Raw genomic sequence first — 1,153,433 nt, forward strand, 5'->3', positions numbered from 1 at the left:
CCCTCGACCTAAATAGAGGGCCACTCGGGAGCATGCCATTGCACCAATGGCCAGAAATGCATGGCTGGTGGTGATCCCGGCGCCCAGCTTGTGAAATAATGCTGGGCGGCTGGTGCTCTCCTCGCATGGAGCAGGATGTCTATGCACGGAAACTTACCTCCTTGCTTGCTCCCTTGGTGTTGGGCCGTGGAGCGTGCGGTCCGGGTGGCCGCGCTGTTGATCCTGTCCCGGCGGCACTGGGGTGGTCCTTTTCTGCTTCTTCGTCTGTGCAGCCTTTGGATGGCGGTTGGGCCGGGGCTCTCCGTCCGTGCCTGCTCTCTCGGGCATAATGGTGACGTCAGTTGTGTGCTGGCAGTGTTGGCGATAGCGTTGCCATGGAGTTCTCTTGCCGGCATTCGAGGACCCGCCAACTCAGCGGTCCACATCACAAATGTAGTTATGAAGGTTTGAAAAGAGGACCGTCCAACGTGGGATACGTGCCCTTCTTCCATGTTTCACACGGAAACACAACATTCGACATTGAATGTTCCGGCAGCCAGTGGCTGTATAAACTATGAATGAATGTACTGCATTCAGACGGAACGTTGTCTGACAGAGTTTCTAGGCTGTGCAACTTGCGGCTCAGGATGTTTTTGTTGAACGTTTCCTTTCGTGGAATTAGCCGACTAGTTTTAAGGAGAACGTTTTTTTTATTTTTTATTTATTACTCGTGTAAGTGCTGGAATTTATAAAAGAACACGTTGCTGAGTAAGCGGAACTCCGGTGATGACAACGTGAACAGGGAAGTAAAGCGGCGAACATTAACATGCAGAAATATATGCTACGAACTAATGTAGAACTACTTTGTGATTACAAGTACTGGAAAATAATTTTCGTGGGTTGCTGTTGTTATGGCGACTATTTTGACCAATCTATGGAAGAATTGGAGTAACTGTATTTTAAACTCTAGTACTGAGAGTTATTTATGGGTGTCGCTTCAACAATTGTTATGTCAATCCATTAATTGATTAGTTGCCACTGCTGGTGGAGATGTTGTTTTTGGAAATGTTGGTAAATTTAATGATTCCATTCTTAGAACATCCCAAATGCACAATTGTGGTTAATGTTTTTTTTTACAGGTAACATCACTAAGGACTTTGTAGCCAAATATGATGAACTCAATTGATGTTTGTACACTGGTTGTTCAAATATTTTGTGCGCAAATTGCCAAGTGTGTGATGTGACTCTGTGAGAGAGTGGAGGTGTGCAAATGGAAGGAGGGATGAGACTCCCGACACTTTTGGTGTCAAATCTTTGGAGGATTGTTATTCCCGACACTGGTGTGTCAAATCTTTGGGGGATGGAGAATCCCGACACTGTTGGTGTCAAATCTTTGGGGGATGGAGAATCCCGACACTGGTGGTGTCAAATCTTTGGGGGATGGAGAATCCCGACACTGTTGGTGTCAAATATTTGGGGGATGGAGATTCCCGACACTTGTTGTGTCAAATCTTTGGGGGATGGAGAATCCCGACACTGGTGGTGTCAAATTCTTGGGGGATGGAGAATCCCGACACTGTTGGTGTCAAATCTTTGGGGGATGGAGAATCCCGACACTGGTGGTGTCAAATCTTTGGGGGATGGAGAATCCCGACACTGTTGGTGTCAAATCTTTGGGGGATGGAGAATCCCGACACTGTTGGTGTCAAATCTTTGGGGGATGGAGAATCCCGACACTGGTGGTGTCAAATCTTTGGGGGATGGAGAATCCCGACACTGGTGGTGTCAAATTGTTGGGGGATGTAGATTCCCGACACTTGTTGTGTCAAATCTCTGGGGGATAGAGAATCCCGACACTGGTGGTGTCAAATTCTTGGGGGAGGGAGAATCCCGACACTAGAGGTGTCAAATGATGGTAGGGACTTAAATTCCTGGCATTAGCGGTGCAAAATTTTGAGTAATGCTATCATAGCTATAGGCTGCGTGGGGGGTTATGAACCCTGAATTGTGTTTTTTTGCACATTTGGTTGATGGTGGATGGAGGAAGATGGTTGTGAGTGCAGTATGTTTGTTTTGGATGATAGTTGGATTGTGGGCTGGTTCCTTGGCATAGAATTTCATGGTAGGCCAGCTATGAAATAGTTGTTTGTCCTGGTGGGAGTGTAGCTATGTGTTAGCTAGTATATGGTTCAGTGAAGGGAGAGCTTTGCTCGGAGCGTTAGCTTGGCAGTAGTGGTTTTGGGAAGGCCAGTTAAGTATTTTATTATTTATGCCCTTTTAGCTTTCCCCTTTTCTGATATTTCCCACTAGTTACATCTTGGTATTTAATGCGGTTGGTTGTCCCTATAGGGGGAAGATGTGTTATGATTAGCTCTGCTTGCAAGAGAGTGGAATGTTGAGATGGAAGGCAGAGCGCAGAATGTTTACCCATGAGTGAGTGTTCCAGGGTGGTCAGTTGAAAGATGTAAGCCCTGAGAGAGGATGCCGGTGGATGTCCTATTTTCCCCATGACTTATCTGACATAAGAACTGTAACTAATAAGCCCAAACTAAGTAAAGAACTTACAGTTAACAAGAAGTTGTCAGAGTCATTTGTAACCGGACCCAGAACATAACACGCGTCAGTGGGTATGTCCGTCACCTACGTCATAGCACTGAGTATGTTCTTCGTGTGGATTGGTGTGGGGGTGTCCAGTGTGCATGGTTGCACGGGTGTTCTGACAGTTGGCTAGGTCGTCATGGCATCTCTAACGATGTGTTTATTTACTGTTGAAGGGTGTAATCGAGTTCATCCATGCCGCAGGTGTCGGCTTGAGCAGGGCAGGCTGGTGGGCAGGCTGATGGGCACATCCGTATGTTCCTGTACCAGGGTATTTGGTCGTCTGGTAGATAGGCAAATTCATCTCGTGCCGGGTGTCTGGGCCGTGATCCTCTAGGACAGGGGCGCGAGGAGATTGGGGGGAGTCTTTTCTCCCATTCTCCCACTTCAAGCAGAAGAGTCATGTTGCATGCAGACATTAAAACAAGATTGCTGTTCTGCCACCCATGCTGTATTAAATATCATCTTTGAATGGGAGAGTGTTATATTTTAACCTTTGCTGGGTCTGTGGCCATTCCCTATGTATGTGTGAGGTTGAGTCTGGAATGTTTGGTGTGGTGTATTCCATTTAGAATGTGATGGTATGAGTGCCAAGGTTCTCCCTCTCCCAGTTGGAAATTGATCTGGGCAGAGGGGGACCGGTGGATGCTTCCTTCCCTCATGTAGTTGTGCTGCCTGTAACTTTAATTACCTATAACTTATACTACAAACCCACTAAAGTCTCCTAACCAAACTTGGACTCCTGTCTCATCATTTCAACCCCTAAATATGCGTTGCAACAGAGAGGTACATCCTACTGGCATCAGAGAGAATTTAAGTTGATACCGTAAATAGTTTTGTCCCTATTTAGTTTTAAACAATTTGTCTCTTGAAGGTGAGTCATTTTAGGACAAATAGCTCTGCCGGTTAAGCTCTTGCTGCTGCTACCTTTGTGAGATATGCAAGTCACATGTTCGAATCCCAGCAAGGCCAACTGTGTGGATAAATGAGTAAATAACAAATCATTATCATCAGATCTGAAACGTGTTAACGTTTTGATTGGCTGTCCTTCTTTTGAGACAATAAAAGAGTGCTCATAAAATCTCATGACTAAAAATGAAAACAATTGTGAGAAGCTAAGAAGAACATTTATGACAACATGTATTATGAATAACCTTTGAGTTTTCATCGCCAATAAATGCCCAGTCAGCTGGCAAGGATTGTCCACCCATATGTTAGTCTTTGTCACACTAGTGCTACAAGAATGTTGTTTTAAATGAAACCAGCAATACTTGATAATCAGGTGCCTATGCATCAAGACGAGGACTCATGCCATATAATCACTTACTAAAAACACCATGTAAATGATGAACAGATTGCAATGACATCACAAAGGTTTGCTGCCTTCTCTTTATTCTAGTGCATTGTGATGCTGTTTCCTGGGGGCACAGTGCAAAGCAAGAAAAGTCATGGATACCGTATCTCCACCTGTGGAGGAAACAGAAAGGCATAGAATGTTCAAAACTGCCCACTCCCTCCCTGTGCAGGATCATGATTACAGCATGGTTCTTTATCAGCTAATGCAGCACTTTCGTTTTATTAGCACAGCCTCTGTGATGAAGCCATCAAAGCTGATCATGACACTGTCTGCATCACAATAGCCCTCCTTGGCATGCTGGCAGGAAGCAAAGGATAGGAGACCAAGGAATGAAGACAAAATGGAAGGAAGGGATTGGGGATTTGGGAAAGTGGTGACCTCCATCTGTCTACCATGGATGCGCCGCAGGAGGAGAAAACACACGAGATCCCCCGCAGAAATGAGCACACTGAGACTGTTGTCGAGGACATACTTCTGCTGATAATGATCATTGTTGGACTCAAAATCTCAGTCAACATCCTCATTTTGGTAAGAAAAGTGAGATTTTTTTCTCTTGCAAGGTACACAGTTGTCAGTTTTACAAATAGTGCTGTAAAAATGCGAAACCCTGGCCTAGCTGCACCTCACCAACGAGGTGCAGCAAGTTCAAAACAGGTCTGTGTGTACTTCGGTTCCTGTGCAGCTGGCATGTGCCTAACAGTCTGGGATGGTCTCCCTCCATTGTTGCCAGCACCAATATTGATTCGCAACTTTAAATGCATAAATGGGCTAAAGAATAAGGGAATTGATGCTTGTCGTAGCGATTGCCAGTGGTTATTAATAATTCACAATGTCCCATCCATCACATTTTGGTGTTTAGGGCTCTACCACAATTTTAATCATACAACTTCCATTGTAGCATCCATGACTAAACCAACATTATATAAATATGCATGGAACTTGGTAGCTTACCACGGTTTGCAAACTGATATGTTATTAAATTTGGCATTGATGTTTCAATGGTCGTTGAAAAATAGGTGATACGAACATTCCTATACTTTTTTTCCTACAACGGCACCCGTGAGGATTTCAGCTAAGCTAAGTCTATTGAGTAAATGGCTGTAACCTTTGCCTTTTCGGACAAAGCAGTTAAAAGTTGCAAGTTTGCTTATATGTAGCTCATTGTGTCATATTAATTTGTTGTTGAAGTGCATTCAGGGCTCAAATCGAGAGTACCGCGTGTGGACGGAGCCCCCCCTCCCACTTTTTTCAGAAGACACCACGCCCCCTGTTTTTCAGAGAGCACCTTGATATGCTAATTTCCAGTGACACCACATTCAATAGGTATGTTAATAAGTGCCCCCCCTTTTCTTTTAGGACTTGACCCCTGGTGTGGGTATCATACATGTCACTCTTCCATTAGTTCTTTCACAACAAACACGTTGTGTGAGAAGAGACCAATGTTTCCTTTTAAACCTGTAGGTGTATTGTGACTGGCCAGGCCCAGCAAGTTAGGTTTATGTAGGTTCCTGTTGATATACTGTGCATCATGGCGATTTTTGGAGTCTAGGGCCACTGTGTGTAGGGGTCCAGACCAAGGTCAACTCTTTTCAAAGTAAATGCATTTATTCAGGACAAGATCTTTACAAAACAAAAACATGTATATAGATATATACAGTAGTGAGTGATTTCCAGAGAGTTGGTGCCTCGCAATAAAATGTGTGAAATTGGCTGAATGAGAGATTGTAGGGGTGAGGTGGGAAATGAGCTGGGAACGCTACCTTCATCCAGTAGATAAGAGAATCTATATACAGAGAGATGTCAATAAAAATGCACTGATTGTAGTGTAGAGAGTTCATGTGGGGGCTGGGGCAGTGCAAGTCCAAATATGTTGGACAGGCTGGATCACAGATTATAAAGGTGGTTATGAGTGGGGTAATTTATTCAGTGGGCTGTCAACCCCACTCCAATTTCTCTGATCCCAGAAGGCTGAATAGCTATTACAGCTTCCTTTGGCCCATTAGATGCATCTTTCACCCCAATCTAGAGGATATTTAGTTCCACAAAGAGATGGTGATCATTGGAGGCCTGGGTCACGTAAAAGTTGAGCCCAGCAGTTAAGCTTTTGGCTTCATCATTGGGTTATATTGAGATCCCCTGGGCAGGATTTTGTCCCCTGACTCTGTACATTTGCTGCTGCTGCCACATTAATGATTGTTTCAAAAAATGAAATACTCTGCTCACTCAGATGAGAAATTCGACAGGCTGTTGCTGTAGCAACCCTTTCCCATCAGTGCCCCCGGACTGAGCGTCAAGGGAGAGTGCTGCTTTCTGCCTGCAAACTCCTCCGTTTAGAAGGGTTTAAGCCCTACAGAGCTATAGCTTTGTGCCACCCCTCTGTGGGTTTTATGCTGGTATAGTGTGGGAGCCCATAGAGTTGACCTGGATGCATCAATGTTGGTGGTGACTTTGATTTCATGGGTAGGCCAGAAGATGCACAGGGTGGGCAAGGAATTGAGTGATAGAGAAGGAGGCCTACATCGAAGGTATGAGGTGGTGAATAGCAAGAGTTCTCAGCAGCAATGTGGGAGGGACAAGCGTTTGTTTAGATTTGAGGACCAATATTCGAAATGTATAGAGAGATTGTTTGTGCATTGAGAGTCAACCAGAAGGGAGGTGATGAATGGAGGTGTGATGAAGATCAAGGGGTGTAAAGAGTACTAGTTTTTAAGTTAGTAATCTTGACTATTGCTAAAGCCTCCTCTGAAAACTCCCTTTCTAATCTTTACCCTTCTTGACAAAATACTGCCATGGTGATCAGAAATGTTGTGAAAACGTGGGTTGGAAGAGGACAGATCTTTCTGAGGTCTAACCGGTTGTACCAATCATTGATGGCAGAAAAGGTGAAGATCCGTTGGAGATTTAGATCACTGTTTAGGAAGAAATCACATTTGAGAACCTTGGAATAGAGGGTTAGATTGTCACTTGGAAAGTATATTGTTGAAGGGAGGAAAGACAGGGCATTCTGGGCAAGGAGTTAGATGACTCCAGTCTTAGAGAACTTGATCACAAGCCGCTTAAGAACTACCCAATGGCAGAAGCCTGAGTCAGAGATCTTAGAAGAGAGGTCCAGAAAAAAAGAAGATGTTTTATTGATTCTATTTATTTGTTAGGCTGTCCAAAAAATCTAACAGAAGTGATGTACACCGGACAACATTGCAAATACTGGAGGCAGTCCCGAACTAGGGTGCCTTTGCATATTTAGAGTGGCGGAATGTGTGACGGCAAGCTGAGAAGCGAAGATACAATGCAATTGTACATACAATGGGGGCATTTGGTTACATCTACCTCGCTCAGCTGGTACGCCTCATCTCCTCTTTTTTCCCCATTGTCCAGTGTTATGCGGACAACACTCAACTCTTTTTCAGACTTCCTGCTGACACACTCACACCTTCCTTCATCCCTGACTGCCTGTCTGCCATCCAGGCTTAGCGCTCTTCCAATGATCTCTGCCTCAATGCCAGAAACACTGAGATCCTTCTGATTTGGACCCCTGCTCCCCCCTTCTTCCCTTCTCTCTAGTCTATTACCTTGGCTCTCCCCGTGCTCCTTCTTCTGAAGCCAGCAACCTTGGAGTCATTGTGGTCTCCTCTTTATCCTTCTTCCGTCACAAGCAGGACGTTGCCAAGAAGTCACACTTCCAACTCTTCCTTCTCAAAGGAATTCTCTAATTTCTCACTTTCTCCCAGAAGCTCAATGTTTCCCAAGGCCTGGTTCTCTCTAGGCTTGACTATTGCAACAGCATCCTCCTCAATCTACCTTCATCCACTCTGCGGCACCTTCAACTAATCCAGAATAGAGCAGTGAGACTTATCCTTGGCCCTAGGCCAAGGGACCGCATCTCTCCTGTCCTAAAAAGCCTCCACTCGCCACCAGTTGCTGAACGTATTAAATGCAAATCACTCTGCATCATCCTCAAGGCTGTCTGGGCAGGGGACCGCACTATCTGCAACTACTCTCCTTCTAGACCTCTACACTCCTCTGGCATTAACTCTCTGTGTGTAAAGCATTTTGCTAAACAGAGAGCAGGAGGCAGATCACTTTCCTCAGCTGGATCCCTCCTCTGGAACAGCCTCCCACTCCCCCTGCATCTTGAGCAGGGCATTCTGAAGTTCTGAAAGCACCTCAAGACTCCCCTCTTTTTCTCCCCCTTCCCTTCTTCCTTCCTCTGCTAATCCCACAGTTGCTGTGATTGTTGTCTTAGACCCTTATGCATCCTCTGGGCCTCTGACCATTCATACCCAATCTCCGCAGCATCTGTCTTTCTCAGCACTTGCCTAGGCATACCCTCTGCGCTGGAGATTCGCACTTTCCACCCAATGCGCTCCTGTCTGCATAGCACTTACCATACCTTGCACTTCATCTGCGGCTCACCCTTAGAGCATGGACCTACAGCACTTACCACATTGCCCTTTTCCTTCCTGCACTTGCACATTTTGAATACTGACAAGGCATTGTAGGTTTGGCCGTCCCTTCCCCACTGTATGTTTTATATTTAATTGTACTGCTATCCCATGTTTCCTTGCTGCTGCCATGTGGGCACTTTGAAACAGAATGTACTTCCTGTATAAGCGCCTAGCAAGCAAACAATTAATAAATAAATAGGACACTCATTTATGCAATGACCCAGTAGTTACAAGAATACAATTTACAAGAGTACTTTTGTTTTGCACATGGGTAAGGCAGGAAGGGTGTTTGGGGCAGGGAGGCATTAGGCAGTAGAACAGGTGAAATGTTTGAGGACGTAATGGTATCCTTGTGTATAAGTGAAATGTTTGAGGATTGAATGGTATCCTTGAGTGTAAGTTAAATGTTTGAGGATGGAATGGTATCCTCATTTATAAGTTAAATGTTTGAGGACAGAATGGCTTCCTCATGTATACGTGAAATGTTTGAGGACAGAATGACATCGTATTCTGTCTTGTCTTTCCCTGCAACTTGCCCTTTATGCATGGAATGCTAGGACGGATTTACATAGATTGCTGCTGTTAGGCAAAGTTTGCATGCAGTACCCTCTGGGACCACTACACACAACTATGACTACAGGTGTAAGCAAAACCAACTTTTGGTATAAGTCTGTACCACAAAGTTTTTGGTAGCAAGCTGAGCAGCCAGGCTTATCTAAAGAGGGAATGTGAGCTGCAATGATGTTACACAGAGGTCTACAATCACAAGTATTCAAATAGACTCTTATACTCAAGGTTTCTTGGTAAAACACTTATTAATGTATCACACAGTCAGTTAGAAAACATTCACTAAAAGGAGGCAATCAATATTGCACAAAAATATTCTACAGTACTTCACACTACCCGGTGAAGTAGGAGCAAAAAGGCATAAGTGAATAAAACGAATATTAGAGTTACTCTTAAACAGTGCTGATAGTTTAAGTTCACCAGAGGAGTTGGTCCAATGCAATAGGTAGGCCAAAGTCATTGGGCTAGAGTCTTGTAGCAGTAAAAACGGTTCTGGTAGTTAAATGAAACAGTCTTTGCCACGGTTCTCAGAAATAGTTCATGGACGAAAGTTTTATATGTCGGGGCACAAGCTGACTAGGCCTGCAAGTTGCCAAAGTTTCACGTACTTTCGCAGTGAGAGGTAAATTCTCTCAGTCTGGTTTCCACAGTACCTCATGATGAAGAAAAAGATGCAGCTGAAGACTTCTGTTCCTGGCAGTTTCTGCAGATCTCGCTGGTCCTGAGCCTCAGTCATGGGGATAAGAGGGAGGACATCGGAGGACTCCTGAACTGCACGGGATCTGGTCACAAAGCTGACAAACTTCGATTCCGGTAGCCGTCATCAAGCACACAAACTGGTGTCCTTCTCCCTGGCTATTCGGTTTCCTGCAGCACTCTTAGGAAAATACAGCCAGCTCTGAGAATGGTATCCAGGTGGCTTACGAGTTGATTGGTCCCACCAACTCAAAGGGAGAAGTTGTCCTTCAAGGGCTTCTCTGTCAAGATGAACTTGGTGATTCGGACCTCCAGCAGGGCTTCACCAGGCAAACCAACGGTCCAGGAGTTGCAGCAGCCGTCCTCTTCCAGCTCGTCTTCGGTTCTTCCGTTCCAGTGGTCGACTCTGCCTTCCAAGCCAAAATCCTTGCCTTTTAAACAGTTTTCTCCCATTCATTCCAGCCTAGCCTCCACTCACCAAGCAGGGTGGCTGTCCTTGCTGCACAGTCAGCCAGCCAATCATGTCAGAGTGCATTCAAGTCTCCTAGGAGACTAAGCACAGGGAGTTTCGGGCACCTACCTCACTTTCTGCCCACCCCAGACACTCGGGCACCAGAGGCGGTCTTCAGTCCTGAAGACCGCCAAAGGCGTAGGAACAAAGGGACCAAACCTGGTTTGGCACGCAAAGACAAACTCTAGAAGGACCTTTCCAACAAGAAATGGCGAAAAAAGAAGACCGGGACCCGTTTAAACAAAGGAGGCTCAGACGCCATTGTTAAGATGGATATCTGAACTCTGTCCTGGAGGGGCAGAGGTTCAGAAGGCCAGCCTAGTTTCTTGGAACAGGGTAACCTCTGGACAAGCCAGACCAATCAGGGTAGCGATCGCGGCGGTCGAGACTAGGTCTCAAGAGGGGTGAGGGTGACTGAAAGCCCGCAATGAGCACACAAAGCAAGGACTCTTACAAATTACTCCAAGCAGGTGTTATATTAAAAATATATACACATTTATTACAAGGCCTTTGTAACATTGACCGTAGCAAGAAATGACAATAAAAATCATGTAAACCAACACATATCAAACCAATACAATATATATACAAATACAAACGAGTCCAACGAGTTAGACGCACGAAATGTGTAGACCACCTAGATGGGGAGGAAAACAGGCAGTGCGAATAATAATTAGACCCAGTCCGCCTTAAGAGGCACCTAACTAAAAGGAAGTCCAAGCCCTACGAAGAGTGGAGCCTTGTGCTCAAAAGTACCTGCACACGCTGGTGCCAATGGGCAAAAAGGGGAGTCTCTTCGAGGGAATCAGGCAGTTTAGTTTGGTGAACAAATGAAGATGAACAGAGTTCCGCGTCTCAAGCGCATCCTCCACTGTGGGCAGAAGCAGAGCGCGAGTACGGAAAGGTGTGCTGTTAGACACAGCGGGGAAAAGCTATGGGCTCCTGCAGGAGGGCGACCAGTTCCTAGCGATGCTACTCACCGGTCCCCGATGCAAGCAGACCCAGGCTTCCCCGCGTCAGTTTCAGTGCTGGCAGGTTCAGATACGAGTAGGAGACGTCTTGGCGTCGTGTAGATTCCGCTGCAGCAGAAGTTGAGTTGAGGATGTCCCAAATGCAGTGAACCCGCACAGTTTGTTACCACAGCAGGGCAACGGAGCGGCCAGGTGTATTTCAGCCAAATGTACACTACTCACTTCAGACCTGGGAATACCAAGTGTACGAATCGTGTGAGTGACAAGGACTCGTAATACAACACAATCTGACGGCGGTTACAGAGCAAGACTCCTGGGTAGGCTGGTCAGTCTGCTGGATGGCCCAGAGACACTTCCGAAGGCTTACGTGCAGGAGATGGTGAAGATGCCGAGAATAGTTGTTTCCACTATTCCAAGGGTCAAAGTACCAGTACAGGCCTTCTCATTCGATCCGAGGTAGAAAGGGTTTCACAAAGCGACAGCAGTGCAGAGGAGCAGTCCTTCAGCGGGTCACCAGCGATTCCTCGGTTCAGCCTTGTGGTTGCAGGATACTTGGCTCCTGTATTCCTTTGTTCGTGAGAACTCAGGAGATCGACCTGGTAGTGACGTTTCCAGCCCCCTCTTATCCACGGTTCCCTTTGCGCCAAAACGGAGGGGACCCAATGGAAGATCCGCTCATAAAACACTCACACCATATGAGGACCTTATCACGGACCACGGGGGTCCCAGGCATTCACACCACCCTAGACTCTCTGGCGCCCAGGATGTGTATTGGGACCAGACATCCCAGCCCCCATCCTGGGGCACACACAAGGCCTGTAGAAGCCCGCAAAAGCATCTGTGTTTCGCGGGAAAGTACATGCCCAAATAAGGAAGGCCCCGGGTTGGCTCGACCTGGGGGGAGGTGAAGGGGGCAAGACGGTCAGCGGACAGGACAAAGATCCTCGTGGTCTGGCCATTTTGGAAGCCAGGCCACCATTTTGGGCTAAGCGTGAGAAACGCGCTTAAAACGCCAAAAGGAGCTCAAAAACATTCATTTACAATCCAAAGAGAGAAGAGAGTATCTAGGGCCTGTAGAAGACTAGAGACCCAAGAGAGCAATAACATAGCTTACAGTGCCCTCTTGTGCCATGTTGCGCGAAAGCTGCAACATGATAAAGAAACTACGGAAAACAGCGTTTCCCGGCACTGACTGTCTTAAGGGCATGTCAGTTTCCCCGTAAGAATGGAGAGAAAGCCCAGAGGAGTGCGGCAGAATGCTGCACTTCTCTGGCAAAGTCTAGATCATGGTGAAAACAACAGCAAAAAGTTTAGGGGTTGCCACATGGAAGGAAAATTACCCAGTATTAAGAAATCTTTCCTAACACTCGCCCCTCCCAGACTATGGACAGGGGGAACTAATACACCCCTTGATGAGTCTCGTGTTCAGGTCGGTGAACCATTCTGGACAACCCATCAGCATTACTATGTTGGACACCTGGCCTATGCTCAATAGTGAAGTCGAAGCCTTGTAGACTTATGGATCACCTAAGCAACTTTGGATTCTCTCCCTTCATGTTCATTAGCCACTTTAAGGGCTTATGGTCAGTTTGCACAGTGAAGTGGGTCCCATAGAGGTAGGGCCTCAGCTTCCGGAGGGCCCACACAACAGAGAAGCATTCTTTCTCTACTGTGGACCATCTGAGCTCTCTGTCCTTAAGCTGGCGACTAATAAAACCAATAGGGTGTTCCTTACCCTTCTCATCTACTTGCGATAGTACAGCTCCTATCCCAGTGTCAGAGGCGTCCGTCTGCACAATAAAAGGTCTTTAATAATCAGGGGCTCTGAGGACAGAGGCCTGGCACAAGGAGTCTTTTAAGCCATTGAAGGCCTTCTCACACTCGTCGGTCCAAGTTATCTTCTTGGGTTTCTTCGGAGTAGTGAGGGCAGTCAGAGGGGCAGCTATGGTGCCATAGTCTGCCATGAAATTGCGGTAATACCCCGTGAGTCCTAAGAAGGCTCTCACTTGGGTCTGTGTATTGGGGGTAGGCCAGTCTTGTACTGCTTGTACTTTACTGAGAAGAGGCAGTATCCTCCCTCCACCTACTTCATGTCCAAGGTAAACCATTGAGCCTTGTCCAATCTGGCATTTACCAGCCTTTATGGTCAAGTGTGCTTTCTGAAGAGCCTGGAGCACAATCCTGAGGTGTTTCACATGGTCTTCCCAGCTGGCACTGAAAACGCTATATCGTCCAGATATGCAAGACAGAATTCATCCAACCCATTCAACACATGATTCACAAGCCTCTGGAAAGTGGCAGGTGCATTTTTCAACCCGAACGGCATTACACTGAATTGATAAAGGCCGTCTGAAGTAGAAAACGCTGTCTTCTCCTTGGCATGTTCTGCTAAAGCTATTTGCCAATAACCAGGTGTGAGGTCAAACGTGCTGAGGTACTTGGAGGCACCCAAAGTATCCACCAGCTCATCTATTCGAGGCAAGGGGTGTGCATCTGTCTTGGTGACAGCATTCAGAGCCCTGTAATCCATGCAGAACCTCAATTCGGAAGTGCCTGCCTTTGGAACCAAAACCACAGGGCTGGACCAAGGACTACTAGAGGGTTCAATCACCCCAAGGTCTAACATCTTGTTGACCTCGGTCTTAATGTAAGACCGTACTTTGTCTGACATCCTGTATCCCCTACTTTTGGTAGGTACACTGTCTCCTGTGTCTATGTTATGTTTGCACCAAGGTGTCAAACCAGGCGACTGTGAAAACAGGGGGGAAAACTGCCGAAGCAAACTTTTCACCTCAGCCTGCTGATTAGAAGTCAGGTGAGGGGCCACTCGGACACCCTCAATGGAGTCATCTGAAGGACCGCTTTGGAACAGGTCGGGGAGAGGTTCAGACTTCTCTTCCTCAACATCTGAAGCCAGTAGCAGTGCTGCGATTTCGACTCTTGGGACAAAAGCCTTCAGCCTATTTACGTGGAACACTTTTGGAGCCTGTCCAGGCGTTCCAAGGTCCACTAAATAGTTAACCTCACCCAGGGGCTCCACCACTGTGTAAGGGCCTGACCATTTGTCCTGTAAAGCTCGAGGCCTTATGGGATTCATGATCAGGACTTGCTGACCAGGTGTAAAGTTGATGAGGGAAGCTTTCTGGTCGTACCAATGTTTCACCAGCGCTTGTCCTGCCTTCAATTTATCACTAGCCAAGCCCATCAGAAGTACCATCCGTTTTCTGAGCCCCAGCACATAATTTACTACGTTGGTAGTAACAGGGGGAGTGGGTATCTCCCATCCCTCTTTGACTATGGCTAAGGGTCCCCGTACAGGATGACCGAACAGAAGTTCAAAGGGGCTGAAGCCAACACCCTCCTGTGGTACCTCTCAGTAGGCAAACAGTAAGCATGGTAAAAGAAGATACCATTTCCTTCTCTGAGGTTCTTCCAGAGCCCCAATCATGCTTTTTAACGTTCTGTTGAAACGTTCCACCAGACCATTGGTCTGGGGGTGGTATGCAGAAGAGAACTTGTAGGTGACCCACATTCTTTCCACATAGCCTGCATATACTTTGACATAAAGTTGCTGCCTCTGTCAGGCACAACCTCTTTAGGGAAGCCAACCCTAGTAAAGATGCCAAGTAACGCTTTTGCAACTGACTTGGCAGTTACAGTTTTCAATGGGATGGCCTCAGGATATCTGGTAGCATAGTCGACTAGCACCAAGATCAACCTATTGCCTGAGGATGTCTGCGGATCAAGGGGACCAACGATGTCGATCCCTACCCTTTCGAATGGTATTCCCACTACTGGGAGTGGTACCAATGGAGCTTGGATTGTTGAGCCACTCTTACCAGATAACTGGCAGGAAGCACAACTCCTGCAGTGACTTTCTACTTGCACCCCCATCTTGGGCCAGTAGAAGTGCATGGATAACCTTTGCTTGGTCCTCTTAATACCAAGGTGACCAGCAAGGGGCACTTCATGCGCCAACTGCAGGAGGAAGGGTCTTACAGCAAGGGGAACCACCAACCTCCTATGGTCTCCTTCTGTAGACTCTGTGGGCTCACTATACAGGAGTCCACCTTCCCAATAAATCTGATGTGTCCCAGGAGGTTCACCCTCAAGCTGGGAGCAGGCTTGTCTCCTTAGGCCTTCGAGAGATGGGCACTCACGTTGGCCTTTACTGAATCCTTCCCTGTCAGGACCAGCTTCTACTAACAAGTCTTTTAGTTCCGGATGGTCCTTGGGGTCAAATACTTGAGGCATCGCCACCTCCTCGTCAGGCTTGGGCGATTGACCAACTTCCTCCACCGCAGTGGTAGGCGAGTTCGGGTGAATGCTCTCTTTCCCTCGCCTTGACTTACTCCTTTCGCCTTGGGTTTCCCCTTCGGCTGGGGCGGCGTATTGGTCTTGGCCAATGCTGCCCGTGTTTGATACCGTGTGCAGGGTCTGTCGGCAGTGTCTCCTACGAGCCCTAAAGCCCAGAGATCATTGCCTAACAAGACCTTTCCTGGGACATTTCTCTGAATGCTCACTGGAATCCTGACTGCTGTGCCATTTAAAGTAGAATTTACAGGTGTTACTGGGAACATGCGAGGTGGGCCGTCAGCCAATTTAGTGGGCATCAGAGTAGCTCTGGCAACTTCCTCTGAGTCTACCAAGGTAGAATCACCTACAGTTCGACTGCACCCACTATCCCTAAGAGCTGGAGTATCCACTCCATTGATCAGCACACTGTCTTTAAAGTAGTGCTTGGTATTATCTGGAATCCTAGCATAAGCCTCTGCGACTTTAGGCTCCCAGGAACCCAGGGAAACTAAAACTACCTCAGCTTCTATCCCGCTGGGGAAGGAGTCTGAGGAGAAGGATGCTCCTGTAATCTCTTCTTCCTCGTAGGAGGAGAAGGCCAGATTAGCAGAGTGGACCCCCAAAGGTTTAACCTTACACCGGGGATCCCCCTTCACGTGGTCAGTTGCTCCACAAGCAAAACAAGATCCATTGGGTCTGTTTACATTGGGAGGCTTATTGTAACCAGAGTTCTGTTTCGGAGGCTGACCTCCACTACCCTGTGAGTTCTCTTGTGTTTTACCCTTATTTTTCTTTTTGTGGCCCTTTTAAGAAGAAGATTTATCAGATTCTCCACCCTCCTTATCTTTGGACTTTTTCCCTTCCTCCTGCTTACCAGGATGAGTTTTGTCCATATGGGACACTCGATGTGACACCCATAAATCGGTGGCAATGGCCAGCTTCTTAGGATATATCTCCTTCGAATCGGCCAAATGCTGCTTAAACTCCGGGGAAGAAGATGCAAAAATATGTTCCAGCATGACAAGACTTATCATGCCTTCAAAGGTAGAAACCTTATAACCTTCGACTCAGCCAGTGAAGTTTTTTAAGGATTCAGTTACATAAGATACCCAAGTACCACCTTCTTTTTTCTTATACTCTCGGAATCGTTTTAAATATTGGGCAGGAGTCTTTCCAAACTTTAAAATGAGAGTTTGCTTTAACATTGCGAAATCCGCTCGCTCAGCCTTTCGACATTTCCATAATGGCACTACATCCAGAATGGGGCAGTCTGCTGAGTAACCAGGCAATCTTATCAGCATTGTCAACTTGTTGAACTTCACATGCATACTCAAACGTATTCAGCTAGTCTATATTGTCATTCTTTTCCTCATACACACTCAGCAGATCTTTTGGAAACCGTGTATGATAGGAGGTCGCAGACCCATGTCCAGGACCCTTGGATCCATTTGCAACCTGGAGCTTGGCCAGTTCCAACTGGTGATCCCTGTCTTTCTGTTTTTCGGCCTGTTCGATTCTTAGTTTGGTTATGTTGAACTCAAGCTCCTTCTACCTAAACAGCAGCTCTTGCTTCTTGAATTCAAGCATGGCCTCCCCATCAACACTGGCAGAGGAAACATTAGACATTTCATCCTCCCTTTCCTCGTGGTCGCGGTGGGCCATTGCAGCAGCAGAACCGTCGGTTCTACCAGTGAGAGCAGCCCCACCTCCTTCCACACTGTCCTCAGAAGTTATAGCGTCAAGCTGCGCTTCTTGCCACGCCACGATTCTTTGGATCATATCCAATTTGGTGCCTTGAGAGGAGACACCTCTCTCCGCACACATCTTTTTCAATGTTTCGGATTTAGAAGCATTTAAAGTTAACAAGATATTTGTTTCCATACTGTTAGATAGGACTATGGCCTTTTGAAAGTTATACTACGACAATTCACTACGTGTCCTGCTAGGAATAACTTGAAATGCCTTTGCTCGTGCGCAACACTGGATACCTTCAGTCGTATCCCACTGCTGTACACCAATTTGTTAAGACGGATTTCTGAACTCTGTCCTGGAGGGGCAGAGGTTCAGAAGGCCAGCCTAGTTTCTTGGAACAGGGTAACCTCTGGACAAGCCAGACCAATCAGGGTAGCGATCGCGGCGGTCAAGACTAGGTCTCAAGAGGGGTGAGGGTGACTGAAAGCCCGCAATGAGCACTCAAAGCAAGGACACTTACAAATTACTCCAAGCAGGTGTTATATTAAAAATATATACACATTTATTAAAAGGCCTTTGTAACATTGACCGTAGCGAGAAATCACAATAAAACTCAAGTAAACCAACACATACCAAACCAATACGATATATATACAAATACAAACGTGTCTAACGAGTTAGACGCACGAAATGTGTAGACCACCTAGATGGGGAGGAAAACAGGCAGTGCGAATAATAATTAGACCCAGTCCGCCTTCAGAGGCACCTAACTAAAAGGAAGTCCAAGCCCCACGAAGAGTGGAGCCTTGTGCTCAAAAGTACCTGCACACGCTGGTGCCAACGGGCAAAAAGGGGAGTCTCTTCGAGGGAATCAGGCAGTTTAGTTTGGTGAACAAATGAAGATGAACAGAGCTCCGCAACTCAAGCGCAGCCTCCACTGTGGGCAGAAGCAGAGCGTGAGTACGGAAAGGCGTGCTGTTAGACACAGCAGGGAAAAGCTATGGGCTCCTGCAGGAGGGCGACCAGTTCCTAGCGATGCTACTCACCGGTCCCTGATGCAAGCAGACCTAGGCTTACCCGCATCAGTTTCAGTGCTGGCAGGTTCAGATACGAGCAGGGGACGTCTCGGCGTTGTGTAGATTCCGCAGCAGCAGAAGTTGAGTTGAGTATGTCCCAAACGCAGTGAACCCGCACAGTTTGTTACCACAGCAGGGCAACGGAGCGGCCGGGTGTATTTAAGCCAAATGTACACTACTCACTTCAGACCTGGGAATGCCAATTGTACGAATCGTGTGAGAGTGACAAGGACTCGTAATACAACACAACCTGACGGCGGTTACAGAGCAAGACTCCTGGGTAGGCTGGTCAGTCTGCTGGATGGCCCAGAGACACTTCCGAAGGCTTACGTGCAGGAGATGGTGAAGATGCCGTGAATAGTTGTTCCCACTATTCCAAGGGTCGAAGTACCAGTACAGGCCTTCTCATTCGATCCGAGGTAGAAAGGGTTTCACAAAGCGACAGCAGTGCACAGGAGCAGTCCTTCAGCGTGTCACCAGCGATTCCTCGGTTCAGCCTCGTAGTTGCAGGATACTTGGCTCCTGTATTCCTTTGTTCGTGAGAACTCAGGAGATCGACCTGGTAGTGATGTTTCCAGCCCCCTCTTATCCATGGTTCCCTTTGAGCCAAAACGGAGGGGACCCAATGGGAGATCCGCTCATAAAACACTCACCCCATATGTGGACCTTATCACGGACCATGGGGGGTCCCAGGCATTCACATCACCCTAGACTCTCTGGCGCCCAGGATGTGTATTGGGACCAGACATCCCAGCCCCCATCCTGGGGCACACACAAGGCCTGTAGAAGCCCGCAAAAGCATCTGTGTTTCGCGGGAAAGTACATGCCCAAATAAGGAAGTCCCTGGGTCGGCTCGACCTGGGGGGAGGTGAAGGGGGCAAGACGGTCAGCGGACAGGACAAAGAGCCTCGTGGTCTGGCCATTTTGGAAGCCAAGCCACCATTTTGGGCTAAGCGCGAGAAACGGGCTTAAAACGCCAAAAGGAGCTCAAAAACACAAGAAACGATCTCTCCCACCAATCCCGTCTGTGATTCACTTGCACCATTCATTTACAATCCAAAGAGAGTATCTAGGGCCTGTAGAAGACTAGAGACCCAAGAGAGCAGTAACATAGCTTACAGTGCCCTCTTGTGCCATGTTGCGCGAAAGCTGCAACATGATAAAGAAACTACGGAAAACAACGTTTCCCGGTACTGACTGTCTTAAGGGCATGTCAGTTTCCCCGTAAGAATGGAGAGAAAGCCCAGAGGAGTGCGGCAGAAGGCTGCACTTCTCTGGCAAAGTCTAGATCATGGTGAAAACAACAGCAAAAAGTTTAGGGGTTGCCACATGGAAGGAAAATTACCCAGTATTAAGAAATCTTTCCTAACAGCCATCTTGAAAAGCATGGCTCCCGCGATTTAACACTACTGGTGTTCGTGGTCGGGAAAAATTATGGTAGTTCATTGTAAAATCACTGCCACCAGCCATTTCGAGAGGAAAGGGTAGCATTTGACTGCTACATGAGTTTCTAGACATAGGGGATACTAAGTAACCCCTCCAGCACTCTATTGTAAGATAGTGTTTGCTGGGTCTAGGAATTTGAAAAGACTATTAAAGTCAATTTCACTAGGAAACAGTAGTTTATCCCAGAGAAGGTATTTAAACCTTGAGACAGCCTGAAAGGCTTTCACTGCACTGAGGGTGCAGTTTGACACACATGAAAAAATGATGCCTATGGAGTTGTTTAAAACTCGATAATCAAAGAACACAAGAGTTAAACACACATCAAAATACATGAGAGAGTAAACAAAAGGCTTGCACTCTCAAAGGTGCTGGGGGTCTCTAAGGAGAAGGAAATTAGCACATTTATAAGAATTCTCCCTAACAGCTGTGTGTGACAATTTGATGTCCTGAATGGTTCAGTGAATGTCAGTTGAGAAGATGGGTTGAGTGAGAGAGATGACAGTGGATGTCTGTCCAAGTAACTTAACTTGTGTCGCATAAATGTCTTCCGGTACCCTTTACCTGGAGCTGAAACTCAGTAAAGATGTTTCCTGTTCCTACCATGTTGTCAGAGTCCTGCATGCCCAGGAACCCAATTTATCAAATGCGTGTGGGTAAGAGAAATGTTTGAGGGCAGAATGGTATCCTTCTGTATATTCTCTGTCTGTTTTTTTTTTTTTTAAATCAGTGAATTGGAAATTTTGAATCGTTGTATGTCTACCTAATTCTCTGTATGTGTAGGTGGTTGGAATGCATATAAGTGTGGCCAATGAAGTTCCTCATCTGTTAGTTTGTGTTTGGGTCTATCCTTTTGTTGTATACTGCATGGGCCAGTTCCTTGTGTCTGTGCATGAGTTGGTTACTTGGTTTTTTGTGAGATTTAAGGCTTGCACCAACACCGAGATGAATTCTGTGAACCTCTGAGGTGCCTAAGTGGGTGATTCTTACGTTTGGAGGCATTGCAGCGACAGTGCATTGGTACACACCTAAATCTCCTGCCTGTGCTCCTCTGTGCTATTTGCAATGTTCATTCCACAGTGTTGTCGGGGTGATTATCCCGGGGTCGGCTGAGCCGTCCGCGGAACTCCGGGCTGGGAGGCCCCAACTCCTCCCGTGTTCCCCAAAAATGAGTATGAGACACAAACAAGAAGCAAGGCGGTTCTGCTGTTGATGTGTACCATTGTGCATATACCATTCCACAACGGGGGAAGGGTGTGATATGCCTTATCTCCGCAGGCCCAATAGTGATCCATTATCACTGCCGTTCCAGCACCCCCCTCTGGTAATTCTAACACACTTCCACAGTTGGTGTTGTGACCTTGGCGCCAGCTGGTAGCATACGAGTTGCAACATCACCCCCGCCAATTCGTAGGAAACCACACACACCCCCTTACAGGTGGCCACGACCTAGGCCAATCAGTGTCTACGAGCAACCGCACGTAATGTTTTCTTGCTCCACCCACTCTTCTCCGTGACATGGTAGCGGACGGCTCTCACTCCTGTCCTGCTACCATTCACTTCACCGTCAACACTAATTGATCAAATCTTCGCCGCACACCTTAGTAACACCTCCCACCGCCCTTATTTCACTCCTCCCCCCTCCCTCACAATCTCACATTGCTTGTCGGGTGTGACATACTCACCAAGTTCTCTTGATGTGGGGCCGCTCGACTGCGTGCACCCCTCCAAGCGGCTTGCCACCTCCCCTCGTCTGGACCACGTCTGGACAATCGCAAACCGCGGGCGGGATACTTCTCAACCGTCTTCCGAGGGCCAATATCCGGATTGCGCTGTCTGGTCTTCTCGCAGTTCCACGATGGTCCTGTAGTCCTCAAAAAGGGGGCAGCGGCAGAGGGGGCCCGCACCGCCGGGCCTCCTCGAAACGAGAGGCCTTGGAAAAATGAAAAGGTAGATCGTAAACAGATCTCAGCAGTGCCTCCAACTTGTCGGGGTGATTATCCTGGGGTCGGCTGAGCCGTCCGCGGACCTCTGGGCTGGGAGGCCCCAACTCCTCCCGTGTTCCCCAAAAATGAGTATGAGACACACACAAGAAGCAAGGCGGTTCTGCTGTTTATTAAAACAACGGCAGGGATGGGTCTAGGATCGTACGCGTCCGTCCAGACTCTCAAAATTCGTGGGGCTCGCAGGCCCTTTTTGCCTCAGTATGACGCGCTACTTGCGTCACCTGGGAAAGTTAGCGAAAAACCTATTGCCACTCCGGATTGGTTCCTCGAGTGGTAGGGTTAGTATAACATACATATAGAGAGCAATATTAGTGGTTGAGGATGAGTCAGGTGGTATACTTGGGTTGTCCCTTCTACTAGATAGTTGAAAATTGTTACACGAAGACCCCTGATGATTGGCTAATGTTAGTGGCGTCAGTGATGAGGGCCCCCATGTTCTGATTGGTCCTCCCGCGAGCCCCTCAGTCTGGGACCATCGTTGTTCCCAGCTCGCGGTGTACCTGTCACAAGCAATAATGTGTAACTATGTGTTCGTGCAGACAATGTGCAGATTTGCTCATAGGCTTGAGAGCAGACCATTCCCATCGCTGTAGGTGGCAATCGGGTAATTTCATTGTTGCAACCTGTGTCCCAGACGTGGGACCCGGGCGACTTCTCCCTCGTGGGTCTGGCACCTTGTCAGGTTGGCTTGGTCACGTGTGGAGAGACCGTTGCTGGGGCGGAATTCTGCACATTTAAAGTTGTATTTTGCTTCTGTGTGCTTGGCTTTACTTACAGGTGTGTCCTTGGCGCCGGCTGGTAGCATACGAGTTGCAACATCGCCCCCTTGGCTGTGAGCTCTCGCTGGGCTCATTCTGCGTGATCAGCACTTGTACTCTCGCTCATTCAGTGTTCATGGCGGTTCTTGCTTGCGGCCTACTTGGGCCTGGTTCATGGGTGGGGATGTGTAATGCACGGCACCTGTGTTGCGGTTTGACATGGCTTCATAGGCAGTACTACGTCTTTGTTATGTTCTCATCACGATGCGAGGGGTGGGAGAAGCGTCAGCAAGCGTATACGTGAGTGCTTTATGCATCTTGCGTTTCTGCATTACGGGAAAACCTATGTGAAAAATAACAAAGATGCGCGTCAGTGGGTGTATCCGTCACATACGTCATAGCACAGAATATATTCTTCGTGTGGGTTGGCGCGTGAGTGACCAGTGTGCATGGTGGCACGTGTGTTCTTGGCAGTTGGCTAGGTTGTTATGGCATCTCTAACGATGTGGGTGCTTGCTGTTGAGGTCTTAGTCGAGTTCATCCATGCCGCAGGTGTCGGCTTGAGTTGGGCAGGCTGGTGGGCATATCCTTATGTTCTTGAACCAGGGTATTTGGTTGTCTGGTAGATAGACAAATTCATCTCGTGGCGGGTGTCTGGGCCGCGATCCTCTAGGCCATGGTCGCGAGGAGATTGGGGGGAGCTTTTTCTCCCATTTTCCCACTTCAGTCGCCCCTCTGGTCGACTTGTCGACCACAAACTTATCTTTTTCTTTATCTCCTCTTACTCTCCATATTTTGGTCACTCCTCCCAGGTGTCCATAGTGGTTGACATGGTCTTCAAATGACCAGTACATATATACACAGCTCCCTCCTGGTTTGCAGTATACCCATCTTCCGATATAGCTCCTCGGGTTTCTTGGGTTCTCAAGCTTTACGGATGGTGGGTCTAAGTGATTGGTGATGATCTGTTTGTGCAGTTTCTCTCTTTCCTTTATTATCACGTCGGTGTGCTGGTCATCGTCAGTTGGCATCAAGGGGTGCATGCCAACCATTTCGATCATTTCGTCTGTAGTGCATGCCTTCCTGGCTTTCCAAAACCTTATTACAATCAATACAGCTGCAGCCAGTATTATGCATCCAACTATTATCTTCAGCCCGTCTTTCAGCCATGATGGCATCCATGACCATAACAATGAAAACCAGCTATCATCCTTCTTTACTCCTTTACTTTCTTCCATCATCTTGGAGTGCATCTGGGCCAGTTGTGATACTGCTTCGGTAAGTGTACCATTATCTGCATCGTTAGCAGGAATAAATGTGCAGCATGATTGTCCTATTTTTGCACAAACTCCTCCTTCCATCGCTGTGAGAAGATCCAGTACATATCTGTTCTGTAGTGCTACCATTCTTACCGCTCGCAGTTCCTCTTTTATGGCATTGAATCCGTTTACTGTTGAATTAATCGTCATCATTAGTTCCCATCGGGTGATCTGGAGCCATTTAGCGTTTGCATAAGCCTGCAGTCCAGGGTGTATTATTGACGAGAAGAACATTGCAGCCCTGCTGAATAATCTATGTTCTGGTGGAATACAAGTGAGTGCTATTTCCGACCTTCCCCACAGGTAGTTTCCTGTAAGGGGTTCTCCTTGTCTCTTTATCCTTGTTAGGACATTATTGTTGTTGTTGTTCTCTCCCTCCTGTGATTGTACGGATCTTTTCTTCCTTTTGTTCCCTTCATCCATATTGGGGAAATTGGCCATGTTGACATGTTTTTTGGGGCACCACTAGTGATGGTACGTTGATGTGTACCATTGTGCATATACCATTCCACAACGGGGGCAGGGTGTGATATGCCTTATCTCTGCAGGCCCAATAGTGATCCATTATCACTGCCGTTCCAGCACCCCCCTCTGGTAATTCTAACACACTTCCACAGTTGGTGTTGTATCCCACCTCCACATCTCCTCTATGTTGGTAGCATAACTTGGGCGCGCTCAGCGGTAGTATGCTTATTGGGTTTTCATCCTTCTCCATCCATGTCAGCATGGGTACATATTTGCCCCATGTCGTCCAACATCTGTCGTTGTGTTCCTGTATGGTGGTAATATTTTCTCTTGTTATCATGTTGCTACCGACTACTCCTATTTCCCATTCATTGTTCATGTATACCTTCCCTGTTATTGTTATCAGTGGCCTTTCCCAACATCCTTGTATACCATGAACTTCAGTGGCGTACCAATCACATGGTAGGTATTGTAGTGTTATTTTCTTCGTTTCTCCCTTTTCAGGGCCACTCGTCATGTATCTGAACGCTTCAGCGTGTAAACTGCTCTTATGGTAACTCAAATATGACTTGAGGAAATTGTTTCCGTATGGGTATGTGTCTCTTGTTTCCCACTGCATTCTCACCACCGTTCCTTGAAATCGTCCTCTCGTTTGAAATAGTGCTAGATATACTATACATCGCGCCATCTTTTCTTGTATTACTGTGGCGACGAATGTTCGTGAAACGCTCATGGCGTATGGGATCAGTGAGCACATATAACAGCTATCTTCTGTTGTCTGCTTACCAATTTGGGTCATGTGCTGGTACCACATGTTGTTTGAGACATGTGCTGAATCTGTTATGTAATTATCAATACCCTTGTTATCTGTATATGTGCTGTGTTTAACTCGACTTCCCTTATGCGTAGGGTTGCTAGTACCACCTGACGTCATACCTGTTGCAGCCGTGGGAGGGGGCATGTTAGTTTTGGGTGCAGCCATAATATTGTTAGCATAACTTTTCTGCCATACAGAGGCAGCCAACAGACCAGTGATGACCAATACTCCTATCATTTTTATTACAAGAGCTAGTCTCACCAGCATTTTGCTCTTACCTTGCTGCAGTCCGGCAGCTTATTCTTTCGACGTTAAAGGTGCCCGCCTGAAAATCCTCAATACGCTTGTTATTATTGTTAGTCGTTGTTATTAAGCTCTCCCTATCAAGTAATCATTCAGTGCCCAGGCGAAGAGCTGTTCCCACGCTAATCTTAGTGATCTATTTCTTAGAGCCGGTAAGTGCTCGTGAAGATGGGGAAATGATTGTTCTATGGCCAAAACAAATGCGGTGTAATATACGCGTACCCTCCTTCTTTTTAGGTACTTTGGCCTTCTTATATGATATACAAATTGGTGTAATAGGGCTTCAGGGGTGTTGTCATCCATGGGCAGCATCTACTCCTGGGCAGAGTGCACTGTTAGTTACTTATTTTCTTAACAATACAATTATACACGGTACGTGCATGTGCGAGAGAAGAAAAAGAGAAAACATACAAGTGTTTTACATGTGTGTGTGTGCAATACCCAAGTTTGTTATACAATGTCCTTCAATCGGGGGTGACCTTAGAGTGGAGGGGGCTGGGGCTCAATTGGCGGAAGTTTGTTTAGTTTGTGATCTTGTGACCATGGGATGGGCTGTGGGCAAGCGTCCAATGTCTATCTCAGTAGTTGCCTCTGGGGAATCTGGGGGTGATCAGGTGTAGTGGCACTACTGTCATCAGCTGTGGTCGACATCTCATTCTCTGTCGCCAATGCTGTTGCTGTTGTTGCTCTTCCAATGGCCCTGTCCTTAACGCTAGGGCGGGTCTGGAGTTTGTAGATCTTCACATCGTGTAGGTGATTCCAGGCACGCTTATCCTGCAATTTCACCGCTCTGGTAGCTACCTCCTCTACCAAATGAGGACCAGTAAAGCGTGGGCCGTTGCACTTTCTATTAAAGCTGCAGAGTACCACATGGTCACCTTTAGCAATATTGCATAGTCCTTCCTTTCCCAGTTCCTTGTTGGTGTCTTCTTGTTGAGAACTCTTCGACCCGCCCCGCGTGCACTCGAGCTGTTGAGATACAAACGCTACACTAGTAATCAAAGAAGACACATATTGATACATTTTGTCACCAAGAACAGTTGCAGTGTTTTCATGGTCTGTGAATGCTCTTGATGTAGGCGTTAGGGGAAGGCGCATTTGACGTTCTGTCACCACCTCGTGAGGAGTGAGGTGGTGATCAGACCCTGGCCTATTCCTTAGCTCAAATAGAGCTAGCGGAAGACAGTACAACCAGCTCTTCTTGGTTGTTTGCTGAATTTTTGCTATTTCTTTTTTCAATAGGCCATTCAGGCATTCACATACACCGTTGGCCTGCGGGTGATATGCACATGCAAATTTATGCTTAATACCCAGCAAGGACGTGATGTGCTGAAACATTTCATTAGCAAAGTGTGGGCCGTTATCTGACCGCAGCACTTCGCACACACCCCACCTGGGGAAAACCTCTCTCACTAAAAATGTAGCTGCTCTGAACGCATCCACATGTGAGCAGGGTCCAGCCTCGATCCACCTGGAGAATGGGCACACCACTACAATCATATACCTATGTCCTTGACATACATTGATCATATCAACGTAGTCAATATGAATGTGCAGGAAGGGTCCCTCTGGCCGGGGTATAGTACCTTTTATCACTTGCAGCGTATGACCGGCCGTAAACTGTTGGCATGTGAGGCAATTGCTGATGAAATTTGTTACATGAGAATTTAACTCGGGGCAGAACCAATCCCCCCTAATTCGTGCTGCAATTACTTCCTTTCCTGTATGTGCTGGGTGATGGAGCTGGGCTAGGGCGGTGTTTAACAGTGCCAACGGCATGAGCACCTTTCTAGTGTTATTTTGACGCCACAGTGCGTCAGTTGGGGACATCGTACATCCTCTTTTTACCCATAGTTCCTTTTCTGCCATTGGTGTGGCTGCCTGTAATTCCATTATCTGTGTTGCGGGGAGATGGGTGTACCCTTCTTTCATCATCATCTGTTTTGCCATCCCGCTCCCTCTCCCTCTCTCTGACTCTGGGGGGTTCCATGTTTCACCAAAGTATGCCACATGCTTGGCATGTGAGTCTGCTGTTTCATTCCCTTTCGAGATATGGTTGTCTCCATTAGTGTGTGCCGGGCATTTAACCAAAGCTATCTCTTGGGGATCATTAATTACTTCAATTAATTCTGCTAACAAGAAAGCATGTTGCACTGGGGTGCCATCAGCTCTCCTAAACCCTCTTCTCTGCCATTTTATCAGCCCCGAGTGGAAAGTTGACGTGACATATGCGCTATCAGAATATATAGTAACTATTTTGTCAACGCTTTCCTTCAACGCCAAGATCAGTGCAACCAATTCCGCTGCTTGAGCCGAATAATGCTGTGGTAACTGCACGCATTTCATCGAGACATACATCAAATCTTCTGTCATTTTTACAACTGCTGCCCCAGTTCTCCTTATCCCATCACTTTGGTCTATTCTTGATGACCCATCAATGTACAAAATCTCCCCACCCTTAAGTGCATCCTCTTCAACTTTTCTAGTGCATGAGTACGTTTCGATAGTCTGTGTACAATCGTGAGCATAATCACCTTCCTCAATAACTTCCGCTATAAATCTGGCTGGGTTAACTGTACTGCATCTGACAATTGACAGTTCGGGTCTAGACAAGATGATCTCATAACCTGACGCCCTCTGTGTGGTTAGTGTGGACTTAGGCTTATTCAATATTGCAAATAGCACATGCTACACAAATAGTGTGGTTGGGCACCCCATTGTAACCGATGATGATTTCTCTACCGCAAATGCAGCTGCAGCGAGACTCTGTTCGCAAGGGAAATGTCCTAGCATGACAGGGTCCAAGTGACCACTGTAGAACGCTATTGGCTTGTGTCCCATGCTGGTTTTCTGAGTCAATACTGCTTTCATTACTGCTGAGTCGCAATGCGAAAAGATAAAGAACTGTCGTTCATAATCTGGGGTGGCTAGTACCGGAGCAGTGGATATGGCGTGCTTCAACTCGTCAAATGCCTCCTTCATTTCTCTTGTCCATCCCAATGTTTTGTCCCCTTTGTGTGCTTCTCTCAATGCCTCAAGTAGGGTTCCTATGTATGAGCTGTAGTCAAAAACCCATGCTCTACAGTAGTTGCATAATCCCAGGAACTGCTGCAGCTCCCTCACCGTTTGTGGTAGTGTCGTGTTGGATATAGCTTGTGCTCTTTGTGGTGCAATCTTTCTTCCGTGTTGGGATATTAGTTGACCAATGTATAGTACCTGTTCCTGACAGTACTGTAACTTTTCTTTGTCTACCTTGTAACCCTTTTCAGCCAACACTGTCAGCATTTTCAATGAGTCCTCCCTGCACCTTTTCTCGCTTCGTGCTGCAAATGATCATATCGTCAACATATTGCAGCACCGTACTTTCTAACTCAATGTTTCCCAAGTCCATCTGTATTACTCTGTTGAAAATTGAGGGTGACTCGCAGTACCCTTGTGGTAACCTGGTGTGTTTCCATTTTGTGTTCCTGTATGTGAAGCTTGTCAAGTCTTGTGAATCTGGGTGCAGGGGTATTGAGAAAAAGGCATTTTTGAGGTCAATCACGGTGAACCGTGAGGCCTCTGCCAGAATTACACATAATATTGTGGCTGGGTTTGCTGCTATGGGGTATTCTGATTCTACAATGTTATTCAAGGGTCTGAGGTCCTGGATAAAACGCCAAGACCCTCCTTTAGCTTTGCGCACTGGGTACACGGCCGTGTTACATGGTGATTCTTATGGTACCAATATGCCATTATTTATTAGGGCCGTTATGGTTTCGTATATGCCCTCATCTGCCTCTTTTGATAGTGGGTATTGTTTCACTCTTGGTAGTATTGCACCCTTCTTCAGCTTTATTCTTACTCCCCCGATACTCTTTATGCAGCCCACGTCATAGGGACTGGTGGTCCACAGTAATGCTGGAACTTTTGCCATATCTTCCTCGTAGAATGGAACTGGGGTAGATGTGGGTGCCTCAAGTGCCATGGCCATTTTCTGTGCCACTTGCTTATAGGTCACTCTTAGCCATATATCTACACTCATCATAAATACCATCTCACCTTCTTCCCTGTCTTCTGAAAAGAGCTCTTCATCGGCCACCTGGGTGAGCCTGCATCCCTCAGCCAGGACTATCACTGTCCTCCATGCTCTCCCTTCCCGGTCTTGGGCATGTACTGCGATATAATCAGCAGTTGCTATAATACTCTCGATGCTTACCGAAATCACCTTCCCTTCTTGTTCATTGGCTTGTGTCTCAGGCCTAAACAAATATGCTGCTGGCCTCCTCCAGATCTTTCCTTCTATTCCTGGCATCCAGGCGAATGCCATGTCTGTTCCGTACTGGAACAGTTTGCCATCCACTGGCTCAGCCCGAGCTACTGTCTGGCCACAGTACGCTTGCAGTATTTGTCGTGCAGTAAGCATGTTTATGCCGTACTCCGTGAAGGAGATTGTCATATATAACCTGCTCATTATGTCCCTCCAAAGTGTGTTCACTGGCGACTCCCTTGAATACAGGAGCGGGACAGACATGTCATAATCTCCAATAGATAAGGAGATGTTATCAGTAAAGGGAACCAACCCCCTAGCCCCAGAAAATCCTTGGGTGTTCATGGCCTCAACTGACATTTTAAATCTACCCTCCCTTATGCAAGACCTGGTTGCCCCAGTGTCAACAAGGAATGACAATTTTTTGTCACCTATCGTTACCTCAATGCGTGGTTCCTCCGCACTATTAGGTGTTATCGACAGGATGGGACACACCAAGGATGTCTGTGGGCTATCCTATTGTGGGTATAATGACTGACCACTTCCTGTGTAAGGTTTGTGTCCCAGGATAGTCACCCTTCCCAATTGTGTTTGTTGTAGCTGTGTATCGGTGGAGGTTACCTTATGGTCCTGTATTTGAGTGGGCTGCTGCACTGGCTGCACTTGGTGTTGTTGTGTTATTGCCACCTGTTGTTGCGGTAGTGAATATGACTGCAGCTGTTGTTGTCTTGCTAATTGCTGCTGTGTGCTGCTCTGTTGTAGCCCCTGTGGTTGTTGGTAAACCTGCTGCTCCCTCATAGGCCCTTGTTGTCCTTGTTCCCCCCATGCTAGTGGGGAGGGTCTCATTCTACACGTACGTGACATGTGTCCTAACATCCCAAAAACCCAACATACAGGTGGTTCCCTGGTCTGCCATGGGAAACTTCCTGCATTATCTTGGTACCCTGGTTGCCCAGTGGGGTAGAAGCTGCGGAATCCTCCCCCTTACTGTTGTGCAGGTTGGCCATATCCCCTCCCCCTCATCATTCCTCCCCTTCCCCTGATGTTATTATAATATCCATTTCCTGGTACTATGTACCCTCCTCCCATGTTACCCGTGTATGGTGGGGGTGGTGGCAGCTGTTGTGTTATAAGTCGTGGTGATTGTGGTAGTGGTGGTATTTGTAGTTGTGAGGGATCCTGTGCGGCCACTACTTGCGTGGGGTTTGGTGTCATTGTTGTTGGTGTAGTTATTAGTGCTCCTTCCATGGTGTATTTATTCCGTTTTTTCTGCACTAATTTAGCCTCTTCCGCTTTTCTATCTTCTTCCTTTTGTTTCATCTTCATCTTGTATTTCCGGCCAAGCCTTGGCTTCCATCCCCACTACTTTCTTCAATTGTTTTTGTACTGCTTCCGGGAGCCCTTGTATTAGTATGTGGTAAAATATTGCCGGTGTCTTGTCCCATTGCTCTCTAGTTTCCATACGCCACTTCTCCTGAATCTCCTGGATATAATCAACAGGATCTTCGTTCTCATGCATCTTGCATGACGTAATTGCTCCTGTATCTGAGGTGTCTGGGTATTGTACCCTCAGAGCTTGCCATAATGCATGCCTGCAATTCGCAAATGGTGCCCCGTCATGTGATGTGTTCGTTATTGTGACCCCGGGGAGACCCGCTCTCTTCCAGATGTCATCTGCCGCATCCCCTAATATTGATATTAATAGGCCCTTCACGTCTCCTACTGCTAGTTTCTGTCCTGCAGTGTGCTTTTCCATCTCGTATATCCATTTTCCCGCTCCTCCACTTAGTGATGGGAGCCTACACTTTATATTTTCCTTATCGGCATGCTTCGAAAGGGACGTATTGTGGTCTAACCCCCCCTCTCCAATAGCGGCATTAGATTGCGTCCCATCTGTGGAGTCCGCATACCCCTCCTCTTCTTCTGTGTCGTCTAGATCATCTGTCATGTCTATATTACCGCCGCTCATTGTAGCTTCCCCTTCATCTCTTCCCCTTCTCTTATTATTTTCTTTGTTTAATGTGGGTGTGTGTGTGTCCGTTCTTCCTGCCTACGTCCGGGGAGATCTCTAAGCCTGCCGGCATAGGGGGTGTGTTCAGGAGGAGGGTGTGGGCGGACATGTTGGACGGGATGATGTGGGTGTAGCACGTGTTTGCCTTCCCGCCACTTCTCGTTCTTTCTCCTCACTTCCCCCCACTTCTTCCTTCCTTCTGCATGCCCATGGTGATTCCCGGTTGGTGCGGGTGATGTACAATTTGTCTAAGCTTTCCCTATCGCCGCTTCTTCCTTCTCCCCTTTCTCCCCACCATTCCTTCTTCTTCTTCGCTGCAAAATTCATCCAGGAGCGACAACCCCCAATCTGTCTTTTTCCCCCTAATCATCACTGTTTTTAAGTCTATTAAATCCGTTCCTTCCGCTTCTTCTTTACCAATTGCCCCCCTTTGCGCTGATGTTGTGGCTACTTCTGCATCCCAACGTACATATGTCCTTACCCCACTCTCCCCTTTCCTCTCTCTTTTTTCCCCTTCTCTCTTCTCTACTATTTCACCACCTATTTCCTCTCTTTTCTTTTTCAATTCCTCCATCACCTCACTACTCACCTTCTCTAATATCCTTTCTTCCTCTCTCCTCCTTTCCCATCTATCTCTCTCTCTTCCTAATATGCTTTCTATTACTTTACCTTCCTCGTATTTCTTGGTGCTTTCTGATAGTATTTTCTTCTTCCATATTTCCATTTCCTTTTCTTTCTCTTCTTCCTCTCTTTTCCTGTCACGCTGTGCTGCTCGAGATACCCTTTCTGCTATCACCTTCATCCTTTCAGCTTCCCGCTTCCGTTCTTCAGTTCGTTCCCTCATTTTTTCTAGCTCATCCTTACTTTCCTTCCTTTCCCTCCTTCTCTCTCGTTCCTCCTTCTCAAGCTGTTTGATCAGGGCGTTTTGCTCATTCCTTAATTCTGCCAATCGTTCCTCCAACATCTCCTCCTCTGCTCGTAACAGCTCCCCTTCTTTCCTTTTATCTTCCTCCCCTCTTATTTCACTGCTACCCTCATTGTCCTGGTTCAGTCTCCCTACTACCTCCTTTTCTTCTCCCGTTAGTGTCCCTCGCAATTTTAACAACACCTGCGCGGCTACCCACTCGTCGTGTCCTATGGTTGGGATTGGTTCTTCACTATTCTTCCATTCCTTTGCGTGCATCTTCGTATAAGTTGGGCCTACTGTACTTGTCACCTCCCCCCGCTGTGTAGCTACCTGTAGCTGTATATGGTGGTGGGCTGTACGCAGGGTTCGAATACCCCTCAGCCGCCGTTAGTTGTTGCCTTACCACTTCTCGTAGTTCCATCACAGGATATAACCCCCCTTCTTCCTTCTTCACTACTTTCGCTAAGGGCATGTCGTCGGTCCTTTCCTTTTTTATTTCTATTTCAAAACCAGTCAAATATAACAATTGCAGATATGTTACCTGGCCCTGTAGTTTGGGGACTTGCGACCGTCCGCTAAAAGAAAAAAAAACAGTGAAATATAACAATTGCAAATATGCTGTCCTTTCCTGTATTTGTTTTTCTTCCTTAATATCGTTACGGCCCCCTGCGGCCACGGCGCACGAAGCCCCCTGCGGCTGCGTGCCCTGTGTGATGTACTTATACAGCCATCCCACTTTTCTCCTCCCCTCCTCCTCCTACCTCACTCGGCGTGGCTGGCGTTCTCTGTGCACGGTCACTTCCCCCTCTCCACCTGTCCCGTATTTGGGGTGGCCGACAACCTCTGTGCGCACCCCTTGCACTCTATTCACTTCCCCACCACCCTTCAACAATGCTGTGTGGCCAAGGTATCCTATGAAAGCCCTACGGTTGACGTCACCGACCTCTTCCGAAAACTACCGGTAAGATCTTTTACACTTCAGAAAGCTCACAATAAGTTTTTGCTGTTTGTCCCCGTTAACCCCACAGCTGTCCTCTTATCACGCCTGGAACAAGGTAACCAACAATATAATCGGACTGCGCACGCTGCGTTGCCTCGCGTGTGATATGCCCCTCAACGGGAGGGCTTAACCAGCCAATTATCTTCCGTACTAGGCAACAAGTTAGCTACCACCTACAGGAAAACGTCATCTATCTATCGAGTTTCACTGCTCGATCAATAGGGATCCTCATCTACTCATTGATCAATAACCGCCAATTCGTAGGAAACCACAAACACACCCCCCTTACAGGTGGCCACGACCTAGGCCAATCAGTGTCTACGAGCAACCGCACGTAATGCTTTCTTGCTCCACCCACCCTTCTCCGTGACGTGGTAGCGGACGGCTCTCACGCCTGTCCTGCTACCATTCACTTCACCGTCAACACTAATTGATCAAATCTTCGCCGCACACCTTAGTAACACCTCCCACCGCCCTTATTTCACTCCTCCCCCCTCCCTCACAATCTCACATTGCTTGTCGGGTGTGACATACTCACCAAGTTCTCTTGATGCGGGGCCGCTGGACTGCGTGCACCCCTCCAAGCGGCTCGCCACCTCCCCTCGTCTGGACCACGTCTGGACAATCGCCAACCGCAGGCGGGATACTTCTCCACCGGCTCCCGAGGACCAATATCTGGATTGCGCTGTCTGGTCTTCTCGCAGTTCCGCGATGCTCCTGTAGTCCTCAAAAAGGGGGCAGCAGCAGAGGGGGCCCGCGCCGCCGGGCCTCCTCGAAACGAGAGGCCTTGGAAAAATGAAAAGGTAGATCGTAAACAGATCTCAGCAGTGCCTCCAACTTGTCGGGGTGATTATCCCGGGGTCGGCTGAGCCGTCCGCGGACCTCCGGGCTGGGAGGCCCCAACTCCTCCCGTGTTCCCCAAAAATGAGTATGAGATACACACAAGAAGCAAGGCGGTTCTGCTGTTTATTAAAACAACGGCAGGGATGGGTCTAGGATCGTACGCGTCCGTCCAGACTCTCAAAATTCGTGGGGCTCGCAGGCCCTTTTTGCCTCAGTATGACGCGCTACTTGCGTCACCTGGGAAAGTTAGCGAAAAACCTATTGCCACTCCGGATTGGTTCCTCGAGTGGTAGGGTTAGTATAGCATACATATAGAGAGAAATATTAGTGGTTGAGGATGAGTCAGGTGGTATACTTGGGTTGTCCCTTCTATTAGATAGTTGAAAATTGATACACGAAGACCCCTGATGATTGGCTAATGTTAGTGGCGTCAGTGATGAGTGCCCCCATGTTCTGATTGGTCCTCCCGCGAGCCCCCCAGTCTGGGACCATCGTTGTTCCCAGCACGCGGTGTACCTGTCACAAGCAACAATGTGTAACTATGTGTTCGTGCAGACAATGTGCGGATTTGCTCATAGGCTTGAGAGCAGACCATTCCCATCGCTGTAGGTGGCAATCGGTTCATTTCATTGTTGCAACCTGTGTCCCAGACGTGGGACCCGGGTGACTTCTCCCTCGTGGGTCTGGCACCTTGTCAGGGTGGCTTGGTCACGTGTGGAGAGACCGTTGCTGGGGCGGAATTCTGCACATTTAAAGTTGTATTTTGCTTCTGTGTGCTTGGCTTTACTTACAGGTGTGACCTTGGCGCCGTCTGGTAGCATACGAGTTGCAACATCGCCCCCTTGGCTGTGAGCTCTCACTGGGCTCGTTCTGCGTGATCGGCACTTGTACTCTCGCTCATTCAGTGTTCATGGCGGTTCTTGCTTGTGGCCTACTTGAGCCTGGTTCATGGGTGGGGATGTGTAATGCACAGCACCTGTGTTGCGCTTTGACATGGCTTCATAGGCAGTATTACGTCTTCGTTATATTCTCATCACGATGCGAGGGGTGGGAGAAGCGTCAGCAAGCGTATACGCAAGTGCTTTATGCGTCTTGCGTTTCTGCATTACGGAAAAACCTATGTGAAAAATAACAAAGATGCGCGTCAGTGGGTGTATCCGTCACCTACGTCATAGCACTGAATATATTCTTTGTGTGGGTTGGTGCGTGAGTGACCAGTATGCATGGTGGCACGTGTGTTCTTGGCAGTTGGGTAGGTCGTTATGGCATCTCTAACGATGTGGGTGCTTGTTGTTGAGGTCTTAGTCGAGTTCATCCATGCCGCAGGTGTCGGCTTGAGTTGGGCAGGCTGGTGGGCATATCCTTATGTTCTTGAACCAGGGTATTTGGTCGTCTGGTAGATAGACGAATTCATCTCGTGGCGGGTTTCTGGGCCGCGATCCTCTAGGCCATGGTCGCGAGGAGATTGTGGGGAGCTTTTTCTCCCATTCTCCCACTTCAGTGTGCTGTGTACAAGAGGGAGATGTATGGTGTTCTCCTTCTTTCCCAGGCTGTGTGTGATGTCATGATTCTAGGAGCTCTCACACAGAGCGTTTCCCTCGCAGGCTTCCAGAGATGTAAGTTGGAGTAGGCTATCTGAGTGGTGCGAGCGGGTGAGTCCCTATTTCCTTCACTATTTAAGATGTTCATGTAACTGTAACATGACGAAAATAACTTACCTGCTAAACTTACTTCATGAGTACAGTGTGATCTGTGTAAGGAAAATACTGGATGCCGCTTCCCTCGCTGGCAAGTGAAGCTTGCACTTGGTTTTGAAGCACTCCATATTTTGTATTGCTTTGATGGTAGGAGTGAGTTGGTGTATGGGGGGCAGATAGGGTTGTAGTATCATGGCTTCTTTAGGAATGTGGAATATTGGTGTGTGGGATGTCAGCACTGCTGACATTCCACACACCAATATTACACTCTCAAAACTCTCACACTGCATACACTGCTGACTCAGCAGTTTATGCAGTGTGAGAGTTCTGAGAGTGTTAGTTGGTGCAGATGTGTGAGATGAATTAGCTGATGGTTTTCTAGACAGAGAGACATCTACTTATGATTACTCACCTGAAATTGAGGGTGGCTAAAGATTGCTTTTATGTATCCAAGTGTCAGATCTAACACAAACATATTTGTAGTTCACAGGGTAGAGTGGTCTTTAAGCTGGAACTGGTTTCGCTGTTAAGTTTGTATTTGGAGAATTCAGAGACAGCATGTTTTGCATCGTTAATAGTCTATTCGGTGTGTGGATACTGCCCCAAACAAAGATGGAGGAAGATTTAAGGGGTTCAGCCTAAATTGAACTCCCAGGCTGTCTAGAACCTTACCTAGGTTTTGATAACTGCCTATGATCTCTGAATGAAATTAAAATTAGAACCGAGAGACTGGTCCACTCCCCAGAAAACCAGCAGAAATCACTCGGCATCAACTCAATTACAGTACAGTGGGAGTGCAGCATTGCAGCAAATATTTATGAAATGGTCGTAATTATAAGGCCGGGTCAGGGAGAGGATTATATCTGTACCTTTTGGGTGCATGTTTTCTTGAAAAGAGTCTCCTTTATTACACATAAAATTGGGACAGCAGTAAAGTTACAGGGGTCTTGCCGAGCACACATACCAAGCCCAGACAATCCCACTTATAAGAGAGCAGCAGCTCATGAGGAACCATATCTGGCTGAAAGAATATTTGCTGAGCATTCAGTTCTGTGTTTTCAATGTAAGTTCATGGGTCATGCACAAGTGAGTGGGAGATCATTGTCCAGCATGCAAGGATTTAAAAGCTAGATGTCGAGGCTCTGGAACACCGAGACATTTCCCAATGCCACAGTAACTGTGAACAGTGAACGGAGGATAGCTTGTCTTGGAAGCAAGATGACACAGAGCAATAGAGGTTCTAATCCCGGATCCGCTCTTATAAACCGAACTCAGGTACAGTATTCAGCACGTTATAAAAAAACGATAAAATAAAATTTAAATAACTGTCTAGCTACTCATGTGAAAGATTGTCCAGATTCCCATGTGGTGCATCCTCTGGAGTTCAATTGGTCCTTGACAACGGGTTGAGGGAGATTAGTGTTAAATGTTTGGAGGAAGATTTATCATTGCCATCCATGCAGTCATGAGGTACTGTTTCCTCTTAAGGGCTGTTGACTCAGTGACATGCAAAGAACAACAGAGCCATGAAATGTAAGTGGCTTGCCTGCGGGGCAGTGTTGGGACAAAGTCTGACCTGAAACATTTAGTGTGCATTGACTGCCAGGGACATATTATGAGAACATTCCATACTTACTGTTTGCTTAACGTGTGAATACACGAGGAGCCAGAATGTAAGTGTTGTACTGTTCTACCCTTTGGCATTTCTTCTTGCATGGAAGAGTACATGTTTGCGTGTGAACATGGAGGAGCTCATATTCCGTTGTGGTGTAACGGGGATGAAAGGCGTAAAAGCCTTGGTTAACAACTTGTGCTTCTGCTGCCTTCCTTCCTCTCCTCCATACAAATTCTTCAGACATTTGCGCCGGCATGGATTTTCATGCCGGTGCAAATCCTGGAGAGCCAAACATTCATATTTACAATAAAACGCTGCCGCCATAGATGCCAAGTAGGGATCATAGTTCCACTACTTCACCACGGCTTGGGTGGTATAGAGTCTTCTTTAGTTGTGTGAATGTCTGTTGTTACATTGTTTGTTTGTTTTTCTGCTCCTTTTTCTGCAAGATCTTAATATCTCCTCCTTTCTTCTAGTCTCTGACATGGGCTAATGAACCTAAATATGCAGTGCTATGGGCTGTCAAAGGTATTTGTCATACTCCTCATATGCCCTTGAGGGTCATAGGGCCTCATTACACGTTGTGCGTTAAGGGATTAACGTTACCGGTAATGGAATACCGGTATTGTTAAATCCCAACCCCAATTACAACCGGGGTTACCGCTATTAGCGGTAACGCTAAGTACGGTGCCACCAATAGCGGCTAGACCGCGAGCGCGCGACCCTACATCCCGTAAATAGCGGCATGTGGCTAATAGCACACCATCACAAGCTATGCGGGCATGCAAATAGCGGCATGGTAAAGCCCCAAAAAACCCTTACCAGCATGGCGCTAATACTGGCATCGCGAACCACCCGTTAAGAGAACTGAGCAGTGTTCCCACCTGCCACAGGTGGACACAATCAGCACAGGTGGAGGCAATGGAGACTGTGCCAGAACAAAAGGAGCACACCACACCCCTTCACACACCCCTTCCCATACCAAGATGGTTCCAATACTAGCAGCATTACATGGGCTAGAGGATATGATTGCAGTGCAGCAGCAACAACAACAGGCAGCACAGAGGAGACACAGGAGAAGGAGGAGGAGGACAAGACAGGCGCAGCAAGCATCACCAGGGCACCTAGTAATACCACAGAGGCAGCCACCAATCCCCAGGATCCGAGCCAGTCCATTTAACCTAACCCCTGAGCAGATACACACCATGTACCGTCTGGACCGGGATACCATCACCAGCATTGTGGACATGATACATGATGAAATTGTGAGCCTCATAGACATCAGAACTGCCATCCCCCCTCAACTGAAGGTGGCGACCGTGCTCCACTTCCTGGCCACAGGCACCTACCAGCATACAGTGGGGCAGATGCATGGCATCTCACAACCTGTATTCTCACGCACGCTGAACCAGGTACTCAATGCCCTCCTGAAGCATGCACATGAAAACACATATTCCTGCCACGGACTGCCCAGGAGATCGCAAACACCAAAGTTGTCTTCTATTCACTGGCAGGCATCCCAAATTGCATCGGAACCTATCGACTGTACACATGTGGAATTGGTGGTCCCACATCACAATGAAGTAGTCTACCGAAACAGAAAGCAATTCCACTCTATCAATGTCCAAATGGTATGTGACGCAAACAAGATAATCACACATTGTTGTGTCTCCGATTTCCCGGATCAACCCATGATATGATTCAATGGTCCTGCGGAACTCAACCATACCAGGCTACATGAAGTGACAAGCCGGACAACGTTCGTGGCTACTTGGTGAGTCGCAGGGCAAGCACATGGCAGTGTGATATGGGGGGGATAGATACATACTCCAACTGGGTGTGATTGGGGTGGGAGATACATACTCCAAATGGGTGTGATTGGGGGGGGAGAGATACATACTCCAACTGGGTGTTATTGGGGGGAGAGATACATACTCCAACTGGGTGTGATTGGGGAGGAGAGATACATACTCCAACTGGGTGTGATTGGGGGGGGGGAGATACATACTCCAACTGGGTGTAGACATACAGATGTACGCCAATGTCGATCAGGGAAAACCACAATGTACTTGAGAAGAACCCACATGCAATTTGAAGCTGCACAACATTGAGAACAATTTGTTCAGAGGAGAATTGCCTAGCATTTCGGCGCTGTACTGCCCCTGGGCAGGACAAAGGCTGATATGCGGGGAAATTTCTTCTCTGTGAAAAGGACATTGAGCCAAAGACTTGGTAGAGTCTCTCCCAGGGGTTATTCACCCAAGAACAAGTCATTGGGCTGTGTTCGTGCTGGTAGAGAGATTCCCAGACCCCCCTTTTTTTGCATACATTAACTTTGGGTTTCACCCTAAGTTAACAGGGCAATCCAGACGTGGACCCCTTGCTCACTGTTCTTAGAGAGGCAACAGTTTCACCTCACTGATGATGCCCAACAAGGCTGAAACACGTGTATGGGGTTACTGATGGTACTCTTGTTCAGAGGAGAATTGCCTAGCATTTCGGCGCTGGACTGCCCCTGGGCAGGACAAAGGCTGATATGCGGGGAAATTTCTTCTCTGTGAAAAGGACAGTGAGCCAAAGACTTGGTAGAGTCTCTCCCAGGGGTTATTCACCCAAGAAGAAGTCATTGGGCTGTGTTCGTGCTGGTAGAGAGATTCCCAGACCCCCCTTTTTTTGCAACATTGAGAACAATCTAGGTTTCCAAATATCACACATCCATCCACATCCACATTGCACACCATGCCACACCACATAATACACAAATCTGCAACATGGCGTCAAGATAGTTATACAGAATTAGCGCAGCACATCATCAATAAGGCAATGTGCCCTTGAATGCATGCAAAGGGATCACCCCTAGCCATAGCATTGAACCACGCACCTATAGCACCACTGAAGCGATGCTTCACAGCATGGCAACATCGATGTCGGAATGGCAGTACACTAGCAGTGTGGTAACAATTCTGCCTGGGCCCAGGGACACCTAAGACCTGACCTCACCCAGGACATGTCAATTACTGTCAGAGGCATGAATGGGGCATTTCCACTTGCAGGGTCGAACTCACCTTTGCACATTGCAGTCACACAGATCGTCTCCATGCATGCTGGTAATCGTGCATTTCAATCACAATGCAAAGTCGATTTGTGTGATATGTACAGGCCGCTCTTGAGGTGAACAGCAACAGGTCCCCATTCTTCCCCCCATACAGGTGATGCTGGCTATCCCCTGAAGAGGTGGCTCCTTACCCCTGTACGAAACCCACAGAACAGGCATGAACAGGACTACAATCGTGCACATACACATACCCGTGTCGTGATTGAGCGGACTTCTGGCCATTTGAAGACACGGTTTAGGTGCATTAGCCGGTCTGGTGGCTCTCTCCTGTATGGCCATGAGAAGGTGGCCAAGATCACCATGGCATGTGTCATGCTGCACAATATGTGTATCAGACGGAATGTGCCACTGCCCCCTGATGTTGAAAGACAAGCACCTGATTAGGATGATGAGGAGGGAGGTGACGGGGATGCAGGTCATGCAAGAGGCAATGGCCAGGAGGGACGTGATGTGAGACAGCATCTGATCAACCAAATATTGTGAGTAACATGGTTTCACTCTGTAGGATGGATATGGGTAGTAATGCACTGGTGTCTGTGTTGAAGCGCACAATGGACTCTGTCACCAATAAATTGCACATACACAATGAAGAAGTCCAAGCCTGTGTTTTGATTAATAACCAGTGTATTAAGGAATATTAAGATGTAAAAGTGCATGTCCCCAACTATCCCACCACCCTTCCCCTCTCCCCCCACAACAGTCCCGAAACACCCTTCCTCCCTCCCCCCACAACAGTCCCGAAACAACCTTCCCCACTACCCCCACAATAGTCCCGAAAAACCCTTCCCCCCACAACAGTCCCGAAACACCCTTCCCCCCTCCCACCACAACAGTCCCGAAACACCCTTTACCCCCTCCCCCCGACAACAACCCCTTATGTGTCTGGCACAATGTTGTTGTCCTGCTGCACACGTGGAAGGTTGACCCTGCAGTCCCTATTCCCCATTGCCACCACCAGCATTAGGAGGCTGGTGGAGCGGCGGAGGGGGCTTGTCTGCCTCGAACTAGTGGATGATGATGTGGCTGTCTGTCCCTGTGGTGGTGGTGGAAACTGGCGGTCCATCGCGTCCGCTATACACGTGAGGACCTGCCTGAGTTGGCCAATCTCCACACACAGCCTGTTGGTACAGGCTTCAATCGCCTCCCTTGAGTGCCTGGCAGTCTCTGTTATCTCCCCCCTGAGACGGGCAGCCTCTTCCACATGCTGCCCAACTAGCACAGTTATGTCCTCTTGGCGCTGCCTGATGCTGGACAGGTCAAGGGCACTGTGGCGTGCCTGCTGCGCCTTCCTCTGCAACCAGGGCATCTGGTGAAGCCACCGGTGGGATACTGCACCCTCCCGTGTTGTCCTCGCCAGACTGGCCATGGACACTGGACCCTGGTGTTTGCTGTGGAGTTGCCTCTGGGATTCCTGGGGGTGTTGGGGTGTGCATTTCCATGGAGAACTCCATCGGGTCCTCCACATCTGAGAGCAGCGCTGTGGCTGCCGCCTCACCTGTGGAACTTGTGGCAGCGGAGGGTGGGCCCTCCGTGGCTGGAATCTGTGGTGGGGGGTTCACATCTGAAGGTGTGGCAGTTGTTGCTGGTGTGGACTGCGGTATGGTAGCAGTGGCGCTCCGACGATGTTTGGCACTCTGCATGGGAACACTTCTCCCTTTGCCCCTTGATGTAGTGGGGGTGTCCCCTGTGTCCTGTGGCCTTGGTTTTTTCTTGGCAGGGGGTGCCTGAGTCGCAGTGCCAGGTTCTTCACTGTCTGTATGTGAGCCTGTGGGGGACAAAGAGGGGGATGGCATTGGTGACGGTTCAATGTACTTCATGCAAAATACGTTAATAATGCTGTTGTGTGCATTGGGACTTCATTGGTAGGGATGCAGGTGATGGATCTGTTGAGTGGGTCATCCATGCATGGTTCTGTGTGGCACTTGTCTGTGGTGATGCGTGCATGTGTGTGTGTTCGGGTTTGACACTGACATGGCCAGGGTTGTATGCATGTATGGATGTTGGCGCATCCATGAGGTGAATCAGGGCTCACATTTGGGGGGACTTCAACATTCACAGTGCATAGTTTCATGTGTACACTCACCTCCATCTGATGTTGTGGCCACACCATGCTCCATGCTCCCGACTCCCTCAATTGATTCAACACCAATCGTGTTGGTGCAGGTCTCCTCCCAGACAGGATGCTGCGGACCCGGCGGCAGAGATCGTCCCACCGCTTTCTGCACTCCCAGACAGTGGGGGTGGTGGTGCCCACTGCACTCACTTTCACGGCAACCTCTGCCCAGATTGCCTTCTTCCAGATCAGGGTCTCCCGCCGCATGTCGTTTAAAAATACCACGTCGGCATTCGCTGCAAGGGTCTCAGTGAGTATTGTTAGCTGTTCGTTGCTGAACTTCTCCTTGCGCTGGTGGTCGGTTGTTTTTTTTTATAGCCTTAGGCATGGCGAGGGAATCCTTGTGGCTGTGGAATGGCACAGTTCTCGAAACAGGTCCAGGGGGCAGAGGATGGCAATGGATTGTGTTTTTAAAGATGGGCGCCGTGCTCTTTCCCGTTCCTGTGCGATGATGCTATTTCCGGTTCCGCTATTTAACGGTGACCGCTAATTGCGATGGCCGCTATTAGCGGTGACCGCTGTTTGCATGTTGCGGGAGGTCGGAAGTGCTATCAGTGCTTTCATCGGTGCCGCTAAGGGTCTTTTTGGGCTCTTTAGCGGCATGGTGGTAGGGTCATTACCGGCATGGCGCTATGCTTGTGTCCGCGTACTCATAATGGTACGCTATTAACGGCCTCTTGCCAAGGCGGACACGTGCACAACGTGTAATGAGGCCCATAGTGAAGTAAGTTCTAAAAGACAATGAGGGATGGTTTCTTATGGTGAGAGGGTGGGTTGAGGGGTGCCTGCAATTGGGTATTGAATGCTATGGCGGATGGTGAAGACTATGATAATATGTGGTGGGGATTTTAACACTGTGCTCAACCCTAGTGTGAGGATAGAACTTCTAAGGCTCCCAGAGTGGAGTCCACATCCTCACATAAGCTCAAACAGATAAGTGAGATGAGATCTGGTGGATGCCTGGAGATTGCGACATCCGCAGTGCGATGATTACCCTTTTCACTCTTGGGCACACAGTACTGCATCTAGTATTGATTTGTTTTTGGTTTCGAAAATGCTGGCAATACAAAAGGTTGATTGTACTATATTACCCTGCAGGTTGTCTGACCATTCACCAGTTGTAATAAAAGCTATTGGTGTGGGTATGCAACAAGCTCGATATGGTTGGAAGTTTAAATCGGAAGCTGTACTGCGATGTCTTTAGGCGGGAGCTTTGGGATGAGATATCATTGCTTTTCTCCATAAATACCAGCAAAGTGGCTTCTCATGCTGTATTATGGGAATGTTTCAAGTGCTATATACGTGGGCTGTGTATATCCAAGGAGGCCGGAGTTGTGCGTGCTATTCAAACAGACTTAATACCCAATAACAAGATATTGGGTAAATTGGAGAAGAAATATCAGGAAAACAGTGAAAGAGAGGTGTTGGGTAAAATAATAATTATTGGCTTTTAGAGAGAATGCACACAGGAGATAAAATTCCTTGGTAGACATTAACAGGTGCAGCAGTATGTGGAGGGTCAGAGACCAAGTAAATTCCTAGCCAGAATTATAGCGTAAGAGAAAAAAAAGGGAATGCACTGATGTTTCCTGAGTACATTTGTGGACTTCTAGCCAGAAGGTAAGTTTCTTACGTTAGAGATTTCTAAGGCTAAAGGTGGTACGTCACCACTGGATGTGTTTATGTATTACAGGCTTTGGAAAGAATTTTGGACAAGGATTAAAATTTGTCCAGCACCACCCCCACATTACTCTACTTCATGAGGTGTTACACCCAGAGTTGATTGACATTACCCGACCTGCTACGCGCAGATGGGAGAGTGGTAGTGGCTTGACGATCAGGGATCAAGAATGGTCAAATATTGAGGGCCAAACAAAAAAGGTGTCCATGAATTCAAAGTACCAATTGATTAATTTTAAATGTATCTACCAAATGTACCACACACCAGTTACATTACACAGGTACTAGCAAGCATTATGGCATGAATGCCCTAGGTGTAGGCTGATTTTATAAATATGGCATGGTCCTGTCCACAGGTTTTAGAGTTCTAGGAGAAGGTCGTTAGGGTACTCAAGCAGATTGGCAGGGCATAGGTTGAGTTGGATCCTGTGCTGGCTCTTCTCGGATATACCTGTTCTATACCTAGATTTGCTAGGAAATTGATTTGCCTTATGTTGGTACTGGCCCAAAGGCAGTTAGCAATTACTTGGTAGGGCATTTCAGCTACATATTATGATGCATAACTGTCATATGTGGTGTATTGTCATGATACAAAGTCTGCTTTACTTCACACTAGGTAAATGGGGGTGAAATCTTTGGATCTATGGGCCCCGTACCAGCAGTTTCTACTTATTGCCTGTAAGGAAAAATGGAGTGTACTAATTTCAACAATGCCACCGATTTCAACACAGATGGTGTGCACCAGTTACAAATGATGCTAGCATTGTAGCACAGACCATGTACTGTTTGTGCTGTAGGCTTTATTAACAATACTGACATGTACCAAGTTAAGATTGCAGAACATGTACGGAACAGCCAGTTGTTCTTAAACAGACAACGAAAGATAAGAAAAAAATAAACCTGAGTTTGGATCTGAATTGGTAATTGCAGAATTGTGCACTGACGAAAGAAAACATATGTATGTGTCACACGCTCCGAGTAGAAGCGGGGAACTGAACAGTCAGAAAATATGCGATAGAAGCTTAAAGTGGGATTATTTTTTTCTAAATCTACTAACAATAATCCTTTGTCTGGTGCCATAAAAAGCAGAATGGGCCATAAGATTTTAAACTTAATCTGCTTGGCAACAGGCAGCAAATGTGACAATCTAAGGGCGGGGATAAACAAGATGGTGGGAATACAAAGAGATCATGATTGCCATTGCATTCTGAATATCCTGCATCTGAGCCATTTTCTTTCTAGCAAACCAAGATGTATGTATTTGCAGTAATCAATCTTGGATTAAATAAAAATGTTCGTAAATGATTCCATGATCATGGTACAAATATTTCTTCATGCAACACTGGTTAAAATATAACCAATTAACAGAGCTGATCTGGGGTGAACAAGATATTCCAAAGTCCAACACAGACTGACACTGGCATTACAAACCTGAGTGACTGGAGTCAGGACATAGGTAGAAATAATCATGCCTGGTGGTCATTCCGAAAGCTGAAGATTTATAAAAGTTGCTTGGTTTTAGGAGAATTTAATTTCAGCCATTTTATGTGCATCTAGGAGCAAATACTTTGCATGATGTTGTTGAAATTGTTATTAGTTTGACACAAATCTTCCACTTAATAGAGAAGTGTAAGGAAAAATGCAGTACACTCATTTCAACAATGCTCTCATTTCAACAGTAACACCGATTTCAATAGAGACGGTATGCACAAGTTTCAAAAGATTCTAACATTGCAGCACGTGCTGTGTGTGTGTGAAAGCCTTAAAATATTAACATTGCAGCATGTGCATGGAAAACCTATTTTGTTTAAAACAGCTTTGTTTGTGAGGGTAAGATTCAGAAAACCCCCCTGAAAATTATAGGGTGAGCACCTTGCTTTGCACGCTGCAGCAAAACGTTAAGGCCTTGAAAATAAATGTCCATTGTTCGTGCAAAGCAACTGCAGGAAGAACGGATAACATGTTACATTTTCTCCTGAGCGCAGAAAGGGAAGTGGGAAGCGATGGTAAAAGAGGCATGCAGTTTGCCAAAGGGTTCAGGTGGGTCCTGGATGGTTCTGAAATATTCCCAACGGCTCTCTCACTTGTTTAGTGGCACACGGGGTGGAGAGAAAGAGGTGACATTGTCAGAGAGGTGGATAGAAATGTGCAGGATCCATAGGACCTAGGCTAGGCTTGAGAGAAAGGCTTATAAGAAACTGGGAGATCAGAGGCAAGGCTTTTTGCCGTTTGCTAATTCCACAATTGGCTCTTGCCCATTGCTGATACCACAAGCCTTTTGGGCCGAGGAATTTTGCATGGGGCACTTTTGACCCAGGCTTTCTGCATAAGTCTGTGGCTGGGGTTTTGACAGAGCCTGCTCTGTCCATCACATTGCTGAGATTTCTAAAAGAACAGGGTTTAAACATCACAAGCTCTGATTGTGAAAAAGAAAAATTGGGAATGAGTTTTTCAAATTTTGGAAGGCTCTCCTCGGTGTGAGAGCTGGGCTCTGCGTTTCGAACATCAAGGCATTTTGCCAAGCCTGGCTGGAGTTGGGTAGTAGGCTGTGAGCAGACTCGATAGCTGTGTGCTTGGCTCAGTGACAGCATTCAACGACAGTGTTCTGAAGAGGGCTGGGCGGTGGGGGCTATTGAGTACATGCTGCTGTGACCGGTGCTGAGACAGGCCTAGCTGTAGAAAGACCAGAGGAGCTGGGGTCAAAACGGGTCTCAAATAAAGTTGAAGCGAGTATCAAGAGGGATCACCAAAAAATTGGAATTGGAATTTCCTGCAAGGGAATATTGATTTGGCCAGGTCAGACTGACCTAAAGGGCAATTTACTTTTATTTCATGGTACACAAAGAACAAGGAAGCTGCCTGGAATGAAAATGATTATGGGAATACATTATCACTAACCTCAGACTAACTTGACATTTGACTAAATAATATGATATAAGTCATTTATAACACACCTGTACACAAGTGTTTCTAGGTGGGACAAGACAAGGGAGTAAACAAGATATTCCTAAATTCAACACACAGGCCTGGGGGTAATTGCTGAAGCTGAAGAATTATGAAAGTTGGTATTTACTTGGTCGTAGGAGAATTGAATTTTAACAATGTTTTGTGCATCTAGGAGCAAATGTTTTGCATGGTGCTGTTGAAATTGTTATTAGTGTGACACAGATCTTCCATTTAATAGAGGAGTGTAAGGAAAAATGTAGTGCACTAATTTCAAGAGTGCACTCATTTCAACAGTGACAATGATTTCAATAGAGACGGTGTGCACAAGTTTCAAAACATTCTAACATTGCAGCATGTGCTGTGTGTGTGTGATTTAGTATACTAGTACTGATGTGTAGCATTGAGGGTAAACTAAAGGTGGGTTGATTTGGGGCCTTCAAGCCTCAACATATTAACATTGTAGCATGTGCATGGAAAGCTTTTTTTTTTTTAAAACAGCTTTTTTTGTGAGGGTAAGATTCAGAAAATAAAAACAGATAATTATAGGGTGAACACCCTGCTTTGCACGCTGCAGCAAAACGTTAAGGCCTTGAAAATAAATGTCCATTGTTTGTGCATAGAAAATCGCGAAGAAAGGATAACATGTTGCATTTTCTTCTGAGCGCAGGAAGGGAAGTGGGAAGCGACAGTCAAAGGGGTGTGCAGTTTGCCAAAGGGGTGAGATGGGTCCTGAGAGAAGGGCTTATAAGGAACTGGGAGATCAAAGGCAAGGATTTCAGCCAGTTGCTGATTCCATGAGGGGCTCTCGTCTGTTGCTGATATTACAAGGCTTTTGGGCCAATTAATTTTTTATGGGACACTTTTGACCCAGGTTTCCCCATAGGTCTGTGGCCTGGGTTTTGACAGAGCCTGCTCTGTCCACCACATTGCTGAGATTTCTTAAAGAACAGTGTCTAAATATCACAAGCTCTGATTACGAAAAAGAACAATTGGGACTGCATTTTCAAATTTTGGAAGACTTTCCTTGAGTGTGAGAGCTGGGCTATACTTTTCAAACATCAATGTACTTTGCCAATCCTCGTTAGAGTTCCATTGACGCAAGCTCGATATCTGTGTGCTTGGCTCAATGACTGCATTAAAGGCAGTGTTCGGAAGAGGGCTGAACGGTGTGGGCCATCAAGTACATGCTGCTGTGACCAGTGCTGAGACAGGCCGAGCTAAAGAAAGGGCAGAAGAGCTGCAGTCAAAAAGGGTCTCAAGTAAAGTTGAAGCGAGTATCAATAGGGATCACTAAAGAATTGGTATTGAATTTCTTGCAAGAGAATATTGTTTTGGCCAGGTCAGACTGACCTAAAGGGCAATTTCCTTTTTTTTCATGGTACCCAAAGAACAAGGAAGCTGCCTGGAATGAAATCGATTATGGGAATAATTCGGCTATGCAAGGAAATCCATTATCTCTAACCTCAGACTAACTTGACATTTGACTAAATAATATGATATGATAAGTCGTTTATAATGCACCCACCTGTACACAAGTTTTTCTGGGCAGGACAAGTCAAAAGAGGGAAGACAGAGGGTGGACAAGAAAAATGATCTTACTAGGCCATGTGTCACTCAGATTGTGCAAGTGCAAGAGCGAGATGTGCAAGGGGAAAGGGAGGGGGGAAGTTCAAGGGAAAGAGGAGGGAAAAACAGGCAGCAATGCTCTGAGTAAGTGCAGCCATGGCAACACAGCTCTGAGTAGTGCAAGGAGAACAAGGGACTGTAGAGTTACAGTTACAGCCCCAAAGCGCGTGATAGGCTCGGGGGTGACTGATCAAGAAAGAGCTTGGTATCCAGTGAGACTCTGAGGGGAGCTAAGCAACCAGTTGGTACAGCAGACAGGTAGGTCAGATAGGTCGGCAGGGTAGGGAGAAAGAGAAAGCAGAGGATAACAGGAACATTTTGACCCATAGAATCAAACACCCATCAAATATCCACAACCCAAAAGTTTGTGTACTTTTTCATTTGTAGAGTTTGTATGTGAAGTTTTGGCTGGGCTATGCAGTTAAGATTGTAGAGTTTGTAACAAGGACTGCGGCATAAGATACCCATGGAAGTAAACATTTTGGATTGTGGTGTATGGTTAGATATTTGCTTGAATGGGTGTGTTATGCAGCAGTGTTTGTGAGTCCATTTATTACATACTTACTGGTTGACTTTTTTTGTGGTTGAATGCAGTTTTTTCATGACATGGGTAATTGGACTAGAAATTATTGTTCGATCTCTGTGATAAAAGAAAAGATCATATGTTAGTGCAGGTAGTTCATAATGAGTTATTGCACTGCATAATAGACATTTCTGTATTTCTTCGACCCTCATATTTAGTACTTTAGAAGTACTATAGTTCAAACCAGTGTACTGTGCAATTTGCTCAGTGTCTGTGTTTGTTTTTTAAATCATTGGGTCTAAGGAAAAAAAAATCCATGCTGGATTAAAGAAAACCTTCTATGTTGTGGTACAATATATTTCTTTCATTGTTTTAGAGTTTATTTCTTGTTTCTTGCTAATCTTCTGTCTGTTGGGTTGTTGCAGCTTTTTTGGGGCAGTTAGATACCTGTTGGCGTATTCTAACTGTATATTTCTTGTTTGATTTAAGTGGTATTTATTTATCTGTTTTCTTGTTGCAGAATCTTGGGGCAGTTAGATACCTGTTGGCGTATTCTGACTGTGCATAGTTTTGAATTTGAAGTTTTGCTTATGTTCATACACAGATTATGTATTAAATTTTGGTTTTAAGAATATTAAGTAAGCGTTTACAAGTTTTGCTGGTAATCTCAGCTTTAGAGTAATAGCATGATCATTACATTCGAACCATGCGCCATTCTTTTTTATATATGCAGTGTAATGATCTGCATTGCTTGTGGCTCCTGCGTGGTAGATTATACCTTTTGTCGTGAAGGTTTTCTTACCAAGTGATACTTGACCATGTGTGAATCCAGTCAGTTTACAGTTGTTTTTGGTACCATCTGCATTGTATCGTAAAAGCATTACTATTACGCATTTACTATGTGTCTGTATTTCTATGGTGGAGTGATTATCTAATTTGCAGGTAGTACATAATCTGCCATGGTTTGCATTTTGTACAAGTTGCTGAAATGGAATGGAATGACAGTTAGGTATGGATACATATACAAAGAGTTCATTAGGGACTTGTTCCTGTGCCACATGGAAGATTTCTGGAAGATTTCATTCATAGGTATGTTTTTCTTTTCCAGTACTTGTCGTAATTACATTAGAAATGCTTGTGGATCTTCTTGTGAGTTTATAGTGAATTTGACCATTCCAGCACAGTAGTCCAATTCTTGTCTTATTCTATGAACACTGTAAGTGTTGTCAGGATAGTTGGTTGCATTTCCATGAAGGACTAACATTTGTAAACACAATTGGTCTGTACTCTGTAAGTAAATGTTGTCAATAATTGGTGGCAATTGGAATAGAATATTTATTGCTACATTTACATAGCAATTTACACCAGCTGTATTTGAAAATTTGAATGGACCTGACAGTTCTGTGTTGAAGTCATTTGTTCGGAGTGTGTGTTGCTATTTTGAGAAAGTAGTTGAGTTACTTTGAACAGTAGATTCTTCATTGGTCGTGGTACTTGATGAAGTATTAGATTCTTTTAATTTCTTTGGAGAAATTGCAGTGAGATCCTGCATCGTTTGAGTTTTAAGTAGTTTTCTTTTACAACTTTTTTCTTTTTGCGGAACAGGATAGGTTAGATGGGGAGTTGTAGAGTGAACGCAGTCTATTGTATTCTAGAATGCAAGGAATATCAGCATTTACTTTACTTGCATCAAAGTTGATTAGAAATAGACTGTCAAGTGTACGTAAGCATGATAGTGCTACATAGCTCATGCCTTCTTTAAAGACTGTGGGCCTCTTCACGACTCAGGCGGTAAGGGTTTTACGGCGGCGTAAACAGCGCCAACCCTTACAGCCTGAGTACGAGGTCCCTTAGCGCCATGGAGGTTTTAACACCTGCTTTTAGCAGGTGTTAAAATCCATGGCGCTAAGGGACCATGGAGTTAATTATGCCACCGTAATTTACGGTGGCGTAATTAACGCCTTCCCCACTCCCATTATGCCCTATGGGGCAAAATGGGAATGGGGAAGAGTAAATGGGAAAATGGGGATTTACCGCCCCGCCAAGGTTGGAATGGAGCGGTAAATCCGCCAACCACCATGGCGTAAACGTAGTTTACGCCATGGTGGTAAAGTCACGGCCCAGGCGGTAACTTACCGCCTGGGTTGTAATGAGGCCCTGTGGCCCTTATTAGGACTCCGGCGCTAAACCATGGTGCTATTAGCACCATGGTACATGCCGGAGTCCGCCATGGAGAAAGGGGGAATTACCACCCCATTCCAAGGTTGGCGGGGCGGTAATTCCCCCTTTCTCCATGGCCCTTCCCCCTCCCATTTTTGCCCCATAGGGCTCAATGGGAATGGGGAAGGCGGCAATTACGGTACCGCAAATTGCGGTACCGTAATTGCCATCAAGGTCCGTTTGCGGGTCCCTACTTTAACGGCTGGTCCAGACCAGCCGTTAAGGTCGGGAGCCGCAAAGGGACCTCGTATTAAGGCGTTAAGGGGTTAACGGAGCTGCAGCCTTTTACGGCGCCGTTAACCCCTTAACGCCGGGGGTCGTAATGACCCCCTGTGTTACCAATATTTATCAATGCTTTATCTAGGGTAAGACCTTGTGATTTGTGAATGGTAACTGCGTATGCTAGGGTTAGTGAAAATTGTTCTCTGAGTACATACATGTCTTTGAAAAGAAGGAAGCGGGCTGTTGAGCATCCTACCCCTTTAACTTCTAATAGTTTGTCAAAGAGAATATTGACAAACTGAATGTTGTTGTCACATGGCTATGTTTGAAAGCCAACAACTCTACCCAGTGCTTCATTAACTAGTCCTTGCTCCACGTCAAGGTCACGTATAAGCATTACTCTACAGTTTAAAGATAATTTTAATATTTTCTCCAAACCAGCTGTGTTGGAGATAGAGTTTTCTAATGTATTTAGTCTTGTTGTGGCTTGTTGACACATGGGTAGTGTCATACCATGTACGTCCAGTTTATTTGTGGAGCAAATTTCAATTTTTTTTTCAACATTGTTTCATTGAATTTTGAACAGGTTGTAAGAGTTGGCATCAAGGACATACAATTGACATTTGTGTGTGCTAATTGTTCCATGACATTAGTAGCACATGAGTTATGGCCATAGAGTGCATGTATGTGCCTGGTTTTTAATATTGATTGTGCTTCTTGAGATAGTATACCAACTCTAATACTTTTTAAATGTTGACGTATGTGAGGTCTGCAGACTGGCGCATGTTTTCTGTTAATTCTCTATATTGGAAATGTTGCCAAAGGTTGACATTTCCTATGCTGCCAAGAGTTTTACGGCACAGTTTGTGCCCTAAGGTTTTAAAAATAGGTTCACCTTTCACTCGTGTCAATTGAAGAAGATCTCCGAAAACAATAATGTGTTTTCCTCCAAAGAGCTCTTCGTAGTCTGTTTTGAGTACCTCTTGTAATCTGAGGTTAATCAAAGCCAACATTAGGTTGGAGACCTTGCTCTCCTCATCTATTAGTAGCATTTTCATTTGTTTCATAACTCTGCATAGTTCCATTGCAGCTTCTGTAGAAAGTTTGTAATAGTCTAATTTGTTTCGGTGATCTACTGGAAGGAGTAGCAATCGGTGTAAAGTGACACCGCCTATGTTGTAGGCAGCTAAACCTCTGGGGGCAGTTACAACAGCTGACAGTTTGTTGTTTGTCAATTGTTGGAGGAAGTTGCTGATGATTTTGATTAAGAATGTTTTGCCTGAACCAGCTTGACCACTCACGTATAGCAGCATAGGTTTGTAGTTTGGCAAGTACAGTTTTTATTTTCATGTTGCACACCATGTTCAATTTGTTTTGTTACTTCTTGGAAAATGCTACGCTGTTCATTGTTCAGTTGTGATTTCCGTACAGTGAAGTCTTCTGTAGCTTGTTCGTACTGGCGCATGGTGTTTTCTACTTCTGTCATGGCTAATTCTGTCTCATTTGCTATTAGTGGCCGTCCAAGTAGTTCTTGGCTTACTGTTACAGAAGGTTGACTACTGTCGGGAGTGTCCACTTCTAGTTGGGCCTAGAGATCTTCTTCATGTTGCTGTGCATTGTGCAACATTGTTTGGTACTGTGTAACGTTTACGTCTGTTATAATGCTTTCATTTGCTTTGAAAGCATCTTCATAGGAATCATATGTATTTAGTTACTCTTCTTCTTTTCTCCATAGTTTAAAAAGTTGTAGCAGGGACATGTAATACAGTTCTTTATGTTGAAGAGTTTTTAATGACAATTTGATATGATTAATTAAGCTGTGTTTGGTAAGTTTCACAAAGCTGCCTTCACAATTTGCTACTCTGTATCTACCTTTCTTTTCATTCGTTTAATATTATTTTTGTAGGTGAAGTTTTGGGCTACGTGTTAGAGACAAATGGTTTCCAAAGTGGTACTCGTGTTTGGGTAGTATGTGTCTAGTCAATTGTTTTTCAAAATGTCTTGGCTGTTGGGATAATTTTTGGCTTTTGTTTCTTTGTCCTCATATGATTTGAGAACTCTTTTTCTAGATTTAGCAGGACCAAGACTTAGCCATACTATACTGTCACATTTTCCATACAGGACAGTACCGGTTAAAGGGTCTGCAGCTTCATAGCAGCCACATTCTCTATGAGAGAGCATTTTTATGCCTAAACTGTACAATTTCTGTGATAGTGTTTTGTCAGATGATATGTCATCCCAGAGGTCCTGAAGCTGTTTTCTCTGCTTTGGTTAATATCGTGCAATTGCAGTGGAATTTTCTGCAATGTACTGCACATCTAAGTTGACATTCCATAGAAGGGCAATGATTGCATTGTAATCATTGATGCATTTTGATTCTTCTGGTTTTTTATGTAGTATATGTTCTTAGGTGATTTACATTTGACACTATCTGACTGAAGACAAGAAGTTGTTTACTTGACCTGTTGTTGAAAGTAGTCTAGGGTAACCAAAGCGGCATTTGGTGTAGTATTTCCCTTTGTTTTCTATATTTGAGATGACAATATTTGCCACATTTGTGTCTTTGAAATTGTAAAATGTGTGCATGAATGTCACCATGTGTTGTTTGTGAAGGGATTTCACAAGTGACATATTTTTGGATGAAATTCAAAATAGTGGCATCACTGTCCTGACCAAATTTAGGAGCATCTTTAATCCATAATAGCATGTGGATGTGTGGTGCTCCTCTGGCTTGGTACTCTTTTCTCCAAAAGAAGTGAACTTCTCTGAGGAGAGGAACAGTCTTATTAAAAATAAAGTGTAGGATAGCAATGAAGCGATGATGGAAATATCTTGATACATTTACAGTATCTAGAAAGCAGAGTACTCCTGTTTTTTTTATATATATGTTTGTTTTGTTTTTATTTGCGATGCATAGGAAATCGTGTAAATCTTCCCATGCATATTCTGCACAACTTAATGTAACAAACCAAGTGGGTGGGCCAAGGTTTCTTATCATACAGCGTACATCTCCGTGACATCGGAACCAGTATTCTTTGTACCACGCATGTTTGCTAAAAGATTTGTAATACTTGACTGTAAAACCTCATCTTTTTCTTGCACTTTTTGTAATAATTGCATAGCTGACATATTTTGAAAATGGGTACCTGATTTTAATGTGTGTAGAATAGAGTTGCTAGTTCACTTTCAAAGAGATGGTGGAATACGTATTCCATGTTTTGTCTGAATCTGGGGTCATCAGAATACATTTGTAAAGAGCGATATTCTGATGCTGTTATCTGTGTGGGTCTATTATTGTACCTTCCTCCTTTTCCAGTAGGAAAGAGTAGAGGAAAGGCCTGTGCTTGTATACTTTTGTCCCATATGCTGATTGGAGATCCTTTGGCTTGTCACATTTGGAACGTTTCCAGTGCATAGTGTCTTTAGAGTGTAAAGGATGAGTTGTATAATGGTCTAAAATTTTGGATTCTGTAGCAGGATTTAGAAGTTGAAATTCACCAGTTTCTGGTGACTCTTGAATTATTTCAATGATTTCTCTCAGGTTTTCTTCAATATTAATTTCTTTGTAGTATTCATTGTTGTTTTTTAGATATTGCAGGGCTTGTCTAACTTTATGTAAGTCCACGAGTTGTTGCCAAATTTGTTTGTCTTTTGTAGGTATGCCATTTACTAAGACAATTAAAGATTGATCTATTGGCTGTTGCACTCCTAGAGTGTGTACATTTTCTTTAAGATCTAATGGTAAATAAACTACTTTGGCAGAAATGCCTTTCACTAATTCAGAGGGAGGTAATTTTGCTGTTTTTGGTTGAAGGTGTATTATTGCTTGAAATGGGTGCACTGTTTGAATTATGATGCTCTCATATAAATTTAGTTGTTGTAGGGGTTTTGGTAGTGGGAATAATATAATTCCAAGTTATTTGTGATAGCACGTGAAGGTGTTTGGTTGTTGTCAAGTTTTGCACTGCAGTAATTGCAAAGTATTAAGGGGTCAGTAATTTCATATTTGTTTTCTGCTATAAGGTAGAGAGCTAATTGGAACCATTTGGAATCTTCATTGTCTTCTATTTTGTATGTTATGTCTACAGTTTTTGTGCTACTTTTATTTAAAAAAAGTCCTGCAGCAACGCACACGCACATGATTTGGTACTTCAGCGGATGTACTTTTAAACTTTAGTATTTCTTTTTTTGTGTGTAATAGAAGGTTGCTATTTTTACAGTAGTTGCTAGTTTGTTTTAAGTGGCTTTCACTTCCAAAATATTTTCTCTGTATATGCTCTATTTCTTCGAGTAGTTGTTTGGCTGTACCATGTAGAAGATTGTTATTTAAATTGGCTAGTGCTAAAGCAGGACTTTTAGCATAGTAGAGTTTATGGACCAGATTTCTTATAGTTGAAAGATGTGTTGATATCATTTTGATATGATGGAAGGTGCTTTTGCAAATAGGTCCTGAAATGCAGGCTAATGAATGTCCTTGTAGTCCTGTGTATTTGCGCACTGGACAGGCATCCGTATTTTGTAGTAGCTTCATTTTGAATTTGTCTTTGCTTTTTACATACTGATTAAGGAACTGGCGTAAAGATTTGAAAGATTTTTTGGTAATGTTACACATTGATGTGCACGCCATTTGTAGACTGGACGTTTTGGTTCAGTGGAATGGAGAGGTGATACTGAGTTTTCTGGGAATATTTCTGTGAGCAGAGTTTCTTGTTCCATAATGGTGTTATTAAGTTTTTCATACCCTTGTCCATTGCTATGTATGGCAATTGGGTTTGTTTGCTTTTTTTATATGCTTCTTCATTAAAATATGGTTCTGTGCTCGTGGTGTGACTCCATTCACCTCCACAGATGTTTAAGAAGCTATTTTTGTTGATATTCCGTTTATTGAGAAGTCTTTTTTGTAGTTTAGTAGTTAGTTTTGTTAGTGGTTTCATTCTGTTTAAAACTAAAATAAATAACTTCCTTGTGATAAGGATTGCACTGTCTATGAGAGCTTCTAGGATTCATTTTCTACGGTAGGTTTTAAGGGTTGTGCATGATTTCTCTCCTGTTTTTATAAGGTTCTGAAGGACTCTGTGCCGGAACATTTTTTGTAAAATATTTTTTTGGTATGGTTACTTGCCACTACATCAAGATGTATAGGTGCAGCATTAGCAGTAGTGGTAGCTGAAGTCCTGTTAATCACTTTCTGTTGAATTTTACATTTTGATAGAGGAGGCAAAGTTTCTGTACTGGAAGCTCGTTTTGTTTCGCTTAATGACTGTATTAGCTGTTTTGTTTGAACTTTTGGTACAAAATCTGCTAGAGATGGATGCTTACTTTGGACACTTTTATTTTGATTTGCTCTACTTCTGCGTTGCTTTCTACAGAGTTGCTTTTTGGTAGGCATTCTTTGGGGTCTGTTGGAGAAAAAATGAAAGTGTGGGTTGGGCTGTTGTGCAGTGTATGCATGCTTTGTGCATGAGTGTCTGAGTATGATGCTAAGGATATTTGTGGAGGTGTGTGATTCTGCAATGGGCAGCTACATCAAGTTGGGAAGGCTATTCTTGTATTTGTGTTTTACTATACTGGGCTTCAGATGACAATATAAAGTATGCAGCTGGTAAGGGGAAGCACTAATACTAAATCTAATGGTAGAGGGTTTATACACTTGTTTGTTCTACAATACTAAAACATGTTTGTGTATTTGAGTAACAGTTAGAATATTATGTTAGTATTGTACTTACTGTTTTGTATGGAAAGAGTAGGTTTCTTCTAGGTTCTTGTTCATACTTCAGACGCTGCTGATTTTCAGGAGAGTGGTCTTCACTGCAATTATAAAAGAAAGAAGTTAGTGAATATGTGTGTTTATAGCACTTTTGTTAATGTAGAAATTGATTTTTTTGTTTTTGCAGTAGTAGTGTTTTTTTATAACTGAGCATAGTATGCACATGCACTTTCCTTTGCCTATGTGCATCCTGTATATTTTACTTAGAATCTGTTAGTTGAATATGTTTTACAAATGAGTATAATAGTAAATGTATAGAGCACACTTGTTTTTTTAAGGCTATGTTATTGGATGTAAAATAGAAGAAATAATCATATGCATTTTTTGCTATTTTTACAGATTAAATGGCAGAGATTGTTCAGAAAAGCATGCAATGAGTGCATTCGTGAAGGTGTGGGCAATAAAGCAGAAGGACTTCATATAGAGGCAGTGGTGTTGTTTCAGCTGGGAGCCTTTCTAATGATATTGTCTGTCTGTGTGCATGAATGAAGATGCATGTACTCATCCTGGCTGTGTGTAATTCTATAACACACTACATAGCCTTTTTCCATAATTATACTGTTATTTCTCCCATCTTTTAATATGAAATAAAACATTTTTAGATAGCTGTATGTGTAAACAAAAATTTGGAGAGCAGACAGGTTTGCAAGTGACACTTCATCATAGCAGATGGGAGAAATTACAGTAAGTTTATTTTACAGTTTATACAGGGCAAGTGGCAGTTACTCTTTTTGCATGTATTCCTAGACGAGTTGTACATGTACTGTGTATAAAATATTCATACCTGTAGTCTGTGTTCATGCATGTGGATGTGCATGAATCTGCAAGTAGATATGTTGGGGAGTTTTATAGTAGTTGTTGCTGTAGGTCCTTTTCAGTCACAGCCCAATTGTATTGAGAGTGATCAATAGTACATCTAAAGTGCTAAAGTGCTGATCTGTGATGATGGAGTTAGATGTAGAGTTCTTGGATGTGATTGGTGGATTTTTTCTGCTTTAGTACCTAGGGCAATATGTGACAATAGATCTGTTTTTTTTGTCCTCTGCAAAATATTGCTAGGTGTGCAATCAACCGAGGCATGTTTGCTTTCATGCTTAGAGCTGGCATGTTCTTTTGTCATAATGAGAACATTGATTCTGGTAATGTTGTTTATTTTAAAAAAGATGGCATGTCTTTATCTTTTATGGGAAATGCCATACTCTTTTGGAACATAAGGATTGCATTGGAGAAGCTAATGTGAAGATTTTTGGAGGAAAATAAGAAAAAATTTAAAAAGTACAAAATAAAAGGTGTTTCTGAAGCATCTTTAAAAAAAAGGCTCTTTTCAGAGCCAACCTCAAAGTGGAAATGGGGCACACTATTTAAATTTTAATTCCCCACTCTCAGATTTTACGATTTGTTTGCAGACACTGTGGTTGTCTGCGGACAGCGCGTATTACATACAGGGAATTTGAGGCTGAGAGGCATGCGTGAGACTGAGCAGAGCAACGGATTGGTCAATAAGGTTTACTGGGTGTGTTGTCTAAGGAGAGAGTTTGTCAGAAAGTATTTTTCCTGAGAAGAGAGCGGATAGCTATGGCTGTGTGTTTCAGAAAGCAGATTGTTTGGATTTTGGGAGATTTGTGGATAAATCAGTTGGCGGTGCATGCAGATCGCAGTGGAGTGGCTGCACATCTTAGATTCCCTCATGTGGAAGTGCAATGGCATGGAGCGCGTGGAATGAATTGGATGGATTTGGTACCTCTCTGTGCTACTTTGGAGACACAGCATCATCCAGACATTGTTATTATTAATTGTGGAGGGAACAGTTTAGGACATGTGCCTGGAATCTCTTTGCAATTTGCAATGAAAGAAGGACTTGGGAAAGTTATGGACATGTATCCAAACTCCAGAGTAATTTTTTCCCGTATTACGCAGAGACAAATGTGGCTGCGTTCTTTTTCATTTGGTCCACAAATGGAGAAAGCAAGGCGCAAAGTCAACAAGGCTGTTTGTGCCTTTTTGAGAGATGTTGGTATGTCCTCTTTTTAGAATGAAAACATTATGGTTTGTAGTAGTACACACATAATTTTCGCAGAGATGGAGTACATCTTACTTATGCCGGCAATGAGATTTTTCTGCAAAATATGCAAAATGCATTGCAACCTTTTTTGGAATTACAGCCATCCATTTTGCAGTAGGTGTTGACCATTTGAAGTTTTTGAAACACAAAAAACACCACAAAAAGGCTCTTTTCAGAGCCACCACTCCCTCCCATAGCAAAGTGCAATGGTTCTGATAGGGCAGTACCCCCAAAAAAATTAAATGGCCATGGAATGTCCAACTACAGGGATAAGAAAGGACAGGTGGAGAGAGGAAAATGTAGGGTGGGCCTTATTAAGGTTGTGGGCAGTCCTTCTCGTGGTCCTTGACCGCAGTCTCGAAAGAACTCCGAAGGTTCTCCCTCCTGCAGAGTACTGCGTCGCAGTATATGCACAATATTGTGACCCTCGAAAGTTAAGGGTCAACAGCATCATGAATGCCCTGCAAGGCAGATGGAGGGATGCGCTGTCCCAAAGGTGTGTCTCTTTTGGTGACAGGAGCGGAAACAGAGGATGCTGCAGAGGAACTCAACCTACTACGTTTATCGTAAGGTACTACCTTACAAATAGCCCCTCCGTGGAACGACTTTAGGTGTCGCTTCATTAATGTAGTACCATAGCTATACAAACCAGGCTTGCCACGACCCAGCACCATGCGGCACTGAGTGCAGATCACCTTGTTTGCACAAGCTTTTGACTTTCCATCAAGAGTGATAAATAACCGCCACACCCAAGACTCACGATGAGTGCCAGTAGTAGGGACTTCCACTACCTCATCCTCTTCATCCTCTTCATCACTCTCCTCTGCATTCTCATGCCTGTTCCTCTCTGCAGATCCTTGGTGATGTGGTGGTGGTGAAGGGGGTGGAGGCGATCCTGAGGCAGAAGCAACTGCAGCAGGAACAGCCATGGATGCCATCTTCAAAGTTCTTAGGAACCAGCAAGAAGTCAGGAGTTGAGGAACACAAAAGAGCAATCCAGCAGTGTGGAGCAGCATCTCTCCTGGAAGTCCAAAAACAGTATGAGGAGCAGCTCTGGAGTGTGGCCTTTTATAGGAGTGCAGGTGCATGTTACGCAAACACCCACACTGTCCGCGGACAGATCGAAACACCAAGAAATGGCTCAAAAAGTTCCAAAAAGAATGTAGATTGCCAGGGACATTGTCTGGGACATGTGCAATGGTGAACATTTACTGAAAAATACCTTGGATTGCTCAAAAATTCACTTTTTAAATGTTCGGAGGCCCGGACAGTATCCGCAAAAAAGAACACATGCTCAGCATGGCTGCGGTCACATGATGACGTTGCGGACACGTTCGCGAATGGGACGGCTGTCTGTAGGACACCAAATGCGCAGATCAGTTGTGCGCATGCGCGCAGGTGTTCTACAGACAGGGTTCGGGTCCCCGAACTAATTAAAAGTGCGACACACGTGCGGAGGACAGTTACGGACCGGCGCAATGTTTGTAGGACCCAAGGGTGTGGTGTGCATGTACACGGGTGTTCTGCGAACAGTGTTGAAGTCCCAGAATAAAATAAATGTGCGTCAAAACTTTGCGGACAGGTGGCCAGGATATGTGTTCCACAGATATATTCATTCTGGTTGCGGACATTACAAACAGAGGGGGTTTTCTTAGGACACCCTAATTTGAATAGTTACAGAGATGCGGACGGATTTGGTGTCCAGCGGACATCCTCATTTTAATTACGGACAGTACGAACAGATATAGTGTTCTTAGGACACCCCCATTTTGGTTAATTACGGACAGGCGGACGTCTTTTGTGTTCTAAGGACACTGCCATTTTAATTATGAACAGTACAAACAGGTATATTGTCCTTAAGACACCCCCATTTTGGTTAATTGCGGACACCCCTGACAGTCGGGCTGTCCACGGATATCCTAACTGACTTTAAAAAAAAAAAGAAGACACATGCATATACTAAGAACACACTTAAAATTGTATTATTGTATAACAGTATCAAAATTACGAAAGAGAGGGGGAAGCAGAAACTGAAACAAATACAGGGGAATTAGGGGTTTGGACATAATGTATGGGAGGGCAGGAAGGGATGGAAGGCTCATCGTAACTTTTTTCTTGCTGGGGTGGGTTTGGGGATAGTTTGGTGGGACATGGAGAGGGGGAACAGGTACATGTGGGACAGTGATATTTAATGTTTTCTTTAATGTGTTCCTCAACAAACTGTTTTATAAGAATGACATTTTTCATTAACATATCCATTTTTAGTTCCATTTGTTGCAGTGTATTTTCTAATATCTCTCTTGGTATATTATTTGTAGTTTCTGTATGGTCTGTTAAAAAAATGGGTTAAGTGCACATACTAATGGTTATTAAATGGCTTATATAGAGAAATGTTATGTCTACCATTAGTATCACTGTCTTCACTCATTTCATCTTGTGGGAAATTTTCTTGCAGCATTCCAAAGTACTGGACATTTCTGTGTGAAAAAAAAATATTAGTTTTAGTGTACATAATACAGAAAGTTTATAAATATATGAAATAAATGTAGTGTACTTACTAGTTTCTTAAAACTGTTGGTGTTACTGCTGTGTAGGTATGCTCTTGCTTTTTGGTCTGCAGTTCCTGTGAGGTAATTTGGAGGCATATTTATTTTGTTTTGGTATATTCCATTATAATGCAAATGCTATTTCAATGGATGATTGGTGTCTTACATATAAAGTTTCCACTTCTCTATTGATTATTAAATGTAATGTATTTATGTGATGCTTTTTAAACATGTTTGGTGTTTTTATTGTATGATACAATAATGTAAGATACCCCCTGAGTTTTTGGATAGTGTTGATGGTGACCACGTCAGTCCATCCGTCCGTGGACATGCGCATAGTCCGCGGACATTAGAACCACTAGCACAGGTAGGGGGTTCAGTATTTTCCAAGTTATATGTATGTAAGCTAAGGGAAACCTAGTAAACATTTATCAAATGTATATTATCTATATTCAGTGAGAAAACTTTGTTAAAGAGGGTGTTATGGTTAGGTTTAGCTACCAAAAACCTATGAAATTCAGTAAAAGAACTCTGTTAAAGGGACGTTATGGTTAAGTTGCCCTACTAAAAACTTATGAAATTCAGTGAAAATAAAACTTTGTTAAAGGGATGTTATGGTTCCAAGTAAAACCGAAAAACCCCTGACATGTGCCAGTTATGATAAGATAAGCAACCATAACTTGCGCCACCACCGTGCACTGTTAAGATTAACACCCAGGACATCAAAGATGACATCACAAATGTCATTGATGATATCACTGATAAGTTTGGATTTTTTTTCACTGAATAGATATATAAATATATATATATATACATACATACATACATGGATGCAGACCCACCATTTCAAAGCTTACCCCAATAATACACATATACAGGAGTACACCTTAACCAATGTCAATGTTTTTGATTTGTAGATTTTTAACACAAAATCTATAGGTTGTTTTCTTAAATAAGCAATTAACCTTATAAAACGTGTGTGTTTTGTAATGTGCTGAGTTCCCCTCAGTTTTTGTGAGAAGGACATTTCCAAATAATTAAATGATCATACATTGGTTAATGGAATATGATTGTTTATAAAATCTCTAACTTTCTTACGTGTATTGGCCATTATCATGACACATGATTTGGACACATTTATTTGTAGCAATCTTTCCATCATAAAGTTTGAGTAAGCGTCTATTAAAAGCTAGTGCTCTGCTTCTTGCTATTGGAACTGCATTGTCTCCATAGGCCATGAATGGAATTTGTGTATTTCTTTATTTTTTTACACATTTTATTTAGCACTTTTACCCAAAGTGCTTTACATGGTATAACAACATCAGTACAGTATTAGGAGAAAAGAAAAACATGACTCACAAACCCCCAAAAAATCATAGAACCCAGAGAATTTAAGAAACTGAGTGAAGCAAATGTAGTTTCAGATGCTTTTTAAACTGTAAAAGATTAAGAACAGGAGTGAAACTGAAGAGGAAATGAGTTCCAGAGAAAAGGAGCTAACAGTTGGAACAAATAGAACCTAGAGAAAGCACAGAGGTGCGTAGAACCGATAATTGAAATTGAAAAGCAGAACGCACATTTCTTGAAGGGTGGTACAGAGAAATAAAAGAACATAAATAAGGAGGAGCTAAGGCATCAATGAAAGACTATACATAAGGAGTCAAACTCAAAACGTTGCCTAGTAGGGAGCCACTGCAAATGAGCAAGATAAGGGAAAATACAAGCAGACCAGGTAAGGCATACCCTAAAGGAAGCAAAGCATAATTAGGCAGACCAACATAGAAAGAACAACAATACTTCAAACATAAAAGTACAATGGTTTGAAGAAGAGTTTTTGTTCACGAAAAAAGTGAGAAGATAACACATTTTTCTCATATTAAGATGAACCCAGAAAGACTGAACAATGAAAACAATTTGAGGCACTAAAGAAAAAGAAGAATTGTAAGGAAAACCAAGATTTTGGTCTTGAGAATTCACAGAAAGCTGTAGTGGGGGTAAATACATATTATAGGGGGTGTGAAAAAGAATTGGCTAGAAAAAAGCAAAATATATATTTTTTTCAGATTTAAGCAGTGAAACCAAGAGGCCATCCAAGATTGGACGGCCAAGAGACAAGCAGAGAAGCAATGATGAATGGAGTCATTAAATGAAGGAAAACAAAGAAAAATATGTGTGTCATCAGAATATAAATGAACTTGGAAGCCAAAGCCAAGAATCAAGCTAGATAAAGAAGAGGTGTAAACACAGACAAGTCAGTGGTCCCAGCACAGAGCCCTGGGGAAGGCTAAAAGAAAGAGGGATGCAGATCCCTGCTAGGAGACAGCAAAAGAAAGATTAGACAAATAAGCATGACAACATCGACGAGGAGAATCAGATACCCGAAGAAGAATGAAGAATAGAATGATCCACCATATCAAAATCGGTGTTAAGCTCTAACAAGACAAGAGTAGAAGAAAGTTTGTGTCTATACACATGAAGAATAGAATCAGAAACAGAAAGCCATATTGACATGGAGGAAGGAGGTTATATAGAGTAATAGCACCAGTATGTGTGCTTTGCATGGTAATTCCTACTTCAATCTTAGTTTGAATTTTATTTAATGAACCAAACCAAAGCTTCTTTGTAGAAAATATGGCTTTCCTTTAGGAGCTAGTGGGAACAAATTGTCTTTGTTTCTAACTCTGGAGGAAGCCGCAGAAAGCTCACCATGAGAACATCATGAATCCCGTAAATCGATTCCAGCTATTTTGAGTTGGAGGATTGAGATTGTGCAGCTTATTGGGGGTGAGTTGGCCTGTGTCATTGTCGCCTAGTATCCGGGCAGAGCTTAGACTTACACAATATCTCTTATTTGTTCCCACATGCAATCCGCCCAGCCTGAACTTCACCTAACCCCGAGCCTGTTACCTTAATCATGATCACTTACTCGCAACGGGCCAAACGCCCCCCTAGATGATCCCTGCACTTCTCGATGCGTCCCTCTTTCACTCCATATCCCACGGTGTCATACAGCCTGCACTGTCTATTAGAGAAAAGCACCTTATGTGTCCACAGGCTCGCTCGGCTTCATAACATGAGCCAGTGCCGAAATGCTCCTGGAGCCGTTAATAGCGGTAAAACAAACAAATGAAAATATATTTTCAGAGAAAAGCACTTGTACTATAAATATATATATCAACATTTTAATAAATAAAATTAACACTGGAACAATATAAAGATGATAAAATACACCTAAATGAAATCAATGTTGAAAGAAAAATAAACTCAAAGTTATTCCAAGTCAATCCTTGATTTAACAGCAGCTTTAAGTCAAAGTTCAGCCTCTGGGGGGTCATCTGTTGTTTTCATGCCTTTATCCTTGTAAATCTTCAGGAATGCAGGTTTTAACCAAAAATGTTTAATGTTCTTCTCTAATGACAGGGCCTTTGCCTCCTTGAAAGCCTTCCTTTTCTCCACACACTCCTTAGGGTAGTCAGGATAGAGGGCCAAAGGTCTCCCATCAAGAATAACGTTTTCCTTTTTCCCTCAGAAGCTTCAGGATCCTCTCCTTGATGCCTACTTTTGTGAGCACCAGAATAATCAGCCTTGATTTATCATCCATAATTGTACCAGTTCGTAGGAGTCATCTAAACCACCAGAATTCACAATCTTCTTTCCCAGAACCTCAGTCAGCACCCCAAGGACACGTGAATCCATGTCCTTATCGAAATCAGGGTTTTCCTGTAATACCAGTAGGCAAAGGTTTAGATTCCTACTTTCAGCCTTCAGGATCATGTTCTTTTTTTTAGGTCTGAAATCTGAGATCTCAAATCTTTGTAAGCTCTAAAGCTCCCCACTACTTCTGAAGCCAAGGCTGAATTACCAGACTCCACTTTTGTGACTCTGGACTCTAGATGGTTAACCTTTGATGTCAGTTCATTCAGGGAGAATTTCATCTCCCTATGTCCTAGGAAACCTTCAGCAAAAGGGCATAAATATCACTGATGCCAGCAGTGCCTTCCAGCTCACCACCTTGCTTAGATATTTTCGGGATGGGAGTTTCAGGAACCTCCATCATCTTTTTATTCAAGGTACCCATTCCAAGACTTTAGTGACTTCAGTATCCACAGGCAGGGGAGTGAGAAGGAGCAGCTGGCTTAAGCTGCTGCCAGGTCAGTTGACATTCCAGAATCCTAGTTTGAGCATATGATGTGGGAGTGTAGCAGTTTAAGGGAATTCTGGAATAAAGTAACTTTGACTATCAACAAAGTACTAATGCTTGATGTGGATTATGACTTTGCAAGCATTGTCTTGGGGAAGGAGAATTTAATAGCGACGTTGGTTCTTCAGGGCATCATTATCTGCAAAGAAAATGATACTGGGGGAATGGAAGAGTGAGCAGGTGCCCTCGGCCTCTGCTTGGTTAAGGGATTTACAACAAATGTCTGCAATGGAGAGAGTGATCATGCACAGGAATAAGTAGGGCAACCTTTATGAACAAATCTGGGATAGGTACATGGAGTTGTAAATTGTATGCCTTCAGTGACTGTTATATTCAGAGCCATGTAGTGTGATGATATTGAAGGAGTTATGTTAGTGATATTATAATTGTATTTTGACTACTACTGTGAAGGAGGGTGGGGTGGGACTGTTTGTGTATTCTGTAAGATGTAGCAAGTTTTTGAATGTCATGTGATTATATTTTAATAAATATGTAAATACAAAAAAATGAAGAGGTTGTGCAGCAACATTATTGGTGTCCCGATCTACAGCTGAGGGATCAGTGACTAGAAGATAAGTGCTGTACATGTAGGGCTGAAGCATGTAAGCTTGAAGTACTGTAACTGTACGGCTGAAGCATGTAAGCTCCCTACTGTTGCAATGGCATACATTCATCAAATCCCGTGGGAAATTAAGTTCCTGTAATTATCATGAGAGACTTACCACGATCTGACGAACACCCTCATTACAGACAATATTGAAGAGACATGCACGGTTGCCTGTGCGCCGCATTACTACAAAAGCACTGTTTTGTGTCACGCATGACTTTAAATGTGAGTGCCGCTTAGGTCAGCTAGAATGCTGATAATGTGGAAAGTTTAGAAACAATGAACTGTTGATGTTTTCATGAACTGCTGAACTTTAAGAACAATTAATGTAGAACTAAGGCAGAACTGCAGCACGAATAGCCATTTAGCTGGGTAAGCATTGCAGAACGCTTAAGAAAAAAAAAAATCAGAAAAAGGTATATTTTATACATGTTACATTGTGAACACTATGGATGTAGGGAAGTATGCTGAACATTTCGAACAGACACACACACATACCTAAGCATTACAGACAGCTAAAACAAAGAAAATTAGAAACATTTATATTTCATGCTTTTTACATTGTTTACACCATGGAACCAACCCCCATGCCAAATGTCAGGTTTGTAGCATGTTGGGAAGGATGCTGAACATTTCGAACAGGCACACACACATATCTAAGCATTGCAAACCACTAAAAAAACACTTAAAACAATCATTTCAAAACATGTATATTTTATACTTTTTACATTGTCTATGCCATTGAACCTACCCACATGCCAAGGTTCAGGTTTGCAGCATGTTGAGAGGTATGCTGAACATTTCAAACAGACACACACACACATATACAAGCATTGCAGACCACTTAAAACACGCTTAAAAAAATGAAAAATGTATATTTTATACTTTTTACATTGTCCACAGCATGGAACCTCCCCACATGACACATGTGTAGCATGCTGAGAAGATTACTGAACATTTCGAACAGGCATACACATAGATCTACAAATGTCTCATGTATATAGAGAGAAGTCACAAGCTGAGCTGCACATAAACAAGGCACTCAAGAATCGTAGAAAGAAAGGGCAAGAGGGAAATAGGACAGTCGTTAGAAGGATCAGAAGAGCTTAGAGAGGGGTTTCTTCAAAGGGAAAATGATGGTGGCAGCTTTAGAAGTGGAAGGATAGATGCCAGACAAAAGGGAAAGATTAAAAAGACAGGTAAGATGAGGAGTAAAGCCATGAAAAATAGATTTAATAAGAGGAGCAGGCAATGGATCAAAAGGAGCTGCTGTCGGATGTGACCGGGATATGGTCAGAAGTACATCAGTTTCCATAATAACCAAAATGAAAAAAGGCGGGTGATCAAAACCAGGGGCAGAGGAAGGTGTAGCCGGAGAGTCAGCAAAACCAGCAGCAGATAAAATCAGAAGTGAAGAGCTAATGAAATCAATCTTAGAATGAAAATAAGTAGTAAGATTATTAGCAGTAAGGGAAGAAAGAGAATATAAGTCCGCAGGAGGGGGTATAATAAGCTTGTTCAATGTAGAATGCAAGGGTTTTAGGGAAGTGGATCAAGGATTGAAAATAATTCGATTTAGCCTGTTTAAGAGGAAGAGAAAAGGACTGAAGAAGTTCAGAGTAGAGAGAAATGTTAGCAGGGGATCTAGATTTCAGCCATATACATTCAGCTCTACGTAGCTGAATCTGTAATAATTTGAGGGAGCCAGATGCAAGGGGTATTAGCTTGTAGTTCAAACTCAGACATATGTCTATGAAATAGCATCACTGAATTCAACCAAAGAGGAATTGACATTAGAAGAATCCGGAATAGATGAAGTAGAGCGATGAGAATCAATAGAATCAACAAGAGCAGAGTGATTGAGATTGCATAAATCCTGATGCAAAAAAGAAGAGTGAGCTGAAGTAGAAGAGGAATACTATGCGAGGAACATCAAGCGTTATCTCCTCCAAGGCCCTCTCGAATACTTTTTATGTAATATTACAAAGTATTGAGGCTTGTACATATCCTTGACAGCATTCTTTATGTGTATCAAAAATGTTAGTGCATTGACCCTATACATCATGTATCACCATTACCTCAGTTTGTTTGTGTAGTGCTATCCAAAATTTTAATATGCCAGCTGGTATTCTCATTTTTACCAGTTCGGCCCAGAGAATTTTCATATCCATCAGATCGAATGTGGTGCATATTTACATAAAAGCCAAATACACACTTTCCTTTCAAAGTATTTCACAATTTGATACTATTATAAATAATAATTGGTTATTTACAACCCGCTTAAACCCTGAGGTTTCGAAGCGCTGACCTGGGGATCGAACCTGTGTTGCTATGTCATCTTGCTTCCAAGACAAGCGCATTGCCCCTGAGCTATCCTCACGAGAAAAGGTATTATTAGGTAAATATTTAAGGCCTAGTATTTTGTGCTTATCCCTTCTCCGAAACCCAATTGAGCATAAGCTATGAAGTTTTTTTGGAGACAGTGTATCCCCTTTTTTTAAAATAAATATTGGCACTATTTTGGCCCTGTGGGAACTAACGGGAGTGTGTTTGTTTTTGCTAAGGCTTTAAAGAAGATGGTTAGAAAAGGACCCTACATTTGCAGGGGTAGTCCTAAAAGACGTACAGGAACCATATCTGGCACTGAGCTCTTATTTGGTTTTTGGGAATTAATAGCCCTTATGGAGAAATAATAGGTAGATGGTCTAATGATTAATCATATTATTTCAACATTTATTGGGGACATTACAAGCTTATATTTCTTGCTGAAAATATCCCCTGAAATGCTTTTCCCATTCGTGGGTAGAAACATTTGTTTTGATGCATACATTCAGTAAATCCACTGAAATACCACCAAACGGATTTACTGTTACTGCCAGTTGGTCTAACGGAATTACCGCCAGCCTACAATTGTTGGTCGGTGGTTCTAGACCCCATTTATTGGAGTGAATAGGACTCCACAGGGATTTTGATGGAATTACCACTGGTGGTAATTCTGCCGATTCCGCAGTTATTTGGCAACAAACCTCCAGTTTTATACTGGAGGTTTTTCCTCCACCTTATGGCCAAACCCATAGTTCAGCTGTGTGGTAATGCAGCAGTAATGCAGTGTGGGCAAAAATTACCACAATTTTTGGCCACACCGCCAAACTCATAATGAGGCCCAAATGTATATTCTAATTTATTTCTTCTCCTGACTCTAACGGTTTTATAGTGTCTTTGTTTTTCATTTATCTCCAATGTAGACCTGTTACTGTGTGTATTTCGCTTCTCTTTGTCCCATTGATGCATTGTTGACAGAGTCGTACAGTTAAGCTATCAAATGTATTAAAAGTTGCAATGTGCCCCTCCTCTGCTTGAACGCATCCTATGATTTCACCTACCAGGTCTGCTAAAATGTCATGGTCCACATGTATTGTATTTTGTGTTGTATTTATTGAATTTATAACATGCTTTCGTGAAAGCGCCTTAACAAAAGAATGGTACAAAGTTAAAGCAAGTTTGGCGAGAACATATCGGGTATGAAACGGACAGTGAGGACAGGAGATGGGCCTTTTAAAAGGGTCCAGAAAATATGATAGGTTGAGGAGGAATGGATAGTAAGAGGAAGAGAATTCCAATAGAGTGAAGCAAGAAGGGAAAAAGAGTGAAAGCGAGAAGAAGCACAAGGAGGCACAGGGACAACAAGATGACAGGTAGACTGGGAGTGTAAGGCTCGAGTGGGGGAGTAAAATGAAACAAGAGAAGCAAGATAAGGGAAGCAAGAACAAGGAGACATTTAAAAATAATGGAAAGGAAGTCAAACAAAAGAAGAGATTGAAATAGTATGGAATGGAGGCTGTTAGAAGTGAGGAAGGGATTGAGGAACAGACAGATAGACCAAAGAGTAGACGAATAGTGGAGTTATAAATAGAGCTAGTAGGGGTAAGACGAGCTGTAGGGAGTCCAATCAGGAGAGAGGAGCAATAGTCAATAAAGGAAAACATTAAGGTAGAAATAAGAAGTTTGATAAGAGAGATATTGATGAGCGTGATGAAGATTGAAGAGAAGAAAGTGACAAGAGAAATGTCAGAGGAGTAGGAGCGGGAGGAGTCAAAGAGAATGCTGAGATTCCGAGCAGAGGAACAAAAGAGAAGCTGAGAAGAGGGAAAGAAAAGGATGAAACAGAAGGGGAGGGAGAAGAAGGAGGGAAGAAAATTACTTCTCTTTCAGATTGGTTGAGAAGGAGTAAGTGAGAGCTCATCCAGGATTGGATGGAAAAAAGAGAAGCAGAGGCTTGGGAGTGAAGGGATCCAAAGAACTTGGAAATGGAGAACAAGATTTAGGAGTTGTCAGCGTAGAAGTGACAGGAAAGGTTTAAAGACGAGATCAGAGAAGAGAGAGGGATAGTGTACAATGAAAACAGAAAAGGGCCAAGGACAGAGCCTTGGGGACACCATAAAGAATGAAAGTGCAGAATAATGCTGACTGGCCCAGGATAGAGAGTAAAAGCGACCAGAACTATAAGATGTAAACCAAGCAAGAGAACAGCTGGAGATGTGCAAAGAGGTGAGAGAGGTAAGCAGGGGAAGGTGGTCCATCGTATCAAAATGTATCACATGTAGCTCATTTAGAGTGACCCACTATCCTCTTCCTATTTATTTATTTATTTATTTTGACACTTGTAAAGCACACCAAACCCAGAGGCATCTAGGTGCTGATATTTGTTTCAAACATTACAGTTTATCATTTGTCTATCATGTAGGTAGAAGTACAGATCCAAGGGATGCTTATCACTTTCCATTCTGTGTATAACTTGCATATCGATTAAAGGTTGTAAATTAATAGCCGGGATAATAAAGTATTCTATTATGGATCATCCTCTGCTTGCCCCTGGGTGTTTCCGTCTCCCTTAGATCCACTGTTGAGCATACATGTGTGACTCTTAGACCAGTTTCTAAGTGAAAAGCATTAGTCGACAAACCAAATGTGCATATTAATGAGATGCTCATTACCAGTGATAGTGTTCCCCGTGCCATAGCATCATAGTTGTATATCCATTGCTCAGGCAATCCTTCCCTTCATTCAGTTTCATGTTAAAGTCTCCCCAATTATTAACAGTCTTGTAAATGTGGAGAGTTCAAAAGTTCAGTAAGAAAATCTTCTAGAGCTGCAATTGTTTTTCAGACTCAAGGAGCCACATATCCATCAAATAAATCTTTTAAATACAAAGATGTATCACTACTAGTGGTGGAATGCATCGACAATATATGATCGGTTTCCAAAGGGATCTGTCCCAGGTGAGATTTAAAGATGCTGCTTTATAGATATTTCAGATTCTGGCCTTTCTATTTGATATTGCTTTAATTTCCCACTAAATGACATTAAATACATTTAAAGCATCTCTCTTTATAGTTTGTACTTTCATTTAAATGCTAAACTTGGTTTGTTACAATGCATTATTGGCCTATAGTATTATTTGGGCAACCAGATGAATTCAAATCATCTATTATGGTAGCCTCCTTAACTTTTCCTTTTCCCTGATTCTACCTTTCTTACACTCTGCCCACATAGATTATAGTTTAGAATTACATTTTGCACTGTGGTGTTCAGAGTGATCAGGTATGTTAACTATACAATCTATACAAATTGTACTTCTCTCCAATTTGCACTGTCCCTCCGCTGTCTGGATTTTGCTCAAATTAACCTATATTCGTACCCCAATAGTGTATTCTATTCAAGAAAGTGGTCCACCCTTATTAGAACGGTTTACAGGAGGTTGTCTCCTCCTTTAGGTATAATTAGATGTTGGCCTCTTGTATGGTACAAGGTTCGCTATAGTCCTAATCTCTTAATGTAGTTCTTTCATTAAGGCTATCAGTATGGTAGTGGGACACCCCTCTCTGTTTACAGTTCATATAATCAGACCCTTCAATATGCGTGACCTACTAATCCAGTGGATTAAAAAAAAGACAGCGGCAGAGAGTGATTCCAGAGTGGCTGCCACACGCTAGGTTTGCATTTAGCAAAATATTCACCAAAATTGCCTCCACTAATATCAGTGTAATACAGTCACCGTTTATGGTTGTATTCTTTTTTCTCACCCTATTTATCTCTTGGTCATCAGAACTGGGGAAAGAAGGATTAATTAGAGGGCCCACCAATTATGAATGAATACCCCAAATTGTTTTACTCATCAATGAGAATGTAGTTTCTATATAATTATGTCTAAGTGGCGGACATGCTGTCAAACTAAAACGAGGCATGTCCTCAGGGGGTGAATGTAGGACTTGATTTTGTACAATTAACCTTGCTTTTTTCGTCAGTAGAGTAGACCGATTCTCTTCAGATGGGTTGTTAGTAGCAGAGCTAAATAGATCCCTGTGGCATTCCTTTCAATAATTAGGGTTTCATCCCAAGTTGCTTCCGATTTTGTTTGCATTAGGACCTTTCTGTCTAGTCATATAATTAATTTATTCTTTGGAATTTAATTCCGGAATGATTATGGTGTTCTTCAGTTTAGTTGAACTAGATCCCCCCTTTCAAACATGTTATCACTGCGGTTTCATTATTGTCCTTCATAATTGTCACATGTCTGAGGAGGCTTGTTTTAATAGCGTTAAATAGTGTTAAATAGGATTCACCTCTGTTCCTCCGAGGTCCACCTGGGTGCTATTGCGTGAACTTCCCTGCCACTACTGCCGCCCACTGCAGGGCACTTCTGCGCAAATTGCTTTCAAGTTATGGAAGACTGGGATCTACCAGTAGAGGTGTCCAACCCCATGGAGCCCTGGCACGGTCACAGCAATCGTGAGTAAGCAGGGCCTCACATTTGCTGTGTCCAAGTCAGGGCTCAACGAGGACGGACACCTATGGTGGTTTGTACATGTCCTCTAAAACATGAAACATTGATAGCCACGTTTGACATTTTTCATAAATCTTTTGAAGACCAATACCAAGACCTACTAGTAGATGTATCCAACCTCATGGAGCCTTGGCTTACCCACAGCAATCATTAGTGAGTGGGATTGTGTATGTGCTGTGGCTGGGTCTGGGTTCCAAATGGTTGTATATATCTGCTGGTATATTACAGTCTTCCGTAAAAAGGCCAGCAGGCCCTTGCACTGGATGTGGCCAAGTTTAGATACATTTTATTTTTTGCTGCAGTGCTTGTGTACTGGCAAATAGTTTGCATACAAAACATGGCAGCATTTCAAAATGTTTGACAGTTTCCATGTGTTTCATTGGCAAATCCTCCTCACTTAACTCCAAACACACTGAAGTACCTTTGTGAATGGAAAATCGATATCACTGCTGTTTTTTACTTACTTTCTGACCATTTTGTAAAAAGGACATTCTAGGGGGCATGGCCTGGGCAGAGGTTGATGGAGTCGTGAGACCCATGAACTCTTCAGCACTGCTGATGAATGTGCAGCTTCATGGTGCCCCAGAGCCACGACAAGCCACGACAAGCTACCAAAGCAGCAGGCTTTGCTGTAGTAAATTCAAGTGAGGTGTCTGGAGAAATCCTGGTGTGATGGCGCCACATTTACGGCCTGAATTCTGAAGTGCTTCCTGCAGGGAGTGCGGCCTGGTGACCTAAGATGGCTGCGTACCTCTGGTGACCTGCAATGGAGGCAGTCTAGCTGCTGGCAGCACTCGAGCGGAGCGCCTTGTTCGGGGTGGTGGAATGCAGGATCTGGACTGGTGAACCCATTTTTGCAAAATTCTCCAAAAATTACCAACTGCTGCAAAAATGTATCAGAATACCTAAATATTGTAAGATATTTTTTTTATTGTAATAGTTGAAATGACCAGATACACATAGGAACAATTATATATGGGGCAGATTTTTCAGCGCATGTGTATTACAATGAGCAATGGCACATTTCAAAAATAGAATGAGCTGTGACCAGTCTTACCGATCCGACTTTGGAAGCATAGAACTTGGCAATAATTAGACTTTGCGAAACAAAAGAACAAAACAGCAAAGACATGCATGTAAATTCGTAATTGCACATACTGCCAGCCCCTACAACTACATGGCCTATTTCTCTGACTAACTGATCGACAGGCACTCCAACCCCCCACTTTTGACCTATATTTATCCAGAATTTGGCAATATTTCTGTCTAAATGGATGTTGAGAAGTGCCTTCAGTCTGCTCGCCCACAGATAAGGACTGCCACGTTAACAGGAAGCCTGCCAGCACTGAACTGTGTCCTGCAATTCACTGTGCCTCTCAGCACAGTGTCCCAAGATGCCTGCCTGCCAGCTCATCTCAGCCCAGCATTTGCGGATGTCTAACCCAGCTTCACCCACTCAAGTCCTATTATTACTCCTTCCTGCCACTCAAAGAAAATACCTCCCATCTAGATCCACCCACATCCTCCGATCTGCTCAGTGTTTTTCCCCATTGAAATAACAACAAATGTTTCATCTCTTCCTTTCACTTCCTTCGCTTCACAATGGTTTTTTTCAGCAGAGCGGAATTTCATATTTTCCTCACCTGGCATCGATCTAGCTTGCACGTTTATTTTTCCTTTGAAACAGAGCCTTGTGTATTTCAAATTTGGATTTAGGTTATTTATATATAGACTAATTTTTACTCAATGTTAAGGAAATGTTATTGGGATTCGATTTTTATGTTAATGTATGTTAGTAATTAGATATAGTGCAATTCAGTCAATTGAAATATCATCCTTAAATAAAACAATTTTAATCATGTGCTTTGCATTTCTGAAATCTGTGCAATTTCCATCCTGCGTTCGCCAGTTGCATTGGCAACCTATGCCTTGCATATACTTGCATTTCTGTCTGGGAACCCCACTAAAACACACGCTAAAACTCCATGGGGCCAATTCATAGAATTCGGCGCACAAGTGGCGCACGCGGCTGGCGCACAGTGTGCGCGTGCGGTAGTCTGCGCCAGCCGCGTGCGCCGAAACACATTCAGGCGCACAGCGTATTCATGGATTCCAACATCCACAACCAGCCGTGGCGCAGAGTGGCGCAGCGACCCTGCAGCAGCGTCAGTTACGCCCCCAAGAACGCCCCTTGCGCAGGGAAAAGCCATCAAAATCCCCAATCCAGCGCAAAGGGCAGCAGCAAACGCAGAGCGGGGAGCGTGTATTTCAGGGGTGTGCGAGAAATTCTACACGCGATTGGCCTGGGTACGTGTATTACAGGGGTGCGCGAGAAAATCTACACGCGATTGGGCTGGGTACGTGGATTTCAGGGGTGCGCGAGAAATTCTACACGCGATTGGCCTGGGTACGTGGATTTCAGGGGTGCGCGAGAAATACTACACGCGATTGGCCTGGGTACGTGGATTTCAGGGGTGCGCGAGAAATTCTACACGCGATTGGCCTGGGTACGTGGATTTCAGGGGTGCGCGAGAAATTCTACACGCGATTGGCCTGGGTACGTGGATTTCAGGGGTGCGCGAGAAAATCTACACGCGATTGGGCTGGGTACGTGGATTTCAGGGGTGCGCGAGAAATTCTACACGCGATTGGGCTGGGTACGTGGATTTCAGGGGTGCGCGAGAAAATCTACACGCGATTGGGCTGGGTACGTGGATTTCAGGGGTGCGCGAGAAATTCTACACGCGATTGGCCTGGGTACGTGTATTACAGGGGTGCGCGAGAAATTCTACACGCGATTGGGCTGGGTACGTGGATTTCAGGGGTGCGCGAGAAATTCTACACGCGATTGGCCTGGGTACGTGGATTTCAGGGGTGCGCGAGAAATACTACACGCGATTGGCCTGGGTACGTGGATTTCAGGGGTGCGCGAGAAATTCTACACGCGATTGGCCTGGGTACGTGGATTTCAGGGGTGCGCGAGAAATTCTACACGCGATTGGGCTGGGTACGTGGATTTCAGGGGTGCGCGAGAAAATCTACACGCGATTGGCCTGGGTACGTGGATTTCAGGGGTGCGCGAGAAAATCTACACGCGATTGGGCTGGGTACGTGGATTTCAGGGGTGCGCGAGAAATTCTACACGCGATTGGGCTGGGTACGTGGATTTCAGGGGTGCGCGAGAAATTCTACACGCGATTGGGCTGGGTACGTGGATTTCAGGGGTGCGCGAGAAATTCTACACGCGATTGGCCTGGGTACGTGGATTTCAGGGGTGCGCGAGAAAATCTACACGCGATTGGCCTGGGTACGTGGATTTCAGGGGTGCGCGAGAAATTCTACACGCGATTGGCCTGGGTACGTGGATTTCAGGGGTGCGCGAGAAAATCTACACGCGATTGGCCTGTGTACGTGGATTTCAGGGGTGCGCGAGAAATTCTACACGCGATTGGCCTGGGTACGTGGATTTCAGGGGTGCGCGAGAAAATCTACACGCGATTGGCCTGGGTACGTGGATTTCAGGGGTGCGCGAGAAATTCTACACGCGATTGGCCTGGGTACGTGGATTTCAGGGGTGCGCGAGAAAATCTACACGCGATTGGCCTGGGTACGTGGATTTCAGGGGTGCGCGAGAAATTCTACACGCGAATGGCCTGGGTACGTGGATTTCAGGGGTGCGCGAGAAATCCTACACGCGATTGGGCCTGTGCGAGTGGGGCAGTGTATTACGGAGGTGTGCGGGAAGTTGAAGAGGTGAATTGCCAGTGTGGGTCCTCCCAGGTCTCCCCTCTACCCCCTCCACGACCTCTGCAGGCAGCCCACACCACAGGGGACTACCCTGCACCCCTGGTCATGTCCCGCAGGCAGCCCATCCACCATGGGCATGCCCCTCAGCCAAGCCACATGTCCCCTTGCACCCCCACCCCCCAGCAGGCCCCCACCCATGTCTCCCAGCACCCCCACCCCTCCAGTCACCAGGGGCAGCCTCCACCAGGCCCCCACCCATGTCTCCCACCACCCCCACCCCTCCAGTCACCAGGGGCAGCCTCCACCAGGCCCCCACCCATGTCTCACACCACCCCCACCCCTCCAGTCACCAGGGGCAGCCTCCACAAGGCCCCCACCCATGTCTCCCACCACCCCCACCCCTCCAGTCACCAGGGGCAGCCTCCACCAGGCCCCCAACCATGTCCCACTCATGTCCCCTTGCACCCCCACCCCCCAGCAGGCCCCCACTCATGTCCCCTTGCACCCCCACCCCCCAGCACTGTGGGGCACCTGCCACCAGGCCCCCAACCATGTCCCCTTGCACCCCCACCCCCCAGCAGGCCCCCACTCATGTCCCCTTGCACCCCCACCCCCCAGCACTGTGGGGCACCTGCCACCAGGCCCCCAACCATGTCCCACTCATGTCCCCTTGCACCCCCACCCCCCAGCACTGTGGGGCACCTGCCACCAGGCCCCCAACCATGTCCCACTCATGTCCCCTTGCACCCCCACCCCCCAGCACTGTGGGGCACCTGCCACCAGGCCCCCAACCATGTCCCCTTGCACCCCCACCCCCCAGCAGGCCCCCACTCATGTCCCCTTGCACCCCCACCCCCAGCACTGTGGGGCACCTGCCACCAGGCCCCCAACCATGTCCCACTCATGTCCCCTTGCACCCCCACCCCCCAGCAGGCCCCCACTCATGTCCCCCTGCACCCCCACTCCCCAGCACTGTGGGGCACCTGCCAGCAGGCCCCCAACCATGTCCCCTTGCACCCCCACCCCCCAGCAGGCCCCACTCATGTCCCCCTGCACCCCACCCCCCAGCACTGTGGGGCACCTGCCACCAGGCCCCCAACCATGTCCCACTCATGTCCCCTTGCACCCCCACCCCCCAGCAGGCCCCCACTCATGTCCCCCTGCACCCCCACCCCCCAGCACTGTGGGGCACCTGCCAGCAGGCCCCCAACCATGTCCCCTTGCACCCCCACCCCCCAGCAGGCCCCCACTCATGTCCCCCTGCACCCCCACCCCCCAGCACTGTGGGGCACCTGCCACCAGGCCCCCAACCATGTCCCACTCATGTCCCCTTGCACCCCCACCCCCCAGCAGGCCCCCACTCATGTCCCCCTGCACCCCCACCCCCCAGCACTGTGGGGCACCTGCCAGCAGGCCCCCAACCATGTCCCACTCATGTCCCCTTGCACCCCCACCCCCCAGCACTGTGGGGCACCTGCCACCAGGCCCCCAACCATGTCCCCTTGCACCCCCACCCCCCAGCAGGCCCCCACTCATGTCCCCTTGCACCCCCACCCCCCAGCACTGTGGGGCACCTGCCAGCAGGCCCCCAACCATGTCCCACTCATGTCCCCTTGCACCCCCACCCCCCAGCAGTGCAGGGGCAGCCTCCACCAGGCCCCCACCCATGTCCAACTCATGTTCCCCACCCAACATGTCATCACAATCCAGAACCCTGGTCTCTATGGTCAGCCCCCAAATGCAAAACACCCACCCGAGTATTGCATCCACCCACTCATAATTTGCAATCACATCACAGAACACCAATTGCAAGTTCCGAAACAAACACATGTCCCTCACATACACCCAATGGGTGTCAGTGAATCTCAAAACACATAACATGAAATGCATGAAAACAATGAGATACCACACATTGAAGTTCAACAAAAAAATAATGTATTAAAGGAAACATGAATAGAATCAAAAATGAAGAAACAGAAATGTGAATGTAAAAAAATGAAAAGAAGCATGTCCGTTCAAAATAAAAAAAATAAAAATATATTGAAAAATAATGTTGTACAAAGTCAATGTCCACAAAACAAAATCCAATGGGAAATAAAAATAAAAGCCATTGATCCATGGAGAATGTTAAAAAAGAAAGTATGTACAAGTTTACAACTATGTACAATGCAAGAAGCCAGGGTCCATTATCCCAACAAAATAAAGGAAACCTATCTAACTACACTAACTAATAAAAAAAATATATACAAAAATGTGGCCAATGTCCAAAAGGTCCAAATGAAACAAAAACAAAAATGAAACCTAACACTACCTACATAACTATGTACAAGGGCAGCGGGCTAGTTCCACGGCTCACTTCTGGATGTGCCGGGCCAGGGCATCATCGAACTCCTCCTCAATGTCCCGGAGGCGGTCCTCCTCCATGGCCCCGAGGGTCCGCAGGGCCGTCGACGTGTCCACCTCCAAACCCCTGCGGATTGCCTCGAGGCACTCGGCCCGCCTCAGGGCCCTCTGCATGGAGTTCTCCGCCCTGACCATTGAGAGCCGTGCCTCTTCCGCCCGCTGCCGCTCCGCATCTATGGCGTGGCCCAACCGCTGCCACACGGAAGACACTTTTTGTCCTGGGTCCTCCTGCCCTCCGGCCGATGCCTGCCCCTCCGATGTCGAAGGCCCCGAGCCTTCATGGCTCCCACCATGGTGCTGCTGCTGCTGTGCCTCTGCCCCTGCACTGCCTCCTGCTGCCTGCACATCCTCCGCCGGCTGGGGTGCAGTCGTTGACGTGGCCACCCCTGCTGGACGTCCGACTCCCGACTGTGGCAGGGATGCCTCCTCCACCAGCCTGGCCGCACCGTCAGAGGCAGCTCCACAGGGCACCCAGGTGACTGATGGGTGGGAAGATGGCACAGAGGACGACTGGCGCGTAGGGGGTCCAGCTGAGGAGGGGGTCGTGGCAAGCCCCATCAGACGGAGGAATCCGGCCTGGGTGACCTGTCCCAGCAGGCTGACGTGGTCAACGAGCCATTCGAGATGACGTGCAGTCTCTTCATGAAAAGACTGCAGGTCACCTCGCATGGCCCGTTGACGCAACGCCACACCAGCCAGGACAGGCTCAACCCGGGCCTGGATAGCCACGTCCGCAGGCAGAGGAAGGCCAGTTGACGTCAGCTCATCCCCTGCCTGAAAACAGGTCTGGACATAGGCATCCCTGCTGGTGCAAGATGATGCAGGGACAGGATCAGGGACAGGATTGCACACAGGCACCTCCGCGGCGGCCTGTGCTGCCTCCTGTCCCTGGTCCTGCACTGCACCACTAGCACCAGTGGGATCCCCACCCCCAGACCCCGTCTCTGGTGCTTGCACGGCCTCCTCCTCCACCAAACCCCCCACCAACCTGGATGACTCTGTGCCATCTTCCCCCGTTGGGCCCTGTGGGGTCCCAGCTGCCCCTTCTGCTGCCGAGGAGTCCAACTGCAACCTCCGCCTCTTGGACCTCCCCCCGGCAGCTGCGGCCTGGGACGTGGCACCGGACTCCTCACTCCCCGACGAGATGACAACATGGGAGGGGAGCCGGGCCTTGCGTCTCCGGCTGGCGGTGGGATCCCCGCTGCTGTGCTCCACAGCACCTTCTCCGTCCGTCTTCATCAGTTGACGCTGCAGACAGGGAGAAACAAAACACACGCATCAGGGCAATGTACAATGGACACATACACACATGACAGTTGTACATGAGTGGCATTGGTAAACCTCAGACATGTCATCACGATCCCCAACACACATGTCATTACAACTCGCACACACGAGCCATACCACAGCCATATCGCAACTGCCAACACCATCCATACACATACAACAGCATGAGCAGCCAAAGGTGAGCCAGACATCACATGCAACACAGGAAGTGCACCACACATGTACACACACCACCACACTTGCATGCATGTCTACACCTCTGCCAAGTGTCGCAGTGTTCAGACGGGCATCCATGTCACATCTGCCAATCAGGCTTCCACATACCACTGTCACATGCATCCATGTTGCATCACTGTTGCACCCTTGTCAAATACACACACATGCACATGTACACAGCGCTGATACATGCAGCTGAAAACAACATACATGCGTGACATCACGGACATGTCTACTCACATACACATTCATACAACTTGTGTGCCCACACAACTGCATTTGGCATGCAAGCCCACACACACAGGCACCATCCATGTCTCACACATTACAGCCCTTGCATGTGTCAGCCCCACGGACCTGTACACCCCCACCCATACTCGACCCCATACAAACAGATGTGCAACCTGCACACTACTGAACAATCACCACACGCACTGCTCACAATCAGGATGCATGTACACTCACCGCTCGACTCCAGACGGGTCTGCCTCTCAAGGACCTGGACGTGGAGCGCTGGGGATATGTGTTCCAGGACCCCCATCTGTTCTTCCGACAAGTGGCCCCGGCGCCCCTTGGCATCCGCTGCCTTCAAGAGGCGCCGGGCCTTGTTCAGGGTCCTGGACCTGAAGTCCTCCCAGCGCTTCTTGACATGTTGGAAGTCGCGGACTGCCACCCCCTCCGCGTTGATGGCAGTCACGATGTCAGTCCAGATCCGAGTCCGTCCTTCCTTGTCGGCGCGGGAACTTCCGAAGAGGGCATCATACTGCCCCAGGACTTGCTCCACCAGGACACCAACTTCGGTGGCACTGAAGCTGGTGCCCCTCTGCCTCTCTGGCCGGGGGTTGTCAGTGGTCACAGATGGAGTTTGCCCCGACATGACAACCCCAGAGGCAGGAGTGGGTGGGCAACTGGGTCCTGGGGCTGGGCTGTGGAGCGATGGAATCCCAGTCGGGAGTCTTTGGTTCCAGCAGGGGTGGTCACACCAACAGCACCCCTGGCTGATGTGCAGGCAGCAAATGGCAGGGCACGTGGGCAGCAGGCAGTCAGGCAGCAGCAGATGGCAGGTGGGAGCGTGCTCGGGGCTCTGGGGGGCAGTAGTTCGGCCTTCTGGGCAGGAGCGTGGTCTTCCGTGTGCTTACGCGTGGCCAGCTTGATACGGAGTGATTTGGCACGTGAAAATTCTGCACGTCAGCGTGTAATTCGAGGAAAGGCCCTTAGCGCGTAAGCGCGTCTGCACGCATACGCATTTTCATTGGACCAAAGGCCCTCAGCGCGTGAGCGCGTCTGTGACGTGACGTGCGAGGGAGTATCCCTCATTGCACGTGATGACAGAACACACGTGGATTTCAGCCAATCGCGTGTGAAAGTTCACGGCACCCCGGAACACACGTACCCAGGCCAATGGCGTGTGGAACTACCCGCGCACCCCGAAACACACGTACCCAGCCCAATGGCGTGTGGAACTACCCGCGCACCCCGAAACACACGTACCCAGGCCAATCGCGTGTACGCTCGCTCCCCTCCGATCACACGCGATGACACCCGAATACGGGAAACCAACGAGCGCACAGCATAAAAGTGCGCGCAAACAACAAACGCGTATATACAGCGACGATGAATGCCCCATTTGTTGCTGCACTGATTGTGGGACACCGCAGGAGGAGGAGAATAGCCAGGGCACGCATTTTTGCACCACGGACAAGCCTTTTTGGGATGCCTGACGACCAGGTCTACGGCAGGTATAGGTTTCCACCCCATATCATCCTAGACCTGGTCAGGGAGTGGGAAGATGACCTCACATCCCCCACCCTCCCAAGCATTGAGCCCCTTGGAGAAGCTGCTCAATGTCTTGCATTTTTTGGCCACTGGGTCGTTTCAGCGGACCACTGCCATAGTGGGGGGGGTCTCACAGGCCACGCAGTCACGCTGCCTACACCAGGTACTGGCAATCATGACAGCGCGCCCCTCAGTCCGCAGGCACATATACATGCCCAGAATACCCGCAGAAAGGCAGGCCGTTGTCCTGGATTTTTTCAGGGTGGCACACTTCCCCAAAGTGCTCGGTGCCATAGATTGCACCCATGTGGCCCTACGTCCACCTAGGGCCACTGAGCACATCTACCGAAACCGCAAGCACTGGCCTTCCATCAATGTACAGGTGGTATGCGATGCAAAGGGAATCATCACCTCTGTCTATGCAAACTACCCTGGCTCCACCCATGACAGTTTCATATACAGAATGTCCGCCCTGAGCCGGGCCCTGGAAGCTGGGCAGCATGGCGACACATGGCTCCTAGGTCAGTACAAATGCCCTTGCACATGCATGCAAGTCACACACAGACAAATATCCCAACCCTAATAATCTCAATTATTATCACCTCCCCAGGGGACAGTGCCTACCCTCTGAGCAACCACATGATGACGCCAATCCGGAACCCCACCACACCACCCCAGGTAAGATACAACGCCGCCCATATTGCAACCAGGGGCATAGTGGAGCGCACATTCGGAGTGCTCAAGTCACGTTTCCGCTCCCTTGACCGCTCTGGTGGGCAACTACTCTATGCACCACCAGTAGTGTGCAGGATCATTGTGGCAGCATGTGTCCTGCACAATGTTGCAACACGGCAGGGCGTCCCGGTGGACATGGTGGTGCCCCCACATCCCCAACCACAGGCACAGGCGCTGCCCATGGGAGGGGACAGGGCACGTGGCGAGGAAGCCCGGACCCAGCTTGTGGCCACATTTTTCACCTAAACTCCCACCCCTGCGGAGTGCACACAGGCCTGGCACATACCAGGTGACAATCGATGATGACAAAGTGACAGTCAACTGTCACAACCCTACCACCCTGAGATAGTTGCCATGGAAGTGCCACATCGTCTGCATCCCTAGCTACTTAAACACAAGCTATCCTGTGCAACCAAAATGCACACAAATGACATGTGACATGACATGGGCCATACACAAGTATTCCAAGGCCCAATGAGGCAGGGGGGGGAACAAGGGAACACAGAGAACGGTACTACTAGGCCAGGTGTCATTGAGATTGTGCAAGTGCAGGGGTAGGGGGAAGGGAAAAGTGCAAGGGGAAGGGTGGGGGGGAGTCCAGTACAGGGGAAGTAGGCCAAAAGAATAATACATAGGTCGCCTGGTGGCAACTGCAAAGATAAGTGCAGACAAGTGCTGGGAAGGGAGGGCTGTAGGGATAGAGAGACAGTACTGCAGTGCAGGGGTTGCCAGGGTGGCAGTGCAAGTGGACAGTGGCTGGGCCAGGGACCGAGGTTGGTGAGAGTGTCCCAGTATCAGCTCCTGTGCAGTTCCAGTGAAGAATTCTGCAAGGGAGAGGCAGAGAGTAAGCAGAAGCAAAGAGGAAGGTCTTGAGGTGCTTCCAGAACTGGAGATGGTTCCCCTCAAGTTCAAGTCAGCCAGGAAGTCTGTTCCAGGGGGAGGGCCCTGCTGCGGAGAGAAACATACCCCCAGCTAGTTGCTCTGAGAAGCGGATGACCTGGACATGCAAGGTGTGCATCACACACACCTGCAAAACAGGCCATGGCCATCACTGTCATGTCACTCAAACCCTCCCAAACATCAACATGACATGGCAAGCAATACCCATACACTGACGCAGTAACAATAAGGTACACATTGCCATGTCCTAAATGTACAGTGGCATCGGACAATGATGCCTGACCCGGAATCAGATGAAATGACAGACCAACAAAATGTCCCACCCAAAATAAGTCGTTTCCAAATGCATTGCAACAGTCGTAGACGTAACATCACAATGAATGCCTGTCTATATGCACATTATGCATTGCAAAATCAACACTGCAGCTCATGTGTGCAGTGTCCCACTCCTGCATCACAATGCTCAGCGCACAGCACAGTGAACAGCCATTGCGTGTGATGCACACCCTGAGCATCACATCTAAGTGACAGACTACATCAAACATCAAATTTTTGGCATGTACTGGAACCATAATCGGTCACAGAACATGTGCTGCCGGGACACAGTGGGCACCAGAAGGCAAACAGTGTACACGTGGATATGCAAGGGTGGGAGTACATGGAGTGCATCCGAGTCAAGTGTGTGGTTCTGCAGGGACATGCACTCCACATATGCATGTGCACTCAAGTGACCATCAGTGTTCCCTACACATCACATGTGAACATCCACCATGTGTACACCCCAGCATGTCAAACCACAACTATCCCCTCGCACCTGAAAGGAAAACACAACACATGAACAGGCATTGATCAGCAGAACACAACATGTACATAGGACAACAACATTACAATGTCAGAGTTCCCATCACACTGCAGGGCAATGCAACTATCAACAACAACCCCCCCCTCCCGCGCAAATGACCATGACCCGCTGAACAACTGCACCTGGGTCATGGAGCCTCCAACCCTCATTTCCACCTGGCCACAGGATCACCTTTACCCTTCGTGTCCATCTCCCACCTTGTGTGTAAAAAGATGCCTGAACCCTCAGAATCCACACTCATTTACAAAATCACAAAATCCAAGGCATGAAAACGAACCCAAACACCCTCCAGTAGATGACTTGACGTAGCAGTACCTCACAAACGCCAAGTACTACCACAATGATGCAACAACCAAGGTAGCACAGCAGAACAATGTCACGACAGGATGTGAGACATGTGTGGTACATGACATAGGATGATGCACAATGAATGGATGTGTACTGTCACAGGTCCCCTGTACAGGCGCGGGAGTCTCATGAAACAACCACCCACACCATGTCCCGGGTGCCTGCAAGGTCAAACTCACACAGGCCCCTGAGATCATGGTGGGGAATGAGGTTCAGGGATATGCAGTCGGGACAGGTGTAGACACACTGGATGACTGGAATGAGTGGCAGGTGAGGGGAGGAGGAATGACACATGAAACTAGGGAATGCACAAAAATGTACAACCTGCATGAACACATACACAATCCAAACAAACTTGGACATCATTGTCATGACATTCTGTAGTCCAGGCTCAGGAGTGGTACGAACCAACCACCCCCTCTAGGGTTTTGGCGCCTGCAAGTTCGGGGCTTACACAGGCATCTGCAACCCCAGTGGGGAAAGAGGGTCAGGGAACGTTGCTTGGATAGGCACGGGAAGCAGGAACACCGGGTAGAGGGTACAGGTTTCATAATTGCATAGGATCACGGGTGATTAGGGAAAAAAACATACCAAATAGGACCACACATACATCCATGCATCAGTACACTCCCCAGCAAGCCTATGCAGGGCAGTTTGTAAGGAAAACAACAAGACACTTAGCTCTGGTTTTGAGTGCTGGCCTCCTGCCTGCGCACTCTCAGGGCCGGTTACAGGAGCACTCCAATGCTGCAAAGAGAGACACAGTCAACAACCTGTATGTGCCAATTACACGAAAACACAACACAAAACATGCCCCATAGCAACAAACTACTCTACACACAGACAATCAGTGCTCGATGCTTCATACCCATATATAACATCACCCCTGTGACGGGTCATACACAGTCAATGCAGTGAGTCAGGCGCTGGTGGGTGCGTGGCAAATGGAACACCAATGTGTCACAATTCACACAACATGCAATGTTCCCTGGGTAAGCAGACAGACCCATATGGCAAGCCATGACTACAGAGCAAGTTGCGTACCACCATGACCAAAACAAAGTTGGCAGTGCATTTATCATGAAGTACGTGGAATAGACATGCACTGCACCCAAGTATGTCCCTTGCTGTATGTCCCTGTGAGCTGCCCCTTTCCATGTCTCTGAAGGCTACATGGTTGATACAAGTGCCTCAATGACCCTTGGTGTACCGCAGGGTATGTGCCACTGCCCCTGCATGTGTCCCAGACAACCCTACTATCAACAGCCATCAGTCCACAAACACATCTGAGCTGCATTGTGTGCTTCAACACCAATATTCGTCTAAGCTCACCCTCAGTGCTGTGACTAAGCCTGCATGTGCAACTCGCCTGGTGCAAGCTTTGCTGTGTCGTGGCCCCCCTGTGATGCTCACCTTGCCTGGAGTTCCTTGGAACATGTCAGCAGTTCTAGGATGTGGGTCTGCAAACACTGTGGCTCTGCTCGTGCACACATGTGCATGTGGGCACCAACAAACGGGTCAGGCATTCCGTCGTCCAATGGGCCATGTCTGCTGCCAAAGGTGCTCTGGTGCCTCATCCCCCTGCAGAAAGTGCATGGAACAAATGATTAATGCATCGAAGTGATCTGTGTGTGTCTCATCAGGCATCTCATTACTTGACCATGTCAGAGAGTCACATCACAAATCACACCATCAGTCCGTCTTTGACTTCCAAAGTATGGAACACTATCTACAGCATGAATTGCAACAGGCACGTGTACAGGAAAGAAATGAGACATAATACACAATGCATAGCAATCAATGTCCACATTAATCATGACACACCCCATCTAGCAAAAGCTGAACAGTGGACAATTACACCTAAATCATCCCCACTAGGGGTGTCAACACAAGTCACAAAGCACCAGACATGCCACAGATATGACAGTCCAAAGCCCTTGTGTAAAATTCTGTAACACCGAACCATCCTTGCGAGCCCATGGATAAGGGAGGCAGGAGTGGCATATGTGAGTCAAGGAACCCAAGCAGCAAACACATACACAAGACAACCATGAAGGGCCCAGCTGGAACAGACAGTGGATGCCTTCAAAAACCACAAGGCACCGCACTGTCACATGAAAGCACAATAGACTACAAATTTTAAACTAACTCAACTATTAACTAATTACACTAACTATGGAAAACCTACATTACCTATTTAAACTAACTATCAAACAGAAACTTAACTAACTAAACTAAAAGAAAAATCAAAAATGGCCACATACGACCCGGGGGGGAGGGGAGGCACCCAGGAGGGGGGAGGTACAGGGTGCTGCTCAACATCCACATGCGATGATGCCGAGCCAAAAAAAAATACCTCCATGGGCTCAACGCCTGCACAGCACGACCTATGTGGGAGATAGATGGTCGTCCGAGTCTGGCTCATCCTGGAAAGGAGGACGTGGCACAGTAGCCTGGCCATGCCTCGCCGCAGCTTGCCCCTCGTCGGCAGCAAGTCTGCCGGACAGGTGAGCCTGGTTCTGTGTGGCGATGTTACATAGGTCTGCATGCAGAACCTCACGTGATACACGTGCTTCCTCTTGCAAGGTAGCACGTGTAACACGGAGTTCCTCCTGCAAGGCCTGGCTGGACAACCGCTGCACCTCCCGGCAAGCCTGTAGCTCAGCCGAGATGGTGCGCTCAAGCTGTGCAAACCTCTCCTCTGCCTGCTGCCTCTGGGACATCATAAGGACACCCAGAGTGGATCTGAGAGAGGCATACTCCTCCCTCAGGGCATCCATGTGCGCCTCTGCGTGAGCAGCAATTGCTTGACGCAGAGACGACATTTCAGCCTGGCGTGCCCTGTCTGAGGCCGCCATGCCCAGCCTGAGCGAGCGGGCCGTGGACCGTGCCGCCTGCTGCTGGAGAAGCACCTGCCTAGCAGGGGGGAGCACAGATCGGGCCACACGCTCCATGCTGTCAGCGATGTTCTCCATTGCTGCCCCCTGCCGTTCGGAATTGGCAGTCATGTCTTGCTCCCACTCAGTATACAGCGGTTGCGCGCGGCGACCGCGTTGCCGGGCTTGACCCCTGCGGGACCCAAGGACCGGAGGTCCTCGCTGTGTTGGCACCGCCTGCGGCTGCACGACTACATGCCCCCGTCGACGTGATGTCCCAGGCACATCAGTGACTGGTGTGGAGGGTGACCCTGCGTCCCGATCCACCACGGGCGGAGGAACCAAGACTGTCTGATCCCTCAGTGCAGGTGTCGCAGACAGAGGAGTGTCCACATCAGAATCACTCACCCCTGACACATGGACTTGATGGTCATCCAACTCAACATGGACGTCAGAGTCGTCATCAAGGCTGGACTCATAGGCAGCCAGAGACAGGATGGACTGCAGCACTTGGGGGTTTTCGTGGCCTACCACCCCACGACCCCCACTAGTGCCGGGTTGATGTGGTCTTACCAACCCTGTGTCTGGCGTGACAACACCATCCTCTGCATCCATTGCGTCATCACCTGAAAAATAGAGAGGAAAAGGTAACTACACATGTCAGAAGCACACAACAAACACACACACCGACAGCAAAGGCATCCGGCAGACATGTGACACACAACATATGACCTGGCATGCATGCTGGGTCTACTTAGAATAGCCACTGTGATCAGACATGTTGAAAGGTGGCAGTTTGCATGGAAGTGGGTCTATGCAGTGCTGAAAATGTGTACGCCACTCACTACCTACATGTACAAGCACTCCATGGTGTGTGCCAGGAAATGTGAAGGCAGTGCAATGTCAAATTCAGACATCACGTGCATTGTGTATTCAATGTGTACCATGTCTAGCAGCCAAGCACCCCTCCACCCCAGTACCAAAGCAGGGATGCCTAGCATGGTATCAAAAGGCTGCCCATACACCTGTGTATTGACAAGCAGTGTTGACTGGCATCAACAGCTTAATGTGAATCAAATTACAACACTGCTAATGATGCTGGGACAGTGGGCAGGACACATGATGGAAGATCCAGAGGCCAGCCACGTGTGAAGAAGACACGACAAGAGTTGGACAGAGTCATTGGCCATTGAACAGGCTGAGGCCTGTGAGCCACACAGATTGTCATTGCCTAAACATGTGTGCAACGCAGGACTGAGCCACAGTTGACATGGGGAGGCCGATGATATGGCAGGCAATGTATGTAACCAAGGACTAATATTACAGTGCTCATCCAGTCAAGGACACATAGGGGCATGCGTGCAATGCACATGGAGCATGAATGGGCACTCATGTCCCTGCGGGACATCTGACCCATGCACAGTACAAGTGGGATACCCTGCATCGAGTACTAAGGCTGTACCACACGGCATATGTCTGGCAGTTTCTAAGCTGGAAGTTAGCATCTACACAGGACACATGAACAAGAATCTACACATTGGCAAGAATGTAGCAGACCAGTGCAAAGGTGGAACTGGGGTGCAGAGTGGCGGAGGAGGGGCAAGGGAGCATGCCCACATGGAGTCCCGCATGCAGGCAGAGGAGACATGCATGACGGTAGCATTACATTACTTACACCTCAGAACCATGTACACGTCACATGTAGCAGCAATCATGCACAACACATCCCACAAGTGAAACACACACGTCCTCAACAACTACGCTTCAACACTCACTGGACTGGGCATCAAAGTCCAGCATCTCTCCCACACCTTCGACCAATTCTGGTGGTATGAACTCCGCAACGAGAGCCTCATGCGGAGTGAGTTCTTCCTCCTCTGGTGCAGGCCCACCGCCAGTCACCAGAGTCAAGTTGTAATTTGAGGCACGCTTAGCCTTAGTGCTGCGCTTGATGTCATTCCAGCGCTTTTTGCACTCCTGCGCTGTGCGCACCTCATGGCCGAATGAACTGACATGTTCCGCAACATGCTTCCAGTGGGTGTCACGTTGGGCAGCCGTAGTCTGACTATTGGCACCCACTTGCATGTCACGGCTGTGTCCCCGCACGTAGTCCACGAGGAAGTCCAGTTCCTGCTTACAGAAAGGCTTCTTCCTCGACGTGCAGGAGGTCGTGGCTGTGTGTGGGGTCCCAGCCTGTGCTGCAGGTGCAACCTTCCTCCTCTTGGACTGTGGCGCAGACCCTGGCTGGCTAATGCCGCCCTGACCAGTATGGCCAGTGGGTTCGGTGGATTGAGCCGAGGGAGTGGCAGGTGGAGGGATGACCAAAGGCCTGACTTGTGTCAGTGGCAGCTGGGTGCCCACTAATGGACCCTGCGCAGCAACATCAGCTGTGGCAGGGTCATTGACCGCAACGGTCCTGGTTGGCAGACTCACAACCGGGGTGCTGTTGGGTGCATCTGCCCCTGCACTTGCCAACACCCGGCTGTTCGGGGCAGCAGATGACATGACTGCCCCAGGGACACGTGTCTTGGTCTGAGCAGCCCGGCGTGCCCCTATGGTTTCCCCCCTGGCCTGTTGGAGATCTACCAAGGGCTCTTCAAGTGCCAACGCAGCCTGCGCTGGCAGACCCTGAGCCTGGGTGGCGGTGTCCACAGCGGCACCTGCAGCTACCGCTACCCTTGGGCCCGTGGCAGTCGATGGAACGGACTGCTGGGTCATACGGGTGCCAGTGCCAGATGCAGGAGCTGCATCCCCCGGAACCACAGGGGGTGGTGGCATGGCTGCACCGACACATGGCACAACATTGTGCTCAAGTGGCGCACCCCTGCCTCTTCCCCCTCTGTGGCTGCCCTGGACACCCTGGAGTCCCCCTACTCCCTGGTCACCACGGCCACGTCCCCGACCACGCCCGCCACGAGGAGTACGCCCAGCTGAGGCGCCCCTCACCTTTGGTGGCCTCCCAACCATGGCACAGATGTAATAGTGCTGGCACAGATTGAGTGGTGCCAATGGGAGGTGTACACCACAATTGTCCTGGGCAATTGGGGTGAAGGGGGTGGGAAGCAAGATGTTAACAGCCCCCCTGCACCTGCAAGGCTGTATGTGACCCCGGTGATGTGGTGACGGGTCACGCAACGCTCAGGCACCCCAAAACTGCAGTAAAACCGTGCACGCAACCCTGCAGCCTACGTGCGTGGATTTGACCTCCCGCAGTACACGGTGGCACCCAGTAACACGAATAACGCGTACGCGTGGGACACGCAGGCTACGATGACATCGAAAATGGGTGCAATACACAGGGGCACCCGCAGTGGGAAAAGGAGCGTTTGCGACTCACCGTCTGACTAGCGCGATGCAGAAAAACACGCGTAGCCAATACCCCCGCCAAAAGAAGAGATACGTCCGTGAGAGCTGTGAAGTAGATGGCGCGCGAAACAACTGGAAGCAGCAACACACGTCGGTCTCCACGGAAGGCACGTACAGCGAACTGCTGGGCCCGCTCACCTTTAACCCGTGCTGAGGGAAACGCACGCGCGCGTCACGTCACATGCGGACGTGCAGTTTTTCATGCGCGATTACGCGCATTACACGCGGACGTGCAGTTTTTCACGCGCGATTACGCGCATTACACGCGGACGTGCAGTTTTCCACACGCGATTAGCCTGGGTACGTGTGTTCCGGGGTGGCGCGAACTTTCACACGCGATTGATTGTAATCCACGTGTGTTCTGTCATCACGTGCAATGAGGGATACACCCTCGCACGACACGTCACAGACGCGCTCACGCGCTGAGGGCCTTTGGTCCAATGAAAATGCGTATGCGTGCAGACGCGCTTACGCGCTACGGGCCTTTCCTCGAATTACACGCTGACGTGCAGATTTTTCACGTGCCAAATCACTCCGTATCAAGCTGGCCACGAATACACACGGAAGACCACGCTCCTGCCCAGTAGGCCGAATCACTGCCCCCCAGTGCCCCGAGCAGCCTCCCACGTGCTATCTGCTGCTGCCTGCCTGCCTGCCTGCCTGCTGCCACCGTGCCCTGCCATTTGGTGCCTGCACATCAGCCATCTGCAGGGGTCCAGTTGCTGTGTCGACCCCTGCTGGAACAGTAGACTCCCGACTGGGATACCATCGCTCCACAGCCCAGCCCCAGGACCCAGTTGCCCACCCACGCCTGCCTCGGGGGTCACCATGTCGGGGCAAGCACCATCTGAGACCAGTGGCGACCCCCAGCCAGAGAGGCAGAGGGCCACCAGCTTCAGTGAGAAGGAAGTTGGTGTCCTGGTGGAGCATGTCCTGGGGCATTATGATGCCCTCTTCGGAAGACCACGCGCCAACAAGGAAGGACGGGAGAGGATCTGGGACGATGTAGTGGTTGCCATCAACGCGGAGGGGGTGGCAACCCGCGACATCAAGCACATCAAGAAGCGCTGGGAGGACTTGAGGTCCAGGACCCTCAATAAGGCCCGGCGCCTCGCGGAGGGGGGCCGGGCACGCCTGAGTGACATCGAGATGAGGGTCCTGGAACGCGTAGACCCAGCGCTCCACGCCCAGATCCTTCGGAGGCAGATCCATCTGGAGTTGGCCGGTAAGTGGCCAAGCATTACTGTGTGAGACAGGGCATGTTGCAGTGTGCTGGTTGTCTGATACCTGCCTGTATGTGTGACATAGGCCATGTACGTATGTGTGTGTGCAGGGACATCATGGTCAGGCATGTGAGTACAGTGATGTGTGAACCACATGGTTGGTGCATGTGTTCTATTGCAACATGGGGGGCTCTGTGCGGAATGGACACATGGAAGCATGGCATGCCAGGGGCAGGAGGCAGCACAGGTCGCCGTGGAGGTGCCTGTGCATGTCACTGTCCCTGACACTGTGACTGCACCACCATGCACCAGCAGGGATGCCCCATCCCAGGCCCGTCCGCAGGTAGGGGAGATGTCCATGTCATCTGACACTCCTCTACCTGCGGACGAGGGGACCCCTGGCCGTGTGGAGAGGGTCCTGATTGGTGTCGCGTTGCGCACGGCTGGCATTCGTGATGAGGTGCATGCTTCCCGGGAGGAGCATGCACATCATCACGAAGAGCACCGTGCGTACGTGAACCATTTGGGAGCCGCCATGGTCGGGGGTTTCCTACATGTGTGTGGCCTTCTGGCGACCCTCTCCTCCTCTGTGGAGGCTATGCGCCAGTCGTGATCCATGCCGTCTTCCGGCCCAGATGCCACCAGGGCCCCCTGTGGACCTGCCCCGACCAACGCAGCCAGCTCGGTGGGGACCCCATCCCTGCCACAGTCGGGAGTCGAAGGTCCAGCAGGGATGGACACACCAGCAACTGTCCCCCTGCAGATGGAGGATGTGCCGGCATCATCTGGCAGGGCACGTGCACAACGGCATCAGTGGATTCCATCAGCCTGGATGCCGTCGTGCTGGCAGAGGCAGTGGCGTCGGAGGCAGCAGCAGGCTCGACGTGGGAGGCATCATGGCTCGGGGCCATCAAGATCAGAGGGGCAGGCATCGGCCGGAGGGCAGGGGAACCCTGGGATGGCAGTGTCTTCCGTGTGGGAACAGTTGGTCCAGCGGATAGGTGCGGAGCGGCAGCGGGCGGAAGAGGAGTGGCTCACCATGGTCAGGGCGGAGTTCGCCATGCGTCGGGCGTTGAGGCGGGCTGAGTGCCTCGAGGAAGCTCGCAGGGAGTTTGTGGTGGACACGGGGTTGTCCCTGCGAGACCTCGGGGCCAGGACAGAGTCCCGCCTCCGGGACATCGACATGGAGTTCGAGGATGCCCTGGCCGGCAACATCACAGAGTGAGCCGCAGGACTTGCCCGCTGCCATTGTATATAGTTCTTTAGTTAGTTAGTGTTAGGTTTCCTTTATTTTTTAAGTTTTTTTTGGACCGCTCGGACAATGGCCACTTTTCTGTATATATTTTTATTATTAGTTAGTAGTAGTAGGTTTAATTTATGGTGTTGGGCTCATGGACCCTGGGATATTCTTGTACATAGTTTGATGTTTGGAAAACATTTGTTGGATTTATATTTGTGTTCACCATGAGGCAATGGTTTTTCCTTATTTTTCCCCCCATTATTTTGCTTTGGACTACATTATTTTTTGGATTCCTTTGTTTTTTGATTTTTTCTATTTGTTCTCGGACATGGACCATTTGTTTTGTCATCCCCATTGTTGTGTGTTTTATTTCTTTACTTCATTTTCATCTTTAATACATATATTTATTACTTACATTTGTGGTATTTTCTCATTGGTTTCATGCATGTCATGATATGGGTTTTGACATTCACTTGCACCCATTGTGTAAGTGTGTGTGAGGGACATGTGTTCATTTACATACTTGCCATTGGGGTTGTATCATGTAATTGCATCTACTATGTGGGTGGATGCAATCCTTGCCTGGGTGTTTGTGCTGGGTATGCTGCCCATTACTGCCATGATTGCGTTTCGTCAGGACCTGGGGGCAGGGGGACATGAGTGGGGGCCTGCTGGGGGGTGGGGGTGCAAGGGGACATGAGTGGGACATGGTTGGGGGCCTGCTGGCAGGTGCCCCACAGTGCTGGGGGGTGGGGGTGCAAGGGGACATGAGTGGGACATGGTTGGGGGCCTGGTGGCAGGTGCCCCACAGTGCTGGGGGGTGGGGGTGCAAGGGGACATGAGTGGGGGCCTGCTGGGGGGTGGGGGTGCAAGGGGACATGAGTGGGACATGGTTGGGGGCCTGCTGGCAGGTGCCCCACAGTGCTGGGGGGTGGGGGTGCAAGGGGACATGAGTGGGGGCCTGCTGGGGGGTGGGGGTGCAAGGGGACATGGTTGGGGGCCTGGTGGCAGGTGCCCCACAGTGCTGGGGGGTGGGGGTGCAAGGGGACATGAGTGGGACATGGTTGGGGGCCTGGTGGCAGGTGCCCCACAGTGCTGGGGGGTGGGGGTGCAAGGGGACATGAGTGGGGGCCTGCTGGGGGGTGGGGGTGCAAGGGGACATGAGTGGGACATGGTTGGGGGCCTGGTGGCAGGTGCCCCACAGTGCTGGGGGGTGGGGGTGCAGGGGGACATGAGTGGGGGCCTGCTGGGGGGTGGGGGTGCAAGGGGACATGAGTGGGACATGGTTGGGGGCCTGGTGGCAGGTGCCCCACAGTGCTGGGGGGTGGGGGTGCAAGGGGACATGAGTGGGGGCCTGCTGGGGGGTGGGGGTGCAAGGGGACATGAGTGGGACATGGTTGGGGGCCTGGTGGCAGGTGCCCCACGGTGCTGGGGGGTGGGGGTGCAAGGGGACATGAGTGGGGGCCTGCTGGGGGGTGGGGGTGCAAGGGGACATGAGTGGGACATGGTTGGGGGCCTGGTGGCAGGTGCCCCACGGTGCTGGGGGGTGGGGGTGCAAGGGGACATGTGGCTTGGCTGGGGGGCATGCCCATGGTGGATGGGCTGCCTGCGGGCCATGACCAGGGGTGCAGGGTAGTCCCCTGTGGTGTGGGCTGCCTGCAGAGGTCGTGGAGGGGGTAGAGGGGAGACCTGGGAGGACCCACACTGGCAATTCACCTCTTCAACTTCCCGCACACCCACGTAATACACTGCCCCACTCGCACAGGCCCAATCGCGTGTAGCATTTCTCGTGCACCCCTGAAATCCACGTACCCAGGCCAATTGCGTGTAGCATTTCTCGCGCACCCCTGAAATCCACGTACCCAGGACAATCGCGTGTAGATTTTCTCGCGCACCCCTGTAATACACGTACCCAGGCCAATCGCGTGTAGATTTTCTCGCGCACCCCTGTAATACACGTACCCAGCCCAATCGCGTGTAGATTTTCTCGCGCACCCCTGAAATCCACGTACCCAGGCCAATCGCGTGTAGATTTTCTCGCGCACCCCTGTAATACACGTACCCAGGCCAATCGCGTGTAGATTTTCTCGCGCACCCCTGTAATACACGTACCCAGCCCAATCGCGTGTAGATTTTCTCGCGCACCCCTGAAATCCACGTACCCAGGCCAATCGCGTGTAGAATTTCTCGCGCACCCCTGAAATCCACGTACCCGCTCAATCGCGTATTTAACTTCCCGCGCGCCACTTTTTGGATGCGCTGGGACTCTACCGCCTGCCTTCGTGTGGCGGCCGTGTTTCAGCTTGTGCGTGTCTTTGGCTGTGCGTGGCTTTGCCCTATTCGATTCCATGAATACGTGTGGTTCGAGTACGTGTGGGCGTTCCGTCTGCTTCCCTGCAGTACATCCCCAGTTACGCCCTTATTTTCACGTGTTGTTCCCCATCCCGCGCGTTACGCCCCATGTCCCGCCCACTTTCTGGTGTGTGCGCTGCGGTTGTGCGCTTTCACTGTGCGCGTCGCGCACGCCTTTCGCGATGTTGCAGTGATGTGTGCGCCATGCACGGGTTTGGCGCACATCCCGAGGAAGACACGCGCAGGGACTTCCATGAATCGCACGCGTGCGCGTGCGCCTCTTTTTTTCCGCTTGCGCCTGCTTGCGCGTAGATTTTCGGCGCATGTTTGTTCCATGAATCGGCCCCCATATGCATGCTAAACTAATATGCCCCTGTAATGCAAAGCCCCTTTAGCCCATCAACTCCGACACTCCCTCCTTTTTTTTACTGCTGGGATACCCCACAAAATCACTGCAGGATAAAACAAAAATGAACGCCCTTAAATGCAGGTGCTGCTTCCAATTGAATGTTCTTCTACACTTGAAAATAAGTGATATGTAAATTGACATCCAGGTATTAGAACATTATATACATATCTCCAGTCTTGAGAAAAATAACTATGGGCCTCATTACGAGTATATAATAAGGGCATGGCTGTCTCCATACCGGGTTCCAGCTGCGGGTTCCTTCAATGAGGAATTACCGGGCCATTACAACATTGGAGGACCCGGCAATTCCTCATTGAAAAAACCCATCCCCATTCCCATTTGAGCCCCTGTAGGGCTCAATGGAAATTGGGAGGGAGCTAATAACGGGCCCGTTAATAATGGGCCCATTATTAGCTCCCTGGTCCCCTTGCAGGATCCGCTAAGGATGTCTAGTCTGACCAGACCTTCTGTGCGTGTCCCGCAAGGGGACCTCGTAATAGGGCATCCCGTAATGAACGGTGCAGGTCCCGTACATGCACCCTTCATTACGGGAGTGCCAGGGTCGTAATGAGGCCCTATTACTCTTAATCACAGTAACAACAACAATATCTTTGAAAAGGAATAAAACAAAAATATGATATTATTTTTGTTCAATGTTTTTCTTTATCTCTTTTTTTCTGATCACCCATATCTTGATCTCATTTCTTCTTTTTTTTATATATTGGTTATTTGCTTTTTTTCTTTTGAATCGTTTTTGGAAATGTTTTTGTAGGATTTATTTTAATTAGATTTGTATCTTTATTTTTCTTAAGATCACCTTTATCTCTTAATTAATTGTTTTTTTTATTGGTGATCCAAAATGTCATTTTTTTTAACAGAGAATAAATCAATAACATATATTTTCAAACAACATGCAGCACATCTGTGTCATTTAATTGAATTCAAAAACCATTTTGAATAAAAATAATGGTCAGTTCATTCAAAACATAAATCATTAACACTTTTGGAACACATTTGAAAACATACAGTGATGACATTCAATCCGCAAAATACACAAACAGCAACAATAAGAAGAACCAAAATCAGTTCCTGGAAAAATAAGATTTTTGTAAATACCTCCAGTAGTTCAATAGTTCATGACAGGGAGAGTAAAACAGTCTGTAACTCCAGTAGACTCTGTCAATAAGAGTCTGTGATAAAATCACACAGAACACGGTTGTTGGTGGAACTCTTCTATGCCATCATCTCTAGGGTCATCTCCACATCTTTTGAGTCCTCATCTTCATCCCCTTCTTCAGTCCAAGGGCTTTCCAGGGGACTCTGATGCAGTGGTATCCTCTAGGGGTCCAGTGCTCCAATGGTCCGGCGTGGGCGAGGAAAACTATTATTTTTCTAAACTAAAAAGCAAAAAACACATTAAGTACCAAGCACAATACACCTTTCATTTCCTTTTCCACTGGAGCATCTAAAATCGAATTTGATTATGTACACAAATACACATTATAGAAATAACATGCCATGCAACCAAGACATATTTTCAATAAATATACAACACCCACGCAGCATTTTCAGATAAGAGCACCTTTGTACTCTTGTGCAATAGCACAATTTACTCTTAACCATTTGCTATGGCAATTCTATATTTTAATTTTTCTACTGTTGGCTTCAACTCGCTCAAGCCTCTACTTCATGTTTCCGATGAAAGGGCTTGATCTGATTAACATGGACAAACTGTTCCACTGTCAAGTCACCCCCCTTTTTAGCAATTCTGTAGACTACAGGTTATGTTATGTTAACAGAACTTGTTGAGCGCACGTACGCCCGAAGGCATCATGTCGCTAATAGCATAAAGGAGGTTTTAATGAATGTATGCTTTTAAAATAATATTGTTTTCAGTAGCCGCCGAAAAAACAAGGTGGTCGGCAGTCCTCCGCAGGGCAAGGGAAGATCGTTCCAGGCTTTGGTAGCCAACACTGAAAAGCCACTCCCCCCTGAATGGGACTGCCTAAACCGAGGGACGACTACCATAAGAGCTGACTGGGAGCCGAGAGAGCGAGTGGGCACATAATGCACAAACTTGGCTTGCTGATACTCTGCTCTGAGGTTGCCAGACATTTCGTCGAAAAAAATTGGTCGACCAGACAAATGGTGGAACCAATTTGGTCGAAAACCAAATAGTCGAAAAATTTTTTTTTTTTTATTTTAACCCTTTTTTTTTTTTGGGGGGGGTCCCCCCTCCAGCCCCCTTTTTTTCTCTAAAAACCCCTTTTTTAACTAAACGAAAACCCGAAAAATAAATATATAAATAAAAAAAAAATTCGACCATTTGGTTTTCGACCAAATTGCGTCGACCAAATTGCAGTCGACCAGTTTTTTTTCGACGAGTTGACTGGACACCCGCTCTGATAACATAAAAAACCTGATGTACAATGCACATGGACTTAACCATGATTTGAGCTGCAATGGGGAGCCAGTGCAGTTGTCTCAGCACCGGAGACATGTGTGCTCCGAACGGAGGGTGAAGGCTAGATCTAGCAGATGCATTCTGGAGTAGCTGTAACCACTTGATCAAGTAACGAGGCTGCACCAAGTAGAGAGAGTTACAACAATCCAGTACACTCAGTACCATAGCAGCCACCACCGGGGCTTTGCAGGCTGTAGGAATGAAAGGAAGGACCTTCCGCAGGTCACGAAGCTTAAAATGGCCAGTCTTACAGACGCAAATTCCTGACTGACAGGACAGGCATGGGGAGAGGGCCAAGAGAAGAGGGCCAGACGTCAGTGGTCCAGAACAAGTGGGGAGAAGTGGTACTGATGACCAGGACCTCGGTTCTACTACCATTTAGCTTTAGCCAATTGAATGTCATCCATACCCCTTAACTCATCAAGACATTTTCTCAGCCGGGCAGGTGTCTCAGACTGAGTAAGGTACAGTCGGACCAGAATCTGGGTATCATCCGCATAAGAATAATAGCAGAACCCATGTGACTGACGAAGGACAAGACAAAATCTACTATACGTATTAAACAAAATGGAAGACAACACCGATCCTTGAGTAACCCCACATGCGAGTGAGACAGGAGCAGAGCGAAAGGGAGGACGAGAAACTGACTGTGAGCGGTCTGCCAGAAAGGCCGAAAACCAACCAAGAACTTAGCCAGACAAACCCGCCATGGACAGATGAGAGACCAGGCAATCGTCAAGCACTGAATTCAGGACAGATTCAGGCCTCTCCCCGGCTGAAAGCCAGACTGAAACACATCAAAATACCGGCAGGACTCTACAAAAGGAGGGAGCCCAGTGCTTCCAGAACTTTCATCATAAATTGCAGGAGTGAAATGGGCCAGTAATTTACCAACACTTCGGGATCCAGGAATGTTTTTTTAAGCAGAAGAATGACTAGGGCATACTTAAGTGAGTGCAGTATCTCACCATAGCAAATCAGAGGTTAACAGCCGAGGTAATATGAACAATCATATCGCCCGATGCTTCCTTTAAGAGGGTCAGAGATATAGCACCCGCAGGGGAGGCTGATTTCAAGCGCTGAATAGCTAGCAGTATATCAGAATTGGAAAAAAGGGGGAACGTGGACCATGACCCTGTAGCAGGGGGAGCTCAACAAAAGCCCTATCAGTAGTAAACGATTCTGCCTTGTCCTTTATTGTGTTTCTAATAGTAGATATTTTAGCCACAAAGAATGACGAGAGGGAATCACACAGATTCCCTCTCGTCATTCTTTGTGGCTAAAATATCGAAGGTGGCACCAGGGTGCGACCTGTCTCAGGGATAGAAAGCGACTAGACCAGGTCAAATAAGTACATCAGTTTGTTCAGGGCCCCCTCAACTGTGTGGCTAAAATAAACTTTCTTAGCATTAAGAACTGCTTTATGATAAGCAGCGAGAACACTGTGAAAGATGGTTTTTGCTTCACATGAATAGATGGTACGTCACTTTCTCTCAGCCTGCCTACACCGCAGTTTACTTGCTCTAAGTTCCTTAGAAAACCAAGGTTCTGGGGGGCGACTTCTTTGTTTAAATAACTTAACGGAGGCCACTAAATCTGCTGTCGCTGTAAATGCGGCCTCTAGTGTGTCCAGGGAGCAACTCTCCACCTGACCACAATGTGTTAGCAAGGAAGTAACCAACCCGGGGTTAGACACCCAGAGCCAGCTGTGTTTGCAAATAGCAGGCTCAGCAGAAAAGGCCACAGGTGAAAACTTATCTGTAATTTTATATGGCCCTTGCCATGCTGCAAGAACTTTTGAGTTTTTGTGTTTCCCATTCCCAAAATTAAATTGAAATACCTGATCTCCTATTTCATGTTCTTTCACAGATGCTTTCCTATCATAATATGTTTTTGCTCATCAGCAGCCTTGTCCAAATTCCGCTGCACAAATGCAAACGCATGTTGTAAGTGCTTCCTTAACTCTTCCACATATTCATGAATTGTGGATGCATTTACATGTACTTGCTCATTTGTTTTGTAAAGTGTTATGGCAGCACCATTTTTCATGAGGGCTGAGATTTGTTGATTTAGCGGGCGTCGACCTGATAGCCAATAGTGCCAATGAAAGGCATAAATACCAACTGGAACATGCTTCAGCTACACATTTCTTTAACATATCCACTATTGACCTGTTACACCGTTCTACTCCCCCTGAAGCGGAGGGCCGGTAAGAAATGTATAGTTTTCTCTTCACGCCTAAAATGTGCCATATCTTGGTAATGAATGCACTAGTGAAATGACTTCCACGGTCTGACTCTATTCTTTGAGGTAAACCAAATCTTGAAAAAATATGATTAACAAGCAATGTGGCCACCGTTTGTGCACTGCAATCCGGGGCCAAAATGCACTCCACCCATTTGGACATTAGGCAAGTTACCGTTAGCATGTACCCGTTTCCCCTTGCTGATCTTTTTACATGCCTGACATAGTTGATTTGTAAATCAGACCGTGGGAGTGTCAAACCCCTTTTCATTAATGGTTCTCTATGAGTAGGTGTCACAGGTTGAAACTGTGTGCATACGAGTTTAACATCTTGGGACATGTGGGGCCAATAAGCGTAATATTTTTAAATTTCCAACGTTTTTGTGAACCTCTCTATCCTGCAGTTATGGCATCGTGGGCATGATGTAACATCAACCCCCAAAATGACAAGGGCACTACCTATTGTATTTGGCTTGTCACAGATTCTCTAATCCTCAGCCCTTCCTGTAATCTAATTCTCTTTTTGGTTTTTAGTAACACTCTCAATTCCTCTTTCCTTTTACAGTCCTCTTCAGTCAGAGGATTTTTTTCTTCATCTAACAAATGGTTATAAAATAGGCCTAAAATCAGGTCTTTCTTTTGCGCTCTGATCAGGTCCTAGTCTGGAGTATCAAAACTGCATTGCACCACAGGCTGATTAACTGCTTTTGGAGTTTTGGAGCGTTTAATCGCACCTAGCTGTATTTCACCAAGCAGGTGTTCAATAGGAAATAACTCCCCCATTACAGCTCCAATTTTGGCTAACTGATCTGCCTTGTCATTCCACTCTTTGTCCTCACCTGGCATTTTCAAATGACCACATTTTTCCACCAATGTATTATCAAATCACTTTATGACACAAGTTTGTCTATGGCTTGAATCATCTCGCTGTGTTTAAGTGGTTTTTAGGTTTTAGGTGAGTATGCCTTTCGCCTTTCAGCCAGGTAAATTTTCCACAAAGGTATTCTGTGCATAATCAGAATCAGTTACTAGAAACTATTTCTTTGAGTTTGTTTTCCACTGCTATAGAGATTGCCTTGTAAATGGAGAATAATTCTGCCACTTGACTACTTCTAGGACCTATCCTCATGCTCACCCTTGGAATGTTGTCACAGTTGAACACTATATTTCCTATTCCTGCTACAAACTCTTTTTCTGCATTATTTTCTACATGATATGCGCATCTAAATACACAGTTGTCAAATCCCTAAATGTCTCTTAATTGAATGTGTTGTGTTTGGATTGCTCAATCATGCAAGTTGGCAAGTCCCTGGGCAACCAGGCTTTTTTTATTTTTACCATATTTCACTTCTACTGGAAATCCCTGAAGCGCTAATGTCCAGGAAGTAAATCTTGACTGGGACAAATTCCCTGATCTGAATCTCCTACTTTGCAGAAACTGCAGAGGTTGGTGATTTGTTTCAATAATTACCCTCTCCCCTTGAATTATGGGGCGGAATGTTGCAACACCCAGACAGTGGTCAGAAGTGTTTTTTTGCTTTCACTAAACTTGGTCTCTACCTGTGACAATGCTTACCTAGCATATGCAATAGTTTTGTTATTCACATCATGTTTTTGATCTAACACAGCTGACAGGCATTGATCAGTGAACCCTATTTCTACAAATAAATATTGTATTTTATTGGATATCCCAGAAATGGCGCCTTGGCCACTGCCTCACTTTGTTCCTTTTACCATTTCCAGGGTACACCCTGCTTCAGTAACATCATTAAAGACTGTTTAATTTCTGCATAATCCTCAATAAATGTCCTGCGGTAGCCTGTCATCCCTAACAAACTCTTTAACCCTTTCAGATTAGCGGGATATTTTAATTTATGTATCACCTCCACTTTTTCTTTTGCTGGTTTAACCCATTCTCGGTCACTTCAAGACCTAGGAAGTTCACCTTGTTTTTACACCAGTGTGTTTTCTGTAAAGATACTTTTGCCCCAGCCTTCTGTAGCTGGCTAAGCACATATCTAATCTCATTGAAGTGGCTTTTCAGATTTTCATTTTTAATCAGCACATCATCCACATAAACTATTGTCCCCCTTTCAGTTGCATCCAGGAGTGCCTTGCTCAGGAATATCCCACTATCGACATAGCCAAAAGGTGTCCGGGACCATAAATATTGTGATTTGTCAAAGGAAAATGCGCATACATTTTAAATTTCTTCAGCCAGTGATACACACCAGTATCCCACTGTAAGATCTAATGTGGTAAATACCTTTGAACCGTGAACCTGTGTGAGACCCTGATCAATAAATGGAAGGGGCCAGCTGAAAACAGGTACCTTTTTGTTTAGTTCCCGAAGATCTGCATGCAAGCACCATTGGCCATTAGGTTTCAACACACCTAATATAGGGGTATTTGATGTGCTTTGAATAAGCCTAATAATTCCTGTAGATTCTACATTTTTGATTATTTCAGCTGGTGATTCCAAACATGCCAGGGGTAACCTATATTGTCTCACAAATACTGGCTCCCTAGCATGTCCTTCTGGTAATGTGGCAACATGCAAATCTGTTAATCCACAATCATATGCATGTTTGGCAAAAACCTGTTTGAATTCCATTAATATTTTTCTAATTGGTCCTTTTCTTCCTCATTTGTCGCAGCATCTGCAGCCTGAATATGCTCTTCTACCATTTTAGAGAACTCTGGGAAGTACTCTAAAAGAGGATCCTCTGTACTTTCCTCTAACTGTGTGGCTGTATCTCTTTGGAGAGTCGACACACTTAAATATTTTGGAATATTGACTTCCATTTCAATATGCTGTTTTTCACTTTTAGATTCAACTAATTTGAATAGAATGCGATCATCTTGATGATAGCACACTATTTCACTTGACTCATAAAGATACACAGACTGACTTTTAAAGATTCATTTAGGTTTAGAATCCAAGAATTCTGGCAACTCACCCTGCACATAGCTTTCTGAGATGTTCCCAATCACTGCATTACTGAAATCTGCAGTGTAATAAGATTTCTGTATTGCCATTCCTATCTCTGAATTGTCTTCCAATGGAATGTCCTGGCACCCTTTATTGTTCACTAGGATTTGAATGGGTCCATCCCCAATCTCTATCAGTGGTGTATATTTACATTCTAGGCATTGCTGCCTCCTGGATTCTTTTAAGCATACAAATGTGTCAGAATCTTTTATCTGCTGTCCCTTTCTGCACTTTAATACTATTTTAACTTGTCGGTGAACATGGGAATGGTAACATCCTTTTTCACCAGCAGTTTAACTGCATATGGTGTCATCTGTGTGCAATGATAAGCTTGTCTTCTGTCTTCAAACTCAGGCACAGCCCCACCTTACCTGTACTAAACCTTTTGATTTAGAAAGTCCAACACCATACACATTCTGAGCATATCCTTTCCCAAATAAAATGTGTTTTGTGTTCCCACTCATGTTCCACACTTTGTGATGAATAGTCTTAGGGCCAACTGTAATCTTTAACGTGCATCTTCCTACAATTCTTTGCCCTGACTTTGAATCATCTAGGCCAAAGATTTGTTGATTCTTTATTCTGAATTGTGGGATCTCCTCCCTGTCAATTATTTGCTGAAGTACCTTTTCATTAATGAAACTTCTGTCATGTTCAAGTGCTAACGTGGCTTCTATTATTTCAGGACGCTCATTCATATGGATAGGAATCCATGGCTGACCATCTCCCATGTGTATTTCTAAAAAGGGTTGAAATGTGCTTTTCTGTATTTATCTCTGGAGTGACCTTTGGTTCACATTTTTCTTCATTTATATAAAAATGCAATGTGTTTTCATCTATTTCTGTTTGCTATTTTTCTTTTGGGTCCAAATAAATCTCCAAAGACTGCTTCTCTTTTTCTCTCCACATTTCACCCTGACACATGACAATGGCCGTGACGCTAGGCACACAGCCATTCTGAAGATATACTTCCACTGAACTTTCTGATTTCGCAACGGTATGGCATTCTTTTACACTGTTGTTCTGTGTCATTTTCTTAGGCTTCAATGTTTTTTTAACCAGGGACCACAATACCCGAATACCCCATCAGTGAGGGGCAAAAACCTCTTCAGGCAATTTTTCCCTATGAGAAAGGGTATTTCGTTGATGGATGTCATCAACACTTCCTGTCTCATCCGATGCTTCCCTATCGTTATGTCAACTTCAGTGACACCTTTCATAGGTATCTCTTCCCTATTAAAATTGTGCACAGGGCCTTTGTTTGCCTCACAGTTATGTGGTTTTGTGGGGCTTTCCCTTCATTGATACTTTTCACTAGTTCTTTTGACATTATCATGGTTTGTGCAGCCGAATAAATCCTTGAAAAAAATACATTACATGTTTCTTCAATAGTGATAGGAGCATAGTACCTGTCTTCAACCTCCTCTATCACACTCAAAAAGTGTGAGTTTTTGCGGATTTCAGGACTTACTTTCCTCTTTTTTACTCCTTGCTAAGCAAATGGGCATATGAAATGACATTTTCCCTCCTTTTTGCCCACTTCATTTTGAATTTCTTTGTCTATCCTCCTTGGCTCGGAACCCATTTAGAGTGTAGCCACTGACTGCTCCTCTGACTTGGGACGACCAGTGTTCACACAGCAACCTTTTGACCGAATATTTTCAAAAGTATCATATAGCAGCCTGTCAACCTCTGGCGCACAACACGTATCTGTGTTTTGCATGGTCCCTGTCCTTTCTGTCTCTTGGAATATTTGTGGTTCAAAATACTCCTCAAGTGATTGACTTGCACCCTCGTTTTAAGCTACTGTTTTCTCTGTATGGAGCTCAACAGTATTCTGATTATCAAGTGAGGATATTCCAACTGTTGATCCTAACTCTTCACCTTGTGTTTTACTTTCACATTGGATGCTCTGTTTAAATCTGTTTCTCTGTTCTTTGGGTTCTGATTGTTCATTTTTTCCCTCTTTGTTCTTCATTTTCACACAACTCAATAGTCTGGTTCAACTCTAGATCAAGCAAATGCAAACCTGAAAATAATTGTCCAGAGTGCAAATTTATTTACCACAATTGTGTATCAAAATGTATCTGACATGATACACAAATTCAGAGAAGTCAGTGAATCAAATGCTATTACACACTTCATTATTGTATAACATGACAAGACAGCAAGGATGTACATAAAAATGAATAAAAGACAATCACAGTATTTATTCATAGTGCAACATTCAGACCATACTCAACTGTCAGTGTCATTCAAACATACAACAACTACTAAAAAACATACCAAAATGTAATATTAACAGTAGGAGGTGGGATAAACAAATTCTCCCCGCAACCAATCTGATTATTTTTATATTTTTAAAGTCAGCAATAGAACTGATTAGGTAAAACAATCTATCGCAAAGGTGGCTCTAAGGAAGAATGAAGATCACATCCCTTTGAAAAACTCAACCGGTTTCCACGTGGAATGTAGATTTGACAATGTCTTCATCAGGAGAAAACTGTAACAAAACTGGAAGACAAGAGCACAACTACATAAATATGCGGCAATGCCCTGCCCAGAACCTAACTCTAAACCATAAATGTCCACACCACATGCAGCCTGTGCAGTTAACAAACCTTACAAAATTCAATTAAAAACACACAGTGGGCGTCTATAGACCCAATAAAGATGTCCCCATTACACAGAGTTTGAACCCAGAGCAAGGGGTTAGTGAGACATAGGAGGAGCCGTGCTTAGTGGTGGCAGCCGAACACCACCATGGAGAAACTGAATTTAATGAAAGAAAAGTTTAATGAAAAAGTGAAAAAGTGCATGTAGTCCCAGCAGCCCTAAACAACATTAGAACTGCATAGAGATACACAAGGGCTAACCTTATGTGTGTGAGCTGTCGTAGCCAAGGTGGAAGTAGGGTAGAATGACTACTACCAATGGCCCCAACCAGTCCCAGGAGAATAACCAGAACCTGGGTAAAAGAGAAAAAATTAATTAGGCAAATGGGGCCAAGGAGCAACCAAATATGTGCCACATGCTGTACAGAAGCTCACCTGAATGTTGGACCAGCTACTTTAAACTCTGCCCTTCAGTGGCAATAGTCAAAATATTGTCACTTGATGGATTGTGGTACAGAACCATGTGTCCAAAATTATATGGACCGGTTAACTGAAAAACAGAGAACCACAACGGCACTAATCAGCTACCCTTAACTCAAGAAGGCAGGATAATACTTAATCAGTTACTCTTAACTCGTAAAACAGGGCGGAGGAGCTGGGACTCACTCGACTGAATTAGTTAATAAATGGGCAACGTGCATGAAGGAAAATGTTGGTGACCTGCCAATTCAGTACTAAATATCCTAATAGTGGGAAAAGTGGCAGTGAACACATTAGAGACGTGGGCGCACATAACAAAACCCCACTGGGTGCCCAACTGTCTATGGCGTGACCAAAAGCAGCAACAAGACGAATTGTATGTGAGTAGTTCTAAAAATGAAAATAAACAGCCTCAACAACGCCATCAGAGTCGAAATTGAAAAGTTCAGCCATGGGTACAACCACGACGCCGGACTAACATCTAATAACACCCCCCCCCAAAGCTGTGAAAAGGTGACCAATTCAGTAGAGACTCACGTGAATTACGGTCTGTGCGCAGATCAACGACCCAGCCTCTTCAAGTGTCCATACTGGAGTCAACGCAGATGACGCACTACACATGCGACCAAGCCTGAATGGGCAGAAATAGTCCAGCAACAGGATGTGCTGTGCGTCTCACTTACAGCAAACCGCTACAGCACGCAAAATTGAATGGCGGACGAATAGGAGCCTACGCTAAAGAAAGGGGCCGGATGGCAAAATCAATCACGTGAGGCCAGTCACGTGACTGCTGGTAGAGCGAGCGGCCAGTCGGCAACTGCCTGCATGGAAACAATTAAACAAATCAAACCAAAAGTGAAACTAAGCAGACAGTTAAATATTCACTTAGTGAAGCAAGTTTATAGACAAATAATAAAGAGAAGTGGAGGCAACTAAAACGTACCAAAAAAAAAAGGAGACACAGAATGAATCCAAAAGAGGTACAATGCTAAAGGGAAAAGTTGGCTAACTCGCATTGAAGTCCCATGATTTCAATGTGTTCAGGCCTTTGTGGAGTGTCTTTAAATTAAAAATCCACATTTGCTCTTTGTAGGCCAACTTATTAGCAGTTTGCAATGGCCCACTCTATATCATGACCCATCTCAACAAAATTAGACACCAATGGGGCAGTAGGTGTGCGCATCCTAATCTTGGAGCGGTGTTCATTGATGCGCACGTGGACCTCTCTTGAGGTCTTACCCACATAGAACAATTGACACGGGCATTGGATAGCGTACACTACATTCCTACTTTTGCAGGTAGTAAAAGTGTGCAAATCCCAGCACCTACCGTCATTAGTGAACTCTGTCATTTCTTGGGAGAATTTGCACACAATACACGAAGTACATGGATAATGACCTTTTACTGGGTTGAGATTAATATCTCTTACCAGATTAAAGCGTAAAGGCAGTCTATTGGCTCATGAAAGTTTTTGTCCCAAAGGTTTGCTTTTTTTAAAGCAAAAAGTGGTTTTTGTAACTTAAGGCCAGTAGAGTTCCAGATCCTCCAATTCTTCAAGATGATTCCTTTAATGGCCTCACTATATTGGCAGTAGGTGGAGACACACACTATCTGTTCGTTGTCTAGATTTTTTGGCTTGGAAATAAGCAGGGCATTCCGATTAGTGTATCACACTCTTTTTCTCGAGTGTTTAACCAGTTTCTTAGGATATCCGCGAAGTAAGAGCCTAGCCTGTAAAATATCTGCATGTTTGTTCAAATGGGTAATGCTAGAACAATTATGGCTTAACCGTAAGAACATGCCATATGGAAGCTTCCATAGCAGGCTTTTTGGGTGTTGGCTCTCAAATTGCAGAGTGGTATTTCTTTCCGTGGATTTTCTATGGAGCTCAATTTGTAAAAAAAAAAAATCCTCAATCATAGATGGATAAATCAAGGAAAGATATCCGAGAGGTGGAGAATTCAAAAGTAAATTTTATATTCGGGTCCGCCTGATTGAGCCAGCCCATAAATCTTGCCAATGTATTTGAATCCACTTCCCAGAGCAGGAGGATATTGTCCATGTACCGAAGAAACAACTTACAGGCCGATTCATGGAATAATTAGCGCGGCGCAAGTGGGCAAAAACGTGCGAATCACGGTGGAATAGCGAAAATTGCAGTGCAAGTGCGAAAATCGCACGAAAAGCAGCGCACGTCGATTCATGGAAGTCCGTGCGCGAGAAAACCAGCGGGTGTGCGATAAAAAAGTGCGCCGCGCAGGTTGGCGCACAGGCCATCTAACAGCGTGCGCCAGGTCACAGCGAAAATCGCACAGGCCACAGCGAAATTCGCACATAGCGCGGCGCACGCAACAAAAGTAGGAGGAACACGGGCGTAACACTCGGAATGGGGAACAACTTGCAAAAACGTGGGCGTCACGGGGGAAGTACAGGGCACAAGTGCGCGGAACGCCCACACGCTCGCCTACAACACGTATTCATGGAATAGAATAGGGCAAAAAAGTGCACGCTCAAACCAGCGCACAGGCACAAACACGACCGCCACAAGAAAGCAGGCGGTAGCGTCTCTGCGGCTGTAAGAAATGTGCGCCAAAAGGTGCGCCAACAAATAGCACCTATATACTGCCATGATGAATGTCCTATACTGTGGCCCTCCAGGACAAATGACGTGCAAAGGGGTACCCACAAACACGGACACCCGCTGACAAAAAATACGTGTGCGTGTATACCGGGGTGCGCGGGAAGTCTCACATGCGATTTCAGCAGGGTACAACTTCACGCGATCGGGCCTGGGGGAGCGGGCTACGTGTATTTCAGGGGTTCGCGTGAAGTTTTTCACGCGATCGGGCCTGGGGGAGCGGGCTACGTGTATTACAGGGGTTCGCATGAAGTTTTTCACGCGATCGGGCCTGGGGCCCCCACTCATGTCTCCCACCACCCCCCAGCAGTGCAGGGGCAGCCTCCACCAGGCCCCCACCCATGTCTCCCACCACCCCCACCCCCCAGCAGTGCAGGGGCAGCCCCCACCAGGCCCCCACTCATGTCCCCTATCACCCCCACGCCCCCAGTCACCAGGGGCACCCTCCACCAGGCCCCCACTCATGTCTCCCACCACCCCCACCCCCCAGTAGTGCAGGGGCAGCCTCCACCAGGCACCCACTCATGTCCCCTATCACCCCCACCCCCCCGCCACCAGGGGCACCCTCCACCAGGCCCCAACTCATGTCTCCCACCACCCCCACCCCCCAGCAGTGCAGGGGCAGCCTCCACCAGGCCCCCACCCATGTCTCGCACCACCCCCACCCCCCAGCAGTGCAGGGGCAGCCTCCACCAGGCACCCACTCATGTCCCCTATCACCCCCACCCCCCCGCCACCAGGGGCACCCTCCACCAGGCCCCCACTCATGTCTCCCACCACCCCCACCCCCCAGCAGTGCAGGGGCAGCCTCCACCAGGCCCCCACTCATGTCCCCTATCACCCTCACCCCCCCAGTCACCAGGGGCACCCTCCACCAGGCCCCCACTCATGTCTCCCACCACCCCCACCCCCCCAGTCACCAGGGGCACCCTCCACCAGGCCCCCACTCATGTCTCCCACCACCCCCACCACCCAGCAGTGCAGGGGCAGCCTCCACCAGGCACCCAATCATGTCCCCTATCACCCCCACCCCCCGCCACCAGGGGCACCCTCCACCAGGCCCCCACTCATGTCTCCCACCACCCCCACCCCCCAGCAGTGCAGGGGCAGCCTCCACCAGGCCCCCACCCATGTCTCCCACCACCCCCACCCCCCAGCAGTGCAGGGGCAGCCCCCACCAGGCCCCCACTCATGTCCCCTATCACCCCCACCCCCCCAGTCACCAGGGGCACCCTCCACCAGGCCCCCACTCATGTCTCCCACCACCCCCACCCCCCCAGTCACCAGGGGCACCCTCCACCAGGCCCCCACCCATGTCTCCCACCACCCCCACCCCCCAGCAGTGCAGGGGCACCCTCCACCAGGCCCCCACTCATGTCCCCTATCACCCCCACCCCCCCAGTCACCAGGGGCACCCTCCACCAGGCCCCCACTCATGTCTCCCACCACCCCCACCCCCCCAGTCACCAGGGGCACCCTCCACCAGGCCCCCACTCATGTCTCCCACCACCCCCACCCCCCAGCAGTGCAGGGGCAGCCTCCACCAGGCCCCCACCCATGTCTCCCACCACCCGCACCCCCCAGCAGTGCAGGGGCAGCCTCCACCAAGCCCCCACCCATGTCCCCCTGCCCCCAGGTCCTGACGATACACAATCATGGCAGTAATGGGCAGCATACCCAGCACAAACACCCAGGCAAGGATTGCATCCACCCACATAGTGAATGCAATTACATGACACAACCCCAATGGCAAGTATGTAAATGAACACATGTCCGTCACACACACATACACAATGGCTGCAAGTGAATGTCAAAACCCATATCATGACATGTATGAAACCAAAGACAAAATAACACAAGTGGAAGTAAAAATAAAAAATGTATTAAAGATTAAAAATAAGTAAACAAATCAAACATACAACTATGTGGATAACAAAATAAATGGTCCATGTCGGAGAACAAAAGTAAAAATCAAAAAAAGAAAAAGGAATACAAAAACAAATGTTGACCAAAGCAATATCAAGTAGAAGGAAAAGAATGAAAAACCATTTCCACATGGTGAACACAATAATGAAAAAAAGAAAATGTTCCTTCAAAAAACAAACTAAATACAGGAATGTACCAGGGTTCATGAGCCCAACACCATAAAGGAAACCTACTACTACCTAATGAAAAAAATATATACAAAAAAGTGGCCATTGTCCGAGCGGTCCAAATTAATAAAAATAAATAAAGGAAACCTAACACTAACTAACTATATAACTATATACAAAGGCAGCGGGCAAGTCCTGCGGCTCACTTGTTGATGTTGCTGGCCAGGGCATCATCGAACTCCATGTCGATGTCCTGGAGGCGGGACTCTGTCCTGGCCCCGAGGTCTCGCAGGGATAACCCCATGTTCAGCTCAAACTCCCTGCGAGCTTCCTCGAGGCACTCAGCCCGCCTCAACGCCCGACGCATGGAGAACTCCGCCCTGACCATGGCGAGCCGCTCCTCTTCCGCCCGCTGCCGCTCCGCACCTATCCGCTGGACCAACTGCTCCCACACGGAAGACACCACCATCCCAGGGTTGCCCTGCCCTCCGGCCGATGCCTGCCCCTCTGATCTTGATGGCCCCGAGCCATGATGCCTCCCATGTCGAGCCCGCTGCTGCCTCCGACGCCACTGCCTCTGCCAGCACGACGGCATCCAGGCTGATGGAAACCACTGACGCCGTCGTGCACGTGCCCTGCCTGATGATGCTGTCACATCTTCCATCTGCTGGGGTCCAGTTGCTGTGTTGTCCACCCCTGCTGGACCTCCGACTCCCAACTGTGGCAGGGATGGGATCCGCACCGAGCTGGCTGCATTGGTGGGGGCAGGTCCACAGGAGGCCCTGGTGGCATCTGGGCTGGAAGACGGCAAGGAGAACGACTGGTGGATAGCCTGCACAGAGGAGGAGAGGGCCGCCACATTGGCCAACACATGCAGGAAACCCCCGAACATGGCCGATCCCAATTGGGCCACGTCGGCACGGTGCACTTCGTGATGACGTGCGTGCTCCTTCCGAGAAGCACGCACGGCATCACGAATCACAGCCGTGCGCATCGCGACCCCAATCAGGACCTTCTCCGCACGGCCAGGGGTTCCCACGTCCGCAGGTGGAGGGGAGTCAGGTGACATGGACATCCCCTCTACCTGCGGACGGGCCTGGGACGGGGCATCCCTGCTGGTGCATGGTGGTGCACTCACAGGGTCAGGGACAGCGTCATGCACAGGCCCCTCCACGGTGACCTGTGCTGCCTCCTGCCCCTGGCCCTGGACTGCACCACTTGCACCAGCAGGGATGCCCCCACCAGGCCCCATGTGTGCCCCAGTGGCGGCCTCCTCCTCCTCTGTGCAAACCACCAACCTGGATGGCTCCTCACTGTCTCCCACCGCAGCAGGCCCCTGTGGGGGCTCACCCACCCCTTCCGCTGCAGCCGTGGGGGCATCCCCGCCGCCTTGCTCCACAGCGCCGTCTCCGCCCTCTTCTTCACTAACCGCTGCGTAGAGGGAGACAAAGAACACAAGCATCAGGGTACTGTACAATGGTCCCCTAGACAGGTAGCAATAGCAGATGACCACCACTGTCAAAGTACACTTCCATCATGTCCCTCCACAACACATGGGTCAGTCCAGGCAAAACACACACAGTAACAGGCATGCTGCATGCCATGGACATTTCCATGCATGTCCAATGGACTCTTGAAACATTCAATGATATGGAACTCACATGCATCATGGCTCATGCCTTTCACATGCACACACTTCACCTCAGTCACATCCATCTGGCCCCAAACACAACAAACACAGCGGATACAAGGGCAATTTGGCTGCTTCACTGAATCTGTGCATTGTCACACACATGTGTCATGCATCCATGGCATGCACAAGTCACAGACACGCCGGTCAGCCACACAGACATGGCTACCACATATGTACCTGGCATCAGCACCCATCCCTCACCCCCACCCATGTCCCGGTACAGAGACTGGCATGCTCTCATGTTCAAAATCTGCATAGGGCTCCCCATGCGGCATTTGAACACATGCAACAACCATGTGGGTCACACATCACTGGTTGCACATGCATTACCATGATGTCCATGCACACATACATGCATACATGGCCTATGGCACACATACAGGCAAGTATCATAGACCCAGCACACAGCAACATGCCCTGTGTCACACAGTAATGCTTGGACACTTACCGCTCAACTCCAGACGGGCCTCCCTCTCAAGGATCTGGGCGTGGAGCGCTGGGCGTACGCGTTCCAGGACCCTCATCTGGATGGAACTCATGCGGCCCCGGCCCCCCTCCACAAGGCGCCGGGCCTTCACAAGGGTCCTGGACCTCAAGTCCTCCCAGCGCTTCTTGATCTTCTGGACGTTGCGGGTTGCCACCCCCTCCGCGTTGATGGCAACCACACAGTCGGCCCAGATCCTCTCCCGTCCATCCTTGCTGGCGCGGGACGATCCAAAGAGGGCATCATACTGCCCCAGGACATGCTCCACCAGGACACCAACTTCGGTGGCAGTGAAGCTGGTGCCCCTCTGCCCCTCTGGCCTGGGGCTGCCACTGGTGCCAGATGTGGAAGTGCCCGACATGGCAACCCCAGAGGCAGGTGTGGGTGGGCAACTGGGTCCTGGGGCTGGGCTGTGGAGCGATGTAATCCCAGTCGGGAGTCTTCAGTTCCAGCAGGGGTGGACACAGCAACTGGACCCCTGCAGATGGCTGATGTGCAGGCACCAAATGGCAGGGCACAGTGGCAGCAGGCAGGCAGGCAGCAGCAGATGGCACGTGGGAGGCTGCTCGGGGCACGGGGGCAGTAACTCGGCCTTCTGGGCAGGAGCGTGGTCTTCTGTGTGTTTTCGCGTGGCCAGCTTGATACGGAGTGATTTGGCACGTGAAAATTTGGCACGTCAGCGTGAAATCCGAGGAAAGGCCCTTAGCGCGTAAGCGCGTAAGCATGCATACACCATTCTATTGGTCCAGAGTCCCTCAGCGCGTAAGCGCGTATGTGACGTGACCCGCACGGGTGTTCCCCACCCAGCACGTGATGACGGAGCACACGTATAAATACTGCACGTCAGAGTGTCATCGCGTGTAATTGGACAAAAGTGCGCGTACACGCGATTGGCCTATGTACGTGTATTTCAGGGGTGCGCGGGCACTTACACACGCAAGTACGTCAGCGCACCTGTATCCCGTTGTGCGTGTGAATTTCCACACGCTATTGGACTGGGAACTAGATTCCAGGGGTGCGCAGGTCAAACGCTCGCCTAGAACACGCGCAAAGCATGATTTTGCGCACTTTAACAATAAGCCAGACGCCAGGATGAACATACCGTTCCTAGCAGCAGTGGCAGTGGGCTACCAAAGGAGGAGGAGGAGGATAGTCAGGGCCAGAATATTCACACCCAGAACCAGCCTTTTCGGGATGCCTGATGACCAGGTGTATGGAAGGTACAGGTTTCCACCACACATAATACTGGACCTGGTGAGTGAGTGGGAGGATGACCTCACATCACCCACCCTGTGCTCCCAAGCACTCAGCCCCCTGGAGAAGGTCCTCAATGTACTGCACTTCTTAGCCACTGGATCATTTCAGCGGACAAGTGCCATAGTGGGTGGGGTGTCACAGGCCACCCAGTCACGCTGCCTACACCAGGTCTTGAACATCATCACTGCACGCCCATCAGTCCGCAGGCACATATACCTGCCCAGAACACCTGCAGAAAGGCATGCTGCCGCCCTGGATTTTTACGGTGTGGCACGATTCCCCAAAGTGCTAGGTGCCATCGACTGCACCCATGTGGCTCTACGTCCCCCCAGGGCATCTGAGCACATCTATAGGAACCGCAAGCACTGGCATTCCATCAACGTGCAGGCAGTATGTAATGCCAAGGGAATCATCACCTCAGTATATGCCAACTATCCCGGCTCCACCCACGACAGCTTCATTTACCGAATGTCCACCCTATGCCGGGACCTAGATGCTGGGCGGCATGGCGATACATGGCTGCTTGGTGAGTATGTATGCCACTGCACATGCATGCATGTTGGATACTGAGCAAGGTCACAACCCCACCAATGATACCAATCACCACCTCCACAGGGGACAGTGCCTACTCTCTCAGCCCCCACATGATGACGCCAATTCGGAACCCCACCACGCCACCCGAGGTAAGATATAACACAGCCCACATTACAACCCGGGGCATAGTGGAGCGCACATTCGGAGTGCTAAAGTCACGCTTTCGCTCCCTTGACCGTTCTGGCGGGCAGCTGTTATACGCTCCCCCAGTAGTGTGCAGGATCATAGTGGCAGCATGTGTCCTGCACAACGTTGCAACACGCCGGGGCCTGGCCGTGGACATGGTGGTGGCCCCACATCCCCAACCACATGCACAGCCGCTGCGCATGGGAGGGGAAAGGGCACGTGGGGAGGCAGCCCGTACACAGCTAGTGGCTAATTACTTCACATAGAAATCACACCCCTGTGGAGTGCACACTGCCCAGGCACATTCCATCTGACAATCAATGATGACTCAACCTGACACTGATCCTGAATGTCTGGAGAATGAACCGTGAATACCATATCAGCCTGAGATTGTTCACCTGGAAGTGTCACAATGTGTGCATCCCTACCCACACAGACACCACCAATGCAGTTTTGTGGAGTTACACATTCAAGCAGCTAAAAAGAATACCCACTTGCAAAATGCAACAAGAGGACAGTGCCATGTCAGCCAACCCAACCCCAGCACCGCCACACGACACACTGTACCATGTCATGCTATTTGCAGGTAAACAAAGTAATCCCCACAACATGACACTAGTGTCACTATGTACAGTGTCCCTATTAGAAACCTGCAACACCTGAAATGCTCACAGCAATGCCGGACCAACAACATACTTGAGCACGTACTACCATTAACATGACATCACAAATTTTACATATTAGTAGTCTCACCACCTGGAAATGCCTGCACTCCCACCACCACCAACTGTGCAGTGTTGGCGCCATGTAGAGTTGTAGGTGCACTGCTGCCAACATGGACCCCATCTCCAGACTAGAGGTCCTTGTGTAGACATGAGGAAGGGACCTGCAAATCGGGAGGTAGACACAGAAGATGAGTTACACATCAATGCAACATGCAGTGTACAAAACAACAGCAATATGCACTAGGAATGTATACACAGTATTGACTACAGACTGCCCACACAGCTCATGGGAGTCCAACGTCACTGTGTAATTCACTGTCACTTGGGCACACCCTTTGCAAGCCCATGGAAACGGGAAGCAGGAGGGGTGTGTGTGACTCAAAACCCAGCATCTGAACCAAATACATTACAAGCCTGCATGTGCCCAGCCACAATGCAGCGTATGCCCACAGGAACCACGGAAGCCAAAAAATCGTCCCAAAAAATAGGGAATAAAATAAATAACAATAAAAATAAAAATAAGAAACAATCAAAAATGGCCATTGATGGGCCCGGGGGCGTTGGGGAGGCCACCCAGGAGGTCCGAGGACAGGATGCACACCAGAACCCACCTGCGTGGATCCTGGGAAAATAAAACACCTCCATGGGCTCATGGCCCACACGGCTACCCTGTTGTGGGAGTATCACTGCTGTCGCTATTATCACCCTGTGCAGCTGCATCCGGAGGTGGTTGCACTATGGGAGGCAGCCCAGGCAAGGCCCTAGTCTGCTCCTCCATGGCTGCAAGCATGCGGGTGTGGTAGGTCTGGTTCTGGAGGATGAGTGTGCGGAGGTCCCCATGCAACATCTCACGGGATGCCCGGACCTCCGCCCTCGTTGCCTGCATCTCAGCTGAGAGCGTACGGGTGAGACGCTCCAGCTGCTGTTCTGTCCTTTGGTGTGTTGAAGCCTCAAGCTCAACAAGAGTCGTCCTGAGGTGAAGGAGCTCCTGCCTCAGGGCTTCCCTGTGGCCCTGGGACTCAATGGAGATGGCCTCCTGCAGAGTCGCCAGTGCCGCCCGCCTGTCCCTGTTGGACCCCAATATGTCCTCCCTGTGTGACTGGCAGATGGAGTCGGTTGCCTGCTCTAGTCGCTCCATCAGCCTTTCTGGGGGACAATGGAAGTGGCCACCCTATCCATGGCCTGAGCCATCATCTCGGATGATGCAGCCTGTTGGGTTGCCATACCGTAAATGGATTGCTCCCATGCGGTATTGCCAGGTGGCGTACGGCCACCACGTCGGCGGGCACCACACCTGTCTGGGGCAAGGCGAACTGCGCCTTGCTGTGCCGGCACTGCCTGAGGCTGCAGGACTGCATTCCCCCTCTGATCTGCTGGCCCAGGAACAGGACCAGATGTCGCGGAGTGTGACCCTGCATCCGTAACCACCAAAGGCGTAGCTGCCAACACTGACATCCCCATGGAGGGTTCTGACCCTGGTGCAGGTGGGTGAGACAGAACAGAATCCCTCCCTGGAACACTCACCTGCGACGGCACGTAGGTCTCATCCGAATCAACACCTGAGTACAGCTCGGGGGAGGTGCAGCCAGAGACACCCCTTGAGAGCACAACCTGCAGCACTTGTGGGTTCTCCCCCACCACCACACCACGTCCCTCACTGGTGGTTGATCGGCCCTCGGACCCCTCCTGGGTCTGCACCATCTCCACAACCCCAGCAGTATCAGGTGCGTCTTCCCCTGCAAAGACATGAAAACAAAGAAATGGAAACAGGCATTAGCACCATGGCACACAATGAGGGTTGAGAAGCAAGAGAACCAGTACTTGATTGACACATGTCCCACATGACTAAAACCCTCCCATGCATGCACCCTCACTGCGTATGAAGTGCAGGCAAATGGCACACACTGATGACACCAAGATGGTAAATGAACACATTTTCTGCATGCTGCCTGGCAGTGGCATCACACATTGGCCTGTGATTGCCAGGTGAAACACACATGCCATCACACAGATGGCATGTACCATTGCTATTGAGTGAAGTTGGAGAGGAGGGCAGCACCTATTCATTCAGTCCAGTTCCCGCATGTAATTGCTTTTCTAATTCTAATAGGTCAGATTTTTCACCTGGAGCTGCCAGTCTGAAATGGTCCAATTGCACAGGGACATGTGTGTACAAATGATATCCAGGTAACAAAGTCACTCCACTTCACCATAGCCATGTCAGACATGTGACTAGTGGACAGCGACATGGCTAGTAAAAGTGGGGGAATGCAAACAATCTGACTGAATGAACAGTGAAAAATAAGCAACAATGTTGTGGCAAGGTGACACTTCAAGGGCAACTGGCGTGCAGTTGGGCTAGATGTCTACTGTTGGCAGAAGGGATACTGCTATGGCCAAATGCAGCTGCGCAGGAAGTATTGCATGAAGCACATGGCTGACCCATACGACTCAGGCGCACACACTCTCACCTGGCACACAAACAGAAGCCCTCACACACACACCATGCACATGGATGACACACACATGCATGTGCACTCACCGGACAATGCCTCGTAATCAGCCAGATCTCCCACGCCTTGGATCTGTTCCTCCGTGACGTAGGTCCCAGCGACTGACTCATGTGGAGTGAGTTCCGTGTCTACTACTGGAGACCAGCCTCCAGTCACTAGAGTTGCGGCATGACTTGAGGCCAGCTTACTCTTTGCCCTGCGCTTTAGGTCATTCCAGCGCTCACGATTCCAAGGGCACTTACGATGTCCGCAACGGTCTGCCAGTGTGCCTGGCGTTGTGCAGGTGTGGTCTTGGATCCTACAACAATGACCATCTCGTTGTCATGTCCGGACACATACTCGACAAGTGCATTCAGTTCGTCATCCGTGAAGCTGGGCTTCCTGGACGGGCCGGACTGTGTAGCCGTGTCTGGGGCATCAGCCTGTGCCGGACGAGCACTCTTCCTCTTCCGCTTGGAAGGTGGTGGTGATCCTGAGTGTCCTGCACCGCTCTGGACACTAGGGGCAGGAGCCCTGGTGGACTCTGTATCAGGAGTGTGGGATTGCACACTCAGCATGGGAGTTGGTGCAGGCATTGGCTCTAGTGTGATGGTGTCAGGGGGAATGTCAGCAGCATGGACTAGGACCGACACTGTCCTGGCTGGGTGTGTGGGGGCTGGGGTGGATGGAGCCGCAGCTGCCCCTGCAGCCTCTCCGCCCTACCTCCTTGGTGCAGCATATGATCTTGCTGCCCCAGATCCACGTGGCATGATGGCATCAACGTGCACCAGCGCACGTGTCGTAGCCCTGCTGAAGTCAGCCATGGAGTCAGCCAGGTCTGGTGCCACAATGGGCTGGTCCAACAAGGGCTGAGCATGGATGGTGTCAGCCACATCAGCCTCAACGGGAGGAGGGGAAGGGGGGGGATTATGGGTGCCCGTGACTGGTCCTCCACACATGGGGGGACAGGCTCACCCTGCAAGTTACGACCACGTCCCCTACCGGATCCACCACGGCCACCACTTGTGGCTCTTCCACCTTTGCCACCCTTACGGAATCCTCGCCTCCCAGCCATGGCACTGATGTTAATGTGCGTATGGGAGTGGATGTAGACTATTGTCCTGGGCAATTGGGGGTCAAAGGGGTTGGGTACCAGATGGTAATTGTACCCTAGTGCTCTAGCAAGGCTGAATGTAACCCCTGGGGAAAGATGACGGGTCACGCAACGCACAGGAGGCCCAAAAAAGGGAGATGACGTGCACGCAACCCCTCCTAGACCACGTGTGCAGAAAGAAAAACCTGCACTACGCTGTGGCACCCAGTAACACAAGAATGAACATATGCGTGTCACACGCAGCCTAGAATGACCTCTGAAGGGGTAGGCTACACACGGGGCAAGCACAGATGTTAGATAGGTGCGTGACTCACCGTCTGCCTGGTAAACGAGCGTGTAAAAGGAGCACGTTTGGTTGGCAACACCCCCGCCAAAAGAAGATTTGTACGCTGTCTGAGGAGACAGGAAAACAGTAGAAGGGAACACTGTTTGAGGGAACAGGCCCAGGTAAACCAGTAAAATGAGAAAAAAGAGAAAAAGCTGTCAGAGGTAACAGGGAATACGAACTTGAAACGCCGTGAAGTAAATCGCATGTGAAACGAAAAGAAGTACAGAATTCACCCACTTGCTCTCCACGAAAAAAAGCACGTACAAGGAAAACGTGTTCTACACGTACCTTTTATACAGGCCCACACGTCCAGCGTCACTTATGCGGCGTGTACACGCTAGGGCCATTTCCACCAATTACATGCTTTGTCACTTCTGCGTGTAGGGCCATTTCCACCAATTACACGCTTTGTCACTTCTGCGTGTAGGGCCATTTCCACCAATCACACGCTTTGTCACTTCTGCGTGTAGGGCCATTTCCACCAATCACACGCGATTACACTCTGACGTGCAGTCTTTCCACGTGTGCTCTGTCATCACGTGCTGTGTGGGAAACACCTGTGCGGGTCACGTCACAGACGCGCTTACGCGCTGAGGGCCTTTCCTCAGTTTTCACGCTGACGTGCAGGATTTTCACGTGCCAAATCACTCCGTACCAAGCTGGCCACGCGTATGCACACGGAATACCACGCTCCTGCCCGGAAGGCCGAACTACTGCCCCTCAGAGCCCGAGCACGCTCCCACCTGCTGCTGCCTGACTGCCTGCTGCCCCTGCACTGCTGGGGGGTGGGGGTGGTGGGAGACATGAGTGGGGGCCTGGTGGAGGGTGCCCCTGGTGACTGGGGGGTGGGGGTGATAGGGGACATGAGTGGGGGCCTGGTGGAGGGTGCCCCTGGTGACTGGGGGGGTGGGGGGGTGGGAGACATGAGTGGGGGCCTGGCGGAGGGTGCCCCTGGTGACTGGGGGGGTGGGGGTGATAGGGGACATGAGTGGGGGCCTGGTGGAGGGTGCCCCTGGTGACTGGGGGGGGTGGGGGTGGGGGTCGACATGAGTGGGGGCCTGGTGGAGGGTTCCCCTGGTGACTGGGGGGGTGGGGGTGATAGGGGACATGAGTGGGGGCCTGGTGGGGGCTGCCCCTGGTGACTGGGGGGGTGGGGGTGGTGGGAGACATGAGTGGGGGCCTGGTGGAGGGTGCCCCTGGTGACTGGGGGGGTGGGGGTGATAGGGGACATGAGTGGGGGCCTGGTGGAGGGTGCCCCTGGTGACTGGGGGGGTGGGGGTGGTGGGAGACATGAGTGGGGGCCTGGTGGAGGGTGCCCCTGGTGACTGGGGGCGGGGGGTGATAGGGGACATGAGTGGGGGCCTGGTGGAGGGTGCCCCTGGTGACTGGGGGGGTGGGGGTGGTGGGAGACATGAGTGGGGGCCTGGTGGAGGGTGCCCCTGGTGACTGGGGGGGTGGGGGTGATAGGGGACATGAGTGGGGGCCTGGTGGGGGCTGCCCCTGCACTGCTGGGGGGTGGGGGTGGTGGGAGACATGGGTGGGGGCCTGGTGGAGGCTGCCCTTGCACTGCTGGGGGGTGGGGGTGGTGGGAGACATGGGTGGGGGCCTGGTGGAGGCTGCCCCTGCACTGCTGGGGGTGGGGTGGTGGGAGACATGAGTGGGGGCCTGGTGGAGGCTGCCCCTGGTGACTGGGGGGGTGGGGGTGGTGGGAGACATGAGTGGGGGCCTGGTGGAGGGTGCCCCTGGTGACTGGGGGGGTGGGGGTGATAGGGGACATGAGTGGGGGCCTGGTGGAGGGTGCCCAAGCACTGCTGGGGGGTGGGGGTGGTGGGAGACATGAGTGGGGGCCTGGTGGAGGGTGCCCCTGGTGACTGGGGGGTGGGGGTGGTGGGAGACATGAGTGGGGGCCTGGTGGAGGGTGCCCCTGGTGACTGGGGGGGTGGGGGTGATAGGGGACATGAGTGGGGTCCTGGTGGGGGCTGCCCCTGCACTGCTAGGGGGTGGGGGTGGTGGGAGACATGAGTGGGGGCCTGGTGGAGGCTGCCCCTGGTGACTGGGGGGGTGGGGGTGGTGGGAGGCATGAGTGGGGGCCTGGTGGAGGGTGCCCCTGGTGACTGGGGGGGTGGGGGTGGTGGGAGACATGAGTGGGGGCCTGGTGGAGGCTGCCCCTGGTGACTGGGGGTGGGGGTGGTGGGAGACATGAGTGGGGGCCTGGTGGAGGGTGCCCCTGGTGACTGGGGGGGTGGGGGTGATAGGGGACATGAGTGGGGGCCTGTTGGGGGCTGCCCCTGCACTGCTGGGGGGTGGGGGTGGTGGGAGACATGGGTGGGGGCCTGGTGGAGGGTGCCCCTGGTGACTGGGGGAGTGGGGGTGATAGGGGACATGAGTGGGGGCCTGGTGGGGGCTGCCCCTGCACTGCTGGGGGTGGGGGTGGTGGGAGACATGGGTGGGGGCCTGGTGGAGGCTGCCCCTGCACTGCTGGGGGGTGGGGGTGGTGGGAGACATGGGTGGGGCCTGGTGGAGGCTGCCCCTGCACTGCTGGGGGGTGGGGGTAGTGGGAGACATGAGTGGGGGCCTGGTGGAGGCTGCCCCTGGTGACTGGGGGGGTGGGGATGGTGGGAGACATGAGTGGGGGCCTGGTGGAGGGTGCCCCTGGTGACTGGGGGGGTGGGGGTGATAGGGGACATGAGTGGGGGCCTGGTGGAGGGTGCCCCTGCACTGCTGGGGGGTGGGGGTGGTGGGAGACATGAGTGGGGGCCTGGTGGAGGGTGCCCCTGGTGACTGGGGGGGTGGGGGTGGTGGGAGACATGAGTGGGGGCCTGGTGGAGGGTGCCCCTGGTGACTGGAGGGGTGGGGGTGATAGGGGACATGAGTTGGGGCCTGGTGGGGGCTGCCCCTGTACTGGTGGGGGGTGGGGGTGGTGGGAGACATGGGTGGGGGCCTGGTGGAGGCTGCCCCTGCACTGCTGGGGGGTGGGGGTGGTGGGAGACATGAGTGGGGGCCTGGTGGAGGCTGCCCCTGGTGACTGGGGGAGTGGGGGTGGTGGGAGACATGGGTGGGGGCCTGGTGGAGGCTGCCCCTGCACTGCTGGGGGGTGGGGGTGGTGGGAGACATGAGTGGGGGCCTGGTGGAGGCTGCCCCTGGTGACTGGGGGGGTGGGGGTGGTGGGTGACATGAGCAGGTGTGCAGGGTAGTCCCCTGTTTTGTGGGCTGCCTGCAGGGGCCGTGGAGGGTGTACAGGGAACACCTGTGAGGACCCACCCAGCCTAATCGTATGTGTAACTTCCCACGCACCCCTGTAATACACTTACCAAGCCAAATCGCGTGTGAGAATTCCCGCGCACCCCTGAAATACACGTACCCTGCTGAAATCGCGTGTAAAACTTCCCGCGCACCCCTGAAATGCATGCGCCCAGGCTATTTGCGTGTGGAACTTCCCGCGCACCCCTGAAATACACGCACCCAGGCTATTCGCGAGTGGAACTTCCCGCGCACCCCTGAAATACACGTAGCACGCTGGGAGACATGAGTGGGGGCCTGGTGGAGGGTGCCCCTGGTGGCGGGGGGGTGGGGGTGATAGGGGACATGAGTGTGGGCCTGGTGGAGGATGCCCCTGCACTGCTGGGGGGTGGGGGTGGTGGGTTACATGGGTTGGGGCCTGCTGGCAGGTGCCCCACAGTGCTGGGGGGTGGGGGTGGTGGGAGACATGAGTGGGGGCCTGGTGGAGGCTGCCCCTGCACTGCTGGGGGTTGGGGGTGGTAGGAGACATGGGTGGGGGCCTGGTGGTGGGTGCCCCTGGTGGCTGGGGGGTGGGGGTGCAGGGGGACATGAGCAGGTGTGCAGGGTAGTCCCCTGTTTTGTGGGCTGCCTGCAGGGGCCGTGGAGGGTGTACAGGGAACACCTGTGAGGACCCACCCAGCCTAATCACGTGTGATAATTCCCACGCACCCCTGTAATACACGTACCCAGCAAAATGGCGTGTGATAATTCCCACGCACCCCTGTAATTCACGTACCCTGCCAAATCGCGTGTGATAATTCCCGCGTACCCCTGTATTACACGTGCCCTGGCTAATCGCATGTAAGACTTCCTGCGTACCCCTGTAATACACGTTCCCTGGACAATCGCGTGTTGAACTTCCCGCGTACCCCTGTAATACACGTTCCCTGGACAATCGCGTGTTGAACTTCCCGCGTACCCCTGTAATACACGTTCCCTGGACTATCGCGTGTTGAACTTCCCGCGTACCCCTGTAATACACGTTCCCTGGACTATCGCGTGTTGAACTTCCCGCGCACCCCTGAAATACACGTACCCTGGCACCCTGGCTAATCGCGTGTATAACTTCACGCGTACCCCTGATATGCACGTTACCCGCTTTGCGTTCCTTGTTTGGCAGCCCTGTAAACTGGTCCAGGGTTAGCGCAGCCCTTTGCGATGATTTAGCGATTTTGATGGCTTTTCCTTGCGCGAGGGCGTTCTTGGAGGCGTTACTGGCGCTGCTGCAGGGTCGCTGCGATACTCTGCGCCACGGCTGGTTTGGGAGCCTAAAATCCATGAATACGCTGTGCGCGGAAATCGGTTTTAGCGCACTTGCCTGGCGCAGACAATCGCATGCGGACACTCTGCGCCAGCCGCTTGCGACACTTTTCTGCGAAATTCTATGAATTACCCTGTTAATGTGTTTGAAAAAGGGATTAATATCATTCAACATGTTGTTTTCTTCGAACAGAGACATGAAAAAAATCACCAGATTAGGGGCAAAAGTAAAGCCCATCGCCGTTCCTTTGGTTTGTAGGAAAAAAGTGTCCTTAAACTTAAAGAAACTGTTGGCCAATACCAGTTTGGTGTATACAGTCAGAAATTCAGTTGGAACAATATGAGGTAGAGGGTGTCTGTCTAACATAACGCGCAGACTTGAAATGGATTTATCCTGTGGAATATTAGTATAAAGAGCCTCTACATCTAAAGAGACCAGGATTTGCTTTGAGGCATCGAAAGGGCCACCTTCAACAAGGTTAATCACATCCCTAGAGTCTAACAGGAATGTGGGGGTTTCCATTGCTAGCGGTTTGATGAAGACATCTAAAATAGAACTGCAACCAGGGGCCTCAGGATATCTTTGTGAATTTTAGGAATGATGTAAAAAGAGGAATTCTTTCTTCTGAAAAGTTTATAAATTCAAATACCTTAATAGACAAGAAACCCTCTTGGAATGCCCTTTCACTAATTACAAGTATTTTCTTTTTTATTGAAACTGTGGGGTCACTATTGATTTTCTGATAATGACTGGGAATGTTAAGCAATCTGAAGACCTCTTGATCATAAAGCTCGGCGTCCCAGACAACAATACCGCCTGCCGTTATCGGCTGTCTTGATAGCTATAGACACATTTTGAGAAAGAGAATCTATTGCGTGAAACTAAGAAAGTTTAAGGTTAGGTCTCATGGAATTTCTCGAGTACTCCATACATTTTTCCAATTCCTTTAGGAAAATGTTTTCAAAAATCAGAACTTCTGGTGGAAGATTCACAGAGTTAGGCATGAAAGAAGAATACCCAAAGATTTTAAGATATTTTGTTTTATCGTAATAGTTGAAATTACCAGATACACTTGGGAACAATTATACATGGGACAGATTGTCAGCACCAGTGTATTACAATGAGCAATGGAAAATAGAATGAGCTGTGACTAGTCTTACTGGTCCGACCTTGGAAGTGAAGAACTTGGCAAGAATTAGGCTTTCTGAAACAAAAGAACAAAAACGCAAAGATATTCATGTAAATTTGAAATTGCATGCACTTTTCACATTGCCAGCACCTACAATGACATGACCTATTTCACTGACCAACTGATCGACAGGTACTCCAACCACCTTACTTTTCAACTATATTTACCCAGGACCTGGGAAATCACCCTCAGTCTGCTCACCCACAGATAAGGACTGCCACGGCACCAGGAAGCCTGCGAGCACTGGACTGTGTCCTGCAATTCACTGTCCCTCTCAGCAAAGTGTCCCAGGATGCCTGCCTACCAGCTCGTCTCAGCCCAGCATTCGAGGATGTCTGACCCAGCTACACCCACTCAAGTACTTTTATTACTCCTTCCTGCCACACAAAGAAAATACCTCCCATCTAGATCCACCCACATCCTCTGATCTGCTCAGTGTTTGTCCCCATTGAAATAACAACAAATGTTACATCTCTTCCTTTCACTTCCTTCGCTTCCATAATGGTTCTTTTCAGGAGAGCGGAATTTCATATTTTCATCACCTAGTATGAATCTAGCTTGCACATTTATTTTTCCATTGAAACAGAGCCTCATGCATTTCAAATTTGGATTCAGGTTATTTCCATATAGACTCATTTGCACTAAATGTTAAGGACATGAGACATGTTACTCGGATTGGATTAATTATGTTAATGTTTGTTAGTCATTAGAAATAGTGCTATTCAGTCAATTGAAATATCATCCTAAAATAAAGCAATTTTAATCATGTGCTTTGCATTTCTCAACCTATATCTTGCATATGTCTGCATTTCTGTCTGAATCCCACTAAAACCCACACTATACTACATGTTCATGGTAAACTAATAAGCCCCTGTAATTCAAAGCCCCTTTAACCCATCAACTCCTGCATAGCGCAGACTTGGAGGTCCCCCAAAGAAGTGGGGAATGGTGGATCAAATTGTGGTTTATTGAAGCTATGTGAAAAATTGTGTAAAATTGGAGCCACCCTGAAAGGTGAAATGTCCACATTTCTTGCAGAATGGGAGCTTTTCATTCAGTTTGTGGCTCGGAATTATAAGCCCAGACTCCATCATAAGCCACATGATATGTTGAGGGAATGGACGTTATACCATGAGTGAATACAGTCAATAAGAGTCCTTGCTTCCGAAAGTATGGATAAAAGTTTAATTTAGACACATAGCATTTAGAGATTGATTTCTTGGATTCTCATTTCTTGTATCTTGTAAACTTGTAAATTGTGTTTTTATTTTCTCCTTTTTTTCTCTTCTTTTCTTTTCCCCCTTATTTCTTTTCTTGCTTCCATCGCAGATTGACTCAATTTTCTTTTTAACACTGTTTTATTAGACGGAATGTGATATACACTCTGCCTTTCTTATTAACTGGTATCTTCTTGATTAGCATTGGAGAGACTTTTTATGATTCATTCTTTTTCCATGCATGTATGTTTCAATTTTGCTTAAGGTTTTTGATCGTTTTAAAACCAAATGCGAAAAAAAAGGATATCATGGGCCTCATTACGAGTCCGGCAGGTTACCGCCAGACTCGTATTACCTTTCCGCCTCCGTGATTGCCGGAATCACCAGGGCATTACAACCGCAGTGACCTGGTAATTCCGGAGGCAGAATTCTGTTAATCCCCATTCCCATCCTATAGGACTCCATGGGAATGGGGAAGTGGAAACACCGGCATCATGCTGTAATGGTGCCGGTGTTTCCATGTCTGCCTGCAGGCGGGTGGTGTTAAACCCGCCAGGTCAGACCTGGTGGGAGTGGCACCTCCCGCCTGCCGGACTTTTATTCAGCCGATCCTGAAAGAAGGTGGTGGCGGATTTACCACCACCCTTCTTACCGGACCGGCTGACTCGTAATGAGGCCCATTGTCTTTTACGTTATTATAATGCCCTTACCTCATGGTGTCTCTGCTTATTTACTAGTAATGTTTATTGGACTGTTAATTCCCCAGTGCTGAATAATTTGTGTTCCTGATACTTCTTGTTAATTTATTATGTTATCCTGTGCAGAAACGGGTTTGCTTTTTGCTTTGTAAATGATTTCATGATATTATGCAATGATATTATGCAATGTTCTATGCTGTCTGAGGCTGCTATATGGTTGTGTATTTGCTCGATATACCTGTGTTGATGAGGCCTTGTGTCATTCTTTCAATAAAAATGTGAATGATAAAAAGGACATGGAAAGATTAATTTTGGGACCACACCATTGCTCCTCGCATACATTTGGCAAAACCTGTCCAGTGGTGCAGGTTAGAGGTGCAACATGGGTGTGGATTCCTCAAATAGCAACTGTGTAGGATTGCCAACTGGCAAGAGTGTAGAAGCCCTGGTATTTCTGATTTTTATTTAATATAAAATGATGCAGGTAGCTCTCTCTGAGGTATTAGCATATTTTTTCAAATATATTAGGCCGAATGGTACATTTGGCCGAATTTGGCCTGTACCAATCGACCGAATATATTCGAACAAATTGGCTAATACATACGGAACATGTGGAGCAGCGGTTGTGGGGTGTCCCCCACTCCCCATGATTGGTGTGTATTAGCCTTGGAGGGTTGCAGGGGTGTCCCCTGCTTCCTTAATTTTGGATGCGTGGACAAAGAAAAAAAAGGAACCCTGCGACGCCGGTTCTGACCCGTGTTAGAGGAACGGATCTGACGCTGCAGGGCAGAAGTGGACCAGGCGGCGAGGTAAGTGGGGGGTGGGGAGGTGGAAATGAATAATTTATTTTTTACTCCCGCAAAGCTGACCGAATGCAACTCCATACTATATAATGTTGTATGCGGTCAGTTTCTTTTTGGTCTATTTTTTACGACCAATTTCTTTTCTGTCAAATCTACCTAAACCCTCTCTGAGAGGGTTGTCTATGGACCAGAACCCCTCTCTACAAACTCTATGCCAAAGCATAGTGTACATCTGTGTCCAGCTGAATCAGTAGCCTGATCTACAGCCCCTGCTCTCCTGTGGCACAGAGCAGGTTCAGATCACAGGTGCCTTCTTGACCTCTTTCTGCAGTGACAGCAGCATCACTGAGGCACAGGTGCTGCATGTAAGATAGGCACCATTACATACATAATTATAGAAATGCCAACCTGGTGGCATGTTAAACTGTACAAAATAAGCCATACCTGAGTTTGAGGTGTGGAGGCTATCATCTCATAATCGTGCAAGCCATACCAATTTGATATCACACGTGTCAACCCTGTGAGCCCTGCTCAGCTGTGAAAGGGTTATGTGCATTCAAGCTAGCCAGGCAGTCTCTGCTGCTCCCAGTAAGATTGTAAACATGGTGATTTCCTCTCTTTGATCCTTTGTGAGGGCAGGTAACACCCTCACCAGTGAGACAGCTACTTGACAGGAAACCGTCCAGGGAACAAAAATCAAAGGGCATTCACTTCCCTTCTTGCTTCTCTCTGCCTTTCCTTTCTTCCATTTTGGGTGTGATGTCAGTAGACAGACAATTTGACTCAAGCACAGGGATAGAAGCCCTTGACGCAGGCTTGCTTTTGTCCAATAACCTGTGGGCCTTTGCCTTTAAAAGAAATGTTCCCCCACTCCTTCCCTGATTCACTTAGGAACAAACACCTAAGGAATAATTCTCTGTGCCTCTCTTGGAAAAAATTCACATTTCAAAAACCTTTCCCTAGTGAGGTAAAGACTGACGGGCCAATTCATAGAATTCAGCGCATTTGTGGCACGCGCCTAGCACAGAGAGGGAGCGCGTGCCACAAGCAGCATTTTGGTGCAATGTGTATTCATGGATTTCTCGAGCCATTTGCAGCCGGGGGGCAAGGAAAATCCAGCAGTGCCAGTAACGCCCCAGAGAATGCCCCTTGTGCCAGAAAAAGCCATACAAATCCCCAATATGGCGCAAAGGCTGCACTAACCCTGGACCAGCATGCAGCCCCCCTACACGTAATCGTGTGAAAAACAGCACGTACCCTGCTCGCACCAGCCAAAACGTGTGGAAAGGGCTGCGTGTGTGGTGGGGTTCCCCCTGTGGAGTGGGCTGCTAGTGGGGCATGGTCATGGGTGATGAGGGTCCCCTGTGGTATGGGCTGCCTGAGGGGCATGGTCACTGGTGATGGGGGTCCCCTGTCATGTGGGCTGCCTGCAGGGTATGGTCACTGGTGATGGGAGGTCCCCTGTAGTATGGGCTTCCTGCGGGGCATGGTCACTGGTGATGGGGGCTCCCCTGTGGTGTGGGCTGCATGCGGGGCATGGACACCGGTGATGGGTTGTCCCCTGTGGTGTGGGCTGCCTGCCGGGCATGGACACGGGTGATGGGGTGTCCCCTGTGGTGTGGGCTGCCTGTGGGGCATGGGGAGGGGGGATGGACCACCCCAGAGCCAAATTGTGTGAAAAGTGCACTTGCATACCCCTGAATACACATACCCTGCTCGCGCCATGGGGCATGCCAGACATACGGCTAAGGTGCACACTCCTGCCACACCTCGACATGCACTATGCTGGACATGAACACATGGACACTTACCACTTGACTCCAGATGGGTCTGCAACTCAAGGACCTGGAGGTGATGCGCTGGGCGTGTGCGCTCCAGGACCCGCATCTGTATGTTGGTCAACTGGTCCCGGTGCCCCACTTCTCCACCAGCCTCAACAAGGTGCCGGCCTTGCTCTGGGTCCTGGAGCTGAAGTCCTCCCAGAGCTTCCGGACACGTTGGTAGGTGTGGGATGCCACCCCCTCCTCCTCCTCCGCCCTTCCTTGTCGAGGCGTGATGTCGAGAAGAGGGCATCATAATACCCCAGGACTTGCTCCACCAGGATTCCAACTTCATTGGCAGTGAAGCTGACAGCCCTCTGCCTCTCTTCTGGGGGGTTGCCACTGGCCCCTGATGGTGTTTGGTCTGACATGACAACCCCCGAGGCAGATGTGGGTGGGCAACTGGGTCCTGGGGCTGGGCTGAGGAGTGATGGAACAGCAGTCAGGAGTCTTCTGTTTCAGCAGAGGTGGTCGCAGCAACAGGACCTCTGGCAAAGTCTTCTGTACAGGCACCAAATAGCAGGGCAGGTTGGCAGCAGGCAGACTGAGTTGGCTGGCAGCAGCAGATGGCTCATAGGAGGCTGCTTGGGCCTTTGGCAGGCAGGTAAAGGGGCTTCTGGGCAGGAGCATGGTCTTCTGTGTGTAGTCGCGTGGCCAGCTTGATGCAGAGTGACTCCGCATGTGAAAAACAGCACGTTAGCGTGAATTTAGAGGAAAGGCCCTTAGCGCGTAAGTGGTGTGATGTGCATGGGTGTTGCCTTCGGCAGGGGTCAAAGGTCCACACGGCACAGCAGTTCGCTGTACATGCTTTTCGTGGAGTCAGACGCGTGTGTTTCGACAACTTGTGGATTCACACACGACATCTTCACAGCTCTTAAAGTTCGTACTTCTTGTTTGGGTGGGGAGTTGCCTACGTGCACATTTTTCTTTTCCATTGAAGGCAGATGGTGAGCCATGCATGCTTTTTTTGCCACTGTGGTTCCCATTGTGTGTCACGTACTCCGTTTCCGAGGTCAGAGTAGCCTGCTTGTTCCAGGCGTATGCTTTTCTTGTGTCCCTGTGTGCCACAGCGTACTGCGGGAGGTTTATTCCACGCACGTGGGCTACTAGGAGTTGCATGCACATTTATCAACATTTTTTGGGGTGCCTGAATGTTGCGTGACCTGCCTTTATTCAACAGGGGTCACATACAGCCTTGCAGGAGCACAGGGGTGCATCTAACATCACGTACCCTGCCCCCTTCACCCCAATTGCCCAGAACAATTGTTGTGTGCAGCTTCCATTGGCAATAGTCCATCTGTGCCATGGTTGGGAGGCCACCAAAAGGGAAGGGCAGCAAAGCTGGGTGACCTCCCAGGGCTGGGGATGGAGGGGCAAGTGGCCGGGCTGGCCAGGGAGTCCAGGGAGGCCAAGGGGGACGCGGAGGGGGACGTGGTCAGGGTGTGCCGCATGGGCAGGATGTCCAGCCACATGCTGGGACAGCCATGCCACCCCCCCAGCGGCTCAGGGAGATGTGGCTGCTGCAGTCAACCCCGGTGCACATCTGACCCCACAGCCAGTGTCATCTGCTGGCACGGGCCACCAGGTAGTGTAAGCTGCAGGTGAAGCTGCGGCAACCACAACCCATGCTCGTGGTCAGCCAGCGCAGGCTGCCTTGGCACAGTAGGACTCCCAGGCAGATTTTCAGGTGGGAAGGCCAAGCCACGTGTGCCTAAAGTAGCTGTGACCAAGGCACAGGTATCTGGGGCAGTGGTAACATCTGCTGCCCCGAGCAGCCAGGTGGTGGGAACTGCAGGGGCAGATGCAGCCAACACCACCCCGGCAGTGAGTCTGGGGGAAGAAGCCATTCAATAAACAGGAACTGGACTTCCTTGTGGACTACGTGTCGGCACACAACCGCGATATGCTGGTGGGCTAAGGTTGCCATACTACGCCTGCCCAGCGTCAGGTCCGCGGGCAGAACATTGCAGAAAGGGTAAGTGTCATGGGATTTGAGAGGCACACAGTTTATGATTGCTACAAGCGTTGGACTGACCTCCGACGCTGTGCAAAACATAAGCAGGCCTCTAATTACGCCTTCACTCTGGTGACTGGCAGTGGGCCACCACCAGAGGAGGATGAACTCACTCCACACAAGGAAATCGCTGCAGAGTTCATCGATCAGGGACAAATCGAGGGAGTGGGAGAGATGCTCAATTATGACTCAACGTTCGGTGAGTCTTGATGCCTGTGTGTCCAACCCATGTGTGTTTTGCTTGTGTGATGTGTTGTGATTGACTGCCTATTCAGGCTATGTATTAATGAGTGCCAAGTGTGACACATGCAATGCTTTACTGATGCATGCTTGTCGTGATGCAGTCTGCATGCAGGCCATGTTCAAGCTCACGGATATGTTAGCATATAGCCTGTGGTGTAGTTCCACTCAACACTCGGCCTATGTCGTCACATGACTGACGGCTATGTGAGGTCACCCTGCAACCAGCTCCTCCTCACAGGCATGCTTCCTTGCCTCTCCACCACCCTGCAGCTCATTGTCTCCATTTTACTGGTGATTTCTGTGTTGGACTACTGCTATGGCCTGTTCCCCATTCCTGTGTGATATGCAACATGCAGTACATGTGTGGGTTTCGCATTTGACATGCATTGACTAAACGCATTTGACATGCATCGCATTAAGCGCACCTACTTCTCTGATCTTCTCCAGTCTCAATCCTCCCACCCTCGCCGCATTTTTCAAACTTTAACCCGTTTTCTCTCTCCACCTACTCCTGATCCCTCCATCGCCTCTTCCCTCTCTGCTACTGATCTTGCCTCCTTCTTTTCCTTTTCTAGCAAAGTCCTCAACCTTCGTCAAACTATTCTCTCGTCCCCTCCTACTCTCCTCCTCCTGCTCCTTCTCTTCCCCCTACCTATTGTATGTCCTCCTTCTCTCCCGTCACTCATTCTGATGTTACCCTACTCCTTACCAACACTCATCCTACTGCTTCTCCCGCTGACCCATTCCTACCCCCCTCATACCGAAAATCTACCCCCTCCTTATACCTTACCTTACCTCCTTCTTCAACATCTGCCTCTCAACTTCTACTTTTCCTACCCCTTTCAAGCACGCGACTATCATCCCTATTCTCAAAAAACCTTCTGCTAATCCCCATCTTGCTTTCAACTATCGCCCCATCTCTCTCCTACCCTTCCTTTCCAAACTTCATGAACGCATTGTCTACTCTCAACTCTCTTCCTTCATCTCTAACCACTCCCTCCTTCCTGATTCCCAATCCGGCTTCCGCCCACTGCACTCCACTGAAACTGCACTCACCTCTGTTCTTAACGCTCTCCTCTCTGCAGGTTACTCAAAACACTCCTCCATTCTTATTCTCATTGATCTTTCCACCGCTTTGATACTGTCGACCATCCTCTTCTTCTCAATTCCCTCTCCTCATTTGGCTTCAAGGACTCTGTTCTTAACTGGCTCTCCTCTTATCTCTCTAACCGCTCTTTTTCTGTCTCCTGGAGTGGCTCCTCCTCCCCCACATATCCTCTTAACCACGGAGTTCCCCAAGGTTCTGACCTTGGCCCCTTTCTTTTCTCTCTCTACACCTCCTTCTTAGCTCCTATCATCTCCTCCTTTGGCATCTCGCACCATTTTTATGCGGATGATACCCAGCTTTTCTTCTCCTTCTCCTCTTTCTCTCCCGACATTCATGATAAACTATCTTCCTGCCTTTCCGCTATCAAATCCTGGTGTCCTATCACTTCCTTTCTCTTAATACTGAAAAAACTGAACTCCTCTTCTTCCCTGCCAACACTCTTCCTCCACCATCCACTCCTGCCTTCATTCTCTTTCCCACCTCCCAGCTCTCCTTCTCTCCACATGCCCGTAATCTTGGTCTCCATATTGACTCTCTCCTCTCTCTGGCTCACCACATTTCTCTTACTGTCAAGTCTTGTCGCTTTCACCTCTACAACATATGTAAAATTCGACCCCTCCTTACCTTTCACGCTACTAAACTTTTAATTACCTCCCTCATCTTCTCCAGACTCTTCTACTGTTCCTCTCTTCTCTTTGGACTCCCTGTGATAAGGTGGGTGGGAAATGACCACTCTAGACCCAGTCTTGCTTGAACTGGAATTGACTTTATTATGTTTAAAGTTACGTTTTTAACAGTCTGTATTTCTATAGCTGTGACAGAGTCTGTGCCTTACTTTCAGGTACCAGTCATTTGGGTCAACCGGCCCTCTTGATGGGTGGTCTGTAGTCTATGGCCTGATCTCACCCATGTTTCGGTAGCAATGGTTGCCCCTAAATTTAAAATCAGGTATTCAAGGGCTGAACATGAGACAATTGTGCCCTGATCGCTTCAACCCTCCGTTGGTCTCACTTTGCATATACTCGCTTGAAATGTTTAAGATTCTCACCCTCCTCTTAAGTGTATCCCTTTTAAATGATCCAGTTCGGTTCAACCCTAGTTCATATATTTCCTCTTGTCGCCTGACGTATACAACGTCATTTCCCCTCTCACCTCATTCGTGGAGTTTCCTTCACTCAACAGCACTTCTTAAGGGCATAGGCATCTCCCTCCGATGCCGCGACTCCGATCAGCTGGCTACCGGGAGGCGCAGCGGCCTCCAAGGACTCCCGGCCCCTCCTCTTTCTTTTGGGCCATGGAGCAGCTGACGGCTGCAAAGCCGCGGCTTCGCAGCCTGCAGGAGAACCGGCATAGCTCGTCTTCTGGGGCCCAGTCTCTGCCGGTCTCACAGAGTTAGCTCCTCCCTCACAACGATGAGGGCCCGGAGCGAGGATGTCAGCCCCTCAGCTATTCCTCATACGCTGATAGTCCAACTCTCACTGCTTTACATGGCAACATTAACGCCCTTCATACGGCGCTGACTTCCTTGGACAGCGTCTCAGGCAAACGAAAGTCTCTGAATCTTTAGGATTCTCTTAACTATGTCTTAACTCTTCAAACGTTTCTCAATAGGAGCACTCTTGCTTAACTGTGCTGCACTTGGCGGTCAATAAGCCCAATCAAAAACGGCTTCTTCCTGGGGAGTCACTTCAACCTCCTCTCCCAACAGCTGTTTCTCCAAAACAAAACATAACAACCAGTATTAAAGAAAAACACCTTAACTCCTTCTTTCATTCACCATTGGGCCAAAGACATGCCTTTCTTACATAGATAGAGATCCTCCCCTCATGACCCAGGCTAACATCATAATCACTTCAGCCTTCGAGGCTTGCTGAACAATTGTCTAACTGGCTCTGAATAATGCTCTGATCTTGCTCTTCTCCTCCTGCTTTGTCACACTCCCCTCCTCTCATCTCACCCGACTCAAATCCATCTACCACTCTGCCATCCGCTCCCTCTGCCTTCTTTCACCCCTTGATTCCATCTCCTCTTCTCTCACCTCTTTAGGCTGGCTGTCTTTTCACTCCCAGCTCAAATTCAAGTTCCTCTGTCTTGTTATCAAATCCCCCTATGGTCTTGCCCCCCTACTTCTCCTCCCTTCTCACTTTCTATACCCTGTCTCGTTCTCTCCGCTCTGATAATCTTTTCCTACTCTCTCCTCCTCCACCTCCCTGCGCCCCATCCCGCTTCTGATCTTTCCAACTCCTTGCTCCCTTCCACTGGAACCTCCTCCCCCTTCACATCTGCTCTTCCCCCTCCTTCCCTTCCTTTCGCTCTTCTCTCAAATCTTATCTTTTTCACTCCCCTGCCTAGCACCCTTCATTTCCTCCCGCTCTTCTCATTCCCCCTCATTCCTCACCTCCTACCACTGCTCTTCCTTTCCCTCCCTACCTCCTTCTCCCCCACCCCCTGCTCTCATATAGTCCTACACTTTCCTCTGCTCTTCCTCTCCCACTCATATATTCCCTCTTACTCCTGCTCTTACCTCCACTAACACCTACCTTTCCCTCACTCACCTGCCCCTCCCTACTCCCTCCTCACCTCTGCAATATTGTAAACTGTTCTTTACACTGTTTTCAAGTTATGATTCAATTGCCATCTTATGCTTGTTGTATTTTGCGTGTTCTCATGTAAAGCACATTGGATTAAAGGGCTATATAAATTCAATAAAATACAAATACAAATCCATGTCTGCTTTCACAGTCCACTTCCATTTCATTGCCACTGCATGCATGCCAGAGTTTCTGTTGTGTGTGGCATGGCTGCCTCATGTGTTGGCCCTCAATATTGTGGTGTGTATGTGTGTGGTATGTGCTGCTGACATGTGTGCTCATGTCTTTTTTTATTTTGTTACAGGTGATGATGCACCAGAAGCAGAGGAGGAGGAGATGGCAGACAGGGTGGGGTGTTCAGGTCAACAACCACGCAACAGTGGTGGTCGTGGGGTGGTAGGTTGTGAACATCGATTGGTGTTCCAGGACATCCTGGCCAGGCCTGCCTCTGGGTATGGCTCTGAGGATCTCTTTGACTCTGATAGTGAATCGGATGCTCATCAATCTGTGTCGTCGACGGTGGGTGATTCTGCAGTGGACGCTGTTCTGTCTGCCACACCTGCAGTGGGGGTTGAGCCCTCAAGGGGCCAGTCAGTGTTGGAATGTCCGCCTGTGGTGGTAATGGGTGCAGGGTCACTCTCCACACCAGTTGCTCCTGTTCCTGGGGCAGCAGATCGACAGAGGAATGCAGTCCTGCAGCCACAGGCAGTGCCACCACAGCAAGGACCATGTCTCCTTGGGCCCAACAGGTGTGCCAAAGGGGGCCACTGGGTGGGAGCAAGCCATGTATGCCATAACACAGCAACAGGGGGGAGCGGTTGAGATGTTGGCTCCAGTTATGGAACGTGTTGCTGATTCCATTCTCCCCCCTGATAGACAGGTGGAGCTCCAGCAGCAGCCAACGCAGTCCACGTGCTGCTCACTCAGGCTGGGCACGGCGGCCTCCAACGGGGCCTGCCGGGCTGAACTTGTGGCTCTGCGCTCAGCTATTGCTGCTGAGGGACAGGCCCTCAGGGAAGCCCTGAGGGAAGATAACACCTCCCTAAAAAGTACTCTGGCTGCACTCATTATGAGCCAGGGGACACAGGCAGAATGGGCGATGGAGTGGCTGGATCACACCATCTCGGCTGAACTCCATGCAAACCAGGAGGAGGTCCGTCTGTCACATGAGGCCTCGCTGGCAGAGCTCTGTGTTACACAGGAGTCCATGCAGGAGGAACTCCGTGTTACACGTGAGGTGCTGCATGGCGACCTCTGTGCCATATTCATGCAGAACCAGGCTCACCAGGCCCACATGCTTGCTGCCGTGGAAGGGCGTGCTGGGGCTATGTGTGGTCAGGCACCTTTGCCATGCGCACCTCCTGATATACACCCAGGGGGTGACGACGATGACTTATCCCTCATACATGCTTGTCTCGTGTTTGTGTTTGTGGCTTGGGGTCCGGACACATATGCCAATCCTGCTTCCCCTTTCCATGGGCTTGAAGGATGGCACCGTGTGACAGTAACTTACACAGAGGCATTGGACTTCCGTCATATCTGTGGCCAGTCTGAAGCTCAACTTGTGTATAAACCCCTAGCGGGGATTCATGATAGTTTCTCCAGTGAATGGTTGGACTGCATTTTGGTGAGTATATTGTTGACTGTGCATGATTTCATTTTTGCTTATTCATGTATTGCCTTGACTGTATACATTGTTGATGCACTTAATGCTGTATGCGGTCCCATGCCCCCTCAGGATGGTAGGGGGACGTGTGGTGGCAATGTCACATTGAGGCACTTGTGCTATGGCGTTTCCACACTGTCTGACATTTTCACTGTTGGGTCCTGTGTTCATAATATGTTATGCTGGTAATTGATAGTCCTCTGTTGGTTTCGCTTATGATGTGTCACAGGATCGGCAATATGTTTCTGTTGTAGATGTGTCCACAACGGAGTGGTTCACATGGGAAATGTTCGCAACACTGAAGGTTCATGCATTTCTCATGCTAACATGCATTGGATAGCCCTACAAACACACCGCCACCCCCACACCCATCACCACCCCAACATCCACCCACGCACACACTACTTGCCTTTCGAGACATGCTGTGTCCCTGCTGCACAAGTTCACATTGACTTTCATGAGCGTGAACTGACTTTCATTTTTTGCTTTGTTTTTTTATGCAGCTGCAGAGGTTTCCAGGCCGCAAACAACACTCACTGTACTGTGTTATGTAGTGAGTGGTGTGTTGCGGGGTTCAACTCCGCAGCACATGCATTTTCTTTTCTTCTTTGTGATTCCCTGAAATGCATGACACCGAAGGTTTGAGGTTTTGGTGTTGACATCTTTGTTGGCATGCATTTACATACTTTTCGCATAGGGTGGATATTTTTGCTCACTCTTTTCTTCAGAGTATGTGTCTGAGGGGCTTGTCTGTGGCCAGTTTCCATTTGTGACAGTGCACTTTGTGACAGTTATGTCATGTGTGTTGATATTTTTACTGTAGTTTTCACATTGCATGCCATGGGATGGTGTGTGGGGTGGGTGACATGGGGTTGAGGGTGGTTTACGTGACATACCAGCATTTGGATGTGATATTTTGCATGGGGGGGTGGAATCAGTAGCTTGCATGTGTGCCTTTTGTCACATGGGATTGTGTTGGTTTAAGTGGCTAGGGGTGCACACATTGCTGCAATTCCAAGGACACATTCTCAGGGTGTTAAGGTTGTGACAGTTGACTGTCCCTTTGTCATCATGGATTGTCACCTGGAATGTGCCAGGCCTGTGTGCACTCTGCAGGGAGGGGGAGTTTAGGTGAAAAATGTAGCCACAAGCTGGGTACAGGCTGCCTCGCCACATGCCCTTTCCCCTCCCATGCGTAGCGGGCGTGCATGTGGTTGGGGATGTGAGGGCACCACCATGTCCACCAGTACGCCCGGCCGTGTTGCAACGTTGTGCAGGACACATGCTACCACAATGATCCTACACACTACTGGGTGCGCAAATAGTAGCTGCCCACCAGAGCGGTCAAGGGAGCGGAAACATGACTTGAGCACTCCGAATGTGCGCTCCACTATGCCCCGGGTTGCAATATGGGCTGCATTGTATCTTACCTGGGGTGGTGTGGTGGGGTTCCGTATTGGCGTCATCATGTAGGTGCTCAGAGGGTAGGCACTGTCCCCTGGGGGGGTGATAATGGTTGTCATTAGTTGGGTTTGTGTATTTGCCTGTGTGCACAGGCATTTGTACTCACCAATGAGCAATGTGTTGCCATGCCTCCCAGCTTCCAGGTCCCAGTGTAGTGCTGACATTCTGAATATGAAACTGTCAAGGGTGGACCCGGGATAGTTTGCATAGACAGAGGTTATGATTCCCTTGGCATCACATGCAACCTGCATGTTGATGGAATGCCAGTGCTTGCGGTTGTGATAGATGTGCTCAGTGGCCCTAGGTGGACGTAGGGCCACATGGGTGCAATCAATCGCACCGAGCACTCTGGGGAAGTGTGCCACCCCGTAAAAGTCATGGACCATGGCCTGCCTGTCTGCAGGTGTTCTGGGCATGTATATGTGCCTGCGGACTGAGGGGCATGCAGTCATGATTGCCAACACCTGGTGTAGGCAGCGTGACTGCGTGGCCTGTGAGACGCCCCCAACTATGGCAGTTGTCCACTGAAATTACCCAGTGGCAAAAAAATGCAGGACATTGAGCACCTTTTCCAAGGGGCTCAGTGCTTGGGAGCACAAGGTTGTTGATGTGAGGTCATCCTCCCACTCAGTGACCAGGTCTAGGATGATATGAGGTGGAAACCTATACCTGCCATAGACCTGGTCATCAGGCATCCCAACAAGGCTGGTCCTGGGTAAGAAAATGCGGGGCCTGGCTAGCCTCCTCCTCCTGCGGTGACCCACGATCACTGCTGCGAGAAATGGGACATTCATTGTAGCTGTATATGCTTGTTTGTTGTTTGCGCGTACTTTTATGCTGCGCAAGGGCACTTCCGCCTGCTTTCGCGTGGCGGACGTGTTTCTGGCTATGCGTGTCTTTTGGCGTGCGCAGGTTTGCCCTGTTCAATTCCATGAATACGTGTTGTTAGTGCGCGTGTGGGCGTTGCAGGGATTTCGCTTCTGAATTTCCCACGTTATGCCCACATTTTTGCGTGTTGTTCCCCATTTCGCGTGTACCACCCCCTTTTTAGGTGTGTGCGCTGGACGTTGTGCACCTCCACTGGGCGACTCGAGCACAGCTTTCGGAATGTCGCATTGACGTGTGCGCCACGCACGGATTCAGCGCAGGTCCCACATAAGCCAGGCGCAGGGCCTTCCATGAAACGGGAAACGGGCGTATTGTGCCACCATTTCGGTGCATAATCATTCCATGAATCACCACGTGAGTGTCCAAGGCAGAGGTGAGCTCTGTTCCCTACCCATAATCAAGAACCATTGGGGTGACCATTTGACATTGAACATTGGGGTGCTGACATGCTAGCCTGAGAAGGTACTATAGCTATCCCTTAGACCCCTGTGTGGGAATCAAAGCAACCTGAAAGCCAAGACAGCCAGGATGCCTGTTTCACATCTCCTCAAACTGATTAAACTGTCTTTGAACCGATTTCCCTGCATTTCAGAGAAGGACCCACTGGCAAATCTTTTGGCACTCAACCAAACCTTCAATCCAAAGAACTTGCAAATTCCGAACCAGCTTGACGCTGCACCATGTTTTTGCGGAGCACATCGACTGCTCAGCTCAAATCCACTGCTCAGTGCCAAAACTGATTTGATCCACTGGAGTCTCACTCATTGACCCAAAACAGCAATTACCGAGCGACTCAATCTGTCTGGACCACAACCCACCACTTTGTTGAACCGCATACTGGAACATCAGGAACACCACTTCGAACTACTGCAGATTTTGGATGGAACTGCTGCCCATCATGCATGGACCCTACCCAGAGGTTTCCATATGCCTTCGAACTGGCTCACCTCTGAACCAATCCCAGTGAACACTGCAACATGCATTGCCAAATCCTGCCATCGGACTGCCCTGAGCTATCGCATTCGACCCAAACCGATTTCAGCTTGCTGCTTGGTCCAACACGATTTACCACACTGGAAAGTGGCTCGATCCACTCACACAAAAGCTTAAAGCATGGTTTGATGCTGATGAACAGCAATAAAGTACTATTGACCCATAACTTCTGCCTGGTCCAATTTGGCCCTAGAGACTGATTAGGTCACTTGCGTACCTTTTTCATCCGAAGGCATATACTTTTTGAAGAACATTGAAGTTGTTGAATTGCCTTTCACCACGGTATTCATACCAAGAGTGCTGCATCTTTTTTTTTTCTTGCCAATTCTCCGTTCTTTCCACAGGGTGGAGTGTTTCTATTTCGTTATTCTAGCAGATGGTGTGTTTAATGAAAGTATATATATATTTATAGAACGTTGCTTGGACATTGCCTTTATTTTGGACTATTATATTTTACTGATTGGGTTTCTAATGAGTCACATTCACAACCCTCTTGAGAGTATAGTGTAGCCTTTCCTCAGCCCACATTACCACAAAAGGCAAAGGCGGTATAGATATTAGCTGTGTCTGTGTTAGCTTTATTTATTGTTGGGATCACCCTTGGTTTGTAGACGTGTGAGAGCTGAGTAGGTGGGTTAATCGATACTCACCCCTATACTCATGCAGAGCAGAAGTCATTTCTTCACAGCACCAAAGTATTGGGAAAGTGTTGGGAGTGATTCCACCATACCTCTGATTAAACCCTTTCATGACATACATAATGCCACCTGTGATGTCACTGATGATGTCCTTTGTGATGTAATCCATGTGCTCATGTGCTGTGCAACTGGGGACAAAATGTTTCTTCCAACATTTGCTGAATTTCATGGGTCTTGTTCTGTTGAAATGTTACAATTTAACTGCCTCTTCAAGGATTTTGTTATGCCATATGTTACCACACCTGTAGTAGTGAAAGTTCAAGTTATGACTGAATTACCTAAGGCATATGGTTCTGCCCACCAAGCCACACTCTATAGCCACTGGGCCTGACCTGCGGCATTATCCAGTATCCACTATACCTTCATAACGGAACTATGAGCCACAGGACATGGCAATTGGCAATATTCCCCATGGCAAAGCCTTCCGCCTGTGGCCAGACCCAGTGGCCTCATCAACCCCTTACCTAGTATATGGTTATACACATATATACCTATGTCTGGATATTTCTCTCTTCCACCTACCGCTCTATATCTCTGGCTCTCTCTCTTTCTGATGGTTTCTCCATAGTTATAGTTTTATATCTTATACACAGAGCAGAGGTATAGCATTAGGCATATCCAGACAGATCAACCTACAAAGGGTGCATTATTGATATCACAATCGTATGGACATTTTTCTAATAATATTGATGATATTTAAATTTGGATATGAATAGGCCAGTACACATTCACCAATGCAAAAACCATGCAGTTGTTGACGCGTGCCAGATCAGAGGCTTGTTTAGGATCCATATGAACCATGCAAGTTCCCCGTCCCCCTCTGGTGATCTCTTTTCATCTGTCTCCTCCTTTTCTTTTTCCTCAGGCATTGTATAAGATGAAGAGCTTCCTGGGGGCAGTCACAGGCATATTCTATGGTAAGCCTGATGTTGTCATTTACTTAGTTGGAATGATTACAGTAACACTGCTTCTTCGTAACTCTCTGTGAGTTGTATGTTTATTGGCCCATGTGACTGAGTATATAAGAAATTATGTGTATGAGTTGGTCCCACTCCCAGCCACATCTAATGGGTAGGGAGAAGTATCTTCACATGTACTGAAAAAAGAGAGACAACCAGCACAGAGGGTGCAGACAGGAGTCTCTTGGTTTGGGGTTTCTGCTTGGAGTGGCCTAGAAGAAACTGTAAAAATATTTGTATTTGTATCTAAAATTATTTGAAGAACAAGGATGTCAATCTCGATTAGAAATGACTTACAATAACACATTTACATATGTCGAAGCATTCCCATGAAGGGTGCCTGTACAATAGCATACTGCAGAGAACAAATTGTGTGCCAGTTTATGAGGGTGTCAGAATTATGAGATATATCCGGAAAAAAACAAAATAAACAGAAACAAAATGTGACTTGCAAAGATAACATTAACCTCAGATGGCAAGTGCTTCGAACTAAAGAGAAATACTAATTAAATATACAAGTAGAGGGTCATTGAAATAGTGCCATGGGAGGTAGGGAGATGATCAAGCTTTGAGTGTGTACATAGTAAAGGTGGGAAGGCCATACGAAACATAGACCAAGAAACATGCAATGAATGAAGCTAGAGAGAAATGATAAACAGGTAGAAGTGCAGTGGGCTAAATGTGGAGAAGAGCACAGGAAGTGGAATTCGAGTGGTGGTCAAACAGCACTACTGATGGGGAATGGGGTAGTTAATTCCTGGTTATGTTCAAGTGGCCATACAGAGAGATATGGCCAGCTAAGCAATGTGTCTGTTCAAGTAGACAGATAATATGGCAGCAACATGATCAGTGGAATTTACAGGGGTCTCCCTTTGTCATTCAGTCAATGCATTGTAACTGCTACAGTTAATAAGCATCTGTGACTTTGTTCAAGCTGCAATTACCACATCTCCAAAACCGATATGAGTTTGTTTGTGTATACTTGTCTGCCATGATTGTGTACTCTCCCTATTCTATCCAAGTGTTAGATTTCTAATAGGAACTGGGATAGTGCCTTACACTTACTCTAGTTTGAGTCAGGCTATCATTGAATGGCCACTCTCCCTCTCTACTCTGATCCATCCCGTCACTCCTCCATCCATTCTGATGTCAGCTCAATGTTTCACTCCTCCTGATCTTGCCTCCACCCACTAATGTTAGATCTCGCCCCACCTTCTTCACTATTCCTCTTCGCCTCTTGTACATCCATCTCTCACACTATGACTACACTCCTCCAGACTACTACTCTCCTCCTCACACTAGTAATCTCTTCACCCCACTATCACTCTCATCCTCATCCTACTACTCTCACTACTACTCACGCCCCCACTATTAATCCTCTCTTCTTACTACTACTCTCCTCCTCCCACCACTACTGACATCCTCCCACTAATACTCTCTTCCTCCCTATACCAATATCCTCCTCCCACTACTCACATTCACCTTTCACCTTGTACCATCCAGTTCACATTCAATCCTTACACTAATATGTCTCCCTAATCGTCACACAAAAATGTACTCTAACACTGCAGAACCAATTACAGTTGTAAGGTAATACCTCACCTGCTCCAAGAAACCACCACTCCCTCCTTCTGCCAGGTGGTCTCTTGGTTGTCCTCCGCCACCACCTCTCACCTCACCCAAAAACCCACACTTCCTGCTTCTGGGTCCTCCCCGCTTTTTTCGGATTGCATGACTCTCCCTGGTCAATCTGGCCCTGACTTTCCCAACTGGGGCATGTACATGCATTGAAAAAATGTCAAAAGGGGGCTAAACCCCCTCGCTCTCTGCATGGGATCACTGTGTACTGTGTTTGGTGGCCTGGGAGTGCCAATGTTCATGTCGAGTTGCTGTGCCCTGAGTAATGTGGGCTCCCAGTAAATCTTGTTAGGGAGGGTGGGTACTGCTCCCTCAATGATCTTCGGTGTCGAGAAGGCTTTTTGGGTTCAGCACAAACTCCCTGGTGAAGCCCGGTGACACTGCAAGTTCTTTGGGTATTCCCTTTACCAGGGTGGTTGTCTGGTGCAGCTGGGGGCTCTCTGTGTTGTGGTGCCCTACAATCTTGCGTATTTTGTTTACTGTGCGGTACTCTTTCTTTCAGCCTTGGGGGGGGAGGGGAGAGAGGGGGGAGGAGGGGGGAAGAGAGAGAGAGAGAGAGAGAGAGAGAGAGAGAGAGAGAGAGAGAGAGAGAGAGAGAGAGAGAGAATGTGTGTGCGCGCGCGTGTGTGTTTTGTTGATCTTTTCAGCCACGCGCGTGTGTGTTTTGTTGATCTTTTCAGCCATCTGGTAACTGCTAAGATCTTCATTCTGAGAAATTAAGAGAAAGACAAAGGGCTGGAATCTGTGACGAGAGGCATGCAAACATATTGACACAAGGGAAGGGGGCCAGGAATAGGAACCCTCTATGCTGCCACTGTTCACCTCAGGGGTAGGACTGGCTCTGGATTGCTCCTCTGGATTACTTCATGGTATGCATCCAACCCCTGGTTCAGAGGGGTTCCTGTCAACTCTTGTCACACCCCCCCCCACCTTTTTATTGTAGGTCTTCCTATAATTCCCCCTCCTTGCTATCTTTGGGGCAGGGGGGAAAAATCTACATTAGCTTGTTTTGTCTTGTAGAAAAGGCTAGGAGCTAAATCATGCTGTGTGTATTGGGTTACATTGGTACTAACATTGGGTATTAGAGATAACAAAGGGGGGTGACATTGGGCACTAACAATTAGTATGGGGGAGGTGTAAAGCCAAACACTGGCCAAAGGTCATTTAGCGAGTGTTCGAATGTTACATGTGCAGAGTCAGAGGCAGCATGAGTTCTGGAAAGTTCTGGCATGAGGTAATGATGACATGAAAGAGACTGGAAAATGATAAATAAAACATACCAGCTGATATACACGGTGTTGCCTGGCTTTCATTCCCTCATGGGTACAGGTAACTGTGCAACCAACAGCACTTTTCTAAGCCAAAAGCCAACAAACCCACAAACAAATGTTGACTTTTTATGAAATCCTGAAATCTGTGGAATGGGGTGGGGTGTCCAAATGTCATTTAGCCAGTAATGTCTGGAGGGTCCTAACAGGACTGTACAAAATGTGTTGCAGATTGGTGAAACGGTTTGGAATTGCATTCGGAACATAAGCGAAGCCACAAACCCATGAACCCAGAGACTTTTGCTGAAATCTTGGGGACAAGGTGGCGTGTCGGGATGTCATGTAGCCAGTAATGTCCCGAAGGTTCTAACAGGTGACTGTGCAGAAATTTGATGCAGATTGGTGAAATGGTGTGGAATTGTATTGAGAACATACGAGAAGCCACAAACCATACACACATTTTCATTTTTATACATGTAGTTGAATACATAGGTGGAGAGCCATTTTCTATGGAAAAGGTTTAAGAGGGGGAGAAAGGCAGAAGGTCGGGTGGTTGGCTGTTTGGTTGTTCCTTGTGAGAGATATCTGCCGAGTGCTTTCTGTGGCTTCTTGGGATCTTGCTTGGCCTCTGCAGCTAACTCCAGGGGTGATAGTGGGGAGTTGAATGGGCAAGAGCAAGGAGGGGCAACTCTGCATAGCTGTCTCTGGAGACCGGTGTAGCTGCAGTCCTTGGAAGGGCGTATTGAGCTGGGGCAGTGTTCTGGCAGAGACGGGTTGATCCTACTTGGAAGAGAAAAGGGCCTGACAAGTTTGAGCCGAAAAAGCAAAGAGTCTAGTGTGAGTATAAACAGGGCAATAATCAATCAATCAATCAATCAATCAATCAGTTATGAACACTTTTTGCAGGGTATTGTAATTTGGCCCAGTGTAGAACTGACACAGAAGGCATATCTTCCTCTTCTTCTGAGGTACCAAGGGACCGATGAATTAGCCTGATTTTTTAACGCAGAAGGGGTCACAATATCATAATTTTGTGAATCTAACGTGAGGCTAGGGGAGAAACTGAGATCTGAAACTGTTTCACAGTTTAGTGCTTTCATAGCCAGAAGTGCCAGTTACGAGGTTTCAGGTCAGAGAGAAGCTACTTACTTTTGATCTATTATGCTATCTAGAGGAACAATCTTTGTTGCTGTAAAATGTGTTTTCCTGTTTTGTTTTTCTCATATGTCCATACAAACACTTACCACCTATGTTTCTATGCTTACCACTATACCAAAATGTTTGGTTGTCTATCTGTTCTTTCTGAGTGAATATAAAAGAGTCTAATTGTGAAAGCGCATGGTGGTTATTAATGTGTCTTGTTTTTAGTTTGCATCTAAAGATAAATGCACAGTATATATGTTTAGCTACGATCCTGCAGGAAAGTGTTAGGAATTATCCTACAGTCCCTGCCCGATGTTCAACAATGACTGAAAATGGCTATAAGTCCAAGAACCATCTAAGGACCCAGAATTATTGACCTTGTACTGGCCCATGCAGACCAGAGGTGTATGATCAGTCAAGAACTTCCATTTGGTTAAACAATGTCATAGACTGTATCTGCCCAATTGAATTGCTAGACCCTCTAGTTCAACTATCACGTAGTTCATCTCTCTTGAGTAGAGGTTTTGACTTCTTTAAATGATGGACTTCCCTTCCCCATCTTCCATCAGGGAAAATAGACCTCCCAAGCCAACAGCTGAGGAATCTATCTATAGGATGAACCTTTTGGTGAAGTCTGACATGACCAGTATGAGACATGTCAGAAATATTGAAGCTTGTTGAAAACTCTTTGGCCTAGATCCTCTCGTTGTATGGAGTTGGGTTGTTCCTTTTTCAATCTGTCAGTTAAAGGACATGCAGATTCAGAGAACCTCAGTATGAATCATTTGTAATACCCCACCAGATCTAAAATAGCTTGCATGTCCTCCTTCATTACAGGTCTCTGGACAATATGTATGACCTCAATTTGATGCTTTTTTACTGCAATTTCCCGTTCCCCACCTTTAAGCACAAATATTTCTTGTGGATTGGGCTAGATGACGCTTCCAGGGTTCACCGTTAGATGGACCTTCCATAGCTGATTGAAGACAGCTGTAAGATGCTGCAAGTGTTCTTCCAGTATGAACTGTATAATATACCTCATTACGAGGTGGGTAATATTCTGGCGGTAAATCCACTGGAATACCACCCAGCTAAATTACTGTTACCACCACTTGGTCTGCAGAATTGCCAATGGAAGTGGTGGTGGCGGTGTAATTCACCATTTTATTTGAGTCCATAGGACTCAAAGGGGCTTTTTTGGCAGAATTACAGTGGTGGAATTTCCGCCACTGTGGAATTTTTGCTGCGATAATTCCACCAATTCTGATGATTTTTCAGCAGTGAGTGGCAGCATTTATCTCCAGGATTTTCCCAGAGGTAAATCTTCCACTCCATGGCCCATACTTATAATTTGACGTAGCAGTAAAATTGTCTATTTACAGCATGGTGTAGGCATCAAACTGTGAGAACTCATTCAGGCATTGGAGGTCTATTCAGAACCTCCAGCTCTGGTCCGGTTTGGGTAGCAGTGTGACAGAGGTGACCATTCACTATTAGACCAATGTTTTTCCACAGCTCCTCGTGGATTATCTGTTTCAGGGCTTCCTAGTAGTTGGTATAGCTTCCACCAGACTACTTTTACTGGGGGTGTTATGATCCGGTGTACATTTCCTTGGGCTCGTCCTTGTGTTGTAGAAAAGAAGTTGGAATACCCTCTGATCCAATGGGTGAATTCTTAATGTTCTCGGATGCTTATTCTTTGTCGGATGGCCACCCCACATACTTCAAGAAGTAGTGGACTTTCTCTGGAATTATTTGCATATAATATCAATAGTAGGGGGGGATTGGATTACTATTTTCAGGCCGTATGATTATTAATATGGTATAATCGTGATGGTTTCCACAATGTCCCTGTTGTACTTCATAGATTAAGTGGAAAACATGTTCAGTGATTGTCTAAGGCCCATGCCACCTGGCCAGCAGCTTGATTTGTGCCATAGGCAACAAGACCATTACTTTGTCTCCCACTTGAAAGGTCTCTAGTCAGGTGCTTTGTGGAAAGCTCTTTCTTGTGAGTACTCACCAATCGATGGGCCTTTTCCATATATTCCATATATATTCCATATATTCTTGCGTATTTTTTATTATTGTGTGATCACTGGTTTTTCAGCCATTAGGGCTGTTCTACTCTATGCTCAGTATGTCATAACCCATCTTGGATTTTCCACATAAACCAATTCAAATGGTGAAAACCGTGCTGATGCCTGGGGGATCTTCTTTACAGCGAAAAGGGCCAAAGGAATTCGGTCATCTCAGTTCAACCTGTCTTTTGCCACTAGTTTTTGAGAATCTGCTTTTAGGTCTTCTGAAACCTTTATACCAGACCATCAGTTTGTGGATGATAAGAGCATGTACGTGCAGTACGGATCTTCATTAGTTCCTTCATCTCACCCATTAGTTGGGAGATAAAACTGCCTCTCTGTCAGTCAAGATTTCTGTTGCAAAAGCCCAGCCCTGTGAAAACCGGTATGGGTACCTTTAGTATGGCATTGGTGGTGTTACTTTGCATGGGAAAGACCTCTGTATATCAGGTGCTACAGTCGACCACAATAAGGATATATTTATTTCCACATCTCTATGGTCCTTTGGGTCCGACTGTATCCAAAGTGATCCAGCGAATAGGCACCTCTATAATGGTTACAGTGGAGCCCTAGATAAATCATATGGTGAAGTATTTTAACAGGTCGGTCAGCATGCACAAAATTGTTTGATTTCTGCATATGCATGGTCTTCTGGGTTTTCTATAGCCCTAAATTGCCAGCTGTAAGATTGGAATGGGTTAACTAGCATCTCTCTTTGGAAGGGGTTCTGCACCAGCAGTTGGTGGTAGTTGGGGTATATAATTATATGGTATAGGAGCCCTCGCTTCTCGACAAAATGTGGGGTTTTCAATATTTGTCTCTCTGCTTCTGAAACTAGATTCTTCATTGCATGGTTGAGAATCGGGTCCATCCACTGTGTCTCTGCAAAAATGACTGAGGCCAGTCTTAAGTGATCTTGGACTGGTCTGTCAGTTCTTGAGTTTCTGTCATCTCCTCAAATCCAGTTTCTGCTCAGTGTGTTGGTTCCAAGGTTACAACTTCCTTACTGTCGGAATGAGCACTTCTTTGCAAACAAGTTGTGCCTTAGGTTGCCCTTGTTTCAGAATGAAGGAGGTTGATTTTGAACTTCATCAGGTGAACTTTGACCTTGCCACGATAGTCTGAATCTATTACCCCTTCTCCAACCACCAGGGAATGCTCTAGGGCTAACCGTGGCTTCGGGGCCACTCTAGCGTTGGTTCCTTTTGGTATTTCCATTCTCCAACTAGTCGGAAACAAGGCTTGTCACCAAGACAGGATTGTCACTTCTTCATCAGCATACAGATCACAACCAGCAACCCCACTGCGGACCCTGGTGGGAAGTCATGCCATGCTTTTTAGTCTCATCACTCTCAAAATCTCAGATGGCAATGGTAGACCTATGTATCAGCGGTATGTAGACTCACACTTCTGACACTATACGCCACAGAAAGTACTTGCCTTAGAGACAGTTTACAGGTTTTTATTCCTTTTCTCTCATCTCTGTACAATCCACCACCTTAACCCAGACATCTGTAACACCTGGTTAGTGCTATCTAATTTTGACCCTACCGACAAAAAACACTGTCTTATGCTACAAAAAGCTCCAGCTATCTTAGCTCCCCCCGGGACTTCAGAACTCTCCACATTCTCTCTGAGTGTTCGTGTTCTAAAGATAACTGTAATAAAGACGTACACTTACTCTGGTTTGAGTGAGACTGTCCTTGTAAGTCCACACTCAACTCTCCCTCTGTACTCTGATCAATCCCCAGTCACTCCTCCCTTCATTCTGAAGTCACCTCGATATTTCACTTCACTTCACCACTTCATGGTCCCCCAAGCTCTGGTTCTCTCTAGGTTGGACTATTGTAAGAGCCTCTTTCTAAATCTACCTGCCTCTACTCTCCGCCCTCTGCAACTAATCCAGAACAGGACTGCAAGACTTGTCCTTGGCCTCAAGCCATGGGATCGTATCTCTCCAGCTCTGACATCTCTCCATTGGCTCCCAGCGGATGCAAGGATTCAAATGAAAACCCTCTGAATTGTCCACAAGGTTTTCTGGGGCCTGGGTCCAAAATACCTTCAGCTATCCCTCCGAAAATATCTCCCCTCTCGAGCTCTTCGCTTCTCTACCTCTAACTCACTCAGGGTCAGTCGTTTTTCAAAGAAACAGGCTGGGGGTAGATCTCTGTCTTCGGCTGGTGCCTCCCTCTGGAACAGCCTCCCTGCCACTCTAAAACTTGAGGAAAACCATCCCCGGTTTCGTAAGCACCCCAAGACCTTGCTCTTTGCTTCGGTCTTCGCTCCCCCTATCCCCTACTGATCTGTTCTCTCTTGGCACTGTGCACCTGGCCACCCTCTGTCCTCCGGGCCCAGGTACCTGTTCACCCTGCCACCCACCCGCACTGCCTCCTGGGCACTCCTTGCACTGGGGTCTGGATCTGTACCCATACAGTCCCCTGGCCCTTTTTCTTCCTGCACTTATCAGACCTACCCTGTCTGCTGCCTTAAACCCAGCACTTGCCAATTGCTGGCTGCACGACCCCTGTTTGTTATGTTTATTATTGATTTATTTATTATTATTTATCTGTTTCTCCTTTGCTCCGCAGTTTTCACTTCTCCCCCCTTCCATGCACTTTGCCCCTCCCCCTCTCCCATGCACTTGTGCGTTCTCAATGTCATTGGGCCTAGTAAGATCATTGTTTTGGTCTCCCCTGTTCCCCTCCCTTAACGATACAAATAAAATCTCAATATCAATACCTGATCTTGCTTCTGCCCTTTGCGGTTACCTATCCTCCACCTTCCCTTCATTACTCCTCTTTCCCTCCAATACTTCCCTCCTCCACACTATTACTCCCCTTCTCCAGACTGCTATACTCCTCCTTCCAGTACAACTCACCACCTCCCACTACCCCACTACTACTCAAACACCCTAATTTTACCCTGACCCATTCAGTTTACATTCCTTGCAATAACTTCTCTGCTCACTAGTCACACAAATGCACACACTCACTGTGCAAAATCACTTCCACTCCTAAGCCAATACCTCACCTGCTCCACGGATCTCCTCCACAAGCTGTCACTCCCTCTGTCCCCCAGCCTGTTTGTTTGTTTGTTTGTTTATTCATTTGTACTGCGCGCCAGACCCGAGGGTATCAGGGCACAAGTATATGCAAAGCTTAGGTTACAGGACATTACGCAGGTTGAACAGAAATAGTACATAGTACAGAATGAAGATTACAGGCACAGAAGCAGGTATACATCAATACATACACTAGGGAGCATATATAAGTATGCAGGTAGAAGAAGTCATGTAAAGGTACAGTAAATAGGTGAAGTGAAGGTGCAGTCAATAGGTGTGGGTCAATAAATTCAATGAGGCAAGGGGATGAGCGGGCAGTTGATGTGGTTCAGTCTGAAGTTGAGGTAAGGTTGGTCTTCTCTAATTGAAGGTGGCAAGGAGTTCCAATGTTGGGCCGCTTTGACAGGGTAACTGCAGCCGCCGACTTTCGATAGCTGAAATCTGGGGATGGTAAGGCAGTTGGTGTTAGCTCGTCTCGTGGGTCTGGTGAAGTTTCTTCAGCAGAATCGGTGCGTCAGATAGCTAGGGGCAGCGTTGTTCAGGGTTTTGTGGGTGAGGGATGCAGTTTTTAGCTGGATTTTATTTTAGGTTGATAACCAGTTGTTTTGGCGTCTAATCTCAGATATACGAGTTCTTCTAGCCACGCCGAGGGCTGCTCTAAGGGCATTATTTTGAAGGACTTGTATCCTCTGGATGATTGCTTTATTAGCTCCGATATAGGATAATGCAACTGTCATTGGATAGGAAGGGTTTGCCGGTTCTAATAAGCTTACAAGTGTAGGCGGTGGCCGAGGCAAAGGAATTCACTTGTTTGGTGAAGGAAAGCATGGAGTCAAGGTAGAAGCCAATGGTCTTTACCTCCTTGGCGACTTTAATGAGGTTACCATAAATGGTGAAGGATGATTAATCCTGACTGAGTTTGTTGATGTTGGTAGGGGTACCCAGGATGATGATCTCAGTTTTGTCCTCATTTAGGCATAAACCGTGGGTCGCCATCCATACCTGGATGATGAGGTACACTCTATTCAACAAGGCCAAATCCTTAACATAATCCCCAGAAAGAGGGAGGAGAATCTGAGTATCATCTGCATAGTTGGTGTAGGTGATACCAAGATGGTCCAGATCATCGAAAAGGGCCTTGGTGAAAAAGTTGTACGGTGTGGGGGAGACGCAGGAGCCCTGGGGAACCCCATAGGTCCCCCATGGATGGGGTCTGCCGCTGCTAAGGGGGAGAAGACCCACATGGTCCTGTCACTTAAGAAGGACTCAATCCAGGCAATGGCTTCTTTGGAGAAATGGGCAGCTGAGTCTAGGTGGCTACATAAGAACTTGTGGTCCACGAGGTCGAATGCAGCCGAGAGGTCAAGGTGGAGAAGGAGGGCTGTTTTCCCATTGTCCCTTAGCTCCTCAACTTGGGTTTTCAAGTTAATAAGGGCTGTGTCTGTTCCGTGTTGAGGTCGGAAGCCTGATTGTCGAGCTCTAAGGAGTTGGTGAAGTTCCAGATATTTATGGATTTCAAGGTAGGCAACCGTGTCTAGTATTTTTAACAGGAAGGGTACTGTCATAATGGGTCAGTAGTTAGTTTCGTATAAGGGGGTCTAGAGTTTACTTTTTTAACAGTAGGAGCACCCAGGATGGCTTGAGGTTGGAGGGGATAGTGCCGGATACAAATGAGGCGTTGATGAGTTTGGAAATGAATGGGGCGAGATCTATCGCGGCATCCTTTATAAGCTGGGCCGGGCAGAGATTGGCCTGGCAGTTAGATGGCTTAAGTGACAGAATAACTTTTTCTACCTCAAGGATGGAGATATTAATAAATTTGAAACAGGCAGGGGAGGAGTCCGATATCATAACCTTAGGGCGGAGGTCAGGAGTCATGTTATTAATGTTTTTATTTATTAAGTGGTGATAGACAGTTTGGTACAGGTGCTCGTCCCCCACTCCCACCTCTGACCTCACCCAAAAAACCCACACTTCCAGCTTCTGGGTACTCACTTACATTTCCCTCCCTCTGTTAGGAATGGATGACTCTCTCTTGCCAATCTGAAGGTCCCCTCAGCCAGATCCAAACCCCTTGCATTAAGGGCAAAGCCTTCCCATTAAAAAGAACAAGGATTCAGCTTCCACTCTCCACTGGAGAGTATTCTGTTACTTTGTTTCCTTTGTTGCCCAAAGCAAGCAAACTGAACATGTGCGTTATGGAGCAGGATGATAGTCAAGATCTATGAGAAGAGGTAAGCTGTGGAGAGGAAAAAGGAGAAGTCTGGGATTCAAGGCACCGTTAGACTCTGAAGGAGAGATAACCTCAGAGGAAGCAGTGTTGTTGGGAGTTGTAAGAAAAGAGATATCAGAAGAGGGGAGAAGGGTCTTGATGGCTAGATAGGGGGGTTGTGGTGGACCATCTTAGGACAGGGAGAGAATGAGATGCCACCCCTTTAAGCAATGATGTGAAGGAAGTGCCCTTGGTCCAGGGGAAAGTGCAATGGTGGGTGGAAGAGCAATATGGTATGGCTAACCTGGGGGACAAGAAGAACACAGGAATAATCATGGTGGGAAAGGAGCCCAGAGAGAACCCCAAGCAAAGCAAGAGTTGAATGGCATGAATAGGGGAATGCCTTTTCTGCAAGCCCCAGCAGGTTGCACTAGATCCACCCAGAAGCACCATTTCCAGCAATGGGAGGAGTGATGACATCCTCCTTGATTGCCACTGCTATCTTTTCTTAGAACATTTGGAACCCTTTGGTTAGGATTATTCAGTTTGCTCCTAGACCTTGGTGAGACTGAATATTTCTTTGACAGACTCCCTTTGGAGTAAGAGGGCATGTCACTTCTCAGTTAACCTGTTGCTACAAGGGGACTGCCCCATTAACTCACATTACAGCCTAATGCGTGTAGTCACTATCATCCTCATACTTTAGATGTTGAGTTTTGCCTCCACATTCTGTTTTAGTCTGTAAACAAAGTGTAATACTATTCTTAAACCATATTTCCTGTCTAATTCTCAGTACTGGGAACACAGTGAGAGGCTGTAATGCTACCTGCTTCCTCTAACCAAGGTTGGCGATCTCTTCATATGATCTCTAACCCAGGTTGTGTAAGCAAAGTCCCAAATCGAATAATACAAATCAATCCAATGAGCCAAAAATAATGCAGGAGATATGAGAAAAATAAAATATTTAGTTCACACACACACAGATTAGGCTTGGGAATTATCAAAAAGACATTCAACATGGGCACTAAAAATGGCTGAATTTATAGTAATTATAAGAGGTGAATTAACAACATATTTTACAGGTTATTCACAAATCCTTAGGCTGTGATTGGGCGTCGTCATTAGCACTATAGGTAAATCTATACAATACCTAGACCTATTGCTTATTCTAACCTTGTGACCAAAGCCCTTGCAGGACAAGTCTGCAGTCTTGAGCGACGCAGGTGCACAGGAGACGCGGCCTGATGAAACGTAGCACGCTTGCTACATCCACGCGTCCGAGCCTATATAATCCGAGGTTCAGACCCTCTGCAGCAAAGCCCTTGCAGGACAAGTCCACGGTGTTGAGCGACGCAGGTGTGCAGGAGACACTGCCTGATGAAACGTAGCACGTTTGCTACGTCCACACTTCTGAGACTATATAATCAGAGGTTCGGGCGGCAAAACCTTTGGATGACATGTCTGCAGTGTTGAGCTGTAAGCGATATTCAATCAACACTACAGCTAAGTCAATGTCTAGTCTGGGGTGCTGAGGAAAACCCTTATTGATGTATTTTTATGTCCAGTTCAGTACTCTGGATGACAACCCTTGTATAACACCCCCCCTTTTAGAATACCCCTAACCCCACTGAGCCAAGAAGTAGGTTTGTTTTGCAAATTAAAAGGTTTATTTGAAAGTTTAAACAATATATATATATATATCACACTTCTATAAATAAATTGATAATGGATATTACACTTGTGAATATGAGCAGTAATCAGCAAGAGGTAATTTATGAATAGGAACAGAAGAATAAGGTGGGAAAGAATGCTTTATATCGTTCAAGGAAACGCAATGATGAATGAAATGCAGTACAGAAGATAACTTGATATGGCTTCAACAAAAGACAATGTAAGCACTTTTCCTTGACAATTCACTCCCCACCTATGCAATGTAAGAAATGGAAAGAGAGCACACAGTCTTCAAGAATCCCAACAAAATGCAATATGAAATGCAGTTCCCCCCCAGCAAGCTTAGAGGAAAACAGGTAGAGGTTTGAAACACAGGCCCAAAATGCTTTTAAATGTGATGGCAATGGATGGGAAAATGTGCTAACTGATTTTAATTCCCTCTAGAGATTCAGGGTGAGGGAGAGATACTTTATATTAGTTCAGGCTCACGTTAGCAATGCTCTATGCGTAACTACCAGGTTGCAAACAGATTTTAACAAATGAAAGAATGGAGCTGCTATTTTGACAAGTGGAGAAATTAAGCCAAATCGCAAATCGCGGTAAATTTTGCGAGTGCGTGAATCGCGATTGCGTAAAAGTATAAGGAGTAGAATTTCGTTCCTAGCCCAAACGGTTCAAGAGATACGGACGATTTAAGAAAGGTAGATTTTCGGATTTAAAGTAAAACTCAAAATGACAGTTTGCAGCGTTAGGATGACAGATGACAACTCGCAGCTTTAGAATGACAGATGACAGGATTACTAGGAGGCAGTTCTACTTAGGTTAAAATAGTTTGGATTAGATTATTTTAACTAAGAGATTGGGTTCTGCACAGTTCTGGCGGATACTCACTCCTAATTTTGAAATGAATGGGCCTCGTCACGGATCTGGTCAACTGGACTGGACTTCGGTTCTCTCTGCTCGGCGGGTCAATCAGGCACCGGTTCTGCTCACAGCGATCCGGATCTCTGGTTCTGCTCACAGCGGCCTGGGTCTGGTCTGCGGTTCCGGCACAAGTTCTTGGCAAAAGAATTCAGACAGCTCGCCCGGCTGTGGAATAGTTTGCAAATGATTTCAAGGATGCTGGGGCCTGCTGAGAAGAGTTCTCAATTTGTGGGTTTAGGCCCTTGCTTAACATTGTTTTGATGGCATCCTTACAGTAGAGTGGTGATGTGGAACCCCCCACAAGAAGGTTGTATCTTTGGAGTGGTCCCGTGCCAACTGCGCAGTTCTCCTATTCTGGCGTGAATGTGGGCGGCGATAGCTCATCCCCAAATCCACCCAGTCTATTGATTTAGTTTGTTCTGGGATAGAATAATTGGCGGCGACAGCTCATCCCCACATCTACCCAGTCTATTGATTCAACATGGGTCAAAACCCTTGACAAATCCCCCCGCCCGACTGCGCATTGATTCAAGTCGAGGGGAAGTCGGGTGCAAATGAGGTTTTGAGCCCTTGCGCTGGTATGACCGCATTATCTTCTTCCAATTCTGTAGATGGCACAGTTCAGCATCTTTTCCTCCACCCAGTTGGATCGTTGGGTTCTCCTCGCCGGTCCTGATGGGAATATTGGGCGGTACCCCAGGCCCCTCGGGTCTCTGCTCCCAGTCCCCGGATCATCCTCCTTGGCCAGTCTCCAGGTTTTCTTTCTCCTAGCATGACAAAGGAAAGCGGCAATACCTATTCGTAGACATTTCTTCCCCACCATTGATATAGTGGGGTGGCATATACATTTTATAGTCAAAACATTTGCGTTCTTATTTTAACAAAAAAAGAAGATACAATTATAAGACATTTTTTTTTCCAAATCATAATATTTTAGAGACTAAGAGGCCGATTCATGGAATAATTAGCGCGGCGCAAGTGGGCAAAAACGTGCGAATCGCAGTGGAATAGCGAAAATCGCAGTGCAATTGCGAAAATCGCACGAAAAGCAGCGCACATCGATTCATGGAAGGCCGTGCGCGAGAAAACCAGCGGATGTGCGATAAAAAAGTGCGCGGCGCACATTGGCGCACAGGCCATCTAACAGCGTGCGCCAGGTCACAGCGAAAATCGCACAGGGCACAGCGAAATTCGCACATAGCGCGGCGCACGCAACAAAAGTAGGCGGAACACGGGCGTAACACTCGGAATGGGGAACAACTTGTCAAAACGTGGGCGTCACGGGGGAAGTACAGGGCACAAGTGCGCGGAACGCCCACACGCTCGCCTACAACACGTATTCATGGAATAGAATAGGGCAAAAAAGCGCACGCTCAAACCAGCGCACAGGCACAAACACGACCGCCACAAGAAAGCAGGCGGTAGCGTCTCTGCGGCTGTAAGAAATGTGCGCCAAAAGGTGCGCCAACAAATAGCACCTATATACTGCCATGATGAATGTCCCATACTGTGGCCCTCCAGGAAAAATGACGTGCAAAGGGGTACCCACAAACACGGACACCCGCTGACAAAAAATACGTGTGCGTGTATACCGGGGTGCGCGGGAAGTCTAACACGCGATTTCAGCAGGGTACGTGCATCACAGGGGTTCGCGTGAAGTTATTCACGCGATCGGGCCTGGGGGAGCGGGCTATGTGTATTTCAGGGGTTCGCGTGAAGTTTCACACACGATCGGGTCTGGGGGAGCGGGCTACGTGTATTACAGGGGTTCGCGTGAAGTTCCTCACGCGATCGGGCCTGGGGGAGCGTGCTACGTGTATTTCAGGGGTTCGCGTGAAGTTTCACACACGATCGGGCCTGGGGGAGCGGGCTACGTGTATTACAGGGGTTTGCGTGAAGTTCCTCACGCGATCGGGCCTGGGGTAGCGGGCTACGTGTATTACAGGGGTTCGCGTGAAGTTCCTCACGCGATCGGGCCTGGGGGAGCCGGCTACGTGTATTCCAGGGGTGCGCGTGAAGTTCCACACGCGAATAGCCTGGGGGCGCGTGTATTTCAGGGGTGCGCGGGAAGTTCCACACGCGAATAGCCTGGGGGCGCGTGTATTCCAGGGGTGCGCGTGAAGTTCCACACGCGAATAGCCTGGGCGCGTGTATTTCAGGGGTGCGCGGGAAGTTCCACACGCGAATAGCCTGGGTGCGCGTGTATTCCAGGGGTGCGCGGGAAGTTCCACACGCGAATAGCCTGGGCGCGTGTATATCAGGGGTGCGCGGGAAGTTCCACACGCGAATAGCCTGGGGGCGCGTGTATTTCAGGGGTGCGCGGGAAGTTCCACACGCGAATAGCCTGGGCGCGTGTATTTCAGGGGTGCGCGGGAAGTTCCACACGCGAATAGCCTGGGCGCGTGTATTTCAGGGGTGCGTGGGAAGTTCCACACGCGAATAGCCTGGGGGCGCGTGTATATCAGGGGTGCGCGGGAAGTTCCACACGCGAATAGCCTGGGCGCGTGTATTTCAGGGGTGCGCGGGAAGTTGCACACGCGAATAGCCTGGGCGCGTGTATATCAGGGGTGCGCGGGAAGTTCCACACGCGAATAGCCTGGGGGCGCGTGTATTTCAGGGGTGCGCGGGAAGTTCCACATGCGAATAGCCTGGGCGCGTGTATTTCAGGGGTGCGCGGGAAGTTCCACACGCGAATAGCCTGGGGGCGCGTGTATATCAGGGGTGCGCGGGAAGTTCCACACGCGAATAGCCTGGGCGCGTGTATTTCAGGGGTGCGCGGGAAGTTGCACGCGCGAATAGCCTGGGCGCATGTATTTCAGGGGTGCGCGGGAAGTCCCACACGCGAATAGCCTGGGCGCGTGTATTTCAGGGGTGCGCGGGAAGTTCCACACGCGAATAGCCTGGGGGCGCGTGTATATCAGGGGTGCGCGGGAAGTTCCACACGCGAATAGCCTGGGCGCGTGTATTTCAGGGGTGTGCAGGAAGTTGCACACACGAATAGCCTGGGCGCGTGTATTTCAGGGGTGCGCGGGAAGTCCCACACGCGAATAGCCTGGGCGCGTGTATTTCAGGGGTGCGCGGGAAGTTGCACACGCGAATAGCCTGGGCGCGTGTATTTCAGGGGTGCGCGGGGAGTCCCACACGCGAATAGCCTGGGCGCGTGTATTTCAGGGGTGCGCGGGAAGTTCCACATGTGATTTGACAGTGTGGGTCCTCCCAGGTGTACCCTGTACACCCTCCACGGCCCCTGCAGGCAGCCCACACCACAGGGGACTACCATGCATCCCTGGTCATGTCCCGCAGACAGCCCACCCACCATGGGCATGCCCCCCAGCAAAGGCACATGTCTCCTTGAACTAATGAACACCAACTCATGTCCCCTTGCACCCCCACCCCCCAGCACTGTGGGGCACCTGCCAGCAGGCCCCCACCCATGTCCAACTCATGTCCCCTTGCACCCCCACCCCCCAGCACTGTGGGGCACCTGCCAGCAGGCCCCCACCCATGTCCAACTCATGTCCCCCACCACCCCCACCCCCCAGCACTGTGGGGCACCTGCCAGCAGGCCCCCACCCATGTCCAACTCATGTCCCCCACCACCCCCACCCCCCAGCACTGTGGGGCACCTGCCAGCAGGCCCCCACCCATGTCCAACTCATGTCCCCTTGGACCCCCACCCCCCAGCACTGTGGGGCACCTGCCAGCAGGCCCCCACCCATGTCCAACTCATGTCCCCCACCACCCCCACCCCCCAGCACTGTGGGGCACCTGCCAGCAGGCCCCCACCCATGTCCAACTCATGTCCCCCACCACCCCCACCCCCCAGCACTGTGGGGCACCTGCCAGCAGGCCCCCACCCATGTCCAACTCATGTCTCCCACCACCCCCACCCCCCAGCCACCAGGGTCACCCTCCACCAGGCCCCCACTCATGTCTCCCATCACCCCCACAGTGCAGGGTCACCCTCCACCAGGCCCCCACTCATGTCTCCCACCACCCCCACCCCCCAGCCACCAGGGTCACCCTCCATCAGGCCCCCACTCATGTCACCCACCACCCCCACCCCCCAGCCACCAGGGTCACCCTCCACCAGGCCCCCACTCATGTCCCCTATCACCCCCACCCCCCAGCCACCAGGGTCACCCTCCACCAGGCCCCCACTCATGTCCCCTATCACCCCCACCCCCCAGCCACCAGGGTCACCCTCCACCAGGCCCCCACTCATGTCTCCCATCACCCCCACACCCCAGCAGTGCAGGGTCACCCTCCACCAGGCCCCCACTCATGTCTCCCACCACCCCCACCCCCCAGCCACCAGGGTCACCCTCCACCAGGCCCCCACTCATGTCTCCCACCACCCCCACCCCCCAGCCACCAGGGTCACCCTCCACCAGGCCCCCACTCATGTCACCCACCACCCCCACCCCCCAGCCACCAGGGTCACCCTCCACCAGGCCCCCACTCATGTCCCCTATCACCCCCACCCCCCAGCCACCAGGGTCACCCTCCACCAGGCCCCCACTCATGTCTCCCACCACCCCCACCCCCCCGCCACCAGGGTCACCCTCCACCAGGCCCCCACTCATGTCTCCCACCACCCCCACCCCCCAGCCACCAGGGTCACCCTCCACCAGGCCCCCACTCATGTCACCCACCACCCCCACCCCCCAGCCACCAGGGTCACCCTCCACCAGGCCCCCACTCATGTCCCCTATCACCCCCGCCTCCCAGCCACCAGGGTCACCCTCCACCAGGCCCCCACTCATGTCTCCCATCACCCCCACACCCCAGCAGTGCAGGGTCACCCTCCACCAGGCCCCCACTCATGTCTCCCACCACCCCCACCCCCCAGCCACCAGGGGCACCCTCCACCAGGCCCCCACTCATGTCACCCACCACCCCCACCCCCCAGCCACCAGGGGCAGCCTCCACCAGGCCCCCACTCATGTCTCCCACCACCCCCACCCCCCAGCAGTGCAGGCTCAACCTCCACCAGGCCCCCACTCATGTCCCCCTGCACCCCCACCCCCCTGCCACCATGTGCAGCCCCCACCAGGTCCTCACAATCCCCAATCATGTGCGTAATGGTCAGCCTCCACAGCCAAAAAGCCCTACCAAGTAAACCATTCACCCACATGGAAATGGAAATCACATGTTACACCCCCAATGTACATGAAGCAAATGAACCCATGTCCGTCACACACATATTTTCAAATTGAATGGGAAAACACACAACATGACATGCATGAAACCAATGAGATGAAACCACACAGTGAACAATGGAAAAAAAAATGTATTTAAAAAAATACAAATGCCAAAGAAAGAAAACTAACTACAATGTAAATGTGAAAAAATAAGCTGCATGTCTGCTTAAAAACACAAAACTAGAAAATCAAATCCAAAAAATTATGTCCAAAGTGAAATGTAAAAACTCTCCATGCAACAAAGAACTATGTACAAAAATAACAAGGGTCCATCATCACAACTGAACTAAGGAAACCTCCTAAAAAACCTACCTAAATATCAACTATATACAAAAAGTGGAGCAGTGTCCGTCGACTCCAAATAATAATAAGAACGAAAGGAAACCTAAAACTAAAGAACTATATACAAAGGCGGCGGGCAAGTCCAGCGGCTCACTCTGTGGTTTTCCGGGCCAGGGCATCATCGAACTCCTGTTCGATGTCCCGGAGGCGGTCCAGTTCCATGGCCCCGAGGGTCCGCAGGGACGACGCCGTGTCCTCCTCCAACCCCCTGCGGATTGCCTCGAGGCACTCAGCCCGCCTCAGGGCCCTCCGCATGGAGTTCTCCGCCCTGACCATTGTGAGCCGCGCCTCTTCCGCCCGCCGCCGCTCCGCACCTATGGCGTGGCCCAACCGCTGCCACACGGAAGACACTCTCTGTCCTGCGTCCTCCTGCCCTCCGGCCGATGCCTGCCCCTCCGATGTCGAAGGCCCCGAGCCTTCATGGCTCCCACCATCTTGCTGCTGCTGCTGCTCTGCCTCTGCCCGTGCACTGCCTCCTGCTGCCTGCACATCCTCCGCCGGCTGGGGTGCACCTGTTGATGTGGCCACCCCTGCTGGACGTCCGACTCCCGACTGTGGCAGGGATGCCTCCTCCACCAGCCTGGCCGCACTGTCAGAGGCAGCTCCACAGGGCACCCAGGTGACTGATGGGTGGGAAGATGGCACAGAGGACGACTGGCGCGTAGGGGGTCCAGTTGAGGAGGGGGTCGGAGCAAGCCCCATCAGACAGCGGAATCCGGCCTGGGTGACCTGTCCCAGCAGGCTGACGTGGTCAACGAGCCATTCGAGATGACGTGCAGTCTCTCCATGAAAAGACTGCAGGTCACCTCGCATGGCCCGTTGACGCAACGCCACACCAGCCAGGACAGGCTCAACCCGGACCTGGATGGCCACGTCCGCAGGCAGAGGAAGGCCAGTTGACGTCAGCTCATCCCCTGCCTTAAAACGGGTCTGGACGTAGGCATCCCTGCTGGTGCAAGATGATGCAGGGACAGGATCGGGGACAGGATTGCACACAGGCACCTCCGCGGCCGCCTGTGCTGCCTCCTGTCCCTGGTCCTGCACTGCACCACTAGCACCAGTGGGATCCCCACCTCCAGACCCTGTCTCAGGTGCTTGCGCGGCCCCCTCCTCCACCAAACCCCCCACCAACCTGGATGACTCTGTGCCATCTTCCCCTGTTGGGCCCTGTGGGGTCCCAGCTGCCCCTTCTGCTGCCGAGGAGTCCAACTGCAACCTCCGCCTCTTGGACCTACCCCCGGCAGCTGCGGCCTGGGACGCGGCACCGGACTCCTCACTCCCCGACGAGATGACAACACGGGAGGGGAGCCGGGCCTTGCGTCTCCGGCTGGCGGTCGGATCCCCGCCGCTGTGCTCCACAGACCTTCTCCGCCCTCTTCATCAGTTGACGCTGCAGACAGGGAGAAACAAAACACAGGCATCAGGGCACTGTACAATGGACACATACACGCATGACAGTTGCACATGAGTGGCATTGGCAAACCTCAGACATGTCATCACAATCCCCAACACACATGTTATTGCAACTGGCACACATGAGCCATACCACAGCCATATCGCAACTGCCACCACCATCCCTACACATACAACAGCATCAGCAGCCAAAGGGGAGCCATACATCACATGCAACACAGGAAGTGCACCACACATGTACACACACCACCACACTTGCATGCATGTCTACACCTCTGCCAAGTGTCGCACTGTTCAGACGGGCATCCATGTCACATCTGCCAATCAGGCTTCCACATACCGCTGTCACATGCATCCATGTAGCATCACTGTTGCACCTTTGACAAATACACACACATGCACATGTACACAGTGCTCATACATGCAGCCGAAAACAACATACATGCCTGACATCACGGACATGTCTACTTACATACACATTCATCCAAACATGTGTGCACGCACAACTGCATTTGCCATGCAAGCCCACACACACAAGCACCATCCATGTCTCACACATTACAGCCCTCGCATGTGTCAGCCCCACGGCCCTGTACACCCCCACCCATACTCCACCCCATACAAACAGATGTGCAACCGGCACAATGGGGAATGATCACCACACGCCCTGCTCACAACCAGGATGCATGTACACTCACCGCTCGACTCCAGACGGCTCTGCTTCTCTAGGACCTGGACGTGGAGCGCTGGGGATATGCGTTCCAGGACCCCCATCTGTTCTTCCGACAAGTGGCCCCGGCGCCCCTTGGCATCCGCTGCCATCAAGAGGCGCCGGGCCTTGTTCAGGGTCCTGGACCTGAAGTCCTCCCAGCGCTTCCTGACATGTTGTAAGTCCCGGACTGCCACCCCCTCCGCGTTGATGGCAGTCACGATGTCAGTCCAGATCCGAGTCCGTCCTTCCTTGTCGGCGTGGGAACTTCCAAAGAGGGCATCATACTGCCCCAGGACTTGCTCCACCAGGACACCAACTTCGGTGGCACTGAAGCTGGTGCCCCTCTGCCTCTCTGGCCGGGGGTTGTCAGTGGTCACAGATGGTGTTAGCCCCGACATGACAACCCCAGAGGCAGGAGTGGGTGGGCAACTGGGTCCTGGGGCTGGGCTGTGGAGCGATGGAATTCCAGTCGGGAGTCTTCTGTTCCAGCAGGGGTGGTCACAGCAACAGCACCCCTGGCTGATGTGCAGGCAGCAAATGGCAGTGCACGTGGGCAGCAGGCAGTCAGGCAGCAGCAGATAGCAGGTGGGAGCGTGCTCGGGGCTCTGGGGGGCAGTAATTCGGCCTTCTGGGCAGGAGCGTGGTCTCCCGTGTGCTCACGCGTGGCCAGCTTGGTACGGAGTGAATTGGCACGTGAAAATCCTGCACGTCAGCGTGAAAACCGAGGAAAGGCCCTTAGCGCGTAAGCGCGTCAGCACGCATACGCGATTCCATTGGACCAAAGGCCCTCAGCGCGTAAGCGCGTCTGTGACGTGACCCGCACGGGTGTTTCCCACACAGCACGTGATGACAGAGCACACGTGGAAAGACTGCACGTCAGAGTCTCATTGCGTGTGATTGGTGGAAATGGCCGTACACCGGGATACAGGTGCGCTGACGTACTTGCGTGTCTAAGTGTCCGCGCACACCTCATATACACGTACATAGGCCAATCGCGTGTACACGCACTTTTGTCCAATTACACGCGATGAGACTCTGACGTGCAGTCTTTCCACGTGTGCTCTGTCATCACGTGCTGTGTGGGAAACACCCGTGCGGGTCACGTCACAGACGCGCTTACGCGCTGAGGGCCTTTGGTCCAATGGAATCGCGTATGCGTGCTGACGCGCTAAGGGCCTTTCCTCGGTTTTCACGCTGACGTGCAGGATTTTCACGTGCCAATTCACTCCGTACCAAGCTGGCCACGCGTGAGCACACGGGAGACCACGCTCCTGCCCAGAAGGCCGAATTACTGCCCCCCAGAGCCCTGAGCACGCTCCCACCTGCTATCTGCTGCTGCCTGACTGCCTGCTGCCCACGTGCACTGCCATTTGCTGCCTGCACATCAGCCAGGGGTGCTGTTGCTGTGACCACCCCTGCTGGAACAGAAGACTCCCGACTGGAATTCCATCGCTCCACAGCCCAGCCCCAGGACCCAGTTGCCCACCCACTCCTGCCTCTGGGGTTGTCATGTCGGGGCTAACACCATCTGTGACCACTGACAACCCCCGGCCAGAGAGGCAGAGGGGCACCAGCTTCAGTGCCACCGAAGTTGGTGTCCTGGTGGAGCAAGTCCTGGGGCAGTATGATGCCCTCTTTGGAAGTTCCCGCGCCGACAAGGAAGGACGGACTCGGATCTGGACTGACATCGTGACTGCCATCAACGCGGAGGGGGTGGCAGTCCGGGACTTACAACATGTCAGGAAGCGCTGGGAGGACTTCAGGTCCAGGACCCTGAACAAGGCCCGGCGCCTCTTGAAGGCAGCGGATGCCAAGGGGCGCCGGGGCCACTTGTCGGAAGAACAGATGGGGGTCCTGGAACGCATATCCCCAGCGCTCCACGTCCAGGTCCTAGAGAAGCAGAGCCGTCTGGAGTCGAGCGGTGAGTGTACATGCATCCTGGTTGTGAGCAGGGCGTGTGGTGATCATTCCCCATTGTGCCGGTTGCACATCTGTTTGTATGGGGTGGAGTATGGGTGGGGGTGTACAGGGCCGTGGGGCTGACACATGCGAGGGCTGTAATGTGTGAGACATGGATGGTGCTTGTGTGTGTGGTCTTGCATGGCAAATGCAGTTGTGCGTGCACACATGTTTGGATGAATGTGTATGTAAGTAGACATGTCCGTGATGTCAGGCATGTATGTTGTTTTCGGCTGCATGTATGAGCACTGTGTACATGTGCATGTGTGTGTATTTGTCAAAGGTGCAACAGTGATGCTACATGGATGCATGTGACAGCGGTATGTGGAAGCCTGATTGGCAGATGTGACATGGATGCCCGTCTGAACAGTGCGACACTTGGCAGAGGTGTAGACATGCATGCAAGTGTGGTGGTGTGTGTACATGTGTGGTGCACTTCCTGTGTTGCATGTGATGTATGGCTCCCCTTTGGCTGCTGATGCTGTTGTATGTGTAGGGATGGTGGTGGCAGTTGCGATATGGCTGTGGTATGGCTCATGTGTGCCAGTTGCAATGACATGTGTGTTGGGGATTGTGATGACATGTCTGAGGTTTGCCAATGCCATTCATGTGCAACTGTCATGCGTGTATGTGTCCATTGTACAGTGCCCTGATGCCTGTGTTTTGTTTCTCCCTGTCTGCAGCGTCAACTGATGAAGAGGGCGGAGAAGGTGCTGTGGAGCACAGCGGCGGGGATCCGACCGCCAGCCGGAGACGCAAGGCCCGGCTCCCCTCCCGTGTTGTCATCTCGTCGGGGAGTGAGGAGTCCGGTGCCGCGTCCCAGGCCGCAGCTGCCGGGGGGAGGTCCAAGAGGCGGCGGTTGCAGTTGGACTCCTCGGCAGCAGAAGGGGCAGCTGGGACCCCACAGGGCCCAACAGGGGAAGATGGCACGGAGTCATCCAGGTTGGTGGGGGGTCTGGTGGAGGAGGAGGCCGTGCAAGCACCAGAGACGGGGTCTGGAGGTGGGGATCCCACTGGTGCTAGTGGTGCAGTCCAGGACCAGGGACAGGAGGCAGCACAGGCGGCCGCGGAGGTGCCTGTGTGCAATCCTGTCCCCGATCCTGTCCCTGCATCATCTTGCACCAGCAGGGATGCCTACGTCCAGACCCGTTTTCAGGCAGGGGATGAGCTGACGTCAACTGGCCTTCCTCTACCTGCGGACGTGGCTATCCAGGTCCGGGTTGAGCCTGTCCTGGCTGGTGTGTCGTTGCGTCAACGGGCCATGCGAGGTGACCTGCAGTCTTTTCATGGAGAGACTGCACGTCATCTCGAATGGCTCGTTGACCACGTCAGCCTGCTGGGACAGGTCACCCAGACCGGATTCCTCCGTCTGATGGGGCTTGTTCCGACCCCCTCCTCAACTGGACCCCCTACACGCCAGTCGTCCTCTGTGCCATCTTCCCACCCATCAGTCACCTGGGTGCCCTGTGGAGCTGCCTCTGACAGTGCGGCCAGGCTGGTGGAGGAGGCATCCCTGCCACAGTCGGGAGTCGGACGTCCAGCAGGGGTGGCCACATCAACAACTGCACCCCAGCCGGCGGAGGATGTGCAGGCAGCAGGAGGCAGTGCACGGGCAGAGGCAAAGCAGCAGCAGCAGCAAGATGGTGGGAGCCATGAAGGCTCGGGGCCTTCGACATCGGAGGGGCAGGCATCGGCCGGAGGGCAGGAGGACCCAGGACAGAGAGTGTCTTCCATGTGGCAGCGGTTGGGCCACGCCATAGGTGCGGAGCGGCGGCGGGCGGAAGAGGCGCGGCTCACAATGGTCAGGGCGGAGAACTCCATGCGGAGGGCCCTGAGGCAGGCCGAGTGCCTCGAGGCAATCCGCAGGGGGTTGGAGGAGGACACGGCGTCGTCCCTGCGGACCCTCGGGGCCATGGAACTGGACCGCCTCCGGGACATCGAACAGGAGTTCGATGATGCCCTGGCCCGGAACACCACAGAGTGAGCCGCTGGACTTGCCCGCCGCCTTTGTATATAGTTCTTTAGTTTTAGGTTTCCTTTGTTTTTTCTTATGATTTGGAGTCGACGGACACTGCTCCACTTTTTGTATATAGTTGATATTTAGGTAGGTTTTTTAGGAGGTTTCCTTAGTTCTGTTGTGATGATGGACCCTTGTTATTTTTGTACATAGTTCTTTGTTGCACGGAGAGTTTTGACATTTCACTTTGGACAACATTTTTTGGATTAGATTTTCTAGTTTTGTGTTTTTATGCGGACATGCAGCTTCTTTTTTCACATTTACATTGTAGTTAGTTTTCTTTCTTTAGCATTCGTATTTTTTTTCTAATACATTTTTTTTTACATTGTTCACTGTGTGGTTTCATCTCATTGGTTTCATGCATGTCATGTTGTGTGTTTTCCCATTCAATTGGAAAATATGTGTGTGACGGACATGGGTTCATTTGCTTCATGAACATTGGGGGTGTAACATGTGATTTCCATTTCCATGTGGGTGAATGGGTTACTTGGTAGGGCTTTTTGGCTGTGGAGGCTGACCATTACGCACATTGTGAGGACCTGGTGGGGGCTGCACATGGTGGCAGGGGGGTGGGGGTGGTGGGAGACATGAGTGGGTGCCTGGTGGAGGGTGCCCCTGCACTGCTGGGGGGTGGGGGTGGTGGGAGACATGAGTGGGGGCCTGGTGGAGGGTGCCCCTGCACTGCTGGGGGGTGGGGGTGGTGGGAGACATGAGTGGGGGCCTGGTGGAGGGTGACCCTGGTGGCTGGGGGTGGGGGTGGCGGGTGACATGAGTGGGGGCCTGGTGGAGGGTGTCCCTGGTGGCTGGGGGGTGGGGGTGGTGGGAGACATGAGTGGGGGCCTGGTGGAGGCTGCCCCTGCACTGCTGGGGGGTGGGGGTGCAGGGGGACATGAGTGGGGGCCTGGTGGAGGGTGCCCCTGGTGGCTGGGGGGTGGGGGTGGTGGTAGACATGAGTGGGGGCCTGGTGGAGGGTGCCCCTGGTGGCTGGGGGGGTGGGGGTGATAGGGGACATGAGTGGGGGCATGGTGGAGGCTGCCCCTGCACTGCTGGGGGGTGGGGGTGGTGGGAGACATGAGTGGGGGCCTGGTGGAGGCTGCCCCTGCACTGCTGGGGGGTGGGGGTGGTGGGAGACATGAGTGGGGGCCTGGTGGAGGGTGACCCTGGTGGCTGGGGGGTGGGGGTGGCGGGTGACATGAGTGGGGGCCTGGTGGAGGGTGTCCCTGGTGGCTGGGGGGTGGGGGTGGTGGGAGACATGAGTGGGGGCCTGGTGGAGGCTGCCCCTGCACTGCTGGGGGTGGGGGTGCAGGGGGACATGAGTGGGGGCCTGGTGGAGGGTGCCCCTGGTGGCTGGGGGGTGGGGGTGGTGGGAGACATGAGTGGGGGCCTGGTGGAGGGTGCCCCTGGTGGCGGGGGGGTGGGGGTGATAGGGGACATGAGTGGGGGCCTGGTGGAGGCTGCCCCTGCACTGCTGGGGGGTGGGGGTGGTGGGAGACATGAGTGGGGGCCTGGTGGAGGGTGCCCCTGGTGGCGGGGGGGTGGGGGTGATAGGGGACATGAGTGGGGGCCTGGTGGAGGCTGCCCCTGCACTGCTGGGGGGTGGGGGTGGTGGGGGACATGAGTGGGGGCCTGGTGGAGGGTGTCCCTGGTGGCTGGGGGGTGGGGGTGGTGGGTGACATGAGTGGGGGCCTGGTGGAGGCTGCCCCTGCACTGCTGGGGGGTGGGGGTGCAGGGGGACATGAGCAGGTGTGCAGGGTAGTCCCCTGTTTTGTGGGCTGCCTGCAGGGGCTGTGGAGGGTGTACAGGGAACACCTGTGAGGACCCACCCAGCCTAATTGCGTGTGATAATTCCCGCACACCCCTGTAATACACGTACCTGGCCACATCGCATGTGAGAATTCCCGCGCACCCCTGTAATACACGTACCCTGGCCAATCGCGTGTAGAACTTCCCACGCACCCCTGTAATACACGTACCAAGCCAAATCGCGTGTGATAATTCCCACGCACCCCTGTAATACACGTACCTGGCCAAATCGCATGTGAGAATTCCCGCGCACCCCTGTAATACACGTACCCAGCCGAATCGCGTGTAGAACTTCCTGTGTACCCCTCTAATACACGTACCCAGCCAAATCGCGTGTGATAATTCCCACATACCCCTGTAATACACGTACCCTGGCCAATTGCGTGTACAACTTCCCACGCACCCCTGTAATACACGTACCAAGCCAAATCGCGTGTGATGATTCCCACGCACCCCTGTAATACACGTACCTGGCCAAATCGCATGTGAGAATTCCCGCGCACCCCTGTAATACACGTACCCAGCCGAATCGCGTGTAGAACTTCCCGTGTACCCCTGTAATACACCTACCCAGCCAAATCGCGTGTGATAATTCCCGCGCACCCCTGGAATACACGTACCCAGCCAAATCGCGTGTGATAATTCCCGCGCACCCCTGGAATACACGTACCCAGCCAAATCGCGTGTGATAATTCCCGCGCACCCCTGTAATATACGTACCCAGCCAAATCGCGTGTGATAATTCCTGCGTACCCCTGTGATACACGTGCCCTGGCTAATCGCGTGTAAAACTTCACGCGTACCCCTGATATGCACGTTACCCGCTTTGCGTTCCTTGTTTGGCAGCCCTGTGGACTGGTCCAGGGTTAGCGCTGCCCTTTGCGATGATTTAGCGATTTTGATGGCTTTTCCTTGCGCAAGGGCGTTCTTGGGGGCGTTACTGGCGCTGCTGCAGGGTCGCTGCGATACTCTGCGCCACGGCTGGTTTGGGAGCCTGAAATCCATGAATACGCTGTGCGCGGAAATCGGTTTTAACGCACGTGCCTGGCGCAGTCAATCGCACGCGGACACTCTGCGCCAGCCGCTTGCGACACTTTTCTGCGAAATTCTATGAATTACCCTGTAAATGTGGGATATTTTAGGGTTGGAATTGAATTACTCTGGAGCGGTCCCCTCTGGTATTGCAGAGGACTCCTCCAGTTGTTGCATGGTGTGCCTGGGATGGCAACACTTTAGCTGATTTATATGGACCCACTTATCTTCCCCCTCGGCCAAACGGCCTTTGGGGATGCAGATCTTATAGGCAACGGGAGATCTTGTCTATAATTTCAAACGGTCCCTTCCATGTAGGCAAGGATTTTCGCTGTTTGGCCTGGTTCCTTTGGAAATTGTATAGATAGACCCGGTCCCCCACAGTATATTCCTTCCTGGTGGTCTTCAGGTTGTAGTGGGTTTTCATGCTATCAGCTGATCTTTCTAGATTCTGCTGAGCATTGGCAAAAGCATGTTGGAGGTGTTTCCTTAGATTCTCCACATACTCATGAGTTGTGGAGGCATTTATCAACGTTTGCTCTTGGGTTCTGTCGAGCAAATTCTGCGGAAGCACCATCTTGCGTCCAGCCATCAACTCAAATGGTGACATTTCAGTTGCAGATGAAGGGGTAGATCTGATGGCCATTAGGACCAGAGGTAATCGGATATCCCAACTTGGCCCAGAATCTGCCACAAACTTTTTTAATATGCTCACAATGATTCGGTTGTATCTCTCCACTGCTCCAGAAGAAGCTGGCCTGTAAGCAATGTGTAGCTTCCTCTTAACCCCCAGTATCTCCCACATCTTTGTCATTACTTCACTGGTGAAGTGGCTACCACGGTCTGACTCAATCCTTTGAGGTAGACCAAAACGGGAAAAGATGTGGTTAATCATCAGGGCAGCTGCTGTTTCTGCCTTGCAGTTTGGGGCAAGGAGACATTCCACCCACTTGGTAAACAAGCATGTAACGGTCAACATGTACTTGTTTCCTCTAGACGAGCGAATTACAGGGCCTACAAAGTCGATTTGCAAATCTGACCATGGCAGTGTCATCCCCCTCTTTTGGAGTGGCGCACGGTGTGTGAGGGATGATGGCTGAAATTGTGCACACACAAGACACCCCTTCAAGTATTGGTCGAGGACCTGCCCCATGTGTGGCCAGTATGCAACCTCTGTTAAGATTTCCAGTGTTGTGTGAAACCCCCTATGACCGGCGGTGGCCGCATCATGGGCGTGACTTAACATCAGGCTTCGGAATGAGGTAGGAACCACCCACTGATCGTGGCCAGCTTTGGATTTCCTTACCAACAAACCGTCTTGGATTCGGAACCTTTTTGGACATTTCATGAACACTCTTAGGTCCTCTTTCCCAATGTAATCGGTATCCGTCAGGGGAAAGTTCTCAGGGTCCTCAATGTGTTGGTAAAACTTACCAATTATTGGATCCCCCTTCTGAGCTGTAATCAAATCAGCATCAGGGGTCTCCTTACTCCATTGTGCAGTTGAAAGATCATTGTGAGCATTGGTCTGGGACCTAGTGATGGCAGTGACCTGAATTTCCCCCAACAGGGACTCTATTTCTATTAGATCCCCTGGATGGCCTCGGTTTTGGCCAGCTGATCAGCTAAGTCATTTCCAGTTTTGTCTGGTCCCTCTACTTTGGAATGACCCTTGATCTTTTTCCAGTAGATGGTCATCCAATTTGATGTGACCAGATCATCTATGTTTTGGATTAACTTCCCATGTTTCAGGGGTTTGTTATTAGCACATAAGATGCCTCTGGTTTTCCAATTAACCAGGTGCTCCACGAACCCGTTCCGTACATAATCCGAATCTGTGATTATGACCAGTTTGTGGAGTTGATGTTGGACAGCAGTGAGGATGGCCTGATGCACAGCCATCAATTCTGCCACCTGACTACTTTGGGGACCAATTTTGTATCCAGTGGAGGGTTCTGGAAACTCCCTCACCCATGCATTCCCTACGCCGGCCACCAGTTCTTTCTCCCCGTTGTTGTCAACATGGTAAGAGTATCCATCCACATAGACAGTGGGCATTCCCACACACTTGTCTTCTTCAAAGACTTTGTGTCGGGAATTAAGGTATGCCTCCATGTTGTACTTGATTTTTAGACTTTCGTCCTCGAGACAGTTTTCTCTGGCACAATCATGCAAGTCAGCCAGACCTTGCGCGAGGGGACTCTTCTTGTTTTGGCCATATCTGACCTCCACAGGAAAGCCTTGCATTGATAGAATCCAGGAAGTAATTGGGGAATTACTCACATTTCCGTCCCGGATTCTGTCACTTTGGAGATATTGCAGAGGCTGGTGTGGGGTCTCCACTATGATGTGTTCCCGCTGGATAAACGGGCGGTAATTCTTCAATGCCCACACCGTTGCCAGGGGTGCCTTCTCACAATTGTTGAATTTTTCCTCCACAGAGGATAAAGTTTTTCTGCTCACATAGGAGATTACTTTATTGACCTTGTCATGCTTTTGGTATAATACTGCCGTCAAGCACGTATTAGAGAACCCCGTCTCCAGGAAGAACTCCTTGTTTCTGACAGGGTAAGCTAGGCAAGGCGCTTGTGAGAGGCTTCTCATGAGTTGTCTTCCTGCCTCGGATTGTTCTGGACACCATTCCCATTTGACCCCCCTTCAAGAGATGAATCAGGGGTCTAGTGATCTCTGCGTAGCCTTCAATGAACTTTCTGCTGTAATTAGTCAGTCCAAGGAGGCTCCTTAGTTCCCGCAGAGTTGTGGGGTCTTTCAGTTTCTGAAGTGCTTCCACTTTCATTTCCTGGGGACAGAGACCCTGAGGAGTAATCTCATGCCCCAAGAAATGAACACGGGTTCTACACCACTGTACTTTCTGAAAGGAAAGTTTTGCTCCGGCGGCCCTCAACTGTGTCAGAACATAACGGATCTCCGCTATGTGTTCCTCCACAGATGAACTTTTGATGAGGACATCATCTACATAAGCCAGGTTAACCCTCGCACCCAGGTCGGGCATGGCCTTATGTAGGAAAATGTTGAATTCATTGCCGGAGTTGAGGTATCCGAAGGGAGTCCGGGTCCAGGTGTACTGCTGGCCCCCAAAGGTAAAAGAGAATATATCTATATGAGCTGAGAGAGACCACTTTTTTGGATAGGGGCTTGTGGGATGTGGTCAAAGACAGATAGAAAAAGGGGGAGGTTCCCAAAACAAGCTACATAATGGTGTCACACTGCTAGGCTGGTTAATATGAACTGAAATGGGGCAAAAGTGAATCACAGTCTTGTGTCAAACAAATATCACAAGATATGCACCAAGCTAGTATTGCAATAGAACAATTATTTGGTTTTATTTTTCTAATACATGTTAAAAAATTGGATCTTAATAGGTCCAAAATGTTACAAAATATAGAACAAAACAAAGAGAAATCACAATCCTATAAGGCAAAAGTCTTGTGAAAACAATCACACAGATCTGTTGGCTTAATTCAAGTTATACATAAAACCTATTGTATTTTCAAAGGTGATGTTAGTAGTGACAAGAGTGACTTCATCATATAGACATAGAATGGTAATACTTCTGTATAAACCCCAGTCGGGACAGTATGTAAACATAAACCCGTGTGGGGGGTGTGTCGACAGGATGATTCTGTTTCCAGCCTTAAAAGAATACAGTCTTCAGAGATATAACAGGTGACTGATGTCCATTAGATGAATATAGGACCAGATAAGGCTTTCGTCAGGGCACGGAAAAACGACAGCTGAGGCCCATGTGTCGTATTCTTCTTAGTGAGTATAGGATGTCTAGGGATGTATCTCTAAGGACAAACAAAAATATATGTTAAAAACTAGCAGTGTTATGAATGGCAAAAGTGACACATGCCATTACAGTTCATGTGAAAAAACAGCCATTGTATTTCATATATAGTGTGCAACCTGGGTATATTCATGGTAAATCATGTATATATCTCTGTTATTTAAATCGCCATTGTATGGCACATGCTGCTGACCAAGGGTGGATAAACGATGAAGAAACACTTTTCTTGGTCAATAAACATCCAGTGACTCCGGCATTCTATTGCTTGCCAAAAATACATAAGCATCTTACCTGCCCGCCAGGATGGCCCATAGTTTCAGCTATTGGTTCACTGTTGGAACCTTTATCAGTATATGCAGATGTGTTTCTTAGACCTTTTGTCAATCAAATGAAATCATTCATCCAAGACTCGACTTCAATGATAAAAATCTTGGACTCCATCACAATTCAGCCAGATGACCTTTTCGTCACCCTCGACATCACGTCATTGTATACTAATATACCTCAGATGAAATGCATTGAGGTATTGCTGCAATTATTGGAAACACGGTCTGACAAACAACCACCCTCTGCATTCATTGCTGAAAGCATTCATTTAGCTCTAACAAAAAACGTCTTTATGCATAATAGCTCGTTCTACCAACAACTAAATGGAACAAGTATGGGGGCAACCTTCGCCCCAGATTTGGCCAACTTACATATGGATCATTTTGAGAACCTCCATATATACAATGACACCAACCCTTTTGGCAAAAACATCCACACATGGCATCGCTATATCGATGACATATTCATGAACTGGCGTGGTACCATGCAAGAACTCACTAGCTTCAACATCTGGCTTAACCAACGTGAGCCCTCCCTTCTTTTTACCTGGCAAGCGGACAATAGAGAAATAGCTTTTCTGGACCTTCTCATATACCAAACAACCAACAACGCTATTGGTACTAGTCTTTACAAAAAGCCTACTCAGAAGAATACGTTGCTCCATTTTGGGAGTTTCCACCCTCAATCTCTGAAAGAAAACCTTCCCTTTGGGCAGTTCCTGAGGGCAAAAAATGCTCCAAGAGCTGATTGCCTCTCCAAACAAGATCGAACCAAACTGGATAAAATCACGTGTGTGACAACCTTTACTCCTGTTAGCAACGCTCTGAGAAGATCCATTCTAAAAAATTGGAAAATATTAAATACAGAGTCCTTTTCTGTTCCACCCCCCCCCCGTTTTGCTTTTAAACAGTTACAAAATCTTGGTGACAGACTAGTACACACATCCCAGACAGCCTACAAAAACACCTACACAAACAACACTATGGAGTTTACCTCCGGTGGTAGGCCACTTCAAATGTGGAAATTGCCTAATGTGTAATTTTACAAAAAATGTTAAAAGTATTGAGCTAAAAACCGGGACTTGGACTTTAAAATCATTCTCTAATTGTGCAACCAAATGGGCCATTTATTGCATCATTTGTCCATGCAAATTGATGTACATTGGCAAAACAAAACGTACTGTTAGGACCCGAATAGGAGAACACTGTTCGTGCATCAAGAATAATATTAAAGACAAACCATTAGTAGATCATTTCAACAAGATGAAACATTCTCACAATGATATGACATGGTTTGTGCTGCAAAGTCTTGACGCTCATCCCCGAGGAGGTGATAGGGACCTGAATCTGCGGAAATTGGAGCAGAAATGGATCTACAAGCAAGATACGGTGAAGGGTGGTCTAAATCTTTATATCGAATGGAACCTGTTCCTACACAAATAGTTCCCTGATATATATTGCCTCAGCAGTAATCGTTTCCTATGCCATAATTACACATGGCCTCTTCTCACACAATTGGCCTTGTCCAGGAGAAGCTTATGTAAGCACAACTGTAACACACGGTTTCCGCTTCTATCCACCAATTTGGTCCACCTACACGTAATAAGTAAAGCCTTCCATCTCATTTAGCTCAAAGAGATCACCAAGCGGATCTCAGTCTCTGAACCCCCCCTCAATGGCCCGGCTACCCTATGAATATCTCTTATCAAGTCTGTTGCCACGGACGAGTATTAGACATATGCCACACCCCTCTCTTTTTTCATACATGCGCCTCATCAGCGTTTTCGAGCCTTGTTAATTATCACAGCGCCACCGCATACATGGCTCGCACTAGACACTCCAAAATGGCCAATATGAAGCACGAGCAAGACATCGAGCTAGCTTTGCTAAAGTATCATACTCTGCCTATGGACCTGTGTACACTTGGCAAAATGTCTATAAACCTTCCACATTGTACCGTTTTTTCGGTCACTGTACCTTTAAATGAATAAAGGGGGCATTTTAGACACTAGACTCCTTTTCTTCCCCTTACTAGATCCGTACTGTTTTTGGTCAATGCCATTATGCCAATGGATGCAGGGCATCCTTTAGACACTTAAAGATGGCCGTTTTCCTTTACATCTTGCTCACGTCTACACGTGAGTATTTAACCATGTGACAAATATCACATGACCTATTGGACGAACTCGGTAAAGGTGATGTCGCCGCAGTAGAAGAACCAAGGGCTCTAACCCACAAGTAACTTCTCCCTCACCCACGAATAGATTAGAATCTTCCATGGCAACAAAAACTAGCATTCCTTATTTAATAGCCTTTGCATCCTCTTGTGTCTTTCAGAACGGCATTACTGCACGCGTTAGATTTGGCACGCATATGACCTATTGAACGAACTCGCTAATGGCGATGCCACCGCAGTAGAGGTACCGAGGGCTTGAACCCACAAGTAAGTTCTCCCTTACCCACGAATAGATTAAATTCTTCAACGGCCACCAATACTAGCATTTTCTATGTAATAGCTTTTGCATCCATTTGTGTCTTTTCAGAACGGCAGGACTGCACGCGTTATATTTGGTACGCATAATAGCAGCATCACGGGAACGCTTATTCTGAACCTCTCTGCGCCGTTTACATTTATATCCACACGATGATCTATCCAAGGTATGAAGCAACATATATATGCATTCATGCAAGATGGAACAGAATAACATACATACTTCTGATCACGCACTAATGTGCGGTTGTCTGCACTTCTTGTGTCTTTCATACAGCCAGGAATGGCTACCATCAGCATCTTCGGTCCTCGAGACGCCTACGAAATATTGACTCAGATTGTGTGATTTAAAAAGAACATTCCGGTGAAGTTCAACCGTAAATAACCACATTATATTTGTGTTGCACAGACTGGGGCAATTATATTAATCTCCATTCTTTGTCTGATGGAATCACTAACTATGTGTTTCCACACGCAAATGTAATTAGATAAATAATATACTTCCAACAGCCCAACTACAATGGCGATTTAAATAACAGAGATATATACATGATTTACCATGAATATACCCAGGCTGCACACTATATATGAAATACAATGGCTGTTTTTTCAAATGAACTGTTATGGCATGTGTCACTTTTGCCATTCATAACACTGCTAGTTTTTAACATATATTTTTGTTTGTCCTTAGAGATACATCCCTAGACATCCTATACTCACTAAGAAGAATACGACACCTGGGCCTCAGCTGTCGTTTTTCTGTGTCCTGACGAAAGCCTTATCTGGTCCTATATTCATCTAATGGACATCAGTCACCTGTTATATCTCTGAAGACTGTATTCTTTTAAGGCTGGAAACAGAATCATCCTGTCGACACACCCCCCACACGGGTTTATGTTTACATACTGTCCCGACTGGGGTTTATACAGAAGTATTACCATTCTATGTCTATATGATGAAGTCACTCTTGTCACTACTAACATCACCTTTGAAAATACAATAGGTTTTATGTATAACTTGAATTAAGCCAACAGATCTGTGTGATTGTTTGCACATGACTTTTGCCTTATAGGATTGTGATTTCTCTTTGTTTTGTTCTATGTTTTTTAACATTTTGGACCTATTAAGCTCCAATTTTTTAACATGTATTAGAAAAATAAAATCAAATAATTGTTCTATTGCAATACTAGCTTGGTGCATATCTTGTGATATTTGTTTGACACAAGACTGTGATTCACTTTTGCCCCATTTCAGTTCATATTAACCAGCCTAGCAGTGTGACACCATTAGGTAGCTTTTTTGGGAACCTCCCCCTTTTTCTACCCCAAAGATAAAAGCCAGTTTGTATTGGTCCTCCCTACTGACAGGCACGGTCCAGTATCCATTGGTCAGGTCTATTGCAGTGAATAGTTGTGACCCTTGAATCTGGGCCAGCCCTTGGTCAATGTAGGGCAGAGGCCATCGGGAAGTATGGACCCGTTTGTTGAGCTCCCTAAGGTCGGCAGAGAGTCTCCACTGGCCGTTTGGCTTCAATATTCCCAACACCGGATTATTGAAGGTGCTGTGGACTGGACGGATTATTCCCCGGGACTCAAGGTTCTTAATTATTTCAGTAAGGGACTCCATGGATGCGAGAGGCAAACGATATTGCTTCACAAACACTGGAGTCATTCCAGGGTCCGTGGGAATTGTTGTGGTGTGGATGTCGGTGCGACCACAGTCATATGAGTCTACCGCAAAGAGATCTTGAAAATCCAAGAAAACTTGTTTCAACTTTTGCTTCTGTTCCAGAGTCACACAGGCATCAGCTAGGTTGACTCTCTCTTCCACCATCTGCCTGAAGCCTGGAAAGACTTCTGGTTTGGCTATCTCAGCGGCCTCCTCCAGCTGGGTGGAGAAGTCCCTGGTCAGAGTGCTGGTTTGGACTGGAGGCTTCCGGTGGGAAAGGCAGCCCTCATGGACCTGGAAAATCACCTCATCCCCTCTGAAGTCACAAGTCACATTTTCCTTACCATAAGGGCAAGAAGTGTACACCAGGAAGTTCCCCCCACGCCGGGTGAAAATCATGTCTGGTGTTGCATTGTCCTCACTGTCAAAACAGTCCTTGGGGATCGGTCCTAACAGTTCATTTCCTAAATCAATGGAGAAAGGTTGGTCATCAACCGCCATTCCAATAATGGTGCCTGCGGCTAGAGTAATACTCAAGTCACTGTTATCCACCTCTATTGGAATGGTGTCATGTTCTATGTTGACTGATGGTGTTGGGTTTACCCCTAACCCTTGCTGTTAGAGAGAAGCATTTAGATGAATATAAGCATCAGGGTTTTTCAATTTTTGTCCTCTTTTAACTTTCACTTCCAGGGAGAATTGCCGGGTCCTTTCTGGGATGGTGACTTCCTCTTTAACCTGAATTTCAACTGCATAAGGTAGCAATTGAACTGACCTAAATGCTTTTTCTGGATCATCAAAGCCCCTGGGATTATCCGCTAATTGGGACCAAGCTTTGAAGTTTATTAGGTCCAAACTAATGGCAAAGCGATTGAGAATGTCACTGCCTAAGTAAAAGGCGGCAGTGACGTCTCGCACAACCCAACAATTATGGACTATGCTCTTGTTGCCAATGGAGATTTTGAGCATGCACCTGCTTGGCAGGAGATGTTTGCAATTGGGTGCTTCCAGGTCCATTTCCCATTTGTCTATCAGTTTGAATGTGGGAATGGCTGGATCTTTTGGGAGTTGGCGAAACATGGCTTCGCTGATGAAGCTCTTACCGTGGTTCACACACACTCGGGCGAGAACAGAGTCCTTCCCATCATTTAACTGAACAGGGATGAACAACTGATCTCCAATTTGCTGAATATCAGCCAGGCTCTGAGCTGATTTCACATCTTTCTGGACTATAGGACTGGGAGTCTCTGATTGTGGATTGGTAAAGAATTTCAGAGTGTTTCCTTCCAGTGTGGAATACCACCTTAAACTGGAAGGAAGGTTGATTTTCAGAAATAGAGAGGACCCCCCATCACCAGTTTGTTGTCCTACTGCCATTACTGTCACGTCTGGAATCTGGTTGTTCTGGAAGTGAAATTCTACTTGGTCAGATTTTTGTTCAACCATGTGGCAGGTGCCGTTTAAACTAACATCGTTGACACTCTGTTTTAATTTTATTGGTTGGCTAGTCTGGGTCCAGAGGACCTTGTTTACGCAATCTATTAGGGATGACAACCTTCTCAGGAGGTCATTCCCTAGTAAACAAGGGGTACCCTCTGGAGTCACTACTATGACCGGGTGTTTCACCTTGTGTCGCCCAATTTTGATGTCCAAATCTGCAGTCCCCTCGACGAGAATGTCCTTCCCGTCAAAGTTCTGGAGTTGTCCAGGAAGAGAGGTGAGGGGAATACGGTAATTCTCCTCCCTTCCTACATTTAGTTCATCAAAGGCCCTTCTGGACAGAAGGGTAGCTTGGGATCCAGTGTCCACCAGTGCCAAAATTGTACCCTGCCCCTGTACTTGTACCGGGGCATAATATCTTCCCTCCTTCTCCTCAAGGGGGCACAGATAATGCACATTTTTGGACAACTGGTGGGCTAACTTTCTGGTTTTTGGACATAGCTAGCGAAGAGATTTGGGCAGAATTCTGTGGAGAGCCTGGGGAATCTGAAAGAAAAAGTTGGCAACTGGAAATGGTTTCGGGTTCTGGGCCACCCCCCCTTTTTGGAGGCAGTCATCAGTATGGGTTTGACCCTTGGGATTTTGGTATTGTCGGTTCTGGGATGAGATGATGGGTGGCGGTAGCTCAGTCTCCACTTCTCCCGAGTCTGAATTGACATCCCTTTGGGACCCATTTTTCCCTGGGAGGAGTTCCCCCATCTCTGAAGAAGAAGATCCTTTTCCCAGGAACTTCTGAGGATCCCTCTCCCTCAAATTGGAAGACCTGTACCTCCTCGACAAAGTGGGTCTTTTTGGGTCCTTTATTTCTCCAACCCCCCCTCTGCTCCTTGGGAGGCAGGCTTTCAGGGGCAGGAGATTTTGTTTCTGGTTCCTGGTTTTCCAGGGGCTGTTTACAAGTTGGGAAGGAAGCTTCCTCCAAGGCTTTACACCCCCCTTCCTCTTGTGCCTCCTCCCCGGGAACCAGTGGGTTATTGGGGTGCTGCCCCAGTCATTGTTCTGGAGCACCAGGTCCAGAGTTTGGGGCATTCTGCGGTGGCATGCTCATCTGAGGGTTCTGTTGAGCCCTCAGTATGTGACCCAGATCTCGTGCCATATTTTGGACCTGGCGATCAAGCTGTGAAACCCGCTCAGGCTGATACAGGGCTCTATTGTCACCCCTGGGCTGATCCCGGGAAGGGTAGCTATCCCTTCTCTGGTAATACCCTGGATTGGGAAGATTTGGGTACCCCTCCACCCTTGGCCTCCCCTCTCCTGGATTAGGTTGTCTGGGCTCAGGGAATTGGGGAAAGAAGGATGGATGATTTTGGGGCTGGAAATTGGGTGGATACCTGGGGAAAAAGTTCTGCCCAGGATTTGGTGAATTTCTGCCCTCCTGGGGGAAGTTAGGAGGGAAGTTCCCCGGGTCAGGTGCTTGGCTGGATCCCCCCCTTGGGCTGGAGGAGTGCACACATAATCCAGGATTGGTCGGTTTCCCTTCTAGCGGGGACTTACATAGTCAGGGGAGCGGGGAACCCCATTTGTGGGACTACCTCCTCGACTCCCTGTCTGTGACTGGCCCGAGGGCCTTCTGGGCTGTGAATTATTTGGTGCAGGCAGGTTTTTAGGCACCCCCATCTCCAAATCTAAAACGGGAGCAACCTTTACCTCTGCCACCTTGGCAGCAGCTGGGGTGCTGTTGGTTTTGGGGTTTTTCGGCACATTATTTTTATTTTCAATGGGCTTCTGCACCTCATAGATCCGCGTAGCCTGTTCAATGACCTAGTCTAAAGATCTTTTCTCATGAAAATCTCTCACGAGCTGGGTCATTATGTATTTGGGTAAGGCATGTAAAAACGTATTGATACATTCTCTGCTATCCGTGCGCACCCTTCTGGTGGTCTGCGCAAAAACACGCTTTAATTCTTGCACAAACTCTTATGGGGCCTGATCCTCCCCACATTGCAAATTGTAGGCTGCCTTGCGAGCCTCTTGAGGATTTTTGTGCACAGAAAAATGTTTCAAGATGGCCACCCTGTATGTGGACCACCTTGAATGTTTTTGATCCTCCAGCCCTGCAAAGAAACTGGAGTATTCTGGTGAGAAGGTCCATTTGACGTACTGGATGCAGCTACTGCTGTCCTTCAAATGGAAAGTCTCCATCATTTGCTCATAGAGCTCCAAGTGTTCCCAAACAGAATACTTGGCGTTCTTATGATAAGGCGTGATGACACTCCTTATTGCCTTTATTTGTTTCAATGGGTCCTTAAGCAAGGCCCTTTTTGCCTTATTGGCCTTTTTGGTTCGGGTCACCCATTCATCCTCTGACTCAGAAGCACTGCTCCCAGAGGTGCCGTCTGATCTTCCAAGTATTCCTGGATTCTGCAAGCCTGGGAATGGCTGGCAGAATGTGGGGACCTGGTCTCCTGTGTCCTGTAATGCTCAGAGGAGTCTTAAGATCCCTCCTTGCTGCCAGGATTTAATGGGTACCCCCTCCACTGACCTAACTGGGCAGAGGTTTTCAGGATGCCCTTAATGGGCCTACTCTCCTGGGGTTCCCCTCTAAATTGCACTGTGCTTGGGTGCCCATACCCGGTGCCTGCCCCCCATTCCTGGGTGGTACTGGCCTATGAGCCCCATACTTTTAGCTGGATAGTAATCTGCCATCCCTGTGGCCCCGTGCTCATGTGCGCCAGGGAACATGGGGGTGGCCGGGTCCAGGAACTGGTAGAGGTGAAGGCCTCTGGCACTAGTGCTCCTGAGGTTATGCTCAGTAGTTTCTCTTTCCCAGCGAACCTCATCTCTATCCGCCCCTGTTCCCTGTTGCAATGCAAGAGCCTGCGCTTTCAGTTCCTCAGTTAAGGCCTTACTAGACTCTATCAGTCTCTCCTGCATCGCTACCTGTTGCTGGAGCCTATCATTGTGCTGTCAGAGAGGCTCATTTTCTCTCTGTGCCTCCTGATTGGTTCTGGAGTACTAGGCCAGTCTCTGCTGCAGGAGAGTTACCTCCTCAGTCCCATCCCTACTGGCCTGCTCCTTTCTTGCCAGAGCCTCCTCCACCCTCCTGGTGTGATCTAGCAAGCCCTGATGCTCTTTTTGGAGGTCACCCAGCCCCTGGAGGGCCAAGTGATTTTCTTCAATTTTTCTTTTTAAATGGCAGACTTCCTGGCCTAAGGTATCCCTTTCCTGACCAAGAGCCTGCATTTGTGACGCCAGGTCGTCCCTCTGCCTTTGAAAGGCACCAGCTTTCTGGCGTTCTTCATCAAACTCTGCCTGGGTATCCAGGTCTTTCAAAATCAATTTATTGCTTTCCTCTTTCTCTCTGTGTAGTTGGATTTGCAGGGTGGCTACCTGCTCTGTGCATGCCCTGTTGAAATTGATATGTTGCTCCAGCTTTTTCTGGCTCTGCAGTAAGGAGTCCAAACTGTCTTGGTGCTCCTTCTGCAAAGCCAGAATTCTGGTATCCTGGTCTGTCTTTTCCTGTTGCAGTATATCCATGTCCTCTTTTATTTTAATGATATACTGCCTACTATCATTTTCTGACTCCTGGCTCCTCTGCAGCCTCTGCTCAGAAGAGACCAGGTCAGATTGGGCCTTTTCTAACGCCATCTGTTGCCTACTTGCCAGATCTTGGCCTTCAGCACATTTGCCCTGCATGGCTCCCATATATAGATACAAATATGCCGCTATCCTAACCATCTTGTTGTGTTCATCTTTAGCTTTAGGAGCCATATATAATTCACTCAGGGCCACATGTAATGGACCCTGATCTCTCCATGTATCTGACCCTGTTTCAGTGACCTGTTGCGCGATTGCCTGCAACCAGACCGTTTGGTCCTGATGAGTCCACTCACCTCTCACAAATATCTTATGTAAGAAGTGCTCTCTGGCTATTTTCATATCTACCAAGGTCGTCATTCTGGAATTTGAGTTCCTTCCTGACTTACAGAAGTTTGTATTTTATTTTGCAAAACAGACCGTTTCCTTAGAGCGTTCCTTTGAGGGGTGCTTTCACAGTGTAAAACAGCGTGGTGATCTAACCGGATATGTGTATCTGATCAGTTGGCACACTGTATTAATCTGCACAAGTGGTAAATCTAACCCAGAATATCCCGGCTGTGAGCCCCCACTTCTGTAAGCGATATTCAATCAACACTACAGCTAAGTCAATGACTAGTCTGGGATGCTGAGGAAAACCCTTATTGATGTATTTTTATGTCCATTTCAGTACTCTGGATGACAACCCTTGTATAACACCCCCCTCTTAGAATCCCCCTGACCCCACTGAGCCAGGAAGTAGGTTTGTTTTGCAAATTAAAAGGTTTATTTGAAAATGTAAACAATATATATATATATCACACTTCTATAAATAAATTGATAATGGATATTACACTTGTGAATATGAGCAGTAATCAGCAAGAGGTAACTTATGAATAGGAACAGAAGAATAAGGTGGGAAAGAATGCTTTATATGGTTCAAGGAAACGCAATGATGAAAGAAATGCAGTACAGAAGATAACTTGATATGGCTTCAACAAAAGACAATGTAATCACTTTTCCTTGACAATTCACTCCCCCCCTATGCAATGTAAGAAATGGAAGGAGAGCACACAGTCTTCAAGAATCCCAACAAAATGCAATATGAAATGCAGTTCCCCCCCAGCAAGCTTAGAGGAAAACAGGTAGAGGTTTGAAACACAGGCCCAAAATGCTTTTAAGTGTAATGCTCACCTGGTTCCCACGGAGGCGCAGGTCTGGCTTCGAGTGCTGATGCTTCTTCAATGGTGAAGCGCAGGACTCTGAAGATGGACAGGAAGGGCCCTCTACTCTGGCTTCTCTGGCTCGTAGGAATATACCCCTGTGCGTGAAAAGGGTGTATTACCTACTGACTGAGTTATGCTCAAGCCTCCCACTCTCTTCCAACCCTCCACGATACCCTTCCACGATTCCCCGTCAAGTCTCACCTTAGGGTCTGAAAGGACGAGCTCTCCATCCTGCTTCTGACGCAGGGGCGCGTTGAACCCAGTTACTTCACTGGATTGAGGTTGGATGGGAGTTCAGGTAAGCTTGATTATACTGGTAAGGCGCTGTAAAAGTTCTGTTGCAAGTTCAAAAGTTCAAGCTTTAAATAATAATGTTCATTGTCTTTTTTCAGGTGATGAATGAAGATTCCTTTGGAGACTTCTTGCAACAAAGCGCTAATGTTGATGTATTTTCCCCATAGGGGCTGGGGTTCGGAATGCCGGAGATATGGCGCCGACCCGAAGTGAAACGTGCAGTTCCAGTAAAGATCTGGTAAGTCCTAGATGAGCGCTCAGGTAATGTTTTTGAATTCGCTCATCTAATGTCTTTGTCTTTTTTCCCCATAGGGGCCGGGGTCCAGAAAATGCTTGGAAGCAGTAAGACCCGAAATGAAAAGGGAATGACCCAACAGGTAAGTCTTAGAAAGAAACTGAGCTTTTCCTATTCCCTTCCTTCTCTCACCTCTTATTCTTGTCTTTTTCTCTAGGCTCTGGGAAGTGGCTGTGTATCCGGATGATCGCTGCTGAAGATGGAGGAACCCAGGAAAGGTGAGTGAAATGCAGCGCTGCAGCGATCGTAACGAAATGCTTTTAAAAATGATGTCTTCCCTTTCAGGATCGTCGGTGATGTCTCCGTGGTTCAGATTAGCTGGTAGGTCTCTTGTCTCCCTTTGCAGGTGACCCAGGATGCTGACAGGCGTGGCTGAAGTCCAGATGCAGGAGCTGACACGGTGAGCGTCCAGCTGCGAGGAGCAGAACAACGCGAAGCGTGAGTTGCTGATTGGGTGTGGTTTAAAGAGCTTTGGCGGAAGTTCCAAGTGTGTATCCTTCCTCCGATCAGGTATGTATCCTTCCCCGACCACACCCGGGTGGAAAGTAGTCCCACAGGTAAAGTAGTTCCTATTCAGGCCTCAAGAGGGCCTGGATGTGGCAGCATGGTCTGCATCAGGTAAGTGCGCATTAAAACACCTGAACACATGTCTAGCTTTATGAGCCTGGCGCCTAAGGTGCCAGGACAGAGGTTCAACATGAGCCTGGCGCCTAAGGCGCCAGGACTGCGTCCAAAGGGCCCCAGATTGGGCCCGCTGGCACTCCCCTGGGGGAAATGATGCCTGCCTCTGGGGTTTGTTGGGTCGGACCTGGCTCCTTGGAGGTAGACATCATGACATTAAGTGTGATGGCAATGGATGGGAAAATGTGCCAACTGATTTTAATTCCCTCTAAAGATTCAGGGTGAGGGAGAGATACGTTATATTAGTTCAGGCTCACTTTAGCAATGCTCTATGCGTAACTACCAGGTTGCAAACGGATTTTAACAAAGGAAAGAATGGAGCTGCTATTTTGACAAGTGGAGAAATTGAGCCAAATCGCAAATCGCGGTAAATTGCGTGAATCGCGATTGCAGAAAAAGTATAAAGGGTTCTAGGTTCCTTGTAAAGCCTAGAATCACAGCTTTAAATTGAAAGTTAAATTTCGTTCCTAGCCCAAACGGTTCAAGAGATACGGACAATTTAATAAAGGTAGATTTTCGGATTTAAAGTAAAACTCAAAATGACAGGTGACAGTTTGCAGCGTTAGGATGACAGATGACAACTCGCAGCTTTAGAATGACAGATGACAGGATTACTAGGAGGCAATTCTACTTAGGTTAAAATAGTTTGAATTAGATTATTTTAACTAAGAGATTGGGTTCTGAACAGTTCTGGCGGATACTCACTCCTAATTTTGAAATGAATGGGCCTCGTCACGGATCTGGTCAACTGGACTGGACTTCGGTTCTCTCTGCTCGGCGGGTCAATCAGGCACCGGTTCTGCTCACAGCAATCCGGATCTCTGGTTCTGCTCACAGCGGTCTGGTCCTGGTCTGCGGTTCCAGCACAAGTTCTTGGCAAAAGAATTCAGACAGCTCGCCCGGCTGTGTAATGGTTTGCAAATGATTTTAAGGATGCTGAGGCCTGCTGAGAAGAGTTCTCAATTTGTGGGTTTAGGCCCTTGCTTAACATTGCTTTGTTGGCATCCTACAGTAGAGTGGTGATGTGGAACCCCCCACAAGAAGGTTGTATCTTTGGAGTGGTCTCGTGCCAACTGCGCAGTTCTCCTATTCTGGTGTGAATGTGGGCAGTGATAGTTCATCCCCACATCCACCCAGTTTATTGATTTAGTTTGTTCTGGGATAGAATAATGGGCGGCGACTACTCATCCCCACATCTACCCAGTCTATTGATTCAACATGGGTCAAAACCCTTGACAGAGCGATGCAGGGGTTTAGCGGCGATGGGGTTTGCAATGTAGATGTCATGACCACTGTGAGGGGGCACAAGTTGTGCCACAAGCAGGCTCCCACCAGAACCCTGAGGGTCTTAAAACGACTGCAAAATTGATCCTTTGGCACCATGCTCATATGTAGGAAGGAAGGGCTGTTCAAACTAGGTACCATTTATGTATATGGGCCTTTAAATCCAACATGGACCCACACAGTCTACTTCTAAGAACCAAGCGATGTGGTCTAGAGTTTTGGGTGTGGCAGGCCTGGAACTACTTTCACTGGTACTACTTTACCTGGGCTATAGAAACCACACCCTGATTGCAGAACATGCTTCGTGTTATTCTTCAACAAGCAGCGTGATGCTCACAGTGTCCAGCTCCTGGCCTTCAGCATCCTCCTGTAATCCTGCAAGAACAAGATTATTCTGTCTTACCTTGGAAAAACCATCCAGCACTCAGCATCTCAACTGGGATGCAACCTGTGGAAACCGAGAGAAGAAGAAACCTCATTCACATGTGAGTACTAGCTTTAGGACTTCCGGCGAACTGCTACCACAGCTGCTGTTCGAACATTGCGACCTGCAATAACGAGAAAGGGAAAAAAAAATATTAGAACCCGAGCTTCCAAAACATTGAATTCCATCAGTCTTACCTGAAGTCCATTGCGCTACGCCACGCTTCCATCTGGAGCACCGCAGCAACATCTGCAAAGGAAAAGAGACATATTCAGGTTCGCTTTCAATATTAAACAACTGCACAGCGCTGTACTACCTTAACGGATTCCGGGGGCCTGTTTTTCATTGCGCTATCATCCACTTGCAGCACCACAGCGGCCTGTGAGGAGAAAAAGAAGAAAACACAGGTTAGCTTCAAAAGACAATAAAGGCGTGGCGTTTCGCGCTTTCTCTTACCTAGGAATGTGCCTCTCCATCCGGCATGCCTGCATCAAGACCTTCGCAAAAGAAGGAGATAAAGACATTAACGAATTCCCACCATAAACAGAACAAAGACTTACAATTAACAAACCTACCTTACTACCAGCAGATTCTGGGTCACAGCAGGCCTGGGCCCAAGGAAGGCGTACTGCACCAGTGAAGCAACTCGGGCAGCTCACCAACAAACGTCAATCGCCCCTGCACAAGAAACGCAAGACGGATAGCTCACCCTACAAATAACTAAGATTCATTATTCAGCACTGGGCAACTACGCATCCAGGGTTCCGGAGCTCAGAGCCTTCCAGACGCACCCGGGGATATCAGGTGAGTGTAACAGAACACAAAGCCTTTAAACCTTATCCATCTGGGCGTCATGGAGACATCTGAAACTAATCAGTTAGCCCAGCTTTTGGGACAATTGCGTGCCGAGGTACACGCAGCCCGGCAGGAAACCAATGCCTTAAGACAAGAGTTAATAGTCACAAAAGACCGTACTGATGAACTAAGCAAACAGCTACTACAAACACAGGTGGGGCAGGTTCCATTGCCCGGATTCGCCCCATCCGTCGCTACAACCATCATCAGTCAATCCAGTACAGATAACGTTGCCGGGAACAGTACCCCAGGCATCACCAGAATGGTTTAATGGAGACCCCAGAAGGTACGCAACATTCATGAACCAGTGCCGCCTTCATTGTCTTTGTAGCCGTGGGGCTTTCCCAAATGATCAGGCGAGGGTGGCCTTCATGTTATCATATTTGAGTGGAAGTGCTGCAGACTGGTCGGTACCTTTAGTGAGCCAGGATGACCCTTTACTGCAGAACTTCAGGGGTTTTGAACAGGAGATGGAAAAGTTATTTGCTTGACACTTGCATGGACAAGCTCTTGATAATGAACTCCTGTCCCTCCGCCAAGGGAATCAAGATTTTCTGACTTATATTGCCACCTTTAATAGACTGGTTGTAGAAGCGGGGTGGCCAGAAGATAAAATAACCACGTTGTTTCATCGGGGCCTACGAGGAGACCTGAAGGATGTCCTTGCTCAAGTGGTAGACCCACCTAAAGACTGCGCAGAGTTTATCAACCTGGTAGTTCAGTTGGACCACATATTACAGGATGGAAGAGCAGACTGAAGTAGACTCGAAAATCATGCCATGTACAAATGTTCAAAAGCTAATGTTCAACGTCCATCAGAAAATACCACAGAACCCATGCAGATTGGAGGAGTACGGCCCCCTTTAACCAAGGTTGAAAGAGACAAGAGGAGACAGCTACAGTTATGCCTATACTGCAGTAAATAGGGTCACTACCTCAAAGAATGCTCAGTGACACCTCCAAGGAAGGTGGTAGGTGCTACAGAGAAAGAAGATGATGGAAAGGAATCGGAAAACTACCAGGCCCGGCAAGCGTAGAGGTCTGCTTGTCGAGTGAGAAGGATGAGTCACAGACCTCACATTTCGCCCCACCAGTAACCTTGATCAATCACCAACGACCATCACGGATGCATGCCATAGAGGCATACATAGACAGCAGAGCAGTTGCTAATTACATAGATCGAGATCTGACAACAGAAATGGGACTTCCCTTATGCACAAAACCAACAACTGAAAAGGTAACTACTGTTGACGGTACAGAAATTGCTTCAGGACCAGTAAACCAATGCACAACAGAATTAACCCTTCTGTGTCAGGATGGACATCAAGAAGCAATCATGTTTGACCTCATCAAAGCTCCTTAGGTTGATCTTAGGGATGCCTTGGTTAATAACTCACAATCCCCACATAGACTGGCGTGCAAAGAGACTGACCTTTTCCGACGAATGCGCCCATGCTTGCTACCCGAAATCTATACCACAGCCAAACCTGAAATCTGTTCAAGGAATAGCATCGGGAATCGCGGAACCAATGGACACCTTACCAAAAGAATAGCAGGATTATCAGGATGTTTTTTCAGAAGGAACAGGCTAACACATTAGCACCACATAGGCCCTATGACTGTCAGATCGACCTGATACCTGGCGCAGAGGTTCCGTGTGGTCGAATTTATGCACTTATGGAAACCGAAAATCTCCACTTGAAGTCCTATCTGGATCAATACCTGGCTAATGGGTTTATCTGCCCATCAAAGTCACCGGTAGCCTCTCTCTTATTCTTCGTACCCAAGAAGGAAGAAGAGTTGAGGACTTGCAACGATTACCGCGCACTTAATCAAATCACAGTAAAAGACCGCTACCCTTTGCCCCTTATCCCGGAACTGTTGGACCAAGTCAAGGATGCCCAAATCTACACCAAACTAGACCTCAGAGGAGCATACCACCTTGTACGTGTTAAGAAAGGGGATGAATGGAAAAACGCGTTTTGCAGCAAGCATGGCCTATACGAATATCAGGTAATGCCTTTCGGGCTGTGCAACGCTCCTGGAGTGTTCCAATACTTCATGAATGATGTATTACGGGAATTAATATATGTCTGTGCCCTGGTTTATATTGACGACATCCTGGTGTATTCCCCCTCTGAAAGAGAGCATGTGGAACATGCTCGCTAAGTCCTTGCAAAACTTCGCCAGCACAAACTGTATGCTAAACTCGAGAAATGCTCCTTCCATGTCACCGAAGTTGAGTTCCTCGGTTTTGTTCTTTTGCCAAAGGGAGTCAAGATGGATTTACACAAAGTGGATGCCAGCCTTATTTGGCCGTCACCTTCTTCACTTAAAGGAACCCAAAGCATGCTCGGCTTTGCAAATTTTTATCGACGATTTATTCCAGATTTCTCATGAATAGTCCACCCAATCACATCGTTACTGAGAAAAAACAACAACAAAATTCCAATGGACTGAAGAGGCGGTACAGGCTTTTCAAGAACTCAAGAAAAGATTCACCTCTGTGGCAATTTTACGACATCCTTGTCCTGATCTTCCCTATGTAGTGGAAACTGATGCTTCCAGCGTAGCTATGGGAGCAGTTCTCTCTCAAAGAGATCCAGAGACAGGTGTAACGCTCACCTGAATCCCTCGGAGGCGCAGGTCTGGCTGGGGGTTCTCGGAGTCTTCTAGGGTCACGCGCAGGCCTCGAATGCCACCCTGGAAAGGCCCTTTCCTCACTGAGATCTTGATCTGAAGGGTGAGGTGTCTGCAATTATGAGAGCAAGGGGTTAATATGGATATATAAGCCTGACTGGGTAAGCTGCCTCCCCTTCCTGGTACTCCCAAGTAGTTTGTAGGCTAAATGTGCTCACCTTATGTAGGTGAAAGCGGAGCTCTCCATCCTGCGTCTGTGCAGGGGCGCCGAAGCCAGTTACTTCACTGGTTAATTGTCCAGCCTCTTGGTTGCAGAGGATGAAGATTTGGAGCTAGGCCGTTTTTAGCAGCACGAACGGCGGTTGCTTGAATATGGAGGTCCGGAGAGCGATGGAATGGTGAAGGTATTGCAGGCAAGTAAGTAGAAAATGTCAATTCGAAGTTAAAAGCACTTCTTAATGTCTCTTTTCCTTTTTCAGGTCGCAGAAGCAGCTGGGTAGAAAAATGGATGTCGAGGAATGCGCCGAGGAGTGAGAAAGATGAGCGCTGCCCAAAACACGTGCGTATAGATGGAGTTTTGTATTTCTTAATGATGTCCTTTTGTTTTGCAGATGCAAGTAGCAGCGTCGGCGGAGGCGAGAAGAATGCAGCGCAGGTAAGGAAAGTTTCACGGAGGTTTACTAACCAATGTCTTTGCTTCCACAGGGTGCCGGAAAAATGGAAAGCTGCAGCCCGTGGCTTGAGATGCACCGATGGACTGGGTAAGTGCTGCGCTGGTTTTTATCTCGTGCTAACCTGGTGTTCTTTTCCCTTTTCAGATGCTGCTGAAGACGAAGATGGTATTTCAGAAGGTAAGATTGCGGATTTCTCTTCCCCAGATGCAGAAGTTGAAGATTCTCTGGAGCTGACACGGTGAGCGTCTTGCTGCTATTGCAGAATAACGCGAAGCACGTTGCTCTGATCGGGCGTGGTTTAAATAGCTTACTGGAGTGCTTAGGTGTCTCCTTCCACAGCAGCCTAGCCCAGGTAAGAAGTCCCAGCTTCCAGAATAGTTCCAGTATCCAGTCCCAGGGAGTGGTGCTGGCCACACCCAGAAGGTAAAGTAGTTCCAGCCATGGATGGATGAGGATTTCATCCTGCAGGTGAGTGAGCAGCATGGTCTGCAGCAGGTAGGTCCACCCAAGCACCATTCCTTACATCATGAGCCCAGCACGTCCTGTGCCGGGACTGGGTCCCCTTATGAGCCTGGCGCCACTGGCGCCAGGACAAGGTCCATAAGGCCCCTATGGGAGCCGATGGGTGCCTGTAAATGAAGTTGTGACCCAGCTTCCGAGGCAGTTGGGCTAAACCTGACTCCTTGGAGGCTGCGGTCATGACAGCACCCCCCCCTGAAGGCCCCTCCCAAGCTTGTCTTTTCCAGAGGTTTTGGCTTGTTGGGAAAAGCCCGATGAAATTTTCGGACTAGACGAGGTGCATGTACATATTCTGAGGGTTCCCAAGATCTCTCCTGGGGTCCATATCCCTTCCAATCAAACAGGTAGTATAGTTTTGATTTGGAAATTTTGGAGTCCAAGATGTCTCGAATTTCAAATTCGGATTCTCCGTCAACTTGGATTGGCTCAGGAGGTTTAGTCAAACGGGTTCCGGGTTGCACAGGTTTCAGGAGAGAAACATGGAAGACAGGATGTATCTTCATTCGAGTAGGTAATTCTAGTTTGACAGCCACTGGGTTAATCACGGCCGTGATCGAGTAGGGTCCTAAATATCTTGGGTTGAAGGTGCGTGGCCCTTTTAAAGATAAATGTTTAGTGGACAGCCAGACTTGATCTCCTTTTTGATATTGAGGAGCCTCTTTTCGATGTTGGTCTGCTCCTTTTTTGTATGATTCTTTAGCTCGTTGAAGATGAGCTGTGGCTTCTTTAAATGCTTGAGTTATCGTCGAATGCAGATGGTCAACAGCAGGTGTTCCGAGAGCTTGAGGTGGGTCCAGATTTGAGGTTCGAGGATGACTTCCATACAGCAGGGAAAAAGGGGTTTTTCCCGTCCCAGAATGGATTGAATTATTGTAAGCGTATTCAGCAATCCAAAGGACATCCTTCCAAGTATCCTCGGATTGATGCAACATGCAGCGCAGATATTGTTCTAAAGTTTGGTTAGTTCTCTCAGTCTGCCTGTCGGTTTGAGGGTGATGGCTGGTGGAAAGTCGTACATCAATTTGTGCTAAACGACAACAACTCCACCAAAAATGGGAAATAAATTGGCTCCCTCGGTCAGAGATTAGTACTGAAGGGAAACCGTGCAACCGGACAATGTTTTCAAGAAATTCTCGGGCTAGAATGGAAGCTGTAGGTAAACCCTTCAGTGGGATAAAATGAGCCATTTTTGAAAAAAGGTCCACGATCACTAGAATTGTGTTGTATCCGGAGCAAGGGGGTAAATCCGTGATAAAATCCATCGAGAGCGTGTGCCAAGGGCCTGGTGGAATGTCTATTGGACGTAGTAATCCTGCTGGTTTTTCCTTCTGACTCTTGTTTTGTGCGCAGATACCACAAGAAGCCACAAACTCTTTAACATCTTTCCTCCAAGATGGCCACCAAAAATGCCTTTTAATTTTCTCTGAGGTTTTGGCAACTCCAGGATGTCCTTCCATTAGAGAATCATGGTAGCAGGTGATGACCTGTTTTTGTAAGTCAGCGCAGGGTAAGAATAGTCTTCCTTGGAAATACAATAGGTTCTGATCTATTGTAAAATCCTTTCCTTTCAATTGCCAATTCGATGAATCTTCGGGAGTTATGAGTTGATTGACCCTTGCTTTAATCTCTTCGAGCGATAGTGTGTTGATTGCTCCTAGTATCTTTTGTTCAGGAATTATTGGCACCGGCTCCGGATTAGCTGTAAATTCGTCTACCCCTATCCGGGAAAGGGCGTCTGCTTTTCCGTTCCTAATGCCTGGTCGATATGTGATTACAAAATCGAATTCTGCGAAGAATAAAGCCCAGCGTAGTTGCCTCGAAGATTGAGCTTTAGCTGACTTCAGGTACTGGAGGTTACGGTGATCCGTGATTACAGTTACTGTGTGCCGGGCTCCCAAAAGATAATGCCGCCAGGCCTTAAAGGCGGACTTAATTGACACGCGTTCTTTGTCCGTAATTGTGTAGTTGATCTCAGGAGCCGAAAATTTGCGAGACCAAAAGGCTACAGGGTGTAACGGGTGCGTTTCGGGGTCTCTTTGTGACAGCACCGCCCCCATTGCAAGACTGGAAGCGTCTGTCTCGACGATGTAGGGAAGTTCTGGACGGGGATGCCTTAAGACTGGAGCAGAGATAAATTTGGCTTTTAATTCTTGGAAGGCTTGTTCGGCTTTTGGAGTCCACTCGAATTTTTTATTCTTTTTCAGAAGAGCCGTGATAGGTTGGACTACCCGAGAGAATTCAGGAATGAACCTTCGGTAAAAATTAGCGAAGCCCAGCATGCTCTGTACACCTTTCACGGAAGTTGGGGAAGGCCATTTGGTGATAGCATCCACTTTTCTTGAGTCCATGTGAACTCCGTTGGGTGATAAGATGAACCCTAAAAATTCCACTTCCTTTGCGTGAAAGGTGCACTTCTCCAGTTTAGCAAACAAGCGGTGTTGGCGAAGTCTCTGTAAAACCGCTGTGACGTGTCTACGATGATCAGTTTCTGAGGTTGAGTATACCAGGATGTCGTCAATATAAACGACTACGCACACATCAATAAGTTCTCTGAAGACATCATTCATGAAAAACTGGAAAGCGGCCGGTGCGTTACATAGTCCGAAGGGCATTATTTGATACTCAAATAATCCATATTTAGTGCGAAAGGCCGTCTTCCATTCGTCGCCCTCCTTAATGCGTACCAAATGGTAAGCTCCTCTGAGGTCTAACTTTGTGTATATGCAGGCGTCTTTTACCTGGTCCAATAATTCAGGAATCAAGGGCAACGGGTATCGGTTTTTGACTGTAATCTGGTTCAGGGCGCGATAATCGATACAAGTTCTTAGGTCACCTTCCTTTTTCGGGACGAAGAACAAAGCTGAGGAAGCCGGGGATTTCGAGGGGCGGATGAATCCGTTAGCCAAGTACTGGTCCAAGTATTGCCTGAGATGGAGGTTTTCTGGTTCAGTGAGGGCATATATTCTACTGCACGGAGGGGTGGACCCAGGTATTAGGTCTATCTGGCAGTCGTATGACCGATGCGGAAGCAGGGTGTTGGCTTGATCTTTCTGAAAGACGTCGCTGAACTCTTGGTATTCCAGAGGTAATCGGGGGTCCTCGGAAGTGATGGCTGCTAGCTTGATTTCGGGCTGAGGATAACAGGTTGAAGCGCATTCTGGAAACCGAATTACCTTGGCTCGCCAGTCTGAGGATTGTGCTTTTCCAACCAAGGCATTCCCAGAATCACCTGAAACTGCGGGGCCTTGATTACATCAAACACGATCTTCTCCCGATGTCTGTCTTGACATAACAACGTTACCTCCATGGTGGTATGAGAAACTGGTCCGGAAGCTATTTCAGTACCATCCACTGTAGTGATTACATCCTTTACCATCTTGGGACGTAGGGGAAGATCCATCCTGGTAGCCAAGTCTTGGTCCACATAATTACCGATTGCTCCGCTATCAATGTATACTTTGATAGCATGCATGCGATCTGGTCTATTGGGACTTATGAGGACCATAGGCATTACCAAATGCGAGGTCAAGGAACTGGTTTTAACGCTCGGCAAGCGGACCTCTACGCTTGTCGGGCGAGGTTGTTTCCCAATTCCAGTTTCTCAGCATTTTTATCAGAAACTCCTACGGGCTTCTTGACCGGTTTCACTGAGCAATCACGAAGGAAATGTCCAGAATTCCCACAGTATAGGCACAGCTGTAATTGCCTTCTTCTTTCCCGTTCTTTCTGAGTTAATGGTCCTTTTACTACTCCTATTTGCATTGGTTCCACAGAGTCATTCCCTTTAGCGGAGCTCTGAGGTCTTGAAAGTACCCGGGTTCAAATCTGGATCGATCGGTCTTCCTGTTCTGTAGCCGATGATCTAATTGGACTACTAGGTCGATATAATCTGAACAGTCTTGCGGCGGATTAACCACCTGTGCTAAAACGTCTTTAAGTTCCCCACGTAGACCTCTGTAGAAGAGCGTGATTCTCTTATCTTCAGGCCACCTGGCCTCAACCACCAGTCTATTAAAGGACGCTATGTAAGCCAGGAGATCCTGATTACCTTGTCTGAGTGACAGGAGTTCATTGTCCAAGGCCTAACCCTGTGAATGTCTTGCGAACAACTTTTCCATACTGGTCTGAAAGTCTTGAAAGTTATAGAGGAGCGGGTCATCCTGTGTCACAAGAGGAATGGACCAATCTGCAGCACTACCGCTAAGATAGGAAAGTACAAACGCTACCTTGGCTTGGTCTGTTGGGAATGCGGCGGGTCTACACAGAAAGTGCAAGCGGCATTGATTGATGAATACTGCATATCGCTTTGGATCACCGGAAAAACGTTCAGGCGGGGCCAAAGGCACATTCCCTGGCAGATTAATTTGCACCGGATTACTTGAGGTTGTAGGAGTGCCGCCCCCTCCATAGGGAGGCAGTGGCGTCTGTCCCGCTTGAGCCTGTAGCAACTGTCTGGCCAGATCATCCATCCGTCCGTTCCTTGGCAATGATCAACTCCCTTCGTAAAGCGTTTGTTTCTTGGCGAGATGCGTGTACTTCTGCCCTTAGTTCCCCAAGCAATTGAGCCAGTTGATCTGTGTCCGAGGTTTCCATTGCGCCTGGGTGGGAAAATTGCGGTAGGCTTCGCGTTCTGTAACGCTCACCTGAATCCCTCGGAGGCGCAGGTCTGGGCTGGGGGTTCTCGGAGTCTTCTAGGGTCACACGCAGGCCTCGAATGCCACCCTGGAAAGGCCCTTTCCTCACTGAGATCTTGATCTGAAGGGTGAGGTGTCTGCAATTATGAGAGCAAGGGGTTAATATGGATATATAAGCCTGACTGGGTAAGCTGCCTCCCCTTCCTGGTACTCCCAAGTAGTTCGTAGGCTAAATGTGCTCACCTTATGTAGGTGAAAGCGGAGCTCTCCATCCTGCGTCTGTGCAGGGGCGCCGAAGCCAGTTACTTCACTGGTTAATTGTCCAGCCTCTTGGTTGCAGAGGATGAAGATTTGGAGCTAGGCCGTTGTTAGCAGCACGAACGGCGGTTGCTTGAATATGGAGGTCCAGAGAGCGATGGAATGGCGAAGGTATTGCAGGCAAGTAAGTAGAAAATGTCAATTCGAAGTTAAAAGCACTTCTTAATGTCTCTTTTCCTTTTTCAGGTCGCAGAAGCAGCTGGGTAGAAAAATGGATGTCGAGGATTGCACCGAGGAGTGAGAAAGATGAGCGCTGCCCAAAACACGTGCGTATAGATGGAGTTTTGTATTTCTTAATGATGTCCTTTTGTTTTGCAGATGCAAGTAGCAGCGTCGGCGGAGGCGAGAAGAATGCAGCGCAGGTAAGGAAAGTTTCACGGAGGTTTACTAACCAATGTCTTTGATTCCACAGGGTGCCGGAAAAATGGAAAGCTGCAGCCCGTGGCTTGAGATGCACCGATGGACTGGGTAAGTGCTGCGCTGGTTTTTATCTCGTGCTAACCTGGTGTTCTTTTCCCTTTTCAGATGCTGCTGAAGACGAAGATGGTATTTCAGAAGGTAAGATTGCGGATTTCTCTTCCCCAGATGCAGAAGTTGAAGATTCTCTGGAGCTGACACGGTGAGCGTCTTGCTGCTATTGCAGAATAACGCGAAGCACGTTGCTCTGATTGGGCGTGGTTTAAATAGCTTACTGGAGTGCTTAGGTGTCTCCTTCCACAGCAGCCTCGCCCAGGTAAGAAGTCCCAGCTTCCAGAATAGTTCCAGTATCCAGTCCCAGGGAGTGGTGCTGGCCACACCCAGAAGGTAAAGTAGTTCCAGCCATGGATGGATGAGGATTTCATCCTGCAGGTGAGTGAGCAGCATGGTCTGCAGCAGGTAGGTCCACCCAAGCACCATTCCTTACATCATGAGCCCGGCACGTCCTGTGCCGGGACTGGGTCCCCTTATGAGCCTGGGCCACTGGCGCCAGGACAAGGTCCATAAGGCCCCTATGGGAGCCGATGGGTGCCTGGAAATGAAGTTGTGACCCAGCTTCCGAGGCAGTTGGGCTAAACCTGACTCCTTGGAGGCTGCGGTCATGACAACAGGCCAATTACACCCCGTGGCCTTTTGGTCACGTAAATTCTCACCACCGAAACTTAACTATGCAATTAAAGACAAAGAATTGTTGGCAATAAAATCAGCTTTCAAAGCCTGGCGGCAGTATCTATTAGGTGGCAGACATACCAACACAGTAATCACAGATCACAGATCACCGAAACCTTCAATACCTAGTCAGCAAAAGCCCAATCGTCATGACAGTTGCAGTGGGCTCTATTCTTTGCAGAATACAATTACGTAATAACATACCGACGGGGAGTTCGGAATGGGAAGATCAATACCTTGTCTCATATGGGTGTTGAAGAGAAAACGAATAGTACACTGGACCCTGTTGCCATCATCCCAAGTGATAAACTACTGGGACTCACTGTCATGATGCCTACCCCCAAGGAGCCAGACCGGGCCCAGCAACCCCAGAGGCAGACATCATGTTCCCAAGGGAAGTCGCAGCGGCCCCAGGTAGGGGCCCTTTGGACTCAGTCCTGGCGCCTTTGGCGCAAGGCTCATGTTGGACAACAGTCCAGGCGCCATAGGCGCCAGGCTCATAAAGGATGACTTTGTGTTAAGAAGTGCTTGGTGTGAACTTACCTGATGCAGACCGTGCTGCAACATCCAGGCCACCTAGAGGCCTGAATGGGACTATTTTACCTATGGGACTACTTTACCACACGGGTGTGGCTGGAGGAAGAATACATACCTTAAGAGGAAGAATACATACCTGGAACTACTTTGAAGGCTATTTAAGCCACGCCCAAGCAGCAACTCACGCTTCGCATTGTTCTGCACCTAGCAGCTGGACGCTCACCATGTCTGCTCCTGCATCCGGACTCCAGCCACGCCTGACAGCATCCTGGAACACCTGTAAAGGGAGAAGAGAGGAGAACTGGAGAAAGAAGAGACATTACCTGCTTAATCCGCATTCCAGAATCATCTCGCCGACGATCCTAAAGGGAAGACATTCATTTTTAAAAGCACATCGCATAGCTCGCTGCAGCGCAGCATTCCACTCACCTTTACTAGGCGCCTTCTTGCCCATCAGCGACCATCGGGATCTTCCGCCGCATTTCAGCGCCTAACGGAGAAAAAGACAAGAACAAAGGTGAGCTAGGGAAGAGAATAAGAAAGGCTCAATTTCCACCATAAGACTTACCTGTTGGGTCAATCCCTCTTCACTTCGGGTCGGCGCCGTTTCTTCGGCATTTCTGAACCCCGGCCCCTAAGGGGAAAAAGACATTAGCATTAGTGAGCGAATGCAAGGACATTAGTGGAACGCTCTTCAAAGACTTACCTGATATTTATTGGGACATCTCTTCTCACTTCGGGTCGGCGCCGTATCTTCGGCATTTCCGAACCCTGGCCCTTTAAGGGGAAAAAGACACAAGCATTAGTGCATTAATGCCAGAACACTAGAGGAACCACTCATCAAAAACTCACCAGAATTTTCCTTCGACGGTTCCATTCCCTAACTCGGAATCTTCATTCAGCACCTGAAATAGAGAAAACAGACAATGGTTATTTAAAGCTTGAACTTGCAACAGAATTCTTACGATACATTACCGGAAAAGTCAAGCGAACCTGAACTCTCACCAATCCGAGATCCAGTGAAGTAACTGGATAACAACGCGCCCCTGCAATAGGAGCAGGATGGAGAGCTCGTCCTTTCAGACCCTAAGGTGAGACTTCACAAGTAATCGCAGAAGGGTTTTGTGGAGGGTGAGAAGGGGAGTGGGAGGCCTACGCATTATCCCGCAGATTGTTAATACTCCCTTTTCACACACAGAAGCCAGACAAGTCAGACTTGGGGGTCCTGTCCATTCCATCTTCCGAGTCCTGCGCATCACCCTAGAAGAGGCCACAGCAATCCAAACCAGGCCAGCGCCTCCGTGGGAGTCAGGTGAGCGTTACACTCACCACCACATTGACTCTGCGTGAACTTCAAGATAAGATTCGAACCGTAATGAACCCCAAGATTTTGCATAAATGGAATTCCCAAAATAAACATCACAAGCTCGGGATGGATTACCCTACTTCAGGGAACGACTATATCTACCAAGTAAAGATCTGCAAGAATTGGTCATGTCTGGTTATCACAATTCCTTGATCGAAGTCCATCCCGGAATTGCTAAGACTCTAGCCAAGGTTAAACAGAATTATTGGTGGCCAACCTGGCATAAGGACATTGCTCGATTCATTCTATCCTGTGGGATATGTGCACAGAATAAATCACAAAAATAGAAACCAGCTGGCCTCCTACAACCACTAGATATTCCACCGACTCCCTGCATACTCTTTCTCTTGATTTTATTACGGACTTACCTCCTGTCAAGGATTTAAAACCATTCTGGTGGTTGTAGACCTGTTCTCTAAAATGGCATATTTCATTCCATTCAAAGGACTTCCTAACGCTACCGATCTGGCAAAAGCTTTTCTTGAACAAATTATAAAACTGCATGGTTTCCCCTCAGTCCTAATCTCAGACCGTGGAAGCCAATTTGTATCCAACCTCTGGAGGAAATGTTGTACCATGGTACAAATCGATGTTCGATTATCCACTAGCCATCACCCCCAAACGGATGGACAAACAGAAAGAACAAACCAGACATTAGAACAGTATCTACGTTGCATGCTGCATCAAGTGGAAGAGAATTGGAAAGACTTGTTATGGATAGCGGAATACGCATACAATAACTCCATACACACTAGCACAGGACAAAGGCAGTTCTACACAATATACGGAAGACATCCATGTACTAGGAAATGCCAGCGGTAAAGACTCTACACACAAGCATAACCCAAGCCTTCAAAAGGGCAAATAAACATTTACTGCAAGCCAAAGACAGGCAAAAGAAATTCTCGGATCGGCATCGAAAGAAAGCTCCCGATTACCAAGTTGGAGACGAAGTCTGGTTGGCATCAAAACATGTGCCCATAAAAGGTACCCAGACCTTTCGTTCAAGATATCTAGGACCCTATACCATCGAATCGCTGATAAATCCGGTGGCCGTCAAGTTAGCCTTACCATCAAGCATGCAAATTCATCTGGTGTTCCATGTGTCACTTGTAAAACCTGTACAACCAGGAACCCGAATCTTAACACCACCAAAACCTGTGCTAGTTGATGGAGAGCTTGAATTTGAAGTTTAAAACATCCTGGATTTGAAACGTACCAGATCTAAGCTATACTATTTAGTGGACTGGAAAGGGTACGCCTCAAGACAGAACTTGGGAACCAAGTGAACATATTCATGCACCACGTCTGATTAAGAGGTTTTACCTGGATAACCCCACCAAACGCGGACCGGACAGGAAGGATACCATGGGCCTTGGGGGCGGGGGGAGTGCTGTCATGAACACTGAAGGGGCACAAGTTGTGCCAAAAGCAGGCTCCCACCAGAACCGTGAGGGCCTTAAAACAACTGCAAAAGGGCTCCTGGAGCCCGTCCTGGAGCGTTTGGCACCAGGCTCATATGTAGGAAGGAAGGGCTGTTCAAATTAGGTCCCATTTATGTACATGGTTCTTTAAATCCAACATGGAAGCACCCACACAGTCTAGTTCTAAGAACCAAGCCATGCAGTCTAGTGTTTTGGGTGAGGCAGGCCTGGAACTACTTTCCCTGGTACTACTTTACCTGGGATATATAAACCACACCCTGACTTCAGAACATGCTTCATGTTATTCTGCAACCAGCAGTGTGACGCTCACCGTGTCCAGCTCCTGGTCTTCAGCATCTTCCTGTAATCCTGCAAGAACAAGATTATTTGGTCTTACCTGATAAAACACCATCCAGCACTCAGCATCTCAACTGGGCTGCAATCTGTGGAAACTGAAAGAAGAAGAAACATCACTCACCTGTGAGTACTAGGTTAAGGACTTCTGGCGAATCGCTACCACAGCTGCTGTTCGAACATTGCGACCTTCAATAACGAGAAAGGGAAAAACAATATTAGAACGCGCGCTTCCAAAACATCAAATTCCAACAGTCTTACCTGAATTCCATCGCGCTACACCACGCTTCCATCCGGAGCACCACAGCAACATCTGCAAAGGAAAAGAGACATATTCATGTTTGCTTTCAATATTAAATAACCGCACAGCGCTGTACTACCTTAACGGATTCCGGGGACCTGTTTTTCATCGCACTCTCCTCCACTCACAGCACCACAGCGGCCTGTGAGGAGAAAAAGAAGAAAACACAGGTTAGCTTCAAAAGACAATAAAGGCGCTGCGCTTCACGCTTTCTCTTACCTAGAAATGTGCCTCTCCATCCGGCACGCCTGCATCAAGACCTTAGCACCCGAAAAGGAGGAGATAAAGACATTAACAAATTCCCACCATAAAACAGAACAAAGACTTACAATTAACAAACCTACCTGCCTACCAGCAGATTCGGGGACACAGCAGGCCTGGGCCCAAGGAAGGTGTACTGCACCATTGAAGCAACTCGGGCAGCTCGCCAACAAACGTCAAGCGTCCCTGCACAAGAAACGCAGGACAGATAGCTCACCCTACAAATAACTAAGATTCATTATTCAGCACTGGGCCACTACGCATCCAGGGTTCCAGATCTCAGAGCCTTCCAGGTGCCCCCGGGGATATCAGGTGAGTGTAACAGTATACAGTGAGTGTGGATGACTCACTCTCTAGTCTGAGGTCACCAGGTAAGAAGTTGCAGGGAGTTAGCTTTGTCTGCGCTTGCTCTGCACTCTTAGCCCTTCTGACTTGTTCCCTTTCTCCCCTGACCTTCGTCCCATCCTCCCTCCGTGTCGGGTCCCTCTGCCCTTGCCCCTAGTTTGGGTGCCCCCTTTCCCTGATCAGTTTGTCACGCGTTACCCTTGCTACCAACCTGCATGGTTCCTTCGCACTCTTCCACTGCGTTGCACTCCCTCACCCCTTCCATCCTTGGGTTGCGCCGGTGCCCGTGCGTCCTCTGCCTGTGTGGTCCCCTCCCATTCCTCGATTGTGTGTGCTCGGCGCACTTCCTGTGCTTCCTCTGCCCACGTGGTTCCCTTGCATTCCTTGATTGCGTGTGCTTCGCGCCCCCTCCTTCCGTGGCTACGCTCGTACCTGTGCATCCTCTGCCTGCGTGTTTCAATTGCAATCCGCGATCGTGTGTGCTCCATGCCCCTTCCATCCTTGGCTACGCTTGCGCCTGCATGCCCTTTGCGTGCGTGGTTCATTCGCAATCCTTGATCTGTTAAACAGGAAATCATATTGCGCCTCCTTTCTTGCACATATTGGCCTAAGTCCAGTCGCTCTGCGAAGAAAACCGAGTTGCAAAGTTCTGATTTTAGATCGACTTCGCCGCCATTTTAGGTTCATCCGCCATTTTGATTTCCACTCAAATGTAACTCTGTATTCTAAAATGGTGGACAGTGTTTCCAACATGTATCCGAGCGTTATTGAACCTTGTACTGAAGTTAACGTTTAGACTGTCCGTTGGCCGAATGTTTGAGTCGAGTAAATTGACCTTGTCCCATGCCTGACTTGTAGTCTAAGGATTGTCTGCACCAATAAGTCTGATCCGCGGACATATATCGACCACAATGTTGAGCAAATATTGAACGTGGACACTGGCTGAACTGCATTGTGAGGGACATGTGCTAAGGATTACTGCTAAACCTTGGAATATACTGTTGCCATTGTAACTTGTTTGTATGTAAACTGAAGATGATCCATGGGCACATTGTCGTACAAGCCACAAGTGAACTCGGTACGAACGCTAGACCATGGATTATTAACTTGCAGAGGGGCTGGACATTATTACCGAAAATGTATAAAATGCACAACTGTCTAGATGTCCAGTACCTCTCACTTCTCACACCGAAGGGCTGGTACTCGCTGTGATGTACTGAGGGCCAGATAGCTATCTGTATCTGTTTTGGTTTGTTTCTTTGTAACTGCGCAGTAATAGAATAAAGATCTGTGAATCTTTATAAGCCCGTGCTTGGTGTATTTCCTTTTGGTGGTACTCAGCCTCAATATTTCCTCTTGCTTTTACAGATCGTGTGTGCTCTATGCCCCTCCATTCTTGTCTGCTCTTTCACCTGCACGTCCTCTGCCCAAGTGGTTCATCGCAATCCTTAATTGCATGTGCTCCGTACCCCTCCCTTCTTAGCTGGAATCGGGCCTTCGCGTCCTCTGCCCACGTGGTTCACTCGCAATCCTTGATTGCGTGTGCTCCCGCCCCTTGCATCCCTGGCTGCGCTCACACCTCCACGTCCTCTATGCATCCCTGCTCCCCCTGCGTGCCCCCACCCTCCTCCACGCAGCCCTTTTTCCACATCCCAGCCCATTCCCTTACCCCTTTGTTACTTCTCTGTGCTCTGCTGCTTTTCTTCTCTAAGCCCTTTTTTTGCTTGTCTGCTCTGTTCTTGTGTCTGCTATCTTGACTGCTGTATGCTGTACTGCCTACTTCTGGATGTCTCTCACTCTCCTCCTTTAGGTTCCCTTGATCATTGTTCTGTTAATTAGTCCTCGCTCTGCCTGGTCATTCCCTCACATGATACTGCCACCACCGTGTTGTATTCCTTTTCTTTCCAGTTCCTTTCGTCGTTCTTGCTGTTTTAACTGGTTTGTAACTCACATCTACATGACTGCTCTTCTCTTTGTCTCATCAAGCCCATCGTGAATTGATATTAATTTGTTATTGTCTTGTTCTTGTCTTGTCTGCTTGACCCCTCCTCTTTTGCCCATCTCCTAGTGTCTCCTCCCCCACCCTTACTCCCCCCTATTTTCCTTTCCCTCTTCTCCCTTCTCCCTTCTCTCACTGCATCCTCTATTGACTATCCAATCCTTCTTACTAAGTCTGGGAGGAAGAAGTTCAAAATGGATTGGATATCCTGTCTCCAACCCAGGCCTTGCTATTGCAGATACCTACACCAGCGCTTCCTCCAGACAGACTCTCCTCAACATCCTCTTTGTCGTTCCTTCATCAGACCTATGGACTCCACATATAGTCTCTGTGCGCTCTCCTTTTTCCTCCTCTCCCATTAATGGTAGCTCCCTCCTGGCCCCCTTCCACTCCTCTGAGACCATTATTAATGTTTACCTAAATGGAACCGTCTTGGTCCAAGGCCCTCAAGCTAACCTCCTCCTCCTTGATAGACACTTCCTGTGCCTCATCAATTTCCTTTCTTCTCCTGCTGTCACTTTTTTCCCTTCACCGGCTCCTCTGCCTCCACCCTGTGCCACCTCTTTGGCTTCCTCTACTTCTTCTCTGGCTGCCTTGTTGCCTCCCTCATCCGCCAACTCTCTGGCATTAACATCTTCTTCTTTGGCTACCTTGACCTCTCCTCCTTCCTCCTCTGCCTATCATCGGGCTCCTTCTGCACTCCAGCAGGGCGTACTTCTGACCTGTACCCCTCCATGGAAGTCTTTCAAAGGTGGCAACCTTCTCCACATTGACACCCTCATCTCTCACTCAGCCGTCAAACACTCCTCCGACATCAGCTGTCTAATGGAAGAACTCGACCATGTGGTTCTGTCTGACCGAGAAGTGGTTCATGGCCAAATCTGTCACAAGCTTTGATGCTTTCCTCACTGATGGTTACAAGATCCTCTCAGCACCCAGATCCAAACGTTCCAGTGGGGATGTAGCCTTGGTCTTCCCGGAGTTGTTCCCTGCCTCTATCATTCCTATGCAGGTCTACTCCTCCTTTGAATGCCTGGTCTGCAGGCTCTCTCTCGCTCCGGGCCACTCTCTTACTGTGGCTACTATCTACCAGCCGCCTGGTCCGGGTACCTCCTTCTTCCCACCTTGCCTCCAACACTCAACTCCTCCTCCTTGGAGACCTTAACATCCACCTGGATGCTTCATGTCCTTCCTCAGAACTTTTTGGCAACCTGTGCCATTCTCTTTCTCTCTCTATTCTTCCCTCTGGCCCGACTCACTCTGCAGTGCACCCCTTGGATGTTCTGATCGCCTAAGACCTCCCCCTCTCTAACCTTCTCACCACTCCTCTCTCCTGGGGTGACCATTTTCTCCTCTCCTCTCATCTCTCTCTTTCTCTACTCCTCAGGCCGAGCCAAATCCAGCACTGCCACCCACCTTCTCAGTCATCCAACCCATGAAGCGTGTCAGTTGAGCCATTTGCTGCCACTTTCTCTCCCCCTCCTGCACGTTTGGCTGACTCGCATCCTGACACAGCCCTTTCCAACCTCCATTCTTCTAGCTCTGACACTCTTGATGTACTTGCCCCTGTCATGAGGATCTGCTTGAAGTGCAACTCTTGGTACAACTCAGACCTTGTCACCCTTAAACTCAAGTGTGGGGTGGCTGAGAGGAAATGGCAGGCATCTTATGTACCCTCTGACAAACTGGCCTGCCTCCTGCTTCAAAGGCAGTACTGACTCTCTGTCCATACTAAAAAGAGAGCACACATCCAAGCCAGCGCCTCTGCGGCATCTAACAAATCTAAAAATCTGCAAGGAGCTGGCCAATCCTGCTGCAGTCTCTACCTCTCCTGTTCCCTCCCAGCCCCTGTGCACGGCCTTGGCTTTACAGTTAATCTTTAGAAGCCAGGCCATCCTGTCCTCCCTCTCTTCCTCTCCTCTTTCTTACTCTACCTCTGGCCTTACTGTGGCTGCCTCTCCTCCTCCCTTCTCATCCTTTCCTTTGTTCACATCTGACGAGGTTTCTAGACAAGTCTGATCTATGAAAGTCTCATCAAAACAGGCTCTTCCCAGTTCATCCAAAACCATCAGGAACCATATTGACACCCTTGCTACAGGCTTGGCCGACTTCTGCAATCACTCTTTCTCCACTGGATCCTTCCCTTCCCCCCTGAAGCACTCCCTTGTGCACCCTCTTCTTAAGAAACCCTCAGCCAACCCCCCCTGCCCGGCTAACTATCGGCCGATCTCCATTACTTCTTTTCTGGGCAAATTCTTGGAAAAGCTGGCCATTTCCCAGCTTAACCTTCACACTGAATCTGTTGGTTCTCATCGGCTCACCATCACTCCTCATCGGCTCACCATCACCATCCTTTCCTCTCACTCTCTGGCCGCCCACTCTGGTTCTCTTCCTACTCCTAACTGTGAGGCTAAAAACCTCAGGGTCATCTGCAACTCCACACTCTCCTTCTCTCCTCACATCTCTGAGATCTCTAAGAAGTCTAATTACCAGCTACACCTCCTCAGAGGTATTCGTCCCTTCCTCACTTTCCCCCAGAAGCTCACTGTCTACAGAGCTCTTGATCTCTAGAGGTTCGACTATTGCAATAATGGGCCTCATTACGAGCATGGCCGTAGCCGTGCCTGTACGGCAGGCACGGCTACCGCCATGCTCGCTACCGGCACCACCACCCATGATTGGGCAATAACCGACCCATTACGAGTTGAATGGTTTGGTAATTGCCCATTCGCGGGTGGCAGTATTGCTGTGCTCTTGATCCCCATTCTGATCCCCATCCCTGCCTGTCCAGCTGCTTACTCGCACTGCCTCTCGGCACCCCATGCATTGTGGTCTGTATCTGTAACCCTACAGTCCCCTCTCCTGCACTTATCTGACACTTGCTGTCTGCACTCCTAATACTCACACTTGCCACCTTTTGGCTGCAGTACCTGTTATTTTCCTGTTCTTCCTTGTCCTGCACTTGCCCATACTCCCACCCACCCCCAGCACTTCTCCCCTCCCCATGCCTCTGCGCGATCTGAATGTCATTAGGTCTAGTAAGATCGCTGTTTCTTGTCCTCCTTCTGTTTCCACTCCAATGCCTTGTCGCGCCTTGAAACACTTGTGTATAGGCACGTTATAAATGGCATATCAAATCATATCATATCATATCAAGACATCAGTATATTAATGAATTGACACATGATGCAGATTGGATGCTGTATTTTATCATTTGTGTCCTCTAGACTTAATAGGTGATTGTTTGGTCCAAGAGGAGTATTTGTGCAGTGAGTGGCTTGATTGAATTTAACTAATCCTTGTGTGAGATGTAACAGTGTGACTACAAAATGATAAACGTTCTTCCTTTTCCCAAAGACCTCATTGGTTGGCACCTTCTTACCATTCCCACCATTATGAACTGTTCATGATCAGTTCAATATTGCAACTCCACATTGGAAACATTACTCGCTTCCCCTTCCTTTCCCATGGTTAGCATATGATGTCATTTTCTCTGTCTCTGACCTTATACACTGGGGCTTAAGTGTTTGCGAACTCCATTCTCTTACGATGATATGAATATGTGTATGGGGCTTGCAATAATATAAACATCCTCCTCACTAATGTTGTGTATGTGCTGTTTGGGGTTGTTCATTCGGCCTTCAGTCGTGCTGTGGAAAGTTGCAGTTCATATGTGTGTGCTTCTCTGTAAGGATCTGGCTGATATTTTCTGTTAAATGAAAAGGAATTTTAAGCTTCAGAGATGGCTGAATGTGTCTCGAGGCCTACTTGTGTTGTTCTTTCATTTAGTGTAAGAGTTCACTTGTCAATTGCTATCATTATGATTGCCTCTACTGATTCATTGACTAATGTGCAGTGTTTTTATACCTGCTAAGGAAATATGGTTATACTCAGATGTAAGGTCTGCGCTTTATAGCTTACTTGCCTCTCAGGGATATGGCTTACTTAAGGATGGCTACAAGGGAATTTTTGGGCCTACACAGGGAATTCTATATGTTTGGGGCTGTTTTCTTTATGCTGTGTGCCTTTTTCACAAGGTCTTTTGAAACTTGTATTAGAGGCGAGTCAAAGATGACTCCAAGTTTATGAGTAGAAGACGAAATGGGTAAAAACAAAGGGGGAGGGTTAAAACCAGGAGGAGGAATGGGTCTGGGAGAGGATGGAGTAAAGAAAAGAATATCAGTTTTAGCAGGGTATAGATGCAGGAAACGAGACGATATCCTAGATTGGACGGCAGAGAGGCAGGATGATATAGAACAATGAAACGTGTCTGAACAGGAAGAAAAGTAGAAGTAGATCTGGAAGTAGTCTGAAACAGGGTCAGAGAATCCCAAGGCTGTTAGTGCTGAAAGCAAAGTAGACTAATCAGGGGAGTTGCTAGGTCTGGAAAAGACCCGGGGCTAAACTGATGTCGGAACTGTTGGGACTGGGGGCTAGCTAGTCTTTTGGCTGTAGCTCCTGAGATTCTATCCGGGGCTACAACCAAAAGATCAGGGGCTATAGCCCCCTTAGCCCCCCCCCCCCTAGCAACTCCCCTGAGACTAATTGACAGTATTAAAGGTTGCCGGCAGATACAGAAGAATATGAATAGAAGAAGATTGATTGTGTCGAGCCATGAGAAGTGAACGAGTCAAATTTAAAAAAATAGATTTAGTTGAATGGGCAGCGCGGAAGCCAGATTGGGTAGGGGTGAAAGGGCAGTGTACATTCAGGGAGAGATATGTGTAAGAACAGGCTTTTTAAGTAATTTAGAGACAAAAAGGAGAAGGGAAATAGGTCGGAAGTAAGAAAGCAGATAGGGATCAAGGGAGGATTTTTAAAGTACAGGAATGACTGTCGCATGTATAAAGGAAGCAGGAAAGGCAGAGGCAGAAAAGGAAAGATTGAAGAGGGAGGTCAAGTAGAGATCAGAGAAGAATATATTAACGGATAAGAGTACATGAGAGCGGATAAAGGGAAGGTGGTAGGATGTGCATGGGCAAGAAAGGAAGCAGTGTCAGAGTCAGAGAAAGCTGAGAAGGTAGAAGAAGTAGGAGACGAGGAGGGAGCTTGGTCTGGGCCAGAAGAGGAGAATGAATGTTCAGAGGAGGGAACAAATGGACAGGATGATGAGGTAAATGAACACTGGAGCAGGGAGACCACTATGATATGATATGATAGTTTATTTATATAGCGCCTATACACAATGTGTTTCAAAGCGCTTCAAGGCAAGGGAGGTAACAAGGGAAAATGCAATGACATTCTTACAGGCCTTGCACAGTAAGAATGTGAAATTAACTATCGTACTCGGCCTGACGACATTCAGATAGTGCCAGAGCTAAGACATAGATAATGAAGGGAGAGGGATAGAGGGAAGGAAACGAAAACAAAAGAACGAAACCGTGCGTTGCCACATGATAGCCCCATATGCACTCTTCACCGGATCACACTTGAGAAATCTATCATCCCAATATCCTAGAGTAAGGGATCGAAGCAGGAGTATAGATTGTATTGCAGTTTTAATTAAATTCAATAAGCAAAAACCCCAAAATAATGACTCTCGGTGGGAGAGTGGGTAATTTTCAATAATGCAAAGTAAGACAGCCAATATCAAGAGACTTGGCTGTGCATATTTCAAATGAGAATACCAATGTATATCTTAAGCATTTTTAATACTAAGAGGATGCAGCATAACATAAAATAACTCTATTCTTTCCACAGGTTGTGTTCAATTCTGACACATACAATCCTTATCGGATATTTCAGATCAACATCAAAACATTATATATCAAGGGTACGAAACATAATTCTTTCAAATGCATAACCTTTTGCCATTCAATAAGAAGTTCCCAAACATAAGTACATTGAATGACTAGTGTTAACAACATTCACACTAGCCCATGTCACAAAAGAACAAAAGAGTCTCTTAAAACAATCCCAAATAGCACCATTAGGTCTTTTCTGTTTGCCAACGCATTTCTGATTTACAAATGATCCATCTTCAGGGCTATGGTTGCTATCGGTTCCAAACAATTGAAATTTTCACCATGTAGGTGGCTAGAGAAGTGTAGAGGAAATAATGACTAGGGGCTCAGGATATAAATTCCACTAAATCTCTTGAATAGTAAGATGGCCACCAACCTTGTGGTCCAAGGGCATTCACTTTCTGGTAGCGCAATCACGCTAGACTGCAGTAACTCACTGTGTCCCAGTGCAGATTCGGGTCAGGCAATACGAAATCAAGGTCCCTAAAATAGGGAGAGAATTCATAGTTAACAACTGTGATCCTCAGTAATATAAAGCCGCAGGAGTCCCTAGGAGAATAGCTGCGTGGGAAACCGCCTCGCTAAGAGTACGTATTTACTGTAACACTAGCTGGGTACTTGAGCATATCAGCAAAACATAACTCAGAAGTGCATTATTGGGAAGTGCACTTGACCCCTCGATTGGTATGTACGTACCTGCCAAGGGTTCCGCAAAACCGTGGGTAAGCGCCATGCACAGTAAAAGTACCGCATCTTGCTGAGCGATAGAATTAATTCAAATGCATAGATTAGGATGCTCACTAAGTACGCGCTGGCCTGCCAGTGACTAAGAATTACAGTGGGTTAAGAGTTGCACACGATAAGTGTGCCAAAGTGTATTGCGAGCTTCCGATACACACTATTTTGTGATAAAATAGACTCCCCTAGGAGTTAAATCAGAGAAGTAAATTAGCGCTCACCTCAGAACGAGGAGAGAAAACAGAGAAGAGCCATCTGACGCGAAAGCGCAGTGCTGATTCTCAGATGTTTATGATGGTTGCTCCAGCAACACCGAGCATGCGCACGGGTGCAGAGAGCAGCCATCTTGGTGTGGGACCATAACAGCATCTTCGTCGCACTTCCCTTGCGAGGTACTCGGGTACCAGTATCTAATACTGAACCGAGCCTATGAGGAGCCCGGGGCCCGATTAGAATATGTGTAAAGTCTAACCCATCAGGTATGTCGTGGCGCAAAACACGCTTCAACATAGATCTCTATGAAGTGCCCAAGTGGCACGGAGTAAGTACAGATCCATTTCTGCTGAAGTCCAGACTTTCACTAAGCCGATACATATTGAATTGAATATAGGGTTGTCAAGAAACCTTGCGGTGGTGGTCCAGGGGGGGGAAGTGCAAAGATAATCTGCTGGGGCCCCCATAGCCACCTAATTCATGCAATTAGTGCAGTAGTTACAGTAAGTAACAGTAAATAGCAGTAAAATCATGAGCTTAACCACGAAAATGGAATTGTGGATTCTAAGTACCCAACACTTGGAAGACATAAGTCATCCTTAGTTTAGTTTAGTTTGTTTATTTGTAGAGCGCGGCCGAACCCTCGGGTAGGTGGGCGCATAATCATGAGGACAACATAGTTACATATCGTTGCGTTAAATCCTTCTTGTACCTGGCTCATTAATAGTACTCACTTTTAGTCATTCCTCTGACTTCACATAACTACTGAAGAGGTTTAGCATTGTCAGGCTCTACACATCAAGTAATCTGGAAAACCTTCTACCTAAGGCTAAGGCGAAGTAGTGGGATAGTTTAGGATGCTTTATGCAGACTCACAACAACACATTACAAACTAAGTCCTGGTCAAATGTACCTTAACTAAGATGGCGCCTGTTACATCTGCCGCCATTGGAGCACCTGTACCGGGGGTTCCAAAGCGTTCACACTCTCAAGTGGCTAAGAGGTTACAACACAGCCATATTTATCCAATGTTCTTGCAGGGGTCTGTTCTGCTTACAGTCAAAAGCCTGTAACATCAATAGCTAGTTTACACAGAACTCAACAGGTCTTACTCATGAAGCTTATTACACAAAGCACATCAAGTCGAACTCATAGTTCATCCCCTTTGGGCTAAGGCAATCAAGTAGGTCAATCCATAAAATGTCTCTTTGCTGAAGCTTCCTCACCATGTCACCACCCCAGGAACCTAATTTAACTTGTTCCAGTATAACACATTTTAGTTGTGTCACAATATGCCGGGCTTCTGAAAAATGCATTGCTACTGGCGATTTCTGGCTTTTATTAAAGACCTTTATTGTATTTGATATGATGATGATTTTATATGATAGTTTATTTATGTAGCGCATATACACAACGTGTTTCAAAGCTCTTCAAGGCAAGGGAGGGAACAAGGGAAAATACAATGGGCCTCATTAGGACTCCGGCGCTAAACCATGGTGCTAGTAGCACCATGGTCCATGCCGGAGTCCGCCATGGCGGAATGGGGAATTACCAACCCATTCCGAGGTTGGTGGGGCGGTAATTTCCCATGCTGCCATGGCCCTTCCCCATTCCCATTTTTGCCCCATAGGGCTCAATTCGAATGGGGAAGGCGCTAATTACGGTACTGCAAATTGCGGTACCGTAATTAGCACCAAGGTCCCTTTGCGGGTCCCTACTTTAACGGCTGGTAAAACCAGCCGTTAAGGTCGGGTCCCGCAAAGGGACCTCGTAATTAGGCGCTAGGTGTTTAACGGCGCTGCAGCCTTTTACGGCGTCGTTAAACACTCAGCGCCTGGGTCATAATGAGGCCCAATGACATTCTTACAGGCCATGAACAGTAAGGATGTGAAATTAACTACCGTACTCGGCCTGGCGAAATTTCAGATAGTGCAAGAGCTAAGACATAGATAAGGAAGGGAGTGGGAGAGTGGTAAGGAAATGGAAACAGACAGGTGACTACCGTACTAGGACTGATGACATTTCTGGTAGAGCCAGAGAAAACAAAAGGTGAGGGAGAGGGCTGCAGAAAGGGAGCGGAGGAACAAAAGCGACTATCGTACTAGGCCTGACGACATTACAGATAGTGCTGGGGGCGGGGGGACAAGTAACGGGAGGGGGGAGGAGACAGACGAGGTTGCTATCATACTAGGTCCATGGACAATTCTGATAGAGTAAGTGCATAGAAGATAGTAAGGGGACGAGTGGAGGATATTGGAAAAAGGAGAAAGGGAGAGGAGGAGAGAACAGAGAGTAAACAGTCAAAAAGAGTGGAAAAGCAAGAGGAGAGAGTGAATACAATTGCAGAAGTCAGTAGTAACACATAATGTTTCAAGCCTGGATACAAGATGAAGATGAGAACAGCATGTTTCAAGGCCACAATGAGAAAGGGTGACGCACCGTGAATCAATGAAGTCCATAAAAGTCAAATCCAGCATTGCCCACAAGACGGTGATGGTGAAACCAGAATGTATCAGGACATACTCGGGCAGAAGTAGGTTGGAGGGGGGCATGGGGAGCAGGGTAGAAGAATCAAGCAAAACAGGCAACACCTGTGTGCAAGAAGGGGGGAGGCACAAGGGAACATCAAGGGGGGAGGACCAGAGGAGGGGGGATGACCTGTGGGGACAGAGGAAGTAAACACATGTTGGTGCATGCTTACCTTCTGTGTGAGCAGGGGTTCGGGCCCTGTATCCTCTTGGTCCGAACAGGTCTAAACAGAAATTGCTCTCTTCTTCAACTGCCCTTCGCTTCGGACACCCGGGCGAGACACGCCGTTGATCTAAGAGTTTAGAGCAGGAAGGAAGAGGCAGGGCTAAGAAGGTGGGTGGGGCTTAGACCAGGTGACCAAGAGTAAAGTAAAAGATGCTGGAGGGCTCCTTAAGTAGGGAAAAAGAGCGGCAACCAGGCAGGCGCCAGGTGAGCGAGGCTTAGGCCAGGTGACCAAGATCCACTTCCACCTGCTCCCAATCTGCAAAGGAAAAGATGCTGGAGGGCTCCTTAAGTAGGGAAAAAGAGCAGCAACCTAGAAGGCACCAGGTGGGCGGGGCTTAGGCCAGGTGACCTAGTTCCACTTGCTCCTGCTTCCCATCTGCAAAGGAAAAGAGGCTGGAGGGCTCCTTAAGAAGGGAAAAATAGCGGCAACAATGAAGGCACCAGGTGGACGGGGCTTCCTAAGAGGTGCCACTATGAATGCTAATGACCCCAGGGGTTGGGGAGGGGTCATTAGCATTCATAGTGGCCCCCACAGTGCCTTTATGGCACTATTACAGGTTGTAATAGTGCCATAAAGGCAATGAGGCGATTGGGATCATAAAGGATAACAACCCACAATATGGAGTCTGGGAATTGTGGTGGATTCCTGTAGTGTTATTTCTTATTACATATGTGACAGAGAATGTGTTATTTTTTATTTTATCATAGCTGACAATGGATAGGGAAATCACCACTCACTGGCTTTAGGCAATGCTTCCTCAGAGAGCTCTCCTTAAAACAGACATGCGGTGTAGGATTTCTGAGGCAGCATTTTCAAAGGCTCTCGGGTTTACTGGGTGAAGACCACCGGAGCCTCCATTTTGGATTATGCGGGACTAAACCAACCAGGACAATAGGACCTTATTCTTGGCCGTAAGTGCCTCGGGAGCATTGTCCCGCACTCCCCACTTAAGAAGGACAATGCCGGATATCGTCAGACTAGAGTGAGTGACCCGGAAGCAGAGGATGACATGACAACAGGAGATGAGATGAAAGCAGAAGACGGACTGTGGATTTATACAATGAACATTATTGCTATGTCTTGGGGGAGGAAGAGGTCAAACAGATATGAAGAGAATTATGAGGGGCCAGACCATGACCATGAGGGAATATAAGGGGAAGGTGTCTTGGGTTGGTTTGGGCTTTGGGCTGAAAGCTGTGCTATTTATTGATATGTTTTGCAAACCAGCAATAAAGGATGTCTTGCCTTGTCCAATGCAACTCCTGAGTCCTTTTGTTTGATTTTACATTCGTACCAGGGAGTTGAAAAAGTCTGAAAAGTCGGAAGACGAGAGAAAAGAAAAAGCAGAGGGGTCAGCAGGAGCAGGAAAGAGCAATCAGTTCATGACCTGATAAAGGCACCAGGGTGTTGAGAGAGGAGGTGAGCATAGTAGAGTAGCTTTTTGGAGCTGAAAAGAGAAGAATCATAAGAAGATTGGAGAACAAATAGAGAAGCAAGATCAGTGAGATTCTGGGTTTTCTTCCAACGACATTTAGCATGATGCAAGGAGGAACAGAGAGAGGCCACCCAATGCTGAGGAGGTTTATGAGAAGGATGGACAGGATGGAGAATCTATTGACCAAATGATAGTTACAGGCCACACCAGGGGCAGCACACCAAGGAGGTAAAGAAGTATGGGAGTCACCATAATTCTGATAGAGGCCATATTTTCCCACCTGGACAGGACAGAGTGGGAGAAGGCAAAAACCCCAGGGGTCTGTCAACCAATCTATATAGTGTTTTGAGCTGATGCCTAGAGTTCGTCATAGTGTTGTTCCAAACTGTACCCAAACATTTCCATTTATTAGGTTGTCACACCTCACCAGAGGAGAGAATATCATGCAGAGCTGGGGGGGAGGGGCATAGCCTCTGTTTTATGAGCATTCAGCATGTAGTTTTCCACCTCAGAGTAGTGCTTTAATAACTGCATAAATTGAAACCTAGAGTACTCTAGAGCATGTTAACAGGGGATAGAAAACAGAGCCCAATTTGATGTCATTTAAGTACCCTCTCCAGAAAAGCAGTCCTCACCAGAATCAAGGTGTCATGGGCTAGGAACAGCAACCGCTTCATGGAGGATGCAGTTTTAGATATCACAGAGCACAGTACTCTAGCCTTAGAACAAGTCAGTTGGACCTTGATTGAGCCATATTGATCAGACGGGATAGGTACCACTCCACCCTCACTGCACAGACCCTTGATTAATAATCAAAATAGGCTTGTACATTTTTGGATAGTATGGGTTCCACGTTTTCCTTTCGCATTATAGTTTTCATGGTCTCCAGGCATGTTCTTTTAAAAGGATATTATTGTATTCAATATCTCCTACCGGGAGAGAGGAATATCGATTCTGAATGATCAGTAAGGTGCTTAGCAGCTTTGGGTACTTAAATGGAAGTGACACTGATGAAATACCTTGGAGCATAAAAGGCCTCAAAGACATTTTCAATATTTGCCAGTGCTTCCTTTGACATTATAGTTTTTGCATGTACTGAATAATATGCTCGAAATTGGCCACCTTGTAGATATGCCAATAATTACGCACATGCGTGTATTCTGGTTGGTTAGTTTTGAAGAAAGCATGAGTGAAACATATGAATTCATAACTATGTCAGGGTTCCCTAGCCAAGTCTGAATTCATCTACTACAGATTCAACATTTTGGGGTGTCCTATTAATCACATCAATGAATCACACGGGCATGAGCCTGATATCAGAATGGGAAAGGTCTCAGCATGCACCAGACCTGGGATCCATGTTTTATTGTAAAAAACATAATTTATGCTGGATAGTGTACCATGTTCCACTGACATGAAAGGCAATTCCTTATCCCAAGGATGCAATACCTTTCAAATTTCCTGTTGGGCTTTAAGGAATTCTGTGTGCTGAAATGGTGACTTTGTCTTGCAGTCTAGAGTAAGCTACAAAAAAAAAAACGTAAAAGTAACCACCTCCAATAATTAACTCTGAGCGTGGGAGCATCAGCGGCATATTTTTCAATCCTGTTCAACCACCCACAGTTTGTGGACAAAGAGGTCACTGAAATGTGTAACTTCTTATGCAACAGAATGGCTACTCCTCCCTGTCTGCCCACTAGCAATTAAAGGAACACAGTTCACGCCCATTGCCAGTAAAACCTGACACCCCAGAATCATGTGACTCAAACGCTTGTCATTGCAATAGATTACCATGGTACCCTTTGAAAGTCAAGGGGCAACGTGTTACCCCATTGTGCTGTCAGATCAGCATGGTGTAGATAATAAAAGCCCTGTCACCCAGCCATTCAAGGTGGTGCTCATCTTGTGGAGAGAAGAAACAGAACCAAAAAGAGAATGGAGGGGAACATGTGTAGTGCGGTGTCAGGTGTCTTGACCCACGTTTGAACTATTATGCTACAACATTTGGCGCTGTGGAATTAGAAAATCCAAGATGGCGGTAAAGCCCACATTTGCGCCAGAATCCAGGAAAATCGCGCAGTTTTGCGCACACCAAAATGGTCACCTGACCTGCCACCCACCAGTGCGAGCGTGATGGGCTACACACAGAGCAAACACCAGTGCAAAGAAAGATGGTTCTGTTCAAAACCCGTTTTTATTAATGTAAAAAATTGCTAAGATCATATCTCAAAACCACCAAACAAAAATCCAACTATGGTTGAGTGTTCTACTTTACTCTACTGCAGATCCACATCAATGCCATGTCAAGCAAGGATCATATACTATCAAGTAAAATCCTTTCTTTTTGAAAGGTATTAATTCAAGACAGCTCCCAAAAATGGGTGCAGTACCGGCATTTGACACTAACCAGCACTAGCGATCTAAACTCTGACAGGAGACCTGTATTTCAGGAGTTGCAAAAGGAATCCGAGTCAGCCTGAACTTCAAAGGCTTGCTGATCAATGAGAATTCTTAACACCTACTCTTCCCAGAACTCCTCACAAGAAGACAGTCTGATTCAATTAAAAGTTCAAGAGGATGGGAAGTCTTCACACCTGCTCTTACCACCAACAGTACAGGATATCGCCCTGACATGTAAATTAGGAGGGGAGGAGAGTTTCCTGCAGCCTGGCAGAAAGGAACAATAGCCTCTTTCCACTGAATAGGATATGCTGATTTGGGTGTTAATTGTCAACACTGCTCTGGGAGAAACAAGACATCTGATCTCTGAGTCAAGCCAAGCTTCTGGGGGGCGGACCCAGACTCAGATGTGAATTCCATTAAGGGCAAATGTATGTGTTATTTAATTGCTTATAAAATATTGTATTAAGCTTACAGAAATGTACAATTTGGAGATTCTCAATATGAAAAATGTACCTACAATTTGTGACTAAACTCCACTCTGTGTGACGCTCTAAGACCGAACCCCGCTATTTATTAATATTGCAGACACTGTGCTTACACTAGAGAATTGAAAACCTATCGTAATGTGCTCAGGGAGGGGGTGTACCTCTGTGTAAATTTTGAGGAAAAACCAATATGGCGAAAGTCATAAAAAACTGCAAAATGTTGTTATTTTTTAACCCAAGCTCGTAGAAACATGGGCCTCGAATCGAACTGTACCTTGATCAATCTATTATGTGTACATGTAATTCCAACAAGATGTGTATCTGGGAAATATGTGTTTTGGGCAAAATTGATTCTCTCAGTAAAAGCAAAGGGGCGTTTCTTCAATAGATTGTAAAATGGCAGCATCACTCTGACTCACAACTTAGTTCCCCAGTGAGAGCACAGAAAATCCTATAGCCTATCAGGATCCTCCGAGGGTTGGGCATAGAAAGTTAGCCTTTCCACCCACTTTCAAAAGACAGTAAGGAGTCATTGAGACCCAGGTAGGGACATTCACTTTCCACTTCAAAATGATTTCTTGCGAAGCATTTTGCTGGACCGGACAATATCCAGAAGACTCCAGAACCAGAACTTAGAATCCAGACTTCAGAACTTGCAGCAGAGAGGCCTAGTCCAAAAGCTGAATCCTTCTCAGCAGGCCTCAGAATCCAGCCACCTAACCAAACTATTCAACAGCCGGGCAAGCTGTTTGATTCTGGCTAGAACCCTGTGCCAGAACCCAGAAAGCAGTGCTGTATCCAGAACCACTTGATCCCGTTCCAGAAGACCAGACCAGACCAGACCGCTGTGCAGTGCCAAGAACTTTTGCCAGAACTAGAGATCCAGACCAGCGGAGCAGAGCTGACTCAGATAGCTGTGACTTCAGAACCAACCGCCCGGAGTCCAGTCCAAACCTGTTGACCAGATCGGTGACAAAGTCGCATTCCTTCCAAATTTATAGTGTGAGTATCCGGCCAGAGCTGTGCAAACCAATCTCTTGATTTAAAAATAATCTAATTCAAACCTTTTCAACCTATTTAGAACTGCATAGAAATTGTGTGTCCATTCTGTGATTTCAAACCTGTGAAAGTGTCATTTGCCATTCTGAATCATTATTTTATTTCTGAGAATTTACCTCCATTAAATCGTCCGTATCTTTTGAACCGCATGTGCTAGGAACAAGGTTTATTTATTTTTAAAGCTAAGATCCTGAGCTTTCCAATGAACCCAGAACCGACTTTCTATTCCTTATACTTTTTCCGTAATCGCGCTCGACGCACTCGGGAAAAGTGCCGCGAATTGCAACTAGCTGAATTTCACCACTTGTAAAAAAATAGCTGCTTTTGCTTGCATTGCTGAGATTCGTTTTCATTCTGATAATCATTCCTGAATAATTGGTAGTGTTTTACTGAACCCATCTTAAGTAGCTATCACCTACCCTGAATCTCCTATAGGGAATTAAAATAATTTTTAGCACATTTTCACTCCATTGCAAATCCCATGAAAAGTATTTTTGCCTGTGTTTAAAAGCATACCGATTGTTCTAGGCTTGCTGGGGGGAATTTAACATTGAATTGCATTTTGATTGTATTCCTGAAAACTGTGTGCTCTTCTTCCATCTCTTTACATTACATAGGGGGAGAGTGAATTGCCACAAGGGGAAAGGCGATTATATTATCTCTTGCTGAAACCATATCAGTTTATCCCTGTGCTGCATTTCTTTCCACCATTGCATTCCCTTGAAACCATAAAGCATTCTCAGCTACCTTATCCCTTCTATACCAACTCCTAAGTGATTACAAAAGTGTGCTAGTGTAATATTATCCATTGTTGATCACGGTCATATTCCTAAGTGTGCGATCAAATATTAATTTATTGTAAAAGTGTGATATATATATATTGTTTAATTTTCAAATAAATCTTTTAATTTGCAAAACAAACCTCCTTCTTGGCTCAGTGAGGTCAGGGGGATTCAAAGAGAGGGGAGTTATACAAGGGTTTATCATCCAGATCCATGAACTTGTCATAACAATACATTAATAAGGGCGTCCCTTGGGCATCCCAGACTTGGCATTGACTTAGTTGGAGTGCTGAATTGAGTTAACTTAACAGCGGTCTATAACCAACCCGTCAGACCAACCAGAACACAAAATGCTGCAACTGGGGCTTGAGGGCCTGACAGCTCATCCTGACAGTTACTCATCGCCATATGACTTATGCGCCTATATTAAGGAACATCATCAACATGATGAATACATGAAAATAAGCCATTAGATAAAAGGAACAGATACATTAGGCCCGTGGGCAGACCATATTAGCAATGGTCTACCGCCAGAAATTATTACTTTTCTTCTTATTAATCTTATTTACTATGGCCGGGTATCTAAAAAGTGTTTTCCCATTCGTCAGTATGCAGGTATGACACTCAAAAGAAATATATTTATAACAATGTTTATTGAAACGGCTACAGTCCATACAAAAAGCAATACAGAATCAATCATTAATAAGTTAAAAGAAAAAAGAAAAAAGCATCAAACCAAGGGACAGAACCTAGGAGTAGTAGAACATAAATGAAGAAGAAGGACCAAGGCAAACAGAAGAGCCGAAAGGTGTGTTGGCCTTGTTATCAGCACAAATTCATAGATATCCAAAAACTGAAGAATGGGTAGGAAAATTAGAGGAGGTGAAAGTAATATATACCAATGAAGAAATTATTATTAAATCCACATTACCATATTAGTCGTCCCATAAATCACATAATCTGCCTAGTTAGAAGAATTGATACTAAACCAAATGGATCACTCATTTGGCTGTTAGTTCATATGTTATCTATCACTTTCTTCAGCATATCCATAGATGCTCTATATGTTAATTCTTTGAATTCTAGAACGCTTTATAGGGTCTGCCATGGGTCATTTTTCTTCTTCTAACTCCAGATCCCTGCATTTACTCTTTGAGCCTTGGTGATCGTCAAAGCCATCAGGTCATGGCAACACTTGGTCACTATATGGCTAAAGATTTGTGTATATTCTTTACCACTAAAAAAGAGATAGGGTTAATTTCGGACTATTAGGCCTGCTGGTATTATGTTGGCCTTCACAATACCGTGGGCAGACCATAACCATAGATAGGTGATGGGATATCTTTAAACACTGAAGGCTTGAAAAAGAACAGATAGACCCACAAAGTTATATAGCAACATAGTGCAAAGGTGTCACATTATCACTACTGCTTTGCAGGAGTACAGGAAAGGGTCATGTAAAATAAACTCCTACTCAACCAAGAATTACTATTAAACCAGCAATGATCCTCATCACAAAGGCGAGACAGACACAGTAAACCTCCTTCTGCAAATGTGGGCCAAATTCAACTTGGAATAAAGATATGAGCTAGTAAAGAAGCGTCCAAAGAGCAGCCATACTTGCGTACCGAATAAATTCCGAATAAATTAATGTCCAACCAACATTTAATAAAAAATGAGATTTTAATTAAACAAATATACACAGAACTATTAATCCACCCCTGTAAAAGAAGACACATACTATGCAAACTATATGCCTAAAGACAAATGCAATATTTTGATCCACAAAGTAAAGTTCAATGGGGAAGCTCTTTAAAAAGGTAAGGAATTGGGTATGAAATGTAACTCTGGCCCTTTAAGGCAGGATAGGGCGACATAACCACTTCAGGTACTTTTTAGGCTTGTTCCTTGAGCTCAGTAGCTTCGAGGCAGGCTTCTAGTCGCTTTGCAGTAGGTCGAGTCATCATTGAGACGGTTGTTCCCTATGGATCGAGACATTAATATAGTTGAGTCAACTCAAAAGGGCACATTGATGCAATGCAGTCATATAGCTGTGATCGGGTTGGATCGGGTAAAATGCAGGCAGGGGATGGTCAAGTACGTCTCTCTAATTGGTTGAGTTGGATTGAAAATGTCCAATGATGCTATTAGGGTCGTCTGTAGCAATTGTCTCATAAATGGTTGGAGCACAGGCAGGCAGTGGTTGGATCCTCATCTTGCGAGCTCAACATCGGATTGTAAAGTAATGATTGACTTTACCCAGGTGAAATCTTTCTCCATTTGAAGACCTGAGATGATTCAATAATGGGGTGGTCTCTTCCCCTTAAATAGGTGTTCTTCCATAATGGACTGGTCCCCCCTTTAGCCTTCAGTGGTGGTCCAATTCTAGCTACTCAGTTCTAAGGCGTTTGCCTGTCATGCCAGTCCCAGAGTGCTTTGTCTGTAGGGAGTGGGTATAGGGCAAAGGAAGTGTTGGAGACCTAGGGGGTTCTAATATAATGGGACACATCTGTGGACTAGTACTCCTCTCTGAGCTTCTCTAACACTTCACCTCCTCAGTCTGCCCTGCATCAGAAAGACTCCAGTAATTACCACCCAGGTTTGAGTCTCCTTGGCCTGGCAGAACATATCCTTTCCAGCACTTGACCTCTCCCGGGACCCAAGGGGACAGATACTGTGCTCCTGGCGGGGGACAAGTATTTCCTGTAGAGAACAAAAGGCTTTTGCTGGTGCTGAATCCAAATGGCATGTTTTGGGTGAAGTTCAGTCCCAAATAATGATTACAGAGAAGGCTCTAGCAAAATGGTGACAAGCAACGAAGCTGACAATAATAGCTGACAATAATATGAAAGCAAATGGTTTGTCCAGCACTGAAGATTCCCAGAGGCCAACATGCCAAAACTAGAACATGTAAATTTTAATCTGACTCCAGTCCTTAAGTGCAGTTTGAGTCAGGGCTGGCCAAAGTTACATTCAGTCCCTGGCTGGTAGAACTTTTGGTTCCATCAAGCTTTCTGCAGGAATGCACGCGAGTTGTGCTAGGAGAATTACTCTGCAAAGTTGCATGTTTGCATTATACGTTCAATACTAGTACTCGTCAAAGGAGAGGATGCTTTTTATTAATGTGCTTTTAAAAAGGCAAGTATAGAAAAGGCCATATTTATAATTAATCTTTTTCAGGGCAATTTGGATGCAAAGCAGTGTCTTTTGTTCAATCTTAAGGAGCTATAGAATGAATCCTGCAAGAATATCTTCCCAAATGTCAAAATATCACATATCGTCATGCCCTCAATGTACTAGACTACAGCACATCCGTCAAGAGTGAGACCTCCTCCCCACTTTAGACACTTCTATTTTGTTGGATGGCAAAAGAAATCTGACACTGGTTTGTGCTTGACTTGAACAAAGAAAGTTGGTTGCTGAGGTGTATGTGTTTCCCCAATCTTTTCCTAGATTTAACCACTTAGACAAGCTCCATAAAGGGTCCCTCTTGAGGACCCGAGCAGAGCACCCACTGTGAAATGTAGGAATATCCCTTTAATGAGGAACAGCAAGCTGTTGGCTCTGTGATAATATGCATGTGCAGATCGGGGAGGTTTCTTTCCCTGGTCCCAGCCCTTTGGTTTTGTTGACAGTGGATGAACTGCAAGGTCGCTTATTCAAGTTACCACAGTATTTCTATCGCAGCGTATTCAGGTGTCTTTATATCATAAACTGTGCAGGTACACTACATGTAGCATTGTGTCCCATAGAATACAGGTGAGTGCCACACAACATTTGGTCCAGCAGTAACATAGTGTCTACCAAATGAATGCACAATTAATGTAAAGTATAGCAGAGCCCTCAACTGTAGTCAGTTACTCTACATTTCAAACACCTTTCTTTCCGACTGCATTCCTTTTGCTCTCCATAGCATAGAGCTGAGCCCCACAAACAAACTGTGGTCCAGTTGTCACATAGGTCTACCTTCTGCAATACAATCCTTGTCTCTATTCACTCATCGGCTTCCAATGGCTCCTCTCTAGACAGCTCTGCGTTTACATACAGTGCCTAAATAGCAAATGCTGCTACATTGCAATGCAATGCTCCTTTTTCTCACCTTTCCAGACCATGGTCTGCTGAGGGGCCATGCTTCCTACATATCGTTGATGCTTTAACATCTGGCAGGCAACACTATACAAATCTCTCTATATATAAAAGGGACATTTGTAGATGTGTGTATGCCTGAAATGTTCAGCATACTTCCCAACATGCTACAAAACTGAAATTTGGCATGTAGGTAGGTTCCATGGTGTAGACAATGTAACAAGTATAAAATATACCTTTTCATATTTATTCATTTTTTAAGCGGTCTGCAATGCTTACCGCTGCTATATGGCTCTTCGCGCCGTAGTTCTACGTTAATGGTTCCTAAAGTTCAGCAGTTTATGAAAACTTCAGCAGGTCATTGTTCCAAACTTACCATACTATCAACATTCTAGCTGACATTAGCGGTACTCACTTTTTAAGTCATGCGAGCGACACAAAACAGTGCTTTTGTAGTAATGCCGGTGACAGGAAATGGTGCATGTCTCGTCAATAGTGTCCGCAATGGCGTTGTCCGTCACATCGTGGAAAATCTCTCACGATAATTACAGGAACTTCATTTCCAATGGGAGTTTATGAATGTATGCCATTTCAACAGTATGTGTACAGGTACTGCACTTCAAGCTTACACACTTCAGCCCTAGGCTGTAGAGAGGGACACCAATAATGTTGCTGTGGAATCTCAGCGCTCCAAAATAAAGTAGCTGGAATCGATTTACGGGATTCATGCTTTTCTCATGGTCAGCTTTATGTGGCTTGTTCCAGAGTTGGAAACAAAGACAACGGGCCTCATTACGAGTCCGGCGGTAACCACGGGGGTAAAACCGCCTGGTTACCACCGGACTCGTATTACCATTCTGCCTCCGTGATTCCCGGAATTACCGGGGCATTACAACCCCGGTTTTCCGGGAATCACGGAGGCGGAATGGTGTTAATCCCCATTCCCATTGAGTCCTACGGGACTCGATGGGAATGGGGATCATGGAAACACCGGCAGCATCTCGTATTGCTGCCGGTGTTTCCTCGTCCGCCTGCAGGCGGGCGGTGTTAAACCCGCCAGGTCAAACCTGGCAGGAACACACCTTCCGCCTGCAGGAGTCGGGATCAGGCGGTCCGGAAACAACGGTGGCGGCGGGTTTACCGCCACCGTTATTTCCGGACCGCCTGATTTGTAATGAGGCCCAATATGTTCACACTAGCTCCTACAGGAAAGACTACCAATATTCTCTACAAAGAAGCATTGTTTATGTCCATTGACTAAACTTCAAACTAGGACTGAAGTAGGAATACTGTGCGAAGAACGGGTACACCTGCTAGTAGAAGATAACATAGCAGTATTCTAACCCAACACACCCTCTGGTTGGCTATATAGGCACATGTTTCATATTATTTTATTTGATTTATATTCACAGAGATCCTTGATCTCCTTCACTGCTTTTCAAGCACGCCCTGTGACGTGAAGTGCAGATTGCCATTCATTCCCTGTTCAGCCTCTATGAATGTCTTGTTTGTGCTGTTCCATTTGATTTTTATGAACTTTAGGCACTCCCTGGTGACTTGCATGATTGGATGAAATTCACCCCCACCATCCCCCCCACCCCGGCCCGCGGGTTTCATTTCAAATATGGGGTCAGTAGGAGTTTTCCTGTGGGGGAGGGGTGCCACCTGCTCTTTACTCACTTAAATAAAGTAGCACAAAGGGCATGAGTGCAGTCCTCTATCACACCAGGTCTGGGATATCCATCACTGGATATGGCAGGTGAGTGCCTTAGTGATATGCCATTATGCACCTGTCAGCAAGTTGTGTGCTTATGGTAATACCAGAAATGTACAGGCACTTACAGGCTACCAATCAATAGAACAGTGAATGCCTGAAACTTTCTCTGTTCGGCATGGGAGCAGTAGCCATACTGGCTCTTCTTCAGACGGGGTGACTATGCAAGTGTGTATAGTTGCGGTAGGATAAAGTAGTGGTAAACAGGTTGTAGGCAGAAATACTACCACCAAGCTATATGGGAGACGAATTAGGAAAATACAAACTGCACAGACCTAGGCTAGGCATTATTACTTTTAACAACGAATAATAACAACTGTGCCCACCTACAAAATAGAAAACTGCAGAGGGTGTGCATGCCACAACCTGAAACAAGGGGGTGCAAGCCAGAGCTCTTTCCACCACCAAGGTATTTGCAGTGTGAATTGGGTAAGGCAAATATGACAATCTGCTTTTTTGGGTCCATGCAAACTTGATATAATGGATTGCTCAAATGTATACCATGTCTCTTCCAAACCTCACCACACTGTGCCAAAGCATAGTGCTTCTAACCTAGTTACTGTCGTCACTGAAAGAGATTTCTTTTACATGTACCCCCACTTTCCTGCATGACGATCTGGAAGTGTGCGTCGACATCTGCAGCCACCAATACTTCTTATTCCCTGGCCACTGTCACATTCACAGGAAAAGAAAAGTACAGTCATAGCATAGTTGCAGGACTGTTCCCTCATATCCCATCCACCAGTGCACGGCCATGTGTGCTTTGTTCATGATGCCTCTGTCCACAATACGTTTTCTCATAACGGCTTTGGCCAAATATTTGCCTACACAGCACTGTCAAAAACTTGCTCATACTGGCTAGGCCAAAATAATGCTAGCATGACTGTGCAAATCACGTGCCCATTCTGGCTAAAGTACATGTTCACGCTACCTCTGTCCACAATATACAACAGCATGGCCCTGTAAAGCATGTTCTCATACTGGCTATGCCTGACTATATTCCAGCATGGCCCTTAACATCATTTGCTCATACAGGATGTGCCGAATATATGAAAGTATGCCACTGTAAGGTACATGCTCATGATGCCACTGTACATAATCTACACCAGCATGGCCCTATAAAACCCTTTCCCAAGTATATACCAGCATGCTATCCTGTAAAATACACGTTGCACAAATATATGACAGCATGTCTCATAATTCATGACAATATGGCTTAGTAAAGCATTTGCTCACACCATGCTGGTTATGCACAAATATATGTCAACATGGCCTTGTAAATTATTTGTTCATATTGGCTATGCAAATATATATGCCAGTATGGCCTTAAAAATGAATGCTCATGCTGGATAAGACAACATATATGCCAGTATGCCAGTGTAACTTACAAGCTCAGGATGCCTCTCGATTCATTATATGCAAGCATGAACCTATAAAACATTTACCAACACTGGTTATGGCCTTATAAATTGCAGCATAGCCCTGTGTAGCATTTGCTTGTATTCATTGTGCCCAGGTATCCAATAGTGTACCATTGTTAAGTAAATGTTCATGATTCCCCTGTCCACCACATAAACACGCGTGGAGATATACAATATTTATTCATATTGGCCATGCCCAAATGAATGCCAGCATGGACATGTAAACCTTTCCCCACACTGGCAATGACTATACATGAGTCACGGTCATGCCCACATATTTGCCAGCATGTTCCTGAAAAGTGCCTGCTCGTGATTTGTCTGTCCACAATGTATGAAAACATGTCCATGTAAAACATATGCTCATACGGGCTATGCCCAAATACACGTGAGCATGAATCTGTAAAACATCCACTCATATTGACTATGACTAAATGTTGCCTGCTTGGCCCTGCTAAATATAGCCACTGTGACAATACATATGCGAGCAAGGCATTGTAAAACTCATGCCAATGCTGTCTATGCCCAAATATATATAATCATGCCACCATGGATTACATGCTCATGATGCACTCGTCGCCCTGTAAAACATTTCCTCAGACTGGCTTTGCCCAAATAAATGCAGCATAGCACTATGCACCCTTTGCCTATACTGGCTATGACCAAATATGTGACAGAATGTGATTATAAAGTACATGTTCATGATGCCTGTGTCGACAGCATAAACAACCATGGTTATGTGAAACAGTTGTTCATTATAGCTTTGCATAAGTATGTGCCAGCATGGCCCTGTAAAAATGTGTTCATTATGGCTATTCCCAATCACATGCAAGCTTATCTGTGTAAAATGTATGCTCATAAAGACAGTGCTAAAATAAATGCCAGTAAGAACCTGTAAAACATGTTCTTACGCTGGCTAGGCCTGAATATATGCTAGAATAGGCCTGCAAAATATGCTCTTATACCGGTTGTGTCCAAACATTAAAGTGCATGCTCGTGAAGACTCTGTCTACAATATATGCTCTATAGGACATTTGCTAATGTTGGCTATGGACAGATATAAGCCAGCAGAGCCATTCAAATGATGCGTCTCTTCACAATATATGCCAACATGGCCCTGTAAAACACTTGTTCATACAGGCTGCACCGGAATTAATAAAAGCATGGTCCTGTAAAACGTATGCCGGTACTGGGTATGCCTACATGTATGGCAGCATGCCACTGGAAAATACATGCTTCTGAAGCCTCTACTCCCATGTATGTACAAGCATGACTAAGAAAAGATTTGCTAATACTGGCTATGCCCCGATAAATGCCAGAATGAGCACAAATCTATGCTGGCATAAATGTGAGCCCATCCATACCCTCCAGGTAGAACCATAGTGTGAGGCACATGCTCATTACTGGAACCATTAGCCAAGTTTGCTGACTTTTTCTGAAAGGCTATGTCACAGAGATGCCGTCGTATGTGCAAGACACTACCAGTATTATCAATTTGATCGAGCGTCATTTATTCAACAGTCAGACCGACATTTTGCTGACTTTGGACATTAGGCCTCACCACAAGTTTGCCGGTCCGGGAACTAAGGTACCGGTAAGCTTGCCGGACTATTACATATGCCATATCAGATCATATCATATCATATCATATCATAACCTACGATTTGTGACATGGCGGGCCGAAAGACACCTGCGAGCAAAGCATGTCGGATGCACCGGCACCATGTATAACGGTGCCGGTGCATCCGACCTCCCCATCCCCATTGAGCCCTATTGGGGCTCAATGGGGATGGGGAGCATTCCGTTCCGGCTTCTGCGAATGGACAATTACCGGGGTCCGGCAGAGGCGAAATTATCCGGTAATTGCCCATTCACGGGCGCTGGACATTTTCAGAGGTTTGACGGCAGCCTGTCGGTTTTACCACCAAGGCTACCGCCAAACTTCTAATGAGACCCATTGTACCCTTATACACCAACATCCCACAAGAGGCAATACTCGGCATGATAGAAGAACTCTTATTTTCAAAAAGACAAGATGTTACCACTCCCAACTCATTCATCCTCTGGTGCACCGAGAAGGCTTTGACCGAGAACTACTTTGAATTCAATATATATATACAAATGTATGGCACAGCCATGGGGTCGGCTGTTGCACCCACTCTGGCCAATCTCTATGTTGAATTATTAGAAAGTAACAAAATCTTCAATGATACAAACCCCTACCATACCCACATCATTGAGTGGAAAAGATATATCAACGATGTTTTCTTGATTTGACATGGTGATGATATAAGAATTAAAAAATGTTTTCAATGGTTGAACATACAAAACCCATACTTACAATTTACAATGACCAGTAGTAATGTGCAGCTGAACCTTCTGGACATTACCATTTATACTGACAATATCAAAGGGGTCTTAAAGGTCAAACCATTTAATAAACCTACGGACAAAAACTCACTGTTAATTTACAAGAGTTTTCATCCAAGACATGTCCGAGATAACCTTCCAGTTGGACAATTCTTGAGGCTTAAAAGCAAAAGTACCAACACAAAGGAGTTCATTAAAGAAGGTAAGTTACTTGGTACAATTTACAAAAAAGAGGTTATGCATCCAGAATTGTGGAAACGGCCTTAAAAGAGCACCCCACAACAACAGGGAAGGTCTGTTGGAATATAGGAGAAATGTTGTTGGTGACCGAATTGTGTTTGTAAGTACATTCAACGTAATGTCCAATCAAATCCAATGAATAGTGAGTAAAAACTGGCATCTGTTATCAAAGGGAACCAATCCAATCGCACCCCCAAGATGTGCATTCAAAAGGAGCCGTTACCTGAGAGAAATGGTCACGAAAAACGATGTGTATGAGCCAACGACTGAACAGACCACTGTACCTGAGACATAGGGTCTTAATAAAGTGACAGGCCACAGTGCATGTGGGAATTGCAGATGCTGCAATTTGACTAGGAGAACTACATCCCTAGACATAGGGCTAAACAAACAATGGCAACAGAAACAATTCACCAATTGCAAAACCCCATGGGTGATCTATTAAATCTGATGTCCATGTTATAAAATGTACATTGGAAAAACAGAGAGACCAGTTAAAGTTTGCATTGGCAAACACAAAAGTTGCATAAGAAACCAAGTATTAACGGTGCCGATGGTTGGCCATTTCGTGGTGGCAGGACATTCATGCAACGAAATAAGGTGGTCAATACTATTTAAAGTCCATCAGAGTGGGAATTTATTACTAGACAAACACAGATTACGACAAATGAATGATCTTTCTGACTAATAGTCATGTGCTGAGGCTAAATTAGATGATTGATTGGCATGTAATTAGCTGAGGAGCCACATTGATCCTCCACTATTCTCTCTTGCTCCATTCAATTTTGACAGGGCGTTACAGCCCCCAAACCACTTATGGTGGCTAATAACACATTTCCGTTTGATCTAACATTTGTACCATAGTATCCATTCAGCCTATATATCAAATGTAGATTTACAATCGATAGTAAACTACCCTGATTAAAAACAAGGCTGAAATTCGGATTTCCCCAAAGACGTTTATAATCCGCCATCAGTCCTCTTTCGATACACACCACGAGACAGATGTGCATGACATGGTTCTCTTTCCCAATGCAAGATGGCCACTCTGGGCCACTCTGTATCACGCCGGAGCATGAAACCACATGACTTATCGTCTCGCTAGTCAATACCTTTTGCTAGCACAACACGAACGCTGATAAACGGGATGTGATTTTGAGAATGCCCCCACTGTAACTTGGAGCACACACGACTTCATGCAGACTATTCATTCTGTTTAAAAACAGCTTGAATGTTGTTCTTCGTTCTGGACGAGACGCAGGCTCACCCCGGTTTTTCCTTTTTCCCTGTCTTCATCACAGAATGCAGGCGACCATGAAACCACTTACACACTAATACTCTTGCATGGACTAGCATTTGCCATTCGGCCATAAATACTGACTTATCAGCTGGATCTAATATATTATAGAGATCTCGTCCAATGTGGCACATCGATAGTGAGTATATCAGTCCTTTATCCATCTTTTGACCTGATCAGAACAGCAATTAGATAATGGGCCTCATCAGGAGTTGGCGGTATCCCGGCAGTATTGCCGGCAGGATACTGCCTGGGTTAACCGCACTACCGTCACCCGGTCTGGCGCTATTAGCGCCGGATCACGGGTTTGGCAGAACGGTCCTTCCCCATTCCCATTGGGCCCATTTGGGAATTTCCCATTCCCCATTGGGCCCAATGGGGAATTTTCGGCGCAACTACCATCGGTGGTATTACCGCACGGTAATAGCACCAAAAAACAGCAAATTCCCAGCGGTTTTCCCCCCAGCTCAGAGATGGGGTAAATACTGCCAAATCTGTGATTTGGCAGACCCTTAAATACGGCATAATAGCGTTACCACTGGATTTAAGGGCTACAGCCCAACTCGTGATGACGCCGAATGTATTGATATAGAGTAGCACTACTCGAATCAGGACAACTAATTTTCAAATGTTTAGTTCTAGCAAATCGAATGTGATTAACACATAAATAGGTCGCTTTTTGACTACCCCTAAAATTGAAGAGCATGTATGTTGTTCAACAGATTTCCCACAGAACCTAGGTCCACACTTGGGGCTGGAGTGACGACAGACATACCCTGCTACACAACGTTTGATGCTCAGGCTAATCGCCCTTTCCCCACAAAGAGGATTTACAATTGTTACATTTTTGATGTAAGTTGACATAGCATCTGAGTTCTTGCACCACACGCTTTGAAAGAAAGCCTATGCCATGCGGGTATTCAGATCACCTGTGGATTAGTGCTGTTTTTAATAGTGGATAACAGTGACTCTTTGTCATTACCGTCTGGTCCTTCTCTTTACACCCCTGTAGCGTGAAGCTTGTTCAGTGGATTGATACCCCTATGCTCCCACTACCAGTGTTAATAGTTACCAGTGATAAATTGGGGAAGAGACGATGTAAGCGATTTATACGCTTTTTCCATTCATCTTTATTGGTTAAGATCAACCATTAGCCCATGCGCAACCACTAACAAGTTGCTTGTATTTGATCCTTTGTCCCTATTGCAGAGTACCATGTATTGGAACATAACAATATGTATCTCTCAGATTGAACGGCAAAGACTCTGCTACTTAGAACCAAAACCCCTGAACAATTTCACACCAATAATACACAATGATCTGCATATGGGAAAGAAACATGTTGGGTCATTTTGAGCTTCATTGATATTGCTCTGCCTTCTGCATTATATATTTTATGAGAATGTTTTACAGTACCTATGTTGTGTAACTGTAATATTATGTGACGCATGCTCTTCCGATTAATTTTGAGTATGATGTATGTATTTACTGTATGTTCTTTGTGAAGTGTCTGTTGTTACCACTTTAGTGTAAGGCATTTTATATTTAGTGCGGCCTACACTTGTCGATGTGGTTCTTATTTACTAATACTATTTATTAATGATGATCACATTTTCTTAGAATTAAATATGATATTTTTGATTACCCAAAAATAGTGACTATTGAATCCTTAGTTACAGCTTTTAACGTTGCTCTGTTTATGTGCTCCTCTAAAATGTGGACTAACTACAGCAAATTCTCAGTGTATTGTTTGTCTTACACGGGCTAGGCCTGAAAATATGCTAGAATAGCCCTACAAAATATTTTCTTATACCGGCTGTGTCCAAACATATGGCAGCATGACACTGTAAAGTGCATGCTCATGAAGCCTCTGTCTACAATATATGCCCTATAAGACATTTGCTAATGTTGGCTATGCCCAGTTATAAGCCAGCAGAGCAATTCAAATGATGTGTCTCTTCACAATATATGCCAGCATGGCCCTGTAAAACACTTGTTCATACAGGCTACGCCCAAATCCATACAAGCATGGTCCCGTAAAACGTATACCGGTACTGGATATGCCTACATTTATGGTAGCATGCCACTGGAAAATACATGCTCCTGATGCCTCTACCCCCATATATGTAAAAGCATGACTAGGAAAAGATTTTCTAATACTGGCTATGCCCCGATATATGACAGAATGAACACAAATCTATGCCGGCATAAATGTGAGCCCATGCATACAGATTGTGCTCAAATGTATGCCAGCATGCCAGTGTAATCACCATTTTCATTATGCCCCTCCCCACAATATATGATAGCATGGCCCTGTTATACATTTGCTCATACTTGCTGTGTCCATGCATATGCAATCAAGGTCCTGTAAAATAACTGTGCATTCTGACTTTGTACAAATATATGCCACTATGTCCCTGTACAAATCATGCCAATGAAGTCTATTCCCAAAATATATGCTAGCATTCCACTGTAAAGTAAAAGCTTATGATGCCTCCGTCTACAATACATGCAAGCATGGCCCTTTAAAACATTGGCTCATCTGTCTATGCCCAAACATATGAGCACATAGCCTCATGAATAATTGTCCTTTGCTAGCGATCCCCAAATGTATGTCAGCACTCCACTGTAAAGTACACATTCAGTATGCCTCTGTCAAAACGATATATTAGCATGCTCCTGTAAAACACCTGCTCATATTCCCTCTGTGCAAATAGATGCTTGCATGGGGCTGTAAAACACGTTTCTATACAGTTGTTGTGCCCAGCTATATGCAAACATATTAATTTAAAATGCATGCTTATGATGTCTATGCCACACTATATGTCAGCATGCCACTGTAAAACTCATTGCCCTTCCTAAATATATGCCAACAGGGCCATGTAAAACATGTGCTCATATTGACTACACCCACAATTATTTTTGTATTTATTTATTTTAATTTTTGTACCATGCACACATGCTCGTAGGTCTCAGGGTGCACATGTCAGTATGGCCCTGTAAAATATATGCCCATACTAGATAAACCCAACTATATATGTCAGCACGCCACTGTAAAGTACATGCACCCAATGTTTCTGCCAACAATATATTACTGTAAATCTTTCACCATGCACAAATATATGGTAGCAGTGTCCTTTAAAACACTTGCTACTACTGGCTATTCCCAACTGTGCTTGTGATGCCTCACCACAATATATGTGGATTTCATGAACATGTTATGTTAATGTTTAAGTTAAAGGACATTTGTACTACACTATCACCACCGTAGTGGTCCCTTGGCGCTCTGGCGGTTCTGAAAGAGGAGGGGAGGTTGAGTTAGTGGGAGGAGGCAGGAAAAGTGCAAGAGAGCAGTGATGTGCTGTTGGCGGCTTCAGCCCGGTGGGTCCGTTGGCTGGGCCTGGGGTGCTTGCGGCCAGTAGTCGTGTACTGTTGTGCAAGGCTATGTGTGTTTTTGTTTTGTTGTTGCAATGTAGTGAAGTTTGTGCGGTTTGTTGTGCTGTAGGTTTTGGTTGTTTTTGGTTTGGAGTTTGAGAGGTGTATGCAGAAAGGGAAATTGTTAGTAGGGTTGGTTAGTTTGCGTCTTTATCCTGAATTGAAGCGTAGTCTCCCCTGTTGCGGCTCTGTCCTGATCTGGGTCTGACTGGCATACAGGTTCCATACTCCTCTAGTTCCTGCCTCTAACATGCTCTCTGATAGCTCCCCTTATCCTCCATTTAGACTCTAGTGGCCAGTGCATCTGCCAATGACATGCTAACATTCACAATTCCATCCAGATGCGACACAGGCCAGTGTTCACAATTCCATCCAAGTGTGGACATGCGAGTATTGACGGTTCTATCTAAGTGCAGACATGCTAACTTCACAAATCTATCCAGACGCGACGTAGGCTAATGTTAGCAGTTCTATCCAAGTGTTGACATGCTAACATTCACAATTCCATCTAGATGCGACGCAGGCTAATGTTCCCAGTTCTATCTAAGTGTGAAGATGCTAATATTCACAAATCTATCCAGACGCGGCGTAGGCTAATGTTCACAGTTCTATCTAAGTGTGGACATGGTAGTATTCACAGGCAAAACATAAGCAGGCATGCCACTATAAATCACATGTTCATGATGCCTCCATCGACAATGTATGCCAACATGGCAGAGTAAAACATTTGCCCATATTGGCTATGCCTAAAAATATATCAGCATGGCCCTAAAATGTGCACGTAGTGGCTAGAAAAATGCTTTGCCTAATAATGTTTGACTCATTTGAGGAATCTGCGTAATTATTTCTAGAAATATATGCAAGACCACTTTCAAATACCAGGTAAGTTTGGTAGAATTAAATCCAATGCAACAAAAGTTAAAAGATGTCAGAAAAGGTGTGTATTTTGGATTGTTTTTTTCCGTATGGAAAAATGTAGCCCAAACCCATGGGTGTAATTATTCGGGGTCCTGGGTGTTTGCCCGCCTCCCAAAATTTGTGGCACACCATTTCCCCCCCCCTCATTTGGCAGAGGCCCATTTCCTTTAGATATCATATCCCCTCAAACATTTTCAACAAAGTTACTCCACTGCCTGAACCACTGAACGAATTTGTGCCAACCTTTTCGGAAAGGTGGTGAAAGTACAGGACATATGCTTTTGGCCATTTGTTCAGTGTTCAAAGCGGGCGGGAGCAGTGCTCCTCTACTTCTTTTATTTTAATTTTACTGTTCCTATACTTTAATTTTAAAAAGAAACCGTTCCGTTTTAAAACAAAACTTTCACTTTCAGTGCACTGAGCGTTGCCCTAAAGAGCAGGATAATGTTTTTTTGGGGTTTGTATTGTGCGTGGGAGGGTGCATGGCGATGGGCTTTGTGGGGAGCGGTGCAGGCCAGTAGGGAGCATAGTTCCACTACTTCATTTTGTGCACTTCGACCACTGCATTTGTTGGAATTCTTTCACTCTTTTCTTGAGCACAGAGCTCACTAGTAGCAGAGAGCTGTACAAAACGGGAATAGTCGGTATTTGTGCTGGCATCTATTAACAGTAGCACAGTACTGTGAGGTTTCTGTGTTGGTATGTGCGTCCATTGGAGTAAGTAGTCCGTTGTCAGTTGTTGTTGAACAAGCCACATTTTGAGAGATTTACGAAATTGGAGAATTGTGGGGGCATTCCGAGCCTACACCGGAATCGAGTTCCAGAGAGTGGGTTCATGACAATAGAAGGATTGTTTGTGGGACCTCTCTTTGGGGACGAGTTGTGATTCAAGCCGGTTGGTAAATTTGCTACATGAGGAGCGTGTGCCGCCAGATATGTGGATCTTCGCCACCCGGTACTCTGGTGTTCTACTGATGACTGCTTTGCTGATGATATATGCAGTCTTGAACAGTGTCCTGGCTTGGAGGTGAAACCAATGTAGTTCGCCTAGCATGGGGGTAATTTGGTCAAATGTCCATGCTATCGTAATAAGATGTGCTGCAGCGTGGTGGACTGCTTTTAGAGGAGCCAAGTGAGCAGCTGGGAGCCCTGTAGGAGAAATTCTAATATTTTCCTTTCTGCTACAGTTTTTATACCACATGATCTCAGCTAGGCATCTACAGACTTTGTAGCGTTTATTTCATTCTAGATGTGCATTTACCTCTGAATGCAACCCAAACGGAACTAGACACAATAAAGAACACTGAAAGCTTTGACAATTATAAAATATTGGCGGGAAAGCTCCAACACTAATGGGAACTGGAGAAGCAAATAGACACAGGAAGACAGTTCCAATCAGGAATTATTGTAAAGATCAGTCAAAACGAAGTTTGCATGGTCAAATGCAAGGTGGAAATAAATCCGCTTTCAAAGTTGCGCACTCTTATATATTTTTCAGTTTCATCAGCCAGAAAAAACACACTCTGCATAAACAGCATTTTTCATTGGGCACATGGGAGAATATAAGAAAACACACTTTGCATCAAATAAGCATTTCACATTGGGTCAGCATGGCAATTCAAATGTAAGTGGTGTTCCCTCTAACCTGAGACATCCTAACTGGCACTCTTGGGCTATGAATGAAATACACGATGAATACAGTTTCAGCTTTCAGTTACCCCCCTACTCTTGCCTAACGTTGGATTTGTAGCAGGATTATGAGATTAGGAGATGACCCCTTCCTGCAGCCAAGTACGATTCAGCCCGTTTCTGCCAGGACAGTGCCCCAGATTCAAAATACAGCCTTCAAGGAACACCCTCTGCAGTTGCACTGCTTTCCAGCCCAGAAACCTCCAGGACAGCTATGCTGGACAGCCCTCTCCTTTCAGCCAGGCAGCAGCCTTACTCTCTCATCACAAAGCTCCCAGAAAAAGACCCCTCCTTTCTCCTTTCTCCCTCTTCAATAATTATCCTTTGTCTCCATACATTTTTCTTTAACATTTTCCCAGCCTCTTCCCTGGTGTCATCCGTCATCCGTCATACCACATGCCAGAACCTTCCAGCGCCCATCCTGCCCACTCTGATTCCGCTTGTGTTATTTTCCAGCCTTTGGCTTAAATGACCTTTGGACAATATTCTGCATAACACAACCTCCCAATAATGTTGCTTCTTCCTTCCTCTCTTCCTGCTCCACACAATGAACGTTTAGTATCAAGGCCCATCGCACAATTACACTGCACGCTCCGCCTTGCAACTCACTGCTGGTCAGCTTTCAATTTTGCATTACTGTCTGAAACTGCCCATAATCAGCGATAGTGGTAATGCACCTGCTGGAATATTAGTACACTCAGAGTCTGTGGCCTAACAAATCTAGCCCACTCAATTCACCCCTATACTAGCCAACATGACCCCCCTTTGTCTCCAATACTAAATGTTAGTAAACCATGTACTACACTACACACAGAATATGGTGCACACATTCTTTAGCTCATACCTCCCTTACATATGTCCCCCTTTTCTGCAGAAGACACTGATCAAACATGGGGACCCTGCAGAACAACTAACCTCCAAGACTAGAAATCATGTACCTCACTCAAACGTATTTTCTTCTTTTTCATCGCTATCACCTCAGTTGAACAAATGAATGCTTAACTTTAGTGTGAGTGCCACTAACCATATCAAGATGGCCATCATAGAAACCCCCACAATGATCAATCCATTTTCTGTCCATTGCAACGTCCCCCACGTGTGCACATCCCGGTTTGTCAAACTCAGATTACTCACTGTGATATTATCCTGTTGTATATTCAATTTGATTGTGTGTGCTTCCTTATTTCAGGAGATACTCTTTATTATCCTGCTTTGTCCTGGGGCCCCCTCCATAAACATCGGGCAGCAGGGAACTTTTTTGGTGAAAACGGGTTAACCATTCTAAAGCAGGGGGAAAGAGACAGACAGATTATGTTCCACAACCAATACCTTTATCCACGTCTTCTCCCTTTCTTTTTCTTCTTTTTCTTCACTTTTTACTGATATTTCAGCCATCCATTCACTCCTGCAAGCAATCTAATCACACCTTGTCACACCTTGAAACACTTGTGTATAGGCGCGTTACAAATGCCATATCATATCATACCTACTTACCTATTATGATGAATCATTTGACTCTTAATCTCATGTTCTTCCCATTGTGGACCATCGCAAACTGATTTACTCACCTAGTTCACGGTGTACCATTGCGTCTGATGTGATCATCACACCTCTCCGTCCTTGCTGGTTTCTCCAGTTTGTTCCATTCTTTGCATCTCATCTTTCGCGTGAAATGGTTTTATTTGATTCACATGGACAAACTGTTCCACAGCAGCCAGATCAGTTCCTTAATCAGTATTCTATACACCAGAGGAGAAGCCTTGTCCACAATTCTAAATGGGCTACCCGAAGACGGCATGAATTTAGAATTCTTATTTTTCCCTTTTGTGAAATAGAACATATATACCTGGTTGCCTACCTAAAACTCTCTAATGGAGGACTTCCTGCCATACTATGATTTGGCATCTTCAGCTGGTCTGTCTAGGTTTCACTGCACAAATGCAATTGCATGTTGCATCTGCTTTCTCAACTCTTCCACATTCTTGTGAATTGTGGATGCACTTAGTAAGACTTGCTCATACATTTCCACATCTTGGGATATATGCGGCCAATAAGCTTATTCTTTTAATATTTCCAATGTTTTCTTCGAAACTCTATGCCCAGCTGTTATTGTATCATGGGTGTGATGTAACATTAACCCCTGAAATTAAACATGGACCATCCATTGGATATGGCCTGAAATGGATTTTCGGACCAACAGTCCTTCTTGCATTTGTAACTGTTATTTATTCTATATCATCACCCACAATTACTCTCTTCCCATGCAGTCCTCCTCTGCTAATGGGTTCCCTTCTGCATCTGACACATGAGTGTACAACATACCCGCAATTTGGTCTTTTTTGTGCTTTAATCAAATCCTGATTGGGCATATCAAAGCTCCACTGGACTACTTGTTGATTACTTGTACTATGAGATTTGGAATGTGTCACTATGTCTACTTGAATCTCACTAAGTGTTCAACAAAAAACTGTTCTCCCACTAGCGCCCCAATTTTGGTCAACTGCTAAGCCTCATCATTCCCTTCCTTATCTTCCCCTCGTGTTTTGGAGTTCCCTCTTATTTTCCTCCAATGAAATTTCATCTCATTCTTTGAAACAAGATTGTCGATGGCCTGAATTAGCTTTCCATGCTTGAGTGTTTTTTTGTTACAAGTGACCATCCCTCTCAGCTTCCATCCCGGTAAGTATTCCACAAAATGATTCCGGGCATAGTCAGAATCGGTAACCAGCACTATTTCTTTTAACTAGTTTTCTACTGCTGTGGATATTGCTTTGTAAATTGCAGCCAACTCTGCTACCTGACTACTCCTGAGACATCCTCATGCTCCCTGACGGTACGGTCTTGGAGGATAGCTCAGGGGCAACGCACTCGCCTTGGAAGCAAGACTTCACGAAGCACCACAGGTTTGATCCCCGGGTCTGCGCTTAGAAACCTCTGGGTATTTTAATGCGCGTTATAAATAAACTATCATATCATATGCCTTGAGATTTGACCCATGCATTACCGATTCCTGCCACCAATTCCTTTTCAGGGTAATTACTCACGTGGTATGCACACCCATCGACATATGCGGTTGGGAGATTTCTACATGTTTCTTCATCAAAGGCCTTGTGTGGTGATTGTTCAAATTCCATCAAATCTGTTTCTAATTCTGTACTATCTGTAGTACCTTCAAATGCACAGTCATGTAATTCGGCCAGCCCCTGGGCCACTAAACTTCATTTATTCATTTATTCTGCTCATATCTCACCTTCACAGGGAATCCCGGTAATGCCAGTGTTCATGATGTATTCCTTGATTGGGCTAAATGTCCTGATCTGATCCGCTTATTCTGTAAAAATTGCAGGGTTGATAAGTAGTTTCAACGATCACCCGCTCTCCTTGAATAATGGGGTGGAAATGCTCTAACGCCCAAACAGTTGTCAAGAGTGCTTTTTCACATTCATTAAATTTGATTTCTACTTGTGATATGGCCTTGCTGGCATATGCAATGGTCTTGTGATTCGAATCATGTTTTCGATACAAGATTGCTGGCATGCATTGTTCTGTGAAACCTATTTCTTGGCCAAACATGGGGTCCTTACTAAATAATCCTTCATTTTCACTACCACCTCAGGCTGTCCCTGTCCCCATTTCCAAGGCACACCCTGTTTCAGTAACTTAGTCAACGGTTGTGTGATTTCTGCATAGTCTTCAATGAATTTTCGTTGGTAATTTATCATCCCTAACAAGGCCTTCAAACCCTTTATATGTATATGTGTGCGATCCTTCAACTTTTGAATGCTTCTACCTTTTTCTTCTGTGGTTTTAATTCCTGGTCCATGAATTCATGTCCCAAGAAATGTTCCCTTTTTCTGCACAACTGCGCCTTCTGCAGTGATACCTTAGCCCGAGCCTTTTGCAATTGGTGGAGTACATGTCTTCACTGAAATGGCTTTTTATGTCTTCATTCTTGATCAGGATATCATCCACATAAATCACAGTTCCTCTCTTGACTGCATCCGGAAGTGCCTTACTCAGAAGAATTCCAAACTCTCTCTCACTATTGATAAAGCCAAGTGGGGTTCTTTCCCATGGATACTGTTTTCCTTGGAACGTAAACGCAAATAGGTTTTGTATGTCCTTTGCTAGAGACACACACCAATACCCAGAGCTGTAAGGTCTAAAGTGATGAAGACATTTAACCCTTGGATTTGTGCAAGGCCTTGGTAAATAAATGGGAGGGGCCACTTTGACACAGGTACCCTCTAATTCAGTTCTCTCAAGTGTGCACATAACCACTATTGAGCAATGGGCTTCAACATGCCTAATATAGGCGTGTCTGATGTACTGTTAATGGGTCTAATGATTCCTCTGTACTCTAGGTTTTGGATTATTTCTGTCAAAGACTCTAAACAGGCCAATCGTAGCCTATATTGTTGCACAAAAGGCAGGTTCCCTACCATAACCTTATGTCAGTGTATCAACATGCAGGTCAGTATGACCACAATCATATGCATCTCTAGCGAATACATCCTTGAATTCTAAAAATATTTTCCTCAAATTACCTTTCTCCCACTCATGTGTGTAATCCTCTGCCGCTTGGACGTGTTATTATTATTATGGAAAATCCTCCAGAGGGGGAATCTCTGTGCTTTCTTCTAATTGTGTGGCAGTATCTCTTTGGACAGATGCCATGCTCAAGTGTCTTGACATTTCAGCCTCCACCACAATTTGCTGTTTTTCTACTGTCTCATTTTCATCCACCTGAAATAGAATGCAATCATCATGGGGATGTCAAATCGCATCTTTCGGTTCATACAGATACACTGACTGAATTCTGATGATCCCTTTTGGTTTGAAGTCTCAAGACTCGGGCATTTCACCTCGTGAAGTGACATAGCTTTCAGGAATATTCCCAATAACTGGCTTGTTCAAATCTTCAGTGTAATATTGTTTTTGCATTGCCATCCCTAATGGTGTACCTTCCTCCAAGTAAATATCCTGATATCCTTTGTTATCCAACATTATCTTGATGGGACCATCCACAACTTGTACCAATGGTGTGCATTCAAACTCTAGCCCCTGTTGTCTCATGGTTTCATTGATAGACACAAATGTGTCATACTCCATAATCATGTGTCTCCATCTGGATGTCAATGATACTGAAGACTGCCTTGTGAATGCAGGAATGATAACATTTTTGTTTACTTGAAGTTCAACTGCATATGGCATAATTTGTGAACAATGGTATGCTTCCCTTCTGTTCTCAAATTTGGGTGTTGCTCCACCCACTGTAGACCAAACGTTTTGATTTAAAAAATCTAAAACCATACTCATTTGGTTCATATCATTTGCTAGATAGAATTTGGCCTTTGTTCCACTTGCAATCCATATATTGTGATGGATGCTTGTGGATCCTATTTTTATTCTCAACATGCATATACCCACAATTCTATGTCCCAAATCAGGGCTGTCTAATCTGAATATTTCTTGACTTTTTATTTTAAAACTTGGTTTTTCCTTCCTGTCAAGCATTTGTTTGAACGCTTTCTTTTTTTTCTTTGTTTTATTAATACTTATGGCTCAAAAGAAATGAAGCCTTTTGCATATATACAAAAACAATTCATCAACTCATGTAAAAATAAGCACGCCAATATACAAAAAAGTAAAAGACCAAACAAATTCCTCTCTTCTTGGAAGTTTGGTTTCAATGTGTTAGTCAACTAGCAGAATAAATTAATGTAACAGTTCCTCAACACATGTAATGAATCTCCACCTGAATATACAATAATACAAATCCAGATAAGTTCATCTTTCCTATGTTGTGATATCAGCAGAAGTCATCTGTGAGATTACACACCTGCATAAATTAATCAGCAGAGTTTTACAATAGGCCACACTATAAAGCCTTTGCTATTCACTTCTCTTGTGGAGTAATAGGGGCTGGATCCTCACCCAAATATGCATTGTTGCAGCAGTGATAAGCAGGGATTCTGCCGCCATAATCGTGGACCAAAACTAGTCCAATTCAATACACCTTGGTGATGCACAAAAGCGTGCGTACCCCTTTAGATACACATCTGCTGCCTTCTCACACGTGGTCAAATCATGTCTGCTACTCTCTATACATTTAGCACACAGCTAACAAAGTCTCCTTTCTTGAGGTATCTCCTGCCAGGCTCCAACAGACTCCATCACCGGGAGGATGTTTAAGCCCAAATACAGGTTAAACCACCTTAAGTTATGTGTACAGACAAATAGCTACATGGCTTTTGGGATTCAAAACTCTGTGCGACAAACTCCCATACCGTCTTATCTTGGTAAGAGTGTCAATAGATCGAACTCTGTCATATTCATATGACTTTATCTTAAGTTTATACGCATGGTTTCCAATCTCCTCATGCTCAAAAGAGACCAGCCCAATATTTTCTAAATTGATTTGTATGGAAGTGGCTAAGACTCCCCTGTCACAGCATTCACTCTTTTGATTAACCTTTGCACCTCTCTATCCCTCTCTATTCTCCCTTCTGGACCAACCCACTCGGCTGAACACACTCTGGATGGCCTCATCCACTTTGACCTCTCCCCCCTCACTGGTCAGCCCTCTCTCTTTGTCAGACCATTCTCTCCGCTCTTCCAACCTGGGTCCCTTTGGCCCTCTGACCGCACCCCCAAAAGCCCTGCCAACCTCATTCACAAACATCTGCTCGATGAAACGAGTGTCCATCTTTATCGCCCCTTGCCATCCTACCTCATATTCTACCACTGACTCTGCTCTCCGCAACTTCTACTTAACCACCACCAATACTCTTGACATTCCTGCCCCAGTCATGAGGATCCGCCTGAAACCTGCCTCTAAGCATAACACCTTGTACAAATTTGAGGCCCTGAAACGAAAGTGCAGAGCAGCGGAACGGAAGTGGCATACCTCAGGCTCAAACTCTGACAAACTGGCCTGCTGCCTGCTCCAAAGGCAATAGACTCTCCGTCCATGCCAAGAAAAGAGCCCACATTCAGGCACGGGTATCCGGTTTATCCAACAACACGGCTGAACTCTTCAAGATTTGCAGAGAACTAGCCACCCTTTCTCAGTCTGCTCCTCCCCTCTTTCTTCCCAGGCACTCTGCAATGCGTTGGCCACTCACTTTGCCATCGAAACTCAGGACATCCTGAACACCCTTGTTACTCACCCTCCCAACCCATCCCACACCCCCTTTCCTCACTTGGCTCCTCACCTTCCTCCTGCCACCCTCTCCTCCTTCTCCCCTGTCACACCCCAAGAAGTTACCAGAGTTGTCCGCTCCATGAAGGTCTCTTCTAAACAGGTTTCCCCTTGCTCATCTAGAACCACAACAACAACATTGGCTCTCTTGCCCCTGCACCCGCTGGTTTCTGCAACCACTCTTTTGCCACTGGATCTTTCCCCTCATCCCTCAAACACTCCCTGCTGTGCACCCTCCTGAAAAAACTTTCAACAGACCATACCTGTCCAGCCAACTACCGCCCTATTTCCATCACCCCCTTACTTGGAAAACTGCTGGAGAAGCTAGTCTTGCCCCAACTCAACTTGCACACTGAAATTGTTGGTGGTCTCCACAGCCATCAATCTGGATTCCGAGCATTCAGACGCACGGAAACTGCTCTTCTGAACACCCGTGAAGAACTGCTTGCATCCCTGGACTCCAACTCACCAGCTGTCCTCATCTCACTCGAATTCTCCTCTGCCTTTGACACAGTCAACCTTTCCATCGTAATACAAAGGCTCCATGATACACTTTGTATCTCAGAACGGGTACTGGATTGGCTGACCTTCCTAACTGACTGCTCATCCTAACTCATCCTGGGCACCTTCTCCTTTCCTACTTCCTTCACCACCTGTGGTGTCCCCAGGGTTCTATCCTCTCCCGTTGATCTTTAACATCTACCTTGCTCAGCTGGCACTCCTCATCTCCTCCTTCTCACCCAACTTGCAGTGTTATGCAGACGACACACAACTCTTTTTCAAACATCCTGCTGAGCCACTTGCACCTTCCATCATCCCTGACTGTCTATCTGCCATCCAATCCTGGTAAACTTTCAATGATGTCTGCCTCAATGCCAGTAAAACTTATATCCTTCCCATTGGGAGCCCTGCTCCCTCCTCCTTCCCGTCACTCTGCCCTTCCTCCATGGGCTCTCCCCTGGCTCCTTCTGAAGCCAGAAACCTTGGAGTCATCTTTGACTCCTCTCTCTCATTCCTCCCTCACACTCAAGACATTGCCAACAAGTTCCACGTTCTGCTCTTCCTTCTCAAAGGAATTCTCCCTTTTCTCACTTTCCCCAGAAGCTCAATGTAACCCGAGCCCTGGTTCTCTCTTTCCCTGACTATTGCAATAGCCTCCTCCTGAATATACCTTCTTCCACTCTGCAACCCCTCCAGCTAATTCAGAATAGGGTAGTGAGACTTATCCTTTACTTTATTTTACTTGTATAGCGCACCATAAAACCCGGAGGCGTGAGGGCGCGACAAACAGACAAGATCATACTCATCACGGAAACATCTAGCAGTATGCACTCTTATTTGAAAAGCAACATCTTGATCCTATTCCTAAATAATGTTATTGAGTCAATCTCTCTGAGGCTGGGGGGAATCTCATTCCATGCTTTAGGAGCTGCCATAAAGAAAGCACATTTAATAACTTGGTTAAGATTGCAGTTGGAGGTCAGCAGGAGGATTGAGTTATTTGACCTCAACGGTCTTGTATTGGATTTTTTCGTCAATGCTTCTGTTAAATAACACGGGGCCAGCACCTTTAAGCATTTGTGAGTTACAGTCAGCAGCCGAAACTGAATCCGAGCAGTAACGAGAAGCCAATGCTATCCCTGCATGGCCTCCGACATATGGCCTCTCTTTTTTATGCCAACTATAGTTCTGACCATGGTGTTTTGTAGTGTTTGGAGTCGAGAGATATCAATCTTGTCTTCTCCAGCTACAATTGTCAATCCGAGACCCAAAAATAACGTGCATCGAAAGTGCCATTGAAAGTGGCTGGTTGGCTGGGACCATTGGAGCTGTCTTGACCTAAACCTGTGAAAAGTGCCCGTGGGCAAGAGGATGTTTGTGAGGCAGCAAGTTGAAACACGTGGACTACAACCTCCAAGTAAAGGCTTCTCTCCTTTGGACTTTGTCCTTGCATTTACAAACTTACCGCGGTACGCGGTTTATATCTCTCTTACTTTTGGGGGCTTACTTGTATTTGCTCTTTCTCTGCAGCTCTCCCGTTGCGGCCACGCCCTCCTGCACGACAGCATCCGCTTTGTGATTACTATATTTAGTGAGGTGCACGCGCATCACAAGCGCGCATCGGAAGTGCCATTGAAAGTGGCTGTTTGGCTGTTTGGGTGTCGGGGGTGAGGGTGAATATTTCTCATTTTTCTCTTTTCATATTTTGTTTGTATCTTGACCTAGTTTGTCTAATTCAATTGAGCAATTTGCACATAACGTGGGTGCAGATTGGGATACTGAACGTGATATGAGGAAACAAAAAATGCCCGCAATCAGGAAGGATCATGGGGCTGACTTCTTCAATACGGTCAGCACGAGAAGAGCTAGCTTGGCGCATGCGGTGGCGGTTCCCCTTCCCGTGCCATGCACGGATGAGGAAGAAATGCTGCAGTGTGCCCAGGAGTGCTCTGTGGTTTTGAAAATCATGGATATTAACATGGATTCCTCTCAACCTCTGTTTGGTGATGATTCGAATAGTAGTGTCCCCAAAACCGATATCCATTAGTGGGGAAATGTTGGGTCTTTGATGATCTTGATGCAAACACCCCGGCTATCTTTATTTCCGATGATATTTTTGAAGATCCGGTTTGCGACATTCAGCTGGGGTGTAGGGATGAGTCCTCATTGGGAGGTGAGATGTCAACAATGTTGGGCATCTTTAACCGGGCCATACTGGTGGAAGTCAGCAAACAAACTGAGGCTCTGACCAGGATTGCTAATGGTACTGATGAGTTGCCTAACAGAATGTCTGATTTACTTGTTCCTATACTCAAGGAGGGTTTTGTGGGTTTGGGTTTGGAGCTGAAAGTGGTGCTCTCAACTGAAGGGAGTGGATTAGAGAAGGTACCATCTCATCTTCAAGATCCCCAAAACAAGAAAGCATCTAATGCGAAGATTCCTGCTCAAAAATTTGCTGAGGTGGTTGCTAAAAACGTGCAAAATGGTAGAGCGATGTCAGCAATTAGTGGAGCAAACGACTGATTAAGCACTAAAGGTGTGGGTGGAGTGGTTCCTTTTTCCATTGTGCCCCCATGTAATCCCAACTCTAGAGCAGCCAAAAAACAGGCTAAGAAAAATAATATCAAATCAAAAAAAGGTGATTTGAAAAATAAATCATCCAGAAAGTTCCTGAGGGATCTGGACTTCAAACATCAGATTGAAAGTGAAGTGGTTGAATCAACAGTATATGTAGGCTCTCCGAGTTATGTTATTAAGGTTAAAGAGATCCCAACCAATTTCCCTCATGACAAACACTCTACTGACCAATCCACAGAGTGAATATCAGGACGGGGCTCAGGGGATGTATGATACCATGAAAAAAAAAAGGATCCCTCCCATTACCAACAAAATAGCCTTGAAAGGGGCCTAAGCGATATTTTCGATATTTTTAAAAATGCTACAAATAACTCTGAAAAGGAGTTTGAAGAGTTAAGTCGAAACAAACATGTCTTGGTCACTAGCAGGTTAACGACAAGGAAGTTGGTGATAACAATCTGATGCCTAGGGAATCTGGATCTCTTTTAAACCCAGGTAAAAAAGCTATTGTGCAGACTGTGAACAAGGGCCTTTTTCATAAGGACACAAGTGCCTGCAACACTCTGCCTTTTACCAACCTCACTATGGTAAGAGGGTGTGAAAATGGAAGGGGGGAATCTGGCACTCTGCCGGTACACAGTAAAGAACTGGAAGAAAATGTCAATTTGTCTTCTGCTAACCCGCAGAAAAGAGTGAATGATCTACTGAGGAATGTTCAAGATATTATGAATGAAAACAAACTTTTGAAGGAAAAAGGGAGAATTGAGGAATTAGCAAACAATAAAAATGGCTTAAGAGGTGAGGAAACTAATAAACCTAACCATCACTTTAATGTAAACAAGTTTGAGAAGGTGGGGTCTCAGAGGGACAGCGCAGAAATAAGTTACGAATATGATCTCAGACCTCATGCATTTGCGAATCAACCGGGTTTGATATTATGCTCTTTAATGACAGGAGGTATCAACCTTTAAATAGGCCTTATATTCTTTCCCTATTTGCATCAATGCCAGAATTTTGTCTCATTACCTCAGCTGATATTCGATTGGTTGATTTTCTCCATAAAGAACGACTTGATTTTGTTAGGCTGGTAATCCGGTCCCCCTTGCTGAAATCAATTTTGCTGAAGGAGGCAGAATCCCTTCAACACATGGGGTTTGATCTTTTTCCATTTAAAGATCAGACGGTTCCAATTCAAGTGTCTGATGGTGGAGGACTCCGAGCTAATGGTCTTGTATATGAAAAGAAGGAAGCTCAGTCTCATCCCAGATCGGACGATGGGCTAGACAAACAGGATTGGAGATGGCTGGCCATATCTTTACCAGATGCAATCAGTAACCTCAAACAGTTAGGGAAACCTCTTTAGTAAGGAATCATAACTTGAAAGTGATTAGTTGGAACTCCAGAGGTTGTTACCACCTTCTTAATAATGAGAAACATATGAAAGATCTGCTCACTTTCAATCTAATTCTCCTTCAGGAAATGTGGTTAACTTCTTCTGTGGGCTGGGAGTGGTATGCAGTCGATGATATATGTGCGTTAAGGGGTTTGAGGGGCAGACCCAAAGGTGGCCTGATTAAGGCCTCAAAAGATTCTCCCGGCCTAATAAAAACAGGGGGCTGGAACAATGGACAATCTTTTTTATTAACATTGTTCAAGGAGGGGTTGGGGTTGATGCTTTTCCTTTATTGTTAATAAATGTATATTGGAATTCGTATGAATGATCAGACTTGCACTTGGAAAATTAGTTAATTGGCCTAGGAAAAATTATTGATTCATGGTGTAATGAAAATATAGGGGGTCAAATAATTATTGCAGGGGATTTAAACGCGGATTGCTCAGTCGACAGGTTGGTTGGTGACGATCTGTGTCTGAATATGGCCAACGTTTCCTTTAGAAACCAGAAGTTAAGAGGTGCTCTATGGTTATTCTTTGGGGACGTTTGGGGTCTAGAACTGATTGCTAATGAGCATTTCACTTGCAAGGCCAGGGGCTGTTCTTCTATAATTGACTACATTTTTTAGGCAACAAAATTGAGTAATTCCCTGGAAAAATTTGAAGTAAATGAGGTACCAGAGAGTGATCATTGTATGCTAAAGGTTGAGTTTTCGTTTAAGGTCCTGCAGAGGGACCATAAGATTTATAATAAGGGATGCTTACTAAATTCCTCCAAGAACAGGATCAAATGGTCCTATAATTTAACTCAAAAATGTACAGCAACAATGATCCGTGAATATGAAGAAACCCTGTTAGATCAGTGCATGCTTACGTTTTCTGTGAAATGTTTTGAATCTACCATTGGTAATAGAATTCAGAGTTTGTATGATCTGTCCTCTCGTAGGGGTCACCCTAAGAGTAGCCACAAACACTCTATGGACCATGAGGTCCATGCAAAAAAGGTGGGCCTTCAGAGGGAGGTGCGAAGAATTCATAAATTGGGGTCTTTGGATCAAGTAGCAATGGGCTTAATAAAAAAGCTGAAACAATCATATAAGAATTGCTTGATTAACCATCACTCTATTATTGCCCAACGAGATGGTGAAAAGATGTTAGGATCAATGAGGGGTGTGTCGTCATCGATTTTTTGGCAATTGATGAACAATGTAGACTGTTCTCAGGCAGACTGTATGCTGAATCCAATTCTGGAAGAGGTATGGGCAGGTCATTTTTCTAATTTATATAGAGCAAGTAATCAGATCTATCAACATTTGTGGGCGATGGTTCTATCTTGGCTCATGTCATGCTTGGTCGAAGATGTTAAAGGTCTGATAATTAAATAAAAAAATACTGGTGTGCCAGGCTTAAATAATCTCACCAACAAAGTCGTAAAATCCAATCCTTTGTACTGGGCAAAGATTTTATGTATTCTTTTTAAAGATGTCTTCCTAACTACAGCTATTCCTCAGTCATGAAGGGTTTCAGTAGTGATTCCAGTGTTCAAAAAGGTTTCACGAATGATGCCCACTAGTTATCGTCCGATAGCGATAGCGGACTCAGAATCTAAAATCTTCGCCTCTCTGGTGCTGGTTGGCATACACAGATGGATAGGCGCCAATCAAATTTTGAGTCTGAATCAAATGGGTTTAAAAAAAAAAAGTGTGGCACGGATTGTGGAGGCCTGGTCCTTAAATGCTTACAGAGTAAATCCTTGGCAAAGAGTACAAGAACGACCTTTGTGGTATCAATGGACCTTAGTATGACATTCGATTTAGTTGATAGGCCCACTTTATGGAACAAACTAAAATCTTTGGGTATTCCGAATCATTTGTTGGAAATAGTGATTGCCTTGTATACCGACACCAGGCTGGTGATAAGACTGTATTCTGAAGGTTGCCTATCTTTGCAGATAAAACTATTAATGGTTTGCGCCAAGGTTGTTTGTTGGCACCTACTATTTTTAATTTATATGTTAGTGGAGCCCAAACAGTGTTCTCTAATAAGGGTCTGGTTTCTCCCAAATTGAATGGTATGTGTATTTCGTGGCTTGCGTATGCAGATGATTTTCTGTTGATAGACAACTCTAAAGTGGGTCTGCAGCGCCTTATAAATGTATTTGAACTATACATAAGCCAACTTCACTTAATAATAAATCCAACGAAAACAATCATTATCTGTAAGGGTAAATCTAATAGGAAACAGGAGTCTTATACCTGGTTTTGCGAAGGTAAACACATCAAACCGCAAAAAGCCTTTTGCCCTATAGGGCAAAAATGGGAATGGGGAAGGGCAATGGGGGAAGGGGGAATTACCGCCCCACCAACCTTGGAATAGGGTGGTAATTCCCCTTTCCACCAAGGCAGTGCCGGTATTTTACCGGCATGGACCAAGGTGCTAATAGCGCCTTGGTCCACCGCCGTCCGTGTAATGAGGCCCTTTGTGTCTAAAGCTTTTTGCTAAACAGAGGACAGGAGGTTGATCGCTTTCCTCAGCTAGCTCCCTCCTATGGAACAGCCTCCCTCTCTGTCTTGAGCAGAACTTTCTTACATTCCAGATGCTCCTCAAGCCTTTCGTCTTTACCTCCTTCTTCCCTTCTTCTCTCCTCTGCTAATCTCACAGTTGCTGTGATTGATGTCCTGGGCCCTTATGCATCCACTGGGCCCCTGACCTCCCCCACCCAATCGCCCCAACTGCTGTCTACCTTCAGCACTTGCCTCGGCACACCCTTTGCCCTGAAGGCTCGCACTTTCACCCAACGTGGCTCCTGGCAGTGTAAGCACTTATCATACCTTGCACTTCATCTGTGGCTCACACACGAGCACGGATACTCCAGCACCTACCCCCCACCTACCCACACTGCCCTCTTCCTTGCTGCACTTGCACGTTCTGAATACTCGCAAGGCATAGTAGGTTTATGTAGGTCTTAACTACTTCTAATTTAATTCCCCTAATATGACATCTGTAGGTGGCGGTATGATGTCCCTTTCCCAGAATCTGCATAACCTTAGTTTTAGTGTGGTTGATCTTCAGATGATTAGTCTCGGCGAATGAGTCCAAGATGTCTATGGCACATTGCAGACCTAGCGGGGTACAATCAAGTTAGACTGTACCATCCATGTAAGAGATCCACGGCATGACCTCCCCTCCAGTGCAGGGCAGGGACATCCCACTCATGCCCAGCCACACTCCCATGACGACCACAAACAGGTTCAATAATATGGGCACAATAATGCACCCCTGCTTCAATCCTCTATTGGTAGGCATGGAGTAAGATGTGGCACCCTCTTGCGATAATCGAACTGTGACATGTGTATCAGTGTATAGGGCCTTTATATAATATAACAGGTGCCTGTCAATGCCCCATCTCTCCAATTTGGGCTACAATTCAGGTCGATCTACACAGTGGAAAGCAGCTTTGTAATCCACGAAGCACAAATAAAGTGCTCTGTCAGTACCATTTAAATCTGCGGACAATAAACGTAAGGTCCACATTGCCTGTACAGGAGAATGCCCCTTCCTAAATCCAAGCTGTTGTAGCTGCAGCAGCAGTTTCTCCCTAGCCCAATTTCCCAATAAGTGTAATAGAATCAAGACAAAGATTTTACTGCTAGTGTCTTTCATAGCTAACAGTCTGAAATTGTGAGGATCTCTGTAGGTCCTGCGCTTATGTACAGGAACCAGTATGGAGTAAAGCCAACTTTGAGCAAGAACTCCCAGGGTACAGATCTTTATGTACATATCATGTAAGACTCGGGCCCAAAATTGTGGATTGGATTTTAAAACTACATCTGCCAAACCATCGGGGCCAAGGGCTCTCCATGGTTTGATTTTGGCCAATATATTTAGTATTTACAAAATGTCAATGTTCAGAACTTACCCACCCAAGTCAGTAAAGGTGTCCTCAATTTCTGTGTTTCCTTGGTACCAATACAGGCTTTTTACGTGGCACTGCCACGCCCCTTCAGCAATACCACAAATCTCTTTTTTGCGTATCTGCAGCCCGATATGTACAGAACAAGTGCCAACATGTGTGTGTCCTGAGCTCGAATCAGGCCATGTGCCATTTTCAAATTAAGCAGATGTATTGCTAATCTTGTTACTACATAGCCGAATTTTCTTTTTGGTGGTAACAGTCCTCATTAATTTTTTGCTCAGTAGGCATCAGAGTCTTATCTTTTTTTGATCGCAGCCACCCTCTTGCATTTTGCATGCTTTTCAATGTGTATCTTGTAATCAAAAAGCAGAGAGCTATCCTTACCCTGGGCCTTGATCTTACCTGACATGTACAGCAAAGGCCTGATTACTTCATATAACTCATGCAAATCCCCACTGCAATGGTTCAAAAGTTCTTCTGAGGAGCATAACATATTAGCTATGAATTAATTTTCCCTTTTTACATTGGCCTTGGACCATACAATTTGGTGGCCCTATGTTGTCACAGCAACCTTAATTAAGTCAGTTGTCCTGTTCTTTTGAGTATCTGTATGAAACATTAAGCATGGCATGGCCCCTCAGTGGAGCATATATAATTTCATATTTATTTTGGTATAATTACACATAACGTGTCGTAACAAACATGCAATGTAAGCAAGAAGCACTCTGCCCATCCTACCAAGTAACAACATCAGTCAAATGTACACTCTTATTCGTATCAAGGGCACAAGATTGAAATCTGATCATTCTTCCGACTACTTCTGTCTCCTATTTAGTAGAGAGCGGTAGTGTTCGGAAAGCTGTGACCATACTTCTTCAACTTGGGCACCCTCAGATTCTGGACACCACTCTTCTCCTAATAGGGTACAATGAGAGTTGAAGTCCCCAGCAACCATCACGTATCCTCTGGGATATTTTAACTTCCAAGAGAACAAAAGATCAGTCACCCATCTCAACAATTCCTCTGTCTGAGTACCATCTGACGGATTATACAGATTAAGAATTATGATACAAACATTTTTTACTGCACAGTTCTTAATCTCCACCACTAAACAATTATCATTGGCTGGGTTACTGGTAAGTCCTATGCAAAGACCTCCCTTGGGCCTCTCAATTTGTGAATTGATTGCAGATTGAGTAAAAATTTGGTAACCATCTAAGATTAAGGTAGACGTAAGCCAAGTCTCCTGGAGGAGAAATATGTCCAACCTTATCAAAGTATTGTATCCTACCAGCTGAAAAGTAAAGATCAAAAACCATGCGTGTTGCATAATACATCTTGACAATAGATGACAGAGTCCAACGGTCAATCCTTTGCTTCCTCCAATACTGAAACCCATTGTTCATCTGTCTGCTCACGCAACTGGCTTTATGTTGTTTATGAGCATGAATGGGCTTTCTTTTAGGCCACTGAGATTTTGGGGAAATTGTTTCCCTTTGCCTTCCATGGTATGGAGTAGAGGCTTAGAGCCTTCCTCATTGGTTGTAACCTTTTGTAGTTGTATGACATAACCCATAGCATAGAATTCCTTGGCAAATGAGATTCATTTTTCTACCACTATTCGATGACTTGGGGCGTCATAATGTACAGCTCCTTAATTTGTTGGAAAAGCAGCACCAGGTTACCTCTGTTCAGATAAGGGGTATAATAGTTGGGTACAATTTCCTCAATCCGAAGAGTGTGAGAATAATAAGTGGGGATATTGAGAGAGATCCCAGAATACATGGTGACTTTACTTGCCACGTTATAATTTTGAGAGGACTCAGGCTGAGGTGTCCAGGTACCCAATGTGTCACGACCCTCAGCCCTGACCCCCACTGGCAAGCCCACAAGCCAGGTGGGATCAGGGCTCAGATCTTTAATAAGGCCAGACTTCCACTTTTCAAGCCCTTTTGGGGCCAGTCCTGGCGCAATTGGCGCCAGGCTCATCAGTTGGGAGAGGCATCTGCTTAATGGACTACTTTATTAAGGCTTTCAGCCAACATGGAGGCATCCACATAGCTGGGTTCCTAGAACCAAGCTATGCGGTCTAGTGCTTTGGTTGTGATGGCCTAGGGACTACTTTACCTGGACTACTTTACAGTGGCTATTTAAACCACACCCGAACAAGAACACACGCTTCGCGTTACTTTGCTTCTAGCAACGTGACGCTCACTGTGTCCAGCTTCTCCCGAACCCGACGAATTCCAGACCTGCAGAAAAAACAAAGAAACATCGTTAGCAGCAGAATATTACCTGCAATCTTCATCCATCTCTGCTCACAGCTCCTGGGCTTCTGTGTTGGAGGAGCTCGCCACCTGGATCGAGGGACCTGAGAAAAGGAGAAAGACATTATTACCGGAGGTACTAGAGACATTACAACCATAAAAGCGCTTAAAGACTTACCTGGCTGGTTACTTCTCGGCCAGCACTGCTCCGGAAACCCCATCTGTGCTGGGTACTCTCTGCGACCTACGAAAAGGGAAAAACACAGGTCAGTGAGGACAAGGCATCTTTGTGCTACGCAAAGCGCCTCTTTACCGCATCATAGCGCTATAGCGCGCCATCATCTCACGGTGAGAACCAGCACATCCCGTTCTCTGAGTGGACACTCCTCGCCCCTAGAGGCGATAAAAAGAGACATTAGAACAGACAAAAGGCATGCAAGAAATACGACGCCATTAATTGCAATAAGACCTACCTGAAAGACACTACAAGGGCCGCAGTCAGTGAAGTAACTGGACCGCCAGCGCCCACAAAAGCCAACGCGCCCCTGCCCAGAAAGCAGGACAGAGAGCCCACCGATTCTGGCAATCAGGTGAGAAGAGAACCTGGAGGGACTGGAAATATATGGAGGTGGGGGATTAAACTGCTTACCTTGGTCGCCCAGTCCTGACATAGGGCCTCATTACGAGTTGCCCGGTAAAACCGGGTTCATTACCGGCATGCCGGAATGAGCGGGTCCGTGCTCGTATGAACCGCTAATAGTGGGTGATTAAGAGTCCGCGAGCACGCGTGTTACCCCATGACGGTAGTGGCAAAACCACCATGCCGGTAATGGGCCACCAACCCCCCTATACTGGCATTGCGGGTACCGCCCATTCCGTAACCGCGTCATAACAACCACTAAACACTGGCACGGTAATACAAGCATGGTATTACCGTGGTCGCAAAAAAGGACCCGGAAATTACGTCATCGCGTCAGAACGGGAAATGAGCCGGCGGCCATCTTTAAGAACACAATCTATTGCCATCCTCCATAACCACCACTACACTCGTGTTGTTGTGTGCCACAACTGAAGCAGGATGTCGAAGGTCACCAGTAAATCCTCCCAAAGGAAGAGGAAGCAGCGTTTTTCTGATGCTGAACTGACTATGCTTGCTATCAGGAGCACAGACCTCAAGCATGTGGCACAAACCAAAAAAATAAACAGGTCTGGCAGGAGGTCGCTCAGATGGTGTCGGCAGTGGGGAGCACCCCAAGGAGTAAACGTGACTGCCGGAAGCACAGGGATGACCTCCGCCTCCGGGTCAGGAAGATCCTTGCGGAGAACAGGAGGGCCGCAATGGCGACAGGCGGTGGCCCACACTCCCCTGTGAAGCTCACCGCATGGGAGGAGACCGCAAGTGCATTCATTGACCCGGAATCCATAGAGGGAATAGGAGACCAGGAGTTCGGCGCTGCAACTACCACAGAGGAAGGTGAGTGAACCATCACATCCACGTATACCAAAACATGATGTGGCACAAGTGATGTGGAAGTTACACTAGGCAAGGCAATGCTTGTTCCAAGGCTACATCAACACATCCATAGAATAATGAGTGCCACACCCTGCACCACACACATTCTGAGTTAAAATCCCAATCCCAACAGAGGTGCAACATGACCCAACCATGCCCATGGGACCCACCACACACACACCAAACCAATGCTATGCCACCAGCCATGCATTGATTGCCAACATGTCCCCTCAGTACACCAAATGACACACCAGAAATGAAATGATGCCTGAATGTATGAACATATTACACCGCAACACATCATAGCTGCCATTTGACAACATCACTGATGACCTGCATCTCTTCTATCTCCCAGGCACCGATGAGAAAGGTGGAACACAGGACAGGGGTGCGAGTACATCCAGTGCACGCAAAGGGACCAGGGCCACCGCCACCCCCCCACCCAAGAAAATGCCTGCAGCAACACCCAGTGTGCCATGCAAGGCATCAACCCTGCAGGGGGCACCTGCAGCGACAGAACCGCAGCAGGCACCCACAACAGTGGGAGCTGTTCCGCCAGCCACCACGGATGTTGTGTCCACAGAGGTGGATGATGAGGCTGGAATCATGTCTGGAATACCCACCCCAAGCCCCATTGCCAGCCCCCACCCACCTGCGGAGTCTGAGAGCCTGGACGATCCGTGTCTCCATGACTCTGACCTTGGTGAACCAGACATTGGGATCTACCAGGAGGACAGTGCCCAGGACGAGGAGCCCACGCAGGTGCCTTCCACCACCCTGCCAGCCACCACCCTGCCAGCTACCAGTACACCTGCGGCCGACACCTCCTTCGAGGCTCACCTGGCAAGGGTAGAGGCCCGCCAAGAATCAATGCTGCAAATCATGCATTGACAGGTAGACGCTGGGAATGAGGCCATGAGGGCCATAGCCACGCCCATTGCAGCCAATACAGCTGCCATGGAGGCATCTACGTGTGCATTCAGGGAGTGCATGGGGTCATTGACACAGGCCCTTCTTGCCAACATCCCGCAAATGCAGCGTCAACACCTCGGCCCAGCCATGGGACTGACAATAGACACCTCCACTACAACAACCCCTTCCACCTCGGTGCAATCGAGCCCTGTGCGGTTAACGCGCAGGAGCGCACGGCGCTCGGCCATGGCACCCCCAGACCCAAAAGTCTCGAGGAAATAACTGTATGGGCAATGACAATTGAAGAACTACATTGGTGAAGGGAACACTGTTTGTTGCACACATGGGGACATTTGGGATTTGTGGGGTGGGTGAGGGAGCTTGTTGGGGTATTTTCTGGGGTTTGTGGGGTGGGTGAGGGAGTTTGTTGGGGTATTTTCTGGGGTTTGTGGGGTGGGTGAGGGAGTTTGTTGGGGTATTTTCTGGGGTTTGTGGGGTGGGTGAGGGAGTTTGTGGGGGGGTTTGGGAGGGGGGAGTGGGCACATTTTTGCAGTTTTGAATAATACACAAGTGGTGCGAAGAAAAATCCATGGCTGGACATTGTTATTTTTCGTGTGCATCCATTTAATGTGTTACGGTGTTCAGTGCCCATCTCCCAACATTCCCTGTGTGCATGTTCATATTGGCCCAGTGTCTGACTGATACAAGTCTTTCATAGTCCCTGTGTTTCAGAAGTATACTTGAATTCGTGCTTGCATCACGTACTGGCAGTGGGGCTACTTCACCTCCGTCTCCATCCTCATCATCCTCACCCGGCCCATGCATGTCAATGTCAGGTGATGATGGTACATTTCTCCGGACGCACATGTCGTGCAGCATGACACAGGCCATGGTGATCTTGTCACCTTCTCAGGCCTATATAGAAGTGCCCCACCAGACCTGCTGAGGCAGCGGAACCGCCACTTCGACAGGCCAAAGGTCTGCTCAATGACAACACGGGTATGGGTGTGCACACAATTGTACTCCTCCTCATGGCCATTCTGCGGGTTAGGCACAGGGGTGTGTAGCCATATCCTTCATCACCAGCAAGCAGATTCAAATAGGTGTGTAACACTATGAACTCCCGTAATTCAGGGAGCACAGTCATGCCGCCAGCTATTTGGTGTGGCCATGCACATGTCCCTGTTAGCATGAAAAAATGTTATCTAGGTGCAATCTGTACTGTCATGAGGTGTGGTAGTCTGGTTGGCATTCAATAGATGATGCAAGGTGTAATCATGCATGCTGAGGCAGATATGCTGTGGTAGTGCAACAATGTTTTGACTCCAATTCATGCTGTTCATTATTTACTATGCATGATCACACTGCCCACATAGCCACACTTGCCGTCCTGTTCATTCATGCATTGCTTGCCATCACCATGGTGGCCTGGTTGTGCCTCTCACGTTTTCTCATTGATATGCATTATTTGTGATCTGTGGCCCAGTGAAGTGTCATGTACCATTTGACTGGTTCAGGTCAGGAGTGTTTGGCTCTGCATGCATTCTCCAATCACCAGCTATTCCGACCCAGGTGCAGTATTGCCCCCTCTCATGCATCCCCACACATCAGTACCCCAAAGCACTGCCATGGCACGGTTGTGCAACTCAACAAGCAACCAGGCACGTGGTCCGACATGTCGCTCCATTTGATGGGGTACCGTGGATTTACCCAGTAACATGGCATCATGTGTTGATCCAGGAAATCGGGCGCAGCAATGGGTGATCTTCCTGGAGTCAGATACCATTTGCACATTGATGGAGTGGTGTTGTTTGCGATTGCAGTACACAGCCTCTATGGCATGGGGGACTATCAATTCCACATGGTGCAGTCGATGGCACTGACACAATTGGGCATGCCAGTGCCTGGGAGCCTACTTTGGTTTTGGCTATCTCCTGGCCAGTCCGTGGTATGGATATGTGGGTTCTTGCGTGCTTCAGGAGGGCATCCAGCACTTGGTTCAGCATGCGTGAAAATAGTGGTTGTGAAATGCCATGCAGCTGGCCCACTGTGTGTTGGTAGGTGCCTGTGGCCAGGAAGTGTGGCACAGACACCACCTTTAGTAGTGGGGGGATGGCAGTGCATATTTGTATGTGGCTGGCAATGTCGTTCTGTATCATGTGCACTATGGTGGTGATGGTGTCACGGTCCAACCGGTACAGGGTGTGGATCTGCTCAGGGGAAGGGTTGAATGGGCTGGGTCTGGTGCAATGTATTGCTGGCTGCCTACGAGGCTCTGGTAGCTGCACTGGTGGTAATGGATGGGCCTGTCTCAACCTCCTTCTCCTCCTGTGTCTCCTCTGTGCTGCCTGTTCTTGCTGCTGTTGTTGTTGTTGCAGTTGTTGCTGTAGTTGTATCAGTATAGGCAGGTACTCCTTTGCCATGTTTGCAAATGCTAGTGGTGGCATTTTGGTGTAGGAAGGGGTGTGGTGTTTAGTTGTGCTCCTTTTGTACTGGGCAACTCTGCATTGCCTACACCGGGGGGGTGTGGTGTGTGGGTGTGCTCAGTTCATACTGGCACAGCCTCCTTTGACTCCACCTGTGGGCATTGTGTGCACCTGTGGCAGCTGCCTTGTGTCTTGCTTGCTGTTTGCGGGTAGTTTGGGATGCCTGTATGGCCGACATCGTGCAGGCCGTGATTACTGGCTTCGCGATGCCGGTATTTGCATGTATGCGTGGGTTGGAATTACCCCCTATTACCGGCATGCCGGTATTTTCTCCCTGAAGATGCGCGTGTATGTGCCTATGCCGCTATTAGCGGCACCGTTGTTTGGTATGCCGCTAATACTGGGTTTGCGGGTCGGAATGCTACGGAACGGTAAATGATGCCGGTATTTACATATCGGCATCATTTTTCCCTTACCGGCATACCTCGTAATGAGGCCCATAGTCTTCATTTTCCCGGCAGAATTCCCTTGACACCGAGACCACAGGGGAACCATCAGGAAGGGCATCAGCGACCAGCTGGCTGGCTGGCTGGCGTCCCCGTGTATACCAGGTGAGCGTAACAGAACGCGAAGCCTCACATAAATAATCCACCTGGGTGCCATGGAAACATCAGAAATTGACCAATTGGCCCAATTGTTGGGGGAACTTCGTGCTGAGGTTCATTCAGCCTAACAAGAGACTAATGCACTACGGAGAGACTTAATAGTGACCAGGGAGCGCACCAACAAAATCAGCAGACAATTCTTGCAATCGAAGGCAGGGCAGACCCCTCTGCCTAGGGGAAATCCACTGATGCAAACTCCTGTCCCACCATCTCATGCCCCCACACCTGTACAGATCACGCTGCCTGGAACAGTTCCCCTGGCACCACCAGAAAGGTTTTCAGGGGACCCACGGAAGTATGTAGCATTTAGAAATCAGTGTCGCCTTCATTTCCTTTGTCGCCCTGGGGCCTTTCCAAATGACCAAGCTCGGGTAGCTTTCATCCCATCATACTTGAGTGGAAGCGCAGCGGATTGGTCAGTGCCATTGGTGACCCATAACGATCCGTTGTTACAGGACTATGGGGGGTTCCAGAGAGAGATGGAAAAACTGTTTGCTCGCCATACCCAAGAACAAGCAGTGGATAACGAACTTTTATCCCTCCGGTAGGGAAACCAAGACCTGTTAACATATATTGCAACCTTCAATAGACTGGTGGCTGAAGCCAGGTGGCCAGAGAACAAAAGAACCATGTTATTCCATCGAGGCTTACGAGGCGAATTAAAGGACGTCTTGGCCCAGGTTGTTGATCCTCCCAGAGACTGTACCGAATTCATAAATCTAGTCGTGCAGCTAGATCGTTTGCAGGACAGAAAAGCAGACCGGTCCAAAGCACTCACGAATAGTTTATGTTCGGCCTAAAGACAATGCACCACGGGGGGGAGACAACGCCGTAGAACCCATGCAGATCAGGGGATTACGACCTCCATTAACAAAACAAGAGTGGCAAAAAAGAAGACAACAGCAACTTTGTTTGTATTGTGGAAAACCAGGACATTTCCTGAAAGACTGCCCAATTAAGCCCCCTAGGAGAACAGTCGGGGCCACAGAAAAGGATGAAGGAAAGGAATCGTAAAACTACCAAGCTCGGCAACCGTGGAGGTCAGTTTGTCGAGTGATGAGAAAGAGCCACTGACCTCACACTTTGCGATACCCGTGATCTTAATAAATCACCAACAATCGTCAAAGATGCATGCCGCAGAAGCGTACATCGACAGCGGAGCAGTTGGGAACTGTATAGGTCAAGAGTTGGCAACAGAGATGTGGCTCCCTTTGTGTTCTAAATCTACCAGGGACAAGGTGACGACCGTGGATGGGACGGAAATTGCCTCCGGGCCAGAAACCCAGTGCACAGCAGTAGTAACCTTGCTGTGCCAGGATGGGCATCGGGGGTGTATTTCGTTCGATCTAATAAAGGCACCTCAATTCCGGTTGATACTAGGGATGCCATGGTTGGTTGCTCACAACCCTTTGATAGACTGGCGGGCACGAAAATTAACCTTCTCCAGCAACTGCTCCATAACCTGCTACTCTCCTGACCCGAAACCCGACGTCTGTGTCTCCAAAGCTTCCAGTATTAAAGCCTCTACCTTGGGAGTAACTAATACTTTGCCAGATGAATATGGTGACTTTCAGGATGTATTCCAAAAAGACCAGGCTAACACGTTGCCGCCGCATAGGCCTCATGATTGTCAGATCGACTTTATTCCTGGGGCACAAATCCCATGCGGCAGGATTTACGCTCTCACCAAGCCAGAAAACCTTCACCTGAAAATCTATTTGGACTAGTACCTCGCAAATGGATTCATCCGCCCATCTAAGTCTCCGGCAGCCAGTCCTTTGTTCTTTGTACCGAAAAAGGAAGGGGACTTGAGGACCTGTATTGATTACCGCGCAATAAACCAGATAACTGAAGAACCGCTACCCCTTGCCTCTTATCCCGGAAATGCTAGACCAAGTCAAAGATGCCCAGATCTATACCAAATTAGACCTTCGGGGAGCATACCACCTGGTCCGGGTCAGAAGCAGAGATGAGTGGAAAACCGCTTTCCATACCAAATATGTCTTGTTTGAATATCAAATTAACGCAATGGTGGGAACCTCACAAGATCTCTGACACCTTGAGGTAAAGCAATATAAAGGAACAAGTAGTGGTGTCAGGATATCGAGAGCAACTGGTAGAAAAAGGCAGAAGGTAATAACTCAAATCATACTTTTATTTTATTTAAATTTGAATAAAAAATCATTGTGAACATTTTTAATTAATAATGAATTCATTTTTAATAAAAAAACATCCTAAACATCAAGCATTCATACATTCATTCAGCTAATCAAGATCTTAAAACGTTAAATTATTTTAAGAAATTCGAGAAAGTGCAAATTCTATTCCATTATTATGCTAATAGTTGTTCATTCCAGACAAAATATCGACTATTAGTGCCCATACATATGAATCTTCTTTATCAAACAGGCTTCTTGGTAAATAGTTTCGACTTGGTTGATTATATATGTCTTCATCAGGATTTGGATGAACCTAACATCAACTCTAAAATCAAACAAACAAAAATTATTTCAATTAAGATGTTGTTATAAATATACCTTACTGTCTCTTTCACTCAGTTACTCTCATCAAATTGCAAAGTCCAAACCCGGGGAGAGGCCTATATGGTCTATCTCTATACCCAAAAAACCCAAAAGTTTGGCTAAATGAAGGGAACTAGTTCCGATTCATAATTCACAAAAATGCCTTAATACAGCATGTGACACAGAAGCCACCCATATATACAGTGACTCACTCCCATCTACCTCTAAGTGAAGTTAGACAGTCAATTCAAAAGGAAAAGAATCAAAATAGTCATTTCCCCATTCTTAGGCACTATCAATTCATGCCAATGTACTTTCTCTAGTCCAACACCCTGTCTCCTGCATGTCTCAATTTCGATTTAATCATACCTGAAAACCAAACTACGGCTCATTGTCTGGTTTGTACTTTTTCAACCTCTGATATGTACCAGAGTTAATGGATTAGATTATAACTTCGGTGGTCTCTAATGTGCTTCAGAGATACTGAGAGTAAGCAATCCCTGGAGGACAAAAAGCAAAAAAAACAAAAAAACAGACATATTCAGTCCCAATCTCTGTTTTTATCGTAATCTAAATTTAACTGGCTTGAGATAATACTAGCCCAAAAGAATACCTTCAAGCCGGGGGTTCTGATCAAACCAACTCGGTTTCGTCAGAAAGACTGGCAATCTACTTCTGTGGTTCACTTGGATCTTACTGCATCTGCTTCTTCTGTATACCAAACGCAGGAAGTAGACGCCATGGGTCCAAAAACGTACTGTTCCCTCCGTATTGGGAAAACCTATTCCCCATGTAAATGCGCTCTAGAAAGCACAAAAAATCGGAGGTCAAAATAGCATGTTTAGAGATGAGGAAAAGTTAAAAAATTAAAAAATGTCTTCTCACCTAATGTTATTTACGTAGAACTTTCTACAGCCGCTGCGCGTGTATACTGAAGACAGAAAGTAGACAAAATGGGTCCCAGACATACGGTTCCTTCCGAATAAGAACGCCAATTCCGTGTGTAATTACACTCTGAAATACACATAAAATCGGAGATCGAAGTCCCCTATTAGAAGTGAACTCCTTACTGTGTATTAAAGTGACCAAAAGAAGCTAGAAAGCGGAGCTGAATAACAGACGGCAAACCATTCCACTTACCTTGCAGTATGTTTCAAAAACAAACGCTGCCCGCAATGACTTCCGAGGAGCCGAGGAGACAGCCTATCATAAGCTAGTCCCTCTTTTATATCCAATGTCCGTTTAGAGAACACAAAAAACGGACAAATGAAAAAGTGAAACTTTCAAACATGGCGAGAAACAACATTGTTTCATCGCAGAACTTTCAAACATGGCGAGAAACGTCATTATTTCACCGTGGAATCCGTGCATGTCAGTAATGCTCGGAGTTCCATGCGGATAATGCATAACCGTTTTGAACCGTGCTAATCAAATACTCCAAACAATATTAACAAATGATAAAATGTGTTTAACTGATCATTACCAGGCGGCAAGATGGAAAAGTGTAAAAAATCTAAGAATGTGTTAGAAAACCATTCAACAATAATATATAGCCAAATATGATACAAGAACAATTCTTCCTCTCAAAAGGGTCTGAATAATGAACCTAGTTGCTTCTTACATGCCAAGGGCGGTCTAATATTATCTTGTAAAAAAGCCACCTTACTCCAAACCAAAAATGGGGAATGAATAAGGCGCACTCAGTTCCATTCCTCTTGCTGATTCAAAACTATATTGAGGCTATTGGTGTGATAAATCCACCACTGTTCTTTCGGGGATAGTCATGCCGCCACATTAGCCGCATCTGTGCCGAGTACCTTTTCTACAGCCCACCATTTTATGTCCTCTGGGCTGTGATTAAATTCCAAAAAATGCGTAGTCAAAGGGGCATTTACTTGTCCTGTACTAATCTTGGATCTATGTTCCCCTATACGTAATTGTACAGCTCTGGTTGTCTTGCCAATATATGCCTTCTTACAAGGGCAGATTATTACATAAATAACATTGGAACTAAGGCAGGTGGTATGTTGCCTAAGTTTCCAATCCCTTTCATGGATTTTAATAACAGAAATGGCTGAGGTGCTAGAGCAGTTGCAACAATTGCCACATGGGTAATGTCCAACAACTGGGGGCATACCCCAAGCTGCAGTAATGGTAGATTGAGTCTCTTGTAGATGATTTCTGTCCGCCTTAGAGACCCACTTTTTGATGTTCTTACCCTTTTTGAAGGCATAGATGGGTTTGGGTAACTTCTGCGTATTCAGTTGGAGTAAATGCCAGTGATTAGAGATAATGTTCTTAATTTGGTTGTGCTGTGTATTAAACGTAAGTGCACAAACTATTTGATCTTCTCTCAGTTTCTTTTCTTTTGAATCTTTTTTCAATAAGACCTCTCTATGCTGATAACGAGCTCGTTTTTTTACAGCGTTTTAAAAGTTGTTTAGGATAACCTCTCTCTGTTAATCTCTCCTCAATAATGGAAGCCTGCTTGGTAAAGTCTTTGATTTTTGTACAATTTCTACGAGCTCTTAGGAACTGCCCGTAGGGGATATTAGATTTCAAAGATTGAGGGTGGAAACTCTGATGGTGCAGTATAGTGTTCCCGTCCGATTCTTTTCTATACAGATCCACAACCAAACTCTCATCATCAACTTTTATCAACAAATCCAGAAATGCAATCTCTTTATTGCTAGTCTGAGTTGTGAATTTCAAATTAGGATTTAAGTTGTTGATCCAGAGGAAAAAAGCATTGTGATCCCCTCTGGAGCAGCCTGCAAAAAAATGTTTCAATTTTACTAAAGAAGATTGGGCAGGGCTTAAGGAATTACAGTCAGATAGAACGATTGTGATAAAAAAAGCTGATACGGGGCGAGGAGTGGTAGTTTGGGACGCCATGAAATATGACCATGAGGTTATGCGACAACTTGACAACCAGGAGGTATATGTAAAACTACAAGGAGACCCTTCGCAAAGAATTCAGAAAGAAATTGAAACGTTAGGCAAAGATGCTTAGGAAAGAAAAATAAGAGCTCGTAGAAATTGTACAAAAATCAAAGACTTTACCAAGCAGGCTTCCATTATTGAGGAGAGATTAACAGAGAGGTTATCCTAAACAACTTTTAAAACGCTGTAAAAAATGAGCTCTTTATCAGCATAGAGAGGTCTTATTGAAAAAAGAAAAGAAACTGAGAGAAGATCAAATAGTTTGTGCACTTACGTTTAATACACAGCACAACCAAATTAAGAAAATTATCTCTAATCATTGGCATTTACTCCAACTGAATATGCAGAAGTTACCCAAACCCATCTATGCCTTCAAAAAGGGTAAGAACATCAAAAATTGGGTCTCTAAGGCGGACAGAAATCATCTACAAGAGACTCAATCTACCATTACTGCAGCTTGGGGTATGCCCCCAGTTGTTGGACATTACCCATGTGGCAATTGTTGCAACGGCTCTAGCACCTCAGCCATTTCTGTTATTAAAATCCATGAAAGGGATTGGAAACTTAAGCAACTTACCACCTGCCTTAGTTCCAATGTTATTTATGTAATAATTTGCCCTTGTTAGAAGGCATATATTGGCAAGACGACCAGAGCTGTAAAATTACGTATAGGGGAACATAGATCCAAGATTAGAACAGGACAAGTAAATGCCCCTTTGACTATGTATTTTTTGGAATTTAATCACAGCCCAGAGGACATAAAATGGTGCGCTGTAGAAAACGTACTCGGCACAGATGCGGCTAATGTGGCGGCACGACTATCCCAGAAAGAACAGTGGTGGATTTATCACACCAATAGCCTCAATATAGGTTTGAATCAGCAAGAGGAATGGAACTGAGTGCGCCTTATTCATTCCCTATTTTTGGTTTGGAGTCAGGTGGCTTTTTTACAAGATAATATTAGACCGCCCTTGGCGTGTAAGAAGCAACTAGGTTCATTATTAAGACCCTTTTGAGAGGTAGGATTGTTCTTGCATCATATTTGGCTTTATATTATTGTTGAACGGTTTTCTAACGCATTCTTAGATTTTTTACACTTTTCCATCTTGCCGCCTGGTAATGATCAGTTAAACACATTTTATCATTTGTTAATATTGTTTGGATTATTTTATTAGCACGGTTCAAAATGGTTATGCATTATCCGCATGGAACTCCGAGCATTACTGACATGCACGGATTTCCGCGGTGAAATATTGACGTTTCTCGCCATGTTTGAAAGTTCTGCGATGAAACAATGATGTTTCTCGCCATGTTTGAAAGTTTCACTTTTGCATTTGTCCGTTTTTTGTGTTCTCTAAACGGACATTGGATATAAAAGAGGGACTAGTTTATGATAGGCTGTCTCCTCGGCTCCTCTGAAGTCATTGCGGGCAGCGTTTGTTTTTGAAACATAGTGCGAGGTAAGTGGAATGGTTTGCCGTCTGTTATTCAGCTCCACTTTCTAGCTTCTTTTGGTCACTTTAATACGCAGTAAGGAGTTCACTTCTAATAGGGCACATCGATCTCCGATTTTATGTGTATTTCAGAGTGCAATTACACACGGAATAGGCATTCCTATTCGGAAGGAACCATATGTCTGGGACCCATTTTGTCTACTTTCTGTCTTCAGTATACACACGGAGCGCTTGTAGCAAGTTCTACGTAAATAACATTAGGTGAGAAGACATTTTTTAATTTTTTAACTTTTAACTTCCTCATCTCTAAACATGCGATTTTGACCTCCGATTTTCTGTGCTTTCTAGAGCGCATTTACATAGGGAATAGGTTTTCCCAATACGGAGGCAACAGTACGTTTTTGGACCCATGGCGTCTACTTCCTGCGTTTGGTATACAGAAGAAGCAGATGCAGTAAGATCCAAGTGAACCACAGAAGTAGATTGCCAGTCTTTCTGACGAAACTGAGTTGGTTTGATCAGAACCCCTGGCTTGAAGGTATTCTTTTGGGCTAGAATTATCTGAGGCCGGTTCAATTTAGATTAAGATAAAAACAGAGAATGGGACTGAATATGTCTTTTTTTTGGTTTTTTTTGCTTTTTGTCCTCCAGGGATTGCTTACTCTTAGTATCTCTGAAGCACATTAGAGACCACTGAAGTTAATCTAATCCATTACCTCTGGTACATATCAGAGGTTGAAAAAGTACAAACCAGACGATGAGCCGTAGTTTGGTTTTCAGGTATGATTAAATCGAAATTGCGACATGCAGGAGACAGGGTGTTGGACTAGAGAAAGTACATTGGCATGAATTGATAGTGCCTAAGAATGGGGAAATTACTATTTTGATTCTTTTCCTTTTGAATTGACTGTCTAACTTCACTTAGAGGTAGATGGGAGTGAGTCACTGTATATTTGGGTGGCTTCTGTGTCACATGCTGTATTTAGGCATTTTTGTGAATCATGAATCGGAACTAGTTCCCTTCATTTAGCCAAACTTTTGTTTTTTTGGGTATAGAGATAGACCATATAGGCCTCTCCCCGGGTTTGGACTTTGCTATTCGATGAGAGTAACTGAGTGAAAGAGACAGTAAGGTATATTTTTAACAACATTTTAATTGAAATAATTTTTGTTTGTTTGATTTTAGAATTGATGTTAGGTTCATCCAAATCCTGATGAAGACATATATAATCAACCAAGTCGAAACTATTTACCAAGAAGCCTGTTTGATAAAGAAGATTCATATGTATGGGCACTAATAGTCAATATTTTGTCTGGAATGAACAACTATTAGCATAATAATGGAATTGAATTTGCACTTTCTCGAATTTCTTAAAATAATTTAACGTTTTAAGATCTTGATTAGCTGAATGAATGTATGAATTATTGATGTTTAGGATGTTTTTTATTTAAAATGAATTAATTATTAATTAAAAATGTTCACGATGATTTTTTATTCAAATTTCAATACAATAAAAGTATGATTTGATTTATTACCTTCTGCCCTTTTTCTACCAGTTGCTCTCGATATCCTGACACCACTACTTGTTCCTTTATTTTGTTTGAATATCAAGTCATGCCCTTTGGCTTGTGTAACGCTCCCACAGCGTTTCAATATTTCATGAATGATGTCCTGAGAGAACTGATTGACGTTTGCGCCTTAGTATCCATAGATGACATCTTGATCTACTCAGCCTCAAAACAAGATCATATCAGGCATGTTCGTTCAGTCCTCACCAAGCTCCGCAAACATAGTTTGTACGCAAAGCTGGAAAAATGCTTTTTTCACGTCACCAAAGCAGAATTCCTTGGTTTCATCCTTTCGCCGAAAGGCATCAGAATGGACGTGCATAAAGTGGACGCAATTTTAAAATGTTCATCACCAACATCTCTGAAGGGAATACAGAGCATGTTAGGCTTTGCGAACTTTTACCGCCGGTTTATTCCAGACTTCTCTCAGGTTGTGCACCCGATCACGGTATTGCTACGAAAAAGCAATAAAAAGTTTGCTTGGACTGAGGAAGCAGAAAGAGCCTTCCAGGAACTAAAACAAAGGTTCACCTCTGCTCCAATCCTGCGGCACCCGCGTCCAGACCTCCCTTATGTCGTAGAGACTGATTCTTCCAGTATGGCGATGGGAGCGGTCCTGTCACAGAGGGACCCAGAAACCGTCCAGCTGCATCCTGTGGCCTTCTGGTCGAAAAAGTTTTCACCTCCGAAACTAAATTACGCCATCACGGATAAAGAACCCCTAGCCATCAAGTCCGCTTTTAAGACGTGGCGGCACTATCTTCTTGGAGCTAGACACACCATTACAGTGATCACTGACCACCGGAACCTGCAATATCTCAAAACAGCCAAAGCCCAGTCTTCACGCCAGTTACGGTGGGCCCTGTTCTTTGCCGAATATGACTACGTGATCAACTTTCGACCTGGCGTCAAGAATGGGAAAGCTGACGCCTTATCACAAATGGGCATTGATGAAACAGTGTATACAACTCCAGACCCGGTACCCATCATACCTGAAGACAAACTCTTGGGCATCACAACAGCCTTATCACAAGCCGAATTACGGGACAAAATTCATCAGTCAATGAACCTGGATGCTTTCCTTGCATGGCAAACTCAGGGGAGCAGTATTGCATCAAGGATCAGTTACCTTATTTTGGAGATAGGCTATATGTACCCGAGAAGGAGTTGCAACAGCATATCATTTCAGATTATCATGACTCCCTGATCGAAGGACACCCTGGAATCGCTAAAACTTTAGCCACGGTAAAGAAGAACTTTTGGTGGCCTACCTGGCGTAAGGATATTGTCCAGTATGTTCAATCCTGCGGCGTCTGCGCACAAAACAAATCACAGAAACAGAAACCATCAGGTCTCCTACAACCATTGGACATCGCTCCTGCTCCATTGTACACTCTTTCCCTCGACTTTAACACGGATCTCCCACCAAGTCAAGGCTTCAACACCATTCTTGTAATCGTGGATTTGTTCTCAAAGATGGCACATTTTATTCCTCTTAAAGGCCTCCCGGACGCATTCAATCTAGCAGGAGTATTTCTGGAAAACATTGTCAAGTTGCATGGCTTTCCATCAGTTCTGGTCTCCGATCGAGGCAGCCAATTTATATCCAATTTTTGGAGAAAATGTTGTGCGATGGCTCAGATTGACGTCCGGCTATCCACCAATCACCACCCCCAGACAGACGGCCAAACTGAGAGGATCAACCAGACCCTCGAGCAGTATTTGCAGTGCATGCTACACCATGAATTAAGAGATTGAAAGGATTTACTGTGGACAGCCGAGTACGCATATAACAACTCTGTACATTCTAGCACAGTCCAAACTCCCTTTTACAACTTGTATGGCAGACATCCATGTACGTCAGAACTGGACCTTCCTGCCACCTTGGAAATGCCCGTAGTAAAGACTCTTCATACAACCATCACTCAAGCGTTCAGAAAGGCAAAGGATCATCTTATTCATGCTAAAGAAAAACAAAAGCACTTCGCCGATCAGCATCGGAAAAAGGCTCCAGACTATCAAGTAGGAGACCAGGTTTGGTTAGCCGCCAAATACGTCCCCATCAAAGGGACCCGGACCTTCCAACCTCAATATTTGGGACCCTATACCATCAAGGCAATTATCAATCCATCAGCTGTCAAGTTAAATCTACCACCTAATCTACAAATCCATCCGGTATTCCATGTATCCCTCTTAAAACCAGTACAACCCGGTACACAAATCAAAACACCACCTCAACCTATAATAATAGATGGAGAACCAGAATTCAAAATCAAAGGCATCCTGGACTCTAAGTACTCTAGAGCCAAATTGTACTATCTCGTCGACTGGAAAGGATTTGGGTCTCAAGATAGGTCCTGGGAACCCAGTGAAAACATTCATGCACCACGTCTGATCAAGAAGCTTCATCAAAACTTCCCAACCAAACCTGGACCAGGCAGAAGACACACCTTGGGAGGGGCACTGTGGAGGGAGGGGGGGGTTGGAGTGCTGTCACGACCCTCAGCCCTGACCCCTACTGGCAAGCCCACAAGTCAGGTGGGATCAGGGCTCGGATCTTTAATGTCAAAACCATAAGGGATGATAGGGGATCGACTCCCTCTCCCGAACCACAGAAGCCGAATAGATCGACCCTCCCACCGTGGTTGGCACGGGCGTATGAATAGTAATATAACAGATAACCACGTGGCAGCCAATGGGGGGAAGACAGAGTTAGGGAAAGGGTGTGGATTGACAAAGGAAAGGAGGGGAGATAGCATACAATTCACAATTCCTACGTACACCTTATCACCAGTCTGTATCCCTGATCCTGAACTCCACCTACTACAGACTCACAAGAACTCCTGAATATGCATATAAACATAATTGCTTAACATAGTACATCAGCTTTGACATGAACACATATAAGCAGTAAGCGGTGTGACACAAACAAGGGAACTGCTCCCATATGAGATAGACATGAACACATAGCCCGAAGGGCAGGCAAGCAACATAACAACATAAAGCGCAGCCAAATGAGGACAGAACTCTGCATTCTGCATTCAGAGAATGGTACCCATGGTCCGGGCTAGTTGCACAGTCATTTAGGTACTCCGAGCATGAAAACGTGAAGTCCCTGGTAATGATATATATATCTGAATACAATCATACTTAAAGCAAAGGTCTATTGCCAATCATAGACCCAAGAGTGAGCGTAGTGTCCATGTACTACGTCCCTCCAAACTTAAACACTTCCAACAAGGAATGGAATTTGACACCCTCGTGGAATAAACATGTAACAGAAAACAACAGCACCTATCTTGTTGTTCGGGTGCCACGTGAGCGCACCCGGACTTCCAGTAGTAGCACCTTCAACCTCCGTGAACGAGATGTCCACTGCCGAGGAAACCACCAGTGCAGGAATCGTCACACCATGTAGCAAGGGTTCAGCGTGTTCGGTTACAAACCATGTCTCCACTCGAACTGCTACCGCGGACCGCAGCGTGAATCCAAGCAAAATGACGATCTCTCCTGCATCCTTCCTCCGAGAGCGAAACGCTGTCACTGCCCATGCTGTATAATCAACAATTATCAGCACCCGTGAACGGGCGGCCGGCGGTTTAGTAAACGCCTCAATTACCTGCAGCTGGCTAGTGGCGGGAGTCTGGAACAACTACATTTGCCCCCAAAGCCTACTGGGTACTGTAGTTTTATACTCATTTCCTCAGATATAACTGTCTGGGCTTGCCCCAGTTCGTATTTCTGACATTTAATAAGGCCAGACTTCCACTTTTCAAGCCCTCTTCGGGCCAGGCTCATCAGTTGGGAGAGGCATCTGCTTAAGAGGCTACTTTATTAAGGGTTTCAGCCAACATGGAGGCATCCACATAGCTGGATTCCTAGAACCAAGCTATGCGATCTAGTGCTTTGGGTGTGGTGGCCTAGGGACTACTTTACCTGGGCTACTTTACAGTGGCTGTTTAAACCACACCCGAACAAGAACACACGCTTCGCGTTACTTTGCTTCTAGGAACGTGACGCTCACTGTGTCCAGCTTCTCGCGAACCCGACGAATTCCGGACCTGCAGAAAAAACAAAGAAACATTGTTAACAGCAGAATCTTACCTGCAATCTTCATCCATCTCTGCTCACAGCTCCTGGGCTTCTCTGTTGGAGGAGCTCGCCGCCCGGATCGAGGGACCTGAGAAAAGGAGAAAGACATTATTAACGGAGGTACTTGAGACATTACAACCATAACAGTGCTTAAAGACTTACCTGGCTCGTTACTTCTTGACCGGCACTGCTCCGGAAACCCCATCTGCGCTGGGTACTCTCCGCGACCTACAAAAAGGGAAAAACACAGGTCAGTGAGGACAAGGCATCGCTGCGCTACGCAAAGCGCCTCCATACCGCATCATAGCGCTATAGCGCGCCATCACCTCCCGGTGAGAACCAGCATATCCTGTTCTCTGAGTGGACACTCCTCGCACCGAGAGGAGATAAAAAGAGACATTAGAACAGACAAAAGGCATGCAAGAAATACAACGCCATTAATTGCAATAAGACCTACCTGAAAGACACTACAACGGCCGCAGTCAGTGAAGTAACTGGACCGCCAGCGCCCACAAAAGCCAACGCGCCCCTGCCCAGAAAGCAGGACAGAGAGCCCACCGATTCTGGCAACCAGGTGAGAAGAGAACCTGGAGGGGCTGGAAATATAAGGAGGTCGGGGATTAAACTGCCTACCTTGGTCGCCCAGTCCTGACACAGTCTTCATTTTCCCGGGAGAATTCCCTTGACACCGAGACCACAGGGGAACCATCAGGAAGGGCCTCAGCGACCAGCTGGCTGGGTGGCATCCCCGTGGACACCAGGTGAGCGTAACACAATGACTGGGTATATGAATTTGAGACCTGCTCATCTGACCTCTATGTGGGTGCGTCCAAAGCAACAGTCCCTGAAGCTGTCCATGGTGTTTGTCCAGGAAATGTGTGGCCAACATTGTTCCCCTATGTCTGTTTTTTGCTGCAGGGGATGTGAGACCAATCTAGGTGACTGCACATTCAACCATTTAACACTGTTGGTCTCAATCAAAACCAATGGAACCACCTCAGGAAACTGTACCCATTTGTCTAATGTGCCATGTTGTCATAGAGGCTGCTTAGATGTGTTTTCTTTCCTCAAAAGATTAAGTTCCACATTGTTAGTAGGCAGTGGTGGTCTCTTCGACATATTTGAAGTTATTGACAGTGAGCAATAGTTCTTTGGAGGCCTGGTGGGCATGTGGTTTTTCCTAGCTGCCTGTGCAGTAGCCTTATTTTTTCTTTTTCTATGTTTACGCGGCTGCATAGCCAATTCATGTTGTACCGGTAAAATCACCATAGCAGGCTCCATCGAGTCCTCAATACAGGGTCCCCTCGTCTGATTAATATCCACTAGAAAGCTTGAAGTAGGGGAAACTCGAGGCAGCGTATTTAACATACTCCCTGCTATCTCTACACATGTATATTTATACAACTAATTTTATTTCATTTGACTATTAGCTATATTTCAAATGCTTTTACGTATTTATTAGTCTCTGTCAACTCATATCAATACTATGGGAACATCTCATCTGGCCATTACCACAGGATTCTTTGTCCTTATTACATTTATATATTGTTATTTTCACAATTTTCAAAATTATCGCCAATTTTTAATTAACCAATCATCCTGAATGTACATTTTAATTATAATACTCCTATGTCCCGTCCCCTTTCCTCCATACTTATGGGACATTCCTCCATCCTGTGGGACGGGACCAGAGCACTTTGTAAAAGCATCAAAATGTTGCAAAAATGTTAATCCTTCCTCTCTTTCTGAGGGTTACTGCACGCGGCCGTAACCCCGCCCATCTCAGCTACGCCCCTCGCATCCCCCATCAGTCCTTTTCTCCGCTTGTTCGAGACTGGACGCACTTAGCATCTGCTGTCAGCAACGCTTCGCTAGGGCGGATCCCCATCCTCTTTGTTTAGAGTGTTTGGGTCCTGACCACCGGTGGGACTCGTGTTTTTATTGCGATTCCCTTTCGGTCCGGGCACGCCAACGTCGGTTAGAGCGGTGGGAGGAGGTGTTTCAGCGCACTCCTCCTACGCATTTACAATCCTTCACCGATGAGAAGAAGAAACGCCCGGTAAATTCTTTGCTTTTTAGGGCACCCCGGCCAGGGGGACTCCTTTCCTGGGTCTTCCCAGTCTGGGAGGAGCGTCAAAGGCTCGGTTACCGGGGCGTGCCCTGAGGTGCCCTCTAGGCCTAAAAAGTGTACCAGAGTTTTCTCCAAGGGTCTCCGTAAGGGACCTGTTGACACCGGATCACAATCCGAGGCCCTTCCTGTGGGGGCTGTTTGTAGACCTAGCTCTACTGAGTCGTGGGGTACCGCAGCTCGCTCCGAGGCCTCCTTGATTGGAGCTTCCCTCATTTGTACCGGGGTGTGCCCCGAGGCCTCGGCTGGGCTGCTAGGTACCAAACAGAAGTTCGATGCCCGGCGTGAAGAGGCTTCTACTGGACGCAGGTCCGAGGTCCCTCGTTTAGAGGCTAAAGTGACCAACAGTTCTGAGAGGCCTGTTAAGGCCTTATCGGTGAAAGGTGTTCCTCATCATTCCCCCACAGTTGTTTGGGGAGCAAGGAGTGAGGTTTTGGACCGTAGTTCCTCCTTTGCCGGTAGTGCCGAGGTCCTTCCTGCGAAGGCTAGTTTGGCTATTAGCATGTCACAAAAACATCCTAGGCCACAAAATGCTGGCTCGGTCGAGGTTCCTTGTGTTAAGGCTAAAATGAAGACCCCTGACCCAGTTATGGGGACCCTGCCTCACTTCCACACGTGTCGCAGTTCTCCTCAGGTGCCGACAAAATGGCGGCCGTTCCCGCCAAAACCACGACGGCCATTTTGGATACAACCCTTACAACTACACCATTGGCTTTAGGCGTAGGGGGTGCTTTTGCAGATAAACATCAGTTTCCGTGTGCACATCCGTTTCATCCAGTTTATGACTGGAACGCTCAGATGCCTCTACTGCACATTGTTTTGCTGCCGGCGGCATCGGCGCCCTTGATTTATGTGGACAACAGCGGGGAAGGGCCCTCTTGGCAACCCTCTCCCTTGCGCCCTTGGAATTAGTCTCCTCAAGAGAGACCTCCTCCAGTGACCCTAAGACATCGCCGGAGGACGCCTTTTTCGGCAAGTTCCAAAAACGTATGCGTTCCAACCCCATGAAGGAGTACTTTAAGGGCCTGGTTAGGGATCTATGCCCGCCTGCACCAATGGTCCCGGCTACTCTGCCTGTGCCTCCGCCAGTGTCGCCTTTACCGGTCGGACCTTCCCCTACTCTTCCACCCCTGCCTCCATTGTCCCCAGTGGACAAGGTGATTGTGGTGCCGGATGTGACTGAGCCTGATCCAGACTTATCGGATGATGTATAGGGCAATCAAGACAGCGAAGACCAGCCACGGTCTATCAGAGCTTTTCACGACCAGATGCTGGACATGATGTGTCTGTTGGATGTTCCAGTACCCGAGGCACCCGCTCCGCAGGAGGGCGTGCTTTTGGGGGCGTTCACCTTGTCTCCTTCGGAGCGTACCGGCTTGTTCTTGCAGAAGGACGTTTTGGCTGAGGTCCGTAGAGTATGGGAGAAACCACACTCTGGACTGTTCGTCAATAAGAAAATTGACGCGCGCTATAGGCTTCAGAAGAGCTGGCTTTAGCGTCATGTCCACCGCCCTCCTCCCCAGTCGTGGCTGTGCCCACTTTGCAGTCCAGACCTGCGGCATCCTCCACTTTGACGGCTGCACAGGTCCTTGGCAAAGAGGTTAAACTTCTTGACTCCCTTGGCAGGAGGATTTTTTGTAACTCATCCCTGCAATTGCAGCAGGCCAATGCAGAACTGGTGTTAGCGGGGGCAATATGAAAATGTGGAAAGGTCTGTCAGAGTTTGAGGAATTTATCCCTGCTGAAAAGCTTGAGGACTTTAAGGCGGGCTTGTCGGATGCCAGGGTCCTGGCTCAGGATCTGCTGGAAGCGGCGGCTCATCACGTCGACACTTCGGCCCGAGGCCTTATGCTTGGCGTGGATACTTCTCGTCAGGCTTGGCTGCACGCCACCAAGTTCTCTAAGGAGGTGCAGGATAAGGTTTTGGATCTGCCGTTTGACGGAGCTTTTTCATTCCACAACGGATGTGGAGCTGACCAAAACAAAGGATAGCACCCAGACCGCCAAGTCCTTGTCTGTCCTGGTGAAACCACCTTTTACGACACAGAGACCGTTGTCACAGTCCTGGCCCTCTTCTGGCTTTAGGAGGTTTCTGGACTGAAAATCCTGCAGAGTCGATACCCCTTCGGGGAATTCCTGCTAGAGGCCGCAACGGAGTCGATATTTCTCCCGCTCATCAGCCTCCTCCTCAGGTTCAGGTGGTGCCGCCACCGAGAAACCAGCAAAATGAGGGTTCTCTGTGCTTGCACGAGACCCCGGTGGGAGGCCGCATTGCGTCTCATTGGGAGGCGTGGCAGACCATTAACGAAGACTGGTGGGTCTTGTCAGTTACTCGGGCGGGCTTCCGCTTACCCCTTCCCTCTACCCCACCCATCAATCCTTTCCAGCAGTCGGCGTCGCCCTCCCTCAAGGCCGAGATCCAGAAGTTGCTGGATCTCAGAGCGGTGAAACCAGTTCCCCTAGGGGAGCAAGGGGAGGGCTTCTACTCCCGACTGTTTACGGTGCCCAAACCCAACCAGGCTGGCCTGCGCACCATTCTAGACCTTTCCCAGTTCAATCTTTTCCTACCCCAAAAGAAATTCAAGATGATCACGCCTGGTCAGATAAGGTCCTCTTTACAGAGGGGCGATTGGCTCAGCATGGTGGAACTTCAGGATGCATACATGCATATTCTGATCTGGAATCCACACCGGAGATACCTGCGTTTCTCTGTGGGAGAGGAGCATTTCCAGTTCCGAGTGCTTACTTTTGGCCTCCTTTTGGCCTCAATTCGGCTCCGCGTGTCGTGAAGATGATGTTGGTGATTGCAGCTTATCTTCGTCTGCAGGGTATCCATGTGTATCCCTATTTGGACGATTGGCTGTTGCGCAGTCCTTGCCCGCTGAAAGCCATGTGCAATCTTCAGTCTCTCCTCCAGCTCCTGTACCATCTTGGGCTGTCAGTGAACTGGCGGAAATCTTCCATGACGGTCTCTCAGGACTTGATCTTCCTAGGTTTTCACTGGAACACTTTGGACTGCAGAGTTTACCTGACTGGGGACAGAATGGTGGATCTGTTGGCCACGTGTCAGATATTTGGGCTGTCGGAGAGCATGTTGGCCTGGTGGTTCCAGAGGTTTCTGGGCCTCATGGCCTCATGTGTACTGGCTCTTCCTCTTGCTCGACTCAAGATGAGGCGGATTCAAATGGCTCTTCGGAGCTCTTGGCGTCAGGCGGTGGATCAGGATTCCAAGATGGTTTTGATTTTGGCTTCCATGAGAACGGACCTGGTGTGGTGGTCGTCTCTCAGCAACCTGTCAGTAGGTGCAAGGTTTCAAGACCCCGCCCCGATGGTGACGGTCACGACGGACTCATCCCTCCTAGGGTGGGGTGCGAGGTTGGATCTTTTCAGGTCTCGGACCTTTGGTCGCCCCAGGACAAGCTCCTTCACATAAATCATCTGGAGCTTCTGGCGATTTTCCTAGCGCTCAAGGCGTTTAGGCCGGTCATTGCCAACAAGGTGGTCCGTATCCGCATGGACAATGTTGTATCAATGTATTACATCAACAAGCAGGGGGGCACAAAGTCTCCTCCTCTTGTGGATCTGTCCATTCAGATTTGGGAGTGGGCGGTTCGACATGGTGTCTGGCTGGTAGCAGTACACATCGAGGGGCAGCTGAACGTCACAGCGGATGCACTCAGTCGGCGGACAATGGTCAGCTACGAGTGGGAATTGAAAGCGGAGATCCTCTCACAGATATTCCATTGTTGGGGCACTCCGGAACTGGATCTCTTCGCAGCATCGGCAAATGAGAAACTTCTTCCTTATGCCTCCAGAAATGGTCTGGGAGCCTCCTCTCTGGGGATGCTCTTGCGATTCCTTGGCACAACATGAGGGCCTATGCTTTCCCGCCTCTGCCTCCGATTCATCGGACGATTTGCAAGCTGAGGAACACGATGAACTGTTCTCTCCTGCTCATAGCCCGTGGTGGCCAGCCAGGTTCTGGTTCTCAGAGTTTCAGCATCTGTCGGTGTGTCCACCGATCAGGCTACCGGTGGGTCCCGATCTGCTTCACCAGAACGATCGTCAGCGAGGTCTCAGTATAAGAGCAAGTGGCTTTGGTTCTGTCACTGGTGCTTAACCTCACAGCTGGAACCCAGGGTGGCTACGATTGACACGGTGCTGTCCTTCGCATCTCACCTAGCAGAATCGGGCGTTCATGCTCTGTCATGCAGAACTTATCTTTCGGCGATAGGCACCTACCTGTCTACAGACCAGTGCTCCTATTCACTGTCAAATCCGGTGATTAGGAGGCACTTTGCAGGCTTGACGCATCTTTATCCCCTGGTTCGCAAACCGCATCCGACGTGGGATCTGATTGTGGTCCTTACCGTGAGGTGCCATAAACCTTTCGAACCTATGGCTACAGTGGACCTTAAGCACCTTTCGTGGAAGGTATCTTTTTTGGTTGCCGTTACTTCGGCAAGGCGTGTGAGTGAGCTCCAGGCTCTGTCGGTGGAGCATCCCTTCTTGGTTTTCCACAAGGATAAGGTGGTCCTACGGATGAATCCCTCTTTCCTGACAAAGGTGGTTTCTGATTTCCATCTAAATCAGTCAATCTCCCTACCGGTCTTCTTTCCAAACCCTGCTTCAGAAGCGGAAAGGGTTCTACATTGCTTGGATGTTAGAAGGGCTCTTAAGTTCTATCTGGACAGAACATCTGAATTTAGGAGCTCCTCTCAACTTTTGGTGACCTTTGGTAACCCACAAGGTAGACAGGCCTCTAAGGCGACTATCTCCAGATGGATCACGGCCTGTATTACAGAGGATTACACTGTTCAGGGTCTGCAGCCTCCTAAAGGTATTCATGAGCACCTGGTGCGGGGCAAGGCAGCCACAGTTGCCTTTCAGAAATATGTCCCCTGACGTCACACGTACTGCCGACGCCTGACGTCACAGCCTGCACCCGGATCTACTACTTAGTGTCTACCTCATACCAGCGGCGGAAAGTACATTACTTTGGACGGGGATTTGGCCCCATGATTCACAGCAGAGTATTTCACCTCTTAAAAAGGTACGTCACTTTGGTTTTGTGTCACATTACGTTTTCTGAGTAATACTGATTGAACATCCCCGTATTTCTATTTTTATATTTATCCAAGACCGCCTTTCTCATTGAATTTTCAAACCCACGTACTGAATGACCAGACTTTTGCACGTATTATTCCTATCCTGAACAATTACCATCAAGATAAGCTTCGTTTCCCTTAACTGCACAATCTGCTTATTTTTACTGCTGTGAGCGTTTAGCTCATCTATTGCTTACTTCTATACAAGTTGTCAGCACTTTGCACTGACCCAGATTACATTTCACAAGTGGCTAATCAGCCCACAAAGAATCACGGTATGTGATATTCATTCATATATGGTTCCTACTCTAATCCCACGACCCAGCCACAATTTAGCTGGCAATTGCACCACCAATTCCTAACTTCACTTACGCAATTCGCCTGGTTCGTAGGCCTTTTGGGTGCTCTGAAGACTCACGTGGTGCGACAAATTCTGCTATTCAAATTATGCATGGCTCTTTCTTTATCCATTTTACGCACCAATTCTACAACTTGTATATTCACCACGTATTGGCTTGCCTACCCCTCTATACATAGATGTTCCTTTTGACTGCTCTATGCCCATGTGATGTTCCCATATGTTGGTCACTATTATTGTTCTGTAACTAGGTACCATTTGCTTAATGTATCCATGCTTACTTTGTACCCTTCATTCTATTTGATGTACCTCTGCCATGGTCACTACAACCCCTGTGACACCATCCATCACTCATCTGAAAACATGGTATGGTTTTCAATATATTCGTATAAAAAAAGTTTTTTTCCTTTTACATGATTTCATTCACCTATCAATGGTTTGATGAATGTGTTCCAGAATCCTTTTGTTCCATTTTTCCATGTTATGCTTATTTGACATAATAATACCTAACGCCTCCATGATATGTTTACTTTATTCTACTAGTCTTGATTTTTAATTACTCTTATTTCTTTATTGAAATGCACTATGTTTTTGTTTATTTAAGTACCTATATTTGTACAGCCTTGATAATGACCCAGAGGGTCGAAACACGTGTCGGCTGGTGTACTACTATAAATCAGAATAAATATAGACTTTATTTGACACAGCACAAGACCCAATCTGAATGAACTCCCTTTCAGTCAGGTCACGTCTTTGCCCCACTCCTGGAGCACTATTTAACAGGATAACATCCACTACCCTGGCCAGATAATTTTTATAGCTCTTTGTTCATTGGCCATGGTAGAACAAAGACCAAAGATAGCATCCATTGTCACTGCAATGGTGTTCAAGCTTGGCACAAAATCAGACTCATTTAGACTGCAGTCTTCTTGCGTGGTGTTGCCCAACGAGTCCAAGCTAGACGTTTCTTCATCATCACAGCCAGTATTTACAATGCGCTCAAGGTCTAGGGTCACAGATAGATTTGCGGGAGGTAGCAATGCTGGAACTTCCTCTGTGGACGGAAGCCCTGCTAATGACACCCGCCTCAAGTTCAAACACATGTTCAGTAAAGAATTCTTGTTATCGATGTTTCTGATGAAAGTAGGGTGAGATGGTCTCTACAGATGGGCCAGTTGTCTGTGCCATTGAAAGACCAGGGTAAAGGTTGGTAATCTTCTCCTATTCCCGCTCAGCACTGAACGTGTTAACTGCTTGCTTTACCGACCTGGTTTTGAGGGCTGTACATTGATTGTGTTATCTACTGTACCGCTGTACAGCTTTGAAATTGGCTGCCCGCTCCTCCGATGTTCGAGTTGGCATTTCCGTTGCCATGACCATGCAATGTTTGGTGTCCCACCCCCTGCCTAGGCCAATCCAGCAGCCCAGACATCTACAAATCTCAGGCAAAGTCTGCCCCTGCTGTCTGCCGCTTGTTAGGCAGAAACCTGTGCAGTTCCCTTAGGGAACACTGCAAAAGATTTAAGACTACAGGTGTTGGCAGTAAACCCACTTGGTAGCAGTCTGTACCACCCAGATTTACCTGGTAGCTGTGGCTGAGTAGTCAGACTTCCCTCAAGAAGGGTTAGGCAGTATGCAAAGTATACACAATAGGCACTCAGATACAATAATACAAGCAAACACTGACCAGAGCTTTGGTATCAAAGTATATAATTATTTATTTAAAAACACACAGTTTGAAACACTCCTGCACTCTTATGGTAAAATATTCTAAACACAGTTACTATTGTAATATATACACTCCTTTTCCTTATCAGATAAGTCACAGTAAAACACCACTTATTTTCATACAGAGGTGAGCGCTTAACTAGATGGCACTCCAATAAGTTTGTGAGAAAAGGTAGGGAAAAAGACAGAATATGGAAAGGTACACCACTCTAAGATTCAGGAACACTGTTAGCAAGGCAGAAGAGCAAAAAGTCACTGGTGAGCCAAAGTCCAAAGGCTGGGCCCACTCTTAGAGAGAGCAGAGCACAAATGCGCCCAAGATCACACAGTTACACTAGGCTTAGAAAGTCTTGCAGAGGGTTCAAAAAGAGTTTAGAGAGGCTTAGGAAAGTTTAGCCAGGGTGTCCCAGGCTAACCCAGGTTCGAAAGCCGGGGGCTAAATCTACCCCGTACAGTCGGTAGCAAGGGAAGCCAGGCGGGACACGGTACCTTAAGTGGGAAGGATCCTCCAGCGGTGGCAGTTGTTCCTGGTAGTGGGTGCAAGTTCGGTCATCGTCCAGGGGAAGAGAAGATCTCAACTTGGAGGAAAGATGAAGGTCGTTGCACTACCAGGGCAGAAACCAGCCGCTGAGTTTTCCGGTTAAAGGTGGTACCTTTGTTTCGCGGTCGTGGTAAAACGTGGTATACCGGTTGCCGGGGTGCTTGGCATGGGCAAGGCGGCCACGAGGTACGTCGGGAAAGCGAAAAGACGGTGAAACTGGTTATCCCCACCAGTCAAAGGAAGAAGACTCTCCGGCGGGAGATCTCCTCTGTCGTTGGGAAAAGTGGTGAGGCAGTCCAGCAGGGCTCCACCGGTGGTGGTGTCGTGGCAGGTCGGCTCAGCTTCTCCCTCATCGGATTCTTAGGTCCTGTGGCGACTTCTGAAGTTCCAGTCCCCAAAGCCCTGCTTTTATGCAGCAAACCCCCATTCACTCAGCCTAGCTGTCACTCAAACATGCTAAGTGATGAGCCTGCCGGCTCACCACTTGGGCCAGTCAGGATGGAGTACGACTTGAGTTGCCTAGGCAACTCAGTCCAGGGTGCCTAAATTTCCCTCCACCCCTCCTAAGTACCCCAGACAGAGTGGCACCACTTTGGAGGGCTTCTGTGGAGAAGCCTGCCAAAAGTGGAACAAAGGGCTCGACTTGGGTTGGAGTCACAGAAGAGAACACAAACGCCATTTTAGAATCAAGTTTTGGCAAAAAATACCAACCGGAGAATTAATATTAATTAAATGAACCGGCGGTATGTTCGAGGCTACCGTAAATAATTAAATAAAGATAGTAGCCTAAAACAATGGGAAATCCCATAGGAAAATATTTGCGGTTGAATATAAAAAGTAGTATCCACTGCCACCAGCCAAACCTCGATCAGGGGGGACGGAGACGTGCCCCCTCGACTAACAGACCCTGGGGCAATTGAATTGCCCCAGCCAGTACGTCCACAATATGATGGTTTGTACTGGTTCTGTTCAGAATTTAAGACTAGTAAAGTCAATGGTGACTTTACATGCCCTGGGAGACAGTAGTCAGTCCCAGGGTATGAAGTCTATACTGGGGGGTCACTATGACACCCCTGTGTCACTGCAGTGAGGGTGCTGTGTAACACACATCACAAAAACACATGAAGCCCTATGGAGTAAAAGACCCCATAGCCCATTAAACACATCTAGATTCAAAGAAACACACTCAAATCATGCCCAAGAGTGAGGGTAAAAGAGTCTCACTCTTGGCAGGAGAAAAAAATAAACCCCAAAAATCCAGCAAAGCTGCTGGGGGACTCACTAGGTTAGGAAATTCAGCCTAAACAGAGAATTCTCCCTAACACCGCTGTCCGCGGAAGAGAGCAGCCCAACGTGGATGTTTCCATTCCATCGGCGTGCCTGTTCACTAACTGTGCAGATGCAGCGCTCAACAGCTTTATTTGCTCTTCCATTGTCTGCACACCCAGCACTCTCACCTGCTGGTTACAAATATAGTTCCATCCTCTCTACAATTTCTACTCCTTCACGCTATATGGATCTCATGCAGCCTGCATGTCTCCTGGCTAACCTACAATCTACTTATTTCCGGAACTATGCTAACCTTATTTACCCCCCTGCACTTCTAATATTACCTTTATAGATCAGGGTCTATGGAATGCCAGATCTCTATATAAGAAATCCACCTCTGTACTAGACCCATTTTTACAATTGAATTTACACTTCCTCTGTGTTTCTGAATCCTGGATTCCATCTTTTAACACTACTATTCCCACTTCTCTTTCTACCTCTCTCACCTCCTTTTGGGCATACCCTGTGCCCATCTGCTCATGGCAGAGGGATTGGCATCCCTTATCACTCCTCATTTGTACTTATCCTCACTACCCTAACTCTTCCAGCCTTTATCTCATTTGAATTTTCATATACTGTTTTTTCTAAGCTTTATCCTATTTAACTTTTACTCATCTACCACCCATCTCGGTCTGTTGGTTCATTTTGTGAAGAATTTATTGGTCCACCCAATCCAGTGTTGCAGGACATTCATCTCCAGCTTTAAGCTGGAGGTGAATGCGCCGGCTTTAAGGCTATTTTTTGGTGCCATTTCTGCAAGTGCTATTACCACCGATGTTAATAGCACCTCCAACCCCATTGAGCCCAATGGCAATGGGGACCCTGCGCCTCCTGCAAATCGGGATCCGGCGCAAATTGCACCGGATCAAGTTTCAGTAACGCTAATTGTGTTGGGTGGTATCCTGGCACAATTAGCGCTGGGATACCGCCTAACTGATGATATAGCCCTTTGTCTGCAGATGAAGTTGCATCTACTCTTCTTTCATCCCTTTCTTCCTTAGATGATCTCTAGCTTGCCTCAGTATTTTACCCTTCTCATAAAACCCCACAACCCTTGCTCTCTTCTCATCTTCGCGCTGCGCGACATGCTCTTCATCGCCTTGAACGACACTGGCTCAAGTCTAAGACTGTGGGAGACTACAGTTTGTATTCTTCTTACCATGCTCTCTACGATGACTGTCTTCTCTCAGCTAAGCGTTCTTATTTCTCTGACCTTTTACATACACAATCAACTCATCCTAGAAGTCTTTTCCAACTCTTTCACACCTTGTTTCTCCTCCTACTCCTGATCCTTCTACTAATTCTACTGTATCAGCATCTGATTTTTTCTAATCAAAGGTGACTTCCCTTTGTTCCGTCATTGAGTCTTCTACACTCCAGTCGACTACTACTTCCCCTATTTTGCCTCCTAATGTGACGATCTCTTGCTTTACTCCAATCACTAATGAAGATACTTCTCTCTTGTTGTCTCTGGCTCACTCGACTGCCTCTCCGTCTGAACCTATTCCCTCTGTGCTTATTCCTAAAGTCTATCCTTCACCTGTCTCTTAACTCACTTCCTTTTTTTATATTTGCCTCTTGACTTCTACTTTTCCCTCCTCCCTTAACCATGCCTCGATTATTCCTTTCTTATAGAAACCTTCTGATGATCCCTCACTTGCCTCTAATTTTAGTCCTATTTCTCTACTGCCTTATCTTTCTAAAATACTCAAATGCATTGCCTGTTCTCAAATCTCTGCTTTTGTCTCTATTAACTCTATTATTCCCCATTTTCAGTCGGGGTTCTGCCCTTTTCATTCTACTGTATTCTCTTCTTTCTGTTCTAAACCCTGACTGTCAGCACGCTACTCTAAACACTGTTCTTTTCTTAGTCTGTTAGACTTATGAGCAGCAGCTTTTGATACTGTTGATCACCCTCCTATACTGGTTTCTCTTTCCTCTATTGGTTTCACTGGGTCTCTTCTTTCTTGGTTCAGGTCATACCTGTCCCAAAGGACATTCTCAGTTTCTTGGCGAGAGGCCTCGTCTGATACGCTCCCGCTCATCTATGGTGTCCCAACAGGTTTGGTTCTTAGTCCTTTTCTTTTCTCTCTCTATACCTCCCCACTGGCTGGAGTTATTTCCCCCTTTGGTCTATCCCATCACTTGTATGCTGACGATACTCAGCTTGTTCTGTCTTTCTAATTATTTTCCCCTAAAGTCCACAATAAACTCTCTTCATGTCTATTGGCAATCAAATCCTGGCTGTCGGGTCACTTTCAGGTACTCACCGCTAATAGAATGGAGGGACTTTTCTTCCCTGCTAAGACGATTCTGTCTCCTCTTCCTCCTTCCTTTGTTTCGTTTCCTCCTTCCCAGCTCCATATTTCTCCCACAGCTTGCAATCTCTGACTCTATTTTGGCACTGATCTATCTTTTAAGCATCATATTTCTTTATCTTCACGTTCCTTGCTCATTACACTTATATAACATTCAGAAAGCTTGTTCTTTCTTGACTTTTGATGCTACTAAACTCTTGCTATGTTCCCTAATTTTCTCAAGACTGTTCTACCGCTCTCTTTGGTCTTGCTCTTAACCATCTTCCCCCCTGAAATCTGGTTCCAATGCTTCTATTTGTCTACCTTTTCTTCTTGCTTCTTGTGACTCTATTTCTTCTTCTCTCTCTACTCTTGGCTAGCTCTCATTCCAGTCCCCACTTAAATTCAACTTTCTGTGCCTTGTCTTCAAATCTCTTCATAGTCTTGCACCTGATTGTCTTTCTTCTTTGGTTTCATTCTACATCCCTTCTCGCTCTCTTCGCTCCTTTTCTCAATTTCCTCTTGTTGTCCCTCGTCCTCCATGTGCTCAGTCACGTTTTTGTTCATTCACTCTGCTGTCTCCTCTGCATTGGAATGCTCTCTCTCTTCATTCTATCTCTGTTTATTCTTTATTTTGTTACTCTTTGAAGTCTTATCTACTTCACTCTGGTTAACATGGCAGATTGTTTTTGTTAATTCTCACTTGTATTATACTGTTTTATGACCTTGTGTACAGCTCTTTGGTTTAAGGCACTATATCAAATCCAAATAAAATACAAAATAAAATACAAAAAATACAATTATGCCTTTTGTCTTGGTGCTACCCAATTCTTCATTTTGCTTCAACCCCTTGTTTTCGTAGGCTCTGAGGCAGATCTCTCTTGTATAGGATAGCTAGCCCCCCACCCCCATTTATCTGAGGGATTGAGGCTACTGAATAGGTTTCATAAGCTACCAAACTGGGCTCCCTCTTGACGTCAGTCTGCCATGATTTAGGCACAGTTTGACTTTGTGTTTTAGCGGAGAATTCAACAATTTACATTACATTTCACAATCCACGTCATAAACATTAGAATCATTAAATTCCATACAGGCATTAGGCATATTAGCCATAGTTTAACTTCTTTTGTCCACCACTATGTACCGGATCACTCAATTTTGCAGAGGGTATGATCGGGGAGGAGGTGGTTTAGTAACCTTTCTCTCATGGCCTGCACCATCCATTTTCTTCCTCTGCTAAGACAGTCAAGTAAATGAAATCATTACTCACTTGTTGCACATCATACGAACTGTGCCTGGAAAGTGTACCTGCACAGCAACACGTCCGGTAGCCCATCTCCCCCCGGCAACACTGCGGACCACTGCAGACCACTCACGAGCCACTCCACGTGACACTCTGTGCAGAAATGAAGATTTTATCCTGGTCCTGGGAAACACTCTGCCGGAAACTCCTCCCACCTATAGTAGAAACTGCAAAGTTACTCCGTTAGACAAAATGCACTGCCCACACTGAGGACACTCACTTTCTCATTAATGAAACTCCTCTACTGTTCTAGGGCCAATACTGCCTTTATCATTTCTGGATGCCCATTCATGTGCTCTGGTATCCATGCCTGGCCTTCACTCATGTGTATCTCTGCAATGGATGAAATATATTTTTCCTGAACTGACGCCGAAGCGTCACATTGTTGAAATCTTCATCACTTACATAGAATCGTAATGTGTCTTCATCCACTTGTCTTTCCCAATTCTTCTTGGGATCTAGATGAATCTCCTATGACTGCTTTTCTTTTATCCCACTGCATTTCCTCCTGGCATATGAGAATGACAGTGACACTAGGTACACAGCCATTTTGAAGATATACCTCTTCTGCTCTCTCTCTGGCTTGGCAACGGTGTGACATTTGTTTGCATTGCTAACCTGGCTCACTACATTTGGAGGCTTCTTGGCCAAAGATCACAGAGCACCATTTACCCAGCAATTAACGGCGACAGTCACTTCAGACAATTTGTGCCTAATAGGAATAGTGTCTCCTCAATTGGCGTGACCACCACAGTCTATGTTTCTGTACTTTGATGTTAACATCAGTCGCACCTTCCACCTGTATCTCTTCACCATTTAAATTATGCACAGGGCCCTCAATCTGTCTTAATTGCAAAATGTTTTGTTGAAATCTGTTAGAGAGTTTTGCAGTATTTTTGGTGAGCCTGTTAGGGTATTTTGTGGCATAGTGGTGAGCATAAATATAAGAGTACATGATATTTTGACATGAGTGGTAGTAAGCCAAATCGGAGCTGGTGTGCCCCAAATCACAATTTCATTATCATGTGGTGTTACAATACCACTTTGGCTGTATCTCAGAACACACTTACCAGATCATCTGAATGCTGTTTTTCGTATAAACAGCCCCTGAGATGGACCCAATTCAGAGTAACTTGTTTTGTATTTTACTACATGCAATGAAGTGAAATACTGCCTCCGGTAAAATGAGTTTACCACTTATTTTACAACCGTCTGTATACTATCACAAAAATCAGAACACATAATAAATAGTCTGAGTCTGAATTGTTGAGCTTTATAAATGGTTACAATTTATAAAAATGCACAAACATATGCAATGCACTAAGTTATTTTGCATTCCCTGTGATGCAAAATGAACATAGACAAAACCACACATACATTTCATTAGAAAGTTCACCCATGGTAGCTAGGATTTTCTGTATAATGAACTTCAAACACTCTTCTTTGCGATTCCTGGCCACAACACTGCTACGCTGACTTTGAATGTATCACTAGTCTTGGCAGCTCACAAACCTTCTGCCATATCTGAAGCTTGTTGCATGAACGGGTAAAAAACACATGAAAAATAGCCGTCTACATTTATAAATGTGACCATACCTTTCCTGGCTGCAACTGTCTGCAAAATGCACTCGCAAGGCAAAACAACACATGTTAAGACGGATTTCTGAACTCTGTCCTGGAGGGGCAGAGGTTCAGAAGGCCAACCTAGTTTCTTGGAACAGGGTAACCTCTGGACAAGCCAGACCAATCAGGGTAGCGATCGCGGCGGTCAAGACTAGGTCTCAAGAGGAGTGAGGGTGACTGAAAGCCCGCAATGAGCACACAAAGCAAGGAAACTTACAAATTACTCCAAGCAGGTGTTATATTAAAAATATATACACATTTATTACAAGGCCTTTGTAACATTGACCGTAGCGAGAAATCATAATAAAACTCAAGTAAACCAACACATACCAAACCAATACAATATATATACAAATACAAACAAGTCTAACGAGTTAGACGCACAAAATGTGTAGACCACCTAGATGGGGAGGAAAACAGGCAGTGCGAATAATAATTAGACCCAGTCCGCCTTCAGAGGCACCTAACTAAAAGGAAGTCCAAGCCCTACGAAGAGTGGAGCCTTGTGCTCAAAAGTACCTGCACACCCTGGTGCCAACGGGCAAAAAGGGGAGTCTCTTCGAGGGAATCAGGCAGTTTAGTTCGGTGAACAACTGAAGATGTACAGAGCTCCGCGACTCTAGCACAGCCTCCACTGTGGGCAGAGTGCGAGTACGGAAAGGCATGCTGTTAGACACAGCGGGGAAAAGCTATGGGTTCCTGCAGGAGGGCGACCAGTTCCTAGTGATGCTACTCACCGGTCCCCGATGCAAGCAGACCCAGGCTTCTCTGCGTCAGTTTCAGTGCTGGCAGGTTCAGATAGGAGCAGGGGACGTCTCGGCGTCGTGTAGATTTCTCAGCAGCAGAAGTTGAGTTGAGGATGTCTCAAACGCAGTAAACCCGCACAGTTTGTTACCACAGCAGGGCAACGGAGCGGCTGTGTGTATTTCAGCCAAATGTACACTACTCACTTCAGACCTGGGAATGCCAAGTGTACGAATCGTGTGAGAGTGACAAGGACTCGTAATACAACACAACCTGACGGCGGTTACAGAGCAAGACTCCTGGGTAGGCTGGTCAGTCTGCTGGATGGCCCAGAGACACTTCCGAAGGCTTACGTGCAGGAGATGGTGAAGATGCCGAGAATAGTTGTTTCCACTATTCCAAGGGTCGAAGTACCAGTACAGGCCTTCTCGTTCGATCCGAGGTAGAAAGGGTTTCACAAAGCGACAGCAGTGCAGAGGAGCAGTCCTTCAGCGGGTCACCAGCGATTCCTCGGTTCAGCCTCGTGGTTGCAGGATACTTGGCTCCTGTATTCCTTTGTTTGTGAGAACTCAGGAGATCGACCTGGTAGTGGTGTTTACAGCCCCCTCTTATCCACGGTTCCCTTCGCGCCAAAACGGAGGGGACCCAATGGGAGATCTGCTCGCAAAACACTCACACCATACATGGACCTATCACGGACCACGGAGGTCCCAGGCATTCACACCAACCTAGACTCTCTGGCACCCAGGATGTGTATTGGGACCAGACATCCCAGCCCACATACTGGAGGCACACACAAGGCCTGTAGAAGCCTGCGAAAGCATCTGTGTTTTGTGGGAAAGTACATGCCCAAATACGGAAGGCCCCGGGTCGGCTCGACCTGGGGAAGGTGAAAGGGGCAAGACGGTCAGCGGACAGGACAATGAGCCTCGTGGTCTGGCCATTTTGGGAGCCAGGCCACCATTTTGGGCTAAGCGCGAGAAACGCACTTAAGCGCCAAAAGGAGCTCAAAAACACAAAGAAACGATCGCTGCCACCAGTCCCGTCCGTGATTCACTCGCACCGTTCATTATCAATCCAAAGAGAGTACCTAGGGCCTGTAGAAGACTAGAGACACAAGAGAGCAGTAACTTAGCTTACAGTGCCCTCTTGTGCCATGTTGCGCGAAAGCTGCAACATGATAAAGATACTACGGAAAACAATGTTTCCCGGTACTGACTGTCTTAAGGGCATGTCAGTTTCCCCGTAAGAATGGAGCGAAAGCCCGGAGGAGTGCGGCAGAAGGCTGCACTTCTCTGGAAAAGTCTAGATCCTTGTGAAAACAACAGCAAACAGTTTAGGGGTTGCCACATGGAAGGAAATTACCCACAATTAAGAAATCTTTCCTAACAACACATACCTCAATTGTTACTAGAATCTCACTAAAACAATGTTAGATTCTGGGTGCCTTGGTATAGCTTTGGTCAGGTCCCCCTCTGTCTGTCTGGACAGAGCCTGCACTCTAGAATTTCTTTATCTGGTTTTTCCTTTCCACTCGTCATAATGAACTCAGCAGCCAGACTGCTTGCACCGTCAGAAACTGCAGCACAGCGTCCCAGAGCCAGCCAGAGAGCAAGAGAGAGCATCCGAGAGAGAGACCCAGCCTTCGGACTGACAGCTCTTTTAAACCCTTTCTATGTCCTGCCCATGAAATGTATGTTTGCCTAAATGAAATCTAAAAGAGCCTGCCTTTCTCTGTGATGTAATGTGCCAATCAAAACCATCTCCCTTTGTCAAACCTCCAGAAGATTCCAAAGATCATGGGCCTCATTACACGGATGGCGGTAAGGATTTACCGGTACCGGTAAAATACCGGTACCGGTAAATCCTTACCGCCTTACTACGAGGTCCCTTTGCGGGTTGGGGGATTTAACGCCTGCTTTTTGCAGGCGTTAAAAACCAACCCGCAAAGGGACCCAGGGAGCTAATTACGGTACCGCAATTTGCGGTACCGTAATTAGCGCCTTCACCATTCCCATTGAGCCCTATGGGGCAAAAATTTGAATGGGGAAGGGCAATGGTGGAAGGGGGAATTACCGCCCCGCCAACCTTGGAATGGGGCGGTAATTCCCCTTTCCGCCAAGGCGGTGCCGGTATTTTACCGGCATGAACCATGGCGCTAATAGCGCCATGATTCTCCGCCATCCGTGTAATGAGGCCCCATGTGTTTATCCTGTCACCTCTGCAGAGAGATTCAAGCAGCAAACGGATATCAAAAATGTACATATCTCTGCAGAGGAAACATGAACAATGTGGATACTTTGAGCAACGTGGCTCTTCACATTCCACAACTCCAACTTGTCACGTATTCACCACAAAACAAATTTAATTATTCATGTTTATTTTCTTGAACTTCCAATGAACCTTGCACAGCCTGTGTTTGCCATCACATTTAGTTTATCAAATTGCACCAAAAGCCATGAACTTAGTTGCCCTGAATATTATTAAGGGAATAATTTAGAGTTTAGAGGTATTATTAGAATGAAAATATGTTATTTTTTATTTTTCATTGCACTAATTCCATAACTCTGGTGTGGTGTGTCATAATAACATCAGCGGTTATGCAATGCCAAATTCTAACCTCCCTTTAGCTAGAATGTGCTTTGTGCATTCATAATACTGACATACACCAGGTTAAGGCCAGAGCCTCACACTCTTGTCTCACACTTTTATTCACAAATGGGACCAGTTTTCATTTTTGTTGAAATTCAGAGCCTTAGTTAACATTCAGACCCTTCTTTTCCTACACAATACAGTAGCCTGTGTACATGTATCCACCATTGCAGACTTGTTTCATTGCTTTTCCACGGTAATAGGGGCATAATATAGCTCTTCACATTCTTCAATTATACATAGGGAATGTGAATTGTTACTGATCTCAGGGCTGATTTTCCTTAAGCCTGCCTGAATTCTTGCTAACAAAGGGGCAAGTGGAATGATACTCTTTACTCATTTCATTTTCAACTTCCCTGTTTATTTTTCTGCCCTGAGATTCCATTTGAAGCTTTGTTTGGGCTCCCTGCATAGCAGCATCACCTGAGTTCTCATTCAATTCCTTACCTGCATTTTCCACATTGTTTTGATTATCTTGACTTACCTTTCCTCTGGTGCATGACTGCTTGTGTTTTCATAAACATCTTTTTCATGTGGTAGAATATCAATGTTTTGTGTTTTGAACTCACCTTACACTTGCAAATTACATGTTAATTTCACCTTATTGTACATCTGTGGTTTACAATAATCCTCCGTGGACTCACCTGCCAGTGTCCTTTGAGGAGTTTTTTTTTTATCTCTGTGGAGATATGAACATCATTAGATTCATCAGGTAATGGAACCCCTTCACTTGTTTCTGTGTTCTTTCAAGTCATTTCACCTAGTTCTGTTTTATTTCTGGAGTGTTCAGTGCTCTACTGACCATGTGATGGCCCATTTTCTCACTGCCTCTTAATTGTTCATTTGAACAGCAGAACAGGCCGGCCCAAGGAAGAGGTGGGTACCGTGGGCAGAGGGGAGGATAGGGAGCAATGGGAAACAGAGGGTATGGTGGGCAAGGACCAAGAGGAGGACAACAGGGGTCATGTTGGAATTGTGGAAAATGGGGACATTATTCACGAGATTGTAGAATGCGACCATCAGGGTATTTTCAGCAGCAACAGCAGCGGTCCATGAACAATGAACAGGGGTGGGGCTGCCCACACCCAGGTAGCCCTTGTGGAGCTCCAATGGGGTGAGGGGGGGTTAACAAGATCAGTACTGCTATGACCCCCAAATGCAACAAAGACAGCCAGCCCCACAACAGCAGCAGCAGCCACAACAGCAAAACGCACTACAGCCCATGGCAAGACAAAACTCAGTAGGGAACATAAATAATAACCCTTTTGCAGCGGCCGCAAACCATGCCTCTGCACCATTCCGTGGCATAACGGTCGTAGGTGACAAAGTTTTTTCAGTGCCAGGTCAGCAAAGATACCAAGACTAGGACAGCCCACAGGGAGCACTTGCGTGTCCAGTCCTATCCACCACACAAAGTGCAAATGAGGAACCACTAGTGGCGGCAGAGATAGGAAACAAGCAGTTTATCTTTATGGTAGACTCTGGAGCAGAAAAATCATGTCTCACAGAAGGGCGGTTTCAGCTCTCGGGATGAAATTTGGAGACGCAGGGGTTCTCTGGGGCTATTTTAAAAGTTCCTTATACAAAATATCTTGATGTAACAGTAGGGGGAAAAACTGTGCGCACACCCTTATTGTATTACGAAGACGCGCCAATCAATTTGATGGGACGAGACTTGCTCAGTAAGTTAAACATGACCATAGCCTTTACTGAAAGAGGGATAGTGTGCTCGACACCAGGGGTATGCCCCGTACAAGCACTCCTGATAATAAGCACAATTACAAAGGAAGTTGCAGTAAGAGGGATCCCAATTGACATGGACATGTTCGTCTATGGAATACAGGTATTAGCCCGAGTAGTGCCTGAAATAACACAAAAAGAGTGGAGAATACCATCAGACTTCATATTCCGCCCAATCATACCAACAGATGTAGTGCCAGGCACAATTATATCTATAGACATTGAGGCAGTTCAAGTTTTCAACAAACGCATTGTGGTCATAGGCCTGGACGCGCAGGGACGCGAGTGGAGAAGTGTGCTATGCATAGAGCCGAACATAATGCTAAAAGATATAACTGATGAATTGTTTACTGATTACGAGGGGGATGGAGAAATAATAATGGAAATAAGCTTACCATGTGACATTATGATTCAATACAGAGAAATACACAACCCACTCATGGCTAACATAAAGGCCCCACTGACAATATTTGAGGAAGACATGGCCAGGGTAGCACCTGAAATTTGGACTACAGGGCCACACGATGTGGGATTGTTGCATGAGGTGACTCCCATAGAGATAAAACTGAAACCAGGTGCCCTCTCACCCAGAGTGAAACAATACCCAATATCCAAAAAAGCAGAGGAAGGTATTAGAGAAACAGTAAATGCACTCCTAAACCAAGGTATCTTAGTGCCATCAACTTCCCCATGCAACACAGCAATTTTTCTGATTAAAAAAGCGAAAGGAGGGGCGTGGAGAATGGTCCAGGACCTCCGCCCACTCAATGACGTCATCCAAAGAGAGTTCCCATTAGTGCCTAACCCGGCATCAATATTGTGCAGTATACCAAAAGAGGCAACTTGCTTCACTGTCATTGATCTGAAAAATGCCTTTTTCTCTGTGCCACTCGCACCAGAGTCGCCGTACCTCACAGCTTTTACATTAGGAAACAGCAGATATGAACACTGCAGACTCCCACAGGGGTATTGCGAGAGCCCAAGCATTTTTAACAGAGTACTAAGAGAAGATATCGGCAACATAGATGTAGGGAGCCCCATTATACAGTACGTAGACAATTTACTTGTCTACAGCAAAACAGAAGAAGAGTGTAGAGAAGACTCGATAACACCGCTTAACCTATTGGCTGCCAAGGGATACAAGGTGGACAAAGGAAAGTTACAATACTGTCTTGCAGACGTTGTATATCTCGGCCAGCAAATATCTAAAGATGGAAAAAGAATACTACCAGACAGAGCTGCTGCCATGAGACACATTATCATACCAAAAACAGTGAAGGACATGCAGAAATTTCTTGGCATATGTAACTATTGCCGAGCATGGATTCTCGATTATGCAGCATACACATGCCCAATGCTACAAGCACTGAAGGAAGCACATAAGAACAGGGCCCCAATAAAATGGACACATGAGACAATTGCCCAATTCTCCCAATTAAAAGACCTTATTGCAGACGCCCCAGTCCTTGCAAATCCAGATTATGAAAAGGGAATTTTTCCTGTTTTCACACAGCAATGGAACATTGATGACAGCAGTATTGACACAAAAGACATTGCTAGGCCACAAACCATTAGCGTACTACAGTGGAATAATAGACCCAATAATGCAAGGACAATAGGCTTGCGAACAGGCCGTCGCTGCAGCGGCCTTCGCCATTGAGAAAAGTGCCACAATCGTAATGGGATGTTCAGTGACGCTATATGCAGAACACTCATTATTTGCTATCTTGGAAAGATCAAAATCTACTCTCAACACAGAGAGCATCTGCTTATGAAATAATAATATCCAGTCCAAATGTACATGTGGTCAGATGCAAGACAGTGAACCCAGCCACATTCATTACAGAGCCATGCACAACTGAGGATTTACAGGAACATGATTGTAGCACGTATGAAGGAGAGGGCGATGACATTCCCAAAACAAGAGAAAATACCCTTACAGAAGGAGAAATCTATTTCATAGACGGGTCAGCATCCATAAACTCAGAGACAGGAGAGAAACATGTGGGAATGGCAGTAGTGTGCATGGAAGAAGACACATATGAAGTGATTGTTCAAAAGCACCTCCCCTCACATTACTCTGCACAAGCAGCCGAACTGACTGCACTAATCAGTGCGTTACACACAGCCAAAGATTGTGCTGTAACAATATATTCAGACTCAGCTTGTGTCACCACCACAGTTCACTCAGGGCTATCACGCTGGCGAAGGAGAGGGTTCAGAAGAGCAGACGGGTCCCCCGTACAACATGCCACGTTACTAAATGAACTAATAGAAGCTTTAGCAGAGCCATCGGTAGTGGCAGTGGTTAAATGCCAAGCCCATACCAATAACACAGACGCTGTCTCATTGGGGAACGCGGCAGCCGACACAGCAGCGAAGGAAGCGTCATACTTTAATAAGACACCAACATCAGAGTACGTTGTAAAAACAGCCACAGCAGAAAAACCAGCAGAAGCATACAGTAACACGCACATAGCACAATTGATAGAACTCCAGAGAAGGGCCCCACCGGAAGAGCGGGAGTTGTGGGGCAAACGAGGGTGTAAACAATCAGCCACAGATCTCATTTGGAGACAGGAAATGACAGGCAAGGTAGTGATGCCTGTAGAATTATTAGAAGTAGCGTTCCAACAACTGCATTTCCCAGCTCACGTTGCAAAACAACACATCGCCTCAGACATTCAGGAGGATTGGTTTGTTCCCAATCTGCACAAATATTTGTCTAAATTTGTGATTGAATGTACTACATGCCAAACTTACAATTCAGGAATGACATTACGAACTCTGCGTGGCACTTTGCCACGCCCTACAGGTCCATTCAGAGAACTACATATCGACTACGCCGATATGGGAGAAAGATGTAATGGAGCAAGATACTTGATTGTGGTGGTATGCCCTTTTTCACGGTGGGTGGAAGCGGGCCCCTGTCCCCATCCTGATGCAAAATGTGCTGCCATTCTCGCGGTGGGGAATATGTGACGTGATCCGTTCAGACAACGGCACGCACTTTGTGAATGATCTCTTCAAAGAAGTAACCTCCCTTCTGGGGGTGAAACAAACTATGTTCGATTTATCATCCAATGGAGTTGTGGAGAGGATCAACGGGCTGCTCAAAAGCAATTTATCGAAATTATGCAGCACGTTGAAAGAAATTGGGTATATTGTCTGCCCCTAGCACTGTTCCAACTCAGAAATCAACCATGCAAGGATCACCATTTAAGCCCGCACGAAATCGACGGGGAGAAGAATGCACAGGCCGCTCTCTCCTGTTAGGAGGGCGTCTGATGCACACAGGGCTGCCACAGTGCTAGGGGAAGATTTTAAGGAATACCTAGCACAACTAACGTACGCAGTATGCAGCACAGCAAAACAAATTGCTCCGCCATTTACTGAAGATGTAGCAACAGACACATCCATGCCGGCAGAAGATAGCCCGGAGAGGCCTTTAATGCCAGGGGAACACATCTATGTTAGAAGTTTTCTAAGAAGGTGAAATTCACCAAGATTTCATGGTCCATACACAGTGGTGTACGGCACCCCAACTGCAGTTAAAGTAAAGGGACTGAAATACTGGGTGCACCTCTCAGATGTGAGAAGGGCGCGCGGTGTCGCACACCCCCAAAATGAAACAGACTGTGTGGATGGCATCGCTAACACGGTCTGAAATGATGAAAACTGCAACTAAGACAGGGAAAGAATAGCAAAATGTTTTTTTTATATATTCTGTCTTTCTCTCTCTCTCTTTTTTCTTTTTTTCTTTAAAATCTCATATGAATCGTGTTATTTTTTCTATTTTTCTTCATTGTTTTCATGATAAATGGAAAGAAATTGTTAAACGCCTAATTGAGCAAAAAGATGAAAAAGAATGAACAAATGCAAATATGTTTCTTTTCATGATGACAACGAATTTGTCTCGCCCGCATAGGTTCAACATGAGCCAATGCGATGGAACGGCTGAGCAGGCTGAAATGTTAGATAGAAATAGGGATGCCACTAGGGCCAGTAGATTAAGTAATGTGGAATGCGTTATAAAATACGCTGCCATACTATTTGCAATAATGATGTTTTATTTTATTTGGTATAATGTTGTTTTATTTGTGGCAAATGAAATGAACAAAGGGGGGAGCGGGGCTAATATGACAAAACCAGGGTCTAAACTAACATGGACTGGAGTAACAACCATTTTGAAGGACACTTATAACATTGAATCAAATAACATAAATGTAACAACACCCTATGAACAATTGCATGTGAACAAAACTGCTATTCCATTGTTGAGTAATACTATGGCTAATGAAATAGAGCTTGGATGGAATGTAAATGACGATTATTATTGGTTGACTAACTCCAGAAATACAAGCATGCACACACACACGGCTCCAGAAACCACTACTGAATACACACGTCACCATGAACAACATTGATGATGCATGGTCCAGAATATTCCCGCTGCAATATCAACGAGTTGGTACCCAATTAAAAAACAAAAGAAGGAGGAGAAAAAGGGGGGTGGGAAAAAACAGATATGATATTTATCACAATCTGGGGTTAGATGAAATAGAGGACCTTCGACACCCTGACCAATCAAATAAATGGTATTCAGACATGAGCGCCGCAGCAAAGCAAGCAAGTAATGAAAGTTGCTACGTGTGCTCACTTACTCCTCATGCAGCTGGAACCCCAAAAATGTTAGTTCCACAGAAAGTATCCTTGTCTGAGGCCCAATGTTTGATTCATCTGATGCTGTGTAGAATAAAAAAGACATTTCAGGCACACACAGTCGCCATGGAAAAATTGGAAAACGAACAAACATGCACCAGCAGACGACAAGGAGTAATCTGCCTCCAAGAGCCATTTTTCATCATAAAAGGGACAAGGTATGCAGATGACAAGTGGCATGATGAAACGATTCAATGCAAAGCTGAGGGGCTTCGAGGGCTGCCAGACGAAAAATACGAGTGGGCAAAAGAAACGTGCATCCCCATCTGGTCACAGCATATCACCAAGCTGACATGGGTCACACCCCTGGAGAGAGCCATAAAGATTCAAAGGGAAATACCGCACAAACTTTGCGTCCATGGGGAAGGGAAGGGAAGGTGAATATGGGAACCGCACAGCAGTGCAATAAGACTTTAATAATACCAGATATGAAAAAAGGCACTGCTGCATTAATGGACATATACTGGATCTGTGGCAAACGAGCTTACCTGCATCTCCCAGCATCCTGGAGGGGCACTTGTGCCCTAGCCACACTTCACTCAGCACTAATGTTGATAACAGAGAGCCACGTTCAGTTTACAGCAAGGCCTTCGGCTGACAGTTTGACAGCAGGCCAATCGGCTGACCTATCGGCAGCAGGGCAAACGGCTGAACCATTGACAGTGCCCGATGAGACAATCACGGAGCCCCCAGCATACGAACTATTGTCAGAAGTAACATTGAGAACCAAGTTGTCACGCAGCAAAAGATCCAATTATATTTCGTCCAAATCATCAGAACTCCTTGCTGAAATCCCACAGCAGTACAAGCTTTTCTCATCTGCAGAGACATTTTTTGCATCATTTCTAGCACCAGGCGTTCAAGCATGGACAAACGCGAAATGGCTGCAGATAACACGCTGGGAGCTCATCCAGCTGGCTAACGACACTGAAGAAGGATTCAACATCATAAAAATAGAGCTCCGTGCACTGCGCCTGATGACGATGCAAAACAGGTATGTCTTAGATCTTATCACGGCGATGGACGGCAGTGTTTGCAAAAAAATTGGGGGGGCATGTTGCACGTTCGCACCAACTTCAGATGTTGATAACGGGACACTGTCACACGTGATAACAGGAGTGCATAATTTAGGAGAAAGAATGAGAGCAGAAGGTGGAGCAGACAACAACACGTGGTTCGACAATCTGTTCAGCTGGATACCATCATGGGTGAACATAGCAGCGAAGATACTCATTCCCATTATTGTCTTTCTTCTCCTACTATTCTTTGTGTGTTCCAACTGGGACTAAGATGCTGTGAAAATAATATGCCTAATTCAGCGATGATGATGGTAACAGTGGGCCGACAGACAACGGTGGCTACCATGATAGATGCCCAAGTATAAACTGGAGAATACACCACACCGCAGTATAGAATGACTGCCATCTATAGGCAGTATGGGGACATGGTCGATAGTCTACATCACACTACCATTAAAGAACCAAAGAACTTGTTGTGGTATAACGAGGTTTGGATAGATTTAGATGGGGATGGTGGGATATACTTAATGGTCACCCCAGAAGAATACGCAAGAAGAGGTAACAGCTTAAGAAGTGTGTGCAAAGCATGGATGCCAATAAGGGGTACACCCTCTTGGGATGAGGCTGTGGCTGAAGCTGAGCGCTACCGAAGGGAGAACGGAAAGAACGAGATAAGTAGTTTGTTACTTTAGAGGTAACGAAAGGGGGGAATGTATGGGAGTGAGGGGTCCCCATGCCCCCTCGCGCCGTACACTCCTCAGTACAAGGCTTGGACCACGTGCCTCCAGTAGTGGGATTGCCCCTTGCCCTTATGTAAAGTTAACCACGGTTGACCGCTACATAGATGGGACTACTGAGTAGGACACGGGGCATCCATCTTTTGTGCCCCCTTTCGACTCCATCTTGGGTAAACAGGCCTCACTGCAATAGTACAGCAATGCTCAGCTCCCCGCAGCAGACAAGGACAGAGAGACGCACACACACAAGGCGCGCAGGCAGCTGGCTGGACCCCACCCTTGCACTCCCCCTGCGAAGGAAAGCTCTGCGCTCCCATTCTCACGCAGAAGCCGGAGAAAGTTGCAACAACCAATATGATACAGTTTTCTTCCTCTGAGATCACTGCTAGCATGAGAACCAGCATGTGAACCAGGATGAGCTAAGCACTTTCTGCTCGTTCGCCCCATAAACGTGCAAGCCACCCACCCCCATTTAGAACAATTTATTGCCATCCTGATCCTGCGCTCCCTGCAAGTTATTTCTTTCAAGTGCCAGACCCTCGCCTGTGCAGCGAAACCCACCCAACACACCCACTACTAACCTTAAGCATTTTACTACAATATATGTTTTTTCTCATACTAATAGGTTTGCAGTTTAGGAGATATGTGAAACACAGCGTGATTCTTTTTACATGCACAATAAAGGTCAAGGCCTCTAATTAAAACCACAAATGACCCAATTGTACTGACAATAATTATTATGTGTAACTTGTGTAGAAATATGAAAAGTAGCATAAAATGTTTTAGATAATTTGTTATTTAGTGTTTTTCGAATGTAACATATTAGCTTAGGTAGTGACCACAGTGACCGGACCCTGACCTGCGTGGAACACAAGATATTTGACGTCCGTCATCTCATCAGCCACTCAGCCAACCAGAAGGAAGAGATGCCACCCACACCTACAGCACCACACCGCCTGGCCAATCGGGTCCATTTAGCACTTTTTGTTAGAGTTACTTTAATTGATATATATACAAGTATGATATAAATGTTTGGTAGGGAGTTTTTTGGGTTATTTCCTAGCTGGAGAAATAAACCATCCTTTGAACTCTTGCAGCCGGGTCTCAGTGCCTCCTTCCACGACAGGGGTGATAATTTTATTTTCTCTCACACGTAGTAAGCCGGGGAAAGGCACCTACACATATGAGTACAAACTAAGGCTCAAACCAGTTTCATATGTTCTCGCATTCTGGTAGCGGTTTGCGAGATGGGAATGAGGACCTCCTCTCGTTCTTCCCAGGTTTCCCGAAGCACGTACAGGACATCTCTGGGCTCTCTACCATAGAGCGGTTCAAAGGGAGAGAAACCTGTGGAAGCCTGGCGGGTTTTTCTCACTGCAAATAGTGCCCACTGGATCATTCGGTCACAGTCTTTTCCGTCCTTGTCTACCAATTTTTTTAAAATTAGTTTCAGGGTTTTATTATATCATTCTACCAAGCCATCGGTCTGGGGATGGTACACAGAAGTTCACAAGGTGGTAATTTGGAGTAGCTCTTTAATCTTGGCCATAAGTGTACTCATAAAATTCGAACCCTGGTCTGTTAGTATTTCCTTGGGAAAACCGACCCTGCAGAAACACGGTAGAAGATGTTCAAGGATCTGCTGTGTGGTATGATTGCACATTGGGAATGCCTCGGGATATCGGGTTGCATAATCCACAATCACAAGGACATATTTATTACCCAATCTGGATGCCTCAAGAGGTCTAATTGTGTCCAAACCGATTCTTGAAAATGGGACTTCTATGATCGTCAACGGTTTCAGAGGGGCAGGTAATGGGATGTGTGTACTGGTGTTTTGACATATTTAGCATGTCTGTCTGGATGAAGGTTTTTATATTGGCAAGGATACTTGGCCGGTAAAATTTCCCACAAATATGGGCCTGGGTTTTATATTGTCCTAAATGTCCCTTGTAAGATGAAAATGCGCAATCTCCAGTCCAACCTTTTGGTGGCTCATGGGTATTATCAACTGTGTTTTTACTAAACCTTCCGTATATGTCTCTCTTCTTTAAAGCAATCCCTGTTTTAAGATGAAAAAGGGGCTTCCTTTCTCTAAGCCTTCTCCTCCCTGAATTGCTTGTAGAAAATCTTCAGCAAGAGCTGCATCTTTTTGCTTGGCGAAGGCTAGGTTGGGATAGATGGTGGGCTCTTCTCCCTTGCTTTCTTCAATGTTAAGATTTGTATCAGCTTCCCCAAAGCCTAAGATACCTCTTTCTGTTTTATCCGGTTCACTTTCTTTAAACTGAGGAAATAGAGCTCTTTCCAAAATCCCCTGGGCAATTTGATATCCCTGGCATATCTCAAAAGGGATTGCATCATGATTCTGTACGAGAACCTTCACATCTCCCCGGAAGTTGGGATGATCAATAATGCCTGCTAAGACGTCTATCCCGAACTTTCACGCTGGGCAAGATTTTGGGGCCAATCGTATTTAGTACCTCGGAAGGGGTATCAAAAGTCTGTAGGAATCATTCCTCTTTTCCCAGCGGGGTTAATAGCTACCCTACTGCTGCAGATATCAAACCCTATTGGTTCCTTGGTGGTGATGGAAGGATTAGAGGCTATCTGACTAGGTTTTTGAAATTCTAGGGTTCCCCAATTAGTTTCAATTGAGTCACATCCCAATTCTGACACTAAATGTAAGGAACTCATGGTGGCAACAGTAAAGACAGACACAAGTGATCACAGTTCAAGGATGTTTATTAAACTGTATATGCGGTTGGAAAAACACCTAATCTAAACCTAAATCTAAGATGGCAGCAAGCTACGACAATCAAATGAAAATAAGGCAGTCCTAGTGGCAGCTTGTCAACTAAAAGGGCCTATACAAAAAAATTACGATTGCCAAACCTTACAACTAGATACAGAAAGGGTGTGGGATAATATTCATAAGAAAGAAATATTCATAAATGATAAGTCAGGATATGGTAGCCGGGGTCTCCCTTCCCCATGTTTTGAGCACGGGACAAGGCGGAACTCCTGAGCAATTCATACAAAGAGAATATGGTAGGGAGAGTCCCTTAAAGCAATATGTGGATTGGGACATTCAAAAGAATATATATGTATAACAATAGTATCCACTATGCTGGAGCTAAATAGAAACTAAGTCTAGGTAATTTAGAATTTGTGTGTATCCAAAACAGATATCACAGTTATTTTGTGCCACTCTAGATACTGAAAACAGTCCTTATTGTTAAACCAAATTTAATGTAGCATATTTAATAAAACATATTTCATTACAATACAAATATTATAGACATATTAAGTTAGAGAAGACATTACTAAATAAGAAGGGACATAACTAATTAGAAAAACAAGCAGAAAAAACAAGCAAAAAAGCACAAATATAGAGGCACACAGTTGTTGAATCCAATTTACAACAATGGACCGAAAAACTTGGTTGCAGAAGTGCAATGGTCAAATTTTAAAGTAAACGCAAAAGGTCTAACAGTGAAAAAATATTTTTTTGTTGCAAAAAACTAATAGGCAATAAATGCATCCGACTTTGGTCATAATTAATCCAACCAAAAGAGAGAAAGACACACAAACACACAAAGGGTACTGCAGCCTTTAATAATATCCTGGGTTCCACAGTCCCATAAATGCAGGTCTGCCAACGTTTTCGTGTTATGTGGAGATCCAAGAAACAAACATGGACTCATCAAAGTTCTGTTTTTATAGGACCTTCCTATCCGATGTGAAGTTCAAATTGCAAAAGGTCCAAGTGAACTTTTAAAAGTTTTTGGTTTCAGTTAAATTAACATCCATATCACGTTTCGGCGAAATGGCCCCTTGCTGGGCAAACTTGTTTAGATCGAAGCCTTCCTCAGGGTGAAAACAAGGAAAGTGCAAGCTTTACCCTGTTTGAAGGCAGACAAAGAATAGTATTAATGAGTGTTTTCAGATACTAATGGGCTGTAATGAATCAGAAGTTTGGATTGCAGTAAAAAAAGGGTGGGGGGAAATCTGGTGAGAATGCCCTTATCCTGGTTGTTGGTAAGGGCTGAACAAGTGCTCACTCGGCTAGGGCTGTAGTCCCCCACTGGTTCAGGATGCACACCACAGGTCTGCAGGTAGACAGGTTCAAATCTCACAGCAGAAGTATGAATTCTGAAATAGTTAAGGATTCAGGTCTTAACAAAGGTCTAAAGTAAAGTGTGTAAAAGTGGAACACATTCACACACAATACCCTAAGGTTGCAACATTTCTAATTTTTTGCTGTTGAGCTGAATCTGGTATTAAACATCAAAAATTAGCACATTACAAAAGCTTTTTTTGCAACTGGTAGTTAAAAAAAACCCAAAGGTTGAAGAGAGAGCACCTTCAGAAATACTGTTATTGCAGACCTACAGGGTGATAATACTCATTAGCCACACCATTATTGCAAGGTGCCCTTGCTTAACGAAAGGTTACCTTCTTATTGAAGAGAGTTAATATCTGGAATCATGGTTGAGAGTCATATGAAAAAGCCGCGGTGTGCAGTTTATAATGGCTGGGCTGGTTGTGGTAGAAAGCTCGTATTACATATGTCTCATTAGGTGGAACCCTTTATTAACTTCCAATTGTCCTGAAAAGAAAGCGGGAGAAAGGGGTTCGTTGTGAGTTCTGCATGAGCCCAGTGATTGCACACATCAGTATTGTGCTAACTTTTAAAGTGAAGTAGAAAAAACAAATTGCCACGGTGGGCAGGCATATACCTGATGTGGTTAGAATTTCCGTGAAATCCTGTTCGTTGTGTCCTCGTAGTGCATCACATTTCGGTAGTAGTGCGAGGACCTCATTACTGCTGAGCTGAGTCACGGTTTGGCAGCGATACTAACGCTGCTGCAGAAGGTGTGTCATTCGAGTGCGCATCTGATTGGACGAGCGGATTGCTTTGGCCATCAGGGACTGTCGCGCACGGATTCGTGTGTAACGCTGTCAATCACTTCAGAGTGAGGCGGTATTGTGTTTGAAAGCAATTGGTTACGCCAGTAGGTTTATTCGTCTCGTTATTGGTATTACCTAACTGATTATAAGCAGCTGTAACGCTCGCATTCAGGATTCCTCACTAATAGGAATGCAACATTATGTGCACTGAGCGTAATATGAACATAATGGTAGTGCGGCGGAATATATAACAAACGGAAAATATTTGCTTCATCTATGAGGCGAAGCATGTGTATGTTATTTACCTGGGTGTGCTCGTAAGGGGAGAGCCAAAACTAGGATATAGAAATGCCCTGCAGGATAGTTGTGCATGGTTGCTTTATACGTGTGCTGTTTTGAAGCAATCCCAGTTTGTGCAGGGAAAAAGCGAAAAGTTAAACTTAAATTGTCTTGTTTAGTGGAGGTGTCTAATGATGATATGGGCTAAGTGGCCATTTAGCGTGCAGTGGTGTGTGTTCAGGGTTAAAAGGGTGATCCATTTAGGAAGTGTCAGTACATCAGTGTGTACTGCACATCTGCTCACACGGAGCAGAGATAGAAGGTACAGAAAATGTAAATATCATGGTTTGAGGATGAGCATGTCTTCTGATAGCAACCATAATTAAAGGGCAGTTTAAGAACAAAGGTGAGCCTCTAAATTTGAGGGTGTGCAGTGGCGTCTCGTGTTTATATTAGAGGTAGGAATTCTTGTAAGCAATGTGGTATGTTAGCGGATTCTTGACCACGTCTAGGATCCACCATTTGATGTCATTGGGAGTGTGATGTTTTTCCAAAAAGTAATTCACTAGGGGTGCCGTTGTATTTTTGCACCTAATCCGAGATCGATGCTCGGATATTCTGATGTTCACGGACCGGCTCGTCTGGCCTACATATCGTAACCCACAGGGGCATTCGATACAGTAGATTGCTTGTTTAGTTTTGCAATTTGTCATAGAATTCAGAATCCAGATCTTTCTTCCGATATTACATTTTTTCCATTTTGGAGGTGAACTGGCACACTGAGCAAGATCCGCAAGAGTATCCCGTATATTCTTAGCTCTTTTGAAGGCAAATTGTGGTATGGGTGAGTCTGGCAGGCTCAATTTTACAATTGGCCAGTATTTACATATTTGTTTTTTTATTTTAAAAGTATGGGGCCCATGTGTGATGACACGGGTCATTTTGTTATGTTCAAAATTGTGTTTCAGAGCAGTATTAGGGGTCAGAAGAATTTCTCTATCAGTAAATCTGGCTCTCTTCTTGGCTCCAGAAATGAGTTTCTTCAGATAGCCTCTTTCCATGAGACGGTTGGCAAGATCTTTGGATTGCTATTAGAAGTCACAAAGTTTAGTACAATTCCTCCTGATTCAGAGAAATTGACTCCTGAGCTCAGCACACTCTCGAGCTTTCCCAGCACGAGATGACAGTTCCGTTCTCAGCTATCAGGCCTTCGATGGTTAAGTCCCTTTTCGCTTAAAAAGTCTCTTGCCTTCGAGGACCTGATATATTCAAAATAACAAATAAAAAGTTCCTTTCTGTAGGTATACGAGTGATGGCTTTTCACCCCGGAATCCACCTCTGTTGGGCTCAGATCCCTCTCGAATAGCAGCGTCCCTCTGTCGGGTTCACCATGGCTTTTCTTTCATTCACAAGTCTTAATGTATTTTAAACACTCCACTGTGAACATCCCTCTGTCGGGTTCATTCTTGTTACCACAATGTTCATTAGGCCTCATTTTTCGCCCCTGTCTATCTGCATCTCTCTGTCGGATTCACTGTTGACCTCATTATGAGTTTGCTGGTACAGTAACAACAGTACCGGTAAGCTTGCCAGTACCGTTGTTACCGTACCGGCAAACTATGAGTTCTGCTCGCGGGTGCCTTTGCAACCACCAGGTCTGACCTGGTGGCCATACCGGCACCCACGGCACCCACAATACCGGTACCGTTATTAACGGTACCGGTACTACCACCCTACCCATTCCCATTGAGCCTTACTGGGCTCAATGGGAATGGGCAAAAAAAATTCGGCCACCCAGAAAAGGGCCATTACCGGGTCCGGCAAGGTCGTAATGACCCGGTTATTGACCTTTTGTGGGCACGGGAAGAAATGAATACCAGCGGCAGCCGTGCCTGTACTACAGGCATGGCTACCGCCAGCCTCGTAATGAGGCCCCATGTTCCTTCTCCTTTTTACTATGCAGGATTGTGTCCCTTAGCTTTCCAATTATGTGTCAGCCAAAGACTCTTGGCTGTACAGAGGATTTTGCTAGGCCTCTGTATGACCACTTTGACCTTTCCCTTGTGGCTTTGCCAAAGCCTTCTGGTCTCGGTAGTTTCAACAATGGGGATATTAACCACAGTCTCTCGAGTGAGCACCCACGTGGTGTTGAAGCCCCTGCAGCTGGTCTTCCCTGTAGGAGTTCACAGTTCTTTTATTAAATTTGCCATTTGCAACTTTCATTCAGGACAATTTTCCCCTCGACTAACCGGCTGTGATGAACTGCTTGGATTTTCTTCGCTCTGGAGTCAAGGAAGGTACCACGGTAGCAGGCACCTCTCCCTGGCCTGGTTATCAGTGTAGGAGGGCTCTGTGTATGGTTGCAACTCACATTAGCTATTGTTTGCGGTTTTACGATTCCTTTCAGGGAGGCTTTCTGGGTCTGAGTCGGAAAGGGCAAGGTCGCTTCTCTCCTGGTCACTCTTCAGTTTGCGCCCCCTTTCTCTGACTCTTGAATTGCGGTACTGGGATAGCTGTCCTGTCCTGCAGTCTGCCTTGCTCGTAGTGTGCTCTCGTGCTCCACCTTTTATCCCTGTGGGGAAGGGAAAGGCCCGTCAGGTGTTTGTGATTCTGGTCAGTTGCCTGACTCTGCCTGACCCTTATGTTGGGTGTTAGTCCGTTGTCTTTCGTGGTATGCGAAAGTGTTCACATCGAAAAAGGGGGGGTAGAGTTTCTGAGTATCCTACTTGGATTACATAGGATGGGGAAAAGGTGTTGGAGGAAGGGGGATAGTGCGTCTCACCCGTCAGTGTTCCATTTCTACTCCGAAAGGACCCTCCATCCTGGTGACCCTCCCTAACTGGTCCACCGCCAGGAGCTGGATCCAATAGCGATAGCCTTGTCCTGGCCACCTGGAGGACAGACCACCGGGGACTAGTCAGGGAAACACTTTCAAGTTGCTCACAGCTGTTTAGGCAATATCTGTGTTTCATCATGAAATGTATCAAATTTGGACTGTTCTTTTCTAATTTTTATGATTAAACCATTTATTTCTGTGACTTTTGTAATCAGTGACTACTTACAGAGTTCTATCGCCCTCAGATATCAAATGAACAAGTTCACTTTCTAAACACTCCATGACCCGAGCAAACTGTTTAATGTTTTAATGCAATGATTTCATTTCAGCCAATGTGAAGACTGCAGATTCTCAGTTGCTGGCCCCAGATTGTGGAATAGCCTCCCCCTGAATTTAGGAGGGCCTACTCCTTTCTGGCATTCCGAGCAGGCCTTAATATTTCCATCTGCGCCAGGATTCGATTTAGTTCATTGTGTGCGTGCTATAAATAATTCAAATCAAATCAAATATGAAAACCCCCCTTTTAAATAGTTAAGCTGTTCCAAATTTTCCTCGACTTGCTTTCTTTTAAGTTCCAATTCAATTTGCAACATTTCACAGCGCTGTGGGTTTGCACGTAATCGTGACAATTGACCTGTCATTACATCGCGCCTAGCTTGTAACTGTGAAAGCAGTGTCTGCCCCTCATCTGATGCGTCTTCTATTTGAATAATTTTTTTATGTAATTTTGTCAAATCACCCTAACATTTCAGCATATTCTGTTCATCATTTGTTTTGATTTCCAGGGTATCCAGTCATTTTTTTGACAGGAATTCTGCCAAAGTATTTTACTTCGTCAGAATTCTGCTGGAAAAAACTCATTGAATTATACGGGGTGAGGGTTTAAAACAGGTAGGGACTGGCCTGGGGTATGGGGATTGGTGCAGGGAAAGGAGGGGCTTGGGACGGAACCCCCAAATAAAAAAACAGAATTCAGGCAAAGTAAAATACTTTGGGTGCATTCCTAACGAAAAAATAACATAGAGCCAATTTTCCAGTACCCTGTGCAGGAGAAACCAAAGATTTTAACCTAACCTGATAAGAATGTCTTTTTGAGACTTAGCATCATTACAACCAAAAAGCCTGGCCAAGCACATGTGTAATACTGTACCCTCTTCAAATATTTTCCAGGCTCCTCTCTTCCTTATTTGGCAAATAGGCACTCTCTCCACACATTGGGGTTCATTACGAGGTTGGAGGTAGCCATGGCGCTAATAGCGCCATGGCTGCCTCCAAATCCTTAACGACTCTGCCCTGGTGAATGGAGCTATTACCGCCCCATTCCAAGATAGGCGGGGCGGTAATTCCCCATTCACCAGGCCCTTCCCCATTCCCATTGAGCCCCCACAGGGCTGAATGGGGAAGGTGCTAATAACGGTACCGCAAATTAGCTCTAAGGTCCCTTTGCGGGTCAAACCAGGTGTTAAGGGAGGACCCGCAAAGGGAACTTGCAGCAGGGTGGTAAGGGATTACTGGTACCGGTGCCCTTACCGGTACCGGTAATCCCTTACCGCCCGGGTCTTAATGAGGCCCATTCAGTGTATCTGAAGTCCATGAACCCAAAGCAAAGAACTTGGCTTCTGCATACTTGCACAAATCTGTAACATTAATCTCAGACATGTCTCCCACTGCTTGCATAAAGCATTGTATGCCAACTTCAAAACCACTTAGTAGTGCACATCACTATTGCCAAACATGATCCAGTGTGTGCCCAGCACAGCACACTATCAGGAAATGCTATTCTGCCATGCCTGACTGATGCACTTAGCCAAAGTTTTCCAGGCCAGTGTACCAAATATGTACTAGAGATCCTGACGCTTCGCATTCTGACACAGTTTGTATATCACAGGATTCTAGCTATGCATCTACATACTTTGTACCGTGCATTTCATTCTAGATGCTCATTTACCTCTGGATGCAACCCAAACACAATAAAGACCACTGCATGCTTTCACAGTTTTATGTACATATTCAGCTTCATCAGCCAGAAAAACACACTCTGCATCACACAGCCTTTTGCATTAGACACACATCAAAATATAAGAATATAAGAAAACACACTGCACCAATAAGCATTTCATATTGTGTCAGCATAGCAATTCAAATGTAAGTGTTTTCCCTCTAACCTGAGACATCCTAACTGGTACTCTTTGGCTATTAAAGCAATACACTATAAATACAGTTTCAGCTCTCAGTTACTCCCCTACTCTTGCCTAATTTGGGATTAGTAGCAGGATTATGAGATTATGAGATTGGTGATTATAGGATTCTGACCCCCTCTGTGTGAATGAAGAAACCCCCAGCTAATACTTTGGATTCTGGCTACTTTGTTAATCCTTTGGTACCAGAAGTATTAAAAATGTTCTGCCTTCCGTGTCCACCCGGACACCTTGCCAATTAAACGTGCCAACTTAAATACCCTGTAGAAGTGGTCCTAATTGATCGTTGACATATCTATACTCACACTGAGCTCTCTGCCTTTTGGAATGATCGCCCCCAGAGGGGCAGTGTGCATGCAGGAGTGCAGGTGGTGCTGATACTGTGAGAGGTTGATTTAATGGTCTCTCATATGTTGTCTATTTTGTCAATAAAAAATGTGTGGATTATGTTGCATTTTCCTGAGTTGCTGATATCTCTGGGTCGGTTGAGTGTTTGGTACAATGTGTTACTATTTTAAAAAGGGCTTTGCTCCTGTTAGAGGAGGTCACAATGGTAGTGGAATATTAAGCAGCTTTACCCTTGGTAATTAGAATCCTACAGTTTGCGCACAGAGACTTGAGGTTGGTTAGTTCTCCTTAGTTATGAATTTGTGCCATCTTTTCTCTAGGGCTCTGATTGAGTGTTTATGTGATGCTAGCTCGGGGGTGTACCATGGGGCGGATGGTTTGGTCTTAGCCCTGCTGGGTTTCAGGGAGGCGTGAGTGTACACCAGTTTAATAGCAAACTTGCTGAATAATAACAGGAGGCCTGAGGCATTCCCTGTGGTGGGGAAGTCTGCAAAGTTTGCTCCTAGCTCAGTGATGGTAGTGAATGAGCGACGTTGAGTGAGGAGGACTTTAGCCTGACCTTTGTGAGCTGTAGTCGAGGGGGTGACTGATAATGGAATGGTGGCATGGTCAGACCAGCCAATTGGGATAGGGTCTGCACAGTTGATGCAGGGGGATGATGTGAGGACTAAGTCTAGCGTGTTCCCTTTGTTGTGCGTGGGAGAGAGCACAATTTGCTTAAGGTCCATATAAGTGGTCAGTGTGAGAAGCGTAGTTCGAGTGTGGTTGTCAGCCTGTGATTCAAGGGTGTTTAAATCACTGAGAAAGACATTATTTGAATGTGCTAATTCGGCAGAGAAGAGTATGTTGGAGATGCCTGCAATGAAAGTGTCACGCCTGTGCCTGTGAGGTGGTCTGTAGATGAGGTGGAAGGTGATGGATTCCTTGTGCAAAAGGGGGAACCAGCGGCAGGTGATTCAAATGAGCTTGTTCTGGGAGCAGGGATGATGGAGCATGACCAATCACTCCTTTGGATGATTGCCACTCCACCTACTGCTCTTCCTGTTGGATGCAGTAGCCTTGGGGTAGAAGGGCGTCATAAACATGTGGGGAGGATGGGGTAAACCAGGTTTCAGTGATGAACGGGGTATCAAGGTTGTTGTATGGGATGAGGTCAGCAATCTTTGCAACATGACCGACTGCTAAACAAACATTAATTAACATGAGAGGGCGTGTGCATTTTGTCTGTGGGTGTAGGAGGGGGAAATGGCAAAATGTATGAGATTTGCTAGGGTGAGCTTGTCGGGCCTGTGGGGGGGACTTGACCATTCGAACCCCAGTGGGGATGAGATGTGGATGGAGGCGATACATGGTGATGTCTTTTGGTGAGTAGCAGTAATAGCAATTAGTTGGTAGGTGAAATGTAGTATAGTGGGTCAGGCCCTTGGCAATGTCAGGCTGGAACAGGCACAAACAGGTGAGGTCCTTGTCTTTGCACGTCCTGTGCAGAGAACACTGGTGAAGAAGACTGATTAAATAGGTGGTGGCCGGAACAATTGAGTGCCAGGGCCTGGTGCATTGCAGCCACTATGACTTTTTATACAAGAAAAGCATTCATTTTAGCAATATTAGCAAATATGGCTAACAACAATGGGCCTCATTAAAAGTTTGGCGGTGCAGTTAAACAGTGGAAGTAGTTCCATTTTTATGTTTTACATTTTTTATGTGTTTTACATTTTAATGCCATTTTTATTGCACAGACAAATTCTGAGTTTGACCTTGATGTGGAGAATTCACCTTCAGAATTATGCTGTCATTTCTTCAATTTTAAGGCCCAAAATCAGCAGAACTATTGCAGCATAATTACTGCCTGTGGTAATTGTGCCAAAAACCACATGGAGTCCTATGGACTCAAATAATGGGGATCAACACTGCTCTTCAACCACTCTATGGGGATCAACCACTGCTTTTCAAGCCCTCCACCCTCTTTCCTTTGCAGATGGGGAGCAGGTGCAAGTGGATCTATGTCACCTGGCCTAAGCCCCGCCCACCTGGTGCCTACCAGGTTGCCGCTCTTTTTCCCCACTTAGCAAGCTCTGCCCACCTGGTGCCTTCCTGGTTGCCGCTTTTTTCCCTACTTAAACAGCCTTCCAGACTCTTTTCCTTTGCAGATGGAGAGCAGGTGCAGGTGGATCTAAGTCACCTGGCCTAAGCTCCGCCCACCTGGCACCTTCCAGGTTGCTGCTTTTTTTCCCCACTTAGCAAGCCCCACCCACCTGGTGCCTTCCTGGTTGCTGCTCTTTTTCCCTACTTAAGGAGCCCTCCAGCCTCTTTTCCTTTGCAAATGGGGAGCAGGTGCAAGAGGATCTAGGTCACCTGGCCTAAGCCCTGCCCACCTGGTGCCTTCTAGGTTGCTGCTCATTTTCCCCACTTAGCAAGCTCCGCCCACCTGGTGCCTTCCTGGTTGTCGCTCTTTTTCCCTACTTAAGGAGCCCTCCAGCTTCTTTTCCTTTGCAGATGGGGAGCAGTCATTGGGAAATGTCATTACGAGGTCTGCTCGCGGGACCCGCTAAGGATGACTGGTAAAACCAGGCGTCCTTAGCGTGTCCCGCAAGCCGACCAGGATGCTAACAACAGGCACGTCATCAACGGGCCCGTTGTTAGCATCATCCCCATTCCCATTGAGCCCTATGGGGGCTGAAATGGGAATGGGGATGTACCGGGTCCGTGTTCCTTGAATGGGGAAATACCGGGCCCTCCAACATCGGAATGGCCCAGTATTTCCTTATTCAGGGAACCCGGACCCAGTACCAGGAATGGGGGTAGTCATGCCTCAAAAAGCGGTTACCTCCAGGGTCGTAATAAGGCCCCTTGTGTATACTATCATATAATATCATAATGCCTTTGTAAATTAATTTTGCAGTAATTCAGTGGATCTCCCATCGAATTACCACCAAACTTGTAATGAGACCAATGTGCTTACAATAATATTAGAAGGGGCTAAGAGAATGTTTGACCCAGGGGAGAATGTAGGGAGGCTGAACATGTACTAAACCAGTAGAATTATCACCAATCTCATTTACCATTAGTGCCACTTGGTTCCAAGAATTACCACATGATTATAATAGCTTTAGGATCATAATGGTGTAAGTCCTCATTGTCGGGGACTCCATGAGTATTATTGAGGATTTGCCACATTTGGCTATTCCACCACAGTAGATCATCTAATATTTGAAAGTTTATTTGAGGAGATGATTTAAAGTAACTCCTCCACTTAGCTTGAAAAAACAGAATACATCAGTTAAATAAAACTGGAAACAATTCCTTCATTTCAAAGAAAACTATTGGTAACAGAATGAATGGCAAAAATTTCGGCAACACCAACCTCGCAATGAGGCACATTTCGCTACAAATGTTTTAGTTAATTTAGGACAAACTCCTCAGCATCTAAGGCAAGGAATTTAGATATGTGGATTTAATTCTAAATAGCCTCAAAATATTTGCCCAAAGGAAGGACTAAGATGTTAATTTAAGAAAAGATAATGAATTGAACTTCACAAACTTCTTCAGTGTTTGTGGGAAAGTCTGAAGGGAAAGGATTGCGTGCATGGATGTAATTAAAATTGTTTAAGAAGGGATCCTCTTCTTCAGTCCACTCCTGTTCCTCATCATGGTTTCTATTTGTTTTCTTTGTCATGGTTCCTCATGCTCTTCCTTGTTGCAGTCCATTATGTTCGGGCTCTTCCTTATTTAGGCCCTTCAGGTGCTTCCTCCCTTGGTGTGGTCCCACGTGCTCTTCATCATCCCGGTTCCTCATGCTCTTGCTCTTTGTTGTGTGGTCCCTCATTCTTTTTCTCATCACAGGCCCCGTTTTCCTTCCTTGTCGTGGCCCCTCATTTTCTTCCTCATCAAAGTTCATTTTTCTTTCACTTGTCATACTCTTCTTTGTTGCTATGTATTTGTTGCATTTCCTCATTGCAGTCCCTCATGCTCTTTCACATGGCAGTTCCTCATTCTCTTGGTCTTCCACTTTGCAGTTCCTCATTCTCTTGGTCTTCCGCATCATGGTCCTTCATGTTCTTATTCTTGCACGTCCTGGTCTCCTATGGTATTGCTCTTTCTAATTGCGGTCCCTCATACTAGTTTTCCTATTCCATTATGCTCTTTCTCTTCCTCATTGTGGTCCCTTATGCTCTTCCTCTTCCTCATCCCAATCCCTCATGTTCCTGCACTTCCGTGTCTGAGTCTGTTATGCTCTTAATCTTTCACATCCCAGTCGCTTGACCTCTTTCGCTTCCTCTAGGTGATTGGGCAGCAAAGTGGGACGGGGGAATCACCAGAGGCCATGCCCCTTGCAAAGTGACCACTAGGCCACGCCACATGGCCTCAGGTCATGGCCAGTGGCTTCCAAACCAGTAATGGGGGGACAACCCATAGTGCATAGTTTAACAATACAGCGTTAACATTGCATATGACATTAGTTATGATATGAGGAGAAAAACTGTAGTACTTCAAGTGGTGGGAGATATAGATAACAAAACCATTCAAATCCAGTGAGAACATTTTAGTTTTATTTAAGAGGCAATTAAGTTGAACCAGTTCAACACAACAGACCCTGTGTAATTCAGTAAAATTATTTTGCTTAAGTGAAGTTACGATGCCTCTTTAATTTATTAGAGGCAGTGATTTAATCTAAAAGGGCCAGTAGCTGAACACAACACAGTTTTGGGGATTAAAAGGTTGGGCAAAAATGTCGGAGGATAATGATTGCTTGCCACTGAATTAAAGTGGCTTTCTTGACAAGGGACATATGTGGGGCTAGGCAACATTAGTAGTAAGTGGGAGTTTGCTGGGTGGAGGCTGGACAAAAACAGCCTAGGTATCAGCAACGTGATCTCATGCAGAGTGTCCACTCCTGCTCCGATTAAGGAATCAGAAAGCCAGGCAAACGCCCTCTAGAATCTTAGAGAAACCATTGGCAATGAAATCCATGAATGGGACCAGGAACAGAATGAAAACAGGAGTGCAATTATTATTTATTATTATTATTTATTACATTTATTATACACCCAGACCCGGAGGTATCACAGCGTAGTTACAGACAGTGGGTGAATACAATCTTTATATAATAGCAGAGATATAATAAAACAATACAAAATATTACATGCAGTGTATATACAAATGGGGGGTCAGGTCGGGAAGGGTTAGTGATCATGGCTTAGTTAATATTGGTTGAATAACCAAGTTTTCAATGATTTTTTTATTGTGGGTAGGATGTTTTGTTCTTGATATTGGTGGGTAAGGTGTTCCAGTTTCTGGGAGCAAGGACTTTAAAGCTGCTGCCCACCGCTTTTTCTTTTTTATATCGTGGAATTTCAAGATGTGAATTGTTATTGGATCTGAGAAGTCTGGTCTGAGATTTCTTCATGACTGTGTTGATGAGATATTTAGGAGCTTTGTTGGCAATGCATTTATACGTAATGCTTAGGGTTTTAAATAGGATTCTGGCTTGGATGGGGAGACAGTGGTTGTCTCTCCTGATATTGGAGATGTGATCAGATTTGTTTATGCCTAGTGCAGCTCTAAGGGCTTTATTCTGCATAAGTTAGAGTTTGGCTATTTTGATTTTGGATGTGCCGAGGAAGAGGATGTTACAATAGTCGAGCTTGGAAAGTATAAGTGCTCTTCCTAATGTAACACAGTTATCAGGTGTTAGGAATTTACGACTAAGGGAAATTAGTTTGGAGGTATAGGAGGTGGAGGAGGCTAGGGTGTTTACTTGTTTTAACATGGTTAAGGTGGTGTCTAAGTAGACACCAAGGGCCTCATTACACAGAATGCGGTAAGGGTTTACCGGTACCGGTAAGGGCACCGGTACCGGTAAAGCCTTACCGCCTTACTACGAGGTCCTTTTGCGGGACCCGACCTTCTACCAGCCGTTAAGGAACGGGCCCGCAAAGGGACCTTGGTGGTAATTATGGTACTGCAATTTGCAGTACCGTAATTAGCTCCTTCCCCATTCCCATTGAGCCCTATGGGGGCAGAAATGGGAATGAGGAAGTGCCTTGGTAAATGGGGAATTGCCGCCCCCGCTCACCTTGGAGTAGGGTGGTAATTCCGCCATCCACCAAGGCAGACACAGTAAAATACTGGCGGCAACCATGGCACTAATAGCGCCATGGTTACCGCATACCATGTAATGAGGCCCCAAGTGTCTTAACTTGACTTATAAACAGGCTGAATAGTGTCAATTTTGGAAGATGAACCTCATATTCAGAGTGGGGAGAGGTTGTCTGTTGAGAGCTTTTTGATATTTCTGCTTTCAAAGGGGTTCTCGTTAAGTCTCGGAATGGATTGTGTTACTGAAGGCCATCATTCACATCCGACCAAAATAGCAAATGAAGGTCAGTCAAACAGTATTTCTCTCTTAGACTTCTATACATTTTCGATAAAATGAGGCTTATTTGAGAGATGCGTGTGAATGAATCCTGCAGGGCATGGTATGATATGGTATGGTATTGTTTATTTATATAGAGCCTATACCGAGAAAAGAGTTCCAAAGTGCTCATACAGGGTGTTAGCATGGGGAAAAACAAACAGTTACCCAGAACCCTTGAAATTCAGAGACAATAATAGTCTGCACAGGCAGAGTAAGTGCTTAAAATACATTTAATCATTTGGAATACAGCAAATAGGCCTGCCGGTTATTCTGCAGTTTTAACAGTACAATTAAGGGGTGAAGACAAGGGAGAACAGAACAGATGATCTTGCGGCAAGATGCGTGCGGATCGAGCAAGTGCATAGAGGGTCACAGGGCTTGGGAGGGTCAAGTGCACCTGGTCGGTTGAGACAGGGGTAAGTGCAGAGAGAGACACTCTCTTGGATTAATTTCTCAAGTGCACTGAGTGTGGGTGGGGTGAAGGATCCTGGGACAAGTGTGAGAGAGGACGGCCAGGGGTGCCGGGGCCCAGTGAGACTCTGAGGTACACCCAGCAGCTAGTCAGCATGCTGTAAGGAAGAGGAGGGAGAGTGGGAAAAAAACAGAGAATTAGGTGCATTGTAGAATCATGTATCTGTAATTTTTAGAAGTGTTTTGCATAGTTCCACATAATTTCATGGGATATGCAGACATTTCAATGAGCTCGGTACACATGTTGCTAATCTAAAGTCTAGCGAGTAAACAATGTTGCAATAGCCAATCACATAAAGAGAAATAACATAGTTAGATTCATGTAACTACTTATCACATATCCTTGATAACAAGATTTAACCATGGAACGCAAGAACATTTTCTGCAAAATAAATATAAACTGACCATAAAGTAATAATACTTGTTTCATCCCAGCTCCTCTTGCCATAACTAGTGCATAGGGTCTGCAGCATGCTGCAAGAATAAGGCCACGTGCATGATAAATTGCAACATGGGAAATGTCTGCAGCTTTACATTGTATTTCTAGAATGCAGTAGTTTGTTTGTGCCTACACCTCTTTGCGCCAAATTTCTGATGTAAATGAATAAAAGTACGTAGTCAAGTTTCTTCAAGTATATTTTCTTAATTTATTTGATATATGTTCTGCCCATATGGATGACACGTGTTTCGGCGTTCCATTGGCGCCTTTTTCAAATCCGGGCTGAATGCAAGCGTAACATGTAATAAAACAAAACACAAAATATAACATATGAAATAGCATTTTAGCATATTTTATAACACATTTAGTAGTTAGAATAGTGACTTAGGCTGTGTAGTATATCCTTTTAGCATTCTCAAATTGCATGAACACCTAAAAGTGCAGCACCTCTTAGTTACCTCAAATGGTTAAAAATAAATCCATTACAGTGACTATGTTAGTTTTTTAAAATTAAATTTGTGCAATCCGAAAAAGAAGTAAGTATGGGATGGCATGGACCTAACAATTTTTGGCTGTCAGAAAAGCATGTGAATTTGTTTTCTTACCCTTATTGAATGTAATGCGAATCTCCCTTTCCTTATTTCCGGGAATTAGTTTTTAGTTGAAGTGTATCACGGTAGTTCCAGGGTTAAATCCCACCTAGAACAAATTTGGTTGTTCTGTTATGCTAACATTAGCCTTTTAACCTTCTATCGGATTGATTCTTTATGCATGATTCCCTAGCATATATTTAGACACATTTTAAACTCTAGTAAGCATGACTAGTAACATCTTTCTCATTGCATTTGTGTAAAAAGTGCTATTCATATTTACAATCCTCCAATCGCATTACATATCCTTGGTCTCATGCATTCTGTTACTCTAGCGGTCACTAAGAATTACTTTTTCAGTTACAATGACTGGTAACCGATTTGCTCCCCATTTGTGTTTACCAAAACACCCTTTCGCGTGAGTTTGAAATCCCAACCAAAATATATTTTGTTTATGCCACTCGGCATCAAGCGTGCTGAATTCTACATTGAGCATGCTTGTAGCGGTGGTCTTTCCACCCCTTAAAAGCGCTTACCTACAAAATTCTCTTGCTCATGCCTCAAGCATCGGGGGTCCTGTTATGGTTCTGGCAAATCCTTGTTCATAAAGAGTTACAGATTGCTAGTCCCTCTTTCCTTTTGTTCATTTACAAAATTCGGCGGCCATACTTTGGGCTGAGTTTTAGTACGTAAGTCCTTTTTTCCTTTTTGATGTTTAAAATGATCTGTTGCATTTGTGTTTAGTGTAACATTGATTTGAATTTAAACTTCCGTATTTATCTTGCGCGGCTGATCTGTTACTTATTATTATGTCCAAATTTACAAAAATTAAAGTTAAAGGAGTAACTAATTTTTCCTTTATATTATGTATACCTAAGACAGTTTCCTGTTGGGAATGGTGCATTATGGTAACTTTAGTTTTCTTCATTGACCATTATTTTCTCACTATATTTTATTAGCATTCTTTTCACAATTTCAGAATGGTGCATTGTGGTACCTGTGGTTTGATGTAAATTTCGCCTCTCTCATCTGTTTAACTTTCATCTGATTAGCTTTTTTTTTTTTTTTTTTTTCTGTGTTTAGTGTAACATTGATTCGAATTTAAACTTCCGTATTTATCTTGCGCGGCTGATCTGTTACTTATTATTATGTCCAAATTTACAAAAATGAAAGTTAAAGGAGTGACTAATTTTTCACTATGTTTATTAGTATTTTATTCCCCCCCCCCACGCAATCTCTTTTTTCCTGTTTTCTATTTTGTTCAATTATAATTTGTTGCATAGAAAAATATTATTGAACACTGCAATGTTAAAACATATGCTTCAGAAATACACATGGGGAGATCCTATATATGGGCGAAACCGCTAATCAGATGAAAGTTAAACAGATGAGAGAGGCGAAATTAACATCAAACCACAGGTACCACAATGCACTATTCTGAAATTGTGAAAAGAATGTGCACTGTTAAATCATATGTTTTAGATATACACATGGGGAGATCCTAAATGGGCGAAACCGCTAATCAGATGAAAGTCAAACAGATGAGAGAGGCGAAATTTACATCAAACCACAGGTACCACAATGCACCATTCTGAAATTGTGAAAAGAATGCTAATAAAATATAGTGAGAAAATAATGGTCAATGAAGAAAACTAAAGTTACCATAATGCATCATTCCCAACAGGAAACTGTCTTAGTTATACATAATATAAAGAGATTGCGTGGGGGGGGGGGAATAAAATACTAATAAACATAGTGAAAAATTAGTTACTCCTTTAACTTTCATTTTTGTAAATTTGGACATAATAATAAGTAACAGATCAGCCGCGCAAGATAAATACGGAAGTTTAAATTCGAATCAATGTTACACTAAACACAGAAAAAAAAAAAAAAAAAAAAAAGCTAATCAGATGAAAGTTAAACAGATGAGAGAGGCGAAATTTACATCAAACCACAGGTACCACAATGCACCATTCTGAAATTGTGAAAAGAATGCTAATAAAATATAGTGAGAAAATAATGGTCAATGAAGAAAACTAAAGTTACCATAATGCACCATTCCCAACAGGAAACTGTCTTAGGTATACATAATATAAAGGAAAAATTAGTTACTCCTTTAACTTTAATTTTTGTAAATTTGGACATAATAATAAGTAACAGATCAGCCGCGCAAGATAAATACGGAAGTTTAAATTCAAATCAATGTTACACTAAACACAAATGCAACAGATCATTTTAAACATCAAAAAGGAAAAAAGGACTTACGTACTAAAACTCAGCCCAAAGTATGGCCGCCGAATTTTGTAAATGAACAAAAGGAAAGAGGGACTAGCAATCTGTAACTCTTTATGAACAAGGATTTGCCAGAACCATAACAGGACCCCCGATGCTTGAGGCATGAGCAAGAGAATTTTGTAGGTAAGCGCTTTTAAGGGGTGGAAAGACCACCGCTACAAGCATGCTCAATGTAGAATTCAGCACGCTTGATGCCGAGTGGCATAAACAAAATATATTTTGGTTGGGATTTCAAACTCACGCGAAAGGGTGTTTTGGTAAACACAAATGGGGAGCAAATCGGTTACCAGTCATTGTAACTGAAAAAGTAATTCTTAGTGACCGCTAGAGTAACAGAATGCATGAGACCAAGGATATGTAATGCGATTGGAGGATTGTAAATATGAATAGCACTTTTTACACAAATGCAATGAGAAAGATGTTACTAGTCATGCTTACTAGAGTTTAAAATGTGTCTAAATATATGCTAGGGAATCATGCATAAAGAATCAATCCGATAGAAGGTTAAAAGGCTAATGTTAGCATAACAGAACAACCAAATTTGTTCTAGGTGGGATTTAACCCTGGAACTACCGTGATACACTTCAACTAAAAACTAATTCCCGGAAATAAGGAAAGGGAGATTAGCATTACATTCAATAAGGGTAAGAAAACAAATTCACATGCTTTTCTGACAGCCAAAAATTGTTAGGTCCATGCCATCCCATACTTACTTCTTTTTCGGATTGCACAAATTTAATTTTAAAAAACTAACATAGTCACTGTAATGGATTTATTTTTAACCATTTGAGGTAACTAAGAGGTGCTGCACTTTTAGGTGTTCATGCAATTTGAGAATGCTAAAAGGATATACTACACAGCCTAAGTCACTATTCTAACTACTAAATGTGTTATAAAATATGCTAAAATGCTATTTCATATGTCATATTTTGTGTTTTGTTTTATTACATGTTACGCTTGCATTCAGCCCGGATTTGAAAAAGGCGCCAATGGAACGCCGAAACACGTGTCATCCATATGGGCAGAACATATATCAAATAAATTAAGAAAATATACTTGAAGAAACTTGACTACGTACTTTTATTCATTTACATCAGAAATTTGGCGCAAAGAGGTGTAGGCACAAACAAACTACTGCTTACTTTACAAACGGAGCTGAGGGACTCTATGTCTCCGTGTTGACCCACATCCTTGCGACACAAGAATAAAATAATAAAATAAGAAAACCATTGCCAACTTTAATAGCACTAACATACGGGTCGCGAGAGTACACCTTATGATATCCCCACTCAAGAAGTTCCTCACTCAGTAGATTGTTACTAGGGGATACAGTACCACGCAGACCAATTTGGGAAAACGAATTCAAAAAATGGCAGAATACATGGAGAATAGAGAAGAAGAAGCAAACAAACTTTTCTCTGCCAAAGGGAATAACACCCATGCTTTCACTTCAAGTTTTCCGAAAAGAGAGGACCTCGGATATAAATTTGTAAAACTAGAGAGGGCCTCTCGCAAAGAAATTGATAAGTATTGGGAAATAATCTCTCTGAAAAACTATGTATCAAAGGACCAGATCCCAAGAGGACTTCGCATTTTGATCTTTCCAGATTTCAGTAAAGACGATGATAAAGATTTGGCTAACAATTGGAAAACAAACCTCAATCAATGTTCAAAACACATGTTAGAAATGCTAATTGAGCATGCACAGAGAGAACACAGACGAATAACTGATCAAATTGAAAATATAAAAAAGGAAATTAAAGAGGCAAAAGCCTTAGAAGTGACTAAAGAAAAGAACTTTTTGAAAATGCATGAAATTCTCAAAGAATATCAAGACGAGATAAAATTGAGAAAATTGAGAAAATTCTATCGTGATGACAGAGATTACCAAGAGGATAGAGTATACACTTTCCAAGAGAAATATAATAAAATCAAACCAACATCAAGAGAGACTACTCCCAACACTTCACCGTCCAGTTCAGAGGCAGAGGAAGAACCCGAAAATGAGAATGACGTGGAAACAGTATTAGGAACTGCAAAACCGAAGGGACAAGGATTTCTAAATCAAATCAAAAGATACAAACAAGGAAACAGAAACATTCAGACGAAACAAGTCCGTTTTCAGATCAGCAAAGCACCAGACACCTCACAGAAACGAGTCGGAGAAGAGGTAAGAGAGGATCAGGAGGACCCAGAAAATCCAGACGGCTCAGATGCCTATCGACGATTAACACGGGCGGCGTCGAAAGAAGCTGCCAAAAAACAACAGAAATAAATAACTTGGTGATGAACATATCGAACCAAATACTAACTGAAGATGAAATTAATGTATTGAATAAAGGCCTATCATTCGCCCCGACAACTGAGTTTGAACCCATAGAAATACATGTGGATCTTTTCAAATTTGTTCGGAAATTAAAACTTAAAAAATTTTTTGCGACTCAAGTTGAAAAAAGGAAAAAAACATCTGAAACCATAACTAGAAGTGATATAACCATAGAAGAACTAAGCGGTATTCACCTATTACGATCCCTACAAGAACCAGGAGACTATCCAATACATCAAACCATTCATGAGTTAGAAATACAGCCAACTCCTTTTTCCATGAAAGAATTGAAACCCAAATCCAGGTTCACACCCCAGCTATCACCAGATAACATGGTGGACGCATTTTACAGAGCCGTCACACAAGATTTATACTACTTAAGAAAAAGACCACAAATAAAAAACAAGACTAATCTCAAAAACCTTACAGCAAATGAAATTCTTGCCATAAGAAAATTACAATCAAATCATCAATTGGTTATCAAGGAAGCGGACAAAGGTGGCAACATTATAATAATGAATAGAGTGGATTACATAAAGATGGCTATGAACCACTTGGAAAATCCAGAATGCTATGAGAAATTAATAGGAAATCCAATACCGAAAATAACACAAGATTTGACAAGCCTTATTAATGCCTGGCACCAGCAAGGACTAATAACTGATGAAGAGCAGACACACCTACGGGTAAATAAACCTACAATTCCAACCATATACTTTCTTCCGAAAGTTCACAAGAAATATGACACCATCCCAGAAGGAAGGCCTATTGTAAGTGGCATAGGTTGGGCGACAGAACCTATAGCGGAATATATTGACAATATAATAAGACCTGGAGTACCTAAAATACAGGCATATCTGAAAGACACAACAGATGCCATTAAAATTGTAGAAGAAATTCAGTGGCAAGATACATACTTATTAGCAACATGGGACGTCAAGGCTCTATATACATCTATTAAATATGAATTGGCCCTGGAGGCAATGGACTATACTTTCAAAAATAGATCTGCGTCATTTTTCAACTCTGCATGCATGCTTAAAGAAATGCTCATGACAACTTTAGAGAACAATGTTTTCATTTTCAACAATCAGTTTTTTCGACAAATACGTGGAGTCGCAATGGGCGTTAAATATGCCCCAGCCCTTGCCAACATTGTAATGGGAATGTTTGAAGACCTACATATATACCAAATACCTGAGTTTAAGAACAAAATAATCAAATGGCTAAGGTACATCGATGATGTACTAATTATTTGGAACGGTACACCGGAAGAACTGGAGTCTTTACTAAACCAAGCAAATAACAATGAATTTGGCCTAGAATTTATTGGGCAAAGCAGCAAAACGGAAATTAACTTTTTGGATCTAACCATCTTTGTATCCACTGGACAATTACACACAAAAACATTCAGAAAAGAGACGGAAGTCAATTCAACATTGTATGCGACTAGCTGCCACCATAAACCGGTTATCTACAACATTCCCAAAGGAGAGTTCATTAGAGCACGACGTAATTGCACAGAATTATCAGATTTTGAGAGTGAATGTCAACTGTTATCAGACAGATTTAAGGCCAGAGGATACTCACAAAAATCAATTAAAACTGCAAAAATGAAAGCCAAAAACATGACCAGACAATCAACATTATCTCAAAGCAGCAAAAGTACACAACCAGATGATACTATTCATTTTATTACGGCATACTGTGCAAACAACAAAGAAATTAAAAAAGTCCTAAAAAAGAACTGGTATCTATTAAAACTAGACCCACATATCGAGAAACACATACAAGATTATCCAACAATAATTTATAGGAAAGCCAGAACTCTGAGAAACATGTTGAGTCCTTCTATGATGTCCGAAGAGGAGGAAGAAGAAACAAGATCACAAACATGGTTACGTCAACCACAGTCAGGTTTCAGGAAATGTGGCTTCTGTTCGATGTGCCACTATGCACTACAAGAAACAGTTACTTTTACGAACCAAGAAGGTGTCAAAACAAAGATTAGGGAACAAATTAATTGTAGATCCAAACATGTGGTCTACGCAGTGATTTGTGTCTGTAATCTGCTCTACATTGGGAGCACCATTCGGGAGTTAAGAACTAGAATTAGAGAACATATTTCAGCCATAGGAAGTCAAGACAAAAACCTCCCGTTATCTGTTCATTGGCAAAACCAACACCAAATGCAAAATAAAAAAGACATTAGATTTATTGGACTGAAAAGAATCAAAATGGGCAAACGAGGAGGAAATCAAGAACTTTGCTTAAGGCAAGAAGAAGCCAGATTAATCTGTCATTTTCAAACATTGGAACATGGATTAAATTCAGACAATGAAATGATTCACTTTTTGTGATGCTGGAGAAGTAGCAGAGAAATAGCAGAAACAAAACCCAAAAAAATGATAATATACAGGACTCTTGTTATGAATATCGCAAATGTTTTCATTAATTACAAAAATGTTTTTTCCTGTTTTCTATTTTGTTCAATTATAATTTGTTGCATAGAAAAATATTATTGAACACTGCAATGTTAAAACATATGCTTCAGAAATACACATGGGGAGATCCTATATATGGGCGAAACCGCTAATCAGATGAAAGTTAAACAGATGAGAGAGGCGAAATTAACATCAAACCACAGGTACCACAATGCACTATTCTGAAATTGTGAAAAGAATGTGCACTGTTAAATCATATGTTTTAGATATACACATGGGGAGATCCTAAATGGGCGAAACCGCTAATCAGATGAAAGTCAAACAGATGAGAGAGGCGAAATTTACATCAAACCACAGGTACCACAATGCACCATTCTGAAATTGTGAAAAGAATGCTAATAAAATATAGTGAGAAAATAATGGTCAATGAAGAAAACTAAAGTTACCATAATGCATCATTCCCAACAGGAAACTGTCTTAGTTATACATAATATAAAGAGATTGCGTGGAGGGGGGGAATAAAATACTAATAAACATAGTGAAAAATTAGTTACTCCTTTAACTTTCATTTTTGTAAATTTGGACATAATAATAAGTAACAGATCAGCCGCGCAAGATAAATACGGAAGTTTAAATTCGAATCAATGTTACACTAAACACAGAAAAAAAAAAAAAAAAAAAAAAGCTAATCAGATGAAAGTTAAACAGATGAGAGAGGCGAAATTTACATCAAACCACTGGTACCACAATGCACCATTCTGAAATTGTGAAAAGAATGCTAATAAAATATAGTGAGAAAATAATGGTCAATGAAGAAAACTAAAGTTACCATAATGCACCATTCCCAACAGGAAACTGTCTTAGGTATACATAATATAAAGGAAAAATTAGTTACTCCTTTAACTTTAATTTTTGTAAATTTGGACATAATAATAAGTAACAGATCAGCCGCGCAAGATAAATACGGAAGTTTAAATTCAAATCAATGTTACACTAAACACAAATGCAACAGATCATTTTAAACATCAAAAAGGAAAAAAGGACTTACGTACTAAAACTCAGCCCAAAGTATGGCCGCCGAATTTTGTAAATGAACAAAAGGAAAGAGGGACTAGCAATCTGTAACTCTTTATGAACAAGGATTTGCCAGAACCATAACAGGACCCCCGATGCTTGAGGCATGAGCAAGAGAATATTGTAGGTAAGCGCTTTTAAGGGGTGGAAAGACCACCGCTACAAGCATGCTCAATGTAGAATTCAGCACGCTTGATGCCGAGTGGCATAAACAAAATATATTTTGGTTGGGATTTCAAACTCACGCGAAAGGGTGTTTTGGTAAACACAAATGGGGAGCAAATCGGTTACCAGTCATTGTAACTGAAAAAGTAATTCTTAGTGACCGCTAGAGTAACAGAATGCATGAGACCAAGGATATGTAATGCGATTGGAGGATTGTAAATATGAATAGCACTTTTTACACAAATGCAATGAGAAAGATGTTACTAGTCATGCTTACTAGAGTTTAAAATGTGTCTAAATATATGCTAGGGAATCATGCATAAAGAATCAATCCGATAGAAGGTTAAAAGGCTAATGTTAGCATAACAGAACAACCAAATTTGTTCTAGGTGGGATTTAACCCTGGAACTACCGTGATACACTTCAACTAAAAACTAATTCCCGGAAATAAGGAAAGGGAGATTCGCATTACATTCAATAAGGGTAAGAAAACAAATTCACATGCTTTTCTGACAGCCAAAAATTGTTAGGTCCATGCCATCCCATACTTACTTCTTTTTCGGATTGCACAAATTTAATTTTAAAAAACTAACATAGTCACTGTAATGGATTTATTTTTAACCATTTGAGGTAACTAAGAGGTGCTGCACTTTTAGGTGTTCATGCAATTTGAGAATGCTAAAAGGATATACTACACAGCCTAAGTCACTATTCTAACTACTAAATGTGTTATAAAATATGCTAAAATGCTATTTCATATGTTATATTTTGTGTTTTGTTTTATTACATGTTACGCTTGCATTCAGCCCGGATTTGAAAAAGGCGCCAATGGAACGCCGAAACACGTGTCATCCATATGGGCAGAACATATATCAAATAAATTAAGAAAATATACTTGAAGAAACTTGACTACGTACTTTTATTCATTTACATCAGAAATTTGGCGCAAAGAGGTGTAGGCACAAACAAACTACTGCTTACTTTACAAACGGAGCTGAGGGACTCTATGTCTCCGTGTTGACCCACATCCTTGCGACACAAGAATAAAATAATAAAATAAGAAAACCATTGCCAACTTTAATAGCACTAACATACGGGTCGCGAGAGTACACCTTATGATATCCCCACTCAAGAAGTTCCTCACTCAGTAGATTATTTCTAGAATGCGTTGTCATAAAATGGAAGCTGTGGGCCTATTTCACATTGAATATAAACGTGGACATTTCTCTGAAAATAGAAATACACATATATATGTGTGCTTGAAATGTAAATGACTTTCTTACCAGCAGCCTCGCTGCCAAAGAGGAGAAAGTATTTAGTGCAAATCCATAATACAACATCTCCTGTAATATCCATCAGGAAATCCCCAGTACAGCTATACAGCTGTGAACATAATACATTCCCTCCTAAGAGTGCTCAGCACTCTCAAAAGATATTCATTTGAACGTAACACAAATGGGTGCCACCAATGTTTTGGTGGATATTTTAATTAGAATCCTTATGTTTTAAGGCACATTTTAGTAGCGGCCGGAAATGGCCGGGGAAATAGCTCAGTGGGTTGAGCGATCACTGCTGCAGTCTGTGTGCGATCTGCAGGTCGCTAGTTTGAAGCCCGGAAAGGAGACCTTTCCGAGGTCGATACATTGGTGATAACTTCAGTTCGGTGTTATTTCATGGATATATGTTCTCTTTAAAGTGCTTTGTCAAAAGTGCTATCATTGGGGGAATTCTAAATTCATAATTAAATCCGAAGTTTATTTCTCAGACGCAAACCACCAAGTGTTCTGATTGTTGTGTTAGTTCAACAAATGTACAATTATTATGTGTGTTTGGAAATACATTGAGCATCATTTTAGCCATAGAAAGACTGACAGAATCCCCCTGCACCTGGCAACACGACCTATCAGCATCATCATTTGGCAATCAGTCATCAAGGGTTGGTTTGCGCCTGAACCTGTTGGCTCCAGCAGACTCTGAGATCAACACCTCAGAGGTCTTCATTCAACCTATGCCATGAAAATGAATTTGTTGTCCATTTTTGAAAAATAGATTGAAAACGAACATAGGTTAACTCTTTATTTTTGACAAAATTGAAGTTTTCAAACATCATTTTTCCTCTATGACCTTTTTGGAAAACAAATATGTTATTTCTCATTCATTGCTCCAATCTTGCTAAAGGTTGACCTAACTTTAATTCCAGTTTAATTATTCCAGCTATCTTTTTTTTCTATTCTGAGTCATTGTTCTTCAACCCTATCACCTCTAGCGACTGGAACCTTTGCTGGCTCTTCGGATGTCTACAGCTACAACTCCCATCAGCCCTGGCCAGTGTAGTTAAGGGTGAGAGATAATGGAAGTCATAGTCTAAAACATCAGAAAATCTGCACATTGCAGACCCATGTCCTGACTTTACTGAATGTGCAAACATAGAGTGATGCACGTGCCAATATTATCTCAATAATTATTTCTTTGACTTTATTTCTCTCGTAATGAAAGTGGAGATGGTTGTCTCCAACGTTGTATCCTCTCGGATAAATTCTTCAGTCATATGATATCTTTGTACTGTCAGCCAATCTTTCTAAGTTTCTCAGAGGGGACCAAAATGCATGCTGCAGATGTTTTCTCAAATGTGTAATGCATCCATGAAACGTCAAGGCATTTACAATTGTCAGGTCATGAGTCTGATACAGTAAGTGTTACGGTAGGACCATCTTTTGTAATGTGACTATTTCATGTGGTTAGAGGCTGGTAGCCACAGCAGGGGTCACTCTCAGAGCCATAAGGACAAGTGTCAGTCATATATGCAAAGACACATCTGCTTCTTCACAGGTTTCCTGAGTATGCCAACAATCGTTCAGTTATAGCTGTCTACTCTGCCACTGGCCGCCCGATGATATGAAATAAGAATGTTCCTTTTAACACCCAGAATTGCCAACCTTTCACCATTATTTCACTGGCAAAGTGACTTCCACAATTTGACCGGACTAAACCAAATTGTGAGAGGAACTAGTTTATTGACAGCAAGGTTGATGCCTCACACCAGCAATTGGTTGTGGGCAAACATGTTATCTATTTTGCCATTAGACAAATGATGATTAGCATGCATGTGTTTCCCTGAGAGGATCACTGCTCTGGTCCAGTTAAATCGCTTTCCAAGTCTGACCAGGGCACGTTGGGAATATTTTTCAGTAGTTTTAGTCTATGACCTGGTGAGCCTGGTTGAAATTATGTGCGTACCAGATACCCTCTAACATAGTATATAGTTACAGGCAAATTTACAAAGAATTTCAAATGTCTGTGTTTCTTTGCGAGCAGAAGTAATTATGTCAGGGGCATGTTGCACCATGAAATCATGAGACAAAGAGGAGACGATTGTCCGGAATCAGGTTTTCAAATCAGCAAACCCTTATTTGTATGCAGTTGTTTCTTACTTTTGAGTAACACTCAGAGTTGTTCTTTTCCATAATAGTTTTTGCTTTCAATTGGATACTCTACTGAGTTCATTAGGTGTTCATTTAAAACTCCTAAAATTGGGTTTATTTTAGTCCTAAAATTGTGTCTTCATTTAGTGCAGAGTCTAAACATGGAGTTACAGAACGCTAGTGCACTTCTGGAATTTACGTTTCTCTATGAGCTTGGGCTCTAGTGATAACTGAAAATTGCATTTCCCCATGGGGATGGTCAATGGACATGAATGGTCCAGGTACAGCACCAACATTAGCAAGATGGTCTGTGTTTCTTCCCAGTCCTTTCCATACCTTCCACTTTGTAATATCCTTTTATATTTTTGTAGTAGACAGTCTTTTCATTTTCTTGGACAAAATAATGTATGGCTTGTATGAACTTACAATGTTTCAGTGTTTTTATTTTATTTGCACAACCGATTTTACTCATATTCCAACTTGGTAAGTATTCAACCAAACCATTCATTGCATAGTCTGAATCAGTTATAATGACGGATTCTCTCAAGTTGTATTTTAAGACATTTTTTAGGGCTTTGTGAATAGCGATTAATTCAGCTGTCTGACTAACAGGGGGAACCATCTTCAACTCTTGACAAGGTACTGACATTTATTTACAATGACACATTGGCATTGTGAGGAGCATTCATATATCCTTCATTTTGTTAATTGCCTTCTATTTTAGTTTTGTCAGCTGCACATTTCCTTGTAAAAGTCATGAGGATCAGATAATTCCTGTACCACAGATAATTTTTTTAGCACACCTAATTCTCACAGGAAATTCTTCAATGGCGAATAATCAGGACATCCCTTGAGAATTCAATTCATTTCCAGATTAAATTGTTTTACATTGCATCTATTCAAAAGATGGAAGGGGGTCTCTACTATGCCATTTTCACCATGAATGCATGGCTTGAAATATTGTATTGTCACATTACACGATGAATCAATAGTATGAAATGTTGTGGTGCCACAATTTGCAGTTCAAGCTTTTTCGCATTGATCAAACTTCAGCTGCATAGGAGACATTGATTTGCTGACACAAGTAATGCTTGCATGTGTGTGTTAAATTTTGAACAAGTGCAGCAGACATGGGGGTATATGAAAATTATTTTTTCTAATTAACTTATTGTGCCTTGACAAGGAAACAAACAAAAAAATGCTTTCAGTAGACATTGCTTCTATGCTTTTACAGATAGGAGCTGAAGTGGAACCCAAATCCACTGTTGCTCTATATTTAGCAACATTACTTGTATATGGGCAATTTCAGTATAATTGTAAATGGATTTTGGCTATAATTGGTAACTCCTAACAGAATTCAAAATGCTTTTATAATTGTCGGATGGTTTGGTTCTTGCAAAGCTTGGAACATTTTCCTGTGCAGATTTAGGCCATTGGCTGTCACTTCACAGCCCAGTAAATTCACTTTGGTTCTGCACCATTGGGCTTTTTGAAGAGAAACCTTGGTAAGAGCATCTTTCAGTTCAGTTGAGACATGTTTCAGTTCTCAATCTAATGTTTAACATTAATCAGGATGTCATCAACATACGTAAAAGCTCCCTACTCTCAAACATCCGTAATTGCTATGGAGAGAAAAAGCTTAAACTCGTTGCTACTGTTTATAAAACCAAACAGTACTCTAGTAAGTGCATATTATTATCCTTGGAAGCAAAATACAAGATGGTAATGATGTTGGAATACAGTGGAATAGACCTATATGCAAAGGTCAGGTATAAGGCAGTGTACTTTGTTAGTCATGTATTTGAGCCAACCCTGAACCATAAACGGGGTATGCCAAACTGAAAGTGCCACTCTTTTGATTAGTTCCTGAGATTGTATACATAGTCAATATTGATCCCTGGGATTCAGAACTCCTAAAATAGAAATTATATGTGGTGTGTAAAGGTCAAATTACCTGAAGGTGTCAGTCTTTACCAGTGCCTATCTAAATATGTTTATCTACTGGGAACCCCTGTCTACCTGTCTTTTATGGATTTTAATTCAGATTTCGATTACGTGGACAGGGGCCTCCTGTGGATTCACCGCTGTGAAGGCTCTAGAGTCATAACATACTGATTCCACTCTCTGTGTTTGCTATGGTCAACGAGGAGAGGTGAGCAGAAGTATCAATGTGGAAAAGGGGGGCTCACAGGAGGCTGTGCTTGCACCACTCCTTTTCAACCTCTACATTAACAATGTATCTTCTTTCTTAGAAAGACTAGATGCTGATGTGCCACAGCGTGAAGACAGGAATTTGCCCATTTTATGCTATGCAGACAATGTAGCTCTTTTAACAAAAAACCCTAAGTCTCTTCAAACCCTTGTTGACGGTTATGCAAATTTTATGACCCACAGGGGACTGAAGGTGAATATTAATAAATGCAATTTTGTGCGTTTTCTGACCGAGCAGTGTCATGATCTTCTGCTCGTACTGAATGGACAAACACTAAAAGCATCACAGAGTTTTCAATACCTGGGAATAACCTTTAAAAGTCACCTGATCTGGAAGTATAACTTAGCCATTTGTAGGTGGAAAATGAAACAGGTGACAGGCAGTATCTTTAGTTTCACTGGGAACTTGGAACATGCATCTGTAAACCACATGCGTACTGCTTTTAGAGGAACGTGTGTGGCTACAGAAATTTATGTTGGTGAACTGTGGAGTATGGATCATTTTAACATGCTTGAAGCTGTAAAGAATGCTTTTCTTGACCACACTCTGACTGTGCCTCCGACCACAGCACCTTACATCACTCATCTCGAAACTTTTTGGCACCCTTCTGCTTAAGCCTGTTCTATTTTGGTTTTCACTGTGGTAAGACCAAAGAGACAACCTGACCAAAGTTTTGATCAAACATGTTCTGTCTTTAGGTAATGTCCATAAAATCAAATGGCTATTTTATGTTTTAAAAAACTTGGAACTGTGGGCCTGGAAGGCTGTTTTGCAAATCCATCTAGTCTTGGCATGATCCCAATGTAAGTGCTCAAAAGTAAGTTTCAGAGGTTATCGGGCTGCAAGAGATAGGTCTTAAGTCTTCCAAAGACTTTGATAAAGAAGTACCTCCCTGTTTCCCCATGCCCAGGGATGGCCAGGTACCTCCACCTAGTAACCATCTACCACCATCGCTCCTTACTTAACAGGGCTAGATTACACACCCTACACATTAGGGCAGCGATGAGTAATTGATCTACCACGAAATATGAAAATGCTGCTCATTGCCTCTGTGGTGCTGTAGAATTCCTGGCACACGTTGTCCTTTTCTGCCCCTTATATAGAGATCTGCATTTATGCTATCTTCAAAGGAAACTCATGGGTTTTGCTTTTAACTGTTGGAGACCTGTTCTTATGGTACTTTTAAGTATATCAGACGCGGCTTGCACTTTTAAATGTGCATGTTCTTCCAAATGATCTAACACTTCCTGTGCTTTGTGTTTTGTCTTTTAAATTTATATTGTGTTGTGTTTTTATTTGACCAGAGATTTGTTATTCTTGATTTCTGATATTTTTCTGTTGCTGTTTTATGGATTGTTTCTTACAACTCCAAAATAAATAAATGATGATTGCTGAAAAGACTTTGAATGGATGTCGGTGTTAATCAGTTCTGTCCCACAAAAAGAGGCAGTGCATTCTGGTCTGTAAGAATTGTTGCTGTGTAAATGAGGAAGTCCACAATCATATGGATGTCAGGAAAATACATTTAGAAATTCTGTAAATAAATCACTCTCTTTGAGGTGTACAAACAGTTGAATCTGGTTTTCAATGATGTCTCAGAATTCATGGACTCGTTCATTGAAGGTATTAGGCAACCTTGCACAATCTTGTTTAATAGAGAATGTGCCTGACAGGAAGATAACTTCATTAATGTGTTCTCCTTTCCCTTTCACAGTGGAATTGCATTAGGTCTGAAAGAAAAGTGATTTATTTCGATTTTGGGAAATAAAATGTTCTACATTATCTGGATAGCTTTTCATAATTTTCATTCTCAAAGTCATTTTGCAATGGAACAGGTATTGGAGCAACCATCTCAGAGGCTAAGCATGAATCAAACATCCATTCTTACTTGTGTCACCTATTTCGTAGTACATAGAATAGTTATGTTGTATAGTTAAGTTGCACAAACAGATCAATAAATCATAGTATCTAGTACTCTCTGAGTAATATTCCAATCGCATAACAAATTCAAAAATTATAGATGAAAACTGTCCAGTATCTGTAGAGTGATTTTAAGTACAGCCGACATGTGTTTCGACCATCAGGTTGTTCTCAAAGCCAAGATGTTGCTGGGGGTTAATCCCTAAATAGTTTAGCAAGGTAGCTTCATGGATGAAGAATAATTGTTGCCGTTCATACAGACTGCTGCCTCTTATTGTGAATCTTTGGAAAAAGCCCACTTAAAATATGGCTCAAATGCCTTATGAAGAATAAGGTGCTGCATGTTGGCCTGTTCTTTCAGAGAAATATATCTTTCAATGGAAACAAGGTTCCATTACCTATAGGTTTAGTAAAATGTTAGATCCCAACTGGAGGCTAACAGGATATGTATTTTGTAGTACATGTCTTATGAACCCTGTTTGCCCCCATAAATTTGAAATAAACCTTAGTGGTGGGAAACAAAGTGGCACATTGTGTTGTCTGTTTCTTTGTGAGCAGAATTATTTGTGGCAGGGGCATGTTGCACTATGAAACCATGGGACCAAGAGGAGATAACCCACTGACGTTTCCCGGAATTAGGTTTTCAGATCAGCAGACCCTTATGTATGTGAAATTGTTTCTTAGTTATGAGTAACATTCAGCGTTGTTCTGTTCCACAATTGTTTTCAATTGGATGTTCTACTCAGTTCATTAGGTATTCACTTAAAATTCCCAAAATTGGGTTTATTTTAGTCCTAAAATGGTGTCTCCTTTTAGTGCAGTGACTGAGTTAGTGCATGGAGCTTTAGATCTCTAGTGCACTGCTGGATTTTACGTTTCTCCATGAGCATCTGTTTGGCATGAAATGCTTATATACTGTCAGTGAAAAACATGGGCTTGCCATTCAAGTGGACCAAATCTGCTTGTTGATTCAATCAATTGTAGATGTAAGGCAATGCAAATCATGCTGAGCAAAATATAAACACTGCAGAACATTTATGAGAATAAGCATCACGTGTCATCATCTGTTTACCAAAATCAATCTTCAACAAAACTCTTCTAATCAGTGAACTGTTCATGTTTGGATCATGAGGTAAATTAATCATTTTACCCTTGAGTACCTTACATTGTATATCTTCTTGCTTAGACAAGTATTGAAATAACTTTTTAGATTCAAAATGTTTTTTGCCAGTTCATGACATTCAGCTAGGTGTGTCAAAATGGTTAGTTGCTGATTTTCCTTTTCATTTGTGCAATCACAGAAAACTGGACTTGGTTCTTCCACTGGGCATCAACCTTTGAAGAAAGGAAATCTCTCGTTCATCAGAATGACACTGAAATATTATTCTGCTTCTGTCTATATTGGCCATCCATTGTTATGGAATGTTGAAACATTACACTCAAATGTCATTCTTGTGTACTTGTATCTTTGGCAAATAGTTAACAGTTGGATAAAGTGCTGAATGTAACCAAGTGCTAAGTACCAAATTGTTAATAAGGAATAAAGTACTGAATGCAAAAAAGTGCAAGGTGCCGAATGCAAAAAAGTGCTGGGTGCCTACTGTGCATACATGATCTTCAAATATCATAACAGTTTCGGCGAAATCAACCTATCTGGCTCAATAAAACGAGCCAGTAGTCGCCTTCTTCAGGGCGCCCTTTATTCCTTATTAACAATTTGGTACTTAGCACTTGGTTACATTCAGCACTTTATCCAACTGTTAACTATTCGCTTTTTCCACAGCATTTCCACTATTTGAATGAAATTTAAAAATGAGACAGTGGTATTTTACCTTGAGTAATACGAGGTTATGAACTGTGGCAATCAAATTGCGATTGAATGGTGTAAAGCATTAGATTTGATAAGTACTTTATACTACAAATTAATTCATCTATTTTATTTTTTGTCGTGATGTTTGCATATTATGCTATTTTATAATGGTAATAAATTTAAAATGAAAACGTGAATATGTATGACTGGGCTTCCTTCTCTTTTTCGCCTCTAGTCTCCACAATTGAGTACTCAAATTAATATAGTACTCTTCCATTATTTACACATAAGCCACATTCAAAACCGTAGCATCATAACAATCATATTTTGTTTTAAAAATCTACTAAGTGGAATAGTTCAAACATTTATCATTTATATACACAGAAATACATTACATGTTTTTTAAAATGATAGTACGATTTATAAATAAAGATAAACATGAATGTTGATATTGTTGAAATACCTAATACAGTATAAAACATTAGTTTCTCCACTGGATATGAACTATACCATTGACTGTTTGGAAAAGACCATGTGACTGGAGAAGTACAACATGGGCATGGTAAATAATGAAGTACTTTAGCATGGAGCAATGTTCTCTTCCAATTAAGAAATAAATAATAACTTTATTATGCATTGCATGAATCTTATACTTTACCATTTACAACAACAAGAAAACAAAGCACAGGAGTACCCACAGAAGAATATCCAAGACAGAGAAACAGCGCAAAAGAAGATTGACCGAAGACTACAAAACATGGAAAGCTCAGTACAACAATCATATAATGAATCAGGATAAATTAATACAATTTCATCGAATTATGTACAGAGATGCTACATTATTTTAAAAGAAAAATTAAGTACCAAAGTAGTGCTTGCACTTGTGGCCAATGCCTGCAATAATCCCCTCAATCATGCACAGAGGACATACGTGATACGAGATTTGAAGTTTCTTTCCCTTATTCCCCTAATCATGAACTTATATTACTTTCCCTAATCTTCTATTTGTGTTAGCCATAGTGATTCTCTTTCCTTGTCTTAGTTCTGAAATAGTTCCCTTTTTGTACTATATCATTTTGAGATATGTGTATATACACATGTGTTGATATAAATGTTGTAATAAATATGCAGATGTATATATATGTATAGCCATTACTGTAAATAAATGATTATGAATAAATCCTTACTGTCTGCAACATTTTTATTGCCAATGTACCATTTTGTCCATAATCTTACAAATTATCGTGCTGTTATTACCACATGGACCATTACCACTTTCTATCAATACAGTAAATACAAAATCCAATACACAATCTGTTACCTTATCTAATGTTTTCATGTCTGTGGTCAACAAACCAGTCTGCCCAGTCTGATGATGGTCATAAATTGCTCAAGTTCAATGGTGCACTTATAATTAGTTAGCAAGCAGAAAGTTGGCACCACAATCTCCTTGTCACATCCGGCTGATGTCATGCCGGTTACACTGACATTCCCAAATGCCATGAGTGTTCGGGGATGGCTACAGACATAATAATGCAACCACACCCATCCGGCGTGACCACATAGATCACGATCAGCAGTGGCTGTATGGGAACACATATTACATTTACAAAAGCTCAGCAGGTCTGTGTGTGCTCAACTGAGTGTGGAGTCACATTCAGCCATGGTAAATCAGAGCAATACTCTCCCACAAATGTAACATTTAAAGTGCCCAAGCTTCCCCTCTGCTCCTGCCATTATCTTTTCTTTGCAGTGGTTGATGTCTCTTACCCGCCCCGCCCCCCAAACAAACAATGCTAAGAAAACACAAAAACAGCAAAAGAAAAGAAAAGGTCATTGAACCACCTATGGGTATCAACACAGAGAATGTTGTGCTGCCTATATAAATGAGTTTTTTCACTCAATAATAGTGGCTCTTGAAAGAGCCTTTTGAACATATCTCATATACAAAAAAGATTATATACCGCACTCTGAATATTACATAAATGAGCTAATTTCTAAGATTTGTTAGATGTACTCCATCTTTTCGAAACAATAATCAACGTAGCATATCCAATGTTGCCATTTTCAAAAGATGCCATACCAAAATCTCAAAGAAATGCACACACAGCTTTATTCATATTACACTTGGCTTATTCAATTTGTGGACAAAATGTTTTAAATCGTGTGCATACTTATCTTTGTATAATCAGTGAAAAAATAAATGTAGCTTGTGGAAAAACATCCAACAAAGAACCAATCTTACATAGCAAAGTGAAAAATATTCCAGTAACATTTTCAAAACAATTACCTTGGAAATTAACAATAATCATCTGTGGGTGTTTGCAATTTACAATGTGCTGACACATTGTTAACACTTCATTCCACTTCATACCACAAACTTCATACCATAGCACTTCCAAATTCTCAAAACCAAACTCATGTAAAATACCAAGCTTTGCCTACATCTCCAAAAAATACATTTATGAATCTTCAACGATCCAAGCAGTCCTCTTGTTGAGCTCCTACAGCAGAAAATAAAAAGAAATGAAACCCTTGCAATCTTGTATTAAGCAGTTCAAACCCCGCTCCGCAAACAGAACTCGTGAATAGCTGTGTTTCCCATACCGCAGACACGATGAGTGTCCATGGGTGTGGCAGTCCTCTCTCCCCCTACAATGCCATGATGGCATGTGAGATCCATCTGCTAACAACCACATGTCTCCGTAGACATCAAGCAAGTGACACCTGGCATCCCTTCATCTCTTTTTACCCTATTCTCTGCTACACACGGTGATTGGCTGTTTGCAGGAAGCCACATAGGCATCCACCAATCATACACACAAACCCTCCATCTAAACTTCTCACCTCAACTCAACAGTTCAGATGTATCGTTTAAATCTGAAAGTACATGTGTGCTGTGAATCTGATCTATCACAAGCTAACTTTCGAACTGTCAAAGATTTAATTTTCCAGAATCTACAGCCATCATCATTTAATAAGACATCCTATAGATGTGCTTTATTAAACCGTTTTAAAAAGTATGCTACAACGATATGGGAAATAAATATAAAATAGACAGTATAGTAGCACTGTACATTTTTACTTTATGCAAAATGAATCTGTTCCAAACTGCAAACTGTGATTTAAATACAACATTGTCTTCAAACCTTTGCTTTGCGGAGGCCTGTAAGTTGGGCCCCTGCCATTTCTGACTGGTGAAACTGTGTGATAGGTATTTCTTGCTATACAATTTGATTGATATAATGTAAGAGCTGTGGTAGTTCTTGGTACATGGAGGATATATTGAATTGCTGTGCACTAGTAAACAGTAGGAAACAGTACCATTCCCTGAATGTGCAATGTACATGTGACACAGACTTCATTTTGCCCCACTGCTGTGCCCGTTTCTGAGCTTAACGTCATGACGACATGGATCTACGAAGCAACACCATTCCTAATACATGGAGACCCACAGAGGACAGCACACTTGGATCCTAGGTATGTATCCCCAACGGCGAATGTGGAAGTGAAAAGGGGTCGCGCATGTCACACAAAGTATCCTGGGGCATGAACCATATGGCCTCGAAAATACATCAAGCCATGCTGACTCCACACTGAATTAGTCGGGCTGAAAGGACCACAAGTCCAGAAGTACAACCATTAACTAATGGAAAGTAACAGAGTTTCATTCAACTTACAGGTGACTCTGGCTACCCTCAACTACCATGGATCATGACCCCATTAAGGAACCCTTGTACGCCACATGAAATCACCTACAAAGGGGCAAACACAATGACCAGGGCATGCATAGAACACACACTTGGACTCTTGAAAGGTAGATTCTGGTACCTCCACATGACAGAAGGAGCACTTGTTTGTTTGTTTGTTTGTTTGTTTGTTTGTTTGTTTGTTTTATTATTTATAATGCGCGCCAGACCCGGGGTATCAGGGCGCATAAAGAGACAAGAATATTCTCAGCTTGGTTACAGTGCTGTACACATATATACAATAAGGCGGTAGTCAGTGGGTATATACAACAGAAATGAGAGTCAATAAGTTCAGCATAGTAAAGAGGTCAAAAACATTTGGAAACAAGATAATTTATACAAGCAGAGGCAGAGGCCGACATGAATGCCAGAATGTAGTGAGCATACCTTGGGTGAAAAATGCGGGAGGAGTAAAAGAAGGGCTATATATAGAGTGTGGGATAATAGTGAAGGGTCATCAGTACGTGGTGCTCCTATAAGTTAGTTGTCATTTTCTTTAATCCAATTAATGAGATTCAATCTGAAGTGTGGGTATGTTTGGTCTACCCTTAGGGCAGGTGCTGGGGAGTTCCACAGATGGGCAGCTTTGACTGGGAAGCTACACCCTCCAGTTTTGGATGGTTTAAACCTAGGTATCGTCAAGAGGTTTGTGTTGGCCAATCTTGCAGGCCGGTTGGACGATTGTCTTTTGAATCTTTCTATGAGGTAACGCGGGTGGCGTTATTTAGGCATGGATGTGTGAGTGAGGCCGTTTTTAGCAGGATTTTGTCGCTGGTGGTGAGCCAGTTGTTCATTCTCCTTGTCTCTGAGATGTGCTCTTTTTTTGCGATACCCAGCGCAGCTCTGAGGGCATTGTTTTGTAGAATCTGGATTTTATTAATGATATGTTTGTTGGCTCCCTGATATAGGACATTACAGTAGTCCAGTTTCAAAAGGATCAGGGCTCTGGCCAACGTGCTGCAGCTGGGCGTGGAGAGGAAGGGCTTGGCTGCACTGATTAGCTTGCAGGTGTAGACAGTGGCGGAGGCCATGGAGTTGACCTGTTTGGTGAGGGAGAGGGCGGCGCCTAGGTAGAAGCCAAGTGTTTTAACTTCTTTGGCAACTTTAATTGTGTTGCCATCAATGTCAAAACTTTTGTATTTGACGCAGAGTTTATTAAGATAGGGGGGAGGTGGCAAGGAGGATGAGCTCCATTATGTCATCATGCAGGCATAGTCCATTGGTGGCCATCCATGCCTGGATGACGAGGTACATGCTATTCACCACGGCCAAATCCTTCTCATAATCTCCCGTCAGCGGTAAGAGGATCTGAGTATCATCTGCATAGTTAGTGTAGATGATACCAAGACCATCAAGATAATCAAAAAGGGGCTTAGTTAATATGTTGTGCATGGTAGGTGACACACATGAGCCTTAGGGCACTCCGCAGGTGATGGGAATGGGGTCAGCGGATGCTGTAGGTAAGAAGACCCGCATAGTCCTGTCTTTCAGGAAGGATTGTATCCAGCCGATGGAATCTTGTGAGAAGTGCGCAGCCGTGTCCAGGTGGTTACAGAAGACTTTGTGGTCTACCAAGTCAAACGCAATTGATAGGTCAAGCAAGAGCAACAGGGAGGTTTTACCATTGTCCCCAAGTAAGTCAATTTGAGCCGTATGGTCTATCAGCTCTGTTTCAGTTCCGTGTTGGGGCCTGAACCTGACTGGCGGACTCCTAAGAGATGATTTTTCTATGTATTTCTGAATTTGGAGGTATGCTACCCTATCTAATATTTTAAGCAGGAGGGGAACTGTGATTATGGGTCTATAATTAGTGGGTATGGTGGGGTTTGGAGATTGTTTTTTGAGTAGTGGGAGTACCCAAGATTCCTTGAGGTTGTTGGGGATACTACCAGAGGAGAAGGATGCGTTGATGAGCTTCGAGATGAAAAGTGATAGGGGGGCACTTATGTACAGTCCAGAGAATGTTGGGAAGATAGACTTTGTGTGTGTGATGCTGCATAATATGTGCATCAGGAGGAATGTACCATTCCCTGCTAAAGAGGACGTGGCACAGGAAGACTCAGAGGAGGAGAGTGATGAGACGTAGACTAGCAGATCAGCACAGGATGGGCATGCCGAAGGAAGGGGTGGACACATCAAGAATTGATAGACAATATTTTCGGAAAACAATATCCAGACTACACATTGAAAATAGCTAATTACTACATTAAAATCTATGACACAACCCAAAAGACTACCGATCTTTCCTTGTGATGTAAACTCAATGTATTAAGTCTGTGAAACCTATGCCCTCTCACCTCCCTCAATCCCCAACACCCATGCTCTCCCACATCCATCAATCCCCAACACACACACCATCCCACCTCTCTCAATCCCCAACACCCATGCTCTCCCATCTCCATCAATCCCAATGTCATCTTGGTGTCAGGCAATTCATTTTTATGGGGCTTCTCTTGACCAAAAGGCACTTTTGGTGTGTGAGTGGTGGTGCACAATGACCTTCTATAGAACTTGATTGCAACCATTCTGTGGGGATAACAGAGATAGAGCTGACAGACTCCAGGCCATGCGTGTGTTGCTGTCATGATGTCCCCCCTGGTCGCATCCTGATTCTATCCTTACCCCCCACAATTTCCCCAGGATATACAATAGACAGATGAAGTAGCTAGAACGGATGAAGTGGATGGAACTGATGAAGTGGGTGGACCAGATGAAGAGGGTGTAACGGATGAAGTGGGTGGAATGGATGGAATGCATAGATCGGATGAAGTGCATGGATCAGAAGGAATGCATGGAAATGATTGAACAAATAGAGTGTATAGAACTGAGGGAGTACATCCAACTGATGCAATGAATGGAATAGACAGAGGCCATGGAATGGACATTATGCAATAATGGTTGGGGTGCATGGAACGGCTGAAGTGCATGGAATGGCTGGAGTGCATGGAACGGATGGAGTGCATGGAATGGATGGAGCGCATAGAATGATAAGAACAAATGGGGTAGATAGAACTGATGGAGCGGATAGAACGCATGGAGAAAATGTTACGGATAGAACTGATCGAGTGCATAAAATGAAGGGAGTTCATGGAACGGATAGAATACATGAAACGGATAAAGTGCATTGAAATGACAAGTTCATAAAGCCTAGGAAGTGCATGTGACGGATGAAGTTCCATGTGATTGATGAGATGCATAGGATGGTTAGAATGGGTGGAACTAATGGAGTTTATTGGAACGGATGGAGTGGATTAAAACAGATGGAGTGGATTGAACAGATGGAGTGGATGGAACGATTGGAGTCGATGGAACGGATGCAGTAGATGGAATGGATGGAGTAGATGGAACGGATGGACTGGATGCAACGAAGGGACTTGATGGAACGAATGGAACGTATGGAGTGGATGGAATGGAATGATCAAATCAAGGTAGCGGAACGGATGGAGTGGATAGAACAGATTGAATAAATCAGACAAAGCTGAATGAACAGACTGTGTGAATAAAACAGATTGAATAAATGGTTCTGATGTGCGCTCGATCACAAGCACCTACTGTAATCCACCATATCACATCACCACGCTTACTCTCTTCTATACACCACCACTCAACTAGAACACAGCGATACTATGACACATTCGGTATAGCTGTTCTCATACCAACACCTACCACATACCCCCCATCATCCTGACTAAACACAGCTGGGTGCACACCCGCCAGTCTAGGTGTTCTCCTCAGGCCTAACGCAGCCAAAATTGGTCTGGGTAACATCCTGCCAGAACAAACACATAATCTTGATCTCCCAACCACCACACCTACTGCTAAGAAGCAGCTATCATACAAGTGTCACATCTGCTGAACACCTATCCACACGCACCTTATGACTCTCTTTCGCTCTCTACTGACTTGAACTACGGTTCCCGAGGGCTTTCAACCTACCAGGGCCTTGAGATCACACCAATGGTACATAAGGCGCTATATAAATGCAAAATAACATAGCATAACATAACATACACATACATAGATGGCTCATCCTAGTGTGTGGATGGTGATGGATGCTCCTCTCCAAGATGGCCACCGCCACAGACAGCAAAGGCCAGCTATCCCAAATCTCATGAAAAGTCTAATACTTACAGGCTCCATGTTGGGTGGCCCCATCCATCCATGCACACGTGCTCAGCATTTAAAACCCCAACACTGTAACAGCACCTGAGAGAGCCTCAAGCTCTCTAACATTACTTAACAGCACCTTTTGCCTCACAGCGCTACTGACTCCTCCCAGATTCCACCAGAGCCCTACCTGGAAGGGAGGGATGCTCTGCAGACCTAGAGTAGCATTATTTGACTGTTTTACAACTTCAGCATAACTTACCGGATTCTTGCTGTCACAGGGGTTCAGAACGGCACTGCTGGCTTCACAGACTTCCCCACATCTCGCTCCAGACCTGCAAGGTAAAAACACAGCACATCAGGATGGATAGACCTGCGTTCCCCTTATTGGACGCTCTTCACACCTACGATAATAATCTTTGAACTCATACGCTCTCAGCACAACTTATCTTGCGTCTTGACATTGCGGGAGCCTTGAAAGGTACAACTGCCATCACTGACTTCCTCACACCTTGTTCCAGACCCTCCAGACCTCCAAGGAAAGATACAAGGCTACCAGAATTCAGCATAGCAGCTTACCTGGATAACAGAAGGCATGAAGACACCAGCCACAGCTGGTCTGGGCTGTTGAACCAGTGAAGTAACTGGTCCAAGATGCATCTTCCAGCACCACTTACATGCACTACGGTGAGTCATCCATGCCTGGGGACAGGTGCTTTGGGGGGAAGTGGGTGGACACAGAGCACATTTGACCTTTCATTTCTTCCTCCAAGAGCAATGAACCACATCCCGGGACAGCGTTGAAGGGGTGCAGCCTGCCATACCGTATCATACCATCCCTTCCACCCTGCCTACTCTAGGGCACTTTTTGAGTGCCATTTGTGGATGGGGCTGGAGTTGTGGAAGTGATCAAGAGCTGCTTCAGGACATCCCTACAATACCCACTGGTAAGCGTTACAGTTGCATCATGAGTAGAAGTGTCCTTTGCATACTTTACAGGCCAGATGACAGTCCCTCAGTAAGCTCCTGCGCCATCTGGCCCACAGCAGTAATCGCCACTGTAGATTAAGATAAGTGTTGGCACTGACATGCCATTTCCTTGACTCTTCTCCTTGTGGCCCCTTGCATGGCATGCCACACTGCCTGTGCATTGCACAGGTGGAGCTCTGTGATCTCTTCCATCCTCTACTCCTGCTGTTCCATTCTTGCGAGCCTCTCCCAGATGGCAGATAAGGCATCACTGGGCAGGGCAGCAGGTGGGCGAACAGGTGAGGTGGTGGGTCTGCATCACTCACAGAAATTGCTGCATCGTCATCGTCTGAAGCATCATCAATGTCATCGGGCTGGGTTTCAGAAGGACGGACCACAAGAGAACGAAGGCCTGGAGAAGGTGGCTTGGACAAGGGCAAGTTAACTCCATCCCCACCCCTGACAGGTGACAAGGAGCTGATTCTGAAGACCAATAAAGGGTGGCTGGTAGTAGTGGTCACCAGTGGTAACCCTGCTTGACTTGAACCAGGCTGGCATTTGAGGTGAGGGATGGTACAACCAGCAAGAGAATTGTCACTGAGATAGGGATGGGTGCAGCAGCAGCTGTGGGGGCAGGCAGCTTGGCGGTAGATGTGGCAGCTGCTTTTGGGTATGCTTTTGATGCAGCCTTTTTGGCTGTGGTCTTGTGCTGACTGCCTGATGTCTGGTGTGCATGGGTCGCAAAAGAGGTACTTGGGTTTGCAGGCTCTACTGCTGTGTTCATGGGCACGGGATGTGGAGGCATTACATCACTGCCACTGGTACCTTCACCCTGCCTGCCTTGTGTGCCTGTAATGAGAGTAAATACCTAGATTCAGTTGTCATGTATACTGTGGCAGGTACATGCACGGAACACAGGGAATGGTCAGAGGCATGGGCCATCTACGTTTCTGGGTCTCATGCCTTCCTGTGCACAGTGCATTGGGGAGTGGGTTGCCTATGCACCATTTATGGCTTATATAGGTTTCAGGTGTGTCTTTGTTCTGGTGGTGCCTAGGGGGTGTCACAGGTTGTTGGCACAGGTAGATACAGTCATAGCACTACATTTGTCAAAGGTGTCTGTCCAGCCCTATGTGTCCTGCCATGTGCTTGATAGCACTCACGGGTGGATTCCTTTTTTGAGGATTATGGCATATCTGTGGGCCAGGTAATAACAATTATATGACATGGTGCATATGGCATGTCCGGGATATTTCTGGGTTGCTGGTCATGACATTGTGCCTTTCTGGCTGCCAAAGGTGCATGAGATGACTAGTTTGTTGATGTCTACAGTTATCAAATTGTCTTTACATTTTTTGCCACATGGTGCAGCTTCTAAGTGTGCAAATGGAATAGGTCATCATATGTATTTCTGTGGAAGTGTTCATGGTGAGCCAGCAAGGGACTCAACATTGACATTGTCACCTGTTTGTTAGCCTAATGTTGGCTAGGACACATGCACTGCCTTCACATTTCTCTGCCCCCTTGGTGTGCTTTTGTACTCACCTGGTTCTGGTTGGCTTCCTGCTCCCACCTCTGCTGCTCCAATTCCCTCTATCCCTTCCATGTAAAGGATGCTTGCCACTCTGTCCTCCCAGGGGATAAGGTGCAGTGACTCCACTGTGCCTCCTCCAGTGGCAGTCATCTCACGGTGATGAGTGACGAGGAAACTGTGGGCCCGCAACTTAAGGTCATTCCACCTCTGCCTGCAGTCTTCCACATTCCACTGAACACTGGACACTGCCACGACTTTGTCCCTTATGTTGGCCCATATTGTGCTCTTGCGGAAGACAGATGTTTTGCACTGATTTTCCCCAAACAGATCATCAGCATTGGCCACCACCTCATCTGCAAATACCCGCTTTGCCTCACTGAATTTGGGTTTGCAGACCATCAAGTCTGGCACCCTCATCTTGCCCTTGTCTTCTAGCATATTTCCACAAGCTTCGGTAGCTGGATGGCAAAGGGAAATGGTGGATTGCCGTTGGATTGTATTCTTAAAGATGGTCACTCAGAGCTTCAAGTTTGCAAAATGTCCCTATTTCTGCCCAGCGGTAATTACGCCAGCAGAATTATCACTTGTTAATTCCACCAGCGGAATTACCGTTTGGTAATTCCTCTATTCTTCTAGCGGTAATGTTAATTCTGCTGAAATTTGGCAGATGTACCATTATAAGTTGATTTTCAACAGTATTTAATAACTGTAACCGCCATTAAGTTATGCGCAGTCCCTTCAATCTGTGATATGGCGGTAATTCCGCCAGACAGCACAGCACGAATAGTAATTCTGTGCGGTGGAATTACTGCCAAATGTACCACCCTAGTTATAATGAGTTGTTGTCTTTTTAATTTCCATAGAAAGCCAAAATTGACGAATATTTGTTTCTACGAAAAGGATATTTGCTGCATTTCACAAAAAGTAAGTATATCCATGTAATATATATTCATGTGCAATAATAACTACACAACATTCTTCACAAGACGGAAACAGCCCCCTACTCAACTTATAGGCACAAATGAACCTTCAGAAAATGTATTATTGCCATGTGTTTCTCCACTGCAATACCAATTTTCTCTTAACAACTGACTTTTAGCTTGGTCAATAGTTTTTCTAAGCATTCTACAATAACTTTAAAGATAGTTTCAACTTGGAAACTCACGTTTGTATAAGTGTTATGAAAATAGAAGAAGGAAAGAAAGAAAGAAAGAAAGAAAGAAAGAAAGAAAGAGAGAAAGAAAGAAAGAAAGAAAGAAAGAAAAGAAAAAAAAATGAACAATCTAGAATATGGTTTTATCTCATCAGTTTGTAATACTTACAAACTGTGTTGGTGGGTTTAAGAAACAGCAGGACCAAACATCCCTCAGATCAATCAGCGAAATGGGCTCCTCATCTGCTTCGAATTACCTTTCAAAAGTTTCCCAAAAAGTAGGAAACAGCCAGACCCAGTGACATTAACCCAAAGGGGCAACAGCTGAACAGCACAGTTTTTGGGATGAACGAGTTGGGCAAATAGTCCAGAGGATAATACTCATCTCCAAAGACAAATTGACGTTTTCTCAGATTAGAGTGTCTATTTCAGAGCCATTGCAAGAGCAAGAGCAATGGGTTTTAGAAATGCTCACATTGCCGAAGTTATGGATGTCGCCAAACATTTCTTTCTGATCAAGAGGCAGATATGAAGCATCTGCCCACCTTGTCACGAAATGTAGCAATCAGACAATGTTTTCTTAGTGAAGGATCAGCCCGGTAGCATTTCCTAGAAATTGATCTGTTCTTGCTAGGAACAGCCCAGTTGTCAGCAAGGTCATCCCAGGCAGAGTTTCCACACCTCTCCACAGTAAGGGATCTGAAGCCAGGCAAAAGACTTCTGCAATCAGACAGATGATCTCTCAGAAATAACTGACAAGCAAGGGGCAGTTCAGTAAGGTGTCAGGATCACAATAGCAAAACAAAGGCCAATAAGCCAGTGTTTCACACTAAGTCTTGGGAAGGGTTTGGTGAACAGAGACCATGAGTCAGATCAGATGATAAAGGTAAATCAAGACCAATGAAACATAATTTCACTTTCATTATGACAAACTAAGAACCAAGGTGCAGTGATTCTTCCTTTTTATGCAGTTAAGATAAAATGTCCCTCAATGAATACAGAGTGCAAACAATAATTCTTCAGGGAGCAGAGTAGCATGGTTGTTTCTCACTGGCCCATTGCACTAAGGTGATGCCCTGAGATGTGCAGACAATTAAATCAACTCAGAAGGTATGTTTGCACTCTTCTCTTCAGTCTCAGAATTAAGATATTGCATTCCCCATCACATAGTAAAAAATAAGTAATTTGAAGTCATCAGACCGGTGTGATTAGTATGCTCATATCCTCTGCAACAAGACCTCACAGCGAAATGGAAAAAACGACATAAGATTTGTTTGTATATCTCTTATTTCTATAACATCCCCTGACCTTAAAGTAGTACTAAATGTTTAATCTCAGCTCCCCTTTCCCTTGCTTGCATGTAGCGTCTTCAATGAGTTGCAAGAACAAATTCCATTTAGGGCCAAATTCATGACAATACAGAAACCCTAATATTATTGTACCTTGAAAAATCACTGCAGCTTTACAGTACACCAATACAAAGAATTTCGTAAAATAGAACCATAGGCATATTTTCATTGATTACAAATATACAAATGTGGATATTTCTCAGTTAATACAAATACATATATGTATGTGCACTTCATAGGAGATTTCATCTGAGACACAGATGACTAAACTCAGAAGATGGGATTTAAGGTGTTTATTTATATAAATTCAAAGGCCTCAAAATGTGATCAAAATCAGGAAAATTGAAAAATTGTTAGTGATCATAAAGAAAAGTCTCTCCCCGTGAGGTGTCAAGTCCTCCAGTCCCAGGGTTGGTTAGTCCTGGTATACTAACACCAAATCCTCCCCTTTGGTCTACTTTGCATCACTCTTCTTTAACTCAATGCTACGTCTCTTCCAGTAACTTGGGGTATACATTGAGCTAGAGTCAGAGCCAAGAGTCCCCACCACAGTTCTCTAAATCCCAGAGCCCTTCCCCAATCGTCTGAACCACCTCCCCCTACACCTCTCTAAACTTAAGAGTAATGTTTAGTCCTCATCTTGTTCCTCCTCTCACTATCTTCCTCAAGGCTCGCCTGGCCTGCTGGAATCCTCTTGTTCTTAGTGATTTCCTTATCCCCTCATTCAGATGTCAGAAATGTCTTCTTGAGATTCAGCACCCCAAGGATGGTAAACCTTTCTATATCATTTCGGGACCACCTCCCACTACAACTAGCTCCTCAAGTTCCTCGCCACTTCTGCCAGATACTACTGCCTCCTCTGATTTTTTACCAGCTCCTCCAGATTGTACTGCCTCCTCCAGACTTCTACCACCTCCTTCTTATGATGCAATCTCTTCCAGTTTTATACCATTATCTCTTGATATTGCCACCTTCTGCAGTCTTCTACCACATCCTCCTGATGATATCACATCCTCCAACCTTTTACCACATCCTCCTGCCTCTGTCTACCCAATTGCCTCCAACAGCACTGACTACTCCAGAGTTCCCGTAACATATTCTAAACTCCATCAACTGCCAGCCTAAACCTTCACCAGTAATACACTCAACAACTGAGTCTGGCTTTTTCTACACTCTTTTCCATTATCCCCCAAGGTTGGACTTTTGCTGAGGAGTAATTGGTTGAAGGTTCTAATTGACTGGGTTCTTTGGTGCACCTGGGGCTAATGTGGGATCAGAGGGTAAGGCCATGCTATATCTGGCCTAGACATCAGCTGTAGACAGTCCTCTATTTTTAGCTTCCCTGTCTTTTTCCACTGGCACAGTGCTAGTTTGATCTCCATCAGGATGAAGATCTGTCCACCAGCTTGGATTTTACACATGCTTCTCTGACCCTTCCTGCAACTGCCTGCAATGAGCGAGTGGCTCTGGTGTTTGCAAGATATTACTTTAGAGATGGAAACACTTTGAGCATGTGTTTCCCCTCCTCTGATTCCTATGTAATGCCCAATTAGCAGGAAAACTGATGTTTCCCATACACAAATTTTGCTTGCTGGGGAACAATGGTGATGTAACTCTGCATTCTTCGTTAGAGTCCCAGTTTCAGGCTGTATATTTTGTAAAATGGTCAGGTTTCTGAATAGGCGCACAGATGAAATAATGATCTGTGAATAGCAAGATGATCGTTTTAATTGACATGTTTCTGGCAGGTATATTAAAATGTATGTGTCTTCCTATGTTAAAATATATATTATCAAGTAGTGCTTTTGAGGGATGTATTTTTACTTTTGAAATAAGAGCCTCTTTTGATACCTGTGACTGATTCATGAGGATTACAGTGGAGTTGGATTAACACCTTCAATGTAAGATAGTGCTTCAACACTACATTTGAGCCACGTGTGACTTACTTTCAATAACAATAACATAATATATTGCAAATGTTTTTAAGGTTTTACTGATTACCTCTTTCTTTATGATGGACATGTGTTGACTAATTACACAAAGAGCATTTTCTTTTGACATTTCAATTGGTGATGCCATGTTTGTTTTCACTTTATCTAACAGCTGATCGAAGCCACAGCAATGATAATGTTAAACATTATGTAATATATTTGCCTACTTCTCTTTTTGATATTGAAGTGTGTCCTTTTAGGGCGGTATGGCTCATCATTGTTTGTGTTTCTCTCACAATAGATTGGTGCATAGAGCTATCAGTTGGATGTTTTTTAGTCCTACTGTGGATTTATGAGTTGTCTAAGTGTGTTTTGTGGGGCTGTTAGTAGACAAAGAGTTGTGTTTTATTGGTGAAAGTGTGCTTGCGGTTATTTTGCTGTTATATCGGTCTGCTTTTTGTGGCATCAAGTCTTTGTTTGCTATGGATGTGAATTGGTAATTAGGTGTAACTCTTAAAAACATGGATGTTTAATAAATATGCATAACCTGTATGTACTTTGCACAACACCTACTATCTGTCTGTAACCACTTGCTTTGTACAAGTGCCGTGATACCCTTGGGTTTGGGCGCTATATCAAGTGAAATAAATAAATAAATGGCCTTTGTCAAGGGCACTTACAGATACAGGTATATTTGAAAGATATACATTTATATGGTGTGATTTAGTTGTAGGTTAGAAGTTGTGTTTTTGGTTGTGCGTTTACATTGAAATACATACTTGTACTGACCAGATTCACCATCCATTGAGTAGGAGACCCTCATGCTGCATGCTGGCTCACCTATGTTCCGGTGTATGTTTTAATAAACTGTGCACCTGGGACGTGTGTCTTTTAAATTCCACATTAGGTAACTTGAGTAGGATGTTTCAGTATGTTTTCAATATGCTGTTCATGTATCAGTTGTAACATTGCTACTACCAGTTATATCAGTAATTGGTTAGGGTCAAGGGGATGTTGCTTTTGCGTTTAGGACACTGTTCAACCACATTGCACCATTCTTCTCAAAATGGCACCTTTTTTACTGATGTTTGTTACTGGGATGTTTTACTGTATTTTATGTTACACTGTGGGGCTGGTATTTATGTTTTCAAAATGGCACATTCGATAATTTGCATCAGATGGTTCATTGTGCTGTTTAATGTGATGTATGTATGTTGAAACTGCAATGAAGTAAATTATATTTATATTGCAAGGAAGACTTGGCAAATTAACTTTATTGCTCCATGTCTTTTCGGTTACCTCCTTGCTCCAGCCCCAGTCCTTCAACTGACACCCCCAGGAACTTGGAACCCAGTTCCTCCATAAACATTCCACTCCCCAAGGTTCCATCTTCAAATCCCTTTGTAACACATCTCCTTTCCTATCACCAACATATCTTTCTTTTCATCACCCCAACACTATTCATGTTCCACACATAACCTCCTTGCATTCTCACAGCACCTTTCAATGCATCCTCCACCTGCAAGGGCTGTGGATAGTTCTCCCTTCTTTCTCACCACACCCTTCTTGATCCTTGCCCAGTCACCTTGCTGGGCCACCACACTCTTCGGCCCTCTCTTCGCAATTTCACTCATCACCCACATCTCCTTTGCCTCATTCAACCTTTTTCGAAAAACATCCATGACCTAATCCGATTCCCTTACTCTTCCCAGCCAAGGGGGTGTAACTTGTTATTGGCCTTCTGTCCTCCCAACATCTCGTATGGACTAAGCCCTGTGACAGCATGGGGTGATAAGCGCACCGCACGGCATACATTCTATCCTCCACCGCCACTTTCTTGTCCTTTCCACATACTCCTGCCATCTGGTTGGCTTTCATAATACATATATTTGTCATTTTCACCATGCCATTACACTTTGGGTGGTATAAAGCTGTCTTCTTGTGGTGTATGCCACATCACTTTAAGTAATCCTGAAAATATCCTCCAACAAATTATGTCTCATTATCTGAGAAAATGCTGCACGTCACGCCCTCCCTCTCAAAAACCTTGTGCAAGAACTCAACCATGGTTTCTCCACTAGTTTCTCCACTCTGTAGTCAGTCAATCTACACAATAAATCCACCATTACAATAATGAATTCTTCTCGCTCCCTTCCCATGTCCACAGGACATAAGATGTCGATAGCCAATTCATTTTTTGTATTTTATTTGGAATTTATAAAGCGCTTAAATCCAAAGCACAGTACAGAGATTCATATAAACGGTACACTAAGAGGTAAATACAAGCAAGAATAGAAAATCAATCAGCCTTGTATATCAGTTTTAGAAAAATAGGTCTTCAGTGAGGAACAAAATAAAGAGTATGTAGAAACTGAACAGAGAGAAAGTGGAAGAGAATTCCAATGAAAAGAAGCTAACAAAGTACAAGAATGAAAACAGGAACTAGCACAGGGAGGACGAAATGCTTCAAGAAGAAATTGTGACTGATAGTGAAGAGAACAAGTAGGGATATAAAATGTGACCAGTAAAGAAATATAAGTAGGTGCAAGATTGTGAAGTGATGTAAAAACTAGACACAAAAAGTTACATTTGAGGCGAGAATGGAAAGAGAGCCAGCCAAGAGTAGAGAGAGACGAGACAATTAAATCACGTGGGAGGAGAAAATAAAGAAGATGAATGTAAGCATTAAAAACTGATTTCAATGAAGTAAGGCAGAAGAAAGGAAGACTAAATAGAGAAACTGAGTAATAGAAAAGTCAGAAAAAATGTATGAGGAGATCAGAAGTTTTGTTGCGTGAAAAGTTAATAAAGAACAAGCTTTGCGGATGTTATACAAATGATAACGACAAGCGTGGGAAGATAAAGAGATTTGATGCATGAAGAATAGGTCAGAATCAAAGTAAAGTCCCAAATCACGAGCCGAAGAGGAAATAGAAAGCAAAGAGGGAGGAAAAGAAATAGAGGGGGGAGGAAGAGGAGAAGGAATAGTGTTTGCAAAGAAAAAGAGTACTTCGGTTTTGGCAGCATTTAATACCCAAAAATGTCCTGTCATCCAGGAATTGATAGCTAGGACACATGTAGAAGGTTTATTGTAAACTTCATGAGTGAAAGAAGAGAAAGACAAGAAGAGTAGAGTTCTGTCCGCATAAAAGTGGTAAGAAAGACTGAATAATTAAATAACATGTGACAAAGAAGTATTTAGAGAAAAAAGGAATGGAGCAAGGACCGAGCCTTGGGGAACACCATGAACAAGAGGAAATATGTCAGAGTTTGATCCAGCCCAGGAGACCGAGAATGCCCTTTGTGAAAAGTAGGACCGGAACTAAGAAAGAACAGACCCTAAGAATCCAAAAGAGGAAAGAGAAGAAAGTAAGAATGTGTGATCCACAGTGTCAAAAGTCGCAGACAAATCTAACAAAATATGTAAAGATGAGTGTTTAGAATAACTTGCTGACAGTAAAGAATTGGAAATGGAAAGAAGAGGAGTTTCCATGGAATGAACAGGCTGGAACCCCGACTGAAAACGAGGAAGAAGAGAATTATCGGAAACAAAAATAGAAACTTGAGAATAGACAAGACGTTCAAGTAATTTAGGGAGATAAGGCAAAAGAGAAACAGGACAAAAGTTAGAAGCGAGTGTAGGATCAGAAGAAGGTTTTTCAGGATAGGAAGAATAGATGCATACTTAAAAGAGGCAGGAAAAACAGAAGTTGAAAGACAAATATAAAATAGAGAAGTTAGATAAGAAAAAGAGAAGGATAGATTTTAGGAATGAGCACAGATGGAATAGGGTCAAGCGAAGATGTAGTAGGGTGAGCCCCGGTTAAGACGAGAGAGGTCTCATCATTCGTAATAGATGAACAATAATAAATAGTAGTATTGGGAGACAATGGTGGGACAGTCTTACCAGAAGTAGACATGGAGGACTGTCATGGTCATGAAGTCAGGGACACAGGCATGCAGGGGTCGCATGCACAGGAGACCTGGGTGGACACTGCCCTGGCGCCTTTGGCATCATGCTCATCAACATTAGTAAACAAGAACCTCCATTTAACACCAAAAAGCTTTTATTATGGACATAGCACATCAGATGCATTAACCTTGAACATTACATCCATTAGTCAGCCCCAAGTGTATTCTTGGGTGTGGCTGCTAATGGATTGCCTTCGCATGTGCTCACTCTCCAGGAGTGGCAGGGTGGGGCTGGTAAGCGTGCCCACGTTCTAAGCTATATAAGCTGCCCCGATCCTCAAGACAGACGCTTTGCATTATTCTGCACTTGCAAGCAGTGTAACGCTCACCGTTGCCTGAGGTCAGACTTACCTTTGGAGATCCTGCTTCCTGGACATCCTACTTACCAACTGGGGGAAGCTGTTCTTACCTGCACATCTCTTCGGCGAACCAAGCATGGCACGCTCCATCGTCGACAGCAGCGCCTGCAAGGAAACACAGAAGAGGTTAGACATCGATAAAACTGTCAGTTTAAGGTTACGCTTCGCCATACTTCGCGCTTTTCCTTAAACCATCACTTACCTGCTGTCGAACATTGCGGTAGCATCCATCTTCCATCCGGCCACGTCTCGCGTCTCAAAGCTGCATTGAGGCCGCATTTCCATCTAATGGAAGAAAACAGAAGAGAGACATTATTGCGGGCATAAATAGGAACAACATATAAATACAAGAGCTCAAGAAAGACTTACCAATCATAAGGAGAAGCATAGTCTCAGCTGGACTGGACTAATCCTTAAGAGGCATCAGTGAAGGAACTATATACCATTTGACGCGCCCCTGCCAGTAGTAGCAGGACAGAGCTTATCTTCCATATTTCACAGGTGAGCTTTATGGGCCAGCATATGCTCACAGAAACCGTACTTTGGGGTGAAGGATTCGAGAGGCCACCTTAGTGGAGAAAATTCATCCCACACCTTCTTTGGCACATCAGCCTTGACCAGGGGTTGGGCACAGGCAAACCCCTCTTTCCCGACTTTTCCACAAACCACACATTCAGCCCGCCTCCTCTCAACATCTCAATTGAATCCTGGCCACCAGTATTCACATCTAAGGACAGCTTTATTTCTAGTCACACCTATGTGTCCTTCATGAGCAATATCAACAAGCTTCCCTCATACATATAGGGGAACAACACGTTCCCAGGGATATAATAACCTGCAAACACAACTGAGCTCATCACGTACCTCCCAGAAGGGATCTCTTCTTTTGATAATCTCCACTTGTCAGGCCATCCTGAATTCACATAACTAAGAACTCTCAATACGACCTCATCAGCGCTCATGGCTTCTGTCTACTCCTCTTTCCCCAAAAGGCCAACAAGTGTAACAAAGACCAACTGCGAAATGTCTTCAACACTTTCATCTTCTCCCTGATCTCCTAATCTTGATAAGTGGTCAGCCAACATATTTGCATGACCTAAAATTACTTCCATGCTAAACTTGTGACTCTGTGTTCTGGTAACCCAGCTAGCCACACATCACCATACTCAAACCCCTTGATTCGAAAACACTTTCAGTGGCTTGTGATTTGTCCTTATAACAAATTCAGCATCCCACACTACATTTCTGAATTTCTCCATGGCTCAATGACATGCTATCCCCTCTTTCTCTGAAACAGAATACATTTTTTCTGGACCCCCAACACCCTGTAGGCATGTGCCATCACCCTTAAACTGAGATAAATTCATCTACAGTGATCATGTTCCTTCTCCGTGTGTCAAATTGCTTAAAATCCTTTGCCAAGTCAGTCTCCTCTTTTATGCTCCTTTTCACACAAGTCGTTCCATGTGAACTCTACTCCGCTTTTTAGTTCCTCATCTCTTTCACTTTATCAGCAAAGTTTTGAAAAATGTTTTGATAAAATTCGATCTTCCTCAGAAAGGAACCCAGCTCTCATTTGGATTTCAGTACCTATACCCTTTTTATTGCATCCACCATGTCCCTCTTCAGCCTCACCCCAGATGCCCATATACTCAATGTTATAACCCTCTGTTCCAGGACTCCTAGAACCCGTTCCAAAATTACATTGTGGTCACTTTCCGATTCTCTGCATATCAAAACACTCCCTTCATGATTTTGAACAATGTGTCCATAACCTTCTGAAAATGGATGATGCAGATATCATACCAAATGGCATCCTTCAAAACTGGAAGATCCCTTTGTGAATTATGAACTCAGTCAGTTTTCTCGATTCCTCTTCTAGCTATATTTGATGGTACTCTGACGCCATATCCAATTTATAAAACACCCCTCTTCTCCCAATCTTGACTAGCATATCTATCATGTTTGGCACACACTTATTTAACTCCCGAACGTCTACACACAGTGTAGTTCCACGGATGACTTCTTAACTACCACCAAAAGAGATATCCGCTGCACGCTGACAGCCCTTTCAATCATGCTTATTTTGCAGAATTGTTCAAGTTCCATCCTCACTCCTTCTCTGAGTAGTAGAGGAATAGAATGTAACTTGGCAGTCACAGGCACACTCCCCTTTTTGAGAATGATCTGATGCTTCATGCCTTTTACCTTACCAACACCCTTCCTGGTTTTTCACACACAGTTCCACCAACATGCAGCACTTGTTCAGTCGTGTTGGGATACAGTTTAATGCCCAACTTTTTTGTTCACGCCACCACAACAATGTTGCACCCTACCTTGTCACATATACCTTCTCTTGGGTGCTCCTACACTTCAATTCTAAATGGGCTTCAAAATATTCTATCATTCAATTTACCCTGAGTTGTATCCACCTCGACTCACAGGCATTCTCCCTTTCCTTACCTTCCCCCAGTAATTCAATGTCTCCAGAGCTCAGGTCCTCTTCAGGCGGGACTACTGCAGCAGCCTCTTCCTCAGTCTGCCTAACTCCTCCCTTTGCCCTGTCAACTAATCCAGAATAGGACTGTGAGATTTACCCTTGGCCTCAAGCCTAGGTAATGCATTTCTCCAGGCCTAAAATCTCTCAAATTGCTCCCGGTTGCTGCAAGGATCAAGTTCAAGAGCCTCTGCATCATCCACAAGGCTTTCTGGGGCCTGGGACCCTGCTACATCCAACTGTCTCCCTAAATACCTCCCTGCTAGAGCCCTTCGGTCTTCTAGCTCCAACTCTCTGCAGATTAGATGCTTTTCCAAGCAGAGAGTGGGGGGTAGATCTCCCTCCTCCGCAGGTGCCTCCCTCTAGAATGGGCTCCCTTCCCCTCTCAGACTTGAGCGGGATCTCCTTAAGTTTTGGAAGCTTCTCAAGACCCTCCTTTTCTCTTATGCCTTACCTCTCCCCCTCCCCTGCCAATGTCCCCTTCTGCCTCTTGACTGGCTGCCTGGTTTGTTCAGATTCTTACAGGGCACCAGGCCCTCCTTGACCCATCTACCCCTGCACTTGTTCTCCACTGACTCCCCCAACCTGCACTGCCCTTCCGGGCTCCCTCCCCCTGAACTTGCCTGGCTAGGCCTGCGCCTCTTGTGCCCGTCCAGCCCCGTCCCTCACACTTAGCATATGGACTTCTTTTCCCCAGCACTCTCTGCTTTCCCTTGACAATGCCCACCGGGTCTCCCCTGGCACTCACTTAAACCCGTGGGCCCATCTGCCTTGACGGGCTCTTCCCCCCTACCCTCACTCCCACACTTCTTATTACTGCACTTGTATGATCCTAATGTCACAAGGCCTAGTAGGGACGTTTCTCTATTTCTTCATCACTCCCCCTCCCCCTTGTCTTGTTGCACATTGAAACACTTGTGTATAGGCACAATTTAAATACCCAATAAAAACCTTTGAAAAAATAAAAGACTTACTTCCGGTTCAAACAGATTTCTCACATCACCACCTACGTCCCACTCATAAACTTGGCATGTGAGACATTTTGACCCTGAATCTGCCATCATGGGAAGGACACTCCCATTCACATGGATTGATACATACAGACTATCGCAGTTGTCTTCATCCACACCTTGTACTACATGTACAGTAATCACTTCAACATGACAATCTTCTTCCTCCCCCAATGACCATTGCCCATCCTCTGACAAATAAAGTACTTTCTTCTTGAAGGATGGACATTTTTGCAACAGTTAGCGAAGTGGACCCGTTTCTTGCACTTGGAGCACACCACATGTTGCCCAAGACAAGCTGAGGCTGCAGCAAAGAGTGTTGCATTGACACACCGAAAGCACAAACTCACCTCTCCCTTTTGCGCTTTTATACAGTTCCCTCTGCTCTCACTACCCGCTTTATTGCTCAGTACATCGTTCCTTCTATTTCCTCTTCTATTTCTCATCCGTAATTCTGAAAATTTCGGCCTTTGTGTCCTTATTCTCTGCCTTGATCAGATTGGCAACGCATGCCATTGAATGTTCCACCTGTTTGGTAATCTCTAACACTTCATCCAAGCGTGGGTAATCTTTTAACCAGAGTTCCTCCATATAATGATTGTTACTGCAGTGGATCATAAATTGGTCCTGACTGTGTTTATCTAGTGTATTGCCAAACGTGCAGGTCAAGGCTAGGTGGCGCAGAGCTATAACATATTCATCAACAGTCTCTCCACTTTCTTGCAAACGTATCGAAAAATTGTATTGTTCCTGAATGGTGCTAGTGTTCGGGTTAAAGTGGGCATCCAAATTGTGGAGCGCCACATCCAACTCATTCGTTACTTCATCATCTCCTACACCAACTAGATCCGTGAGGGTTTCAAAGATACGCTGCCCTTCATACCCTAAGAAGTGCATCAACATTGACATCTTCCTGTCAGTGGAAAACGTATTCCCACATGCAGCCTTCAAGTAGTGAAGAATACCCTTCTTCTACTGACTCCACTTAATTTCAACTGGCCCAGAACACGGCATAAATAGGGGAGGACCAGGCACACCAGGCATAGCCATACCAGCCACAGGTGTCCAAAGTACTAACAGGTATTCTCAAGCTAATACCGTCCCTTATGCCCCAACTCCCGCCGAAGAAAGATCTTTACACTAGGCGTCACCTAGTGAAGTACTGGGATGAGGAGGCACCCCTGTGACCAATAAGGAGCACAGTTCACCACTGTGACTGGGAAGAAGAGGGGCACGAGTAATGAAGATCACTTACCCCTCTCCCAAGATGGCCGCACGTCGCACATGGGTGATGGTCCCTTCCTCCAATGTTCTTTCGACACTGCCGACTCCATTGCAGTGCACTAGCCTCCCACGCCATGACAACCACAGGACACAGAGATTCTTTAACACAGAGATCTTCTCCAGTTTTTCTTCCCTGCACTGCAGCCACCACCTCAACATGGTCTGGGAATGGAGGGCAGACAGGAATGTCTAAACATCACCAAAGCAGCACTGGGGGTCGGAACACGTCGCCAACATTGCAACGAAGACTCTGCACAGGTAAGAGCAAGCAATGTAACTTTATTGCTCAGGTGTCTTCTCAACAGCCTCATGCTCCAGCCCCATTCCTTTAACTGATAGCCCCAGGAACTTGGAACCCAGTTCCTCCATGCACATTCCACTCCCCAAGGTTCGATCTCCCAAGTCCTTTCATAACAATTCAGCTATGGCATGTTGTGTATTTTGGTGGTATATGAGTTAATGCTTTTGGGATTTCCTGTCATTAGGTAACACTGTAACAGGGTGTGTTTTGATGAGTGGTAAAAATTAAGTATTTTCTATTGATTTACTTTGAGGCGGTGCATGTGTGATTTTGTTGACTTCTACAGTGTGTGTCTGAGTAAAATGGGGTGTATGTGTGCAGGCCAAAGATTGGCGGCATTGTTCTTTAGCAAAAGCATTTTGAATTGCAATTTTTTAATCATGAGGGGCATGCATGATACTTTTGCAATTGAGTTGTAGCCCCGCCCAAGCTCATGTATTCAACTTACTGTTGAATAATGGAGCGGGCTCCGAATGTTCGATTTATGTTGTTGCACAGGGTCTGATTTGTGTTTGTTTGTGTTTTGGGAGGTGAGGGGGACACAAGGATGCTGATGATGACTTTATGCATTTTGCAATCCATTCAGGATCGCTTTTGCCCCTCTGACCTTGCAGTGCACGTGTATCATGTTTGGTGAGGTGGTTGTGTGTATGTTGTATTGTGTACACTTTATTTCATTTGTCCCGCTGACCTTATTATGCATTGGTTTCATGTTAGGGGTTCTTTTTGCACCTGCGTTTGCGGGTTGGGTAGTATAAACGTCATTTTATATGGCCCTCTGAATCTGCTGCACATGTATGGAATAGTGACTACTGTTTCTGCCTATCTCTAGTAGGGCCTAATTCACAGAAGCGTATTATAATGGCAAAACCCTATTGCAAAACGCTCGGAATTAAGCCCATAGTGTACTTGTGCCATGTTGAGTGTGCTGGTTGTGGATGCTTCTGTGTGTTGACCTAAGTAATTTTCGTTTAATGTGTGTTTTCAACCTTATTATTATAGCTTCCGTGTTAGGTGTTCCTTTTGCAAATGTTTGCGTGTTGGGTGGTTTACATTTCATTGCATTTCGTCCACTATGCATATACAAAAATATCAATCTTTTTTAGGCCTAAAAACCTTAATATCTCAAGTTTGACTGATCCCATTTTTGAAGTTTTTGCAGAATGTGTTACTTGACCCTAATACCTGTGAGTGTGCCAATAATCTAATGAACGTAAGGGGACAATGTTCTGATGACATGGACAGAAAAGTGCATTTTACAGCCATTATAGAAATCCCCATGCAAAGACACTTTTACTGCATTCATTTTAGACATTAAATCATTGATAGCCAAATTTGGCATGAGAATTTGGATTATGTTAGATTAGCTCTATGCCAAGTATTGTAAACTTTCATATTGGACAACAAATGTCACAGAGAAAGTAATTTTCGAACACTACTATGTAAAGTTTGATTTAATGGTAAATTTTTATAGTATACGCCGAAACCCCTTGAGAAATAGGGAGCAGGCCAATCTCAGACCTTGCACCAGTGTAACTCCACCCAGAGCTCGTGTTGTGGCTTAGAGACAAGGAATGTAGGCAGTCATTACAACATCAATTGGAAGTTTATTGTGCAGAATGATCGATTCATTGAAGAATTTTCGTACTGTCTAGCAGGCCGTGAGATCACACTTGCAATTAATGCTAATAGCTCACTCCTAAAAGAAAAAGAAGGAGCAATCTAAGGGGTGGCGTACACTACAACATCAACTCAAAAACCTAGAGAAAGCATACAACTGGGTCCCAAGAAATGGTGCGTTAAAACTGGGCACAGGGAGAACAACGTATAACTAAACAGGGGGCTATTCGTAAGGAATGAGAAGAATGTCCGGAAAATAGAGAAATACCTGGCAATCTAAATATCCCAAAATTGTCGACAGGGCTGTGAGATGATAAGGCCACCTCGACCTATGGATTCCTTTTGGAATATTTACAAGGATATGGAGCTATCACCCCACTCCTTAAGAGACTTATGAAGCCGGCATTTTTTCAAAAGGAATATGACCAGATAGCAAATGGAGTGAGGGTGTGTGTGGTCCACAAGCAAGGGGGGGATCAAGAGCAGTGGAGGAGCTGCAGTCAATTGCTCTGATCTATGTGGAAACTAAGATCCTCACTGAGGTACAGGCCACAAGACCAGAAGGAGTGATAGAAACGTTGTGATCAAACAACAGACAGGTTTCATAAAGCTACAACATGGCTTCGACAACACAATGTGCCTTACAAATATCTAGGAACATTCAAGGAGGACACTCTGTGCCCCTTGCCCTATCAATATATGCAGAAAAGGCATTCAATAACATTCAATTGATTGATTAATTGATTTGTTCTGTATTATGTGCCTATACACAAGTGTTGCAAGGCGCAACCTGGCAAGGGAGGGGGGAACAAAGGGAAGACAAGACAAACGATCTTACTAGGCTTAGTCTTATTTAGATCATGCAAGTGTGCAACAGGTAGTGCAAGGGAGAGGGTACAGGGTAAGTGCAACCAAAGCAGCAGGACTCTGAGTTAAGTGCAAGGAAATCTGGGACTACAGGGAGCAATCCAGCCAGGTATTGCAAGGTAAGCCAGATGGCAGTGCACGGTGTGCCAGGCAGCAAGTGCAGGGGGACTGGTCAGGGGGTCTGGTGCCCTGTAAGACACAGAGGACACTAAGCAGCCAGTCAGCAGATGGTTGAAGGAGCAAGGGTAGGTTAAAAGGGGAGAGGGAGAGGAGACGGCCACCAGGGGGCGCACGGATGGAGACGTTCTCCGTGTAAGCTCCGCGCAAGGGTCCCGAAAAGTGGGTTGAGCCCCCACCACGAGACCCCCGCTGGCTAAAATAGCGTCGGAACCCGGTGTCGGAACCACCCAGGCACCGTCTGGTTCCAACTCCGATCAAAATCGGACCTTCCATTCCGGAGAAACACTCCTCTGCGTCACACCGAGGGAAGACGCGCGGGGCCTGGAAGCTTCCAGCACGCGTTGCACTGACACGGTCCCAGGAAACCTGCGATTTCGCGGACCCTCGACTCGGCTGAACCCCGCGATAAGGTGCGTGCAACTTGAAAGACGCACAGGCCACACCTGACCTGTAGGAAGTCTACAAGGAGTGAGCCCGCCACGAGTTTGGACGCGTAAGACTTTACGCCGTTGCCGGGCGGCGGCGGAGGAAGGCCTTCTCTATGAGGATATACCGAACCCTCCCCCGAGCCAGCAGCTCTTCTGGTGAAAGACACACTCGGCGTGGGGCATCCCCATTCCGGGGTACCGGCACTACGTATTTCTCTTCCCTCTAGGCTGCAGTGGGCTGAGGGTTGGGCCCCTGGTCTCCAGGGCATGTGCCCTCCTCGGCCCCCGTCGTCGGCCACTGCTCCTGCTGGTCCCATCGAACTGTCACTCCGCCTGGCCGCGGATCTCCGGACGCGGCCGCAGGCCTCAGCGGCACAGAACCTATCTGGACCACGAGACGTACCACCCCATGCAGACGCTGCCCTGTGACCCCACTACCCATGGACCCTATGGACAAACTGGCAAAGTACAAGTTTGCCCCATCGCAAGACGACCCCCAGGGCCCGGACGTGCAAATGATGGCCTCCCAAGGATCTGAGGCCACAGCAACTAAAGGGGACGTAGCTGATCTACTCAAGGAAATGAGAAGCATGAGGGCAGACATAGGGAGTCGGATTGACAAGATTACGCAAAGGATGGATAAAATGGACGACAGAGTGGAACAGCTCGAACACAATAAAACCTCCTTAAATACGCTGGAAACACAGATGGACCTTCGTATTGCAGAATTAGAGCATAGGGAAGAGGAAATAAAGCTGAAGGTGGACGATCTTGAAAATAGAGAACGTCGTAACAACATACGTGTACATGGCATTCCTGAAAAAGAAGGAGAGACTGATCTCGACCTGAAGCAATCCATTCACAACATCCTGAAACTCCTCTTTAAGGATGACCTGGTAGACGAACCCAAAATCGACCGCGTCCACAGAGCAGGTGGCAGGGCAGGAGGCCCGCGTTCGGTCCTAGTCAGATTTCATAACTACGCTGATAGGGCCCGCATCTTGGAAAAAGCTAGAAATGCCCCGCCACTCACCATCAGTGACGCGACTGTCTCTCTTTATCAGGACTTATCATCCCTCACGCTTGCCCTGAGGAGAAAATGTATCCCAATTACGAAGATGCTGAAAGACAAGGGAAGCAGATATCGATGGGGGTACCCGTTCTCTCTCACCTTCGAGTGGCAAGGCTCGACGATAAAGCTCGCTTCGGAGAAGGAAATTACAGACTGCACAGCTGACCTCCTGGGCGACCACGTAGGGGAGCCCTCCCAGGGGGATCCAAATATAAAGGAAGCTGAATGGCGCATCAAGGGTCCCCGTCGGAGGCGTATTCAGGGTTCCAGGAAATTTCGGAGGATGAATGACTCGCGTGACATGGAGCACTAATTTGGACAGGGGTTGTGTGTGCTCAATTCCTGGAAAAAATGGCTTCTTCAGATGGGCGCTTTTCCCCGATCACTCCATTTGGGGCCCCGCCCGGGGCCGCGCGAAACCAGGTCGAGGTGTCGACTGGGGTTATATTCGCTCATTGAGGATCATGGTTGCATACGTCTTCCTCAAGGCGCTCCCCGACTGCAATATGTCAACCTACCTATGTGCATTGAGCACTCGATTCTGTTTGCACGGTGAACTTGGTGAAGGATATGAGGTAATATCCATGCAGCATAGGCATTCTGGGGGGAGTCGATAGTACCATTTCGAAGCTGCGGTTTACTCAGGTTTTTGTCTGATTTGTCTGTTGGGGGCTCACTGTTATGTTTGCTTGTAGTGGGATGGGACTGCTTGTTCTTGCGGTCCCCACTGATGGTCCGAGTTCGACTGGGTGAGGTTAACCCAGGCGGATCGGGCGCCGATCATAAAGAAGATGGGAGGGGGTGGGGGGGGGGGTGGGGCGGGTTATCATTATTTCATCGAGCACAACTCAGACCTGAAGGGAGAAATAGCACAATACCCATGAATGTGAGGGCTCCACACACGGCGATGGCACTGACGCAGGCACACTCGAGGTGCACATACACGTACATGACCTAAAATGACACACACACTCTCCACGGATACGATACGTATCTGCACGCTTAATGTTAAGGGGCTGAACTCCCCCACCAAGAGATCTATGGTGGCAAGGGAATTTAAGAGATCGAAGATCGACATTCTCTTTCTTCAGGAAACGAGATATCGGAAGGGTGAGGAGAGAATGATCCCATCACGGGAGGTTGGGCCCACCTTTTGGAGCTCGGGCACCTTGAAGAAAGCGGGAGTGGGAATCATAATCAGCAAAAGCCTGCGGAGCACAATTATGGAGACATGGACAGATCAGGAGGGGAGGGCTCTCATAGTCATTGCTAACATAAGGGGCACGATAGTCACCCTCGCCACGCTCTACGCACCTAACCAGGGGCAAAACAGATTTCTGCATAGAATCAGTGAAAAGGTCGGGGATTTTAATATATGGATGGACAGCTCTTTAGATAGACAATCTAAAGCAGACGCAGCAGACCCACTCGGTACCCCAAATGAGGCAAGCATCAAACTGTCCCTTGATCTCTTTGGCCTCACTGATTCCTGGCGTCACTTACACCCGTTGGAGAGAGGCTTCACCTTCCATTCCCTCCCCCATGACACGATTACGCGCATTGATTACATTTTTCTCTCAGAGCATCTCTTGCGTATAATGCAGGCAGCTAGTATACAAACCTCCGCATGGACGGACCACGATATGGTGATGGTGGATATACCCTGGCACGATCTAACCCCACGAAACTCCAAATGGAGATGTAATGATTCTTTATGGGCCGATTTGGTCTTCAGAGAAAACCTTGAGACTGAAATCAAACAGTTTTTCCTTACTAATGATACGGGGAGGTGGGGAAGACACACGTTTGGGAGGCCGCCAAAGCGACGCTGAGGGGAATACTAATAAAGGAGGGAGCCGATAAAAAACGTGAACGTGCCCTGGTGGAGACAGATATAAGGGAAAGGCTCGGGAGGGCCCAGGATATGGCACAGTCATCCCCATCCGAGAGGTCTGCACATATTGCCGAAGTCCGCCGTCTCAGGGAAGAGTTGAGAATACTCATTGCCGGTAAGACGGCCCAGACCCTGCAATATCTTAAGCAAAAGTACTATGAGAAGGGTGACAGGCCCGACGCTCTCTTGGCGGCCCGCCTCCGCGCGCAAAAAGCAGAGAGATGGGTTGAAACGATCGAGAGACTGGATGGCACTCTCACAAACACGGTAGTCACAGCCCCTGAGGACATACAGGAAGCATTTGCCTATTTTTACAAAGACCTATACACGTGTGACCCGCCCCCCCCCGTAGGAAGTATAGACACATATCTGAAAGAATTACGGATCCCCACACTAACACCCACTGGAGCGGATTCCTTAGACATGCCTGTCCTTGAAGAAGAAGTCATAGAGGCCATCAAGAGGTTGAAAACAGGGAAAGCTCCAGGGGATGACGGATTCACACCTGGGTTCTATAAAAAGTTCTCCCCCTTTATTGCTCCTTTTCTTACTTCACTGTTTAACCACATCTTTATCACAGGCCATGCACCTCCATCCTTTTCACAAGCCCTCCTCGCGGTCATTCCAAAACAGGGCCGCGACCCCAGACACTGTAGCTCTTACCGCCCCATCTCCTTGCTTAATATCGATGCGAAGATTTACGCCAGAGTGATTGCAGCCCGGTTAGAGACATTCCTCCCCAGACTGATAAACTCCGACCAAGTTGGCTTCGTCCTTGGCAGACAGGGCGCGGATACAATGAGAAAAACGCTGCATTTAATCCATGAAGCGAAGGAGATGGAGGGAGACCCGTCCCTTCTGTCTCTGGATGCCGAGAAGGCCTTTGACCGGGTCTCCTGGGAATTCCTGGAGAGGGTACTGAGTTCATATGGGCTGGGACCACAGCTTTTCCGTGCCATTAAAGCACTCTATAGCTCCCCCGTGACGTCCGTGGCGGTGAACGGGGGATACGCTCGTTGGTTTCCCCTTGAGAGAGGCACAAGGCAAGGTTGCCCACTGTCAGCGATCCTATTTGTGATGTCTCTGGAACCACTGGCACAAAAACTGAGAAATGACACCAGAGTTAAGGGTATCACAGTGGGCGACCGGGAATATAATTTGGGCCTATATGCTGATGATATTTTACTACATGTGACCAACCCCTTAGACTCGATCCCGGCAGCATTTAGTATTATTGAGGAATATGGAGCGCTTGCGGGACTGAAAATCAATATGGGCAAGTCTGTCCTCCTTCCAATAGATAGCCGCAGAGACGCGGATGCCGAGCGCTTCGCCCCCCTGGGAGTTAAGGTCAGCCTCACTACGCTCCGGTACCTGGGCATTAACGTCACCCGTGACCTTGGATCCCTGTATGAGGCCAACTTCCCCCAATGTCCCTTGCTCTCCAGAAAGATGTCCAAAGGTGGTCCAAACTTACCATTTCGTGGGTAGGGCGTCTAAATGCTGTAAAAATGGTCCTGCTCCCTAAAATATTGTATCTATTTCAAATGCTCCCTATTAAAATACCCTCAGACTACTTTACAGACACAAGGAAATTGATATTAACCTTTCTATGGCAAGGCCAAAAGCCGAGAATCCCGAGATCCCTCCTTCAACTTAGAAAGGATAACGCTGGGGTGGGTCTCCCAGATATTGAGACATACTACAGAGCCACTCAGTTTAGGGTCCTTGTCCCACATTTCAGGCAGCAGTCAGAACCCCAGTGGATAGCGCTTGATAACTATCACCTCCGTCCCTTTATTATGAGTGAATGGCTATGGGTGCCTGGACCACAACTACGTAACACTGTCACATCCCACCCCATCATAGGCACGATATGGTCGATATGGAAACCAGGTAGGAAAATGGTGGGTGTCACTACATGGCCCGCCCCACTGGGGCATCTCTGGTCACCAGGGATCCGCGATGCTATTCCTGAGCCAGGGAGTTATGAAGCATGGTATCAGGCGGGGCTAGAAAGGGCAGGGCAACTGCGCCGCAATGACTCCTTTATTACCATTCAGGAATTGCAGGAAGCCCTCGGCATAGGTAGCCTCTCGGTCTTCCTGTAGCTTAGACTCAAAGGGGTAATGTCCAGACCCATATGGAAACAACAGTTACAAAGAGACCTCACACCGTTTGAAAAGATCCTTGATTTATGCACTAGCTCCAAAGGTTTGATCAGTGCTATGTACCTCGCACTCATTGAAATCGATATTAAACCCTCCTTGACACTCAAGGGCAAATGGGAAGCTGATATGGGCAGGCAAGTCTCCCCAAAACTATGGTTACAAATGTGCAGAAGAACGGCAAGATCTTCCCTATCGTGTCAGTACAAATGACATGCTATGAAACTACTATACAGATGGCAATACGACCCTGCCCGGCTGGCCAAGATGTACCAGGGAGTGAGCCCGAATTGTTGGAGGGGATGTGGGAGGCGGGCCGATTATTGGCATATGTGGTGGGGATGCGCAAAGGTCCAACTCTATTGGTCAGAAGTCCTTAGCTGGATCAGGGACCTTGACGGGGAGGAAAGAGAGACGCATCCACTGCTCGTTTTGTTTTCCTTAACTGAGGACGGGTATAAGATAGTGGTGGCATGCAAAATGGTGCAGGGCCTATTGATGGCTGCTCGAGCATGCCTTACTATGACATGGAAGAGACCCACGCTCCCTAGCAAGGGTGAATGGCGCGCAGTTGCATTGAGCATCTACAGAATGGAGTGCCTGACTGCGGCATTGCATGGGGATCGTTCCACGGTAGAGAACACCTGGTCGGAGTTCCGCTCCGTATATGCTTTGTGAAATGTGTCTGACTCACGCTATATCTAATGCTATTAAGGTTTAACGCTTGGATTGACTCGAGTACGTGTCTGTTGAATCAATGCGCGACTTTTATGCCCACTGCCATGACTGAAATGAAGGTTTATTGGTGTTGTTTAATGCTCTCTCTAATTTCGGGTCTGATATCATGTGCGGGGGGTGGGAATTAGGGGTGGGATATGTTCGGGAACAATGGTTTGGTTTTCTTCAGGTATGCGAAATAAGTGATTGTTATACTACTTACATGCTCGCTTTCTTTGTAACCAAGAGATGTAAGCTGCATTTATGTGACTGCCAAGCCTTTAAAAATCAATAAAAGTGAAATTTAAAAAAAAAAAAAAAGGGGAGAGGGAGCGGGAAAGAGGGGGAGAAGAGTATGGTCTTGAGGAGCTTCTGGAATTTAAGGAGATCTGTCTCGAGGTGGGGAAAGGCAGGGAGGCCATTCCAGAGGGAGGAACCTGCAGAGGAGAGAGATCTACCCCCATTCCCTGCTTGGAGAAGCGACTGACCCACAGACATTTGCTTAAAATCATATGGGTCAGTGTTCCACTCAAGATCTATGCCAAGGTACACTCACCAGTGTAAAGACTACTCTTGGGGGCATTAATAGTCGTCATTGGCTTTCCAGTGACTAGATACCTGTGTGTAATTAGGTGGTGTTAACCTTCCACACATCAGGAGATACTAGACAGGTTTCTCTCTACTGCAGTTGATACAATTACCAAACCCTACTTGGACAAAGCAGCCTTGATAAACGTAAGGTCCCTAGTGGCTCATGCCACAGACATAGCTGACTTGATACTGGCAGATAATTTGGACTTTCTCACCATCACTGAGTCCTTGTTGCACGAAGCGGCAGGACGTTTGCTCTCATTAGCAATCCCTGATGGCTACACAATACTCAGACAGGACAGAGATACAACACGAGGCCGAGGTATCGCCATTATCTCCAAATCCAGCCTCGCCATGAGACTTGCTCCTGCCCAAATTACCCAGTCCTGTGAAGTCCTCACAGCCAAACTCCCATTAGTCAACTCCCAGACCCTTACTATTCACCTCCTCTACAGACCCCCTGGACCTATGGGGAAGTTTGAGGAGGACATTTACACTCTACTATCCAACAACCTTAAAACTAACCACCCTCCAAAACAAAATAGCCCTCACAAAAAGCATCCCTAACCATTTCCCTGACCATAACAACAATACTCCTGGCCTCCTTGTAAAGGAAATACCACCCATACCACCCACTGCCCAGTTCAACTTCACCAAAACATCCATCCTTGAGGTAGAGAAAGTCATCCTCTCCCTCAAACCCTCCAATTGCCAGGGTGACCTCTGCCCAGCCCAGCTTATAAAAGGCGCTGCAAGAGAACTTGCCCCTTTTTTATCCAAACTTATCAATGCCTCATTTGCATCCAGCATGGTCCCATCCAAACCCAAACAATCGTGGGTGCTCTCACTACTAAAAAAACAATCCCTAGATCCTCTCATACCTACAAACTACCGTCCCATTACGACAGTACCCTTCCTGTCAAGAATACTCGATAAGATCGCTTATCTTCAAATCGAAAAATATTTGGAATTCCACAAACTCCTCGGAGTGTGACAATCAGGTTTCTGCCCCCAACACGGAACGGAGAGCACTCTCATCGACTTGAAGTCACAAGTCAATGAGTTAGGAGAAAAAGGGAAGACAGCCCTCCTCCTACTTCTCGACCTTTCGTCTGCATTGAACCTTGTGGATCACAAGGTCTTATGCAGGCACCTTAATCCAGCTGCCCACTTCTCAAAAGAGGCCATAATATGGATTGAGTCTTTCTTAAGTGACAGGACCATGAGGGTTTTCTCCCCTTCAGCAGCAGCAGACCCATTCCCATCACATGCGGGGTACCCCACGGCTCTTGTGTCTCCCCTACGTTATACAACATTTTCACTAAGCCCCTTTTCGACGATCTGGACCATCTCGGTATCACCTACACCAACTATGCATATGATACTCAGATTCTCCTCCCACTTTCCGGGGATTACGACAAGGATTTGGCCTTTTTGAATAAGGTGTATCTCATCATCCAGGCATGGATGGCCACCCATGGTCTATGCCTGAACGATGACAAAACGGAGCTCATCATCCTGGGTACCCATACCAATCTTAAGAAACTAGGTCAGGATTACTCATCCTTCATAATCGATGGTAACCTTATTAACGTGGCCAAGGAGGTTAAGACCCTTGGATTCTACCTCGATTCCACCCTCTCCTTCACCAAATAGGTGAATACCATGGCCTCTGTCACGGCCTATACATGCAAGCTTATCAGAACGGGCAAGCCCTTCCTTTCTGATGACAACTGCATTATCCTGGCCAGAGCCCTTGTCTCCTCTCTAGGCTGGACTATTGCAATGCCCTATACATTGGTGCCAACAAATCAATAATCCAGGAGATACAAATCCTTCAAAATAATGCCTTAAGAGCGGCTCTCGGCGTGTCCAAAACATCACACATATATGTGATAAGACGCCAAAATAACTGGCTCTCAACTTCCAACAAAATTAAATTCAAAACTGCATCCCTGACTCATAAAGCTCTGAATAATGCTGCACCCAGTTATCTCACAGACAGACTCCATAGGAGAACCTCCACCAGACCTATGAGACTAACTAATACCAACTGCCTCACCATACCTAGATTTAGGCTCTCCAAGGTGGGCGGATGCAGCTTCCCCGTTAAAGCGGCCCAACTCTGGAACTCCCTGCCACATCACATCAGAGTAGAACAAACCTATCTGAATTTCAGACTTAGTTACATTAATTGGCTCAAGTCTAATGATATCTAATGTCTGTTGCTGTACGTCTTAAACTTGCACCTTATGTATATATTACTGCACTATTGTTTTATACTTGCATTTCCCTCCCATTGCACTGTTGCTTATTATGTAACCTGTTAACTCCCTTTACATTGTTGTTATATTCTGTAACCTGTTAACTAAGCTTCGTATCTCCTGTTTTTGCTGCGCCCTCATACCTTTGGGTCTGGTGCGCATTATAAATAAATAAACAAACAAACAAATCCCCTCTTGTGGGTAAGGATGTAGTCAGGCTCAATAGGGGGGAACAGAACTAGTATACGTTCTTGAAGCAGAGTGAAGGAGAGGTATCCCACATCATCTACTCCGAAAATTATGTATAACGTCCTCCATGGGTGCAGTTAAAATAAAGCTGCACAAGACCAGCTTAACACACATATACGACAATGTGATGATACAAGATATTGACAATACTTTTCACGATCATGATTGGATTGAAAGAGTGATTCCTATGGTTGCTCAACTGGCTCCTGGTGAAGCAATACTACCATTCCAATAGCTGCTGTCAAACTATGATCTATCTAGGTCAGAGTTGTGGGCGTACATGTGATTGAGAAGAAGACTTGAAGCTCTAGGAGCTACATATTATCAAAGTGACTGTCAACTGGTGCCTACTCTACAAAATATCCTGGTGGGGCATGGTTCAGAAGTGAAAATGCACCTCATTTATGAAGTATTAAGGGACCAGAGAACATGTCACCTTGACAACTGCAGATTAGACTGGAATCAGAAATTTAGGAGTAGGTCCTATGAAATAGAAGTGGGCAACTGCATTTTCCTCTGTCCCTGGGCTAGTCTAGACATGCAAACATGTTTAATGCAACAAATGATCTCCTACCACACCAATTTGGCTGCTGAAAAGAAAAGGTAACTGGGCTTGGCAAACAATAAGTTGTGCTTTAGATGAAGAAAGGAAACAGGGTACAGGTAATGTATGCTAATAGACAGAGAAGTAATAGCAGCCCGTTGGGAACAGAGCTACAAAATTGTTCATATGACATATTATCCTGCACTGATACCTGAAGTGCTTATGATTCTGTACAATCATATGTCCAATCAGAAGGATTTTGGGAACAATGCCAAGAGATGGATACCTCAGGCCATCCTGATGGAGAACAAGCTAGACCTATGCCAGCGGAAAAAGAGAGAAAAGCTAAAAATCGAGGACTGTTTAAAGCTGATGTCCATGCTAGACACTGTCAAGAGAGAAAATGAAGGCAAGGTTCCGACTGGCTATAGAAACCATGATAGTTTAATTAGAACACGCATATATTTCTTATTTGGATTTTTGTGTCCCCCTTTAGAAGTATGTCACCCTATATTCAGCCATGCTCTCTAATGGAATAGGGCAGATCTTGTGAGGAAGAACAACCAATGCAAATTAGGAAAATGGTGGATACTGGGCTGGGTGAAGTGCCCCTGAATATCAATCTCCCAACAACTGGTGCTCTTTAGAGTTGTGCTGGAGGGACAAAAGGTTCCAAATGTTGCCAGTTTTCCAGTATCATTTGGAGGCGCTAAACAAGTAAGAATATTTGAATTTGATTGATTGCCAACCTACTCAAATATGAGGAATGGGAGGTCATTATAAGGCTTTAGGACTCTAATTGGCTGGATGAGACCGACTAGATGTTTTGGGGTGGGACCTTTTAGATGAATAGGGGAAAATTAAATTATACTATTTGCCTCAATTTGCTAGAATTAGACTTATAAATGCTGATAGTTTGCAGTGAAGATGTTATTCTGCAGAAAATGCAACACAACATTTTTTTTTAACTCTTTGTAATATTGTTCACCTCATACAAGAGTGTTGTTAGATATATTTTTGGGGTTATGTCTAGTACTTCATGGTATTTTACTGTGGTATTTTTGGTATGGTGGTATCTTTGTATAGCGTTTTATGTAGTGGTGAGACTAATTTCAGAATACTGCCTAATTTCAGAATACTGCCCAGGGTCACTAACAACAAACAAATACTGGACTTAATACACTCTGAATAGATGGATCATGTCCTCCTGTGGTAGCGTATGTAAAATACCACATTATGCCCTTTTGGCTGAGTTTCAACAAATGTAAAGCATGCAATTGAAATACAGCACATTCATTCAGCCTCTCTAAATAAAACAATTCACTGCAGCTTCTTTTGCTTTGAGATAGTTCTTACTGCATGTCTGCATCTCTCTATGTATGTCAAATCAAACAGACTGAATGCAGAATAAATTTGAGACTAAATTACTTTTTTGAAGTTGTTCTTTATCATAAAATAGAATTATGCAAGTTATACAGAGTGACATTTATGTCCACATTGTACTTCACAGTGCAAGTATGTTTTTTCTTGCAATGGCTTTCAGCGCTCTATCTGTACAAAGCTCTGCCAATTGACATTGGCTATGTAAAACATGGCAATAAAAATACCCTTTAAAAAACAGCAAGACTTTGAGAAATATGAACAGAGAATGACTTGTACATTTAAATTTGAATCACTAATGCAGCACCTAAAATGAACTGAACTATTTAACTTGTGCTACTTAGTATCATTCCCATCACCAGCACCTCAATTAACCTCATATTTACCTAAATCTGTTGGCGATAATTCTGACTCAGCTTGGCAGTGAAATCTTCCCCAGCCTTTCTGCCTGCCTCACACAGGGTAAACGCAGATAAGGATTCTTGATACCACAGTTTTTTCTAAGGATCATCAAACCAGGAGCGAAAGCTCCAACTTTAACCCTAGCCCAGCAGACAGTCAGCTCACTAACACCAAACTCCGTCTGCTTAGCAACCAGCACTTCTGCCACCTTCATCCATCAGTACCAGAAGAGGAATGCCTCTCTACTCTACCCCAAAAACATTTTTTATCACACCCCCTGTCAATCACAAGCACCTCCCCTTGTCCAGACCCACCCAGATCATGTGATTTTTCTCATTCTGCTAACTGCATTGCGGGAGAGAAAATGTTTTCCTTTTTCTCTTGTGCTTCCTGATCCAAAATAAAGCCCTGTTTTTAGCAGAACGGATCTTCACATGTTTCAGCTACCACACAGTGCAGATCCAGCGTGTACATTTAAAGCTCATTTTTCTTTCCCATTTTCAGAGCATTATGCCTTTTCATCAGTCTGCATCCAGCTTATTTCATGAGATAATTTGCACTAAATGTTATTGTGGCATTCATTTACATGTTAAATGGGATTGGGTTAATTAGTATGATAGATTTAGGTTAGTATTATATTTAATGCAGTTCAGTTCATTGAAATATCATCATGGAGCAAAGTGATTGTTTCTAGCATGTGCTCTGTGCAATGGTATCTATTTAACTCTGCCTGAGACTCACACTCTTGAGTGCAGCAATGAGTTTCTCACCCTGGGCCCCAGTTGAAGTTCAAACCCTCGCTAAAATGTGAATGTGAAATGCAGAGTCCATATCTTGAAATGCAGAGTCTAAATTTTGACATGCGGAGCTTATACGCCTACAGTGTATTCAGTGAAAAAACATTATTTGAGGTAACTTCAACATGCCTTCCTGATTCAGCAAAACCCCTGAAATTAAGTAGGTGCTGTGAGCTTTGTAAGTGTTTGATACTAGCGCACACTGATGACACCATTGAGGACATCACTTATGACCACTTATGGCATTACATGTCACATCACTTATGACATCATTGGTAGAACACATTTCAACTGAATATGAGAAAGATGCACGGTTTACATAAAAACACTACTACACTCTTAAAAACACTTGAAGCAGAGGGAGTCAAGAATATCTGTGTCTTAATTTCACATCTAGACCCTCACACTTGAAACTAGCATCGATTTTTAGCCATCAGATTCTGGCAGTCCTAAGTCAAATAATAATGGCAGTATTTGCTTTTCTGAAGATGAAGCAAAATGTTCAGGAAAATTTCTTTCATGTAAAAGTTACATTATGTAATTCAATATTCTATTGAGCAATTAAATCCCAATTTGAACCTTTAATTGCAGATTTCACTATTGATAGAAGAATGACTTTCCATTTATAATGGGCATTTGCTCTGAATAAGGTAAACGAATTAGTGGTTATATTATATCAAAGCAGTTTCCTAAAAAAAGTCTTTCATTTTAATCTACATTTATAAAATGATAAAAGGGATTCGTCTTGATACAGTGTCTTTTTTTTAATCGACTGTTTCTGTTCAGACTGATCTAGCACTTGGCACAGTAAGCAGTGCTAGGGAGGTTGAGCACAGCAATGTTTTTGGTGTATATTTCAGAAAAGGTTTCTGAAGTACAAAGCCTTGAACAGAAAATGTGTATGCATGACAACCAGTGCAACATCTGAAGAATGTATGCCCGAATGTGACTGTAAGACACACAAGGACACACTCCTGTTTCCTTTACCCATAATGCCAGTGCTACCATTGTAAGAAAACCTCTTCATGCTAACTGCACCAATATCCTCATATATTCACACACTTGTTCTTTACACATAATGGCAGTAATTATATTGTAAGAAACCATGACTGTGCTGCCTGTACCAATATCCTCACATATGCTGTTTGTTTTGCCCATATGGTCAATAGTACCATTGTACATAAAAATGTCTATTCTAGCTGTACCAATATTCCCATGTAATTAAACAACACTCAAGCTTACTTTACCCATGTAGCCACTGTGAAAAAAACCCAGGTGGCCAGGGAAAGGCTGTTGCTTTTGGATCCCGACCCTAGAGTTGGACAAGCAGGGAGAATCACCTGGGTAGGGGGTCCTCATGCAGTGGGGGTGAAGCACCTGATGGTGAAACATGGAATCCCGCTTTTTCCTTAACCCATCTAATCCCTGTCACTGCTTATTTTATGGGAAACTGCAACTCCCATAATTCCTCCCCACCTCACATTGACAGAACTACTGAGCTGAGGAAGATAACAAATGAGGCCAGGAGGATTGCCTGTACTGACTTACAATGGCTCTGTCCCTCTAATGAGATCAGGCAGAGTCAGGTACGTAATGCAAATTACATACACCTGCCACTTGTTAACACTCCCTGTCAGGATAAAATGTGGTGCTCACAGGCACACTCTGAGCAAGGCTGAATACAAGAAGGAACAGCTCTTTCGGTGCTGCTGCGAACCAGGCCAAGAGGCTGATCGTCTGCTGCGGAGAACGAGAGGGAGTAAGGCGAGAATTCCATCCTTTCGAGAAGCCGTAAGCGCTCTGAGACGGAAAGCAAGTGAGCAGAGAAGAGAAATCTTCAAAGTGCTTCCAGGGGGCCCGCTACACTCCCAGGTAAACAACAGAGTTGGGGAGGAGCAGAGGAGGCATTGGTAACGGCCTTGACTGCTGCGGGAAAAGCATTGAAGATAGAAGCCCAGTTAACATGACCGGTGAGTTATCAAAGACAAACAAAAGCCCAGTCTGTGTTAAGAGCGAAAGAGGCATCTAACACGAGTTGAAGGTTGTGCATGTGCCGATAAAACACGTAATGAAGGGAACAATGATAGAATGCTGAGAAAAGTATACAAAGTAACAGAGTGGTCCTGTGAAACAGAAATGCACATTTGAAAGTCTGTGTGAAATGTTCGGAGTAATGTGAAGCAGGAAATGAAGGCAAGAAAGTAACCACGATCCCCATTGAGAGTTAATTCAATGAAAGACAATTTATATGAACCTTTGAAAACAGCCAAGAGGGCAAAAGTAAAACAACAAGTACCGAGAGACATTGGTGTTGTGTCTGAACTTTGAAAGATGCCAAGAAGGCAAAAATAAAACTACAAATATCAAGAAGTATTGGTGTTGCATGAGGACTTTAAAAGATGCCAAGAGGGCAAAAGTAAAACTACAAGAATCAAGAGCGCACATGGAAAGAGAATAAGTAAAATTACAAGTACCAATGAGCATTGGTGTTGTAAAGATTGTTGAATGTCAAATTGTTTGAAAGGAGGTCGAAGCGGTCATGCAGAGGTATATGTAAAATCCTTGCAGTTTCAAAGGTCTTTGACAGTAAAAGAGAAAGGCATACTCCAGCGGAGGGAAGCCTGTGCTGAACTGTGGTAGAGTAAAGGTTAAGTGTAAAGGACATAACGTGGGGAGGGGAACCCCCACGAAGAGAAAGACAGGCTTGAGCCCAGCGGAGGGAAGTCTGTGCTGAAATTTGATGAAATGAAGAGTTGAATGTGAAAAGAGAGGCAGGGTCGAGTCTGGCAGAGGGAAGCCTGTGTTGAATAGTGACAAAGTGAAAACCAATAGATGAAATGTATATTTGTGGTAAGGCATCATCACCTCTAACTAGCTTAATTTCCTAGCAGTGACTGAAACATGGCTGCATAAAGCGGCTGGTCCAGCTCTAATGCTCGCCATTCCTCCTAACTTCACCATCTTCAGAAAAGACAGAGAAACCTCTAAAGGAGGCGGCATAGCCTTCATTTGCAGAGCCAACTTTACTGTCAAAGAAATAGATATGTCCATGCCTTTAGCAGAACTACTCTCCCTCAAACTAGGTATCTCTGCTTCACGTACTATCACTGTGCACCTTATCTATAGGTTTACTAGGCTCTTTTGAAGAAGACATAACCACCCTTCTTAACACCAATACTAAACCGGGGACACAAATCATCCTACTTGGTGACTTCAACCTAGGATATAATGACCCTAAAGATTCTAATGCCTCAATCCTAGCCAACACAATATTGGAAGCAGGCCTCGCCATCCGAAATATTGGCCCTACACACATCATCAAAGGCCGAACTCTGGACTGGGTAACAGATATCAACTGTACCTCCATGCGTATGGACCGACCATCATCTGATCTTGCTGACCAACCCTAATGATCTGGTTGACCTGTACAATAACACTATCAACTCAGCTATAGACGTTATTGTGCCACTTAAACTAAGTAAATCTAAACCTCTTGCCCATCTTAACACTTGGTTTACCCCAAGTTTAAAATCACTGCGCAAAGAAAAAAGACAAGCAGAAGCCAACTGGAAAAAAAAATCATCCCCTTATAACAAAAATCTCCTCGTCACCCTCACCAATAGTTACAAGCAACAAATCATTCAGGCTAAAAAAGAGACCTTTAATGACAGAATTAAAAAAGCAAATTCCAACTCTAGGGAAATCTTCACTATCCTCAGATAATTAGAATCCCCTATCACACCTGCACAGACGCCTGCACCAAAGATAAAATATGGTGTACTAACCTTCAAAATGCCTTATGCAATAAAATCACCATGCTACAAGACAATATTTCTGCCAAAAGATCCTCCCTCCACAACATTGCGCTCTCCTCTCAAGAAGCCATCCTACAGGAACTCGCTGTCAACCAAACTAAACCTTACAACCAATTTAACTTCAGAGCTATCTCCATTGAAGAAGCTAAGAATATCATTACATCTCTTAAACCTTCTTGCTGTCTTGGTGACTCCTGCCCAGCCACTATTATCAAGGAAGCTGCTCAAGAACTAGCCCCTTTCGTCACCTCCTAACTCATCATTCAAAGCATGTTTTGAGCCCACCAACCTCAAAGATGCCTGGATATTACCCCTGCTAAAAAAACCTAACCTAGACCCTAACGTCCCTACAAAGTACCGACCCATAACGACAGTTCCATCCCTCCTTAAAATCTTAGATAAAGCTGCCTATCTACAGATCCAATCCTACCTGGAGATCAATAACTTACTGGGCACCAGACAATCTGGATTTAGACCGAGACATGGAACCGAGACGGCCCTCCTCGATCTCAAAAACCAACTAGATGAGCGTAAAGACAAAGGAAATACATCTATTCTGCTACTGTTAGATCTATCAGCCGCATTCGACTTGGTAGATCACAAAATACTTTGTAACCATCTTCAATCGGCTGCCACCTTCTCTACCAAGGCCACGGCATGGATACATTCATGTTTGGACAACAGAACTATAAGAGTCTTCTCGCCCATCTCAGCTGCTGACCCAGTTCCCATCACTTGTGGTGTTCCTCAGGGCTCATGTGTCTCCCCTACTTTGTATAATATTTTTACAAAGCCCCTCTTTGATACCTTGGATAAACTGGGTGTCTCATACACTAACTATGCTGACGACACCCAGATCCTCATCCCAATCCAAGGAGACTATGACAAAGACACCTTCCACATGAACAGAATCTACCAAATTATTCAAACTTGGATGGCCACACCCGGCTTATGTCTTAATGACGATAAAACTGAGGTATTAATCATTGGATCCACTTGCAAACTAAACAAACTCTCCCACCTATACAAATCCATTACTATTGATGGTATCAAAATCAATGTAGCCAATTAAGTCAAAACGTTAGAATTCTACCTAGACTCAGCTCTCAACCTTAACAAGCAAGTTAATGCCACAGCTTCAGCAACTAGCTACACCTGCAAGTTCATTCACGCATGTAAATCTTTTCTGTCTACGGACAGCTGCATCACCATAGCACGAGCCCTTATCCTATCAGAACTAGACTATTGTAAACCACTCTATCTAGGCACCAGCAAACACAACACCGATAAACTTAAAAACTTGCAAAATAATTCCCTCAGAACAGCACTAGGCATTCCCAAAGGTCTCCACATATCCAACCAAAGAAGAACTATCAACTGGCTGTCCATCAATGACCATATCAAACTTAAAACCCTAAACATCACACGTAACTGTCTTAATAACAAAGCACCAGCATACCTCACTGAGAAATTTACGAAGTATACATCAGACCACCCCATTAGAAAGGCTCAAACAAATCTATGGAATTCCATTCTTGATCCACTTAGAGCCATTCCCTCCTTTCACATGTTCAAAACTAATGTGAAACTGTGGTTAAAAACCAACAACTGCTGACACCTTTCCTCTTAACGACAGATCTCCTGGACACTTCTCCCTTCTCCCTGTGCCATCCCTTTATCCCCTTTTACCTCTGTCAACTGCAAATATATCCTAATATGCCTGTTTGCAACTGTATAGATAAGCCTGCAATTGTAACATAAGAAATGAAAGATATTCATAATTGTAAGATATGCCTACAACTGTAACATAAGAAATGAAAGATATTTATGCAACGATCTCCTGCAACTGTAACATAAGAAATGTAAGACATTCATGTAACTGTAACTTAAGATGCTCACAAGCACCCAGTTGCCCAACGGCCCGGTGCGCTCTATAAATAAATAAACAATGCAATACAATACAAGGCAGATGTCGTCTAAAGAATTGAGTAGACTGTCAAAAGCTTGAAGCCCAAGCCTGAACTGTTGAATTGTACCAGCAAGCCAGAGTGCGCAAGACTGATAGTACTGTGCCATCCACCTATCCCGTTTTAAGAAACTCTTGAGACCCCGTGCTTCTGAACGTGGGAACGGGGAGTTGTTACATAATCCATTCTGACATTTCTTTTAAGACACACATTTTTCCTTTTTGTATTCCCTTTACACATTTGTCATTTAAGAAGGAGGGTAAGGTTAGGTTTTCTTAGTATAGGTTTTTTATTTTGACGAGACTGACTTGGACTCATTTGTTGTTTATTTTATGGTCGAGATTACTCCCATTTTAGAATTAGGGCCAGTTAGGAATTTCACCAACCCCAGTAATTTCACCAACCCCAGAAAGCTACAAAATAAAGGTTTGTAAAACTTGTATCTATTGTGTCTGTGTCTACTGTTGATACCATGTCTTCCTCACACCACTAATACCATTCTAAGTGAAAATGCCCATGTTGGCTATGCCAATAGGTGTCATCCACACTTAATTACAGCATCATGTTTTCTTTGCCCATACAGCATCATGTTTTCTTTGCCCATTTATCCAGTCTTGCCTCTGCATAAAACCCGTCCATGCTGGCTGTACCAATATGTTCCAGTATTGGCATGTAAGAAAGCATCCATATTTACTTTGTCAATAATGCTAGCAATGGAACTATTACAATACATGTTCATGTTGACTGTGCTAATGTGTACCAGTATCCCCCCATAATTAAACACTCATGTTTGTCCCATGTAGCAAGAAATACCATTATGACTAAACATCTCCATTCTAGCTGTGCCATTGCGGTCCACTATTCCCAGGTATTACACCCTTGTGTTCGCTTTGTCATATTTGCTATGCCAATATGTGCCGGTATCCCAATGTAATTACACACTCATATTTGTTTTGCTTAAATCACCAGCAATGTCATTGTGAAATACATGTCCATGCCAGATCTGTTAATACGTGCCAGTACCCCCATGCATTTACAGAAACATCTTTGCTTTGTCCATAAAGTCGGTAATACCGTTGTAAGTACAAAATGCTCTTCTTGGCTGTGCCAATATGTGGTTGTTGTGATTGGCTTTCCTTCCTGTTCCTTTATCCTGCTTGGATGAGTTATGTATGGAGGGATGCCATGTGTGGAATGTTATCTGGAAGCCTGGAATGTTTAAGTGTGAATAGAGTTCCACCCAAGGCAGTTGAGATATGTGAGCCTGGCTGGTGGGGGCTAGTGGATTCCTATGTCTCTACTTCCTAATCTCCTGATGAACCTGATAATACCTGATGAACTGAAGTACCTGAATAAAGCAACTGAAGATAACCTACAGCTTGACAGCGTATCCTTTTAAGTTTAATACCTGAAACCCTGTCATAACATTTTGACGACAAGGCCTGGTCTTGGAGAGGACCTTAGAAGGACCCTGGATTGAACAGGTACCTGTGTTTGTGGTCCATGGAAAGGAGAGAGGAGGCACTGCTGCGTGGGCGTGCAGAGCAGGAGGGAGTTGAAGTGAGAGACTGACATAAGGAGAGGGAACCCACTGCCCCCCATAGTCCATTAAGAGTCCCACCACCCAGGGCGGAGTACAGGAGTCGCCTCCTATGAAGGAGGCATTAAAGGAGGCTGCTGTCCTGGTAGACACCCCGGGGGCTGCAAGGATATTGTCCTGCCAGGCACTCAGAGAGACTTAAGGCTTAAGGATGAGAGCCTCAGAAATGAGGAGATTGCCAGTTAAAGTGCTGCAGAAGGTCTACAAAAATATGCATTAAGGTGCGAGGCATGTTATATGGCATACCGTAATGTTCACATGAATGCTGGAGAAGCGGTTGGTCCTTGCAGCCTGTCATGTTCATGGCTGGCGCGGGGGAGCGAGTGATGTTTGGATGACACATAGCGCTAGCTTTGCATTGCGGAGCTCCGGAGTTTCGAACAGCTCCGCTTCCCAGAGCAAAGTGATGACATCAGCGACCTGTCTGAGGGTGCTGGCTACCGGAGGCAAGGGCTGTCAGTTATGGAATGTAGTACAGCGTTCTGTGGTGGAACGTGGGAGGGAAACATTTTCCATTCTATGTGGAACGGAGTGACATAGTAACATTATAACATCTCCTTACCTATGGGAAAGTGAGGGCGGAGAGAGGGGGGGAAGAACAAGGAAAGGTGGGGTGGGAAGGTTGGCTAAATGAATTTAACATGAGTTGACAGTTGCTGATCAATAGTAGATGAAATCATTGCTGAAGTTCCGGATGATCCTGCGATTCCTTTTCAACAGACTCCTGGTGGATGTCTCCTCATCGTCGGGACGGTGTTCGCTGTTTCTTGCATGCTTGAGGTGATATGTCTCCTCAGGATTGGGTTCATTTCTTGACCATGTGCCATCATCTGAGTCTGTAGATGTGCTGGGTCTGTATGTGTCGTTGTGTGTTCTCTTCACATCTTTTCCTGACCAAATGTCATTGAAATTGTTTTTGGAAGTGCTCGGTCTGTGGGTGTCGTTGGTTATTCTCACGAGATCATCATGGGACCATCTCTTTCCAACGTCCAATGTGACAGATTTTTCGTGGCAATGTGCGACTCTTTGTGGAGACCTGAATTTGGATTCGCCTTTGAGTGTTTTCTTGGGTTCTCCCCAGTCTCCTTCCTGGAGGAGCATCTGTTTTGTTCCATTCCTCCGGTCGTAGTATGTTTTGTACTTCTTTTGTTTCTCCTTTATGGTTTTATGGATTTGTTCCATATTCATTCTTGGTTCTATGTTCATTCTTGCCTCACCAGTGTCTAAGAAGATCCATGCCGGTCTCAGTTGGTTGGTCGCGGTTCTGCACCGCATCAAGGTGAAAGGCTCTGAGTTGGTGGTGGAGTGTGGCGTTGCTCTATATGCGTATAAAGCTTCCTTGAGGGTTTCCCTCCATGGTAGGGCATTGGCTGTGGCTAGTTGGATGATACTTTTTACCAGTCTATTCATCCTTTCCACCAATCCGTTGCACATTGGATGGTAAAGGGACGTGGTCATGTGGTTGATGGATTTGTTCCTGAGGAACTCTTGGAATTCTGACGATGTGAACTGGGATCCGTTGTCTGAAACTATGTCCCTGGGGTCACCTTCTCTGTTAAATATTTCGGTTAAGAAGTCGATGACCTTCCTTGTGGTTGCGCTGGTTTCTACCACACCCCATTCGGTCCATTTGGAGGTGTAGTCTACGATTAAAATAATGAATATTTTTTCTGCCTCCAGGTTTTCGAAGGGGCCCATAATGTTTATTGCCAGCTTCGACCATACATGTTTGGGGGTTTCTACAGGCTGAAGTGGGGTTTTTCTTAAGGTTTTCGATTTGTCACTGGAGGCGCAGGCACAACAGTCTTTGACTATCTCTTCTGCTTCCTTCCACATGTTGGGCCACCAGTAGTTGTTCCTCTACCTGTTCTTTGTCAAACTCCTTCCCACATGTCCTTCACGGGCTAGGTCAAGCAGTTTCCTTCTGAGTGCCACGGCTGGAATTACTCTATCTCCTCTAAAGATGTGATTTTTGTCCATGGATATCTCGTCTTTAAAAGGTGTGAATTTCGCTAATTCTTGTCCAACACCTACCCAGTCGTTCATCACGGCTCTTCTGATTTCCTGTTGTTCTGTGTCGGCTTTGGTGATGCGTGTCCATTCATCGGAGGGGATGGCTGGATTTATGGTGGCTATGATGTCTTCATCTAGATCTTCGGTCTTGACGTCGTGTCTATCTTGAATGGTGGGTAGTCTGGAAAAGCAATCGGCTACCTGATTTTGAGGCCCAGTAGTGTAGTAAACTTGAAGGTTGTATTGCATTATGTCTAGGAAGCAACGCCTGATCCTCGGTGATATAAGGTGTGGCGTTTTAGATTGTAGGATGTTCACTAGAGGTTTGTGATCAGTCTTCAGGAGGATAGGCAGGCCCCAAATCAGGTTCCTGAAATGTTGTAAGGCCCACTTGACAGCCAAAGCCTCTCTCTCGATGGTGGAATAGTTCAGTTCAGCGCCTCTTAGCACTATGGATGCAAATGCGATGGTCACGATGCTACCATTTTGTTGCTGCTCTAGTACTCCACCAAGGCCGATCTTGCTGGCATCGACTGACACCATCGTTTTGGCCTTATAATCAAACATGCTCAGCGCTGGAGCTCGGTTGATGTCGGACTTGAGGTTCTCAAGCTCGTTTTTACATTCTATGGACCATTCAAATCTGTTTGATTTCTTCATGAGGTTTCTCATATTTTCCGTCTTGTTGGCATAGTTACTCACGAATTTGGAGTAGTACTCCGTCATTCCTAAAAAACGTTTCAGCTGGTCTTTGCTGGTAGGTTCAGCCAAACTCAATATGGTGTCCAGGAGTTTTTTCTTGGGACGGATGCCCCTAGCGTCAATGGAATGGCCGAGATAAGAGACTTGGCTGCACTTTATGTTACATTTCTCCAATTTGAGGGTGAGTCCACTCTTTGGATTATTCGTAATATGCCCAATAGCTTGGCATCGTGTTCCTCCTCAGTTTTGGCTGATATAAGAATATCGTCCTGGAAGCACTGTACTCCATCGAGGCCACCGAAAAGATGTGACATGAGTCTCTGGAACACTGCCGCGGCTGATGCAAGCCCGAAGGGCATTCTGTTGAACATGTATGCTCCCAAAGGTGTGACGAAGGACGTAAGGGCCTTTGAGCTGTCATCCTGGGCGATCTGGTGGTATGCCGAGGAGAGGTCCAATGTACTGGAGAAGCTTGCCGGTTCCATGGTCGACAGGAGTTCAGATATGTTAGGAAGTGGGTGTCTGTCGACCCATATGTTTTTGTTCAGGTCCCTTAGATCAACACACATCCGTATGGAATTGTCGGGTTTCTTTACTAGGACGATGGGGGAAAGCCATTCAGAACTCTCTATGGCTTGTATGATGTTTTCATTGCATAGACGCGTGAGTTCGTCCTTAAGTGCTGCTTTTGTCCCAAAGGGGACTCCACGCACTCGATGGACCACGGGAACAGCACCTCTTTTCAATATGATCTTGTGCTAGAAGCCCTTGAGTAGTCCGATTTTGTTGCAGAACACTTTGGGAAATTGCTCAGCCAAATTGGATTTGATGTCGGTATTGTTTTTGAACACACTCAGCACAGGGATATCTTCCCCGGGGTGGATTCTCACCTGGAGGGCTGCTTGTTCTTCCCAACCTACTACCGAGGATCCATTCTTAGCTACAAACAACTTGCAGTATGTTTGTCTGTCGTGAAACCTGAGTTTGATCCACATGTACCCAATGATATCAATAGGAGTCTTCCCATATCCTGTGGCTTTCACCAAGGAGCTCCATAGGTCATCGACTTTGCCAGAAAGTACCTTTACAAATGTCTCGAGGTCCACCATGGTATAGGGGGACCCTGTGTCCACCATCACCTTCAAAGGTATGTCTTTGACATACATGTTGACCCATGGACCACAGGATTCTTGGAAAGAAGTGACAGTGAGGATTTGCACTTGTGGCATGTCTGATTAACGGACAACATGCTATCTGATATCTGGTCATAGTCCACTGTCTTCACAGACCCATATCTATAGAAGGGTCGTTTGCTGCTGTTGCCAGATCTTCCTGGTCTCCCTCGGGTGTTTCGGCAGACTTTGGCGAAATGACCAAATTGGCCACATTTGTAGCACTCAACATTGTTAGCTGGGCACATCCTCCCAGCGTCGTGGCGTTTATACCACCCGCACTTCTGACAGCGTGTGGGGTTTTGGTTGTCATACGCTGATACTCTCCCTCTTCTGGAGTTTCCTCTTGTATTTTGAGGTGCACTCCTCACGGCTGCCACCAAAACTCCATCATGGTCATACTCAGAGCTGCCTTCCACAAACTTCACCTCAACACCCTCTTTTAGGACCAGTCTCTCCTTCATGCAACGGTCCCCAATTCCATACTTCTCACTATTTCAGTGGCTTGGTCCAGCGAGGGATTTTTTGACTGCCATAGTTTTTGCTGTATGCGGGGATCAGCCACATTGAGCACAAGCTGGTCTCTCAAGTATTCATCACTAACACCTGTGAAATCACACGTAGACATAAGCACCCTGAGGGAAGCTAGGTATGCATCGACTGACTCGCCCTTGGCTTGCTTCCGAGAAAAGAACTTGTATCTTTCTAGTACCACATTTGTTTTGCTGCTGAAGTGCTTGCTGAGCTTGGCCAAGGCAGTGTCAAACTTTCGATTGCCGTCACCCCCTGCACCGTCTGGCTCCAGAAGCGCCCTGAACAACCTCAGGCCCTCGGTTCCAATGCAGTTCAGGAGGGTTGCTTCCCTGAGGTCATCGTTGAACTTGCTCCCGCCTATGGCCCTGAGGTATATTTGGAAGCTGTCTAGCCATTGCTCCCAAGGGCAAGTTGGTGTTCCAGGGCAGGGAAGAAACTTGGTGGGGTGTGGCACGTTTTGCATGGCTGGTTGGTGTGAATGGGGTGGTGAGGAGCACAGTGGGTGAGTTGCGCTGTTGGCAGAGGCGGATTAGTGGGGCAGCGATGTGGTTTGATGCAACCAGTGTTTCTGGATCAGTGGGGCAGCAATGTAATTTGATGCAACCAGTGCTGCTGCACCACTTGGCGACTGGTCACAGGCAATGTTCGCATATAGCGTGCTCTGGCGCTGTGGACGACTGATAAATGTGATTTTCTATGTGCAAATGTCCAGTGTATTCTTAGTTCAGTGTGCCTTGGGGCCTATGCAGAGTCATCTGGTATCACAGTGTCGGATATGCTTCATTGTGATACATCTCTTCCCCATGTGGGATGGGCAGCTGGCTGGAGGCGGTGCGGCGGCGTTATGATATGTGAGTCCTTATTGTTTTTTTTTTTTTTTTTCTACTGTTGAGGCGGCTGGGCACGGCTGGTGGAGATCCACGGCGTTGTCTCTGTGGAAACAAGGGCTGGGCCTGTCAAAATGGCCGCACGCACGGCACGCAGCGAGGTCCTTTCCTCTAATCACAGTTGGTTGTGATTTGTATGATGCGCGCTCGTGCAATGCACCCGTGGCGACCGATCGGTCTATGGCCCAAAAATGGAGGAACAACTCGTACCTCTCATCACCGTTGTCACTGTGTGGCTGTCGGGCGGCCCCTCCTCCCTGAGAGCAGCAGATTCAGGGAGGCAGGCAGGAGTGGCGGTGGGGAAGGGCCGCTGGAGGCCGCGGGGGCCGCCGCCGTTGCCCGGGGGACGGCAGGAACGTGGGTAGAGGAGCTCTGGGGGCCGGGAAGCGCTCTCAGAAGGGAGCCTCGTCGCCAAATGAAATAAAGACTGGGGCGAAGGTAAGTATGGGTTGAGCTTTTATTTACGGCCCCCAGAGGCAAGGGCTGTCAGTTGGGGAATGTAGTACAGCGTTCCGTCGTGGAACGTGGGAGGGAAACATTCTCCATTCCATGTGGAACAGAGTGACATAGTAACATTATAACAATGAGGCGGTGATAGCTGCAATACGGCTGGGTTAGAGGAAGGCTCCCAGCTGAACGTGCCTACGTCATAAGGAAGTGAGCCCAGTCTGGCAGTATTGCATGTTGGAGAGGCCGTTTAGAGTTCCCCGCAGTCATGGGTATGTCAGGAGACGTCATCCTCGTCTCAATGTGAGGCTTTTCTTGGAGGCTTCATGAGGTAGTACAGTGAAGGGACTTCTGGCAGCATCATTCGACTGAAGTCGGTCCAGGCTTTCAAGTATTCTTGAAAGTTTAGGAAAAGTGTTTCAATTTATTTTTTAAAGTGCAGTCATTGTTGAGGTATACAGACGCTATGCCTTATTGTGTAGAGGTATATGCAATGTTTATTTGATGGTTTGAAATGCTGTGAGGTGTCTGTTATTCGTAATGACACCGTGGAGTTTTCTGTGATGGTCATTTTATGGTTTTGTGATATTATGGATTGTATGGGAAATGTTTTAAGGATAACTATTTTGAGTAATGCAGGATGAGCGTTGTACATGTAAATTAATTTTCTGTGGCTTCATGGGTGTGACAACAGTGCTATGTGTGTGGTGACAACTGCTCAGGTTTACACAGTGTATTTGTGAGTGTGGTGAAGACAGTTAAGTGGAGGGTGTGCAGTATGGATAAGTCACATGTTATAAGATGCGACATGGAGTTTTATTTGTGTGACATGCTAGTTTTAACCGTATTGAGGATTTGCAGATTTGAGGTTGCATTCTTGATAAGCAACATGGACTTTAGGGTTTGAGTTTTACTACTATGTAAGAGTTTCACCAAATGAATATGGTTTGAGATTAAGCATGTACAGAAATTGCTTACAAGGCCACATTCACACTGGGTTATCTGTGATGTGTGGTGCACATTGGGTGTGGTTTGACTGATATTTGTGATGTGCAGTTAAAGTGTTTTCGATGCTGCCTGACATGTTCGTTTTTTAACAAACTTGAGGATTTGCAGGTATTAGTGTTCCTGGGAATGCAACACAGACTTTTGGGTTTTGAAATTACAGCTATGTTTAGAGTTATCCTAAATTGAAATGTCATAATGCTGGTTAGTGATTTAGCAGACATAGTTCTAGTTTGAGATGTGGGTAGGGGCCTGCCCATTCCGCAAAGTTCTGTTTTAGTTGTAACCATAGTAAGTGCCTGTTTGCATGGTGAGTGACTCTGTTGTAGATGTTGTGGAGATGCATGGTGTGCATGCTTCCAAGTGTGATGTGTGCGTGTAGTGACTAGTTGCTGGTGGTTAAGTTGACTCTAGGTTAGAGTTGGTGGTGATGCATGGGGGTATGCAGCCACGGAATTGTGTGTGTGCAGTGGCCAGTTGTGGCTAGTCAAGAGACTCTGCAGAGTCATGAGGTGTTGTGATCAGTGTTGTGATCAGTGGTGGTCAGGAGACTCTGCAGAGTCATGATGATTGTGATCAGTGATGGTCTGATCAAGAGGCTCTGAGGAGTCATGATGTGTTGTGATCAGTGATGGTCTGATCAAGATGCTCTGCGGAGTCATGATGTGTTGTGAACAGTGTTAGCCTGGTCAAGAGGCTCTGTGGAGTCATGATGTGTTGTGATCAGTGATGGTCTGGTCTAGAGACTCTGCAGAGTCATGATGTGAGTTGATCATTCTGGATTAGTTTGGCCAAGAGGCTCTGCAGAGACTCTGGTGATGCAGGTGTGCCTGCATCTCATTTAGATGTATGTTGTTGTTTTAACCGTAGTGTTACTTCTAGGATCATTCCGGATTAGCTTCTTGGATGGTTCTAGGAGTCTGGCAACCCCAACATCTTTGTGGCAGTGTCCACTCTGTTTAGTTTTAGTGCTTAGTTTTGAGGGCTCTGGTGTCTGGCCAATACTCTGAGGCTGTATACTGGTGGTTTGGTTGCTGGTGTGTGTGTGTGTGTTGGTAATGGGTCAGGTGAGTGTGAGTGTCTAGGTGTTGTGAATGTAGGTGCCTGATCGTTTCATTGCCTTGGTTGTATGGTGTGGTTCAGTAGGTTAGAGACACTTTTTTGTAGGTGTTGTAGTGGGTCACGTGCCAGTCCATATAGGAGGCTGTTTGTGCTCCGGTGTGGCAGCCCTGAGGTTTGCCAGTGGCAGTGGTAGACTGGAGTTGTTTAGTTTCCTAGGATGGTTGAGTTTGGTAGTTTGGCAGCCCAGAGGGGCAGGTTTAGCTCTCCAGTGTGGCAGTCTGGTGACCCTCCAGTGGAAGTGATGGGTGGAAGGTGTTTAAGGTTTGTTGAGAGGGTCGTGTTTGGTAGCAATATCGGTGTGGCCCCGTTACTGGGAAGTTAGTTACGCCCATTTGGTCAGCCATTCCCGTGGTTTTTGGTGTCAGAGGTCATGGTTGTGCTGGGTTGTGTCGTGCTGTCTGATTGTGATGGGTGTATGTTTTTTGCAGTAATGGAAGGAGGTGTTGAGGTGGTTCTGACTGTGAGGTGTGTTGAGTTGTACATTGTCTGTGTGGTGTGCTTGTTGTGGTAACGGAAGGAGGTGTTGTGATTGGCTTTCCTTCCTGTGCATTGATCCTGCTTGGATGAGTTATGTATGGAGTGATGTCATGTGTGGAATGTTAGCTGGAAGCCTGGAATGTTTAGATGTGAATAGAGTTCCACCCAAGGCAGTTGAGATATGTGAGCCTGGGTGGTGGGGACCAGTGGATTCCTCTGTCTGTACTTCGTAATCTCCTGATGGACCTGATAATACCTTATGGACTGAAGTACCTGAATAAAGCAACTGAAGATTACCTACACCTTGATAGTGTATCCTTTTTAAGCTTAATACCTGAAACCCTGTGAAAACAGTGGCAGTATCCCAGTGAAATGTCACTCTCATACCTGCATTTCCCATATAAATATTAATGTAATTGTAAGCAAACATGTCCATTCTGGCTGCTTTTATGGAAATCTAATATATGTCAGTCTCTTATGTAATTGAGCTTTCATGTTTGCTTTGTCCGTACAGCCAGTCATGCCTTATAAGGACATACCCATGTTGCTTTTGCACAATTGCCAAATGCTACTCATCGAAGCAGGTGTACATATTCGGTCTTGGCTCAAGCCCCATACACCTTCCCCCTGCACATACACAGACATCGAACATGCATATAATGTAATGTAAATGGTATTGTACAGACCCATCTGCCACTATTGGTGGACTTACTGTGCTTGGCTCTGTAGGATAATGATAGTTGGGTTCATTAGTGGGACAGTGGGAAAGATAGACACTAAACCTGGGGTGTTGATGGTAGCAGGTTGGAAGGGGTGTCCAGTTATAATGTCGACTGCAAAAAGTCGATTGCAAAAATGTCGAAAAAAAGTCCAAAAAAAAATTCTAATGTGTTTTTTTTATTTGTATGTTTTTTTGGGGTCTAGTTAGTAAAAAGAAACGGGGGGGTTGGGTGGATCCGGGGGGAACCCCCCCATTAAAAAAAAAAAAAACATTCAAATTTTGTTTTTTCGACACTTTGCAGTCGACATTTTTTCAATCGACATTTTCTCTATAAACCGTTGGAAGGGCCGGGTTCCTGAGTGCCAATTTGCTTTCTATGAGTTTGGAGGAGACAGTTGGGTGTATGTTATCCATAGAGAAGATCCTAGGATCTGACAGAAGACAGCTCTTTGGGTCTGGTTAACTGCTAATGTGTGAGAGTGTGACAGGGCTAAAGAGGAGATCTTAGTCATATCTCAGTTAATGTTGATGTGCTAATGGCTAGGCTATAGTGGCTGTCTATGGGGTGTTGTGTTTGTGTGTGTAGTGTACAGTGGTAGGAGATCTAAGAGTTCAGACAGCTATTCTGAAAAACTCCAACCACTTGCCTCTTGCATAAAGGTTCTATTTCACTAGTGCACTCTGCCCATGACAATCAATCCCTCTCTCTCTCTTTCTCTCTCTCACACATTGATACATTGCATCACATGTGCATCAAAACAATCCTCTGGGAATTAGCAGACGAGGCAGCAGTGTTAGACTGTAAACTCAAGTCAATTACCATAAGCTACAACTGAGTGTTATGAGAGGTAGGAACCTTCGTTTCAGAGAAAGGGCAACTCGAAATGTGGGGCAGAAGTCAGCTATTTCGTCTTGCTTAGCATGTTGGTTGGCAGGTCGAGAGAAAGCTCACTCTATCATGCTCAGGTGCTGTGATCAGTGGCCTGATGGAAATTCTGCCCATCAAAGCAAGGCCTGTCTTGGGCAGGGTAAGAAGGCATTAGTAAGGTGTTCATCTGGCATTGGTCAGGGCAGGTGCTAGAACCTCTGATAAATTCAATATTTTAAGGGCTGTCCTTCTAAGGGTAAGGAGGGGGGATGTCAGGGATTAGCATATGCACAAGGAGGGGAAGGTACCACCTCACCCATTAACAGCTATTTACATTATAGAAGCGAGGAAGGAGAAGCACAGCATTCAAACTGTCTCTCTGAAGTACATGGGGTGTTGACTGAATTGTGCTCTTACATTTACAACTTTTACACGAGTTGGTAAGATGTCTGAGAAAAATAGCAGAGAAGGCAACAGAAGTACCCCACACTCGCTTTTAAACTGAGCAGCTGCTGTGTGCGCCCTCTGTGACCATAAATGCAACATGCATTGTCCTCAGCTCAGTCTCATGCTACACCACCTGAAAAATGTAAAGAGGGGATGTACCACACAAAGAAGAAGCTTGCATGTCGCTGAAAGCTGAGCAAAACGCCATTGACATCTGTGGCTATTTAGGCTTTTGTGTAAACTGAGTCTAAGGTTGTAGAATCCTGCTATAATAGCTCTTTTGGTCTACCCTAACTTGTGTATAGAAACAAACACACACATACATATACACATACACACATATACACGCTCACACATTTACACACATACACAGACACACACATATAGGGATTTGTGAGACACTGACATATGATTGAGTACTTGTACCATTATCTAGCTGTTATCATGTTATTGCCAGGTCACTTTTGCCAGTGTTTGGGAAATGTCTATTCCTTGATTTCTAGCAACTTTTATCTGTAGTAACATCAAAGGGCCTCATTACGACCCAGGCGCTAATGGGTTAACTGCGCCGTAAAAGGCTGCGGCGCCGTTAACCTATTAGCGCCTAATTACGAGGTCCCTTTGCGGGACCCGACCTTAACGGCTGGTGTAGACCAGCCGTTAAAGTAGGGACCCGCAAAGGGACCTTGGTGCTAATTACGGTGCCGCAATTTGCGGCACCATACTTAGCGCCTTCCCCATTCCCATTGAGCCCTATGGGGCAAAAATGGGAATGGGGAAGGGCCATGGAGGAAGGGGGAATTACGGCCCCGCCAACCTTGTAATGGGGTGGTAATTCCCCCTTTCTCCATGGCGGAGTCGGTAACTTACCAGCATGGACCATGGTGCTAATAGCACCCTGGTCTTCCGCCAGGGTCGTAATGAGGCCCAAAGTGTGTGTTGGATAGGACCTGCCAGTGTAATCTTTAAGCAGTCTTATGAGATTCAATGCCTTAATAGTGCATGTTAATGAATTCCTTTATTAAAGACCTATATTGTATTTGTATTTATTGATTTATAAAGTGCGTTTGTTAAAGAGCTGTGCAAAAGAAGGCAGTGCAGTAACAGCAATAAACAAAATTCAGATTAAAATGAGAGAGGTTAGGAAGAGAGAATGTAGGATTTTAATTGAAGCATAGAAGAGGATTGGATAGCAAGAGGTAGAAAGTACCAATTCTCGGGTTCCAATGAAGAGAAAGAGCAAAAACGGGACTGTCCACTGTGGTTTGGGAACTGGCAGGAGAGAGACTGTTATGTTATGTTATGTTATGTTATGTTACGAAAACATATAAAGTGCACAGTCACCCAAAGGTATCATGGCACTGAAAACGGAGGCAGGTGATCAACATGCCCATCGAAACTAATGAGTCTTCTAAACCAAATAAGTCTTCAAAGCCCTTCTGAACGCCAAAAGATTAGGCTGATTTTTGTATGACAATGGAAGGTCATTCCATAATTGAGCCGTGGAAACTGAAAAGGCCCAACCACCACAACGAGAACGGCGAAAGGACAGAACGCACTCTAGGCCAGCCGAAGCCAATCGAAGAGTCCGACTAGGCAGATAGCGCGAGAATTTAAACCGTAAATATTCTGCCCCTAAATCGTGCAGAGCATGATGGACCAAGCAAAGAGCTTTAAACGTAATGCACTGAGCCACAGACCACCAGTGCAGAGAGCGCAGGACTGGCAAGATATGAGCCCCATAAGGGGATCCTGTAGCCACACGAGCAGCCAGGTTTTGGAGACTCTGAAGCTGCTGGACGATGCCCTTAGGCTGAGCCAAGTATAAGGCATTGCAATAGTCCACGCGGCTTAGAACCATGGCGGAGTCCACCGGTGGCCTCAGATTCATAGGTAGAAAAGGAAGCACCTTTTTTAGTATCTTTAGACATACCGCCGGAAGTTGTGCATCCATGGAAAGAGCAGCAGAGATAACCACTCCTAGATTCTTCACTTTAACATCCGGGACAGGAGAGGACCAAGAGACTGAGAGCATAAAGAACGAGTAGGCACGTAGAAAGAGACAAGAGTGGGAAAATAAGGAGGGTGTGGCCATGTAGATATTTATAGATGATGCAGAGGAAATGAAAAAAAGCCTATATTCAAAGGAGAGGCAAGATATGGAGGAAGAGAGAAGGAGATCAAAGTGTGGTGGGAAAGGGGAAAAAGTATACAAATAGAAGAACTGAACTAGAACGAAGGAGAGCAAGTCGATAGGTAGGAAAACCAATGAGCAGAGCAGTGCAGTAGTAAAGGCAAGATAGAACAAGTGAGGAAATAAGGTGCTTAGTAGCTTGAAAAGTAAGAAAAGGAGGAGCTTTCAAAACATTAAAGAGTTGTAGACAAAAAGACTGCGTGGTATTGGAGATATAAGTTCAGAATGAAAGAGTGGCATCAATGGAGACACTATGGTTATGGGCTGATAGTGAAAGGGGAATAAGAGAAGGGGGAAAGAGATAACAAAGGGAGAGGGGAGGGGGAAGGGGTAGAAGAAGGAAACATATAATATAGGTTTCAGTGGAGTTAAGATACAAGAAGCAAGAGTTCACCAAAGATTGCATAGAAAAAGAAAATCAGTGACAGAAATGGAGGAAAGACATAAGAAGAGCTGAGAATCATCAGCATAGAAATGACAGTGAAGGCTAGGGGAGGTAATAATATCTGAAAGAGAGTATGTGTAAAGCAAGACGAGAAGACGACCAAGAACAAAGTCTTGGGGCACACCATGTTGCAGGCAGAAAGTGTCAGAAAACTTCCCAGCCAGGAGATTGAAAAGGTGCGATGGGAGAGGTAGGATTGAAACCATGTTGTTACAGAGTTGTTGTTATAGAGTAAGAAAAGCCCAGAGTACTGAAAGAACAATCAAGTAAATTATGATTCACAGATGTCAATGGCATCAGACAGATAAAGTAGGTTTGGGATGTAAGACTGGCAGTGACTAGAAAATGTGTGACATTAAGAAGAGCAGTTTCTGCTGAATGAGAAACCCAAACTGAAATCGAGAAAGAAAGGAGTGATGATCAAGACAAGTAGAGACTTAAAGATAGACAATCCTTTTTAAGGATTTTAGAGAGATGGGGCAGAAGAGAAATGATGCCGAAATTAGCAGGAACAGATGTGTCAGAAAAGGGGTTTTAAGAATGGGAAGGACCACCGGGTGTTTAAAAGAAGAAGTAAAACAAGCAGTGGAGGAAGATTGAAAAGAGAGGTAAGAACGAGAATAAGAGAAGGATAGAACTTAGTGATGGGAGAAGATGGAATGGGGTATAAAGAGGAAACAGTAGGGTGAGTACGGGCAACCGAGTGAGCAGTGTCAAAGTCAGTGAGTAGAGAGAAAGAAGAAAGAGCAGATATTAAGGAGGGGCAATAGCTGAAGAACCCTGAGATGGAAAAGGCACAGGTTGAATGGAAGAACGCAGGATCAAGACTATTGGTAAAGAATTGGACAAAATCAGTGGAGAAGAGAGAAGAGGATAAAGATGGATCAGGAAAAGGGGTGATAGAAAATGGTTCAAAAGCTGAAATAGATGGTGTGGGTGAGGGGAAAGGGCGAGAATTAGCACTGTACTGTTTTTTAACAGCAAGTATAGTTGAATCCTAGCAGGAAGATAGGGTGGAGAGAGTGTGAAGGTCAACAAGGAACCAAGGCACTGTTATGTGTTCTTTCACCTGTTCTTTGCACTTAAGTTCCGTTAAAAACAAGTACTAACAATGGATACAATATAGGCTGTTGTATAGGTAAGTGTAAGGCACTGCCATCATGTGATTGGGTACCTGCACCATTTCCCAACTGTTGCAACGTTATGAATAGGTCCACTTTTCCAGTGCATGGGAAATGTCTATTCCTTGATTTCTAGCAATTTCTGTAATGCAGTAACATCAATGTTTGTGTTGTATTAGATCTGCCAGTGTTATTTTTAATCATTCTTCTGAGATGTAATGTCTTAATTGTGCATGTAAATGAGTCCCTGTTATAAAGACAGGTGAATTCGCACCACAACTAATTTCAAGACATGCAAAAACTTGCTCTTTCACACACATGTACACATGCTTGCAGTCACCAGAAACTCGCCATCTTTCTTTCCCTCACACACACACACGCACACAGACAAAATTCACAAGCAAGCTAACATGTGTGCACCCTCATTTCACAATCTCTTGAACACTGACACGTGTTCCTTTCATGTCAAGCAAACACTCTCACAAACACATTGCACACACATTGCATTCTCCTTACACAAGCCCACCAACACTTTACACCTCAACACTGCCAGCACGCAGTCTCTCCTCATATCTGGGCTGAACAGAGCTTCCAATGCCAAAGTCCTGCAAGTGTTTCCTCAGCCAACGACTTTCTCTTCCTAGTCAATCTAACCTGGCATCTCATTGTCAGAGAGTTCAACCACAGGCCAGCATAATCTTTTCCAGCCCCTAAAGCAGGCAGGCTGGGAACTGACGAAAGACCCGAGGCTCTCAATCAGCCGCCCTTCCTCCTCTGTAACAGGCTGCCATGTTGTCCTGGCACCTCTGCACTGGTTTCATGAAGTGAGGAGCAAGCAGGCAGCTCATTAAAATTGACAGCTGCCTGCCACCCCAAACTCAGCCTCAGGTATTATGTTTTTCATCAAAATAAGAAGTATAACATTTAAGTATTGTGCTTTCCTTATTTGACTTAGTTACTTTCCAAGGTATTCTTTGCAAGAGAAAACATGGGAGTTTTTTATTTCTGGAAAGCCACAGATGCTCCTATGCACTAGAAGAGATGTACAATGTGTTGGTACCAGGGGCAACCCACTTTATATGTAATTTAAAAAAATAAATACTGGATCGATTTCCACAAAAGCAAGGTAGGAAACTATTTCCATTTACCCACCTCATGGCGAAAATGCAATTAGTGGCTTAGGCAAGTTCTGCACAGCGAAAAGGTGCGCAAGTATCAATTGTGAGAGTAGCGCCGTAAAAGGGGAGGGGGCTCCTTTTGTTCATTACACAAGCCAAGCCCGAAATAAAAGTTACTTCCATATAAAAGAAATGCAGGGCCACTGGTAAGTATAACCAAAATTAGAGGTATGCTAAAATGCAGTAAATAGGCCTTATAGAACGCCTTTGCAGCAAACGTGTGTTACCTTTTATTAATCTGCAATGAAGCCGCAGTGACTGATAACCCATCGCAGGTGTCTCACGATCCCAGGCTGGTATGGTTAGAAGCAAAACAACAGTTGTTATTTCTTCGATGTCACAGATTAGTGCCAGTGGGTCCTGCAGACAGACATGGAGAACATAACCATTTTAATCATTCAAAGTGATTTGCAAAACATGATTTTTAGATGGAGTCAGAAAACCACAGCAGTTTCAAATTGCCCCTTAGTACATTTTGCCTGGGAAGAAGGTTGAAGAGTTCTTAATATGCAACATTTGTGTATCTGTATGTCCGTGGTTCAAGGCTCTGACAGTGTCATGGTATGGAGCACTTCTCACAAGAACTTAGATGAGATTACTGGGACAGATGAATAGTTCTGCAGGTCATCTCAGATGTTTCAATTGTCATTATAATGTGGGAAGCTGGGGTTGGGTTGTGATGTCACATATTTTAATTGTGGGCGGTGTGGGAAAGTTTGTGGACCCAATTCCAGAACATTATGTATATTCTTCTAAAAAGATATAATGCGCGAGCACCATTCAGCTCGGTGTGGGTAGATTTTTTCATGTTGCAAAGTCATTCATGTTAATTAGTTTGATTATCATAAAGGTCTTAGATTTAGGGGTGTTTCTTTGACAGCGCATTTTCATGCAGTTCTGTTCCACAATCTGCATGAATATAGCTGTCTCAGCTGCGACAGGCCCTAATAAACCTTCATTACCTTTTGCCTGTGTGCATTACTTTTTTGACTACTTTTGTAATTTTTTTATTGGTGAGTTTCGAGGTGACCCTGACACATTATTGGAGGCCCCAGGGCAATATCTCAGCCTTTTGACTGAGGTGTGGGAATTCCAGCCGTACTTCCGGAGGAGTGCGGTACAGCGTCCATTGGCCAGTACTAAAAACCCAAGCAAGAGGAGGTACACGGATGCCAATTTCCCAAGGTCCTCCTGGACCGGGGCTGCTTTCACTCCGACTGAAGTGCAGGCCTTTAAAGGGAGACTATGAGGTTCAGAGAAGTGAAGAATCTCCTAGAAGGATACATGAGTGTACTCATGCATAAAAAGAGCAATGGGTGGGAGGGAATCTTTTTTGGTGTAAAGCAATGCACCCTCAGAGTGGTAGAGGGCGATTGACGGTAGTAGTCTTAGATTTTAAGTCTGTCGATTGGCCAGGGAGCAGGTGGATGGTGGCACATCTGCGTTAGAGCAGAGGGATGCGTAGTAAGTGGCGGATCTTGTTAAACAAGAGTTGCGCTTAGTGCAGACAATTGGTATAATTGCGTCATTGTATTCTCTTTGTGGAAGAATTCTTTGAGGGACATGCGCGCATGTGTCTTGAGAGTAGAAACAGTTTTTACTGATATGGAAAGTGGTCGTAGCATTTGTTAAATCTGGCTATCGAGATGACGGAAGGGCGAGAGCCGAAATAACGTGTAAATATTGACAGAGCTGCGCAGCGCGAGTTAAAGGTGCAGTAGAGTGCAGGGAGGAGCAACTATTCTTTTAGCGTACCAATATAGGGCATTTCTTAAGGTGTTGAGCCTGGGGAGAAGGCCATTTGTGTACTAATAAAACCTAACAAGATAGGCCTGTGGCAAAGGCCAGTGTATGCAAGTGTGGAGTGCGAGGTATGAAAGGGCGGGGCCTGTGGAGAGGGCCAGAGTGAATGAAAATAGGGAGAGCAAGTAAGTGGTAAGTATAATAAGGAGTGAGTGAGACTATTTGAATAAGGGTTGAGAGTTTAGAGGTTTAAATTATGAAGGAGAAGAGGAAAAAGGGAGGGAAGAGTACTGCAGCAATAAGGATTAAGGTGTGGTAATGACATCCTATTGGATGGATGCACCACTTAATCACATGTGTAGGAAACTGCCCCAATATGGTGACAAACTAACAAAGTACCATTTTGAGTGGGTACATGACACAGTGGAGAAATGTTAAAAGGTGTGGACTGGAGAGGGAATGTTTGACAAAAATATTATCGACAGTATGTATTCATATTTGTCGGCTACCCACAAACTTAAGTTTAATCATAGGCAGTACATATTAGAACTTGGGAAGTTGTATGAAGAAAATGAGGAAGAGATGGAGAAGGGAAGGAGGAGGAGGTGCAGGCTAGTGCCCCACCCCTCCATATACGATCTACCCATTACTAAAACCAGCTGCAGGATATACAAATCCTAAAGGAGTGTCTTAAGATAAGGAAGGAACACATAAAAGGAAAGATGAAGGGTGAAGGGAGTGCTAGTAGTAAGGATGAGAAGGGAGGCGGAAATATTTATTGGACATTAAAAAGAGCACCCGGCAGCAACTTGACTCTGTGGTCAGGGAAGCTGATGAAGCCATGGAAAAGAACAAGGAAAGGCAGTTGAAAAACAGGGGTGGAAGCAGGACTCATAAAATGTAAAATCGACAATTGGGGACAGGACTCAGACGGTGGTGAAGATGACATGAAAGAAGGTGTGCACACTGCATCAGATTGGGAGGAAAGTGGTGACAGCGATCATGGAGATGACTGTAACGCTCACCTGATTCTCGCAGAGGCGCCGGTCTTGACTGGGCGACTACCGTATCTTCAAAGGTGATGTGTAGCACCCGGTTGGCTCTTTGGGCTGGACCTCTGTGCACTGTATGCCTGACGTGTAGAGTAAGATGTCTTAGGTAAGTGAATGCCGAGCTCTCCATCTGCCTCGGGGCAGGGTGCTGTAACCAGTTTCTTCACTGGATAGGTAGCGCAGGCCTCTTGACTTCAGGGACTGCTGTCCGTCGTTTACTGCACGAACGGTAAGTTTCGAGTCATTCAAATGTCTTTAAAGTCTTTAGTAATGATGTCTCTTGTTTTGCAGGGTTCCGGCGATGGCGGATGACGGGCTGAAGTGAGTTGAAGATGGAGCCCGTGTGATGAATAGAAGCGCCTGGAAGCACCTAAGTAAGCGCTTGTTGCCTGCTTCACGATGCGCTATAACTGTCTTTTTATTTTGCAGGTACGAGTTCGGAGCGGCTGCAGGGTGCCGGAATACCCACTGGATTAGAGGTGGAAAGGAGTAATGGCACGTGAGTATTAAAGTTCCCCAATGTCTTTAAACGCACCTTGTTTTGTCTTTCAGATGCGGGATGCAGCGCCGAAGGCCTCCGGAGCGTGCGAAGAGATGGTAAGCTTTTGTCTTTCAGATGCCGGAATGCAGTGTGAAGACCTCCGGAGCGCACGGAGAGTAGGTAAGCCTTTGCCTTTCAGATGCCGGAATGCTAACCTGTTCTTTCTTGTCTTTATAGGTGTTGCTGAAGACTGGATTCAGGATGGTAAGCCTTTTTCCTTAGGCCCAGGACCGGATGCAGAAGACACGATGAGCGTTCTGCTGCAGAGGTTGCAGAATAACGCAAAGCAAGATTCATCCACCGGGTGTGGTTTAAATAGCCTCCTGTAGTGCTTAGGTGTCTCCTTCCACAGCCACGCCTAAGTAAGAAAAGAGTTCCTGGTAAGAAAAGAGTTCCTGCCTTCCAGAAGAGTTCCAGTGTTCTGAATCTAGGGAGTGGCTCCAGCCCCACCCAACAGGAAAAGTAGTTCCAAACAGAAGAGGATCCGAGGCTCAACTGGCAGGCAAGTAAGCAGCATGGTCTGCTGCAGGTAAGTCCACCCAAGCATTATGAGCCCGGCGCTTCCAGCGCTGGGACTGGGCATAATTATGAGCCTGGTGCCACTGGCGCCAGGACTGGGTCCAAAAGGTCCCAATTGGGACTGGTTGGCACTCGGAACCTGGGTTATGGATCTGCTTCCAAGGGAGTTGGGAAAACCCTGACCTTTTGGAAGCAGAGATCATGACAGTACCCCCCCTCGAGGCCCCTCCCAAACCGGGCTTCTCCGGGGGTTTTGGCTTGTCAGGAAATGTTCGGTGAAATCTTTTGATTAGGCGAGGAGCGTGGACATATTCAGCAGGTTCCCAGGATCTCTCTTGGGGGCCGTAGCCTTTCCAGTCAATTAGGTAGAATAGTTTAGATTTGGAGATCTTGGAGTCCAGAATGCTTTTGACTTCAAACTCGAGTTCTCCATCAACTAGGATAGGTTTTGGAGATTTGGTTAGTCGGGTTTGAGGTTGCACGGGTTTTAATAGAGAGACGTGGAAGACCGGATGTATCTTCATGTGCGGGGGCAAGTCCAACTTGACCGCTACTGGGTTTACCATGGTAGTGATGGAATAGGGACCAAGGTATCTTGGGTTGAATGTGCGTGGCCCTTTTAGAGATAGATATTTGGTGGATAACCAGACTTGATCCCCTACTTGATAGTGAGGGGCTTCCTTCCGATGTTGATCTGCTCCTTTCTTGTATTGTTCTTTAGCCCTTTGAAGGTGAGAAACAGCTTCCTTAAAGGCTTGGGTGATTGTAGAATGCAGGTAGTCTACTGCTGGTGTTTCAAGATCTTGGAGGGGATCCAACTCTGAGGTTCGAGGGTGACTGCCGTACAAAAGAAAAAACGGGGTTTTCCCAGTTCCCGAATGGACAGAGTTATTGTAGGCATACTCGGCCATCCAAAGAATATCTTTCCAAGTTTTTTCAGTTTGTTGCAGCATGCAGCGTAAATACTGTTCCAGAGTTTGATTGGTCCTCTCGGTTTGTCCGTCGGTCTGAGGGTGGTGACTGGTCGATAGTCTCACATCAATTTGAGCCGACCGACAGCAACTTCGCCAAAAATGAGAAATAAATTGACTACCTCGATCCGAAATTAGAACCGAAGGAAAACCGTGCAGTCGGACGATGTTTTCGAGAAATTCTCGGGCCAGAGTTGCTGCTGTTGGCAAGCCTTTGAGCGGAATGAAATGCGCCATCTTGGAGAATAAGTCCACGATTACTAGAATCGTATTGTATCCGGAGCATGGAGGTAGATCGGTGATGAAGTCCATAGAAAGCGTATGCCAAGGGCGAGGAGGGATGTCAATAGGGCGTAAGAGGCCTGCTGGTCTTTCCTTTTGACTCTTGTTTTGGGCGCATACTCCACAGGACATTATAAAGTCTCCGATATCTTTTTTCCAAGACGGCCACCAGAAGTAGCGCTTGATCTTTTCTGAGGTCTTGGCTATACCGGGATGACCTTCCATTAAAGAGTCGTGATAACAAGAGATTACTTTTTTCTGTAAATCTGTGCTGGGTAGGTATAATCGTTCTTGGAAATACAATAAGTTGTCCTTTACTGCAAAGTCCTTTCCCTGCAGATGCCAATTCTGTATGTCTGCTGGAGTTACAAGTTGCCTGGCTTTATCCTTAACTTCCTCTATGGATTCTGTGGCGATTACACCCAGAATTCTTTGTTCGGGAATGATTGGTACAGGTTTAGGGTTGATCAAGTGTTCTTCCACTCCCATCCGAGAAAGGGCATCGGCTTTACCGTTCTTTGTACCAGGTCGATAGGTAATTATGAAGTCAAACTCGGCAAAGAATAATGCCCAACGGAGTTGTCTAGAGGATTGGGCTTTTGCGGTTTTCAAATATTGCAGGTTTCGGTGATCCGTAATCACAGTAACGGTGTGTCGGGCCCCCAGCAGATAATGCCGCCAAGCCTTAAAGGCAGACTTGATAGCCAGAAGTTCCTTGTCAGTAATCGTGTAATTGACTTCAGGAGGCGAGAATTTGCGGGACCAAAATGCCACGGGATGCAACTGATTGGTTACCGGGTCCTTTTGTGATAGAACTGCCCCCATGGCAAGGCTTGAAGCATCAGTTTCCACGATGTAGGGGAGTTCGGGGCGAGGGTGTTTTAAGATTGGTGCAGAGATAAATTTAGTCTTCAAATCCTGGAAAGCTTGTTCCGCCTCGGTAGACCATTCAAAACGTTTGTTTTTCTTTAACAAGGCAGTGATGGGCTGGACTATTCGAGAGAACTCGGGGATAAACCTGCGGTAAAAGTTAGCGAAGCCTAACATGCTTTGCACACCTTTTACGGAGGATGGTGATGGCCATTTGAGAACTGCATCGACCTTCTTTGAATCCATACGCACTCCGCCAGGTGATAATATGAATCCCAAGAATTCAACTTCAGTCACGTTGAAAACACATTTTTCCAACTTAGCGAAAAGTTTGTGTTGACGCAATCTTTCGAGGACCATTTTCACGTGTTTCCGATGTTCAGATTCCGATGAAGAATAAACGAGGATGTCGTCAATGTAAACAACAACACACACATCTATGAGCTCTCTGAGGACATCGTTCATAAAATATTGAAAGGCGGCCGGGGCATTGCAAAGTCCGAAGGGCATGACCTGATATTCAAATAGCCCATACTTGGTGCGGAAGGCCGTCTTCCATTCATCGCCCTCTTTTACTTGTACCAAGTGGTAAGCTCCTCTAAGATCCAGCTTTGTATATATGCATGCTTTTCTGACTTGGTCCAGGAGTTCAGGGATCAAAGGTAACGGATATCTATTCTTAACGGTGATCTGGTTCAGGGAGCGATAATCTATACAAGTTCTAAGGTCTCCTTCCTTTTTTGGAACGAAGAACAAAGCTGAAGAGGCAGGGGACTTGGAAGGACGAATAAACCCATTTGCCAGGTATTGATCCAGGTATTGTCGAAGGTGGAGGTTCTCAGGCTCGGTGAGGGCATAAATTCTACTACAAGGAGGAGTAGATCCAGGTATCAGGTCTATCAGGCAGTCATAAGACCTATGAGGAGGTAGAGAGTTAGCCTGCTCCTTCCGGAAAACATCTTGGTATTCTAGGTATTCGGGAGGTAACTGGGGAGTCTCTGAAGAAATTGCTGCCAGTGCCACACCAGGTGGAGGGTGACAAGTAGAGACACATTCTGGAAACTGGACCGTTCTTGCTCGCCAATCGATCAGAGGATTGTGTTTCTCTAACCAAGGTATTCCTAGAATAATCTGGAACTGAGGGGCCTTGATCACATCGAACACGATCTTCTCATGGTGTCCATCTTGACTTACTAGCGTCACCTCTTGAGTGGTATGCGTTACTGGCCCGGAGGCTATCTCCGTACCATCCACCGTAGTAATGACGTCCTTTACAGCCTTGGGACAAAGAGTTAGATTCATCCTCAAAACCATTTCATGATCCACATAATTGCCGATGGCACCGCTGTCGACGTAAGCTTCAATTGCATGTAATCGATCCGGACTATCAGGGCTAATGAGGACCATAGGTATCACGAAATGCGAGGTCACGGAACTGGTTTTCACGCTCGGCAAGAGGACCTCTACTCTTGTCGGGCGAGGTCGTTTCCCTGCTCAGAGTTTGTAACTTTGGTAACTGCAGCTCCTACTGCCTTCTTGGCAGGTTTCACCGGACAGTCTCGAAGAAAGTGCCCTGAGTTTCCGCAATATAGGCATAATTGCAACTGTTTCCTCCTTTCCCGCTCCCTTTGTGTTAGAGGACCTTTCAGACCCCCTATTTGCATGGGTTCCCCGGAGTCTACTGCTTTGGAAGGAGTTGGCGGTTTGGAAAGTACTCGAGCATCAAACTTGGAATGATCGGCCTTCCTGTTCTGCAGCCTGTGATCTATTTGAACGACCAAGTCTATATAATCCGAACAGTCTTGAGGGGGATTCACTACTTGGGCTAAAACGTCTTTGAGCTCTCCACGTAGACCTCTATAAAACAGCGTAATCCTTTTGTCCTCAGGCCATTGAGTTTCCACTATTAGTCTATTGAAAGATGCAATATAAGCCAAAAGGTCTTGATTACCCTGTCGCAACGAAAGAAGCTCATTGTCCAAGGCCTGCCCCTGTGAATGTCTTGCGAACAGTTTTTCCATACTAAGCTGAAAGGCTTGAAAATCATGGAGAACCGGATCATCTTGATTAACTAGAGGGATCGACCAGTCTGCCGCATTGCCACTAAGGTACGAAAGTACAAAAGCTACTTTAGCTTGATCAGTTGGAAAGGCTGCTGGCCGGCATAAGAAGTGCAACCGGCACTGATTGATAAATACTGCAAACCTCTTTGGGTCACCAGAAAATCGTTCGGGCGGAGCCAGAGGTACATTCCCAGGTAGGTTGATCTGCACTGGATTCATAGAGGCTGTTGAAGGAAGATTTGCCCCTGATGCAGGTAACTGGGTCTGTCCGGCTTGTGACTGTAGCACTTGTCTAGCAAGATTGTCTGTTCTCTCCTTGGAAATAATTAGTTCCCTTCTTAGAGCATTAGTTTCCTGACGAGCTGCATGCACTTCTGCCCTCAGTTCCCCAAGTAACCGGGCTAGGGGGTCAGTATCCGAGGTTTCCATAGCGCCTGGGCGAGAGTTTTGCGGTAGGCTTTGCGTTCTGTAACGCTCACCTGATTCTCGCAGAGGCGCCGGTCTTGACTGGGCGACTACCGTATCTTCAAAGGTGATGTGTAGCACCCGGTTGGCTCTTTGGGCTGGACCTCTGTGCACTGTATGCCTGACGTGTAGAGTAAGATGTCTTAGGTAAGTGAATGCCGAGCTCTCCATCTGCCTCGGGGCAGGGTGCTGTAACCAGTTTCTTCACTGGATAGGTAGCGCAGGCCTCTTGACTTCAGGGACTGCTGTCCGTCGTTTACTGCACGAACGGTAAGTTTCGAGTCATTCAAATGTCTTTAAAGTCTTTAGTAATGATGTCTCTTGTTTTGCAGGGTTCCGGCGATGGCGGATGATGGGCTGAAGTGAGTTGAAGATGGAGCCCGTGTGATGAATAGAAGCGCCTGGAAGCACCTAAGTAAGCGCTTGTTGCCTGCTTCACGATGCGCTCTAACTGTCTTTTTATTTTGCAGGTACGAGTTCAGAGCGGCTGCAGGGTGCCGGAATACCCACTGGATTAGAGGTGGAAAGGAGTAATGGCACGTGAGTATTAAAGTTCCCCAATGTCTTTAAACGCACCTTGTTTTGTCTTTCAGATGCGGGATGCAGCGCCGAAGGCCTCCGGAGCGTGCAAAGAGATGGTAAGCTTTTGTCTTTCAGATGCCGGAATGCAGTGTGAAGACCTCCGGAGCGCACGAAGAGTAGGTAAGCCTTTGCCTTTCAGATGCCGGAATGCTAACCTGTTCTTTCTTGTCTTTATAGGTGTTGCTGAAGACTGGATTCAGGATGGTAAGCCTTTTTCCTTAGGCCCAGGACCGGATGCAGAAGACACGATGAGCGTTCTGCTGCAGAGGTTGCAGAATAACGCAAAGCAAGATTCATCCACCGGGTGTGGTTTAAATAGCCTCCTGTAGTGCTTAGGTGTCTCCTTCCACAGCCACGCCTAAGTAAGAAAAGAGTTCCTGGTAAGAAAAGAGTTCCTGCCTTCCAGAAGAGTTCCAGTGTTCTGAATCTAGGGAGTGGCTCCAGCCCCACCCAACAGGAAAAGTAGTTCCAAACAGAAGAGGATCCGAGGCTCAACTGGCAGGCAAGTAAGCAGCATGGTCTGCTGCAGGTAAGTCCACCCAAGCATTATGAGCCCGGCGCTTCCAGCGCTGGGACTGGGCATAATTATGAGCCTGGTGCCACTGGCGCCAGGACTGGGTCCAAAAGGTCCCAATTGGGACTGGTTGGCACTCGGAACCTGGGTTATGGATCTGCTTCCAAGGGAGTTGGGAAAACCCTGACCTTTTGGAAGCAGAGATCATGACAATGACGAGTAAGAGACCTGCAATTTTACAATGTGAGCAGGGGAGCAGATGAAATGAGAGAGAAGAGGAGGAAAGAGAGGAGACAGGTTTCGAAGTACAAAAACGAGATTAGCAGTTGCAACAAGACCCTAACGTGGCAATAAACTCAGAGCTTGCACACAAATGCCCCTTTTGCAAGGGGCAAGGTTCAATGCATACCAGAGCAGACAATGCATAGGGACAATTTGGTTTATAGTCTGCCTTAATTAATGGCAGGGGCAAGCAAGTGGATTTATGTTTTTGAGAAAGAGACAGCGGGAATTCCATTGGCTATAGGAGATATAAAAGGTTCATTGGCGGTGTTGGTTGTGGAGAGAAGTGACAAATTATGACAACAGGACCTACATGCTCGGGTAAAATTAAGCTCTAACATACATGTTGAAGCACCCTTTAATAACTATGTAGCACATGTTTGGAAGGCTCTAAGGGAGCGGTATCCAGATACGTCAGACATGGTTTCAATATTGGCTTGTAAAATGAAGTCTGATGAGGCCCCCGAGGAATATTTACGATCCATATAAGAAATGTGGACGCAGGAAAATAAACAGTCTTGGGATGACAACATACCTTTGTTTTTATCACATCTTATTGAGGAGGCTCCACACAGATGTGCAGACATCCTTAGAGAAGATATTGGGAATTGAGGCAAAAGGGTGGCCTGAGCTACAGGCGACAATTGGACATTATTGCAAAAGAATGCAAGAAAAGGATAAGGAGACAGATCACAATGCAACAAAAGCTGAAAACAAATAAGTTACAGAAAACAATTGGCTAAAATAAACATGAAAGGAGCAGTGCTCACAGGGCCAGTTATCATTCCACAGGCACAGCAGGGGTGGTTCCCAGTGGCAAGGGTAATGCAACCAGGAGGGTACACTCAAGTACAACCCAATCAGCGGTGGAGAATGGTGCAGATGCAGCAACAGCCTGCATTTGTAAACGTGCAGCAAAAGTCAGGGGTTGTGCAGACAGGTGGAGTAAACAGTTACATGGGATCGTATCAGACAGGGAGAGGATAGTACACACATGGAAGGGGAATGAGTTAGAGGGGCATGGGGCCATGGTTTGGGGGACAGTGTTTTGAATGTGGACATTTGGGTAATTTCGCATGGACATGCCCACTAACAGCACAATCACGGCAACAACAGAAACCTTATAAACCAGCATCACAGCAAATAGATGTGATGCTGCAGCAGCAATTACAGATGCAACCCACACAACCACAGGGTATATATATCCAGTGACAAGTACAAGTGCAAGGCAGTACGGTGGCAAGAACACCATGTACATTAAGCATACTGCAGACACCAGTACAGACACAAGTACGAGAAGGGATCACATTACTGGGACAGAACATCGTGCCACAATACACCGGAGTGACAGTGGTGGCAGCAATTCATGCACATCATCCGCCAATACATTTTTCCAATAGGGGTGCCCGCAGGGATTGCGCATGTGTCTCGTTCTAGCAGTAACTGAGGACCCCTAGGAGGAACCGTAGGCAGCAGTTCAGATAGGACAGAGGGGATTTTTCTTTCTTATAGATACTGGAGCAACCAGATCAGGCATAAATGAAGAAGAATTTCCATTATCTAACAAAAGTTTGGACAGACAAGGCTTTTATGGGACAATTTGAAAAGTTCCTCTAACAAAAGATTTACCCTTGACTATAGGGACCCAGAATATTGTAGCACCACTATTGTATTCAAAAAATATTCCCATCAACATTCTTGGAAGGGACTTACTCAGCAAATGGAATGCACAATTTCATCTTCAGAGAAAGGAATGGTGTGCTCCACACCCAGAATGTATCCACCTAGGGTAGCAGGGTTGATTCAGGCATACTATGCACACAGCATGATCAGAGGGATACCCACACTCAGGCAGCCACCCAGGGCAGGGCAGGAGCCCCCCCCTCACCCGTGGCACCACCTGGACCAACGCGCGCTCATCGCCGCGCACGAAGCCTCGCAGCGGTGCACCTCAGCACAAGCACGGGAAGAAGAGAAGCCTTTCCTTCATCCAGGAAAGCTACTCTCCCTCGACTCGATCCCGTGCACCATGGCCGCAGCACCCGGATTATAGGCCCGCAGCAGCCATACAAAGATGGCCGCCATGTTCTCATCGGAGAACAGCTGATCCCTCCATAGACTGCTATTCCACTGTTAACTGATTGGAGTGCACTCTGGAAACCAATGCTTGATTATCACTTAAAGACTACACCTAGCCACTGCTTATCACTCAACAGTGCTGCCCATGCCTAGCCTTTGTTGCTTATACCTAGCCACTGTGTTGCCCATGCCTAGCCACTGTGATGCCCATGCCTAGCCACTGTGTTGCCCATGCCTAGCCTTTGTTTCTTATACCTAGCCACTGTGTTGCCCATGCCTAGCCTTTGTTGCTTATACCTAGTCACTGTGTTGCCCATGCCTAGCCACTGTGTTGCCCATGCCTAGCCTTTGTTGCTTATAACTAGCCACTGTGTTGCCCATGCCTAGCCACTGTATTGCCCATGTCTAGCCACTGTGTTACCCATGCCTAGCCACTTTGTTGCCCATGCCTAGCCACTGTGTTGCCCATGCCTAGCCTTTGTTGCTTATACCTAGCCACTGTGTTGCCCATGCCTAGCCTGTGTTGCTTATACCTAGACACTGTGTTGCCCATGCCTAGCCACTGTGTTGCCCATGCCTAGCCACTGTGTTGCCCATGCCTAGCCTTTGTTGCTTATACCTAGCCACTGTGTTGCCCATGCCTAGCCACTGTGTTGCCCATGCCTAGCCTTTGTTGCTTATACCTAGCCACTGTGTTGCCCATGCCTAGCCTTTGTTGCTTATACCTAGCCACTGTGTTGCCCATGCCTAGCCACTGTGTTGCCCATGCCTAGCCACTGTGTTGCCCATGTCTAGCCACTGTGTTGCCCATGCCTAGCCACTGTGTTGCCCATGCCTAGCCACTGTATCGCATATGCCCAGCCAAATGATTGGTGCCCTACCCAAAACTGATAGCTGACTGTTGCCTGGTGCCCTCTCACCATGGACAACACCACACCCCCACCCTCCACACTCATCCCCCCCACGCCTTTCCTTCCATCCTTCTTCACCAAACCCACTTATCTCAAGCCTAGCCCTCGCACGACGCGCCCTAGAGCCACTAACTCCAGAAATCAAATACTAGTGTCATGATCTCTGCTTCCAAAAGGTCAGGGTTTTCCCAACTCCCTTGGAAGCAGATTCATAACCCAGGTTCCGAGTGCCAACCAGTCCCAATTGGGACCTTTTGGACCCAGTCCTGGCGCCAGTGGCACCAGGCTCATAAATATGCCCAGTCCCAGCGCTGGAAGCGCCGGGCTCATAATGCTTGGGTGGACTTACCTGCAGCAGACCATGCTGCTTACTTGCCTACCAGTTGAGCCTCTGATCCTCTTCTGTTTGGATCTACTTTTCCTGTTGGGTGGGGCAGGAGCCACTCCCTAGGTTCAGAACACTGGAACTCTTCTGGAAAGCAGGAACTCTTTTCTTACCTAGGCGTGGCTGTGGAAGGAGACACCTAAGCACTACAGGAGGCTATTTAAACCACACCCGATGGATGAATCTTGCTTTGCGTTATTCTGCATCCTCTGCAGCAGAACGCTCATCGTGTCTTCTGCATCTGATCCTGGGCCTAAGGAAAAAGGCTTACCATCCTGAATCCAGTCTTCAGCAACACCTATAAAGACAAGAAAGAACAGGTTAGCATTACGGTCTTCAGTGACAGCTCTTCACTTACCTGGGCCATCGGCTGTCACCAACGCCTCGCGCTGCATTCTGAAAGACAAAGGCTTACCTACTCTTTGTGCGCTCCGGAGGTCTTCACACTGCATTCCGGCATCTGAAAGACTAAAGCTTACCAACTCTTCGCATGCTCCGGAGGCCTTCGGCGCTGCATCCCGCATCTGAAAGACAAAACAAGGTGCGTTTAAAGACATTGGGGAACTTTAATACTCACGTGCCATTACTCCTTTCCACATCTAACCCAGCGGGTATTCCGGCACCCTGCAGCCGCTCCGAACTTGTACCTGCAAAATAAAAAGACAGTTATAGCGCATCGTGAAGCAGGCAACAAGCGCTTACTTACGTGCTTCCAGGCGCTTCTATTCATCACACGGGCTCCATCTTCAACTCACTTCAGCCCGTCATCCACCATCGCCGGAACCCTGCAAAACAAGAGACATCATTACTAAAGACTTTAAAGACATTAGAATTACTCGAAACTTACCGTTCGTGCAGTAAACGACGGACAGCAGTCCTCTGAAGTCAAGAGGCCTGCTCCCCTTATCCAGTGAAGAAACTGCTTACAGCACCCTGCCCCGAGGCAGATGGAGAGCACGGCGTTCACTTACCTAAGGTGAGAGCGTTAACCTTCGGGGTTCTACAGGAGAAGAGAAAGGGAAGAAGAGAGAGACATTCAATAACCCAGTTCATTAATCCCATATTTTCTATCTGCAGACATCTTACCCTTCGAGTCAAACATACAGTGCACAGAGGTCCAGCCCAAAGAGCCAGCCGTGTGTTACACATCACCTTTGAAGATACGGTGTACGCCCAGTCAAGACCGGCGCCTCTACGGGAATCAGGTGAGCGTTACAGAACGCAAAGCCTACCACAAAACTCCCGTCCAGGCGCTATGGAAACCTCGGATACCGACCAACTAGCCCAGTTACTTGGGGAACTAAGGCCAGAAGTGCATGCAGCCCGTCAGGAAACGAATGCTCTAAGAAGGGAACTGATTATTTCCAAGGAGCGAACAGATGATCTCGCTAGACAATTGCTACAGTCACAAGCCGGACATACCCCGTTACCCACATCTGGGGGAAATCTTCCTTCTACATCCTCTATGAATCCAGTGCAGATCAACCTACCTGGGAATGTACCTCTGGCTCCGCCCGAACGATTTTCTGGTGACCCAAAGAGGTTTGCAGTATTTATCAATCAGTGCCGGTTGCATTTCTTATGCCGGCCAGCAGCCTTTCCAACTGATCAAGCTAAAGTAGCTTTCGTGCTTTCGTACCTTAGTGGCAATGCGGCAGACTGGTCGATCCCTCTAGTAAATCAAGATGATCCGGTCCTCCATGATTTTCAAGCTTTTCAGCTCAGTATGGAAAAACTGTTCGCAAGACATTCACAGGGGCAGGCCTTGGACAATGAGCTTCTTTCGTTGCGACAAGGTAATCAAGACCTTTTGGCTTATATTGCGTCTTTCAACAGACTGATAGTGGAAACTCAATGGCCTGAGGACAAAAGGATTACGCTGTTTTATAGAGGTCTACGTGGAGAGCTCAAAGATGTGTTAGCCCAAGTAGTGAATCCCCCACAAGATTGTTCGGACTATATAGACTTAGTCGTTCAAATAGATCACAGACTGCAGAACAGGAAGGCCGATCGTTCCAAGTTTGATGCTCGAGTATTTTCCAAACCGCCAACTCCTTCCAAAGGAGTAGACTTCGGGGAACCCATGCAAATAGGGGGTCTGAAAGGTCCTCTAACACAAAAGGAGCGGGAAAGGAGAAAACAGTTGCAATTATGCCTCTATTGCGTAAACTCAGGGCACTTTCTTCGAGACTGTCCGGTGAAACCTGCTAAGAAGGCAGTAGGAGCTGCAGTTACCAAAGTTACAAACTCTGAGCAGGGAAACGACCTCGCCCGACAAATATAGAGGTCCTCTTGCCGAGCGTGAAAACCAGTTCTGTGACCTCGCATTTCGTGATACCTATGGTCCTCATTAGCCCTGATAATCCGGATCGATTACATGCAATTGAAGCTTACGTCGACAGCGGTGCTATCGGCAATTATGTGGATCATGAAATGGTTTTGAGGATGAATCTCACTCTTTGTCCCAAGGCTGTAAAGGACGTCATTACTACGGTGGATGGTACGGAGATAGCCTCCGGGCCAGTAACGCATACCACTCAATAAGTGACGCTAATAAGTCAAGATGGACACCATGAGAAGATCGTGTTCGATGTGATCAAGGCCCCTCAGTTTCAGATTATTCTAGGAATACCTTGGTTAGAAAAACACAATCCTCTGATCGATTGGCGAGCAAGAACGGTCCAGTTTCCAGAATGTGTCTCTACTTGTCACCCTCCACCTGGTGTTGCACTGGCAGCAATTTCTTCAGAGACTCCCCTGTTACCTCCCGAATACCTAGAATACCAAGATGTGTTCCGGAAGGATCAGGCTAACTCTCTACCTCCTCATAGGTCTTATGACTGCCAGATAGACCTGATAGACCTGATACCTGGATCTACTCCTCCTTGTAGTAGAATTTATGCCCTCACCGAGCCTGAGAACCTTCACCTTCGACAATACCTGGATCAATACCTGGCAAATGGGTTTATTCGTCCTTCCAAGTCCCCTGCTTCTTCCGCTTTGTTCTTTGTTCCAAAAAAGGAAGGAGACCTTAGAACTTGTATAGATTATCGCTCCCTGAACCAGATCACCGTTAAGAATAGATATCCGTTACCTTTGATCCCTGAACTCCTGGACCAAGTCAGAAAAGCATGCATATATACAAAGCTGGATCTTAGAGGAGCTTACCACTTGGTACAAGTAAAAGAGGGCGATGAATGGAAGACGGCCTTCCGCACCAAGTATGGGCTATTTGAATATCAGGTCATGCCCTTCGGACTTTGCAATGCCCCGGCCGCCTTTCAATATTTTATGAACGATGTCCTCAGAGAGCTCATAGATGTGTGTGTTGTTGTTTACATTGACGACATCCTCGTTTATTCTTCATCGGAATCTGAACATCGGAAACACGTGAAAATGGTCCTCGAAAGATTGCGTCAACACAAACTTTTCGCTAAGTTGGAAAAATGTGTTTTCAACGTGTCTGAAGTTGAATTCTTGGGATTCATATTATCACCTGGCGGAGTGCGTATGGATTCAAAGAAGGTCGATGCAGTTCTCAAATGGCCATCACCATCCTCCGTAAAAGGTGTGCAAAGCATGTTAGGCTTCGCTAACTTTTACCGCAGGTTTAGCCCCGAATTCTCTCGAATAGTCCAGCCCATCACTGCCTTGTTAAAGAAAAACAAACGTTTTGAATGGTCTACCGAGGCGGAACAAGCTTTCCAGGATTTGAAGACTAAATTTATCTCTGCGCCAATCTTAAAACACCCTCGCCCCGAACTCCCCTACATCGTGGAAACTGATGCTTCAAGCCTTGCCATGGGGGCAGTTCTATCACAAAAGGACCCGGTAACCAATCAGTTGCATCCCGTGGCATTTTGGTCCCGCAAATTCTTGCCTCCTGAAATCAATTACACGATTACTGACAAGGAACTTCTGGCTATCAAGTCTGCCTTTAAGGCTTGGCGGCATTATCTGCTGGGGGCCCGACACACCGTTACTGTGATTACGGATCACCGAAACCTGCAATATTTGAAAACCGCAAAAGCCCAATCCTCTAGACAACTCCGTTGGGCATTATTCTTTGCCGAGTTTGACTTCATAATTACCTATCGACCTGGTACAAAAAACGGTAAAGCTGATGCCCTTTCTCGGATGGGAGTGGAAGAACACTTGATCAACCCTAAACCTGTACCAATCATTCCCGAACAAAGAATTCTGGGTGTAATCGCCACACAATCCATAGAGGAAGTTAAGGATAAAGCCAGGCAACTTGTAACTCCAGCAGACATACAGAATTGGCATCTGCAAGGAAAGGACTTTGCAGTAAAGGACAACTTATTGTATTTCCAAGAACGATTATACCTACCCAGCACAGATTTACAGAAAGAAGTAATCTCTTGTTATCACGATTCTTTAATGGAAGGACATCCCGGTATAGCCAAGACCTCAGAAAAGATCAAGCGCTACTTCTGGTGGCCGTCTTGGAAAAAAGATATCAGAGACTTTATAATGTCCTGTGGAGTATACGCCCAAAACAAGAGTCAAAAGGAAAGACCAGCAGGCCTCTTACGCCCTATTGACATCCCACCTCGCCCTTGGCATACGCTTTCTATGGACTTCATCACCGATCTACCTCCATGCTCCGGATACAATACGATTCTAGTAATCGTGGACTTATTCTCCAAGATGGCGCATTTCATTCCGCTCAAAGGCTTGCCAACAGCAGCAACTCTGGCCCGAGAATTTCTCGAAAACATCGTCCGACTGCACGGTTTTCCTTCGGTTCTAATTTTGGATCGAGGTAGTCAATTTATTTCTCATTTTTGGCGAAGTTGCTGTCGGTCGGCTCAAATTGATGTGAGACTATCGACCATTCACCACCCTCAGACCGACGGACAAACCGAGAGGACCAATCAAACTCTGGAACAGTATTTACGCTGCATGCTGCAACAAACTGAATAAACTTGGAAAGACATCCTTTGGATAGCCGAATATGCCTACAATAACTCTGTCCATTCGGGAACTGGGAAAACCCTGTTTTTTCTTTTGTACGGCAGTCACCCTCGAACCTCGGAGTTGGATCCCCTCCAAGATCTTGAAACACCAGCAGTAGACTACCTGCATTCTACAATCACCCAAGCCTTTAAGGAAGCTGTTTCTCACCTTCAAAGGGCTAAAGAACAATACAAGAAAGGAGCAGATCAACATCGGAAGGAAGCCCCTCAATATCGAGTAGGGTTCAAGTCTGGTTATCCACCAAATATCTACCTCTAAAAGGGCCACGCGCATTCAACCCAAGATACCTTGGTCCCTATTCCATCACTACCATAGTAAACCCAGTAGCGGTCAAGTTGGACTTGCCCCCGCACATGAAGATACATCCGGTCTTCCACGTCTCTCTATTAAAACCCGTGCAACCTCAAACCCGACTAACTAAATCTCCAAAACCTATCCTAGTTGATGGGGAACTCGAGTTTGAAGTCAAAAGCATTCTGGACTCCAAGATCTCCAAATCTAAACTATTTTACCTAATTGACTGGAAAGGCTACGGCCCCCAAGAGAGATCCTGGGAACCTGCTGAATATGTCCACGCTCCTCGCCTAATCAAAAGATTTCACCGAACATTTCCTGACAAGCCAAAACCCCCGGAGAAGCCCGGTTTGGGAGGGGCCTTAAGGGGGGGTACTGTCATGATCTCTTCTTCCAAAAGGTCAGGGTTTTCCCAACTCCCTTGGAAGCAGATTCATAACCCAGGTTCCGAGTGCCAACCAGTCCCAATTGGGACCTTTTGGACCCAGTCCTGGCGCCAGTGGCACCAGGCTCATAAATATGCCCAGTCCCAGCGCTGGAAGCGCCGGGCTCATAATGCTTGGGTGGACTTACCTGCAGCAGACCATGCTGCTTACTTGCCTGCCAGTTGAGCCTCTGATCCTCTTCTGTTTGGATCTACTTTTCCTGTTGGGTGGGGCAGGAGCCACTCCCTAGGTTCAGAACACTGGAACTCTTCTGGAAAGCAGGAACTCTTTTCTTACCTAGGCGTGGCTGTGGAAGGAGACACCTAAGCACTACAGGAGGCTATTTAAACCACACCCGATGGATGAATCTTGCTTTGCGTTATTCTGCATCCTCTGCAGCAGAACGCTCATCGTGTCTTCTGCATCTGATCCTGGGCCTAAGGAAAAAGGCTTACCATCCTGAATCCAGTCTTCAGCAACACCTATAAAGACAAGAAAGAACAGGTTAGCATTACGGTCTTCAGTGACAGCTCTTCACTTACCTGGGCCATCGGCTGTCACCAACGCCTCGCGCTGCATTCTGAAAGACAAAGGCTTACCTACTCTTCGTGCGCTCCGGAGGTCTTCACACTGCATTCCGGCATCTGAAAGACAAAAGCTTACCAACTCTTTGCACGCTCCGGAGGCCTTCGGCGCTGCATCCCGCATCTGAAAGACAAAACAAGGTGCGTTTAAAGACATTGGGGAACTTTAATACTCACGTGCCATTACTCCTTTCCACATCTAACCCAGTGGGTATTCCGGCACCCTGCAGCCGCTCCGAACTTGTACCTGCAAAATAAAAAGACAGTTAGAGCGCATCGTGAAGCAGGCAACAAGCGCTTACTTACGTGCTTCCAGGCGCTTCTATTCATCACACGGGCTCCATCTTCAACTCACTTCAGCCCGTCATCCACCATCGCCGGAACCCTGCAAAACAAGAGACATCATTACTAAAGACTTTAAAGACATTAGAATTACTTGAAACTTACCGTTCGTGCATTAAACGACGGACAGCAGTCCTCTGAAGTCAAGAGGCCTGCTCCCCTTATCCAGTGAAGAAACTGGTTACAGCACCCTGCCCCAAGGCAGATGGAGAGCACGGCGTTCACTTACCTAAGGTGAGAGCGTTAACCTTTGGGGTTCTACAGGAGAAGAGAAAGGGAAGAAGAGAGAGACATTCAATAACCCAGTTCATTAATCCCATATTTTCTATCTGCAGACATCTTACCCTTCGAGTCAAACATACAGTGCACAGAGGTCCAGCCCAAAGAGCCAGCCGTGTGTTACACATCACCTTTGAAGATACGGTATACGCCCAGTCAAGACCGGCGCCTCTACGGGAATCAGGTGAGCGTTACAGAACGCAAAGCCTACCACAAAACTCCCGTCCAGGCGCTATGGAAACCTCGGATACCGACCAACTAGCCCAGTTACTTGGGGAACTAAGGCCAGAAGTGCATGCAGCCCGTCAGGAAACGAACGCTCTAAGAAGGGAACTGATTATTTCCAAGGAGCGAACAGATGATCTCGCTAGACAATTGCTACAGTCACAAGCCGGACATACCCCGTTACCCACATCTGGGGGAAATCTTCCTTCTACATCCTCTATGAATCCAGTGCAGATCAACCTACCTGGGAATGTACCTCTGGCTCCGCCGAACGATTTTCTGGTGACCCAAAGAGGTTTGCAGTATTTATCAATCAGTGCCGGTTGCATTTCTTATGCCGGCCATCAGCCTTTCCAACTGATCAAGCTAAAGTAGCTTTCGTGCTTTCGTACCTTAGTGGCAATGCGGCAGACTGGTCGATCCCTCTAGTAAATCAAGATGATCCGGTCCTCCATGATTTTCAAGCTTTTCAGCTCAGTATGGAAAAACTGTTCGCAAGACATTCACAGGGGCAGGCCTTGGACAATGAGCTTCTTTCGTTGCGACAAGGTAATCAAGACCTTTTGGCTTATATTGCGTCTTTCAACAGGCTGATAGTGGAAACTCAATGGCCTGAGGACAAAAGGATTACGCTGTTTTATAGAGGTCTACGTGGAGAGCTCAAAGATGTGTTAGCCCAAGTAGTGAATCCCCCACAAGATTGTTCGGACTATATAGACTTAGTCGTTCAAATAGATCACAGACTGCAGAACAGGAAGGCCGATCGTTCCAAGTTTGATGCTCGAGGATTTTCCAAACCGCCAACTCCTTCCAAAGGAGTAGACTCCGGGGAACCCATGCAAATAGGGGGTCTGAAAGGTCCTCTAACACAAAAGGAGCGGGAAAGGAGAAAACAGTTGCAATTATGCCTCTATTGCGTAAACTCAGGGCACTTTCTTCGAGACTGTCCGGTGAAACCTGCTAAGAAGGCAGTAGGAGCTGCAGTTACCAAAGTTACAAACTCTGAGCAGGGAAACGACCTCGCCCGACAAATATAGAGGTCCTCTTGCCGAGCGTGAAAACCAGTTCCGTGACCTCGCATTTCGTGATACCTATGGTCCTCATTAGCCCTGATAATCCGGATCGATTACATGCAATTGAAGCTTACGTCGACAGCGGTGCTATCGGCAATTATGTGGATCATGAAATGGTTTTGAGGATGAATCTCACTCTTTGTCCCAAGGCTGTAAAGGACGTCATTACTACGGTGGATGGTACGGAGATAGCCTCCGGGCCAGTAACGCATACCACTCAAGAAGTGACGCTAATAAGTCAAGATGGACACCATGAGAAGATCGTGTTCGATGTGATCAAGGCCCCTCAGTTTCAGATTATTCTAGGAATACCTTGGTTAGAGAAACACAATCCTCTGATCGATTGGCGAGCAAGAACGGTCCAGTTTCCAGAATGTGTCTCTACTTGTCACCCTCCACCTGGTGTTGCACTGGCAGCAATTTCTTCAGAGACTCCCCTGTTACCTCCCGAATACCTAGAATACCAAGATGTGTTCCGGAAGGATCAGGCTAACTCTCTACCTCCTCATAGGTCTTATGACTGCCAGATAGACCTGATAGACCTGATACCTGGATCTACTCCTCCTTGTAGTAGAATTTATGCCCTCACCGAGCCTGAGAACCTTCACCTTCGACAATACCTGGATCAATACCTGGCAAATTGGTTTATTCGTCCTTCCAAGTCCCCTGCTTCTTCCGCTTTGTTCTTTGTTCCAAAAAAGGAAGGAGACCTTAGAACTTGTATAGATTATCGCTCCCTGAACCAGATCGCCGTTAAGAATAGATATCCGTTACCTTTGATCCCTGAACTCCTGGACCAAGTCAGAAAAGCATGCATATATACAAAGCTGGATCTTAGAGGAGCTTACCACTTGGTACAAGTAAAAGAGGGCGATGAATAGAAGACGGCCTTCCGCACCAAGTATGGGCTATTTGAATATCAGGTCATGCCCTTCGGACTTTGCAATGCCCCGGCCGCCTTTCAATATTTTATGAACGATGTCCTCAGAGAGCTCATAGATGTGTGTGTTGTTGTTTACATTGATGACATCCTCGTTTATTCTTCATCGGAATCTGAACATCGGAAACACGTGAAAATGGTCCTCGAAAGATTGCGTCAACACAAACTTTTCGCTAAGTTAGAAAAATGTGTTTTCAACGTGTCTGAAGTTGAATTCTTGGGATTCATATTATCACCTGGCGGAGTGCGTATGGATTCAAAGAAGGTCGATGCAGTTCTCAAATGGCCATCACCATCCTCCGTAAAAGGTGTGCAAAGCATGTTAGGCTTCGCTAACTTTTACCGCAGGTTTAGCCCCGAATTCTCTCGAATAGTCCAGCCCATCACTGCCTTGTTAAAGAAAAACAAACGTTTTGAATGGTCTACCGAGGCGGAACAAGCTTTCCAGGATTTGAAGACTAAATTTATCTCTGCACCAATCTTAAAACACCCTCGCCCCGAACTCCCCTACATCGTGGAAACTGATGCTTCAAGCCTTGCCATGGGGGCAGTTCTATCACAAAAGGACCCGGTAACCAATCAGTTGCATCCCGTGGCATTTTGGTCCCGCAAATTCTTGCCTCCTGAAATCAATTACACGATTACTGACAAGGAACTTCTGGCTATCAAGTCTGCCTTTAAGGCTTGGCGGCATTATCTGCTGGGGGCCCGACACACCGTTACTGTGATTACGGATCACCGAAACCTGCAATATTTGAAAACCGCAAAAGCCCAATCCTCTAGACAACTCCGTTGGGCATTATTCTTTGCCGAGTTTGACTTCATAATTACCTATCGACCTGGTACAAAAAACGGTAAAGCTAATGCCCTTTCTCGGATGGGAGTGGAAGAACACTTGATCAACCCTAAACCTGTACCAATCATTCCCGAACAAAGAATTCTGGGTGTAATCGCCACAGAATCCATAGAGGAAGTTAAGGATAAAGCCAGGCAACTTGTAACTCCAGCAGACATACAGAATTGGCATCTGCAAGGAAAGGACTTTGCAGTAAAGGACAACTTATTGTATTTCCAAGAACGATTATACCTACCCAGCACAGATTTACAGAAAGAAGTAATCTCTTGTTATCACGATTCTTTAATGGAAGGACATCCCGGTATAGCCAAGACCTCAGAAAAGATCAAGCGCTACTTCTGGTGGCCGTCTTGGAAAAAAGATATCAGAGACTTTATAATGTCCTGTGGAGTATACGCCCAAAACAAGAGTCAAAAGGAAAGACCAGCAGGCCTCTTACGCCCTATTGACATCCCACCTCGCCCTTGGCATACGCTTTCTATGGACTTCATCACCGATCTACCTCCATGCTCCGGATACAATACGATTCTAGTAATCGTGGACTTATTCTCCAAGATGGCGCATTTCATTCCGCTCAAAGGCTTGCCAACAGCAGCAACTCTGGCCCGAGAATTTCTCGAAAACATCGTCCGACTGCACGGTTTTCCTTCGGTTCTAATTTCGGATCGAGGTAGTCAATTTATTTCTCATTTTTGGCGAAGTTGCTGTCGGTCGGCTCAAATTGATGTGAGACTATCGACCAGTCACCACCCTCAGACCGACGGACAAACCGAGAGGACCAATCAAACTCTGGAACAGTATTTACGCTGCATGCTGCAACAAACTGAAAAAACTTGGAAAGACATCCTTTGGATAGCCGAATATGCCTACAATAACTCTGTCCATTCGGGAACTGGGAAAACCCTGTTTTTTCTTTTGTACGGCAGTCACCCTCGAACCTCGGAGTTGGATCCCCTCCAAGATCTTGAAACACCAGCAGTAGACTACCTGCATTCTACAATCACCCAAGCCTTTAAGGAAGCTGTTTCTCACCTTCAAAGGGCTAAAGAACAATACAAGAAAGGAGCAGATCAACATCGGAAGGAAGCCCCTCAATATCGAGTAGGGTTCAAGTCTGGTTATCCACCAAATATCTACCTCTAAAAGGGCCACGCGCATTCAACCCAAGATACCTTGGTCCCTATTCCATCACTACCATAGTAAACCCAGTAGCGGTCAAGTTGGACTTGCCCCCGCACATGAAGATACATCCGGTCTTCCACGTCTCTCTATTAAAACCCGTGCAACCTCAAACCCGACTAACTAAATCTCCAAAACCTATCCTAGTTGATGGGGAACTCGAGTTTGAAGTCAAAAGCATTCTGGACTCCAAGATCTCCAAATCTAAACTATTTTACCTAATTGACTGGAAAGGCTACGGCCCCCAAGAGAGATCCTGGGAACCTGCTGAATATGTCCACGCTCCTCGCCTAATCAAAAGATTTCACCGAACATTTCCTGACAAGCCAAAACCCCCGGAGAAGCCCGGTTTGGGAGGGGCCTTAAGGGGGGGTACTGTCATGATCTCTTCTTCCAAAAGGTCAGGGTTTTCCCAACTCCCTTGGAAGCAGATTCATAACCCAGGTTCTGAGTGCCAACCAGTCCCAATTGGGACCTTTTGGACCCAGTCCTGGCGCCAGTGGCACCAGGCTCATAAATATGCCCAGTCCCAGCGCTGGAAGCGCCGGGCTCATAATGCTTGGGTGGACTTACCTGCAGCAGACCATGCTGCTTACTTGCCTGCCAGTTGAGCCTCTGATCCTCTTCTGTTTGGATCTACTTTTCCTGTTGGGTGGGGCAGGAGCCACACCCTAGGTTCAGAACACTGGAACTCTTCTGGAAAGCAGGAACTCTTTTCTTACCTAGGCGTGGCTGTGGAAGGAGACACCTAAGCACTACAGGAGGCTATTTAAACCACACCCGATGGATGAATCTTGCTTTGCGTTATTCTGCATCCTCTGCAGCAGAACGCTCATCGTGTCTTCTGCATCTGATCCTGGGCCTAAGGAAAAAGGCTTACCATCCTGAATCCAGTCTTCAGCAACACCTATAAAGACAAGAAAGAACAGGTTAGCATTACGGTCTTCAGTGACAGCTCTTCACTTACCTGGGCCATCGGCTGTCACCAACGCCTCGCGCTGCATTCTGAAAGACAAAGACTTACCTACTCTTCGTGCGCTCCGGAGGTCTTCACACTGCATTCCGGCATCTGAAAGACAAAAGCTTACCAACTCTTTGCACGCTCCGGAGGCCTTCGGCGCTGCATCCCGCATCTGAAAGACAAAACAAGGTGCGTTTAAAGACATTGGGGAACTTTAATACTCACGTGCCATTACTCCTTTCCACATCTAACCCAGTGGGTATTCCGGCACCCTGCAGCCGCTCCGAACTTGTACCTGCAAAATAAAAAGACAGTTAGAGCGCATCGTGAAGCAGGCAACAAGCGCTTACTTACGTGCTTCCAGGCGCTTCTATTCATCACACGGGCTCCATCTTCAACTCACTTCAGCCCGTCATCCACCATCGCCGGAACCCTGCAAAACAAGAGACATCATTACTAAAGACTTTAAAGACATTAGAATTACTCGAAACTTACCGTTCGTGCATTAAACGACGGACAGCAGTCCTCTGAAGTCAAGAGGCCTGCTCCCCTTATCCAGTGAAGAAACTGGTTACAGCACCCTGCCCCAAGGCAGATGGAGAGCACGGCGTTCACTTACCTAAGGTGAGAGCGTTAACCTTCGGGGTTCTACAGGAGAAGAGAAAGGGAAGAAGAGAGAGACATTCAATAACCCAGTTCATTAATCCCATATTTTCTATCTGCAGACAACTTACCCTTCGAGTCAAACATACAGTGCACAGAGGTCCAGCCCAAAGAGCCAGCCGTGTGTTACACATCACCTTTGAAGATACGGTATACGCCCAGTCAAGACCGGCGCCTCTACGGGAATCAGGTGAGCGTTACAACTAGGCCTCCGCTCCAGACCCACACCACAAACCCCACCAGCAAAGACTGAAAACAAACCTACCTCCAAACACCACAAAATGAACAATACCAAGACCATAACTGTGGCATCGACATCAGCTCCGTCACACCCACACCCTGGTCCGACCACTTTCTCATTCATTTCTTCATCCCCACACCCAACAACTCGATAAAAAAACTCAAGCCTGCACCACCAGCCTTAGCCAGAAGCGCCAAGAACCTCACCAAAGAAAACACTGCCCCTTACTTAGAGGCCCTCACTACTAACCTACTTGCCACACCAGACCCTGCTGCTCTGGCGGATAAGTACAAATCCATCATTAGCACTGCCTTAGACATCATTGCCCCTCTACAAAAGAAAAAATCAAAAAATGCCAAACACTCAAATACTTGGTTCTCAGCAGAACTAAAAGAATTACGAACCAAAAACGCAAAGCCCTAAACTTATGGCAAAGTGCGCCTAACGCAGCATCACTATCCGCCTACAAATCACTGGCCACCCAATACAAAAAAAGTATTATAGCAGCCAAATCAACATCCTACAATGAAAGAGTCGCTAACGCCACCTCAGAATCTAAAGAGCTTTTCACCATCTTCAAGGAACTATCCACGCCAGCCACCAAGTCTCAAGAGATTGTTAAGGACCAAGCCTGGTGTAACACCATACAGTGCGCCCTCATAAACAAAATTGAACTCCTCCAAGCAAAAATCCTAGACCATCACACAAATCTCACTCAGCATATCTTATTAGCATCCCATACGGAAACTATGACTGAGAATAAAAAGACAAATCCCTTTACTCCATTCAAATTCAGAGAAGTCTCAGAAAAAGAGGTAGTCGATATTGTTAACAGAATCAAACCTTCTAATTGCAAAGGCGACGCCTGCCCCGCTAAACTAATTAAAGACTGCGTAGAAACATTAGCCCCATTTCTCAAAACCTTCATCAATGCATCCTTCAAAACAAACTCAGTCCTGACCAGCCTAAAGAAAGCCTGGGTGCGCCCTCTTCTCAAAAAACCCACTCTAGATCCTGAAAATGCCAACAACTATAGACCCATCACAACCGTTCCCTTCCTGCTTAAGATCCTCGACAAAGTTGCGTACACACAAATACAGCAATACCTAGAAGAAAATCGCATATTAGGAAAAAGGCAATCGGGTTTCCGCCTGGGACATGGGTCCGAATCGGCCCTACTAGATCTCAAAATCCAACTAAATGACATCATGGACAAAGGCAAACCTGCACTCCTGCTCCTGCTAGATGTATCTGCCGCCTTTGACTTGGTCAATCACGATATTCTAGGCACGCAACTCAAAAATGAAGCCCACTTCTCACCAGAAGCCATCTCATGGGTCAAATCATTCCTCGAGGGTCGACTCATGAAGGTCTTTTCTGACTCGGCCAGCGCTACCCCTACCACTATCCATTGAGGCATCCCACAAGGGTCCTGCACCGCCCCTATCTTATACATCATCTTCACCCTCCCACTGTTCAATGACCTGGACCGTCGTCAGATAGCCTACACAAATTATGCTGACGACACCCAAGTCCTGCTCCCTCTCACAGGGATCTATGAACATGGCGCAGCAGCATTAACCAAGATCTATACAGCCATCCAAACCTGGATGGCAGCCAACGGCCTCTGCCTAAATGGGGACAAAACAGAGATCCTATTAGTTGGCACCAAAGAAACTCTAAACAAACTCCCACCGCGGTACAAATCCTTTAACATAGACAACTCCACCATCACAGTCTCCACTGCAGTTAAAATGTTAGGAGTATACCTTGATTCCACTCTTTCCATGACACGACAATCAATGCCATAGCCTCCTCTGCTGCACTTACCACCAAAGTAATCAACGCTGTCAAACCCTTCCTATCCACTAAAAACTGCCTGGCCATAGCCAGAGCCACAGTAGGCACCAAATTGGATTACTGCAACGCTCTCTTCCTAGGTACGTCTGCACAAAACCTAAAAAAAATGCAAGTAACACAAAACAATGCCCTAAGAGCAGCCCTAAGCATCCCTAAAAGGGAGCACATCTCTCAAGCCAGGAAAGAAGCTCACTGGCTACCCATAAAAGAAAGGATACTATTCAAATCCATGGCCATCACCCACAGATGCCTCTCCGCCAAGGCTCCCCCCTATCTTTCTGAAAGAATCACTCTTAACTCATCCATCAGACCCACCAGGTCACATTTGACGAACCAGATATATGTACCCACATTCAAAAGAAGCAAAGCCGGTGGGTCTAGCTTTCAACACCTAGCACCTAAAAATTGGAACGCACTCCCTACCGCGCTAAGGAACGAAAACTCATACCAAGCCTTCCGTAACGTACTTAAAACCACGCTGTTTAACTAACTCCATCCTACCCTACTGTACTTAATTAAGCACAACTGTAAGTATATATGCATGAATGCTCTGCACTGTATCTGTATTTACTCCATGTACGCCTGTAACAAGTAAGCTTGCCTTCAGCGCCACGATGCCCATGGGCAGATGTGCGCTATACAAATCCAAATAAATAAATAAATAAATGGAGGTGTTTCTGTATGGGGTACATGTCTTTTTGGGATGGTTTCCAGGAATTGGAGGAAGGTTTTTTCGGCTGTTCAATGAGTTTTTGTTCAGCCCACAGTGTTCCTCCTCTGGCACACACACACAGCTCTATATAGAAGAAGAAGTGGTACGGAAGGACATAATCATATTGGCTGCCACTAATGAAGACAACATGGAATGGCATTCAATATTATGTATGGAGCCCAAACTGACATTAAAAGGAGTAAGTGATGCAGAGTTGTTTGCAACAAAAGACAATGAGGAAGGAGAGGTAGTGTTTAAATTGAGTATACCCTGTCCATTACACATAAAAGAAAGGGCAGTGTCCCAGATGACTCAGATAACAAAAAGGAGTGCAACATATTTGCAGGACGATTTTGAAAAAATGACAAAAAGCTTATGCACAAAAGGACACCGTGATGTAGTGATACTATAAGGGGCCGATGCAGTACACATCAAATTAAAAGATGGAGCACTATTGCCACGAATAAAGCAGAACCCCTTTTCTCGGGAAGCATACGAAGGATTTTATGAGACACTGCATGCCTTATGGCAGCAAGGCATAATACAGGAGAGCACATCACCTTGCAGCATCGCTATCTAGCTGATCAAGAAAACAAAAGGAGGGGCGTGTCATTTAATACAGGATTTGCACCCTCTTAACAATATTATTCAGGCAGAGTATTCATTGGTCTCAAATCCTGTGACGATGTTTTGAAGTATTCCAGTGAAGGCACACTTTTTTACAGTGGTAGATTTGAAACATGCATCTTTCTCCATTGCACTGCACCCAGACACCAGGTATGTGTTTACTTATCACGGGACCAGATTCAAATAATGTAGAATGCCACAAGGGTACTGTAACAGAGTTATACAAATGGTTTGAGCAACCTAAAGGTTGCAAACACAGTGATACAGTATGTTGACGACTTATTGGTATGTAGCATGACAGAAGAGCAGAGTAGAAAGGACTCAGTCACACTACTGACTTGTCTAGCTGACAAAGGATACAAAGTGGACAAAAAGAAATTTCAGTACTGTCAAGTGGACAGTACCTGGTTAGATTGTGTCAGCAGGTGGGAGAAAAAAAAACACCAGAAAGAGTAGAAGCCATACATAGAACTTCACAACCAAAAACAGTGAAAGATATGCAGCAGTTATTTGGCTTATGCAGCTACTGCAGGGCATAGGTTTTTGATTACTCCACACTTACACCGGACTTGCTACAAGCATTAAAAGAAGCTCATAAACAACACAAAACTAACATAAAATGGATAGTTGAAATGGGCGAGAGCTTTGACGAACTAAAACATGAGTTAGCAAATGCACCAGTACTGGCTACACCCAATTACAAACAGAAGGCTCATATATTTTCCCATTCAGATGGAAAAGTAATGACAGCTGTGCTGACACAGAAAAAGGGACAAGGATACAAACCACTTGTACATTACAGTGGATCCATTGATGCAGTTATGCAGGGACATCTCCCATGTGAGCAGGCACTTGCTGATGCTACATTTGCAATTGAAAAGGATTCCACAATAACTAGGGGATGCCCCGTTATTTTATATGTGGACCCTGCACTATTCTCAATACTGGAAAAAAAAATCAACATTGACAACTCAGAGATCTTCAGGGTATGAGGTAATACTGACAAACCCAGCAATAGAAGTGGTGAGCAGTAGGACTATAAATCCAGCATAGTTAATTGCAGAAAAAATTGAGGAGGGAGATTACATACATGACTGCATTGCGTGCATAGACAGGAGTGAAGGTAACCCCCTGGTTAAGGAAGAGGCGAGTGAGGAGGTGGACATGATTTTCATTGACGGAAGCTCCAGTATTGATCAGACGACAGGACGAAGGCATTTAGGTTCCACAGTGGTGGTGCACAGACATCTTGTACACACAGGAGAGGGGATGATAGTGTACTCACAGACATGACTACCGGACCACTACTCTGTGCAGGCAGCAGAACTGGTGGCCTTGATTGAGGCACTGAACATGTCAGAGGGCAAGGTAGTAAAAAGACATTCTGATTCGGCCTATGTAACTTCCACAGTGCACTCAGGACTAGCAAGATGGGAAAGGAGCAAGTTCAATAGAAGTGATGGTACACTTGTTCAGTGAGCAGGTTTACTCAGTAAATTATTGGAAATGTTACCACTCTCAGTAAAACTATCATTAATTAAATGCAAAACCCACACAGGAGGGCAAGACTTCATTAGGAAACGAAAGAGCAGACAGAGCCGCAAAAGAAGCAGCATATCTACCAGAAGGAACACATGTGCTGTTCCCTGGCGAAAAAAGGAAAAAATACCCCTACTTGCAGTGCCAAAAGTGAGCAAAGAAAAAGATGCATTACCAGAAAACTTTAATGCAACCCCAATCATGATGATAATAGAGTTGCAGGGAGAGGCATCAGATAAGGAGAAAGAGTTTTGGAAGAGGAGAGGATGCTCTTTATCCTCAACTGATTTGGTATGGCGGCATGATAGCACAGGAAAAGTGGTTATGTCAAAGAAATGATTGCGGGGGGGCATTGAAACAGCTTCACTACCCTGCCCATGTATTGAAAGAAGCATGTGGCTGGAGGGATACGTAAAGACTGGTTTGTGCCAAATTTGCGTGAGAATGTTGTGGAGTTTATGAATAACTGCATGATATGCCAAAAGTATTTCCCAACTCACACATTGTGAATTGTGCAGGAAACTTTGCAGCGACCAGAAGGCCCCTTCTTGCACTTGTATATTGGCTATGGTGATGTGCAAGAGAGATGTACCTCTTATAGCTACCTGCTTGTAGTGATGTGTCCATTCTCACATTGGCTTGAGGCTGGTCCCTGTGCCCATAATGACTCCTGCTCCCGGGATAAATTCCTTGTGAGGGAGGGGTTCCCAAGGTGGGGGATGCCAGATGAAATTATTATTATTTATTGATTTAAAAAAATAATAATTAGGCTTTTATTGGTTTTACAACATAGAAAACCTTTTGCCCCAGTCCTCGTCTTGGTTAAATCCTTACCCTCTAAAATAACAACATTATTTCTTATTCAGCATCCGTATATGTCAAGTTAGGTCAAATCGAAAAACTCTGACTATCCTCCTAGGTTCTTTCTAAGGCCACTAATTGTTCTTTACTGGCATACATTTTCCAAAAGACAGCTATCTTTTCTTCTGTAGTAAGCATCCTCCACCATTCGTCCGCCGTAATCGATTCATATTTGTTAATCTCCTCTCCTAGAGTTTTAATTCTTCTTTCTCTCAAAGCTGGGCAAAATAGTGTCAGGTGCTTTAGCGTTTCATTAGAATCTTTTTGTAGACATAGTCTGCATGTTATATCCAATCCACTCATTCTTGCTCTTGGTCTCAGGATTTTTCTGGTTGGGAAAAGATTTAAGCAGAATCTCATGAATTGTGCTCCAAAATACCATTTCGGGAATAGCTATAGGTATTTTGGAAGTGTATTTAGCTTCCTTGCTTCCTGTACAGGTTGACCATATCAACCTCTCTTTCTGGGTTGTTATCCAGTCCTCCATAAAGAGATTCTTTTTTGATCCTCTCAGGATTTTTCATCAAGCTGTTATCTGATTCCCCCTATTCTGTTATGATTGCTTGGCAGACTCCATTCCTCCAAGGTTTTTTCTGTGTTTCCCTAGATCCCTTTTTTTAACACCCTGATTCCTCCCCTGGGGTTTACTACAATACATTTCCGATAGAAGGAGAGGGATTTCCAAACCACTACTTGTCATGATGCCTACACCCGGGGACCCAGACCAAGTCCTGCAACCCCGGAAGCAGGCATCAAGTTATTCTAAGCAAGCCCAACAACCCCTGCTAGGGGCTATTTGGGTGCATTCCTGGCGCCTATGGCGCCAGGCTCATATGGAGAGTCAGTCCTGGCGCCATAGTTGCCAGGCTCATAGATTAAAACTTACCTGATGCAGACCATGCTGCAAACTCACCTGATGCAGACCATGCTGCAAGAGCTCCAAGCCAAAGGAGGGTTGGAAGGGACTACTTTACCTAGGCACTATTTTTTACACGGACGGGGCTGGGGAGGAATACTTACCTGGGACTACTTTGGTGGCTATTTAAACCAAGTCCGAAAAGCAGCAGACGCTTCACGTTATTCTGCATCCAGCAGCGTAACACTCACTTTGCCTGCAAGTCTGCATCCAGTCTTCTGCCACGCCCGCCTCGAGTCCGGAGCTCCTAGAAAAAGGGAGAAAGAAGGAGAAAAGGTTAGAACAAGAGCAATACCTTTGATCTGAATTCCCGATCCATTGCGCCTTCGAGCTGGAAGAAAGAAGTTATTTTATGCGCGTCGCCTCGCCTACAGCAGCGCCGCGCTGAACTCACCAGCCTTCGCAGCATCTTCACATTCCACCACATCCTTCTGCATGCTGCCGCCGCACTGCGGCACCTAAGGGGAAGACAAGAACAGCAAGGTGAGCCAAGGGAATACTCAGAGGCAATATTAGTTACCTCCCATAGACTTACCTGATTTTACCACCGGGGGTATTATTCCTCTTCACGGGTCGGCGCAGCTTCCACTGCATCCTCGCCGAACCCTAAGGGGAAACAAAAGGACAGCAAGGTGAAACAAAGGGACAAACAAGGGGAAACCTCCTCACCACAATAGACTTACCTGATTTTACCGCCGGAGGCATTATTCCCTGAGACTTCATACTTTATCTCAGCGCCTGAAAAAGGGAGAACGCAACAGGTTACATATTGACATTATTTTATCGAACTGTGTTGGATAATACAAATCCTTACCTGAATATTACCGGTTGCCACGAGGAACTCTTCGCTAGGGTCAAGCTGCAACCTGCAAGGAATCGGACAAGTGTGAAAGTCAGACATTTGAACTCTTACGAGCTTCATACTTACGGCGTCTTGCCGGGAATCTCAGAGTCAATATTGTTCTGGAACTCACCAATTCCTTCGAGCCAGTGAAGCAACTGGTTATCTACGCGCCCCTGCGCTCAATGCAGGATGGAGAGCTCATCTTTCCAAACCATCAGGTGAGACTATAAGAGGGGACATCAAAGGTAATCAGTGGGGAGAACAGCGGGAGTGGGGGGGATTAACGCTCAACTACACGGGTGGTTAATTCCCTTTCTCCATTTGCAGAAGAATATTCCTACGGGCCAAGCAAACGAAGCTAGTTGGGCCAGTCCAGTCCATCATCTCGGCACTGTGCGTCACATTGGTGGAGACCGCAGATGTCCAGTTCAGATCGACGCCCCTGTGGGAGCCAGGTGAGCGTTACACTACTGTGTTCATTGAAGTTAAGCCGAGTTCCATCCTAACTGCTTGGATAGGTGTACTTTTTGGCAGTCGCAGAACTCTTCTCCAAGTTTGTCCAATTCTCCGCTGGAAATGAGAAAGATGTTTCAGCTCCATTTGTTACGATTGGCAGTACCTTCATACAATATAAGGAGACTAGTGGCACAAATGAAAAGCCACAATACCTGTTAAAGAGGGCTAGCTCTCTTAGGACATCTCTGCTACTTGTGTTCAAGCATATGTCCAGGCAAGTAAAGGAGCTTACCTCTAGGATTCTTTCGCCCTTTAGGTTCCATGAGGGACACTTCCCTTGTCTTCCCCTTTTGGACTTTCTAAAATCATAATCCTTGATTTTTTTAGGGTTGATTTGGAGTCCATTCGCTTCAACGTATTTTTGTAGACCATCCAGCTGTCGCTGTAAGTCTATTGGTGTTTGATCTACCAATACAACATTGTCCGCATACAACAGTCGAGCAATAGGAAACCCAGCTATTTTTGGCAGAAAACATCTGATGTTGGCAAAAACCTCTTTTAGGCCGATATAAAGAGGTTAATTCGTTCTGGGGCCAGTGGACATCGCTGTTTTAAGAATCGGGTCAGATAAGAGGCCTGATCTATTTAGCCTCACCCATAGGTTTGTTCCTGAATACAGACCTTTCATTGGGTCAGAAATGGCTTTAGGACATCCCCAATCATCCAGCTTCCTCCATAGCTTTGGCCGTTTTATGGTGTCAAAGGCCTGTGTTAGATCGATAAATGCCATAAAGATCATCATCTCCTTCTTTCCCTCCGCCCGGGACTTTTTAGATGTTTATTATAAAGATGTTGAGTGAAGTCCCGATCCCCTTGAAAAACCCTGCCTGCCATTCATCTCTATGGCCAGTCGAGATGCTCCATTTTGCCAAGGCCCTCAAGATCAGAGCAGCAAACACTTTACCAGCCACATCTAATAATACAATGGGTCGGTAGTTATTTGGATCCGACCTCGACCCTTTTTTGAAGATGGCAATCACCACTGCTGTTTTCCATGCAATCAGGACCCGCTGTGATTTCAAAATGAGTTCAGATTGTACACAAATATGGCCCACTGATGTTGGTCCTGCTTCATCAATTCATTGGTCATCCCATCTGGGGGTGGGACTCTTGAATTACTGGCCTTCGAAATGATCTCCTCGATAGATGTTAGTTCTATCCCAAGATTCTCCAACGTATTATTGTGCTGGGCAAGACTAGAAGGCTCCTCTTCATTTGCATCAAAGAACTTGGAGAAATAGGCTCCTCAAGCTTTATCTGATATGGGATTTGCTGTTAAGGCTTCTTCTGGGGCATACATCGCATTTAATTGTTAGCGATATTTCTGCAGTTTTTGGAACTGATTTTACGCAGCATTGCTTCCGCGTACTGTTGCAAAAGCCACTTTTTGTGCAAACGCACCCAGTTGCAATGCTGTTGTTTCAGTTTGTGACTTAAGGTTTGGGCTTACAATTTAGAGGACTTTCTAAGCAAACAAAGTTTAGAATTGAGGATTTTCTTCTTACTAGCCAGCTCCAGAACGTAAATGTGGCGATGACACATGGTCTTTTTTTTACCTGTTGTTTTCTGTGTCGCGAAGTATTGCAGCATGATAGAGTAATCGATTGTTCTCTTTCCTTGTTGTTTAGTTGTAATATTGTCAATCTTAATTTGTTCATGAGCCATCCAATTTTATCCGGGCCAATTCTCAACCTGTTTCTGCCAGGGCTCACACCCATTACCCATTGTGGATAGCTCAATGAAGCACATGTCAATCTTAAGAGGTTATGGTCACTTGTTGACATTTCTTCGACTTCCATTGTCCGAGCAACCAAAGTCATGTTGTAGGACAATCATATATAGTCTAAAAGTTGACCACCCTTTTTCCCTTTTCTTGTTATTTGTGCTGGTATGTCGCCCTTGATGTTACAATTCACAATGTCAATATATTTTGAGAGCAGTGTGTTTCTACAGTATTGGCCTCTTCTTTCAACAGGGGTGGGCGGTGAAATTTCATCCTCAATGAGGGCTCTGTTCTTATCAAAGCAAATGTAATTCAGATCCCAGCATATATTGAACCAAGGATCTTGCCACTTTTCCATTTGCTCAACCACCAGGTCTGATATCTGTTCAGGTAAATCACATGTTTCCTTAATAGTCGGGTTCCAGTACAAATTAACAATGATCCTCTGGTCATTTGTTTTACCTTTTAATATCTCCAAGGTTAACATCTGGATACATGGATTGGGGTGTAGCACTTGCAGTTGTGTAAATTGGGCCATGTTTTTTATGGCAGTCACTAATCCCATCATAGGACTTCCTTTTGCCCCTTCACAGCCATAAAATGGTGTAACCTTCTAATATCGGAGTCTCCCTAAGCCACATCTCTTGAAGACAGATCACGTTGAAGGATTTAAACTGCAGTTCCCCTTAATCAACCAAGTGGGCAAATCCCCAGGTATTCCAACTGCCAAATGTGAAGTTATTTTGATTTACTGATTTGCTCAAACAGAAAACCTGCCAACCACTTCCAGTTTTCTTTGTTTCCCTCCTTTTTTGTTGTTGAGTTCTCAACCCCTAAATCTCTCCATGTCCTCTGACCCCCCACTGTAATTTTCATTCTCAAGTGCCCGTCTGTATTTCGAGCCTCATCTTCGTTTACTTCCAAACGTGGTTTGGGATTGATATCCTCTCCTACTTGAGTTTTATTTTATTTTCTTTACCCAATGTTTGGGGTTCTTGTTCCATCAAATCGAAAACCCATTGCCACAGGCGATAATGCCTCTTCCATTAGCAGTTGTCTTATTATAGTTGGGACGGTGTACAAAATCACCTTATCCAGCCTTTCTTCCTCTGGAAATTCAATCATATCAAAGTCATTTGATGTTAAAAGTCTTAAGTTAGACACATGATCAAAAAGATGGACCACATTGGCCCGATTTATATTAAACCATTGTTCAAATGTAGTATTCTTTCCAATACCAGGCCATCACTATGAGATAGGTGGCTTCTCTGCAGGGCCTTCTTTAGATCTTTACTTGATCGCTGGATATACCTCTCCTGATTGTGTCAGTCTTCTGCAATAATTCTCTCCTTCTTTCCTCCATTGTTTTAAAGGGGGGATCGCACTGTGTTAGATCTTAACTCAGCTGCTTTTCTCCCATGATTTCCCTTGTTTTATGGGAATCCTCAGCTGTGGGGGTCTTTGTTCTATTGACCCTGAACTTTCAGTGTGTCCACCCATCTTCTCTGATAGCCTGCTTGCGTTGTTTGCCGCCATCCCCTTTGTGGGTGGTTTTACCTCTTGCCACCACACTCGGGGGGCTAGGACAGGTTTATCATTTTATGATTCTCTTCTTGAGCTTGTTTTCCTTTGATTTTTGGGTCTCTCTACAGGCTTCTTTCCTTCCAGCGTTTCCATGAGCCCATTGCCCACTCCCTCTACCACACTCTTGTCGCTCTCCGGGTATCCAGATCGATGTTACTTAGCTCGTTCTCTGGTCTGCTGGTTTCTTCGAACGAATGACCTTCCGACAGTGTTTAGGTTGAGAGATCCATCAGATCAATTTCATCCCTCTCATACACTTGCTCTGACCTCTCCCCTTGATCACTCATTAATTGTATTTTGTTAATCTGATCTTTTTCCTGAGTCTTTGATTTGCTCGCTATAGGATGTTTGATGAGTTCCTTGTTTTGTGGTATGGCTAGATTCCTAATGAAAGCACGGCTTCCATTAGATGTCTGCTTTGGTGGTTTAACTCTATTTTTTGACTTTTTCTGGAGATCTTCTTTAACTTGAGAGCCATTTGGAAGACTTTTCTTCAATTTTCCTGAAGTCAGTGCATGTTGTGCTGACGCTTCCATTTGGTTGTTCGAGTGTTTCTTAAAAATATCAAAGACCTTCTGTGTCACTTTATCATTCTGGTCAGTTTTCCCCTTTTTTTGTCCGTCTGTCTTGGGTTCTTATCTTAATGGATTATTTGATGGTCTTACAACATACTCTGTTAGTACTGATATACTTCTCAATTTATCTCCCACGTCTTGCAGTTCCTGCAGCTTTTCAAAGTTGTGGTTATCAGCTGTCCTCATTTGTGGCTGTACCATGGCCATACTCTCTGTCAATGGTACCACTTCAGTCGCCAAACCAGTTAATTGAGTATCGATGATCATTTCCAATGGGGGCTCCATGCCTAAATGTACTATGCTGCCATTAGCTAGTTTGCTATCCACAAGATCTGTTGAAGGATTGGCAATCTCTTCTGAGGCTCTAGGGTTTCTCTTGTTCTTCTTATCTTTGATAATAGGCTCCAATATGTTATGTAGGAGATTAGAAACCTGCACCAAACTGTTGTCAAGGTTGTTTTGGATTGCCGTTATAAATCCTTCAACAAACACCATTTGTGCATGCATCCTGGCTATTATGGTAGTCTGGTCCTTAAGTTTGTCCCCTATGTTCTCATAAAGCTTCATAAAGGGGGCCATTGTAGCAGCTAGGGCAGTGATTGTGGAAAGATCAGTTTCTTTTAGCCCCACTAGATTCCCCTCTGTTTGTTCTCCAACTAATACTCGTTCTATTAAATGCTCTGTCATTGTGGCGCAATCCGTTGTGGTTATTCTTTCAATACTGCATTCTGACCTAGGTGATTCCATCCTCCCTCTTTTTGAAGCTCCATTTGATTTCATAGCGAGAGGTACCTTTCTGGTTGGTTCCTCTCTTGCCGCTCCCACTAGATGGGTGGGTAGTGAGATTAGATGACATTTCTTGCTGGATTTTTGATCTGCGTTAGCAAGTTCAACCGCCCATGTCTCTAGGGCCACCTTTATGGAGGCATCAGCCCCTGTTGACGGCAAGGTAGGTGCTCTTTTGTTAGCAAACCCTTCTTTTTAATGGTCCTCTCTTTTACCTCTACTGTTGGGGAGCTTACGCCGTTTCTTCCTTTGTGGTTTAAATTTGTACAGAGGCTTCCTGTTCCCTCTACCAAAATAGTGCTTTACAGCAAGGCCTGGTCCAAGATCTCACCCCCTATTACCGGGTCCTCAAGTGTGGTTCTTATGGTTGGTGCTTGTTCTGTATATAATCTCTCCCCGTTTTTCTTATAAAAGAAACAGTGCTGTGCTGCAGACTCACAGACGCCAAACTTAGTAACTTCCAGATATTTTTCTCTAATACAAAGCATTCCTTTGTATTCTTTCGGGTTATGGTAAGCCGTCCTCTCCCCAGGACGTTTCTGTTAGTTACTGTTGTTAATGATGTTTGTGGGCATAACATCAGTGTGGTAGGGGTAGTGCCAGATGGAATGCTTCCTAATGAGCCACTCGTCATCAAGCTGTCAGCCGGAACCGACCCCAGGACTGAATCATTGTTAATTCTGTTTCCTGTGTTAAATGGATACTGCGTGGTCGATTCCAGCTGTTCCGTCGTAGTATCAATTATATCAGACCTCCCACTTGGGCCAACTGGACACGTTTCCAATACTTCCAATACTTCCCCCAAGTGGATGTGGGGGAGTGAAGGGAGTCTCATATTTCCCACTGTGTCCAGTACTGACTCCTGTGGTCCCACCCTCTGTGGGCTGTCCACCTGCCTCATGGTCATTGCATGTCACTGTTTCAAAGTATCTCCTTTTGTTTCCAGTGACCTGAGACTAGCGTTTTCCTCTGGCTCCCCCTTGATGTCAAGTTCAGTGCTCATTATGGGCATAGATGTCGGTCATAATGCTGAGCTAGCCCCAATAGAGACTTCCACATTGAAAGGGCAGATAATCAGTCCCCTCACCCCTGGGCCCATTAGGAGTGGGCAACTCCCTCCCTTAACCTATTGGGGGGGTCACTCACCTCCAGACTTATTGGCCTTGGCCGCGGGTGACTCACCATGCTGCGTTGGTTCATCTCGTTCACAGCCTCCATCTGCATCATAGGTAAGAAGGATGAAGAGTCGGTGTTAGCTTCACACCCGTTGATCGCGAGAAGCAGCTTCTCCGGCATCCCGTTGCACAGGATTAGCACACAATTAGCCCAGACTGCCAAGAAAGCTTCACCTCTGCTGCAGCTCTGCGAACGCTCCGTGTTGTGGGCTGCTTTTGAAGGCAGGCTCCTCCTCCAAAACGATCAACACTGCAAACAGGCTGTAGACAGGCAAAGCAGGCTCCTGCCAAGACTGCTTCACCTCTGCTACAGGTCCTATAGCCACAGTATCTCAGGTTAACTCGCACCATGCAGTGCATTCCTCCTTTCTGCAGAGAAATTCATTCTGACAATGGTCAGCATTATGCTATGAATGGACTGCTTAAAATGTGCTTGGCAAAGCTGATGCAAACGCTTGGAAAATCCTGGGTGCACTGCTTGGCTCTTGCTTTGTTTGCACTGCGCAATAACGCCTCACAATATTGTTACAGGGCAGAGAATGCATGTGCCTATTCTGCCGCTGTGTACAATCTCTGATGCACAATCTTCCTCTTACATTTTGGGGGGGAATTTGATACATATCTCAATGAACTTATAAAATCCCTTTGCTACATTTCCTTGTAGACAAGGGCAAAAACTCAAACCAGACAATCAGGACAGTTTCCTCAAGAAGCACCTCTTTACCCGGTTGGGAGATATTTTTCAAGAATTACGTACGCAAATGGAAGGAGGAGCACTTCACCGGCCCACATACCGTGATCTATTCAACACCCACAGCCGTGAAGATCGACAGGCCACGAGGGTGGAACCACATCACCGGCGTATGGAAAGACAAGAGCTCAGTTTCCCCAAGCACACCATGATGGGAAGTATATGGGAGATTTCTTTAAACATTTTACTATAACGAAAACTAGCAAAAGAAAATCATAAAAATGCCTTTAAAGAAAATGTTTTAATGAAGAAGAAACTGAGATTTTCAGTGTTTTGGAGTGTGATGGTATTAACATGTTTTAGTATAGGATTAATGCTTTTGATATATTTGATTTTAAGAGAAAAAAGTAGAACACAAATGAATGGGAAAATAGATAGGGAAAAAGGAGTTTAATGAATGAGGAAGGTTTCCATCATGGTACTGCAGGAGAGTCAGATTCCTCAACTGGAAATGTTTGTTACAACGAGATGTTATGTGTGGAGAGAGGGTAAATGGCACTTTCTACCTCTGCACTATCATCCCACATGTGATCAGAATACCCAAACTTGTTCTGCCCCAAGCTATGTCCTATAAGGAAGCAGGATGCATAATGCACCAGTCACTTTGCAAAACTTGAAGTTTATTCCAGCGAAAAAAGGTGATGGTTCAGGATGGATGAAGGGGAAAACGTTTATGAAGACAAATTCGTGAAATTAACAAAAGTGCTTGAAAATCAGGAAACCCGGCATAAGGTAGTGGAATATGTCACTAAGGGTCATAAACAAGGAGAATTACAAATAAGTAACCATAAAAGAGTATGGTGCACAAGTAAGGAAGGGCAAAGCATACCCTGGTGTCATACAAGGCCATTGAGGATAGAGGGAGAGCGGAATAATGCAATTTCGTGCTGAAGGATTTGTACATTTTGAACAAAACATGTCTGCCGTGGAGAATTACAGTTGCAGGGATATCTAGGGAAAATATGTACATGTATTAACTTGGTTACATGAAAAGCCACACACAGTTAACATAAAGAGCTTGCAATTCCTTTTGTATTTCAGATTGAGTGGGTCTATATACCCGGGCACTAACTCTGGCTGCACCAAGGTGATGTGGAATGCAGTGCTGATGCAGCGGCGCTGCCATGGTAATGGACGTTTGGTGGGCAATGTCGATCAAAGGCTAATGCCCAGGTTCCGCCTGACTGGAGTGGTGGTGTGCCCTTGTCACCTTGTACAGTACTGGACTGGTGGTGCCTCCAAATAGCACTACCTTGAAGATTGTGTTGCAGGGAAAAATGGCACAGCAAGAGGAGGATCAAAAATCAATAAGGAGGAAGAAGCGGGCAAACAATTATTTTTCAGACAAAAGTGCAAAAAGCCTGACAGCTATCCCTGATGAGTTCAGACTATTCTCCACGGATGCAACGCTTTTTATCTCACTACTGTTGCCAGGCATCCAGACCACCACTAATGCAAAGTGGTTGCAGCTGACCAGATACGACCTGCTATAGTTGTCAAGTGGTTGGTTGGACAGTGTTTTCACATGGGTACCCACATGCCTTTCTGGACAGTTTTGAGTGGCTGTCTCCACATTGGTGCTCATTCTCGCCACCTTCTGCATCATCAAAAACATGTTTAGATTATATTCTGACAAGAAAAAATCACAGTTGATGTTACCCTTAAGTGTTGACGAAAAGGCTACCAAAAAGAACGGTGGTAATAAAGTAATTGGGGAAAATGAAGGCTTGGGTCTTTATAGAACTAGCAGATTTAGAAAACTATCAACAATTTTGGATCACATGCCTAAAGGATGGCACAGGGTGTATATGGGTGGGGGAAACTCTGGATGGTTGAGAGGATATTGGGGGAGACATGACAAGAATGGGGAAATTGTATATTCATAAAGAAATACTAGCAGAAAGGGAACGGGAGGCACAAAAAGAGTTAGTTATTGATAGATCAATGAAAGGGGGAATAATGTAATAAAAATGCACGTTCTGCGCAATGAAATGGTGCACACGTATCAATTGCGAGAACAGCGCTGTAAAAGGGCAGGGGGCTCCTTTTGTTCACTATACAAGTCAAGCTCAAAATAAAAGTAACTTACATATTAAAGAAATGTAGGAGCACTGGTAAGTATAACCAAACTTAGAGGTAGGCTAAAACGCAGTAAATAGGCCTTATAGTAAGCCTTTGCAGCAAATGTATGTCAGCTTGTATGAATCTGCAACAAAGCCGCAGTGGCAGGTAACACATCGGAGGTCCCATGATCCCAGGATGGTATGGTAAGAAGAAAAACAATAGTTGTTATTTTATTTAAGGTCACAGATTAGAACCCATGGGTCCCGCAGACCGACATAGAGAGCATAACCATTTTAATAATTCCAAGTGATTTGCAAAACTTGATTTTTAGATGGAGTCAGAAGAAACATAGCAGTTTCAAATTGCCCCTTAGTAGGTTTCGCCAAGGAAGAAGGTAGAAGAGTTCTTGATATGCAACATTTGTGTAGCAGTACATCTGTGGTTCAAGACCCTGACAGTGTCATGGCAAAGAGTGGGTCCCTTGCCAAGGGCCATCTTGCAGCAACTAAGCAATGTAAGCAAATAAGCATCTTGTATTAGGCAGCACATAGACAGCATACAGAGACATTATCAGCAGGGAAGTAGGAACACAGCATGCAAGTGTTCCAGCAGTTTGGCACACAGAGCTCTCTCTAGGGCCCCCACACTAGAGTGCCGGTTTATATAGCATATAATAGGCAAACACTAATATGTTTCTGTACTTTCACAATCGGGGTGTTACTTGGCACAACATTACATACATTTGGCAAGAACTGTCGACATCTTACTTGTGACCTTGTGAAGCAGCCCTGCAGGGACATTATGTTGTTTTATGAATAAATGGCATTCGCAGAAACCCCTTCTGTTAACTCCCATATATGGGGCTAATGCTAAACATGTAGAGCATAAGCGGAAGGGAAGGTCTGGCGTGTCCGCTGCCCTAGCAGGGGTTTGGGCCTGTACGGGGTGCTGCGTGTAGAGCAGGCACAGGGAGGCAGAGGGAGGTGACATGGAAGGTCTGAGGCCTAAATGTATGGGAGAGCCAAATGTAGCATATCCTAACATTGCATAACATAACATAAGAAGAATCCTACATAACCTAGCATAATAATAATACTACATAACATAGCCTAATCATCCCTGAACAGGGCATAGACCACAGGGTGCAGGATTGGGGTATAATCTTAACTACAGATACCACAGTATTTGAGTGACATAAGTATAGGGGGGGAGACATTTGAAATGTGTAGGGTATTTTGTGTAGATTTGGGCCTGGCGGTATTTTCTTACCGCCAAAATAATGGTAATTAGGCAATGTTTACTCCTTGCATTTAGATTGGGTTTGGCCTTATTTCCTTTCAGGAGGCATTCCTTATTTCAGCACATAGAATGAATTAGTGGTATACATTTGTTGGTGGTATTTTGGTGAGCATAATTTCCTGTTTTATTTGTGGCCCCAATATACAAACCCCCTTCTTTTTTTGCTTAGACTGTTTGTGTGATCTCTAGAGGCCTCGGACCTACATTCATAAACACCACAAATTCACATATAGCATTCTCAATCCCCTGTGGTATTATCACTAATTTATTTGCATTAGCGAATTATACTTCCGTAGGCCACTCTTGCTGATTCATGTACACCCAGCAAGAACTATTGTATTATATTCCACTCAGAAACCATACACACATACACTGAGTGGAATCACGCACACAGCTATTTAAATTGCTGATGAAATTGCTCCATCTGTATAGGAAACATGACATACGTACTACTTAAAAATCTGTCATATAGTATACAATGTAGTATACAATGTAGTATAATTTAGTGTGTTTTGGAGTACAGCGCCACTGCATATGATCGCATTATTGCTATAATGTGGTACACATATAGCCAGCCATGTGTCGCCTGTTTAACATATGGAAGTGCACATGAAAACAGAATTTCGATTTTCGTTACTGATTTAAAAGCACACCGGAATATTTCTTTCTTTTTCTTCTCTCACTGGAAATGCCTCATTCACAGGAGACCACATTAGCTATCTAATTGACTGACTTAATTAACAAATACTAACACCAATATTAACTCATTAACATTATAATGTGCTCTCCATGTGGAAAGAGAGGCAGAACAGATGTGCTCTGAGAGTCATTTTTAAGCGTGCATTTAGATTTTTTTTTCCTTTTTTGCTCTCTCTGTTCACTGTCTTTGCAGGAACAAAATCCACATATCAGGAAATTAGTTAGATGCAGTTGCTTACTGTAAATGTAAGCTATTGTTGAGGAAGGAGGATACGATATTGTGAATTTGATTGGTGACATGTAAGCCTGGGGGATGCAACAGAGGTTTGCTGGAAGAGCTCTGACAGAATTAAGTTCAGATCACATTTGCTGAGCTGCTATGAGGAGATCACTTTTGCTGAGCTGCTGTGAGGAGATCACATTTGCTGAACTGCTGTGAGGAGATCACTTTTGCTGAGCTGCTGTGAAGAGGTTGCCTTTGCTGGGCTGCTGTGAGGAGTCGTTTCAGCTGCACTGCTGACCTTCAGAGACTGGGTATTCCTGGTCACTTGATCAGTGATACCCAGGTTATCACGGAGACGGTTGAGCAGGATGGTGTGGTTGACCGTGTCAAAGGCAGAAGAGAGATCAAGAAGGATGAGGACAGAGGGAATGTTAGAGTCCAGGTTGGAGAGCAGATCTTCACAGAGGTTCAGGAGAGCAGTTTCCGTGCTTCTGGCCGCTCTGAAGCCAGATTGGTGATCATGGAGACAGCTAACAGAATCTGAATAACGGTTAAGCTGAGAGATGGCCAGCTTTTCCAACAGTTTGCCCAGAAAGGGGGTAATGGAAATTGGGTGATAGTTAGCCGGACAGGAAGGATCAGCTGTGGGTTTCTTGAGAAGAGGATGCACAAGGGAGTGCTTCAGAGGGGAGTGGAAGGATACTGAGTCAAAGGAGTGGTTGCAGAAATCGGCAAGGGCCGGAGCGAGGGTGTTAATGTGGTCCTTAATGGTTTTAGAGCAACAGGCATGAACCTGTTTTGACGAGGCTTTCATAGATTGGACTTGTCTAGCGACCTCGTCCGGGAGAAAATAGGAAAGGAAGAGAAGGACGGTGGGGGGGTGGTTAAAAGGGGGTCTGCGAGCACAGACTGAGAGGGAATAGGAGGGGCAGGGGAGGAGAGGGTAGACAGGATGTCCTGAGTTTTTGAGATAAAGTGCGAGGCAAGGTAATTACAGAGAACCTGGGAGGCAAGAGGAGGGGTGGAGACTGCTGCAGGGTTGGCAAGCTCCTTGCAGATTTTAAAGAGTTCAGCCGAGTTGTTAGAAGCCGCAGAGACACGGGCCTGGATGTGGGATCTTTTCTTAGTGTGGACAGAGAGTCAGTATTGCCTTTGGAGCAGGCGACAGGCCAGTTTGTCAGAGGATGAACCAGAGGCCCTCCATTTCCTCTCAGCCGCCCTACACTTACGTTTAAATGTAGCTAGGTCAGAGTCATACCAGGAATTGCACTGGGCTTTGGACTTCAAGCGGATCCTCATGACAGGGGCAAGAGCATCAAGAGTATCAGAGATAGAAGAGTAGAGAAGGGACAGAGTTGTGCCGGGGTGTGAGTCACCCAGAGGAGGAGGGGGAGAGAAGGTGGCAGCGAAAGCCTCAACTGACACACGGTTCATAGGTCAGATGTCCGAGAAAGTAAGTGGCAGTGTTGAGGTGGGGTTGGCTTGTGGGGAAGAGAGTGAGAGATGGGAGGAGAGAAGGCAGTGGTCACTCCAGGAGAGAGGAGTGGTCAGAGGGATAGAGAGGGGGAGGCCCGGGGAGATCATGACAGCAAGTGTGTGTCCAGCAGAATGCGTCGGGCCAGAGGGGAGGATAGAGAGGGAGAGGGAATCGCAGAGGTTACGAAAGAGCAGAGATGAGGGGCATGGGGAATCAAGGTGGATGTTGAGGTCCTCAAGGAAGAGGAGTTGAGTGGTTGAGGCCAGGAGGGAGTAGGAAAGGTCAGCCCATTCCGAGAGAAAAGAGGTAATTTGCCCAGGGGGCCGGTAGAGAGTAGCAACAGTAAGCGAGTGGTTAGGAGAGATTGAGAGCCTGCAGACTAGGCATGATGACAGATAGGTAGAGCTGGAAGAAATCAGCTGCAGTGCTGGGCCCACCTAGCTGGCCTACAAAGAAACCTTTGGCTGGAGCACTTATGCACCTGTTCTCCAGGTGCGCAGCATTATTGTGGCTGCTTGGTGACAAAAACTTTTGAGAGCGATGGGACACCTGCCAGAGACACATTTAGCAAAAGCTTTTGAGGGCGATTGGTCACCTGCCGGAGACAAGTGTAGCAAAAACATTTGAGAGCGATGGGTCACCTGCCAGAGACAAGTGTAGCAAAAAGCTCTGAGAGCGATGGGTCATCTACCGTAGACAAATGTAGCAAAAACTTTTAAGAGCGATGGGTCACCTGCTGAAGTCAGGTGAGATGGTGACAGCACTCCCCGTGGGCAGTTGAAGAGGGATCTCTCTCTCCTGTACCCCTGCATATTGCAGCTTTGCTGTGTTTTTGGTGATGGCGGATGACAGGTGGTCTTTGTCCTGGACCTCTTGCTGTTTTCCATCATCAAGTGGAGGTGCTCACACCCTAAATGGCGTGGATTGCGACGTGGGTTTTTAGGAACTTTCCAGCGAGGATGCAGGGATTATTTTCGCTGATGCAATTTCAGGACCCAGAAGGTGGTGGCACAGCATTTCAGGCAGTTGAGGCAGAGCCTCTTATATTTGCTGAAAGTGAGAAATGACAACAAGCATTAGTCTTTTGCAATATGACTTAACAAGAACATCATTCATTTGTAAGTCAAAGTTCAGTGGAAGGTTGTGCAGTAACTGAGCTTATCATGGGTTTTTCATGGGGGGAGACCTGTGTCACAGTTTATGGACCTGGAAGGCCAGAATGGAAAGAGATGCTAGAGGGGTCCTCAAATTATAGGAGAAACAGCGACACGAGCCTGAGGGCCATGAAGAGTGCTGTCAGAAAGTTGAGTGTAGGCCCTGCACTTCATAATGGCCTATTCAGAATTACAATAAGCGGTGCTTCAACATAGGGTGCATTGAGAATGGGAGTACCTTGTGTAGTTAGGAAACGTCTCTGTTTCCATAGGGTCCCGTAATCATGTGATATATCAAAGCGTAAGGTGAATCAGTATAAATAGTGGCTGAGCATTGTGTGGCAATTTCAAGCCTGTGTTAGGGCAATGTTGTCAGCTTTCGTAACGAGAAGGGCAGCAGCAACTATCGCTCTGAGACCTTTGAGTAAGGCAGTGGCTACAGGGTCTAACTGTGAGCTAAAATATACTACCGCTTGAATGATTTAGAGTCGTCTGGAAGGGCAGGAGCAATGAAGAGGTGCAATCTTGCTCTTGGCGAAGGCTGACGAAGCGTCAGGAGACCCCATGATTCAGCAAGAAAGACCTGAAAGGAAGGTGATGCTAACAATAGGTCGTCCATGTATTGGATCATAGTGGAACCACCCTGGGAAGGTGAGTGAGAGAAGAGAGATGGGGCATCAATAAAGTCCATGGATGGGGATGGGGACAGAGAAGAAGGCCGGCACAAGATGCAAGTGGAAAATGTATCATGGGATCATGGAAGTCGTAGATTAAGTTGTAGAACAACCCAATGAAAGTTGCAGGCCTCCGGCCTACAGAGCCATGTGGGGGACAGCAACCAGAGGATGTGTTGTAGGTGAATTGCTTTGGAAAAAAAGGGGGTGTAGAGCTATAGGAAAGGAGCAGTGAAGTAAAGGAGGAGACCATAAAAGAAAAAGTGAACACCAACAGAACACATAAAATAATCAGGCGTAGCACAGAAGAATAAAGACACAAAACACGGGACGAAACGACCTGCAGACAGAAGGCATGATAATCAGGAATAAGAGAGCTAGAGGAAAGACCAGACGTAAGAGACACAGGAAACAAAACCCAGAGAAACAGTGTAAGGGAGAGTTTCTGGAGACAGAGCCTCGTCAGGAACACAAGAACACAGCGGAACAGTTTGCCTGGACGAAGAGATAGCGACCATTGAATAGATGGCTGGAGTGAGTCAAAATCATTAAGGAGAAACAGAAATAAGAAACACAGAGGCCATAGGGTGTTCTGGACACATAGGGCAAGCAGGAATAATAGAAGTAAGTGAGTCTAGAAATAGAAATACCAGAAATAAGAGAAAAGTGAGTGTGGCATGGGAGAGTTTGCAAACAGGATAACAATTAATACGAGAATGACAGGCGAGAGACAGTATGGAAACACGAAAGGGATTCAGTCCTAGTCTGTGCAAAGACGGGAGAGACGACATGCCTGATGCCCTCCTCTGCTTGAGGTGATATTCCGTACTGGGGTACATGTGTCTAGAGGCACCCCCAGCTTGAGAGTGATGCTAACAGGTTAAGCAGAGAGAATGTGCCACTGGCACTGAGTCAATAAGATGTTGTACCTGTGTAGCTGGTGCAGGTGTTAGTAGTGAAGGAGGCTCTGTAGGAGGCTCCAGGTGAGTGGGCTTTTGGAGGAGAAACCAACCTTAAGCTTTCCTAGATTGTGCAACCTCTAGATAAATACCTTCAGATGAACAACCAATGGTACAATGCATCTTGCATAGCATATCAATAACTAACACCTTAGTAGGTGAACAAGACCTTAACAGAAAGGCGTGGTGTTCAGTGATTGGACCAATGGAAACAGACAATTCAGGTGATACTCGGTGTGGATCACCAGGGAGTGTGAATCCTAATAGGTTCTGCATCAGTATTAGCCTGAGGGAAGGTGTGAATAGGCATAAGGGTGGATGGAGCAGAGGATGTTGAGGCGTTTCAAGTGTGTAGAGAGGGTTGCTCGGATATAAATGAATGTGACAATTGAATGTCTTGCCTGGTAAGTTGTCCTTGCCTGGATTTAAAAGTGTAGGAGTTGGACAGTGCTTGCATGTCCTCCATGTATTTCTGTCATATTGAATCAGACATGCGCATGTAGTACTGGGGGTAGGCAGAAGAGTGAATGTAGATTGAGGTGCTGACCTACCTTGATGAGAGTGGGTCAGAGGTTGCATGTAAGTAAAGGCCCACAATGGTAGAAATGGAGGCCGGGCAGGGGGAGGAAGATGAGGTTGTGGTGGGAGAAGAAGATGAGGTGGCCGGAGGTGCATGCGGGCAGTGTAAGAGGTAGGGCAGGGTGGTGGGGGGTAGCTGGTCTGGCAACTTTCTGTGGTGTGGGCAGTTGGGGGAGTGTGACAGTTGGCAGTGGCAATGGCGGATGGAGGTGGTGGCATGGCCGGTGGAGCTAGGGGCGGAAAAGGACATGTCGACATCTTACTTGTGACCTTGTGATGCAGCCCTGTGGGGACATTGTGTTGTATTATGAATAAGCGGCATTCACAGAACCCCCTTCTGTTATCTCCCCTATAGTGGGCTAATGCTAAACGTGTAGAGAATAAGCGCAAGTGAAGGTCTGATGTGTCCTCTGCCCTAGTAGGGGTTTATGCATGACGGGGTGCTGCGTGTAGAGCAGGCACAGGAGGCAGAGGGAGGTGACATGGAGGTTCTGAGGCCTAACTGTATGGGAGAGCCAAATGTAGCATACCATAGCAAATCATTGCATAACATAGCATAAGAAGAATCCTACATAATATAGCCTAATAATGATCCTGCCACATCAGTAGGGAGTGCTTCTCACGAGAACTTAGATGAGATGACCGGGACAGATGAATAAAGTTCTGCTGGTCATCTCAAATGCTTCAATGAATTGACATTATGATGCGGGACGTCGGGTTGGATTGTGACGTCACATATTTTAATTGTGGGTCGTGTTGGAAGGTTTATGGATCCAATTACAGAACATAATGTATGTTCTTCTATAAGGATGTAATGTGCGAGCACCAGTCAGCTCAGTGTGGGGAGATATTTTTTCATGTTGCAAAGTCACTAATGTTAATTAGCTCAATTATGATAAAAGTCTTAGATTTAGGGGTATTTCTTTGACAGCGCCTTTTTGTGAAATTCTTTTCAGCAATCTGTTTGAATATAGCTGTCCCAGCAGCATCTGGGCCCTGAATAAACCTGCATTACTTCCTGCCTGAAAACAATCCTTCTTTGACTAAGAGTTGATAACAAAGTGAAACCTTTACCACAATGGATGGCCTCTGGATACTATAAAGTTACTGATTACTGTACTGCGGGTGGCCTCGGAATTCACCAATGAAAATGTACAAAGGTAAACCAAAAAGTAGTGAACACCAAGCAAGAAGTAAAGCAATGTATTCTGGGTCCAGTCACAGCTGGTAAAGCAAGATTCAGACAGAATGCAGAGCAGAACTGCATGAAAGGCGCTGTCAAAGATACTCCCCAAAAAACAAAGCTTTAATAATCATACAAACTAATTAGCATCAAAACAAATTGCAACATTGGGTTAGTTCTCCATGTGAGACTAATTGGTAGAGTTGCGTGATTCCCCTATAGTGGGATATACATTACCCTGAAATGATTGGGTCCTGTAAACCTTGCCACACCACCCTCAAGCACCTCTGTGACGTCTCAGGCCAATCCACAATTCCCACATCATAGTGCCAAAGCATTGAGATATATGAGATGACCAGCGGATCTTTATTCATCTGCCGTCAGTCATCTACATCTGTTTCTTATGGGAATACCACCAATCATGATACTGCAAGAGCCTTGAACCATTAACAAGTTACTGTTTTAATGTAGCATCTTTGGAACTCTTCGAAACTCTTCCCAGGCTAAGGGGACATTTGAAACCGCCATGGGGCATTTTGAAACAGTCAGTAGACCAGTTTCATTAAACTAAAATGCTGAATTATAAAATGTTTCTGCATTCACTGCCTTTCCCCCAACCCATGAGCTTTGCTTCCTGACCTTGAAAGTATCAAAAGCTATCCCTTTCTTACTGTATGATCCTAGGAACATGTAGTTTGCAATGTGCTGCCAGCCTCTGCGGCTAGTAATCAAGTTAATAAAATGTGAATTTGTTTCTAGTAAAAAGCATGCTCGGAGGCCGGTTTTACAGTGCCACAGTCTAATGCTAAGCTCTGTATATTTACCTATAACCCAACTTTATCGCCTATATGTTATTTGCTACAAACACAATTATTCAGGGCATTCTCTAGGCTATTGCATAGAACATTGTGGCTATAAACAAAGCCCCTCCCCTTTTAGTGGGTTAATCCCGCAGCTAAGTGTGTGCCTTTGTATCACACTGAACTTGCATCTTTACCACATTATTCCCCCCTTTTATTTATCTATCAATAACTAACTCTTTTCCTTCCCCCAGTTCCCACTCTGCTGCTCTTGTTTTAGAGTCCATACTATGTTTAGTCTGCTCAAGTCACCTCCATTTTCTTACCAGTCTTCCAATGGTCCCTCTATCAGCACACACCCCTGCCCATCTTTATCGTAACACATCCAATAGGCATCATAGTTTTCTATATCTTCTGGTTGTATTGTAACCCAGTCAACTTCATCATCAACTTTTTCACCCTTGGTTAGTTTGTTCATGGGCTTATTTTTTTCATTTACCCCATCAAAATTCAGGGGCAACATACATTTTCTTCTCCCTTCGTTAGTATAAAGTCTCAATTTAGTTTTGCCAATGCAGAAGGTGACGAGCATGAGGACCAATGTGGGGACAGTCACTTTATAAACTCCTGAAAGCCAAGCAGGCTCCCTGGCGAAAAAGCATGTCCTCCCAATTGTTCGATTGCAATCCATTAGCTTCATTTATCATCTTCCCATGGATTGTCTGTATTTCATTAAGAGCTACTCTCAATGTCCCATTTGATGCTTCTCCATCGGGCACTATGGTACAACAGTGCTCCCTATCTTGGCAAAAACTCCTCCCTCTATGGCAGTGAGAAGGCCCAACACGTACCTATTCTGGAGTGCCAACAAACGTAGTGCCCTCAGCTTTTCCTTTTCTGCATTTAGGCCCTTTGCTGTTGAATTGGTAAGTGGCAGTAACTCGTATCGGGTGAGCTGCAGCCACTTGGCATTAGCTGCAGTTTGCACTCCTGGAATCAGTAAAGTACGAAAAAAGTGGTTGCCTTGGAAAACAGTTGAAACTCAGCAGGAATTGCTGCCAGATATTTTGCACTCTTCTCGGACCAATATTTTTTTTCTCTCCGTTTTCTTTTTAGTACTCCTGCCATTGTTTGCTGCTTGCTTTGCTGCACTACCTTTTCCTTCAGCACAATTGGCTGCTCCTATGAAAACCCCATGTTGTTGTTGCTTTGGGGCACCACCAGGGCAGGGCTCTGCAGCATAACAATCGCTCAAACACCACTCCAATCAGGAGGAAGCTGGGCTTAGACCTTCGAGCCACATGCCCACCACAGGTCCATAATGACAGCTGTACCCTGGGTCAGCACCACACTCCTCATCCACTTGGCAGAGCCGGTGTTAGTTCCCAAATGGATGGAGCCTTTGGACCTGAAATACAGAGGGTATTGTGTAACGCCCTTTGTGTAAACTGGTTAATGAGTTTCACCTATCCAAGTTAATGCATGTACATATTTCCCCCAAACTGCCTTGCAGCTTTTATTAACTTTGGACACCACATTTTGATAAAATCCCACCAAACCTTCAGCACAAAATTGCATTATTCCCCCCTCCCATTGGCCACCATACTGCACTGCTCCTTTTATTCTCATTAATGGTCTTGAGTGACACCAGGGAAAGCTACGTCCCTCTTTATCTATACACTTTATCTTTATCTATACACTGCAGTCGTTTGTGTTCACTAATCATTTGCTCCCCCCTTTTAGAGCCTTCTGTTATATATCCTACTATCATCTTTTTGGTTTCACTTTTTTTTCGGCCATCCTGTCAAGTTGTACGTAATTATCTGTGTATATCTCGTCCCCTTCATCCACCCACTGGATAGAAACACTGTCTGGATGATATAACCTGCCCCTTTTCATGATGGGACTCTTCATTTAACACATTTATTTTTGGTCTATTCACACTAATGTTTGAATGTGTAACACTCTTTTCGTTAAAAAGAAAACTTAATAATAATATCAATCCTATACTAATTCATGTTAATACTATTACACTCCATAAAATAGACATTTTTTTCTGTCTGTTTATGAAAACATTGTCCCGAAAAACACCCTCTCCTTCTTCCCTGGTGGTCTTCTATAAAACTTTATTGCTGAGAAAAAAGTTAATGAGAGCTGATGTATATTTCCCATCACGTTGTGCTCTGCCCCTCTTCTCTGGGGGAGTTGGTGCTCTTGTCCCTGCGCACGTCGCTGATGTAAACCCATCCTCACCGACCTTCAACCTTGATCGCTGTTGGTGTTGTGTACCTCACAGTATGTGGGCCTGTAAAATTTTCTTCTTTCTGACGTGTTTATGAAAACATCTCCAGGGTAGAGAAGGACTGCTTGCTGAATTTCCCTTGCCTGCTCGCCATTGTTTACTTCCCCTGCTTGCTCTGTCAGTATCCTTGATTTTGTCTGTTGTGATATATAAGCAAGAGATTGTTTAAGTCCTGAAAGCTACATATGAAACTCCTCCCCCAAGATGTTAGAAGAAGAGTTAGCATCCAAAAATCCAAAATTGTACTTGCCAGAAAGAAAGCTGCATGCATTCTCCAACCAGTAACAATGTCATGAGGAGTGAGGTGATGGTCTCCTTCATGCGAATCGTGCAAAGCAAAGAGAGCAAGAGATAATCAGTGCAACCATGTCTTACCAAGTGTCAGTGTTAGCTTAGCCAAGAGCTCTTTTAGTAGGCCATTCATTCAGCCACACCATTGGCCTGGTATATATCTTGTGCCTTATTCCTAGACGGGCCGTTATTTCCCCAATCAAACCAATCAGGAAATGCTGTCCATTGTCAGAGCGAATTTCATCTGGGATCCCCCACCTCGGAAATACCTCCCTCACCAAAAATGTTGCTGCTGAACAGGCGTCATTACGGGCACAGGACACAGCCTCAAGCCAACGTGAAACGGACATACAACAGTAAGTATGTATCGATAAAAGGTACACAGTGCAGCTATTACAAGATTGGTTTCCTTGTAAGCACGAGTGGATTTTCTCCATGCCTTTGTGCATAATGTCATTTACAACCCACTGCTGAGTGGGCATGAACGCAGGACCTTCTGTTTTTCACCATTGACCACACCAATGAGACTCGCCCTGATGAAGGAAATAATTTCCGAAATGCATTGGCTTTTTTAGTCTAATACATGTGGATTGTGGCAACTGCTTCCTCACTAAGGATTATTAGTGATAGCTTTTTGTTTGAACTACTATGGATAAATCATTTTTGATATGAATCAGAAAGACTCATCTTCCTTTCTCTAAGAAGTATGGTATATTATGGATACTTCAACATATTGTTGCGAATCAGATATAAATACGTGCCCATCTTGGGCCCCATATGAGAGCGGTTGTGTGACCCAGTATTATTACTTGGTCTCCAGCGTGTTTTGAAACAATACAAGGATGCCATTATTTTGGCCAAATCGTCCTTATATAATGATAGGATTCTGAATGCAAAATCCAGTTCTAAGGAACGTTTTGCACAATTATGCGAATTCAAGGATAAGCCACCCTCTGTGTAGGCTCCAGCGAAAGACAAAGATTGGTGTCAGTCTATTCATGACTCCTTCATCAATAAGGTTTCTTCGCACCAAACCAACATTCAGTCTATCAGGGATGCTTGCCATAGTATGGTTTTGCCTCATGTGGATGGTATAGAAGGGGAATTTACCATACCTCTAACTCCCTCAGGGTCAGTCGTTTTTTAAAGAAACAAGCTGCGGGTAGATCTCTGTCTTCGACTGGGGCTTCCCTCTGGAACAGCCTCCCTGCCACTCTGAAACTTGAGGAGAACCATCTCCGGTTCCGGAAGCACCTCAAGAACTTCCTCTTTGCTTCTGCCTTTGCTCCTCCTCTCCCCTGCTGATCTGTTTTCTCTCTGCATCGTGCACCTGGTTACCCTCTGACTTTCGGGCCCAGGTACCTGCTCACCCTGCAACCCACCCGCACTGCCTTTTGTCAATCGCTTACACTGGGGTCTCTATCTGTAACCCTACAGCACCCCCATTTTTTCTGCACTTATCAGACACACCCTGTCTGTTATCATTTATTATTTATTTGTATTCCTTTGCTCAGCACTTTCCACTTCTCCTCCCCTACCTTGCACTTACCCTTCCCTCTCCCATGCACTTGCCCGTTCTCAATGTCACTGGGTCTAGTAAGATTGTTGTTTTGTTCTCCCTTGTTCCCCTCCCTTGCCTGGCTGCACTCTGAAACACTTGTGTACGAGTGCAATACAAATAAAATATCAATACAAATATAAATATAAATACCCACTTCCACTTTATTCTCCTTTATCCATTGCTCTGAAACCTTCATAGCACAAACTATCTCGAGTATGAAGCCCACTTCCTGTCAGGGTGATGTTTGTCCATCTAGTCTCTTCATCAAATGCTTGGATGTGCTCTGTCCATGGGACACAACGTTTATCAACCTCTCATTCGCGGAGGGGACTGTCCCGCTATTTCTAAAAGAAGCTTGGGTCACTCCCCTCTTAAAAAAGGAGACTCTTCATCCCTTTGCAGTGGATAACTATCGCCCCATCACAAATGTCCCTTTTCTTTTAAACATTTTGGATAAAGTGGCTTACATCTAATTTTAGAACCTTGTTGAGGGTAATGTCATTCTTTTGACACACCAGTCCGGATTCAAAAAGGGGCATGGCTCAGAAACCGCCATGCTAGATCTTAAGGCTAGCCTGTTGCAGAGTATTGATCTTGTGCAACCAGCTGTACTGATGTTGTTTTATCTATCCTCTGCTTTTGATCATAGGTTGCTAGAGGATAGACTACGCTCAGTTGCTGGATGCTCGCTTAAGGCCTAAGGCCATCCAATGGATCTCCTTTTTTTGGGCCCTAGGAATGCAATGCCAGAGTGAGTGTGGGAGAGGTTTTCTCCAAACCTACCCCATTTACGTGCGGTGTCCCACAGGGGTCCTGTATTACCCCCACGCTGTTCAACATTTATATCATCCCTTTTCTAAGGCTCCTTGACAGCCTGGGTGTCCAGTACGCAAATTATGCAGACGACACCCAGGTTGTCATAAAACTATCTGGCTCCTACTCTGAGAACCTGGGCAATCTCAACTCTATCTATGCTTCAATTCATGCCTGGATGGCTACCAACTCTCCTGCGCTTAATGCCAAGAAGACTGAACTCTTGATTGTCGCCTCCAGCTCAAAACTGAAATCTCTTTTGCCTGAATAGAAGAGCTTTCTCATCCTTGGCTCCACGATTCCTGTGGCTAAAAAAGGTCAAGACTCTTGGTGTTGTCTTAGACGCTGATCTCACCATGAACCAACATGTTGCCCAGACAAGATCCTCCTGTGGCCTGATCAATAAACTTTTATGTAACATTCGACCATTACTGACACACGAAAATGCAGCAACATTGGCTACAGTCCTAATCAACTCTCGACTAGACTACTGCAGCAGCCTCTTGAGTGGCAGTTCGCAGTCTAATATATCCTCCCTTATGGTTATGCAGAAAAGAGCAGGCTTTCAAGGTGTATCAAGACAAACTCATAAAACTTCTTCCAGATGGGACTTTCATTGGTTGCCATTGAAGGTCAGAATTACACATAAAGTACTTACCCTGACCCACAAATGTCTTCTCAACCACGCTCCTAAATATTTGGTGGTAAGTCTTCAGACTTATGTGGCAGCCCGTACACTCAGGTCACAGAACCTACTGAAAACGGTACAGACCAGATTCAAATTGGTGAAGCCCTACTGCTTGGAATCTGCTTCCTCCATGCCTCAGAGCTATTCCAACAATGGTAGAATTCAAGAAAAAGTTGAAAACACTTCTCTTTGACCTACCGCCTGACTAATTTTTCAGCACCTGTGCCTACTGTCCCCTGCCCTTAGACTGACCATTTCTCAGACTGATCTTTGTTTGTATGCCTTGTCTGTTTGTCTGTTTTATGTGCGTGCCCTGGGGCCCACAGGCATGTGCCACAGTATACAAGAATTTTTAATAAATGAAATAAATAAATGAATAAACACTGCATGTTGCATGTACAAAATAACTGGGCATCCGATTATTATTGTTGACACCTGTTCAATTTTAAGTGCCTGTTCACAAGGAAAGTGTCCCTGAATCACTGGGGTTAGTGACCCACTGTAATATACCAGTGGCTTGTGTCGCTTACCCTTCTTTCGTGTCAGTACAGCTGTCATTACTTTACTGTCTGAGTGTGAAAACAAATTAAACTTCTCCTTGTAATTAGGCGTGGCCAATACTGGTACATGTACCAGCTCGTCTGTGAGCTCATCATCATTTCCATTCATCTCAGCTGTCCATTGTAGGTTAGTGCCCGAAGAAGTAGCCTGGTGTATGTGGAGTAATCAAAGACCCATGCTCTGCAGTAATTGCATAAACCCAACAACTGTTTCATTTCTTTCACGGTCTTGGGTTAGGGTGATTTATGTATTGCCTCAATCCTTTCTGGTGTTATTTTTCTTCCAACCACTGATACAATCTGCCCCATATAAACCATCTCTGTTTTGCAATGCTGTAATTTTTCTTTGTCCACTTGGTACCCTTTGTCAGTCAGAAATGTTAGTAGTGTTACTGAGTCCTTCCTGCACTCATCTTCTGTAGTGCTACACACAAAAAGGTCATCCACGTATTGTATTTCTGCACTTGCTACTTGCAAATTCCTCAAATCCATTTGTATCACTCTGTTAAATAGGCTGATTCCCTCGCAGTACCTTTGGGGCATTCTCGTGTGTTCAAATGTGGACCCGCAATACGTAAACGCAGTGAGAAACCTAGATTCGGGGTGCAGGATAATAGAGAAGAAAGGATTCTTCAAATCCACTACTGTGAAGTACTGTGCCTCTGCTGGGATGCTGCAGAAAACTGTTGCAGGATTTGGAATTAGTGGAAATTCTGCTTTGATGGTGCGGTTAAGAGACAGAGATTATTTATGAATCTCCACGCCCCACTCTTTGATTTTTTAATGGGCTAGATCGCCGTATTGCCGATGATGTAGATTCCTACATGACACCTTGCTGCCATAAGGCATGCAGTTTTCCATAGCATCAAGTTTCATCTGCTTCTCATGAGAGGGGATATTGCTTTACTCATGGCAGCAGTGCTCCTTCCTTTATATTAATGCGCACTGCTCCTGCCCCCTTCAATATTCCCATGTCATGGGGTCTTTTGGTCCATAGATCCTTTGGTACTTTTTCCAAATCCTCCTGCATGTGTTTTGTCTCTTTATACACCAATTGTGTCATCTGGGGCACTGCTCTTTCCTTTATCTGTTCTGGACAGGGCATGCTCAACTGAAACACTAGCTCTCCCTCCTCTTTGTTTTTTGTAGCAAACAACACTGTGTCTGTTCTTCCTGTCAGTGGTAGTGTGAGATCGATACACAGTATTGATCGCCACTCCATGTTATCATCATCTGCAGCAACCAGTATAATCATATCTTTTCTCACTACTACTTCCTCTAGGTACAGCAGTGTGCTTGTACCTGGCGTGATGGTTGAAGGGCACCATGGTCTAAATATGAATTAATTTCACAGTCGGAAGACTTTTCCTTGTATCCCTGGGATTCATCCTGCCAGTACTTGAACTCCGTACAAGAACATCTCTTTGTGAATGGGTATCCCGCTCAATGTGCTGTGCGAATAGTATGCTTGTATCAACACTGCCACCCTGGCTGGGTAAATTTCAGGTGTGGTGCACACCATCCCTTTCTCTGAAAATGAAATTGTGGTGTTCAATTTGCTTAACATATCTCTTCCTGATATGTTAATATCTGTGTCTTTTGAATATAATAATGGCACTACAATTTGTTGCGTCCCTATTGTCAGTGGTAATAGAGAAACCGCTTGGATGTCCAATTTCCTGCTGGATAATAGGAATCCCCCCTTCTTTTATACAGGATCTAGTTGCTCCAGTATCTATTAGAAAGGAAAGGTCCCTATGGCCTATTTGAACTGCTACCTCATGCTCCTCTTCGGTGTCTTCATTTACTGCTAGGGCAGGACACACTCGTACTCTCTGTGGGCACCCTATTGGGAACACTTATTCATTGAAGATGTGAATGGATTTCCACCCACCACTGCAACCCCAGTGTAATGGGTCATCTCATTCTGTCCCAATATTGTCACCTTCTCTTGTGTGTGTGCCTGCGCTGGTGCCTGCAGTACGCTTACAGTACCCTGTGATCCAGCTATCATTCCCACCTGGGCTGATACTTTTCCCTGTGTTGGTATGCCCTGTGTCTGTATAGGCTGCAGTTGCATCTGCTGCTGTGGTATCATTTGCGCGTATTGAGGTTGTGTGGATTTCTGCATGTTTTACTGTTGTGGCTGCACACCTACTTGCTGTCCTGTTTGTTGAATAAGTGGGCATGTTCGGGCATAGTGACCAAAGTTTCTGCAAACAAAACGTTGTCCTCCAAACTGGGGCCCCATACCCCTATATCCAATGGATAACACCCCCTTCCTGTGATATTGTCCCATGTACTGGTTTACTCCTCCTGCATATGCAAATCCATGCTGTTATGCATTTATAAAATCCTGGCTGCTGTTGCATCTGTTGTGCTTGTGTACATCCCCCTTGCTGTGCTACCAGTGTTACTTGAAGTCCCCCCTGCTGGGCGGGTGGAACGCTAACCGGTCCCGTGAGCACTGTCCCTTCCATGCTTATTTTGGCCAGTTTGTTCAACACAAGTTTATTTTCTGCGTTTACAACGTTGTCTACTGCCTCCTTATAATTTTCCTGTTATCTTTTACAATAATGTACAATAGTCACCTGTTTCTCAGGCCATCCTTTTGCTTCTATTCCTGCTACTTTTTCTATGGAAGCCTGCTCATCTGCGAGGAGCCACCTCACTCGAATGTGATATAATAAAGGTATTTTACCATCCTATTACTGTTTATTCTCGTGTGTCCACATTTCATGTATTGATCAAATGTATTCTGCAGGGTCCTCATCTGGCTTCATTTTGCATGCTAATATTGATGCCATATATGACGTATCTGGATACAGCTCTCTCAGAGCTCTCTGAGAGCTTTCCACACGTGTGCTTGGTAATTGTTAAAAAGTGCTGCATCATGTATATTAGTGCTTAATTTTACCCCTGTATACCTTTCTGTCACTTTGTCCCCCCTATCAAAGCTGCCAATAAACTCTTGATGTCCCATATGACCAGTTGGATCCCTGCTGTCTCCTTCTCGAATATATATATCCAGTTACTGGCCCCTGCCATTAGTGAAGGTAAACTGTAGACCAAATTATTCCTATCCATCGTCTGCCAGGATACAAAAAGTGATTCCCCTTTTGCCTTCTGTAAAAGGGGTAACTGAGTTTGTGCTCTGGGCTTCCCCCGCCAACCCACCCCGACCCCGGTCGTGGTCTTTTTGCCACTGCCATCATCGCTTTCCTGCTTCGAAGCCTATTTCCCCAATTCCCTGTTTGTTCCTCTTCTTCCCCTTCTTTTCTCCTACTTCCTTTACCTACACCTGTTAAATCGCAATGGTCTAATTCGTCAACCTGACTGTTATTGTCACTGCTGTCCTCCCAGTCTGATGCATTATGATTGCTTTCTGTCATGTCTGACTAGTCCTCTTCCATGACCTGTACCCAGTCATCAATTTTAAATTTGATACGTCCTGCTGTCCATCCCTGCTGGTCCTCTCCTTTTCCCTGTTCCTTCCCTTTTTTCTTTATATCTTTCTATACCTTTTCTGCTTCACTAAACATTGAGTACAGTTGCTGGTGTGTGCTTTCCTTCATGTCCGCTAAATATTTCTTATTCCCTTTCACTGTCTTATCCGTCGAGTGAGGTTCTGGCTCTGCCTTATTTTTCTTTGTCTTCTCCCCGTCTGGAGATGCCCGCTTAGGATTTTTATATCATTCAGCCGCCTTTAATAATTGAAACGATCCATAGGGAGGGGGTGGAGCACTAGCGTTCTCTTCTTCCCCTGCTTCCTTCCATTTCTCTACTTTAGTTTCTTCATAAAGTTTCTAGTGACCTAAAATGCCCTGTCTCTTTTTAAGATTTGCATCTTTATATATTGCTAACAGATATGAATACATAATGTCAATTATAACCTTTTGAAATGTTCTTTCTCTGGGCCCTTCCTGATAACCCTTTTCCAAGTGTCATACATCCACTGAAAGTGGTATTTTACTATTTTATCATAATATTGGGGCAATTTATTTGATCAAGGGGCGAGTCCATATAATAGGATGGCAGTTTGGGCCCGTTTCCCACATTTTTAGAGTATGCATTTCTACTCCCTTCTTCTGGTGGCGCCCCTTACTATTATCTCAAAATATTTTTACCCCCACTCACACTCACTCTCTCCTCTTGTACTTACTGTCTTACTCGTTCACCCTATTTCACCTCTCCAAAGGCCTGTCCTGTTAATTTCCATAAGTATACAACTGGTCCTCTCCACAGGCCTCCCACCTTAACAAATATGTCCTTTGTTAATGTGCCTAAGGTTTGGTTGCAACTCCCTCAATTCAACCACACCCCTGCACATTAGTTCGGCTCTGGCCGTTCTGAAATTTCCACAGCCACAATAAACATAAAACACAGTAACTTCACTTTATCATAACAAAATACTAATGTTTCAACAACACACTGATGCATATTCCTCTTCTCCTTCTCTCCACAACTTCACTACTCCTCAGCCCATAAATAAAAATGATGCAAATATACCAATTGCCTGCACTATGCGCAAATCTCATCTAACAAGGTCCGCCACTTACTACGCAACCCTCTGCTCTAACACAGATGTGCCACCACCCACTCACTCCCTATCGGGTAAGTGGACCTAAAATCTATGACTACTACAGCCAATTGTCCTCCACCTGTTGAGGGTGTGTCCTATATACCATAAAACAAATCCCTCCCCCTGCACGTTCATGCACGGGTAAAGTCATGTATCCTTCTCCAGAGATTGTCAAGTCTTCCCGACCCCATATTCTTCCTTTAAAGGCCAGTACCACCTTCCGAGAGCAGGGAGCATTTTAGGAACTCTTCGAACCTCTTCCCAGGCTAAGATGTGCAAAGGGGCAATTGAAAAATGCCATGGGGCATTTTAAAACCGTCAGTAGACCATTTTCATTAAACTAATATGTAGAATTATAAAATGTTCGTGCATTCACTGCCTTTCTCCGGCGCCCATGAGCTTTGCTTCCTGACCTTGAAAGTATGAAAGGCTCGTCCTTTCTTACCTTGTGATCCTGGGAACGTGTAGTTTGCAATGTGCTGCCAGCCTCTGCGGCTAGTAAGCGAGTTAATTCAATGTGAATTTGTTTCTAGTAGTGTTTTACAGTGCCTCGGTCTAATGCTAAACCCTGTATATTTACCTTTAACCCAAATGTATCGCCTATACGTTATTTGCTACAAACACAATTATTTAGGGCATTCTCCAGCCTAGTGCATAGAACAGTGTGGCAATCAACAAAGCCCACCACCCCCTTTTAGTGGTCAAATCCCGTTTTGCGCCTTTTTATTGCGCGAACTTGTAAACTTGCATTTGTATATGTGTTGTGTGTGTGTGTACACAAATATAAATCTACTGAATAAAATCGACATTTGAAAATGAGAAGTAGTGTAGCAGTGTTTAAAGCATAATATATCCCTTCTCATTATTCCACAGGTAAAAGAGTTGATAACAAAGTGAAACCTTTACCACAATGGATGACCTCTGGCCACTATAAAGTTACTGATTACCATTGGAAATTTCCTAAACCATCGGATATTACGTTTAAGTATGTTGTAGAACCAATAAAGCTCACGTTGGATGATTACCACAGCCTAAGTCAGGAGAACAACAGACATGATGCTGCAGGCCCAAAGAGCGCTCACATGACTAACTCAAAGTTGAGTCTCTTGAACTCAGAGGATGAACAGATAGGAAAGCATCATCACCACCCAGAAATGTATGAGTATCACATACAACAGCACCATCGAGATACGTCCGAAAAATCCACATTAAACGTCACCCACAAAGAACATCATAAAAGCAATACTCAAACCCATAAACAGTTATTACAAACAGAGGTACCTTTGGACTATGGGAGGCCAGTACCAAAGAAACAAACCGATGATATAAAGCCAAGCCCAGGTATTATCTACAGAGAAGCAGGGTCAGAGTCCAGAGCTCCGTCAGCCCCACCAGACGTTGTTCACCCAATGGCCCAATCAATGTCCAGGCCCCAAATAGAAGGGATTCAACATGACAGGGAGAAAGGTTTTGCTCCTGACCAGGTGAACAATCTAGGCAATTCATCAGTGCACAGAGATCCAGCTGCACATTCCTTGCCCTATGCAGTAATGTATGCCAACAAAGATCTGGACCCTAGAACTTTGACACCAGAGCATGGCACTGGCATTGGAACATCTTCACACTCTAATACTCCAAATCCAAAAGGTCAGAAAGTTCTGCCAGTGGACAAAATCAAATATTCTCCTTATATACCTGAGAGAATTCAAGGTCGTCCAGACTCAGTAGAGGACCAAAGTGTCTTTATGCCAGATCAGATATCCAAGTCTTTCCAAACTCATGATCTAAATAATCCTTTTTTGAGGATGTTACCTCCACTCAAGGACACTGAAAGATCTCAACAAACACAGCCAGATACCTATCACAATGCCTCCCTGCCTGCCACCACTAGGAATACCTTCTCAGGTAGCCAGAGCAGAGCCCCACCAATCACCACAGTGGATGACATGCTGCAAGCAGATTATATGTCTGGGGGGAGTGCTGTCCCATATGGCACATTGGATAGTCTTATCTCTCTTATCCCTGAGCAGCCTCAACAGTACCCACCAACTATATGTACAACCAAACATGTTTTGAGGCTAGATCCCTTAAACAAAAACGACAGTGCACAACAGACTAAAGAAGACATCTACCCTGGGATCTCCATGCCTGCCACCCCAGAGAAAATCCTCTCAGAAAGCCAAGACTCTGATGTCTTCTTTTCTTCACCCAATGACAGTCAGAACAATATGCAGCAGACCATGGACAGAAAAACCACACAGATGAAGCATTTGCTGGATGAAACCCATGCAAGAAAAAATCAGCTTGGGAGGTTTGTGGCCAAAGATTGGAGGCCAGGTCATCATGATGGGAAAACTACAAGGATAATCCGCCATGATTTTTACCTTATCATTGAAGATCCATTGTACCAAAAGGTGAAACAAACAGAATCCATCCCAAAATTACCACCAGCTCTCAACGCCCATAATTACAGAAGCAATCACGTATCCTATACGCCAGAAACTAAGACTTACCAAAGTTTCACTCCTAAGTACAACAGGCAGTGACTCCCAGATTATGCTCTATCAAAAGCACAGGTGGCTGAAAATTTGGAAATAAACATGGTCTAACAAACACTTTGTAGAATATTCCAGTGTGACGTTTGTGCAAAATAATATCATCAATTATAACATAGCTCCATTGTGAATATAATTAAGTGTTTGCTGAGAGCTATGTATCATTTAGTTTGGTAATTGTTATGTTGTTGCAGTCCTGGGGTGGCCCATGTTTTGGGCACTAGATAAATACATTATTATTTTTAATATGATTGTTATTAGTAGTAGTAGTATTAGTAATAGAAGTATGAGGCAGATTGTCAAACCACATGACACACTAATTGAATTTTCACATGGCTTTTATTCACATACATTGGTTGGTTGAGATAAATATTGTGTTTAAGGGTTTATTTAAAACACAACTGGAAATTGCTCACCATGAAGAATTTAAACAAAAGGGGTAGATTAAATAAAACCGTGGCAAGTAAACCTTTGTAGGGGTTACATGCCTTACCCAGAATCTGTAATCTAAACAATCTCAGGAGATAGTGAAAAGCCACTTATTGAAACTCACAGTCACAGAGATATACGGCCTCATTACGAGTGTACCGGTTTGGTAACAATGGTGCCGGTAAGTGTACAGGCACCGTTGTTACCGGACCTGCACACTCTGAGTTCTGTGGGCAGCTGCCGTCCCGCCCGCAGACTTTGACGAAAGCACAGGCACTTTTGCACATGGTGTTGGTGCTTCCGTCCTCCCTATTCCCATTGAGTCCTATTGGACTCAAATGGGAATGGGGAGTAACATTTTACGGTGCAGGACTTCACAGACCGCCGGGGCTGTAGTCCCCATTTATTCCGTGAAGCCAGGCAGCGGAATAAATGACAACTCTGGCCACAGCCTGACAGTTTTACCAGCATGGCTACCGCCGGGGTTGTAATGAGGCCCATACTCTCCAGCCACCTCCCACTTCTTTGCCACATTTCTTCTTCACAGCAATGTATCACCAAACTTGCTTTTTTTAATCCAACCAGAAGACTGGTGCAAGGCCCACTTCTTCCTGATCTGGGGTCAGAGGGCTCCATTTTACTTACTAAAGGATAGGGTGATCTTCTCACTCTAAACAATTGACTTAATGCCAAGAGTTATGCTGCACTCCTCACTCTCAAAAGGGATATTGTGCCATTGTTACTCTCAGTAAGGGATATGGTGCATTCCAACTGATAAACTGCCTCTCCCTTTAAGTTAACCAAGATGGTACAGTCCCCAGTTTACTTCTTTCAGTAATGCATGTGGACCTCCAATACGTTTTACCCAGCAAGTCTCAGGTCATATCTCATGTTCCTCTGCCTTCTTCCTCTGCCTTCCGGTCATCAGCTTTCTACCCCTTTGCTTGCTGATGCCTCCTATGGGACAGCTGCTTCTGTAGCTCCAAGTTCTGGTGTGCTGAGGCATTCTCCTGCCTCTCCCCCAACTGCAATGTCCCTGACTACTCTCACAACTGAATTCCTATAGGCTGTTCCTTCCCAACATCTGTGTCTCAGTCATCTGATCGGGGCTCCTTTCTGTCCTTTTCTTCTGAGGCTTTTACAAGTCCATGGTCCTCTGATCTTTGAAATCCACTGTGAGCCATTTTTAGTGTCAGGCTGACATACCACCCCATTGCCTGTTCCAGGTTGTTCTATGTATTTAACCCACAGCTCTCAAAGTGCCTCTATCTCTGTTTTGCTAGTAGTTCACATTCTTCAGTTGATGAGTTCCTTTCTCGCTATGTATTCTGATACACAACTCATCTGGATGCCAGTTTACAAAGAGGTCATACTTTATCCATTACTATCTTCTCCCCATGCTAAAGTGCTACCTCACTGACCATTGATCAACACACTGACCGTTGCTCAGCATGACATATGGGATCCAGTAAGATGCTAATTTCTCCAGGATGTTTATGTCAAGTCTGGTCAGGATGACTTATCATCATCAGTATCATGGCTTGGAGTTCCCCAACTGAAGCCTGATGCCAGTATTATCAAAGCCTATATGGATCCTACTAGGTATTACCACTATTTGCACTTCCACAGCCGTAGGGATTGGGTATTCTCCACAGCTGTCAGCTTTAGTCCTAAGGTCTGGCATGGCATTGGTTAGGAGGGGAGCTCTGTGGCTTCCTCCATGTATCACTTCGAGGTACCCCAATGGTCTGGCAATACCCTGGTGGGCTAACATTCCTCGGCTATATTGTTTCCTTCTGGTTTTGGTATGAATTCAAGGACATGACTTTGTCACACATTTACTTTTTTGTGGAGGCAACTTAAGTGTGAATTTTCCACCAGTTGTCATGACAGGAAGTTCATATATGTTTGGAGATTGCCCTCTTGAGATAATATGGTTCAAACTCAGAAACTATCTGACATGGTTATGATTATCATATTTATGTCTCAAAAGCTAGGTGAAGGGAGCATGGTAAATTGAGATAATATTCGTACACAAAAGGAGAACAGGTACACAATCTTCAGTCTGATAAGTTGCTTATGTGTCTAACCCATTAGTCCTGACAAAATGGACTTGGTGTGCAACACAATTTCATAGATTAGATCATTTTAATTATCATATTCAAATTCGATAAAACATTGTTGAAACAACTTGTTTTAAAACACTCTATATAACCCAAGATTTTGACCCACATGGTGCGTATAACACCAATCTAATGGGGTAAAATATACCACAATTTACAACATATAAAATTCACAGACACATAACAATTACAATCCACTATGCATTTAAACAAAGTGTTGATTAACAACAAACATACCCCGACATGTTTCAGTTCTTTGTTGCTTCTTAATGCTAGAACTTTCTTCAGGGGAGAGAAACTTTTTACATCGGTTTTCACCACCATGTAATCCTGAGAAGGGGGAAGGCGATCCAAAATAGGGCCACCTGTGAAGGATAACAATCAACACCGACATGTAAGACAGTGAGCCACACGGTCCTAGTAGCCGAAAACCTCCAGATAACACCATATTGATCTCTAGAAGGAACAGGTCTCAAATAGGCCTGCCCTATAAGAACAAACACTACTATACCTCTGTAAGTGGTTGTAAGTAGCGCTAATGACACCGTCCAATCGATTAGCATCAAATTTCTCAAGTCAATTTTATTTTAGTAGATGGGTATTCCAAATCACCCTCTTGGTTCCAAGATCTGTACAACAATTAAAATAATAACAGGAAACACAAGTCCAACATATGATCTCTAAAAAGTACCTCACAGGCACAACCTTATATCCCAAAAGATAAAGTTAAATCCTTCTCCTTAAGTCACTACGTGCCTCCACCAAATGACATCATTCTAGCACCATGACGACCTATCATGCCTCCAAGCTCCCTCACCTTACATCCACCAGTGTCTACAAACCAACTTCCACCACCGTGGTGTATCACAATGTGACTGCCATCACCTTCAAGTGGGTAAAAAAATAATCAAATAATAAAATAAATATATTACCTCCACAATGAGGCTAACACAAGTCTTCACTGTGGGATCGACCTCAGCGTTTACAGAGTAGCTTGTATACAGTCAGAAGTGCTAAAAACGCTACCTCAAATCTATAGGTAAGTGTGAAATGGAACAAATCAATAGTAGCCATATGATAACTCCCAAAATACTCTCAAGATGTGTATCGCAAAGCCATGTGCCTTACCTTACACTTGTACGGCACCCGACTCATCTGTAACCGATCACTGCAGCCCCGACTGCAAACAGCGCCATATTTACATCAGGGCTAGAGTCTAGTGTAGACACAAAAGACGGACTCACGCCATCTAGCACGTCCTCCGGGCAGCCGGCCCAAACACAGAAAAAGCCAGCCCAAACACAGAACCTGTGCACTCCACAAACTGACGGCCTTCACATCGATATGCATGAAACCTCAACGGAGCTTCCACGCTACATAAACTTGCATTCATTTGTAGTATGACTCCAACTGAGTCGACAGCACACCATTCAAAAACACGGGCACCATATTGGAATAGGCACAACACAGGTGATTAGAGGGAGGGCACGATCCCATGGTAGTGACATTTTTATACATTCATAAACATCAATGGCTGTTTTTTCGGCAAAGATATTAAATACAGCAATATTTGTTTAAACATTCTTCGAGACATTTATTAAAAAAGGTTTTCAATGTGGGATAATTTTGTGCCACTACCTGCATCCACAATTTTGCAAAAATGAAAACAAGACAAAAAACGAAATTTCACCCATGTGTAAAACCTTCCTCATTATTTACAATTACGCATAGAAATTATACAGTGTAGTAGCATCTACTATCATCCACAAATGGTAGCAGTTCAAACCACAATTAGTGTCACCCGGTATTTGAAACAATCAGTACAGCAAAAGGCTACAACCACTCAATACTGAATGGTTTACAAAGCAGGGGGAAAGAAGACAGGGAGGGGCAAGTCACATAGATGATAAACATATAAATTTACATGGTGCCACTCCACTTCCTCATTTAGCCCTCCAACATGACTCTGACATTTGAAAATCATTTTTTGTTCGAAGTAGGAGAGTCTCCTATCTATCTCTTGTTTATTAGAGCCATGGATTTTTTTTAAGGATGACCCATCTAAAGTCTTCATGCGTATGTTTCATTTCTAAGAAATGTTTCACCATAGGAGCTGCAATGACATTATTCTTAAAGCAACTTTGATGTTCTGTCATTCGTGTCTTACATTTTCTATTTGTTTTCCCTATATATTTTAGCTCACAGTGACAAGCAATGAGGTACACTACATTTTCAGAGTTGCAATTTGTCATTTCATTAAGGGCCCAGGTACCCAGGTATATGAAGGATTCAACTGGATTTGCTTTGTCTCTGCTGTATATCCACACATCAAACAGTTACCACAAGGGAAATGCCCTTTAACTGATGGAAGTCCCCACAGGGTGGTCTGCCTAGGACCAGGCATTTGTTTGACCGTTATATCATTCCGGATGAGCATATTCCTTATATTTTGGCTGTTCCTGAAGGCTATAAGTGGAGGTGGCGTAGCTCCATCTCTGAAGACCTTTTTCCATGCTTTCTTAATGATGCTTTTTATCTTGTAAGACAAATTCGAAAAGGTATTCACAAGCACAATACTAGCTTTTTTGTTGTCTCTTTCTTTCTTTTCTAACAATCCATCTTGATTATTATTAAAGGCTCTCTTAGATGATTGTTTAACTAGCTTGGCTGGATAACCTTTATTCAAAAGTTTGTAAGAGAGTTCGGACGCGCTGTCACTAAAATCCTCTTTCCTGCTGCTATTCCTCTTGAGTCTCAGGAATTGGCCAAACGGGAGGTTATTTTTAATATGATTGGTATGATGGCTGTTATAATGCAAAAGCGCATTCTTGTCTGTTCCTTTGCTGTAAGGTTTCACTTTCAAAACACCACTATGCTGGAAGATGGTAATATCCAAGAAATGTATTTCATCTTCACTATTTTCTCGTGTGAATTTTAAAAAAAGGATTGCATACATTCAGCCAATCAACAAAAAAACTAGCCTCCTCTTTGGTCCCTTGCCACAATACAAAAATGTTGTCTATGTAACAATACCACTTAAGCAAATTGAATGGATTTACATCAGTATACACAAACATTTTTTCAAAATATTCAACGTACAGGTTCACTAAATTAGGTGCCATGGCGGCACCCATAGCTGTGCCCTCTATCTGCTTATAGAACATACCCTGAAACTGAAAAACATTTTTTGTAAGTGCAAATTCTGCACACCGCAGGATAAAACTGTAAAGGGATTGAATATCCAGACTAATCAATAATGTTTACTAACAAACATTATTGATTAGTCTGGATACTAACAAACGGCAGGTTCTCTATTTTATTGATCGCATCTGTGGTATCTCTTAAGTAACTGTCTGTCTGAGATAGATGAGATAGTAAACTGTCATCCTCTTAGGTACAATTTTAGACCCTCCACAGCCTACTTCATGGCTTGACAAAATAGCTCAATTAACATCAGTCAGTTCTGTCCAGGGGAATAGTATTCTACTAATGTAGAGGTTGGCATGCTCCATCTCTTAGTTTTCTTTTCAAAGTACTGATTCTAACCACATGATTGTTAGTTTTGTTTTTTGTTTTTGTGTTTTTTTATTTTTTATTTTATTGCGATATGGTTATAAAACAGCCTTTAACAAACTTCATTAAAACACTACATCTTAATTACATAACAGTTAATTTTCCCAAACCTTGTAATTACACTTTCAGTTAAAATTCAGGCAAAATCAGTTAAAACAGAAACAGACAAATTCATTTACGTTTACCTCAAATCATAAAAGTCACAATCAGTTTAAAAACAAACTATTTACATTAGTGCCAAAATCTCTTCAAAAAAATGAATTGCTGCCATCAGCCAGTGGTTGGTACCTTGGGCACTCATGACTCGCTGCCAGACTGTGCCGCCTCCTCCAATAGATAATTTTCCGACCAGGTGATCAAAATAGTGATGACGCCTGTCATCTAGAGCCCCAAAGTATAGCAACAGATGCTGCAATGACTCGACCTGGCCCTGCTCTAAACAGTAGCAGCAGGACCTTAACTCCAACAAGTTCCATGCTTTATCACCCTCAATTTCTTTTGTTGGCAGTAGGTTGAGTCTCAGCCTCATAGCCATTCTACACCATAACGGGCTCAGGAATTTATATATATAGGTCAGTGGCATACCTGCAGGCCTGACATCAATAAGCATATCTTTGAAGAGCTTGTGTGATCTTACTTTTCCAACTGTCAGGATCCAATCTCTATCTTTTAATGTTGTCCTGTTTTTCAAGGGGGAGTACAGAAACATATCCATTGAGATGCCACTTTCCTCCAAGATCTGGTAGCATTCATGGTCCCATTTATTGAAACAGGGCCAGGTTTTGTAGTCTAGGTGAAACCTCAATTCCCACCAAATAGAGGCCTGCTCAGCACACAAGATGTTTTTCAATACTGCCAGATTTTTTGACTGAAGATGGTACTTGATAGAAGAAGGCCTAGTTTATAGGGGATCACAGCCCCATGGACACTGTTTGGATGCAGTAGGACTTTCCTCCAGAAGATGCCCTCAAGCACCTCCCAGCACGTCACAACTGGGAGACCCTAGTTTTCCCTGCCATGTAACAGTGAAGGAATAACCTTCAGTTTATAATGTTCCAGGACAGGTGTTAGTGAGAAGTAACCAAATGTCCTGTTTATTGCAGCTGCCTGAGATGACAAAATGTTTTCCTTTGAGGTTAGATTACTCTGTAGTTTCCATTATTCTGCAGTGCCGGCAAACTAGTGCCTAGATTTAGTACTGATTCTAACCACATGATTGTTAGTTGGGAGAATAAAGTTTGGCATGATTAATAAAGGATAGCAAGCCCTCTCCAACAGACCAGCTTAAAAAAACAAAAAATTAAAATAGAATCGTATATCACGCTTAATGCCGGAGTCTGTTCTCTAAGTGCAGGTCCAGGTTTGAACCTGTGCTGCTAGGTGTTTTGCTTTCAAGACAATTGTATTGCCCATGAGCTATCCTCTCATTCCACATGCTTTTAACTTAACTGTCATAGTGCCAGCATTTGGATAAAAGATGGTACAAATCTGCAGTAGTATCCTACTATTCAAGAAAGGACCCAGGCTTTTTCTTGCTAGTTGTGTAAAGAACTGAATTCTTGGCAGCCACTTTCTTTACTTGGGCTTCACTGTCCATTGCCTAATGTGAACCTCAGATATTTAACTGATGACCATGTCAGTTTACAATTGGTTTGATTGGCTCTAAGGCCTGCTTTTGTTAAAGTTAGCACAGTAGGTATAGGTGCTGTTTGTGGCCACTCCAGTTTTTACTATGGATGAATATATCATCAATTTACATTCACTGCAAACTCCTGCTTGGACCTGAGCACATGATACATTAAACAATACAAGCTGTCGAGAAGCCCATGGAGACTTAATGGATGGCAGTGGGAAATGCAATTTTCACTCAGTCTTCTGGTTCTAAGTGTATCTGCAAAGAAGCCTTTTGTCAGGGTTAGATTGGAGACAGTCTTCAAGTAGCCTAATTTCCCTCAATGTAATCAGTCAATTCCATGGTGCAGCCTGCAAGCCCCTGCATGAAAATGTATTACAACTAACAAAATGTCTCAACTGTTCTTCATGAGAGTATCACTCCCAATGTTAATGTCCTGGTGTCTTATATGTTAAGTACAGGAAATAAACAGACCAAGAAATGTTATCAATCGTAGACTCCCTGTGCCAGTAGGTTATGAGGGTCTGATAGAGCGAGAAGAGAAGTCATCTGGTCTGATCTGATGACTGTGAGGTCATGCAGTTCCATGTAGAAGGGGAGCCAAGAAGGGTTAGCAGGTCCACACCACTGTAATGAGATCTAACTATGGAGTATATTTACCTTTCTAATGATAGATTTATTATGGCGAACTATCCCCAACCAAATACCCTCCCACTTCCCACCCCAAAATCTGGGACAAAAAACAGGCTGTTTTAAAATGAATATGTTGGTTTATATAAAATATTAGTACCCGGCTTCCCAACAAAGAGACTAAGGTTGCATAGCAATTGGTTAGATTCCAAGCATTAACTGATGGTAATCCCGAAGATGTTGCAGTGTGCATCTCACGCTGGAATCGACCCGACCATCATTTCCATGGAAAGTGAGAAGGGACTACCTGTAGTCCCTTATCCCTGTTTCATTCATTTCAATGGGTGCCATGGAAAGGGAGAAGGGACTACTTGTAGTCCATTCTCCCGATCCGCGGCAGCCATTATTTTGTTTCTTTTTGCTCAAGTTGAGAAACGGTTGCAGTGGCGTTTCTAGAAACAATAAAAATTGCAATTAATACCCCAGTACAACGTGCTGGGGAACTAATGGCTCCACTCTGGCTTCTAACTATGGCTGCGGGGGCATTTCCTGACCGGTAATGGCCCCCCTCCTTGGGTCATTGTGCCTAAATGAGCAAGAAAATGTAGAAGGTCCCCTAACTTCCAAAGCTGGGAAGTCATCTTAAACACTACATATACCTTTGCACTACAGTGAGAATGAACATAATGCAGCCTATGCATTTCTATCTTCCTAACTTGTTCATTCCATATATACAATATTCAATGTATTTTTTATAATCACACTGATTTGTATGAAGGGCTATTCTAAACAATTCACTTCAACCGAAGACACACAAATTAACATTCTTTGATTTAACTTTTGAGAAATAGTCAATACACTTTATTACATTATATCTATTTGAAACATGTCTATCCCTGAAATACAAAGGTGAAGCAGTTCTCAGAATAAAGTTGTAAATAAAACAATGTACTTAGTTTTCGCTGAAACCAGCATCAAGTATTGGCATAAGAGAAATATCTTTCTCTAATATCGCTCTTGGACTGATTAAAATCTAAAATATTGGATACTATCCACGGCAAGCTATTTATTCCTAGCTCGGGTATCAATACTATCTGTCACCTTTAGTTGAGTTAGATTGGTTAAATAATTTTAAAGGTTAGCATTTCTCAGGTTTCAAGTTCTTTTGGAATGTTGTGACAGGAGCTGCTGACTCTCTCACTGTTTACCCTCACAACCTCCTAGTTACAACTCTTAATTAAGGAATATATACCAGTTATGTGTTGACTACTGCAGACCTCAATCAAAGGACCTGTCATTCGAAATTTCAGTTTTCAATGTCGACGGTTACCAGAGAATTGCAGGAGAAATGTTTTAATATTATGAAGATACCCTGCCGGTAAGAGCACGCTGCCCAATTTAAGAGGTGAGTGAAATGAGGGTTCCTTAGTGTGAGCAGGGGTGCGGTTACTGACAGAGTTAACCCAGCATCTCAGGTCATATCACAATTAGCAGCGCGAATAACCACAGGCGGGTGCTAATGGCTAAGTCTTTATTTTTTAAATGAACATCTTACCTTTTTCCTGTCCTGCGAGGCCACATCTGCAACAGGAGTCAGTTCTGACGTAAACAACACTGAGTGCGAACTCCTGTATCAGATGCACAGTCGCCTAACATGAGAAAGGTACATTTTTACTTTTTCTTTTTTATAACAAGCATTTAGCACCTACATGTGGTTACTTATGGGTTCTAAAGGCAGTATGCGGAAGATGGCGTGAGCAAGGGAGGGACAGGGCAGGGAGCTTTGAGCATGGGTTTATGCCAGAGAATATACCAGAGAATACAGCCTGCAGTCTCTATCCCCTGATTGGCTGCCACACTCACCCAGGCTGCTAACTTTAATTATAAATCACAAAGCATGTATGCCTTGTAATATATCACCCTTTTTATTGGTATAGCCTGTAAAAAGGATCCCCCAAAATATTTTTAATTGCTATCTGGGATTAAATTCATTCATGGTACATTTGTCTAAATAATCTAAGATCATAGTACTCATTTTTTCATTGTCTTTTAAAGGCCCATAAGAGGTAGGGTCAATGACTAGCCTCAGGCAGCTCAGATAGGTAAGCGCTTCCTTGCAGTCTGCGCACCTTCTCAAAAATCTCCTCTCACGTAATCTGCTCTTGCTCTGGGATAAGGCCTTTGCAGTGAGTCCCATCTAACTTAAGAAGATTTTCCATCAGAGTCTTCTGACTGAAATCCAAATCTGTAGCTCTCCAGTCGAAGGGGCATGCTTACTTTTCTGTTTTCATCCAAATCTACAGCTCCCCTGTCGAACGGGCACATTTACTTTTCTGTGTTCCCCCAAACTCTCCCGTCTTCCTATGTGTTTGAGTTAAACAACTCAGCAAACTCCACCCATGCCAAATCATTTGATGCAGAATTTTGGATAGGACAGAATCTGCAATGGATCCCCTTCACTTTCTCATACCCACCAAGGCCACATTCCATGTTTCTATTGGCGCAATGAATTTGTGTGTGATGGTTAGTTAAAAATGTGCCCTCTCCTTTATGAGTGAAATAAGTACTAAACTGCACTATTTGGGTCATTACAAGTTGGGCGGTAAGGCATACCGGGCACCGGTAAGGAGACCGGTGCCGGTAATCCCTTACCACCCAATTCTGAGGTCCGTTAGCGGGAGCCTCAAAGAACGTGTGGTCTGATCACACATCCTTTACGGGTCCCGCTTAGGGACCAGGGTGCTAATAACGCTACCGCAAATTGCGGTACTGTTATTAGCTACTTCCCCATTCACATTGAGCCCTATGGGGGCTCAAATGGAAATGGGGAATGGCATTTGGAATGGGGACTTACCGGGTCCGCCTAGGGCGGAATGTCCCGGTATGTCCCCACTTCACCAGACCGGAACCCCGGACACCATTTTGGAGGCAGCCATGGCGCTAATAGCGCCATGGCTGCCTCCAAAGTCGTAATGAGGCCCATGTCTCTTCATGGACAAATTCAGTTAATGAGAATAATATGGATATATAAGGTATGTTCCTGTCTCTTCATGCATGGAAATTATGCATAACCTATTAATTCTAATATATCATTTTCATATCTTGCTCTTGAATCCAGATCTATATCTGGTGTTTGGATTTGACACATGGTTCTGAAAATGCACTGATAATGTATTGCCAATAGTCACTTTGAATGCATCTTTTGTGCTACAGTTTATGCTGCATTTCATTGCCTATTTGTCAACAGAAAACATCTGCCATGAGAGACGTGCTGTTAAACAAAGGATCATTTGAATATGATATGTCCCACTAACCTAGGCGCCGGTGTGTCAAGGTCAGCGGGTAATCACCTGTGTAGGCAGCTACTATTTGTGAATGCCCATAATGATCGACCAGACACTGTAGCGGCTGACTTTCAAATTAGTATATAAATATAAGAACAATTTTTTGACCTTTGAAAGGCATTGCACTTAAATATTTCTTTTGAAGTTTAGCGACAGGGTCCATTGTCTTCAGTAAACAGGGTCCATTAAATCTTCAATGCATTGATCAGAGGGACGGTTCCAGAGGGCTAGAAATAACTCCTTCATCAAAGACAATGGTTAGAGTTCAAATTAAGTTGACTTGTGGATTGTATGAACTTCTATTACATTTATAAACGAGTGGAATTTACAATTGAAGCAATTTTTTACTTGTAATGGCAATCTAACAGTATGTTGTTATATTCATAACTATACTTCATCTCTCATGTGGTATGCAATAAACTTCCTGTATATAGTTTCCTCCAAAAAATACTAAAATTAAAGCTGCACAGTTCACATGGTCTCCTTTTGCACGATAGAAAACATAAAAAAACACCTTTAAGTTACATTATTTTGTTTTTATTAACAGTTAATAGCATAATATGTGTTCCTTATAGACTGCAGAATTTTGCTTTTAACTTGTAATTTCTCTTTAACATTAATTACTTGATATTTAACTGTAAAGCCTAATTTCCGATAGGGTATCACTTAATAGATAACAGCACATTCAATCAAATTATATTTTAAACCCCATCATGGATATCCGTGTTGGGTCAGCAGCCAGTTAGTCACAACAACAAATGATAGTAGATTGACATGAATTGAGTTCCAGTTTTCATTGATGAATTGGTTTAAGTGTCCCTCACCAGTGTCAGAGCTGTGTGTGCACAAGTTGTGTGCCCAAAGATAGCAGGATGAGCACGTTTCTGCTTGTTTTTTGTTAGGTTCCTTGTGAGCAATTGATGGGAGTGGGTCCTCCCCTCAGCATGCGTGTTCCAGAAACATCTGCATCTCTGTCACATTGTTGGGAGGCTATCATGAAAGTTCCCAGGATGACAGGCACTCAACACACCAAATGCATCAGAACTACTGTGTACAGCACCTATGAAATGTCCTGTAGCTGCAGTCCTCAGCCAAAGTAGTGATGGAGTAGCTGGCAATGCACAATGCGCATATAGAAACTAATGTTACTTAACAGCACATATCATATGCCAGGAGGCAGGAGTGGCATTTGTTGCTGCCTGTGTTCCCATGTCAAACTTGTGTAAATAAATAATGTTGTTTTACCTAAAAATTGTCCAGTGTGGCAGCAGCACAAGAGGGCCACACAGGGAAGGAGCTCTGTGGTTGCATCCCCGGTCATCCTGACCCGAGGTTGACTACCCTCCAACCCTGCCAGCTGAGAAGGCAGCAGAAATATGGCTGAGCCCACGGATTAAGCAGTGCGGCAGATGAAGGCTGTTTGGCCCCGGTGCCTGTGCTGCAGTGCTTGAGCAAGCCAGTCCAAGAAGGTGGCCCACACACGGCGACTGGCCAGGGAGACCTAGGCAGAAAGGTAGCCAGTGTGGGGCTTGCCGCAAGCTCCTGGAGGAACGAAGACAGCCCTGCAGACACAAGGAGCCTCAATGGGCCAGACAAGGTGACACCTGGCTCTCTCCGGATGCAGCTTGCAACCGTGTTGTACTGTTGCGACTGTGCTGCAGGCATCGGGTGGTTGAGGAGCAATGACAAGGGCAATGCTGGGTCGCAGTCCCTCTGCAGGCCAAGTCAGGCAGCCCAGAGTGAGTAAGCCAAGCAGGAGAAAGATGCAAAGTGACAAAAGCAACGGTGCTTGGAGGCTGAAGACTCCTAAAAAACTTCATGTGAGGAGGGCATAGGAACCCTTAGAGGAAAAACAAGGCACACAACCAATTCCTGGGAAAGACACCCTGAAGGCTGGACAATGGGAAGGTCAGAGCCTGTGAGCACTAGATGGCCACACGCTGAGGAGTGTCCTGCTTACTTTGCACCAGGGACAATCTCTAAATAGCCTAGGAAAAGCACCATGGGGTGTAAAGACACATTCCTGAATTCATCAGCGAGCTCCTTGCCAGACATCACTGCGAGCACTGATCGCCTTCACCAAAAAGGACCTCTTGGAATCCATAACGGGGTGAAGGACTCTCTAGCAACATAAATTACCTTGTTTTGGAAAGATATATGCATGATTATCTCAGGGAAACAAACAGAGGTGTCTTCCCTGGGGAACAGAGTCAATGGACTTCATTACAACTGTGCTGGTATCCTGACGGTAAATCCACCAGGATACTAGCAAATTGTACTACCGTTACCGCCAGTCAGTACAGTGTTATTACTGCTGGATTCTGAGTGCCGAGGTGACAGTGTTGACCTCCATTCATGGGGATTTTCCGATATTACAGGTGCCGGTATTAATGGGCCTGTACTACTGGTGATTTTTGCAAGACGGGTGCAGGAATTACCTCCACTCCACCAGCAAACTTGTAGTTGGCCAGTGCAAAAACATGCCGGTATACGTGAATACTGTCACGTTAATTCTGCACCGGCCAACTTATAATGAGGCCCAATGTGGCCGAGCAGGCAGCGTAGGGAGTGTCAGAAGAGCTGCCTAAGCTGGACAGGACTATTCAAGATCTCAGAAACTTAACAGAGGAATTGACCAGAAGTGCTAGGATCTACATAATAGGCCTAGGAGGGACAAAATGAGGCTCAATTCTGACTGAGGGGCACAATGGAAATGATCTGGAAGGCCTCCTCAAGAAGATCTTCAGGGAGCTACTGCCCGGGGGACCGGGGTCAAGATTGGAAGTGACAAGAGCGCATAGGGTGGTGTGAAGGGTCAGAAATGTGAGGGGGACCACTTTGTAAGGCTTTCTCATCAAATCCCATTTTAATATTATTACAAGGTTGGATAAACTATCCCTACCCTAATGAGGATTTACCTGCCTAATATAACTAAAGGAAACACTCTAATAAAGGATATCTGTCCCTCACACTTATACATACACCAAATGAATAAGGACATACATGGCCGTTAATAACAATAATTATTGTAACCACAGTCTCTTAAAGTATGGGGAATTTCCCCTTCCCCAGCTTTTTGCTAGACAGTTCAAGGAAAGAAAATAAGGAAATCCATGCCTGATACAAAGTTTCAACACAGTTCTTTGGAAGTTCAGTTGTTCAATAAAGAAGTTCCAATACTCCGATGTTTAAACAAAGTAAACAAAAGGTTTTACTTCTTTCTTATATAATTTAGCTTCTTCAGATAAAGATCAACTTTGCAGTTCATCAATAGCAACAATAATTGTCTTTGTCAGGAAGATTGGCCACACCTGATCATTTTAAAGAAACACAACTCCTTGGCAGCTTTACACAGCTCCTTTCTTCAGTAGCACAAGCACATACAATGTCGCTGTCAAAAGCCACCTTGTAGCACTTCTTCAACTTCCACCTGGTTTACTGCTATACAAAGCCCACTATCTCCAAAGGTGTACCATCCGGGTATGCTCCCCTGCCTGAACAGTGTTTCAAACAAGTGCTTTTATGGTTACGGTCAACTGAAAAGAGGTTCACAACAGCTTTGCAGTATTCAACAAATTGCAGCTTCAAAACTCTTAACAATTGTTTAGGGAAAACAAGGTTCACATTTATGCTCCTTAATACTGTGTGATAAATAATGCTCCTCTCCTCCTGAATATCTTTCCCAGAAGGGCAATCTCTTTTTGTAATTTTTGTTTTCCCACCACAGCAGCAAACAAACATTGGCAAACATAGGATTGTTCTCTGCCTCTCTCTTGGATTGGGTAATGTGAGTCTACACCAACATTTACCCTATGTTGTACACAAAATGGGCAACAGATGTCACCACTCACAGATCTATCATTTGTATGTTTCTGTTGTTGGCAATATTGGTTAATTTGTGTCTGCCTTGATTTCATTATTGGCTTGGGCAATACTTGTGGGCATTAACTTTCAACAATATTGCCCCATCACGTGGTTGGGTTTTCCATAGATGTACACATCTCAAGTTATAGTCAATTGACTTTGCAAAATCACAGTGGGGACTGCTTTCACTAACTTGTGAGTGTTGCGGTCACTGCTTTTCAATTGTTCGTATACAAAATTAACTTCAGGATGACTTTCACTTGTACATGAGTGCTGATCTTCAACTGAATGCCTGTCTGGGACACGTGAACAGGGAAGGAATGTTCTGTGGCTACTACAAGCTTGTAGACTCACCAGGTAAGCTTTGCGCCTCCAGTCCCTTGCTGCTCACAGGACTTCTTCTGTGATTCCTTGCGTCCTGGCTAACTGCTTCTTGGAATCTGCCTTCACCCATGCCACCTGCAACAGGGGCCTCTGTAGCTCTGGAGACCCTCAGCCACCAGCGACAGCCTTGAAGCCATTGGCGGCATGCCAGACACCTGAGACGGCCTCCAGGGAACTAAAGCTTCCTTTGCCTTCACTTCCCACTGCGCAGCCTCTGCGCTTCAGGATTCGAGAGTCCCTGACCCTCTCAGGACCAGCCGCCACATTCTACCGCACAGTGGTCCTGCGTCTTATCTCTATCCTAGCTTCTGCCTGGCCTGCAAGTTAGTACCCCGCTGCCTCTGTGGTTTATGACCACAGCTTCTCTGCTTTCCTGCTTTCACTATGGCCTGCGCCTGATGGGGCTATTTAAGCCTCTATGTCTCCCTCAGGTGTGGGTCATCCAAATTAATGAACTGGCCAATCCTGCATCATTGTACCTTTCCAGCCCTCTTCTTCGTACCAGTAGCTAGGGAATTAAGGGACTTGAAGTCCCTAATTTCAAAGTCAGTTTTCCAACTTTGATTTGTATTTTTTGTACAATATTAATAAAAGGGATATCACAAGAATCACAAGAATTAGTTATCAAACCTGGTTGAAAAGAGGAAGGCAGTTCTTTTTGGCCGGTGTTGTTCGCGTATTTCTGTTCACTATACCTTTGGGTTTTACAGAGGTTGTTAGCTTTATAAGTTTCTAGGATTTTGGATTGTTGTTTATTTCTCACACATCTTAGTAGTTGGTTGTATTCACCCCTATTTATATGTGCATCTTGTGAAACAAAAGGATTACATACCTTGGCATTAAGGAGACATCCTCCCTAGAGCAAGACAAATACTGTGTCTCACCCCATGGAGTCCTCTCACTTCCTTGAGCCTTTTCTCCTACCAGGTGATCCTCCTGCAGAACACCACACACAGGCTCAGGATCAGGAAGTGACTGCCTTTCCCTGGCCACCTGGGAGGGGACTTCAGGCAGGGGTTTAGTGAGGAATCCATGGGATTAATCACAGTGGGTTTGCACCAAGGAGAAGGAAATAAGAGGCCGAGGAGCATACTCTTCAAGCCACTATCATTCCCATTCAAGGAGAAGCTTCTAAAGGTGGCTAGAGAATGAGGGCCACTCCAAATATGCAGAGATAGGGTTGACCAGAACCTTCCAGTACACATCCTGCCCCCTCTGATTCTGCTTGGGTAATTTTCCAATCCTTTGCTTAAATGATCTTTGGGCAGTATTCTGCATAACACAACCTTTCAATAATTTTCCATCATCCTTCCTATCTTCCAGCTCCTCACATTGAATATTTATTCTCAAGGCCCATCACACTGTTACACTACACACTCTGCCTTGCAAAGCACTGCTGTTGTGCTTTCAATTTTGCATTACTTTCTAAAACTGGTGATGATCAGTGAAAGTGTGTGTGTGTGCCTGCTGGAATATTAGTACACTCAGAGCCTGTGGCCGAACAAATCTAGCCCACTCAATTCACCCCTATAATAAGTGTAAGTAATAAATATCACCCCGTTTGTCCCCAATACTAAATGTTAGTAACCAATGTACTACACTACACACAGAAAATGCTAAACAAATTCTCTTGCTAATAACCCCCCTTACACATCTCCCCTTTTTTGCATGGGACACTGATCAAACATGGCCGCTCTGCAGAACAACTAACCTCCAAGGCTAGAAATCATGTACCTCATTCAAATGTATTTTCTTCTTTTTAATCGCTGTGAACCCAGTTCAGCAAATGTATAACTTAATTACAAGTGCCACTAACCATATCACAATGAGAACCATAGATACCCCACAATGATAAATCTGTCCGAATAACTATATGTTTTCTACTCTCCCTTCCAATAGATCACCATCCCCATGACACAATGTTAGACCATCAACCATTACCACAGTATCCTTAGGCACTGCGACAAAAATACATTGTCCTGAAATGACCTGAAAACAAACTAACCATCATTGAGGTGTGTGATGTTATAATTTACTGCACATCCACTAACCAGTCACTTGTGTTTAATCAATTTGGCATGCGCCGATTGCTCAGATTTTGGATTTCTTATTGAAACCACACATCCCTCTGTAACACTCTGATCCGCCTGCCCCCTCAAATAGCGAATTTGTTGCATCAGGTATGAATGGTTTCCATGGGCATATGTAGTTTTGCTCCTTGAATGAGGTACACACCTATTTCCCATGTATGAAAGGCCACCATTTCAGGAGTAACAATTTTGACATTTATCATTCTGCCAGAATCCTACATTGTGCACTAACTTGGTATGTTATATCAATTCTGGGATGATATATGGAATACTGAAGAGAAAACCAATCTCCATCTGTTCTAAATCTATATACAGGGGAATTGCACTTCCACTCTCAAATGCAACCTTTTCCTGCATTGTCTCAATCATCTCTCTTTAATTTATTTGTGTAATCATCCGCCTGATGTTATCAGATGAAACAAAATACAATGGAATGGGACCCTGAATCAACTGGGATACCCCATCTTGAACCTCCCAAACAAATTCAGTGAGTATCACCTCCACTGAATTAACAAAATTCAGAATATCCTCTAATATCCCATTTTGCTTAAGCATCACATTAGTACCCGGCACGCGCTGCACACCGGGAATACAACGTATGGATTGGCTCTTTTCCGAGCCATACCACACAGTATTCCCGTGTACGTTAGTGCGTGCTGGGTACTCTGTTCCCGGCGAGGGGTGTGGCAGCCCCTTAGCCAATGAGGAGGCTCAAAATGGGGCAATCCCCGCTCCAAGCCTCCCCATGGCTGGAGGCTGCATACGTCCCCCGCCATGGACTCAGGTAAGTTTTTTTTTCCTCCACCCCTCTCCCCTGCAAAATATCCTCTCCCCACTCTCCCAACCCCACTAACCTTCTTTTTTCTTCTTTTCTTGGGAGCGAACGCGCTGGACACACTTCTGTTCACAGAGCGTCTGCTCCCGATGGCCGCCATGGAAAGGGAAAACAAACTACGTTTTCCCTTTCCCGGGGGCCATTTTTTCAACTTTTTTTTTTCTGTCTCGAAACGCAGCAGTGTTTCGAAACAGAAAAAAATGCCATTAGTACCCCGGTCTAACGGGCCGGGGGTACTAATGGCTATAAGACCCTCGGTAGCGGCCCAATACTGCCCACGGTAATGCCCCTGGGGCTTCGTTAAGGCCCTCGCTATGCTCGGGCCTGTATCTTCGGCCCCTGGGTCATTACCTGTGGTAGTAATGGCCCGCCACCTCGGGTCATATTGCCACATTCATTTTATGCTCTAACAGCGTTGATTGATCACTCAGGTTATAGTTTGACTCACATACTGAACTAGTCCCTTCTGTTCCACTCTAAGCTTGTCCAGTCTTTGTTGTATCATTTGCAAATACCCACAATTATTGTAACAACGATAGTAGCAATAAATAAACCTGTTATTCTAGGTTTCCTTTTTCTCTTAGTATTTGATATGTTCATAAATGTCTACTCCAGCTGCATTACAATCTCTTTCACCGCTCTTTCTTGAGTGGATTTCATTTCTGTAAAATGTAAATTATTTTCCAAATCCCTATCTGATCTACACTCGACTAAATGTTCTGATTTAAGAGCCTTCTGTTCTCTAATATGAAACCGGGGGCATCCTCTATCTGATGCTGGCCCCGGCTCGATCAGAACTTGTCCATTTTTTATGGTGTGGCATGTGTCCAGGTTACAAGACATGTTATAACTAGTATATTTTTAAATAAAACAACATGATATTTGACAATCATTTTTTTCGAACATCGCGGGGATCGCTGTGTTGTCATCTGGATTTCCCCCTTGGGTCTGCCAGTCTCCCTGCACCTGCTGGACTCTTCCTCTTCTCGTCCCAGGGACTCCATCCTGCTCCGTCATGGGGCCTCCACCATGCACATCGGCCTCCAAGGAATCTTTTTGGAGGAAAACGGGTTAACCATTCTAAAACAGAGGAAAGAGACAGACAGATTAAGTACCACACACCAATAACTTTAGCCACATTTTTTCCTTTCTTTTTCTTCTTTTTCTCCACTTTTTGCTGATACTTCCATTCACTCTCACAAGCATCCAACACACACCTACTTACCAGTTACGATTAATCCTTTTGAAGGGGCCCAGACATCCTGTTGACATTGGATGTGTAGAAAGCATTGGACAGGGTGGACTGGGCCTTTCCAGACAAAACAATGAGAGCCAGTGCGTGTAGGCAAGACGTTTAGGGGGTGGGTGTCGGCAGCATATGCCCAACCAACAACCATGGTACAAGATAACTAGAGTCGAACCAAGGAGGTGTGGATCCAGAGAGGGGCCAGACAGGGTTGCCCAATCTTCCCACTTCTGTTCACGATATCTATGGAAACATTTGTGGAGAGGGTGAGGTCTACCCCAGCTATACAGGGGATACAATTTTGGAGACACAAACACAAGCAATGTTCATGGACGATGTACTGGTGATGGCAACATAACCGGAGCAGACCCTGATGCACTTCCTGACTGAGCTACAAGAGTAAGAAGTGGTGGCAATATTTAAGGTCAACAGGACAAAACCCGAGATTCTATCACTGGGAATGAGCCCTGAGTAAGAGTTGAGAATAAAAATGCATGCCCTTTCAGATGGATGTGTTCTTTTATCCAGTACATGGAGGTTAAGTTCACACCAAGACAAGCCGGCTTGTATCTGGCTAACATCCCAAATTGGTAACAGCAATTAGAGGAGAGATTGCGAAATGGATTAAATTGACCAATTCATGGGAGGGAAGGATGAACACAATTAAGATGGCCATGCTTCCCAGGTTATTGTACCCCTTTCAAGCCATCCCAGTAATCAGAACTCCTAAAGCTGCAAAGGGACCTCATAAGGTTTGTGTGGGGCTGCAGAAGAATATATGATCAGGAACGTTTCTTTACTGGCTCCCATGAAGGTGTGAGGATTGGGATTCTCAACCCTGGTTAGGTATCGTCAGGCAGCCTATCTGTGCATACTGGTCAAAATGCAAAATGGAGTCTGAGAAACAAAGGTGGGCAATGGATGCAGCGGTGGGAGGGGGCGAACTGTCAAGGTCGGTTTGGCTACCAAAGTCGAGTAGGCTACCCTCTCTCTATATTAACCCAGTCACAAGGTCAACAATGGAAGTTTGGGAGTTTGGGATGAAACGGCACAGATGCTGGTCCTGATGACCTTCCCTTCCCACGTCTTTGGGCCAGCTTGGGAGATATCCTTCTTTGCGACCTGGAGAAGGAACAAGGGGTGGTGTATTAGTGACCTGTTTAAGGACACTGTTACTCAAACCTTCCAGGAATGTAAGGCAGACTTCTCTCCAGGAGAGGAGGATAGAATCAAATATTTCCAGGTCAGGCACTGGGTAATGCACCCCCAGAATAAACGGGTGGCCACATGGCCCTTAATCCCCTTTGAAAAACTGATGACTAGCTCTACCTCCCCAAAAGGATACATTTCAAACATATACAAGATCCTGATCATTTCCGAGATCCAACCCCTGTGACCTTATATGGCTAAATGGGACACAACCTGGGGAGAATGATAGACCATTGGGAGTGGGAGGAAGTAGATGATGGCATGAAAAGGTCACCCACATGCACACAGTATATAGAAACTATCTACAAGTTCTCAACAGAGTTTACAAGACCCCAGTGAGATTAGCTCAAATGTTCCCGCAGAGGACATAAGAGTGCTGGCCTGAGTGCGAGGGGGAATGGACCGCTCACGCACATCTGTTGGAAGAGCCCAAAGATTCATCCATTCTGGAGTGACATCTGCAAGAGTGTCAGTGATATAATTGTCAGAGACATACCTTGGGATCCAGGAGTCATGCTCCTTTCCTGAGACCCGCAGGTTAAATTGAATCTTCTACTGTTGACCAAAGTGGTAATAGGTTGCAAAAAGTATGGTCGATCTTAGTGATGGATGAATCCCAATTCTCTGGGACACCTTACCAGCCTTGACTAGAAAGTGGGGACACCTGGTTGAATATCTTGCCAGGGAAAAGAGTCCTAAGATGCCCAGTACAGCTCTGTGCCTCCTGGACCTTGAATGAATTGAAGAGGGACCCACTCTTGGTGGGGGAAGAGAGGGAAGCAGTGAAGGGAGGGAAGGAGACCCCAGTTTCCCCAGAAGCACTAACATGTTGATATGCCATGTAGATTATGGTTACAATTGACAAGCTTCTGTGGTCCTGGAGAGGGCACGGGAGCGGGAATAGAGGGTAGGGGTATAGTAGCATCCTCAATAGGAAATTTTTAACGTTTGGCTAACTTTGAGGGATGGAGGACCGAGAGAAGAGGGGAGGGGGTTAAAAGTTGTTTGTTCAGGGGAGTTATTTGTTTTTATAAAATGTTGCAAGGAGAATTACTGCATTATTCAGAAAATTGAAACTAGTAAAAAAAATTACAAAAAAAAAGGTGTCCAGTAGAAGGAGCCTCACAGCTGATTGCCCATCTTAGGTGATTCAGTGGTATCCGTTTTTAAATTGTTGGTTTTATTATTACGCAATTTATTTGATACTAGATTTATTAAATCAAAAGGTTGAATGGCTAAGTCTGCCCTGTCAGGATTCGGTTCTGTGACTGTAGGCTCCACCGCAAAAGGTGAGGTAAGAGCTTCACCCACTGGACTATTTTGTCATCAATAAAATGCTGGTAGAATTAAAACAATGTTATGCTTTATTATTGGGATTTATTTTAGATCTGAAAGAGAGGTGGTTGGAAGAGAGCAAAATGCAAGATAGATTTGCTCTTGTAATGATGCATTTGGACCGGGAGTACCCTGAGCTCTGCTTGTCGGTCAGTTTGCAGAGGTTCCTTGTTAAAAGCATAAAGGTATTTGTGTCAAAAGGGGAGCCTTCTTTGCCCGTGAAACTTGGATGCATTGTCCTGAGGAATGGTATGTAAGTTGGTTGTAGAGGTGTAGTATTCGGATGTTTGATGTCTGTAGGAATGGAGTGTTCAAATTGTCCTGTCTGGTTGGCTTTGTTGGTTTGAAGGTTGTGTTAAGAATGTAGAATGTGAGCGTGTTAGTGATGCAAACCATCAGAGACCTTTACTGGACAGAGAAAACTGAAACCACATAGAGCAGATTATAACATGGCAAATCAAGAAATGAAAAGTGCATGACAGTAATTAAGAGCTATGTAGTGACAAAAAAAGATGAAACCGGCCTTGCAATTTGGTGTTGTCCCTATGCTCATATCACTGTCTTTCTGTCTGTCTCTCTTTCTCACTCTCTCCCTCTCTCTCTCACACTCTCTTTCTCTCTGCATCTGTCTCTCCACCTCTCTCTCTATATGTATATAGACATATATCTTGCTCAGTGTCTTAATAGATACATTTTACCCTATATGGCACAAGGACCTGGGAATTGGAAGATGAAGAGGGCAGTCTGTAGACTCCACTCATTGCCATATACTAAGTACTGATGGTTATGGGAGGCAAGAACACTTGGTTCAGAAAAATGGGTGCCCGCGATATGCAGACCCCAGGTATCCATTTCAACTTCCTTAGTATGTAGGTTGTAAGGCTAAGCACCATCTGATACCTCGTTCAAACTTGCTCAGCTGGTGTGCTCCATTGCCAGATGGGACTTTTGCATCCACCAGCGAATTAGATGGGATTTGTCAGGCACTCAACAGTGACAAGGGTTGGGGCCACAATCAGAGGGTGTTCATACCAGAAGTGTGCCCAGTGTCTCTCACCAGACACCAACTTCTCTCTCACAGTACACACAACTCCATGGCAACATAAAATTCCCTCTCTCCACCACCCATGACCCTTCACCTGCTTTTGCACTGATTCCTTAACTTCAGTTTCAGAATGATACTGCTACCCTGCAGGAGCTCTTCAAAGTAAAAGGTGGATCAGCAAAATAAAAGGTAGAGATTGCATTTCAAAAAGTGTCCGACAAAGCTGGGTGCACCATCCCTGTGCCTCAAAGGTTGTAATAACTGCAGACGGTGAACAAAAGGATGCTGGAAGTGAAAGAGAAAGAGCGGGTACATTTGCAACCTTACATTTGCAGTATTTGGGACCCCTTAGGCACTTTGCCTACGTTTCATGGAAGCATTTGAGCCAGTTCCAACTAATAATACCAAGGAAAGAACAGGTATGCAATATTTATTTTAAGGTTTCTTCTCCCAGAGATAGAGATGGTATGTCAGGGATTATCATATGCACAAGGTCTGATCTGTCCCAGAGGGGGTATGTTAGAGACAGCTGAATGAACCACCTTAACCATCAATAGCTATATGAACAACAAAAGGGTAGGAGGGAGAAGGGGCTACATTTGTGGAGAAAGGCAGGGCCGACTGAATTGTACAATGACAAAAAAGCAATGGGCCTCATTACACATCAGGCGGTCCGGAAATAAAGGTGGCGGTAAACCCCCCGCCACCGTTGTTTCCGGACCGCCTGATCCCGACTCCTGCAGGCGGGAGGTGATGTTCCCGCCAGGTTTGACTTGGTGGGTTTAACACCGCCCACCTGCAGGCGGACGAGGAAACACCGGCAGCATTACGAGATGCTGCCGGTGTTTCCATGATCCCCATACCCATTGAGTTCCATAGGGGATTAACACCATTCCGCCTCTGTGATTCCCGGAAAACCGGGGTTGTAATGCCCCGGTAATTCTGGGAATCACGGAGGTGGAATGGTAATACAAGTCTGGAGGTAACCAGGCAGTTTTACCACCTTGGTTACCGCCGGACTGGTAATGAGGCCCAATATTTCCAAATTTGATGTGATGAGTGTCAAAAATTGAGCTTGCATACTTTAAAGCTGGTTCAGAAAGCTATGAAAATCCATGCTTTGTCCATGTTGGCTCCTTTTTGTTGCCTGCTTATTAAATGTCTTCTTATGACATGTGAAGCTTGCATGTGCCCTGGTTGCCCTTGCCAGTCTGTTGCTGCTCCGATCCATCTGCATATTTCCTATAGGGTTTTCAGGGTTTCGCGAATGTATGAGGTCAGTCCATAATTTGATCTTATTGGTGACTTTGATGGAACATTCTTGGTTCAAACGCAACTTGCCAGTTTACTGTGTTTATATGGACTTAACTGTGTTTGATACCGTTGTGTGAAGTTGACTATGGAGTAAATTAGCTTTGTGTAATATTCCAGCTGGACTGCTGTCAATGATTATACTGTTATACGCCAACACTAGAGTAAGAATACGTTTAGATAGTCAGAGTCAGGGTCGAGTAACCGATTGGATAGCAACCAAGAGAGGAGAGAAGCAGGACTGTATATTAGATCCGGCCCTATTCAACCTCTATATGCCTTACCTGGGTAGAGCATTGCAATCACCTATGAACTGTCCAGTTAAATATGGGAATTTGAAAGTGGGATGGCTGGGATATGCCGATGATCTTTTGTTATTAGATCATACCCCAAAGGGTCTACAATTGCAATGGAATGCCTTAGGAAGTACGACCAAGAAAATGGTCTAACGATTAACACTAGTAAGGCCAAACCAATGGTTATTGCCCACTCACGGAAAACAATGCAAAAGTGCACATGACCGCTCAATAAGCAAACCATGAAAACAGGTGGGACATTACAAATATCTTGGTGTTGTTGTGAATAATAAACTTAAATGGACTAAACCTTGGGAAGTCATGCAAGCCACAACTTTACAAGAAGGATAAGCATTTATTAAATGTATAGGTAAGCAGGGAGTTTACTCAACAAAAAGTATGCTATTGCTAAATAGGGCGAAGGTTATACCCTATATGCTCTATGGAGCGTAAGTGTGGGCGGGTACATATATCAAATCACTTGAAATACACTTGAAGGAAACGTTTTAAAACTACTGTTCAGACTTGCCAATTCTTTAGCACCATGCTAATAGCACCATGGCTACCTCCAAACTCGTAATGAGGCCCGTTAATGTGTCCAATGGAAGTGTCGCACAATGTTTTTAGGGTTCAATTAAAAACAGTTGAAGGGATTTTGACAAGGAAACTACTATGATGAAAATAGAGTCAACTGTGAATAGTGGCAATTTTATTCAACATATGTTAAGACGCATAAAGAGACCCCAATATATCAATGCTTTCCAGACAAATTGCTCACTAACTGGTATCTAAGTTAAGTTTAACGTAGTCCAATCATTAGAAATAGAAGGTGCTAAGGCGTTGATGCCTAAAGGTGAGCGTTTATGTGGGTTGTGTGGTGAGAACTCTATGGAAATGAGTGAACATTTATTTTTTGGCTGTATACATTTAGACAAGATACCGGATAGACATCTTAATGAATATACGAATGTGGGCATGAATGTAGCTCCAAATGTTTTATGGGACCTTTTAATGGATGGGAATGATATACATTTTATTAATCACATGGTTAAATTATATATTGTGATCATGAACATTTTAAATGACCTCTCGGAGTGTGTATTTTATTGATGTAAATGATGATAAAGATGTGTAACATATCTATTTGGTAGAGTTTAATTTAGATGAATTGCAAGTATTTTTATTAATCTATTTTAATAATGGTGCATATGATGTACAAAGTTGATTTATGGCTGTGCGTATGTCAAAGATACAGAAAAAATATTTATATATTTTCTGCATTCTTTTGACACACCAACCTGGCGTGGTCTCTGGCTTACCCCGTTCCTCTTCATTGCCTTTTCTTCACCATGCTTATTTATTTATTTGATATTTGTAATGCTCCTATACAACACATGGGGCCTCATTACGAGATTGGTGGTAGTCATGGCGCTATTTGCCATTTAAGGGTTACCTTAATGCAGCCATTACAAATCCAGGTGCAAGTCATGTTATTTGCTATTTAGAAAGCACAATGTCTGATATTTACACAGAGTGGTAACGCTGACAAGTGCCGGGGACCAGGGAATCGTGACTTCTGACAGTACAGGGCCACCCTATTGAGTGCCCTGTGGACTGGTTAAAGGTGCAATCTCCCTCCACGCCAAGTGTTTTAACAGAAATTCCTCTGTGAATTTCCCAGACCGGTTGGGCTGTGGGAGGAGGAGGGGGGAGAGGGGGTAGAGTGGGAGATTACCTCCTACCCCAGTGTTAGTTTACCAGTTAGGTGGATAAAGATATGTGTTGCAGGAATAGGATGGGTTGCACCAAGGGTTAAAGTGATGTGGCAGGTGTAGGAGTATGGCCTGATTTGCCTGTAATAAGTTGTCTTTAATGCAGTACACCACACAGTAACATCAACTGCACTGCTAACCTTTGTATAAATATTGAGATTTTTGGCACTGATGACTGCTCTTTGTATTGATGAAAAAAGGGTATGTGGAAGTAAAGCCCTAATCAGGAATGCCACAACTGGAATTATGTGAAAGGAAGTTAAGTAGTGGTTGAGCTGCTGTCGTGTAGGTGGTGCGGTGATCTACCACTATCACCTTGAATTAAATCAAATTGTTGTGGATTACCATCTAGACAGGCTGCGCTTGGTAACCATCTGAAAACCACTGAATGTGGAGAGTTCGAACAGAATGGATGGGGAAGTGGTCACAAATATATTCAGCTGGTTTATTAATTCAAAGAACAAGGTTGTACATTCACAGGTAAAGTATCTCGCATTCAATGTGTTGAAAAAATCAAAACTTAAATAAAGTAAACGTCTGTGTGTACATCGTTGTGTTTATACAATTGTAAAAGAAAGTGTTTATACTTGAAACTCAGTATATTTCCATGTAATGTCAAAACACATTATTTGAAACAGGCTATCTGCCAGGTAGCAATAATCAACTTATATACAATTGCGAAAAGGTGCTTTGTACTAAAGAAATGCCATAATCGCATGTTATACTAAAGAAGTGCCAAGTATTTTATACTAAAGAAATACCAAGAAATGCCTACACTAAAGAAATGCCAAGAAGTGCCAGAAATGCCAACATGTGTTTCAACCAAAAAGGCCGTCTTCAGGGCATACAAATACATTTGCCGTTTGAACTAATATATGGTTATTGAACCTTGGCTATTATTAAATAGAAACAACCAAAGTAGGAGGTAGTAGGTCAAAAAAGCACGAAGAAACAGGAGAGAAGAGAAATAAATAGAAACATACCGTTAGAATGATACGTGCAGTTGGTTATTCTAATTATTGATATATAGATAGATGAATCAATTCATACCTTAATTGTGATTGTGATTTTCTAATTCTTGATTATGCTTTTGATGGTTGGGGAATTATTTAATTCCTGCATACTTGGCTGGACAGGTCTGTAAGCTGTAAAGCCATAAAGTAAAATGGCGCATATTTAGCTTAAAATTCTGCACTGGTAGTTTATTGTGCAGTAATAACATATAATTTGTAAGAAGTATAGAGGTTATAGTTACCAGTCTTGCAATCAAGTCGTAGTTGTTGCTCGACTGGTGTGCCGCTAATGCAGTGCAAATAAAGTATAACGCACGTTTTTAGCGTGCTTTCCCTTTAATACCGGCCGTGATCTACAAAATGAACATGACAGCGTGTTTAGACGATTGGAAATATAAAAATGCTGCATCAACTTCGCTTGTGAGAAAAGTAAGGGGCAGCTCTGGCTTACCGGCGTATGCTCCAAATTTTAATGTGCACAATGGCGGGTTGTTTCTCCAATACTGAAGGCATCGGCAAAGTCTGGGGGTTACTATAGTAACCTCCACGGATTAGGTCAGGTGATGTAGTCACATGACCCAGTTGCTTGGAAACTCCTTCCAAGCCGGAAATACTAGAAACAGACATTCGTAGAGCGCTTGCTTTACAGAGATGCACTCATTTAGTGGAACTACATTCGACAATAGTGTTTCAACAGCTTGGTTAAGTACAGATATTTGGTATTGGTGCTAAATACCAACACGGCATAAAAAAATGGAAACGGACATAGTCCGCACAGTTTAGGTGCAGGAACTACGGTAATAAGACTTGGTATATGCCTTGCAGGGATACACTCATTCAGTGAAACTACATTCGCCAATACTTATTCAAAAAATTGTATTAGGTTCAGATATTTGGTTATTGATGCTAACTATCAACATGGCATAAAAAGTCGAAATGGATATTGTCCGCACAGTTAACGTGCAGAAATTGCGATAATAAGGCTTGATGTATGCCTGAATTTGAAAACCTTGGCGGCTCAATGTAGGAAAATATGGTAATTTTTCATGCAACATATGAATGATTAAATGAGCGTATATTGATACAAGAGTAGTAAACATTTTGTAGGGCATTGCGTAATTTGAGGTGTGGGAAGGCAATTAATTGCCAGTTGAGAGATGATGATCGGTGGAATCTCAAATAGGTTCAATAGACTATGTATAAGCACCTCGGGCATAGCCGGTAAACCCTCTCATTGTTCATAGGCTTAATAGCGTATGTTTAGCATTAGATTAAAAGTTTTTGGCAAGTTGCCACTAGGTTCCCATGGTAACATGACCAATTAAGGCTGAACTAGTGAAGCATGGCCACTGTGGCTAAATAATCGCAGCAACAGCAAATGCAAAGGGCAAATTAATCAGGCTATATCTGAGTATTTTTGTTCTATGCTAAGCACTACTTGTCTGTGGTTAGACCCTGTTAAGCGAATATAGTACGGTAGTTAGAAAGGAAAATTCATATACTAATGGAATGAGTAAAAAGGAGTATCATATGCGATGGGGTTGTTATGCTATTGGAAGTAGTGCTTGAGGGTTGGGACATTGAGTGGTATACAACACAAATGAACGACAATATTGGAAAGAAATGGCAAAATATGCTTGCAATTGGTAAGTGATAGTGGTCGTGCAACTGATAACCACAACGTATGAGCTAAGCTTGTAACGGATATGCGCATATGGTTGTTGATGTCTGTTACCTATAGGAACCCATGATATCCAAACAATATGTCAACCGTTGGATTTACACAAATTATAGAAACACATTTAGTTCATGGTCTTGGTTCAAGCCAAGTGACAGACAACGTAGTTTACAAATCATTCTTGCTTCCTGTTGTCGTAGGGTCAATTCTCTGTTACCACCTCTCTGATGTTGTTTGATGTGTTTAAGTCCAATGAATCCTAAAGCGAACTTCTCTAATCGTACTGCCAATATAGATTTTCTGACATACACATAGAATACAATAGATGACATATTTTGTATGGCAATTGATAAAGTCAAGTATTTTGGTTTGAAGTCCATTATGACAGCTGAAGATTTTTGTAGGTGCTAAAGCATGATGACAAAAATTACATGTCCCACACTTATAGAAGCCTGCTGGCTTTGTACTTGTAGTGAGCCAATTATCCTGTCCATAATACTTGACTTTATCAATTGCCGTACAAAATATGTCATCTATGGTATTCTATGTGTATGTCAGAAAATCTATATTGGCAGTACGATTAGAGAAGTTCGCTTTAGGATTCGAGAACACCTTAACAATGTCAGCAGTCAGGATATCAGACTCCCATTGGCTTCCCACTGGCAGAAGCATCATCAACTGGATAACATCAAAGATATCAAATTCATTGGACTTAAAACACATCAAACAACATCAGAGAGGTGGTAACAGAGAATTGACCCTACGACAACAGGAAGCAAGAATGATTTGTAAACTACGTTGTCTGACACTTGGTTTGAACCAAGACCATGAACTAAATGTGTTTCTATAATTTGTGTAAATCCAACGGTTGACATATTGTTTGGATATCATGGGTTCCTATAGGTAACAGACATCAACGACCAAATGCGCATATCCGTTACAAGCTTAGCTCATACGTTGTGGTTATCAGTTGCACGACCACTATCACTTACCAATTACAAGCATATTTTGCCATTTCTTTCCAATATTGTCGTTCATTTGTGTTGTATACCACTCAATGTCCCAACCCTCAAGCACTACTTCCAATAGCATAACAACCCCATCGCATATGATACTCTTTTTTACTCATTCCATTAGTATATGAATTTTCCTTTCTAACTACCGTACTATATTCGCTTAACAGGGTCTAACCACAGACAAGTACTGCTTAGCATAGAACAAAAATACTCAGATATAGCCTGATTAATTTGACCTTTGCATTTGCTGTTGCTCTGATTATTTAGCCACAGTGGCCATGCTTCACTAGTTAAGCCTTAATTGGTCATGTTACCATGAGAACCTAGTGGCAACTTTGACAAAAATTTTTTAATCTAATGCTAAACATACGCTATTAAGCCTATGAACAATGAGAGGGTTTACCGGCTATGCCCGAGGTGCTTATACATAGTCTAGTGAACCTATTTGATATTCCACCGATCATCATCTCTCAACTGGCAATTAATTGCCTTCCCACACCTCAAATTACACAATGCCATACAAAATGTTGACTACTCTTGTATCAATATACGCTCATTTAATCATTCATATGTTGCATGAAAAATTACCATATATTCCTACATTGAACCGCCAAGGTTTTCAAATTCAGGCAAACATTAAGCCTTATTATCGCAGTTTCTGCATGTTAACTGTGCGGACAATATCCATTTTGACTTTTTATGCCGTGTTGATATATAGCATCAATAACCAAATATCTGAACCTAATACAATTTTTTGAATAAGTATTGGCGAATGTAGTTTCACTGAATGAGTGTATCCCTGCAAGGCATATACCAAGCCTTATTACCGTAGTTCCTGCACCTAAACTGTGCGGACTATGTCCGTTTCCATTTTTTTTATGCCGTGTTGGGATTTAGCACCAATATCAAATATCTGTACTTAATCAAGCTGTTGAAACACTATTGTCGAATGTAGTTCCACTAAATGAGTGCATATCTGTAAAGCAAGCGCTCTACAAATGTCTGTTTCTAGTATTTCCGGCTTGGAAGGCGTTTCCAAGCAACTGGGTCATGTGACTACATCACCTGACCTAATCCGTGGAGGTTACTATAGTAACCCCCAGACTTTGGCGATGGCTTCAGTATTGGAGAAACAACCCGCCATTGTGCACACTAACATTTGGAGCATACGCCGGTAAGCCAGAGCTGCCCCTTACTTTTCTCACAAGCGAAGTTGATGCAGAATTTTTATATTTCCAGTCGTCTAAACACGCTGTCATGTTCATTTTGTAGATCACGGCCGGTATTAAAGGGAAAGCACGCTAAAAACGTGCGTTATACTTTATTTGCACTGCATTAGCGGCACACCAGTCGAGCAACAACTACGACTTGATTGCAAGACTGGTAACTATAACCTCTATACTTCTTACAAATTATATGTTATTACTGCACAATAAACTACCAGTGCAGAATTTTAAGCTAAATATGTGCCATTTTACTTTATGGCTTTACAGTTTACAGACCTGTCCAGCCAAGCATGCAGGAATTAAATAATTCCCCAACCATCAAAAGCATAATCAAGAATTAGAAAATCACAATCACAATTAAGGTATGAATTGATTCATCTATCTATATATCAATAATTAGAATAACCAACTGCACATATCATTCTAACGTTATGTTTCTATTTTTTTCTCTTCTCTCCTGGTCCTTCGTGCTTTTTTGACCTACTACCTCCTACTTTGGTTGTTTCTATTTAATAATAGCCAAGGTTCAATAACCATATATTAGTTCAAACGGCAAATGTATTTGTATGCCCTGAGGATGGCCTTCTTGGTTGAAACACGTGTTGGCATTTCTGGCATTTCTTGGCATTTCTTTAGTATAGGCATTTCTTGGCATTTCTTTAGTATAAAATACTTGGCACTTCTTTAGTATAACATGCGATTATGGCATTTCTTTAGTACAAAGCACCTTTTCGCAATTGTATATAAGTTGATTATTGCTACCTGGCAGATAGCCTGTTTCAAATAATGTGTTTTGACATTACATGGAAATATACTGAGTTTCAAGTATAAACACTTTCTTTTACAATTGTATAAACACAACGATGTACACACAGATGTTTACTTTATTTAAGTTTTGATTTTTTCAACACATTGAATGCGAGATACTTTACCTGTGAATGTACAACCTTGTTCTTTGAATTAATAAACCAGCTGAATATATTTGTGACCACTTCCCCATCCATTCTGTTCAAACTCTCCACATTCAGTGGTTTTCAGATGGTTACCAAGCGCAGCCTGTCTAGATGGTAATCCACAACAATTTGCTCTTTGTATTGGTTATTCTGCATGGAAAAGTAATCCATAAAATTATAATAAATACTCTAGTCGAACCAATGTAGCATGTGATTTTTATATCAGTATAAACTGGTAAGGATAGCCAGCAAGATAGCTCACTGTGTTAAGTGCTCGCTTCTGTGATTTGTGTGTGATCTGCAGGTGACAAGTTTAAATCCCGGCTAGGTCAACTCAGCCTTTCATTCTTCAGAGGTCGATAAAATGTGTACCAGTTTCGATGTAGTAATAAAAAAGTGCTTTGGATAAAAGTGCTATATAAATGACACATTATTATAAACCAATAAATCACAAAAAACAATACAGTGAGATGTGATGTAACTGTTAATCTACTGCATAGCTCCGCATTAGGTGCACACAACCTATTCAGCCACACCCTGCGTCCTGACAAGGACATATTTACCAACTAGCTTGCTGGCATGTCTAACATGGAAGTGATGATGTCAAGTCACACACACGGTTTCTTTGTAAAGAGAGGTTTTAAGTAATCTCCCCTGCACTGCATATGCTGGATTCTCTTCGGGTTCAAACCAAAGTCGTCAGGTGCAAAAAGAAGTGTCTCAAAATCTGTAGGTGCAACAATGGCTCCAGTGTCCCAACAAAACTCTCAGAGTCCCAATGAATGTCCCTTTTTCCAAGCAAATATCCCTGGATTCCCCCAAAACTTTCTCTGAGCCCCAACAAATTTCTCTCGGTATCAAGAAATGTCTCTGTGTCTCAACGAAGGACTTTGCGACACCCCAAAAGACTCTAAGTTCCAACAGGTGTCTCTGGATTGAAACGAAAGCCTCTGGGATACCCCTTCTGTAAATATCGTTCCCTGCATGTCTTCCTCATCTTCCGGAAGACCACTTCACTTGGGTTTCGGGGACCTAAATGTGTCTGCATATTTGAGGTAGGAAGTGGCAAGATAGAGGACTGGGTAAGGTGGAAGTGAACTCCAGAAGTTCCACGTGCATGAAAATGCATGCACGCGTAGACTCTGGACCATTTGTATGGCAAGGAAGCGAGCTGCGGAAATGCAAGTTGCGTTCCACCCCTCCTCTCTGCCATACAAATGCTTGAAAATGGGGCATGACGTGAATGAAAAGTGGTAACGCACTCAAAACCTTTATGCCTTTCCTTCATGTAAGGCCCCTGACAAAAATGAGATATGTATGGGCCTCAATACTAGCTTGGTGGTATCTGGGCTGTAAACCTGCTCAGATGCCATCAGACTGTATTACCATTACTGTTACCGCCACTTGGTCCGATGGTGTTAGGTCTCATTTTGTTTGTGTACATTGAACTCAAAGGGGCATTTCCGGCAGAAGTATGCCAAAAATGGCTGGAAAGTTGGCGGAGTTACCTCCAGCTAATAGCCAAGTTTCCACACAAGTCAAACTTGGGCACTGCATTTAACCCGGACCGCCCAACTTGTAATGAGGCAGATAGTGTTTTGCAGGAATATTTCTCCTCACAGACTTCTGTTTGTGATGGGCATTTATACGTTTTTCGGTTACAACTTTTTGTGAAGAGGAATAAACACAGCACCTCCAGAGCATCATTATCGTGATAATTTAGCAAATGCTTAAACACTCACAATAGATAATTTGTGGGTGTTTAATGAGGTCTACACAAAATTAATAACGTCATGGAGTTTACAAAGTTTTGGGAGAAACTTCAAAAAGTCCTGCAACTTCAAACATTCCAAATTTAAACCAGCATCATTGTCACATAGGCCAACCAAGAGCATGAATTGCATGTCTGTGTATACATTACTCTTCCATCCAAATGTCGCTGACATCCATACGATCACCGCACATACCGATATCCCATTTTAATGTTTTCTTTCCTATCTTTAATTACAATGCAACTTTTCAAAACCTGGTAGCAATATTTGAAAGTATGAGATCAGCCTAGTTCACAGTCAATACTATTACTGAGCAATCATCCGTTGGCTGCCAAGACCAAGCGCCCCATTATTACCATACCTGCCAAGTTGCTGTCAACTTTCCCATGCGCAACTCGCATGCATCGGTAAGGCACTGAATACAACTCTAAAATAAAAATGTACCTAGTCGGGCAAGGGATCCTCGACTACTTTGTGTGTCACACAAGTACCTTTCCTTGCAAGGGAAGTCAGCTGCTGCATTGTTTTTTTTTTGTTTTTTTTTTAAACTTTTTATTTTAACAGTGTATCTACAAAACAGCAAAATCATATAGATCTGGAGAATCCAGAATACAATAAGTCCAAAAATATGAAAACAGTTCACGAAACAACTATATACATTACAAGATAAACCCCCAATAAAATTCACAACAACCCACTCTCACCCCCCCGCCCCCACATACACAAGTACATTGGCAAGTCTAGCATAGCTGTAGAAATTTACCCCAGATCTTCTCAAATAAGCTCATCTTTCCTTCTCTTCTGTAAAGTGAATTTTCTATAGCTGCCAAATCTAGCATCTCAGTCCACCACGTCTCAACATTCAGATCCAAAACAGACTTCCAGTTTCGCAGAACAATTTTCTTACCAATCATTGTCCCTCTGAACAACAACTTCTTCTGATTCATAGTTAGACCATCCAGATACTCATCATCCCCCAAAATCACCATTTTAAAGTCAAAGGTAGGTAAACCTTCAATCACCTCACCACACACCAGACCAACCACATCCCAGAACAACCTCACCAACCTACAATCCCACAGCATATGCTCCAACGTACCTTCCACATGAACACACCTCAGCATTCCGAGCTCTCAGACATCCCTTTACTCGCCATTCTCTCCGGCGACCAAAAAACCCGATTAAGTATCTTTATCTGCCTCGACCTCTCCGTCAGCCCCAAAGAACATAACTTGACATTCTCACACATCCGCCACAAATCCTCAGAAATATTCAAACCTATTCTTCTACCCCACTCCTCCCTAAGCAAGTCATTACCACCAAAATGCGACACAATCTCCTTATACACCCGACTCGCCAATCCGCCTTCTCTCCCAATTGGTTTCCTAGTAAACAAACAAAGATCAATCCTCCTTTCAAAGTCCACATCTCCAATCACTGTTTTAAGCTTCACATAATCCGAGAACTTAAAATTATCTATGTGAAAGCGCTGTTGCAATTCTCTTGCAGTCATCCAAACACCATTTTCAAACAGATCAGCCACCCACCGCACTCCACCCAAAAACCAATCCACCCAAAAAACCACATTACCATTAATCCTAATAGCCGGATCAAGCCACAACGATGCACCAGGCTCTTTAAATGCATCCACCTTCAAAGATTCACAGATACCTTTCCATGAGCACCTCAAATTCTCAACCAGCAGATCCTTTGCACAACCTTTCCCTGATACCGAAGTCAAGACCGCACGCAGAGTCAATGGTCCTACAAAGCTAGTCTCAGCTTCTACCCACACATCTAGTTGCTCATCAACAAACGGTACCAAGAAATCTGCCATGAAGGCCAAGTGGTAAGCCCTGAAGTTTGGAACCCCTAAGCCACCCTCATTCAATGGTAGTTGTAATTTCCACAACTTTAATTTCGGTGGCTTCTTGTCCCACAAAAATTCTTAAAGCATTCTGTCCAAGTCCTTCCAAAATGACAATGGTAACATACCCGTAACATAATTAACTTTCGGGGCCGAGATCATCTTCAGGGCATTCACTTTGCCCCAAAGAGAGAGATACAACATGCTCCATCTGTCCAGCTCAACTCTCAACCCACTGCACACTGATTTCGTATTTTCCGAGACCAAATCCCTGATCACAGGAGATAATCACACCCCCAAATACAGCATTTTATCAGGACACCAACGAAATCCCAGTTCCACCATCAACCTCTTGTCCACAAAATGTGTCAACGGCATTACCTCCGATTTAGACCAGTTAATCTTGAAGCCCGAGCAAATTTGAAAATCTGCTATCAACCTCATAAGTGCCAGAACAGACCGTCCGAGATCAACCAGAGCCAACAACATTTCGTCCGCGAACAACCAAATCTTTTGTTCCAACCCCCACCTCGAAAGTCCCACCACCTCAGCTGCTGCATTGTATGTCATGTTAGGCTCTTCACTGGCTTCATGACAAGCTATGTAGAAACTTCTATTTTTTAACGGATTAACATATTGCACCCATGTCTGTTTACAATGTCGCTGAGCACTTTGTAGCAGAGTAAGTGGTAGACAGCAAGGATGGTGGGCAGACTGTTTAATTCAGCACCAGCAGCTCTGCAATACCTTATATTCTTCATTTTCCAAGCGTCACCTTGCATGGGGCAGAGGTGATCGCTCTCCCTGCAATCAGACTTGCTTTTCACTAAACAGTGGCAGAATCGAAGTCACGGAGGACAATGCAGCTCACCTCTACAAAGACCCAGATCTGATAGATCACCGAAAGAGTCCACTTTTAACATCTGAGATGCAAACAAGATGAACAAGGCAAGACCAGACCGTGTCAAATTGATGAGCAGGCTGAATCCAGAAACAGAGTTCTCTTTAATAAATTGCATTTTGTCCATCGGAATGACAGCACACAAGGGACCAGGGCATGGCGTTTTAATGTGCGAGCCATAATGCATGTATTGCTCTAGTGCGGAGAGGCTGGGAACATGGCCAAAGAAATGGCATGTATGTATCCATCCGTGAATGCCATCAGCCCCTCTTTTTCATCCTAGAACTAGATTTGGGTGCACATGTGTTAGCTGTGTGATATATATGGCAAAGTCTCAAAAAGCAAGTATTTATTTATATAATGTATTTTATTTATTTGTGACATTTGTGTAATGCCCAGACCCTGCAGTATCGCAGCATTTGGTACATAGTTAGGAGTTAGCAGGTACATTTGATACGCGCATTAGTCTTATTTATCGAACAGCCAGGTTTTTACAAGCTTTTTGAAGGTAACGAATGAGTGTTCATTTCTGATAGAAGCCGACAGGGAGTTCCAGAGAACTGGGAGCAGTGACACAAAAACGGACACCTCCTGCTTGCTTGTTCTTGAAAGGCGGGGTGCACAATGAGATGCTGGTGCTGGATCTTAATGAGCCTACAAGGGGGTTTTGGGCAATGCCGCTGTTGAGGTGGAGGGAGGAGCATCGATGTGGATACACCAGTGGGCAATCGTCAGAGTTTTAAAATCATTTTAAGCTTTGATGGTTAGGTATATGATATATGATTAACAATGCCAAAATAAAGGCACTGTCTTTAACTACTATTTCATTCTCCCAAAGCATTGTTAAGAAATCCAATCGTACATTTTAGTTTATTTGTGCAAGGCAAAGTGGCATTGTAAACCGTTTAATGTTCTATCATTTTGGAAAAGTGCACACACTTATTTATTGAAAATGATGGCAGTGGTAAATATACAGTTGGAGTCCTCTGGATAGAGTTGTAGTTCTCTCGATAGAGCTGTAGTCATCTGGATAGAGTTGGAGTCCTATGGATAGAGCTCTGGTCCACTGGATAGAGTTGTAGTCCTCTGGATAGAGTTGCAGTCCACTGGATAGAGATGTAGTCCTCTGGATAGAGTTTGAATCCTCTGGACAGAGCTGTAGTCCTCTGGACAGAGTAGGAGTCCTCTGGATAGAGTTGTAGTCCTCTGGATAGAGTTGGAATCCTGTGGATAGAGCTGTAGTCCTTGGATAGAGTTGGAGTCTTCTGGATAGAGTTGGAGTCCTATGGATAGAGCTCTATTCCACTGGATAGAGTTGTAGTCATCAGGATAGGGCTGTAGATCTCTGGATAGAGTGTGTAGTGTTCTGGATAGAGTTGTAGTCCTCTGGATAGAGTTGTAGTCCTCTGGATACAGTTGGAATCTTCTGGATAGAGCTCTAGTCCTCTGTATAGAAATGTAGTCCTCTGGATAGTGTTGAAGTCCTCTAGACAGGGTTGCAGGCCTCTGGATCTGCCTAGTAGGACATTGTTTATGCAAGCCACGCTTGGTGACTGGAACTTTAAATGAGGTGGTTGGCCCTCATACTGGGCTTGCAGATTAGCAATGACGCAGGAGTCCACCAGAAGCTCTGTGCCCATTATGTCCTTTAAATAGGGCCAATCCATAATTAAAATGAATATTAATCTAAACATCTCATCCAAACAAATGTACACTTTGTTGGTGACTGGCAAATCTAGTGAATTACATCAAAACAAATCTCTTCTAGATGACCGGCTTCAGTCATTCACGCCTGTGGTGTACTTGAAAGAATCACTCACACTCTCACATGTGTGACCCACAGCCAAGTGACAAGATCCAAATTCAAAGCACCCTAGCAGAAACAAGGCATGTTGGGCAATATTCCACAATTAAGATGTGCTCTTATGATTTTTTGAAGCTTTTGCAGGGCTGATGCAATTCGGATTTAATAAACCATGTTTGTAAATCTACTAGGGTTCCTTGAATTTGGATCTTGTCACTTGGCTATAGGGCACACGCGAGAGTCTGAATGCTTTTTTTCAAGTTGGATGACTGTTCTAGGAAAACACACAGAGGTGCTAGGTGTGATGTTGCTATTCATCTTTTGAGGATATTATGTTTTGTATGGTAATTGTTAATTTTTTAATGTCATTTTCATTTTTGTTTTGCAATAATACATTCTATTTTTCTATGATATTGAATGGTAAGGTATGTCATTTGCTCGAGAATTGAGTTCACCCCACAAAACTGCAAGAGACCTACATGACACAGTCCCATTTCTTTTAATTGATTGGATGTTGAGTCTGGGGAAGGCCTGTGTCCATTGCATTTCTCCTTTTGGATAAGGTGTAGCCCACACTAAAACATGAAAATGACGAGGTGAAATGCGATCTTAGCTCCCAAGGCCTATGGTGGCATGGCCCTAAAGTGTAGGTGGCATTGGGATAGAAAACTATTAAAGATCTTAAGATCCCCTGAAAAACTGAAATTGCCCAGCATTAATTCCTGGGGTGGGATGTTTAATAGTAGGATCAGACTGCTTCCAGATGTCTCAGCACTATTGGGTGCCTGATGCCCACTAGGGGATATCCTGACTTGGAGTTTGTGTATCCTATTTAACGGGATGCCTCCTACTGATGTCCCAGCATCATTGGGTGTCTTCTGGCCACTAGGAGATAGAATGGCTTGGAGTTAGTTTATTCTGCCCAATGGGATGCATCACTCTGCCTGGACTGTCTTAAACTCATTCTGAATCTCTTGAATGTCTACACCATTCCTACCATGGGATTGCCATCTGAACTAATATTATTTAGCCTTGGTAGGATGTCATGACTAGAATGTCGTTTCTGCAGACTCGAACACCAGGCCAGTGCTTGCTACGGGACCCTCAAGAGCCCGAATGATTCCCACACCCCAGAGTCCAAAAGTTCAGCGGAAGTGGGGAGACAAAACATGGCAAGTTCAGGAGCAGACTATTCTCATGAACCCTATTGTGTGTAAAAGAAGACAAGTTAACTTACAGAATCAAATAATAGAGACTCTTGTACAGTGGAAGTGTTTAGAGAACTTCCCCCGTACCAGTAGAGTGTGTCTGCCTGCAGTGCCCCTCTGTCACCAACCTATTACTGCCTGTCCTTCGAAGTCCAGGAGGAAAGTCAGATGAAAACCCTTAAGTTTTAGTGAAAAGAAAAAGCCACTGACATACAGAATTCTAGCAAGAGAAACATAGCTGTTCTGGACAGAGGCAAAATGTAAATGTTTGTGGGATTCAACAAGGGAAAAGTGCAGAAGTTGCAGAAAGAGAGGGGAAGTGCAAAATAAGTCTGTGCACAGGGCTAGGAGGTGCATTGCAGGATAGTGGGGTGGCCGTCAAAAATAAATTTGCCAAAGGAACTGTGGAAGCAGGAACACCATAGCACAGAGCCCTGAGAGCACAGGAGACCATAAATATGAAACAAGCAGAGACAGGAGTATGGGGTGGCAAAGTGAGGTGGAGCAGGAAGCCAAACGGAAAAAAGTGGGAAATAATGATAGAGAAAACAGGCAAAGCTCTGACCCAGAAGAGGGTGAGAGAAGCAGACTGAACTGCCAATAAACCATTGGAGCAGAAACACAATAATTTGTGAGGGAGTGGAATGGGACAACGGGAAGATCCACAGAAGAATGTTGCCAATCAACTTCTGAACAATGGTTCTGGTTATTTATAGACCTGTCCGCTACCTAACTGACTTTGTGAAATGTTATGCTGAAATGTGTAATCTGGGAGCCATCTTAGAATGGTATATGATGTGACACACGCTATTTACAGAAACCTATATGGCCCTTTACTTCTTGATCTCTTAACTGTCTACCCACATAATATCCATCTGGGCCATATTCTCCACCCAACCGATCGTCCCTTTTAGAGCCATTTCCCCTAACTCCTACCACCTGTTCCCTGAATCATGACATCCATTTTGCATGCAGAGTCACTCAAAGATGTGGTCACTAAGCATGGTATTGAAAACTCCATCTACCACTGTGCCACTGACTCTCTGTCATATTTATGGGGCCCATTAACCCACATTCTAGCACCCTGGCAGAAAGCACTGACATGTCAATCCTCACAATTTAGGCGGGAGAATCACCATTTTTTTAAATCAATAATGTTGCAGTTTTTTTTTTACTTTCTCTTGCATAAAATAATGTGCACCCCCAACCGAATCAAATGGGAGAATTCAATTCTCCCGCTTGCTGTAGCAGAATCTCCCCCTCAGGTGCTGCAAATTGTTAGCATGTATGCAATCAGGACTCTCAGAATGTGGGTGTGCATACGATCCTGTCATGCCTTCCTCTTGCACCTCACTCGACCTTGGTCCTGCCCCTTCCACCTGTCACTGCTCCCTCCTGCTACCTTAGCAGCACCCTTGCATCTCCCTTGTCTCTGCTGAAAATATCCTTTCCTTCCCTGCTGAAAACCTCCTTTCCTGGTTCCTCTCACCCGGCTACAATGCTCCCTTACCCTTCTCACCTTTGCTGGCCTCGCTGCAGCCACACCTATGCTCCATAGAAATGAAAGGGGGCTCAGTGTGGAGCCCTGGGTTTCATTCCTTGGGCGGATTTCTTTTTATTTAAGCACACTCACGCTATTAGCATCCGGACCCCATACCAGATGCTAGTGGCACTAATGTCCCCCTTGGTAGGCGGGCTTGGTATTAATGGCCCTGCGCACTCACAGATAATTTGCTTAACTCGGGACTACTTTGGCTTGAGATAGCAGACCACTAAAGGCCAAACTCAACCGCCAAGGAAGTAACACTACATTATTGTAACCCTGGAGAAATATCGGGAATAAAATGAAATCTGTATGCCTAATCACTTTATCAAACACAACCTATGCTCTCTTGATCCCCACTAATAACTTCTAGTCTAGCAAGAAAAGTGCCTTCTGTGGTCTACTTAGAGAATTAAAAACTGAGACTGTGGCGTGTGGGAGCTGGGAGAAGGGCTGGAGCTGTGTGGAATATATCATGTGTTTTGGTTGGAAGGGGGAATGCAGGGGTTGGGGTCCCAGAGTGGATGGGTGTGGAAGTAAGTAACTGGATGGGTAAGGAGTAGAAAGACTGTACCCTGTGGCCTGGATCTTCTGTGTGCGACTCATTTCCTGCCAACAAACGTAGCTCTCTCCTTATAGCAACATGGTGATGGCCCGAATTGTGTCTCCTAATGACAACGAGAATTACATGTTTCAGTGTATCTCTAAAAGGTGCTCTCTACATATTTAAGAAATCTACAGTTAAAAACATGTTTTAGGCATTCACAAGTAGGCTCTCAAAATCGTAGCCTCTATATTGCAATTACATAATGGGATGCTTGGCAAATAATGCTAAGTTCCCAGGAGAAACATGGAAGAGTAGAGTCCGGGGCCCTCTTCATAGAGAAGCCAGGATCTGAGGGAGGAAGGGAATTATGTCATTGGCTAAGTACACTGTATAGTTGATTTAGCATATTATCTATTTGAGTAACACCTTTCCAAGAATGGCACATGTTTGTTGGCCAATTGCCAAAGCCTGGTCTATAACACAGAGCTCTCAGTCAATAATGTAGAAAATAGAACCCGTGCCTCAGAAAAAAATGAGATTTCATTTATTTTTTCTGAACATTGCTTAAGAGTTTGTGCTACTGGTAGTTTCATAATTGTACTTCTCACCAAAAGTCCTAATAGGTGCTGCTGAATTGTTGATTCACGGATTGTTCCTTGCGCTCTCTTGCTGCAAGGTGTTCTCATAACCCATCATGTCTATCCATGCCCAACGTAAAGATTGTGCAAGTCAGCTGTGAAACTCAAATTGAGTGGGGCAAGACGTGGCCGATATTCTCACCGCTTAGAGGCAAAGGATGTGGGATAATTTTGGGGATCCCTGCCTAGAGGGGTTCCCAAGCACAGCAGGGGCTGTAGGAATGTCTGTACTTCCCCTCATAAAATATTATATGTATGTATAAATGTACATATACATGTATACAAATTAATTACATACAATTGGTCTATGAAAATGAGAGGTTATGTAGAAATGCTTCCACTTTAAAGATAATATATACCTTCTCAATTTTCCACAGGTGAAAGAGTGGATACCAAAGTGAACACATTGCCGGAATGGATGAAATCTGGACATTATAAAGTTACTGATTACAAGCATAAATTACCTACGCCATCGGATGTCAAATTTAAATATGTAGTAGAACCAGTAAAACTCACTTTGGAAGGTTACCACAGTGGTCAGGACTACAACAGGCATGATGCTGCCGGCCCATACATGGCGCACAAGAAACACTCAGTGATGAATCTCTGGGACTCGGAGGATGAACAAATGAGAAAACACCATCGCTACCAGGAAGCAAATGGGTATCACAACCGTCAGCACCACAGAGAAAATGCAGACAAATCCAACCTAAACTTTTCCCCCAAAGAATATTATGCAAGCACTGGTCACCCACATAACCAGCTATTAACAGATGAGGCACATTTGGGCCACGAGAGGCGAAAGAAACATATATATGATATAAAGGCAAGGCCAGGTGTCATTTACAGAGAAGTGAGGTCTGATGCCAGAGCCCAATGGACCCCACAAGACACAATTCCCCCAATGGTCCGATCCACTTCCAGGACACACATTACAGAGATTCAACATCATAGAGGCAAACAACTTGCTACTGATTCAGTCAATACATTAGAACCTTCATCAGGACACAGTGCTCCAGCAAATGCACCTGCACATTTGATCATGGCTGATGCAGTAAACTATGCCTACAAAGAAATGGCACCTCCAACCGAGAGACTGGAGGCTGATTCTGGGATCGGCCCATCTTCACATTTAAATGCTCCACAGCAGAGAGTAACACCCACATCCAGAGTGGACGAAAGGAAACATTCCCCCCCTGCAATTGGTATACGTCAAGTTCCAGCAGACTCCGTAGATGGACACATTTCCTTAATGTCAGATCAGACGTCAGAGTACTCCGGAAGTCATGGCCCGATCAATCCTCTTTTGAGGATAATGTCTCCATTCAAGGACAATGGAAGATCTCAAAATACAAAGCCGGATATCTACCACAACTCCTCGCTGCCTGCTCCCACCGAGTATGCATTGCCGGGCAGCCAGAGTACAGCCCTGCCCATCACAGGGGTTGATGAAATGGTGCACACTGTTTATATTCCTCGTAGGAGTCCTGTCCCATATGGAACATTGGATAACCATGGCTCACTTGCACCTGGCCACTCGATAGCGTACCCACCACATACAAGTACAGCCAAGCATGTTTTTGGGCCATTGGACAGTGCACAACAGACTAAAGAAGACATTTACCCTATGAGCTCCCTGCCTACCACCCCAGGCCAGAGCTTCTCAGAAAACCAGGGCTCTGTCTCCTCCTCTTCCCCCAATGACAGCCATATCCAAATAAAGCAGAACATGGGCAGAAAAAACACACACATGAGACATGCAATGGATGAAACCCTCAGTAGAAGTAACCAGTTTGAGAAGTTTGAGGCCAGGGATCGGAGGCCAAGCCTCGATGATGGGACAACCACAAAGACAATCCGCCATGAAATTTACCTTGTTGTTGGGGAATCACCAACCAAAGAAGTGAAGGAAAATGAATATGTCCCAAAATTGCCGCCGCCCATCAACACCCATCATTACAGAACAAGTAACCTACCTTATACATCTGAAGCCAACACTTACCAAAAATTTACTCCTGAGCCCAACAGCTAAGCACGACACAGAAAGCACAGGTGGCTCAAAGAATTGAAATAAACATGGTCTATCAAATATTAGCTAGAATATCAAAGTGTGACATCTATGTTAAATATGATTATCAACTATATCACTGAGTTTGGTAATAGTTACATTATCACAGACCTTGGGTGGCCTATGGTTTGGCATTAGATACAATAAAAGCATATTCTTATTATTTCTTTATTGTGGTTTGGTTATATAAATAAACCTTACACAAATTCAATACAAGTTAAATTCATCACATAAAAATCATTAATATAAAGTTTAAAACAACAATTCTAAAAACAATGACATAAATCTGTTTTAAAACATAGTGCATTAGAATCAACACACTAATATTGTTGAAAAGTTGATAAAAAAAGATTTCCCAAACAGTCTGTAACATCCTTCAGCAGTGATAACAAAGCAATCGAAAGTGAAAGCGATTCAGCGCTCATCGAACTATCCCACAAAATATCAGAATAAACCACCTCGATCAAAGCTACAAAATGTGCCTCAGAGTTCATTATTAAATGACAAAGAGTTTCAAAGGTTTCCTTCTTATACAGCCTACGTGTGTAATCAGTAAGACCAAGCGAGGACCAATAATGTGTAAAGTTGCAAAGTAGTTAAATGTGAATCTGATTATCCCATCTCGAAAACATCTGGAAAGGGCATTTATAATATGTGGACCAGGTCTATTAAAATTTTGTGACAATTCAGACCACTCGGCCAAAAAGGTCAAAAGTAGTAATTCAGCAGACCATTTCCTGTCATTTCTTGATAGGGGATGGGGCTATCGGCCCCTCCCATTCAATTTCGCTTAACTGGATAGTGCTCTCAAAATTTGTATTGTCTTAAAAGATGGTCAATAACCAATAACATATATTAAACATCTTTTTAAAGAAAGTTCCAATGTAAATCTTTTGAGCAAATAATGTTTAAACCGCTTTAATTTCAAGCACTGGGATGCATCCATTTTGTGAAATGGATGAGCCTGCTGTGCTTGTGTTCATCTATGCCCTCGCAGCACTAATGAAGCAAAAGCCACCTGCTGGTAGCTTTTCTTACAGCAGCTTTTGCTTCATTATTGCCAGAGAGCAGAGAATGCAGGTAAGAAGGCTGCTGCAGTAAGTGCCTATTTTTTTCTATGAAAACCACAGCAATTATAAATACAACCGTGTTGTATTTATGATTGCCATGGTTTTCTTTCTAAGTATCCTGGGCTCCCCCAGCTCGGGAGAGCTCGGGAAACTTAAAAAGAAAACCACTGCAATTATAAATACAACTGTGTTGTAATTATGACTGCAGCGGCTTTCTCTTTGAGTCTCCCGGGCTACACCGGGCCGAGGGAGCCCTGGAGACTCAAAGCGAAAGTGCCAGGATTTATAAATAGAATCTTGTTGTATTTATAAATGCTGCGGTTTTCTTTTTAAGTTCCAGGGAGCCCAGAAAACTTAAAAAGAAAACCACAGCTTTTATAAATACAACCACGTTGTATTTATAATTGCGCTGGCTTCCACTTTCAGTCTCCCGGGCTTCCCCGGCCCAGAGGAGCCCGGGAGACTCAAAGCTGAAGCCACTGCAATCATAAATAAAACACAGTTGTATTTATGATTTCCTTGTTTTTTTTTAAAGTGTCCCGGGCTCCTCCGGCATGGGGGAGCCCAGGAAACTTAAAAAGAAAACCACAGTGTTTATACAATGTGGTTGTATTCATGATTTTCTTGTTTTTCGTTTTAATTTTCCTGGACTCCTCCGGCATGGGTGAGCCCAGAAAACTTACAAAGAAAACCATGTCATTTATAAATACAACCGTGTTGTATTTATGATTGCGGTATCTTCCACTTTGAGTCTATAACCCTGGGAGCCCAGTAGAATCAAAGCGGAAGCCACTGCAATCCTAAATACAATTCGGTTGTATTCATGATTTCCTTGTTTTTCTTTTTAATTTTCCCGGGCTCCTACAGCTCTGGAAACTTAAAGAGAAAACCACAGCATTTATAAATTAAACTGTCTTGTATTTATAACTGCGGTGGCTTTTGCTTTCAGTCTCCCGTGTTCCCCCGAGTCGGTAGAGCCTGGGAGACTGAAAGCGAAAGCCACTGCAACCATAAATACAATTGCTGGGATTTTCTTTTTAAGTTTCACAGACTTAAAAAGAAAAACATTGCAAATTATAAATACAACCACATTGTATTTATGTTTACGCTGGCTTTCACTTTGAGTCTCACAGGCTCCCCCAGGCCAGAGGATCTCGGGAGACTCAAAACGAAAACCAATGCAATTATAAATAAAACGTTGTTGTATTTATGATTTTTGTGGTTTTCTAACCACGGCAATCATAAATACAACAACGTGTAATACAGAAAATGCTGCTGTAATAAAAGCTACCAGCAGGTGGCTTTTGCTTCATTAGTGCTGCTTCATCTTCTGTCCTGTGATTTGAGGTACCCCAATGGCAACATTACGCCAATGTTACAATGTCTACAAGGTTTCTACAAGTTTCTATAATGGACTAGCTTTTTTTGACCTTTGATAAAGGCATTGGAGACTGGGCATTGCCCAATCTGTACATTCCTGTACTCTGAATCCCAGAGTTCCGAGATCCCAGCTCAGAGGTCCAGGCATTGTCATTGGTTAGGATCCGGGGCTCTGACTACAGAACTTCTGGAAATCTCTCTATCTGTACGGCAGAGCAGAAAGAGCCGCTGTCTTTGTGTCTGTCTGGGGTGGCATACGTGTTTATCTGTGCCGACATTCCACATGGAAAACCAGACCCTTTAAAGAGGAACTCCCTGGCCTGCCTCATAAAGCAGCACGACCGCTCACTGAAGATCTCTCACCAAGCTGAATAGGGAATATTCAACCCTCGGGAGTTAACATTTTCTCCAGAACAGCCCTCTGGCCCTCACTTATTTTTTTTACCAGGCACTGTTTGTAAAAGCACAAGAAACAGAAAAACTGCTTGGCATGTCCTGATAAAACATAGTGTGAGTCGCACTCTTGACTTCTCTTTTATATAGCACTAGGTTGCGTCCGACTGGTTGTCACAGACGTCTTCTCTTTGGGATTATGATTCACCCACAGGAGGCCATACCAAAGCCAAGTATGGTCAACCATATGTAGCAAATATAAAGGCATAGCCTCTAAGCAGAAAACTGTTGATATATGGTTTATTTCAATCTTCCATTCATGGGTCTAGAGCATATATTTCTGTGTTTTAATATATCTGCTGGCATCCTTCTTTTGGAATATGCTGATGGGGCCAGCAGAAATCTTTCTAAGCACTGAAATGTTTCTCTTTGACAGCAATGCATTTGCTGCACCCTGTCCATATGACCCACATCCCGCAACGCACTTGGCACTGGCCCTGGCACAGCCTTTAACAGGCCTATTGTTCCTTTTTGACAGCCTTTCCATTATAGCACAGTGATTCACTGGCCTGCCAGCTCGTTCGCACATTGTTAATTCTGCAAGGTGCCAGTAGCCAGACACAGGGATGTTGTCCCGAAGCCCCCCTTACCTGAGCCTCCTTCGCGGTAACTATTTGATTACAGTTGTTAATGTTGTTGATAATAAAAAAAAAATTGATTTTGGGTATCTTTCAGTTACTTCACTTTGGAAAACATGCAATTATCTTGTCTCACTTTAAAGTGTCTTGTCAGTCTGGCCACCAGTAACTTACATGGTCCTTCAGTGACATCTACGAGTCAAAAAAGGACCGGAAAGAAATACCAGCACTGACATTTACCTTTGACATTTATTGAACTGATATCCATTTGTGTTGTTTGGTACCCATAAACCAACTGATTTGAATATTTTCTTTTTTATCCACAAACAACATGCCTAATAAATATGTAAAATATTAAGCAGATGTACATCACATAATGTTTTCTGCATGTAAGACACACTTATCAGAGTAAGTTCAGTTATCAGGTCTCTTTTCCAATTTGCAGCGGATTGCCTCTATAGGGGTATAATTATGACAGTTCTCTAGATTTTCTTGTAGATCTGTGACACAAAGATTATAGATCAGTGGGGCCAACGAACAGTCTTGTTTAGGTCTGTGGTTAGTAGGGATAGACTCGCTAAGAAATCCTTCCTGATTAACTTGGACTCTTATAGAGGTGTTAGAGTTCATTTCTCTCACAAGTTCCAACAAGGGTGGTTTTAGTCCCCAGTTCTCCAATTTTCCTCAGAGATGTGCTCTTTTAACCGTATCAAAGACAGCATTGTAGTCCAAAGGTTAGAGAGTGTGTGGAAACCTTTACTAAACCCTGCTTGCTGGTTTTTGAAAATGTTCTCATTTTGTATCCACTGATTGTTGTGCTCCATGATAATTTGCGCAAAATGTTTAGAGGTGGAATCGACCATGGCTAATAGCCGATAATAATAGGGATCTAGCCTATCTATCTATAGATAGGGATTACAATGGGTTCTTTCCAGCTCTGTTGGACAGTTCCAGTTGTGAATATATTTCCAAAAAGTATTTGTTATACCATCGCCCATACTTCGGTTCTGCTTTTAGTATAATATTTGGGATTCCGTCACAGCCGGGGGCTCTAGATGGCTTCACAATCATTCCATTGATGTCCTCCAAGGTTATAGGTGAAAGGTATGAATGAAAAGGACCGAAATACAATTGGTTCGAGTGAAAAGGACCTAAAACAAAAAAATTAAATTTACATTTTTATTTATTTTTTTATTTTTTTGGGGGGTCCGCCCCTCAAACCCCTGTTTTTTGGGACAAAAACAACATATTTTATCTATACCAAGCAAAAAAAAAAAATAACACATTTTAAAAAAAGCATTCCATTATTTTTGTTTTAGGTCCTTTTGACTCAAACCAATTGTATTTCGGTCCTTTTCATTCGACCCTTTGACTGGACACCGTCCTCCAAAGTACACATACAATCTCTATTAAAAGATTCTGCTTCTCGTGGGCAATTGTGGTCTATCTTTTCATTAAAGAATTATACAGAGTCTTTGTATGCCCAATCCAGACAGTTGCTTCAATGGGATTAAGTTCTTTCTCACTGTCAGTGATTTCACTTCAAGAGTTATATAGAGACCAGTAACTCTGAAAATCAGAGTCTTGGAAAGCTCTAAAGACATTTTGCCATTGTGTAGTGTGTATAGATGCTTCATGTTCTTCCACCACATTTTTGTATTTAGTTTTTAATTAATTGAGCAATTCCCTCTTTTGTGTTGCCTCCATTCTGGAACGCCTGATTTGTTTCCTCTCTTTATTACATGAAGTCTTTTTCTCTCTAATAATTATATCAAAGGGATGGCTCGAGCGCACATTCCTATTGGGATATATCATTTTCCCATAAAATAACATATATGTATATGCATCCTTTATCACAATTTCTCTACCTCTGTCATGATATCTAGACCTATCTATCTTTGACAGTTCAGTATTTAGTTGTTGACTGAACATCCCTACATTCATATCATCCCAGCAGATTCTATTACCAGATCTATTGACACTTAAATCTCCCTGGATTCTATAAAGACTTCTTTGAGGATATTGTAAAGTAAAAATACAAATGACATGGTCACTAGGTTTATTCTGTATCAAGCTAAATTCACTAGTTTTTGCAAAAACTGCACCAGGCATTAAAATGTAGTCTATCCAACTGTATCCATGCCCATTGGTCCAATTATAAGCGGGAGACCCTGGTTTCATATGGCTCGTGGTTTGCCCTGTGTTGCCATAAACTCACCCCAAGGGGCAGCAGGAAGCAGGGCAAGTGAGATATTTGGAGAGATGGCCTTTACCCCAAATTTATTGGAGATAATATCATCTGTGTCCGCCAGATCGGCTCAATCTGGATTGTAGATGTTGATAATTAATATCAGAACAATCTCAAGATGCATTTCAATCATTACAACTCCAGCAAGTATATATGGGCAGCCACTAATAATGTATTATTTTAGTGTAAGGTTATTTCTTGCACCAATTAGAAGGCCACCAAAGGGTCTCCCAGATGGATTATGTCTTGCGAATCTTTGGATGATATGAAATCCATGAACAGAAATAGCTCTCATGAGCAATGTCTCTCTGAGGTCAATTTTGTTGACTTTAAGAAGAAACTTGAGGCCCTCTTCTTTAGACACAAACAAGTTGAAACGCCTGGTATTCCATGACAGTATTTTGATGAAGAGCTGAGAGGGCCGTCAATCTACTTCTTCTAAATCCTCCTCTCATAGATTGTAATTTTGGATAGCTGATGGGGTGATATAACCAATGACTCCCGCCACTTTCTTAGCAATTTTTTCTATGTTCACATACGTTAAATTGCCTCTCTTCCCAATTCAGGTTTTTTAGTAAATTCGGTAGGTTCTACATATTTTATGAATTGATAACTGAGCTAATTGAAGCGGGTTGTATGCATCATAATTAATTCCAGAATTATAGGGAACGGAATTTGGAGCCATGCCCAATTGGTTTCCATCATGGTTTTTGGAATTTCCAACAGTGAGAAATCATTGGTGGAGATCGCTGTTAATTGAGGAACTAGATGTATGTTTTCCAATACATTGGAGCAGTTAAGAAATAGACTGTTACTTGTAGCATATGTGTCCACAATCTTCATCTTTCCAATCGTATTTTTACTAGAGATTATCCGTTGCAAAAAGTCTGTCATGTTCGATTTCATTTTTCCAAAATTCTCAGTGTTAGTCATTTGTGTAACGGGTGGTGTAAGGGGAGGGTTTAATCCGATGCCATCATTTGTGATAATAAAATTATCATCATTGACGGATGTATTTGTCACCAGAGTGTTGGTTTTCTTCAGTGGTGGATTTTTTACTTTGGTTTCTGATCCACTTATCTAATGGGCCAGAGTGGTTGTTTTTCCTTATCTTTCCAAGAAACTTTGGGAGGTTTAATTATAATTAATGTGTACCCTTGCTCAGTCTCAGTACAAGTTATGTTGTCACTAGAGGAAAGTGCTGAAGACTGGGAAACGTTAGTGCAATTTTGCGTCTACTTATGTTTGGTGCTTTTTTTGTATTTTTACTGCTAATATTTTTTTCTTAGTCAGTCTCTTTCTGTTAATATCCTCCTCCACTACAGTTTGTTTTTCTTGACTCTTCTTTTGGAATATCACAGGTATTTGACACGCATGTTTCTACCATAGGATTATCCTTACTACTGATGATAGATGAGGATAATCTCATGTCTGCCAGTAGAGAGGCTGTATTCTCTTGGGATAATACATGGGAGGGGGAGGATAGTAACATATCAACCAATGTTACTATACCCTCTTTTAATATCCGCTGTTCTTTTGCTAATTTGGCACAGATGGTTTAAAGGGTTTTAAAATAATTAGTTGTTCGGTTTCTCTAGCTCCCTCCTCTTCTGAGGCATCAAAAGATGAGTCTGCATCATTATGTCGTAGGTTAGAGTGGTGGGGATTTCGATATGTTTGGTAGAGGTGCTGGATAAGGAGTCAATTTGCACAATTCTGCCTTTGTTAGTTTGCACGTTTTTCTAGATTGTAGTAGGAGCATTTGTCGCATTTTGTAAATTTAAAATCAGATTGAGTAGGGAGTTATTATCGATAGGGGAGGTCTGAGGTATTCACCTGTGGAGAGGTTTCATTGATAGACCATCAGTGAGAATATTGGCTTGTTCGTCTGATTCCATGTTGCAATTATTCTGAAGTTTTAGGTAGGTGGTTATTCTTCCCTACCTCAATGAAGATGCAAATGAGTTTTACTCACCACACTGCATAAGTGATATCTTTTAGAACACGCCGGCATACTAAAGAGGCCGGCTTAATTATTAATTATTCTATATATAAATTAATACATTAGTAGAAAACAGTAAACAATAAAAGATAAAATATTTCTAGCAACACAGCGATGAACAGCGAAAAAAATAATAGTAAAATTATTATTAATTAATCATCTTGTTTTCTAAAAACACATCAACAAAAAATGTTAAAAGTATTAATAAAGTGTGATCAATTAACCTAGTTTCAGTGTATTTCTCAAATAATTGGGGTCAATGTTTCTAATTGATGCCCTGTTATAGTTAAATTACTCACTTTGTTTAAATATAGAATTATCAAGTTCTATGTTTCTTTAAGCAGTACACATATGGGGAGCTCAAAGGATATGTCCCGCAGGCACTCCTCCATTGGGGACCAAGCTGAAATATATTAACTAGGTTAGTGTAGTTTAGCGTTTCTTTTGAAAGTTCACATGTGGGGAGCTCAAGGGAAACGTACTGCAGTGTCTCCTCCCGCGGTGTACCAAGCTGAGAAATTTTAGCTGGGCTGGTACAGGTTTGTATTTCTTTCAACCTTTCACTCATGGGAAGCTCAAAGGAAGTAACCTGCACTTATGCCTCCAACGGTATACCAGACATAAAGGTATTATGCTGTTGGCAGCAATGTGTGGGCAATACAAGACTTTTAGCTAAGCTGCTAGGAGGACCAAGCTGAGAGATATTAAGTGGACTAATGTAATTTAGTGTTTCTTTCAAAGGCTCAAGTGAGGAGAGCTCAAAGTATAAATTCCGCAGTCACTCCTCCAGCGGTGTACCAAGCTGAAAAATGTTAGCTGGGCTGGTACAGGTTTGTATTTCTTTCAAAAGTTCACTTTTGGGGAGCTCAAAGGAAATATTCTGCAGTTACTCCTCCAACGGTATACCAGGCAGAAAGGTATTAGGCTGATGGCAGCAAAGTGTGGGCAATAGAAGACTTTCAGTAAAGTTGCCAGAGAGCTCAAAGGACTAAGCCTGCATGCAGCCAGGCCTTGATAGTGTTAACTGGCCAGTATTCAGCAGTGCCCCAACAGTAAAACATACAGTTGAGTATTTCAATTCGAGTAAAGGATGCCACACACAAGGTGCAATATAACAGCTGCATTGCGTTGCACTTAGAGGAAATCCTGAAATATTTTGAGCTTTGGGGAATGGCTCGGTCAAACTTACGATAGAGTTCCGGATTAGTTGGAGACTCTAATTACATGTTTTGGACAGCGGTCAGCATAATCAGATATAGTCGGTCTTCTGCTTCAGTCTCTGCCCCTAGTCACCAGGCACAAGACACACAGTTTCTTTGTTGGTTTTCTACTCATGTGGCACTAGTGCATTGGGTTGAAGATATTCATTTCATTCACTTAGTTGTGCATAGTAGGTATGGTCCACACATTTTTCTTTTGTGTATTGTATGTGATTTATTGAGGTTTGATCAATTCGAGAGAGTGCCGACACATGTTTCGACCATAAAACAGGTCTTTATCAAGACTGGGTTAGGGGTATCTTGGTAGAAAGGTTAGATGCAGGCGTGTAGACTTGAACTGTAATTCGTTGTGTTTGCAGGGCTTGTAGTCTTGAAAGAGGTTGTCCTTAGGTTTAAGCGCATCTGTTGCATTAACGAGTGATTACTCAGTGCCAAAAACATCCGTCTGTGTATTTGGAAGGCTGCAGAAGGCTGAAGAAGTAGTTCTGGATCCTGCACCATAAGGTGTGGGGCCAACCACCAAATAAGGGGTTCTGCAGCAAACATCTGCGGTGTAAATATGTTTTAAACTACAGAAGTAACCCGCAGCTGCAATTATCTGCGGGTTACTTATGCAGTTTAAAACATATTTATTTAGCAATGCTGGGCAAAACTATTAGCCACAGAGAGATGTAACACCGCAAAATGCCCCAAGGGCCCCCAGATGTAAATGACTCTCCATGCCTTTTGTGACACTGTTTGAACAGGCCCCAAGGGGGTTGTTTTTGATTAAATGTGATGCAGATTGTACAGTTTAAAAGAATATTTATGCAGCCCCCCTGGACAAAAATTATTACCCTCATAGTTAAGTAACTCAGCAAAATGGCCCCCACGGTCCCCATATGTAAATGACTCTCCATGCCTTTTTGTGACGCTGTTTGAACGGCACCCCGGAGTTGGTTTTTGATAAAATGTGATGCAGGTTGTACATTTTAAAAGAACATTTATGCAGCAACCCTGGACAAAATCTATAAGCCTCATAAGGTGGTAACTGAACCTACCGACCCACATTGACCAGCGAATAAGGGCCACAGCCTTGCACGTGTTTCTGGTGCAGCAATTTTGTTTGTTGGCCCAGGGATTGAGCATTTGAAGTATGTGCAACCAGAGGTTTATGCTTGTGTAATTATTTATTTTTTCTAGCAGAGGAATATGCTACATGGACAACAGGTTTGGATGGCGTCTGTCTAGATTCTGAAACCCTTACAGCTGACTTGAACGAAAATGGAATACATTTTGACACTTTTGGTGTGTATTATTAATATGTATTAATGTAATATTTGGTATCAATCTGCAATAATCGTAACATATGTTATTAATATCAGTTATTCATATCTGATAACAATGCAATAATTTTAGTATTTGGGATTAATATCTGATATTAATATTTAATAATGTAGTATTTGGTTTGAATCTTTGATATTAATATTTGGTATTCATATTTAAGAAATTAATAATCATTGTTCGTATTTGTTAATATTTATTTAGAATGGTTATTAATGGTAGTTATTAAGATTTAATAATTGTTTATTATTTACTTTTTGTAATTAGATTTCGATTTGTTTTTATTCTCAAAAATAATGCTTTTTTCCTTTTACAATAATGTATGCTGTTTCTTTATTTTTTAGCGGTGACTGCTGACCATAATTTTGCCAAGACCGATGAGACTGATAATCAACAGCTTGATGCTTGGACTTCTCGAACTGGGAGAGAGGAATCTGTCATTGTAACAGGTTTTGGTGTCTGTCACTCTAGATATGTTAGTTAAAGGGAGATCCCTGTAAATCCTGTATGTTTTTATTTAGTACCGGTTGTGTTCCAAGATTTGAGTCTTTTGTATGTAAAATATGATTATGCATTTGAAGCAGGTGGCGACAGTGTGGATCCTTGATGTAGAGCATGTTGGTAAATGGGCTCTTTGATTTTATTTCAGATTCAGATTCAGTTTCACATGCGAAAGGGCCTGTGCGATTGGGGTACGTGTATTACTAGGGTTCGCGGGAAGTTTCACATGCGAAAGGGCCTGTGCGAGTGGGGTATGTGTATTACTGGGGTTCGCGGGAAGTCTCTCACGTGATTGGCCCTGTGCAAGTGGGGTACGCTTATTACTGGAGTTCGCAGGAAGTTTCACACGCGATTGGCCCTGTGCGAGTGGGGTACACATATTACTGGGGTTCGCGGGAAGTTTCACACGCGATTGGCCCTGTGCGAGTGGGGTACATGTATTACTGGGGTTTGCGGGAAGTTTCACATGCGATTGGCCCTGTGCGAGTGGGGTACGTGTATTACTGGGGTTTGCGGGAAGTTTCACACGCGAAAGGGCCTGTGCGAGTGGGGTACATGTATTACTGGGGTTCGGAGGAAGTTTCACACGTGAAAGGGCCTGTGCGAGTGGGGTACATGTATTACTGGGTTCGCGGGAAGTTTCACATGCGATTGGCCCTGTGCGAGTGGTGTACACATATTACTGGGGTTCGCGGGAAGTTTCACACGCGATTGGCCCTGTGCGAGTGGGGTACGTGTATTACTGGGGTTTGTGGGAAGTTTCACATGCGAAAGAGCCTGTGCGAGTGGGGTACGTGTATTACTGGGGTTTGCGGGAAGTCTCACACGCGATTGGCCCTGTGCGAGTGGGGTACACATATTACTGGGGTTCGCAGGAAGTTTCACACGCAAAAGGGCCTGTGCGAGTGGGGTACGTGTATTACTGGGGTTCGTGGGAAGTTTCACACGCAAAAGGGCCTGTGTGAGTGGGGTACGTGTATTACTGGGGATTGCAGGAAGTTTCACACGCGAAAGGGCCTGTGCAAGTGGGGTACGTGTATTTCGGGGGGTTCACAGGAAGTTTCACATGCGATTGGCCCTGTGCCAGTGGGGTACGCGTATTTTGGGGGTGCGTGGGGAGTCCTACACGTGAATTGGTAGTGTGGATTCTCCCAGGTGTTCCCTCTACACCCTCCACGGCCCCTGCAGGCAGCCCACACCACAGGGGACTACCCTGCACCCCTGGTCATGTCCCACAGGCAGCCCATCCACCATGGGCATGCCCCCAGCCAAGCCACATGTCAGCTTGCACCACTGATCACCAACTCATGTCCCCCAGCACCCCTCCCAGCAGTGCAGGGCACCTGCCAGCAGGCCCCCACTCATGTCCCACTCATGTCCCCCTGCACCCCCAACCCCCAGCAGTGCAGGGCACCTGCCAGCAGGCCCCCACTCATGTCCCACTCATGTCCCCCTGCACCCCCACCCCCCCAGCAGTGCAGGGCACCTGCCAGCAGGCCCCCACTCATGTCCCCCTGCACCCCCACCCCCCAGCAGTGCAGGGCACCTGCCAGCAGGCCCCCACTCATGTCCCACTCATGTCCCCCTGCACCGCCACCCCCCAGCATTGCAGGGCACCTGCCAGCAGGCCCCCACTCATGTCCCCCTGCACCCCCACCCCCCAGCAGTGCAGGGCACCTGCCAGCAGGCCCCCACTGATGTCCCACTCATGTCCCCATGCACCCCCACCCCCAGCAGTGCAGGGTACCTGCCAGCAGGCCCCCACTCATGTCCCCCTGCACCCCACACCCCAGTCGTGCAGGGCACCTGCCAGCAGGCCTCCACTCATGTCCCACTCATGTTCCCCTGCACCCCCACCCCCCAGCATTGCAGTGCACCTGCCAGCAGGCCCCCACTCATGTCCCACTCATGTCCCACTCATGTCCCCCTGCACCCCCACCCCCCAGCAGTGCAGGGCACCTGCCAGAAGGCCCCCACTCATGTCCCCCTGCACCCCCAGCCCCAGCAGTGCAGGGCACCTGCCAGCAGGCCTCCACTCATGTCCCACACATGTCCCACTCATGTCCCCCTGCACCCCTACCCCCAGCAGTGCAGGGCACCTGCCAGCAGGCCCCCGCTCATGTCCCACTCATGTCCCCCTGCACCCCCACCTCCCAGCAGTGCAGGGCACCTGCCAGCAGGCCCCCACTCATGTCCCACTCATGTCACCCTGCACCCCCACCCCCAGCAGTGCGGGGCACCTGCCAGCAGGCCCCTACTCATGTCCCCCTGCACCCCTACCCCCCAGCAGTGCAGGGCACCTGCCAGCAGGCCCCCACTCAGGTCCCACTGCACCCCCACCCCCAGCAGTGCAGGGCACCTGCCAGCAGGCCCCCACTCATGTCCCCCTGCACCCCCACTCCCCAGCAGTGCAGGGCACCTGCCAGCAGGCCCCCACTCATGTTCCACTCATGTCCCCCAGCACCCCCACCCCCCAGCAGTGCAGGGCACCTGCCAGCAGGCCCCCACTCATGTCCCACTCATGTCCCCCTGCACCCCACCCCCCAGCAGTGCAGGGCACCTGCCAGCAGGCCCCCACTCATGTCCCACTCATGTCCCCCTGAACCCCCACCCCCCAGCAGTGCGGGGCACCTGCCAGCAGGCCCAATCATGTCCCACTCATGTCCCCCTACCCCACGTCATGACGATCCTCAATCATGGCCCTTATGGCCAGCCTCCCCAGCCCAAAGACCCAACCAAGTATTGCATCCACCCACATAGGAAAGGCAATTACATGATACAACCCCAAAGGCAAGTATGTTACTGAACACATGTCCGTCACACACACACAATGGGTGCAAGTGAGTGTGAAAACCCATATTATGACATGCATGAAACCAATGAGATAATACCACACATCGAAGTATGAAGAAGAAAATGTATTAAACACAACATGAATGTAATTAAAAGAAAACACACAACAATGGGAATAATTAAATAAATGCTGCATGTCCGTAAAAGAATAAAAAACAAGAAATCATAATCCAAAGAAATCCAAAAGAAATGGTGTCCAAAGTCACAGCCCAACAAAGCAAATCCAAGGGAAAAAAAGAAAGTGAAATCCATTGCTCCATGGTGAAAATAAAAAAAATGAGAATAAGCCAATGGTGAACTATGTACAAATGAACAATCCAGGGTCCATGAGCCCAACTGATGAAATGAAACCTACCAAAAATACTACCTAATAAAAAACTATATACAAAAACGTGATGCATTGTCCAAGCGCAACCAAAATAAAAAAGAAAAGGAAAGGAAACCTAACACTATCTAACTATATACAATGGCAGCGGGCAAGTCCTGCGGCTCACTCTGTGGTGTCCCGGGCCAGGGCATCATCGAACTCAATGTCGATGTCCCGGAGGCGGGCCTCTGCCCTGGCCCCGCGATCTCGCAGGGAGGCACTCATGGCCTATTCCAACTCCCTGCAACTTGCCTCGAGGCACTCTGCCCGTCTCAATGCCCGACGCATGGAGAACTCCACCCTGACCATGGTGAGCCGCGCCTCTTCCACCCGCCGCCGCTCCGCATCTATGCGCTGGCCCAACCGGAGCCACACGGAAGACACATCCATTCCAGGGTCCTCCTGCCCTCTGGCCGATGCCTGCCCCCCTGATGTCGATGGCCCTGAGACATCATTGCTCCCACCTAGAGCCTGCTCCTGCTGCTGCTGCTGCTGTCCATGTGCCTTGTTCGATGATGACTGCACATCCTCCATCAGCTGGTCTCCAGTTGTGGTGTCCACCCCTGCTGGACTGCCGACTCCCGACTGTGGCAGGGATGGGACCTCCACCAAGCTGGCTGTGTTGGTCAGGCCAGGTCCACAGGGGGCCCTGGTGGAATCTGGGCTGGAATACGGCAGGGAGAACGACTGGCGCATAGTCTCCACAGAGGAGGAGAGGTCCGCCAGAGTGCGCGTCACATGTAGGAACCCACCAACCAGGGCCCCTCCCAACAGTGCCACGTCGCGATGCTGCTCTTTGTGATGGCGTGCGTTCTCTGCCCAGGAAGAATGCACATCATCACGAAAGTCATGCGTGCGCATCGTGACACCAATCAGGACGGAGCCCATACGTTCATGGGACCCCTCGTCCGCAGGTAGTGCAGAGGCAGATGACATGGTACTCTCCCCTACCTGCGGACGGGCCTGGGATGGGGCCTCCCTGCTGGTGCATGGTGGTGCAGTCACAGGGTCAAGGACAGGGACATGCACAGGCCCCTCCGCGGTGACCTGTGCTGCCTCCTGACCCTGGCCCTGGACTGCACCACTTGCACCAGTGGTACTACCCCCACCAGGCCCCATGTGCGGCTAAGTAGCGGGCTCCTCCTCCTCTGTGGAGACCACCAACCTGGATGTCTCCGTACCGTCTTCCGCCATGGCAAGCCCCTGTGGGGGCTCACCCGCCCCTTCCAACACAGCCGTAGTGGCAGACGCGGCACCAGCCCCCTCGCTCCCGGATGATGGCAAGTCCTGGGAGGGTGGCTGGGCCTTGCGTCACCGCCCAGTGGAGGCATCCCGGCCGCTTGGCTCCAAAGCGCTGTCTCCGCCCTCTTCTTCAATTGATGCTGCGTAGAGGGAGACATAGAACACAAGCATCAGGATACAGTACAATATTCCCCTAGACAGGAAGCAATAACACATGAGTGGCACTGTCTAACGTCACTTCCATCCTGTCCCTCCACAACACATGGGTGAATACACGCAACACACATGCATGAACAGGCATGGCGCCTGCAATCAACATCAGCATCCATGTACAAGGGCCTCTATTAATCAAAATGTTGCCTTCATGCATCTTGGCTCACACTGATCCCATGCACACACATCACCGGAGGGTCATGCATCATGCCTTGTACACCACAGACACAGTGGATAGACACAGTGCATACAATGGTGACCGCACTGCATGAGTGAATCTACACATCATCACGGACATGTGTCATGAATCCGTGGCGTATCAAAGTCACAGACACACTTCTCAGACACACACACATGTGCACCATACATGTACATGACAGCAGCACCCATCCCTCACACCCCCAACATGTGCAAGAACAGACACTGGCATGCTTTCATGTGTGCATTTGCCATACAGCTCCCCATGTAGCATTGGAACTCATGCACCAACCATGTGGTTCGCACATTACTGGTCTCACATGCATGACCATGATGTCCCTGCACACACACATCCATACATGGCCCATGTCACACATACAGGCAATTATCAGCCTACCAGCACACTGCAACATGCCCTGTCTCGCACACCAATGCTTGGCCACTTACCGCTCAACTCCAGACGGGTCTTCCTCTGAAGGATCTGGGCGTGGAGCGCTGGGCATACCTGTTCCAGGACCCTCAACTGGATGTCACTCATGCTGACCCGGCCCCCCTCCGTGAGGCGCCGGGCCTTGTGGAGGGTCCTGGACTTGAAGTCATCCCAGCGCTTCTTGACGTGCTTGATGGTGTCCAGTCAACTCGTCGAAAAAAAACTGGTCGACTGCAATTTGGTCGACGCAATTTGGTCGAAAACCATTTCGTCGAAAAAATGTTTTTATTTATATATTTATTTTTTGGGTTTTCGTTTTGTTAAAAAATGGGTTTTTAGAGAAAAAAAGGGGGTTGGGGACCCCCCCCCCAAAAAAAAAAAAAAAGGGTTAAAATAGAAAAAAAAAAATTCGACTAAATGGTTTTCGACCAATTTGATTCGACCATTTGTCTGGTCGACCAATTTTTTTCGACGAATTGACTGGCAACCGTGCTTGATGTCACGGGTTGCCACCCCCTCTGTGTTGATGGCAACCACTATGTCGTCCCAGATCCTCTCCCATCCTTCCTTTTTGACGCGTGATGTTCCGAAGAGGGCATCATAATGCCCCAGGACATGCTCCACCAGGACACCAACTTCCTTCACACTGAAGCTGGTGGCCCTCTGCCTCTCTGGCTGGGGGTCGCCAGTGGTCTCAGATGGTGTTTGCCATGACATGGCGACCCCCGAGGCAGGTGTGGGTGGGCAACTGGGTCCTGGGGCTGGGCTGTGGAGCGATGGTATCCCAGTCGGGAGTCTTCTGTTCCAGCAGGGGTGGACACAGCAACTGGAACCCTGGCTGACGTGCAGGCACCAAATAGCAGGGCATGTGGGCAGCAGGCAGTCAGGCAGCAGCAGATGGCAGGTGGGAGCGTGCTCGGGGCTCTGTGGGGCAGGAAAATGGCCTTCAGGGCAGGAGCGTGGTCTTCCGTGTGTGTACTTGTGGCCAGTTTGATACGGAGTGAATTGGCATGTGAAAAAAGTGCACGTCAGTGTGAAATCCGAGGAAAGGCCCTTAGCGCGTAAGCGCGTCAGCACAAGTACGCGATTTCATTGGACCAAAGGCCCTTAGCGCGTAAGCGCGTCTGAGACGTATGGCGCATGGGCGTTGCTCTAGCACGGGTTGAAGATCCCACGTGGCTTTCCATTGCTCTGTACGTGCTTTTCGTGGGGTGTGGGCGTGTGTTTTCCAGCCATTGGGGTTCACACGCTATTACTTCACAGCAGGTGGGTGTTGGCTACGCGTTCTTCTACACACAAGGCAGAAGGTGAGTGGTGCCCCACTCGCACAGGGCCAATCACGTGTGAAGCTTCCCGCGAACCCCAGTAATACATGTACCCCACTCGCACAGGGCCCTTTCGCGTGTAAAACTTGCTGCAAACCCCAGTAATACACAAAACCCACTCGCACAGGGCCAATCGCGTGTGAAACTACCCGCGAACCCCAGTAATACACGTACCCCACTCGCACAGGGCCCTTTCACATGTAAAACTTCCCGCGAACCCCAGTAATACACGTACCCCACTCGCACAGGGCCCTTTTGCGTGTAAAACTTCCTGCGAACCCCAGTAATACACGTACCCCACTCAGTATATACGTGCTTTTTATTTGTGCACACTTTTGTAATGCGCAGGGACGCTACCGCCTGCCTCCGTGTGGAGGACGTGTTTAGGCCTGTGTTTGTCTTTGCCCGTGCGCGGGTTTGCCCTATTCGATTCCATGAATACATGTGGTTCGCGTGCGTGTGGGCATTCCGTGTACTTAAACAACCTAAACTACCTATTGCTAGGCAGTAAGCCCAAATGCACTCCTACCGAATCTTCGTTCGGGAGTTAAATGTTGACTCTTCGTTGATCAATTAATACTCTCATGTGGAAAGAGTGTTAATTGAGTCTTAACTTTAACAAATTACAAAATAGAAAATAAATAACATCAATAAAGGGTAAACCGGGCATGTAAGATCACTTATGTAACCAATTATACAGATCTGGTACTGACTAATACTTTTTGATACTTTTTAATAGACCTCTCCAGGTCTGTTTTTTCAAACAAATGAACAATGTACAAGAGAATTATTCAGACAATGGTGAAGCATCCAGGAATTCTTATTCCAATTAACAAACAGAGTATATCCTGGTTCATGAAGGTACATAAATGCAACAAAAGCAGAAAGCAAGTAGCTCAAAGCCTAGCATAATTATTTACATCCTGTAAATGTTCAAAGGGACATGTATACATTTCATTAACCAATTGTAAACCAGCGATATAAATTTGACAAACAGCAATAAGTTCACTCTTGGGGTTTTGTATTGTGAAGTAACTCCATTCAGAGAAGCCCCTAATAATAGGTGACATAGGTAACCAACGCGTTTCGGATCGAATGATCCATCTTCAGGGTGGGGACTTCATTGTTCCTGTATGTAGTAGGGTAGTGGTTGCTAAATGCGTTCTAAAAGCCTTTCCTCAATCTGAGGCTGATAAAGTTCCAATTCAGACCCAGTCAACAGCTATAATGCGCCGGAGGCCGGTAAGTGACAGAATACGGCCAGGACACCCCTTTATACAGTTTGATCGCTTTTAAAATGATTGATCTCTCTCGTCTTCCCCTTCAGTCACAGCGGAGGGCCAACCGGGCCTGCGTGAAACCAGCACCTCCGCTGTGACTGAAGGGGAAGACGAGAGAGATCAATCATTTTAAAAGCGATCAAACTGTATAAAGGGGTGTCCCGGCCGTATTCTGTCACTTCCCGGCCTCCGGCGCATTATCGCTGTTGACTGGGTCTGAATTGGAACTTTATCAGCCTCAGATTGAGGAAAGGCTTTTAGAACGCATTTAGCAACCACTACCCTACTACATACAGGAACAATGAAGTCCCCACCCTGAAGATGGATCATTCGATCCGAAACGCGTTGGTTACCTATGTCACCTATTATTAGGGGCTTCTCTGAATGGAGTTACTTCACAATACAAAACCCCAAGAGTGAACTTATTGCTGTTTGTCAAATTTATATCGCTGGTTTACAATTGGTTAATGAAATGTATACATGTCCCTTTGAACATTTACAGGATGTAAATAATTATGCTAGGCTTTGAGCTACTTGCTTTCTGCTTTTGTTGCATTTATGTACCTTCATGAACCAGGATATACTCTGTTTGTTAATTGGAATAAGAATTCCTGGATGCTTCACCATTGTCTGAATAATTCTCTTGTACATTGTTCATTTGTTTGAAAAAACAGACCTGGAGAGGTCTATTAAAAAGTATCAAAAAGTATTAGTCAGTACCAGATCTGTATAATTGGTTACATAAGTGATCTTACATGCCCGGTTTACCCTTTATTGATGTTATTTATTTTCTATTTTGTAATTTGTTAAAGTTAAGACTCAATTAACACTCTTTCCACATGAGAGTATTAATTGATCAACGAAGAGTCAACATTTAACTCCCGAACGAAGATTCGGTAGGAGTGCATTTGGGCTTACTGCCTAGCAATAGGTAGTTTAGGTTGTTTAGATATTTTGTCCCAAGTGGTCTTGTGACGTTAGCCCGCCTGCACCTGAAATTTCACCATAAAATTCATTGACATTATTTCTTTATTTAATAGTGTGAACTAACACCTTTGGTGTGCTTCTACTCCACATCAATTATCCTGATTTACATTAGCTGTGCATTCCCACCCCACAGTTCTCTTGTGCATTCCGTGTACTTCCCAGCAGTATTTCCCCAGTTACACCTTCTTTTTCACGCGTTATTCCCCATTCTGCGTGTTACGCCCCCTGTTCTGCCCACTTTTGTTGTGTGCGCTGCGCTATGTGCGTTTTCGCTGTGCACTTATCGCACGCTGTTTGGCGATGTGTGCGTCAGCGTGTGCCATGCACGGATTTGGCGCACAACCATTGGAAAAGTAGCGCAGCGCCTTCCTTCAATCGCACGCGTGCGCATGCACGTGCGCTTGCTTTCTCACGCTTGCGCCTCCTTGCGCCTGCTTGCGCTGGGATTTTCGGCGCACGTTTGTTCCATGAATCGGCCCCTTAGAGTCACAACCCCAAAACACACCGCCATCCGAAACGGACACTGTTTTTTTGCAGAGTATGGGCACATACCAGAGAGATCTACCAAAGTTTAGAAGCGCTGAATACTATGAAGTGTTTTGCTTTGTAAATTTAGATCAATTAAGATCAACAGGACAAGGGTAATTAATAATAACCGAGGCGGTTGAAAAGCTCGTCTCACAGATCCTTGAAAAGGTCGGGCCTAATGATTTCCTCCAGATACACTTAGACAGTGCGGCTTTGAACAGGCCTCTTTTTGCCAGGCGTTCATTTCAACAGACATTTGATGTTTTGCAGTTTCTAGAAAACATAGTAAAACTGCTACAAAGGAAGGTGAAACTCACCGTAACAGAACCATTGAGACTAGTGTCAGTGGTTGTCCGTTGTAGAGAGGGAGGCGTGTGCAGTCTCCTGAAGAAAACACTTTTGCAGCATGGTTATGGCCAAGAAGAAACATTGACTCTTGGATTATAACTGCAGGGACTTGAACATATGTATGGCTGCAAGCATTATAGGTCTGCTGTAGGCTAGAACGGTTACTGACGGCTACATCAAGGCAAAGGCTCTGGAGGTTCACAAAGTTCTGGGTATACCCCCTGAAAGCATGGTTGGCTTTCATGAATTGCGTTCATTTGAAGAGCACTTCAGAGTACCTATCAAAATTCTGTATAATAAGGACGGGCTTTGGAAATACTTCCCAGCAGGTGACAACACTATATATATTTTTTACCACGATCAGCACTATTATGGGGCAGCTCACGTGTGTCACTTACACTGCAACATATGTCAGAGAATCAGTCTTTAAATGTCCCAATTGTAAAACATTTGGCAGGTCTGAAGAATATCTTCAACACCACATTGAAAAAGCATCTCAAGGTATAGCCGAATGTCATCTTAAAACAGATTGCCGGTACTGCAGATGTTTTATAAAGGTCAAACATAAATGTAAGGGGAGGATCTGCCCCCGATGCGATGTGGAAGTTGTCTCCTTGGATGAACACCAGTGTTATATGACACCCCCAAAAGAAGTAGCCAAAACTGAGAAATACATAATCTTTGACATGGAGTGCATGCAAGAGACAGGTATACACATCCCCAACTATATATGGCCAAACATCTCACTAGCAAAGACAACCGATTTATCACCACATTTCTGGCAAATTCTCAAATTCTGGGGGTACAGTTTTTTGGCTCACAACAGTCAGGGATATGATGGCTTCTTCATAATACAGCAATTGATTAAAGAGAGAGTCGCCGTCAAGCTAATAACTCAGCGTGCAAAGCTGAAGCTCCTCGAGGTCCCAGACCTTAAAATTCATTTTATCGACAGTTTGAATTTTCTGCCCATGAAGTTAAGCAAGCTGCCTAAGGTTTTTGGTTTGCCTGGGGCCCAAAGGTTATTTCCCACATTTCTTTAACACTGTACAGAATAAGAATTATGTGGGCCACATCCCCAGTTGAGTGTTATGGCTCAGAATTCATGATGCCTGCTGATACGGAGGCATTTCTTAAATGGTATACCGAAGCTCGCAACCAGGTTTTTGATTTTAAGAGAGAGCTAAAAAACCTATTGTTGTGAAGGTGTAAATATTTTGAGTAACAGTTTTCGAGACGGTATCATTGACCTGACCTGAAAGGTGCATGTTCTGGAGGACCCTGACAACCCTGGGATGATGATCAAATTTGTTACATACGTAGATCCCTTTACTTTTATCACCCTGGCTAGCATGTATATGAATATATACAAACAGTTGTTTCTAAAGTCTGAAACAATAGCCCTCATACCCCCAGACATATAACACGGTAAACAAAAGCGCTTCTCCACACCATTTATACACTGGTTAATGGATATGTCTGAGCAGGTCAAGATCCCTAAACACCATGCCCGGAGGGGAGGCGAGAAAAAGAGAAAAAGATTGGCCCCTATTTTCTAGACAGCTATGCTTCTTTAAATGGGGAACAGCAGACCTATCAGTTTAACAGTTGTTTTTTTCACGGGTGCCCACTATGCTATAAGAAAGATGACTATAACACCTTGACAGCATGTACTTGTAATCATCTATACAGAAGAACTCATTTAAAACAGAATTTTCTTGAGACCCGGGGCCTGCGCGTGTTTACGCTGTGGGTTACTCTTCTTAAACAGAAGAATTTACCAGAAACCCTAGAACCGCGTGATGCTCTTTTTGGAGGTATGACTAATGCCATCAAGCTCTATCACAAAAAAGCCCTGGGTGAGAAGATACACTACTACGACTTTACCAGCCTCTACCCCTTTATCAACCATTCAAAACCCTACCCTTTAGGGAATCCCCATATCATCTATGAAAATGTTGGGGATATTAAGTATTATTTTGGTCTGATCAAATGCCAAGTGTACCCCCCTAAGACGCTTTATTTCCCGGTGCTCCCAAAGAGGATTTCTGGTAAACTCATGTTCCCTTTATGTATGGCATGTGCAGAGTCAAAACAGACTGCAAAATGCACACACAGCGATGAGCAACGCTCGTTTACGGGTACCAGGTGTACCGTCGAGAAGTAATCTTGCAGAAAGGGTACCATCTGGGGAAACTTCATGAAATATGGCATTTTGATAACACCATGGTAGAGCTCTTCTGTGAGTACATTCGTATGTGCCTGCAAATTAAAAAGGAATCTTCAGGATACCCCGAGGGTTGTGATGACCCCACTTCCCAACAGAAGTACATAGATGAGTATTACACACATCAGGGTATGCGTTTAAGACCAGAATTCATTGAAAATAACCCCTCCAGACGGCAACTAGCTAAGCTGTGTTTAAATTCCTTATTGAGTAAGTTTGCAAAGAGAATAAATTTACCAAACACAACCATCATAACTGATCATGATGCCCTGACTGGCTATCTTTTTGACACAGGTTATGACATTTCAAGCCTGCGGTTTATAGACAAGGAAATGGCCTGCCTCTGCTGGAAGTATTCTGAGGAGTAACCAACATGTTCCAACAATATAAATATATTGATTGCGTGTTTCAGAACCGCTCATGCCCGTTTACCACGACACCGATTCGGTCATTTTTGTTAGTGCCCCCGGTCAGGAGACTCCCCCAATTGGTGATTATCTGGGTAATCTAACAAGCGAATTAGCTCTGGGTGAGCACATTATAGAGTTTGTTTCTGCAGGGCCCAAATCATATTCGTATCGGACATCCACAGGGGAGGTCTGTATGAAAGTAAAAGGCATCACTTTGAACGCCAGCAACAGCATGAAGTACACTTAAAAAAACACTACCAAGACTATTGTGGTGCAACAGCCATCCATAGTGTGTGAGAAAAAGCGCTCGGAAATTAGTACCCAGAGGCTGCAGAAGACTTTGAGGGTAGTGTTTGATAAATGGGTGCTCACAAAGTACTACAAAACATTACACAAGGATACTGACACTTGGTTTCAACATCCTTTTTCATGCATGTTAGCGGGGCCTTCCAGCTGTGGTAAAAGCTATTTTATTAAACAGTGCCTAGAAAATGCCCCACTCCTAATAATGTTAATTGATTTTATGCTTGCTGGCAACCCTTGTATAATGTGCTGTCCACTAAAATACTGCACCTGACGTTTGTGGAGGGCTTACCAGATTCCCTGAATGACGACTGTTTGCTACCAGCAAACCTTGTTAATATGATTATTGTAGATGATCTTATGAAGGAGGGCGGGCATAGCTCTGAACTGGAAAAAGCATTTAATCAGTATTCACTTCATCGTGACCCTAGTATCTGCTACATTGTTCAGAATGTATTCTACAAGGGCAAGGGCAACCATTAAATAACACTAAACAATGTCATGACCACTGTGAGGGGGCACAAATTGTGCCACAAGCAGGCTCCCACCAGAACCCTGAGGGCCTTAAAACCACTGCAAATGGGCTCCTGGAGCCGGTACTGGTGCCTTTGGCACCATGCTCATATGTAGGAAGGAAGGGCTGTTCAAACTAGGTCCCGTTTATGTACATGGGCCTTTAAATCCAACATGGACGCACCCACACAGTCTAGTTCTAAGAACCAAGCCATGCGGTCTAGTGTTTTGGGTGTGGCAGGCCTGGAATTACTTTCCCTGGTACTACTCTACCTGGGCTATATAAACCACACCCTGACTGCAGAACACGCTTTGTGTTATTCTGCAACCAGCAGCGTGATTCTCACCATGTCCAGCACCTGGTCTTCAGCATCTTCCTGTAATCCTGCAAGAACAAGATTATTCTGTCTTACCTGAGAAAACACCATCCAGCACCCAGCATCTCAACTGGGCTGCAATCTGTCGAAACCTAGAGAAGAAGAAACATCACCCACCTGTGAGTACTGGCTTAAGGACTTCCAACGAACCGCTACCACAGCTGCTGTTCGAACATTGCGACCTGCAATAACGAGAAAGGGAAAAACATTATTAGAACGCGTGCTTCCATAACATGGAATTCCATCAGTCTTTCCTGAATCCCATCGCGCTACGCCACGCATCCATCCGGAGCGCCACAGCAACACCTGCAAAGGAAAAGAGACATATTCAGGTTCACTTTCAATATTAAACAACCGCACAGCACTGTACTTACCTTAACGGATTCCGTGGGCCTGTTTTTCATTGCGCTCTCATCCACTCGCAGCACCACAGCGGCCTGTGAGGAGATGAAGAAAACACATGTTAGCTTTAAAAGACAATAAAGGCGCTGCGCTTCGCGCTTTCTCTTACCTAGACACATGCCTCTCCATCCGGCATGCCAACATCAAGACATTCGCACCTGAAAAGAAGGAGATAAAGACATTAACAAATTCCCACCATAAACAGAACAAAGACTTACAATTAACAAACCTACCTGCCTACCAGCAGATTCGGGGTCACAGCAGGCCTCGCCCCAAGGAAGGCGTACTGCACCAGTGAAGCAAATCGGGCAGCTCGACAACAAACGTCAAGCGCCCCTGCACAAGAAACGCAGGACAGATAGCTCACCCTACAACTAACTAAGGTGAGAAAAGAACCCAGTGGGATGGGAATCGGTCAGAGGGCGGTGGGAGATTCACCCATTAGAGACAGTTATCACAAATCCTCCCTTCTGTAATTGTAGATTCATTATTCAGCACTGGGCAAATACGCATCCAGGGTTCCAGATCTCAGAGCCGTCCAGACGCCCCCGGCGATATCAGGTGAGCGTAACAACCACAGCTATATCGTTCTGTTTAAGAACCTCAGAGATAAACAAGAACTCTCTGTTCTAGCGAGACAGGTGTATATAGGTAACAGCCGGTTTTTCATGGAGGCCTTTGAAGACACTACCCGGAAACCTCATGGTTACATATTGGTGGATTTAAAGACACAAACCTTAGAGGACTACAGACTACGCACCAGTCTTTTCTATCCTGATTTACTGGCTGTTTACATTCAAAAGGCCTCTAGAAAAACCCCATGAGGAGAAAATCTGCCCTCATTAGTACCTGTGACCAACTATCATGACGGCACATATACGTAGGAACTATGCTCTCTTTAAAATGCTAGCAACGGCACAACCGCAGCAACGCAAGGCCATTCTGTGCTCTGCTTCTGATGATTTAGTTTCGGCTATAGCCGAGAATGCCTTCAACACCGTCAAGGGGAACGTTCTGCTATCCAGCCACCAGTTAGGAGCCTTAAAAAGAATAAGCTCATCCACAAGAAGCTGGGTAACAAACAGGCCTCCCTAAAAGCTAAAAGAAAACGTTTAAAACAATCCAGAGGTTTCACATGATCGCTACTAGGCCTTGCATTGCCTCTGATCACCAGGTTTCTAGGGGACAGTTAATGGAGCACAGTCAGAAGATGTCTCTGGTTGACAAGCGTCAGCTGGATGGTCTGAGCACCCAAAACCTTGAAGAACCTGATATTCTGAAATCAGCCACCCTGCGGTTCAAATCTAAAGTGCAAGAGATGCTGAGGCGTCATGATTTATCGGACTTTGACAAAGTTGCCCACTATTCATCTATTCTCCAAAAACACTTAACACACTTTAGACAAACCGAAAATGAGAAAAATAAACTAACATTGTATATGTCTCCTGAAGAGCTCACACTTCTCGACAGCACAACCCCAGGGCCACCCATTTCAAATCCCCTGGTGTAGAAAATCCTGAGCACCATTAATCCATGCTATCGTAAAAATACTGAACTATTGTTGAACAAGATGACCGGTGACAAGGAGATGGTACCCTGGATCGAAAGAGGGGAGTTTGTATATAAAGAGGTGTCTGTCAAAGGTTCAAACATCCATGATCTAGCACACAGCATTACGAAGCTACCAAGCCTCAGGCCTTTGGAAGATACAAAAAACCTAGAGGATGGGATCTGTTCATGCAATCCGCTGCCTATTTAAATATCTGCCCTACTTTAGAGGGAAATATGGGGCATCAGGAACTGCTCGAGACTTTGAAAGACTCTGGTGTTAAAATCCTGTCAGACAATGTTGATTCCCTAGATAGTTCCTTAAAGAAAAGAAAAAAGAAAAAGAAATCCAAATGGTCGGCCCGGTTTAGTGTGTAAATGTGTGTGTTTTTTATAAGTATACCCCGCCAGGATGATTAAAGAGATGCTCTGTTTGTAATAAAATATGTGGTTATTTAAATGTTTTATAAGTATAACCCTCCAATCGTATTAAACAAAGACTCTGTATGTAATAAAATATGTGTTTATGTTTTTATATGTATACCCCCTTCAAACTGTATAAACAAAGGCTCTGGTTGTAATAAAATACACTGATTATTTATACCAATCAAGCGTTTTGCGTCTAATCCTTTCATTCATGTCTAGCACTGCATTTTGTTTTTTTTTTAAATATTAATTAAACATTGCACCAGTAAGAAGGAGACCGTTTTTTAAAAGCACAATTTGTTTTTTATTTAGACATGTACACATATCTACTGTTTAGTAACAAACATCCATTTCTGACAAAAGCTAAATACATTCACAGGGGGCCAGCGATATTTGCTCATGTTCACAAAATCAGCCACCATGCAATCATTTTGTCTGAGATCAAGAGAATAGGTTTGCATAACGTCCTGCGTGTTACCCACATGTCATGGCTTTAGAATGCTGCACCTGAGCTCTATTATAATGAAATACAGGTGCTATATGTTTAACATAGGCCAATAGAGTGCCGCCGTATATAGAGTGGCTTGGAAAGTACCCCAGACTATCAGAAACCGTTATTGCACCATTGTCTATAAATATAGCTATCCAATGTATGTCTTCTTGATGCTTGGGGTCTGTGTTCACCACAAGGGAGACGGGCCGCTAACCATGTATATCCCTTGGAATGAATACATGCCCTGGAATGTTTTAATAGCATGTTTGTCTTTACGCAGGAAACGCATGATCTGGTAGGTATCCATTACATATTGTACAACACCTGACGCTGATTGTTGAGTTCTAGGACCGAGTCAAATAGAGCCATAATAATAAGATTCACAGTGTTTGGTAAATTGGCAGCAAATCGGACCTCGATGCACAAATTACCATTCCTAATCAGATTGTAATGGCCTGATGATGCATTATCTGGTCTCAAATCAAAAGCCAACAGGGTGTAACCTCTGTCATAGTCGTCACGAGGTATCACAAAGCCTTTATCACACATGTGCTTGCCGCTGATGGAAACTAGCCCTAGATACTACCTTATCATATTTTTGTGCTGAAAACTGGGGTTGTAGGCTTTGGCTGGTATGACGATCCCATCCTTAAAAAGAGCAGCGTAGTTAATGTTGTAATGTAAAATTAAAAGGATTGTTGGCATAATCCCCTGAAAAAGCTGTGTTGTCCACAAAACCAATAATGATTATTTTAGGTAGTTGTCCCAGGAATAGGTTATCCTGACTGGCGACACGACTGCCTGCTGGTACACTGAAGATTTTCAAGGATGTCCTCTCCATGGGGTATTTCAAGTTAGATACTTGTAGAGCGTCAGCATGAGCGAGTCTGACCGTCGGTGACACATTCACCCTTTTAATGAATAAACTCGCTGATACTGCATCCTCACTGTTTAGACAGAAGGCATCTTTATTTCTTTCTAGAGAGTTTAAATTTCAGATCAACACCATTTACCATGTGTTTCTCCTGGAAAAATAGATCTGTGTGTAGACGCCCTAGTAAATCAAATTTTTTGCTGCCTGTCGCATACGATGCTCTCTTTATTATAAAGCCCTTGTTTCCATCTAGAGCATAATCCTCCATATGCCCCACTGTGTCCTTATAAAAAAGCCATGCAGTGAGCTGTGTGTCCAAAATGTCATTGCTGTAGTTCAGAATGCTTTCTATGTAAGCTCTATAGGCATACATACTGTCACTCTGCATAATCAGACGATCGCCTAGTGTAATGTCCACCTGGTTGAAAAGGGTGGCCATGGGATATGCAATCGTGGGACCTTCGCAGCAGCTCCAATAGCTGTCCCATCCTCTTTGTTATTCTACAGGATAGGTAGAGTAAGGTGTCATTCAGATCCATGTATGTCTCTGTTGAGCCTGATATGTAAAACTCTAGGGGCACTAAAGGAGATAGTGCAGCCAGGGGCACACTTCCATGAAAAAACTGTTTTCGATGCTTGTCTGTGTCGGGGGTATGACAAACAGGTCTAGTTACGATTTCAAACATTCCCCTGAGGCAAAAATGGATAAAGGCCATCTTTTAGAAAATATTGGTGCTGGGTCTGTTTTTATTTCGGTTGCCCCGTCTGTCCTTTGTCATGCTTTTTGTCTTTTCAGTGGCTCTAGCTGTTGATCTTCATTTTTATGTGGCTTCGGAGGCCCCTGTCTGTGCGAAGTTCACCTTTTTCATTTTGCCGGTCTTTTACCCACGTAAACCAGGCCAGAACCCTCTTGTACTGGTTGGTTGAAACGATTTGCGATGGAGGTTGTTGCAGTAGACACCACATCCTTAGCAATGTTTGTAGCAGCTGTTTTCATATGCAGCTTGGCTAATTCAAACCCTTTGCGCAGGAAGGGCATGGCTCTCCGAAAAAGACTTCTGAAAATACTTCCTAGACCCTCACCATTCATAACCGGCGCTCCTTGAAAATAGGGCTGATCTCTATATCCAGCCTGTCGGATATAATAATCCCTATAAACATGCGGCTCCCTGTAATTCTTCATGATTACCATGTTCTAGCAGTCTTTCTCCCGTCTAGGGCGCACATGTAGCTTCACTAGGACCTTCCTGTATTTCAATGAGACCAGCTCACCCCGATCGTCCCTTAGCTGTATATTGATGGTATCAAAATGACACTTAGAAACAGTGATATAATCGGGCGTAATGTATTGTATATTAACAATACTGTTATTTTCACCCTTGACTTGGGCGGTTCTCATCAAGGGGCATATGTGTCACCAACCCCTTGGTGTTCGAGTATATCGCTGTAGATCATGAGACTGTAAAATCCCCCATAAACATCCGTACGTGTTCCATCTATATCTTTAATATTATGTTTTATATGTTGAAGGTTCCCCAACACCATAGCAAGTTTCCCGCTACACATAAACCCCATGGTAAGATTAGGCGATCTTACAAATACACCCGCCGTGAGTTATTCAGAAACAGGTGTATATCTACATAGCGCTTGAGGCTTGCGATCGATTTGTCGATAGTATCCAGCAGAGCTTGTATTGTGGGGTAAAAGCCGTGAGGAAATCCCACGTGTACCAATTCAGCAGGATCTCCACGTTTGATGATATACCAGGAATCTTTTGTGTCCAAGGTGTCCCATGTATGGGGGTACTGAATCTCCATCAGACTTTCTTCCCACAGACCTTATAAATCAACGGGCTTAGTCAAATTAACAAATTCGAAATTTTGTTGTTGGGGAAAGTATCTAAAGAGGCGTTGCTGGGCACAGTGATATAAAAGCTTCTGTTTTCCGTCTTCTTCTCAGGGAGCTCCTCTGCTTTTTAGATCCACTAGAGATGTTGCGTTGACCCAACTATTGAATTTCTCAGTCCAGCCCACCCATTTTACCAGGTGCTGTTTCTTAGGCCCCTTACCTTTACTCTGAATAATGTTCTCAACCCTATAAAGACGCAGGGGATCGTCAACCACCTTTTGTAACTCTTCGGTATAGAAATTACCGCTTACAACTTCACCAGCATAATCCGTCAGCTGGTGTATGTATACCACCTCTTTCATTGATGCTTTTGCCACTCTGAAAATGTCATTGGTAAAGGACTGATGGTAACCTTTTGTAAAGACACCTGTTAACTTGAATACTCGGACATGGTCCCCTACGCGTAAGCTTGTTTTCTTGATCTTCTCTGATAACCTTTCAGCATAGAGGTTTCTCCACACGTCTAATGAGTTTTCACAAAATTACAGACACCAAGCTGATGTATGACGTTTTATTTTTATAATGGGTATTATACATGTGGGGCATGCCGAAGCGTTAACAGCTCTGATATTTTATTGGGCGCATTATAAATCACGCTATACACGTCAATGTGGGCGCTCTGTCTATAACTCTGCAGACACCAGATTTTTGTAGCATTTAACAGTTCAGATAGTTCAGAGGCTTGGAAAACGCAACCTTTAACCCTTTAAGTGCCATGGCTATTTCCCCCCCAGTGCCAGGGCCTTTTTTGGTGATTTCGGTATGTGGTCATTCAATGTCTTGTAACTTTTTTGTTTTGTTTTCTCGGCCAAATGTGGCTACTTTTTTTCCCACATGTAGGCGATCGTAATGCCACCCAGGAATCCGAGGTTGCTGTAGGGGTGTGAGAGAAAATAAGCAAAAAGCAGAAAAATGTTGGGTTTTTTTCAAAAAATGCCAATAAAATGATGTACAAAGAAGCCTGTTTTTTTTTTCTTGTAAGAGCTAGGAATTAATGGTTTGCTGTGCTGAATTCCCCAATTTCCTGCCGTTCAAGAACAAGTTGACTCGAAATGAAAAAAAAATATTTTGATGTGGTTATCAACTGTTTTGTGAGAGGTAGGCGATTTTGGCCATTTTTGCCCATTGGACATGCATGGACGGAATGGGAGAAAAGGGTATGAAAACCGAATTGAAGGACAGAAAGGCATACATTTCTGAAAAGTAGACAAAATTCCATGTTTAGGAAGGGGTGATTTGCGTAGGTCAGGCAAACACTGGGTAGGGGAAAATGCCATAGATTGGGGGAAAACCGGGACAATGACCGAAAAAAAGGTATGTGTTGGACATGGTTGGATTGGTACGGCAATGGCTTCTATGAATTTTGAGAAAAGCAATGCTCGGCTACATTCCCCCGACTCTTGCAGTTAGGAAAGCACACATTTTTTGTAGTGTTTTACAAAACAAGCACTACCACAAGCCAAACACTGAGCCATGGTACACAGGAGTTTTACGCCCACGGTCTGAACAGATGTACTTAACATGTGTAAATCAGGAAAAACAATGTGGTGAGGAACAGCAAGCACACATTTTTTAAAAGAGCAACGGCAGACCTTTTCAAGGGTAGGTGACTTGTGCAGGTTACAAAAGTGTATGTGCCTAAAGCAGCGACTAAATGTAGGTCACATTTGGGAAATGAAAGGGTTGTGTGACAAAGGGCACCAGCAAATGGGTCAAAACGTTATGAAAACCACACAAACACAACAAATGTTAAACCTTCCTGCGTTCCCACAGGTGTGCCGATGAAAACGGTACCTCACATGTGTGGGTGCACCTACCTGGGTGCCAAGGGGAAAGCCTAAAACACAAGTAACCCGAAGTCTGTTTACGCACCTGAATTTCACACTTTCTCAAGACAAGCGCAACATACAGATATAGGCTTCGTGTGTCCAAACTACCAAGGAAAACAGGGAACCCCATGCATTTCCGAAAAGAGGACACCCGTGGTAATCTGAAGAGGTATGATTTGTACAAATCGGCCCAGAATTCATTACCCAGACACACCCGCAAATTCAGAAATGTGGGAGAAAAACGCATTTTCCGCACATTTCACTCGGCGCACCCATTAAAACACGCCACCAACAACACATGGCCTACTGTCCTGCGTTCCCACAGGTGTCCCGATGAAAAGGGTACCTCACATGTGTGGGTGCACCTACCTAGCGCCAAGGGGAAAGCCTAAAACACAGGTAACCCTAAGTCTGTTTCGACACCTGAATTTGACACTTTCTCCAGACAAGCACAACATACAGATATGGGCCTCGGGTGTCCAAGCCACCAAGGAAAACAGGGAACCCCATGCATTTCCGAAAAGAAGACACCCGTGGGAATCCGCAGAGGTATGATTTGCGCAAATCGGCCCAGAATGTATTATGCAGACACCCCTGCAAAGTCAGAAATGTGGGAGAAAAAAATTAATTTTCCGCACATTTCACTTGGCGCACGCATCGAAACACACCGCCAACAACACATGGCCTACCGTGCCATGTTCCCACAGGTGTCCCAATGAAAACGGTACCACACATGTGTGGGTGCACCTACCTGGGCGCAAGGGGAAAGCCTAAAACACAGGTAACCCTAAGTCTGTTTCGACACCTGAATTTGACACTTTCTCCAGACAAGCACAACATACAGATATGGGCCTCGGGTGTCCAAGCCACCAAGGAAAATAGGGAACCCCATAGATTTCCGAAAAGAGGACACCCGTGGGAAGCCGCAGAGGTATGATTTGCGCAAATCGGCCCAGAATGTATTACCCAGACACCCCATGCGAATTCCGAAATGTGGGAAAAAAAATGCATTTTCCTCACATTTCACTCGGCGCACCCATCGAAACACGCCGCCAACAACACATGGCCTACCGTCCCGCTTTCCCACAGGTGTCCCGATGAAAACGGTACCTCACATCTGTGGGTGCACCTATCTAGGCTCCAAGGGGAAAGCCTAAAACACAGGTAACCCAAAGTCTGTTTCGACACCTGAATATGACACTTTCTCCAGACAAGCACAACATACAGATATGGGCCTCGGGTGTCCAAGCCACCAAGGAAAACAGGGAACCCCATGCATTTCCAAAAAGAGGACACCGCTGGGAATCTGCAGAGGTATGATTTGTGCAAATCGGCACAGAATTTATTACCCAGACACCCCCGCAAATCCAAAATGTGGGAAGAAAAACGCATTTTCCGCACATTTCACTCAGCGCACCCATCGAAACACGCCGCCAACAACACATGGCCTATGGTCCCGCGTTCCCACAGGTGTCCCAATGAAAACGGTACCTCACATGCTTGGGTGCACCTATCTGGGCACCAAGGGGAATGCCTAAAACACAGGTAACCCCAAGTCTGTTTCAACACCTGAATTTGACACTTTCTCCAGACAAGCACAACATACAGATATGGGCCTCGGGTGTCCAAGCCACCAAGGAATACAGGGAACCCCCCGCATTTCCGAAAAGAGGACACCACTGGGAATCCGCAGAGGTATGATTTGCGCAAATCGGCCCAGAATGTAATACCCAGACACCCCCGCAAGTCCGAAATGTGGGGAAAAAAAGCATTTTCTGCACATTTCACTCGGCCCACCCATCGAAACACGCTGCCAACAACACATGGCCTACCACCGTGCGTTCCCACAGGTGTCCCGATGGAAATGGTACCTCACATGTGTGGGTGCACATACCTGGGCGCCAAGGAGAAAGCCTAAAACACAGGTAACCCCAAGTCTGTTTCGACACCTGAATTTGACACTTTCTCCAGACAAGCACAACATACAGATTTGGGCCTCGGGTATCCAAGCCACCAAGGAAAATGGGGAACCCCATGCATTTCCGAAAAGAAGACACCCGTGGGAATCTGCAGAGGTATGATTTGTGTAAATCGGCCCAGAATTTATTACCCAGACACCCTTGCAAATTCCAAAATGTGGGAAAAAACCCGCATTTTCCGCACATTTCACTCGGTGCACCCATTGAAAAACACCGCCAACAACACATGGCCTAATGTTCCGCGTTCCCACAGGTGTCCTGATGAAAACGGTACCTCATGTGTGGGTGCACCTACCTGGGCGCAAGGGGAAAGCCTAAAACACAGGTAACCCTAAGTCTGTTTCGACACCTGAATTTGACACTTTCTCCAGACAAGCACAACATACAGATATCGGCCTCGGGTGTCCAAGCCACCAAGGAAAATAGGGAACCCCATGCATTTCCGAAAAGAGGACACCCGTGGGAAGTCGCAGAGGTATGATTTGCGCAAATCGGCCCAGAATGTATTACCCAGACACCCCATGCAAATTCCGAAATGTGGGAAAAAAAATGCATTTTCCTCACATTTCACTCGGCGCACCCATCAAAACACGCCGCCAACAACACATGGCCTACCGTACCGCGTTCCCACAGGTGTCCCGATGAAAATAGTACCTCACATATGTGGGTACACCTATCTAGGCTTCAAGGGGAAAGCCTAAAACACAGGTAACCCAAAGTCTGTTTCGACACCTGAATTTGACACTTTTCTCCAGACAAGCACAACATACTGAAGTGGGAAAAGTGAACAAAAGGCTCCCACCAATCCCCTCTCAACCGTGGCCTAGAGGATCACGGCCCAGACACCCGCCACGAGAGGAGTTTGCCCATCTCCCAGACGACCAAATACCCTGGTACAAGAACATACGGATGTGCCAACTTGCGTGCCCACCCGCCTGCCCACCAGCCTGCCCTGCACATGCCGACACCTGCGGCATGGATGGACTCGATTAAACCATCCAGCACCAAATCAACACATCGTTAGAGATGCCATGACGACCTAGCCAACGGTCAGCACACTCGTGCAAACATACACACCGGACACTCCCACACCAATCCACACGAAGAACATACTCAGTGCTATGACGTAGCGACGGACACACCCACGGACGTGCATCTTTATTATTTTCCACATAGGCTTTTCAAAATGCAGAAACGCAAGACGCATAATGAACTCATCTAAAAAGGCTTGCTCACGCTTCTTCTAAAACCATGTACCATAATGAGAAATATAACGAAGACACGATACTGGGGATAGAGCAATAGGATACCATAATCTAAAGCGCTCTGTACCAAACGGTTCCACCTATGCACCAGGCCCAAGTAGGCCGCAAACAAAAACTTCCATGAACATTAAATGAGCAAGAGTTCGGTTGCTGATCCTGCAGAATGAGCCCAGCGAAAGCAGACAGTCAAGGGCACAACGTTGCAAACTCTCGTTCCGCAAGCCGACGCCAAGGTCGCACCTGCAAGATAAGCCAGGCACACAGCGAGAAATGCAATATTAATTGTGCAGAATTCTGCCTCAACCACGGTCCCACCTCACGTGACCAAGCCGAACTTGGTAGGGTGCCAAGCCCAGGAGGAAGAAGGCGCCTGGATCCCCCCGTCTCAAGACACAGGCAGATACAATTAAGCGACTCAATGGACATCTGCGGCAGTGGGAGTAGTCGGCCTTCCTGCTTATGAATAAATCCTCACATTGTCTGCACATACCCATAGTGAAACATTGTTGCAAGTGACAGGTGCACCGCGAGCTGGGAACCACGATGGTCCCAGACTGGGGGGCTCGCGGGTGAACCAATCAGAACATGGGGCCCTTATCACTGACACCATTAACATTGACCAATCCTCAAGGGTCTTCATGTAACAATTTTTATGTATCAAACTGAAGGGACAACCCAAGTATACCACCTGACGAACCCTTAACCAATAACAACGTTCTCTATACATATGCTATACTAACCCTACCACTCGGGGAACCAATCCAGAGTGGCGATAGGTTTTTGCTAATTTTTCTCAGGTGACGCAAGTAGCGCGTCATACTAAGGTAAAAAGGGCCTGCGAGCCCCACGATGGAGAGAGTGTCAGGACGGACGCGTACGATCCTTGGCCATCCCTGCCGTTTTGTTTAATAAACAGCAGAATCACCTTGCTTCTTGCGTGTGTCTCATACTCTATCTCTTTTGGGATATACGGGAGGAGTTGGGGCCTCCCGCCCGGAGGTCCGCGGACGGCCCAGCCGACCCCGGGAGAATTTCCTCCCCGACAAGTTACTGAAGTGGGAAAAGTGAACAAAAGGCTCCCACCAATCCCCTCTCAACCCTGGCCTAGAGGATCACGGCTCAGGCACCCGCCACCGGAGGAGTTTGCGCATCTCCCAGACGACCAAATACCCTGGTACAAGAACATACGGATGTGCCCACTCGCGTGCCCACCCGCCTGCCCACCAGCCTGCCCTGCACATGCCGACACCTGCGGCATGGATGGACTCGATTAAACCATCCAGCACCAAATCAACACATCGTTAGAGATGCCATGACGACCTAGCCAACGGTCAGCATGTGATGCTGGAAATGCATCAGAGGTACAGGGCCTCTGAATCCTTGTCCTTTTTCTGTTTTTACCGTGTGTTCTGTTATGTTTTCTGCCCCGGAGTCCATGTGGGACTCCTGGCAGTGCAGCTCTCTCTTTTGGTTTGGTGAACAGACCCATGGGATACCCTTATGGCACCTATGGGTAGGGGTACAACCCTGTGCCCCTAGTGTATGTTTTTGGGCACCTGTGGGTGACCCCAGAGCAGGGTATGGGCTGGTGGCAGCTCCATGCTGAAATTGACAGGTGCTCCGGGTATCCTCCATTTTGGGATACCCAGACCCTGCCATTGGGATCTGTTGATTCCTGATAGGAAACAAGATGGCCCCTGTGGCCTCTTGCTTTCTATTGCCTGTTAACTTGTTTTCCCAAAGTCCTGGGAAGCCCTGTCTCTGTCCCTTCCCCCTGACTGGCTGTTGGGTGGAAGTTCCATGTATGGTATTGTTGTGAAGGCCCAGCTAGACTGGCTGGAGCCTTCCCAGTGACTGTATGTTGTGGGTACCTCCTGTGGGTGGGACCTGGGTGAATGGAGTGTGTGACCAATATACACTTCTTGTTGTGGTTGTCTGGTTTCTGGCATGAGAGACAAAGACTGAGACAGCCCTGCCCGAAACTGGCCTGAATGCAGTGTGTAGTGTTGAATGGCTGGTTACTTGTCCCAATCCACATTCCTTGTTGTGAGTGTCTGGAAGGGAGGAGTGTGGCCTGAATGCACTGTGTGCCTGATTGGCTGACTGACTGCCTGAATGCCCTGCAGTATGATTGGCTGCTGAGTGTGTGCCAGCAGCGTGGATGAGAGAGAGGATAGTATATCTAGGGACCTCTCACCACTGGAAAAGTGTTCAGAAGGGACCTTTGGTTGAGAAGCGACCATTGTGCTCCTAAAGCAGCCAGGGAGCTGAGTCTCCACTCTACGAGTAACTGGAACTGCTGATCCTCGACGTCCAGCTGGAAGAAGAAGACTTGCTGTGGCATTTGCTTCGACCGATCTGAAGGCTGACGAGATCGTCGAGGGCTGACCCGAGAGAGGACCTGGTAAGGCGCCCTCTTCCCGTGCTCCGAGGGACCATCGAGCACCGCTCCATCTTCGCCGAAGCGCCCTAGAAGACAGACCCTCGAAAGGCTGTCGACCCGAGACGGGACCGCTGAGGAGATCGAAGTGAAGCACCCGGACATCGACGCCGTCGAAGTCCATTGCCGTCGACCAGGGTTCGCAGGTTTGTGTAACCGCTGGAGGCCCGTCGAAGTTGTGTTGCCCAGCCGTGGGAAACACTTGACGCCGTGCCGCGACGACCGGAGCCGTCCGCTCCTTTGCCTTAGAACATTCAATCGAAGGACTCTCTCGACCGCATCGTCGACCGCTTATCCTGCCGGAGAAAGTCGAGGCCGACCAACGTGCCGAGGAGAAACCTGCCGGTGGGTTTCCCGCCACCCGACGACCTCAAAGACTCGGACGACTCGACGCCCTTGCTGGGCTCCCGTCTCTACAATCTTTGCGGTCCAGAACTATTGTCATCGAGGTGCCCCGCACACCTCCGCCTTGCAGGACGCCGACGCCCCGACGCCGACGAGCACCGCTCGGACGAAGCTGCCGCCTCTTCGACATCATTCTACCTCGTTTGTCGACGGACGTTCGACGCCCCGTGCCTCCCGCTTGAAAGGGAAGGCATTCAAGAAGGGCCGTCGATTCCCCGTCGCCGAACAGCGAGTTCCTCGACGTTTGTCGACGCCTCTTCGAGGAGCTCGACTCCACCAGGTACATTGGGGGGGGTAAAAACATTATAGGAGAGAATAAGACTGGCAGGGCAATATATGGACTGGGCTTGTGCTATATCTTTATTTACAGGTTGCCCAGGTGGGGGGATCTCCACACAGAACTGTGTCCAGTGGTAGGGGCCAGTATTCTGCCTATTGCTCAACCCTCTTATTTTCTCTCCTCTCTCTATTGCTGGTTTCACTCTATTGGTCTGTGTGACATTGTACAGTCTTGTTAATGCACTGTAATGAGATCTAGGGTGGTACCACTTTAGGATTGTAAATATTTGCCATTGTAGATTTTGCCGGAGTACAAAGTGAGTTATTATGATAAATGTACATAACCTTAACTATTGATTATATAAAGACTGTGTTCTAACCAATACAGAGTGTGGATATTCCTTTGTGGGGGCTTGGGGATACACTGTACTTAAGAACCAGCCTGCATCACCTCCTGAGAAGCTAGGCCTTGATTGCTCGACCATTGCTACCGAAAAGAGAATCTTGGCTGGGGTCTTCTGTGCCTCTCCTCCACCATATAGGGAGCGGAAGTACAGACACCCCCCACCGGTCGTTGAGGCCCGTCTCTCACACTGGTGGCAAGCGGTGGGATGCTTATGGTTTTAAGAATCAGTGTATAACCGTGCCACTTACAAAGGATATTTGCCCTTTATTAAGTTAAGGTTTAGTTGTGTACAAGGTAACTGCATTACAAACAATGGAGTCTATTGCGAATGGCAAATTAACTCGGATGAGCTTGGAGGCTCTCCAGAGTGCTTGTGAAGCTAGGGAGTTAGACTTTGTGGATAAGTCTAGGGCTGAGCTGATAGCTGCCCTGGTGGACTACCAGACTGATAGTGAAACTCTTGATGAGGGGGGGAATGCAACCAATGAGGACTCTGCCCCTGGGGTTTCTGCTGAATCTGTTTCTGGGAATGCCGCCATTCCTGCTGCCTATATTCCAAACTCCAGCAATTCCTTAGAGCTTGAGTTATTGAGGATGAAATTGGCCTTTGAATACCGCAAGTTGGAAATAGATGCTGAGCTTAAGAAAGAGGAGTTGGCTCAACAAGTGGAGCTCAAGAATAGGGATCTTGAACTCAAAAATAAGGACCTTGAACTCAAGAGCCAGGACACTGAATGTCAGAGGATCCAGCTAGAGAAAGCTAGAGTGGAGACTTCAGCTAGAACCAGTGAGAGTGTCAGGTCCCCAGCCACCAAATTTATGAAAGATTTGGTTGGTGTATTTGTGGAGGGTTCGGATATCCTCCAATGGATTGAAGCGTTTGAAATGGCTTGTCAGATTCATGATGTGGACAAAAGAGATTGGGCGAAGTGTTTGTTAAGCAGAGTGCCTCAAACCGGGTATGACTGTATTCTGAAGCTGAGTGTGGAAGAAAGGGGTCAGTACGAGTGTATGAAGTCTGCTTTGATTGCCAAGTTCGGCAAGACACCTACCCAATACCTTAGAAGGTTCAGGGATTTTAAGAAAAAGGAGAATATGTCTTGGGTTGACTGGGTGAGTGCTGCGCACATGAACATGATGGGGTGGATCGATGGATACAAGGTTAAGACTTTTGTTGAATTGTCCCACCTCTTGTTTTTTGAGCATTTCTCTGAAGCCTGTTCACCAGAGCTGCGTCAGTATGTGGCTGACCAGAACATTTTGGACCCCTTTAAGCTGGCTAGGTTGGCTGACAAGTGGGTCTCCCACCGGGTGTCCCCTAAGGACTCCAGTGGGAAGGACAAGGATAAAGAGAAGGGGGCCTCTCAGAAAGCTGAGGAGTCCCACAAGCAGTCACAGTCGGGTAAACCACAACCTTCCTCTCCTAAGACCCAAAAATCTAGTGGGGATAAGTCATCTGGGGGTGGGAATAAGAGTAGTGGTCCACCTGCTGCAAAGCAGGCTCCCAGTGGTTCCAGTACCGTACCCCGCACTCCTGGCGCTTGTTGGGACTGTGGAGCTCTGGATCACAAAAGGGGTGACCCCAAGTGTAAAGGTAAGGCACTTGGAGTACAGGCTGTCAGCCTGACCTACCCTTACCCCGTGTCTGAGGTGGAGGCCACTGTCCTCCCCTCCTCTGCCGGGATCACATTTGGTGCTCCGGTGGAGATTTCCTTAGTGTCCCTTGGGGCCTGGGACCAGTACGCGGAAGTACTGGCGACTATCCCACAGAACACCCGTAGGTTTTTGAGAAGTGTCCTCTTGAATGGCCAGCCTTCTACTGGTTTGAGAGACACTGGGGCAAGCATGACAGTGGTGGACAGGACCCTGCTCAGGCCAGAGGACTATGAAGGTGCTCCTCTGCAAACTACCAGGTTAGCTGGTGGGCCTCCCAAATTATCACCTGTAGCCTTAGTCACACTCATGATTGGAGACAAGACAGCAAAGCTTCCTGTCCTGGTTCAGGACAATGTCCCTGCTAACATTTTGTTAGGAAACGATCTAGTAGAGTTGGGGTTGATCTCGGATGGTCTTCCCATGACTGCTGCTGCAGTCACTAGGTCACAGGCGACACCGGGTCTGGCTGTGGGTCAGGTACACGAGCCAAAGGCGAGGCCTAAGGCAAGAAGGAGGAAGACCAAGAGGGCCACCTCTGTGGAGGGAGCACCTTCTCTTCCTGCTGCACCCATTGGGATCCATGCTCCGGACGGGCTGGGTCCAGTGGAAAACCCCAACTCAACTCCTTTGGGAGAAGAGGCAGAAGACTCTCCTGTGGGAGAGGTTCTCAACCCGGAGGATCATCCCGACCTTCAATGCTTGTTAGCTGAAGGGGGACCCTCCCGGGCAGACTTCTGTAAGGGACAGAGAGAGTGCCACTCTCTCGAGGGACTGAGGAAACAGGCCCTGGCCCAGGCACAAGGAGAGGTGCCTAGGAATTTCCGGATTTATTGGGAGGGTGAGCTCCTTGTTAGTGAGCCCACTAAGCCTGAACCTGGTGCCCGCAAGAGGTTGGTGGTACCCCAGGTTTACAGGCCCTTCCTACTGCAGTTGGCGCATGAGGTGCCCTTGGCTGGTCATCTTGGGACCAAGAAGACTAAGCAGAGGCTCTCTGCCCATTTCTACTGGCCACGGATGGGAGTAGAGGTGGAGTACCACTGCAGGACCTGCCCAACTTGTCAGTTGTCTGGCAAGACTGGAGGCAGTGTCATTGCCCCACTGCAGCCGTTGCCAGTGGTTGGCACCCCATTTGAGAGGGTGGGCATCGACATCGTCGGTCCCCTTGACCCTCCCACTTCAGGTGGACATCGGTTCATCCTGGTCTTGGTAGATCATGCCACCAGGTACCCTGAGGCGATACCCCTTCGGACGGTTACGGCCAAGGTGGTTGCCCGGGCTCTCCTGGGCATTTTCACCCGTGTTGGATTCCCCAAGGAGGTTGTCTCTGACAGAGGATCCAACTTCATGTCGAGTTACATGAAAACCATGTGGAAAGAGTGCGGGTTAACCTACAAGTTCTCCACCTCTTACCACCCCAGACCAATGGTCTGGTGGAGAGATTTAATAAAACTCTCAAGGGCATGCTAGGGGCTTTGGAAGAACCCCTAAGGAGGAAATGGGATCTCCTCCTGCCATGCCTGCTGTTTGCTTACAGGGAGGTACCTCAAGAGGGTGTTGGTTTCAGCCCTTTTGAGTTACTCTTTGGACATCCCGTAAGGGGGCCCCTCGCCTTGATCAGAGAAGGCTTGGAAGCCACCCCTCCGGGTCCCGCCAAGCAAGTGGGGGACTATGTGTTAGGCCTCAGACGGAGGATGACACAGATGATGGGTCAGGCAACAGCAAATCTCAAGGCCAGCCAGGAATTGAATAAGTACTGGCATGACCTTAAAGCCTCGCAAGTGGATTTGACTCCGGGACAGGAAATCCTTGTGATGGAGCCTACCAAGCCTAGGGCTTTGGCAGACAAGTGGACTGGACCCTTCAGGATCATCTCCAAGATGGGCGAAGTCAACTATCTGGTTGACATGGGAGACCCTGGGGTAGCTCCTCAGCTATTCCATGTCAACAGGCTCAAGCCTTTCCACAGGCGAGCGGAAGTCTCATGTCTCTTGCTAGCTTCTGGGCAAGAAGAGGATGAGAGTGAGCCCCTTCCTGATTTGCTGCATAGCAACCCTCAGGATGGCTCAGTGGAGGGAGTACATCTCTCTCCAGATTTGACAACAGAGCAACAGAGGGCCTGTCGGGCTTTGCTCCAACAGTATGCCTCTCTGTTTTCACTGAAGCCAGGCCTTACACCGTGGTGTAAGCACGAAATTGACACTGGTGACAGTGTACCTGTCAAAAGCAGGTGCTACCTGTCAAGACCGGTGGGGGGGTCTGTACTTCCGCTCTCTATATGGTAGAGGAGAGGCACAGAAGACCCCAGCCAAGATTCTCGATTACGGTAGCGATGGACGAGCAATCAAGGCCTAGCTTCTCAGGAGGTGATGCAGGCTGGTTCTTAAGTACAGTGTATCCCCAAGCCCCCCTCAAAGGAATGTCCACACACTGTATTACTGAAAACACAGTCTTTATATAATTAATATTCAAGGGTTATGTACACTTATCACAATAACGCACTTTGTGCTCAGGAAAATCAGCAATGGTAAATATCTACAATTCTAAAGTGGTACCACTAATATTAGACCTCATTAAAGGGCATTCACAATACTGTTAAAATGGCACACAGATCAATAAGAAGGAAACCAGCAATAGAGAGAGGAGAGATAACAGAGGGTTGAAACAATAGGCAGAATACTGGCCCCTACCACTGGACACAGTTCTGTGTGGAGATCCCCCCACCTGGGCAACCTGTAAAATAAAGGGATATGACACAAGCCCAGTCCATATATTGTTCAACAGTCTTATTCTCTCCTACAATGTTTTTACCCCCCCAATGTACCTGGTGGAGTCGAGTTCTTCGAAGAGGCGTCGACAGATCCTTCCTGAATGACCCCCTTTTAAGCAGGAGTCACGGATCGTCGAGAGGCGTAGAGAAACGTCGAAGACCTCGGGGTTCGGCGACGGGGAATCGACGGCCCTTCTTGAATGCCTTCCCTTTCAAGCGGGAGGCACGGGGCGTCGAACGTCCGTCGACGAACGAGGTAGAACGATGTCGAAGAGGCGGCAGCTTCGTCCGAGCGGTGCTCGTCGGCGTCGGGGCGTCGGCGTCCTGCAAGGCGGAGGTGTGCGGGGCACCTCGATGACAATAGTTCTGGACCGCAAAGATTGTAGAGACGGGAGCCCAGCAAGGGCGTCGAGTCGCTCGAGTCTTTGGGATCGTGAGGTGGCGGGAAACCCACCGGCGGATTCTCCTCGGCGCGTTGGTCGTCCTCGACTTTCTCCGGCAGGGCAAAAGCGGTCGACGGTGCGGACGAGGGAGTCCTTCGAGTCAAATGTTCTTAGGCAAGGAGCGGACGGCTCCGGTCGTCGGCGGCACGGCGTCAAGTGGTTCCCACGGCTGGGCAACACAACTTCGACGGGCCTCCAGCGGTTACACAGACCTGCGAACCCTGGTCGACGGCAATGGACTTCGACAGCGTCGAGGTCCGGGTGCTTCACTTCGATCTCCTCGGCGGTCCCGTCTCGGGTCGGCAGCCTTTCGAGGGTCTGACTTCCAGGGCGCTTCGGCGAAGATTCAGCGGTGCTCGATGGTCCCTCGGAGCACGGGAAGAGGGCGCCTTACCAGGTCCTCTCTCGGGTCAGTCCTCGACGATTTCGACAACCTTCAGTTCCGTCGAAGCAAATGCCACAGCAAGTCTTCTTCTTCCAGCTGGACGTCGAGGATCAGCAAATCCAGTTACTCTTGAGTGGAGACTCAGCTTCTGAATGCTTCTGAACAATTTCCAGTGGTGAGAGGTCCCCAGATATACTATTCTGTCTCTCATCCACACTGCTGGCACACACACAGCAGCCAATCACACAGAAGGGCATTCATGCAGTCAGTCAGCCAATCAGGCCCACAGTGCATTCAGGCCACACTCCTCCCTTTCAGACACTCACAACAAGGAATGTGGATTGGGACAAGTACCCAGCCATTCAACACTACACACTGCATTCAGGCCAGTTTCGGGCAGGGCTGTCTCAGTCTTTGTCTCTCATGCCAGAAACCAGACAACCACAACAAGGAGTGTATATTGGTCACACACTCCATTCACCCAGGTCCCACCCACAGGAGGTACCCATAACATACAGTCACTGGGAAGGCTCCAGTCAGTCTAGCTGGGCCTTTACAACAACACCATATATGGAACTTCCACCCAACAGCCAGTCAGGGGGAAGGGACAGAGTCAGGGCTTCCCAGGACTTTGGGAAAAACAAGATAACAGGCAATAGAAAGCAAGAGGCCACAGGGGCCATCTTGTTTCCTATCAGGAATCAACTGATTCCAATGGCAGGGCCTGGGTATCCCAAAATGGAGGACACCCAGAGCACCTGTCAAATTCAGCATGGAGCTGCCACCAGCCCATACCCTGCTCTGTGGGCCACCCACAGGTGCCCAAAAACATACACTAGGGGCACAGGGTTGTACCCCTACCCATGGGTGCCATAAGGGTATCCCATGGGTCTGTTCACCAAACCAAAAGAGAGCTGCACTGCCAGGAGTCCCTCATGGACTCCTGGGCAGAAAACATGACAGAACACACGGTAAAAACAGAAAAAGGACAAGGATTCAGAGGCCCTGTCCCTCAGATGCATTTCCGGCATCACAGTCGCCCCCCCCAGACTGAGGTGGAGGGTGCCTAATCTCCCACGGGATAGACACCCTCATCCAGACGGTCAACATACCTTCTGGAAAGGCCATCTGCATTATCGTGACTCTTCCCTGGTCTGTGCTCTATGGTGAAGTCTAGCCCTTGTAGGCTAATCGACCACCTGAGCAATTTCGGATTCTCACCCTTCATCTGCATAAGCCACTTCAGGGGCTTATGATCTGTTTGGACCTTGAAGGTGGACCCCGTAAGGTAGGGCCTAAAACGCCTAAGGCTCCAAACTATACTAAAACATTCCTTTTCAACAGTAGCCCACCTAAGTTCTCTACCCTTGAGTTGTCTACTGATGAATATGATAGGATGTTCTCTCCCTTTGTCATCTAACTGGGACAAGACAGCTCCAATTCCGGTGTCGCAGGCATCCGTCTGGACGATAAAGGGTCGGCTGTAGTCAGGCGCACTCAACACAGGTGCCCTACACAGACTTTCTTTCAAGCCATCAAAGGCCCTCTGACAGTCTTCAGTCCAATTAACCTTCCTAGGCTGTTTGGGTGAAGTTAGAGCTGTCAGGGGTGCAGCTATGGTTCCATAGTCTGCCATGAAATTGCGATAGTACCCAGTGAGGCCCAAAAAGGCTCTCACCTGGGTTTGAGTAGTGGGAGTCTCCCAGTTCTGTACGTCCTGTACTTTACTGGAGAGAGGTTGGATTTGACCCCCTCCTACCTCATGACCAAGATAGGTAACTTTCCCCTGAGCTATCTGGCACTTGGTGGCCTTGATAGTGAGGTTAGCCCTTTTCAAGGCCTGCAACACCTTATCCAGATGGGTCAAATGCTCTTCCCAGGTGGAACTGTAGACGGCAATGTCGTCTAAGTAAGCCACACAAAAGGCTTCCAGCCCACTGAGCGCATGGTTGACCAATCTCTGGAAGGTGGCAGGGGCATTCTTCAACCCAAAGGGCATGACCCTAAACTGGTAGAGTCCCTCAGGTGTGGAGAATGCCGTCTTTTCCTTGGCATGGTCCGTCAGAGCTATTTGCCAATAGCCTGAGGTAAGGTCAAAGGTGCTCACAAATTTGGCAGCACCTATAGTGTCCACGAGCTCATCAGCCCTGGGCAATGGGTGCGCGTCAGTTTTGGTGACGGCATTGACTCCTCGGTAGTCCACACAGAACCTCCAATCCTTGGTACCCGCCGGGGAACTTGCCTTGGGGACAAGGACCACTGGACTGGACCAGGGACTGGTGGAGGGTTCAATAACACCCAGATCCAACATCTTGGCGACCTCAGCCTGGATGTGGTTTTTGACGGTATCTGACATACGATAGCTCCTGCTTTTGACAGGCACACTGTCACCAGTGTCAATTTCGTGCTTACACCACGGTGTAAGGCCCGGTGTCAGTGAAAACAGAGGGGCATACTGCTGGAGCAAAGCCCGGCAGGCCCTCTGCTGCTCTGTTGTCAAATCGGGAGAGAGTTGTACTCCCTCCACTGAGCCATCCTGAGGGTTGCTATGCAGCAAATCAGGAAGGGGCTCACTCTCATCCTCTTCTTGCCCTGAAGCTAGCAAGAGACATGAGACCTCTGCTCGCCTGTGGAAAGGCTTGAGCCTGTTGACATGGAATACCTGGGGGGCTACCCCAGAGGCTCCCATGTCCACCAGATAATTGACTTCGCCCATCTTGGAGATGATCCTGAAGGGTCCAGTCCACTTGTCTGCCAAAGCTCTAGGCTTGGTAGGCTCCATCACAAGGATTTCCTGTCCCGGAGTCCAATCCACTTGCGAAGCTTTCAGGTCATGCCAGTACTTATTCAATTCCTGGCTGGCCTTGAGATTTGCTGTTGCCTGACCCATCATTTGTGTCATCCTCCGCCTGAGGCCTAACACATAGTCCCCCACTTGCTTGGCGGGACCTGGAGGGGTGGCTTCCAAGCCTTCTCGGATCAAGGCGAGGGGCCCCCTCACGGGATGTCCAAAGAGTAACTCAAAGGGGCTGAAACCAACACCCTCTTGAGGTACCTCTCTGTAAGCAAACAGCAGGCATGGCAGGAGGAGATCCCATTTCCTCCTTAGGGGCTCTTCCAAAGCACCTAGCATGCCCTTGAGAGTTTTGTTAAATCTCTCAACCAGACCATTGGTCTGGGGGTGGTAAGAGGTGGAGAACTTGTAGGTTACCCCGCACTCTTTCCACATGGTTTTCATGTAACTAGACATGAAGTTGGATCCTCGGTCAGAGACAACCTCCTTGGGGAATCCAACACGGGTGAAAATGCCCAGGAGAGCCCTGGCAACCACCTTGGCAGTAACAGTCCGAAGGGGTATTGCCTCAGGGTACCTGGTGGCATGATCTACCAAGACCAGGATGAACCGATGTCCACCTGAAGTGGGAGGGTCAAGGGGACCGACGATGTCGATGCCCACCCTCTCAAATGGTGTGCCAACCACTGGTAATGGCTGCAGTGGGGCAATGACCCTGCCTCCAGTCTTGCCAGACAACTGACAAGTTGGGCAGGTCCTGCAGTGGGACTCCACCTCTACTCCCATCCGTGGCCAGTAGAAATGGGCAGAGAGCCTCTGCTTAGTCTTCTTGGTCCCAAGATGACCAGCCAAGGGCACCTCATGCGCCAACTGCAGTAGGAAGGGCCTGTAAACCTGGGGTACCACCAACCTCTTGCGGGCACCAGGTTCGGGCTTAGTGGGCTCACTAACAAGGAGCTCACCCTCCCAATAAATCTTGAATGTCCTAGGCACTTCACCTTGTGCCTGGGACAGGGCCTGTTTCCTCAGGCCCTCGAGAGAGTGGCACTCTCTCTGTCCCTTACAGAAGTCTGCCCGGGAGGGTCCCCCTTCAGCTAACAAGCATTGAAGGTCGGGATGATCCTCCGGGTTGAGAACCTCTCCCACAGGAGAGTCTTCTGTCTCTTCTCCCACAGGAGTTGAGTTTGGGTTTTCCGCTGGACCCAGCCCGTCCGGAGCATGGATCCCATTGGGTGCTGTCGGAACAGCAGGAAGAGAAGGTGTTCCCTCCACAGAGGTGGCCTTCTTGGTCTTCCTTCTTCTTGCCTTAGGCCTCGCCTTTGGCTCGGATACCTGACTCACAGCCAGACCCGGTGTCACCTGTGACCTAGTGACTGCAGCAGCAGTCATGGGAAGACCATCCGAGATCAACCCCAACTCTACTAGATCATTTCCTAACAGAATGTTAGCAGGGACATTGTCCTGAACCAGGACAGGAAGCTTTGCTGTCTTGTCTCCAATCATGAGTGTGACTAGGGCTACAGGCGATAATTTGGGAGGCCCACCAGCTAACCTGGTGGTTTGCAGAGGAGCACCTTCATAGTCCTCTGGCTTGAGCAGGGTCCTGTCCACCACTGTCATGCTTGCCCCAGTGTCTCTCAAACCAGTAGAAGGCTGGCCATTCAAGAGGACACTTCTCAAAAATCTACGGGTGTTCTGTGGGATAGTCGCCAGTACTTCTGCGTACTGGTCCCAGGCCCCAAGGGACACTAAGGAAATCTCTACTGGAGCACCAAATGTGATTCCTGTAGAGGAGGGGAGGACAGTGGCCTCCACCTCAGACACGGGGTAAGGGTAGGTCAGGCTGACAGCCTGTACTCCAAGTGCCTTACCTTTACACTTGGGGTCACCCCTTTTGTGATCCAGAGCCCCACAATCCCAACAAGTGCCAGGAGTGCGGGGTACGGTACTGGAACCACTGGGAGCCTGCTTTGCAGCAGGTGGACCACTACTCTTATTCCCACCCACAGAGGACTTATCCCCACTAGATTTTTGGGTCTTAGGAGAGGAAGGTTTTGGTTTACCCGACTGTGACTGCTTTTGGGACTCCTCAGCTTTCTGAGAGGCCCCCTTTTCTTTGTCCTTGTCCTTCCCACTGGAGTCCTTAGGGGACACCCGGTGGGAGACCCACTTGTCAGCCAACCTAGCCAGCTTAAAGGGGTCCAAAATGTTCTGGTCAGCCACATACTGACGCAGCTCTGGTGAACAGGCTTCAGAAAAATGCTCAAAAAACAAGAGGTGGGACAACTCAACAAAAGTTTTCACCTTGTATCCATCAATCCACCCCATCATGTTCATGTGCGCAGTACTCACCCAGTCAACCCAAGACACATTCTCTCTTTTCTTAAATTCCCTGAACCTTTTAAGGTATTGGGCAGGTGTCTTGCCAAACTTGGCAATCAAAGCAGACTTCATACACTCATACTGACCCCTTTCTTCCACACTCAGCTTCAGAATACAGTCATATCCAGTTTGAGGCACTCTGCTTAACAAACACTTAGCCCAATCTCTTTTATCTACATCATGAATTGCACAAGCCATTTCAAACGCTTCAATCCATTGGAGGATATCTGAACCCTCCACAAACACACCAACCAAATCTTTCATAAACTTGGTGGCTGGGGACCTGCCACTCTCAATTGGTCTAGCTGAAGTCTCCACTCTAGCTCTCTCTAGCTGGATTCTCTGACATTCAGTGTCCTTGTCTTTGAGCGCAAGATCCCTATTCTTGAGTTCCACTTGCTGTGCCAGCTCCTCTTTCTTAAGCTCAGCTTCTATTTCCAACTTGCGATATTCAAAGGCCAATTTCATCCTTAATAACTCAAGTTCCATGGAATTGCTGGGGTTTGGAACAGAGGCAGCAGGAATGGTGGCATTCCCAGAAACAGATTCAGCGACAACCCCAGGGGCAGAGTCCTCACTGGTTGCATCCCCCCCTTCATCAAGGGTTTCACCATCAGTCTGGTAGTCCACCAGGGCAGCTATCAGCTCAGCCCTAGACTTATCCACAAAGTCCAACTCCCTGGCTTCACAAGCACTCTGGAGAGCCTCTAAGCTCATCCGAGTCAATTTACCATTTGCAATGGGCTCCATTGCCTGTAATGCAGTTATTTGGTACACACCCAAACCTTAATCTAATAAAGTGCGGATATTTTGTAAGTGGCACGGTTATACACTGAGTCTTAAAACCATAAGCATCCCACCGCTGCCACCAGCTTGTCAAGACCGGTGGGGGGGTCTGTACTTCCGCTCTCTATATGGTAGAGGAGAGGCACAGAAGACCCCAGCCAAGATTCTCGATTACGGTAGCGATGGACGAGCAATCAAGGCCTAGCTTCTCAGGAGGTGATGCAGGCTGGTTCTTAAGTACAGTGTATCCCCAAGCCCCCCTCAAAGGAATGTCCACACACTGTATTACTGAAAACACAGTCTTTATATAATTAATATTCAAGGGTTATGTACACTTATCACAATAACGCACTTTGTGCTCAGGAAAATCAGCAATGGTAAATATCTACAATTCTAAAGTGGTACCACTAATATTAGACCTCATTAAAGGGCATTCACAATACTGTTAAAATGGCACACAGATCAATAAGAAGGAAACCAGCAATAGAGAGAGGAGAGATAACAGAGGGTTGAAACAATAGGCAGAATACTGGCCCCTACCACTGGACACAGTTCTGTGTGGAGATCCCCCCACCTGGGCAACCTGTAAAATAAAGGGATATGACACAAGCCCAGTCCATATATTGTTCAACAGTCTTATTCTCTCCTACAATGTTTTTACCCCCCCAATGTACCTGGTGGAGTCGAGTTCTTCGAAGAGGCGTCGACAGATCCTTCCTGAATGACCCCCTTTTAAGCAGGAGTCACGGATCGTCGAGAGGCGTAGAGAAACGTCGAAGACCTCGGGGTTCGGCGACGGGGAATCGACGGCCCTTCTTGAATGCCTTCCCTTTCAAGCGGGAGGCACGGGGCGTCGAACGTCCGTCGACGAACGAGGTAGAACGATGTCGAAGAGGCGGCAGCTTCGTCCGAGCGGTGCTCGTCGGCGTCGGGGCGTCGGCGTCCTGCAAGGCGGAGGTGTGCGGGGCACCTCGATGACAATAGTTCTGGACCGCAAAGATTGTAGAGACGGGAGCCCAGCAAGGGCGTCGAGTCGCTCGAGTCTTTGGGATCGTGAGGTGGCGGGAAACCCACCGGCGGATTCTCCTCGGCGCGTTGGTCGTCCTCGACTTTCTCCGGCAGGGCAAAAGCGGTCGACGGTGCGGACGAGGGAGTCCTTCGAGTCAAATGTTCTTAGGCAAGGAGCGGACGGCTCCGGTCGTCGGCGGCACGGCGTCAAGTGGTTCCCACGGCTGGGCAACACAACTTCGACGGGCCTCCAGCGGTTACACAGACCTGCGAACCCTGGTCGACGGCAATGGACTTCGACAGCGTCGAGGTCCGGGTGCTTCACTTCGATCTCCTCGGCGGTCCCGTCTCGGGTCGGCAGCCTTTCGAGGGTCTGACTTCCAGGGCGCTTCGGCGAAGATTCAGCGGTGCTCGATGGTCCCTCGGAGCACGGGAAGAGGGCGCCTTACCAGGTCCTCTCTCGGGTCAGTCCTCGACGATTTCGACAACCTTCAGTTCCGTCGAAGCAAATGCCACAGCAAGTCTTCTTCTTCCAGCTGGACGTCGAGGATCAGCAAATCCAGTTACTCTTGAGTGGAGACTCAGCTTCTGAATGCTTCTGAACAATTTCCAGTGGTGAGAGGTCCCCAGATATACTATTCTGTCTCTCATCCACACTGCTGGCACACACACAGCAGCCAATCACACAGAAGGGCATTCATGCAGTCAGTCAGCCAATCAGGCCCACAGTGCATTCAGGCCACACTCCTCCCTTTCAGACACTCACAACAAGGAATGTGGATTGGGACAAGTACCCAGCCATTCAACACTACACACTGCATTCAGGCCAGTTTCGGGCAGGGCTGTCTCAGTCTTTGTCTCTCATGCCAGAAACCAGACAACCACAACAAGGAGTGTATATTGGTCACACACTCCATTCACCCAGGTCCCACCCACAGGAGGTACCCATAACATACAGTCACTGGGAAGGCTCCAGTCAGTCTAGCTGGGCCTTTACAACAACACCATATATGGAACTTCCACCCAACAGCCAGTCAGGGGGAAGGGACAGAGTCAGGGCTTCCCAGGACTTTGGGAAAAACAAGATAACAGGCAATAGAAAGCAAGAGGCCACAGGGGCCATCTTGTTTCCTATCAGGAATCAACTGATTCCAATGGCAGGGCCTGGGTATCCCAAAATGGAGGACACCCAGAGCACCTGTCAAATTCAGCATGGAGCTGCCACCAGCCCATACCCTGCTCTGTGGGCCACCCACAGGTGCCCAAAAACATACACTAGGGGCACAGGGTTGTACCCCTACCCATGGGTGCCATAAGGGTATCCCATGGGTCTGTTCACCAAACCAAAAGAGAGCTGCACTGCCAGGAGTCCCTCATGGACTCCTGGGCAGAAAACATGACAGAACACACGGTAAAAACAGAAAAAGGACAAGGATTCAGAGGCCCTGTCCCTCAGATGCATTTCCGGCATCACACTACCGTATGTCAGATACCGTCAAGAACCACATCCAGGCTGAGGTCGCCAAGATGTTGGATCTGGGTGTTATTGAGCCCTCAACCAGTCCCTGGTCCAGTCCAGTGGTCCTTGTCCCCAAGGCAAGTTCCCAGGCGGGTACCAAGGATTGGAGGTTCTGTGTGGACTACCGAGGAGTCAATGCCGTCACCAAGACTGACGCGCACCCATTGCCCAGGGCTGATGAGCTCGTGGACACCATCGGTGCTGCCAAGTTTGTGAGCACCTTTGACCTTACCTCAGGCTATTGGCAAATAGCTCTGACGGACCATGCCAAGGAAAAGACGGCCTTCTCAACACCTGAGGGACTCTACCAGTTTAGGGTCATGCCTTTTGGGTTGAAGAATGCCCCTGCCACCTTCCAGAGATTGGTCAATCATGCGCTCAGTGGGCTGGAAGCCTTTTGTGTGGCTTACTTAGACGACATTGCCGTCTACAGTTCCACCTGGGAAGAGCATTTGACACATTTGGATAAGGTGTTGCAGGCCTTGAAAAGGGCTAACCTCACTATCAAGGCTACCAAGTGCCAGATAGCTCAGGGGAAAGTTACCTATCTTGGTCATGAGGTAGGAGGGGGTCAAATCCAACCTCTCTCCAGTAAAGTACAGGATGTACAGAACTGGGAGACTCCCACTACTCAAACCCAGGTGAGGGCCTTTTTGGGTCTCACTGGGTACTATCGCAATTTCATGCCAGACTATGGGACCATAGCTGCACCTCTGACAGCTCTAACGTCACCCAAGCAGCCTAGGAAGGTTAATTGGACCGAAGACTGTCAGACGGCCTTTGATGGCTTGAAAGAAAGTCTGTGTAGGGCACCTGTGTTGAGTGCGCCTGACTACAGCCGACCCTTTATCGTCCAGACGGATGCCTGCGACACCGGAATTGGAGCTGTCTTGTCCCAGTTAGATGACAAAGGGAGAGAACACCCTATCATATTCATCAGTAGACAACTCAAGGGTAGAGAACTTAGGTGGGCTACTGTTGAAAAGGAGTGTTTTAGTATAGTTTGGAGCCTTAGGCGTTTTAGGCCCTACCTTACGGGGTCTACCTTCAAGGTCCAAACAGATCATAAGCCCCTGAAGTGGCTTATGCAGATGAAGGGTGAGAACCCGAAATTGCTCAGGTGGTCCATTAGCCTGCAAGGGCTAGACTTCACCATAGAGCACAGACCAGGGAAGAGTCACGATAATGCAGATGGCCTTTCCAGAAGGTATGTTGACCGTCTGGATGAGGGTGTCTATCCCGTGGGAGATTAGACACCCTCCACCTCAGTCTGGGGGGGGCGACTGTGATGCTGGAAATGCATCTGAGGGACAGGGCCTCTGAATCCTTGTCCTTTTTCTGTTTTTACCGTGTGTTCTGTTATGTTTTCTGCCCCGGAGTCCATGTGGGACTCCTGGCAGTGCAGCTCTCTCTTTTGGTTTGGTGAACAGACCCATGGGATACCCTTATGGCACCCATGGGTAGGGGTACAACCCTGTGCCCCTAGTGTATGTTTTTGGGCACCTGTGGGTGACCCCAGAGCAGGGAATGGGCTGGTGGCAGCTCCATGCTGAAATTGACAGGTGCTCCGGGTATCCTCCATTTTGGGATACCCAGGCCCTGCCATTGGGATCTGTTGATTCCTGATAGGAAACAAGATGGCCCCTGTGGCCTCTTGCTTTCTATTGCCTGTTAACTTGTTTTCCCAAAGTCCTGGGAAGCCCTGTCTCTGTCCCTTCCCCCTGACTGGCTGTTGGGTGGAAGTTCCATGTATGGTATTGTTGTGAAGGCCCAGCTAGACTGGCTGGAGCCTTCCCAGTGACTGTATGTTGTGGGTACCTCCTGTGGGTGGGACCTGGGTGAATGGAGTGTGTGACCAATATACACTTCTTGTTGTGGTTGTCTGGTTTCTGGCATGAGAGACAAAGACTGAGACAGCCCTGCCCGAAACTGGCCTGAATGCAGTGTGTAGTGTTGAATGGCTGGTTACTTGTCCCAATCCACATTCCCTGTTGTGAGTGTCTGGAAGGGAGGAGTGTGGCCTGAATGCACTGTGTGCCTGATTGGCTGACTGACTGCCTGAATGCCCTGCAGTATGATTGGCTGCTGAGTGTGTGCCAGCAGCGTGGATGAGAGAGAGGATAGTATATCTGGGGACCTCTCACCACTGGAAAAGTGTTCAGAAGGGACCTTTGGTTGAGAAGAGACCATTGTGCTCCTAAAGCAGCCAGGGAGCTGAGTCTCCACTCTACGAGTAACTGGAACTGCTGATCCTCGACGTCCAGCTGGAAGAAGAAGACTTGCTGTGGCATTTGCTTCGACCGATCTGAAGGCTGACGAGATCGTCGAGGGCTGACCCGAGAGAGGACCTGGTAAGGCGCCCTCTTCCCGTGCTCCGAGGGACCATCGAGCACCGCTCCATCTTCGCCGAAGCGCCCTGGAACACAGACCCTCGAAAGGCTGTCGACCCGAGACGGGACCGCTGAGGAGATCGAAGTGAAGCACCCGGACATCGACGCCGTCGAAGTCCATTGCCGTCGACCAGGGTTCGCAGGTTTGTGTAACCGCTGGAGGCCCGTCGAAGTTGTGTTGCCCAGCCGTGGGAACCACTTGACGTCGTGCCGCGACGACCGGAGCCGTCCGCTCCTTTGCCTAAGAACATTCAATCGAAGGACTCTCTCGACCGCATCGTCGACCGCTTATCCTGCCGGAGAAAGTCGAGGCCGACCAACGTGCCGAGGAGAAACCTGCCGGTGGGTTTCCCGCCACCCGACGACCTCAAAGACTCGGACGACTCGACGCCCTTGCTGGGCTCCCGTCTCTACAATCTTTGCGGTCCAGAACTATTGTCATCGAGGTGCCCCGCACACCTCCGCCTTGCAGGACGCCGACGCCCCGACGCCGACGAGCACCGCTCGGACGAAGCTGCTGCCTCTTCGACATCGTTCTACCTCGTTTGTCGACGGACGTTCGACGCCCCGTGCCTCCCGCTTGAAAGGGAAGGCATTCAAGAAGGGCCGTCGATTCCCCGTTGCCGAACAGCTAGTTCCTCGACGTTTGTCGACGCCTCTTCGAGGAGCTCGACTCCACCAGGTACATTGGGGGGGTAAAAACATTATAGGAGAGAATAAGACTGGCAGGGCAATATATGGACTGGGCTTGTGCTATATCTTTATTTACAGGTTGCCCAGGTGGGGGGATCTCCACACAGAACTGTGTCCAGTGGTAGGGGCCAGTATTCTGCCTATTGCTCAACCCTCTTATTTTCTCTCCTCTCTCTATTGCTGGTTTCACTCTATTGGTCTGTGTGACATTGTACAGTCTTGTTAATGCACTGTAATGAGATCTAGGGTGGTACCACTTTAGGATTGTAAATATTTGCCATTGTAGATTTTGCCGGAGTACAAAGTGATTTATTATGATAAATGTACATACCTTAACTATTGATTATATAAAGACTGTGTTCTAACCAATACAGAGTGTGGATATTCCTTTGTGGGGGCTTGGGGATACACTGTACTTAAGAACCAGCCTGCATCACCTCCTGAGAAGCTAGGCCTTGATTGCTCGACCATTGCTACCGAATAGAGAATCTTGGCTGGGATCTTCTGTGCCTCTCCTCCACCATATAGGGAGCGGAAGTACAGACACCCCCCACCGGTCGTTGAGGCCCGTCTCTCACACAGCACACTCGTGCAAACATACACACCGGACACTCCCACACCAATCCACACGAAGAACATACTCAGTGCTATGACGTAGGCGACGGACACACCCACGGACGTGCATCTTTATTATTTTCCACATAGGCTTTTCAAAATGCAGAAACGCAAGACGCATAATGAACTCATCTAAAAAGGCTTGCTCACGCTTCTTCTAAAACCATGTACCATAATGAGAAATATAACGAAGACACGATACTGGGGATAGAGCAATATGATACCATAATCTAAAGCGCTCTGTACCAAACGGTTCCACCTATGCACCAGGCCCAAGTAGGCCGCAAACAAAAGCTTCTATGAACATTAAATGAGCAAGAGTTCGGTTGCTGATCCTGCAGAATGAGCCCAGCGAAAGCAGACAGTCAAGGGCACAACGTTGCAAACTCTCGTTCCGCAAGCCGACGCCAAGGTCGCACCTGCAAGATAAGCCAGGCACACAGCGAGAAATGCAATATTAATTGAGCAGAATTCTGCCTCAACCACGGTCCCACCTCACGTGACCAAGCCGAACTTGATAGGGTGCCAAGCCCAGGAGGAAGAAGGCGCCTGGATCCCCCGTCTCAAGACACAGGCAGATACAATTAAGCGACTCAATGGACATCTGCGGCGGTGGGAGTAGTCGGCCTTCCTGCTTATGAATAAATCCTCACATTGGGCCTCATTACGACCCAGGCGGTAAATTACCGCCTGGGCCGTGACTTTACCACCAAGTTGTAAACTATGTTTACGCCATGGTGGTTGGCGGATTTACCGCTCCATTCCAACCTTGGCGGGGCGGTAAATCCCCATTTTCCCATGTTCCCTTCCCCATTCCCATTTTGCCCCATAGGGCATAATGGGAGTGGGGAAGGCGTTAATTACGCCACCGTAAATTACGGTGGCGTAACTAACATCAAGGTCCCTTAGCGCCATGGATTTTAACACCTGCTAAAAGCAGGTGTTAAAACCTCCATGGAGCTAAGGGACCTCGTAATCAGGCGGTAAGGGTCGGCGCTGTTTACGCCGCCGTAAAACCCTTACCGCCTGAGTCGTAATGAGGCCCATTGTCTGCACATACCCATAGTGAAACATTGTTGCAAGTGACAGGTGCACCGCGAGCTGGGAACAGCGATGGTCCCAGACTGGGGGGCTCGCGGGAGTACCAATCAGAACATGGGGCCCTTATCACTGACGCCATTAACATTGACCAATCCTCAAGGGTCTTCATGTAACAATTTTTATGTATCAAACTGAAGGGACAACCCAAGTATACCACCTGACGAACCCTTAACCAATAACAACGTTCTCTATACATATGCTATACTAACCCTACCACTCGGGGATCCAATCCAGAGTGGCGATAGGTTTTTGCTAATTTTTCTCAGGTGACGCAAGTAGCGCGTCATACTAAGGTAAAAAGGGCCTGCGAGCCCCACGATGGAGAGAGTGTCAGGACGGACGCGTACGATCCTTGGCCATCCCTGCCGTTTTGTTTAATAAACAGCAGAATCACCTTGCTTCTTGCGTGTGTCTCATCTCTTTTGGGATATACGGGAGGAGTTGGGGCCTCCCGCCCGGAGGTCCGCGGACGGCCCAGCCGACCCCGGGAGAATTTCCCCCCCGACAAGTTGGAGGCACTGCTGAGATCTGTTTAAGGACCGCTTTTATTTTTATTTTTCCAAGTACTCCCGTTGCGAGGAGGCCCGGCGGCGCGGCCCCCTCTGCCGCTGCCCCCTTTTGAGGACTACAGGACCATCGCGGAACTGCGAGAAGACCGGATGGCGCAATCCGGATATTGGCCCTCGGGAGCCGGTTGAGAAGTATCCCGCCCGCGGTTGGCGAGTGTCCAGACGTAGTCCAGACGAGGGGAGGTGGCGAGCCGCTTGGAGGGGTGCACGCAGTCGAGCGGCCCCACATCAAGAGAACTTGGTGAGTATGCCACGCCCAACAAGCAATGTGAAATTGTGAGGGAGGGGGGAGGAATTGAATACGGGAGGTATTGCACAGGTGCACGGCGAAGGTTTGATAATTTAGTGTTGGCAATGAAATGAATGGTAGCTGGACAAATGCGAGAGCAGTCCGCTACGTTACGGGAGAGAAGGGGGCGGAGCACGAAAACATCACGTGCGGCCGCTCATAGACACTGATTGGCCTAGGTCGCGACCATGTTTAAGGGTGTGTGTGTGCGGTTTCCTACGATTTGGCAATTATTGATCAATGAGTAGATGAGGATCCCTATTGTTCGAGCAGGGAACTCGATAGATAGATGCCGTTTCCCTGTAGGCGGTAGCTAGCTAGTTGCCCAATACGGAAGATAATTGGCTGGTTAAGCCCTCCTGTCGATGGGCGTATCACACGCGAGGCGACGCAGCGTGCGCAGTCCGATTATATTATTGATTACCTTGTTCCAGGAGTGACAGGAAGACAGCTGTGGGGTTAACGGGGGTAGATTGCAAGTGTATTTTGGACTTAAAGAATATATGAAGAACTTACCAGTAGTCTGAAGAGATAGGTGACGTCACCAGAAGGGCTTACATAGGACATCTCGAGAACCAGGCATCTTTATTTTTGAGTGGTGGGGAGGAGAGCTGTGTGAAAGGCGGGGAAACGGAGGTACACGGTAATGAGTTGATCGGGGGAAGGCGAAAAGGGGGACGTGGCTGCGCACGGAGAACGCCGGCCACGGCAAAGTGTAGAAGAGGGAGGAGGAGCAAGTGAAAGTAGGACGGCAGTATAAGATCGTAACAACGGGCACGCAGCCGCAGGGGGCTACGTGCGCCTCGGCCGCAGGGGGCCGTAAGGGTGTTGTATAAGGGAAGAAACGAAAGAAAAGAATATACAAATGTAAATACTATATTTTACTAATTTTTCCTTAGCGGACTATCGCAAGTCCCCAAACTTACGGGGCCAGGTAAAGATATAAGGCTGTATATTGTAAACTGCTAGTGAGGTAACCGCTACCAAATAGGGGAAGGGTAACAAGTGGAGCGCTACTATGTCATACGGGACAGGATCGGGGGGGTGGGGAACACCCTCACTACCCCGCTGCAACACATATGTAAAACACTATCACCCCATAGGGAGAAATTTATCAAGTACAGCATAGAATGGACACAGGGGACGGACAACAAAATGAGGACACCATGGCCGCCTAATGGTAGCTTTGATCCATATACCCAACACTCACTATTAAACCATCTGCACAATACATACAAGGGGAAGAAGTTGACGCACCACGTGGAGGTGTTCAACTTATGGAGGATGTTCCAAGGGTCCCGACCAGGACCAAACGGAATGTTCATTGTAGGGGAAAAAACGGGAGATAAGGAGATTAAGGAGGAGGGAGAGAATGGGGAAAAGGAGAGTGAGGGTACACAGAACACGGGGAAAGGACAAGAGGGAGGAGAAAAGAGTGACAACTCAACCGAAAATGAAATAAAAAAGGAACAGAGCGACGATACACCTCTAGCGAAGGTAGTGAAAACAGAGGGAGGGGGGTTGTACCCTTTAAGAGAACTAGGAGAAATAGCAAGAGAACAATTATGGGCGGCTGAGGGATACTCGAACCCGGCATACAGCCCGCCTCCATATACAGCTACAGGTGGCCACCCGAAAGAGGAGCGGACTAGTACAATGGGATCAGCTCATAGGAAGATGCTAGCAGGGGAGGGGAGGACTGAAGAAGAGCAGACTACGGACGTAGGAAATGATGAGTGGGTAGCTGCGCAGATACTATTAAAATTACGAGGTTCATTAACAGGAGAAGAGAAGGAGGTGGTAAGGAAAATGGATGAGGATAATGCCAGGGAGAGTGAAATGGAAGGGGAAAAGGGGAAAGGAAAGGGGGAAGAGCTGTTAAGACAAAAGAAAGAGACTTTGGAGGAACGATTAGCAGAATTGAGGAATGAGCAGAATGCACTGATCAAGCAGCTCGAGAGGGGGGAAGAGAGAGAGCACGGGAAAGGAAAGAAGGTAAGAATGAGTTGGGAAAAATGAGAGAACGAACTGAGGAGCAAAGGAGAGAAGCCGAGAGGTTAAAGGCAGCAGCAGAAAGGGTATCAAGAGCAGCACTGCGCGACAGGAAAAAAGAGGAAGAGGAGAAAGAAAAAGAAATGGCAATATGGAAGAAGAGATTACTCTCAGAAACGACAAGGAAATACGAAGAAGGGAGGATGATAGAGAGTATATTAGAAAGGGAGAGGGAGAGATGGGAAAGGAAGAAAGAAGATGAAAAGATATTGGAAAAAATGAGTTGTGAAGTAATGGAAGAATTAAAAAAGAAAAGAGAGGAAATTGGTAGAGGAATAGCGGAGAGAAACAAAGGGGAAAGAGAAGATAGGAGGGGGGAGAGTGAAGTAAGGAGGCATGTATATAGAGGCACAGAAGTAGCAACAACATCGGCACAAAGGGGAGCGATTAGTAAAGAAGAAAAAGGAGAAACGAAGAAAGTTACACTACAGTACCTACCATGTGATTGGTACGCCACTGAAGCTCCTGGTAATGAAGGATGTTGGGAAAGACCACTGATAATAATAACAGGGAAGGTGTACCTGGGTGACAAATGGGACACATGAGTGGTTGGCAGCAACATGATAACGAGAGAAGATACTACAACTATTGCTGAGCACAACAACAGATGTTGGATGACTTGGGTCAAGTACGTACCCATGCTATCGTGGATAGAGAAGGATGAAGACCCAATAACAATACTGCCGATGACTGCACCTAAGGTATGCTACCAACACAAAGGAGAAGTGGACGTAGGATACAACACCAACTGTGCAAGCGTGACAGAGCTACCTGAGGGGGGAGCAGGAACAGCAGTAGTAATGGACCATTACTGGGCCTGTGGAGACAAGGCATACCACACACTGCCCCCTCTGTGGAATGGTGTATGCACAATAGTACACGTTAATGTACCATCACTAGTGGTGCCCCAGAAACATGTGAATGTGGCGAACTTCCCCAAAATGGATGAAGGAAACCAAAAGTAAGAAGAGATCTGCACAGCTTCAGAAAGGGCCAGAGAACCGAAACAACGGCAACAACACTGTCCTGAACAGAAGGAAAAGACAAGGAGAACCTCTGACAGGAAATTACCTGTGGGGAAGGTCGGAAACAGCACTCACTTCAATTCCGCCAGAACACAGACTATTCAGCAGAGCAGCAATGTTCTTCTCCTCAATAATACATCCGGGACTACAGGCTTACGCAAACGCAAAATGGCTCCAGATAACTAGATGGGAACTAATGATGACAATTAACTCTACAGTAAATGGATTCAACGCAATAAAAGAGGAACTGCGAGCAGTGAGGATGGTAGCACTACAGAACAGATATGTACTGGACCTCCTCACAGCAATGGAAGGAGGAGTTTGCGCAAAGATAGGACAATCATGCTGCACATTCATTCCTGCTAACGATGTTGACAATGGTACACTGACAGAAGCAGTATCACAATTAGCCCAGATGCACTCCAAAATGATGGATGAAAGTAAAGGTGTGAAAAAGGATGAGAGCTGGTTTTCGGCGCTATGGTCCTGGATGCCATCTTGGCTGTCAGATGGGCTGAAGATTATAGTTGGATGCATTATTTTGGCTGGAGCTGCACTTATCATAATAAGATTTTGGAAGGCCCGGAAGGCACGCACCACAGACGAGATGATCGAAATGGTCGGTATGCACCCCTTGATGCCAGCAGATGACGGCCAACACACAGGCACAATAATAAAAGAGAGAGAGAGGTTGCGCAACCAGATCATCACCAACCACCTGGACCCACCATCTGTGAAGCTCGAAAACCCAAGAAACCCAAGGAGCTACATAGGGAAATGGGTATACTGCACACCTGGAGGAACCTGTGTATATATGTACTGGTCATTTGAAGACCATGTTAACCACTATGGACATTTGGGAGGAGTAACTAAAATATGGAGAGTGAGATGAGATAAGGAAAAGGATACGTTTGTGGTCGACAAGTCGACCAGAGGGGGGACTGAAGTGGGAAAAGTGAACAAAAGGCTCCCACCAATCCCCTCTCAACCCTGGCCTAGAGGAACACGGCCCAGACACCCGCCACGAGAGGAGTTTGCCCATCTCCCAGACGACCAAATACCCTGGTACAAGAACATACGGATGTGCCCACTCGCGTGCCCACCCGCCTGCCCACCAGCCTGCCCTGCACATGCCGACACCTGCGGCATGGATGGACTCGATTAAACCATCCAGCACCAAATCAACACATCGTTAGAGATGCCATGACGACCTAGCCAACGGTCAGCACACTCGTGCAAACATACACACCGGACACTCCCACACCAATCCACACGAAGAACATACTCAGTGCTATGACGTAGGCGACGGACACACCGACGGACGTGCATCTTTATTATTTTCCACATAGGCTTTTCAAAATGCAGAAACGCAAGACGCATAATGAACTCATCTAAAAAGGCTTGCTCACGCTTCTTCTAAAACCATGTACCATAATGAGAAATATAACGAAGACACGATACTGGGGATAGAGCAATATGATACCATAATCTAAAGCGCTCTTTACCAAACGGTTCCACCTATGCACCAGGCCCAAGTAGGCCGCAAACAAAAGCTTCCATGAACATTAAATGAGCAAGAGTTCGGTTGCTGATCCTGCAGAATGAGCCCAGCGAAAGCAGACAGTCAAGGGCACAACGTTGCAAACTCTCGTTCCGCAAGCCGACGCCAAGGTCGCACCTGCAAGATAAGCCAGACACACAGCGAGAAATGCAATATTAATTGTGCAGAATTCTGCCTCAACCACGGTCCCACCTCACGTGACCAAGCCAAACTTGATAGGGTGCCAAGCCCAGGAGGAAGAAGGCGCCTGGATCCCCCCGTCTCAAGACACAGGCAGATGCAATTAAGCGACTCAATTGACATCTGCGGCGGTGGGAGTAGTCGGCCTTCCTGCTTATGAATAAATCCTCACATTGTCTGCACATACCCATAGTGAAACATTGTTGCAAGTGACAGGTGCACCGCGAGCTGGGAACAGCGATGGTCCCAGACTGGGGGGCTCGCGGGTGAACCAATCAGAACATGGGGCCCTTATCACTGACGCCATTAACATTGACCAATCCTCAAGGGTCTTCATGTAACAATTTTTATGTATCAAACTGAAGGGACAACCCAAGTATACCACCTGACGAACCCTTAACCAATAACAACGTTCTCTATACATATGCTATACTAACCCTACCACTCGGGGAACCAATCCAGAGTGGCGATAGGTTTTTGCTAATTTTTCTCAGGTGACGCAAGAACATGTCATACTAAGGTAAAAAGGGCCTGCGAGCCCCACGATGGAGAGAGTGTCAGGACGGACGCGTACGATCCTTGGCCAACACTGCCGTTTTGTTTAATAAACAGCAGAATCACCTTGCTTCTTGCGTGTGTCTCATACTCTATCTCTTTTGGGATATACGGGAGGAGTTGGGGCCTCCCGCCCGGAGGTCCGCGGACGGCCCAGCCGACCCCGGGAGAATTTCCCCCCCGACAATACAGATATGGGCCTCGGGTGTCCAAGCCACCAAGGAAAACAGGGAACCCCATGCATTTCCAAAAAGAGGACACCGCTGGGAATCCGCAGAGGTATGATTTCCGCAAATCGGCCCAGAATTTATTACCCAGACACCCGCTCAAAGTCCATTCCCACAGGTGTCCCGATGAAAATGGTACCTCACATATGTGGGTGCACCTATCTGGGCACCAAGGGGAATGCCTAAAACACAGGTAACCCCAAGTCTGTTTCTACACCTGAATTTGACACTTTCTCCAGACAAGCACAACATACAGATATGGGCCTCGGGTGTCCAAGCCACCAATGAATACAGGGAACCCCATGCATTTCCGAAAAGAGGACACCGCTGGGAATCCACAGAGGTATGATTTGCGCAAATCGGCCCAGAATTTAATACCCAGACACCCACTCAAAATCCGAAATGTGGGGAAGAAAATGCATTTTCCGCATATTTCACTCGGCCCACCCATCGAAACACGCCGCCAACAACACATTGCCTACCACCGTGCATTCCCACAGGTGTCCCGATGAAAATGGTACCTCACATATGTGGGTGCACCTACCTGGGCGCCAAGGGGAAAGCCTAAAACACAGGTAACCCCAAGTCTGTTTCGACACCTGAATTTGACACTTTCTCCAGACAAGCACAACATACAGATATGGGCCTTGGGTGTCCAAGCCACCAAGGAAAACAGGGAACCCCATGCATTTCCAAAAAGAGGAAACTGGTGGGAATCCGCAGAGGTATGATTTGTGCAAATCGGCCCAAAATGTATTACCCAGACACCCCCGCAATGTCCGAAATGTGGGGAAATAAATGCATTTCCGGCACATTTCACTCGGCCCACCCATCGAAACACGCCGCCAGCAACACATGGCCTACCGTCCCGCATTCCCACCGGTGTCCCGATGAAAACGGTACCTCACATGTGTGGGTGCACCTACCTGGGCGCCAATGGGAAAGCCTAAAACACAGGTAACCCCAAGTCTGTTTCGACACCTGAATTTGACAAATTCTCCAGACAAGCACAACATCCAAATATGGGCCTCGGGTGTCCAACCCACCAAGGAAAACAGGGAACCCCATGCATTTCCGAAAAGAGGACACCCGTTGGAATCCGCAGAGGTATTATTTGCGCAAGTTGGCCCAAAATGTATTACCCAGACAACCCCGCAAATCCAAAATGTGGGAAGAAAAACGCATTTTCCGCACATTTCACTCGGCGCACCCATCGAAACACGCCGCCAACAACACATGGCCTATGGTCCCGCGTTCCCACAGGTGTCCCGATGAAAACGGTACCTCACATTCTTGGGTGTACCTACCTGGGCGCCAGGGGGAAAGCCTAAAACACAGGTAACCCCAAGTCTGTTTCAACACCTGAATTTGACACATTCTCCAGACAAGCACAACATACAGATATGGGCCTCGGGTGTCCAAGCCACCAAGGAAAACAGGGAACCCCATGCATTTCCAAAAAGAGGACACCTGTGGGAATCCGCAGAGGTATGATTTGCGCAAATCGGCCCAGAATGTATTACACAGACACCCCAGCAAAATCCGAAATGTGGGAAGAAAAACGCATTTTCCGCTCATTTCACTCGGCGCACCCATCGAAACACACCGCCAACAACACATGGCCTACCGTCCTGCGTCCCCACAGGTGTCCTGATGAAAACGGTACCTCACAGTTGTGGGTGCACCTATCTTGGCACCAAGGGGAATGCCTAAAACACAGGTAACCCCAAGTCTGTTTAGACACCTGAATTTGACACTTTCTCCAGACAAGCACAACATACAGATATGGGCCTCGGGTGTCCAAGCCACCATTGAATACAGGGAACCCCATGCATTTCCGAAAAGAAGACACCGCTGGGAATCCGCAGAGGTATGATTTGCGCAAATCGGCCCAGAATTTAATACCCAGACACCCACTCAAAATCCGAAATGTGGGGAAGAAAATGCATTTTCCGCATATTTCACTCGGCCCACCCATCGAAACACGCTGCCAACAACATATGGCCTACCACCTTGCGTTCCCACAGGTGTCCCCATGGAAATGGTACCTCACATGTGTGGGTGCACATACCTGGGTGCCAAGGGGATAGCCAAAACACAGGTAACCCCAAGTCTGTTTCGACACCTGAATTTGACACTTTCTCCAGACAAGCACAACATACAGATATGGGCTTCGGGTGTCCAAGCCACCAAGGAAAACGGGGAACCCCATGCATTTCCGAAAAGAGGACACCCATGGGAATCCGCAGAGGTATGATTTGTGCGAATCGGCCGAAAATGTATTACGCAGACACCCCCGCAAATTCCGAAATGTGGGGGAAAAAAAGCACTTTCTGCACATTTCACTCGCCGCACCCATCGAAACACGCCGCCAACAACACATGGCCTACCACCGTGCATTCCCAATGGTGTCCCACATGTGTGGGTGCACCTACCTGGGCGCCAAGGGGAAAGTCTAAAACTCAGGTAACCCCAAGTCTGTTTCGACACCTGAATTTGATACTTTCTCCAGACAAGTACAACATACAGATATGGGCCTCGGGTATCCAAGCCACCAAGGAAAACAGGGATCCCCATGCCTTTCTGAAAAGAAGACACCCGTGGGAATCTGCAGGGGTATGATTTGTGCATATCGGCCCAGAATTTATTACCCATACACCCTTGCAAAGTCCAAAATGTGGGTAAAAACCCGCATTTTCCGCACATTTCACTCGGTGCACCCATTGAAAAACGCCGCCAACAACACATGGCCTAACGTTCCGCGTTCCCACCGGTGTCCTGATGAAAACGGTACCTCACATGTGTTGGTGCACCTACCTGGGCGCCAAGGGGAAAGCCTAAAACACAGGTAACCCCAAGTCTGTTTCGACACCTGAATTTGACACTTTCTCCAGACAAGCACAACATACAGATATGGGCCTCGGGTGTCCAAGCCACCAAGGAAAACGGAGAACCCCATGCATTTCCGAAAAGAGGACACCCATGGGAATCCGCAGAGGTATGATTTGTGCAAATCGGCCCAAAATGTATTACGCAGACACCCCCGCAAATTCCGAAATGTGGGGGAAAAAAAGCATTTTCTGCACATTTCACTCGGCGCACCCATCGAAACACGCCGCCAACAACACATGGCCTACCACCGTGCATTCCCACTGGTGTCCCGATGAAAACGGTACCTCACGTGCTTGGGTGCACCTACCTGGGCGCCAGGGGGAAAGCCTAAAACACAGGTAACCCCAAGTCTGTTTCGACACCTGAATTTGACACATTCTCCAGACAAGCACAACATACAGATATGGGCCTCGGGTGTCCAAGCCACCAAGGAAAACAGGGAACCCCATGCATTTCCAAAAAGAGGACACCTGTGGGAATCCGCAGAGGTATGATTTGCGCAAATCGGCCCAGAATGTATTACACAGACACCCCAGCAAAATCCGAAATGTGGGAAGAAAAACGCATTTTCCGCTCATTTCACTCGGCGCACCCATCGAAGCACACCGCCAACAACACATGGCCTACCGTCCTGCGTTCCCACAGGTGTCCTGATGAAAACGGTACCTCACATGTGTGGGTGCACCTATCTGGGCACCAAGGGGAATGCCTAAAACACAGGTAACCCCAAGTCTGTTTCTACACCTGAATTTGACACTTTCTCCAGACAAGCACAACATACAGATATGGGCCTCGGGTGTCCAAGCCACCAATGAATACAGGGAACCCCATGCATTTCCGAAAAGAGGACACCGCTGGGAATCCGCAGAGGTATGATTTGCGCAAATCGGCCCAGAATTTAATACCCAGACACCCACTCAAAATCCGAAATGTGGGGAAGAAAATGCATTTTCCGCATATTTCACTCGGCCCACCCATGGAAACACGCTGCCAACAACATATGGCCTACCACCGTGCGTTCCCACAGGTGTCCTGATGGAAATGGTACCTCACATGTGTGGGTGCACATACCTGGGCGCCAAGGGGAAAGCCTAAAACACAGGTAACCCCAAGTATGTTTCGACACCTGAATTTGACACTTTCTCCAGACAAGCACAACATACAGATATGGGCCTCGGGTGTCCAAGCCACCAAGGAAAATGGGGAACCCCATGCATTTCTGAAAAGAAGACACCCGTGGGAATCTGCAGAGGTATGATTTGTGCAAATCGGCCCAGAATTTATTACCCAGACACCCTTGCAAAATCCGAAATGTGGGAAAAAACCCGCATTTTCCGCACATTTCACTCGGTGCACCCATTGAAAAACGCCGCCAACAAAACATGGGCTAACGTTCCGCGTTCCCACAGGTGTCCTGATGTAAATGGTACCTCACATGTGTGGGTGCACCTACCTGGGCGCCAAGGGGAAAGCCTAAAACACAGGTAACCCCAAGTCTGTTTCGACACCTGAATTTGACACTTTCTCCAGACAAGCACAACATACAGATATGGGCTTCGGGTGTCCAAGCCACCAAGGAAAACGGGGAACCCCATGCATTTCCGAAAAGAGGACACCCATGGGAATCCGCAGAGGTATGATTTGTGCGAATCGGCCGAAAATGTATTACGCAGACACCCCCGCAAATTCCGAAATGTGGGGGAAAAAAAGCACTTTCTGCACATTTCACTCGCCGCACCCATCGAAACACGCCGCCAACAACACATGGCCTACCACCTTGCATTCCCACTGGTGTCCCACATGTGTGGGTGCACCTACCTGGGCGCCAAGGGGAAAGTCTAAAACTCAGGTAACCCCAAGTCTGTTTCGACACCTGAATTTGATACTTTCTCCAGACAAGTACAACATACAGATATGGGCCTCGGGTATCCAAGCCACCAAGGAAAACAGGGATCCCCATGCCTTTCTGAAAAGAAGACACCCGTGGGAATCTGCAGGGGTATGATTTGTGCATATCGGCCCAGAATTTATTACCCATACACCCTTGCAAAGTCCAAAATGTGGGAAAAAACCCGCATTTTCCGCACATTTCACTCGGTGCACCCATTGAAAAACGCTGCCAACAACACATGGCCTAACGTTCCGCATTCCCACAGGTGTCCTGATGAAAACGGTACCTCACATGTGTGGGTGCACCTACCTGGGCGCCAAGGGGAAAGCCTAAAACACAGGTAACCCCAAGTCTGATTCGACACCTAAATTTGACACTTTCTCGAGACAAGCACAACATACAGATATGGGCCTCGGGTGTCCAAGCCACCAAGGAAAACAGGGCACCCCATGCATTTCTGAAAAGAGGACACCCGTGGGAATCCGCAGAGGTATGCTTTGCGCACATCGCCCCAGAATTTATTACCCAGAAAGCCCTGCAAAGTCCGAAAGGTGGGGAAAAAAAAGCTTTTTCAGCACATTTCGCTCGATGCACCCATCGAAACACTCCCCCAACAACACATGGCCTACCACCGTGCATTCCCACTGGTGTCCCGATGTAAACGGTACCTCACATGTGCGGGTGCACCTACCTGGGCGCCAAGGGGAAAGTCTAAAACTCAGGTAACCCCAAGTCTGTTTCGACACCTGATTTTGATACTTTCTCCAGACATGTACAACATACAGATATGGGCCTTGGGTATCCAAGCCACCAAGGAAAACAGGGATCCCCATGCCTTTCCGAAAAGAAGACACCCGTGGGAATCTGCAGAGGTATGATTTGTGCATATCGGCCCAGCATTTATTACCCAGACACCCTTGCAAAGTCCAAAATGTGGGAAAAACCCACATTTTCCGCACATTTCACTCTGTGCACCCATTGAAAAACGCCGCCAACAACACATGGCCTAACGTTCCGCGTTCCCACAGGTGTCCTGATGAAAACGGTACCTCACATGTGTGGGTGCACCTACCTGGGCGCCAAGGGGAAAGCCTAAAACACAGGTAACCCCAAGTCTGTTTCGACACCTGAATTTGACACTTTCTCCAGACAAGCACAACATAAAGATAAGGGCCTCTGGTGTCCAAGCCACCAAGGAAAACAGGGAACTCCATGCATTTCCGAAAGGAGGACACCCGTGGAAATCCACAGAGGTATCATTTGCGCAAACCGGCCCAGAATTTATTATCCAGACGCCCCCACAAAGTCCGAAATGTTGGAAAGAAACGCATTTTCCACACATTTCACTCGGCGCACCGATCAAAACACACTTCCAACAACACATGGCCTACCGTGCCGTGTTCCCACAGGTGTCCCGATAAAAACGGTACCTCACATGTGCGGGTGCACCTACCTGGGCGCAAAGGGGAAAGCCTAAAACACAGGTAACCCTAAGTCTGTTTCGACACCTGAATTTGACACTTTCTCCAGACAAGCACAACATACAGAAATGGGCCTCGGGTGTCCAAGCCACCAAAGAAAATAGGGAACCCCATGCATTTCCGAAAAGAGGACACCCGTGGGAAGACGCAGAGGTATGATTTGCGCAAATCGCCCAGAATTTATTACCCAGACACCCCATGCAAATTCCGAAAAGTGGGAAAAAAAATGCATTTTCCTCACATTTCACTCGGCGCACCCATCGAAACACGCCACCAACAACACATGGCCTAACCTTCCGCATTCCCACAGGTGTCCTGATGAAAACGGTACCTCACATGTGTGGGTGCACCTACCTGGGCGCCAAGGGGAAAGCCTAAAACACAGGTAACCCCAAGTCTGTTTCGACACCTAAATTTGACACTTTCTCGAGACAAGCACAACATACAGATATGGGCCTCGGGTGTCCAAGCCACCAAGGAAAACAGGGAACCCCATGCATTTCTGAAAAGAGGACACCCGTGGGAATCCGCAGAGGTATGCTTTGCGCACATCGCCCCAGAATTTATTACCCAGAAAGCCCTGCAAAGTCCGAAAGGTGGGGAAAAAAAAGATTTTTCAGCACATTTCGCTCGATGCACCCATCGAAACACTCCCCCAACAACACATGGCCTACCACCGTGCATTCCCACTGGTGTCCCGATGAAAACGGTACCTCACATGTGCGGGTGCACCTACCTGGGCGCCAAGGGGAAAGTCTAAAACTCAGGTAACCCCAAGTCTGTTTCGACACCTGAATTTGATACTTTCTCCAGACATGTACAACATACAGATATGGGCCTTGGGTATCCAAGCCACCAAGGAAAACAGGGATCCCCATGCCTTTCCGAAAAGAAGACACCCGTGGGAATCTGCAGAGGTATGATTTGTGCATATCGGCCCAGCATTTATTACCCAGACACCCTTGCAAAGTCCAAAATGTGGGAAAAACCCACATTTTCCGCACATTTCACTCTGTGCACCCATTGAAAAACGCCGCCAACAACACATGGCCTAACGTTCCGCGTTCCCACAGGTGTCCTGATGAAAACGGTACCTCACATGTGTGGGTGCACCTACCTGGGCGCCAAGGGGAAAGCCTAAAACACAGGTAACCCCAAGTCTGTTTCGACACCTGAATTTGACACTTTCTCCAGACAAGCACAACATAAAGATAAGGGCCTCTGGTGTCCAAGCCACCAAGGAAAACAGGGAACCCCATGCATTTCCGAAAGGAGGACACCCGTGGAAATCCACAGAGGTATCATTTGCGCAAACCGGCCCAGAATTTATTATCCAGACGCCCCCACAAAGTCCGAAATGTTGGAAAGAAACGCATTTTCCACACATTTCACTCGGCGCACCGATCAAAACACACTTCCAACAACACATGGCCTACCGTGCCGTGTTCCCACAGGTGTCCCGATAAAAACGGTACCTCACATGTACGGGTGCACCTACCTGGGCGCAAGGGGAAAGCCTAAAACACAGGTAACCCTAAGTCTGTTTCGACACCTGAATTTGACACTTTCTCCAGACAAGCACAACATACAGAAATGGGCCTCGGGTGTCCAAGCCACCAAAGAAAATAGGGAACCCCATGCATTTCCGAAAAGAGGACACCCGTGGGAAGACGCAGAGGTATGATTTGCGCAAATCGCCCAGAATTTATTACCCAGACACCCCATGCAAATTCCGAAAAGTGGGAAAAAAAATGCATTTTCCTCACATTTCACTCGGCGCACCCATCGAAACACGCCACCAACAACACATGGCCTAACGTTCCGCATTCCCACAGGTGTCCTGATGAAAACGGTACCTCACATGTGTGGGTGCACCTACCTGGGCACCAAGGGGAAAGCCTAAAACACAGGTAACCCCAAGTCTGTTTCGACACCTAAATTTGACACTTTCTCGAGACAAGCACAACATACAGATATGGGCCTCGGGTGTCCAAGCCACCAAGGAAAACAGGGAACCCCATGCATTTCTGAAAAGAGGACACCCTTGGGAATCCGCAGAGGTATGCTTTGCGCACATCGCCCCAGAATTTATTACCCAGAAAGCCCTGCACAGTCCGAAAGGTGGGGAAAAAAAAGATTTTTCAGCACATTTCGCTCGATGCACCCATCGAAACACTCCCCCAACAACACATGGCCTACCACCGTGCATTCCCACTGGTGTCCCGATGAAAACGGTACCTCACATGTGCGGGTGCACCTACCTGGGCGCCAAGGGGAAAGTCTAAAACTCAGGTAACCCCAAGTCTGTTTCGACACCTGAATTTGATACTTTCTCCAGACATGTACAACATACAGATATGGGCCTTGGGTATCCAAGCCACCAAGGAAAACAGGGATCCCCATGCCTTTCCGAAAAGAAGACACCCGTGGGAATCTGCAGAGGTATGATTTGTGCATATCGGCCCAGCATTTATTACCCAGACACCCTTGCAAAGTCCAAAATGTGGGGGAAAAAAAGCATTTTCTGCACATTTCACTCGGCGCACCCATCGAAACACGTCGCCAACAACACATGGCCTACCACCGTGCATTCCCACTGGTGTCCCGATGAAATCGGTACCTCACATGCTTGGGTGCACCTACCTGGGCGCCAGGGGGAAAGCCTAAAACACAGGTAACCCCAAGTCTGTTTCGACACCTGAATTTGACAAATTCTCCAGACAAGCACAACATACAAATATGGGCCTCGGGTGTCCAACCCACCAAGGAAAACAGGGAACCCCATGCATTTCCGAAAAGAGGACACCCGTGGGAATCCGCAGAGGTATGATTTGCGCAAGTTGGCCCAGAATTTATTACCCAGACACCCCCGCAAATCCAAAATGTGGGAAGAAAAACGCATTTTCCGCACATTTCACTCGGCGCACCCATCGAAACACGCCGTCAACAACACATGGCCTATGGTCCCGCGTTCCCACAGGTGTCCCGATGAAAACAGTACCTCACATGCTTGGGTGCACCTACCTGGACGCCAGGGGGAAGCCTAAAACACAGGTAACCCCAAGTCTGTTTCGACAACTGAATTTGACACATTCTCCAGACAAGCACAACATACAGATATGGGCCTTGGGTGTCCAAGCCACCAAGGAAAACAGGGAACCCCATGCATTTCCGAAAAAGGACACCTGTGGGAATCCGCAGAGGTATGATTTGCGCAAATCGGCCCAGAATGTATTACACAGATGTGATGCTGGAAATGCATCAGAGGGACAGGGCCTCTGAAACCTTGTCCTTTACTGCTTTTTATCGTGTGTTCTGTCATGTTTTCTGCCCAGGAGTCCATGTGGGACTCCTGGCAGTGCAGCTCTCTCTTTTGGTTTGGTGAACAGACCCCTGGGATACCCTTACGGCATCCATGGGTAGGGGTACAACCCTGTGCCCCTAGTGTATGTTTTTGGGCAACTGTGGGTGGCCCACAGAACAGGGTATGGGCTGGTGGCAGCTCCATGCTGACTTTGACAGGTGCTCTGGGTGTCCTCCATTTTGGGATGCCCAGGCCCTGCCATTGGGATCAGTTGATTCCTGATAGGAAACAAGATGGCCCCTGTGGCCTCTTGCTTTCTATTGCCTGTTACCTTGTTTTCCCAAAGTCCTGGGAAGCCCTGACTCTGTCCCTTCCCCCTGACTGGCTGTTGGGTGGAAGTTCCATATATGGTGTTGTTGTGAAGGCCCAGCTAGACTGACTGGAGCCTTCCCAGTGACTGTATGTTGTGGGTACCTCCTGTGGGTGGGACCTGGGTGAATGGAGTGTGTGATCAATATACACTCCTTGTTGTGGTTGTCTGGTTTCTGGCATGAGAGACAAAGACTGAGACAGCCCTGCCCGAAACTGGCCTGAATGCAGTGTGTAGTGTTGAATGGCTGGGTACTTGTCCCAATCCACATTCCTTGTTGCGAGTGTCTGAAAGGGAGGAGTGTGGCCTGAATGCACTGTGTGCCTGATTGGCTGACTGACTGCATGAATGCCCTTCTGTCTGATTGGCTGCTGAGTGTGTGCCAGCAGTGTGGATGAGAGACAGAATAGTATATCTGGGGAGCTCTCACCACTGGTAGAGGGGTTCAGGAACGTTCAGAAGCGTTCAGAAGCATTCTGGAGTTGAGTCTCCACTCTAAGAGTAACTGGAACTGCTGATCCTCGACGTCCAGCTGGAAGAAGAAGACTTGCTGTGGCATTTGCTTCGACCGATCCGAAGGATGCCGAAATCGTCGAAGACTGACCCGAGAGAGGACCTGGTAAGGCGCCCTCTTCCCGTGCTCCGAGGGACCATCGAGCACCGCTCCACCTTCGCCGAAGCGCCCTGGAAGACAGACCCTCGAAAGGCTGCCGACCCGAGACGGGATCGCCGAGGAGATCGAAGTGAAGCACCCGGACATCGACGCCGTCGAAGTCCATTGCCGTCGACCAGGGTTCGCAGGTTTGTGTAACCGCTGGAGGCCCATCGAAGTTGGGTTGCCCAGCCGTGGGAACCACTTGACGCCGTGCCGCCGACGACCGGAGCCGTCCGCTCCTTTGCCTAAGAACATTCGAATCGAAGGACTCCCTCGTCCGCACCGTCGACCGCTTTATCCTGCCGGAGAAAGTCGAGGACGACCAACGTGCCGAGGAGAAACCTGCCGATGGGTTTCCCGCCACCCGAAGACCACAAAGACTCGAACGACTCGACGCCCTTGCTGGGCCTCCGTCTCCACAATCTTTGCGGTCCAGAACTATTGTCACCGAGGTGCCCTGCACGCCTCTGCCTTGCAGGACGCCGACGAGCACCGCTCGGACGAAGCTGCCGCCTCATCGACGCCGTTCTACCTTGTTTGTCGACGGACGTTCGACGCCCCGTGCCTCCCGCTTGAAAGGGAAGGCATTCAAGAAGGGTCGTCGATTCCCCGTCGCCGAACACAGAGTTCCTCGACGTTTCTCGACGCCTCTCGACGATCCGTGACTCCCGCTTGAAAGGGGGTCGCTCAAGAAGGATCTGTCGATGCCACTTCGAAGAACTCGACTCCACCAGGTACATTGGGGAGGTAAAAACATTATAGGCGGGAATAAGACTTGCAGAACAATATATGGACTGGGCTTGTGCTATATCTTTATTTTACAGGTTGCCCAGGTGGGGGGATCTCCACACAGAACTGTGTCTAGTGATAGGGGCCAGCATTCTGCCTATTGCTCAACCATCTTATTTTCTCTCATCTCTCTATTGCTGGTTTCACTCTATTGATCTGTGTGACATTGTTACAGTATTGTTGATGCACTTTAATAAGATCTAATACAAAGGGTGGTACCACTTTAGAATTGTATATATTTGCCACTGTTGATTTTCCTGAGTACAAAGTGAGTTATTATGATAAGTGTACATAACCTTGACTATTGATTATATAAAGACGGTGTTCTAACCAATACCGTGTGTGGACATTCCTTTGTGGGGGCTTGGGGTACACTGTACTTAAGAACCAGCCTGCATCACCTCCTGAGAAGCTAGGCCTTGATTGCTCGTCCATTGCTACCATACTAGAGAATCTTGGCTGGGGTCCTCTGTGCCTCTCTTCTACCATATAGAGAGCAAAAGTACCGGTCTTTCTTGACAGCTGGTGGCAAGCGGTGGGATGCTTATGGTTTTAAGAATCAGTGTATAACCGTGCCACTTACAAAGGATATCCGCACTTTATTAAATTAAGGTTTAGTTGTGTACAAGATAACTGCATTACAAACAATGGAGTCTATTGCAAATGGCAAATTGACTCGGATGAGCTTGGAGGCTCTCCAGAGTGCTTGTGAAGCCAGGGAGTTAGACTTTGTGGATAAGTCTAGGGCTGAGCTGATAGCTGCCCTGGTGGACTACCAGACTGATGGTGAAACTCTTGATGAGGGGGGGAATGCAACCAATGAGGACTCTGCCCCTGGGGTTTCTGCTGAATCTGTTTCTGGGAATGCCGCCATTCCTGCTGCCTCTGTTCCAAACCCCAGCAATTCCTTGGAGCTTGAGTTATTAAGGATGAAATTGGCCTTTGAATACCGCAAGTTGGAAATAGATGCTGAACTTAAGAAAGAGGAGTTGGCTCAACAAGTGGAGCTCAAGAATAGGGATCTTGAACTCAGAAATAAGGACCTTGAACTCAAGAGCCAGGACACTGAATGTCAGAGAATCCAGCTAGAGAAAGCTAGAGTGGAGACTTCAGCTAAAACCAGTGAGAGTGTCAGGTCCCCAGCCACCAAGTTTATGAATGATTTGGTTGGTGTATTTGTGGAGGGTTCAGATATGCTCCAATGGATTGAAGCGTTTGAAATGGCTTGTGCGATTCATGATGTTGATAAAAGAGATTCGGCTAAGTGTTTGTTAAGCAGAGTGCCTCAAACTGGATATGACTGTATTCTGAAGCTGAGTGTGGAAGAAAGGGGTCAGTATGAGTGTATGAAGTCTGCTTTGATTGCCAAGTTTGGCAAGACACCTACCCAATACCTTAGAAGGTTCAGGGATTTTAAGAAAAGAGAGAATGTGTCTTGGGTTGACTGGGTGAGTGCTGCGCACATGAACATGATGGGGTGGATTGATGGATACAACGTTAAGACTTTTGTTGAATTGTCCCACCTCTTGTTTTTTGAGCATTTTTCTGAAGCCTGTTCACCAGAGCTGCGTCAGTATGTGGCTGACCAGAACATTTTGGACCCCTTTAAGCGGGCTAGGTTGGCTGACAAGTGGGTCTCCCACCGGGTGTCCCCTAAGGACTCCAGTGGGAAGGACAAGGACGAAGAAAAGGGGGCCTCTCAGAAAGCTGAGGAGTCCCACAAGCAGTCACAGTCGGGTAAACCTAAATCTTCCTCTCCCAAGACCCAAAAATCTAGTGGGGATAAGTCATCTGTGGGTGGGAATAAGAGTAGTGGTCCACCTGCTGCAAAGCAGGCTCCCAGTGGTTCCAGTACCGTACCCCGCACTCCTGGCGCTTGTTGGGACTGTGGGGCTCTGGATCACAAAAGGGGTGACTCCAAGTGTAAAGGTAAGGCACTTGGAGTACAGGCTGTCAGCCTGACCTACCCTTACCCCGTGTCTGAGGTGGAGGCCACTGTCCTCCCCTCCTCTACCGGGATCACATTTGGTGCTCCGGTAGAGATTTCCTTAGTGTCCCTTGGGGCCTGGACCAGTATGCAGAAGTACTGGCGATTATCCCACAGAACACCCGTAGGTTTTTGAGAAGTGTCCTCTTGAATGGCCAGCCTTCTACTGGTTTGAGAGACACTGGGGCAAGCATGACAGTGGTGGACAGGACCCTGCTCAAGCCAGAGGACTATGTAGGTGCTCCTCTGCAAACCACCAGGTTAGCTGGTGGGCCTCCCAAATTATCACCTGTAGCCTTAGTCACACTCATGATTGGAGACAAGACAGCAAAGCTTCCTGTCCTGGTTCAGGACAATGTCCCTGCCAACATTCTGTTAGGAAATGATCTAGTAGAGTTGGGGTTGATCTCGGATGGTCTTCCCATGACTGCTGCTGCAGTCACTAGGTCACAGGTGACACCGGGTCTGGCTGTGAGTCAGGTACCCGAGCCAAAGGCGAGGCCTAAGGCAAGAAGAAGGAAGACCAAGAAGGCCACCTCTGTGGAGGGACCACCTTCTCTTCCTGCTGTTTCGACAGCACCCATTGGGATCCATGCTCCGGACGGGCTGGGTCCAGTGGGATACCCAAACCCAACTCCTGTGGGAGAAGAGACGGAAGACTCTCCTGTGGGAGAGGTTCTCAACCAGGAGGATTATCCCGACCTTCAATGCTTGTTAGCTGAAGGGGGACCCTTCCGGGCAGACTTCTGTAAGGGACAGAGAGAGTGCCACTCTCTCGAGGGACTGAGGAAACAGGCCCTTTCCCAGGCACAAGGGGAAGTGTCTAGGACGTTCCGGATTCATTGGGAGGGTGAGCTCCTTGTTAGTGAGCCCACTAAGCCTGAACCTGGTGCCCTCAAGAGTTTGGTGGTACCCCAGGTTTACAGGCCCTTCCTACTGCAGTTGGCGCATGAGGTGCCCTTGGCTGGTCATCTTGGGACCAAGAAGACTAAGCAGAGGCTCTCTGCCCATTTCTACTGGCCACGGATGGGAGTAGAGGTGGAGTCCCACTGCAGGACCTGCCCAACTTGTCAGTTGTCTGGCAAGACTGGAGGCAGGGTCATTGCCCCACTGCAGCCATTGCCAGTGGTTGGCACACCATTTGAGAGGGTGGGCATCGACATCGTCGGTCCCCTTGACCCTCCCACTTCAGGTGGACATCGGTTCATCCTGGTCTTGGTAGATCGTGCCACCAGGTACCCTGAGGCAATACCCCTTCGGACTGTTACTGCCAAGGTGGTTGCCAGGGCTCTCTTGGGCATTTTCACCCGTGTTGGATTCCCCAAGGAGGTTGTCTCTGACCGAGGATCCAACTTCATGTCTAGTTACATGAAAACTATGTGGAAAGAGTGCGGGGTAACCTACAAGTTCTCCACCCCTTACCACCCCCAGACCAATGGTCTGGTTGAGAGATTTAATAAAACTCTCAAGGGCATGCTAGGGGCTTTGGAAGAACCCCTAAGGAGGAAATGGGATCTCCTCCTGCCATGCCTGCTGTTTGCTTACAGAGAGGTACCTCAAGAGGGTGTTGGTTTCAGCCCCTTTGAGTTACTCTTTGGACATCCCGTGAGGGGGCCCCTCGCCTTGATCAGAGAAGGCTTGGAAGCCACCCCTCCAGGTCCCGCCAAGCAAGTGGGGGACTATGTGTTAGGCCTCAGACGGAGGATGACACAGATGATGGGTCAGGCAACAGCAAATCTCAAGGCCAGCCAGGAATTGAATAAGTACTGGCATGACCTTAAAGCCTCGCAAGTGGATTGGACTCCGGGACAGGAAATCCTTGTGATGGAGCCTACCAAGCCTAGAGCTCTGGCAGACAAGTGGACTGGACCCTTCAGGATCATCTCCAAGATGGGCGAAGTCAATTATCTGGTTGACATGGGAGCCTCTGGGGTAGCCCCTCAGATATTCCATGTCAACAGGCTCAAGCCTTTCTACCGGCAAGCAGAAGTCTCATGTCTCTTGCTAGCTTCAGGGCAAGAAGAGGATGAGAGTGAGCCCCTTCCTGATTTGCTGCATAGCAACCCTCAGGATGGTTCAGTGGAGGGAGTACACCTCTCTCCAGATTTGACAACAGAGCAACAGAGGGCCTGCAGGGCTTTGCTCCAACAGTATGCCTCTCTGCTTTCACTGACGCCAGGCCTTACACCGTGGTGTAGGCATGGAATTGACACTGGTGACAGTGTGCCTGTCAAAAGCAGGTGCTACCGTATGTCAGATACCGTCAAGAACCACATCCAGGCTGAGGTCGCCAAGATGTTGGATCTGGGTGTTATTGAACCCTCAACCAGTCCCTGGTCCAGTCCAGTGGTCCTTGTCCCCAAGGCAAGTTCCCAGGCGGGTACCAAGGATTGGAGGTTCTGTGTGGACTACCGAGGAGTCAATGCCGTCACCAAAACTGACGCGCACCCATTGCCCAGGGCTGATGAGCTCGTGGACACCATAGGTGCTGCCAAATTTGTGAGCACCTTTGACCTTACCTCAGGCTATTGGCAAATAGCTCTGACGGACCAGGCCAAGGAAAAGACGGCCTTATCAACACCTGAGGGACTAAACCAGTTTAGGGTCATGCCTTTTGGGTTGAAGAATGCCCCTGCCACCTTTCAGAGATTGGTCAACCATGCGCTCAGTGGGCTGGAAGCCTTTTGTGTGGCTTACTTGGACGACATTGCCGTCTACAGTTCCACCTGGGAAGAACATTGGACACATCTGGATAAGGTGTTGCAGGCCTTGAAAAGGGCTAACCTCACTATCAAGGCCACCAAGTGCCAGATAGCTCAGGGGAAAGTTACCTATCTTGGTCATGAGGTAGGAGGGGGTCAAATCCAACCTCTCTCCAGTAAAGTACAGGATGTACAGAACTGGGAGACTCCCACTACTCAAACCCAGGTGAGAGCCTTTTTGGGCCTCACTGGGTACTATCGCAATTTCATGGCAGACTATGGAACCATAGCTGCACCCCTGACAGCTCTAACTTCACCCAAACAGCCTAGGAAGGTTAATTGGACCGAAGACTGTCAGAGGGCCTTTGATGGCTTGAAAGAAAGTCTGTGTAGGGCACCTGTGTTGTGTGCGCCCGACTACAGCCGACCCTTTAACGTCCAGACGGATGCCTGCGACACCGGAATTGGAGCTGTCTTGTCCCAATTAGATGACAAAGGGAGAGAACATCCTATCATATTCATCAGTAGACAACTCAAGGGTAGAGAACTTAGGTGGGCTTCTGTTGAAAAGGAGTGTTTTAGCATAGTTTGGAACCTTAGGCGTTTTAGGCCCTACCTTACGGGGGCTACCTTCAAGGTCCAAACAGATCATAAGCCCCTGAAGTGGATTATGCAGATGAAGGGTGAGAATCCGAAATTGCTCAGGTGGTCCATTAGCCTGCAAGGGCTAGACTTCACCATAGAGCACAGACCAGGGAAGAGTCACGATAATGCAGATGGCCTTTCCAGAAGGTATGTTGACCGTCTGGATGAGGGTGTCTATCCCGTGGGAGATTAGACACCCTCCACCTCAGTCTGGAGGGGGCGACTGTGATGCTGGAAATGCATCAGAGGGACAGGGCCTCTGAATCCTTGTCCTTTACTGCTTTTTATCGTGTGTTCTGTCATGTTTTCTGCCCAGGAGTCCATGTGGGACTCCTGGCAGTGCAGCTCTCTCTTTTGGTTTGGTGAACAGACCCATGGGATACCCTTATGGCACCCATGGGTAGTGGTACAACCCTGTGCCCATAGTGTATGTTTTTGGGCACCTGTGGGTGGCCCACAGAGCAGGGTATGGGCTGGTGGCAGCTCCATGCTGACTTTGACAGGTGCTTTGGGTGTCCTCTATTTTGGGATGCCCAGGCCCTGCCATTGGGATCAGTTGATTCCTGATAGGAAACAAGAGGGCCCCCGTGGCCTCTTGCTTTCTATTGCCTGTTACCTTGTTTTCCCAAAGTCCTGGGAAGCCCTGACTCTGTCCCTTCCCCCTGACTGGCTGTTGGGTGGAAGTTCCATATATGGTGTTGTTGTGAAGGCCCAGCTAGACTGACTGGAGCCTTCCCAGTGACTGTATGTTGTGGGTACCTCCTGTGGGTGGGACCTGGGTGAATGGAGTGTGTGACCAATATACACTCCTTGTTGTGTTTGTCTGGTTTCTGGCATGAGAGACAAAGACTGAGACAGCCCTGCCCGAAACTGGCCTGAATGCAGTGTGTAGTGTTGAATGGCTGGGCACTTGGCCCAATCCACATTCCTTGTTGTGAGTGTCTGAAAGGGAGGAGTGTGGCCTGAATGCACTGTGTGCCTGATTGGCTGACTGACTGCATGAATGCCCTTCTGTCTGATTGGCTGCTGAGTGTGTGCCAGCAGTGTGGATGAGAGACAGAATAGTATATCTGGGGAGCTCTCACCACTGGTAGAGGGGTTCAGGAACGTTCAGAAGCGTTCTGGAGTTGAGTCTCCACTCTAAGAGTACCCGGAACTGCTGATCCTCGACGTCCAGCTGGAAGAAGAAGACTTGCTGTGGCATTTGCTTCGACCGATCCGAAGGCTGCCGAAATCGTCGAAGACTGACCCGAGAGAGGACCTGGTAAGGCGCCCTCTTCCCGTGCTCCGAGGGACCATCGAGCACCGCTCCACCTTCGCCGAAGCGGCCTGGAAGACAGACCCTCGAAAGGCTGCCGACCCGAGACGGGATCGCCAAGGAGATCGAAGTGAAGCACCCGGACATCGACGCCGTCGAAGTCCATTGCCGTCGACCAGGGTTCGCAGGTTTGTGTAACCGCTGGAGGCCCGTTGAAGTTGGGTTGCCCAGCCGTGGGAACCACTTGACGCCGTGCCGCCGACGACCGGAGCCGTCCGCTCCTTTGCCTAAGAACATTCGAATCGAAGGACTCCCTCGTCCGCACCGTCGACCGCTTTATCCTGCCGGAGAAAGTCGAGGACGACCAACGCGCCGAGGAGAAACCTGCCGGTGGGTTTCCCGCCACCCGAAGACCACAAAGACTCGAACGACTCGATGCCCTTGCTGGGCCTCCGTCTCCACAATCTATGCGGTCCAGAACTATTGTCACCGAGGTGCCCCGCACGCCTCTGCCTTGCAGGACGCCGACGCTACGTCGCCGACGAGCACCGCTCGGACAAAGCTGCCGCCTCATCGACGCCGTTCTACCTTGTTTGTCGACGGACGTTCGACGCCCCGTGCCTCCCGCTTGAAAGGGAAGGCATTCAAGAAGGGCCGTCGATTCCCTGTCGCCGAACACCGAGTTCCTCGACGTTTCTCGACGCCTCTCGACGATCCGTGACTCCCGCTTGAAAGGGGGTCGCTCAAGAAGGATCTGTCGACACCTCTTCGAAGAACTCGACTCCACCAGGTACATTGGGGGGATAAAAACATTATAGGAGGGAATAAGACTTGCAGAAAAATATATGGACTGGGCTTGTGCTATATCTTTATTTTACAGGTTGCCCAGGTGGGGGGATCTCCACACATAACTGTGTCTAGTGATAGGGGCCAGCATTCTGCCTATTGCTCAACCATCTTATTTTCTCTCCTCTCTCTATTGCTGGTTTCGCTCTATTGATCTGTGTGACATTGTTACAGTATTGTTGATGCACTTTAATAAGATCTAATACAAAGGGTGGTACCACTTTAGAATTGTATATATTTGCCACTGGTGATTTTCCTGAGTACAAATTGAGTTATTATGATAAGTGTACATAACCTTGACTATTGATTATATAAAGACGGTGTTCTAACCAATACCGTGTGTGGACATTCCTTTGTGGAGGCTTGGGGTACACTGTACTTAAGAACCAGCCTGCATCACCTCCTGAGAAGCTAGGCCTTGATTGCTCGTCCATTGCTACCGTACTAGAGAATCTTGGTTGGGGTCCTCTGTGCCTCTCTTCTACCATATAGAGAGCAGAAGTACAGACACCCCCCACCGGTCTTTCTTGACAACAGACACCCCAGCAAAATCCGAAATGTGGGAAGAAAAACGCATTTTCCGTTCATTTCACTCGGCGCACCCATCAAAACACACCGCCAACAACACATGGCCTACCGTCCCGCGTTCCCACAGGTGTCCTGATGAAAACGGTACCTCACATGTGTGGGTGCACCTACCTGGGCACCAAGGGGAAAGCCTAAAACACAGGTAACCCCAAGTCTGTTTCGACACCTGAATTTGACACTTTCTCCAGACAAGCACAACATACAGATATGGGCCTCGGGTGTTCAAGCCACCAAGGAAAACGGGGAACCCCATGCATTTCCGAAAAGAGGACACCCATGGGAATCCGCAGAGGTATGATTTGTGCGAATCGGCCCAAAATGTATTCCGCAGACACCCCCGCAAAATCCGAAATGTGGGGGAAGAAAATGCATTTTCTGCATATTTCACTCGGCCCACCCATCGAAACACGCTGCCAACAACATATGGTCTACCACTGTGCGTTCCCACAGCTGTCCCGATGGAAATGGTACCTCACATGTGTGGGTGCACCTACCTGGGCGCCAAGGGGAAAGCCTAAAACACAGGTAACCCCAAGTCTGTTTCGACACCTGAATTTGTGAAATTGACACTTTCTCCAGACAAGCACAACATACAGATATGGGCCTCGGGTGTCCAAGCCACCAAGGAAAATGGGGAACCCCATGCATTTCCGAAAAGAAGACACCCGTGGGAATCTGCAGAGGTATGATTTGTGCAAATCGGCCCAGAATTTATTACCCAGACACCCTTGCAAAGTCCAAAATGTGGGAAAAAACCCGCATTTTCCGCACATTTCACTCGGTGCACCCATTGGAAAACGCCGCCAACAACACATGGCCTAACGTTCCGCGTTCCCACAGGTGTCCCGATGAAAACGGTACCTCACATTCTTGGGTGTACCTAACATAAAGAAATGGGCCTCTGGTGTCCAAGCCACCAAGGAAAACAGGGAACCCCATGCATTTCTGAAAGGAGGACACCCGTGGAAATCCACATAGGTATCATTTGCGCAAACCGTCCCAGAATTTATTACCCAGACACCCCCACAAAGTCCGAAATGTTGGAAAGAAACGCATTTTCCACACATTTCACTCGGCGCACCGATCGAAACACACTTCCAACAACACATGGCCTACCGTGCCGTGTTCCCACAGGTGTCCCGATGAAAACGGTACCTCACATGTGCGGGTGCACCTACCTGGGCGCAAGGGGAAAGCCTAAAACACAGGTAACCCTAAGTCTGTTTCGACACCTGAATTTGACACTTTCTCCAGACAAGCACAACATACAGATATGGGCCTCGGGTGTCCAAGCCACCAAGGAAAATAGGGAACCCCATGCATTTCTGAAAAGAGGACACCCGTGGGAAGCCGCAGAGGTATGATTTGCGCAAATCGGCCCAGAATTTATTACCAAGACACCCCATGCAAATTCCGAAAAGTGGGAAAAAAAATGCATTTTCCTCACATTTCACTCGGCGCACCCATCGAAACACGCCGCCAACAACACATGGCCTACCGTACCGTGTTCCCACAGGTGTCCCGATGAAAACGGTACCTCACATATGTGGGTGCACCTATCTAGGCTTCAAGGGGAAAGCCTAAAACACAGGTAACCCAAAGTCTGTTTCGACACCTGAATTTGACACTTTCTCCAGACAAGCACAACATACAGATATGGGCCTCGGGTGTCCAAGCCACCAAGGAAAACAGGGAACCCCATGCATTTCCAAAAAGAGGACACCGCTGGGAATCCGCAGAGGTATGATTTGTGCAAATCGGCCCAGAATTTATTACCGAGACACCCGCTCAAAGTCAAAAATGTGGGGAAAAAAATGCATTTTCCGCATATTTCACTCGGCCCACCCATCGAAACACGCCGCCAACAACACATTGCCTACCACCGTGCGTTCCCACAGGTGTCCCGATGAAAATGGTACCTCACATGTGTGCGTGCACCTACTTGGGTACCAAGGGGAAAGCCTAAAACACAGGTAACCCCAAGTCTGTTTCGACACCTGAATTTGACACTTTCTCCAGACAAGCACAACATACAGATATGGGCCTCGGGTGTCCAAGCCACTAAGGAAAACAGGGAACCCCATGCATTTCCAAAAAGAGGACACTGGTGGGAATCCGCAGAGGTATGATTTGTGCAAATCGGTCCAAAATGTATTACCCAGACACCCTCGCAATGTCCGAAATGTGGGGAAATAAATGCATTTCCGGCACATTTCACTTGGCACCCCCATCGAAACACGCCGCCAACAACACATTGCCTACCACCGTGCGTTCCCACAGGTGTCCCGATGAAAATGGTACCTCACATGTGTGGGTGCACCTACCTGGGCACCAAGGGGAAAGCCTAAAACACAGGTAACCCCAAGTCTGTTTCGACACCTGAATTTGACACTTTCTCCAGACAAGCACAACATACAGATAAGGGCCTTGGGTGTCCAAGCCACTAAGGAAAACAGGGAACCCCATGCATTTCCGAAAAGAGGACACCAGTGGGAATCCGCAGAGGTATGATTTGCGCAAGTTGGCCCAGAATTTATTACCCAGACACCCCCGCAAATCCAAAATGTGGGAAGAAAAACGCATTTTCCGCACATTTCACTCGGCGCACCCGTCGAAACACGCCGCCAACAACACATGGCGTATGGTCCCGCGTTCCCACAGGTGTCCCGATGAAAACGGTACCTCACATGCTTGGGTGCACCTACCTGAGCGCCAGGGGGAAAGCCTAAAACACAGGTAACCCCAAGTCTGTTTCGACACCTGAATTTGACACATTCTCCAGACAAGCACAACATAGAGATATGGGCCTCGGGTGTCCAAGCCACCAAGGAAAACAGGGAACCCCATGCATTTCCAAAAAGAGGACACCTGTGAGAATCCGTAGAGGTATGATTTGCGCAAATCGGCCCAGAATGTATTGCACAGACACCCCAGCAAAATCCGAAATGTGGGAAGAAAAACGCATTTTCCGCTCATTTCACTCGGTGCACCCATCGAAAAACGCCGCCAACAACACATGGCCTAACGTTCCGCGTTCCCACAGGTGTCCTGATGAAAACGGTACCTCACATGTGTGGGTGCAACTACCTGTGCGCCAAGGGGAAAGCCTAAAACACTGGTAACCCCAAGTCTGTTTCGACACCTGAATTTGACACTTTCTCCAGAAAAGCACAACATACAGATATGGGCCTCGTGTGTCCAAGCCACCAAGGAAAACAGGGAACCCCATGCATTTCAGAAAAGAGGACACCCGTGGGAATCCGCAGAGGTATGATTTGCGCGAATCGGCCCAAAATGTATTACGCAGACACCCCCGCAAATTCCGAAATGTGGGGGGAAAAAGCATTTTCTGTACATTTCACTCGGCGCACCCATCGAAACACGCCGCCAACAACACATGGCCTACCACCGTGCATTCCCACTGGTGTCCCGATGAAAACGGTACCTCACATGTGTGGGTGCACCTACCTGAGCGCCAACGGGAAAGTCTAAAACTCAGGTAACCCGAAGTCTGTTTCAACACCTGAATTTGACACTTTCTCCAGACAAGCACAACATACAGATTTGGGCCTCGGGTGTCCAAGGCACCAAGGAATACAGGGAACCCCATGCATTTCCGAAAAGAGGACACCGCTGGGAATCCGCAGAGGTATGATTTGCGCAAATCGGCCCAGAATTTAATACCCAGACACCCACTCAAAATCCGAAATGTGGGGAAGAAAATGCATTTTCCGCATATTTCACTCGGCCCACCCATCGAAACACGCTGCCAACAACATATGGCCTACCACTGTGCGTTCCCACAGGTGTCCCGATGGAAATGGTACCTCACATGTGTGGGTGCACCTACCTGGGCGCCAAGGGGAAAGTCTAAAACACAGGTAACCCCAAGTCTGTTTCGACACCTGAATTTGACACTTTCTCCAGACAAGCACAACATACAGATATGGGCCTCGGGTGTCCAAGCCACCAAGGAAAACGGGGAACCCCATGCATTTCCAAAAAGAAGACACCTGTGGGAATCTGCAGAGGCATGAGTTGTGTAAATCGTCCCAGAATTTATTACCCAGACACCCTTGCAAAGTCCAAAATTTGGGAAAAAAACCCGCATTTTCTGCACATTTCACTCGGTGCACCCATCGAAAAACGCCGCCAACAACACATGGCCTAACGTTCCGCGTTCCCACAGGTGTCCTGATGAAAACGGTACCTCACATGTGTGGGTGCAACTACCTGGGCGCCAAGGGGAAAGCCTAAAACACTGGTAACCCCAAGTCTGTTTCGACACCTGAATTTGACACTTTCTCCAGACAAGCACAACATACAGATATGGGCCTCGTGTGTCCAAGCCACCAAGGAAAACAGGGAACCCCATGCATTTCAGAAAAGAGGACACCCGTGGGAATCCGCAGAGGTATGATTTGTGCGAATCGGCCCAAAATGTATTACGCAGACACCCCCGCAAATTCCGAAATGTGGGGGGAAAAAGCATTTTCTGTACATTTCACTCGGCGCACCCATCGAAACACACCGCCAACAACACATGGCCTACCACCGTGCATTCCCACTGGTGTCCCGATGAAAACGGTACCTCACATGTGTGGGTGCACCTACCTGGGCGCCAACGGGAAAGTCTAAAACTCAGGTAACCCGAAGTCTGTTTCAACACCTGAATTTGACACTTTCTCCAGACAAGCACAACATACAGATATGGGCCTCGGGTGTCCAAGTCACCAAGGAAAACAGGGATCCCCATGCCTTTCCGAAAAGAAGACACCCGTGGGAATCTGCAGAGGCATGATTTGTGCATATCTGCCCAGAATTTATTACCCAGACACCCTTGCAAAGTCCAAAATATGGGAAAAAACCTGCATTTTCCACACATTTCACTCGGGCACCCATTGAAAAACGCCGCGAACAACACATAGCCTAACGTTCCGCGTTCCCACAGGTGTCCTGATGAAAACAGTACCTCACATGTGTGGGTGCACCTACCTGGGCGTCAAGGGGAAAGCATAAAACACAGGTAACCCCAAGTCTGTTTCGACACCTGAATTTGACACTTTCTCCAGACAAGCACACTATAAAGATATGGGCCTCGGGTGTCCAAGCCACCAAGGAAAACAGGGAACCCCATGCATTTCTGAAAAGAGGACACCCGTGGAAATCCACAGAGGTATCATTTGCGCAAACCGGCCCAGAATTTATTACCCAGACACCCCCACAAAGTCCGAAATGTGGGAAAGAAACGCATTTTCCACACATTTCACTCGGCGCACTGATCGAAACACACTTCCAACAACACATGGCCTACTGTCCCGCGTTCCCACAGGTGTCCCGATGAAAATGGTACCTCACATGTGTGGGTGCACCTACCTGGGCACCAAGGGGAAAGCCTAAAACACAGGTAACCCCAAGTCTGTTTCGACACCTGAATTTGACACTTTCTCCAGACAAGCACAACATAGAGATATGGGCCTCGGGTGTCTAAGCCACCAAGGAAAACGGGGAACCCCATGCATTTCTGAAAAGAGGACACCAGTGGGAATCCGCAGAGGTATGATTTGCTTAAATCGGCCCAGAATTTATTACCCAGACACCCCCGGAAAATCCGAAATGTGGGGAAAAAAATGCATTTTCCTCACATTTCACTCGGCACGCCCATCGAAACACGCCGCCAACAACACATGGCCTACTGTCCCGCGTTCCCACAGGTGTCCCGATGAAAACGGTACCTCACATGTGTGGGTGCACCTACCTGGGCGCCAAGGGGAAAGCCTAAAACACAGGTAAACCCAAGTCTGTTTCGACACCTGAATTTGACACTTTCTCCAGACAAGCACAACATACAGATATGGGCCTCGGGTGTCCAAGCCACTAAGGAAAACAGGGAACCCCATGCATTTCCAAAAAGAGGACACTGGTGGGAATCCGCAGAGGTATGATTTGTGCAAATCGGTCCAAAATGTATTACCCAGACACCCTCGCAATGTCCGAAATGTGGGGAAATAAATGCATTTCCGGCACATTTCACTTGGCACCCCCATCGAAACACGCCGCCAACAACACATTGCCTACCACCGTGCGTTCCCACAGGTGTCCCGATGAAAATGGTACCTCACATGTGTGGGTGCACCTACCTGGGCACCAAGGGGAAAGCCTAAAACACAGGTAACCCCAAGTCTGTTTCGACACCTGAATTTGACACTTTCTCCAGACAAGCACAACATACAGATAAGGGCCTTGGGTGTCCAAGCCACTAAGGAAAACAGGGAACCCCATGCATTTCCGAAAAGAGGACACCAGTGGGAATCCGCAGAGGTATGATTTGCGCAAGTTGGCCCAGAATTTATTACCCAGACACCCCCGCAAATCCAAAATGTGGGAAGAAAAACACATTTTCCGCACATTTCACTCGGCGCACCCGTCGAAACACGCCGCCAACAACACATGGCGTATGGTCCCGCGTTCCCACAGGTGTCCCGATGAAAACGGTACCTCACATGCTTGGGTGCACCTACCTGAGCGCCAGGGGGAAAGTCTAAAACACAGGTAACCCCAAGTCTGTTTCGACACCTGAATTTGACACATTCTCCAGACAAGCACAACATAGAGATATGGGCCTCGGGTGTCCAAGCCACCAAGGAAAACAGGGAACCCCATGCATTTCCAAAAAGAGGACACCTGTGAGAATCCGTAGAGGTATGATTTGCGCAAATCGGCCCAGAATGTATTGCACAGACACCCCAGCAAAATCCGAAATGTGGGAAGAAAAACGCATTTTCCGCTCATTTCACTCGGCGCGCCCATCGAAACACACCGCCAACAACACATGGCCTACCGTCCTGCGTTCCCACAGGTGTCCCGATGAAAACGGTACCTCACATGTGTGGGTGCACCTATCTGGGCACCAAGGGGAATGCCTAAAACACAGGTAACCCCAAGTCTGTTTCGACACCTGAATTTGACACTTTCTCCAGACAAGCACAACATACAGATATGGGCCTCGGGTGTCCAAGCCACCAAGGAAAACGGGGAACCCCATGCATTTCCAAAAAGAAGACACCTGTGGGAATCTGCAGAGGAATGAGTTGTGTAAATCGGCCCAGAATTTATTACCCAGACACCCTTGCAAAGTCCAAAATTTGGGAAAAAAACCCGCATTTTCCGCACATTTCACTCGGTGCACCCATCGAAAAACGCCGCCAACAACACATGGCCTAACGTTCCGCGTTCCCACAGGTGTCCTGATGAAAACGGTACCTCACATGTGTGGGTGCAACTACCTGTGCGCCAAGGGGAAAGCCTAAAACACTGGTAACCCCAAGTCTGTTTCGACACCTGAATTTGACACTTTCTCCAGACAAGCACAACATACAGATATGGGCCTCGTGTGTCCAAGCCACCAAGGAAAACAGGGAACCCCATGCATTTCAGAAAAGAGGACACCCGTGGGAATCCGCAGAGGTATGATTTGCGCGAATCGGCCCAAAATGTATTACGCAGACACCCCCGCAAATTCCGAAATGTGAGGGGAAAAAGCATTTTCTGTACATTTCACTCGGCGCACCCATTGAAACACGCCGCCAACAACACATGGCCTACCACCGTGCATTCCCACTGGTGTCCCGATGAAAACGGTACCTCACATGTGTGGGTGCACCTACCTGGGCGCCAACGGGAAAGTCTAAAACTCAGGTAACCCGAAGTCTGTTTCCTACACCTGAATTTGACACTTTCTCCAGACAAGCACAACATACAGATTTGGGCCTCGGGTGTCCAAGGCACCAAGGAATACAGGGAACCCCATGCATTTCCGAAAAGAGGACACCGCTGGGAATCCACAGAGGTATGATTTGCGCAAATCGCCCCAGAATTTAATACCCAGACACCCACTCAAAATCCGAAATGTGGGGAAGAAAATGCATTTTCCGCATATTTCACTCGGCCCACCCATCGAAACACGCTGCCAACAACATATGGCCTACCACTGTGCGTTCCCACAGGTGTCCCGATGGAAATGGTACCTCACATGTGTGGGTGCACCTACCTGGGCGCCAAGGGGAAAGTCTAAAACACAGGTAACCCCAAGTCTGTTTCGACACCTGAATTTGACACTTTCTCCAGACAAGCACAACATACAGATATGGGCCTCGGGTGTCCAAGCCACCAAGGAAAACGGGGAACCCCATGTATTTCCAAAAAGAAGACACCTGTGGGAATCTGCAGAGGCATGAGTTGTGTAAATCGTCCCAGAATTTATTACCCAGACACCCTTGCAAAGTCAAAAATTTGGGAAAAAAAACCCGCATTTTCCGCACATTTCACTCGGTGCACCCATCGAAAAACGCCGCCAACAACACATGGCCTAACGTTCCGCGTTCCCACAGGTGTCCTGATGAAAACAGTACCTCACATGTGTGGGTGCAACTACCTGGGCGCCAAGGGGAAAGCCTAAAACACTGGTAACCCCAAGTCTGTTTCGACACCTGAATTTGACACTTTCTCCAGACAAGCACAACATACAGATATGGGCCTCGTGTGTCCAAGCCACCAAGGAAAACAGGGAACCCCATGCATTTCAGAAAAGAGGACACCCGTGGGAATCCGCAGAGGTATGATTTGTGCGAATCGGCCCAAAATGTATTACGCAGACACCCCCGCAAATTCCGAAATGTGGGGGGAAAAAGCATTTTCTGTACATTTCACTCGGCGCACCCATCGAAACACACCGCCAACAACACATGGCCTACCACCGTGCATTCCCACTGGTGTCCCGATGAAAACGGTACCTCACATGTGTGGGTGCACCTACCTGGGCGCCAACGGGAAAGTCTAAAACTCAGGTAAGCCGAAGTCTGTTTCAACACCTGAATTTGACACTTTCTCCAGACAAGCACAACAAACAGATATGGGCCTCGGGTGTCCAAGTCACCAAGGAAAACAGGGATCCCCATGCCTTTCCGAAAAGAAGACACCCGTGGGAATCTGCAGAGGCATGATTTGTGCATATCTGCCCAGAATTTATTACCCAGACACCCTTGCAAAGTCCAAAATATGGGAAAAAACCTGCATTTTCCACACATTTCACTCGGGCACCCATTGAAAAACGCTGCAAACAACACATGGCCTAACGTTCCGCGTTCCCACAGGTGTCCTGATGAAAACAGTACCTCACATGTGTGGGTGCACCTACCTGGGCGTCAAGGGGAAAGCATAAAACACAGGTAACCCCAAGTCTGTTTCGACACCTGAATTTGACACTTTCTCCAGACAAGCACACTATAAAGATATGGGCCTCGGGTGTCCAAGCCACCAAGGAAAACAGGGAACCCCATGCATTTCTGAAAAGAGGACACCCGTGGAAATCCACAGAGGTATCATTTGCGCAAACCGGCCCAGAATTTATTACCCAGACACCCCCACATAGTCCGAAATGTGGGAAAGAAACGCATTTTCCACACATTTCACTCGGCGCACTGATCGAAACACACTTCCAACAACACATGGCCTACTGTCCCGCGTTCCCACAGGTGTCCCGATGAAAATGGTACCTCACATGTGTGGGTGCACCTACCTGTGCGCCAAGGGGAAAGCCTAAAACACAGGTAACCCCAAGTCTGTTTCGACACCTGAATTTGACACTTTCTCCAGACAAGCACAACATACAGATATGGGCTTCTGGTGTCCAAGCCACCAAGGAAAACAGGAAACCCCATGCATTTCTGAAAAGAGGACACCAGTGGGAATCCGCAGAGGTATGATTTGCTTAAATCGGCCCAGAATTTATTACCCAGACACCCCCGCAAAATCCGAAATGTGGGGAAAAAAATGCATTTTCCTCACATTTCACTCGGCACGCCCATCGAAACACGCCGCCAACAACACATGGCCTACTGTCCCGCGTTCCCACAGGTGTCCCGATGAAAACGGTACCTCACATGTGTGGGTGCACCTACCTGTGCGCCAAGGGGAAAGCCTACAACACAGGTAACCCCAAGTCTGTTTCGACACCTGAATTTGACACTTTCTCCAGACAAGCACAACATACAGATATGGGCTTCTGGTGTCCAAGCCACCAAGGAAAACAGGAAACCCCATGCATTTCCTAAAAGAGGACACCTGTGGGAATCCGCAGAGGTATGATTTGCGCAAATCGGCCCAGAATTTATTACCCGGACACCCCCGAAAATCCGAAATGTGGGAAGAAAAACGCATTTTCCGCACATTTCACTCGGCGCACCCATCGAAACACGCCGCCAACAGCACATGGCTTACTGTCCCGTGTTCCCATATGTGTCCCGATGAAAACGGTACCTCACATGTGTGGGTGCACCTACCTGGGTGCCAAGGGTAAAACCTAAAACACAGGTTACCCCAAGTCTGTTTCGAACACCTGAATTTGACACTTTCTCCAGACAAGCACAACATAAAGATATGGGCCTCGGGTGTCCAAGCCACCAAGGAAAACAGGGAACCCCATGCATTTTCGAAAAGAGGACACCCGTGGGAATCCGCAGAGGTATGATTTGTGCAAATCGGCCCAAAATGTATTACCCAGACACCACTGCAAAGTCTGAAATGTGGGGGAAAAAATGGATTTTTCCGCACATTTCACTTGGCGCACCCATCGAAACACGCTGCCAACAACACATGGCCTACCGTCCCGCGTTTCCACTTTTGCCCCGATGAAAACGGTACTTCACATGTGTAGGTGCACCTACCTGGGCGCCAAGGGGAAAGCCTAAAACACAGGTAAACCCAAGTCTGTTTCGACACCTGAATTTGACACTTTCTCCAGACAAGCACAACATACAGATATGGGCCTCGGGTGTCCAAGCTACCAAGGAAAACAGGGAACCCCAAGCATTTCCGAAAAGAGGACACCGGTGGGAATCCGCAGAGGTATGATTTGCGCAAATCGGCCCAGAATTTAATACCCAGACACCCACTCAAAATCCAAAATGTGGGGAAGAAAATGCATTTTCCGCATATTTCACTCGGCCCACCCATCGAAACACGCTGCCAACAACATATGGCCTACCACTGTGCGTTCCCACAGGTGTCCCGATGGAAATGGTACCTCACATGTGTGGGTGCACCTACCTGGGCGCCAAGGGGAAAGCCTAAAACACAGGTAACCACAAGTCTGTTTCGACACCTGAATTTGACACTTTCTCCAGACAAGCACAACATACAGATATGGGCCTCGGGTGTCCAAGCCACCAAGGAAAACGGGGAACCCCATGCATTTCCGAAAAGAAGACACCCGTGGGAATTTGCAGAGGTATGATTTGTGTAAATCGGCCCAGAATTTATTACCCAGACACCCTTGCAAAGTCCAAAATGTGGGAAAAAAACCTGCATTTTCCGCACATTTCACTCGGTGCCCCCATCGAAAAACGCCACCAACAACACATGGCCTAACTTTCTGCGTTCCCACAGGTGTCCTGATGAAAACGGTACCTCACATGTGTGGGTGCAACTACCTGGGCGCCAAGGGGAAAGCCTAAAACACAGGTAACCCCAAGTCTGTTTCGACACCTGAATTTGACACTTTCTCCAGACAAGCACAACATACAGATATGGGCCTCGTGTGTCCAAGCCACCAAAGAAAACAGGGAACCCCATGCATTTCAGAAAAGAGGACACCCGTGGGAATCCACAGAGGTATGATTTGTGCGAATCGGCCCAAAATGTTCTACGCAGACACCCCCGCAAATTCCGAAATGTGGGGGGAAAAAAGCATTTTCTGTACATTTCACTCGGCGCACCCATCGAAACACGCCGCCAACAACACATGGCATACCACTGTGCATTCCCACTGGTGTCCCGATGAAAACGGTACCTCACATGTGTGGGTGCATCTACCTGGGCGCCAACAGGAAAGTCTAAAACTCAAGTAACCCCAAGTCTGTTTCGACACTTGAATTTGACACTTTCTCCAGACAAGCACAACATACAGATATGGGCCTCGGGTATCCAAGCCACCAAGGAAAACAGGTATCCCCATGCCTTTCCGAAAAGAAGACACCCGTGGGAATCTGCAGAGGCATGATTTGTGCATATCTGCCTAGAATTTATTACCCAGACACCCCCACAAAGTCCGAAATGTGGGAAAGAAACGCATTTTCCACACATTTCACTCGGCGCACTGATCGAAACACACTTCCAACAACACATGGCCTACTGTCCCGCGTTCCCACAGGTGTCCCGATGAAAATGGTACCTCACATGTGTGGGTGCACCTACCTGGGCACCAAGGGGAAAGCCTAAAACACAGGTAACCCCAAGTCTGTTTCGACACTTGAATTTGACACTTTCTCCAGACAAGCACAACATAGAGATATGGGCCGTGGGTGTCTAAGCCACCAAGGAAAACGGGGAACCCCATGCATTTCTGAAAAAAGGACACCAGTGGGAATCTGCAGAGGTATGATTTGCGCAAATCGGCCCAGAATTTATTACCCAGACACCCCCGCAAAATCCGAAATGTGGGGAAAAAAATGCATTTTCCTCATATTTCACTCGGCACACCCATCGAAACATGCCGCCAACAACACATGGCCTACTGTCCCGTGTTCCCACAGGTGTCCCGATGAAAACGGTACCTCACATGTGTGGGTGCATCTACCTGTGCGCCAAGGGGAAAGCCTACAACACAGGTAACCCCAAGTCTGTTTCGACACCTGAATTTGACACTTTCTCCAGACAAGCACAACATACAGATATGGGCTTCGGGTGTCCAAGCCACCAAGGAAAACAGGAAACCCCATGCATTTCCCAAAAGAGGACACCGGTGGGAATCCGCAGAGGTATGATTTGCGCAAATCGGCCCAAAATGTATTACCCAGACACCCCCGCAAAGTCCGAAATGTGGGGAAAAAAACCCATTTTCCGCACATTTCACTCGGTGCACCCATCGAAACACGCCGCCAACAGCACATGGCCTACCGTCCTGTGTTCCCACAGGTGTCCCGATGAAAATGGTACCTCACTTGTGTGGGTGCACCTACCTGGGCACCAAGGGGAAAGCCTAAAACACAGGTAATCCCAAGTCTGTTTCGACACCTGAATTTGACACTTTCTCCAGACAAGCACAACATACAGATATGGGCCTCGGGTGTCCAAGCCACCAAGGAAAACAGGGAACTTTGTGCATTTCAGAAAAGAGGACACCTGTGGGAATCCGCAGATTTATGATTTGCGCAAATCGGCCCAGAATTTATTACCCAGACACCCCCGCAAAGTCCAAAATGTGGGAAGAACAACACATTTTCAGCACATTTCACTCGGCGCACCCATCGAAACACACCGCCAACAACACATGACCTATGGTCCTGCGTTCCCACAGGTGTCCCAATGAAAAAGGTACCTCACATGTGTGGGTGCACTGTTAGGCAGAAACCTGTGCAGTTCCCTTAGGGAACACTGCAAAAGATTTAGGACTACAGTTGTTAGCAGTAAACCCACTTGGTAGCAGTCTGTACCACCCAGATTTACCTGGTAGCTGTGGCTGAGCAGTCAGACTTCCCTCAAGAAGAGTTAGGCAGTATGCAAAGTATACACAATAGGCACTCAGACACAATTATACAAGCAAACACTGACCAGAGCTTTGGTATCAAAGTATATAATTATGTATTTAAGAACACACTGTTTGAAACACTCCAGCACTCTTATTGTAAAACACTCTAAACACAGTTACTATTATAATATATACACCCCTTATTCCTTATCAGATAAGTCTTAGTAAAACACCACTTATTTTCATACCGAGGTGAGCACTTAACTTGAGGGCACTCCAATAAGTTTGTGAAAAAAGGGGGGGAAGACAGAATGTGGAAAGGTACACCACTCTAAGATTTAGGAACACTGTTAGCAACGCAGAAGAGCAAAAGTCACTGGTGAGCCAAAGTCCAAAGGCTGGGCCCACTCTTAGAGAGAGCAGAGCACAAATGCGCCCAAGATCACACAGTTACACTATGCTTAGGAAGTCTTGCAGAGAGTTCAAAAAGAGTTTAGAGAGGCTCAGAAAAGTTTAGCCAGGGTGTACCAGGCTAACCCAGGTTCGAAAGCCGGGGGCTAAATCTACCCCGTACAGTCGGTGGCAAGGGAAGCCAGGCGGGACACGTTTTCTTAAGTGGGAAGGATCCTCCAGCGGTGGCAGTTGTTCCTGGCAGTGGGTGCAAGTCACGTCGTTGTCCTGGGGAAGAGAAGATCTCGACTTGGAGGAAAGATGAAGGTCGTTGCACTGCCAGGGAAGAAACCAGCCGCAGAGTTTTTCGGTTAAAGGTGGTACCTTTTAATTTGCGGTCATGGTAAAACGTGGTATCCAGGTTGCCGGGGTGCTTGGCACAGGCAAGGTGGCCACGAGGTACATCGGGAAGGCGAAAAGACGGTGAAACTGGTTATCCCCACCAGTCAAAGGAAGAAGACTCTCCGGCGGGAGATCTCCTCTGTCGTTGGGAAAAGTGGTGAGACGGTCCAGCAGGGCTCCACCGGTGGTGTCGTCGTGGCAGGTCGGCTCAGCTTCTCCCTCGTCGGATTCTTAGGTCCTGTGGCGACTTCTGAAGTTCCAGTCCCCAAAGCCCTACTTTTATGCAGAAAACCCCCATTCACTCAGCCTAGCTGTCACTCAAACATGCTAAGCCAATCAGGACAGAGTGCGACTTGAGTTGCCTAGTCAACTCAGTCCAGGGTGCCTAAATCCCCCTCCACCCCTCCTAAGTACCCCAGACAGAGTGGCACCACTTTGGAGGGCTTCTGTGGAGAAGCCCGCCAAAAAACGGAACAAAGGGCTCGACTTGGGTTGGAGTCACAGAAGAGAACACAAACGCCATTTTAGAATCAAGTTTTGGCAAAAAATACCAACCGGAGAATTAATAATACATAAATAAACCGGAGGTATGTTCGAGGCTACCGTAAATAATTAAATAAAGATAGTAGCCTAAAACAATGGGAAATCCCATAGGAAAATATTTGCGGTTGAATATAAAAAGTAGTATCCACTGCCACCAGCCAAAACTCGATCAGGGGGGACGGAGACGTGCCCCCTCGACTAACAGACGCCGGGGCAATTGAATTGACCCAGCCAGTATGTCCACAATATGATGGTTTGTACTGGTTCTGTTCAGAATTTGAGACTAGTAAAGTCAATGGTGACTTTACATGCCCTGGGAGACAGTAGTCAGTCCCAGGGTATGAGTCTATACTGGGGGGTCACTATGACATCCCTGTGTTACTGCACTGAGGGTGCTGTGTAACACACATCACAAAAACACATGAAGCCCTATGGGGTAAAAGACCCCATAGCCCATTAAGCACATCTATATTCAAAGAAACACACTCAAATCATGCCCAAGAGTGAGGGTAAAAGAGTCTCACTCTTGGCAGGAGAAAAAAATAAACCCCAAAAATCCAGCAAAGCTGCTGGGGGACTCACTAGTTTAGGAAATTCAGCCTAAACAGAGAATTCTCCCTAACACTCGCCCCACCCCCCAAGACTAAGGGACAGGAGGATTTAATCCACTCCTGGATGAACCTCATACCTCTAGTCGATGACATACATCCTAGACAGTCCATCAGCATTTTGATGGTGACACCCTGACCTGTGCTCAATGGTGAAATCAAACCCTTGCAGGCAGATTGACCTTCTCAATAGTTTTGGATTTTCTCCCTTCATTTGCATTAACCATCTCAAGGGTTGGTGGTCAGTCTGAATGACAAAGGTAGAACCATACAAGTATGGCCTAAACTTCTTCAGTGCCCACACAATAGCAAAGCATTCTCTTTCGATTGTTGCCCACCTTGTCTCAGGATCCTTCAGCTTACGGCTGATGAAGCAAATGGGGTGCTCCCTACCCTTCTCATCCAGTTGGCTTAAAACTGCACCTATACCTACATTGGAAGCATCAGTTTGTACAATGAAAGTTTGGTGATAGTCAGGAGCTCTCAGTACTGGAGCTTGGCAAAGAGCTTTCTTCAGTTTTTCAAAGGCCTGATTGCACTCCTCATTCCATTTGACCTTTTTAGGGAATTTTGGAGAGGAGATTACATTCAGTGGAGAAGCTATGGTCCCATAGTTCTCAATGAAATTCCTGTAATACCCAGTGAGGCCTAGGAAGGCTCTCACCTGGGTTTGAGTAGTAGGTGTTGTCCAATTTTGCACAGCTTCAATTTTGCTGAGCAAAGGCCTTATTTCTCCACCTCCTACCTCATGCCCAAGGAAGACCACCTTACTTTGACCTATCTGGCATTTATTTGCCTTGATAGTCAAATTGGCCTGTCCAAGAGCCTGCAAAACATGCCCTAGGTGGTTCACATGGTCCTCCCAGGAGTGGCTGAAGACTGCAATGTCATCCAAGTATGCCATGCAGAAGTCCTCCATCCCAGCTAGAACTTGGTTCACCATCCTTTGGAATGTAGCAGGTGCATTTTTTAATCCAAAAGGCATGACCTTAAACTGGTACAAGCCAACTGGGGTGGAAAATGCAGTTTTCTCCTTGGCATGGTCTGTCAAGGCTATTTGCCAATAGCCTGACGTAAGGTCAAATGTGCTGAGGTACTTGGCTGCACCAAGTTTATCCACCAACTCATCTGTCCTTGGTAAAGGGTGGGCATCAGTCTTTGTGACTGCATTCAGAGCTCTATAGTCCACACAGAATCTCAAGTCTTTGGATCCTGCCTTTGGTACTAACACAACTGGGCTAGACCATGGACTAGTAGAGGGTTCTATTTCCCCGAGATCAAGCATCTTCTTGACCTCCCCTTTGATATGGGTTCTCACATTTTCTGACATTCTGTATCCTCTGCTTTTGACTGGCAGACAGTCACCAGTGAGTATCTCGTGCTGTCCCCAAGAGGTCAAGCCTGGTGAGAGTGAGAACAGGGAGGCAAACTGATTTAACATAGATTTGCACTCCTCTTGTTGCTCAGGTGTCAGATCTGAAGAGAGATTGACTCCTTCAATTTTTTCATCTAAAGGTACACCTCTGAGGAGATCAGGGAGAGACTCACTCTCTTCTTCCTCTGCTGCTGAAGCTAGAAGCAAGGCCCCTACTTTAGGTCTGGAGACGTATGCTTTCAGGTGGTTGGTGTGGAAGACTCTAGGAGCTTCCCTGGGTCTGCCCAGATCCACCAGATAGTTGACCTCTCCAAGTTTTCATACAACTTTGAAGGGTCCCATCCATTTGTCTTGCAAGGCCCTCTGCCTTGTTGTGAGCATAACGAGAACTAGCTGGTCTTGAGTGAACCCAACCATGTTAGCCTTTTGATCATGCCAATGCTTGACCAAAGCTTGTCCAGCTTTCAGGTTATCACTAGCTTCTGCCATCATGTGTGACATTCTCCTCCAGAGACCTATCACATAGTCGGTCACTCTGACTGGCTTGAGGGGAGGAGCACCTTCCAATCCCTCCTTAATCAGGGCCAATGGACCTCTGACTGGATGGCCATAGAGAAGTTCAAAGTGAGAATAACCTACTCCCTGCTGAGGGACTTCTCTATAAGCAAAGAGAAGGCATGGCAGTAGAAGGTCCCACTTTCTTTTCAGAGGTTCCTCTAAAGCACCTATCATGCTCTTCATGGTTCTGTTAAACCTTTCTACCAACCCATTGGTCTGGGGGTGGTATGCGGTTGAGAACTTGTAAGTAACTCCACAGGTTTTCCACATGGCTTTCATGTAGTGGGACATAAAGTTTGACCCCCTGTCGGATATTACTTCCTTAGGAAACCCAACCCTGGTAAAAATACCAAGGAGGGCCTTAGCCACAGCCGGAGCTGTAACAGTCCTCATAGGAATTGCCTCAGGGTACCTAGTAGCATGGTCTACTACAACAAGGATAAACCGGTTGCCTGAGGAGGTTGGGGGATCAAGGGGACCAACAATGTCAATCCCTACCCTCTCAAATGGGACTCCCACAACTGGGAGAGGCACTAAAGGTGCCACATTCTTGGAGCCAACCATACCAGATGTTCGGCAGGTATGGCAGCTCTGGCAAAACGTATCTACTTCTGCCCCCATTTTTGGCCAATAGAAGTAGAGTGAGAGCCTTTCCTTGGTCTTCTTGAAATTCAAGTGACCAGCCAAAGGAATCTTGTGGGCTAAGTGCAAGAACTGTTGTCTGTTTTCCTGAGGTACTACAAGGCGTTTGTAGTCTACAGGTTCAGACTCAGTTGGTTCACTGTAGAAGAAGCCATCTTCCCAGTGCAACCTATACTTCCCAGGCTCTTGCCCATCAGCCTGAGCAGCTGCCTGGTGGCGGAGACCCTCCAGAGTTGGACATTCTCTTTGTCCCTTACGGAAAGCTGCCCTGCTGGGCACTCCTTTTGCCAGTAAAGTCTGCAGCTCAGGATGGTCCTCAGGGTCTAGATCTCCAATAAGTTATTGGCCTCCCACTAGCTCTCCTTCAGAGTCTAGCTCAACCACACAGGGTTGTACCTCCCTCTCAGCCTCAGCTGGAGGTGGAGTTACAGGTGTAACTGTTGGAAGCACTGGAGTGCTTGCTGCTGACTTTTTCCTAGGAGTCTTGGGTTGCCCCTTTGCTCCTGATCTGGTAGTTACTGCAGTGAGTTGCTCCAGTGGTAAAGGAGTGATCTCTGTCATCATCTCCTGAGATAACCCTTGCAGGGTTTTCTCTCTTGCAGGTTTTGTGAGCTCCTGTAACCTTTTACTAGGTGGTCTGGGGGTATGTGACACAACTCCAAGAGCTTTCAGGTCATTACCCAACAGCACCCTACCTGGTACTTCACATTGTATACTGACAGGTATCTTTACAGCCATATCATTACACTGGATGAGAACTGGTAACTGGGGACACATCTGCACAGGCCCTCCAGCTGACTTGGTGAGGCATTTGGGTGCCTTAGCAACATCCTCTGCCTTGAAAGATGATTCATCCACCACAGTTATGCTGGCCCCAGTGTCTCTAATGGCAGGAGTCTCCTGACCATTCACCTGGACACTGTCTTTATAATACTCTTTAGTATTATCTGGGATAGAATTATACACATCTAAGTTCTGTTGTTCCCACAAACCCAGAGAGACTAAAGAAACACTGGCTGATACACCAATGGGTTCATCAGCCAGCAGTAGAAAGTTTCCACTTGCCATTGGGACTTCCTCTTCTGGAGCGAAGGCTAAGGAGGCAAGTTGGATCCCTGAAGGTTTACCCTTGCATCTGGGATCTCCTTTCACATGGTCAGTAGAGCCACAAACAAAGCATTTTCCGAATGCCTTTTGAAATGGTAGCTTGTTCTGACCTCCCTCTGGTTTGGCACCAGAGGAGACACTATTCTGCTGTGGTTTCCCTTGTGGCTTACCCTTCTGGTTTTGTTTGGGGCCCTCTTTGGAATTTGCAGTATTGGAATTCTCTTTGGAGTCCTTTTTAGGCCGTTTCCCCTCATCCTTTTTCTGCGTTACCCCAGAATCCTTGTGAGTGGCCCTGTTGGCAACCCACAAGTCAGCAGCCTTAGCTAGTTTTCGGGAATCTAATTCCTTTGAATCAGCCAAGTGCTGTCTGAGCTCAGGAGAGCAGGCATCATAAATTGACTCCAACATAAAAAGATTCTTCATACCTTCATAAATGTTCACCTTGTAACCCTTAATCCATCCCCCTAAGTTGTTCAACCCTTCACTCACCCAGGTAGCCCAAGGGGTAACACCATGCTTTTTGAGGGTCCTAAACCTCTTAAGATACTGGGAAGGGGTCTTCCCAAATCTAGCTATCAGAGCTAGTTTCACACATTCATACTCTTTCCTATCCTCCTCCCCCAACTCCATTACCACATCAGTTGCAACAGGGGGAAGCCTAGAGAACAACCAGGTGAGTAAGTAATTTCCTGTGATGTTCTGGAGCCCATGATTATATTCAAACAGAGACAACCAATCCAACACATCCAACTTAGACTCATACATACCAACCAATTCTTTAGGCATCCAGGGTCTTTTAGGACTGGAACTTCTAGAGGAGCCAGAGAGAGAAGCATTTTCAACAGATAATTTCTTCATTTCTAGCTCATGCTTGAGCTCCATTTCCCTTAGCCTTAGTTCTTGATTTAGTTCCTGGTGTCTCTGTTCAGCCTGCGTATTCAGTCGCTTGAACTCTAGTTCAAGTTTCATTTTCTCTAATTCAAGATATTGAGGACTAAGTGTGGGACTTGGCAAAGGCCCAGTAGGTACAGCAGGTAGAGTAGACAGAGGCCTAGGGGGGACAGTCACAGCAGCCTCACCCTCCTCTTCTGACTCTTCCTCAAGATTATCAACATTCTGATCAACATCAATCTCTATACTGTTATCTACATTTTCTGGCATGGTAGGTTCCTCTGAACCATCATCCAGACTTTGGTTAGCTAACAACCTTTCTATCAATTCCATTTTCTTGCCTTTAGTCAGGAGATTCTTATGCTTACAGAGAACTCTTAAACAATCAGCAGTTTTTGTAGCAAGGGACTCTTGACTATAATTTTCCATAGTTGACATGTTAGAAAGATTACTTTTTCAGTGCTAAGCTTTGTGGTTAGTTGTACTAAGATATCCTAAAGCACTCTAAAATGTATACTCAATACAAATCCCACCGCTGTACACCAGTGTTAGGCAGAAACCTGTGCAGTTCCCCTAGGGAACACTGCAAAAGATTTAGGACTACAGGTGTTAGCAGTAAACCAACTTGGTAGCAGTCTGTACCACCCAGATTTACCTGGTAGCTGTGGCTGAGCAGTCAGACTTCCTGTAAAGGACCGGTAGGGGGTGTCTGTACTTCAGCTCTCTATATGATAGAAGAGAGGCACAGAAGACCCCAGCCAAGATTCTCTATTACGGTAGCAATGGACGAGCAATCAAGACCTAGCTTCTCAGGAGGTGATGCAGGCTGGTTCTTAAGTACAGTGTAGTCCCCAAGCCCCCACAAAGGAATGTCCACACACTGTATTGGTTAGAACACAGTCTTTATATAATCAATATTCAAGTTTATGTACACTTATCATAATAGCTCACTTTGTACTTAGGAAAATCAACAATGGCAAATATATACAATTCTAAAGTGGTACCACCCTTTGTATTAGATCTCATTAAAGTGCATCAACAATACTGTAGCAATGTCACACAGATCAATAGAGTGAAACCAGCAATAGAGAGAGGAGAGAAAATAAGATGGTTGAGCAATAGGCAGAATACTGGCCCCTACCACTAGACACAGTTCTGTGTGGAGATCCCCCCACCTGGGCAACCTGTAAAATAAAGATATAGCACAAGCCCAGTCCATATATTGTTCTGCAAGTCTTATTCCCTCCTATAATGTTTTTACCCCCCCAATGTACCTGGTGGAGTCGAGTTCTTCGAAGAGGCGTCGACAGATCCTTCTTGAGCGACCCCCTTTCAAGCGGGAGTCACAGATCGTCGAGAGGCGTCGAGAAGCGGTGAGGAACTCGGCGTTCGGCGGCGGGGAATCGACGGCCCTTCTTGAATGCCTTCCCTTTCAAGCGGGAGACATGGGGTGTTGAACGTCCGTCGACAAACAGGGTAGAACGGCGTCGATGAGGCGGCAGCTTCGTCCGAGCGGTGCTCGTCGGCGTCGGGGCGTCGGCGTCCTGCAAGGCAGAGGCGTGCGGGGCACCTCAGTGACAATAGTTATGGACCACAAAGATTGTGGAGACGGAGGCCCAGCAAGGGCCTCGAGTCGTTCGAGTCTTTGTGGTCTTCGGGTGGCGGGAAACCCACCGGCAGGTTTCTCCTCGGCACGTTGGTCGTCCTCGACTTTCTCCGGCAGGGTAAAGCGGTCGACGGTGCGGACGAGGGAGTCCTTCAATTCGAATGTTCTTAGGCAAAGGAGCGGGCGGCTCCGGTCGTCGGCGGCACGGCGTCAAGTGGTTCCCATGGCTGGGCAACACAACTTCGACGGGCCTCCAGCGGTTACACAAACCTGCAAACCCTGGTCGACGGCAATGGACTTCGACGGCGGCGATGTCCGGGTGCTTCACGTCGATCTCCTCGGCGGTCCCGTCTCGGGTCGGCAGCCTTTCGAGGATCTGTCTTCCAGGGCGCTTCGGCGAAGATGGAGCGGTGCTCGATGGTCCCTCGGAGCACGGGAAGAGGGCGCCTTACCAGGTCCTCTCTCGGTTCAGTCTTCGACGATTTCGGCAGCCATCAGATCGGTCGAAGCAAATGCAGCAGCAAGTCTTCTTCTTCCAGCTGGGCGTCGAGGATCAGCAGTTCCAGTTACTCTTAGAGTGAAGACTCAGCTTCTGAACGCTTCTGAACAATTACCAGTGGTGAGAGGTCCCCAGATATACTATTCTGTCTCTCATCCACACGGCTGGCACACACTCAGCAGCCAATCATACAGAAGGGCATTCATGCAGTCAGTCAGCCAATCAGGCACACAGTGCATTCAGGCCACACTCCTCCCTTTCAGACACTCACAACAAGGATTGTGGATTGGGACAAGTACCCAGCCATTCAACACTACACACTGCATTCAGGCCAGTTTCGGGCAGGGCTGTCTCAGTCTTTGTCTCTCATGCCAGAAACCAGACAACCACAACAAGGAGTGTATATTGGTCACACACTCCATTCACCCAGGTCCCACCCACAGGAGGTACCCACAACATACAGTCACTGGGAAGGCTCCAGTCAGTCTAGCTGGGCCTTCACAACAACACCATATATGGAACTTCCAATCAACATCCAGTCAGGGGGAAGGGACAGAGTCAGGGCTTCCCAGGACTTTGGGAAACAAGGTAACCGGCAATAGAAAGCAAGAGGCCACAGGGGCCATCTTGTTTCCTATCAGGAATCAACAGATCCCAATGGCAGGGCCTGGGTATCCCAAAATGGAGGACACCCAGAGCACCTGTCAAATTCAGCATGGAGCTGCCACCAGCCCATACCCTGCTCTGTGGGCCACCCACAGATGCCCAAAAACATACACTAGGGGCATGGGGTTGTACCCCTACCCGTGGGTGCCATAAGGGTATCCCATGGGTCTGTTCACCAAACCAAAAGAGAGAGCTGCACTGCCAGGAGTCCCACATGGACTCCTGGGCAGAAAACATGACAGAACACACGATAAAAAGCAGTAAAGGACAAGGATTCAGAGGCCCTGTCCCTCTGATGCATTTCCAGCATCACAGTCGCCCCCCCCAGACTGAGGTGGAGGGTGTCTAATCCCCCACGGGATAGACACCCTCATCCAGACGGTCAACATACCTTCTGGAAAGGCCATCTGCATTATCGTGACTCTTCCCTGGTCTGTGCTCTATGGTGAAGTCTAGCCCTTGCAGGCTAATGGACCACCTGCGCAATTTCGGATTCTCACCCTTCATCTGCATAAGCCACTTCAGGGGCTTATGATCTGTTTGGACCTTGAAGGTAGACCCCGTAAGGTAGGGCCTAAAACGCCTAAGGCTCCAAACTATGCTAAAACACTCCTTTTCAACAGTAGCCCACCTAAGTTCTCTACCCTTGAGTTGTCTACTGATGAATATGGTAGGATGTTCTCTCCCTTTGTCATCTAACTTGGACAAGACAGCTCCAATTCCGGTGTCGCAGGCATCCGTCTGGACGATAAAGGGTCGGCTGTAGTCAGGCGCACACAACACAGGTGCCCTACACAGACTTTCTTTCAAGCCATCAAAGGCCCTCTGACAGCCTTCGGTCCACTTAACCTTCCTAGGCTGTTTGGGTGAAGTTAGAGCTGTCAGGGGTGCAGCTATGGTTCCATAGTCTGCCATGAAATTGCGATAGTACCCAGTGAGGCCCAAAAAGGCTCTCACCTGGGTTTGAGTAGTGGGAGTCTCCCAGTTCTGTACATCCTGTACTTTACTGGAGAGAGGTTGGATTTGACCCCCTCCTACCTCATGACCAAGATAGGTAACTTTCCCCTAAGCTATCTGGCACTTGGTGGCCTTGATAGTGAGGTTAGCCCTTTTCGAGGCCTGCAACACCTTATCCAGATGTGTCAAATGCTCTTCCCAGGTGGAACTGTAGACGGCAATGTCGTCTAAGTAAGCCACACAAAAGGCTTCCAGCCCACTGAGCGCATGGTTGACCAATCTCTGGAAGGTGGCAGGGGCATTCTTCAACCCAAAAGGCATGACCCTAAACTGGTAGAGTCCCTCAGGTATTGAGAAGGCCGTCTTTTCCTTGGCATGGTCCGTCAGAGCTATTTGCCAATAGCCTGAGGTAAGGTCAAAGGTGCTCACAAATTCGGCAGCACCTATGGTGTCCACGAGCTCATCAGCCCTGGGCAATGGGTGCGCATCAGTTTTGGTGACGGCATTGACTCCTCGGTAGTCCACACAGAACCTCCAATCCTTGGTACCCGCCTGGGAACTTGCCTTGGGGACAAGGACCACTGGACTGGACCAGGGACTGGTTGAGGGTTCAATAACACCCAGATCCAACATCTTGGTGACCTCAGCCTGGATGTGGTTCTTGACGGTATCTGACATACGGTAGCACCTGCTTTTGACAGGCACGCTGTCACCAGTGTCAATTTCATGCCTCCACCATGGTGTAAGGCCTGGCGTCAGTGAAAACAGAGAGGCATACTGTTGGAGCAAAGCCCTGCAGGCCCTCTGTTGCTCTGTTGTCAAATCCGGAGAGAGATGTACTCCCTCCACTGAGCCATCCTGAGGGTTGCTATGCAGCAAATCAGGAAGGGGCTCACTCTCATCCTCTTCTTGCCCTGAAGCTAGCAAGAGACATGAGACTTCTGCTCGCCGGTGGAAAGGCTTGAGCCGGTTGACATGGAATACCTGAGGGGCAACCCCAGAGACTCCCATGTCAACCAGATAATTGACTTCGCCCATCTTGGAGATGATCCTGAAGGGTCCAGTCCACTTGTCTGCCAAACTCTAGGCTTGGTAGGCTCCATCACAAGGATTTCCTGTCCCGGAGTCCAATCCACTTGCGAGGCTTTAAGGTCATGCCAGTACTTATTCAATTCCTGGCTGGCCTTGAGATTTGCTGTTGCCTGACCCATCATCTGTGTCATCCTCCGTCTGAGGCCTAACACATAGTCCCCCACTTGCTTGGCAGGACCTGGAGGGGTGGCTTCCAAGCCTTCTCTGATCAAGGCGAGGGGCCCCCCTCACGGGATGTCCAAAGAGTAACTCAAAGGGGCTGAAACCAACACCCTCTTGAGGTACCTCTCTGTAAGCAAACAGCAGGCATGGCAGGAGGAGATCCCATTTCCTCCTTAGGGGTTCTTCCAAAGCCCCTAGCATGCCCTTGAGAGTTTTATTGAATCTCTCAACCAGACCATTGGTCTGGGGGTGGTAAGAGGTGGAGAACTTGTAGGTTACCCCGCACTCTTTCCACTTGGTTTTCATGTAACTAGACATGAAGTTGGATCCTCTGTCAGAGACAACCTCCTTGGGGAATCCAACACGGGTGAAAATGCCCAGGAGAGCCCTGGCAACCACCTTGGCAATAACAGTCCGAAGGGGTATTGCCTCAGGGTACCTGGTGGCATGATCTACCAAGACCAGGATGAACCGATGCCCACCTGAAGTGGGAGGGTCAAGGGGACCGACGCTGTCGATGCCCACCCTCTCAAAAGGTGTGCCAACCACTGGCAATGGCTGCAGTGGGGCAATGACACTACCTCCAGTCTTGCCAGACAACTGACAAGTTGGGCAGGTCCTGCAGTGGGACTCCACCTCTACTCCCATCGTGGCCGGTAGAAATGGGCAGAGAGCCTCTGCTTAGTCTTCTTGGTCCCAAGATGACCAGCCAAGGGGACCTCATGCGCCAACTGCAGTAGGAAGGACCTGTAAACCTGGGGTACCACCAAACTCTTGAGGGCACCAGGTTCAGGCTTAGTGGGCTCACTAACAAGGAGCTCACCCTCCCAATGAATCTGGAATGTCCTAGGCACTTCTCCTTGTGCCTGGGACAGGGCCTGTTTCCTCAGTCCCTCGAGAGAGTGGCACTCTCTCTGTCCCTTACAGAAGTCTGCCCGGGAGGGTCCCCCTTCAGCTAACAAGCATTGAAGGTCGGGATAATCCTCCGGGTTGAGAACTTCTCCCACAGGAGAGTCTTCTGTCTCTTCTCCCACAGGAGTTGAGTTTGGGTTTTCCACTGGACCCAGCCCGTCCGGAGCATGGATCCCAATGGGTGCTGTCGGAACAGCAGGAAGAGAAGGTGTTCCCTCCACAGAGGTGGCCTTCTTGGTCTTCCTTCTTCTTGCCTTCGGCCTCGCCTTTGGCTCGGGTACCTGCCCCACAGCCAGACCCGGTGTCACCTGTGACCTAGTGACTGCAGCAGCAGTCATGGGAAGACCATCCGAGATCAACCCCAACTCTACTAGATCATTTCCTAACAGAATGTTAGCAGGGACATTGTCCTGAACCAGGACAGGAAGCTTTGCTGTCTTGTCTCCAATCATGAGTGTGACTAAGGCTACAGGTGATAATTTGGGAGGCCCACCAGCTAACCTGGTGGTTTGCAGAGGAGCACCTACATAGTCCTCTGGCTTGAGCAGGGTCCTGTCCACCACTGTCATGCTTGCCCCAGTGTCTCTCAAACCAGTAGAAGGCTGGCCATTCAAGAGGACACTTCTCAAAAACCTACGGGTGTTCTGTGGGATAGTCGCCAGTACTTCTGCATACTGGTCCCAGGCCCCAAGGGACACTAAGGAAATCTCTACCGGAGCACCAAATGTGACCTCGGTAGAGGAGGGGAGGACAGTGGCCTCCACCTCAGACACGGGGTAAGGATAGGTCAGGCTGACAGCCTGTACTCCAAGTGCCTTACCTTTACACTTGGAGTCACCCCTTTTGTGATCCAGAGCCCCACAGTCCCAACAAGCGCCAGGAGTGCGGGGTACGGTACTGGAACCACTGGGAGCCTGCTTTGCAGCAGGTGGACCACTACTCTTATTCCCACCCACAGATGCCTTATCCCCACTAGATTTTTGTGTCTTGGGAGAGGATGGTTTAGGTTTACCCGACTGTGACTGCTTGTGGGACTCCTCAGCTTTCTGAGAGGCCCCCTTTTCTTTGTCCTTGTCCTTCCCACTGGAGTCCTTAGGGGACACCCGGTGGGAGACCCACTTGTCAGCCAACCTAGCCAGCTTAAAGGGGTCCAAAATGTTCTGGTCAGCCACATACTGACGCAGCTCTGGTGAACAGGCTTCAGAAAAATGCTCAAAAAACAAGAGGTGGGACAATTCAACAAAAGTCTTAACCTTGTATCCATCAATCCACCCCATCATGTTCATGTGCGCAGCACTCACCCAGTCAACCAAAGACACATTCTCTCTTTTCTTAAAATCCCTGAACCTTCTAAGGTATTGGGTAGGTGTCTTGCCAAACTTGGCAATCAAAGCAGACTTAATACACTCATACTGACCCCTTTCTTCCACACTCAGCTTCAGAATACAGTCATATCCAGTTTGAGGCACTCTGCTTAACAAACACTTAGCCAAATCTCTTTTATCAACATCATGAATCGCACAAGCCATTTCAAACGCTTCAATCCATTGGAGGATATCTGAACCCTCCACAAATACACCAACCAAATCATTCATAAACTTGGTGGCTGGGGACCTGACACTCTCACTGGTTTTAGCTGAAGTCTCCACTCTAGCTTTCTCTAGCTGGATTCTCTGACATTCAGTGTCCTGGCTCTTGAGTTCAAGGTCCTTATTTCTGAGTTCAAGATCCCTATTCTTGAGCTCCACTTGTTGAGCCAACTCCTCTTTCCTAAGTTCAGCATCTATTTCCAACTTGCGGTATTCAAAGGCCAATTTCATCCTTAATAACTCAAGCTCCAAGGAATTGCTGGGGTTTGGAACAGAGGCAGCAGGAATGGCGGCATTCCCAGAAACAGATTCAGCAGAAACCCCAGGGGCAGAGTCCTCATTGGTTGCATTCCCCCCTCATCAAGAGTTTCACCATCAGTCTGGTAGTCCACCAGGGCAGCTATCAGCTCAGCCCTAGACCTATCCACAAAGTCTAACTCCCTGGCTTCACAAGCACTCTGGAGAGTCTCCAAGCTCATCCGAGTCAATTTGCCATTGGCAATAGACTCCATTGTTTGTAATGCAGTTATCTTGTACACAACTAAACCTTAATTTAATAAAGTGCGGATATCTTTTGTAAGTGGCACGGTTATACACTGATTCTTAAAACCATAAGGATCCCACCGCTGCCACCAGCTGTAAAGGACCAGGGGGTGTCTGTACTTCTGCTCTCTATATGATGGAAGAGAGGCACAGAAGACCCCAGCCAAGATTCTCTATTACGGTAGCAATGGACGAGCAATCAAGGCCTAGCTTCTCAGGAGGTGATGCAGGCTGGTTCTTAAGTACAGTGTAGTCCCCAAGCCCCCACAAAGGAATGTCCACACACTGTATTGGTTAGAACACAGTCTTTATATAATCAATATTCAAGGTTATGTACACTTATCATAATAACTCACTTTGTACTTAGGAAAATCAACAATGGCAAATATATACAATTCAAAAGTGGTACCACCCTTTGTATTAGATCTCATTAAAGTGCATCAACAATACTGTAGCAATGTCACACAGATCAATAGAGTGAAACCAGCAATAGAGAGAGGAGAGAAAATAAGATGGTTGAGCAATAGTCAGAATACTGGCCCCTACCACTAGACACAGTTCTGTGTGAAGATCCCCCCACCTGGGCAACCTGTAAAATAAAGATATAGCACAAGCCCAGTCCATATATTGTTCTGCAAGTCTTATTCCCTCCTATAATGTTTTTACCCCCCCAATGTACCTGGTGGAGTCGAGTTCTTCGAAGAGGCGTCGACAGATCCTTCTTGAGCGACCCCCTTTCAAGCAGGAGTCACGGATCGTCGAGAGGCGTCGAGAAGCGTCGAGGAACTAGGCGTTCGGCGGCGGGGAATCAACGGCCCTTCTTGAATGCCTTCCCTTTCAAGCGGGAGACACGGGGTGTCGAACGTCCGTCGACAAACAGGGTAGAACGGCGTCGATGAGGTGGCAGCTTCGTCCGAGCGGTGCTCGTCGGCGTCGGGGCGTCGGCGTCCTGCAAGGCAGAGGCGTGCGGGGCACCTCGGTGACAATAGTTCTGGACCGCAAAGATTGTGGAGACGGAGGCCCAGCAAGGGCGTCGAGTCGTTCGAGTCTTTGTGGTCTTCGGGTGGCGGGAAACCCACCGGCAGGTTTCTCCTCGGCACGTTGGTCGTCCTCGACTTTCTCCGGCAGGGTAAAGCGGTCGACGGTGCGGACGAGGGAGTCCTTCGATTCAAATGTTCTTAGGCAAAGGAGCGGGCGGCTCCGGTCGGCGGCACGGCGTCAAGTGGTTCCCACGGCTGGGCAACACAACTTCGACGGGCCTCCAGCGGTTACACAAACCTGCGAACCCTGGTCGACGGCAATGGACTTCGACGGCGGCGATGTCCGGGTGCTTCACTTCGATCTCCTCGGCGGTCCCGTCTCGGGTCGGCAGCCTTTCGAGGTTCTGTCTTCCAGGGCGCTTCGGCGAAGATGGAGTGGTGCTCGATGGTCCCTCGGAGCACGGGAAGAGGACGCCTTAGCAGGTCCTCTCTCGGGTCAGTCTTCGACGATTTCGGCAGCCATCGGATCGGTCGAAGCAAATGCAGCAGCAAGTCTTCTTCTTCCAGCTGGGCGTCGAGGATCAGCAGTTCCAGTTACTCTTAGAGTGAAGACTCAGCTTCTGAACGCTTCTGAACAATTACCAGTGGTGAGAGGTCCCCAGATATACCAATCAGGCACACAGTGCATTCAGGCCACACTCCTCCCTTTCAGACACTCACAACAAGGAATGTGGATTGGGACAAGTACCCAGCCATTCAACACTACACACTGCATTCGGGCCAGTTTCGGGCAGGGCTGTCTCAGTCTTTGTCTCTCATGCCAGAAACCAGACAACCACAACAAGGAGTGTATATTGGTCACACACTCCATTAACCCAGGTCCCACCCACAGGAGGTACCCACAACATACAGTGACTGGGAAGGCTCCAGTCAGTCTAGCTGGGCCTTCACAACAACACCATATATGGAACTTCCACCCAACATCCAGTCAGGGGGAAGGGACAGAGTCAGGGCTTTAAAGAACTTTGAGAAACAAGGTAACAGGCAATAGAAAGCAAGTGGCCACAGGGGCCATCTTGTTTCCTATCAGGAATCAACTGATCCCAATGGCAGGGCCTGGGTATCCCAAAATGGAGGACACCCTGAGCACCTGTCAAATTCAGCATGGAGCTGCCACCAGCCCATACCCTGCTCGGTGGGCCACCCACAGGTGCCCAAAAACATACACTAGGGGCACGGGGTTGTACCCCTACCCATGGGTGCCATAAGGGTATCCCATGGGTCTGTTCACCAAACCAAAAGAGAGAGCTGCACTGCCAGGAGTCCCACGTGGACTCCTGGGCAGAAAACATGACAGAACACACGATAAAAAGCAGTAAAGGACAAGAATTCAGAGGCCCTGTCCCTCTGATGCATTTCCAGCATCACACTTCCCTCAAGAAGAGTTAGGCAGTATGAAAAGTATACACAATAGGCATTCAGACACAATAATACAAGCAAACACTGACCAGAGCTTTGGTATCAAAGTATATAATTATTTATTTAAGAACACACTGTTTGAAACACTCCAGCACTCTTATTGTAAAACACTCTAAACACAGTTACTATTATAATATATCTACCCCTTATTCCTTATCAGATAAGTCTAAGTAAAACACCACTTATTTTCATACAGAGGTGAGCGCTTAACTAGATGGCACTCCAATAAGTTTGTGAAAAAAGGGTGGGAAGACAGAATGTGGAAAGGTACACCACTCTAAGATTTAGGAACACTGTTAGCAACGCAGAAGAGCAAAAATCACTGGTGAGCCAAAGTCCAAAGGCTGGGCCCACTCTTAGAGAGAGCAGAGCACAAATGTGCCCTAGATCACACAGTTACACTATGCTTGGGAAGTCTTGCAGAGAGTTCAAAAAGAGCTTAGAGAGGCTCAGAAAAGTTTAGCCAGGGTGTACCAGGCTAACCCAGGTTCGAAAGCCGGGGGCTAAATCTACCCCGTACAGTCGGTGGCAAGGGATGCCAGGCCGGACACGGTACCTTAAGTGGGAAGGATCCTCCAGCGGTGGCAGTTGTTCCTGGCAGTGGGTGCAAGTCGCGTCGTCGTCCAGGGGAAGAGAAGATCTCGACTTGGAGGAAAGATAAAGGTTGTTGCACTGCCAGGGAAGAAACCAGCCGCAGAGTTTTCTGGTTAAAGGTGGTACCTTTTAATTCGCGGTTGTGGTAAAACGTGGTATCCCGGTTGCCAGGGTGCTTGGCACAGGCAAGGCGGCCACGAGGTACGTTGGGAAGGCGTAATGACGGTGAAACTGGTTATCCCCACCAGTCAAAGGAAGAAGACTCTCCGGCGGGCGATCTCCTCTGCCATTGGGAAAAGTGGTGAGACGGTCCAGCAGGGCTCCACCAGTGGCATCGTCGTGGCAGGTCGGCTCAGCTTCTCCCTCGTCGGATTCTTAGGTCATGTGGCGACTTCTGAAGTTCCAGTCCCCAAAGCCCTGCTTTTATGCAGAAAACCCCCATTCACTCAGCCTAGCTGTCACTCAAACATGCTAAGTGGTGAGCCGGCCGGCTCACCACTTGGGCCAATCAGGACGGAGTGCGACTTGAGTTGCCTAGGCAACTCAGTCCACGGTGCCTAAATCCCCCTCCACCCCTCCTAAGTACCCCAGACAGAGTGGCACTACTTTGGAGGGCTTCTTTAGAGAAGCCCGCCAAAAAGTGGAACAAAGGGCTCGACTTGGGTTGAAGTCACAGAAGAGAACACAAACGCCTGTTTAGAATCAAGTTTTGGCAAAAAATACCAACCGGAGAATTAATAATAAATAAATAAACCGGCGGTATGTTCGAGGCTACCGTAAATAATTCAATAAAGATAGTAGCCTAAAACAATGGGAAATCCCATAGGAAAATTTTTGCGGTTGAACATAAAAAGTAGTATCCACTTCCACCAGCCAAAACTCGATCAGGGGGGACGGAGACATGCCCCCTCGACTAACAGACCCCGGGGCAATTGAATTGCCCCAGCCAGTATGTCCACAATATGATGGTTTGTACTGGTTCTGTTCAGAATTTGAGGTTAGTAAAGTCATTGGTGACTTTACATGCCCTGGGAGACAGTAGTCAGTCCCAGGGTATGGAGTCTATACTGGGGGGTCACTATGACACCCCTATGTTACTGCACAGAGGGTGCTGTGTAACACACATCACAAAAATACATGAAGCCCTATGGGGTAAAAGACCCCATAGCCCATTAAGCACATCAAGATTCAAAGAAACACACTCAAATCATGCCCAAGGATGAGGGTAAAAGCCTCATTACACGGTAGGGACATACCGTTACCGGTAAGGGATTACCGGTATCGGTAAATCCCCTCCCCAATCACGACCCGGACATACCGCTATTAGCGGCACCGCTAAGTACGGTGGCACTATTAGCGGCAAGTCCGTGAGCGCGCGCCCCCTCAGACCGGAAATAGCGGCATAGCGCTAATATCACGGCATCACGAGCCATGCGTACATGGCAATACCGGCATGTAGTAGACCCAAAGAACCCTTACCGGCAAGGCGCTAATACCGGCATCGCGAACCACACGTTAAAAGAGCACAGCAGAGTTCCCACCTGCCACAGGTGGACAAAATCAGCACAGGTGGAGGCAATGGAGACTGGCAGCACAAAAGAGCACACCACACCCCTCCCCACACCCATTCCCACACCAAGATGGATGCAATACTAGCAGCATTACATGGGCTAGAGGACATGATTGCAGTGCAGCAGCTACAACAACAGGCAGCACAGAGGAGACGCAGGAGGAGGAGGAGGGCAAGACAGGCGCAGCAAGCACCACCAGTGCACCTAGTGATACCACAGAGGCAGCCACCAATTCCCAGGATCAGAGCCAGTCCAGTCAACCTAACCCCTGAGCAGATACACACCCTGTACCGTCTGGACTGGGATACCATGACCACCATAGTAGACATGATATACAACAACATTGTGAGTCTCATTGACATCCGTACTGCCATCCCCCCTCTACTGAAGGTAGTAACAGTGCTCCACTTCTTGGCCACAGGCACCTACCAGCATACGGTAGGTCAGATGCATGGCATATCACAACCAGTATTCTCACGCACACTGAACCAGGTGCTCGATGCCCTCCTGAAGCACACAAGTCAACACATATACATGCCACGGACTGCCCAGGAGATCTCCAACACCAAAGTTGGCTTCCATTCACTGGCAGGCATCCCAAGTTGCATCGGGGCCATCGACTGTACCCATGTAGAACTGGTGGTCCCACATGCCAATGAGGCAGTGTACCGTAACAGAAAGCTATACCACTCCATCAACGTTCAAATGGTATGTGACTCCAACAAGATCATCACACATTGCTGTGCCCGATATCCCGGTTCAACCCATGATGCAATGGTCCTGCGGAACTCGACAATACCACGATACATGGAGCGACATGCTGGACAACGTTCGTGGCTACTTGGTGAGTAGCAGGCCGACCACATGTCAGTGTGATGTGGATTGTGAGTGGGGGGGGAGATGCATACTCCAACTGGGCGTGAATGGGGGGGGAGATGCATACTCCAACTGGGCGTGAATGGGGGGGGAAATGCATAATCCAACTGGGCGTGAATGGGGGGGGGGAGATGCATACTCCAACTGGGCGTGAATGGGGGGGGGAGATGCATACTCCAACTGGGCGTGAATGGGGGGGGATGCATACTCCAACTGGGCGTGAATGGGGGGGGAGATGCATACTCCAACTGGGCGTGAATGGGGGTAGGGGGGGAGATGCATACTCCAACTGGGCGTGAATGGGGGGGGGAGATGCAAACTCCAACTGGGCGTGAATGGGGGGGGAGATGCATACTCCAACTGGGCGTGAATGGGGGGGGGGAGATGCATACTCCAACTGGGCGTGAATGGGGGGGGGGGATGCATACTCCAACTGGGCGTGAATGGGGGGGGGGAGAAGCATACTCCAACTGGGCGTGAACTGGTGTCATGAGAAGAATGGACATACATTTTTGCATCACTGTACAGTGAAGCAGCCCACAATGGACCAGAGACAAAACCACATGCTGGAAGTGAGTGCCACGACAAACATATCAATCCATTACGCCAAACAGGCCATTCCAAACAACATGCACACCGCACAACACACCATTCCCCCCATTACACAAATCAGCAACATGCATATCAAAATCACAACTGAAATGTACGCTGAACAACATCAGAAATGGTCCGCGCACATGAGTGCATACAAATGGATCCCCTGTAGCCATTGTGGTGAGGCACACCCGTACCCCACCACTGAATTGCCATCAAACAGCATGGGGACATCAACTAAGGAATGGCAGTGTACTAGCAGTGTGGCGCTAACGTTGCCAGGGCCAGGAAACACAAATCACTTAAACTCAGGCGGGACATGGCAATCCCTGCCGTATGCATGCATGGTGCATGTCCACTTGCAAGGACCACCTCACCTTCCCACATTGCAGTTACCCTGATTGCCATGCGTGCTTGGATCTGTGGATGTCATTGAATATGCAATGTTTGTTTGTGTGATATGTGCACGCTCCACATTATGTAGACACTTACACATACCCATTGTTACACCCATGCAGGTGATGCAGGTTATCCCCTGAAGAGGTGGCTCCTTACCCCTGTGCGGAACCCACAGAACAGGCACGAAGAGGACTACAATCATGCACACACCCGTCCCCGCGTGGTGATCGAGCAGACATTCGGCCTATTGAAGGAACGCTTCCGGTGCCTCAGCAGGTCGGACGGGGCACTCCTGTACGGGCATGAGAAGGTGGCCAAGATCACCATGGCATGTGTCATGCTTCACAATATGTGTATCAGACGGAATGTGCCAATGCCCCCTGACATAGAACTGCGACTACCGTCTGAGGATGATGACGGGGATGAGGATGGAGGAGAGGGGGCTGCAGGTCATGCAGGTGGCGATGCCCATGAGGGACGTGCTGTGCGGCAGCACCTGATAGACCATTGTTCTGATGCACATGGATTAGGAGAGTGCAATTGGTGTTCAGCTCAGGGCACGGGGTGTATGGAGGACATAAACACAGTGCACCCTTCAACAATAAAGCACACATACACAATGATCAATGTCCAGTCATGTGATTATCCATGCCATTACGTGTGTATTGAGCATTATGTCATTCAAACGTGCATGTACCCTCCACCCCAACAACCCTCACCCCCCTCCCCCCACAACTCCACCAAACACCCTCACCCCCCTCCCCCCACAACTCCACCAAACACCCTCACCCCCCTCCCCCCACAACTCCACCAAACACCCTCACCCCCTCCCCCCACAACTCCACCAAACACCCTCACCCCCCTCCCCCCACAACTCCACCAAACATGGTGTGCACATCAGTGCTGCATTAGTTCCCAAGTGTCAACAGGGACAGGCTGGCCCTACTTCCCTCCTCCACTACCACCATTGGGGGGTTGTGAGTCTGACCGCCGCAAGGACCGGCTGGACCTGCGCAGGATGGTTGTCTGGTCGGAGCTAGTAGACGAGGGGGTGGCTGGTTGATCTGCTCCCTGTGAGTGACGCATGCTCTCCATCGCCTCAGCAATGCACGTAAGGACCTGCCTCACAGCGGCCATCTCGTCACATAGGCGCGTCGTGTTGCTGTCCATGGCAGCTTTCATGTCCCTTGACAACACCCGGATCTCCTCCCTGGTCGAGGCAGCCTCGCTCACTTGCCGGGCAACCAGGGCATTGAGCTCCTCCTGGCGCTGGCGTATCAGGCTCATGGTGTCGACTGCGGCCCTGCCCCTGTTACTCCTCGGCGCAGCTTGCTGCATGTGGCCGACATCAGGTGAGCTCGCCACGGGACTGAATGACCCATCCATTGAATCTCCGACATGCACCTCATGGATGCTGCCATTGGATGTGTTGCATGGGCCTGAGTTGCAGAGTCCAGCTCCTCACTGTCAGAATGTGACCCTGTGGGGGAGCAAGACAGGGATAGCATCAGTGATGGGTCAACGTGCATCATGCATATGTTGTTGTTGCTGCAGTTCTTCGGATTTGGACATCTAGTTTGGGCCTGCAGGTTGTTGGCCAGATGGGTGGGTCATCCAGACATGTGTCAGGGTGACACGTGTGTGAGGTGCTGCATGCATGTGGTTGTGTGGGGATGTGCACGGCATATATGCAGGGTTGTGTACATGTGTGTGTGATGACCCCATCCATTAGCTAATTCCCATTTCACATTTGGGGGAGGGACTCATGCTTAGCATTGCTGTGTTTTGCGTGGTCACTCACCTCCGTCTGACGTTGTTGCCACACCACACTCCATTCGGCCCACTCCCTCGATGGATTCTATGCCAATGGGGCTGGCACATGTCTCCTCCCACTCCTGCATCTTCATCGGGGATCCACCTCCGCCTCCTGTGCCCATGGCCAGATTCCTGTTGGCCAATAAAATGCTGCGTACACGGAGGCGCAGATCATCCCACCGCTTGCACACGTCCTTTACGGTGCGGGGGGTGGAGCCCACCGCACTGACTTTCTGCGCCACCTCAGCCCAGATTTCCTTTTTTCTCAGGAGTGCAGGGCGCCGCATGTCGCTAGCGAACACTACGTCTGCATTTGCAGCCTGGGTGTCTGCCAGCATTTTCAATTCCTCGTTTGAGAAGCGTTCTTTGCGCTGGCGCGCATCGGCTTTCTTTAGGGCCTTGGACATTGTTTGTTCTTGTGGGATGTGGTTTTGCCAGTCGTGGTGTTGCTGCAGGTCCTGAGTGCAGGGGATGGCAATGGATTGTGTTTTTAAAGATGGCCGCCGGGTTCTTTCCCGTTCCGGTGCGATGACGCTATTTCCCGTTCCGGTGTTTTACGGTGACCGCTAATAGCAGTGACCGCTAACAGCGGTGACCGCTAATAGCGTGCAGCATGAGGGCGGAGGTGCTATCAGCACTTTGGTCGGAGCCGGAAAGGAGCTTTTGCACCATGGCGGTAGGGTCATTTACCGGCATGGCCCTATGCGCGTGTCCGCTAACTCGTAATGGAACGCTATTAGCGGTCTCCTACGATGGCGGACACGCTAATAGCGCCATGACGGTAAATCACATTCTTTACCGCCTACCGTGTAATGAGGCCCTCAGTCTTGGCAGGAGAAAAAAATAAACCCCAAAAATCCAGCAAAGCTGCTGGGGGAATCACTAGGTTAGGAAATTCACCCTAAACAGAGAATTCTCCCTAACATGCACCTACCTGTCTGCCAAGGGGAAAGCCTAAAACACAGGTAACCCCCAAGTCTGTTTCGACATATGAATTTGACACTTTCTCCAGACAAGCACAACATACCGATATGGGCCTCGGGTGTCCAAGCCACCAAGGAAAACAGGGAACCCCATGCATTTCCAAAAAGAGGACACCCGTGGGAATCCGCAGAGGTATGATTTGCGCAAATTGGCCCAGAATGTATTACCCAGACACCCCCGCAAATCCAAAATGTGGGAAGAAAAACGGATTTTCCGCACATTTCAGTCGGCGCACCCATCGAAACACGCTGGCAACAACACATGGCCTACCGTCCCGCATTCCCACCGGTGTCGCGATGAAAATGGTACCTCACATGTGTGGGTGCACCTACCTGGGCGCCAAGTGTAAAGCCTAAAACACAGGTAACCCCAAGTCTGTTTCGACACCTGAATTTGACACTTTCTCCAGATAAGCACAACATACAGATATGGGCCTCGGGTGTCCAAGCCACCAAGGAAAACAGGGAACCCCATGCATTTCCAAAAAGAGGACACCTGTGGGAATCCGCAGAGGTATGATTTGTGCAAATCGGCCCAAAATGTGTCACCCAGACACCCCCGCAAAGTCCGAAATGTGGGGAAAAAAATGCATTTTCTGCATATTTAACTTGGCGCACCCATCGAAACACGCCGCCAACAACACATGGCCTACCATCCCACGTTCTCACAGGTGTCCTGATGAAAACGGTACCTCACATGTGTGGGTACACCTACCTGGGCACCAAGGGGAAAGCCTAAAACACAGGTAACCCAAGTCTGTTTCGACACCTGAATTTGACACTTTCTCCAGACAAGCACAACATACAGATATGGGCCGCGGGTGTCCAAGCCACCAAGGAAAATGGGGAACCCCATGCATTTCTGAAAAGAGGACACCCGTGGGAATCCGCAGAGGTATGATTTGCAAAAATCGGCCAAGAATTTATTACCCAGACACCCCCGCAAAATCCGAAATGTGGGAAAATAATGCATTTTCCTCACATTTCACTCGGCACACCCATCGAAACATGCCGCCAACAACACATGGCCTACCGTCCCGCGTTCCCACAGGTGTCCCAATGAAAACGGTACCTCACATGTGTGGGTGCACCTACCTGGGCGCCAAGTGTAAAGCCTAAAACACAGGTAACCCCAAGTCTGTTTCGACACCTGAATTTGACACTTTCTCCAGATAAGCACAACATACAGATATGGGCCTCGGGTGTCCAAGCCACCAAGGAAAACAGGGAACCCCATGCATTTCCAAAAAGAGGACACCTGTGGGAATCCGCAGAGGTATGATTTGTGCAAATCGGCCCAAAATGTGTCACCCAGACACCCCCGCAAAGTCCGAAATGTGGGGAAAAAAATGCATTTTCTGCATATTTAACTTGGCGCACCCATCGAAACACGCCGCCAACAACACATGGCCTACCATCCCACGTTCTCACAGGTGTCCCGATGAAAACGGTACCTCACATGTGTGGGTGCACCTACCTGGGTGCCAAGGGGAAAGCCTAAAACACAGGTAACCCCAAGTCTGTTTCGACACCTGAATTTGACACTTTCTCCAGACAAGCACAACATACAGATATGGGCCTCGGATGTCCAAGCCACCAAGGAAAACGGGGAACTGCATGCATTTCCGAAAAGAGGACACTGGTGGGAATCCGCAGAGGTATGATTTGTGCAAATCGGCCCAAAATGTGTCACCCAGACACCCCCGCAAAGTCCGAAATGTGGGGAAAAAATGCATTTTCTGCATATTTAACTGAGCGCACCCATCGAAACACGCCGCCAACAACACATGGCCTACCATCCCACGTTCTCACAGGTGTCCTGATGAAAACGGTACCTCACATGTGTGGGTGCACCTACCTGGGTGCCAAGGGGAAAGCCTAAAACACAGGTAACCCCAAGTCTGTTTCGACACCTGAATTTGACACTTTCTCCAGACAAGCACAACATACAGATATGGGCCTCGGGTGTCCAAGCCACCAAGGAAAACGGGGAACCCCATGCATTTCCGAAAAGAGGACACTGGTGGGAATCCGCAGAGGTATCATTTACGCAAATCGGCCCAGAATTTATTACCCAGACACCCCGCAAAGTACGAAATGTGGGAAAAAAATGCATTTTCTGCATATTTCACTCGGCGCACCCATCGAAACACGCCGCCAACAACACATGGCCTACCCACAGCTGTCCCGATGAAAATGGCACCTCACATGTGTGGGTGCACCTACCTGGGCACCAAGGGGAAAGCCTAAAACACAAGTAATCCCAAGTCTGTTTCGACACCTGAATTTGACACTTTCTCCAGACAAGCACAACATACAGATATGGGCCGCGGATGTCCAAGCCACCAAGGAAAACGGGGAACCCCATGCATTTCCGAAAAGAGGACACCGGTGGGAATCCGCAGAGGTATGATTTGCACAAATCGGCCCAGAATTTATTACCCAGACACCCCCGCAAAATCCGAAATGTGGGACAAAAATGCATTTTCCTCACATTTCACTCGGCACACCCATCGAAACACGCCGCCAACAACACATGGCCTACCGTCCCGCGTTCCCACAGGTGTCCCAATGAAAACGGTACCTCACATGTGGGGTGCACCTACCTGGGCGGCAAGGGTAAAGCCTAAAACACAGGTAACCCCAAGTCTGTTTCGACACCTGAATTTGACACTTTCTCCAGATAAGCACAACATACAGATATGGGCCTCGGGTGTCAGTGCCACCAAGGAAAACAGGGAACCCCATGCATTTCCAAAAAGAGGACACCTGTGGGAATCCGCAGAGGTATGATTTGCAAAAATCGGCCCAGAATGTATTACCCAGACACCCCCGCAAAGTGCGAAATGTGGGGAAAAAAATACATTTTCCTCACATTTCACTCGGCACACCCATCGAAACACGCCGCCAACAACACATGGCCTACAGTCCTGCGTTCCCACATGTGTCCCGATGAAAACGGTACCTCACATGTGTGGGTGCACCTACCTGGGCACCAAGGGGAAAGCCTAAAACACAAGTAACCCCAAGTCTGTTTCGACACCTGAATTTGACACTTTCTCCAGACAAGCACAACATACAGATATGGGCCGCGGATGTCCAAGCCACCAAGGAAAACGGGGATCCCCATGCATTTCCGAAAAGAGGACACCGGTGGGAATCCGCAGAGGTATGATTTGCACAAATCGGCCCAGAATTTATTACCCAGACACCCCCGCAAAATCCGAAATGTGGGAAAAAAATGAATTTTCCTCACATTTCACTCGGCACACCCATCGAAACACGCCGCCAACAACACATGGCCTACCGTCCCGCGTTCCCACAGGTGTCCCAATGAAAACGGTACCTCACATGTGGGGTGCACCTACCTGGGCGCCAAGGGTAAAGCCTAAAACACAGGTAACCCCAAGTCTGTTTCGACACCTGAATTTGACACTTTCTCCAGATAAGCACAACATACAGATATGGGCCTCGGGTGTCAGTGCCACCAAGGAAAACAGGGAACCCCATGCATTTCCAAAAAGAGGACACCTGTGGGAATCCGCAGAGGTATGATTTGTGCAAATCGGCCCAAAATGTGTCACCCAGACACCACTGCAAAGTCCGAAATGTGGGGAAAAAAATGCATTTTCTGCATATTTCACTCGGCGCACCCATCTAAACACGCCGCCAACAACACATGGCCTACCCACAGCTGTCCCGATGAAAATGGTACCTCACATGTGTGGGTGCACCTACCTGGGCGCCAAGGGGAAAGCCTAAAACACAGGTAACCCCAAGTCTCTTTCAACATTGAATTTGACACTTTCTCCAGACAAGCACAACATACAGATATGGGCCTCGGGTGTCCAACCCACCAAGTAAAACAGGGAACCCCATGCATTTCCAAAAAGAGGACATCGATGGGAATGTGCAGAGGTATGATTTGTGCAAATCGGCCCAGAATGTATTACACTGACACCCCAGCAAAATCCGAAATGTGGGAAGAAAAACGCATTTTCCGCTCATTTCACTCGGCGCACCCATCGAAACCTGCCGCCAACAACACATGGCCTACTGTCCCGCGTTCCCACAGGTGTCCCGATGAAAACAGTACCTCACATGTGTTGGTGCACCTATCTGGGCACCAAGGGGAATGCCTAAAACACAGGTAACCCCGAGTCTGTTTCGACACCTGAATTTGACACTTTCTCCAGATAAGCACAACATACAGATATGGGCCTCGGGTGTCCAAGCCACCAAGGAAAACAGGGAACCCCATGCATTTCCAAAAAGAGGACACCTGTGGGAATCCGCAGAGGTATGATTTGTGCAAATCGGCCCAAAATGTGTCACCCAGACACCCCCGCAAAGTCCGAAATGTGGGGAAAAAAATGCATTTTCTGCATATTTAACTGGGCGCACCCATCGAAAAACGCCGCCAACAACACATGGCCTACCATCCCACGTTCCCACAGGTGTCCTGATGAAAACGGTACCTCACATGTGTGGGTGCACCTACATGTGTGCCAAGGGGAAAGCCTAAAACACAGGTAACCCCAAGTCTGTTTCGACACCTGAATTTGACACTTTCTCCAGACAAGCACAACATACAGATATGGGCCTCGGGTGTCCAAGCCACCAAGGAAAACGGGGAACCCCATGCATTTCCGAAAAGAGGACACTGGTGGGAATCCGCAGAGGTATCATTTGCGCAAATCGGCCCAGAATTTATTACCCAGACACCCCGCAAAGTCCGAAATGTGGGAAAAAAATGCATTTTCTGCATATTTCACTCGGTGCACCCATCGAAACACGCCGCCAACAACACATGGCCTACCCACAGCTGTCCCGATGAAAATGGTACCTCACATGTGTGGGTGCACCTACCTGGGCACCAAGGGGAAAGCCTAAAACACAAGTAACCCCAAGTCTGTTTCGACACCTGAATTTGACACTTTCTCCAGACAAGCACAACATACAGATATGGGCAGCGGATGTCCAAGCCACCAAGGAAAACGGGGAACCCCATGCATTTCCGAAAAGAGGACACCGGTGGGAATCCGCAGAGGTATGATTTGCACAAATCGGCCCAGAATTTATTACCCAGACACCCCCGCAAAATCCGAAATGTGGGACAAAAATGCATTTTCCTCACATTTCACTCGGCAGACCCATCGAAACACACCGCCAACAACACATGGCCTACCGTCCCGCGTTCCCACAGGTGTCCCAATGAAAACGGTACCTCACATGTGGGGTGCACCTACCTGGGCGCCAAGGGTAAAGCCTAAAACACAGGTAACCCCAAGTCTGTTTCGACACCTGAATTTGACACTTTCTCCAGATAAGCACAACATACAGATATGGGCCTAGGGTGTCAGTGCCACCAAGGAAAACAGGGAACCCCATGCATTTCCAAAAAGAGGACACCTGTGGGAATCCGCAGAGGTATGATTTGCAAAAATCGGCCCAGAATGTATTACCCAGACACCCCCGCAAAGTCCGAAATATGGAGAAAAAAATACATTTTCCTCACATTTCACTCGGCACACCCATCGAAACACGCCGCCAACAACACATGGCCTACAGTCCTGCGTTCCCACATGTGTCCCGATGAAAACGGTACCTCACATGTGTGGGTGCACCTACCTGGGCACCAAGGGGAAAGCCTAAAACACAAGTAACCCCAAGTCTGTTTCGACACCTGAATTTGACACTTTCTCCAGACAAGCACAACATACAGATATGGGCCGCGGATGTCCAAGCCACCAAGGAAAACGGGGAACCCCATGCATTTCCGAAAAGAGGACACCGGTGGGAATCCGCAGAGGTATGATTTGCACAAATCGGCCCAGAATTTATTACCCAGACACCCCCGCAAAATCCGAAATGTGGGAAAAAAATGCATTTTCCTCACATTTCACTCGGCACACCCATCGAAACACGCCGCCAACAACACATGGCCTACCGTCCCGCGTTCCCACAGGTGTCCCAATGAAAACGGTACCTCACATGTGGGGTGCACCTACCTGGGCGCCAAGGGTAAAGCCTAAAACACAGGTAACCCCAAGTCTGTTTCGACACCTGATTTTGACACTTTCTCCAGATAAGCACAACATACAGATATGGGCCTCAGGTGTCAGTGCCACCAAGGAAAACAGGGAACCCCATGCATTTCCAAAAAGAGGACACCTGTGGGAATCCGCAGAGGTATGATTTGCAAAAATCGGCCCAGAATGTATTACCCAGACACCCCCGCAAAGTCCGAAATGTGGGGAAAAAATACATTTTCCTCACATTTCACTCGGCACCCCCATCGAAACACTCCGCCAACAACACATGGCCTACAGTCCTGCGTTCCCACATGTGTCCCGATGAAAACGGTACCTCACATGTGGGGTGCACCTACCTGGGCGGCAAGGGTAAAGCCTAAAACACAGGTAACCCAAAGTCGGTTTCGACACCTGAATTTGACACTTTCTCCAGACAAGCACAACATACAGATATGGGCCTCGGGTGTCCAAGCCACCAAGGAAAACAGGGAACCCCATGCATTTCCGAAAAGAGGACACTGGTGGGAATCCGCAGAGGTATGATTTGTGTAAATCGGCTCAAAATGTATTACCCAGACACCCCCGCAAAGTCCGAAATGTGGGGGAAAAAAACTTTTTACTCACATTTCACTCGGCGCACCCATCGAAACACGCCGCCAACAACACATGGCCTACCGTCCCGCGTTCCCACAGGTGTCCCAATGAAAACGGTACCTCACATGTGGGGTGCACCTACCTGGGCGCCAAGGGTAAAGCCTAAAACACAGGTAACCCCAAGTCTGTTTCGACACCTGAATTTGACACTTTCTCCAGATAAGCACAACATACAGATATGGGCCTCGGGTGTCAGTGCCACCAAGGAAAACAGGGAACCCCATGCATTTCCAAAAAGAGGACACCTGTGGGAATCCGCAGAGGTATGATTTGCAAAAATCGGCCCAGAATGTATTACCCAGACACCCCCGCAAAGTCCGAAATGTGGGGAAAAAAATACATTTTCCTCACATTTCACTCGGCACACCCATCGAAACACGCCGCCAACAACACATGGCCTACTGTCCCGCGTTCCCACAGGTGTCCCGATGAAAACAGTACCTCACATGTGTGGGTGCACCTACCTGGGCGCCAAGTGTAAAGCCTAAAACACAGGTAACCCCAAGTCTGTTTCGACACCTGAATTTGACACATTCTCCAGATAAGCACAACATACAGATATGGGCCTCGGGTGTCCAAGCCACCAAGGAAAACAGGGAACCCCATGCATTTCCGAAAAGAGGACACCTGTGGGAATCCGCAGAGGTATGATTTGTGCAAATCGGCCCAAAATGTGTCACCCAGACACCACTGCAAAGTCCGAAATGTGGGGAAAAACATGCATTTTCTGCATATTTCACTCGGCGCACCCATCTAAACACGCCACCAACAACACATGGCCTACCCACAGCTGTCCCGATGAAAATGGTACCTCACATGTGTGGGTGCACCTACCTGGGCGCCAAGGGGAAAGCCTAAAACACAGGTAACCCCAAGTCTCTTTCAACATTGAATTTGACACTTTCTCCAGACAAGCACAACATACAGATATGGGCCTCGGGTGTCCAACCCACCAAGTAAAACAGGGAACCCCATGCATTTCCAAAAAGAGGACATCGATGGGAATGCGCAGAGGTATGATTTGTGCAAATCGGCCCAGAATGTATTACACAGACACCCCAGCAAAATCCGAAATGTGGGAAGAAAAACGCATTTTCCGCTCATTTCACTCGGCGCACCCATCGAAACCTGCCGCCAACAACACATGGCCTACTGTCCCGCGTTCCCACAGGTGTCCCGATGAAAACAGTACCTCACATGTGTTGGTGCACCTATCTGGGCACCAAGGGGAATGCCTAAAACACAGGTAACCCCGAGTCTGTTTCGACACCTGAATTTGACACTTTCTCCAGATAAGCACAACATACAGATATGGGCCTCGGGTGTCCAAGCCACCAAGGAAAACAGGGAACCCCATGCATTTCCAAAAAGAGGACACCTGTGGGAATCCGCAGAGGTATGATTTGTGCAAATCAGCCCAAAATGTGTCACCCAGACACCCCCGCAAAGTCCGAAATGTGGGGAAAAAAATGCATTTTCTGCATATTTAACTTGGCGCACCCATCGAAACACGCCGCCAACAACACATGGCCTACCATCCCACGTTCCCACAGGTGTCCCGATGAAAATGTTACCTCACATGTGTGGGTGCACCAACCTGGGTGCCAAGGGGAAAGCCTAAAACACAGGTAACCCCAAGTCTGTTTCGACACCTGAATTTGACACTTTCTCCAGACAAGCACAACATACAGATATGGGCCTTGGGTGTCCAAGCCACCAAGGAAAACGGGGAACTGCATGCATTTCCGAAAAGAGGACACTGGTGGGAATCCGCAGAGGTATGATTTGTGCAAATCGGCCCAAAATGTGTCACCCAGACACCCCCGCAAAGTCCGAAATGTGGGAAAAAAAATGCATTTTCTGCATATTTAACTGGGCGCACCCATCGAAAAACGCCGCCAACAACACATGGCCTACCATCCCACGTTCCCACAGGTGTCCTGATGAAAACGGTACCTCACATGTGTGGGTGCACCTACATGTGTGCCAAGGGGAAAGCCTAAAACACAGGTAACCCCAAGACTTTTTCGACACCTGAATTTGACACTTTCTCCAGACAAGCACAACATACAGATATGGGCCTCGGGTGTCCAAGCCACCAAGGAAAACGGGGAACCCCATGCATTTCCGAAAAGAGGACACTGGTGGGAATCCGCAGAGGTATCATTTGCGCAAATCGGCCCAGAATTTATTACCCAGACACCCCGCAAAGTCCGAAATGTGGGAAAAAAATGCATTTTCTGCATATTTCACTCGGTGCACCTATCGAAACACGCCGCCAACAACACATGGCCTACCCACAGCTGTCCCGATGAAAATGGTACCTCACATGTGTGGGTGCACCTACCTGGGCAACAAGGGGAAAGCCTAAAACACAAGTAACCCCAAGTCTGTTTCGACACCTGAATTTGACACTTTCTCCAGACAAGCACAACATACAGATATGGGCCGCGGATGTCCAAGCCACCAAGGAAAACGGGGAACCCCATGCATTTCTGAAAAGAGGACACCGGTGGGAATCCGCAGAGGTATGATTTGCACAAATCGGCCCAGAATTTATTACCCAGACACCCCCGCAAAATCCGAAATGTGGGACAAAAATGCATTTTCCTCACATTTCACTCGGCAGACCCATCGAAACACGCCGCCAACAACACATGGCCTACCGTCCCGCGTTCCCACAGGTGTCCCAATGAAAACGGTACCTCACATGTGGGGTGCACCTACCTGGGCGCCAAGGGTAAAGCCTAAAACACAGGTAACCCCAAGTCTGTTTCGACACCTGAATTTGACACTTTCTCCAGATAAGCACAACATACAGATATGGGCCTAGGGTGTCAGTGCCACCAAGGAAAACAGGGAACCCCATGCATTTCCAAAAAGAGGACACCTGTGGGAATCCGCAGAGGTATGATTTGCAAAAATCGGCCCAGAATGTATTACCCAGACACCCCCGCAAAGTCCGAAATGTGGGGAAAAAAATACATTTTCCTCACATTTCACTCGGCACACCCATCGAAACACGCCGCCAACAACACATGGCCTACAGTCCTGCGTTCCCACATGTGTCCCGATGAAAACGGTACCTCACATGTGTGGGTGCACCTACCTGGGCACCAAGGGGAAAGCCTAAAACACAAGTAACCCCAAGTCTGTTTCGACACCTGAATTTGACACTTTCTCCAGACAAGCACAACATACAGATATGGGCCGCGGATGTCCAAGCCGACAAGGAAAACGGGGAACCCCATGCATTTCCGAAAAGAGGACACCGGTGGGAATCCGCAGAGGTATGATTTGCACAAATCGGCCCAGAATTTATTACCCAGACACCCCCGCAAAATCCGAAATGTGGGAAAAAAATGCATTTTCCTCACATTTCACTCGGCACACCCATCGAAACACGCCGCCAACAACACATGGCCTACCGTCCCGCGTTCCCACAGGTGTCCCAATGAAAACGGTACCTCACATGTGGGGTGCACCTACCTGGGCGCCAAGGGTAAAGCCTAAAACACAGGTAACCCCAAGTCTGTTTCGACACCTGATTTTGACACTTTCTCCAGATAAGCACAACATACAGATATGGGCCTCAGGTGTCAGTGCCACCAAGGAAAACAGGGAACCCCATGCATTTCCAAAAAGAGGACACCTGTGGGAATCCGCAGAGGTATGATTTGTGCAAATCGGCCCAAAATGTGTCACCCAGACACCCCCGCAAAGTCCGAAATGTGGGGGAAAAAATGCATTTTCTGCATATTTAACTTGGCGCACCCATCGAAACACGCCGCCAACAACACATGGCCTACCATCCCACGTTCCCACAGGTGTCCCGATGAAAACGTTACCTCACATGTGTGGGTGCACCTACCTGGGTGCCAAGGGGAAAGCCTAAAACACAGGTAACCCCAAGTCTGTTTCGACACCTGAATTTGACACTTTCTCCAGACAAGCACAACATACAGATATGGGCCTTGGGTGTCCAAGCCACCAAGGAAAACGGGGAACTGCATGCATTTCCGAAAAGAGGACACTGGTGGGAATCCGCAGAGGTATGATTTGTGCAAATCGGCCCAAAATGTGTCACCCAGACACCCCCGCAAAGTCCGAAATGTGGGGAAAAAAATGCATTTTCTGCATATTTAACTGGGCGCACCCATCGAAAAACGCCGCCAACAACACATGGCCTACCATCCCACGTTCCCACAGGTGTCCTGATGAAAACGGTACCTCACATGTGTGGGTGCACCTACATGTGTGCCAAGGGGAAAGCCTAAAACACAGGTAACCCCAAGTCTGTTTCGACACCTGAATTTGACACTTTCTCCAGACAAGCACAACATACAGATATGGGCCTCGGGTGTCCAAGCCACCAAGGAAAACGGGGAACCCCATGCATTTCCGAAAAGAGGACACTGGTGGGAATCCGCAGAGGTATCATTTGCGCAAATCGGCCCAGAATTTATTACCCAGACACCCTGCAAAGTCCGAAATGTGGGAAAAAAATGCATTTTCTGCATATTTCACTCGGTGCACCCATCGAAACATGCCGCCAACAACACATGGCCTACCCACAGCTGTCCCGATGAAAATGGTACCTCACATGTGTGGGTGCACCTACCTGGGCACAAAGGGGAAAGCCTAAAACACAAGTAACCCCAAGTCTGTTTCGACACCTGAATTTGACACTTTCTCCAGACAAGCACAACATACAGATATGGGCCGCGGATGTCCAAGCCACCAAGGAAAACGGGGAACCCCATGCATTTCCGAAAAGAGGACACCGGTGGGAATCCGCAGAGGTATGATTTTCACAAATCGGCCCAGAATTTATTACCCAGACACCCCCGCAAAATCCGAAATGTGGGACAAAAATGCATTTTCCACACATTTCACTCGGCTGACCCATCGAAACACGCCGCCAACAACACATGGCCTACCGTCCCGCGTTCCCACAGGTGTCCCAATGAAAACGGTACCTCACATGTGGGGTGCACCTACCTGGGCGCCAAGGGTAAAGCCTAAAACACAGGTAACCCCAAGTCTGTTTCGACACCTGAATTTGACACTTTCTCCAGATAAGCACAACATACAGATATGGGCCTCAGGTGTCAGTGCCACCAAGGAAAACAGGGAACCCCATGCATTTCCAAAAAGAGGACACCTGTGGGAATCCGCAGAGGTATGATTTGCAAAAATCGGCCCAGAATGTATTACCCAGACACCCCCGCAAAGTCCGAAATGTGGGGAAAAAAATACATTTTCCTCACATTTCACTCGGCACACCCATCGAAACACGCCGCCAACAACACATGGCCTACAGTCCTGCGTTCCCACATGTGTCCCGATGAAAACGGTACCTCACATGTGTGGGTGCACCTACCTGGGCACCAAGGGGAAAGCCTAAAACACAAGTAACCCCAAGTCTGTTTCGACACCTGAATTTGACACTTTCTCCAGACAAGCACAACATACAGATATGGGCCGCGGATGTCCAAGCCACCAAGGAAAACGGGGAACCCCATGCATTTCCGAAAAGAGGACACCGGTGGGAATCCGCAGAGGTATGATTTGCACAAATCGGCCCAGAATTTATTACCCAGACACCCCCGCAAAATCCGAAATGTGGGAAAAAAATGCATTTTCCTCACATTTCACTCGGCACACCCATCGAAACACGCCGCCAACAACACATGGCCTACCGTCCCGCGTTCCCACAGGTGTCCCAATGAAAACGGTACCTCACATGTGGGGTGCACCTACCTGGGCGCCAAGGGTAAAGCCTAAAACACAGGTAACCCCAAGTCTGTTTCGACACCTGATTTTGACACTTTCTCCAGATAAGCACAACATACAGATATGGGCCTCAGGTGTCAGTGCCACCAAGGAAAACAGGGAACCCCATGCATTTCCAAAAAGAGGACACCTGTGGGAATCCGCAGAGGTATCATTTGCAAAAATCGGCCCAAAATGTATTACCCAGACACCCCCGCAAAGTCCGAAATGTGGGGAAAAAATACATTTTCCTCACATTTCACTCGGCACCCCCATCGAAACACTCCGCCAACAACACATGGCCTACAGTCCTGCGTTCCCACATGTGTCCCGATGAAAACGGTACCTCACATGTGTGGGTGCACCTATCTGGGCACCAAGGGGAAAGCCTAAAACACAGGTAACCCAAAGTCGGTTTCGACACCTGAATTTGACACTTTCTCCAGACAAGCACAACATACAGATATGGGGCTCGGGTGTCCAAGCCACCAAGGAAAACAGGGAACCCCATGCATTTCCGAAAAGAGGACACTGGTGGGAATCCGCAGAGGTATGATTTGTGCAAATCGGCCCAAAATGTATTACCCAGACACCCCCGCAAAGTCCGAAATGTGGGGGAAAAAAAACATTTTACTCACATTTCACTCGGCGCACCCATCGAAACACGCCACCAACAACACATGGCCTACTGTCCCGCGTTCCCACAGGTGTCCCGATGAAAACAGTACCTCACATGTGTGGGTGCACCTACCTGGGCGCCAAGGGGAAAGCCTAAAACACAGGTAACCCCAAGTCTCTTTCAACATTGAATTTGACACTTTCTCCAGACAAGCACAACATACAGATATGGGCCTCGGGTGTCCAACCCACCAAGTAAAACAGGGAACCCCATGCATTTCCGAAAAGAGGACACCTGTGGGAATCCGCAGAGGTATGATTTGTGCAAATCGGCCCAAAATGTGTCACCCAGACACCACTGCAAAGTCTGAAATGTGGGGAAAAAATGCATTTTCTGCATATTTCACTCGGAGCACCCATCTAAACACGCCGCCAACAACACATGGCCTACCCACAGCTGTCCCGATGAAAATGGTACCTCACATGTGTGGGTGCACCTACCTGGGCGCCAAGGGGAAAGCCTAAAACACAGGTAACCCCAAGTCTCTTTCAACATTGAATTTGACACTTTCTCCAGACAAGCACAACATACAGATATGGGCCTCGGGTGTCCAACCCACCAAGTAAAACAGGGAACCCCATGCATTTCCAAAAAGAGGACATCAATGGGAATGCGCAGAGGTATGATTTGCGCAAATCGGCCCAGAATGTATTACACAGACACCCCAGCAAAATCCGAAATGTGGGAAGAAAAACGCATTTTCCGCTCATTTCACTCGGCGCACCCATCGAAACCTGCAGCCAACAACACATGGCCTACTGTCCCGCGTTACCACAGGTGTCCCGATGAAAACAGTACCTCACATGTGTGGGTGCACCTATCTGGGCACCAAGGGGAATGCCTAAAACACAGGTAACCCCGAGTCTGTTTCGACACCTGAATTTGACACTTTCTCCAGACAAGCACAACATACAGATATGGGCCTCGGGTGTCCAAGCCACCAAGGAATACAGGGAACCCCATGCATTTCCGAAAAGAAGACACCCGTGGGAATCTGCAGAGGTATGATTTGTGCAAATCGGCCCAGAATTTATTACCCAGACACCCTTGCAAAGTCCAAAATGTGGGAAAAAACCCGCATTTTCCGCACATTTCACTCGGTGCACCCATTGAAAAAAGCCGCCAACAACACATGGCCTAACGTTCCGCGTTCCCACAGGTGTCCTGATGAAAACGGTACCTCACATGTGTGGGTGCACCTACCTGGGCACCAAGGGGAAAGCCTAAAACACAGGTAACCCCAAGTCTGTTTCGACACCTGAATTTGACACTTTCTCCAGACAAGCACAGCATACAGATATGGGCCTCGGGTGTCCAAGCCACCAAGGAAAACAGGGAACCCCATGCATTTCAGAAAAGAGGACACCCATGGGAATCCGCAGAGGTATGATTTGTGCGAATCGGCCCAAAATGTATTACGCAGACACCCCCGCAAATTCCGAAATGTGGGGGAAAAAAAGCATTTTCTGCACATTTCACTCGGCGCACCCATCGAAACACGCCGCCAACAACACATGGCCTACCACCATGCATTCCCACTGGTGTCCCGATGAAAACGGTACCTCACATGTGTGGGTGCACCTACCTGGGCACCAAGGGGAAAGTCTAAAACTCAGGTAACCCCAAGTCTGTTTCAACACCTGAATTTGATACTTTCTCCAGACAAGTACAACATACAGATATGGGCCTTGGATATCCAAGCCACCAAGGAAAACTGGGATCCCCATGCCTTTCTGAAAAGAAGACACCCTTGGGAATCTGCAGAGGTATGATTTGTGCATATCGGCTCAGAATTTATTACCCAGACACCCTTGCAAAGTCCAAAATGTGGGAAAAACCCGCATTTTCCGCACATTTCACTCGGTGCACCCATTGAAAAACGCAGCCAACAACACATGGCCTAACGTTCCGCGTTCCCACAGGTGTCCTGATGAAAACGGTACCTCACATGTGTGGGTGCACCTACCTGGGCGCCAAGGGGAAAGCCTAAGACACAGGTAACCCCAAGTCTGTTTCGACACCTGAATTTGACACTTTCTCCAGACAAGCACAACATAAAGATATGGGCCTCTGATGTCCAAGCCACCAAGGAAAACAGGGAACCCCATGCATTTCCGAAAAGAGGACCCGTGGAAATCCACAGAGGTATAATTTGCGCAAACCGGCCCAGAATTTATTACCCAGACACCCCCACAAAGTCAGAAATGTTGGAAAGAAACGTATTTTCCACACATTTCACTCGGCGCCGATCGAAACACACTTCCAACAAGACATGGCGTACTGTCCTGCGTTCCCACAGGTGTCCCGATGAAAATGGTACCTCGCGTGTGTGGGTGCACATACCTGGGCGCCAAGGGGAAAGCCTAAGACACAGGTAACCCCAAGTCTGTTTCGACACCTGAATTTGACACTTTCTCCAGACAAGCACAACATACAGATATGGGCCTCGGGTGTCCAAGCCACCAAGGAAAACAGGGAACCCCATGCATTTCCGAAAAGAAGACACCCGTGGGAATCCGCAGAGGTATGATTTGTGCAAATCGGCCCAGAATGTATTACGCAGACACCCCTGCAAAGTCCGAAATGTGGCAGAAAAAAATGCATTTTCCTCACATTTCACTTGGCGCACGCATCGAAACACACCGCCAACAACACATGGCCTACCGTGCCGTGTTCCGACAGGTGTCCCAATGAAAACGGTACCTCACATGTGTGGGTGCACCTACCTGGGCACCAAGGGGAAAGCCTAAAACACAGGTAACCCCAAGTCTGTTTCGACACCTGAATTTGACACTTTCTCCAGACAAGCACAACATACAGATATGGGCCGCGGGTGTCCAAAGCAACCAAGGAAAACAGGAATCCCCATGCCTTTCCGAAAAGAGGACACCCGTGGGAATCTGCAGAGGTATGATTTGCGTAAATCGGCCCAGAATTTATTACCAAGACACCCTTGCAAAGTCCAAAATGTGGGAAAAAACCTGCATTTTCCGCACATTTCACTCGGTGCACCCATTGAAAAACGCCACCAACAACACATGGCCTACTGTCCCGCGTTCCCACAGGTGTCTGATGAAAATGGTACCTCACATGTGTGGGTGCACCTACCTAGGCACCAAGGGGAAAGCCTAAAACACAGGTAACCCCAAGACTGTTTCGACAACTGAATTTGACACTTTCTCCAGACAAGCACAACATACAGATATGGGCCTCAGGTGTCCAAGCCACCAAGGAAAACGGGGAACCCCATGCCTTTCTGAAAAGAGGACACCCGTGGGAATCCGCAGAGGTATGATTTGTGCAAATCGGCCCAGAATTTATTTCCCAGACACCCCCGCAAAATCCGAAATGTGGGAAAAAAAATGCATTTTCCTCACATTTCACTCGGCACACCCATCGAAACACGCCGCCAACAACACATGGCCTACTGTGCCGCGTTTCCACAGGTGTCCCGATGAAAACGGTACCTCACATGTGTGGGTGCACCTACCTGTGCTCCAAGGGGAAAGCCTACAACACAGGTAACCCCAAGTCTTTTTCGACACCTGAATTTGACACTTTCTCCAGACAAGCACAAGATACAGATATGGGCCTCGGGTGTCCATGCCACCAAGGAAAACAATGAACCTCATGCATTTCAGAAAAGAGGACACCTGTGGGAATCCACAGAGGTATGATTTGCACAAATCGGGCCAGAATTTATTACCCAGATACCCTGCAAAGTCCGAAATGCAGGAAGAAAAACGCATTTTCCGCACATTTCACTCGGCACACCCATCGAAACACGCCGCCAACAACACATGGCCTACAGTCCTGCGTTCCCACATGTGTCCCGATGAAAACGGTACCTCACATGTGTGGGTGCACCTATCTGGGCACCAAGGGGAAAGCCTAAAACACAGGTAACCCAAAGTCGGTTTCGACACCTGAATTTGACACTTTCTCCAGACAAGCACGACATACAGATATGGGCCTCGGGTGTCCAAGCCACCAAGGAAAACAGGGAACCCCATGCATTTCCGAAAAGAAGACACCCGTGGGAATCCGCAGAGGTATGATTTGTGCAAATCGGCCCAGAATGTATTACGCAGACACCCCTGCAAAGTCCGAAATGTGGCAGAAAAAAATGCATTTTCCTCACATTTCACTTGGCGCACGCATCGAAACACACCGCCAACAACACATGGCCTACCGTGCCGTGTTCCGACAGGTGTCCCAATGAAAACGGTACCTCACATGTGTGGGTGCACCTACCTGGGCACCAAGGGGAAAGCCTAAAACACAGGTAACCCCAAGTCTGTTTCGACACCTGAATTTGACACTTTCTCCAGACAAGCACAACATACAGATATGGGCCGCGGGTGTCCAAAGCAACCAAGGAAAACAGGAATCCCCATGCCTTTCCGAAAAGAGGACACCCGTGGGAATCTGCAGAGGTATGATTTGCGTAAATCGGCCCAGAATTTATTACCAAGACACCCTTGCAAAGTCCAAAATGTGGGAAAAAACCTGCATTTTCCGCACATTTCACTCGGTGCACCCATTGAAAAACGCCACCAACAACACATGGCCTACTGTCCCGCGTTCCCACAGGTGTCTGATGAAAATGGTACCTCACATGTGTGGGTGCACCTACCTAGGCACCAAGGGGAAAGCCTAAAACACAGGTAACCCCAAGACTGTTTCGACAACTGAATTTGACACTTTCTCCAGACAAGCACAACTTACAGATATGGGCCTCAGGTGTCCAAGCCACCAAGGAAAACGGGGAACCCCATGCCTTTCTGAAAAGAGGACACCCGTGGGAATCCGCAGAGGTATGATTTGTGCAAATCGGCCCAGAATTTATTTCCCAGACACCCCCGCAAAATCCGAAATGTGGGAAAAAAAATGCATTTTCCTCACATTTCACTCGGCACACCCATCGAAACACGCCGCCAACAACACATGGCCTACTGTGCCGCGTTTCCACAGGTGTCCCGATGAAAACGGTACCTCACATGTGTGGGTGCACCTACCTGTGCTCCAAGGGGAAAGCCTACAACACAGGTAACCCCAAGTCTTTTTCGACACCTGAATTTGACACTTTCTCCAGACAAGCACAAGATACAGATATGGGCCTCGGGTGTCCATGCCACCAAGGAAAACAATGAACCTCATGCATTTCAGAAAAGAGGACACCTGTGGGAATCCACAGAGGTATGATTTGCACAAATCGGGCCAGAATTTATTACCCAGATACCCTGCAAAGTCCGAAATGCAGGAAGAAAAACGCATTTTCCGCACATTTCACTCGGCACACCCATCGAAACACGCCGCCAACAACACATGGCCTACAGTCCTGCGTTCCCACATGTGTCCCGATGAAAACGGTACCTCACATGTGTGGGTGCACCTATCTGGGCACCAAGGGGAAAGCCTAAAACACAGGTAACCCAAAGTCGGTTTCGACACCTGAATTTGACACTTTCTCCAGACAAGCACGACATACAGATATGGGCCTCGGGTGTCCAAGCCACCAAGGAAAACAGGGAACCCCATGCATTTCCGAAAAGAGGACACTGGTGGGAATCCGCAGAGGTATGATTTGTGCAAATCGGCCCAAAATGTATTACCCAGACACCCCCGCAAAGTCCGAAATGTGGGGGAAAAAAACATTTTACTCACATTTCACTCGGCGCACCCATCGAAACACGCCGCCAACAACACATGGCCTACTGTCCCGCGTTCCCACAGGTGTCCCGATGAAAACAGTACCTCACATGTGTGGGTGCACCTACCTGGGCGCCAAGTGTAAAGCCTAAAACACAGGTAACCCCAAGTCTGTTTCGACACCTGAATTTGACACATTCTCCAGATAAGCACAACATACAGATATGGGCCTCGGGTGTCCAAGCCACCAAGGAAAACAGGGAACCCCATGCATTTCCGAAAAGAGGACACCTGTGGGAATCCGCAGAGGTATGATTTGTGCAAATCGGCCCAAAATGTGTCACCCAGACACCACTGCAAAGTCCGAAATGTGGGGAAAAAAATGCATTTTCTGCATATTTCACTCGGCGCACCCATCTAAACACGCTGCCAACAACACATGGCCTACCCACAGCTGTCCCGATGAAAATGGTACCTCACATGTGTGGGTGCACCTACCTGGGCGCCAAGGGGAAAGCCTAAAACACAGGTAACCCCAAGTCTCTTTCAACATTGAATTTGACACTTTCTCCAGACAAGCACAACATACAGATATGGGCCTCGGGTGTCCAACCCACCAAGTAAAACAGGGAACCCCATGCATTTCAAAAAAGAGGACATCGATGGGAATGCGCAGAGGTATGATTTGCGCAAATCGGCCCAGAATGTATTACACAGACACCCCAGCAAAATCCGAAATGTGGGAAGAAAAACGCATTTTCCGCTCATTTCACTCGGCGCACCCATCGAAACCTGCCGCCAACAACACATGGCCTACTGTCCCGCGTTCCCACAGGTGTCCCGATGAAAACAGTACCTCACATGTGTGGGTGCACCTATCTGGGCACCAAGGGGAATGCCTAAAACACAGGTAACCCCGAGTCTGTTTCGACACCTGAATTTGACACTTTCTCCAGATAAGCACAACATACAGATATGGGCCTCGGGTGTCCAAGCCACCAAGGAAAACAGGGAACCCCATGAATTTCCAAAAAGAGGACACCTGTGGGAATCCGCAGAGGTATGATTTGTGCAAATCGGCCCAAAATGTGTCACCCAGACACCCCCGCAAAGTCCGAAATGTGGGGAAAAAAATGCATTTTCTGCATATTTAACTTGGCGCACCCATCGAAACACGCCGCCAACAACACATGGCCTACCATCCCACGTTCCCACAGGTGTCCCGATGAAAACGGTACCTCATGTGTGGGTGCACCTACCTGGGTGCCAAGGGGAAAGCCTAAAACACAGGTAACCCCAAGTCTGTTTCGACACCTGAATTTGACACTTTCTCCAGACAAGCACAACATACAGATATGGGCCTTGGGTGTCCAAGCCACCAAGGAAAACGGGGAACTGCATGCATTTCCGAAAAGAGGACACTGGTGGGAATCCGCAGAGGTATGATTTGTGCAAATCGGCCCAAAATGTGTCACCCAGACACCCCCGCAAAGTCCGAAATGTGGGGAAAAAAATGCATTTTCTGCATATTTAACTGGGCGCACCCATCGAAACACGCCGCCAACAACACATGGCCTACCATCCCACGTTCCCACAGGTGTCCTGATGAAAACGGTACCTCACATGTGTGGGTGCACCTACATGGGTGCCAAGGGGAAAGCCTAAAACACAGGTAACCCCAAGTCTGTTTCGACACCTGAATTTGACACTTTCTCCAGACAAGCACAACATACAGATATGGGCCTCGGGTGTCCAAGCCACCAAGGAAAACGGGGAACCCCATGCATTTCCGAAAAGAGGACACTGGTGGGAATCCGCAGAGGTATCATTTGCGCAAATCGGCCCAGAATGTATTACCCAGACACCCCCACAAAGTCCGAAATGTGGGGAAAAAAATACATTTTCCTCACATTTCACTCGGCACACCCATCGAAACACGCCGCCAACAACACATGGCCTACAGTCCTGCGTTCCCACATGTGTCCCGATGAAAACGGTACCTCACATGTGTGGGTGCACCTATCTGGGCACCAAGGGGAAAGCCTAAAACACAGGTAACCCAAAGTCGGTTTCGACACCTGAATTTGACACTTTCTCCAGACAAGCACAACATACAGATATGGGCCTCGGGTGTCCAAGCCACCAAGGAAAACAGGGAACCCCATGCATTTCCGAAAAGAGGACACTGGTGGGAATCCGCAGAGGCATGATTTGTGCAAATCGGCCCAAAATGTATTACCCAGACACCCCCGCAAAGTCCGAAATGTGGGGGAAAAAAATACATTTTCCTCACATTTCACTCGGCGCACCCATCGAAACACGCCGCCAACAACACATGGCCTACTGTCCCGCGTTCCCACAGGTGTCCCGATGAAAACAGTACCTCACATGTGTGGGTGCACCTACCTGGGCGCCAAGTGTAAAGCCTAAAACACAGGTAACCCCAAGTCTGTTTCGACACCTGAATTTGACACATTCTCCAGATAAGCACAACATACAGATATGGGCCTCGGGTGTCCAAGCCACCAAGGAAAACAGGGAACCCCATGCATTTCCGAAAAGAGGACACCTGTGGGAATCCGCAGAGGTATGATTTGTGCAAATCGGCCCAAAATGTGTCACCCAGACACCACTGCAAAGTCCGAAATGTGGGGAAAAAAATGCATTTTCTGCATATTTCACTCGGAGCACCCATCTAAACACGCCGCCAACAACACATGGCCTACCCACAGCTGTCCCGATGAAAATGGTACCTCACATCTGTGGGTGCACCTACCTGGGCGCCAAGGGGAAAGCCTAAAACACCGGTAACCCCAAGTCTCTTTCAACATTGAATTTGACACTTTCTCCAGACAAGCACAACATACAGATATGGGCCTCGGGTGTCCAACCCACCAAGTAAAACAGGGAACCCCATGCATTTCCAAAAAGAGGACATCAATGGGAATGCGCAGAGGTATGATTTGCGCAAATCGGCCCAGAATGTATTACACAGACACCCCAGCAAAATCCGAAATGTGGGAAGAAAAACGCATTTTCCGCTCATTTCACTCGGCGCACCCATCGAAACCTGCCGCCAACAACACATGGCCTACTGTCCCGCGTTACCACAGGTGTCCCGATGAAAACAGTACCTCACATGTGTGGGTGCACCTATCTGGGCACCAAGGGGAATGCCTAAAACACAGGTAACCCCGAGTCTGTTTCGACACCTGAATTTGACACTTTCTCCAGACAAGCACGACATACAGATATGGGCCTCGGGTGTCCAAGCCACCAAGGAAAACAGGGAACCCCATGCATTTCCGAAAAGAGGACACTGGTGGGAATCCGCAGAGGTATGATTTGTGCAAATCGGCCCAAAATGTATTACCCAGACACCCCCGCAAAGTCCGAAATGTGGGGGAAAAAAACATTTTACTCACATTTCACTCGGCGCACCCATCGAAACACGCCGCCAACAACACATGGCCTACTGTCCCGCGTTCCCACAGGTGTCCCGATGAAAACAGTACCTCACATGTGTGGGTGCACCTACCTGGGCGCCAAGTGTAAAGCCTAAAACACAGGTAACCCCAAGTCTGTTTCGACACCTGAATTTGACACATTCTCCAGATAAGCACAACATACAGATATGGGCCTCGGGTGTCCAAGCCACCAAGGAAAACAGGGAACCCCATGCATTTCCGAAAAGAGGACACCTGTGGGAATCCGCAGAGGTATGATTTGTGCAAATCGGCCCAAAATGTGTCACCCAGACACCACTGCAAAGTCCGAAATGTGGGGAAAAAAATGCATTTTCTGCATATTTCACTCGGCGCACCCATCTAAACACGCTGCCAACAACACATGGCCTACCCACAGCTGTCCCGATGAAAATGGTACCTCACATGTGTGGGTGCACCTACCTGGGCGCCAAGGGGAAAGCCTAAAACACAGGTAACCCCAAGTCTCTTTCAACATTGAATTTGACACTTTCTCCAGACAAGCACAACATACAGATATGGGCCTCGGGTGTCCAACCCACCAAGTAAAACAGGGAACCCCATGCATTTCAAAAAAGAGGACATCGATGGGAATGCGCAGAGGTATGATTTGCGCAAATCGGCCCAGAATGTATTACACAGACACCCCAGCAAAATCCGAAATGTGGGAAGAAAAACGCATTTTCCGCTCATTTCACTCGGCGCACCCATCGAAACCTGCCGCCAACAACACATGGCCTACTGTCCCGCGTTCCCACAGGTGTCCCGATGAAAACAGTACCTCACATGTGTGGGTGCACCTATCTGGGCACCAAGGGGAATGCCTAAAACACAGGTAACCCCGAGTCTGTTTCGACACCTGAATTTGACACTTTCTCCAGATAAGCACAACATACAGATATGGGCCTCGGGTGTCCAAGCCACCAAGGAAAACAGGGAACCCCATGCATTTCCAAAAAGAGGACACCTGTGGGAATCCGCAGAGGTATGATTTGTGCAAATCGGCCCAAAATGTGTCACCCAGACACCCCCGCAAAGTCCGAAATGTGGGGAAAAAAATGCATTTTCTGCATATTTAACTTGGCGCACCCATCGAAACACGCCGCCAACAACACATGGCCTACCATCCCACGTTCCCACAGGTGTCCCGATGAAAACGGTACCTCACATGTGTGGGTGCACCTACCTGGGTGCCAAGGGGAAAGCCTAAAACACAGGTAACCCCAAGTCTGTTTCGACACCTGAATTTGACACTTTCTCCAGACAAGCACAACATACAGATATGGGCCTTGGGTGTCCAAGCCACCAAGGAAAACGGGGAACTGCATGCATTTCCGAAAAGAGGACACTGGTGGGAATCCGCAGAGGTATGATTTGTGCAAATCGGCCCAAAATGTGTCACCCAGACACCCCCGCAAAGTCCGAAATGTGGGGAAAAAAATGCATTTTCTGCATATTTAACTGGGCGCACCCATCGAAACACGCCGCCAACAACACATGGCCTACCATCCCACGTTCCCACAGGTGTCCTGATGAAAACGGTACCTCACATGTGTGGGTGCACCTACATGGGTGCCAAGGGGAAAGCCTAAAACACAGGTAACCCCAAGTCTGTTTCGACACCTGAATTTGACACTTTCTCCAGACAAGCACAACATACAGATATGGGCCTCGGGTGTCCAAGCCACCAAGGAAAACGGGGAACCCCATGCATTTCCGAAAAGAGGACACTGGTGGGAATCCGCAGAGGTATCATTTGCGCAAATCGGCCCAGAATGTATTACCCAGACACCCCCACAAAGTCCGAAATGTGGGGAAAAAAATACATTTTCCTCACATTTCACTCGGCACACCCATCGAAACACGCCGCCAACAACAATGGCCTACAGTCCTGCGTTCCCACATGTGTCCCGATGAAAACGGTACCTCACATGTGTGGGTGCACCTATCTGGGCACCAAGGGGAAAGCCTAAAACACAGGTAACCCAAAGTCGGTTTCGACACCTGAATTTGACACTTTCTCCAGACAAGCACAACATACAGATATGGGCCTCGGGTGTCCAAGCCACCAAGGAAAACAGGAAACCCCATGCATTTCCGAAAAGAGGACACCTGTGGGAACCCGCAGAGGTATGATTTGCGCGAACCGGCCCAGAATTTATTACCCAGACACCCCCCACATATTCCGAAATGTCGGAAAGAAATGCATTTTCCGCACATTTCACTCGGCGCACCGATCGAAACACACTTCCAACAACACATGGCCTACTGTCCCGAGTTCCCACAGGTGTCCCGATGAAAATTGTACCTCACCTATGTGGGTGCACCTACCTGGGTGCCAACGGGAAAGCCTAAAACAAAGGTAACCCCAAGTCTGTTTCGACATCTGAATTTGACACTTTCTCCAGACAAGCACAAGATACAGATATGGGCCTCGGGTGTCCATGCCACCAAGGAAAACAATGAACCTCATGCATTTCAGAAAAGAGGACACCTGTGGGAATCCACAGAGGTATGATTTGCACAAATCGGGCCAGAATTTATTACCCAGATACCCTGCAAAGTCCGAAATGCAGGAAGAAAAACGCATTTTCCGCACATTTCACTCGGCACACCCATCGAAACACGCCGCCAACAACACATGGCCTACAGTCCTGCGTTCCCACATGTGTCCCGATGAAAACGGTACCTCACATGTGTGGGTGCACCTATCTGGGCACCAAGGGGAAAGCCTAAAACACAGGTAACCCAAAGTCGGTTTCGACACCTGAATTTGACACTTTCTCCAGACAAGCACGACATACAGATATGGGCCTCGGGTGTCCAAGCCACCAAGGAAAACAGGGAACCCCATGCATTTCCGAAAAGAGGACACTGGTGGGAATCCGCAGAGGTATGATTTGTGCAAATCGGCCCAAAATGTATTACCCAGACACCCCCGCAAAGTCCGAAATGTGGGGGAAAAAAACATTTTACTCACATTTCACTCGGCGCACCCATCGAAACACGCCGCCAACAACACATGGCCTACCATCCCACGTTCCCACAGGTGTCCTGATGAAAACGGTACCTCACATGTGTGGGTGCACCTACATGGGTGCCAAGGGGAAAGCCTAAAACACAGGTAACCCCAAGTCTGTTTCGACACCTGAATTTGACACTTTCTCCAGACAAGCACAACATACAGATATGGGCCTCGGGTGTCCAAGCCACCAAGGAAAACGGGGAACCCCATGCATTTCCGAAAAGAGGACACTGGTGGGAATCCGCAGAGGTATCATTTGCGCAAATCGGCCCAGAATGTATTACCCAGACACCCCCACAAAGTCCGAAATGTGGGGAAAAAAATACATTTTCCTCACATTTCACTCGGCACACCCATCGAAACACGCCGCCAACAACACATGGCCTACAGTCCTGCGTTCCCACATGTGTCCCGATGAAAACGGTACCTCACATGTGTGGGTGCACCTATCTGGGCACCAAGGGGAAAGCCTAAAACACAGGTAACCCAAAGTCGGTTTCGACACCTGAATTTGACACTTTCTCCAGACAAGCACAACATACAGATATGGGCCTCGGGTGTCCAAGCCACCAAGGAAAACAGGGAACCCCATGCATTTCCGAAAAGAGGACACTGGTGGGAATCCGCAGAGGCATGATTTGTGCAAATCGGCCCAAAATGTATTACCCAGACACCCCCGCAAAGTCCGAAATGTGGGGGAAAAAAAACATTTTACTCACATTTCACTCGGCGCACCCATCGAAACACGCCGCCAACAACACATGGCCTACTGTCCCGCGTTCCCACAGGTGTCCCGATGAAAACAGTACCTCACATGTGTGGGTGCACCTACCTGGGCGCCAAGTGTAAAGCCTAAAACACAGGTAACCCCAAGTCTGTTTCGACACCTGAATTTGACACATTCTCCAGATAAGCACAACATACAGATATGGGCCTCGGGTGTCCAAGCCACCAAGGAAAACAGGGAACCCCATGCATTTCCGAAAAGAGGACACCTGTGGGAATCCGCAGAGGTATGATTTGTGCAAATCGGCCCAAAATGTGTCACCCAGACACCACTGCAAAGTCCGAAATGTGGGGAAAAAAATGCATTTTCTGCATATTTCACTCGGAGCACCCATCTAAACACGCCGCCAACAACACATGGCCTACCCACAGCTGTCCCGATGAAAATGGTACCTCACATCTGTGGGTGCACCTACCTGGGCGCCAAGGGGAAAGCCTAAAACACCGGTAACCCCAAGTCTCTTTCAACATTGAATTTGACACTTTCTCCAGACAAGCACAACATACAGATATGGGCCTCGGGTGTCCAACCCACCAAGTAAAACAGGGAACCCCATGCATTTCCAAAAAGAGGACATCAATGGGAATGCGCAGAGGTATGATTTGCGCAAATCGGCCCAGAATGTATTACACAGACACCCCAGCAAAATCCGAAATGTGGGAAGAAAAACGCATTTTCCGCTCATTTCACTCGGCGCACCCATCGAAACCTGCCGCCAACAACACATGGCCTACTGTCCCGCGTTACCACAGGTGTCCCGATGAAAACAGTACCTCACATGTGTGGGTGCACCTATCTGGGCACCAAGGGGAATGCCTAAAACACAGGTAACCCCGAGTCTGTTTCGACACCTGAATTTGACACTTTCTCCAGACAAGCACGACATACAGATATGGGCCTCGGGTGTCCAAGCCACCAAGGAAAACAGGGAACCCCATGCATTTCCGAAAAGAGGACACTGGTGGGAATCCGCAGAGGTATGATTTGTGCAAATCGGCCCAAAATGTATTACCCAGACACCCCCGCAAAGTCCGAAATGTGGGGGAAAAAAACATTTTACTCACATTTCACTCGGCGCACCCATCGAAACACGCCGCCAACAACACATGGCCTACTGTCCCGCGTTCCCACAGGTGTCCCGATGAAAACAGTACCTCACATGTGTGGGTGCACCTACCTGGGCGCCAAGTGTAAAGCCTAAAACACAGGTAACCCCAAGTCTGTTTCGACACCTGAATTTGACACATTCTCCAGATAAGCACAACATACAGATATGGGCCTCGGGTGTCCAAGCCACCAAGGAAAACAGGGAACCCCATGCATTTCCGAAAAGAGGACACCTGTGGGAATCCGCAGAGGTATGATTTGTGCAAATCGGCCCAAAATGTGTCACCCAGACACCACTGCAAAGTCCGAAATGTGGGGAAAAAAATGCATTTTCTGCATATTTCACTCGGCGCACCCATCTAAACACGCTGCCAACAACACATGGCCTACCCACAGCTGTCCCGATGAAAATGGTACCTCACATGTGTGGGTGCACCTACCTGGGCGCCAAGGGGAAAGCCTAAAACACAGGTAACCCCAAGTCTCTTTCAACATTGAATTTGACACTTTCTCCAGACAAGCACAACATACAGATATGGGCCTCGGGTGTCCAACCCACCAAGTAAAACAGGGAACCCCATGCATTTCAAAAAAGAGGACATCGATGGGAATGCGCAGAGGTATGATTTGCGCAAATCGGCCCAGAATGTATTACACAGACACCCCAGCAAAATCCGAAATGTGGGAAGAAAAACGCATTTTCCGCTCATTTCACTCGGCGCACCCATCGAAACCTGCCGCCAACAACACATGGCCTACTGTCCCGCGTTCCCACAGGTGTCCCGATGAAAACAGTACCTCACATGTGTGGGTGCACCTATCTGGGCACCAAGGGGAATGCCTAAAACACAGGTAACCCCGAGTCTGTTTCGACACCTGAATTTGACACTTTCTCCAGATAAGCACAACATACAGATATGGGCCTCGGGTGTCCAAGCCACCAAGGAAAACAGGGAACCCCATGCATTTCCAAAAAGAGGACACCTGTGGGAATCCGCAGAGGTATGATTTGTGCAAATCGGCCCAAAATGTGTCACCCAGACACCCCCGCAAAGTCCGAAATGTGGGGAAAAAAATGCATTTTCTGCATATTTAACTTGGCGCACCCATCGAAACACGCCGCCAACAACACATGGCCTACCATCCCACGTTCCCACAGGTGTCCCGATGAAAACGGTACCTCACATGTGTGGGTGCACCTACCTGGGTGCCAAGGGGAAAGCCTAAAACACAGGTAACCCTAAGTCTGTTTCGACACCTGAATTTGACACTTTCTCCAGACAAGCACAACATACAGATATGGGCCTTGGGTGTCCAAGCCACCAAGGAAAACGGGGAACTGCATGCATTTCCGAAAAGAGGACACTGGTGGGAATCCGCAGAGGTATGATTTGTGCAAATCGGCCCAAAATGTGTCACCCAGACACCCCCGCAAAGTCCGAAATGTGGGGAAAAAAATGCATTTTCTGCATATTTAACTGGGCGCACCCATCGAAACACGCCGCCAACAACACATGGCCTACCATCCCACGTTCCCACAGGTGTCCTGATGAAAACGGTACCTCACATGTGTGGGTGCACCTACATGGGTGCCAAGGGGAAAGCCTAAAACACAGGTAACCCCAAGTCTGTTTCGACACCTGAATTTGACACTTTCTCCAGACAAGCACAACATACAGATATGGGCCTCGGGTGTCCAAGCCACCAAGGAAAACGGGGAACCCCATGCATTTCCGAAAAGAGGACACTGGTGGGAATCCGCAGAGGTATCATTTGCGCAAATCGGCCCAGAATGTATTACCCAGACACCCCCACAAAGTCCGAAATGTGGGGAAAAAAATACATTTTCCTCACATTTCACTCGGCACACCCATCGAAACACGCCGCCAACAACAATGGCCTACAGTCCTGCGTTCCCACATGTGTCCCGATGAAAACGGTACCTCACATGTGTGGGTGCACCTATCTGGGCACCAAGGGGAAAGCCTAAAACACAGGTAACCCAAAGTCGGTTTCGACACCTGAATTTGACACTTTCTCCAGACAAGCACAACATACAGATATGGGCCTCGGGTGTCCAAGCCACCAAGGAAAACAGGGAACCCCATGCATTTCCGAAAAGAGGACACTGGTGGGAATCCGCAGAGGCATGATTTGTGCAAATCGGCCCAAAATGTATTACCCAGACACCCCCGCAAAGTCCGAAATGTGGGGGAAAAAAAACATTTTACTCACATTTCACTCGGCGCACCCATCGAAACACGCCGCCAACAACACATGGCCTACTGTCCCGCGTTCCCACAGGTGTCCCGATGAAAACAGTACCTCACATGTGTGGGTGCACCTACCTGGGCGCCAAGTGTAAAGCCTAAAACACAGGTAACCCCAAGTCTGTTTCGACACCTGAATTTGACACATTCTCCAGATAAGCACAACATACAGATATGGGCCTCGGGTGTCCAAGCCACCAAGGAAAACAGGGAACCCCATGCATTTCCGAAAAGAGGACACCTGTGGGAATCCGCAGAGGTATGATTTGTGCAAATCGGCCCAAAATGTGTCACCCAGACACCACTGCAAAGTCCGAAATGTGGGGAAAAAAATGCATTTTCTGCATATTTCACTCGGAGCACCCATCTAAACACGCCGCCAACAACACATGGCCTACCCACAGCTGTCCCGATGAAAATGGTACCTCACATCTGTGGGTGCACCTACCTGGGCGCCAAGGGGAAAGCCTAAAACACCGGTAACCCCAAGTCTCTTTCAACATTGAATTTGACACTTTCTCCAGACAAGCACAACATACAGATATGGGCCTCGGGTGTCCAACCCACCAAGTAAAACAGGGAACCCCATGCATTTCCAAAAAGAGGACATCAATGGGAATGCGCAGAGGTCTGATTTGCGCAAATCGGCCCAGAATGTATTACACAGACACCCCAGCAAAATCCGAAATGTGGGAAGAAAAACGCATTTTCCGCTCATTTCACTCGGCGCACCCATCGAAACCTGCCGCCAACAACACATGGCCTACTGTCCCGCGTTACCACAGGTGTCCCGATGAAAACAGTACCTCACATGTGTGGGTGCACCTATCTGGGCACCAAGGGGAATGCCTAAAACACAGGTAACCCCGAGTCTGTTTCGACACCTGAATTTGACACTTTCTCCAGACAAGCACAACATACAGATATGGGCCTCGGGTGTCCAAGCCACCAAGGAATACAGGGAACCCCATGCATTTCCGAAAAGAAGACACCCGTGGGAATCTGCAGAGGTATGATTTGTGCAAATCGGCCCAGAATTTATTACCCAGACACCCTTGCAAAGTCCAAAATGTGGGAAAAAACCCGCATTTTCCGCACATTTCACTCGGTGCACCCATTGAAAAAAGCCGCCAACAACACATGGCCTAACGTTCCTCGTTCCCACAGGTGTCCTGATGAAAACGGTACCTCACATGTGTGGGTGCACCTACCTGGGCGCCAAGGGGAAAGCCTAAAACACAGGTAACCCCAAGTCTGTTTCGACACCTGAATTTGACACTTTCTCCAGACAAGCACAGCATATAGATATGGGCCTCGGGTGTCCAAGCCACCAAGGAAAACAGGGAACCCCATACATTTCAGAAAAGAGGACACCCATGGGAATCCGCAGAGGTATGATTTGTGCGAATCGGCCCAAAATGTATTACGCAGACACCCCCGCAAATTCCGAAATGTGGGGGAAAAAAAGCATTTTCTGCACATTTCACTCGGCGCACCCATCGAAACACGCCGCCAACAACACATGGCCTACCACCGTGCATTCCCACTGGTGTCCCGATGAAAACGGTACCTCACATGTGTGGGTGCACCTACCTGGGCACCAAGGGGAAGGTCTAAAACTCAGGTAACCCCAAGTCTGTTTCAACACCTGAATTTGATACTTTCTCCAGACAAGTACAACATACAGATATGGGCCTTGGATATCCAAGCCACCAAGGAAAACTGGGATCCCCATGCCTTTCTGAAAGGAAGACACCCTTGGGAATCTGCAGAGGTATGATTTGTGCATATCGGCTCAGAATTTATTACCCAGACACCCTTGCAAAGTCCAAAATGTGGGAAAAACCCGCATTTTCCGCACATTTCACTCGGTGCACCCATTGAAAAACGCAGCCAACAACACATGGCCTAACGTTCCGCGTTCCCACAGGTGTCCTGATGAAAACGGTACCTCACATGTGTGGGTGCACCTACCTGGGCGGCAAGGGGAAAGCCTAAGACACAGGTAACCCCAAGTCTGTTTCGACACCTGAATTTGACACTTTCTCCAGACAAGCACAACATAAAGATATGGGCCTCTGGTGTCCAAGCCACCAAGGAAAACAGGGAACCCCATGCATTTCCGAAAAGAGGACCCGTGGAAATCCACAGAGGTATCATTTGCGCAAACCGGCCCAGAATTTATTACCCAGACACCCCCACAAAGTCAGAAATGTTGGAAAGAAACGTATTTTCCACACATTTCACTCGGCGCCGATCGAAACACACTTCCAACAACACATGGCGTACTGTCCCGCGTTCCCACAGGTGTCCCGATGAAAATGGTACCTCACATGTGTGGGTGCACCTACCTGGGCACCAAGGGGAAAGCCTAAAACACAGGTAACCCCAAGTCTGTTTCGACACCTGAATTTGACACTTTCTCCAGACAAGCACAACATACAGATATGGGCCGCGGGTGTCCGAGCCACCAAGGAAAACAGGAATCCCCATGCCTTTCCGAAAAGAGGACACCCGTGGGAATCTGCAGAGGTATGATTTGCGCAAATCAGCCCAGAATTTATTACCAAGACACCCTTGCAAAGTCCAAAATGTGGGAAAAAACCTGCATTTTCCGCACATTTCACTCGGTGCACCCATTGAAAAACGCCACCAACAACACATGGCCTACTGTCCCGCGTTCCCACAGGTGTCCGATGAAAATGGTACCTCACATGTGTGGGTGCACCTACCTAGGCACCAAGGGGAAAGCCTAAAACACAGGTAACCCCAAGACTGTTTCGACACCTGAATTTGACACTTTCTCCAGACAAGCACAACATACAGATATGGGCCTCGGGTGTCCAAGCCACCAAGGAAAACGGGGAACCCCATGCATTTCTGAAAAGAGGACACCCGTGGGAATCCGCAGAGGTATGATTTGTGCAAATCGGCCCAGAATTTATTTCCCAGACACCCTGCAAAATCCGAAATGTGGGAAAAAAAATGCATTTTCCTCACATTTCACTCGGCACACCCATCGAAACACGCCGCCAACAACACATGGCCTACTGTGCCGCGTTTCCACAGGTGTCCCGATGAAAATGGTACCTCACATGTGTGGGTGCACCTACCTGTGCGCCAAGGGGAAAGCCTACAACACAGGTAACCCCAAGTCTTTTTCGACACCTGAATTTGACACTTTCTCCAGACAAGCACAACATACAGATATGGGCCTCGGGTGTCCAAGCCACCAAGGAAAACAGGAAACCCCATGCATTTCCGAAAAGAGGACACCTGTGGGAACCCGCAGAGGTATGATTTGCGCGAACCGGCCCAGAATTTATTACCCAGACACCCCCCACATATTCCGAAATGTCGGAAAGAAATGCATTTTCCGCACATTTCACTCGGCGCACCGATCGAAACACACTTCCAACAACACATGGCCTACTGTCCCGCATTCCCACAGGTGTCCCGATGAAAATTGTACCTCACCTATGTGGGTGCACCTACCTGGGAGCCAACGGGAAAGCCTAAAACAAAGGTAACCCCAAGTCTGTTTCGACATCTGAATTTGACACTTTCTCCAGACAAGCACAACATACCGCTATGGGCCTCGGGTGTCCATGCCACCAAGGAAAACAATGAACCTCATGCATTTCGGAAAAGAGGACACCTGTGGGAATCCACAGAGGTATGATTTGCACAAATCGGGCCAGAATTTATTACCCAGATACCCTGCAAAGTCCGAAATGCAGGAAGAAAAACGCATTTTCCGCACATTTCACTCGGAGCACCCATCGAAACACGCTGCCAACAACACATATCCTACCGTCCCGCGTTCCCACAGGTGTCCCGATGAAAACGGTACCTCACATGTGTGGGTGCACCTACCTGGGCGCCAAGGTTAAAGCCTAAAACACAGGTAACCCCAAGTCTGTTTCGACACCTGAATTTGACACTTTCTCCAGACAAGCACAACATACAGATATGGGACTCGGGTGTCCAAGCCACCAAGGAAAACAGGGAACCCCATGCATTTCCAAAAAGAGGACACTGGTGGGAATCCGCAGAAGTATGATTTGCGAAAATCGGCCCAGAATTTATTTACCAGACACCCCGCAAAGTCTGAGATGTGGGAAAAAAATGCATTTTCCGCATATTTCACTCGGCGCACCCATCGAAACACGCCGCCAACAACACATGCCCTACAGTCCTGCGTTCCCACATGTGTTCGATGAAAACGGTACCTCACATGTGTGGGTGCACCTACCTGGGCACCAAGGGGAAAGCCTAAAACACAAGTAACCCCAAGTCTGTTTCGACACCTGAATTTGACACTTTCTCCAGACAAGCACAACATACAGATATGGGCCGTGGATGTCCAAGCCACCAAGGAAAACGGGGAACCCCATGCATTTCCGAAAAGAGGACACCGGTGGGAACCCGCAGAGGTTTGATTTGCACAAATCGGCCCAGAATTTATTACCCAGACACCCCCGCAAAATCCGAAATGTGGGAAAAAAATGCATTTTCCTCACATTTCACTCGGCACACCCATCGAAACACGCCGCCAACAACACATGGCCTACCGTCCCGCGTTCCCACAGGTGTCCCAATGAAAACGGTACCTCACATGTGGGGTGCACCTACCTGGGCGCCAAGGGTAAAGCCTAAAACACAGGTAACCCCAAGTCTGTTTCGACACCTGAATTTGACACTTTCTCCAGATAAGCACAACATACAGATATGGGCCTCGGGTGTCAGTGCCACCAAGGAAAACAGGGAACCCCATGCATTTCCAAAAAGAGGACACCTGTGGGAATCCGCAGAGGTATGATTTGCAAAAATCGGCCCAGAATGTATTACCCAGACACCCCCACAAAGACCGAAATGTGGGGAAAAAAATACATTTTCCTCACATTTCACTCGGCACACCCATCGAAACACGCCGCCAACAACACATGGCCTACAGTCCTGCGTTCCCACATGTGTCCCGATGAAAATGGTACCTCACATGTGTGGGTGCACCTATCTGGGCACCAAGGGGAAAGCCTAAAACACAGGTAACCCAAAGTCGGTTTCGACACCTGAATTTGACACTTTCTCCAGACAAGCACAACATACAGATATGGGCCTCGGGTGTCCAAGCCACCAAGGAAAACAGGGAACCCCATGCATTTCCGAAAAGAGGACACTGGTGGGAATCCGCAGAGGTATGATTTGTGCAAATCGGCCCAAAATGTATTACCCAGACACCCCCGCAAAGTCCGAAATGTGGGGGAAAAAAAACATTTTACTCACATTTCACTCGGCGCACCCATCGAAACACGCCGCCAACAACACATGGCCTACTGTCCCGCGTTCCCACAGGTGTCCCAATGAAAACAGTACCTCACATGTGTGGGTGCACCTACCTGGGCGCCAAGTGTAAAGCCTAAAACACAGGTAACCCCAAGTCTGTTTCGACACCTGAATTTGACACATTCTCCAGATAAGCACAACATACAGATATGGGCCTCGGGTGTCCAAGCCACCAAGGAAAACAGGGAACCCCATGCATTTCCGAAAAGAGGACACCTGTGGGAATCCGCAGAGGTATGATTTGTGCAAATCGGCCCAAAATGTGTCACCCAGACACCACTGCAAAGTCCGAAATGTGGGGAAAAAAATGCATTTTCTGCATATTTCACTCGGAGCACCCATCTAAACACGCCGCCAACAACACATGGCCTACCCACAGCTGTCCCGATGAAAATGGTACCTCACATGTGTGGGTGCACCTACCTGGGCGCCAAGGGGAAAGCCTAAAACACCGGTAACCCCAAGTCTCTTTCAACATTGAATTTGACACTTTCTCCAGACAAGCACAACATACAGATATGGGCCTCGGGTGTCCAATCCACCAAGTAAAACAGGGAACCCCATGCATTTCCGAAAAGAGGACACCGCTGGGAATCCGCAGAGGTATGATTTGCGCAAATCGGCCCAGAATTTATTACCCAGACACCCCCTCAAAGTCCGAAATGTGGGAAAACAAATGCATTTTCCGCATATTTCACTCGGCCCACCCATCGAAACACGCCGCCAACAACACATGGCCTACCAGCGTGCGTTCCCACAGGTGTCCCGATGAAAATGGTACCTCACATGTGTGGGTGCACCTACCTGGGCACCAAGGGGAAAGCCTAAAACACAGGTAACCCCAAGTCTGTTTCGACACCTGAATTTGACACTTTCTCCAGACAAGCACAACATACAGATATGGGCCGCGGGTGTCCAAGCCACCAAGGAAAACAGGAATCCCCATGCCTTTCCGAAAAGAGGACACCCGTGGGAATCTGCAGAGGTATGATTTGCGCAAATCAGCCCAGAATTTATTACCAAGACACCCTTGCAAAGTCCAAAATGTGGGAAAAAACCTGCATTTTCCGCACATTTCACTCGGTGCACCCATTGAAAAACGCCACCAACAACACATGGCCTACTGTCCCGCGTTCCCACAGGTGTCCGATGAAAATGGTACCTCACATGTGTGGGTGCACCTACCTAGGCACCAAGGGGAAAGTTAAAAACACAGGTAACCCCAAGACTGTTTCGACACCTGAATTTGACACTTTCTCCAGACAAGCACAACATACAGATATGGGCCTCGGGTGTCCAAGCCACCAAGGAAAACGGGGAACCCCATGCATTTCTGAAAAGAGGACACCCGTGGGAATCCGCAGAGGTATGATTTGTGCAAATCGGCCCAGAATTTATTTCCCAGACACCCCTGCAAAATCCGAAATGTGGGAAAAAAAATGCATTTTCCTCACATTTCACTCGGCACACCCATCGAAACACGCCGCCAACAACACATGGCCTACTGTGCCGCGTTTCCACAGGTGTCCCGATGAAAACGGTACCTCACATGTGTGGGTGCACCTACCTGTGCGCCAAGGGGAAAGCCTACAACACAGGTAACCCCAAGTCTTTTTCGACACCTGAATTTGACACTTTCTCCAGACAAGCACAACATACAGATATGGGCCTCGGGTGTCCAAGCCACCAAGGAAAACAGGAAACCCCATGCATTTCCGAAAAGAGGACACCTGTGGGAACCCGCAGAGGTATGATTCGCGCGAACCGGCCCGGAATTTATTACCCAGACACCCCCCACATATTCCGAAATGTCGGAAAGAAATGCATTTTCCGCACATTTCACTCGGCGCAACGATCGAAACACACTTCCAACAACACATGGCCTACTGTCCCGCGTTCCCACAGGTGTCCCGATGAAAATTGTACCTCACCTATGTGGGTGCACCTACCTGGGCGCCAACGGGAAAGCCTAAAACAAAGGTAACCCCAAGTCTGTTTCGACATCTGAATTTGACACTTTCTCCAGACAAGCACAACATACAGCTATGGGCCTCGGGTGTCCATGCCACCAAGGAAAACAATGAACCTCATGCATTTCGGAAAAGAGGACACCTGTGGGAATCCACAGAGGTATGATTTGCACAAATCGGGCCAGAATTTATTACCCAGATACCCTGCAAAGTCCGAAATGCAGGAAGAAAAACGCATTTTCCGCACATTTCACTCGGAGCACCCATCGAAACACGCTGCCAACAACACATACCCTACCGTCCCGCGTTCCCACAGGTGTCCCGATGAAAACGGTACCTCACATGTGTGGGTGCACCTACCTGGGCGCCAAGGTTAAAGCCTAAAACACAGGTAACCCCAAGTCTGTTTCGACACCTGAATTTGACACTTTCTCCAGACAAGCACAACATACAGATATGGGCCTCGGGTGTCCAAGCCACCAAGGAAAACAGGGAACCCCATGCATTTCCAAAAAGAGGACACCGGTGGGAATCCGCAGAAGTATGATTTGCGAAAATCGGCCCAGAATTTATTTACCAGACACCCCGCAAAGTCTGAGATGTGGGAAAAAAATGCATTTTCCGCATATTTCACTCGGCACACCCATCGAAACACGCCGCCAACAACACATGGCCTACCCACAACTGTCCCGATGAAAATGGTACCTCATATGTGTGAGTGCACCTACCTGGGCGCCAAGGGGAAAGCCTAAAACACAGGTAACCCCAAGTCTCTTTCAACATTGAATTTGACACTTTCTCCAGACAAGCACAACATACAGCTAAGGGCCTCGGGTGTCCATGCCACCAAGGAAAACAGGGAACCCCAGGCATTTCCAAAAAGAGGATACCCGTGGGAATCCGCAGAGGTATGATTTGTGCGAATCGGCCCAAAATGTATTACGCGGACACCCCCACAAATTCCGAAATGTTGTGAAAAAAAAGCATTTTCTGCACATTTCACTCAGCGCACCCATCGAAACACGCCGCCAACAACACATGGCCAACCACCGTGCGTTCCCACTGGTGTCCTGATGAAAATGGTACCTCACATGTGTGGGTGCACCTACCTGGGCGCCAAGGGGAAAGTCTAAAACTCAGGTAACCCCAAGTCTGTTTCGATACCTGAATTTGATACTTCCTCCAGACAAGCACAACAAACAGATATGGGCCTCGGGTATCCAAGCCACCAAGGAAAACAGGGATCCCCATGCCTTTCCGAAAAGAGGACACCCGTGGGAATCTGCAGAGGTATGATTTGCGCAAATCGGCCCAGAATTTATTACCCAGACACCCTTGCAAAGTCCAAAATGTGGGGAAAAACCTGCATTTTCCGCACATTTCACTCGGTGCACCCATTGAAAAACGCTGCCAACAACACATGGCCTAACGTTCCGCGTTCCCACAGGTGTCCTGATGAAAACGGTACCTCACATGTGTGGGTGCACCTACCTGGGCGCCAAGGGGAAAGCCTAAAAAACATGTAACCCCAAGTCTGTTTCGACACCTGAATTTGACACTTTCTCCAGACAAGCACAACATACAGATATGGACCTCGGGTGTCCAAGCCACCAAGGAAAACAGGGAACCCCATGCATTTCCGAAAAGAGGACACCAGTGGAAATCTGCAGAGGTATGATTTGTGCATATCTGCCCAGAATGTACGCAGACACCCCCACAAATTCCGAAATGTGGGGGAAAAAAAGCATTTTCTGCACATTTCACTCGGCGCACCCATCGTAACACGCCGCCAACAACACATAGCCTACCACCGTGCATTTATACTGGTGTCCCGATGAAAACGGTACCTCACATGTGTGGGTGCACCTACCTGGGCGCCAAGGGGAAAGTCTAAAACTCAGGTAACCCCAAGTCTGTTTCAACACCTGAATTTGATACTTTCTGCAGACAAGTACAACATAGAGATATGGCCCGCGGGTATCCAAGCCACCAAGGAAAACAGGGATCCCCATGCCTTTCCGAAAAGAGGACACCCGTGGGAATCTGCAGAGGTATGATTTGTGCATATCTGCCCAGAATGTATTACCCAGACACCCTTGCAAAGTCCAAAATGTGGGTAAAAACCTGCATTTTCCGCACATTTCACTCGGTGCACCCATTGAAAAACGCTGCCAACAACACATGGCCTAACGTTCAGCGTTCCCACAGGTGTCCTGATGAAAACGGTACCTCACATGTGTGGGTGCACCTACCTGGGCGCCAAGGGGAAAGCCTAAAAAAGAGGTAACCCCAAGTCTGTTTCGACACCTGAATTTGACACTTTCTCCAGACAAGCACAACATACAGATATGGGCCTGGGGTGTCCAAGCCACCAAGGAAAACAGGGAACCCCATGCATTTCAGAAAAGAGGACACCCGTGGGAATCCGCAGAGGTATGATTTGTGCGAATCGGCCCAAAATGTATTACGCAGACACCCCCGCAAATTCCGAAATGTGGGGGAAAAAAAGCATTTTCTGCACATTTCACTCGGCGCACCCATCGAAACACACCGCCAACAACACATGGCCTACCACCGTGCATTCCCACTGGTGTCCCGATGAAAACCGTACCTCACATGTGTGGGTGCACCTACCTGGGCGCCAAGGGGAAAGCCTAAAACATAGGTAACCCCAAGTCTGTTTCGACACCTGAATTTGACACTTTCTCCAGACAAGCACAACATACAGATAGGGGCCTCGGGTGTCCAAGCCACCAAGGAAAACAGGGAACCCCATGCATTTCAGAAATGAGGACACCCGTGGGAATCCACAGAGGTATGATTTGTGCATATCGGCCCAGAATTTATTACGCAGACACCCCCGCAAATTCCGAAATGTGTGGGAAAAAAAGCAGTTTCTGCACATTTCACTCGGCGCACCCATCGAAACACGCCACCAACAACACATGGCCTACCACAGTGCATTCCCACTGGTGTCCCTATGCAAACGGTACCTCACATGTGTGGGTGCACCTACCTGGGCACCAAGGGGAAAGTCTAAAACTCAGGTAACCCCAAGTCTGTTTCGACACATGAATTTGATACTTTCTCCAGACAAGTACAACATACAGATATGGGCCTCGGGTATCCAAGCCACCAAGGAAAACAGGGATCCCCATGCCTTTCCAAAAATAAGACACCCCCGTGGGAATCTGCAGAGGTATGATTTGTGCATATCGGCCCAGAATTTATTACCCAGACACCCTTGCAAAGTCCAAAATGTGGGAAAAAACCTGCATTTTCCGCACATTTCACTCGGTTAAAAACATTGAAAAACACTGCCAACAACACATGGCCTAACGTTCCACGTTCCAACAGGTGTCCCGATGAAAACGGTACCTCACATGTGTGGGTGCACCTACCTGGGCGCCAAGGGGAAAGCCTAAAACACAGGTAACCCTAAGTCTGTTTCGACACCTGAATTGGAAACTTTCTCCAGACAAGCACAACATACAGATATGGGCCTCGGGTGTCCAAGCCACCAAGGAAAACAGGGAACCCCATGCATTTCCGAAATGACGACACTGGTGGGAATCCGCAGAGGTATGATTTGTGCAAATCGGCCCAAAATGTATTACCCAGACACCCCCGCAAAGTCCGAAATGTGGGGAAAAAAATACATTTTACGCACATTTCACTCGGCGCACCCATCGAAACACGCCGCCAACAACACATGGCCTACCGGCCCTTGTTCCCACAGGTGTCCCGATGAAAACAGTACCTCACATGTGTGGGTGCACCTACCTGGGCGCCAAGGGGAAAGCCTAAAACACAGGTAACCCCAAGTCTGTTTCGACACCTGAATTTGACACATTCTCCAGATAAGCACAACATACAGATATGGGCCTCGGGTGTCCAAGCCACCAAGGAAAACAGGGAACCCCATGCATTTCCGAAAAGAGGACACCTGTGGGAATCCGCAGAGGTATGATTTGTGCAAATCGGCCCAAAATGTGTCACCCAGACACCCCCGCAAAGTCCGAAATGTGGGGAAAAAAATGCATTTTACGCACATTTCACTCGGCGCACCCATCGAAACACGCCGCCAACAACACATGGCCTACCATCCCACGTTCCCACAGGTGTCCCGATGAAAACGGTAGCTCACATGTGTGGGTGCACCTACCTGGGCGCCAAGGGGAAAGCCTAAAACACAGTTAACCCCAAGTCTCTTTCAACATTGAATTTGACACTTTCTCCAGACAAGCACAACATACAGATATGGGCCTCGGGTGTCCAACCCACCAAGGAAAACAGGGAACCCCATGCATTTCCAAAAAGAGGACACCGATGGGAATGCGTGGAGGTATGATTTGCGCAAATCGGCCCAAAATGTATTACGCCGACACCCCTGCAAGTCCGAAATGTTGGGAAAAAAGCATTTTCTGCACATTTCACTCGGCTCACCCATCGAAACACGCTGCCAACAACAAATGGCCTACCACTGTGCGTTCCCACTGGTGCCCCGATGAAAACGGTACCTCACATGTGCGGGTGCACCAACCTGGGCGCCAAGGGGAAAGACTAAAACACAGGTAACCCCAAGTCTGTTTCGACACCTGAATTTGACACTTTCTCCAGACAAGGACAACATACAGATATGGGCCTTGGGTATCCAAGCCACCAAGGAAAACATGGATCCCCATGCCTTTCCGAAAAGAGGACACCCGTGGGAATCTGCAGAGGTATGATTTGCACAAATCGGCCCAGAATTTATTACCCAGTCACCCTTGCAAAGTCCAAAATGTGGGAAAAAACCTGCATTTTCCGCACATTTCACTCGGTGCACCCATTGAAAAAAGCCACCAACAACACATGGCCTAACGTTCCACGTTCCCACAGGTGTCCTGATGAAAACGGTACCTCACATGTGTGGGTGCACCAACCTGGGCGCCAAGGGGAAAGCCTAAAACACAGGTAACCCCAAGTCTGTTTCGACACCTGAATTTGACACTTTCTCCAGACAAGCACAACATACAGATATGGGCCTCGGATGTCCAAGCCACCAAGGAAAACACGGAACTACATGCATTTCAGTAAAGAAACACCCGTGGAAATCCACAGAGGTATGATTTGCGCAAACCGGCCGAGAATTTATTACACAGACACCCCCACAAAGTCCGAAATGTGGGAAAGAAACGCATTTTCTGCACATTTCACTCGGCGCACCGATTGAAACACACTTCCAACAACACATGGCCTACTGTCCCGCATTCCCACAGGTGTCCGGATGAAAATGGTACCTCACATGTGTGGGTGCACCTACCTGGGCACCAAGGTGAAAGCTTAAAACTCAGGTAACCCCAAGTCTGTTTCGACACCTGAATTTGACACTTTCTCCAGACAAGCACAACATACAGATATGGGCCTCAGGTGTCCAAGCCACCAAGGAAAACGGGGAACCCCATGCATTTCTGAAAACAGGACACCCGTGGGAATCCGCAGAGGTATGATTTGCGCAAATCGGCCCAGAATTTATTACCCAGACACCCCCGCAAAATCCGAAATGTGGGAAATAAATGCATTTTCCTCACATTTCACTCGGCACACCCATCGAAACACGCCGCCAAGAACACATGGCCTACTGTCCCGCGTTCCCACAGGTGTCCCAATGAAAACGGTACCTCACATGTGTGCTTGCACCTACCTGGGCACCAAGGGTAAAGCCTAAAACACAGGTAACCCCAAGTCTGTTTCGACACCTGAATTTGACACTTTCTCCAGATAAGCACAACATACAGATATGGGCCTTGGGTGTCCAAGCCACCAAGGAAAACAGGGAACCCCATGTATTTCCGAATGAGGACACCCGTGGGAATCCGCAGAGGTATGATTTGCGCAAATCCGCCCACAATTTATTACCCAGACACCCTCGCAAAGTCTGAAATGTGGGGAAAGAAACGCATTTTCCGCACATTTCACTCGGTGCACCCATCGAAACACGTGGCCACCAACACATGGCCTACAGTCCCGCTTTCCCACAGGTGTCCCGATGAAAACGGTACCTCACATGTGTTTGTGCACATACCTGGGTGCCAAGGGGAAAGCCTAAAACATAGGTAACCCCAAATCTGTTTCGACACCTGAATTTGACACTTTCTCCAGACAAGCACAACATACAGATATGGGCCTCGGGTGTCCAAGCCACCAAAGAAAACAGGGAACCCCATGCATTTCCAAAAAGAGTACACCAGTGGGAATCCGCAGAGGTATGATTTGAGCAAATCGCCCCAGAATTTATTACCCAGATACCCCCGCAAAGTCCAAAATGTGGGAAGAAAAATGCATTTTACGCACATTTCACTCGGTGCACCCATTGAAACACGCCGCCAACAACACATGGCCTACCTTCCCACGTCCCCACATGTGTCCCGATGAAAACGGTACCTCACATGTGTGGGTGCACCTATCGGGGGCGCAATAGGAAATGGGTAACCCACTGGTAACCCCAAGCCTTTCGCCACTGCCCATTTTGTTCATGTGGGCAACCTACAGATTTGGGCCTAGGGTGTCACAGCCAGCAAGGAAAACAGGGAACCCCATGCATTTCCCAAAAGAGGACACCAATGGGAATCCACAGAGGTCTGCCTTGCGCAAATTGCTAAATTTGCCTCTGGCAACCCACCGAAACACACCACCAACAACACATGGCCTACCTTTCCGTGTCCCCACACGTGTCCCGATGAAAACGGTACCTCACATGTGTTTGTGCACATACCTGGGTGCCAAGGGGAAAGCCTAAAACATAGGTAACCCCAAGTCTGTTTCGACACCTGAATTTGACACTTTCTCCAGACAAGCACAACATACAGATATGGGCCTCGGGTGTCCAAGCCACCAAGGAAAACAGGGAACCCCATGCATTTCCAAAAAGAGTACACCAGTGGGAATCCGCAGAGGTATGATTTGAGCAAATCGCCCCAGAATTTATTACCCAGACACCCCCGCAAAGTCCAAAATGTGGGAAGAAAAATGCATTTTACGCACATTTTACTCGGTGCACCCATTGAAACACACCGCCAACAACACATGGCCTACCTTCCCACGTCCCCACACGTGTCCCGATTAAAACGGTACCTCACATGTGTGGGTGCACCTATCGGGGGCGCAATAGGAAATGGGTAACCCACTGGTAACCCAAAGCCTTTCAGCACTGCCCATTTTGTTCATGTGGGCAACCTACAGATTTGGGCCTAGGGTGTCAAAGCCAGCAAGGAAAACAGGGAACCCCATGCATTTCCCAAAAGAGGACACCAATGGGAATCCACAGAGGTCTGCCTTGCGCAAATTGCTAAATTTGCCTCTGGCAACCCACCGAAACACACCACCAAAAACACATGGCCTACCTTCCCGTGTCCCCACACGTGTCCCGATGAAAAAGGTACCTCTCATGTGTGGTTGCGCCTACCTGGGCGCCAAGGGGAAAGCCTAAAACACAGGTAACCCCAAGTCTGTTTCGACACCTGAATTTGACACTTTCTCCAGACAAGCACAACATACAGATATGGGCCTCGGGTATCCAAGCCACCAAGGAAAACAACGAACCCCATGCATTTCCGAAAAGAGGACACCTGTGGGAATCCACAGAGGTATAATTTGCGCAAATCGGCCCAGAATTTATTACCCAGACACCCTGCAAAGTACGAAATGTGGGAAGAAAAACGCATTTTCCGCACATTTCACTCGGCGCACCCATCGAAACACGCCGCCAACAACACATGGCCTACCCACAGCTGTCCCGATGAAAATGGTACCTCATATGTGTGAGTGCACCTACCTGGGCACCAAGGGGAAAGCCTAAAACACAGGTAACCCCAAGTCTCTTTCAACATTGAATTTGACACTTTCTCCAGACAAGCACAACATACAGATATGGGCCTCGGGTGTCCAAGCCACCAAGGAAAACAGGGAACCTCGTGCATTTCCAAAAACAGGACACCGGTGGGAATGCGCAGAGGTATGATTTGCACAAATCAGCCCAGAATTTATTACCCAGACATCCTCGCAAAGTCCGAAATGTGGGGAAAAAAACGCAATTTCCGCATATTTCACTCGTCCCACCCATCGAAACACGCCACCAACAACACATGGCCTACCACCGTGCGTTCCCACAGGTGTCCCGATGAAAATGGTACCTCACATGTGTGGGTGCAACTACCTGGGCGCCAAGGGGAAAGCCTAAAACACAGGTAACCCCAAGTCTGTTTCGACACCTGAATTTGACACTTTCTCCAGACAAGCACACATACAGATATGGGCCTCGGGTGTTCAAGCCACCAAGGAAAACAGGGATCCCCATGCCTTTCCGAAAGGAGGACACCCGTGGGAATCTGCAGAGGTATGATTTGCGCAAATCGGCCCAGAATGTATTACCCAGACACCCTTGCAAAGTCCAAAATGTGGGGAAAAATCTGCATTTTCCGCACATTTCACTGGGTGCACCCATTGAAAAACGCTGCCAACAACACATGGACTACCGTCCCACGTTCCAACAGGTGTCCCGATGAAAATTAGACCTCACATGTGTGGGTGCACCTACCTGGGCACCAAGGAGAAAGCCTAAAACACAGGTAACCAAAAGTCTGTTTCGACACCTGAATTTGACACTTTCTACAGACAAGCACAACATACAGATATGGGCCTGGGGTGTCCAAGCCACCATGGAAAACAGGAAACCCCATGCATTTCCGAAAAGAGGACACCTGTGGGAATCTGCAGAGGTATGATTTGCGCAAATCGGCCCAGAATTTATTACCCAGACACCCCGCAAAGTCCGAAATGTGGGGGAAAAAATGCATTTTCCGCACATTTCACTCGGCTCACCCATCAAAACACGTGGCCATCAACACATGGCCTACCGTTCCGCATTCACACAGGTGTGCTGATGAAAACTGTATCTCACATGTGGGTGCACCTACCTGTGCGCCAAGGCGAAAGCCTAAAACACAGGTAACCCTAAGTCTGTTTCGACACCTGAATTTGACACTTTCTCCAGACAAGCATAACATACAGATATGGGCCTCGGGTGTCCAAGCCACCAAGGAAAACAGGGAACCCCATGCATTTCCGAAAAAAAATGCATTTTCCGCAAATTTCACTCGGCGCACCCACCGAACAACGCCGCCAACAACACATGGACTACCGTCCCACGTTCCAACAGGTGTCCCAATGAAAACGGTACCTCACATGTGTGGGTGCACCTACCTGGGCGCCAAGGGGAAAGCCTAAAACACAGGTAACCCCAAGTCTGTTTCGACACCTGAATTTGACACTTTCTCCAGACAAGCACAACATACAGATATGGGCCTCGGGTGTCCAAGCCACCGAGGAAAACAGGGAACCCCATGCATTTCAGAAAAGAGGACACCTGTGGGAATCCGCAGAGGTATGATTTGCGCCAATCGGCCCAGAATTTATTACCCAGACACCCCCGCAAAGTCCAAAATGTGGGAAGAACAACGCATTTTCCGCACATTTCACTCGGTGTGCCCATTGAAACACGCCGCCAACAACACATGGCCTACCTTCCCACGTCCCCACACGTGTCCCGATGAAAACGGTACCTCACATATGTGGGTGCACCTATCGGGGGCGCAATAGGAAACGGGTAACCCACTGGTAACCCCAAGCCTTTTCGCCACTGCCCATTTTGTTCATGTGGGCAACTTACAGATTTGGGCCTAGGGTGCCAAAGCCAGCAAGGAAAACACGGAACCCCATGCATTTCCCAAAAGAGGACACCCATGGGAATCCACAGAGGTCTGCCTTGTGCAAATTGCCAAATTTGCCTCTGGCAACCCAACGAAACACATCACCAACAACATAGGGCCTACCTTCCCGTGTCCCCACACGTGTCCCAATGAAAACGGTACCTCACATGTGTGGTTGTGCCTACCTGGGCGCCAAGGGAAAAGCCTAAAACACAGGTAACCCCAAGTCTGTTTCGACACCTGAATATGACACTTTCTCCAGACAAGCACAACATACAGATATGGGCCTGTCCAAGCCACCAAGGAAAACAGGGAACCCCATGCATTTCCAAAAAGAGGACACCCGTGGGAATCTGCAGAGGTATGATTTGTGCAAATCGGCCCAAAATGTATTACGCAGACACCCCCGCAAATTCCGAAATGTGGGGGAAAAAAATGTTTTTCCGCCCATTTCACTTGCCGCCACCATCGAAACACGCCGCCAACACATGGCCTACCGTCCCACGTTTCCACAGCTGTCCTGATGAAAACGGTAATCACATGTGTGGGTGCACCTGTAAAGACTGGTAGGGGTTGTCTGTACTTCTGCTCTCTATATGGAAGAGGAGAGGCACAGAGGACCCCAGCCAAGATTCTCTATTATTGGTACGTGGTCGAGCAATCAAGGCCTAGCTTCTCAGGAGGTGATGCAGGCTGGTTCTTAAGTACAGTGTAGTCCCCGAACCCCCACAAAGGAATGTCCACACACTGTATTACTGAAAACACAGTCTTTATATAATTAATATTCAAAGGTATGTACACAATCACAATAACGCACTTTGTACTCGGAAGTCAAAAATGATAAATATATACAATTCTAAAGTGGTACCAGCAATGTTATCGAATCTCATTAAAGTGCATCAACTGTACGGTTAACATGTCACACAGATCAATAATGAGGAAACCAGCAATAGAGATAGGAAGGAACGCAAGATGGTTGAAACAGTAGGCAGAATGCTGACCCCTACCACTAGGCACAGTTGTGTGTAGATACCCCCACCTGGACAACCTGTAAACAAATATATATAGCACAAGTCCAGTCCATGTAATGTTCAATAGTCTTATCTCCTCCTATTAAGGTTTTACCCCCCAATGTACCTGGTGGTGTAGAGTTCTCTGCAGATGCGTCGACCGATCCTTCTTGAGTTCCTCCCTTTAAAGCAGGAGCCACAGATCGTCGAGAGGCATCAGGGGAACTTGGCGTTCGGTGTCGGGGAATCGACGGCCCTTCTTGAGTGCCCTCCCTTTAAGGCAGGAGTCACGGGTCGTCAAACATCCGACAGTGAACAGGTTGAACTATGGCAGTGAAGTGGCAGCTTCGTTCCGGGCAGTGCTCGTCGACGACAGAGTGTTGGTGTCCTGCAAGGAAGAGGCGTGTGGGGCACCTCAGTGACGATAGTTCTGGACCGCAAAGAGATGATGAAGAACTGTGGCCCACCAAGGGTGTTGAGTCGTCGGCGTCTCTGTGGTCTTTAGGTGGCGGGAAACCCACCGGCGGATGCTCCTCGGCGCGTCGACTGTCTGGCCTTCTCCAGCAGGAGAAAAGCGGGTGACGATGCAGACGAGAGCGTTCGATGATCAATTGAAATTCTTAGTCAAACGGGAGCCGGCGGCTCCGGCGGGCGACGGCGGTCGTCAACAGTGGCGGACAACAGTCCGAGTGCTTCTCTTTGAGATTCCGCGGCAGTCCCCGATCGGGTCGGCAGCCTGTCGAAGGTCTGTCTACCAGGGAGCTTTGGCAAAGATCAGCTGTGCACGATGGTCCCTCGTAGCTCGGGAAGAAGGCGCCTTACCAGGTCCTCTCTGGGTCAGTCCTTGGAGGCACAGCAGCTTTCAGATTGTGAAGGAGAGCAACAGCACTTCTTATCATCCAGCGGGGCTTCAAGGTCAAGCTTCAGTTACTCCAGTTACTCGTCGTAGTGGACTTCAGCTTCTGAACACGATTCCTAGCAGTGAGAGGTCCCCAGATATACTGTTGATCTCCCATTCATTCCGCTGAGTCACACTCAAGCATCCAATCACGACTAAGGGCATTCATGCAGGCAGGCAACCAATCAGGCACACGAGGTATTCAGGACATTCACATCTCTCCAGACACTCACAACAAGTTATGTGTATTGGGACAAGTACCGAGCCATTCAACACTCCAAGCTGCATTCATACCGGTTTCGGGCAGGGCTGTCTCAGTCATTGTGTCAACCACAAGATACTAGACATCCACAGCACATAATGCATATTCGTCACACACTCTATTCACCCAGGTCACACCCACAGGAGGTACCCACAACATACATCACCAGGAAGGCTCCAGCTAGTCTGGCCGGGCCTTCACAACAACACCATATATGGCATTTCCACCCAACAGCCAGTCAGGGGGAAGGGACAGAGTCAGGGCTTCCCAGGACTTTGGGAAAACAAGGTAATGGGTAATAGAAAGCAAGAGGCCACAGGGGCTATCGTGTTTTCTATCAGGAATCAACTGATCCCAATGGCAGGGCCGGGGTATCCCAAAATGGAGGATACTCCGCGCACCTGTCAATTTCAGCAGCCCATACCCTGCTCTGCGGGCCACCCACAGGTGCCCAAAAACATACACTAGGGGCACAAGGTTGTACCCCCACCCATGGGTGCCATAAGGGTATCCCACGGGTCCGTTCACCAAACCAAAAGAGAGAGAGCTGCACCGCCAGGAGTCCCACATGAACTCCTGCGCGGAAAACACGACAGAACACACGATAAAAAGCAGTAAAGGACAAGGATACGGAGGCCCTGTCCCTCCGATGCATTTCCAGCATCACAGCACCTACCTGGGCACCAAGGGGAAAGCCTAAAACTCAGGTAACCCCAAGTCTGTTTCGACACCTGAATTTGATACTTTTTCCAGACAAGCACAACATACAGATATAGGCCCCGGGTGTCCAAGCCACCAAGGAAAACAGGGAACCCCATGCCTTTCCGAAAAGAGGACACCCGTGGGAATCCACAGAGGTATGATTTGCGCAAATCGGCCCAGAATGTATTACCCAGACACCCTTGCAAAGTCCGAAATGTGGGAAAAAACCTGCATTTTCCGCACTTTTCACATGGTGCACCCATCGAAACACGCCGCCAACAAAACATGGCCTACCGTTCCGCATTCCCACAGGTGTGCTGATGAAAACTGTATCTCACATGTGGGTGCACCTACCTGTGCGCCAAGGCGAAAGCCTAAAACACAGGTAACCCTAAGTCTGTTTCGACACCTGAATTTGACACTTTCTCCAGACAAGCATAACATACAGATATGGGCCTCGGGTGTCCAAGCCACCAAGGAAAACAGGGAACCCCATGCATTTCCGAAAAAAAATGCATTTTCCGCAAATTTCACTCGGCGCACCCACCGAACAACGCCGCCAACAACACATGGACTACCGTCCCACGTTCCCACAGGTGTCCCAATGAAAACGGTACCTCACATGTGTGGGTGCACCTACCTGGGCGCCAAGGGGAAAGCCTAAAACACAGGTAACCCCAAGTCTGTTTCGACACCTGAATTTGACACTTTCTCCAGACAAGCACAACATACAGATATGGGCCTCGGGTGTCCAAGCCACCGAGGAAAACAGGGAACCCCATGCATTTCAGAAAAGAGGACACCTGTGGGAATCCGCAGAGGTATGATTTGCGCCAATCGGCCCAGAATTTATTACCCAGACACCCCCGCAAAGTCCAAAATGTGGGAAGAACAACGCATTTTCCGCACATTTCACTCGGTGCGCCCATTGAAACACGCCGCCAACAACACATGGCCTACCTTCCCACGTCCCCACACGTGTCCCGATGAAAACGGTACCTCACATATGTGGGTGCACCTATCGGGGGCGCAATAGGAAACGGGTAACCCACTGGTAACCCCAAGCCTTTTCGCCACTGCCCATTTTGTTCATGTGGGCAACCTACAGATTTGGGCCTAGGGTGCCAAAGCCAGCAAGGAAAAAACGGAACCCCATGCATTTCCCAAAAGAGGACACCCATGGGAATCCACAGAGGTCTGCCTTGTGCAAATTGCCAAATTTGCCTCTGGCAACCCAACGAAACACATCACCAACAACATAGGGCCTACCTTCCCGTGTCCCCACACGTGTCCCAATGAAAACGGTAACTCACATGTGTGGTTGTGCCTACCTGGGCGCCAAGGGAAAAGCCTAAAACACAGGTAACCCCAAGTCTGTTTCGACACCTGAATATGACACTTTCTCCAGACAAGCACAACATACAGATATGGGCCTCGGGTGTCCAAGCCACCAAGGCAAACAGGGAACCCCATGCATTTCCGAAAAGAGGACACCCGTGGGAATCCGCAGAGGTATGATTTGCGCAAATCGGCCCAGAATTTATTACCCAGACACCCCGCAAAGTCCGAAATGTGGGGGAAAAAATGCATTTTCCGCACATTTCACTCGGCTCACCCATCAAAACACGTGGCCATCAACACATGGCCTACCGTTCCGCATTCCCACAGGTGTCCTGAGAAAACGGTACCTCACATGTGTGGGTGCACCTACTGGGGGCGCAAAAGGAAACGGGTAACCCACTGGTAACCCCAAGCCTTTCACCACTGCCCATTTTGTTCATGTGGGCAACCTACAGATTTGGGTCTAGGGTGTCGAAGCCAGTAAGGAAAACAGGGAACCCCATGCATTTCCCAAAAGAGGACACCCGTGGGAATCCACTGAGTTCTGCCTTGTGCAAATTGCCCCAGTTTTTATCAGCCACAATCCCTGACAAAGTGTGATATTTGGTGGGGAAAAAACTCGTTTTCCTTGCTGGCTTCGACCCCCTAGGCCCAAATCTGTAGGTTGCCCACATGAACAAATTGTGCTGTGGTGCAAGGCTTGGGGTTACCAGCGGGTTACCCTTTTCCTTTTGCGCCCACGGTAGGTGCACCCACACATGTGAGGTACCTTTTATGTTAGGACACCTGTAGGAACACGAGAAGGTATGACATCTGTTGTTGGCAACGTGTTTCGGTGAGGGGACACAGGGAAATGTCTCTGAAATTGGCTCTAAATGAAGACAATTCTCAGACATTTCGCTCTGGCAACCCACCAAAACACACCGCCAACCACACATGGCCTACCTTCCCACGTCTCCACATGTGTCACAATGAAAACGGTACCTCACATGTGTGGGTGCACCTACCGGGGCGCAAAAGGAAATGGGTAACCCTCTTCTGTGTTTCGGTGAGTGGACACAGGGAAATGTCTCTGAAATTGGCTGGAAATGAAGACAATTCTCAGACATTTCGCTCTGGCCACCCACCGAAACACACCACCAACAACACATGGCCATGGTTCATTTTGTCTGGGGTTCTGGGTAATAAATTCTGGGCCGCTTCGCGCAAGTCAGACCTCTGTGCATTCGCACGGGTGTCCTCTTTTGGGAAATGCATGGGGTTCCCCGTTTTCCTTGCTGGCTTCGACACCCTAGGCCCAAATCTGTAGGTTGCCCACATGAACAAATTGTGCTGTGGTGAAAGGCTTGGGGTTACCAACCAACCAAACACGCGCCAAGGCAAGTTTCATAAAGAAAGAAAAAATGGAAAAGGTACACTACACTTTAGTGCGGACTGAGGGGCACCCTAAACCAACAGGTAATTTTCTAATGTACTTGGGGGTCACCCTCTACCCCCCCCCACACCAAATGCAGGGGGGCATCTAATTCAGCCCTCCCTGGGGGCAGATAAGAGGGGGCCATCTCACGCAGCCCTCCCTGAAGTCAGATGCCCCTTCCTAGGAGCAGATATCTGCCCCCAGAGAGGTCTACAAGGGGTGCCCCCATTTCCCCTTGGGGTAAGGGGGAGAGGGCCACACCCCATTTCTGTAAAATATATCCCTGGTGGCTAGTACCCCCACCCCCTTCCCACCCAAAATTCCCTTTTCTTATTTTCATTTTTTTTTTCTTTGGGGGGCCTGCACACTAATTCCTGGTAGCCCCCCCCCCTATTGGATGGGGGGCCACCTTATGTACTCCTGCCTGGGGCCATAAATCTGCCCCCAGGGAGGGCTACAAGGGGTGCCCCCCTTTCCACTTGGTGTGGGAGGGGGAGGGCCGCCACCATTTCATGGGGGCAAAAAAATCCCAGGCACCCCACTCCCACCCCATCCCCGTTCTATTTATTTTTTTATTTTTTTATTTTTGCCCCCTTCCCTGGGGGCAGATGATCAGCCATCTGCCCCCAGGGTTGTGCACATATGTGCCCCATGCTTTGGGGGCCGGGAGGGGAGAGGGCTGCTTGCTTGAAGCAGCCCCCCCCACGTCACAAATGTTTCCATGGTGGTCCAGTGGGTTGCTCTGCGCCGATCGTGACCAGCAATGCCTCATGTAGATGGTGTCCATGGAAAGGGGAGAACCTCCCCTTTCCAAGAACGCCACTTTTTCCTATATCCCTGGTGGTGTAGTGGGCCCCAGAGTCCCAAACCCCTCACACCTCCCCCTTCCCTTGACTTTTATTTTTATTTCTTTTTCTTTTTCACCCCTGGGGGCAGTGATCATCTTCCCCCAGGGGTCTCCAGCGCTGTGGCCCCATGCTTTGGGGCCACGGGGGGAAGGGGGCCTGCTTACCTAGTAAGCATCCTCCCTCCCCCGTGTCACAAACAGATCTGTATTGATCCTGTGACATTGCTGCTCACGGATCACGTGCCCCGCGCCCGATCCGTGAGCAGAAATGCCTCATAATGGGTATCGTTGGAAACTGGAGAATCTCCCCTTTCCAACGATACCTGCCTCGATCTTCGGCTTGAAATACAGCCGGAGATCGACGCAGAGAAAGAAGGGCTCTTACCTTCTTTCTTCACTGCAGCCGCCCGAAGATGGCGGCTGCAGTGATTTTACTTTCAGTTTCACGCCGACGTGCTTTATGCACGCCGACGTGAAACTGAAGGTAATCCAGCCCCCTGGCAGTGAGGGTGGACCTCCCCCTCACATAGTCTGGGGGTTGGATTACAGTTTTGTGTGATCCCTGCTTTGCAGGGATCACACAAAACAAGGTGCCAAAAAGGACAAGCTATCTCGTCCTTGGCACTGCGTATGCACTTCCAAGGACGAGATATCTCATCCTTGGCACTCAAGAGGTTAGGGCAGAGGTATCTTGCATACCGTTCATCCACGTGTTTCTGCAATACTGATCTAGGACACAGGTATAAAGATCCCACTTCCTATTGGAATACATAACCATATTCATCACGCGTCTGCCTCTTGATGATGTTACAGATGTCCCTTATAAAGATTGTACTTTCACAAATCTGCTCGTATCGGAGTGTCGGTATCACAGGATTCCACAACATGTGTGGGATGTTTACAGCTATTCTCACTTTCAGGATGGCGTATAAAAGAAAAGTTTTTTCACACATATACAGCCAGGCGTTAGGTCACGCTCCACACGCCCAGCTTGTCTTTCAGAAACGCTACCCTAGAAAACAATGGTACACGTATAAGGAGCAGGTTTATTGTATTTTTATCTTTAAAATAGCTTTTGGTGTAACGGACACTCCTAACACTGTACAGCTTAGAAAAGTCTTTCTGCATAAAACGGGCTACATGGCTTCTAAAAACCATGGATCCTGCCAGCTGTAAAGATTGAATTTTCTTTTCAGGCTTGCGACACGTGTATATTTCCAGGATTGTTTTTGCTAGTACACCCCCCACGCTAGCATGTACACGCATACCCTTGGCTTTATAAACACATTTAAGCATCTGAAAAACTTTATATGAATTCAACATAAAACATATCCGACGTATTGCTCTAGCATTATAATGCAGGAGTAAAAAATCCCATTATAATGCAGGAGTAAAGAATCCTGCTGCAGGTCTTCGCATTTATGCCCTTCACACCAGCGGTGAAAACATGTTTTCACAATACAAGCAGCAAAAGCTTGATCCGTTAAAGACTCCAAAAGGGTCATAGTTTCATCTTCTTCATCACAACTTTTCAAAGCGTTTTAAAATATCACATTTCTTACACATATTACCGCCTTGGATTGCTGTACTTGCAATAATTTTTTAACAGCACACGCAGTAAAAAATGACGGTATTGAATGAGGAGGTCAGGATCTCAGCGCCGTCAAGTTTATCTGGCGTTTTCTGAAAATCAAAAAAGAAAGAAGTTTAATTCTACAGCATATGCTTTGACAGGTTTTTTCACACACCCACACCCTACCATACTTTATTACTTACCATGGTACACATTTCAGAACCAGCATCTTCCATATCACAGGCGCTAGCGACGTCCATAAACAACTTGTCTTCATCGGACGCTGGTTCTAACGGCGGGATCATTGCAGCCTCTGGAAACAGGCACTCTAAAACATCCAGATCCTCATACGGAGTCTCCTTAAGAGACTTAACAGACTCATCCATATCTACGTAGTCTGCATCTGTGTAGGGGTTTTTTCCTCCTCTCTCCTGCTGAATTCCTGGCTGTAACCTGAACTGCACTGGTTATCTGAACACCCTCTGATTTCAGGCCCAGGTCTCTCCCCCGCTAGTCTCACAAACTTGCACTGCATGTCTGGCAACCCCCACACTTGGGGACTGTTCCTGTATCCCTACAGGTCCCCCTACCAGCACTTGACACCTGATGTCTGCACTTACTGCTTGCCACATCCGGCCGTTACTTTTACTTATTGTTATCTATTACCTTGTACTGCACTGTCCCTTCCCCCCTTCCCAAGCACTTGCGCGATCTGAATGATACCTAGCCTAGTAGGATCATTGTCTGTCCTCCCTTTGTTCCCCCTCCCTTGCCTCGTCGCGCCTTGAAACACTTGTTTATAGGCTCGTTATAAATACCATATCATATCATATCATACACCACCCCCGCATTCATCAGAGGTCTTGATAGTAGAAATAGTCTCTGTCAAGTAATCAAAAGTGATCACACGCTGGATTTCACACATCTTATCCATAGCCGCAGCGTCATCAGGTTCCCCTTCGACGGCTGTCGTTATGCCGGCGTACTTTCAGGGCTGTAGTATTTTTTAAGGGTGTTCAAGTCATTGGCCTCTGTATTATTCTTAGAGTAGTAGCTGCAGTGCTTCATAATTCCCGGAATCATGGTCGCTGAACTATTGGATTTTTCCAGGGCTTCAGGAGCAGCTTGTACCTCCCTCCCAAACACCTCTATATGTATCTTAAACAATAAAGGACACTTTGACTGCACGGAATACAAGTCTGTGTGTGGATTTATTGAAGACATCCAGCCTTTCGCTTCGATCACAGCCGGAGTGCCGATGTAATCCGGATTGGTTCCCAGTCCTTTTTTCTACATATTTTCAATGCGGTCTGGCCGCATCTATCATTGAGCACCCGTGTGGACTTTATCAACTGAATCTACAAGCTGCAGCAGGAGCGCGACACGATCCAGCCAGACACCCCTTTGGAAGTTGCAAACTTCAAGTGAACGCAGCCCTGCTCGCAAATGCAGCTTTGACTCTGAAAGCTTCTGTGTGAAGGATTACCACTGTGGTCAGAGGTCAGCAGCCTTCTGTGCTGCTCGAGCCGGAGGACCCGCACAACACAGGTGAGGCAGCTGTTTTCCTGACATTGTTATCAATGTTTAAAACATTGATTATTTGCACTTTCTCCGTTTAAAAACACAGATCGGCATTAACACGCCGTATTTTCAGAGATCAAAACACACGTGGCAACACTCCTTTTACATCATGGGATACTAAATAAATAAATAAAAAAACTATCTACGTTTTAGTTCAATCTCAATGTAATAAGGAAGAAAGGCGTTTAACTCTTATCCACAGCAGCAATGTTCATGTGTTTGTTTGTTTATTAAATCAAACACACTACCACATTACAATGGCAGACAAGGAAGGCAGCAGAGATGCAGAGGCTTCCATTTTATTTAATGAAACCTTGCAATTACTACCCAAACAGACTGAGAAAGCAATGCCTCCACAAATGAAAACGATACAACAGAAGATGTTTAAATTGGAAAAACTGCATAAAAAGGAAACAAATAAATGATGGGAAATTAAGTCCTTGCAAAATTATTTGGATAATCGGAGAATACCCAGAGGCCTTAGAATTTTCACTATACCAACATATGAAGACCCAGACCCGGCAATGCTAAATGAATGGGGTGAAGCCACCAGTGAATGCTCTTTTAAAATGTTGACCATATTAGTTAAATATGCTAAAAGTGATAGAACCAAAGCGCTCAAGGAGATTGAAACACTGGAGCAGGACATATACAATGGTCCAGATGCTGAAGCAGCACTTAAAATGAAGACCCAAATGCAAACCAATGTTAGCAAATATGAAGAAGAAATAAAGGAGCGCAAACAAAGGAAGTTTTTAAGAGACAAAGAAGACTATGCCACAGGTCGTATCTACACATTTGCAAGAAAATATGACAACGTTCGCAAAATCATTAAAAAAAAATAAAAAAATTTTTTTAAAAAAAGCAGAGGTCAGAGATGAAAACACGAGTCTGATAGAATCAGAAATTGAAGAAGATGCCAGCACTTCCACAGATGTCTCAAACTCAAGCAGTGAGGACACTCCCATTAGGTTAAATTTTTTAGAGGAAATGAGACTTTTACATCAAGTGGGAAAAACAACACAAGTGCGAAATACAAACAAAAACAAGCAATTTCAAAAATCAACATCAGCAAAAGGAGGCCAACAAGGGGGCGCCGGGGAAAGAGGAAGAAAAGGGGAGCAACCGACAGGCCGTCTGACACGCTCTGGCAAAACCAAGAAGAATATTTAGTAAAGGATACAATGCAAGTAATCAATTTATCGGACAGACCCTTAACTCAACACGAACAGGAAGTACTAGGAAAGGGTCTGACTTTTTGTCCTACAGCCAACTTTGATTACTCCCAAGCAAGAATTGATTTATATTGCTTTATCCGCAAACTAAGACTGACTAAATGTTATGGCAATCTGAACAACGTACCAAAGCCTGGACCCAATATAACTCCCTCACATTTAAACATCAGTGATATACCAGCCTTAAGAGACCTTGCAAACCTGGGAGAGAATATGACTACTCAAACTTCTCCAAATGCAGTACAAGATGAGTGGCAAATCGAATTACCAACAGAAATAGATACCGGTATGGCAGCTCCCAGTGGTATGAAAAATAAGTCCAAATTTAATCCCTCCAACCTATTTTGTCCTACGATAGATCTATTTGAAGATCTTGTTATAGATGGCCTCAAAAAAGTGACGATCAGACCAAGCACAGTTCAGAATTTGACGAGATTGCAGCATACAGCGATGGAAAATTTACAAGCGGATACATCGATCATTATTAGATCTTCGGACAAAGGTGGAAATGTGGTAGTCCTTAACACCAAAGACTACCAAGCAGAAGCAGCTCGGCAGTTAAATGACACCAGTAATTATATCAAACTGCCCTGTAACCCCTATCCAGAGTACAAAGTACAATATGATATTATGTTGGACCAATGGCATGGTTTGGAACTCATCACTACTAAAGAGAAACAATATCTAACCAAAGACCATCCCTAAACACCAATCATACACTTTATACCGAAAATTCACAAATCTCTGATTAGACCACCTGGAAGACCAATTGTGGCATCAATAGACTCCTTATTTGAAAATACCTCCAAATTTGTTGACAACTTCTTGTTTCCCTTTGTGGAAACGTTACCTTCATATACAAAGGATACCACATCTTTTCTGAACCAAATTGCACATATTCCTTGGCAATCCAACTATCTTTTGGTCACATTAGATGTTGTCTCCCTTTATACATGCATCACTCATTCAAAAGGTTTGCAAGCAGTTAAAAGATTCCTGTCAACCAGATCGTTAAGTTATCGAGAACACTCGATTATGCTCTTGGATATGCTTTCTTTCATTTTAACACACAATACCTTTATGTTTGATTCCAAATATTACAAACAAATCTGTGGTACGGCAATGGGTACAGCAGTGGCTCCTACCTTTGCTAATCTATACATGGGTGCATGGGAAGAAGACCTTTTTCATAATGACAACTATAAAGAACATACAGATAAAGTAATCATGTGGCAAAGATACATTGATGATCTTTTTATTATTTGGAGCGGGACGAACACTGAATGGATAACTTTTTTTCATACTCTGAATCAAAATCAGCAGAATCTACAATTTACAGAACATCATAGTAAAACAGAAATAGTCTATTTAGATATTAAAGTGAAAATTGTTGGAAACAGCATAAGTACAGAACTGCACAGAAAAGAAACAAGTACTAATACACTATTACATGCAACCAGTGCACATCCACAAAGTCTCAAAAACAGTATTCCATACGGAGAGTTCTTGCGGGTAAAAAGAAACTGTAGTGAGAATGAAACATGGGAAAAAAATGCCAAAAAAACTGCGGCTAGATTCTTAAATCGAGGCTATAAGAAAACAGTTATCAATAAAGCCTACGATCAAACCTGCAAGAAAACCCGAGAGATGATTCTAGCCAAAAGAAATACAATCAAAAATTCAATAAAGGATCAATCACATGAAGATTGCGCAATCAGATTCATTACCACTTTCAATTCTGGAGCAAAAGAAATCAAACAAATTTTAAAGAAACACTGGCATCTCTTGAAAAGAGACCAGGACATTACTCCATACTTGCCAACACATGCCACCATGACATACAGAAAACCACCTTCGATACAAAGTAAACTATCACCGAGTATGTTCCGATCGCCCAAACAAAGTACTAACACCTGGCTACCCACCGAAATTTCAGGTTTTTTTACTTGTGCTAAATGTAAAGCATGTCGTCATGGGATAAATATTAAAATATTCCTACATCCTCGGACCAAAAAAGAAGTTAAAATCAAACAAGATCTGAGATGTTTTACACAATTTGCCATCTATGTGATTATGTGTTCCTGCAATTTATGGTATGTAGGTAGCACCAAACTAGAAGCCAGGCTAAGAATATTGCAACATCTACGTGCAATCAAAAATCATGATATGTCTTATCCACTTGCTAAACATTTTAAAGAAGTACATCAAAATGACACCAGTTCTTTCAAGTATTTCGTTATTGACTCAGCCACAAGCCACCCAAGAGGAGGGGACAGACTACGAACACTCAGACAAATGGAATCCAGATATATAGTAGATTTTAACACCAAGTATCTGGGAGGTCACAATCGTGACGAGGAATTATATGTATTTTTGGGATCCTAAACATTTACAGACTTCAAATCTCGATCACTTATAGACCTAAGCTCTTCCGAATTTTTTCAATTTTTCCAATTTTTCTAATTTTTCTAATTTTTCCAATTTTTTCAATGTTTCTGCATTTCTGAAAATTCGATATATATTATTTGCATTTTTTGTATATTTTGTCTATTTGGTGGATATGTACAATGAAAAAAGGTTCTTAGAAAATTGAGTTTAATTTGGACGCCTATGCATCCCTACACGGTTTTTCATGCAAGCAGTTTTTCACTTTGATTGTGTGTTGTTTCATATCACCAATCATTTTAAATTAGCAACTTAGTTCAGGGAGAGGATGTTTTATCTTTAGTTCTATCTAGTGCTGTTTTTATCAATATGTAAAGTGCATTTATCATTTAGTTGTCAAATGTATTGCAAGTTCCCTCAAAACAATGTGCATTAATCACAGAATTGTTTTAAATGTAATCGATGGATTTGAAGTATGGGAGAAGGCAATAATTCAAATGTTAAAAATATTATGCCTCATGCCCCACATCCACTAAAAAAACTTTCTAGCATAAAACACCAACACATGAATGTGACATCCAACACTATGCACCTTAAATCGTTTGCACTTGAATTATAAGGAGTAATTTTAACATTTAACATCAAGCAACTTAACTCTTTTTTTTAAAAAAATGTTTCAAAACTTTTTTCATAATATGTTCGTACAACAATTTTAGAAGGTAATATTTATTCTCGCATTTGCATTAATTACTTTTTACTACCTTGCTAAATAGACAGGTTGGTATAGTCACAACATATAGGCGCCCGCAAGGGTAACACACTGCCTATATGTACATATTAGACCACCTATATGTTTCATTAAGAACATTCATAATATATACCTTGGATTGTATGTCTCTTCCAATGCATAGTTATGCATAGTGATTCAACCAATATGTGAGGCACCCGCAAGGGTTATACACAGCCTCATGTCACAGCATCTGGGCGCCCGCGAGGGTAACACACTGCCCATTAATATCAACATTTTTTGAAACTTATAATATACAGAGATCAGAGTAGGATAGAATACATATTAGAGGCACCCGCAAGGGTTAAGTACCGCCTCTAGATTTAATTCCCTATCACTTGTGATATTGCAATATGCACTTTATACTATGCACTTTATTGATAGCACTCAGCACTTTATCAAACAACCGTTTTTCAATGTTTACAAAGCATGCAGCACTTTATTACCTATACAACACCTGCATATCTCAATTTTGATATCTGCAACATATATGTTGGAATACAATTTTTTGAGAGCACACTTCAATCCATGTTGAGACAATGTGTCAGCCCACTTGGGCCGAATTCAACATACCCAGCACAATAGAAAACGGTGTACGATTGTCATACCCAATTTTATTGACATTGGCAAATACCTAGATGAAACCACATGATTTAATATCAGTGATTCAATATCAGCAATCTCAGGCTTTCTGTCCATCCCTTACCCACTTGGGACATTTGGTGTGATTAAACAAACATGTTTCAAACCGCTACACTGTCTATGAAAATGCTGTGTCTCTTTTAAATGCACTGAACTGTGTTGTTATGTAGGTTCCAACATGGCTGCATTTTTGCCTACCACTTGTTACCTTATCTTAGTGCAAAACATTGAAAAAGGACTCATATACTTGTCTATATAATACCATAGTCCTCTCTCTATGTCACTTACCTGACGAAGCCCGAGTAGGGTGAAACGCGTCGTTCCTTCTTGCACCTAGGACCGTTGCTGCCTCCTTTGTCCATGTATCTTAAACAATAAAGGACACTTTGACTGCACGGAATACAAGTCTGTGTGTGGATTTATTGAAGACATCCAGCCTTTCGCTTCGATCACAGCCGGAGTGCCGATGTAATCCGGATTGGTTCCCAGTCCTTTTTTATATATATATATATATATATATATATATATATATATATATATATATAAACTCTGCACACCACACCCCTAAAGATGGCCCCCGCTCAGACATCATCTCGAGGCGCCCCACAGTGCAAAACACTGCGACACACTTCTGGATCTTTGTGGGGGACATCCAGGGGAACACCCAGTGGGGGCCTGTAAAGACTAGAGGGGGGTGTCTGTACTTCTGCTCTCTATATGGTAGAGGAGAGGCACAGAGGACCCCAGCCAGGATTCTCTATAAGGTAGCAATGGACGAGCAATCAAGGCCTAGCTTCTCAGCAGGTGATGCAGGCTGGTTCTTAAGTGCAGTGAAGTCCTCAAGCACCCACAAAGGAACTTCCACACACTGTATTACTAAAAACACAGTCTTTATATAATTAAGGTTCAAGGTTATATATACAATTACAATAACTCACTTTGTGCTCAATCAATCTATAATGGTAAATATATACAGTTCTAAGTGGTACCACAATTATTATCAGATCTCATTAAATTGCATCAACTAGACTCTGATCAAATGTCACACAGATCTCTCAATAAAGGAAACCAACAATAGAAATAGGAGGAAGGCAGTTGGTTAGAACAATTGGCAGAATACTGGCCTCTACCTTTAAACACAGTTCTGTGTGGAAATCCCCCCACCTGGGCAACCTGTAAAGTAAAGATATATCACAAACCCAGTCCATATATTGTTCTATAAGTCTTATTTCCTTCTAAAATAGTTCTACAACCCCAATGCACCTAGAATCATAGAGTTCAACGTCGGGTCCTCAACGGATCCTTCTTGAGCGGCTCCCTTTAAAGCAGGCGAGAGCGTCCTTGGATCAAATGTTACTTAGGCAAAAGAAGCACGGCGGCTCCGGTCGGCGACGGCAGTCATCAACGGTGGTGGACAACAGTCCAGGTGCTTCTCCTTGTGATTCCGTGGCGGTCCCCGTCTCCGGTCGGCAGCCTGTCGTAGGTCTGTCTAACATGGAGCTTTGGCAAAGATCAGCTGGTGCACGATGGTCCCTCGTAGCTCGGGAAGAGGGCGCCTTACCAGGTCCTCTCTGGGTCAGTCCTTGGAGACACAGCAGCTTTCAGATCGACGAAGTAAAGCAGCAGCAAGACTTCTCTCCCAGCAGGGCTTCATTCAACTCCAGTTTCTCTTCAGCTTCTGAGCACGGATTCTAGCAGTGAGAGTCCCCCAGATATACTAGTTGATCTCCCATTCAATCTGCAGGGTCACACTCAGGCAACCAATCGGTCAGAAGGGCATTCATGCAGGCAGGAAGCCAATCAGGTGCATAGTGCATTCAGGCCATTCAGTTCTCTCCAGACACTCACATCAAGTTATGTGTATTGGGACAAGTACCCAGCCATTCAACACTCCACACTGCATTCATACCAGTTTCGGGCAGGGCTGTCTCAGTCATTGTGTCAAACACCAGAAACCAGACATCCACAACAAGAAGTGCATATTGTTCACACACTCCATTCACCCAGGTCCCACCCACAGGGCATACCCACAACATACAGACACTGGGAAGGCTCCAGCCAGTCTGGCCTGGACTTCACAACAACACCATATAAGGAACTTCCACCCAACAGCCAGTCAGGGGGAAGGGACAGAGTCAGGGCTTCCCAGGACTATGGGAAAACAAGGTAACAGGCAATAGAAAGCAAGAGGCCACGGGGGCCATCTTGTTTCCTATCAGGAATCAACTGATTCCAATGGCAGGGCCTGGTTATCCCAAAATGGAGGATACTCAGGGCACCTGTCAAATTCAGCATGGAGCTGCCACCAGCCCATACCCTGCTCTGTGGGCCACACACAGGTGCCCAAAAACATACACTAGAGGCACAGGGTTGTACCCCCACCCATGGGTGCCATAAAGGTATCCCATGGGTCTGTACACCAAACCAAAAGAGAGAGCTCCACTGCCAGGAGTCCCACATGAACTCCTGCACGGAAAACACGACAGAACTCATAATGAAAGGCAGTAAAGGACAAGGGTACGGAGGCCCTGTCCCTCCGATGCATTTCCAGCATCACAGGGCCCTAGGGACTCCAGGCTTTGGGGGACCTCCCCGCTAACACCTATGATGTCACATCCGGGGGAACACCCCCGCTAGAGCCTACGTTCCGGTTAAACACACCTACATGACTTCCGGGATGGGATTTCCGCTCAGGCGGAACTTCCGGGTCACTCCGCATGACGTCACTTCCGGCACCGGACCTCCATTAGGGAGGGGCATCCGGGTTAAAGGGGCGTTGAAACCTCTCAAGCTTATTTTGATGACTAAAGGTATCATCTCCCTCTACTTATATGCACAACATTCCCCTAGTTAAAAGGTATCAACGCCATCTCCCAACAATACATCTTGAATATTTCAAAATATCAAGGGCTAAAATCCTGAAAGTTCGGCACATACAATTAAGCAGACAATCCTTAATTTATCATAACTAACCAGTATAATTTAATATAGGGATCAAATCCTTTCTTAATACAAAGCTAATATTGTTAAAACCCTGAGTGGACATTGTGATGCTGGAAATGCATCGGAGGGACAGGGCCTCCGTATCCTTGTCCTTTACTGCTTTTTATCGTGTGTTCTGTCGTGTTTTCCGCGCAGGAGTTCAGGTGGGACTCCTGGCGGTGCAGCTCTCTCTCTCTTTTGGTTTGGTGAACGGACCCGTGGGATACCCTTATGGCACCCATGGGTGGGGGTGCAACCCTGTGCCCCTAGTGTATGTTTTTGGGCACCTGTGAGTGGCCCGCAGAGCAGGGTATGGGCTGGTTGCAGCTCCATGCTGAATTTGACAGGTGTGCGGAGTATCCTCCATTTTGGGATACCCCGGGCCTGCCATTGGGATCCGTTGATTCCTGATGGAAAACAAGATGGCCCCTGTGGCCTCTTGCTCTCTATTACCCATTACCTTGTTTTCCCAACGTCCTGGGAAGCCCTGACTCTGTCCCTTCCCCCTGACTGGCTGTTGGGTGGAAATGCCATATATGGTGTTGTTGTGAAGGCCCGGCCAGACTAGCTGGAGCCTTCCTGGTGATGTATGTTGTGGGTACCTCCTGTGGGTGGGACCTGGGTGAATAGAGTGTGTGACGAATATGCATTCTGTGTTGTGGAAGTCTAGTATCTGGTGGTTGACACAATGACTGAGACAGCCCTGCCCGAAACCGGTATGAATGCAGCTTGGAGTGTTGAATGGCTCGGTACTTGTCCCAATACACATAACTTGTTGTGAGTGTCTGGAGAGATGTGAATGGCCTGAATACCTCGTGTGCCCGATTGGCTGCCTGCCTGCATGAATGCCCTTAGTCGTGATTGGATGCTTGAGTGTGACCCAGCGGAATGAATGGGAGATCAACATTATATCTGGGGACCTCTCACTGCTTGGAATCGTGTTCAGAAGCTGAAGTCCACTACGACGAGTAACTGGAGTAACTGAAGCTTGACCTTGAAGCCCCGCTGGACGACAAGAAGTGCTGTTGCTCTCCTTCACAATCTGAAAGCTGCTGTGCCTCCAAGGACTGCACCAGAGAAGACCTGGTAAGGCGCCCTCTTCCCGAGCTACGAGGGACCATCGTGCACAGCTGGCCTTTGCCAAAGCTCCCTGGTAGACAGACCTTCGACAGGCTGCCGACCCGAGACGGGGACTGCCGCGGAATCTCAAAGAGAAGCACTCGGACTGTTGTCGGCCACTGTCAACGACTGCCGTCGCCGACCGGAGCCGCCGTGCTCCCGTTTGCCTAAGAACTTCAATTGATCATCGGACGCTCTCGTCTGCATTGTCACCCGCTTTTCTCCCGCTGGAGAAGGCCCGACCGTCGACGCGCCGAGGAGCATCCGCCCGTGGGTTTCCTGCCACCTAAAGACCACAGAGATGCCGATGACTCGACGGCCATGCTGGGCCACAGTTCTTCATCCTCTCTTTGCGGTCCAGAACTATCCTCACCGAGGTGCCCCGCACGCCTCTTCCTTGCAGGACGCCAACTCCCTGTCGTCGACGAGCACCGCTAGGAACGAAGCTGCCACTTCACTGCCGTAGTTTCACCTGTTCACCGTCGATTTCCGACACCGAACGCCAAGTTCCCCTGACGCCTCTCGATGATCCATGGCTCCTGCTTTAAAGGGAGGCACTCAAGAAGGATCGGTCGACGCATCTGCGGAGAACTCTACTCCACCAGGTACATTGGGGGGGTAAAACCTTAATAGGAGGAGATAAGACTATTGAACATTACATGGACTGAGCTTGTGTTATATATCTTTATTTTACAGGTTGCCCAGGTGGAGGGATCTCCACACAGAACTGTTCCTATTGGTAGGGGTCAGCATTCTGCCTATTGTTTCAACCATCTTACGTTCCTGCCTATCTCTATTGCTGGTTTCCTCGTTATTGATCTGTATGACATTTTGACCGTACAATTGATGCACTTTAATGAGATTCGATAACATTGGTGGTAACACTTTAGAATTGTATATATTTATCATTATTGACTTCCAAGTACAAAGTGCGTTATTGTGATCGTGTACATACCTTTGAATATTAATTATATAAAGACTGTGTTTTCAGTAATACAGTGTGTGGACATTCCTTTGTGGGGGTTCGGGGCCTACACTGTACTTAAGAACCAGCCTGCATCACCTTCTGAGAAGCTAGGCCTTGATTGTTCGTCCATTGCTACCGTAATAGAGAATCTTGGCTGGGGTCCTCTGTGCCTCTCCTCTACCATATAGAGAGCGGAAGTACAGACACCCCCTACCAGTCTTTACAGACATACTTTCTATTTTGAACATACTGTAAAATTAATTCCTTGTTTAAAGAACTAAGGCCAGTTATTCAAATAATTAAAATCTATACACTCTACATGTGGTAATATTTACATGAACTCTCTTTCCATATCTGTATTTTTATGGACAATATGTATCACCTGCTATTAATTAGATTTATAATCCATAAACAAATTAGTCCCTCACTTATATTGGGCCATTAGGCTGCAGTTCACAGAGGCACTTTGGCCTCCATGTGTCTTAGTAGCCACAACCTTTTGCCACCTCTCTTTTTCTATATCAACATTTTCACTCCAAAGAACATTAGTGACCAGGGTTATTACCATGAAACACAAAGTAATTAACTGCAAGAGGATACATTTCATCCACCCTTCCAATAGTCCACATATGCTCTTTTATACCCATGTCCATTTGCTATATCATGCTCCCCAGTTATGTCTTTTGTCAAGGGCATATAAGGGCATATATTACAGTGGTGGAATTACAGTTAAGGCATTGTTTTATCTCCCACAGTCTCTTCATTTATTTTCCTTGTCCGAACATGCATGCCACACAATTATTGCAGGTGAGAAATTCTAATATTTTATTCTGAAACCTGGGCTTGACATTCATTTTATTTTAGTACAAACTCCATTATTGTCGTTTGGAGGTCTCTCCTGCTGACCCAAATCTCTGACGAATATATCTGCCCTCGGACCATGCTGCTAGTACAGAGTCGAAGATGGCATAATATTCACTTTCTATCTGTTATGCCTTATGACTGAAACACTAGTCAGTCTAGTTGTGGCATATGATTGGGAGTAGGGCATAGCAACCTTTGCTCTCCTTTGTATTTCTTCTGGTCAGTATTGTTAATAAAATATAGCTGAAAGCACTGTGTTTTTTCCCGCTTTCCTTATGTTGTAGGCTGCAAAAAGACGAGGGGTTAAATTTGTCAATTAACTTGCAATGATATATAAAGAATCAAATTGATGTAATTCCCCCCCAATATTGTAGTCCCGTAGCAGGACAATGGATTTTGCATTTGCCCCTTTAATATTCTGTTAATCTGTGTTACATGGATGGTCACATGTGCACACATGAATGTTGTTGTACATACATTGGACCATTTTTAGATGTAGGTTAACAGTTGTACATGTTCGGATCTCCAACTGGGTATAAGAGAGTCATGTGACTTTGGCTCCAGTCCAAAACTTCAAGGTCTTTTTATTTAGTTCTAGTGCTGACTCCACCTAATGCGGCACTAGTTGACAAAGCATATACTGTGTGTGCCATGTGAGTCTACAAAAAAGAACAATTTGGGGGGTCTGTAGCACAAGAGGTGACTCCCATGGCCCTATTTGTGAAGCAGAGTAAGGTCACTCTTGTCAAAGCCTGCTCCTAGCTGGAAGTGGACACTAAAGTAGGATCAAACATAAAAATACACAAATACTCGAAAGTATCCATATATGAATGTGTAGTGAAAGCAAAGGGAGCAATTAATCCGTAAATGTACCTAACTGTTAAGATGAATTTCAAAACTCTGGGCTGCTGGACAGATTTTAGGAGGCCACTGTAGTTATATTGAACTGGGGAAGCTTCTTGAAGTTCAGCCAAACCAATCAAGGTAGCATGGAGCGTGGTCAAACCTTAGGTGAGGTGAGTCAGTTCAGGGGACCACAATGAGCCCACACAAAGAAGCAATCAAGGATTACAGTCAGATATTAAGTATAAAAACCATATTTATTGTTGGCCAAAGAACACACTGTAAAATGAACCAATGAATGAACCAAACAGGTAATCTTATCACACAATACTATTCATATAAAACACATATACAGTCAGTGTTAGTCAATGCAAAGTAAACAGTTCATCACCCACTACCTGAAAGGGAAGGCAAGTAATTACAATTGCACCAACAGTCTGCAGGAATAGGAACCTTAACTTGAAAAGTCTGACCCTAAGTTGATTGTGGCCTTGTGCCCAATATTTCACAAAGTTCTCAATAGATTTAGAAGTTAGGAAAAAGTTAGAGAAATGTTCCAATGGATGTGATGATTGGTCCAGATTAATATACAAGGAGTTTACTAGTGAGTAAAATGATTTTCAATCATTTGGAGGGCTTTTGGGACAGGTTTTACCAAAGCCAAGAGTTGTAAAATAAATCAAACTTCTTCACAAACTTTTAAAGGGTGGCAATAGGGGCACTGGCAAGTATTGTTAGTACTCACCACTCATACTCTGATTTTTTTTTCAATCTTTGCACCTCATTGGAGGGTCATTGGAAGTAGGTTTTCCCGCTGTTTGTTCCAGTCAAAGATGCCCAGGAGCAGAATGAAACCCTTTACAGTGGAGAAATGCAGCAGGCACTGATGCAGGACTTTTACGGACACTTGACCAGATTCCCGAAGGCTGGCTCCAGTGATGGTCACCAATGCACGGCAACAGCAGGCATCACAGTTGTCACAGTTGAAAAAAGCCTTATATCGCAGGAACCGTTAATGTTGGGATGCTGAGATCTCGCAGATAGGACAAGCTGAAGACCCCTGAAGTCAAAACATGAAACAGTGATACCTCTACCATGGTAGCACAAACTGGAGTTGGTCAGCCCACTGGATGGCACATGATACTTCAGAAGACTCCAATTTATAGGGCCATGAGAAGACATTAAGACAGGGTGTTCCCACTGGTCCAGAGGGTCAAAGCACCAACAAGAGTCTTCTGGGATCAGTAGCGAGACAGGCCTCCACTGGGACAGAAGCAAGTGTTGGTCGCCAGGCTGCTTCAGGACGGGTCCATGGGTCTTCCTTCATCTGCACAGCTACACAGGATACTATTCTCCCCTTCTGATCTTTTCGTAATGGCTGCAGGACGTCTCTTCTGATCCTAAACTCAGGTGAGCACAGAAACTCAGCCCAAGCAATAAAAGATCTGCCCCACACACACATACACACCATCAATGGTCGAATCAGGGACCGCTGTTAGTGAAACTCATGCATACACTCCAGAGACCCTGAAACCAGTTTGTGGATTGGGACCAGCCAGTCCCACCCCACTTCCTGAGTTTCAACACACATGGCCTGCACTGCCCGCAAAAACAAAAGCAAAAAAGTGTGGTGGTCCATAGTATATGGAGGAAAAGTTGCTCAAAGAGAAAGCTTTCCTATCACTAACTATAATTTTAATTATAATGATTAATATTATTATACAGGTTGGATTAGTTATAGAATAACGTGAACGTTTGTTTTGCTGCTGACATTGATTTTTACATGAGTACATTATACCAGAATTTCTTTTTTGAACATGTCTTCATTTCTAAAGTTTCTTTAATTAGTTCATATGTAAGAATGCTACCATACAGAAGAAAGATCGTAGGCTCACTGTATTTTATTCGTAGTACGTGGCAAGCACCAATTTCAGTGGCAATTCAGTTAGAATGCAAAAGACAATAGGCCTCATTAAGAGTATGGTTCTCCACTAAACGGCACTTCCATATTCCAAATTTGGAGGGAAAGTGGAGGAAACCCCTGCAGCTCAATTTGGCCGGAAATGCTTCCTCCAGATTACTGCCAAGAACATTGTGAGATACCACTGTTGGAATTACCACCACTGATCCTTTCTACAAACCCCAATACAGTCCTTTGGAATTCTATAAAGGGGAATAACAACACCTCAGATTTACCTCGAATTCCGATGAGGTGTTAAGATCTTAACAATAACTGATTGTGGCTGGATTAGCACTGGGAATCCTGCAATACTTGTAATGAGGTCCAGTGTCCTTGTCAATATTTTATTCTGGTACCTGTTTCATACAGAGCAACTTCACAAAGCATATTTTCATTTGTTGACAAACTTTCTGCATTTTACCTTATTATTTGTTAGTGATATACTAAGCAGATATGGTTGCCTCATAGATCATGTTCTCAAAGGTTCACAGATTGTACAGTACTAGCAATCATGTGGGATATTGCATGTTATGTCATGTTATGTTGACCGTGCTCCGCTACCATTTGAATGGTCTCCAGGTGCTCATGTGGCTCTGTAAGAAAGAGGGCAGGGTAGGGTAGTGAGGGAAGAGGGATAGGATAGAGGTTGTGCTCTTCTGTTGATGTACAGTACCAAGAGAAACTGGTGGCTTTCTGAGTGTGCTTTAATTGTGTGCACTGGCCTGTTGTGACTGGAGGGTTAGGCCCAGTGTTTGGGTTGTTTCTGGTTGTTGTGGCAGGTGTGTGGTTTGTGTATTTTGTGTGTTTGGTGTGGGTGTCCTTTTTGGACATGTGGGGTACTTGGGATGTATGCAGTTTGCGTGTTTTGTGTGCGGTGTGGCTGGCCCTTTTGGGCGAGTGTGGTACTTGAGAGGTATGTGGGAGAGGAGTAAGGAACAGGGGTTGTTAGTACAGTGGCCCACTTCAGAATGCAGCTGGCCTTCAGCACATTGGCAAGGTTCAAAAGGTGTTTGCACCATTTTCAGAATGAAGCATATGTTTGAATTTCACCTAGGCTCAATACATTGGCTATGCCCAACAATGCAGCAAGATTTAATGCATTGGCTATGTTCAAAATGCATTTAGATTCAATACATTGGCTGTTCTAAAAATATTGCACCTAGATTCAATACATTGGCTACACTCAATAAAGCACTTAGATTCAGTACCTTGGCTTCGCTCGATAATGCACCTTGATTCAAGGCAATGACTATGCTCAATAATGCACCTAGGTTCAATATTGGCTATGTTCAAAAATACACCTAGAATCCATACATTGGCTATGCCCAACAATGCATCAAGATTTAATGCATTGGCTATGTTCAAACTGCATTTAGATTCAATACATTGGCTGTTCTAAAAATATTGCACCTAGATTCAATACATTGGCTACACTCAATAAAGCACTTAGATTCAGTACTTTGGCTACGCTCGATAATGCACCTAGATTCAAGGCAATGACTATGCTCAATAATGCACCTAGGTTCAATATTGGCTATGTTCAAAAATACACCTAGAATTCATACATTGGCTATGCTCAATAAGATACCTAGAATCAATACTTTGGCCATTCTCAATAATGCACAAGAAACAATACATTGGCTTTGTTCAATAATGCACCTAGATTTAAGGCATTGGCTACACTCAATAATACCCCTAGAATCAATGATTGGCTACGCTCAATAATGCAACTAGATTTGAGGCATTGGCTACGCTCAATAATCCACATAGAATCAATATATTGGCTATGCTCAATAATGCACATAGATTTAAGGCATTAGCTATGCTCAATAATCCACATAGAATCAATAAATTGGCTACGCTCAATGATGCACCTAGAATCAATACATTGGCTATGTTATATGATGCCCTTAGGCTTAATGCATAGTGTGTCCTTGGAAATGCACCTAGATTCAATACCTTTGCTGCACTCAAAGGTGTACCTAGATTCAATACATTAAATCAGTACAAATCTAGCGTGTCTAGACTTGTGGGTAGCGGGGCAGTGTTGACAGAGGTCATCCCAATCCAACTCAGTATCTGCAATTATATATGCAGTACAACTGTAGCAAAATATGTTGTCCCTTACCTAGACGTCACAGTAGACAGATGGTAGGGCCTGGCTGGGCCGCCCAGGGCAAACAGGCACAAACAGGAAATGGAGGTTCCCTAGGGAGGTGCCCTTTGCCTTTGGTCCTTCGCTGGCTGTCTGGGCATGGCTGCCCTGGAGCTTCCTGATTTGGCTTATTTTCCGTGTCCCGTGACCTGTGATGGGCCAATCTTGGGTGGAGAGGCTGCAGGGGGAGCACCGAAGCGCTTTTGAAATTACACAAAGTATGGTGGATGAGTTCCTCCGGCTGGGGAAAGGCCTCTGAATGCTGTACGGGCCACAGGGGTAATGAAGCAGAGCCTTACCTCTATCACGATGAGCAGGAAGGAAATAGGCCAGCTCTGGCTTCAGGCAGGGTTTTCAGTCTTTTCTGTGTCCTATGACGCATGATGGGCCAATCCTCGGTGGGGAGGCTGCCAGGAGAGGCTGCCAGGGAAGCGCTGGAGTGCTTTAAATGAATTACAAAGTACGGAGGATGCATTCCTCTGACTGAAGAAAGACTGAAGAAAGGCATCCGCATACTGCAGGTGGCTCAGGCACAATGAAGCAGTGCCTTACCTCAGTGAGCAGAGAGGAAAGAGGCCAGCTCTGGCATCAGGAAGGGTTTTCCTTCCTTTCTTTCCATGTGCTGTGACCTGTGATGGGCCAATCCTGGGTGGTGACAGCGGGCAGGGGACAGTACGGGAAGGCTACAAGGGGAGCACAGGAGTGATTTAAAAATTAAACGAAGTATGGAGGATGCATTCCTCCGCCTGTGAAAAGGCCTCAACATGCTGCAGGGGGGTCAGGCGCAATAAGCAGAACCTTACTTACCTCTGTATTGGTGAGCAGCAAGGAAAGCAGCCAGCTCTGGCTTTAGGAAAGGTTTTCCTTTCTTTCTTTTTTTGTCCTGTGACCCGTGATATGACAATCCTGGATGGGGAGGGTGGGCTGGGGGATGTGCATTGCGGTGAGGTGGCAGGAAGAGCATGGGAGTGAATTTAAAATTAAACTAAGTATGGATCCGTTCGTCTGGCTGTGGAAAGGCCTCAGAATGCTGCAGAGGGCTCAGGCACAATGGAGCAGAGCCTTACCTCTGTTGCTGTGAGCGGCCAGGAAAGAGGCTAGCTCTGGCTTCTTGAAGGGTTCTCCTTCTTTTCTTTCTGTGTCCCGTGCCACGTGATGGGCCAATCCTGGGTGGGGAGGCTGCAGGGGGAGTGCGGGAGTGCTTTAAAAATTAAACAAAGTTTGGAGGATGCACTGCCTTTGAAGTGGGTGACGCAGAATCAGAAGTAGTTCTATCGTTTTAAGGGGAAGACTCTATATCATAATGCAACCTCTCCCTTGAATAAGAAGACATTCTAACAGAAACCATTATCTTCCTTGAGGAGTAAATCTCTTTATAACTCCAAGGATGGCATGGGGCTATTAGTGCCACAGGCCAGCCCAACAATCCAATGTGTAAATCCATTGGTCTATGTGAATGGGCTTCTCATGTGTGAATCAGTGTCTACAGTGGTAATAGCACATACGTTAAGACTTTTATGAAGCTTACTTTTCACAGGAATTCTGAATATGGGGTCTCAGCACCTTCAAAAGTAAACATAATGTTACCTAGAAATATATGCATTATTTTGCAAAGACTCAACTTAAAAGCTCAAACTACAAAAAAAGCATGATTTTGATTGCATCCACTACTTCGATATCAGAAGACACGGGCATAAGCTTATTTTGCTAGGAAGTGCAATTGTGCCCATGCAAAAAACTCAGATTTATTTTTTTATAATTTATGACAATTAAACACGTGTATGCTATTCAATGTGTATTATTGATACTTTATACGTGTAAGAGTGACTTTGTCATACTTATCTGATGCATTCATATGAACATAATGGCCTTCTTCCAAAGTGGAAGATGTTATTGTGATACATGGACACTAGTACAATACAAGTCACCCCCTTCAAGGGGGAGACCTTCTTCTAAGCCAGAGCCTCCCTTTTCAAGTGGAACATGTTATTCTGATCACTACCCCTACCTTCAGGGAGACCGTGTATTCTGATAGAGTGTCCCCCTCGAGGGGAAGAGTGTACTCTAATACATAGTCTCCACTTCACTTCAAGGGGGAGGCATTATTCTGATACAGTCTACCCCTGGAGAGTTTATATTTTGAGACACAGGCTCACTCTTTAAGGGGAAGAGTTTATTATAACGTGAGGGAATTTATTCTGATATACATTCTTCCACTACAGGTAGATAGTGTATTATAATACAGATTCACACTCGGAGAAGGGCGCTCATCCAATCAGGTGGCTCAAAACACGGATGAGAACACACAGTGTACCACCCGTGTTTCTGCAGCCACCAGAAGCCCTTCCTCAGGTGCCGCCATCATGATTGTGGGGAGGCAACAGAGAGTAGCTCTGTGTTGTCTCCCCACATTCGCCTTGGGCGGAGACATCGCCAGTAAAAAAAGAAAATATGCACTTCCCGGACCAACATCGAGGTGCAAACAGCAATCACCCACGCTTAGGGGGTGAACAAGGCTGTTAACGGCCCTAAGCCCTCGTCAAGCCCCTCATGGAGGGCCGGCCTAGGCTCGGGCTTGCTGGCCATTACCGGCTCTGTATGCACCCTTAGCATGGGTGATTGCTACAGTTACTCCCTTCAAAGTGGAAAGTTTATATTATGGGATGTAGTCTCCCCCATTCAGCGGGGGAGATTTTTATAACCCAGAGTTGCCCCCTTCACGTGGAAGAGATTATTTTGATATTTTCTACCTTATTATACAGAATCCTCTCCTCCAGATATAGAGATTATTCTAATAGAGTTTCCCCATTCATGGGTAAGGTTTACTCTATTTGAATAGAGAAACTCCACCTTAAAGACTGGACTTGACTAAACCTTCCCCCTGGAAGGGAAAATAATATGTATTTTAAAATGCTGGATGATAGAAGATTTAAAATGGGGACCTGACGGTTGTTTTTGTCATGGGGAAGAAAATATTTCCCTGTCGACATTCTAATTCAGAATAAATTCTCTCTGGGAGACTTTAGGGATCATTTTATATGAAGTGCAAGTTACAGGGAGTGGACTGACAATGTGAGCACTAATCTGCTCTTGTGTTCCCTCGATGCAATCTTTTTTTTTACAATACAGGGTGCAAAACTAACGAGTAAAAACAGGCAAAATTGCACTTGACGTTTTTTGAATTCCGTTTTGCAAAAAATGTAAATGAAGCCTGCCATGTATGCATGGAAGGCTGCAGTTCCAGTGAATTCCTATGAAATCCATTTCTTTTAGCAGGTTCTAAAAAAAAGCTCGATTCAAAGGGAATCCATTGGCTTTAAGCTCGCCTGAAAATATGATGACTTAAAACCAGGAGGGATATGAGGGCAGAGGAAGAATGCACAAAGAGACGTTCATTCCATCCCTTGCACCCACTCTGCCTCCAAAGGCCACTACTATCCCTAGGATTGTAAAAGTAGCAGTACACAGTGTACGCCTTATTTTTATGCCTTACTGCGGCACTCCAGAGCGTATACAATGACCCCCTTTAATTCAGATGAAACTTTCCTGCCCAAGACTTACGGTTGAGGATGTATTTCATTACAGCAAGCGTGGGAGAGTATAGAGCATTCTCCAGCTCTCCAGGGTTGAGAGGTGTTCCTCTTAATGCCACGTTTACAGATGCATTATGTTATTTCTGTGTTTGTTATTTTACAATGGGGCTTGATTGACTGCAGTGCTGTCCTGAACTACAGGGAACGCTGGAGACTTTCCTGGCAGGGCATTGCACCGCGGGCCTCTTTTGTCTGGGTACCCTAGTTTTCTGTTTCTCTTACTCTGCCTCTGATGCACACTGCCCTCTTCCTTCCAACTCTCTGCCTTGGTCTTGAGCTTGCTTGCACTGTGTAATATGGGTCACTTTGAAAATGATTTCCAGGGCCACTTTTGGTTCCCAGTCTACCCCTGATTGAATGTCAACTGTGTGGATGCCCCTTGAACATTAAGGGTGATGACAAATGTGCTCATGGGCGTGTATCTAAATGCATATTTCCACTGCTTACTCGAGCACTCACGTGTGGCTGTTCGTGCTGTGCATTCCGACCATGGACATTTGTGTATATTTGGAAGGCTTTTTGCCTGGGATTCTGTTACAGGGAGTTTTTTTGGCGATTGTGCATTTTTGTTGTACTTTTAACAAATAGCCCCTTCGCCTGGCATCTTTCACACAGTTTCTATTTCAATTAAGAACATTTTGAAGTACTTCTGACCAGGGCTGTTGCTAGGTCTGGAAAAGGTCCGGGGCTACGCTTATGTCAGGACTGTCAGGACTTAGGGCTAGCTAGCCGTTTGGTTGTAGCGCCTGCGCTTCTATTCAGGGCAACAACCAAATGACCTGGGGCTATAGCCTCCCCGCCCGCAGAGACCCCCTAGCAACACCTCTGCTTCTGACATAACTTTCCAACTATCCACTAACAGCCCTCTCTCCCTCTTTTCTTACAGAGCCACGTGCAGCAAGGCCAGCATAGCAGAAGGATGCTGTGTAGGACCAATTTACATAGCATACAGTACATAACCAAATATCTCTTGATTGGGTCTACTCATCCAAATAGGGTCACTAAAAGCATTTTAATGAAATGAGTCATAAGTGGAGTTTAAGAACTGTAGCGTGGTTGGTGACGCTTGCTTCAAAGTCATGTTCGTGCGATAAACGAATATTACAGAACGATTGCTTTGTTTCACAAATATTTGCACACAGTTGACAATGTTCAAATTGTTCAATTTCTTACATTTTCAATGTTCAAATTCAATGTTCAAATTCAATGTTCAACGTTGCTAGACAAAAAGAGCATCTTAGTACAAATCCATCTTACTACTCTTTCATAGGGATCAGAGCCGCCAGAGCGCCAGGGGACCACTCCGGTGGTGATAGTGCGTGGTACAAATATCCTTTAACATTAACATAAGTGCTTAAGAGGAGGTGCATTCTTTGCCACAGTTAGGTTACTTTCTACCTGTACTCTTATGACATTCAGAAGTGGGGTGGTATCGACCTCCCTAATGTCTTATGGCATTGCTTGCACCTTTTGCCAGATTAGTAAAAAAAACAGTGGCAGGCAATTTTTGCACCATTTTCACTGATCGACCAGTGCAAAACGTCTTCACGCTGATTGGGTAATGCACATAGGGCCTCATTACGACCCAGGCGGTAAGTTACCGCCTGGGCCGTGACTTTACCACCATGGCGTAAACTACGTTTACGCCATGGTGGTTGGCGGACTTACCGCCCCATTCCGACCTTGGCGAGGCGGTAAGTCCCCAATCCCCATTCCCATTTTTGCCCCAATAATGGGAGTGGGGAAGGCGTTAATTACGCCACCGTAAATTACGGTGGAGTAATAAGCTCCATGGTCCCTTAGCTCCATGGATTTTAACACCTGCTAAAAGCAGGTGTTAAATCCGCCATGGCGCTAAGGGACCTCGTACTCAGGCGGTAAGGGTCGGCGCTGTTTACGCTGCCGTAAACCCCTTACCGCCTGGGTCGTAATGAGGCCCATAATGTTTTTTTGAACTGGTCACTGTGTGGATATGGTGCTGTCAAGTGGCCCATGACCCGCCCTGGTATTAGGATCTTTTAACCCTTTCAACTGAAATGTGCTCCAGACCCTGTGGGGAGGAGCTTAATGCCTTTTCATGAGTAGTCATTTATGCTTTTGTCTTCCTCGGCTTCTTCGACTGACTGTTTTACTGTGTTCTCCTGTGCAGAGGCCAATACATCTGCCCCTGTGATAATCTGATGTCACTCACATCCTTCCTCCACTCCTTTACCTAGGAATTCGCTGCAGAAAGAATCACCATGCTGGGGCCTGATAGTATGCATCTACAATGGCCCTCTCCAACCAAAGTCATTTACCTATGCTTCCCAGTCCATATATTATATATTGATTATGTGATAAGATATGTTCTCCTGGGACACACAAAACTGCACCAAGACAAACTGCTTGTTACACAAGAAACATATTTACTATTTCCCTACTGCCATTTTGCCCTGGAAATCCTTAAACTACGACAAGAACAATGCATTGTTGCTGTTAAGATATGCATGTGGGTTTTCGCAGCAGTAGGCCCCAATCATTTTCAAATGGGCCTCTGCATATCTTATGCTGGCCCTGCCCAGCATGTAGAAGAATTGCCTTAATGGGGAAATTTCTGAAATCCTCCACCTGTCACCCCCTGTATCTATTATACACCCATTATGATGTCTTAGTTCTGCACCTTTCTTGTTAAGCTTGAACACAGTGCTGCAAAATTGATTTCTTCAAAACTTAGCTTAATAACAATGCAGTGATATTCTGTGTTGCAATTAATTTCTGAACCTAGCACTTTCCTCTCTGCCAGCCCAAGTGCTTCCTTACCGGAGCTAATCGCGGTGGGCTAGATAGCTTGCATGCTTAATCCATTGGAAACCCACTCCCCATAGGCGAAGCTGCAGAACATCTGAAACAAAGGTGTCAGTCTTGCTTACAGTGTGAAACTATCACACCATATCACTCCTGCCCTGAAAGTCATTCACTGATGCCCGTTTAATCGCACGTCAAATTCAATAACCCTCTGAGTAACTCACAACTGTCTCCTCTTAAATACAGTCTGGTATACATTCAAGATCTTATCACCAAAAACATCCCATCATGTCAGCTAAAATCACCTAAAATCACCTAAAACACTTTATTTCCTTGATTAAATTCATGAAACAATGCATGTCACAGACTGATCATTCAAAGCCGTACTCTCTGGAACTTGTACCCACCAACATGAACACCGCCAGGTCAACATGGAGGGCAAGAACTCACCTAGTCCAACAAGGGGTGGTGAAAAGGGAATGGGACAAGGCTTGTTAGTATGGGGGTACAGCAAGGTGCCGGCCAGAACAAGCATGTTTTCTTAATTTAAGAGGAGGTCTGTCCAGGTCTATAAAAGTGTTTGACCCAGAGCCCATGCTGTCCCTCAACACCCTATTCAAGCTCACCTTCTGAATGTTCAGGTATTTTGCTTGCTCATCCAGAAACCTCTGGGACTCCAGATGTTGTCCAATACCTCTCGGCATCCTGTGTGGTATAGGGCGTCTTTCAAAAGCATTTGTCCTGGTGATGGCCGTCGTTACAGTAGCAACCCGGCAATATGCCTGTTACTCCTTCTTGCTGATTAATACAAAGCATGCTCTCAAAGCCCAGGTGACTGAAATAGAAAAGCTACTGCAAAAGGTCAAAGATCATGACCTTTAGTTTACACACCAGAAAATGCACATCTTGCTTTTAAGATTGGTGGAAACCAGAGGAGAAAGTCAGTGAATCTTTTAACCGGTATTTAAGGGTAAGTAAAACCTTCATTCATCAGTGACGTGGACTCATCTAGAACACGCCATCCCTAGATGTGCTCCGCAATCTAGTGTCTCCATGGTTTAGCAGAATCTTCTATGCACATTTCTGAATCTAATTGTCATACTGGGCTGAAATGTGGGGCCTCGATCAAGCAGCCAACTCCTTCGGGCCCTAAATAGTGCATTTACGGAAGAGTCTCCTATGACTACCGGAGAACTTTCTATCTGCAGACCTGGAATTGGGTGAAGGGCACAACTCCAGCTGAGACAGGGTTCACTTGGAACAAATATGCCATGCCATGAAAAGGAACTCCTCAGACTAAACCACCTAGTCGACAGTGCTTGGACAGAGCACTTGCACATGGAATATTATTCACAAGCACTGATGCAAATTATCTCATTGTAATGTGGGCAGCCCACAGTGAGGTGGACAATCTCATCTTAATGTGGTTGGACTACAGTGGCGTGAATGATTTTATTTTTATGTGGGCAGCCCACAGTGATGTGAACAATCTCATTTGAATGTGGGCAGACTACAGTGGCATGAATGATCTCATTTTAATGTGGGCAGCTCACAGTGATGTGAATGATGTCATTTTAATGTGGCCGGACTACAGTGGCGTGAATAATCTCATTTTAATGTGGGCAGCCCACAGTGAAGTGAATGCTAACAAAGACCTTGTAATATACAAGTTCCACCTCAAAAAAAGCTATTTTTAGTAACAAACTTTTGGGTGTATTCAGTTAAATAACTACCACCTAAATATGTATAGAATGACATTGTGGGGTGCATTTACAGGTCCTGAACAGAAATCCTTGTCACCTGAAAAAACTACATTGAACATTGCCCCCAAAAACGGCTGTGTGTTGCTTTCCCTGGCACATGTGTGGCAAGCATTTGAACACTGCAACCCAAAGAATGGCTCTGCTTTTGCTTTTATTCCATTGAATGAAAAAAGTTAAAAACATTTCACTAAGGACGGCCCTGCACAATTGCTTTTATTCCATGTTGAATGACCAAAAGTTAAACATTTCACCAAATACAGCTCTGCGTTTGCTTCTCTTTCATCTGAATAACAAGAATGTATGCACTGCATTGAAGAACGGCCCTGCGTTTACTTTATTCGATCTGAATGCCAAAAAGTTATGCACTACATCAAAAAAATGGCCTTGTCTTACTGTTAATTCGCATGAGGGGCAAGGATTTCAACATTGCAACCCGAAACAGCTTTTGGTTGCCCTTTCATATGAACAGCAGTGCTCTAAACATTGAAAATGAAAAACAGCTTGGCTTTTTCTTTTTATCCCGTGTCAGATCAAAAGAGCCCTGAGCAGGGGGCCTACACCTTCGTGTCCATGGACCAACAGTAAATGCAAACCCACTCAAAAGGACACATAAAAAAAATCCCATGACCTACAGAACCGCATTTCAAACCTTTGATGAAAAATACAGTTTGCACACGTGTGAAAGAAAATATGAAAGGACAGCTTTGCTTGCACAGAAATGTCAGTAAAATCTGTTGTAGGTGGGGGGTTGGCTAAGCAATGTACATTATGTTTTCCCCCACAAGACTTCATCACCTTGGAAGAAGCTCAGAGGACCAGAAAAAAACCATTTGTTTTGGCTCAGGCAGGAAATTTCTCAATTGAAAGCCTTGCCTCCCACTGGAAGTTGCACCAATAAGTGAACCATTCCTCAATGACATGTGATGTGGCTGAGGGCATTATAATTCTCTGCTCTGCCAGACTGGAAGGCAGTACTAGCAGGTAGAACAAAGAAAGCAAGTGTGGCTATAGCTTGACCACGAAGGGTGAGTTCCTTCTGCACCCACTACCAACGACAATCTGACAAACTTCAAACGGTGTAATAAAAGTCTTTTGTTGCAAGCTGATCCAGGGGGAGATATTTGGCTGTGGGGGATAAAGCACTGCCCTCCCATATGTGACAGATCATTCAAATTGACATTGAAGGATTGATTAATTTTAGGCATTTTTCCAGCACTCAGAATCAGAAATAATTTCAGGTTATGCTATTTTTCCATGTGATTTACAGGGGCTTGTTAAGAGACTAGGTGCATGTTACTAGGACTTTGTGCACTGAAATGACCAGTAAAGACTCATTTCTGGTGGATTTAAACCTGGGACAATTATGAAAATTGGTGGAAAGATGGAAAATGAGAGTATGAACATGCTTAATGCTAATTTCCCTCACCTAGTGAGTCCCCCAGCAGCTTTGCTGGATTTCTGGAGTTTATTTTTCCACCTGGTAAGAGTGTATATCCTTTTTCCACTCTTACATATGTTTTGGCCTATGTTTTTTTACTCATTGTGTGATCTTGGGCACTGGAGCACACTACTCCAAGTGCCCCTGTTCTTGCATGGGTTACACTGCACCTTCAGTGTAGTAACAAAGGGTTGTCTTTTAGACTTCCCTCTGACTCCATTTCCCTGGGGCTGACTGCTGTCCCTCAGAGAAAGGTAAAGTTGCCGTTTACTTTAAATAGTCATTCTTAACACAGATCCAGTACACCCCATCTTACATGGAGTACTGGAAAGGGCTGATCTGTACCCCTTTTCTGTCTGTACCTCCCTGAGCATTGTTTCGCTCTTTTAACGATTAGACTTGGCTGGTGGCAGTGGTATCTAACCTAACTTTTCTACTGCGATTATATTAGATAAACGTGGTAATGTTCTCAGCTATTATATTAGCCTCGAACATAAACACGCTTGACCAAATCGTCTTTCTTTTGGCTCTGGTTGGGTTTATTTGCCATTTCTTTTTGCTAAAGTCCTTCTTGTATTTTACTTTGCGTGGCAAACTAAGTTTGCCTTCTTTGTTCACCGTCTTTTGGCGGACTTCTGCAGAGAAGCCCTTCTCTTGGCACCTGGGTGTCTAGGTAGACTGAATGTGGGGAAGGGGTGTAGTCACCCCCTGCACAGGGTATCCTTGGAAACCCGAGTCGCACTTTGCCACGATTGGCTGAGGTGGCTGTCCCGGCTGGACAACCCCCCCTGCTGCATGATTGACAGCCAGGCTGTGTGAATGGGGGTTTTGCGCATAAAAGGCAGGTCTCTTGGGCTAGATGTCAGAGTCGCCTCTGGAACTACAAGGAACCGAAGAGAAGCGAAAAGAACGATGGCTGCTGCAACTACTCCGTCCCGGTGAAGCCCTGCTGCAGTCCTGAGCTATCTTCCCTTCAACGACTAAGAGGAGATCCAGTCCGGAGTCTTCTTCCCTTAAGCCTGGTGGGGATAACCAGCTCGCCTTCTTCAGCCAGAGATCTCGGCCTTGGTCGAAATCGCTGCACACTGCTGTAGTGGTCCGGATAGCCACCTGCTGAGCCTCTCCTGTTTTTAAGGAGCACACCTTTTTGTTGTCACTGTTGCCGGCTTCAGCCCTGTGTGGTGCAGACCCCCTTCAGACGTACTTCTTCACAACGAAGCTCCACGAATCGTGGGTCTGCGGGAAACCAACAGGAACAAATGCCAGGGTACCAGCTGCATCGTTGGAATAAGGTACTGTGTTCTACTCGAGGAAACTGGGTGAATCCCTTTTCTTCATCTTCAAGGCTTGTCCTTGTCTTCCCTCCTTCATATAACTTTTGCTTCTGAACATTGACAATATCCAAGTATTTTTGGCTACACTGAATCGTGAACTGTCTAACGGTGTGATCTTCGGCACAGGTCTCCGGCGTCACCTAACTCTGGCTCCGACCCTTTGAGTTTTGAACTCCTGTTTCTGAGTGTTTCTCGATACTGTAATTCTAACCTAAATATTGCCTGTGATTTTTGCCTCCAACTCCCTCTGGGTATCTCAGGTGCTAAGTGTGTTTTTGCCCCGGTAGCATTTCATGTCATGGATACGCGTTTATTTAGTAGACCGAACTGTCAAAAAGTGATCGCAACCGTATCCGTCGTATCATGTTTTGTTCATAACACCGGTTCATTCCAACACAGGGTACTTACCTTGAGACTTACTGTACAAAGTGAATTGGTTAGTTGTGGTATATTTAACGTGTGGTTTTGTTTAAAGTTTAATAGAGGTGTTGTGTTTATAACTGATGGTTTAAAAATAAATGTACCTGAAACCTTCAGTCGGTGTTTGCTTGAGTCAAAGTAATTGTGGTCCCTTTGTGTAATCTCTGCTACTGCTCATATACTCTTGAGATAAGCCTGGCTGCTCTGCTACTGCTACCACTATAGCTTAGTAGTACGGGCTTGTACCAAAGGTAAAACTTGTATTGCCACTTGTAGTCTTAATCAGGTGTAGTGGTCCCTAAGGGCACTGCCCAGGATTTTGCCTAACAGTTGGCTAAGAAATGTACATTATGTTTTCCCCCACAAGACTTCATCACCTTGGAAGAAGCTCAGAGGACTGTAAAAAAACATTTATTTTGGCTCAGGCAGGAAACTTCTCAATTGAAAGCCTTGCCTCCCACTGGAAGTTGCACCAATAAGTGAACCATTCCTCAATGACATGCAATGTGGCTGAGGGCATTATAATTCTCTGCTCTGCCAGACTGGAAGGCAGTACTAGCAGGTAGAACAAAGAAAGCAAGTGTGGCTATAGCTTGACCACGAAGGGTGAGTTCCTTCTGCACCCACTACCAACGGCAAACTGACAAACTTCAAAGTGTGTAATAAAAGTCTTTTGTTGCAAGCTGAGCCAGGTGGAGATATTTGGCTGTGGGGGATGAAGCACTGCCCTCCCATATGTGACAGATCATCCAAATTGACATTGAAGGATTGATTAATTTTAGGCATTTTTCCCAGCACTCAGAATCAGAAATAATTTCATGTTATGCTATTTTTCCATGTGATTTACAGGGGCTTGTTAAGAGACTAAGTGCATGTTACTAGGACTTTGTGGACTGAAATTACCAGTAAAGACTCATTTCTGGCGGATTTAAACATGGGACAAATATGAAAATTGGTGGAAAGATGGAAAATGAGCATATGAACATGTTTAATCATTAAAAAGGACAAAAGGGTGCCGAGGGGCCATGCTACCTCACACAGAGTTGGCGATCGGCTTGCCTGATTACCTATGACCCCCTGAAACTGCCTATCTATTTCTTATGGCGGTACCTAGTATAAGTTTGAAGTTATGATACATAACTCAGTTTTGCTGAAATGTTGACTGGAGAACAAAGAACTATAACGAATGACAAACAGATATATGATGCTCTCTCTCCTTGCACCACTAAGGCCAGGGGGCAGAAAGAGGAATGGTAGGCTGTCCTATCCCAAGGTAGGAGGAATTCTAGAGTACTTCCCTGGATTGTAAAATGAATTATTTCATTTGGGCTATATAAGGGAGACTGTACGAGAGACAGGAGACACACACACAAGAATCTAGGGAGACAGGAGAAGTAGGACGGAAGTAAAGCTGAACCTTACCATCCAGGAGAGTGCAGAGACCAGACCCCTTGCCTAGCTATACAGAGTATCCTGAGATCCAGCCTGGCTGTCCAGAATCCCATCCAGGAGAGTGCAGAGACCAGGCCCCTTTCCCTAGCTGTTCAGAGAGTCCTGAGATCCAGCTGACTTTCCAGAATCCCAAAGCAAGGCTTACTTTGTAAGTAGCAAACAACTCGAGCCCTAAATTGCACAAACCTTTCTCCTTTTGTAACCTTGCATCCAATATTTCCCCCGATTGAAACACCATTGCAAATCCCATTGAAATCCCATTGAAAGTCCCAAATTGCCAGTATAATTCACTCCCCTTCCCATAGTGGAATCTGTATTAGCCTGTGCGTGCTAGCGTATTCCCAGTGATAAATCTCTGTTGTCTGTAAAAATCTGTAGTATTATTTTGAAGTAAATCAATTAATTCCCCATTGAAATTCATGGTACGGGTGGTTAAAATTCAAAATTAACCCCCTTGTGTCTAGTGTCTTTCTTTAATAACTATAGTCATTAAAGTATAGCCTCAAAAGAATTAGTCACCTGATAACTGAAAACCGAATTTGCCCGTGTATTGTGTGCATTATTCCATATTCCATATTCTAACTTGCATCTGTCCATAAAAAGTAAAGAAACATAGTCCCATTGAGAGCAACCTCTTTTTTCTAGAATCCTATCTGTTATGTGCCTCTGTCCTTGTCTGTGAAAACTGATTTCCGATTTTGAAAGCTAAACCCTTTCCTTAACTACCTGTCATTGCAAATCCTATTTCCAGTTGACGTTTGGATTTATTTCCTTTTGCAGTTGCTTTCTCCCCAAAATTGGTTTGCCTACCTAGTTTCCATGTTGTTCTGTGTGCTAATTAATAGTCTCTAAGCTTCCCTATCTCCTCAAGTGTAGCAACACAATTTTTTTTCTGTCACATATCCGTGTGAAAAATAATCCAAAACTGATTCTGACGATTTGCTCCAAAAATGGGTTTTCACTTTCTTTTCTGGCTTCCCATCTTGGGATGGTGGCCTTTATTCCAAATCCAATTTTTCTCCCTCTATCCTTACTCCTTGCCACTGCCTTCCATTCAAAGGGAATTAAGTTATTTTATGTTTGGGGTGAGTTTTGCAGGGGGGAGTGCTAAACCTTAGTGCTATCACTTGATTCAAAAGTTTTTTCCTGTTTTGCCATTAAAGATCTGTGTGAACTGTGTTAGGATTTCTGAACCAATTGTTCTGTAGGAAGTATTGCATTTGTGTTGCCACATATTAGTGGCTGTTGCATTTTGAATATTTTTCCTTTTTCATTCAATCATAAATTAATAAATATCTTATTGATACCCACCGGCCTGGTTCCTAGTCCATTGTGACACGGGGTGTTTGTGAAGGTTGGGTGCGAGACGGGTTTGGGGCCTACTCAAATAAAAGAAGCATTGGTTTATTAAAGATAAAAAGCGTTTTTATTGTGCGCCACGTTCATTGTCAGGGGAAGGAGTCCCTGGCGGGAGTGTGCTGTGTTATAAAACCGTGACAACATATCAGCATATTTGGAGCAGCCAGAATACCCAGGCTCGCTTCTGTAGTCCCCAAATCCAGCAGGCTGATTGCATGGGCATGTTCAATATCTTTGTGCTTTGTGACCTGCTGGGGAAAAATAAGACCAAAGCGAACAACGGTGCTGTAAGACCAAAAGACCAAAAAAGGAAGCCTGAGCTGCTTCATTGTGGACTATTTACAGCAGTCGTCTTCAAACTGTGGGGCTGGCCTCCCTAGGGGGGCCCGAAGGATGACCAGAGATGGCACGAGGCTCTTCAAAAAACGATTACAGTGACAGCTTATAATAGAATATACAGCAGATATGGCATCTAGGGGGGTAGCAACAATATTTTTACTCAAGGGGGTTTCAGCAGCGATACCTTTACTCAGGTGGGGCTCAGCATTAAAAGGTGTGAATACCACTTGTCTACAGTGTAATGAGGTCAGGAGACGAAGATGAGCAGCTGCTCTAAGGGAAAGGGCATCATCAACACTCAAGATGCCATTGTTTAACTAATACACGACAATCACCACAGCCAAGGCTGCAGTGATAGAAGTATACCAAAAAAGTAGTGGAGCTGTGACTCGGGCATGGAACAGAGTAGGAAGGAAGTGAGCAACGTGCAACACAGTTCTCAAGTGTTGCAGCCATGCTGGTGACAGCCAATTGAGTTGAAACTAATTTCAGTTTAGCTGTAACTTATATCCGGTGGTAAAATGGAGAAGTGTGCTTCAACTTCATAAATAACAGTTCTGGAATGGTGAAAAAGTAGTGGAGCTGTAGTGGAGCTGTTAACAGTAAAAAATAAAAGTAGTGGAACACTGCTCCTGACCGTTCCCGCTCACTTCGACCACTGCAAGGCTGGCTATACCGAAGAGAAGACTGGACTGTGACAGATACATTTTCTAAGAATCTAAACTGGACAAGTTAAAGTGGCCTACCAATTATATAGCCAGGCAAATGTGACCCCACCCCTCCCCCCCACCCCCAATTCCTTAGGCAAAGGATACCCCAGCAAGATGGAGCATATCCCTCTCCTACTCTGGCCAAATCCATTCGGAACAATTCTGTCCAACACAACTATGCAGTTAACTGCCATGCACTCAGTTTAAAATGTATGTCTGGAACGAAGACAATTTTTTGGTTGCAGCTGGGTGTCCCATATAATACCGAAAGCACAAAACGGGGCATTCGCCTCCCGTTGCGCTCAAAATTGAATTTTAAAATGTCACTGTCCTTTGACTGTCTTTTTCCTGAAATCTTTTAAAATTATTAAAATGAATTGTATGCGATTTTTTTTGCACAGCACAAAAGACCCGTCCCGGCCGAAAGTGCATAGGAAAGAACTGCAACACAATTCTCTGTCCGGGGCTCTCCTTCGCTCGCCTTTTCTCAAAGCACACAGCTCTGTCTTGCAGACAGAAGCCCAATCTATGCGAGAGTCGTTTACAGTCACAACGGCTTTTATATTTTTTATTTGCATTTATTTGTATTGTATAGCTCGTAGCGCAAATCTAGGTTGAGAGCAGAGGGGTACTTTACAATGGCAAGGTGCCAGTATTGAGGTGGCACAGAGCAGTACTGCGGGTGGAGAGAGGGCGGCCATTAATCGTTGGAAGAACCACGGTTTTACTGTGGGCATTTCCAGCATCTGCCGAGATTGAGTTCCAAATGGTCAGGGCGTGGTCGCTGAAGCACTGTTTCTTCCCATTATAATTTAACACAATCTTGCAATCTCCTAGCAACAACGTGACACCCACTCCCCATCTTCACTACAGTTCTTTCCTGATGACTTGAAGAACACATTAGGAATGTGCGAAGCTCCCCTTTCAGGCAGCCATGGCTGTGTACACGTGAAGGATTCACGTGCCAGCACTCCCTTTAATGCCAGCTTTCAAGTTCCCATCAGAAGCGCGCCACCACCGCTGGCCATGAATAATCTGTCAGCGTGCTGCACAGGTCAGGCTTCAAAGGCCACGGTTGGCTTTCAGACCTCCCACATTCTTCTGTGTTATGTCTCCACGAAGTGTGCACTTTCATCTCCAAGGTTTTCCAGCATAGTTTATCCCAAAGTATCCGAACCCCAGAGGACTTTACAAGCAACCCGTCGCCGCGGCAGCCAGTGGCTCCGTGCGTATGTTGGCGCTGCCTGTGACCAATGGATGTTCTCCGCTAATAAACCCCGGCCCACGGGCTGTGATCAGGTTGATGCCAGGCTCGCAAAACATTGAAACCGTATTCTACCCTATCGGGTTGCCCTCTGCTTGTTCTCCCCGATTGTTCGGCTCTTGTTTTAATGAGCGACACATGTTTTTCACATTAGGGGGCCTTGATCTTGCCAAATCTGGACGTTTTCTAGACTTATCACTGAAAAGGGCTCGTATTTTATGAGGTTAGATATACATTCGAAGGTCCATTACCATCAAATAAAGTCTTACTGTCCATCAATCACCAGGCTCTGTTGCAAGCATTTACTTACCCATTGAAAATCCTGCACTAAGAGACCAGCTCTCCTTTCCCCAAGGGGTTGAGGTTACAAAGTCTGTTTTTACACACAGAGGACCGGGTTTCTTTCCCATTCTGAGCCTCATCGGGGGCTCTCTCGGTAGACACATGACTCCACTCCTGCTCCTGTTGTTTACAAACCACAACATCCAACACCATGTGCAGTTGGCACTGCGCTGTTTCCCGGCTCTAATCGATGAATCCACTGCCATAACACAAACACACAGTGACACCGCTGATTCAATTCACGAAAAGCGGGCGCTTGCTTTGGCAATGCCGACGAATTCTATTAACAACCTTTCTTGTATCAAAACGCGCGACCAACTATTGCACACAACTGTTTTGATCACTTTTTTAAAATCTATGTCAACTTTTCCCAGCAGTGGGCCCAATGGCAAAAGTTTACATCAAGTTGTAAGAGTCCTCATTTGACCGGGATTGTTCGCCATTTTGGTACTACAAATAGGGTGACCAGATTTAATAAGTTATAAACCAGGACAGTGCAGCTAACATAAATGTAGGACTAACAATTGCAAGCGGGTGTCAATGCACTACACTTTAATAGTGGTTGGAGGAAAGGAGTTTTAAGTGTTACTAGTGGAATAAACACATTTAATAATTAATTTATCACAAACCACCACAATCTTAATTCGTAAAATACAGCATTTTTTCTGTGCGAGATTGTGCATTCTGCCTGCCAACTATGAAGACCTTCGACCAAAAACCAGGAGCACTGGCTTTTCCAATGGAAAAATAATCTTGGGAAAGGGAGACAGAGCACCCAATTCCGGGACAGTCCCGGCAAAACCGGGATGCCTGATTGTCCTATACAAAGAGGAAGACAGATCCAATACAAAGTGCCCCTCTGCCTATCTTCCGCATCCCAAGTCTCAAATATAAGATGACCCGCGGCCGGGGCGGAGCCAGCCTCATAATGTTGGGGGCCTGGAAGGCAGTTCTGCAAGTTAGTAGTGAGTGGGCCTTTACAACCTATGGGACTGTTGCTCTCCCACTGCCGCCCCACACTGTCCTCGTCTCCTTGCTTCCCATCCCAGTCGGCTTAATGGATATTGCCGTCGTTTGGCCCAGTAGATGCATCTTTCACCCCAACTCAGGCTTTTTAGTTAAATAAATAAAGCTAATTACTGGAGGTGTGGGCCATCTAAAAGCTGAGGCCCGCAGTTAAGCCTTTAGCTTCATCATACAGAGTCGATTGATGCCGCCTGGGCAGACATTTTTCCTCTGACCATTTCTGCTACTATAGTAAGGTTGATAACTTTTTAAAAATAAGTTAATACATCACTCTCCAAGGTGAGAAATTTTGCAGGTCCTTGCCCTACAGCACAGGCTGGGCATCTGGGCAGAGTGATGCCTTCTGCCTCAAAGCCCTAGGCTGGCACCGCCCATGCCCCCACCCATGAGAAAGGTAACCTGCTACTTCAAATACCTTGCGCCTTCTGGTGAAGGTAAAGGGAGTACCCCGCTTACATTCGCGCGGTGTTCCTGTCTCTGGATGGGTAACCAGGATGGTGAAAGCTGTGAAGGTAACTATCAATTGGTCATTTTTTTCTCTTTTTATGCGTAGGTATGACCCCAGAAATGAGGTTGCTCCGCTCAGTGCCAATGTGGAACGCAGAATGCGCCACACCCATTGTGTGGTAGGAACAGGGCAGATTCCTAGGGGGCGCAAGTCGGCGGCCTCCCGGGACGCAGGAGCTTTGGGGGCCTCGAAGATGCCATTTCCATTAACATTAGCATCAGAGGCACATTGCAACCAACATTAGCTTGTTAATCACGCTCCATCACACAAACATTAGGACCTCCTCGTCAACATACGCGAGGAAGCTAAGCCTAAGGCAAGGTGTGGGAGTCAACATCCCGTAGCAAGAGAAGTGTCAGGGGTGAAGGATGTGACTAAAGGGGGGCTGAAACACCAGACAGAGACAGATAGTGCCAACAATGGGCAACTAGAAGTAAAGAAGAAGGCGGAGCCAGAAGGCTGATGGGGGCAGGACGGGCAAGAGGAGGTTAGTGAGAAACACAGAGAGAAAGACAGACAAGATGAGAGCAGTGGCAGGAGAAGGAAAGACTCAGAACTTCAAACGCGGACATAAAGGAATAAAAGGAGAATACACAGAAATAAGGTAGACAAAATGTGAACATTAAAAAAGAAACAGAACAGGAAGAAGGGAAGCTTTACATCTCCCATGATCCCTTAAACCTCCAAAAAGCAGATTTGATTTCAGTGTTTATTGTTTTTGTTTGATATATGGATTATATTTGAATAAACCCAAAGCACGTTTCATTCCAGTTACCAAAGGGACAGATGCGGAGGCAGATGCTATATTTTATTCTGGCTCTCTCACTTCAACAAATGTGATTCTGGGCAAATCACAATTTTGGGATAACCAGATCTATGCTATTCGAGGTTCAGATACTCAGAGCTATAGGTTTGGTGATCCAGACTAAATAATATGCATGCTCTCTGGCCCTGGACGACGACTACCTCAAAATCCCAATACTGGAGGCTCGCCAGTGATTCCTCAGATTTGCTGTGCAAGCTGCGCAGAACATTTCAGGTTACACCCATTCAGGCTGACATTGGCCTCAAGGGTGTTTCTCAGGGCTCCTGTCACCTTTGGTGGGAATACTACACGGTCAGAATATTACTTTCCACCCATACCTAGACGAATGGCCGATACATGCATTCGCTTGGCACAAGACACTGGCAGACATGCATGCAGACCGCGTGACAGGCACTCATCATGTCTGGCTGGAGATTGAACATCACAAAAACGAATCTAGTTCCTTCAAAAGATTTGGAATTTGTAGGTGCATGTTTTGACAAAAGGAGTGGAGGCGTGTATCTTCACCCAAAATGGGCCACAGAACTTCAGTGAACACTGCATGCGCTACTCCAGAAAGATTGCACCACCATACTGTGGTTAAAAATGGTAATTCCATTCTGCGCCTGAGATACGCTCCAAGGTGCTCCCTCACCTCACCATGGTGAAACACATTGTGTATAGACGCTATATAAATAAACTATCATATCATATCATATCATATATAATGCTGGTTCCAATCTCAGTTATGAATAGGGCAAACCTGCAGTGATGGATGCAGAAGGGCAACTCCTTAAAGGATTTTTCACAGTCATCCCTCTCTCACGCAAGGCTCTTATGATGGATGCAAGCATTAAGGGATAGGGTACAATATGCAAGCAAGAGATGGCAGAGGGCCTGTGGATGAGAGAGAACGCTCTCAATTTACCAAACTGGAGAGTTGTCTGGAGAGTTCTCATGTATTGATTTAATTGGATTCATAAAGCGATGTGCATAATTGCACGCATGTAAAAAAAATATGGGAGCAATAGAAAAGGCAAAAAGCAATGTGTGGGCAGAGTGTATGGTGTAAAGGGGAGCATTCCATAGTTTTGGGGCAAGGAGAGAAAAGGAGCAAAGGCAGAACTGGGCACAAGGAGACTAAGGAACAGCCTAAAGATGGATAAGGAACAACGAAGAAAAGGGGTATGAACACAAAGACAGAGGAAGAAAGATAGGGGCAAGGTCATTGAGAACATTTGAAAGCAATGCACAGATACCAACACTCAAGACGGGCAATGTCAATGAGTGATAGAATGTACACTGCCTAAACACTCTGTTCTCTCAGCTGAAAATCAACCAGTCAATCATTTCTATGGGGAATTGTTTAACGATGATTGTGCATATGTTGAATATGATATCCCTGCTATACCACCTCTTCAGATGTCCTCTACTGTGGCATGTATTCTTCCCCTGTGCCCTTCCTCCTCAAGGAAGTACCGCCCTTTTTTGCCTAGCCTAATTCAGACTTCAACTGATGCTTGACTGTTGAATAGAGTTGCCTAGTTCAACTCTGAATGTCAGGAGAGCTGGCTTGTGCAACTCAAGGTTCAGAAAAACAGTCATCCTGAAAGCTTATGCCAGAAACTGCAGGTCCTTCTGCACAGGCATGTTGTGGGAAAACCAATGAGGGTCCCCTAATCTGTAAAAGATGTTTTAATCGGGCAACATTTAATTCAGTGGAACTTTCCACCCAGCCCAAACCAGGCACATACAATTATCCTTTATTTGATCAAGTTCTTTTTTATGAACCTGGGACCCACAATTTAACAATATTGATTCCCTACACCCTCCTTTCCCTTTTGGGATAAAAAACACACAGGGTTGTGTTGAAGGTTTATTTATTTATAAAATAGAAATACATTTAATCAATGTAAGTATACACAAATTATGCATATATGAAAATCTAATATTAATGGGCAAAATAGCATTATGAAAGAGAACTTTTAAAACACATGCATCATGAGCACCACGCACCGTGGGTAACAATGAGCAGCACTCAGATACCTGAGGGTTTGTAGCGCTATATAAATGCGAAGTTATTATTATCTTTATAAGCATATCTATAATTTCAGAAGCACATAGGTTTCTAAAATATTTCCAAATTTCCCAGGATGTACAGTCAATTTATATACCCCCACCCATCAGTACTTACAAATGAGAGGGGCCGGGGTTTCAACTATTTCCCTTTATAGTATTGCTCTCCTCAGGACTATTTTCCCTTTATATTATACTTATATCTCAGTTTCTTTTGGCTGTCTCACAGACAGGCGGGCAACCTCCTTAGGACTGGTTCAATTCTCCGTCTCTATGAAAAGGTGGGCATCAGTCAGCAAGATGGGGTCAGCTTCCCTCTACAGCAGGGGTCTCCAACCTTTCCGTTGGCAAGGACCATTTGCTGTTGAGGGCAAATAGTAAGGAGCTACTAGGGAGAACTATCGGGTTGGTGGATGGTCATAAGCATGAAAATGTGCACCAATATTTTCTTGGGTTGTTGATTTCCTCTTTATACAGAAGGGAAAAACATATCCATTCACTTTTCTATTAAGAACATCTTTATCTAATTCATATTTATTAGTAGCTATCTCATAAAAAGACTATCAGAATGTTGGAAAGTGATCAGCACATTCCGTGTGAAGGCTGACACTGCATGCTATCCACCAGTTCTATGTAATCTGGTATGTAAAAAAGCAACATTGTCCTGCCACCACTGCTGCTACATTAGTCCCCTAACTCATCGCCTGCAGATTGCAAGGGCTCCTAGAAACCGTGAAAGTGGCAGCAGCATAAAACGGCATAGAAAAGAGTTTCACTCATTCTCCTTTCAGGCAGAGCTGGCTGGCAGCAAGGGATGAAATTAATGTTGGTGCTTTTGCATTGCCCGCTATACTGAAGTCTCTGTTGCACTGAATGGCTGGTGAGACTATATATATTTATAAATCCCTATCGAATCAAGTCATATGTGACTGAGGGAGGGCCATTGCTACAATAAGGCAATTCTAGCTGAGAGAATTAGAGGCCACTAACAGGAGCATGCAGGTAAAGCATTTTTCCCCTACAATCATTAAATCAGTCTGCAGTTAAGTCAGGCTGAGATGAACTTATTTGCCCAGGATCACATTATGGTTAAACAGTGAAACAGGGATTTTAACCATCTGCACAATTCACACATTGAACCACACACCTTCCCAATAGTTGTACTTGCTATATATATTAAGTTTTGAATTTCATGGATGACAATAATAGTGTCATACAATTTACTTGCAACATATACAAATGACAGCAACCAGACAACATGTACATCCTTATAGAAACATGTCAAGCTAAAAGAATGTCATTGAAGCTGTATTTTTCACATCTTCGAAGGATAACTATGAGTCCCAGAATGCAGAATAATGCAAGCCCGAAAAATCTATTTAACACCACTGCACGTTCATTTAATACACACACCAAACATATTTTGTAACAAACTCTGTCACAGACCTCCAACTGGTTTATAAGAATGTTAAGAATATTTCACTATTGCCAAAAAGCAAATCTTTTTTGCATGGCAAACAGGTAGACCTCATGGATATAAACACATTTTGAAGAGGGGTCTTTATTACTCACTTAAACTGATTACTGAATTTTAAGTGGACACAGATTTGCTAGGTAACGCATGCTATTTTAGTCTTTCAATTGTAAACGTCTTTTCGCATATACAAAAGGCTCTGCTGATAAAAAAAGAATTGTTTGGGAGGCCGTTTAGTGCTGGCTGCCTGAGGAGCCACAGACACTGTTCATCTCAGTGATTGCTCAGAGCCCATCTGGTTCATGTTAAAGAAAATGCATTTACTTTGCCAGGAAAAGGCAGAGGGAGGGGACAGCTATGTGCATCGTGAGAGGAGCGAGTGTCTGGAATGCATCAAGCGAGCTACCAACCGCTCGTGATCACCCAGTTGGAAACCCCTGCTCTACAGCCTGGTTTCACGTGTTCTGTTTTGGGAACTGTCTGCTGTCGCTTCTCTGGATAAGGCTTGGGTCTTTAACTCTAGATAGGCTTCTCTTACAGTGATCTGTTAGTTATCCATAACATGGGTCCAAAAGGAAGGCAATATATTCTATTCTCATTTTTGCTGTTATCTATGTTCCTTTCTCTCCCTTTTCCTCTCTATCAGTCAGTGAGTGAGGGAGTGTCTGTCCCCAGAATCTATGGGTTTTAATTTGTATGGATCAGAAACCACACCCCTTAAAGTTGTGTATCATTTTGCTTATCTAATTGGACAATATATGTGATTGGACAGTGTTCCAAAAGTGACATCACACTAAATCAACCCCTCCATGGTCACTGGGCATTTTAATGAAGGGGCAGTCTGGTGAGAGTAACTTCTATACCAGGTTTCCCTCGTATTTGATGTGATGTCATCTTGGATATTTTTGCATTAAACATTTGTAACTCTATATCACAGCATATTCCACACATGTGATCATATCCCTAATCGATTCATCAGATTGCTCTAATTCAGGTGTAATGTGTTAGTCTGATCTCAATATGATTTAAGTAGATGAGTTATACATTTTGTCTTTTTCACTCTGATACATATATACAGAAATTGTTTTTCCATCTCAGAATACATAACAGGCTCTGTAGCAACGATGCTAGTATATATAAATCATTGGCACACACCATTTTTGTGAAGATTTCCACATTTACCTAATTTACATAATGGAGATAACATCACAACATATTGTTTGACAACTATCTAATGGGGCCTTTCAAGCTGAACATGTGTTTAAGAAAGGTTAGCTCTCTACAATATTTTGTTTTAAAGTTATCAAAAAAATATAAATCCAATGTGATTTCAATGATGCATTTATTTCGTATTTACCAATATTATAACTCCAGTTAATCTGCACAGCAACAGAACATCTGGTGTCCCATCCTGTTAGTCCAAGGCTGGGGCTTTTATGACCCCTGTGAATGCTCAGTCATGTTGAAAGTTCTTCGAAGTTAAGCTATCAGGGCTTTTTTATTTACCTCAGTCATGCCTCCTTCAGTGATTCCAAGACTTGGTTGCTCCTTTGTGGCAGACCTCCAGTTCCAAAAAGTGTTGAACTCCTTCCTTCAAGGATGATTGTGATATCACATTATATGAGGATGGACCATTATAGACCACTGTTCGAAGTGAATTCCATATATATGTAAGGATTTAAATCCAATCTAAGAGGCAGGTGTAAGTTGTAAATGAATGGCATTTATTGTATTACTTAGGCATGTATGTCTCTGTGAGCCAGGATCCAAGCAGTCATCAACATTTATGGTTTCATCTTCAGAAATCTTGAGTTAATTTCCTTCATGGGGCAATTCATCCTCCTTCAAGTAGCTTGTGAGGGGATGAATGCCAATTGGCTGGTTTAGGCCCAACTTCCTTCAGGTTGGTTTCCTTCACAATTGCAACTTTGAAAATTACATTTTCCTTTCACAATGATTTCATATTTTCACAAAACACAGCAATTTATTAATTACTTTGCCATACAACTCCTTTCACAAAGACATATTTTCAGCATCTGCAGTTTAAACATACCGATTCTTAATCCTATAAAGGAAATAAAGACAATGCAAACACCAAATTCATTGTTTTGCTTTTCCTGTGACAAGCTGTGCTTTTCATCTCAGGACACTTTTCCGTTTAATAAAATATGCAGGATACTTTCTGGTATTTGGACATTGGACATATTTATCTTGGGCCTTGTCATTTACTTAGGATGTACATTTCAATTGTAGATGTGCTGAAAACATTGTACATTCTCTTGCACATGTAATGTTTCAGATGCGATGCACAGGCCACAGCTCACATGTTTGTTTTTAAACTAGCGCTTTTATGTATTTGCCTACTTTTCTTCAGTATACATTTGCCTACACCTGTGCACATTCCCTATACTGGAGTTTGTCAGTGAATATTTGACCCTGGGATTGACAGTTGCCCCCCTAAGGTATCAGTTGACCTCTTTCAGGGCATTCAGAGAAATATGGGGTAAGGCAGCTCAATTGGTTAGTGTTTTCCAGATCATTAAAACTTTAATAAGAGAACCCTGTCCAACGTTGACTTACCTCTGGATTTAAAGAATGCGAGTGGACCTCCCTTTCAAGCCATTGAGGAGATTACCCTGAATCTATTACCTTATAAAAAATCTTGCTGCTGGCAATCACATCTTCCAACCGGCTCAGTGAGATGGGGGCCCTCCTATGTTCACCTCGCTTTGCTTCCTGTCTGCTGACTAGTCCTTAGACCTTCTCATGAGCGGGTAAAGGAGTGAGTGAGAAAGTGAGATGATTTTATATAGCACACAGTGCATGACTTAATCACCTTTTGGCGCTGATTATCACTGAAGAGAGGAATTGCACAAACAACATTTAACAAGCAAAAATAAATGATTTAAGAAGAGCCTTAATACAGAGATTATTGGTTTCCTGCCTGATGCTTTCTGATCTGGTTTTCCAGTGTCTAAGGACAAAAACAGTGAAAATTGCAAACTCCATGGGAAAAATGTGGGACCATGATGGTGTGTCAGCCTTTCACTTGCATGAGGACATTGTGTCATCCCCTACGTACTGTCCTGGATAATTGGAGGTAGGTTAGTTAGGGGAATCTTTATAGCTTATATTTAGCGCGTGGTAGGGGCCCAGAATGTCCTCTTCGTGACCTTTGGACCTAGAAATTTGGGCTACAAGTGCACATCCACTCTGAGAAGACGGTTTGACCAACACAATGGATTATGAGATTGCAGAGGTTCCACTATGTTAGTGTCTTCAGGGGAGGCCATTAGAGGGTGTGCATCTCTTCAGTGAAATTTAGGGTGTCTTGATGGGTGATATGTGTTGGCCAGCCACACTGGCTTCAGTGTCTACTTTCATGAATCACTACATGTTGTATCTATCTAGTAAAGCACCACCTATCAGGTCATCTGTACTCAATTCTGTGAAAACCTGAGGTGCTGATGTTGCTAAAACCGATGATCGTGAAGTGCATTTAAACTTGAATAGTTATAATTATTATGAGGGTTAATATCTCGGACATTGCCTGGCACTTTTATTTTTTCAGGATTTGGACGAGGAAGAGGGACAAAGGGATCAACGCCCAGATTATTTGTCAGTAATCTTTACACGCAGTAACACTCATTTTCACCCCAGTCCTACTTTGCTGCCCTACCACTATAGGAGATTTAAGTGATTGGATTAGATGCTTTGTATTATAAAGGTTGATTTTAAAAGGGTGACACCTTTTATCCCCACCAGGAGCCACGAGAGAGGATAGGCTTACTTAAAGGCAATAGCTCGCCTGTCCCGTGGGTGCTGGTCGTCTCATTTTTTATAACTGGGACGAGGAAGGATTGCACTGAGTGTATTGAAGATCACTGTGAAGTATTCTCCAAATTTCTGAGGTTCTGGGAAGGCAAACGAGTACAAGAGCTCTCCTTTCCGGGAAGGACAGTTTGGAGAGTGAGCCCAACGTTAGTTGTATGCCCTTACATCTGCCAAGAGCCTGGAAACAAAAATAAATATTTCATGAAAAATGACAAGAAGAGAGAGTCTGAAGTGCTCAGATCAATAAATGCCACTTACTATTTATGTATTTCTATGCCAGATGCCCACTTTGTAATGTTCATACAAAAATAATATACTACAGAGCTTGGCTTCATAGAAAAGTTGACTATAACTGCACAGCTATTCTTCCAAAGCAACGTGGAAGGTTGAAAGGGTATAACAATTGTAGTTTCTCTAGAATATACCCGAAATGATTACAATTATCCATTGACTGGAGTTATGTTAAACTTAAAGTTCTTTCTTTTCTTGTTCAAGTGTGATATGGGCTTCCATTCAAAACGAACACCAGTACAGATAAATACAGGACATCTCTAAGTGTATAGAGGAAAGCCAATAGGTCGAGTACAATTTTATTAAACGGGTTTTCAGGCACTAAGTACAGTGCAACAGTATGTACCATTAATTAAAAAGTTAAGTAGCAACGGGTTCCAAGAACCGCTGGCAGAGTAGGTAGGAGATATTACACAATTGGCTGTGCCCACAGAGCGTATACCTGTTCACTCCTTGGCAGATTTCCTGTTAGATGGTGTTGATTAAATTCCAAGAACTGTAAACCTTCCAGTAACTTACCAAGATGTGTGTAAAACTACTGCAGCGCCAGCAAATTCTCAAAAATGCAGCAGCTTGCCTTGCTCTGAGAGCCCCTGGACTAACTCATTCTCAGGACCTACTTCGTCAACTACACTGGCCCCCAATCAGGAGCCGAATCAAGTTTAAAATTCTCTGTCTCGTTCATCGGGCTACTGACGACCTTGGGGCAGAATTCTTATGATCTGAACTTGTTCCCCACACCCCCAGCAGACTTCTCTGCTCGGCCAACCAATCTCTGTTGTACATTCCTCGGTGTCGCCTCGCTAGAGCGGGAGGAAGATCCTTTACAGTGCATAAAGTGAAAGGTGTACAATTAGGTGGAGTAAGCAATTTCTGCAATTGCAACATTCTGTGCCTAATTTGTATGAGATAAGCTTCCACTTCTACTGCCCACGCACTTTTGCAATACTAACCTAATTTCTAGTTTGGGCTATTAGGTGGTGCTTTAGCACCACCTATACGCTGAAAGTATTTCATTAGAGAACAGATTAAGGGAAATGGCACATGAGGAGGAGCACAAAGCTTGTAGGTGCTGTTTATTTGCATACTCATTGACTGCCCATGGCCATGCTAATCCCTATAGCCATCGATCTAGCCAGAATGTAGATCATTTTCCCCTCATGAGACAAGAGAACGGCGCAACACCACCAGCTTTATGAAATATCCGGAGTGTCTGATGCGATTTTGTTGATAGATACTAAGTTTAGATACATGCTCTTTCATGCTAGCATGCATACCTACATGATATAAACACCAAGTTCACCAATAAGAAAGAAGTCAGAATGAACAACTAGTGTTAAGGTACTTAGAATGATCATCGCAGCATGATTAGATATACTGGAAAGCATGTGTTAATATGGCCGCCAGTAGAATGTCCTTACACGCAGTAACTATCATAGAAGACGTCCTGGTTACCCAGCCAGTTAGTAATAACTAACGAAAGCTATTGGGAGCTGCTGTGAAAGAAATATTTTGATACATTTCTATATTAATGTGCACTGTTTACCAGGAGGGGGCTGTCTGCAATCTGATTATAGTGGTAGTACAATTAAACATTTTGATAATACAGTTAAACATTGTCATCTCATGATGTCAAATTGCCCACATGTACATGACCCTACCCCATCATCTAGGATAAACCATCAAATGTCACATTGGGAAAAACGTAGTTTACATGATGGCCTATTGGGTACATTTCACATCAGGGGACAGCATAATGTATTCAGAAATCGATGTCTCCAGTCTGATTATTTTAATACTGCTGTTCACCATAGTAGTCTCATACTGTTACATTGCTCTAACATATCTGTCCACACATCTCCCCGGTACTGCGTGCACTGTACTGGCTTCCAGTGGTGCAACGTATAAAGTTTAAGTCATTGTGCATTGTCCATCAGGCTTTGCATGGAATTGGTGCTGAATACCTCCAGGACAAATTTACCCGGTGTCTTCCAGCCCATCATGTGTGCTCTGCCACAGCTGGTTTGTTATGTGTGCCTACTTTCCACTGTTTGCACATTGGTGGACCGCATTTCCAGTTGTGGCTGCCCAAATTTGGAACGACCTGCCGTTGGCAATAAAAAGTTTGCCAAATCATCTGGCCTTTAGAAGGGCTCTCAAGACTCTTTTGTTTTAGTCTACAGTGATTGGGCTGTGGTGGTTTATTCCTCGTTTCTAGCTCCAAGATACCTTTGGGTGATTGTGCGGGGAAGCGTAAACGTCCTGCAAGGAAGAGGCATGCGGGACACCTCAGTGTCGATAGTTCTGGACCACAAAGAGTTTGAAGAACTGTGGCCCAGCAAGGGCATCGAGTCGTCAGTGTCTCTGTGGTCTTTGGGTGGGGGGAAACCCACTGGCGGATGCTCCTCGGCGCGTCAACGAACAGGCCTTCTCCAGCAGGATACAGCGGCAACAATGCGGACGAGAGCGTCCTTGGATTAGAAAGTTCTTAGGCAAACGGGAACACGGCGGCACCAGTCGGCGACGGCAGTCATCGACAGTGGCGGACAACAGTCCGGGCGCTTCTCCTTGGGATGCCGCAGCAGTCCCCGTCTCGGGTCGGCAGCCTGTCGAAGGTCTGTCTACCAGGGAGCTGCGGCAAAGATCAGCTGGTGCACGATGGTCCCTCATAGCTTGGGAAGAGGGCGCCTTACCAGGCCCTCTCTGGGTCAGTCCTTGGAGACACAACAGCTTTCAGATTGTGAAGGAGAGCAACAGCAATTCTTCTCATCCAGCAGGGCTTCAAGGTCAAGCTTCAGTTACTCCAGTTACTCGTCGTAGTGGACTTCAGCTTCTGAACACGATTCCTAGCAGTGAGAGGTCCCCAGATATACTGTTGATCTCCAATTCATTCTGCAGTGTCATACTCAAGCATCCAATCACGGCTAAGGGCATTCATGCAGGCAGGCAGCCAATCAGGCACATGGTGCATTCAGGCCATTCACTTCTCAACACTGCATTCATACCGGTTTCGGGCAGGGCTGTCTCAGTCATTGTGTCAAACACCAGATACTAGACACCCACAACATAGAATGCGTGTTCGTCACACACTCCATTCACCCAGGTCCCACCCACAGGGTGTACCCACAACATACAGTCACTGGGAAGGCTCCAGCCAGTCTAGCCTGGACTCCACAACAACACCATATATGGAACTTCCACCCAACAGCCGGTCAGGGCGAAGGGACAGAGTCAGGGCTTCCCAAGACTTTGGGAAAACAAGGTAACAGGCAACAGAAAGCAAGAGGCCACAGGGGCCATCTTGTTTCCTATCAGAAATAAACTGATTCCAGTGGCAGGGCCTGGGTATCCCAAAATGGAGGATACTCAGAGCACCTGTCAATTTCAGCATGGAGCTGCCACCAGCCCATACCATGCTCTGTGGGCCACACACAGGTGCCCAAACACATACACTAGGGGCATAGGGTTATACCCCCACCTATGGGTGCCATAAGGGTATCCCATAGGTCTGTTCACCAAACCAAAAGAGAGAGCTGCACCGCCAGGAGTCCCACATGAACTCCTGCATGGAAAACACGACAGAACACATTATAAAAATCAGTAAAGGACAAGGATATGGAGGACCTGTTCCTCCGATGCATTTCCAGCATCACAGCCTCCACATCAAATATTACTAGAATATCCTCCTATTCGATAACTAGGGTTGATAGCACATTAATGATTTCAGTGGAGTTTTGAATGTATGATTTCATTTTCATGACAAAGGGTCTTAAGAAAAAGTCTGAATATTTAGAGAGGGGTTCTAACACTCAGCCAATATCTGAGACAATATATCTACCCGGCAGCCTTGATGTCATTTTATGGACCTTTGGTAAAATGTAAAACATCGGGGTCACAGGATGCGATTTTTTAAAGAATTGTTTCTTGTCTTTATCGATCTATCCCTCCATCAGTGCATGTTGCATTAAACTCATAATTTCCTCTGGCTGTCTTTCAATGGGATTCATCTCTAGATCATTCTTATGATCGTTGTACATTGTTTTTTTTTACTGGCATGTAGTTTCTTAGTCTCATGAAGTACTCTAGGGAGGGTGGGGGAATGAAGGTGGACGGTGGTCTGAGGCCAGTTGTGCTTGCCTCTATCCTAAGTGTTTCATCCGTGTTTGAATTTCTAAAGAAGTATTTAAGTTTCAGGACTCTGAAGAAGGGTCTTAATTCAGCTTCAGTTGTGAAATGGTCAGCCTTTGTGGTGGGAACAAAGCTTAGGTCTTTGTTGAGTACATTGACTTCATCAGGTGATAACTGGGGCCTCATTACGACCCTGGCATTGGACCATGGTGCTGATAGCACCATGGTCCATGCCGGTAACTTACCGACTCCGCCATGGCGGAATGGGGAATTACCGCCCCATTCCGAGGTTGGCGGGGTGGTAATTCCCCATGCTGCCATGGCCCTTCCCCATTCCCATTTTTGCCCCATAGGCCTCAATGGGAATGGGGAAGGCGCTAAGTACGGTGCCGCAAATTGCGTTAAAGCAGGCGTTAAAGTCTCCAACCCACAAAGGGACCTCGTAACCAGGCGCTAAAGGATTACCGGTACGGGTACCCTTACCGGTACCGGTAATCCCTTAGCGCCAGGGTCGTAATGAGCCCCCTGGTGTTTTGTGAGGTTAAGATGGGCGCTACCATTCCCGGTACATTCTGCTGTTCCATTGGCATGTCCTCATCCCATATTCCCCTTGCTGCTGGTGTTTTCTGACTCTTCCTCTGTTGCGATTCCAGGCTTGGTGTTGTAGAGATGGAGGTGGATGGTGCAATCTGGATCCAAACATTTTGTTTTGTTTGGTGTAGAAACCAGCATTCAGGTATGGGACAATCCACCGGACCGATGCCGGTAATTGCAATACAGTTTCCCTGTATCCTGGCAGATTTCCCACTGGTATACCAGCAAACTTTTAATGAGGCCCATAATATGTTAGCAAGCAGCTGGACACTCACTATAAGCAGGAACCGACAAAGCAACTTTGCTTAACTAGCAACCCCACTGCACACTATGCGGTAGTATCTGTGGTGATGACAGAGGGGACAGAACCCACCCGAGCTTCCTCAACATCCATAACCCCTTTGAGAAAAGAATAAAAGATGCAGGACGAGCTGGGAAAGAAAGTTTAGCCAGCGATCTCCAACTTAGATAAGCAAATGCGGACGCCATCCTCGCTGCGATCAATAGTAAGCTGTGGCGCAAGATGGTGGAGTTTGCAGGTGACTTACTGTCTGAGAGAAAGGAGCCATTTTTGGGGTGGTCTTCGAGACGCCAAAGTAGTGACCAGATTTTCGCTGGAGGTGGCTGTGATGCTGGAAATGCATCGGAGGGACAGGGCCTCCGTATCCTTGTCCTTTTTCTGTGCTTATCGTGTGTTCTGTCGTGTTTTCCGCGCAGAAGTCCATGCGGGACTCCTGGCGGTGCAGCTCTCTCTTTTGGTTTGGTGAACAGACCCATGGGATACCCTTATGGCACCCATGGGTAGGGGTGCAACCCTGTGCCCCTAGTGTATGTTTTTGGGCACCCGTGGGTGGCCCACAGAGCTGGGTATGGGCTGGTGGCAGCTACATGCTGAATGTGACAGGTGCGCTGGGTATCCGCCATTTTGGGGTACCCCGGCCCTGCCATTGGAATCAGTTGATTCCTGATAGGAAACAAGATGGCCCCGGTGGCCTCTTACTTTCTATCCCCTGATACCTTGTTTTCCCGAAGTCCTGGGAAGCCCTGACTCTGTCCCTTCCCCCTGACTGGCTGTTGGGTGGAAGTTCCGTATATGGTGTTGTTGTGAAGGCCCAGCTAGACTTACTGGAGCCTTCCCGCTGACTGTATGTTGTGGGTACCGCCTGTGGGTGGGACCTGGGTGAATGGGGAGTGTGACCAATACGCACTCCGTGTTGTGGCTGTCTGGTTTCTGCCATGAGAGACAAAGACTGAGACAGCCCTGCCCGAAACTGGACTGAATGCAGTATGTAGAGTTGGATGGCTGAGTACTTGTCTCAATCCACATTCCTTGTTGTGAGTGTCTGAGCGGGAGAAGAGTGGCCTGAATGCCCTGCGTGCCTGATTGGCTGACCGACTGCATGAATGCCCTTCTGTACGATTGGCTGCTGAGTGTGTGCCAGCAGTGTGGATGAGAGACCAAATAGTATATCTGGGGACCTCTCACCACTGGAAATTGTTCAGAAGCTGAAGTCCACTACGACGAGTAACTGGAGTAACTGACGCTTGACCTTGAGGCCCTGCTGGAAGAGAAGGATTGCCGTGGCTCTCCTTCACGATCTAAAGGCTGCTGTGTCTCCAAGGACTGACCCAGAGAGGACCTGGTAAGGCGCCCTCTTCCCGAGCTACGAGGGACCATCGTGCACAGCTGACCTTTGCCAACGCTCCCTGGTAGACAGACCTACGACAGGCTGCCGACCCGATACGGGGACTGCTGAGGAATCCCAAAGCGAAGCACCCGGACTGTTGTCCGCCACTGTCGACGACCGCCGTCGCCGACCGGAGCCGCCGTGCTCCCGTTTGCCTAAGAACTTTAACTTGATCAACGGACGCTCTCGTCTGCATCGCCGTGCCGTCTCCTGTGGGAGAAGGCCTGACCGTCGACGCGCCGAGGAGTATCCACCGGTGGGTTTCCCGCCACCCAAAGACCGCAGAGACGCCGACGACTCGACGCCCTTGCTGGGCCACAGTGCTTCTTCATCTCTTTGCGGTCCAGAACTATCGTCACCGAGGTGCCCCGCACGCCTCTTCCTTGCAGGACGCCAACGCTCTGTCGTCGACGAGCACCGCTCGGATCAAAGCCTGCTGCCTCATCGACGTCGTTCTACCCGGTTCACGGTCGGACGTTCGGCGCCCCGTGTCTCCCGCTTGAAAGGGGCGACATTCAAGAAGGGCCGCCGATTCCCCGACACCGAACCCCGAGTCCGCGACGCCTCTCGACGATCCGTGGCTCCTGCCTTAAAGGGAGTCACTCCAGAAGGATCGGTCGACGCCTCGCCGACGAACTCTACTCCACCAGGTACATTGGGGGGGTAAAACATTGTGGGAGAGAACGAGACTCTTGAACAATATATGGACTGGGCTTGTTTTATATATCGTTATTTTACAGGTTGCCCAGGTGGGGGGATCTCCACTCAGAGCTGTGTCCAGTAGCGAGGACCAGTCGTCTGCCTATTGTTTCATCCGTCTGCTTTCTCTCTTCTCTCTATTTCTGGTTTCATTGCTATTGATCCGTGTGGCATTTTCACAGCCTTGTTGAATGCACTCTAATCGAATATTAGTGGTACCACTGTAGAATTGTAGATATTTACCATTGTTGATTTTCCGGAGCACAAAGTGCGTTATTGTGATAAGTGTACATAACCTTTGAATATTAATTATATAAAGACTGTGTTTTCAGTAATACAGTGTATGGACATTCCTTTGTGGGGGCTTGGGGATACACTGTACTTAAGAACCAGCCCGCATCACCTCCTGAGAAGCTAGGCCTTGATTGCTCGACCAGCGTTACCATATCAGAGAATCTCGGCTGGGGTCCTCTGTGCCTTTCCTCTGCCATATAGAGAGCGGAAGTACAGACCCCCCCACCTCGTCCTGACAAGCTTGGTGGCAGCGGTGGGATGCTTATGGTTTTAAGAATCAGTGTATAACCGTGCCACTTACAAAATATCTGCACTTTATTGAATTAAGGTTTAGGTGTGTTCCAAATAACTGCATTACAAGCAATGGAGACCATTGCGAATGGTAAATTGACTCGGATGAGCTTAGAGGCTCTCCAGAGTGCTTGTGAAACCAGGGAGTTAGACTTTGTGGATAAGTCTAGGGCTGAGCTGATAGCTGCCCTGGTGGACTACCAGACTGATGGTGAAACTCTTGATGAAGGGGGGGATGCAACCAGTGAGGACTCTGCCCCTGGGGTTGTCGCTGAATCTGTTTCTGGGAATGCCGCCATTCCTGCTGCCTCTGTTCCGAACCCCAGCAATTCCATGGAACTTGAGTTATTAAGGATGAAGTTAGCCTTTGAATATCGCAAGTTGGAAATCGATGCTGAACTTAAGAAAGAGGAGCTGGCACAGCAAGTGGAACTCAAGAATAGGGATCTTGCGCTCAAAGATAAGGACACTGAATGTCAGAGAATCCAGTTAGAGAAAGCTCGAGTGGAGACTTCAGCTAGACCAATTGAGAGTGGCAGGTCCCCAGCCACCAAGTTTATGAAAGATTTGGTTGGTGTGTTTTTGGAGGGTTCAGATATCCTCCAATGGATTGAAGCGTTTGAAATGGCTTGTGCGATTCATGATGTTGATAAAAGAGATTGGGCTAAGTGTTTGTTAAGTAGAGTACCTCAAACTGGATATGACTGTATTCTGAAGCTGAGTGTGGAAGAAAGGGGTCAGTATGAGTGTATGAAGTCTGCTTTAATTGCCAAGTTTGGCAAGACGCCTACCCAATATCTTAAAAGGTTCAGGGATTTTAAGAAGCGAGAGAATGTGTCTTGGGTTGACTGGGTGAGTGCTGCGCACATGAACATGATGGGGTGGATTGATGGGTACAAGGTGAAAACTTTTGCTGAATTATCCCACCTGTTGTTTTTTGAGCATTTTTCTGAAGCCTGTTCGCCAGAGCTGCGTCAGTATGTTGCTGACCAGAACATTTTGGATCCCTTTAAGCTGGCTAGGTTGGCTGACAAGTGGGTCTCCCACCGGGTGTCCCCTAAGGACTCCAGTGGGAAGGACAAGGATAAAGAGAAGGGGGCCTCTCAGAAAGCTGAGGAGTCCCCCAAGCAGTCACAGTCGAATAAAACAAAACCTTCCTCTCCTAAGAACCAAAAATCTAGTGGGGATAAGTCATCTGTGGGTGGGAATAAGAGTAGTGGTCCACCTGCTGCAAAGCAGGCTCCCAGTGGTTCCAGTACCGTACCTCGCACTCCTAGCACTTGTTGGGATTGTGGGGCTCTGGATCACCGAAGGGGTGACTCCAAGTGTAAAGGTAAGGCACTTGGAGTACAGGCTGTCAGCCTGACCTACCCTTACCCTGTGTCTGAGGTGGAGGCCACCGTCCTCCCCTCCTCTACCGGAATCACATTTGGTGCTCCAGTAGAGATTTCCTTAGTGTCCCTTGGGGCCTGGGACCAGTACGCAGAAGTACTGGCGACTATCCCGCAGAACACCCGTAGGTTTTTGAGAAGTGTCCTCTTGAATGGCCAGCCTTCTACTGGTTTGAGAGACACTGGGGCAAGCATGACAGTGGTGGACAGGACCCTGCTCAAGCCAGAGGACTATGTAAGTGCTCCTCTGAAAACCACCAGGTTAGCTGGTGGGCCTCCCAAATTATCGCCTGTAGCCTTAGTCACACTCATGATTGGAGACAAGACAGCAAAGCTTCCTGTCCTGGTTCAGGACAATGTCCCTGCTAACATTCTGTTAGGTAATGATCTAGTAGAGTTGGGGTTGATCTCGGATGGTCTTCCCATGACTGCTGCTGCGGTCACTAGGTCACAGGTGACACCGGGTCTGGCTGTGAGTCAGGTACCCGAGCCAAAGGCGAGGCCTAAGGCAAGAAGGCGGAAGACCAAGAAGGCCACCTCTGTGGAGGGAGCACCTTCTCTTCCTGCTGCACCCATTGGGATCCATGCTCCGGACGGGCTGGGTCCAGTGGAAAACCCAAACTCAACTCCTTTGGGAGAAGAGGCAGAAGACTCTCCTGTGGGAGAGGTTCTCAACCCGGAGGATCATCCCGACCTTCAATGCTTGTTAGCTGAAGGGGGACCCTCCCGGGCAGACTTCTGTAAGGGACAGAGAGAGTGCCACTCTCTCGAGGGTCTGAGGAAACAGGCCCTGTCCCAGGCACAAGTTGAAGTGCCTAGGACCTTCAAGATTTATTGGGAGGGTGAGCTCCTTGTTAGCGAGCCCACTAAGCCTGAACCTGGTGCCCGCAAGAGGTTGGTGGTACCCCAGGTTTACAGGCCCTTCCTACTGCAGTTGGCGCATGAGGTGCCCTTGGCTGGTCATCTTGGTACCAAGAAGACTAAGCAGAGGCTCTCTGCCCACTTCTACTGGCCTGGGATGGGAGTGGAAGTGGAGTCCCACTGCCGGACCTGCCCCACTTGTCAGTTATCTGGCAAGACTGGAGGCAGGGTCATTGCCCCACTGCAGCCATTGCCAGTGGTCGGCACACCGTTTGAGAGGGTGGGCATCGACATTGTCGGTCCCCTGGACCCTCCCACTTCAGGTGGACATCGGTTCATCCTGGTCTTGGTTGATCATGCCACCAGGTACCCTGAGGCTATACCCCTTCGGACTATTACTGCCAAGGTGGTTGCCCGGGCTCTCCTGGGCATTTTCACCCGTGTTGGATTCCCCAAGGAAGTTGTCTCCGACCGAGGATCCAACTTCATGTCGAGTTACATGAAGACCATGTGGAAAGAGTGCGGGGTAACCTACAAGTTCTCCACCTCTTACCACCCCCAGACCAATGGTCTGGTTGAGAGATTTAACAAAACTCTCAAGGGCATGCTAGGTGCTTTGGAAGAGCCCCTACGGAGGAAATGGGATCTCCTCCTGCCATGCCTGCTGTTTGCTTACAGAGAGGTACCTCAAGAGGGTGTTGGTTTCAGCCCCTTTGAGTTACTCTTTGGACATCCCGTGAGGGGGCCCCTCGCCTTGATCCGAGAAGGCTTGGAAGCCACACCTCCAGGTCCCGCCAAGCAAGTGGGGGACTATGTGTTAGGCCTCAGACGGAGGATGACACAGATGATGGGTCAGGCAACAGCAAATCTCAAGGCCAGCCAAGAACTGAATAAGTATTGGCATGACCTTAAAGCTTCGCAGGTCGATTGGACTCCGGGACAGGAAGTCCTCGTGATGGAGCCTACCAAGCCTAGGGCTTTGGCAGACAAGTGGACTGGACCCTTCAGGATAATCTCCAAGATGGGCGAAGTCAATTATCTGGTTGACCTGGGTGCCTCCGGGGTAGCCCCTCAGGTATTCCATGTCAACAGGCTCAAGCCTTTCCACCGGCGAGCAGAAGTCTCATGTCTCTTGCTAGCTTCAGGGCAAGAAGAGGATGAGAGTGAGCCCCTTCCTGATTTGCTGCATAGCAACCCTCAGGACGGCTCAGTGGAGGGAGTACAGCTCTCTCCCGATTTGACAACAGAGCAGCAGAGGGCCTGCCGGGCTTTGCTCCAGCAGTATGCCTCTCTGTTTTCGCTGACACCGGGCCTTACACCGTGGTGTAAGCACGAAATTGACACTGGTGACAGCGTGCCTGTCAAGAGCAGGTGCTACCGTATGTCAGATACCGTTAAGAACCACATCCAGGCTGAGGTCGCCAAGATGTTGGATCTGGGTGTAATTGAACCCTCAACCAGTCCATGGTCCAGTCCAGTGGTCCTTGTCCCCAAGGCAAGTTCCCAGGCGGGTACCAAAGATTGGAGGTTCTGTGTGGACTACCGAGGAGTCAATGCCGTCACCAAAATTGACGCGCTCCCATTGCCCAGGGCTGATGAGCTCGTGGACACCATAGGTGCTGCCAAGTTTGTGAGCACCTTTGACCTCACCTCAGGCTATTGGCAAATAGCTCTGACGGACCATGCCAAGGAAAAGACGGCATTCTCCACACCAGAGGGACTCTACCAGTTTAGGGTCATGCCTTTTGGATTGAAGAATGCCCCTGCCACTTTCCAGAGGTTGGTCAATCATGCGCTCAGTGGGCTGGAGGCCTTTTGTGTGGCCTATCTAGACGACATTGCCGTCTACAGTTCCACCTGGGAAGCGCATTTGACACACCTGGATAAAGTGTTGCAGGCCTTGAAAAGGGCTAACCTCACTATCAAGGCTACCAAGTGCCAGATAGCTCAGGGGAAAGTTACCTATCTTGGTCATGAGGTAGGAGGGGGTCAAATCCAGCCTCTTTCCAGTAAGGTACAGGACGTACAGAGCTGGGAGACTCCCACTACTCAAACCCAGGTGAGAGCCTTTTTGGGCCTCACTGGGTATTATCGCAATTTCATGGCGGACTATGGGACCATAGCCGCACCACTGACAGCTCTGACTTCACCCAAACAGCCTAGGAAGGTTAATTGGACTGAAGACTGTCAGAGGGCCTTTGATGGCTTGAAAGAAAGTCTGTGCAGGGCACCCGTGTTGTGTGCACCTGACTACAGCCGACCCTTTATCGTCCAGACGGATGCCTGCGACACCGGAATTGGAGCTGTCTTGTCCCAGTTAGATGACAAAGGGAGAGAACATCCTATCATATTCATCAGTAGACAACTCAAGGGTAGAGAACTTAGGTGGGCTACTGTTGAAAAGGAATGTTTTAGTATAGTTTGGAGCCTTAGGCGTTTTAGGCCCTACCTTACGGGGTCCACCTTCAAGGTCCAAACAGATCATAAGCCCCTGAAATGGCTTATGCAGATGAAGGGTGAAAATCCGAAACTGCTCAGGTGGTCCATTAGCCTGCAAGGGCTAGACTTCACCATAGAGCACAGACCAGGGAAGAGTCACGATAATGCAGATGGCCTTTCCAGAAGGTATGTTGACCGTCTGGATGAGGGTGTCTATCCCGTGGGAGATTGGGCACCCTAACCTCAGTCTGGGGGGGGCGACTGTGATGCTGGAAATGCATCGGAGGGACAGGGCCTCCGTATCCTTGTCCTTTTTCTGTGCTTATCGTGTGTTCTGTCGTGTTTTCCGCGCAGAAGTCCATGCGGGACTCCTGGCGGTGCAGCTCTCTCTTTTGGTTTGGTGAACAGACCCATGGGATACCCTTATGGCACCCATGGGTAGGGGTGCAACCCTGTGCCCCTAGTGTATGTTTTTGGGCACCCGTGGGTGGCCCACAGAGCTGGGTATGGGCTGGTGGCAGCTACATGCTGAATGTGACAGGTGCGCTGGGTATCCGCCATTTTGGGGTACCCCGGCCCTGCCATTGGAATCAGTTGATTCCTGATAGGAAACAAGATGGCCCCGGTGGCCTCTTACTTTCTATCCCCTGATACCTTGTTTTCCCGAAGTCCTGGGAAGCCCTGACTCTGTCCCTTCCCCCTGACTGGCTGTTGGGTGGAAGTTCCGTATATGGTGTTGTTGTGAAGGCCCAGCTAGACTTACTGGAGCCTTCCCGCTGACTGTATGTTGTGGGTACCGCCTGTGGGTGGGACCTGGGTGAATGGGGAGTGTGACCAATACGCACTCCGTGTTGTGGCTGTCTGGTTTCTGCCATGAGAGACAAAGACTGAGACAGCCCTGCCCGAAACTGGACTGAATGCAGTATGTAGAGTTGGATGGCTGAGTACTTGTCTCAATCCACATTCCTTGTTGTGAGTGTCTGAGCGGGAGAAGAGTGGCCTGAATGCCCTGCGTGCCTGATTGGCTGACCGACTGCATGAATGCCCTTCTGTACGATTGGCTGCTGAGTGTGTGCCAGCAATGTGGATGAGAGACCAAATAGTATATCTGGGGACCTCTCACCACTGGAAATTGTTCAGAAGCTGAAGTCCACTACGACGAGTAACTGGAGTAACTGACGCTTGACCTTGAGGCCCTGCTGGAAGAGAAGGATTGCCGTGGCTCTCCTTCACGATCTAAAGGCTGCTGTGTCTCCAAGGACTGACCCAGAGAGGACCTGGTAAGGCGCCCTCTTCCCGAGCTACGAGGGACCATCGTGCACAGCTGACCTTTGCCAACGCTCCCTGGTAGACAGACCTACGACAGGCTGCCGACCCGATACGGGGACTGCTGAGGAATCCCAAAGCGAAGCACCCGGACTGTTGTCCGCCACTGTCGACGACCGCCGTCGCCGACCGGAGCCGCCGTGCTCCCGTTTGCCTAAGAACTTTAACTTGATCAACGGACGCTCTCGTCTGCATCGCCGTGCCGTCTCCTGTGGGAGAAGGCCTGACCGTCGACGCGCCGAGGAGTATCCACCGGTGGGTTTCCCGCCACCCAAAGACCGCAGAGACGCCGACGACTCGACGCCCTTGCTGGGCCACAGTGCTTCTTCATCTCTTTGCGGTCCAGAACTATCGTCACCGAGGTGCCCCGCACGCCTCTTCCTTGCAGGACGCCAACGCTCTGTCGTCGACGAGCACCGCTCGGATCAAAGCCTGCTGCCTCATCGACGTCGTTCTACCCGGTTCACGGTCGGACGTTCGGCGCCCCGTGTCTCCCGCTTGAAAGGGGCGACATTCAAGAAGGGCCGCCGATTCCCCGACACCGAACCCCGAGTCCGCGACGCCTCTCGACAATCCGTGGCTCCTGCCTTAAAGGGAGTCACTCCAGAAGGATCGGTCGACGCCTCGCCGACGAACTCTACTCCACCAGGTACATTGGGGGGGTAAAACATTGTGGGAGAGAACGAGACTCTTGAACAATATATGGACTGGGCTTGTTTTATATATCGTTATTTTACAGGTTGCCCAGGTGGGGGGATCTCCACTCAGAGCTGTGTCCAGTAGCGAGGACCAGTCGTCTGCCTATTGTTTCATCCGTCTGCTTTCTCTCTTCTCTCTATTTCTGGTTTCATTGCTATTGATCCGTGTGGCATTTTCACAGCCTTGTTGAATGCACTCTAATCGAATATTAGTGGTACCACTGTAGAATTGTAGATATTTACCATTGTTGATTTTCCGGAGCACAAAGTGCGTTATTGTGATAAGTGTACATAACCTTTGAATATTAATTATATAAAGACTGTGTTTTCAGTAATACAGTGTGTGGACATTCCTTTGTGGGGGCTTGGGGATACACTGTACTTAAGAACCAGCCCGCATCACCTCCTGAGAAGCTAGGCCTTGATTGCTCGACCAGCGTTACCATATCAGAGAATCTCGGCTGGGGTCCTCTGTGCCTTTCCTCTGCCATATAGAGAGCGGAAGTACAGACCCCCCCACCTCGTCCTGACAGTGGCGGCGGCCCTTGTTGACACTGCTTCAAGAGGCATGTTCCTGGGGATCGATCTGCATAGGGGGCATGGCTGAAAAACTCAAAGTTGCTCAACGACATACAGGAAAAAGTGCAGGTCTTGCCCTTCAATCAGGTAAAACTTTTCCATCCAAGCACTGATGAAGAGTTGGCTAAGGAAAAGGCTTGTAGCCTCACACAGGGCTGTTACAAGATGTGGTGAGGCCCGGGGCAAAACATTTGGTGAGGCCCCCTTTTGATGTTACGCACTGGGCCAGCGGCGGCACCATCGCAAATAGGGGACTCGAGAAATCTCCCCTTCAGTTTGTGTGGAGGAATCCAAATATTGTTTATTACTACAACTGCAAATCAAATACAGCAAAGTTAGATTTCTCTACCGAAGAAAGGTTTATGCCAGACTAACTTTTGTATCATAGGCATAAACATATTTAGGATGGTATGACGCCATGTGGTGCATGACGCCAGCATTAAGGAGCACCCTTCCCCTGTGGGCACATTAAAACACATCATACACAGTGACAGATGGGTGATGTACAGTGGAGGCTGGTGAATTTCTCAACTGAAGAGGCTTAAATGTTTGTGCCAATTATGCATGATCGACAGAGCACAGTGAGGGTGCCCAAACCAAACAAGGTTTATTTGAGGGGGTTTCTCACTCCCAAGAAAATGCACTGGGTTACAATTATGCATTTTACAGCTCTTTCATTGTAAAATTGGGTAGAAATCCATAGTTTGCAATTGGTTTTGTATGGAAGCACATGGAAAAACCCAATAGTTGCAAGTCGCCAACCGTGCACAGGAACATTTTCCAATACATTTCATGCCACTGTTGCACACAACATATGCTAGTATAAAGTGGTCAACCGACTCACACCCCACACCTCTACCCGACCGCAGACAGCCACCCAAGCCCATTGCCTCTCCCTCCTAGGTTTAAACTTCAAAAAGCTGGAGGGGTGTGTTTCCCGGTCCTAGCTACCAAATTTTGGAACACCTTGCCCAACCTACTTAGAGCTGAACCCTCCTTTCAATCCTCCAAGAGCAAAGCCAAATTGTGGCTTGCTGTTCAAGACCATCACGCTTCCTAAGATTCAACACCCTGATACTACCATTGCTTGACTTGCACTGTGATTGCATTATTGTATATTACCTGTTTGTAATTCTGCAACCCTGACTTTTAGTCCATTGTTTTTTCTAGTTTATCTCAGGCTAAGTTTCTCACTCCCCACTGTTATTGTACCTTGTACTCCACTGTAAATGTAACTGCAACCCTGACTGTACATTGACCACTTACTCATTTATTGTACCTCATGCTCCCTATTTCATGCTTTTGCACTCTCTTCACTGTTATCGTACCATGTACTCTTTCTATATTGTATAATTGTAACCTAAGATATGCGCCAAGGTGCCTTTGGGCCAGGTGCGCTATACAAATAAACAAAATACAAAATACAAATACAAAGATATATTCATGCTGGTTGTTCCCATGTGGTCCATGCAGGCTGCACCAATATATGCCATTATTACCATGTATGCACTCCCAGTCAGTAAACATGCCGTGCCACAGAAAGTATGTCCAGGCTGACTGTGCACCATAAGTGTCATTACTGGCTCCATTGGCCTAAATTCAATGTGGGTCAATTTAGCCAAGTAGTATGTTTGTTTTAACCTTGATGCATGGTCCTGTGCAACATAGGTAAAACAAAACAAGCATTGGCAATGCTAACAGTTTGGGCTTTCATGTAGACATGGTAAAGGCACTGCTGTATTGGTATTAACTGGCTGTTGATAGTAGCAGGTGCAAACTGGTTTGAGTACCTGAGCATCTAAGCAGTGCCTGGCAAATGCCTAATACTTATGCGCATGCAAAAACCGTTGGCTTTGGCAATGTTTGTTTTTAACAGGACTTCAGTGAAAGACACATAGGGTGCAACAAGATTGAGTGGATCAGGCTCTAGCCCCCTCCAAAATGTTGTGTTTTGGTGACTCAACCTGGCTGCATGGGCGGAGTCAGCCCCTGGCTAGGGAGGGCTGAAGTCCTCCCACTTTGAGGCAGAAGGCCTCTTTCGATGTGTCGCCAGCCCGTAGCTCTAATTTTCGAGCAGCAGCAGCATCCAACATGCAGAGTACAAATGCCTATCCATGCGATATCAACAGACTAACTTTGATAAAGCCAAAGTCTTAACTTCTGGTCTCAACTTTTAGTTGGCACACCTCTACAGAGATTAGCATAGCATTATGAAATTAAAGAGCCTCTGAATTGGGGTGAAAGGTACGACTAGTAGCCAAAGGGAAGGTGAACTAGCTATTTAGCATCCTGACTGGGCTCAGGGTATTGGGAGGCAAGTGGGAGCAGGGCTGATTGAAGATGTGTCAGGGCTGGTTTGGGGCCCATTTGTTTGCGTTGTTTGAGGGGCACCCCAGGCCTTATAGTTTGGAAATATAGGCCAAGGCACCTGTGGAGTGCTTAAATAAAATATTAAGTCAAAATAATACAGTGAGGTGGTTAAAAGCTGTAGATTATCAGTAGGTGTCTGTGTCATAAGACTGCCAACATGGGAGCAGCTGCTTGGGGGCCCATTGCAACTGCAAAAGCTGAAAGACCCAAACATCATCCCTCAGTGGGAAGACCAACAGAGCAATGGGTTTATTGGCAGCACATTGGCCCCACTCACTATCTGCTTTCAAAACTGTCATCCAGCCACTGCTGGGCTGACCATCAGAGCCGTGGCCAGACGGAACAAGACACAGACATTAAACGGGGCCTGGGCTTCCCTGTTTACAAGGGCTCTGAAATTACTAACATTCAGCTAATCGAACTTGTGATGTGCGGTTAGCACTTGCATGCCAGGGGAATGATTAGAAAGGAAGTGGTGACATGAGAAATCTCATTCTCGTAGTAGTTCTTAAGTGTGACGTTTCAGAAATGAGGGCGAGAGTTAGCTGCTTGTAACATTGAAGCTTCATCAGAATAGTCTCATTCTAATGTGGAAAGATGTTAGATGTGCCCACACAAGTAAGTTTGCCCCTCCCCCACAGGCTCTGACATTAGCGCCCCTCCCAACATTTGAAGTGTTAGTCCCACTCCGTCGCCCACTGACATTTTAGCCTAGGTGCACCTCTGATACCATGACCCCACCCATTAATTAAGTGGCCTGCAGGTCTGCTAAATTTAGGGGTGGGGGCTGGCGCACACACTCACATACAACACTTTCACCGATGCATTCATCCACCAGTCACACAACTACTTGCATGCACGCATACACAAAACCAAACATAGCACAACATAAACACCAACATACAAGCACACATTCATGTACATATACATACTTATTTCAATTAAATACACATATGTACTACATATATATATACACATTTCAATGAAAATAAAAAACACTTACCTTACCTCCATGCACCCTTGAAAAGCCCCTGCGCAGCCACAGGACATGTAGATGTGATGCTGGAAATGCATCAGAGGGACAGGGCCTCTGAATCCTTGTCCTTTACTGCTTTTTATCGTGTGTTCTGTTGTGTTTTCTGCCCAGGAGTCCATGTGGGACTCCTGGCAGTGCAGCTCTCTCTTTTGGTTTGGTGAACAGACCCATGGGATACCCTTATGGCACCCATGGGTAGGGGTACAACCCCGTGCCCCTAGTGTATGTTTTTGGGCACCTGTGGGTGGCTCACAGAGCAGGGTATGGGCTGGTGGCAGCTCCATGCTGAATTTGACAGGTGCTCTGGGTGTCCTCCATTTTGGGATACCCAGGCCCTGCCATTGGGATCAGTTGATTCCTGATAGGAAACAAGATGGCCCCTGTGGCCTCTTGCTTTCTATTGCCTGTTCCTGACTGGCTGTTGGGTGGAAGTTCCATATATGGTGTTGTTGTGAAGGCCTAGCTAGACTGACTGGAGCCTTCCCAGTGATTGTATGTTGTGGGTACCTTCTGTGGGTGGGACCTGAGTGAATGGAGTGTGTGACCAATATACACTCCTTGTTGTGGGTGTCTGGTTTCTGGCATGAGAGACAAAGACTGAGACAGCCCTGCCCGAAACTGGCCTGAATGCAGTGTGTAGTGTTGAATGGCTGGGTACTTGTCCCAATCCACATTCCCTGTTGTGAGTGTCTGAAAGGGAGGAGTGTGGCCTGAATGCACTGTGTGCCTGATTGGCTGACTGACTGCATGAATGCCCTTCTGTATGAATGGCTGCTGAGTGTGTGCCAGCAGTGTGGATGAGAGACAGAATAGTATATCTGGGGACCTCTCACCACTGGTAATTGTTCAGAAGCGTTCAGAAGCTGAGTCTCCACTCTAAGAGTAACTGGAACTGCTGATCCTCGACGCCCAGCTGGAAGAAGAAGACTTGCTGTTGCACTTGCTTCGACCGATCTGAAAGCTGCCGAATTCGTCGAGGACTGACCCGAGAGAGGACCTGGTAAGGCGCCCTCTTCCCGTGCTCCGAGGGATCATCGAGCACCGCTACATCTTCGCCGAAGCGCCCTGGAAGTCAGACCCTCGAAAGGCTGCCGACCCGAGACGGGACCGCCGAGGAGATCGAAGTGAAGCACCCGGACATCACCGCCGTCGAAGTCCATTGCCGTCGACCAGGGTTCGCAGGTCTGTGTAACCGCTGGAGGCCCGTCGAAGTTGTGTTGCCCAGCCGTGGAAACCACTTGACGCTGTGCCGCTGACGACCAGAGCCGTCCGCTCCTTGCCTAAGAACATTTGAATTGAAGGACTCCCTCGTCCGCACCGTCGACCGCTTTATCCTGCCGGAGAAAGTCGAGGACGACCAACGCGCCGACGAGAAGCCTGCCGGTGGGTTTCCCGCCACTCGAAGACCACAAAGACTTGAACGACTCGACGCCCTTGCTGGGCCCCCGTCTTCCCAATCTTTGCAGTCCAGAACAATTGTCATCGAGGTGCCCCGCACGCCTCTGCCTTGCAGGACGCCAACGCTCCGTCGTCGACGAGCACCGCTTGGATCGAAGCTGCCGCCTCATCGACGCCGTTCTACCCTGTTTGTTGTCGGACGTTCGACGCCCCGTGCCTCCCGCTTGAAAGGGAAGGCATTGAAGAAGGGCCGTCGATTCCCCGACGCCGAACGCCGAGTTCCTCGACGGACGTTCGACGCCCCGTGTCTCCCGCTTGAAAGGGAAGGCATTCAAGAAGGGCCGTCGATTCCCCGACGCCGAACGCCGAGTTCCTCGACGGACGTTCGACCCCCCGTGTCTCCCGCTTGAAAGGGAAGGCATTCAAGAAGGGCCGTCGATTCCCCGCCGCCGAACGCCGAGTTCCTCAACGCTTCTCGACGCCTCTCGACGATCCGTGACTCCCGCTTGAAAGGGGGTCGCTCAAGAAGGATCTGTCGACGCCTCTTCGAAGAACTCGACTCCACCAGGTACATTGGGGGGGGTAAAAACATTATAGGAGGGAATAAGACTTGCAGAACAATATATGGACTGGGCTTGTGCTATATCTTTATTTTACAGGTTGCCCAGGTGGGGGGATCTCCACACAGAACTGTGTCTAGTGGTAGGGGCCAGTATTCTGCCTATTGCTCAACCATCTTATTTTCTCTCCTCTCTCTATTGCTGGTTTCACTCTATTGATCTGTGTGACATTGTTACAGCATTGTTGATGCACTTTAATGAGATCTAATACAAAGGGTGGTACCACTTTAGAATTGTATATATTTCCCATTGTTGATTTTCCTAAGTACAAAGTGAGTTATTATGATAAGTGTACATAACTTTGAATATTGATTATATAAAGACTGTGTTCTAACCAATACAGTGTGTGGACATTCCTTTCTGGGGGCTTGGGGACTACACTGTACTTAAGAACCAGCCTGCATCTCCTCCTGAGAAGCTAGGCCTTGATTGCTCGACCATAGCTACCGAATAGAGAATCTAGGCTGGGGTCCTCTGTGCCTCCCGTCTACCATATAGAGAGCAGAAGTACAGACCACCCCCTACCAGTCTTTACACTGGTGGCAGCGGTGGGATGCTTATGGTTTCAAGAATCAGTGTATAACCGTGCCACTTACAAAATATCTGCACTTTTTTAAATTAAGGTTTAGTTGTGTACAAGATAACTGCATTACAAACAATGGAGTCTATTGCAAATGGCAAATTGACTCGGATGAGCTTGGAGGCTCTCCAGAGTGCTTGTGAAGCCAGGGAGTTAGACTTTGTGGATAAGTCTAGGGCTGAGCTGATAGCTGCCCTGGTGGACTACCAGACTGATGGTGAAACTCTTGATGAGGGGGGGAATGCAACCAATGAGGACTCTGCCCCTGGGGTTTCTGCTGAATCTGTTTCTGGGAATGCCGCCATTCCTGCTGCCTCTATTCCAAACCCCAGCAATTCCTTGGAGCTTGAGTTATTAAGGATGAAATTGGCCTTTGAATACCGCAAGTTGGAAATAGATGCTGAACTTAAGAAAGAGGAGTTGGCTCAACAAGTGGAGCTCAAGAATAGGGATCTTGAACTCAGAAATAAGGACCTTGAACTCAAGAGCCAGGACACTGAATGTCAGAGAATCCAGCTAGCGAAAGCTAGAGTAGAGACTTCAGCTAAAACCAGTGAGAGTGTCAGGTCCCCAGCCACCAAGTTTATGAAAGATTTGGTTGGTGTATTTGTGGAGGGTTCAGATATCCTGCAATGGATTGAAGCGTTTGAAATGGCTTGTGCGATTCATGATGTTGATAAAAGAGATTGGGCTAAGTGTTTGTTAAGCAGAGTGCCTCAAACTGGATATGACTGTATTCTGAAGCTGAGTGTGGAAGAAAGGGGTCAGTATGAGTGTATGAAGTCTGCTTTGATTGCCAAGTTTGGCAAGACACCTACCCAATACCTTAAAAGGTTCAGGGATTTTAAGAAAAGAGAGAATGTGTCTTGGGTTGACTGGGTGAGTGCTGCGCACATGAACATGATGGGGTGGATTGATGGATACAAGGTTAAAACTTTTGTTGAATTGTCCCACCTCTTGTTTTTTGAGCATTTTTCTGAAGCCTGTTCACCAGAGCTGCGTCAGTATGTGGCTGACCAGAACATTTTGGACCCCTTTAAGCTGGCTAGGTTGGCTGACAAGTGGGTCTCCCACCGGGTGTCCCCTAAGGACTCCAGTGGGAAGGACAAGGACAAAGAAAAGGGGGCCTCTCAGAAAGCTGAGGAGTCCCACAAGCAGTCACAGTCGGGTAAACCTAAACCTTCCTCTCCCAAGACCAAAAAATCTAGTGGGGATAAGTCATCTGTGGGTGGGAATAAGAGTAGTGGTCCACCTGCTGCAAAGCAGGCTCCCAGTGGTTCAAGTACCATACCCCGCACTCCTGGCACTTGTTGGGACTGTGGGGCTCTGGATCACAGAAGGGGTGACTCCAAGTGTAAAGGTAAGGCACTTGGAGTACAGGCTGTCAGCCTGACCTACCCTTACCCCGTGTCTGAGGTGGAGGCCACTGTCCTCCCCTCCTCTACCGGGATCACATTTGGTGCTCCGGTAGAGATTTCCTTAGTGTCCCTTGGGGCCTGGGACCAGTATGCAGAAGTACTGGCGACTATCCCACAGAACACCCGTAGGTTTTTGAGAAGTGTCCTCTTGAATGGCCCGCCTTCTACTGGTTTGAGAGACACTGGGGCAAGCATGAAAGTGGTGGACAGGACCCTGCTCAAGCCAGAGGACTATGTAGGTGCTCCTCTGAGAACCACCAGGTTAGCTGGTGGGCCTCCCAAATTATCGCCTGTAGCCTTAGTCACACTCATGATTGGAGACAAGACAGCAAAGCTTCCTGTCCTGGTTCAGGACAATGTCCCTGCTAACATTCTGTTAGGAAATGATCTAGTAGAGTTGGGGTTGATCTCGGATGGTCTTCCCATGACTGCTGCTGCAGTCACTAGGTCACAGGTGACACCGGGTCTGGCTGTGAGTCAGGTACCCGAGCCAAAGGCGAGGCCTAAGGCAAGAAGAAGGAAGACCAAGAAGGCCACCTCTGTGGAGGGAACACCTTCTCTTCCTGCTGTTCCGACAGCACCCATTGGGATCCATGCTCCGGACGGGCTGGGTCCAGTGGAAAACCCAAACTCAACTCCTGTGGGAGAAGAGACAGAAGACTCTCTTGTGGGAGAGATTCTCAACCCGGAGGATCATCCCGACCTTCAATGCTTGTTAGCTGAAGGGGGACCCTCCCGGGCAGACTTCTGTAAGGGACAGAGAGAGTGCTACTCTCTCGAGGGACTGAGGAAACAGGCCCTGTCCCAGGCACAAGGAGTGCCTAGGACATTCCGCATTTATTGGGAGGGTGAGCTCCTTGTTATTGAGCCCACTAAGCCTGAACCTGGTGCCCTCAAGAGGTTGGTGGTACCCCAGGTTTACAGGCCCTTCCTACTGCAGTTGGCGCATGAGGTGCCCTTGGCTGGTCATCTTGGGACCAAGAAGACTAAGCAGAGGCTCTCTGCCCATTTCTACTGGCCACGGATGGGAGTAGAGGTGGAGTCCCACTGCAGGACCTGCCCAACTTGTCAGTTGTCTGGCAAGACTGGAGGCAGTGTCATTGCCCCACTGCAGCCATTGCCAGTGGTTGGCACACCATTTGAGAGGGTGGGCATCGACATCGTCGGTCCCCTTGACCCTCCCACTTCAGGTGGACATCGGTTCATCCTGGTCTTGGTAGATCATGCCACCAGGTACCCTAAGGCAATACCCCTTCGGACTGTTACTGCCAAGGTGGTTGCCAGGGCTCTCCTGGGCATTTTCACCCGTGTTGGATTCCCCAAGGAGGTTGTCTTTGACAGAGGATCCAACTTCATGTCTAGTTACATGAAAACCATGTGGAAAGAGTGCGGGGTAACCTACAAGTTCTCCACCTCTTACCACCCCCAGACCAATGGTCTGGTTGAGAGATTTAATAAAACTCTCAAGGGCATGCTAGGGGCTTTGGAAGAACCCCTAAGGAGGAAATGGGATCTCCTCCTGCCATGCCTGCTGTTTGCTTACAGAGAGGTACCTCAAGAGGGTGTTGGTTTCAGCCCCTTTGAGTTACTCTTTGGACATCCCGTGAGGGGGCCCCTCGCCTTGATCAGAGAAGGCCTGGAAGCCACCCTTCCAGGTCCCGCCAAGCAAGTGGGGGACTATGTGTTAGGCCTCAGACGGAGGATGACACAGATGATGGGTCAGGCAACAGCAAATCTCAAGGCCAGCCAGGAATTGAATAAGTACTGGCATGACCTTAAAGCCTCGCAAGTGGATTGGACTCCGGGACAGGAAATCCTTGTGATGGAGCCTACTAAGCCTAGAGCTTTGGCAGACAAGTGGACTGGACCCTTCAGGATCATCTCCATGATGGGCGAAGTCAATTATCTGGTTGACATGGGAGCCTCTGGGGTAGCCCCTCAGGTATTCCATGTCAACAGGCTCAAGCCTTTCCACCGGCGAGCAGAAGTCTCATGTCTCTTGCTAGCTGCAGGGCAAGAAGAGGATGAGAGTGAGCCCCTTCCTGATTTGCTGCATAGCAACCCTCAGGATGGCTCAGTGGAGGGAGTACATCTCTCTCCGGATTTGACAACAGAGCAACCGAGGGCCTGCAGGGCTTTGCTCCAACAGTATGCCTCTCTGTTTTCACTGACGCCAGGCGTTACACCGTGGTGTAGGCATGAAATTGACACTGGTGACAGTGTACCTGTCAAAAGCAGGTGCTACCGTATGTCAGATACCGTCAAGAACCACATCCAGGCTGAGGTCGCCAAGATGTTGGATCTGGGTGTTATTGAACCCTCAACCAGTCCCTGGTCCAGTCCAGTTGTCCTTGTCCCCAAGGCAAGTTCCCAGGCAGGTACTAAGGATTGGAGGTTCTGTGTGGACTACCGAGGAGTCAATGCCGTCACCAAAACTGACGCGCACCCATTGCCCAGGGCTGATGAGCTCGTGGACACCATAGGTGCTGCCAAATTTGTGAGCACCTTTGACCTTACCTCAGGCTATTGGCAAATAGCTCTGACGGACCATGCCAAGGAAAAGACGGCCTTCTCAACACCTGAGGGACTCTACCAGTTTAGGGTCATGCCTTTTGGGTTGAAGAATGCCCCTGCCACCTTCCAGAGATTGGTCAACCATGCGCTCAGTGGGCTGGAAGCCTTTTGTGTGGCTTACTTAGACGACATTGCCGTCTACAGTTCCACCTGGGAAGAGCATTTGACACATCTGGATAAGGTGTTGCAGGCCTTGAAAAGGGCTAACCTCACTATCAAGGCCACCAAGTGCCAGATAGCTCAGGGGAAAGTTACCTATCTTGGTCATGAGGTAGGAGGGGGTCAAATCCAACCTCTCTCCAGTAAAGTACAGGATGTACAGAACTGGGAGACTCCCACTACTCAAACCCAGGTGAGAGCCTGTTTGGGCCTCACTGGGTACTATCGCAATTTCATGGCAGACTATGGAACCATAGCTGCACCCCTGACAGCTCTAACTTCACCCAAACAGCCTAGGAAGGTTAATTGGACCGAAGACTGTCAGAGGGCCTTTGATGGCTTGAAAGAAAGTCTGTGTAGGGCACCTGTGTTGTGTGCGCCTGACTACAGCCGACCCTTTATCGTCCAGACGGATGCCTGCGACACCGGAATTGGAGCTGTCTTGTCCCAGTTAGATGACAAAGGGAGAGAACATCCTATCATATTCATCAGTAGACAACTCAAGGGTAGAGAACTTAGGTGGGCTACTGTTGAAAAGGAGTGTTTTAGAATAGTTTGGAGTCTTAGGCATTTTAGGCCCTACCTTACGTGGTCTACCTTCAAGGTCCAAACAGATCATAAGCCCCTGAAGTGGCTTATGCAGATGAAGGGGGGGAATCCGAAATTGCTCAGGTGGTCCATTAGCCTGCAAGGGCTAGACTTCACCATAGAGCACAGACCAGGGAAGAGTCACGATAATGCAGATGGCCTTTCCAGAAGGTATGTTGACCGTCTGGATGAGGGTGTCTATCCCGTGGGAGATTAGACACCCTCCACCTCAGTCTGGGGGGGGCGACTGTGATGCTGGAAATGCATCAGAGGGACAGGGCCTCTGAATCCTTGTCCTTTACTGCTTTTTATCGTGTGTTCTGTCGTGTTTTCTGCCCAGGAGTTCATGTGGGACTCCTGGCAGTGCAACTCTCTCTTTTGGTTTGGTGAACAGACCCATGGGATACTCTTATGGCACCCATGGGAAGGGGTACAACCCTGTGCCCCTAGTGTATGTTTTTGGGCACCTGTGGGTGGCCCACAGAGCAGGGTATGGGCTGGTGGCAGCTCCATGCTGAATTTGACAGGTGCTCTGGGTGTCCTCCATTTTGGGATACCCAGGCCCTGCCATTGGGATCAGTTGATTCCTGATAGGAAACAAGATGGCCCCTGTGGCCTCTTGCTTTCTATTGCCTGTTACCTTGTTTTCCCAAAGTCCTGGGAAGCCCTGACTCTGTCCCTTCCCCCTGACTGGCTGTTGGGTGGAAGTTCCATATATGGTGTTGTTGTGAAGGCCCAGCTAGACCTACTGGAGCCTTCCCAGTGACTGTATGTTGTGGGTACCTCCTGTGGGTGGGACCTGGGTGAATGGAGTGTGTGACCAATATACACTCCTTGTTGTGGTTGTCTGGTTTCTGGCATGAGAGACAAAGACTGAGACAGCCCTGCCCGAAACTGGCCTGAATGCAGTGTGTAGTGTTGAATGGCTGGGTACTTGTCCCAATCCACATTCCCTGTTGTGAGTGTCTGAAAGGGATGCGTGTGGCCTGAATGCACTGTGTGCCTGATTGGCTGACTGACTGCATGAATGCCCTTCTGTATGATTGGCTGCTGAGTGTGTGCCAGCAGTGTGGATGAGAGACAGAATAGTATATCTGGGGACCTCTCACCACTGGTAATTGTTCAGAAGCGTTCAGAAGCTGAGTCTCCACTCTAAGAGTAACTGGAACTGCTGATCCTCGACGCCCAGCTGAAAGAAGAAGACTTGCTGTTGCACTTGCTTCGACCGATCTGAAAGCTGCCGAATTCGTCGAGGACTGACCCGAGAGAGGACCTGGTAAGGCGCCCTCTCCCCGTGATCCGAGGGATCATCGAGCACCGCTACATCTTCGCCGAAGCACCCTGGAAGTCAGACCCTCGAAAGGCTGCCGACCCGAGACGGGACGGCCGAGGAGATCGAAGTGAAGCACCCGGACATCGCCGCTGTCGAAGTCCATTGCCGTTGACCAGGGTTCGCAGGTCTGTGTAACCGCTGGAGGCCCGTCGAAGTTGTGTTGCCCAGCCGTGGAAACCACTTGACGCCGTGCCGCCGACGACCGGAGCCGTCCGCTCCTTGCCTAAGAACATTTGAATCGAAGGACTCCCTCGTCCGCACCGTCGACCGCTTTATCCTGCTGGAGAAAGTCGAGGACGACCAACGTGCCGACAAGAAACCTGCCGGTGGGTTTCCCGCCACCCGAAGACCACAAAGACTCGAACAACTCGACGCCATTGCTGGGCCCCCGTCTTCCCAATCTTTGCAGTCCAGAACAATTGTCATCGAGGTGCCCCGCACGCCTCTGCCTTGCAGGACGCCAACGCTCCGTCGTCGACGAGCACCGCTTGGATCGAAGCTGCCGCCTCATCGACGCCGTTCTACCCTGTTTGTTGTCGGACGTTCGACGCCCCGTGTTTCCCGTTTGAAAGTGAAGGTATTCAAGAAGGGCCGTTGATTCCCCGATGCCGAACGCCGAGTTCCTCGACGAACGTTCGACGCCCCGTGTCTCCCGCTTGAAAGGGAAGGCATTCAAGAAGGGCCGTCGATTCCCCGACGCCGAACGCCGAGTTCCTCGACGGACGTTCGACTCCCCGTGTCTTCCGCTTGAAAGGGAAGGCATTCAAGAAGGGCCGTCGATTCCCCGCCGCCGAACGCCGAGTTCCTCAACGCTTCTCGACACCTCTCGACGATCCGTGACTCCCGCTTGAAAGGGGGTCGCTCAAGAAGGATCTGTCGACGCCTCTTCGAAGAGCTCGACTCCACCAGGTACATTGGGGGGGTAAAAACATTATAGGAGGGAATAAGACTTGCAGAACAATATATGGACTGGGCTTGTGCTATATCTTTATTTTACAGGTTGCCCAGGTGGGGGGATCTCCACACAGAACTGTGTCTAGTGGTAGGGGCCAGTATTCTGCCTATTGCTCAACCATCTTATTTTCTCTCCTCTCTCTATTGCTGGTTTCACTCTATTGATCTGTGTGACATTGTTACAGTATTGTTGATGCACTTTAATGAGATCTAATACAAAGGGTGGTACCACTTTAGAATTGTATATATTTCCCATTGTTGATTTTCCTAAGTACAAAGTGAGTTATTATGATAAGTGTACACAACTTTGAATATTGATTATATAAAGACTGTGTTCTAACCAATACAGTGTGTGGACATTCCTTTCTGGGGGCTTGGGGACTACACTGTACTTAAGAACCAGCCTGCATCACCTCCTGAGAAGCTAGGCCTTGATTGCTCGACCATAGCTACTGAATAGAGAATCTAGGCTGGGGTCCTCTGTCCCTCCCCTCTACCATATAGAGAGCAGAAGTACAGACCACCCCCTACCAGTCTTTACAGTAGACACGCTGCCTGAAGGAGAGAACTCCTCTCCCATCAGTCAGCGTGGTCACGCTGAGCAACGTGAACACACTGACTGACAGGAGAGGAGTCCTCTCTTGTCAGGCAGCATACCCACGTTGTCAGCTGAATAACGGGAGGCAGCAGAGCTCACTTCTGAGCACTGCTGCCTCCGGTTATTTTGCTGTTTGTTGCAGAGCAAAACGGCTTCGCGACAAACAGCGAAATCATTACAGGGCAGAGAGCAGAGAGCACAGTCCCCCGTGTGAATAAAGGACACGGGTGGACTGTGCTGCCAGCTGCCTGCTAGTTAGGAGAGGGGGCCTCGAGGCCCCCTGCAAGCGCGAGGCCCAGGGCAGTTTGCCCCTCCTGCCCCCCCTCGTGACGGCCCTGACCTCACAGTAAAACGCCTCTCAGCAATCTCCAAGCCTGCGCAGAGACCAGGTACATTTAGGTGTCAACAGAAACAGCATTGTGCCAGCGGTTTCATAGGTTTTTTCTCTCGCAGTCAAGGCAAGGACAGAAGGGGCCAAGATTCAGGGCAACCCCACAAGAAAATAATAAGTGCAGGAAAAACCTTCTTACAAACAGCTCTGTCAGAGATAGGCAAGCTTAAAGCTTGACACTCCAGTGACCCAGCAGCATATAAGGCCTGTAGGCCAAAGGATTTCCCTCCATTTACCAGCCTGGAGGACCATAACTTCAGAGCAATGTACATTGTTAGTAGTGCATTCAGGCTATTGCCTTCCAATCCCTTCATCTCCTCCCTCTGCCTCTCCCCTCTCCCAACAATTTTCATCAAACCTGCTAGAAGGTTTGCTGAAGCTAAAGAAGTTGGATGCCATAGAGGTGGTTCACTTGGAAAGTCCGCTGCAGGGATACCTTTTGTGCTTTTTAGTGCCCCAAAGAAGGAAAGGTGTGATAGAGAACCACCCTGGACTTATCGAAGTTGAACGATTACCTCCCAACAGAGAGCTTCAAAATGGTGACTCCTGGACAGAGCCTGACAGCCTTGCTGGAAGGGGACTGGTTTCACATCTTGGATCTTCAGGAGGCATACATGCACATACGAATTTGAGAACCACCCGGAATTTCCTGTGATTTTCTGTGCAGGGGACTCCCTACCAGTACCAATTACCAAGTAATTCCATTTGGTTTGAACTCGGCACCACAGGTTTTCACAAAAGGGATGGATGTCTTTATGTCACACCTTGGCTTACAGGGAGTACACATCTACCCCTATTTGTCCAACTGGCTGATTCGACCCTCAACGCCTTCGCAGATGATGACTTCAGTCTCGCTGGTCATGCAACAGGCTGGGCGCTGGGCATGACACTGAATCTGTAGAAATCCATTACGACTCCTACAGAGAGATTTCTGTTCATAGGAATCATTTGGAACTGCAAAAGGGGCCGAGTTTATCTTCCTTCGAACAGGCTGGAGTCGCTAATAAACTATAAAGCAAATTCTGCAGGAACACATCTTTACCAGCGAGAACATTTCAGCAACTCCTAGGCCTTATGGCATCATGCATTCTCATGATCCCTCTGGCCAGATTGCACATGAGACATTTAAAACTTGATCTAAAAACGTACTGGTGTCAAGAGACCCACCACACTCAGAAGAGAATGTTGTTCCAGTTTCCCTGCATGTGGATCTGCTATCCTGGATGACAGATGAGAACATCATTGCTGGCATACTGTTCACGCCACCACCTCCTACGAAGGAATTGACAATGGACAGTTGCTTGGTGGCATGGGAAGCAGTTCTCAGGAACTGGGAAATCCATGAAGTTTCGGGAATCGAAGATCAGAATCAACACCAATTACCTAGAATTGAAGGCTATTTATCCGTTATCTAGTGTTTCCATCGAAAAGGTTTCCAACGAAACCTATCCATCGAAAATATATGAATTGAATGCATATTTGTGATGGATAAAGCATACATTTTCGTTTTTGGTGGGTTTTTAAGGGTAAAAAACAGTAGGTTGGGGGACCCACCCCCTCAAAAAAATACAAAAAATGCATTTAATGCAAATATTTTCGATGGTTAGGTTTTCGATGCAAAAACTTTCATTGGAAAGTTTTAGATGGAAAGACCATAAACCCTATTTTCCTGAGTACAAAGGCTTTCCTGCTAGAATTGGCAGGGGGCAAGTACTTATCTACACAGACAATACTACAACAATGTTTTTTTTAAACAAGCAAGTGGGTACCCATTTGTGGAAACTATGCCTTTTGGCAATAGAGATCTGGAATTAGTATTTAGAGCACACAATACTGCCAGTGGCTTCACACCCTTCTGGAGAGGAGAACATTAGGACAGATGCCCTCAGCCATCTAACTCATACTCCTCACAAATGCAAGATCAACAACAAGGCACTGCAGGTGATTTTTCGAGCCTGGTGAGCGCCTTCAGTGGATCTCTTTGCAACTCATGAAAACAAGAAGTGCGTGCTGTATACCTCTTGGCAGGGGAAGGGCCCAAATTCGCTGGGAGATATCTTTCTACTGCACTGAGATGGACAGAGTCTCTACGCCATCCCTCCTTTTCCACTGATTGCCAAGGTTCTGCGTATGTTGAAGCAATGAAGAACTTGCAACATGATATTGGTGGCCCCTCATTGGTAGAAAAGGTTTTGGTTCTCGGACCTATAAAGCCTAAAACATTGAGGTCCATGCCTGTTACCAATATGTCCGAACATACTCCAACAACAAAAAGAAAAGGTTCTTCACCCCAGCCCCCAGTTGCTGTTCCTAGTGGTTTGGTACCTGAAGAACTAGTGGATGGTCAACTCAGTTTATTTGACAACAATCTGGCATTCATCAAAGTGGCCAGAAAGGGAAACACCAGGAAACAACACACCAGTAAATTTACACCCTTCTACCACTGATGTTGTGGGATGTTTTTACCCATGCATACAAGCCCTACCATAAAACTGTGCAGTACTGGCATGGAAAACATCATGATGGCCAGAACTCCTCAGAGAGTGCACAGGGAAAACATGAAGAATGGGCTGCCACCCATTTTTGCCTATGTTGTGAGCACAGGAGGGCACTGCCTAAAACCACCATTGGGCTACACACATAGTAGCCTGAAACCATTGGGAATGGCAATGCTGATTGCCAAAAAAGCAACTCAGAACTGTGGGGAATTCATTTTCTTAATCCCAAAAATGGTTGCATTACCAGTACTCACCACTATCAGAAAGCCGGCGTTTTAAAACCACCAGACTTTTGTGTAAAACTGAACAAATGAAACAAAACCAGACCAAGGAAAGACTTGCTAAGAGGTGGATACAATGTAAAACTGTATTCTGAATGACTTGAAGGAAGTAATTATTTAATGTATAGGTAAACATTGTCAGTTTGATTGAATGTAGAAAACTGGGAACAAAAAGTGACATTTAGCTGAAACCTGGCTTAATGAAACTGAATTCTGCCTGACAACTACCCCCGACAGGAGTTGAAACTGGATGCTCAGCCACTCTGCCCCTGGCCAAAAGGAGTTAACACCTCTCTGATTAGATTAGGGGTGGAGCAGCTGGGGACTACAGGGAATTGAACAAAGGCCTGTCCTGGACTCAGGCAAATGTTATATTGGGGGCGTCATAAAATAGCTTCCTCTCGGGAGAAACTGGGGGGCAGCTGTGCCTCTGTGAACAAGCTGGCTTGGGGGAAGTGGATAAACCAGTTATTCCACCCTGTGATGTGGGAAGCCACACCCCTTTTTGACCAGTGCATAATTTTAAAAAGATAGATAACTCATAGTGCGGACTTGTCAGAATTATATAAGTAATATCATTACTTTTGTGATTCTTCTGTGAACATTTTGAGAGGCGTTAGGACCCTGTGGTGTATTCTGGGGGGTAGCTAGCGGAAAATAGGGTCTCACTCAAAATGTCTGCATGTTAAAAATCGGACACTTCATCAATTAATGTCCATACTCCTTGCGCACATGTGTGTAATTTTGGGTAAATGTCCGATATTGCAAAACCAGTTAAAAAGCGCAAAATTGAGGCAGACAAGCATGGACCATAAGGAATATATAATGTGCACATGTAATTTCAACAAATTGTATATCTGGGAAAGTTGTATTTGAATCAAATATAGATTTGTGGGCAAACTGACCAGGGGAGGATCCTCTGACCCATAAAAGTGGGGGGGGTACCCATCAAAACCTGTCAGCAAGGAGGGGTCTGAAGACTCCTCTGAGCATTACAGGAAACAGGAGACCAGGTCCCCACATTCTGCCAGCCATTCCCAGGCTCGCAGAATCCGGGAAAACCTGGAAGATCAGACAGGCACCTCTGGGAGCAGTGCTTCTGAGTCAGAGGATGAATGGACCAGGGTTACCCGAACCAAAAAGGCCAATAAGGCAAAAAGGGCCTTGCTTAAGGACCCATTGAAACAAATAAAGGCAATAAGGAGTGTCATCACGACTTCACATCCAGAGATCCAACACTTAGACTTCCGAGCTAAACAGAGACTACAGAACTTTGAACCAAGAAGGCCCACTGCAAGCAAAAGTATTTGTCAGCAGGCCTCAAAATCATTTGCAAACTATTCCACAGCCGGGCGAGCTGTCTGAATTCTTTTGCCAAGAACTCTTGCCAGTACCCAGAAAGCAGTGTTACATCCAGAATCCACTTGATCCGGACCGGAAAGCAAAGCAGTATCCAGAACCAGAGGCCGCTGAATCCAGAGAGGCTAGACCAGCAGAGCAGAGCTGACCCAGATCGCTGTGAGCAGAACCGGTGCCTGATTGACCCGCCGAGCAGACAGAACCGCAGCCGGACGTGTTGACCAGATCCATGACGAGGCCTAGTTCAAATTTATATTGTGAGTACCTAGCAGAACTGTGCAGAACCAATCTCTTAGTTAAAATAATCCAATCCAAACTATTTCAACCTAAGTAGAACAGCCTCCTAGAAATCGTGTCATCTGTCATTTAAAGCTGCACAACTGTCACCTGTCAATTTTGAAGCTGCAAGCTGTCACCTGTCATTTTGAGTTTTACTTTAAATCCGAAAAACTACCTTTATTTAATCGTCCGTATCTCTGGAACCGTTTGGGCTAGGAATCTAAGCTTTCCAACTAGCCTAGAACCGACTTGCTACTCCTTATACTTTTGCCGCAATCACGATTCACGCACTCGCGAATTTACCGCGATTTGCGATTTTGGCTCAATTTCTCCACTTGTCAAAATAGCAGCTCCATTCTTTCCTTTGTTAAAATCCGTTTGCAACCTGGTAATAACTCATAGAGCATTGCTAAAGTGAGCCTGAACTAATACCAACACGCATCTCCCACTCACCCTGAATCTCTAGAGGGAATTAAAATCAGTTGGCACATTTTCCCATCCATTGCCATCACATTTAAAAAGCATTTTTGGCCTGTGTTTCAAACTCCTACCTGTTTCCTCTAAGCTTGCTGGGGGGGGAACTGAATTTCGTATTGTATTTGATTGCATTCCTGAGAACTGTGTGCTCCTCTTTCCATCTCCTTCCATTTCTTACATTGCATAGGGGAGGGGGGTGAATTGCCAGAGAAAAAGTGATTATCTTATCTTTTGCTAAAATCATATCAAGTATTTCTGTACTGCATTTTATTCCTCATTGCTTTTCCCTTGAAATCATAAAAGTATTTTTGCTACTTTATCCATCCAATACTAACTCCTCATTGATTGTAAAGAAGTGTGCTAGTGCCAGATTACCCATTGTTGATCAACATCATATGTCTAAGTGTACTATCAGATATTAATTTATTATAAAGTGTGATATATATATATTGTTTAAATTCTCAAATAAACCTTTTAATTTGCAAAACAAACCTACTTCTTGGCTCAGTGGGGTCAGGGGGATTCTAAGAGGGGGGGTGTTATACAAGGGTGGTCATCCAAAGTACTGAACTAGACATGAAAATACATTAATAAGGGTTTTCCTCAGCATCCCAGACTAGGCATTGACTTGGCTGTAGTGTTGATTGAATATCGCTTACAAAAGTGGGGGCTCGAGCCGGGATATTCTGGGTTAGATTTACCACTTGTGCAGATTAATACAGTGTGCCAACTGTCCAGATACACATATCTGGTTAGATCACCACGCTGTTTTACACTGTGAAAGCATCCCTCAAAGGAACGCTCTAAGGAAACGGTCTGTTTTGCAAAATAAAATACAAACTTCTGTAAGTCAGGAAGGAACTCAAATTCCAGAACGACGACCTTGGTAGATAGGAAAATAGCCAGAGAGCACTTCTTACATAAGCTATTTGTGAGAGGTGAGTGGACTCATCAGGACCAAACGGTCTGGTTGCAGGCAATCGCGCAACAGGTCACTGAAACAGGGTCAGATATATGGGGAGATCAGGGTCCCCTACATGTGGCCCTAAGTGAACTATATATGGCCTCTGAAGCCAAAGATGAACATAATAAGATTGCCAGGATAGCGGCATATTTGTATCTATATATGGGAGCAATGCAGGACAAATGTGCTGAAGGCCAAGATCTGGAAAATAGGCAACAAATGGCGTTAGATAAGGCCCAATCTGATCTGGACTCTTTCGAGCAGAGGCTGCTCAGGAGCCAGGAGTCAGAAAAGGACAGCAGACAGTACATCACTAAAATAAAGGAGGATATGGATGTGCTGCAACAGGAAAAGGCGGACCAGGATACCAGATTTCTGGCCTTGCAGAAGGAGTACCAGGAAGGTTTGGACTCCCTACTGCAGAGCCAGAAAAAGCTGGAGCAACAATTAGATTTCAATAGGGCATGTGCCGAGCAGGTAGTCACCTTGCAAAGCCATCTAGATAGAGAGAAGGCAGAGAGCAATAAACTGATTTTGAAAGACCTGGATACCCAGGCAGAGTTTGACCAGGAGTACCAGAAAGCTGGTGCCTTCCAAAGGCAAAGGGACGACCTGGCGGCACAGATGCAGGCTCTTAGTCAGGAAAGGGATACCTTAGGCCAGGAAGTCTGCCACTTAAAAAGGAAAATGGAAGAAAATCACCTGGCCCTCCAGGGACTGGGTGACCTCCAAAAAGAACACCAGAGCTTGTTAGAGCACACCAGGAGGGTGGAGGATGCTCTGGCAAGAAAGGAGCAGGCCAATAGGGACACAGCTCAGGAGGTAACCCTCCTGCAGCAGACTGGTCCAGTACTCCAGGACCAATCAGGAGGCACAGAGAGAGAATGAGGCTCTCTGCCAGCACAATGATAGACTCCAGCAACAGGTAGCCATGCAGGAGAGATTGATAGAGTCGAGTAAGGCCTTGGTTGAGGAGTTGAAAGCCCAGGCTCTTGCATTGCAAAAGGGAGCAGGGGCAGAAAGAGATGAGGTTCGCTGGGAAAGAGAAACTCCTGAGCATAACCCCAGGAGCTCTAGTACCAGAGGCCTTCATCTCTCCAAGTCCCTGGACCCTGCCACCCCCATGTCCCCTCGCACACATGAGCCCAGGGCCACGGGGATGGCAGATTACTATCCAGCTAGAAGTATGGGGCTCATAGGCCAGTACCTCCCAGGAATGGATGGGCGGGCATCCGGGTATGGGCACCCAAGCACAGTGCAATTTAGTGGGGAACCCCAGGAGAGTAGGCCCATTAAGGGCATCCTGAAAACCTCGGCCCAGTTAGGTCAGTGTGGGGGTACCCATCAAATCCTGGCAGCAAGGAGGGGTCTGAAGACTCCTCTGAGCATTACAGGAAACAGGAAACCAGGTCCCCACATTCTGCCAGCCATTCCCAGGCTCGCAGAATCCGGGAAAACCTGGAAGATCAGACGGGCACCTCTGGGAGCAGTGCTTCTGAGTCAGAGGATGAATGGACCAGGGTTACCCGAACCAAAAAGGCCAATAAGGCAAAAAGGGCCTTGCTTAAGGACCCATTGAAACAAATAAAGGCAATAAGGAGTGTCATCACGCCTTATCATAAGAACGCCAAGTATTCTGTTTGGGAACACTTGGAGCTCTATGAGCAAATGATGGAGACTTTCCATTTGAAGGACAGCAGTAGCTGCATCCAGTACGTCAAATGGACCTTCTCACCAGAATACTCCAGTTTCTTTGCGGGGCTGGAGGATCAAAACCATTCAAGGTGGTCCACATACAAGGCGGCCATCTTGAAACATTTTTCTGTGCACAGAAATCCTCAAGAGGCTCACAAGGCAGCCTACAATTTGCAATGTGGGAAGGATCAGGCCCCACAAGAGTTTGTGCAAGAATTAAAGCGTGCTTTTGCGCAGACCACCAGAAGGGTGCGCACGGATAGCAGAGAATTTATCAATACGTTTTTCCATGCCTTACCCAAATACATAATGACCCAGCTCGTGAGAGATTTTCATGAGAGAAGATCTTTAGACTGGGTCATTGAACAGGCTACCCGGATCTATGAGGTGCAGAAGCCCATCGAAAATAAAAATAATGCGCCGAAAAACCCAAAAAACCAACAGCACCCCCGCTGCTGCCAAGGTGGCAGAGGTAAAGGTTGCCCCCGTTTTAGAATTGGAGATGGGGGGGCCTAAAAACCGGCCTGCACCAAATAATTCACAGCCCAGAAGGCCCTCGGGCCAGTCACAGACAGGGAGTCAAGGAGGTAGTCCCACAAATGTGGTCCCCGCCCCCCTGACTATGTAAGTCCCCGCTACAAGGGAAACCTACCAATCGTGGGTTATGTGTGGACTCCTCCAGCCCAAGGGGGGGATCCAGCCAAGCACCTGACCCGGGGAACTTCCCTCCTAACTTCCCCCAGGAGGGCAGAAATTCACCAAATCCTGGGCAGAACTTTTTCCCCAGGTATCCACCCAATTTCCAGCCCCAAAATCATCCATCCTTCTTTCCCCAATTCCCTGAGCCCAGACAACCTAATACGGGAGAGGGGAGGCCAAGGATGGAGGGGTACCAAAATCTTCCCAACCAGGAGTACTACCAGAGAAGGGATAGCTACCCTTCCCGGGATCAGCCCAGGGGAGAAAATGGAGCCCCATATCAGCCTGAGCGGGTTTCACAACTTGAGCGCCAGGTCCAAAATATGACACGGGATCTGGGTCACATACTGAGGGCTCAACAGAAACCTCAGATGAGCATGCCACCGCAGAATGCCCCAAACTCTGGACCTGGTGCTCCAGAACAATGACGGGGGCAGCACCCCGGTAACCCACCGGTTCCCAGGGAGGAGGCACAAGGGGAAGGGGGGTGTAAAGCCTCGGTGGAAGCGTCCTTCCCAACTTGTAAACAGCCCCTGGAAAACCAGGAAACGGAAACAAAATCTTCTGCCCCTGAAAGCCTGCCTCCCAAGGAGCAGAAGGGGGGGTAGGAGAAACAAAGGACCCAAACAGACCCACTTTGTGGAGGAGGTACAGATCTTCCAATTTGAGGGAGAGGGACCCTCAGAGGATCCTGGGAAAAGGATCTTCTCCTTCAGAGATGGGGGAACTCCTCCCAAGGAAAAATGGGTCCCCAGGGATGCCAATTCAGACTGGGGAGATGTGGAGACAGAGCTACCGCCGCCCATCATCTCATCCCAGAACCGACAATACCAAAATCCCAAGGGTCAAACCCATCCTGATGACTGCCTCCAAAAAGGGCGGGGCAGCCCAGAACCGGAACCAGGGGAACCCACAATGGCTGATCTCCAGTAGCCAACTTTTTCTTTCAGATTCCCAAGACTCTCCACAGAATTCTGCCCAAATCTCTTCTCTCGCCATGTCCAAAACCAGAAAGTTATCCCACCAGTTGTCCAAAAATGTGCATTATCTGTGCCCCCTTGAGGAGAAGGAGGGAAGATACTATGCCCCGGTACAAGTACAGGGGCAGGGTACAATTTTGGCACTGGTGGACACTGGATCCCAAGCTACCCTTCTGTCCAAAAGGGCCTTTGAGGAACTAAATGCAGGAAGGGGGGAGAATTACCGAATTCCTCTCACCTCTCTTCCTGGACAACTGCAGAACTTTGACGGGAAGGAAATTCCCGTTGAGGGGACTGCAGACTTGGACATTAAAATTGGGCGACACAAGGTGAAACACCCGGTCATAGTAGTGACTCCAGAGGGCACCCCTTGTTTACGAGGGAATGACCTCCTGAGAAGGTTGTCACCCCTAATAGATTGTGTAAACAAGGCCCTCTGGACCCAGACTAGCCGACCAATAAAATTAAAACAGAGTGTCAACCATGTTAGTTTAAACGGCACCTGCCACATGGTTGAACAAAAATCTGACCAAGTAGAATTTCACTTCCAGAACAACCAGATTCCAGACGTGACAGCAATAGCAGTATTTCTGAAAATCAACCTTCCTTCCAGTTTAAGGTGGTATTCCACACTGGAAGGAAACACTCTGAAATTCAAACCACAATCAGACACTCCCACTCCTACAGTCCAGAAAAATGTGAAATCAGCTCAGAGCCTGGCTGATATTCAGCAAATTGGAGAGCAGTTGTTCATCCCTGTTCAGTAAAATGATGGGAAGGACTCTGTTCTCGCTCGAGTGTGTGTGAACAACGGTAAGAGCTTCATCAGCGAAGCCATGTTCCGCCAACTCCCTAAAGATCCAGCCATTCCCACATTCAAACTGCTAGACAAATGGGAAATGGACCTGGAAGCACCTAATTCCAAACATCTCCTGCCAAGCAGGTGTATGCTCAAAATCTCCATTGGCAACAAGAGCATAGTCCATAATTGTTGGGTCGTGCGAGACGTCACTGCCACCTTTTACTTAGGCAGTGACATTCTCAATCGCTTTGCCATTAGTTTGGACCTAATAAACTTCAAAGCTTGGTCCCGATTAGCGGATAATCCCATGGGCTTTGATGATTCAGAAAAAGCATTTAGGTTAGCTCAATTGCTACCTTATGCAGTTGAAATTCAGATCAAAGAGGAAGTCACCATCGCAGAAAGGACCCGACAATCCTCCCTGGAAGTGAAAGTTAAAAGAGGACAAAAATTGAAAAACCCTGATGCTTATATCCATCTAAATGCTTCTCTCCAACAGCAAGGGTTAGGGGTAAACCCAACACCATTAGTCAACATAGAACATGACGCCATTCCAATAGAGGTGGATAACAGCGACTTAAAGAGTATTTCTCTAGCCGCAGGCACCATTATTGGAATGGCGGTTGATGACCGACATTTCTCCATTGATTTAGGAAATGAACTGTTAGGACCGATCCCCAAGGACTGTTTTGACAGTGACAGTGAGGACAATACAACACCAGACAGGATTTTCACCCGGCATGGGGGGAACTTCCTGGTGTACACTTCTTGCTCTTATGGTAAGGAAGATGTGACTTGTGACTTCAGGAGGGATGAGGTGATTTTCCAGGTCCATGAGGGCTGCCTTTCCCACCTGAAGCCTCCAGTCCAAATCAGCACTCTGACCAGGGACTTCTCCACCCAGCTGGAGGAGGCCGCTGAGATAGCCAAACCAGAAGTCTTTCCAGGCTTCAGGCAGATGGTGGAAGAGAGAATCAACCTAGCTGATGCCTGTGTGACTCTGGAACAGAAGCAAAAGTTGAAACAAGTTTTCTTGGATTTCCAAGATCTCTTTGCGGTAGACTCATATGACTGTGGTCGCACCGACATCCACACCACAACAATTCCCACGGACCCTGGAATGACTCCAGTGTTTGTGAAGCAATATCGCTTGCCTCTCGCATCCATGGAGTCCCTTACTGAAATAATTAAGAACCTTGAGTCCCGGGGAATAATCCGTCCAGTCCACAGCACTTTCAATAATCCGGTGCTGGGAATATTGAAGCCAAACGGCCAGTGGAGACTCTGCGCTGACCTTAGGGAGCTCAACAAACGGGTCCATACTTCCCGATGGCCTCTGCCCTACATTGACCAAGGGCTGGCCCAGATTCAGGAGTCACAGGTATTCACAGCAATAGACCTGACCAATGGATACTGGACCGTGCCTGTCAGTAGGGAGGACCAATACAAACTGGCTTTTACCTTTGTGGGCCAGCAGTACACATGGACCCGGACTCCCTTCCGATACCTCAACTCCGGCAATTAATTCAACATTTTCCTACATAAGGCCATGCCCGACCTGGGTGCGAGGGGTAACCTGGCTTATGTAGATGATGTCCTCATCAAAAGTTCATCTGTGGAGGAACACATAGCGGAGATCCATTATGTTCTGAAACAGTTGAGGGCCGCCGGAGCAAAACTTTCCTTTCAGAAAGCACAGTGGTGTAGAACCCGTGTTAATTTCTTGGGGCATGAGATTACTCCTCAGGGCCTCTGTCCCCAAGAAAAGAAAGTGGAAGCGCTTCAAATGCTGAAAGACCCCACAACTCTGCAGGAACTAAGGAGCCTCCTGGGACTGACTAATTACAGCAGAAAGTTCATTGAAGGCTACGCAGAGATCACTAGACCCCTGATTCATCTCTTGAAGGGGGGGGGTCAAGTGGGAATGGGGTCCAGAACAATACGAGGCGGTAAGACAACTCAAAAGAAGCCTCTCACAAGCGCCTTGCCTAGCTTACCCTGTCAGAAACAAGGAGTTCTTCCTGGAGACGGGGTTCTCTAATACGTGCTTGACGGCAGTATTATACCAAAAGCATGACAAGGTCAATAAAGTAATCTCCTATGCGAGCAAAACTTTATCCTCTGTGGAGGAAAAATTCAACGATTGTGAGAAGGCACTCCTGGCAACGGTGTGGGCATTGAAGAATTACCACCCGTTTATCCAGGGGGAACACATCATAGTGGAGACTCCACACCAGCCTCTGAAATATCTCCAAAGTGACAGAATCCGGGCCGGAAATGTGAGTAATTCCCGAATTACTTCCTGGATTCTGTCAATGCAAGGCTTTCTTGTGGAGGTCAGATATGGCCAAAACAAGAAGAGTCCCCTCGCGCAAGGTCTGGCTGACTTGCATGATTGTGCCAGAGAAAACTGTCTCGAGGACGAAAGTCTAAAAACCAAGGACAACATGGAGGCATACCTTAATTCCCCACACAAAGTCTTTGAAGAAGACAAGTGTGAGGGAATGCCCACTGTCTATGTGGATGGATGCTCTTACCATGTTGACACAACGGGGTGAAAGAACTGGTGGCCGGCGTAGGGAATGCATGGGTGAAGGAGTTTCTGGAACTCTCCGCTGGATACAAAATTGGTCCCCGAAGTAGTCAGGTGGCAGAATTGATGGCTGTGCATCAGGCCATCCTCACTGCTGTCCAACATCAACTCCACGAACTGGTCATAATCACAGATTCGGATTATGTACGGAACGGGTTCGTGGAGCACCTGGTTAATTGGAAAACCAGAGGCATGTTATGTGCTAATAACAAACCCCTGAAACATGGAAAGTTAATTCAAAACATTGATGATCTGGTCACCTCGAATGGGATGACCATCTATTGGAAAAAGATCAAGGGTCATTCCAAAGTAGAGGGACCAGACAAAACTGGAAATGACTTAGCTGATCAGCTGGCCAAAACCGGGGCCATCCAAGGGGATCTAATTGAGATTGAGTCCCTGTTGGGGGAAATCCAGGTCACTGCTATCACTAGGTCCCAGACAAATGCTCACAAAGATCTTTCAATTGCACAATGGAGTAAGGAGACCCCTGATGCTGATTTAATTACAGCTCAGAAGGGGGATCCAATAATTGGTAAGTTTTACCAACACATTGAGGACCCTGAGAACTTTCCCTTGACGGATACCGATTACATTGGGAAAGAGGACCTTAGAGTGTTGATGAAATGTCCAAAAATGTTCCAAATCCAAGACAGTTTGCTGGTAAGGAAATCCAAAGCTGGCCACGATCAGTGGGTGGTTCCTACCTCATTCCGAAGCCTGATGTTAAGTCACGCCCATGATGCGGCCACCGCCGGTCATAGGGGCTTTCACACAACACTGGAAATCTTAAGAGAGGTTGCATACTGGCCACACATGGGGCAGGACCTCGACCAATACTTGAAGGGGTGTCTTGTGTGTGCACAATTTCAGCCATCATCCCTCACACACTGTGCGCCTCTCCAAAAGAGGGGGATGACACTGCCATGGTCAGATTTGCAAATCGACTTTGTAGGCCCTGTGATTCGCTCGGCTATAGGAAACAAGTACATGTTGACCGTTACATGCTTGTTTACCAAGTGGGTGGAATGTCTCCCGGCCCCAAATTGCAAGGCAGAAACAGCAGCTGCCCTGATGATTAACCACATCTTTTCCCGTTTTGGTCTACCTCAAAGGATTGAGTCAGACAGAGGTAGCCACTTCACCAGTGAAGTAATGACAAAGATGTGGGAGATGCTGGGGGTTAAAAGGAAGCTACACATTGCTTACAGGCCAGCTTCCTCTGGAGCAGTAGAGAGATACAACCGAACCATTGTGAGCATATTAAAAAAGTTTGTGGCAGATTCTGGGCCAAGTTGGGATATCCGATTACCTCTGGTCCTAATGGCCATCAGATCTACCCCTTCATCTGCAATCAAAATGTCACCATTTGAGTTGATGACGGGACGCAAGATGGTGCTTCCCCAGCATTTGCTCTACAGGACCCAAGAGCAGACACTGATAAATGCCTCCACAACTCATGAGTATGTGGAGAATTTAAGGAAACACCTTCAACATGCTTTTGCCTATGCTCAGCGGAATCTAGAAAGATCCGCCGAGAGCATGAAGACCCACTATGATTTAAAAACTACCCGAAAGGAGTATAAGGTGGGTGATCTATCTATACAATTTCCAAAGGAACCAGGCCAAACAGCGAAAATTCTTGCCTACATGGAAGGGACCGTTTGAAATTATAGACAAAATCTCCCCTGTGGCCTACAAGATCCGCATCCCCAAAGGCGGTTTGGCAGAGGGGGAAGACAAGTGGGTACATATAAATCAGCTAAAGTGTTGCCATCCCAGGCACACTCTGCAACAACTGGAGGAATCCACTGGAATCCCAGAGGGGGCCGCTCCAGAGTAATTCAGTTCCAACCCTAAAATATTCCACATATAGCATATAAAATTCAGTGATCCTTCTATATATATATATGTTCTTGTCTCCTAATTTAAAAAAGAAAATGTATATGTTCATATCTTCTGATTCATAAAATGTATATGTACGCCACACCATTAATAGTGGTGAAGAAATGTCTACGAATAGGTATTGCCGCTTTGCTTTATCATCCTAGGAGAGATGAAACCATGGAGACTGACCAAGGAGGACGACCGGGGACCGGGAGCAGAGACCCGAGGGGCCCGGGGTACCGCCCAATCCTCTCATCAGGACCAGCAAGGAGAACTGATTGATCGACTGGAGGGAGGAAAAGATGCTGAACTGTGCCATCCATGGAATTGGAAGAAGAGGAGGTGAACATCCCAGATCTTGCGAGTTCCATCAGCGAAAGGACAGAATGGCCATCGCAAGAGGGGGGCTTGTGGGATGTTTTTACCCATGCATACAAGCCCTACCATAAAACTGTGCAGTACTGGCATGGAAAAAATCATGATGGCCAGAACTCCTCAGAGAGTGCACAGAGAAAACATGAAGAACAGGCTGCCACCCATTTTTGCCTATTTTGTGAGCACAGGAGGGCACTGCCTAAAACCACAATTGGGCTACACACACAGTAGCCTGAAACCATTGGGAATGGCAATGCTGATTGCCAAAAAAGCAACTCAGAACTGTGGGGAATTCAATTTCTTAATCCCAAAAATGGTTGCATTACCAGTACTCACCACTATCAGAAAGCCGGCGTTTTAAAACCACCAGACTTTTGTGTAAAACTGAACAAATGAAACAAAACCAGACCAAGGAAAGACTTGCTAGGAGGTGGATACAATGTAAAACTATATTCTGAAATGACTTGAAGGAAGTAATTATTTAATGTATAGGTAAAAATTGTCAGTTTGATTGAATGTAGAAAACTGGGAACAAAAAGTGACATTTAGCTGAAACCTGGCTTAATGAAACTGAATTCTGCCTGACAACTACCCCCGACAGGAGTTGAAACTGGATGCTCAGCCACTCTGCCCCTGGCCAAAAGGAGTTAACACCTCTCTGATTAGATTAGGGGTGGAGCAGCTGGGGACTACAGGGAGTTGAACAAAGGCCTGTCCTGGACTCAGGCAAATGTTATATTGGGGGCGTCGTAAAATAGCTTCCTCTTGGGAGAAACTGGGGGGCAGCTGTGCCTCTGTGAACAAGCTGGCTTGGGGGAAGTGGATAAACCAGTTATTCCACCCTGTGATGTGGGAAGCCACACCCCTTTTTGACCAGGGCATAATTTTAAAAAGATAGATAACTCATAGTGCAGACTTGTCAGAATTATATAAGTAATATCATTACTTTTGTGATTTTTCTGTGAACATTTTGAGAGGCGTTAGGACCCTGTGGTGTATTCTGGGGGGTTGCTAGCGGAAAATAGGGTCTCACTCCAAGTGTCTGCATGTTAAAAATCTGACACTTCATCAATTAGTGTCCATACTCCTTGCGCACATGTGTGTAATTTTGGGTAAATGTCCGATATTGCAAAACCAGTTAAAAAGCGCAAAATGTTGTCATTTTTTAATGCAAACCCCCAGGAAGATCAGAGGCGGACAAGCATGGACCATAAGGAATATATAATGTGCACATGTAATTTCAACAAATTGTATATCTGGGAAAGATGTATTTGAATCAAATATAGATTTGTGGGCAAACTGACCAGGGGAGGATCCTCTGACCCATAAACAGACCTCATCATGATGACAATCCATTTCCTTCCCCCAATCATGCGAGAGGGGAGAATTGGGCCAATGACAAGTAGAGAGGGGCAGGCTTAGCTAGGCCCAGGCACACACCCATTTTCAAAACCCATAAAAAGAGACTGCTGGGACAGGTAGAGACATTCAATTCCATTTGCTGCGGAGCATGCTGACCGACGACTTCACATCCAGAGATCCAACACTTAGACTTCCAAGCTAAACAGAGACTACAGAACTTTGAACCAAGAAGGCCCACTGCAAGCAAAAGTATTTGTCAGCAGGCCTCAAAATCATTTGCAAACTATTCCACAGCCGGGTGAGCTGTCTGAATTCTTTTGCCAAGAACTCTTGCTAGTACCCAGAAAGCAGTGTTACATCCAGAATCCACTTGATCCGGACCGGAAAGCAAAGCAGTATCCAGAACCAGAGGCCGCTGAATCCAGAGAGGCTAGACCAGCAGAGCAGAGCTGACCCAGATCGCTCTGAGCAAAACCGGTGCCTGATTGACCCGCCGAGCAGACAGAACCGCAGAACCAATCTCTTAGTTAAAATAATCCAATCCAAACTATTTCAACCTAAGTAGAACAGCCTCCTAGAAATCGTGTCATCTGTCATTTGTAAAGCTGCACAACTGTCACCTGTCAATTCTGAAGCTGCAAGCTGTCACCTGTCATTTTGAGTTTTACTTTAAGTCCGAAAAACTACCTTTATTTAATCGTCCGTATCTCTGGAACCGTTTGGGCTAGGAACGAGATTATACTTTTGCCGCAATCACGATTCACGCACTCGCGAATTTACCGCGATTTGCGATTTTGGCTCAATTTCTCCACTTGTCAAAATAGCAGCTCCATTCTTTCCTTTGTTAAAATCCGTTTGCAACCTGGTAATAACTCATAGAGCATTGCTAAAGTGAGCCTGAACTAATACCAACACGCATCTCCCACTCACCCTGAATCTCTAGAGGGAATTAAAATCAGTTGGCACATTTTCCCATCCATTACCATCACATTTAAAAAGCATTTTTGGCCTGTGTTTCAAACTCCTACCTGTTTCCTCTAAGCTTGCTGGGGGGGAACTGAATTTCGTATTGTATTTGATTGCATTCCTGAGAACTGTGTGCTCCTCTTTCCATCTCCTTCCATTTCTTACATTGCATAGGGGAGGGTGGTGAATTGCCAGAGAAAAAGTGATTATCTTATCTTTTGCTAAAATCATATCAAGTATTTCTGTACTGCATTTTATTCCTCATTACTTTTCCCTTGAAATCATAAAAGTATTTTTGCTACTTTATCCATCCTATACTAACTCCTCATTGATTGTAAAGAAGTGTGCTAGTGCCAGATTACCCATTGTTGATCAACACCATATGTCTAAGTGTACTATCAGATATTAATTTATTATAAAGTGTGATATATATATATTGTTTAAATTCTCAAATAAACCTTTTAATTTGCAAAACAAACCTACTTCTTGGCTCAGTGGGGTCAGGGGGATTCTAAGAGGGGGGTGTTATATAACGGTGGTCATCCAGAGTACTGAACTAGACATAAAAATAGATTAATAAGGGTTTTCCTCAGCATCCCAGACTAGGCATTGACTTGGCTGTAGTGTTGATTGAATATCGCTTACAATGTGCTACAGTTCAGATAGATGCTCTTAAGGTAACACAGAATGACCTGATGAGTTTTGTCACAGATATGGCATAAAAAGGTATATCAGTGAACTCCTGTAGGACCTATATTGCTGCAATAGGAACTTACTTAAGTAAGGATACAAAGACATTCTCTATAGTGGACCCTCTCATCAAGTGCCACGTCAGGAGTCTGATGAAGCAATACCCACTGGAGAGGGTATTACATCACCTTCATGCTCATACATAGATCTCCAGGCTACAATGCTAAATTTGGAGTTGAACTTGCTGTCTTCATCTCCAGCTCTCTCTCTGGACACCACAATCTAGTATACTAGGTGATTTAAACATATGGCTAGAGTTACCCTCAAATAGGCTCTCTGAAACCCTAATCCTAATCCTCAAAGGGTTAGACCTCCATATGCTCAGCTATAATGCAACTCGTACAGTCAGGCACACAATAGATGGTATTATCTGCCCTCAGAATCTCTTAAGGGCCATGCCTTCTTCAGAGATGCCACAAGCAGAGCATTCAGCACTATTATTAACTGAGTTTCCACCAATAAGTACTCAGCAATCCATTCCAGGGGCAAAAGCCCATAATAGAAACGTTAAAGGAATTCATCTTGAAAACAAATGTATACCTTTACTGAAGAATAACATACCCTCTCTGCTTTCTCAAACCCATTAACAGCAGCAAAAGCATTTAATAACTGGCTGCCTGAAGCACTTGACGCCACAATCCCCTTGAAACAAGGCATAAACTCAAGACCACCAAGAAAGCCCATATGGTTCTCGGACCACCTCAAAAACTAAAAGAAGACAAACACCTCACTGATCCACACTTGGAGACAGAATCACTGACTGAGTGACAAATCATCCTACCTTAGAATTAGACACAGCTGCCACTCTGAGATAAAGAAAGCTGAATCAAAATACTACTAACATAGGTGGCCTCATTACGACCCTGGCGCTAAGGGATTACCGGTGCTTTTTGCAGGCATTAAAAACCAACCCGCAAAGGGACCTTGGTGCTAAGTACGGTGCCACAATTTGCGGCACCATACTTAGCGCCTTCCCCATTCCCATTGAGCCCTATGGGGCAAAAATGGGAATGGGGAAGGGCCATGGCGGCATGGGGAATTACCGCCCCGCCAACATCGGAATGGGGCAGTAATTCCCCATTCCGCCATGGCGGAGTCGGTAAGTTACCGGCATGGACCATGGTCCAACGCCAGGGTCGTAATGAGGCCCCGGGTCTCTAATGCCAAAAACCCTCAAAGGGAGGTCTTCAAAATTATTTCAGAATTCTAATTTCCTACTGTCCAATCAACTGTTATAACCCACGCCCAAGAACTCTGTAATTCACTCTCAGCTCACTTTTACTACAAAGTCCTCTTGCTAGACTCCAAAATCCAAGCAAAAATCTGCACCGCAGGCCACACTATTTCCCCCAACTTTACCCTCTTTTCACCCTATCCTTCCTTCTCACTCCTCTCAACAACAGAATTTGAGTCTCTCATCACTAAGAGCTCCACGTCAGCTACAGCATCGATCCCTGCCCACCTGCTGTGCTCAAAGCATTTGTCACTGCTCTTAAACTGACAGAAGCCACTAGAAGTCTTATAAACCACTCCTTTATGACAGAATTAGTTTCCCCAGTTTACATTTGTGTAAATAAACAGGGCTGAATCTGGACAGTACCAATAACCTGAGCTATTTCCAACTGCAGCTATATAGCTAAACCGACAGATAAAACCGTTTACTACCAGCTCATTAAATTCATTGAAGACCAAAATGTTCTGGACCCTGTACAGGCTGGTGTCAGACCTGGTCTCAGTATAGAATCAGTTTTTCTCTCTATCTGGGATGAGATGAAACTGAACAGAGACTGCAATGAGGTCTCAGCCTTCAAACCCCTGGACTTATCTGCAGCATTTCACCTGGTTAATCATAACATCATGCGGTATCCCAAAGTGCCTCACTCTCACCCCTACTCTTCAATCCCTACCTCAGCAGAGTCCCCTGCTTCATAAGATCTCTTAATCTTTCCTGCTACAATTATGCAGACGATACAAATCTCATCCTTACAACACAGAGCAATTCTGCCCCCATGTTCAACTCAGAATGCATAAAAATAATAGACATCTGGATGTAATGCAACCATCTCTCACTGAATCCAGAAAGAACAGAAATGCATATAGCTGGGAAAACATCACTAAAACCCCTTCTCCTAAAATGAACAGAGCAAACCACTCCAGCCCTAACCAATTCCCAGGCGGTCAAAAATCTAACAGCGACTCTGGATGCCACCGTCTTGAACCTCAAATCACAACTGCAGCCCAACAACCATTCACTTACCATTTCTAGTTTTTCCACCAAAATGCACAGCTATTATTTCAATACTAATCTCTAGACTATGCTAATAGCAGTTACCTAGGCGCCCCAGCATACCTTATTGCCAGAATCCAGAGGGTCCATAATGCAGCTTGGCATACCTTACTGTGCCTGGGGTACAGAGATCACATCTCACTGGAACTACAGTCTCTACATTGACTACATGCAGGCAGCAGAATTGCTTTGAAAGTTCAGTGCTCGACTTTGAAATCAATTAAAGGGAAAGGGTCAGATTTATCCAAGCAAACCTCAACAGATACATTCCCAATCTAAACCTCTGATCAGCATTACTCGGGACTTTGAAAGTGCCCTCCTATTCTATGAAGAAATTGGGGGATCCTCCTTTTCAATACTAGCACCTCAACTCTGGAACAGTCTCCCCAAAGATATTAAAGCCATAGACCACTACCCCATTTTAAAAGAGCAATCAAATCATGGTTTGCCACATACTAATTGATCTTTACTAATTTTCTAGCCACCCCATCTCCTAGGTAGGGGGTCGAAGGGCCCACAGAAGTCTCAATTAGCAAATATAGCTTCACTTTGCCTTTAAAACACATACACTGTAACCTTTCCCCTCCACTATTTTTAGAAACATCTGTATTTTAGAAACTGGCGTAGATATTTTCTCAACCATTGGACAGTATTTTCTTTAAGAGTTTGTTGCACTATACTTTGTAAATTCATGTTGACACTCTTGGGTTCTACAATTTGTTGATTCTCATTTAAGTTCTGCTGATGTTATATCTGTCTTATCCTATTTCTGTTGTACTCCCTACTCAAATTATACCCGATTGTATGACTCACTGGGCCTCATTACGACTCAGGCGGTAAGGGGTTTACGGCGGCGTAAACAGCGCCGACCCTTACCGCCTGATTCCGAGGTCCCTTAGCACCATGGAGGTTTTAACACCTGCTTTTAGCAGGTGTTAAAATCCATGGCGCTAAGGGACCTTGATGTTAATTACGCCACCGTAATTTACGGTGGCATAATTAACGCCTTCCCCACTCCCATTATGCCCTATGGGGCAAAAATGGGAATGGGGAAGGGTAAATGGGGATTGGGGACTTACCGCCCCGCCAACCTAGGAATGGGGCGGTAAGTCCGCCAACCACCATGGCGTAAACGTAGTTTACGCCATGGTGGTAAAGGTACGACCCAGGCGGTAACTTACCGCCTGGGTCGTAATGAGGCCCACTGACCGATCACAATAAATCTAAATTGCACCTTTCTACTCAGAGATCAACAAATGTCCTATTTGGGTACCCCAAGGTCCCACACTCTCACCCCTACTCTTAAATCTCTACCATAGCGGATTCCCCCCTTCCTAAAATCTCTTAATCTGTCCGGCTACAACTAAGCAGATGATACACAACTCATCCTTACAACAGAGATCAATTCTGCCCACATGTTCGACATCTCAGAATGCATTAAAAAAACACATCTGGCTGGAACACAATCATCTCTCACTGAATCCAGAAAAAAAGAAATCCTTATAGCTGGGAAAGCATCACTAAAACCTCTTCTCCCAAAACGAACCAAACAAACCGTTCCAGCCCTAACCGATTCCCAGATGGTCAAAAATCTAGGATTGACCATGGACGCCAACCTCTCGTTTGAACCTCTATCTCATCCCAACCTTATGTATATGCAGCTTACTCTCCCCTCTCTAATGCAAATGTATTTCCTGACCCTAAAGTTCATTTTGTGTACTTTTTTTGATTAATAGAAAGGACTACAAAATTGACACCTATATGACAACCGACACCGCCCAGCGCTATTAATGAAAAATGTATTCCAATAAAACTAAGGTCCAGTTCTGTTAAATATCATACTTAAGAATACACATTTTCTTTCTCAGACCTGAGGTTTATGCCTCAAGGTGGGAATACCGTTTTATGTCTCCCTTTGCCATTGTATCAGCCGCATACCCTCAAACCGTAGCCAACTCTTGAGCACTGAGAAACTTCTGTCAGTTGTATTTGACCCAGTTAGCCTACAGGGACTCATAACAGGGTAGGGTTTTGACATTACTTTTCAGTATAAATAAACACAAAACTATCAGGAACCCTTGAGCACACCTCAAGGCCATCACGCATCCATAACTAGTCTTAATAAGTCTCTTCAACACTCTTAAGATATCATGAATGCATCCAACGAGGAGGTTGGACGTAAGGTTGTTTCTCTCTCTTCCCCCTGTTTTTACCTTGCCTTTCCTTTCCTATAGCCACATATGCATTCCTGCTTACACATGCATTCTACCTCTTGTTATCCACCCTGATGTTTGTTTACCCAGGTGTGTTCCATTTTGTTCACCCATTACTCCCCCAACTTAACCCCTCTTTCACTTTCACTTTTTTCTCGCCTTCACACAAATTACAGTCTGTTTAATTACCTTGGCAAGGTCACAATTTGCTCCTCCAAAAGGAATCGGAAGATTAAGACGGCTTTGGTGGTGAATTGTGCATTATAAAAGCCAAATAACAATACATAACATTTGACAGTCACTGCTATTAGATGCCAATGTACTTGCACCATTTTGCAGCTGCTACCATCAATAGAGAGTTAACACCACTATGGTTTGTGCCTGGTAAGTGCAGAAATCAATATTATCTCTTGTTAGCCCATCCCTTCTCGACGCCAGACTAATCTTAAAGATGTTAGCTTGTGTTTTAAATTCATACTGGTTGTTATAACACATATGTAGCTGTGTGTCAATGGAGGGGTGAAGATTGGGGACTTGACTAGCATGGTCATCTAGCTAAATGTCACTGAGACACTTTTCTACAGTCCCTTTGTAGTTCTGCAAATATCCCAACATTCTGAAGAAATGGTTGTGGGGGCACAGTACTGATCCACTGCTGCTTCTTTACACTATGTATAATATGCAGAAAGAAAGCTGAGTAGTGCCCTTTAAGGGCAGATATGTTCTTGCTTTCAGCATACTTCATTCATTATGCTGGTACAGTAACTATAATTTAATTTCAGACTATAAAGTTAGGTTCATAAATACCAAAATGTAATGTAATAAGAACTGGTTTAGCCCCTAAGACATGACATGTGCTAATTTGAGATATCTTCAATCTTGCCACTGGGTTAGTCAAGTGATAATCACCTGCAGTTAGATGCAGGCACGCAGCTTGTTGTTATGCATGAGAAGCATATAGGCAAGAGGCCACATACCTTTAACAAAAAAGCATCACTCATAATTCAACCACCTAATAGAATGCATTAGGCAAGAGAAAGCATGCTTTAAACTAAATAGCCACCATTCCCAGCACAGTTTCAAATAATATATTGTCAGAGATTGTGTTTAACAGAAGAGACATCAACTCATTTTTAATGTAGTTATAGAAAGTCAGTTTAACAGATAAGCTATTGTGATGCTGGAAATGCATCTGAGGGACAGGGCCTCTGAATCCTTGTCCTTTTTCTGTTTTTATCGTGTGTTCTGTCGTGTTTTCTGCCCAGGAGTCCATGTGGGACTCCTGGCGGTGCAGCTCTCTCTTTTGGTTTGGTGAACAGACCCATGGGATACCCTTATGGCACCCATGGGTAGGGGTACAACCCTGTGCCCCTAGTGTATGTTTTTGGGCACCTGTGGGTGGCCCCCAGAGCAGGGTATGGGCTGGTGGCAGCTCCGTGCTGAATTCGACAGGTGCTCCGGGTGTCCTCCATTTTGGGATACCCAGGCCCTGCCATTGGAATCAGTTGATTCCTGATAGGAAACAAGATGGCCCCTGTGGACTCTTGCTTTCTATTGCCTGTTATCTTGTTTTTCCCAAAGTCCTGGGAAGCCCTGTCTCTGTCCCTTCCCCCTGACCGGCTGTTGGGTGGAAGTTCCATATATGGTGTTGTTGTGAAGGCCCAGCTAGACTGACTGGAGCCTTCCCATTCACTGTATGTTGTGGGTACCTCCTGTGGGTGGGACCTGGGTGAATGGAGTGGGTGACCAATATACACTCCTTGTTGTGGTTGTCTGGTTTCTGGCATGTGAGACAAAGACTGAGACAGCCCTGCCCGAAACTGGCCTGAATGCAGTGTGTAGTGTTGAATGGCTGGGTACTTGTCCCAATCCACATTCCTTGTTGTGAGTGTCTGAAAGGGAGGAGTGTGGCCTGAATGCACTGTGTGCCTGATTGGCTGACTGACTGCATGAATGCCCTTCTGTGTGATTGGCTGCTGTGTGTGTGCCAGCAGTGTGGATGAGAGACAGAATAGTATATCTGAGGACCTCTCACCACTGGATTTTGTTCAGGAACCTTCAGGAACGTTCAGACACGTTCAGAAGCGTTCAGAAGCGTCCAGAAGCTGAGTCTCCACTCAAGAGTAACTGGAACTGCTGATCCTCGACGTCCAGCTGGAAGAAGAAGACTTGCTGTGGCATTTGCTTCGACAGATCCGAAGGCTGCCGTGTTCGTCGAGGACTGATCCGAGAGAGGACCTGGTAAGGCGCCCTCTTCCCGTGCTCCGAGGGACCATCGAGCACCGCTACATCTTCGCCGAAGCGCCCTGGAAGTCAGACCCCCGAAAGGCTGCCGACCCGAGACGGGACCGCCGAGGAGATCGAAGTGAAGCACCCGGACCTCGACGCTGTCGAAGTCCATTGCCGTCGACCAGGGTTCGCAGGTTTGTGTAACCGCTGGAGGCCCGTCGAAGTTGTGTTGCCCAGCCGTGGGAACCACTTGACGCCGTGCCACCGACGACCGGAGCCGTCCGCTCCTTTGCCTAAGAACATTCGAATCGAAGGACTCCCTCGACCGCATCGTCGACCGCTTATCCTGCCGGAGAAGTCGAGGACGACCAACGCGCCGAGGAGAAACCTGCCGGTGGGTTTCCCGCCACCCAACGACCTCAAAGACTCGGACGACCCGACGCCCTTGCTGGGCTTCCGTCTCTACAATCTTTGCGGTCCAGAACTATTGTCATCGAGGTGCCCCGCACACCTCCGCCTTGCAGGACGCCGACGCCCCGACACCGACGAGCACCGCTCGGACGAAGCTGCCGCCTCTTCGACATCGTTCTACCTCGTTTGTCGACGGACGTTCGACGCCCCGTGCCTCCCGCTTGAAAGGGAAGGCATTCAAGAAGGGCCGTCGATTCCCCGTCGCTGAACCCCGAGGTCTTCGACGTTTCTCGACGCCTGTCGACGATCCGTGACTCCCGCTTGAAAGGGGGTCGCTCAAGAAGGATCCGTCGACGCCTCTTCGAAGGTCTCGACTCCACCAGGTACATTGGGGGGGTAAAAACATTGGAGGAGAGAATAAGACTATTGAACAATATATGGACTGGGCTTGTGTTATATCTCTTTATTTTACAGGTTGCCCAGGTTTGGGGATCGCCACACAGAACTGTGTCCAGTAGCAAGGGCCAGTCTTCTGCCTATTGTTTCAACCCTCTAGTATCTCTCCTCTCTCTATTGCTGGTTTCCTTCTTATTGATCTGCGTGCCATTGCTACAGTATTGTGAATGCACTGTTATGAGGTCTAATATTAGTGGTACCACTTTAGAATTGTAGATATTTATCATTATTGGTTTTCCTGAGCACAAAGTGCGTTGTTGTGATAAGTGTACATAACCCTTGAATATTAATTATATAAAGACTGTGTTTTCAGTAATACAGTGTGTGGACATTCCTTTGTGGGGGCTTGGGGATACACTGTACTTAAGAACCAGCCTGCATCACCTCCTGAGAATCTAGGCCTTGATTGCTCGTCCATTGCTACCACAATCGAGAATCTTGGCTGGGGTCCTCTGTGCCTCTCCTCTACCATATAGAGAGCGGAAGTACAGACCCCCCCACCGGTCTTGACAAGCTGGTGGCAGCGGTGGGATGCTTATGGTTTTAAGACTCAGTGTATAACCGTGCCACTTACAAAATATCCGCACTTTATTAGATTAAGGTCTGGGTGTGTACCAAATAACTGCATTACAAGCAATGGAGCCCATTGCGAATGGTAAATTGACTAGGATGAGCTTAGAGGCTCTCCAGAGTGCTTGTGAAGCCAGGGAATTAGACTTTGTGGATAAGTCTAGGGCTGAGCTGATAGCTGCCCTGGTGGACTACCAGACTGATGGTGAAACACTTGATGAAGGGGGAGATGCAACCAGTGAGGACTCTGCCCCTGGGGTTGTCGCTGAATCTGCTTCTGGGAATGCCACCATTCCTGCTGCCTCTGTTCCAAACCCCAGCAATTCCATGGAACTTGAGTTATTAAGGATGAAATTGGCCTTTGAATATCGCAAGTTGGAAATAGAAGCTGAGCTTAAGAGAGAGGAGCTGGCACAGCAAGTGGAGCTCAAGAATAGGGATCTTGCGCTCAAAGACAAGGACACTTAATGTCAGAGAATCCAGCTAGAGAAAGCTAGAGTGGAGACTTCAGCTAAATCCAGTGAGAGTGTCAGGTCCCCAGCCACCAAGTTTATGAAAGATTTGGTTGGTGTATTTGTGGAGGGTTCGGATATCCTCCAATGGATTGAAGCGTTTGAAATGGCTTGTGAGATTCATGATGTGGATAAAAGAGATTGGGCGAAGTGTTTGTTAAGCAGAGTGCCTCAAACTGGATATGACTGTATTCTGAAGCTGAGTGTGGAAGAAAGGGGTCAGTATGAGTGTATGAAGTCTGCTTTAATTGCCAAGTTTGGCAAGACACCTCCCAATACCTTAAAAGGTTCAGGAATTTTAAGAAAAGAGAGAATATGTCTTGGGTTGACTGGGTGAGTGCTGCGCACATGAACATGATGGGGTGGATCGATGGATACAAGGTTAAGACTTTCGTTGAATTGTCCCACCTCTTGTTTTTTGAGCATTTCTCTGAAGCCTGTTCACCAGAGCTGCGTCAGTATGTGGCTGACCAGAACGTTTTGGACCCCTTTAAGCTGGCTAGGTTGGCTGACAAGTGGGTCTCCCACCGGGTGTCCCCTAAGGACTCCAGTGGGAAGGACAAGGATAAAGAGCAGGGGGCCTCTCAGAAAGCTGAGGAGTCCCCCAAGCAGTCACAGTCGGGTAAACCAAAACCTTCCTCTCCTAAGACCCAAAAATCTAGTGGGGATAAGTCATCTGTGGGTGGGAATAAGAGTAGTGGTCCACCTGCTGCAAAGCAGGCTCCCAGTGGTTCCAGTACCGTACCCCGCACTCCTGGCACTTGTTGGGACTGTGGGGCCCTGGATCACAAAAGGGGTGACTCCAAGTGTAAAGGTAAGGCACTTGGAGTACAGGCTGTCAGCCTGACCTACCCTTACCCCGTGTCTGAGGTGGAGGCCACTGTCCTCCCCTCCTCTACAGGAATCACCTTTGGTGCTCCTGTAGAGATTTCCTTAGTGTCCCTTGGGGCCTGGGACCAGTACGCAGAAGTACTGGCGACTATCCCGCAGAACACCCGTAGGTTTTTGAGAAGTGTCCTCTTGAATGGCCAGCCTTCTACTGGTTTGAGAGACACTGGGGCAAGCATGACAGTGGTGGACAGGACCCTGCTCAGGCCAGAGGACTATGAAGGTGCTCCTCTGCAAACCACCAGGTTAGCTGGTGGGCCTCCCAAATTATCACCTGTAGCCTTAGTCACACTCATGATTGGAGACAAGACAGCGAAGCTTCCTGTCCTGGTTCAGGACAATGTCCCTGCTAACATTTTGTTAGGGAATGATCTAGTAGAGTTGGGGTTGATCTCGGATGGTCTTCCCATAACTGCTGCTGCAGTCACTAGATCACAGGTGACACTGGGTCTGGCTGTGGGTCAGATACCCGAGCCAAAGGCGAGGCCTAAGGCAAGAAGGCGGAAGACCAAGAAGGCCACCTCTGTGGAGGGAGCACCTTCTCCTCCTGCTGCACCCATTGGGATCCATGCTCCGGACGGGCTGGGTCCAGTGGAAAACCCAAACTCAACTCCTTTGGGAGAAGAGGCAGAGAACTCTCCTGTGGGAGAGGTTCTCAACCCGGAGGATCATCCCGACCTTCAATGCTTGTTAGCTGAAGGGGGACCCTCCCGGGCAGACTTCTGTAGGGGACAGAGGGAGTGCCACTCTCTCGAGGGTCTGAGGAAACAGGCCCTGTCCCAGGCACAAGGAGAAGTGCCTAGGAATTTCCGGATTTATTGGGAGGGTGAGCTCCTTGTTAGTGAGCCCACTAAGCCTGAACCTGGTTCCCGCAAGAGGTTGGTGGTACCCCAGGTTTACAGGCCCTTCCTTCTGCAGTTGGCGCATGAGGTGCCCTTGGCTGGTCATCTTGGGACCAAGAAGACTAAGCAGAGGCTCTCTGCCCATTTCTACTGGCCACGGATGGGAGTAGAAGTGGAGTCCCACTGCAGGACCTGCCCCACGTGTCAGTTGTCTGGCAAGACTGGAGGCAGGGTCATTGCCCCACTGCAGCCGTTACCAGTGGTTGGCACACCATTTGAGAGGGTGGGCATCGACATCGTCGGTCCCCTTGACCCTCCCACTTCAGGTGGACATCGGTTCATCCTGGTCTTGGTTGATCATGCCACCAGGTACCCTGAGGCAATACCCCTTCGGACTATTACTGCCAAGGTGGTTGCCAGGGCTCTCCTGGGCATTTTCACCCGTGTTGGATTCCCCAAGGAGGTTGTCTCTGACAGAGGATCCAACTTCATGTCTAGTTACATGAAAACCATGTGGAAAGAGTGCGGGGTAACCTACAAGTTCTCCACCTCTTACCACCCCCAGACCAATGGTCTGGTTGAGAGATTTAATAAAACTCTCAAGGGCATGCTAGGTGCTTTGGAAGAGCCCCTAAGGAGGAAATGGGATCTCCTCCTGCCATGCCTGCTGTTTGCTTACAGAGAGGTACCTCAAGAGGGTGTTGGTTTCAGCCCCTTTGAGTTACTCTTTGGACATCCCGTGAGGGGGCCCCTCGCCTTGATCCGAGAAGGCTTGGAAGCCACCCCTCCCGGTCCCGCCAAGCAAGTGGGGGACTATGTGTTAGGCCTCAGGCGGAGGATGACACAAATGATGGGTCAGGCAACAGCAAATCTCAAGGCCAGCCAGGAATTGAATAAGTAGTGGCATGACCTTAAAGCTTCGCAAGTGGATTGGACTCCGGGGCAGGAAATCCTTGTGATGGAGCCTACAAAGCCTAGAGCTTTGGCCTATAAATGGACTGGACCCTTCCGGATAATCTCCAAGATGGGCGAAGTCAATTACCTGGTTGACATGGGTGCCTCTGGGGTGGCCCCTCAGGTATTCCATGTCAACAGGCTCAAGCCTTTCCACAGGCGAGCAGAGGTCTCATGTCTCTTGCTAGCTTCATGGCAAGAAGAGGATGAGAGTGAGCCCCTTCCTGATTTGCTGCATAGCAACCCTCAGGATGGCTCAGTGGAGGGAGTGCGTCTCTCTCCAGATTTGACAACAGAGCAGCAGAGGGCCTGCAGGGCTTTGCTCCAGCAGTATGCCTCTCTGTTTTCACTGACACCGGGCCTTACACCGTGGTGTAAGCACGAAATCGACACTGGTGACAGTGTGCCTGTCAAAAGCAGGTGCTACCGTATGTCAGATACCGTCAAGAACCACATCCAGGCTGAGGTCGCCAAGATGTTGGATCTGGGTGTTATTGAACCCTCAACCAGTCCCTGGTCCAGTCCAGTGGTCCTTGTCCCCAAGGCAAGTTCCCAGGCGGGTACCAAGGATTGGAGGTTCTGTGTGGACTACCGAGGAGTCAATGCCGTCACCAAAACTGACGCGCACCCATTGCCCAGGGCTGATGAGCTCGTGGACACCATAGGTGCTGCCAAATTTGTGAGCACCTTTGACCTTACCTCAGGCTATTGGCAAATAGCTCTGACGGACCAGGCCAAGGAAAAGACGGCTTTCTCAACACCTGAGGGACTCTACCAGTTTAGGGTCATGCCTTTTGGGTTGAAGAATGCCCCTGCCACCTTCCAGAGATTGGTCAACCATGCGCTCAGTGGGCTGGAAGCCTTTTGTGTGGCTTACTTAGACGACATTGCCGTCTACAGTTCCACCTGGGAAGAGCATTTGACACATCTGGATAAGGTGTTGCAGGCCTTGAAAAGGGCTAACCTCACTATCAAGGCCACCAAGTGCCAGATAGCTCAGGGGAAAGTTACCTATCTTGGTCATGAGGTAGGAGGGGGTCAAATCAAACCTCTCTCCAGTAAGGTACAGGACGTACAGAACTGGGAGACTCCCACTACTCAAACCCAGGTGAGAGCCTTTTTGGGCCTCACTGTGTACTATCGCAATTTCATGGCAGACTATGGAACCATAGCTGCACCCCTGACAGCTCTAACTTCGCCCAAACAGCCTAGGAAGGTTAATTGGACCGAAGACTGTCAGAGGGCCTTTGAGGGCTTGAAAGAAAGTCTGTGTAGGGCACCTGTGTTGTGTGCGCCTGACTACAGCCGACCCTTTATCGTCCAGACGGATGCCTGCGACACCGGAATTGGAGCTGTCTTGTCCCAGTTAGATGACAAAGGGAGAGAACACCCTATCATATTCATCAGTAGACAACTCAAGGGTAGAGAATTTAGGTGGGCTACTGTTGAAAAGGAGTGTTTTAGCATAGTTTGGAGCCTTAGGCGTTTTAGGCCCTACCTTACGGGGTCCACCTTCAAGGTCCAAACAGATCATAAGCCCCTGAAGTGGCTTATGCAGATGAAGGGTGAGAATCCGAAATTGCTCAGGTGGTCCATTAGCCTGCAAGGGCTAGACTTCACCATAGAGCACAGACCAGGGAAGAGTCACGATAATGCAGATGGCCTTTCCAGAAGGTATGTTGACCGTCTGGATGAGGGTGTCTATCCCGTGGGAGATTAGGCACCCTCCACCTCAGTCTGGGGGGGCGACTGTGATGCTGGAAATGCATCTGAGGGACAGGGCCTCTGAATCCTTGTCCTTTTTCTGTTTTTATCGTGTGTTCTGTCATGTTTTCTGCCCAGGAGTCCATGTGGGACTCCTGGCGGTGCAGCTCTCTCTTTTGGTTTGGTGAACAGACCCATGGGATACCCTTATGGCACCCATGGGTAGGGGTACAACCCTGTGCCCCTAGTGTATGTTTTTGGGCACCTGTGGGTGGCCCACAGAGCAGGGTATGGGCTGGTGGCAGCTCCGTGCTGAATTCGACAGGTGCTCCGGGTGTCCTCCATTTTGGGATACCCAGGCCCTGCCATTGGAATCAGTTGATTCCTGATAGGAAACAAGATGGCCCCTGTGGCCTCTTGCTTTCTATTGCCTGTTATCTTGTTTTTCCCAAAGTCCTGGGAAGCCCTGTCTCTGTCCCTTCCCCCTGACCGGCTGTTGGGTGGAAGTTCCATATATGGTGTTGTTGTGAAGGCCCAGCTAGACTGACTGGAGCCTTCCCATTCACTGTATGTTGTGGGTACCTCCTGTGGGTGGGACCTGGGTGAATGGAGTGGGTGACCAATATACACTCCTTGTTGTGGTTGTCTGGTTTCTGGCATGTGAGACAAAGACTGAGACAGCCCTGCCCGAAACTGGCCTGAATGCAGTGTGTAGTGTTGAATGGCTGGGTACTTGTCCCAATCCACATTCCTTGTTGTGAGTGTCTGAAAGGGAGGAGTGTGGCCTGAATGCACTGTGTGCCTGATTGGCTGACTGACTGCATGAATGCCCTTCTGTGTGATTGGCTGCTGTGTGTGTGCCAGCAGTGTGGATGAGAGACAGAATAGTATATCTGGGGACCTCTCACCACTGGAAATTGTTCAGGAACCTTCAGGAACGTTCAGACACGTTCAGAAGCGTTCAGAAGCGTCCAGAAGCTGAGTCTCCACTCAAGAGTAACTGGAACTGCTGATCCTCGACGTCCAGCTGGAAGAAGAAGACTTGCTGTGGCATTTGCTTCGACAGATCCGAAGGCTGCCGTGTTCGTCGAGGACTGATCCGAGAGAGGACCTGGTAAGGCGCCCTCTTCCCGTGCTCCGAGGGACCATCGAGCACCGCTACATCTTCGCCGAAGCGCCCTGGAAGTCAGACCCCCGAAAGGCTGCCGACCCGAGACGGGACCGCCGAGGAGATCGAAGTGAAGCACCCGGACCTCGACGCTGTCGAAGTCCATTGCCGTCGACCAGGGTTCGCAGGTTTGTGTAACCGCTGGAGGCCCGTCGAAGTTGTGTTGCCCAGCCGTGGGAACCACTTGACGCCGTGCCACCGACGACCGGAGCCGTCCGCTCCTTTGCCTAAGAACATTCGAATCGAAGGACTCCCTCGACCGCATCGTCGACCGCTTATCCTGCCGGAGAAGTCGAGGACGACCAACGCGCCGAGGAGAAACCTGCCGGTGGGTTTCCCGCCACCCAACGACCTCAAAGACTCGGACGACCCGACGCCCTTGCTGGGCTTCCGTCTCTACAATCTTTGCGGTCCAGAACTATTGTCATCGAGGTGCCCCGCACACCTCCGCCTTGCAGGACGCCGACGCCCCGACGCCGACGAGCACCGCTCGGACGAAGCTGCCGCCTCTTCGACATCGTTCTACCTCGTTTGTCGACGGACGTTCGACCCCCCGTGCCTCCCGCTTGAAAGGGAAGGCATTCAAGAAGGGCCGTCGATTCCCCGTCGCCGAACCCCGAGGTCTTCGACGTTTCTCGACGCCTGTCGACGATCCGTGACTCCCGCTTGAAAGGGGGTCGCTCAAGAAGGATCCATCGACGCCTCTTCGAAGGTCTCGACTCCACCAGGTACATTGGGGGGGTAAAAACATTGGAGGAGAGAATAAGACTATTGAACAATATATGGACTGGGCTTGTGTTATATCTCTTTATTTTACAGGTTGCCCAGGTGGGGGGATCTCCACACAGAACTGTGTCCAGTAGCAAGGGCCAGTCTTCTGCCTATTGTTTCAACCCTCTAGTATCTCTCCTCTCTCTATTGCTGGTTTCCTTCTTATTGATCTGTGTGCCATTGCTACAGTATTGTGAATGCACTGTTATGAGGTCTAATATTAGTGGTACCACTTTAGAATTGTAGATATTTATCATTATTGGTTTTCCTGAGCACAAAGTGCGTTGTTGTGATAAGTGTACATAACCCTTGAATATTAATTATATAAAGACTGTGTTTTCAGTAATACAGTGTGTGGACATTCCTTTGTGGGGGCTTGGGGATACACTGTACTTAAGAACCAGCCTGCATCACCTCCTGAGAAGCTAGGCCTTGATTGCTCGTCCATTGCTACCACAATCGAGAATCTTGGCTGGGGTCCTCTGTGCCTCTCCTCTACCATATAGAGAGCGGAAGTACAGACCCCCCCACCGGTCTTGACAGCTATCCCCCAAGGGCACCTAGTACATGGGGAAAGAGGGCAACTGCCGCCCTTTGGTCTATAGCAACCTACATGACGGTGCACTGTGTCAGTTTCACTGGAGATTAAACTCTATTGGCTTTTAAATCATGTGCATAACCTGCACTGATGGTAATGCAGTGTGTTTGAGTACAATCAGGGATCCATATCTGATGTTTAATTATTTAAAGGTAGAATGACACGCCCTCGCGTGGAAAGCTATCAAGATAGCTCAGCAGGTTGAGAGACTTTTGCAGAGATGCTTAATGTTTAAAGCTTCCTGTAAATATTAAGGCTTTCTGCAAATTCTTTATACAGAAAATAGGTTATGCAAAATGCATCGTTCAGCCAGGGGATGAGTTGGGCTGTTTGCTTATTCGTATTCGGGGCAGGGGTGAGAACATGTCTCCCACAATACTGAACATCTAAAGTTGGCACCCATACGCCCACAGCTTAGTTTCCTAACAACTGCTGTCAGGGCAGTATGCGCATTTACTTTCAATGGAACGGTTGGGCAAGCAAATAACATGTTTAGAAGTACACTCTGAAATAAAACATGAAGAAAGGGGCACACAAAATTCACATGGTCTTTTTGGAGGTAGTCAGACAAAAAACTAAACAGTTTTTAAAAAATGGTGGACTTTTAGAAACATGTTTCACTTTGGAAATGTCTTTTTTATGGGTGCTCTGAATTTGGAAGCTGCACATTGATAAAAACAATAGTGTACCCGGCATGTGGGGATCGTTTAGCATAGATGACCCTCACATCAATGGTAAGTATGGCCCATCTACTCCTGTGGTGTCTGCCTCAGGCCAGAAGAAAGAGCAATCGGTGCAAACAAAGAGACAGCAAACACGAGATTGACTGCCAATCAAAGGAGCACATTTAAAGATTCCTCAAAAGTGTTCTTCGCCAGGGAGAAGGGGGGTGGAGGGGGTGAGGGCACCAATTAAGTAAGGAAAAAATCATGTTGGTGGCCAATTACCCCTCTTACACATAGGCGCTCTCTTTCCGAGTCCCGTCTCAACTACGATCCTCCTAATTGAGTCGTCTCTTCTGCACACCCTCATACCTCCCCTGCACCGTCCTTCCCTTTCTCGAATGCCTGCACCCATTACTCTTCTGCATCAGAGTACCTTCCCTTTCTGCACCTTCTCCCCTGGATCCCTCGCCTTATCCTTCCCTCTCATCTGAACTGCTCTATCCTCTGCACCCCCACTCCATGTTACCATGCTCCCCGCACCCTTCTCCCCTCTACAATCTCACAGCCTGCTCTATCCTCTTTGCACGTTCTCCCTTGCGGAATGCCTCCCTGCATGTTCTTATGCTCCCCTCTTCTCACCACTCACACCAAGAAACTGAAGAGCAAACGTACTTTTTCTCTCCTTGCTGCTGGATTGCCTGTAATATCTCCGGTCTTGCCTTAAGTCAGTGTGGCTCCTCCCTGGCCAGTGCAAGGCCAGACTTCACTCCTCAGTGATGAGCAGCCAGTGGTCTAGAGAGGGTGTTGCACGAGGATCTGTGCACACCTTAATTACCACCAGGCCCAACTTTATGATCTGGCCACAGATGATCTGTGCTTAGATATGTTTCTGACAGCTAATCAGGATGTAGAATTGTTATGTACATGTGCAAGTATTTCACTTTTTTCTGCATCTGAAAATGGGACCTACATTATGCATGTCAACAAGTTGAAAGCCTGTGTTAACAAGGATTACAATCATAACTTTGTCACACAGGCACTTCTGGGTTGAGTGTAAGTATTGAACATAGTACAACATATTCTGCATTGCCTCTGGCAGTTTGTAAATGTTTAAATTGGGGGGGGGGGTTCACATATTTCCTTTAAATACGCGCGAGGGACAGAGTATAGCAAAGTAGCCTGATACAAGCAAGGTGTTTGTGGGGATATCTCCCCCTTAGACTTTTTCTAAACAATGGAGTAAAATGGTGCATTGTGGAGTACGCCACCGAGAAATGCTGTGACCAAGTCCTTCTACACATAACTTCTGCTTCAGTGAGGAACACCATCTTGAATGCTGCAGAAGACTTGGTTAGTCTTTGGGTTCGACATCTCTGTCGAACCAACGAATGCCGGGTCCCACACGCCACCATCAAACCCCAGGAGTAGCTTCCAAGGAAATCACGAACAAAGATGTGCAGACCTGCGCAAAGCAATGTCAATCCCAAAAAACATAAGAGAATATTCCACGCAAGCTTCAAAAGGCGTAAATCGCCATGACACAGCACAGCGGCGCTAGCAATCAGTTATTCCATCTGAATGCAAGCGTGAATTTATATCTTGGAACACCAGGGGATTCAATCACTTATTTAATAATTGTGATCTCCACTTGGAAAAAGTATTCATCATCTGTCTACAGGAGACATGGCTAAGCGACACGCCTATCAAGGATGGCTATGTATCCTTACTAAATCCAGCCATCAAAAACACATTGGGACGACCATCTTCTGGCCTATTGACATTGATTAAAATAAATCCGTGGTGGCGTTTTGTGAACTCATTCAACCCAAATCCATTTGTTCAAGGAACCCTGCTACAAACTGCCAATGAAAACCGTCTCGCAAGAAAACATTTGCTTGTTTTAAATGGATACTGGAATGCAAATAAAATCAGCAAAAGGACCTTTATAAATACGGTTACCTCAATCACTGACAAGGCTCTTATGAACTATAAGAACTTATCAATCATATGTGCCGGCGATCTAAACTGCACTTGGTTTAACTATGACATTAGTTCTGGAAACTACAAACTGTTAACAGACGATGAGCTATCCACACGGAGCAATCAGTGGAGTCTTGCACTGGGAAACCGTAACTGTCAGATGGTAAATGGCAAAGTTCAAGGAGATCAACCACCTCACTCAACCTGGTCAAACCATAAAGCACACTCAATAATTGATTACTTTTGGGTTTCTTACAATCTATTCGAGAGAGAGATGAGCCTGGCAATAACTGACACGCCTTTAAGCGACCACAATCTTCTTCGTTTAACTTGCTCTGTGGAATGGCACACTAATTGCGAACAATACACACCCACAATTTCTGTGAATACAGGAGGGAACCGCTTTAGGATTGACGCACCTAAGATCGAGCAAACGAGTCAAAAAGTCTCCATGAATCAGCTTTGTCAGTGAATTATGCTCCTCTACTATGTGATTTTGTCATAGCAAAAGCCCAGAACTGCAACTCAGGCATAAAACACAAACATCTAGCCTCCACGATGTTAATGCAAGCAAAAAAGGCCATGAGACGTGACATCCGTGCCTTAAAAAAAACCAGACACAATATCAATAACAGCTCGATTATTCAAAACAAAATTCGCCAGCGTCGTCAGGAATATCGTAACTGGCTAAAATCTGAAAGAATCATAATCAAGCAAGACCAAGCTGAGGCCTTAATGAAAGAGTTGGTAACAAAGAACACCCATGAAACCTTGGCAATTCTAAATTCAGAACAGCAGATAACACTAAGGCACACCTATATTAAAGGTTATTTTGGTTAAATACCTGCAAGGGTATTGTTGAAGACATTCTACAATGTTTATATGGAGTTTTGAGGTGCGGGGGGCAAAGGCTCAACCTTGGCATCTAGGTTGGATTGTCAATTATACCAAATGGTTAATATGAACTATTGATTACCTACTTGAATGTTTGGTCTGATCTTCAGACATGAGAAGGTGTGCAGGGGACGGGAGTTCCTAAAGGACTCTTTAGGAACAACCACTTTTTTGTTCAATTCTAAATTCAGGCGATGTTCGGCAAGCTTTTATGATGTCGAATGTAATTGACACTGGAAAATGGGAACAACACTTCTCAAACATCAGCATTTCAAATTTTTCGTTCATGCCCAGGATTGGGATCATCGTCGCTCCTAGAGGAGTGGAAGCAGAGGATGAACTCAACTCTAGCTACCGCCGATCTAAATTTGAATGACCTAATTATGCGTCCACAAGTAACAAAAAAGAAATTTGATCTTTGGTGCTGGACTCAGAACATCGACCACCGTCTACGAATGTCAACCACGCTTGACTCAGGAATTGGAGCTCACAAGCTAAATGTGCCATGTTTATATCTAACAAACTGTCCTTCTCGCCATCATCGGGACCAATTTCTGAGATTCCGGCTAAATGCTTTAAAAACAAAAGAAATGCTGTGGCATCGACACATAAACGAAGGAAATGACAACATGTGTCGTTTTTGCAACAGCGAAACAGAAACAATTGAACATCTAACAAAATGCAAGAACATTACATCAAATCGGATGAAGCACTTGAGCGGCTTTACTCCTGCGACAGCAAGTAAGCGAGACTGGCGGTCCTACGCGTGTGCTGGGCACTGCATCAAATTGAGCTGCGCAGTAGTAGATTTAATGGATTCACTAAAGCTCGACAAAAAGTGCTGATTGTCTAAAGATTGTGAGCCCATGTGGACATTAGACCCTTTATTTTCTTCTCTTTTATGTATAAGGACTCTTGTGACCTAATGAGTTGACGATTTACAAGATGTAACAAAAGCTTGAAGTTCCAGTGTTACATTGGGCCTTCGGGCTGAAGTTTCAAAAAAATAAAAAAATAAATGGTGCATTTTGCAACGCACTTACTGTGAACAATTGAGTTCAAAACCACAATGCAATGCAAAGGAGCATTTTCCAACACATTTCAATGATGCCCTTGTGGGGTGCATTTAAAGGCCCCAAACAGAAGTCCCTTTCACATGAATGACAGGCATTTTAAACACTGAAACAAAAACGGTCCAGCTTTTATTTTTGTTCTTCATGTAAAATTAAAGAGCCATGTGAAAAGAGGCCTACCTGTCATTACCAATTGATAAGCAGCATTTTAATTTACAAATATCACTGTTTACAGAAAAAAGCCAGGAAAACAAAACATGATGTGCTGGGTGACCAAAAGCAACGTATATTATGTTTCACCTACAAAACCCCAGTGACATTTGAAGAGCCACTTTATCTTTGTGGAAAATGCCTGCCCAAGGCAGACCCTTTTGCTGGCTGTGGACACATTTTCACAAGGAAAACTCCCACTCTCAGCCTGGATGTTACATCTCCCATATAATGACCAACCAAAAATAAACTGCCTGATTCATAGAATTATTTGCGTTCAAAACGCAGTTTTGCGTGCCGTTCTGCCCGAAAATCCCTGTTTCAAGTATAGGGAGTTTCGGGCAGAAAGGCGTGCAAATCTACATTTTTTATGCAAATAATTCCATGAATCAGGTTGAAAATGTCCTGCTAAAGGTGTCGAAGTTCAGTGTTCTCCAGACCTGCTGGCTCTGAAAGCATTGACTTCAAGACAAAATCACCCTTGGCTGGAGCACAACTAATATGTGTGAAAATGGGGACACCCACTTCAAAGAGAAAGCTTCTAGCACAAAGGAGACTGATAAAAAAAGACTCTCGGCACAGGTTAACCCAGTGAAAACAAATGGCTGAAAGGAAGGAGTCAGGGCCATTTTTCTCACAAGAAGATTCACAATTAATTTAAAAGTACTATTATCATGTAGGCCTTTTTCTCAGCAACCATAAAGCAGATTGATTTAATTTTTGGACCATTTTTAATGTAATTTCCAGGCTATTTTGGGGATATAAATCCATCTACCTGTGACTCTGGGAGCTGTAATGGCCAATTAAACTAGGTTACTGTCTGACCTGAACATGTTCTAGATGTGAGAGTTGGTGAGCAGGTGGAAAATGTAATTAGGGATATGCTTGATAACTTACATATTTATAACTGTTGTGCTTTTTATGGGAACAGCAGAAAGATGCCACATGGCTGTGCTATATGGTACGTATTTGGTGGTCGGCTTATCTAATTATCCATGATTAGCTGAATCGGGAAATATGTTTAGTATGGCAGTTGCTAGTAAAATTATGAAGTTGTGATACAGAACTAGTTTTTGCCAAAAGGTGAACGGAGAACAAAGGGTGATTACAAATGGGCATTACCATATGTTGCTCCAGACCCCTAAATCAATCCTGACTTGGAGGCTGGGTTTTGGAGGTGAGAGAAGGGTAACTGTTCAATCCTAGTGGCAGGGATTATTGCAGGGTCCCCAAGATTGTAAAATTGGTGGTGCCATTGCTGCTATATAATGGGAACTGCAATAGGACAGGACACACAGAGAGGAACAGACATGAAAAGGGAGAAAGACAGGAGGACAGAGAGAAGAGACAGACCATCAGGAAGGCTGCTTAAACTTACCATCTGACAGCTGTAAGGAGACACCAGAGGAGATTGCTGAGAGTGCATCTGGGTGGAGCTGTCTAATTCTAGGAAGGCCTCAAAGCTGACTGGGTCCTTTGGTGGAGAATGGGAGGCCATCTTTGTGAGTGGAGTGACCAGCCCCCCTGCCCTATCTTTACAGAGGATAGATACAAAAATAGGGATACCCCTGGTGCTAATGTGGATAGGGGGGTAAGATACTTTTAACAAAAAAAGGAAAATCCACATAAAAACCAATATTCATTTCATTGTCATAAATTCACAGAGAAAGTAATACATTTATGGAGAAGGATTAGAATCAATGCCATATAGGTCACCAGAGAAAACGACAAAATACAGGTGCACTCTGATAGCTTTACAGTTCTAATATATTTAAATTCAAAAAGACCAGTAAGAACATTAATATAACAACCAAAGACATGTGACAAAAAAGGTTGAAAAGAAACAAACACAAAAGTTGCAAATATGTGCAAACATAGAATACATATACATTTACATAATTTGATTGTTAGATCAAAAACAAAATTGCGAGTAGTAAGAGAAGATAGTCAAACTGAAATAATAGTTCCAGTCATCTACACAGTAACAGACTTGTGTTTCTAGAGTAAATTGGATAAATCCTGTTGGGCAAAGAAGGGAAAACAGGATATTGTTCTGTATAAAGCATATAGGACTGTAGTCATTTAAAGAACTGTGGACCTGTTAGTTATTTGAACAGGTCTTCAAATTTGTTGTGTGCTAACGTGTAAAGATACCAAATCATTTAAGAAAAAATGTCCAGTGCTACTCTGGAGGGTATTATGGAGATAACTTCCCCCCGTAAAGTTGTCGTGCACCGGGAGACATGTTTCGGCTATGACAATAGTTGATGGCCTCTATATGTAGCCTTCCTCAGGGCGAACAAGATGAGCTGCTGGCTCTGTGGGTAAAAGAGATAAAGAAAAAAGAAAAAAGATACAAATGTGTATCAGATAGAGTACATGAGTGCACCAATACATTGGAATTTTTAAACCTCCTCCATGGATGCATCCAGGGTGTTTAAAGGTTAAAAACAGGGAGGTGAGTCCACAGATTACTTACCCTGTTGCAGAAGCAGGAGTAAGTACAATGTGTGACTACACACGCGTATGTCCAGAGTCACATATGATACATCAACCGGGAACATGCACAGGGGTCCACCTCAGCATTCCAGAAAAGCAGGTATCTAAAGGCAAGGGTAAATAAGATGCGGACCAGTATGTCTGGCACTGTGTCAAGTAAATGATCTTTCCCATGTTAGTATTGGTGAATGCAAGTAGCAGTGACACGTGCTTTCATCTTGCTCATGGGGAGAAGTGGGTTAGCGTGGGTGGATAGGATGCATTCTAGTGCTGGGTTAGCGCTGCAGGCGAGGGAAAGGTTTACAGTGTAGTGCTGGGTAAGGCAGCTCAGAGTGTGGTAGGAGGCATGCTAAGGGCACCTTGCAGGCAGGCCTACCTGGGTATATAATTGAGAAACCTTGGTAGAACCAGGAAGGGAGATCTAGATGTGTCGGCTGCGTGGCATCAAGGGGTGTATTACAGTCTCCAATGGTGAGGACGACCAGCTCACTGTGTTTTCGTGCTGGAACAACGATTCATCCCGTAATCGCAGAACTGAAAAAATGGATGGCGGTAAGTAAGTATCGCCAACGTGTTTTATTGTAGATTTAGACATATATATTTTCTAAAGTACTAATGAAACAGCCAAAATACATTGTCTGTCTTTGTATTTTTTGTTACAAGGTCTAGCTTGCAGGAAAATGGATGTCCTATTCCAACATTGATGCTTTGTAAATGCTCAAAAATGCTGAACGCACGAGTCCTTGAATGGACATAGTGACGTGCTAAAAGAGTCAAAGAACACAGGATCGCCACAAATAAATGTGCACAGTACCTGTCTTGGATCTTGGAAACTGTGCGGATGGAGCCGAAGGTGGCTTGTTCGGGCAGTATGCGCCCCGTGCTGTAGCTGTCAGACGCGTCAATGGGCTCAAAGTGAAGTGATCGAGGGCGCGGTGGCCATCGTGAAGGAAGCTCCGGCCGTCGTCAGGAGACCTAGCTCGATCCAGAGCAGACGGTACCATTAGCAGTGTAGCCGGGGGTGCACAGAAACTGCGGCGAACCAGGAATCGGATCATACGGCCCTCGGGTGGGAATATGGTGATATCCCATCTGGGGGTCGGTTTGACGTGCTGACCCTCCCGCACAGTGCTGTAAGCGGGCAGGTCGGCATGTCATACCACTGAGATATATGTACAAGGGTAGACATTTGCACTAATGGAATGTGCCAATCCCGGAAATGCCAGTCCCGACAGTGCTAAGGTTGCTGAGCAACCAGGCACGCATCGGGAGAGAGTAAATACGCATATTGAAGTGCTTTGAAAGGTGACCAAGTATCCACGGAGACAAAGGACTGCAAATGTTAAAGTAGTAGACTAGTCAGCGGAAAAACCGGTCACAAAAAGAATTTCGCCGTGTCTGGCATCCTGATACCAGGACCTGCATGGGAAAGTGATAATTCTAAGGAAGGTGCCGAGAACGTAGGGACTTATAGTGCAACACAGTAGTCGCTGTTAATATCTCCTGCTCAGGGCTGCTGATGCATAAGAAGAACCATGGGCTATATGTAATAGCATTGGGAACTGCTCAGCAGTGCACCGAGAGCAGATGGGATTCCATCGATGTCTAGTGGTGTATATTAGATAGTCCATATGCACTCCTCGTTTAGGCCATTATAGTAGCTATCTAGACGGTGTATCCACCTTGCTTCTTTTTGCAGCAAACTGCTCGTCACGTTGGTGGAGTTAGTGACAATGTCAACAATCCACCATATTATATTGTCAGGTGTGTGGTGTGCTTCCATGTAGTGAGCTACCAAAGGTGCTGTAGGGTTCTTACATCTGATGCGAGATCTATGTTCACAGAATCGCACGTGGACCGCTCTTTGTGTTTGGCCTACATACCGCAGGCCACATGAGCATTCAATAATGTAAATGGCCTGTTGCGTTTTGCAATTCGTTAGATTGTGGAGGGTCCATACTCGGTCAAAGATCTTAAAGTCTTTGACTTTGTGAGTAAATTTACAGGAAGAGCAGTGACCACACGGGAAATGTCCCTGTGTAGTATGCAGTTTCCAAAGTCCTAATCTTGGGGCCGGTTTGACAAATCTTGAGTGGACCAATTGGTCTCTCAAATTCTTCGCTCGCTTGTAGGCAAACCGGGGTAGATGTTCATTGGGTAGACAGAGTTTAGTCAAAGCCCAGTGTTTGGAGATGAGTTTGCGGATGTGGGGAGTGTGAGTACCATGTGTAATAACACAGGTCATTCTGGAATCTTGGGTCGTGATATTGTCTTTCTCGGCCAAAAGGGCATCTCTGTTGTAAAATATCGCTCTTTTTTTGGATTGTGAAATGATGCGATGGGGATAGCCTCTTTTTTTCAGCCTCTCATCAAGATCCGCTGCATGTTCATAGAACTCATTGGCTTCGGAACAATTTCTTCTAATACGGAGATATTGACCATAAGGTAAATTTTCCTTGATGTGTTTTGGGTGGTCGCTGAGAAAATGCAACAAGGTGTTGCGGTCACTGGGTTTCCTAAAGAGGTTGCATTTGAGGACCCCATTAGTGTCTTCAATTTGTAGATCCAAAAAACTGGTAACCGATTTGCTCGATGTTATGGTGAATTGGATATTGGAATTTATTTCGTTGAGCCAGGTGTGGAACAGTTTTAGATCTGATTCTGTGCTTTCCCAGATACACAGAATATCATCGATGTACCGTTTCCATTTTTGTACTTGTGTTCTGAAGGGGTTGTTAGTCGAAAGAATGTAGGTCTCTTCAAAATCAGCCATATATAGAATTGCCAGACTGGGGGCAAAGGTAGCCCCCATCGCAGCAACCCTAGTTTGAAAATAGAACTGTTTGTCAAACTCGATTGGTGTGCCAATCTTGCCCCGGGGTGCCCAAACCTTACTGCCCCACCCACTGGGGGGCCTGACCCACAATTTTTGGGGGCCCTCTCCCCCCTCACCCAAAATAGGTGGCAGGGGTACCTCATGCAGGCCTGCCTCGAGGCAGATATCTGCCCATAGGAAGGGGCAAATGGGGTTTCACTGGGGGGGTGAGGTTCAGTAGACCACCTGGGATGACTTGCAAGGGTGGGGCATGTTTGGAAATGATTTATTTGTTTTTGCTGGTGTGACCGTAGGTAACACATGTTTTTTGTTTTGTTTACAGCTTTTTCTACGCGAGCAGCTGCAACGTTATGTGAGTACTGTTTTTTATTATTCTATGGTTAGGGCCCACTGTCAGTGGGGTGGGTGAGCCTGGGGCTGGATTGTTGGTGGTGTGGGTAGGAATGGGCCGTCTGGGCAGATATGTGGGTGGACTGGGCCACAATTGCAGGGGCAAGACACTAATTACCCCCCATGCCAGCAAAACATTGGTGTTTCCCTGGGAGTGGATCCCTCCCATGTGGGTTGCCCGTCTGCAAGCCCGGGCTCCACCTCTGGCTGTGCTATGTTACAGATGTCATCTCGGGGAGGAATGGGGATCCTGCCGGGGCTCCCTGGAGCTCGTGCTATGCTTAGGGGGATGGTACACCAACATGGTATATGGATGTCCAAGGCCAGGGACATCACCTCCAACCGTCCTGGAGTTGTGGCTGTTTGCATTACAGCTTTTCCCTTCTGGGAGGTATTGGCACACTGCTGGGACAACCTGGTGGGGAGAAGCTGTAATGCAGGGCAGCCAGGGCTCCAGCAAAGTCGGCGGTAATATCCCTGGCCTCGGGCACCCTTCTCCCATGTGGGTCTTTGCCGGAGGTTCTGGGTAATAAATTATGGGCCGATTTGCGTAAATCAGACCTCCTTGGATTCCCACGGGTGTCTTCTTTTCGGAAATGCATGGGGTTCCCTGTTTTCCATGCTGGCTTCGACACCCTAGGCCCAAATCTATAGGTTGCCCACATGAACAAAATGTGCTGTGCCGAAAGGCTTGAGGTTACCAGTGGATTACCCTTTTCCTTTTGCGCCCCCGGTAGGTGCACCCACACATGTGAGGTACAGTTTTCATCTGGACACGTGTGGGGACGCGGGAAGGTAGGCCATGTGTTGTTGGTGGTGTGTTTCGGTGGGTGGCCAGAGCGAAATGTTTGAGAATGTCTTCATTTGCAGCGAATTTCAGAGACATTTCCTTGTGTCCACTCACCGAAACACGTTGTTGCCCGACCTACGCAAATCACCCCTTCCTAAACTTGGAATTTTGTCTACTTTTCAAAAATGTATGCCTTTCTGTCCTCCAATTTGGCTTTCCTATCCTTTTGTTCCATTCCGTCCATGCATGTCCAATTGGCAAAAATGTCCAAAATCGCCTACCTCTCACAAAACAGTTGATAACCAGATCAAAATATTTTTTTTCCATTTCCACTCAACCTGTTCTTGAAAGCCAGGTAATTGGGGAATTCAGCACAGCAAACCATTTGTTCCAAGCTCTTACAAGGAAAACCCACAGGCTTATTGTACACCATTTTATTGACATTTTATTTTAAAAACACACATTTTTTGCCCTTTTTGCCCTTTTTGCTTATTTTCTCTCACCCCCCTACAGCAACCCAGGATGTGGGGAAAAAAAGGGACCAAATTTGGCCGAGATATCTCATGTAACAAAAAGTCCACACTCGCTCTTCCAATATGTGCCAATATGTGCCAGTATGCCACATACAAACATACTCCTATTAGGTTTGCCCACAACGCCAGCAACAAATGCCACATCATATTAAGAAAAACTGCACAGACCAATGTAGGCAAGTATGGCCGCATAAGAGAACTCATGTTGGCTTCATCCTAAACAGCAGAAAAAAAGCAAAGCCACTGTAAGAAAGTTAGCTTTTGCTGGCTGCTCAAATGCTTCCCACTCCCACATAAGAGCATCATAACACCAGTAAAAAAAAGCCATGCCACTGTAAGAAAAGATGCCTTTGGTGGCTGCAAACATACTCCCCCACCTCCATATAAGAACACTCGTGGCATTGGCTTCACCCTTAATACCAATATGAAATGCCAGGCCACAGTAAGTAATCATGTCCTTGCTGGCTACATACATGCCCCACCATTCCACGTAAGAACTATCTTCATGGTTGCTTTTTCCTTAACGCGAATATGGAATGCCATGCCACAGTAAGAAAACATGTCTTTACTATGCTGTAGTAAGAAATCATATCTTTGCTGGCGCCACAAATGCCCCCTCCATATGTGAGAATGCTCATCCTGGTCATTTTGGTAGTGCAGTACCCCAGCATGACGCTTTGCCCATGCGCAACTGGGTCATTACACCGAAGGGCAAACATTGATTTCCCACTACACAGTCAACTCTGGAGCACTCCATACGCTGCACACTATACCCATAGCTCCCAACTCACACGCGTTTGGCGGGTGTCACCCGCCTTGTGAACAGCGGACTCACCCGCCAAAGCTCATGCACGCCCATTCATTTCAATGGGCCTCTCACCCGCCAAAAGTAAAATCGGGTGTTTTCACCCGCTTTTGCGACATAAATGGTTGAGAGCTATGCTATACCTGAGAGAGTGGTCAGGTTTTCACTGGGCTAGCTTCAGTTCTTCCAAAATGAGGGCAGTTCGGCACACCAGCGCCCATTTTGGACAAAGCACTGCTGGGCAGAGCCTGAATTGTTCCATGCTAGGTGTGATATAATCAATTAGCACCCTGCGGGAGAGAGCCAAACAATCAGGAGGCTATGAACACTGGCCGATACTGCCGATCTAGCCCACATTCCAAGCTGCCTGATGGTTGGTTTGCCAGCTAGCTAATTTCCCCCCACCCGCCGTACCCATTTCTGTCAATTCCCCCTCCCCACTTACCTCATTGAGGCGGCGGCAAGTGCCACTACCGCAGCTACTGCTTCTTCTTCTTCTTAATTAACGAACGTGGCGGCGGACCCACGCAGGCGCTTCCCCATCCTAAAGGATGATGTGCACCACCTTCACCAATCAACACACAGGCCACACTTCCACACAAACCACCCGCAACCCCACCGCAAACAACCACACTCCACCAATCCACACCAACAGACACTACACCCCAAACTCACACCACCCAGCGAGCCGGGAGACCGGCGCGCAGACCCGCGAGACCCCAGCCCGTACGCCTACACATGCACTTCAGGCGAGGCACCGTGCGCTGCCGCCAACCCACCGGGACCAACCCGAGCGACACCCACACTCACACACGAACCACCAGCCACAAACAACCACTACCCCAAAACAACACCAGCCACCTGCAACCCCACCGCAGACAACCACATCCCACCAACCCAACACCAGCCACCCGCAATCCCACCGCAAACAACCACACCCCACTGTTAAGACGGATTTCTGAACTCTGTCCTGGTGGCGCAGAAGTTCAGAAGGCCAACCTAATTACTTGGAACAGGGTAACCTCTGGACAAGCCAGACCAATCAAGGTAGCGATCGCGGCGGTCAAGACTAGGTCTCAAGAGGGGTGAGGGTGACTGAAAGCCCGCAATGAGCACACAAAGCAAGAGCGCTTACAAACTACTCCAAACAGTTGTTATATCAAAAATAGATACACATTTATTTTAAGGCCTTTAAAACAATGACCGTAGCGAGAAAATCACAATATCACAATATTAAACCAACACATACCATATCAACACAATATATATACAAATACACAGTCGCAAGCGTTTAAAGCATGAAATATGTAGTCCACCTGAAAGGAAAGGAAAACAGGCAGTGCGATAACGCTTTAGACTCAGTTCGCCTTCAGAGGCACCTAACTAGATGGAAGTCCGAGCCCTGCGAAGAGTGGAGCCTTGTGCTCAAAGTACCTGCCACGCCGGTGCCAACGGGCAAAAGGGGAAGCTCTTCGGAGGAAGTCAGGCAGTTCGGGTTAGTGCACAGCAGAAGGAGAACAGGTTCCGCAACTCAAGCGCAGCCTCCACAGCGGGCAGAAGCAGAGCGCGAGTACGGCCAAAAGGGTGCTGTTTTTACACAGCAGGGAAAAGCAATGGGATACTGCAGGAGGGCGACCAGATCCTAGCTAAACTACTCACCGGTCCCCGAAGCAAGCAGACCCAGGCTTCTCCACGTTAGTTTCAGCAGCTGGCAGGTTCAGAGGAGCAGGGAACGCCTCGTAGTCGTGTAGAGCAAAAAGACGTCCCAATCGACGAAACCAGCAGTTTGTTGCCGCAGCAGGACAACGGAGCGGCCGTGTGTATTCGAGCCAAATGTACACTCCTCCCTTCAGACTTGGGAACGCCAAGTGTACGAAGCGTGGGAGAGTGACAAGGACTCGGAATACAACACAACCTGGCGGCAGTTACAGAGCAGGACTCCCTTGTAAGCTGGTCAGTCAACTGGATGGCCCAGAGACACTTCCGAAGGCTTACTTGGCAGGAGATGATGAAGTCGCCGGGAATAGCTGTTCCTGCTATTCCAAAGGTCGAAGCACCAGTACAGGCCTTCTGGTTCGATCGAAGGAGGAAAGGGTTTCACAGGACGACAGCAGTGCAAAGGAGGATTCCTTCAGCGGGTCACCAGCGATTCCTCGGTCCAGCCTCTTGGTTGCAGGATACTTTGCTCCTGTATTCCTTCGTTCGTGAGAACTCAGGAGATCGACATGGTAGTGGTGTTTCCAGCCCCCTCTTATCCACGGTTCCCTTCGCGCCAAAACGGAGGGGAGCCAATGGGAGATCCGCTCATCAACACACATACCATGCGTGGACCAATCACGGACCACGGTGGTCCCAGGCATTCACACCACCCTAGACTCTCTGGCACCCAGGATGTGTATTGGGACCAGACATCCCAGCCCACACCCTGGAGGCACACAAACGACATGTAGAAGCCCGCGAAAGCAACCACGTTTCGCGGGAAAGTACATGCCCAAATAAGGAAGGCCCCGGGTCGCTCGACCTGGGGAAGGTGAAGGGAGCAAGACGGTCAGTGGACAGGACAAAGGAGCCTCGTGGTCTGGCCATTTTGGGAGCCAGGCCACCATTTTGGGTTCAGTGCGAAAAACGTGCTCAGAACGCCAAAAGGAGCTCAAAATAAACAAAACGATCGCTGCCACCATTCGAGTCCCTGAATGACTTGCACCGATCAAGTACCATCCTAAAAGAGTATCTAGGGCCTGTAGAAGGCTAGAGACCCAAGAGAGCTGTAACTTAGCTTACAGTGCCCTCTTGTGTCATGTTGCACTAAAGCCGCAACATGATATAAGAAACTACGGGAAACAGCGTTCCCCGGTACTGACTGTCTTAAGGGCATGTCAGTTTTCCCATAAGAAAAGGAGCGAAAGCCCAGAGGAGTGCGGCAGAAGGCTGCACTTCTCTGGCAAAGTCAAGAACAATGTGAAAAACAACAGCAAAAAGTTTAGGGGTTGCCACATGGAAGCAAAATTACCTACAATTACGAAATCTTTCCTAACACCCACCAATCCACACCAACAGACACTACACCCCAAACTCACACCACCCAGCGAGCCCGGAGACCGGCGCGCAGACCCGCGAGACCCCAGCCCGTACGCCTACACATGCGATTCAGGCGAGGCACCGCGTGCTGCCGCCAACCCACCGCGACCAACCCGAGCGACACCCACACTCGCACACGAACCTCCAGCCACAAACAACCACTACCCCAAAACAACACCAGCCACCTGCAACCCCACCGCAAACAACCACACCCCACCAATCCAACACCAGCCACCCGCAATCCCACCGCAAACAACCACACCCCACCAATCCACACCAACAGACACTACACCCCAAACTCACACCACCCAGCGAGCCCGGAGACCGGCGCGCAGACCCGCGAGACCCCAGCCCGTACACCTACACATGCGCTTCAGGCGAGGCACCGCGCGCTGCCGCCAACCCACCGCGACCAACCCGAGCGACACCCACACTACCACACGCACCTCCAGCCACCAAACCACAAACAACCACCACCCCCAATCCAACACCACCAGCCACCCTACTACAAACCACACCCAGCCAATCCACACCAACAGCCACCCTACCACAAACAAACGCCCCCCACCAACTCACTCCCCGACCCCAGCTCCGCTACTCCCGCCACTACCAATCGCAACCGCCATCCGCACAACACCTTCCAACAGCCCAACCAGCGACCCGAAACACGCCGACCGCACTCCAACGTTCAATCCCCAAACCCCCGGGGGCCCGCACTCCGTCTGCCGCCTCCGAAACCCAAGGCCCCGAAGCGCCTTGAACTGCGTGCGCCCCGCTACAGTCCACCTTTCCGCGCTTCCCGCGGGCCCTGCAGCTACTGCTGCTCCTTCCGCTCTGCCCCATTTGGCAGCCATGGAAATGGAAGAGGGGCTCCATACAGATCCCCGCCTTCCTTTTCCATGGTGGCCATGTTTGTATAGTATTTTATTTCCGTGAATGGGGCAACGCGAGGCGACCTGTTCACAGAAAGAAAATACTTTAAATTATCCCCATCCCAGCCCATGGGACGGGTGCGAACTGCATCAACTAACCGTTCTAAGGGCTGGAACAGGTGGTAACGTCCTGGGGCCCAGTTAAACGCCGTCGCTATGCTCGGTCTTTAACTTGGATCCTGGGCCGTTACCACCCGTTCCAACTTTTGGAACGGGTGGTTAACGCTTTAATAGTCCTAGCTTTTAGGCTGACATCACATTGTATTTTGGTGCTTATAGGCCTGTGTTTATGAAATGTGCAGGAAAGCAAAACGGTGTCACAATGCCTAAAGGGTTCTAACAATGGCAGGACTTAAACAGCATTATTTCAGCACTGTGTTTCTGTATATTTTTACAAAATATGAGTGTGAATGAAGTAGTTGGGGTAGATTAGAAAAGTGTGTAGTACTTTGCATTAATAACTTTATAATGTTCGCATTCTCACTACAAAATCACCCGATGGGGTCCCCCTGTAAATGTGAATGTAGGAATCTTATAGAAAATACCAAAGGGAAACCCATGGGATATGTGTAAACTAATTTCATTCTGTACAAGAGGTATATAATAATAGCACTAACTTGTTTATACATAGAATGTGCTATTGCGTAGTGTTGTGACAAGTGTTAATATTATCCATTGTAATGGTACACCTGGGTACTCAATATACTGATTTCAGAAAGCTAATGGCTGAGTAATCCCAACCAAGATTCAAAGCTGCATCCTACTCAAACATAATGCCAGCACTGCAAGTGCACAAATTGCTGATGTGTCGGCCGAGCTTTAAATTCGGAGGCAGTAATGGGACTTCTACAAATCCTATACAAAACCTACAAGAATCCCTATGAATAAAAGCATGCATACTTTTGCATAGGAGCTCTAAAAAAATGGTATAAGACTGTTCTACTGGCATCTTATTATTGTCAGAGAAATGCGGTGCACACTTCCATTTTAAAGTAGCAACAGAGACAAAGACAGCTTCTTGTGTCTTGCAAGACAACAACCAGAAAACATTCATCAAGCTAGAGCAAACTGCAGTCACCCGACCTGCCCTCCACCCTTATAGGTCATGATCCCGTGACGAAAGTGAAACCTAACATGAACCTTCTGGGACTGACACTCTTAGTGGAACGGAAACTGCATAGAGGCAAAGGGGTTCGCACCTCATAGTGTCCATTCAAACGGGGAAGCAGATGACCATCGAATCCATCACAAAAGAAGATGATTAAGGCCACGTTTCATAGCGCCTCCTCGTATCCCCTCGCAATGTCCACTTTGAATGTTCTGCTCCACACTGGTTCATACCACGTGCCTACCAAAGTCATTCGCATGGATAAGTGCACGATAGGAATGTTACATCTCAGTGCGCACATTGCAGAGAAACACAACAGAGGCATAGAACATTACAGAAAGGAAACATGTTGTCACATTAAAGAAGCAGTTGAAACAAGTCGGCAAAGACTGCAAAACGGATAATGGGAAAGCAATCAACTTCATTGGCATCGAAAACCATTGATCTTATTCATGTAACTGTCTTCTCCCACACTAGCACAGACTGTTTCTACTGCTTACCAGGATATCACATAATCTTCCTGTAAGAACAATCATACAACAAGCTCTACATAAAACAGGCAGCTAGCAGCCACGTTGCATGCAGAATAGTGTGGTGGGACAGAAAGCATTTGCCTATGCATGGCTGCCATTTGTATGGCACTTACGGAGCTACCAAGAAACAGAGCATTGTCCAATAATGGCGAGAATTATGAAAGAGGATGCCGGGCACTATCTTCTTTTGTTATAATTGTCTTCTCTTTATTTATTCTCCATTGTTATAGAACTTGTCAGTCTGTCCTTGAAATACTGCCCTTCAGAAATTGGCCTTTAGTGGTTTACATGGCAGGTTAGCCATGGGTGAACTGGCATGGGAGCATTGGTGTTGGGCAATCGGATTGGCCTTTGAGAATTTACTTTGAGATGTATGGCATCGGGTGTTGCCAATGTGGCACTGGCTTTGTGAAACACCCTTTAGGTGAGTAGTCTAGGGAGCCAGCTTTGGAGGACAAGCTTTGTCGGGCCGTGCAGAGGGTTTGGAGTGAGTGAGTGGCCCTTGGGAGTTACCATTGGGAAGCCAGTCTTTGGAACTGGCTGTTGGGGGCTTGCCTTGTTTGAGCAACATGTAGGGCACTGGCATTTTAGGACAGGCCTTGCAGCGCAACTGTATGGGGTCATAAGGTAACCACTCTTGTGAGACTAGACTTGGAAGATGGGCTTTGGGGATTTGACCTTAAGTGTTGTGGCGAACTAGCAACTCCTGTCACACAATAGCTGTGGCTTCAATCTCAATTTGTTTACAAACAGATGAAGTGTGGGATAAAGGTTGATGCGGGCATAGGGTATTTTCTATAAAAAAAAAACTGGATATATTCCTCCCCAAAAATATCAGGAATACAAAGTGACAGGATGGGTCAAACTATAATTTGTCAGGGCTTATTATAAAATAAGCCAATTCTTCCATGATCCTATTTAGGGACTGTGACAGATTGCCATCTGCAAGGGTTTGGAAGCCCTGGATTAATTTTACGTTTTCTATAATAACATAATGCAGAAAATTAAGTTTCTAAGAGGGAGGCCTGCTAATCTGGCTCCCTATTGATAAATGCTACATGCCACAATTGTAGTGCAAATATGTGCCCAGCTTTTCTGTGACACATGTGCATTCCTGACTGCTGCTATAAACACAAAGTTGCTGCAAGTGGGGGTGGATGTTCTGCTCCTCTGATCTAAATTTTAATTATTATGTGTTTTAGGGTCTGGTTACATGTAAATCTTTAAATATAAGCCATGCCAGATTTGTGGCATGGTGTCTGCTAATGACACATAATTATAGAGCCACAGTAATTTGATATCACACCAATGCAAGCTCTGTGAGCAGGTCCTAACTATGACAAGACTGATATATATTGGTGTCTAGGCTGACTGTCTCCACAGCAGCCATGTGGAACAATATCCCTGTTGCTGCCCCATTTATTCTCCAAGGCTTACACCTTCCCTTGGAGCACAAAGTCTTCAGCCAGAGGATTTCCTGGGAATGGTGCATGAGAGGCAGAACTGGCATAGAAAAACGAGCTTCACAACAGAGTGCTGAGCACTGGAGTCCTTTTTAAGCTGTAAGGCATGGGAATAGGGTGTGGTTGGAGTAGCCAGAGAGGAAGTGTATGCCTGGAGAAACGTCCACCATCTTGCTTTCTGTTAGGACTCTCTTTCTTTTTCCTGTTCCTTTCATTTCTTGCAGGGTACGGTACTCTGGGTGTGATGTCATACGGCAACATGTATTGAACCCCTTACATCATGCTTGCTTTGGTCCCCTGTAGTATGTTACATCTCAAAGGCAAGGGGCTCCCCTCATTCTTTGATTCACCTTTAGACCATTAAGAGAAGAAGAATACACTTTTGGACCTTGGTTGGGAGTGCAGTTCATTCTAGAGTCATCTGCCATAGAAGTTAAGACAGAAGGGATCCAAAGCTGAGAACTCTGTCCTTTAACTATCCCAGGTGAACAGTGGGTATGACGTACCTGGTCCAGCTGCAGTCATCCTGTGCTGGACCGAGGCCTCATTTCTAGCTGCAGCGGATCCAGGATCCTGTTCACTAGAGGTGAAGGATCCCCTGTAGGTGTCAGCCAAACTCCCTCGACTGTTAGTGCAGAACAGAAGGACTCACCTTGTACCTGGAGATGCTGGATTGGGGTTCCCAGCAACCAGTGGTGTAACACAAAATGTGGGGGCCCCCACCTAGCCATGCTGAGGCCCTCCCACAACTCAGCAACAAATCACAGGTCGTGCCACACTCTGGGCCGGCCTAGATTATCACGCTTGTACAATTCGCACAAATGTGCTGTTGAAGGGGTATGCCGCACACTGCACTTGGAGAAAGATATCAATATTTGTTTTAATGCAATATACAGCACACTCTGTGAGAACAATTGGCTAAAAAGCCAGAGTGTTGGCAATTGTTTTGTAGGGTAACACCAATCCAATACATGCAAGTCACCAACAGTGCACAGGAACATTAATGTTTGCTATTAAAAATGCCATGCCACAATTGTTAGGCAGAATCACATGCAGTACCCTTTGGGAACACTACATGCAATTAAGACTACAAGTGTCAGTACAAGTTCACCTTTGGTACAAGCCCGTACTACAAAGTCATGTGGTTGCAGTGGCAGTGGCTGAGCAGCCAGGCTTATCTCAAGAGTTGAGTGAGCAGTAGAACGAGTTACACAAAGGACCAACAAATACAGTGATTCAAATATACGCTTACACAAGGTTTCTTGGTAAAAGAATATACATTTATGTACACAGTCAGTTTGAAAGCATTACACTAGCAATGCTTTTTAAGCTGTAAGGCATGGGAATAGGGTGTGGTTGGAGTAGCCAGAGAGGAAGTGTATGCCTGGAGAAACGTCCACCATCTTGCTTTCTGTTAGGACTCTCTTTCTTTTTCCTGTTCCTTTCATTTCCTGCAGGGTACGGTACTCTGGGTGTGATGTCATACGGCAACATGTATTGAACCCCTTACATCATGCTTGCTTTGGTCCCCTGTAGTATGTTACATCTCAAAGGCAAGGGGCTCCCCTCATTCTTTGATTCACCTTTAGACCATTAAGAGAAGAAGAATACACTTTTGGACCTTGGTTGGGAGTGCAGTTCATTCTAGAGTCATCTGCCATAGAAGTTAAGACAGAAGGGATCCAAAGCTGAGAACTCTGTCCTTTAACTATCCCAGGTGAACAGTGGGTATGACGTACCTGGTCCAGCTGCAGTCATCCTGTGCTGGACCGAGGCCTCATTTCTAGCTGCAGCGGATCCAGGATCCTGTTCACTAGAGGTGAAGGATCCCCTGTAGGTGTCAGCCAAACTCCCTCGACTGTTAGTGCAGAACAGAAGGACTCACCTTGTACCTGGAGATGCTGGATTGGGGTTCCCAGCAACCAGTGGTGTAACACAAAATGTGGGGGCCCTCACCTAGCCATGCTGAGGCCCTCCCACAACTCAGCAACAAATCACAGGTCGTGCCACACTCTGGGCCGGCCTAGATTATCACGCTTGTACAATTCGCACAAATGTGCTGTTGAAGGGGTATGCCGCACACTGCACTTGGAGAAAGATATCAATATTTGTTTTAATGCAATATACAGCACACTCTGTGAGAACAATTGGCTAAAAAGCCAGAGTGTTGGCAATTGTTTTGTAGGGTAACACCAATCCAATACATGCAAGTCACCAACAGTGCACAGGAACATTAATGTTTGCTATTAAAAATGCCATGCCACAATTGTTAGGCAGAATCACATGCAGTACCCTTTGGGAACACTACATGCAATTAAGACTACAAGTGTCAGTACAAGTTCACCTTTGGTACAAGCCCGTACTACAAAGTCATGTGGTTGCAGTGGCAGTGGCTGAGCAGCCAGGCTTATCTCAAGAGTTGAGTGAGCAGTAGAACAAGTTACACAAAGGACCAACAAATACAGTGATTCAAATATACGCTTACACAAGGTTCCTTGGTAAAAGAATATACATTTATGTACACAGTCAGTTTGAAAGCATTACACTAGCAAGAGCAGCTCAATACCATACACTAATATACTACAAATACACAACCAATAAGTTACTGAACAAGTTCAGCTCCCCTGAAGTGGGAGCAAAATGGCACTTCAGATATGTTTAAAAGGGGTAAAAAGACAAGGTTATAAGAATCAACAGCACACATACTTGCATAGGCAGCGCAAAGGGTTTCAGTGAACTACAACCAGCAATTCAGTTCATAGACCTGTGCCGAAGTCAATGGTTCAGAGTCTTTATATAGGATAGCACAGTTCTGGTAGTAAATGGTTAAGTCTTTGCCACAGATTTGAAAAGAATTTGGCTAGGCGAAAAGTTAGACGAATGTTTAAGGAAGGACAAGCCTCGGAATTGGGAAAGTTCCACGAACGTTCGCAATGGCCAAAAAGATATCAGGACTGTGTTTGCACAGTAACTTGTAAGTGAAGAAGAGCTGTAGCTGAGGCAGTTGTTCCTGGCAGTTCGAGCAGATCTCGCTGTTCCTGAGATTCAGTCATGGGGACAAGAAGGAGGACTTCGGGAGGTTCCTACACTGCTCAGGGATGAGACCACAAGCTTAGCAAAACATCAGTTTAAGGTGTGAGTGCCTTAAAGACCACAAACTGGTATGCTTCCCACAGGCTATCCAATTTTCCACAGCTCTCTGCAGAAAATTCAACCAGGAGGGGACGGTGTCCAGGCGGCTTATGAGTTGGTTGTTCCCACCAAACTCAAGGGAAGAAGTTAACCTTGAAGGGCTTCTCTGTCGATGGAGTTTCAGGCAATTCGGACCTGCAGCAGGGCTTCACTGGTTGTCCAGGAGTTGCAGCAGTCGTCTTCCTTCAGCTCGTCTTTGGTTCTTTCGTTCCAGTGGTCGACTCTGTTTTCCATGTCCCAGAGACCTGCTTTTAAAATGTTTTCCCCCATTCATCCCAGCCTGGCTGTCACTCACACAGCAGAGTGGCTGTCCTTGCCGGACAGCCTGCCAGCCAATCACGCCAGAGTGCATTCAGGTCTCCTAGGAGACTAAGCACAGGGAGTTTTGGCCATCTCCCTCACATTCTGTCCACCCAAGACACCCTGGCGCCAGAGGAGGACTTCAGTGCTGAAGCCCACCAAAGGCCAACAAACAAAGGGACCAAACCTGGTTTGGCACGTAGAAACAAACACAAGAAGGACCTTTCCTAAAAGAAATGGCAAAAAAAAGTTGACCATAGTCTGTTTTTACAGATAGGCCCTGGGCGCCATATTGGAAAACATGGCTGACCGGATATTTAGCTACCGTTGTTCGGGGTCGGGACAAATCAGGGTAGTTTGATCTAAACCACTGCCACCAGCCATTTAAAGTAGGAAAGGGTAACATTTGACTGTTACATGAGTTTATTGACTCAGGGGAAGCTAGGCAAACCCTCCAGCTCTCTATAGGAAGATAGTGTGTGCTGGGTCTGTAAATTTAAAGAAACTAGTAAAGTCAATTTAACTTTACATGCTCTGGGAGAAAGTAGTCATTCCCAGAGAAGGTATTTAAACCTTGGGAAGTCTGAAAGACATCCCTGTGCCACTGCACTGAAGGTGCTGTGTGACACGCAGAAAAAGATGATGCCTATGAAGTTGTTTTAAAACTCCACAACCAATCAACACAAAAGTAAAACACACTGAAAATGAAAAGTTCAAAGCTCCAAAATATAGCAAAAGAGCGGAAAGCTCAAAGGTAGAGGGTATTTAGCACTTGTGTGAGAATTCTCCCTAACAACAATGAAAATATGTCCAACTGGCTGCACAATGTAGACCAGCGTAGACACGTAATAACATTACAGTAAAGCATGCCAGGCCACATTTAGACATACCTAGACAGGTTCCACCAAAATACCAGCAGAAGCAATAGCACTCATCAAAAAGAAAACAAACATTCAAGCCCGTGACTCTGTGGCCTCTATCAACACAGCCAAACTCTTTAAAATCTGCAAGTAACTGGTCAATCCTGTTGCAGTCTTTAACTCTCCTGTTCCCTCCCAGGCCCTCTGTATGGCTCTGTTCTCTCACTTCTCCGCTAAAACGCAGGACATCCTGCCCCCATCTCCTCTTCCTCTTCCTCTTCCTCTCCCCCTTCCTCTCTCAGCCTCTCTTTGGCTATCTCTACTTCTCTTCCTCCTTTCTCCTCTTTCTCTCTGACAATACCTGATGAGGTTTTTAGACAAGTCCTGATCTATGAAAGTGTTGTCCAAACAAGTGCTCCCCTGCTCCTCTAGAACCATCAAGCACCATATTGACACCCTCGCCATGGCCGATTTCTGTAATCACTTTTTCACCGCTGGAACGTTCCCCTCTCCCCTTAAGCACTCCTTTGTGCACCCACACCTCAAGAAACCATCTGCTTAGCCTGCCTGCCCGGCAAACTATCGGCCAATCTTCATCACCCCTTTTCTGGGCAAATTGTTAGAAAACACTGGCCTTCTCCCAGCTTACTTTCCACACTGAATCTGTTGGTTGTCTCCATGACCATCAGTCTGGCTTCAGAGCTGCCATGGGCATGGAAGCTGCTCTCCTGAACACCCGTGAAGAACTGCTCTCTAACCTTGATTACAGCATTCCTTCTGTCCTCATCCTTCTTGATATTTCCTCTGCTTTCGACACGGTGAACCACGCCATCCTAGTCGATCGACTACATGAGAACCTGGACATCACTGAGCAGGCCCTTGAGTGGATGACCTCCTTCCCAAATTGGTCCCTTTCTCTCCGCCACATCTCACTATACCTGTGGTGTTCCCCAGGGCTCCATCCTCTCACCCTAGTTTTTCAGCCTCTCCTTGTCCTCTTTGGCCCACCTGATCTCTACCTTTGCCTCTTATGTGGATGACACTCAGCTTTCCTTCAGGCTCCCCTCAGACTCCTCTCCTCTCTCTCATTCTTGCCTGTCTATCCGATATTCACGGGTGGTGTGCATCCAACAATCTCTCCCTTAATGCCAGTAAAATGGAGATCCTTCTCATTGGGACCCCTGCTTTCCCTCTCGCACTCTGACCGCCCATCTTGGGCCCTCTTCCTTCGCCTTCCTGCAAGCCAAAAAACATTGTCATCTTTAACTCCACTCTCTATTTCTCTCCACACATCTAAGACGTCGCCAAGAAGCCCCACTATGAGCTGCTCCTCCTCAAACGGACTCTTCCCTTTCTCACTTTCCCCCAGAAGCTCACTATCTCCAGAGCCCTGGTTCTCTCGAGGCTGGACTATTTTAACAGCCTCTTTCTCAACCTGCCTTCCTCTTCTCTCCATCCTCTGCAACTAATCCAGAAAAGGACTATGAGACTTATCCTTGGCCACAAGCCCAGGGATTGTGTCTCTCCAGCCCTGAAATCTCTCCACTGGCTCCCGGTTGCTGCAAGGGTCAGGTTCAAGACCGTTTGCACTGTCCACAAAGCTTTCTTGGCCTGGGCCCGCACTACATCCAACTCTCTCTTCCAAAATACCTTCCTTCTCAAGTCATACCAAACTAAGGAATGACTAGACTGGCTGCACCAAAATGCCTCTCTATCCACTAATACCACATATCATGCCTGCTTAGACTGGAGATGAACAACCATTATGATTTGTCGCACAATCCCGCCCCCCTACACACAGGGGAGTGATTGGAAGGGTAGAGAGGGAACAGGAGACCACTCATGCTCACAGCAGTCCATAAGTGGGAGTTTTCAACCTTAAAGGAGAGAGTTAAATGCTTGTGACATTGAAGCTGCACTAGAATAGTCTCATTAAAATGAGTAAAGAGATTAGATGCCCCCACACAAATAAGTTTGCCCCTCCAACACCACCCATGAAGTTAGTGCCTCTCCCAACATTTGATGGGTTAACCACCCGAAATATAGGTTTTGTTGCACCACTGAACGCAAGCACACACACCATTCACCATATACACACATGCACACCCAGCCATCCATACATTTAAGTGTGCACCCTTTCACCATACACTCACACACGCACACGTCATGGGGTTGAGGGGAACCCTATTACTTGAAAAAGAAATAGTTTCTTTTTGAAGTCACTCTGATTTCATAAAGAAATTATTTCAGTTAAGGACCGAACCATAACGGAAATTCTTTATGAATGCAGAGTGACTTCAAAAATAAATGTTCTTTTTGAAGTCATAAATCTCCCCCCACCCCATGACATGGAGGCATCCAGCCTAGGGTCTTCCATGGCATGGGCTGGGGGGATCCCTTGGACTTCAAAAAGAAAGTTTCTTTTTGTAGTCACTCTGCCTTCATAAAGAAATTATTTCTGTTAAAGAACTAATTTCTTTATGAATGCAGAGTGAAAGCAAAAAGAAAAAAATATTTAATTTTTTTTATCCAAGTGGGGCCCCCTCCCAGGACATGTGCTGTGGGGCCCCCGCACCACGGGGGCTGAGGGGTCCCCCGTTACACCAGTGCCAGCAACCCAGAAGCAAGGGAACAGATCTGAGCCCTGATTCCCACATGTAACCGCTTGTGAGCAACTGTAACCCAGACATTACCTGTCTGTCAAAAGCTTGTTTGTGCCACATGCCATTTGCTTAAACTGCCCCGCATGTTGCACCCAATCGAACATCTCAACAACCTGACACTGAATTACGATGTTAGGAAGCTCCTAGAAGCCTGGCTCAATGCTGTCGAGACAAGTACAAGGTACTGTGAAGAGGGACTGTACATTCTTTAACTTTGAATTAGGCCAATTAAGTACCTGAACGCCCCTGCTCGTCTACCCATTTCACAACAGTCTGTTTTTTCTGTGTTTTCTTTACATGGGTATGTTTTTGTTAGCGTTTTTAGTTATTTGAATATATTCTATTGTTTGATTGAAAGTCTATATTGTTAAAGAACCTTGATTGGGCATTCTTTTACTTTGGGAACCACTGGACATATGTTGTTTGGGTTGCTACTGTTATCAGCTCATGCACCTCTTGAGGATATAGCCTGCACTCGTCCTGCATTACCACACAAGGCAAATTTGGTATACCCTTCCAGCTGTGCCTTTTTCACTTTTATCACTGGAATCACTGCTGCTTCAGTAGTAGTGTGGGGCTGAGTAGGCAGTTTAGCAGAGCAATAGTCATTTCCTCACAACAACTAACTATGTAATGTCTCCTCTGAGGCAGCGATTCAGTCCAGCAGCAGACATTCGGAGGCACCGCCCTCAAACTCAAGACTGGAGTTCAAGTTCAGTTGCCCCTAAGCCCAGTGGAAGGATTGGGAGGGACGAACAGTATTTCACAGTCTTTCACAGATCATTAGGAAAAGAGATTGTGGACCAAGTGAAAAAGCCAGGAGCAAATAGAAGTCAGCGGCCTGAACGACTTCCTCTACAGAAAGTACATGTAAATAGTAAAATCACTTAGCAATATTAACTGGTCAATAAATAACATTACATTATCGATAACAAAACATGTTGCATACATTGAACATAGAACATTAAAACATGATAATAAATATTACATGCAAGGAACAAAGAGCAATGAAGCATGCAACCTGTTATTATGTGTCCCCATTATAAAATGGCTGACTGGTGGATGTAAATGAGCAAATCTTTTCTTTATTTTCTTAACCTTTTTTAAGATCACCAATCAACAGATATGAAAGTCCTTTTTCTATGTCCTTAATAACTAAAAATACCTAAGATGGTGCTAAATGCTAGCTAAGACATGCATTTTGTGAACAATATGCCAGAGATATGGGGATAATTATAAGTCGACTGAAAAGGAAATGTTGTATTAGAAGTAACAGCAATAATAAAAATGGATTCGGAGTATGGAAATGAGCCTAATGTACCGTATTTATAGTTCAGTAACCAAATGTCGAGCATATTATTTTAGTAATTAACCTCAGCAACAGGCGTATCACAAGAAAACAATCTTTTCTGCATCCAACGCAGCAATGGGGAGGCAACCACGAAAAATGTAGTTATTACATCACATAGTGGATACACCATTTAATTAGACCTAATTATGAATGTTACAAAAATAACAACATAAATTATTCTTCAAATTTCTAGAAAAGAATTGTAAATACATCTGGCAAGAATAAATGGTTTAGTGTGATGCTGGAAATGCATCCGGGGGACAGGGCCTCTGAATCCTTGTCCTTTACTGCCTTTTATCGTGTGTTCTGTCATGTTTTCTGCCCATGAGTCCATTTGGGACTCCTGGCAGTGCAGCTCTCTCTTTTGGTTTGGTGAACAGACCCATGGGATACCGTTATGGCACCCATGGGTAGGGGTACAACCCTGTGCCCCTAGTGTATGTTTTTGGGCACCTGTGGGTGGCCCACAGAGCAGGGTATGGGCTGGTGGCAGCTCCATGCTGGATTTGACAGGTGCTCTGGGTGTCCTCCATTTTGGGATACCCAGGCCCTGCCATTGGAATCAGTTGATTCCTGATAGGAAACAAGATGGCCCCTGTGGCCTCTTGCTTTCTATTGCCTCTTATCTTGTTTTTCCCAAAGTCCTGGGAAGCCCTGACTCTGTCCCTTCCCCCTGACTGGCTGTTGGGTGGAAGTTCCATATATGGTGTTGTTGTGAAGGCCCAGCTAGACTGACTGGAGCCTTCCCAAGTGACTGTTTGTTGTGGGTACCGCCTGTGGGTGGGACCTGGGTGAATGGAGTGTGTGACCAATATACACTCCTTGTTGTGGTTGTCTGGTTTCTGGCATGAGAGACAAAGACTGAGACAGCCCTGCCCGAAACTGGCCTGAATGCAGTGTGTAGTGTTGAATGGCTGGGTACTTGTCCCAATCCACATTCCTTGTTGTGAGTGTCTGAAAGGGAGGAGTGTGGCCTGAATGCACTGTGTGCCTGATTGGCTGACTGACTGCATGAATGCCCTTCTGTGTGATTGGCTGCTGTGTGTGTGCCAGCAGTGTGGATGAGAGACAGAATAGTATATCTGGGGACCTCTCACCATTGGAAATTGTTCAGAAGCGTTCAGAAGCTGAGTCTCCACTCAAGAGTAACTGGAACTGCTGATCCTCGACGTCCAGCTGGAAGAAGAAGACTTGCTGCTGCATTTGCTTCGACAGATCTGAAGGTTGCCGAATTCGTCGAGGACTGACCCGAGAGAGGACCTGGTAAGGCGCCCTCTTCCCGTGCTCCGAGGGACCATCGAGCACTGCTACATCTTCGCGGAAGCGCCCTGGAAGTCAGACCCTCGAAAGGCTGCCGACCCGAGACGGGACCGCCGAGGAGATCGAAGTGAAGCACCCGGACATCGACGCCGTCGAAGTCCATTGCCGTCGACCAGGGTTCGCAGGTTTGTGTAACCGCTGGAGGCCCGTTGAAGTTGTGTTGCCCAGCCGTGGGAACCACTTGACGCCGTGCCGCCGACGACCGGAGCCGTCCGCTCCTTTGCCTAAGAACATTCAATCGAAGGACTCCCTCGACCGCATCGTCGACCGCTTATCCTGCCGGAGAAAGTCGAGGACGACCAACGCGCCGAGGAGAAACCTGCCGGTGGGTTTCCCGCCACCCAACGACCTCAAAGACTCGGACGACCCGACGCCCTTGCTGGGCTCCCGTCTCTACAATCTTTGCGGTCCAGAACTATTGTCATCGAGGTGCCCCGCACACCTCCACCTTGCAGGACGCCGACGCCCCGACGCCGACGAGCACCGCTCGGACGAAGCTGCCGCCTCTTCGACATCGTTCTACCTCGTTGGTCGACGGACGTTCGACGCCCCGTGTCTCCCGCTTGAAAGGGAAGGCATTCAAGAAGGGCCGTCGATTCCCCGTCGCCGAACCCCGAGGTCTTCGACGTTTCTCGACGATCCGTGACTCCCGCTTGAAAGGGGGTCGCTCAAGAAGGATCCGTCGACGCCTCCACCAGGTACATTGGGGGGGTAAAAACATTGTAGGAGAGAATAAGACTATTGAACAATATATGGACTGGGCTTGTGTTATATCTCTTTATTTTACAGGTTGCCCAGGTGGGGGGATCTCCACACAGAACTGTGTCCAGTAGCGAGGGCCAGTCTTCTGCCTATTGTTTCAACCCTCTAGTATCTCTCCTCTCTCTATTGCTGGTTTCCTTCTTATTGATCTGCGTGCCATTTCTACAGTATTGTGAATGCACTGTTATGAGGTCTAATATTAGTGGTACCACTTTAGAATTGTAGATATTTATCATTATTGGTTTTCCTGAGCACAAAGTGCGTTGTTGTGATAAGTGTACATAACCCTTGAATATTAATTATATAAAGACTGTGTTTTCAGTAATACAGTGTGTGGACATTCCTTTGTGGGGGCTTGGGGATACACTGTACTTAAGAACCAGCCTGCATCACCTCCTGAGAAGCTAGGCCTTGATTGCTCGTCCATTGCTACCGTAATAGAGAATCTTGGCTGGGGTCTTCTGTGCCTCTCTTCTACCATATAGGGAGCAGAGGTACAGACACCCCCTACCGGTCTTTACAAGCTGGTGGCAGCGGTGGGATGCTTATGGTTTTAAGACTCAGTGTATAACCGTGCCACTTACAAAATATCCGCACTTTATTAGATTAAGGTCTGGGTGTGTACCAAATAACTGCATTACAAGCAATGGAGCCCATTGCAAATGGTAAATTGACTCGGATGAGCTTAGAGGCTCTCCAGAGTGCTTGTGAAGCCAGGGAGCTAGACTTTGTGGATAAGTCTAGGGCTGAGCTGATAGCTGCCCTGGTGGACTACCAGACGGATGGTGAAACTCTTGATGAAGGGGGGGATGCAACCAATAAGGACTCTGCCCCTGGGGTTGTCGCTGAATCTGTTTCTGGGAATGCCACCCTTCCTGCTGCCTCTGTTCCAAACCCCAGCAATTCCATGGAACTTGAGTTATTAAGGATGAAATTGGCCTTTGAATATCGCAAGTTGGAAATAGAAGCTGAGCTTAAGAAAGAGAAGCTGGCACAGCAAGTGGAACTTAAGAATAGGGATCTTGCGCTCAAAGACAAGGACACTGAATGTCAGAGGATCCAGCTAGAGAAAGCTAGAGTGGAGACGTCAGCTAGACCAATTGAGAATGGCAGGTCCCCAGCCACCAAGTTTATGAAAGATTTGGTTGGTGTGTTTGTGGGGGGTTCAGATATCCTCCAATGGATTGAAGCGTTTGAAATGGCTTGTGCAATTCATGATGTAGATAAAAGAGATTGGGATAAGTGTTTGTTAAGCAGAGTGCCTCAAACTGGATATGACTGTATTCTGAAGCTGAGTGTGGAAGAAAGGGGTCAGTATGAGTGTATGAAGTCTGCTTTGATTGCCAAGTTTGGCAAGACACCTACCCAATACCTTAGAAGGTTCAGGGATTTTAAGAAAAGAGAGAATGTGTCTTGGGTTGACTGGGTGAGTGCTGCGCACATGAACATGATGGGGTGGATTGATGGTTACAAGGTGAAAACTTTTGTTGAGTTGTCCCACCTCTTGTTTTTTGAGCATTTTTCTGAAGCCTGTTCACCGGAGCTGCGTCAGTATGTGGCTGACCAGAACATTTTGGACCCCTTTAAGCTGGCTAGGTTGGCTGACAAGTGGGTCTCCCACCGGGTGTCCCCTAAGGACTCCAGTGGGAAGGACAAGGACAAAGAGAAGGGGGCCTCTCAGAAAGCTGAGGAGTCCCACAAGCAATCACAGTCGGGTAAACCAAAACCTTCCTCTCCTAAGACCCAAAATTCTAGTGGGGATAAGCCATCTGTGGGTGGGAATAAGAGTAGTGGTCCACCTGCTGCAAAGCAGGCTCCCAGTGGTTCCAGTACCGTACCCCGCACTCCTGGCGCTTGTTGGGACTGTGGGGCTCTGGATCACAAAAGGGGTGACTCCAAGTGTAAAGGTAAGGCACTTGGAGTACAGGCTGTCAGCCTGACCTACCCTTACCCCGTGTCTGAGGTGGAGGCCACTGTCCTCCCCTCCTCTACCGGGATCACATTTGGTGCTCCGGTAGAGATTTCCCTAGTGTCCCTTGGGGCCTGGGACCAGTACGCGGAAGTACTGGTGACTATCCCACAGAACACCCGTAGGTTTTTGAGAAGTGTCCTCTTGAATGGCCAGCCTTCTACTGGCTTGAGAGACACTGGGGCAAGCATGACAGTGGTGGACAGGACCCTGCTCAAGCCAGAGGACTATGTAGGTGCTCCTCTGAGAACCACCAGGTTAGCTGGTGGGCCTCCCAAATTATCGCCTGTAGCCTTAGTCACACTCATGATTGGAGACAAGACAGCAAAGCTTCCTGTCCTGGTTCAGGACAATGTCCCTGCTAACATTTTGTTAGGGAATGATCTAGTAGCGTTGGGGTTGATCTCGGATGGTCTTCCCATGACTGCTGCTGCAGTCACTAGGTCACAGGTGACACCGGGTCTGGCTGTGGGTCAGATACCCGAGCCAAAGGCGAGGCCTAAGGCAAGAAGGCGGAAGACCAAGAAGGCCACCTCTGTGGAGGGAGCACCTTCTCTTCCTACTGCACCCATTGGGATCCATGCTCCGGACGGGCTGGGTCCAGTGGAAAACCCAAACTCAACTCCTTTGGGAGAAGAGGCAGAAGACTCTCCTGTGGGAGAGGTTCTCAACCCGGAGGATCATCCCGACCTTCAATGCTTGTTAGCTGAAGGGGGACCCTCCCGGGCAGACTTCTGTAGGGGACAGAGGGAGTGCCACTCTCTCGAGGGTCTGAGGAAACAGGCCCTGTCCCAGGCACAAGGAGAAGTGCCTAGGAATTTCCAGATTTATTGGGAGGGTGAGCTCCTTGTTAGTGAGCCCACTAAGCCTGAACCTGGTGCCCGCAAGAGGTTGGTGGTACCCCAGGTTTACAGGCCCTTCCTTCTGTAATTGGCGCATGAGGTGCCCTTGGCTGGTCATCTTGGGACCAAGAAGACTAAGCAGAGACTCTATGCCCATTTCTACTGGCCACGGATGGGAGTAGAGGTGGAGTCCCACTGCAGGACCTGCCCCACTTGTCAGTTGTCTGGCAAGACTGGAGGCAGGGTCATTGCCCCACTGCAGCCATTACCAGTGGTTGGCACACCATTTGAGAGGGTGGGCATCGACATCGTCGGTCCCCTTGACCCTCCCACTTCAGGTGGACATCGGTTCATCCTGGTCTTGGTAGATCATGCCACCAGGTACCCTGAGGCAATACCCCTTCGGACTGTTACTGCCAAGGTGGTTGCCAGGGCTCTCCTGGGCATTTTCACCCGTGTTGGATTCCCCAAGGAGGTTGTCTCTGACCGAGGATCCAACTTCATGTCTAGTTACATGAAAACCATGTGGAAAGAGTGCGGGGTAACCTACAAGTTCTCCACCTCTTACCACCCCCAGACCAATGGTCTGGTTGAGAGATTTAATAAGACTCTCAAGGGCATGCTAGGGGCTTTGGAAGAACCCCTAAGGAGGAAATGGGATCTCCTCCTGCCATGCCTGCTGTTTGCTTACAGAGAGGTACCTCAAGAGGGTGTTGGTTTCAGCCCCTTTGAGTTACTCTTTGGACATCCCGTGAGGGGGCCCCTCGCCTTGATCCGAGAAGGCTTGGAAGCCACCCCTCCCGGTCCCGCCAAGCAAGTGGGGGACTATGTGTTAGGCCTCAGGCGGAGGATGACACAAATGATGGGTCAGGCAACAGCAAATCTCAAGGCCAGCCAGGAATTGAATAAGTACTGGCATGACCTTAAAGCTTCGCAAGTGGATTGGACTCCGGGACAGGAAATCCTTGTGATGGAGCCTACCAAGCCTAGAGCTTTGGCAGACAAGTGGACTGGACCCTTCAGGATCATCTCCAAGATGGGTGAAGTCAATTATCTGGTTGACATGGGAGCCTCTGGGGTAGCCCCCCAGGTATTCCATGTCAACAGGCTCAAGCCTTTCCACAGGCGAGCAGAGGTCTCATGCCTCTTGCTAGCTTCAGGGCAAGAAGAGGATGAGAGTGAGCCCCTTCCTGATTTGCTGCATAGCAACCCTCAGGATGGCTCAGTGGAGGGAGTACATCTCTCTCCAGATTTGACAACAGAGCAGCAGAGGGCCTGCAGGGCTTTGCTCCAGCAGTATGCCTCTCTGTTTTCACTGACACCGGGCCTTACACCGTGGTGTAAGCACGAAATTGACACTGGTGACAGTGTGCCTGTCAAAAGCAGGTGCTATCGTATGTCAGATACCGTCAAGAACCACATCCAGGCTGAGGTCGCCAAGATGTTGGATCTGGGTGTTATTGAACCCTCAACCAGTCCCTGGTACAGTCCAGTGGTCCTTGTCCCCAAGGCAAGTTCCCAGGCGGGTACCAAAGATTGGAGGTTCTGTGTGGACTACCGAGGAGTCAATGCCGTCACCAAAACTGACGCGCACCCATTGCCCAGGGCTGATGAGCTTGTGGACACCATAGGTGCTGCCAAGTTTGTGAGCACCTTTGACCTTACCTCAGGCTATTGGCAAATAGCTCTGATGGACCATGCCAAGGAAAAGACGGCTTTCTCAACACCTGAGGGACTCTACCAGTTTAGGGTCATGCCTTTTGGGTTGAAGAATGCCCCTGCCACCTTCCAGAGATTGGTCAACCATGCGCTCAGTGGGCTGGAAGCCTTTTGTGTGGCTTACTTAGACGACATTGCCGTCTACAGTTCCACCTGGGAAGAGCATTAGACACATCTGGATAAGGTGTTGCAGGCCTTGAAAAGGGCTAACCTCACTATCAAGGCCACCAAGTGCCAGATAGCTCAGGGGAAAGTTACCTATCTTGGTCATGAGGTAGGAGGGGGTCAAATCCAACCTCTCTCCAGTAAAGTACAGGATGTACAGAACTGGGAGACTCCCACTACTCAAACCCAGGTGAGAGCCTTTTTGGGCCTCACTGGGTACTATCGCAATTTCATGGCAGACTATGGAACCATAGCTGCACCCCTGACAGCTCTAACTTCACCCAAACAGCCTAGGAAGGTTAATTGGACCGAAGACTGTCAGAGGGCCTTTGATGGCTTGAAAGAAAGTCTGTGTAGGGCACCTGTGTTGTGTGCGCCTGACTACAGCCGACCCTTTATCGTCCAGACGGATGCCTGCGACACCGGAATTGGAGCTGTCTTGTCCCAGTTAGATGACAAGGGGAGAGAACATCCTATCATATTCATCAGTAGACAACTCAAGGGTAGAGAACTTAGGTGGGCTACTGTTGAAAAGGAGTGTTTTAGCATAGTTTGGAGCCTTAGGCGTTTTAGGCCCTACCTTACGGGGTCTACCTTCAAGGTCCAAACAGATCATAAGCCCCTGAAGTGGCTTATGCAGATGAAGGGTGAGAATCCGAAATTGCTCAGGTGGTCCATTAGCCTGCAAGGGCTAGACTTCACCATAGAGCACAGACCAGGGAAGAGTCACGATAATGCAGATGGCCTTTCCAGAAGGTATGTTGACCGTCTGGATGAGGGTGTCTATCCCGTGGGAGATTAGACACCCTCCACCTCAGTCTGGGGGGGGCGACTGTGATGCTGGAAATGCATCCGGGGGACAGGGCCTCTGAATCCTTGTCCTTTACTGCCTTTTATCGTGTGTTCTGTCATGTTTTCTGCCCATGAGTCCATTTGGGACTCCTGGCAGTGCAGCTCTCTCTTTTGGTTTGGTGAACAGACCCATGGGATACCGTTATGGCACCCATGGGTAGGGGTACAACCCTGTGCCCCTAGTGTATGTTTTTGGGCACCTGTGGGTGGCCCACAGAGCAGGGTATGGGCTGGTGGCAGCTCCATGCTGGATTTGACAGGTGCTCTGGGTGTCCTCCATTTTGGGATACCCAGGCCCTGCCATTGGAATCAGTTGATTCCTGATAGGAAACAAGATGGCCCCTGTGGCCTCTTGCTTTCTATTGCCTGTTATCTTGTTTTTCCCAAAGTCCTGGGAAGCCCTGACTCTGTCCCTTCCCCCTGACTGGCTGTTGGGTGGAAGTTCCATATATGGTGTTGTTGTGAAGGCCCAGCTAGACTGACTGGAGCCTTCCCAAGTGACTGTATGTTGTGGGTACCGCCTGTGGGTGGGACCTGGGTGAATGGAGTGTGTGACCAATATACACTCCTTGTTGTGGTTGTCTGGTTTCTGGCATGAGAGACAAAGACTTAGACAGCCCTGCCCGAAACTGGCCTGAATGCAGTGTGTAGTGTTGAATGGCTGGGTACTTGTCCCAATCCACATTCCTTGTTGTGAGTGTCTGAAAGGGAGGAGTGTGGCCTGAATGCACTGTGTGCCTGATTGGCTGACTGACTGCATGAATGCCCTTCTGTGTGATTGGCTGCTGTGTGTGTGCCAGCAGTGTGGATGAGAGACAGAATAGTATATCTGGGGACCTCTCACCATTGGAAATTGTTCAGAAGCGTTCAGAAGCTGAGTCTCCACTCAAGAGTAACTGGAACTGCTGATCCTCGACGTCCAGCTGGAAGAAGAAGACTTGCTGCTGCATTTGCTTCGACAGATCTGAAGGTTGCCGAATTCGTTGAGGACTGACCCGAGAGAGGACCTGGTAAGGCGCCCTCTTCCCGTGCTCCGAGGGACCATCGAGCACCGCTACATCTTCGCCGAAGCGCCCTGGAAGTCAGACCCTCGAAAGGCTGCCGACCCGAGACGGGACCGCCGAGGAGATCGAAGTGAAGCACCCGGACATCGACGCCGTCGAAGTCCATTGCCGTCGACCAGGGTTCGCAGGTTTGTGTAACCGCTGGAGGCCCGTCGAAGTTGTGTTGCCCAGCCGTGGGAACCACTTGACGCCGTGCCGCCGACGACCGGAGCCGTCCGCTCCTTTGCCTAAGAACATTCAATCGAAGGACTCCCTCGACCGCATCGTCGACCGCTTATCCTGCCGGAGAAAGTCGAGGACGACCAACGCGCCGAGGAGAAACCTGCCGGTGGGTTTCCCGCCACCCAACGACCTCAAAGACTCGGACGACCCGACGTCCTTGCTGGGCTCCCGTCTCTACAATTTTTGCGGTCCAGAACTATTGTCATCGAGGTGCCCCGCACACCTCTGCCTTGCAGGACGCCGACGCCCCGACGAGCACCGCTCGGACGAAGCTGCCGCCTCTTCGACATCGTTCTACCTCGTTGGTTGACGGACGTTCGACGCCCCGTGTCTCCCGCTTGAAAGGGAAGGCATTCAAGAAGGGCCGTCGATTCCCCGTCGCCGAACCCCGAGGTCTTCGACGTTTCTCGACGATCCGTGACTCCTGCTTGAAAGGGGGTCACTCAAGAAGGATCCGTCGACGCCTCCACCAGGTACATTGGGGGGGTAAAAACATTGTAGGAGAGAATAAGACTATTGAACAATATATGGACTGGGCTTGTGTTATATCTCTTTATTTTACAGGTTGCCCAGGTGGGGGGATCTCCACACAGAACTGTGTCCAGTAGCGAGGGCCAGTCTTCTGCCTATTGTTTCAACCCTCTAGTATCTCTCCTCTCTCTATTGCTGGTTTCCTTCTTATTGATCTGCGTGCCATTTCTACAGTATTGTGAATGCACTGTTATGAGGTCTAATATTAGTGGTACCACTTTAGAATTGTAGATATTTATCATTATTGGTTTTCCTGAGCACAAAGTGCGTTGTTGTGATAAGTGTACATAACCCTTGAATATTAATTATATAAAGACTGTGTTTTCAGTAATACAGTGTGTGGACATTCCTTTGTGGGGGCTTGGGGACTACACTGTACTTAAGAACCAGCCTGCATCACCTCCTGAGAAGCTAGGCCTTGATTGCTCGTCCATTGCTACCGTAATAGAGAATCTTGGCTGGGGTCTTCTGTGCCTCTCTTCTACCATATAGGGAGCAGAGGTACAGACACCCCCTACCGGTCTTTACATTTAGGGCACAGATTTTGCCTACCGTTGAAATGGAGATAGGAATGTATACTGTTTACATTGGTTACAGTAGGTAATTAATAACCAGCTAATATAATATCAAAATAACTAGTATTTGTAAGTTGATAACTATGAGTTAATAATTCTACACTGATATGCAAATGACCAGTTGGGTATTGTGAGGTATCTGATGGTATCGTCACCCATTTTCCTGGCAATGCTTCCACCCAGGTGATATGATGTGATATGGCATTTATAACGTGCCTATACACAAGTGTTTCATTATGAAAGGGAAAAGTGGAATACCGTGTCTCAGCTAAGGGTACCTCACCTCCTCTCTTCAGGTTACCTCCCCCCAGTTAGTCCTCACTCACATATCCACCCCCAAGATCAGGATCCGGTTGCTTCGGCCTTTCCCTGGCCACCTCCTGTCGTCTTTTTCAATTGTCTACTATTGTTTTGTCTATCTTTGTCTCGTCTGCTTGCGCCCCTCCCTGTGTCCTTACCTAGTGTTCTCACTGCCCCATCCCCCCCCCCCCCCACCTTCCTCTTCCTCCTCTCGCAACCTGCTCTATGGTGCTCTCTGGCTCTCCCATCTTTTCTAACTGTTTCTCTATCGACTATCCAGCTCTCCTCACTAAATCAGGTAGGAAGAAGTTTAAAAAGGACATCCTGGTCTCCAACACAGGCCTCCCTATCGCTGACACCTATACCAGTGCTTCCTCCAGGCAAACCCTCACCAACATCCTCTTTGTCGTTCCCTCGCCAGATCTATGGACTCTTCAAATGGTCTCTGTGCTATCTCCTTTCTCTTCGTCTCCCATTAATGGTGGCACCCAGTGGGAGGCCCTCCTGGCCTCTTTCCACTCCTCTTAGGTCATCATTAATGTTTACCTAAATGGTACTGTCTTGGCCCTCAAGTGAACCTTCTCTTCTTTGACAGACGCTTCCCGCGCCTCATCAATTTCCTTTCTTCTCCTGCTGTCCCCTCTCTTCCCTCCACGGCTTCCTTGACCCCCCTGCTGTCTCCTCCTTGGCTACTTTGCCCTCTCCTCCTTCCTCTTCTGCCCCTCCTCAGGCTTCTTCTACACCTCCGCGGGGCGTACCTCTGATTTCCACCCCTCCCCAGAAGTCTTTCAATGATGGCAACCATCTCCATATTGCCACTCTAAGCTCTAAACTCTCGCTCAGCTGTCAAACACTCCTCTGACATCTGCCGCCTCCTTGAAGAACTTGACTTTGATGTCCTCGGTCTCACCGAGACATGGTTCATGGTTCATGGTCAGCTCTGTCACAAGCTTTGACACTCTCCTCCCTGATGGCTACAAGATCCTCTCCGCGCCCAGCTACAATTGTTCCGGAGGGGGTGTAGCCCTGATCTTTCCTGAATAGATTCCTGCCTCTGCCATTCCTACACAGGCCTACTCCTCCTTCAATTGCTTCATCTGCAAGCTCTCTCTCTCTCTGACCCACTCCCTTACTATGGTTACCATTTTATCAGCCACCTGGGCATATCTCCTCCTTCCTCTCTGAGTGGGCTAACCTCTCCTCTTCTTTCCTGGTCTCGACCACTCAACTCCTCCTTCTTGGAGACTTTAACATCCACCTGGATACTTCCTGTCCTTCCTCTGGAATCTTTCATGACCTCGGTCACTCTCTCTTTCTATTCTTCACTCTGGCCTGACTCACTCTGCAGGGCACATTCTGGATGTTCTGATCTCTTCAGACCTTCCCCTCTCTATCCCTCTTAACACTTCTCTCTCCTGGAGTGATCTCTTTCTCCTTTCCTCCCAACTCACTCTCGCCACCCCTCATGTCAAGCCAACTCCAGCACTGCTACCTACCTTCTCGGTTATCCAACCCATGAAGCGTGTGTCATTTGAGGCTTTTGCCGCCACTTTCTCACCCCCACTCTCCCTTCGGCTGACTCACACCCTGACGCAGTCCTCTCTATGCTCCACTCTGCTATATCTGATACTCTTGATGTTCTTGCCCCTGTTATGAGGATCTGCTTGAAGGCCAAAGCAAAGTGCAACTCCTGTATGACTCAGTCCTCATCACCCTTAAACGCAAGTGCAGGGTGGCTGTGATGAAATGCTATGCTTCCTGTAAGTCCTCTGACAAACTGGCCTGCCGCCTGCTCCAAAGGCAATACCAGCTCATTGTTCACACCAAGAAGAGAGCCCTCATCCGAGCCCGCTTCTCTGCGGCATCCAACAACTCTGCCTAACTCTTTAAAATCTGCAAGGAGCTGGCCAATCCTGCTGCAGTCACTACCTCTCCTGTCCCCTCCGAAGCCCTCTGCATGGCCCTGGCTTTTCATTTCATCTCTTAAACTCAGGACATCCTGTCAATACTCTCTTCCTCTCTTCCTCCTCCCTCTACTCCATGCGGTGGCCACCCCTCCTCCCTCCTTCTCTGCCTTTCCCCTTTTCTCTTCAGACAAGGTTTCTAGACAAGTCTGATCTATAAAAGTCTCAACAAAACAGGTTCTCCTCTGTTCCTCTAAAACCATCAAGGACCACATTGATACCCTGGTTCCTTCTTTGGCCGACGTTTGCAATCACTCCTTCACCACTGGAGTCTTCCCTTCCCCCCTGAAGCACTCCCTTGTGCACCCTCTTCTTAAGAAACTCTCTGCCAACCCATCCTGCCCGGCTAACTATCGCCCAATCTCCATCACACCTTTCCTGGGCAAACTCCTGGAAAAGCTGGCCATTTCCCAGCTTAATCTCCACACGGAATCTGTTTGTTGTCTCCATGATCATCAATCTGGCTTCAGAGCTGCCAGAAACACAAAACTGCTCTCCTGAACATCCGTAAAGACCTGCTCTCCAACCTCGATTCCAGCACCCCCTGTGTTCTCATCTTAATTGATCTCTCTTCTGCCTTTGACACGGTCAACCATGCCATCATGCTCAACCGTCTCTGTGATAACCTGGGTATCACCGATCAGGCCCTGGCTTGGCTGACTTCTTTCCTCTCCGATCGACCCTCCCAGGTCCAACTTAGGTCCTTCCTCTCCTCTATCTCTATCTCTACCTGTGGTGGTCCCCAGGGGTCTAACCTCTCGCCCTTTCACCCTGGCTGTTCAAGCTATACCTGGCACTTCTTACCCACTGCATTGCCGCTCTCTGCCCCAACTTTCAGTGCTATGCGGATGACACTCAGCTCATTTTCAGGCTCCCTTGAGCCACCTCTTCTCCTTCTTTCATCTCTAACTGGCTGTCTGCTTTCCAGGAGGGTGTGCCGCCAATGATCTCTGCCTTAATTCCACACCTGCTCCCCCCTTTCCCGTCACTCTCTGGTCGGCCTCTCTTGGCCCTCTCCCTGCCCCCACCTGTGAGGCTAAAAACCGCAGGGTCATCTTCGACTCCACACTCTCCTTCTCTCCTCACATTTCTGACATCTCTAAGAAGTCACACTACCAGCTGCACCTCCTCAGAGGTATTCTTCCTTTCCACTCCTTCCCCCAGAAATTCACTGTCTCCAGAGCTCTGGTTCTCTAGGCTGGACTTCTGCAATAGACCCTTTCTAAATCTGCCTCCCTCTACTCTCCGCCCTCTGCAACTCATCCAAAACAGGACTGCAGGACTTTTCCTTGGCCTCAAGATCAGGGATTGCATCTCTCCAGGACTGAAATCTCTGCACAGGCTTCCAGTGGCTGTGAGGATTAAGTTCAAAACCCTCTGCATTGTCCACAAGGCCTTCTGGGACCCGGGGCCTCAATACCTTCAACTCTCTCTTCCTAAATATCTTCCTTCTTGAGCCCTTCGCTCATCCGCCTCCAACTCCCTCAGGGTCAGTCGCTTCTCCAAACAACGAGTTGGTGCTAGAGAACATCCTTCCAGACACTCTGAAATTTGATGAGAACCATCTCCGGTTCTGGAGGCACCTCAAGACCTTTCTCTTTGTTTCTGCTTTCTCTCCTCCTCTCCCCTGCTGAACTCCTGGCTGACACTGAAATTGCACTGGTCACCTGGCTACCCTCTGTTTTCGGGCCCAGGTCCACTCCCCACCAGTTGCACACCTGCACTACCCCCCTGGCATCCCCCTGCACTCGGGGGCTGTTTCTGTTTCTCTACAGCCCCCTACCAGCACCTGACACCTGATGTGTGCACTTACCCCTGCACTTGCCACCACTTAGCTGCACTTCTTATTTATTGTATTTATTGGTTTTTATGTATTTTACTGTTATCCTATGTACTGCACTGCCCCCTCCACTTTCTCCTTGCACTTTTACCCTTCCCCCCTCCCCTGCACTTGCGCAATCTCAATGTCACCTGGCCTAGTAAGATTGTTGTCTCTGTCTTCCCTCTGTTCCCCCTCCCTCGCGCCTTGAAACACTTGTGTATAGGCACATTATAAATCTTTATCATATCATATCATAATGTAGATGAAGATGGGTAGTTCGCATCAACCAGTTCTTTGTCACTGATGTTTAAGCACAATTTTAATTTTTGTCTCTATATAGTCTTCGATAGTTGTCTCTTGCGAAGGAAGAAACTCAATTTTATTGTCTTGAAATTGGATTTCCTCTGTAATTCTAAACATTGGGAGTAAAATACTCCCACACCAATATCCTATCGGGTAGCACTGACTATACTATACATTGTTGTCAATAAAGACTGTGATTTCCAAAAAGACAATACTAACAAATTGTTTTTTTATTTTTATTTTTATGTTTTTATTTCTTTCATTATGGAAGAACAAACACATTTTTTTAAATTTAGTTTATATTAGCACTAGCTGTATGACGTTTTCACAAATTGATTTGCTTTACACCTTTGGTTCATTTATGTACACATTTAATTTTGATGCCTATTATTTTTTGTTTTATTATTTGTGTTTGTTCGAATCTCCAACTTAGATGATGTACAAATGTACTTATAGGCATGTAAGGCATGTGAACAAGGTAAACTCCAAGGTCTGGCATTCAAGTGGAAGAACAAATCAATTTAATAAACTAATTGAAAATAGGCATTATGAATTATGAATCATTTATCATGAAGACTATTATAGTCAATATAAAGGCATACTGAGCGTAGAACAACTATTTCTGTGAAAAGTATGTCTGTTTCTTTTATGAAAGGACATTGGGGGTGTAGTGTTGATTTCACAGGTTTTTCTACAGCACAGAACAAGACTACAAAGAAAGTCCAGCACAGGCTCTGTACACAAAGACAGTAATATTCACTTTAGTGAAAATAGTCCGCATACACAGGCTACTGGAGACATGTCCAAAATCTCAGGCATCCTCAGGGTATGGAAAATGCTGGTTCCTGTGAAAGTGGCTGTCATACCACGGTTTCCCAAACTTTCTGCAGTTTTGTCACTGGCTTGCCCAAGGTCACAAGGAGAACACTGAGGAGGAGACCACATATACCACCCATGCTGGTTTGCACTCTATTGAGTAGTGCTAGAGACAATAACTACAAGAGTGAAATGAGACAGAGAGTAGAAAGGCCCTTTACTATGATGACCATCAACCCTCTGGCACAGCCTCAGACAAGAAACCTGTTTGGGCCGCTGGTCGAAGAACATTCCCAGGGAACTATTACTTCTATAGCGAAGGAGTGAGGAGAATTCCCCCAGAGAGAGGGAGATAAGGCAGAAACAGTGGTATTGAGCTATTAGGCACCTAGATCATACTGGATTTTAAAAAAAGAGAGAGACTGCCCCTAAAGAGAAAATTTGAGGTAAAACTGTTTTGAGAGGCAAGGGTATGAGATTAGGTCCCTTCTCTGATTATTTCCCATGGGTGGGAGGGGTCTCTGCATCCCAGGAGACCCAGCCTACTATGGAAATGTCACCAGAGCCATGAACAACCTGGAGATGCAACACAGTGGGAGCTTTAGAGCCCCTTTCCAAGCCCAATGCCATCCTTGACCAGAGTTGGGAGACTCAAAGTGTAGTTCTACCATCTTTCCTCAGAATTGCATGGTGGTGGCAATGTGTGTGGCCTGAGAGATCCAGATGCTTTGTTTATTATGTGCCTTATGAATCCAGAAGATCTAACAAAATATTGGCCCACAGTGATAAAAGGCGTAGCACCAGAAGAATGCACCTGGCAGCCCAAGATACTGTAACAAAAAGTAACAAGCAGTTGAGCGTGGTCCTGGGCTCCTGCTCACAAGCATGGATCCCAGGGAGCATTTGCAGAAATCTATCCACCATGAAAGATTTCTGCCTGCACATCGTCGAGAAGAGCAAGTGGATCAGCACAGAAATAGGCAGGGCCCAGGGAGTCTAGTTAAGAAACGTTTGTTAGGGAGAATTCTCTGTTTAGGCTGAATTTCCTAACCTAGTGAGTCCCCCAGCAGCTTTGCTGGATTTTTGGGGTTTATTTTTTTCGCCTGCCAAGAGTGAGACTCTTTTACCCTCACACTTGGACATGACTTGAGTGTGTTTCTTTGAACCTAGAAGTGTTTAATGGGCTATGGGGTCTTTTACTCCATAGGGCTTCATGTGTTTTTGTGATGTGTGTTACACAGCACCCTCAGTGCAGTAACACAGGGGTGTCATAGTGACCCCCCAGTATAGACTCCATACCCTCGGACTGACTACTGTCTCCCAGGGCATGTAAAGTCACCATTGACTTTACTAGTCTTAAATTCTGAACAGAACCAGTACAAACCATCATATTGTGGACGTACTGGCTGGGGCAATTCAATTGCCCCGGGGTCTGTTAGTCGAGGGGGCACGTCTCCGTCCCGCCTGATCGAGTTTTGGCTGGTGGCAGTGGATACTACTTTTTATATTCAACCGCGAATATTTTCCTATGGGATTTCCCATTGTTTAGGCTACTATCTTTATTTAATTATTTACGGTAGCCTCAAACATACCGCCGGTTTATTTAATTAATATTAATTCTCCGGTTGGTACTTTTTTGCCAAAACTTGATTCTAAAATGGCGTTTGTGTTCTCTTCTGTGACTCCAACCCAAGTCGAGCCCTTTGTTCCACTTTTTGGCGGGCTTCTCCACAGAAGCCCTCCAAAGTGGTGCCACTCTGTCTGGGGTACTTAGGAGGGGTGAGGGGAATTTAGGCACCCTGGACTGAGTTGCCTAGGCAACTCCAGTCACACACCATCCTGATTGGCCCAAGTGGTGAGCCGGCCGGCTCACCACTTAGCATGTTTGAGTGACAGCTAGGCTGAGTGAATGGGGGTTTTCTGCATAAAAGCAGGGCTTTGTGGACTGGAACTTCAGAAGTCGCCACAGGACCTAAGAATCCTACGAGGGAGAAGCTGAGCCGACCTGCCATGACACCACCGCCGGTGGAGCCCTGCTGGACCGCTTCACCACTTTTCCCAACGACAGAGGAGATCTCCCGCCGGAGAGTCTTCTTCCTTTGACTGGTGGGGATAACCAGTTTCACCGTCTTTTCACCTTCCCGAAGTACCTTGTGGCCGCCTTGCCTGTGCCAAGCACCCCGGCAACCGGGATACCACGTTTTACCACGACCGCGAATACAGGTACCACCTTCAACCGGAAAACTCTGCGGCTGGTTTCTGACCTGGTAGTGCAACGACCTTCATCTTTCCTCCAAGTCGAGATCTTCTCTTCCCCTGGACGACGACGCAACTTGCACCCACTACTAGGAACAACTGCCACCGCTGGAGGATCCTTCCCACTTAAGGTACCGTATCTCGCCTGGCTTCCCTTGCTACCGACTGTACGGGGTAGATTTAGCCCCCGGCTTTCGAACCTGGGTTAGCCTGGGACACCCGGGCTAAACTTTCCTAAGCCTCTCTAAACTCTTTTTGAACTCTCTGCAAGACTTTCTAAGCCTAGTGTAACTGTGTGATCTTGGGCGCATTTGTGCTCTGCTCTCTCTAAGAGTGGGCCCAGCCTTTGGACTTTGGCTCACCAGTGACTTTTTGCTCTGCTACCTTGCTAACAGTGTTCCTGAATCTTAGAGTGGTGTACCTTTCCATATTCTGTCTTATTCCCTCCCTTTCTCACAAACTTATTGGAGTGCCATCTAGTTAAGCACTCACCGCTGTATGAAAATAAGTGGTGTTTTACAGTGACTCATCTGATAAGGAAAAAGGGGTGTATATATTACAATAGTAACTGTGTTTAGAATATTTTACAATAAGAGTGCTGGAGTGTTTCAAACAGTGTGTTTTTAAATAAATAATTATATACTTTGATACCAAAGCTCTGGTCAGTTTTTGCTTGTATTGTTGTATCTGAGTGCCTATTGTGTATACTTTGCATACTGTCTAACTCTTCTTGAGGGAAGTATGACTGCTCAGCCACAGCTACCAGGTAAATCTGGGTGGTACAGACTGCTACCAAGTGGGTTTACTGCCAACACCTGTAGTCTTAAATCTTTTGCAGTGGTCCCTAAGGGAACTGCACAGGTTTCTGCCTAACAACGTTAGTGGTTCAGCATGGAGCCAGTAGGAGAACTGGACTTCTGCCTGACATTTAAGTTGGCCACTAGGCCTTTAAACAGCTTGAAGTTTCACAAGCCTGCAGCAGGAGGCTTAAAAGAACTAATTACTGTAACTAGTCAATTTTAAAGCCCCATAAAACGAAGCACAAACCCTGACCAACTATATGTGATTTGAGATAGATGGTTAACTAATAGAACCTATAAAAGGCCTACCCAACAAGAAGTAGATGGAGAAGGGAAAGGGAGCAGAGCCAGAGCAGAAAGCAGAGCCAGCAAGATAGAGGGATGCAGCAGGAGTGAAGCTTTTCCATTAAAGTGGGGTTTTTAGTCAAAGCTAAGTTGACTATACAGGTTTTTCAAAAGGCTCCACATTGTTTAAAATATCTTTTAAGGTTGTTGATGTTATGCACTACATTTTTAAGCTAAACAACAGAAGGGTGTGATACAAATCCCAGGTTTTCATGATTCCTTGATGTGTCTTTTACCTGTATTATGGATAATTGGAGGATGTGTGTTCAATCTTCAATACGGGTGTAATGAACATGAAATAAATTATGCTATGCTTGGTCAGTGCTTTGGCCATGTTCTTCTAAGCTGTTTTGTGTTGCCTGGTGGTTCCATCTGGGTGGGCTATAGCTGAGAACAGTGGGTGTCTGGTGCTCTTTATTACATGTAACTTCTTAAATAAACTTTAATGTCAACCTCTTTGTGCTGTCATTGTTTCCTCAACCTTTTCTTCTGCTCCTTCTTCCCCCACCTCCTTCATCGCTTCCTTTCCCCCATTACTAACTTGGAGACCTCTTCTCTTCTGAGTCATTCCCATTCCATTGGTTCACCTTCTGACCCTATTCCATCTCCTCTAATACCTGAAGATTATCCTCCTCTTGTCTCCTATCCTACCACTCTCCTTAACACCTCTCTTATCACACCGATCTTTCCTTCTTGCTTCAAGCATGCTTCTGTCCTCCCTATTCTTAAGAAGCCATTCTTAAGAAGCCATTCCTTGACCCTTCTCTTTCAATTTCTCTTCCTCCCTATCTCTCAAAATTACTCAAATGACTAGTCTATGCTCTGTTTCTACCTTCGTTAATGATAACTCTATTCTTCCCTCTCTACTGTCTGGGTCCGTCCATGTCACTCAACTGAGACTGCTCTTCTCTCTGTGTGCGACTCCTTGCTCTCTGCTCGCTACACCAAGCATTCCTCTCTTCTCATACTTTTAGATCTGTCCATGGATATCGACACGGTTGATCACACTCTGCTCTTGGCTTCTTTGTTTTTTTTGGGGGTTTGCTGACTCTGTTCTTACTTGGTTTCGTTACTATCTCCCTAATTGTACTTATTCTGTCTCCTGGGTTGGTTCCTCCTCTGAACCTTTTCCCCTTCTTCATTGTGTCCCTGAAGGCTCTGTTCTCGGCCCCTTTCTCTTCTCCTTTTATATTTCCCCTCTTGCTGCAATTACCTCGTCTTTTGGGATTTCCCACCACTTTTATGCCGATGACACACAACTTTTTCTCTCTTTCTCATCATTTATTCTGGCTATCCAAGATGACTGGTGAGAGGTTGGCAAATTAAATAGCCAAATACAAACAGGCTTTGAGGCACCCTGACTAGTCAGGGTATGGAAAAGCACGCTCTGTTTATGGAGTGGGAACCTCTCTACAGGGACCTCAAGCCAATTAACCACTTCAGATGTCAAGAGTGCAGCTAACTTAATGCGTACCACTTATCAAGAACAGGGAAACATGAGGCAGCTGGACTCACACAGGCCCAGTCCAACTGATCCAGAAGGCCAGGCGGACTATATATGACCCAATTAGTAAGGGATTTTCATGGGTGTATGGCCCTAGATTGGGTGATTGAATAGGTCACCAGGATCTGTGAGAACCAAAAGCCCTCTGAAAATAAACTTAACTCTAAAACCCCCAAACCATCCAACAGACCTGCCGCTGCAAAGGTGGCAGAGGTAAAAAATACCCCTTCATTGGACTTGGAGATGGCAGGGCCTAACAATACTCCATCTGCCGACAAGCAGAACGACAGGCAGAAGAGACCCTCTGATTCACCCCACTCGAGGGGGAGTCAGGCAGGATACCAGATAAATGAACCTTCTGATCTGCCACCTATGCAAGTCCAAAATACAAAGGTACAAGATCTATACCCGGATATATATGGACTCCCCCGTCACAAGGAGTGGGGTCCAGTCACTTAAGTACCACCCCTAGGAAACCTACTGCCAAACTTCCCTCCGAAGGGGAGTAATACTCCACTTCCCAACTTGAGCTTCTTTCCCAGGTACCCCCTGAACCCCAATATCCAGAATAATCCAATAGATTCCAGAACCCGGGAGAAGGGAGACCTAGGATGGAAAGTTATCAGGGAAACTTCCAATACCTGAGCTACTCCTGGAGAAGGAACAGTTACCCTTACTGGGAACAGCACAGACTCTCACCATTACACATAGATGCATATCCCAATCTGCCCCTAGCTACCTCAGTGAACGGATACAACCAGTCGAGTCACTCAGACCCAAAAGGGACCTATATTCCAACCAACTCACAATCCCCAACTTCACTAGAGTCAAAGCTGGTGGCTCGAGCTTTGAAGTCCTAGCGCCAAAAGCTTGGAAATCATTACCGCCCAAACTAAGAGCTGAAACATCCCTCATAGCTTTCAGAAAAGCTCTGAAAACCACCCTATTTAAGTGAATCCCATTTATAATTTTCCAGCATGCAACAATGTCTGTAAATTACAACTGTACCTTGCTCACGGTTCCCATATAACCCTGGAACTATAGCCATGCCTGCAACCAAGTCTCCATGTCAAGTATACTTTCTTGTAACAGCGCCACGATGCCAGAGGGCAGCTGCTGCTGCGCTTTAAAAATGCAAATAAATAAATGTGTGAATCAAGATCTTCCTACCAACCAGAAACTTTTTCACAACTGGAAGGACAGGTCCAACAACTAACCCAAGACCTGGGTCGCATGCTGAGGGCTCAGTCGAACCCTCAACTGGAACCTGCCACCCAGAATAACCCAACATCTGTGTCTGAGGCCCGGGGAGGGGGTGACTGGAAGAACATTCCAACAACCAACAGGTTCCTGAGGTGGACACCAGGGGGGATGGGAGGTGTGAGGCCCTAGAGGAAGCATCCTTTCTCACTGGAACAAAATCCCTGGATGCCTCCGAGCCTGAATATGAATCTTCTACCCCTGAAAAGCTGGTACTTAAAGAACAGAGGCTAAGTAGGAGAAAGCAAAAAAACTCACTTTGTGGAGGAAGTCCACATCATCCCTTTTGAATGAGAAGAACCCCTGGAGGATTCAGAAAAGATATGTCTTTCAGAGATGTAGGGAATCACCCCCCCAAGGAATAATGGGTACTAAAAGACACTGATTTGAAAGGGGTAAGTATGCAGACCAACCCAGAGCCAAACGTTCTTAAACCCAAACAATGTCACCCAGATGACCCACAAATCACAGAGGTATTCTCCCCCAAACAGGTTCTTTGAACTGTCTCCAGGAAAAGGGGGACCTCAAAGAATCGGGGGGGGGGGGACTTCCCAATCCCACCTGTCTCTGGGTGAAAAATCTTTTTTTACAGATTCCAGGACTCTGACACAGAAAACGGTCCAAGATCACACATTGTCAGAGTTCAATATAAAATAGTTAACCGCTAAGCTGGCACATAAGGCACATTTTCTTTGGCACCTTGAAGAGAGAGAAAGAAAATGGTATGCTCCTGTCAAGGTACAGGGTCAGTGTGCATTATCAGCACTGGTGGATACTGGATCCAAAGCCACCCTCCTGTCCAAAAAGGCCTTCGACCAAATAAATTCAGGAAAGGGGGAGAGCCACCAAAGTTCCCTCAAACCTCTTCCTGGACAGCTCCAAAACTTCAAGGGTAATGATATTTCTGTCGAAGGGACTGCAGATTTGGAAATAAAAATTGGGCAACATAGGATGAAACACCAGGTGATAGTTGTGACTCCAGAGGGCACACATTATCTATTGGGGAATTACCTCCTTTGGAGGTTATCTTCGCTAATTGACCGTGTGATCAAGGTCCTCTGGACCCAGACTAACCAGATGATCAAACTACAACAGAGCACACATTATGTGAGTTTGAATGGCACATGTCATGTGATTGAACAACGGTCTGACAAAATAGAATTCAATTTCTGGAACAATCAAGTCCCAGACATCACTTTCACATCACATCACCGAAAAAAAACTGGTAATGGGAAACCTTCTCCTCCATTCTTGAAAATCAACCTCCCTCCCAGTTTTAAGTGGCATACCACACTGGAGGGAAATACTCTGAAATGTTATACCAATCCAAAATCAGAAGAAAATCAAATTCCTATGACAAAAGATGATGAAAAACCAGCTCAAAGTCTGACCGGCATCCAGATAAAGGGTGAACAGCTGTTTTTCCCCATTGAGATAAATGAGGGGGAGGAGGCTGTTCTCGCAGAGTATGCCTGAATAACAGAAGAAGCTTCATCAGCTAAACAGTATTCAGGAAACTCCCAAAAAGATCCAACCATTCCCACATTTAAATTGATTGATAAATGGAAAGTATGCCTAGAAACCGCACATTCCAAACACCTCCTGCCTAGCAGGTGTATACTAAAATGTTCTATTGGTGACAAAAGCATAGAACATAATTGTTAGGTAGTAAGAGATGTCCCTTCCGGCTTTTATTTAGGCAGTGACATTCTAAATCGATTCGCAATTAATTTGGATCTAAGTAATAAGAAAGCCTGGTCCCGATTGAAGGGAGTTGAAGTGAGAGAAGAAGACAGATGTGACAATTTACTCTTCCCCTAAATATTAAGCGAGGGCAGAACCTCAAAGATCAGGACGCTTACATAAATTTGAATTACCATCTCCAATAAAAAGGTTTGTATTTACATCTGACACCCCTAGTTGACCTAGAACACAACCCCATTCAAATATTGGTGATTAACACCGACTCTCGAAGTATCACTTTTAGGCACAGACACCTTATTGGAATGGCAGTTGATGCCCAACATTATTTTATTGATTTAGTTAATAAGATAATTGGGCCAATTCCAAATAACTGCTTCAGTATCAACGACGGAATCCCTCCTGAAAAGATTTTCACCAGACAAGGGGGGGAATTTCCTTTTCCTGCCCTTATGGAGTGGAAGAGGTGATCTGTGTCACAATCTGAGGTCCACATTGGTTAGAATACCTCCGTCCCCAAGTACCAGTCAGAGAAGGTATAACCAACTCGCTGACTGATTATTGGGGCCACAGGTGGCAGGAACAGAGAATACACCGGATTCCCAGATGGCTGCAAGAAAAACACAAGGTTATGTATGCAATACACAGAGCGATCTCTAAAGACATACATTGAGAAAGACACAAGAGCACCTACCAATGGGAATGACCGATGACACTGGTAACCTAAGTCTTCCCCCTGAAAGTGTAGATGATAGGGCACCTCTGTAGTGATAGGTTCAGGGTCCACCGTAGTTAGGACAATGGTAAGCTCCGTGGGACTGTGCCAGAGTCCATGAATTTCTTAGTATATTCCAAAGTCTTTAATGCCAAAGCCAAAGGGTAACAGCAAGAGCAATCCAGTATGAGCAAAATCCAAAAATCCAGTTGTGAGTATTTCAGGTAGGCAGTCCAAAAAACCAGCACCAAATCCAAGAAGGGCAAAACCAAGGCAGCCCAAAAACTAGAAGACGAGGTCCAAGAAACCAGGAAGCAAACCAGGATACACGGAGCACTAACGTAGTCAAACGCTGAAAAACAGCTGAGAATCTCTGAATATCCGAAATGGGTGTCTTTTATTTCAATACTTCCTGGTCACGTGATCGCCATCTGTCTTACGGGCGTCACGTGAACATTGCCACCGTCTAGGCAGAAGATGCGAGTCACGTGAGGGGCAAGGGAACAAGGTAGCGCTCCAGTGTGTTCCCAGCCGCCATGGCAATCTCCACTGTGGGCGGGGCCTACAGCGCCCAGGGTGTTGCCGCGCGCAGAGCACCGCAAGCCCCCGGGCAGAATCAGGGTGCAATTGTGGTCCGCACCACCGCTGGAACGGACCCCCACATGTGGCGGCGCCACTGGTGAGTCCATATCATGATGCATGACAGAGCCCTCCCCTAATGACCCACGTCCACGTGGGCTATGAGGGTTGTCGTAATCGAAGCAAGATACCAGAATTGGGGCATGGACTTCACTAGGGGTTCCCAGGACCTCTCCTCTGGACCATACCCCAACCAATCAACCAGGTAATTAAGGTATCCCCTGCACACCCAGGATCCAAGAATCCTGCTGACCTCATATTCCGCAGAGTTATCTTTCATGATGGGTGAAGGGGGCAGAACTACTCGCATGGATGCTGCACAGGGTTTGAGGAGGGAAGTGTGAAATGCCGAATGAATACACCAAGTGCCTGGCAGGGACCACGGTACGTCACAGGATTGATGATTCTAGTCACCCGAAATGGGCCAACAAAACGTGGCAGTACCTTACGGCAGCCAGGTATAGGGAGATGTCTCATAGAGAGCCACACTCTATCACCAATGGCATAAACCAGAGCCTTAGTACGTTTTTAATCGGCTGCTTGACGCATCACACCTTGTGCTTCCCTGAGATGGATTAGAGTCTGAGTATGGATGTTTCGGATATTCTTGATGCATGAGGAGACAGCAGGTGTATGTGTAGGGATAGGGTTCGGGATAGGTAGAATGCGAGGATGCTGACCATACAAGGAGTAGAAAGAGGAATAACCAGTGGAGGAGTGAGGGTCATTGTTATAAGCAAATTCGGCTATGTGCAGGACTTGATGCCAAGACTGTTGGTGTTGTAATGAGAGGCAACGTAAATACTGCTGCATCGTCTGGTTTCTCTGGGTGGTATGAGGATGAAAAACGGGTATCAATGCCCACTAGTTTTGTAAGAGATCATCAAAAATGGGAGGTAAACTGGTAACCACGATCAGATACAATGACGGAAGGTAAACCAAAAAGACAAAACACATGACGAAAGAACAGGTTTGCTAGGACAGGAGCTGTGGGTAGGCCGGTGCAGGGGATAAATCGTGCCATTTTTGTGAAAGAATTTACTAACCACCCAGATAGTATCAAAACCCTTCACCCTGGGCATGTCTGTGATGAAATCCATGGTGATAGTGTGCCATGGTCTAAGAGGAAGCAGCAGGGGTGGGAGTAGACCCAGTGGACGGCCCTTTCTGTTCTTGCACTGAGCACATACCGCACAAGATGCTACATAGGACGAGGTATCTTTGGACATGGAGGGCCACCAGCACCAACATCGAAGTAGGGCCAATGTGCGTGTTTGGCCAGGGTGGCCATTAATGACGGTGTCATGAGACCATTCTAGGGATAATGTGCATTTGTCGGGTGTGGATATATACAGTTTGTCTTGTATGAATGGTAAGCCTTCATGCATGACCACGTCCCTGTCCCGGAAATGTTCAGGATGCAGGACAGCCCAATGACGAATCGTGGACAACAGGTCTACACAGCGTACATAGACATATCACGTGTCGGCTCTCCAGAAGTGTTTCAGGAAAGACTGGGAAGAAGTCCCCCCTGGGATACGAGAGAGTGCGTCTGCCTTGCCATGTGCGGAACCTGGCCGATGCCATATAACAAAATCATAGGCCAAAAAAAACAAATGCCAACGCACTTGTCGACTATTGGTGCATTTAAATGTGGCTAGGTCCTGGAGGGTGCGAGCGATGGTCTGTGTATACAAAAACCCGGTGTTTAGCCCCAAGCAAATGGTGTCTCCACACCTGGAAAACATCTTTTACTGCTAAAAGCTCCTTCTCAGTGACAGTGTAATGGTTTTCTGTGGGGGTGAATTTACGCGAATGAAAGGCAATCGGGTGTAACAAACCAGTGGAGGGACAGGTTTGTGAAAGAGCAGCCCCCAGAGCGTATGATGAGGCGTCTGCCTCAACAACATAAGAGAGATCAGGATTGGGGTGCTGTAAGATGGGTGCAGTGGTAAAGGCATGTGCAGACTCGTAAGTTTGGTCAGAGGGGCAGCAATCGCTGAAAACCCTGCGATGAATTGTCTATAAAAATTGTCAAAGCCAAGAAAGGACTGGCACTCTTTCAAGATTTTGGGGACAGGCCATTCGAGGACTGCTTGGATTTTAGTGGTGTTCATGGCTAGACCTCCAGGAGTGATGTGGAAACCCAAGAAGTTAACTTCTTGTGCATGGAACAGACATTTTTCCAGCTTTGCGTAAAGGGAGTGAGAGCGAAGCCGACTCAATACTTCCCGGACATGGGTGACGTGTTCTTGTAGGGAATGCGAAAATACCAGAATGTCGTCTAAGTATACTACAACATAAATGTCGATGATATCATGAAATATTTCATTCATAAACCTCTGAAAGTTAGCTGGCATATTGCAGAGCCCGAATGTCATGACAGTATATTCAAAGAGACCATACTGAGTACAGAAGGCCGTTTTCCACTCATCACCCTTTCTGACGCGTATAAGATTGTAAGCGCCTCTTAGGTACAATTTGGTAAAGATCGTGGCATGTGTTAACCGGTCCAACGAAGGTGTGATGAGAGGAATCGGATACCTATTCTTAATGGTATCATGATTAAGCCACCGATAATATATACAGGGGCGGAGATCACCCTCCCTCTTTGGGACGAAGAAGATTGGTCTGGCAGCAGGGGACTGAGATGGTCTAATGTGTCCTAATCGGAAGGAGTGCTGCAAATATTCCTTCAAGATCAGATCTTTGGATGGGGACAAGGAATATATACGGCCACATGGCACTAGGGCTCCTGGTACTAAATCAATGGGACAATCGTACGGGTGGTTTGGGGGAAGGTGTTCTGCAGAACCCTTATCAAAAACTGTTGCAAAATCATGATACTCGGCAGGTAAGGTAGTTGCAACAAGACCCACTACATGTCCAGGCGGTTCGATATCCATAGATTGTGGTTCATGAATTGACAACCGAGCCATAGCCCCCAAGGCTTGTACGGGCGTGGCCATGTTCTCAGGGGTTAATAGACAATGTTCTTGGCAAAACAAAGATTCAAAAACGACAGAACCGTGGGACCAATTGATAGTGGGATTGTGTATACGCAACAATGGGATGCCAAGTATAAGACCAAATTGTGGGGTGGTTACCAGGTCGAAGAAGATGACCTCTTGGTGTGTGTCCTGTAGAGGTAGGGTCAAGGGAGCTGTTTGTTGCTTAATGGGGCCAGAGACCAAAGATGAACCATCCTCTGCCTGTACTGGTTCGGGGTGTTTTTGTTCTGCAGGGGCAAGTTGAGAGAGGCGGCCAGGGAAATATCAATATAGTTTCCAGTAGCCCCAGAATCGATAACTAGGTGTACTTGATGTCTTACTTGGTCCGTGGAAACCAGGAATGCCTGGAGCAACAAAGGCCGGGTAGAGTCAGGAAGGGAAGGGGGCACATAGGTGGGTGTAAACGGGCTCGTCCGCGCCCCCTGTCCTAGGTACGATCCTTCTGAAAACCTGTTGTTTTGGGCTTGGGTCTCTTGGGGCACTCCTTAACAAAGTGACCATTGACCCCTCAATAAAAACATGCATTAGCATGTCTTTAGCGTTCTCTCTCTGTGGGTGTTATTGGACTGCAAACACCCCCGATTTGCAAGAGTTCACTGGGAGATTCGATGTTTGCCGAACCTGTGGAAAACAAGGGGGTTGTTCTTTTGGCCTCTGTCCGTCTTTCAGTGTGCCTGGCATCTGCTGGTAGAATTAAGTATACCGAGTCAGGGTCTTGAGTAGGCAATGTGGGCACTACAGCAAGTGACATGGCCCCTAGGGGACCCTCGTGCATGGAAACAAAGCACAACCACCACACACAAACTGATACGCCAGACACGAGGTTCAATTCCCAAAATCTAGGGTTTATTGCAAAGCAAATAGTCTCAGTCGGCCGACTGGGTCTCACGTCCTGCAATGTGTGTCACCCAGACCTTGTGGGACGCAAGAGAGCGAGCATTTTACATCAGTTACATATATACAAGATGACCATCATATTATCAGTAGTGACACATTCAAAACCGCCCATAATGTATCCTTCTTTGCTATGGTTCGATGATTGACAATTATGACGAATATGACACCTTTGAGACATTTATTCAGCAACAGCTGCAATTTGTGAAGATGCAGACACCATTCTTTGTTTTAGGAAAATATATTGCTCTTGTTCTACAAGCAAGCTGTGTTCTTAGGCGAGACACATACCAGGGCCCACTATCTTCGAGTTTATATTCGTGAGCTAAAGGTCAGCTCGCTCTACAGCGGCTCAGTGGAGGGGGGCCACAAAAGAGAGTATAATTCAAGCCATTAACTGCCTATTTCTACAGTTTCTGCCATTTCAGCAAGACTAGCTGGCACCTGCTTTGTGATTAAATGCCTTACTGCTTACTTCCAAGGACTTGTGAGGGAGGAAACCGGGGCATTGCTGTCTGGGCTGTCTGGGCTAGGTTTTCAACATGTAACTTGTGGCCTTGCTCTGTGCATGAGCAAAACGAAATAGAATTCACTTACAGAAAAGCATTTTGAACAGAAAAGCAAGGAAAGAGAAAATTACAAAATGGCGAATTCTATTACTACAAAATGGACGCTCTATGGTTATGCTGATGATTCTGTACTGACGATGCTGGATATATGATGTGGTTGGTTTGCGGACAACATAATATATCGTCTATGCTATGGTAGGGTATTTTCTAGACTAACAAACCCTCCTCCTGGCCGTAAGCCAAATGCATCAACCACACATCGCGTCTTCCTACGGCCATGTGTCCGATTCTGTACTCTGCATACTGCTATAATCGTCTTCTTCCTCATCAATATTAATAGCCATCAATTCCTTCATAGTCTGCATTTCATGTTTCGTGATTGTATTTTCTTTGGGAGTACTTATTTGTGTCAGCATGTGTATGCATTCATCACTTACTTCAGTGCAAATTATTGGTAGACAGTGTATGCAACAACAACATGTTAGGAAGATTCCAAGGACTGCTGCTAATATTGCAGCTAATTTCCATCCCCATGAGCGTACTAATTCCCAAAACCAGGAGCCTATGTTCAGTTCCCAACTACCTGCTGGGGGGTGGAGGTCGGAACTCAGGACATGTAACTTTTTATTGCCTCAAAAATCATAGGGGAGGAGTCACTTACAAATACGCAACACAATGACCCCACGATTTTGCAAACACCTCCACGATCAGCCAAAATTATATCAAGAGCCATTCTATTTTGAAGTGTCATTAACCTAATTGCTTTTTCCTCCAGAGTCATATTATACAATATATCCTTTGTTCCATTTATTTGTTCTTTCTAAAATTCTGGACAGTTGTTTTATATTAAACAAATTAATTGTCTGGCCCCAAAATGGTATAAATGATTTTGCTATATCTTCTGCTATCAATCCTCTTCCTCTCGTTGTGGCCTCGACCTCGATAGTTTGGCTATGTCTGATTTTTTTTTAAAGGAATACTCCCGGGAAAAGGATCCCTAAGTTACAGGTACCTCCCCAATTTCTATGCAGCCATGGATAAGCTTTCCCCCCACATATGAAATAAACAGGATCGCCTACATATACTGGTTCCTCTTCTCTCTCATGGACTGCAATATTCATGCACCTGTTGTATGTTCCCACTAAATAGGAGCCTTTCTTTAGCAAGCAAAATGGAACAGTACGGGGACTGTAATTTATCGTGTATGAGGGGGGCACTGTGTCTTTACTCCCTAGCTGGTTCATGTGAAACGTGATTACAGATGATTTATATGGCACATTTAATCTATCTTGTGTAGTTACTATCGATGTTATCATTCTCGTCCTGTGTAATATAGAGCAGCCTACAGGTTTCAGTACCATTTCTTCAAATTCGTTCATGTTTGTCGTATCTAATCGACCCGTTTCACTCTTATTCCATTTCCCATAATATAATGTGCTTAATGATGCATAACATGCTGAACTTAACGGTAATGGCTGCACATACCAGCCTATTCCTTTTCTACCATGCTGCGGTATGTGCGTGCACACCCAACAATTGTTTTTTCTCAAGATTGCGTGTGTCATGTTCATTATCAGACGTAACGTTTTATTCCCATACCCTTCCCTGTGTCTTTCTTCCATTGGGGATAATGTGTAAGAGATTACATGGACTGGGCTCTCGGTGACAGAAACATTCCTAATAGGCATCAACACCCCTATTGGATGTATTTCCTCTAAATACCATAATATCAGGACTACTGATATCGGTGCTAGTACACTCATAATGCACATGAATATCATGATGATTAGCATACATTTTTTCCTACAACTCTTTCTCGGCACACTTATTGTTTCTATACCTACTACATCATCAACATTGGTGCAGGAGGGGGCAGAAGCTGGTGCAGGCATCTTCTTGATTCTTCTTCTCCAACAATGTTCGTTGTGAATACTTCTCACTGCTGCATTTGTTGAAATACCAGTAAGTTCGGAAATGTTATCAAAAGTATTTAGGCCAGTTCTCGGCAACCTGGATTGCTAAACGTTAGGCAAGATTATAGTGCTTCTGCACATTGCTCAAAAGACTCCAGAGCAATCATCAATTGCCTTTGTACCATATGAGCTCTGCTCGTTCGCACGGGGTGATCAACACATGGATTTTTACACATAGATAGCACCAGGAAACCACGTTCATAAAGTTGTCAGATTGGCACAACCCTCACGCTCCGCTCCCCTAGGCCTCTGATTCCCACTTCATCTGTTATGGGAAATAGAGGCAACAAAATTAAACATGAAGATCATATCACTCTCGATTTTGAGAACGTAGGTATACTCCGCATTGCACCGGGTACTGTGTGATCAATGAATAGTGCAGGCGCACTTCCAGATTCAGGCTCAGTGTCAGCCTGCGGCACAGCAAGTGATGGTGGCCGCCAAAGTGTTGATGCAGGCTTCGTATCAACCTGTGGTGCTGCAGATTTAACTGGGCAAAGTTGAGGCACACCCAGCCCTTTCTCCTCTTTAGCAATTCTTTCAGACTTAGTTTCAGGCTCAGACAAATTTTGTGGCAAAGAACTGGCAATCTGTCCTTCGCGTCGGAGGCAACTGCTTCTTTCTCGTCATCTGGATCAGACAGTTCTTTCAATGGTGATGGAACGTTCTTAGTGTGGGTGGCATGTATCTATGCTTTCCAACCGTCCACACGAACTGCTGTTTGTGTTGCCAGGAGAACTTGATATGGCCCACACCATCTTGGCGCAAGCAATGACTTTCTTTCGAAGTTCTTTACAATGGCCTGGACCAGTATATCTGACAGGAAGAGCCTCCTGCGCCTGCTGATGAATCAAACAAAGCTTTTGCATTAAGATGTTACAGTATGTACTAAGCACAGGATCTCATTTAACCGCCTTGGTTGAGGTGCACACCAAACATTATCAGGTATCCCCATCACAATTTCATACGGGGAGAGCCCAGTCCTTGCTTGCACAGATGTGCACATGCACAGCAAAGCTAAGGGTAGCGCATCCGTCCATCTCAGCTTATTCCCTGCGCATATTTTGCCTATTTTGCTCTTCAAAATGAGGTTCTGGCGTTCAACAAGACTCGCACTCATCGGGTGTCTGGCGTAATGGAATTGTTTATTAATCTGAAATCCCGCACAAATCTGTAATATCACGGCGGCAAAGACGTGCGGGCCGTTGCCTGACCATATGACTCGTGGCAGGCCGAAACGGGAAAAATACTCTTTTAACATCACTTTAGCAGTGCTCATGGCTGTGCAATCCTTGAGTGGATATGCGTCCACCCATTTACTGTACGCACACACCACCACCAAAATATATTTCAGGTTCTGACATCTTTCCATCTCTATGAAATCAAAATGGATCACCTCAAAAGGCATGGAGGGGGGGCCAAAACTCCCTATTGGGGTAGCCGTTCCTTTTCCAACATTTTGTTGCAGGCATGTTATACAGTTCTAAACTAGTCTTTCTGCATTCTTTCTTATATGCGTGTTCTGCCATACCGTAGTTAAATGCTGTACTATTTTTTTCACACGGATGTGCGTGGGACTGTGGGCCATGGTGACCATTGCAGTTACATAGAAGTTGGGCAGCATCCATTTTCTACTCTCCTTATCCACCCAGCAACCTTCCAAGTCTAATTCTGCAGAGCCCTCAGCCCACCTTTTTATTTCCTCAGCAGTTGCATCAGCCTGCGAGTCTTTGTAACAATCCCATTTTCTATCATGCAGGGCACTTCCTCTGTCTGTACTATCAGCATCTTGGCGCTTAAGTCAGTGGCAGTTTGTTTTGCAATTTTGTCTGCAAATGCGTTTCCTTCTCCCACTTTACATGTTACTTTTTTATACACTTGGCACTTCATTATCGCCAGTCGCTTTGGACACATAAGTGCAGACAGCAATCGCGCTATCAAAGGCCCATGTTGGATTCTATTTCCTTGTGATGTTAGGAAACCCCTCTCCTTCCAGAGTCGGCCAAAATTGTGCACTACCCAAAGGGCATACTGACTGTCAGTATGTATGTTTACATTCAAATTTTTAGAAATTTTGCATGCTCTTGTCAGTGCTATTATCTCTGCTGCCTGCACTGAATTATGTGGGATCCTTTTGCTCTCTACAATCGTTTTTAGTGTCGTGATAGCATAGGCAGCGGTTGATGTGCCATTGGGTAATTTGAAACAGGAGCCGTCACAAAACAGTTCTCCATCTGGTTTTTTCAGTGGTGTGTCTGATAGGTCAGTTCTTCCCTTCGTTTCTTCTTCAGTAACCATTAAACAATCATGAGGAGGTGATTCATTTTCACCTATTTCTTCAAAGGGCAGGGGCATTAATTCTGCAGGGTTCAAAGCGCAACACCTCTGAAACTGTATATGTGGTGCGAATAGGACAATTTCATATCTACTCAATCTAGCTGATGTGAGGTGTTGCGTCTGCATTCTGTTTAGACGAATGTCTATGGCGTGTGGCACCATCAAGATTAAAGTATGCCCCAACACCATTCCCTCGGTTTGTTTTACTAACGCAGCAGCTGCAGCAACAGCTCATAAACAACGTGGCAAAGCGCATGCTACAGGGTCCAGCGCGGAAGAGAAATAGCCGCATGGTCTATTCCTTCCGCCTTGTTCCTGTGTCAAAACATCCAGCGCGCAGCCTTCATTTTCATGCACAAATAATTTAAAAACTTTTTCATAATTTGGTGTACCCAAAACTGGGGCGGAGCACAACACCATTTTGAGCAGATCAAATGCTGTCTGATATTCTTCACTCCATAACAAAGGCAACACAACATCCTTCTTTGTCAATGCCACCATTGGCTTCACAATCATTGCACAATTTGCTATCCATTGGCGGCAATAGGAAGCCATGCCTATTACAGCTCTGACTTCCTTCTGTGTTTTTGGAATAGGCATACCAGAGATACTCTCTATCCTTTCCAGTGTCAGTCTCCTCCCCGCTTTCAAAAGCACGTAGCCCAAATAAGCCACCTCCTTTCGACAATCATGGAATTTTTTCAAACTAGCTTTATGGCCATGTTCTGCTAAATGTGACAGCAACAAAACTGTGCTCTTCTTACAAATCTCCACTGTATCAGCAGCAATTAACTAATCATCTATATACTGCAATAGTACACAACCCACTGGTAATTCTAACATGTCTAATTGCTCTTTTAATGGCCTGCTGTAAATGCTTGGACTCAACGTGTAACCTTGTGGAATTCATGTGAATGTGAATGAACGTCCTCCTAGTGTAAAAGCAAATAAGTATCTGCTATCTGGGTGTACTGGAATGCTAAAAAATGCATTCTTCAAATCTACTGAAATATGAAGCCGGGATCATGGTCAAAATGGTAGTGACATCTGGGACCAACGGGAAATGGGGATCAACTACTTTATTCAATGCACGTAGATCAATTATGAAACGGAACAGTATTTCATTACCTCCTTTCTTATAAACTGGAAGAATAGGGCTGTTACAAGTGCTGCCACTAATCTCTTCAATTACATTTCTTTTAATCAAATCTGAGACAATACACTTCAATGCTTTTTCACCCTCAACTGAAATTTTACACTGGGGAATCCGTGGCAATGTTACTCCCCCTTTTAAAAATGTTTTACAGGCTCTAATTTCAGACATCCAACATCATTATCATTCTTCGCCCATATACAAGTCGGCACCTTACTTAACTCTGCTGGCAGCTGTTTGACAGGAACTCGGACACTGGTATATTTTGTGGTGCTATTGTCAAAAACAATCCATCAGGAGTACAATGGATAATCGCACTTAATTTCTTTAACAAATTCAAACCTAACAGGTTCGCGCCACAATTTTGTGTCAACAAGAATGGGCAATATTCAGTGAATGGTCCTAGTGTTATTGGTAGCGATTGGGACACAGGATTGATCACTGGGATGCCTGCAAACCCTACTAAAACATTATTTTGCCCTTGACAGTGGTATACCTGGAACCAAGTGGTGATCTATCGAGCATTTCTGTACAACTGTGTCCACGAGAAAAGTGTGCTCCTTATTCTCAACTTTCATTTCTACGTAGTGTCCTTTCTGGTTAATGGGAATAGACACTGGTTCCGACCCCTGCCGTGGGCTATCCTAGCGAGGGAACAATACGTCATCTGATGTATAGTCACCATAATAATATGCATTTGGTTGAGTATCAAAAATGTTCCCGTCCTCACCTCCATTGTACTGATTCGGATTTTGGTTTTGGTTCTGATTCTGGTTGCTATTCCCTTGATTATTCTGGTTCTGCTGCGTACTATTATTTCTATCTTGTCCATGTGTTCCCGGGCCACCTCTGTTCGGTCTTCTCTGACCATACCCATTACTATTTTGCGAGTGCGAACATTGTGCTTGCCAATGACCTTCTCCCCTACAATATGCACACTGGTTTAGTCCAAGTGGACCTCCATGCATGTTCGAATTACTTCCTCTCCCTTGTGCATTCCCTCTTCCTCTATTATGACCCGCTACCTGTTGTAGTAACACCCTTGTTTTTAGATTCACCCTATCTTTCACTTCTTTCTCTTTTTCTGTATTTACTCTGTTCTCATAATACTGGGCCATGTGTAATACCTCACTCAGTGATTTTGCCTGCCATGCACTTTCAGATGTCATTATCAAGTTTTGGATCGGAGGTAACAATCCTCTCACATATTTGTCAACAAACAGTCTTTTTCCCGCCTCAGTACTTAAATCCTACCCACTATAATCTGTAAATACCTCCTCAAATTTGTTGAAATAGTCTGTAGCCAACTCATCTTTGCCTTGTACACATGCAGTTAGTTTGTCCCATACAATTCTCTTCTCTGGAACTATAGCCTTCAATCTCTGTATTATCCGTGCTGGTAATGCTGCCATATTTGACAATGGTTTTTCGCCTGCCTTCCTATCCGCATCCTCTTTTGCTAAATTCTCCCACGTCACTCCAAAACTATCCTCATCATCTACTTTTCTTATCTGTTTCCATATGTCTGCTGGTACAATTACTGGGAATATTAAGTCTATATCGTTCATAGCAAAAATGGACGGTTTCAAATAGGACTCTATTTCTTTATAGAATCCCGCCGGGTTTTTTCTCAAATCAGGGATTGTTTGTTTTATATTATTCACCACTTGTCTGTAAAAAGGGACATGTACATACTGTGCTGTATGATGTGCTTCTGTCACCCGCGCTGGTTGATCACCTGTTGCAGAAATTTTGACTTTTGGCACAAAAGTGGGTGGAACCTCCCTCATGGGAAATATCACACTCGCTTTTCCTTCTCCTTCTCTCAAATTTAGCACTATTGACAAATCAAAGGACAGGGTAGTTTCTCCTGTCTCTCATGTGAATGCTCTCTTATACACTGCCATCAATTCAGGTGGACAACTTTGCTTACTATCTATATATGTATCCTGTAAATATTCGACCATCACCTGCAATGCCTTCCTTTGCATACCTATTGTATATTGGTCAAATGTTTCATGTACTTCCATTGTAGGAATACTAGCGTCTTTAATCCATCTAAGCGCCTCTCGTGTGCATATTTTTGTTTCTTCACTAGCATGCTTTGACGGCGGAAAAAATCGCTGCTGTACATACGGTTCCGCCTCTTGTCTACCTCTTCTTACATCTTTGTTTCTAAACCCAGGCATAGAAAACATTTCAGAATACAATTCATCAAGTTCATTTTTAAACTCAAATAGCCTATCCACATGTTCCTTCACTTCTGAATCACTTTCTCTTATACGCGCGAAGGCATTTAAATCCCGCAACTTCTGCGGCCGCACCATACCAATGAACTGTTTCCATCTCTCCATCAAATATTCCCCCATGCGTTCCAACAATACCTGTTTTTCGCTGAGTTTCCTATAATCATACATCGATCCCATCGTTGATGCCTCATCATTCCCGTCAATATATATTTCTGCCTGCTCTCTCAGCTCCTTCTTCCTCTCTTTGCTGACCGCACTATGGGTTATTCTAGCACACGCGCTTTGTGCACACTCTACTCCTCCCATTCTGTCTTCTCTGATTACCATGGATTCATGCTCGGTGGGCGGAAGGGGGAGTGATATTATGGCCAAAGGAGAGGCGAGAGCGGGTGGTACAACTGAGAGGGGAGTGGTAATTGCGGCTGTAATGGAGGCTGGACGACGGGGGTAGGCAAAAGTTGTGTGATGGGCACTGGCACGATTATGTCAGTCTTACTTTTAGGACATTCTTGTCTTTTTTCATTTAAAATTGTATTTATTAATTCGTCCGATGAATGCAATTCTTGTTGCGGATACATTTTATCTATTTTACATTTGGAGACTTCTATCGGCCCTTCTAATTTGCTCATCCCATTCTTTTAATTCCTGATCCAGTGCTCTATCTTCCTTTGTACTGGGTTTATGCGCATGTTTCTCTCTGCTCCTCAAACAGAGCATAGCTTCCTTCCTCCAGTCTCTAATGACGTCAAATGTCGCAGGGCGTGCTTTCTTGCACAATAATACTGATTCCAAATAATCTATACGCGCCATCTCATAACTCCCAGTTTTAGGCCACTGCAAGTCGTCTTCGTGTCTGGTTTGCCTATGCCAAATTTCACAAAACATTATTGCCCCTATTCCATACTTCACATACATCTCATACGCTGGCGACCCCACAGGTGGCGCAGCCTGACCAGTTTCCAAAGATTGTCTATCGCAGTGGAAAAATCCCACTAAACAGGAAGACAATTTCCCGGGCATGTTTTAATCTATTCCGTACCTTACCCTGGGCGTTTCATCTTGCAAGAGCAACACTCAACCAATATCGGGACTACTAGAATCGGGGCACGACTCACCTGATCAACCAAGTTGTCTCAAAGAGACGCAATTCATCCGTATACTGACGCAACCAAGAATCGTTGTGTCTGTGTATCTGGCTCACTCTGACTCGTTTCGGGACCCTTACCTTCTCGCTCTCTGGCTGGACACGTTGATCAGGGACCGGTTGTGCACAGATCTGCAAAGGAGTCTCTCATCACTTTGACAGGGGAGCACTGAGTGGTGATTGTGCCTCGATCCCAGCTCCACTGTCTTGTCCTCGATTCGTCTTTTTTCAGCCTTCTTCGAAGAAATCAAGTACACGATGGAGCAAGTGGGGGAGGGTCCCTATTCGGGCATCATTTTGACGTGGCCCTTAGGGTACCCTCGTGCATGGAAACAAGGCACAATCACCACACACGAACTGATGCACCACACACAAGGTTCAATTCCCAAAATCTAGGGTGTATTGCAAAGCAAATAGTCTCAGTCGGCCGACTGGGTCTCACGTCCCACAACGTGTGTCACCCAGACCTCGTGGGACACAACAGAGCGAGCATTTTACATCAGTTACATATATACAAGATGACCATCATATTATCAGTAGTGACACATTCAAAACCACCCATAATGTATCGTTCTTTGATATGGTTCGATGATTTACAATTATGACGAATATGACACCTTTGAGACATTTATTCAGCAACAGTTGCAATTTGCAAATATGCAGACACCATTCTTTGTTTTAGGGAACATAGTGCTCTTGTTCTACAAGCAAGCTGTGTTCGTAGGAGAGACACATTCCATGCCCCACTATCTTCGAGTTTCTATTCGTGAGCTAGAGGTCAGCTCTCTCTACAGGGGCTCAGTGGAGGGGGGCCGCAAAAGAGAGTATAATTCAAGCCATTAATTGCCTATTTCTACAGTTTCTGCCATTTCAGCGAGACTAGCTGGCACCTGCTTTGTGATTAAATGCCTTACTGCTTACTTCCAAGGACTTGTGAGGGAGGAACCCGGGGCATTGCTATCTGGGCTGTTTGGGCTAGGTTTTCAACATGTAACTTGTGGCCTTGCTCTGAGCATGAGCGAAACGAAATAGCTTTCACTTACAGCAAAGCATTTTGAACAGAAAAGCAAGGAAAGTGAAAATTACAAAATGGCAAATTCTATTACTACAAAATGGACGCTCTATGGTTATGCTGATGATTCTGTACTGACGATGCTGGATATATGATGCGGTTGGTTTGCGGCCAACATAATATATCGTCTATGCTATGCTAAACCCCGTGATGTATTCAATTAACGTTGACTTCCCTTGCGTTAATTCGAGTAATTCCAAATCACAGGTTTGTGCTTTGTGGTGTGTATCGAAGACCCTAGTCATCTCTGCCACTAACTGATCAAAATCATACAGGACAGGGCTATCGCCCTCTAATAGTGGATTGGCCCAAGTAGCTGCTATTCCACCTAGATGGGATAGTGTAAAGGCTGCTTTGGTGGTGGAATCGGGGAAGGACTGTGGACGGCATATAAAGTGTAATTTGCACTGATTTAGAAAGGTACGGAATGTACGTGGGTCACCCTGGAACTTTGTAGGAGCTGCCAAGAGGAAAGGAGTGGGCACATAGACCGGAGTCGGTGCTGTTGACCCAAAAGAGGGATTAGGTTGCACAGGGGCATCTCTGAACTCTTCGTCTGGGGGTAAAGCATGTCTCTTGCTTTGTATGGCATCCAGACGCTGATGGATGACCATAGTGGTGGCCGTCATATCAGCTCTCAATACCGTGATAGCTTGTACTAAAGCAGCCACCGGGTCCTCGGCGGAGGTATCCATAATCAAGTGGAAAGGCTTCTCAGTCTGCAACAATCTGAGGTCCACGTTGATTAGAATACCTCCGTCCTCAAGTACCAGTCAGAGAAGGTATAAACAACTCGCTGACCGATTATTGGGGCCACAGGTGGCAGGAACAGAGAATACACCGGATTCCCAGGTGGCTACAAGAAAAACACAAGGTTATGTATGCAATAGACACAGAGATCACTAAGACATACACTGAGAAAGACACAAGAGCACCTACCAGTGGGAATGACCGATGACACTGGTAACCTAAGTATTCCCCCCGAAGGTGTAGATGATAGGGGACCTCTGTACTGATAGGTTCAGGGCCCACCGTAGTTTGGACAATGGTAAACTACGTGGGACTGTGGCCAGAGTCCATGAAGTTCTTGGTATAATCCAAAGTCTTTAATGCCAAAGCCAAAGGGTAACAACAAGAGCAATCCAGTATGAGCAAAATCCAGTTATAAGCAGTTCAGGTAGGCAGTCCAAAAAACCAGCACCAAATCCAAAAAGGGCAAAGCCAAGGCAGTCCAAAAACCAGAAAACGAGGTCCAAGAAACCAGGAAGCAAACCAGGATACACGAAGCACTAACGTAGCCAAACGCTGAAAAACAGCTGAACAGCTCTGAGTATCCGAAATGGGCGTCTTTTATTTCAATACTTCCTGGTCACGTGATCGCCATCTGTCTTACGGGCATCACGTGATCATTGCCGCCATCTAGGCAGAAGATGCAGGTCACGTGAGCGGCAAGGGCCACCATGGCAATCTCCACTGTAGGCAGGGCCACCAGCGCCCAGGGTGCCGCCATGCACGGAGCACCGCAAGCCCCCGGGCAGAATCAGGGTGCAAACGTGGTCCGCACCACCGCCGGAATGGACCCCCCACATGCGGCGGCACCGCTGGTGGGTCCATATCATGATGCATGACAATCTGTGACATAAGGAAGGATGAGGTGGTATTTCGAGTCAACAGTGACTACCTGGTTTGGGGGTGTTTGTTTGTATGAGAATTGACCAGGGGAAACAGTTTGGAAAAAAACAACCTGCATATGATCAATTCTCATATGATCAAACACCACCACCAACACCCCCGGGCCCCCTTCCCTACTTACATGTTCGCTCGCCGCCTGGGTGACTGCAGCCCTGCGGCGTCAGATCTGTCCCTCATATGCGGGTCGGATCCGACGCTGCATGGTCCTTTTTTCTTTTCCTTTCTTTTCTTTATTTATTTATTTATGTTCGGTCCCCCACCTCTAATATTGAGGAAGTGGGGGAGACCCCCAGAACTCCCAAGGCTAATACATACCAATCACAACTCCCGCTCCACATGTTCGGTATGTATTAGCCAATTTGTACATTTTTATTCGCTCAAATGGTACAGGGCAAATTCAGTCAAATGTACCATTCGGCCAAATAAAAACAAACACATTTACTAATACCGACTACCTCCCGTCCTTGGAACCTCACATACAGGCCAACATCATAACAAGAGATCTCTCCACCCAACTGAAGGATACCGCTGAAATTGCCAAGCCCAAGGTCTTTCCAGGTTTTTAAGAAAATGATCGAAGAATGGATAAATCTTGCTGATGCCTGTTAGACCGAAGCACAAAGACAGAAGCTAAAACAAGTGTTTCTCAATTTTTTGGAGATCTTTTCTGTGAACTCATATGACTGTGGGTGCACAGATATACACACAACCACCATACCCAGATACCCAGAGATGGCCCCAGTATTTGTGAAACAATACGGGTTACCTCTCACGTCCATGGAGTAACTCAAGAGATTATTAAAAACTTTGAATCTCATGGAATAATTTGTCCAATCCACAGTACCTTTAAGAACCTGGTACTGTGGATATTCAAACCTATCGGCTAATGGAGACTATGTGCAGACCTGAGGGAGTTGAAAAAACGGGTCCACATGTCAAGATGGCCACTTCCCTACATCGATCAAGGGCTGGCACAGATCCAAGGGTCAAAGGCGTACACCGCCATTGACCTAACCAACAGTTACTGGACAGTACCAGTGAGCAGGAAAGACCAGTACAAGCTTGCCTTTACCTTTCGGGGGCGGCAATACACGTGGACCCGAACCCCCTTTGGATACATAAAATCTGCCAACAAATTGAACATCTTCCTACATCAGGTCATACCCGATTTGGGCAAAAGGGGAAACCTGTCCTATGTAGATGATGTATTAATCAAGAGCTCAACTGTGGAGGAACATATAGCAGAAATATGCTATGTACTGACCCAGTTGCAGAAAGCCAGAGCAAAATGATCCTTCCAGAAGGCACAGCGGTGTAAGACCTGTGTGAACTTCTTAGGGCACAAAATCACCCCCGAGGAGTCCCCAAGCGAAAAAGGTAGAAACCTTATTACAATTAAAATACCCTATTACTCTGTGAGAATTAAGATGCCTTATTGGACTCACTTATTAAAGCGGACAGGGAAAAGACTATGCAGTGGCCACTCGACCTTTGGTACATTTATTAAAGGCCGCAGTCGAGTGGTAGTGGGGTCTGGAACAATCCGACAGTAAAACAACTAAAGAGAAGCCTTTCTCAAGCCCCTTGTTTGGCCTACCCCATCAAGAACAAGGAGTTCTTTTTGGAGGCGGGGTTCTCAGATACTTGCTTAACAGTGGCATTGTGCCAAAAGCATGACATGGTCAACAAAGTAATCTGGTATGCGAGCAAGACTTTTCCCTCTGTGGAAGAAAAATTCAACGATTGTGAAAAGGCACTCCTACCAATGGTGTGGGTGTTGCAGAATGACCGCCCATTCATCCAGGGGGAGCATATCATTGTCAAGACTCCACACCAACCCTTCCAACAGGGAATGTAAGTAATACCAGAATTACTTCATAGATTCTGTCCATGCAAGGCTTTCCGGTGGAGGTCAGATATGGCCAAAACAAGAAGAGTCCTTTAGCGCAAGGATTGGCTGACTTGTGTGACTGTGCTCAAGAAAATTGTCTCGAGGACGAAAGTCTAAGCAGCAATGACAATATGGAGGCATACCTAAATTATCAGCACAAAGTTTATGAGGAAGACACATGTCAGGGTATTCTCACAGTTTATGTGGATGGGTGCTCCTACCATGTTGACAATAACAGGGGAAAATAACTACTGGCTGGCATTGGGAATTCCTGGGTGAATGAGGCCCCGGAACCCTCTGCTGGTTACAAAATAGGACCCTGAAATAGTCAGGTGGCGGAGTTGATGGTTGTTTATCAATCCCTCCTCACTGCCTGCATGTCACGATCCATGCCCCTGACCCCCTCAGGTATAACAGCCCCCTGGCAACAGTGGGGCTAAAGCCCTTCACACTGGCCCCAAGGGCCTTGAAACTCCATCAGAGACATACATGTCGCCAGGCTCAAAATCAGGAATAAAGCAGTACCAGTTTTGGACCTTAACCCAACATGGAGGCCTATTACACAACTCAGTTCTTCAGAACCAAGCAATGCGGTCTAGTGTTTTGGGTGTGGCTGGGCCTGGAACTACTTGGCCTGGAACTACTTTACCTGGGCTATTTAAACCACACCCAAACTGCAGAGCACGCTTCGCGTTATTCTGCACCTCTGCAGAGTAATGCTCACTTTGTCCAGCTCCTGCTCATCTGCTTCTCCGGCGGCCCGATCCTGAAGCTCTAGACCCAGATTCCATTAATAACCTGGAAGAACAAGAACAGCATTAGTGAGCAAGAACACTTACCTGTGAAGTAACCAGTCTTGAGTCCATCCTGCGCTTCGCTTACCTCGCCCATCTCTGGAGTTCGCTGCAACCTGCTAAGGTAAAGAAACAAGGTCAGCATTAATAACAATTCTTACCTGGGCAAGCAGCGAGTCCTGGCAGCACTCTGCGCTTCTCTTACCTCGCCCATCACCGGGTTTCACCGCAACCTGCAAGGGAGAAGGAACAAGGTCAGCATTAACGAAGCACTTACCTGGGCAAGCAGCGCTTCAATCGATCATCACTCTGGAACCTCACCACAACCTGTACAAAGAGAAGAGAACACAGGTTAGCAATTAACACCAATAAACAGCACAGCACTCGCCGCATCAAAAACTCACTGTGATCTTCGGCATCGGTGCGGCAGCTCCGAGATCGCAACCATCCCTGTGAAAACAAAAAGAGACATTCTTAGGGAACAGCATAGTGGAGCAAGACGCCAATAAGACAGAGAAAACAGAGGGAAAGAAAGAGACAGAATAAAAACGGAAAAGACATTATAACTCACCTGGAAGACAGCAAGCAGAGTCGGAGTCACAGCCGGTCTGGACCTGATATAAGGGCATCCGGAACAGTGAGGCAACTAGGTCCATGGAACGCCCGCACCAACCATGCACCCCTGCACAGAGATGCAGGACGGAGAGTTCAACGCACAAAAACCTAAGGCGCTACCCAACGTCTGGCACATAAACAAGCAGGGAGAAGTCCGGAATAGTGCTTAGACCTCCATCCAGTATCGTGTGGCACCCCTGTGGATCCCAGGTAATCGCAACACTGCACCACCAACTCCAAGAACTGGTCATATTCACTGATTCAGATTATATCAGGAATGGGTTCATGGAACATCTGCTTAACTGGAGAAATCGAGGCATGCTGTGTGCAAAGAATAAACTGCTAAAGCAGGGGCAATTAATCCAATCAATTGATTATCTGGTAACCTCTAATGAGATGACCATCTATTGGAAAAAGATCAGAGGTCACTCCAAATAGAGGGACCACACCAGACTGGAAATAACTTGGCAGACCATTTGGCAAAAATCAGAGTCATTCACAGGGATTTCATTAAAACCGAACCCCTGTTGGGTGAAGTACAAGTGACTGTGGTCACCATTCCCCAAACCCATACCAACAATGAACTCTCAACTGCCCAGTGGAACAAAGAAAACCCAGACGCAGATATGATTACTACACAAAAAGATGACCTGATTTTTGAAGACCCCATGAATTTTCCATAGACAGAATCTGATTATATCAGGAATAGGATCTCCGGGTGTTGATGAAGTTTTCCAAAATGTTCCAAATCCAAGATAGTTTGTTGATAAGGAGATCCCTATCTGAATGTGACCAGTGGGTGGTACCTACCTCATTTCGAACCCTGATGTTGAGTCACGCCCATGATGCAGCCACTGCCGTTCATAGGGCTTTCCGTACGCCATTACAAATCTTGCGCAAGTTTGCATACTGGACCCATATGGGTCAAGACCTTAGCATCTAGTTAAAGGGGTGTCTTGTTTGTGCTCAGTTTCAGCCAAGTTCCCTCACACACAGGGCTCCCCTACAGAAAAGGTTAATGACACTGCCTTGGTCGGATTTTCAAGTCGAATTCACCGGGCCAGTGATTCGCTCCTCTAGAGGGAACAAGTACATCTTGACTGTAACATGCTTGTTTACCAAGTGGGTAGAATATCTTCAGGCCCCGGATTGGAAGGCGGAGAGAGCTGCTGCACTAAAGATCAATCACATCTTTTCTTGTTTTGGCCTCCCGCAAAGGACTGAGTCAGACCGAGGAAGTCATTTTACCAGTGTGCTGATGATTCTAGGGGTAGAAAGAAACTCTACATTGCCTACCACCAAGCCTTGAGCGGGGGAGTTGAGAGGTACAATAAGACAATTATGGGCATCTTGAAGAAGTTTGTGACGGACTCTGGACCTAGCAGGGACATCTGTTTACCCCTTGTCCTGATGGCCATTAGGTCCACGCTATCTTCTGTAACACAAATGTCTCCATTTGAGCTCATAACTGGACAAAAGATGGTGCTTCATCAGTATCAAAAGTGGACCCTGATTAACGTGTCCACTACCCATGAGTACATTGAAATTTAAGGAAAAACCTTCAGCACACTTTTGGTTATGCTCATCACAATTTAGGAAAGTCGTCAGAAGGAATGAACATCTACTCAGACTTAAAAACTACCAAGAAGGAGTACCAAGTAGGTGACAGGGTCTACCTGTACAATTTCCAAAGAAACCAGATCAAGGAGTGGAAGTTCCTTCCCTCTTGGTGAGGTGCCTTTGAAATTGTCGATGAAATCTCACCTGGTGCTCATAAGATCTACATCCCTTAAGGAGAGCATACGAAAGAGAAATGGGTCCATATCAATCAGTTGAAGAGCTGTGACTCCAGGCAAGCGCTATGAGTGATTGAAGAGCACAGTGACGGTAGAGCCCAGGAACCACCTGAAGAATGATAGGAAAGAATGGAAAGCCGGATGGAGAATATTATATATGTACAGGAAGTAAAGTACTTCGTACTCATAAAGAATGTATAAAAATCACAATGAGAAAAATAATGTTTGTAGAAACGTTCATGTAAGGGAAATAAAGGTCAATGGGCTTCACCACGATTTGGGCGGTAGCTATTACTGCTGTATTTAAGGATCCGCCCAATCACGAGTCTGGTAGCATTTACCCCCAGCTTTAAGTTGGGGTAAAGGCACCAATTGAATGCCCATTTTTGGGTACAATTAGCATGTGCTATTAGCGTGTGCTAATTGCGCCAAAAATTCCCCATTATGGACCCAATAGGGAATGGGGGAATGGAATAACCATTACCGGCCAACCCTTGATCCAGCGCATAAAGCGCCGGATGGGGTGCGGTAATGGTATTAGCCTGAGCAGTATCCCACAGGTAATACCACCAGAACACCGCCCAAGTCGTGATGAGGCACAATGTGTTATATGATGTTGTGTTTTTTTAATTGTATGTCTATAATACTGGGTAAAGAAGTACTGTATAATATACTTAACCTCTCTTTTACTCCTCTCTGCAGACTCAAAATCTCCTTACCTTCACAGCCTGGGGGTATGAGGTTCCTAAAAGAGAGGGGTTCCACTCACTAAAGATGGGAAAAAGAGCGGATATACTCCAATGTGGAAAACCATAAATAAAAAGCAAAAAGAGAATAAAAACCCACTCTCCCCTGCTCTTTCCTACGAGTGACCTGATTTAAAGAAGTAGGGGGGAACTTGTGGGGTCAAAATACAGCCGCAGAGTGACAGAGATTGAGAGGCCATGCCAGGCCCTATAGTGAGAATAAAGCGGGCTGATGTTAAAACCCATTGGATTACGCAGGCCAGTTCAAATATTGATTTCCAACATGAGGCCTAGTGAATGCTAATAGTGGGCCTCACTCAACAATACCAAATTGGGAAAGCGAAGGAAAGTGTGTCTTAAAATATTAATACAGCAGAATGTGGCCAAGCAGTTGCAAAAGACATTTGTGGCTGAAAATGCTGCCTTTATAAACTATGAAAAGCTACAAATTCACTTAAAGAGACTGATAGCAGCATGTTAAATTTACTTCAATGCAGCACAAGACTATGATCCAGAAATCTAAAGTGAAGCCAAGCACTTTGCATTTGTCACAAAGAAAACACATACTTTTCAACATTAAAAATGACATGATTTTAAAGGAGAGGCCTACTTGTTGTAGAGGTGAACACTAGTTTCCTATGTTAACTGTAGCCTATGTGTGAATAATACTGAAAGTTAAACTCATATCTTTTAATTATTGTATTAAAGAGAGATTTCATTCCTAAACAACAGGCCCAGATGCAATACAAAATATCACATGTAAAATACATCTTTTCAATTTAAAATGCTATTCTGTAAGAATTATGTATGTAGCTTGTTGTCCCCACTGAACTGAAAGGTCTGTGCCTCTGAAACTTTGACCTCAAGACCTTTGGACTGAGCCCACCAGAAGATGAAGGTCTGGTTTTCAGCTTAAAATGCAAAGAAATAAAAAGAGTAGATCAGAATTGTGGAGGGTGCAGATAAGACGGCCAGCAGAAATTACCTTTAAGGTCAGGCCTCCCCATGAACTTGCATTAGCTTCAAAGAGAGACACTTGAAGACACTAAATTTCAGGGTGTAATAACATGAGCCAGGTAGATGTCTGTGTCATGTGACTGGGGAGAAATTAAACTTATAAAGAGAGGTGTGCTGCATGTGAAACTCAGGGGCCCATGTGATGCATTGGCTATGATTAACATTGTACTTCTTTTTCCTTTATAACCTTTATAAATCAGATGTATGCATCCCAGTGAGCTCATCCAGAACTCATATTAAAGGGCATAAAACCCCATCATGTAAGTGATTTATATCTGGCACACAACCAAGTCTCGCACAGCATGTAGTGCGCAAATGAAACCCTTATTTATTTTTATCTATAGGTTCAATATTCTGACCGATGTACCACTCATATCACACCCTTCTCCTGAGACCCTCCCAGTCACATTGAACCAGGAATCAGGCTAGTCTGCAAAGGTAAATGTTTATTTATGTATTTAGAATTTAAGTCGCAATATATTTTAATAAATCACAACAATCACAAATGGGCTGACAGAACACTGAATAATATCTTTAATACGCTAGGAATCAAGTAAGGAACACAAAAACAAATGCAGCACAGAAGAGAATACTTTTGGGTTGATTTGGAACAGATAGCACTAGGGTTAGAGGTTCCCCCTTCAGCACCCCTCAACTCACCAATAGACAATTTAAATAGATGTGAGGAGAGAGCAGGTGTCCAGGAATAATACAAATCTAACAGAATATCACTCCCACCTTCCCCCTTCCAACACAAGAGAAAAACGGAATTGACCTTTCAACTGTCAGCCTGGCTTTGAAATTGTCTTTGGAGTTGGCTGAGCAAAAACACCAAATGTGATCAAAAAGGCTTAAATTATTATAGATTCCTATCGGAGCCACTTTGAACGGATGCAAACAATCACATGCAATGATTTAGTCAGAAGAAAACATTTGAAATCTCAAAGTCAAAGTCGGAAACAAAGCTAATTCACATGTGAAAAGTTTTTCAGAATGTCAAATCGCAGCAAACTTTTCCTTGTGCGATTTTTGCTATAACGGGCACTGCTGTTTAGAGTTCTATGGATAGCTAAGGATGTTAGGTACAAGCGGGAGTTGAAATTTCGCTTTTATCACAAATACTGAGGGAGTTATAGAGGTTTTAGTAAGAGTCGTTTTTGCAAAATAGGCGGAAGAATGGAAAACAGAAATTCAGGTTTAAAACTGACAGGTAGGTTTTCTTATATTATGTTGAGGACTACAAAAAGGAGAATGCCACACAGGAATCTGTCATTCACGGCCCCTCATAATCATTCATGTGTGATACTCTAGTTTCCGTTTGGTAAGTGATTTCAATCCGGCACTTCACCTAAGTCAATCCCTAGCGTGTAATGCACAACTGAAATCCTTATTTATTTATTTGTATCTAAAAGTTCTTTTATTCTGAACAATGTACCACTTATATCACGTCCCTCTCTTGGAACCCCCCCCCCCCACCGGTCACACTGAACCAGGAATCAGGCTGGTTTGCAAAGTTAAAATATTTATTTATATATTCACAATATAATCACTATTTTTAATGGGAATACAATGATCACCAATGGGGTGATGTCACACTAAGCAATCTCTTTAATCACAAGGAGTAATAAGGAGCACAAACAATGCAGCACAGCAATAATACTTTTGTGGGTGGGTGTTCAAATCAAATAGCAATGTGGTTAATCTTTCCCCCTGCACGCCCCTCAACCCCCCACTATGCAATGTATAGAGATAGGAGGAGAGAGAACAGGTTTCAGGAATGCAGAATTCAAATACAAGGTCAATCCCAATTTCCCCCAGCAAGAAAAGAGAGAAACAGAGTTGATTGGCAAACTGTCAAACTGGTTTTTTAAGTTGTCTGAGAATGGATTGGGTAAAACACTAAATATGGCTTAAATCACTGAAATTGTTTAAATTCTAATGGGAGCCACTTTATATGGTTGCAGACAAACACTAGCAATGATTTGACACTAAGAAGCAATGTGCAAACTGAAATTTGAGGTCGGGTGCAATGAAAAGTTATTTTACACGTGTAATATTTTGCCAAAACGAAAATTTGCTGCAAACTTTTCCATGCGCGGTAATCGCGATTACTGAAATACTATAGGGATTTGAGATGCAATGAGAGGTTTTTGGTTCTATGGAAAGCTTGGGATGTTAGCTACATGCAGACATTTAAATTTTGTTTCTAGCATAAAATTTGAAGAGGTTATGGACGTTTTCATGGAGGTTCTTTTTCTGAGCTAGGTGCATGAATGACAAAACAGGGATGCGCTTTTTTAAAAAACAAACAGGATTTCTTTACACTAGGGTTTGACTATGAAGAAGTATATACTACACGGGAGCACAGCCACTAGACCAGGACACCTCTGGATCAAGTTTTTGCCTGCCGAGGAGCTTGCCTTCTTCAGGTGAAATATATCAGCGCAAAGATATGTTTAACAATACTATTGCAGGAAGAAGATAGTAGGGATGAGATCGAGAGTTCAGGCAATTCAAAATAATTCTAACAATGCAGTTCTGGATGTAAGAGAGGATGGATTTGAGATGGGGATTGACTATGGATAGTACATCGGCCAGTGACACAGTTCTATAATCTGGATACTCACTATATGTATTTGAACAGAACCGCCAGGAATTCTGGTCAGTCAAGATTTCTAGACAGTAATTCTGCTGGGCACACCGGACTGGACAGGCTGCTGGGCACACCGGACTGGGACTGGGTCTGCAATGGCTCTCTGGTCACAGCACAGCACGGCACAGGATTGGGTTTAATCTGCCCTTCTCGGTTCTGAGATAATTATTTAGCAGGAAAGCAGTTACAGCACAGCCTGGCTGTTCTTTGGTTCCCCTTAGACGTCTGGGGTAAATTCCGGTTTCTGGAATTTTAAGGCATAGCTGAGAATGGGTCAGCTATAGAGTAGGCTTTTCTGCTTCGCCAAGTTTCTGGAGTCTGGAGCAAGGAATAGGAATGGATCTCCTTCAGGGTGCTTCGCCAGCAATTGGTTAGTGGGTGAATCTGTGTGTCTTTCTAAGTCCTCAGCTGTCTCTATTTATGCCTTTGATAAAGGGGTGTGTATGCTGAATTATCCTAAGCGCACCCCCTTGGCAAGCTATAGGTTAGAGTCTCTTCTCTCCCTTGATTGCAGGAGAAAACAGGGTGTCACCATGATGATGTGGTTTTATGAGGCAGAACACCCTCCCCTTTTTCTTTTGAACATAAAATCTACTTTTGGTATAATACATATTTAGATGTGTGCAATCTTTATAACAATAACATACATAGATCATATATTTTGTGGAGCAAATACTCTTCCAAGCCCCGTCGCTGTAGGATTTTGGGTCTGGATTTGACACAATTTCACACTTTTTGTCCATGACACAATATCTAATTTATCCAAAGTTTGTACACATGTGCGCATTGTATATGGGCATACGTGTGTGAAGTTTCATGCTTCTGACACAAATACATTTGCTGCAAAACCAGAATTTTCACTGTGCCTTCCCAGAACATCGCACAGAGTTCTGGCATCTCTTAAAATGTGCACCCAAAAATCACATTAACAATGCTGTTAATTCTATAATTATTACAAATTTGCACAGTCATTTATCAGTCTTTTTAAAAGTATGCTTTCTGTGCTTGTGAATCCACAAATGGTTGTCTGTCCCCGCCTCCTTTTCCTCCTGGCAGATCTGAAGCAATCTGTCCCCTTCCTTCTGGGAGAGGCCATTTTTAACACTTCACAATCTGCATATCCTTTCAGCCAGAGAAAGTCCATTGTCCCCTCTGCTGCAGCACAAGATCTCCTCCCCTGATCTAATTCTCACAAAGGTGTGATTTCTTGGCCTTGGTGGGAAGCAGAAGGGAGATGCCTTTTGTTGGGGGAAGCTGTGGAACTGGCTTGGTGGCTTTGAGTTGAGCTTAAATTCAATGTCATTTTATTACATTTTTCTTGGTTTAAAACAAAACTTGCAGTTTTCAAACAAGCAGCTAGAACTCTTATTCCAGCTTCTAAACCATGGAAATTACATAATTACAACCTAGGTTCCTCTTGATAACAGGTCACTTAGTTTCCAGACATTTGATTTCAATTGCACAAGTTTAAACTTCTGATGCAAACTACTGACAGCTGTCATACAGGCGGCCGCTGGTACTGCGCCCATATTTTGACAGATTTCACAGGCAGGCAAACTTGTGCTGTGGGTGTTTTGATAACCAATTCAGCTTTCCAGGATATTGCCATTTCACAATGATTTCTTGAATTCAGTAAGATGTGACACCCAGCAAGAAGATTGGATGTTTGTGGGTGTTTTGGACCAGCATTCTGTATTTTCAGCAACCAAGAAAAAGGATTTAAATGCAAGATCTCGGATTTCTTTCAGTAAAGCACTGCTTTTCATGTGTGCTCCATTTTTACTGGTTGGGCAGCCCAATTACATGTTTCAGAAGTGAGGTCTCCGTTCCACCACTGACCACATGCATGGTAGATTTGGCAGCCATCTTTTTGTGCTTTGTAGAGCGCAAATTCCATAGGTTTTGGCACGCATAGGGGTTTTGCAGCCATTTTGATGATTCTGGCATCATCAGCACACAGTGATGCTGCAGGGCAGAGCATAAGTGGGTTAATGCATCCCACAGTTTGGGAATTACTTTTCTTAATCAAATCAATAAGAAGTTAGGGTTTAGTAACACAGATGAGGGAAAGGTCATCGCAAAGATAGTTCTAACAATACTATAGTTCTGAATAAAATATGGGATGGGTTTGAAATTGGGATCATACAATGCAGATGTATTATGGGTCACTGTTCTTCCTATTAATACTTACAGAATAAGTTATTAAATTGGACCGTCAGTTCTGGTCATGGATTGGGTCTGTCAAGGAAGTACAGCACATCAGGCGAGGGACTGGATCAGCTAAGCCGGTCACCGGATTTGCACAGTATCTGCCCTCCTTGTTTCTGGGTATTTCAAATCAGCTGGATAGCGAGTTCCTCAGGCAAGCCTTGTGGTAGCAAGCCAGAGAGTTTCAGGATACTCGTTCAGAAGGCCTTCCCACACCACAGCGTTCCACTGGGTTGTGAGAACAAGTTTGAGGATTTAGGCCTTGCTGAAAGTCAATAGTTCTCTACTGCTTGGCAAAGTTCTTGGCATCTGGATCTGGAAGGATGTTAAAGCTGGATGTAGAATGCTGGAACAAAGTGCTTCGCCGGAATCAGGAAAGTGAGTGAATCAGTGAGTCCCTATGTGTTGTCAGCTGCCTCTATTTATCCTTTCAAATGTCATCACAAAAGGGGTGTATGGGCCGGCTTCGCTAAGCTTGCCCCTGTGAACTGGGATTGGATCAGGACCTCATCTCTGCATTGTATCTGAGTTATTGGATCAAGGCCGGATGATGTCACATTCATGGTTTAGCTTTACAGTCCTTATAAACCTCCCCTCAGCCACTAGTGTCAAAATCAGATTTTATCCTAAATACATATTTCTAAATCGGTCACCTCTACACAAATCACACACAAAGATTCCATATTTTATGTAGCATCTGTTTATCAAAATCCTACAGCTGTGGGATCTTGTTTCACCTTTCTACAGAATTGTGTCCTTTTCGCCATGAACACATTTTCCAAATTTTCTGCAAATGCTCACAAATGTGTGTGTTTAACATAGGAATGTGTGTGTAAATTTTCACAATTCTATCATTAATACCATTCACATAAAACAATGTATATTGTCATTCCTGTCCAGAATATGTCAGTTCTACCGCCTCTTAAAACGTGCAGCTAAAAATGTAACTAACAACTCTGTCCTTTTTTATATTTTCTACCACTTTGAATAACAAGTTATGAGTCTCTAAAAATTGTTCATTGTTCATTCTTAACAGCAAATGGTCTGTCCCTTTGTCTCTCCCTGTAGTCCAGGAGTAGCCCCCTCCTTTGGGGAATTCCTTCCAGGAGCAGTTTATGACCCTTTCACATATCTGTTTCCTGGGCTGGAGGATCTGCCATTGTTCATTCTCTTTTTGTAGACAAAAGTCTGGCTTAACCCACATTATCATCTGCCATTGAGTTTCTGCTGAGAGGATTCCCTCCCCTTGGGAGAAACCTGTTTTTCCACTCCAGCCAGGCTGATTTATTCTTAATTTCTTAAACCCAGCAGAAAACAAACTTGTTGCATCAAACATGAATACATTACTTTCTTATCTTTAAATCTGTGGGATAAAAAACACAACTGAGATCTGTATTCCTTTTAGCAACAATCCTTTTATGTTTGCGAATCCGGCAGACTTTAAGTTTAGATACTTTGAGGTTTCAACAGGAGCTCATGTGACAGCTGTCATTCACAGGTAGCCCAGTGTACTGCACACAGATTTTGACAGGAGCTGTCAGTTTACAGACAATCCAGTTTGTCTGAGGAAATGTTTTGCTCCTTACAATTTAGAACTTTGTATATTCACCATGCTTCATTAGATTCCATGAACTTTAGAGCCAAGTAAGATTTTGAGTGTTGAGAAGTGTTGTGTATAGGCATTTTGGAGTTTTTGGCAACAAAGCAAATGTCATTTATAGGCACATTTTGGAGTTTCATTTGCAAAGTGCCGCTTCTCTCTCTGCACTCTGTTTGCTGGTCATGGAGCCCACTGGCACATTTTCTGCAGTGTGCTCTCTATCCCCCCACGCATGCACCATGGGTGGTAGGTTGTGCATCCATCTTTTTGTGCATTTAAGCGCACGGTTTTGGAAGTTTTTGGCGCGCACAAGAGTTTTGCCGCCATTGTTGCTGTTTGTTGTGCCGTAACTATAAGAATGATGCCGCATCAGATAGCGAGTGGGTCAATAGATCCCACAATCAATTCCATGTGAATATTAACCATGTGTGATGTATAGAATTTCAGTTAGAAGGAAAACCATGACTCTGGCCTTCTCATAATTCCAAGGAAATGTAAATTTGGTGAGGTGATAGGCTGTGATATTAGTGTTTGAATTGTAAAATACCATATTTTTCACTATTTCGGCTCAGGAGCAAATTGCGAAATACAATAGCTCCTCCGAGGAATGGTGTGATGAAGTGAAATTAGTATTCCCTGATTCACCATAAAATATAGAATTAAAAAATATATATGTTCATGCAGTTGTCTGGAAAAACCTAGCTGCCATGTAGGGAGAGTTTAAGAATACCAAAATTATAAACAAACATGTAATTTTGTAGTGATGCATTTTTCTCCTCCCTTCAGTCTCCATAATCCACACGTCCCAGCTCCTTGTCCTATCAGCAGGCAGTGGGCGGCATTGGTGGGAGAGGGAGGAAGAGAGGTAGCCAATCCAAACCATGGGAATGTTGATAATGTGTAACTGTCATCAGCACTATATAATATCAATTTCCTATCTGAGAAGGGATTTGAGTGAGGAACAACTAATCCGAGAGTCAAGGCGAGCTACCAAACCACTGGGGTACCACCTTGCCAGGAAAAAAGCTGTCTTCGTGGAGAGGCTTTAAACCTTGCAGGGGAGGTAGAGACAGGAATAACTAGAAGCTAACCGGGCCTCACATTGGAGGAGTCAGATGAGGTCTGAGTGCTGGTGACTATCCTTGACAGAAGCCTTTGGCCAGATTTGTGCTTTCCCATGATGAGTGTGCTGTTTTCCTGAGTGCCCAATAACCAAGGTCTCCCATGTAAGAAGATAGATTCAGATGGCAAGAAAAATATGAGGGGATTCTGCCAGCCTTCATCTCCTTCTTGCCTTGCATAGTGGGTTGAGGGGGCAAAACTGTGCAACTCCTGGCCATATTTGACTAAAAAGATAACTCAATTAATACCTCACAGAAGAAAACCCTATCCACTGTTACGCTCATCTGGTCGTTGTGGGGGCGTTGGGGCACGGTTGGAGACCTCCCTGGACTTGGCTCCCCTGGATCGGACTTCTTCCCCAGCTGCTGTAGTGTGGGCTGCTCTGGTTGCTGGCACTGCCCCTGAGAGAATATGAGAGGCAGTGAGAATGCTGTGGTTGGATTGTGATTTCCCTCGAACCCTTCGTTCCAGAATGCGGTGAGCATGCGTTTACCCATATAGTCTCACCTGTTTTCTTGTGAGGATGTGCTCTCCGTCCTGCTTCTCATCAGCAGGGGCACCTCTGATGGACCTAGTTGCTTCACTGGTCCGTGTGTGTGGTGGCCCAGACCGGCTGCGACTGAACCACTTTGAAGGTAAGTGTTCTTAACAATGATTATTGTCCGTATCCTTTTACAATGTCTTTTTCCCTTGATTATTGTTCATAACCCTTTTGCAATGTCTTTTTCCCGTGATTATTGTTCGTAACCATTTTGCAATGTCTTTTCTCTCCCCAATAGGTGTGAAGATGGAAAATCGGAGTTGTGGTGTTGGGAGCGAGTCCAACTGGTGCCGGAGGGAGTTGCGGAGCTCCCAATTAGGAGGTAAGTTGGTTTTCAAGGTGGAATGCTAGGCTTATGTGTTGCACGGCCAAGCGTAAGATATTTATGCAGTCTCTAACCTTGTGTGTCCTTTTCTCTTGCAGGTATGACCTGGCGCCATCAGACGGGAAGCAGCTATCCGATGTCCTGCTAGCGGTTACTGGATGGATAGATCCGTGAGGATGCTGGGCGAGAAGAAGAGTTCCCGCATAGCTAAATGCCTTGAATAGGTGAGGATGCGCTCCGACTCCGATGACAATGGGAATCAGGTAAGATGCGATGCACTGCCGGCGATGGGATTGCCGGAGACAGGTAAGATGCGCGTCCGGCGATGGTGTTGCTAGAGTCAGGTAATTTGCGCGCCAAGATGAAGTGTTGGAGTCAGGTAAGCTGCACTTCAAGCGGTGGTGTGGCTGGAATCAGGTAATGTGCGCGCTGAAAAGATGTACTGGAACCTGGCAAGATGCGCGTTGAGATGATGAGCTGGAAAACAGGTAAGAGTGCTTTAGGCGACGGTAAGCATTACGCTGCAGAAGGCAGACTAACACAAACTGCTTGCATGCGGGTGGGGCTGGCTTAAATAGCCTGGTCCCAGCCACTCCCCTTTGGGCCCGCGTTGTGGCTCCACCTTGCCAAACCCAGAGACTGCTGCATGTGCTCCCCAATGTTTCCTAATGGCCAGGCCTGGCCTGGATGCACATGCCCCAGACACAAAGTGTGCAGAGCACACTTTATCATGTGCCTGACGCCAAAGGCGCCAGGACTGGGTCCATTTGGACCCTTTAGCTGGTAAAGATAGTGGCCCTTGTCCAGTGGCCATGACATTCATTTAAATTGAATTGTGTTGCAAACTATCTGCCTTAATCCTGTCCATTTAATTGTGGGTGAGAGGGCAAAACTGTGTAGACCCTTAGCACATTTAATTAAAGTTAATTCAATGAATTCCCGTATAGAAAATATTGCGGGATGAGTTGTACCTGTGTTGTTGTGGTAACTGAAAGTCTATTAGAAATACATGTCCATCAATTGATGAAATTAAGTCGAAGTTGTGATATTGTATTGTGCTACAGAGTTGGTGGCTGCTGTCCTTGTGATTGATATACTATTCATTGTAGTACAATTTAAATACATATATATATATATATATATATATATATATATATATATATATATATATATATATATATATATATATAGTAATACCATACACTGGCCTGGTTCCTAGCTTATTGGTGCTACAGAGTGTATCTGCTGAATGGTATTATATAGGTTGGGGGCCTCACTAAAGTTAAATTTGCTAAGCGCTTTGTTGTGCGCCACCTTGCTTGGGGTGGGAAAGCAACTCCTTGGGTTGAGAGTGACGGTCCAATAAACCGTGACAGATGGTGAAAAAGAAGAGTGTAACAAAGGGCCTTTGCCACCACCTCTACCGTACAGACCCACCAGGATATTGCGGCATTAATTATTTTGCGGCATAACAATTGCATGTTTTGTAACACAAAATTGCATTTATTGCTGCATTTTCGCAGGGCTTCATAATCAGGCAAAAATGCTACAATAAATGCAATTTTGTGCTGCAAAACCTGCTTTTTTTATGCCGCAAAATGTTTCATGCCGCTAGGAGAGGGAACAAAATTGGAACACTGAGAAGTAAGAGAAGTAGGCATGGCAATGTCTAAAGGAAAGATCCAGGTCTCAGTGAGACAAAGAACCTGCATATTAAGTCAAATGAAAGTATCTAAGATTATATATGAGTTATAGCAAACTGAACAGGCATTATTTAACCCAGAGTGAGAAAAGACAGGCAGTAGCTAGGGGTAGAAGACTGAAAGAGCTGACTGAAAGAGCAAGGATGTGGCATGAAATAGTACAAGCCAAATATTTTACATTACTGCCCCAACCAGCAACACACAGGAACAAACATGAATTGAGAAAGCCCTGTGCCCTTAGAGGAGGACGCCCAGAGCGAGGATGCCCAAGATGAGAAGAATAAATAGGTATGGCAGACATGTGCCAAGTCATGTGAACAGTCAATGTTACTGGAGACAGGCGAGGCTGTACAACAGACTGCAGCGGAGATCTTCTTTCTGCCCGCTGAGGTGGTGAGATCTGGGAGGTGCGCAGTGGCAGGCAGAAGGAACCGCCAGGGTGATATCTGGTAGGTGGACACTGGGGAACAGGATCAGTCCTCTCTTCAGGCACAGTGGTCAAGTGACACATTACATGACCAGTCAATATTCCTAGAGGTAGGTGTGGCTAACCCATGGTCTGCAGACTGTGGCAGTGATCTTATGTCTGCCCACTGAGGTTGTGATACAGCACAAGGCCTGGCAGGATGAATGTCAGTGGTGACAGCTCGTAGGTGAACACTGGAAAACAGGTCTGAGCCGTTAGTCAATGCTGGTGGTCAAGTGACAGGTCGTGTGGCCAGTCAATATTCCTAGAGGTAGGAAGAGCTAACCCGTGGCATGTGGCATGCAGTGGGGATCTTCTTTCCACCCTCTGAGGTGGTGAACAAGTACAAGTGCAAGCAGGAGGAACATCAACGGTGAAAGAAAGTGTTTTTTTCCAGAACGGCGTTCACGTGACAAGTCACGTGATCAATCACTGTTATTGGAGGTCAGTGGGGCTATCCCATGGCCCCCGGACTGTGGCAGAGGTATTATTTTCACCCACTGACATGCTGAGACAGTGAAAGGGTAGGTAAAACGAGCCTCGCAGGTGACTATTGCTACGTGTACACCAAGGAACAGGCTTGGTTCTTTTTTCAGGGTGATGGTCACGTGAAAAACCACATGACCAGTCAATGTTCCTGGAGATAGTCTGGGCTAACCTGCGGCCAGATGGCTGTGGCAATGCTCTCCTTTCCATCCGCTGAGATGGCAAGACAGTAAATGTTCAGTTAGGATGAACCTCACAGGTGATAGCTGGTAGGTGAACACCAGGGAACAGGCTCTGTCCTTTTTTCCAGGGCGGTGGTCACATGAAAAGCCACATGACCAGTCAGTGTTCCTGAGGGAAGACTGTGTTAACCAGCGGTCAGGTGACTATGGCAATGCTCTTCTTTCCACTGGCTAAGGTGGTGAAGCAGTGCAAGGGCAGATAGGAGTAACGTCAAGGTTGACAGCTGGTAGGTGAACATCAGAGAACAGCTGAGCTCCTTCTTCTGGGAAGGTAGCCACGTGATGTGACCAGTCAATGCCCCTGGAGGTAGACAGGGCTAACCCATAGCCCCTGAGCCTGTGACTGTGGTCTTCTTTCTGCCCGCTGAATTGGTAAAACAGTGCAAGGACAGGCAGGAGAAACATCACAGGTGGTAGGTGAACACATTGGAACAGGCTTGGTCCTTTCATATGGGATGAGGTAACCTGACAAGTCAGGTGACAAGTTAATGTTCCTTGAGGTAGGTGGGGCTACCCTGTAGCTTGTGGCAGTGATCTTCTTTTGGCCCACTGAGGTGATGGGACAGCTCAAGGGCAGGCAGGACGAACATCAAGATTGACAGCTGGTAGGTAAATACTAGGGAATCGACTCTGTCCTTTTTTCCATGCCGGTGGTCACGTGACAAGTCACGTCACCAATTAATGTTCCTGGAGTTAGGCATGGCTGACCTGTGGCCATTGGTCTGTGGCAGAAATCGTCTTTCCACCAGCTGCGGTGATGAGACAATGCAAGGGGAGGCTGGATGAACATCAAGTGTGACAGCTAGTAGGTGAACACTGCAAAACTCGATACTTTCTTCCATGGTGGCGGTCACAAAACAAGTCACATCACCAATCAATGTTCCTGAAATTAGGTGGGGCTGACCCATGGTCTATGGTGGTGATCTTTTTTCCTCCTGCTGAGGTGGTGAGACAGCATAAGTGTAGGGAGGAGAAACTTCAAGAGTGACAGCTGGTAGATCAACATTGGGGATCAGCCTCTTTGCTTTCTTTCGATACAGTGATCACAGGACATGTCACGTGACTAGTCAATATTCATGGAGATAGGTGGGGCTAACCTGTGGCTGGTGAACTTTCTGTCTGCTGAAGTGATGAGATGCCATGGGCAGGTAGGAGGATCCTCAAGGGTGACAGTTGGTAAGTGAGCACCAGAGAACTGGCTCACTCCTCTCTTCAGGGAAGGGGGTCATGTGACAAATCACGTGACCAGTCAATGCTCCTGGTGGTAGGCAGGGCTAATCCGCGTCTTGCAGCTGTGATCTTCTTTCTGAATACTGAGTTGGTGGGATAGCACGGGGGCAGATCGGAGGAACCTAGGTGAACACAGGGGAACAGGCTCACTACCTTCTTCCAGAACAGAGGTCATGTGACAAGTCGCGTGACCAGTCAATGTTTCTGGTGCTATGTAGGGCTAACCCGTGGAACACTACCTGTGGCGGTGATTATCGTTCTGCCTGCTGAAATTGTGAGACAGTGCAAGGGCAGGAGTTGGAATCTCAAGGGTGACATCTAGTAGATGAACCTTTCTTCTGGGAGGTGGTGACGTGACAAGTCATGTGACCAGTCAATGTTCCTGTAGGCAGGCAGGGCTAACCCGCAGCCCATGGTCGTGCTCTTCTTTCTGCCAGCTAAGGTGGTGAGACAGTGCAAAGGCAGCAGGGGGAACCTCGAGGGTGACAGTTGGTAGGTGAACACTTCTTCTGGACGGCTGTCAGATAAGTCACATAACTAGTCAATGTTCCTGGAACTAGCCCTCTGGCTATGATCTTCTTTACGTCCGTTGCTGTGGTGAGACAGCACAAATGCAGGACGGAGGAACCTCAAGGCATAGTTAACCAGCGGCCCAAATCCTGCAGCAGTGTTCTTCTTTCTACACACTGCTGTGGTAAAACAACGCAAAGACAGGCAGGTGGAACCTCAAGTGTAACAGCTGGTAGGTGGTAGGACAGTGTTTTCAGAGATGACATCATGCCTCTGAGTTCTTTGCCTCTGACTGGCCAATGAAGCTGCAGCCAATCAGAGCAAAGGGCTCCAAATGTTATATGTATCACACATTTTGGATGATCCAGCTCAAGCTGAACAGGACAATAGTTTGTCGCTTCTGTATTCCTATCTCCTGTCAAATCCTGCATCAGGATATGAGTAGCCATTTCTGTAAGCTAAGTGATGAGTGGAGTAGGTACATCGAGCAGACCCTTAGTAATGGTGCATTTTGATTGGTAACCAAATCCCCTATGGTCACTTCGAGTTTAAGAGAACACACAATTGTACATTCTTTAGCAGGGGTCAGCAACCAGTGGCTCTCCATAACGTTTGGAACACAACTCCCAAGATACCCAACCATTCACTGGGCTTGCTAGGGCTGATGGGTTGTAGTCCAAAACATTGTTGTAGACCAGTGCACTATAGCAGAACTATCTGGGACCATTTTTTACCAGTGTGGACATGTTCATGATGCATGTTCTTTGTCCCAATATTTATAAGTATCCAACGTGCAAGTTAGTGAAGTGAGCACTAGCTTTAAAAGCAAGCATTGAAAATGACAATAGTTTTGCCCTTTGTGTGGTGAAATCATTTTCTGTTTTCGCTTATGTAGACCCACTTAGCCACATGGGAAATATGTCGAGGTGAATGCAGGCAGGATGGGGAGAGGATAGAGTGTGGTAGGGGTGGATGAAGGAATGAATGTGAGGCTCAGTGGATGAATGAGAGTGAGGGAAGGTATATGAATGGCTGAGTAGAGAATGGATATTTTAGCATAAATATGGAGGAATAGACTTTGGCACTTGTGGGATAGAATGTGAAATTGATTCATGAAAGAAAGTGTAAGGATGAATGATTATTTGAGGTTTAATGGATTTGTGTGAAATAGCAGGATCGTGAGATGATTGGATGGAGAGAGGAATGGGTGGAATAATACATAGGTTTGCATCTGGAGGCATGAATGTATGATTGAATAAACATCCAAGGATGGAATGAACGAATAACACATTGTAAGCGTGTGAGAATCAATGAAAATGTGAAGATAAACGAATGAATGAATGTGAAGATATGTGGATGATAAGTGAATGGGTTTCATGATGAGTGGGTACTGTGGAGAGAACACAAGCGGAGAGGAGGAAACAACATTCGGGAAGAAATAAGTTCATGGAGGAGGTGGAGGAAAGTGAGAATAGAGCACAAGGGGAACAAACTCTTGCGGAGGAGCACTCACAGACAGTGAGAGAGCGAGTGCACGAGGGAGAGAGAGTGGACCTGAGGAGTTAGGAAAAGAAAGCATAAGGGGAAAGTGTCAGAAAGCACATAGGGGAACAGGAAGTTGTGGGTGAGTTCGGAGGGGGAGAAAAAACATACAGCGAGAAAGAGCACACATGATGCGAGTGCATGAGAACATGCAGGTTAGGGAGGGTGTGCATAGCGAGAAAAAAGAGCGCCCATAGAGGGGAAAAGCAGCTGGCGTCTGCTGGCCCCTAGCAGCTCTGGGTGACTTTGACCAGGTGAGTACTGAGGTACAAGTACTACAAGGTAACAAGAAGCAGGGTGACAGCAAAGAGGAGGAAGAGAATGCAAGAGAGAGAGAGAGAGAGAGGGGTGGAGCAAGAGAGAGGGGGAGAGAGGGAGAGAGAGAGAGACAAATAGACCATACAATGGGACAGAGTGTGCACTGGTAGAGAGAGTGACAGCACAGGGGAATGTACGAAAGTGCAAAACACAGGAGGCGAGAGAGTATCCACTTGGGTCGGCAGATGGTAAAGCTAAAGACAAGGAGATGTAAATCAGTGAATGAAGTGTGCAGGAACTGACGAGTCCAATATTCCTTTTCTGATGAAACACCAATCCCTCCTTTATCTTGCTCATGCAGCGCACAGTCCCTGGACTGTGGCAGAAGATGCCGTTTCTTTATAAAGGTTCCCCACGGGGATTTGAACTGTGCTCTGAAGGTAATGTACTGGTATCGTAGCTCGCTGAACTATCTTCCTAAGACACCATTGCTTCAGTTCATTTTGATTGGTTGCATGGGACTATAATGCTCATATCTGAGCTGCTATACAAAACTGCACCGCTAATCCGCCTTTTCCTTCAGCATTTACACATCATTAAAGTTAAATTGCTGCAGGCAAAGCTGTGTGAGTGCAATGAGGATGGCCGTGGTGTTTGGCATATTCCTTAAGGGGTGTGAATGGTTTCTAGGGAGGTTGTAGAGAGTGCAGGCAGTGCAGCCGAAGCCCTTTATCTCAAGGGATGAGTGAGTTCAGAGGCAGGCCAAGGAGTAAGCACAAGCAGTACTCTAGTTTGCTGAGGGTGGAGATTGGGGTTTTTGAAGAGTGACAAATAAGACATTCAATCATTTTCCAAATGTTGGGAAGGTTAATGCGAGAAGCAATGGTGGTTGTGGTGATGAATTGCTGCAGTCGGAGGTCCCTATCAAAGAGGACCCCTAAATTATGAGCGAGGAAGCAAGAAGTTCAGACAGGCAGCAGATAGAAGAGGGAAGGGGTGACATTAGAAGACAGGAGTAAAATTATTTCTGCTTTTTAAGAGTTCAGCATGAATAAACAGAGAGCCATCCAGTGACATATGGAAGTGAGACAGTTGGTTGTCCATTCTGAGAAGGCTGTGGTGGGGGGTTGGACTGGAGAAAAAGATGTAAGTGTCCTCAGCAAAGAGGTAACAACAATATCCAAATAATGAGAGAAGTCTTCCTAGGGCATGGGTATAGAGGGTGAAGAGCAGTGGTCCAAGGAATGATTCTTGCGGAACACCAACACGGCGAGGGGTTCGATTGGGGGTTTGCGATTTCCAGCTGATTAAGGGAGCAAACTTTTCAGGTACGAGGCAATCCAGGCGAGAGCAGATTTGAAAAACCCAAGCTCCTGGAGAGTGAGGAGGAGAGAGGGTAGTCAACAGTGTGGAACTAAGGCCATGGTAAAACCTGTGTGTAGTTTGGCTCTGCAATATACTGACATTCTAATTCTGCCTGTTGGGCAGGGTAGGCTGAAGGGAGACAGGCACTCAAACATCAGCATGAAATGAACGTGTCGTATGTCATCATCCGAAACCTCACTTTGTGGCAACTGGGGGTGCAGAAGTAAGTCTGCATGAGAAACTTTTCAGGTACTTTCTGCAGTAGCGTTCATGTTATACCATGCAATGGTCACTGCCGGGTACAGAACTTACTTTTGGAGTGGAGTGACAGAGGCATTCATCCAAACAGGTGTTCTCTGAATGACACATGTCGCAGTCAAGCAAACAGACAGAAGGGATGTATGCTCAACAGGTAGAAAACATCAAACCAAAGCCCTATACTTGAATGCAAAACCCTTACCTACAACAATATTAAGACCAGCCACCTTTCAAACTACTTTAATCAGTGGCACTGCAATTAACATGTTAACTTGTGGTGGTTAAAGCAGTGGGGAATTTGCGTTGAGTGTTTCAGTGGCATAGCAATGAAGATGCCAGGGGAGTTGCTAGGCGGGGGGCTAAGGGGCTATAGCCCCTGATCTTTTGGTTGTAGCCCCGGATAGAATCTCAGAAGCTACAGCCAAAAGACTAGCTAGCCCCCAGTCCCAACAGTTCCCGACATCAGCTGAGCCCCGGGTCTTTTCCAGACCTAGCAACTCCCCTGGAAGATGCCCAGTGTCTGCAGATGAGGTGCCTTATCTCACTTTTTCTTCAAAATCAGAGTTTACAAAAATGACTTTCTAAAAATCCTGCACAAAAGGCTACCTTGCTGCAGTGGGTGGCAGAGCTGGAAAGGAAAGGAGGGTGGCCAGCGGGTGAACCTAAGGAAATTATTCAACCAAAGCTAACATTTTGACAGGGGGTGTTAAATTAAGTGGACTGTTTAAAGAATTTAGGCAGGCTTTTTCAAAACATGATGAATTTATTAGAGATGTATATGTACAATTGTAAAAAAGAAAAATGGCATTGAAGAAACACACCGAAATCTGTTATATACAAAAATGTACATTGTAATCTAAACTAAAATGGTGCAAAACAAAAAAAAACACTGTACATAAAAAAAAATCAAACATAAAAACATCTTAAATAATTCAACTGATAAATAAATAACCGAGCTTGTCTTTTCAGCTGATGTCATGCATTATGTAGCTTTAAGGTTCAGCGGTCAAGGAGTAATGTACTGCAAATGCATCTTGGCCACAGGATTGGATTTGCTCAACATCATACCCAAAGGGAGAGTGACTTATTCCAAGCGGGCAAGAGGGAGAAAGACATGTTACATCATGGTCTGTTTCTGACGTTAATGTCCAATGTCATTCTTGATTTACAGTATAATGTACTTAAGAAGGCTGTACAAAGCATCAACGGGCCAATACTATAATGAAGGCGAGCATACAAGTCTAAGTGATCCCAGATCCTGCAAGATCACGTGGAAGATTTACAACTTAACAGGCATACCTTAGGGGTACTTTACTCTGTATAATATGCCAGAAATCCCCCCATATTGTTTCACCGGCATTGCCCATTTTAACATTCAGGTTTGCCTCTGATAATCAAGGCTCTGTTGGATTCCTTGTTCCTTGGGTTCCCTCCCCCACATCATTTCTATTACGTGCTTTCCTCCTCTCCATTTCAAAGTGTGCATTACTTTAACATGATTGCAAGTGGCGCAGCATTGCTCCTCATGGTTGGCTGATGACACGTAGTATCTACAGTTCAATATTAATATTGTCCATGACAAGAACTTAGTTTCATGAAGAGGCTAGGTTCCAAATAAGCATTTATCGTGAGAAGAGAAGAGCTTTAGTAATGTTCATTGAAATGCTTTGCCTTTTTACACAGAAAAGGTTGGCATATCCAGGAAGCCGTGGCATCAATGTCAGAAGAAGGTTTTGTGGCTGCAGACCTCCCTGTCCTGAGATGAAGTTATCAGGTCTCTGGCTGGATGAGGAAAGAGTACTGGACCCTGTTAAGTCTGAATTGAACGTGGGTTTAATCCATCAAACTGGGGTAAGAGCTTTGGCTGTTTTAGTTGTTTTTATGCAGTCATATCTGCAAACTTTATCATTAAAAAAAATCAGTTATTGGAGGATTTTCTGGAGTTTCTCTTTTTTGCGTCTGTGCTTGCCGAGTCTTTTCTGTCTCTGTGGTGGTGGGGGTGAGGGTGGTTGGCCTTGATCGGTGGGGCGCCCTCATAGTTGTGGCTGGACTCATTGTGCTGCCTGGTGTACCTCTTGCACTTGCAGGAGGTGACTACGGTCACTTTGTAGGTGCGGGTGGTTCCGTCTTGGCACTGCAGCTGGATGCGCTGGGTTCGGCTCTTGTCATTTACGCATCGCCACTCCTGCGCACTCCGACGACTCCAGTACTTGAGGCCATAACCCCCTCCGATCCAGTTGGGCAGAAGCGGTAAAGGCAGGCACTCTCCGGCACACACCAGCTCCTTGAGTGGGCTGATGCTTGTGCAGTGCCCATCAGAGATGTACTTGGTCGACCTCAGCTCCCTGCAGCCCATTTGATGACGACCTGCAAAGATGAATGACAGCATTAACATTTGAGCATCCATTACCTTGCACAACTGATCTCTATTGCAGCCAAACGTCACACACTATAAGGCTTGAAACCATCAATATGCTTACATGGGCACTCCAAAAGTATGCCATTTCCACAATGCAATGCAGTTTCCAGTCTATGGTGCAATTCCCACTTGGCAATCTATGCCTGCGCTTCCTAATGTCTGTGGCTCAGAGCCTACCAACCCCTAAAGGTGAGACAAACTTTGGTTCCATGTTCGAACATTTAAACCGTTTTGTGACCGACGTTTTTCGATACTTTTCATCTTGCACAAGGAATAATTGCCTCTGTGCAATGGAGTATGTGGAAGACATGTGACCATTGATTTTGGGACCTGCAGAGAAGGGGTGAATCCCGGCGTCAGCACTTCACCAAAACAAAAGCATGCCTTATGTTGTAAATATGTGTAAAGTGAGTAAGCGCATGAAAAAAAGGACTGTGTCGTGTTCCTCTGTCTGACCATTCCCCTGGCTTTAAGTGGGCCGGGGCTAGCTCGGGCCGAGCCCTGGCAGTCTCCACAAAGGGCTCCCGAGCCAGGGCCCTGGCGGGGCCCACCCCGACTAGCTGACACATCTGTCTACAGCCTGTGTAGCCGAAGCGATGTAGTTACACAGGCTGCCTGCAGGTGTCAGCACTTCGAATTACTGACATCTGCAAGCAGACTGTGTAACCATGCAGTGCTTTGGCTACACAGGCTGCTTGATGTCTCTGTACTTAGAAACAGGAGGAGGGCTGGGCTTCCCACCTCTTCTTTTGTTTCCGAGTAAATAGCCATCACTCAGCATGAAGCCCATAACTCGGAAACAAAAGGAAAGCTGGAAAGCCCAGCCCTCTTGAGTACGGAGACATCAGCAGCAGCGTGACCTTTAATTCAAGGAGCCGGTAGTTAAAGCATTGCCTACCACTAGCTCCTTGGATGAAAGAACTGCCTGCTATGTGTGAGCCGGGCACACTGATGTCACACTTTTGGTGCGTCCAGCCCTTTCTTTTGTTTAAAAGGAGGTCCTGGGTGCATAAAAGGTAATAATGCCAGTGCACCCCAGCTCTGCTTCTCTTACCAGCACCCCCAACCTTAAGCGAGGGGGGGCTCTACTTAGGGGGTGTGGCCTAAGTACAGCTACTTAGGCCACACCCCCTCGATTTCTAATTCCACTTAATGCACTGCCATTCCCATCACAATAAGTCAGCTTGTGGGCAAGGATAGGCGCTGGTAATGGGAGGAGTATAAATATAATAATTTATATCAAAATTTCCATCATCTACTCAAATGTATAATATGTAAACCTAATGTAAATAACCTGTATCTGTAACAGCGCCTCGATGCCTCTGGGGTGTTTGTGAGCTTTATAAATGAAATAAATTAATTAAATAAATAAATAACATCCTGCTTTCTTTAAGCTGGTTTTTGCTAAGAGCATACTGTCCGAGGTAGAGTCCTCTGTAAAGAACGCTGCTGCTCCTTGAGGATAGGTCCACACGATAAGAAATGTCCCAAAGATTAACACATATTGGTAACTTGCCAAACAGCACAGGTTGCAAGCATACACCATATAATGAACACCTGACTGCCTTGCATCCTTTCTAACTACAAGCATGCTACTACCTGGCCTGCAGGGTACACACACTAACACCGAGCCAACGCTACACTCCGCTGCACACTGGCTCAAACCATTACTGCTTAGCAGACGTGTAATGTAAAATGAAATCGTTCTCATTTGAAAATTAAATTCCCTCTAAGGGGAAATATTTCATTTCAGGCAAAACAGTTGCCCTGGAATAAGGTCTACTTTGCCACGTTGTTCCAACTGGATGGAAGATGTGTCTTTGGGGCTGGCGGTGAGGGGGTTGGGGGGCATTATTTATACTCGTCGTCATTCTGCAAAGATGTTGGCAGTCTGTAAAAGTGACCCATTCCATAACAATGTGACTCAAAGTCCCACAGATGAAAATCTATCACATAATGAAGAAGGGTGTCCAGTGAAGTATGCCACCATAGGTTCAGACTCCCACCAGGAATTCTTCACGAGTCCCTGTTGCTGGTGATGGTGGGGTGGACAAGGCGGGACATGAGTTTTGTTTTTTTATTTCACCCGGCTGATTCTCCCTTTACAGTGTGTGTACATTCACGTTCTACGTGGAAACTCGGGCATCGCCTGTTCCCTACACCTTGTGAGGATGACTGACATCAAAAATGGTGGGAACCGCACTTGGCTCTTTGGGGGAGAGAGGGTATCATAATAATCGACTACAGTCAGAGGGGCGCAAGGGAGGGCAGCTGTGACTCACTTCTGCGTTGGCACAAGGGAGTGTGTTAGTTATGCCAGAGCTCTCAAGCTCTCCTGAAATCACACAGTGCCCCGTCCCTCCATGTACCCATCCCTAAGAGCACAGCGCCCTCTCCCGCCCAGGTAACAGCTGGGACGGGTCTGGTCTAGCGCACAGGGCAGGCGCGACCCATTTACTAGAGCGGTTTGGTGAAATGAATACCCCCTCTGTGAGGCTGCTCCCGAGGTATGCGGGCCCGAGTAATCTTATAATCACACCACATGTCCTGGGCTCTTCACCCGCCCCTACGCAGCATGGCGGCGCACCGTGCCTCTGTTGAGACGATATGCAGTTGTTGTTTGTCTCCAGTTTTGCAGGCATTAAACTATTTACATGATTAATGTACTGTGGGAAGCCGGCCAAGTTTTGCTTTTATTGGGGATTCCAGCACGGGCCCGGTGCCTTACCCTGCCTGGCTGCCCCTCCTCCGCCGTGGAGCTCTGCATTGTGGGAGAGAGCCGGGCTGGGCCTGCATGGGGAGGTGTTTACAGTAGCCAGAGGCGTCGGGCTCCGGAGCTCTAAGCCCGGAAGTGAAAACAAACCCCGGCTCAGAGGGAGAGCCCTTCATCTGCCTCATAATACTCTGCCTTTCTGGAGTGCAGCAGACAGGCAAGAGTGATGCCTCGGTGTCCATCACTGCCACGCCCTTCCTTTCACCCACCGCACCGCTCCGCTCCCGGGGGAGCTGGAGCCAGGGGGTGAAGGGAAGCAGCGCAGGGCTGTCGCTTTCCCGCCCGCCTCCACACCACACCACACACATACACACAGATTTAAATCAGGTTAAACATCCCGCTCCTTGTGCGACGTGTCATGACACCAGGTTGGGGGACGGAGGGGTGCACCGTGTTAAGCCGACGAAAGGTGCAGTTTGTGTGTCAGGAACATCGCACCGCCTGTATGGAATCTGTTAACTCTGGTTTGAGGGCTGTGCCTATGTTGCTGTGTAAAGCGCCCCACGCTTCTTCGAGTAGTTGGCCTACAACTGAAGCGGATTATTCCTGTATAACCCGGACACCTCTGGCGTGCGGGGTCATTACCAAAGGAGTGTGCAATTGCACACTGTGCGCTTCTCGTGTGTTTCCATCATGAAGGGAACCGCTGCTTCTGATTCAGCTGTGCAGGAAATGCAAGCAGAAGAGACGTCTGTCACGAGAGCTTGCAAAACAAAAAAAAAAACCTGTTTTCCTCAATAAAAGGTATGATCGTTGAAATTTAGTGTAAAGGATGAGATGCGTGAACTGTCTCGCGCGTGTATGTAACATATACGCGCGGGGACATAGTTGCTCAACGACCCGCTGTCGTGGGGGGCACTGTAAGACACATTGGACCAATCTACAACACTGCACGCTGCGAATTGATGGTATAAGTAAAACAAGCAAATCCAGAATCGGGTGTGCTCTTGCCAACAAACAGGACGGGCTACATCTGGCACCACCTCAGCCACCCCTCCTAACCCCCATAACCCTGCTCCCCAAGGCATGGGGGTATTTAGCATCCAGGCTTAATACTGGTGTGCGGCCTGCTCCTTAGAACTCCCTTTCCGATAATTACGAGAAGTCCCAATGAGAGTCCTGATCTCTGGGTTTAAGGTTTGGAACATGAGCAGCGGAGAACATTCTCTTCTCCCCTGTGCACATTGTCATCTGGCGTCTAGTACACACGCTGCTGGTGCACAGTTTAATGCTATGGCCTCTTGCAAGTTTAGCCACTTTGCAATATGCAGGCGACTTTGCACCATGCATGCGTTTCCCGCCAATGCAGGGACATTTTGCATAGAACTTTTCACCGGACGACCAAGGTTTGCACAAACTGGCCAGTTATTTGGTGCAAAATAGTGCGAAAAAGAGGAAATCCTATTTATATGATCTGTAATGTACATTTCACCAGTAAGGTGTCATGCTGGCAAGGTTCTGCCAGATTGTGGCACGTCGTCGTACCCAGCGGCGAAGCAGATTTCCGTACCAGGAGAGACTAAGGGCTCATTGCTAGGCAACAATCAATTTCACTACTTTGCCAGGTGGGACGCAAAAGAACCCGAAAGGGCAACGACGCCCCCGCTGCCCAGCTCAACCACTACACATACCTCGGGACTCCCCCTTGTGTGGAGAGTGTCCCTGTGCTTAGAAGCATCCCTCAGATCCCAGCGATGCGTCCATGTACTTCAACGCGCTCACCCACCCAGGAACCCCTCATCCTAAAAACAGCCCACCTCCATGGCTTTGACAGGATCAGGGTTTCGTCCTCATTATAAAAGTTGGTCGGATCACAGGTGTGTCTGTGGATTGGAAGTTTGAGTCCTCTGAAGGCAGTCTAGCGTCACACAATATAGACAACTGCCATGGCACCTAAAAGTCCCTCTATCAGTTGCAAGTATGTCATGCACAGATGTGTTTGCTTTGCATTCTACGGGCTGTAGCGTTGTAGTTATAATGGACAGTGGAAAAGTACACATGCCACAATGCAAAGACTAAGGTGTAGCCCGGGTGGGCTAGGAGCATCGGATAGGTGGCAACCTGAGCATTTCGTTTAACCATAGCATCTCCGATATTTTTTCTAAAACCCTGGCCTGAGCCGGACTCGGGATTCGAACCTGTTTTGCTTTGCATCGTCCTGTTTCCAAAACAAGCACTTTGCTACTGAGCTATACTACCTATGTTAACTAGAAAGATCCCCTGTCACGAATCTTTGCATACAGTCCTTTGCAACAGGTGCATTGGCCCACCGAACTATCTCATCCTTTAACATTGTTCCTGCCGTTTAACACGTGCCTTCTTAACCTTCTACGGCATCAACATGTAATAAGTGCGGTGTAAAAACCTACTGTGTCGCTCTGCCGGGTCGTGGCCGGGGTGCCTTCCTCCGTGTCGCGCCTGGTTTAAAGTACTGTTGCTGGGGCTGGCCGCGGCCGGCTTATCCACGTGTGAGTAGAGGATCTCGGTGGCATCGTTCTTGAAAGCCAGGCAGTGCCTCAGGAAGATGCAGGCCAGCAAGACACAGCACTGAAGGGTCGGAAGCATCATGGCTCGCTCGGACCGTGCTCAAAAGTCACCACACAAAGTGCCCTCTCCTCCAGTTCCGTCTGCCAGTCTGCCAGCGAATGACTTCCCCGGCTGCTTTCTCTTTATATACCCAGTGGGGCTTGGCATTCATTCAGGTGTGAAGTCCTGACAGGATGCGGAGTGAGCGCAGAGGGGAGGGGCTGGGTCCGCCGGTGACCCCGCACATGCCTTTTACCAATGGAAAAGAAAACGTGCGGGGAGGGAGGGGTTTCCGAAAGAAAATACACGCTCTTCCACAGACGGGTTTTATGAGCAGCGTGCCGCTGCCGCCGGTGATTTGCAGCCATCTGGATGAATCACGCAGAGCCTGGGAGGCTGCGCTCGCACAGCGCGGGCTGGAGCTTTCGTTGTACCGGGACTCCGGGAGGCAACCCCTGGGTTTCACTCGGTCGCTGCAGGGGAGGATGTCTGTATTACATGAACACATTGTGCCTGCCCTTTCCAAACGCCGTAAATACGCGAAACGGCTATGGGGTTGGTGGCATTCTACATATGGTCTCGATGGAAAACATACATGTGCCCAAAAGTGTCACGGAGCAACTCTAGGTTTGTTTTCCGTGGCCTGCACAATAAAGTCCTGGTACGCGTCTCTGTTCCCTAGAATCTCATGCATTCTTCTAAGGCTGACTGACCCACGGTGCCCCAGTCCAAAAGCTCCCCTGCATGTTCCAGCATTTGGCAGTTCAATCTAGCTATATAGCTATATATCTACATATTTCTTTTTATTTCTCCCCCACCCCGTACCCCTCATTCCTTTGCTCGCTCCCTCCCTCCCTCCCTCCCTCCCTTCCTTCCTTCCTTCCTTCCTCCCTTCCTTCCTTCCTTCCTTCCTTCCTTCCTTCCTTCCTTCCTTCCTTCCTTCCTTCCTTCCTTCCTTCCTTCCGCCCTCCCTTCCTGTCTTCCTCCCTCACCCTTCTTCCCTCCCTCCTTTCCTTTCTTCCTTCTTTCATTCCGTCCTTCCTTCCCTTTGTATGTCCCTCGCAACTTCCTTCCTTCCTTTCTTCCTTCCTTCATTCCGTCCTTCCTTCCCTTTGTATGTCCCTCGCAACTTCCTTCCTTCCTTTCTTCCTTCCTTCATTCCGTCCTTCCTTCCCTTTGTATGTCCCTCGCAACTTCCTTTCTTCCTTCCTTCATTCCGTCCTTCCCTTTGTATGTCCCTCACAACTTCCTTCCTTCCTTTCTTCCTTCATTCCGTCCTTCCTTCCCTTTGTATGTCCCTCGCAACTTCCTTCCTTCCTTTCTTCCTTCCTTCATTCCGTCCTTCCTTCCCTTTGTATGTCCCTCGCAACAACCTCCTCCCTCCCTCCCTCCCTCCCTCCCTTCCTTCCCTCCTTCCCTCCCTCCCTCGGGTAAAGGAGCGAGAGGCGTTGGCTATGTCAGGTAGGAAAGCCAACGATTTTGACTTGTGCATAAGCGCTTGCCACAGACTGACATAATATGAACCAGGTACTCATAGTATTTGCCAGCGATTAAAAAAAAAAAAAAAGTACGGTTTAACTCTGATCCACGGTGGATGGGGTACCTACCCCCATCTCGTGGCCTGTTTAAAGTATCATTGCTGGGATTGAAGGGGGCAGGTTTAACCCCATGAGAATTCCGGATATCAGTGGCCTCATTACAGGAAACAGGCAGTGCCTCACATAGATGCATGCCCGTAAGACACCGAACTGCAGAGCAGGACTGACCATGGCTCGCGTAGACTGTGTTAGGAAATCACAACATGCGCCGTCCTACTGCCTATTCTGCCAGTGACTGAGTGTAGTATTGTTCGTTGCCAGGTGTTCTCATAACATGCCCAGGTATAGCAGATAGCAGGCGTTGCTATCATACAGCAGGCCACCTCTGCGTTATTAACATCATTGGCAGGTGTTTCCACAAGAAGTCAGGTGCGCATACCATGTAATTCGGCATGGCCCATGTGCATCACGCCGCATATGATGCGGCAGAATTTCCGTCTCAAGATTTGATACAGGGTTGGGCCTCCATTCCTCATCAGTGATGTGTCACAACAGGTGTTTGAAAGAGGCCGGGCTTTATCTGTTGCAGAAACCTTCCTCTGTGGTAGCTTTGACCAGGGTGACTGTCTCCCCAGCCCACAACTCCTGCGATAACTTAATGAGAAGTCTATAGAGACGCGCACTGCCTTAAGAAATTGCGTTTCAGATTCGGAAGGGCCTCTCACAGCTGCCGCATTAGAGGAAAGCACAAAGAGGGCACTATGCCGGCATTCAACCCAGGGACGTCATTTCACCAAAAGGCCAGGGGTAGCGGAAGTGACATCACTTGACCCCTGGTGACATCACAGGAAGTGATGTCATTTGACCCCACCCCGAAGTGATATCGCCGGATGCGATGGAACACAACTTTTCACCTGTTGACAAAACAGGAAGTGCTATCACATAGCATTGTACACTACAAAACATATGGTTACTCTATCACTATAATGTGATGTACATTTCATACAAGAATGGATCGCCATATGTATCGTTAAGATCAGTGTATATAGGCCCATATTACCAAATTACTGTGAATGCAAGCAGACGTCCATGACCAAATGATAATGATGTGTTATTATATAGCACTTACGCTTAAGCGCTTTATATAGAAAAAATATACACCCAATATCACCCAACCTGTGTTGCTACTCATTTATCGACCTCAGAAGGATGAAAGGCCGAGTTGAGGCATTTAAGAACAATTTTTATTGGGCCATCATAAATGTACACATGGTAAATATATGCACTAGGTTTTACATCGAAAACCTCAGACCATAGCACGCCCACAAATGCACAGGACAAAGCGTATTCATGGATGTGACTGCACAACCATTTGCCTGTGAAATGCCCACGCAAATCGCTCGTACTCTCGGCAACCCGTAAGCAGGTGTACAGACTTGCACAAAGGCTTCGCAACTTTGGAGATGAGTTTGCATGTCGGATTTAGGGGTGTGTGCAGACAGACGGGATCCCAATCGTAGTTAGGGGTGCGCGTCCACTGCTTAGCAGGGGCAGGAACGGTTTATGGGGTTTGCACGCAGATTTGCCCAAGTGCCAACCGAGTTACGATCAACCTTACGCATGTTGTCGGGTGTCAGTGACGGTTGAGGGAACCCTGTGCAGGTCCCCGTGGTTCAGGCCTGTTTGCAAGGGACCCCACGCACTGTTTACAGGGTGCATGTATGCACATCTGGGGAGCATGCAAATGTAGCTGTTTCTGGCTGTTTTGCCTTTGCGTGCGGGTGTGTCAGGGGAGTACCTGCCGCAACTTGGTTTGCGCAGATAAGTCAGTGAATACACTGGGCACGCATTTTTTATTCTGCGCGTTGTCGCAATTTATTACACGGCACACGTAAGTGAAGGACCACCTTCCCCTACCAGAAATCTGGCGCACAATAAAAACGCTACTTATTTCTACAATACAGATCCTTTCATAAGAAGGCATCCACCTGTCTCGCACCCAACTTCCACAAACAACCCAATATCACAATGGACTAGGAACCAGACTGGTGTGTGTCAATAATATATTTATCAATTCATCATTTAATGTAAAATTAGAACCAACAAATTACAACAGCCACCAATTTTGTGGCAACACAAAAATGCGATGACTTCTGTAAAGCGACCAGGTTAAGATATACTGTCACAAATACTTTTTAATCACAAAACCAAAGAAGAACAATTCAACTGACAATGATAGCACACTAGTTAAGTACTCCCCCTGCGACCCTCAACCCCCAAACATCAATTGGACTTGATTCCTTTGAATGGAAGGCAGTGGCAGGGAGTAGGAATACAGGGGGAAAATCGGTTTTGGTGTGGTTCCCACAGAAACAATATGAGAAGCCAGTAAAGAATGGGAAAATGTGTTTTTAGAGCACAATGGAACAATGTTTTTTAAAAAAATATTTATCACGACTGCTATGGGAAAGAAATAGAAAGACAGGTAATTGGCTTGCTTATACCTCGAAAGACAGACAGAGCTTTTAGAGAATACTAGTCAGAACACAAGGAGAACATCGGTTTTAGGATATTCAATACATGGGCAATGGGAAAGAAAAGGCTAATAGAAATGTGTTTTTTTCCTCACAATGGGGATAGAGGAACCGAAAGGCAAAATCGTTTTTTGGGATGTTGGTCACACTTTCAATGGGAAAGAAAATGCAAATGGAATTCGTTTTTACTGATGCTTAAAATGACAGGCAAGCTCTGGGAAAGGGGGTAGCAAACAAGGGAAATCAGATTTGGGTTAGGTTGACAGATGTAATGGGAAAATACAGCTGCAGATGGAAATTCATTTAGCAGGGCACAATTGAAACACATAGACACATTTGTTTCTCAGATCACTATGGGATTAATTCTTTTGGGAAACAATTTATGGTTATACCAGTTCACAATGCAATGGGGAAAGATGGTTGGTTTTGAAATTCCAACAATACAAATCCAGTGAAATAAATGGGAAATCAATGGATTTGCTTAGAAAAATACACTTAGGATTTACACAGGCAAATGGGGATTCTTCAATGGGGCAATGGCTGCAATACAGGAAAATGGGGATTTTGAAAGGGGAAATTATCTAATGCAATGCTACTAGAATACCAGGCCTTCACACTCCATGGTTTTTGGGGTTTAGTTCTACTTAAAGGAGAACTCTGAACTGAACATCAGGGAGTGTCAGAGCACCACTGCTGGGACAGCCAATGGGGTCAGTCAAGGATTTCCTCTTTCCTCCAAGGGGGTCCCAAGTCAGCTACTAGGTCTCCTGGCTCCTCTGTAAGAATAGGCCTCACTGCTAGTGCTGGGATGTTCCTCCATATTTCCGGCAACAGCTCACTTCAGGGATTAGTGGCAAGTGTCCTGATTTGAGGTGGAGTTACTTCATTATAGGGCAAATGACATCACAAATATGTCATAGTTCCCACAGAAGGGATAGGTTAATGTTCACTACCTCACACCCACCTGTGGGCTGATGGGTCCAGAAAATCTGGGAGTGCTTTTGGACACCAGGGGAGGAGACCACTCCATCACCTTCCTTCAACAGGGGGGCTTAGTCTTGTTTCGGAACATAGAAAACTCACTGCATGACAAGTGCCTTTAATCTCCATATCTTGACACACAGCTAGGCATTTTTTAACACTATATTTTTCAGTGAATCACATAAGCCTCATCAGGTGTCTGTGAGATATACTGGTGCAAAGATACTGTTAGGCAGAATGCCGTGCAGTTCCCTCAGGGACCACTACCCAGGATTAGGACTACAGGTGAGAGCAATAAATTCCCCTTGGTATCAGTCGTACCACAAAGATTTAGTTGATAGCTGTGGCTAAGCAGTAAGACTTATCTCAAGAGGGAGATGAGCAGTATTCAGGGTTTACACAATAGGTATCACAGTACTATGGAACAAGGAAACATTGACCAAAGCTTTGTATCAAAAAGAGAATATATATTTATTTTATACACATCTAGTTTGGCACATAAATCACAGTTGATAAAGTAAGTTGAAATGCAGTCAAGGAAAAGTATATACAACTCCCTATTCAATTGTAGACAAGTTTGTGGTAGAGTGAAAACTGAGCAAAACAGCACAGTGAAAACCAACTACAAATGTCACTCTATCAATTTAACGAAAGGGTGGGAAAGTACAAGTTAAACCGAAATATCTTCAGACACCCCCTAGCAAAACTTCCCTGAAGTTTTGTGAACAAGTAATGCACAGTAAAATTTTCTACTGAGGTAAACCCCACACACAAGGTATTGACCCCTCCTACTAAGTGGGGATATAATATTCTCGAATCTCAAAAAAAGGAAGAGTATACATAAAATCAAACGATTCACATATATACCATCAAAAATAAATGGGTACCTTAACACACAACACCTATGAAAAAAGATCTAGGGTGCATGTCTGCAACTATCTTTCATATAAAGTTTAATTATAAATTGTCTAATTATAATTTGTTGTTATTCATCATTGATCCCATCATAGCCCATCATGGGCTATAATGGGATCAATGATGAATAACAACAATTTATTTTGTTCTGTATCCCTCCTGTTCTAATAATTATGTATGTTTTTTTTTAGTTGAACATTTTTATGCGTTTTGTATTGTAGGGGAGGAGTGGTCCCAAAGACCCCCCCCTGGCCTACATCTCCACCCCAGGTGAGGGCCATGGCTCATCAGGTGTCCCCTCCTTACCACCCGGGCCCAGGTGGTGGATGGCTCACCTGCTGAAGACATTGCCCACACGTATTGAATTTAGCTAGGCCTCTGAAACCATTTTGTCTATTAAAGACGGTGTGAGCGTAGCGCACTGTAGCGCGGCCCCCACCCTCGGAGAGTTTTCATTATCCCTGTTGCCGCAGCACCCTGGCAGATCCGCTGTGAGCACGTTCCCACGAACAGGACGGACATGAGCTAGCATAAAATACTAACACTGTAACATTTCACCGTCCGCAGTGTATCACTGCTCCCAGAATGACCCGGTCAGCAAGGCCTGGGTGATGGGAAGATCTGTAGAATGGTCATCTGATGAAAGCAGAAAGGTACCCAAATGTGAATGTCAAAAAACACTTTTAACACATGTATCCTTTCCATACAACCACTTTTACTAAAGAAACCTGTAAAATTGTGTAATTACTGTACATGACCCCAGCCATGAAGGACCCGCACCCCTGCAGGGGTGTGCAAATGATAAAAGCATTTCGGGGGAGTGTTCCTTATATGTATCATAGAAAACCGTACACCCCGCGGTCCTGCGCCATAACTGAACTAATGCTGCTAGAGTACACAAGAAAACGAATGTAACCATACAGGGGGCCCCTGTGAAGGGTGTGCGAGAATGCACTCGTCACGCGTGTATGTTCAAAGCCCCTTGCGTGCCACCACCGTCACATACGGTGGCGGTTCATTTTCTATGTACTACACCAACCGCAATGCTACCTCACTTACTGCAAGATGTATATGCATATAGCTAAATACGGTAGTTGTCAAAACATAGTGTACGAATAAGGTGCTCAGACTGAATATAATTGAAATGCCTTCAGCGAAGTGAAATGTATGTTCTTCAAACAAATATTATAAAGTATTCTAATGATTGTGATGTTTTCGCCTCCAAAAACCCGGCAACACGCGAGGAAGATACCTTTGTAAATATGTGCAAGGCCATTTCCCCTCCCACCCTCCGGAGACTGCCAAACATGAGAGCAGAGGCCCGCGCCGCGCTGCCCCGCCTCCCCCAACTAGACTGGAGCCGCTTCAAAGATGTGTAGCCCCCTCTGCAGCACCCAAGGCCACGGGCCGCCACCTGCATTATTTACAGCACAGCAGTAAACCTCTGCCTGAACCAAAGGCGCCCCCTCGTAAACCCCACAACCCACCAGATCATCTTAGGCTTATGGCCCTGTGCAATCAGGACACCCAACACTGTGGCAACACACAAGCGGCACATTTATAACCACATCTAACAAGACAGGGAGGCTTGTACCGTCCGTCCCATGCCCTGAAGCTTAGCCCCTCAACCTATGGCTCCGGTCAACAGGACGCTGGTAACCATGCCCTGACGTCGCATTAACCTGTAGAATAACCTATTGGAAGAGTTACTAAAGAAGATAATATTGCAATGACTGAATGACTGCGGTGTGCATGGCCTAGGGCAAATAAGTCAGGAAAAGACATTCATCTCTGACACTGGCCGCGATGGCACAACAACACCGTCCGGATGAACTCTGCCAACCTGCCAGGCCCAGCCCAACCCACGAGGCTGACCAGTGACGTTCTCCAGCCACGGCCAACCACATCGCAGAGGCACCTATAGTTAGTCATCGCCACCCAATCCCATTGAACCTGTGCCCCCTATAGTATGTAGGTTCTTATGACGTTTTTTGTAAATATATACGCCTGTCTTTGCTATTGTCAGACAGAGCGCTCTCGGAGTTTGCAGAGTTCTTTGCATGCCATATTCCGATTGATAAACTCCCATTTAAGCTCACCCGCACTCTGTCTTGGCCTTATTCCCTACTTGGGAGAGTCTGTCATTGTCTCTCATTGCGGGGAGGATCGTGCTGGCTGGGGACGCTTGCCTTCAGTGGTGACCCCGAAAGCGTGATTATTACTATTATTTTTTCCCAATCTAACATTACCGTCCCCTTTTGGCACGAGAATCTCCGGTCGAAAAGGGATACGCACGGTGAGCCGGCTCCGGGAGGCTGGCCGCCAACGGCGACCGGTACACTAAGAAGTGCGCACTCAAAACAGAGAGGGTACGGGATCCCAGTTGAAAAATCCCCTTTGAGTACCGCTCGCCGGAGCCGGGGCTGACTATTGAGCTGACGGCAACACTGCCTGGACGGACCCAGTTTCGGAGACTATCGGTTCAAGACGGGCACGTGAGTATTGAGTGCGAGTGATTGTAAAGGGAGTGGGGGAAGAAGTGTAGGACAGGGAACGAAGAGGGGGTACGCAGATCTACTAAGGATCATCCTAAAATTTTCCTTGCTTTTTCTTTGCATATGGCCATTAGGATTAAGAGGTGAATAAGAGATAAAAGTGACGGGAACCTAGCTCCGAAAGGGGGTGGAAGGCGGCGCCGCATAGTGCTATCTTGACTAGTACTGGGAATATATGAAGATGTGGAATATAAGATAAAAAGTGTCCAGCAAAAGGGGGCACTGAGAATATATTAGTGACCGCTATTACTTCTTTCTTTTCTTTTCTTAGGGTTAGGGGGAAAATAAAAGTGAGATTAGCACAAAACTCAGGGAGAACGTAAGAGGGTAGAGTCCTACTATAAGAGGGAAGAGCAGACCAATATATATATATATATGCGCATCCATATATCAGAATAAGAAGGATAGGGACAGCCGGCAAGGGAGGAAAGGGAGGGCAGCTTGAATTGTGAACAGAGTGTTACCGGGAAGTGTGTGCACCTCGTATGTGTCAGACGACAAATTGATGTTGCAAGTGTGTAAAATGGCTATAAATGTATAGAAATGGAATGGTCATGGTAAGTGTGACCGGATAGAACTTTTCGAAGAGAAAACGACAAGGTGGAGTGAGTGTGTACCTATTTGATTTCCGGGTTAATTTCGTCGAAATAACTGATGGTTTTGCTCTTGTATGTGCCCCCCCGAAGAGAAGAGAATTGAGACTGTGTACAGTCAGTTTTGTATTGCGCAGGCAGGGGGCAGAGCACAAAGGAGCCCATTATTGAATGTGAGGTAAAAGACGAAACACATATTGGTAAGAGGTTTACATTGTAATTGTGGACACACAGAAAGAAACAAGCACTAGGAAAAATACACAAGATGGGGGCCGAAACACCCTTATCACATATTTGTAAGAATTTACCAGGCTACGCGGAGCGAATGAAGAAATATCATGACCAATGGATAACTGAGTTGAAGGGGGAGGGGTTACCCCAGATATGGCCCGAGGGAGGGTCATTTGATAAAAGTGTTCTGGATATGGTGGCCACATGCATTTGTTTGAAGTACAAGGGGAAGCAGTTGCAAAATAGGAGAGAAGTGTTAGATCTCTGGAGGTTATTTGAAGAGATACTACCGCCTAAAGCACCAGCATTAAACCCTGACCTCCCGTCCACCACCGACAATCCACTGATGATACAGAAAGATATTAAAGAATTATCAAGTGTGGCGCCACCAATAGAGGTAATAAGTTTGTACCCGATATTAAACAAGCCTGTGCCCGCAGAAGGGTACAGTGACCCCACCTACGTGCCTCCCCCGACAACTACTACACCCCGCCGGCCCACGGCACCCCCGCCATATGAAAGTACGAGGGAGCGAGCCCAGGCAGGTACACAAAGGGTGGACATAGAGAAGCTCACAGATGATTTACAATCAAGACTTTCAATAGCAAAAGATGAGCTATCGAGGATAAAAGACATATGCGAACAACCCGCACTTAATGCAGCTAGATCAGGGCGCACGTCCAGAGCCCCAGGTGAGAATAGAAAACCTGAAGACGGGTGGAAAAAGGGCGAGATACTGTTCAGGATTGAAGAAGAACCGACACGAATAATAGAAGTAGGGACACGAGAGGGAGATATTGAGAATGAAGAAAGGCCTATGGGGGACAGAGAGGAGTTACTATGTGATATAAGGGACGATTTAGAAGAAAGCGACAGGTTGAGCATGGCGATGGGAGGGGGAAGCGAAGGGGGGGATGGTACATGTTCAATGAGAACACTGGATGATGAATGGACGGGGCGATTAAGGAACAGGGTGGGGAAAATGGCATCACTGGGGACTTCAGCAGCCAAAACGGGTCCGAATGCAACGACAAAAGGAAGGCTACAGCTCCCATTGATACATAGGGGAGGAGGGAGGCCGAATTATATCCCATGGGCTCAGATGGATAAAGCCAATTTATTAAAGCTATTGCCCCCGCTATCAGGAGGGGCAAGTAAGTGGATATACGCCTTTGAGAAGCACACTGCCGGGGTACCCCTAGCAATAGGAGATGTGAAGAGCTTGCTTGTATCAGCAGTGGGGGATCAGGCTGAGAGAGTATGGGTCAAGGCCGGTTTCCCGGGAGTAACATTAGACTGCGACCGCCATGATGGAGCCTCCTTTAACACAGTGCGTGCACGGGTGTGGGATGCCTTGCGAGAAACGTTTCCAGATACACCAGACTTACAGTCAGTAATGCAGTGTACAATGAATGATGGGGAGGAGGCCATGGATTACATTTTTCGGGTCCAAGAGATGTGGAGAGCAGAAACGGGCACGCCCTGGTATCAATCGACATCTTTATTTTATTTCATTATAAAAAGAGGGCTCCCCAAAGAAGTGCAAAAGGCGCTTGACAAGATAGCAGGTATTGAAGCGAAGGGATGGCCTGAGATTCAGAGCATAATAGTACACCATTGTAAGAGAATAAAGGAAAGGGAGAAGGAGGTGGCACAGAGGAGATTGGCGGACGAAGCAAAGCTAGTGCAGACAAAGTTGGTGAAGGTCGCAGCAGGGAGGGAGATGAGGAAGAGGAGGGGCTGATAGCAATACAAGGAAGGGTGGCAACTAATTGGGCTGGAGCAGGACAGCGGCAGCGGAACGGGCAGGAGCAAGGCGGAGGTCCGCAGTGGCAAGAGTGGACCCCTCGAGGGGGACGAGGTGGGTACAGGGGCCGAAGAGGAGGTGGACCGGGATACGGGGGAATGGGAGGAAATGGATGGCAGGGCCCTAGAGGTGCACAAGGGAGTTGCTGGAACTGCGGAAGATGGGGGCATTACTCTAGGGAGTGCAGAGCCAGACCCAACAACGGGTTCCAAGAGGTAGAACAGTATGGCCACCCCCACCCGGGGAGCCCATTTGGCCTTCCAATGGGACAACAACAACTAAGAAACCCAGGCCAAGGTAATGCTGAGCAGCAACAGGGGCACCAGTATAGAACACAGAACCACCCACAAAATAATGACAATATGCAGTACACGCCAGGCAACCCTTTCGCGACAACGGCAAACGGGGCCCCCGCACCAGCACCCTACAACGGCATGTCAGTGGTTTCAGGAAGTGTCTTTAATGAGGGGGGGGCGATGAGACACCCCGCATAGGACAGCGCACAGAGAACACTTGCGTGTCCAGTTCTATCTACAACCTACAATGCAGCAGAGGAACCATTGGTAGGGGCGCAGATAGGAGACAAGCAGTTCATATTCATGGTTGATTCGGGAGCGGAGAAATCATGTATCCGGGAGGGCCGGTTCCCGTTATCTAACAGGAAGTTAGAGACGCAGGGGTTCTCTGGGGCTGTAATTGAAGTTCCTTACACAGAAGCTTTGGATGTAACAGTGGGGGGTAAAACTGTAAAGACACCCTTACTGTATTATGAACACTCACCAATAAATTTATTAGGGAGGGATCTCCTGAGTAAACTTAACATGACCATATCATTTACTGAGAGAGGAATAGTGTGTTCTACACCCGGGATATGCCCCTTGCGTGCAATGTTGGTAGTGCAAGCCTACACAACCACACTGGAAGTACGAGGGTTGCCGGAAAATGAGGAAATGTTTATTGAAGGGCTAAATACATTGGCCCTCATAATCCCAGAGCTAAGAAAAATGGACTGGAGGATCCCAGCGGAGTTCCTCTTCCGCCCCATAGTGTGCCCCGACACCGCACCAGGATCAGTGGTATCATTAGACTTGCACGCTGTACAGGTATCAGCGAAAAGGATCGCTGTGATTGGAGTGGATAGGGAAGGATGTGAGTGGCGTACAGTGCTGTGTACAAATGCCAACATCGCCCTACGAGAACTAACAGATGAGGATCTCTTTTCAGACACAGAAGGGGATGGTGAGATAGTAATGGAAATAGCGATGCCCTGTGACATTTTGATTCAAGCCAGAGAAATCCCCGTCCAACTAATGGCAGTGGTAGGAGCACCACCGTCCTTTTTTGATGATAACATGAGGCTCGTACCAAATAATTTGTGGACGACAGGCCCCCATGATGTAGGGCTGTTGCATGGAGTCCAACCTGTGGTAATAAAGCTAAAGCAAGGGGCAATTTTACCCCGAGTGAAACAGTATCCATTGTCCCGTGAGGCTGAAGAAGGGATAAAAGAGACCATAAATGCACTACTAGCGCAAGGGATAATAGTGCCTTCAACCTCCCCATGTAACACATGTATTTATCCAATCAAAAAAGCAAAAGGAGGGTCTTGGAGGATGATACAGGACTTACGCCCCCTAAATGACGTAATTCAGAAAGAGTTCACTTTGGTCCCGAACCCTGCATCCATATTATGCAGCATCCCGAAACTAGCATCACATTTCACAGTAGTGGATTTGAAAAACACATTTTTCTCAATACCCCTCGCTGAAGAGAGTAGATACCTTACAGCATTCACACTGGGGGGTAAAAGGTATGAACACTGCAGACTACCACAGGGATACTGTGAGAGCCCAAGCATATTCAACCGCATATTGCATGAAGACTTGGGAAACCTATCAGTTGTGAGTACAATCATTCAGTACGTAGACGATTTGCTAGTGTGTGCACAAGACGAAGAAACATGTAGAAAGGATTCAACAATGCTCCTGACACTATTGGCCAATAAGGGGTACAAGGTAGACAAGGAGAAACTACAGTACTGCCTGACAGAGGTCTTATACCTGGGACAGCTGATATCAAAAGATGGAAAAAGAATAATTCCCGACAGGGTAGAAGCGATAAGATCAGTAGCGGAACCCACAACAGTGAAAGAGATGCAGACATTTTTGGGAATGTGCAACTATTGCCGAGCATGGATATTAGATTATGCAGCATACACAAGGCCCCTACTACAAGCACTCAAAGAAGCACAACAGGAAAATAAAAAGATCAAATGGTCAGAAGAAATGAACAAGTCATTCAAATCATTAAAAAGGTTAATTTCAAGCGCTCCAGTGCTAGCCAACCCTGATTATGGACGCGAATTTTACCTATTCTCACACTGCAAGGGAACACTCATGACAGCTGTTCTAACACAAAGGACGTCCCTAGGACACAAGCCCTTGGCTTACTATAGTGGTACTTTGGATGCCGTAATGCAAGGCCATTTCGCGTGCGAGCAATCGCTCGCTGCAGCCGCATTCGCGATTGAGAAAAGTGCCACAATAGTAATGGGTTGCCCTGTAACATTGTTTGTGGAACATTCGTTATTTGCAATCTTTGAGAGGTCAAAAAGCACACTGACAACACAGCGGGCAACAGCTTATGAAATAATATTGTCCAGTACCAACATCCATGTGGTGAGATGCAAAACAGTAAACCCCGCGACATTCATTACAGAAGCATGCACACTAGAGGACATGCAGGACCACGATTGCGCAACATACACGGGAGAAAAAGGGGAGGACACAGTGGTGTGTGAAAACGCTCTAAGCGAGGGGGAAGTGTACTTCGTGGACGGGTCTGCATCGATTGATGTGGACACGGGAGAAAAGCATGTTGGTATGGCGGTGGTAAGATTAGAAGACGGTGAGTATGAAACATTAGTACAGTACCGCCTCCCGTCACATTACTCCGCACAAGCAGCAGAACTGATTGCGCTCATAGAAGCACTACATGCAGCAAAGGGTTGCGCAGTGACAATATACACAGACTCAGCTTATCATAGAAAACCGTACACCCCGCGGTCCTGCGCCATAACTGAACTAATGCTGCTAGAGTACACAAGAAAACGAATGTAACCATACAGGGGGCCCCTGTGAAGGGTGTGCGAGAATGCACTCGTCACGCGTGTATGTTCAAAGCCCCTTGCGTGCCACCACCGTCACATACGGTGGCGGTTCATTTTCTATGTACTACACCAACCGCAATGCTACCTCACTTACTGCAAGATGTATATGCATATAGCTAAATACGGTAGTTGTCAAAACATAGTGTACGAATAAGGTGCTCAGACTGAATATAATTGAAATGCCTTCAGCGAAGTGAAATGTATGTTCTTCAAACAAATATTATAAAGTATTCTAATGATTGTGATGTTTTCGCCTCCAAAAACCCGGCAACACACGAGGAAGATACCTTTGTAAATATGTGCAAGGCCATTTCCCCTCCCACCCTCCGGAGACTGCCAAACATGAGAGCAGAGGCCCGCGCCGCGCTGCCCCGCCTCCCCCAACTAGACTGGAGCCGCTTCAAAGATGTGTAGCCCCCTCTGCAGCACCCAAGGCCACGGGCCGCCACCTGCATTATTTACAGCACAGCAGTAAACCTCTGCCTGAACCAAAGGCGCCCCCTCGTAAACCCCACAACCCACCAGATCATCTTAGGCTTATGGCCCTGTGCAATCAGGACACCCAACACTGTGGCAACACACAAGCGGCACATTTATAACCACATCTAACAAGACAGGGAGGCTTGTACCGTCCGTCCCATGCCCTGAAGCTTAGCCCCTCAACCTATGGCTCCGGTCAACAGGACGCTGGTAACCATGCCCTGACGAATGACCATTAGACCCCTCACAAGGTGCATTCCTCCTGTGTCGCATTAACCTGTAGAATAACCTATTGGAAGAGTTACTAAAGAAGATAATATTGCAATGACTGAATGACTGCGGTGTGCATGGCCTAGGGCAAATAAGTCAGGAAAAGACATTCATCTCTGACACTGGCCGCGATGACGACAACAGTACATGGAGGCCTAGCGAGATGGGGGCGGAGGGGATTTCGGTGGGCAGACGGAACACCAGTACAGCATGCAGAATTGTTGAAAGGGTTAATTGAGGCCCTACAAAACCCTACTGCAGTAGCAATAGTTAAGTGCCAAGCAGATACATCCAACACAGACGTTGTGTCTTTGGGGAACGCGGCAGCGGACGCTGCCGCCAAGGAGGCTTCCTATTTTCAGAAATATGAAGCAGGTGAGTACATGTTGCAGCACAAGACAAACGAAGAGCCCCCAGAAGGGTACAACATGATGCCCATATCACAAATACTAGAACTACAGGAAGGAGCTAGTGAAGACGAAAAATTGATGTGGACAAAACGAGGGTGCAGCAAGTCGGGAACAGACTTACTGTGGCGGCAAAATAACTCAGGAAAAGTGGTAATGCCAATCCAGTTACTAGAAATTGCGTTTCAACAGCTACACTTCCCTGCACATAATACCAAACAGCATATTGCAGCAGAAATACAGGAAGAATGGTTCGTGCCCTGTCTCCAAGAGCACGTATCTCGATTAGCAATGGAATGCACAACATGTCAGATCTACAATTCAGGAATGACATTACGCACGCTCCGGGGAACAATTCCTAAACCTATTGGCCCATTCAGAGATCTGCATATTGATTACGCGGACATGGGGGAAAGGTGTAATGGCGCACGGTACATGATCGTGGTTGTGTGCCCATTCTCAAGGTGGGTGGAAGCAGGTCCGTGTGCACGACCTGATGCCAAAAGCGCTGCAAAGTTCCTAGTGAGGGAAGTGTTCCCGCGCTGGGGAATTTGTGACGTGATTCGCTCAGACAACGGTACTCACTTTGTGAATGAACTTTTCAAGGAAGTCACTACATTATTGGGAATAAAACATAAATTGTGTTCAATTTATCATCCTCAAAGTAATGGCGTAGTGGAAAAGATGAACAGACTGTTAAAGGGCAGGTTATCAAAACTATGCTTTTCATTGAAGAAGAATTGGATCTACTGTCTGCCCCTTGAGCTATTTGAACTGAGAAATCAGCCAAGTAAAGATCACCATTTGTCCCCGCACGAAATCGTGACTGGGAGACGAATGCACACAGCACACTCTCCACTGCGCGAACACTCAGATGCACACAGGAGCGCCGCGATATTGGGAGAAGAATTCACAGACTATTTGAAAAAATTAACAAGGGCAGCGCGTGCAATATCAAAGCAGCTCTCCCCACCCTTCACTAGAGAGGAGGGAAACATAACAGGGTCTGTCACAGAGCCTGAGCAACAGCTACAGCTGATGCCGGGCGAATTAATTTATGTCAGGAGTTTTGTGCGTCGATGGAATGCACCACGGTTCCACGGCCCATATGAGGTAGTGTTCTGCACGCCCACAGCTGTAAAAGTGAAGGGCTTGAGGTACTGGGTACACCTGACAGATGTACAAAGAGCATATAGTAATGTGCAAGAGGAGACAGATGAGGAGGCACAGACAACAGCAACCGATTCAACTGAACAGAATGTCTAAATATTAACTTGTGTTTGTGCGTCAGCAATGAACGTGAATGGGAAAGTGACTGATGAAGTATTCCTGCATTCTCTTTTTATATATATTACTGAAAAAAAAGGGGTTTTTTTTGGACTTATATGTAATTAATGAAGTGATGAAATTATGACATGTTTACACCCTTGTCTGTGAATACCCTTCCCTACAACCCTACCCGCACCCATTACCCGTCAATATATATTGGCACTAATGGTGCCAACAAAATTTTTACATGCATGCACTTAATGCACTTTTATATCTCAAACAGGAACTACCATGGCATCTAACAGGCAGCCTGCAACGGATAGAACTAGTAGAATGAGAGAATTATTAAATGAGAGATGCAGATATTGGTATGAGTGCGGATTAGCTGTGTGCATTACGATGTTTTTTATGCTAATGTTTGGTCTGGTTACATATTGGTTTGTAGCGTTCATCTCTATCGAGATGAACGAGGGGGGAGGGATTAACAACGCTGGGATTAACAACACCACTGGGACCAATGTAACTGCAAGTGTCAATATGAGGGAAGGTGATTTTCTGGTATGGGACGGAACTAAACTTGTATGGGGTTATCACACCGCACCATCCAATGCTGTCATATCAGAAAAAGAAGAGCCACAGGGTGGAATGCAAAACAACACACAGGGTAATTCATAGAATTTCGCAGAAAAGTGTCGCAAGCGGCTGGCGCAGAGTGTCCGCGTGCGATTGACTGCGCCAGGCACGTGCGCTAAAACCGATTTCCGCGCACAGCGTATTCATGGATTTCATGCTCCCAAACCAGCCGTGGCGCAGAGTATCGCAGCGACCCTGCAGCAGCGCCAGTAACGCCCCCAAGAACGCCCTCGCGCAAGGAAAAGCCAGCAAAATCGCTAAATCATCGCAAAGGGCTGCGCTAACCCTGGACCAGTTTACAGGGCAGCCAAACAAGGAACGCAAAGCGGGTAACGTGCATATCAGGGGTACACGTGAAGTCATACACGCGATTAGCCAGGGTAAGTGTATTACAGGGGTACACGTGAAGTCATACACGCGATTAGCCAGGGTACGTGTATTACAGGGGTACGCGGGAAGTTTAACACGCGATTGGCCAGGGTACGTGTATTACAGGGGTACGCGGGAAGTTTAACACGCGATTGGCCAGGGTACGTGTATTACAGGGGTACGCGGGAAGTTTAACACGCGATTAGCCAGGGTAAGTGTATTACAGGGGTACACGTGAAGTCATACACGCGATTAGCCAGGGTACGTGTATTACAGGGGTACGCGGGAAGTTTAACACGCGATTGGCCAGGGTACGTGTATTACAGGGGTACGCGGGAAGTTTAACACGCGATTAGCCAGTGTAAGTGTATTACAGGGGTACACGTGAAGTCATACACGCGATTAGCCAGGGTACGTGTATTACAGGGGTACGCGGGAAGTTTAACATGCGATTGGACAGGGTACGTGTATTACAGGGGTACGCGGGAAGTTTAACACGCGATTAGCCAGGGTAAGTGTATTACAGGGGTACGCGGGAAGTTTAACACGCGATTAGCCAGGGTACGTGTATTACAGGGGTACGCAGGAAGTTTAACACGCGATTGGCCAGGGTACGTGTATTACAGGGGTACGCGGGAAGTTTAACATGCGATTGGCCAGGGTACGTGTATTACAGGGGTACGCGTGAAGTTATACACGCGATTAGCCAGGGTACGTGTATTACAGGGGTACGCGGGAAGTTTAACACGCGATTGGCCAGGGTACGTGTATTACAGGGGTACGCGGGAAGTTCAACACGCGATTGGCCAGGGTACGTGTATTACAGGGGTACGCGGGAAGTTTCACATGCGATTTGGCCAGGTACGTGTATTACAGGGGTGCGTGGGAATTATCACACGCGATTTGGCTTGGTACGTGTATTACAGGGGTGTGCGGGAATTATCACACGCAATTAGGCTGGGTGGGTCCTCACAGGTGTTCCCTGTACACCCTCCACAGCCCCTGCAGGCAGCCCACAAAACAGGGGACTACCCTGCACACCTGCTCATGTCCCCCTGCACCCCCACCCCCCAGCAGTGCAGGGGCACCCTCCACCAGGCCCCCACTCATGTCTCCCACCACCCCCACCCCCCAGCCACCAGGGTCACCCTCCACCAGGCCCCCACTCATGTCTCCCACCACCCCCACCCCCCAGCAGTGCAGGGGCAGCCTCCACCAGGCCCCCACTCATGTCCCCTATCACCCCACCCCCCCGCCACCAGGGGCACCCTCCACCAGGCCCCCACTCATGTCTCCCACCACCCCCACCCCCCAGCAGTGCAGGGGCAGCCTCCACCAGGCCTCCACTCATGTCTCCCACCACCCCCACCCCCCAGCCACCAGGGGCACCCTCCACCAGGCCCCCACTCATGTCTCCCACCACCCCCACCCCCCAGCAGTGCAGGGGCACCCTCCACCAGGCCCCCACTCATGTCTCCCACCACCCCCACCCCCCAGCCACCAGGGTCACCCTCCACCAGGCCCCCACTCATGTCTCCCACCACCCCCACCCCCCAGCAGTGCAGGGGCAGCCTCCACCAGGCCCCCACTCATGTCTACCACCACCCCCACCCCCCAGCAGTGCAGGGGCAGCCTCCACCAGGCCCCCACTCATGTCTCCCACCACCCCCACCCCCCAGCAGTGCAGGGGCAGCCTCCACCAGGCCCCCACTCATGTCTCCCACCACCCCCACCCCCCAGCAGTGCAGGGGCAGCCTCCACCAGGCCCCCACTCATGTCCCCTATCACCCCCACCCCCCCCGCCACCAGGGGCACCCTCCACCAGGCCCCCACTCATGTCTCCCACCACCCCCCAGCAGTGCAGGGGCAGCCTCCACCAGGCCCCCACTCATGTCTCCCACCACCCCCACCCCCCAGCCACCAGGGGCACCCTCCACCAGGCCCCCACTCATGTCTCCCACCACCCCCACCCCCCAGCAGTGCAGGGGCAGCCTCCACCAGGCCCCCACTCATGTCTCCCACCACCCCCACCCCCCAGCCACCAGGGGCACCCTCCACCAGGCCCCCACTCATGTCTCCCACCACCCCCACCCCCCAGCAGTGCAGGGGCACCCTCCACCAGGCCCCCACTCATGTCTCCCACCACCCCCACCCCCCAGCCACCAGGGTCACCCTCCACCAGGCCCCCACTCATGTCTCCCACCACCCCCACCCCCCAGCAGTGCAGGGGCAGCCTCCACCAGGCCCCCACTCATGTCTCCCACCACCCCCACCCCCCAGCAGTGCAGGGGCACCCTCCACCAGGCCCCCACTCATGTCTCCCACCACCCCCACCCCCAGCCACCAGGGGCACCCTCCACCAGGCCCCCACTCATGTCTCCCACCACCCCCACCCCCCAGCCACCAGGGGCACCCTCCACCAGGCCCCCACTCATGTCTCCCACCACCCCCACCCCCCAGCAGTGCAGGGGCACCCTCCACCAGGCCCCCACTCATGTCTCCCACCACCCCCACCCCCCAGCAGTGCAGGGGCAGCCTCCACCAGGCCCCCACTCATGTCCCCTATCACCCCCACCCCCCCGCCACCAGGGGCACCCTCCACCAGGCCCCCACTCATGTCTCCCACCACCCCCACCCCCCAGCAGTGCAGGGGCACCCTCCACCAGGCCCCCACTCATGTCTCCCACCACCCCCACCCCCCAGCCACCAGGGGCACCCTCCACCAGGCCCCCACTCATGTCTCCCACCACCCCACCCCCCAGCAGTGCAGGGGCACCCTCCACCAGGCCCCCACTCATGTCTCCCACCACCCCCACCCCCCAGCCACCAGGGGCACCCTCCACCAGGCCCCCACTCATGTCTCCCACCACCCCCACCCCCCAGCAGTGCAGGGGCACCCTCCACCAGGCCCCCACTCATGTCTCCCACCACCCCCACCCCCCAGCCACCAGGGGCACCCTCCACCAGGCCCCCACTCATGTCTCCCACCACCCCCACCCCCAGCAGTGCAGGGGCACCCTCCACCAGGCCCCCACTCATGTCTCCCACCACCCCACCCCCCAGCAGTGCAGGGGCACCCTCCACCAGGCCCCCACTCATGTCTCCCACCACCCCCACCCCCCTGCCACCATGTGCAGCCCCCACCAGGTCCTCACAATGTGCGTAATGGTCAGCCTCCACAGCCAAAAAGCCCTACCAAGTAACCCATTCACCCACATGGAAATGGAAATCACATGTTACACCCCCAATGTTCATGAAGCAAATGAACCCATGTCCGTCACACACATATTTTCCAATTGAATGGGAAAACACACAACATGACATGCATGAAACCAATGAGATGAAACCACACAGTGAACAATGTAAAAAAAAATGTATTAGAAAAAAATACGAATGCTAAAGAAAGAAAACTAACTACAATGTAAATGTGAAAAAAGAAGCTGCATGTCCGCATAAAAACACAAAACTAGAAAATCTAATCCAAAAAATTTTGTCCAAAGTGAAATGTCAAAACTCTCCGTGCAACAAAGAACTATGTACAAAAATAACAAGGGTCCATCATCACAACAGAACTAAGGAAACCTCCTAAAAAACCTACCTAAATATCAACTATATACAAAAAGTGGAGCAGTGTCCGTCGACTCCAAATCATAAGAAAAAACAAAGGAAACCTAAAACTAAAGAACTATATACAAAGGCGGCGGGCAAGTCCAGCGGCTCACTCTGTGGTGTTCCGGGCCAGGGCATCATCGAACTCCTGTTCGATGTCCCGGAAGCGGTCCAGTTCCATGGCCCCGAGGGTCCGCAGGGACGACGCCGTGTCCTCCTCCAACCCCCTGCGGATTGCCTCGAGGCACTCGGCCCGCCTCAGGGCCCTCCGCATGGAGTTCTCCGCCCTGACCATTGTGAGCCGCGCCTCTTCCGCCCGCCGCCGCTCCGCACCTATGGCGTGGCCCAACCGCTGCCACACGGAAGACACTCTCTGTCCTGGGTCCTCCTGCCCTCCGGCCGTTGCCTGCCCCTCCGATGTCGAAGGCCCCGAGCCTTCATGGCTCCCACCATCTTGCTGCTGCTGCTGCTCTGCCTCTGCCCGTGCACTGCCTCCTGCTGCCTGCACATCCTCCGCCGGCTGGGGTGCAGTTGTTGATGTGGCCACCCCTGCTGGACGTCCGACTCCCGACTGTGGCAGGGATGCCTCCTCCACCAGCCTGGCCGCACTGTCAGAGGCAGCTCCACAGGGCACCCAGGTGACTGATGGGTGGGAAGATGGCACAGAGGACGACTGGCGCGTAGGGGGTCCAGTTGAGGAGGGGGTCGGAACAAGCCCCATCAGACGGAGGAATCCGGTCTGGGTGACCTGTCCCAGCAGGCTGACGTGGTCAACGAGCCATTCGAGATGACGTGCAGTCTCTCCATGAAAAGACTGCAGGTCACCTCGCATGGCCCGTTGACACAACGCCACACCAGCCAGGACAGGCTCAACCCGGACCTGGATAGCCACGTCCGCAGGCAGAGGAAGGCCAGTTGACGTCAGCTCATCCCCTGCCTGAAAACGGGTCTGGACGTAGGCATCCCTGCTGGTGCAAGATGATGCAGGGACAGGATCGGGGACAGGATTGCACACAGGCACCTCCGCGGCCGCCTGTGCTGCCTCCTGTCCCTGGTCCTGGACTGCACCACTAGCACCAGTGGGATCCCCACCTCCAGACCCCGTCTCTGGTGCTTGCACGGCCTCCTCCTCCACCAGACCCCCCACCAACCTGGATGACTCTGTGCCATCTTCCCCTGTTGGGCCCTGTGGGGTCCCAGCTGCCCCTTCTGCTGCCGAGGAGTCCAAATGCAACCTCCGCCTCTTGGACCTCCCCCCGGCAGCTGCGGCCTGGGACGCGGCACCGGACTCCTCACTCCCCGACGAGATGACAACACGGGAGGGGAGCCGGGCCTTGCGTCTCCGGCTGGCGGTCGGATCCCCGCCGCTGTGCTCCACAGCACCTTCTCCGCCCTCTTCATCAGTTGACGCTGCAGACAGGGAGAAACAAAACACAGGCATCAGGGCACTGTACAATGGACACATACACGCATGACAGTTGCACATGAGTGGCATTGGCAAACCTCAGACATGTCATCACAATCCCCAACACACATGTCATTGCAACTGGCACACATGAGCCATACCACAGCCATATCGCAACTGCCACCACCATCCCTACACATACAACAGCATCAGCAGCCAAAGGGGAGCCATACATCACATGCAACACAGGAAGTGCACCACACATGTACACACACCACCACACTTGCATGCATGTCTACACCTCTGCCAAGTGTCGAACTGTTCAGACGGGCATCCATGTCACATCTGCCAATCAGGCTTCCACATACCGCTGTCACATGCATCCATGTAGCATCACTGTTGCACCTTTGACAAATACACACACATGCACATGTACACAGTGCTCATACATGCAGCCGAAAACAACATACATGCCTGACATCACGGACATGTCTACTTACATACACATTCATCCAAACATGTGTGCACGCACAACTGCATTTGCCATGCAAGCCCACACACACAAGCACCATCCATGTCTCACACATTACAGCCCTCGCATGTGTCAGCCCCACGGCCCTGTACACCCCCACCCATACTCCACCCCATACAAACAGATGTGCAACCGGCACAATGGGGAATGATCACCACACGCCCTGCTCACAACCAGGATGCATGTACACTCACCGCTCGACTCCAGACGGCTCTGCTTCTCTAGGACCTGGACGTGGAGCGCTGGGGATATGCGTTCCAGGACCCCCATCTGTTCTTCCGACAAGTGGCCCCGGCGCCCCTTGGCATCCGCTGCCTTCAAGAGGCGCCGGGCCTTGTTCAGGGTCCTGGACCTGAAGTCCTCCCAGCGCTTCCTGACATGTTGTAAGTCCCGGACTGCCACCCCCTCCGCGTTGATGGCAGTCACGATGTCTGTCCAGATCCGAGTCCGTCCTTCCTTGTCGGCGCGGGAACTTCCAAAGAGGGCATCATACTGCCCCAGGACTTGCTCCACCAGGACACCAACTTCGGTGGCACTGAAGCTGGTGCCCCTCTGCCTCTCTGGCCGGGGGTTGTCAGTGGTCACAGATGGTGTTAGCCCCGACATGACAACCCCAGAGGCAGGAGTGGGTGGGCAACTGGGTCCTGGGGCTGGGCTGTGGAGCGATGGAATTCCAGTCGGGAGTCTTCTGTTCCAGCAGGGGTGGTCACAGCAACAGCACCCCTGGCTGATGTGCAGGCAGCAAATGGCAGTGCACGTGGGCAGCAGGCAGTCAGGCAGCAGCAGATAGCAGGTGGGAGCGTGCTCGGGGCTCTGGGGGGCAGTAATTCGGCCTTCTGGGCAGGAGCGTGGTCTCCCGTGTGCTCACGCGTGGCCAGCTTGGTACGGAGTGAATTGGCACGTGAAAATCCTGCACGTCAGCGTGAAAACCGAGGAAAGGCCCTTAGCGCGTAAGCGCGTCAGCACGCATACGCGATTCCATTGGACCAAAGGCCCTCAGCGCGTAAGCGCGTCTGTGACGTGACCCGCACGGGTGTTTCCCACACAGCACGTGATGACAGAGCACACGTGGAAAGACTGCACGTCAGAGTCTCATCGCGTGTAATTGGACAAAAGTGCGTGTACACGCGATTGGCCTATGTACGTGTATATGAGGTGTGCGCGGACACTTACACACGCAAGTACGTCAGCGCACCTCTATCCCGGTGTACGGCCATTTCCACCAATCACACGCAATGAGACTCTGACGTGCAGTCTTTCCACGTGTGCTCTGTCATCACGTGCTGTGTGGGAAACACCCGTGCGGGTCACGTCACAGACGCGCTTACGCGCTGAGGGCCTTTGGTCCAATGGAATCGCGTATGCGTGCTGACGCGCTTACGCGCTAAGGGCCTTTCCTCGGTTTTCACGCTGACGTGCAGGATTTTCACGTGCCAATTCACTCCGTACCAAGCTGGCCACGCGTGAGCACACGGGAGACCACGCTCCTGCCCAGAAGGCCGAATTACTGCCCCCCAGAGCCCCGAGCACGCTCCCACCTGCTATCTGCTGCTGCCTGACTGCCTGCTGCCCACGTGCACTGCCATTTGCTGCCTGCACATCAGCCAGGGGTGCTGTTGCTGTGACCACCCCTGCTGGAACAGAAGACTCCCGACTGGAATTCCATCGCTCCACAGCCCAGCCCCAGGACCCAGTTGCCCACCCACTCCTGCCTCTGGGGTTGTCATGTCGGGGCTAACACCATCTGTGACCACTGACAACCCCCGGCCAGAGAGGCAGAGGGGCACCAGCTTCAGTGCCACCGAAGTTGGTGTCCTGGTGGAGCAAGTCCTGGGGCAGTATGATGCCCTCTTTGGAAGTTCCCGCGCCGACAAGGAAGGACGGACTCGGATCTGGACAGACATCGTGACTGCCATCAACGCGGAGGGGTTGGCAGTCCGGGACTTACAACATGTCAGGAAGCGCTGGGAGGACTTCAGGTCCAGGACCCTGAACAAGGCCCGGCGCCTCTTGAAGGCAGCGGATGCCAAGGGGCGCCGGGGCCACTTGTCGGAAGAACAGATGGGGGTCCTGGAACGCATATCCCCAGCGCTCCACGTCCAGGTCCTAGAGAAGCAGAGCCGTCTGGAGTCGAGCGGTGAGTGTACATGCATCCTGGTTGTGAGCAGGGCGTGTGGTGATCATTCCCCATTGTGCCGGTTGCACATCTGTTTGTATGGGGTGGAGTATGGGTGGGGGTGTACAGGGCCGTGGGGCTGACACATGCGAGGGCTGTAATGTGTGAGACATGGATGGTGCTTGTGTGTGTGGGCTTGCATGGCAAATGCAGTTGTGCGTGCACACATGTTTGGATGAATGTGTATGTAAGTAGACATGTCCGTGATGTCAGGCATGTATGTTGTTTTCGGCTGCATGTATGAGCACTGTGTACATGTGCATGTGTGTGTATTTGTCAAAGGTGCAACAGTGATGCTACATGGATGCATGTGACAGCGGTATGTGGAAGCCTGATTGGCAGATGTGACATGGATGCCCGTCTGAACAGTGCGACACTTGGCAGAGGTGTAGACATGCATGCAAGTGTGGTGGTGTGTGTACATGTGTGGTGCACTTCCTGTGTTGCATGTGATGTATGGCTCCCCTTTGGCTGCTGATGCTGTTGTATGTGTAGGGATGGTGGTGGCAGTTGCGATATGGCTGTGGTATGGCTCATGTGTGCCAGTTGCAATGACATGTGTGTTGGGGATTGTGATGACATGTCTGAGGTTTGCCAATGCCACTCATGTGCAACTGTCATGCGTGTATGTGTCCATTGTACAGTGCCCTGATGCCTGTGTTTTGTTTCTCCCTGTCTGCAGCGTCAACTGATGAAGAGGGCGGAGAAGGTGCTGTGGAGCACAGCGGCGGGGATCCGACCGCCAGCCGGAGACGCAAGGCCCGGCTCCCCTCCCGTGTTGTCATCTCGTCGGGGAGTGAGGAGTCCGGTGCCGCGTCCCAGGCCGCAGCTGCCGGGGGGAGGTCCAAGAGGCGGAGGTTGCAGTTGGACTCCTCGGCAGCAGAAGGGGCAGCTGGGACCCCACAGGGCCCAACAGGGGAAGATGGCACAGAGTCATCCAGGTTGGTGGGGGGTTTGGTGGAGGAGGGGGCCGCGCAAGCACCAGAGACAGGGTCTGGAGGTGGGGATCCCACTGGTGCTAGTGGTGCAGTGCAGGACCAGGGACAGGAGGCAGCACAGGCAGCCGCGGAGGTGCCTGTGTGCAATCCTGTCCCCGATCCTGTCCCTGCATCATCTTGCACCAGCAGGGATGCCTACGTCCAGACCCGTTTTCAGGCAGGGGATGAGCTGACGTCAACTGGCCTTCCTCTGCCTGCGGACGTGGCCATCCAGGACCGGGTTGAGCCTGTCCTGGCTGGTGTGGCGTTGCGTCAACGGGCCATGCGAGGTGACCTGCAGTCTTTTCATGGAGAGACTGCACGTCATCTCGAATGGCTCGTTGACCACGTCAGCCTGCTGGGACAGGTCACCCAGGCCGGATTCCGCTGTCTGATGGGGCTTGCTCCGACCCCCTCCTCAACTGGACCCCCTACGCGCCAGTCGTCCTCTGTGCCATCTTCCCACCCATCAGTCACCTGGGTGCCCTGTGGAGCTGCCTCTGACAGTGCGGCCAGGCTGGTGGAGGAGGCATCCCTGCCACAGTCGGGAGTCGGACGTCCAGCAGGGGTGGCCACATCAACAGGTGCACCCCAGCCGGCGGAGGATGTGCAGGCAGCAGGAGGCAGTGCACGGGCAGAGGCAGAGCAGCAGCAGCAGCAAGATGGTGGGAGCCATGAAGGCTCGGGGCCTTCGACATCGGAGGGGCAGGCATCGGCCGGAGGGCAGGAGGACCCAGGACAGAGAGTGTCTTCCGTGTGGCAGCGGTTGGGCCACGCCATAGGTGCGGAGCGGCGGCGGGCGGAAGAGGCGCGGCTCACAATGGTCAGGGCGGAGAACTCCATGCGGAGGGCCCTGAGGCGGGCCGAGTGCCTCGAGGCAATCCGCAGGGGGTTGGAGGAGGACACGGCGTCGTCCCTGCGGACCCTCGGGGCCATGGAACTGGACCGCCTCCGGGACATCGAACAGGAGTTCGATGATGCCCTGGCCCGGAACACCACAGAGTGAGCCGCTGGACTTGCCCGCCGCCTTTGTATATAGTTCTTTAGTTTTAGGTTTCCTTTCGTTCTTATTATTATTTGGAGTCGACGGACACTGCTCCACTTTTTGTATATAGTTGATATTTAGGTAGGTTTCTTAGGAGGTTTCCTTAGTTCAGTTGTGATGATGGACCCTTGTTATTTTTGTACATAGTTCTTTGTTGCATGGAGAGTTTTTACATTTCACTTTGGACATAATTTTTTTGATTTGATTTTCTAGTTTTGTGTTTTTATGCGGACATGCAGCTTATTTTTTCACATTTAAATTGTAGTTAGTTTTCTTTCTTTGGCATTTGTATTTTTTTCAATACATTTTTTTTTCCATTGTTCACTGTGTGGTTTCATCTCATTGGTTTCATGCATGTCATGTTGTGTGTTTTCCCATTCAATTTGAAAATATGTGTGTGACGGACATGGGTTCATTTGCTTCATGTACATTGGGGGTGTAACATGTGATTTCCATTTCCATGTGGGTGAATGGGTTACTTGGTAGGTCTTTTTGGCTGTGGAGGCTGACCATTACGCACATGATTGGGGATTGTGAGGACCTGGTGGGGGCTGCACATGGTGGCAGGGGGGTGGGGGTGCAGGGGGACATGAGTGGGGGCCTGGTGGAGGTTGAGCCTGCACTGCTGGGGGGTGGGGGTGGTGGGAGACATGAGTGGGGGCCTGGTGGAGGGTGACCCTGCACTGCTGGGGTGTGGGGGTGATGGGAGACATGAGTGGGGGCCTGGTGGAGGGTGACCCTGGTGGCTGGGGGGTGGGGGTGATAGGGGACATGAGTGGGGGCCTGGTGGAGGGTGACCCTGGTGGCTGGGGGGTGGGGGTGGTGGTAGACATGAGTGGGGGCCTGGTGGAGGGTGACCCTGCACTGCTGGGGTGTGGGGGTGGTGGGAGACATGAGTTGGACATGGGTGGGTGCCTACTGGCAGGTGCCCCACAGTGCTGGGGGGTGGGGGTGGTGGGGGACATGAGTTGGACATGGGTGGGGGACTGCTGGCAGGTGCCCCACAGTGCTGGGGGGAGGGGGTGGTGGGAGACATGAGTTGGACATGGGTGGGGGCCTGCTGGCAGGTGCCCCACAGTGCTGGGGGGTGGGGGTGGTGGGAGACATGAGTGGGGCCCTAGTGGAGGGTGACCCTGGTGGCTGGGGGGTGGGGGTGGTGGGAGACATGAGTTGGACATGGGTGGGGGCCTGCTGGCAGGTGCCCCACAGTGCTGGGGGGTGGGGGTGGTGGGAGACATGAGTTGGACATGGGTGGGGGCCTACTGGCAGGTGCCCCACAGTGCTGGGGGGTGGGGGTGGTGGGAGACATGAGTTGGACATGGGTGGGGGCCTGCTGGCAGGTGCCCCACAGTGCTGGGGGGTGGGGGTGGTGGGAGACATGAGTGGGGCCCTGGTGGAGGGTGACCCTGGTGGCTGGGGGGTGGGGGTGGTGGGAGACATGAGTTGGACATGGGTGGGGGCCTACTGGCAGGTGCCCCACAGTGCTGGGGGGTGGGGGTGGTGGGGGACATGAGTTGGACATGGGTGGGGGACTGCTGGCATGTGCCCCACAGTGCTGGGGGGTGGGGGTGCAAGGGGACATGTGTTGGTGTTCATTAGTTCAAGGAGACATGTGCCTTTGCTGGGGGGCATGCCCATGTTGGGTGGGCTGCCTGCGGGACATGACCAGGGATGCAGGGTAGTCCCCTGTGGTGTGGGCTGCCTGCAGGGGCCGTGGAGGGTGTACAGGGTACACCTGGGAGGACCCACACTGTCAAATCACATGTGGGACTCCCCGGCACCCCTGAAATACACGTACCGTGCAGAAATCGCGTGTAAAACTTCCCGCGCACCCCTGAAATACACGCGCCCAGGCTATTCGCGTGTAAAACTTCCCGCGCACCCCTGAAATACACGCGCCCAGGCTATTCGCGTGTAAAACTTCCCGCGCACCCCTGAAATACACGCGCCCAGGCTATTCGCGTGTAAAACTTCCCGCGCACCCCTGAAATACACGCGCCCAGGCTATTCGCGTGTGGAACTTCCCGCGCACCCCTGAAATACACGGGCCCAGGCTATTCGCGTGTGGAACTCCCCGCGCACCCCTGAAATACACGGGCCCAGGCTATTCGCGTGTGGAACTTCCCGCGCACCCCTCAAATTCACGGGCCCAGGCTATTCGCGTGTGGAACTTCCCGCGAACCCCTGAAATACACGCGCCCAGGCTATTCGCGTGTGGAACTTCCCGCGCACCCCTGAAATACACGCGCCCAGCCTATTCGCGTGTGGAACTTCCCGCGCACCCCTGAAATACACGCGCCCAGGCTATTCGCGTGTGGAACTTCCCGCGAACCCCTGAAATACACGCGCCCAGGCTATTCGCGTGTGGAACTTCCCGCGAACCCCTGTAATACACGTAGCCCGCTCCCCCAGGCCCGATCGCGTGAGGAACTTCCCGCGCACCCCTCAAATTCACGCGCCCAGGCTATTCGCGTGTGAAACTTCACGCGAACCCCTGAAATACACGTAGCCCGCTCCCCCAGGCCCGATCGCGTGAGGAACTTCACGCGAACCCCTGTAATACACGTAGCCCGCTCCCCCAGGCCCGATCACGTGTGGAACTTCCCGCGCACCCCTCAAATTCACGCGCCCAGGCTATTCGCGTGTGAAACTTCACGCGAACCCCTGAAATACACGTAGCACGCTCCCCCAGGCCCGATCGCGTGAGGAACTTCACGCGAACCCCTGTAATACACGTAGCCCGCTCCCCCAGGCCCGATCGCGTGTGGAACTTCACGCGAACCCCTGTAATACACGTAGCCCGCTCCCCCAGGCCCGATCGCGTGTGGAACTTCACGCGAACCCCTGAAATACACGTAGCCCGCTCCCCCAGGCCCGATCGCGTGAGGAACTTCACGCGAACCCCTGTAATACACGTAGCCCGCTCCCCCAGGCCCGATCGCGTGAGGAACTTCACGCGAACCCCTGTGATGCACGTACCCTGCAAATCGCGTGTGACACTTCCCGCGCACCCCGGTATACATGCACACGTATTTTTTGTCAGCGGGTGTCCGTGTTTGTGGGTACCCCTTTGCACGTCATTTTTCCTGGAGGGCCACAGTATGGGACATTCATCATGGCAGTATATAGGTGCTATTTGTTGGCGCACCTTTTGGCGCACATTTCTTACAGCCGCAGAGACGCTACCGCCTCCTTTCTTGTGGCGGTCGTGTTTGTGCCTGTGCGCTGGTTTGAGCGTGCGCTTTTTTCCCCTATTCTATTCCATGAATACGTGTTGTAGGCGAGCGTGTGGGCGTTCCGCGCACTTGTGCCCTGTACTTCCCCCGTGACGCCCACGTTTTGGCAAGTTGTTCCCCATTCCGAGTGTTACGCCCGTGTTCCGCCTACTTTTATTGCGTGCGCCGCGCTATGTGCGAATTTCGCTGTGGCCTGTGCGATTTTCGCTGTGACCTGGCGCACGCTGTTAGATGGCCTGTGCGCCAACGTGCGCCAACGTGCGCCGCGCACTTTTTTTTCGCACATCCGCTGGTTTTCTCGCGCACGGCCTTCCATGAATCGACGTGCGCTGCTTTTCGTGCGATTTTCGCACGTTCACTGCGATTTTCGCTATTCCACTGCGAATCGCACGTTTTTGCCCACTTGCGCCGCGCTCATTATTCCATGAATCGGCCTGACAGTGTCTCCACCAGTGATGTATAGGTATAATGCTCGCAGTTTAAATGACCGAAACCCGTCTGCCATATCGTGGTTGTATGATACCCCCACCAGTCAACCTGCCCCCATCTTAAAAAACAACCTGCAAGATAAACTCAGGGACGAAAAGGAAAAGATGCTGGCAGCACACGAAATCTTATACGATGAATGGGCCAAGGGGGGCGGGAATGAGAAAGGGGGGTCTATTTTTTTCCCTCGCCCAGGATGCTGGGAAGTACATGAGGAATAAGAACAACAGACGGAAAAGGGACACCAGGAGGAGGAAATATGATGAGTATTATGGGTTAGGATTAGATAAAATGGAAGACCCACGACACCCCCACCAGACAAATAAGTGCTATGCAGATATGAGTGCTACCGCGAAACAAACAACAAATGAGAGCTGTTCTGTCTGCTCCCTCATTCCTCATGCTTCAGGTACACCCAAAGTATTGCTACCCAAAGAGTTGCCAATTATAGATGCCCAATGTCTCCTTCATCTCACGTTATGCAGCATTAAGAACACCTTCCAGGCACATGAAGTTATTTTTAAAATGCTGCAGAACGAGAAAACTTGCTACCCAAAAACGGCAGGGGTGGTATGTCTGGAGGAACCATTTTTTGTAATACAAGGGACACTTTTTTCAGATAACAAGTGGAAGGATGAAGAAGTAATGTGTAAAGCTGAAGCACTGAGAGGTGTGGCACCAGAGAAACTGCAGTGGATAGAAGAAACATGCACACCAGTATGGAAGGAACACATTTCAAAACTAACTTGGGTAACCGCCATTGAAAAACCCTTCAAACTACAGAGCGAAATAGACTATGAACTATGTTTCAAAGGAGAGGGGAAAACTGCCATGGGAACAAACAAGAACTGTAACAAGACCCTCACCATCCCAGATCTGAGAAAAGGGACAGCGGCCCTAATGGACACGTACTGGGTATGCGGCAATCAGGCATACCTGCACCTTCCCCCGTCCTGGAGTGGCAGCTGCTCAATGGCCACTCTGCACTCAGCCCTAATGGTAATACCAGAAAGCCACATCGATGGAAGCCAAAGGACACAGGAACGCATACAACAGAGTGCAGCCCAGCCGACTGCGGAGTCACAGATGTATGTCCTGCCTTCCGGAAACAAGGGAGAGGTGCTGATCCGTAATAGAAGAGCATCAAATTACATATCAAAGGCATCATCAGAACTGTTGGCTCAGATCCCAGACAGATATCGATTATTCAGCTCAGCAGAAACATTCTTCGCCTCACTCATCTCAAGTGTCCAAGCAAGGGCAAACACCAAATGGCTCCAGATAACACGTTGGGAACTGATTCAGCTGGCCAATGACACTGAAGAAGGGTTCAACGTAATCAAAGTGGAACTAAGGGCTTTACGGCTGATGACAATGCAAAACAGGTATGTCCTGGACCTATTGACGGCGATGGATGGAGGTGTCTGCCGAAAAATTGGAAGTGCCTGTTGCACTTTCGTACCTTCCGAAGATGCAGAAAACGACTCCCTGTCCCATGTCATCGAAGCAGTACACAACCTAGGAGAAAAAATGAAAATGGAGGGTGGAGCAGAAGACAGTACGTGGTTCGACAACATTTTCTCCTGGGTCCCCTCATGGCTTGGAACAACTGTGAAATTTTTGATGCCAGCTGTGGTGTTCCTCCTTTTTATTTTTTGCTTGTGCCAGGTGGGTCTTCGATGTTGTGCTAACGCAGTACCTAATGGTGCAATGATGATGGTGACAATGGGCAACACCCGTGGGACAATGCGTAACATGCAGGAAGTGCAGGTACAAACAGGAACAGATAACACACCAAGATATCAGCTGGTGCCTATCTATCACGACAAAGATATCATAGATAAAGTATGGCACACCACCATTAGAGAGCCCCGTGTACTAGAATGGTACCAAGAGGTGTGGGTAGATCTGGCGGGAGATGGCGGATGTATATACCTGACTTGTACCCCAGATGAATATGCCAGAAGAGGGGAAAGCTTACGGGGGGTGTGTAGAGCATGGATGCCCATAAAAGGCACACCTGCATGGGATGAGGCAGTGATGGACGAAGCAGAATGCAGAAGGCTGGAGGAGTTAAAGTATTCGTTACTTAAGTAACGAAAGGGGGGAAATGTAGGGGAGGAGTGGTCCTAAAGACCCCCCCTGGCCTACAGCTCCACCCCAGGTGAGGGCCATGGCTCATCGGGTGTCCCCTCCTTACCACCCGGGCCCAGGTGGTGGATGGCTCACCTGCTGAAGACATTGCCCACACGTATTGAATTTAGCTAGGCCTCTGAAACCATTTTGTCTAATAAAGACGGTGTGAGCGTAGCGCACTGTAGCGCGGCCCCCACCCTCGGAGAGTTTTCATTATCCCTGTTGCCGCAGCACCCTGGCAGATCCGCTGTGAGCACGTTCGCACGAACAGGACGGACATGAGCTAGCATAAAATACTAACACTGTAACATTTCACCGTCCGCAGTGTATCACTGCTCCCAGAATGACCCGGTCAGCAAGGCCTGGGTGATGGGAAGATCTGTAGAATGGTCATCTGATGAAAGCAGAAAGGTACCCAAATGTGAATGTCAAAAACCACTTTTAACACATGTATCCTTTCCATACAACCACTTTTACTAAAGAAACCTGTAAAATTGTGTAATTACTGTACATGACCCCAGCCATGAAGGACCCGCACCCCTGCAGGGGTGTGCAAATGATAAAAGCATTTCGGGGGAGTGTTCCTTATATGTATCATAGAAAACCGTACACCCCGCGGTCCTGCGCCATAACTGAACTAATGCTGCTAGAGTACACAAGAAAACGAATGTAACCATACAGGACCCTGCTTTTATGCAGAAAGAGACCCATTCATACAGCCTAGCTGTCACTCACACAGTGGAGTGGTCTTCTTGGCGGGAGACCCTCCAGCCTATCAGGTTAGAGTGCAACCTAAGTTGCTGTGGCAACTCTGTCCAGGGGTTCTACTCCCTCTCCCAAACAACAGACCCACCCCAGACTCCAAGGTGCTGAAAGGAGGGCTTCTTGGCAGAAGGCTGCCAAAAGAGCGAACAAAGGATCCCCGACCTGGGTTAGGAGTTTAGAGTAAGACACGAGAAAGAATTTATAATAAAGTTCTGGCGAATAAAACCTACCGGAGTAAAGTTAATAATAAAATAACACGGCGGTATGTTAGAGGCTGTTAGTAAAAGTGTTAGCCTCGAAAAATGGGAAAATCCCATAGGAAAATATTTGCGGTTGAATATTTATGGTAGTAACCACTGCCACCAGCCAGAAACTTTAGAGAACGGTACTTTAATGTACCCCCTCGAAAATGAACCCAAGGGAAAAACTATGAACCCTTTCCAGTACCTCCATAGTAAGATGGATTGTAGTGGTTAAGTTCACAAGATTTGACCATTAAAGTCAATGGGGACTTTACATACCCTGGGAGACAGTAGTTAGTCCCAGGGTATGAAGGCTATGTTTGGGAGTCGCTACGACACCCCTGTGTCACTGCACTGAGGGTGCTGTGTGACACATGTGCATAAAGATGGTTCCAATGGGTGAGAGAAAATCCCATAGGCATTAAACACAAAAATAGCCTAGAACACACATAGCAAGAATGCCTAAGAGTGGGAAAAAGAGTCTCACTCTTAGCAGGTAAAAAGAAACAAACCCTTCAAATCCAGCAAAGCTCCTGGGGGACTCTATAGGTAAGGGAAATTAGCCATAGAATGAGAATTCTCCCTAACACTCGCCCCCCAGACTAAGGGACAGGAGGATCTAATCCACTCCTGGATGAGTCTCATACCTCTGGTCGGTTAAAAACATCCTAGAGAGACCATGAGCATTTTGGTGGTGACATCCTGACCTGTGCTCAATGGTAAAATCAAAGGTTTTCCTTTCTAAGCTGTATGACCTACAAACCCTTTGAGAAACATCTTTCTTTTTAAATCTATAGGGGATCTGGTTGACCGGTCCCTCAGAAGTTGGTACAACTCCTGAACCTGTGATAGGCCTTTTCAAGGGGTCCTTATAAAGGATTCCCTTAGATCTAGAGGGGCCTCTAGGGGTCCTCACCACCTCTCTGTTGGGAGCAGGTTGGGTCTTAGGCCTCTTGGATGGAGGGTCTGGGGTTAGGCAATGTACCTGTTTCCCCTTCCTCTTAGACCTAACCTTACCTACATTAGGAGTTTCCCTCCTAATACTAGGATGTGAGTTGGAGTCTTCAGTAGAAGGTCCAACAGTCTGAAGGTTTTTAGACTTTTCTTTTCTGGTTTTCCACCAGCACTGAGAATTACCAGTTCTCTTAGGCCCATAGAGGTGCCCAGTTGGTCTATCCACCTCTTCCTCAGAAGCAGGGGGAGTCAGAGACTTTAAAACTGGGGGGACAATGATGGAGCTTGGTTGGGGCTCCCATTACCCTAACGCACTAGCCTGAAAATTGCCTGGGTTAGAGGTCAACTTACTAACACCAGGGCTTGTAGTGGGGTTCTCTGTAGAGGTTCCCACAGGCTTAGAGTGGTCCCTTAAGGTGGCCTCTCTAGCCAATTTGGTTAGGTTCTGATTCTCCATACTGGGAGGCCTGGGGGTACTGGCTACTACTCCTAGAGTTTTTAGATCATTCCCCAACAGGACTCTCCCAGGCACCTTAGTCTGAACACTGACAGGAATCCTCACTGTCATGTTATTACACTGAATGAGGGCTGGTAGAATAGGAACCAACTGGACAGGACTTCCAGACAATTTAGTGGGACCTTTGGGTGCCTTAGCAACATCCTCAGGCTTAAAAAAACTTTCATCCACTACTGTTCTGCTGGCCCCAGCGTCTCTCCTGGCAGGAGTATCCTGGCCACTGACAAGAACACTGTCCATGTACTATACTTTAGAGTTTTCTGGAAGAGAGTCATACACATCCCTATTCTGTTTGCTAACCAGACCCATGGGCTCTAAGGAAACAGTTGCTCAAAGACTCAAGGGCTCTTCAGCAAAAAATTCAAAATGAGCACTAGCCATTTGTACGTCCTCATCAGGAGTGAAGGCTAAGGAGACTGTGCTGATCCCTTTAGGTTTACCCTTGCATCTGGGATCTCCTTTGATATGGCCAGTTGCCCCACAGACATAGCATGTTCAAAATGCTCTCTGGAATGGGGGCTTCTGCTGACCTCTCTCTGGCTGAACACCAGAGGACTCACTAGCCCTATTTGGTTTCCCTTGGGGCTTACCCTGGTTATTTTGTGGTTTGTGGCCCTCTTTGGTATGGGAGGTATTAGAATTCTCTTGGTTCTCTTTGGGTGGCTGCGTCCCCTCATCCTTTTTCTGAGTTGCCCCAGATTCCTTGTGAGTAGCCCTGTTGGCAACCCACAAGTCAGCAGCCTTACCTAACTTTCTAGGATCCATTTCCTTAGAATCAGCCAAGTGCTGTCTGAGCTCAGGAGAACAGGTATCATAAATAGACTCCAACATAACAAGATTTCTAATTCCCTCATAAGTGTTAACTCTGTAACCTTTAATCCATCCCTCTAAATTCTTCAAAAACTCATTCACCCGAGTAGCCCAAGGGGTACTATCATGCTTTTTTGAGGGTCCTAAACCTCTTAAGGTACTGGGAAGGAGTCTTCCCAAATCTAGCTATCAAAGCTAGATTTACACATTCATAATCCATCCTACCCACCTCCCCCAACTCCATTACCACATCAGATGCAACAGGGGGAGCCTAGAGAATAACCAGGGGGTCAACTGATTCCCTGTGATATCCAGGAGCCCATGATTATATTGAAACATAGCAAGCCAATCTAATACATCCAACTTCGGTTCATGCATACCCACAATCTCTTTAGGTATCGAGGTCTTTTTGGACTGGAAGATCTAGAGGATTCGGGGAGAGAAGCATTTTCCAAAGACAATTTTTTCATCTCAAGCTCATGGTTGAGCTCCATTTCTTTGAGCCTTAGTTCTTCATGTCTCTGTTCAGTTTGGGCACCAATTCCTTTGAATTCAAGTTCAAGTCTCATTTTTTCTAGAGATATAAATTCAGGACTTAATGTGGGACATGGTAAGGGTCCATTAGCCACAGGTTGAGGCCCTTGAGCAGGCAGAGGACCAGAGGGGGTGACATTGTTATCCTCATTTCCTCATCTGACTCAGCAATAACATTTTCAATATTATCCTCATTACCGTTTGCCACATTTGCTGGAGTAGTAGGGCCTACAGCACCACTATCCAGACTTTGTTTCTCTAACAGTCTATCAATAATATCTGTTTTTTTGCCTTTGACAGGAAGACCTTTCTGTTTGCACAAACCTTTAAGATAATCAGCAGTGTTTACAATGAGGGTATCCTGACTATAACTTTCCATACTTGACTTTGTTAAAATAAACTTTTTGTGATTGTTAACCTTGTGGTTAATTGAACCAAGGTACTAGTAGCACCCTAAAATGTAAATCCAATACTTTTATCCTCACCGCTGTACACCAGTGTTAGGCAGAAACCTGTGCAGTTCCCTCAGGGACCACTATCCAGGATTAGGACTACAGGTGAGAGCAATAAATCCCATTTGGTATCAGTCTGTACCACAAAGATTTATAGCCTGATTCATGGAATTATTTGCGTGAAAAATGCAGATTTGCGCGCCTTTCTGCACAAAAATCCCCATACTTCAAACAGGGATTTTCAGGCAAAAAGGCACGCAAATCTGCATTTGTCATCGCATCTAAGTCCATGAATTAGGCTGTTACTTGGTAGCTGCGGCTAAGCAGTCAGACATATCTCAAAAGGGAGATGAGCAGTATTCAGGGTTTACACAATAGGTATACCAGTACTATGGAACAAGGAAACACTGACCAAAGCTTTGTATCAAAAGAAAATATATATTTATTTTATACACATCTAGTTTGGCACATAAATCACAGTTGATTAAGTAAGTTGAAATGCAGTCAAGGAAAAGTATATGCAACTCCCTATTCAATTGTAGACAAGTTTGCGGTAGAGTGAAAACTGAGCAAAACGGCACAGTGAAAACCAACTACAAATGGCACTCTATCAATTTAATGAAAGGGAGGGAAAGCACAAGTTAAACCGAAATATCTTCAGACACCCCCTAGCAACACTTCCCTGAAGGTTTGTGAACAAGTAATGCACAGTAACACTTTAGCAGAAAGATAAGTGAATGAAAACTGAGCAAAATGGCACTCCACAAGTTAAAACAGTGGGAAAGAAGAGGGGTTCAGAAGATTCAGGTGCATCAACACATTTCTCATTGAAAATCAATCTAGTGAGAGCAGATCTAACAAATCAGCCAGAGTCAATAGGCCTGAGCCAGAGTCAATGGTACAGGACCAAGAGTTTAGGAGCAAAAATGTTCTTGTAGCTGGAGTCAAGTCTTTGGTAGACAAATACTGAAAAGGTAGATGCAATGCGAAAAACAATGTTAAGAGAGAGGATGGCCAACCCAACGAGCAGATAAAGGATTTAAAACACCTTTAGGGCTACCACGGGAAAAGGGAGGCCTGGCGGAACAATGTACCTTAAATGTGAAGAAGTGGCTCCTGCAGTGGCGGTTGTTCCTGGTAGTTCCTGCAGGTCGAGGGGTCCAGCAGAGGAAGAGAGGCTCTCATTGTGGAGGAAGGTTCGAGTCACTGCAGTACCCAGGGATGAAACCAGCCGTGGTGCTGCCAAACGAAGTTTAAAAGGTACGCTCCTTTTAATCGCGGTCCGGGTCGATAGCTGCCTGGCTATCCGGTCTCCAAGTGCTGAGCACTGTCAATTCGACGAAGGCAGGTCCGAGGAAGCGATGGGTGAAGTGGTTGGTCCCACCAGCTCAAGGAAAGAAGGTTCTTTCGATGAAGATCTCCTCTCGTCGTGTGGAAGAAAAGTGGTGAGACGATCCGGCAGGGCTTCACCGGTGGTGTAGATGCTGAAGATGTCTGTGGCTTCTCTCCCCTTGGCTTCCGTAGTTCCAGTGGCGACATCTTGCTCTTCCAGTCCTCAGGACCCTGCTTTTATGCAGAAAGAGACCCATTCATACAGCGTAGCTGTCACTCACGCAGTGGAGTGGTCTTCTTGGCGGAAGACCCTCCAGCCTATCAGGTTAGAGTGTGACCTGAGTTGCTGCAGCAACTCTGTCCAGGGGTTCTACTCCCCCTCCCAAACAACAGACCCACCCCAGAATCAAAGTCGCCGAAAGGAGGGCTTCTTGGCAGAAGCCCGCCAAAAGAGCAAACAAAGGATCCCCGATCTGGGTTAGGAGTTTAGAGTAAGACACAAGAAAGAATTTATATTAAAGTTCTGGCGAATACAACCTACCGGAGTAAAGTTAATAATAAAATAACCCAGCGGTATGTTAGAGGCTGTCAGTAAAAGTGTTATCCTCGAACAATGGGAAAATCCCATAGGAAAATATTCGCGGTTGAATATTTATGGTAGTAACCAGTGTCACCAGCCAGAAACTTTAGAGAGCGGGACTTTAAGGTACACCCTTGAAAATGAACCCTAGGGAACAACTATTAACCCTTTCCAGTACCTCCATAGTAAGATGGTTTGTACTGGTTAAGTTCACAAGAATTGACTAGTAAAGTCAATGTGGAATTTACATGCCCTGGGAGACAGTAGTCAGTCCCAGGGTTTGGAGTCTATGTTTGGGGATCGCTACGACACCCCTGTGTCACTGCACTGAGGGTGCTGTGTGACACGTGAATAAAGATGGTTCCAATGGGTGAGAGAGAATCCCATAGGCATCAAACACAAAAATAGCCTAGAACACACATAGAAAAAATGCCTAAGAGTGGGAAAAATAGTCTCACTCTTAGCAGGTAAAAAGAAACAAACCCTTCAAATCCAGCAAAGCTGCTGGGGGACTCTATAGGTAAGGGAAAGTAGCCATAGAATGAGAATTCTCCCTAACAGATACTGTTTTTCTTCATTTACTCCAAAAGTATATCAGTGAAAAATATTGCCCTTGGTGGGCGGCATATGAATCATAGTGGGCCCATTTTAATTAACTTTTTATGGTTCTCAAATTCACATGGAGGGCCACATTATATTTTTATTAATAACGTTTTGTATGTTGGTACCACAAAATCGTTTTGGGATGACCAGAAGCGGCTAGCTGACGCGTTTTTTGAAATCCTCCCATGACTAGTGTGCGAAAAATATTACCAATTTTACACGACGAAAACCTTTTCTCCCATTTTACACAATGGACAGTCAAACCCCTTCTTGCAATTTGCCTGTTCCTGGCTGTGACGTCAAGGGGTGTCCTGTGTTGAGATTAGCTTGCACATTCCAAGAGCTAATGGCCAGCTAGTGAAAGGTTTATTGTGGCCTTTGTGACCTGGGTCATAAAAGCGGGAGAACAGAACTGCCTTTATCCTGTCCACACCGTGAATTCGCTGGAACAGGGCGGTTGTCCTACCCTCTATAATTCAAATCTTAGCAATAATTGAATGCAGGTATATTTAGACCCTTGTGAAAATTAACATCAATGGGGCACATAAAAATTTGTCCCATTGGGAAGCAACCTGGAAAAAACACATGAACATTTTGTTATATTCAAACAGCTTTTTATTATTTAGCTGTTTGTTAGGCTTATTTAAAGCAGCCTGTCATATGAACAATTGTGCTCAAAATATGATGCTGAAACATTGAAGTTCTAAAGCATTGCAAATGACCATATAATTGTGGAACACAATAGGTGCACATTGATTACATAACACGTGGTGAGGGAACCATATAGATGGATACAATGGTCACAAAGTCTATGTGAGTACTCTGATGGGGTGACCTCGCTCGAGGTTCACCTATGCCCGGCAGAAGTATGACCTCACGATAGGTCTACGTCTAGGTCTTTATGTTAGAGATGTAGGTGCAGGCTTGGTCGGAGCCCAGGGATATGGGCACGAGTGCTGCAGACGTTTCGGTTCAAAGATGGTGGGAGCCTTCTTTTAGGGCCATGAAAGTCTGGTCTCTCTGTGTGAGGGACAAGTAAAAGAATGAGCGTGTGTTAAAAAGGAGCAAAGTAAATAAAAAGGGTAGAAGGTAAGTATATACACTGGGCAACAAGGCCTGTGGAGTTCCAGATACCAAAGTGACTCACCTAAAATGGGTGCTCCATGCACTGCTTGCTCAAACAAGGTGGTGGCGCAGCGGATGCTGAAGTGGAGGTCCGGATGCGGACTCCAGGCTGTGAAGAAGTCACCACCTGATGTAGGAAGTGGGCCCTCTGGGGGCGGGTACCTCGGGATAGTCACAATATGGAGTCAGGATGAGGCGACCTGAACGAAAAATTGGATAACAATAAAGTCTGGGCCTTGGGTGGAGGGGGGCGGGTTCAAGTTTTAAGGGAGGTCCTGTGTCTGGGGGGACAACGTTATGAAAAGTACCTTAGGATCCATGGTAGTTAGGAGCAATGCAGACATCCAGATCCTGGGTTGGTAGGATCTGCGTGGTGAAGCAGACTGGATATAAGGAGAGGTGCGGGTGTGACCTGCAGAAAGTAAAGTGGCAGGTCTGTCCATGAGACCACCCAAACCCTGTGATAAGGAGAGCGAGTGGATCGAGGCTGGCGTCCTCTGCAGGAACATGTGCTGGCTCTGGCGATTGGCTCCGGGAGAGCAGTCTAAATAGAGAAAGGGGGCATGCGCCCGGAGGTAGTGTCTCTGTATACCGCGCATGCACGCGTATACTGGGTCTGTCTAGGGGGGTTGCCGAACGGGAACATCTCATTACTGGAGGATGTGAAAGTCCAAAGCGAGGCGTATGGCATTCGAATGGCGGCCGGAGTCAGTGGACCCATGTCGCACGTGGGAATAATTAGTGTACATGAATGTGACAGTGTGTTAGAGAGATCTTGTCAACGGTTATGGCAACATCTGTATGGCCTCTGAGCCACTGTTCCCAGAGAGGCTCATAAACATTTACATTCTAAACAACAGGACAATTCACAGTCAAGGCGCTGGGATGGCAAACAATCTACATAAGCCCTAATGATGGATGAATGGTGCAGTGGTCTCAATGAACGCAATCACTGATCTAATGGATATGAGATAAATATTGAAGCATGACATAAGCAAATTGGAGCCAATGAAAGAGAAAAATCGGAAATGTATTTATTTTACATTTATAAAGCGCTTACACAGCCCGCAGGCATCGAGGCGCTGTTACAGGAATTGTTTGTTTTTCTTAGTTGCGTAATTGTGTTTTTTTTTTTGTCTTAGTTACGTATTTATAACGCGCTTAAACACCCAGAGGTTTCTAAGCGCGGACCCGGGGATCGAACCTGTTGTTGCTTCGTGTCGTCTTGCTTCGAAGACGTGCACGCTGCCGCTGAGCTATCCTCCCGGAAAATGGCAAACGTGCCAGTAATGAGACTCATGCAAAGGTGACAACAGAACAAAGCACTGATCCAATGGATGTATAGGTCAACATTGCCACAAGGTCAAAGGCACCCTCTAAGTAGGTGGTTAGTCTGGGTGTATATAAAACTTGAGCCTGGATCATATGGATATGGTCAGTGTGGGTAGGTAAGTGACTGCATGGGAGCCCCTGTAGTACCCGTGTCCTGGCTGGTGAATTCGACCTCTAAGCATCTTTAAGGTATATTTTTAAAGGAAGGCCCTCATGTTTGAAGTGAGCCAGGCATAAATCCCCATGACAACATGGCCATTGGAATCTAGTTTCGCATTTGAAGAAATCACCAGCAAAGAAAAACCCATGGCCTGCCTCCACTGAACCAAAATTGCCTTTTAACTCCATTTCACTTTAAAACGAATTCTTGGAAAAGCACACAATTTTAACATCCAGACATGTCACTGCAAAGTTGTTCCCTGCATACAGAAGTTAAAGGAGGGCATCATAATTACACTTTTAGAGGCTTTGGTGTACATCTCACAGTGCAAAGCGTCACTTTAGAGGCAAAATCGAAATGTCATTTTGGTTGATTTCAGCCGTGAAAGGCCTTCATTTTACTGCAGTTCAACATCCCCTTATAGATTCTGTACACGGTGCTTTCATCTATGATGGGCTCATGATAGACAGAAACCAAGTTCATTTTTGAAAGTCTTGCACACATTTCGATAAGCACATTTTTTGTTTAAAGGGAAAAAACAGAAGTATTCATTTTATTTAATGTTCATGACAGAAACCAATCTGCTTCACTGCAACTGCTGCACACAATGCTGACATCCCATTGAGGGTTCTGTGGACTGTTGTTTCTAAGAATGTTATTCCAGCTCTCCTCAAATGTGTCAGACATTGCAATGTGTCTTTCCCTTATGCAAGGCAGTTGGCATCCTTAAATGTCTTGACGTTTTGGTGCCCAATTTCATTCCTTTTTACCTTGCTTCCATAAGCCTCATGTCCGACATTATTTGAAAACAGGCCTTTTACTTAGGGGCATGTCCCCCACTGACTCTGGCATTTTATTTATGGTATCCAGGGGCTATTTCACCCCACAGCGTAGGCTCGCACAGTGTCATTCTCGGCACACAGCCTTTGCAGGTATTATGCACACTTTCCCATGAATCAGGCCCAAAGTATTGGCTTTGAAATTGTTTCCCATTTCACTCCAGTGAACAGTTTACACTTTTGTTTTGAGACAAGAGCAGTTCAGGTTTGTAAAATCATTCTGTACATTTTACAAACATATGTAAGAGCAAAAAACAGTACTCAAAACTGGTTACTCAACAATGTAACCTTTCTGAAGTTCAGGACACAGCGAGTCTGAAAGGGGGTGCTCCTAGCATGATTGTGCTCAAAAGAAAAATCACAATCCAACACAAGCAGTGATTGGAATGATTCATTTAGAAATGTAACAAGGACAACATAATGCAAAGGGACCCAATCATTTATAGTCTTTTCTTATCAGCATTTACTGCCTTATATAAGCAAAACAAAATCAATGTATTAGTTCTAAGAACTGTTAGATGTCCCAGCAAAGTGAACTTGGAATAACTTTGTTTTTATCCCACCCCTGCATCCTATCCCACCCCTTCATCCCATTAGCTCAAAATCATTTCAATGTGACAAAGGTGTAAGGCTGGAAAATGTAAACCTCTTAAACAAAGCTAACCTCAGAAGCATGCACTTGCAAAAACTGAATGATAGCATGAAAGGTAGAATGGCAGTACATTTCCTCTTTTGGCATGGGCATCTAATGCCTAACCTGGATGAGGCGGGAATATATGAAAAATACTGGCCTATATGTTTAACTCTTAAAATGTCATCATGGTCTCGCCATACCCCAAAGCATTTGTTGTGGCTTCAAATGAGTTGCTGAAGCTCAACTGTATTAGCCAAAACGAAATAAACACAGTGGGCAGGCATAGAGCAGTGGAGTCAGAAATAAAGATTAGGAGAGTTTCATGTCACAATTTATTATATGGTCACTCTCAACTCAGGGAGTTCCCGCCCCTCTCCCCCCAAGCAAGGTCTCTCACAACAAAACGCTTTACAGATTCAACTTTAGTGAGGCCTCCACTTCTATCGTACCATACGTTAAAATACCCTCTTTACCGTCAATCAGCTAGGAAACAGCCGATGTATAGTAAGAATGTATATTTATTTAAGGTTTGACAAAGAGGAATAGGCAATTACAAAAACAACCACCAATGCTGTGGCACCACACAATATCACAAATTAAAATGGCTTGCACCAATTGACTAACATAGGTTTAAAGGACTTTCAGTTGCTATAAGACACAGGTACAATCTTGAAGTTGACAGTCAAAATTTACATCAGATTTCTTGCAAATAAACTAATAGGAAAAATACAAAACACACAGTGATTGCTTAGTTTGGCACAACACTCCTTTCACCCAGCAACCCCCACCCTCCAGGCATCAATTAGATATGACCCCTCTGATCTGAAGGCAAGATACAGGGTGTGGGAACACTAAGGGGCCGATTCATGGAACAAACGTGCGCCGAAAATCTTGGTGCAAGCAGGCATGAAAAAACAGGCGCACGCAGAATGGGGAACAACGCGTGAAAAAGAAGGCGTAACTGGGGAAGTACTGCTGGGAAGTACACAGAATGCCCACACGCACGCGAACCACACGTATTCATGGAATCGAATAGGGCAAACCCACGCAAGGGCACAGACACACAAAGGCCTAAACACATCCGCCACACGAAGGCAGGCGGTAGCGTCCCTGCGCATTACAAAAGTGTGCGCAAATAAAAAGCATGTATATACTGAGCGGGGTACGTGTATTACTGGGGTTCCCGGGTAGTTTCACACGCGATTGGCCCTGTGCGAGTGCGGTACACGGATTACTGGGGTTCGCGGGAAGTTTTACAAGCGAAAGGGCCCTGTGCGAGTGGGGTACGTGTATTACTGGGGTTCCCGGGTAGTTTCACACGTGATTGGCCCTGTGCGAGTGGGGTACCTGTATTACTGGGGTTTGCGGGAAGTTTTACACACGAAAGGGCCCTGTGCGAGTGGGGTACGTGTATTACTGGGGTTCGCGGGAAGTTTCACATGCGATTGGCCCTCTGCGAGTGGGGTACGTGTATTACTGGGGTTCGCAGGAAGTTTTACACGCGAAAGGGCCCTGTGCGAGTGGGGTATGTGTATTCCTGGGGTTCACGGGAAGTTTTACACGTGAAAGGGCCCTGTGCGAGTGGGGTACGTGTATTACTGGGGTTCGCAGGAAGTTTCACATGCGATTGGCCCTGGGCGAGCGGGATACCACTCACCTTCTGCCTTGTGTGTAGAAGAACGCGTAGCCAACACATCCTGCTGTGAAGTAATAGCATGTGAACCCCAACAGCTGGAAAACACACGCCCGCACCCCATGAAAAGCACTTACAGAGCAATGGAAAGCCACGTAGAATCTTCAACCCGTGCCAGGGCAATGCCCGTGCGCGATACGTCACAGATGCGCTTACGCGCTAAGGGCCTTTGGTCCAATGAAATCGCGTACGTGTGCTGACACGCTTACGCGCTAAGGGCCTTTCCTCGGATTTCACACTGACGTTCACTTTTTTCACGTGCCAATTCAGTCCGTATCAAGCTGACCACACGTAAACACACGGAAGACCACGCTCCTGCCCTGAAGGCCATTTTCCTGCCCCCCCAGACCCCGAGCACACTCCCACCTGCCATCTGCTGCTACCTGACTGCCTGCTGCCCACGTGCCCTGCTATTTGGTGCCTGCACGTCAGCCAGGGTTCCAGTTGCTGTGTCCACCCCTGCTGGAACAGAAGACTCCCAACTGGGATACCATCGCTCCACAGCCCAGCCCCAGGACCCAGTTGCCCACCCACGCCTGCCTCTGGGGTCACCATGTCGGGGCAAACACCATCTGAGACCACTGGCGATCCCCAGCCAGAGAGGCAGAGGGCCACCAGCTTCAGTGTGAAGGAAGTTGGTGTCCTGGTGGAGCATGTCCTGGGGCATTATGATGCCCTCTTCGGAACATCACGCGCCAACAAGGAAGGACGGGAGAGGATCTGGGACGACGTAGTGGTTGCCATCAACGCGGAGGGGGTGGCAACCCCGTGACATCTTGCACGTCAAGAAGCGCTGGGAGGACTTCAGGTCCGGGACCCTCCAAAAGGCCCGGCGCCTCGCGGAGGGGGGCCGGGTCAGCATGAGTGACATCCCTATGAGGGTCCTGGAACATGTATGCCCAGCGCTCCACGCCCAGATCCTTCAGAAGAAGACCGGTCTGGAGTTGAGCGGTAAGTGGCCAAGCATTGATGTGCGAGACAAGGTATGTTGCAGTGTGCTGGTAGTCTGATACTTGCCTGTATGTGTGACCTGGGCCATGTATGGATGTGTGTGTGCAGGGACATCATGGTCATGCATGTGAGACCAGTAATGTGCGAACCACATGGTTGGTGCATGAGTTCCAATGCTACATGGAGAGCTGTATGGCAAATGCACACATGAAAGCATGTCAGTGTCTGTTCTTGCACATGGTGGGGGTGTGAGGGATCGGTGCTGCTGTCATGTACATGTATGGTGCACATGTTTGTGTGTCTGAGAAGTGTGTCTGTGACTTCGATACGCCATGGATTCATGACACTTGTCCGGGATGATGTGTAGATTCACTCATGCAGTGCGGTCACCGTTGTATGTACTGTGTCTATCCACTGTGTCTGTGGTGTACAAGGCATGATGCATGACCCTCCGGTGATGTGTGTGCGTGGGATCAGTGTGAGCCAGGATGCATGTGAGTTTGAAGGCAACATTTTGATTAATAGAGGCCCTTGTACATGGATGCTGATGTTGATTGCAGGCGCCATGCCTGTTCATGCATGTGTGTTGCGTGCATTCACCCATGTGTTGTGGAGGGACAGGATGGAAGTGACGTTAGACACTGCCACTCATGTGTTATTGCTTCCTGTCTACGGGAATATTGTACTGTACCCTGATGCTTGTGTTCTATGTCTCCCTCTATGCAGCGTCAAGTGAATAAGAGGGCGGAGATGGCGCTGTGGAGCCAAGCAGCAGGGATGTCTCCACTGGGCAGCGACGCAAGACCCAGCCACCCTCCCAGGACTTGCCATCATCCGGGAGCGAGGGGGCTGGTGTCGCGTCTGCCACTACGGCTGTGGCGGAGGGGCTGGGTGAGCCCCCACAGGGGCTTGCAACGGCGAAGACGGTACAGAGACATCCAGGTTGGTGGTCTCCACAGAGGAGGAGGAGCCCGCTACTGAGCCGCACATGGGGCTTGGTGGGGGTAGTACCACTGGTGCAAGTGGTGCAGTCCAGGGCAGGGTCACGAGGCAGCACAGGTCACTGCAGAGGGGCCTGTGCATGTCCCTGTCCTTGACCCTGTGACTGCACCACCATGCACCAGCAGGGAGGCCCCGTCCCAGGCCCGTCCGCAGGTAGGGGAGAGTGCCATGTCATCTGCCTCTCCACTACCTGCGGACGAGGGGTCCCATGAACGTATAGGCTCCGTCCTGATTGGTGTCGTGTTGCGCACGCGTGACATTCCTGATGACGTGCGTTCTTCCTGGGCAGAGAACGCACGCCATCACGAAGAGCAGCGTCGCAACTTGGCACTGTTGGGAGGGGCCCTGGTGGTGGGTTCCTACATGTGATGAGCACTCTGGCAGACCTCTCCTCCTCTGTGGAGACTATGCGCCAGTCGTTCTCCCTGCCGTCTTCTGGCCCAGATTCCACCAGGGCCCCTGTGGACCTGGCCTGACCAACACAGCCAGCTTGGTGGAGATTCCTTCCCTGCCACAGTCGAGAGTTGGCAGTCCAGCAGGGGTGGACACCACAACTGGAGACCAGCTGATGGAGGATGTGCAGCCATCATCGGACAGGGCACATGGACAGCAGCAGCAGCAGGAGCAGGCTCTAGGTGGGAGCAATGATGGCTCGGGGCCATCGACATCAGGGGGGCAGGCATCGGCCAGAGGGCAGGAGGACCCTGTAATGGATGTGCCTTCCGTGTAGCTGCGGTAGGGCCAGCACATAGATGCGGAGCAGCGGCGGGAGGAAGAGGCGCGGCTCACCATGGTCAGGGCGGAGTTCTCCATGCGTCGGGCGTTGAGGCGGGCAGAGGCGGGCAGAGTGCTTCGAGGCGACTCGCAGGGAGTTGGAACAGGCCATGAGTGCCTCCCTGCGAGACCTCAGGGCCAGGGCAGAGGCCCGACTCTGGGACATCGACATGGAGTTCGATGATGCCCTGGCCCGGGACACCACAGAGTGAGCCGCAGGAGGACTTGCCCGCCGCCATTGTATATAGTTAGATAGTGTTAGGTCTCCTTTCCTTTTCTTTTTTATTTTGGTTGCGCTTGGGCAATGCCCCGCGTTTTTGTGTATAGTTTTTATTAGGTAGTATTTTTGGTAGGTTTCATTTCATCAGTTGGGCTCATGGACCCTGGATTGTTCATTTGTACATAGTTCACTATTGGATTATTCTCATTTTTTTTATTTTCACCATGGAGTAATGGATTTCACTTACTTTTTTTCCCTTGGATTTGCTTTGTTGGACTGTGACTTTGGACACCATTTCTTTTGGATTTCTTTAGATTATGATTTCCTGTTTTTTATTCTTTTACGGACATGCAGAATTTCTTTAATTATTCCCATTGTTGTGTGTTTTCTTGTAATTACATTCATGTTGTGTTTAATACATTTTTTTCTTCATACTTCGATGTGTGGTATTATCTCATTGGTTTCATGCATGTCATGATATGGGTTTTCACATTCATTTGCACCCATTGTGTGTGTGTGACGGACATGTGTTCATTTACATACTTGCCTTTGGGGTTGTATCATGTAATTGCCTTTTCTATGTGGATGGATGCAATACTTGGTTGGGTCTTTGGGCTGGGGAGGCTGGCTATAAGGGCCAAGATTTAGGATCGTCATGATGTGGGGGCAGGGGGACATGATGTCATGATCTCTGCTTCCAAAAGATCAGGACTTACCCGAATCCCTTGGAAGCAGACCCATAACCCCAACCCCAATTGGGACCTTTTGGACCCTGTCCTGGCACCAGTGGCACTAGGCTCATAAAGATGCCCAGTCCCAGCGGTGGAAGCGCCGGGCTCATAATGCTTGGGTGGACTTACCTGCAGCAGACCATGCTGCTTACTTACCTGCCAGTTGAGCCCCTGATCCTCTTCTGTTTGGGACTACTTTTCCTGTTGGGTGGGGCAGGAGCCACTCCCTAGGTTCAGAACACTGGAACTCTTCTGGAAAGCAGGAACTCTTTTCTCACCTAGGCGAGGCTGTGGAAGGAGACACCTAAGCACTACAGGAGGCTATTTAAACCACACCCGATGGATGAATCTTGCTTTGCGTTATTCTGCATTCTCTGCAGCAGAACGCTCATCGTGTCTTCTGCTTCTGATCCTGGGCCTAAGGGAACAAAGGCTTACCATCCTGGAATCCAGTCTTCAGCAGCACCTGTAAAGACAAAGAAAGAACAGGTTAGCACTACGGTCTTCAGTGGCAGCGCATCTCTTACCTGGTCCATCGGCTGTCACCAACGCCTCGCGCTGCATTCCGGCATCTGAAAGACAAAGGCTTACCTACTCTTCGCATGCTCCGGAGGTCTTCGCACTGCATTCCGGCATCTGAAAGACAAAAGCTTACCAGCTCTTTGCACGCTCCGGAGGCCTTCGGCGCTGCATCCGGCATCTGAAAGACAAAAGAAGGTGCGTTTAAAGACATTGGGCAACTTTATTACTCACGTGCCATTACTCCTTCCCACGCCGAATCCAGTGGGTATTCCAGCACCCTTCAGCTTCTCTAAAGCTCCGAACTTGTACCTGCAAGATAAAAGGGACAGTTAGTGCGCATCGTGAAGCAGACTACAAACGCTTACTTACGTGCTTCCAGGCGCTTCTATTCCTCACGCGGGTTCGATCCTCAACTCTCATCAGCCCGCCATCCGCCATCGCCGGAACCCTGCAAAACAAGAGATATCATTACAAAATACTTTTAAGACATTTGAAGTGCCCAGAACTTATCGTTCGTGCAGTTAACGACGGACAGCAGTCCTCTGAGGTCAAGAGGCCTGCACCCTTATCCAGTGAAGAAACTGGTTACGGCACCCTGCCCCGAGGCAGATGGAGAGCTCGGCGTTCACTTACCTAAGACATCTTACTCTTCGAGTCAGACATACAGTGCACAGAGGTCCAGCCCAAAGAGCCAACCGTGTGTTACACATCACCTTTGAAGATACGGCATTCACCCAGTCAAGACCGGCGCCTCTGCGGGAATCAGGTGAGCGTTACACATGAGTGGGAAATGAGTGGGGGCCTGCTGGCAGGTGCTCTGCACTGCTGGGGGATGGGGGTGCAGGGGGACATGAGTGGGGGCCTGCTGGCAGATGCCCCACACTGCTGGGGGGGCGGGGTGCTGGGGGACATGAGTTGGTGATCAGTAGTGCAAGCCGACATGCGGCTTGGCTGGGGGGCATGCCCATGGTGGATGGGCTGCCTGCGGGACATGTCCGGGGGTGCAGGGTAGTCCCCTGTGGCGTGGGCTGCCTGCAGGGGCCGTGGAGGGTGTAGAGGGAACACCTGGGAGGACCCACACTGCCAATTCACGTGGAGGACTCCCCGAAATACACGTACCCTGCTAAAATCGCGTGTGAGACTACACGCGAACCCCAGTTATACACGTACCCCGCTCACACAGGGCCAATCACGTGTCAAACTTCCCGCGCATCCCCCGAAATACACGTACCCTGCTCAAATCGCATGTGAGACTTCCCACGAACCCCAGTAATACACATACCCCACTATCACAGGCCCTTTTGTGTGTGAAACTTCCCGCGCACCCCCCGAAATACATGTACCCTGCTCAAATTGCGTGTGAGACTTCCCGCGAACCCCAGTAATACACGTACCCCACTCGCACAGGCCCTTTCGCATGTGAAACTTCCCGCGCACCCCCCGAAATACACATACCCTGCTCAAATCGCATGTGAGACATCCCGCGAACCACAGTAATACACGTACCCCACTCACACAGGCCCTTTCGTGTGTGAAACTTCCCGCGAACCCCAGTAATACACGTACCCCACTCGCACAGGCCCTTTCGCGTGTGAAACTTCCCACGAACCCCAGTAATACACGTACCCCACTCGCACAGGCCCTTTCGTGTGTGAAACTTCCCGCGAACCCCAGTAATACACGTACCCCACTTGCACAGGGCCAATCGCGTGTGAGACTTCACACGAACCCCAGTTATACACGTACCCTGCTCGCACAGGGCCAATCGAGTGTGAAACTTCCCGCGCACCCCCGAAATACACGCACCCTGCTCAAATCGCGTGTGAGACTACACGCGAACCCCAGTTATACACGTACCCCGCTCACAGAGGGCCAATCACGTGTCAAACTTCCCGCGCATCCCCCGAAATACACGTACCCTGCTCAAATCGCATGTGAGACTTCCCACGAACCCCAGTAATACACGTACCCCACTATCACAGGCCCTTTTGTGTGTGAAACTTCCCACGCACCCCCCGAAATACATGTACCCTGCTCAAATTGCGTGTGAGACTTCCCGCGAACCCCAGTAATACACGTACCCCACTCGCACAGGCCCTTTCGCATGTGAAACTTCCCGCGCACCCCCCGAAATACACGTACCCTGCTCAAATCGCATGTGAGACATCCCGCGAACCACAGTAATACACGTACCCCACTCGCACAGGCCCTTTCGTGTGTGAAACTTCCCGCGAACCCCAGTAATACTCGTACCCCACTCGCACAGGCCCTTTCGCGTGTGAAACTTCCCATGAACTCCAGTAATGCACGTACCCCACTCGCACAGGCCCTTTCGTGTGTGAAACTTCCCGCGAACCCCAGTAATACACGTACCCCACTTGCACAGGGCCAATCGCGTGTGAAACTTCCCGCAAACCCCAGTAATACACGTACCCCACTCGCACAGGCCCTTTCGCGTGTGAAACTTCCCGTGAACCCCAGTAATACACGTACCCCACTCGCACATGGGCCAATCGCATGTGAAACTTCCCGCGAACCCCAGTAATACATGTTCCCCGCTTGCCGTGCTGGTACAGGGTTAGCGCAGCCCTTTGCGCTGGATTGGGGATTTTGATGGCTTTTCCCTGCGTGAGGGGCGTTCTTGGGGGCGTAACTGGCGCTGCTGTAGGGTCGCTATGCCACTGTGTGCCACGGCTGGTTTTGATAGCTAAAATCCCTGAATACGCTGTGCACGGAAATGGATTTTACCGCACGCGGCTGGCGCAGAGATACGCACGCGCACACTGTGCGCCAGCCACATGCGCCACCTGTGCGCTAAATTCTATGAATTACCCCTAAATCGTTTTGGGATTTTTATTTAGGTAAAATGCAATATTTTGAAATTCGATTTGGTATGCTAGGGAATAAATGGGAAATGTATATTTGCACCACTCCTACAATGAAAATGCAAAGCTTTGGGATTCTGGTTTGGACTGAAAGGGAACATTCATTTTGCACAATCTGTTTCAGAGGGAATGCAAGGTGTTGGGAATTTCATTTTGGGGACACTAGAATATTCAATTGAACAGCAGGGTTACCCAATTACATTATAGACTATTTAGTCATTTACAGTGCACTGGGACAATCCTTTGTCAATTTTGATTTTTGACAAAAATATCACCCCGTGATAAATGACCCTATGGCAATTAATTGAATTATATTTTTAGTTAATTTTACTAAGTATATATACGCTTTGACCCCCCTCCCACTAATGGAGAGCATCCACCAATGCAAAGGTAAGAGTTAAACAGACAGATTCCAACACAGTTCAATGTAACTGGATAGAGTCTTCTTCTATAGAGAATTCATTGAGTTAACTTTTTAGTTCAATAAGGACAGGGGCTACCCAGTTTTGCACCCCCACTCTTCACCCACTAAGGGAAAGGTATTAAGGCAGGTAGCTCCCTGCACAATTGATAGCTTTGGGATATATCTACTTACATGGGAGATCTTTGTTCTTGGCACAGGAGACCCGTCAGATCCTAGGACCCTCTTTCGGGCAGGCAGCTCACACCTCCAACCTTTATCCTCCAGCCAGGCTTCTCCGGCCACAGGCCTCTCCAGCCATAAGCCTCTTTCAGATAGGGCTCCCAGATTTCCAACCAACATCCCTGGTTCTCCTTTTTTCCCTCCATCTAGGTATGATATGATATGAGATTTTATTTATATCGCGCTCATACACGGTTGTTTCACAGCGCGACAAGGCAAGGGAGTGGAACAGGGGAGAAAAAAACACAATGTTACTAGGCCCAGTGACATTGAGAACGTGCAAGTGCATAGGCCTTGGTTTAGCTTTGTTCCCCTGGCAAGATGGTGCACTGATCAATTAAGTAGGTCTCCTGGTTTCCCTCCCTAGTGGTTTTCTTGCAAGCCCCCTCTTAGATTAAAAATTGCAAAGATAAAGTGTGGATGACACCTACATATTGCCATAATTCCCATTATACGGATTAGCTATCTCTTTCTCTTCACCTCCTACCAAGAGGCCGACTGGCTGCTGATAGGACCAGGAGTTGGGAGGTATGGGTAATGGAAGCTGAAGGAGGAGGTAAAATATAAAATACATAATTTCAAAATGAAAAGTAGTGTTACACTTTTGGTTTCTGAAAATCTGCCAACGTGGCAACTACCTTAATCTTTCAGATAACTACATGAACATATATATTTTTGAATTCTACTTTTTATGGCGAAAATACTAACTTTATTTCGGCACACCCTTCCTTGGTGGACGTACAATTTTTTCCAATTTTCTGCTGAGCCGAAATAATTAGAAATATGCCCCTTCCTGATTCAAACCTTACTTCCATAACCTATCATCACAACAACTTTCTATTTCCTCTGAATTATGAGAAGGCCAGAATCATAATTATTCTCATAACTCAAATTGTATCCATCACACAAAGATGGTCCCGATGGGTGTCTGGTCCCCTTTAATATGAATCTGGAATGAGCTCAGTGGAACACACGATGCATTTATTATTCAAGAAAAGGTATTCAATGTTAGTCAATAGCACGGCACCGCAAGAGTGCCTGAGTTTCACACCATTCCCCACCATTTCTGAGGTTTTATTTCTCTTCTGTGATGTGATTAGGACACCTGGCTGGCCCATTTGATCATGCAATCCCCTCCTGGGCTTCAAAGGTTTTTGTTTGGAGCTAATGCACAGTTAATGGGGAGACCTGACCTTAAAGGTAATTTCTGCTAGCTGTGTTATCTGCAAATACCATGATTCTGATCTAATTCTCTATATATTTAAGCATTTAACTGAAAACCAGACCTACTTCTCCTAGAGGTCCTCAGCCAAGGGTCTTAAGGTCAAAGTTTCAAAGGCACAGACCTTCCAGTTCAATGGGGAAAACAAGCTACATCAATAATTTTTAAAGAATAGCATTTTACATTGACATGATGTGTTTGACATGTAACATTTTGTATTACACCTAATACTGCTGTTCATAAATACATTCTTTCTTTCTTTTCTACTATATAAGAACAGCGGTACATTCATTATTAATCTTATGCACACAGATTGGCCACAGTTAATATAGGAAACCATTGTTCACTTCTACAAAAATGAAATAGGCCTTTCTCTTCATAGGCTGTCATTTTATATGATGAAAATTAAGTCTCTTTATTCCTGATAAACGCAATCTGTCACTTTACTTTATTTCTTAAATGTCAGGCATCATTTTTCCTTTTTATCTTCCAAATGGGCAGGGTTTCAAATGTATCTTTTCTTTCCACATGCACTGCTGCAGTTTTACATCTGCCACAGGTGCCTTTTCCCAGTTTACACAAAGGGCCTCATCACAAGTCTGGCGGTAACCCTTAAATGCGGCTGTAGCGCTATTACCGCCGCATTTAAGGGTCCGCCAGATCATGGCCTTGGTGGATTTTCCCCAGCTGTGAGCTGGGGGAAATCCGCAGCAAATTTGCCAATTTTCAGTGCTATTACCACTGGTGGGAAATCCGCTGGCTGTAATAGCGCAAATTTTCCCCATTGGGCCCAATGGGGAATGAGGAATTCCCGAATGGGCCCAATGGGGAATGGGCACTAACTGTTCCGCCAAACCTGTGATCTGTCACTAACAGCGCCGGGGGTTTGGCGGTAGGGCTAATAGCGCCAGCGGTAATAGCACCGGCGTTACCACACAACTAGTGATGAGGCCCAAAGTCAGCAGCTACTGCACCACTTGTTTATTTTTGTTTGCCACCATTGGACACAGTTACAATAATACAGTTCTAAGTGTGATGCTGGAAATGCATCGGAGGGACAGCGCCTCCGTATCCTTGTCCTTTACTGTTTTTTATCGTGTGTTCTGTTGTGTTTTCCGCAAAGGAGTTCATGTGGGACTCCTGGCGATGCAGCTCTCTCTTTTGGTTTGGTGTACAGACCCATGGGATACCCTTATGGCACCCATGGGTGGGGGTACAGCCTTGTGCCCCTAGTGTATGTTTTTGGGCACCTGTGTGTGGCCCACAGTGCAGGGTACGGGCTGGTGGCTGCTCCATGCTCAATTGACATGTGCCCTGAGTGTCCTCCATTTTGGGATGCCCAGGCCCTGTCATTGGAATCAGTAGATTCGTGATGGAAACAAGATGGCCCCCGTGGCCTCTTGCCTTCCATTGACTGTTAGCTTGGTTTTCCCGAAGTCCCGGGAAGCCCTGACTCTGTCCCTTCCCCCTGACTGGCTGTTGGGTGGAAGTTCCATATGGTAGTGTGGGGAGTGCCGACCAGACTGGCTGGAGCCTTCCCAACGACCGTATGTTGTGAGTATGCCTGTGGGTGGGACCTGGGTGAATGGCGTGTGTGACGAATACGCATTCTGTGTTGTGGATGTCTAGGATCTGGTGTTTGACACAATGACTTAGACATCCCTGCCCAAAACTGGTATGAATGCAGTGTGAAGGGTTGAATGACGTGGTACTTGTCCGAATCCACATTCTGTGTTGTGAGTGTCTGGATGGAGAAGAATGGCCTGAATGCACCGTGCGCCCGATTGGCTGACTGACTGCCTGAATGCCCTTCTGAGTGAGTGTGACCCAGCAGAATGAATGGGAGATCAACAGTACATCTGGGGGCCTCTCACTGCTAGAATTCATTCAGAAGCTGGAGTTGAAACGGAGATTGAAACTGAAGCTTAACCTTGAAGCCCTGTTGGAAGAGAAGTATTGCTGCTGCTCTACTTCGGTGATCTGAAAGCTGCTGAGCTACGAGGGACCCTTGTGCACTGCTAACCTTCGATGAAGCTCCCTGGAAGTCAACCATCGACAGGCTGCCGACCGGAGACGGGGACCGCCGAGGAGAAAGAAGAGAAGCACCGGACATTCCGTCCACCGTCGTTGACCAGGGGTTGCAGGTTTGCTATAACCGCTGGAGGCCCGTCGAAGTTAGTTGCCTAGAAGCAGGGACTGCTTGATGCCGTGCTGTCGACGACCAGAGCCGCAACGCTCCATTGATTAAGACATTTGATTCCCAGACACGCTCGTCCACACCGCCGAGCACCTTATCCTGCCGGAGAAGGCCAGGCCATTGACACGCTGAGAAGCATCGGCCGGGGGGTTTCCCACCACCCAAGGACCGTAGAGACGCCGGATGACTCAACACCCTTGCTAGGCCACAGTTTTTCACAAACTCTTTGCGGTCCTGAACTATCGACATCGAGGTGCCCGGAACGCCTCTTCCTGGCAGGACGTCTTCGACTCGTTGTCGACGAGCACCGCCAGGATCGAAGCTGCTGCCTCAAAGACACCGAACATTTCATCGAGGATCATCGATGCCAAGTTCACTTTCTTCGAGGTCCATCAACGATCCGTGGCTCCTGCTTTAAAGGGAGTCACTCAAGAAGGATCCATCAACGCCTCCTCGAGGAACTCTGCTATTCCAGGTACTTTGGGGTGATAGAAACACTTTAGAAGGAAATAAGACTAATTGAACAATATATGGACTGGGATTGTAGTATATCTTTATTTTACAGGTTGCCCAGGTGGGGGGATCTCCACACAGAACTTTGTCTAGGTAACAGGGCCAGTATTCTGCCAATTGTTCTAACCAACTGCTTTCTTCCTATGTCTTCTGTTGGTTACCTTTATTAATTGATTTGTGTGACATTTGACCAGAGTACAGTTGATGCACTTTAATGAAATCTGATAATTATTGTGCTACCACTTAGAGCTGTATGTATTTGCCATTGTAGATTAACAGAGCACAAAGTGAGTTATTGTGATTGGGGGTCATTACGAGGTTGGAGGTAAGAGATAACCGGCACTGGTAAGGGTGCCGATGCCGGTAATCCCTTACCTCCGTATTCCGAGTTCCCTTTGCGGGTCCTTCCTTACCTGCTGACTTTAGCAGGAGTAAAGTACAGGACCCACAAAGGTACCTCGGCGGTAATTATGGTACCGTAATTTACGGTGCCGTAATTACCTCCTTCCCCATTCCCATTGAGCCCTATGGGGCTGAAATGGGAATGGGGAAGGGCAAAAGGTGAATGGGGAATTACCGGTCCCTCCAACCCTGGAATTGACCGGTAATTACTCCATTCACCATGCCGGATTTGGGACGGTTTCGGAGGCAACCATGGAGCTAATTACTCCATGGTTAGCTCCAAACCCGGAATGAGGCCCATTGTGTATATAACTTGAACCTTAATTATATAAAGACTGTGTTTTCACTAATACAGTGTGTGGACATTCCTTTGTGGGTGCTTGGGGACTACACTGTACTTAAGAACCAGCCTGCATCACCTCCTGAGAAGCTAGGCCTTGATTGCTCGTCCATTGCTCCCATAATAGAGAATCTTGGCTGGGGTCCTCTGTGCCTCTCCTCTAGAGAGCAGGAGTACAGACACCCCACTCCAGTCTTTACACTAAGGCACACTCTCCCTCAACTCGGTATCTTTGTATTTTACTAAAGTTGAAATAGGCCAATTTTTGTTAATTCACTAGGCCTTATATCGGAAAATCACTGTTTTATACTGGCCTTCATATTTCAATGGAACTCCACAATAGCCAGCTTCACTCTGACAATAGGGGCCCAGCATGGCCTCTATTTCTCAGTCACTCTGGGCCTGTATTTTCACCCCAGACTTCTCCCCCTGGGTCTTTAAATCAGTTGACCCATAGAAAAGAGCAAGGGAGAGTGGGGTTTTTGTCTTCGGTTAGCTTTGACATATTCCATGAATTTCCTCGTTGGAGCACGTCTGCTCTTTTCCTGTCTTGAGGGAGTGGCACTTTGGTCTGCACCTCACTCTTTTCAGATTTTGGGGTTTGCTCCTGGAGCCCCTCCCTTTTTGGAACCTCCTACCCCCAGGCCGTGAAGGTAAGGAGGCATTGAATCTGCAGAGAGTAAAAAGAGAGGTTAAGTATTTTATACAGTACTTCTTTCCCTGGTAAATAGGCATACAACGTGAATTTATTATTATTTATTATTATTATTAACAACAAAACAACATCACATAACACATTGACATTTAATTCCCTTAATTGAACATTTCTACACATATTATGTGTTAATTTGTTTTCTGATTTTTATACATTTTTGAGTTTAAATACATTCTTTGTGAGTTTAAATTCTTTACTTCCTGTAGATGCCTGATATTCTCCATATGGGTTTTCATCCTTTCCTTTCCTTTCCTTTCTTTCTTCAGATGGTTCCTGGGCTCTACCCTGACTGGGCTCTTCAATCACATGTAGCACCTGTATGGGGTGACAGATCTTCAAATGATTTATATGTACCCATTTCTCTTCCGTATGTTCTCCTTTAGGGATACATTTCATAGGCACCGCACCAAGGGGGGAGGAACTTCCATTCCTTGGCCCGGTTCTTTTAGAAAGTGTATAGGTAGACCCTGTCTCCCACTTTGTACTCCTCCTTGGTAATTTTTAAGTCATAGTAGACTTTCATTCCTTCTGCTGACTTTTCTAATTTTTGCTGAGAGTAAGCCAAAGCGTGCTGAAGGTGTTTCTGTAAAATCTCAATGTACCAATGGGTAGTCGACGCGTTGATCAGGGTCAACTGTATGAATTCTGTATAGCATATGCTGAGGTATCACCATTTCTTGTCCCGTCTTGAGTTCAAATGGAGACATTATGGTTTCAGAAGACAGGGTGGACCTAATGGCCATCATGACAAGTGATAATTGAATGTCCGAACTAGGTCCAGAGTCTACCACGAACTTCTTCAAGATGCCCACAGTAGTTTTATTGTACTTCTCAATTCCTCCGCTCGAGGCTAGGTGGTAGGCAATGTGGAGTTTTCTCTTAACCCCTAGTATCTCCCACATCTTGGTCATCAGCTTGCTTGTAAAATAACATCCTCGGTCCAACTCAATCCTTTGCGGAAGGCCGAAACAAGAGAAGATGTGATTGATCATTAGTGCAGCAGCTGTCTCCGCCTTACAATTCGGGGCCTGAAGATATTCTACCCAAATGGTAAACAAGCATGTCACAGTCAGCATGTATTTGTTTCATCTAGAAGAGCCGAATCACTGGCCCGATGAAATCAACTTGCGAATCCGACCAAGGCAGTGTCATTCCCCTTTTCTGTAGGGGAGCTCAGTGTGTGAGCGAACTTGGCTGAACCTGAGCCCTCACAAAACACCCTTTTAAGTAGATGTTGGCATACTGGCCCACGTGTTGCCAATATGCGACCTCGCACGAGATTTCTAATGTTATATGAAACACCCTTTGACCAGCAGTGGCCGCGTCATGGGCATGCATTACCATCAGGCTTTGGAATGAGGTAGGTACTACCCACTGGTCACATCCAGATATGGATCTCTGTACCAACAAACTGTTTGGATTGGAACAATTTGGAAAACTTCATCAACACCCGGAGATCCTCCTTCCGGGTATACTCGGATTCTGTCAGAGGAAAATTCACGGGGTCTTCAATATGTTGATAACATTTCCCAATAATTTGTTCCTCTATTAGTGCAGTAATCAAATCTGTATCTGGGTTTTTTTTCTCTACTGGACAGTTGAGAATTCATTATTGCCATGGGTTTGGGGCCTGGTGACAGCAGTGACCTGGATTTCACCCAACAGGGATTTGGTTTCTATGAGATCCCCATGAATGGCTCTGGTTTTGGCCAACTGGTCAGCTAAATCATTTCCAGTTTTGTCTGGTCCCTCTATTTTGGAGTGACCTTTGATCTTTTTGCAATAGATTGTCATCTCATTAGAGGTTACCAGATCATCAATTGATAGAATTAATGTCCCATGCTTTAGCGGTTTATTGTTTGCACACAACATTGCTAGATTTTTCTAGTTAATCCTGACATAACCAGAGTCAGTGATTATGACCAGTTGTTTGAGTTGGTCGTGTGCTGCCGTGAGGATGGCTTGTTTTACCACCATCAACTCTGCCACCTGACTACTCCAGGGATCTATTTTGTACACAGCAGAGGTGTCTGGGGCATCATTCACCCAGCCATTCACAATGCCAGCTACTCGTCCTTTTTCCCTGTGATTGTCAACATGGTAGTAGCACCCATCCACATAAACTGGACACATGCCTTCCTCATAGACATTGTGCTGGGAAGTAAGGTACACCTCCATATTGTCGTTGGTCCTAAGCCATTCTTACTCGAGACAGTTTTCTTGAGCACAATCTTGCTAGTCAGCCAATCCTTGCGCTAGAGGACTCTTCTTGTTTTGGCCATATCTGACCTCCACAGGAATGCCTTGCATGGACAGAATCCAGGAAGTAATTCTGGAATTACTCACATTCCCTGTTCGGATTTGATAACTTTGTAACTATTGCAAGGGTTGGTGAGGAGTCTCCACAATTATGTGCTCCCCCTGGATGAATGGGCAGTAATTCTTCAATGCCCGCACCGTTGCCAGAAGTGCCATTCCGCAATCATTTAATTTTTCCTCCACAGAGGACAAAGTCTTGCTCACGTACGAGAATACGTTATTGACCTTCTCTTGCTTTTGGTATAATACATCTGTTAAGCAAGTATCTGAGAACCCCGTTTCTAAAAATAACTCCTTGGTCTTAATGGGGTAAGCCAAACACGGGACTTGGGAAAGGCTTCCCTTTAGTTCTTTTACTGCCTCAGATTGTTCAGATTGTTCAGTACCCCACTCCCACTTGACCCTGGACCTTGATAAATGGGCCACTGGTCGAATGACCTCTGTGTAGTCTTCAATTTACCTTCTGCTATAGTTAGTGAGTCCAAGAAGGCTTCTTAGTTCTTGCAGAGCAGTAGGTTCTTTCAATTTCAATAATGCTTCCACCTTTTTCACCTGGGGACTGAGACCCTTAGGTGTGATTTTGTGCCCTAAGAATTTCACACAGGTCTTACACCACTGTGCCTTCTGAAAGGACAGTTTTACTCCGGCTTTCTGCAACTGGGTCAGAACATAGTGTATTTCCACTATATGCTCCACCACAGTTGAGCTATCGATTAGGACACATCTACATAGGCCAGGTTTCCCCTTACACCCAAGGGAGGCCCTTGTGTATGAAGAACTGACATTTATTGCCAGAGTTTATTTATCCAAAGGAGGTTTGGGTCCAAGTGTATTGCTGCCCCCGAAGGTAAAGGTAAGCTTGTACTGGTCTTCCCTACTCACGGGTACTGTCCAGTAACCGTTGGTCAGGTCAATGGCAGTATACACCTTTGACCCCTGGATCGGGGCCAGTCCCTGATCAATGTAGGGAAGGGGCCATCTTGACACATGGACACATTTATTTAACTCCCTCAGGTCTGCGCACAGTCTCCATTGGTCATTGGGGTTTAATATCCCCAGTGCCTGGTTGTTAAAGGTACTGTGGATTGGATGGATTATTCCACCGGATTCTACGTTTTTAATAATCTCTGTGAGTGACTCCATGGACGCGAGAGGTAACCGTTATTGCCTCACAAATATTGGAGCCATCTCGAGGTCCGTGGGTAATGCCCCCCTTGCCTGGTGAAAATCTTTTCTGCAGCGATACCATCATCGATATGGAAGCGGTCATGTTTAATTGGTCCAATGATCTCATTACCTAAATCAATAGAATAATGCTGGACATCAACCGCCATTCCAATAAAGGTGTCTGCGTCCCAGTGATACTTTGAGGGTCGCTGTTATCCACCAATATTAAAATGGTGTTGTGTTCTAGGTCAACTAGGGGTGTTGGATGTAAATACAAAGCTTGCTGTTGGAGATGATAATTCAAATTTATATAGGCGTCCTTATTTTTGAGGTTCTGACCTCGCTTAACTTTTAAGGGAATTATAAATTGTTGCACCTATCCTTGGATGGTAACCTCTTCTCTCACTTGAACTTCAACCCCATACGGTAGCAATTGAGCTGACCGGAATGCTTTCTCAGTGTTGTCAAAGCCCATGGGGCTAGCCCCCCAGTCGGGACCAGGCTTTGTTATTAATTATGTCCAAATGAATTGCAAATCAATTGAGAATGTCACTGCCTAAGTAAAAGGTGGAGGGGACATCTCTCACAATTATTTTCTATGCTTTTGTCACCAATGGACATTTTTAGAATACACCTGTTAGGCAGAAGTCGTTTGGAATTTGGAGTTTCCATGCCCTTTCCCACTTATCAATCAATTTAAATGTGGGAATGGTCTGATCTTTTGGAAGTTTTCTGACTAATGCTTCGCTGAGGAAGCTTCTTCCGTTATTCAGGTATAATCTGGTCAGAAAAGGCCCCTTCCCCTCATTTACCTAAATGGGGAAAACAGCTGTTTACCCTTTATTTGGATGTCGGTCTAACTTTGAGCTGGTTTTTCATCATCTCTTGTCATGGGATTTGGGTTTTCCTCTGATGGTGGGTTGGTAAAACATTTCTGAGTATTTCCCGTAGTGTGGAATGCCACTTAAAACTGGGAGGGTGGTTGATTTTCAAGAATGGAGACGGGTTCCCAGTTTGTTCTCCTACAGAGATGACGGTGATGTCTGGGTCTTGATTGTTCCTAAAATGGAATTCTATTTCGTTGCACCTTTGTTCAATCATGTGGCATGTGCCATTCAAACTCACATAAGCTGTTCTCTGTTTAGATTTCGTTGGCTGGCTAGTCTGGGTCCAGAGGACCTTGTTCACGCAGTCAATCAGGGGTGATAGCCTCCAGAGAAGGTCATTCCCCAAGAGACAAGGTGTGCCCTCAGGAGTCATGACTATCACTGGGTGTTTCACTCTATGTTGCCCAATTTTTATCTCCAGATCACCACTCCCTTTGACAGAAATATCATTCCCATCGAAGTTTTGGAGTTGTCTTGGAAGAGGTTTGAGGGGAATTTGGTGACTTTCCCCCCTTCCTTAATTTAGTTTGTTAAAGGCCTTTTTGGATAGGAGGGTGGCTTGGGATCCTGTATCCACCAGCGCTGATAATGCACACTGACCCTGTACCTTGACGGAAGCATAACATCTTCATTCCCTCTCCTCAAGGGGGCAAAGAAAATTAGCATTATGTGCCAGCTTGGCGGTTAACATTTTTATATTAAACCCCAATACTCTGTGATCTTGGGCAGTTGTCTGTGTCGGAGTCCAGGAATGTGTAAAAAAGATGTTGCATCTCGAAACAGGTAGGATTGGGAAGTCCCCTTTTACCCCTGATTCTTTGCTGTCCCCCTTTTCCTGGAGACAGTTACCCAAACCTGTTTAGGGGTAGGATGCCTCTGTGATTTCTGGATCCTCTGGGTGACATTGTTTGGGTTGAAGAGCCTCTTGCTCTGGGTCGGTTTCCATACTTACCCCGTCAAAGTCAGGGTCTCTTGGGACCCCTTTTTCCTTGGGAGGGATCTCTCCATCTCTGTAAGAGCAGATTTTCTTCCCTGAATCCTTCTTCTCCTTCGAGAGGGATTATGCGGAGCGGGTTGTCTTTGGCTTTCAATTTCTCCTACTTACCCTCTGTTATTTAGGTTCCAGCTTTTCGGGGTACAAGATTCATGTTCAGGTTCAGAGGTTCCCAGAGGTTTTGTTCCAGTGGGAAAGGAAGCTTCCTCTAGGACTTTGCATCTCCCTTTCACCCGGGCCCCTTCCTCTGAAACCCGTGGATTGTCAGTTTTCTTGTCATCATTTCTCCCCCAGGGCACCAGATCCGGGTGTTGTGTTATTCTGGGCAGCAATTTCCAGTTGAGGGTTCTGCTGAGCCCTCAAAATGCGACCCAGGTCATGGGTTAAATGTTGGACATGTCACTCCAGTTGTGAAATTTGTTCTGGTTGGTAGGGAGGTCTAGATTCATACCTTTGCTGCTCCTGGAAAGGGTAGCAGTCCCTTCTCATGGAGTAGGTTGGGATTGGGAGTTTCCCTGATAACCTTCCAATCTAGGTCTCCCTTCTCCCGGATTCGGTAATCTATTGTCCTGAAAGCGGGGAGAGAGAGGAGGATTGTTCTAGAAATTAGAGTTTTAAGGGTATCTGGGAAAGAAGCTAGGTTAAAGGGTGGAGGTTTTCCAGGGCAGTACTTACCTGATTGACCCCCCCCCCTTGTGCTGTGGGAGCCCATATAAATCTGGGTATAGGCCGTGTATCTTTGTATTTTGGACTTACATAGGTGGCAGGGTCAGAAGGGTCATTTGTCTGATACCCTGACTGGCTACCACCCCATTGGGTTGGATCCAAGGGTCTCCTATGCCTCTCTTTCTGCTTTTTGGTGGGAGGAGTATTTTTAGGCCCTATCTCTAAGTCCAATGGGGGAGTATTTTTCACCTCTGCCACCTTGGCAGTGGCAGGTGTTTGTTTGTTTGTTTTATTATTTATAATGCGTGAGCGTACCCTGGGGTATCAGGGCACAGCCTTTACATGAATTTTCGAAGCTTAGGTACAGTACAGAGAATATACATAATGCAGGAATAAAATACACCATTGTTATATACAAGTCAGTGGTAGGCTAGCAGGCCATTATATACAGGTAAACAAGAAGGCACGCAGGCAAGTAATCAGGAGGCACACGTGGTTACAGATTATGCGGGCGGCTCTGGCACAACAAAGTCTTAGCGAGTCTCAAGTTTCTACCAGGAGACTACCAGTGAGCGGAAATTCTGGTAGGGCATGTCAATTCTAAGGTTGGGTGGCAAGGAATTCCATAGCAAAGCAGCTTTTACTGGGAAGCTGTTGCCCCCTATAGTGGCCCGCTTGTAATGGGGAACCGATAGACAATTTTTGTAAGCAGTTCTGGTGGGTCTTGATGAGGCCTGCCGGTGGAATCTGTTGATCAGGTAAGTTGGGGCAGCATTGTTCAGAGATTTATGAGTAAGTGATGCCGTTTTTAAAAGAATTTTATCTTTGGTTGAGAGCCAATTGTTTTGTTGGCTGAGATTCGTGATGTGTTCCCTTCTAGAAATGGCCAAGGCTGCTCTGAGAGCATTGTTCTGTAGGGTTTGCAGTTTACTAGTGGTAGCCTTGGTAGATCCCAGGTATAGTGCGTTGCAGTAGTCAAAGCAAGACAGAATAAGGGCTTTGGTGAGTGTCAGGCAGCTGGAGTCCGACATGAAGGGTTTGGCTGCGTGGATTAATTTGCAAGTATAAGCCGTAGAAGATGCAAGGGAGCTCACTTGTCTTTTGAAGGAAAAATTGGAGTCAAGATAGAATCCCAAGGTTTTAACCTCCTGTCCGACTTTGATATTGTTACTGTCAATCATAAAGGAATTGTAGGCCGGGCTGAGTTTTCTTATGTTGAGTGTAGTGCCTAAAATGATGAGTTCTGTTTTATCATCATTCAGGCATAGTCCATGAGTGGCCATCCATGCCTGGATGATGATGTACACCCTATTTAACAAGGCCAAATCTTTTCCATAATCTCCTAAAAGCAGAAGGAGGATCTGAGTATCATCTGCGTAGTTGGTGTAGGTGATACCGAGATGATCCAGATCATCGAAAAGGGGCTTGGTAAATATGTTGTATAGTGTGGGGGAGACACAGGAGCCCTGAGGGACACCGCAGGTGATAGGTGTGGGGTCTGCTGCAGCTGTGGGAGAAAAGACCCTCATGGTCCTACCGTTAAGGAAGGATGTAATCCACGTGATGGCCTCTGTTGAGAAGTGGGCTGCAGTGTGGAGGTGTGAACATAGAACAGAGTGATCGACGGCTGCAGATAGGTCAAGGAGAAGGAGTAAGGCGGCTTGACCATTGTCTCTGAGCGAATCGATCTCGGCTTTCAAGTCAATGAGAGCGGTTTTGGTCCCATGTTGGGGCCGGAAACCGGATTGTCTAGATCCTAGGAGGTTGTGTTCTTCCAAGTGCTTCTGTATTTGTACATAGGCAACCTTGTCCAGAATATTTTGTAGGAAAGGATGGTTTGGAGTTCCTAAGGTTGTTTTTTTTTCAGACGGCTTTTGGACCTCATAATTCAGGGAGACCTGTTCTATCACCCAATCAGGGGTCCTACGCTCATGGAAATCTCTTACTAGTTGGGTCATTATGTATTTAGGGAGCGCATGAAAATAGGTGTTGATGAACTCCCGGCTATTGGTGTTCACCTGCCTAGAAGTCTATGAAAATGCTCCTTTCAACTCCTGCATGAACTCTCTAGGCGCATGGTCTTCCCCACACTGCAGGTTGTAAACCACCTTGCAAGCCTCCTGAAGATTTCTATGAATGGAGAAGTGTTTTAGAATGTCCACCTTGTAGGTGGACCATTTTTGGTGATCTTAGTCCTCCAGCCCTGCAAAGAAGCTGGAGTATTCAGGAGAGAATGTCCATTTGACAAACTCCATGGAATTTCTATCATCCTTAATACCAAATGATGTTATATTTTGGTCATACAGCTCTAGATGCTCCCATAGTGAATATTTTGCGTTATTATGGTAGGGAGTCATAACGCTCTTTATGGCCTTTATCTGCCGAATTGGGTCTTTCACAAGACCTCTCTACTGTTTGGCAGACTTTCTTTTCCTCTGCACCAGAGTCCACTCATTCACTGACTCAGAGCTGCTACTCTTGGTGGACCATTCCCTGTCCTCTATGCCCTGCCTACCTCTATGAGACCTGGAATACCTCCCAGAATTGCAGGGTGTGGACTCTTCTCTCCTGTGGTGCTTTGGGCTCTCAGGGTCATTTCCCTTATACGCCACTATTCGCATAGGAGAGTACTCATCCTCCTGATCCCTCGTCAAGGGATGGTTGGGAGTTCCTCCCACCTCCCTGAATGTGTGGAGGTTTTTAAGATGCCCTTTTGAGGCCTAGACTCTGGTTCGTCTCTTTGTGTAAATCAGACCAGGTGGTACCTTTGTAAATTCATATTCTACCAGTCCAACTCCCTGATCCTTTCATCATAGGAGCCCTCCTGGTCAGAAGTACATGCCAGGGTATTTTTAAATTCCCAGAGCCCACTGCTCCAGCCACCTTCCCTTCTACATGTTAACCCTTAACCCTCATCGATATCGGATAAGGACTGGCCTTCTGGATCAATTGGACTAGGCCTGGTTGACTCTACCTGCCTCATGTTGCCCTGTTTTTGAGAATTGGTATGCATGAAGTCAGCTGCACTGTGTACATATGGAGTGGTGAGTTGGCTTGAGGTCCCTTGTAGAGAGGTCATCACTCCATAATCAGAGGGTGCGTTTCCATACCCTGACTGGTCAGGGTGCCTCAAAGCCTGTTTATATTTGACTATTTCACTTTCCAATTCCTCACAATTGTTTCTCTCAGTCCCTATCTCCTGGTGATATGCAGAGGCCTGAATTTCCAATTCTGACATCAGTGCTTCAGTGGCTTTTAGCACTGTATTTTGTGCCATTAATCGTTCTCTTAGTCCCTTGTTCTCTTCACAATGGGACTCATTTTCCTTCTGTGAGGCTTGCATCATCTGTGCATATTCAGAGAGTTTCTTTTTCAGGAGACGAATCGCCTCCCCTTGTGAAATTCTGGTCTGTGTTGCCTGCTCTAGGTCTATCTCTGCTTCCCTCACATGTTCAATTAATTGTGAATTTTGTAACCTACTGTCAGTCAGTTCATGAGAACAGGACTAACTTTTCTCCACATCCATCCTTAACTGATGCACTTCCTGAAACACGGCACTATTCTCTTGACTTACTTTGTTATTTTCTTCCCACATCTGCCCTCTCTGCTATTTCAGGGTGTTCAGATCTTGGTGCATCTGATCGAACTCACGCTGAGAGTCAACCCCTTTTGATAATTAACTGGCCGTTTTCAGCCTTCAGTTGTTTTACCTGGGATTGAAATGTGAAAATGTCCTCTAAGCAGGCTCTATTATGAAAAACCAGCAAATTTAATTTGTGTTGACTTGCGCTCATATTTTAAACACATTCTTTATGCTCCCCTTACATCGGGAAAATTGAGCCTCTCGCTCTCCATTTTCTCGCTGCTGTGATTTGAACTAATCTTTTAGCTGTTCAATAATATTACCAAATGTTGGCACTGTTGTGCTTTCGCTTGTATTTGTTTCAGCCCTTTCTGGGCTTGATTCAAAAGCTCAGCCTGATTTTGCACAGAGGCCACACTATTCTGGTGTCTTTCTTCCATGATCAGCATATGGAAATACATGTTTGCTGTGAGCTGAGCCATTTTAATTTGCTCATCTTTGCTGGTCTGTGTCATGTAGACGTTTGTCAGGGCCTGATGTAACAGCCCATTATCCTGCCATATGTCAACATTTGCAGAGGTAACCTCCTGCATCATTCTGGCTTGCCACATTTCATGTTTTTGTTCTACCTATTCACCTTTAATAAACAATTTGGATAGGAGGTGCTTCCTGGCTATATTGATTTCTACGGTGCCCATTCTGAAATGTGTTCTACACCTTATATACTCTCTAAGCAAGGGCAAAAATCTCAACCCTGTACCTGTTTAGTTTCCACTCACTACGACAACTCAAAATCAACACCTTATTTTTATTTGTTATTTATTTGTTTTGATCAAATTTGACCTTTTCAAAAAAATGTTTTACAAATCATTAAAATATAACATATAAAATACAACACAACCACTTTTTCACTCATTTGAGAAAAAAAAAAAGAAAATTCTATTAAAGACACAATTATTGATGAAACCTCAAAAACAAGGAGGTATATTTAGGCAATCAAGTCCTGCCCAATTTTCTTATTTCTCCAAACTCTGTCTTTCCATTATATAGTGAAATAAACGGGGGGTGGAAAGGAAAAAAACAAGACAATCATTGCCACTCCCACTCTATGCCTGGATTTGTTTAGTGCTAGTGTCTTCATTCTGCCAGACTTCCGTAGGTAGCAGACCAATCTTTGTTAGGACATGTCCCACCGCAATTATTAGGGCAGTGCTATACCCCGATATCAGGAGGTTCCAGAAACATTCTGATAAAAGACATTTCACTTTGTCTCCAAACTTAGAGAAATAAATTGTTCCAAGTCCCTTCACAGTCTCGAAGTAAAATGCTGCAAAATTTGCTTATTGGAGTCTGCGCACATATTACACAGAGTGATGGCGTTGTGATTTTGTCCTCAAATGTTTAAAATTTCTCCTGTGTGGATTAAGTTTAGGCGCGCCCTAAGGAATATATTTCGTGACTCCCCATCTGGATGCTTTTGTAGATACTTTGGTTGCTCTCCCAGTTTTTGTCCAGAGTTAGGAGGCTATTCTTTCAGGGGGTTATCTTTCAGTGTTTCTACTGACAAATCGGCCTCTGTCAAGATTCTCGCAACTCTAGTTTCCAACTGATGAAAGATATTTGACCTGTGCGTTTTAAGCTGAAAAATCAACACCTTAACAATATAGACAAAACCTTCCATCCACTGCAATGTGATTACAAACAAATGAATAGTCTGCTGCTACTGCACCGTCACAAAGGAAGACTCTCAACAAATCCCCAACTCAAGCTCCAATTTCGTCACAGTTTATTATATGGTCACTCTCAACTCAGAGAGTTCCTTTCCCCCCCAATCATGGTGGCACACAACAAAACACTTTATAGCTTCAACTTTAGTGAGGCCTCTGCTTCTATCATACCCTACATCAAAATTCCCTCTTTACCTTCCGTCAGCTAGGTACCAGGCCTGTGTATCATATTATTTAAGGTTTGACAAAAAAGAATAGGCAATCACAAAAACATCAACCACCAATGCTGTGGCACTACTCAATATCACAAATTCAAATTTCTTGCACCAATTGACTATTTTGGAATTCTGATTTGGGATGCAAGAGAATAAATGGGGAATTTGGATTTGCACCACTCCTACAATGAAAATGCAAGGCTTTGCGATTCTGGATTGGACTGAAACGGAAAATTTGTTTTGCACAATTTGTTTTCAAAGGCAATGCAAGGTGTTGCGATTTTCATTTTGTGGGCACTAGCACATTCAATTGAACAGCAGGGTTACCCAATTACATTACAGACTATGGTCATTTACAGTGCACTGGGATAATCCTTTGTCAATTTCGAATTTTGACAAAAACATCACGCAGTGATAAATTAATTAAATTATATTTTTAGTTAATTGTGCTAAGGGTATACATGCTCCCTCCCCCCCCCCACTAATGGAGAACAACCACCAATGCAAAGGTAAGGGTTAAACAGACAGATTCCAACACAATTCAATGTAATTGGATAGTGTTCTTCTATAGAGAATTCATTGAGAGAACATTTTAGTTCAATATGGACAGGGTCTACCCAGTCCCCCCTTCACACACTAAGGGAAAGGTATTAAGGCAGGTAGCTCCCCACACAATTGATAGCTTTAGGATATATCTACTTATATGGGAAATCTCTGTTCTTAGGTCAGGAGGCCCACCAGATCCTAGGACCCTCTTTCAGGCAGGTAGCTCATACCTCAAGCCTCTATCCACCAGCCAGGTCTTTCCAGCCACAGGCCTCTCTCAGATAGGCCTCCCAGATTTCCAAGCAAAGTCCTTGGATCGCCTTTTCTCCCTCCATCTAGGTAGACCTTGGTTTAGCTTTGTTCCCCTGGCAAGCTTGTGCCCCGATGGATTAGGCAGCTTTCCTGGTGTCTCTCCCTAGTGGTTTTCTTGCAAGCCCCCTCTTAGATTGGACATTGTGAAGATATAGTGTTGATGACACCTATATATTATCATAATTCCCCATATATGGATTGGCTATCTCTTTCCCTTCACCTCCCACAAAGACGGCCAATGGCTGCTGATAGTACAAGAAGTTGGGAGGTATTTATTTAATTTATTTCAATATATAAAGCGCACAGCAGCCCTGAGGCATCGTGGGGTTGTTACAGAATATTCACTTGGTTACAGTTTGAACAGGTTAGTAAAAGTGACTTGAAGAACGTTAACAGTAAAGAGTGCAATAGGAAAGATCCATGTTTACATTGGCACAGAATAAGGTAACAGTCTTAGTTGAATAACCTGATTTTTAGGGCTTTTCTGAATGCAATGAGAGAGTTTTCCTTTCTGAGTCTAGGTGGTAGGGCGTTCCAACATTTTGGTGCTAGCACTTTGAAGCGGATACCTCTGGCTTTGGCTTTGTTGAAGGCAGGAACTGTGAGTTGGTGTGTGTATTGATCTCTTTTTTGTCTGTGCGAGTGCCTCTGATGAATTTGCTCCACTAGATAGGCGGGGGCAGATTGAGACAGGCACCTGTGTGTGATGGTTAGCGCTTTGAACAGTATGAATTCTTTAATTGGGAGCCAGTGGGTGTCTTGTCTGGCCTGAGAGATATGCTCTCTCCTAGGTATACTTAGGGCAGCTCTGAGTGCATTGTTTTGCGTGATTTGCAATTTGTTAAGGTTCTTGGCTGATGTACCTAGGAGGAGGACGTTACAGTAGTCCAACTTTGCGCCAATAGGGGCTCTCGCAATGCTTAGGCAGTTTGCTGCTGATCGATGTGGTTTTACTGCATTGATCATTTTTGTAGTGTATCAGTTATGGAAGCTGAGGAAGGAGGGATAATACATAATTTCAAAATGACAGTTAGTTTTACACTTTTGGGTTCTGAAAATCTGTCAATGTGGCAACTACATTAATCTTTCAGATAACTACATTAACCTATATATTTTAGAATTCTATATTTTATGGCGAGTCAGGAAATAGAAATTTTATTTTGGCACGCCCCTGCTTGGCGGAGTGACCGGTTTTTGCAATTTGCTGCTCAGCCAAAATAGTCACAAATCTGCCCCTTCCTGATTCAAAACTTACTTCAATAACCTATCATCACAACAACTTTCTATTCCCTCAGAATTATGAGAAGACCAAAATCATAATTATTCTCATAGCTCAAGTTGTAGCCATTACACAAAATGCATTTTTACATGGTCCAGATGGGTGTCTGGTCACCTTAATATGAACCTGGGATGAGCTCAGTGGAACACCCGATGCATTTATTATTCAAGCAAAGGTATTCAATGTTAGTCAATGGCAAGGCACCGCAAGTGTCCCTTAGTTTCAAACCAGCCCCCACCATTTCTTAGGGTTTATTTCTCTTTTATGATGTGATTAGGACATCTGGCTGGTCAATGTGATCATGCACTCACCCCCTGGGTTTCAAAGGTTTTTGTTTGAAGCTAATGTATGTTTAATGGGGAGACCTGTCATTAAAGGTCATTTCTGCTGGCTGTATTATCTGCAAATCCCACGATTCCGATCTAATTATCTATATATTTTAGCATTTAACTGAAAACAAGACCTTCTTCTCCTAGACGTCCTCAGCCAAAGGAATTAAGGTCAAAGTTTGAAAGTACAGACCTTCCAGTTCAATGGAGAGAAACAAGCTACATACATCATTCTAAAAGAATAGCATTTTACATTGACATGATGTGTTTAACATGTAACATTTTGTATTACACCTAGGCCTGCTGTTTATAAATACAATCTTTCTTTTCTACTATATTACATCAGAGGTACATTCATTATTAATCTTATGCCCACAAATAGGCCACATTAAAATAGGAAACCATGGTTCACTTCTACAAAAATGAAATAGGCCTTTCTCTTTACAGGCTGTCATTTTATATGATGAAAATTAAGTCTCTTTATTCCTGATAAATACAATCTGTCACTTGACTTTATTTCTTAAATGTCAGGCATCATTCCTCCTTTTTATCTTCCTAATGTGCAGTGTTTCAAATGTATCTTTTCTTTCCATGTGCACTGCTGCAGTTTTGCATCTGTCACAGGTGCCTTTTACCAGTTTACACAAAGTCAGCAGCTACCGCACCACATTTTTTTTTTGTTTTCCTCCATTGGACACAGTTACAATAATACAGTTCTAAGGCACACTCTCTTTCAACTCAGTGTCTTTGTATTTTACAAAAGTTGAAATAGGCCCATTTGTGTTCATTCACTAGGCCTTATATCGGAAAAGCACTGTTTTGTTCTGGCTTTCATATTTCAATGGAACTCCAAATTAGCCAGCTTCACTGTCACAATAGGGGCCCAGCATGGCCTCACAATCTCAGACACTCTGTGGCTGTATTTCAACCCACAGTCAGGAGCTGTACATCGAAAATAAAGATGTCATTATTTTTGTATTTATTCCATACCTTTGCCTACCACCATCATGCTATTACCTCTTGCTGTGTGAAGCCAGGCAGTGGGAATTTACAGAAGTACAAAACTAATACACAGATTAATAAAACATAGACAACAGCGGCAGGTCCATAGGTGCAACATCCCATAAATGTGTCGCTGCTTGCTGGGTCTAATTTTGCTGTTGATATTATTTGGTCACAATAAACTGCACAGTCTTACGTTTTACTGCAAACTTCTAGAAGTAAATGGTTGTGAAGAGCATGCTGCAACATATCTTTATCAACCACCTGATCATTAATGAAGAGTGCCAAAAGGAAGAGAATAAATACAAAAGCTAAGCAACAAAGAAAAAGTGAGGAAATGGAAAGTAATGGTAAGCAACCAAAGCACAATGCAATCAAAACGAATGAAAAGGCACTTATAAAATGTATGCAAACAACGACGTTTACTCAGGTATTGGAACAGTAATGGCTAGAACTTCCTATTCCTTTTTAGCTTCCTCATACACCATCATCCAAGCAGCATCAATGAATACTGGCCATTCAATCAGTCAATCACATTTCCATTGCCCTATTTGTGTCTTCCACCCCAGACCGCCTCACACACAAAGCATTCAACACAAATAGAAAAGCTGAGTAGGATGAGCAGGGGAGGACTTGCAACCTTTGGCCTTTGGGGGAGGGTAGCATTGTCTGGCCCATGGTGCAGTCACTCAATCCCATAATGCAGCATCATTGGTCCCAACTACCAGAACAACTAAACTCAAAACCAACCTTTCACCCATCTACACATTCCCTAGCATTTATATTAGACACTTTTTACATTACTTTCCTATTATGCAACACATCATCCAGTTATGTTTATCTTTCTTTTAGAGAACTGGAACAAAGGGGTCTTCCCCCATATACCAAACGCAGTCAAATGATTTTGCTAGGATAAGGTAATGTGGTGAAAAGGGAAAGCTGGGATTTGAGCCCAGGTTTCCTCATCTACCAATTTCCTATTAGATAGCAGGCTCCATCTCCTCCCATCCCATTCTCAGTTTTAGACCAATGTAGTGCGGTAGAGAAGCTAAAGGAATTCATTAGTAGAGCTGAGTCACGATGTCCGGCTTCACTCTAAGAGCCAAACACACGCTGACACCTCAAAAGACTCACACCTGGCTTTCGCCTCCACATTGCACAAAACAAAAGCCATTCCTGGCATCCTGTCTACTCTCCCTCCCCCCATAACTTAAGAACCCCACTTGGCATACTGCCTCCCCACCAGTGAGCATTATGTAAATGGTTAACATTTATTCATAGGGAAACACTATAGATTACGAACCAATATGAGTGAGATTTTCCCTAAAGTTAAGAAAAACAAGGTACCGTGATAAAAAGTGATTTGCTCAGGATAACATAACATGTAATTGTGGAAGGCGTGGAATTAAGCCCTTGTTAACTGGTCTCAAATTTAGACAGTAGAGGAGACTTTGTCTACTCCTATTCCATCTTCAGTATTAAAACCAACAAAACACTTTCTGCAAAGTTGTTATTCAAGGGCTAAACTAGTACACTCAATGAATCTGGCATTCAAAGTATCAAATCACATGATAAAGCAACCTTACAAAATATAAGAAACATCAAACTTGTTCATAAAGCAAGCACAACTTCATCAGCCCCACAATCAGGTGCAGTATTATGCAGGTTAGGCACAGATATAAGCAATCAGCACTCAATAGGCTGAACTACCTTTCTAGATGTGTACCTCTGTCTCATTTACCCTAGTTTCCCTACCCTTCACCCTTGGGTGTCCATCCTGTGCACTACATCCTCAATGCCCCTTTACCCACTCCTTATAATTAACTTTCAGACTTCCGTTCCGATTTTGTGCCATTCATTAACCTTTAACTCAATCCCCTTCTCTTACCTCATTCACACCCACTGCATCTGCCCACATTGCTTAGTCACCAATTCCTTGTCACCCACCCCTTTCCAATGCCATGGAGCACATGTAGATGGTATACCACCTTGATTTGCTAGTCAGCCACTGCCAGACGGAGAAGAAACTATGCTTGGAGTTTTGCTGGTAAATGTGCCTATGAAGCCTGGAATTGGACAATGAAGAGCAAAAGATATAGAGGAGATGTGACTGTTACTGTGCTCCAAAGATGCATTTTCTTCAGAGTTGGGTGGAAATTTTAAAATCCATGGTATTTGGCAAATACTGCCGATTCTACTGTCTGTCCAATTCAGCGTTTGATCAAATGCAACCAGCAGTATTCCAGAAGCAATATTTTGCATCGACTTTCAGCAAAATAACTGCCTATTTTTACCTCCACCAAAGAGGTGGGGGTTAAAAAAGCCAAATTGGCTTTGATTTAAAAATAAAAACGTTGTTTTATAGTACGGAAGGCACTTCCCTTCAATATAGTGAAAACAGCTTTTACAGAGGGCCAATACCAGTGGGTGAAAAGGTGTCCCCCTCACTACCAATCCCATTGAATGCATAAAAGGGTCAGAATGGACCATTTTGTTCATACTTAAATGTACAGTAGTGGTATGAGACCGTATTGTACACAATTAATTTCCACCTTCTTATTGAAGGTGGAAATGGCTGAAAACATACTGAAAGAAACTCTGTTTTACGTTATCACTGGTCGAGATTTTATTTCTAAACTACCTCTGAAGGAATTCCAAAAAAGTCCGCCTCTGCTGGTGGTAAACTCTGAGTTGGGCACATTTTCAGAAATATCACTGATGGAGGTGGTAACCTCCTCCAGCTCTATTTCATTTAAAAAAATGGCCAACTCTCCATAACCCAGTTAGTTTGTAGTCTGCTAATAATGAATAGCTGAATTTTACATATTTCTGTGCATGTTCTTCAACTGTGCCCAAAAGTGAGTACCACAAACAATCCAACAGCCAATTCTATGAGCACCAAATAGTAACATCCATGTGTGCTATTCAAGGTGCTATTTAACTCTTTTTATAATAATGTTCACCAGAGCATACGGGAAGCATTCCTACAGAATAAAACTGAGGACATACCCTAATAAGATATGGACCCTTACCTCCTTGGCACATAGGAGTTGTGATAATCTGCTGAGGATTGTAACAGAACAATGGTGTATGAGCTATAGTGGTGGCAAAATTGCTGCATATAATCTGTCATTTAAATGCGTACATTGCAGCTGAGCGGTATGAACCTTCCTCTGTGCCAATGCTCATCTGCCTCTCACTCACCCACTGTGGAGGCCCACGTGTGGGGAGCACCCAGGCACATCCGCAGCATTGCTGAAATCTAAATGAGTGTCTCACCCCATCTAAACAGATGTCAATCAGGCATTGCAGCAATCTGTTTCTTTGAGTCAGGCTAGATTTAGAAGGATTATACCTTTTTCAATCATTATTTTACATTTTGCACTGTTAAGGATTTCAATCAGGCGATACACCCTGGTCTCAGCCTAGTATGCAGCGCACAACTGAAATGCTTATTTTGTTATATATAGGTTCAATATTTGAGAGATACACCACTCATATCACAGCCCTTTTCAAATACCCCGGGTCACCATGGACCAGGAACCAGGCTGGTAGGTAAAGGTAATATGTATTTATTTATTTGGAAATTCAAGAAAATCATACCATTTTTAATATGGGGCAGCAATCACCAATGGGCTGATAAGAACAATAGGAATGTAAGCAATGCACTTAGTTTAACCTTCTATTGACACAACTACAAAACACCAGGGAATAGAGATACTTTAGAATTTTTGGAAAGATAGCACTGGAGTTAGAATTCTCCCCCTGCAACGTCCCCTCAACCCACAAATAATCCATTTTAAGTGGATAAACAGAATCAGCAGGTAATCAGGAATGAAAAATAAGAAACAGAATAGAAATCTGACTTTCCTTCCCCAAACAAGAGAGAAAAATGCATTCAAACCCTGGCAATGCTAAAATGACACTCGGAAATTAATGGATAAACAATGAATGTGTCTAAAACTCTTGAAACAAAAAATTCATTACTGGAGCAACACTGGAAAGATATTAGCAATCACAAGCAATGTATTGAGCAAAAGCATACAATTCGAAATTGAATGGAAGATTGAAAACCGTTGATAACCAAAATGACACGTTGTAAAATTACACACTTTTGCAAATCCCGCCTGAATTTACCAAAACTGTTTTTAATAAAAACAGGTGATTACCCGAGGGAGGACTAAGGGCTTAGGATTTCACAAGACAAATTTATTAAAGATATTGGTGCTAGCACAAGGAATCAAAGGCAGGGTTTCAAGAATGATTGTGACAATATTACAGTTATCAGGATAAGGATTGGATGACTTAGAGATTGGGATGGCACAAAGCAAGGCAAAGTTTACTATGTTTCTATAGTTCCTATTGATACTCACAGTCCACTTTTAGTTTGGATTTTGGATAGTCAGCGCTCTGGATCACCACACGGATCTGGTCTAACACAGGGCAGCCAGACAAACTCAGCGGGGCAGAGTCAGCTGGGCAGGGACTGGATACCAAAGGATAGTTCTTCTGAACTGCCAGTTGTGGTTAGTGGATCCTATAGGGCATTAGGATAGCAGAATAGCAGTGAGTGGTAGCAAGCCAGGTAAATTCAGGATGCTTCCCCAAAACACCAGAGCGCTTCCCTTGGTTATGGGTATTATTTTAGAATTGAGGCTTAGCTGAAGCAGGATCAGCAATTGCTTGTCCTTGTGGTTGGGATCTGGAGTTTAGATGGATAGATGCAAGATGAAGACAGGAACAGGCAGGAACAGGACGCCGGCGTAGGAATCAGGAATCAGTGTGTGTTGAGTGCTAGTCAGGGGCCCTTATTTATAATGCCAGATGACATCATTACAGTATATGACAGGGGCAGGATTCACTACCCACGCCCCTAACAATAGGATTGGACAAGGGCATAGTCTCCATCTTGCTCACAATTGGTTTGATATCAGAAAAGTGATGTCATGTTTATGAGGTGATTTTTACTGTATCTAGAAACTCCCACATTTCTTTTACTGAAAATCCGATTTTGCCAAAAACAGATATGTATGTAGTTGCCACCTCTTAGTAAATCAGATACACAGGTTACATATTTTGTGCAGCACAGATTAGTCCAAACCTCCAGTCTGTGTGACCTTGTTTCACCTTTCTGACATATTTTGGTAATTTTACACATTAAAGATTTGGCCCACAATTCCCCAATTTTATGCACAGATGCAAATTGTCCCCAGGGATGTATGTACACAATTTGACAATAGCAACATTGATGCTTTTCTGGTAATACAACATATATCACCATTTCTGTCCAGAGTGTGTCACAACATTCTACCAAGTTTTCAAACACAGTCCACAATTTCACTTTTAAGCTGTGAAAATTCCACATTTTCACCAATTTTGACAGCTGAGATATGTCTTTTTTAAAGTTCTTTATAAAATAGTCTTAAGACAAATGGGAGTCATTGTCTGTCATTTTTTACTTCACAACTAACACCAACTGGCAGTTCCTTCCAAGAAGGGGGCCTCTCTCTTAATTGAAGGTTTTATTGCCCTTCTGCTTGACAGGTGAGTGTCCCAGGACTTGTATTGTCCCAGCCTGGAGCCAAGATGAATGTCTGATGAGCATGTGAACTGTCATTGTCCTATCCCATTCAAAGTTTTTCAAGCTGGTACTTCACACCTATGTGCCCTGGATATAGGGTGTACCTCCCTTCCTAGGAGGAGTTTCATAGCTGGCAACTGGAATTACAGGTTTCTGAGAGCTTGCAACTCCAGCCTATGTGTTTTAAACTGTTTAATTTCTTACTTTGTCTTCAATTAACCCAACCTATGACAGAAGATATCCTATGTGTGTATTGTCACCACTAACATAACTCCTTTACATTGCTAAGTAAGCAGGCTTTCATTAACAATTGAGTTTTAAACAGGTCATATTTTTCTCTTCTATCAGCACAGCCCATTTTTCCACATGTGTCAAAAACTGCTATCATTTCTTTCTTTAATTCGATTTGCAGCTCCTCAGATTGCCACTGTCTTGGCAGCTGTAATCATATTCCTTGCGGTAGACTCTTATCTAAAGGATAGATTCAATTCTCCTTGACCTGGCTCATCTGGATACATATTGTCAAAAAATAAACGCGTGTTTCCTCTGCGAGGGAAAAATGAAGTTTCTTTTGATTTCTCTGAGAGTTGGTTTCAACTGGGCCTTTTTACTCACAGTGGTTTAAAAATGACAGATGAAATTGGCATCAAAGCAGCATTTTGAAAGGGTGGAAACAGTTTCGTTTTGAAGGAGATTTTGGCTTTTGCAGCAATGGCAAGCTTTCGTTTTCAATTGATTCCATATATGTTTCAGAACACACTGGCATATTTTTCAGTGTGTTCCCTTGTTCCATTTTTCCCAAATTGGGCGAGGCAAACTGGTGCTGCCATTTTTTCTGTTGTTGCTGCCAAAAGCAGTTTTGAGGTCCTAGTGCGCACAGGAGCCAGCGCAGCCAGGTTACTGTTTCTTGTGCACAGGTAGCACAGTGATGTAAGGCAATGTCGTTGAGTGGGTCAATATATCCCACAGACCCAGGTAGCAACCACCCAGCCAATTGCCTGGCCCTGAGGAGAAGATCACTGATATCACCATACTCCCACATCCTTAAAACATAACTGGATTAAAAAACATTGACAGTATCAGTAGAAGTAAGTAAAGGGGGTATTTTGCTACTGCCATCAAAGTTTATATTTTTGCTGTGTCTAATTTTGCTGCTGTTATTGTGTGGTTACGAAAGCTCTACCTGCATAAGATGTAAACCTTCTAATGATATAGGAATTCTAATCGCCATGTGCCTCTCTTTATTTGTATTTTCGTTGCTTGATGGAATGCGTTAGATCTGCTCTGCGATACACTGATTCCCACTCGTTTGGCATATAGTGGTTGCCCAAGCCTTTGTTAGCTTGAAGCCCAATAGGCTTAACCAACTGTTAAAGTGCTCTAAAATAATCCCTTTCATTTTGAAGTCTTTGCTTTTGGTGAACCTTTGTGGTGCTTAGGCCACAAAATTGCCAACCCATTGTTACAGAAGAGAGAGCAAGTGAGGGAGCCGTACTTCCCAATGAGATGTTCCCTAACAATATTTGCTCCAATCAACAGCTGTGTAAGAAGCAAGTCATGTGCTGGGCCTTCCATTTCCCAGTTGCACAGTGATGTCAAATTGGGCTAAGTTGGGATATTTATCATGGGCAAGATGGTTCATTTTGGTCTACCTATGCTATCTACCAACCCACCCTACACCCACTCTCTCTACCAACACCCACACACTCTACCCCCACTCTATCCACTCCAAATCACCCACCCCACCCCCACTCTCTCAACACCAATCATCTACCCTACCATACTCTCTCTGCCCCCACACACCCAAACCCGACCCACTCTACCTTCACCCACCCAAAACCCACTTGCTCTACCCCCACCATAACCCCACCCTGTCTACCACCACACATTCACCCTACCCCGACTCTCTCTACTCCCAACCACCCATGCTATCCCCACTCCTTCTACCGCCACCCACCCTACTCCCCCACCTAACCCACACTCTCTAACATCCCACCCACCCTTCTACCCTATCACTGCTCTTTATACCACCCCACCCACATTACCCCCACTCTCTCTACCCCCACCCACCCTACCCCTGCACTCTCTACCCCCAGCAACCCTACCCCCAATCTCTCTACCCCCATTCTCTGTACCCCACCCATACTACCCCCACTCTCTCTACACCCACCCAACCCCCATCCACTTTTCTGAATTGTATTTATTTATATAGCACTTAAACCCATAGTTATCAAAGCGCTGAGACATATAACAAATAGACAGAAAACAAAATGACAAACAAGAAGGCAGCTAATCAAAAAAGGCAGTGGTCAGAGAAGTTAGAAGGTATCAGTATTCAGGTAAAGTATTCAGAAAAAAGAAAGGTCTTCAACTTCTTTCTAAAAGAGAAGAGGGTGGAGTCAGTACTTACACTTATTGGTAGCTTATTCCAAAGTGTTGGATCAAGAAATTGGAAGTATTGCCACCTGCTTGCATATGCTTGATACGTTTGCAGGTCAATAGATTCTAAGCGCCAGATCATAAAACACAGGAGTGTTTTTGCCATTGCAAACATTCCTTAGGATAGTCTGGTGCTTGGCCATGTAGACAGTTGTGGGTTATCGTTAGAGTTTTGAACTTGACCCGTTGTGATTACATTTTTTCAGAACAGGCTTATTATCGGAATGCCTGTCAGCATTGGACACAATTCTGGCTGCAGCATTTTGCACTACTTGGAGTCGAGCAATTCCATTAGCGGGAGCCCCTGGCAGCAAGGCTTTTCCGTAGTCTAGTTTGCTGCCAACTGTTGCTCTCGTGATGATAGTTGCAATCGTGTTTGTGATAAAGGGATTAATCTGACGGAGCAACGTGACAGTAGCGGAAATATGAGCATTCATGCTCATATCTGAGTTGCTCTAGATGACCAACGATATAGCTTTTTTTGATATGGGGATAGGGTAGGCGCCCAACAAAAGGCAATTGTAATCAGGTCAAAATTTATTCTGATACAACTGAGGAGGCTAGCAGTAGCACAGTCTTATGATCATTAAGACAGAGCCAATTTTCCTTCATCCAGTTGCTGACCATGTTGAAAGTATCATTGATCATGTGGGTGTCCTAAACCTTGTTGCCAGATAACGTAAACAACAATTGAGTGTCATATAGGTCCCACTAACACTCGTAAATTCCTTTTCATTTCTGTTTCCTTTACCTGGATACTGGACCTTCTGAACCTTCCAAAAACCTGCAATTACACTCCATGGTAAGATTCTTTCAATATTGTGGTTGTGGGATGATTCAACCCACTTTTGTTCTGCCATGCGGCATCACTGTGTTCTGATGGTGCCAAAAATAGTAAAATGGCTGCAAAACCCTTGTGCATGCCAAAACCTCTGAAAATCGCGCTTTGCAAAGCACAAAAAGATGGCTGCCCAATCTGCCATGCATGTTGTCAGTGCTGGAACAGAGATCTCACTCCTGAAACATGTCACTGAGCTCCACAACATTTGAAGATGGAGTACAGAAGGAAAAGCAGTGCTTGGCTAAAGGGAACCCCAAATCTTGCTTTAAATCCTTTTTTTCTTGTCGCTGAAACTGCAGAATGTCGGTACAAAACACCCTCAAACATCCAGAGTTCTTGCTGGGTGCTACAATTCACTTAGTACAAGAAACCGTTGTGAATTTACAATGTCCTGAAAAGCTGAAAGCATCAAGGGATTTCCACTGCAAAAGTGGCCTGCCTGTGGAATCTGTCAAAATCTGGGCGCAGTACTCTTGGCTGCCTGAATGACAGCTGTCAGGGGCCTGCAAGATTAAAACTTTAAACATGTATAAACTAAAATGAAATGTTTGCAAGCTAAGAGGCCTGTCATTGAGAGTAACCCATCTTGTAATTTCTTTGATTCCATGGTTTAAAATCTTGAAGAAGTATTGAGCTGTGATTTGATACCACACTATGCTAAGGGAAAATTCAACTGAATTAACAGTTAAAATAAGTTGGCTACAGATACCAAACCGGAATAACAGCTTTCCTCACAGAGGCAAGGCCTCTCCCTCCAGCTCCCTCCACCAGGAAATCACACCTCTTGATAATTATAGGGTGTGGGAAGAACCCGGTCTGCAGTGGGGAAGGAAGCAATGAACAGCTGCAAAGCAGGAAAGGCTAGGTGTAAGGACCGTCATAAAATGGCCTCTGCCAAGACAACAGGGAGGAGACTGCTCCTGAACTGGAGGGAGACAAAAAGAGGCAGAGACAAACAGCCATCTGTGGCTAAACATTCACAAAGAACGTTTTGTTTAAATACTTGCCACTTAAAATTGTCAAAAACACAAAAATAATGGAATTTTAAATCTAAATGTTGGGTGCACATTTCAAGAGGCGGCAAAATTGTGTGACATAATTTGGAAGGAAATGGCAGAAAATGTGATTTTACACCAAATGTATTTCTGCTAGAAGTTTGAAACTTTATATACTTTTGCCCATGTTATACACGCACACTTGTAGAAAGTTGCTGATAAATGGGACATTGTGTTCCTGATAAAAAGGGCAAAATTCTGGGAAAAGCAGACACAAGATCCTACAGCTACGGGGTTTGGAGGAGTAGCTGCTGTACAAAATATGTAATCTATATATGTGGTTGGTATAGGGGTTGCACAGGTGTAAATATGCATTGTGTCAAAAGTAGATTTTGTGTTCAAGAGGCTAGGGTAGACTTTAAGCCTCATAAACCACACCATAAAGGTGACACCCTGTTTTCTCGTCCTATCAAGGCAGAGAGGAGATTCTGACCAGTCCTTGTCAAAGGTGCGAGTTTAGGGTAAACAAGCACACACACCCACATTTTATCATAGATAAATAGAGACAGCAGAGAGCAGAAAAAGACAGACAGATTCACCCACTATCCGAATGTTGGTGGAGCACCGTGCTGCAGAACTATCCATCTTCCTTGCTCCAGACTCCAGAAACTTGGCAAAGCAGAACCCATTGCATAACTGAACCACTTTCAGCTAGGCCTCAATTTCCAGAACCAACCCCATAAACCTAAGGGGAACTAAAATACAGCCGGGCTGCGCTGTACTGCTTGCCTGCTAAAATAATTATCATCAGAACCAAAAAGGGCAGATCCAATCCAGTCCTGTGCGTGCGGTGTCCAGAGCGCCTTGACGCTGCCAAATCTGATGTGCCCAGCAATCTGTCCTGACCAGAATCCCTGACCAGAATCCCTGACCAGAACCCCTGACCAGAACCCCTGACCAGAATCCTGACAGTTCTGTTTGAAACATATCTAGTGAGTATCTATAGATAGAACTGTGTCACTAGCATATGTACCTTGCTTAGTCCAATCCCTATCTTAAATCCATCCTATCTTGTCTTCAGAACCTGCATTGTTAGGAGTACTTTTTAATTGCCTGATCTCTCTATCCTATCCCTTCTATCTTTCCTCCTGTGCTAGTATTGCTAAAACTATCTTTGCGCTGATCTTTTCTCATCTGAAGAAGTCGAGTTTCCTTATCAGGTGGTCACACTGATCCAGTGATTGTAATCCTTGTGTGGTATTCGCTTCTTCATAGTCATCCCCTAGTGTAAGAAAACTCATTTGTCATTTTTAAAAGTGCATTTCTGTTCTTCCTTCTTGTGCCTATTTCCAAAAACAATCTCCACTAAAACGTCCATAACTTCCTCCGTTTTTGTGCTAGAAACAACTTCTGCTTGTAGCTAACATCCACAGCTTTAAATCGCACCTAAAACTGCATCCCAAATCCTTACAGTTATCCCGTTATTGCGATTATCGCGCAGTGAAAAGTGTGCCGCAAATTTCGTTTTAGGGAAATTCTTACATGTGTAAAACAGCTTATGATTGCTCCTGATCTTAACTTTAAGATTTCAAATTGTTTCTTGGTATTACATCATTGCTAGTGTTTGTGTGCAACTATCCAAAGCGGCCCCCATAAGAATTATAACAATTTCAGCAATTTTGTCCATATTAGTGTTTTGCCCAATCCATTATCAAGATCATTCAAAAGCCATTCAGACAGCCTGACAGTCAATCCTGTTTTCTCTTGTGTTTGCTGGGGGAAAGTGGGATTGATATTCTGTTTGAATTCTGCCATTCCTGAATACCTGCTCTCTCCTCCTATCTCTTTACATTGCCTATTGGGGGGTTGGGGGGTGTGCAGGGGGAACCTTTAACCTCAGTGCAATCTGATCTGCACACACACACAAAAGTATTATTTCTGTGCTGCATTGTTTTGCTTACTATTACTCCTGGTGTAGTAAAGAGATTATTCTGTGTTGCATCACCCCATTGGTGATTATTGTATACCCATTAAAACATAGTGTGATTAAATTGTAAATACATAAATAAATATTTTAACTTTGCAAACCAGCCTGATTCCTGGTTTAGTGTGACCGGGGGGAGGGGGGATTCCAGGAGAGGGGTGTGATATGAGTGGTACATCGTTCAGAATAAAAGAACTTTTAGACAAAAATAAATAAGGATTTCAGTTGTGCATTACACGCTAGGCATTGACTTTGGTGTGTGCCAGATTTAAATCACTTACATGATTACTCCTAATACATAGGCTCTCCACAGGAATTTACTCTTATCTTCTGTCATTTACAGTAAAACCCTATTCGGCCAGGGTACCTTTGGGGATGCCGATTTTCTAATCGCTCCAGTGCTGCTACCATCATTCTGGGAACACAATCCTCACTTAGAGGTTAGCCAATCTCTCTCTATCTCTCTATCTTGATGCTGTTTCACACATTCATGCCACTAATTTCTGTTCTTTCTATTTACAGCTAGTGTGTTCTTGGTGCGCGTACCCCACTCTTCCGATTAATTGATACCTCTGATTGTCAGTCTTGAACAACAGAGAGATACATTAATAGGAAGACCTTGCTTGGACAGGAGACCTGGTCGTCATGGTCTGGGTTCCATCATCCTCAATCCCCTCAGACCGGAAGCTCCTAGGTCGTGAGTCACAACAGTGAGCTTTGAAAATCTGGTGTTTAATCAGGAGGATGATAGAGACATGACATATTGTATGAGGTATTCGGATTTACTTGAAGTTTGACACAAAGAATCTCACAATCAGGTATATCACAAGTTTGTAACAAATGTATTTTCAGGGCTTTGGAATAAACACAGCAATACACCCACCCCCCCAGCACGATCTGGACGATCATTGCAAAGAATAAGGTGTGAATCAAGAATGGCAATGGAGAGGGAGGGACCAGCTGCTGGGTGAAGCCAAGTCTCTGTTAAAAATAGAATATCAATTTCAGAATCAGCTATGAGACCGGCAACCTCTAAAGCGTGTTTTATGAATGATAATGTGTTTACAAGAGCACATTTAACTACAGGGATGATCGTACTATCTTGAAAACTCGCAGGGAGTCACTCGAGGATGTTTTGTCATCACAGAATTACCTACTTGAGCTAGAAGCTCATGTGACGGCAGCACAAGCAGAAACATCACGTGACCATAGCACGTCCCGTTTCTTGAAGAACACTATAATACAGACAGGAAATGCATGCGTCACGACATCCACGCCACGGTATTCGTTTAGCGATTTTTGCAACCGTTTGGAGGAGGAAAGTAAGCTGCTAGCTCAGGCACCTGCGCCCCCATGTGTGAACAGCTATGTGTGTTTGGAAGCAGTAGTGTACGCTCCGCATGCGCGCACTGTTGGTAAACAGTGGGTGGATGTTTTTGGTAGTGTAGCTTCCCTTCTAACAACGCTTAATCATTAACTAGGACGAACACACGGTCTGCGAGTTAGACTTGTGGCGGTGTGCCCGTGTCTTTTTGTCATCCAGGCGCTATTTTTTGGAGGTTCATGGGAAGGGACTTGTGCCCTCAGTAAATTAAATTATGTGTCTTTTTTGGCACGGATCCTTTATCATTAAATTAAATGATGTGTCTGTTTGACGTTGTAGGCACGGATCTGTGGCCTAATTTATATGTACTCTCTTTGGCGTTTATGAGGAACTCCTCCTATGAGGGACCCCACAACTTCATGTGAAGGACCCGTAGAAAGAGCGTCGTCCAGATGAACGCGTGTCATTCTGGATAAAAGTAAGATTTGTGCGACTTTTTGAAAATCAATGAGAATATAGAACTTGACCATGTAGGAAAGTATTTATTGAGTTACATGTGTATTTAGGATGTGACTCAGTAGACAATAGTGAATTGGGTATAGAGCAACGGCTATATACTTACCCTTGATGCATAGAGCCAACTCCTACATTCTCTTGCCTCCTTTTTAGGTTCCAAACAAAATTGGGATGCCGATGAAGGAAATAAAATCGTGGGTGGTATAATCCATAGCCATTTTGAAATCAGAAGCTCTACAGGCTACAATTGAGCGGTAATCTTGCTCATGCCTGTACTGGATGTAAGTGAAGGCTTGGTGATGGTTATTCTGTTGTGTTTGTGATGCTATCGATTTGGAAGTATGCACAAATTCTAGAGACGTGTCACATATAAATGCTGTTGAATAATTGAATTTGTGATTTAAATGACAGTTGGACCTGTTTAAGAATTAGAAATCTATTAGAAATATAGCTATGTTTTATAGAACAACTATCTTATGTAATGTGTTTTTGTAAATGTTTTCTTTAGATATTGTCAAACCTGTTATGGGGTATATGAAAGTATTATTACTACATCGAAGAAATTGTCTGTCCTGAAGAAGGCAGCGGAAATTAGCGGTTTAACAGGCACTAGAGATAGTGTCCAATATTCCCTTAGGGCCGAAATATGTCAACAATTGACAACAGACTAAAGAACAACTGAAGTCTTGTGCTAAAAATCTACAATTCGAATGTAGCTTGTCTCATTTACTAAACTAACCCCCTCACAGATGATGCTGTTTTTTAGGAATTTGTTGAGAATATTGTGTATTGGTTTTATGCATACATGTATATTCTTTTACATTTAATAAAATGTTGTATTGAAAAGTAAATATAAGAGTGGTTAATAGATAGATGGTTCAATAATATAGAGAAATGTGGCGTTAGCATTGTGGTAGCACAAGGAAAACAAAATATGTACTAATTCTGGTACAGTACAGAACATCACCAAGCCTGACCTCTACTGGCATAGAGAGGAGTAATCTTTTTCTCACCTTTGTATAGCTAGTCTATTTCTGTTCTCCCGTTTTGAGAAATTGATCCCCCTTAACAAAAAATATTGGGAGATTACCTTTGTTGAGGTAAGTAATAACAGAATGACCGACTGTGATATCCATATGTTCAGTATTTATGTCTGGATCATATCTGGAGAAAAGAAATGTCAGCCTTGGTGTGGAGTAAATCAGGCGAGTGAAAGGATATTAATAAATTGTTTTTAGGTTTCCTAGATCCTGTTGGTGCTGCCTACAAGGGTGCTTGATTGCTCTCAAGGCTGTAGAGAGCTTAACTAAGCTTCAAAGCAAAAAGTTCAAACACTGTTAAAAAAAGGTGTTTATTTGATTTAAGTTGTTAGAATATCTGTTCTTTTCACAGCTTGTGCCAGTAGATCAAATTAGCTTTCAGAATTCTATTAAGATGCTCAGAAGCTAATTTGATCTACTGGCACAAGCTGCAAACAAGTATTTGACAATTTACCTCCTGAAGAACCACTACATCAAAAGTGGGGAAACACGTGTTGAGGGCTTAACATGTGACAATTATCCTTTTGTTGAATTTCATCTGTGAAAAGAACAAATATTCTAACAACTTAAATCAAATAAACACCTTTTTTTTGGAGCGCCTGACAAACAGTGTTTGAACATTTTTCTTTGGATCATATCTGGGTTCAACATTAATGTCTGAAATAAATAAATGTTTGTGCTAGATGATAGAGAGTTCCACGCAACTTCTTCCTGGAAACAAACAGGTATAATTCCACTTTCTATAAATGTCAACAAATAGAATTCTGTCAGGAAGTTGCTGCAATAGTTCACAATTCACGCTCATCAGCAATTAATTCTTTGCAACAAAAGGATGTACTTCCACAGTGCATTTATGTCAATGAAAATACAATAGTTCATAATGCACTCTCATGAATAAAGTTGATTAGCCTAGATAATTCCACAGCAATTAATCTTGAGCTTTTGGTATTCTCTCCACTTCTTCTTCAACACCTTTCATAATACTACAGTACTTCAAAGAATTCTGCATGGTCTACTCACCTGCCAGGCGTGTCTACTAAAAGTCCCTTGCCCTGGTGTACTCTCCTACCAGGGCAATGTGAAACTACTACTACTACTACAACAAGTACTTCTGTGGCACAGTTCTGCTTTCTACAGTTTATAAAGTCTTTGACTTTCCACAACTCAGTGTTGACTACTTCTCCTTGGAAAACATGAGACAAATTGGTGCTGTTAGTTTCACACTTTGAATTGCCACATGCAATGCAGGTTATTCTCCTCTCCTCCTGAACACCTTCTGTCAGTAGGGTAGCCTTGTTGCCACACTTGTTCTCCCACTCTGGTTTTAACCACGTGCTGATACTGGGTTTCTCCCACTACTGCTCTTATTTGTCTTAGGCAGGACATTGCTTGTTCAGGTCAGTTATTTCTATTGCCTTTGCTTTTCTTTTACAATAGGGTTCATACAAAGCTGGTTGCTTAACGTCCCCCTTTTGGCTTTGGCAATATTGGTTCTCTTCAGCTAGATTGACTAGTGCCCTCTTTTGGTTTTGGCAATAGTTGTTGGTTTTGGGTTTTAGAAATATTGCCTTTGGGTGTTGTTGGCAATTGTATATTCACAATGGTTTTGCCACTTCCTCCCCTTTGTATCAATTTGACATTCAATATAAATATCTCTTAGCTTTTCATCAGTTCGATTCATACAATATTTACTTTTCTGCCACTTTTTAATTAGTTTGATATCCCAAAGGCCTGTGTTTAGCTAATGGGTGGTCATCGAGCTCTCCATGGTCACAGTATTCAAGTGACTCACCGGTTTAGACTTGCGCGTCCACCCGCTCCACTACCGTTGGGCTCTCTGCTCCTTCTGCTTCACGTGGACTGGAAAACTGCCTTGCTCGGTTCTCTTTGTGCCACGCTTTCCAAAATTGGAGCGTTTCTTGCTCCACAGGCTGCCATATGCTTGCCTGCCACCAGAGCCTGTTCTGCTTTGGGGAGTGTTCCCGTTCACGCTTCCCGCTACACGTTCTCTGCAAACATGATCTTCAGGGGAAATGCTTTTACATAAAACACTTCCTGATGCGCAAACTCTGTGAACAGAGTCTTTGAAGGAAGAGACCCTTAGAGAACCGGCATCAGTACAGTAAAAGTCTGCGGTTCTAGCATATCTGCTTTCCTTCAGCTGCAATCTTGCTGTGGAGTCAAGGCAAGCACTTCACCTTCCACTACTGCCCATGCCCTGCACCTGAGGGGGCCTTGTATTCCTCACAGTCTCCTCAGGTGTGGATCATTAAACTTACTGATCTGCAACCTGTAGTTCAAAGCATCTGCATCCCTCTTCTACGTACCAGTACTTTTACTATTGTGGACTTGAAGTCCCCAATGTTAATTTCACTGTTTCTAACCTTAAGCCGCTTTTCAAAAGGAGCATACTTTGATTTTACTGCAGGGGTTTGCTCTTTAGGGAATGTATTACTTCCAGAATCTAATATAGTAATATTCAAAGATGCATCTGTCATATTCCCTTGCTGAACATGGGAGCTTTCCCCTGTACAAATATGCTTAACCTTAGGGAAATTATTTCTACTTTCAATACAGGACTGATCAGAACAGTTTTTATCACCATCAGGATACTTAGCTTCTATAGACTCTGGCATTATTGCCTCTTCCTCCTCAGAGGAAGAAAAATACTGCATCACTCCCAACAGAGTCATCCTATTCCCTTTGGGACCTTCTCCTCCCAGGTCATCCTCCCAGCTAACACCAACCCCAGGGTCGGGGTCAGGTAGCAACTGCCTTCCCCATGTCACCTTGGAGGAGACTTTAGGTTGGGTTTCTGTGAGAAGGCCAAAGGATTCACCACAACTCATTGAATTTTGAAACTTAAATACAGCAAAGTCTTAGAGAACTACTGTTTATTATGTTCTTTCTTTGAGCATGACAAATTGAAAGCCAGCAGTCCACTTCCGGTGACTCTAGACAAGAATCAGTTAGTTTTCTCCTGTCCTGCCTTAATCTGGACATCGTTTTACCCTGTGAGGAGGTTTATTCGTTTTCCACAGATGCTGGTTTTCCACAGATGCTAATGAATATTGTTTCAGAAACCAGGTTTCATTTTTGCAAAGGAAGGGCAAGTGAGGCAAACTAGGTTGCATGGTACAGGAAATTAAAATGTCTCTGACCAGCCTCTTTAATCATACACTACTATATATACGATTTAGCCAAAACGGCAAGATGTGATTTGATGAGCCGGGGGTAGATCCAAATGTAGTTGAAATATACCCTGTGTCTTAGTATACATCCAACCCAATCTTGAACTTGGGCTAGGCTTGGATATTCCTTGTTGACCACTGCCCAACTACATTCTGCAATAACACACATATTAATTAGAAAATACATCTGACTGATTGCTTTAACTAAGTTTGGAATTAGGTGGTTAGGAATGTTTTTAATTAAATATGTAAGGCCGAACACAAGACATACGAACAACAACCAGAGCAGCAAAAGGCAGGCGAACATTCAATATACAAAGATAAAGAGAATACAGAAAATGCAGATCCCAAAGATACAGGGTATAAGGACCATCCTAGTCAAATGTGCAAAATAAGGGAAACCCGGAGTCTGCCCCAAAACATGGCTAGATCTGTAATGGTGGAAATCCCATGCTATCTATAAATTATAAACTACACGTGTATTACCTTTAAACCTTTAACTACGAACTGTCTTATAGTAAGGGAGATTATCTTCAAAAAGGCTTTGGGCCTCATTACGACCCTGGCGCTAAGTGGTTAACGGCGCCGTAAAAGGCTGCGGCGCCGTTAACCACTTAGCGCCTTACTACGAGGTCCCTTTTTGCGGGACCCGACCTTAACGGCTGGTCTGGACGAGCCATTAAAAAGGGACCCACAAAGGGACCTCGCAGGCAATTACAGTACCGCAATTTGCGGTACCGTAATTGCCGCCTTCCCCATTCCCATTGAGCCCTATGGGGCAAAAATGGGAATGGGGAAGGGCCATGGGGAAATGGGGAAATACCGCCCCGCCAACCTTGGAATGGGGCGGTATTTCACCATGGCGGACTCGTTACAACACCGGCGCCAACCATGGTGCTAATAGCGCCATGGTTTAGCGCCGGTGTTGTAATGAGGGCCTTTGTGTATTACCCCAATCTAATGAGCAAAATTAACAGATATTCACCACTGTAACTGTAATACTCATACTACATTAAATGTACTTGAAAAATAAAATCACATCAATATCTAAACATCATATTACAATCCTTTTCTAAAAAAAGATAATGCCAGCTGTATACACTTCAAACCGCCAAACAGCGGGGTTAATAGTGACAAAAGACCTTCTTGCTTCTAAGAACTAAATTAATATCTATAACAGTATCCACGTGCCTTTGATGTCTTTTCTGGTTCCTTTCCTTTGACAGCATTTGCTTTATCAAGTTGCAATCATATGCCTTACATGCCTCACTCCCCGTGGGCATATCAGACGTTTATCAAGAGGCAACAGACATCACATGTAAGGACAACTACAAAAGTGCTGCTAGAATTGTATTTATATGTGGACTGCTATCAAGCATATATATTGATCTGTTTGAAATGATAGGATAGACAAAACAATTATCATGCTGGGCCAGCAGGTGGAAATATTGAACTATGCCTTCAATGAATGACTGTAAGCCCAGACAATTTCTCAAAGGGAAGATATCCCATCCCACAACTGTGTTGTTGTCATCCCAATCAGGTGGATTTACAGATTATGCTATCTCATCCAGAAACAATGCAAACATATAGTAATGTGTGAGGAAACCTATATGGCTATACAAACAATACATATCATTCAATGCTAACTTGCACTTCTTGAGGTCGACTTGGGTTTAATAGTATTATTGGAGTAATTGTGGTGTGTAACAATCCGTAGGTGGATATGATGATGCATGTATATGTAGTTTCCACTGCAGGGTTTCCATAGTAATCCCTTCTGACATATGAGCATGAGGTCCTGCCTCTCTTTATCAATTGTGGGCCAATCATCTTCCTCCCATCAGGAAAAAAGCAGCTCCTCAACCTCCTTCTCACCACCAATCCTCTGCCACAATGCCCTCAGTGTATCAGCCAGTGTGCCATACTAACAGCCACAAAGACTGACAATTGTGTGAATGAAGAAACAAGGGAATAAAAAACACAATCCTTCAACTACAATCCACACATGCAACTGACACGATCAAATATAATGCAATTTAACAGTAGATGACTTATTTTGTGTTTTAGGGAAAACAAGTGTGTGAAACCTTTTTTGTTTTTTCATAGTTTATTAAAGAAAACAAAAGGGGAAATGTACAAAAGGAAAAGGCAAACGTATTTTGTATAGGTAAACTATCTCAAGATATTAACACATATTGAACAATCTGTAAAACAAGGGGGAACATAAAAATGGCTTGCAACATATTAAAAGACAAAGGACCAACAACACAACTCTGATTGGTTTCACAAACTCAACAAATCACCTGAGAGGGGCCATTTGTCTACATTGACACGACAAATAAACCCATCATTAGTAGCGAGATCCGTTGCCCCAGATAGGATGATAAATGATCACGTGACATCTGCAAGCCTATACTAACTTGGGTTTCATCACCATCTTAAAACGTGTCCCATTCTCGCAGTATAGGAGAATCATCCCTAAAGGGTTTGTTCACTACTGCAGGTCAATTTTCATAAAGTTCCTCAAGGCCTAGTCATAACACTGTAGAACAGCTCAAGCGTTCTGCTGATTCGCCACTCTGATAGTATTCTATAAAGGAACGAAGGAATAATATGCTTCTGCTTCTGTTTTCTTTAGTCTACTTTCCGACTAAATTAACTAGGCTCTCTATCTTTAAATCAAGTGTTTGCAAGAAATGTTATGAACTTTGATTCTATCTTTTTTTACACAGGTCTAACAGGCATTAGTACCCGGCGAGGGCATAATCAGAATGAAAGAGCCATTCTGATTGGCCCTCGCCGATTCATACCAGGCCGGGAATCCCTCTGTCGGGATTCCACAGCCTTTGTCCCCGGAGTGGGGCGTGGCAGCCCCTCAGCCAATGAGGATGCTTGAAGCGGGGCCATCCCCATGGCTGAGAGGCTACCTTCGCCCCCCGCCGGGGACAGAGGTAAGGCTTTTTATTTTTTTCTCCCCTTTCCTCCCTCCTCCCACCTCCATGCCCTCCCCACCCCACTTACCTTCTATGCCTTGGTCCCTGGCGGGGGACGATGGCAGCCTCCTGCCGTGTGGAGACTCAGAGCGGGGCTATCCCCGCTCCGAGCCTCCACACGGCTGGAGGCTTCCATCATCCCCCGCTGGGGACCCAGGTACTTTTTTTTTTTTTTATCCCTTCCCCTCCCTTACACCTTCCCAACCGCACTTACCTTCTTTTTTTTCAGGAGCGGACACCCACTGCACACATCTTTCTTTATCATATTTGTGGAGCCAAAATGATATGTAATTCTCAAGATGTTTCCATTTGCCATTGTTTGATTGTTGAAGTGGTTTATAAATACTAATATTAATCAGTGTGACAAGACCAGTACTCTTACTCTGACCTCATCGAGAGGGGACGGAAACTGCTCTGAGCCTGGAGTAGGAGGCCTACCAGGGAGAAATCCACATGCAGTCCTTTCCCTAATTGGGATTGCAGAAGTAGAGAGAGCCACAATTCCTGCCCCCACACAAGTGCCAGTCTGTTTCTAATCAGTCCACCTTTGGCTCATGCCATACCTTTTCAGCAAGTTGCTTGACAGTGTTTTTTTGTTTCTCCAAGTGACATCCCATTCCAAAGAAAAGCCAGGGAGAAGCATTTGATTGAGAATAGTGTTCCTGTGCCGTACACCAAGTGCAAGCAGACCACAAGTCGGACAACAGTATCCATTGCCTCTCGAGTCTACAAGCAATGAAGAGAAAGCAGTGGAGAAAGAGGAGAAGCACCGCGCCACCAATGCATGCCAACAGGGAAACCACACACTGCTGCCATACAGCCATGGCGAACATGCGGAGCCACTGCCAACAACCATAGACCACCATGGACTAATAGAGGGGACGCAGCCCCCTCTTATAATAGAACTTACCTATGTGTTCAAAGGAAGGAAGGCTTTGAACACAAACTGTAACATTCAGCCTCTCAGACTGCAATTGTAGTTCTGTGGTGGGCCCGCATGGAAAAAGTGGGCCGGGCCCAGCCCCCTGTTTGTAATCTTGGTTGCCTACAACACATTCTGGGAGAGGAAGACTGGCCAGCTTGGTCAAGGACAGAGTGCCAACCCACAGAGGTGGAGGGATATGAAAAGGACAAAAGGAAGCATGAAGTCTGGGTTATTTGAGTGAGGTCAGAGGAGGATTAGGTGGATGACCAAGAACCGAACAGGAGGAACGAAGGAGCAGCAAAGTGTGGAGGTGATTTCTGGATACGGTGAAGTATTCGCTGGTCAGTGACATTGGTACTGCAGTGTGAGTGTGCATGGAAGTGTGGCAGGTAGGTTTAGAAGAGTTAGTGTTCGGAGGGATGTGGGGAGTTTATGGTACTGCGTGAAAGGAGATTTTCTGAGTAGTAGAGTGTAGGGCCGTAGAAGTGGAGATGAGGGAGTAGTAGTGTACTAATGGATTAGGAGAGAGTATTGGCAGCTAAGATTAGGCAGTAAAAGAGAGTGGTGGGAGGAGTGAGTAGAGACTGTTGAAGTTAAAGGATGAGGGGAGAAGACTGGAGGACCACGGGAGGGAGAGAGCCTGCACGAAAGTAAAAGTCTGCCTCAGTAAGGGAATCTGCAAGGTACCATTTGCTGCCTAAAGAACACTAGCCACTGGTTAGTGAAGTTCTTGAGGCAGGTTAGTGAGATAAGGCCAAGGGCCGTTATGTTAACATCTGAACTCATTTTGCTATCCGCATACTGAGGGAGAAAAAATCACTATATATTAACCTGAGTCTAAGGACGTCTGGGCTAGGGAAGAGGTGCTTGAAGATAAGAGAGAGGGCCAGCCATAGGTTTCATTGATAATTAAATAAAAACCTTTGAACCACCTCTGAGAGTTGGATTGATTCTTCTGCATCAGTGATGAACAATTGCTGCTTCTGAATTTTGCTTGTATCTTATGCATATTTCTGAATGAATATCTAAACCTGTGTGAACTTATTCAGCGAGTCATTGCAATCAGTGCCTGTAAGTTCAACATACATGCCATCCTCTTGAGGCGACTTGCATTAGGGATCATTTCAATCCCAGAGTCCACCTTCCATGACTTATATGCATTTGGAATTGCATGTGGAATCTCTTCTCAGTGACTAGTAGGGAGGGAGGAGAGCATCCCAGAATTGGTTAGAGACTAGGAGGAGGTTATATTCAGTGGGTGCAACTTAGTGTGGCATCTTTTTGATGAGTATGAGTAGTAAAAATGACATACAGTTGTGTGCATGAATCCGTCAAGTGTACTAATGTGAAGCAGTGTACTTTGACAAATCTGTCCCTGTCTGGCTCACTCAGTAAGTCTGTACAACAAGGGGTTAGAAGATTTGGTCTCCATCCTGAACATCTGTTTCTCTGTCCTGACAAAGGCCTCGCTACTAATCAAGAAGACCACTGCATGGAAGTGCACTATCTTACTGTATAGGCCGAAACACAGTGCGTCAAAAATATCCTAAGTTCTCCATGTGTTCTACCTAGAGCTTTAAGAAAGGTGACGATCAACAAGCACCTCTCAGATACGGTGCATAATCTCTCCAATAAAAAGAAGGACCACGAGCCATATTAAACACCTTGGTGGAGCATTATGTCTACATTTCCCAACTTTGGGGGTATTTAATTTCAAGTACAATTAGAGGTTTTTCCTGATACACCATTGTAAGACACCGCTCTGATATAGGAAGCTCAAACACTTGAATAGAATTTCCGTACAAATCAGGTTGAAGAACATTGACACTCTATGGTTGAATATGTTTTTCCAAATATGAAGTAACCCAGTATGAATGAAATTGCTCTTGAGTTGTGTATATTGATTTGCGTTGAAATGTTAAGAATATGATGATTTTTTAATTAAAACGGTTTGAAACAACTTGGTTTACAGGAGTGGAATAGAGTTATTCACTCCAATAGGATAATGTGGAGATTTGACTACTAAAATGTCTAGTAAAACAGGAGCAGGAGGTCATTGGTGATTCACGTGTTTGTTCTTAATATGTACCTCTTATACCACCTTCCACTCGCATCAAAAAATGAATAGGTACAACCTAATGTTTATACATAAGTATGAATAGTTACAAAGAGAATGTTATAGAATTGTTTGGATGTAAGAGATCACATCCAGTGAAGTGTCAAGTATATGAGACATTTTATTCTGGCTATTACAACTATGGAGTAGATACAATCTCATGGATGTCAAAATGTCTGGCACAAATAAATATAACAGAAGGAGAGTGTTGCAGGAACATTGAGGAGGTTTTCACCCCGCACAACGTCTTGGTGTCCCACAGTTGCCAGAAATATGTGTAGTCAATGTAGTAAATAGAAGGCATCTATCTCACATTCAGCTGCATATTATGGCACATTTCTCACTAGGAGGTGGGGAAAATGGAGAGCCATACTGAGCGCACCTGATGATGATCTGTCAGAAAACAAAAAGAAAACAAATTGCAGAGAGCTTCAGGCTGCAGGAAACCAAAGTGAAAAAGACACGATTATAAAATCAGGTGGGCAAGACAATGTTATTTGTTTGACTATGTACAGTGTATTTCAAACACAGGCTGTAAGGTCCAAAACATCCAAATTGTCATTGTATGGCACCCAGACCACCAAATGCACCACCACTCACCTTTTCAGAAGATGAGCACAGTATGATGCACCTTAGTCCACTACGAAAATTGCACGCATGGAATGTATTCCTCTAAGATGAAGAACAACCACACCTTGTCACCTGTGGGATGTTCTGACCCACTAGGCTCTGCCCTGCAACATCACTGTGTGCCGCTTTCATCAGAAACAACAGAATGGCCACCAAAAAGCTCTATGCGCTAAAATCTCTGAGAAGTGCGCAGGGGAAACCTGAAAAATAGGCCGCCAATCCATTTGCCAGTATCAGTGGTGGAACGGGAGACCACACTACCAAAACCTGTCATTGGGCTGCCCACAGAGTGAAATGGAATTACCTGAAAAGGCAGGGCTGCATTGCCAGGAAACACCAGAAGTGCTTTAAAATCCGTTTTTCCTTGGCTGTGGAAAGTGAAAAATCATGGTTCCCAAACATCAGAAAAGATCCAACATCCTTGTTGGGTGTTAAACATCACTTTATTTAAAGAATACACCTAAGCACAATGTCAGGAGAAGCACATTTCATCACAATCCACATTCAAAAAGATGCTTGCCTGGAAAAATCTGTCAGATATGGGCGCAGTACCGCCGCTCACCTGTGTCAGAGCTGTCATTTACTTATACTGTTACTTTATACATTAAGATCAAATTGTGGAAAAGAAGAGACTTGCCATCAAAAGCAATATAGGTTGCTACAATTCAATTTCTATGTTTTAAAAAGACTGGAATGAAGAGATCTGTGGGTATATTAGTTGAAAATGTAAAGTTTATTTTAGAAAAGACAATTTTAAAACAGTGTTTTACAAGTGAACTAATGTTAGCCACAGTACTTCAAAGGCACATTCCACAGTTTGCCCCAAACAAAGGCATCTTCCCCCTGCCCTCTGCTCAGGAACTGTCATTGAGTTGTTAATGGAGGTGGGAGGAGATTTTGGCCTGTTGCTCTGAGGAGAGAGAAAAGACTCCCTTGATTGAAAAGATATGCAGATTCAACTGTCAACAGAAAACAACTGCCAGCAGGAAGGGAGCCTGGGAGTGCTCTTGCCCAGCCAAACCTTGGGGGCGGGACCAGACGGATATGTGTATCTTGACCCACAAGAAAATATCTTTTGGAAAAGACTCACAGAGGACTGAACAAAATTGGTACAAATCTGTAAATATAGTGTTGTTAAAATGAAATTTCGGTTCACAGTTTGAAACTACTCTGAAATCTGTGCGATGTTCAGAGACAGGACTACCAAGATGTTGATGTTGTAGCAATTGTGATAATGCTAGAAATATGAAACTTCACAGGATTAGGCCCAGGTGTCATGCACATGTATGGAGAAAAATATGGATAGATCTGACACTGGGTACACAAGCAAAAGTGCGAAAAACTGTAAAAGTGGAACTAAAGCTCTCACCGAGATGGAACTCGGATGGATACCTGCTGTACTAAATCTGTGATGTGAATATGTATTATTAGCAAGTTGGTGATATTCAGGGATGTCATTAAGGGGTCACCAGAGGTCACAACTTCGACCCCTGAGGTCTCCCTTGCGACCTCCAAAAAAAATGGAAAACTTTTTATTTTTTTTATTTTATAATGCAAGCTCCTTGGCTGTGGCATGCACCATGTGGCTCTTTACTTGAGTGGCTGCCTTTCTTGTGCAGGCCCCTTAAAAAAAGAAGAAAATAAGAACAGGGGTGCCACAAGTCTAACACTTTTAGCACTGACCCTAAATAAGAAAGGATAGGAATACCAAATAATCTGTCTTTCTGGAAGTCTATACAATAATTGCTAGACTCATTAAATGTTTATTTCAGGCGCACATTAGTGGGTGAGTCACTGATTTAGCCTGTTCTCAAACGACTCAATTCAACCTTTCAGCCTTCTGAGGTCGATAAATGAGTACCAACACAGGTTGGGTGATATTAGGTGTATATTTTTTCTATATAAAGCGCTTAAGCATAAGTGCTATATAATAACACATCATTATCATTTGGTCATGGACGTCTGCTTGCATTCACAATAATTTGGTAATATGGGCCTATACACACTGATCTTAACGATACATATGGCGATCCATTCTTGTATGAAATGTATATCACATTATAGTGATATCGTAATCATATTTTTTGTAGTGTACAATGCTATGTGATGCCACTACCTGTTTTGTCAACGGGTGAAAGGTTGTGTTCCATCGCTTCCCACAATATCACTTCGGGGAGGTGTCAAATGACATCACTTCCTGTGATGTCATCTGGGTTCAAGGGTCATGTGATGTCACTTCTGCTACCCCTGGCATTTTGGTGAAATGACGTCCCTGGTGATATTGTAAATATGATTTATGTGAAAAATAGATTTACTTTACTGAAACAAAGGGGAGGTACTCCCTGGATTGTAAAATGCAGCATCACTATGACACTAGATTTCCTTCTCAAATCAGGAGAGGGGAATTACTCCTATAGGGTGGGCTCAGTATAATTCAGCCTACCCACCCCTTTGGGAAACACATAAATAGGGACAATTTAGGACCTACACACACATTCACCCATCAACTGATTTACTGGCAAAGAACTCTGCAGGAGAAACCAGATCCAGGACTCCAGAACTCTGAAAGCAGAAGGCCCAATTCCAAAGCTGAACCCTTCTCAGCTTGGCCTTTAAAATCTTGCAACCTGATTTTACCCCAGACTTCCAAGGGGCACACCAAATAAATTGAACAGCCTGGCTGTGCTGTTTCTGCTTTCTTGCCAAGAACTCTTGCCAGAACCCAGAGATCCAAACCAGTAGAGCAGAGCTCTAACCAGATAGCTATAATCCAGAACCAACCCGTCAGATCCAGTTCAGAGGCCGTGCACAGACCAGAGTGCTGTGCTGAGTACAGAACCGGGTGCCTGAATCCTGTCCGGTGGGCTAGCAGAATTCCAGTCCAAAACCTTTGACCAGATCCTGACGGGCCTATTCCAAAACCATAGTTGTGAGTATCTAGCATAGAATTGTCCATAGCCAATCTCTTATCCTTACGTAATCCAATCCAAAACCATTCTATCATATCCAGAACTGCATTGTAGAATCTCTTTTGTTTTTATGAATCTTTCCCTCATCCATATAGTCCTTTGTTAATGGTAGTGATAATATAACCTTTGCGCTACTTTTGATGAAGAAAGACAAGTGTCTCGGCGGGCAAAAGTCAGAACAGAGGCGCCCTGTTCTGGTGGCTGTACCGTTGGGTATCTTACATCTGGATAGCCTTCCTTAGTGCCAAGAAAATCATTGTTTGTAATTCCAAAAGCGCATCTTTCATTTGAAAATCTTGACTCTTTCTGAGAAAAATCGACCTTTACTAAAACCTCTGTTACTTCCATACCGTACATGCTAGAAACGAAATTTAAGTGTTAGATTGAAGCTAACAACCTCAGCTTTCAAACAAACCCAACTCCTTCTAGTTTTGCCGCAATCGCGTTTCTCGCACGCGGAAAGGATTGCCGCGGATTTGCATTTGGCTAAAATTTCCTCATGTGTAAAACAGCTATTCTTTGCATCTGAACTCAGAATTCAATTTTCAATCTGCTAGTTATCCAATCACCATTGCTAGTGTTTACCTGAATCTATACAAAGTGGCTCCCACTAGTGTTGAATCCAATTTAGCGAATTAAAGTCATTTTTCAGTGTTTTCCCATTCATTACAAACCACATTCAAAAGCATTTGAACTGTTTTAAAATCATTCCTGTTTCTCTCTATGCTTGCTGGGTGGTACAGGGATTGAAACTGTATTGGTTGATATTGTTTATTCCTGAAACCTGTAGTCTCTCCTTTGATCTCTTTATACTGCATATTGGGGGGAATTGAGTAGTGTACAGAGGGAAAAAGTGACATTGCATTGTTTTCCTATCCATACCAAGTATTATTCTATGCTGCATTGTTTTTCTATCCATATCAAGTATTAGTCTATGCTGCATTATTTTCTTTAAAGAGATTATTGATTGTAATATCACCCAATGGTGATCATTGTATAAATATTAGTAGTGTGATATATAGATTGTTCAAATTCATAAAAGTGTGATATATATTTTGTTCAAATTCATAAAAATATATCTTTTAACTTTGCAAAAACAGCCTGCTTCCTGGTTCAGTGAGACCGGGGGGGGGGGGGGTTAAAGAGAGGGGTGTGATATAAGGGTACATCATTTAGAATTAAAAGAACTATAGACAAAAATATATAATTAAGGGTTCCAACTGGGCATCACACGCTAGGCATTGACTTAGGTGGAGTGCCGGGTTGAAATCACTTGCAAGATTGGGGGCTCGTGTCCGAGATTTCTGAATTAGATATACCACTTGTGACAGTCTAATACAGTGTGAATCCCTGCTGGGCTACCACGCTGCGTTACACTGGGAAAAGCACCCCTCAATAGGAACACTCTAAGGAATTGGTCTGTTTTGCAAAAATAAAATAAACTTCTGTAAATCAAGAAGGAAATTAATATGTCCAGAATGGCGAAATTGGTAGATATCAATACGGCTAGATAACACCTATTGCATAAGTTATTTGTGAGGGTTGAATGGACAGAGCAGGATCATAATGTGTGCTTGCAGGCAATCATAGAACAGATCACTGCAACAGGGTCAGATAAATGGCAAGACCAAGGTCCATTACATATGGCCCTGAGTGAACTATATATGGCCCCTAAGTCAAAGGAAGAGCAAAGCAAGATTGCCAAAATAGCGGCATATCTATACCTATGTATTGGAGCAATACAGGACGAATATGCCAAGGGCCAAGATCTGGCAAACAAGCAACTGCAGGCATTAGGAAAGGCCCAAACTGATCTGGACTCTTCCGAGCAGAGGCTGCAGAGGAGCCAGGAGTCAGAAAATGAAAGTAGGCAGTACATAGTCAAAATAAAAGAGGACATGGGTATCCTGCAGCAGGAAAGGGCAGAACAGGGTACCAGAATTCTGGACTTGCAGAAAGAGTACCAAGAGAGTTTGTACTCTCTACTGCAGAGCCAGAAAAAGCTGGAGCAGCAAAAAAACTTCAACAGCCAACTAAGACAGAGAAAAAGAGCAGAGTAATAAATTAATCCTGAAAAACCTGGATACCCAGGCAGAATTTGATGAAGAGCGCCAGAAAGCTGGTGCACTTCAAAGACAGAGGGACGACCTGGCTACACAGAGGCATACTCTTGCTCAGGAAAGGGACACCTTAGGCCAGGAAGTCGGTCAATTACAAGCGAAATTACATGAAAATCACCTGGCACTTCAGGGACTGGGTGACCTCCAAAAAGAGCATGAAAGATTGTTAGAGCACACCAGGAGGGTGGAGGAGGCTCTAGCAAAAAAGTACCAGGCCAGTATGGACAGGGCTCAGGAGGTAACCCTCTTACAGCAAAGACTGGCCCAGTACTCTAAAACAACACAGAAAGCACAGAGAGAAGATCAGGCTCTCTGTGAGAACAATGGCAGGATCCACAGACAGGTAGCCATGCAAGAGAGACTGATAGAAACTAGCAAGGCCTTGATTGAGGAACAGAAAGCTCAGATTCTTACATGGCAACAGCGAACAGGGGCTGACAGAGATGAGGTTTGCTGGGAAAGGGAAACACCTGAGCATAATCTCAGGAACCCTAGTACCAGAGGCCTTCATCTCTTCCAATCCCTGGACTCTGCCACCCCCATGTCAACTGGCGCATATGAGCCAAGGGCCACGGGGATGGTAGATTTCAATCCAATTAGAAATATGGGGCTCATAGACCAACACCTCCCAGGAATGGATGGGCGGGCATCTGGGTATAGGTACCCAAGTACTGTTACATTTAGTGGGGAATTCCGTGAGAGTAGGCCCACTAAGGGCATCCTGAAAACCTCTGCCCAGCTAGGACAGTGGGGGGGGGGGGTACCCATCAAATCCTGGGAGCAAGGAGGAATCAGAAGAATCCTCCGAGCGCCTTAGGACACAGGAGACTAGGTCCCCACATTCTGCCAGCCATTCCCAGGCTAGCAGAATTCGGGAGAGCCTAGAAGACCAGACGGGCACCTCTGGGAGCAGTGCCTCTGAGTCAGAGGAGGAGTGGACCAGGGTCACCCGAACCAAAAGGGCCAATAAGGCAAAAAGGGCCTTGCTTAAGGACCCCTTAAAGCAAATCAAAGCAATAAGGAGCGTCATCATGCCCTATCATAAGAACCCTAAATATTCTGTTTTGGGAGCACTTAGAGCTCTTTGACCAGATGATGGAAACTTTCCATTTGAAGGACAGCCAAAGCTGTATTCAATATGTGAAATGGACCTTCTCCCCAGAATACTCCAGCTTCTTTGCGGGGCTGGAGGACCAAAATCATTCTAGATGGTCCACCTATAGGGTGGCCATCTTGAAGCATTTTTCTGTGCACAGAAATCCTCAGGAGGCTCGCAAGGCAGCCTACAACTTGCAATGTTGGGAGGATCAGGCCCCACAAGAATTTGTGCAGGAATTAAAGCATGCCTTTGTGCAGACCACCAGGGTGCTCACGGACAGCAAAGTATTTGTGAATACTTTTTTCCACACTCTCCCCAAGTACATCATGACCCAGCTACTGAGAGATTTTCATGAGAAAAGATCACTAGACTGGGTCATTGAACAGGCCACATGAATTTATGAGGTGCAAAAGCCCATAGAAAACAAGAATAGTCCTAAAAGCCCCAAACCAACCAACACCCCTGCTGCTGCTAAGGTGGCAGAGGTGAAGGTTGCCCCGATTTTAGATTTGGAGATGGCGGGGCCTAAAAACCTGCCTGCACAGCAGGATAATCCCAAGCCCAGAAGGCCCTCGGGCCAGTCCCAACCAGGGAGCCAAGGAGGTAGTCCCACAAATGGTATCCCTCACTTCCCTGACTACATAAGTCCCCGCTAGAAGGGGAACAGACCCATCCTGGGTTATATGTGAACTCCTCCAGCCCAAGGGGGTGGGGTCCAACCAAACAGCAGCTAACCCACGAAACTTCCCTCCTCACTTCCCCCAGGAGGGCAGAAATTCCCCAAACCCTGGACAGAACTTCTTCCCCAGGTACCAGCAAAGCTCTCAACTCCAAAATCATCCATCCTTCTTTCCCCACTTTCCTGAGCCCAGACAACCCAATCCGGGAAAGGGAAGGCCAAGGGTGGAGGGGTACCCACATTTTTCAAACCCTGGGTATTTTCCGAGAAGGGATAGCTACCCTTCCCGGGATCAGCCCAGGGGAGACAACAGAACCCTGTATCAGCCTGAGCGGGTGTCACAGCTAGAGCGCCAGGTCCAAAACATGGCACAGGATCTGGGTCGCATGCTGAGGGCTCAACAGAACCCTCAGATGAGCATGCCGGCACAGAATGCCCCAAACTCCGGACCTGGTGCACCAGAGCAATGACGGGGCAGAACCCCGACAACCCACCGGTTCCCAAGGAGGAGGCACAAGGGGAAAATGGGTGTAAAGCTTTGGAGGAAACTTCCTTCCCCACTTGTAAAAAGCCCCTGGAAACCCCGGAACCGGAACCAAAATCTCCTGCCCCTGAAAGTCTGCCACCCAAGGAGCAGAGGGGGGGTAGGAGAAACAAAGAACCCAAACAAACCCATTTTGAGGTGGAGGTACAAATCTTCAAATTTGAAGGAGAGGGATCCTCAGAGGATCCTGGGAAAAAGATCTTCTCCTTCAGAGATGGGGGAACTCCTCCCAAAGAAAAATGGGTCCCAGAGGATCCAAATCCAGACTGGGTAGATGTGAGGACTGAGCTAGCGCCGCCCCTCATCCAATCCCAGAACCAACAGCATGAAAATCCCCTGGTTCAAACCCATCCTGATGACTGCCTCCAAAAAGGGGGGGAGGCCTAGAACCGGAACTAGGGGAACCCAAAACCTCTTCCATATCTAGTTGCCACCTTTTCTTTTCGGATTCCCTAGACTCCAAACAGAGTGCGGCCCAAATCTCTTCTCTATCAGTATCCAAAACTAGAAAACTAACCCACCAGTTGTCCCAAAAATGTACATTATCTGTGCCCCCTTGCAGAGAAGTAGGGAAGCTTCTATGCCCCGATCCAAATACAGGGACAGGGTACAATTTTGGAACTGGTGGACACAGAATCCCAAGCTACCCTTCTGTCAAAAAGGGCCTTTGATGAAGTGAATTCGGGAAGAGGGGAGAATTACCAAATTCCTCTCACCCTTCTTCCTGGACAACTTCAGAACTTCGACAGGAAGGAAATTCCTGTCGAGGGGACTGCGGATTTGGACATAAAAATTGGGCGACACAAGGTGAAGCACCCGGTCATAGTTGTAACTCCAGAGGGCACCCCTTGTTTACTAGGGAATGACCTCTTGCGAAGGTTGTCACCCCTAATAAATTGTGTAAACAAGGTCCTCTGGACCCAGACTAGCTGACCAATAAAATTAAAACAGAGTGTCAACCATGTTAGTTTAAACAACACCTGCCACATGGTTGAACAAAAATCTGAACAAGTATAATTTCACTTCCAGAACAACCAAATCCAAGACGTGACAGTAATAGCAGTAGGACAACAAACTGGTGATGAGGGGTCCTCTCTATTTCTGAAAATCAACCTTCCTTCCAGTTTAAGGTGGCATTCCACACTGGAGAGAAACACTCTGAAATTCTTTACAAATTCACAATCTGAAATTCCCACTCCTATAGTCCAGAAAGATGGGAAATCAGCTCAGAGCCTGGGTGATATTCAGCAAATTGGAGAGCAGTTGTTCATTTCTGTTCAGTTAAATGAAGGGAAGGAATAAGTTCTCGCCCGAGTATGTGTGAACAACGGTAAGATCTTCATCAGCGAAGCCATGTTCCGCCAACTCCCAAAAGATCCAGCCATTCCCACTTTTAAACTGATAGACAAATGGGAAATGGATTTGGAAACACCCAATTCCAAACATCTCCTGCCAAGCAGGTGTATGCTCAAAATCTCCATAGGCCACAAGAGCATAGTCCATAATTGTTGGGTTGTGCGAGATGTCACTTAGGCAGTGACATTCTCAATTGCTTTGCCATTAGTTTGGACCGAATAAACATCAAAGCTTGCTCCCGATTAGCATATAATCCCATGGGCTTTGATGGTCCAGAGAAAGCATTTAGGTCAGCTCAATTGCTGCCTTATGCAGTTGAAATTCAGATTGGAGAGGAAGTCACCATCCCAGAAAGGACCCGACAATTCTCCCTGGAAGTGAAAGTTAAGAGAGGACAGAAATTGAAAATCCCTGATGCCTATATTCATTTAAATGCTTATTTCCAACAGCAAGTGTTGGGGTAAACCCAACACCACTAGTTAATATAGAACATGACACCATTCCAATAGAGGTGGATAACAGCAGCTTTAAGAGTATCACTCTAGCCACAGGCACCATTATTGGAATGGCGGTTGATGACAACATTTTTCCATAGATTTAGGCAATGAACTGTTAAGACCAATCCCCAAGGACAGTTATAGTGATGACAACACAACACCAGGCTTGATCTTTACCCGGCATGGGGGGAACCTCCTGGTGTACACTTCCTGCCCTTATGGTAGGGAAGATGTGACCTGTGACTTCAGGAGGGATAAGGTGATTTTCCAAGTCTGCCAGGACTGCCTTCCCTACCTGAAGCCACCAGTCCAAATCAGCACTCTGACCAGGGACTTCTCCACCCAGCTGGAGGAGGCCACTGAGATAGCAAAACCAGAAGTCTTTCAACGCTTCAGGCAGATGGTTGAAGAGAGAGTCAACCTAGCTGATGCCTGTGAGACTCTGGAGCAGAAGCAAAAATTGAAACAAGTTTTCTTGGATTTTCAAGATCTCTTTGTGGTGGACTCATATGTCTGTGGTCACACCGACATCCACACTACACCAATTCCCACGGACCCTGGCATGACCCCAGTGTTTGTGAAGCAATATCGCTTGCCTCTCACATCAATGGAGTCTCTTACTGAAATAATTAAGAACCTTGAGTCCCGTGGGATAATCCGTCCAGTCCACAGCACCTTCATTAATCCGGTGCTGGCGATATTGAAGCCAAACGGCCAGTGGAGACTCTGCACCGATCTTAGGGAGCTCAACAAACGGGTCCATACTTCCCGATTGCCTTTTCCCTACATTGAGCAAGGGCTGGCCCAGATCCAGGGGTCACAGGTATTCACTTCAATAGACCTGACCAATGGATACTGCACTGTACCTGTCAGTACCAATACAAGCTGGCTTTCACCTTCGGGGGGCAGCAGTACACATGGACCCGGACTTCCTTCGGATACATCAACTCCGGAAATGAATTCAACATTTTTCTACATAAGGCCATGCCCGACCTGGGTGAAAGGGGGAACCTGGCTTATGTAGATGATGTGCTCATCAAAAGCTCGACTGTGGAGGAACACATAGCTGAGATCCGTTATGTTCTGACACAGTTGGGGGCTGCCGGAGCAAAACTTTCCTTTCAAAAGGCACAGTGGTGTAGAACCTGTGTCAATTTCTTGGGGCATGAGATTACTCCTCAGGGTCTCTGTCCCCAAGAAAAGAACGTGGAAGCACTCCAGAAATTGAAAGACCCCACAACTCTGCGGGAACTAAGGAGCCTCTTTGGACTGACTAATTACAGCAGAAAGTTCATTGAGGACTACACAGAGATCAGAAGACCCCTGATTCATCTTTTGAAGGGGGGAGGTCAAGTGGGAATGGGGTCCAGAACAAGCCTAGGCAGTAAGACAACTTGATAGCTTACCCTGACAAAAACAAGGAGTTCTTCTTGGAGACAGGGTTCTCAAATACATGCTTGACTGCAGTATTATACCAAAAGCATGAGAAGGTCAAAAGTAATCACCTATGCGAGTAAAACTTTATCCTCTGTGGAGGAAAAATTCAACGATTGTGAAAAGGCACTTCTGGCAACAGTGTGAGCATTGAAGAATTACTGCCCTTTTATCCAGGGGGAACACATCATAGTGGAGACTCCACACCAGCCTCTGCAATATCTCCAAAGTGACAGAATCCGGGCCGGAAATGTAAGTAATTCCCGAATTACTTCCTGGATTCTGTCAATGCAAGGCTTTCCTGTGGAGGTCAGATATGGCCAAAACTAGAAGAGTCCCCTCGCGCAAAGTCTGGCTGACTTGCATGATTGTGCCAGAGAAAACTGTCTCGAGGACGAAAGTCTAAAAATCAAGGATAACATGGAGGCATACCTCAATTCCCCACACAAAGTCTTTGAAGAAGACAGGTGTGAGGGAATGCCCACTGTCTATGTGGATGAATGCTCCTACCATGTTGACAAGAACGGGGAAAAAGAACTTGTGGCCGGCGTGGGGAATGCATGGGTGAATGATGTCACAGAACCCTCCGCTGGGTACAAGATTGGTCCCCGAAGTAGTAAAGTGGCACAGTTGATGGCTGTGCATCAAGCCATCCTCACTGCTGTCCAACATCAACTCCACGAACTGGTCATAATCACAGATTCAGATTATGTACGTATCGGGTTCGTGGAGCAGCTGGTTAACTGGAAAACCAGAGGCATGTTATGTGCTAATAACAAACCACTGAAACATGGGAAATTAATTCAAAACATTGATGATCTGGTCACCTCGAATGGGATGACCATCTACTGGAAAAAGATCAAAGGTCATTCTAAAGTAGAGGGACCAGACAAAACTGGAAATGACTTAGCTGATCAGCTCACCAAAACTGGAGCCATCCAAGGGGATCTACTTGAGATCAAGTCCATTTTGGAGGAAATCCAGGTCACTGCCATCACTAGGTCCCAGACAAATGCTCACAATGAACTCTCAACTGCACAATGGAGTAAGGAGACCCCAGATGCTGATTTGATAACGGCTCAAAAAGGGGATCCAATAATTGGTAAGTTCTATCAACACATTGAGGACCGTGAGAACTTTCCCCTGACGGATACCGATAACATTGGGAAAGAGGACCTCAGAGTGTTGATGAAATGTCAAAAAAATTTCCGAATCCAAGACGGTTTGTTAATGAGGAGATCCCTAGCTGGCCATGATCAGTGGGTGGTCCCTACCTCATTCCGAAGCTGGATGTTAAGTCACGCCCATGATGCGGCCACAGACGTCATAGGGGGTTTCATACAACACTTGAAATCTTAAGAGAGGTTGCATACTGGCCACACATGGGGCAGGACCTCGACCAATACTTGAAGGGGTGTCTTGTGTGTGCACAATTTCAGCCAACATCCCTCACACACTGTGCGCCTCTCCAAAAGAGGGGGATGACACTGCCGTGGTCAGATTTACAAGTCGATTATAATGGGCCCGTGATTCGCTCCTATAGGGGAAATAAGTACATGTTTACTGTGACATGCTTGTTTACTAAGTGGGTAGAATGTCTCCCGGTCCCAAACTGCAAGGCAGAAACAGCAGCTGCCCTGATGATCAACCACATCTTCTCGCGTTTTGGACTATCCCAAAGGATCGAGTCAGACCGAGGTAGCCACTTCACTAGCGAAGTAATGAAAAAGATGTGGGAGACACTTGGGGTCAAAAGGAAGCTACACATTGCCTTCTGGTGAGCCTCTAGTGGTGCAGTAGAGTGATACAACAAGACAATTGCGAGCATATTAAAAAAGTTTGTGGCAGATTCTGGGCCAAGTTGGGATTGTCGATTACCTCTTGTCCTAATTGCCATCAGATCTACCCCTTCATCTGCAACTAAAAGGTCACCGTTTGAGCTGATGATTGGACGCAGGATGGTGCTTCCCCAGCATCTGCTCTACAGAACCCAAGAGCAGACATTGATCAATGCCTCCACAACTCATGATTATGTGGAAAATCTAAGAAAACACCTTCAACATGCTTTTGCCTATGCTCAGCAAAATCTAGAAAGATCTGCAGACAGCATGAAGACCCTCTATGACTTAAAGACTACTAGAAAAGAATACCATGTAGGAGACCGGGTCTACTTATACAATCTCCAAAGGAACCAGGCCAAACAGCACAAATCTTTGCCTAGCTGGAGGGGACCTTTTGAAATTGTAGACAAAACCTCACCAGTCGCCTACAAAATCCACATCCCCAAAGTCAGTTTGGCAGAGGAGGAAGATAAGTGGGTCCATATAACCAACTAAAATGTTGCCATCCTAGGCACACCCTGCAGCAACTGGAGGAGTCCATATATAGTGAATATAGTGAATAAATTGCAAATAGAAAAATGTGTCCCAAGGAGGACCGCCCAGGGACGGGAAGCAAAAATCCAAGGGGCCCGGGGTATCGCTCCATACTCACAGGACTGGGCGAGGAACTGGTCTTTCTTTACTGAAACAAAGGGGAGGTACTCCCTGGATTGTAAAATGCAGCATCACTATGACACTAGATTTCCTTCTCAAATCAGGAGAGGGGAAATACTCTGACCAATCGGATTCCTAGAGGATGGGCTTAGTATAATTCAGCCTACCCACCCCTTTGGGAAAGACATAAATAGGGACAGTTTAGGACCTACACACACATTCACCCATCAACTGATTTACTGGCGAAGCACTCTGCAGGAGAAACCATATATAAGACTCCAGAACTCTGAAAGCAAAAGGCCCAATTCCAAAGCTGAACCCTTCTCCACTTGGCCTTTAAAATCTTCCAACCTGATTTTACCCCAGACTTCCAAAGGGCACACCAAAAAAAATGAACAGCTTGTCTGTGCTGTTTCTGCTCCCTTGCCAAGAACTCTTGCCAGAACCCAGAGATCCAAAACCAGTAGAGCAGAGCTGTAACCAGATAACTGTAACCCAGAACCAACCCGTCAGATCCAGTTCAGAGACCGTGCAGAGACCGGAGTGCCATGCTGAGTGCAGAACTGGGTGCCTGAATCCTGTCCGGTGGGCTAGCAGAATTCCAGTCCAAAATCTTTGACCAGATCCTGACGGGCCTATTCCAAAACCATAGTTGTGAGTATCTAGCATAGAATTGTCCATAGCCAATCTCTTATCCTTAAGTAATCCAATCCAAAACCATTCTATCATATCCAGAACTGCATTGTTGAATCTCTTTTGTTTTTCTGAATCTTTCCCTCATCCATATAGTCCTTTGTTAATGGTAGTGATAATATAATCTTTGCGCTAATATATTTGCTGAAGAAAGACAAGTGTCTCGGCGGGCAAAAGTCAGAACAGAGGGCCCTGTTCGGGTGGCTGTACCGTTGGGTATCATGCATCTTCATAGCCTTCCTTAGTGCCAAGAAAATAATTGTTTGTAATTTCAAAAGCGCATCTTTCATTTGAAAATCTTGACTCTTTCTGAGAAAAATCGACCTTTACTAAAACCTCTGCAACTTCCATACAGTACATGCTAGAAACGATTTAAGTGTCAGATTGAAGCTAACATCCTCATCTTTCAAATTAACCCAAAACCGCATTCCAACTCCTTCTTGTTTTGCTGCAATCGTATTTCTCGCGCGCAGAAAATTTGCCGTGGATTTGCATTTGGCTAAAATTTCCTCACGTGTAAAACAGCTATTCTTTTCATTTGAACTCAGAATTCAATTTTCAATCTGCTAGTTATCCAATCACCATTGCTAGTTTTTACCTGAATCTATACAAAGCGGCTCCCACTAGTTTTGAATCCAATTTAGCGAATTAAAGTCATTTTTCAGTGTTTTTCCCATTCATTACAAACCACATTCAAAAGCATTTGACCTGTTTTAAAATCATTCCTGTTTCTCTCTATGCTTTCTGGGGGTAACTGGGATTGAAACTGTATTGGTTGAGATTGTTTATTCCTGAAACCTGTGTTCTCCCCTTCCATCTCTTAATACTGCATATTGTGGGGAATTGATGTAGTGTACATGGGGGAAAAGTGACATTGCATTGTTTTCCTATCCATATCAAGTATTATTCTATGCTGCATTGTTTTTCTATCCATATCAAGTATTATTCTATGCTGCATTATTTTCTTATCCATACTCCCACTGATTAAAGAGATTGTTTATTGTAATATCACCCAATGGTGATCATTGTATAAATATTAGCAGTGTGATATATAGATTTTTCAAATTCATAAAAGTGTGATAAATATTTTGTTCAAATTCATAAAAATAAATCTTTTTAACTTTGCAAAAACAGCCTGCTTCCTGGTTCAGTGAGACCGGGGGGGGGGGGGGGGAATTAAAAAAGAGAGGGGCATGATATAAGGGTATATCATTCAGAAATAAAAGAACCATAGACAAAAATACATAATTAAGGATTCCAACAGTGCATCACACGCTAGGCATTGATTTAGGTGGAGTGCCGGGTTCAAATCACTTACACACCTACACCCTGTGCAAGATAATAGTGGCTTGGGAAGCCTGGCAACAATTTGGTTATGGCATATATTCAGTACTATATGATGCAGCATTTTGCAGAGCACCAACAGTCAATCCATAAAACCCCTGCCCTGACTGTCATTCCCGAAAAGATGAATGTTTTGCCAACAATGTTTCATGCATTGATCATCAGCTCTGCATCCAGCACTTATCATTCTTTGTGCATGATCAGTGTGATGGAGGCATTCGAACATGAAAAAATATGAGAAGTCACATAAGTGAATGCACTTGCTCAATGCTAACATCACAACAATGTTATAGATGTTCCATTTGCATACTCGTCTGAAAGAAAAATGCAATTTATGTTGGTTGGCAATCACTGGGTAATTCGAGTTGGGCACTACCTAGCATGCAATGCTGCACAATCAACCATGTTTTTTAAATTTGTTTCCCAAGGTGAAGATACTATTTTAGATACCTGTATGCATGTTTTGAGATGTTAAGAATATATGTGAATCGTTTTCTACAATTTGCTCTTTCCTTCCCTTGTTGATATATAATAAAATACCTGTGTTTCCCCTCAGGTTAATTATGGGTACACGTTATACAGTAAAATAGGGGCTGCCATTGTGTGCCCAGGTAGCCTCTTCAATTTGCATATAAATAAATCATATGCCAAGTGTGTACACCATTGGTCAGGTTATGCCAGCAGATGTGTAGTTACTAATTCCGTGCGTTTGTTTATTTATTTGTGTTTATAATGCAGACCACACATACTAAATATCATCTTGCTTCTGGCAAGTGAAGAAAGGTTAAAGGATTCTTATAGGTAAGAGGAGTAGGCAAATTAGAAGTGGAACATTTGGATTGCAACTCTAAAATACATGAACAGGTTTATGGTTCTTAGATAAGAGGACAATGTGCTCTACAGGTGATGGCTAAAAATGGAGACATGAATGTCTCCTTTGCCCCTGCAGTAAGACGAAGGGACTAGTACGAAGATTTCTGCTGGGTGAGTGTCGAGCTCTCGAATGCTGGTTAGAATCAATTGTGTTGTGTAGTTATCGAGAAAAGCTATGAATGCTCTTGAAGGTTAATCAAAGCATCTTCATCCCGATTCTGGCCACGACAGGGAGCCAGTGAGGATGTCTAAAATAATTAGAGACTGAGTATTTTCTTTTTACAGGAGATCATGCAGCATGCCACGTTTTGCACTTTTTAGAGATGATTCATTTGATAAGATGTGAAGCCTGCATACGGCGTGCTGCTGCAGTCCAGTCATGAGTTATGAAACCCTCCAACCATCAAATCGCTATTTCCTAGAGGGATGTGTGATAGAAGCTTGAGCAGTATTTCTATCTGGAAGAAGGAGCGTTTGATTCCAGTGCTGATCTGGACGTTTGGATTCACATCCACAACCCACATGAAGGGGGGGATTATCCAATGATGGGGAAAGAGCAGATTATGTTTATTTCTTTGAGAAGATAGGATGCCACCATTTCCAGAAATGTCAGTTTTGCTTCCAAAATGGACTCCCAGAATAGGCACATTTCCAGCAGCAGTAGATACGGGGATTTTGGCAACAGACATAAGTGGAAACCCAACTTGCACTACAATTTGTCAAAACAGAAAACATATGTATTTTGAAACAGACTCTTGTATGGGGCACCTTCCACAACAGAAGGAATCTTTTGTGTTATGTTATCTGCCATTGTCAAAGGCAGTCTTCCTTTCACAGTCAAGCAGTGCATTGTATTTTATGGGAGACCTGTCACCAATGATGATGTCCGACTCAATGAATCAATTGGCGCTGTGTGGAAGAATGATGCATGGCGTGGCGCACCGGCAAAGTCCCGGTCTAAGTCCCGCTTTGCCGCTCGAGGATACTGACTCTGCTGCTACTGCTTTGCCGAGAATTTCTGCCGTGAATAGAACTGCTTGCCAGCCGATACTACAGTTCCCAGAAGGTGACCCTGATAGAGATCTACTTAAATACTCAGTCAACTTGGACACTACGTGGACAATATACAAGTAATTACTTATGATTTTCTTGTAGGCATTGGCTTTGGCTTGCACACCTTCTATTGGGCGGAGCTATTTAAAGAAACTCGCGCGCGCACCGCGCGCGCGCACCGGCGAAGTCCCGGTCTAAGTCCTGCTTTGCCGCTTCGCCGCGGACACCGCGGCAAAGCGTCGAAAGTAGTTAACACCAACAGTGCTAGCATTTTGATCTTGAGACCCTGTTTTGGATATTGACCATAATTCAACTATGAAACGACATATAAACTCATTAAAGTCTGGCATGCCGATAGTTACAGCATCGCACAGATCCAACGGCGCCAGCTACATCAAATCTCCTTCGTTTGCCCATACAAAAAGAACTCGCCTCAGCTCCACTCCATGTGTAAGTAGCCGAGGCATAAGACAAGATGAATTAGGGCCACTCCATAAAATGGACATTCGCCCCTTTTGTAAAGGCATAAATAATTTTGACTATCCAATACAACAAATTGGGAAGCCTATAGGGCTTTCGTTACAACAGCCAACCAAAGAGCCTATGGACATAAAAAGATCCTCAGATGACCATCTCGTAACTAGCAATTCTGGTGGAAGAAATTTAATTGATAAAGAAAAGCCTGTGACACACATGGGTGAAATTCGAAGTGGCGAGCCTTGTATTCCAACTACAGTCACCGTTCCAACTGTTAAATTTGCAAAAGAAAATGTCTCGCTCACAGACAGTGTCATACTAACAAATGTATTAACTGGTGTTGAGGCTCCGCCGCCAAATGTTTGTAATATTTCTGTAATATCTGTGGGTGATACTTCAACTTCTAAGTCATCTGTGAATTTTGTGCCGCAAGACATTCCTGTCATTGATTTAGAGAACAGCTCCTTGGCTGCTTTTTCTCACATGGCCTCTGAAAACCTATCTAAATCCCCGGCCCTTTTTACAAACGCCAGTCCCGTTGATTCAGTGGCAAATCTTTCCTTCACTGCCCCCACCCCTAGAAAGGTAACTGGAAAAACCGTCTCTGACATGTGTACAAATGACACTCGGTCAGTGGACATAGGTATAGCTTTAACATCGATGAATAATGCTATCTTAGCCTTGGCCAAGCTCTTTGAAGTTTTGGTTTTAAAGGCGGAGACACACTCAAATCAATTTGACCAGATTTTCACAAACCAGTCTATAATCTCTGATAAACTGGATCATCTGAAAAATGTGAAAACGACAACAATTGCCAACCATTCTGTATCTACACAGACCTCATCATTTAACGATCCAATCGCCCAAATATATCAGCCCCTACCGTTCATATTGGAACCTATAGTGGACTCCATGGAAAGAGAACCTGAACCAAAAACGATCCCCACTTATGCCCTTTTTGAGACTAAAAAGACAAAGAACATTAGCACAAAAAAATCGTCATCACAACCACAGACCAAGAAAACAAAAAACATGAAAATGAAACCTCGTCAACCATCACAAACTAAAGCCTTTCTTAGCAAATTACCCACCTTCACCACTCCTGCTGCAGTGGCTTCAAAAGCCATTACAAAAAAATATGCATTGCAAAAGCAAATCAAAAAAGCTAAAACACATTCGGCCCTTGCTGATCCAGTCTTAGCGTATAGCCCCTTAAATAAATTGGTTACTGTAGCAAACCAACTCTCACAAAATAACTCCATCGAAACAAATGTGAGCACAGTGACCAATGGTGATCATGACAGGCCTAACATAACAACTGAAATGACTATTACGCCCCCCACGGCTCAGAACCTAGAGCCTCACGAACAGCGTCGTCAAGAAATATACAAGGCAGTTGATGACTATTTAGCTCTAAAAATAGTTCCAAAAAATATAACCTTGCTGCCAGAAACTCCAGCTGCACAGACACCTGCACCTGCAGTTGTACCGATCTTAAAAAAATCACCTTTACCGGACACGACGGGGTCTTGCCTAACCAATTCTTCTCAACCTACATGGAAGACTTTACCCGCAAAAGAGCTTAGGCCTGAGGAACCCGGGATAAACCCAGCTCACTCTGATAATATAGAATCCCTTGTGCAAGCAACACTAATTAAACTTTTGGGAACCTCCAACACTCCTCAACCAGGCTCATTCCTAAATCTAGACAATGGTGCCAGAAAAAAAACGAATGAATTAACATTAGCGAATAAACAAAAACCAAGTGCCACCCACTTTAAACGACCAGCGATTCATTCCTTAACTCTCAGTTGTCAGCCCCCACCTGTCAGACAGTACAATCTAAATCGGGCGTCCGTTCTATCGATATTTCATGAAATCCCGGACCTTGACGACATAGGATCGGTTGACATCGAACTTGTCGAATTTCCGGACGCTTCGAATCAATCTTTAGTAAATTTATGGATCAATTCCAGGGTGGTAGTAAACACTATTTGGGCGGCGAAATCCCAAATCACTGACCTTGGTTTTACATTACTCCCATCCTCAGAGGTACTAGACAAACCTACCATACGTGCTTTGCCTGTCTCGAACCAACAAAAAAACCGATCCCAAGAACGACTTGCACAATCCTGCAGTTGCCAATGCAAACCTAAACAAGGATAGCAAACGTCCCCCATACCATCTAATTTTCATTTCGCTAGTTGGAACTCCAGAGGGAATCGACATTTATTAAATAATTCTCTTCTAAGTGATCTGAACTTCGACGTAATTTTGCTTCAAGAAACTTGGCTAACAAGCACTCCCTCTTGGAATAATTATGACGTTTGTCTAGCTCCCGCAGCAAAACAACGGGTGGGTCGTCCAACCTCAGGTTTACTAACCGCAGTCAAACAATCCTCTGGTCTAAAAATATCCCCTTGGTATTGTCCAAATGAGTTCATACAGATGTCCAGACTGAATGGTGCTAACCATACATGCGCTGTCATTAACATCTACTGGAACTATATGAGAATCTCTGATGATAGTTTTTTTGAATCCCTAGCGCAGGCTTTCGACTTAATCATGATGGATGGGCATGTTAACTTGATCTACTTAGCAGGTGACCTAAATTTACACTGTCTGGGACCTTTCGCCAAGAATGAACAAAAACGACTTGACATGTGGACCATGTTTATTAGATCACATAACCTTTACATGTTAAATGGATCCCTCTCACATGACATTCCACCAAGACCGACATGGCATCGAGATAATAGCCTCAGCATCATTGACTTTACTTATGTCAATGCAAAGATGCTGGATATGGTCTTAGACTTTTGCATTATAGAATCGCAGGCAAGTGATCATAACATCATGCACACAACCTGTTGTTCTAATAAAATGACCACCAATTCTGAATCAATCTATCTTAAAGGGACACATGTGGTGAACCCGGCAAGAAACCGCTTAAAGTGGTCGGAACACTCCCTGAAAGCTTTTAGATCGTGTTACCATCCCCATCTAACAAGCAATAATATAAACGACACTATGGCTGAAAATGTACACTATGATCTGATGCAGCTCTTTCAACCAAGATCCATCATTCATAAGCAAAAACAAATTCCACATTTGCACATCACCAACCCTGCGGTCAAACTTAAAAAATCTATAATGCGAGCTGAAAAAAGAAAGGCCAATACACTTCCTCCAGAACTACGTCGGGTTGCTCTATCGCAAATCCAAACAAACTATAGAAATTGGGCTAGAAGCATTAAAGCCAAATTATATCAGGATGACGGGGAAAACATGCTAGTAGCCTTAGCCTCAAAAAATTCAGCCCGTTCATGGCATACTATAAACCAAATAACATCAGGTCATCAAGTGGCAATCCAAACAAATGATGTCTCGGAGAACACGTGGGTTTGTTATTATTCTAACCAATTCACAAGTGACCAAGCATCCTCATCTGTTTCACTTTTAAAGCACGACACTGCTTTTAATCTACGCTTCACTAAAGAAGACATAGAGCTCTTAATCAAACAGGCCAGCAATTCCAGGGCCCCTGGCCCGGACGGGCTGTCTAACATGCAGCTGAAACAATTCCCGGAGATTTGGGCCGACATATTATTCCTTATGTTTAAAACAATCATTAAATCTCAAAAAATCCCTACATCTTGGAAACAGTCGATCCTCGTGCCTATCTACAAAAAGGGTGATCGTTCTTGTCCTGCAAGTTATAGACCCATCTCATTATTGGATGTAACGGGAAAGATCTTCTGTCGACTCATTTTACGAGAGTTAAATGAGTGGACCAAAAATCACTCGAGACGGGATCCTTTTCAATCTGGCTTTGTCAGTGGCCTGGGAACAATTCCCAACATCATCACCATCAATATGTTGAGAGCACAATATTTAACCAAGAAACAGACTCTATATTTTGCATTTATAGATTTCCGGGCCGCATTTGATTCAATAGATCGAATGCTACTTTTCGACAAACTAAAAAAATTTGGTTGTCCTAGCTCCATTCTGGCGTTAATCATCCAATTACATACGGACACTACTATGCGAGTCCGCCTCACACGGGAAGGCCTACTATCGACACCCTTTCGAACGTCTGTTGGACTCAAGCAGGGATGTATACTAGCATCTATTCTATTTAATCTGTTTATATTAGACTTAGGCCTATGCTTCCGAGATATTATTAATGATGCCCCGGAATTGGGTGGCCAACGCATCTCGTGGTTACTCTACGCAGATGACCTGGTCTTACTTTCACAGACACCTAAGGGCTTGCAGAATTTACTGACCGCCCTTTCACACTATGTAGACTTAAACCATCTGACAGTAAACCTGTCCAAATATCAGATCATGATATGCAAGCCTCAAGGTAAACGTAGAACTCATAATGGACCGTGGTATTTGCAGCGCCAAATCATGGAAATTGTCCCGAATTTCAAGTACTTGGGAGTGAGCATACAAAATACTGGCACTCAAGTCGCTGCTACACACATGCTAAATACAAAATTGCTAACTCTCATATCTCAAGCGGAAATCCTCGTATTTAAGTACGGAAAATTTACATTAAAACACATTTTGATGTTCTACGAACAAAAGGTGACGCCCGTTTTACTCTATGGTGTGGAGTCAAAATTATATTCCAATGACAACTCATGGAATAACCTTGAGGCCTCGTTTTGGAAAAAGGTACTGCGACTTCCAAATTGCGTTCCTTTGCCCCTGCTAAGATTTGAATTGGGTTTGAACTCACTACATAGTAGAGTAAAATGGAGAATGTGTGCTTTCTTTCGAAAAAGTTTGCTTGGAATTACTGATGTTAATATTCTGAGCACAGTAGCTCGTCAACTATCTGGATCGTCTGCTTCCTTTCCAACGAAATGGCGAAACACAGTAATAGATACATTAGCTAAAGCTGACATCTCCTTACAATTCCTTATAGAAAACCCAAGTGGTGCAAAGAAAAAACTGTTTTGCTGGGATTGGATTGTAAATTACGAGTTATGTGCAAAGTACAAAGACTTTGCCCCTAACCTCTTTTGCCCTAAACGTCTAGGACAAACGGCCGGATATTTGTTGAAATGTCCTTCAGCTAACATTCGTAACAAATTTTTAAGAATGAGGCTAAATCTATGGCTAACGAGAGAGATTATGGTTAGGCGTAAAACTATTCATGTGGAGCTCAAATTTTGCCGCTTTTGCAAAAACCGACATGTGAAAGAAACGTTGCCACATCTCATTGTATCATGCCCACATTTACATGTTATTCGAGAAAAACATTTCAAGAATCTTTTGAATTTGTATATGGAGAAGGATGAAAATGAAATTTGGAGTATTTTATTCAATAGCACTAGATTCTCAATCATGAAAGCTATTGTGCACTTTTTAGAAAATGTTCTACATGATGAGATACTGTTAGATGCATAAAGTATAGTCTCATCTAAAATCCAGTTTCGAATTGCGGAAATCGCAGATTTTTATAGTGGCAATTGTACTTAATTTTATCATGGTTACTTTAAGCATGTTATCTGCTTGATTAGATAAATTTTATCACTGGTTTGAACGTTTTAGAAAATGTAATAATCATATGCATTGTTAATTCTTTTCACTATTATGTATACATGTTGTCACGATAATCATATTTTCTAAGAATTTTGAAAAGTTGATGTAATCAGCTATGACAAAATAAAAAAAAAAAAAAAAAAAAAAAAAAAAAGAATGATGCATGCAGTGTCAGGTGATATTGCTTCCTGTTATTGGAGTGTGTTGACTGTGCCTGCGGGTTATGCAAAAGGAAGAAATGCCTTTAATTTAAGTTAAAATATTTCTCAATATCTTTTTTCCTTTGTGAACCAGGGGGCAGGGCTTGCACATATCTGTGTATTGTGGGGGATGTAGAAAGCACACAGATGTTTTAAAGACTCCCTTTTCATATCCGCACACTCGCAAAGGCATGCACCCATACCCCAAATGCAACATTTGCCTTCTACCAACTTGCAGAGCTTAAACAATTTATTTTACTTTGTTCTATCCTATCTTTAAGTACAACAGGGAGTTCAATTTGCAGGTGAGGATGACTAAAATACCTCAGAGAAATGCAGGTTGTCACCTATCTTACAATGCTGAGAAATGTACCTCAAAATGCTTACGATTAATTAATTCAGACCACAATTGTACTACTTTTGTCATGCTAACAATTAACACACACACACATCCATACATAGAAAAACAAATGTACACGGCTATCTAGAATATTTTCAGGGGTATTTTACTAAACAGTGAACATCAAAAATACATTTTATACAAAACACTTGATAATTATGATTTCAAACGAGAATATGAATGACATATTTCATAAGTCCTTGCATGAGAAATTCCATCAGAACATACTTATAATATCTTTAGAACATAACCAAAATTCAGATGGCTTTTTTAAATTGGATTTGCTTTCTTTAGAAAAGGGGAGAGAAACTTGCAGGGTATAACATATTTTGAATGCAAGGTTTCTAAAATCAAACGTTGTATCACCAACCCCCCTCTCTGATTATTACCCCTTTGGAATTGTTCTACTTCATGACAAAAAATTTGCAAAATTGGATTACGATACTGAACCCGTAGGCCCCTTAAAGCGAGGTAGCACTCTATGGATGGATGGGGATGCAGACCTTACTCTCACACCAATAATCAGAGCAATTCAGGAAGTTGGCAAAACTGTTGTTGTTTTATTAACAATTATCTAAAACAGGGAGTACAACGGGCATCAACGGACATCTCACAAGGATTCTCAATGATTCACATAAAAAAACACAGCTTTATAACAAGAACTCATCATTATTGACGTCACACTGCGTGGCAAAGTAAGAAAACCTACGTGGAGTTGTGATAGGCTTAAGGGGAACATCTAAGTATACTTTCTATGTATATGTATGTATGTATGTATATATTTTTATAAAGCGCCGGTAGCCCGAGGGCATCAGGGCGCTTGAACATTACAACATAGAAGAGAAGAAAGCAGGCATAAAGAGACGCAAAACAGTTGGCATGGAAGACCTGACAGCCACTAGCGTTAGAGATCTTATCTGAAGAGGAGTGTCTTCATCCGTTTCCTAAATACAAGGTGGTTTGCTTCTGACCTCAGTGAATCGGGAAGGCTGTTCCACAATTTAGGTGCCAGTACCAGAAAAGATCTACCCAACCCCGATTTCAGCTTGAAATTGGGTACGGGTCCCAATTCAGCTTGAATTGGGTACGTCTATATAGGGACGGGTTGTGATTGGGTCTCTTCAGTCAGTTGGACAGCTAAGCCCATCCTTAGTGCAAGTCATCTTCTGTGTCATACCAATACACAAAGTGTCATTGACTTTCAAACTATAGGGCTCTTTGCTACGTGGCCCTCTAAAATTTGTTAGTACGCTTGTACCCTTCTGGAATAATCCACTCGCTAGCAGCATGCATGCTCGTACCCCAGGTGCTGGAGGGTTGTACTTGACCATACCTCCCCACCCAATTAGCCCAACATTCATCATCACTCCTACTGTGTGCCATTCAATTAGTCCTTTGAACTCAGCCTTGTAAAGGATCACTGTGCATGAGAATAAAAGGGAGTGTGAGCATGGCCTTATCGTCTGGTCTCGTGTAGCTTGCCAAAAGTCTATTTTCATCTGACCATGTGAAAGGAGACCACGTTTTGTGCTCTCCCTACACCAGTGACACATGTAAAAACACCAATTTCTCTGACAAGTGTTCCTATGATTCCCCCTGTAAGAAGGTCCATGTTTGATATACTCCATGCTCATTATGTGCAAACTCACCTTGCAAGAGGGAGACACAAGAGAAGTACAAGGGAAGATGATTATGAGTTAAATAATTATCTAGACAGTACATCACATTTGAGGAATAACATGTGGTATCAGCACATGAAAGAGGTGGGTCAAAGAACCTCTGAGGAGAGTTGCTATGTTTTTGCGCTCCTACCTTATGCTATGGGGAAATTCAAGATATTCATAGCTATAGAAATATAAGTCCAGAGAGCTCATTGATTGACTCACCTTGCACTCTGCCATACAAGAGGTCAGTTCCAGGGTCGAACAGCATCCTTGGTATGGCTGACTGAATAGTCAGCTCCAGAAGAAGATGATTACGTGCAAGATTTGAAGACAAGAGCAAGGGCACATAGCAGGGATCATGTGATAAGATACGAACAGCGTGAGATGAAGGCAACAGGAATCAGATGGGAAATAAATAAAAAAATCAATTGTCAAGGAAAACATGATGAAGAAATACGAAGATGCAAGGAAAGAGGCCGGATGCAAATCTGCGTAACAGTACTATCTCCAGATGGATGGGAAGAAGGCATAGTTGTATGCAGAGCAGTGGCAGTAACAGGACAACACAAACCAGTTATAGATCATGTGGAAAAGGAATGCAAACCACTCTGGCAGAAGCTTGCAAACCTGCTGACATGGGTTGAGGACAAAGGAGGCCTGTTGCAGATAGAGAAACAATGGCATAAGGAAAGTTGGAAAGAACCAGCCGTGTGGTCGAATCTTCGATGTACAAGGAATGAAGGATGGGACAGTAGTGATAATGGATCCAGAGCTTACATGAAGTTGCCCAAAGACTGGGGAGGGCTGTGTTCTATAGTACTTGTCCATTTTCCAGTATTGGTGATTCCGAAGAGTGACCTGAACATTGGAGAGTTTCCAAAAGCAGATGCTCACCTGAGAAAGAGTAGATCAGTTGGATTCCTCAATCGAACCAAGAGGGAGAACTACTTCTCAGCTAAATCGATAGAAGCCTTTAACTCTATTGCGTATGAACACAGATTGTTTAGTCAGACTGCTGCAGTATTCACAACTATTTTCATGCCAGGGATCCAGATGCAAAGTGGTTGCAAATCACTCGCTGGGAGCTCCTGCAGATGATCAACACTACCATAAAGGGATTCAACACTATTAAGGAAGAAATGAGAGCCATAAGACTGCTGACTCTTCAAAATAGATATGTCCTGGACATGATTACAGCCATAGGTGGAGGTGTTTGTGCCAAAATAAGAGAACCATGTTGCACATTCATACCTTCCCATGATGAGGAGAATGAGACCTTGACAGAGGCCATAACAATGCTGATGAAATTGCACATCAAGATGGAAGATGAGGTGGAAGATATTGCAGATGACAGCTGGTTTGCGTCGATCTTCTCATGGGTTCAACAATGGATGGCGAATGTCTTCAAATTTCTCGGTGCCTCGTTGGTGATGATCATGTTTAGATTCTGTGTGATCAGAATAGTAATCACACAGTGCAAGAAGACAGCAAAGAAAGCAACAGGAATGAAGATCATGATCGATGTTGAGTCAGGGTTTGGACCCAGAGAGCTGGCTGATGAAGAAATCAAAAAGTATGTAGAAGCCAGTATCCATGCACCTGCGGGAATGAAGTTCCTGTATCCGAGAAACCATAAGAAGTAGGTGGGAAGATAGATCTACTGAAAACCAAATGGAAAATGTAATCTCATGACCTGGAGTGTTGATGAGCATATAAAATCAGCAGGATCTCTGAAAGGAGTAATAAAGATATGGACTCCAAAGAAGCACTTTTTCAGACAAGGATGTCTAGATGTAAAGACTGATGGGACAGTGGTCGATGATACAACCAGAGCGGGGAGTGTAGACGAGGTACCAAGTGCCTCTACCAGAAGTCCTACCCCCATTTTGCCTATATGTTGGCAACCAGAAATAGTGACATGCGCAACGCCTGTGGTCTCTTTGCAACAGTTAATTCTGCATATGTCACTGGAGTTGGAAGAATCGAGGGGACTCCTATCTTTTTGGGACCAATGAAGTAGACAGAATGGATCTGCAAAATCAGAAAATCAATAATGAATGTTAAACACGCATATATTATGCACCAATACATGAGTCCCTACCACTTTCGATTCTCCACAGGTTATTGAGGTTGCTCATTTTCTGGAACTTCATTACTCTCAATAGTCCATATTGTGCCTGTGTACCGCTTTTAAGAAAAGGAAAAAAACGTTTTAATCAGACAACCTCGTTAGATGCTCAGGAAGCTGCAGCATCTGTTCAATTATCACTGCAAGTAACCTTCTAATCGCAGGGCCATTTTTAGGATCATGCAGGAACACACGAATATTAGAACTACGCCAAACAAGAGCAGGATAGGCTTGGAATATGTATATAAGGACAGCGAGAAGTTATCTATGGGCATCGACATCTGACAGAACCATGATGTTTTAACCAAAGAGAAACTCAGTGAGGAATGAATCAGGAAACTGCTCCCTTTTCCAATCGTCAAACTCAAAGTCTAGATCTGGCATTTTTAGCACATTAATACTTTCTAAATTCCAATTGAAAGATTCCTGAGGCTCTAGAATGTTTGCTTTTGCACTCCTGCTAAAATATCTATAAAGAGTGTCCGAGGTGAGCCACAGTCCAAAATCACACTTGCATTAATGTAATGAACAATCTTAGCGTCCTTCTTCCACGTCACTGATCGAGTTTGCACGTGCTGAACTACTTCTTCTTGTCTTGCTTCTGAACCAACAGTTGTGGGTGCATTGGTCTCACCAGCGCACGGCTTCATGTCACCCAGGTGTATCCAGGCATGCCTTTCATGGACTTTTACTGTTGAGGGAGTGACATTTTCAACTTTGAAGGGTCCACTGAAACGGGGCTCGCACCACTTCCTTGTGAAGTTGGCACTAGGACTTGGTCTCCAATAAATATTTTGGGCACAGGTAATATTTCTTTACATCTGGTTGCTGAATGGTCTTCATCTGTGTCCTGAGACTGACACCCCTTGTGCTTGAGTTGATCTGAAATGACAGAGATACTGGCACTCATACATGTCTAATACGTACGTAACTCATTTCATTACAATTCTGGGCATCACTTCTGCTCCTCGACAGAGGAGACAGTGGTCTTCTCATTCACCTCCCTGTCACTAGCTCATGGGGTAGGAGGTGGTGGTCCGATCCAGGCTGATTTCGTAATGCATAAAATGCATGGGCAGGCAATATAGCCATCCCTTCTTCAATGTGAACTTCAATTTAGTGATTCTCTCTTTGAACAAACCGTTGAGTCTCTCACATCCCGTTCGCTTGCAGGTGAGAAGCAAAAGAAAACTTATCCTAAGCAATAAGCTAATCTGTTCAAATACTTCATTAAAAACATTGGCCCATTGTCAGATCTCAGCAACTCACATACTCCCCACCACAGAAATACTTCCCGGACTCAAAACTTCGCAGCACAAGTGGCATCAGGGTGTGTACATGGACCTGCTTCGATCCATCTCGAAAAGGGGCACACCAACACTATAATATACCTATATCCACTACATACTTGCAGCATATCAACACAGTCAATATATGTCAAGGCTGAAAAGGACCATTCGGTTGAGGAATCACTCCTCTGGTTGTTCGCAGTGTGCGCCCAGTGGTGAAACCGTTGACATATGATGCAATTTACTACATAAAATGCAATGTGTTCTAACAGGTTCGGTATGAACCAGTCCTCTGCAATATCGGGTGCAAGGCTTTCCCTAGTTACATGCACAGTGTAGTGCAGCTCTTTAAGTGATGCCCTTGACAAGGCTTCAGGCATCACCGGCTTTCCAGTGCTGTCCTGTTGCCACAATGCTTCAGGGGGGGATAAAGTACACCACCTCTGTGTCCACAATTCTTGCTCTTCCTGTGGCGCCCTGCCTTGAGCATCCATCAACTGCGTTCTTGACAAATGATTAAACCCTTCATATACAATCATAATTCTGACTACATTCTCTCTTACATTCAGAGTATCAAAACTTGAAATATCTGGTGAATATGCAACCCTTCTGGCCTCTTTGTCTGCGGCTTTGTTCCCACAAGAGATAAAGTCAGTTTGCTTAGTATGTGCTGCGCACTTAACTATTGCAATGGCTACGGAGAGTTGCAGTGCCTTGATGAGCCTGTCCAATAATGCTGTGTATTGTACTAGAGTGCAGTCCGCTGGGAGGTAGCCCCTCATTTTCCAATGTGCTAGCCCTGCGTGCACAGTTGATATCACATAGGCGGAGTCACTATACACTGTCAACTCCTGCCCTGCATGATTCTCGAACGCGACAATAAGTACCACTAATTCTGCAGCTTGTGCCGAAAATTGATACGTAGTCTTGCACTTGCTACCACTTCAAATTCCCCATTAGCTTTGTGCCTTACCACAGCCGAATCTGAATGCCTTTCCCCATCAGTTTGATCAATGTTTGAAGACCCATCAATAATGAGAACCTCCCCTCCTGCTAGCGCATTCTCCTTTACCCTTGGGATATCATCATAGAACTCCTCATAGTTAGAGCAATCATGCACCTGCTCACCCTCTGCCACAGGCTCAGCTCCAAACTTGGCTGCATTCACCATTTTACACCTGACTATTTTGATTGCTGGGTTCAATATAACTAACTAATATGCGGAAGCCCTCTGAGATGTCAATGTACCCTTAAGTTTCTCCAAAATGTCAAACAATTCATGCTCAACAAACAACGTCATAGAACATCCCATCACAATGCTGGTAGACTTCTCAATGGTGAACATGGCTGCTGCCAGCGATTGTTCGTAAGGAAAGTACCCTCTCATAGCTGGATCCAAAATCCCACTATAATATGACAGAGGTTTTTACCCTACTGTAGTCCTCTGTGTAAGCACCAGTGTCATAACCATTTGTGTGCAAAAATAAAAAGAACTTCTCAGAATAATTGGGAATTCCTAAAACTGGAGCTGTATAAATTGCTTTCTCCAATTCTTCAAACCCTCCCTCCATTTCCTCTGTCCATTCAATTTGGCCTTGTTTACTCGTGCCTTTTTTAAAGCATGAAAAAGGGGTCTTGTGTATGAACTATAATCAAATACCCATACTCTAACATAGTTGGAAAATCCCCAAAATTGCTGCATTTGTTTTATCGTGTGCGGTCTTGCTGTTTTCATAATCGCCTCAGCCCTTTCAGGTGTAACTTTCTTTCCCTCATGTGAGATTAACTGACCAATATACAACACTTCTTCTTGACAATATTGCAACTTCTCCATGTCCACTTTATAGCCCTTGTCTGCTAGAATAATCATTAACTAAATTGAATCTTGTCTGCACTCATCTTCTGTTGTGCCACAAACCAGAATGTCATCTACGTATTGCAGCACAACACTTTTCAAATCAACATTGCGTAGGTCCATCTGCAGGACTCTATCAAAGATCGATGGGGATTACCAGTACCCTTGGGGCAAACAAGTGCTCTTCAACTTAATCTGATGAAACATAAATGACGCAAGGTTTTGGGAGTACCTATGCAACGGGATTGAGAAAAATGCATTTTTCAAGTCAATCACTGTGAAATATCATGCCTCTGAGGGGATATTACATAGTATCATCGCCGGATTTGGAACTCTGCCTCTAAAATCTGGTTAATTGGTCTCATGTCCTGAATTAGTTTCCACAACCTCCCTTTTGATTCTTTCACAGGGTACACTGCGGTATTGCACAGTGACTCTGACATCACTAAGATACCCTGTTCCATTAGTGCTGATATAGTCTTGAAAATACCCTCATCCGCCTCTCGAGGCATGGAATACTGTCTTGCACGAGGTAAAATTGCTCCTAGATTCAGCTTAATCTTAACTTCCCCTAGCCCCTTCAATAGGCCTACGTCATAGGGGTCTGTAGTCCTTAAAGAGGTTGGCCCTTTTTCCAAACCTTCATCAAAAAATGCCGGGCACTGCCTCACTATCATCATTCGCTGTGGGATTTCCCTTTTTTCTATTCTGATCCAATATGTAATACTCATCTTGAATATTACTTCATCATCTGACGGGTCATCTCTGAACATATCCTTGTCAGTGACGTCAGTCAATCTATAGCCTTCCCCAATGGCAATCACTGTTCTCCATGGCCTGCCCTCGTCATCGATTCCCTCGACCATGGCCAATTCCTGTCGCACTATGGCTGCAGTTAACCCTAGAGGTATAGTTTGTCCCCCCTCTTCGTCCTTAGGTATCTGTGGCCTGAACAAAAACTCATCAGGTATTCTCATAATCTTTCCCACTAGGCCGGGTAGCCATGTCTACCAAATGCGTACCCCATAAAGAAAGACTTCTGGCTCTAATGGCATTCCTCGCAGAGCTATTTGCCCTGTCAACGCCAATATAAATTTGCGCACGTTCAGATAATGTATCCCTAGAGTGGAACACATTATGCCTTCATCAGTGAAAGGAATGGTCATATTTAACTTCGTCATTAAATCTCGGCCCAGAATATTAACCAGTGTCTGTCATGAATACAATAATGGAACAGACATGTCACACTCTCCTACGGAGACTGGTCATTCATCAGTATAATGGATATTTTTCCTCTCGTATGCATGAGCGAGTTGCACCTGTGTCTACTAAAAATGAAAAAGATTTGTCTCCTATTGAAACATCAACCCTTGGTTCCTTTTGGGGGTCTGGTGTCACTGATAGTAGTGAACATATCAAGTCACCCTGTGAGCTATCCTATTGTGGATACATACTTATCCCCATACCTGTAAAATTACTTCCTCCCACCATAATGACACCCCCTACTCTGGGTGCCAATAACTGTCCCTTGTTTGCATTCTGCTGTATCTGCATGGGTCGCCGCCCTTGCGGCGGCTTCAATGATGCTTGCTGTGGTTGCAATGTCAGGTGTATTTGCTGTGCTTTTGCTTGATACACTGTTTGACAGGGGATAAACTGTGGTCTAGCCCCTACTTTCTCCAATAAAAGGCACTGTGTGAACCCAAATCCGCAATCGGCTCCCATCGTCTGCCTATCCATAATAGGGACAATGGTTCCTGATCACCTTCTTCCTGGCAATGACCTCTACCTGCTCACATATGGTGGCGACTCTCCCTTCTCACTATGCGATCGTCCTTTAGGGTGATCTACATATGATATAGAATCTGGCATCCTATCCTTAGGTTGCTCTAAATGAGACCATCTTACTTCCTTGTCTGTCTGCAGACATCCGTCCGGACCACATGCACTTTCCCCCTCCTCCCACCAGAAGGTTTCTCTCTCTTTGTCTGACATATCTAGTCCCCAGCTAGTATGCCTTTCATCCCCATCACCCTTATTTAAAGTCAGCCTGTCCAAAGACAAGGCTCTATGCTCCAGACTGAACAGGTCTCTTTCCTTGCTTAGTGATTGGATGACCAGGGACTGTTCTCCCTTCCCTCAGCTTCCATGTTTGCTGCTTTCCCTTAAGTCTTGATAGGCTCTACCGAACCTATCCCTGATGTTCCCTATGTCAAAATTGTCCTGGTCCTGCCATTGCTCCCTGCGATGGGAGGAACTTCTCTTTATGGCCCCATGATATAACTGGGCTTGGTTCCATTAACTCTTTCTGAATGCGATCAATGTTGCATTCCCGTTGTCTCCTTTTTCGCTCCATTTCTTTGTGTAATTCTCTTCACTTTCTCGCTTCCTGTCTAACCCATTCCTCTTGCTGTCTTTTCTCTTCCCTTCTTTCATTCTCTCTATGTTCTTCCCTTCGTCTTTGCATTCATTTATCCATTAATCTCTGTGCTTCCTCCTCTTCTCTCTTCTTCTCTTGCCTGTCTCGTTCTTCGATTGTTATCTGCCTGGTATCATACTTTCATTGCTCCTCTGCCCTTTCTTCCTTCTTTTGCTGCTCCTCTTGATACATCTGTTCTCGCCTCTGCCTGCTCTTTCGCTTCTGTTCGTCCTCTTTCAATCTTTTCTCTCATTCCCTGTCTTTTCTATCCTTTTCATCTTGATCTTCCTTTTGCCTAACTTCCTCTATACTTTTCCCATGGAGCTTGAGCAATATCTGTCCACCCATCCATTCGTTCTGTACGAGCCGTACCTCGTCAGCTTTATCCTTCTCTCCTTTCCATCTCTTAATCTCTTGTTCTATGTCTGCAGTTATGTTCGGTCGTTCACTTTTTTCCCCCTTATCCTGAGAGACCTTAAAGATCTCCTCCTTTCATTTAGTCCCTTCTGGACTATCATCACTGCTATAGGCAGGAAGTTTGTATATTGGATTACTATATCCTGTCGCCGCCTTCTATTCCCTTAACGGATATAAATCTACATCTCCTGTACTATTCACATTTATTTCGGGCAAGGTAAGGAGAGCAGAAGGCTCAGCATCTTCCTCCCTACACTGATTAAGCATCCAGTCCTCAGGATGTGGATGTTCCCGTTTCCCCTGGTACATCTTCCAGAGCTCTAAAATAGCTAACCTCTTTTCCAATTTCTTCCCTGTTTACGCAGCGTGCAAGTATGTGGTCATGTGTTGCAAAACCACCTTTGACAGCGAGCCCCCTTGTGGCCATGGCATGAAAATATTATCTGCTGTACCCTTTACCCACTACGCACTATACTGCTTGAGTTGAGGCGAAGTGTATCAGTGGAGTAACATCCCCCATTGTGACAAGTCTTAATTGATTGTCAATACTTACAATTTAGTTACACAGATATGTTTCAGAAAAACAACAAATATGAGCGCGCTCCAACAGTCGCCGCTCAAAACCTCTACTTCTCAATTATCCCAACTTATCTTTTCAGTCGGTCCCGACAATGACTAAACAATAGGTAACCATTTACTCTTATCGCTCTTCGACACATCTTTTCTATTACAAAATATACAAACAAACAGACAAGTCGACTTTACACATATCTCATCACAATACTCTTTTTCTCATAGCCCCTAAAATACCCCGATTGGAGTTTGAGTCATTCCCTATCATAAACCGGTTTATGTGCCGCCTAGGTACCCACTTGGGTTTTGAAATGACTCCTTCTTAAAGCTCCTTGAGCCAGGAAACTGGGCTTTACAGAATGCTCCTCGTTCACACACTTCTCATCATATACTAAACAAAACCCTGTTACTTTTTTTTATTACCACAACCCTATTCCCTTACTTTGCCAGTCCCCTCAATCTACTCACCATTCGCTTTTCAGCTCAAGATCTTCGCGATCATCCCCTCCTCCAACCAACCACCATCCCCTTCAGTCCACTCAGCGCCTGCTATGGCAATTCCCTTCAAAACAAGAGTACTAACAGCAACCCCATACACTTGTTTCAGCCTTGTTGGGCCTAATCAGTGAGGATGAGCTGTGCCTCTCTGAGCACAGTGAGCAGGGAGTCCACGTCTGGGTTCCCCCAGCCCCCAGATAACTCTGGGTGACCAACCCCATGTTCCTTGCAAGTAATTTTCAAAAAAAGGTAGCAGTCGCCCCTCTCCAGAAAGAACAAGGCATGATAGATAACCTGTTCTGTGTTTTTTTTACCCACTGAGAGTTTGCAGCCATCGCTTTTTGCTCACTGTACCTTTCACAGATGGAAATAGTCATTTGCATATCAGTCTTTGTCCCGCCCACATGTGCAGTCTGGCACTCATCACAGAACAACAGACTTAAGAACTACTGCTCTGAACAAAGTGAGATTAGATTTACAATACCTGAACAACAAAAAACAGACCTCTACTGTATACACTGTGAGCCAGTTAACCTCTCTAGACAGAATTGTTAAGAGTTTCCAAATATTATTAACTTAAGAAGAAAACTCGTCATATTTATAGCAACCAATCCCTGTTAGGGTCCGCAATGTTTCACATAAAAATCCAAGGTCAAAGATGAAACACACACAAGCCCTTGATGCTGTGTTTTGTTTTCATTATAATGTGCAACAAAGATATTGCTATTTGCAGTTTTCCCATTTGTAGGCCAACAACTCCCACCTGTCCTCCTACCCCACTCCACGCTCAGCCACCCACACATCTGGAGAAAGCTGGATGTTTGTTGTAACTGACAGATGCAAGCAGTACATTTTTGACAAAAGCAGTAACGTAAATGGATGGTGCTTCGCTGGAATTAATTACTTGGCTCAGTTAATTTTGCATTTAAAATAAACAAAGTGGAGATTAATGGGTTGTTGGACTTCTTCCACGCTTCTTTTTCACCTCAGTCTAAATATTTCCATTGCTGTTTATTCATAATGTGTAGATTTATAACCACAAAAATCACTGCGTGGCTCTTTTTACAGTCTCAGAATTCTGGCGCATACAATGTGAATACCTCTTCGAGCAGAAAAATTATTTTTATTTTTAAAGAAACAATCCATCAAGCGCCGTTTATGGCTTAATTTAGAGCAATGTAATACATTACTCTTTTTATTGTGTCCTGCATGAGTTAGTTGTGAGGAGAGAAGCTGACAGTATGTTCGCTTCTTAAGACCATTTAATCGTGTTACAAGTATGTGTTAAAAAGATGTCTACACAATATCTATACAATGGTTGGAACCGAAATGCTTGAGACAGTATTACCAGCATTACATCAGATTATTGTAACACCTATTATTGCAACTCATAAAAGGACTCAGATATAAAGTGCGGTTTATAGTGATAAAATCGAAAGTTAAAATCTCGAAAGTCAAAATGTCAAAAAAAAAGTCAAATTGTTTTTTTTATGCCGTTTTTATTCGAAATGGTGGGGTTTCCCCCCAACCGCCTCCCTTTTTTGTTTACCCATTTTTTTTTAATCCCAGACCCCAAAATAAATATATAATTAAAAAAGAGTAATTCGACTTTTTTTCCAATTTTATTTTTTTCGGCATTATTGGCATTCGAGATTTCTTTTTCGAGATTTTGACTGACACCATACAGTGCTATATATAAAAAGTGTTTAAAACATATTGTGATATTATTAGTACTAGTGTGAGCCCACATTTCATCCTTACAATGACCTACTGTGTTGGCAGGTACCCTTAGGCTATTGACGGTCAGAGTACATTCATGATTAGAGTCTCAAGACTTCCACTGGGTCAGGGAACTTTAACTCAACAGCATGGGCCGGTTCAAACATTTTGCAGCATAGGCAGTACGGCAGTTTAAAATGCTCCCATGCTGCCAATTGGACCTTTATTGAAACTTGGTAGCCAAGGGACGCGATCCAGCACCGCGCTCTTACCAGTGTAAATATTTGGTTGTGGACCAACAGTCTCAAAAACGACCACAAATAAACAATGCATAGAGGATGCACTTTTTCATTTGAGCTAATATGAGAAATGTTCAGGACACCTTGTTCTCAACGGTCCCCTGCCAATGTCCGGAGAGCTGTCATCATTTGTGCTCAAACATGTTTTGGAGATTCCTGGTCATTGTCTTAGTTCTATGCCCCATCAGTGAGGACAAATGTAAAATGTTGTAATTTTTGGAGTCATTCAAATTATCTTCTGACCCTTATTTCTGATGGTGGTTGCATGATTAAGAGGGCTGTAAACTAAAATCATCACTTTGTGCATAAATGAGTTATGCACATAGGGTATTTCTTCCTGTATCGATGAACTTGGTGAAACGCAAGAAAAGAAAGAAGCCTCACTTCTTTGGAGAAAACCTAAGCAGTTATGTCTGCCTATATTGCTTGTTCGCCATGACTCAATAACAGTACATGCATTCCACCAGCTGACAGAATGTACATGTGTGATGTGCCTGAAGATGCTTACATGGTCACAGGGACACATTAACAAAACCTTTTTTAGATGATATGCGCAAGGGCCTGCCACTGTGAAATGTGCTGCTTGCACCCTTGTGGGTTCTGGGAGTCTGTCATACATTAGAGTTGGCAGCACCCTCTTGAAACTGATGTATGCAAGGGGTTATGGCCAGCACATCTTTTGTACTACCGCACAGTCCCCCTGAAATGAGCAGGACACCTTCCAGAACAAGGTGACCTGCCCACTTTTCAAAAGAGTGCAAGTGAAAAAAGTGCATGCGCTAAACATTTGTTATTTGTGCTAGCTTCTGAGAATCAGGCCCTAAGACTTGATTCGCGGTTCCTGGAATATGGAACAGTGACTGCTTTCAATGTGTTGTTCTCAAAGCTATAGAGTGCTTCCACTAGAAACAGTTTGCAATAGCAACCATACAGAACTGAGCATTCTCAGGTTAGGGTGTTGTATATTAGCAAGAGTAAACATAAATCTGGTAAGAAGAGCTGGTGAGGGAATACGCATATTGGTATGTATAATTAAGATAATACAGACCAACAATGTGGCGATCATCATTTACAGTCATCTGCATTATTTATAGCGATTTACAGTCGATGTGTGGCGGGGGAGAAGCCACCCTCAACACGGGGAGTTCCATCCCACCCCACTCAAGTGATGACACAACAAACTGTTTAACAGATTCTTTTTTTAGCCCTATCTCAGACACATGTCATGCCCCTTGGAGCCCTCTCCCCTGAGATAACAATGAGCCAGAACCAGGCTGGTGGATGGGAAATATATTGGTATTTATTTAAATTCAAAGTAATAGAAATTAGCACGAAAATATCAAAACTACTTTATCCATCACATAACACAATCAACTTCTCTCAGCATAAATAAATAACAAAAGTGAGTTAAAAAAAAACAGAATCACAATTCTTAACTTTCTGCACATTTCACTTAAAAAAATAATAACACTGATCAATAACAAAGGCTCTTATGTAATGTTGTGTGATTTTGATTTTCCTGCAGGCTTAAAAGGGCTAAAAAGGGTAGCAGGAGGAGTGCAGGATTGGTAAAAATACATATGGCAATTATAATTTTGCCCACACTTTTGGTTTGAAATAAATACAGGGTGATTTATCGATTTGTTTTTCAGACCCCCCAACCCCCTTGCTTTGGTCTATGTTGGAAAGTCAGACAGAAAAATTGGAATTGGAATGCTTTGGGGAATTCTGGATTTCAGACCCCCCTTCTTAAAAGGCCTGTGTTGGGGATGCTGGATAAAAAGGTTGGACTGATTTAATAACAAAGACACCCCTCTTCCTTAAAGAAATGTGGGTCAGCTGGACAACAGGGATAACCCAGTTCATTTATAGGCCATAGTTCTCAGCGCACATTGGTAAGTGAGCTTTGTTAATTTCGAATTTTAACAAAATTCACACCATCGTATTCTGCCAATGTGGAATTAATTAAATGCATATTTTTGGTTAAATAGGCTAGGGATCTACACAGTTTTGCCTCCCTGCCCACAATAAAGGGAAAGGATTCAAGGCAAGCAGACTCCCCCACCTTTTGGTTTCTCAGGGCTCAGTTCTAAGTATATAGCAAGTCACTGTTTAAGGTTCAAGAAAGCCAGCTGCATCTCAGGACACACTGGAAAGATAGGGCTTTGGTCTGGTCACTCCACTGTCAAAGATGGCCTCCCGCTCTCCACCATAGGACCCAGTCAGCTTTGAGGTCTTCCTAGAAATAGACAGCTACTCCCAGATGCACTCTCAGCAATCTCCTCTGGTGTCTTCTTATAGCTGTCCACATTTGAAATGAGATGCTAATAGTACAGTGTCAATGACCATACACAGCTCTCTAATGGGTTTCCATGTTTTGGTATAGGGAATAATTTAAGATTCAAAGATTCTCAGCTCTTATGAAGTTAAGAGTTTTTGGGGGAGGCTCCTGTATTATTTTTAGATACCGTACATGCCGTGGGCAGTTTTACTTGCGCCCGGGTGCAAACTCGTTACGCTGTGCGTCACTGCATGACAAGATGATGTAATTGCGGTCACGCAGGCGGGCTGCAATAAAATCTGGTGATTTCTGGCCTCACAATTGTTGGGTGATGGCCGTGAGTGAAATTGTGGTGGACAGAGCCCTGTGTGTTATAACCCTTCTTTAGCATATAATGGTCCAGATTGGGTCTCTGACCCTATGCTTTTGAATTTGTTATTTCAGGACACAGGAAGCCGTATTGAGGAGAACAGTCCCTCATCCTTGAATTATTTTCCCAATTGAGATAACTGGAGTACTTAAGGGTCCAGCTGGCAGTACAAGTAAGTGAGATTAACATCCTTAGGGAGGTTTAAGGATGTGCCCCTATTGCTAATATCTTACTCATGGGGATATTCTTTTATTGGCCCACAGGATATTGATACAAATATATTCAGGAACAGACATCCCTTTAAGCCATACAAACGGCCATGATGTATTGTGGAAGGTAAGGAGGAAGTGTGGTGTTATGAGCTTGATTTGAAGCAATGAAGATTGAAGAGAATGATTATACTATTAAGGAGGATAATTTTCCTTACAGGCATTAGTTTGAGTGGGAATAGCTAATCGCAAGAGCGATATTTAGCAACAGTTGGAGTTGCATTACTGTCTGTTGGTACAACGACACAGACACATTTAAGGTATACTCTTAACAGCACACTTGTTTATCCTTGTGGTGTTAAGGATTTAAGCTAGGTTAAATAAAAGACTGATGAAGCACATAGATTTATATATGTTTTTTTTAAATTGTCTACCCATCCATATAGGGACTCTGTGGAATAATAAAAGGAGAAAATGAAGGGAACCATCCCCTGCCACCTACCAGAAACACATTTTCTACACGTTTTCTGCCCCTGAGGAATGTTCGGCTAGTATCAGCCACACAGGACAGAAACGTATATAAGTCGGGCTAATATGGACATAGTGTGAAATTAGGTTGAGTCAACCATCACTGTGTATGGTCGAATCATTGAGACTTGACATTGTATATGTGTTAATGTATGTAGATTGATGTTTTGAATTACAATGATTTGTGTATAGGTTTTTCATGTTTTTGATATGATTTAGCAGGTGGTTAGTCTTGCGCTCTGATGTATTAATAAAATTGACATGTGCTTTTGTACGAAACATCATTTTTTGAACCAGTGTTATCTCCTTGGATTTGTTTAGAGGTAGATAGCAAGAGTTTGTTGGTTTGAGTAGGGGTACATATGTGTTTTACTAATAGATAGTGACCTTTCTTTAGTTTGATTTTGTCTCCTTACAGATGTCAGATGGTAAGTTTCACCAGCCGTTCTGATGGTCTGTCTCTTGTCTGTTCCCCCTTCTACTTTTTTGTGTGTGTGTACCCTGTCCTAGTGCAGCCCACCTTGTATAGCAGCAATGACACCACCAATTATACAATCTTGGAAAAGTACCCTGCAATAATCACTGCCACTAGGATTGGACAGTTACCCTTCTCTCTCCTCCCAAACCCAGCCTCCAAGTCAGGATTGGTTTAGGGGTCTGGAGCAACATATGGCACTTTCCATTTGTCGTCATTCATTTGTTCTCCTTCCAACTTTTTGGCAAAAACTAGTTATGTATCACAACTTAATAATTTCACTAGCAACTGCCAGACTAAACATATTTTCAGTTTCAGCAAATCATGGGGAATTAGATAAACTGGTCACCAAAATCTGTATCATATAGCATGGCCATGTGGCACCTATCTGCCATTTCCATAAAAAGCACAACAGTTATGGATATGTAAGTTAATAAGCATATACCTAATTTCTATTTCCACCTGCTCACCAACTTCCCCATTTGAAAAATGTTCAGATCAGCCAGAAACCTACTTTAACTGGCCCTTACAGTTCCCAGAGTCACAGGAAGATGAATTTTATATCCCCAAAATTGCCTGGAAATTACATAAAAAATGGTACATAGATGAAATCTATCGGCCTTTTGATGGCTGAGAAAAAGGCCTAAATGATCATAGCCCTTTTAAATAAGTTGTGCGACAAATGGTCCTGCTCCTGACCATTTGTTTTCACTGGATCAGCCCGTACCTTTATCAGTCTGCTTTGTGTTGGAAGCTTGCTCTTTGAAGTGGGTGCCCCCATTTTCACACATATTAGTCATGCTTCAGTCAAGGGTGACTTTCTCGAAGTCCATGCTTTCAGAGCCACCAGGTCTGTTGAATACTGAATTATGACACCTTTAGCAGGACATTTCTATTGCGGTTGGTCATTAGATGGGAGATGCAACATCCAGGCTGGAAGAGTTTTCCTTGTGAAATTTTACCCGCAGCCAGCAAAAGGGTTAGCCTTGGGCTGACATTTTTTCATGCAGACCAAGTGGCTCTTCAAATGTCACTGAAGTTGTGTGGGTGAAACATAATATGCATTGCTCTTTGTGAACCCACACATCATGTTTTGTTTTCCGGATATTTTTCTGTGAGCAGTGATTTGTTTTCACTTTTTCTTTTTCAAACCATTTTTATTTGCACACATAGGTGCAGACCATTTTTGTTTTCAAAGTTTAGAAATCCTATTTTCCATGTGTCAGGGATCTTTGTTCCCTCCTTCTTTTGTAAATTAAAATGCTGCGTATCCATTGGCAATGACAGGTAGGCCCCTTTCCACCTGGATCTTTAATTTTACTTGAAAAACCAAAACAAATGCCAGGCCATTTTTGTTTCAGTGTTTAAAATCTTGCTATTTATGTGAAAGGGACTTCTGTTTTGGGTCTTTAAATGCACCCAAAATGCCCCCTGCATTCTTCCATGGCTCTTGTTGAGGAAGAGCAGAGCAGAGTGGGGTTTCATTAGGCGTAATTTCCTTCATCAGGGCATGGGCACTCCAGTCTCCCCTTCCATACCTTGGTTGGGGGTATGGCATGGCACCCCCTTTTCTTCCTTTTTTTGGGAGTGGGCGCTCCAGCCAACTTCCATCTTTGGTTTGCAGGGTGTGAACGGCACCCCCTTTCTTCCTTCTTTTCCAGGTCCCTGGGGTTCTCATTGGACTCCACTCTCACCTCCAGACTGGAAGGTAAGGAAGTTAGTTCTCTAATTAAAGATAGAAAAAGAGTTTCAGTACACACATTTTTCCCTGGGAAGATTTACATAGAATTTACAACAACAACATACAATTACAACATGACATATCCATTTCACAAAATACATGTTATTTATTTTCTTCATTTGTACAATAACACCAAATAAATGACTCCCTGTTATATATATATATATATACATATATATATATATATACACCCAAGAGTGTATGCCCTGGCCACAACCACTGCAGCATATCACACCCATAGTGGCTTTTAACTTTGGGTCAAAAACTAATTTATAAGGAACAATGTTATAAGCTTGTATGGGTGTGATATGGTGCGATGGTTGTATTTATCTTGTTATACGTACTATTTGGTTTAGTAACGGGAGTCCATGTTTTTCTTGTTCATTTCTGTAATAAAAGAAAATAGCATGTTAGTATTAGTATTTTATAATGACTTATTACATTGTACAATCAACATTTTCTTCTTTTTATTGACCCTCATATTTAGTAGAATACAAACCAGAGTACTCTGCAATTTGCAAAGTTTCTGTGTTTGTTGCTAAAATCATTGGGTCTGTGGGAGAAAATAAATCCATGTTGGATTAAAAAAAAAACCTTTTTCTGTTATGCTACAGTTTATCTATTTGTTTGTTTTCCGCGTTTACTTGTTCTTTCTGCCTAATGCTTTATGCATTGGATTGTTTCAGTTTTTGTGAGCAGTAAGATATTAGGTATTTGTTTGGATATTGTAAAATTTTGGCCCAGTTAGATACCAGTAGGCGTATTCTAACTGTTTATGTTTTGATATCATTTCGTGGTATTGATTTATCTGTTTGCATATCTGTAAATTTTGGGACAGTTAGATACCAATTGGCGTATTCTAACTGTCTATTTTTTGCTCTATTTGAGTGGTATTAATTTATCTGATTAGTTGTTGTAGAATCTTTGGGCAGTTAGATAGGTTTTGAAATATTGTGACAGTATATATTTTTTTACTACAAGTGCACATAAGGTTTAATTACAGTTCAGTTATCAAATTTTGGTTTTAAGAACATTAAATACGCGTTTGTAAGATTAGCTGGTAATCTCTGCTTTAGAGTAACGGTACTATCATTACATTCAATCCATCCACATTTTTTTTTTATATATGCAGTGTAGTGCCCTGGGTTGGTTGTGGCTCCTGCGTGGTAGATTATACCTATTGTTGTGAAGGTTTTCCTACCAAGTGATATTTGACCATGTGTGAATCCAGTCAGCTTGCAGTTGTTTTTCGTACCATCTGCATTGTAACGTAGAAGCATTAGTATTACGTATTTACTATGTGTTTGTATTAGTAATGTGGAGCGATTATCCGAATTGCAGGTAGAACATAATCTACCGTGTTTTGTATTTTGTACAAGTTGCTGAAATGGAACGGATTCACAATTAGGTATTGATATATAGACAAAGCGCTCATTGGGGATTTGTTCTTGTGTCACATTGTTGCAGAGAGTGCATGTATGTTTCCACATGTATGAAATCTGGAAGATTTCATTTATAGGTATGTCTTTGTTTTCCAGTACTAATAGTAAGTACATTAGAAATTCTTGTGGATCTTCCTGTGAGTTTATAGTGAATTTCACCATTCCAGCACAGTAGTCCAATTGTTGTCTTATTCAAAAGACACTATATGTGTTGTCAGGATTGTTTGCTGCATTTCTGTGGAGTACTAACATTTGCAAACACAATGGGTCTGTACTGTGTAAGTAAATGTTGTCAACAATTGGTGGTAATTGAAATAGAATATTCATTGCTACATTTGCATAGAAACTTACACCAACTATATTTGGGAATTTAATTGGTCCAGGTAGTTCTGTATCTAACTGCTTTTTTTGGAGTTTGTCTTCCTTCTTTAAAGAAGTACCTGGTTTACTTTTCCTAATTGATTCTTTTTTGCTTGTGGTACTTGATGAAGTTCTAGTTTCTTTTAGTCTCTTTGGAGGATTTGCAGTGACATCCTGTTTTATTTCTGTTTGATTTAGTTTTCTTTTAGAACATTTTCCTTTTTGTGGAACAGGATATGTTTGTAGATGGAGGGTGTATAGTGAACAAAGTCTATTGTATTCTAAAATGCAAGGAATGTCAGCGTTTACTTTACTTGCATCACTGTTTATTAGAAATAGACCGTCAATTGTACGTAGGCGTGACAGTGCTACGTAGCTCATGCCTTCTTTAAAGACTGTGTTACCAATGTCTATCATTGCTTTGTCTAGAGTAAGACCTTGTGATTTATGAATGGTGACTGCGTATGCAAGAGTTAGAGAAAATTGTTCTCTGCGTACATACATGTCTTTGAAGAGAAGGAATCGAGCTGTTGAGCGTCCTATTCTTTTTACTTCTGAAAGTTTGTCAAAGAGAATATTGACAAACTGAATGCTGTTGTCACGTGGGTATGTTTGAAAGCCAACAACTGTACCCAGTGCTCCATTAACTAGTCCTTGGTCCACGTCAAGGTTACGTTTAAGCATTAGTCTGCAATTTAAGGATAATTTTAATATCTTTTCCAAGCCTGCTGTGTTTGAGATTGATTTTTCTAAACTATTTAGTCTTGCTGTGGCTTGGTCACACATGGGTAGTGCCATTTCATGTACATCTAGTTTGTCTGTGGCGCTAATTTCCATAATTGGTTGCATTTCTTTGCTTAACATTATTTCATTGAATTTGAAACAGCTTGCAAGAGTTGGCATTAAGGCCATACAATTGGCATTTTTGTGGGCTAATTGTTCCATAACATCTGTAGCACATGCATTATCACCATAAAGTGTATGAATGTGCCGGGTTTTCAATATTGCTTCTGCTTCTCTAAAAAGTATACCAACTCTGATACTTTTTAAGATGTTGGCATAAGTGAGATCTGCAGATTGGTGCATGTTTTCTGTTAATTCTCTGTATTGGAAATGTTGCCAAAGGTTGACATTTCCAATGCTGCCAACAGTTTTACGGCAGAGTTTGTGTCCTAATGTTTTAAAAATAGGCTCACCTTTTACAGGTGTCAATTGAAGAAGATCTCCGAAAACAATGATGTGTGTTACTGCAAAAAGCTCTTCATAGTTTGTTTTGAGTACTTCTTGTAATCTGAGGTGAATCAAAGCCAACATTAGGTTGGACACCATGCTCACTTCATCTATTAGTAGCATTTTCATTTGTTTCAATACTCTGCCTACTTCCATTGCAGCTTCTGCAGAAAGTTTGTAATAATCTAACTTGTTTTGGTGTTCTACTGGCAGGAGTAGTAATCGGTGTAAAGTGACACCACCTATGCTGTAGGCAGCTAAACATGTGGGGGCAGTGACAACAGCTGACAGTTTGTTGTTTGTCAATTGTTGAATGAACTTACTGATGATTTTGATTAGGAATGTTTTGCCAGAATCAGCTTCACCACTGACATACAATAGTATAGGTTTGTAATTTTGGCAGGTGCATTCTTTGTTTTCATGTTGCACACCATGTGCAATTTCTTTTGTTATTTCTTGAAAAATGCTACGTTGCTCTTTGTTTAGTTTTGATTGTAGTGCAGTTAAGTCTTCTTTATCTTCATAGTGACACATGGTGTTTTCTACTTCTATCATAGCTAATTCTGCCTCACTTATTATTAGTGGTTCTCCCAGTGGTTCTTGGCTTCCTGTGACAGAAGGTTGACTACTGTCAGGAGTGTCCTTATCTAGTTGGGCCTGGAGTTCCTCTTCCTGTTGCTGTTCATTGGGCAACATTGTTTTGCACTGTGCAAAGTTTACATCAGTTATACTGCTTTCATTGGCTTTGAAAGCGTCTTCATATGAGTCATAGGTATCTAGTATTTCTTCTTCTTTTCTCCATGGTTTGAAGAGTTGTAGCAGGGACATGCAATATATTTCTTTATGTTAAGGAGTCTTTAATGACAATTTGATATGATTCATTAGATTTGGTTTGGTGAGTTTTACTAAACTGCCATCACAGTTTGTCACTTTGTATTTACGGTTTTGCTCATCAGGTTTTATATTATTTTTGTATGTGTAGTTTTGGGCTATGTGGTATAGACACATGGTTTCCAAAGTGGTACTCCTGTTTGGGTAGTATGTGTCCAATAAATTGTTTTTTAAAATGTCTTGGCTGTTGGGATCATGTTTGGCTATAGTTTCTATATCTTCGTATGATTTTAGAACTCTTTTTCTAGATTTAGCTGGACCAAGACTTAGCCATACTATATTTGCAGATTTACCATACAATGCAGTACCAGTTAATCGATCAGCTGCTTCATAGGATCCACATTCTCTATGGGACAGCATTTTTATGCCCAAGCTGTATAATTTCTGAGACACTGTTTTATCTGATGACAGGTCATTCCAGAGGTCTTGGAGCTCTGTCTTTTCTGATTTGGTTAAGTATGCTGTGACATATCGTGCAACTGCAGTAGAATTGACTGCAATTTACTGCACATCTATGTTTGCATTCCACAAGTGGGCAATGATTGCATTGTAATCATTGATATATTTTTCTTCTTCTTTTCTTTTTATGCAATATGTATTTTTAGGTGACTTACCCTTAAAACTATGTCTAACTGAAGACATGAGGTTGTTCACTTGACCTGTATTTGTAACTGGTCTAGGGAAACCAAATCGGCATTTGGTGTAGTATTTCCCTTTGTTTTTGTATTTGTGACGACAATATTTGCCACATTTGTGTCTTTGGTATTGTAAGATTTTTGCATGAAGATCACTATTTGTGGATTCTGACGGAATTTCACAAGTGACATATTTTTCAATAAACTGTAAAACAGTGGCATCACTGTCTTGACCAAATTTAGGAGCATCTTTAATCCATAAAAGCATGTGGATATGTGGTTCTCCTCTGGCTTGGTATTCTTTTCTCCAAAAGAAGTGTTGCACTTCTCCAAGGGGAGGAACAGTTTTATTACAAATAAAATGTAGCTGTCAGGGATGGCACTCTATTAAGAGTGGCAAAGGACACCCAGAAAGGGTTTGGGTGGTTGTGCCAGATAAAGTGGACAGATAAGAACACACACAGCGGAAAGGAAAGGGAACGAAGAGTAGGCAAGAGTAGCAAGGGAAAAGATACAGATTGAATACCCTCTTGGGGTGTATGCAGATATAGGAAAAGAGTATTCCACGAACCTTGGAAATACTCTAGCCTTCTGCACAGTTTGCTATAACAGAGGCCCACGCTGTTTGCTCATGACTTGGAACAACAGCTATGGGTGTCTGTAATGTAGAAACGAGACAAGGGAAGGGGCAGAGGTTGACTGATGGGAACCAACAGACAAGCTCTCTACAAAAGGGTCTACAAACAGTACAAGAGAAGATACTACAGACAAATCCAGGAAAGGAGGTGATAGCAAACTAGCAGAAGGAAATGAAGGGAAAGTCGTGTAACAGGATAGGATAGCAGAGGACAGTAAGGAACAAGGTTGAGAGCTCAGAGGAGCAGGAAAGCAATGAGTAAACCCACAGGAGTAGGACTGTAAGGTAGAAAGCCCAGAGAAAAAGGGCTTAGGGCAGCAGAGTAAAGCAGACTGCACGGCAAGGATCCCATAAGGGCCGGGCAGTAAGGAGTGAACCCTGAGGGACAGGGCCGCTGAACGTAGAAGGTAGCAGAGGACTGTAGAGGGCTGCTAGGCCGAGAACCCAGCGGAAAAGGTAGGTAGTAGGCAACGGAGCGTGATAAGCTGCTAAGTAGGAAGGCCCAGAGGACAAGGGCTGTAGGTAGCCAGAGTGAGGTAGGCTGCAGAGCAGGGAGCCCAGAGGACAAGGGCTGAGGCTGGAAAGCAGCAGAGCGTGATCAGCTGCAATGTAGAGAGCCCGCAGGGCAAGGGCGGAGGCTGGAAGTCAGCAGAGCGTGATCGGCTGCAATGTGGAGAGCCCGGCAGGGCAAGGGCGGAAGCTGGAAGGGAGCAGAGTATGATCGGCTGCAATGTGGAGAGCCCAGAGGAGCAGGGCTGTGAGGCAGGGAGCCTGGAAGGCTATGGCTGGAGGCAGCAGGGTGGAGCAAGCAACAAGGCAGGATCCCAGCAGGAGTGAAGGTAAACAGCATACAAGATCCGTAGGAAGACGCAAAAGGTGGAGGAAGGACTCTCAGATGCAAGAGGCTGAGCCACTGCAGGCAGCAGCCTTTATACTGCCTAGCCCAGCACAGAGGCAGGCTAATTGGTTGCACCTGGCTAAGTACACCTGCAGGCAATCGGCCACCTCCCTTTCTGTTCCTGGGCTGGTGGAAGCAGGGCAAGTCCCTAGGGCTTCTGGGGGGTGCAGTTCCTTTGATAACCAATAGGAACAGCCAGGAATCGATGCTTGTAGCCAGGTGCATTGTGGTATACGTAGTTTGTTGGAAAAAATAATAAACCACCAAAGTCTCGCAAATGGGAAATAAAGTTCCCAAAGTAAATATAGATGGATCCAAGAGTCTGTTGTAAATAAATGATAAACAAATAGTCCATATTGAGCGTAAATGGATGCGCCTGTGGCGCAGGCATGACAGTATGCCCCTCTCCAGGCCCCTCTCCAGGCCCCTCTCCAGGCTCCCCGAAGACCGACCTACAGGAAAAATGTCTGTCACACCGTACAAGAGTCTTAATCCAAAAAGGCACATCATGAAGCACCAGAAACGGGTTGCAAGGTGAGAGTCTTGAATGTCGGAGACAGTACCAATGTTCTGAACTTTTGATGTAGAAATCAGAATAGACAAAGTCTTTGGAACACAGACCCCAACTGTGTGTGCATGAAGAGAGGAACTGCGAAAAACTGCTGCAGGCTCCATGATAGATTTTGCTTTGACGCACACCAGTATGGTGCTGGAAAGTGGAGCCATAGGTACAGCAGAGTTGGTAGCTTTAGGAAGGTTTTCCAAGACATCCGGAGCAGCAATGACAACATTAGGGTTAGCCGCAGAGAGTTCAGAAGTCCTAGCGGCGGTTTTCCCATGATTAGTAGACAGATCAGAGGTTACAGCAGCAGTGAGATCTTGAATGGCTGTAGAGAGTATCAAGGCTGTAGCAACTGGCTGTGTGGGTGTCATGAGAGAACCAGCGGGCTGGAACGCACCTGAGACTGGTAGAGTAGAGTCTGGCAGTCTTAGTGCTATAGATACACCAGCAGGAACAACTGGAGCAGTAGTCTTAACAGGGAAACCCTTCGCTGACTTTGCAACAGTTAGCATGGTGGATGTAGGATCCGGAAGAGAAGGTGCTGAGGGATCAGGTTTTGTAGCAGAGGATTCTGCTGCAGCGAGCACAGCTGCGAAGGAAGTAGAAATCTGGGCATCGGGAGCATCAGAATTAGCAGTAGCTTCAGGAATCACAGTAGCTATCGCAACTTCAAGATTTGCAGCAGGGACTTGAGGAGTCTCAAATGTGGCAGGGAGTTTAGGAACCACAGCAGCAGGAAGATCATGAATTGCAGTTGGAAGTTCGGGTGCTGTAGCAGCTACAGACAGTTCAGGTGTTGCAACTACTGGTAGATCGGGTACCACAACCACTGGCGATTCAGGGGGTATCGAAGAAACTGAAGATGTTGATTGCTCAAGAGTGTTGTCTGATAGCACAGCCACACTTTGGCAAGCCCCGCTTGCCAACTCAGCATGCTCGGTGTGAACTGCGCCAGTCTCCTCAGCTGACGTTGTCATTTCAGAAGAGGTTGTAAGTATGAGTACTGGACAATAGGCAAGGGTGAGGGCGGAACCATCCTTTGACTCAGAGGGATTTCCAATCAGAAGACCACCCTTGTTTTGTGGTGTAATGGCTGTGTGAGTGATTTGACCCACCGGAGGAGTTAATTCTTTTCTGTCAGTACAACAACCTGAGTTTCTGTGGCTGGAAGGTGAAAGAGCTGTATCAGTCTTTAGAAGGGATACATATGCTATATTTAGGTCTTCCATCTGCTTGGTATAAGTCTGTATACCTTTCTGCGTGGCAATTCCAGGCCTTATCACGTCGATCTCTAAAGATAAGATGTCAGGTGTTGGACATAGTGTCAGATGGTCTGGTGACTTGTGTCCCTTCATAAGATTCTTATAATGCAAATAAACAAAGTCATCATAGAGGTCTTCGGTCTTTCTTTTAAGGCGTAGGAGTTGGTCGTGTAGCAGGTAAGTATCATTAGTTTGATCTAAAGCTTCAGAAGCTGGTGTGGCAGAAAATTAGGTTGTAGCAATGGGAAGACTGACCTTAGGGTTATTGTGGTTAGTAGATACTGTGGAAGAATTAAGACAACCGATGGTTAGTATAGGTCTTTTGTACCCAGAACCAGATGCACAAACCTCAGGATAATGACTGCCTTGTCCTGTCAAATAAGGGTTTCCAGCATTCTGGGGAGCTTGCCAAGCTGATCTTGGGCATATCGCTCTGGCAACAGCATATTCTGGTTTAGAGTCTCCCACAATGAGTGCTATATCCTTGTCTGTTGCGGTGTTAGAAGGCTTGTCAGAAGACACAGGAGTGTTTTTCACTGTTTGGTTTAACAAGATCTGTAAGAATTCATTATCTTGCTGTAACTCTGCAACAGATAAGGACTGCGGGTCATAGTCACAAATGTCATAATAATTGTACATGGAAGAAGGGTCAGCAAGCCAGTGAGTATAGTACCGTGCTTGTAAATCTTTGTTTACTAAGGCGAGACTGTCCTTTAGACTAAGGTTCTTGTTTGCTGTCTTTAGGGAAACCATAGGTTTATGCAAAGGTTTCTTAACCCGAAAGGAAAGCATCTTTGTTCTGTGTGTGCCTTTCCGGCCTATGGAACAAGAAATGTTTTGCTCTTGCATTCTGTCAGGGATGGCACTCTATTAAGAGTAGCACAGGACACCCAGAAAGGGTTTGGGTGGTTGTGCCAAATAAAGTGGACAGATAAGAACACACACAGTGGAAAGGAAAGAGAACGAAGAGTAGGCAAGAGTAGCAAGGGAAAAGATACAGATTGAATACCCTCTTGGGGTGTATGCAGATATAGGAAAAGAGTATTCCACGAACCTTGGAAATACTCTAGCCTTCTGCACAGTTTGCTATAACAGAGGCCCACGCTGTTTGCTCATGACTTGGAACAACAGCTATGGGTGTCTGTAATGTAGAAACGAGACAAGGGAAGGGGCAGAGGTTGACTGATGGGAACCAACAGACAAGCTCTGTACAAAAGGGTCTACAAACAGTACAAGAGAAGATACTACAGACAAATCCAGGAAAGGAGGTGATAGCAAACTAGCAGAAGGAAATGAAGGGAAAGTCGTGTAACAGGATAGGATAGCAGAGGACAGTAAGGAACAAGGTTGAGAGCTCAGAGGAGCAGGAAAGCAATGAGTAAGCCCACAGGAGTAGGACTGTAAGGTAGAAAGCCCAGAGAAAAAGGGCTTAGGGCAGCAGAGTAAAGCAGACTGCACAGCAAGGATCCCATAAGGGCCGGGCTGTAAAGAGTGAACCCTGAGGGACAGGGCCGCTGAACGTAGAAGGTAGCAGAGGACTGTAGAGGGCTGCTAGGCCGAGAACCCAGCGGAAAAGGTAGGTAGTAGGCAGCGGAGCGTGATAAGCTGCAAAGTAGGAAGGCCCAGAGGACAAGGGCTGTAAGTAGCCAGAGTGAGGTAGGCTGCAGAGCAGGGAGCCCAGGGGACAAGGGCTGAAGGCAGCCGGAGTGAGGCAGGCTGCAGAGCAGGGAGCCCAGAGGACAAGGGCTGAGGCTGGAAAGCAGCAGAGCGTGATCAGCTGCAATGTAGAGAGCCCGCAGGGCAAGGGCGGAGGCTGGAAGGCAGCAGAGCGTGATCGGCTGCAATGTGGAGAGCCCGGCAGGGCAAGGGCGGAGGCTGGAAGGCAGCAGAGCGTGATCGGCTGCAATGTGGAGAGCCCGGCAGGGCAAGGGCGGAGGCTGGAAGGCAGCAGAGCGTGATCGGCTGCAATGTGGAGAGCCCGGCAGGGCAAGGGCGGAGGCTAGAAGGCAGCAGAGAGTGATCGGCTGCAATGTGGAGAGCCCGGCAGGGCAAGGGCGGAGGCTGGAAGGCAGCAGAGCATGATCAGCTGCAGTGTGGAGAGCCCAGAGGAGCAGGGCTGTGAGGCAGGGAGCCTGGAAGGCTATGGCTGGAGGCAGCAGGGTGGAGCAAGCAACAAGGCAGGGTCCCAGCAGGAGTGAAGGTAAACAGCATACAAGATCCATAGGAAGCCGCAAAAGGTGGAGGAAGGACTCTCAGATGCAAGAGGCTGAGCCACTGCAGGCAGCAGCCTTTATACTGCCTAGCCCAGCACAGAGGCAGGCTAATTGGTTGCACCTGGCTAATCACACCTCCAGGCAATCGGCCACCTCCCTTTCTGTTCCTGGGCTGGTGGAAGCAGGGCAAGTCCCTAGGGCTTCTGGGGGGTGTAGTTCCTTTGATAACCAATAGGAACAGCCAGGAATCGATGCTTGTAGCCAGGTGCATTGTGGTATACGTAGTTTGTTGGAAAAAATAATAAAGCACCAAAGTCTCGCAAATGGGAAATAAAGTTCCCAAAGTAAATATAGATGGATCCAAGAGTCTGTTGTAAATAAATGATAAACAAATAGTCCATATTGAGCGTAAACTGATGCGCCCGTGGCGCAGGCATGACAGTAGCATAGCAATGAAGCGATGGTGAAAATATCTAGAAACATTAACAGGATCCTGAAAACAAAGTTCTCCCGGTGTTAGTATATCTATATTTGTTTTGTTTTTGTTTGATATGCATAGGAAATCATGTAAATCTTCCCATGCATATTCTGCGCAACTTAATGTAACAAACCAAGTGGGTGGGCCAAGGTTTCTGATCATACAACGTACATCTCCATGGCGTTGAAACCAGTACTCTTTAGTACCTCGCATATTTGCTAATAGATTTGTAAGATTTGCCTGTAAAACCTCATCTTTTTGTTGAATTTTTTGTAATAATTGTGTGGCTGTCGTATTTTGAATGTGTGATCCTGATTTTAATATGTGTGCAGCTCCGTAACATAAAGTTGCTAGTTCACTTTCAAAGAGTAGGTGGAATATGTATTCCACATTTTGTCGAAATCTGGGATCTTCAGAATACATTCGTAATGAGCGATATTCTGATGCTGATATTTGAACAGGTCTATCATTGTATCTTCCTCCTTTGCCAGTAGGAAAGAGTAGAGGAAAAGCACGTGCTTCTATACTTTTTTCCCATATGCTGATTGGTGATCCTTTTGTTTGACTCATTTGGTACGTTTCCAGTGCATCTTCTATGGTGTCATTAGAGTGCAATGGGTGAATTGTATAATGGTCTAAAGTGTTTGCTATTGTAGCAGGATCTAGGAGCTCAAATTGACCAGTTTCTTGTGTCTCTTGAATTATTTCAGTTGTATCTTTCAAGTTTTCTTCGATATTAATTTCTTTGTAATAATCATTATTCTCTTTGAGATATTGCAGGGCTTCTCTAACTTTATGTAAATCTACCAGTTGTTGCCAAATTTGTTTGTCTTTTGTAGGTACTCCATTTACCAAGATAATTAAAGATTGTTGCATTGGACGTTGCACTCCTAGAGTGTGCACATTTTCTTTTAGATCTAATGGTAAATACACTACTTTTCCACAAATACCTTTCACTAATTCAGAGGGAGGTAATTTTGCAGTTTTTGGTTGAAGGCGTATTATTGCTTGAAATGGATGAACTGTTTGAATTATGATGCTCTCATATAAATGAAGTTGTTGAAGGAGTTTTGGTAGTGGATGTAATTCCAAGTTATTTGAGATAGCACGTGAAGGAGTTTGGTTGTTGTCAAGTTTGGTAGTGCAGTAACTGCAAAGTATTATGGGGTCAGTTATTTCGTATTTGTTTTCTGCTATAAGGTAGAGAGCTAATTCAAACCATTTAGAATCTTCATTGTCTTCTATTTTGTATGAAAGGTCTATAGGTTTTGTGTTACTTTTATAACACGTTCTGCGGCAACATACACTGACGTGGTTTGGTACTTCAGCTGAAGTGCTTTGAAATTTTAGTATTTCTTTTTTGTATGTGTGTAGTGAAAGGTTGCCATGTGCAGATTTGTTACGAAGTTGGTTGACAGCTAATTCATCTTGTAAGTGGATTTCATTTCCAAAATATTTTTTCTGTATATACTCGATTTCTTCTAGTAGGTCTTTTGGTGTACCATGTAGAAGAATGTTATTTACATTGGCTAGTGCTAAAGCAGGACTTTTTGCATAATACAGTTTATAAACTAGATTTCCTATACTTGCATGATGTGTTGATATCCTTTTGATATCATGGAAGGTTGTTTTGCAAGTACTCCTGATATGCAGGCCAACGAATGTCCTTGCAGTCCTGTGTGCTTGCGTACTGGACAAGCATCCATACTTTGCAGTATTTTAATTTTGATTTTGTCTTTGCTTTTCACATATTGATTGAGGAATAGGCGTAAAGATTTGAACATTTTTTGGGGAATGTTACACATTGACGTGCATGGCCATGTGTAAATTAGATGTTCTGATTCAGTCGAATGGAGGGGTAAATCTAAGTTTTCAGGGCATATTTTTGTAAGGAGTACTTCTTGTTCCATTATGGTATTATTAACTTTTTCATAACCTCATAACCTTGACCACTGCTATGTATGGCAATTGTATTTGTTTGCTTTTGTTTGTACGCTTCTTCATTAAAGTATGGTTCTGTGCTTGTAGTGTGACTCCATTCACCTCCACATATATTTAAGAAGTTATTTCTGTTCACATTTCATTCATTGAGAAGTCTTTTTTGAAATGTAGTTATTAGTTTTGTTAGTGGTTTGATTCTGTTTAACACAACAATAAATAAGTTTCTTTTGAGAAGAATTGCACTGTCTATCAATGCTTCTAAGATGACTTTCCTACGATAGGTTTGGAGTGTTGAACCTGGTTTCTCTCCTGTTTTTATCAGATTTTGAAGGACTTTGTGACAGAACATTTTGGCTAATATACTTTTCTTGGTATGCTTACTTTGTACTATATCAAGATTTATAGAAGACGTTTTATTTGTAGTGATAGTTGATTTTCTGTTAATAGTTTTTTCGGTCGTTTTACTTTGTGATAGAGGAGGCAAAGTTTTTGCACTAGAAACTTCTTCTGTTTCACAACATGACTGTATTAGCTGTTGTGTTTCAACGTTTTTTACAAATTCTGCTATAGATGGGTGTTTATGTTGGAGACTTTTCTTTTCATTTGCTCTACTTCTGCATCCCTTTCTACGGAGTTGCTTTTTGGTGGGCATTCTTTGGCGTCTGTTGAAAAAAATATAGAAGGTATGGGTTGGGGTTTTCTGCAATGCATGTGTGTTGTGTTCATGATTGTTTGAGTAAGTTAATAAAGATGTATGTAATGGTGTGTGATTGTGAATTGGGAAGTTGAACTACTAGGGATGGGTATTCTTCAATTAATGTGTTACTAAACTGGGGTTCAGAAGACAGAAAAAAGTAAGCCGGTGGTGTGGAGAAGAATAAATAATATAGGTAAAGCTATACAATTAAAACAGTTGTTTGTTCTACAACATCTACATTCTAGCGGCTGAGTTGGGTAATTTGTGTGCCGGAAAAATAGGAATTTGAGGGCCATTCTGAAAGGAGATCACTGTTTAAGACGGGGGGGATTTTTGGTCAGAATGGTGCAGAATCTCTATTTTTTTTAGGCACAGAAATACCATGAATGCACCGTACAGTGCGTGTGAGTTATAAATCAAATATTATGGTAACAATCTACTTTTTTTCAAAAATGAGTAGTTTGCTTCTTAGTTGTTCTTTGTAAATCAAAATCGGCTGCTTCTATTCAGGAGAATGGGCTTCACTGCAATTGTAAAAGAAAGAAATTACTAATTTGGTTGCTATATAGCACTGTGTTCATTTTAGACATAGATTTTTTTAAATTGAAATGCTCAGCGCCTTCCTGAAAACCATTAAAACTATATTATGACTAAGAGTAGGAAAGAAAATATCTTTACTATGGTTTGTGGAATTCATAATCTACCAACATATACCACTATTCTTGTAACTAAGCTTTTCCACGTAATAGTGAGTCATTGTCATCATAGCTCTCAACCATGTGTGTCGCAAATGCGGGTGAAATCACCTGATTTTGTTTTTGGCGGGTGAGACGCCCATTGGAATGAATGGGCGTGCAGGAGGCTTGGCGACTGAGTCAGTCCTTTACAAGGCTGGTGACACCCGCCAAAAGCGTGTGAGTTGAGAGCTATGTGTCATAGCCTGATTTTGCCCGTAACAGTCTGCTTGTCCTATATAAATGTATGTAAGTACTTATATAAATGAAAAAAATTAAAACCAATTATGTACAAATATTATTGTTTGAGATTTGATCATAGAGTGTGTATGTTATTTTGTGTGATTATATGTTGTGTATATATTTTATTTAAAAAATGTTAGTTTAATAGTATTGGCATGTGTGTGTGTGTATGAAGAAATTAAACGATATAAAGGTTTGTAAGTGACAGGTCATTTCAGTACAATGAAACAATGATCGTCCATTCATTTTTCAGATTATAGAAGGTAAAAGTCGGTTAGAAAATGTGTTCATGTACTGTGTAGAAAATATGCAGACCTTTACTTTCTGTTCATGTATATGGATATGGACCAAGATGCAAGTAGAAATATTGGAGATTTGTATAGTATTTCTCGTAGATCGTGATTGTCAATGGTATGAGACCTGTACTCCGAGAGATACACCGTACATTTCTAGCGCTGCTCTATGATGATGCAGTTACATGTAGATTTATTGGATTTGATTGGTGGATGGTCATGTGCTTGCTTAGCTACATCCAATGAGGGAATGGCACAGAGAGTGAAATTGAAATGGTAGAAGGGCTGTACATGTTACGATACGTTTGCGGACATGGCGGTAGTTCTAGGACACCGCGTATTACATCTGGGGAATTTGGGGAGGGGAGGTATGGAAATGAGATTGGATGAAGCAAGGGATTGATCAGTAAAGTTTAGTGAGTGTGTTGTGCTAGGAGAGGTTTTCTCAGATATTGTTTTTGCAGAGAGAAGAACAGATAGCTATGGCTGAGTGTTTCAAAACACAGATTGTATGGATTTTGGGAGACTCATGGATTCATTGGTTGAAGGCGCATGCAGAAAGCTGTGGAGTATCTATAGATCTAGGATTCCCACATGTGGAAGTGCATTGTCATGGAGTGCGTGGAATGAAGTGGTTGAACTTGCTACCTCTCTGTGCAACTTTGAAGATAGAGGAACATCCAGATATAATTGTAATTCATTGTGGAGGGAACAGTTTAGGACATGTGTCTGGAATTTCTTTGCAATTTGCAATGAAAGAAGGACTTCAGAAGATAATGGACATGTTTCCAAACTCTAAAATAATTTTTTCACGGATTGCGCAGAGACAAGTGTGGCTTTGTTCTTTCTCATGTGGTCCACAAATGGAGAAAGCAAGGCGTAATGTTAATAAGGCTGTTTGTGCCTTCCGAAGAGATTTTGGCATGTCCTCTTTTAACAATGAAAATATTTTGTTTTGTAGTACATGCATTTTTCGCAAAGATGGAGTCCATCTTACTTATGCTGGCAATCAGATTTTTCTGAGAAATGTACAAAATGCATTGCAACCTTTTTTAGAAATACAGCATTCGTTTTGAAGTACGTTTTACGTAGTTAAAATGTTTTACATTCAAACACCTCCCAAAGGCTCTTTTCAGAGCCACCACTTCCTGTTAGAGAAAAATGCATTGGTTTCAATAGGGTAGCAATGCAATTGTTTTTCTGTTCATGGACCGTCCGCGGACTTTCACGAAATGGAAATGGCTATGCTTTATGTATCTTCACTTCTATTTTTTAACTGTGAAAGGCGGCTCTGAAAAGAGCCTTATTTTTTTGGGGGATTTTTGTTATTTTGTATTTTTTTTGTTCTTTTTTATACACAACACACTAGGAGAGGAGGGAAAGGAGGGTAGAGGGAGGGGGACACCAACCAAAGGGATAAGAAAGTGCGAGCTTAGAGAGGAAGATGTAGAGTGGGTTTTATTTGGGTAGTGAGCAGGTCTTCTGGTGCTCTGAGACGATCGTCTCAAAAGCACTCCGAAGTCGCTCCCCCCTGCAGAGTACTGTGTCACAGTACACACATACAACTGTGACCCTCGAAAGGTAAGGGTCATCAGAATTCTGTATGGCCTGTGAGGCAGCTTGAGGAAGACGCTGTCCCACAGAGGTGTTCCTTGTGGTGACAGGATCAGGAACGGAGGATGATGAAGAGGCAATCGTCCTACTACGCTTCTCGCAAGGTACAACCTTGCGAATGGCCCCAGTGTGGAATGAGCGCAGGTGTCGCTTCATGGTAGTGGTCCCAAAGCTATACGAACCATGCTTCCCGTGACTGAGTACCATTTTGCACTCATTACAGGTGACACAGTTCGCATGAGATTTAGGACCGTTTCCATGAACGGTAAAGAACCGCCACACCCAAGATTCACGCTGACGGCGGATAGTAGGCATTTCCTCTACCTCATTCTCGTCATCCTCTTCTTCCTCCTCTGTATCCTCACTCCTGTTCCCCTCTTCAGGCCCTTGGGGAAATAGTGGTGGTGGAGGGGCTGGGAGTGGTGCTGAGGCAGATGTAGCACCATGTGGTAATAGTCGAGCCATGGATGCCATAGGATTGGAGATGGATATCTCAAAATCTGCAAAGTATGCAGCAAAATGCAGTGTGCTCTGTGGAATAGTCAGAAACACAATGAAAATGCGCTCTAGGGCGAGGTCTTATATCGGGGTGCTTGTGCGCGGGTGGCGGACATGCGCGCCGTCCGCAAGACAGATCGAACATCAAAAAAGGTTCAAAAAGTCACAAAAACTATGGGGAAAGTTAGGATTAGTATGTGGGATTTGTGGTATGGTGATTTTTTAATGAGAAATATTGTGGATTACTTGGAAATGTACTTTTAAACTGGTCGGGGACACGAACAGTGTCCGCATTTAGAGCACGAGATGAGCGTGGGCGCGGTCACATGATTGTTTTGTGAGCATGTTCGCTAAGGTAGCGGTCGTCCGCAGGACACCCAATGTACGGACATTGTTTTGCGCATGCGTGTTGATGTTCTGCGGACAGTGTTCGGGTCCTGAACTAATTAAAAGTGCGTCACATGTAAAACAAACAGTTACGGACAGCCATTTGTTCTTAGCACAGTTTAATTTATTTGCTAACAATACGGACAGACATAGCGTTTCAAGCACACCTCCATTTTCGTTTATTTACGAACAATTCAGGACACCACGAGTGTTCTTAGAACAGTTTCTGCTTGCTATCGAACATTACGAATAGGCATAGTGTTCTTAAGGACACCTCCATTTTCGTTTATTTACGAACATTTCAGGACACTACGAGTGTTCTCAGAACATTTTCAACTTGCATGAGAACATTACGGACAGATGTAGTGTCCTCAGGACAGTTACATTTTCGTTTCTTTACGAACATTTCCGAACAACTGCGGTGTCCGTGGACACCTAAATTGGTTTTATCACAAAGAACTGAAAGTAATTACAACACAATATAAGAAAAGTAACTTTATTTCATATATATATACAATTATGACTGGGAAGGTGGGGCAGAAACGGAAAGAAAAACAGGAGAATTAGGGATTTCTAGATAACTGGGATCAGGTGAAGAAGGGAAGGATATCTCATCGAAACGCTTTGGTCCATAGACAGGGTTTGGGGTTAACTGCATGGGATAGGGTGAGGGGGGACAAGTGCAGGTTGGACAATGGTGTGGTGATGGGGGTTTCACATAATTTTCCACAGTTTTTCAAATCCATAATTTTTTGCATAAGGTAGTCCATTTTTTGATTAATCTGCTGTAGAGTGATATCCTCTGATTGTTGTTGTGAGATGCTTGGAATTTTTGTATGGTCTGTAATAAAAAAAAATGTATATGTTAAATGTATACAAAATAATATTTATTAATTGGTTTATATAGTAAAGTGTGTACCATTAGGTGGACTATTTTCTAACATTTCCTCTCGTGGGAAATGCTCCTCTAGCCAGTCGAGAGTACTACACATTTCTGTGAGAAAACAAAACAAAAAAGTAATATGTTTTTTTTTCTAATATAGAAAGTTTATAAATATATGAGTAAAAAGAAGTGCACTTACTATGTCTGGTGAGATATGTAATCAGTAGTGTATACGTCTGGTCTTGCTGTTGGTTGTGGAGCGTCTGTGAGGTAATTATGGGGGAAGCCACTTTATCTTCTTTTGGTATATTCCATTTTAAAACATATTGTATTTACATGAATGGTTAGTGTGTGACATATATGGGTAACATTTTTTAAGTATTACTACATATACGTTTTATGTGTGCTGCTTTGTGAATTTGTTAAATGTTCCTATGTTATGATATAACTATTACACATACCTCCCCAGAGTTTTTAGGTGGTGGTACTATTGTCCAAACATGTCTGCGGACCGTCAAATTCAGTAGAAAGGGTTCAGTATGTTCCATATTACATGTACATAAAGTCAAAGTTATTATTGTTAAGTTGTGTTACTAAAAAACTATGAAATTCAGTAAAAAAACTTTGTTAAAGGGACGTTATGGTTAAGTTGCGCTACTAAAAACCTATGAAATTCAGTAAAAAAACTTTGCTAAAGGAACGTTATGGTTAAGTTGCGCTACTAAAAACCTATGAAATTCAGTGAAAAAATGTTGTTAAAGGGACGTTATGGTTCAAAGTAAAACCGAAAAACCCCAGAAATTCGGCATTTATGGTAAGATAAGCAACCATAACTTGCGCCGCCACCGTGCACTGCTAACACTAACACCCAGGACATCAAAGATGACATCACAAATGTCATTGATGACATCACTGATGACATCAGACGTGCATTTACCTTTCATGAAAAGTCTGTACAAGAGATTCTTAGTGTAATGTTAATTAAAAAAGTGTCAAAGATTATTGGAATAAATATCAAGTGCTAATCAGTGCATTAAGCTATGCATTGATATAAATAGCATTCTGTTATTAACTTCAATCCAGTATACTAAGGTACCCATGTAGAAACATAGGCATTGTGTGCAGCGTACATGATGGAGGTGCAATATTCATAAGCTTGCCATGTTGAATATTGAAATGATAACTGTTTTCATATTAGAGTTTTGCGTACAGTGACACTTGTGATAAGTAGGTAATAAAACCCACTTACTACATAATTGCATTATTATACACAAATCACAAAGAGACAACACCACATACAAATATGAATATATACAAGGGAATTGAAGTAGGAAAAAGAAACAGCAATAGTAGCAGAAAGTGTTCATAACCTAACTGATTACCTTTATGCAGAGAAATGATTGCTCTGTTTCAAAGCTGTTACTTACCCTATCTATATATATCACATGATGTGTCTGGACACTAAGGAAAATAGTGTGAGTACAACATATAAAAATATGAGCATATACAGGGAAGTGCAGTAATAAAAAAACATCAAAAGTATCAGAAAGTGCTGATAAATCTACTGATAATTTTAATGCACAAAAAGGATTGCTGTCTTTCAAGGTTGTGACTTCTATGTATATGTTTCATATGATATGACTGGACCATAAGGGAATTATTCTAAGAACATACTTGAAGGATAAGTCTACGAATATAGTAATTTACAATTTTTAGTTCCTGACTGTTACTGAAGAAAATCATGTGGCCTAGATATGTCAGGAAAGGAAAAAAAGGAAGAGCCAGCCACGTGATGTCATCAGTGATGTCATCAATGACATTTGTGATGTCATCTTTGATGTCCTGGGTGTTTGTGTTAGCAGTGCACGGTGGCGGCGTGAGTTATGGTTGCTTATCTTACCATAACTGCCAAATTTCAGTGGTTTTTCGGTTTTACTTTGAACCATAACGTCCCTTTAACAACGTTTTTTCACTGAATTTCATAGGTTTTTAGTAGCGCAACTTAACCATAACGTCCCTTTAACAAAGTTTTTTTACTGATATATATATATATATAGTTATGGTTAAGTTGGTCATCTCATATAACTTCGCTCCCCCTGGACGAATTTGTATCAAACTTTGCAAAAAAAGTATATGGGCCTCTCTGAATTGTTTTGGGAAATGGGTGAAGTTTCTTGGGGGGGGGACAAAGTTATAAGGGGGGTCCCAAAAAATATTTTTTGCCCATAGACCGATTGGAGAAATACTTTGTGCAGGCCTACAGGGCAAACGGCTGGACGGATTTTCACCAAATTTGCGGCAGGAGCGGTGGCTTGGTCCAGTGTAAATCTGGTGAAAATCTGTCCAGTACTTTCTTTAAAAACAGCTAAAATGTACGTCTCTAAAAAATAGTGATATCTGGCTCCGCTCAGCGTCCCATTTCCCTGTTCGCTCCGTGACCCAAAGTCTCATTGGCCTGGATTGTGTCGTGATGTTGGCGAACATTGGACGCGCACGCTGGTGGGCTGAAGGGAAGCGTGCTTTGCGTCACAATTTTGGGTTACGCCGCCATGTTCTATCCATGGACAGTGCAGCACCGAAAGGGCCTGGCAAACATACTTTACACCATGTGGTAGTGAAAAGAAGGGATGAAAATGGTGGGGGAGTGAGAAGAAGTTCATCTGATATATCTCATTAGGTGGAAGAAGACAGTGGTGTGCCTGCAGTATCCATGCGTACTGTATCAATTTGCGGGTACCTCCATAGGCCATTAGCTTGTGTGGAGAATGCAGGCAGCCTTCGTTACAGCACGATAACTCATGCAGCAACCTCTTTCTATAGTGGCTGGTGGCAGGTCAATTGCAGAAGGGGAGTGCATTGCACATGACATTAATATTTTTACATAGCATGTACTGTTGTGTGTTGCATGTGGTAAGCCGTAGCCCCTTACATGCATGGCTGGAGGCCTTGCACCGACAACTTTGTGCCTGGTTGCAAGTAGGTTTGCCATTGTTGTCTTGTGTGTGTGTTTTGTCAACACTGCATACCTTGTTGATTCCATGGGTGTGTTGATTGTTAGCACATCCTACAGTGTTTAGTCCATGTCTGGAGCTCATGGAGTGAACACTCCTGCAGTGTGTCAATTAGGTGCAATGTTCAAATGCTGTGTGCATAGAAGTGGATAGGGTTCAACTGCATATTTTATCGGCTTGGATAGTGTCCATTGTGCGGAGTGCTGACTACTGTACTGCACTATGACGCATTGGTTTTGTGCACTTAATAGAGTGCTGGGAGCAGGGCCACTGTTGTGAAGAATTTGGTTTGGTTTGGTTGGCAGTAACAACATAGTATGGGAATGAAAGTGGGTGTTGCATCTTTCCATGCATAGCTGTATTATGGTGTGGAGGTTGGGTAGGAGTGCTGGTGGATGTGGTACGTTGGTGGATTGTGGTACTTGTTCACATGTTCTTATGCATGGCTGCATTATGTTGCAGTGGATGTGGCCAAGGCCTAGACTCTTGGGTGCATTGCCAAATACCGTAGGCCGTATGCCATGCACCCAAGAGCACAGGCCTGGAGCACACCCATCGCAGCCATGCAGTTTTCACTCTGCATCTCTCCGAGGGTGGTGACCTTTAAAGAAGGGTTGTGGAGCACATTTTAGACTTGGTAGCCCACCAGAAGTGAGCTGACATGCATATATTGTTGGTTTAATCGGTGAGATGATTATTAGAACATCCTACTGTTTTTCGGTGTATGGCTGGAGATGCTGCAGTGACAAGCCCTGCAGTGTGCCCACTGGGTGCAGTGTTGGAATACTGTCAGTATAGAAGAGGGTAGGGTTGAACTGGATCTTGTATGTGCTTGGGTACTCTCCTTTGTGCAGATTTCTGGGAGAAGGCCCAATGTTGTGAAGATTTTGTGGTTTGGTTGGCAGCAACACAATACTTTGTGAATGGAAGTGGGTAGGGGTGCCAGAGGTTGTGGTATGTTTGTGGATTCTGCTAACTGTTACATGTTTCCATACATTGCTGTGTTAGGGTGCGGGGGTTCGGTGGAAGTGCCGCTGGCTATGTTACGTTTGTGGTTCATGGTACCTAGCCACATGTTCGCATGCATGGCTCCATTATGTTGTGCTGGTTGTGGGCAAGGCCTAGACACTTGGGTGCATGGCCAAAGTCATGATGGGTGCAGCTCTGGATGATTTTGGATGCTGAAATCATGGATTCTTTTGCAGAACTTTCTACTGGAGGTATTTTGGAAGCACATGTGACGTGTACTCGGAGTGTTTAACAGTACATACAGAGTGCTGTACAGAAATGATAGTGTTGGATGCAGAGGTCTTGGATGTGATTGGTGCATGTGGGTGTGAATATTTCACAGTACCCAATAAGGAAGTGCTGCAAAAAGAACAGTGGAAAGGGAAAAGGGACTGTCCTGCTTTACTGGGGCGCAGCCCTCGCTATAGCTGGGAAAACACACATGCCACATCCTGCCCTTCTGAGCATGGTGGGAATGAAAATGGAACTGTGGAATCCAATCAGGTGTTCAGGGTGTGGTTCACAGGAAGGGGTGGTACTATTTTATCCCACTACACTCTATAGTGAGGTTGGCAGAGATGGAGAGACGCACAGTGCTGATTGTGGGTGATACCTTCGTGCAGGATCTGCAAAGGTATGCCGTGCAAATAGGCATTGCTGCTAATTTTGGGTTGGAAGGAGTGAAGGCTTTGTGGGGCAATCTTTAGGAGTGCAATTTCGGCAGTATGGTTCACCTTTGCAGATATGTGGCCTCTGTCGCAACTGTTGATGTTGTCGTGGTGCATTAGAGAGGTCTACATTTGGGTTACATGTCGTGTGGATGTTTGCTCCGTCACCTGAAGAAGTTGATGAATGCAGTGATGCAGATATTTCTCACTGCTAAGGTGATTTTCTCATGCACACCAGCAAGAGGAGTGAGTATGGGACCATGCCGGTGTCATTTGTCCCCAGCCAAATGACACTGGAAGGTGTCTTATAAACAGAAGCATGTGTGCATTTATGTGCACTGATGGAATGTTCTCTAACCACTATGAGATCATGAATTTGAAAAATATGCACTGTTTCCATGCAAATGGCAATTCTTTGACTGCCATTGGCAATGCTATTTCCTTTTACTCTGTGCAAGAAGCGTTGACCAGAATTCTATAAAAATGTAAGGCGGAAAAGAAAACAGCAACTCATATAAAGATAAAAACAAAAAAGGTTCTTTGCAAGCACGTACAAAAAACAAGAAAAAAAATTATATTTTTAGAGCCACCACACTAAAGACCAAATCCCTATCCTGTTTTAACTTTCTTCCCCCCTCCATTTCTAGCACGATAACTTTGCGAACTCTGCAGTAGTTTCAGGATTACATGTGTCACATCCGGGCCTTCTCCGGATGGCAACCATGGCAATGGGACTGTGAAGGCTAAGGCATTGCTCAAGAAGGTTTCGGGTTGTGGTGTGTACGCAAAAACTGTGGCAGAAGGTCTATTTGTACATACAAATGCAGCAGCATACGGTTGAAGTTTGCAATGGAAGGGGCAGGTAGTTTGTTTGTATGCATGCACTGAATGTACTTGTTGTATTTTGCTAAGATACATTCAGTGCTGCTTATGTGCAATATTTTTATGAATTATATAGGAAATGGGTTAGTGCACCAAAGAATTCTGTGAAGTGTGCAAGGTAAGTAGCAGGCATCCTGTTTTTATGCATGCAATGTGTGTACTTGGGTTAGGTTTCTAAGATACATTCAGTGCTGCTTTTGGGCGATATTTTTACAATGTATGTAGGAGAAGGGTGAGTGCAGCAAAATATTTGTAGCATTGCTGGAAGGAAAGAAGAGAGTTCCTGTTTGGATACTACAATGGCTGATATGGGTAAATGAAAACGTTGCAAGCATATACCATGAAGTGGCACTTGATGGTTGGTGATGTGACAAAAAACAGCAAGTTATGGACGTTCAGTGACAGATACCGTGTTCAGAAGCACTTATAACAGAGTTGTAAACATACTGTACACAAAGTATTCATACCTCTACTTTGTGGTGATGGGTAACCGTGTGCATGAACGTGGATGCAGAAATCTTGGATAGTTTTATTGAACTTTGTACTAAAGGTGCTTTCGATTCACACAACACTTGCAGTCTGAATGTGTAACGGTACATATGAAGTGTTGTACATAACTGAAAGTGTTAGATGCTGAGGTCTTGGCTGTGATTGGTGGATGTGTGTGTGACTATTTAACAGTACCCAATGAAGTAGTGCTGGATAAAATAGTGGAAAAGGAAGCAGTCCTGCTCCTGCTTTACTGGGGTGCCGCCCTCGCGGTACTTGGTGAAGCGCACGTGCTACAATCTGTGCTTATCAGCATGCTGGCCATTGGGAATCGGACTGTGGGGATTATCCAATCAGGTACTGAGGATGCAGTTCACAGAAGGGGCAGTAATACTGCTTTTCATTACTCTGCATAGTGAGGCGGGCTGAAATGGAGAGACACACTGTGTAGATTTTGGGTGATGCTTTTGTGGTAGATCTGCACAAGTATGCCCATGAACGAGACTTTGATGGCGATATCGGTTTGAAAGGAGTGGAGGCATTGTGGTGCGCTGTCGATATCCCTAATTTTGGCGCTATGCTTACACTTAGCAGAGAAGTAGCCAGTTTCACAACTGTTCATATTGTTGTCGTACAGTACGGCAGCATGCATTTGGGTTACGTTTGTTCCATCAATTGAAGAGGTTGATGCATGCAGTGAAGAGGCTTTTTCCAACTGCCCAGGTGGTTTTCTCAGCCATACCACCAAGAAGAGTATGGGACTATCCTAATGTGTGTCGTTCCCAGCCAGAGGCTGAAAGGTGTCTCATCAACAGAAGCATGTGTGATTTTTTGTCCGCTCGTGGGATGTTCTTCTGCAACAATGAAATCATTAATTCTCAAAATGCTGAGTTTTTCCATGCAAATGGCATTTCTTTGTCCAGCATTGGTGATGCTGTTTTGTTTGCCCATCCACAGGCGGCGTTGAACAGTTTGGAGGAGGAGAAAAAAACAGAAAACCCTATAAAAATCAAAATTAAAGGTGTTTCTCTAGAAGCATCTAAAAAAAGGCTCTTTTCAGAGTCACCACTAAAGACAAAATTCCCTACACTGGTTGCAATCTATTGCCCCACGCCCGCACATAGCATAAAAGCCACATCCGGGGCTTTTGCGGATGGTGGGCATGGAAATGGGACTGTGGAGGCTAAGGGATTGCGCAATAACATTTCTGGGTGTGGTGTCTATGCAGAGGAATGTTGTACAGAACTGATAGTGTTACATGGAGAGCTCTTTAATGTGCTTGCTGGATGTGTGTGCGACTATTTAACAATACCCAATGAGGGTGTGCTGGAAAGAAGATAGTGGAAAGGGAAGAAGGACTGTTCCTGCTTTAGTGAGGCACGGCCCTCGCCGTACTTGGGGAAGCACACGTGCCACAAACTACCATTTTCAGCATGCTGCCCATGAGAATGGGACAGTGGGGATTATTGGTATGAGGGTGTGGTTCACAGGAAGGGGCATTAATACTTTTCACCAATTCCTGTGCGTAGTGAGCCGGCCTGGCATGGTTGCCATTACTTGCAAAGGTAATGTAGCATATTAGAATTGGTCTGAAATCAATTACAGGTCAAAGCTATGTGGCCCGCTACTCTGCCCTGAAAAGCTACAAACAGAATGCAGAGCAGCTGTGGGGCTGCTGTGGAGACCTTGCAAATGGAAAAGAGCCCTACATCATTCAACCAAATACATACATGTGCAATGGCACATTGTGGGGTGTTTGTAAGCGTGTACTTTCTCATTAACACTCCGTAGATTGCAGAACATTGCACTTTTCAGTTGCCCGAGGGTCCGGATCATGTCCACTAAATAAGAGCCTGCGCGTGTGGGTGTGGTCGCATTGTGACGTCCCAAATGTTGTCGATTGGGATGGCTGTCCGCAGGACGTGTTTTGGGTGGAATACTGTGTGCGCAAGTGCATAGGTGTCCTGTGCACACCGTTGGGATCTCTGGACTGCTTAATACTGTGACACACGGGTACCAACCATTTTGGGACAAGCAATTGTGATTGTGGATAGGCCGGGCATGTGTGGTGTTCGTAGGACACCTCTCTTCTGCTTAATTTCGGTCATTCCCACCAGTACTGTGCGCCGCTGAGTCATAAAGGGATTTTAAAAACAAAGAAAAAGTCACATATACACTCAGCAACAACTTACATTTCAACCTTTATTTCCACACATTCATAGGTACAATTAGGAAAGGGAAGGGGTAGCAGAAGTGGATAAATATTGTGGGGAATTGGGGATTTGTACAACTTGGTTGTGAGGTGAGGAAGGGATTGAGGTATCATCATAACGTCTCTGATCACACGGATTTTGAGGGGATGGTGGGCTGTGAAATGGGGAAAGGGTACACGTGCAGTGGTATTTTATTTTGTCCATAATATGTCCTTGTACATAATGTTTTAAGGCAGCAAAATTGTTCACCAATTCCTCCATGTTGGCTTCCAGGCTGTCCACTTTGCCATTTACAGAGTTTCTTTCCTTTCCTGTGCCCGTATGCTGTTGTGGAAGGGGTGCCCCTTGCGCTGCATTGCTTTCCTTTTCAATATGTTCTCTTAAAGAAAAACAAATCTGTAAGGTGTACATGAAGCAATAGATATTAAATATTTTACGTTTCAGAATGTGGTGCGTATCAATGGGGTTACTATTGCAAGTAATTTCTTCATGAAGGGAATTCTTTTCCAGGCACTCTAAGGTGCTTGCCATTGCTGTGTAAAAAAATAAATGTTTTGGTTATCTACCATTGTATACTGCACCACCTGTGCAATTATCAGACAAACTTTAGTGTGCTTACTACGTTGTAATGACACTCTGGTGTTAGTACTTTCCAGTCCTTACGCTAGCCGTTTGTTCTTTGTTCCTTTGTAAAGCAGCAGTGCCGTAAGATTGTTGAAGGCAGACGTCACTTCTCTTGTTGGTGCATTCCGTTATGCTATACTCCCTATGTCTTTGTTTCTTTCCTAAGTGCACAGTTTGTAGACCTATTCTATTTTCCCTTGCAATTCACGAACATGATGCTGTTTGTATATGTTCCTTGTGTTTGCTGAATGGTACCACTATTTAAGAGAACCTCTGACTTTCTGAGCAGGTTGGATGCCACCCGATGTCTGCGACCAGACTCATACTCTGCGACTGCTGAGTACATTAACATGGTGCCAGCGGGTTCAGTATGTTGTATGGTACACCTTTACAAACTAAGGGTTTCCTGGTAAAAACATATGAAATTCGGTGAAAAAATGTTGTTAAAGAGACATTATGGTTAAATTGCACTAGTAAAAACCTATGAAATTCAATGGAAACACGTTGTTACAGGGACGTTATAGTTACAGGTAAAACCAAAAAAAACTCAGAAATTCACCAGTTATGGTAAGCTAAGCAACCATAACTCACACCACCACTGTGCACTGCTACGACTAACACCCAGGACATCAAAGATGACATCACAAATGTCATTTATGACATCACTCCACTCCAGAGCAGCCCTACAAAAAGCCACACCCCAGAGCTGTTCCGCAGTCTGTTCTGTTGGTGGCTTTGCAGAGCAGAGTAGGGGGCAACATTGCTTGCTGCTGGAATTGCTTTCTCATCAATTCTGCTGTGCTATATAACCTTTGCAACGAATGGCAACCATGACTGCACTACTGTCTCTACGTCAGCAGTGCCCACACCCTGACCATCACCACCTTCTTCCGAAGGGCCTGGTCAAGGCAACAGGCATGGTGATGTACATATAGATCAAGAAGAGAACGAGAATGAAGTAGAGCAAAGCCCCAATACCTTCAGGCAGCATGACTGCTGGGTGTGGAAACTGTTTACCAGCGTAGGAGAGGTGCCGAAATGTTGTGCTAACCTAGTGAGATGCACTCACTCAGTCGCAGAAAACCTGGCTTGTACAGTTAAGGCACCACCTCAATGAGACGGCATGTCAAAGCGAACCAGAAGGCAAGAGTTCGGACGGCAGTGCCCAAACATGGCAATAGGTTACTTTTACTACAGCATCCTCCGCTGCTGCTCCTGCCACCACCAGGCACACTCCTGTGGGGCAACTGATCCCTAAAGCACCCTGGCAGGCCATATGCACCAGAGCAGACCCTTACCTTTCAAACGTCATTGTATGGTGCATGTACTGTGATGCGCTACAGGTGGGAGCAACTTCAAAGTGTTTTCGAGGAGTTGGTCCAGGAGCATGACATTGAGTGTCCCCTACCTAAGTTAGGGCCACCCAACATCTTCCTCTCTCTGCACGTGCCCTATCGTATCCCTGTAGTTGGTGCCCCTTCCCTACCCCTCCCTTTCATTCCTTTACCTCTGCATCGTGTCGTACAAGACCAAGCAAGATACAAAACAACCAAAAAAAGAAAAAAAGTTAAAAAGGCTCTGTTCAGAGCCACCTTTCAGAGTTCAAAAGTAGCATTGCCAATTAAAGGATGTGATAAGCGCTGCAGATTGCGCGATGAATAAAGGGAGTGTTAGCTCAATCAAAAACATTGAAGTCATTTCCGAGAGAACGTGATGGCTCTAAAAAGAGGCTTTTTGTGGTGTTTCATTGTGTTTCGAAGGGTTGAAATGAGCAACACCTACTAGAAAAATGCTCTTTCTACTTGCAAAAAGTGCAGCAATGCACTTTTCATATTTCACAAACAAAGCTGATTGGCAGCATCAGTAAGATGAACTCCATCTGTGGGAAAAATGGTTGTGCTACTAAACGTAATGTTTGCATTGTGGAAGTAGGACATGCAAACATCTTGCAAAAAAACACAAACAGCCTTCTTGACCTTGTGCCTCGCTTTCTCCATTTGCGAACCAAAGCAAGAATAACACAGCCACATCTGTGTCTGCACAATGCGAGAAAAAATTACTCAGGAGTTCGGAAACCCACCAATGACCTAGCCAAGTGCCTCATTCATTGCAAATTGCAGAGATATTCCGGTAACATGTCCTAAACTGTTCCCTCCACAAAGAAGAATAAGAATGGCTGGATGATTGAGCGTCACCAAAGTGGCACAAAGAGGAACCAAAATCATCCACTTCATTGCACGTACTACATACCAGTGCACATCCACATGATAGAATCCAAAATGTGCATCCACTCCACAGTGTTTTGCATGCACTTTCAACAAATGTATGTAGGAGTCCCCCAAAATCCATACACTCTGCCTCCTAACCCACACAACCATAAGCATAGGCTTCTCAATTCCTCTCTACAAACAGACCTTATGTCACAGTCTCTCAGTGTTGCCAACTCCTCAGTAAGGAAAGTAGCTGTTGGGTGTCCTAAAAATAGCTAGAAGTTGCTAAATGACATCATCCCCTAATTTGCATAATTGGCCATGTGCAGATTGGTTGATTGTCGAGGGCACGGTTATTATAGCCTCTCATTAATTTTTCACCCAGTTAGTTGCCTATTTATACATGTGGTGTGGTCTGATCACCTACAGATGACAGTACATAACATAATGCATAAGTGCAGTACACAATGCATGCCGATATGTCATAGCCAGAAGTAAATACCTAACAGAAATAGTAATAAATATATTTTGCTTCTTTATGAATTGCAGGAAAAAGGACAAACGTGTAAAAATTCCTCTGCAGGGCTCTTATCCGCTTCCAAACCACAAACTATTTGAGCCCTAAATAGCTGTACACGTTTGAATGCTATGTGAACCTCGAAGTGGCCAAAATTTGACAGTTCCAGTACTGACACAATGCACTGCTCTGCCAAAGCACTTCACTTAGCTGCTTCTGATCTGCAGAACCCCCTGCTAGTTCAACGTCACGGATCTCCTGGGGCATGAAATTGTCTCAGGCACCAATGAAAAAGTGCAAATGGTTCTTTCTTCTTTTTGTGACAGACTTTTTTTATAGTACGCAAGTGTGGATTTTTGATGAAATGTGATGCAAGTTGTGCAGTTTAGAGAGTGTTTATTCAGAAACAATGGTCAACTACTAGCCACCCGGCTACTGAGAAATCTAGTGACTTTTTTCTATTGGTTTGGAAACCAATACAAAAAAGTGAACGTTTCCAAACCAAAGGAAGAAATTAGCTAGATTTCTCGCTACCCGCTTTTACAGTACAAAGTCACTAAGAGGGTGTGATTTCTCACTAAATATATGGATAAACTTGCCAAGTTGGCAACACTGCACTCTCTGCTTACACACCACACCTAGAAGCCTTATTGACGAATCCGTTAGCCTCCACAGTCCCATTTCCATGCCTGCCATCCTCAAAAGCCCCGGATGTGGCACGTGCGATCCTGCAAATACTGCGGTGTCTGCAGACTTATCGTGCTGTGTATGGGAGTGGGGGGAACAGATTGCAACCAGGGTAGGGGATTTCTTATTTAGTGGTGGGTCTGAAAAGAGCCTTTTTTGTAGGTGCTTGCAACAAACACCTTTTTTTTCTATTGGGGAGTGGGGGGTTTCTGTTCTTCTCCTCCTTACATTCTTAGAGGAACCTCTTCAAAGAATCCTGCAGATTGTAAAACATAATACCATTTCCAATGGTGGTAAAAGAAATGCCATTTGCATGGAAAAAGTACCCATTTCTAGAATTAAGGATGTCATTGTCACAGTAGAACATTCCAGCAGTGCACAAAAAAGCAGACATGCTTCTGTTTATAAGACACCTTCCGACCTCTGGCAGCGGACAAATTACATTCTGATAGTCATGTTCTTGTCTTGGTGGTATGCATGAGAAAAGCACATTGCCAGTGGGAAAATTCTGCTTCACTGCTTTCAGCAACTTTTTCAGTTGACGCAGCAAATGGGCACAAGGCATGTAACCTAAATGCAAGGCGCCATAGTGCACCACGACAACATGAACAGTAGCGACAGTGGTGACATTTCTGCAAAGTACAATCACAGCTCCAAAACTGCACCAACGCACACTGCTCCACAAAGTCTACACTCCTTCCAAATCGAAGTTTTCAGCAGTGCCTCGATCCAGGGCATACCTATGCAGATCTTGCACAAAGGCATCACACACGATCAATACTGTGCGTCTCTCCATCTCTGCCAGCCTCACTACACAGAGCAATGAAAAAAAGGATTATCGCCCCTTCCTGTGAAGCACGCCCTCAACACCTGATTGGATACTCCCCACAATCCAATTTGTATGCCCAGCATGCTCACAAGTACAAGCTGTGGCATGTGCGCTTCCCCAACTACTGCGTGGACCGCACCCTAGTAAAGCAGGGGCAGTGCTTCTTTCATTTCCACTACTCTTGTTCCAGCACTCCCTCATTGGGTACTGTTAAATCATCACAGACACATCGACCAATGACTTCCAAGACGTCTGCGTCTATCAATATCATTTCTGTGCAACACTTCATATGTATTGTTAACCACTCAGAGTACAACTCTCGTGTGACTGTAAAGCACCTCCAGTAGACAGTTCTGTGAAACTATGCAAGATTTCTGCATCCAGATTCATCCACATCGGCACCCATCATCACAAAGTGCAGGTATCAATATATTTTATTCAGTACTTTTGCAACTCTGTTATAAGTTCCTCTGAGCAGGGTACCTGCCACAAAACCTTCATAATGTACTCAAGAAGCATACAGTCATTTCTCCCATCACCTACCATCAAAAGCCACTTGCACTGCTATAGCCTTTGAAAGTTTTCATTTACCCATATCAGCCATTGCAATATCCAAACAGTTACTCTCTTCTTTGCTTCTGACAATTGTATGCCTTTTTCCTGCACTAACGCATCTCCTATAAAAGTCATAAAATTGTTGCTGCAAAGGAGCACCGAATGCATCCTACCAACCTAAACCAAGTACATACATTTCATGCATGAGAACAGAGTGTCTGCCATTTACCTTGCACACTTCATAGAATGTAACATTAATTAGAAAAGTAAAAAATGTATCTGTGCATTGACAACAGTTCCAATCGTAAATATAGATAAATAAAACCAACAAGTGAAAGAATTGCTCTACTCATGTAGGAAGCAATATATGCGCTGAAAAGGTAATGGAATTTCACACACGAAAACATTTTCCTTTCCAAGCTGAACACCTTTCCGAATCTTTTTCTCACCCTTCTACAACTACGACTAATCCATTTGCAAAGTGAATACTCCTACACCAATGCACACATTTGCTAAACTGCACATTGTGTGGCACACTTACAAGTGAGTCACTTATACCCTTACCAACAATGTTGATGCTCCCAAGTCCCCATTCATATACACAGCCATCCAATTACACACACTAAGTCTTCCTACCAACACATCCTCCTACCCTTTTAAGTAATGTATTCTTCAAATGCACTCAGTATGCCATTAACAAACATATTTTCTTATTATCTTCATTCACAGTTGCATTAAGCGCCTCTGTCCTGAAAGCCAGTGGCGTGTCAACTTGAAAATGCAACCCAGAGTAAGCCTACTCTCAACAGCCAACAAAGTAAGTGCAATGCTATCGTGGAGTTTTACCTCTTACTGAGACCGTGCAATGTTCTTGTCTTTTCAGGTACACATTGCATCAACCCACTGGTGTTTGCATCATTGTTACGCATTGCACCTCAACAGTTCCTCACTTTTTGTTAGCATGTCACCGCCATTATATTAACTGCCACATAGCAATATAGCGTTCCTACCGTACACTAACATACCATTACACAATCACACACCTCTATCTATATTCCTACCCTCACATTCATCCATTCATGAAAAGCTGCACACATATACATCCCAAAAACTGCACACCCACACTTTCCTTTTTTCTGCAACAGCTACTACAGAATGCCTAGCAAAAAAGGAACTCTGTTGAAAACAACGAAAAATTAGACCAGCTGTACCTAAAAGATTAGAAATTAGCCATCCACATCTAGCAGATTTTGGACTGAAAGTTGAAAGGGAACAGCTAATACAGTCTGTAACGAACACTAATGCACCTACTAGTAAGGAGAATGTCATTCCTCTCTCAAAATGTAGAAATGAAAAGAAAGGTAGTAAAAAGAGTGCAATTGTCACCACTGGTAATAGAGCATATACAAATGCTAATGTCACCACAATGAAGCATTCCAAAAAAGTTATTTTACAAGGAATGTTCCTCCACACTGTCCTTTACCCTTATAAGTAGAGGGGAGAAATGACGCTCCGCCCTTAAACCTTACCGCAGAACAGCAATCGTGGAAGCTCTTGGAAACAGTGCAATGCTCCCCAAATGAAAAATCTTTCTATTAATTGGAAACAAAATGAAACCACTGCCAAAATTAATTTGTAAACTACAACCACTACTTCGAAACAAATACAATATCAGCATAGATAGCTTTGACAAGAGCAGTACAGGTGAATAGAATCACACCACCAGCACAGTACCATAATTCAATAAAGATTCATAGAAACAAGAGCAAAGCAAGCACATTTCCATAGATAGCACTGTACAAGGGTAGAAAAGGGAGACAATAGCATAATGGAACAAAAAACACTGCTTTCACAAATATTAACATCACACTTACATGCCAATGTCGATAGTACAGAACGAATATGGCCCATCTACAAATGGCCTTTCACATCAATGTGTAATGGTCGCCACACCTCTATCAAGTCGTAGCAGCAGTTCCTCGACCACCATGTGAAAGGCAACGAGAAAAGAAAAAGTAAAATACTACAAACTATGAACTCCTGTCCAGTGCGCAAATACACAGGACTACCAGGACATTTGTTAGCCTGCATTTCTGGACCTGCTTGAAAAAGTACCAAATGCAAAGCATAGCATATTGTGTAGGCCGTGCAATTCCGATAATCGGTGTACCAATACGTAATGTGAATGCTTTCAACATACAAGGCAGATGGAAACAAAAATAACTGCAAGCTTACAACCTTCACACACTGACAGGTATCACTTGCCAACAAAACCTTCCCACCAGTAGCCGTAATCTACCACACAGGCGACACAACCAGTTCAGGTCACTATACTGCATACATTGAAAAGTATGTACAATCTTTGAATGAGTTGTGAAGTAATTTGTTTCCTTTCATGAAAGGGAGGGCCAAAAATGTCCTTCCCAAAAGGCACTAAAGTGCGTAAAATGGCCATGCCATCCACGTATGCCCAGCCATCGCACACACAATCTGCCAACATACACCGCCGATTTGTAAGACACTGTAGTAGATAGGGCCCATAAATATACTTTTATATATTGTGGCAGCTCTACATTCATTGCCCCATGTGTAAGGTAGTAGCATGTCTCCATGTATGTAAAAGTAGGTTCTACATATCTGCAACTATATGTGGGTGGCTGTGTACATTCTCCATATTTTAAATGTGTGATTCTGAGCAATTCCTTTCATGTAGCTTACTGCACTTCCTAAACAAAGGGTGTCTTCAGGGGTTAACCATAGCAAACACAAGTGGTGGCATGTTGCTCCCTAATGTGGAACAAGTGCTATAACCTACACCATATGGAAGTGTACACATGACAGCTCACTTCTGTTGCTCTACCAAGTGTAAAATGACCTTCACAACCATTCTGTAAAGGTGACCACCCTCGAAGATATGCAGAGTTCTAACTGTATATGAAGTAGCAATTTATGGTTATAACAACTTACGCAAAGGAGTGAAGGAGAAAAGAAAAGGACCCCGTAAACATGTGTGGCATCCATATACCAGTATTATGTTTTGGGGGTTGGGTAGGACTGCCGGTGGCTTTCGGCACCGCACTATCCTCGGATACAACATGGCAGTGTTACACAAAATTATGACTCACATGACGCTTCCCTCCAGCTAACCACCGGGCGCGTCCAATGTCCGCCGACATCACGCCACACTCCAGCCTAATCAGACTTTTGACCGCAGTGCGAACAGGGAAATGGGACCGCGCAGCAGAGCCAGATATCACAAATTTTTTCAGACGTACATTTTACCTGCTTTTAAAAAAAGTACAGGACAGATTATCACCAAATTTAGAAAAGCATGCTTTCGGGACCAAGCCACCGATCCTGCCACAAATCTCATGAAAATCTTTTCAACAGATTGGGCAGTACACGTGCGCAAAGTTTTTGTCCATTCAGTCTATGGAAAATAATTATATTTGGGACCCTCCCTATAACTTTGCTCCCTGTGGTCAAAAACCTCACCAAACTTCCCAAAATTCTGAGCGGGCCATATACTTTTTCTGCAAGGTTTGTTGAGGATTTGTCCACCAGCGGCAAGGTTATAAGCTGCCCAAAAATTGCTCTTCCTATGAGTTGAGCTGAGTACTTAACCATAACTACACGGCTGCTACCGTGGGCCGTTTAATAACTGTATATACATACTTTTTTTTGCCCATTGGCAGTATTTACGACGCATGCATTGCACCCTCTAGTGATATCCCAGTGCACTGTGCACCATTTTCATAACTAGAGGTCAAAACCACACTATATGATCCTCTCCAAATGTTATTCTTCATGAAATGCTGTTTTTCTGCCTAGGCTACTTTTGAATGTACCCTCTACTCTGCCAACCATTACAGTACAATTATGCCGTCGCTTGCCGACCACTAAGAAGTCAGTGCTTGCTATATTGCTGCTCATCAACATCCCTCAAACCATGCTGCATGCTGCACACTACTGACCCTCTGCAAATCATTGGTGCTTGTGTTATGACAAACCTCAAAGCCTGCAGCCCCTACATCCATTAGAGAACACCCAGTGCTCACTGCCCGTTGCCTGCCAGAAGTACCCTCCCATCCCACCGGTATTGCTAGCATCCATACCTCCCACCAGTGTTTACCCAGTGGCACCTACACTAGCCTACCAATTAAACCTGAACCAGCATTTATCTTGTGCGCTAGTGTTCACCGTAGAGTGTTTTTATCAGAACTTCGAGGCATATGGCTGCCAGCCACACCGCCTAACTAGCCTTTACTGCTTCTTGCTCACCTACGCTGAGCTCCTGCACATATCACCTTGCATCACTGGCAGCAGAGGAAACAGGTTTTTATACCACTCCTAGCCATCCTTATTTACTGTATCTTGTTTCACTCACACTCCACTGACTCATCCTAACAGTACCCACCCCTTACCATTTAGGCACTAAACCACACCAGCCCAGCTCAGCGCCCAGCACATTCACCTACACCATCTCAGCAATGCAGATAGCACAAGCACCAGCCTTTACCACTTACGAAATAGCCCAAGTTGCACATAGTTGCAACAGCTTAGGCCTGCAACCCGGCCACCAGTATGACCACTCAGCAGGTGCTCACCCACACCTACTCCTGAGTCCACAACATTCCCAAACCTTTGCCTTGCACAGCAGGCACCTTTAACCAGATTGACTCCGCTTACATCTAAAATCCTCTGGTATGTCAAACAAAGCAATTTCTGGTTCAACAAAGAGCTCACCTCTCTTCGACGAAACAAAAGAGTGTTGGAGCATCTATGCTCTAAATCTAAACTAAGCCAACACAAATGCATTCCTTATCGCTATCAAAAATTACTTGTAAGCCATCATTGCCCACAAAGCTAATTCCAGCAGTGTTCTGATAGACAACGCCTCTTCCAATAATGAAGATCTATTCTCTATACTCAGAGAATTGGAAGCCCCGGTCCATATACTATCCCCATAAACTCTAGCAGAGCCTGGTGGACCAACATCCAGAATGCAATAGCCTCCAGAATTGACACTCTCCAAGAGAAAATACTGTCCAAAAGGAAAACACTGGCAGGTAAAAGCACCCCGTCACTTGCGCCTGTCTCCAGCACGGGACACACGACCCCGCAGTACAAATTCACCCTGTTACCCAAGACCAAATCCTTAGACCAAATCCACAGAAGCCACCCTATAGATCAAGTCGTTCCTTGTGGAACGCATGTTGAGAGTGTCTATTGGTGATGAGGCGGCCAACCCCATTCCAGTATCCCTGGGGGACCCCAAGGTTCATGCCTATCTCCTACCTTGTATAATGCCGACACCAAACCTCTATTTGAAAAACTTGATGCCATGGGAGTCATCCACACCAACTTCACAGACGATACTCAGATCCTCATCCCTATCACAGGCAACCCTGCAACATACACTGCTACCATCAATAAGATCTACGCTATCATTCAAAACTGGATGCCCACAAATAGTCTATGGGCCTCATTACGACCCTGGCGGAACGGGTTAAACGGCGCCGTAAAAAGGTGACGCGCCGTTCAACCCGATGGGTATTTTGAATGAGGAATTAGCAGGTCCTCCAAGGTTTGAATGGCTCAGTAATTCCTCATTCAAGGAACCAGGACCCGGTATGCAGTATGGGGGTAGCCATGGCACTAATAGCACCATGGCTACCTCCATACTCGTAATGACCCCCATAGACTCAGTAAGATTTTCCAACATTTCCATTAGCATTTTGTCTTATGCTAATGGAAATAATGTGGTGTTCATACCCCATTCCAGGTACTGGAATGGGGGATAACGGGCCGGCAGCCCAAGTTATCAGCCCAAACGAAGTGAGGGTGGATAATTAGGGCTCCGGACCGTTATCCCCTGTTCCAGCCCCTGCAATGGGGGATGAACACCATTAGCACCCCAGGTTCCCGCTGTAGGAAGGAAAATCCTTTTCCAAGATGGCCACCATGGAAAGGGAAGGCAGGGCTCCGTACAGAGCCCCTCTTCCCTTTCCATGGCAGCCTGCAGAAGGCAAATAGAGAACCCTATGGCCATATTACCAGGAGCACATTTTTTTTTCCCTCTCTAACCTAGCCCACTTTCGGATAACTTTACAGCATAGCCGTTCCCAACTGGACATGGTTACTTTAACCCCATTTGTCATCATTCGTGGTCATGGCCAGTAGCCAGATTCTCTGGGTCATGACCTTATGCCATGACCCGGACAATCAGGCCACTGCCCATGTGTGATGCTGGAAATGCATCTGAGGGACAGGGCCTCTGAATCCTTGTCCTTTTACTGTTTTTACCGTGTGTTCTGTTATGTTTTCTGCCCCGGAGTCCATGTGGGACTCCTGGCAGTGCAGCTCTCTCTTTTGGTTTGGTGAACAGACCCATGGGATACCCTTATGGTACCCATGGGTAGGGGTACAACCCTGTGCCCCTAGTGTATGTTTTTGGGCACCTGTGCGTGACCACAGAGCAGGGTATGGGCTGGTGGCAGCTCCGTGCTGAATTTGACAGGTGCTCCGGGTGTCCTCCATTTTGGGATACCCCGGCCCTGCCATTGGGATCTGTTGATTCCTGATAGGCAACAGGATGGCCCCTGTGGCCTCTTGCTTTCTATGGCCTGTTATCTTGTTTTCCCAAAGTCCTGGGAAGCCCTGTCTCTGTCCCTTCCCCCTGACTGGCTGTTGGGTGGAAGTTCCATGTATGGTATTGTTGTGAAGGCCCAGCTAGACTGGCTGGAGCCTTACCAGTGACTGTATGTTGTGGGTACCTCCTGTGGGTGGGACCTGGGTGAATGGAGTGTGTGACCAATATACACTTCTTGTTGTGGTTGTCTGGTTTCTGGCATGAGAGACAAAGACTGAGACAGCCCTGCCCGAAACTGGCCTAAATGCAGTGTGTAGTGTTGAATGGCTGGGTACTTGTCCCAATCCACATTTCTTGTTGTGAGTGTCTGGAAGGGAGGAGTGTGGCCTGAATGCACTGTGTGCCTGATTGGCTGACTGACTGCATGAATGCCCTGCAGTATGATTGGCTGCTGAGTGTGTGCCAGCAGCGTGGATGGGAGGGAGGATAGTATATCTGGGGACCTCTCACCACTGGAAAGTGTTCAGAAGGGACCTTTGGTTGAGAAGCGACCATTGTGCTCCTAAAGCAGCCAGGGAGCTGAGTCTCCACTCTACGAGTAACTGGAACTGCTGATCCTCGACGTCCAGCTGGAAGAAGAAGACTTGCTGTGGCATTTGCTTCGACCGATCTGAAGGCTGACGAGATCGTCGAGGGCTGACCCGAGAGAGGACCTGGTAAGGCGCCCTCTTCCCGTGCTCCGAGGGACCATCGAGCACCGCTCCATCTTCGCTGAAGCGCCCTGGAAGACAGATCCTCGAAAGGCTGTCGACCCGAGACGGGACCGCCGAGGAGATCGAAGTGAAGCACCCGGACATCGACGCCGTCGAAGTCCATTGCCGTCGACCAGGGTTCGCAGGTTTGTGTAACCGCTGGAGTCCCGTCGAAGTTGTGTTGCCCAGCCGTGGGAACCACTTGACGCCGTGCCGCCGACGACTGGAGCCGTCCGCTCCTTTGCCTAAGAACATTCAATCGAAGGACTCTCTCGACCGCATCGTCGACCGCTTATCCTGCCGGAGAAAGTCGAGGACGACCAACGCGCCGAGGAGAAACCTGCCGGTGGGTTTCCCGCCACCCGACGACCTCAAAGACTCGGACGACTCGACGCCCTTGCTGGGCCTCCGTCTCTACAATCTTTGCGGTCCAGAACTATTGTCATCGAGGTGCCCCGCACACCTCCGCCTTGCAGGACGCCGACGCTCCGACGCCGACGAGCACCGCTCGGACGAGGCTGCCGCCTCATCGACATCGTTCTACCTCGTTTGTCGACGGACGTTCGACGCCCCGTGCCTCCCGCTTGAAAGGGAAGGCATTCAAGAAGGGCCGTCGATTCCCAGTCGCCGAACAGCGAGTTCCTCGACGTTTGTCGACGTCTCTTCAAGGAGCTCGACTCCACCAGGTACATTGGGGGGGTAAAAACATTATAGGAGAGAATAAGACTTACAGAGCAGTATATGGACTGGGCGTGTGTTATATCTTGTTTTACAGGTTGCCCAGGTGGGGGGATCTCCACACAGAACGGTGCCTAGTGGTAGGGGCCAGTATTCTGCCTACTGCTCAACCATCTTGTTTTCTCTCCTCTCTCTATTGCTGGTTTCACTCTATTGGTCTGTGTGACATTGTACAGTATTGTTAATGCACTGTAAGGAGATCTAGGGTGGTACCACTTTAGGATTGTAAATATTTGCCATTGTAGATTTTGCCGGAGTACAAAGTGAGTTACTATGATAAATGTACATAACCTTAACTATTGATTATATAAAGACTGTGTTCTAACCAATACAGAGTGTGGATATTTCTTTGTGGGGGCTTGGGGAATACACTGTACTTAAGAACCAGCCTGCATCACCTCCTGAGAAGCTAGGCCTTGATTGCTCGACCATTGCTACCGAATAGAGAATCTTGGCTGGGGTCTCCTGTGCCTCTCCTCCACCATATAGGGAGCAGAAGTACAGACACCCCCCACCGGTCGTTGAGGCCCGTCTCTCACACTGGTGGCAGCGGTGGGATGCTTATGGTTTTAAGAATCAGTGTATAACCGTGCCACTTACAAAGGATATTTGCCCTTTATTAAATTAAGGTTTAGTTGTGTACAAGGTAACTGCATTACAAACAATGGAGTCTATTGCGAATGGCAAATTAACTCGGATGAGCTTGGAGGCTCTCCAGAGTGCTTGTGAAGCTAGGGAGTTAGACTTTGTGGATAAGTCTAGGGCGGAGCTGATAGCTGCCCTGGTGGACTACCAGACTGATAGTGAAACTCTTGATGAGGGGGGAAATGCAACCAATGAGGACTCTGCCCCTGGGGTTTCTGCTGAATCTGTTTCTGGGAATGCCGCCATTCCTGCTGCCTCTGTTCCAAACTCCAGCAATTCCTTAGATCTTCAGTTATTAAGGATGAAATTGGCCTTTGAATACCGCAAGTTGGAAATAGATGCTGAGCTTAAGAAAGAGGAGTTGGCTCAACAAGTGGAGCTCAAGAATAGGGATCTTGAACTCAAAAATAAGGACCTTGAACTCAAGAGCCAGGACACTGAATGTCAGAGGATCCAGCTAGAGAAAGCTAGAGTGGAGACTTCAGCTAAAACCAGTGAGAGTGTCAGGTCCCCAGCCACCAAGTTTATGAAAGATTTGGTTGGTGTATTTGTGGAGGGTTCGGATATCCTCCAATGGATTGAAGCGTTTGAAATGGCTTGTGCGATTCATGATGTGGATAAAAGAGATTGGGCGAAGTGTTTGTTAAGCAGAGTGCCTCAAACCGGGTATGACTGTATTCTGAAGCTGAGTGTGGAAGAAAGGGGTCAGTACGAGTGTATGAAGTCTGCTTTGATTGCCAAGTTCGGCAAGACACCTACCCAATACCTTAGAAGGTTCAGGGATTTTAAGAAAAAGGAGAATATGTCTTGGGTTGACTGGGTGAGTGCTGCGCACATGAACATGATGGGTTGGATCGATGGATACAAGGTTAAGACTTTTGTTGAATTGTCCCACCTTTTGTTTTTTGAGCATTTCTCTGAAGCCTGTTCACCAGAGCTGCGTCAGTATGTGGCTGACCAGAACATTTTGGACCCCTTCAAGCTGGCTAGGTTGGCTGACAAGTGGGTCTCCCACCGGGTGTCCCCTAAGGACTCCAGTGGGAAGGACAAGGACAAAGAGAAGGGGGCCTCTCAGAAAGCTGAGGAGTCCCCCAAGCAGTCACAGTCGGGTAAACCAAAACCTTCCTCTCCTAAGACCCAAAAATCTAGTGGGGATAAGTCATCTGGGGGTGGGAATACGAGTAGTGGTCCACCTGTTGCAAAGCAGGCTCCCAGTGGTTCCAGTACCGTACCCCGCACTCCTGGCGCTTGTTGGGACTGTGGGGCTCTGGATCACAAAAGGGGTGACCCCAAGTGTAAAGGTAAAGCACTTGCAGTACAGGCTGTCAGCCTGACCTACCCTTACCCCGTGTCTGAGGTGGAGGCCACTGTCCTCCCCTCCTCTGCCGGGATCACATTTGGTGCTCCGGTGGAGATTTCCTTAGTGTCCCTTGGGGCCTGGGACCAGTGTGCGGAAGTACTGGCGACTATCCCACAGAACACCCGTAGGTTTTTGAGAAGTGTCCTCTTGAATGGCCAGCCTTCTACTGGTTTGAGAGACACTGGGGCAAGCATGACAGTGGTGGACAGGACCCTGCTCAGGCCAGAGGACTATGAAGGTGCTCCTCTGCAAACCACCAGGTTAGCTGGTGGGCCTCCCAAATTATCACCTGTAGCCTTAGTCACACTCATGATTGGAGACAGGACAGCAAAGCTTCCTGTCCTGGTTCAGGACAATGTCCCTGCTAACATTTTGTTAGGGAATGATCTAGTAGAGTTGGGGTTGATCTCGGATGGTCTTCCCATGACTGCTGCTGCAGTCACTAGGTCGCAGGTGACACCGGGTCTGGCTGTGGGTCAGGTACCCGAGCCAAAGGCGAGGCCTAAGGCAAGAAGAAGGAAGACCAAGAAGGCCACCTCTGTGGAGGGAGCACCTTCTCTTCCTGCTGTTCCGACAGCACCCATTGGGATCCATGCTCCGGACGGGCTGGGTCCAGTGGAAAACCCAAACTCAACTCCTTTGGGAGAAGAGACAGAAGACTCTCCTGTGGGAGAGGTTCTTAACCCGGAGGATCATCCCGACCTTCAATGCTTGTTAGCTGAAGGGGGACCCTCACGGGCGGACTTCTGTAAGGGACAGAGAGAGTGCCACTCTCTCGAGGGACTGAGGAAACAGGCCCTGGCCCAGGCCCAAGGAGAGGTGCCTAGGACATTCCGGATTTATTGTGAGGGTGAGCTCCTTGTTAGTGAGCCCACTAAACCTGAACCTGGTGCCCGCAAGAGGTTGGTGGTACCCCAGGTTTACAGGCCCTTCCTACTGCAGTTGGCGCATGAGGTGCCCTTGGCTGGTCATCTTGGGACCAAGAAGACTAAGCAGAGGCTCTCTGCCCATTTCTACTGGCCACGGATGGGAGTGGAGGTGGAGTCCCACTGCAGGACCTGCCCAACTTGTCAGTTGTCTGGCAAGACTGGAGGCAGTGTCATTGCCCCACTGCAGCCGTTGCCAGTGGTTGGCACCCCATTTGAGAGGGTGGGCATTGACATCGTCGGTCCCCTTGACCCTCCCACTTCAGGTGGACATCGGTTCATCCTGGTCTTGGTAGATCATGCCACCAGGTACCCTGAGGCGATACCCCTTCGGACTGTTACGGCCAAGGTGGTTGCCCGGGCTCTCCTGGGCATTTTCGACCGTGTTGGATTCCCCAAGGAGGTTGTCTCTGACAGAGGATCCAACTTCATGTCGAGTAACATGAAAACCATGTGGAAAGAGTGCGGGGTAACCTACAAGTTCTCCACCTCTTACCACCCCCAGACCAATTGTCTGGTTGAGAGATTTAATAAAACTCTCAAGGGCATGCTAGGGGCTTTGGAAGAACCCCTAAGGAGGAAGTGGGACCTCCTCCTGCCATGCCTGCTGTTTGCTTACAGGGAGGTACCTCAAGAGGGTGTTGGTTTCAGCCCCTTTGAGTTACTCTTTGGACATCCCGTAAGGGGGCCCCTCGCCTTGATCAGAGAAGGCTTGGAAGCCACCCCTCCGGGTCCCGCCAAGCAAGTGGGGGACTATGTGTTAGGCCTCAGACGGAGGATGACACAGATGATGGGTCAGGCAACAGCAAATCTCAAGGCCAGCCAGTAATTGAATAAGTACTGGCATGACCTTAAAGCCTCACAAGTGGATTGGACTCCGGGACAGGAAATCCTTGTGATGGAGCCTACCAAGCCTAGAGCTTTGGCAGACAAGTGGACTTGACCCTTCAGGATCATCTCCAAGATGGGCGAAGTCAATTATCTGGTTGATATGGGAGCCGCTGGGGTAGCCCCTCAGATATTCCATGTCAACAGGCTCAAGCCTTTCCACCGACGAGCAGAAGTCTCATGTCTCTTGCTAGCTTCCGGGCAAGAAGAGGATGAGAGTGAGCCCCTTCCTGATTTGCTGCATAGCAACCCTCAGGATGGCTCAGTGGAGGGAGTACATCTCTCTCCAGATTTGACAACAGAGCAACAGAGGGCCTGTAGGGCTTTGCTCCAACAGTATGCCTCTCTGTTTTCACTGAAGCCAGGCCTTACACCGTGGTGTAAGCACGAAATTGACACTGGTGACAGTGTGCCTGTCAAAAGCAGGTGCTACCGTATGTCAGATACCGTCAAGAACCACATCCAGGCTGAGGTCGCCAAGATGTTGGATCTGGGTGTTATTGAACCCTCAACCAGTCCCTGGTCCAGTCCAGTGGTCCTTGTCCCCAAGGCAAGTTCCCAGGCGGGTACCAAGGATTGGAGGTTCTGTGTGGACTACCGAGGAGTCAATGCCGTCACCAAAACTGACGCGCACCCATTGCCCCGGGCTGATGAGCTCGTGGACACCATCGGTGCTGCCAAGTTTGTGAGCACCTTTGACCTTACCTCAGGCTATTGGCAAATAGCTCTGACGGACCATGCCAAGGAAAAGACGGCCTTCTCAACACCTGAGGGACTCTACCAGTTTAGGGTCATGCCTTTTGGGTCGAAGAATGCCTCTGCCACCTTCCAGAGATTGGTCAACCATGCGCTCAGTGGGCTGGAAGCCTTTTGTGTGGCTTACTTAGACGACATTGCCGTCTACAGTTCCACCTGGGAAGAGCATTTGACACATCTGGATAGGGTGTTGCAGGCCTTGAAAAGGGCTAACCTCACTATCAAGGCCACCAAGTGCCAGATAGCTCAGGGGAAAGTTACCTATCTTGGTCATGAGGTAGGAGGGGGTCAAATCCAACCTCTCTCCAGTAAAGTACAGGATGTACAGAACTGGGAGACTCCCACTACTCAAACCCAGGTGAGAGCCTTTTTGGGCCTCACTGGGTACTATCGCAATTTCATGGCAGACTATGGGACCATAGCTGCCCCCCTGACAGCTCTAACGTCACCCAAACAGCCTAGGAAGGTTAATTGGACCGAAGACTATCAGAGGGCCTTTGATGGCTTGAAAGAAAGTCTGTGTAGGGCACCTGTGTTGAGTGCGCCTGACTACAGCCGACCCTTTATCGTCCAGACGGATGCCTGCGACACCGGAATTGGAGCTGTCTTGTCCCAGTTAGATGACAAAGGGAGAGAACACCCTATCATATTCATCAGTAGACAACTCAAGGGTAGAGAACTTAGGTGGGCTACTGTTGAAAAGGAGTGTTTTAGCATAGTTTGGAGCCTTAGGCGTTTTAGGCCCTACCTTACGGGGTCTACCTTCAAGGTCCAAACAGATCATAAGCCCCTGAAGTGGCTTATGCAGATGAAGGGTGAGAACCCGAAATTGCTCAGGTGGTCCATTAGCCTGCAAGGGCTAGACTTCACCATAGAGCACAGACCAGGGAAGAGTCACGATAATGCAGATGGCCTTTCCAGAAGGTATGTTGACCGTCTGGATGAGGGTGTCTATCCCGTGGGAGATTAGACACCCTCCACCTCAGTCTTGGGGGGGGCGACTGTGATGCTGGAAATGCATCTGAGGGACAGGGCCTCTGAATCCTTGTCCTTTTACTGTTTTTACCGTGTGTTCTGTTATGTTTTCTGCCCCGGAGTCCATGTGGGACTCCTGGCAGTGCAGCTCTCTCTTTTGGTTTGGTGAACAGACCCACGGGATACCCTTATGGCACCCATGGGTAGGGGTACAACCCTGTGCCCCTAGTGTATGTTTTTGGGCACCTGTGGGTGACCACAGAGCAGGGTATGGGCTGGTGGCAGCTCCGTGCTGAATTTGACAGGTGCTCCGGGTGTCCTCCATTTTGGGATACCCCGGACCCTGCCATTGGGATCTGCTGATTCCTGATAGGAAACAAGATGGCCCCTGTGGCCTCTTGCTTTCTATGGCCTGTTATCTTGTTTTCCCAAAGTCCTGGGAAGCCCTGTCTCTGTCCCTTCCCCCTGACTGGCTGTTGGGTGGAAGTTCCATGTATGGTATTGTTGTGAAGGCCCAGCTAGACTGGCTGGAGCCTTACCAGTGACTGTATGTTGTGGGTACCTCCTGTGGGTGGGACCTGGGTGAATGGAGTGTGTGACCAATATACACTTCTTGTTGTGGTTGTCTGGTTTCTGGCATGAGAGACAAAGACTGAGACAGCCCTGCCCGAAACTGGCCTGAATGCAGTGTGTAGTGTTGAATGGCTGGGTACTTGTCCCAATCCACATTTCTTGTTGTGAGTGTCTGGAAGGGAGGAGTCTGGCCTGAATGCACTGTGTGCCTGATTGGCTGACTGACTGCATGAATGCCCTGCAGTATGATTGGCTGCTGAGTGTGTGCCAGCAGCGTGGATGGGAGAGAGGATAGTATATCTGGGGACCTCTCACCACTGGAAAGTGTTCAGAAGGGACCTTTGGTTGAGAAGCGACCATTGTGCTCCTAAAGCAGCCAGGGAGCTGAGTCTCCACTCTACGAGTAACTGGAACTGCTGATCCTCGACGTCCAGCTGGAAGAAGAAGACTTGCTGTGGCATTTGCTTCGACCGATCTGAAGGCTGACGAGATCGTCGAGGGCTGACCCGAGAGAGGACCTGGTAAGGCGCCCTCTTCCCGTGCTCCGAGGGACCATCGAGCACCGCTCCATCTTCGCCGAAGCGCCCTGGAAGACAGACCCTCGAAAGGCTGTCGACCCGAGACGGGACCGCCGAGGAGATCGAAGTGAAGCACCCGGACATCGACGCCGTCGAAGTCCATTGCCGTCGACCAGGGTTCGCAGGTTTGTGTAACCGCTGGAGGCCCATCGAAGTTGTGTTGCCCAGCCGTGGGAACCACTTGAAGCCGTGCCGCCGACGACTGGAGCCGTCCGCTCCTTTGCCTAAGAACATTCAATCGAAGGACTCTCTCGACCGCATCGTCGACCGCTTATCCTGCCGGAGAAAGTCGAGGACGACCAACGCGCCGAGGAGAAACCTGCCGGTGGGTTTCCCGCCACCCGACGACCTCAAAGACTCGGACGACTCGACGCCCTTGCTGGGCCTCCGTCTCTACAATCTTTGCGGTCCAGAACTATTGTCATCGAGGTGCCCCGCACACCTCCGCCTTGCAGGACGCCGACGCTCCGACGCCGACGAGCACCGCTCGGACGAGGCTGCCGCCTCATCGACATCGTTCTACCTCGTTTGTCGACGGACGTTCGACGCCCCGTGCCTCCCGCTTGAAAGGGAAGGCATTCAAGAAGGGCCGTCGATTCCCCGTCGCCGAACAGCGAGTTCCTCGACGTTTGTCGACGTCTCTTCAAGGAGCTCGACTCCACCAGGTACATTGGGGGGGTAAAAACATTATAGGAGAGAATAAGACTTACAGAGCAGTATATGGACTGGGCGTGTGTTATATCTTGTTTTACAGGTTGCCCAGGTGGGGGGATCTCCACACAGAACGGTGCCTAGTGGTAGGGGCCAGTATTCTGCCTACTGCTCAACCATCTTGTTTTCTCTCCTCTCTCTATTGCTGGTTTCACTCTATTGGTCTGTGTGACATTGTACAGTATTGTTAATGCACTGTAAGGAGATCTAGGGTGGTACCACTTTAGGATTGTAAATATTTGCCATTGTAGATTTTGCCGGAGTACAAAGTGAGTTACTATGATAAATGTACATAACCTTAACTATTGATTATATAAAGACTGTGTTCTAACCAATACAGAGTGTGGATATTCCTTTGTGGGGGCTTGGGGAATACACTGTACTTAAGAACCAGCCTGCATCACCTCCTGAGAAGCTAGGCCTTGATTGCTCGACCATTGCTACCGAATAGAGAATCTTGGCTGGGGTCTCCTGTGCCTCTCCTCCACCATATAGGGAGCGGAAGTACAGACACCCCCCACCGGTCGTTGAGGCCCGTCTCTCACACCATGGCCATAGGCTATACCTCAGTCACCAAAAGTATATCACTATTTTTTGCACCTACATTATGACAATTGGGAAAAAAGAAAACACGGTCACATTTGCAAAACCATGCTTTAATGTCCTTGCCAATGCTCGTTACATGAGTTTGCTGGAAATCCACCCATGTTTTATTTTTTCAAAAGTGTCAAAATGTGCGTACATTCAATATTCATATTACTTAGCCTCCACTTGACAAAACCCATTCAGACTTTACACAAACAGGGTTGTGTCAATAATCTTTCTGGAAACTTTTGTCCACATTTGTCAAATGGGAACAAAGTTATAAGCCATTTAAAGTTTTTGAGACACCCCTCTAATTTAGCCCCCTCTTGATAAATTTCCATCAAACTTTACAAAAACATTCATATCTAGATCTAAAATGTTTTTGCAAACTTTTGTGTAGATTCGTCAAATGGCACCACATTTATAATCCTTTACAATATTATTATTATTAGAATATTATTATACAAGAGAATTCAATAATTTTATGAAGTTTCACTGGGCCTCATTACAAGGTTGTCGGTCCCGTAACAACAGTACCGGTAAGCTTGCTGGTACCGTTGTTACCGGACCGGAAAACTACGAGGTCTACCCGTGGGTGCCTGACCTGCCAGGCAGAACAGCACCCGCGAGCAGACCTACACAGTAGCACCGGCACCGTTAATAACGCTAGCGGCCTCCCCATTCCCATTGAGTCCTATGCGACTCAAATGGGAATGGGGAGTAACCCTTACCAGCACCCGGCAAAGGGAAATTATCGGGTTTGGCGGGACCGTAATGCCCCGGGACATCCACATTGCTGGGTGCCGGTAAATAAATGACTCCGGCGGCAGCCGTGCCGGTATTTACTGGCACGGCTACAGGCTCAGTCATAATGACCCCAATTGAGTGGTGGCAAAGTTATAAGCCATCTAAAAACTGCTTTTCACCAACCCTGTAATGCAGAAATAGTCATAGATGTCCCCGAACATCTGAAGTGTCAGCGAACATCACAGGACCTTATCCGAACATATGGACTGTTTGCGGACTTCAGGGGTGAAAAAGCTTGTGTTTTGGCTTCTTACGGCCATATCCCATCCTCATCACCCCTCGCCTCCACAGAGATTGTTTTATAGTTTGACAAGTGCAATGTTGTGTTTTTTAATATGTTTTTACTGCAATGTCCGCGGACACCGGCTACCGTCCACAAATCCAACATGGCGGGCATTTCCAAAAATCTGACGCACTTCATGCTTTTCACCATCCAATCAGTGGGCGGGCACGTCTGATGTTTGCGGACATCACCTTGCCCTGTAGGTCAATCGGATGCCCGTCCGTGGACCGAAAAGGGATGTGAGTCAGTGGACCAAACCCAGATATCAAAATTGTTTTTTTAACCTGCTTTTAGTCTGTTTTAAAGAAAGCTACTGGACGGATTTACATCAACTTTACAAAAGCATACTTTCAGGACCAAGCCGCCACTCCTGCCACAAATTTGGTGAAAATCCATCTAGAGGTTTAGGAAAAGAAAACAATTTTGGACACCCCCCTATAAGTTTGCCCCCCTTGACGAAACCTCACCAAACTTACCAGAAGAATTCAGAGCAGGTATTATACTTTTTTTGCAATGTTTGGTAAGGATTTCGGCAGGCGGTGCAAAGTTATAAGCCACCCAAAAAGTGCTCTTCCTGTGAGTTGAGAAACTTAACCATAACTACAAAGCCACTACCGCAGGCCTGCGGTAGTGGCTTTGTAGTATATATATATATATATATATATATATATATATATATATATATATATATATATATATATATATATATATATATATATATATATATATGTATATATATTCCCATCTGATTTTTCATCCTTCCTTTTCATTCTACAGATGGTTCCTCTGCTTGACTTCCATTTGGCTCATTAATCAGTCGTAAAGCTTGTCTGGGATTAGAGCTTTTCAATTGGTTGATGTGGACACATTTTTCTTCTGTCAGTTCTCCTTTTGGGATGCAGATCTTGTAAGCAACAGGTGATATTTCATCTACAATTTCAAAGGCACCAATGAGGAAGGAACTTCCTCTCCATGGCCTGATTCCTTTAGAAATTGTACAGGTAAACCTTGTCACCTATTTCATACTCTTTGTTGGTGGCATTTAGATCATAGTAGGTCTTCATTCCTTCAGCTGACTTTCCTAGATTGCGCTGAGCATAGGCAAAAACATGCTGGAGGTGCTTCCTTAAAGTTTCAATGTACTCATGAGTAGTGGACGCATTTATCAGTGTCTGCTCCTGAGTCCTATAGAACAGATGCAGTGGTAACACCATTTTCCGTCTGGTCATGAGCTCAAATGGAGACATATTTGTTGCAGAGGATGGTGTAGACCTAATAGCCATCAATTTGTACCACAATTTGCAGCAGACAACATCATAGATACCTTTTACAAGGCAGTATCACAAGAATTGTATCAGACGGACTGGAAAAGACAACAAACTAGAACGAAACATAACTTGACTTTGCAGGAACAAGAAGCTTTACGGACTCTAGAGACCGACCGCTCGATTGTGATAAAAGAAGCAGATAAAGTGGGAAACATAGTCATTATGAATAGAGAAGACTACCTGGAGATGGCAAGGAAGCATTTGACTACCCCAGACTGTTACGAAACACTACTCTCTAATCCAACAAAAAAATAGTACTCAATTTGGAGCAACAAACTAAGACATGGCACCACAAAGGTCTACTTACGGACGATGAAAGAAGCTTTCTCACAATCAAAGAACCTACTACACCAGTCATGTTCTTTTTTCCCAAGATACATAAGAGATACGAACATATACCAGAAGGACGACCTATCCTCAGCGGAATAGGTTGGGCAACAGAAAACATTTCTCAATATTTAGATAACATCTTAAGACCAAGAGCAATAAGATTGAAGTCATACAAAAAGGACACTACGGATGTAATTCTTAAGCTGAGAGGTATCAATTGGGAAAATGATTATCAACTTGCAACTTTGGATGTATGCACACTTTATACATCGATCCAGCACACATGGGCCCTGAAAGCGATTGATCATACCTTTAAGGAGGATTCTGCATTGATGTATCTACAAATTCAAATGGTGAAAGAAATGTTGGAATTGACCTTTGAAAGTAACTTCAACAACAACTTCTACAGACAAACAAAGGGCGTAGCTATGGGCACCAAATATGCCCCGGCCCTAGCAAATATTTTCATGGGTTTGTTCGAAGATACAATAATCTTCAAAGATAACACCTATGGGAATAAACTTGTGCATTGGATGAGATACATCGACGATGTATTAATAATATGGAAAGGTTCAACCACAGACTTTATAGACTTTAAAGACAGAATCAACCAAAATCATATGGGAATTAAGTTTACAGGCAACTGCAATGAGACAAGTATAGATTTTCTCAATCTCACAATATACATTGACAACAATCAGATCAGAACTTGTACATATCGGAAACCAACGGAAGTGAATTCGACCTTACACGCAGGGAGCTGCCACTACAGACCAACAATCCTGAACATACCTACAGGTGAATTTATAAGAGCAAGAAGAAATTGCCAAACAAATGAACATTTTGAGAAGGAGTATAATTTACTAACATCTAGGTTTCTAGAAAAAGGCTATACAGAACAATGTGTCAAAAGAGCACTAGAGAAAATGATAACACTAACCCAAGAGCAAACACTAACACCTAAGACTAAAGGGATGGGGCAACCAACAATAGGTTTCATCACTAAATATACTAGTGACCACAGACATCTATGCAAAATACTAGCAAGACACTGGTACCTTCGCAAACTAGATGAGAATATTGTGAATAATGTGGATGACAAACCAAAGATCATGTACAAAAGGGCACCAACCATAAAGAACAAATTGAGTCCATCAAACCTACCAGACCTGACTGGCGAAGAACCAACGAACTGGCTGAAATCATCTACGAATGGTTTTAGGAAGTGTGGTACGTGCACAATTGGCAAATTTGCCCACAACAAAACAGGCACATTTACTGGCACTAGCAATACAACACTGGAGATTCTACAACCAATCAACTGCAGATCAAATTATGTTGTTTACGGAATTATCTGTATATGTAATTTGGTCTATATTGGCAGCACAATCAGGGAACTCAGGATACAAATTAGAGAACATCTAGCTAAAATTGGAAGTCAAGACCCAAGACTACCATTGGCCTGTCATTGGCAGGAAAAACATCAGATGGCCAACAAAGCTGAAATAAGATTTATTGGCCTTGAAAAGATTTCACTTGGTAGAAGAGGTCGAAACAAGGAAAAGGAATTAAGAAAAGCAGAAGTGAGAATAATTTGCAAACTGAACTCCACAGTACTTGGACTAAACACGGATAATGAGATGGTGTCCTTTCTTTAGAGGACCCTATACTTCTGTATCATCCTTTTTCTGTTAAAATGAATTAGGATGTTTTTGATACAATAAGTTATGTATATCTTTGTTTCTGGACAAGTTTAAGTACGACACCGTAAAAGTTTATCTCATTATGAGAATTGTAATGCTCGTATTGCTACTCGTAGTGAGTGATATCACTTACAACAATGCTAGTAGACAGCGAATCCTAAGCTGTTATTTCCTTTAATCACATTTATTAAATGAGACCGGAACCCATCTCAAACATACACACAACCACTACGTAATTGTAAGTAACAAGGATTGCTCAATAAGGTTCCGTGTAGAAATATTATGGTGACTTCAATACAGAACTAATACACTACCAACACTTATTGATAATATATCAAGAGAGATTGTAAATACAACAAGAAACATGTACGTAATGAATAAGAGTAATGATACAAACACTAGCTTAAAATGGCCGCCATGTGAACACAGGAAAAATGCTGTTACACACAAAAAAGAAAACGGACCAGAGCAAGGATCCGTTTCCATGACAACTAGAATACACTAATGAAGGGCTTAGCGCAGACCGCTTTCCCCTCAGGAGAATTCACCGCACGTGATTAGACGCGAGAACCATGCTGACAGGTAAGAGACCATCCCATGTGTAGCACATGCTGCGCTGGATAGATTGACTTGCCGTGTCCTCGGGACTGAGTTTCAGATGCTCGGCAACTTTGCTATTGATTGCCGTGCGCAGCGAATAACACGCGCACAGTTTTAGTTTGTCAGAACACTTTTGAAGCCACAAACTGAGTCAGCCAAGGAACGGAATGATAATGAAAGGGCATTACTTTATCACAAACCTATGTATAAAATAGACGGATACACACAGTATTATTAATAAGGCAGTCTATGTAACAGATATTTGAGTTCATTCATCTATACTATCTCGTTCATCAATCTACATTATCTCGTAGTATGAGATGATATCTATGGTGATTTGACACATTCAATTGGAGATGATATATTTGTTTGATTTGAAGAGAGACTACTATTGGCTTTAACCCTAAGGGGTAGTATATATGAAAATAAGGTAAAAAGAGACAACCTACACTTATTTTTTCTTGATAGATGATGTAATACTACATGTAACATTGACTAACGAAAATGTGGTTTTGCCCATCTCTTGACCCCCACCAATCCTCCCTTTTCCCCAATCCATTTTTTATCTGGCATTTTTTGTATCTGGTATTTTTGTTTATCTGGATTTATTAACTGTTGCTACTTTTTATGGCTTGTTCTGATTCATCTACTTTTTTGTTGCAAATGGTTTAACATGTGAATGAACATTTTTGTGACCTTCATTTTTCCATGCTTTCATATTAATTTGGAACTTATTTTCATAATTTTGTGACCACTCATTTTTGTTTGATTGATATTTAAAACTAGCCCTGATTTGAAAAAGGACCACGAGGGACCGAAACACGTGTCATCGTAAAGGGCATCCATACAATAAAACACTTGTTCAACAAACTGGGCGCAGTTTCAACTTGGGATTTTCTTTTTATTTAAACTAATAGCCATCAAGACAAGCGGCAATCGGATGTCCCAACTGGGTCTAGAGCCTGCCACAAACTTCTTTAAGATACTCATAATTGTTTTGTTGTGTCTCTCCACCCCCTCACTTGAGGCCAGGTGGTAGGCAATGTGGAAGTTTCTTTTTACTCCTAGAATCTCCCACATCTTCGGCATCAACTCACTGGTAAAATGGCTTCCTCGGTCTGACTCTATCGTTTGTGGGAGGCCGAAACCATGGTTGATCATTAGTGCAGCAGCCGTCTCCGACTTACAATTCTGAGCTAGAAGACAATCTACCCACTTTGTGAACAAGCATCTCACAGTCAAACTATACTTGTTTCCTCTAGAGGAGCAAATCACTGGGCTGATGAAATTGACATGCAAATCTGATCATGGCAGTGTCATTCTTCTTTTGTGTAGGGGAGGTCTGTGTGTGAGTGAACTGTGTTGGAATTGAGCACACACAAGACACCCCTTTAGGTAAGTGTAATGGTCCTGGCCCATGTGTTGCCAGTAGGCATCCTCGCGCAAGATTTCCAATGTTGTATGAAACCCCCTATGACCAGCAGTGGCCGTGTCATGGGCGTGGTTCAACACCAGGCTTTATAATGAGGTAGGTACCACCCACTGATCACAGCCATATGGGGCTTTCTTTACCTACAAACCGTCTTGGATCCAGAACATCTTGGAAAACCTCATCAACACCCAGGGATCCTCTTTACTGGCATAATCCGACTCTGTTAGAGGAAAACTTGCGGGGTCTTCAATGTGTCGATAACATTACACAATGATCAGGGTCCTTTTCTGTGCAGTGATTAAATCTGCATCTGGGGTATCTTTACTCCAATGGGCTATTGAGAGCTCGCTGTTAGCTCGAGTTTGTGACCTGGTGACAGCTGCCATTTGGATTTCACACCGCAGGGATTCTGTTTCTATGAAATCCCCATGCAGAGCTCGGGTTTTAGCCAGCTGCTCAGCCAGGTAATTCCCAGTGTTATCTGGCCCCTCTATATTGTAAGTACCTCTTATCTGCTTCCACTAGATGGTCATCGTCGATTGACTAGATCAGTTTGGCATTCTTTAGAGGTTTGTTGTGTGCACAAAACATGCCTCGATTCTTCCAGTTAATCCGGTGCTCCACAAACCCATTCCTGACATAATCAGAATCAGTGATTATGACCAGTTCATTGAGTTTGTGGTGCACTGCAGTGAGGATGGCCTGATAAATGGTCATCAACTCCGCAACCTGACTACTTTTGGGGTCCTATTTTATAACCAGCAGAGGGTTCCGGGGTATCATTCACCCAGGAATTCCCAATGCCAGCAACCAGTTGTTTTTCCCTGTTGTTATCAACATGGTATGATCACCCATCCACATAAGCTGTGGGTATCCCCTGACACTTGGCTTCTTCATAGACCTTGTTTGGGGAAGTTAACTATGCCTACATGTTGTTGTTGGTCATTAGACTTTCGTCCTTGAGACATTTCTCTTGAGCACACTCATGCAAGTCCGCCAACCCTTGCGCTACGGGACTCTTCTTGTTTTGGTCCTATCTGACCTCCACAGGAAAGCCTTGCATAGACAGAATCCAGGTTGTAATTCTGGACTTGCTAACGTTCCCGACCGGATTCTGTCACTTTGTAAATATTGCACGGGTTGATGAGGAGTTTTGACAGTGATGTGCTCCCCCTGTATGAATGGGCGGTAATTTTTCAGTGCCCATACCGTTGCCAGGAGTGCCTTCTCACAGTCATTGAATTTTTCCTCCACAGAGAACAAAGTCTTGTACGCATATGAAATGTCCTTGTTGACCTTGTCATGCTTTTGGTACAGTACCGCTGTTAGGCGAGTATAGGAGAACCCTGTCTCCAAGAAGAACTCCTTGTTCTTTATGGGATAAGCAAAGCAAGGAGCCTGGAAAAGCCTTCTTTTCAGTTGTTTAGCTGCCCCAGATTGTTCTGGACTCTACTCCCACTAGACTCCGGCCTTTAATAAATGGACCAAGGGTCAAGTGACCTCTGCGTAGTCTTCACTGAACTTTCGACTATAATTAGTAAGTTCAAGAAGGCTTCTCAATTCTCGCAGAGTGGTAGGGTCTTTTAATTTTCTCGCCTGGGGATTAAGACCCTCAGGTGTGATTTTGTGCCCTAAGACGTTCACTTGGATCTTACACCACTGTGAATTGTGAAAGGACAGTTTTGCTCCAGCCTTCTGCAACTGAGTTAGAACATAACAGATTTAGGCTATATGTTCCTCCACAGTTGAGCTCTTAATCAAAACATCCTCCACATAGGCCAGGTTTCCCCTTTCACCCAAATTGGGCATGGCCTTATGTAGGAAGATGTTGAACTCATTGCTGGAGTTTATGTATCCAAAGGGGGTTCCGGTCCACATGTACTGCGGCCCCCTGAAGGTAAAGGCAAGCTCGTACTGGTCTTCCCTACTCACGGTTACTGTCCAGTAACCGTTAATCAGGTCAATAGTGTTGTACACCTTTGACACTTGGATCTGGGCCAGTCCCTGATCGATGTAGGGAAGGGGCCATCTTGACATGTGGACCCCTGTGTTCAACTCCCTCTGGACTGCACATAGTCTCCATTGGCCGTTTGGTTTGAGGATCCTCAGTACTGGGCTGTTGAAGGTACTGTGGATCGGACAAATTATCCCACGTGATTCTAAATTCTTAATAATCTCTGTGAGTGACTCCATGGATGCAAGAGGTAACCGGTATTGTTTCACAAATATGGGAGCCATCTCGTGGTCTGTGGTAATGGTGGTTGAATGAATGGATGTGCGTCCACAGTCATATGAGTCCAATGAAAAGACATCTTGAAATTCCAGGAAGACCTGTTTAACTTTTGCCTTTGCTCCTCTGTCTCACAGGCATCAGCCAGATTGATCCTTTCCTCGACTATCTGCGTGAAACCTGGATAGACCTCAGGCTTGACAATTTCAGCGGTATCCTCCAGTTTGGGAGGAGAGATCTCTTTTGATGGTGTCAACCAGGACAGGGGATTCGAGGCAGTGGTCCTTGACTCTGAACACTACCTGCTCCCTCCTAATGTCACAAGTCACCTCTTCCACACCTTAGGGGCAGGAAGAGTACACCAGGAAATTCCTGCCATACCTAGTAAAAGCCTTTTCTGGAGGAATACCATCGCTGATGTTGAAACAATTGTTTGGGATTGGTCCCATGATTTCATTACCTAAATCAATAGAATAATGCTGGGCATCAACCACCATTCCAATCAAAGTGTCTATGCCCAAAGTGATACTTTGAGGGTCGCTGTTATCCACCAATATTCGAATGGTATTGTGTTCTAGGTCTACTAGAGGTGTCGGTTTAAAATATAAACCTTGTTGTTGGAGATGGGAATTTAGATTTATATATGTGTCCTGATGTTTGAGGTTCTGTCCTCGCTTAATTTTGCGGGGAGACGTAAATAGTCGCACCTGTAGTGGATTGGTAACCTTCTCTCACACTTGAACTTCAACCACATAAGGCAGCAATTGAGTTGACCGAAATGCCTTTTCAATGTTGTTAAATCCCATGGGGTTGTTCCCCAGTCGGGACCAGGCTTTATTATTAATTAGGTCCAAATTGATTGCAGATCGGTTGAGAATGTCATTTCCCAGGTAAAAGGCGGAAGGAACATCTCTCACAACACCCAACAATTATGGTCATTGCTTTTGTTGCCAAATAACATTTTTTGCATACACCTCCTAGGCATGAGATGTTTGGAATTTGGTGTTTCCAGACCTATTTCCCATTTGTCAATCAATTTAAATGTGGGAATGGTCTGATCTTTTGTGAGTTTCCTGAATAATTATTCGCTGATGAAGCTCCTTCCATTATTCAGGCATACTCTGGCGAGCACTGGTTCCTCCCCCTTTTTTCTGAATGTCTGTCATTAATCGGATTCTGTCAGGGCTAGGCCAAGTGTTGGGGCCAGAAGTCAGGTAGCAGCCATTGGGGAGGTGCTGCAGAGGGGGAAGAGCACTCCTGAAGCGCCCTACCCAGCATTCAAGGCGTGTTCTCCATCTCTTTTGCAGTAAGAAGACTCTGGGATGGAGAACCGCCTTGAAACTACATTTCCCAGCAGGCCATGCCTTTCACGAGCCTTCTGTCAGAGAAATGCCACACCCGCGCTATCGCGCATGCGCGTGCCGCATCATTGAAGCGACGCTCGCAATTCCGGACTTCGAGGAGAGAAGACGTGTCTCATCTGAGCTCCGGCAGGCAAGCCTACGCGGGGCCCAAGCTCCCGCCTGAACACCCCAGGCCCTGCGTACTACCAAGAGATAAGTCTACCTCTATTTACTACTTGTTGGGAACGCAGTTGGGAGACAAAAGACGATTCCGGCTGAACTCTCAGCTGGGACCATGGTTGTAGTTCCGTACGGCAGATAGGGACGGAGGCACCAGAAGTATCGCGCATGAACCCGGCCAGACTAGAAAACCCTGCACATAGACCCTGCATAATTAGGGGGCATCGCGTTCAAAACCTGTGACTAATCAGCCCACGCACCTCACGCCAGGGAACTAATTTAGGCTGCTCAGAGTGAAGTCAACTATGAGCATTTCTCGACCCATGTGCTAGGCACCTGGATTTGTATCCGCCCGCACTGACAATACGTTTTGGTATTTTTCAGTGGAATGTTGAGTGTCCTTTGGCTGAGCAACACGAACAAGCCAGGAGAACTTGGGGCACCAGTCAGCAATCAAAGCTAAGTGTTGCTTCCTTGTTTGTACCTTGTATTAATATAATGCAAGGGGGGGTTGGAGATCATACATGCAATCAGAAGATATGTGCTGCATGAGTTAATGCAGGTATTGCAGAGTGGAGTTGCTATAGCTTGTAGCGGTGCAGCTGATGAAGTCAGTAATGTACCTTCTTTAGTGTCCTGGTTCCGGAGCTCCAGTACAAAGGTTCCCCTTTGAGGGGCACACAGTGTGAGTGAGTGAGGAGTGCATGAATGCATGGGCGGAGCACATCCACCGGAACAGCTTACAGGAGCCGAGGAGCATGTTCCCCTAATACCCCCTACCCATCCATAACATCTACCTAACCCTCTTACCGGTTTACCTGAACTCCCTCAACCCATCCAAACCAACAAACCCTAACCCTCTTTCCCCGGCGGGTTACGGTGGCCTGTGGTTTACCTTCCCAGGTGCTAAGACCCAACGGAGAGGCAAGTGTTTGTGCTGCCTCTGCGTCAGTCAACAGGAGCCTGACAGAATTGCGAGCCCACGTTATACTAGGCGCCCGGGCAGTACAACCATGGCAGACGTAGTTACCCTGCTTCAAGAACTAAAGGTAGATTTGGCCGCACAAGACAGGATTACCAAGACCCGGCGGGTCAAATACACAACTTAATGCTCCAAAATCAGGCCCAAGCAGCCCCCTTACCTAGGGCACCCCCCCAACCCCAGAGCAGGTGCAGGTGTCCACAGAGCCACCCTTACCCTTAGCTGCCCCAGAGAAGTACAATTGAGACCCCCAACATTTTAACCAATTCATTATGCAGTGCCAGTTGCAATTTTTGACTAAACCCGCTGTGTTCAGGACAGCACAAGCACGCACACCCTTTGTGATCTCCTACCTCACGGGAGATGCTGCCTCTTGGGCCACACCCTTGGTCTGTAAAGATGATGCTCTGTTATACAGTTGGGACATGTTCCTGGAAGAATTTGGCAAAATATGTAACCGACGCTCGGCGTCCCTGATTAAGGACAGGGAATTACTAACACTTAAACAAGGAAGCAGAGACCTGGTGTCCTATGTGACAGCCTTTAACCGATTGGCTATGGAAACGGATTGGCCACAGGATAAAAGGATGGCCCTGTTCTATCAAGGCCTCAGGGAGGATCTAAAAGACCGCATTGCTCAGGGGGATCCACAGCCTGATACTTGTTCTATGATGATAGATCTGGTGCTCTTTCTGGACCAACGGCAGAGCGAACAACGACAGGATAAATGTAAGTGGGATACAAAACCCTTAGCACGACTTGACCAGCAAAAGGCCTACAAGGCGGTGGAAAGGACACAGACGAACCCATGCAGATCGGGACGGTCCGGGCCCGTTGTCCAAGGAAGAAAGAGATAAAAGAAGGCGAGAGAAACTATGCCTGTACTGCGGAAAAGCCGGCCACTTTGTGCGAGAATGTTCTGTTAAACCACCAAAAGAAGGTGGTTCGGGAAATGCTGCAGATCGCCCATGAGGGTGGCTAGGGCGAGCAAAACTAAAAACACCCCAAGCTGTTAACCAACACTCATCACAATCAGGCAGCTCATGTCATGTTCGCAGGCTATTTGAACTGGCAAGGTAAACGTATCCCTGTGTCGCTAATGGTAGATTCAGGAGCCACAGGCAACTTTGTGGATGAGCAGGTAGCGCTAAGATTGGGTCTTCCATTAAGCAACAAGGCACAAAAGGAAGAAGTCAAGTCGGTGGACGGTTCACCTCTAATCTCAGGACCCATTACGCGGCAAACCCAACCCTTCCGCCTGGATTGCGGAAAGTTTCATCAAGAGACAGTCCAATTTGATGTTATCGCAGCCCCACAGTTCGGTTTCATTTTGGGACTAACATGGTTAAGGCTCCACAACCCCACCGTCAACTGGAGTACTGGTACGTTGCAGTTCCAGTCCAAGCATTGCCGTAGGATCTGCAGAATACCGGGAGATTCGTCACATTTCGTTGGTGGCGTGGAGATAGTATTACCGGAAGAATATGAAGATTACCAGGATGTTTTTAGTAAAGTGGCAGCTGAGACCCTACCCTCACACCAATCGTTCGACTGCAGGATTGATCGAGAGGCTGGTGTGGTGCTTCCTTGCAGTAGAATCTATGCCCTCACGGAGGCAGAAAATGAGCATCTAAAAGAGTAAATTGACACCAACTTGGCCAATGGATTTATTAGGCATTCCACGTCCCCAGTCTCCTCGCCTTTGTTTTCCGTGCCTAAGAAAACAGGAGACCTTAGGACGTGTATTGATTACAGAGCGATTAACCGCATCACTATCAAAAACCGCTACCCTCTTCCATTGATCTCAGTGCTGTTGGACCAGGTGCGTGGTTCGACGGTGTACACTAAGCTTGATTTGCGAGGGGCATACCACCTGGTGCGAGTAAGACAAGGCAATGAATGGAAGACAGCATTCTGCACAAAATTTGGCCTATATATGTACGAGATTATGCCCTTTGGACTTTGCAACGCCCCTGCCGCGTTTCAACACTTCTTAGATGAGGTCTTACGGGGATATCTAGATGTATTCACGGTGGTATACATTGACAATATCCTAATCTATTCACAAAACATAGAAGAACACCGGGGCCATGTGAGGGCAGTGTTACAAAGATTGAGGGGACACCAGCTCTACACCAAATTAGAAAAGTGTGAGTTCCATCAATCCACAGTAGAATTTCTAGGATTCGTCTTGTCACCTCAAGGAGTGAAAATGGACAAGAAGGAGGTACAAGCCATCATCAACTGGCCATCTCCAACCTCTGTGAAAGACGTCCAGACAGTACTGGGCTTTGCGAATTTCTACCGTCGCTTCATAGAGGGGTTCGCCAAGAAGGTTCAACCTATTACTCGCCTCTTACGTAAAGGAGTACCATTTCAGTGGGATGTAGAGGCTGAAGCTGGATTCCAAGCCCTGAAAGACACGTTCACCACAGCTCCGGTTCTCATGCATCCAGATCCAACCAAATTTTACAAAGGTAGCGGGCGCCCCTCTCTCGCAAGAACAGACATGATAACCTGTTCAGTGGTTATTAACCACTTGAGAGTTCGCAGCCACTGCTTTTACTCACTGTGCCTTTCACAGATGGGAAATATCCATTTGCATATCAGTCTTTGTCCTGCCCAGGGGCAGTCCAGCACCGAAATACAATGGCAATTTCAATCTGAACGAGAGTACCACCAGCAACCCCATACACGTGTTTCACCCTTGTTGGGGAACATCAGTGAGGTGAAGCTGATGCCTCTCTAAGCACAGTGAGAGGGAGACCACGTCTGGTTGCCCCCAGGAGACCTAGGGTTACCAATCCCAGGTTCCTTAAAAAATAATTTTACAAAGGTAGCGGGCGCCCCTCTCTCGCAAGAACAGACATGATAACCTGTTCAGTGGTTATTAACCACTTGAGAGTTCGCAGCCACTGCTTTTACTCACTGTGCCTTTCACAGATGGGAAATATCCATTTGCATATCAGTCTTTGTCCTGCCCAGGGGCAGTCCAGCACCGAAATACAATGGCAATTTCAATCTGAACGAGAGTACCACCAGCAACCCCATACACGTGTTTCACCCTTGTTGGGGATCATCAGTGAGGTGAAGCTGATGCCTCTCTAAGCACAGTGAGAGGGAGACCACGTCTGGTTGCCCCCAGGAGACCTAGGGTTACCAATCCCAGGTTCCTTAAAAAATAATTTTACAAAGGTAGCGGGCGCCCCTCTCTCGCAAGAACAGACATGATAACCTGTTCAGTGGTTATTAACCACTTGAGAGTTCGCAGCCACTGCTTTTACTCACTGTGCCTTTCACAGATGGGAAATATCCATTTGCATATCAGTCTTTGTCCTGCCCAGGGGCAGTCCAGCACCGAAATACAATGGCAATTTCAATCTGAACGAGAGTACCACCAGCAACCCCATACACGTGTTTCACCCTTGTTGGGGATCATCAGTGAGGTGAAGCTGATGCCTCTCTAAGCACAGTGAGAGGGAGACCACGTCTGGTTGCCCCCAGGAGACCTAGGGTTACCAATCCCAGGTTCCTTAAAAAATAATTTGACAAAGGTAGCGGGCGCCCCTCTCTCGCAAGAACAGACATGATAACCTGTTCAGTGGTTATTAACCACTTGAGAGTTCGCAGCCACTGCTTTTACTCACTGTGCCTTTCACAGATGGGAAATATCCATTTGCATATCAGTCTTTGTCCTGCCCAGGGGCAGTCCAGCACCGAAATACAATGGCAATTTCAATCTGAACGAGAGTACCACCAGCAACCCCATACACGTGTTTCACCCTTGTTGGGGATCATCAGTGAGGTGAAGCTGATGCCTCTCTAAGCACAGTGAGAGGGAGACCACGTCTGGTTGCCCCCAGGAGACCTAGGGTTACCAATCCCAGGTTCCTTAAAAAATAATTTTACAAAGGTAGCGGGCGCCCCTCTCTCGCAAGAACAGACATGATAACCTGTTCAGTGGTTATTAACCACTTGAGAGTTCGCAGCCACTGCTTTTACTCACTGTGCCTTTCACAGATGGGAAATATCCATTTGCATATCAGTCTTTGTCCTGCCCAGGGGCAGTCCAGCACCGAAATACAATGGCAATTTCAATCTGAACGAGAGTACCACCAGCAACCCCATACACGTGTTTCACCCTTGTTGGGGATCATCAGTGAGGTGAAGCTGATGCCTCTCTAAGCACAGTGAGAGGGAGACCACGTCTGGTTGCCCCCAGGAGACCTAGGGTTACCAATCCCAGGTTCCTTAAAAAATAATTTTACAAAGGTAGCGGGATTCCATACAGCGTTGTCTCGGACAGAGGTTCATAATTCACTTCACGTTTTTGGCAATTATTTTGTAATACAGTAGGGATTGAAATACGTTTGTCCACCGCCTATCATCTAGAAACAGATGGGCAAACGGAACACTTAAACCAGACTTTGGAGCAATACCTGCGCTATCTCATTCAAGGCAAGGATAACAACTGGGCAGAGGTCATCTGGCTGGCAGAACTAGCGTGTAATAACGCCGTCCATTCGTCAACCAAGGTAACACCGTTCTTTGGTTCGTATGGATACCACCCACGCTTCCAACCATTGCCACAAATTGAAATACCAGACGTTCCAGCAGCGCAGGAACAAAAAAGGCACCTCGAAACCCTTTGGCAGTCCATACAACATAACCTGACCTCAGCGAAATCATCATATAAACATTACGCAGACAAGAAAATAAGGGTAAGCCCACTCTGCAAGATAGGAGACAAGGTGTGGCTTTCAACACGAAACCTCCATCTACAGGGACCTCGCAAGTTTCAGCCTCATTTCATTGGCCTGTTCCCAATTGTCTCCATCATCAATCCGGTGGCAGTCCGACTATAACTACCGCAACACATGAAGGTACATCCAGTATTTCATGTGGCCTTGTTGAAACCTGCCCCAGCTTCTGTAAGGACAAAAAGGCCTCCACCCATGTTAGTGGATGGTTATCCAGAATACGAGGTAAGATCTATCTTAGATTCACGCCGTAAGTAGGGAAAACTATGGTACCTCATAGACTGGGAAGGGTACGGCCCTGAGGACCAATCCTGGGAACCAGCACAAAACATTCATGCTCCTCGGCTCCTTCGCCAATTCCATCTTAGGTATCCCACTAAACCAGGACCTGCGAGAGGGAGGGGGAGTACTGTCAGGGCTAGGCCAAGTGTTGGGGCCAGAAGTCAGGTAGCCGCCGTTGGGGGGGCTGCAGAAGGGGTAATAGCACTCCTGAAGAGACCTTCCCAGTATTCAAGACGTGTTCTCCATCCCTTTTGCAGTAAGAAGACTCTGGAATGGAGAACGCCTTGGAACTACATTTCCCAGCAGGCCGTGCCTTGCACGAGCCTGCTGTCAGAGAAATGCCACGCCCACACTATCGCGCATGCGTGAGCCGCGTCATTGAAGTGACGCTCGCAATTCCGGACTTCGAGGAGAGAAGACGTGTCCCATCCGAGCTCCAGCAGGCACGCCTACGCGGGGCACAAGCTCCCGCCTGAACACCCCAGTCCCTGCGTACTACCAAGAGATAAGTATACCTCTATTTACTACTTGTTGGGAACGCAGTTGGGAGGCACAAGACGATTCAGTTGGGAGGCACAAGACGATTCTGGCTGAACTCTCAGCTGGGACCACTGTTGTAGTTCCGTACGGCAGATAGGGACGGAAGCTCGAGAAGTATCGCGCATGAACCCTGCCAGACTAGAAAACCCTGCGCATAGACCCTGCATTATTAGGGGGCATCGCGTTCAAAACCTGTGACTAATCAGCCCACGCACCTAACGCTGGGGAACTAATTTAGGCTGCTCAGAGTGAAGTCAACTACGAGCATTTCTCGACTCATGTGCTAGGCACCTAGATCCGCCCGCACTGACAATATGTTTTGGTATTTTTCAGTGGAATGTTGATTGTCCTTTGGCTGTGCAACACGAACAAGCCAGGAGAACCTGAGGCACCAGTCAGCAATCAAAGCTAAGTGTTGCTTACTTGTTTGTACCTTGTATGAATATAATGCAAGGGGGGTTGGAGATCATACATGCAATCAGAAGATATGTGCTGCATGAGTTAATGCAGGTATTGCAGAGTGGAGTTGCTATAGCTTGTAGCGGTGCAGCTGATGAAGTCAGTAATGTACCTTCTTTAGTGTCCTGGTTCCGGAGCTCCAGTACAAAGGCTCCCCTTTGAGGGGTACACAGTGTGAGTGAGTGAGGTGTGCATGAATGCATGAGCGGAGCACATCCATTGGAACAGCATACAGGAGCCGAGGATCATGTTCCCCTAATACCCTCTACCCATCCATAACATCTACCTAACCCTCTTACCGGTTTACCTGAACTCCCTCAACCCATCCAAACCAACGGACCCTAACCCTCTTTCCCTGGCGGGTCACGGTGGCCTGTGGTTTACCTTTCCAGGTGCTAAGATCCAACGGGGAGGCAGGTGTTTGTGCTGCCTCTGCGCCAGTCAACAGGAGCCTGACAGATTCTACCTTGTCTGGTTTTACGGGACTCAAGATTTCTTCTGATTTTGGACTGGTAAGGGTGTTTGAAAGCTTAGGGTGTTCCTTTCCAGTGTGGATTGCCACTTAAAACTGGGAGGAGGGTTAATTTTCAAGAATGGAGAAGGGTTCCCATCACTAGTTTGTTCTCCCACAGAGATGACAGTGATGTGTGGGACTTGGTTATTTTTTAAATGGAACTCTACATTCTCAGAACGTTGATCAATTACGTGACAGGTACCATTCAGGCTTACATAATTGGTACTCATTTTTTATTTGATGGGGCGGTTAGTCTGAGTCCAGAGGACCTTGTTTACACAGTCGATCAGAGGTGATAACCTCCTCAGGAGAACGTTCCCCAGTAAACAAGGTGTGCCCGCTGGAGTCACAACGATCACTGGATGTTTCAGCAGGTGCCGTCCAATTTTTATGTCCAGATCCGCAGTCCCTTTGATGGAAATATAATTCCCATCAAAATTTTGGAATTGTCCAGGATGTGGGGTGAGTGGAATTTGGTGGCCCTCACCTCGTCCTGAGTTTTGTTGGTCAAAGGCCCTTTTTGACAGGAGGGTGGCTTGGGATCCAGTATCCACCACAGCTGTTAATTCATGCTGACCCTGCACCTTAACCAGTGCATAAAATCGGCATTCTTTCTCCTCCAAGGGGTAAAGAACGTGTGAGTTGACAGCCCGTTGGTCATTTTCTTAATATTGAACACCAACACTATGTGATCTGTGTGGAAGTTTGGGAATCTGTAAAAAAAATCTTTGCAACTTCCAATGGGAGTTGTTGGGGAATCCTCCTTTTCTCTGGCTCCTTGGCTGTCCCCTGTTACCTGGTAACAGTTCTCAGAACGTGTTTGGAGAATGGACACCCCCTCTGTTTCACTTCTGTTAGGCTGAAATGTTTGGGGTTCAATAGTTTCTGGTTCTGGGTTGTTCGCCATACTTACTCTGTCCCACTCAGGGTCTTTAGGGACCCATTTGCCTTTGGGAGGTCTCCCCCGTTTTTGAAAGAGAAGGTCTGCATAGCTGAATCCTCCAAGGTTTCTTCTCTTTCAAAGGGGATAATCCACAAAGTGGGTTCTTCTTTGGCCTCTCCTACTTACCCTTTGCTCTTTGGGTTCTAACATTTTGGGGGTAAAAGTGACTCTTTCAGGCTGAGAGGTTTTTATGGGTTCTGTTTGGGTGAGAAAAGAAGCTTCCTCAAGGGCCTGGCATCTCTCCTCCACCTAGGCCCCCTCCTATGGAACCTGTAGTTTCCTCCTGTCATTTCCCCTCTGGGGCATCAGACCTGGGTGTTGGGCAATTCTGGGAAGCAGGGTTAGGTTGAGAGTTGGACTGCGCCTTCAGCATGCACCCCAGATCATTGGTCAGCTGCTGGACCTGTTGCTACAGTTGGGAGACATTGCATGGGTGGTAGTGAGGTCTGAAGTCATACCTCTGCTGCTCCTGAAAGGGGTAACTGTCCCTTCTCTCGGAGTAGCTCGGGTACTCCCAGGTACACCTGGAAGTGCTGGACATTCCCCCCACAATTTTTTATCCTGAATCTCCCTTCTCACGGGTTCAGGGATCTATTGTCCTGGAACCGAGGAGAGAGAGGAGGATTGTTTTGGAAGTTCTGGTTTAGGGATATCTCAGGAAAAAGTCCAGATTGGGAGGTGGAGTGATACTTCTCTCCTGAGGGAAATTTGGGAAGAAAGTTTCCTGGGCAGTATTTACCTGATTTCCCCCCCCTTGGGCCGGAGGAGTGTATACATACCCGAGGATTGGTTTAGCACCATTGTACCTAGGACTTATATAGGTGGCAGGGTCAGAGGGATCATTGTTCTGGGCCCCCACCTGGCTACCATTCGAGTGGACCAGGTTGCTTTCCATTTTGCTTGGTGGCTTAGTAGAAGAGCGTTGGCAAAATAGTGAGGCTAGTAGGATGAATCAGGCTTGTTTACATTTAAGCCCCCGTCTCCAAATCCAATTGAGGGGTAGTTTTTACCTCTGCCACCTTTGCAACCACAGGGGTGTTAGATGGTTTTAGGGTTTTGCCAGTATTTTACTCTCAGCAGGCGTTTGGACCTCATAAATCCTGGTGGCTTGTTCAATCACCCAATCCAGGGTCCTATGCTTGTGAAAGTCATGCACCAACTGAGTCATTATGTATTTAGGGAGAGCATGGAAATATGTTGTTATGAACTTCCTACTATTGGTGTTCACCTGCCGGGTATTCTGAGCAAATGCCAGCTTTAACTCCTGCACAAATTCCCTAGGCGCCTGCACGCCCCACACTGCAGGTTACTACAGCCTTACAGGTCTCTTGTAGGTTTCTACGGGTGGAAAATAGTTTCAGTATGGCTGCCTTATAAGTGGACCATTTATGATGGTCCTGGTCCTCCAGTCCTGCAAAGAAACTGAAATACTCATGTGGGAACTTCCATTTAGCAAATGCTATACAATACACATCACTCCTGATCTGGTATGGTGCCATCATCTGCTCATAAAGTTCCAGGTGCTGCCATACCGAATACTTGGATTCTTGTGATATGTGGTCAGTAAGCTCTTTATGGCCATGATTTGTCTTATTGTGTCTTTGACAAAACCTTTTCTTTGTTTCCCTGCATTTTTCTTCTTCTGCACCAGAGTCCATTCACCTACTGAATCAAAACTGCAACCGGTACTCCCTTCCCTGTCTTCAAGGTGCTCCCTATCTCTATGACGCTGAGAATATCTCCCAAAACCTTGGGGTCTGGACTCGTCTCGCCTGGACCAAGGTGATCTCTCAGGGTCACTCTCCCTGGAGTTCCTTTCAGGCCCAGGATATAACCCAGTTTCCCCATCCCTCCTACCATGGAGTCTGGGGAATACCACCCATCCCTTGAATATAGAGAGGTTTTTAGAATGCCCTTCCTAGGCTGAGGGTCTGGCTTTTCTCCTTCAGCAAAGCAGGCAAGATGGTTTCTTTGTAATTGCATCTTCAGCAAATCTAACCCCCTGACTTTCTCCTCATAAGAGTTTTCAAGGTCTGAAGTACTTACTGTATTATTCCTTACTTCCCAGGACACACTGGTCCGGCCACTTTCCCTTCTGTGTGGTAGAGATGAATACTCACCAATATTAGACAGGGACTGGCCTTCTTGATCAGCTGAGCTAGGCTGGGTAAGTCTAACTGCCACATGTCTCCCTGCTCTTCATAGGTGTCCTGCATGAGGTTGGTTCCTATATAAGAGGTTGTAAATGACTGGCATTTGTATTTGTATTTGTATTTATTTAGTTTATATAGCGCTTTACACCAAAGTGCTGCACATCTTAACAACAGGATACATATGACAATTAACATTATAACAGTAACTGTAGAAGCAATTGAGAATAAGACCAACAAAACAGTAAGTAGAGCAATTAAACTGAAGGGCAGAAGGAGAGTAGTGCAGTAGAAGAAAGAGGGAGAGGGAGGGGAAGGAGAGGAGGAGGAGGGCAATGGATGGGGTGAAGGGTGAGACTGGGGGATAGGGGGAAGGGGAGGGAGATGATCAAGGAGATAAGGCAAGGGGGGAGGGGCAAGAGGGGGAGGGGTTTTATGGCAGGGAATGGAGAAAGAGAGATTTGAGGGAAGTGTGGAATGAGGAAAAGGTAGAAATAGAGCGGAGTGAGAGAGGTAAGGAGTTCCAGTGTAGGGGCGCTAGGAGATGGAAGGAGCGGGAACGGGATGTGGCACAAGGGGAAGGAGGAACAGTGAGAAGGAAGTGGTCAGCAGAGTGAAGGGAGCGGGAGGGAGTATAGAAAGAGAGGAGGGAGGAGAGTAAGGGGGAGTAAGACCGTGGAGAGATTTAAAGACTAGGCAGAGAAATTGTAATTTAAGTTGGGAGTGAAAGGGAAGCCAGCCAAGGGAGCAAAGGGAAGCAGAGATGGAGTCATGGGAGGAGAGGAGACAGAGGGTGCGGACGGCAGAATGGTAGATAGATTTAAGGGGGGCGAGATGAGAAGTAGGAAGTCCAAAGAGTAAGGAGGAGCAGTAGAAGAGGCAAGAGAAGATCAGGGAGGAGATTAAGAGTTTAGTAGCATGGAAAATGAGAGAGGGGCGGACTTTGGGAATATTAAAGAGGTGGAAGTGACAGGCACAAGAGGTGAGAAAGATATGATGAGAAAGGGTAAGAGAGGAGTCAAAGTTAATGCCTAGGTTGCGAGCGTGGTCAGAGATGGGGAGATTAGAAGGGGGAAAATGAATGAAAGGAGGGGGGAGAGAGTTGGAGGGGAAGAACAATGGTTCAGTTTTATCAGTGTTAAGGGAAAGGAAGCGAGAAGACATCCATTTTTTAATTGCAGTAAGACAGGAAGAGAGTTTAAGGTGGAGGTCAGAAGAGAAGGAAGAGAAGGAGATGAAGAGCTGAGTATCATCGGCATAGAAATGGTGAGAAATGCCAAATGAGGAGATAACAGGGGCAAGGAGGGAGGTGTAGAGTGAGAAAAGGAAAGGGCCAAGTACTGAACCTTGGGGTACTCTGTATTCCAGAGGCAGGGTAGGAGAGGAGCGGCCTCCCCAGGAAACAGTAAAAGAGCGGGAGGAGAGTTAAGAGGAAAGCCAGTTAAGAACAGAGCCTTTGAATGCAAAGGAAGAAAGACTGTTGAGAAGAAGGGTGTGATCGACAGTGTCGAAGGCAGCAGAGAGGTCTAGAAGAATAAGGACAGAGGATTGCTTAGAGTGTCGAGCGGAGAGGAGGGAGTTAAGGATGTAAGTGAGGGCAGTTTCAGGAGAGTGTTTAGGATGGAAGCCAGATTGAGAGGGAGGAAGGAGAGAGAGATTAGTGACAAAGGTTGAGGGTTGCGAGTAGGCAAGGCGTTCTAGAAGCTTAGAGAGGAATGGGAGAAGTGAGATAGGACGGAAGTTAGAGGTGATCAGGGGGTCAGCAGAAGGTTTCTTCAGAATAGGAATGATATTGGCATGTTTAAAAGCAGAGGAGAAGATAGCTGAGGAAAGGCAGGTGTTGAAGAAAGAAGTTAAGTAATGAATAAGAAGAGGGTAGATCTTAGGTATAAGGAGGGAAGGGAAAGGGTCAGTAGGAGCAGACGAGGCGTGGGCTTTGGAGAGGAGGATGGAAACATCAGAAGGGGAGACAAGGGAGAAGTCAGTCATGCAGGTAGAGGGGTAGAAGGGAGAAGGGGGACAGGGGGAGTAAGAGGAGCAATTGATTTTTGCCAAAGGGCAAGGATCTTGGAAGAGAAGAAGTTTGCAAAGTCGGAGGGAGAAAGGGTGGAAGAGGTTGAGGGATCAGGGGTGGGAGGAGAGAGAAGACAAGAGAGAGTTTGGAAGATGCAGAGAGGGTAGGAGGCTTGGGATTGGAGAAGGTTGGAGTAGTAGGAGCATTTTGCTGAGGAGAGGCAATAGTCATAAAGAGAGTGGTAAGAGAAATATGAGATTTGGTTGGAAAGTGAAGGAGATTTGAGCCAGAGTTTCTCAAGATGTCGGAGGAGACACCGCATGGAGAGAAGTTGAGGAGAGAGCCAAGGATGAGAGGGTTTCCGGGTTGGACGGAAGAAGGAAAGCGGGTTAAGTAGATCAAGAGAGGAGGAGTGTGGGATGTTTCAAACCACTAGTCCAGTCCCTGCAACATTACTGTGCATTGCTTGCATCAGGAACATCAGAATGGCCGCCGGAAAGCATGCTGTTCACTAAAAATCACCCAAAATTGCGCAGTACAATTCTGAAAAATAGGCCGCCATCCACTTTTGCCTATCTCAGTGGAGACAGGAGACCACTGCCAAAACCCATCATTTGGCTGCCCAGAGAGCAAGGCTGATTGCAAAAGAAACACAGAGCTGTGTGAAAATCCTTTTTCCTTGGTTGTCAAATTTGCAAAAATCATGGTTCACAAACCACCCAAAAGATCCAACCTCCTTGTTTGGTGAACATCATTCTACTTCAAGAATCCCCATAAATATAATGTCAACGGGAGTATATGTTATTAGAACAAAACCCACTTTTGAAGATGGTTGCTGGAAAGAAATCTGTCAGAAATGGGTGCAATACCATTACTCGCCTCTGTCAGACGCTGGCGATCTCTAAATCTGACAGGAGAAACTTGTGCCTAAAAAGCTAAATATGTCAAAGAAGGGACTTACATCAAATGCAATATAGGATGCCACACATTGATTTTCATGTTGAAAAAAAAAGACTGGAATTGAAGATATGTTGGCTTATTTTAAATTTGTAACTGTAATTTTTCACAAGGAACTATGTCACAATTGACCATAAGGTAACCTGATTCAGCTAAAACTTCAAAGAGGCTTTCTTCCCCTGAGAACATACCACCCTGTTCCTTCCCACCAAAAGGAGAGGATATTGCATTGGAATGTTAATGAGAAGGGAAGGAGACTTCCTCTGCTGTTCTGGGAAAGAGACAATGGGTTCCTTGAACTGAATATAAAATGCTAATTTGGGTGTGACTGACACCAACTGCCTGGCAGGAAGAAGACCATGTGACCCTCCAGCCCAGCCAGACCTTGGAGGCAGAGACAAACCATTGTGTGGATTCAGAAAGCACAGGAAATATCTTTTTGAAAAAGACGTATAGCTAATTGTACTGAACTGATAGAAATATGAAATGTATAGGTTGTTAAAATGACAAATTCACTCACAGTTTAAAACTAATCTGGAATCTGTGCGGCATTCAGAGACTGAACCATGAAATGTTTAATATTGTAGTTATTGTGATTATGCTAGGAACATGAAAAATTACAGGAATATGCCCACAGGGTATGTGCATGTATGTATAAAATGTTGTACAGATCCGAAAATGTGTAACTACCCAAAAGCACCAAAAACTGTCATTTATGAACCAAAACTCGCAGGAAGATAAGATTTGGACAGAAACATACCTTAGGCAATCTGTGATGTGTATATGTATTATCAACAAGTTTGTGATATTGGAAATATGTTTTTTGGGAAAAATAGATTTTCTGGGTAAAAGCAAAGGGGAGGTTCTTCCCTAGATTGTAAATGGCAGCATCACTATGACACATCATGACACACTGTTCCTTCTCAAATCAGGGGACAGGGAATTCTTTGATCTATCAGATCCTTAGAAGGTTGGGCATAGACAATCAGCCTCCCCACCCACTTTGGAAAATGGATACATAGGGACTGCTGAGGAAAGGCAAGACACACACACACACATTCACTCAACTGATCCACTGGCGAAGCACCCTTCAGGAAGATCCAGACTCCAGACTCTAGAACCAGACTCCAGAACCAGACTCCATAACCAGACCCTAGAACCCTGGAGCAGAGGCCTAACCCAAAATTCTGAACCCTTTTCAGCAGGCCATTAAAATCTATCAACCTGATTTAACCCCTAAACTTCCAAGGGGCCTGATCAAACTGATCCAACAGCCTGGCTGAGTTGTTTTGCTGATTCTAACTAAAAACTCTTGCTAGAACCCAAGATCCAGATCCGTCCAGCAGAGCTGTAACCCAGAACCCATCAGATCCAGTCCAAGGGGCCGTGCAGACCAGAGTGCCTTGCTGAGAGAAGAACCCATTGCCTGAGACCTGTCCGGTTGCGAGGGAATCCCAGCCAAACCCTTCACCAGATCTTTGATGGGCCCATTCCATTTGAAAGCCTTAGGAGTGAGTATTTAGTATAAGACTGTCCATAGTCATCTCTTAGTTTAAAGTAATCCTATTCAATCCATTACAACCTATCCAGAACTGCATTGAATCGTGTGTCCATCCTGAATTCTTCTCATTATATGTGCCTCATTACACGGTAGGCGGTGGACCAAGGTGCTACTAGCACCTTGGTCCATGCCGGTAAATTACCGGCACCGTCTTGGCGGAAAGGGGAATTACCACCCTACTCCAAGATTGGTGGGGCGGTAATTCCCCCTTCCACCATTGCCCTTCCACATTCCCATTTTTGCCCCATAGGGCATAATGGGAATGGGGAAGGTGCTAATTACGGTACCGCAAATTTGCGGTGCCATAATTAGCACCAAGGTCCCTTTGCGGGTTGGGTTTTAACGCCTGCAAAAAGCAGGCGTTAAATTCCCCAACCCGCAAAGGGACCTCGTAGTACAGCGGTAAGGGTTAATGGTCACCGTTACCATTAACGGTGACCGTTAACCCTTACCGCCATCCGTGTAATGAGGCCCATAGTCTGTGATAATTGTAGTGATAATCATCTGTCCGCTGATATTTTTCTGAAGAAAGTCAAGTGTCCTGGCGCACAGAAATCAGAGCGGAAGGCGCCCTGTTCTGGTGGCTGTCCCGTTGGGTATCTTGCACTTTCATAGCCCCGTAGCATAAGTCCATCTTGGTTCCTAATCTCTAAAGCGCATCTTTCATTTTGAAATCTTGACTCTGTTTCTGAAAAATCTACCTTTACTAAAACCTCTGTAACTTTTGAACCGTACGTCCTAGAAACGAAATTTAAATGACATTCCAATTCCTTCTAGTTCTGCTGTAATCGCGTTTATCGCACGTGGAAAAGTTGCCACAAATTTGCAATTTGGCTCAATTTCACTCCATGTAAAATAGCTATTTCTTACTTTCAACTCCTGAATTTCGTTTTCCATCTGATAACCCTTCAATAATCATTGCTAGTATTGACCTGAACCAATCCAAAGTAACTCTCACTTGTTCCGAATCCTACTAGCAAATTAAAATCATTTTAGCATTTTTCCCATCTAATTCAACCCGCATTAAAAGCACTTGACCTGTTTAAAATTGTTACTGTTCTCTCTAAGCTTGCTGGGGGGGAAGTGGGATTGAAACTGAAATTGTTGATTGTTATTCCTGATACCTATGTGCCCTCATTCCATATCTTCATATTGCATATTGGGGGAGTGAGTAGTAACAGAGGGAAAGAGTGATCACATTATCTTTGGTTACAGTCATATCAAGTTTTATTTCTGTGTTGCATTATATCCTATCATTGTATTTCCTTGAACCGATACAAGTTATTCTCTGCTACATTCTTCTTCCTATTCCTACTCCTAATTGATTAAAGAGATTGTTGTTATTGTAATATTACCCATTGCTGATCATTGTTCATATTCATAAGTGTGATATTCAGATATTATTCATATTCATGAAAGTGCAACCTATATATTGTTTAATTCTTCAAATAAATTATTTAACTTTGCAAAACAACCTTCTTCTTTGTTCATTGAGACCGGGGGGATTCAAAGAGAGGGGGGTTATATAAGGGTACATCATCCAGAATGAAAATAAATTTTGACATAAAAATATATAAATAAGAGTTTCCATTGGGCATCCCATACTAGGCATTGACTTAGTTGGAGTGCTGGATGGAAATCACTTACAGATTGGGGGCTCGTAGCGTGACTTCTGGATTAGATCTACCACTTGTGCAGCTTTATACAGTGTGCTAACTGACAGGATACATAAATCCTGTTGGTCTACCATGCTGGCAACATTGGTAGACATCAAGATAGCTAGAGAACACCTTTTACATAAGTTATTTGTGAGAGGTAAATGGACTGAGCAGGACCAGAATGTGTGGTTGCAGGCAATCACACACCAGATCACTGCAACAGGGTTAGATATCTGGCGAGATCAGGGTCCCTTACATGTGGCCTTGAGTGAACTGTATACGGCCCCCAAGACCAAGGATGAGCAAAATAAGATTGCCAAGATAGCGGCATATCTATATTTATCTATTGGAGCCATACAGGATAAATATGCTGAAGGCCAAGATCTGGCAAGTAGGCAACTGATGTCATTAGAAAAGGCCCAATCTGATCTGGACTCTTCTGAGCAGAGGCTGCAGAGGAGCCAGAAACCAGAAAATGAAAGCAGGCAGTATATTATATAGTTAAAATAAAAGAGGACATGGGTATCCTGCAGCAGGAAAAGGCAGACCAGGATACAAGAATTCTGGCCATGCAGAAGGAGTACCAAGAAGGTTTGGACTCCCTACTGCAGATCCAGAAAAAGCTGGAGCAACAACTGGACTTCAACAGGGTATGCGCAGAGCAGGTAGTCATCCTGCAAAGCCACCTAGATAGAGAGAGGGCAGAGAGCAACAAAATAATTCTGAACAGGCAGAGTTTGATGAAGAGCGCCAGGAAGCTGGTGCCCTTCAAAGACAGAGGGACGACCTGGTGGCACAGAGGCAGGCTCTTGCTCAGGAAAGGGACACGTTAGGCCAGGAAGTCTGTCACTTCAAAGGGAAACTGGAAGAAAATCACCTGGCCCTCCAGGGACTGGGTGACCTCCGAAAAGAGCATGATAGATTGTTAGAACACACCAGGAGGGTGGAAGATGCTCTGGCAAGAAAGGAACAGGCCAGTAGGGACAGGACACAGGAGATAACCCTCCTGCAGCAAAGACTGGCCCAGTACTCAAAGACAAACCATGAAGCACAGAGAGAAAATGAGGCTCTCTGTGAGAACAATGATAGGCTCCTCAGATAGGTAGCCATGCAAGAGAGACTGATAGAGACTAGTAAGGCCTTGATTGAGGAACAGAAGGCTCAGGTTCTTGCATGGCATCAGGGAGCAGGGGCTGATAGAGATGAGGTTCGCTGGGAAAGGGAAACACCTGAGAATAACCTCAGGCACCCTAGTACCAGAGGCCTTCATCTCTCCCAGTCCCTGGACTCTGCCACCCCATGTCCACTGGCACATATGAGCCCAGGGCCATGGGGATGGCAGAATACTATCCAGTCAGAAGTATGGGACTCATAGACCAGCACCTCCCAGGTATGGATGGGCGGGTGTCTGGGTATGGGTACCCAAGTACAGTGAAATTTAGTGGGGAACTCCAGGAGAGTAGGCCCACTAAGGGCATCCTGAAAACCTCTGCCCAATTAGGACAGTGGGGGGGCACCCATCAAATCCGAGGAGCAAGGAGGAATCAGAAGACTCCTCTGTGCGCCCCAGGACACAGGAGACTAGGTCCCCACATTCTGCCAGCCATTCCCAGGCTCGCGGAATCCGGGAGAACAAAGAAGACCAGACGGGCACCTCTGGGAGCAGTGCCTCTGAGTCAGAGGATGATTGGACCAGGGTTACCCGAACCAAGAAGGCCAATAAGGCAAAAAGGGCCTTGCTTAAGGACCCCTTAAAACAAATTAAGGCAAGAAGGAGCGTCATCACGCCTTATCATAAGAACACTAAATATTCTGTTTGGGAGCACTTAGAGCTCTTTGAGCAGATGTTGGAAACTTTCCATTTGAAAGACAGTAGTAGCTGCATTCAGTATGTGAAATTGACCTTTTCACCAGAATACTCCAGTTTCTTTGCGGGGCTGGAGGACCAAAATCCTTCAAGATGGTCCACATATAGGTCGGGCCATCTTGAAGCATTTTTCTGTTCACAGAAATCCACAAGAGGCTAGCAAGGCAGCCTACAACTTGCAATGTGGGGAGGATCAGGCCCCACAAGAATTTGTGCAGGAGTTAAAGCGTGCCTTTGCGCAGACTACCAGAAGGGTGTGCACGGACAGCAGAGAATTTGTCAATACTTTTTTCCATGCTCTACTAAAATACATCATGACCCAGCTAGTGAGAAATTTTCAGGAGAAAAGATCACTAGACTTAGGTCATTGAACAGGCCACCCGGATCTATGAGGTGCAAAAGCCCAGAGAAAACAAGAATGCTCAGAAAAGCCCCAAACCAACCAACACCCCTGCTGCTGCCAAGGTGGCAGAGGTAAAGGTTGCCCCCATTTTAGATTTGGAGATGGGGGGGGCACATCAGAATAATTCCAAGGCCAGAAGGCCCTCAGGCCAGTCACAGACAGGGAGCCAAGGAGGTAGTCCCACCAATGGGATCCCTCACTCCCCTGACTATGTAAGTCTCTGCTACAAGGGGAACCGACCCATCCTGGGTTATGTGTGGACTCCTCCTGCCCAGGGGGGGGGGGGGGATCCAACCAAGCACCTAACCCAGGGAACTTCCCTCCTCACTTTCCACAGGAGGGCAGAAATTCCCCAAATCCTGGGCAGAACTTTTTCCCGAGGTACCCACAGAACTTCCAACCCCAGAATAATCCATCCTTCTTTCCCCACTTTCCTGAGCCCAGACAACCTTATCCGGGAGAGGGGAGGCCAAGGGTGGAGGGGTACCCAAATCTTCCCAACCCAGGGTATTACCAGAGAAGGGATAGCTACACTTCCCGGTATCAGCCCAGGGGAGAAATGAGACCCCGTATCAGCCTGTGCGGGTTTCACAGCTAGAGCGCCAGGTCCAAAACATGGCACAGGATCTGGGTTGCATGCTGAGGGCTCAGCAGAACCCTCAGATGAACACGGCACAGAATACCTCAAACTCTGGACCTGGTGCTCCAGAACAATGACAGGGGCAGCACCCTGGCAACCCACCGGTTCCCAGAGAGGAGGCACAAGGGGAAGAGGGGTGTAAAGCCCTGGAGGAAGCTTCCTTCCCCACTTGTAAACAGCCCCTGGAAGCCCAGGAACCAGAAACAAAATCTCCTGCCCCTGAAAGTCTGCCTCCCAAGGAGCAGAGGGGGGGGTAGGAGAAACAAAGGACCCAAACAGACCCATTTTGAGGAGGAGGTACAGATCTTCCAATTTGAAGGAGAGGGATCCTCAGAGGATCCTGGGAAAAGGATCTTCTCCTTCAGACATGGGGGAACGCCTCCCAAGGAAAAATGGGTCCCAAAGGATTTAAACCCAGACTGGGTAGATGTGGGGACTGAACTAGCACCGCCCATCATCTCATCCCAGAACCTACAACATGAAAATCCCCTGGTTCAAATCCATCCTGGTGACTGCCTCCAAAAAGGGGGGGGGCGGCCAAGAACCGGAACCAGGGGAACTCAAAACTTCTCCCATCTCTAGTTGCCACCTTTTCTTTGCAGATTCCTTAGACTCCCCACAGAATTCTGCCCAAATCTCTTCTCTCTCAATGTCCAAAACTAGAAAATTAGCCCACCAGTTGTCCAGAAATGTGCATTATCTGTGCCCCCTGGCGGAGAAGGAGGGAAGATACTATGCCCAGTTCAAGTACAGGAGCAGGGTACAATTTTGGCACTGGTGGACACTGGATCCCAAGCTACCCTTCTGTCCAAAAAGGCCTTTGATGTACTGAATTCAGGAAGGGGGGAGAATTACCAAATTCCTCTCACCTCTCTTCCTGGACAACTTCAGAACTTTGACGGGAAGGAAATTCCCTTCGAGGGGACTGCGGATTTGGACATTAAAATTGGGCGACACAAGGTGAAGCACCCGGTCATAGTTGTGACCCCAGAGGGCACCCCTTGTTTACTAGGGAATGACCTCCTGCGAAGATTGTCACCCCTAATTGACTGTGTAAACAAGGTCCTCTAGACCCAGACTAGCCGACCAATAAAGTTAAAACAGAGTGTCAACCATGTTAGTTTAAACGGCACATGCCACATGGTTCAACAAAAATCTGACCAAGTAGAATTTCACTTCCAGTACCACCAAATTCCAGACGTGACAGTAATAGCAGTAGGACAACAAACTGGTGATGGGGGGTCCTCTCTATTTCTGAAAATCAACCTTCCTTCCAGTCTAAGGTGGTATTCCACACTGGAAGGAAACACTCTGAAATTCTTTGCCAATCCACAATCAGACATTGCCACTCCTATGGTCCAGAAAGATGAGAAATCAGCTCAGAGCGTGGCTGATATTCAGCAAATTGGAGAGCAGTTGTTCATCCCTGTTAAGTTAAATGAAGGGAAGGACTCTGTTCTCGCCTGAGTGTGTGTGAACAACGGTAAGAGCTTCATCAGCGAAGCCATGTTCCGCCAACTCCCAAAAGATCCAGCCATTCCCACATTTAGACTCATAGACAAATGGGAAATGGATCTGGAAGCACCCAATTCCAAACATCTCCTGCCAAGCAGGCGTATGCTCAAAATCACGATAGGCAACAAGAGCATAGTCCATAATTGTTGGGTTGTGCGAGACATGACTGCCGCCTTTTACTTAGGCAGTGACATTCTCAATCGCTTTGCCATTAGTTTGGACCTAATAAACTTCAAAGCTTGGTCCCGATTAGCCGATAAGCCCATGGGCTTTGATGATCCAGAGAAGGCATTTAGGTCAGCTCAACTGCTGCCTTATGCAGTTGAAATTCAGATTGGAGAGGAAGTCACCATCCCAGAAATGACCCGACAATTCTCCCTGGAAGTGAAAGTTAAAAGAGGACAGAAATTAAAAAACACTGATGCCTATATTCATCTAAATGCTTCTCTCCAACAGCAAGGGTTGGGGGTAAACCCAACACCATTAGTCAACATAGAACATGACACCATTCCAATATAGGTGGATAACAGCGATTTACAGAGTATTACTCTAGCCGCAGGCAACATTATTGGAATGGCGGTTGATGACTGACATTTTTCAATTGATTTAGGCAATGAACTGTTAGGACCAATCCCCAAGGACTGTTTTGACAGTGACAGTGATGACAACACAACACCAGACAGGATCTTTACCCGGCATGGAGGGATTTTCCTGGTGTACACTTCCTGCCCTTATGGTAAGGAAGATGTGACTTGTGACTTCAGGAGGGTTGAGGTGATCTTCCAGGTCCGTGAGGACTGCCTTCCCCACCTGAAGCCACCAGTCCAAATCAGCACTCTAACCAGGAACTTCTCCACCCAGCTGGAGGAAGCTGCTGAGATAGCAAAACCAGAAGTCTTTCCAGGCTTCAGGCAGATGGTTGCAGAGAGAGTCAACCTAGCTGATGCCTGTGAGACTCTGGAGCAGAAGCAAAAATTGAAACAAGTTTTCTTGGATTTTCAAGATCTCATTGCGGTGGACTCATATGACTGTGGTTGCACCGACATCCACACAACAACAATTCCCACGGACTCTGGCATGACTCCAGTGTTGGTGAAGCAATATCGCTTGCCTCTCGCATCAATGGGGTCCCTTACTGAAATAATTAATAACCTTGAGTCCCGTGGGATAATCCGTTCAGTCTACAGCACCTTCAATAATCTGGTGCTGGGGATATTGAAGCCAAGCGGCCAGTGGAGACTCTGCGCCGACCTTAGGGAGCTCAACAAACGGGTCCATACTTCCTGATGGCCTCTTCCCTACATTGACCAAGGGTTGGCCCAGATCCAGGGGTCACAAGTATTCACTGCAATAGACCTGACTAATGGATACTGGACTGTACCTGTCAGTAGGGAGGACCAATACAAGCTGGCCTTTACCTTTGGGGGGCAGCAGTACACATGGACCCGGACTCCCTTTGGATACCTCAACTCCGGCAATGAGTTCAACATTTTTCTACACAAGGCCATGCCCGACCTGGGTGAGAGGGATAACCTGGTTTATGTAGATGATGTCCTAATCAAAAGCTCAACTGTGGAGGAACACATAGCCGAGATCCGTTATGTTCTGATACAGTTGAGGGTCGCCGGGGCAAAACTTTCCTTTCAAAAGGCACAGTGGTGTAGAACACTTGTCAATTTCTTGGGGCATGAGATTACTCCTCAGGGTCTCTGTCCCCAGTAAAAGAAAGTGGAAGCCCTCCAGAAATTGAAAGACCCTACAACTCTGCGGGAACTAAGGAGCCTCCTTGGACTGACTTACTACAGCAGAAAGTTCATTGAGGGCTATGCAGAGATCACAAGACCCCTGATTCATCTTTTGAAGGGGGGGTCAAGTGGGAATGGGGTCCAGAACAAGCCGAGGCAGTAAGGCAACTCAAAAGAAGCCTCTCACTAGCGCCTTGCCTCGCTTACCCTGTCAGAAACAAGGAGTTCTTCTTGGAGACAGGGTTCTCTAATACATGCTTGACTGCAATATTATACCAAAAGCATGACAAGGTCAATAAAGTAATCTCCTATGCGAGTAAAACTTTATCCTCTGTGGAGGAAAAATTCAACAACTGTGAGAAGGCACTCCTGGCAACGGTGTGGGCAATGAAGAATTACCGCCCGTTTATCCATGGGGAACACATCATAGTGGAGACGACACACCAGCCTCTGCAATATCTCCAAAGTAACAGAATCCGGGCCGGAAATGTGAGTAATTGTCATGATGCCTACCCCCGGGGACCCAGACCAAGTCCAGCAACCCCAGAAGCAGGCATCAAGTTACCCCAAGCAAGCCCAACAACCCCCGCTAGGGGCTATTTGGGTGCAGTCCTGGCGCCTATGGCGCCAGGCTCATATGGAGAGTCAGTCCTGGCGCCATAGGTGCCAGGCTCATAGATTAAAACTTACCTGATGCAGACCATGCTGCAAGAGCTCCAAGCCAAATGAGGCTTGGAAGGGACTATTTTACCTAGGGACTATTGTTTTACTCGGGTGGGGCTGGGGAGGAATACTTACCGGGACTACCTTGGGGGCTATTTAAACCACACCCGAAGAGCAGCACACGCTTCGCGTTATTGTGCATCCAGCAGCGTAATGCTCACCGTGCCTGCAAGTCTGCATCCAGTCTTCTGCCACGCCCACCTCGAGTTTGGAGCTCCTAGAAAAAGGGAGAAAGAAGGAGAAAAGGTTAGAACAAGAGCAATACCTTTGATCCTTACCTGAATTCCTGATCCATCGTGCCTTTGAGCTGGAAGTAAGAAGTTATTTTATGCGCGTCGCCTCGCCTGCTGCAGCGTTGCGCTGAACTCACCGGCCTTCACAGCATCTTCACATTTCACCGCATCCTCCTGCATGTTCCCGCCACACTCCGGCATCTAAGGAGAAGACAAGAACAGCAAGGTGAGCCAAGGGAATACACAGAGGAATACCCCCCATAGACTTACCTGATTTTACCACCGGGGATACTATTCTTCACGGTTGGCACAGCTTCCACTGCATCCTAGCCGATCCCCGGCCCCTAAGGGGAAACAAAAGCACAGCAAGGTGAAACAAGGGACTAACAAGGGGATCCCTCCTCACCACAAAAGACTTACCTGATTTTACCACCGGAGGCATTATTCCCCGAGACTTCATACTTTCTCTCAGCGCCTGAATAAGGGAGAAAACAACAGGTTAAATATGGACATTATTTTATCGAACTGTGTTGGTTAATACAAATCCTTACCAGAACATTACCGGTTGCCACAAGGAACTCTTCAGTAGGGTCAAGCTGCAACCTCCAAGGAATCGGACAAGAGTGAAAGTCAGGCATTTGAACTCTTACGAACTACATACTTATGGCGTCTTGCTGGGAATATCGGAGTCAATATTGTCCTGGAACTCACCAATTCCTTCAAGCCAGTGAAGCAACTGGTTATCTACGCGCCCCTGCGCTCAATGCAGGATGGAGAGCTCATATTTTCAAATCATCAGGTGAGACTATAAGATGGGACATCCAAGGTGATCAGTGGGGAGAACAGCGAGGTGGGGGGATTTACGCTCAACTCCACGGGTGGTTAATCCCCTTTCTCCATTTGCAGAAGAATATTCCTACGGGCCAAGCTAGGTGGGCCAGTCCAGTCCGTCATCTTGGCCCTACACGTCACATTGGTGGAGACCGCAGCAGTCCAGTCCAGATCGACGCCTCTGTGGGAGCCAGGTGAGCATAACAGTAATTCCCGAATTACTTCCTGGATTCTATCAATGCAAGGATTTCCTGTGGAGGTCAGATATGGCCAAAACAAGATGAGTCCCCTCGCGCAAGGTGTGGCTGACTTGCATGATTGTGCCACCAGGACGAGAGTCTAAAAATCAAGGACAACATGGAGGCATACCTCAATTCCCCACACAAAGTCTTTGAAGAAGACAAGTGTGAGGGAATGCCCACTGTCTATGTGGATGGATGCTCTTACCATGTTGACAACAACGGGGAAAAAGAACATGTGGCCGGCATAGGGAATGCATGGGTGAATGATATCCCAGAACCCTCCGCTGGGTACAAGATTGGTCGCCGAAGTAGTCAAGTGACAGAGTTGATGGCTGTGCATCAAGCCATCCTCACTGCTGTCCAACATCAACTCCATGAACTGGTCATAATCACAGATTCGGATTATGTACGAAACGGGTTTGTGGAGCACCTGGTTAATTGGAAAACCAGAGGCATGTTATGTGCTAATAACAAACCCTTGAAACATAGGAAATTAATTCAGAATATTGATGATCTGGTCATCTCGAATGGATGACCATCTACTGGAAAAAGATCAAGGGTCATTCCAGGGTAGAGGGTCCAGACAAAACTGGAAATGACTTAGCTGAACAGCTGGCCAAAACTGGGGCAATCCAAGGGGATCTAATAGAGATCGAGTCCCGATTGGGGGAAATCCAGGTCACTGCTATCACTAGGTCCCAGACAAATGCTCACAATGATCTCTCAATTGCACAATGGAGTAAGGAGACCCCAGATGCTGATTTGATTACGGCCCAGAAGGGGGATCCAATAATTGGTAAGTTTTATCAACACATTGAGGACCCTGAGTACTTTTCCCTGACGGATACCGATTACATTGGGAAAGAGGACCTCAAAGTGTTCATGAAATGTCCACAAATGTTCCTAATCCAAGACAGTTTGTTGGTGAGGAAATCCCTAGCTGGGTGGTTCCTACCTCATTCCGATGCGCCCACAGCCGGTCATAGGGGGTTTCATACAACACTTGAAATCTTAAGAGAGGTTGTATACTAGCCACACATGGGGCAGGACCTCGACCAATACTTGAAGAGTTGTCTTGTGTGTGCCCAATTTCAGCCAACATCCCTTACACACTGTGCGCCTCTCCAAAAGAGGGGCGATGACACTGCCATGGTCAGATTTTCAAGTCGATTTCATTGGGCCCGTGATTCGCTCCTCTAGGGGGAACAAGTACATGTTGACCGTAACATGTTTGTTTACTAAATGGGTGGAATGTCTCCCGGCCCCAAACTGCAAGGCAGAAACAGCAGCTGCCCTGATGAACAACCACAGCTTTTCACATTTTGGACTACCCCAAAGGATTGAGTCAGACAGAGATAGCCATTTCACCAGCAAAGTAATGACAAAGATGTGGGAGATAGTTGGGGTTAAAAGGAAGCTACACATTGCTTACCGGCTAGCCTCTAGTGGTGCAGTAGAGAAATACAACAAAACCATTGTGAGCATATAAAAAAAGTTTGTGGCAGATTCTGGGCCAAGTTGGGATATCGATTACCTCTTGTCCTAATGGCCATCAGATCTACCCCTTCATCTGCAACTAAAATGTCACCATTTGAGCTGATGACTGGACGCAGGATGGTGCTTCCCCGGCATCTGCTCTATAGAACCTAAGAGCAGACATTGATCAATGCCTCCACAACTCATGAGTATGTTGAAAATCTAAGAAAACACCTTCAACATGCTTTCGCCTATGCTCAGCGAAATCTAGCGAGATCTGCACACAGCATGAAGACCCACTTTGACTTAAAGACTACCAGAAAAGAATACAATGTAGGAGACCGGGTCTACTTATACAATTTCCAAAGGAACCAGGCCAAACAGCGAACATTTTTGCCTACCTGGAGGGGTCCTTTTGAAATTGTAGACAAAATCTCACCAGTCGCCTACAAAATCTGCATCCCCAAAGGCAGTTTGGCAGAGGGGGAAGATAAGTGGGTCCATATTAATCTTCTAAAGTGTTGCCATTTTAGGCACACTCTGCAGCAACTGGAGGAGTCTTTCTGGAACCCCAGAGGGGGTCACTCCAGATCCATAAAACTCCAACTATAAAATATTCCAAATATAGCCTATAAAATACAATAATACGAATGTGTCCTGATTTATCAAATATATGTGTCTGCCCCACTACATTAGTAGTGGTGGGGAAATGTCTTCAAATATGTTTTTGCCTTGTCATAGTAGATTGGAAACCATGGAGACTAACCAAGGAGGACTACCCGGGGACCGGGAGGAAAGATCTGAGGGGCCGGAGTATCGCTCAATACTCGCATCAGGACTAGCGAGGAGAACCGATCGATCCACCCCTGAACGAGGGAAAGATGCTGAACTTTGCCATTGGTGGAATCAGAAGAGATGAGGCTGACATCCCAGTCTTGTGAATTTCCATTGATGGAAGATCAACGCCAAATCGCAAGAGGGGGGGGGCTTGCGGGATGTTTCAACCCATTAGTCCAGGCCCTGCAACATTACTGTGCATTGCTTGCATCAGGAACATCAGAATGGCCACCGGAAAGCATGCTGCTCGCTGAACATCACCCAAAATTGCTCAGTAAAATTCTGAAAAATAGGCCGCCATCCACTTTTGCCTATCTCAGTGGAGACAGGAGACCACTGCCAAAACCCATCATTTGGCTGCCCAGAGAGCAAGGATGATTGCAAAAGAAACACAGAGCTGTGAGAAAATCCATTTTTCTTGGTTGTCAAATTTGCAAAGATCATGATTCACAAACCACCCAAAAGATCCAACCTCCTTATTGGGTGAACATCATTCTACTTCAAGAATCCCCATAAATATAATGTCAGCAGGAGTATATCTTATCAGAACAAAACCCACTTTTGAAGATGGTCGCTGGAAAGAAATCTGTCAAAAATTACTCGCCTTGTCAGACACTGGAGATCTCTAAATCTGACAGGAGAAACTTGTGCCTAAAAAGCTAAATATGTCAAAGAAGGGACTTACATCAAATGCAATATAGGGTGCCACACATTGATTTTCATGTTGAAAAAAAGACTGGAATTGAAGATATGTTGGCTTATTTTAAATTTGTAACTGTAATTTTTCACAAGGAACTATGTCACAATTGACCATAAGGTAACCTGATTCAGCTAAAACTTCAAAGAGGCTTTCTTCCCCTGAGAACATACCACCCTGTTCCTTCCCACCAAAAGGAGAGAATATTGCATTGTAATGTTAATGAGAAGGGGAGGACCTCTACTGCTCTGGGAAAGAGACAATGGGTTCCTTGAACTGAATAGAAAATGCTAATTCGGGTGTGATTGACACCAACCGCCTGGCAGGAAGAAGACCATGTGACCCTCCAGCCCAACCAGACCTTGGAGGCGGAGACAAACCGTTGTGTGGATTCAGAAAGCACAGGAAATATCTTTTTGAAAAAGACTTATAGCAAATTGTACTGAACTGATACAAATATGAAATGTATAGGTTGTCAAAATGAAAAATTCACTCACAGTTTAAAACTAATCTGGAATCTGTGCGACATTCAGAGACTGAACCACAAAATCTTTTATATTGTAGCTATTGTGGTTATGCTAGGAACATGAAAAATTACAGGAATATGCCCAGAGGGTATGTGCATGTATGTATAAAAAATTGTACAGGTCCGAAAATGTGTAACCAACCAAAAGCACGAAAAACTGTCATTTATGAACCAAAAATCGCAGGAAGATAAGATTTCGACAGAAACGTACCTTAGGCAATCTGTGATGTGTAAATGTATTATCAGCAAGTTTGTGATATTGGAAATATGTTTTTTGGGAAAAATAGATTTTCTGGGTAAAAGCAAAGGGGAGGTTCTTCCCTAGACTGTAAATGGCAGCATCACTATGACACATCATAACACACTGTTCCTTCTCAAATCAGGGGACAAGGAATTCTTTGATATATCAGATCCTTAGAGGGTTGGGCATAGACAATCAGCCTCCCCACCCACTTTGGAAAATGGATAGATAGGGACTGCTGAGGACAGGCAAGACACACACACATTCACTCATCAACTGATCCACTGACGAAGCACCCTGCAGGAAGAGCCAGACTCCAGACTCTAGAACCAGACTCCAGAACCTGACTCCAGAACCAGACCACAGAACCCTGAAGCAGAGGCCTAACCCAAAAAGCTGAACCCTTTTCAGCAGGCCATTAAAATCTAACCACCTGATTTAACTCCCACGGGATCTAACCTAACTGATCCAACAGCCTGGCTGAACGGTTTTGCTGATTCTAGCTAAAAACCCAAGATTCAGATCCGTCCGGCAGAGCTGTAACCCAGAACCCATCCGATCCAGTCCAAGGGGCCGTGTAGACCAGAGTGCCTTGCTGAGAGCAGAACCCAGCGCCTGAGACCTGGTGAGCGAATCCCAGCCAAACCCTTGACCAGATCTTTCACGGGCCCATTCCATTCCAAAGCCATAGGAGTGAGTATTTAGTATTAAACTGTCCAAAGTCATCACTTAGTTTAAAATAATCCTATTCAATCCATTTCAACCTATCCAGAACTGCATTATAGAATATTGTGTCCATCCTGAAGTATTCTCATTATACAGTCTGTGATAATTGTAGTGATAATCATCTGTGTGCTATTTCTCTGAAGAAAGTCAAGTGTCCTGGCGCACAGAAATCAGAGCGGAAGGCGCCCTGTTCTGGTGCTTGTCACGTTGGGTATCTCGCACTTTCATAGCACCTTAGTATAAGTCCATCTTGGTTCCTAATCTTTAAAGGGCATCTTTCATTTTGAAATCTTGAATCTGTTTCTGAAAACTCTACCTTTACTAAAACCTCTGTAACTACCTCAGCTTTTAAACGAACCCAGGACGACATTACTTCTAGTTTTGGTGTAATCGTGTTTCTCGCATGTGGAAAGGTTGCAGCGAATTTGCAATTTGGCTCAATTTCACTCCATGTAAAATAGCTATTTCTTACTTTCAACTCCTGAATTTCGTTTTCCATCTGATAACCCTTCAATAATAATTGCCAGTATTGACCTGAACCAATCCAAAGCAACTATCACTTGTTCTGAATCCTATTTAGCAAATTAAAATCATTTTAGCATTTTTCCCATCCAATTCAAACCACATTAAAAGCACTTGACCTGTTTAAAATCATTATTGTTCTCTCTAAGCTTGCTGGGGGGGGGGGGGTGAGATTGAAACTGAAATTGTTGATTGTTATTCCTGATACCTGTGTGCCCTCATTCCATATCTTCATATTGCATATTAGGGGGAGTGAGTAGTAACGGAGGGGAAGAGTGATCACATTATCTTTGGTTACAGTCATATCAAGTTTTATTTCTGTGTTGCATTCTTTCCTATAATTGTATTTCCTTGAACCCATACAAGTTATTCTCTGCTACATTCTTCTTCCTATTCCTACTCCTAATTGATTAAAGAGATTGTTGATATTGTAAGATTACCCATTGCTGATCATTGTTCATATTCATAAGTGTGATATTCAGATATTATTCATATTCATAAAAGTGCAATCTATATATTGCTTAATTCTTCAAATAAATCTTGTAACTTTGCAAAACAACCTTCTTCTTGGTTCAGTGAGACCGGGGGGGATTCAAACTGAGGGGTGTTATATAAGGGTACATCATCCAGAATTAAAACAACTTTTGACATAAAAATATATAAATAAGGGTTTCCATTGGGCATCCCATACTAGGCATTGACTTAGTTGGAGTGCTGGATTGAAATCACTTACAGGAGATAGAAGAGGAGAGAGTAGAAAGTGCTTCATTGGCCGATAGTGAAGAGAAATCTTGGAGAAAAGGGAGAGAAGAAGACCAAGTGTCGAGAAAAAGGGAGGGATCAAAGTTGCGAAGGTCGCGTCGTGAAAAGGTGGAAGGGGAAGGCTTAGGAGAAGAAGGGTTGGGAAGGGAGTAAAAGAGAAGGAGAGTAAAGCATGATCGGAGAGATAGATAGGAAGTGTGGAGACAGTGAAAGAGGGGTAGGAAGAGTTGGAGATAAGGTCAAGAGTGGAGCCAGAGGAGTGAGTAGGAGAGGAAGGAAGAGGGGAAAGGAGGTAGGAGTCGAGGATGGAAAAAAGGGGAGAGGTGTGTGGGGGGGAGAGAGGTGAAGATTAAAGTCGCCAAGTACAGTAAGAGGAGAGGGAGAGGAGAGATGAGAGAAAGGGATACCGGGCACCGGTAAGGAGACCGTTGTCGGTAATCCCTTACCGCCCTACTAAGAGGTCCCTTAGCGGGTCCCTCCTTTAACGCCTGGTCTGACCAGGCATTATGTATGGGACCCGTTAAAGGACTTCAGACCTAATATACTGCGGTACCGTTATTAGCATCTTCCCCATTCCCATTGAGCCCTATGGGGGCTCGTATGGGGAACGGCTTTTTCAATGGGGACTTACCGGTCCCGCAAAGGTCGGACTACACCGGTAAGTCCCCTTTGAACCACACCGTTGCCGGACCCGTTATTGGAGGCAGTCATGGCGCAAATAGCGCCATAACTACCTCCAATCTCGGAATGAGGGCCTCGGTGTTTAAAATCTTGCTATTCATGTGAGAGGGACTTCTCTTTGGAGCCTTTAAATGCACGCCACAGGGTAATGTTAGGTGAATGCACATTCATGGTCAAGGAGGAGCCTGATTTGAGCAATTTTAAATCGGTTGATAGCAGCAGCAATGTTTTTGATTGTCGGGAGTTGGGAATTCAATAGCAGGGCACCGGTGGTTATAAGGAGCAGAAAAGCGTGGCAGCGAGGGGTGGAAGGGAGACAAGTCCGTTGGGGAGTGATTGGGAGTAAAGAGAATTAAGGGGGATAGTATCAGGAGATTGTATTAGAAAGATGAAAGGGACACAGTTCATGGAGAGATGCAAGGGCCAGCAGGAGAGATTTGAAGAGGGATCCGTTGCACATGGACAGTCATGCCACTTGGAGGTGATGGAAGGGAATCATGGGAGGTTATAGGACACGGCTTTCCACGTTCAGTACTTTTCTGAGAGGTGAACATGTGTGGAGGTAAGAATAAAACTGGAGCTGTAGTGTGGAGGTTGAGAACAATCTAGGTTTTAGTGGGTGAATAGATTATGTGTGGATAGACTTTGCAGCGTTCCAGGAGGTTCATCCTGGCTACAGGGGCAGTCAAGGTGATAATGTGCTGCAACATGATGTCGCTGCAGGCGGTATCTCAGCAAGCCTCAGCCCCTTGGAAAAAGGTGACAAGAAGTCAGGCAAAAAGAGATGGGGTAAGGGAGAGGGCTAGGCTGTTGGAGCCAGGAAGTACATTTCTACCATTTTTGAGGCATTAGCTGTAAGGACCCAGTGTGCAATAGCTCAGTGGAAAAGGCGTAACTCAAATGAATGATTAGCCCAAAACCTGCGTATTGAGGAAATGCAACCTACTTACTACTTGTAAAGTCTAATATGCATCTTGATATAGATGACATAGTGAAAATACTCAAAACGTTGCACAATACATATAAATGTGGGGGCAAGCCAGATGATGTAGTCTGTGCCATCTTTAGAATAAGCAGATGTGATTCTGGCACTGGGTTGGGCTGTCATGAGGTTAATGGGGGAACAAATCATCCCAGGCCTCACGCTTGCAGGGGTCTCACAACGGCCTCGAAGTCACCCCCTCGGTCTTAGTTGCTTGCGATCCTGGACCAGGTCATGCAATTCAGCACAAAGATGCAGGAGCCCATAAAATACCTGCAGAGGGAATTCATGAACACCTATCTCTGCATGAAAGTGTTCATATTACAGGGGGTCTTTGCTGGTGCCATCATGCTGTTGTTGAATTCCTGGCCATTAACACCTTATATGACCCTCCAGCAGAAACATGGCATGGTGCAGGCTGGCACCAAAAGGAGCATGACTGCAGCTCCCATTCAAAAGAATGTAAATAATATGAAAGGTGAATGGGTACATATAGTACAGTTCTTAAACACTAGCTTTGAGACTGTGGCTAAAAAAGCATTCTTCTTTGCATAACAGGTTGTATCTGCCATTCACTGTATTGTGGCCACTGTGTGGTGGTATCACAGGTTAGGGGCAATGTGCCATGAGCTTTTGAGTTTGGTGAAAAAAGTCAGCAAAGAGAGATTGCATAATGTACGGTGCTCTGGACCAAGCCACCCATTGTGGCATATAAGGCACTCTGTTGCACAATACACGCTCACACCTTACAATTTACATACTGAACATGTGCAATACTAAACTTTTAACAATCAAATAGGCAATGTGGTGCACCCACCCCCTTTCAAATTATTTGCATTATTTTCCCTTCCCCAGCATCCCCTCACTCCCTTCCTGTATTCTTCTGGACTCACGCTGGGCTTCTTCCGAAAACCCAATCACAAACGCTCTCTCCTGTCTCTGGGTTGCATTTTTCTACTCTTAATGAGAAGGTAGGACTTCCATTTATTTCCTTTAACTTTGTAATGTGAATGCGACCTGGATGCAGAGGAATTAATAAACTGTGGTAAAATGCATACCCCTACGTGGTGCCACAGAGAACAACTATGTATCAGTGAATAAAACCTTGATTACGCGAGAGTTAAAGTGATCAGATTTTACTCAACAAAACCCCCAGATTTAAGTCCACTTTAACTATGCGCTCCATAAGTGATGTCCTCTATGATGTCATCATTGTGGACATACGCTGAGCAACAGGGGGCGCATAGTTAATGTGGACTTGCTCAAAATGTGATTGAGAATTTCAGAGGTTTTGTTGCGTTACTTCTGATCACCTTAATTCTCGCTTAACCAAGGTTTATTCACTGAATTTCAAAGGTTTCGTTGCTATGTATCTTTCACGTTAAATCTGATCACCTTTACTCTCTCCTAACTCACTGAATTTCAAGTGTTTGTTATACTGTAGTTTCTTTGGGACCCACTAGTCATGGTCTTTGGCTGTGGCCTCTGTTCATGTTGCACCAATATGTTTCTTTGGGGCCCACTAGCCATGGCCTTTGTCACAGAGACCCATTACCACTTGCCTAGGAGATGTGATCACAGCAGGTGTAAGATTACTTTTTCTTTCACTCTCTCCCCATTCCCACGGGATTCGCTCGACAGTCCCCCAATAGTGGCAATGAACTTCACATACAGCGACATTGAACTACCCATGGCCGCCTGATTCCCCCTGTATTCACCTGAGGATGCTCGAAAATCCAAAACTCTTCCCTGTCCTCACAGGCACTCACCAAGTGCCCCGCTCCTCTTTCCATGTCCCTCCACACCCATTCAGTTGCTTTTTTCCTCACTGGTCCTCTTCTGGCCATTACCCCCTATGACTGTTTGGTTTGTATGATGCATGTTCTTCTTCGAGGTGGACTTGATTGAAATGCGTGTGCGTTAAATCTGATCACCTTAACTCTCTCTTAACAAATGGTTTTTCACTGAATTTTAAGGGTTTTGCTATACCTTATTTTCCTCAGGACCCCCTAGCTGTGGCCTTCTGCCGAGGCCACTGTACAATAGTTTTCTTTTGGGCCCACTAGCCATGACCTGCAGCCATGGCCAGTGACCACGGCCAAACATGTTGCATAGTTTCTTGAGGTCTCACTAGCTATGGCCTACAGCAAGGGCCACTGTACGTGTTGCAAGAATATCTTTATTTTGGGCCCACTAGCATTGCCAACTGTCATGTCACATCATTCATTTATTACCAAACAGACATTGCCCCCTTGCCCATCGATGCAGGCGCTGCAGATGTTACATCCTTTTTTCGAACTCCTTAATACCACGATAATTTCACAGTAATCATTTCCAATAACAGAAATTCCAGTGGTAGAGTGGTGGTTCCCAAATTTCAGAGATAACGGGAAAAATTTCTCAGAATAAAAAATGCCTTTCACATCCTCACAGGCACTCAATAGTTCCCAAAATGTCCAGGGGGCCCTTGACAAACTATGTTTAAAAAATGTCATCCAAATCCATCCCACACTGGAGGGCACTGCCCGACTCTGGGGAGAGCTGGGGAAAACAATAAATACAGAGAAGAAGTGTTCCCACCAGGAATACTTTGAAGCTGAATATATGTTGTATATGATTTGTTCAAAATTTGGCTTGTATATGTATAATCTCAGAGAGGTAAACCATGATTTTCCTTGATACCAATTGATAGAAATTGTCTTAATTAGCAGACAGCTTAAAATTATTTCTGGTGGGATCAGTTCTTCTGTGTACCTATCCAAATCCATCCAGGAAATCAAAGTTATTAGCCTCTCACATCCTCCCTGCTAAACAGCACCAAGACTGATTAAAAGGTTCTAAGGAGCTGGGGGCACCCGGTTCTCTGTCAAATATTTTGAAAACTACTGGATGGATCTACCCCAAATCAGTCCAAGAAATAAAGTCTACGCTTTGTGCCCAAGTTGTTTCATATATGGTCCAAATTAGTCCATCTGTTTTCGCACAACAGCTGTTCAAAAACAGCCCTTTTTCTCTAGAGGAAACTGAATGGAAGTAAGCTGAATGGTGAAGGCTGATGGGTAGCCTGTTTCCTATTAACTTCCAGGCAAATTGAACAGCATACTGCCACAACTAGATAGCTCAGCCAGTTAAAAACGAATTTCTGACAATTGTGTCAGCCTGCACTTTCTATATTCATATTTCTGCAGGGCCTAATCAGCTCTTCATCCTTCTGAGGTTGATAAATTAACAACTATTACATTTTGTTGTTATACTACCTATTTTTACAGCACTTGTAATCTGGAGGGGTCACAAATTAAGCCCTATTCATACAAATATAATATAATACCAACTGTTCTAACAGGTTATAGGAGATTCTAGACTACAGTAACATCAAAATGTGGAATATTTTTGCACTAAATGATGGGCATCTGGCACATAAAACAATCAAGCTGACTCTAAATAAGTAGCGCTGGGGCACAAAGTCTGCCTGGCCTATATAGGAAAACACTACTCCCTAGATGTACCTTTGTAAATATATCACATTAGAGAAACCCAAAACGCATGTGAAAGAAGGAAGTTTTCTAGCAGGGGGTACTGTGATGGAAGATGTTGTCTGACTAGAGTGTACAGCATAGGCTCATGGTTCATGACTTTACATAGTAGTGGAAGATGACATATTTTGGGTAACCATGACATGGTCTTTGTGATATTTCCATTGTGTTCAGTCTCCAGATATACCCTACACATTTTGTTGATGGGAAGTGCAATGTACCAAGAGCAAGATTTTAGCTTAGACCAGCTGCATCCAGGACACGTCATCAACATATCTATGCCCTCCACACTTAAAAACCCAAAGAAAAGGGAGAGTTTTCAACTCTCCAATTCAGCATACCTCTGGACAGTGCAAAAAATATCAAGAAGATGGGTCCTTCACCAAATATTTTTCCTCATCAAACCCTCTGACAGGGTTTGCGCCGGAAGTGTAATCCTGGGCAAATTACTTCATCACCCTGTGTCCAAAATCTTTCAAACCTGTGAGTATATTACAAACTAGCTGACTGAATGTTTGGCATGGCATGCACCTTTTATGAAAATAACAGTAAATTCTTATGACAGGGTACCTGTTTCCTATAGAACAAAAATCATGTACAATATTCAGGTATATGAGACCTTTAGCTATGTGTGCATCTTATTGCCTGAAACAGACACATTTCTAGTGACAGGAAAAGTGAGCAACGACCCGGGGGAACAGTTGAGGGCAAGGGGTGGTACAGGAGACAGCCTGTTAATCTCACCCCTGCGAGAGCCGGGAGCCGTCATCATTGAGCACTATGCGGAAAGACATTGGGGACAAAAACCTGCCCCGCCCTTATCCATCTACCTCCCATTATTCAGCCAATGTCTTAAAATGCTGCTAAGAGATTTTTTAAGGAAGATCCCACCTTCCAAATTAGCATCTTTTTGAATGCAAAACTAAAGATGCTTAAACAGTGTGATGGAGGTTTGTGTGTTTTATGGTGAACTGACAGGGACCTTTTTTGATGGCTTAATCAAAAGGACCAGAGTTAGACTGCAGGAGTAGGGCGTTTTGGGGGAAAGAGTGGAAGACCAAAGTAAATGGCACAGGATGATGTAATATGAGGAGGGGAGGAATTTGTATTCTTTTTTGGTCTTTTAGCAGGAGACTGGGGTTATTTTCTGTTTAAGGTATATTTTAGGGCAATCAAATGAGTGACTCCATGTCATCGCAACACCACTGGAGTTTCTTTTGAAAAACATAGTTTTCTGGTATGTTAGTCCTGTTCAGGTAAAAGGCTATGGGCTTCATTACAATGTTGCTGGTCCAGAAACAAGGGTGCCGGTAAACTCACCAGCACCCTTTTTTCGGACCAGCAAACTACTTGTTTGCCTGCCATGGCCACTATGCCAGACAGGTCTGTCCTTCCGGGCGCAGCAGGCACTGTAGGCAAACCCTTCACAGAAGCACCAGCACCATTTGCAACGGGCCGGTGCTTCTGTGTCCCCACTCCCATAGGGGTCTATGGGAATGGGGACTTACAATTTACCGGCGTCTGACAACTCGGCCCGCCAGACTCTTAATGAGCCGGTGGCACCGGGAAGTAAGGCGCTGGTAAATTATTATGGGTCCAGTGGCAACCCATCGGTAGCACCGGCAGGGTTACAGCCGGACCCATAATGCGGCTCGATGACTTCAAGAATGAAGTGACCTGTTACACAAAAGGCCAGGACTGGAAACACATGCTGAGGTAACATGGAGTCACTTTGCCACCACTATGCTCTTTACTGGCAGGCAAAAAAAGTTGGAGTAAGTAAGGAAAAAAGCATTATTGGTACCCATTATCTTTGTTGCTGCACTTTAAGTTTTAGCAAAGGAACCAGGAGTTGGAAAAATTGAAGTTTGAAGGCTGAGGAGAGCTCGTGCAGAGAGTTACTTCATTTGTTTGGTGGTTTGTGTGTTTTACTTACTGTGAAAAAATGTATGTGGAAAGGTAGAAAACAATGATTGTAGCAACAATAAATAACAAAGTCAACAGTCTTGACGTGTGTTGTGGGAGGGGTATCTTTCTTGCTACTTTAGGTATTGCGATCGTATGCCTCGCATTCAAGAGTTGCCTAGTGTTACAATAGTATGTTCATGTGCATTTGGCAGGGCATGTCAACATACAATATTTTACAGATAGTATCCTCCTCCATAAGAAACTCACATAATTGCCAGGTATTCCCACAAATAGCCAGCTGTTGCCATCGGACAACAGCAGCTATCATAATTTATTCGGCATTTCAGTATGTTGACATTGTACTTGCATCATATGGTTATAATTTGATGATTATCATAGAGCTTCCTGTAGATGGACCACTTCTATGCTCTTTACTGATGTGCGTTGTTATTACCCACTGATGGTACTCGATTCATCAACCTCAGAATGAAGAAGGGCCTAGTCAGGGCCACCAGGGGTTTGGCCATGTTGCATGGCATTGTCCCATTCCCATTCCCAGCATGTTCCACATGAGCCACCCATCCGGCATGCAGCTGTTTGCCAGCAGTTAACAGTATATGCCCAAGACTCACACTATCAAGTAGCTGTTGCCATCACATGCCTTACTATTAATGCCCTGTTCCACATATTGCAATTCTATACTGAAGTACTCAACATATACCAGGTTTTCCTGTTAGATGCTCATGCAGTCACACCATGTGGCAGTTATTGCAATACTTTGTCTAGGTGTGAAGGCCATATGGCAACCTGACTGCATCACCTCATAGCCTTTGAATTAGTTTCAAGGCATTCTTTGTGAAGGCCCATTGTGCCCTCCAGCACTTAGCACGTGTGCCTTCTTCCCTTGCACTCTATGCATTCCCCTGGTACTTGTCCACCTGGCTTCCCCTTAGCACTCGCCTTTCCACCCTGACTGGAACTTCCACCCTTCTCTCCCCTGCACTTCTTGTTACTGCACTAGCCCGACCCGAATGACACAAGGCCTAGTAGGAGCGTTTTTTGTTTTTCTTTATCCCTGTGTACCCCCTGTTTTTGTCTTGTTGCGCCTTGAAACATCTTTTAATGTATAAGCGCATTATAAATACCCAATACATAAAATAAATAAATAAAATTCTTAATAACCTAACCTTACCTAATACAGTTAGGTACTAACTGCCTTCTTGTTCACCTTCTTGCCTTAGTCTTTCACTTTACTTCACACCCATCTTCCATTCTTCTGCCGAAGCACTTGGAATGGCCTCTGAGCGCTGTATTCACCATCTGAAGATGGCTATTGGTTTTGCTAAACTTCCAATTGAGACAACATTACAGAAAAATAGATCACTCCGCAGCAATAAACTGCTTTTGCGGCAGCAGCCTCTTGGAGAGTGGCCTTCAATTAGAAAACAAACAAAAACAGGCGATGGAAAATGAGTTCCTGTTTAAAATACTGTTGCATACATTGTCTACTTTTAATTTTAAGTACAAGACAATAAACCCGTTTCTAAAATGCAATTATTTCATGATTTTGGAGAGGGTGTTTAGTGCGAGGTGCCCGTAGAATAGAAACTTGAGGGCGCTGGGTGGGTATTCTGGTGTTTCGCCGTGGGCGCCATATTGTCTAGAAACTGCCCTGCCCTGAAACATTAGTGTGGTGAGGCAACAGGCTGCCTAAGACCCGAAAGATTCCAATTCGAACTGTCTCTAAACGTATAAGACCTGCTGCATCCAGCCACAGACATGTACTGCGCCCCAAAGCCTGAGGTCACCCACTCAAGCACTAATCAAAACTACGAAACAATTAATCAATATAAACAACTAGCAACAAGATCATCTTTCCGGCAGCGCCAAACTAGCGGGCGCTTCAACTCTGACCTGACCTGCAGGAACGGCCCCGCAGGTCCCTTTCCAGGCCCATGCTGCCACCTCGGGCCTCTGTGTTGTGACCGCGGTCACGGATGTCAGTGCGCGCTGCTATCACTAATGGCTGCTTCACTGATGGGGACGCCTGCTCACTGGGCAGCTGAAGTAGACGGATGACATCTTTACTCATTTCTGAGAGGTCAACAAACAGACACCAGATGGGAACCACTTCTGACCACCTCAAAATCCTTTCAGGAAGACGTTGCATGTACTCTGCGAACACTTAGCCTTGCACAATCAAAGAGCCAGGGGCCTTGACACCCAGCACCTGGAGAGTCATTATCGCCTATTGTTTCCTGGCGCTACATGGAATTCTTTGCATTGTTGGCTGATGCTGCTCCATTTCGATTGATTGTTTAGGAAGAAAGCCCCGATAGCCATTGAACTGTCTTACGCCTACGTCTGGTCCGCCAATTAACCTTAAACTCGTTGTATTCACGGGCATAAAGACAACAGCAATCCTTTTGAATTGTTCGTAGTAAGTTGTCTAAATGAGATAATGCACATGCTGCCGAAATGTGTGTGTGACTGTCACCACAAGCTGATCCCATGATGGAAGACTTTTTTTTCAATACTATCTTGTATAATGTAACAATAATTGTGTGTACCAATAGGCAGTTTTTGTGACCTGTTTATATCCCTTTCCCATTGTAGGTCTGGCTGAAAGGACCTTTGTTCGCAGACGGAGCTAATGCAAAAAACAAGTATTTGCAAAGCCAACAGTTTTTCGTAGACTTCCTCCAAGGGCAGGGATGCAAGGTTCAACGAGCAGCCATACGGGACAGGAGTGCAGCATCTCTGCACTGCCCTGCCCCCATTCGCCTCCCGGTATCGCCAGTCTCCCCCCTACTACTGCATGCCATAGCCTGAAATTAGTGCTAGAGCACAACCTACTAGTCAAAATGGTGTGCCCTCTCCAAGAAGAAAAACAAATACTGATGCTGAATCGCCAACTATGAGCCAAGCGTTTGTGGCCTGCAGACACCTGTGGGCTTTTGGCACCTCTGCTTCTGGCTCTGAACTACCATTCCTCACTCCACACTTTTTTGTACAAAAATGTGTTACTTTCTAAATAGCGCTAAACAGCTCCATATGTGCCAAAACTTAAGAGAAAAAAACAAATTCAAAAGCAGTCACGCCATATCAGTTACGCTGCCCCATTTTAGTTGACGATTCTCTGCGTAGAGATATAACAGTGGAGGTCCAGTGTTCCTCCTTCCATGACGCAGTGCAGCGAGAAAGGAAGCAGCCAATGACGTTATCTAGTACTTAGACTTAGAGTATAATCAAAGAGGCTGGAACTAACACGTGTACTGCAGCAATATGTTCATAAGACATGAAGAGAAGGGGGGCCCCAGTTGGAACGCGAAGCGTTTCCCCCCGGGGAGTTTTTTAGCGCTGCACACGGCCAGCGAGTGGCCGTCGGGGTGCAGAGCGCCTCCCTAGGGGTACTTAAGGGCTCAGGGAAGGTTCGGGAGGCAGGCGAAGGTTAGGACTTGGTGATTGTCAAGTCCTGTTGCCTGCTCCCGAGCCTTCCCTGTAGTACCTGGGCCTAGATGCGAGTTAGAGCAGGTGAGGTAGGGGAGTTGTAGTAGAGGGGGGCGGTTAGGGATTTTTGTTAGTTTAAAAAAAAAAAAAAAAATTTAGCTAGATACGCGTGAGGATTTTGTAAGAGGGGTGCCGTAGATAAGACACCCCTCGCTTCTTACCGTGGGTCTCCGTGCCTCCGGGTGTGCGTTGTGGGGTATTGAGTTAGTTGGGGGCTTGAGGGCTCTGGGGTGCCGTTAGGGAGTTGTTGAGGAATCCTTCCTCCGTTCGTGTGCCGGCTGGGCGTGGGGGTTAGGGGCAGGTTCAGGAGCACAGGGTTAGCGGCTTTCCCGCAGCTCCTCAGTGGGATCCCCACGTAGTCCGAGTGTTTGTCTCCCGGCGCTCGCGTTTGTGGGCGCGGTAGCTGCGCCGTGTAGAAAGGGGGCAGGGCAGCGCCGTTAAAGGGACCGTGTTTCTTATTGAGGGAGTGGTGCGGTGCTGCTTGTGCACCGCTAGGTGGCAGTGTGCTCGGCCGTTATCCAGCACTATTTGTGCTTGTTTCTGGTGTTTTGGGGGCTCCCTTTCTTCAGGGATTTCCTAGGTAGAGGGGAGGGGGTGCTTACAAGGGTAGAATATTTGAATAGGGTTTTAAAAAAAAATATATATATATTTTTACAAAATAATATAAATGAAATAATAATAGTAATAATACTAGTAATAAATAGGTAAATAGGTAAGCATATTTTTGGGGATTAGTTTTCTTTTATTAATAATTAATACTATTTAGGTTATTTTATTGGTTAGCACCCCCTGTGTGTTTTTTGTTTCTGGGGGTTTTTTATTTTCTTGTTCAGGTTGCACAGTGCCAGGGGTACTGGTCCACGGGTAGGTACCGGCTCGGGAGCTTAGAGTACCTAGTCTAGCTTTAAGGGGCATATTTTTAGTGCACACTCGGACTATTGTGCACAATGGCAGGCCGGGGAGCAAGCAATTAGGGGCTGGTGGATGCTGGGGCTCTGAGGAAAGCCCTGGAAATTATTAGCAAGGCAACTAAGGCCCAATTGGAAGGGGCGGTAGGGGAAGTCACGGGAGAAGAGGAGGGTAGTGGAGGCAGGCTGCAGCGTAGAGCTGCGGCAGACGGAGCTCTGGCGGCGGTGGTGGCTTGCACCCCTACGGCAGGGAGAGGGGAGGTTTGGGAATCCAGGGGCAGGAAAATGAGGAGTGAGATAGACAGGAGGGCGGATGGGGGAGTAAGGATGTCGGGTGGGCAGCCAGGGAGGGAGGAAGGGAATGATAGCTCTAGAGAAGATGGGAATGCTCAAGAGGGTGGGGCTCGAGGGAACAACAGTGGGGGCAGGGATGGGGCACAGAAGGGGGTGTCAGGGCAGAGGGGAAGAGGGGTAAATACCTGCAGAAGAGTGCAGGTGGGAGAAGGAGGGAGAGGTCCCCTTCAATTGAGGAGGGTAGGGTGGGGCGCGGAACGCCCCCCCCGGGTAGGAGGAGTGGGGGCGGAGGGTGCTGCGCAGCCCCCGCTGTTCAGGTGGAGGTTGAGGGTTTCAGTACAGCCCCTCCTCGGTCAACGCAAGGAGAGCCCAGAGGGCGCAGCACAGCCCCTAGCAATGAGGATTCCAGGTTGAAGGTCGGAACGCCTCGCCCGAGAGAAGAGGACCAGGCAGAGGTTCCCACAACCCCGCCGAGAAGACGTCAAAGGAGTGGCGGGCGGACGCCCCGGGCTCGCAAGAAGATCATCAACTCATCTCGGGCATGAGCTCGCATCCACAATGATATTTAAGGGGTGATGAAGTTGGTTGGGAGGAATATGTGGGGCAATGGGAATTGGAAGATTACAGGGCGGAAAGGGAAAGGGTGGAGGAGATAAGAAGTTCAAGGTGGGATAGGGAAAGGGAAGTGCAGGGTGGACGGGGTGAAAGGGGTCAAGGGAACTATTGGCTGGGTGAGTGTGCTGACATGTTTTGTCCCCACAGTAGGAGCCCTCTAAGAATGGAGAGGAGGAGCACCGGTGTGGACGCCAGGCCGCAGGTGGCAGGTGTGGAAAGAGGTGAGCGGGAAAGGGAATGGTCATCTGCAAGGCAGAGAGGGGTTACAAATAGGTGGTTAGGGGATGAACGGGCTGGTTTTCAAGGTGTAATGAAGGAAGTTGGTGTGCAGGCCATTGGAGCCGAGGGGGTTGAAAAGAACATTTGCTCAGTGGAGGTCCAAACGGACAAAGTGGTGGAGCCATTGGGGCTCAAAGTGCAAGCTGGTAAAGATAAAGAGGTGGAAGTGAAAGGAAAGGAGAAGAAATTGCCATACGCAGGGATAACAAAACCATTGGGGGCACACTTGATGGCAGCGACCAGGGAGAAGATCCAGGCAGGGGAATTTGTGGATGTCTTCAAATTGCTACATAGGGAAGTGAGAGCGAAGGAGGGGTATAAGGGGGAAGAGAGGGAACTGGCTTCACGCCCGAGGGTCCCGCTGACCATTGAGAATTGGACGTCGGCGTTTATCATTTATGCCAGTGTGTATTGCAAAAAATTCCCGGAGCGTTGCGTGGCCCTGCTTAAATATATGGATGTAATAAGGAAGGCGTTTACGAGCTTTGGGGGCTTTGCCTGGGTATGGTATGATGAGGAATTTAGAGCGAGAATGGCAGAGGACAGTCAGGCGGTCTGGGGGGAGATAGATATGGATCTCTGGCTGCAATGGATGGCCCCAACGAGGCCTGCCCCGACATTACATACAGCAAGTGGGCTGCCTGTGCCTTTCCGGCCCTTTCTTGGTCGCCCCGCCCATGAGGGGGCGGGGGGAGGAGGCAGGGGCCAGTCCTCAGCAGCGTGCTGGGGGTACAATAAGGATAGCTGCGCAAGGACCCTGTGTAGGTTCAAACACGAGTGTAGCAAGTGCGGTGGAAAACACCCTCTCACGCAGTGTTTCCAACAAGGAGACAGGGGGAGGGGGAGAGGTGCAGGAAAAGGGGTTGGGGGGAAAAGCTTTTACTTAAAGTGGGTGTGTTGGAAAAATGGTTGCAATTTTATCCGGATAGGGAAGGGGCTAAGATTTTGAGTGAGGGGTTTTGTCAGGGTTTCAGATTAGGTTACCAGGGTCCAAGGGTGCGGCGATGGGTGGAAAATTTGAAGTCGGCAAGAGAAAATGTGGAGGTGGTAAGACAAAAATTGAGCAAGGAAATAGCGTCAGGAAGGATAGTGGGCCTATTTGATGACGTACCGGGTGACTTAGTGATATCCCCATTGGGGGTGGTGCCCAAGAAAGCTCCGGGGGAGTTCAGACTGATTCATCATTTGTCATGGCCGGAGGGTATGTCAGTTAATGATTTCATTGCCCCGGAAGAATGTGGGGTTGTGTATGCGAGTGTTGACCAGGCGGTTGAGCTGATAAGGAAGGAAGGGCGAGTGGCCTTCATGGCCAAGTGCGATATCAAGGCGGCGTTTAGGTTATTTGCCGGTGCACCCGGAGGACTTTTGGTTGTTAGGATTGCAGTTTGAGGACCGCATATACATAGACAAAGCATTGCCAATGGGGTGCGCAATTTCCTGTGCTTCGTTTGAACGGTTCAGCTCTTTTCTACAATGGGTTTTTTCATTCAGCTCGGGGTGGGAGAGTGTGCTGCACTATCTGGATGATTTTCTGTTCATTAGCGGGGCAAAAAGAGAGGAGGATTGCAGAGAAATGCTAAAGTTGTTTCAGGAATTGATGGAGGAGCTGGGTGTACCATTAGCCGAAGACAAAACAGAAGGGCTGGCAGTGGTGTTAACATTTCTAGGAATTGAACTGGATTCAGTGGCCATGACCTCACGCTTGCCGCACGACAAGGTGAGCAAATTGGTGGTACTGTTGGAGAAAGCGGTGGGGGCCAAGAAAATGATGCTGGTGGAGATGCAGAGATTGGTTGGGCATCTGAATTTTGCATGTAAGGTGTTGGCCCATGGGCGGACGTTTTGCAGGAACATGACAAGGGCCCTGGCGGGAGCAAAGTGCCCACATCATCGGATAAGAGTATCGGGGGCAGTGAGGGAGGATTGCAGAATTTGGCTGCGCTTCTTGGAGAGTTTCAATGGAATGTCAATGTGGTTGCAGGGAGACCCGGTGACATGGAAAGTTCAGATACTCTCGGATGCAGCGGGAGCCGGTGGTTTTCGAGTGTTTTGGGGGGGGAAATGGTGTGCGGAAAAGTGGCCAGAGAGATGGTTGAAGGAAGGGAGGAGTATAGCATTTCTTGACTTTTTTCCATTACTAGTAGCATTGGAGTTGTGGGGGAAGGAGTTGCGAAACAAGAAGGTGAACTTCAATGTCGACAACGAATGCGTGGTCCATGTGGTAAACAGACAGTCAGCTAGGGATCAGAGGGTGGCAAGGCTGATGAGAGAATTTGTCCTGCGTTGCATGGAATGGAATGTGGTGTTTAAGGCAACACATGTGCCAGGGAAGGATAATGGCATCGCTGATGCATTATCTCGTTTTCAATGGCAGAGATTCCGTGGATTGGCTCCAGATGCAGATCAGGAGGGGCAGCAGATTCCGGAGGAGCTGTGGAAGATAGGAAGCTGAGAGCGCTTGCTCTGGTGGAGGGTTCATTGGCCGCGGCATCTAAGAAGTCATACAAGAGGGCCTGGGAGAATTTTATTAGAGGAGGAGCTTGTAGTTGGAAGGGCAGATGGGATGCGGAAGAGCGGAGGAGGGATGATGTCACAAATTTCCTTCTGAGGTGCAGGGGCTGGTCAAGGGCAACGATAACAGGAAAGCTAGCAGGGATTTCCTTTTACGGGAAATGGTTTTGGGGTTTTCAACCAAGTGGGGGGGGGGCGATGGCGAGTAGGATGTTGGAAGGATGGGCAAGGGAGAGTAAGAGGGACAAGGATAAGAGGAGGCCGATATCGGCTGAATTGCTGCAGAGGTTGATTGAGGTGGTGGGGGGAGTTTGCTGGTCGGTATGGGAAGGGGAACTGTTTGCGGCTTGTTTTACATGGTTATTTTTTGCGGCCTTCAGGGTTTCTGCGTTGGTCGGGGGAAAACGGGGGGTAGGGGGACTGCAATGGGAAGATGTGCAAATTACAGAAGAAGGTTTAGACATCAAGATTAAAAGGTTCAAGACGGATCAGAAGGGGAGGGGCTCTTGGGTCCTGCTGGGTCGAGGGAGCGAGGTTTTATGCCCAGTTCAGGCAGGTAAGGTGTGGAAGGAGCGCTGTGGGGGTAAGTCAGGTTTGGTTTTCCAGCATGCAGATGGATCACCGGTTACAGCGGCACATGTGCTAGGGGTATTGCGGAAGGCGCTGGCCACGGTGGGAGAAAAGGCTGAGGAGTTCGGGACTCATTCTTTTAGGATGGGCGCAGCATCTGAGGGTAACAGACTGGGTTTTTCGGAGGATAAAGTGAAAAGTTTGGGGCGTTGGAGGTCGGAAAATACAAGGGTTACGTCAGGGATTTTGGGAAAGGGGATTGTTGAAGAAAGATGGTTGAGGACTTTGTGGGCAAGATGTTGTTGTTTGTAATAATTTGACTTGTCAGTAATTTTGTAATTTCTGTTTCAGATGCTGTGCAAAAGAAGGGGGAGTTGGCGCAAGTTTGGATTGTTGGCCATTCAATTGTGAAGTGGGCTGGTAAAGAGGCGGAGAAAAGGGTGTTTGGAAGGAATTTGGGGTGCAGTTACAAGGAAGTGGTGGTGAGGTGGCACGGTTTGGGGGGCCTGCGGTGGGATAAGCTGCTGCCCATATTGGCAGGAATGAGGGAACGCTATGGAGTTCCACGGGTGGTGATGCTGCATGCTGGGGAGAATGACCTGGTGAGAGATACGGGGGTGGCTCTGCTAAGGAAAATGAAGAGGGACTTAGTGTGGATTAGGGATATGTGGCCTCAAGCGGTGGTGGTGTGGACTAAGTTGTTGCCGAGAAGAGTGTGGAGGGGAGCAAGAAATGATGGAGCAATAGAGCGGGCCAGGAAGGGGATAATCAGGGAAATGGAAAAAGTTTGTGCCTCAGTGGCGTTGAGGGTCATGGACCATAAGGAAATAACATATGAGGGTTTTCTTATCTTTAGAGAGGATGGGGTACACTTGTCCGTGTATGGGAATAGTCACTACCTGGTGGACTTGGGTTCTTGGCTGGGAGACTAGGTGAACAGTTTGAGGTAGAAAAGTTGGGGGGGGGTTGGGGCAGAAAGAACTCCTCGGGGGAGGGTTTTTCTGGTGCCGGGGGCATGGCCTCCTTTGATGTGGGGGGAGGGAAGCACAATGGGGGAATGATACGGGAAAGGAGGGGGTGGCGCTGTTTGCACAAGCAGGTCACCCCGGGGGAACAGGTATTGAGCCTGGAGGGGCATGGCCCCTGGGAGAAAGCGGGACGCCTGGAAAAGGGGCAAGGAGACCGTAGGATCCAAGGGATCATTAGGGAGGAAATTGGTTATTTAATTATTTAATTGTCGGGGGAAAATGAAAAAGAAAATGTTTAAGTTATTTCATTTATTGTTCAAATATCTCTTTAGCTTGTTAGGCCATGGAGCCAGTTAAGCGTTTTGATTGTAAGCTTTGGCCTGTCACATTAAAGCGACCTTTTCCACTTTTAAATGAGTCTGGGTTTTTGTGCAGTAAGCCAAAAGGGGGGCTCCGGGGGGAACGCGAAGCGTTTCCCCCTGGGGAGTTTTTTGGCGCTGCACACGGCCAGCGAGTGGCTGTCGGGGTGCAGAGCGCCTCCCTAGGGGTACTTAAGGGCTCAAGGAAGGTTCGGGAGGCAGGCGACGGTTAGGACTTGGTGATTGTCCCGCCCTCCCACCCCTTCATTTTGGTTAGGGTGAAGTCAGTTATGGAATAGGGGGGGGCAATTTTCATGGGATTATGCTGGGGGGGGGGTTTCTAGATGTCAGGGGGGGGTTATGGTTTTGGGGGTCTTTTAGGAGGGTAGGGTTGGTAGTTTCGTGTGACAGGTCAGGGCATTGTGAAAGTTGTGTGTAATATATGTTGCTGATGTGGCAGGTCAGGCTGGCTGCAGGTCATAGGAAGGGGGAGTTTGGTGTAGAGGGGAGTTTAAAAGGGGTTGAAGTGGGTCGGGCGCCGGGGGCATGTCCCCTTTTGATGTGGGGGGAGGGAAGCACAATGGGGGAATGACACGGGAAAGGAGGGGGTGGCGCTGTTTGCACAAGCAGGTCACCCCGGGGGAACAGGTATTGAGCCTGGAGGGGCATGGCCCCTGGGAGAAAGCGGGACGCCTGGAAAAGGGGCAAGGAGACGGTAGGATCCAAGGGATCATTAGGGAGGAAATTGGTTATTTAATTATTTAATTGTTGGGGGAAAATGAAAATGAAAATGTTTAAATTATTTAATTGATTGTTCAAATATCTCTTTAGCTTGTTAGGCCATGGAACCAGTTAAGCGTTTTGATTGTAAGCTTTGGCCTGTCACATTAAAGCGACCTTTTCCACTTTTAAATGAGTCTGGGTTTTTGTGCAGTAAGCCAAAAAGTCAGCGGGGGCAATGTCCTTGATAAGCTGGGTCTGGTGATCATTATGCTAGGGGAGTGAGAGACAGTATCAGAATAAATATTCAAAAGTGCAAGGGTAGCAATGGCATGTGTGGGAATCGAGGTTTGAGAAATAAATGACATTTTAATTGGCTACAGGTTTTTACAGATATCTTGCTTTTTCATTGGCAGACTTACTCGCAGGTGTTGGGCTTGTGGGGATTCCGTAACATTGTGAGGAAGACTACAGGTAGGGTGACCAGATAAAATAAAGTAAACAACAGGGACAGGGCAACTAACATAAACGTAGGACTAACTCCTGAAAGTGGCTGGCACTACACTTCAGTGGCAGTTGAGGGAGAAGTAGATTTAACTGTTAGTGGCAATGGTGGACTGGTCTATAGGGAACTTTGGAGATTTCCCGGTAGGCATCTGCATCCTGGGCCACTTTTGTGTGGTAACCTATTTTATTTCCAAATGTTCTCACAGGAAAAGGGTTAGGCTTGCTGAAAATGTGTAACATGAGGCCACTTTGAACATTATTTCCAGGACCTCTTTTGGTTCCCAATCCACCCCTAGTTACTGTTGGAATGACACATATTATAATAAATTTATCACAAATTAACACAATCTTAATTCGTAAAACGCAGCATTTCGTCTGTGTGAGATTGTGTATTACTGCCTGCCAGCTATGAAAACCTACTACCAAAAACCGGGACCACTGCACTTTCCAATGGAAAAATAATCTCGATAAAGGGGTAGAGCACCCAATTCCAGGACAGTCCCAGCAAAACCAGGACGTCTGGTCACCCTAACTACAGGTAGTGGCTGTATGCCAGGACAATAGGTGCATGGTGCGGTTCACAGGTGTGATTGCAAAGTCTCAACCGGACACTGTGGAATGGAACCGAAGAGCAGGTTATTCCATATCGCAGGAAGGTTGCAAGCCAAGCCTATAGATAGGACTAAGTGGGACCTAGTACTTGGCTACCTTGCCCTCTCCCCCTTCCTCTTCTGCCCTCCCTTAGGCTTCTACTCTTCTGCAGCACATACCTCTGAATTGTACACCTCCACGGAAGTCTTACAAGACCAGCAACCTTCCCCATATTGCCACTCTCAACTCTCACTCAGCTGTCAAACACTTCTCTGACATCTGCCGCCTCCTTGAAGAACTTGACCTCGATGTCCTCTGTCTCACCAAAACATGGTTCACTGCCAGCTCCATACAACAGCAGGGTGCAATTGAACAATGGGAGAGTGCCTTCCCTAACCATTAAATAACAGTCTTATCACACAGAAAAACGGTTCTTCGGGAAAAGGAATGAACAATGACTAAAAATTTCACAGTGTCCTAATGGGGAAACAATGTCCTAGCTGTCCCTAAAGGAAGAACACCCTGTCCCTGACAGATGTGCCTGGCCCTAGATGGGGTGTGGTGCGCCACTTATCTAACAGGGATAGTGGAAGGGAAAACTGTCCCTGATCTCTACCAATGGAAAGTGCCAAATACATTAGGCGCCTAATGACAAGAACACGCAGCAATCAGAAGACGGAGGCGCTCGTCAAGCGCAGACCCGGGGGTGGAACCTGTGTTGCTCCGTGTCGTCTTGCTTCCAAGGCGAGCTGGTTGCCACTTAGCTATCCTCCTGAGAGGAGTGATCACTTTCTCCTTTCCTCCCAGCTCACTCTCTCCACCCCTCAGGCCAAGCCAACCCCCGCACTGACACCTACCTTCTCAGTTATCCGACCCATGAAACGCGTGTCAGGTGAGGCTTTTGCCACCGCTTCCCCCCCGCCCCTTTGGCTGACTCACACCCTGACGCAGCCCTTTCTATGCGCCACTCTGCTATATCCGATACTCTTGATGTTCTTGCCCCTGTTATTAGGATCTGCTTGAAGCCAAAAGCCAAGTGCAACTCCTGGTACGACTGAGACTTCGTCACCCTTAAACGCAAGTGTAGGGTGGCTGAGAGGAAATGGGTGGTTCCTGTGCATCCTCTGAAAAACTGGCCTGCCGCCTGCTGTGCATCCTCTGAAAAACTGGCCTGCTGCCTGCTGGAGCGGACGGCTCTCTGTCCGCTCCAAGAAGAGTGCCCTCACCCAAGCCCGGGTCTCTGCGGCATCCAACAACTCAGCTAAACTCTTTCAAATCTGCAAGGAGCTGGCCAATCCTGCTGCCTCTACTTTTCCCCTACCATGCCCTCTGCATGGCTCTGGCTTCTCATTTCATCTCAAAATCTCACTCAGGACATCCTGTCCTCTCTCTCGGGCTCCCCTCATACTCCCTGCTCTTCCTCTGGCGCTTCTGTGGCCACCTCTCCTCCCCCCTTCTCTGCCTTTCCCCTGTTCTCCCCAGACAAGGTTTCTAGAAAAGTCTGATCTATGAAAGTCTTGTCAAAACAGGTTCTCCCTTGTTCCTTTAAAACTATCAAGGACCACATTGACACCCTGGCTCCTGCTTTGGCTGACTTCTGCAATAAAATCTCCACTAAAACTATCTTACTCGGCGACCTTAATCTAGGGCTAAGTGACCCCAAAGACAAAGCAGCCACAGCCCTAGCTAAGGAACTCAAAGACTTGGGGTTGCTGCAAAAAGTTACCAGCCCGACTCACTGCAAAGGCTGCACCCTCGACTGGGTGGCTGACCATAACTGCTCCACCACCATAAACTCCAACTCTGCCTACCCATGGACAGACCATAACTGCATCCAATTCATCATTCCTACCGTACCAACCACTAAAGCACTCAGCTATGCTCCTCCAGCCCAGTCTAGAAGCTCTAAAAAACAAACTAATGACAACCTTCGTCCTTTTTGGAAGCCCCTGAACTCAACCCTGGCACACTTGCATACATCTACGCTGACACCCTCACCAGAGCAATTGATGCCATAGCCCCGATCAAATACAAAAAAGAGAAATAATCCATGCCCACTAACTCATGGTTCACAGATTAACTAAAGGCCCTATGTACAAGTAACCGTAACACCTTAGCCAACTGGCACTCCAAGCCCAGTGATTCCACCAAGGAAGAATTCAAAAGGCTGTTCTCACAGTATAAAGAAGCGATATTTAAAGCCAACTCTAACTCATTCAACCTACGGATCTCTAAGGCCAATTCACAATCCAAGGAAATGTTCACCATTTTCAGAAACCTAATTACCCCATCCACCAGCCCTGATGAGATCATTAAATATGAAGCTTGGTGCTCTAGCATACAAGCAGCCCTACTCAGCAAAATAGAACTACTCCAAGAAAAAATACAAGTGCAATACAAAGTTTTACCCAACCACGACCATCCCCCCTTGCCCTGCCGCCCATCCTATAATCCCACCAACCTGCTCTTCTCATTCCGGGACGTCACAGAAGCGGAAGTCCTCAAACTCCTCCAACATCATAAACCATCCATGTGAAAGGGAGACATCTGTCCGCCCAACATTATTAAAGAATGCACTGATTCCCTGGCTCCTCTCCTCACGGCATTCATGAATGCATCATTTACAACAGGTACTGTCCCTTCCAACCTTAAAGAAGCCTCGGTACGCTCTCTACTAAAAGAAAAACACTCTAGATTCCACCTCCCCTAACAATTAATGACCCATCACCACTGTCCCATTTCTCCTCAAAATCCTGGATAAAGCAGCACACAGCCAGATCCACCACTTCCTCGATTCCAATTCCATCCTCGGTAAAAGACAATCAGGATTCTGCAAAAGCCACGGCACAGAAACAACCCTTTTAGATCTTAAAAACCAAATAACCGACCAGCTCTCCTCCTACTCCTGGACCTCTCAGCTGCTTTTGATCTTGTGGATCACAAGGTTCTTACCTCACATCTCACTCATGCAGCACACCTTAAAAATAAGGCTTCCTCATGGATCACTTCCTTCCTTAAAGGAAGAGCCATGAAGGTTTTCACAAACCAGACGAGTGCAGCTCCATCCACCATCCACTGTGGAGTACCGCAGGTACCGCAGGGCTCGTGCACAGCTCCTACTCTTTACAACCTGTTCACAAAGCCGCTCTTTGACAAACTGGACTGCCTCGGCATAGCATATACCAACTATGCTGATGATACGCAGGTACTCCTGCCACTCTCGGGCTCGTATGACCAAGACGCTGCAGCCCTCCACCGAATATACACCACCATCCAAGCCTGGATGGCGGCCAATGGGCTGTGTCTCAATGGAGACAAAACTGAGATTATCCTTAGGGGCCTCAAAGGAACATTATCTAAACTTGGTCAACAATGCTGTTACCTTACCATTCTACAACTCCATCAATCCTGTCTCCTCCTCAGTAAAGACATTAGGGGTCTTCCTAGACTCCACTCTGTCCATGACACGACAGGACAGCGCCATTACCTGTGCCTCTGCCCACACCACCAAGCTAATAAATGCAGTAAAATCATTCCTGTCTAAACAGAACTGCCTTTCCATAGCTAGAGCCACCATTGGGGTTTAACTAGATTATTCCAAAATTCTCCTAGCAGGCACCTCCACAAAAACTCTAAATAGCCTTCAAGTTGTCCAAAATAATGCCCTCAAAGCAGCACTTAATATCCCGAAAAGAGACCACATCACGCAGGCCAGGCAAGCTGCCCATTGGCTCCCTGTTAAGAAAAGGATTACCTTCAAGACCCTCACCTTAACACACAAGTGCTTAACCCTCTCAACCCCTCCCTACCTATCAGAGATTATACTCAGAGATACCTCATCACGTCCAAAAAGAACCTGCTATGCCAACCAACTGCGCATCCCACCCATCAAAAGGGCCAAAGCGTGGGGGATTGGCTTCCCACATATAGCACCTATAATACGGAATGCCCTACCCAACACACTCAGAGCTTAGACCTCCCTCCCAGCCTTCCACAAAGTGCTAAAAACGACACTCTTCAACTAACACAGCCCTCAATCCTTCCCACTGACCCTCCTCTCCTCCCCCTCCCTCCTGTATTCTTCATGTAATTGTATGTATTATGCAATTAAGCACGTTGTCTGTAACAGCGCCACAATGCCTTCGGGCTGTTGCACGCTTTATAAATATTAATAAATAAATAAATAAATACATTGAGTCACATTACTGAACCTGACCTTTTAAGGTCAATTAGGCCAGCAAATTCTCACCTGGGCTGCCCAATGAAAGGCACTTTGTAAATGGGATCTGGCAGGTCTTGGATGTCCCTACATTTACCCCTCCCCTCTTGGCTGCTGTGGGCACCCGCCAAATCACACACACACACAAAAACACAACTCCCACCTCCCACACAAAAACTCCCCCCCACACACACACCTCACACCACACACCCCACCCACAGACACACAACACACCCCCAAAAAAAACACATACACATGTGCAAACCCCCGCACATCCCACCCACACCCCACACACCCCCATACACACAGCCCCCACAAATCCTCCCCACACACACACAACCCCCCCCACACACACATCTACCCACACACACAGCTCTCCCGCCCACACAAACATCAACCACACACAAACACCTCTCCCCACAAACACACACTGTAAGCGATATTCAATCAACACTACAGCTAAGTCAATGCCTAGTCTGGGATGATGAGGAAAACCCTTATTGATGTATTTTTATGTCCAGTTCAGTACTCTGGATGACAACCCTTGTATAACACCCCCCTCTTAGAATCCCCCTGACCCCACTGAGCCAAGAAGTAGGTTTGTTTTGCAAATTAAAAGGTTTATTTGAAAAATTAAACAATATATATATATCACACTTTATAATAAATGAATATCTGATAGTACACTTAGAATATGACCGTGATCAACAATGGATAATGTTACAGGGGTACACTGATTTGGTTACTTAGGAGTAGTGTAGAGGATGAGGTAGCTGAAAATGCTTGATGGTTTCAAGGAAATGCAAGGTGGAATAAAATGCAGTACAGAAATAACTTAGATTTTAGCAAAAGGTAATGTGATCACTTTTTCTTTTGACAATTCACTCCCCCCTATGCAATACAAGAAATGGAAGGAGAGCACACAGTCTTCAAGAATCCCAACAACTCACACTTTATAATGCAATACACAGTTCCAGTTCCCCCCAGCAAGCTTAGAGAAAACAGGGATGAGTTTTAAGCACAGGCGAATTACTTTAATGTGGTTTGCAAGGAAGTGAAAAGGTGCTAAAATTGCTTTTAATTCCCTCTAGAGGTTCAGGGTAGGTGATGGCTACTTTATATTAGTTCAGGCTCACTTTAACAATGCTCTATGAATGATCAGCAGATTACAAACGAATTTTAGCAAAGAGAAGCAAAAAGCTGCTGATTTCTACAGATGAAGAAATCGGGCCAAATCGCAAATCGCAGTAAATTTCGCAAGTGCGAGAATCGCGATTGCGGTAAAAGTATAAGGAGTAGGAAGTCGGTTCTAGGCTTGTTGGAAAGCTTAGAATCACAGATTTAAAAAGAAAGTGAAACCACGTTCCTAGCCCAAACGGTTCCAGATATACGGACGATTTAATAAAGGTAGATTTTCGGATTTAAAGTAAAACTCAAAATGACAGGTGACAGCTTGCAGCTGCAGAATTGACAGGTGACAGTTGTGCAGCTTTAAAAATGACAGATGACACGATTTCTAGGAGGCAGTTCTACTTAGGTTAAAATAGTTTGGATTAGATTATTTTAACTAAGAGATTGGTTCTGCACAGTTCTGCTAGGTACTCACAATATAAATTTGAACTAGGCCTCGTCACGGATCTGGTCATCACGTCCGGCTGCGGTTCTGTCTGCTCGGCGGGTCAATCAGGCACCGGTTCTGCTCACAGCGATCTGGGTCAGCTCTGCTCTGCTGGTCTAGCCTCTCTGGATTCTGGGTACTGCTACAGGTTCTTGCAAAAATTCTCGGCAAAACTTCAAACAGCTCGCTGAATAGTTTGGTTAGTTTTGAGGCCTGCTGAAGAGGATTCAGCTGGTGGCATCAGGCCTCTCTGCTACAAATTCTGGAGTTAATTTCTGCTACAGGTTCTGGAGATTGATGGATTTGAAGTCTGGATCTCTGGATGTGAAGTCGTCGGTCAGCATGCTCCGCAGCAAATGGAATTGAATGTCTCTACCTGTCCCAGCAGTCTCTTTTTATGTGTTTTGAAAATGGGTGTGTGCCTGGGCCTAGCTAAGCCTGCCCCTCTCTACTTGTCATTGGCCCGATTCTCCCCTCTCCCATGACTGGGGGAAGGAAATGGATTGTCATCATGATGAGGTCTGTTTATGGGTCAGAGGATCCTCCCCTGGTCAGTTTGCCCACAAATCTATATTTGATTCAAATACATCTTTCTCAGATACACAATTTGTTGAAATTACATGTACACATTATATATTCATTATGGTCCATGCTTGTCCGCCTCTGATCTTCCTGAGGCCTTGCATTAAAAAATGACAACATTTTACGCTTTTTAACTGGCTTTGCAATATCGGACATTTACCCAAAATTACACATATGTGCGCAAGGAGTATGGACATTAATTGATGAAGTGTCAGATTTTTAACATGCAGACATTTGGAGTAAGACCCTATTTTCCGCTAGCAACCCCCCAGAATACACCACAGGGTCCTAACGCCTCTTAAAATGTGCACCGAATAATCACAAGAATAATGGTATTACTTATATAATTCTGACAAGTCCGTACTATGAATTATCCATCTTTTTTTAAATTATGCCCTGGTCAAAAAGGGTTGTGGCTTCCCACATCACATGGTGGAATAACTGGTTTATCCACTTCCCCCAAGCCAGCTTGTTCACAGAGGCACAGCTTCCCCCCAGTTTCTCCCAAGAGGAAGCTATTTTACGACGCCCCCAATATAACATTTGCCTGAGTCAAGGAACTTGCATTGTTCGGTCCCTTCCAGTTCCCAGGTGCTCCACCCCTAATCTAATCAGAGAGGTGTCAACTCCTTTTGGCAAGGGGCAGTAGGATGCAGCTAGGCCTGGGAAGAGTGGATGTTGATCCAGTTTCAGCTCCTGTCGGGGGTAGTTGTCAGGCAGAATTCAGTTTCATTAAGCCAGGTTTCAGCCAAATGTCACTTTTTGTTCCCAGTTTTCTACATTCAAATCAAACTGACAATTTTTACCTATACATTAAATAATGACTTCCTTCAAGTCATTTCAGAATATAGTTTTACATTGTATCCACCTCTTAGCAAGTCTTTCCTTGGTCTGGTTTTGTTTCATTTGTTCAGTTTTACACAAAAGTCTGGTGGTTTTAAAACGCCGGCTTGCTGATAGTGGTGAGTACTGGTAATGCAACAATTTTTGGGATTAAGAAAATGAATTCCCCACAGTTCTGAGTTGCTTTTTGGCAATCAGCATTGCCATTCCCAATGGTTTCAGGCTACTGTGTGTGTAGCCCAATGGTGGTTTTAGGCAGTGCCCTCCTGTGCTCACAACATAGGCAAACATGGGTGGCAGCCTATTCTTCATGTTTTCTCTGTGCACTCTCTGGGGAGTTCTGGCCATCATGATGTTTTCCATGCCAGTACTGCACAGTTTTATGGTAGGGCTTGGATGCATGGGTAAAAAAATCCCACAACACCTCCCCCCATATACACCACCCCCCACACACAAACACCACCCCCACACACCACCTCTCACACACCTCCCCCACACCTCTCCCACACACCTCCCCCCACATGCACAGCCTCTACACACACAACCCCCCACATACACCCACCCACCCCCTCCCACACACAGCCCCCTACCCACACACAACACCTCCCACAAACACATGCACACAACTCCCCCAACACACACAGCTCCCCCACACACAACTCCCTTCATACACACACACAACTCCCCCTCCCACCACACCTCCCCCCACACACCCACAATTCACCCATACACACACAACTCCCCCCCACACACAACTCCCCCACACACAAACCACCCCCTCACACAAACACACACACATACACACTTCCCCACAAATACACATCCACACACATAGAAACATACACATACACAAATCCCCCCCACACACACATACACACACACATCTCCCCACACACACACAACACCCCACAGACAATTCCCCCTACCCCCACATCACCCCCACGCACATAACGCCATCCCCACACACAACACTACTCCCACATACAACACTCCCCCCACACACACAACTCCCTCCGCACACACACAACTCCCACCATACACACACACACAACTCCCTCCACACACATACAACTTCCCCCAGTCACACACAGATCCACCCACACAAACAACCCCACACACACAAACATACCCCACACACACAAAACAAACTACCCCCACACACAACTCCCCCCACACACACACAACTCTCCCCCACACACACCTCCCCCCACACACACACACCTCCCCCACACACACAGCCAGTCACACACTCATCCCATGTCCATATCAATTACCGTCCACTCTCACACAATCTTCCATGCAGCAGGCAGTAAAGTCCCCTCCGCTTACCCACCAACCAATGCCCCACCAATTCCGAACCTCACACTCAGCATTCAGCCAACCCCATTGCACTCGCCCTCTCAAGCAACCCCCTTGCACTCACCCATTGAGAATTCAGTCAACACTCCCCTCAGCATACAGCCAACCCCACAACCTCACAGCCCACCCTGCAACCCATATCTAATTCCTTTCAGCAATCTCTGCCTCCTTCTACAGCAACCCCATCCCTACCCAAAGCATTACCCCGTTCAGCCAACCCCTCCACTCACTTAATCCTCCACTCACCAAACCCCCCAACCCATCAGCATTCACCCAGCTCTCAAGTTTTCATTGTCCAAAAACACCAGAAATTCACCAGTTATGGTAAACTAAGCAACCATAACGCACGCCACCACCGTGCACTGCTAAGACTAACATGCAAGACATCAAAGATGACATCCTGATGACATCACTGATGACATCACATATCTGGCCCACTTTTTTTGTTCAATGATATATCTAGTCTAGTCG

The 1,153,433-nt window shown here is 46.4% G+C and overlaps 2 protein-coding genes and 1 long non-coding RNA gene across 5 annotated transcripts; 1 reads left to right on the forward strand and 2 right to left on the reverse strand.

Moving 5' to 3' along the window:
• The first annotated feature begins 4,028 nt into the window (after positions 1-4,028).
• LOC138569074 (uncharacterized) lies at positions 4,029-514,593 on the forward strand. Of its 2 annotated transcripts, none has more exons than XM_069646755.1 (3): positions 4,029-4,462; positions 144,970-145,021; positions 467,086-468,827. In XM_069646755.1, exons 1-3 carry the CDS (start codon positions 4,328-4,330, stop codon positions 468,756-468,758), a joined length of 1,860 nt encoding a protein of 619 aa, XP_069502856.1. In that variant the 5' UTR covers positions 4,029-4,327; the 3' UTR covers positions 468,759-468,827. The 2 variants fall into 2 exon arrangements, with proteins under 2 accessions (XP_069502856.1, XP_069502857.1); XM_069646756.1 differs by lacking the exon at positions 467,086-468,827 and adding an exon at positions 512,430-514,593 and having other exon boundaries at positions 4,030-4,462.
• On the reverse strand, positions 307,977-310,100 carry LOC138569072 (uncharacterized). 2 transcript variants are annotated; one of them, XR_011303104.1, is made up of 3 exons: positions 309,992-310,100; positions 309,708-309,861; positions 307,977-309,154 (listed from the first exon to the last, which is right to left on the reverse strand). It is a non-coding gene; the product is annotated as an uncharacterized lncRNA (long non-coding RNA). The 2 variants fall into 2 exon arrangements; XR_011303103.1 differs by having other exon boundaries at positions 307,977-309,404.
• Positions 514,594-889,836: 375,243 nt separating the features above from the next.
• SOSTDC1 (sclerostin domain containing 1) lies at positions 889,837-895,918 on the reverse strand. The gene is made up of 2 exons (XM_069648603.1): positions 895,631-895,918; positions 889,837-890,436 (listed from the first exon to the last, which is right to left on the reverse strand). Exons 1-2 carry the CDS (start codon positions 895,827-895,829, stop codon positions 889,988-889,990), a joined length of 648 nt encoding a protein of 215 aa, XP_069504704.1. The 5' UTR covers positions 895,830-895,918; the 3' UTR covers positions 889,837-889,987.
• Between the last annotated feature and the right edge of the window lie 257,515 nt (positions 895,919-1,153,433).

This window comes from Ambystoma mexicanum, chromosome 2q, assembly GCF_040938575.1.
Source record: "Ambystoma mexicanum isolate Mex_15411 chromosome 2q, UKY_AmexF1_1, whole genome shotgun sequence".
Taxonomy (NCBI): Eukaryota; Metazoa; Chordata; class Amphibia; order Caudata; family Ambystomatidae; genus Ambystoma; species Ambystoma mexicanum.

What these genes read in the sequence shown, in the direction of transcription:
- LOC138569074 (XM_069646755.1), top strand. Translation starts at nt 4,328, where the DNA reads ATGGATGCGCCGCAGGAGGAGAAAACACACGAGATCCCCCGCAGAAAT. An exon ending in CAGTCAACATCCTCATTTTG is followed by an intron (nt 4,463 to 144,969) that starts GTAAGAAAAGTG and finishes CTTTTTCCTCAG; the next exon opens with GCATTGTATAAGATGAAGAG. An exon ending in AGTCACAGGCATATTCTATG is followed by an intron (nt 145,022 to 467,085) that starts GTAAGCCTGATG and finishes ATTATTCCACAG; the next exon opens with GTAAAAGAGTTGATAACAAA.
- SOSTDC1 (XM_069648603.1), bottom strand. Translation starts at nt 895,829, where the DNA reads ATGATGCTTCCGACCCTTCAGTGCTGTGTCTTGCTGGCCTGCATCTTC. An exon ending in CGACCCGGCAGAGCGACACA is followed by an intron (nt 890,437 to 895,630) that starts GTAGGTTTTTAC and finishes TCATCTTTGCAG; the next exon opens with GTCGTCATCAAATGGGCTGC.